This window comes from Typopeltis vanoorti, chromosome 16 (genome assembly GCF_054136105.1).
Source record: "Typopeltis vanoorti isolate ZY-2024b chromosome 16, IOZ_Tvanoo_1.0, whole genome shotgun sequence".
Lineage (NCBI taxonomy): Eukaryota > Metazoa > Arthropoda > Arachnida > Uropygi > Thelyphonidae > Typopeltis > Typopeltis vanoorti.
Genome location: NC_143564.1, coordinates 27,761,629 through 28,915,061, shown reverse-complemented (window position 1 = coordinate 28,915,061; position 1,153,433 = coordinate 27,761,629). Strand labels below are relative to the sequence as shown.

General features: G+C 36.1%; 5 protein-coding genes and 1 non-coding gene across 13 annotated transcripts; 3 read left to right on the top strand and 3 right to left on the bottom strand.

Moving 5' to 3' along the window:
* Positions 1–176,054: 176,054 nt before the first annotated feature.
* LOC150097911 (U6atac minor spliceosomal RNA) lies at positions 176,055–176,173 on the bottom strand. The gene has a single exon (XR_016549619.1). It is a non-coding gene; the product is annotated as a U6atac minor spliceosomal RNA (small nuclear RNA).
* Positions 176,174–271,355: 95,182 nt separating this feature from the next.
* Positions 271,356–271,844, top strand: LOC150097910 (52 kDa repressor of the inhibitor of the protein kinase-like). Its single transcript, XM_090406628.1, has one exon. The coding sequence runs from the start codon at positions 271,356–271,358 to the stop codon at positions 271,842–271,844; it is 489 nt and encodes a 162-aa protein (XP_090262754.1).
* Positions 271,845–274,325: 2,481 nt separating this feature from the next.
* Mdh2 (malate dehydrogenase 2) lies at positions 274,326–412,072 on the top strand. The gene is made up of 8 exons (XM_090406025.1): positions 274,326–274,511; positions 306,052–306,246; positions 336,769–336,936; positions 348,822–348,947; positions 361,958–362,134; positions 384,530–384,580; positions 399,729–399,830; positions 411,730–412,072. Exons 1-8 carry the CDS (start codon positions 274,440–274,442, stop codon positions 411,856–411,858), a joined length of 1,020 nt encoding a protein of 339 aa, XP_090262151.1. The 5' UTR covers positions 274,326–274,439; the 3' UTR covers positions 411,859–412,072.
* Positions 412,061–774,123, bottom strand: nmo (serine/threonine-protein kinase nemo). Of its 4 annotated transcripts, XR_016549577.1 has the most exons (11): positions 773,731–774,123; positions 682,294–682,423; positions 649,173–649,228; positions 604,903–605,009; positions 593,868–593,953; positions 548,777–548,986; positions 534,709–534,897; positions 503,812–504,010; positions 473,944–474,040; positions 442,429–442,524; positions 412,061–415,228 (listed from the first exon to the last, which is right to left on the bottom strand). XR_016549577.1 is itself a non-coding variant. In XM_090406022.1 (10 exons), the coding sequence occupies exons 1-10, from the start codon at positions 773,898–773,900 to the stop codon at positions 415,174–415,176; spliced, it is 1,299 nt and encodes a 432-aa protein (XP_090262148.1). In that variant the 5' UTR covers positions 773,901–774,123; the 3' UTR covers positions 412,061–415,173. The 4 variants fall into 4 exon arrangements, 3 of the variants coding, with proteins under 3 accessions (XP_090262148.1, XP_090262150.1, XP_090262149.1); XM_090406022.1 differs by lacking the exon at positions 442,429–442,524; XM_090406024.1 differs by lacking the exons at positions 412,061–415,228; positions 442,429–442,524 and adding an exon at positions 455,171–455,219.
* A 24,940-nt stretch (positions 774,124–799,063) lies between these two features.
* On the bottom strand, positions 799,064–967,320 carry LOC150097907 (DNA repair protein RAD51 homolog 3-like). Of its 3 annotated transcripts, XM_090406538.1 has the most exons (8): positions 967,061–967,320; positions 919,313–919,367; positions 909,297–909,543; positions 894,234–894,394; positions 882,850–882,977; positions 855,047–855,181; positions 827,199–827,387; positions 799,070–799,158 (listed from the first exon to the last, which is right to left on the bottom strand). In XM_090406538.1, exons 1-8 carry the CDS (start codon positions 967,178–967,180, stop codon positions 799,135–799,137), a joined length of 1,059 nt encoding a protein of 352 aa, XP_090262664.1. In that variant the 5' UTR covers positions 967,181–967,320; the 3' UTR covers positions 799,070–799,134. The 3 variants fall into 3 exon arrangements, with proteins under 3 accessions (XP_090262666.1, XP_090262664.1, XP_090262665.1); XM_090406540.1 differs by lacking the exon at positions 827,199–827,387 and having other exon boundaries at positions 799,064–799,158; XM_090406539.1 differs by lacking the exon at positions 919,313–919,367 and having other exon boundaries at positions 967,061–967,193.
* A 235-nt stretch (positions 967,321–967,555) lies between these two features.
* On the top strand, positions 967,556–1,147,050 carry LOC150097906 (dynein regulatory complex subunit 10-like). 3 transcript variants are annotated; one of them, XM_090406505.1, is made up of 7 exons: positions 967,556–967,651; positions 995,299–995,921; positions 1,000,189–1,000,373; positions 1,028,154–1,028,242; positions 1,041,875–1,042,019; positions 1,074,817–1,074,888; positions 1,146,639–1,147,050. In XM_090406505.1, exons 2-7 carry the CDS (start codon positions 995,399–995,401, stop codon positions 1,146,930–1,146,932), a joined length of 1,308 nt encoding a protein of 435 aa, XP_090262631.1. In that variant the 5' UTR covers positions 967,556–967,651; positions 995,299–995,398; the 3' UTR covers positions 1,146,933–1,147,050. The 3 variants fall into 3 exon arrangements, with proteins under 3 accessions (XP_090262631.1, XP_090262633.1, XP_090262632.1); XM_090406506.1 differs by lacking the exon at positions 967,556–967,651 and adding an exon at positions 967,816–967,848; XM_090406507.1 differs by lacking the exon at positions 1,074,817–1,074,888.
* The last annotated feature ends 6,383 nt before the right edge of the window (positions 1,147,051–1,153,433 follow it).

Sequence of the window (1,153,433 nt, the reverse complement as noted above, 5' to 3'; positions counted from 1 at the left end):
TCGTCAGTGTTCTGTTTTCGTTTTCATGCTCTTTCTTTGTAATTTCTGAGTTAAAATTATAGCCTTAAAATTGCGAAGAAGGTATAACCTATATAATATTAACTAATCAGTAAACATTCAGATCTCATGATCGATATTCACCTTTTGATGAAGATGGCTTAAATTTGTCTAGAAATCCATAATATATATACACATATATATATATATACATATATATATATATATACATATATATATACATATACATATATATATATACATATACATATATATATATTGTTGAAATTAGGATTTACTCGGGATGTATACATTTATAAAAATAAATTTAACTGACTAGAACCCGAGAAAGTATAACAAAAACCTTTAATACATCACAACTAGTTTCATCGGTGATCCGACTTCTTCAGGTGAGAAATAAAAACATAAGACATAAAATAACACGGTAAAAAATGAACTTTACAGCTTAATAAAAAGCAGAATAATAACAGTCATATTTGAATAGGTGACCGCGTGCTACCGTTGGCATGAGTAGAATGTGTGCGACAGCTAATTTTTGAGCGCCAGTACTGGATTACTGCGCTATGGGAATCGGGTAAATTGTAGCTAAGATTATTGTTTAAATGTGAAGGGTCCAGAACTATTTCTTTTGATTCGATGATTCTTCTTTCGAATTCATCCTTGCAAATATATAAATTAGTAGTGCGTTCCCAATCAACTTGATGTGGCTGTTCTTCAAGGTTAGAGTTTGCCGAGAAAAGGACATGACTGGAAAGGGCGCTCGCTCGTGCTCTACTGTAGGAGATGTCACGTCTATGTTCCTCAAGACGAAGTGAAACAGATTTGTCTGTCTGGCCAAAATAAGGTCGACCACAGTTGCACAAAACTTTATAAACACCAGGAAAATGCAGATGGTTGTGTTTTGGTTTTATTATATGATTTATTATATGAAAGAATCGCAGATACCAAGTCCACATTAGCTTCTTTGTTCCGCAAAAGAGATTCTTTAGAAAATAACTTAAACTCATCTTTAGACAACAGGTTCTGGATTGATATTAAAAACACGAGCTCTCTCCGTGCTTCTAGATCGCAACTCTCCAACAAATTAATTCTTATCAGAAAATTCAACCAACTCAAACAGGAACAAACTCGCCAATCCAATATCAACTCACAAAATTTAAAAAATGTTGTGATTAACAAATCCTCTCACACACTTTCTCCTGCAGAACTTAGTGTGCTCTCAAAGGGCCTTAACTTCGTTCCTTCTCCGACCTTCATTCCTAAAGAACTCTTTCTTACGAAAGTTGAGAAGGCAGCTGGACAATTACCAAAACAAACTGCGAATCTACTTAGGATCGAAGCCATCTTTACCATTAACAACAGTCGTCGTCCTACAGATAATCTATCGCCGACAGAAAGGAAAGCAATACACCAACTTCGTAACAACAATGACATTATTATCCTACCTGCTGATAAAGGGAATGCAACTGTAATCTTAGACAAAGCTGACTACCGTTGTAAGATGAACAACTTGTTAAGTTCTAATACGTATTCTATGCTAGAAAGTGATCCCACAAGAGAACTTCAAAACCGTACAAACAATCTTCTGAAATCAACTTCTGAACTTCCTAGACATACAAGACTATCTCTCCGCTCTCTCCATCCCCTCATTCCTCGGTTGTACGGCTTGCCTAAGATCCATAAGGTTGACACCCCTTTAAGACCTATTGTGGAAGGGATTGACTCACCTACATACAATCTGTCTAAATATCTTGCAGCTTCTTTAAAACATTTAGTTGGCAATTCTTCTTCCTTCATCAAAAACTCTGAAGATTTCATCTCAAAAATAAAAAATTTGAATCTTTTAGACTCGGACAGAATGGTGAGTTTTGACATCGTATCTTTGTTTACGAATGTTCCTACAGATGAAGTTCTGAGTCTTCTTAAGGACAAGGTTTCTAAAAAAGTGTTCGCTCTTCTAACTCACTGCATCAATTCCGGCTATTTCTGCTACGAAGAGAAAATATACAAACAAACTAGCGGTTTAGCTATGGGCAGCCCTCTATCTCCAGTCTTAGCTAATTTTTTTCTAGAAGATTTTGAAGAGAAAGCTATTTCCTCAGCTACTTTGAAACCTAAACTGTGGTTACGTTACATCGATGACGTCTTCCTTATTTGGGGACATAGTTTAGAGGAACTGCAAAACTTCCTAAACCATTTAAATAACCAACATCAAAACATTAAATTCACATCTGAACTAGAGGTTAACGGCGTTCTCCCCTTCTTGGATCTAAAGATCAGTAGATTTCCTGACTGTCTTAAATTTTCAATTTTTCGAAAAACCACCCACACTGATAGATATTTACATGGTTCTTCTCATCACTTCCCACCTCAGAAACTGGGCATCATCTCCACCCTCGCCCATCGAGCAAGATGTCTCATTTCCACAGAAGAAGACCTTCAAACAGAGCTTAACTTCCTGAAAAACACCTTCTTAAATAATGGATATTCGTCTCGTAACATCACTAAACGCTTGAGACCACGCCAACATCCTCGACAAGAAGATGACTCCAACCCAATCACTCATATACAGTTGCCTTTTATCAGCACTCTTACCCCAAAACTAGCTAAGATTCTGAAAAAATTCAACATAAAGACCGACTATACTACGCTGCCAAAACTTCGTTCTTTTCTGAGTCGACCAAAACCAAAACACAACCATCTGCATTTTCCTGGTGTTTATAAAGTTTTGTGCAACTGTGGTCGACCTTATTTTGGCCAGACAGACAAATCTGTTTCACTTCGTCTTGAGGAACATAGACGTGACATCTCCTACAGTAGAGCACGAGCGAGCGCCCTTTCCAGTCATGTCCTTTTCTCGGCAAACTCTAACCTTGAAGAACAGCCACATCAAGTTGATTGGGAACGCACTACTAATTTATATATTTGCAAGGATGAATTCGAAAGAAGAATCATCGAATCAAAAGAAATAGTTCTGGACCCTTCACATTTAAACAATAATCTTAGCTACAATTTACCCGATTCCCATAGCGCAGTAATCCAGTACTGGCGCTCAAAAATTAGCTGTCGCACACATTCTACTCATGCCAACGGTAGCACGCGGTCACCTTTTCAAATATGACTGTTATTATTCTGCTTTTTATTAAGCTGTAAAGTTCATTTTTTACCGTGTTATTTTATGTCTTATGTTTTTATTTCTCACCTGAAGAAGTCGGATCACCGATGAAACTAGTTGTGATGTATTAAAGGTTTTTGTTATACTTTCTCGGGTTCTAGTCAGTTAAATTTATTTTTATAAACATATATATATATATATATATATACATATACATATATATATATATATATATATATACATATACATATATATATATATATATATATACATATACATATATATATATATATATATATATATATATATACATATATATATATATATACATACATACATATATATATATATATATATATACATATATATATATATATACATACATACATATATATATATATACACACATATATATATATATATGTATATACATATGTATATATATATACATATATATATACATATGTATATATATATACATATATATATATACATATATATATATATACATATATATATATATATACATATATATATATATATACATATACATATATATATATATATATATATATATATACACACACATACATCCGAGGGTGGTCTGAAAAGTTCTCGGCCTAACAACGAAAAAACAAATTTATAATTTCGAAATTATTTTTATTTTTCCACATAATCTCCCTTAAGACTAATACATTTATTCCAGCGATGTTCCAGCGCCGTCCGTCCGTCCCTGTAGTGGTTCTCAGTAAGATCTGCAAAATATTCCTCTACAGCTGCAATCACCTCTTAATTCGAAGAAAAACCTGACCAGCAAGGAAGAGTTTTAGTTTTGGGAAGACATAGAAGTCAGAGGGAGCCAAATCTGGGAAATAGGGTGAATGTTCCAAGAATTCATAGTGCACATCCCCTAATTTTCCCATTGCCAAAATACCTTTGTGGGCAGGTGCATTGTCCTGATGAAAGATAATTTTTTGCTTCTGCAAATCGGGTCTTTTCTCATGAATTTTTTCGGCTAGTCTGGTTAAAAGATCGGAATAATATTCCCAGTTATTGTTTTACCCTTTTCAAGATAATTAATAAACAAAATGCCCTTAGCATCCCAAAACATCGATGCCATGATCTTTCTTGCTGATGGAACCGACTTTGTGTTCTTTGGCGCTGAACAACCGGCTTCTGTCCATTGTTTTGAACTACTGTTTGGATTCTGGTGTATAGTGGTGAATCCAAGTCTCATCCATAGTAATAAATATTGTGCACTTGATCAGGGCCGTCGCCAGATTAGATCGCGCCCTGAGGCAAACAATTAAATATAGCCCCTGATGTTATAAGACAAAAATATAAGTAAATCACCAATTGCTATTTTGTTTTTATTACAAGACAAACATTAATGCAAAACGATTACATAATAATATTAATTAAATGTTTGCTCTACAGGGATATCGCACAAAAAAACTGTTTATAAGCGCTTCTAAAAAACTTCTTTCTGCACTTGCTACGGTAACAGGAATTGTTACCGTAGTAGCGACAGTGCCTACTGCAATATGGCTGAACGAGCTCCCTTATTAAGCAGCGCTGCGAGGCAGGCTACTTCTATGCTACACGGTACTGCACTTGATCAATAATTTCTGGTGTTGTTACACTTTTTGGAGGTCCTTCAAGTGGATCATCTTCAAGACTGGGACAGTCATTAAACTCGGCACCCCATTTCTTAATTGTCGAAAACGAAGGAAAAGAGTGCCCATAAACTTTTATGAACTTCCAATGAATTTCTTTTGCCGTTAAACCTTCTTTTGCAAAGAATTTTATAACCGCACGATACTTAATTTTATCCATTTCAAGGGATACAGACATTTTTACTTCAGACAGCTGTATAAAACAAGCTACTTGATAGAATGACTCGCAATTTCATTTGTATCCGTCTTAGCATTGACTCCACTAGATTAGAGAAAGTATTCTGAGATATTCTGGACCAACTAGGCAGAACATTCAGGGGCCCAGCTACCAAGTGAGGCACTAGCATCAGCAAGTGGTAGCTCCATTTCACATGATCCCACAAATCTAAAATGGGATTCAAATCAGAATTATGTGGACAGGGAAGCACACGAAATGAATGGATATGCTCTTCGAACCACCTGCACAATGTTAGTCTTATGTATACGGGGCGTTGTCTTGTTAGGAGTCCAGAAACCCATAGAGTCGCATTGTCATCATACAAAGCAATAATACCTGGTCCGAAACTATCTTCAGAAAAGAATTTGCGGAATGGTGCGTTCAGTAGGGATGAACCGGCACCACGTCTGTTTCCATTCAACTGTGCATTTGTGCAGTAAACAGCGTGTTTCTAAATTACGCCAAACGCGCAGCATAAACTTATTCTCGAACCTACTTGGAACAGGAAGTGCTGCTGCTGCTTATCGGTTAATCCATTAATTCTGTGTATTATGATCACGTAATCATGCTGTGGTTACAACAGGTATAAATAAAGTCGTTTGATTAAAAAACTGATCTGAGATTGAGATTCTCTACAAATATAAGCGTGCTACTGAACTTGTTCTTATGTTAATTCGTGCAGAATATTTCAACAACTCCTGTTGATTTCCAAAAAACTTGTAAAGATGACGTTGTATAGTTTTCCTAATATTAACTTCTGTCTCTACAAATTCCTGTGGCCTCACTTCGAGGGTTTGAAGCATGGGCTCATAATTGACCAAGAATTACCTTCTAGAACAACATCTTCGAACCGATCATTTTGAACTTTTCAAAGGCAGGCAACTATTCGCGAAGTGGCTTTCACTCCGGATTCTTTCTGTTGCATGCAAAAAGTTACAGATGTTTATATTTGTTAGGTTGTGTTTGGAATTAGCCAAAACAACAAAGACTACAAAGCTAGTGCATTTGATGCTATACCTTCTGGATATGAGGCGATAAATCGGCTACATGGGCTTTTTATTATAATAGTTACATATCTGGATCATTAAGTTTAATTTTTTTAACGATATAAACATGTAACCATTATAATATCGACTATTGACACGAACTAAGGTGAACGAATTACTGACGAATACTGATTTGAATTAATATATGTTGACACTTCACATGTCCTATTTGGATTTTTATATTTTCTGAGAACTAGTATTTTTTTTTTTTTTTTTTAGAATTGATACCAGGCCACGGGCTACACTTGTGGAAACGTTGTGTTAATAATATAGATTTGTTCATTGTTGTAAAGACTAGAAATCACGTTCCATTCATAAGTTGGTGTGATCCGCACCATAAGAAGCATTTCCACATTATTAGACTGCCGCATCGATACTTCATCACTGAGACAACATAGTCAAGTGAAAATCATTCTCCAGGAATGCAATCGATTTTTCACTTTGCCTCTACACTAAAGAGAAAAACTCTACTAAACCAATCTACCACGCAGTGTCGAAATAAGTTCAAATAAATTCAAAGCATATGGTTTTCATATTCTCAAAAGGAATGTTTTCATTATGAAAATTTCTTTCCATCCATCATTAACGTAAGTGTTTGACGATAGTTCCAAGTGCAATTTTTTCATCAGTATAACTTTTCCAGTACTAAATTCGTTAAATCAATTATTAGGGTGCATGACTCTCTCATGTGGACCCTGAATTTATAGTTGTCAAGTTAGTGGTGACATTCTTCTACGCTACAGTTTTATTTAGTATTGCCCAGGACATAAACTTCAATTGTTCGAAAACGATGAGTTCATTGTCATTACTGTATAATAAAATTCATCTAGATCAGGGGTCGCCAAACTTCTTTGACCGTCGACCCCTTTAAGAGTTTCTTGACTTTTTATCGACCCCCTCTATTTTACTATTACGTAATTATAATAGGACAAGCAAAAAAGACGCTTATGTTAGTTTTTAGATTGTTTATTTTATAGTTACAGTGTTTCTTGTATGTGTAATATACTATATTATTATTATATTGGCTTAACGTCAAAGGGATACATTTTTGTTTTTGACAAAAACGTATCCCTTTGACGTTAAGCCAATCCTTCTTAACATTACATATTTGATAGGAGGGATAAATAATATATAAAATATAAAATTTAATTTAGATAACAAAATAACAATAATACAATCTTCCTATAGGTATATATAGGTTGTACAAAATTACAGGCCTGCTCAACACTTCAAAATAGTTCGTTTAGTTCGTGAATGAATAACGATTGAATTATAATATGTATATTGATGAATTTTAGAACATTAACGCTCACTTGTATGTCGATGTACAAAAATGTGACTGGGATCGAATACGTGTAAGTATAAGTAAATAAGCAACCATGCACGTGTTGCAATCTCGCTCCCGCTGCGCCGCCAGGTGGGAACCACCGACATCCGTTCATTGGTAAATACGTCATTTTGGCCTACATGATGGCTTTCGTAACTGTTTTCATGACCTTGCTCTATCTTACAGGTCCTATTCATGTCACTGTTCCCACGATTCACTCTTAATTGCGTTGTCATTCAGGATGGAGGTAATCCAAGTTAACCGAATTAAATATTACCTGCACAATGATGTCTTATATTTTTCTATCGGCCCCTGAGCCCAAATTGATCCCTAACAATGTTATATCGATCCCTTGGGAGTCGATATCGACCACTTTGGCGACCACTGATCTAGATAAACATAAATTGTGAATGTGTTAAAAACATCATGAATAAAATAATGCAAATAATTCTTCAACAAGGACAAATAAATATTCTTCATTTTGATTCGTTATAATGTGATCAATAAACATTTCAATCTCAGTAATTACTTAACTTCAAATCCCAAAGCATCACATCATTCATTTCTCTAAATTGGAGATGAAACGAGTTTAAGTTGAATGCATAACAAATATATGTATGTATAGGCGATATATTTAAGAAATATATCAGCGAAAGCCTATTGAAAAAAAAAAAAAAAAAAAGAAGTCAATACCGTTGTGCATTTATTGACGGAAGCCAAATACTATTCATGTCTTTTAAAAGGCAGTCTTATTACTCTTCCTAAAGCAGATAATAAAGATAACCAGTGTATTATGCTGTGTCTAATATAGTTTTATATTATTCAATAACAAAGTCCATTTTAGGTGTACACTGCTTAAGACAAATATAAAAAAATGATAAATTTTCAAAAAAAAAAAAAAGCATTTTTTCATGCAAAATAGAAATTTCACTGTTGGCTCTAAAAACAAAAAAGTCTACTTTTTGACACTAGAAATAAATCCATATATGATATAATAAATCGTCTAAGGCCTGAAATTTTAACGGAACACCTTGGTTAGAATCGAGTATCATCAGTCTCATATTCAATGTAAAGCTAAGCGCACACTATCGCCAAAGCAGGCTGTATCGCATCGCACAAATGTGACAGCGTTGATAATTTTTCACGAAACACTTATTCACTTTCCATGGAACATAGTTTGGGAAATGACTTTCCTTAGACTGGTCTAAGGAAAGTCATTCGACGTTTGAATCTAGTCGCCAACTAGAGGAACTTTTTCTAACCCTTTCATTGACTAGTTTCTGAGTTAGTGGATTTCGCCATGGCAAGCAGTTTCTTTTCCACCTAGAAACTCAGTTTTTTTTTGTCCAATAAACTCAAGAAAGTTGACCATAAACCCACATTACTCGTATCTCAAACAATGACACAGTATGGTTCAGAAAACGTACTGAATAACTACAACGATATGTTATGGAGTAAATGGGTTTATTAACAAAGAAATATATGTTTACACATATGTACATCCACAACTATTGGCGGAATCCTGCTCAAATAAAGCATTAACAATGATAGATTATGTGCTTGAAATGGGCACCTTGTCTTTCAAGACAGGTTTTATAAACACATGTGAAGGTTCTCTGTCATCCTGGGTAACAAAGGCTGGGACATCTGCTGGACATATTGCATTATTTTATTGCTTAGTTCATCAAGGTTTGAAGGCAGGTCAGGATGGAATACCCATTCTTTCAGCATACCTCAAATGAAGGCATCAGGTGACCTGAGATCAGGAAACTGGGAATTCTGTGAACTTCGAAATGAACCTCATGTGGAAGTGTCCTGATAAATAGGCTCTAAAACCACAATGTGTGACAGGTTGCTCCTTCTAGTTAGAATATCTGTGCACAGAATGAAAAGTTTTTGTATGACACATCCTATGCAAATCCTGGGTGAATGGAACCAGCACATTCTCGCTGTAGTGTTTGTTACAGCGAGACAGGTTTTTTTCAAGATCATGGTTACATCACCTTCTTCAATAAAGTAGGGCCCAGTTATGCCATGGCTGAAAACTGCACTCCACTCCATGATCTAACATTCTCACTTTGAAGACATTTCTCTTGAACAAATTCAGGTCTCAAGAAACCAAGAAATCTGTCAGTTTGTCTGGTTACATGACTGCTTAGATAGAAATGCACTTTGTCTGAGAACCAGATATTATGGAGGAAGGACAGATCTTCATAGACATTGGCCAGTATGCATGTATATTCCCACTGTGCAGCGTTATCCATTGCTTTAACATTAACCCACCTGAATGATGTATGAAAAGGCACCCAGCTCCTTAAGGATTCTCTGTAGTGACTGCCTCAGTATCCCAAGTTTTACCACTGTTCAGTGTTGACTGCATTTCAGAAACTAACTTGCTCCAGCACACAACCATGATTCTCATTTGTGTTATCAGTTTGTAGTCTCCTTGAATGCCATTTGCACTGTGGCAGAACACTTCCATGCAAATCAGAACATCTTGATTATGGAGGAAGGACAGATCTACATAGACATTGGCCAATATGCATGCACAGTATTCCCACTGTGTAGCGTTATCCATTTGCATCATTAAGGCAATGATGACACTATTACCTGGGGCACACTTATGGAAACGATGAACAAACTGCTCACAAATATGAGGTAGGCTTGGATCATTTGCTCTATCAACTTCATATGAACAAAAATAATGCTCAACAATAAACGTCTTTATTTCCAATGTTAACATAATTGCTACAGCTAAATGGAATAGCATACTCTACAAGTGCTGTTCTATTAATGTGCATGCAGTCGAACAGCATATCTCATAGCACATGCACTGAACAGAGTGCTGAAGTTCAGTACTGTTTTTCTTGTGTCATACCATATATTTTGTTGTTAGGGTTAGAACCATGAGGTAGATGGCAGTACTTCTCTGCCTCTCTTCACCAGATGCCATTTGTAATTAGGGATAGTATTGGTCAAGCTATCTGTTTGGCTGTTGGTGGAGAATGAACCCCCCCCCTCTGTCTTTGAAAGTTAGATAGGCCTAAAAATGACCTATGGGCAGGATAAAAGCAGTACCAGATTATTTTTTTTTAATTATTATTACTCCAAGACCCCATGGAGTCAAAGACTTATCTAGGAGGTCCTTCTATCATACACACAGCTCATCATACCACACCTTAAACACACTCAAATTCCCTGTATTCCTCTCTCAGGCAAGGCATTCCAATCATTCACAACTCTGCATGCAAATAACCTGCTTCTCACTCCCCTGCTCACACCCTCTTTATACAGTTTCCAGGGATGACCTCTGGTTCTCCCCTCATCTCCTTCTGTTTTCAGTAGAACCTCTCCAACACTGATCCAACATTTTATTAACCAATTATGAAGCATAATGGTATATGATAGGGCTGACCTCTAAAGTTTTTGTAGTCAATCAACACCAAGATGTGTAATCTCAATTATGATGCTATTTTTGCCAGTTGGATGATTAATGTACTTTTTGCTAAAGCCAAAAGACATGGGGGATTCATACATGTAGTACCGTAGACAGGGTGTAGTATAGAGGCAGCCTGCCTCACAGTGAAGCTTAATAAGGGTGCTCATTCAGCCATATATTCACGTCACTACACTTGTCCAGGGTAGCGATGGTAGGCTCCATCACTACGCTAACAATTCCTGTTAGCATAAGTGTGGAAAGAAGTTTTTCCAAGCTTAAACTGATTAAAAATTATTTGCGAACAGCAATGACCCTTAAATTGGTTAGTCTAGCAACTATATTGATAGAGACGGACATAGCTTATAATTTAAATTTGGAAGAGCTTATAAACAGTTTTATTGTGTGATATCCCTGTAGAGCAAACATTTAATTAATATTATTATGTAATCGTTTTGCATTAATATTTCTCTTGTAATAAAAACAAAATAGCAATTGAAGATTGTCTTATATTTTTGTCTTATAATCTATCAGGGGTGATATTTAATTGTTTGCTTCGGGGCACGATCTAATCTGGCGACGGTCCTGCATACACGGAACACCATAGCTGCTTTACTGAATTAGAAGTAAAGACACCACTGACCTTCTGGTCAGTGGTATCTTTGGTATCATTCTTCTCCTCCAATTCTTGCAAAATAACCATCACAAATCTACAACTAATGACCAATACAACTGGGACAGTATGGTGCAGGCGATGCAAAAACTCAGGGTGTTGCCTATTTTCGTAAAAGGGGCTCTGGCAAATTTAGTGAACATATTCCTGTGTAAAGGGATACATTCCTAATTGTAGAAAGTTTATTTTTTCACTTGGTTAGAGTATAATAAAATTAGTTTAATCCTTTATCCAAGTGTGAGCAAACAAAGTTTGCGCCTGAAGTATCTTCAGGACTAGGGTAAAGTGATACAACACCAGGGCAACTCGTTGCAAAGGTGGAGAAAGCTACCAACACTCCTAGCTCAGTATCTCCTATATAATGCAAAACACATCTCCTTGCGGATATGTCTAATGTTATGCATTAAAGGAAGGGCCACTACCCAGACTAGTTTCGACCTTTATTGAGGTCTCTTCAGTGGGAGCCAGGCCCTAGTGGATATAATGCAAAACACATCTCCTTGCGGATATGTCTAATGTTATGCATTAAAGGAAGGGCCACTACCCAGACTAGTTTCGACCTTTATTGAGGTCTCTTCAGTGGGAGCCAGGCCCTAGTGGAAATACCAGGCAGAAGCATTAGCAGGTCATCTCTACCTATAGGAGTTGCCAAATGGTGTGCCACTCTTTTTTTAATAAATTACTCTGGATTTAGAGAAAGATGTTGAAAGTTTATTTTTTCACTTGGTTAGAGTATAATAAAATTAGTTTAATCCTTTATCCAAGTGTGAGCAAACAAAGTTTGCGCCTGAAGTATCTTCAGGACTAGGGTAAAGTGATACAACACCAGGGCAACTCGTTGCAAAGGTGGAGAAAGCTACCAACACTCCTAGCTCAGTATCTCCTATATAATGCAAAACACATCTCCTTGCGGATATGTCTAATGTTATGCATTAAAGGAAGGGCCACTACCCAGACTAGTTTCGACCTTTATTGAGGTCTCTTCAGTGGGAGCCAGGCCCTAGTGGATATAATGCAAAACACATCTCCTTGCGGATATGTCTAATGTTATGCATTAAAGGAAGGGCCACTACCCAGACTAGTTTCGACCTTTATTGAGGTCTCTTCAGTGGGAGCCAGGCCCTAGTGGAAATACCAGGCAGAAGCATTAGCAGGTCATCTCTACCTATAGGAGTTGCCAAATGGTGTGCCACTCTTTTTTTAATAAATTACTCTGGATTTAGAGAAAGATGTTGAAAGTTTATTTTTTCACTTGGTTAGAGTATAATAAAATTAGTTTAATCCTTTATCCAAGTGTGAGCAAACAAAGTTTGCGCCTGAAGTATCTTCAGGACTAGGGTAAAGTGATACAACACCAGGGCAACTCGTTGCAAAGGTGGAGAAAGCTACCAACACTCCTAGCTCAGTATCTCCTATAATGCAAAACACATCTCCTTGCGGATATGTCTAATGTTATGCATTAAAGGAAGGGCCACTACCCAGACTAGTTTCGACCTTTATTGAGGTCTCTTAAGGGTGGCACACCATTTGGCAACTCCTATAGGTAGAGATGACCTGCTAATGCTTCTGCCTGGTATCTCCACTTGGGCCTGGCTCCCACTGAAGAGACCTCAATAAAGGTCGAAACTAGTCTGGGTAGTGGCCCTTCCTTTAATGCATAACATTAGACATATCCGCAAGGAGATGTGTTTTGCATTATAGGAGATACTGAGCTAGGAGTGTTGGTAGCTTTCTCCACCTTTGCAACGAGTTGCCCTGGTGTTGTATCACTTTACCCTAGTCCTGAAGATACTTCAGGCGCAAACTTTGTTTGCTCACACTTGGATAAAGGATTAAACTAATTTTATTATTCCTAATTGTAGGAGATGCTAACTAGATCTCTTAGGTGGTAGATGATGTTTGGCACTCAGGGAAACAGAGCCCACTACTTATTTCTTTTTTATGCAGTCAGTGATAACATTCAAGGACATGCTAGACATACTTAAACACTGAAAATCTCATTCCGAAGATACAGTAGTGAAGCATTTCTGCAGGCCAACTGCCAGATAATGCACAAGACTGAACCAAATGGTAATGCACCATGAGGCTTCCAACTAACTTGTATACAATCCTGCTACCAATAGACTGTGGGGAATCTGAATAGTAGTACTGTAGTATGTATAGTGCCCTGTTAAGGGCACAATGCAGTAACAAAATTGGTCACTCTCTGTATGAACTGCACATCAATGAATCCATTTCACATCAATATAAAAAGCAGTCATAAGTGTCCTTTGATAGTGTGAGAGCACCAAGTGGTATGATCTTTGCGATTTCTATTCTTCCTTCTGATGATCGGACTACTGTTCCATAGTAGCAGTCCGATCAAATCCTTCCTGATCAAAACATTTGCCCTGAATGAGTCAGATTCATTGACTGAATCACTGAGTTGCTGATTTTGATATGCTGATTTTTTTTCCTCTTGATCAAGTGGAAAAAAAATCACCATCCCAAAAGTGGCTTGAGACAAGAGCAGCCTCATTTTCAAGCCAATATTGAAGCATGTAACATCTGCATAACAAATTTCAACAATTTCAAATTTGACTCTGAAAGGACAAAATATAGAAATTCACATCCTATAGAAAATAGTAGTTACTTCTGGTTCCTTGAGAGGCCACATCGAGTATACGAATATTTAGACTTGGTTGCTGGTTTACACTTATAATACAATTTAATGGAATAACTACAACACAAAGATAAATAATTAAACAGCAGGTTTAACAGTTTCAATATTCCATCTCTGTCAGAGAGACATCACGAATACGAATACGATGTTAAAATTATAACAACACACAAAATCACATAGGTAACAATAAGTGGAAGAAATGATATTAAACTATATGAAGGCTAAAGTCCTATGAGAGTGCCCTTTATGGATGCTGATGGCTAGCCTTAGATGTTGGGCAGGAGGCCTAAGAATTAAAGTTTCCCAAATCTTGAGAAGTTTAATATAACTATATTTATTAAGATCAGCCTGGTTTTTAAATATGCTACTAATCCTAAAAAGAGTCTTTCAGGTTTATATTTGCTGTGATGAAGCATGGTAGTTTTCTTCCATCTGATTCTGTGCAAGGTATCCAAAACATGGTCTGCTAAACCATGCCTTGGATACCTTGGATTTGAATCAAAGTATCACATCGATGTATCCCAAACTTCAAGACTTTACATTTTGCTGCATTAAACCGACATCCCCATTCATTTGACCATCTGTCCAGTTTATTCAAATCCTTTTCAGCACTATTACTAGTAACCCAGTCCAGCTTCATATTATCTGCAAACAAATGAATATCTCCTTGCAATCCATTGATAATGTCATTGATATAAAGGTTAAACAATACAGTCCCAGTACTGAGTCCTGTGGAAATTCCACTTGTAACCTTCTGCCTCCTTGATATAGTCCCACTATACACAACTGTGATACCTATCAGACAGCCAATCCTGAATCCAGTTGACTAACCTGACATATATAAGCTGATACTTAAGTTGCATGTGCTGCAACTTAAGTATCAGCTTATCATGTGGTACCCTATGAAATGTCTTTGCAAAATTCAAAAAAATGGCAGTATATGCCTTTCCTTCATCAACTGCCTTTGTCACTTTATTATAAAAGGCAATCGTATTACTAAAGCAAAAGCACCCCCTCAACAAATCCACATTAATTCTCACAGATACCATTACCCTCATCTGCCCAATGCTGTATATGGTCCCTCACTAATTTCTCCAAGACCTTAACAACTACTGAAGACACATGAACTGGCCTATAATTAGATACTTCCAGTCTGCTACCACCCTTATGCAATCGCACTCTTACCCTTCCATTCTCTGGGTATCTTTTCCATAGACTTTCATTGAAAAGCCAGGTCAACAGAGCTGTCCGTTCTTCAGCACATTCTCTCAAAACTCGTGGTGAAATTCCATCCAGTCCGACTGCTTTATTGACATCCAGAGCTCAGTATTGGAAACACACTCTCCTGTTGCACTTCTAAACTTCGAACCTGCCCTATCCCTCTAGTATTAAACCCTACTTTTCCAGGATGAAATGCTCCAATAAAGTATTCATCAAACAACTCCACCATGTCCTTTTCATCAGCAACTCTGTTTCCATTTTTATCCAACAATGTTATTCTTTCACAATCATTTCTCCTCCTATTGGTCACATAGTTAAAAAATTCCTTAGAGCTTCTTTGAATCTCAGGGCGAATCTCTTCTCATATTCTAGTTTTACCTTCCTTACAATATTATTCACTCTCCTAGCCTGAGTCTTATATTCTTCATGCATCTGCTCTCCATCTCTCTCCTTATATCTCTTTCATAATCCTCTTTTTCACATGCAGTTCCTGTTTGTTATTGTTTGTCATCCACTTTACACCAAATTGTGTTCTCTTTTTCCCTCATGGAATACAGCTTACTATTGCTGCTAAAAATATTCCTTCACAATTTCCCAAGTACTAATGATATCTCGCCTTTCCAATTCCTCCCTCTATGGAACTGTCTCAAGTTGATATCTAAGACTATTATAATCACCCGCCTTATAATTCCACATATGTTCCCTTTTCTTTGATACTCCTGCATGTCTATTCATCTTCCAAGTCAACGAGGGTCTATCTTCTGTCTTTGCTGCTTAGACTAGTCTATTGTGAGGCATATTACTGTGTCCTCCTCAGATTATTTTCCTTCGATTGACTAGACTAGTAGACTAGAATTTCTTAGACTTAAAAAAATCTCATTTCCAAAAAACATGCTATCCCACTTTCAGTTACAGACCAGTTAGAGTGCACATTTTTCCCTCTCAACACTCACATGATTTCAAGCCAGGAATTTCTAAGCTATGTAAGGTATGATGAAATCCCACAAATATCATCATTATTATAATTATACAAGCATCTTCATGGAGTCAAAGACTCATGATGGGAGATCCATTATTCACATAATACCTATCATACATCTCTATACATCTCTAATACATCTCCTTAAACTCATTCACTGACAAAGCACTCTAAACTACCTCTGGCAAACCATCCTCCACCATTCAGCACCCTCCAAACAAGATATCTATTCCTAACACCCTTCTAACCATACTCTTACACAATTTCCAATGGTGACCACTTGTTCTCTCCCTTTCTACTATGTACTGAAAAAAAGTCTACAGTATCAATCCTATAAAATCACTTTCTATTATATCTTTGCTTTTTTTTTTCTATCAGCCTGTTTTTGAAGTCCACAAAGCATCTATCTATCTATTCTCATAGGGAGCAGTTCCATAGACCTGCCCAATCATTGTCACTCACCTCTAGATCATCTCCACCACTTCTTCAATCCCACATAATCTGAGTGTTAAAATCAGTATACAGTAGTGCAGATGTGGCCTTGTTAAAGCCTTATAAACGGAAACACATAATCTGATGTGCTATTTTGGTTACCTTTGCAATATGCCCTCTAAACTTCAACTCCCTACCTACGATCACTCTCAAGTCCCCAGGAGTTTCCTGCAGTTCGGTTCCATCAACATGAGGCATACACTTCACAGAAATCTTTTGCATACCCAATTCTTAAGTTAAAATTATCCTGACTGTTTCTCGATTCATTTGCTATTCATCAGCCATTAATCGCACACTTAATCATCTGTCAGTATCAAATCTCGCACTCTGTTCGCATTTGCATCCGTAATTTTTGTTCTTGGCAGCCCACTTCTGGGATTGTCATTCACATCTTCTCTCCTACCTTTGAATCTCTTATGCCACTCAAATACACTTGACTTTTTCAGATCATCCACACCATATGCCAATTTCAACAGTTCCAATGTTTCAGTAGAAGTTTTGCCGATTTTTAATTTTCACACATTTCACACAAAATTTGATGTTAACACACTGTTCCAAATTTTGATCACACATTTTTATGCCAAAGTTTACATGCAGATGTCTATTGTTTTTGCAATAGCCAATTAGCAAATGGCTCTATCAGCTTGAGGTTTATGCATGCATTAGTTAAAACATGTTTTGAAGGGGATTAATTAACTGTGGAAAGGATACAAAGACGGATGACAAAGATGGTTTCAGGACTGTACAAGGATAGTTATGAGGATCAGCTGAGGGAATGTGGACTGCACAGTTTGGTGGATAAAAGAAGGAAAGGTGATATGATTTAGACTTTTAAACTGTTAAGAGGTGGTTACAGGGTTGACACTGGGGAGTTCTTTCGCTTGGTTGAACAGTGGGAAGAAGTGATGACAAGAGGCCATCCCTGGAAGTTACGAAAGGAAACTGTGAGCAAGAGGGTGAGGAGTGGTTTCTTTGCGTGGAGGGTGGTTGAACCGTGGCTCTCACCACTCCATCAGGCATTGCCTGATGGAGTGGTGAGAGCGAGAACGGTCAATGAGTTTAAGGAGTGGTATGATAGACTGTGTTTCTTAGGGGGGCCTCCCCTCGATGAGTCGTGACAGACTTTATGTTCTTAGGAAGGACCTCCCACGATGAGTCTTTCGACTCCATGGAGGCCTGAATAATAATAATAATAATGTACAAAGATGATTATTCACTTGACTCCAACTAAATCACCATATAAATGATACTGTGTCCATTCCAGAAATTAAATTGTCACACCTCGTATAGTACACAGCTTATGATCTCATCCTAAAGTGTGTCACCTCACACTTGGCCACAGTAAGTAGGCAGCCATTTATACTGCTAGTCTATTTAAGTATCTACATCACTTGAATTTACTATTCTTCCCAGTTTAGCATTATCAGCAAATAACTGAATTTTTCCTGTCAAATCAATTCCTATATCATTGACATACAAATTAAACAATAGAGGACCAAGTAATGAGCCCTGTGGTATACCACTGGTCACTTGCCTTCTCCTGGACTCAACTCCTCCGTGAACAACTCTTTGCTATCTGTCTATCAGCCATCCTCTAATTGAAATTCCCATATTAATGTTCATCCCCATTTACTCCAATTTATGGAATAGTTCTATGTGAATCTTGTCCAATACCTTTGCAGAGTCTAGCAATATCACTGAGTACTGATTTCTCTTATGCAACTCCATGCTCACTTTATTATAAAAAAAATAATCAATTTACTAAGGCAAGACTTACCCTTCAAAACACCATGTTGTCCCTTACAGAGCATCGTGTTGCTCCACCCAGTCCCAAATTCGGTCTTTTATCAATTTCTACAACATATTAACCATCACTCCTGAGATGCTCATTAGCCTATAATTTGCGACTTTTGCCTTGGAGCCTCCTTTATCCAATGGGACTATTTTGTCCTCTTTCCACCCCATTGGCCTTCCCATGCTGAGGTTTAAATTAAACAGCTTGGTCAGAGAAGATAATTCCCTTGAACATTCTCATAATACATGAGCCGATATGCCATCTAATTCCATGGCTGTGTTTGCACTGAAGTTCTGTAATATTTTAAGAACCTCCATTTCTTCCATCTCTATTCTTCCATCAGTCCAAGTTGCATCTGGCATTGCAATGTCACCACCTAGGTAGTACACCTCTACAAAATGCTTACTCAGTAATTCAAATATTTTGGTTTGGTTCTGATACCTCCTTACCATCAGCACTTTTTAATGTCATCCTTCCATAGTAATTCCTCCTTTTACATGCAAATACACAAATCTTTCAGATTTCATTTTGTGTCATCAGCCAACTTTCTAGCATAATTAGCTTTGGCCTTCCTTACCATACACATCGCCCTTCTTGCCTTATACTGCTCATGGGCATGCTGATCACTTTTTTCTTATAATCCATCCACAACTTTTTCTTTGTTTGCAACTCCTGCTTTATGAAACTATTCATCAGTTTAACTCCTATCTGAAAGCTGACTCCTCAGCTTGTCATAATCACCTGATTTGTAATTCCACATACATTCCTTCTTAGCAGAAAATTTTGCATGTTTGGTAACCTCCCAGGTCAAGATTACATGATCACATTCTCCAAGTGGAGACAACATAGCTTGATTAGTTACTGTTATGTTTTCTGATGCAATGATCAGATCCAGCATTTTCGAACCTCATGTCATCTCCATTACATGCTGCTTCAGGTAATTATCTCTTAACAGCTGTATAAATTCCATTTCCTTCCCTGCCTGTGACCATACCTCCTCCCAATCTATGTCCCCATAGTTGAAATTCCCACAATAATTAATCCATCTGTAGTCATCATGCTAATTTGCCAAAGTATGTCATTTACATTCTCCCTTATATCCCATCGATTACAGTAGCAACCAATCATATATTTCATCCTGTTGGCCTCTATCTCACACCAGATAACCTGGTGTGAGATAGAGGCCAAATGAACTGCCTTCTGAATACCTGTCCTCCAGATGTACTTCTACTCTTTTTGGTTTCAATTTGAAATACATATTGTCATGTGTATCATTTATAATTAGACTTTGCAAAGGCATTTGACAGAATACCACATGGGAAAACTATTACAAAAGCTGGAGCAAATGGGAATGAATATGAAGCTAGTAGCATGGATAGGGGGAGATGGCTGACAGACAGACACCAGAGAATAGTATATGGTCGAGTGGAATCTAGGAGAATGAGGGTGACTAGTGGAGTACTTCAGGATTCTGTACTAGGACCACTACTCTTTAATTTGTATATCAATGACACAAGGAAAGAATTGCCAGCAAAGGTTGGTCGATTGGTAGAGCCTCTGCTACTAATGGCTCGCAAAACATTAAGCAAGTTTGAGTACAGTTAGTAGTTGGAAGGGTTCCAATCGTTCGATGCTGTTGGCACATTCTCCCTCGATGAGTCTTTGGACTCCCTGGAGGTTTCGCATAATAGTAATAATAATTAAGAGGGAGATATTCAGTTGTTTCTTGATGATACAAAGCTGGGGGGGAGCAATAGTTGATAAAGAGGATGTAGATATCCTATAGGATGATTTAAATAAATTTGCATTGTGGACAAAGGATAATGATTATCAATTTAATGTTGCAAAATGTAAGGTTATGCATTTCGGGTTGAGAGGTTGCATATGGTGTATCATGATGATGACACTGGATTGCAGGAAATTGATTAGTCTAGGGACTTGGGGATAATGGTGGACAGAGAATTGAAGTTCAGAGGGCATATTGCAAAAGTTGATAAAATGGCTCAACAGATTACTTGGATGTTGAAAAAACACTAACAAGTAAAGATAGGGAAATTAGTATCCCTCTTTACAAGGCTTATGATTCAATCACATTTTGACTACTGTCACAAATTTGGCCGCCTGGGTTTCTTAGGGACCAGGAGGTGGTAGAGAAGATTCAGAGACGAGTGACTAAGCCGGTGACAGGTCTGTCAAATGCTTCCTATGAGAATAGGTTGAAGGTTTGTGGGTTACAAAGTTTAGTTGATAGGTGGAAAAGAGGAGACATGATAGAAACTTTTAAGATATTGAAGGGGATTTATAAAAACTGATGCAAAGGAAATTTTCAATATGTGACAAATAGTCAGAAAACTAGAGGACCATCCATGGAAATTGTGTAAGAGTATGGTCTATGGGAGGTAGCAGATCAGATTTTTTGCAATGAGATTGGTGAATGAGCGGAATGGATTGCTAGAATTAGTTGTGAGTTCCCTGAAAGTGAATGAGTTTAAGGAGAGGGTATGATAGGTTTTATGTGTATAATAGTTAGTTTGGGTCTCCCACGATGAGTTTCTGGACTCCATGGAGATACCGTATAATAATAATAATAATTCCTCTATTATCATTAGCAACCCCCCCCCCCCCCACACACACATATCCTGTTCCTTCTGTCATCTCTAAAGACACCATATCCCTTGTATTTTATTCATAAGCCCATGCCATCCTCAGTCAACCAAGTCTCACTAATGCTATAACTTTTAGCCAACTTGAGCTAACCAATGCCAAAAATTGCTCACTCTTATTTCAAATACTTCTGCCATTAGTATATATAAACTGTAATATCCCCTTCATTCCACACCACCCTTACACTTTGTGTTAGTTAGCACAACTCAAAGTTAAGAACTTGAAATGCTACATTTAGCATCATGTGCTCACTCTCCCACTTACTAACTTTTAGTAAGTGTACCTGACTCTGCATTTCCAAACTCTCACTAAAGAACACTTTCTCAAGACTCCTGAAATCCATTCAAATCCATTCAAATGCAAGCAAACCACCTTATATAAATCCTTCCTTCCACTAAACTCGCTCCACACCATTCCTCCTGAACAATCTGCACATTGACTCATTCATGATCATAGCTCTCCATCTCAGCTTGCCTCTATCATACTGTGGCAACAGATACAAAACTTTAATTTCCTCACTCTCCTTTTTGCATGCACTAGCAACTCTTTCATTTCTTCTTGTCCCCATTAAACTGCACCTGTCACCCATTAAATCATTTGTACCAGCCAAAATATACATCTCTTTCACTCTCTGTATCCTTATAGCATCAGTGACATCCTTAATCTTAGCCAGGAAATGATGATTTTATCATACTCTCCTCAAGCACTCCTTTTATCAATGAATCACTATACGAAATCTGACCTTATTCTCATGCTTCTACTCTTTCATACTTGGTTTTCTTTTGCTTCTGTGTCATACCATTTGCCAGGCATTTCTCTAACCACTCAATCTCATGTTTTGTTCTGTTAAAATGCCAAGTAAGTGCTTTTCTATTACCATCTGTTAATTGTCTTCATTTTCCACTATGCCACTCATGGTTGCTGATACTGCTTTTAACATTAACTATGTCAATCTCATTATCGTGCATTTCAGCTCACTGCTATCAATCTTTTTACTTTCTTCACACACACATATTTTGCACAGAAGTGAACACAATCACATGCATTAAAATTGCCTTCCACTGTTTTGCATATCGGCACCATGAAACACAATGGTGTACAGCAAAACAAGTATTAAACCTTTGAAGATTACAAAATTAAGCACACCACCTTTATAGTTAATCCAACTAAAACTCATATATTATTATATAATATAATTATCCAAATTACCCAAAAAGAACTTATCTTTTGGCACCAAAAATCACCATATCAGCTACATGATTAGAATAATTACTCTCCTCAAGTTTTATATGATATGATATTAAATAGTACCACAACTTTTTATGTGAAGCACATAAAAAGTTTTAACTTGAATCATAAGCAGAATTTTAAACTGTCCTTACTATATATACACCATTTTAATAATTTTAATATAATATTCAGAACAATGGTTTAAAAAATCGTATAGTATAAGTTAGAGGACCTTATTCCTGTTTTTATTTTCTTCTCTCTAATATAAAATGAATTATTTTCAAGTATAATTTTTTCTTCACCTAATATAAAGAAACTGATAATAAATTTCAATGATCTGCATATTCATTTTGCAATGAATAATTATGGAGCAAGGAGGAAAAAACACATGTGGTCTATCATATACAATTTTCATAAAGGAAAACATTTTAAATAATCATTTTTGTGGCAATTTATGCAATCCACTCCCTTTACTATGTTCCTGAGATAGACGTCTTGACTTGAAAGCACCATTAATTCCAGATCTTTTCTTCAATGAACCAGCAGCCATTGATCTCAGCTTTTCTGCAGACAAAGGACATTCTGCAAGATCTGTGCTTTCTTCAAGCTTGACTTTTTCACTAAAAATATTTCAGAATTCAGATATAATCATATTTAGTAGCTTTTAAAAAGTTATGAAAATAATGATTTAATATTCTTTTCCTCCATTTCCTTTTCATTAATTTTTCCTCAATGTTGTTCTACCAGTGCAACATGGATATTATTAATTTGAAAAGCTGTTGTAAAGCATATGCCAAAATTATTTAAATAAAACTTAAATAAAATAAATAATTTTTTAAATAAATAAGGTACAGGATGATGGACTATGTGTGTAACAGTGGGACTTCCCACAATGAGTCTTTGACTCCACGGAGGTTTTTATAATAATAATAATTATTATTAAATTTTAAAAAAAAATTAATTAAAAAAATTAAAATTAAAAACTAATATTATACAGGCACCTCCATGGGTCCAGACTCATAGAAAGAGACCCAAACTAACCATACAATCTATCAGCTCAGTGGAATGTGGCATTTGTATCCTAAGCCTTTCTTCAACCAGCTCTCAAGTTAGTCTCTAGCATGCAAGTGGTTTTTTCTTTATCCCAGAAATTAGAATTTTGAATTCCATAAACTCAAGAAAATTGACTATTCCTTATAAGGAAATAAACAGTATTAGCTGATTTTATTTTTTAAATAAAATGGCAGGTACATTTGGTTATCTAGAGTAATGGATAACCACCCTATCAAATCTGGTTACCAAGTAACCAAAAAACTGAAGCCACTAGATAATTTGAAAAGACTATGAAAATTGACCAAGTACTGGCATAGTCTAGTTAAAGATCTTTTTGGTGAGATATACTGAGGTTCTGCAGTTATTCAACAGATAATCAAGTGTGGGTTACGTGATGTCTTCATCTACTATTGTTTAAAAAATTAATGCAATGAAATCAATTTCTGATATCTGATATAAAAATAATATAGTTAATTGGATATCAACAAGTTTCCAAGTAGGGGTAAGCATGGAAAGAGCGAATTTCTATTTTAATCAATTATATTTCACTGAAATAATCAGTGGATTTAACTGCTGCTGACTCCTTATTAGTTATTGGCTGACATATAAAGAGATACAGTTTAATTAAAGTATGAAATATGAATTAAATTCTGAAATATGATATTATAATTACTAATATTGTACAGGCATCTCCATAGCTGGAGACCCAAACTAACAACACAATCTATCATATCCTCTTCTTGAGACCGATGAAAACAGAAAGCGCACTCATAACTGACTCTGGCAAATCATTCTATTCATTCAAAACTCTCCAAGTGAAAAATCTGAAAAATCAAGTCCTCACATCCCTACTAACCACACTTTTACTTCCATGGTACTGTCCACTATAGCCAAGTGATGAAACATTTCCCCTGCATCAATCCTATAAAATCCTTTAAGTAACTTAAATGTTATTATTATTATTATTATTATTAACATCTGACCTCCATGGAGTCAGAAACTCATTGTGGGAGATACACACCTATTGCACACAAAGCTCATCTACTGTGCCTTAAACTGATTCAATATGTCTACATTCACAACACACTAAGGCAATGCATTCCACATACCAATCACTCTCCATGCAAAGAATGTTCTCCCACTCCTCTGCTCGCACTCTCCTTATAGTTTTCAGCAAAGGCCTCTTGTTCTACCTCCCTCCCCCATTCTATGAAAAATTTCTTCCATGTTAACCTGATAACAACCCCTGACTAGCTTATATGTCTCAATCATATCCCCCTCCCCACTCTTCCTCCTATTCACAAGGCTTTGCAGTTTACATTCTCTCAATACTGTCCTCGTGCTCCACATTCCAAAGACCACTGACCACCTTTGTGAATCTTCTCCAAAATATCCTCATCACCATGAAAACCCAGTGACCAAATCTGTGCACAATAATCCATATGAGGCCTGATCGAGGCCTTATACAATATCATCATAATCTCTTTATTTTTGCACATCAGGGTCCTACACATCATTACCATTATCTGGTAACGATGTGATCTGACGCTGAATTTCAGGTCCTTGTCCACCATCACTCCTAGATGGTATAATATATATATATTATAATATATATATATATATATTATACTTTGCATCCCATCATTGCTTACCAAATCTCAATCCTTACCCTTTGCAACATTGAACTGAAAATTCCACTTATCTACCCATTCATGCAATCTATTCAACTCCTCCTGTAAGGCCATAACATCTGCTTGGCTTTGCATTGCTCTCCCCAATTTTGCATCATCACTAGTTAAACCCATCCCAATACCATTAACATACAAATTGAACAAAAATGGTCCCTATCTGACAACCAGTCATCCCTTTTCTTCACCTATCAACTAACTTCTTCAATGAACAAAGCCTCAATCTATCCTCATAGGGAACATTCCACTATCATTCACCATATTTGTTGCTTGTCTCTGAATCCTCTCCACCACTTTCTTATCACTAAAAAAAACCCAGGAGACCATACCTGAGCACAGTAATCTAGATGAAGATGTATCAAGACCTTATAAAGAGGAATAACAACTTAATTATCTCTATTTATTAGTGTGTTCTTTAATAGCTAAGTAATCTTATGAGCTACCTTAGCAATCTCTTTAGCAATATGCAACTAAACTTCAACCTTTTGTCTACCACTACCCCCAAATCCCTAGCTTCATCTATTTCCTGGAGTACAGTTACAACAATACAATGTGCTTGTAATCGATTTATCCCAAAGTGCATAACTACATTTTGTCAAACCCACACTATTTTCAGACATTAGAAATATTGTGTCAGGGTTAGGGACCACGAGATGGTGGCACTTGCTAGCCACCGTCTTAAATGCATACTGATTAATTAATGATAGCCTTGTGCCAGCCATCTCTGATTGGCTACCAGTGGAGATTGAACTGCCCACTCAATCTCCAAAAGTTAGATACGGCTAAAACGGCCTCATCCTCTCCCTATACGGGAACAAAAAAGTATTAGCTGATTTTGTTTTGCAAGTTCCCCCACATCACCTTGATTAACTATTACTTTACCAATTTTGCATCATCAGTAAACAATTGTATTATTTAGTATCAACTTATTTACTATCAATGTGCCACAAGGTTCCCTGCTAGGATCACCACTGTTTAATTTATACATAAATAAAACAGTGGTGGTCCTAGCAGGGAACATTGTGGCGCATTTGCTTTTGCCTAGATTCTCTTCCTCCATATACTGCATTATGATATCTGTTCATCAGCCATCATCCAATTGCATCCCATATCCATCATATCCATCCCCATTTGCTCTAATTTTTATAACAAAGATCCATCTGGTAGTCTGTTAAATGTGCCTTGCAAAATCCAGTAGAATCATCATGTAGCCATTTCCTTATCCAACTCAGCTGTCACTCCATTATAAAAAATTAGTAAATTACTAAGGCATGACCAATCCCTCACCAAGCCATACTGCCCTCAATAGAATACTATATTTTATAAACCTATTCTTGAATTCTCTTACTGACCAATTTTTTCAGTACTTTTACCACCACTCTCCTGAGATACCAATTTTTCTATAATACTACTGCAGTCTTAGAACCTCTCTTATGCATAGGAATTATTTTCTCTTCTTTCCCTTGGAGCTCTACCAGAGAACTTAAATTAAAGAGTCTGGTCAGAGGCAATGCCCATTCCCTTTCACATTCTTGTAAAACATGAGCTGATATCCCATCTAATCCCACAGTCATATTTCCATTGAGATTCTGAAATGTCCAAAGAACCTCCAATTCATCTGTCTCTGTTCCCACATCAGTGTAACCTCACTTGGATGATATACCATTGCAATTGCAAAGTGGTCACTCAATAACTCAACAATTTTATCTGCTTAAGCTTTTCACAAACCATTGAGGGTCTTTAATTACGGACTTCACAACTGTGACCATCTCAAGGATAAGGTGGTTGGCCCTATGCCTCCAGTGAGTTCTATATCTGTAGATGCATGTGTTCACGGGGTCGGTTTGGTTCTAGAGGATGAAAACCCGAGTTTCCCAGTGAACCCCCCCTACCCCCCGTATGAGAATGGCTAACTCACCTTTAGTCGAAGGAGATCAGATAAAAGTTAGTCTTAGACAGGAATCGAACCCAAGTCTTTCCGACCAAATGCCTTTGTCTATACTACCGACTAAGGTACGGAGGCTTCGACCATCATCACTAGTTAAGGTTAATCTTCAATAGTTATTCTTTCTCTTACTTGCAACAAACAAAAGAACTCTTTGGGATTCCCTCTAGCCTGTTCGGCTAGTTTCTTTTTATAATCTGATTTGATCTTTTTTACCATGCTGGTTATCTTTCTTGCCTGACCTTGTATTGTTCAGAAGTCTGAACAGTCCTAAAACTGACACCTGTAGCACATCACTGGTGGTGACCTTACTGTTTTGGGATACTGCACCCCCATATACAACTTTCTGATACCTATCTGACAGCCAGTCACTGAGCCAACTCATAAGTCTGTTACCCAATTCCATCCATTTCAATTCATTTAGCAGCTTGTCATGTGACAGTCTATCAAAAGTTTCTGTAAAATCTGCATACCACTGTATAAGCATCTCCCTTGTCCAGGAAATTTGTCACCTTGTTATAATACATAAGTACATGCTGATAACCACAGAGAACATTGCTGCTATCAACCCATTTCTGTATCCTACTTCTCACCAATCTCTTTAGTACCTTCACCACAACTCCAGATGTACAGATTGGCCTATAATTTGTAGCCACAGCCTTATCACCATCTTTATGCAGCAGAACAATTTTACTTTCTTTCCACTCTCTTGAAACCTTTGCTGTTGTAAGACTTATATTAAACAGGCATGCCAATGCAATTGCCAATTTATTGGAATTCCTTTAAGATGCATGATAATATGTCATCAAATCCTATCGCCTTATTGATATCAAGGTTATTTATGTCCTGAAATACCTCCTGCTCACCCACAATTAAGCCATCCTCTCTTATATTCTCTACACCTAAGTTTCTCATGATTTCACCCTAATTAGGATGAAACACCCTTATAAATTGATCACTGAATATCTCAATGTTTTCTGCAGCAGTTACCATTCTACCATTTTCATCCATTAACATAATTTTACCATAATCAATCTTACTTCTACTTGCAAATAGTCATACCACGACTTACGCTATCTCGACTTACGCGAATCCGGAGTTACGCAGTTTCTTATATGTACGTATTCCCATCCCTCTTCACGCCTCTAGTCGTATCTTTCCGACGCCGGCCACCTTCGCCAGTGTCACACATGCTGTGAACAAGCACTGACGTGTTTCTTGCGGTCTCCATCCATTCATACACGATTTTTATAGTCTACAAACCTTGCGATTGTTTAATGTTATGTTCTTGATAAAAATTTTATCACATAAAAAATAATGATGTCGTCCAAAAGAAGCAAGTCTGATTCTTCTACAGCTAGCAAGAAAAGAAAAACATTGACTTTGGAAACAAAACTCAACATCATTAAGGATTTTGAAGGCAGAATGAAAATTTGTGAGCTAGCAAAGAAGTTCGATCTACAGGAATCCACAGTAAGAACAATCATAAAAGAAAGGTTTACAGATTTTGGAGGACATAGATTCTAACGAGGAACGAATTGTAGCCACAAGGCAAGGAATAAAAAAATCACTGGCTTGCTATGAAGAAATTTTGCATGACAAGAAAAAGACATTATGCTGTCAGACGAATCTACTGATTTTATGAAACATCGACATCAAAATAACTTTCTTTTATGTACGAAAAACTACAATTATGATTATATTTCTTAAAAAATATAGGTGTTTTTGTAAATCTTTGGTCCCAATTAACTAATATTTTGTATGTTTGTATATATAAATTACATGCAAAATTATACCCCGAGTTACGCGAATTCAACTTACGTGCTTTTTGTTGGTCCCACCTACCACGTAACTTCGGGATATGACTGTATCTAAAAACTCTCAAGGGTTTTTCTTTGCCTATTTTGCTCATACTGCATTTTTGTTGACCTTACTAAATGAGTGAGTTACTCTCCTAACTTGTTCTTTATACTTTTCATGAAACTGATTATTACCATTACTCATCTTGTACTTGCAAAGTGTCTTCTTCTTCTTTAGATTTCATGCTTAAGCCCCTCCATTTCATCCATTTTACACCACCTCATCAGCCTTTTGACCTTTGGAATACATTCACACATTGATGCTGTTATGTATTTCTTTGTGTTCCCAAGCAGCATTTATTTCCTTACCATTCAACTCCTCATTATAATTCTATTCGTCCCTCAAACACATGTGAATAAACTGTACTGCACAAACTGTACTCTCTTCTTCTCATACAGCTTCTCCTCATAACCACCATTAATTCTCTTGCTCATTTGCTCCTCATATCCAAAGCAAGAATTATCTTGCTCAGTCTCCTTCCCGGATAGCAAACCTAATCCTCTAACAATGTCTAATTTTAACAAAAAAAAGAAAACAAAATACAGGGTTTACTAAAAAACACTAAATAATTCAGGCAATTGCACAAACCCATATAAAACAAAAACTACTTTTTTACAGAAATTATAAAAAAATTACTTATCATTCATTTATTATAAAATTATGAAAAATTGACTTATCTTTCAGCAGCACTAATAATGATACAACACATACAATGCACCACCACATGGTGTTCACCAACAAATTAGCAAAATTAAAGATTTCATTTAAAATGTCAACAGTTCATTAAATTTAGTTAATTTAATATATTATTCTACTTTAACTAATATCTAAAGTCCATAGCATATTATTATTATTATTATTATAATACTCTCCATGGAGTTGGCCAACTCATCATGGGAGGTTCATTCAACTGACAATATATTTATCATATAGAATCTCAAAATTCTTAACACTTCTTGCATTAGCAACACATTCTGGTAATGTGTTCCATCCACTGACAATTCTCCATGTAAAAAATATACTCCTCGCAAACCTCTTCACTCCACCTTTACATAACTTCCAAGGATGACCTCTGGTTCTTCTCCTTTCATCTTCTACTCATTTTATAATCCCCTCTGGATTAATCTGATAAAATCCTCTCACTAACTTAAATGTCTCTATCATTCACCTATCTTCCTCTTATCCAAAAAAAAAAAATCTGTAATGCACAGCTCCATAACCAGAATTCCAAAGTCCTAAAATGTCTTAGTCACTCGCCTCTGGACCCTCTCCAATGTCTTCCACATCACATTGAAAACCAGTGACTAGATTTGAGCACAATAGTCCATGTGTAATCTGACCGGTCCTTTATACAGTGGCACAACCACTTTTTTTTATCCCTACATGTTAGGGATAAAAAAAATCCCTACATTTTTTATCCCTACATCTTATCATAGCAGCACTACAATGTGCAGCCTTTGTAATGCTAGAAATATGCCTTGGTCAGTTCTCTGCATTCTTTTAAAGGCTATGTGGAGGTCAACCATCAGTCCTAAATCTGTTGGCATTAGGCATATAAATTATTATTATTATTATTAAACAAGACCTCATGGAGTCAAAGACTCATCTAGGAGGTCCTTTTATCTCACACACACATCTCATCATACCGTGTCTTAAACACATTCAAACTACTTGCAGACACCACGCTCTCAGGCAAGGCATTCCAATCACTCACAACTCTGCACGAAAAAAACCTGCCTCTCACTCCCTTACTCACACCCTCCTTATACAGTTTCCAGGGATGACCTCTGGTTCTCCCCTGATCTCCCACTATTCTCTGTAGAACTTCTCCACCATTGATCCTATAACAACCCCTTACCAACTTGTAGGTCTCTATTATATCTCCCCTCTTCCTTCTCTCCACGAGACTCTGCAAATTACATCTTTTCAATCTTTCCTCATACTCAACATTCCAGAGGTCAGAAACTACCTTAGTCAGTCACTTTTGGACCCTTTCCAACATCTCTTCATCCTTCTGAAAACCCGGTGACCAAATCTGGGCACAATAGTCCAAGTGTGGCCTAATCAAAGCCTTATACATTGGAACAAGTATCTCCCTACTTCTACATGTCAGTGTCCTCCGCATCATTCCCAGAAGTCTTTGTGTTGTCTTCACAATTTTGGCGATGTGTCCCCTAAATTTTAGATCCTTATCCACTATCACCCCCAGATCTCTTATTTCCTCTACTTTCAACAATATATTCTCACCAAGCATAAATTCTGCATCCCATCTTTGTTTTCCAAATTTTAAAACTTTACATTTTGCAACATTGAACTCACATCCCCATTTGCTTGCCCAATCACTCAATTTATTCAAGTCTTCTTGCAAGGCCACAACATCTTCACTACTCTTTATGGTTCGTCCCAACTTTGCATCATCTGCAAACAACTGAATATCTCCATCCAAATCTTCACCAATATCATTAATATATAAGTTAAATAGTAATGGCCCTAAAACAGACCCCTGAGGCACTCCACTAGTGACTTTCCTTTTCCTGGATATTGCACCCCCATACACAACTTGTTGATACCTATCAGATAGCCAGTCTCCAATCCAATGCACTAATCTAATATCCAACCCCATCTGCTCTAGTTTGACTGTCAACTTATCATGAGGTACTCTATCAAAAGCCTTTGCAAAATCCAAGTATATTACTGTGTATCCTTCTCCTCTGTCCAAGGAAGCAGTCACTTTATTGTAATAAGTAAGTAGATTACTAAAACATGACCTCCCTTTAGCAAATCCATGCTGTCCATCAAAGATTATACCATTGTTGTCAACCCAACTCTGGATCCTAGTTCTCACAAGCTTCTCCAACAACTTAACCACAACACCTGACACACAGATAGGCCTATAGTTTGATGCTTGAGTTCGATCACCTCCTTTATGAAGTGGCACAATCTTGCCTCCTTCCACTCTTTAGGAACTTGACCAATTGCAAGACTCGTATTAAAAAAATATGTCAAGGCAGGTGTCAACTCTCTGGCACACTCCTTCAGAATACGTGGTGATATATTATCAAGTCCCACAGCCTTATTTACATCTAGTTTACTCAACTCCCCAAACACCTCTTGCTCACTTACAGTCAGTCACTCCTCCCCATCATCAACTGCTCTTAATCTCTCCATGAAGTCACATTCACAAGATTGAAAGATCTTTATGAATTGCTCATTAAGTATCTCCACAACACATTCTGCAACAGCTGTCTTTTATACCATTTCCTCCAATCAATGTCATCCTTCCATAATCATTCTTTCTTTTGCTGGCTACATATCGAAAGAACTCCCTAGGATTCTTTTTGGCTTCATTAGCTAACTGCTGTTCATACCTCTCTTTAGCTACTCTCACCAACCAAGTCACCCTCCTTGCCTGGTCTTTGTAGACCTCATGAAATTGGTTACTTCCACTTCTCTTATGCTGTCTCCACAATGCCTTTTTTTTCTGTATTGCATGCTTAATCTCTTTATTCATCCATCTCACACCTACCTTATTTAACCTCCTCACCCGTGGTATACATTTAGACATTGCATCTACTAAATAGTTTTTGAAAATCCCCCAAGCTGCATTGATCTCTTTTCCAGCTAACTCCTCATTCCATGCTACATCTGCAAGCTGTCTCCTGAGCTCTTCATAATCACCCCCCTTGTAATTCCACATATACCCTTTTTTCACAGGGGTCCTTGCACTGCTGGCAACCACCCAGGTAAATATCTGATGATTTTGAGGCATAAACAACATTCATCCATATCAGCAGAAGATAGACCATAAATGTAAAGGATATTGTGATAGGCAGACAGTTGTGAAAATGAGAAATGGCTAGCACACTAAACCGCTTTAGGAGGCGATTGCTGGACAATGAAGGCAAGCTGAAGCCAACTAATTAGCTGAAGAGATCATTTGCTTCTGTTATACAGAAAATGTTCTGTTCAATAAGGACACTTTCTGTCATGTTGCACCATCATTTTATATTTTGATTTAAGAATGATAAGAATACAATTTGGTTGGCTAAATCCCAAATTGCCAGTCCATCCTTGTTCATTCAGTATCCAGGTAGATCCCTAACAGGATGCACCATGAGAAGGTGAGGATTGGACATTAACCTCCCTACCGGCTAGGACGTCTATAGACATCCAAATAAATCTGGATATGTTTCAGCCCACCTGTTTAAAGAACCTGGATAAGAAGTGCAATTTGACTGTCATGTCCATTAGAAGGTGTGATAAACCCTCACGCTGAAGAGAACGGTTAATCGGATTATCTCCCGTTCGTAGCTGCCTCTCAGTGGCCTATAACAAGAAACGGACTTTCTTGTTCCATGCTGGTTAACTGGATTTTAGTTATATATGATAGACTAAAAATAGAGAAATTATTTATATTTTTGTTTTCTCTTTTTATTGTACAATACAATTTTAATTTCTGGACAAAATAAAGGTCTTACTAGACAAAAGATTTTTCTTTGTTCTCGAAGAAATTAATTCACGATAATTATTTGAAATATTCTTTTAAAAAAAGAAAAGAAAACCGGCTGCCGACGTTCCAGATTATATTATTTTTATTTTTGTACAAAACCATCGAAATCGAATAATACTTCACAGATTTCCTTTAGGACACGCTTGAGCAACTTTGCTTTATAGAGAATAACATGAAATTCTTTAATCATATTACTAAATTTTTTCTTCATGTTGTATAGTAATCTGTACTTTCACTTTCTTGGTTTCCTTGTATAATTGGTCATTACAAAATGAAATTAACAGTTATGATTTAAATTTATATTTTCTGCATAATTCAGATATTTTATTCTCCAATTTTTAAAGTAAGCAATACATTTGCTTATTTTAATCATTCAAAATATGTATATCAAATGTGAAATTTCATTTCTATATTTTTACAATAGAATTGAACTTTATTTCGCCTCTGATAGTTTAACCCCCCCCCCCCCCGTTGCATTACTATCACACACTCGAAAACTGTTATGAAACATAGGTACAGTTTTTATTTAATTCGTTATTTTTCTCTAGTAATTGTTCCACATAACTTTAAGTTTTCGATACTGAAACTATGTGGTGATTATTATAAAAGCAAATTATAAATCAGACAATATACATATTTCCTGATTATTATAAATCAGGAAATTATGTGATATTCGGATATAGGTGAAATTAATATTTAAAATCACTGTCATCCTTCAAATGCAATATCAGAATAAAGAAAGTGGAAAACCTGAAGTTTCGAAATACATTTCGAAAGCCCGCTCTCGAAATGTATTGGTCTACAGACTGGATTCTGAACAAGCCAATGTTTCGTGATGTTATGACTGAAAAACAATTCAGTCTCATCATGAAGTATTTGCATTTTCAGAATAATGAGGAATACGATCAGGCAACACATTCTTGCCCAGTCCTCAACAAAATTTATGATTTTCTTATGAAAATCCATCAGAAATGTAGATCACTCTACATTCCTGAGAGAGACTTGAGTATCGATGAAAGCCTTATGCCATTCAAAGGTAGACTGAAATGTAAGCAGTATATTTCCAAAAAGAAAGCGAAGTATGGAGTAAAATTTTTTATGCTTTGCGAATTGGAAGTGAATATCTTTGGGATTTCAAACCTTATACGGAAAAGCAAACTGTAATCGAGCATGATAAATATTCGGATCTCCCCTTGTCGATGTGTGCAGTAATGCAGTTACTAGACCCTTTACTGGGGGAAAGGTTACTGCATTATAATGGATAATTACTATATATGTGTCCTGAACTCGCTGATTTGCTTTTACAGCATCGTACAGATAGTTATGGTACTGTAAATGCAAAAAGGCGAGATATGCCTCCAGATCTGGCTTCAGGAAAGCTATCGAAAGGGGAAATCCGAACTTATCAGCGAGGGAAAGTCTTTGCACTACGTTGGAAAGACAAAAAATATGTTTTTCTGCTGTCTTCCCTGCACAATCCATCAACGGAATCCGTGGAGAAGCATGGTTTGAAGAAAGAAAAACCCATTGCTGTGTGTGCATACAACGACACTATGGGTGGAGTCGACAGGTGCGATCAGCAGCTATCATTCTCCTCTGTAATGAGGAAACAGCATAAAAATATTACAAAAAAGTGTTTGGACATGTATTGGATTTTGTTATTTGGAACAGTTTCCTCCTGTACAAGAAAAAATGTTTGTTTACCATAACATATCTAGAATACAGAATAGAAATTGCGAAAGCATTGCTGCATGCACATGTGCCTTCTTCAGCAAGCAGAAAAACAGGAAATCCTGCCAGACATCTGAGGGTGAACGCTGCTAACTCCAACCATTATCCCGAAAATCTACCACCAACGGCTAATAAAAAAAAAAAACTGCACGCAAATATTATGTATGTAATAAAAAAAATATCAGAAAGGAAACAAAAATATGGTGCCGAGTGTAAAACTGCTTTGTGTGTTTACCCTTGCTTCAAGGTGTTCCACGCTGTTCAAGAATTTCAAATTCTGAACAGTATGAAATAAAAAATGTTTAGAAATACACTTTTATTAATACAGACCAGTATTTTACAAATAAACATTTATTAAAACCTACCAGTTTCGCCAGCAAACTGTCTGGCTTTTTCAAGGTATTACGGAGATATGAAAGTAAATGCAAATTAAAAGGAACATAAAAACCAAACTAGTATCTATGGTTACACGTTTCACGTGACAGAGATGGCTTATTGTTCTTATTCATTATCACGCATGCGCGTTTGTTGTAGACTTGCAATGTGATTACTGGCCAGCTGCAGTTCAGATTGACTGAGAGAGAGGATCAAGTTTTTCCACGAACTGTTGAGAATTATACCCTGATTTCTGTTGAGGTTTCCGCCGGTTATTAGTACTATTGTGGCTTCCTTAAAAACACGATGCCTGTAGTCGTCATCGAGATATGGCATGGAGCTGTTTTGCCAATCTATCGTGTGGTTAGACGTGCAGAAACGATGTGCTAAGCCGGAAGAAATGCTTCTGTTGTGGTTTACGTCACCAACATGTTCTTTTTGTCTAATTTCTAAACTTCGTGAAGTTTGTCCAATGTAGGCAAGACCACAGGAGCAGGGAATGTAATATACTCCTGGATATTTGTAGAAAGGAACTTTATCTTTTGGAGATCCTAAAACTTGTCTGATGTTGGTGGTTGGTTTGAAGACCACTCTGATATTGTTGGCTCTTAGTATTCTTGCTATTTGATAAGAAATTGACTTGATGAAAGGTATCACTACAGTAGAAACGTGCTGATGGTGGGATTCTTCTTGTCTGGGGTTGTCATTGTATAGATATTTTTTGATGATGTTTTGAGGGTATCCATTTTGTGATAATGTGTTGGCTATTAGTGAGAGTTCATTCTGCGTATCCTCCTCTTCTGATATAAACTTTTTGGCTCTATGTTTCAACATGTGGATAATACTCAGTTTGTGTGACTTGTGATGGTTTGAAGTATAGTGAAGATATCTTCCAGTATCTGTGGGCTTTCTGTAAATGGATAATTTGACACTGTTAGGTTGTTTTTTTATCAAAATATCTAAAAAATGTAGTTGGTTGTTGTTTTCTACTTCCAGAGTGAATTTTATCTTGCTATGTATTGAGTTGATTTTATCCACAAACGATTTAAGGTTGTCTAAGCTGTCTTGCCATATGATGAATATATCATCCACATATCTCCACCATGTAGATGGTTTCGGAGAGATTGCAGAGAGAATTTCTTTTTCAAGTTTTTCCATGAAAAGGTCTGCACAAGATGGTGATAGTGGGCTTCCCATTGCTAGGCCTTCTAATTGTTGGTATATGGTGTTGTTAACTTTGAAGAAATTAGATTGAAGGCAGTGTCTAAATATCTGTGTGATGTCTAGAGGAAAGAGGTCTTGGATGATGTTTATTACCTCGTCTACTGGAACATTGGTAAAAAGGGATACAACATCTAAGCAAGACAGCTTAGACAACCTTAAATCGTTTGTGGATAAAATCAACTCAATACATAGCAAGATAAAATTCACTCTGGAAGTAGAAAACAACAACCAACTACATTTTTTAGATATTTTGATAAAAAACCAACCTAACAGTGTCAAATTATCCATTTACAGAAAGCCCACAGATACTGGAAGATATCTTCACTATACTTCAAACCATCACAAGTCACACAAACTGAGTATTATCCACATGTTGAAACATAGAGCCAAAAAGTTTATATCAGAAGAGGAGGATACACAGAATGAACTCTCACTAATAGCCAACACATTATCACAAAATGGATACCCTCAAAACATCATCAAAAAATATCTATACAATGACAACCCCAGACAAGAAGAATCCCACCGTCAGCACGTTTCTACTGTAGTGATACCTTTCATCAAGTCAATTTCTTATCAAATAGCAAGAATACTAAGAGCCAACAATATCAGAGTGGTCTTCAAACCAACCACCAACATCAGACAAGTTTTAGGATCTCCAAAAGATAAAGTTCCTTTCTACAAATATCCAGGAGTATATTACATTCCCTGCTCCTGTGGTCTTGCCTACATTGGACAAACTTCACGAAGTTTAGAAATTAGACAAAAAGAACATGTTGGTGACGTAAACCACAACAGAAGCATTTCTTCCGGCTTAGCACATCATTTCTGCACGTCTAACCACACGATAGATTGGCAAAACAGCTCCATGCCATATCTCGATGACGACTACAGGCATCGTGTTTTTAAGGAAGCCACAATAGTACTAATAACCGGCGGAAACCTCAACAGAAATCAGGGTATAATTCTCAACAGTTCGTGGAAAAACTTGATCCTCTCTCTCAGTCAATCTGAACTGCAGCTGGCCAGTAATCACATTGCAAGTCTACAACAAACGCGCATGCGTGATAATGAATAAGAACAATAAGCCATCTCTGTCACGTGAAACGTGTAACCATAGATACTAGTTTGGTTTACAACGTTTTTTATGTTCCTTTTAATTTGCATTTACTTTCATATCTCCGTAATACCTTGAAAAAGCCAGACAGTTTGCTGGCGAAACTGGTAGGTTTTAATAAATGTTTATTTGTAAAATACTGGTCTGTATTAATAAAAGTGTATTTCTATCTATAAAAACGACCAAAAATGTATACCTTGAATAAAAAATGTTTGTTTTCAAGACCATCAAAACAGTCCTTTTCAGGACTACAAATATTGATAGAGGGATACCCAAATGCACTGTTTCTTTATCATCCTGAAGGCTAATTTTTAAGTTCTTTTTATGACACAGAGAAACTGGAAAGAGTATTCCAGGTAAAGTAATTCATCAAAACAATAAAAAATAATGAAATAAAATCTACCCTATATATATATATATATATATATATAATGATAGGCCTTTTTATGTCATGTTTATCGAAACGTTTTGAAACTCAGGGACTACCCTGAGTGTCGAGTCTTCAAAATTCGAGTCATCAGCATTCAGGGGCGGAACTCCCTTTCGAGTTATCACAATTGAAGAGAACTGGCCTACCATACCGGAACACGGGGGGTTGGGCATAGCCCCCATAGTTAATAAATGAAATATATAAATAATAACGGGAACATTTTCACCTTGCCAACACTCAACATTGATGTGATATGGGTTCCAAATTTCTTGTTTCGGAGATTGTAATATATATATATATATATATATATATTACAAAGTTTTGTAATAAAAATGTCTGCTACGATGAAGTTTGGCAGAATCAACAATATTATTACTACCTTATTTCTGTTTCTCGTGTGGGAGAAAAATGGTAAAATGTCACTCTTATAATTATATGAGATGTTATAATGGCAAAAATAGTAAGAAAAAAGTCATTTGCACTTTCTCTTCAAAACACAAAGAAAGAACATTGTAAATTCAGCCAGTGGAAAAGAAAATACTACATATTTTTCTCCTGTTATCTGATTTTTTTTCTTGTAGTACAAAGAAGAAATCACTGCATATAACATGAAGTCTGCAGGAGGGAAAAAAATCTGGAAATTGGTTACATTATAATGAATAGAGAAATCATGTCAGAAAAATTATTCACGTAAGATTCTAATTTCAGCAGACATAACATTTTCTTCTAGATTATATATCTAAAGTAACTGAACCTTTGCTACTATTTTACACTAAAATGAATGGGTATGTTCCCCAAGTGATTTACGTTTGTAACAGCTGTCTTGCGAACGATTTATGAAATAAATTATCTGAAATATCCGCAGATTGATTAGGTCTATACCCCCCCCCCCAAAAAAAAAAGAAGATTATGAAACGCATATGCACCTTTTCTTTGAAAATAATTCAAATCCTCTTTTTCAAGATAATTTCTAAGTTTTGATAATATAAGTGAAACTGATCATTATAAATTAAGCAATTATTTTGGCATAAATAATGTATAAGCATGTAAACGAAATATCAGTATTTCTGTTAGGATATAGGTAATCAACAATCGAAAAGGAAACAAGACATTCTTGACATATTCTGCACTATAGCCTGAGGCACTTTAGTGTTCTCCCCTTTCTTCTCAATAGCACTGAGAGTAATAAGCCTTCAACTTTTCCTCCAGCTAAGAGGATATTACCAAGTATTTACAAGACGTAGATTATTTCAGAAATAGCTTCCAGCAGCAGCAGAAGAAGTAATATTTAGACTTTTTTAAAGAAAAACAAACACAAATAATACTATTGAACTTTCTTTTGTGTGGTATGCATATAAACAATTTTGCATGGTGAAAATATACCATATTATTTCTAAAATTTCACATAATTTCAGCGGACAGTAGAACAGATGGTTTTAGATTGCAAATAAATAGAACAGATTTAGAAGCTTCACGATACAATCTGCTTGCCGTATATCTATTGTCAAAATGGTAAAATGAAATAATTGATTTCGAATGCTGTCTAGAAAAGCTTTCAAACCTGTATAGAAATTTAGAGTAGTTATGCAATTGAGTTCCAGGAGAGAATAAGGGGGGGGGGGGCATTAGAAAATCTTCAAAATGAGCAAAAATGTTGAATCATTCCGTATATGATATTTTTCACATTATATTTTCAACATATCTACGAGGTTATGCACTAGATATTATTGTAATATGCATAATACAAATAAATAAATAAATGACGAAGGCAAAGAATCACTGCTAAAATATCATTGGATATAAATTTTTGATACCAAAAAGACACGATCGGAAACCGAGTAATGCAATTTAGCATTTTAACATTTTTTTTTTTATTTTGTCTTTATGAATAACAAAAAATCGTATCTAAATCTGAAATGTGATGATTCATATAATGCTATCTGGCTAGAAACGAAAGAAAGAGGATATATTTATTTCAATAAATATTATTTAAAAATAAAAATATTTGACATAATATTTTCAAAGCAAACATTTGAAAATTCTAAAATTCGACAAAAAATTATTCAATTATTATAAGTAAAGTGAAAGAACAATCAGTGCAACTCTTCCGGTGCACTGATTTGTAGAATAAAATACACCAAATTTACTATCACTAAATAGATTCATTGCAAAAGCTGATCAGTGGTCATTTCAGGATTGATTTTTTTTGCATATGTGAAATTCGTTTCAATTTTTAGGAAGAGATACAATAAATCATTTTAGAGGCAAGATAGGTCAAATAACTTAGGACAGTAAATGAAATTCTAAGCAACACAATAGACGTAAAGACAGAAGGAGGGGACACAAAGGTCACTCAGCAACAGTTAATCCACTAATGGCTATGGAATAGCCGTAACGGATTAACGGCGGAGGAAGGTAATTGGCATGATAAAAGGTAGAATGCCGACGAAGTTTTGATCCATAAAAAAAGCTAGGGAGTGTTGAATATTTCATCCACACTGGCCGGTTGGGAGGTTAAGGCAGAAGCCCTGGTCAGTTCTCTGCATTCCTTTAAAGGCTATGTGGAGGTCTCCTCTCAGTTATACAGCTTTGACCCTTAAGAAATATTAAAAATGAGGATATTAGGAAAGAACTTAACATTGTTAGCATCCAGGAATGTGTTAGCAAAGCTAATCTCAGGTGGTATGGTAACTTAAACAGAATGGGAAAGGAAAGATTAGCAAAACAAGTATTTTCTGACAGGCTTGCAGGAAAAAGAATCAGAGGAAAATCAAGATCAAGGTGGATGGATATAGTAAAAAGTGCCTTAGAAGACAGAAATATAAGATCTAATAATATTTGAGTCTTGACAGAGATCTGAGGTTCATGCTTGAGGTTGTACAGAAGAAGACTGTGTGTGTGTGTGTGTGTGTGTGTGTGTGTGTGTGTGTGTGTGTGTGTGTGTGTGTGTGTGTGTGTGTGTTGCCCAGGTATGATAATGCAGAGCTGAGGAGAAGAGCATAACCCCCCCCCCCCCAATTGGCCATGACATCTACAGATAGATGTCCAGCTAAATCTCGATATGATTCTGTAGCATCTATTGAATAACATGGATAAGAAGTGCAATTTGGTCTCAGTATTTCATCCATGTCACTGGTAGGGAGATTAATAATGAATAGTATAATAGCCAGAATCTGTCAAACGAGAGACTTGGAACATGTGGATGCTTGAAGGTCATTTGAGGGCAGAAAGGAACTGTATGTGAGAGACAGCTTGCATTTAAATGAGGAAGAATGTAGGCATCTGGAGAGAATGCTGTTCTCTGAATAAGTCAGTGTGTCAATGGGAAACTAGACTTATCAGGGCAGATGGTAGCAGGGGATGACCTTTTGTGAGAATAAGTGCTTGGGAGGAGGGTGAATACATCAGGTAATGCTGAGTCCAGTGGAGTCTGGAGAGGATAATCATAAGTATAGAAACAGTGACATTTTTATGTGTGGATAGGCTTATATGTTTGTCAGACATTTTTGTAATAGATTTCACGGTTCGATATGAACACAGATGGATAAAAAAATAACTATTTATTAACTTAAAAGCTAATATTTCGCTGGTATTATATTATATGAAGATGCTGGATATAATACCAGCGAAATATTAGCTTTTAAGTTAATAAATAGTTATTTTCTTATCCATCTGTGTTCATAGCAAACTGCAAAATCTATTACAAAAAAAGTGACATTTTTATTCTTTATACTAATTCCAGAAGCATCTGGAATAAAGGAGATGAAATGGTGGCACTGATAGCATCAGCTTCTCTAAAGATTATTGGAATCTCAAAGACATGGCTGATGGAAGATGAGATACTAACAGAAATAGAAGTAGCAGGGTACAGCATTTTTCAACAGGATAGGAAGGGAAAATGTGGTGGTAGAGTAGTACTTACGATAAGTGATGATTTATGTCCTCTCAGTGTAGAGGATTTGGAAGGCAGTGACACTAATGGTTTTGAAAGCATATGCGTGAGGTAGAGGTAGGCAGGAAAGGATAATTATTGGGGTATTGCTACAAACAAGTCAGAGAGTACAGAGAGTGAAAAACAGGAGATGTTTAGGCAGTTGAACTCAGCAAGTGCAAGAAGAATGATTGTTATGAGAGATTTTAACTACAACAATATAAATGTGAAAGAGGAAACTCCATGTAGTAATAAGGGAATAGAATTTCCTAAATTCTTGAGGGACAAATGTCTTAGGCAACATGCAACAGATGGAATACAATGTTCAAGAGTTTTGGATTTGGTCATAGCATCAGAAGAGCTAATTATAACTGAGATGGCATCTCTTCCCCCAGTTGGAGAGGAACTGGGAAGATGAATAGACATGCAGGAGTATTAAAGAGAAGGTAATATATGTGAAATTATAAGGGAGGTGATTATAATAGTCTTAGATATCTACTTGGGGCAGTTCCATGGAGGGAGGAAATGGAATGACAAGATATCATTAGTGCTTGTGAACTTGTAAAGGAATATATATTAGCAGAAATAGCAAGCTGTATACCACGAATGAAGAAGAAAACACAATTTGGTGTAAAGTGGATGACAAACAATAACAAACAGCAACTGCATGTGAAAAAGAGATTATGAAAGAGATATAAGGAGAGAGATGGAGAGCAGATGCATGAAGAATATAAGACTCAGGTTAGGAGAGTGAATAATATTGTAAGGAAGGCAAAACTGGAATATGAGAAGAGATTGACCCTGAGATTCAAAGAAACTCTAAGGAATTTTTTAACTATGTGACCAGTAAGAGGAGAAATGATTGTGAAAGAATAACATTGTTGGATAAAAATGGAAACAGAGTAGCTGATGAATACTTTATTGGAGCATTTCATCCTGGAGAAGTAGGTTTTAATACTAGAGGGATAGGGCAGGTTCAAAGTTTAGAAGTGCAACAGGAGAGTGTGTTTCCAATACTGAGTACTCTGGATGTCAATAAAGCAGTGGGACTGGATGGAATTTCACCATGAGTTTTGAGAGATGCGCTAAAGAACTGACAGCTACCTTGAATTGGCTTTTCAATGAAAATCTGGCCATGGAAAAGGTACCAGTGGTGTGGAAGGAGGGTAAGATGTGCCATTGCATAAGGGTGGTAGCGGAATGGAAGTGTTAAACTATAGACGAGTTTGCGTTTCATCGGTAGTTGTTAAGATCTTGAAGAAATTGGTGAGGAATCATACACAGTGTTGGGCAGATGAGGGTAATGTTATCTGTAAGAGTCAACATGGATTTGTTAAGTGGTGCTCTTGCTTTAGTAATATGATTGCAAAAAGGTCAGAGAAGCAATATCAAGGAGGCAGAAGGTTACAAGTGGGGTCCCACAGGACTCAATACTGGCACCCGTATTGTTTAACCTTTATATCAATGATATTGTCAATGGACTGGGGGGGGGGGATATTCAGTTGTTTGAAGATTATGTGAAGCTGGCTAATGTTATTAGTAAGAGTGAAAATGTGGCAGCCCTGCAAGAGGATTTCAATAAACTGGAGACAGATGAGCAAATGAATGGGGGATCTTAGTTTAATTCAGTTAAATGTAAAGTTTTGAAGTTTGGGATATATTGATAGGAGGCTGCATATTTTGTTGGAGGGAGTAGGGGAAGCAAGAGATGATTGATAGAAACCTGAAATTCAGGGAACATATTGCAAAGGTGGTGAAGGTAACTCACAGGATTGCTGCAATACTGAGAAGGATGCTGACCTGCAGTGATAAGAGTTGTCATTCCATTGTATAAAGCTCTGATCAGACCACACTTGGACTATTGTTCTCAAATTTGGTCCCCAGGATTTAAAGGGGATAAATTGACTATGGAAATAGTGCAGAGGTTGGTAACAAAGATAGTATCAGGCGTGTACAATGTTTGTTACGAAGACAGGCTGAGGGAATGTGGACTGCAGAGTTTGGTAGATAGAAGAGAAGAGATTATATGATTCAGACTTTTAAACTGTTGATAGGAAGTTACATAGTTGACACCGGGGAGTTCTTTTGTTGGATAGAACAGAGGGGAAGAAGCAAGGACAAGAGGTCATCTTGGAAGTTATGAAAGGAAGCTGTGAGTAAGAGGGTGATTAGTGGACTTTATAATAGCTATTTCAACTGAAAGGTGAGTTAACTGCTCCTATGTGGATGTTTTCCTGGAAACTCGGGCATTTCATCCCACATAAAGACGAATCAGCCATCAGAGCATGCACAAACAGTTTACAGACAAAAAGTACTCTTGTGGTGATAATGGGTGGTAGATGGCATTAATGGCAGTTGTGTGTAGTAGAAGAGTTAAGTAATAGGGGAGATTGTGAGATGCATGTAGTGGAGTAGAGTAGAGTGCCCTCCAGGGATGAGTCTTTGGACTCCTTGGAGGTGTTACATAATAATAATAATAATAATAATAATTTACTTTTTATAACAGAGTGACAGTTTAGTTGGATAAATGAAATGGCTACATGATGATAATGCTAGATTCTGTAAACACTCCTTGATGATACATATCAAGAATTTGATGATGGTGATGATTAGGACACTTTCATAAATAATGAATCAGTACTAAAGAAATTAACTAATTAATAATTAACTCACCTCATATCTGCAGGTGGTAAAATCATATTCTTGAGACTGAGTGAAGGAGCAGACTGGACAAATGATGCAGAACCAGAATGACCAGATAACTGACTTGTTGACTCATCTATAGATGACACTGACTGAAAGAACAAAAAAATAAATACATAAATAATATTTAACAATAGAAGTTTAAATAATGACTTTTGGTAATTTTAAAATAAACTGAATTTATATTTCCCAGAATAACCATTCAGGAAACTCACAGCAAAACATTATGCAAAAATTTTTAAAAATAGCTTATCTTATGCTATCCTTACTTTGGAAATACTATATAATATGCATTTTATTAAATCAAAATAATGATTATCAAAATAAAACTTTATGTTAATAAAAAATAAATAACTTTCGTTCACCACTTATGGTATAAATCATTAACTAGAATTTGCAAAAAATAACAACAAAACAAACAAAGAAACAAACAAAAACCCTGAGCCTTTTTGCCACTGCAATATTACATTGCCTTTTGTGTAATCAACTGCTATTAATTAGTTACATGTCTACTCTTCTCGGTAACTGGTTTTAAATGTATAATTCAGAATAAGATTTTTTTTTATTCTTGAATATTAATTTTTATTTAATTATTTAATTTTGCATTTGCAGTAATAAATTTGCCTATTGCTATTGAGATGAATTTCACAGTAGTATAAAAATTCATTTTAAATCTTCACTTATATTTTTGGTAGAGAGGCATGTTTATTAATGAGAACATGAAAACTATGTTTGAAAGTTTATCCACTTGGTTATACTATAAATTAAAGATGCCAAGAAATTATATTCTTGGTTTAAAGGATTAAACCAATAATATAATCTGTTGACATCTTTAATTTATAGTATAAATAAGTGGAAAAACTTTCAAACATCTTTCTCTAATTCAGTGTATTTTAGTAATAAGGTGTAACACCTTCTGACTACTTGTATATAAAAATATGGCTTCTGCATTACTTCAACCTCAGTATCACTTCTAGGGTCAATGCTATATAAATCAGAGAAGGACTCCACATAGCCATTAAAGGAATGCGGAGAACTGACCAGGGCTTCTGACCTAATGTCCAATCCTCACCTTCTCGTGGTGCGCCCTGTTGGGTATCTACCTGGATACTGAACGAACGAGGATGGACTGTCAATTTGGGATTTAGCCGACCAAATTATATTCTTATTAGCTTAAACCAAAATACAAAATGATGGTACAACATTACAAAATTTCATGCCGGCCAGGGCATCGCCCGGTTAAATAAGGCCCCTGTTGTTTTCGCCAGGGAACCAGGACGAACTGCGAAAAGTCAGCTACTGGAACAAATCTGAAAACACACCTCAAATCAACATCACCAGAGTTAAAGATTGGTACTATCAACATAAGAAGCCTGAATGGCAAAGAAATGGAGCTAGCTGAGGAATTACATAAGTACTACATCGACATAACTGGGGTGACTGAAACAAAAAAGACAAAAACAGGTGAGATCTTTCTGAGCAATAAATACAAAATGTTATATTCAGGCAATGACAATCAAGGAAAAGAAGAAGTAGTCATAGTATTCAACACTAAATACGAGGCTAATCTTCTTGAATGGCAGGCAGTCTCAAGTAGAGTGATGTGGGCAAATATCAGAATGGGGAACTGGACAATGAGACTTATTTGTGCCTATGGTCCCACAGAAGGATCTACTAAGGTAGAAGTGGAGGAATTTTTTCATGCTTTAGAGAAAGCAACTAACACAATGAAAAAGGAAAAGTTGGTCCTTGTTGGGGAACTAAATAGCTGAGGAGGACATGATTGTCAAACATACAAAAATATTTTGGGGAAATTTGGAGAAAAGAGCAAAGCTAATAATAATGGCAAATACCTGTTGGATTTCTGCTCAGGACGTGGACTGGTTATTACTAATACCGGTTCCAATGTAAAAATGAGCACATATTCACATGGAGAGAAGAGGCAAGGAATAAGAAATGTCTCATTGACTATGTTATTGTTGATAGTGATGTTTTCTCCCTAGTGCAGGACACCAAAGTGTACATGGGATTTGAAATTGGAAGTGATCACTATTTCATCTTGAGCAGGATAAAATTGAATTTCATATTGAAAAGAAGAACATGTAAGAAAGTTTTAAAGTGAATAAAAGTTGAGCAGCTCTCAGATGTGAACTGTAGACTAAAATACACAAAAATTATTGAAGAAAATTTGAAAGAGTTTGAGAACAGCAACCAAAGCTTGGAGATTCAGTGACAAGCCTTGAAGAAAACACTGATTGATTCAGCTAGAGAGCCATGTGGTGAGGTAGTCTGCAAGGATAGAAAAATCAGAACTCCATGGTGGACACAGGAAGTTAAAGAGGCAGTGAAGGAAAAGAAGAAAGCATATCAAAAGTTCCTGGCAAATAAATCAGTTTGTGCTCTTAGAGAATACAGAGACAAATGTAAGAAAGCTAAACACTGTGTAAAACTATCTAAACAAAAGTCATGTGAGGACTTTGTCAAGAACATAGAAAATAAATATCAAGAAGGTAGTAAGATATTCTGGAGGTTGTTGAAGAAGCTTAGAAATGGAGGAAAGAGTGCTGTAAAAGGAGTTCAAGATGATAAAGGTGACATGAAAACGGAAGAAAAAGATATCCTTGAAGTATGGAGTAATTACTTCGAAAAATTGCTAAATGAAACAAGCAGAAATAGCACAGTGGTAAAAAACACTCAACAGGCATACAGTCAGGAATACATATCCATACTTGAAGTAGGAAAAGCCATCAAAGGCCTGCAATTAGAAAGGCAGCAGGAGTAGATGATATTCGGCCAGAAATGCTGAAGTATGGTGGTATAAAAGTCTTACAGTGGCTGGCACTGCATAGTTCAGAAAGAATGGACAGAGAAACGAATTCCCGATGATTGGAGCAGAGCTCTCATAGTACCCATATATAAAAAGGGAAATAAAATGGAATGTGAGAATTACAGAGGCATTTCATTATTGAGTGTTCCTGGTAAGTTATATGTAAGTATACTTGAGAAATGGTTGAGAAGAATTGTGGAAGAAAAGCTTGGTGAAGAACAAGCTGGATTCAGGCCAAATAGAGGCTGTGAGGATCAGATCTTCACTTTAAGACAAATAGTTGAGAAAGCATGGGAACATAAAGATCTATACTTAAGTTTTGTCGATCTGGAAAAGTCATATGACAAGGTGCCAAGAGAGAAGCTATTCAATACGCTAAAGGTATATGGTGTCAATGGGGCATTATATCAAGCAATGCTTAGTCATTATTTGAGTTGTAAGTCAGCAGTTAGAACTGAAGGAAGTACAGGAAGATGGTTTCATGTTAAATTTGGTGTGAGACAAGGATGTACATTATCCCCTCTGTTATTCATTATCTATATGGATCACATTATGAAGGAAAGTGGTATTAAACATGATATCAGAATTCGAGATGTTAATGTCAGCTCTTTGCTTTATGCGGATGATGTTATACTTCTAAATAAATCCACTACAAGTTTGCAAAATTCCCTGACTAAATTGAATAACTGTTGTAATAGATATGGTATGAAGGTCAGCATTAAAAAGACAAAGACAATGAAAATATGCAGAATTGTTGAAAATGTCAACTGTGTTTTGAATGGATAACCTGTGGAACAAGTAAAACATTTCAGCCACTTAGGCATGATTTTTAGTGAAGATGGTAAATTAAATATGGAAATAGACAACAGAATCAACAAAGCTGGTATGGTAGGAAGTCAATTAAATAAATTCATATGGAATAAGAGAGAAATTAGTCGGAACACTAAATTAGCTATATACAAGACAGTGTTCAAACCAGTTTTAACTTATGGATCTGAGAGCTGGGTCAGAAGTAAAACACTTGATCAAAGACTAGAGACTGCAGATATGAGAGTCCTGAGAAAGATTAGAGCCATGAACAGATGGCATCAATGGCAATATCATATTAAAAACGAGGATATTAGGAAAGAACTTGACATTGTCAGCATCCAGGAATGCATTAGCAGAGCTAATCTCAGGTTGTATGGTCACTTAAATAGAATGAGCGAGGAAAGATTAGCAAAACAAGTGTTCTTTGCAAGGTTGGCAGGAAAACAACCCAGAGGAAGACCAAGATATAGGTGGATTGATACTATACAAAGTGCCTTAGACAATAGAAATATAAGATCTGATAATGTTTTAGTATTGGCAAGTAACAGACTGATTTGGAGGAAAATTGTAGATAGGAAGTCAGTAATCATGTAAATTTTTCATGTAGTACTATCATATCCTGTACACCCCCTTGAGGGTAGATGGCAGGAATTTGATGATGATGATAGTATCGCTTCTGAGTATGGCTCCCACTGATGACAGCTTGGATTTCAGCAAGATAAGTACTTTGATTTTCTTTCATTTGTTTTTTCACTTTGATTTTATTTTACTGGTGTGGTGGTGGTTTTGCCCACACTAGCACTTTTTTTTTTTAAGTAAATATCATGATTGCTGATAGTGCAGTTAATATCTGTATTATGGGATTACTTTTGGTGGTATCACAACTGCCATTTTATAGTAGCTCAAATAGAGCATTTGCTCGCAGTGTAGAATTATTTCTATATCACAGGATTACTTAATTCTCAGTCTTACGACTGAAAGTTTTTTGTTTTGTTTTCTCTTACGATCAAATGCAGAGGTTTTAGTATTTTTCCCCAACACTGAGATAATGGTACCAATTCCTCTAAGGGTACAAACTCTAGGAATTGAAATTCCAATAAGTGAAGAAGCGAGAAGGGTGACTGTTTTTAAAAGAGATAGTTGGTGCTAGTAAGATTTATTCTTTCACCCCATATGGCAGAGGGAAATATTTAATTGTATTTAAAGATGTGGAAACAAGGGACAAACTATTACAAGGTTTTACTTTTGAAGGCAGCACAGCTATTCCTGTAATGGTGGAAAGCCAGGTTAAAACAGTAAAAATCAAAAGAATTCCAATGGAATATACAGAGAACAGTAATGAAATTCTTATATAGATATTCTCGAAATGAGGTGAAATAAGTAATATATGAAAGGATTTATCAGGTGAGGATTCACCCTGGTTTTCTGGTGATGTCACCTTAATAATGAATATGAAGACACCTGTACCAAATTTTGTCAACATCAGTACAACCCGAGTTATGGTAAACTATGGAAACCTGAGTTATGGTAAACTATCCTAGAGTACATAAGATGTTGTGGTTCATAAGATCACTTATGAACCACATAAGTGGCAACTGCCCAAAAATCTAAATGTTTCAACTGCATGGAGATTGAATATATTGCTAATCAGTGTTTCAAACCCTGTCAGAAATGCGAAAGTTCTGAACACAACAATAATACCTGTCCTTTCAGAACTTGCACTGAAAGTGTGGGAGCATCGGTAAAGTCAATTAGAAGAGCACCATATACACTATCTACTAATAATAGTCTGTACACCCCTGTTATTTGAAGTTATGGAACATTCTACTTCTGTTAATAACATAAAAACCAGAGTACAGATAGTAGAAAGCAGTATTTCATCATAGCAGTTGAATACAGGTATGGCAACACAACGTGAACTCAGTGACTTTAAGAAGGGTGTCATCATGGGCTGTCACATTAGTGACATGTCCATACATGCCATTACTGCTCAACTGAAGCATCCAAAATCAATGGTTCATGATGTGAAAAATTGAACTGTACAGAGTGTGGGTGTGGAGGCAGCCTGGTGAATGCTTGTTACCACAGTGTGTAGTTGTCCGTAGGTATCACTAGTGATACCAAGATGTTCTGGTATCACTAGTGCAGGAAAACACCCAGGGCAGCTGGTGAAAATGACTGGCAGGGACTGGTGAAAATGACTGACTGAGGGTGTTAAAAAAGGGTGGCATGCAAAAACCAGCTACAACTGGCACAGACCATCTGTAATGAGTACCAGAGCACCAATAACAAAATGGTGAGCACTAATACTGTATGAAAAGAACTCCATTTACTGGGTTTCCACAGAAGAGCAGCAACACACAAGCTGATCATCACAACAACAAAAAAGGTGGCTCATCTGGCCTGGTGCAAAAAGCATATGAACTGGACAATTGACCAGTGGAAAACAGTACTCTGAGCCATGAATCAAGGTTCACCTGTTTCCAGTCTGATGACAGGGTGTGGGTGTGGAGGCAGCCTGGTGAACACTTGTTACCACAATGTGTTGTATCCACAGTAAAGTTTGGTGGTGGAGGAGTAATGGTGTTGGGGGCATTCAGCTGGTTTGGAGTCTGACCACTGGTCATTGTCCATGGTGCCATGAAGGCAGCTCAGTACCTTGATATTCTGGATGATCAGGTGCTACCTACACTGTGGAGTTTTTATGGAATGGACTAGTGTTACTATTAACACGACTATGCAACAAACCTGCAGCTGTTATGGAATGGTATGAAGAGATGGGTGTTAAATGACTGCCCTGGCCTGTGCAGAGTCCAGATCTCTATCCCATCGAACACCTATGGGATGAACTGGAGTGGTGATTGAGGTCCAGAGCAGTACGTCCTTGATCTGTTGCTCAACTCATTGCTACTTTGATGGAGAAATGGAGACAAATTCCATCTGATGTCTGCTGTACATTGGTGGAAGGTCTTCCTCAAAGGGTACAGGAAGTGTTCAAAGCAAAAGGTGGACATACCCGATATTAGGATTTGCCTGATGGTATCAACTGTAAATTGCTAAGGTGTCTGGACAATTATTGGTAGATAGTGTATATCAGAAAGGCATAAAGAAGAGTCCCAGATCTTCCAGTTCAGTCCAACAAAGATGGCACTTTTAAACAAACTACACCTGGTAAAATCACAAAATGTGCACAACCAAATCAGCCAGAAATTAGTCCCAAAATTCCAGAACTGAAGGAGCCACTTTCCCAGTCAAATATGGATGGAAGAACATCAGTTAAAATTACCAATAATGAACCTAGTATAAAAACTGAACAGACACAAGATGAAATGCAAACACTTGAAACTGTTCTACAAGGAGAAACTGGAGAAGAAACAGAAACGCAAGTAAGATAACTGAAAGAACTTAATATGCAGACATACTTCAGGCATAGACTTTGTTTGCTTACACTTGGAATAAGGATTAAACCAAATATATAATTTTTTGGTATCTTTAATTTATAGTGTACCCAAGTGGAGAAGATTCCAACAACTATCTCTAATCCAGAGTATTTTAATAATAAGATGTGACATGTTTTGGCTACTTGTATTTGAAAATATGACTTCTATGTTACTTCAACCTTAGTATTACCTCTGGGTCTTTTTCCTGCTAATGAGACCTCAAGAACAGGCTTTCCTCAAAAGGAAAAAGTTGAAAGACCTGTATAAAGAGAAGCTTGTTTGTAACAAAACAACATAATGGTATAGAATGTAGCAACATCATTAGAAACATTAACATAGAGATAGAACTGGAAAGGCAGAAACAAGTAGAAGAAAGAAATTAAGATAGGAATACAACAGCACTTAGCAGATAGCCCTTCAGCTGCATTCTTCAATAGACAATTTACAAAATTTCACAAAGAAAGGACTATCACTCAAATCGGTGTTAATGGAGAAGACATGTCCACCACTAAAAACATCCTTGACTCCTTTCAAAAACACTACAAAAATCTGTTTGAAGACAGTAGCACTGTTAGAAATTATAACTCTTGGAACATTAATGGCTTTCCTGTTCATATCCAAGATGGGCTTGACAGCTCCATTACAGCATCTGAAGTTACCACAGCCTATAAAGAATGCCAGACAAGAAAATCTCCAGGACCTGATGGTCTAGGGATAGAACTTTATCGTGAGGCCTGGGATTGTATTCTCCCCATTCTAGTTACACTATTTAATTCCTTTCTCTCATCAGGACACATACCAAGTGAATTTGTAGTAAGGCATACTGTCCTCATTCCTGAACCTAATAGAGATTACACCTTAATCATCAGCTGGAGACCTATTTCTCTATCTAATACTGACTACAAGATATTTTTCCACATTATCAATAATAGGCTCAAAGTGGGAATGAAATATATAATTAAAGGCACACAGGTGTATGGAATACCAGGTCAAGCAGTGGAGTTTAATCTATTTCTGCTATGTGATCTAATCCGCTTAGTTAACATGAAAAAGCAGTCGATGGCAGTGCTATCAGTAGACCTTACTCAAGCATTTGATAATGTCTGGCATCCCTTTCTATTGCACATCCTCCAGCAAATTGGTGTAGGTAAAAAACTACTATCTGTTATCAAAGGAGCCTATGCCAATTCAACCACCCGCCTCCTAGTTAATGGTTCCTGTCAGACCCAGTAAAAATTCAAAAAGGAGTCAAGCAAGGTTGCCCTCTCAGTCCACTGCTCTTTGCATTGGTTCTTGAACCTTGCAAGGCGACAATACACATACTGTGAAAGGAATAACAGTTCCTTCAACTAAAAAGGAAAATAAGGTATTAGCATATGTCAATGATGTAGTCAGAACTTTGAACGATAATGATTCCATATTTTTTTTTTTTGGTATTTTGGAAAAATTCAGCAAAAGCAGAGGATTAATTATTAATGCAGACAAGACAAAATTAAAAGTTTATGGAAAGTGGGTTCTTGGAGGCATTCCTCAAAGAGAGAACCCCTCATTATACTCGGAATTCATTTCTCCATTTGCCCAACATTAACAGTCCAAGAACTTATATACAAGAACTTGGAAATGTTAGAAGACTGAAAAATAGGGCAGCTCTCCTTTTCTTCTAAAACCATGATATTCAAAACCATAATCTTTCCTGTTCAGTTGTACATAATAAATATTACAGACATCACAGAAGCTGAAGAAAAGTAATTATATAGTAAACTTGTGCAATTTTTTTGGTCTAGCCGATACCAAGAAGTTAAAAAGGAATTTCTTCAACTATCAACAAAGCATGGAGAATTTGGATCAGGCTTAAAATTCTGCTATTTTAGCAATACAGCTTGAAAAATCCATAAAATATTGCAAACTAATCACACATGCGCAGACCTTCTCCAGTACTACTTGGGTTTTCATCTTCCTCTGTTTGGAGTTAATGATTATAAAGATCCAAAAGCTGAGATTGTTCCTGAATACAACAACACTCCATGCTTAACTCTAAGACTACTAAAACACTCTGGACTTGACATTCTTTCAATTAAAAAAAGTAAAATTTGTTATAAAGAAATCTTTAATCTCTTTCCCTTCAAAGTTCCACAGTGGGTACTGCGACAATATTTTGTTTCATAACTTGATTAAGTTTGAAGGGTACCCTAACAAGAAGGATCTTGCTTGGAGGATTGCATATGGTCGCCTTCCAGTCAATGCCATCAAATGGAGGTACTTTAACATCGGAGATCCAATCTGTGACATCTGTTACCAATTGGAAACAGTAGAACATGCATTCTACAGCTGCCCTCTTGCTCTGCGTGTTTGGAAAAGATTATGTAAAAGATTATGTATTTCCATCCTCCATTAAAAAAAGTAAAATTTGTTATAATCATCATCATCATCATCATCAATTTCCTGAGAAATACCCTCAAGGGGTGTACAGGATATGATAGTGCTACATGAAACATTTATGTCATTATTAACTTCCTATCTACAATTTTCGTCCAAATCAGTCTGTTACTTGTCAAGACTCCAACATTATCAGATCTTATATTTCTATCGTCTAAGGCACTTTGTACCGTATCAATCCACCTATATCATGGTCTTCCTCTGGGTCATTTTCCTGCCAACCTGGCAGAGAACACTTGTTTTGCTAATCTTTCCTCGCCCATTCTATTTAAGTGACCATACAACCTGAGATTAGCTCTGCTAATGCATTCCAGGATGCTGACAATGTCAAGTTCTTTCCTAATATCCTCATTTTTAATATGATATTGCCATTGATGCCATCTGTTCACGGCTCTAATCTTTCTCAGGATTCTCATATCTGCAGTCTCTAGTCTTTGGTCAGTTTTGGTCGTTTTACTTCTGACCCAGAAGTAAAACGATTTACTTCTGGGTCAGAAGTAAATCGTTTTACTTCTGACCCAGCTCTCAGATCCATAAGTTAAATCTGGTTTGAACCCTGTCTTGTATGTAGCTAATTTAGTGTTCTGACTAATTTCTCTCTTATTCCATATGAATTTATTCAATTGACTTTCTACCATAACAGCTTTGTTAATTCTGTTGTCTATTTCCATATTTAATTTACCATCTTCACTAAAAATCATGCCTAAGTAGCTGAAATGTTTTACTTGTTCCACAGGTTCCCCGTTCACAACGCAGTTGACATTTTCAACAATTCTACCTATTTTCGTTGTCTTTGTCTTTTTAATGTTGACCTTCATACCATATCTATTACAACAGTTACTCGATTTAGTCAGGGAATCTTGCAAACTTGTAGTGGATTTATTTAGAAGTATAACATCATCTGCATAAAGCAAAGAGCTGACATTAACACTCAGTAGGGAAATACCTCTGTAATTTTCACATTCAGTTTTATTTCCCTTTTTATATATGGGTACCATTAGAGCTCTACTTCAATCATTGGGAATTCATCCCTCTGTTCAGGCTTTCTGAACTATGCAGTGCCAGCCACTGTAAGACTTTTATACCACCATATTTTAGCATTTCTGGTCGAATATCATCTACTCCTGCTGCCTTGCCACATTTCAAGCCTTTGATGGCTTTTTCTACTTCAAGTATGGATATGTCTTCCTGGCTGTATGCCTGTTGAGTGTTTTTTACCACTGTACTATCACTGCTTGTTTCATTTAGCAAATTTTCAAAGTAATTACTTCATACTTCAAGGATATCTTTTTCTCCCATTTTCATGTCACCTTTATCATCTCTAACTCCTTTTACAGCACTCTTTCCTCCATTCCTGTTAAAGAAACTCCATGGAGGTTCTTTAACATCAGAGATCCAATTTGTGACATCTGTTACCAATTGGAAACAGTAGAACATGCATTCTACACTGCCCTCTTGCTTTGTGTATCTGGAAAAGATTATGTAATGTGTTGGGCATGCCACTATTTACAACAGAACAGTTTTTTTTTTACAATATCCGCCACCTGTCAGCAATGGGAAGAGAATTTTGATTTTTATACTTAATGAATTAAAAGACCACTTATGGAAGGATAGAAAAAAACATGGATTTGAAAACCAGCAATATGATCCAAATGCTTTATAATATTATTTAATTTATAATATTATAATAATATTAGGCGTCGCCGTAGCACGTGGCGGTGAATTTGAGCTGTGCAGAAGAAAGTGATTTTTAATTGGTGAATAGTCCGCTTTTTTCCCCGTTTTTCTACGTTTTTGAGTGCTAAATTGTTTCTCTGAATACGAGTGTACTTCAGTGGTTGTTTTTTGGAAGTTAGTTGCTGTCGCGATATAATATATTTTGGTACCGTCGGAATCGAACGCGTAACGGTGGAAGACAAAACGAAGCTAAGTTACTGTATTTAGTTATATTTCATTTTATTTAATTATATTTAGTACTTAAATGTTCTGATGTTTGTACTTTTTTTCCTCTTATTTATTAATTGAATAATTATTAAAGATTACGCTACTCGGCAGTAAGGAATGATGGTGGATTCAGCAGCAGTCGCAAGTGGCGTAACGCCAAGTCCTCCGCCATTTAAGAACTCAATTATTAGCAATATCATAAGGGACTTTGTGGCATGCAGTACTTGCGGCATGTATGCGTCTCGTGAATTACATATGTGGCTTGTTAAAGAGAGTGGAGAGCGTATGTGCGCAAAATGCACGCAGTTGGAGGAAATAAGTACATTAGATATATCGATATCCGACTTTGTTGCTCCAGGAACGGGGAATGAATGTAGGAAGACAAGTAGTATGATAGCAGAGAATGAGAAAATAATAGTTGATAGTGTGGAAGGTGTGAGTGACTGTGGAAGTTTAGGAGATGATTTTGTTTGGGAGAGTGAATTTAGATTAAGAGTGACTGACCTGCAGAGGGAGATAGATGAGTTGAAAGAGGAGGTGAAATGTCTTGTGAATGAGAGCAGAAGTATGAAAGATAAGATTAGGAGAATGGAAGAGATAAATGCAAGGCGAATCAGAGTAGGAGAGAGAGAGAATTTAGGGAGTATGAATGAGAGGTATGGGGGTGCTAGAAGAGGAGAGAATGGAAACAGTAGAAGAGAGGGAATGAGAGAGAGGTATGGGAATGCTAGCAGACGAGAGGATGAAAACAGTAGGAGAGACGGAATGAGAGAGAGATATGGAAGTGCTAGAAGAGGAGAGAATGGAAACGGTAGGAGAGATGGAATGAGAGAGAGGTATGGGAATGCTAGAAGACGAGCGGATGGAAACAGTAGTAGGAGAGACAGAATGAGAGAGGGATATGGAAGTGCTAGAAGTGGAGAAAATGGAAACAGTAGGAGAGAGGGAATGAGAGAGATGTATGGGAGTGCTAGAAGAGGAGAGAATGGAAACACTAGAAGAGAGAGGTATGGGAATGAAAGAGGAGAGAATGGAAACAATAGGAGCGAGGGAATGGTAAGAGGTATAATGTATGGCAACTCAATGATCCGTGGTGCCCAAGATAGGATGCGTGAGGAGTGTTTGCCAGGAGGAACAATAGAAAGGGTGGCTATGGCAATTAAGAGAGGTGAAAGGGTGGATGAGATGATTGTGATGGTAGGAACGAATGACTTGAGTGGTAATGTAAGTCGGGCAGCGAGAGATATGAGATTTTTGCTTGAGACTGTACGGAAGAAGACAGAGAGAGGAAAAATAGTGTGCGTGTTGCCTAGGTATGATAATGATGAGCTGAGCAGAAGAGCGGTGATATTGAATGGCATAATAGCGAGAATGTGTGACAAGAGAGGACTGGTATATGTGGATGCCTGGAGTGTGTTTCAGGAAAGAGAGGAGTTGTATGCAAGAGACCGTTTACATTTGAATGAGGAAGGACGTAGGCATCTGGAGAGATTGCTGTTCTGAACGAGTCAGTGTGTCCCAGGGAGGATGATAGCAGGGGTGGCCTCTTGTGGGAATGGATACTTGGGAGAAGGGAGACAATGTCAGGTAACACTGAGCCCAGTGGAGTCCAGAAGAAATAATGGGTATAGAAACAATGGCATTTATATGCTATATACTAATGCCAGGAGTATCCGGAATAAGGGAGAGGAATTGGTGGCGCAGATAGCATCAGCCTGGCCAAAAATTATTGGGATCACTGAGACGTGGTTGACAGAAGGGGATATAACAACAGGAATAGAAGTCGCTGGGTATAGCATTTTTCGTCAGGATAGGAGGGGAAAGCGTGGTGGTGGGGTACTGCTTATGATAAGTGATGACCTATGTCCTCTAAGATTGGAGAATTTGGAAGGAAGTGAGACAAATGATTTTGAGAGCGTATGGTGTGAGGTAGAGGTAGGCAAGACAGGATATTTAGTGGGGTGTTGCTACAGACCCAGGAGCACAGAGGATGGGGACCAGGAGATGTTTAGACAGCTAAGTTTGGCAAGTGCAAGAAGAATGACTGTTATGGGAGATTTTAACTTCAGTAGTATAAATTGGAGAGAGGAAGATGCATGTACCAATAGGGGAATGGAATTTCTAGAATTCTTGAGGGACAAATGTCTTAGGCAACATGTAACAGAGGGAACAAGAGGTTCAAAAATTTTGGATTTGGTTATAGCATCAGAAGAGTTGATAATAACTGAGTTGACATCTCTCCCACCAGTTGGAGAGTGTGACCATATGGTGTTGACTTGGAAAATGAATAGACATGCAGGAGTATCAAAGAGACGGGAACTTATGTGGAATTATAAGGCAGGTGATTATAATAGTCTTAGACGTCAACTTCGGGAAGTTTCATGGAGGGAGGAATTGGAAGGCCGGGATATCACCAGTGCGTGGGAAATTGTGAAAGAATATTTGTTATCAGCAATGGTAAGTTGCATACCACGAGTGAAGAAGAGGACGCAATTTGGAGTAAAGTGGATGACAAACAATATTAAACAGGAATTGCATGCGAAAAAGAGGCTATGGAAGAGATATAAGGAGATAGGTGAAGAGATGCATGAGGAATATAAGACACAGGCCAGAAGAGTGACTAGTGTGGTAAGGAAAGCGAAACTGGAATATGAGAGGAGATTGGCCCTAAGATCCAAAGAAAATCCTAGGGAATTTTTTAGCTATGTGGCCAGTAGGAGGAGAAATGACTGTGGAAGAATGATATTGTGGGATAAAAATGGGAATAGAGTGACTGATGCAGAGGACATAGTGGAATTGTTCAATGAACACTTTATTGGAGTATTTCATCCTAGAGGAGTCAGTTTTAATGCTTAGAGGGATAGGACTGGTACGAGGTCTGGAGGTACAGGAGGAGAGTGTGTTTCAGATACTGAGTACTCTGGATGTCAGTAAAGCTGTGGGACTGGATGGTATTTCGCCACGAGTTTTGAGAGAATGTGCTAGGGAATTGACAGTACCTTTAACGTGGCTTTTCAATGAAAGTCTGGCTTTGGCAAAGGTGCCCAGGGAATGGAAGGAAGGTAAGATAGTGCCATTGCATAAGGGTGGTAACAGACTGGAAGTGTCTAATTATAGGCCAGTCTGTGTGTCATCAGTAGTTGTTAAGATCTTGGAGAAAGTAGTGAGGGACCGTGTACAGCATTGGGCAGATGAGGGTAATGTTATCTGTGAGAATCAACATGGATTTGTGAAAGGACGCTCTTGTTTTAGCAATATGCTAGCCTTTTATAATAAAGTTACAAGAACATTAGATGAGGGAAAGGCATATACTGCAATTTTCTTAGACTTGGCGAAGGCATTTGACAGGGTGCCACATGATAAGCTGATATTTAAGTTGCAGCACATGGGTCTGGATGTCAGATTGGTCAACTGGATTCAGGATTGGCTGTCTGATAGGTATCAGAGAGTTGTGTATGGTGGAGCAGTTTCCAGGAGGCAGAGGGTTACAAGTGGGGTCCCACAGGGCTCAGTACTAGGACCTATATTGTTTAACCTTTATATCAATGACATAGCCAGTGGATTGCAGGGGGATATTCAGTTGTTTGCAGATGATGTGAAGCTGGGAAGGATTATTAGTAATAGTGCAGATGTGGTAGCCCTGCAAGAGGATTTAAATAAGCTAGATAGATGGGCAAATGAATGGGGGTATCAGTTTAATGCAGCAAAATGTAAGGTCTTGAGGTTTGGGAAACATCGATGGGATGCTGCATACTCTATGGGAGGAGTTATACTGGAGGAAGTAGGGGAGACAAGAGATCTAGGGTTGATGATTGATAGAAACCTGAAGTTTAGGGGACATATTACAAAGGTGGTGAAGGTAACACAGAGGATTGCTGCTATTATGAGAAGGACACTGACCTGCAGAGATAAGAGGGTTATCATTCCGTTGTATAAGTCTCTGATCAGACCACACTTGGACTATTGTTCTCAGATTTGGTCCCCAGGATTTGAAGAGGATAAATTAACTGTGGAAAGGATACAAAGACGGATGACAAAGATGGTTTCAGGACTGTACAAGGATGGTTATGAGAATCGGCTGAGAGAATGTGGACTGCAGAGTTTGGTGGATAGAAGAAGGAGAGGTGATATGATTGAGACTTTTAAACTGTTGAGAGGTGGTTACAGGGTTGACACTGGGGAGTTCTTTCCCTTGGTTGATCAGCGGGAAGGAGTGATGACAAGAGGCCATCCCTGGAAGTTACGAAAGGAAACTGTGAGCAAGAGGGTAAGGAGTGGTTTCTTTGTGTGGAGGGTGGTTGAGCCATGGAATGCATTGCCTGATGGAGTGGTGGGAGCGAGAACGGTCAGTGAGTTTAAAGAGTGGTATGATAGACTTTGTGTTTCTCAGGGGGGGACCTCCCCTCAGTGAGTCTTGACAGACTTTATGTCTTAGGAAGGACCTCCCTCGATGAGTCTTTTGACTCCTTGGAGGCCTGAATAATAATAATAATATTGTATTGCAGAAATTTTATTGTTCAGTCAGACATTTTTTGTATTTAGAAAGAAGCAGTCTAGGAGATACCAAATTTATCACTAGATGGTGTAGACCATCCACATTATGCAATATTCACCAGGGAGAGAGAAAATTCTGTCTATTCTTGCTATGAGAGGTTTTTTAAATAGTTCCATTCTCTTAATTCAATGTGGTCTTATAGTCAATTACGGGGATGACTGGAGAGCAATCCCTGGCAGAGAAGGCCAACTCAAGGCGGTTAACCCAGATGGAACTAACCACCTGGATAACAGTCATCTTTGCGCTTTAGTTTCAGTTGGTTTTTTGGTTGATCATCTATATGAGATTGGTGAAAAAGAAAAACAGACAGCCTTTGGCTATATGATGATATAAAAGAGCTGAGGCCTTTTCTCTCTCTCTCATGCTATCTATCTGTCTTTTTTTCTCCTAATACTATCAGGCTCTCTTGTACCCCTATACTAACTACTCTAGGCGTATGATGAGCAATCCTTTACTTTTTCACCTCAATAAAGGTTGAAACTGGTCTGGGTAGTCACCCTTCCCATAATGCATAGCATTATACATGTCTGTAAGGATATGTGCTTTGCATTATGGGATATTAAGGCGAATGATGTGAAGTCATTAGCTTCTATATACGAGTTGCTCCAGTTTTGAAAATACTTCAGGTGCAAACTTTGTTTGCTTAAAGAAAACTAAAGAAGAAAAGGAAGCAGACAGTGAGACATCATTATAGGAAGGACACATAATGCTAGTTCTGTGTCCTTCACCATGGTCACCAATCTCAATTGGAAACAGCATCTCACTGAATGAAGGAGAACATGCAATCCACTGTAATACAGTTGACTCTTCCTACAGATAAAATTTTATCATTATAATAAACATCCGAAAATTTCTTTACAGAGTAATGACAAAGCCATGTTAAAGGAAATTCACTACAGCAAACAATTCTTTTGGATCTTATGAGTTAGCTGCAATAAAAGTCAACTATATATTCATTATTAAAAATTACTTAAATAAATTATAATAACGGAAAAACTTATGTAATATATTCTTTTATTAATATAAAATTTTTGCCTAAGTATCAAAGGCATCTTCAATACAAGAATATTTAATGGTAATTGAACATTAACATACAATTCCTAAAGGCACCACCTAAGTAGCTAATATAGCATAACTAAACGCGTCTCTGTAGCGCAATTGGAAGAACGATGGTACGTTATGCTCTTTGATCGGAAAAGGCCTAGGTTCGATTCTCGTCATGATGGGAGGAATCTTTATATAGACTTTTTCAATCGAAGGTGAGTTAGCCGATCTCATATGGAGGCAGCAGAGTTTTTTCTCCTGGAAACTCGGGTTTTTTATCCCGCATACATTCAAATTGGCCCTTCAGAACACACACAATTTACAGACAAAAAATACTAGCTGTGGTGGTGGTGGTAGTGGCCAGTAGATGGCGCCAATGTTAATGATTGGTAGTAGAGGTTCGGTTAGTGGTGGAGACAGAGAATTGTACAATAGGTGTCCTCCCGCGATGAGTCTTCGGACTCCTTGGAGGTGTCACGAATAATAATAATAATAATAATAATAATAATAAAGGTTCCTAACTTATTAAAAAAAAATCACATAATTAAATAAAATGAAGTTAGGAAAGATTAGCTGATTAGACAGACAATTCCAAATGGCACCACCGAAGTAGCTAATGTAACATAACTAAAAAAAAAAAGGTTCCTAACTTATTAAAAAAATCACATAATTAAATAAAATGAAGTCAGGAAAGATTAGCTGATTTACAAAGTACTATCTCTCACAAAGAGGATAGATGTAAACAATCAGATCTGTTTAAGTTAGGAGAGTGAAGTAAGTTTCGCATTTCTTTATAAAGCCATTTCATGAGGAACCTACTTTTGTGAAGGACTCTTGTCTTTTTCCAATGAACCGTATGTCTAGTGTTGATAGCATGCTCCACAAGTCCAGACTGTTCAGGCTCAAGGTATTGGATGTAAGACTGGTGTTCTTTTAGCCAAATAAAAGTAGATCTTCCTGTTTGTACAAAATAAGATAACTCACAAGAGCAAGGCATCTGGTAGACACCTGGATAATTGAGATCTGGAAGCTTGTCCTAGGAGAAACAATAAAGGTGGAGATTTTCTGATGGGATGAAAGGCAACAAAAATATTCATCATCATCATCATCTTCCTTTTTTCCTCTTTTACCTTGCGGTGTCGAGGGTTAGTTAATCATCGGACCTCAAACCATTCACAGGATAAGGTGATCAGCCCTATGCTCCAGTGTATCCTATGTCCATAATGTCAAGTTCTCAAGGCCAGTTTGCCTGCTTTGCAGGATGAAAAAACGCTACTGTCCGCACCCAAGACCGGATAACTTGGCAATGGCTGAGGAAGACCTTTCAGCTCCTCACGTCACCGACAGGAATCAAACCTAGGACACTCCTTTCCCAGGCATATGGTTGCGAAGAGCACAGCCACTAGGCTAACCACGTGGACTACAAAAATATTCAGTGGTTTTAAAACTTTTTCTCTGTGTTCACTGATGCCTTGCTCATAGATAAAAAAGTGGAAATATGTTGTAATTCTTTCAACAGTTGTAACAGTTCATCTGAAGAACATAAGGAGTAGGCCTGATGAACCAAGATTTAAAGTTCCAGCCTTTTGAGTGGGATGGTGATGAGATTCAGCATAGATATAATGGCTTGCATGAATCTTCTTCCAAAAAACAGAAACGTAGGCTACCATCTGGTTGATGAATTAGAAGAATCTGAAAAGGCTAACTGCTTATTTACTACTTCTTCTTCTAGGATGAATTGGATCCTAGGATGAGGTACATTTAATTTAGAGAGAAACTGTTGTAATTCACAGGAAAAGCCATTCCAGAATGCAAAAATATCATCTACATATCTGAACCAGTGAGTAGGCGAAATGTCAAAAATACGTTGTCCAAAGTGCTGCATGAAGAAGTTGGCAATAGCAGACGAAATAAGATTGCCATTGCTGTTCCTTCGATTTGTTGATATAACTTGTTTTTAAAGGAAAAATAATCAGAATGTATTACAAAATGAAATATTTGAACAATATCTGAAGGAAATTCTTGTTGTAGTATTCAATGGTTGGCCAAGTGGTTAGCATATCTACTGTAGAGCCAAAAGGCTGCGGGTTCGAATCCCACCATAGGCATGGATGTTTGTGATCATCTGTGAAAATACTAGTGGTGGTGGCTGGTGGTATATGCAGTTCATTGTAGTTGGTGGATTGAGTAGTGGAGATGGAGAGCTGTAGAGTAGGCACTCTCCCTCGATGAGTCCTTGGAGGTGTCATGTAATAATAATAATGCTGTCAGATAAAGGAACATTAATAAATAAGGAAACAAAATCTAAACTAATCATAATATCTGAAGCATCCAAATGAAGATCTAAAATTTTATTTTTAAAATCCAACATATTTTTTATATAAATAGCAGTTCTAGTTGAAGAAGTAAATTAGATAAGAATTTTGAAATTTTATAAATGGGACATCCTTTATAGTCTATGGCTGGTCTTAATGGAATAACTGGTTTCTGAACTGGAAAGACCATGCAATCTAGGTGGATGACCAAAGAAGATTTTAAGTTTTTTCTTTTGATCTTAATTCCAAGTAGATACATTATCAATAAGGGAATTAAGTCTGTTTAATTGACTACAGGTAGGATCAGAAGTGAGGGGCCTGTAAGTTGAATAGTCTCAGAGTAATACAGACAGTTTTCTCTCATATTCTTTACTATCTTGAACAACAGCTTTTTCCTTGACAGCTTTTGCAATAATTAAATGATTATTATTCTTAAATGATTTCAGTGCTTTAAATTCAGATAAAGAGAGAGATATTAGGATGCAGAGTCTTGGCATTAAAAAGAATTTTTGCACATTCAAATCGAGTCCTATTAGCTGCTTTTCAAGATAAAAATCGAAAACCTCTGTCTATGCTATGAAAAATATCCATATGGGGTACCTTATTGGGAACAACGACGAAATCGTGTCTTTTTGATAAAAGAAAAAGTTCATTCTCTGTTAGTAAATGCCTGGAAACATTTTATTAACTTTTTTAATAAGTCACAAAATTTCATGACCTTTTTTAGTTATCTTACATTAGCTACTTAGGTAGATGCCTTTTGGAATTGTCTGTTAATGTTTGATTATCGTTAAGAATTCTTGTACTGAAGGTTCTTTTGATTCTTAAGTGAAAATTGTATGTTAATAAAAGAATATATTACATGAGTTTCATTGTGTTATTATAATTTATTTAAATATGCCTAATCATGGTATTTCTTGATTGAAAAATTAAAAATTACTTATTAGCTATTGGGGCAGTTTCCTCCTTTACCTCTGTAAAGAAGCTGACCCTATAGCTGTAGATGTACCAAATTATGCAATGATTATAAAATCGAAAATTACTTTACCTTCATATGAAGATATTTAAATAGCTGCAAAAGTTCAAGGATTCTTCCTTCCAGAACTCCTAAATAATGAACAACATTTTGATCTGTAATGCCATCAGTATTTCCAAGTAATTCCCCATGTAAACCATGTCCACAGCCAGCTAGCTGAAGTAGTTTTCTACAGTCTTTTTTAAACTGTTCTAAGGTCTGGCAGTAGCTATCTGCTGCCATTTCAAGAGCACATGTTTCCTTGTAAATTTCACTGTATTTATTCTACAAAATATTACATTATATGATTTTCAGGAAAAATGTCATAAAAAATAATTTAAATAAAAATAAGTTATTATAATAAATGGAAAATCGTAATAGATGTATTTCTTGTGTCAACATATATGAACAAAGTTTAGGTCTTAAAGGAGGAAGCTATAAATACACTTCTTGGGATTGCCAAAAAAGAAGAATACACAACTTGTGGTATACAACTAGGCCTAACTCTGAGAATTCAAGCAACAATCATGGAAATGATGTTCAGGTTACCTGGTTCTGTGTGCACCTGGAACCTCAGCTGAATGGAGTTAGCTTGTAGTACCATATCCTTTGATTACACCTTCACATCAGTGGACTATTAGCAGGCATGGGCATATCTCCTCACCCATAAACCATCAATGGTGGAGAAGACATCCTAGGAGTGAACTAACACAAACAGAGGCTGAGATGCATCCCCTTCCCCCACTACATATATGCACACAGATAAAAGACCAAGTTGGTGTAGTATTAAGTACCATTAAGTTTAAGTGAGTTTCATCTGATGTAACTTTAGGATCTTGTTAGAGACGTAAAATCATGAAAACCATATTTGGAATCCAGAACAGATAATTAAATATTCCAGGAAATGTGTTTAAACTCTCCTGGGAGGTCTCTATGTTCCCTCTTTTCAAAGCATACTGAATTAAAATGGTTGTTTTGCAGAGACATTTCACTTGTTTGATAATTCACTTCTCAGTAATTAGGAAATAAGTTTGTATTATTTTGTTTTATCAGTAATTCACCCTACCTTGACTATGTGCTGATAATTGTATGTAAACATGCATAAGTAATTTTAGAACCGACTATTAGCTATTGCTCAAATTCTTTTCTTTACATGAATCTCATCCATGAAAGGTTGCAAACCTATAATAATACATCAGTAGGGTGAACTACTGATGTATTATGAGGATAATCCAGAAACTCTGCTCTGGAAATAAAACATCATACTTTTTTTCAAGCCACTTTGGACCTTTAATTAGCAGGATGGAAGTAGTCTCATACAGTGGCACACTCATGATTTAATCTTGGGGGGGGGGTTGAGTAGATGATTTGAGAATACACTATGCATTGCATACAACCTATGACTGAGCATCTGCAGTGATCTCCTCTGGCCTGGTTGGGATGAATGAAGTAGTGCTCGGTCTTCCCAAGTACTACCTTGTTCGCCTTGTGTTCACAGTGGCCGTGATTCCTGAGAGCTATAGGGTATTCCCACCTTATGTGATTGCTAATTCATAAGTAGTATAGAAATAGAAGACATGACACAACATAAATAAAATAAATGACTTTTAATTAGGAAAAGATTTTTGAAAAATTTTCTAGTGTTTTTTTCCTTTATCTTTTTTTTTTGGGGGGGGGGGGGGACTTGTCTGCCTGGGTATGCCACTGCTCTCATACATAGTGATGAAATTCATCTTCTACCTAAAGACAATCACAAACATCAATGCCTGGTAGGATTCAAACCTGTAGCCTGTTGATCATGTGGTCAACTCTGTTGATGGGAGAGTGAATACCTTAACCACTCAGCCAACAGGGCTGGAAAATTAGAGCAATGTCTAGCAATGCTTATTCATTAGACACTGAAGAGGATGTATTTTGTATACCTAAATGTTGTATTATCTAATCATGGTTATGCAATGTTATCTAAAATATGCAAGCAAGATTTGTATGGAGGACAAGATGTCAGAAAAAAGGAAGATAATCAGAGTAGTGTCCTACCGTGATGAGACCTTGGAGGTGTCACGTAATAATAATAATGTCTATATTATTCAGACAACTCCATCTAACTAATCCCAACTGGCCATATAGCAGTTAGATGTTTCCTTCAACTTCATATAAATCAACCTTATTCAACACAATTAGTCACTTTGTTATAAAACAAGCAAGATCCTTAATAAATGCAAGCTGAACATAACAAATTCTATCTAACAACCCAATCTAGTATTCTATTTTAACTATTCTCCAATACCTTAACCACAACTGTAGATAAAGTGAATGATCTATAACTCTTGAAAACATCAGTTTTAACACAATTTTTGTATAGTGGCATAATTTTGTACACTTTCCACTCCTTTGAGATCCCTATAATACTGCAATACTCTCTTTAAACAGCCCAGACCAGCAGTATTAATAATTTAACATCTTTAAAATTAAATAAAATTTTTAAAAACATGAAAAATTTTAACAATTATTATTAAAACCTCATTTATGCAACAATGCCTCTAGTTCATTCACTGCTTATCCCTGTATCATTTCCCTTCCTTTGTTGTGTTATGCAGCATTATTCACACCAGTATGATATACATTAACAGAATCTTCATTAATAATTCCATTATATCCTTTGCTATGGTCACTTTTCCCATCATCATCACCATCTACTAGCATCAGCTTCCTGTAATTATTCATCCTGCTCTTGGCAAATAGCAGAGTTTGCTTGGATTTCCTTTATTCCGATTGGCCAATCTTTCTCTCTCTCTCTCTCTCTCTCTCTCATAGCTTTTTTCCTTATCTTATCATATTTTTCCCTTTTATAGCTTGCATTTTTAAACACCTCATATCATATTGGAAGTTTTTTCACTTGGTTATACTATAAAGTTTATACTATATGGTTATACTATATTTTCACTTGGTTATACTATATACTATAAAGCAAATAAAGTTTGTGCCTGAAACATTTTCAGGACTGGGACAACTCATATATAGAAGACTTCACATCGCATACCTTAGTATCATTAGTCTTCTATATACGAGTTGCCACAGTCCTGAAAATACTTCAGGCACAAACTTTGTTTTCTTATACTTGAATAAAGGATTAAACCAAGTATATAATTTCTTGGCATCTTTAATTTATAGTATAACCAAGTGAAAACACTTCCAAAAACTATCTCTAATCCAGAGTATTTTAATAATAAGGTGTCACACCTTCTGGCTACTTGTATATGAAAATATGACTTCTGCATTACTTCAAGCTTTATATCATATCATATCATATCATATCACCTCTGGGTCTGGTTCCTGCTGCTGAGAGCTCAATAACGGTTGAAACAAGTCTGGGTAGTGAGCCTTCCCATAATGCATATCATATCACCTCTGGGTCTGGCTCCCACTGGTGAGACCTCAATACGGTTGAAACAAGTCTGGGTAGTGAGCCTTCCCATAATGCATAGCATTATAAGGACATGTTTTTTTTTTATTATAGATTATTAAGGCAAGTGATGAAGTCATTAGTTTCTGTATACGAGTTGCCCCAGTCTTGAAAATACTTCAGGCACAAACTTTATTTGCTTATACTTGTATAAAGGATTAAACCAAGTATATATAATTTCTTGGTGTCTTTAATTTACCTCATACCTTCTTCCTAACAACTTTGATTTTTCTACACTGTCTGCCTAATTTTTTGTTCATTCATCACTATCTTATTTATTCACCTGATTCTTAGTATACAGTTGTGCGCTGGTTGATTTTCCCAAGTATACCCTAACCAGCTATCTAACTCCACTAATTCTTCTTTTCTGCAGATGATCATCCCTGTACTAAGCTGAGTATGGAATTTCCATAATCACTTCCTTGCAGTCCTCATATATTCCTTCATGATCCAGAGCTTTCCTCTGCATAGCTACTTCAAAGTCAGTATTTCATGATCTATACTTATCAATTACAGGCACTGCTGATACTTGATTAGCAACTACATCCTGTGAAGCTATCACAAAACCCAACACTCCAAAACTACACACTGCTTCCATCACTTGCTATGTAAAGTAGTTATCATTTGATAACTCTAGAGAGCATGCAGATGAAAGAAACACTCTCTTGGTTCTATTTCCTTTTTCTTATCAATATCCCATCATTAAAATGATCATCCCTGTACTAAGGATGGCACTCTTTTTTATATGCCCAGCTATTTATCTAAACATTTTGTAATCACTGCCTTCTATATTTCTATGCGCATAAAAACATTCTACTAGACATATTATTCCATTTATTTCAGCCTCACACCAGTCTCAAAGCTATGACATACTGGATCATTTCCAGATGGCTTGTTTCCAGAAACAGGAATCTGGCAAGGTGGTTATTGCCACTTAAAATGGTACATTCCCTAGTTGGAGGAAATGCTAATTAGACCTTTCGGTGGTAGATATATTTCATGACTGGTTAAAACACCACCACTGTGCTTACTGGAGATGCAAAGTGGACATTGCCATGTTCATCTCTAGAACAGAAGAAAGGAGGGAAGAAACTCAAAAGATCTCCAGTTTCTGTCTACTCTTATGTGGTCAGATCAAAGGAATTACATTCTTATTCCTACATGTCAGTGTTCTCTGCATCACTCCCATAATGTGCTGTCCTCACAATTTTAGCAAAATGTCCCTGAAATTTCAGGTCCTCATCTAACACCCCCAGATCCATCATCTCCTCTAAGATATGCTCTAGAATGGTGAGGCAATATCAAGGAGGCAGAAGGTTACAAGTGGGGTCCCACAGGGCTCAGTACTGGAACCTGTATTGTTTAACCTTCATATCAATGAACTGTCAGTGGATTGCAGAGGGATATTCAGTTGTTTGCAGATGATGTGAAGCTAGGAAGAGTTATTAGTAATAGCGCAGATGAGGCAGCCCTTCAAGAGAATTTGAATAAACTGGACAGATGGGCAAATGTACATTGATGGGAGGCAGCATACTTTGTTGGAGGATCTGTACTGGAGAAATTAGGGAAGACAAGAGATCTAGGGGTAATGATTGATAGAAACCTGAAATTCAGGGAATATTTGTCCTTTTGATATTTGTTCAGCAGCCACTCTCTTATCCACATAAATAGTGTCATATCCATCCCCATTTGTTCTAATTTGCATACCACATGGTAAACTGCCTTTGCAAAATCTAGCATAAATCATAATGAAGACATTTCCTTTATCCAACTCTGCTGTTTTTCTATTATAAAAAGTCAGTTGTGCCTTAGTAAATTACTAAGGCACAACTGACCATTCACAAAAGTCATGTCCCTCATACAGTATCATATTTTATCCATCCATTTTTGAATTTTCTTTTTGACTAATTTTTCAAGTACTTTTACCACCACACCTGAGATATTGATTGGGCTATAATTGGTCTATAATTTGCTAGTGCAGTCTTAGACCCTTCCTTATGCAAGGGAATTATTTTTCCCTCTTTCCACTCCCTTGGAACTCTACCAGAGCTGAGACTTAATGAAATTAAAGAGCCATCAGAGGCATTGTCAGTTCCCTTGTGTATTCTTGCAAGACCCGAGCTGATATCCCACAAGAACCTCTAATTCATTCATCTCTGTTCCCACATTAGTGTCTGTCATATATATTAAAGCAGTAACCTCACTTGGATGATATACCCTTGCAAAGTGGTCACTCAGTAACTCAACTATTTCATCTGCTTCTGTCATCTCGTAACCATCATCACTCATTAAGGTTGATCTCCCATAGTCATTCTTTCTTTTACTTGTCATGTAATGAAAGAAATCTTTGGTATTTCCTTTGGCCTATTCAGCTAGATTCTTCTTGTAATCTGATTTTGCCTTCCTTATCATGCTGGTCACCTTTTTCCTTATATACTCTCCACAACATTTTCTTCTTTTGCAACTCATGCTTAATGATATTCGTCATCCATCTAATTCCTACCTGATTAATCCTCCTTACCTTTACAATTTAATATTTCTTCCTCTAGATGACCCTTAACTATCTCCCATGCACTACTAACATCCTTACCCTGCAGTGTTTTATGCTATGACACAGATTTAAGCTTACTCCAAACTTATCATAATCGCCTGTCTTGTAGTTCCACATATACCTTTCTTGACAGAATATTCCTCATGTTTTACAATCTTTTTGAGTGTGTCTGTGCACAGAAAAGAGACAGCTGTCAAACCAGGCCAAGCAGACTGTAAATGTAAGTAATACAAAAAAAGTCAGGTGGTATGTCTATACACAAATTCCAGCAACATCAGAAACAAAGGGGTAGAGTTTGTTGCCTTGGTGAATATTTTTGGCCTAAGATCACTGACACTAGTGAAACCTGGCTATCAGAGTCAGATGTGGTAACCAGAATAGAGTGGAAAGGGTATAGTATTGTTAGCAAGGAGAGAAGAGATAGTGTTAAATTGTGAATGAAGATATTTCATGTTTTAATACTTCATTCACATTTAACATAATCCACCATGTCATAAGCAAGACTTGTAAATATTATTTGTTGTTAGTCACTTGCTTGTAATATATTATTCATATAAATGCTTTGAGTTTTCTTTGTTATTAATTAATTATTTAATCTTAGAATATGTAATAATAATGAAAAGACCCTATATAAATATGTCATTCATTTATTTTAGTTTATTCTGTAAAATTTATTATAAGAAACTGCGTGTATGTAAATTTAAATGTATATTATATGAATTGTGATATATCTTTTTATTTCTGTATGTAAGAGTGATATTATGTAATTCTTCTGATTGGATTTGATTGGCTGCTGAAGGAGAAACGGAGTTCATTTTAGTTAATTCATACTGAGATAGTGAGCTACTGTGTATAAACAGAGAAGCCAGTGGATATAAGCCGAACGGTTAGAACCGGATTTTGGCAGGAAGAAGGAATGTAGTTGATTGGAAAACGAAAGTAAGTAAGGGGAGAAGCTTTAGAGACAGCATAGAGACCTGTTGTGTATAACAGAAGGGGGAGTTGATATATACCATAAATTGACTACGAAAAGACCGGGAATTAATAGGTATCATGAATTACTTCTATGGGAGTTCTGATACTATAATATTTTCCAAATGGTTTGTGGAAGAATAGTGCAGAACCGAAGTTAATACAAAGAAGAAAATAAGGAATTAGTAGATAACTGAAACCTAGTGCATCAAGACTTGTATATTTCTGTGTCTATAATTCAGCTATTATAGTGAAAGATTTCTTTAGAATTGTGTAGCCATAAAGTAAAAGTCTATAAGAATTTCAAATGTGCCTTTGCGAATTCGACGTGTAGAAGCAGTAACCCGGTAAGAGTTGTCCTTTCTGTAACCTGTGAATCTATAACTGTTAACTCTGTTGGATATGTTTTAACCTTAGCTGTGGTGTTATGTCGATTAATGGTCAAATGTTAGATGCACTGAAGTACTTTCCCTTCGAAATAATAAGTGTCATGTTGTTCTATTCAATGTTAGTTGACTGAGAAAGAATAAAGTGTAGCCTGTCATAAGATTAATTATTGTAACATCTGGAAGGTCGAACTTTTAAGAACTATTTTCAACTTGATTGACTGAACATAAAGAATTGATAAATGAATGTTTGATAATTTATGGATTGTAATTATTCTGAATACTTTAAACTGAGCTAATATATTTATGATATGGTTCATCCAATTGGTTAGAGTGAAATATGTCAGAGAAATACTAATGCTTTGTGAATTAACAATTGTTAACATTAGTCATGATCCTCAAACCTAATTGAGAAATTATTAATGTATGAATGTGAATTCTTATAATATTTTAATTGGATAACCTTTTGCAGATAGTTATACTGAAATGTATATATTGTACTTTTCCACAGTAAATGTTTTCTTTTGTTGAGTTAAACTTGATGTTTGCCTGATTTTCTTTCATTGCACCGCTCATAAAATTATTCGGACCTTTGCGGAAGCCTTATATGATATTAGTAACCTCAGCCTGTAAAAGAAGATTATATAAATATAGTTGAAGGTTGATTCCTCTATTTCACTTAGACTAATCTGAATATAGGGTGGTGCAGTATAATAAAATTTCTTTATATTCAGATGAGCATCAATCAACAACTAACCAAGTATAACGGAAATTAAAGACGTAAAGATAAGAATAAATAACCAACATAAATGAAACAGTTAGCTAGGTGGGACATTCCAACAATAGAAGGGGGATACTAATAATGATATCAGATATTTGTGTCCAGTTAGTGCAGAAACTCATGAAAACAATAATAATAATAATAATGTCCCATGTAGCAGTGAATTTGCAGCTATCTGGTGTGAAGTGGAGGCTAATAGGATAAAATATATGGTAGAGTGTTGCTACAGACCTGGTGGTTCAGATGCTGAAGACAATGAAATGTATCACCAATTCATTCTGATAGGTATTAGGTGAGCAATCATTATGGATGACTTAACCCCCCCCCCCCAACTGGCCATGATGTCTATAGACATCTAGCTAAATCTGGATAAGATTCCGTAACACTCATTGAATAACATGGATAAGAAGTGCAATTTGGTCTCACTATTTCATTCACCTCACTGGTAGGGAGGTTAATTTATCTAAACACTGACTGGGAAGAAGAGAAATCTCATAAAAATGAAGTGGAATTTATTGAGCTTTGGTGAGACAAACGTTCTCAAGCAACCCATGAAAGAAGAAACTCAAGGTCAAAGAGTGTTAGATTTGATCATAGTCACATTCAGTTAAGAATGTGACTGTCTTGCTAACAGTTGGTGACAGTGATGCCATAGATAATGCCATACTCTTCCGAGAAAGCAGATAACTATATGGATTTTCCCATTAAGGCAGGTTACATGCTGAACAACACAATTGGAAATTATGAAAAACTCAGGAGAACATTGTGTTTGATCCCATAGCAGTGGTGGCCAGTGAAATTTTAAGTGGGGGGTGCTGTCTATATAAAATTTAAAAAAAAAAAATTATTTTTTTCCTAATTAGTAACAATTTATTAATAAATAAATCTAGAGATTTATTTATTAATAAATTGGTTACTAATTAGGAAAATTTTTTTTTAAAATTTTTATTTTGTATAGGCAGCACCCCCACTTATAATTTCACTAGCCACCACTGCATAGTATAAGTTACTGAAAGGATATCAGCAATGCATAGAAAGCTATGAAAAGGTGCTTAACCACGCTACCGGCCAGGACATATATATACGTCCAAGTTTCCATGGATGCGAAGTGCATATTAAAATTGTAATACCATTGAAATATATGATGGATACGAAGCGTATGAGGATACGTAACCATAATGGCTGGTAAGGTGGTTAAATGAGGTAGTATCCGAATGTATAGAGGTGAGTAAAGTAGGAATTAAGTGGATGAGTAACATCATTGAGCATGAGTTGATATAAAGGTTTGAAAGGCATGTGGAAGACATTTAAAGAGAAAGATGATCAGCACTCTCATGAACAGTATAAAGCACAGGCCAGAAGAGTGACAGGTATGGTAAAGAAGGCAAAAAAAGAGTATGAAATGAAATTAGCTGATGTGGCAAATAAAAGGAAAAATGACCATGGAAGAATAATTTTGATGAATGCTGATGGTAGGGAGGTGACTGAAGCAGATGAAATAGTAGAATTACTGAGTGATTACTTTGCAAAGATGTATCATCCAGGTGGAGATACCACAGGGAATAGATGTGACAACTGAAATAGAGGCAGAGGTGTACATGATCTTACAGAACCTTAAAACGAATACAGTTATGGGATTATCATCTCGCATATTACAAGAATGTGCTGGGTACTGGCAGTGCCTTTGTCCATATAGTTTGAGTCTCAACTCTGGAAGAGTTCCAAAGGAATGAAAAGAGGGCAAAATAGTTCAGGGATTTAACATACTGCATAAGGGAGGCTTCCAGACAGAAATAGCAAATTAGTGACTGAGCAGCATCCATCTCAGGATTGATGGTCAAGGTATTGAAGAAATTGGTTAAAAGCAAGATTCAGGAATAGGTTGATAAATATTGGATACATTATGCAGGATAGCATAGTTTGTAAGGGATAAGTCATGCCTTAGTAATTTACTAACTTTTTATAATAACATAACAGCTGGGGTGGATAAGGAGAATGATTACATAGTCATACTGCTAGATTTTTCAAGAGCATTTGAAAGGTACCACACAGAACTTTGTTACATAAAGTGGAATAAATGGACTTGGATATGAAGCTGGTAAGGTGGATAAAAGTATGGCCAATGGATAGACATCACAGAGTAGCTTATGGAGGAGTTGAGTCCAGGAGAAGTGCATGATTAGTGGCATGCCACAAGGCTCTGTACTCGGGCCACTGCTTTTTAACTTATACATTAACGATATAGGATATGATCTGGCTTCTAATTTTTTAGGAAATGACAATGTAAACTAGAATATTAATTATAAAAATTTTAATTAATAACTACTTAGATTTCGGTAATGTTACATTGCCATCTTCAGGGATCACAAAACGATGATATGTGCATGTAGGTACTCACACTAAGCAAATGAGACTGAAGAAAGGCAACAGAAGTTGGTTCTAAATGGTGCATTCTAGTAGGCTAAACTGGGTTGTCTTGGCCAATGGGCTGACAATTTTAGAATGTATGCTTCCCAAATTTGGAGCAGCCTCATGTATCCAAATTTGTTGAGTTTTGAAAAATTTTTCAGAGCTGAGGCAGATTCAAGGAATAGGCTTACTTGTACTTATACTTGGTATGGTGTAGTAAAGTGGCCTTCTTCCAGCATATCTCGTAGTGGGTGTCCAAAGCATGGTCAGCAAGTCCTGAGTGGCTGTATTGGTGAAACCGGATGTAATCTTTGTATTTGGATATTCTGATATTAGCTGTCCTGCCTGTTTGCCTATAGTAGGACAGTTTGCAACTGTAAGGGACCTGATATACTCCATGTAGATCTAGGGGAAGTGGCTGGTCTTTGGTGGGGCAGATATTATTATTATTACAGGGTATCTCCATGGAGTCAGTAGACTCATTGTGGGAGACCCAAACTAGCAAAACAATATCTGTCATATCTCTTCTTGAATTCATTTACAGACGAAGAGCTCACAACTAAGTCAGGCAATGAATTCCACTCATTCACCACCCTCCGGGCAAAAAACCTTGTTCTGAGACCCTTGTTAACCACGCTCTTCTTTAATTTCCAGATGACCTCTTGTTCTTCCATCACTATCACACAGCTGAAACATTCCCCCTGCATCAATCCTATAAAAACCTTTTAGTAATTTAAATGTTTCTATCATATCCCCTCTTCTCTGCCTATCAACCAACCTCTGCAATCCGCAAGCTCTCAATCTATCAATGTAGGGAGCATTTTTTACATCACTCACCAACTTGGTCACTCTTCTCTGAACCCTCTCCACAGCCTCCTCATCTCCAAGGAATCCAGGTGACCAGACCTGAGCACAGTAATCCAAATGTGGAAGCATCAACGCTTTATAAAGGGGAATAATAACCTCTTTATCTCTGGATGTCAGTGTGTTCCTCAACAACCAAGTAATCCTATGTATAATCTTGGACACCTTAGCAATGTGTCCTCTGAACTTCATCTCCCTGTCTACCAACACCCCTAAGTCCCTAGCCTCATCAATTTCTTGGAGTACTGGTCCATCAATGTAGTACACAGCTGGTAATCTTTTAATCCCAAAATGCATGACTTTACACTTTTCCACATTGAACTGACATCCATTATCTTTTGCCCATTCTACCGGCTTATTTAAATAATCCTGCAAACTTTCAATATCAGCTTGATTTTTTATTGCACTACCCAACTTTGCATCATCAGCAAACAACTGAATATCTCCCTGTAAGCCATTTCCTATATCATTTATATACAAATTAAACAACAATGGCCCAAGCACAGAGCCCTGAGGCACACCACTGGTCACCTGCCTCATCCTGGACTCGGCTCTTTCATACACCACCTTCTGGTATCTCTCCCTGAGCCATTCTCCTATCCATATTACCAACATTACCATATTACCAATCTAGAAGTACCACTGTGTAGCCAGTTCCTTTGTCCAACTCAGATGTCATTCTATTATGAAAAGTTAATAGATTACTAAGGCATATACGATATAATGCAGATAAGAGATGCTAATTTCTAATGTGGTTTGTAATTGGTTTTGAGGTCATATTTCCTTAGGATTTTTGTTAATTTTTCAGATGTATCCTGGATATATGGAATGGTGATAGATTTAGAGTAATCTCTGCTTTGAAGAGGGGAGGGGGGGTTGTGGTTACTTGATTTTAATATTTTTGGGGATTTTAACCATTGGCTAAGGTGTTAAAGATATGCTGTATTGTATAAGATCAGTAGTTAGGGCATTGTCATCTGAACTGATTAATCTTGTCCTGTTATATAGGGTTTTTATAATCCCATATTGTTGGGAGAGGTGGAGGAATGACTGTTCTTGAATGTATCTACCTGTGTGTGTAGGTTTTCTGTAAACAGAGAAAGCCAGGTATCCATCAAGCTGGTGTGTAATCAGAGTGTCTAGGAAAGGGAGACTGTTGTTTTTCTTTTCCAAGGTAAACTGGATTCTAGGGTGTTGATTGTTTAAGTGTGTTGTGAAATTGTGGATTGTAGGGCCATGCAGCCAGCCAAATGGAGAACATATCATCCACGTAGCGTATCCAGATAGTGGGTTTATATGAAGCAGAGTTTAAGGCTGTTTCTTCAAAGGTTTCCATAAAGAAGTTGGCCAGAGGTGGAGAGAGTAGAGAATCCATGGCTGTCCCCTCTATCTGTTTGTAGAAATTTTCTTGCTAAACTATATAGCCTGAGTTCATGGTGAAATGAAATAGTGCTGAGATATTGGGAGGAAATTTGGCTTGGATGAGGTCTAAGATATCTTTGAGTGGGACATTGGTGGATAAGGAGAAGACATCAAAACTGACCATTATGTCAGTGCATTATAATATGAGGTTTTCTGTACTGGCTTTAAAGTGAGCTGAATTTTTTATGTGTGAAGGTGTGTTACCAGTATATTGTGTTGGCACTTTGGCTAAATGTTTGGCTAATTTGTATGTGGGAGAATCAATGCCATCCACAACGGGTACATTTTGCTTATGGAATTTTAGTAGTCTCCATTTACCTGGGAAGGGGATCTAGTGTTAAAAGGTTTTAGTCTGCTTGTAACTTCCACAGGCCAAGAGATAACCTTCTTAAGGAGCCTATGGAGTGTTCTGATTTGTATGCTGGTAGGATCATATTCTATTGGCAGGTATGTAGAATGATCTAAAAGTAAAGAGGCAAGCTTACCCATGTAATCTGATTGGTGTAAAACTACAGTGACATTTCCCTTATCTGTTTTGGTAATTAATATTTTTTTTGTTACTTTTCAGAGAACAAATTCTTTTTTTGATAGGTTGCTTTTTTTGGAGGTTTGGCTTGGGTAAGAACACTAGCTACATCAAGGATGTAGATGTTGGCAATATGGTTGAGAAGGTTGCAGGGATCTTTTACGGTGCTGTTGCGAAGCTGTGGTCATGTGCTAATTGCTTCAGGGTAAGGAATGATAGGTTTATTACTGTGTTAGGAGGTAGTTGAGGTTTGGAAGCTGAGTTCTTTCGTAGGCTTTCAAATTTTTTAATATGCCACCATAGTATTCTTTGAAATTCTTTTTCTGATGAAGTGTTCAAGACGTTGGAAAGGATTGTCCAAAGGTCGATGCCCAGTATAGCAGCAAACTTTATTTCTATCACAAAAATAGCTCTTCACTGGTGTCGGTCAGGAGAACACGGGTAATGGCAATCTGCTCCCATAGAAGAGTGAAGCTAGTGCATCTGTAAATTGCACAAAGCCTTTGGTGAAGTAAATCAGTGTTTTAATTTTACGCAATTCAGGATTACATTATTATCCTGGCAGGGTTTTAAAAAGGCTAATCGATTCAGTTGTCAGGATATCTTAAGTTTTAACTTGCCATATTGATGGGCCTTGTGCGCGCGCACGTGTGTGTGTGTGTGTGATGGAATCTCTGTGGATGATGGTAATTCTTGTAGATAAGCTTATATGTTGGTTAGACATGGCTTCTAATTTTTTAGGAAATGACAATATAAACTTGTATCTCAGCAATGTTACATCGCCATCTTCAGGGATTATAAAACAATGATATGTGCATGCAGGCACTCACACTAAGCAAATGAAGCTGAAGAAAGTCCTATATAACAGGGCAAAATTAATTAGTTCAAATAACAATGCCCTAACTACTGAAATTGATCATACCTTCTTATCCAATGGTTACAAATTAAAACCAGGTAACCACAACCCCCCCCTCCCATTCAAAGCATAGATTACTCTAAATCTATTACCATCCCATATATATACAGGGTGCAACTGAAAAATTAATAAAAATCCTAAGGAAATATGACCTCACAACCAGTTACAGACTACATAAGAAATTGGCATCTCTTATCCACTCCACAAAAGACCAGTCACTTCTCCAAGACTGACCTGGAGTATACCAGATCAGTTGCAGAACAACTGTCCTACTATAGCCAAACAGGCAGGACAGCCAATATCAGGATATCTGAAACACGTAGATTACATCTGGTTCCACTAATACAGCCACTCAGACCTTGCTGACCATGCTTTGGATACCCACCACAGGATACGCTGGAAGAAGGCCACTTTACTACACCATAGCAAGTACAAGTAAGCCTATTCCTTGAATCTGCCTCAGTTCTGAAAAACTTTCCAAAACTCAACAAATTTGGGTACATGAGATTGCTCCAAATTTGGAAGCATACGTTCTAAGATTGTCAGCCCAATGGCAAATGCAACCCAATTTAGTCCACTAGGGGATACCATTTAGGACTCTAGGACCGACTTCTGTTGCCTTTCTTCAGTCTTGTGCAAATAGTAATTAGGCATAATAGAAATTATTTTTAAACTTTTGATGTTTCTGCATATATTTGACTTTGAAATAAGGATGAATCTTTAATATCCTTCACTTCTAAATAATTTACATTGTCAAAATGAAGTCATATGGCTCTTTCTTTGATAAACATTAATATGAAAGGATAAGGTAGTACCTTTACCTCTTTACAAGGTCTTGACATGACTGTATCTGGACTATTCTGTGCAGATTTGGTCTCCTGGATTCAGAGGAAATAAAGCGGCTCTGTAAATGGTGCAAAGAAGAGTAACAAAGATGATATATGGAATATGAAATGTAGATTACAAGGATAGACTGAGAGTATGTGGACTGCAGACACCTGTTAACAGGAGAAAGATGGGTGATAGGATAGAGGGCTATAAATTTGTGAAAGGGAGTTATCAGATGATGAAATTTTTCATTATATGGAAAGTGAGGAGAGGACAGGGAGGCATCCATGGAAGTTAAGTTTGTGTGTAGTTAAAAAAGGGTTGAGAGTAATATTTTTCTCTCACAGAATAGTGAGTAGAATAGTTTATCTGTTGGTGTGGTGAGGTGCATCCAGTGTGAATGAGTTTAAGAGAAGGTATGGCATCTAGTGTGGGAGATCCATTGTTTAATGAGTTCTAGACTCTCTGGAGGTTTTCGATGATGATGATAATAATAATATATACTGAACTATATTACACACTAAAAGGTATCTTAAATATTTCAAAACATACAAAAATAGAATAATTCAAACATAATAGCAAATTGAAGCATCTGAAGGAGATGGATCAAAACTTTTTTATGGTTCTCATGAGTAAAGTAAAGCTCAGATGTAAAATTTCCATTCAATGCATGCTACAATAGGATAAGATAATATTGGTACAGATTGAGTAGATTGAGTAACAGAAGACATATTCTGTGTACACACACACACACATATATATCTATCACCTGTAATTTCTTCAGAGTTTCTGAATCTTTCAAAAACTGTTCCTCTTGCTTATTCTGCAAAACACTAATTTCTTTCTGATGTGACTGAATTAAATTTTGTAATTTTTCTTCATCACTGGTTATCTGATTAATATAATTGAAAAGGGCAAAATTTTTATCTTCAACATGTTTAAAGTTTTGCACAATATTTTTGACATCTCCAGCTGATGCAGCTACTTTGATCTTTGTATATAAATTTTTACAAAAGTTTATATTCTGTTCTAGGTCTTGTTCACCATCTTTGTCTTTACCAATTAAACTAACCTTCTGCTTTTCCCTAAAAGAAAAGAAATAAATGTTAAAATTAAAATGCAATTTAATTCCTTTTGTTCAAACTCATGACATTTTACCTAATGTAATGCATTCTGATCAAACAGGATTGTAATAATATCCCAGTCTTTATTATATGGAAATAAAATCATTTGTCATAGAATGGGGAATGAGAATTTTCAGAATACAGAAAGAGAGAACTCATATAGAAAATTCATTACCTATCAGACAGCCACATGGCAATTCAGTGCATTAATCTTATCGAGTTTAAAGACTAGCTTGTCATGTGGCCATCTATCAAAGGCTTGAGTAATCAGATTGCTAAAACACAAACTTAATTTAGCAAATCCATGCTATCACATAAAAGAGACTTCTGCTGATGTCAACCCAAATCTGAATTCCGGTCCTCACTCACCTCTCTGACTCATTTACAACTCCAAACAAGTAAGACTGGCCTAAAATTTGGACTTTATGAAACAGAACAATTTTGCCCTCTTTCCACTCCTTTGGAGCTTAGGCCAATCTAATACTCATGTTAAGCAGATAAATTAAAGCTGTTGTTAACTCACTGGAACATTCCCTCAGCACACATGGTGATATACAGTACCATCAAGTTCTACAGCCTTGCGGACATCAAGTTCACTCATTCCTCATATACCTCTTGCTCAATCAACATCAGTAGCTCTTCCACCACCCCCTTTTTTTTTTCCACTGATCTCATGTTCTGCATTATGCTACTTTCACAAGGACAAAATACTTTAATGAAATTTGCCATCTCTATATATCCTCCTCAGCTGTTATCACTCTACCTTTGTCATTGACCAAAATCATCCCACCATGATCATTCTTTCTTTTACTAGTCACATACTGAAAAAATTTCATAGAATTTTTTTTGGCCTCATTAGATAACTGCTGCTCATAATGTACTTCTGCTATCCTCAGCAAGCTTTCTTGCTTGTTCTTTGTACTTCTCATACAATTGACTATTACACTCATCTTATTCTACATAATGCCTTTTTCTTCCAGATTGAATGCTTCATCTATTTCATACCTACCTCATTTGACCTCTTGACCTTGGGATGCATTCAGACATTGCCTCTGCCAGACAGTTCTGGAACAGGTCCCATGCAGCACTGATTTCCTTTCCATCCAATTCCTCATTCCTTGATACAGCTGCAAGTGATCTTCTAAGCTTGTCAAAATCACCAGCCTTATAGTTCCACATAGTCATGACTAGAAAGAGATTTGACACCCCATTTGCAATACCATTCTCTGGTGAGATCATCAAATCCAAGACCCTTGATCCCTATGTATCCTCTGTTACATATTGCCTAAGGTAGTTATCCTTCCAAACTCAAGAAATTCATTCTCTTTGCCTCCAAATTCTGTCTCTTCATTCCAACCTATATTACCATAATTAAAATCACCCATAATGATCACTATCTTCTTCTTATTATTATTATTATCCAGGCCTCCATGGAGTCAAAAGACTCATCGTGGGAGGTTCTTCCCATCAAGGTCCTATCAAGACTCATTGAGGGGAAGTCCCCCCTAAGAAGCACAAAGTCTATCATACCACTCCTTAAACTCATTGACCGTTCTCACTCTCACCACTCCATCAGGCAATACATTCCATGATTCAACCACCCTCCATGCAAAGAAACCACTCCTCACCCTCTTTCTCACAGTTTCCTTTGTTTAACTTCCAGGAATGGCCTCTTGTCATCACTCGTTCCCTCTGTTCAACCAAGCGAAAGAACTCCCCAGTGTCAACCCTGTAACCACCTCTCAACAGTTTAAAAGTCTCAATCATATCACCTCTCTTTCTTTTATCCACCAAACTCTGCAGTCCACATTCTCTCAGCCAATCCTCATAACTAACATTGTACAGTCCTGAAACCATCTTTGTTATACACCTTTGTACCCTTTCCACAGTTAATTTATCCCATTCAAATCCTGAGGACCAAATCTGAGAACAATAGTCTAAGTGTGGTCTGATCAGAGTCTTATACAATGAAATGATAACCCTTTTATCTCTGCAGGTCAGTGTCCTTCTCATTATTGCAGCAATCCTCTGTGTTACCTTCACCACCTTTGCAATATGTCCCTTAATTTCAGGTTTCTATAAATCATCAACCCCAGATTTCTTGTCTCCCCTACTTCCTCCAGCATAAGTCCTCCCACAGAGTATGCAGCGTCCCATTGATGTTTCCCAAACCTCAAGACCTTACATTTTGATGCATTAAACCGACACCCCCATTCATTTGCCCATCTATCTAGTTTATTCAAATCCTCTTGCAGGGCTACCACCAGTGGCGCACCCAGGGAGGGGGCCAAGGGATCTCCCCCCCATTAAATAAAATAATAATAATCCATAAATAAAAAATGAATTAAAATTCATTTTTTATTTATGTTGTGTTATGTCTTCTATTTCTATACTACTTATGAATTAGAGGTCATAAGGTGAGAGAACCCTATAGCAGTGTTTCTCAACCTATGGTCTGCGATGATGGGACAGGTGGCCCACAGGCTTAAATTAACCTAATATATCTATATATTTTAATTATCCAAATAAAACCAATTAAAATTGAATAAGTAAGTAAAAATTATTAAAATAAAATGAATACTTTTTAGATATGTGAAGAGCCAAAGGCTTCAATTCGGCGACATATAACTTGTTTAAGTTAAGGGATATTACATCCCATATAGTTTCTTAGCCGAATAAGAAACTCAAAGAGTTTCATGCCGCCCTGCAAGAGGATTTGAGTAGGTATTTGCTTACGCTTGGAATCGCCGAACTTTATATAGTTTCTACTATATTCAGCATGAAACTCTTTGAGTTTCTTATTCGGCTAAGAAACTATATGGGATGTAATATCCCTTAACTTAAATAAAATGAATACTTAAAAAAAAAAATAACGGCAGAATGTTCATGGAATGCACATTCTGCCATTATTTTAATTTGTAGCGGCAGAATGATGAGTAATAAAAGCGGGGTGAAGTGAAATACAATATGGTTTTATTGCTTCCACGTTCCCTTGCTGTTTGTCAGATTTGAAGTGAACATGTGTTGTCCACATGAACATTTCAACCAATTGCTTGTTGTTTATTGATTTTTATTGTTGAAGATTTTCCTCCTTCGACTAAGGCTCATATATCTTCAGAAGTGCTAAGTAATACTTAGACAAAATGTGTTGTGAGTTAACTCCAGTATTTATGTTTTTCGGAAATTGCGCAAAAAGCAAGATGACAATTGAGTTGAAATGCTAACTCTCTTCAACCGAATTCCAATAATATGTGAAACTGCCATAACAGCATTCACTATATATCTTAGTTTTAACACATTTACGAATTTTAACACTTTCGGTTGAATTTTATTGCTGCCGAGCGAACTCACACAATCTAATTAATAACAATAGTTTTCAGTTAGATACTGTGTTTGCCAGTGCAACATATGGTTTTGCTTGAGTCTAAATAGCATAGTTTCTGTATGAAAGGACATGTGATTTATTAATTAGTGTCGTTTTTATCCCAGTTGTCTCTAATTGCACTATTTGTTGAGAAATATATTACACAGACTGCTTATACCTTATTCACTGACATAATAAAAGTACTTGTTTTTCTTGCCTCTGCAATATAGTGGCTATTGGGAGAGGGCGTGTTGCTTACTGCAGGAGCAAGTTACTATCGCCCTTCTCTGAACATGTTTCAGCTTTTTTCATTTGCGAGGTATAGGTGAAATGTTTTAATTTCTTTTTTTGAAAAGTAAAATCAGGGGTGAGAGTTATATGTGAGTAAGTACAGTATTTCAATTATGGATAAGTACAGTGGTACCTTCTTTAAATGGAAAAATATCTCGGATGACAGTGATAATACAAAATGACAGTTTGTGTGTAGTTTCTGAAGAGAAAGAGGTCTGTAACGAATCCACAGAAACACAGAATTCCCATCAGTTGCAAAGCGATAATATTAATATGCTTAACGAAAGGAAAGATTTGCTGACTTGCTGGACACTCAACCAGTGGATTGCATTCAAAGGTTAAATACAACTGATTAGTTTGTAGGAACATTTTTCTGTTTTGTGACTTTTCTCCCTTTACGGTAATTATGCCTACATTATTGTGTTATTATTCAACAATTGCTTACAGTTTTGAATGTGTATATAAAGTCAATATATCAACAGTACCCTGATTATGAACACGTGATGAAAGGGACGGGGAGGTTTGGAGCTTCCCCCCTGGATAGTATTCAAAAGGTAAATACAATTGGTTATTTTGTATAGCGTCCCGAAACTTATTAGTTTAGAATTTAACTACTGGGAAAGGGTTTGTGTCCACCTCAAAACTCTGAAACAGAATTTGGAAACATTTTCCGAATAACTTTTTATAAGAAATTTCTGTGATTTCACGATCCATTTCAGGCTTGAAGTCACGAGAACGACCTTTCGTTATTGAAAAAAGAGCAGTTAATTGAGCTTTCAAGTGACATTGGGATTAAAATGCAATTCCGTGATCATGGTTTGGCTCGATTCTGGATCTTGCCTTCAGTGAGACGTGAATTTCCCAAATTATTTGAAGAAGTCGAAAATCGTCATGCAGTTTTCTACAACCTAACTTTGTGAGAAACAATTTTCATTGCTCCTTCAAATAAAAACGAAATACAGAATTTGTCTTAGTGTGTGTGCCGATCTTCGACTGAAGTTGACCAATATTGAGACAGATATCCAGCAACTCTGCAAGGTCGAGAAGCTCATCCATCTCATTAAAAGTAAATAGTAACATAATTATATCATTTTATTTATTTCTTTAATAAAAATAACTTTGTTTTAATTTTTATCCACAAAATTTAATTTTTTATCTGAATATCCGGCCTGGTTGGCCGACTCTCCAGCCAAAAGGCTGCGAGTTCGAATCCCGCCGCGGGCATGGATGTTTATGAATGTCTGTAAAAATACTAGTGGTAGTGGTCGGCGGTAGACAGCATTGGTGTAGATGATGATCATGATTGTAGTTGTGGTTGGTGAAGACGGACAGTTGTAGAGTAGGTGCCCTTCCTCGATATGTCTTTGGACTACCTGGAGATGTTATGTAATAATAATATCGACAAGCTTTATATGTTCATTGTGCATCACATAGTTTGAATTTGGCACTTGGAAATGCTATATCTGTGATAAACAAGAAATTGCATTGGCATAATTGAAAAGGTACACAATTTATTCAATACCCTTAAAAGACAGGACGTCCTTGTTGTTTATAACATTATAATATTAACATCTTTTAAGATTTGTAATATCTTTATTTAGCTTGCAAAAAATATTTGCATGCACCTTACCATTGTCTAAAATAATGCAAAAATCTGACAGTGACCTCTTGATTGCCCTAAATTTTGTTGATGATGTTGTGGCTCAATTAAATACCATTCGTGAAACACCAGATTTTTCATTTAAAGATATTTATGATGAAGCATGAAAAAAAAGCCAATAATTTTAATATTGACATTAAAAAGCCAAGGACTTCATCAAAACAAACATTAAAGTCCAATGTGCCAGCCGATTCTGTAGAAGATTATTTCAGAACTGTTTCATTCCATTTATTGACCAAATATTGACTCAACTTCATGAACGTTTCACTCAGCACTGCAACAATTTGAAATATATTTTTTTCTCTTCTACCAAATGGAAAAGATGCTCCAACAGCAAGTGCAATGGAAGATTTTCGTCAATTGTGTGAATTTTATGCCAGTGATTTGCCTTATACAAATCCAGCAATTTTGAACGCCGAATTCAAGTTGTGGTATAAGAAATTTGAAAAACCGTTTGCAATAGCTCCATGCAAAAATGCCGTTAATGCAGTTTCAAAATGTGACAAAATGATATATCCTAACATCTATAACTTATTAAAAGTTAGGTCATTTCTTAACTTATGCCTTTTAAAAACCTATTTAAGATCTACCATGACACAATCATGATTTAACGGACTGGCTTTGCTATATATATACACACACAGAGAGAGATTAATGTGACCATGACTGAAATAATTCAAGAGCTTTGTAAAAAGAAAAGAAAACTGGATTTTATTCTTTAAATAAATTTTTATAATTACCTAATGAATTTTATTGAATGAATGAAATTTAACAATAAAAATATTTTTAATGCAAATTCATTGTATTAAAAATATTTTTATCTGTTCAACTCGGCCCCCTCCCACAAGATTAAATCCTGGGTGTGCCACTGGCTACCACATCTGCACTATTACTAATAATCCTTCCCAGCTTCGCATCATCCGCAAACAACTGAATATCCCCTTGCAATCCACTGACAATGTCACTGATATAAAGGTTAATTAATATAGGTCACAGTACTGAACCCTGTGGGACCGCACTTGTAACCTTCTACCTCCTTGAAAGTGCCCCACCATACACAACTCTCTGATACCTATCGGACAGCCAATCCTGAATCCAGTTGACCAATCTGACATCCAGACCCATGTGCTGCAACTTAAATATCAGCTTATCATGTGGCACCCTGTCAAATGCCTTCGCTAAGTCTAAGAAAATGGCAGTATATGCCTTTCCCTCATCTAATGCTCTTGTAACTTTATTATAAAAGGCTAGCATATTGCTAAAACAAGAGCGCCCCTTCACAAATCCATGTTGACTCTCACAGTTTGATATTAGCCAAACCAATCGTCTAGATATTTTCTTCTCATTGCCCTCCACTTTACCAGGTCTACAGAAATACCCAACTGGATATTTCATCCTATTCTTCCACCTCATACCACTGCTTCAAAACCACTTCCACTAGTTGCTCCTTGCATCTCTACCCTAGATGGGCATTACTCCTCTGCTATTATCACCATCTTCACAAAAACATCATATCCATTCATCTCTATTCTTGTCAAAATGTCATCCTCATCCAACTATGTTTCACTTATTCTGACAATTTTAGGGCTAATAAACTCTAAAATTTCATTTTTCATCTTCTAAAACATACATTCTAGCTTATTTCTGGTTCTATAACAAGTCCCATTGATCCCATTTCTCAGATTAGACTGCTACACCTCCTCCCTAGCCATTTCTCTCTATCACCAGTGATCTTATACCTCTCCCCAATAATTGTTGCCATCCTGGTCATGTAATCCTTTTTTGTACATTCACACATCTGCACCTGCATCTATTATACAGGTGCAGATGTGTGAGTGTTTATGTAAAGACAAACTGGGGGTTTAAACTAATTCTGAGGGGATAAGTTATCCTTTATCTAAATTCTTTCCTGTTACACACACACACACACACACACAATTTTTTGTGGATATAAAAAGACAATACTGAATTTTTACTAGCAATGAAATCAATACTGTTCACAAATCTCCATTAAAGAAAAGTTTGGAGATTAGTGTTTAAATTTAAAGGAGTTATTCTAGAAATTTTGCTCATTTGTGATTTAGGCAGTGCACAGTTTGTTTAAAAAATGTAGACTGGAGTTGGAGTAAAGAGGAGTGAAATGAATCAATGAGATGTTGCTACATTGTTTAAAAAAGTGTTTCTGCATGGCACTGAAGCATAGAAGAAATACTGTAGCCAAGGGTTCCTCATTCAATAAGCTTAATATGAAGGATTTTGTGTGATGTGTGCATGTGTTCAATGTACTCGTTGCCAAGGATGAAAAGTTTATTATGGTATGGAGAGAGAGAGAGCAAGGGTGTGTCAGAAAAGTTTTATGAGCAAGTGCAAAAAATGTCAAGACTTGTTGAAAGCAGGGAAAATGAAGTGATGAATGTTAACAATATTAGCATGACAGAGAAAGTGTTGTTGAGAATGTAGTGGAAGGAATGAGCAACAGTGGACAAAATATGAATGAAAAGTATGAAAGAAGAGCTTGTAGGTAACACTGATGATGATGCAGTGAGGAGAGAAACAGCATGCTAAAATAGAGTCTTTGAAACAATATATGAGCTACAGTGACTTGGGAAATGTCTTATGTGTGGCACAGCCAAATGGAGAATGAAAGAAAAAGTAAATGGGAAAAGTATGAAAGCACAAAGAACTGGGGGTTAGGAAAGGGTATTGTATAGAGATTTTGTGAAAAGAGGTGCACTTAATAAGATATGATGAAACCATATTTCACAGCTGTGCAAACTAACAGCTGTGAAGTTGTTAGTTTGATAACTAACACAGAGAAGAAGAAGAAGTGAAAGAGTAGATCGTTTTGGTAAACAAATAATTTGAAATTTGAGAAACATGCAATAACAGAAGATATGAAAGGTTTTTATTATTATTATTATTATTATTATTATTATTATTATGTGACACTTCCAGAGAGTTCAAGGACTCATCAAGGGAGGACACCTGCTCTATAACTCTCCATCCGCCACTCAATCCACCCATACAATGAAGTGAAATGAACCATCATCATCATCTACATCAATGCCATTTATCACCCATCACCACCACTAGATTTTCACTGACAATCACAAATATCCATGCCCATGGTGGGATTCAAACCTGCAGCCTTTTGGCTGGAGAGTGGATATGCTAACCACTCACCCAACCAGGCCAAAGAGTTGCTTGAAGAAATGAAAAAGAGTGAGAAAATAAAGACTGTGAGTCTGCTGCCTTAAGAAGCAGGGGCTCATATTTCTAATGAGTCAATAAAAGAAAATTGTGCAGGAAGAATGGTATGTAGTTTTATAGATGTATGGAGTGAATTTGATGGATAAAAAAAAACTTCTATATGCCAGATGAACTGCATTTAAATTGTTTTGGAGTTAGATGCTTGAGAAAGTGTTATTCAGTGAGAAGTCAAGAAGTGCAAACTCAGGAAAACTTGAGATATTATGTGAGGATAATCAAGCACATGCCTAGCCACTCTTGAGACAAATGAGTATAACCAGAAATGGTCATGAACTGTTGGGTACAGGTTTCAAATCTGAATGTGCTGTATAGACAGATCCATTCAGATTTCAGAAATGTTTGATGTGTGGCACAGTCATACCACAAAACATAATAGTGCTTTGTAGTATAAACAACACCAAGAGAAGAAAAAATTTATTGACAATCAATTGAAAATTGAAAATAATTGATTTATTGAACTTACTAATATTTTGCTAGTTTTCCCCCAGCATCTTCAGAGAACAAATTATAACTGTGACAAGCACATGCATGAAACTAAATCATTAGAAACAAATCAAATCATAATTGAAACATAACTAATGTCCTAACATGGTGCTCACTGTGAGCAGAATAATCCTAAAGTTAATTTGAAGAAGTCAGGATATTTGGTTTCAGAATGACTGCCTCCCAGATATTTAATTTTATTAAAAAAAAAAAAAAAAGAAGAAGAAACATAAGTAGGTATACAAGCTCATTCAGAGCAGGTTTTTACAAAACATTCATATCCCAGGCAGGATTCAAATCCACAACCTATGGGTTGGAAAGCAGGCATATGAACCAATCAGCCAAATCTCTTTGACAAATTAATGCAACCATAATTGTTGAAGTTAGAGTAGGAAGTGTTTAAATATTAGATGCTGTTTAAAGATAGTCTCACAGACCTATAGCAACTTCTATGTAATACTGATACCTTCCTCCATTTTATCCTATGTGAAGGAGTATTCAAAGCATGGTCTGTTAGTCTGGACTTACCATTGAGATAATCACAGATAATCTTTGTGATCTTCAAGAGGATGTCAACTGATCTACCAGTCTGTCCAAAGCAGGCCAAGGGCACAAGGAACTTACACTCCAGCATGCGCAGAAGAATGATGTTGATCTTTCAACAATCAACAACAACAACCATGGTTTCAATGTCCATAGGTGTCTGATTCTTCCATTGTATTCTATTTTGTGCAAGATGACTCAGTTTGTGTACAGAGTTTCTGCACCATTTGATGATGTCATCACCCTATTCTCTGTTTGGTCTTCCTCTTTTGTTCTTTCCTTCAATCATACCAATGAACAATTTGATTGTTCATTCCTTTTGATTATTTTCTGGATCAGGTTTTCTTTTGGTCGTATTTGTCTATATATTTCCTCATTGTTTACTTTCTGGATCCAGCTTATTCTCAAGATCTTTCTATAGTGCTTCCTCTCGAATGCTAATATCCTCCTTTCAGATTCTCTCAGGAGTACCCAGGCCTCACATCCATACAGCAGGCTACCTCTTTTATTTTTTTTAGTTCCAAGTCATGCATCATGTGGCATCCAAGATATATGAAGTGTTCCATAATTTCCAGTTGAAATCCTTCTAAGGTAACTTTGTTCAGTAACTTTTGTTGTCCAAATATTATTGTTTTAGCTTTTTCAAAATTGACATTTAGCCCATATCTTTTTCCTTCTGTGTATAGTGTTTGCAGTGTCCGTTCCAGCCTTGCTGCATCTTCTTCAATCAGGATGATGCCATCTGCAAAGTAAAGATAGTTTATTCTCATGCCATTTATTGAAATACCTCCGTCTTCTTCTTTAATCTTATCTAGTGTTCTTTCCAGATGTGTGATGAAGATGTATTGATCTTTGGTAGAATAGATAAAATTAGCCAGCTGAATGAGTGGTTTGAAAGTGGCATGAAGATCATATTTGAGAACTTTAGCTATCTTTTCTGATGTGCCCTTAATATATGGGATGGCAATAGTTTTGTTGTGATCCTGTGTGTTGGTTACAGGAAGGATGGGGAGATGCTTGTAGTATTTTATCTATTTTATATGGACTGTAGCCATTTACTAAAAAGGTGTTGTGAAGGTCCCTGAGCTCCATTTCAAGGGCTGTGTAAATGGTTTGAGGATGCCATACTGTTCGGATAGGTGGTGGCATGATTGCTTATATAAATACCTTCTTGTATGTGTGGGTTTTCCGTACATGGAAATGGATAATGCATTGCAGTTAGCAAGTTATGTATAATGAGAGAGAGTGGGAAAAAAAAAAAAACATAGTTCCCAGTTTCTATCTCCGGAATTGTGGTTAAAGTATTAGAAAAGTTAGTTAAATGTAGACTTCAGTAATGGGTGGATAAGAATATGATTCTCCATGATAGACATCATGGCAGTGTAAAAGACAGTTTCTATTGTTATGATTGATATTCATTTTATAATAGGGTGACCATGGAATTCCTGACACCTATAATGGAAATGGGTATGCCACGATACTCCTGGACTTTGCAAAAGCATTCTGTTGAATGCTTTTGCAAAGTCCAGGAGTATAATGGAAAACTCTTACATAACTTGGAGCAAATGGGAATGGATATGAAGCTAGTGGCATGAATAGGGATTTGCTGAAAGACACACAGACACCAGAGAGTAGTATATGATCGAGTGGAATCTAAGAGAACAAGGGTGACTAGAGAGGCTCAAGGCTCTATACTAGAACATATACTGTTTAATTTTTATATATTGGAATAAGACACCCTGCAGGATAATTTAAATAAATCGACAGCTGTGGGTAAAGGATAATGGTTATCAATTTAATGTTGCAAAATGTAAGCATTTCTATTTTAGGATGGAAAGATTACATACTGTATTATTACGCTGATACTATTTACTAAATTACAGGATAATGAGGTGAACTGTAAACTCAAATCCACAAATATTATTCAAGAAAAAAATGAAAACATTTGAAACCAGTATCCGGAGAGTTCATCGAAAAGGCAATTCATCAAATGAACAATTCATCGAACGACAATTCATTGCAAATGCAATTCATCGAAAAAACAGTTCACCGAAAATTTAAAATTTTCGAAAATGTTATGAGAAAATTGATCCATTTAGAACAAAACCTGAACCGTGACTAAGGAGATTACAATGCCACTTTCATAGGGAAAAATTATAGAACAATATGGTTCTTATAGTCTTTCTTGTCCGATAACTGTTTCATGTCTGTTCATGGGACCGATTTGCCTGTTTCCGGAAGAAAAGCCCAGCCGTATCTATATTATGCCTGCTAACTTACCTTTAGCAGAACAGGACTGATAAAAATTATGCGTAAATGGGATCCAACTACCCAGGTCTTTCTAACTAAGCAGCTTTGTATTTACCGACTGAACTATGCGGGCTTCATTACTATTATTGTTGCTAGTAGTAATATGTGACTTCAATACAGCAATTATTATGGGATGAATTTTACTCAGATTCGCTATCTGAAACTTTTACAAGAAAATGTCAAACCGTTTTCCAGTTTTCAGTTCAGCTATATTTGGGGCGACAAAGAAATAATGTGTCCAAATTATGTACTGTATTACAAAAACTCTCTGACTTAAATGACTTAGTAGAAGTTGTTAGTACAAGAAGCTGTCTGCATGGTTCAGTTTTTGTTCTAAATGGATTACTTTTACCATAACATTATCAAAAATTTTAAATTTTTGGTGAATTGTTTTTCGATGAATTGCATTTTCACCGAATTGTCTTCCGATGAATTGTTTATTCGGTTGCAGACCCAGAAGAAAACACTGATTTACTCAGCCAGAGAGAGAGAGAGAGAGAGAGAGGCATATGGTGAGATTGTTTGCAAGGACACAAAAATTAGAACTCCCTAGTGGACTCGGGAAGTTACAACAGGGTGTCAAGGAGACAAAAAAAATTAAAAAAGAAAAAGAAAAATAGAAAATAAAGCATTATACTTTGATAAGAACACAGAAACTAAATATTAGGAACATGGCAAAATATTCTGGATACTATCAAAAAGTTTAAAATGGAACAGTACTGTAAAAGGAATCAGAGATGATAAAGGTGACATGAAAACTGAAGATAAGAATATCCTAGATGTCTGGAGTAATTACTTTGAAAGATTGTTAAACAAAACAAGCAGCAACAGAACAGAAGTAGAAAATTTTCAAAAGGAATGCAAACAGGAGTACATCAAAAATCTGAAATGTGGAAAGCAGCTAGAGTAGATGATGTTTGACAAGAAATGGTTAAATGAGAGGTATAAAAATTTTATACTTCATCATTTAAGGTCAGAGGGTTCAATTCACAATGATTGTAGTAGAGCTCCCATAGTATCCATCTATAAAAAGGGAAACAAAGCGGGATGTGAGAATTACAGGGGAATTTCTATACTGAGTGTTCCTAGTAAAATGTATGGAAGTATACTTGAGAAGATGCTAAAAAAAAATGTGGAAGGGAAGTTCAGAGAAGAATAAGCTGAGTTTGGGGCAAACAGAGGTTGTCAGGATCAGATTTTCACTTTAAGACAAATAGTCAAGAAGGCATGGGAATATAACAAGGATCTGTATTTATGTGTTTGTAGATCTGGAAAATGCAATGACAAGCTGCCAAGTGAAAACCTGTTCAAAATACTACAGTTATATGGCAAAAACCAAACATATATTAAGCGATACATAGTCTATATAAAAGCTTTAATTAGCAGTTAGAATTGAAGGAGTTACATTAAGATGGTTTATGTTAAATTAGATGTGATACAAGGGTTCATATTATCTCCACTGTTATTCGTCATCCATATGGATCACATTTATGAGGAAAAGTGGCAACAGGTCCAATATCAAAATTACAGGATTATCTTAATAAACTGAATAGCAGAAATAATAAATTCAGCAATAAAAAGTCAAAGATTATGAAAATAGGCAGAAACCCATAGAACAAGTAAAACATTTCAGCTATTTAGGCAATTTTTAGTGAAGATAGTAAATTATATATGGAAATATTATCATCATTATTATTACACAGGTATCTCCATGGAGTAAGAGGACTTATCGTGGGAGATCTATTATTCACACACTAGCCACGATTCACACAATACCTATTATACCTCTCCTTAAACTCATTCACTGTTGAAGCACCCACAACCACCATTGCCAACCTATCCAAACCATTCATCACCCTTCAATTGAAAAATCTAGTCCTAACACCCTTGCTAACCACACTCTTACACAGCTTCCACTGGTGATCCCTTGTTCTCTCCCTTCTTGCCACATACTGAAAAAAATCTTTAGTGTCAATCTTATAAAACCACTTTAATAACTTATATGTTTCTATCATGGCTCTTCTTTTTCAACTATCAACTAATTTTTGAAGGCTACAGACCGTCATGAATGCTTCCTATGAAAATCTATTATTCACACACTAGCCACGATTCACACAATACCTATTATACCTCTCCTTAAACTCATTCACTGTTGAAGCACCCACAACCACCATTGCCAACCTATCCAAACCATTCATCACCCTTCAATTGAAAAATCTAGTCCTAACACCCTTGCTAACCACACTCTTACACAGCTTCCACTGGTGATCCCTTGTTCTCTCCCTTCTTGCCACATACTGAAAAAAATCTTTAGTGTCTATCTTATAAAACCACTTTAATAACTTATATGTTTCTATCATGGCTCTTCTTTTTCAACTATCAACTAATTTTTGAAGGCTACAGACCGTCATGAATGCTTCCTATGAAAATAGGCCTGCCACAATCTTTGTCACTTGCCTCTGGATCCTCTTCACAACTTCATCCATATGAAATCCTGGAGGCTTGTGTGGAGTAGTTCAGATGTAGCCTTATTAAAGCTTTATATAGGAGAACAATAACATCTCTATCCCCTCTTATTAGTGTGTTCTTCAACAACAATCAAGTAATTTGATGTGCTGTTTGGTCATCTTTGCAATATGTGCTCTAAACTTTAACTCCCTGTCCACAATCACACCCAAATCCCAGTTCCATCACTATATTGATGGAACTGTAGTTGAGCTCCATCAATATAGTACACGGCTTCTGATTTCTTCCCTAAGTGCATCATTATACTTGTCACACATTAAACTTGCAGCCATTTATTTTGCACCTACTGCTAGTTTGTTTAAGTCCCCCTCCAGAATCTCTGAATCACCTTCATTACCATTGCTCTTCCCATTTAGCATTGACAGCAAACAACTGAATATTCAATGTAGCAGAATCATAATATTCTGTATATCCTTTGAGGGTACATATCAGAAAGTTGATGATGATGATGTGGTGGACAGAGTTGAGCTCAAAGGACATATTACAAAAGTAAAAGGCAATAATTCTTTATTTATGAAATGCAAGAAAACTGGCAGGAAGTTAAGATAGAAAGAATGAGAAACCTTTCTGGAACTTGCATAAAGATTTGATGTACAAGGCTATAAGGAGCAGATCTTCTACATGGAGAGCTGTTGGTGAATGGGCTGCATTGCCAGAATGCATTGTGAATGCAGGAAGTGTAAATGATTTCAAGGTTCAATATGATAGACATGTTGCTAGTTGAGTGGACCTGTCATGATGAGTCTGCAGACTCCATAGAAGTTACTATAATAATAATAATAAACCATATATTATATATCAAGTAAATAAATAATACATGAGAAATGTGTAGATCAATTTTTAATTAATCATTAAATTAAAAACAAATTAATATAAATTAAATGAAGTCATACCTCCTCTCATTTACTTTCTTTGCCCTAAATTCCATTAATTTCTCATCATGTTCCACCATTCTGTCAAGATCTTTTAGTTGATCGGCCATCTGTGCCTGATCCAAAGCTGATCGTTCTTGTAATATTTGTATTCTGTATTGTGCCTCATCTCTAGAAACATAGAATAAAACAATTATTCATTTTTTTAAACAGAAAAGTGTTAGTTTTCATACAGATCAACAAATTTCTTCTTTCTCCTTATCCTCTTGCCCAACATGGTACTAATGTGATATAGGTTTTGCAATCTATATCTATACATGTTTTTATTTAACAACCTATTTAACAAATCCACTTTAATATGTGGATTTATTAAACACACACACACACACACACACACACACACACACACACACACACACACACACACACACACACACACACACACAAAATTAAGTTAAATAAATAGTTTTTGTTCCATTTACACTAACTTACATCCTTGAAAAACTTCATATAAAACTGAGAGTTTAACATATAAATCAAGTTAATTTTCATTAGAAATGAAAGAAAATGGGAAAGAACCCAAAGGATTGTAGATTCATAAAATGTTGTGATTGATATTATTTTATTTCAATTTTTAGAGTTTCATAAGGCAAAAAGTAATATAATAAGAAGTTTTAGAATTTATTTTAGCAAGTTAAAATTATTTTGCATAATCTGGTTTCTCATCTTCAAATGAAGAAGATGACGTAAGTATTGTTGATCAAAAGATAAAATAGTTAATGGCCCTTGGTGCCATCCCTGAAGTTACGAAAGGAAGTTGTGAGCAAGATGGTGAGGAGTGGGTTCTTTGCATGGAGGGTGGTCGAACCATGGAATGCATTACCTGATAGAGTGGTGAGAGCACAAATGGTTAATCAGTTCAAGGAGTGGCATGATAGACTGCGTTTTCTAGGATGAACCTTTTGACTTTATGGAGACCTGAATCATAATAATAATAATAATAAAAATTTTCAGTTAGATTTTGGAAGTACAAATTCAGGGAAACAAGAGTTTGTGGGGGTGCACTGGGAAGTGGGGGAGAGTATGCAAGTGTGTGTGTGCACATGCAGCATCCTTAAGGTGAATGAGTGAGTGAGTGAATGGAAGAATGGTCAAATAATGCTGAATTTTGTTCCTTAGGTTCTGAAATTAAGTTTTTGTATTCTAATACCAGAAGCATCAGGAACGAAGGAGAGAAGGTTTTGACATTCACCTTGACTAAAGGTCATAAGCATTAATGAAACATGGTTGATGGAGGATGATGTACCATGTTTACTTAAATATAACTCACACTTTTCCCCAAAACTAAAGTTAAAAATTCGTGTTGTGAGGTATATGTGGATTTTTTTGGAAATTAGTTTTTCACAAAAAAATTAAATCGACAACAAAAAAAAAAAAAAAATCAGCTAACGCCTTTTCATTCCCATATATAGGGAGTAGGTGAGGACGTTTTAGCCGTATCTAACTTCTGGAGACTGAGTGGGCAGTTCAATCTCCACTTGGTCCAATCAGAGATAGCTGGACCAAGGCTATCACTAATTAAGCGGCATGCAGTGAAGAGAGACACTCAACAAGTGCTGCCATCTCGTGGTCCCTAACACTCGTATTTAATGTCTGAAATAATGTGGGTTCTATGATCGATTTTCTTGAGTTTACAGGATGAAAAACCCAAGTTTCCGGGAGAAAAAACCTGCTTGCCCATGCCAGAGATCGACTAACTCGGGAACCGGTCGAAGAAAGGCTTAGAAAAATTTCTTCTAGTCGCCGACTAGATTCGAAACCAAGATCTTTCTTCGGGCGGTCAAGCGCTGTGGTGTGCAAATGCCACATCCACTGAGCTACACGGGCTCATATTCTCAGTATTCATTATAATTTATAATTGCTTGCATTATTTATAAAATAAATGCATTTAAATTTTAATTATCAATGTTATTTACATGATTGGTCACTCACTCGATATATTTGCATCTTTAGCGACAATGCTTGCTTCTGTAATTAAATTAAAACAAACAGTTTTGTTATTGCTTGTCCATTTATCATTTCAGAATCATAACATCACCATGATTTAGAAAAACTGAAAATCGGTATGACTTATCAAGAATCTCCTATTTGCTATCATTACTTTCAGTCATGAGAGAGCGATTTCCTCATGTGCATTGTCAAGTTCATCAACCTAAATAGCATCATCTTCGCATTCATCCAGAGCATTACAGATGCCAGTTTTCAAAAAACTCGTGGCAATTATTTCTGGCAAAATCATGTCCCAAGTTTTCAAAGTCCAGTTAAAAAACAGTTCTAATGATGATCACTTCATCTTCCGTTCGGAGTCAGGTTGTAGTTGCCAGTTGCCATTCACTCTGCACAGAATTTTCATATTATGCACAGAGTGAATAGGGATGGCCTGGAAGTTACAAAAGAAAGTTGTGAGGAGTGGTTTCTTTACATGGAGGGTGGTTGAACCATGGAATGCATGGTTCAACCACCATGCATTCCATGGTTAGTCCTTGAATGGTTTATTGACCGATACATCCACACTTTAGCAACCATACTGATTGCTTTCATTTCTATGCATAATGAGTGGTGCAGTATTAACAAAAGATTGCACAACTCCATAACAAAGGCAAGCCAATGATTGTTGAGTTGAAATGCTGATTCTCTTCAACTGAATTCCAAAATATCTGAAACTGCCATAACAACATTAACTATCTATTTCTTAAAATTTTAAGAAATAGATAGTTAATAGATAGCCTCGCAACTAGCAATTTATTTTTTTCGTAAAGTAAAATCAAGAGTGCAAGATATACATGAGTGCGAGTTATATTTGAATAAATACGGTAGTCATAGGAATAGAATGTGATGGGTAGAATATTTTCAAAAAAGACAGAAGAAACAGGATTTGAGGCCAGGGGGCTAATGATAACAGAAGAACTGAAGCCAAAAAGTACTTCAGCAGAAAGATATGCATGCAGAGGAGAATGCATTTAAGGCCATCTGGTGTAAAATAGAATGCAACAGGGTGAACAATATATTATATTGTTCACCCTGTTGCATATATTGGTGAACAATTGTTGCATATATTGGTGAACAATATATTACATGACACCTCCAGGGAGTCCAAAGACTCATCGAGGGAGGGCACCTACTCTACAACTCTGTAGAGTAGGTGCCCTCGCAACTACCATCATCATCTACACCAACACCATCTATATGTGGTTACTGCCAGGATTTTGGAAGGGAGAATGTGGACCATATCTCAACAAACTGGCACAAAATAAGAGCAGGATGAGTTGTTAGTATGAGGAGAGAAAGAAATGAAATTTATATAGCTGCAAAGAGATAATTACTTGAGATAGTATGTAATTGAGTGGACTCAAGTACAAAGGTGTGGGATCTGGTGACAACATCAAAGAACTTGGCAATAACTCAGGTAATAATACAGCCTCCAAATGTGGAAAGTGATTGTGTTTTCTATGGAATCAACTTGCCAAACATGTGGAATTGCAAAGTAAGTAATTATGACAGACTGAAGAGCCCAGTTGGAGAGCAGGTCCATGGCATCAGAATCTGGAGGAGAAAGATGTTAGCAGTGTATGGGAGATTGAAAAAGGGAGTGTCAGACTTAGAGAAAGGAGGATAAACCAGGTGGGAGTTAGATGAATAGTATAATTAAGTAAGAATTACAGAAAAAAGTTGTGAGGGTATATAAAGAAAAGGCAATCAGTGAGGCACAAGGAAGAGGGTGACCAGTGTAGTAATGAAGGCAAATCAGATTATGAGAGGAGGCTGATTGGGCAGGCCAACGAAAATCACAAAGCATTCTTTTCATTCCATTTCATGTGGCAAGTAAAAGTAAGAACAATAAGGATGTACCACCCACGTAAAGATAATGCAGTGCCTGATGTAAGAATATAGGTAGATAAATGGAGGTGTAAATTAAAGATATCAAGAAATTTGCCAGCAAGGGTGGTCGATTGGTAGAGCCTCTGCTACTAATGGCTCACAAAAAAAAAAAAAAAAGTTAAGCAAGTTTGAGTGCGGTTAGTAGTTGGAAGGGAATCAATCATTCAATGCTGTTGGCACACTCTCCCTCGATGAGTCTTTGGACTCCCTGGAGGTGTCACATAATAATAATAATAATAATATTCTTGGTTTTATATAAGTATAAGCAAACAAAATTTGTTTGCTTATACTTATATATGATTTATGATTTATTGGCATCTTTAATTTATAGTATAACCAAGTGGAAAAGCTTCCAACATCTATTTCTAATCCAGAGTATTTTAATAATATAGTGTGACACCTTTTGGCTACTTCTAAATGGAAATATGACTTTTGCATTACTTCAATCTTGGTATCACCTCTAAATCTGGCACCCACTGATGAGACCTCAAAAAATATTGAAACTGGTCTGGGTAGTGGCCCTTCCCATAATGCATAGCATTATATGTGTCTGTAGGATGTGTGCTTTGCATTATGGGATATTAAGGCAAGTGATGTGAAGTCATTAGCTTCTATATATGAGTTGCCCAAACTCATATATAGAAGTCATTAGCTTCTATATATGAGTTTCAGATGCAACTTTGTTTGCTTACGCTTGGATAAAGGATTAAACCAAGAATATAATTTCTTGGCATCTTTACTATATAGTATAACCAAGTGGAAAAACTTCCATTATACTATATTGCCCATATCAAAAAACTGATATGGACAATTTCTTGGCCAAATCAACTTCCAGCAGTCCAGGAAGTTGATTCAACCAGGGATGTGGAGGTGATTATGGAAGAATAGACTGACCAGCAGAGATGGAGAGATTATTTTAGCTCCTTAATTGTTTTATAAAGTCGCATATGGGTTACTGTATACTGGTTTGATTGTGTGGATTCCTTGAGAATGAAGTGGAGAATATGATCTAGCGTTGAGTGACCAAGATTGTGACAGGTCTATGGTGCTCCCTATGAGGTTAAACTGAAGATCTGTGGCTTATAAACTAGCTGGAAGGTAAAAATGAGGGGATATAAGTTATTAAAGGGGTTTTTATAAGATTTTATAGGACTGACATATGACTTTTATTCAATACAAAGTAAGAAGGGAGAAAACATGGAGGTCGACACTAGAAATTGTGTAGGAATGTAGTTAGCGAGGATGTAAGGACCAGATTTTTTTATTAGAGGGCAGTGAATTGGCAGAATGGATTGATAGACATGGTTGTAAGTGCTTTGTTGGTGAATGAATTGAAAGAGAAGTATAATAGATATTGTGTGAATGAATGAACTAACAGAAGAAATATATGCTAATCACAAAGTGTAAGGTTTAATAAATAGACTCATATAATGCAAAGTAAATAGCAGTAAAATGAACCTGAGACAAAGCACGCCTCACACTCTTTTATACACATATTGCTCTTTCCACTGCATACAGCTTTTGTTTCTGATTCCAAGCAACTGCACATCATATAATAAGTTTTTTAACAGGAATTCACAATCAGTAACAGACAACAAGACAGTTAAATTATACTTAACTATCCACATGTTGCCTATTACTAGTCGTGTGCATTACAAAATAAAGTGCTGTGCATTATGGGGTACTAGGACAATTTGATAAGAAGTCATCTACCTCCATACATAAGTAGCCTATTTCAATGTTACTTGTGATCAGGCTTGAGTAAAAGCTAAAAAATAATATAATTTCTTGTTAAGTATAACAAGTGTGCTTGTGCTATACAGTGCTTGGGAATTTGTGAAGGAATATTTATTAGTAGCAAAGGCAAGTTGCATACTGTGAGTGAAGGAGATCACAATTTGGTGTAAAGTGGATAACAAACAATATTATTATTATTGCGTAACACCTACAAGTAATCCAAAGACTAATCGAGGGAGGGAACCTACTCTACAACTCTCTGTCTCCAACAATTACAGCAAACCTGCACTACCATCATCACCCACACTAATGCCATTTACTGCCTATCCCTAGTATTTTTTGTCTGTAAATTACATGTGTTCAAAAGGCTGATTTGTCTATATATGCAGGATGAAAAACCCGAGTTTCCAGGAGAAAAAACCTTGCTACCTCCATATAAGATCAGTTAACTCACCTTCAATTAAAAAAAAAAAAACATGACTATTCCTCTTGTGATGACGAGAATCGAACTTAGGCTTTCACAATGTACCATCGTTCTTCCAACTAGACTATAGAGGCACAACATTTTAAAACACAACAACTAATGAAAATGTGCATTTTTAATTTTATTACAAGATGGGAATTTTATATCAAATGGCAATTTGCAGGTAAAAAGGAATATATGGAAGAGATATAAGGAGAGGACTGGATAACAGATGCATGAAGAATATAAGATGCAGGCCAGAAGAGTGACTAGTATGGTAAGGAAGACAAAACTGGAATGTGAGAAGAGACTGGCCCTGAGATTCAAAGAAAATCCTAAGGAATTTTTAGATATGTGGCCAGCAGGAGGAGAAATGACTGTAGAAGAATGTGTGGGATAAAAATGGGAATAGAGTGACTGATGCAGAGGACATAGTGGAATTGTTCAATTGGAGTATTTCATCCTGGAGGAGTCAGTTTTAATGGAGGGATTGGGCAGGTTCGAGGTTTAGAGGTACAGGAGGAGAGTGTGTTTCAAATACTGAGTACTCTGGATGTCAGTAAAGCTGTGGATTGGATGGTATTTCACCACGAGTTTTGAGAGAATGTGCTATGGAATTGACAGTGCCTTTAACAATGACAGTGGCTTTTCAATGAAAGTCTGGCTGCAGGAAAGGTATCCATGGAATGGAAGGAAGGTAAGATAGTGCCATTGCATAAGGACGGTAGCAGACTGGGAGTGTCTAATTATAGGCCAGTTTGTGTGTCATCAGTAGTTAGTAAGATCTTGGAGAAAGTAGTGAGAGACCATATATAGCATTGGGCACATGAGGGTAATGTTATCTCTGAGAGTCAACATGGATTTGTGAAGGGGCGCTCTTGTTTTAGCAATATGCTAGCCTTTTAGAATAAAGTTACAAGAGCATTAGATGAGGAAAAGGCATATATTGCCATTCTCCTAGACTTAGCAAAGGCATTTGACAGGATGCCACATGATAAGCTGATATTCAAGTTGCAGCACATGGGTCTGGATGTCAGATTGGTCAACTGGATTTAGGATTGGCTGTCCGATAGGTAGCAGAGAGTTGTGTATGGTGGAGCAATATCAAAGAGGCAGAAGGTTACAAGTGGGGGTTCCACAGGGCTCAGTGCTGGGACCTATATTGTTTAACCTTTATATCAATGACATTGTCCATGGATTGCAAGGGGATATTCAGTTGTTTGTGGACGATGTGAAGCTGGGAAGGATTATTAGTAATAGTGCAGATCTGGTAGCCCTGCAAGAGGATTTGAATAAGCTAGATAGATGGGCAAATGAATGGGGGTTTCGGTTTAATGCAGCAAAATGAGAGGTCTTGAGGTTTAGGAAACATCGATGGAAGTAGGGGAGACAAGAGATCTGGAGTTGATGATTGATAGAAACCTGAAATTTAGGGAACATATTGCAAAGATGGTGAAGGTAACACAGAGGATTGCTGCAATAATGAGAAAGACAATGACCTGCAGAGATAAAAGGGTTATCATTCCGTTGTATAAGACTCTGATCAGACCACTTAGAATATTGTTCTCAGATCATGGTCCCCAGGATTTGAAGGGAATAAATTAACTGTGGAAAGGGTACAAAGGCGGATAACAAAGATGGTGTCGGGATTGTACAATGTTAGTTATGAGGATTGGCTGAGGGAGTGTGGACTGCAGAGTTTGGTGGATAGAAGAAGGAGGGGTGATATGATTGAGACTTTTAAACTGTTGAGAGGAGGTTACAGAGTTGACACTGGAGAGTTCTTTTGCTTGGTTGAACAGCAGGAAGGAGTCATCACAAGGGGCCATTCCTGGAAGTTATGAAAGGAAATTGTGAGAAAGAGGGTGAGGAGTGGTTTCTTTGCATGGAGGGTGGTTGAACCATGGAATGCATTGCCTGATAGAGTGGTAAGAGCGAGAACTGTCAATGCATTTAAGGAGTAGTATGATAGACTTTGTGTTTCCTAGGAGGGACCTCCCTCAATGAGTCTTGATAGACTTGTGTTTCTTAGAAAGGACCTCCCACGATGAGTCTTGAATAATAATAATAATAATAATTTTCAGTGAATAGAATGCATTACCAGAGTGTGTTGTTAATGCAAGGAGTGTGAAGAATTTTAGGATTCTATATGATAAATATGTTGTCAGTTAAATGAACCTCCCACGATGAGTCTGCTGACTCCATGGAGGGTATAATAATAATTATAATAATAATAATGATAAATAGCTCTATATTTCATCTTTTCCCAGATTGGTTGCCTGTTCATCCATTTTACTCTTACTATATTCACATAACTCTTGATACAGAGTTTTACATTACCTATGTCAGATGATTCTTTAGGAATTCCCATACTCTGTTCAATCTCTTTTTCCCAAAGCTCATCAATTCATGGCATGGATATCCTTGTCATGTATCATATGTGCTTAAGATAGTTATGCTCTCAGCAACTCAATACATTCATTCTCCTCCTTCTAATCCACATTCATATAATTAAAATCATCCATTAGGATAAATTTATTAACAAATAAATTAAACAGAAATGGACCCAAGAACAGAAACCTGGGCATACTACTGGCTATCCTCGTTTATTTTATTTTATTTTTTTTAGACACTGCTCCATCATATTGCTGTTAATGGAGAGTGGCCCATCCTCTGCTATAATTTAGCTATCTCACAAAAAATAAAATAATTAAATATATTAAAAAAAAAAGGGCCATCCAAAATAACTTAGAAACTACACCTGCACCTCCCACATATCCGATGAACATATGAATTGCCAAAAATCTATAAAAACAAGACAGAATTTCAGTGCATGAACAATAAAGAGAGCGTAAGATTTATAAATTAGCCAATCATTTATCATATACACTAGCAAAACACAGTCTCATTAGTAAGAAATCCATCCACCTCATGTCATTAAAGAAAAAAATTATAACTAAAAAACTCTGTCCTATTAGTGAGCAGTGATGTTATGCTGGTGTTTAGAAACATTAACATTACTTAGAAAGAAAAAAAAACCCAACATCACTCTGCTGTTTAAACTAGTAATGACATTCACATAAGAAAGTGTTCTGCTTTCAGTTGAGGATATGGCTGTGAACTCACTGCTTCCCCCTTGTTTCTTTATTATTATATAATATACCCTACATATATAGACATGATGTTACATAACCTATAATGTCATATATGTGAATAAGAAGGCTAAGAGAAAAAAAACGTGAACAAAATGATGAAAGGATGATCCAAAGACAAGAAGTAGACAGAATGAAACTCAAGGATGAGAAGCTTGTTTGGTAAGTTTAAAGATGAAGTGTGCATAGATGTTGACCATAGCTGCTCATATTTTTATATAATCACAGAAAAGTAGAAAAATTGTAGACATATTAGTGGAGCAACCTCATGAAAATATCTACAGAAATGGCAAGCACTATAAAAAAGTAGAGTGAGTCTGTGAGAGAGGGATCATCATAAAGTTAACTGCCCTCTTTCAGACAATATTGAAGCATTTTTAACTTAGTTTTTCATGCTCTACTCCAAATGTGAAAACAGTATTCTAAGGTCAAGCAGATTTGTGATGTATAAAGAACAGTTGTATAGATGAAAAGTAGTGTCTTGAGCAGAAAAAAGACATTTTACTTTGCAGTGCAGGCTATGGATGTAACGTGCTTGTGTTGAGAAAGGCTAGAGGCTAGTCAGTGTAAGAAGACAGAGATCTACTCTTCATTGGAAATATGGGAATAATCAGAGGAGGAAAGGAGAGTGATTTTGTGTGTGTGTGTGTGTGTGTGTGTGTGTGTGTGTGTGTGTGTGTGTGTGTGTGTGTGTGTGTGTGTGTGTGTGTGTGTGTGTGTGTGAGAAATAAGAAAAGACTTTGTTTGGGTAGTAATGAAGCTGATAAGGTTGTTTTCATTCCATTGGAATATGGTAAGAGAGTAGTGTTTAAGGCACAGGTTATGGATAAAAGATCATGATAGGATTGAATTCCATGATGGTGAGAGGTAATTTATGTATAGAAGAAAAGTGCTGAAGTACTCCATCACTGGTGAGGAAAGCTGAAGAGAGGAAGCCATCCACCCACCATAAAACACAGTGAATGACCAAAGAGGAAACTGGAAATCCCCAATGCAAAGAGTGGATAGCAGACCTTTAGAAAATAGGGCTTGTGCTGGTCTCAGTTACATGCCTTGAAAATGTCAAAATTGACCATAACAGTTTCTTGAAACTTTTTCCATAGACCTGTACCCAAGGTAGGTATGATGGAAAGTGGATAAATCCACATTTATGACAACTAACCCATAAAAAGAAATATCTGTGGCTATCATGTGTATTGTCAAATGATGATATCATTGCTTGAATGAGGATCTCTGATTAACTGGTGGCCTTCCAAGTGGTGAAATAGTTGAATTGTTAATGTCTTTTTACATGGATTTTGAGAGAACTGATGTGAGGGCAATGGAATGATAACTTGATGGCTACAATTACCCTTTTTTTTTTTTTTTTTCCAGGAATAGAATGAATACAGACTTGTTTTCATGCTGTAAGGTAGACAGCAAATGAGTATGAAAGATGACAAAGAGAATATATGATGAGTGTTAATTGTGGAGCACAAGTTTTTAACAAAATTTGGAGAATATTATCAGAACTTGTAGCAATCCAGCAATACAAATTCTTTAATGGCTTTCTGATGAAAAGCATGAGGATGCATACAGTCAACTGTTCTTGGTAAAGCTGCCTCGGTCATCTATGCAGGAGAATGCAAGAAAGTCTTTTCTTTTAAGTGAATGTACCATTTCATGCTAACCTATAGTACATTAGTACTCAGATAATTGGAAAGCCCTGCTGTAGAGACAAAACAGTATTTTTCAAGCTCCAATAAGCAGGATGGTGGTTGCACACCAAGAGATGATATTTCATCTCCTAACAAAATCATTTACTTACATCCACATTGTAGTTATGTATTTGAATCCACAGCCTGCTGGTTGGAGATCAGATATGTTAACCACTTAGCCAATCTTGTTAGCAGTCTAGATATGTGGTAGGTAGGTAGGAGTATGGAGGGGTAGAAGTTGCCCAATAGCCCTAGTAAAGAGACCAGAAGGCTTAACTGCTGTTTGAGTAGGGAGCAAGTTATCCACACTTAGCCCTTTCAAAGTTGGATTTGCTGATGGTCTTTTTTTGTGGCAGATGAAAGCTATAATGTAGGTTGTGTGTGAAGATGAGCTTTTGTTTCACTTGTAATATTGTGAATATTTTCCTTGGATTTAATTAACCAAGCTTTAAGCTTAATTAATTTTTATCATTATCATATTAATACATTTAATATTTAATGACAAAATGATCTATAATACACAGTCATCACAAAGTATATTTGATGATGACAATCACACCTCATTCAAATATGTTCTTCTCCGATTAATTTTTGAATATGTGAATCCCACTCATGAAAGGGTGTAAACCTATAATACATTAGCATTAGTACCTTCAGTGGGATAAAGGTTATATAATTTGGAAACTCTGCTCAGGACTACATATGGAATTTTTTTTTAAGCCCCTTCACTTTGATAATAAGAGACTTATTTGGATGCTTAGTAGCTGTCCAAAAGAAATGGCCACTTATAAACAATCATCTGATATTTTACTTATATTTATATATTACACAACATTACCTTTGAAGATATGATGCAGTGGCTTCCTGGATAGTATTGATAATCCTTTTCTCCTCATGCTTCATGATTTTTCTCATTCGGACAAACACACGATTAAATCTGGATCGGATCATTACTAAATTGTTAATTTCATCTCGTAGTTTGACATTTGATGTTAAAATTTCACTGTATTTGTTGGTTCCCTAAAAGTTAAAAGTATCAATTTTGTATAACAAAACAAACTTAACTGCCCAGTAAATAAATGTGCTGTTTTAACTCTTCCTATTTTGTGGTTTTCTTAATGAACAGCTTAATGTGTTTAACAATATCAAAAATGTACAAATTATAAACGCCTTTGAATGATGTGATGCATTTCAGGTATAATCTAAAAGAAGCTGCTCTGCTAGTTTTGTCATACACCACCTGTCTGAGAAAATGATTTGGTTTAATACTGTAGAATGCTGAGAACCAATAAAAAAATCATATTCATAGATGTTAAGACACAAAAAATATCATGTGGTAGGTGGAACTCACTGTAGTTTCAGAATTTTTCCTTTTCATATAAAAATGGCATGATCATGTGCTGAAAATTAAAAAAATGCTAATGTGTCTGAAAGGAAGTGGGACAAAATTAAACCAAGTATCTCTGATAGTAGCACACTAGTAAACATCTCTTTAACTCTTGGTGAATTTGCAAAATCAAAATACAGTACATTGCAAGTTATTTTAAATGGAAAGAGAAATTTACAAACAATTAGCCTTTGGCAAACTTCAATATATACATGTATGTGTGTGGCTCTCACAACAAAAGGTTGAAAACCTATGTAGTAATACATTAGTATCATGGGTGGTTTAAGATTTTATATATCTAATCTACATATTTATTTATTTATTTATGTAATTTGGAACCCTGCACTACAGACCAGACATAAACTTCTTTCTCTCAGGATTACGTGATAGTCAGCATTCAATGCATAAGATTTATGGAGACAAAAATATGTGTTAGAGCAATTATTTTATTTACAACCTGACGTTTCGCCCTCTGTATCAAGGTCATCATTTGGAACACATATATAAACTAAAACACAAGTTATCGCAATACATATAAGTATGCTATAGTATATTAGAAGTTTATTTTTCACTTGGTTAGAGTATAATAAAATTAGTTTAATTCTTTATCCAAGTGTGAGCAAACAAAGTTTGCACCTGAAAGTATCTTCAGGACTGGGGTAAGGTGGTACAACACCAGGGCAACTCCTTGCAAAGGTGGAGCAAGCTAACAACACTCCTATCTCAGTATCTCCTAAATGCAAAACACATCTTGCGGATATGTCTAATGTTATGCATTCAGGGAAGGGCCACTACCCAGACTAGTTTTGACCTTTATTGAGGTCTCTTCAGTGGGAGCCAGGCCCAAGTGGAGATACCAGGCAGAAGCATTAGCAGGTCATCTCTACCTATAGGAGTTGCCAAATGGTGTGCCACCCTTTTTTAAAATTACTCTGGATTTAGAGAAAGATGTGTTGGAAGTTTATTTTTCACTTGGTTAGAGTATAATAAAATTAGTTTAATCCTTTATCCAAGTGTGAGCAAACAAAGTTTGCGCCTGAAAGTATCTTCAGGACTGGGGTAAGGTGGTACAACACCAGTCCTGAAGATACTTTCAGGCGCAAACTTTGTTTGCTCACACTTGGATAAAGGATTAAACTAATTTTATTATATGCTATAGTATAACTGATTTGTTAACTGTTCACAACTTTCAGTTTTTTATCATTTTTATTTTATTTTATTATACTTTTTTGATTATGAGTTTTGTATTATAAATTTTTTATATAATTCAATAACTTTTAATTTAACTTTTTCTATTTTAAATTTTACTTTTTCCCTCCTCCTTGCCACAGGTCAGGCTAGTTTAAACAGTTAATAAGGCAGTTATACCATAGCTTACTTATGTGTATTGTGATGTAGCTTATTTAGTTCATATACATGTATTCCTAATGATGACCTTGATATAGAGGTCAAAATGTCAAGTGTTATTTTTCTTAGTTGTAAGTAAACTAATTGCTCTAACATATATGTTTTTGTTTCTATAAATTCTACACACAAACATGAAACATTTTCAAGCCACTTCAAGTCTCCAGTAAATAGAGCAGTGGTCTCACATCTGATGATGAAATTCATCTCCCACCTAAAGACATTAACAAACATCCATGCACATGGTAGGATATGAACTTGCAGTCTGTTGGGTGGAGAGGAGGTGCACTATCCATTCAGCCTGGACCTACACTGGTTTTAAATTTTAATAACTAAAGATATACAAGTAATGGAACTATTTAGTAAAAATTATATGAATTTTTACTATTTAGTAAAAATTCATATTCAAATCAAATAAAAAAAAAACCAAATTTCATTCTTAATGCAGTTTTTAATTATCATACTCCAACACAGCTGCCATCATTGTTGATACATCCTTTGAGCTGATTTTCAAACTCTTTGAATACCTTGCATACCTGATGCACTAATACTGCTTCCCCTGCAAACAAAGTTTGTGAATGAAGTATCTTTACGACTAGGCTATTTGTATATAGAGATTAATGACTTCACATTAATTGCCTTGGTATCTGATGATGCAAAGCACACATATTTTCATATGTGTATAATGCAATGCATTATGGGAGAGGTTACTACCCAGACTAGTTTCAATCTTTACTGAAATCTCATCAGTGGGAGCCAGACCCAGAAGAGATACCAAGGTCATGGTAATGCAGAAGTCATATATTTCTCCATATACAAGTAGCAAAAAAAAGTGTAACACCTTGTTTTTATAGATTACTACCTTATTACCATACATTATTATAAAAATAATCAGGATTAGAGCTAGTTGTGGAAAGCTAGTTTTTTTTTTATAACCAAGTAAAAAAAAAACTTTCAACAACTAGCTCTAATGCAGAATATTTTAATAATAAGGTATATGTCTTTTCACTGCTCGTATATGGAAAATATATACTTCAACTTATGTATCTCTTCTGGGTCTAGCTCCCACTGATTAGACCTCAATAAAGATTAAATCCAGTCTGGGTAGTAGTGGCCCTTCCCATAATGCACAGCATTATACACACCTGAAAGGATGTGTGTTTTGCATTATGGGATACTAAGGCAATTAATGTGAAGTCATTAGCCTTTATATACAAGTAGTCTAGTCATGAAGATATCTCACAAGCAAACTTTGTGTGCTTACCTTGGAAAAGGGATTAAACAATAATATATAATTTCCTGGCTTCTTTATAATGGTATCCTTAAAACACTAATTCACAGAGCCAGGGATACTAGTTTTAATGATGCAGATTTTACCATAGAATTCAATGATTCTCCACGCATTTTTACATAGTTGTTACAACCCCTATAAAATAGATAAAATATTACTCATCCCACCCATCAAACATACAAGATCACATCTAAACTATTCTTATCCTTTATATGCAGCTAAAGTACTAAATAATTATGATTTCTTCACCATATTCGAACTACACATTAAACAAGAAACCTTCATACAATCACCAAAGGACAAACAAACAAACTACATTTTCTGTCACATCTAACATTTTTCCTTTGGAAGAGCAACTTTCAAGCGTGCCCTCTCTCCCTCCTAAAGGTGGTGTGCATTCTGATTAGCTCTAGAGACAAAGAGGAGCCTAAAGAATAGAAATAACATGTACAGCTGCTGAGAGATAATTACCTGAGGTAGCATGTAATGGAGAAGACACAAGGTTCAAGAGCTCTGGATCAATCATAGAATCAGAGTCTAACAGATAATCTTAGGTGTGGTGTTAAAGATTATTCATAACTTATTTTTAACAGTATTGACAACACCAAATGAACTATTTTATAAAAAAAAAAAGAGATACTTATTAACTTGTTTATATTTTGCTGAATTTCAAATCAGAATCTTCAGAGCACAACACAGCTTGTATATGGAACAGTGATTAAGTGAAACAGTACAAATTGTAATGAACAAAAGATCACAAGTCCTAATTTGGTGCCCTCTAATGTTATAAAAAAAAAAAAGAAAAGAAAATATTACAGCTATGTGGGAGTGGCTCTTAAGATATTTATTGGCAAATTTGATAAAGATTTGGGAGACTTGGCCAAAAATTTGGGAGATTGTTATCTTAAGAGCAACTCCCACATAGCTGTAATAGGGTCATCTGTATAGTAAGGAAGGCCAAAGCTAATTATTAGAAAAAACTAACTGATGAGACAAAAAGAAATCCTAAAGCATTTCGCTATGCCACAAAAGGAGAAATGACTATGGAAGGATGACTTTTTTTTTTTGCAACATTAGAACTTTAGATCTTTTGTCCATTACAATTGGTTTTTTGTTGTTTTTTTTACTTACTCACTGTTATGTATACATGCTGTGTTGTGCTCTGAAGATGCTGATTTGAAATTCAGCAAAATATATGCAAATTAATAAACATCTTTTTAGAAAATAGTTCATTTGGTGTTGTTAATACTATTAAAAATATGTTATGAATAGAATCAGAGAACTTAATAGTAACCAATCTAGCTCCACTGCTTCTGCATGGAAACAGTGAACAAGTAGTCTTGACCTGAGAGATTACTAGACATGTAGAATTTTCTGTTAAGAAGGGATATATGTGGAATTTCAAAGCAGGTGATTATGTCAAACTGAGGAGTCAGTTTTCAGCACTACCATGGGGATGGTAGTGGTGCATGGGAGATGGTTAAAGGGTGTATGAAGAAAGCAGTATCAGAATGTATAACCTACCCAGGATGAGAAGAATAAATCAAGTAGGAGTGAAATGGATAAATAGCACTTATAAGCAATGTAAGATAGAGGCCAAAGAAATTTTTTCTTTGCAGACAAAAAAAAAAGTTGCTGACAGAATATAAAGAAGAAGGTGATCAGCATTCCAATGAAAGTACAAGGCACAAGTAAGATGGGTCATCTGTATAGTAAGGAAGGCCAAAGCTAATTATTAGAAAAAACTAACTGATGAGACAAAAAGAAACCCTAAAGCATTTCGCAATGTCACAAATAAAAGGAGAAATGACTATGGAAGGATGACTTTAAAAAGAGCTGATGGTAGGAAAATAACACAACCAATCCAAAATAGTTGAATTACTGCTTGAACATTTTGCAAGGGTGTACCATCTAGGTGATGTTGCAATGCCAGAAACAACACTGATTAATGGAAAAATAGAGATAGAAGAAACTGAAGTGCTTAAAATATTGCATGACCTCAATGCAAACACAGCAATGGGATTAGATGGCACACTGTCTGAGTATTACAAGAATGTGCAGCTCTTCTGACCAAGCTGTTTGAGCCTCAGTACCAGGAAGTTGCCAATGGAATGGAAAGAGAGCAAAATAGTTCCACTGCATAAATGAGGCTCCAAGACAGAAGTAGCAAATTATAAGCCAAACAGCATCTCAGGAATGGTGGTAAAAGTATTTGGAAAATTTATGAAAGACAGAATTCAGGACTAGGTGGATAGCAACATGATACGCTATCTAAAGTAAATAATGCAAACAAGTGTGAAAATCATCGAACAATAAGCTTAATATCATATGCTTAGAAAATACTACTCAAAATTATACAAAAAAGACTAACAAAGAAGGTTGTAGAATATGTTGGCAATGACCAGTTTGGATTCAGGAAACAGCAGGGGATAAGAGAGCAATCCTAGCTCTATAAACAGTTATTGAAAGAAGATTGGAGAGGAATCAAAATACTATGATAGTCTTTCTTGATTTGGAGAAAGCCTCCAAAAGTATTGACAGGAATCAAATGTTTTACCTCCTAAAAACAATAAAGGTAGATCGGAGAGATAGAAGGCTCATATTTAATCTTTACAAGCATCAAGATAATAATAACCCTAATAGAAGCAGCCAGCAATAAACCAAAAACCGCAATAGCAAAAATACGTAGAGGTGTAAGACAGGGGTGCTCTCTTTCACCCATATTGTTTAATCTGTACAATGAAGATGCAATAAATAAATTGAAAGAACTAATAGAAACAGGAATTAAGATAAATGGAATTGATATTAACTGGCTATGGTTTGCAGATGATATAGCAGTTATAGCTAATAACGAAAACAAACTGAAAGCCACCCTAACAAAGATGGAAGAAATCTTCACACAGTACAGTCTAAAAATTAATTATAAGAAAACAAAATTATTAATTACAAGTAAATCAAATCCAATGAAAATAAACCTGGAAATAAATAATAACCTAATACAACAGGTATCCTCTTTTAAATATCTTGGAAGTCTTATCACAGAAAATGGAAGAAACAAATCAGATATTAAAGCACTAATAATCCTAGCCCAAAAAGCATTCTATAACAGAAGAAACATTTTTACCAGTAAAGGACTTAGCATCCAGCTCAAAAAAAAGCTAGTGATATGGAGTATTGCATTATATGGTTGTGAGGCCTGGACTGTAACAAAACAAGACATGAAAAAGTTGGAGGCATTTGAACTTTGGTGCTGGAGAAAGATGTGAAAATTAGTTGGACAGAAAGGAAAAGTAATGTAGAAGTTCTAAATATAATTCATGAAGAGCGGTCATTAATGAAACATCAATAAGAGCAGATAAAGCCTAATTGGACACCATTTGAGGCATGGGGGACTGATTACAGAAATAATGGAGGGGACTGTAGAAGGAGAGAGGCCACGAGGCAGACCAAAAATTTCATATATAAATAACATAATGATGCTAACTAGCGCTAAGAGTTATGAAGAGATAAAAAGGAGGTCACAAGACAGGATGTTGTGATGTGCTGCTATAATTACCAATCTTCGGATTAATCCACCAAAGGAGAAGAAGAATTTGGAGTAGAGGGTGGCTGATGGACAGATATCAAAGAGGTCTGAAGAGGAGTTGAGTCCAGGAGAAGACAATTCACATAATTGTAATCCTAACCCCTGCACTATCTTGCCTTCCTCTCAGTTCCTCTTGTCTCTCATAGGTGTACCACAGGGCTCAGTACTTGGTCCTCTGTTGTTTAATTTGTATATCAACGATACATAAAATTATTTGACAGGAAATATTCAGTTGTTGCTGATGATGCTAAACAGGGAAAAGCACTGGCATACTTGGCAGAGGATTACAAGTGGGATCCCACAGGGCTCAGTACTGGGACCTATATTATTTAACTTTTATATCAATGACATTGTCAGTGGATTGTAAGGGGATATTCAGTTGTTTGCAGATGATGCGAAGCTGGGAAGGATTATTAGTAATAGTGCAGATGTGGCAGCCCTGCAAGAGGATTTGAATAAGCTAGATAGATAGGCAAATGAATGGGGGTGTCAGTTTAATGCAGCAAAATGTAAGGTCTTGAGATTTGGGAAACATTGATGGGACAATGCATACTCTATGGGAGGAGTTATACTGGAGGAAGTAGGGGAGACAAGAGATCTGGGGTTGATGATTGATAGAAACCTGAAATTTAGGGGACATATTGCAAAGGTGGAAAAGGTAACAGAGGATTGCTGCAATAATGAGAAGGACACTGACCTGCAGAGATAAAACAGTTACTTGGACTATTGTTCTCAGATTTGGTCCGTGGAAATTTTGTAACCTTTCCACCTTTGTACCGTGGAAAGGGTACAAAGGTGGATAACAAAGATGGTTTCAGGACTGTACAATGATAGTTATGAGGATTGACTGAGGGAATGTGGACTGCAGAGTTTGGTGGATAGAAGGAGAGGTGATATGATGGAGAAAGTAGTCAAGGGAAAAATACAGGAATGGATTGATGAAAATGAGATACTGTACAGGGGGCAGCATGGCTTTGTGAAGGGTAGATCATGCCTCAGTAACTTGCTCAAGTTTTATAACAAGGTGATGGCTGAACTGGATAAGGGAAATGGGTTTACAGTGATACTGCTAGACCTGGCAAAGGCATGTGACAGGATACCACATGGAATTCTAATCCGTAAACTACAACATATGGGAATGGATATAGGGCTGGTGAGATGGATAGGTGGGTGGTTGATGGAGAGATATCAAAGAGTAGTTTATTCAGGAGTGCAGTCCAAAAGACGGCCTGTGACTAGTGGTGTGCTGCAGGGTTCTGTTCTTGGACCACTGCTGTTTAATCTGTTCATTAACGATATAGGGAAGGATCTAAGTGGAACAGTTCATTTGTTCACTGATGATGCAAAATTGGGTGGGGCGATAGTGAATGCAGAAGATGTCAAAGTCTTGCAGGATGACTTAGATAGATTGGAGTTCTGGGCTAAGGAGAATGGATGTCAATTTAATGTGACAAAATGTAAGGTTATGCATTTTGGGGTGAAAAGATTAGCAGCAGTATACCACATTGGTGGAACTGTAATCCAAGAGATTGATGAGGCCAGAGACTTGGGAGTGTTGGTGGATAGGGAGATGAAGTTTAGGGGGCACATTGCAAAAGTAGCTAAATCAGCTCATCAACTCACTTGGTTGTTGAAAAATACCTTGACGAGCAGAGACAAGCAAGTTATTGTATATCTGTACCGAGCCCTGATAAGACCTCATCTCGACTACTGTGCCCAGATTTGGTCACATCGGTTCCTTCTTGATGGGGAGGAGGTGGAGAGGATCCAGAGGCGAGTGACTAAGATGATAGCAGGTCTATGGAATGAACCATATGAGAACAGGTTGAAGATTTGTGGGTTGCAGAAACTAGTTGATAGGCGGAAAAGGGGAGATATGATTGAGACATTCAAATTGCTAAAAGGATTCTATAGGATTAATTCAGAGGATATTTTTGAGATTAGGACTGGTGGTGGGAGAACTAGGGGACACCTATGGAAGCTGGACAAGAGTGTGATTAGCAGGGGTGTTAGAGCTGGGTTCTTTACTTTTAGAGTGGTAAATGAGTGGAATAAGCTGCCAGAGTCTGTTGTGGGTGCTATGACAGTGAGCGAGTTCAAGGCAAGGTATGATAGATACTGTGAGAATGTCGTATAGTTGTGTGGACGTGATGTTTAGGGCTTCCCTCGATGAGTCTAAGGACTCCCTGGAGTAGCCCGAAATAATAATAATAATAATAATAATAATATGATTGAGACTTTTAAACTGTTGAGAGGTGGTTACATGGTTAACACTGGGGAATTCTTTCGCTTGGTTGAACAGTGGGAAAGAGTGATGACAAGAGACCATCCCTGGAAGATACGAAAGGAAACTGTGAGCAAGAGGGTGAGGAGTAGTTTCTTTGCATGGAGGGCGGTTGAACCATGGAATGCATTACCTGATGGAGTGGTGAGAGCGAGAACGGTCAATGAGTTCAAGAAGTGGTATGATAGACTTTGTGTTTCTTGGGGGAGAGGACCTCCCCTCAATGAGTCTTGATAGACTTTGTGTTTCTTAGGAAGGACCTCCCACGATGAGTCTTTCGAGTCCACAGAGACCTGAATAATAATAATAATAATAATAGTGCAAAGGTAACCTAAACAGCACATCAGGTTATGTGGCTGTTGAAGAACACACTAACAAGCCAGGATAGATACTAAATTTAATTTCATCCTGTATCCAACTGCAAGCAAACAAAGTTTGCACCTGAAGTATCTTCAGGTGTTATGGGATACTGAGGCAAGGAGTGATGAGAACTTGATCCACCTTTATCACGCGTTGCCTCATTCCTGAAGAAGATACTTCAAATGCAAACTTTGTTTGTTTGCACTTGGATAGGGGATTAAACTAAATTTATTATAGTCTAACCAAGTGGGAAAAAACTTCCAAGCCAGGATAGAGTTTATTCTTCTCCTATATAAGGTGACATCTGGACTACTGCATGCAAATCTGGACACGTAGTTTTTGTATGGATAAAGAAGCAGTAGAGACAATCCAGATGCAAGTGACAAAAGTTGTGGCTGGTCTATGGAAGGCTCCCAGTGAGAACAGACTGATGGTGTGTGTGGGCTTCAAAAGACTAGCTAACAGACAAAAATGATGAGACATGATAGAAACATATAAAAGGAGTTTTATAGGATTCATACCGGAAATGTTTATTGAAAAGACAAGTCAATGGTACTGTCAGTTCCTTAGCACAATCCATTAAAATACATAGTGAAATCCCATCCAGTCCAGTTGCCTTATTGACATTCAGAGAACTTGGTATTTGTAAAACACTTTACTCTTGTACCTTACCTCCAATCCTTGACTCTCCCTCTCCCATTCCTCTTGTAATAAAATACTTTTTTCTAGGAAGAAACACTCTAACAGAGTGATCATTAAACAACTCCACTATCCTTGACATCAGTCAGCCTACTCCCATTTTTATCTAACAATGTCATTCTTCCAGAATTATTTCTCTTCCTACTAGTGACATAATGGAAGAATTCCTTTGGATTTTCCTTGGATATTACTGCTAATGTCTTCTCATATTCAAGTTTTGCCTTTCTTACCATGCTAGTCACTTTCGTGGCATGAGTCTTATGTTCCTCATGCCCCTCTCTTGCACTTTTTAGTTCATAACCACTAATACTCTCACTTGCCCTGAGAACGCCATTCTCTCCATATGCCTGTCCTTCATTATTCAAATACAGTCCATCCCTTGCATACAGCACTCTGCTATCCTTAAATGCACTCCAAGCATCCACAAAATCCAATCATCTTTTTCGACACATTCTCATTAAAATGCCATTCATTACTGATGCTCTTCTCTCATCTCTATAATTGCCATATCTAGGTAACACACTCACAATCTTTCCTCTCATACACTTCTGTTGTACAACCTCAAGCATAAACCTCAAATCTCTCACTACACAATTCGCACTACCTCTCAGGTCATTTGTATCCACCATTATAATCATCTCATCTCCTCTTCACCTCACTTAGTTGCTACCATCATACTGTTTATCAATCTTCCAGGCAAGCACTTCTTTAGCATTCTATCTTGCACTCCACGAATCAATGAATCTCCATACATCATGCACCTCTCACTGTTCTTCATTTCTTGTTCAAGTTCATTCCTCGCTCTCTCTCTCTCCAATTGCATTCACACTTACCTGCCTTCCTGTAATCTTTCCATCCCTAACCCCTGCACTATTTTGCCTTCCTCTCAGTTTCTCTTGTCTTTCTTTCTTCTCTCCACCTCTTGTTTGTCTCACATCAGACAGCCATTCCAGTGCCTTAATATCCTCTTTCTCTGGGCACCTTGTTGTATGCTTTTTCCAGAACTACTAAAATATTCCTCACTCTCTCTCTCTCTCCAATTGCATTCACACTTACCTGCCTTCCTGTCATCTCTCCATCCCTAACCTCTGCACTATCTTGCCTTCCTCTCAGTTCCTCTTGTCTTTCTTTCTTCTCTCCACCTCTTGTTTTTCTCACATCAGACAGCCATTCCAGTGCCTTAATATCCTCATTCTCTGGGCACCTTGTTGTATGCCTTTTCCAGAACTACTAAACTATAAAGTACAGACCCTTGTCATATTTCCACAATTTCTCAACTAAACATACTAGCCACTGAATTACAAACCTTTGCATATGCATTATACTTGGTCATGTGCATCACCACATGTTCTATGCAACTATGTAAGAATGCTACTGGTTAATAATTATCAGCAGTGTTAATCACAATGGGAAAAACAAGGGATCTTATGGAGTTCAATAAAGGGCTCATTGTGGGTTCCAATCTGGCTGGAGCTATGATTTGGAAAACAGCAGAGCTGACTGGTTTCTCAAAAGGTAAAATATCCTGGGTGTTTAATCAGTGGAAAAACATTTTGCTTGTCTAAGAGAAATAATTGTAATCCTAAGATGCCTGTCAGGAATGAGATCAACAAATAATAAGGATTTGTATTTAAGTTTTCTTCATCTGGAACAGGCACATGACAAGATGCCAAGAGAAAAGCTATTCCAAATGCTACAGTTATGTGGTGTGAATGGGGCATTATACCAAGTGATACTTCGTCTCTATTTAAGCTGTAAGTCAGCAGTTAAACTTGAAGGAGGTAAAGGAAGATGGTCTGAAATAAAATCAGGTATGCACCAAGAGTGCACATTATCTCCACTGTTATTCATTATCTATATGGATCATATTATGAAGGAATGTGGTATTATATCTGATATTCAAATTGGTGAGGTTAATCTTAACTCTTTACTTTATGCAGATGATGTTATATTTCTGAATAAATCCAGTACAAGTCTGCAAGATTCCCTGACTAAGCTGATTAACTGTTGTAATAAATTTGGTATGAAAATCAGCAATAAAAAGAAAAAGACAATGAAAATAGGCAGAAACAGTATCCTGAGTGGTCAACCTATAGAACAAGTAAAACATTTCAGCTACTTAGGCACAGTTTTTAGTGAAGATGGTAAATTAATATGGAAATAGACAACAGAATTAGTAAAGCTGATATGGGAGGAAGTCAGCTGAATAAATGTATATGGAATAAGAAAGAAATCAGTCATAACACTTATTTAGCTGTATACAAGACTGTGTTCAGACCGATTTTAGCTTATGGATTTGAGAGCTGGATTAGGAATAAAACACTTGATCAAAGACTGGAGACTTCTGATATTAGAGTTCTGAGAAAGATTAATGGAGTGCACAGATGGCATCAATGGCAATATCATATTAAAAATGAGGATATTAGGAAAGAACTTGACATTGTCAGCACCCAGGAATGCATTAACAGAGCTAATCACAGGTGGTATGGTCACCTAAACTGGGAGCAGAATGGGAGCAGAAAGATTAGCAAAACAAGTGTTCTTTGCCAGGTTGGTAAGGAAAAGACCCAGAGAAAAACCAAGATGTAGATGATTGATGCAGTAAAAAGCACCTTAAAAGACAGAAATATATGATCTGATAATACTGGAATCTGACAGATAACAGATTAATTTTGAGGAAAATTGTTGATAAGAAGTTAGTAATGGTGGAAATTTTTCATGTAGTACTATCATGATTATCCTGTACATTCCCCTGAGAGTATATATCAGGAATTTGATGATATGATGTTGTTGAGTGAACCTCCCACAACAAATCTAATGACTTAATGAAGATTAATTTGATGATAAGAGTAACAATTCATTACATGAACAAATAATATCCTATTTTCACTGAGATAATTTGAAAACTTTTTTTAACTATATAATGTTATTACAACCGTAGAAAATCTCATTAAATTAAACAAATAAAAACCTACACGATTCAGACGGGTTTCCAAAAGTCGAATTTTATTCCTATCTGCAGAAATTTTAGCTTGAATTTGATGAACTACAACCATTTCTTTTCTCTGTGATTGAAGCAATTTATCAGCTTGATGAATCTAAAGAAAAAAATTATCATATTACAGATAAGAATGCTTTTACGAGGGTTGTTTGAAAGGTTTGATAAAAAAAATAAGTTGAACACATTTTTTTTTTGAAAAAATCACCTTTATTTCTCAACATAGTCTCCATCGAGGTTTACACATTTGGTCCAGCAAGTTTCCAATTTTTTCATCCCATCTAAAAAGTAGGATTTGTCAAATTGTGCAAAACAGTCAATGACAGCCTTGATGACATCCTCGTTTGAAGAAATTTTTTCACACCGAGACAAATTTTTAAGTTTGGGAACAAGAAGTCCCACAGGGCCAAGTTCAAAGAATATGATGTGGAACCATTTCAAACCTCAATTTGTGCAATTTTGCCATTGAGATGGCCGAAGTGTAGGATGGTGCATTATCTTGATGAAAGAGCACTTTTTTGTGTGCCAATCTTGGCTGTTTTATCTTCAGTTCTTCTTTTAAACCATCCAACAATGACACATAATAGACTCCTGTTATTGTCTTACCCTTTTTCAAATAGTCTATCATGATAATTCCTTGGGAATCCCAAAAAACAGTGGCCATCACCTTCCCGGCTGACAACAAGGTATTGCTTTTTTCGGTGCACTTTCACCAGGCATTGTCTACTGTTTTGACTTAGGTGTGTAGTGGGCAGATCCAAGTTCAAGAATCGTCGCAAAAAAATCCTGTGAATTGCGATTAAACATCATCAAATACTGCGTTGAAATTCTTTTCGCATATGTTTATGATCAACAGTCAACAATACATAGCACACACAGCTTTTTTATGCGCAATTTTTTATGCAGGATATTATACACCCTTTCAGTTGAGATGCCTACAAGCTCAGCAATCTCATGCCCTTTCACTTGGTGGTCTTCCATAATGATACCATGGATTTTGTCAATCATTTCCTTTGCAATGATTTTAGTTGGGTGTCCAGAGCACACTTCATCTTTGTTGGACTTACGACCACATTTAAACTCATTTATCCAAAAATAAATAGTCTTTAATCTGGTGCAGAGTCCCCATGAAATGCATTTAACTTGGCTTTGATCTGCACAGCCATCCACTTCTTCAAATAAAAATGTTTTATCACTGCATGAAATTTGTTTTTCTCCATTTTTATGAAAAATGCAAACGTGGTGATTTTAAATCTTTCAAAATGAGAACTACACATCGCACATGGCTAAAGTTTTGCCAGGGATCATGAAAAATATGATATGTGCCAATACTGGTATGAATGAATGAATTTTTTTGCCTTCTATTGGAAATTTACCAAACTTTTCAAACAACCCTTGTACATAACATATGATACAAAGCATGTGAATAAAACACGTGAACACATTTATAAAGCATAATAATCAATTATCAAGTATAGAAATTATTATTATTATTATTATTACTATTACTATTTTGGGCAACTCCAGGGAGTCCTTAGACTCATCGAGGGAGGCCCTAAACATCGTGTCCACACAACTATATGACATTCTCACAGTATCTATCATACCTTGCCTTGAATGCGCTCATAGCACCCACAACAGACTCTGGCAGCTTATTCCACTCATTTACCACTCTAAAAGTAAAGAACCCAGCTCTAACACCCCTGCTAACCACACTCTTGTCCAGCTTCCATAGGTGTCCCCTAGTTCTCCCACCACCAGTCCTAATCTCAAAAATATCCTCTGAATTAATCCTGTAGAATCCCTTTAGCAATATGAATGTCCCAATCGTATCTCCCCTTTTCCGCCTATCAACTGGTTTCTGCAACCCATAAATCTTCAACCTGTTCTCATATGGTTGAGAACAGGTTGAAAGAACCGAGGTGACCAAATCTGGGCACAGTAGTCGAGATGAGGTCTTATCAGGGCTCGGTACAGAGGTACAATAACTTGCTTGTCTCTGCTCGTCAAGGTATTTTTCAACAATCAAGTGAGTTGATGAGCTGATTTAGCTACTTTTGCAATGTGCCCCCTAAACTTCATCTCCCTATCCACCAACACTCCCAAGTCCCTGGCCTCATCAATCTCCTGGAGTACAGTTCCACCAATGTGGTATACTGCTGCTAATCTTTTCATCCGAAAATGCATAACCTTACATTTTGTCACATTAAATTGACATTCCATTCTCCTTAGCCCAGAACTCCAATCTATCCAAGTCATCCTGCAAGACTTTGACATCTTCTGCATTCACTATCGCCCTACCTAACTTTGTCATCAGCGAACAAATGAACTCTTTCACTTAGATTCTTCCCTATATCGTCAATGAACAGATTAAACAGCAGTGGTCCAAGAACAGAACCCTGCGGCACACCACTAGTCACAGGCCGTCTTTTGGACTGTACTCCTGAATAAACTACTCTTTGATATCTCTCCATCAACCACCCACCTATCCATCTCACCAGCCCTATATCCATTCCCATATGTTGTAGTTTATGGATTAGAATTCCATGTGGTATCCTGTCAAACGCCTTTGCCAGGTCTAGCAGTATCACTGTAAACCCATTTCCCTTATCCAGTTCAGCCATCATCTTGTTATAAAACTTGAGCAAGTTACTGAGTCATGATCTATTCTTCACAAAGCCATGCTGTCCCCTGTATGGTATCTCATTTTCATCAATCCATTCCGGTATTTTTTCCCTTGACTACTTTCTCCAAGACCTTGACAACGACTCCTGATATGCTGATCGGTCAGTAATTTGCAACTGTAGTCTTGGATCCTCCTTTATGCAGTGAAACTATTTTGCCCTCTTCCCACACCTTCGGGACTAAACCAGACCCGAGACTCAGAGTAAACAACATGGTCAAAGGCACTGATAATTCCTTAGCCGCTTCACGCAAGACCCGTGCCGGTATACCATCCAATCCCACAGATGTATTCACATTAAGGTTCTGTAATAGACTATTCACCTCCACTTCATTCATCACAATTCCCGTATAAACTAATGGTTCCTTCATTTCCTCAATATCACCACCTGGATGATATACTTTTGCAAAGTGCACGCTCAGTAACTCCACTATATCGACTGATTCAGTGACCTCGTTACCATCGTCATTCCTTAAAATCATTTTGCCATGTACAGTTTTTTCTTGCTTGCAGCATATTGAAAGAACTGTTTGGGATTCTCTTTTGCTTGCATAGCTAGTTTCCTTTCATAATCCGCTTTTGCTTTTTTTACCACACTCGTTACCCTTCTGGTCTACACTTTATACCATTCGTGTGCCTGCAGGTCACCCCTTTCTTTAAATTCCTTCCACAGTTGTTTCTTTTTTTGCAGCTCAAGCTTAATGGTGTTATTCATCCATTTGACCCCTATTTGTTTTACTATTCGGACCCCAGCTATACAATCAGCCATAACCTCCTGTAAATGCTCCTTGACCACTTCCCATGCTCTATCGACATCCAGCCCTTGCAGTTGTACATGCCATGGCACTGATTCAAGCAATCTCCTAAGCTTGTCATACTTGCCAGCATGATAATTCCACATATAACCTGTCTTAATCGAAAATTCCACATCTTTAGCCACCTCCCAGGTCAAGACCTTATGATCACTTTCACCAATAGGTGGCAACATGGTCATATTCGTTGCAGTCAAATTCTGAGATGCTATTACCAGGTCAAGCACTCTCACACCCCTAGTATTTTCAATTACATGCCGTCTCAGATAGTTATCCCTTAATAATTGAATAAAATCCATTTCCTTCCTCACATATGTCCTCTCCTCCTTCCAATTAATGTTACCATAGTTGAAATCCCCCATAATAATTTCCCTCCTTCCACTCATTTCATCAATTTGTTTATGCATACTATCTCGACCATGTATTCCATCACCTGGTCTATAGCAGCACCCAACTGTATATTTTATTCTGCCACTCTCAATCTCACACCAAATAGCCTCAAATGAGCTCCTTTCACTATCCTGCGATACAACTTCAATTCTCCTTGGCTGCAGTTCATCAGCTATCATCAATAACACACCTCCCCCCATTTTATTCTCTCTGTCCCTCCTAAACACACTATAACCTACACATTCTATCCCACTAACTATATCATCTTCCGTCAGCCATGTTTCACTAATGCTAATAACCTGTGGCCAGGAAGAGCCAATCAAGGTCAAAAATTCTTCCTTTTGTTCCTAATACTCCTGGCATTAGTATGCATGAAATGCAGTGATCCCTTTGTCCCACCCCCTATCTTGATGCGTTATTCTAAATATCCCATTCCCATTTTTTGTCCTTAGTGCTGGCTCAGGTACATTTTATACATTCTTACACTCAACTGTCTCACTGATGTCTGCATATCCACTTCCCCCACTCCTTGGTAGTTCTAGTTTCCCTGGTTCTGCACATCCATTTTCACTTCATTCAGCAACACTTTGCTGAATGAAGTGAAACATGAATTCCACACCACACCATCTGCATAACCTGCGCATAATGTTATTTGCGATTATGGCCCTCCTTTAAACTCCTCTCTGTCATACCATGGCAACAGACTCACCATTCTAACTCTGTCACTCTTTTCTTTCGCTAACTTTAACAATACTTTCAAGTCCTCTCTCATAAAAAATTTATCACCTTTCAATTGATTCGTACCTGCCACAACTATTAATTCTTTCACCCTCTGTTTTTGCACTCTAATACTCTCACTTACATCCTTAAATTTCGCACCCAGTAAGTACGATTTAGTTACACTCCCATCTATCACTCCTCTTAATAACGAGTCACCATACAACACTCTTTCCTTCATTTCAGAAACTCTCCCACTCTTGCACTGTTTATTTACATTAGCCGAATCACTCTGGAAAGAGTTTTGCAGGTGCTTTAATTGCCGCTGCACATTTTGTATCACTGTGTGTAACCTACTGATCTCACTTCCTACAAATAATTCCTCATTTTTTTTATCATTCAAACCATTTTCTCTCTCTATATAGTTGCTTTCACTCTTTCTTTGACCACCGCTCTCATTGCCATCTTGTACATCGCAATTCCCTATCAAGCCACTATTTTCACTCACATTCTGACTTTCTTCAACCATGACTGTCCCACAACCTCACACATACTTCAACTCCTCACTTTGCTTACACTTTCTGCACATTCTCCTACCACTATCACTTTCAATCCAAACTCCAGCCTCATTCGGGAATGCAAACATCTCACATACATCACATTGGACAAACTCTCTCACATTATAGTTTTTGAACAATGGCGTCGTATTTTTGGATGCCATTATCTTACGTCGCATTGGCGCCATATTCAAATCTATGAAACACATCATTAAATACTAAATTAAATAACGGAATTCACACCAAAATCACACAGACACAACAAGCTACCAAAATCAGACAATATTACGTTACGATTTTAACCTATATTCTAATTTTCACTCAAAATTATACTTAGCTTTCGAGAGCTCTCTGAAAACACAACCGACTGTCTAGCCCTCTCTTCTAGCCTTCTAGCCTATCATCTAGCCTTCTCATTATATATGTTCACAACAAAATCAGGTTTTTTTTACTTGGTTATCATAGCACAAGCTGTTTTTGTGGATGAGTGTTTTTTCCTCTTGTGTCCCTTGCCTGGGGAATGAGACTTGAATTATATGTAATCTGTGATGAAAAGAAATTTATAGCTTTTTTTTGTTTTGTTGTTGCATTTCCATCCTCTCCTATGTCCTCTACACTTAAGTTCCTCATAATTTCACTCTGATCAGGATGAAATACCCTTATAAATTGATCACTGAATACCTCAACAATGTCTTCTGCAGCAGACCATTCTACCACTTTCATCCTTTAACTTTTTCCTTCTATTTGCCACATATCTAAAAAAACTCTCTAGGGTTTTTCTTTTCCTGATTTACCAAATTCTATTCATACTCTATTTTTGTTTTCCTTACTAACTGAGTCACTCTCCTGGCTTGTTCTTTATACTCTTCATGTGACTGATTATTACCATTATTCATCTTGTACTTCCTCCAAAGCACCTTCTTTTTCCAGATTTCATGTTTAAGCTCCACATTCATCCATTTTACACCTTGTACAATGATGCTGTTATGTATTTCTTTGTCAGTTCCCATGCATCATTTTTTATTTCCTTACCACTGAACTCCTCGTTCCACATTATAGCTCCAAGCTGTCTCCTAAGCTTGTCATAATCACCAACTTATAATTCCACATATATCCTTTCCTCACAAAAGTCTGCATATGACTAGCTGCAACACAGGTGATTACTTCATGATCACTTTCACCAATTGGAGGAAAATGTGAAACCTCTCTAACAATTACATCCTCTGATGAAATGATGAGATCTAGAACTCTTGATCCTCGCGTGCCCTTCTTTATGTGCTGCCTGAGATAGTTATCTTTCAAGAACTCAAGAAATGCATTTTCCTTATTCCCAGATGCTATCTCTTCATTCCAATCTATACCACCATAATTAAAATCACCCATAATAATAACCTTTCCTTTGTTCACTAATCCTAGTTGTTTATACATTTCTTCATCACTACCATTCCCAGGACTATAGCAGCATCCAACTAAATACATCTTCCTCTCATCCTGCACGTTACATCACACTGCCTCATAACCATTGCCACTATTTCCCCCTTTCATATCTACCTTATGTGGACTTAATTTCCCTGCTATCATGAGCAGCACTCCGCCTCCCTTCTTCCCCTTTCTATCCTCACGAAAAATACTGTACCCTTCCATTTCTATTCCCGTTATGATAATGGCTTTTCTCTTCCAAATGCACTGATCCAACAGGTTGCCATGTCAAGACCTTTATTATCATCAATTATATCAAACAAATTATATACATGTCTATGAGAATACAACTAATAATCCTAAACCTTTTCAAGCACTCTTCATCTCTTCTTCATGAATAATCCTTCTAAATATACTGTGAATATTGTTTGTCCTCCAGGCAATTTCAGATCACAACATGGTGTTGATTTTATTATTCGTGACACCTCCAAGGAGTCCAAAGACTCAGTGCGGGAGGACACCAACTATACACCAAACTCTACTACCGCTACACCAAACTCTACTAACAATCATCTACATCAGCTCCATCTACTGCCCACTACCACCATAGCTAGTGTTTTTTGTCTGTAAATTGCATGTGTTCTGAAGGGTTGATTTGTTTGTATGTGGGATGAAAAACCAGAGTTTCTGGGAGAAAAAATCCTGCTACCTCCGTATGAGATCGGCTAACTCACCTTTGATTGAAAAAGTCCATATAAAGATTCCTCCCATCATGACGAGAATCGAACTTAGGCCTTTTCCAATCGAATGGCACAACATTCCGTCGTTCTTCCAATTGCACTACAGATTTCTTCTCCCATGAAGCAACTCTCATTGATGTGCTGTCTGGCATTGTAAGAAAAAGTGACATTCAAAGTGGTGCGACTTTCATGATTTCAATGCATCATTTTCTCAGTGAGATTACCGTTTTCAATCTTCTGAGCCAAATAATTATCACAAAAGCATCACTTAGACAATTCTTACCTGTACAGAAACATCATTCCTCTTTACACTTCAATCTCTCATGTCTTATCTAAGCTTTGGCTCTCCAAGAAGTGTTTTAAAACTATTCAGGAGAGGAATCAGAAATTACAAGTGCCTTTCATCAAAATCTAGAGCTTTCCATTTATACTATAACTTGAAATAGTTATCAACTAAAATAGAAAAAGTTTTACAAATAAAATATTCAGTAACAGCAGAAATTTATTGGTCATTAAAATAATATACATCTATTAGTTTCACCACCTAAAATAGAACTGGTGGTTTCTTCAGAGTTTAAACATCAAAAATATAAATACATAGATCACAAAGTTAGCTAAACATTGAAAAACTCAAATTTCAAATTTGTCAACTATCATCTTCTGTCATTAACTGCAGACAATTAATGCATGCCATGCAATTTTGCATTTATTGGTCAGCATGAATTCATTTGTCTTGTAATGGATTTTTCACTGTTTAGTCAACCTTGTGATCTATGTATTTATATTTTTGATATTTAAGCCCTGAAGAAGTGACCAGTTCTACCTTAGGTGGTGAAACTAATAGGCATATTTTACATATTTTAATAACTAATGAATTCTACTTTTGAGAGAAACTTGTGCCATGAAATTATGAAGTATCTAATGTAAACCTTGTTCTGGTTGGCCGAGTGGATATTTGAGCCACTTATGGGAGATACTGAGATAGGAGTGATGTTAGCTTGCTCCAACTTTGCAACTTGGATAAAGGATTAAACTAAATTTATTATAGTCTAACCAAGTGAAAAATAAACTTTCAACATGCTGATATATAGATTGATCTATAATTGGAAAACTTCTGTTTTAGAACTATGTCTCTTCCTAAATTAAAGACTTAACTCTGTATGTTAGTCAAGAAAATAATAGTTTAATATCCGACATGTTTCACTGACTAAGATATTAGTCAGTGAAACATGTCAGATATTTTCAAGGATACACTGGTAAGCAATGGAAAGTAACAAAAACTCAAACTCAGTTTTTGTTACTTTCCATTGCTTACCAGTGTATCCTTGAAAATGCTGACAGATATTAGTCAGTGAAATATGTCGGATATTAAACTATTATTTACTTGACTAACATATAGAATTAAGTCTTTAATTTATTAATACTAGTGGTCAAGAAAAAGGTCATAATATGTCTTTTCCTGATGTATACCAACTTCCATGTGACTGCCATCCTTCCTACTTCAGACAAACCAGACATTCTATAGAAAAAAGAATACAAGAACATCAATATTCTTCACAACAAATCCGATACATTTGAATTGGCACAATACAGAATACAAGCAAACCACAACATTCTCTAGTCTGAAACATGCCTTCTACACAGATGTCAATATAAATTCAAATGCCTATTTAAAGAGAGAACCGAGGCCTTATTCCATTGCCCTAACTTGAATAAGAATGACTGCTTTTCCTTGTCAAAAATATGGGAAAGTTTCATTTGGATAACATATTAATTTTTTTTTTTTTTTAAATTAAGACCATATAGATACTACATCTGTCTAATGATATCTTTAGTATGATATTATAAATTAAGTTTTTTGTATCATATTGTAAATTTATACACTTAATTTATTCTGCACTCTTATGTTTACCTTCTTCAGTGAAATGATACCATGATTAGCAATTTAACATCACACGGTTCGTTCTAATTTTGAATAATCAATTGTATGTATTCTTGTAACAGTATCCTTGACCTTGTAAAAAACTGTTTTCTGTTAAGCCTCTGATGATAGTGTGTTAGTTTCAAACTGAAATAGCTGGCAGTATATTAAATATACTTTTCATGTGTTTATGTGTAGATAATTCATAATGACTAATGAATTCCTGTTGTTACTGATAATTATCAACCATTTTGAGCTTTAAACAAACTAGTTATAAGCTGTTGTGTATAATAAATTTTAAAATTGCAAATACATCCAAATCTTAGGTTGACCACAACTGCTGATATATATTGATCCATAATTGGAAACCTCTGTTTAGAACTGTGCTTCTGAACTATTCTGCCTTCTGTTCAATCCATAAGAACCTTTCCCACCACAAGCTCATTCACTGAATAACCAAGTCAAGGGCAAAACTCTTTTGCGCATTTCTTAAAAATGTGTCATGATATACCATCCATTCCCACAGAAGTCATATCTACACCAGTCAACATCTGATATACCTCTGATTCTTTCACCTCTAATTCTCCTAATATTTGCATTCTTTTCTACATGTTGTTTTATACACTTGTTTAGCTAATGTTTCTCCTCCCATTTTGTTTAAGTGATGATACACCTTAATTTCTACACTTAGAATGAAGGTGATGTTTTTAGTGTTCCTACTTAAATTCATCTGTCTAATGATATCTTTAGTATGATATTATAAATTAAGTTTTTTGTATCATATTGTAAATATTCATATTCTCTGACTTTTTATTGTAGCTGTTAATCAATTCACTAATGTAATCCTGTAGACTTCTACAAGATATATACAAGATGCAAAGTTGGGGCGAACCATAAAGAGTAGTGAAGATGTTGTGGCCTGGCAAGAAGACGTGAATAAATTGAGTGATTGGGCAAGGAAATGGGGATGTGAGTTCAATGTTGCAAAATGTAAGGTTTTAAAAATTGGAAAACAAAGATGGGATGCAGAATTTATGCTTGGTGAGAATATATTGTTGGAGGTAGAGGAAATAAGAGATCTGGGGGTGATAGTGGATAAGGATCTAAAATTTAGGGGACACATTGCCAAAATTGTGAAGACAACACAAAGACTTCTGGGAATGATGCGGAGGACACTGATGTGTAGAAGTAGGGAGATTCTTGTTCCATTGTATAAGGCTTTGATTAGGCCACACATGGACTATTGTGCCTAGATTTGGTCACCGGGTTTTCAGAAGGATGAAGAGATGTTGGAAAGGGTCCAAAGGCGACTAACTAAGGTAGTTTTCTGACCTCTGGAATGTTGAGTATGAGGAAAGATTGAGAAGATGTAATTTGCAGTCTGGTGGAGAGAAGGAAGAGGGGAGATATGATACAGACCTACAAGTTGGTAAGGGGTTGTTATAAGATCAATGGTGGAGAAGTTCTACAGAGAATAGTGGGAGATCAGGGGAGAACCAGAGGTCATCCCTGGAAACTGTATAAAGAGGGTGTGAGTAGGTGAGTGAGAGGAAGGTTTTTTCGTGCAGAGTTGTGAATGATTGGAATGCCTTGCCTGAGAGTGCGGTGTCTGCAAAGAGTTTGAGTGTGTTTAAGACACAGTATGATGAGATGTGTGTGTGTTTGTGTGTGTGATAAAAGGACCTCCCAGATGAGTCTTTGACTCCATGAGGTCTTGGGAAATAATAATAATAATAATAACAATAATATGTATAGGAATACAATATGAAAGGAACTTAGCAATGCAGGCTAAAGATAATTCCAAACAGTTCTTTTGATATGCTGCAAATAAAAGAAAGAATGTAAATGGCAGAATGATTTTAATGAATGCCACTGGTAGGGAGGTAACTGAATCAGTCGAAATAGTAGAATTACTAAGTGAACACTTTGCAAGAGTATATCATCCAGGTGGAGATATTACAGTAAGAGAAGCAAAGGCTTATATGGGAATTGAGGTAAATGAAATGGAGGAACCCCACAGCATATTACAGAACCTTAATGTAAATACAGCTATGAGATTGGATGGTATACCAGCTCGAGTTTTACATGAAGCTGCTAGGTAATTGTCAGTACCCTTGACTACATTGTTTAATTTAATTCTCAGCTCTGGGTTAGTCCCAAGGAGATGGAAAGAGGGGAAAACAGTTGCATTGCATTGCATAAAGGAGGCTCCAAGATTGATGTAGCAAATTATCAACCGATCAGCATATCAGGAGTTGCTGTCAAAGTATTGGAGAAGTTGGTCATGAGCAAAATACAGAAATGGATAGATGGAAATAGGATACTGTATGGGGGGGGGGACATGGTTTTGTGAAGGAATAGGTCATACCTTAGTAACCTGCTCATCTTTTATAATACGGTGACAGCTGAGTTGGATAAAGGTAATGGGTTCACAGTGATACTACTGGCCTTTGACAGGATACAACATGGAATTCTAATCAGTAAACCGCAGCACATGGGGATGGGTATAGGGTTAGTGAGGTGGATAAGAGGGTGACTGATTCAGGAGTAGAGTTCTTGGACTGCTACTGCTTAATTTGTACATTAACGATATAGGAAAGGATCTGAGAGGAACTGTTCAGTTGTTTGCTGATGATGCAAAGTTGGGTAGAGCAATAGTTAATACAGATGATGTTAAAATTTTGCAGGATGATTTGGATAGATTGGCAGTCTGGGAAAAGGAGAATGGATGTAGTTTAATGTGGCAAAGTGTATGGTTATGAATTTTGGGGTGAAAAGATTACCAGCTGTATACCACGTTGGTGTAACAGTACAAGGAATTGACAAAGAGATATGGGATTGTTAGTGGATAGCGAGTTAAAGTTTAGGGGGCATATAGCAAAAGTGGCTAAAACAGCTCATCAGATTCCTGCTTGTCTCTGCTCATCTGAAGAATACTTTGATGAGCAGAGACAAGCAGGTTATTATTCTTCTTTATCGAACCTTGATGAGACTCCATCTTGACTACTGTGTGCAGATTTGGGTTCCAGGGTTTCTTGGTGATGAGGAAGAAGTGGAGAAGATCCAGAGGTGAGTAACCAAGATGGTAGCAGGTCGATGGAATGAACCTTACAAGAATAGGTTGAAGATTTGTGGGTTACAGAAACTGGTTGATAGGTAGAAAAAGGGTGATATAATTGAGACATGCAAATTACTGAAGGGTTTTTACAAGATTAATTCAGAGGAAATTTTTCAGAACAAGTCTAGTGGTGGTAGAACTAGGAGCCATCCTTGGAAACTGAGTAAGAGTGTGGTTAGCAAGGGAAGGTAGGTTTTTTGCTTGGTGAGTCATGAATGAGTGGAATAGGTTCAAGTTTGTTGTGGGTGCCATGACTGTGAATGAGTTCAAAGAAAAGTATGATAGATACTGCACAAATGTTGGATAGTGCTTGACATGATGTTTAGGGTCTCTTGATGAGTCTAAGCACTCCTTGGAGTAGCCTGTTATAATAATAATAATATATCACCTGCATAAAATTAAGAGCTGAGTTAAATATCTACAATTTTGATATTGGGTCTACTGCCACTTTTTCTCATAATGTGATCCATATAGATGATGAAAAAAAGCAGAAATAATGTGCACCCTTGTCTCACACCTGATTTAATGTAAGCCACGTTCCAGTACCTCTTTTATCCTAACTACTGATTACAACTTAAATATAGACAATGAATAGCTCAATATAATGTACCATTTATACATATAATTATAGTGTTTTCAGCAGCATGGATCCTGTTACATTTCCATGATTTCACAACTATTTGTTTTAATATTAAAATCTGATCCTGACAACCTTTATTTGGCCTGCACACATATTATTCTTGCAAAGTTTCCCTCTTCAACAATTTTTCTTAGCCTCTTCTCAAATATGCTTGCATAAATCTTACTTGGAAAACTTAATAATGAAATTCCTCTGTAATTCTCACATTCAGTTCTTCTTCACCTTTTCACCTTTTATAGTTGAATACTACTATGAGAGCTCAACACCAATCATCTGAAATTTGATTCTCCAACCAGACCATTCAAATTATGCAATGTAGCCACCTTTTATACCTCCAGATTTGAGCACTACTGTTTACAGGTGAACATCAGCAAATCCAGCAGCTGTTCCACGTTTCATATTTTTATGAATTTTTCTAACTCGAGTATTGATATGTATGCCTGATAGATCCTATTGACTATTTTCTACCATTGTTCTATCACTTCTTTTTCATTCAACAATCTTTCAAAAGTAATTACTTCAAAAATATAAAATATCTTGATCTTCAATTTTCATGTCACCTTTATCATATCTCATTCCTTTCACAGTACTCTTTCCGCCATTTCTGCACTCTGAATTGACCTCAGAGGGAAATTCATTCATATGAAACATACAGTTGGTTTCTGCTATGCGATATAGTGTATAAAGGAAAATGTAAATGGTATGCACTGGCAAAATAAGCACGAATGAGGATCGAATAATTATTATGGGGAACAACAATTATGAGAACATACACTGGAAAAAGGAATGGTAACAGGGATGAAAGGAAATGGAATTTATACAGCTGCTAAGAGATAATAACCTGAAGCAATATGTAATGGAGAGGAAACGATGTTTGAGAGTGCTAGATCTGGTCGCTGCATCAGAAAACTTAGCAGTAATTAATGTAGCTACACTTCGGTAAAGTGTCATATGGTCTTGACCTGGGAAATTGACAGACATGCAGAATTTTCTGTTATAAGGGGTTATGTGGAATTATAAAGCAGGTGATTATGACAAACTAAGGAGTCAGCTTACAACAGTGACATCACATAAGGATTTGGAGGGAAGAGATGTTAACAATGCATAGGAGATGTTTGTAAATGGCAGCATCAGAGATTAGATGGATGAATAGCATCATTAAGCAGGAGTTGCAGAAAAAGTCATGTAGGGAATATAAAGCAAAAGTAGCTTGCAGCCCTATAAGCAGTAAAAGGTATATTATTATTATTATTATTACCATCCCAAGACCTCATGGAGTCAAGGACTCATCTGGAGGTCCTTTTATCACACACACACACACACACACACACACACACACACACACACACACACACACACACATCATACCATGTTTTAAACACATTCAAACTCTTTGCAGACACCACATTCTCTGGCAAGGCATTCCAATTATTCACAACTCTGCATGAAAAAATCTGCCTCTCACTCCCCTACTCGCACCCTCTTTATACAGTTTCCAGGGATGACCTCTGGTCCTCCCCTGATCTCCCACTATTCTCTGTAAAACTTTTCCAGCATTGATCCTATAACAACCCCTTATCAACTTGTAGGTCTCTATCATATCTCCCCTCTTCCTCCTGTCCACCAGACTCTGCAAATTACATCTTCTCAATCTTTCCTCATACTTGACATTCCAGAGGTCAGAAACTACCTTATTCAGTCTCCTTTGGACCCTTTCCAACATCTCTTCATCCTTCTGAAAACCCAGTGACCAAATCTGGGCACAATAGTCCATGTGTGGCCTAATTAAAGCCTTATACAATGGAACAAGAATCTCTCTTCTTCTACACGTCAGTGTCCTCTGTCATCATTCCCAGAAGCATAATTCTCATTTTGCAACATTGAACTCGCATCCCCATTTCCTTGCCCAATCACTAAATCTATTCAAGTCTTCCTGTAAGGCCACAACATCTTCACTACACTTCATGGTTCGTCCCAACTTTGCATCATCTGCAAACAACTGAATTTCTCCATCTAAATCTTCACCTATATCATTAATATACAAGTTAAACAGCAATGGACCTAAAACAGACCCCTCAGGCACTCCGCTAGTGACTCTCCTTTTCCTGGATATCGTTCCCCCATACACAACTTGCTGATACCTATCAGATAGCCAGTCTCCAATCCAATGCACCAATCTGTGCACTGGATTGGAGACTGGCATATCCAACCCCATATGCAAGAAGAGTGACCAGTATAGTAAGGTAGACCAAAGCTAATTATGAGAGGAAGCTGCCTGATGAGGGGAAAAGAAATCCCAAGGAGTTCCTCTGGAAGTGCCAAGTAAAAGGAAGAATGACTATGGAAGGATGACTTTAATGAGTGTTGATGGTAAAAAGTGGACAGAAGCAAATGAAATAGTTGAGTTACTGATTGATCGTTTTGGAAGTGGAGATATTACACTGCCAGATGAAACATTAATGCTAAGAGAACTATGGGATTAGATGGTATATCATCTCACAAACAGAAAAGAATGTGCGAGGAAATGGCACCTCCCCAAGCTGCTAAATTTGAGTCTCAGTTCCAGAAAGGCACCAAAGGAGTGGAAAGAAAGTGCATAAAGGAAAGTGGAAAGAAAGAACGTGCATAAAGGAGGCTCCAAGACAAAAATTACAAATTATCAGCTCAGAAGCAGTGGTTAAGGCAATGGAGAAGTTGATAAAATATTCAGGAATTGGTAGACAGGAATATGATGCTTTATAGGGGACAACATAGTTCTGTGAAGGATATGTCTTGCCTTAGTAATTTGCTTACTTTTTATAATAAAGTGACAATTGAGCTGAACATAGGGAATTGCTACTAAGACTATGCAAAGGCATTTAAGATTCCATGTGGAATCCCTGCATAAATGGAGCGAATACGAATGGATAGAAAGTTATGATTTGGATAAGGTAGGTTGAATGGATAGATATCAAAGAGTGGTGTATGGGGGAGTTGAGTCTCCAGGAGAAGGCAGGTGACTAATGGTGTACACAGGACTCAGTACTTGGTACACTAATTTTAATTTATATATCAGTGATATAGAAAATGATTTGAGAGGAAATATTCAGTTGTTCACTGATGGAGCAAAGCTCAGAGGAGTGATAGTCAATAAAAATTATGTATGATGATTTAAATACACAGAGAGTATAGGCAAAGCTTAATGACGTCCAGTTTAATATGGCCAAGTGTAAGGTCATGCACTTTTGGATGATGAGAACACAAGCTACATGACTTGTGTACTATATTGAAGGAAATAAACTGCAAAAATTGATGAGGCTAGGGATATGGAGAGTTACTATGCACAATAAGTTTACAGGACTTATTGAAAAGTAGCCAAAACAACACATCAGATTATGTGGCTGTTGAAAAACATGCTGACATGCAGGGATAAAGAGCTTATTATTCCTCTTCATAGACTTAAATAAGGTTGTATATGGACTATTACATGCATATCTGGTCTTCTGGATTCTGGGGGAAATTAAGAAAGGATGTAAAGATGAGTTACCAAGATTGTGGTAGGACTAAATAATGCTCCTTTATGAGAAAGATTGTAGGTCTGTGGGCTTCAAAAACTGGCTGATAGTTGAATAAGAGGGAACAGGATAGACAAATATAATCTATTAAAGGGATTCACACTGAAGACCTTTTTGTAAGTACATGGCAGGAAGGGAGAGAACAAAGGGTCACCCCTGAAAACTGCCACAAGAGTGTGTTGCATGCACTCTTAGCAAGGGTGTTAAGACTAGATTTTTTTGTTTAAAGGGTGGTGAATAAGTGGAATGGGTTGCAGAGATAGTGTTGTGAATGCTCCACTGGTGAATGAGTTCAAGGAGAGGACTGGTACTGTGTGAACAATGGCTAAAGTGGGTCTACCACAATGAATCTCTGTTCCACAGAGATATCTCAGAAAAATAAAATTCTCCGTATTCTCTCAAAGCACATGCTGATGTACTTGATAGGAACTTTAGATATGCTATCTTCTTTTCTATAACTGCCTCTTTAACTTCCTGATTCCTGAGTTCTGATTTTTTTCTTTCATTGCAAACAACTTGATGTTTGCAATGAAAGAAAAATGCATCCCTCTCATGCATCCCTGCTTGAATCAATCCATGTTTTCTTCAGAGTTTGTCAATGTTCATCTTTAAACGCTTTCATTTTTTTTTCTTGAATGTGCAGTATCCTGAAAGAGGAAGGTCACAATTGGTGTACTGCAGGGTCAGTTTTGGGACAACTGTCCCAAAATTAGGGAGAGCAATGCAGAGTTAAGCTGATGTTATGGCCTTACAGGAAGACTTGAAAAGATTGCACGAATGGGCAGTTAAGTGGAACTATCAGTTCAATGTTGCAAAGTATAAGGTTTTGAGATTTGGTAAGCAGCAATGGGATGCAAAGTATACATTTGGTTGGGAAACTTAAAGGAAGTAGAGGAGATGAGAGATCTAGGAGTGATAGTGAACAAGGACCTAAAATTCAGGGGGTCACATTGCATAAGCTGTGAAAAGGTCACATGGCAATGATCTGGAGGACTCTGCATGCAAAACTAGAGATGTATAAGGCCTTGATCAGGCCTCATATGGATTATTGTCTACAGATTTGTTTGCCAGGTTTTCATGATTACAAAAATATGTTGGAAAGGGTCTAGAGAAGATTCGCAAAGATGGTCAGTGGTCTTTGGAATGTGGGGTACGAGAACAGATTGAGAGAATGTAAGCTGCAAAGCCTTGTGAATAGGAGGAAGAGGTATATGATTGAGACATAAAAGCTAGTCAGGGGTCATCAGGTTGATGACCCCTGACTAGCTTACTTGTCATGGAAGAGATTTTTCATAGAATAGAAGGGGGGGGGGGTAGAACAAGAGGCCATTGCTGTAAACTGTGCAAGGAGGGTGTGAACAGAGGAGTGTCCTCTTTACATGGAGAGTGGTAGGTGAGTGGAATGCGTTGCCTGAGTGTGTTCTGAATGTGCACACAATAAATCAATTTAAGACATGGTTCGATGAGCATTGTGTGCAATAGTGTATACCTCCCATGATGAGTCTCTGACTCCATGGAAGTCAGATTTTTTTTTTTTAACATTTTATTATTTGTCAGATAAATTACGTACATACATACTATAATAATTTTTTTTTCATTAAAATTATGATTACATATTGTGATTACATATTTAAATTACATGTGATATGTACATACATTTCATTACATATGATACATACATTGATTACATTTTTTTTTTAAATGCAATCCTTTTTATTATTAAAATTATGATTTCATATTGTGATTACATACTTACAACAGTTTTTTACAACAGATCACCATGACATATTCAGGCAATAATGATCAGGAAAAAGAAGAAAGGATTAGCTATAGTTTTCTACACTAAATGCCAGAATAAACTTCTTACATGGCATGCAATCTCAGGTACAGTGATGTGGGCAGACATCAGCCAATGAGGATTATTTGTGATTGCAGTTCCAAAAAAGGTTCTGTTAAGAAAGAAGTGGAAGAATTTATCAATTCAATAGAATTGATAAATTCTTCCACTAACATACAAGAAAATTGAAAACTTGGTCCTTGCTGGACATGGAAGGAAAGGAATGCCAGAGATATAAAAATGTTTTGGGAAAATTTGGAGAAAACAAATAATAATAATAATAATTGTAAGCACATACCTGCTGGATATTTGTTCAGAATATAGACTAGACATAAACAGCAGGAGAGACGGAATGAGAGAGAGAGAGGTATGGGAGTGCTAGAAGAGGAGAAAATGGAAACAGTAGGAGAGAGGGAATGAAAGAAGAGGAGAAAATGGAAACAATAGGAAAGAGGAAATGGTAAAAGGTATAATGTATGGGGGACTCAATGATCCATGGAGTTCAAGACAGGATGCACGAGGAGTGTTTGCCAGGAGAAATGATAGAAAGTGTAGCTTTCGCAGTTAAGAGAGGTGAAAGGGTGGATGAGATGATTGTGATGGTGGGAACAAATGACTTGAGTGGTGGTGTAAATAGGGCAGCGAGAGATATGAGATTCTTGCTCGAGACTGTACGAAAGAAGACACAGAGAGGAAAGATAGTATGTGTGTTGCCTAGGTATGATAATGATGAGCTGAGCAGAAGAGCAGTAATAATGAATGGCATAATAGCTAGAATGTGTGATAAGAGAGGGCTAGAATATGTGGATGCTTGGAGAGCATTTGAGGACAGAGAGGAACTGTATGCGAGAGACCACTTACATTTGAATGAGGAAGGACGTAGGCATCTGGAAAGATTGCTGTTCTGAACAAGTCAGTGTGTCCCAGGGAGGATGGTAGCAGGGGTGGCCTCTTGTGGAAATGGGTACTTGGGAGAAGGGGGATGACATCAGGTAACACTGAGCCCAGTGGAGTCTAGAGGGGATAATGCTGGGTATAGAAACAATGGCATTTATATGCTTTATACTAATGCCAGGAGTATCCGGAATAAGGGAGAGGAATTGTTGCGCAGATACCATCAGCCTGGCCAAAAATTATTGTGATCACAGAGACGTGGTTGACAGAAGAGGATATAATAACAGGAATAGAAGTCGCTGGGTACAGCATTTTTTGGCAGGATAGGAAGGGAAAGCGTGGTGGTGGTATACTGCTTATGATAAGTGACGATGTATGTCTTCTAAGAGTGGGAACTTTGGAAGGCAGTGACACTAATGATTTTGAAAGCATATGGTGTGAGGTAGAGGTGGGCAAGACAGGATATTTAGTGGGGTGTTGCTATAGACCCAGGAGCACAGAGGGTGGGGACCAGGAAATGTTTATACAGATGAGTTTGGCAAGTGCAAGAAGAATGATTGTTATGGGAGATTTTAACTACAGTAGTATAAATTGGGGAGAGAAAGATGCATGTAGCAATAAGGGAATGGAATTTCTAGAATTCTTGAGGGGCAAATGTCTTAGGCAACATGTAATAGAGAGAACAACAGGTTCAAGAGTTTTGGATTTGGTTATAGCATCAGAAGAGTTGATAATAACTGAGTTGACATCTCTCCTACCAGTTGGAGAGAGTGACCATATGGTTTTGACTTGGAAAATGAATAGACATACAGGAGTATCAAAGAGACAGGAACGTATGTGGAATTATCAGGCAGGTGATTATAATAGTCTAAGACGTCAACTTGGGGAAGTTTCATGGAGGGAGGAATTGGAAGGCTGGGATATCATTAGTACCTGGGAAATTATGAAAGAATATTTGTTAGCAGCAATGGTTGTATACAACGAGTGAACAAGAGGATACAATTTGGAGTAAAGTGGATGACAAACAATATTAAACAGGAATTGCATGCGAAAAAGAAGCAATGGAAGAGATATAAGGAGACAGGCGAAGAGAAGATGCACGAAGAGTGACAAGTATGGTAGGGAAGATGAAACTGGATTATGAGAGGAAATTGGCCCTAAGATCCAAAGAAAATCCTAGCGAATTTTTTAGATATGTGGCCAGTAGGGGGAGAAATGACTGTAGAAGAATGATATTGTGGGATAAAAATGGGAATAGAGCGAGTGATGCAGAGGACATAATGGAATTGTTCAATGAACACTTTATTGGAGTATTTCATCCTGGAGGAATCAGTTTAAATGCAAGAGGGATAGGGCAGGTCGAGGTTTAGAGGTTTAAGAGGAGAGTGTCTTTCAGATACTGAGTACTCTGGATGTCAGTAAAGCTGTGGGATTGGATGGTATTTCACCATGAGTTTTGATAGAATGCGCTAGGGAACTGACAGTGCCTTTGACCTGGCTTTTCAATCAGAGTCTGGCTGTGGGAAAGGTGCCCATGGAATGGAAGGAAGGTAAGATAGTGCAATTGCATAAGGGTGGTAGCAGACTGAAAGTGTCTAATTATAGGCCAGTTTATGTGTCATCAGTAGTTAGTAAGATCTTGGAGAAAGTAGTGAAAGCATTGGGAAGATGAGGGTAATGTTATCTGTGAGCCTCAACATGGATTTGTAAAGGGGAGCTCTTGTTTCAGCAATATGCTAGCCTTTTATGATAAAGTTACACGAGCATTAGATGAGGGAAAGGCATATATTGTAATTTTCTTAGACTTAGCGAAATCATTTGACAGGGTGCCACATGATAAGCTGAAGCTGATATTTAAGTTGCAGCACATGGGTTTAGATGTCAGATTAGTCAGCTGGATTCAGGATTGGCTGTCTGATAGGTACCAGAGAGTTGTGTATGGTGGAGCAGTTTCAAGTAGACAGAGGGTTAAAAGTGCGGTCCCACAGGGCTCAGTACTAGGACCTATATTGTTTAACCTTTATATCAATGACATTGCCAGTGGATTGCAAGGGGATATTCAGTTGTTTGCGGATGATGCGAAGTTGGGAAGGATTATTAGTAATAGTGCAGATGTGGTAGCCCTGCAAGAGGATTTGAATAATCTAGATAAATGGGCAAATGAATGGGGGTGTCAGTTTAATGCAGCAAAATGTAAGGTCTTGAGGTTTGGGAAACATCGATGGGATGCTGAATACTCTATGGGAGGAGTTATACTGGAGGAAGTTGGGGAGACAAGAGATCTGGGGGTTGATGATTGATAGAAACCTGAAGTTTAGGGGACATATTGCAAAGGTGGTGAAGGTAACACAGAGGATTTCTGCAATTATGAGGACACTGACCTGCAGAGATAAGAGGGTTATCATTCCATTGTATAAGTCTCTGACCAGCCCACACTTGGATTATTGTTCTCAGATTTGGTCCTCAGGATTTGAAGGGGATAAATTAACTGTGGAAAGGGAACAAAGACGGATGACAAAGATGGTTTCAGGACTGTACAATTTTGGTTATGAGGATTGGCTGAAGGAATGTGGATAGAAGAAGGGGGAGGTGATATGATTGAGACTTTTAAACTGTTGAGAGGTGGTTACAGGGTTGACACTGGGGAATTTGTTCACTTGGTTGAACAGTGGGAAGGAGTGATGAAAAGAGGCTATCCCTGGAAGTTACGAAAAGAAACTGTTTGCAAGAGGGTGGTTGAACCATGGAATGCACTGCCTGATGGAGTGGTGAGAGTGAGAACGGTCAACGAGTTTAGGGAGTGGTATGATAGACTTTGTGTTTCCCGGGGGGGGGGGGGGGGGGACCTCCCATCAATGAGTCTCGATAGACTTTGTGTTTCTTAGGAAGGACCTCCCACGATGAGTCTTTTGACTCCATGGACGCCTGAATAATAATAATAATAATAATAATAATGGTTATTTAGAAAAATCTCACCTGTTTTTGTCTTCTTTATTTTGGTATCATGAATTGTGTTGACCCAGTACTTCAATAATTATCAAGTTCCACTGATGCCTCTTATGATGATGGTACCATTTTTAAATTCTGCTGTTGATGACTTGGAGATTTATGTAGTTTGTTCCAATAGCTGACTTTTCACTGTTTGCCCTGGTTCCCTTATGAAAACAGAAAGTGCCTAGTTTAATTTGGTGATGAAATTCTATCATTTTGTATTTGGATTTAAGCAGTAAGAATACAGTTCATCAGTTAAATCCAAAATTGTCAATCCATCCTCATTTATTGACTATCCAGATCGACCTTTATCTTGTGGATAATGAATAACAGCTAGGTGGAGGTCTCCTTTCATCTGGCTTTGTCCCTTAAGCAACCTCTATAACAATACCATGGCATCTTCAGTTCATCTATCTCTAATCTCAGATGAGTCCCTGTCTCATTTACCAATGCAATATTTCAACTTGGATGATACACTCTTGCAAAATTATTTACTTGGCAATTCAATTATTCCTTCTGGCCCTGTTCTCTCTACCACCAGAGTCTGTTAAAGTTAACCTACAATAATCTATCTTCATTTACTCACACACAAAGGAAAAGAATGCACTGGGATTTCGTTTGATTCTTGGCTAATTTCATCTCTTAATCCAGTTTTGCATTCCTCATGATACTGGTCATCTTCTTGCCTTTCTTGTGGATAGGCTTATATGTTGGTAACACATGACTATTAAATTATTTAAGTAATTTACAATGTATACTGGAATATTAATTAAAAGAAATGCCTGTACTTTATGCTGTTGGTGATGTTTTTCTTTACATTTCTTCAGCAATAATTTCTTTTTTTTTTATATCTCCTGCTTAATAACAATACTCATCTATCTAATTCCCATCTGATTTCTCCTCCTAACCCTCAGTATATAGTCTAGCAATCTCCGAGGTCAAGATGGCATGATCCCTCTCTTCAGTCAAAAGTAAAGGAACTATCTAGGCTAATGATACATCTTCTGATGCTACTATCAGATCCAGCAATCACAAATTCTAGTTTCTCCCCCAGCCCCACACACACAATCACCTACTGGTCCAGATAATTATCTCTCAGTAGCTGCATTTCCATTTTTGTCCACATATCCTTTCCTCATGCCAATCTATACCCTATAGCTGAGATCATTGTCTCAGCAGTCTTTGCCTTACATGTGCTGCCTCCCATGTCTCTACTTTGCTGCTGAACTTGATCTCTTGTTGATTGTAATTCTGCTACCAGCAACAACATGCAATTCACAGAATTTAGTGGATATACAAAAAAAGAGGTGATGTGATAAAAATGATTAAATTGGTGAGGGGATTTTACAGCATACAGTAGGAATTATACAGGGAGTTAAGGATGAGAGGAGGGAAATGAGAGGCTACCTCTAGAAGTTGTGTAATTGTCTGATAAAGTAAAAAGTAAAAAGCAAGTAGTAGATTTTTTAGATAGAAAGTGGTCAGAATGTGTTCTGAATACTAGGAGTATCAATGAGTTTAAGGTTCAATTTGATAGATATGTTGATAAGTTGCTGAATGAGTGTAAGAATTCTAGTGAAATTATCTGTTATCTCCATGAAGGTTTTTATTGATAATCATCATAATAATAAGACTTATACCCACAGTATATGCACATTCTCCATATATATTATTAGACATATATAAAAAGAAACTATTCTTCACCCATATGTACATTAGTAAGCAATATTTGCTACTTTCAAATGTTGGTGTCCACTTAGTATAAAATTATCTGAAAATAATTACAATCTTGTAAGTAATTCGGTTAAACTCTGTTTCTTAAAGAATGAACAAAATGTTCACTTTTGCTAAACATATTTCTAAGTATTATGCAAAAATTAATAATCATTAATAATAATTAATAATCACAAATAATATACCTGTTCATCAAGTAATCTGAGTTTCTGTTTTGCCTCTGTAATTTCTTTTTCACGAAATTTTTGTGTATCTAATAGGCCAAAAAGTTGAATTCCACGTCTGCTCTCCTTTGTAGCAGGTCTTTCGGACTTCATTAATCGCAAATTCAGAGCACATTCTTTTTTTTCCTTCTTCAGGCTGTCCAATATTTTGCTGTCCACAAGTAATACCAATTATTAGCCTACTGGTATATCATTATTTTATCAAAAATTTAATGTATGTTTCAGATGTCTCGATATATTATTAAATATGTAGTAACTTCATGTATATCTAAATTCCTATTAAGGTAAAAGCATCATGCTGCAATAAAGAAGTATGATGTATTTGGACAATCTAATAATCTTTTTTATTTTTAATATAAAAGCAGAAAAGTAAAAAGATATCAATAAAAAGACAACAGATAAAATGATAAAAAAGATAAAAAAAAAGAAATGTAAAAATAGAACAATATCGAACCACACAAAACACATGAACTTCAAGAAGCTCATATATTTTATTATCATTATCATAGCAATCTTCCATGGTGTCTGCAGACTCATTGTGGGAGGTATCATTTAGTCAGCAGCATAACAATGATGCTGAACCTTAAACTCATTAAAAATTTATAACATTTATAACACATTCTGGTGATGCAATCAACTCATTAACCATTCTTCATGTAAAAAATCTACTTTATTATTATTATTATTATTATTATTATTCAGGCCTCCATGGAGTCAAAAGACTAATCGCGGGAGGTCCTTCCTAAGAACATAAAGTCTGTCAAGACTCATCGAGGGGAGGTCTCTATAAGAAACACAGAGTCTATCATACCACTCCTTAAACTCATTGACCGTTCTCACACTCACCACTCTATCAGGCAATGCATTCCACAGCTCAACCACCCTCCATGCAAAGAAACCACTCCTCACCCTCTTGCTCACAGATTACTTTAGTAACTTCCAGGGATGGCCTCTTGTCATCACTCCTTCCCGCTGTTCAACAAAGTGAAAGAACTCATCAGTGTCAACCCTGTAACCACCTCTCAACAGTTTAAAAGTCTCAATCATATCACCTCTCTTTCTTTTATCCACCAAACTCTGCAGTCCACATTCTCTCAGCCGATTCTCATAACTATCGTTGAACAGTCCTGAAACTATCTTTGTCATCCGTATTTGTATCCTTTCCACAGTTAATTTATCCCCTTCAAATCCTGAGGACCAAATCTGAGAACAATAATCCAAGTGTGGGCTGGTCAGAGACTTATACAATGGAATGATAACCCTCTTATCTCTGCAGGTCAGTGTCCTCATAATTGCAGAAATCCTCTGTGTTACCTTCACCACCTTTGCAATATGTCCCCTAAACTTCAGGTTTCTATCAATCATCAACCCCCAGATCTCTTGTCTCCCCAACTTCCTCCAGTATAACTCCTCCCATAGAGTATTCAGCATCCCATCGATGTTTCCCAAACCTCAAGACCTTACATTTTGCTGCATTAAACTGACACCCCCATTCATTTGCCCATTTATCTAGATTATTCAAATCCTCTTGCAGGGCTACCACATCTGCACTATTACTAATAATCCTTCCCAACTTCGCATCATCCGCAAACAACTGAATATCCCCTTGCAATCCACTGGCAATGTCATTGATATAAAGGTTAAACAATATAGGTCCTAGTACTGAGCCCTGTGGGACCGCACTTTTAACCCTCTGTCTACTTGAAACTGCTCCACCATACACAACTCTCTGGTACCTATCAGACAGCCAATCCTGAATCCAGTTGACCAATCTGACATCCAGACCCATGTGTTGCAACTTAAATATCAGCTTATCATGTGGCACCCTGTCAAATGCCTTTGCTAAGTCTAAGAAAATATGCCTTTCCCTCATCTAATGTTCTTGTAACTTTATTATAAAAGGCTAGCATATTGCTAAAACAAGAGCACCCTTTCACAAATCCATGTTGACACTCACAGATAACATTACCCTCATCTGCCCAATGCTGTATACGGTCCCTCACTACTTTCTCCAAGATCTTAACAACTACTGATGACACACACACAGACTGGTTAGACACTTCCAGTCTGTTACCACCCTTATGCAATGGCACTATCTTACCTTCCTTCCATTCACTGGGCACCTTTGACAAAGCCAGACTTTCATTGAAAAGCCAGGTTAAAGGCACTGTCAGTTCCCTAGCACATTCTCTCAAAACTCATGGTGAAATACCATCCAGTCCCAAAGCTTTATTGACATCCAGAGTTCTCAGTATCTGAAACACACCCTCCTCCTGTACCTCTAAACCTTGAACCTGCCCTATCCCTCTAGTATAAAAACTGACTCCTCCAGGATGAAATACTCCAATAAAGTGGTCATTGAACAATTCCACTATGTCCTCTGCATCAGTCACTCTATTCCCATTTTTATCCCACAATATCATTCTTCCACAGTCATTTCTCCTCCTACTGGTCACATAGCTAAAAAATTCCCTAGGATTTTCTTTGGATCTTAGGGCCAATCTCCTGTCATATTCCAGTTTCGCTTTCCTTACCATGCTAGTCACTCTTCTGCCCTGTGTCTTATATTCTTCATGCATCCTCTCTTCACCTGTCTCCTTATATCTCTTCCATAGCCTCTTTTTTCACATGCAATTCCTGTTTAGTATTGTTTGTCATCCACTTTACTCCAAATTGTGTCCTCTTCTTCACTCGTGGTATACAACTTACCATTGCTGCTAACAAATATTCTTTCACAATTTCCCACGCACTAACGATATCCAGGCCTTCCAATTCCTCCCTCCATGAAACTTCCCGAAGTTGACGTCTAAGACCTGCATCATAATCACCTGCATTATAATTCCACATAAGTTCCCATCTCTCTGATACTCCTGCATGTCTATTCATTTTCCAAGTCAAAACCATATGGTCACTCTCTCCAACTGGTGGGAGAGATGTCAACTCAGTTATTATCAACTCTTCTGATGCTATAACCAAATCCAAAACTCTTGAACCTCTTGTTCCCTCTGTTACATGTTGCCTAAGACATTTGTCCTTCAAGAATTCTAGAAATTCCATTTCACTATTGCTACATGCATCTTCCTCTCTCCAATTTATACTACTGTAGTTAAAATCTCCCATAACAATCAATCTTCTTGCACTTGCCAAACTTAGCTGTCTAAACATCTCCTGGTCCCCATCCTCCATGCTCCTGGGTCTGTAGCAACACCCCACTAAATATCCTGTCTTGCCTACCTCTACCTCACACCATATGCTTTCAAAATCATTAGTGTCACTGCCTTCCAAAGCCTCCACTCTTAGAGGACATAGGTCATCACTTATCATAAGCAGTACCCCACCACTTGGTGGGGTACTGCTTATGATAAGTGTTATACAAATGATCTCCACATCCCTTGGAGATCATTTGTATAATTCTCATTGCATACTTCGGCTGGTTCAGTTATCAAGAAGTCAGTAATAAGACCTTGCTTACCACTATGCTGCAATTTTTTATTAAGTTCATAACATGGAGCTAAACAAATATCCATTGTCTCGTGAATTTTCCAGAGCAGTCCATTGAGGGATCATTATCTGTAAAATAACTTCCTAACTTTCTTGCCAAGTCCAATTCTTCTGCTAATTTCCTTAAACTGAATTCTTTAATGGATTCATCACAATCAGAATCTTCGGCAAAACTTTCCCTGCCATTTGGTTCGAAGTCATCTATTAACTGCACCGGTTCCTCCTCATTTAAATCTGTTTTCCCATCAATTAATTCACTAATGTTGTTTTCAACTATATGGCAAAAGCCCTTTAAGTGACCATTACTATAAAAATGCATTACATATTGTATGTAACTCAACAGAAAATAAAGTGCTCAACTTGGGATTAACATACTTATGATTTTTAATGTGCACTTTCCTGGCAGAAAATGAAGACAATTTTCAACAATAAACACTTTATATGGTAAACAATTGATGTACATGCATGTTAAAGGGTATTTCCCCTATAAATTCGCTACTTATAACTACATGCGCAATATGGGCAGACGCAAATTTAACGAAGTTAAAATTTGATTTTTAAGTCGCACGGTGAAAAATATATAAAAAAATAAAGGGTTACTACAATTTGTAAACAGCGTTGTATAAGTACCGCGTTGAACAAGGGCTTCTACAATTTGTAGACCACATTATATCGAAACCGCATTGTATAAGTACTGTGTTATACGAGGGTTACCTGTACTTTAAAAGTGTTGATGATAGGGAAATTACAGAAGCAAATCGAATAGTTGAGTTGCTTAGTGATCATTTTGCAAAAGTGTACCATCTTGGTTGTGATATTGCAGTATCGAATGTGTCATTGACTGATGAGAGTCTAGAGATAGACGAAACACAGGTGCTTAATATATTCTTCTTTAACTGTGCCTTATCCCATGTTAAATGGGGTCGGCGCACCGATCTTTAACCTTCCTCTTCCAAGTTCTCCAGTCCAGGGCATCCTTCGAACTCCATCCTTTCTCCCTAAGATCCTCTGTCACTTTATCCCTCCACCTGAGCTTGGGCCTGCCTCTTTTCCTCCTTCCCTCCAACTCCATATACTCCACTCGTTTACCAACATACTCCTCACCCTTCCTCTCAACATATCCGAACCACCTCAGCCTACTTTCTTGTATCTTCTTGCCAACTGGTCCCACCTTAACCGTCCCTCTGATGTAGTCATTCCTTATCCTGTCCTTTGTCACACCACTCATCCATCTCAACATCCGCATCTCCACTGCCTCCATCTTCCTCTCCTGTGCCTTTTTATAGGCCACATCTCCATGCCATGGAGCATCGCGGCCTCACCACCATCTTACACAGCTTTCCTTTCCTCTTACAACTCACTCTCTCGTCGCACAGGACCCCGCTCATCTTCCTCCAATTCATCCAACCGCATGTTATTTGGTGCTGTATTTCCTCATCCAAGTCACCATTCCTCTTGACAACCGACCCAAGGTACTTGAATTTCTTCCCTGAAATAAGCCTTTCACCCTGGAGTCGTAAGGCCATATCCTCGTCACTCCCCGTTGACATATATTCAGTCTTCACCCGGTTAATTCTCATGCCTCTCTCCACTCTTCCAGGGTATTTTCAAGCTTCTCTCGGGATGATTCGCATAGAACAATGTCGTCGGCAAACAGCATGCTCCATGGTGCCTCCTTCTTGACATCCTCCACTAGTACATCCATGACCAGGTCAAAGAGGTAGGGGCTCAGAGCTGACTCTTGGTGGAGCCCTACGACAATAGGGAACCCTTTTGTCATGCCGACACTAGACCTGACCTGAGTTACTGTTCCCTCATACATCTCCTTCACCAACCTCACGTACTTCTCCGACCCCCCCCCCTTCTTCCTCATACGCCTCCATACCTCCTGCCTGGCCACTCTGTCGTATGCCTTCTCCAGGTCTATAAACACCATGTGCAGATTCACTTACATCTCTCTATATTTCTCCATCAATCGCCTTAGCGCAAATATCGCATCTGTTGTCCCCTCTTCCTGGCATAAATCCAAACTGCTCCTCACCAATTTTTGTTTCCTGCCGTATCCTTCCTTCAATTACTCTTTCTCATATCTTCAACGTGTGTAACATCAGCTTGATCCCTCTATAGTTGCCACAGTCTTGAACATCTCCTTTTCCTTTGTAGATTGGGATGAGAATACTTTTCATCCATTCCTCTGGTATCTTTTCCTGTTGGGCTATTTTCCGCATCAGATCCCATAGCATATCCACGCTCTCACTGCCCAAACTTTTCCACACTTCCCCAGGTATCTGGTCTGCCCCCACAGCCTTTCCATTCTTCATTTTTCTTAGTACCTCTTCCTCTCTACTTATGTCTTGCACCGGTCTCCCGTTTGCCTCTCCATCCTCACACCTCTCTCTTGAATTCTCCTCATTTAGTAGTTTATGGAAATATTCTTTCCATCTTCCTCTAATTTTGTCCTCTTCTTGTAATACTACTCCTGAGGCATCCTTTATCTGCTTGACTGATGTTATGTCTTTCAAGGCCTTATCTCTGGCTTTCGCTATTCTCAACAACTGAGCTTCACCACCGTTTCTCTCCAGTTCTTCATAAACCTCATCAACTGCCTTCGCTTTCACCTTTGCCACAGCTCTCTTTGCATTTTTCTTCGCTAATCTATATGCCTCCTTGTCAGCTCTAGTTCCAGTCATGTCTCCCATTTTTTCTTTGCCTCTTTCTTTTCCTTGATCTCCAACTGCACTTCCTCATTCCACCACCATGCCTCCTTATCCTCAGTTGGTCCCTTTCCTGATGTTATACCAAGCACCTCTTCTCCAATTTTTCTAATATTCCGACTATTAATGTCCCACCATTCTTCCACATCCTCTGGTAACTTCATTTCTTTCAATACCTTTTCTTTAAACTTATTCCTTGGGCTTTCCTCTTCCAATTTCCACCACTTTATTCTCCTCTATATCCACCACTTCCATCTATTCTTCTTTTCCCCTTTTATATCTCAATTTACCACAACCGACCTGTGCTGTGCCGCTACACTTTCTCCGTTAATCACTTTACAGTTTTTCACCTCCTTCAGATGTTTCCTACAGCACATAATATAGTCAATCTGACTCATTCTATCCCCACTCTTATAGGTTATCAGATGCCCAACTCTCTTCTTGAACCACGTGTTAGCTATAGCCAGATCGAAGGCCACAGCATAGTCTATGATTCTTTTACCTTCTTCATTTCTTTCACCACTACTCCAACCCCCATGTACCCTTTCTTCACCACTTCGTCGCCTTCCCACATGCTCATTCAGATCTGCTCCGATGATCACTCTCTCACCATCAGGGATTCCCATCACTACTTGGTCAAGTTCTCTCCAGAATGTCTCTTTCTCCTCTTCATCACAACCTACTTGTGGGGCATAGGCACACACTATAGTAGCCACACTTCCTCCCATCTCAAGCTTAATGCTCATAATCCGATCATTCTTCTGGCACACCTCGCAGACTCCACCCTTCAGCTCCTTATCGATGATAATTCCAACTCCGTTTCTTCCCTTCTCATTCACATCGCTATAAAACAGTTTATATCCCTCCACCAGCTACTTTGCTTTATTGCCCTTCCACCTTGTCTCCTGCATTCACAAGATCTTCAGCTTCCTTCTTCTCATCATGTCCACTATCTCCCTGCTCTTCTCATTCATCGTACCCACATTCAGCGACCCAATTCTTACTTTACACACACTCTCTTTCTGTTGGACTCGCTTCTTTAGCCAAACCCGTCCTTGGTTCAGTAGCCCTAGCTCACTTTTTACAGTCCTCAGGCGACAGAACTGCATGTTGCTTACAAGGGGGGGGGCACCCTAACCATGGTCCTTTCTCTGTTATTCAACATTTCATCCTTGGTTTTGGCATGGTTTTTTTACGGCCGGATGCTCTTCCTGACGCCAACCCACCCCATTTATCCGGGCTTGGGACCGGCACTGAAAAGACTAATTTGCCCTCCCCTAGTGGCTGGGGTAGGTGCTTAATATATTACAGAACTTTAATGCTAACACTGCCATTGGGTTAGATGGCATATCAGCCCATGTGTTACGAGAATGTGCAAGAGAATTAGCACCTCCTCTAACCAGGCTGTTTAATTTAAGCCTCAGTTCTGGTAAAGTACCAATAGAGTGGAAAGAGGGGAAAATAATTTCACTGCATAAGGAAGGCTCCAAGACAGAGGTTGCAAATTATAGTCCAATCAATATATCTGGAGTGGTGGTTAAGGTTTTGGAGAAATTGGTAAAAATTAGAATTCAGGACTGGGTGGACAGCAATATGATACTTTATAAGGGGCAACATGGTTTTGTGAAGGGTAGGTCTTGCCTCAGTAACTTGCTTACTTTCTATAATAAAGTAACAGTGGAGTTGAATAAAGGAAATCCTTACTCAGTGATACTGCTGGACTTTGCAAAGGAATTTGACAGGATTCCACATGGAACTCTGTTGCATAAATTAGAGCAAATGGGTATGGATCCGAAGCTGGTGATTTGGATTAGAGGGTGGCTGGTGGATACATATCAAAAAGTGGTTTATGGAAGAGCTGAGTGCAGGAGAAGGCAGGTGACTAGTGGTGTACCTCAGTGCTAGATCCTCTATTGTTTAATTTGTACATCAATGATATTGGGAATACTTTGAAAAGAAATATCCACTTGTTTGCTGATGATGCAACATGAGGAAGAGCAATAGTCAATTCAGAGGATATAGATATCTTTCAGGATGACTTAAACAGGCTGACGGTATGGACTAAGTTAAATGGCTGTCAGTTTAACATGGCTAAGGTGATACACTTCGGGAGGGTGAGATCACGTGCTATTTACTATATTGATGGAACTGAACTGCAAGAAGTTGACGAATCAAGGGACTTGGGAGTTATTGTGGATAGAGAACTTAAGTTTAAAGGGCATATTGCAAAGATTGTCAAAACATCACATCAAATTACATGGTTGTTGAAGAACACACTAACAAGCAGGGATAAGGAAGTTATTGTTCCACTTTATAAGGACTTAATAAGACCGCATTTGGATTCTTATGCACAGATCTGGTCACCTGGATTCTTGGTGATGATAAATGGTGGGAAGGATCCAGAGACGAGTTACAAAGATTGTTGCAGGTGTGTGGGATGTTCCCTATGAGGATAGATTGAAGATCTGTGGTCTCCAAAAACTAGCATAGACGTAGGAGAGGAGATATGATAGAGGCATATAAATTATTAAAGGGATTTTATAGGATTGATACTGATGACATTTTTAAGACCAGTGCAGGAAGGGAGAGAATGAAGGGCCATCCATGAAGATTATGTAAGAGCATGGTAACAAGGGTGTTAGGACTAGATTTTTTGCTTGTGAATGAGTGGAATGAGTTGCCAGAGGTGGTTGTGAATGCTTCGTCTGTGAATGAATTTAAGGAGAAGTCTGATAGGTATTGTGTAAATAATGGTTAGTGTATCAATGTAGGGTCTCCTACAATGAGTCTTTTGACTTCATGGAGACACCATTATAATAATAATAATATAATTAAAAAATGTGGAATTCTTACCGCTGCTTCCACCAGATTTCTTGTATATGCATACAATATAGCTTGTGATTTGCATCACTCTTCTTCAGCTGATGTTCCAAGTTTGCTAACTCCTCTTTTGCACGCTCCAAATTTTCCTGACCAGTACCTACAGAATCCTGTGCTCTTGGCATGATGCTAACTTAAAAATAAAAATACATCATAACTAAATTTGTCAAATCAATTGCAATTCACAACTGAATGTTTAAAAATTAGAACATTTCCTTATGCTTGATTAATTTAATAAATACAGCAATCCCTCAATTAGTGTGCCTAATGCATTCTTTAAAACAGATGCATTAATCGAAAATGCACTAATCTAGTATAATAACCTATGGGAAAATGTATAATTCGTTCCTCAGATTTCTTTTTTTGACCATTAATTTTTTTTATAAAAGAATTAGGGTATGTTGTTAAAGGAAAACCATGAAGCTGAAAGACAATAAAACATATTCGGAATATAAATTTATTATTCTGGCAGGCATTCTGTTTCTTTTTTTCACACAACTGCCTCTTCAGCAAATTTTCCTGCTTCTCTCTTCACAAGGGCCAGTCTCTAAGCATTGCTACTTAAAAGTTTCGGTTGCACGAAAAATATTTTAAATTTATTTCTGTGAAATCTCTTTGGGCTTGTCAGTGATTAAATTTTCTTCATAATCTTCAGGATCTTCTAGCTGTGCATCTAAATTTAGCAGGTCAGAATCACTCAACTTCTCAGAATGAGATTTAATTAACTTAGATTCATTTGAAAAGCCTCTAAAATCATTTGCACAATGTGGAAGAATGTGCTATGTTGGACGAAATGGATGCAAGTTGGAACGAAAGTACTGAACCAAAGAAAGATGAATGACAGTAAAAGTGAGAAGAATGATAGCGAAAGTTGGATGCATGTTAGTCCGAAAGTACAGAAACAAAGAAAGATATGTGAGAGTGAAAGTGAGAAGAATGATAGTGAAAGTTGGACGACGTATGTTGGACCGAAAGTACGGAAACAAAGAAGGATGAATGAGAGGGAAAGTGAGAAGAGGGGGTCGAGAGTTAGAAAGTTAGAAAGATTTAATGATAGAGTGAATGTGTCGCGAGGTTCGGAAGGTGAATTGGATTGGATGAAGCAAGAAATGAAATGGATGCGGAATGAAATTAAGAGAATTCAGGTCAAAACTATTAAAATAAATCATGATGGCATGAAAGAGTTAACAGAAGATGAGCGAGTGGCGTTGTATGGCGACTCCATTATTAAAGGTGTGCTAGAGGATAAAATGCACAAGGTATGTTTTCCAGGCGGTAAAATGAGTAGAGTGATTGAGGCATTGAATATGAGGTGGGAACGAGCAAAAGAGTTAATTGTATTAATTGGTACATATGATTTGAGAGAGAACAAAGAGCATGTCAAAATGAATGTCAGGAGACTGCTTGGAAAGATAAAGAAGAATAGTGTGACAGGAAGGGTGGTCAGTGTGTTGCCTAGGTATGATTGTGGTGAAATGAGGCGGAGAGCAAGGATTATGAATGATATTCTGGCTGAAATGTGTGAGGAGATGGGAGTACAGTTTGTTAATGTGTGGAATGAGTTTGAGGGACGAAGTGAGCTGTATGGGAGCGATGGACTGCATTTGAGTGGTTATGGTGTGAGTCGCTTGGAGAGACTGCTGCTGGAAAGTGGAGAAGTGAATAGAGAGAATGAATCAGATCGAGAGGGGAGTGATGTGGAAGAGCAGGAGAGTAAGACAAGAGAGATTGAAGGAGTGGAAATGAATGTGGAAGTGAGTGGTATGAGTATAGAAAATGAGAGAATGGGTGTGCAAGAGGAGCAGGGAAACGGGGAGGCTCAGGGTGGACAGGGATACACATCGTGAGAAAGGTGGATGCTCCAAGAGGAGGTGAGAGCATGTGTAGGCAGGAAAGTAATGGGATGATCAGGGATCAAAAGGAAACAGATGGAATTGCAAAGGGTTCTAAAATGAAGAAGCAGAAAGGGAAATGGCCCCAGTCCAGCATGGAGAGATCACATCGAATGAGTGGTATCAGTGGAACTAGCTGTAGATCCAGAAATGAGTTGTTGTGTTTGTATACCAATGCTAGAAGTATAAGAAACAAGGCGGATGAAATGGTTGCACTAATTGCGTCTGTGCACCCAGAGATTGTCGGAATAAGTGAGACATGGTTAGATGAGGATGACATCCTGACAGGAATAGAGATGGAAAGGTATGATGTGTTTTGTGAGGATAGAAGGGGTAAAAAGGGAGGGGGAGTGCTATTGATGATAGAGAAAGAGTTATGTCCATACAAGGTAGATGCAAGAGGGAAATGGGTCCAGTGGTTTTGAGGCAGTATGGTGTGAGATAGAGGTGAATAGAATCAAATACTTGGTGGGATGTTGTTATAGACCTGGTAATGTGGATGGTGGTGATAGTGAAATGTATAGTCAAATAAGCCAAGCAAATAAGAAAAGGGTGATCATTATGGGTGATTTTAATTATGGCAATATAGACTGGAATGAAGAGATAGCAACTGGAAGTAAAGAAAATGAGTTTCTTGAGTTTTTGAGGGATAACTACCTCAGACAGTAGGTAACAGAGGGCACAAGAGGATTAAGGGTCTTGGATTTGGTCATCTCATCGGAGGATGTAATTATCAATGAGGTATCAAATCATCCACCAATTGGTGAAAGTGACCATGAGGTGATTACTTGGGTGGTTGCCAGCAGTGCAAGGACCCCTGTGAAAAAAGGGTATATGTGGAACTACAAGGGGGTGATTATGAAGAGCTCAGGAGACAGCTTGCAGGTGTAGCATGGAATGAGGAGTTAACTGGAAAAGAGATCAATGCAGCTTGGGGGATTTTCAAAAAATATTTAGTGGATGCAATGTCTAAATGTATACCACGGGTGAGAAGGTTAAATAAGGTAGGTGTGAGATGGATGAATAAAGAGATTAAGCATGCAATACAGAGAAAAAGGGCATTGTGGAGGCAGAATAAGAGAAGTGGAAGTAACCAATTTCACAAGGTCTACAAAGACCAGGCAAGGAGGGTGACTTGGTTGGTGAGAGTAGCTAAAGAGAGGTATGAACAGCAGTTAGCTAATGAAGCTAAAAAGAATCCTAGGGAGTTCTTTCGATATGTAGCCAGCAAAAGAAAGAATGATTATGGAAGGATGACATTGATTGGAGGAAATGGTATAAAGACAGCTGTTGCAGAATGTGTGGTGGAGATACTTAATGAGCAGTTCATAAAGATCTTTCAATCTTGTGAATGTGACTTCATGGAGAGATTAAGAGCAGTTGATGATGGGGAGGAGAGACTGACTGTAAGTGAGCAAGAGGTGTTTGGGGAGTTGAGTAAACTAGATGTAAATAAGGCTGTGGGACTTGATAATACATCACCGCGTATTTTGAAGGAATGTGCCAGAGAGTTGACACCTGCCTTGACATATTTTTTTAATACGAGTCTTGCACTTGGTCAAGTCCCTAAAGAGTGGAAGGAGGGCAAGATTGTGCCACTTCATAAAGGAGGTGATCGAACTCAAGCATCAAACTATAGGCCTATCTGTGTGTCAGGTGTTGTGGTTAAGTTGTTGGAGAAGCTTGTGAGAACTAGGATCCAGAGTTGGGTTGACAACAATGGTCTTATCTTTGATGGATGGCATGGATTTGCTAAAGGGAGGTCGTGTTTTAGTAATCTACTTACTTATTACAATAAAGTGACTGCTTCCTTGGACAGAGGAGAAGGATACACAGTAATATACTTGGATTTCGCAAAAGCTTTTGATAGAGTACCTCATGATAAGTTGACAGTCAAACTAGAGCAGATGGGGTTGGATATTAGATTAGTGCATTGGATTGGAGACTGGCTATCTGATAGGTATCAACAAGTTGTGTATGGGGGTGCAATATCCAGGAAAAGGAAAGTCACTAGTGGAGTGCCTCAGGGATCTGTTTTAGGGCCATTACTATTTAACTTGTATATTAATGATATTGGCGAAGATTTGGATGGAGATATTCAGTTGTTTGCAGATGATGCAAAGTTGGGACGAACCATAAAGAGTAGTGAAGATGTTGTGGCCTTGCAAGAAGACTTGAATAAATTGAGTGATTGGGCAAGCAAATGGGGATGTGAGTTCAATGTTGCAAAATGTAAGGTTTTAAAATTTGGAAAACAAAGATCGGATGCAGAATTTATGCTTGGTGAGAATATATTGTTGGAAGTAGAGGAAATAAGAGATCTGGGAGTGATAGTGGATAAGGATCTAAAATTTAGGGGACACATCGCCAAAATTGTGAAGACAACACAAAGACTTCTGGGAATGATGAGGAGGACACTGACGTGTAGAAGTAGGGAGATTCTTGTTCCATTGTATAAGGCTTTGATTAGGCCACACATGGACTATTGTGCCCAGATTTGGTCACCTGGTTTTCAGAAGGATGAAGAGATGTTGGAAAGGGTCCAAAGGCGACTGACTAAGGTAGTTTCTGACCTCTGGAATGTCAAGTATGAGGAAAGATTGAAAAGATGTAATTTGCAGAGTCTAGTGGAGAGAAAGGAAGAGGGGAGATATGATAGAGACCTACAAGTTGGTAAGGGGTTGTTATAGGATCAATGGTGGAGAAGTTCTACAGAGAATAGTGGGAGATCAGGGGAGAACCAGAGGTCATCCCTGGAAACTGTATAAAGAGGGTGTGAGTAGGGGAGTGAGAGGCAGGTTTTTTTCGTGCAGAGTTGTGAATGATTGGAATGCCTTGCCTTAGAGTGTGGTGTCTGCAAGGAGTTTGAATGTGTTTAAGACCCGGTATGATGAGATGTGTGTGAGATAAAAGGACCTCCTAGATGAGTCTTTGACTCCATGAGGTCTTGTTTAATAATAATAATAATAATAAAATATTTGTTGGTCACAATAGTCCCCTTCTTATACAATTTTCTTCAAATCTCTGGATAATTTGCGACCACCTCCTTATCAGCACTTGCAGCTTCACCTGTGATTAGAACATTATGTAGGCTATTTCTCAAACCACCCAGTACTAATGTGGAATTCTTCTTTTCCATCATTGATAGCCCTTTCTTTCAAGGTTGCAAAGAGACTTAATGCTTTTGATTTAAATAAGGTCAGTTCTTAGCAGGATCCATTTTTGGTTACAATCTTCGATCTGTGTACAAAGAAGATTCTCTAATTCAATCATTATAACACTTTGTATTCAGTAGCATTGCTTAAAATTGCTCTTATAGTTGATTCACCCATTTTTGTGTTCTTATCTTATCTTTGCTCTGGACACTCGCCTTGTTCACTTTCTTTATTATTTCAAGTTTTTCTTCCAATGAGATTACTTTTCAAATCATTTTCACATTTCACTTTTTTGCTCACTAATTCTTTTATTCATGATGAAAGGTTGGGAAAATACTTTAAAATTAAAAAAAAAAATGTAAGGAAAATAATTGCAAAGGAGGTATGAGATATGATCAGGAAAATGCTATGTAATTAGCAGATGACATAAATTGTGGCAGTAAAAATTTGGAACATAGTATACATGGAAGTAGTGTAGTATGCCATTAAAAATAACTTTGTAAAATGTTTTAAATCAGTAACTAAATTATTTCATTTTGGTGAGTGATTTTTTAAAATAGTTAGCCATAAAAAATGTATAGATCGAAAATTTTTAAAATCTGCAACATTTATTTTTAAGATGTATATAGGCACACTAATCGAATTTGGGTATCAAAAAAAAATGATGCACTAATTGGGGGTGCACTAATCGAGGGATTACTGTATTATTATCACGTAACACCTCCAGGGAGTCTTAAGACTCATTGAGGAAAGGGCACCTACTCTACAACTCTCTGTCTCTACCAACTACACCAACACCATCTACTGCCCATCACCACCACTGGTATTTTCACAGATAATCATCCATGTCCATAATGCCCATGAATAAGCATCCATGCCCATGGCAGGATTCGAACCCACAGCCATTTGGCTGGAGAGCAGATACGCTAACCACTCGGCCAACCAGGCCAGCTTAAATAAATAAAAAGAAATATTAAATTAAAAGTAGTGTGAATGAATTCAAGTATAAGTATGATAGCTGGTACGTGTAATATGTGGCCTCCTTGATGAGTCCCTGACTCCCTGGAGATCTCTCTTAATAATCATAATAATAATTACAAAGCAAATTATCAAAAACATCAAAATAGAAACAATTGAAATATTACAGTAGCAGCAGAATGGAAAACTGCTATTTCAAAAAAAAAAAAAAAAAAATGAAAAAATTCACAAAACCAGAATCCATTCTACTGAATTCTTGACAACTATTTATTGACAATATGTATTAACGTTGTATATCTGATTCATCATATCATATTTAGATATCAAAATAACTAACAGAATGCATAAAATAGCATCATCATCATCAATTTTTTGATATGTACCCTCAAGGAGTGTTCAGGCTACTATGATAGTACTACATGATGTGATGTTTACATTATTATTAATCTCTTATCAATAATTCAAGTTTCTTTCTAATACCTACATTTTTAATATGATACTGCCACTGCCATCTATCTCTCCTAATGTTTTTCAGAATCCTCAGATCTGTTGGAAGTTTTTCCACTTGGTTATACTATAAATTAAAGATCTCAGATCTGTAGTCCCTAGTCTTTAACCAAGTGCTTTATTTCTAACCCAACTCTCATATTCATAACTTAAAACTGGTTTGAACACTGTCTTGTATACAGTTAGTTTGATATTTTGGCTATTTTCTCTGTTAGTCCATATAAATTAATTCAACTGACTCTCAGCCATACCAGCCTTACTTATTATGTTGCCTATTATTATTATTATTATTCAGTCCTCCATGGAGTCAAGAGACTCATCGTGGGAGATCCTTCCTAGGAAACACAAAGTCTATCACACTCCTTGAACTCACTGACCATTCTTGCTCTCACCACTCTATCAAGCAATGCATTCCACGATTCAATCACCCTCCACGCAAAGAAACCACTCCTCACCCTCTTGCTCACAGCTTCCTTTCGTAATTTCCAGGGATGACCCCTTGTCATTATTGCCCCTTCCCACTGTTCCACCAAGTGAAAGAACTCCCCAGTGTCAACCCTGTAACAAAAAAAGTATTGATTGTATCACCTCTCCTTCTTCTATCCACCAAACTCTGCAGCCACACTCCCTCAGCCGATCCTCATAACTAACATTGTACAGTTCTGAAACCATCTTTATTATCCGCCTCTGTACCCTTTCCACAGTTAATTTATCCCCTTCAAATCCTGGGGACTAAATTTGAGAACAATAGTCTAAGTGTGGTCTGATCAGGGTCTCATACAATGGAACGATAACTCTTTTATTTCTGCAGTTAAGTATCCTTCTCTTCTGAGAAGGACGCTGACTATTTTCAAATTTAATTTGCCATCTTCACTAAAAACTGTGCCTAAACAACTGAAATGCAGAGTTTTCCATATTCCTGCCTGTTTTCATAGTTTTTGTCTTTTTATTGCTTTTCATACCAAATTTGTTGCTGCTGTTATGCAGTTCAGCTAAAGAATCATGCAGACTTGCACTAGATGTGTTTAACAGTGCAACATCATCTGCATAAGGTAAAAAAGTTAAGTTTGATATCTCTGATTCTAATATCAGGTTTAATGCCACTTTTTTTTCATAATGTAATCTATAGAGATGATGAATAAGAGTGGCAGAAATGTGCATCCTTGTCTCACACCTGATTTTACATCAAATTATCTTCCTCTGTTTCCCTCAATTCTAACTGCTGACTTAGAACTTAAATATAGACTATGTATTGCTCTGAATAATGCTCCCTTTATCCCTCATATTTTGAAAAGCTTTTCCAGACTACAAAACTAGAAGTGCAGATCCTTGTCATAAAGTGAAAATCTGATCTTCACAACTTAACCTTTATTTGGCCTGAACCTAGCTTGTTTTTCTCCAAGTTTACTTTCCACAATTTTTTTCAACCTTTTTTCCAGTATGCTTGCATAAATCTTACCTGGAACACCTAGTAGAGAAAATCCTCTGTAATTTTTGCATTCAGCTTTATTCCTTTTTTATAGATAGGAATTATGAAAGCTCTACTCCAATCATCTCAAATTTGACCTTCTGAATTCTGCAATATAGTGCCTGTAAAACTTTTATATCTCCATATTTAAGCATTTATGGTTGAATATCATACTACTAGCTGCCTTTCCACATTTTTTGATAGCTTTTATCTACCTCAAGTACTGATGAGTACCCCTATTTGCATTCCTCTTGAAAATTTTCTACTGCTGTTCTTCTCCACTTGTTTCATTTAACAGCCTTTCAAAATACTTACTCCAGACATCTAAACTATCCTTATCTTTAGTTTTCATGTCATCTTTATCATCTTTGATTCCTTTTATAGTACTCTTTCCTCCATTTCTAAACTTTTTCAATATCTTCCAGAACATTTTGCTGCCTTCCTGATATTTATTTTCTATATTCTTACCAAGTCTTCTCATAACTTTTATTTGGCTACTTTTACACATAGCGCCAACCTGGTAGAGTCGAGTGGTTAGTGTGTATCTGCTCTCCAGTCAAGAGGCTGTGGATTTGAATCCTGCCATGGGCATTGTTGTTTGCAATTGTCTTACTAACTCTGTGTGGAAAGGGCATCAGTGACCCTACCACTTCTAGAAGAAGGCTTCATTCCCAAAACCCAGAGAAAAATGGGAGTGACCATATGGTGTCTACAGACGTCAAATGTGATTTTTTTTTTTTTTTTTTAACACATAGCATAGCTTAGCTCTTTTACATTTTTCTCTGTATTCTTTTAGGGCATCCACTGACTTATTTGCTAGGGACTTTCAGTATGATGTATGGAATGTATGAAGTCCCTTGTGATTGTGACTTAGCCTACTATTTGCAGACAGGAAGATCTAATAACATTTGCCTGCATTGCCGTAACGAGGACGTGGCGAAAGAGGTGCCTGCAACGGGCGCAACTAGGTTTGGGGGCGCAAAACGTAAAAAATGTAAAAAATAAAAATAAATATAAAAGTCCGCTATTTTTATATTGTAATTTTAAATTTCGTGAATACACCGCTTTAGACGCACACAAATTCTGCAACACACTGCAATTCATTTTACTGAGGTTAATAGTAAGCATTTAACATATTGCATTTAGTAAAATTTAACTTGTTATATTTAAATTTTTCAAAATTTTTGTCATTTTTGGGTTGTGTGTGTGTGGAGGGGGGATAGATTGTTTAGAGATCTGAAAGGTTATTTTTTGTTTTGAGTCAGCCCTGGCTATGAAGAATTCTCTTAACCTGAACAAATATTGTTGCATTAATTTGCCAAAAATTTGGAGGACTGTTATCCTAAGAGAAATTCCCACACTGTAATTTTTTTATATAACATTAGAGGGCACCAAATTAGGACTTTAGATCTTTTGTTTGTTACCAATGTATTGTTTCACTTAATCACTGTTGCATATACATGCTGTGTTGTGCTCTGATGATGCTGATTTGAAATTCAGTGAAATAAAAGCAAGTTAATGAATGATCTTTATAAAATACTTCATTTGGTGTTGTTAATACCATTAAAAATAGGTCATGATGAGTGCAGTGCAAAGATATCCTACAAGTGAGGAGAAAAGCAGCAATAATAATTATTAATATTATTACCCAAGACCCCATGGAGTCAAAGACTCATCTAGAAGGTCCTTTTATCATACACACAGCTCATCATACCATGCTTTAAACACACTCAAATTCTCTGCAGACACCACACTCTTAGGCAAGGCATTCGAATCATTCACAACTCTGCATGAAAAAACCTGCTTCTCACTCCCCTACTCACACCCACTTTATAAAGTTTCCAGGGATGACCTCTGGTTCTCCCCTGATCTCCCACTATTTTCTGTAGAACCAGCATTGATCCTATAACAACCCTTACTAACTTGTAGGTCTCTATCATATCTCCCCTCTTCCTTCTGTCCATCAGACTCTGCAAATTGCATCTTCTCAATATTTCCTCATATTCGACATTCCAGAGATTAGAAACTACCTTAGCCAGTTGCCTCTGGACCCTTTCCAACATCTCTTCATCCTTCGGAAAACTAGGTGACCAAATCTGGGCACAATAGTCCATATGAATGACATAATAGTGAGAATGTGCTGAAAGAGAAGTCTAGAATATATGGTGCTTGATGATATAAAAGAGCTGTATGAAAGATGAATTCCAATCAAACATGGAAGGATGTAAGCATCTGGAAAGACTGTTGTTCTTTGGGCAAAATGAGAGGATTAGGGTCAACCTTGCAGGGTGGCTTTTTATTTGGGGAGGGGGGGGGATAGATGTGAGAATCTATCATAGACAGAAGAGTCAAATGGAGACTGCAAGATATAATATTTATTATTAGGTGTATCATGTTCTGATATTATCAGCCTAAGAATTAAAGTTCCTCAAATCTTGGGAAGTTTAACGTGGCCATATTTATTAAGATCAGGCTGGTTTTACAAATCTGCTTCTGATTCTAAGAAAAGTCTTTCAAGTTTATATTTGTTGCAGTGAAGCATAGTAGTTTTACATTTGACTCTGTACAAGGTATTCAAAGCATGTTTAGCTAGACTAGACTAACCACAGTTATGGTGATAGATATATTTCTTGTGTTCTTCTACATCCTATCCTAAATATAGGATCCATCCTATATTTCGTCTTGTCACAGAGACATTCTCAATGATATAATCTGAAAATTGTAAAAGTGCGCACGCACACACACACACACACACAAAAAAAAAAAACATTCAAAACAATAAACAGAAAAAATTAAACTAAAATCCTAAAGGCCTATGAGGGGCACCTTCTATGGGTGCTGTTGGCTAGCCATTGCAGTTGGGTGGGAGGTCTCAGAATTAAAGTTTTCCAAATCTTAGGAAGTTTAATACAACCATATTATTATTATTATTATTATGTGACACCTCCAGGGAGTCCAAAGACTCATTGAGGGAGAGTGTGCCAACAGCATCAAATGATTGATCCTTTCAACTACTAACCGTGCTCAAACTTGCTTAACTTTTTTTGCCAGCCATTAGTAGCAGAGGCTCTACCAATCGACCAACCTTTGCTGGCAAAGGTTGGTCGATTGGTAGAGCCTAATATTTATGAAGATTAGGCTGGTTTTGCAAATCTGCTTCTGATTCAAAGAAAAGTCTTTCAAGTTTATAATTATTGCGGTGAAGCATAGTAGTTTTTTACATTTGATTCTGTGCAAGGTATCCAAAGTATAGTCGGCTAGACCAAACCAGTTATGCTGCCATAACAATGGCAGCAGATGCATTTCTCATGCTCTTCTAGGTGGGTGTCGGCAGATCTCCCAGTTTCACATCGACTCCATGGAGTGTGTAATAATGATAACATGATAATTTGCAAGCAAGAACAAGGAACCTTATAAACACCTGGAACAATGAGGTTTGAAAGCAGTACAGAGATTATATATATATATATATTAGGATAACCAAGTTATTTTATAAACTTGGTTATTTAACTCCTAATCCCAAGTATGCAAACAATTAAGTTTGTGCCTGAAACAGAATTCAAGTCTAAAGATGGTACAACATCAGGGCAATTCATTGTAAAGGTGAGTAAAGCTCTGATCACTATTCTTAGTATTTTTCCATAATGTAAAGCACATCTCACTAGAAGATGTATACTGCAATGCATTATGGGTGGGGTCACTACCCAGGCCGGTTTCAACCTTTACAATGAGTTGCTCTGGTGTTGTACATCTTTAGACTGAACTCTGTTTCAGGTGCAAACTTAATTGTTTGCATACTTGGGATTAGAAGTTAAAATAACCAAGTTTATAAAATAACTTGGTTATCCTAATATACAATATCCCCAAGTTAAAAAAATTTATTACATCTATATCTCCTCCAGAGAATTTTATTAAAAATAAAAACACCTTGTTGCAACTTCTATAGGTAAAGTTGATAAGACTCTGTATTACTATAACCTTGGTATTTAGGGTCTAGCTACTCACTGAGGAGACCTCAAAAAAGGTTGAAACCGGTCTGGGTAGTGACCTCACCCATAATGCATTGCAGTATACATCTTCTAGTGAGATGTGCTTTACATTATGGGAAAATACTAAGAATAGTGATCAGAGCTTTTCCACCTTTAAAATGAGTTGCCCTGGTGTTGTACCATCTTTAGACTTGAACTCTGTTTCAGGCGCAAACTCAATTGTTTGCATATACTTGGGATTAGGAGTTAAAATAACCAAGTTTATAAAATAACTTGGTTATCCTAATATACAATATCCCCAAGTTAAAAAAATTTATTACACACACACACACATATATATATATATTAGAGTTCTGGCTATTTTTTTTCTGAAAAAGGAATTGTTATAACATTACTACAGTCTGTGTGTCAAAAATAGCTAGAACTCTTAATCACATCCTCTCTCCTTCTATTTACAAGGCTTTGAAAATCATATTCCTCCAACCAGTTACCACCTTAGTCAGTCTTCATATGAAGCCATGACACTTTTGGACTGTGCTAAGGCTTTTCACAGGATGATACCATATTAACACTACCTGCACTCACCACCTCCAAAGGTAAGCCATTTCAATCATGCACTGTTCCATGAGAGAAAAATCTGGCCTACACCCCTTTCTTGAATGCATTCATTCTCAACTTCAATGGTGCCCTCTCATCCTCTCCCCAAGATGAAAAATTCCATCTACTGATAATCTACACATTTATTTCAGAAGTGTAATTTTCAAGTGTACTTTTCAAGTGTAATTTAGAAAGTAAATTACACTTGAAATGAAATGTAATTTTTGTTTAGTCCTTCATCCAAATGAAAGCAAACAAAGTTTGTGTATGATGAATCTTTATGACTAGGCTACTTGTATTCCAAGGCTGTTGACACCACATTGATCACCTTAATATCCCATAATACAAAGCCCACTTCCTTTCGGATGTGTGTGTGTTTTGCTATGCATTAAGAGAGTGATAACTACCCATTTTGACCTTTTTTTGAGGACCTAAGAAGATACCATGATTAGATTAAAGCAAAGGTCTAAACAAGAATATAATTTCTTCACAAGTATAATTTATTTTGTAAACAGATGAAAAAACTTTCCATAACTATCTCAGATCAAGAGTATTTGAATAATAAAGTGATTAGCTCTTGAACTACTTGTATATGGAAAATATATAATTTCTGCATTAAATCAACCTTGGAATATTCCTGGTTCTGGCTCCCACTGAAAAGAGCTCAACTAATATGTTTCTTCTATATGATTTACTCCACTTAGTTAATACAAAAAAAAATAGCCAATGGCAATGCTATCAGTAGACCTTACTCAAGCATTTAATAAAGTCTGGCATCCCTTAGTATTCTACATCCTCTAGATAACTGGTATGGGTAAAAAAAGCTACTATCCATTATTAAAGGAGGCTATGCCAATTCAACTACCCACCTCCTAGTTTATGGGTTCCTATCAGTCCTGGTCAAAATTCAAAAAGGAATCAATTTGTTCTTGAATATTGGTTTTTGAACCTTTCTTGTGGGAAGGTGGCAATATATGTACTGCAGTCATTCAACTATGAAGAAAAATAAGGTATTAGCATACCAGGGAGTCATTAGACTCATCAAGGGAGGCCCCAAATCATGTTCATCACAACTATTCGACATTCATACAGTATCTATCATACCTCGCCTTGAACTCATTCACTGTCACAGCATCCACCACAGACTCTGGCAGCCCATTCCACTCATTCACCACTCTAAAAGTAAAGAACCCAGCTCTAACACCCTTACTAACCACACTTTTTCCCAGTTTCCATGGATGTCCCCTAGCCCTCCCACAACCAGCCCTGTTCTCAAAAATATCTTCTGAATTAATTTTATAGAAACCCTTCAATAATTTAAATGTCTCAATCATATCTCCCCTCCTCCTCCGCCTATCAACCAATTTTTGCAACCCACATATCCTCAACCTGTTCTCATAAGGTTCATTCCACAGAACTGCTATCATCTTGGTCACTCGCCTCTGGATCCTCTCAACCTCCTCCCCACAAAGAAGAAACCTAAGTGACCAAATCTGCACCAGTAGTCGAGATGGGGTCTTATCAAGGCTCGATACAGAGGAACAATAACCTGCTTGTCTCTGCTTGTCAACGTATTCTTCAGCAACCAAGTGATTTGATGAGCTGATTTGGCCACTTTTGCAATATGCCCCCTAAACTTCAACTCCTTATCCACCAACACTCTTAAACCTCTTGCCTCATCAATTTCCTGGAGTACAGTTCCAGCAATGTAGTAAACTGCTGCTAATCTTTTCACCCCAAAATGTATAACCTTACATTTTGTCACATTAAATTAACATCCATTCTCCTTAGCCCAGACCTCCAATCTATCCAAATCATCCTGCAAAATTTTGACATCATCTACATTCACTATTGCCCTACCCAACTTTGCATCATCCGCAAACAAATGAACTGTTCCTCTCAGATCCTTTCTTATATCATTAATGAACAAATTAAACAGCAGTGGTCCAAGACAGATCCTTGTGGCACACCACTAGTCACAGGCCGTCTTGTGGACTCTACTCCTGAATAAACCACTCTCTGATATCTCTCTGTCAACCACCCTCCTATCCATCTCACCAACTTTATATCCATCCCCATATGCTGCAATTTACTGATTAGAATTCCATGTGGTATCTTGTCAAAGGCCTTAGCAAGGTCCAGCAGAATCACTGTAAACCCATTACCCTTATCCAGTTCAGCCGTCACTGTGTTATAATACGTGAGCAAGTTACTGAGGCATGACCTACCCTTCACAAAACCATGCTGTCCCCGATACAGTATGTATCCCATTTTCATCTATCCAATCTTGTATTTTCCTCTTGACTATTTTCTCCAAGACCTTGATAATGATTCCTGTTATGCTGATTGGCCGGTAATTTTCAACAGCAGCCTTGGAACCACGTTTCCACAGAACTATTTTTCCCTCTTTCCATCCCTTTGGGACTGACTCAGACCTGAGGCTCAAATTAAACGAAATGGTCAAGGGCACTGACAATTCTTTAGCCGCTTCACGTACGACACGAGCTGGTATACCATCCAATCCCACAGATGTATTGACATTGAGGTTCTGTAATAGACTATTTACCTCTACTTCATTCATCACAATTCCAGTATAAGCTGTTGGTTCTTCCATTCCTGCAATGTCACCACCTGGATGATATACTCTTGCAATGTGCTCGCTCAGTAATTCCACTATATCGACTGATTCGGTTACCGCCCTACCCTCAGCATTTTTTAAAATCATTCTGCCATGAACATTTTTCCTTTTACTTGCAACATATTGAAAAAACTGTTTGGGATTCTCTTTAGCCTGCATAGCAAATTTTCTTTTGTAATCTGCTTTTGCTTTTCTTACCACCCTTGTTACCATCCTGGCCTGAGCTTTATACTGTTCCTGAGCCTGCTGGTCACCTTTCTCCTTAAAATCCCTCCACAATTGTTTCTTTTTTTGCAGCTCAAGCTTAATGGTGTTATTCATCCATTTAACCCCTACTTGATTTATTATTCGGACTCTTGGTATACATTCAACCACTGCCTCCTGCAAACACTTCTTAACCATCTCCCATGCACTATCAGCATCCACCCTTGCAGTTTTACATGCCATGGCACTGAGCCAAGCACACTCCTAAGCTTGTCATACTTACCAGCCTGGTAATTTCACATGTACCGTGTCTTAATTGTAAATTCCACTCCTTTAGCCACCTCCCAAGTCATGACCTTATGATCACTCTCACCAATTGGTGGCAACATGGTCATGTTCGTTACAGCCACATTCTCAGATGCAATTACTAGGTCAAGCACTCTCTGACCCCTGGTATTTTCCACTACATGCTGTCACAGATAGTTGTCCCTTAATAACCGCATAAAATCCAATTCCTTCCTCCTATGTGCTCTCTCCTCTTTCCAGTCAATATTACCATAATTGAAATCATCCATAATAATTACCCTCCTTCCACTCAATTCTTCTATTTGCCTATGCATACTATCCCCACCATCTATTCCATCACCTGGTCTATAGCAGCACCCAATTGTACATTTTGTTCTGCTAGACTCTATCTCACACCAGATAGCCTCAAATGTGCTCTTTTCTTTATCCTGCAGTTCAACTTCTATACTCCTTCGCTGCAACTCATCAGCTATCATCAATAACACTCCCCCCCTTTTTATTCTCCCTGTCACTCCTGAACACGTAATACCCATCGCATTCCATCCCACTAGCTTTATCATCTTCTGTCAGCCATATTTCACTAATACCAACAACCTGTGGCCTAGAAGTGCCAACCAAGGCCAAAAACTCTTCCTTCTTGTTCCTAATACTCCTGGCATTAGTGTTCATGAATTGCAGAAGCCCATTAGTCCCATGCCTACTTTGATGCCTTATACTAACTATCCCATTCTGATTTGTTGTCCTTCGTACTTGCTCGGGCATATTATACTCATTCATACACTCAACTGCCTCCCTAAAGTCTGCATATCTACTCCCCTCACCCTTAATAAATCTAGTTTCCCTGAGTCTGTACATCCACTTCCACTTCATTCATCAACACTTTTTCAAGCCTCCATACACCAAATCCATTCAAATGTAACCCATCCATCTTATATAAATCCTTCCACCCATCAAATGCACTCCACACATCCACAAATTCCACACCACTCTCCATGCATAACCCACGCATAAAGTCACTGACAATTATGGCCCTCCTTCTAAACACTTCGCTGTCATACCGCAGCAAAATACTCACCATCCTAACTCTCTCACTCTTCTCTTTTGTTACCTCACGTAATTCCCTCACATCCTCTATCATTTCCATTTTGTCTTCTTTCAAATCATTTGTTCCTGCGACGATAATCATCTCTTTCACCCTTTGTTTTTGCACTCGAATAGATTTGCTGACGTCCTTTATGTTCGCACCCGTCTGGTACGATTTCGTCAAACTCTCAACTATCACACCTCTTAATAGCGAATCTCCATACAGCACTTGCTCCTTCATTTTATTTACGTTTACGAACATTCTATTATTTTTCGTTAACAGGCTTTCGCCGTTTATTAGTCGGTACGTTCAGCACACATTTTTCCTTACGCTCCAGTTGCCGCTTTGCTCTGTGTATCGCTCCGCTCAACCGTGTGATTTCACTACTTACATCTATCTCACAATTTTCATTATCAATTAAATCAATCAAATCATTCGTTCTGTATTTCTACCTTCATTTACACTTTCAATGACGCTCTCACACCTATCTGGTAATACCTCGCAATTCCTTATCACATCGCTATTTTCTATATTCTGACTATCTTCATTCTCCTTACACTTTCTGCACATATTAACTCCACTATCACCATCTAACCAGACTCCCACCACTCTTTGCAAAGCATACATCTCACAGATAGCACATTGCATAAACTCTTTTATATCAAAACTCTTAAACAAACATGGCGACCTGGCCACCATTTTTTTTTTATCGGTGGCTTATGTACACTATCTTATCTTAAAAATAATAATTAAAATAACACAGAAAACACACAGACACACCAAGAAGCAAAAAGCAAACAATACTACGTAAAATTCTAGTAAAATTGCCAATGATAACATAAAATACTACTAATCTTTTCAGGAGCTCTCGACAAGCCGACGATCATATCAGTGTGACACCTAACGAATGATCGCCAACAATGTAGTAGGCACTTTGAGGTGGTTCCACATGTATATTTTTTGGTATTTTGGAATTCAGTGGAAAAATCAGTGGAGTAACTTCTAATGCAGATAAGACAAAATTAAAAGCTTTTGGAAAGTGCATTCTTGCAGGCATTCTTTTTGGGCTGATCTATAAGAGAGAATCCCTCACCATACTTGGAATTCCCTTCTCCACTTACCAATATTACAGTTCAAGAACTTATTATTATTATTATTCAGGCCTCCATTGAGTCAAAAGACTCATTGTGGGAGGTCTTGAACTAATTGACTGTTCATGTTCTCACCATTCTATCAGGCAATGCATTCCATGGTTCAACCATCCTCCATGCAAAGAAACCACTCCTAACCCTCTTGTTTACAGCTTCTTTTGCCCATCAATCATATCACCTCTCCTTCTTCTATCTACTAAACTCTACAGTTCACATTCCCTAATAACTAATGTTGTACAGTCCTGAAACCATCTTTGTTATCCACATCTGTACCCTTTCCACAGTTAATTTATCCTCTTCAAATTCTGGTGACCAAATTTGAGAACAGTGGTCCAAGTGTGGGCTGACCATGGCTTTATACAATGGAATGCCAATTCTTTTATCTCTGCAGGTCTGTATCCTTCTCAGTATTGCAGCTGTGGGTTACCTTCATCACCTTTGCAATATGTTCCTGAATTTCAAGTTTCTATCGATCATCAATCCCAGATCTCATCTCCCCTGCTTCCTCCAACAGAGTATGCAGCCTCCCATCAATGTATGCCTAACTTCAAGACTGCATTTTGCTGCATTAAACTGATATCCCCCATTCATTTTCCCATCTATCCATTTTATTCAAATCCTCTTGCAGGGCTGCCACATCTGCACTATTACTAATAACCTTTACTAGCTTCACATCATCTGCAAACAACTGAATATCCCCCTGCAATCCACTGACAATGTAATTGACATGAAGGTTAAACAATTCAGGTCCCAGTACTGAGTCCTGTGGGACCCACCTGTAATCTTCTGCCTCCTTGATATTGCCCCACCATACATAACTCTCTGATACCTATCAGATAACCAATTCTGAATCCAGTTGACTAACTTGACATCTAAACCCATGTGCTGCCACTTAAATATCAGCTTATCATGTTGCACCCTGTCAAATGCCTTTGCAAAATCCAAAAAAAAATAGCATAATATGCCTTTTCCTCATCAACCACTCCTGTTACTTTATTATAAAAGGCAATCATATTACTAAAGCAAGAGCACGCCTTAACAAATCCATGTTGACTCTCACAGATAACATTATAGTATGCCCACGCTTTAGAGATCTCCACTTGGAAACTTGCCAAGAATAGTCGATTCATGCGAAGGACGTACGAATTGGTCGCCAACATGCAAAATCATGTGCTTTAGAGGTAAAATTTTCCAACTGTTATACAAGCAACATAGTTAACTACCTTGATCATAAAACAGAAGTTAATTTTAATTTTCCAACGTGTAATAATAAACAACTTATCCCACGAATACTTTAGGATTGATTACCCTAAAAAGGAATGGATTCTCCTTTTTGTGACATATGCAGAAGTGTCGAAGGGTCTCTAATCTGTGGGCGAACTATACCCTCATCTGTCCAACGTCGTATATGGTCCCTCACTAATTTCTCCAAGATCTTAACAACTGATGAAATACAAACGTGTCTATAATTTGACACTTCCAATCTGCTACTGCCCTTATGCAATGGCACATCTTACCTTCCATCCATTCCTTGGGCACCTTTCCCATAGCAAGACTTCATTGAAAAGCCAGGTCAACAGACCTATCAGTTCTTTAGCACATTCTCTCAAAACCTGTGGCAAAATTCCATCAAATCCCACAGCTTTATTGACATCCAGAGTACACAGTATTTGAAACACACTCACCTCTAAACCTTGAACCTGCCCTATCCCTCTATTATTAAAACTTACTTCTCCAGGATGAAATACTCCAATAAAGTGTTCGTTGATCAACTTTACTATGTCCTCTGCATCAGTCACTCAGTAGCAGATTGTGTTTATGTAAAAGTGTTTTTTACATAAAAAACCATTATGTAAAAGTGTTTTTTTTATGTTAAAAAGACAATAAAATCCTTAAATAATAACAAGTCTTTTCTTTATTTATAATTATTTATTTAATTTGTCTAGTTAGTATTACAACTTACAATGTTACCTTTCATGCTTTTAAATCTGCAAATTGATCGATAATATTATCATAATTTAACATATTAACTATATCATTTTCTATAAACATTATAAATAAATCATTTAAATGAGTATGCCCTAAACTATTTCTTAAATAATTTTTCATTCCTTTTAAGACTGAAAAAAGAACATTCACCACTTATTGGTAAAGTCAAAAAAATTTTAAGACTGTCTTTATGTTAGGAAATGTACTTTGCAAACTCATCTATTATTGTTTTATACATTTGAAGAGGACACAATATACCTTCTTCTTTGATAAATTTTATAAAATGAAAAACCTCATCTTCAAAATATTCAGTGTCAATACTGTCTTTGTAACTATTTGATAATGTCTTAATGCAAGTTTTTATATCTTCTCGAGCAATGTCGTTATCACAAAATATTTAGAAATTCTTCTAAATAATATTTCTATTTGTGATTTCTGCAATAGTTACATCACATATTACATTTTGTATTAATAATAAAAGATTCTCTTGGAGTGAAATGTGTTTCATAAATAAATAATAAATACAAACATTCACTAAATTTTTAGAGGCATATTATCATTTTGCTATGTAATTTTTGAGGTCCCTTGAGAAGATGACATCCTACTCAAGCGTCTTTTGGGTAATCCACCACTGCAGTCACTCTATTCCCATTTTTATCCCACAATGTCATTCTTCCACAGTCATTTTTGCTCCTACTGGCCACATAGCTAAAAAATTGGTTAAGTGCCATGAAACAAGCGACAGTGCCTTAACCTTATATGTATTAGGCCCAGAGGCCAGTCCGTCCTTATCAAGGGAAATGCTAACCTCTCCTTTCATACAACTTATATACAAAAACATTAAAACCTTAGAAGACTGGAAAATTGGGCCACTTTCCTTTTCTTCTAAAGCCATAGTACTTAAAACCATAATCTTCCCTGTTCAGTTGTACATAATAAATATTATAGACATTAAGGATGCTGATGACAAGCAATTATATAGTAAGCCTGTGCAATTTTTTTGGTTCAGCCAAAACCAAGAAGTTAAAAAGGAATTCCTTCAACTATCAAAGAAGCATGGAGGCTTTGGAATTACAGTGTTGTTAAAATGCTGCTATTTAAGCAATACAGCTTCAAAAATCCATAAAATATTGCAGACCTTTCTACAGCAGCGCTTCCCAAAATGGGGGCTGTAGGTAGGTTTTGTTGAGGGGGGGGGGAAATAATGAAAACAAATTTAAAATGTTTTAAGACTAAGTAGATTTTTTTACCTTAAAAGAAACGTATTTAATTTTTATTATTTATTATTTCGCTTTTTGTTATTTTTTACATTTTAATAGAAAAAAATCAAATATTGCTGTAGGTTTCACAAATTTTGCTTCCTTGCTTAATGAATATTAGTAAATATATGCTTATTCATATAAGTTTCATTTCAAAGCAGGAATCTAAGAATTGAAGTTTCAGATATTTCACCTGATATTGACTTATTATGCAACAGTATTGAAACACATCCACCACATTAAATTGTTATTAAACTTCTTTTGTTTTTAATCCTTTCTTTATTACTAATCGTTTTATGTGCTTGTACTGCAAATGTACAATAACAATATATCTATGTAAGGTGCCATGTCAAATGTGTATGCTAAAAATGTAATATTTGCATTTGAGTTTTGCAAAATATTCACTGTGTATGTTTTGTATTGAATATAAATACAATATTATAATAATATATGTCTATATTACGATGATTTTTCGAGGGGAGCCGTGAAATATTTTAATTTTTCCAAAGGGGGCCCTGACATCCCGAAGTTTGGGAAGCACTGTTCTACAGTACTACTGGGATTTTCATCTTCCCCTGTTGGAGTAAGGTCCAAAAGCTGAGATTGTTCCTGAATTATGTGCTTAACTCTAAGATTGCTACAACATTCTGGCATTGATATTCTTTCCATTATTAAAAGTAAAATTTGATGTAAAGAAATCTTTAACCTCTTTGCCACAAACTTCCACAGTAGACTGACAACAACACTTTGTTTCATAACTTAGAAGTGCTTTGTTTCTTAACTTTGTTTCATAACATTGATTATGAAGAGCTCAGGAGACAGCTTGCAGGTGTAGCATGGAATGAGGAGTTAGCTGGAAAAGAGATCAATGCAGCTTGGGGGATTTTCAAAAAATATTTAGTGGATGCAATGTCTAAATGTATACCACGGGTGAGAAGGTTAAATAAGTTAGGTGTGAGATGGATGAATAAAGAGATTAAGCATGCAATACAGAGAAAAAGGGCATTGTGGAGGCAGCATAAGAGAAGTGGAAGTAACCAATTTCATGAGTTCTACAAAGACCAGGCAAGGAGAGTGACTTGGTTGGTGAGAGTAGCTAAAGAGAGGTATGAACAGCAGTTAGCTAATGAAGCTAAAAAGAATCCTAGGGAGTTCTTTCGATATGTAGCCAGCAAAAGAAAGAATGATTATGGAAGGATGACATTGATTGGAGGAAATGGTATAAAGACAGCTGTTGCAGAATGTGTGGTGGAGATACTTAATGAACAGTTCATAAAGATCTTTCAATCTTGTGAATGTGACTTCATGGAGAGATTAAGAGCAGTTGATGATGGGGAGGAGAGACTGACTGTAAGTGAGCAAGAGGTGTTTGGGGAGTTGAGTAAACTAGATGTAAATAAGGCTGTGGGACTTGATAATATATCACAGCGTATTCTGAAGGAATGTGCCAGAGAGTTGACACCTGCCTTGACATATTTTTTTAATACGAGTCTTGCACTTGGTCAAATCCCTAAAGAGTGGAAGGAGGGCAAGATTGTGCCACTTCATAAAGGAGGTGATCGAACTCAAGCATCAAACTATAGGCCTATCTGTGTGTCAGGTGTTGTGGTTAAGTTGTTGGAGAAGCTTGTGAGAACTAGGATCCAGAGTTGGGTTGACAACAATGGTATAATCTTTGATGGACAGCATGGATTTGCTAAAGGGAGGTCGTGTTTTAGTAATCTACTTACTTATTACAATAAAGTGACTGCTTCCTTGGACAGAGGAGAAGGATACACAGTAATATATTTGGATTTTGCAAAAGCTTTTGATAGAGTACCTCATGATAAGTTGACAGTCAAACTAGAGCAGATGGGGTTGGATATTAGATTAGTGCATTGGATTGGAGACTGGCTATCTGATAGGTATCAACAAGTTGTGTATGGGGGTGCAATATCCAGGAAAAGGAAAGTCACTAGTGGAGTGCCTCAGGGATCTGTTTTAGGGCCATTACTATTTAACTTGTATATTAATGATATTGGCAAAGATTTGGATGGAGATATTCAGTTGTTTGCAGATGATGCAAAGTTGGGACGAACCATAAAGAGTAGTGAAGATGTTGTGGTCTTGCAAGAAGACTTGAATAAATTGAGTGATTGGGCAAGCAAATGGGGATGTGAGTTCAATGTTGCAAAATGTAAGGTTTTAAAATTTGGAAAACAAAGATGGGATGCAGAATTTATGCTTGGTAAGAATATATTGTTGGAAGTAGAGGAAATAAGAGATCTGGGAGTGATAGTGGATAAGGATCTAAAATTTAGGGGACACATCGCCAAAATTGTGAAGACAACACAAAGACTTCTGGGAATGATGAGGAGGACACTGACGTGTAGAAGTAGGGAGATTCTTGTTCCATTGTATAAGGCTTTGATTAGGCCACACATGGACTATTGTGCCCAGATTTGGTCACCTGGATTTCAGAAGGATGAAGAGATGTTGGAAAGGGTCCAAAGGCGACTGACTAAGGTAGTTTCTGACCTCTGGAATGTCGAGTATGAGGAAAGATTGAAAAGATGTAATTTGCAGAGTCTAGTGGAGAGAAGGAAGAGGGGAGATATGATAGAGACCTACAAGTTGGTAAGGGGTTGTTATAGGATCAATGGTGGAGAAGTTCTACAGAGAATAGTGGGAGATCAGGGGAGAACCAGAGGTCATGCCTGGAAACTGTATAAAGAGGGTGTGAGTAGGGGAGTGAGAGGCAGGTTTTTTTCGTGCAGAGTTGTGAATGATTGGAATGCCTTGCCTGAGAGTGTGGTGTCTGCAAGGAGTTTGAATGTGTTTAAGACCCGGTATGATGAGATGTGTGTGAGATAAAAGGACCTCCTAGATGAGTCTTTGACTCCATGAGGTCTTGTTTAATAATAATAATAATAATAATAATAATAATAATAATAACTTACTGAAGTTCCAAGGAGGGATCTTGTTTAGAGAATTGCATATGTTTATCTTCTAGTCAATATAATCAAATGGAGGTACTTAATACCAAAGATCCAATCTGTGATATCAGTTACTGATTGGAAACAGTAGACCATGCATTCTACAGCTGCCCTCTTGCCCTGTGTAATGGAATGCTCAACAAATTATGTAAATTGTTGGGCATTCCATTACTTACAACAGAACAGGTTCTTTTTTTGTAATATCCACCACCTGTCAGCAATGGGAAGAGAATTTCAATTTTTATAATTAATGAATTAAAATACTATTTATGGAAGGTTAGGACAAAACATGGATTTGAAAACCAGCAATATGACATACAAATGCTTTACAATATTGTTGTGGAAATTTTATTGTTCAGTCAGACTATCTTTATATTTAGAAAGAAGCATTCTAGGAGATATCACATTTTTGGCTAGGAGGTGTAGGCCACCCCATAATGCAATATTCACCAGGATGAGATAAAATTCTGTCTATTTTTACTATGAGAAGTTTTTTTTTTTTTTAAATGGTTCCATCCGCTTAGTCCAATGTGGTTTTTATGGTCAATTGTAGGGATGACTGGAGAGCAATCCCAGGCAGAGAAGGCCAACCTTTTTTCTCTCTCTCTGATACTATCTATTTGTCTTTTCTTTCTCCTAATACTATCAGGCTCTCTTGCATCCCCTATGCCAACTACTCTAGGCTAATGATGAACACCCCTTTACTTCTTCACCTCAACAAAGGTCAAAACTAGTCTGAGGTAGTGATCCCTTCCTTAGTGCATAGCATTATACACATCTGAAAGGCAGTATACTTTGCATTATGGAATGCTACGGCAACAGAAATGAAGTCAACAGTCTCTGTATAAAAGTAACCTAGTTGTGAAGATACTTCAAATGCAAACTTTGTTTGCTTACCATTGGATAAAGGACTAAACAAATAATACAATTTGTTGTAAATATTATAACATATAAATATTATAACATGACATTGAAGAACTTCATTGCAATATTGTTCACCAGTCATAGTTATTTTTTCAAACACTTGTAGCTTGGTGCATCCATTAAGCATTCCCCCACACCATTATCCCAGCATATCTATCTCTTTCAAGAACATTCTCGCAGTAGCAAGCAGTACCACTTTCACACCAGATTAAGTGTCATCTAGAATCAGAGGAAGGACTAAAACGACTCTCATCTGTAAAGAGTACATTAGCCCATTGGCATCTTGTCCAATTTTTATGGATATAACACACTGAAAACATGCTCTAATAATGAGCTGTGGATAAAGGGATGCATACTACATGCCTTCGGGTGTATAGGCTTACTTGTTGCAGATGTCTTGCCAGAGTTTACTGAAATATCCATTTACCTGTGCTTGAATGGAGCCAACTTGCAAATTGACCTCCCATGGTGCATCACAAAAAAATCACATCAAAACCTCTTAGCAAATGTATGGAACACAATCCATTGGTTTGAAATGCTGCCTAAAGTGTATACAATGCTATGCGAGATTCCAAACTCTCTGACAATATCAGTATGTCTGCGGCCTTCTTCAAGCTTCCCAATAATTCTTCCTAGCATTAAATCATCTAGATGATGTCTTTAAGATATTACAAGTCATCTAAGTTTGAAACTTATTCCTGCATGCAAAAAGCTTCCTTCAAACACAATTTTCTTAATGCAGCCTTTAATGCCTTTTATCCTTCTGAGTGCTACCAAGTAACCCTTTGCCCATGATTCAAAAATTTGAATGTGTACCTGCTTGCTACTTGAAATTGTCAATTATACAAATCGCCACACACACACTAATTCATTTGACTTTGCAGTGGTTATCTTCAGAAATAGTGTTCGTCCTTATATTATTATTATTATTATTATTCAGGCCTCCATGGAGTCAAAAGACTCATCGTGGGAGGTCCTTCCTAAGAAACATAAAGTCTATCATACCACTCCTTAAACTCTGACCGTTCTCGCTCCCACCACTCCATCTGGCAATGCATTCCACAGTTCAACCACCCTCCACGCAAAGAAACCAATCCTTACCCTCTTGCTCACAGTTTCCTTTCGTAACTTCCAGGAATGGCCTCTTGTCATCACTCCTTCCCACTGTTTGACCAAGCGAAAGAACTCCCCAGTGTCAACCCTGTAACCACCTCTCAATAGTTTAAAAATCATATCACCTCTCCTTCTTCTATCCACCAAACTCTGAAGTCCACATTCCCTCAGCCGATTCTCAGAACTATCGTTGTACAGTCCTGAAACCATCTTTGTCATCCGTCTTTGTATCCTTTCCACAGTTAATTTATCCCCTTCAAATCCTGAGGACCAAATCTGAGAACAATAATCCAAGTGTGGTCTGATCAGAGACTTATACAATGGAATGATAACCCTCTTATCTCTGCAGGTCAGTGTCCTTCTCATAATTGCAGAAATCCTCTGTGTTACCTTCACCACCTTTGCAATATGTCCCCTAAACTTTGGGTTTCTATCAATCATCAACCCCAGATCACTTGTCTCCCCTGCTTCCTCAAGTATAACTCCTCCCATAGAGTGTGCAGCATCCCATCGATGTTTCCCAAACCTCAAGACCTTACATTTTGCTGCATTAAACTGACACCCCCATTCATTTGCCTATCTATCTAGCTTATTTAAATCCTCTTGCAGGGCTACCACATCTGCACTATTACTAATAATCCTTCCCAGCTTCGCATCATCCGCAAACAACTGAATATCCCCTTGAAATCCACTGGCAATGTCATTGATATAAAGGTTAAACAATATAAGTCCTAGTACTGAGCCCTGTGGGACCCCACTTGTAACCCTCTGTCTCCTTGAAACTGCTCCACCATACACAACTCTCTGATACCTATCAGTCAGCCAATCCTGAATCCAGTTGACCAATCTGACATCCAGACCCATGTGCTGCAACTTAAATATCAGCTTATCATGTGGCACCCTATCAAATGCCTTCGCTAAGTCTAAGAAAATTGCAGTATATGCCTTTCCCTCATCTAATGTTCTTGTAACTTTATTATAAAAGACTAGCATATTGCTAAAACAAAAGCACCCTTTCACAAATCCATGTTGACACTCACAGATAACATTACCCTCATCTGCCCAATGCTGTATATGGTCCCTCACTACTTTCTCCAAGATCTTAACTACTACTGATGACACTCAGACTGGCCTATAATTAGACAATTCCAATCTGTTACCACCCTTATGCAATGGTACTATCTTACCTTCCTTCCATTCCCTGGGCACCTATGCTGAAGCCAGACTTTCATTGAAAAGCCAGGTTAAAGGCACTGTCAGTTCCCTAGCACATTCTCTCAAAACTCGTGGTGAAATACCATCCAGTCCCAAAGCTTTATTGACATCCAGAGTTCTCAGTATCTGAAACACACTCTCCTCCTGTAGCTCTAAGCCTCGAACCAGCCTTATCCCTCTAGCATTAAAACTGACTCCTCTAGGATGAAATACTCCAATAAAGTGTTCATTGAACAATTCCACTATGTCCTCTGCGTCAGTCACTCTATTCCCATTTTTATCCCACAATATCATTCTTCCACAGTCATTTCTCCTCCTACTGGCCACATAGCTAAAAAATTCCCTAGGATTTTCTTTGGATCTTTGGGCCAATCTCCTCTCATATTCCAGTTTTGCTTTCCTTACCACACTAGTCACTCTTCTGGCCTGTGTCTTATATTCTTCATGCATCTTCTCTTCACCTGTCTCCTTATATCTCTTCCATAGACTCTTTTTCGCATGCAATTCCTGTTTAATATTGCTTGTCATCCACTTTACTCCAAATTGTGTCCTCTTCTTCACTCGTAATATACAACTTACCATTGCTGCTAACAAATATTCTTTCACAATTTCCCATGCACTAATGATATCTCGGCCTTCCAATTCCTCCCTCCATGAAACTTCCCGAAGTTGACGTCTAAGACTATTATAATCACCTGCCTTATAATTCCACACACGTTCCCGTCTCTTTGATACTCCTGTATGTCTATTCATTTTCCAAGTCAAAACCATATGGTCACTCTCTCCAACTGGTGGGAGAGATGTCAACTCAGTTATTATCAACTCTTCTGATGCTATAACCAAATCCAAAACTCTTGAACCTCTTGTTCCCTCTGTTACATGTTGCCTAAGACATTTGTCCCTCAAGAATTCTAGAAATTCCATTCCCCTATTGGTACATGCATCTTCCTCTCTCCAATTTATACTACTGAAGTTAAAATCTCCCATAACAGTCATTCTTCTTGCACTTGCCAAACTTAGCTGTCTAAACATCTCCTGGTCCCCATCCTCTGTGCTCCTGGGTCTGTAGCAACACCCCACTAAATATCCTGTCTTGCCTACCTCTACCTCACACCATACGCTCTCAAAATCATTTGTCTCATATCCTTCCAAAGCCTCCACTCTTAGAAGACATAGATCATCACTTATCATAAGCAGTACCACACCACCACGCTTTCCCCTCCCATCCTGATGAAAAATGCTATACCCAGCGACTTCTATTCCTGTTGTTATATCCCCTTCTGCCAACCACGTCTCAGTGATCGCAATAATTTTTGGCCAGGCTGATGCTATCTGAACCACCAATTCCTCTCCCTTATTCCGGATACTCCTGGCATTAGTATAAAGCATATAAATGCCATTGTGTCTATACCCAGCATTATCCCTTCTAGACTCGACTGGGTTCAGTGTTACCTGACATCGTCTCCCTTCTCCCAAGTATCCATTCTCACAAGAGGCTACCCTTGCTATCATCCTCCCTGGGACACACTGACTCGTTCAGAACAGCAATCTCTCCAGATTCTTACGTCCTTCCTTATTCAAATGTAAACGGTCTCTTGCATACAATTCCTCTCTTTCCTCAAACGCACTCCAAGCATCCACATATACCAGTCCTCTCTTGTCACACATTCTCGCTATTATGCCATTCAATATCACTGCTCTTCTGCTCAGCTCAATATCATACCTAGGCAACATGCACACTATTTTTCCTCTCTCTGTCTTCTTCCGTACAGTCTCAAGCAAAAATCTCATATCTCTCGCTGCCCAACTTACATTACCACTCAAGTCATTCGTTCCTACCATCACAATCATCTCATCCACCCTTTCACCTCTCTTAATTGCCATAGCCACCCTTTCTATTGTTCCTCCTGGCAAACACTCCTCACGCATCCTATCTTGAACACCACGGATCATTGAGTCGCCATACATTATACCTCTTACCATTCCCTCTCTCCTATTGTTTCCATTCTCTCCTCTTCTTTCATTCCCATAGGTCTCTCTCATTCCCTCTCCTCTACTACTATTCTCTCTTCTAGCATTCCCATACTTCTCTCTCTTACTGTTTCCATTTTCTCCTCTTCTAGCACTCCCATACATCTCTCTCATTCCCTCTCTCCTACTGTTTCCATTTTCTCCACTTCTAGCTCTTCCATATCCCTCTCTCATTCTGTCTCTCCTTCTGTTTCTATCCTCTCATCTTCTAGCATTGCCATACCTCTCTTTCATTCCATCTCTCCTACCGTTTCCATTCTCTCCTCTTCTAGCACTTCCATATCTCTCTCTCATTCCGTCTCTCCTACTGTTTCCATCCTCTCGTCTGCTAGCATTCCCATACCTCTCTCATTCCCTCTCTTCTACTGTTTCCATTCTCTCCTCTTCTAGCACCCCCATACCTCTCATTCATACTCCCTGAATTCTCTCTCTCCTACTCTGATTCGCCTTGCATTCATCTCTTCCATTCTATTACTATTATTACTATTATTACGGGCAACTCCAGGGAGTCATTAGACTCATCGAGGGAGGCCCCAAATCATATTCATCACAACTATTTGACATTCATACAGAATCTATCATACCTCGCCTTAAACTCATTCACTGTCACAGCATCCACTCAGGGAGCGCATTCCACTCATTCACTACTCTAAAAGTAAAGAACCCAGCTCTAACACCTTTACTAACCACACTTTTGCCCAGTTTCCATGGATGTCCCCTAGTCCTCCCACAACCAGCCCTGTTCTCAAAAATATCTTCTGAATTAATTTTATAGAAACCCTTCAGTAATTTGAATGTCTCAATCATATCTCCCCTCCTCCGCCTATCAACCAATTTTTGCAAACCCACAAATCCTCAACCTGTTCTCATACGGTTCATTCCACAGACCTGCTATCATCTTGGTCACTCGCCTCTGGATCCTCTCCACCTCCTCCCCATCAAGAAGAAACCTAGGTGACCAAATCTGAGCACACTATGTATCAGTATGAAAGATAAGATTCTCCTAATCTTATCTTTCATACTTCTGCTCTCATTCACAAGACATTCCATTTCCTCTTTCAACTCATCTATCTCCCTCTGCAGGTCAGTCACTCTTAATCTAAATTCACTCTCCCAAACAAAACCATCTCCTAAACTTTCACAGTCATTCACACCTTCCACACTATCAACTATTATTTTCTCATTCATATATATCTTTTTTTCATTCTCTCCTATCACACTACTTGTCTTCCTACATTCATTCCCCGTTCCTGGAGCAACAAAATCAGATATCGATATTTCTAATGTACTTATTTCCTCCAACTGCCTGCATTTTGCGCACATACGCTCTCCGCTCTCTTTCACAACCCACATATCTAATTCCCGAGACGCATACATGCCGTAAGTACTGCATGCCACAAAGTCCCTTATGATATTGCTTATAATTGAGTTCTTAAATGGCGGAGGACTTGGCGATATGTCACTTGTGACTGCTGCTGAATCCACCATCATTCCTTACTGCCGAGTAGCATAATCTTTAATAATTATTCAATTAATAAATTCCGTTAAATAAATAAGAAAAACAAGTACAAACAATTACAAGAAAAAAAAACATTTAAGTACTAAATATAATTAAACAAAATGAAATATAACTAAATACAGTAATGAAAACTTGGCTTCATTTTATCTTCCACCGTTATGCATTCGATTCCGACAGTAACCAAAATATATTACATCGCGACAGCAACTAACTTCCAACAAACAACCACTGAAGTACACTCGTATTCAGAGAAACAATTTAGCACTCAAAAACGTAGAAAAACGGGAGAAAAAACGGACTATTCACTGATTAAAAATCCATATTTTGGATGTCCATGCATTTTGTCTTAATAAAGAGATATTTATTGGATGGATGCTGGTAAGATTTTTTCCAATGTAACTATTTTTGGAAGTAGTTCAAGAAAATTGCAAGGAGTAGATTTTCTGCAGTGATAGTTGTGGGTATATGAAATGCAGTGTATGACAGGATGGTGAAATGATGACTGAGTTTAAGGAGTGGCACAACAGACTTTATATCACCCCAAGTAGTCTTCCATCTATAGAAAACCCTAAATGGGATTTTGACCCATTCTTTCCACTCATTACAAATGACGATGCTCAAAAGATGTTATGTAAAGTGTTTCCATAATGATTTTAAGTTCAAAAGACTCACAGGAGAATTATACAACATCTTGGCATCCTGAAAAATATGATAAAAAAAATTAAAAAATGAAAAACAAGGTGAAAAAAAAAGAAGAGAAAAAAACAAAAGAGTAATTTCACTTCTTCCAGGTGTGAATGATTCAACATGGGGTATAAAAAATGACTATGCTAGAAAGATGTTATTAAAATTGTTTCCATACTGATTTTAGGTTCAAGAGACTCAGAATGAGACTGGACAACATTCTGACATCCTGAAAAATATGTAAAAAAAATGTTTAAAAATTGAAAAACAAGGTAAAATAAAAAAAGAAAGAGAAAGAAAAAGAAAAGAGAAATTTTAAATCATCTGGAGATGTGAACGATTCAAGATAGGGTACGACAGGTGGTGTGAGAGATGACCTCCATCAATGAGCCCCTGACTCCCTTCCTCTCCAGGAAGTCAGGGACTCATGAATTATGAACATCAAAGAAGACAATCTCACAGTGTGGGAAATTAGATGCATAAAATTTGCACTGGGATAAACAATCAAATGAAGATCAGAATAGTGGTTACTGAAGTTGTGAGAGGAATAAAAGGAGAAAATGAAAGCAACAAAGTGTGGGAAGGAAATTTTGAGTCAGAGTTGATCACACACCCACACAGAGAGAGAGAGAGAGAAAAGAGATTCAAGGTTCAGTAATCTCTAGCAGAGAATATTAGATCTGAAAGATGAACATGTATTGCCTGCTTTCAATATAGAAATTTGAGGTGAACAATTTGCACAGGCACTTAAAGCATACAACACTACATGATCTGCTATTTACACTGCACAATCCATCATATGCATTATACTATACTATCTATCATCCCACATAACTTTTGTCTCTTAATTACATGTATTCTCTGACCAATTTGTTGTTTTGTAGGATTAAAAAAAAAGCCTAAATATTGACTGATGAACTTTTATCACTTATTATTATTTTTTTAATGTCCTAATACTATATATTTCAATTAGATATTTATTGCAAATATCTTCTGATATTTGCAATAAATTTCACTATGCAGCAAATCTTGGGTAGTAGTACTATATGAATCTTGTAGGGCAAAGCATGAAATTTCCAGAAATACTGACTTATTTTATAAATATTAACCTCATTATATGAGGGTGGCTGAAAAGTTCTGATATTTCAATTAGATATCTTAAAGAAAGAACATATCTTAAAACCCTTTAACCCCATGTTTCATCATATTGTAATAATTTGTTCTTTTTCTTTTAGGGTATATAAGAAGACTTTATATAGGGTATATAAAGATTTTGAGGAAATTTGAAGAAGCAGAGGTGCAGGCCATCATCAGGCTTTTCATGTTGCAAGAAATGTCCGCAACTGGGATTCACCAAACTTTTTGTGAGACTTTAGGGGACTGTGCCCCAGCATATGCCGGCCTGATTGGCCGAGTGGTTAGCATATCCACTCTCCAGCCAAAAGGCTGCAGGTTCGAATCCCACCACGGGCATGGATGTTTGTGAAAATACTAGTGGTGGTGGTCGGCAGTAGATGCCGTTGGTGTAGTGATGAAGGTAGTTGTGGCTGGTGGAGTGGTGGAGATGGAGAGTTGTAGAGTAGGTACCCTCTCTCGATGAGTCTTTGGACTCCCTGGAGGTGTTATATAATAATAATAATAATAATAACCAACAGTTATTAGATGGGTGGGCAAGTTTAAAACTGGGCATCCTGAGACAACAGATAACCCCAGATCAGGAAGACCTTCCACAGTGATCATACACCTGAAAACATTGATGCAATGCATCCATGATCCCTGATAATAGATGGATTCCAGTCAGAAATATTGCAAAGACTCTGGGAAAATCCAGGGAAAATAAGTTGAGGTCATTATCCATCAACATCTGGACTTGCAGAAGCTCTCAGCGAAGTGGGTCCCCAAATACGTTTGAATGCCGACCAAAAGAGAGAACATGTTCTATCATCTTAAGGGATTTTAGGTCATTTTGAAAAATCAGGTGCAAATTTTTTGGCTTGTATTTTGACTGTTGATGAAACATGGATTCATCACTAGGACCCAGAGATCAAACAACAGTAAATGGAGTGGAGACACTAAGGTTCTCCATGGTCAAAGTAGTTCTGAACCCAAAAGTCAGCAGGGATTATCTTTTGGGATATGTTTGGTGTAATCCTTACAAGTACCTTTAAAAAAAAAAAATTTTAAAGTAAAACTGCTACAGGAACAGTTCATTCAACAGCTCTGAAGGAAAAATGCAGCAGTAAACTGTGCAGAGATGTGTTGCTTTTGCAGGACAACACACCTGCTCATATTCCTCTTGAAACCCAACAGACAATACACAACTTGGGCTTTCAAAGTCTGCTTCACCCACTCTCTTTGCCAGTCCTGGCCCCATCTGAATATTTCCTATTCCTAAATTTAAAGAAACACTTGAAAGGAACAAAATTTGCACAGATGATGATGTTCCCATCTGCAGCTGAAGATGGGTTTGTGTAACAAGGGAAAGAATTTTTTCTCAGAGAATTGCAAATGATGCAGCAGCGTTGTAACAAGTGCATAACACTTCATGTGGAATATGTGAAATAATGTATAAAATACATGATTCTACCTCAATTCCTTCGTGGTGATTATCACAACTTTTCAGTATACCCTCGTGTATACTGAAAAGCTCATACACACATTGCCCCCCCCCCCTCAGTCTCCAAAAGTTCTATAGGGTTTAAACAGCCCAGCCTACAGACTATAGAGGAATAAAAGGCATTAACAGATATATATATAAAATTCTTGCAAATATTTAAACATTTCAACTATATTATTATTATTATTATTAGGAGGTACCTCCAGGGAGGCCACATACTACCTGCACCAGCTATCATACCTATTCTTGAATTTATTCACACTTCTTGCACACACCACATCCAATGGCAATCCATTCCAATCACACCTAGATTTTTCTCTATGAGAGAAAAATCAAGCCCTCATCCCCCTTCTTAGCAGCATTCATTCTCAACTTCTAAGGATGCCCTCTTGTCCTTTTCCCACCCTCCATAAAATGAAAAATTCCTTTCAGAAGTTTGTACATCTCAATCATAACACCCCTCTTTCTACTGTTTGCTAGTATCTGCAGTCTACAAATTCTCAATCTGTTTTTTCATAATCAGTATTCCAATCCTGATATCATTTTAACACTCTTCTTTGCACTCTCTCCACTGTATCAGAATCACAGCAGAAACCAGGAGACCAGACCTGCACACAATAGTTCAAGTGAGGTCTTATGAAGGCCTCACAAAGAGGCAAAATGACATCCTTATCTTTACATGATGAAGTTCCCAGCATTGCAATTATCTTTCGAGTTGTATTTGCAATCTTTGCTACATGGTCCCTAAATTTCAACTTGCTATCTACTAATAATACAAGATCCCTAACCTGATCAGTTTTTTCTAGCATAATCCCACCAATATAATATGACACTGGATGTCTAATCATGCCAAAGTGCATGATTAGACATCCAGTGTCATATGATTAGACTGACAATGAACTGACATCCATTTTTCTCATGCCCACAATTCCTGCCTAATCAAATCATTCTGCAAGTACTGCATATCAGCAGCATTCCTGATTACCCTATCTATCTTTGCATCATTAGCAAATTGCTGTATGTTGTTTGTCAAATCCTTCCAAACATCATTAATGTACAAATTGAATAATAGAGGATCAAGGATTGATCCTTGTGGTACACTAGTTACCTTAAATCCTGTAGACTCACATCCCCCATATACAACTTTTTGATATCTATCAGTCAGCCAACCTCTTAACCACAGTAATATTTTATAATCTAAACTCATATTCTCCAATTTATGCAACAGCCTTCCATGTTGTATTCTGTCACAAGCCTCAGCAAAATCCAAAAGTATCATGGTGTATCCATTCCCCTTTTGTAGTTTAATGGTAACATTTTTATAGAAAGTGAGCAAGTTGCTAAAACCCTCCCTTAGTAAAACCCATGCTGTTCACTGCAAAGTAGAGTTTTACTGTCAACTCGAGCCCTAAACAATTTTTCCAAAATCTTCACCACCACTCTTGCAATACTGATTGGTTGATAGTTGGATACATTCAGGGCTAGCTGGAGGTTTGTGGGGCCTCGGGAAAAAGTTATTAGTGGGGTCCCAAAATATTGCAAGAAAGAATTTTTTTATCAAAAAATCATAGAATTTCATTGAACATAATTTTAAAGCAATAAATACATATAATTATATACTAAAATATTTCCCATATCAATACATCTCTGAAACATCAAAAATTCTATTATCAAATTTTCTTAGAAATTTGAAAGTGCAGGGCCCCTCTGAGCACAAGGCCTTGGTCTGAGACCTGAAAAACTGATGTCTGAGCCAGCCCTGGACACATTGGTCTTTGCACCACTTGTGCAATGAGATTACCATACATTCTTTCATTCCTGCAGAATCTACCATGTTCTGAGACTTAAATTATATAGCCTGGTCAAAGGAATAGCTAGCTAGTTCAGCTGAACACTTTTAACATCCGTGCTGATATCGCATCAATCCCTATTGCTGAATTATCATTCAGTTTGCACAACATCTCTAATACCTCCTCTTCATACACCTAAGTTTCTTCAGAAGAGTGAACTCAATGTCGCATACATCAGATAGTGCATAATGTAATGTACTCTACTGGAATCTAATATCTGGCAATTTCATGATCTCTAATTTGGTTATAATGGAATCTAATATATATAACCTGGTATACATATAACCAGGATTCAACAAGTACACTCACCCACTCTCGCATACCAAGTACATTTGAACAGCTGGCTAGCTGGAAAGTTTTTTTAGAAACAACCTTCTAAAAATATCTTGGTGAACAAAAGCCGAAAATCTATTCAGCGAAGAAATTCCCAGCAACTATCAGTGGTTCTGTCTCATATAACGTGTAAATAAACACAAATAAGGCAAAAAAAAAAAAACGGGTGTAAGTGAGGAGTGCATTAAGGATGGGCAATCAAAACTCGCACTTGATGGTTTTAAACGACTATCAACAAACTTGGCAGTTAGATAGTAATACTGTAAACAAACTTTAATTTATCATCTAACACGACAAGTTTCGTTACTTACTAGATAACAACAACAACAATAGTACTACCCACTGAAACAAAGTAATGACACTTTGGTATAACATTCAAAACTGTATCAACGTTACTATGGTAACAGAACATTCAGCGCCTCAATAGGAGAGAGTAAAGATTACTGTAAATCTACCCGTGATATTCAATCCACATAAAAATATCGCACATGTAAAAAAGAAAAAGTTAGCAAAGTGCAAAAAATGCAAGAAATTGGAACAATTAAAAGAAGCTCCTTTTAGTAACATTATTTTTAATGATTAATAATATCGGTACTACTTTTATTGCTATTATGGTATTTGCTCGAAGTTCAGATAGAATTTACATTCTCAGCAATTAAAACAATAATACCAACAAATTAGTTAAGTAATTTCTCAAAAATTAAAGTCAATAATAATAATAATATTAATTAATTAATTAATTAATTAATTCAATAATAATAATATAGAAAATATTCCTCTAATTGGCGCCTAGATTTGAACCAAAGTCATCCTTCGTGCAATCAAGCGTCATAAAGTGCAAACGCCACTTCCGCTGAGTATATTTTATTAAACCAATAACAAATAAATACATAGTGCTAAAAATAAATACATCATAAATAGATACATCATATATTTACATATGCTTTAATATCCTTAAGGGTATTATTTTTTGTTATAAGTAATTCATTTTGTGAATTTACTTCTCTTAATCATTAACAGTGAATAGTTAGATTCAGGTTTTAATTCTTAATACCTTTGTTTTACTGTTATTAACTATTTAATTATTAGCTATTTTAACATACTGTTATTTGATTACACATTTATTTCTTAAAGTTCACTTAGAATTCCAGTTAACTGATGCTCTCTCTCTCTCTCTCTCTCTCTCTCTCTCTCTCTCTCTCTCTCTCTCTCTCTCTCACACACACACACACACACACACACATAAAAAATTTATATATAAAGGTTCTTTTCGTTTAGCTATCTGAAAGGTAGCCTTAGTTAATTTGATGCAAGTGAATTCCTAAGGACTCCCGTTCCTCTACGTTCATCTTTTTCAAAAAGATAGATTTCCTCATGACATCTTGAAGATATCTAGGGAACTTCGTTTGAATATATCTGGCCACACTTGTATGTCCAAATAGTAAACATATTTATAATAAATATGACTGTTTGTACTCTGCTTAACTGTTTTTCGTTTATCCAAGATATTAGATTTTCATTTGTTATTTTTTCTGTTTTTTTTTTTTTTTGTTATAATATATCACCATGTGGTAAAGTGTTTCTGGCTGTTTACAGAATTGACAGCTCGCAAGATCATCCAACAGTATTCCTTTTGCCACATCCCACATTTTGGTTGGCAAACATGCATGATCAACTTTGAAGAAAATGTTTTATAGAACGGACTTATTCGAAGACGAAATACATTGTTTAAGACTGAGCTTAGTTTGATCTCTACTCTTTTTTTTTTTTTTTTTTTTGTTCTCAATGAGGTATTGGTAAATGCTTCTAGTTAGCTTTGCATATATTGCTCTTGATTTGGTATGTAGTAACTTCTCAATGCCGTAATTTTCTTCTATAAACTGGTATCCTTCGGCCATTTCAGTGGTGTTTTTTTTTTTTTTTTTTTTTAAGCGAAAGAAGAGAGCTCGTGCCTTTGGCCAGGAAGGCACTTTTGTAAAAAAGCAATTGCGTATCCGTGGTATGATTTATTATGTGCTTCTACTGCAGTTATGGCTCTAATTATCAATGCTTTTAGGTGTATATTAACTAGATCGAGACTTTCAGTTTCTATTTCGTGGAAGAATGTTGTACGGCGTATTGGTTCATATTGTGAACCCCATATGTATGTCGCAAAGAGCCTATGAATTGTATCTGCCCATTGTCCGTGGTATGGAATGTTTTATATTTTGTGACTAGTCAGGAGGCTAAGTCCATTTTGCAAATTCTAGCTTTGTCTCTCAAAGAAAGATATCTATTTCGCATATTACTAATTTTTTATAATATGGCTTCATACAGCTCTTTCCATTGATCTTTATATGGGTCTGGGTCTCCAATTTTAATTCTAATACTGGAAAGTAGTTTTTTTTTCCCCTCAACATTCCCGCTGGTATTTTAGATTTCTTTTTCCAGTCGACCAAACAGCAAGACTTCGCCACGTTCACCCTAAGAGCTGAAGCCTTTGCAAAGGAGTCCAATATTCTCCTCGTTTCCTGCATGAATTTTTCATTTTTTTAGAGTTAATATTATGTCACTGGCATAAGCTAACAATTTTGCTTCGCTTTCTCTATGAATATTTGTTCCTTGAATTTGTTTATTGCGTTGATTAGTGGTTCAATACAAAGAGGCCCATAGAGAGAGAGAGAGAGGGTCAGCTTGTCTTGCAGAAAAATTGATTTGGATAGGTGCTGAGAGTTTTTTTATTTATGATCACACGGTTTTCTGCATTTTCATAAAATATTTTTAACCAGCTCTTAAACTTTGTTCCAAATCCTATTTCTTTTATTACTCCAAAGATGTCTGCATGGCTGACTGTGTGAAAAGCTCTATGGATGTCTAAACTTAGTAATATGTATGTATTCTCTACGGGCCAATTGATAGTATTTGTATATACATCTCAGATGTTTTATGGTATATGTTATATTTCTTCCTTTTACTGTGCATGCCAATTGATTAGGCACTACAAGTTTCTGTATACAAATCTGTGTATTCTGTTTGTGAAGAAATTTTGAATTTTTTTTATAATCACTGTTTAACAACGTTATTCCTTTCCATTTCATTAAATCAGTTTTTCTGGATCGGAAACGTTTGGTATTAAGGGGATATATCAGTATTGAAGTTATCTGGTTTTTCCTGTGTTTCTAACATTTGTTTAATCATCCTAATAAACAAGTTTTAAAACTTTTGAAAATATCTTTTGTAGCTAATTATGATGAAGAGTCAAAGGCTTCAATTCGGCGACATGAAATTATTTAAGTTAATATTCGGCATGAAACTTTTTGCGTTTCTTATTCGGCTAAGAAACAATATGGGATATAATATCCCATAACTTAAATAAATCTTTTGTAGCATTCACCAGTTAGACCATCTGTTCCGGGAGATATTTTATTGTATTCTTGCATTCCGATATTGTTTATTTCATTCAATCGTATCACTTGTTTTCTGTGAATAGAGCTGTAAGGTGTTTGTGAGACACCTTCAGTAATTGTACATATTCTTGTAATGATTTTTCTTCATAATGTAGAGCGTTTAGCCTTCTTCTTTCCTTGCTGTCTGTTTTGAATAACCAGGCAGCTGATGTGTTGCCTTCATCATATCCTACAGCTTTCAAACGCTCTCATAGCCATGCACCTTCTATTTTCTTGCATTATAGTTCTTTTATTTTATTTTTCAATCGATTTATTTCTGCATTTACTTGTCTGTTTGTTCTCTCTCATTACTAGATACCTTTTTTAGATCTTCTTCCTGATTTCTTTTAAAGCAAAAGAGCTCGTGTAGTTCAGTGGAAGGAGTTCTCACTTCATGGCGCTTGACCGCATGAAGGAAGACTTGGGTTCAAATCTAGTCGCCTTGGTATAGCCTTTTATATGCCTTTTACAGACCGGGTTCCGAGTTAGTCGATCTCTGACATACTGGCAAGCTGGTTTTTTATCCCGAAAACATTAAAAATAATGTGTTAGGTTAGGAACCACGAGATGGAGTCACTTATTAGTCGTCTCTTCACTGCGTGCTGATTAAATTAGTGATAGAATTGGGCAAGCTATCTCTGATTGGCTACCAGTAGACATTGAACTACCCATTCAGTCTCCAAAATTTAGATATGGCTAAAACGGCTTCGTCTACTTCATATACTCCAATAAAAGGCGTTAGCTGATTTGAGATTTGATATAAAAAAATAATCAGCTAACTCCTTTTATTGCCATATAGGGAGTAGGAGAGGACATTTTAGCCTATCTAACTTTGGAGACTGAGGGGCCAATTCAATCTATATGGGTAGCCAACCAGTGATAGTTGACCTAAGACTACCATGCAGCGTTTCTCAACCTTTCTAAGTCCAAGGACCAGTAAAATGCCTAAAACAGTTCCACAGACCACTAAGTTACAGAGGCATGGGAGGGGGAGAAGATCCGCCCTGGGCGGCACTTTTTTGACATTTAAGAAATCTTGCCATACTATCTATAAAATAGCAACTGAGTGATGAAATAGACTTCGACAATGTCATGGACAATTTTGTGAACAGAAAAGCAAGAAAAATAACATTTTAGAATGTTGGAATTAAAGTTTTACTTACATTTCTAATTTATTTCCTTATACGTCGTTTTGACTTTTTTAAATTTTTTTTAAAAACCTATGTACGAATTGCCAACATTTCGAAAAACTGTGCCATTTAAAAAAATAAATAAATCAGCTAACGCCTTTTATTCCCTTATAGTAACACTAGTAACATTACTGGCTTAACGGGTGAAGCAAAAGCTTTTCATATTCCCGGCTATCTTAATAGAGACTGTGAGTAGAAAGAGTTTATGAGCTAATTGCTCGCCCTCAGCAGGCTAGGAGATTAATCCTCAGTGAGGGGTTTGAGGATGGCTTTAGGTCTTTTGTGCTTCGAGTAGTCCATAGCATCATAGTCAGCAGCCAGTTGGATCAGTCTGTTAGGGTGCACAGTTGCCTTTGAAAAGAATTTGGTTGCTATAGTCTGCATGAAGGTGTAGATATAGGGGACCTCCGTGTCCCGGTGCAGTCGGACAGTTCGGACGAACCATGGAGCGCCCAGGATCATTCTGAGACACTTGTTCTGAATGCGTTGTAATTTAATGATATTTGAGTTTGAAGTATGGCTCCAGGCCGGTGAGGCATAGGTGAGTATTGGACGAACCATCAGTTTATATATGAGAAGTTTGATTCTGGTGCTCAGCTTACTGTTTCTGTTTATTAGCGGATAGAGCTGGGCTATGGTTTTTGACGTGTTTACACAGAGAGTCTTGATATGGGAGTTGAAAGTCAGTTTTCTGTCCATTACTACACCAAGATATTTGATCTCTGTTTTCCACTGAATTTTTGTGTTAAACAGGAGAATATCTTCATTAGGAAGCACTGATCTTCTAGAGAATAAGACGGCTACGCTCTTCTGAGGGTTCACCTGGAGTCGCCATTTGGCAAAATATTGTTCTATTTGTAGTAGGTTTTCTTGCAGTTTCTTGATGGCTAAATGAGGCTTTAATGATCTGGCCAATATCGCCGTGTCATCAGCGTAAAGAGCTTTAATTGAAGATAATGGGTTGTGTGGGATATCATGCAAGTATAAGGAGAATAAGATCGGTGCTAATAAGGATCCTTGTGGAACTCCAGCCAAGATGTGTTTCTGTGCAGACACTACTCCACTTAATCTCACTTGCATGCGCCTATCGCAGAGGTATGTCTTGATGAGTTGAATGATTCCGATTGGAACACCGGATGATATAAGCTTGTATAGCAAACCATAATGCCAAACCTTGTCAAATGCACTGGCTAAGTCTAGGAAAACAGCCCCAGTGCATTGACGCCAGTTAAAACCTGTAATGATATGTTCCACCAATCTGTGTATTTGTTGAGTGGTACTATGCAACTGTCTGAAGCCAAACTGCTCCTCAGGCAGGATGTTTAAGTGGAGTACTGAATCTTGAAGCCTAGTAAGAATCACCTTCTCAGCAATTTTTCCGAGATTAGAGATGAGACTGATTGGTCTGTAATTTTGTGGCAGAGTGGGATCCTTTCCAGATTTATGAATTGGTATTATGTACGCCAGTTTCCAGTAGGAAGGGAAATACTTGTAGTGAAGTATGGAGTTGATTATGTTTGCTAAATGAACAATAGCTTTGCGAGGTAGAAGTTTTATAACTTTGTTGGAGATACCATCGGGTCCAGGAGCCTTTTTATTTTTGAATTTCTGAACAATAGCATATATTTCGGCAGGCGAGGTGGGTGTGATTTGAGTGGATTGTGTGGGAGCAGAATTGAGCGAATATCTGACATTACGGTGTATCTTGTAAATATGACTAATGTCAAGGTGGTCGTAGGCAGGTTTGCACTGTTTTTCAAGATGATTCGCTATTGCCTCGGCTTTTTCAGCATCAGTGTGGATGAGGCCTAAATCTGTTTGTAGAGGGGGAAGAGGTTTGTTTTTGTTCTTGATCTTACGGATAAGATTCCATACAGAGTGGTTATCAGTGGAGATGGAGGTCAGTTTTTCTTCCCAGAGTTGAGATCTATGAGTTGCGAGTGCATCTCTCACTGCAGAATTTAACCTATTTAAGATCCGCTTGTCTTGTGGTGCCCTAGTGTTGTGGTATCTTTTCCTAGCCCTGTTTTTTTCCCTAATCAGATTCATAATATCTTCGGGCAGATGGTTGGGTTTGTGGGTAGTTACAGGGGTAGTAACTGCTGCACAGGCTGCTGTGATCTGTTCTGTTAGATTTTTGACAGCTATCTCAATTTCCTCTTTTGATTTAATGATGGGAACAGGACCAATATATTTTGGAAGCATCTTGGAGAGCCTTTCCCAGGGAATAAATGAGTGAGGGGGTGGAGATAATTTTTCAAGATTTCCTAATTTTAATCGTATTGGGTTATGATCTGATGATAAATCATTGATTGTCATTAAATTGTATTGGAGTCTAATGTGCTGCAGTATGGCAATGTCCAATACATCAGCCCTACCATAAGTGTTGTGATGGGTGGGATCAGCAGGGCCTATTACGTGAAGGTTGTTGAAATCAGCATAGTTCTGTAGTATCTGTCCATTTTTGTTAGTGGAGTGGCTATTCCAGGTAGGATGTTTGGCATTTAGATCCCCTGCCACAATGGTAGGCTCTCCAGTATCAAATATGGCATTCAAGTCAGAAGATAGTAATGATTTTTGTGGTGGATGGTATGCTGCAAAAATTTTTAATTTGCCTACTGAGCTCGTGAGAATCTCAATGCCAGTGACCTCAAGAGTGGAGGTAGGAGGAAGGTTTATGGAGTGATGTGAGATAAAGTTCTTGATGAAAATTGCTGTGCCTCCACCTCTGTGGGTTGATCTGTCAGTTCTATATGATTGATATCCGTAGATTTTGGGATTGTCTGCTGGTCTTAGATGTGTTTCGTTTAGTAATAGAACATCTGGCCGATGTCTATGGACAAAATTTTTAAGTTCTAGGATCTTATTTCTTAAGCCGTTGGCATTCCAGGCTATTATCTCTAAGGATTCTGGTTTTAATTTTTTACTGTTCATTAGTGAGCGCTGAAATGATGACTTGGGTGTCTTTGAGGAATCTGTTAGTAGAACTTTGTGAAGGATTAGATCTGCTGAAATCTAATAGCATATTTGCCAGGGACGCGGTGATGATAGCTGTCAAATTTGGGCGTGAAGCTGGCTGTTCTAGGGATGTCTGTTTAGGGCGGGTTACATCCGCATATGACCTGGACTGCCTTTTTAGAGTTGTTTTTTGAGGGAACTCAGTTTTCGGCAGATGGGCTTCTGAATCTTTATTCTGAACTTTAGGAGACTGTGAAGTAGCTGCAGATGTAGGTGAGCTAATGGAAGGAGAGAATGTTCCCTCTTCTGACCTCCTATTACGTGGATTATATAAACATCCTTTGTAGTTGGATGTGTGAGGGCCGCCGCAATTGGCACATTTAGCCGGGGTAGATTTTGGTTTAGAGCAGGTGTTCGTTGGGTGACCAACCCCACACTTCAGACACTTGAACTCTGCCCTGCACATTTTCTGGGCATGCCCAAATTTTTGACATCTGTGGCATTGCCCAGTAGAAGCTCTCTTCCTTAGCGGTTCTACCGAGATTTTCAATCCACAGATGGTTGTCAAGTCATATATGTGTTTGTGGGCTTGACTGATTTCGATCAGCACCAGTGGCATTGGAGTCTTGTCCCTCCTGGTCATTCTGCTGACCTTGATTGGTGGTAAATCATTCGAGTGCAGATCCGCAATGATTTCATCTATGGAGACATCCTCAGGTACGCCTCTAATTACGATCTTGAGATTTTTTTCGGAGCCGAGCGAATAAGTATGGTACTGGACCCCTCTAGAATTCAGTTCTGCTGTCAACCTACGGTAATCTGAGACAGTGTTGGGGTGGATTTTGACACCATCTGTGATATTCTTTGCATTGTTGTACGAAATCTTTAGGTTGTACATCATGTTCTTTATTGTCATCCATTTTTTCTTCTCACGCAGAATAATCGGGGGGATCTTTTCCCTTGCGGAGGTAGGAGAGTCTGCAGCAGAGCCATCTTCTACTACAACATCCATTATTGGTGATTCAGAGGTCGCGGTTTTTCGCTTTTTGCTTGCGCGAACCCTCCTGAAAATCAGCGTCAGCATGGTCAGTGCGGGAATGATCATCAGCCGCCGCTGATTCCTCAGCAGCGCCGCCCTGAAGCAGTTCAAGAAGCTGAGCATCGTCAGCATCAACCTCTTGAATTTCATGAACTACTACCTTGCCAGGCCATTTTGTGTGGAGCAGATTTCCAATGTGCTTGAAAATGGCCAGGAGCTGTTTAAAGGTGAGGTCCTCGTACGGTACATCTGTGGTTGGATCCGCAAGTTGTTCTGCGGAGCAGTACATGCTGTCCATTTCCACCGCACTATGGTAATAGACAGTTTCTATAACACAATGGCGATGCTGATGGCAGTAAGCCTAGCGTATCGCCGTTGTTTTAGAAAGAAAAGATTAACTTACCTACTAGATAAAGCACTGAGGAAAATATGTGACTAATTATGGTAGCAAGCAATTAACTACTAACCCTAATGATTAAGCATAACTATAACTCGCTAAAGACATATCAAACCCGATTGTAATCCACTATCAATAATACACGACACTAAACACTACAACACGAGCCGCCATCTTTCTTGAAAAAAACTTATTCCCTTATAGGGAGTAAGCGAGGTCTTTATACCCTATCTAGCTTTTGGAGATTGAGTGGGCAGTTCAATCTCCATCGGTAGCCAATCATAGATACCTGGCCTATGTCTATCACTAAGTATAGCAGCCACCGATAAAGAGGCTGGCAAACAAGTGCTGCCATCTCTTGGTACCTAACCCTAACAAGATATGTTACTGTCTGAAATAATGTGGGTACGATTTTCTTGAGTTTATGGGATAAAAAAACCCGAGTTTCCGGGAGGTAAAACCCGCTTGCCCATGCCAGAGATCGATTAACTCGGGAATTGGTCAAAGAAAGGCTTAGAGAAAGTTCCTCCAGTCGGCGACTAGACTTGAATTTAAGTCTGACTTCAAGCTACCAAGCGCAGAGGACGCAAGCGCCACTTCCACTGAGCTACACAGGCCTATTTATAACATAATAAATCTAAAAGCATGTCTTGAATACATATGGAAACATAATTAATTAAATTAGAAGTAAACGATTAAAAGTGTATCATCATTGAACAAAGTGTTAATTTTTATTAAACTAATAAATAATATGATATAATTATGTTACTACTTACTTTTAATGAGATGGTTGAGCTTCTCAGACTTTGCAGAGTTGCTGGATATCTGGCTCAATATTGGTCAACTTCAGTCGAAGATTGGCACACACACTAAGACGATTTCTGTATTTTGGTTTTATTTGAAGGAGCAATGGAAATCCTTTCTCACAAAGATAGGTTGTAGAAAAGTAGAGAACTGCATGAGGATTTTCAAAGTTTCTTCAGATAATTCACTTCTCACTGAAGGCGAGATCCAAAATCGAGCCAAACCAAGATCACGGAATTGCATTTTAAGCCACTGTCACTTGAAAGCTCAATTAACTGTCCTTTTTTCGATAATAAAAGGTCGTTCTCGTGATTACAAGCCTGAAATGGATCGCGAACCCACAGAGATTTCTTATAAAAGTTATTCAGAAAATATGTTTCAAAATTCCGTTTCAGATTTTTGAGGTGGTCACAAACCCCTTCCTGAAACTCAGAATTAACAAAAAGATCATTTTCCACTAAAAAGGATTCCAATGTCGGAAAACGTGCAAACTGTCTGTCTTTTACATAATTAATCCCTTAAACCAGTTTTTTTCTCGAATGCCTTTATTATGTTGTAGGCATTAAGAGCAGTTAAAGAATTTCCCTGAAGGGAGAGATTTAGTTCATTTAGTTTCGAAAAAATGTCTGAAAGATAGGATAGTGTTAATAACAATGCTTTGTCAACAAGGAGTGATGGAAATTCAGAATTACTTCATTTACAAATAATAAAACTTCGTGCTTTAATTGAAATAACCTTGTTAGTACTTTGCCCCTGGAAAGCCAGCAAATTTCACAATGAAGCAAAAGTTGTATATATTCACTGCCAATTTCATCGCAGAGTACTGAAAATAACCTGTTATTTAAAGGTCGAGCTTTGATAAAAATTAACTACCTTACAGCATGGTATAGCACAGTTTTAAATTCTGGTGGCATTCCTTTGGAAGCTAACACTTCCCTGTTTATGAAACAATATACCCGATTCATATCAGGAGATACTTCCTTGATTATAGAAACAACCCCACTATGCCTGCCTGTAAGGGCGCAAGCTCCATCTAAACAGAAGCCTATACATTTTTCCCACTGGATCCCTTGGTGTATTATGTAATTATTGAGAATGTGAAATATTACTTCTCCAGTTGTTCGGAATGGCAAAGTTCTACAAAACAGAATATTATGAATGTTGTTATCAAGCGTATATTTTAGGTAGCATATTAACTGCGCATCATTTATAACATCAGCAGTCTCGTCTATTTGTAACGCATAATGAGGGCTCTTCTTAACTCTTTCGATTCACTGAGATTCTACGTCACCTGCCATATCATTAATTCTGCGACCAACAGTGTCATTTGAAAGAGGAATCAGATCAACATCTTTTAGTGACTTGTTTCCAAATATAGTTTTTAACACATCTTTTATAGCTGTTGTAAAATCTATGTTTGACAACAAGTTACTAAAATATGATGATCTGATTCCTCTTTCAAATGACACTGTCGATTTGGAAGTAGCACATTTTCCCCGATAGAATGAGGTTGCCTTGTTTTTGAAAGGCAAATATGAACTGTTATATTTCCTACTGTATTTTTTCGTTGAACTGCTTGTTTCTTCTACTTTAATAGTATCAGATTGGGGTGCAATCTTAGCTTGCCTCTTCGTGGTGCACCCTAGATAACGCTAAATGAGAGCTAGAGCAACCGCCGTTAAAACACGTGTATCAAAATTAAGGTTAGCATCACCTGTTTCATTTGCTCTTCTTTTCAAAGTCCTAGTTCTAATCCACTTTTCCATTATTAAAAAAAATTTCCAAAAACTATATAAATCCTGGGGTTAACTCAAGACACACTTTGTTCAAGTATCACTTGGCACTTCTGAAGATATACTGAGCCTTGGTTGAAGAAGGGAAACCGTCAATAATAAAAATCAATAAACAAGAGCAATAGGTTGAAATATGGATAACACTTGTTCACTTCAAATCTGACAAAAGAGCAAGGAAAGGCGGAAGCAATAAAACTATATTGTTGTTCCCTTCATCCCTCTTTTATTATTCGTCATTCTGCTGCTGAATGACGAATAGTAAAAGTGGGGTGAAGTGAACAACAATATAGTTTTATTGATTCCATCTTTGAACATTCTGATGCTATTTGTTGGTTTTTTTTTTTGTCTCCATTTGATTTCAATAATTTTTACTTACTTATTCAATTTTAATTTGTTTTGTTTGTATAATTAAAAATATATATTTATTTAATTTATTTAAGTCTCCCAGTGGACCACCTATCATATCTTCGCGGACCACAGGTTGGGAAACACTGGTTTAAATCATAAGTATACTGAAAACTTACTAGTAAATCAAATATGTAAATCTTTTCCAGATATTGCAATGCTACAAGAAACAAAAATTTGCTCTACAGAACCGATACAACAGTTTAAAAAACAATAACTCTCCATTATATCTTAACCTTCGCGTTTGCCAATAAAAGTAATAGGGGTGAATTAATAGCATTAATAAAATGCAACCCGAACATTAATTTACTTGCTCATGAAGTGTCCATAAGATATAAAATGTTAGAAGTTGATATATCGTTGGAAAACAAAGTATATAACCATAGTAATATGAGATCATTTGTTTTAGAAACAAATAGAATATCATATATTGCAAAAAACATTGACATAATAGCAGAGAACATGAATTTCATAGAAATTAAAAAAAAAACCGAAATAATATTTTTTTTAAATAGCAATAATAATTTATTGATTGCTAAAATATTTATACATACAATAGACATTTTGAGTGATATTGCAACTTATAATTTTACAGAATTCAGCTCTAAGTGCTTTATTATGTATTTACAACACATGTTCTTCTAATGTTAACAATGAAGATTATTCAGAATTTTTTCAATAATAATTTTTTTTGTTTATGTTAGGGTTAGGGACCACGAGATGGCGGCACATTTGAGCCGTCTCTCTTCACTGTGTACTGCTTAATTAGTGATAGCCTTGGGCCATCTCTCTCTGATTGGTACCAGTGGAGATTGAACTGCCCACTCAGTCTCCAAAAGTTAGATAGGGCTAAATGGCCTCGCCTACTCCTGGGAATAAAAAGGCGTTAGCTGACTTTTTTTATATACATTTTTAATTATAAGAATAATTTATTACATTATTTTTTCATGTTATATAAGAGTATTATATTAATGATATGATCACATAATAATCAGTATCTTCAGTATCTTCTTTATTGTTGTATACTTTACTAACTGTTTTATTACATAATCTGCTTCTTTGGTTATAAGGATAACGTGTGGTTGAGTGAGGCGAGTTAATCCCACCTACTTCGAAGTTTGGGTTAGCTTTTGTGAAGAGAGTGGGATTTAGGCTTCACTATTTATGTTGTGGCTACTGTTCATGTATGAGATGTTGGCATTGGATGCTGGTGATTTGTGATGTGTATATTAGTGTTAATGGTATATTAACTTTTGTTGGTATATTTTCCAGAGTTCGTGTTTTAATGTTCTGTAGTTATCTGTGTGTTTTAAATTTCTTGGTAGGTTGTTGAGTTGCGTGCGTATCTGATGTGATCTCACAAAAGAACCGTATGAATTGTTGAAGGGTGTAGGCATAGAGAGTTGTTGTGGGTCGTGTTATACGATATGTGTATCTGTTGTTTTGATAGGTGATGTTGAAGTAATTCCTTGTTAATGTCATGTAGTGTTTCAGGTTTTTAATGCTCAGAATTCTGTGTATCGCCATGTGCTTGTCGGATATTGGTTGTTGCGTGTAAGGTATCCGGATCACTGTTGGCACGATTTTCCTGTGTAATGTTTCTAATTTTGTTAGGTGGCTGTTTGATGTGCATAGACTGTTTCTGAGTTGGGATTCGCAGATCCGCAAATATAGGAGTTTTTTTTTTTTTATGTTGAATGGAATGATGTCTTTAACTTGGACGAATTTTACTGCGATGATCCGAAGTTTGGTGTGTAGGTATTCTATATGTTTTGTCAGGGTGGGTTTTATCATTAGGCGAACCTAGGCAATCGCCTATGGGCGTCAAGACATCTGGACGCCAGATTTTGCTACATATAAAACTATATAAAACTAACAGTAAGTCCTGTATTCCATAAAATTCATATATGTAAGCGTACCATTTCTTTACTGGACTTATATACACGTCCAGCAAAGCTGGATAATATTCTGTCCACCTGCTCAAAGAACATGGATAAGCAGTGTAGTTTGACAGTCATTCCATTAGAAAGGGTAATAATCCTTCACTGAAAAGAACACTTAACTAGATTACTTGGCGTTTGTAGTAGCTATGTTCAGTTGCCTACAGCAAGAAACGCAGTTGCTTGCCGTTTGCATAGTAACTGGAATCTAAGTTATATCAGACTAAATACCTATGAGCTATATTCATTTTGCTGCTTGTTTTTATCGTACAATTATAGTTTTTAATGCCAGCGCAAAATAAGAAATCCTTTCATACGTTCTTCACTTCATATTGTATCACTTTGGAAGATCAATGTCACTATCAATTTTTTGGCTAATTATTTTAATCACCAATACATTTTAAAATTCTCCCAACTTGATTGAAGATAATTATTTTTGTCAAACAATTATTTTATAAATTCATGAAAATCCGAATCTAAAAATGAATAGTCTCCATCTGTTTCTAACAGATGGAGAAAATTAAGTTTTCTCCATCAAGAAAATTAAGAAAATTAAGTTTTCTTTTTTATTCATAATCTTAATTCGAAGGTTAGTTCGCAGATTGCACGAAGGTTCGCACTTTTAAATTTTGCTTTATAGAGAATCATATGTAAATCTTGAATCATATCATGTAACGCATAATTTCTATAACGTAATCTGTAGGTTTTTGCATTTCAACTTTCTTGGTTTCCCCAAATCACTCGCTACAAATCGAAATAAATGGCAGTTATGAAATCAACTGTTATGTACATATTTTCGGTATTATGTGGCAGTTTTGAAGTAGCGATATTTTCCCTAAACTTTATCCTTCAAAACATGTGTAGGTGCATGCGTCAAAATGAAATTTTATTTCCAAAATTTTCATAACAGAATTAATTCGCCTTTAATAGCTAACCCCCCTCCCAAAATTATCAACCCCCACCACACACACACACACACACACGAAAAAAATACTGCTAGATAACATATGTGCACTTTCTTTTTGTTTGTATTCGTTATTTTTCCAAAGTAATTGTACTGTTGCAGTTTTAAGGAAAAGACAAAGGTGAAGAATCTCTGATAAAATACCATTGGATATAAATTTTTGATATTAAAAAGACTCACAATCGGAAACCCCGAGTAATGTTTAACATCATTTGTTGTTCATTAAAAAAAAAACGTTCCTAAAATTGAAATGTGCGACCCATATAATTTTATTTTCAAGGAAAGAAAGCAAAATGTTATATTTATTTCAATAAATGTTATTTAAAAAATATGAATATTTGACATAATATGTCTAATGCAAACAAACGTTTTGATTATTTATTTTCGCACATATGAAATTCGTTTTTATTTGGGAAGAGACACAATAAATAAATTGTGCAGCAAAAAAGGGTCAAATATCATAAGACAGTAAAGAAATTCAAAAGTAATACAATGCACATAAAGACAATAATCCGTTAACGGGGGGGGGATTGCATTTTAACAGATAGAATGCTGATTAAGTTTCATCAGTATTCTACATTTTTATTAGGTCAAAGGGATTTTGAGTATATTTGCGAACCGATATATTCAACATAACTTAGCCAGTGTTGTTGTAAAAAGTGCCGCATTTGCAGATATATTAGCGCCATAATAATAAAATAGCAAAATTCATAATGCTTCAGAATAATTTGATAATACTAAAACAAGATGAGACACATCTGTAGAAATCTATTATTATTATTATTATTATTATTATTATTATTATTATTATTATTATTATTATTATTATTAGAGTCCTTTTAATTATGAACTCTATAAATGTATATTTAATAAATTGGATGTATATTTGTGTTTTCAATTAAATAAACTAGTTTCATTTTGTCACAGATGGTTTTCGCTTCTGAACTACCTGGTATATATATTGTTCTTATCAATATTATTAAGTTCCAATCTCCTTCTTTGGAAATTTACTCTTAGTAAATGTTTGACTTGTATTGACTAACCATTGAGTGACGCAGCAGTTTAATCCAGAGATTAAATAAATGGTCAGTTTAATCCATAACATTCTTAAGAATATTTCACCCTGTGATTTCCCAGAATTCCGTTAAGAAAGAACACATAGCTGAGTATTGAACTTGCGATCATTTTGAAACACGTTCCTGAGACAACAGAGGTTTTTTTTGTGTGTGCTGCTGCTATTTGTAAAGAGCAGTTTCTATATCACATAAACAGAGCATTTGATTTTCAAGTTTATTATTATTTATAAATTAAATGATTTTTCAGTTTCATTTTTTGTTCATCAAGATTCTAGTTATTTTAGGATAAAATGTCGAGTAAAAAGTGGATGTCAGCGAGCATAGCAAGTTATTGTTACTATTCATTGTCTCTATGTTTTAACTAAAGCTGGAATTATTATGCTTATTACTGCAACTTAAAAGAATCAAATCTGGAGTTATATATATATATATATATATATATATTACTTTTTATGTGAATCCCATGCTTCCAGTAAGTAAGGTGGTCCCGCATTAGGCGATTACCTTTCACCTAAAGTTGTGTGGTTGGCAAGCAGATACATTAATCATTCTGTCAACCAGAGAGGCATACTATGCATGTTACTGCAAACTGAAACGATTTTTATTACCGCAAATTAAAAATTTTCATTTTTGGTGAGAATATCTGAAAGAGTTGATGAAGTTTCTATTTTTACCTTGATTAGCAAGCTTAATCGGATTGCATTTAAATTCTTTTCTTTTATCCTTATACTAAATTATTACCATACCTTTTAATATTTTTTCGGTATTCAGAATTTTTGTAGCAACTATGATGCTTGACAACGAAGCTTGTCAAACAAAATCAACATTCTCAAAATCAACAATCAACACTGCAATTGAAATTTTTCCCAGAAAGATTTTGGATATACTGTATTTCGGTATAAAATATAAAGAAATTAAAGACGCATTACTTGTACTATCCATTTCTTCTCGTGAAAATCCTATTTCTAAATTATAGATCTCATCATTGGCTGAACATTTTGCAATTTTAACAGTTGTGTGGGACAAATGTTTACAACAAATAGATGCTACTAGTAAATCTCTACAAGATCCCGATATGAATTTGTTTTTAGATAATAGTTTGTTAGTCGTTAGTTGGTTTTATTTTAGATATAAGAAATAGTTTAGCTGCTGTAAATGAAGAAGCGAATTTATTATTAGATGCCACAAAATTTAAAGATGAAAAGGAAAGAGTTAGAGAACGAAAAAAAAAAAAAAATGAGTGACGAAGTTTCCCAATCTAACAATGAGATTATGTTACATGGGAAAGAAAATTTCGCTGTGAACATTTTTAATGTCATTTGCGATGACCTAATTTTGGAAATTAATTAAAGAACAAAAAGCTATTTCGGCAGATTAAGATATGTTTGGCTTCTTTTTTTTTTTTTTTTTAAGAAAAATATAGATCAAGACAAGTACAAGACCACTATTAATAAAATTTTACAAAGTCATGGGACTGATGTTCATTCAGAAAAATTTACTGATGAAGTTAAGCAATTTTTATTGATGATGAAGGAAGAGAATTCTTCAATTAAAAATATGTACAAATTTATAAACGATGGGATAAGGTCTACTTTTCCGAACGTAGAAACAATTTTAAAAATATTTTTGACGATGCCTATTTCAAATGCAAGTGCTGAACGCTCATTTTCAGCGTTGAAACGAATAAAAAATTATTTTATTCGTGGCTAAGTGTAAAGTGATGCACTTCGGGAGGATGACATCGCATGCTGTTCACTATATTAACGGAACTGAACTGCAGGATGTTGATGAGATTTTGCAGGATGTTGATGAGATTCTCTGTCCACAATAACTTGGGAGTTATTGTGGACAGAGAACTTAAGTTTAAAGGGCATATTGCAAAGATTGCCAAAACATCACATCGAATCACATGGTTGTTGAGGAACACACTAACAAGCAGGGATAGGAAAGTTATTGTTCCACTCTATAAGGCATTAATAAGGCCGCATTTGGACTATTGTGCACAGATCTGGCTGCCAGGATTTCTTGGTGATGCGGAAGTGGTGGAGAGGATTCAGAGGTGGGTTACAAAGATTGTTGCAGGTCTGTGGGATGTTCCCTATGAGGATAGATTGATGATCTGTGGGCTCCAGAAACTAGCTGATAGACGTAGGAGAGGAGATATGATAGAGGTATTTAAATTGTTAAAGGGATTTTACAGGATTGATACTGATGATATTCTTAAGACCAGTGCAGGATGTAAGAGAAGGAGGGGCCATCCCTGGAGATTGTGTAAGAGTGTGGTTAACAAGGGTGTTAGGACTAGGTTTTTTACTTGGAGGGTTGTGAATGGGTGGAATGCTTTGCCAGAGGTGGTTGTGAATGCTTCAACTGTGAATGAATTTAAGGAGAGATATGACAGGTATTGTGTAAATAATGGTTAGTGTGTCGATGTCGGGTCTCCCGCGATGAATTTTTTTACTCCATGGAGACACCGTTAAAATAATAATAATAATAATAATAATAATAATAATAATAATAATAATAATAATAATTTTTAAGAAGCGACTTGCACCAAAATAAAACAAGTGACACCTGACGTTGTTATGCATTGATTCAGATGTCATAGACTAGATTAATTATGATATCATTTTAGATATATTTGCTAAAACCAAAGCCAGAAAAAAAAAACTTTCAGTTATTGATTTTTTTTAATTTAAATTTGAACTCATTTATTTTTATACGTTTTTTAAAATTCAAATATATGTATACCAATGTTGTATTGTGTTATTAAAATTAGTTAATATGTAAATATTGACTTTTATTTTCATTAAACTAAAAAAAGTGCTTATTTTTGAGGCCTCATAATGATGTTGTGCCTTGGTCCACCAAAAGTATAAATGTGGCTCTGGACACTGCCTGTTTGTAATGCTAGCAGTGAATGCTCATTTTCTGTATACTTAAACGAGTTAAAAATATTTACACAATTCGTTAAGTCAGATGCATTTTAGAAATTTGTCAATTATGTTCATAGAAAACGATATCTTTGAATTATTAGATTATAAATGTATGATAGATAAGTTATAACTATATAAGTTATAAGGTATAATTGATAAATACTTCATTAAGTAAATTTATAAAAAAAATTTGTGAATTACTGAATAGTTTAAAGTCCATGTTTTTTATAATTAAGTTTATTTTTATTTCTAAATATTTCAGTTACTGGATTTTAAAAATGGATAAAAATAAATCGGGTTTTCAATATCGCAAACGTAAAGCAGAAAAGGAAAAAAGATTGAAAAAACAAGAAGGTGCATTTTTAAAATATCTTTGCCGAGAAGATCGTAATCACATACAAGAAGAAAATCTTCAAGATTATTCGTTGGATAATTCGTCTATAGTTTCGATTAATGAATTGGAGAATTCTACAGAAGTAGTATGGGAGCCACTAGTGACCAGATCAAGATCAAGATAAGATAAGGAATCATGACTTGATTGGTTGTTCATTTGATGACGTCATGAGTTTGTAGTGTTTGGAATTTCCCGGGGGGGGGTATATGTGTCAGTGACTTCAGTTCTTGTGTTTTGGTTCGCGTATGGAATTATGGGTGATGGTAGAGATAAGGATTCATGTTGTGATTGGTGGGGCACTAGTGACCAGATCAAGATAAGATAAGGAATAATGTCCTGGGTGTGCGTTGTTATCAGATGTAGATAAGTGACGTTATATGTTAGTTGTAAATAAGTGACATCATTTGTTTGTTGTAAATAAGTGACATCATTTGTTTGTTGTAAATAAGTGACATTATTGTTTTGAATGGAAAGGAAGATATATTAGTGGATAAGGAATCGTGTCGTGATTGGTGGGACACTTTTAACCAGATCAAGATAAGCTAAGGAATTGTGACGTGGATGTGTGTTATTATAGAGTTTGGAATTTTGCTGGGGCCCTCGTCTGTCAGGCACATCATATGGTGTGTTTGGTTCGCTTAATGCATTGTGGGTGTTATTTAGAGATGAGTCGTGATGTTATGCGTTTGGAAATTTCTAGGGAGCATATGTCTCTCTGTGATATCACATGGTGTTTTGGTTTGCCTATAGAATTGTGAGCGATGTTTTTGAGATAAGATATCTTGGAATTTTCCCAGGGTGACACACATCCGTCATCGTTCAAGTTCTGTGTTTGGGTGTCTATAGATGGGTGTACTAATTTTCCAGTACAGTTTGGGGTATTTCTTTCCTGTTAAAGGGTGGGAATTCTTAGAGTAAGTTGTGATGACAGCAGTGTTTAGGGTTTTCTGAATATTTTAATTATATGCTGGTGTCCCTCAAACACATGCACACACACACATTAGACATGAAAAGTCTCTAATGTATCCATGTTGATACTTTAATATGTACCCAATGGTTATTCTTATGAAAAAAAACTATTCATTATTAGAATTATGCATTATGCTTACCAAAACATACGAGCAGTGATTATTGAAATTACAATTATCAATTGTTATGTTTAAGTTTAAAAAAAAAATACCAATAAATTTTGGGGTATTTCTTTCCTATTAAAGAGCAGAAATTCTTAGTGTAGATACGTGATGGTGGCTGTGTTTAGGATTTTCTGAATAATTTAGTTATATGCTGGTGTCCTTCAAACATACACTTTTTTTGGCTCCGATGTTATCACTATCAGTTGGAGGTGACATCACTAAAAGATTATTGGCAAATGACAACCTCTTTTCGAATTAACATTATCTTGTGTACTAATGTTTGGGTGATGATGGTTTTTTTTAGTTTACATGAAGACAAAAAACCAAATGATATTTTACAAAATAAATTAAAAATAAACAGTGACTTAAAAAGCTTACAATAACTTCTTTGTATGTAGTCTAGAAATTCTAATGATAATTTAAATTTACTTACAGTCTTTCCAGAATGATTCTTCTCAATGCAAATAGATATTCCAAAATAATTAAATTTTTATCCACACCACAACACACAAAAACACAATCTTGAAAGAAAGAAATTTCTGTAATAACCTGAAAAGCTATTTGACTCTTGTTCCTTAGATTTTCTGTCCATTTGGTACACTGTTAATTCCTTAGCATGGGGTCATACTATGTTTTTATTCCCAAGGTGGTGAGTGTAACCTCAACCTGTCTTTTCCTGACTATTATATCCACCAGCGATCTGTAATTTTTGTGTCTACTTGTTAACTTTTCTGAGTGGAGGAGATTGGAATTCTCCCGGTCTTACCTGAGGGTTTGTTAATACTTCCCAGATGATAATCCGAATATCACCTTTTTCATTACTCAAATTCTCCCTTTGATGTTGCATGGTATTATCAGTTCAGGGAAGTACTACTGTTTTTGTAGTGTAAAATTCTTATGACACATATCCTAAAATTATTCATTCCTGATTAAGGATTTTATACACTTATTGTTTTCAAGTAGATGGCTTGTTTGTTTGTTTACATTTTGTGTAGCTAGGAAATGGGAATTTATTTACTTGAAAGTTACCACCCTTTAACAGGAAAGAAAATACCCCGAACTGAATTGGAAAATTAATACACCCATCTATAGACAACCAAACACAAATCTTGAACAATGATGGATGTGTGTCACCCTGGGAAAATTCCAAGATATCTTATCTCAAAAACATCGCCCACAATTCTATAGGCAAACCAAAACACCATGTGATATCACAGAGAGACATATGTTCCCCAGAAATTTCCAAACACATAACATCACGACTCTTATCTCTAAAAACACCCACAATGCTTTAAGCGAACCAAACACACCATGTGAAGTGCCTGACAGACGAGGGCCCCAGCGAAATTCCAAACTCTATAATAACACACATCCACGTCACAATTCCTTAGCTTATCTTGATCTGGTTAAAAGTGTCCCAACAATCACGACACGATTCCTTATCCACTAATATATCATCCTTTCCATTCAGAACAATAATGTCACTTATTTACAACAAACAAATGATGTCACTTATTTACAACAAACAAATGACGTCATTTATTTACAACTAACATATAACATCACTTATCTACATCTGATAACAACGCACACACCCAGGACATTATTCCTTATCTTATCTTGATCTGGTCACTAGTGCCCCACCAATCACAACACGAATCCTTATCTCTACCATCATCCATAATTCCATATGCAAACCAAAACACAAGAACTGACAGCACTGACACATATATCCCCAGAGAAATTCCAAACATTACAAACTCATGATATCATCAAATGAACAACCAATCAAGTCACGATTCCTTATCTTATCTTGATCTGGTCACTAGTGGCTCCCATACTTCTTACAGTTACCAAAAATTGGATTAAAACATCGAAGGAGAGATCTACAGATCATATGAGTATTGTTGATTCTGAAGCTGGTTGTTCTATAGATCCAATCATAAAAGGATTTGATTTTACAAATTTAAATTATAATGATCCAGCAACTTGGTGTCCTGTAAAATTTTACAATATCAATCAATTCCATCAACTATTAGTTAAACATGGACCCGAACAGATTCATAATTTTGATTTTCCGAAAGATAACAATAATAGAAGATTTTCAATGACTCATTATACTCGAAGACTATTTAACTGTGAGACAATGTAGCATCTGTGGTTATTGTACGCAAAATGGATTCTGCATTTTGCTTCTGCTGTTTATTATATGATCAATGGTGGATTAACATTTCTGATTCTGGATTGAGGGACTGGAAAATTGCTTCTTCTATTTTAGCTGAGCATGAAAAAAGTCAAAGACATGTTGAAAATTACCATAAGGAGAAAGAATTAGAAATTCGAATAAAAGAAAAGAAAACCATTGATGAAGGGAACTTGCTAGTTATTAGAAATGAAGAGAAACTTTCGGTGCAAGTATTAGAATGACTCTTTGCTTTAGTTCAGACGTTAGTTATTCAAAATTTATCATTTCGAGAAACAAATCTCATTTGTTCCTCGAAATGACAATTCTGTTTCCATGCGAAAATAATGTCGCATGGAAACGGAAATTTTTTGAAATTTGTCGAATTTCTAGCCAAGTTTGTTCCAATAATGAATGATTATCTTTGAAGAATAAAAGATAAAGATACATAGTGCATTATCGTGGAAAAGATATTCAAAATGAAATAATAAACATCTTCGCCAATGCGATAAAAATGAAAATTTTAGAATCTATACAAAATAAATAACGGAAAAAACTCACGTAGAAAGATTATTTAATAGTATAATTTTCGCCTGTGTGTCACAGGCATCTTCTGTACATTAAGCTCAAAATTAAACACTAACTGACAATTCCAAAAAGCGCCACCTAAGTAGCTGGTGTAAGATAACTAAAAAGGTCAATAACTTTCCTAAAAAAATAATAATAAAAAAAATAAATAAAATTTAAAAAAATTAATACAATAAAAAGTTAGGAAAGATTAGCTGATTTGTAAAGTACTAACTCCCATAAAGGGGATAGACGTAAGCTATCGGATCTGTTTAAGTTAGGAGAATGAAGTAGAGTTTCACATGTTTCTTTATAAAGGCGTTCCATGAGAAACTGACTTTTGTGAAGAACTCTTGTCTTTTTCCAATGAACTCTGTGTCTAGTGAAGATGGCATGTTCAGAAAGTCCAGACTTTTCAGGTTTAAAGTATTCAATATAAGATTGGTGTTCTTCTAGCCGAATAGAGGCAGATCTTCCCGTTTGTCCGAAATAAGATAATTCATAAGAGCACGGAATCTGGTAGACACCTGGATGATTAAGATATGGAAGCTTGTCATTAGGAGAAGTGAGAAAGGTGGAGATTTTTCTAAACGGTCGAAAAGCAACAAAAATATTCAGTAGTTTTAAAACTTTTGCTATACGTTCACTGATGCCTTGTACATAAGGGATAGTAATGCGCGTTATTTCCTCTGTGTTTGAAGATGAAGACATATTAAAACTACTCAAAGTTCTTTTAATGAAGCAATTCTTATAACCATTAGATAGAAAGAAAGAAGTAATATATTGTAGTTCTTTCTGTAAAAGATCGTTTGTAGAACAAAAGGAGTGGGCCCGATGAACCAGTGTTTTAAATGTTTCGATATGTCTACTCACGGTTTACCTCTTTTAAAACTTATTTTAGAATCTGTTGTTGCCGCAAAATATTATTCCATAATTATTGACTGTACATACAACATTGGTCACACGGAATAAATGAACAAGTACTTCGATTTGTAGACACTAGTAATAGCACGGTTTCTATAAAAGAACACTTTTGGGGATTTATAGAAATAAAAAATACCACTGGAGAATTTTTTATCAAATGAAATACTAGGAATTCTAGACAAATTTTTATTACCCATACAAGATTTACGAGGTCAAGGATACGATAACGCCAGTAATATGAAAGGTGATGTAAAATGTGTGCAGCGACGAATTTCAAATATTAACCCAAGAGCAATGTATTTACCCTGTAGTTCACATTCATTAAATTTAGTAGTGAATTGCACTGCTAATACTTTAGAATGCCACAGCATTTTTTGACGCCGTACATCGTCTATATGTATTTTCATTCGTCGATGGGAATACCTCAAAAGACACATACGTAATTTTACACTCAAACCAGTCTGTGATACACGATGGGAGAGTCGAATTGACTCATTAAAGCCCCTAAGATATAATTTGTCCGAAGTTTGCGAAGCACTGCAAGAAATATCTCAAGATGATAGTTTATGTGGATTAAGTGGAAATACCATGAAATTAAATGCAAGTAGTCTTCTTAAAACTTTAAGGAAGTTCAAATTTATCGCATTCTTACTAATGTGGTATAATATACTTTTTGAAATAAACTTTACAAATAAACAACTTCAGAATACAAGCCTTGATATAAATGCTGCCATACATTGTATTAATGATACAAAGAATTTCTTAATGAAAATCCGAAATGAGGATGAATTTGAAAAGATGTTAACAGATGCGGAAAAAATCGCAGAGGTCTTAGGTGTAACGCCTAATTTTGAACAAGAAAGAGTTAGACTTAGGAAAAAAAAGAAACAATTTGTGTATGCAGAGGATGAATTCATAACAGATTTTAAACAAAAATTTAAGTGGGATTTTTATTTTTCAATTATTGATACCGCAATGCATCTGTTGATGAAAAATTCAAGCACATGTCTACAATTAACGAAAAGTTTGGTTTTCTTTTAAATATATATGAATTTCAAAAAATTACTTCAGCAGAACTGCTTAAAAAATGTTTGATATTGAAAAATTATTTAACACGTGATAATTCTAGAGATATTGACGGAACAGATTTATGTAGTGAATTACAAATAATAGCAAGGCGAATTCCAGAAAATACTTCCTCATTAGATGTCCTGTCATACATATGCAAAAATAATTTAGAAAATGGTGTTCCAAATGTGTTTATTGCTCTGAGAGTATTTTCGACATTGCCAGTATCGGTAGCAAGTTGAGAAAGGAGTTTCTCGAAATTAAAACTTACACTCGCTCTACGATTGCTCAGGAACGACTCACTGGTCTAGCAATAATATCTATAGAGCATGAAATTGCATCTACAATCAATATAGATGAATTAATTCAAAACTTTGCCAAAGCAAAAGCCCGAAAGATTAATTTTTCATAATTTTTGTATTCAAGATTAATTTTCTTGCTTTGTTTTGATTGATAAATTTTATATATAAATGTTCTTAATGATATTATTTTTATAAATATCCACATGTGTAGGTGTACGTGTGCTTGTGTGAGTATGACAAAATATATATACAGCAATCTCTCGATTAGTGCGCCTAATGCGTTCTTTTAAACAGGCGCATTAATCGAAAACGCACTAATCGAATATAATAACCTATGGGAAAAAGTATAATTCGTTTCTCAAATTTCTTTTTTAAACCTTAATTTTTTTATAAAAGAATGAAGGTATGTCTCAGGTCCTAGTTAAAGGAAAATCATGAAACTGGAAGACAATAAAACATATTCAGAATATAAATTTTATTATTCTACTTCTTAACAAAGACTTGAGCTAAATTTTGTACGATAAATATTATACGCCGCCATTTGTTATAATCGGCTTGTTGGCAATTTTTATGACATAAACAGCGGTATTCTCTTTCCCGATTGTTGAAAGATTTCGATGTGTGAAAATTAACGATAATTCATGAATATTTCCATGTTTAAAAATATGCCACTTGGTCACTGACATTTGCTACACAGATGCCATTTCCTTCAGTTTTGAGAACAGAGGACGCCGCCGATTGTTATAATCCGCTTGCAGGCAATTTGTATGACCGATCATAAACAGCGGTATTCCCTTTCCCAAATGTTGAAAGGTTTCGATGTGTAAAAAATTAACGATACACAAATATTAGGCGTTCTGGGTCTGAGCTTTTCGACATATTCTCGAATATTATTCTCCTCGGAATATTTCCACTATAAAATATTTATTCATAAAAAATGCCTCGAAAACTAAAATGACAAATTCCAGGAACTTCTCGCGGAACACAGTTTGGGAAACCCTAATATACCTAGTGTACATGGAAGTAGTCTAGTATGCCATTAAAAATAACTTCGTAAAATGTTTTAAATCGGTAACTAAATTATTTCATTCTGGTGAGCGATTTTTTAAAATAGTTAGCCATAAAAATGTATAGATAGAAAATTTTTAAAATCTGTAGCATTTACTTAAATTAAGGGGATATTAAATCCCACATAGTTTTAAAACCGAATAAGAAACTCAAAGATTGGAATCAGAGAGTTTCTTGCCGAATATAGTAAAACTATAAAGTATCGGCCACACTAGCGTTAGCCAATGCAAGTGACCCTAGTACGGTCACTTGCATTGGCAAAAGCTTTTTTGAGGCTTCATCAGTGAGTGATGAAGCCTCAAAAAAGGCTGACACCAGTCTGGGTAGTTACCTCCCTCCATAATGTAATAACAGCATACATTTCCTAGGAAATGTGTTTTTGCATTATGGAAAATACCTAAGAATAGCGATCTGAACTTCCCCCACCTTTGCAACGAGTGTCCGGTATTGTACTACGTACTAGGGTCACTTGCATTGGCTAACGCTAGTGTCGCCGATACTTTATAGTTTTACTATATTCGGCAAGAAACTCTCTGATTCCAATCTTTGAGTTTCTTATTCGGTTTTAAAACTATGTGGGATTTAATATCCCCTTAATTTAAGTAATGTTTTCATTGCCGAAATGAAGCTTATTAGCTCTTTATACTTAAGTTCTGTACCATTTATTTTTAAGATGTATATAGGCGCACTAATCGAATTTGGGTATCAAAAAAATGAACGCACTAATTATTGCATAGAGACAATGTATAGGGACGCCTAAATTTTCTTTGCCTAGGTGCGCCAGACTCTCGCACCTGTCTTGTGCTTTGTCCATTTAAGGTGGGAATTTATATAGACCGAGGTATTTTGCATGTGTTACAGGTTTGATTTCGGAACATTGGCAGGTATTTTTGTCGTTAATACAGCGGTATGTGTGAAAGTGTAGCGATAGTGATGCGGTGAGTGTGATTCTTGGGTTGAGTATTATCAACATCTGTGTTTTGGTGCCGTTGATTAGAATTGCGTTTTGGCGGAAGTATGTTGTGATTTCATTTAGGTGTTGTTGTGCTTTGCAGAGAGCCGTGTTGATGTCTGTGTGGATTGCTAGTAGTGCAGTGTCATCTGCGTACTGAAATATTTGACTTCTTATGGATATGTTATGAACATCGTTAATGTATATGTTGAATAGAGTGGGTGATAATATGTCACCTTCAGGAACACCGTGTTTTATTTGTATACCCCGGCTGTGACATTTACCTATTTTTGTTACTTGTATTCTGTTTGAGAGGTAGTTCCTGAACCATGTATGCAGTGTTCCTCTTATACCTATTGAGTATAGTTCGTGAGTAGTATGTCATGTTCAAGTGTATTAAATGCCTTGGCTAAAACCGTTGTCAAGCAGTATAAGGACGACGTACTTGTTTTTGTCGAGAACTTTGTTTATTGTGTCAGCGATGTCTTCTAGTAAAGTGATGGAGCTTTTTGTTTTCTGAAAGCCGTATTGGTTTTGCGAGATAATGTTGTACTTCTGTAAATAGTTCTGTAGTCTGGTGTGTGTGTTTTTTTTTTTTCTAGAATTTTTGAGATGACTGGTAGGGTAGCTATTGGTCTGTAGTTCTGAGTATCGTTTCTTTTGCATTGTTTGTATATTGCCATAATTACTGCAGTTTTTAGTTGTTGTGGAATAATGCCTGTGTCGAATATTATGTTCACGAGTTTCAAAAGTATTGGATTTATTTGTTCAAAGTGTGTTATAAGGTCTGTGAGTCTTATTTTGTCTATTTCTGGAGTGGTCTTTGGTGTTAGTTGTAGGAGTGCTTCTTTCAGTCCCTGTTTTGTTACGAGTGGAAAATACATCGTTTGTTGTTGACTTTGTGTCGGTAGTTTTTTGTTGATCGTTGGTAGTTTGTCTTTTTTGTGTTGTGTGATACTGTTTGTAAAAGCATGGTTGAATGAGTCTGCTAGTTCCTCTTGGTTTGTGTCCTGACCGAAGTTTTTTGCAATAAAATCTTATGCTGAAGTTTTCTTTTTTCGAGTAACTAATAAGTGTAGCCCATGTTTGCTTAATGTTGTCGTTATTCATGAATTTTTGGAAGTATTAGTAGCGTCTTTTTGCCCTACGAATTTCTGTTGTTAGTTTGATTTCTTGTGTTTTTGTATAAGGTTTGTAAATGTGTGTTAACTGGGTGACTTTTTAAGTTTTTTCCATAGATTTTCTTTTACAGTAATATTTAGTATGTCGTCATTTATCCATGGATTGTTGTCAGTTTGTCGCCTCGTTTGGGCTTTGTTGCTTTTTTGTATATTTCTGTGAACTTTAGTTAAAAATTCTCGTGTAATGTTACTGGATCATTTATTTTAAGTAGGGAATTCCAGTCTGTATTTTTTTTACATGGTTATCGACAATGCTCTTTAGTATGATCGAATTTTGTCTACTTTTGTGGTGGTGGGAGGGGGCGGGTAGGTAACATAATAAAACGAAGTTGAGACAAAGTAGGATCGGCAATTTTGACGTTAATTACTGATGATGTATATGCATGGGTGGGAGCCCGTATGTTGATATGATCAATGCATGATTGTGTTAGTGAGTTATTGAGTATTTCTTCTCTTGTTGGGGAGTTAATGGTAGGGTTTATGTTTACTGACTTAGTATATCAAGATATGTGTTAGTGGTTGAAAAAACGTTGTCAAGAGTATTTATGTTAATATCTCCTATTAGGATGAGCCTGTGTGTTGTACGGGGTTCGATGCCGCTTAGCAATGTTTCTAACTCGTGAAGAAAGCTGAGTGGATTATTATCTGGGGGTCTGTATATTGTGTTTATTGTGTATTTGATACTGTATAATAATAACAATAATAATAATAATTTTTTTGACTGTGAACTCTGTCAATTTGTTATTGATTTCTAAAATATTTAGAAATATATATAATTGAATAATTGAATATAATAAAAATATTTTTAAATTTATTATTTTACACGTACTGCTCACATTTTTTTAATAATGAAATTTTTTTGTATACAAGTACATTCATTATACAGTATATCTATATACTGTATAATGAATTACATTACATATAATTTTTAAAATTTTATTAAATCTTAGATAAATTACTACATATAATAATAATAATAATAATAATAATAATTTTGTATAATGTATAATAATAATATTTTTTTAAACTTTTCAATCAAACTTTATTATTTTTACATAATATTTATAATACATTGCATAACTGATACGTACACGTACATAATTTTAAATATCTTTTTTCTATTAATTTTTTTAACAGTAATAACATTTTATTTATCATCATACAGAGTATTTACATATGTACAATAAAGTGTACTATTACAGAGTTTCGTCTGGAATCTTGTCGAATGCCTTTGCAAAGTCCAGCAGTACCACTAAGTAAGGATTTCCTTTATCCAACTCTATTGTTACTTTATCGTAGAAAGTAAGCAAGTTACTGAGGCAAGACCTACCTTTCACAAAACCATGTTGTCCCTTATAAAGTATCATATTGCTGTCCACCCAGTCCTGAATTCTAATTTTTATCAGTTTCTCCAAAACCTTAACCACCACTCCAGATGTATTGATTGGACTATAATTTGCAACCTCAGTCTTGGAGACTTCCTTGTGCAGTGGAATTATTTTCCCCTCTGTCCACTCTATTGGTACTTTACCAGAACTGAGGCTTAAATTAAACATCCTGGTTAGAGGACACACACTAATTCTGAAGAATCTTTAAACCAGGAATTAGAAGTTATCAAAAATACAGCCATCCTAAATTGATATAATCCCAAAACAACTCAAAAAATCATCAATCACTTCTGCATACATCAAACCAGACAGGAAGAAGTGCATAGGATTCCCATACCTTACGTTAAAGGCATCTCAGAACGTCTTTCTAAAATTATGAAGAAATACAATTTTGCCACTACTTACAAACCTATCAACCAAATTTACAACTTATTACCTTCTCCTAAGGACAAATTCCCACCCTTGATGTTACCTGGTGTTTATGAGATTTCATACTCATGCAAATTATCTTACTTTGGACAGACAGGTAGGTCTGTTCAGAAACGCATCTCGGAACATCAAGACCACATTCGTCTTCTTAAACCGCAGAAATCTGGCCTCTCTCAACACGAAATTGTAAATCCAAACCATAGGATCCAGTGGGAAAAGGCTAAACTTTTACATAGATCTTTATTTAAACATGAACGTTTATACAAAGCAAGTTCTGAAGCCCTACTACATAGACCAAACCTAAACCGCAACGACGTTCTTACTATTCCTAAAGTATGGGAAATTATCATACAAAACTGTGTTAAATAATTAACGTTTTTTTTTTTTTTTTTTGTACTACTTTTACACGTTATGCACGTTTTCATGAGATTCTATTGTAATAATGCGCCCTAACTGTATGTTATTCCTAATTTTGTTTAAATACTGTACTGATGATGTCCTAAGATACTTAGGATGAAATATTTACAATTAAATAATTTTCACTGTGGTTTATACATGTGTTTCTTCTAATTATGAACGCACCATAGGTTTCGTTATTTAAAAAAAAAAAAAATAACAGCATAGAGAGGTCACTAAATGCCAAATCACAAGCGATATACTGAGTTAACTTTGCATTCAGAATCCCCCGATTTACATATTCCACGCTATAACGAAGTACCACGTGATATCAACTTCAAGTGTGGCTACTCTAAATGGATACACCTATCCTCTTAATGTAATCAATATTCTGTGAAGAAATTTAGAGATCCGACGTGCTATCTTAGACTGTACCTGATTGAATTTTATACAAGATTTTTTCGGAAACTCATATTGCATTGACGCTCATACACTTTGATTCCTATTGTCTATCCTCCTGCATGAAACATGCAAGAGGTCTGATGGCCGTGTAGGCCCCATCCGCAACAAGGACCAGTGGTAGATGTATGGTATTTTAGGGAGGTAGGTTTTCACTATGTGCCAAGTGAGTTCTTGACACGTCTTTCCTCATTTAGTAGGACATTACAAGTTTAAATATTGCTAGTAGACCACCTCAGTCAACAGGACATTTTGCTGATAGGCCCCTAGCCCTGCAGGATTAAATTAGTAGGCCAACAGGCTTACTTCACTGTGAAGACTCACACATTCTTTACTGCTCCCAAACAGTTCCAGCTGGCAGAAGACGCCGCCTCGATAAGGAAAACATCAAGGAGCAGATCCGGATCCTTAATATGGAGCAGTCACTAGAGGTACGGAAGTTCGTAATGGAGAAGATTGAATCCGACTGGCCGGGTTTCTTAAAGCAGTACTCTCAAACTAATGATCATGATGAAGAGGAGAAGTAGGTAGCACGAGGAGAATTCATTACTGTTCTGCCATCGAAATCACCCCGCCAAAACAACTCACAGGGGAAGCATTCAAACAAAAGACACAGAACTGCTGCAGACCAGATGGATGATGACTCACCAACACCGGATGTTCCGACGAACACCGAAAAGGTTACTCTTGTTATATTAAGGGACATGGATAAATAGACCATTGTCTCATTAGCCTTTAGGGAACATAATATCTCATATTCATGGGCTATACTCTTGGAGAAAGGAATCAAAATCCAACCAACCTCAATAACTGACTATTGATAAATGACAAAGCTAATGGACAACAAAAGTCTTCCTTACCATACATTAGCTTTACCTAGTGAAATGAATTCCAAGGTGGTACTTCGTGCGGTCACCAAAGGTGACACCCCCTGAAGAAATCACTGCTGACCTTATTAGTCAGGGCCTGAACCCAGTCAAACTAAGCATGATGCTCAGGTCAGATAAACAGCCCATGCCGCTGGTACTGGTAGAGATTGACAAGATGCAGAAAAAGATATACGAACTGACTGCTATCTGTGGCCTCAGAATTTCTACTGAGCTGCTAAGGAAAAAGTCGTCAGCTGGGCAGCACCATAGGTGCCAAGGTTTGGTCCTGCCCAAAAACTATGCAAAGCCAATTTCAGGTGTCTGAAATGCGAGGAGGGCCATCATACTATCACATGCACCAAAAACCAATATCCATACCAGCTTAATGCGCTGACTGCAGAGGATCTTACCCTGTCAACTACAAGGGGTTCATTGCACACCCAGAGAACTGCAGGTCAGCAAAAGCTGCTCTTCCACCACCCTGCAGCGACACTCAAGGCAGCTGCACAGGTTGCCTCCCCAGGTCAAATAATAAAAAAAGCACCGAAACTATGATTGGGAAACCAACCTCACTAATTCAAACCCAGAGGACAACTCCATCTGGAAATTCTTGAGATTTCTTCAAAATCGAAGGCAACTTATACCCCCAATACAGAGCAAGAAGGGAATAGCCCACACAGTCAAATAAAAATAAAGCTCTTATAAATAACTTGGAAACACAATGTAACCCCTCATATGGGAATTTAAACATCAACCTCATATACGAAATTCACCTCCGCGTCAAACAAGTCTTAAGAAAATGAAAGGATAATTCAGAACCAATCACGCCTACTTACTTCTGTAGCTGAAATAACAAGTATTATAGCCTATCTGAACAACAAAAAGGCTCCAGGTCCAGGTGGCATCACCAACAGAATAATCAAATTACGACCCAGAAAAGCTATAATTCATTTAGTCAACATAATCAATGCTATGCTCAGATTTCAGCACTTTCCCACAACCTGGAAGAATGTTGACATGATTCCTATCAAAAAGATCGGAAAAAACCCCCAACTCCCAGAAAGCTACAGACCTATTAGCCTCCAACCCTGTCTTGGAAAGGTCACTGAAAAAGTTATATTGGCAAGGTTGCAATTTGAAAGGACAGGTTAGGGAATAATTTCAAATGACCAATTTGCATTCAGTAAAGACCATAATACCATACAGCAGATACACAGACTGGTTGAGTAAATCACAAAAGACTACAATTGGAATCTCCATACAGCTTCAGTCTTCATAGATGTTGCAAAGGCTTTTGACAAGGTGTAGCATCAGGACCTGCTTTATAAACTCATAGAATTCAATGTACCAATTAAGCTAATAAAAATAAGAGATGAATACCTCAAAGACAGATTTATGCAAGTCAAAATAAATGAAATTGAATTAACTAGATGCCAAATCCATACCTCAGGACTCTCCTTTGGCCCCACCGCTTTTATTTTCAATTTACATACCTGACATTCCCGAAAACCCTAGTACAGGGGTTCCCAACCCTATGCCCGTGGGCACCATGGCGCCCGTCGACCAAATTGTGTGTGCCTGCCGCTGTTCAACCGTGTGCCGTATAGTTTGAAATAATCACGCAACAATTCATGGCATGCTATATGATGCATGCGTTAATGACACATGATGAGTATTAAACGCATACAATGTAAAGTAGACGTGCATTCGAAGTTGTTCATTCCAGTTTAAGAACTGGAATATCATCATATTCTCCTAATTATGAAGCACTGGCCAATGAAATGGAATATCAAAGATCACACTAACTTATATATATATTTAAATTTTTATATAATATAAACTTTTAAGTAATAAAACATTTGATTATAATGTAAACTTTGTATGTATTCATTTAACAAACGAATTCAAAAAATTTGCTTGAAAAAATAGATGGAGCCCGTCGCCCTATCGGTATTTTAGTATGTGATCTAGGAAACAAAAAGGTTGGGAACCCCTGCCCTAGTACAACTATCACTGCATTATATGCAATGATGGTTGTACCTTCGACTAACAATCAGTAGACTCCAAAGCAGTATTCATATACTAGAAAAATGGCTGATGGACTGGAGGATAAAAGTAAACACCCAAAAAAGTCCAGCTATAACGTTTTCCAAAAAGAAGACCCAGAGCAAAAAGGACATACACCTATTAGGAGTCAAGATTCCGTGGCAGACTGTAGTTAAATACCTAGGCGTTATACTTGACAAAAAAACTTAAATTCATCAATCACATAAAACGTTGGCTCAAAGACATCTAAAGCAATTTCGCAACTCTACTCCATGAGGAACAGCAGAAGCAAGCTGGATGTATGTAATAAACTACTTATATATAAGATAGTAATATGCCCACTCATCACTTACGCATCTCCTACTTTGAGCCATACCTGAAATATGAATATTCAAAAACTGCAGAGGATACCGAACAAATGCCTCAGGATGATACTGGATGCCCTATGGTTCATAAGAAACTCCTAAATTAAGAGAGAAGTTAACATTCCTTAAATTTCCTCCCTTCTCCACGATCCAACAGAAAAGTTCTTCATTAAGGCAAGTAATCATCCAAACCTGCTGATAAACAAACTTCGGACTACAATGAAGCAGAATACTACAGACCCAAATCAACCCAAATAAAAAAAACCAAATCAATCTTACGCTCAACCGAATGCAGCTAATCTCAATGCCCTCACAGGGCAAGCTTAGAGCTCAGTAACACTCCACTCAAAGAACCTCCCTCCCAGACAAAGGGTAATATGAAAAAACATTAGCGCTTCACCCATCAAATCAGCAATGTTCTGTTCTGATGTACGTAATCAATAAACGTTTGACAGTAATGGGGAAGCGTGGCAACCTAAGCCAATTTGACCATGGGAAGGTAGTTGGAGCCCACAAGGCAGGTGCCAGTATTTAATAAAAAGTCGCATTTATTGGTTGCTCACATACTCACATATGGCTCACATTGGTCAGCCGTGTGATCTTGACCAATATGAGCCCTTAGACGTCAGAATTCGGTGTCAGGACTTTAATCTCATCAATGAAGTGCAACAGTCACACAACTCGCACACCAGTACAACAGCAGGGTGGATCGACCCATTTCCACATGCACTATCCACCATATCTAGCTTCGCATGGGACTCCACAGCTGGAAGCTAACAAGGGTGCTCATGATGACACTTCGCAAGGGTCAAGAAACTTTGGCAATGGACCCTTGACAGATAGACAACGATCGTCTAGTTTGATGAGTTCCGTTTCTTTCTGTTGCACTATTCTAATGGATAGGTTTGCATTTAGCATAAACAGCATGAATCACCATTCCCTGGTTGCACAATTGGGGTTCAACAGGCTGGTGGAGGTGGTGTGTAATATGGTCTGAGGAGCTTTTCCTAGCATGCCCTGGGTCCATTGGTTATCATCCCACAAAAACTGACTGGTATCAGGGACTTGTTAACTAACTATCTCTATCCATATCTGCAGGAGGTCTACCTCGACCACTGTGTCAATTTTAATAGGAAAATGCATCCTGTCATCGGGCTCGTACATCTACTAAGTGGATGGAGAAATATGACAAAGAATTTGCCACATTGCTCTGCTCCCCAACAAAACCCATTCCAACATGTGTGGTATATGTTAGAATAGGATGTGAGAACTGCTGATACTACTCCAAGGAATGAGATGAATTGACGGAGATGCTGCAGCTGACATGGGTTGAGTTATGCATGGAGGATATTCGACACCTTGTAAAATCTGTTCTTAAATGTCGCCAAGCTGTGATTGCATAGAGGTGGACCAGCTCTTTATTAGGTATATGTTCCTAATGCAAAGCTAACTCAATGTATATGCAATGTTTTCTAGATCGACTATCCCTATACGCAATCACCGAGAACAAGGAGAAGAAATCCTTTTAATCCCAGATTTAGACTATGTATTCCGACTTCCAATTAGCATATTCTGCAAAATGTTTGACTTCAAAGTGCATCATGCATATCTGCAGACCAAATTGTAAGGTGTGGTAAAAGGAATATCATTGGATGGCTTTGTGCCCTGTCACTTTTGTAGAGGACCAGAAAAACCTTACCATATGATGATTTTTATAAACCAGCAGAAGAAACCTTGAGTGTTATGAAACAAAGGATTCCCACATTCCAATAATAAATGAAAAAAAAATGTATTATTTTTGTTAAATGAACAAAAATGAACAGTGTCATGTGATATCTTTCTGCCGGTGAAAGATATCACATGACACTGTTCTGAGTGAAATTGGCTACTCTGAACCTAACAACTGAAGACTGCTGCGCGTTGACTACTAAACCAATGGAATATCGTTGATAGGTCATGTGTTTGTAGGATATATTATATCTACGCACTGTTTTCTGCACAGAGAATCCCTATTTTCGAAAGCATTACTGGCAATATTAAAACCTGTACTAGACTAATTTGTAAATATGGTAAATTACATCAAGTCAAGATGTAATTGATTATAAGTCAAGATTAGTAATAAGTAATTGATTATAAGTCAAGATTAGTAATACATAATTGATTACAAGTCAAGATCTTTAAAAGCATGCCTTTTTTAAAAACTTTTTCATATCTATGGAAGCCAAGTACGAATCTGCTTTTACACTCTGAAATAAGATGGTAATCCAGGAGTAAAGTGCTATTACGAATTTTAGAACTTAAGAATGAATTATTGGCCTTTTTTCAAAAAGATGGTAAAGATGCTGTTGTAAAATGTCTTCAAAATGATATTTGTTGTTCTAAAATGGAATATTTAGCCGATATTTTTAATTACCGAAATAGCATTAATACAAGTATCCAAGGGAAAAATGAAAATATTTTGACATCCACAGACAGATTGACAGCTTTTCAGAAAAAAAGTATCTCTTTGAAAAAACTGCATATTTGAAAAAAATACAGTAGATATGTTTCCTTCGTTCCATAATAAAAATGTCGAGGGAATTATTTCCGTTACAACAGAACATTTAAAAATAATGGAAGAAAAGATTTCAAGTTACTTTCCTTCCTTAAATACACACAATTATGACTTAATACGAAATCTATTTGGCACAGTTAATACATCGAGTTGTGGATTTTCGTTACAACAAGAATAACAATTTGTTACCTTGTCAACGGATCGTACTCTAAAAAATGAAATTCTCTGAAATAACTCTTGAGGAATTTTCGATTTTTTCCAAACCAAATACTCAGCTCTCTCCGCAAGTGCACTGAAAACTTTGTTACAGTTTTTAACATCATATTTGTGTGAGCTCGTTTTCTCAATATAAATATTGCTGAAATCTGCAAAAGCCGAGAAGTTCCAGTATCACATTTAAATAAGTTCCATTTTTATAAAAGGCAAGTCCATGCATATCTTTTTTGTTAGTTTTATGTTTTTCTTACCCTAATGCTTTTGGTGTTCCCCAAATTTTTTATAATCAAAAGTGTTCCGTGACTTCGAAAAGGTTAAGAACCACTGCTATACGGAAATAAAAGGTGTTAGCTGATTTTTTATAGTTTGCATATTTTCTTTCGTGGAAGCACCGTCTAAAAGCTATTTGTTGTTAACTAGGTTGACAGCAAATAGTTTAAGATTGTGTAGCATGCAGAAAAAAAAATAAACATTCACATGATATTTCTCATCACTTTCTATTTAGCATACTCGCATTTCAAACTTCCCTTTCGTGATTTGCATTCTAACTGCATATTTAACCTTCTTTCTTTTTTATTATTATTTTTAAATCAATCCTACATGTTGTTAAAGGACTTACTTCACATGAGTGACTGATATCACCGTTAGTATTAATTTCGTACAACTTTATTTTTAATTATAAATAAATATATTTAACCATATATTTATTGCTCATCATCATAACACTAATTACAGGTATAGACCTATTGGTCTGTTCTGGTCTCACTATCCATCCAATATCCTTTTTTGAGGTCTACCCTGCCTTCTCTTTCCAATTGGCTTATATTTTAGTATTTCTTTAGGATATCGGGTGTTGGCCATTCGGTTTACATGTTCTATGAATTTGTTTATATATATATATTTTTTTCTATTGATTTTGCTTTTAGTTCTTTTAAAATGTCTTCGTTCCTTTTTTGATCTAACGATGTGTATTTTGCAGTTCTTCTCATATATCTCATTTCACTTGTTTTTATTCTTTGTTCATCTTGTTTGTTTATTGCACAAATTTCACTTCCATATAATCATGTCGGCGCTGCAAAAGTATTGTGCATTTTCAAGCTTGTTTCTTTTTGTACTATATTTGGATTGAGTGTTCTATTTATCAAGCCTATAATCTGTAAAAAATTTGAAGTTTTTAATTTTATGTCTTTTTCTCCTTCATATGATATTTTACATCCAAGATAACTGAAAGTATTTATCTGTTCTATTATTTTATTATTAATAACTATTTTACTTCCAACTGGAGTTTGTCCACAAAATGCCATTATTTTAATTTTCTCTATGGAAATTTTCATTCCAAACTGTTCTACTATAACGTTTAAATTATATATTGCTCTTTGTAAATTCCTTATCTGATATTATTACCTGATCATCTGCAAATAACAGCGTATTTATTCTGTTATTCCGGGAATTTTCTATACCTTGATTGTTTAAGGTGTTCCACTGTATTAATATTTCATTAATGTAAATATTGAAAAGTGTTGGAGACAGAGGGCATCCCTCTCTTACTCCTTGGTTTATAGATTGTTTTTCAGACAACTTTTCATTTATTTTTATTTCATTATCTTTGTATAAATTCAATACTGCATGTAGTAAAATATTAGTTATATTTATTCTTTGTAATATATCAAACAGTATATATCTTTTAATTTGTGAAATGCTTTTTCGTAATCTATAAAAAAAAAGATGAGTGTCTAAATTAAATTGTCTTCTTTTTTCTATAAGTAGTTTTAAACAGAAAGCTACATTCGTTGTAGAGCGTCCTTTTCTAAATCCATTTCGACAATCTAATAATATTTTTTCACTATATTTTTAGTTTTTTTATTGAGTATTCTATTATATATTTTGTAGCATGTATTCAATAAATTAATACCTCTATAGTTATCAAGTTTTGTTTTATCCCCCTTTTTAAATATAGGTATTACTCCACTTGTATTCCATTCTATTGGTATTTGTTCATTTGTATATATTTAATTTAAAAATTTTTATAATCTTTGATGAAATTTTTCCCCCGCAAATTTACACACTTCGGTGCTTATCCCATCTTCTGCTGATTTGACATTTTTTTTTATTGTATTTAGGTTGTCCTTTAATACTTTCATTGTTATTATATCATTTAAAGTATTTTGTAAGTTTCTGGTGTACTTATTTTTGATGCCAATATTATCCGTCCAAAGATCTGTAAAGTTATTTGAACCGATAATAATTCTTTTATCATTTATTTCACAATTTATATTTACAATTTCTTTTATATCCACATTCATGTGTTTTAGTATTTTGTACGCTTTGGGTCTTATTTTGTGTATGTCATTTTCTAGATATGATACACTTTTTTCCCAGCTTTTTCTGTCTCTTTCTCTGTTTTTCTTTTGACTATTGCTCGACTATTTTCATATTCAATTTTATCTTCTGTTTTTTGCTATTTAATCATCTTTTAAAAGCCAGGTTTTTATTTTCAATTATTGTTTTTATTTCATTGCCACATATGTGTAATTTTTTTTATTTTTAATACTTTTTTCGTCTGTTTCTATACTTTCATATGCTGCTGACGCAATCATTTTTTTATATTATTCCATTCTATCTCAATATCTTCATTTTCTTGTATTTGTTCAAGTAGTTATTAATTCTCTGTTGGTATAAATTTCTTATAGTTGAATCATTTAGTAGTCTTACTTTGTAATTAGATTTTGTTTCTCTAGTTTGTTTATTTATTTATTTATTTGTATTTTTTGTAGCCAGTTTGGTGGAAACCTTAGTTTTGCCTGTATTAAATAGGAATCTACGTCGATTTCTAGGCCTCTTCTAACTTTAACATCTAAGAGGTTTGCGGCTTTTTCATTTGCTATAAAGTAGTCTATTATTGATTTTTCCCTCTTGCACACATCTATATTTATGTATATTTTTATGTTTGTAAAATGTATTAATTATTTTTAAATTATTATATATTGTATAATTAATGAGTCGTTTTCCGTTTTTGTTTACTGTTGGTTCTCCAAATTTTTATAATCAGAAAAAAATCAGCTAACTCCTATTTGTTCCCGTATAGGGAGTAGGCGGGGCCCGTTTACCCTAACTAACTTTTTGGAGACTGAGTAGGCAGTTCAATATCCACTGGTAGACAATCAGAGAGAAAGCTGGCCCAAGGCTATCACTGATTCTCGGTACGTAGTGAAGAAGGCGCCAAGCTAGTGCAGCCATCTCGTGGTCCCTAACCCTAACACAATATTTTTAATATCTGAAAATAGTGTGGGTTCAACGGTCGATTTTTTTGAGTTTACGGGACGAAAAACCCGAGTTTCCGGGAGAAAAAACCCGCTAGCCCGTTCCAGAGATCGACTACTCGGAATCGGTCGAAAAAAGGCTTAGGAAAATTTCCTCTAGTCGGCGACTAGATTTAAACCACCAAATCCTTTCTTCATGCAGTCAGGCGCTGTAGAGTGCGAACGCCACTTCTACTGAGCTACACAGGCTCTCCAAATTATTGTTTATTATTTTTAATTTTTTTTCCATTCCTATTCTGCCATTAAGATCTCCGGCTATAATAATATGATCTGTTTTATTTACTTTTTCATATATTCCTTGTAACTGTTCATAAAAGTAATATTTTTTTCATCTTTTCCTTCTTCAGGGCCATACACTCAACAACTGCTACGTTTTCTTTATTTAATTTTAACCGGACACTTCTGATATTCTTTCATTCCAGTATGTATGAGTTTTTGCTTTAATTGATTTATGGATCCAAATCATTACACCAGCTTTCGCATGTATTTCTTTGTCCACTCCACTATATATGATATTGTAATTAGCTGTTTCTTTTGTTCCTTGAGGTTTCTTTTTTGTTTCTGTAAGAAATGCAATTTCTATATTTTCGTCATTTAAAATTTTATCTAATTCTTCTTCTTTATGTGCTATGCTTCTAATATTCCATGTAGCATTCTTCGCCACGTTTTTCCTTTTCCAAAGTTTCTTAACCTTTTCCAAAGCAGTCGTTTCCCAAATTTTCTGTCCGGTTTGGGTTTCGTTGAAAGTAATATGTGTTTCCCTATGTCAAGTGACTAGCATTACGATAGGTATCCTAGTGGTGGAGCTGCCACCTTAAGACAACTAGGCTTGCTTTTTTTAATAGATAGTGGAAACTACAGTTTGAAAGGAAAGAGTCGCCCCCTTGCCCTCGAATTGCTCTAATAGCACTGGGGGGGTGGAGTAAGAAGTAAGAGAGAGTAGAGGAAAGAAGAGCAGAAGACCAGTCCACAGATATGATATACTAAGTGTAAATTTCAGGAAGTAAGATCGGGTATCTCGGATTTGTCATGGACATACTCACCAATGCGAGTCCCTGAGAACTGGGGTGCTAACTCTAATGAGCTACGATTTGACAACCCATCGTCTCCATGAATATTGGCATCTGCTTCTACAGTGCAGAGGAAGCTTCACGAAGGTGGTCTGTATACAGACGACCAATAGTCTTGCGTTCCCATATCCTCAAGTTAGAGGAGAGAACGTTTTACACATCAACTAAATCCAGATTCAATGAGAATCAGTATTGTTTTCAGACGAGTCCTGATTTGCTCTACAAAGTGATAGTAGGCATGCTCTGATCTGGAGAGAACCAGGGACACATGGTTATCCTCAATTCTGGCAAAGGGACATGTTTGGTGGAATTAGTGTGAAGGTTTCTGTATGGGAAGCATCTGGTTGGACAGACGCAATGATCTGAATGCTGAATTTCTGTGAGGTGTGATTACATTTCTTATTGAGGTACTTGACAATCTCCTTTTGGCCACTTGTTTTTGACTATTTTCTTGACGTATCTATCTACTGAATTAAAATCATTTATTATTATTATTATTATTATTACTTAACACATCAGGGAGTCCAAAGACTCATCGAGGGAGGTCTCCTACTCTACATCTCTCTCCATCTCCATCAATCCATCCAACCGCAACTACCTTCCCCATCTATACCAACGCCATCTACCGCCGACCACTAGTATTTTCATAGACAATCACAAACATCCACAATTTACAATTTTTGTAGCTATTTGTTTCAGATCTCATATTTACTACTTTTCGCTGAATTGGATAAAAATTGATCATACAGTCTTTGTGGAAGTTAGTTTCTCTTTGTTCCTTAATTTACGGAAACTACTATATATACACGTGACTGACAGACTCACGCATGTTTTTTATGATATCATCGTTCACAATAAGAACTATTACAAGATTGGCCATTAGTTCCCAAAAGTTTATTGTTAAGTAGTGAAAATGATGTTGACTAAAAGGCAGTTTTTTTTTTAAGTTTCTTAATGTCGAATTGCGTTCATATTCCTTCCAACGATAGCGATACTATTTTTGGTCAGCCTTATAAAGCGATAGTTTTCCCCTTACAACTGATAAAAAAAAAATTCAGATTTATACAGTCAATAAATATAAGTCGATTGTCCCCATGTCTTATTAGAACGTATTTGTCTCTTACACATAAAAAAATGGAACATCGGTCACTTATTTCGAACATAAATAGTAGTCATCACGATGTCCTAATAACTCCCTGTAGAAAAACCCTGAGATTTGGTGAAATGCAAAGGAAAGTGAAATAGGCAGAGACCCTTGTTATTTTGGCTACCTGACTATTTCCTTAGCGTCACTCATTTAGATAAGGCATGAGGAGAGTAAATCGAATATCTGTTGCTCCCTTGTGATCTTAAGAATTAATTAGTATTGTTGTCTGAAGTATTCTAATTTCTATGATCGATTTTTTTCAGAGTTGTTTGTTTTAAATTCCTATCTGATTGCGCCGCTAACTCGGGAACTGGCTGCTTAAGGAAAGTTTCAGCCAGTGGCGGACCTAGACTTTTGTCGCCCGGGGCGGTCTCCAATTTGCCGCCCTTTCTAAGTCAAACAAATGGTGGTTTTTATAAATTAATAAACATAAATAAATAATTGTAATTGAGACAAACTATAGGTGGGGGCTTTTTTACCATTGGATGCCATATTTAAATTAGGCAGTAATAAAGGAGGCCGCATAAGTTGGTATACCTATAAATGCAACTTTTATAAAAATAGAAGATACTTTTTTAAAGGCCACAAGAAACTTACGGAGGTCGCAGGTTCCCCACCTATGAGACAAAACATATACCTAATTTACAAAAAAAAAAAAAAAAAAAAATTACCATTAAATATTTTTTATTTTATATTTATAAATAAATAATTTCATTTCCTTTTGGATAAACAAACAAATTGTACACATATGTGTATGTAAACATATTTATATATTTACTCTTCTAACTTTCATAGTAAAAAAAGTCGTGTATAATGCTCTCAAAATTTATATTATTTGTAATTTCTTGTTCTATGGACAATATTGCAAGATTTTGTAGTCTTAAATCACTCATTGTGGAACGAAGATAATTTTTTATCAACTTCAATTTGGAGAAGCTCCTTTCGCAACTAGCGACACTGATAGCAATCGTTAAAAAAATTCTTAGCAAAAGTACAATGTTGGGTACAGAATTTTCCAATCTATATTGTTGAATAAATTTTAGTAGATCAAGAGGGCCTCCCTCCCCCCCCCCGTTTTTCCAACGTTTTGCCTCTTCTTGTAGTGTAGGTACAGCCATAAAAACCTGGATCCTTTTTCTTTCAATATGGAACTGTTCTTTATCAATGTCAATAAAGTCATTTATTTGACATTCAAATTCTTCATTTAGTAGGTTACATGGTATTATACACGAATATTTTCTTGCAAGGACATGCAACTGATCAAAGCGTTCTTTTATTTCCTTTATAATTCTATCCATAGATAAAAACATTTCTCTTCGTACTTCTTGTTCTAAGGATAGCCCCACGTCTCTTGAATTTTCCCCACTCATATTTTTTCTCCTTCTAACTCGACGCTCAGTCGATATCTCCCACTCTTCACAAATTGTTTTGGCTGCTATAACAGTGTTTTGTATTAGCGCATCTCTTTGTTCCATGAAATGGGTTTGCAAAGAATTTAGTTTTATATGGCATTGACGGATATTTAACCCTTTTATTTGCAGATATTTTTGCGCGTCATTAATTTCCAAAAGGACGGGTTCCCATAAATTGAGATAACATAGAAAAGAAAAAGATTGCATTTAATTGAGTAATATTCCAGCATCTGATCTCGTTTTACTATTTTCTTCTTCAGATGTCAATTTTTCTAAAGCGCTTAAAATGTAAAAAAATTGGTTTTTTACTATAGTTACCCCTTCTGCTCTAGCGCTCCAACGAGTTTCTACACTGCGTTTAACACCTTGACCAGTGACAGAAAGTAAAACATCCCATCGATGAGTGGAAGAAGAAAACAACGAAAACAACTGTTCGATAGTTCCAAAAAATGTTATGGAATCGATAGCAGTAGAAGCTGCGTGTAAACATGCCAGGTTTAAAGAATGATTTGTACATGCTACAAATTCTGCATTTAGATTTATTTCCTTAATGCGAATTTGAACACCGCTGTGCTTTCCTGCCATGACGGCAGCATTATCGTAAGCCTGTCGTCTGCAATTTTTTATATCTAAACCGTCATTTTCTAATTTTGTTAAAATCATATTTGTGATTTCCTCGGCAGTTTTTCCTTTAGTTTCTACAAAGTCAATAAACGATTCTACAACTTTAACTTCGCTACCATCAATAACTACATATCTAATAATTTGACTGGTTTGATCTTTGTGAGAAATATCTGGAGTGCTGTCAAATATCATACAAAAGTATTTAGCTTTCTTTATTTGATCCGTAATTGTTTTTCTCACTGCGCCTCCCAATAGCTCTATGAATTCGTTCTGAATCTTCGGCGACAAATAAAAGATACTATATTTATTACCCATCTTAATTTTTATTACATGTTCACGTAATACTGGGTCGTACTTAGCCAACAAGTCAACAAGCTCCAGAAAATTTCCTCTATTTTCCATTGAATTGATGTCTTCCTGATGAACACTTTCACGATGACCTTGAAACGCCAAATTTTGTTTTGCTAAGAATCTAATTATATCAAGTATTCTTGTAAGAATTTCCTTCCATTTTTTAATTTCCTTATCAATATTCTGTTGTTGTAGTTTATCAAAAGTTGCGCCACGTCCAAGTCTTATTTCTAATTCCTTCCATTGGGAAAATGATCGAATGTGCAGTGGGCTCAACTCGTGTTGACTTATTTTGGGATGAAGTTTCCACCATTTGTTAAAACCATTTTCCGTGTTAAAACTTGATTGACAAAGATCATCAAACAGTTTGCAGCAAAAACAATAAATACTTTTCTTCGATGGTGAATACACCATCCACGATCTTAACAGCTTTTCACCATTAGGCAAAATTTGAAAAAACCAGTCGCGATTAAGCTTTCTTGTTTCACCTTTGGCTTTAATTGTATTACCAGGACGTTTTACTTCTTCACTAAAATCGGCGTTTAAATTTTGAATTGCAAACGGACCTTGACGTACCAGGAATACTCTTGTATTGTCGTCAATCTTGTTAGGCCATAATCCAACATCTTTCATAGAAATAGACGGAATAATTTGTGCAGCAGACGCTTCATCAAGTTCTTTCCTCTTCAATAACATTGGAATAAGTTTTTTCGCCTTCGAGGGCGGCTTCTTTGCCAGTACTTGAGGCAACAATATTAAAAGAACTAGAAGTTGATTCACGGGAGATGTATTTGAGTAGTGCTCCAGTATTTTTATTCTGTATTTCCTCCCTTGCCTTCTTTTTCTTTCTAAATGACGCTCCGCTTTCTTTTATTCGTTTCATCCTACGGATATATTAAAAAAAATAAATTATAGAAATAAAACGTCTATTTCGTATTTTCGTATTTTTTAATAAATAATAAATTTCGTGAAATTTTAATAAAACACAAATAATTTGTGCTACTTTAATGCAATAGAAAACAAAAGAAATTTAATTTGTAATAACTTACCTTAGAACAATTTTCTGAAAACTGAAACAGTAATATAAATTACTACTTGCAAGTTACACAATATTTGAACCACCATGCAGTAAAGAGTGCGTACAGGTCGACCGCTTAACTAATGAAAATATATTGGATATCGCGGACCTTCAAGATTATTCATACGCGGCCGCCAGTGTTTCGTCTAGAATCGTTGCCTGCGTACATTTCAAGCACCAACATAGAACAAAATACTGTCCGCGCAGCGAGAGTTGGCCTCTGAGGGACGAAGTGGAGGCAGAGACGTAGCCTCGTGAGTGTGACTTAACCGTGTCATCTCTATGGTAACGGTAATACTAAGCATTCGATAAACATCGAGCACGGAGTAGTACATAGAACTTCTACTCGACGTCGGCACCATTGATGTCTGTATCCGAGCAAAATTTTTAGAGATAATATTTTCTACCCTACATTGACTTGACGACGAGGAAAAATATTCGAAATCATATAGTAATTCATAATTCGTGGAAATCGAATAGTAAACTTATGAAGTGAACAAGTTGTTTTTTACAACTATAACTAAATATAAAAAATGCCGCCCACAAATATGTGCCGCCCGGTGCGGACCGCACCCACCGCCTCTCCCTAGGTACGCCACTGGTATCAGCTATAAGTACTTAGGTTTATACTAGATTGGCAAGAGTTTATTAAAAGTGTAGGCCAAACTGGAATTAGAGAATGAAATTTTTTTTCTTCAAGCTTATCTAGTTCTTTAGAAATGGTGTTTGTAGCCATATCGCAATGCTCAAGGAAAGACCATTTTAGTTTCGATTCTAGACGCCAACTAAAAGAATTTTTCTGTATTTCTTTGACCGGTTCCGAGTCATTGGATTTCTGGCACGTGAAGAAGGGATTTCTCCTCAACTCAAGAAGATTCGCTATAGAACTGACACGGTTTCTGATAACATGTTTGCAAATACCCTAATGGAATCTTATGAGAGCAAAATGACCAAAATTCCTGAATTCTTTGACAACAACATCAAAATATTTTCACCTACAATAATATGTAAGATTTACTAAACTTGCGAAGAAATTGTATTCCATTTAATTTCTTTATCTAAATGTTAGTTAACAAAATTTATGCATAAACGGCATCTGACGAAGAGTTGGAAGACCATTGCCATAGTCAAAGTTTATTTGATTATTTTTGTCTTTAGATAACTGAATAGACCTTTCCATATTCCGTTAGAGGGTTTTTATATAACAATAAATACTTTTTTTAAAAAACAAATTCTCTTTCTCTAGCGCTATCAGTAATAACCAAAATTGTACATGGGCTATTGGAGTAAATCACTTGTATTGTGAAGTATGGGTTAATCGACTAACTGGAGAACTGGCCGACGAAACAAATTATTAAAAAATTTCCAATGGCCTAACTTTTCTTTTCATTAAATTTATTTCATTTTTTAAATATACCATCGTAATACTTGAATTATGTATATTAAGGTAAAGAAAGGTAATTTTCTTAGTCCAATCTTATTTTTAATGAATTAGCTACACTATGTGTTCTGAAATTCGTTTCTAATTAATAAGAAATGATATATCTTGAATAATCTTTTTATAAAAATGGATATCGTAAAAAAAAGATTGGATTTCATATGTCGTTTATCCACTGGTGTAGCTAGAGCTTTTGCCACCCCCTCTCAATACACACCAAAAATACTACAAAATGTCAAAACGACGTATAGGGAAATAAATTAAAACACCGTGTTTATTTTTGAAGTAAAACTTCAATTTCAACATTCTAAAATGTTATTTTTCTTGCTTTTCTGTTAGCAAAATCGTCGATGACATTGGCGAAGTCTATTACATAATAATATAGGTAATTCTTAACCAATTTTATTTAGGAAAACTCTTCTCACAACTAGCAATTGTGAGGAATATTCGCAGTAGTATTACAATATTTGGAAACGAGTTCTCGAGACTGTATTTTAGAATTAACTGCAAAAGTTCAAAAAGGTTCAAAGTGCCGCCCGGGGTGAACCGCCCCATCCTCCCGTTTACTTTTATCTGTAACTTTTGGAAATTGGTCGAAAGTAATAAACCTTCGCTATCCTCATCTTGAATTATTTTCTGAAAATGCCCTAAATGAAAATGTGACAGAATGCTGCTTTCGTGTTTTCTTCTCTCTCCTACATTGTACATCATTTCTCTTTACCTGGCTTGTGGTCTTTTTTCTTTTTTTCTTTCCCTCAATGAGTTGAGAGATTTGGATTGGAATACGAGTTTATTTTGTTGCAGCAGAAAATCTTAATTACTGCACCAAGATCGATGAACTAGAGAGCTGGTTGTAAAAAATAAACAAATAAATAAAGTCATATCGTTTCAAGGTATTGCTCATCAACTATTGTGTTATAAACAACTTTCTAATACATGTGTTATAGCAGTGCATTCATGAGTAATAAACTTTATCAACCGTCATATCCTGGAGTGTTGATTCAAAGGATATTAATGCTTTTATAGCTCTTTCTACCGAGTAAAAATGAATAATTACTATATGTATATAGTAATTATTCATTTTTACTCGGTAGAAAATATTATAAATTATTTTAAATGACTGATTCCGAGAGATAAAGAGATGACATGGTTTATTTAAAAAGATACTACTCGTTTACTAGTTTCGTTGAATGGACCAACTTCTTCAGGTATCACAATCAAAGAAATATACAACAAATAACAAAGACTTAAAAATTGCATTAACAGTACTGGTCGAAAAATAGTAGTATATTTTGAAAACAGTAATGCGAGCTTGAGTTCCAAATAAAAGTTGACTAGGTGCTGTCACGAGTGGGTCAGTATTGAACAGAGGCAATGTGTGCGTCAGGAAGATTGAAACTTAGAGAGGTATTGATATGGGAAGAATCTAACGCAATTTCTCTGAACTCGACAATCTTTCTTTCAAGTTCATTATAGCACACATGGAAATTAGAAGTTTGTGTCCAGTCCACAATGTGTTGGCGGCCTTCATCTGAGTTAACAGAGAAAAGAACGTGGCTAGAGAGAGCGCTGGCTCTAGTCCTGTTCTACGAAATATCTCTACGGTATTCTTAGAAACGTAGAAGGATGGATTTAGCAGTTTGGCCGTAGTATGGCTTTCCACAATCACATAAGATCTTGTAGACTCCTGGAAACTGAGTTGGAGGATGTTTCTCTTTAGGTTTACTAAGTATGGAGTGAAGTTTTGGGAGCATAGTGAAGCAAGTTCTGAGGTTAAATTTCTTAAGAATTTTAACTAGTTTTGGTGAAAGAGAGCTGATGTCAGGCAAAGAAATAAAGGCTCTGGGGGAAGAGTTACTAAAAATTTACTGACAGAAGAAACAGAAATTGAAAATGATCTCCTTTTTCTTAAAAAGAATTTTATCAATAATGCTTTCTCTCCTAATAAGATTGAAAAATTTCTTTCTCTCCATCACTCAATTGCTTCTGAAGATCCCTCTTCCCCAAGAACTTTCTATAAGAGAATAAAAGGCGTTAGCTTGTTATTATTATTATTATTATTATTATTATTATTATTATTATTATTATTATTATTATTATTATTATTACAGACCACCCAACTTAAGCACCACAAAATTCCTAGAAGAACTAAACAGATGGCTTTCAGCCACGAAAGTAGGCACCTCAAAATACTTGATAATAATAGGAGACATTAATATAAACATTAGGAACATAAATAACAACACAGAACAATACCTAGACCTATTATCGGCATATAACATAACCCCATCCATACAGTCGTATACACGAGAAGAGATAGTCGGAAACACAACAACCTCAACCTGCATTGATCATATAAATATAAGGGCCCCTCCAAACAGCCACACAGCAGCCGTCATAACATGCAAACTAGCAGACCATTACTTCACAGCATTGCAGTTACACACTGAACCAGAACCCATAAAAATCATTGAGACTACAAAACAGTATCATAGCATTGTAAACGAAGCAATAGTGAACGCTGAAATCAGAAAAACAGACTGGATGCAGATAGCATCTTTAGACTCTGCTGAAGCTGTATATAATAATCTTAAACTTGCATTTAACAAAATATACAACAAAGCATTAACAAAAATAAAAATACGCCCCCAAACGAAACAAAATCCATGGATAACAGACAACATACTAACAGACATACAAAGAAAAGATGCCCTATGGAAACAACTTAAGAAGTCCCCAAACAATATCGCTTTAAAAGCTGAATACAAAAGAAAACGGAATCTCCTAACAACCCAGATTCGAACGGCAAAAAGAAACTATTACAGCAACAAATTAACAACAGCGCAGAATGACATAAAGGAAACCTGGCACCTGATTAATGAAATGCTGGACAATATACACAGAACCACTGCCTCAGAAACAATAAAACACAGCTTTGCCTGCGACCCCACATCCCTCAAACAGTTGGCAAACAACTTTAATCAGCACTTCGTGAACTCTGTCCAAAAGCTACAAGAAACAACCTTTCCTCACACAAACGAACATTCTCCACTAGGTCCACGAGCAACCCAGTCGATGTGGTTCCCCACAGTAACAAAAGAAGAACTATCACTGGCAATTCAACAAATTAATCCTAACAAAGGACCGGGGATAGACGGAATCAGACCAAAAGACATCAAGAAACACTCAACCGACCTACTTCCAGTTATACAAAAACTGATAAATAAAATCTTCGAAACGGGACACATACCTGAAACACTGAAGACTGCATTAATCACACCCATACACAAACAGGGAAAAAGAAACATAATAAGTAATTACAGACCTATCGCCACGCTGCCTGTAATCAACCAAATCATGGAGCGCATTGTACATCAGAAACTCTCCACATACGTTGAAAAATTTCAAATCATACCCAAAACACAATATGGCTTTCAAAAAAATAAAGGAACAGCAACACTCCTGGAAGATTTCACAGATCTAATAAACGCTGCATTGGATAAAAACAGAATAACATTAGTGGTATTCATTGACCTAACAAAAGCATTTGACACACTAACACATAAAACCTTGTTAACGAAACTTACCCATATCGGAATTGGAGGTCGTCTACTCCAGTGGTTTAAAGCATACACGAAAAACAGAAAGCACATCACACGTATAGGATCAGCACACAGCAAAGAGGTACATGTAACCTGTGGAGTACCGCAAGGAGCTGTCCTATCTCCCATTCTATTTAACATATACACACACGACATAAGCCAACTCCCCCTAAAAAGTAAAATCTTCCAGTATGCAGACGACACTGCCATAGTATCCATTCACAACAATGCAAAAATCGCTTACAAAAATATGCAACACGACATCAATCAAATCACTAACTGGTTAACCGAAAACGGCATATATATAAACCCTGGAAAAACAAAGCTAATGATATTCAAAAACCCCCAAACCCTGCCCATAGAAACTAAATATCTCACAATCAAACATTCATCCTCCTATACACAAAGTGCAGAACCTAAAATCACAACCATCACACAGGTGAAAACAGCACGCTATCTTGGACTTCAATTCGATGCTGATCAAAGTTGGAATAGCCATACAACTACCTACATACCAAGCTTAGGATAATAGCAAGCAAACTATACAGATTAAAAGACATTGCCCCAACCCACATAGAAATCTAATCTATAAAGCATTATGTGAAAACATTTTAAGATATGCAATCACATCATACGCATTCTGCACAGACTACAGACTTAACAGGCTACAATGGTTGGAAGATAAAATGATAAAACTGATATTCTGGGAACAATCCACTCTTACGCAGGAAGCATGGACAAAACACAAAATATTTAAGGTGAAACACTTACGCCACTACACAGTCATGTTAAAACACTACTACAGCCCAACATATAGAGGAACCAGAACAACATATCAAATAACAAGACCACAGTCAACAAACTACATAACATATAAGTACAACATTCACTACGGCAAAGCCACCCGAAACTTCAACGTACCTGACATGATAAACAAACTGCCTTTCGACAACAGAAACCTAGGAACATACAGAGAGCTGAAACAGGCACTATATAAATATTATAGCGAGAATGAAAATTAGAGAAAATCCTGTTTCTCTCTCCCCCACCACACATGCGCACGCAAACAAACACACAAACCTATGACAACCCCCCCCTCTCAAAAACTATCTTTACAAGAACACAAAGAAACAAACACACCACGTCTAAATCCAACCCTATTTGCACAAAAATAAAAATTAAAAAAAAAAAGTTAAACTGTAATAGCAGTCGAAGTCTTACAAGCACGTACGAACAAACAGTAAAATCAACACCTGGCTTGTGACCAGTATAGGAACACAACCATGAAACCACCACCATCTGTCATCTATTATCTTCCTTAGATAAGCTCTGCTAAGCTTCGAGGAAGAAAATTACTAACTTGCAAGAATCTGTTATACACACTTGTAATGCGTTATAAATATTATATATATATATAATTACTACAGCAACTATGTATGCAATTCATCTGAGACATAAAAAATAAAATAAAATAAATAAATAATTAAAAATATAATGATAATAATAAATAAATGAATAAAATAAATAAATAAATAATAATAATAATAATAATTATTATTATTATTTAACCAATACGAGGCATTTATTAAATTTAATAATAACTCGATAGAAGATATGTTACAGACCGTTAGAGAAATTAAAAACTGCATCAAAGAGCTAACTGAAAGACAGCATAATTTAATTAAAGAGACAACGGACCTACGGCAAGAACTAAACTCTCTAAAGCAACAGTACAAGCTCTCAAACCAACAGCAGCACAAAAATGACCTCCTCATAAATGGTCTCCCAGAAATAGCTACGGAACCTCTAAGAGACACTGTAATACAACTAAGCCAAAAAATCGGCTCCCCCATTGAACCAAGAGACATCCAGTCAGTGCATCGGTTACCACAAAAAAGGAAAAGAGAAAATAATACTTGTCCTTCTCCCGTCGTAGTGCGACTCACCAACAGCCTAACAAAAACTACACTTATAAAAGCTAGCAAGATTAAAAATCCAGTAGTAAAGGATCTGAAAGGAGACCACGACAACACCCCAATATACTTGTCTGAATACCTTACTCCGCATTATCAGAAAATATTCTACCAAGCAAGGAAAGTAAAAACAGAAAACAATTACCAGTTTATATGGATAAGAGACAGCAAAATATTCCTTAGAAAGACACAAGACTCAAAACCAATCGAAATAAAATCCGTAGATGACCTCAACAGGCTGTCACATTGAAAGGAATATTGACAACTCGTAAAGAAGGACCAGCACCCCAACCAACATGAATGCACACCATCAAGCAGACGTAATCACCCCGGAACATGATAATTGCCACATTCTGAAATCAATATCAGAATGTAAACAACTGACAATCCCCAAAAAAGGACTATTTATTCTCCACATCAACATCAGAAGCATTCAAAAACACTGGCTGACCCTGCAAGCTTATCTGAAGGAAGATATAGACGAAATAGACATTTTAATACTGACTGAAGTATCTACGACAAACGAAGAGACATCCTCCTACCAAATGCCACACTTCCAACAACACAAACACTGCAGACAAACAAAACGAGGCGGTGGTATAATAATATTTACCAAACATAAACTAGAAGTAACAGAAATAAACTATAAATTAGAATACGCAGAAAACATATGCATCGAAATTAAAAACATCAAACAAGAAAACTCCCTGATATTAAACGCAATATACAGACCACCCAACTTAAGCACCACAAAATTCCTAGAAGAACTAAACAGATGGCTTTCAGCCACGAAAGTAGGCACCTCAAAATACTTGATAATAATAGGAGACATTAATATAAACATTAGGAACATAAATAACAACACAGAACAATACCTAGACCTATTATCGGCATATAACATAACCCCATCCATACAGTCGTATACACGAGAAGAGATAGTCGGAAACACAACAACCTCAACCTGCATTGATCATATAAATATAAGGCCCCTCCAAACAGCCACACAGCAGCCGTCATAACATGCAAACTAGCAGACCATTATTTCACAGCATTGCAGTTACACACTGAACCAGAACCCATAAAAATCACTGAGACTACAAAACAGTATCATAGCATTGTAAACGAAGCAATAGTGAACGATGAAATCAGAAAAACAGACTGGATGCAGATAACATCCTTAGACTCTGCTGAAGCTGTATATAATAATCTTAAACTTGCATTTAACAAAATATACAACAAAGCATTAATAAAAATAAAAATACGCCCCCAAACGAAACAAAATCCATGGATAACAGACAACATACTAACAGACACACAAAGAAAAGATGCCCTATGGAAACAACTTAAGAAGTCACCAAACAATATCGCTTTAAAAGCTGAATACAAAAGAAAACGGAATCTCCTAACAACCCAGATTCGAACGGCAAAAAGAAACTATTACAGCAACAAACTAACAACAGCACAGAACGACATAAAGGAAACCTGGCACCTGATTAATGAAATGCTGGACAATATACACAGAACCACTGCCACAGAAACAATAAAACACAGCTTTGCCTGCGACACCAAATCCCTCAAACAGTTGGCAAACAACTTTAATCAGCACTTCGTGAACTCTGTCCAAAAGCTACAAGAAACAACCTTTCCTCACACATACGAACATTCTCCACTAGGTCCACGGGCAACCCAGTCGATGTGGTTCCCCACAGTAACAAAAGAAGAACTATCACTGTCAATTCAACAAATTAATCCTAACAAAGGACCGGGGATAGACGGAATCAGACCAAAAGACATCAAGAAACACTCAACCGACCTACTTCCAGTTATACAAAAACTGTTAAATAAAATCTTAGAAACGGGACACACACCTCAAACACTGAAGACTGCATTAATCACACCCATACACAAACAGGGAAAAAGAAACATAATAAGTAATTACAGACCTATCGCCACGCTGCCTGTAATCAACCAAATCATGGAGCGCATTGTACATCAGAAACTCTCCACATACGTTGAAAAATTTCAAATCATACCCAAAACACAATATGGCTTTCAAAAAAATAAAGGAACAGCAACACTCCTGGAAGATTTCACAGATCTAATAAACGCTGCATTGGATAAAAACAGAATAACATTAGTGGTATTCATTGACCTAACAAAAGCATTTGACACACTAACACATAAAACCTTGTTAACGAAACTTACCCATGTCGGAACTGGAGGTCGTCTACTCCAATGGTTTAAAGCATACACGAAAAACAGAAAGCACATCACACGTATAGGATCAGCACACAGCAAAGAGGTACATGTAACCTGTGGAGTACCGCAAGGAGCTGTCCTATCTCCCATTCTATTTAACATATACACACACGACATAAGTCAACTCCCCCTAAAAAGTAAAATCTTCCAGTATGCAGACGACACTGCCATAGTATCCATTCACAATACTGCAAAAATCGCTTACAAAAATATGCAACACGACATCAATCAAATCACTAACTGGTTAACCGAAAACGGTATATATATATACCCTGGAAAAACAAAGCTAATGATATTCAAAAACCCCCAAACCCTGCCCATAGAAACTAAATATCTCACAATCAAACATTCATCCTCCTATACACAAAGTGCAGAACCTAAAATCACAACCATCACACAGGTGAAAACAACACGCTACATTGGACTTCACTTCGATGCAGATCAAAGTTGGAATAGCCATACAAACTACATACATACCAAGCTTAGGATAATAGCAAGCAAACTATACAGATTAAATGACATTGCCCCAACCCACATAAAAATACTAATCTATAAAGCATTATGTGAAAACATTTTAAGATATGCAATCACATCATACGCATTCTGCGCAGACTACAGACTTAACAGGCTACAATGGTTGCAAGATAAAATGATAAAACTGATATTCTGGGAACAACCCACTCTTATGCAGGAAGCATGGACAAAACACAAAATACTTAAGGTGAAACAATTACGCCACTACACAGTCATGTTAAAACACTACTACAGCCCAACATATAGAGTAACCAGAACAACATATCAAATAACAAGACCACAGTCAACAAACTACATAACATATAAGTACAACATTCACTACGGCAAAGCCACCCGAAACTTCAACGTACCTGACATGATAAACAAACTGCCTTTCGACAACATAAACCTAGGAACATACAGAGAGCTGAAACAGGCACTATATAAATATTATAGCGAGAATGAAAATTAGAGCAATTCCTGTTTCTCTCTCCCCCACCATACACATACACACACACACACACACACACACACACAAACCTACGACAACCCCCCCTCTCAAAAACTACCGCTACAAGAACACAAAGAAACAAACACACTATGTCTAAATCCAACCCTATTTTCACAAAAAAAAAAAAAAAAAAGAAGTTAAACTGTAATAGCAGTCGAAGTCTTTCAAGCACGTACCAACAAACAGTAAAATCAACACCTGGCTTGTGACCACTATAGGAACACAACCATGAAACCACCACCCTCTGTCATCTATTATCTTCCTCAGATAAGCTCTGCTAAGCTTCGAGGAAGAAAATTACTAACTTGCAAGTATCTGTTATACACACTTGTAATGCGTTATAAATATTATATACATATAATTACTACAGCAACTATGTATGCAATTCATCTGAGACATAAAAAAAAAAAAAAAAAAATTCTGTATAATCCTTATTGTAAATACTGTAAATATTATTATTGTATGTAACTTATACTGAGACATAATAAAAAAAAAAAAAAAAAAAATATTATTATTATTATTATTATTATTATTATTATTATTATTATTATTAAGTATATTCTAAAATCAAAAATTCTGTATAATCCTTATAGTAATTACTGTAAATATTATCATTGTAAGTAACTTATACTGAGACATAAGAAATTGTTTTTTTTTTTTTTAAAATTAAAAAAATAAATAAAATAAAAAAAAATATTACTATTATACTCAAGATAACTATTGTATATATGTATGTGTAAATATTATAGCAGTGAACAAAAATATTATTCATTTAAAAAAAAATTATTATAATTTAAAAATATTAATAACTCGCCAGTATTGTTATTCACAATTGTAATGTATTATAAATATTATGTATATATATATATATACGTGTATATAAAACTATCGTTGTATCTATGTATGTAATTTATCTGAGACAATAAAATGTTTAAAAAAAAAATATTATTATTATTATTATTATTATTTATTTATTTCTTTATTTCTTTATTTATTCATTCATTCACATAACTGATACACATTCACAACAAGATTTAAACAACATTATTTAAACAACAATTTGAATGGTGATTGATACAGAACAATTCAGATTCTAACCAAGAATCTAAAAATAGTCTGTTAGGTAGCGTCTTAAAATATGGACTGTTCCAAGTAATGCTGTTTTTTGTAGGTCATATGGGGTCAATTCGTTTATGTTTAATTGCTGTAAATAGTTGGATAGCTTTCTTTGGAATTGCGCCAATTGCAACAATAACTAATGGGATAACTTTAGTGTGTTTAAGCCACAGCCTGCCAGCTTCGATTGCCAGATCTCTATATTTACTAATTTTTTCCAGCTCTTTGTTGTTAATGTTTTTATCATTGGGTACTGCGATATCAATAATCCAAACTTGTCGATGTTCGATAATTGTGATGTCAGGTCCATTGTGTTCCGAATGCCGATCAATTTGTATTCGAAATTCCCAGAGAATTTTTGCTGTTTCGTTTTCCAATACTGTCTCCATTTTATGCTGAAACCAGTAATCAGATGTAGGAAAGCCATTCTTTTTGCATACATGCCAATGAATTATTTTGACAACTTGATCATGGCGGTATTTATATTCCGTTTGAGCTATCTTGCTGCACGCACTGATTAGATGTTCTACGGGCTCATCTTTCTGATCGCATAATCTGCATTTGCTGTTATTATTGATGCTCAAAATTTTTGCTTTTATTGCATTAGCTTGTAATGCCTGTTCTTGAACTGCTGGAATAAATCCTTCTGTTTCTTTTTTAATATATCTATATTGTAACCATTACCACGTCTTGTTCAGGCTAATTTTCTCCTCAGTATCGCGAAGAAATTGGCCACGCAAGGGTTTAATTTTCCAGCGCACATATCGGATATTTTGTTGTTCCTTTTTGTAATCGGATTTGTTTCCTGTTGCTTTAAGAAAACCTTCTTGTATAACTGCTTGAAGCATTTGCTCAGAGCTGTTGGCGATGTAAGTTTTTAAGCTAATTTCTTCTTCTTCCACAGCCTGTCTCACTTGCAGCAGACCCGGTCCCCCTATTCTACTCAGTAGGTGCAACAGGTTAACATAACTTCGTGGATGTAATGCATGATGGATAGTCATTAGTTTTCTAGTTTCGCGTCTAGTTTGTCCAGGTCTTCTTTTGTCCGATTTATTATGCCAGCTGTGTGTCGGATCACTGGTATAGCCCAAGAACTCATTGCTCTAATTGTGTTTAATCCATTTAGTTTTATTTTCAGAATATTTCTAACTCTTTTAGTGTATTCTGATGTTGCCTGTTGTTTACCTTTCGAGTGGAGAATATCATTGGCTTCTAATATTCCTAGGTATTTATAGTGTTCGTCAGCTGAAATTGCTTCTATATATTTCTTTTTTAAAATGTTTTTAAAAAAAGTATTATTATTATTATTATTACTATTATTATTATTATTATTATTATTATTATTATTATCGCTTACACAAATATGCAACACGACATCAATAAAATCACTAACTGACTAACCGAAAACGGTATATAATATAAACTCTGAAAACATAAAACTAATGATATTCAAAAACCCCCAAACCCTTCCCATTGTTGTGTCCTGAATAAACCAAGAAAAAGAATAACCATATAATTATTCAGGAACAACTCTCTTTGAAAATAGGCAGAGATGTGGTGTGTTGGCTGTTAAACTGGAAATGTATATATATATAACACTAAGATAGAAGTAAGAAATTATATAACAAATGAAAGAAAATTGTAAGACCTAACCTGTTATGTATAAGGGTCTGATAGAGAAATTATTTAATGTATTGACTTAAATTAAGGGGATATTAAATCCCACATAGTTTTAAAACCGAATAAGAAACTCAAAGATCGGAATCAGAGAGTTTCTTGCCGAATATAGTAAACTATAAAGTATCGGCGACACTAGCGTTAGCCAATGCAAGTGATCCTAGTAGGTAGTACAATACCAGGGCAGCTCGTTGCAAAGGTGTGGGAAGTTCAGATCGCTATTCTTAGGTATTTTCCATAATGTAAAAACACATTTCCTAGGAAATGTATGCTGTTATTACATTATGGAGGGAGGGCACTACCCAGACCGGTTTCAGCCTTTTTTGAGGCTTCATCAGTGAGTAGCTAGACCTAATACCAAAGTGTATAGCGAAAAGAACTTATGTACTCTGCGAACGAGTTTTCCAAACAGGTGCAACCATTAAGTTACTTAAGTATAAAGAGCTAATAAGCTTCATTTCGGCAATGAAAACATTACTTAAATTAAGGGGATATTAAATCCCACATAGTTTTAAAACCGAATAAGAAACTCAAAGATTGGAATCAGAGAGTTTCTTGCCGAATATAGTAAAGTATAAAGTATCGGCGACACTAGCGTTAGCCAATGCAATGTATTGAATTAATTTAAGAACCTCATTTCATGTGTCATAAGATAGCAAAATCTGTAAGCCAGAGTCCAAGGGTCACCTTTCGACCATCCAGTGTATTATATCCAGAAATATTATTTCCATCCAGAAATTATGAGAAAGAGAAACTAGAGTACTTTCTAAGAAAACACGCCAAGCGCACGTACGATGTAGTGGAAGGAGCTGGATGCCGTGACAAAAACCCACGTGACCGCGTTGGCGGGAATCGCGATATACAAGAAACGCCAGGAAGAGTATGAAAACAAAAAGGTCAAGCAACCACCACTAGAGGCTTTTTTGGTTCCTGTTTCCTGACCTCTCAAACGTCGATCCAATCCGCACCTATGGTGAAGTTCCAGGCTGGCCATGGAAGGTATGAGTCGTCTGCCACAGCGTATGGAATAGGGCTAGCTATTTCCTTGGACTAGGATAGCTATGCAATATCATGAGATGGAAGTACCAAGTAGGGCCGTCAGTTCTGGCTAAGCTCCTGAGCCATATCGCCCTTCCCGCTGAGAATCTGGCCGTACAGTTGTCGAAGGGTGACCAGACGAGTAGCAGACTTAGAAGAAGCCTTGATGCCCAGACAAGGCAGAAGAAAGGAACCAGTATCATTTCAGAGAAGGTAATGTAGACCCTTGTGTTATATTTTCCAGTTAAGGAATTGTGTGTTTTCCAAAGAAATTTGTGTAGTGGACTTATTATATGGAACTTTAGGAACTGTCTCCAACTTGGCATAGACCCATCTTTGTTTGAGAACTGTTTGCCTAGAAGGGCTCTATTTATTTTGTATGAATTGATTGTGTTGTGTTAAATTATATCACTAGTGACCACGTGAGTGTAGAATGTGTAATAACTTGTGATGAGATAATATTAAGTTACATATAGTGGTCCAAGCAAATTTGTTCATGTATTTCATTAGTAGTAATGAACCAGAGATCTTACTTAAATTTGATTCAGATTACCTAGTAGTAAGATTTTCATGTATCATTTCTTTAATTAATAAATATGTTTCTTAGTACCTGCCTGATCTGGTTTAGTATATGAATTCAAACAGCCACTCATAAAAATATTATCGAGCTTAGTGGGAAGAACCCACGAGTATAATTTAATAAAGCGGACCACAACTGCATGCAAGAATATAGTGAACAGAAGTTAGATATTTATTGTAGTTTAGTTACTGTGTATCACTCTGAGAGAGACATCCTGGATAAGTCTCATCTATCCTCGGTATTGGCTGGCACAGTTAAAAATAAATAAATTTGTCAATGCTTATCAGGTGGACTGTCTCAGAAGATATGTTTAATGGCCATGTCTCATTCTAGGACAAAGCCCTAATCATTAAGTATCCTACATGATTAAATTTAAGAGCGGCCAAAGATTTTGTTTGTTTAAAAGGGGGAGGGTTTAAGAGAACAACGAGTTAAGTACAGACTAACTTTAAAGGCTAAAAAGGGAAAATATAGAAGATGCATATATAACACCATAGAAACTAAATATCTCACTATCCAACATCCATCCTCCTATACACAAAGCACTGAACCTAAAACCACAACCATCACACATGAAAACAACACGCTATCTCGGACTTGACTTCGATGCTGATCAAAGTCGGAATAGCCATATAAACTACCTGCACAATAAACTCAGGATAATAGCATGCAAACTGTATCGATTAAAAGACATTGCTCTAACACACACAAAAATACTAATCTATAGAGCATTATGAGAAAACATTTTAAGATGCGCAATTACATCATACGCAATCTTCGAAAACTACAAACTTAACAGTAATTTTATTTTGCAACAATTCGTTGCAAAATAAATTGCTAAAACTGATATTCTGGGAACAAAGAGAACACCCCACACTTATAAGGGTAGCAAGGACATAACACAAAATATTTAAGGTGAAACACTTAAGACACTACACAGTGATGTTAAAACATTACTACAGTCCAACCTACAGAGTAACAAGAACAACATATCAGATAACAAGACCAGAGTCAACAAACTACATAACATATAAGCATAAGTCTAATAACACTACGGAAAAACCATCCGAAACTTCTACATATCTGATGATAAACAAACTTCCATTCGACGTCAGAAACCTAGGGAGAGCTGAAACAGGCGCTATATAAATGTTATAGCGAGACTGAAAATTAGAGGGAAATTACTCTCTCTCTCTCTCTCTCTCTCTCTCTCTCTCTCTCTCTCACACACACACACACACACACACGCATACACACACACACACACACACACACACACACACACACACACACACACACACACACACACACACACACACACACACACACACACACACACACACACACACACACACACACACACACACACACACACACACACACACACACACACACACACACACACACACACACACACACACAGAGAGAGAGAGAGAGAGAGAGAGAGAGACCCATAACAAACCTCTCTCAAACACCATTACAGTGACACAAATACGCCACATCCAAATCCAAATCCCCCCCCCCTTGCAAAAAAGTAAATCATGTTCAAGCAGTGATAGTCCTTGGGCGAGTGTATTCGCTTTCACACGCTCTTATATATATATATATATAGACCTTCCTGATGATGCTTCGACATTTTTTCTCCCTGTGCTTCTCTTATTGCTTCTAGTTTAAGTCCAGTGATTCTTGATATTTGGTCAATCCACCTGTTGGGGGTTTTTCCTCTTTTTCTTTTCCCACACGGTGTATCCCTGATTATTATTTTTCCAGGATGTTGCCTTCCCTTCTACATATGTGTCCAAAATATTGCACTGTTCTCTTGTCAGTTATGTTTATCAGTCTTGTGTGGATATTCAGTTCTTCTAGGATACTTCTGTTTGGTTGTTTTTCTGTCCAAGACACTCTTAACAATCTTCTCCAGCACCAGAGCTCGAACACCTCAATTCTTCTTCTGTCATCTTTTGTCATTGTCAAAGACTCAGAAGCATTGAGAAAGATCGAAAAACACTAAGATTTCTACAAGGTTAATTTTGGTCTTTTTGGAGATGTGGCTGTCTTCCTAATCTTAGTTAAATCAGTCATTGCATTCTTAGGAAGTGCTATTCTTTTTCTTATCTCTTTTTTTCATCCATCTTTATTTGTTATTATCACTGCAAGGTAGTTGAAATTGTCGACAATTTCAATTCCTTCTATATCTATCTCTTCTGCGTTGTTTAAGATCATTATTTTGGTTTTATCTTCATTTATTCTTAAACCATGGCTTAAGTTTTCCCATTCTAATTGATTTAGGATGGATTTTAATTCCTGTTCGTTTGTTGCTATTATCACTCTGTTATCTGCGTATCGTAGCTTAGTGATTGTTCTACCACCTAATTTAATGCCTTCATTCCACTTTTCTACTCCACTTAGGCATGTAGTTGAAAGAGCAGTTAAGCAGCTCAACATCAATAAGGTCCCAGGTGCAGATGAAATGCGCAGAGTTAATTAAAGCCACAGAAGATGGAGGGATAAGAGTGTTTCATAGATTGATTACAAGGATATGGGAGACAGGATAATGGCCTAGAGACTGGAAGAAGTCAGTTTTCATACCACTACATAAGAAAGGTGATATGAAGGCATGAAAGAATTATAGAACTATTAGTTTGATATCTCATGCAAGCAAAATTTTATTAAAGATCATGCTAAATAGGATTGAGGCCAAAGTTGATACAGAGATGCCCGAGGAACAAGCAGGTTTTAGGAAAGGTAGGGAGCACCAGATCATTATTGGATGTGATCTGTCTAAGGCAAAGGATCATTATCAGATCCTTTGCCTTAGACAGATCACAGAAAAATATAAAGAATTCAGACTCCCTCTGGTAATGTGTTTCTTAGACTACTCTAAAGCTTTTGACTGTGTTGAGCATGTGAAACTGTGGGAAGTAATGGAAAGAATGGGTTTTCCTCAACACACTATCAGGTTGATAGCCAGCTTGTATAAGGAGCAAGAAGCCACAGTAAGAACAGGTGTTGGATTAACTGACTGGCTTCAAGTTGGAAACGGAGTTAGACAAGGATGTTTACTTTCTCCTCACTTGTTTAGTATATATGCAGAGGACATCATTCGTGAAGCATTGGATGAGCTCAGGACAGGAATTACGATAGGAGGTAGATTGATCAGTAATCTGAGGTACGCTGATGATACAGTACTCCTTTGTAATGACATGGAAGAACTAGGACTAATTCTTGACAAAGTTAACAAGATCAGTAATAACAGAGGACTTCAACTCAATTCTAGCAAGACAAAGATCATGGTTCTCAAAGGAAAAACAAACAGAGAAGCTCTTGAGAAACAAATGTATCTTAATGGAGAAAGAATTGAGGAAGTCAGCAAGTTTGAGTACCTGGGATCCATTATTAATGTGAAGAATTGCTATTCAGAATATGTCAGAAAAAGGTTAGGAATGGCTAAAACAACAGTCAGAGACCTGTCTAAAATCTGAAAGGATGGATCTATCTCCATGGGAACAAAGTTGGGGATTTTGGATGCAGTTGTTTTTCCAACAGCGACTTATGGATGCGAGACTTGGAACCTAAAGAAGTCAGATAAGAAACGGATATCTGCTTTTGAGATGTGGTGTTACAGAAGGCTGTTGAGGATATCATACACTGAAAGGCGTACAAATGAATGGGTGTTAGAAAAGATTAGTAGAACTTTAAGGCTCCTTAAGGATATTAACAGAAGATAATTAAAATATTTTGGACACATAGAAAGGATGGAAGGAGGACCTCTCAGAACAGTAGTAGAAGGTAAAGTTCCTGGAAAAAGTGGAAGGGGTAGACCATCAATGAGATGGATGGATGGCGTGTGTGGAGTGACTGATCTTCAGAGAGTTGAGGCTGCCAGAAAAGCAAACAACAGTACTACATGGCGGGGCCTAGTGTGGAACATCATCGAGCATCGGAGTGACCATACGGCATCTGTAGATGCCCAATGAACACAGAGAGAGTGTTGCTATTATCACTCTGTTATCTGCGTATCGTAGGTTAGTGATTGTTCTACCACCTAATTTAATGCCTTCATTCCACTTTTCTGGCGATCTTTTCATTATAGTTTCGCTGTAAAAGGTTGAATAGTAATGGTGAGAGTATACATCCTTGTCTTGATCCTTTTTCAAATTGAAATGCAAGGGACAGAGTGTTCAGTTCTTACTGTTGCTTGATTTCCTTGATACAAGTTCTTTATTAGGGTTACTACATGGTTTGGTATTCCTGATTTTTGCACGTTATCCCATAAAATATCCCAACTCATACAGTTAAAGACCTTGCAGTAATCTATGAAGCAGAGATAAAGGCTTAAGTTGAATTCCCTTGCTTTTTTGATTATTTGTCTCATGTCAGATATATGGTCTCTAGTTCCTGGATATTTCCTGAATCCTGCTTGTTCTCCTGAGATCTGATGGTCTATAAAACTTTGTAATAATGTGTAGTAAAATCTTGCTGGTATGTAAGATAAGGGCAATGGTACGGTAGTTTTCATATATGTTGTCATTGCCTTTTTTGTAGATTGGGATAATGGTGGATGTAGTCCAATCATTCGGCCATCTTCCGATCTTCTAGATTTTGTTGCATAAATCATGTATCCAGTTTACTGCATTCTCTCCAAGATTTTTCAGCATCTCAGCAGGTATTGAATCAGGACCTGGGGTTTGTTATTCCTTAATTTTTTGATTGCTTGTTCTACTTTACTCTTGAGGATCTCTGGTTCAGTTTCCATGTTTTCCATAGCTCCTTCATCTTCTTTTTGATTAACTCGGTCCTTGTAAAGCTCGGCGCAATACTCTTTCCATCTTCTGGCTATATCATTGGCAGTGGCTGATCGTGGCTTGAAATCGTGGGGGTACTGCAACTTTCGAAATACACATACACACTATAAGTACAGTGTATACATGTTTGGATAAAATATCAAAATTATGGTAAAAATTAAACATGAAAAAATATTGTTTATTATCGATAAAATTATGCAGTTTGGTATAATTAAAAATTACTTAAAAATTGCTATAACAAATGTTATGTCTTTAATTGTAATGTCCAAATATTTCAAGAGATGGAGTAAACACGATAAGCACTACGAACACTCTACTACTGGCGCAAACTGCATATAAACAACAGTGGAACTGCGCGACGAACAGTGCCGCATTACGCTAATAGCTCGCATCTCACTATGACGTGATATGCATGCGCGCGTAGCAATATGACACTGTGGAAAACACAGTGCCGCTAGCGTCCTTCGCTCTCCTAAGTGCTACAAGATGGATTTTTATTTTTTTTTATACAAAATTAGAGAATTGTACAGGATTGTTGATGATAAAATTAAATATTACAAGCAAATATAAATAAATTAATAAATATATTTATATATCGAGAAAAATTGTGGGTGCTGGAGTTCCGCAGTGCCTATGAACGTGCCGCCCCTGGTCATTAGTGTCATTTAAGATCGTGCCGTTTTCCTCTGCAATTATATTAAGTTTTGGGTTGAATTTTTTGGTTATATCCTTAACTTTCTTCAATAAATCCGTGGTTTCATTAGAGTTGGAGTGTCTTTCTATTTCTTTACAGATGTTTTGGATGCAGCTATTTTTATCTTTTTGATAAGATTTCTTAATAGCTTTATTCAGGTTCAGGTAATTTGGGTTTTGCCAATCTGCTGTTTTAATTGGTTTCCTTTTTTCAATTAGTTTTAGGATTTCTTTTGTAATTCATGGACTACCATTCTTTTTTTTTATTGAGATGTTTTTGACTGCAGAATCTGCAATGGTTTGTTTTAGGCGTGTCCAATGTGATTCAATGCTTTGTTTCTGAGGTGTGTTTTTTGTATCTTGAGCTCCGATTCAATGTCCATTGTAAATTTGTTATCCATTTGTGAAAAGTCATATCTTTTGTTGCTGTTATTCTGTTAAGCACGTATATATAAACAGTTAAATCTTCGCCTGACTCGCGACAGGTACTGAAACAAAACCATGACACCGTTACCGTCTTGCTCAGATAAGGTCTGAAGAAGCTTCGAGGAAGAAATCAGAAATGCCACCCAAACAAACAAACAAAGTACAGGGTGTTTCAAACAGAATGTCCCGATTTGAAAATTGTATATCTCTGCAACCACGAACCACAAATGAATGCGACTTGTACCATGTGAACGGCCTTGGCCCAGAGTTTGATATGACAACCGCACCGCCACATTGGAACCTACAAGTTCGTCGGTTTCTAAACAAAACATTGCCTCAGCGTTGGATTGGACGAACGGGACCCCACGACTTGACACTACACTCTTGGCCTCCAAGATCTCCAGATATCACACCTTGTGACTTCTTTTTATGGGGATACGTAAAATACTCTGTTTATGTTCCTTCATTACCAGCTGCCTTGGATGAGCTCAGAACCAGAATCACGGCTGCAGTAAATTCTGTGACAGAAGACACTCTCAGAAGTGTTTGGGATAAATTCAGCTAACGGCTTGATGTTGTCCGTGCAGCAGGTGGAGGGCACATTGAGCATTGGTGATTGTGGTGAGTGAAACTTTAGGCCTTACTTCATACTTGGTAATTTATTTTGTAACTGTACCACATGTTCATTATTAAATATAATTATTTGAAATCGGGTCATTCACTTTGAAACACCCTGTACATGAAAAAGAATGTACTCAGTAATTTGAATACTGATTTTCTGTAAAGAAGTAAAATATCTGTATTAAATACAGAATCTATAAAAAATATTGAAAGACAAACACAAAATGCAGAAAAATTATACAAATTTAACTTTTTATGCATATTGACTCCCACTACTGATCATATCCTTCTCCTTTCCCAAAAGTTTAGATCTTTCACCTCCCTCCCAAAGAATTCTCTGCCCATCCTTAAAAAAAAAAATTGTTTAAAATTCACACATCTCCTGCCTCTCAAAAAATTCTCTCACATCTCTCTATCCCTACTTTTCCAACCCCCCATCCTTTCCGTCATACTTGAATAGCAGATAAATGTCTATCGCCATGCGCCGGATGCCGCTGAATAAGAAGACAACCAGCAACATCCTACGTCTGAATTATTCTTCCTGTATATATTCTTCATATATCCGTCTTTAAAACATCAGTAATGCCTTCAAAATTGAGTAAAAAGCCAATGACGTTATAAAAAAAGAGGTACTTCTAATCAAAAATAGACTAAATAGCCATAAAAATAATATGCATATTAATATAAAATCATTCCATTATTATTATTATTACTATTGAACTGTTGTATTGTGTCACTGCATTGTAGAGTGAATTGTATGCTCAATTCGTGCCAATCCATATGTAAATAAGATGGATAAATATTTAGTTAATTTTTTTAATGAATATTTATATTTATAAAGAATTAAGTACTTTGCATTTTGTACTCAATCTTTGTACTGCACAGAAAATATATATCATTGTATAACATTGTATTTACGTTTCACATAAAACAAATTAACCACACTAACAAATGCTAAGAAAAAGAAAAAAAAGTTTAGTTAATCCGCTGGCTTCAGACATCACATTACCCTAACTCGAGCTTCGAAGTCAGTGGATTACTCCTTTTCATCATCGTTTTATTGCGAATATTAGTACTGAACTCATTTTCCTAAATATATCATTTCCGTTTCTTACATCACATTAACCCTTCCTGGTTGGCCGAGAGGTTCGCATGTCCGCTCTCCAGCCAAGCGGATTAGAGTTCGAATCCCTCCATAGCATGGATTTTGCGATTGACCTACTAACTCTGTGTGGAAAGGGAATCTTCAAGAAGTCTTCACTCCCAAAACCCGGTGAGGTACGGGAGTGACCATACGGCGTCTACGGAAGTCAAATGTGAAAAAAAAAAAAAAAAAAAAAAACATCACATTACCCTATATGAATGTAATCTTATGTCCATATATACTTGTGTGCACATATGTGCATTGTAAATAGTACGTATTCATGAACATTAAATTTTTTTGATCAATAAAAATAACACTAATAATATTATTATTAAACCACCATAGAGTCAAAAGACTCATATTATTTATCAAAAATGACTTTTTGTAGCAATAAAAATGGAATAAGAATATCCTTAATTGTACATATGTAAATACTGTGTATAATAATCAATTATGACACTGATATGGAAAAAATTCTTCTTCTTATTATTATTATTTACTAAGAGGCGGGTTCGGAAAGTTTTGATAACACCTAGAACAAAAATAATATTAAAGCTGATAAACCACAACAAAGAACATACTAATAGTAGAGTTATGAAGGTAACTTGTATTCTTATATCAGTTGCTTTAATATTATTTTTGTTCTAGGTGTTTATCAGAATTTTCCAGACTCCCCTCGTATATGTTTGTACTATACAGAAAATACGGTGTGTTAATTGTCCACACTCCGTATGTTCATAAGAGAGACCGTGAATATTGTAAGTCTCCTACCACGCAATGATAGAGGCGGAGGATGACATATAGACTCCTATAAGTTCCACAGATCCACGCCATTCCTGTGCAAAAGGAATGGCGTGGATCTGTGGTCTCTGTTTGACACAAAGAAGGATTTATACAATGCAGATGGAATACATCTGAATGGTTTTGGTGTTAGGCGTCTGGAGAGAGAGAGCTTTGTTCATCGAGCATGCTGACTTGCAAATTCAAGTAAACTTAAGCAATTAGGGTGGAAAAGCAAGTAAGTTTGTGTGAAGGCACTCATGAAGCAAGTGAGGTGAGAATGACCAAGTGAGGAATCTAGTCTCTCAAGCAAAAATATTGAATTGGGTAGTGAATTCAGAAAGTAAAAGTCGGTGTGGGAATAAAGCGATGTTGTAGTAGTTTCTATATATAGTAATGCCAGAAGTATCAGGAACAAGAGGGAGGGTTTGGGCATTGATTAGTGCAACCTCGCCAAAAGTTACAGACATTAGGGAGACTTGGCTAACAGCAGACGATGTAGTTACAGGGATTAAATGTTTAGTATTTTCAGCGAAGATACAGAAGATAAGATAGGAAGAAGATAGTATCGAAATATTTTAAAAGCAAGTCCGTAAATATTGTCATTATATTTGATAGGTTTAACTGTAGCGCCATCGCGTGATATCGCCTCTTATAGAATCCTCGTTGTGCATCACCATATACTTAGTTGTCATTCTAATTCTTTAATGAAAATATTTGTGCATACTTCTGCGCACACAATAAATTCATTCGTCGATAATTTTTAGTTTCGTTTATTTCAGTTTTTTTTTTCTACTAGTAGAAAAATTGGTATTGCGATATCTATTCATGGAGTGTGTGTATGTGTGTGTGTGTGGGGGGGGGGGGGGTGATCTGTCATTTCATAAAATTAACTTTAAAACTTCTTCAGTGTTAGCTCATTTCTTACCTACATGTTTAAGCAAGAAATAAATTTTCTCCATTCCAGCTTTCCTACTTTTCAATTTTTAGATTACCGATTCTGTTAATTTAATATACTTTTTTTAATCTCTTCTCTGTTTTTTGTGGCAGCTTTAGGTCAGAAAAATGCATTGCAGATTTGTATTTTCACATGACTAGATTGCCGAAATAAAGATAATACATGAAAATTCTACGATGAAGGATATTGAACTTTGAGGCCTCCCCTTTTATCACTGGAAAGCTGTTATTCTTAAATTATCAAAATGCATTACACAATTTCATTTGCACATGCTAATGCCATTAGAAATAGACAAACCATCGCTTATTAATCTTGACTCGGTAGGGAACAGATGGATTACGACCCATCTTTCGCCAGCTCACGAAACTCTCTCACACATTCGTTCATTGTCTGCTGCTTGCATCTCGTTTCAATATTTCCATAGTCGCTGTTCATCTGAATTGGCCTCGAATTTCTTCCCTCTCTCCCCTCTAAATTCGTTGAAATGCGTGCAGCACCTTTTCTCATTTAGACTCCAAACTCACAGAACAATCTTTTCTTTTCCTCATTCCTTTCTGCCACTGCTAAAAGTAGAAGGAACGAGTGGAGTAGTCTCCTTATATGTTTCCCGAATATTACAATACAACGACAACGGGCTTCTTATTTTCCTTTAACTTTATGGTTATCTTTAATGGTTTAATGATGATCTCTATGACGCAACCATTAAATAAATAAATAGATAAATACATAAATAAAAAAGGCAAATGACAATGAAGTGAAATTGAACTAATAGAATATATGTAACATCGAAATACGGCGAATTTTGAAGTGTAGAACACAAGTCGCATGCTGACACAGCGGCTCGTAATCTGGTTTCGTAAGTGCGACGAAACCCCCCGATGAGAATCATGAAACCCCGCTAGAATGGCATTTGGTTTTCATGCTTAATTTAGAGCTTAATTGAAGCTCAGAAGTAAGTCATGTAGCACTCAGCGCACTTGCCCACCCGTAACACATTTTTATGTGTTCAATATATCGGAATTACATGCAAGGTTTTATATTACCCCCCCCCCCCCCCCCACACACACACCACCACCTTCCTCCTAACATTAGCTTTAACCGAACTGCATCTTAACCTGTTTAGGGCGAACCTTACACGGAGAAGACTGCAGGCACTTTTTCTGTTTTGTTTTGTTTTCTAGCTTTCATCACTCCCACACTTCAAAACGGTCTCTGCAACGGAAGGATCCGCCGTACGTCAGAGGAGGCTGTCTACATATTAGACAAGCGAACCTAGTAGGAATTTCTTAAAGAGATCACGTCTAAGGATTCTTATGGCGCAACATAACAAGCACGATACCATCGGAATAAATAAGCTATATAGCATGTCACAGTATTTGACGTCTATGATAAACGTCACTTTGAGTCCGCTAGAGGCGCTCTTCAAATCAATGCCAAATGCCTGTCTAGAGTACTTTTGAAATGTTTTATGGTGTATTATTATTATTTTGTACTTCATTATTATTTTTAAGAGAACCTAATCAAACGGAAATTGCCATATGCTGTTCTTTGAGCGCACGCACTCAAAGATTTATAAAATAGCGCACTTTTATACAGAAATATTTACTTAAAAATTCACTTTACTACAAAAGTTGCTACAAGTTTATTTACTGCATACATTTATTCAAGATATAATAGAATTCAATACCATTTTAAGTGGGAGATGAATCGCCCAGTGTGAGAGGCCTGAAGTGGCTTGAAAAAGTTCTAGGCTTGGTCTACAGAGCAATGTTTCTAGACTATGTAAAAATAAATAAATTCAAAATACAATATATATAGAGCCTGTGTAGCTCAGCGGATGTGACATTTGCACACCGCCGCGCTTGGCCGCACGAAGGAAGGCTTGGTTTCGAGTCTAGTCGGCGACTAGAGGAAATTTTTCTAAGCCTTTTTTCGACCGGTTCCCGAGTTAGTCGATCTCTGGCACGGGCAAGCAGGTTTTTCCTCCCGGAAACTCGGGTTTTTCGTCCTGTAAACTCAAGAAAATCGACCGTAGAACCCACATTATTTCAGACATTAAATATATTGTGTTAGTGTTAGGGACCACGAGATGGCGGCACATTCGAGCCGTCTCTCTTCACTGCGTACCGCTTAATTAGTGATAGCCTTGGGCCATCTGTCTCTGATTGGGTACCAGTGGAGATTGAACTGCCCACTCAGTCTCCAAAAGGTTAGATAGGGCTAAATGGCCTCGCCTACTCCCGTATACGGGAATAAAAAGGCGTTAGCTGATTTTTTTTTTTTTTTTTTTTACCATATATATATATATTAAAATTGATAAAAATGAAAAAAAAAAAAAAAAACATTTGGTTACCCACAGTATAAATGTATTTGTGGGGGAGCACACATAATATATATATATATATATATTATATAATTTTGAGAACTCATATTAAGTGGGGCCCTGTCTGCATGTAAGGTCTCATGTCATTGAAGTTGGTTATTGATGGGAATGTTTTCTCGCTTTAATGGTGAATTGTGGAAAATTCCTTTTTCATTTGGTTTTGGAGGGATTGCTGTGGCACAAAGTATGTAAAATATGTCTTCGAACTATGTTTCCTCTTCTAATACCGCGTTGCCTTCTAAATATTATATTAGAATTTTATTAAAATTTCATTGAACTTATATATATATATATATAGAGAGAGAGAGAGAGAGAGAGATTTTTTTTTTTTTTTTAATTGTGAACATAACAATCTTATATACAGGATTAACCGGTTTTTGGTTCTCTGCAGTCAGACAGAGAGGTTACATGCTCATACTCTTGTTGAGATATGTTACATCGAAGTCACTTATAAGGCTAATTACATTTTTTTTTTAAATAAATTAAAGCCATTAAGAGTTATTTTAACATGATACTGTATAAGAACATAAATGTGGAAGAACATGGAAGTTACTATTGCACAATATTATCTATTAACATGAGAGTGCCAGCTGATTAATTTCCGCACTGTTAAGCACAACAATCCTTCTTTCTTCCCCCTTTCTTTGGGGGGGGAAGGTATCACTTCTATGCTGGAAAGTGGATTATAATGCAGTCGCCCTGCTCAGCCAGGAGTTGATTCCGTGGATTCCATTCTTGGTGGAAAAGATCTAAGGTGTTGTTTTGCCTATGGTGGTGATGTTCGTGTAGGATCCGACATCTCACCTTTTGTTGGAAGGCTGCAGTGAGTTGGTCAGTTGCCTCTCTCTGTGAAGTTGCTGTGCTGTCTGGTCTTGTATGTCTGAGGTAGAAGTTGTATATTACCGCTTTTGCGGTAATCTGCACCTCCTGCACCTCCTTACCTAAAAATAAATCTCCTGGCATAGACGGGCTCACCACTGAATTTTATCAGTCTGGGGGGGGGGGGGTGGGGGGGGGGGGGGGTGGGGGGGGGGGGGGGTGGGGGGGGGGGGGGGTGGGGGGGGGGGGGGGTGGGGGGGGGGGGGGGTGGGGGGGGGGGGGGGTGGGGGGGGGGGGGGGTGGGGGGGGGGGGGGGTGGGGGGGGGGGGGGGTGGGGGGGGGGGGGGGTGGGGGGGGGGGGGGGTGGGGGGGGGGGGGGGTGGGGGGGGGGGGGGGTGGGGGGGGGGGGGGGTGGGGGGGGGGGGGGGTGGGGGGGGGGGGGGGTGGGGGGGGGGGGGGGTGGGGGGGGGGGGGGGTGGGGGGGGGGGGGGGTGGGGGGGGGGGGGGGTGGGGGGGGGGGGGGGTGGGGGGGGGGGGGGGTGGGGGGGGGGGGGGGTGGGGGGGGGGGGGGGTGGGGGGGGGGGGGGGTGGGGGGGGGGGGGGGTGGGGGGGGGGGGGGGTGGGGGGGGGGGGGGGTGGGGGGGGGGGGGGGTGGGGGGGGGGGGGGGTGGGGGAAATAATGATAATGATAAATAAATGAATAAAATAAATAATAATAATAATAATAATAATTTTTATTATTATTATTATTATTATTATTATTATTATTATTATTATGTATATGTATATTCTAAAATCAAAAATTCTGTATAATCCTTATAGTAATTACTGTAAATATTATTATTGTAAGTAACTTATACTGAGACATAATAAATTGTTTTTTTTTTTTTTTATATATATATATATATAAAAAAAATTATTACTATTATACTCAAGATAACTATTGTATATATGTATTGTGTAAATATTTTAGCAGTGAACAAAAATATTATTTATTTAAAAAAAAAAATTATTATAATTTAAAAATATTAATAACTCGCCAGTATTTGTTATTCAGAATTGTAATGTATTATAAATATAATGTATATATATATATATATATATATATATATATATATATATATATATATATATATATATATATATATATATACGTGTATATAAAACTATTGTTGTATCTATGTATGTAATTTATCTGAGACAATAAAATGTTTAAAAAAAATTATTATTATTATTATTATTATTATTATTATTATTATTATTATTATTATTATTATTATTATTATTATTATTATTCCTGATACCACCAAGGAGTCCAAAGACTCATCGCGGGAGAACACCTACAACTGTCTCAATCACTACACCAAACCTCTATTACAAATCATCTCCATCAACGCCATCTACCGCCCACCTACACCACAACTAGTATTTGTTGTCTGGAAATTGCGTGTCTTCTGAAGGGCCGATTTGTCTGTATGCGGAATGAAAAACCCGAGTTTCCGGGAGAAAAAACCCTGCTACCTCTGTATGAGATCGGCTAACTCACCTTCGATTGAAATCGTCCAGATAAAGATTCCTCCCGTCGCGACGAGAATATATATATATATATATATACTTTTATAGCTCTGGTTGGCCATGTGGTCAACCAGAGCTATAAAAGCATTGATATCCTTTGAATCAACACTACAGGATATGACGGTTGATAAAGTTTATTACTCATGAATGCACTGTTATAACACATTTATTAGAAAGTTGTTTATGACACAAAAGTAGAAGAGTAATACCTTGAAACGAAATGACTTTGTTTATTTGTTTATATTTTTTACAACCAGCTCTCTAGTTAATCGATCTTAGTGCAGTAATTAATATATATACAGGGTGTTCGGGATAAATTTGACAGTTTCGTAAGGAAAAAGAAAATCTTCTTTGTATCTATTAAATTTAATGAATTGACAAAAAAACATTACAGGCAGAGTTAATTACAATACTATCAACAAGATTTACTCAAAATATCCACCATTAGCATCGATCACAGCTTCAATTCTGCTTCGGAACCTCGAACAAGCTGATGCTACAGTCTCCCTGGGAAGGGCCGCAAAAACTGTTTTAATTTTATCCATTAACTGGGCTTTTGTATTACTGGAAGTGCGATTGGTGTCTTTTTCAACTGCGCCCCATACAAAATAATCCATGGGGTTAAGGTCTGGGGAGTTTGGAGGCCAAACATTTGGACTGGTGAAGTCGTAGAAATTTTCAGACAACCATTTTTGACTTTTCCCAGAGGTGTGGCAAGGGGCCGAATCCTGCTGCCATACATACGGCCTACCATTGCCTACCCTTGTTATCCAGGGCTTGACTACAGTTAGCAACTCCACGAACAAAGCCCGAATTCCAATGCCAGGGTTCTTCAACACCTGTTCCTGCAGATTTGCGAGGAATTCTGCTGTACGAACGCAATCAGATCGTCTGCTAGGGATCTTTCTTCTTGCTACATCCTCGTAGTCACCATTGCAAGTCTCTAGTTCATGCCTGATTGTTTTTACTGTATTCAGGGAGCATTGGGCAGCAGTCGTAATATCCTTATTTTGATGGCGGGCATGAATCATCATGATACAAGTTATTCTCTTCCATGATTCAGGTGGGTTCCAGCTATCCATCCTTTCTGACATCTTGTATATGAATGAAGAAGGGTCCAAACTTTTAAATGAAGAGAAGTGTGTGTTAATACATGTAACTTACGGAAAAATATAATTAATTATAAATATGTCAAATTTATCCCGAACACCCTGTATATATAGATATATATATATATATATATATATATATATATATATATATATATATATATATATATATATATATATATATATATATATATATATATATATATATAATCCTTATACTATTCCTCCAGGGAGTATAAAGACTCATTAAGGGACGGCATTTACTCTACAACTCTTTTTCTCAATACTCCAATAACCTTCATCATCTAACACCAACGCTATCTTCCGCCGACTACCACCACTAGTACTTCACAGACAATCATAAGCATCCATGACTACTGCGGGATTCGAACCCCCAGCCTTTTGGCTGGAGAGCGTATACGCTAACCACTTGGCCACCCAGGCCGGCGTGTGTGTGTGTGTGTGTGTGTGTGTGTGTGTGTGTGTGTGTGTGTGTGTGTGTGTGTGTGTGTGTGTGTGTGTGTGTGTGTGTGTGTGTGTGTGTGTGTGTGTGTGGCGTTTGCACACTATGGCGCTTGGCCGCACGAAGGAAGATTTGATTTCGAGTCTAGTCGGCGACTAGAGGAAATTTTTCGAAGCCTTTTTTCCAGCGGTTCCCGAGTTAGTCGATCTCTGGAACGGGCAAGCGGGTTTTTCCTCCCGGAAACTCGGGTTTTTCGTTCCGTAATCTCAAGAAAATCAACCGTAGAACCCGCATTATTTCAGGCATTAAATACAATTGTTAGGGTTAGGGACCACGATATGGCGGCACTTGTTGAGCCGTCTCTCTTCACTGCGTGCCACTTAATTAGTGATAGCCTTGGGCCAGATATCTCTGATTGCATATCAGTGGAGATTAAACTGCCCACTCAGTCTTGACAAGTTAGATAGGGCTAAAAACGGCCTGGCCTACTCCCAATATACGGGAATAAAAAGGCGTTGGCTTTTCATATATATATATATATATATATATATATATATATATATATATATATATATATATATATATATATATATATATATATATATATATATATATATATATATATATATATATATATATATGATATATATATGATATATATGATATATATATGATATATATATATGATATATATATATATATATATATATATATATATATATATATATATATATATATATATATATATATATATATATATATATATATATATATATATATATATATATATATATATATATATATATATGAAAAATAAATTAGTTTGAATGACTGTAATATATATATATTACAGTTATTTATATATATATATATATAATGTTGCTGACTGGAGGAACTTTTTCTTAGCCTTTCTTCTACCTGTTCCCGAGTTAGTCGATCTCAAGCATAGGGAGCGGATTTTTTCTCCTGGAAACTCAGGCTTTTCATCTCATAAACTCAAGAAAATCGAGAACACACATTATTTCAAACAATAACACATTGTGTCAGGGGAAGTTGCCAAGAGATGGGAGCACTTGTTTGCTACCATTTGCTCTTCATCGGTGGCTGGCTATAATTAGCGATAGTCATGGGCAAGCTATCTCTGATTGGCTACTGGTGGAGATTGAACTGCCCACTCAGTCTCCAAAAAAGCTAGATAGGTTTAAAAGGCCTCACCTACTTTCTATAAGGGCATAAAAGGCGTTAGCTTGTTATTATTATAAAAAATCGTGAAATATCCTGTGGAAATATTATCTCCTTCATTGGGTTAGGCTGATGAAGAAAGACCAATAAGTTCAATACAAGTCGATGATTAGAAAAACTTTTTCTAAGCCTTTCTTAAAGTGGTTCTGGTGTTCTTCGTTTTTCAGTCAATAAGTTTTTTCCTTCTAGAAACTCGTTTTTTAAATCCTACAACCAGTGCCGGATTTACATAAAAGCTAAAAAAGCTACAGCTTAGGGCCTCGCAATCTGCCGGGGCCTCAAATAAAAACAAAAAAATATATATATAAAAATTGATAAAGAAAATATTCGTAGAAAAATCACTCAAATGAAATCAGACATATCACAATGATAATTTCTAAATAATTTTAAATATACAAAATATAACAAAAGAAGTTTTTTCCCTCTCAAAAACGTATTAATTAAAATTTTTATCTGTAATACCTAAATAATTTTTAAAATCATTATTTAGAAAATGTTTGTAATCTTTCATTTTCTAGCATTTACTTTTGCTATTCCATTTCCAACCATACAATGAAGCGAACATTTGTAAGCAGATACCAGAAAAGAAAAAGAAAGCAGCAGCTTGAAGACGAATTCAAAAAAGCAACAAATCTTGATATATATTTCACCGCAGCAACGAAAGATGATCCACAGACCCAAGGAGAGCAGTCAATTCCAAAACAACAGCCTATTGTCTCTGAGATCATAGAGTCTGGAATCTCAGCTGATGGAAATATTGTAACTGATCCCAGTGTGAGCATTGCTGCTGTTGGAGAACCGACATCTACAGTTGAAACAAATAAATTCACGAAACTCAGTGATATTGGTCAATGGGGGGTGTCCTCACACAGGGTGAACTCTCATACTGGATCTTAAAAGGTCCATCAGTGTGTCAGCACTAGGACGGTCCATTTGAAAACTCGAATCGTTCATTCAAAAATCAGGTTAGATATTGTTCAAAAGGTCTTTTTCAGAATAGGAAGGCTAATGGTGAAGTATACGATCGGGAATGGCTTGTGTACTCACCAACAACAGGTTGTATTTATTGCTTTGTCTGCAAACTGTTTTCAACATCAACTGCAGAACTAGCTTCTGATGGATTTTCTGACTGGTGAAATCCCATCGCAATTCAAATTCATGAACACTTTGAAGATCATAGAAGAGCTTTGCTTACATACTTGACAAGAAAGCGTGGTCAAACCCTAGACTCGGGACTAGCAAAACAAATAAAAGAAGAACAGCTTTATTGGAGGAATGTGCTTGAGCGTGTTGTTGGTGATATGCACATTAGCAGAACGTGGTCTGGCTTTTAGGGGAGATAATGAAACTTGAATTGCGAAATAATGGCAACTACCTTGGTTTGTTAGAATTAATTGCTAAGTTTTATCAATTTCTTTCCAATCACATAAAACAACATGGAAACAGAGGATCTGGGTCTCCTTCATATTTGTCAAAGACAGTATGTGATAAATTGATCCAGCTTATGTCTAATAAAGTAAGAAAATCAATTTTGGATGATCTGAGAAAGGTAGGTTACTTCAGTTTGTCTGTGGACTCTATGCCAGATCTTTCTCATGTGGATCGACTAACTGTTATAGTAAGGTATGTATCACCTGGTTATGGTTTACCTGTTAAACGTTTTCTGACTTTCCTAGAGTTGGAAAATCACAGTGGTGAATGTATGGCAGGTATGGTGGTGGATTATTTAAGTAAGGACAGCAAAGTTGATTTCAACAAATGCCGAGGACAGTCATATGATAATGCAGCGAATATGGCTGGAAAATACAAGGGAATGCAACAAAACCATTGAGTTAAACAAGCATGCTATATATATTCTGTGTGTTAGTCATTCACTAAATCTTGTCGGCCGTGCTGCTGTAGGTTGCTGTTTAGATGCAGTAAACATTTTTTCTGTTGTTCAAGAAATATATACTTTCTTTTCATCTTTTACAAAGAGGTGATCTGAGATATCATCTTTCTTGAAAACTGACTCAGATACCAGAGCGCTAAAAAGACTGTCTTATACTAGGTGGGAAGCAAATGTCAAAGCAATGTCTGCCATAAATGTGAGTTATAAGCCCATCATAAATGCTCTAAGTCACATTTATGATGATAAGAATGAAAAGGGAGCTACAAGACTAGAAGCTGGTACTCTTCTGGAAAAATGGAGGAACTAGAGTTTGTTTTTATGCTACATTTATGGAATAATTTGCTGCCAGAGTTTCACAAAACCAGTATGGCTCTCCATGATCCAAAGATTGCACTTACCACATGTGCAAATCTGTACAAATAACTTTCTCAATATGTTAAAAACATTCGAGAAAATTTTGATGATTTTGAAGAAGTTAAATCTAGATTGCCTGGTGTAAAATATAAGTCTACAGTAAAAAGAAAGAGGATGAGAAACAAACAAGCCAATGATGGAGCTGCATCTGATGCTAATGAACAGCTTTCTCCAAGAGACAAATTTCGAGTGAAATCCTTCATTTATATCATAGACATCTTTGAGGCAAATTTAATGAGAAAAGCAACAGTCTACAATTATGTTGGAAATAAATTTTCATTTTTAGTTGATTTAGAAGATTTTTCCAGAGGTACAGCTTCGAAAAGCAGTAGATACGTTAATAAAAGAATATCCACAAGATGTTGATGTTAATCTCACGAGTGACCTGAGGCACTTCCATGAGTATGTCAAGCAGAAATATCCTTAAAAAGAGCATTTTCAATGCAAAGATTTGTATCAAATTATCTTTCAAGACAAGATTGAAAGATAATTTGATTCCACATTAGTTTTCCCTAATGTGGAAGCAATATTACGACTATTCCTGTGTTTAATGGTAACAAATTGTTCAGGAGAAAGATCATTTTCACAGCTAAAGAGAATAAAAAATGAACTGAGAGCAACTATGTCTCAAGAAATATTGTCTGCACTTAGCATCATGTGTACAGAAAGCGATAAGTTACGTAGCATATCTTTTGATGTGATAATTAATGATTTTGCTTTTGGGAAATCAAGAAAGAAAATGTTTTAAGTTATATCTTAGAGCCTTTTAGAGGATTATATAATATAATTATTTCTATTAAATAATGTTGTATTATAACAATTTATCCACTCAATATATTCAATATTAATTTATTATATAAATATGTACCTGTATTATTTGGAATTTTGGGTACGCAATTTTATGTGATGTCTACTATCAAATTTTCACCTGAATTAAATATTAATTTTTATATACTACCAATTATGTTGTTATATTAATTTAAATTTTACTTTTAATTTTCCTATTTTAATTTAAAACTTTTTGTTCTATGAGCCTTATTTATCGTTTTTAAAACTCTTTAATTATATACTTATTTCTGTGATTTTGTAAACGCATACTTTATTTTTTTTAAATAAAAATTAAAAGACAATATAGTTTCATATATTAAAAAGGCATATATATTTTAAATTTTTCTGAGACCAGCTGATGTAATTTAAAACAGTAGGGGGCCCCTGGGTTTGATATAGCTTAGGGCCTCAGAAAGTCTAAATTCGGCCGTGCCTACAACTCAAGAAATTTGACCATAGAACTCACACTATTTCAGACAGTAACATACAATATGCAATTCTATTCTATTACAATATTGTTCTGTTCTTCAAAAGTTAGTTACGACTAATCGGCTTCCTTTGGGATTTAAAAGGGAATACTTTTTGTTTATTATATTTAATTTCTACTCTTGCAAAAATTAAATACCCATGTATTTTTGGCAACTACCATAATTCTAGCTGTCAGAAGAAAGACCATTATATGCTAAAATATAGTTTCCGTGATTGGTTTGCCCACAAACGCTACTGATGTGCTATAGAATTTCGCAACCTTTCGTACGAAAGTTTGATATAAAAGTAAAACAAATAAAAAAAAAACAAGCAAATTTATTGTTTCCTTAGAATTCGAAATTTTAACCCTGCATCTCTGAACAATCGACCATAGAATTTACACTGTTTTACCTAATAATACCAAGTGAGTTTAGGAACTCGAGATGACGGTGGTTGTCTGCTGCACTTTCATTGCAGTAAGTCTAAACTTTGCCGGGTAAGATAATTTCTGGCTGTGTACTGCTTTTCAAAATGTATCATTAAAAAGTTCTTCCTATTCTCTTTTTAGACTATAATGATATTTGATAATTTATATTTTATAATCCAAGTGGAAAAAAGTAATGAATTTAGTGGACAGTTATTTCACTAAATTTCTGAGAACGAGATTTCATGCATAGTTATTTCTGGTCGCCGTGCTAATTGTAATTCACGGTGAGAGTATCTGTTTTAAGGGTTTTGCTTGTGTTTCTGTTGACCTTCATGTGGTAATCGGTGGGTACTGGAGAAGAACTGTTGTACTCTTTCCTATTTTTTTAAAGATTAAAAATGTTTTCAAGGTTCAGCAAATTAACAACGTTACAATTTAGTGGACTGAGAACTTTTTCGGTGTCCTCTCAGGTATGCATGTAACATATATATATATATAAAAATCAGCTAACGCCTTTTTATTCCCGTATACGGTATATATATTGGAAATATTTTTTGTGTTCTTTCTGAACTAACTATTTTGAGTGATGTTTTGGAATAGTTTCGAAGTCTCAGGGAGGAGCAATAAATATTCGTTTCACGTGGACCATCGCATGTAGCATTCCCCTTTCTCCAGTTATAGGTTCAAATCTCACTGTGGTTGTTAATGCTAGCGAAAATACGCCACCTTTTATCTTGGAGTGCCTGAAGTGGCTTTTAGTGTTCGCTATGGTTGTTATCTACTATTTACTCGTTTTTTTACTCTTGGTGATCTTGTGAACCAATGCTCTCCATCCCACTCTGTCTCTTATCCTTCCTTTCAGCAATTGTAAGTTCAAGTTGGTGAATTCTTTTATATTATCCATCCAATCTTTTGTGGTTTTCCTCTTCTCAATCCATCAGTCTTCCCCAACATAACTGCCTTTTCCAATGATTCATCAGCATGCATTATATGTCCAAAGTACATCAACTTCTGTTTAGCATTATTCACCTTCAAGGAGCATTCTGTCTTAAAACTTTCTTATTGGTCATTCTTGTGGGATTCTTAAGTCTCTTCCACACCCATAATTCATTTGAATTATGGGTGTGGAAGAGACTTAATCTATTTGCTTTGTCTTTCTTCTGAATAATCCGACCTTCACATCCATACATCACTATTGGAAATACCATTGCTTTGACAATTCTAACTTTTGTGGCCTTACTCACATTTCTTTTATAATTTTTATCATGATTAACATAGCTTTTTTTTTTTTTCCAATGACTATCCTTCTTTTAATTTCATCTTCACATTTATCATAATTTCTGATTCAAATCACAGCAAATCATAACTTTGCAACGATTTCTATTTTCTTTCCCTCTGTTATGAATTCATTTAAATTGCTATATGCCATCAATTTTGTTTTGCTTATGCTTAAATTAAGCCTGGCTTTGTTACATTATCTCTTAACTAATACAATAAACTGCTCCAGATCCTCAGTTTCTGTTTATGGAGGTTTCATCTGCACATCTTAAATTATTTATTTTTCTGCCACCAATCTTAATTCCAGCTGGATCTTTGTCTAAGTTAGCTATCCTTATAACATATTTACAATAAATTATTAAAAATAGTATACAACCCTGCCACCGTTTTTTCCACTCAAACACTGTCTATTTTTACTGAATCCTCTTGATCATACAGCTCTCTTATCAAGAGAATTAGATGCTTAGGTATTCACATTGATCTCATTACATTCCACATTCTGTTGTGATCCATGCGATTAAAAGCTTTCTTATCAATAAAACAGATGACTGCTTCTGTCTGAAATTCTCTTGTTCTTTCCATAATCCATCTCATGTTTGCTATTTGGTCTCTAATTAGTCTACTTATCCTAAAGCCGGCCTGTTCTTGTGGCATTTCTCTATTCACATATGGCCCCAGCCTTTGTTGCATCACTTTTGGCATAACTTTACTTGCATGTGAAATTAGAGTGATTGGTTCTATAATTCTCACAATCTCTTGGATTTGATTTTTTGGAGTTGGTATGAATACTGATGTTTTCCATTCTCTAGGACAGTATATTTTCTTCCAAACTTGTTGACAAATTTCAGTTAATATATTCACCACTTCATCCCCAGCTGCTCTAAACAATTCCACTGATGCTCCATCAGTTCCAGGAGCTTTTCCTTTTGGCAGCTATTCTGCTGCTGATATCACTTCACTTTTCATTATCATGGGTTCCTTAACAAATATTCTTCTTTCAAATTCTTCTTCCATATTATTATCTTTCTTGTACAAATCCTCTACATAACCTTTCTATCTTTTTTTTTTTGCTGTTTCTTCTTTCATCAGGCATTTTCCCAAATTAATTTATACAACTCATAATCTAGGGATAAACTTCCCTGTAGGATCATTTATTTTTCTAAACAGATTTCTTGTCATATTATTGCTTCCTTCAATTTCCTTGCACTTTTTGTTTAGATGTTTTTCCTCATTTTTCCTAACCTGTCTCTGGAAATCAGCACTCTGTTGTCTAACCCTTTCTTTGTTTCTCTGAAATTCCATTTTTCTTCTTTCCTGTGTTATTTGACAGAGGAAAGAAGTGACAACAATTTACAATCTTTCTTTCTTGTTGCTTTATTAAGAGTCTTCTTCTCAGCTTCTATTTTGTTTCTTCTCACAGTTCTTCTGATTCTCCTCCTGTCTTCTCCAAATTTTTAAATTTCTTTCTGACTTCTTTAAATGCTTCATTTATATGATTTAAATCAAATCTGATGCTGTCCTTTTTTTGCTTCTTTTAGCCTTAATTTCAATTTAACTTCAGCTATGAATAATTCATGATCCGTCTCACAGATACACCAGGTAGCGTTTTTGCTGCTTGGAAAACACTCCTCCACCTTCTTCTAAATAAATTAACAATATAATCTATCTGATTTCTTTATTCTCCATTAGGTGAAGTCCATGTGTACAATCTTTTATGTTGTTGAAAGCAAGTGTTTGCAATGAAGCAGCTGTTCTCAGCACAAAATTCCAACATCCTTTCTCCTCCATTTCTCAGTCCTAAGTCATGCCTTATTCTTCTTTTTTTCCCACTTTTGCATTCGAGTCACCTAATATCAAGAGAAAATTTGTTTTATCCTACTGTATGCTATTTGTTGCATATTGCTGTAATATTCTTCGACCTCATCTTCACTTGAATCTGTAGTGGGTGCATATACCTGTATAATGTTCACTGGATATGCCTTTATTCTGCTTAGAATTATCTTATCAGACACTGGGCTGTAACCCAAAATGTATTTTCTGTATTCTCTTGTTATTAATGCTACCCCATTTCTTCAAAGGTTTCTATCTCCAGAGTAATATATCATGAAATCATTGATATCATAGTGACCCATTCCTGTCCATCTCAGTTCACCGATTTCTAAAATCTTAACTCGAGTTCTTCTAATTTCTTTCTTTACCAGTTCCACTTTTCCTTGATACATGCTTCTTACATTCCATGTTTCTTCTTCTTACTAACATAGATTTTAAGCCAGGTGACCTGTTCTGGTCTCATGCCATCTCTTTCTTGGTCTTTGATTCTTCTTTTTCCACTTATTTTATATCTGTATAGTATTTTTGGTAGTCTGCTGTTGTTCATTTGATTTAAATGTTCTATCCTTTTTTGTTTATACTGTCTTATGTAGTAATTTCTTTTGATGAAATGTGAGTTAGCCAGTCTTATATGGAGGTAGAGGGGTTTTTTCACCCGGAAACTCTGTTTTTCATTCCCCAGAACAGGCATATCAGCCCCATGAACACGTTTCTACAGATGTTGGACACCTCCAGGAATAAGGAGTAACCAACCTATTCCATAGACTTTTTGGTTCTGAATGCCTACATGGTAAAATGTGTGGGTCTTTAAATTGTAGTAAGTTTTATATTCAGGGATTGTAAAATTTCTTCATTTGTTTTATGGTCCCACTTGTATATTCATCTGTTTTTCTAAGAAATTTCTTTCTGCTGTTTGAATTCATTCTTCATCTTTCCTTTTTATGGTCCATGTTTCGATTCTATTATAATAAAGTTAGTTTTGACAAAACATTATAGTCTGATTGTAGTGTGTTTTTGTACTAGGGATGGCTTAAATATATTTTTTATGCCATTTACTTTGATAAAGTTTGATATTTTAGTGTTTCTTCTTCGTATGATCAATGACATCCCAAGTATTTGAAAATATTTACTTGTTCCCATTGTAAATATTTTATTATCCATCACTATTTTACTTCTTATTGGGTTTTCACCTTTGAATGCCATTATTTTTGTTTTTTCTTTAGATATTGTCATATTATATTGTTTTGAGATATTTAATGATTTTAATGATCTTTGTAAATCGTTTTCTGATGTAGCTAATACTATTTGATCATCTGCAAATAGTAGTGTATCTATCTTCATTTATGGTCTTGGCATTATATATTCCTGCATGTATTTTATATCCTGTATTTAGCAGACTAATTCCCCTATAGTTATTGCAGTTCCTATTTTATGTAAATCAGTAAAGTGGAGGTGTCTTCCAGAAGGCTTTGATCCAGCTTCATCATTCTTGTTAACTTCATTGGAAGTTCCTTGCTGCTTTTCCCCAGTAACCATTTCGATGTCTTCCAACTTGGTGTCCCATCTTCCAGCACCATATCACAATTACTTAAGCCTCTGTTCATAAGATTTTCTTGGTAAAATATATACAGGTTTACCACTGAATTCTGTCCTTACCTATCCTACTAGGTAAGGCAAATACCTGGAAGAGAAGGCAGACTTCCACTACAATAGATAAAGAAAAGTAAAATAGGAAAGACTGGCAGAGGAAGGAGCAAGAAGGAAAGAAAGAGAGAGAGAGAGTAGAGACCACTCTACAGATAATATAACAGATGTATGTTACATGAAATAAGGAATGGCCCAGCATCAGGTACCTCCAGTTCGGCACTTCCGTACTCACTAAAGCGAGCCCTTGAGGAATCGCTATAGTAATTTCCTTATTATCTAACCCTGTGTATTCCTTATTATTATTATTAAGAGAGACCTCCAGAGAATTGGGGACTTTCAAGGGAGGCCACATACTACACACACACAAGCTATCATACTTATTCTTGAATTCATTCACCCTGCTTGCACACACACAACATCCAATGGCAATTTAGCCACACTCTCTTCTTAGTGGTATCCATTTTCAGCTTCCAAGGATGCCCTCTTGTACTTTCCTCACCATTCATAAAATGAAAAATTCAATCTAATGAAATTTTGTATAATAACCCTTTCCAGTCTCAATCATATCACCCCTCTTTCTCCTGTTTGCTAGTGTCTGCAGTCTACAAATTCTTAATCTGGTTTCATAATCAGTATTCCAATCCTGATATCATTTTTGATTCTCCTTTGCACTCTCCCCCACTGTATCAGAATCACAACGGAAACCAGGAAACTAGACCTGCACACAATAGTTCAAGTGAGGTCTTATCAAGGCCTTGTAAAGAGGCAGCCCTGAACTTCAACTTGCTGTGTACTAATACTCAGATCCCTAGCTTGATCAGTTTCTTCTAGCAATCTCACCAATATGACATTAGATATGTAATCATGCCAAAATGAATGACTTTCCATTTACTGACATTGAACTTGCATCCATTTTCCCATGCCCACAATTCTAGCCTAAGGAAATTATTCTACAAGTACTGCATATCAGCAGCATTCCTGATTACCCTAACCTTGTGTATAGCATTTACCAGTCCTGTACAGCATTTGAAATATTTTATTCACCTTAACAGAAAGAGTAAACTAACGAGCATGCATTAGTTGTTTATTCTGAGGAACTTTTTAATGTATAATTATTTTTTGATTATATGCCGAACTTTTAAAGTTCAACAAAATTATCATCGTCGATCAATGTAATCTAAATTTATGTAATACCAATGTTTTATGTTTTGTTTTTACTTCTATAATTTACATAGTATATGTTTAATGCATGTAATTTGTATTCTGTTTTGTAAAACTATTACCTATTTTTACTGTGCAATTCACAACCATCTGTAACAAATTGTAACTGGGATAATGCCCATAATAAACATTATTATTATCATAAAACAAAGGTTAGATATGATATCTGTTGCTTTTAAATTTCATTCATAAAATAAACAAGCGTGACAGCAAAAGCTGTATTTTCCCTTTTTTTAATAATAAATGAATTTAAGTTACTGTTAGTTTGAGGTCTTTCAGTACTTCACTCATGTCGATACAAAATCGATTGTGGAGCAAAGGAAACCACGAAACGATATATTGACCATGTTATAGTAATGGTAATTTCAAGGATGATATTTTGTTGTATGTTTCAAAATCAATGGACATGTGGTCATCCCAGTTCCTGGAAATTAAGACATTTAAATGGGTAAACCTTAAAAGTAGGATATCATGGCATGATTTTGTGGCATCGTTGGAGTATATAGATTCTAATTTTGGAAAAAATCATCATGGAATACATGAAAATAGCCTTTTTGATGAGGTTTCTTGTTTAAAGAAGTATATAATTGATTCAAAAATTGAAGAATGGAAGGAGAAAAAAAAACTCCTACAGGAAATAGATGGTTTGAGATATTTGTATTTTTTGAGAAACAGAAAGTGCCTTATGGTAATATAAAAAAAAACACTGGAATTGTCCCTTTGCTTACCTGGGACAAACGCTGTTACAGAAAGAGTATTTTCAGTTGTGAATAAATTATGGACTGCAGAAAAAACAATTAAAACTTGAGACAAAGGCCATTCTTATTGTGAAATATAATATGGTTGATTCCTGTGAAGATTTTATGAGTGAAATATCAGAGGATGATGAATTATTGAAAAGAATTCATTCTTCCGAAAAATATGTTTAAATTGTTCATTTGGAGAGTTTTAATAGATATTCATTGTATGAGATAAATAAGTTTTGTCTGATATTTACTTTTGCATCCATTATTGAGAATTTAAATAAAAGTTGCTTTTAATAAATATCTATTCATTGTATAAATAAAAAAATGTTTTTTTGGAATATTTACTTTTGCATCCATTATTAAGAATTTAAATAAAAATTTCTTGATAATTTATAAGTAACAATATTATTAATTAGTAATAATAACAAGAATAAAAGCAGAATATTTTATTGAAAGGGTATGATTATGTTTCTGTTGGGATAAGAAGAAATACAGCAATTTTAGAATATACGTCTGGAGGGGAAGCAAACCTGCAAAGTAGGAAACAAAAGTTATGCAACCAGTGGAACGTGTCCAGCATTGGTCCTTGGATAATCTGGTCACTGTACCCTAACCTATCATTGCATCATCAGCAAATAGCTGTATGTCGCTTGTCAAATCCTTCCCAATATCATAATATATAGATTAAATAACAGTTGACCAAGAACTGTTCCTTGTGGCACACCACTTGTTACCTTAAACCTTACAGACTCGCATTCCCCATATACCACTTTTTGATATGTCATTCGGCCATCCTCTTATCCACACTAGTATTCTATAATCCAAACCCATTTTCTCCAATTTATGCAACAGTCTTCCATGCTATATTCTGTCAAAAGCCTTAGCAAAATCCAAAAGTATCGTGTCCATTCTCCTTGTCTAGTTCAGTGATAACATCTTCATTATATGCAGGAGACTGCATCTCTTGATTTTTAACTGGCTTCATTCGATAAGTATTTCAGAAATAGTTAAATATGTTTTTTATGTCTGTATGTTTTATTAGTGCTGTAATCCTTGCAGTAATATAGGTGTAATTTAACTCTGAATACAAATATATGGTTGTCAACACTAGTAGGAAACACTATGAAATTACTGATGAAAGATTATTTTCATTTTCAAATTATGAATTTATTATTTTTATTTAAAATCAGGAATGTGTTGTTAATTATATATTCCACACTTATATGTATGCCTAGTGTTTGGCATACATATTATTACCCTAACATCTCAGTGGAGCATAGGACTGTGGGAGATCCATTCTGTAAACATCATTTTTTTTAACATCATAATTTATTATTTACAATTAAAATAACAGTGATAACTTCAGGGATGACTAGTCTAGCTCACAGTGATTGCCATACATCTACTTATATGCATTTACTGTTGATGTATTTATTACTCTCCTTGGTAACATATTCTACTTGCTGACCACGATGAAAATCTACTTTTCCCTCCCCTGTTGAATGAGCTGTTATTCAGCTTGTATGTGAATAGCCTGTTCTAGTTTACTGTGTATTGAAAAATCTTATCTAAGTGCCCTACGAGGGTGGTCTAAAAAGTTCTCGGCCTCAACCATAAGCATCCATGTGAAATTGCAAGTCATTCCATCAAGTAATTTATGCAGCTGTCTGAAGCAACAGTGTTGTCTGTATCCTTGAAATGGATGTAATTGAGTATCGTGCAGTTATCAAATTCTTTGTAAATGAGGTTTAACGCCAAAAGAAATTCACAAAAGTTTATGGGTACTCTTCTCCTTCGTTTTCGACAATTAAGAAATGGGCTGCTGAGTTTAAATGTGGCTGTATCAGCCTTGAAGATGAACCACTTGAAGGACTTTCGAAAAGTGTAGCAACACCAGAAATCGTCGATCAAGTGCATGATATGTATTGGATGACCAGTGAGTCAAAGTGCGTGAAACTGCTGAGACTACAGGCATTTCAAAAGAATGCGTAGGATATATTTTGCATGAAGAATTGCAAATGAAAAAGGTTTGCGCAAGATGAGTGCTGCACTTGCTCACAGCAAATCAAAAACGCACTTGCATGAAAATCTCCGAACAGTGATTGGAGCGTTTTAACGAGAATAAAACTGATCTTGTGTGTCAATTTATTACTATGGATGAGACTGGATTCACCATTACACACCAGAATCCAAACAGCAGTCAAAACAGTGGACAGAAGCCAGTTGTTCAGCACCAAAGAAGATAAAGTTGGTTCCATCAGCAGGAAAGGTGATGGCATTGGTGTTTTGGGATGCTAAAGGCATTTTGTTTATTAATTATCTTGGAAAGGGTAAAACAATAACTGGGGAATATTATTCCAATCTTTTAACCAGACTAGATGAAAAAGTTTGTGAGAAAAGACCCAGTTTTCAGAAGAAAAAATCATCTTTCATCAGGACAATGCACCTGCCCACAAAGGTGTTTTGGCAATGGGAAAATTAAGGGATCTGCACTATTGTTACATCCTGAATGAAGATCCTTTAAAAGGAAACAATTCATTCAGGATTTAGCCAGTCAGAAAAATCAGCTGAAAAAAAAAAAACTTGTATTCGAGTAGAAGAAATAAAGTACTAACTGTAAATAGAATTAGAATTACCTCCTTTTAGTAGAATTGTAATACTATGTAAAGAACTTTGTGTACAAATTAATGATTCTATGTAAAAGAAATATTAGGTTAAATATGTGTCCTATTAAGCTATCTCAAATAACGTAAGTCGCGAGACAGGTAATGAGTAACAGTGCAAAGGTCGTCTGAAATGCACATATCAGTTGTAACGCTGGAGGCTACCGCATGCGCAGAAAATAACGTAAGCGCGCTTTCCTCGAAGACAGCACCTAACAGCAATAGGGAGAGTAGGGATCATCTTAAGGGCATTAAAACTAATGGTCGTGCGTTTTAAAAAAAAAAAAAAAAAGGATACAACAAAAACAGGGTGCTAGAACATGGGATATAAGGCAATGCATGCCATATTGCAAGGGCTTTTTGTTCCGGATTTCATCTCGAGGATTCTTGACTGGTGGTCGGAGAAAGGACGAGCCAGGGTTCTATGATGTCGGACAGTGGGCCGTTTTCCTGATTATGCTGAACAAGATTCCGCGTGGAGCTGTACACAAACCATCAGCCTATGTAGAAGTCGTGGCAGCTGCTGGATGTCCCATCGGAAAGGAGCGGAGATAGCCCTCGGTCGCAGAAGAAAATAGTTAGAGTCCGGCAGCAGCAGAAAGGACGACGTAGCCAAAAGCCAGGTGCTGAGATTGCCGATCGAAGGATGACCAGAACAACACGTGGTAGTTAATAGACCTGCGGAAAGAACTGGGTAATGTAGAGATCTTTGTTATATGTTACGGAAGTGATAGAAGATTGAAAGTTATGTTTGATTGTGTAATGTGGACAATCCTTTAGAGAACTTGGATAAGATTTTGTATTTGAGACAGCAAAAATTCTGTTGGACAAGGAATTGTCAGGAACGAATGTAATTGTATGTGACTGAAGTAATAAGTGTATTTTTTTTTACTAGATAACCTTAACTGAGAAAGCAACAAGTTGTATAGTATGTACTCTATGAATAGCATGCATGAGAGAATCTTAATTTAGTGTAATATTGTTATTGCTTTCTATTGTTCTGTGTGATTAACAATTTGATCTGTCTAGGTGAACTTGATTAATTTAGAATTGTGAGAATTATCTTAGCATGAGGTTTAACTTAGCAAGAGATTTAGAAGTTTTAGTAATTTGATTCAATTTAGTTGTTTATTGGAACTAAATGACAATTACATGTTTTATTGCATATGCCTGAATTTGAGATATCAAATTACCACTTATAAAATTAGAACCATGGCGGGAGAAATTTTAGATATATATATTTAAGTAATAGATCATTGGTCACGACTGCAAAGTACCGATATCTATTTAAGTGTGTGTTAGAGTGTATGCCAGTGAATCTAGGAATATTTCTCTGAACTTGAATAAAATTCCTGTTATAGGATACTGGCTGGTGCAGTATAAATATAAATTTGCCAGTATCTGAAAAGGAAATATCCCTAGGCAGAATCTAGGCAGAAATATCCCTAGGCAGAATATACACAAGAAAAGATAATAGAGGTTAATGAAGTATATAAAATAAGAAATTAGAGAGAAACAACAAAATAACGATAGATATAACACTATGAATTGTTGGAACATCCACCCTATTCCCCAGATTAGGCTCCCTCTGACTTCTATCTCTTCCCAAAACTCTTCCTCGCTGGTCAGCGTTTTTCTTCGAATCAAGAGGTGATTGCAGATGTGGAGGGTTATTTTGCAGATCTTACTGACGACCATTACAGGGATGGGATAATGGTGCTGGAGCATCTTTGGAATAAATGTATTAGTCTTAAGGGAGATTATGTTGAAAAATAATTTTGAAATTATAAATTCGTTTTTTCATTATTAGGCCAAGAACTTTTCAGATCACCCTTGTGTAATATATCCTTTCCACTTATATGTTTGTTACCCATCCCTATTGCCAATCTGAAATTCTGTAATCCACAGTCAATGTTTCCTCTTAGTCAGTTTCTACAATATTGAAATCATCTTAGTTTTATTTGTCTTTGAACACGTTTTAATCGTTAAAGTGTTTAACCTTTAAACCTAAATCTTGGCACAATAATCCAAATGCAATCATATCAGTACCCTATGTGACAGTAGTTACTACTTTGCCGTGACTTACCAGTGTCGTTTTCATTATTCATGGTCTGTCATCTTTACTACTTTTGTCATGCATCTCTTAAACTTATTCTCTGCCCATTATTACTCCAAATCCTTTTTTTTCCTCCACCTCTTACAGAGTTTTTTTCTCCCAAATATAGCACACTGTATTCCATTTCATTGGTCCAAAGTGCAAAATCTTGCACTAGGAGACACTGAAAAAGAACCCCCCCCCCTTGTTCTTTTTTTTTTTTTTTTTTTTTTTTTTTTTTTTTTTTTTTTTTTTTTTATGGTCTGTCTAAATTCTCTTGCAGTAATCCTATATCAGAGTTATTTTTCATTAGTTTCTCTGATATTTCATCGACTGCAAACAACTGAGTGTTTCCCTTAAAACCTGATGCTATATCTTCAGTATACAAGTTAAACAACAGTGGATCCACTGCAGAATCCTGTGGCACTCCATAATTTGCTTAGTTTTTTTTTTGGTGTGTGTGTGTGAGTACACAAATGCATAAACACAGCGTGCTATACGATACTGTGCACTATTAGAAATATTTTAAGAAACATCAGTCTCTTGTATAACTACACAGTGGTTGTCACCTTTGTTAGTCTTTACTGTTTGTCTATTAGTTTGTGTGTTTACAACTGAAAATATTTTATGTAATTAGAATGAAACATGTTTTTAATTAAAATATCTTATTCTGGTTTTCTGCCTTATAAACTTGTGTGTGTATGAGGGGATCTGGAAAGTTCTGATAAACATCTAGAGCAAAATTAATTAATTTTATGTCTCCTATAAATCCTAAAAGAAAGAGAGATTTTCTGAAAAACGTTTTATATAAAAAAAGAAATTTTTTATGAAAAAATATTTTTGTTCTAGGTGTATCAGAACTTTCCAGACTCCCCATGTGTGTGTATACTGTACTGTACTGTACTATATATATATATATATATATATATATATATATATATATATATATATATATATATATATATATATATATATATTCTATTCTATATATATAAAAAAGATAAGCCGAAATTTGAAACATTTTTATGTCACGTTTTTTGTCTTACTGGCTTACCAGCCCACAACTCGAGGGGTTGGGCTGTAGGTGCCAGGAAGTGGGGAGTCCCCCCCCCCCCCGTATATATATATATAAAGTAATTATACTTAGATGTTATTTTGCCTAGTATTTAGCTTACTGAGGCCTGCTTTGTTGAGTGATAAATAATTGTCTAACTTTTAGGCTATATATTCAAATATCTCTGTCCATGAATGTTTGTGAAAGTCTGTAGTAGATAATTTATTTATTTTTTTATTTCCTAATTTGAGGCTTATTGTGGGCTCCTGGTGGAAATTTGTAACTTTTGCCAAAGACGTATTGCAGTTTAATTTGTACGAAATTTATAACACTTATTTTGTGTATAATATATTAGTATCCTGGCAATAAATTTATGTCTACATTTGGCTATAATCATTAAAATTATATCATATACAGGTAAAATGTAGTTTGTCCTTAGCTTTTAGACACCAGTGTACTTTTTATGAAAAATTTTAACAGTAGGCACATTATTGAATAGATAAGAATGAAAGGGCAAATTTGGGGAGAGATGAAATTTAGGTAGCTATCATGATGATATCTGGAGTTTGAGAGTTAGAGATGATGATGATAGCCAATGAAAACAGGCAGCTATTTTGCCTTCTCTTTTCAGCTTTGTAGGATGGTCACAAAGGTGCAAAGCATGGATGGTTTTTACATAGGAGGTAGTATATGTGAATTATATATAGTGGGTAATTATGGTAAACTTAGAAAGCAGCTATTATTATTATTATTATCATATCATCAACAGACCTCCATGGAGTCAATAAACTTGTTGTGGGAGGTCCCACTCTCACATGCACAACTCATCGTACCTCATCTTAAATGCATTCACTGTCCCTGCACTCACCACACTCTCAGGCAGTATATTCTAATCATCCACCACTCTCCATGCAAAATATCCAATCCTCACCCCCTTGCTCACACCTATCTTATACAGCTTCTGGGGATGGCTTCTTGTTCTCCTTATCTCCAGATATTCTATGAAAAATTTCATCCACACCAATTTGATAATTACCTGTAACCATTTTTTGTCTCAATCATATCTCCCCCTTTCTTCTATCCACTAGCCTCTAATTTGCATTCTCTCAATTTGTCCTCATATTCCATGTTCCAGAAACCAACTTATCCTTACTTCTACATGTCAGTGTTCTCTGCATCATTCCTGTAATCTGTTGTGTTGTCCTCACAATTTTAGCACAATGTCCACAAAATTTCAAGTCTGTTTCCACCACCACAGACCCCAATTCCTTAATCTCCTCCACCTCCTCCAAAATATTCCCACCAATTCTATACTCTGCATCCCATCTTTTCTTCTCAGATTTTAAAACCTTACATTGTAACATTAAACTGATATCCCTACACACTTGCCCATTCAGGCAGTCTATTTAGGTCCTATTGCAAAAGCTACTTATCTGTCTTACTTCTCATAATTCTCCCTAACTTTGTATCATCTGCAAGCGACTGTATATCACCATTTAAATCGCCCTAAAACAGACCCATGGGGCTCACCACTAGTGACTTTCCTCTTCTGGGATATCACTCCCTTAGACAGCCGATCTCTAATGCAAAGCACTAATCTACTATTCAACCCTATCTGTTCTAATTTAACTACTAGTTTGTCATGTGGTGATCTATCAAAAGCCTTTGCAAAATCTAAATATACTACTGTATATGCATCCTCCTTGTCCAATGTAATCATCACCTTGTTATAATAAGCAAGCAGATTGCTAAAACATGATCTTCCTTTAGCACACCCATGCTGTCCATTAAAGAGAATACTGCTGTTGTCCACCCAGTTCCAAATCCTTGTCTTCACTAATTTCCCCAACACCTTGACCACAACTCCAGACAAGCAGACTGGTCTATAATTCTAAGCCTTAGACTTATAACCTCCTTTATGAAGTGGAACAATTTTGCTATCTTTCCATTCCTTTGGGACACCGGCTAATCTAAAACATGTTAAAAATGTACATTAAATGTGTTAACTCTCTGGATTACCTCAAGACATGCAGTGATATACCATCAAGTCTCCTGGCCTTGTTGACATAAAGTTTACCCAATTCCTCATGTTCTTCCCCTCCCATTCCCTTTGCTCTCAAGAGTTCTGCATTATGATACAATCACAAGGATTGAATACTTGAATGAACTGCTCATTTAACATTGTACTATAGCCTCCTTAGTGTTTATCATTGTACCACTATCACTGACAAACAGCATCCTCCCATAATCATTCTTTCTTCTACTGGCCACATATCAAAAAAACTCCCTAGGATTTCTTTTAGTGTCATTTGATGATTGTTGCTCATACTACACTTTTGCTACTCTTATTTGCTTTTTGTAACTGATTATCCCCATTCATCTTGTGCTGCCTCCACAGTGCCTTTTTCTTTGAGATTGCTTGCTTCACCTCTTCAATCACCCATTTTAGCTACCTTATTTAAACTCCTCACCTTTGGAATACACTGTCATTGTCTCTGCCAATAATTCCTGAGTAAAGACCAAGCAGCACAACATTCATTTCCTTACTATGCAATTTCTCATTCCTCATTATTGTCATAAAACATGAAAAATTTAATATGGCATGGGAAACGAGCACTGAGTGTTTGAGGAAATAATATTGGACTGCATTCCTATGATAGTGAGGTGGAGTAGAAACATTAATTATCTGGAGCTGCATAAAAAAGAAACTGTTCCAGAAGAAATAGTAGGATAAATGCAGTAAGTATTATGTATGGCATGCAACATTTTCGAAGTCAATAATATATGGTCATTCTTTCTAGCTAGAGGCAAGGATTACATCTCAGTTACATTCAGATCCTCTGATGTTAGAATCAAATCAAAACTCTTGAATCTCCTTCTACATGTTTGCTTAAGACATTTGTCTCTCATGAATTTCATAAATTCCATTTCCTCTTCTCAATTTATAGTGCTGTCAGGTTAGTGCTACTTTGTCATAATGTGATTTATATAGATAAGAATGGAGATAGTGTGCACCCTTCTATTACACTTGATTTTACCTCAAACTATCTATAAACTGCTGACAACTTAAATGCAGACTATGCTTTGCTCTGTATATTCCATATAACTATAATGTTTGAACAGATTTTCTCTTGGTATTTTGTCGTATGCTTTTTCCAGATCTACTAAAGCTTATTATACTTATGATTTCTCAAATATTAGTCAAAGTGAAAATCTGATCTTGACAACTCCATAATTTGCCTGAACCCAGCTTATTCTCTGTTTTTCTCCTGTAGTATTTTTCTTAGCCTCTTCTGAAGGACGGTTGCATAAATTTTAACTGAAAACTCAGTAGAGAAATTCCTCTAATTCTCACATTCTGTTTGTTTCTTTTCATCTGAATATTTCTGAATTTTGCAGCATAATGACTAAAACTTTTATACCTCCATATTTAATTAAATATTTCTAGTTGAATATCATCTACTCTGGTTACCTCCCCAAATTTCAGACTCTGATGGCTTTGTTTTCCTCAAATAGTGATATATATATATATATATATATATATATATATATATATATATATATACATACACACTCCTGATTGCATTTCTCTTAAATATTTTTTGCCACTTCTTGTTTATTTGAAATTTCAAACTAATTATTCCACACATCCAGAATATCCTTATCCTCTGGTGTTATCACATTTACTATTTCTAATTCCTTTTACGTTATCCCTTTTGCCATTTCTAAGCTGCTTTACTAGCCTCCAGAACATTTTGCAACCCTTATAATATCTTATTTATTGTTCACTGAAATTTGCAGTTCACTCCTCTTCCACATGCACTGCAAAGTTTTGTATTAGCATTCTGCTGTTGTAAAATTGAGATGTTGGTTAATTAAAATTTTTTTAAAGTTATCTAACAGAACATAGGCATAAAAATTAGTTTTTCTGGTGATTGCTAACAGTTGCCATCAGGCAAATCTGTTAACTTTCTCCACAGTACTAAACGTTTTTTTTTTTAAAGCTGGGTGTACCAGTTCTCAAGGAACATTATGTGAGGAAGACAATTCATAACACAAGGAAATGAAAGGAGGAGGAGTTACTTTGGTGGGATTGAAGCTGAATTATGAATTCATGGTTGGTCAACAGCTTCATGTTTCTTAGGCTTAAAGGTGGCAAGTGGAGGAATCATGGATGCCCGTTCAATGGACAGCATCCATGGATGCAACTGTAGGGAGGGGGGGGGGGCCAAAAATGGAAAGCAAGTTGTAGTCAGTCTTTAACAGACATACCATTGGTTAAGCAGACTGTCTTGTTCTGTATGGTATCCTGAATTCAGAAAGGTTTTTTGGTGTGTTACACCAAGGGTGAGAATAATATTCAACAGTTAACAAGAGTTAGGATTTGTATAGGATAAGCAGTTGCACAGGTGAGAAGCAGTATCTTGAAAGGGACAACTTTTCAGTGGATTTGCTAGAGAAGGTTAGAATCTGATAAGGAGTGAAGGGGAATATTTTTCTTATGAGAATAAGACACTACTATGTTTGAGTACCATTGAAGTTAACAACGGTGTCATCACTCCACTGGAGAATTGCAAAGATTAAGATATTGGTTATGGAAGATCTTGAAGCTTGGAATGTTTGATTAAGTTTGTCAAAGGAGAGGAATGGTATTGTAAAATCTTGTATAGAAGAATTTTAGAAAAAATTTCTTCTATACCGATTTTACTTGGGAAATAAAATTAATTTAATATACTTGTAATTTGATTAATGCTTAACTCATTTTTGCTGTGATAAATCTGAAAAAAAATGTTAGAATAAATTGTACAGATGAAGAAATAACTCAGAGAGGATTAAGAATGCAAGACTTGAGGCTATTGCAACTAGCGAAGGTCATCGAAGTACGGGGTTTCCCGACTTAACTCAGCGACCGCTGGGTGGCTGAGAAGACCCCTTCAAGAAAATCCGGGCGATTCAATCTGTAGGAGTTCCAAGGTTGGGAGAGCAGAATAAAAGGGGGCGAATCGAAGGAAAAGGGGTTAGGCTTTACGGTGCAAGGCTTGCTGTTCTGGTTTTCTGTTCCTGCTCTCGCTGTGAGGAGTTTCCAGTGTGTCCTGCTGTTGCAAGGACGGGGATGCTTGCCAAAACCTGACGATGATAGGAGGTTCGTAATAGCAGTGGCAGTGTACTCCAGAGTTCCCACCGCTAAGTTCCATGTCAATCTCCTCGTGTGAAGTAACATCGATGTCATAAAAGGTGCCCATGTGTGAAATTAACCAGAAAGTAGAAGGTGTCAGCAATCTCTAGGATCTTGTGTAATGAACTGGATGACAAAGTAGCAAGTAAGACTTTTGTATAGGACTTTTCTAGATGTGAAATTAATGGCAAAGATTGCTGATTTTATAGTTTGTTAGCATAAAGAACACTAGTAAAGACAGAAGGCCGTTTTGTTAAAATAATTGTGAAGTAGTTTGCAAAGTTATGAGGAATTAGATAATGTTATATATTGAAGAGGGAATTGTATATGAAAGTTTTAGTTAAACTTAATATTATATGTAATCTGAGTTAAATTAATGTAAAGAGCGTACAAGTCTGCTCCCGTGTCTGAATTATATGTGAGCGTATTTATTGCATTAGTCATTGAGCTTAAGTGAGAAATGTTAATTAATCTAGTGGAGAACGAGACACGTGAATTTGTACTATTTCCATGTCATTTTATTGAGTGAATTTGAGTTGGATTATTTTAGTATGTATAGTGTTACCCTTCATATGTATCTTGATTTAGCATGAATAAATTGTTTTGTTTGTCAAATAACTTGCCTGATTCTGTCTGACCAATGCACTTCTCATAAAAAGATAGAACCTGTGTGACTGACCTTAAGAGTAAAAGTAGCCACGACTGACGAATAGTAGATTTAAATGCTGTTTGACTTAGAGAGTTTATTGGAGACATTTCCGTGTTGTGCTGAGCGCTTTTCTTGAATGTATATATACAATTCCTCTACGCGATCTCTGATGGCACAGTTGTAAATACAAATAAATTTTCAGAGATCGGTTTGAGAAAAAGCCAGCTATTTAGACAAAGGAATTGTCTCCAGCCAGAGGCAATTCCCAAAATCTAAAGTACGTACACGTGAAGTAGCATAGTCATGACCTTGAGAGGGGCGGGAATAAATTGATAGACTGAAAGGATTGAAGGAGATAGACTATTTCAAGCAATGAGATCACACACACTCGCTGTTAAGACAATTAAAATAAAGTAAAATAAGTGAAAGGGAAAATATTGAATAGAAAATATAAAAAAAAATTATAGAATATTAATAAAAATCAATAATTTTTCAGTATGTGCTGTCATTAGCAAAGCCAGATAGGATTTGAGTATAGTGAGAGAAGGTTATTTATGTATTTGCTACTCAAGAGCTGGCGATGTGCAATATGCAGGCTCTCTTGGGCTAAGCCAGCCACCCTTCTCACAGTGGCATGTTTTCATAAACAGCACCCCTGGCACACCCAATGAGTACTGCAGCAAAGGCATATTTTTCCTTGTTAGAGGATATGCCAGCTGGCATCTAAGTTATAGATTACCTCATTCATCCAGTGAAACACCATCATCTTACTTATTGGAAGCCTGAAAACCAGACTAAAACTGAGATCCTCTCTAATTTAAGCGTATTGTCAGAATAAGGCAGATATTTAGTAAAGCAGTTCTGCAGGCAAGCTGGTAGACAGTACTTAGGACCAACCTTAATAGTAATGAATTTCCAACTAGCATGTCACAGATGTAGAAAAGTTTCACTTGGTTACAAAGTAAATTATACTTGCTAAGAATTTATATTGTTTAATCTTTTACCCAAGCATGTAAGCAAACAAAGTTTGCAAGTAGAGTATCTTCATGACTAGGTTGTTTGTGTCATTTATTTGCATCATCAGTTGCTTTAGTATCCCATAATGTTGCTATAGACCTGGTGATGTGGAGGGTAGCAACCAGGAAATGTATAAGCAAATGGGAAAAGGGTGATCGTTATGGATGATTTTAATTGTGGTCCATTTGGTGATAGTGACCATGGTGGTTGCCAACCATGTGAAGACTTCTATGGGGAAAGGGTATATGTGGAACTACAATGCTGGTGATGAGAAGCTCAGGACACGGCTTGCAGCTGTAGCATGGAGTGAGGAGTTGGGTGGAAAAGAGATTAGTGCTGGGTAATATTCAAGAACTGTCCAATAGAAGCAATGTCTAAATATATTCCAAAGGTCAAAAGGTTAAATAAGTGGGTATGAAATGGATGAATGAAGAGATTAAGTATTCAATACAGAGGAAAAAAGCCATTATAGAGGCACAATAAGAGGAACTGTAATAATCAGTTCCATGAGGAATACAAAGAACAGGCAAGAAGAGTGATTGGTTGGTAAAAGTAGCAAAAGTTCAGTATGTCAACTCCCTGAGTAGCAGTTAGCTAATGAAGCCAAAAAAAAATCCTAGGGAGTTCTTTCAGTATGTAGCCATTAAAAGAAAGAATAGGACAACAGCTGCAGAGGATATATAGTTGAGATATTTAATGAGCAGCTAATAAAGGTCTTTCATCTTTGTGAATATGACATCATGGAGTGTTTGAGAACAGTGGATGATGAGGAGGAGAGAGTGACTGCAAGTGAAGCAGAGGTATATGGGGAGTTAAAGTTGACATTAATAAAGATGTAGGACTTGACAATTCTCACCGGCCTTTCCAACACTTAAACCATAATGCCTGACACACAGATTGGCCTATGATTTTATGCTTGAATGCTGTCATGTCCTTCATGAAGCAGTATAATCTTGCTTTCTTCCATTCCTTTGGAACTTGACCCAACATATTTTGAAGGAATGTGCCAGGGAGTTGACGTCTGCCTTGGTGTATTTGTTTAATATGAGTCTTACGTTGGGTCAAGTTCCAAAGGAGTGGAAGGAAGCAAGATTGTACTGCTTCATGAAGGACATGACAGCATTCAATTATATGCCAATCTGTGTGTCAGGCATTGTGGTTCAAGTGTTGGAAGGGCTGGTGAGAATCAAGATCCAGAATTGGATTGATAGCATGACAGATTACTGCATAACAAGTTAATAGTCAAACTGGAGTAGATGGGGTTGGATATTAGACTACTACATTGGATTGGAGATTGGCTTCTGATAGGTATCAACAAGTTGTATATGGGGGAGCAAACCTCTGGGCCCTCTCCAACATCTCTTCATCCTTTGGTCCTTTTCAAAACCAGGTGACCAAAACTGTGCAAAGTAGTTCACATGTGGCTCAATCAGAGCCTTATACCGCATAACAAGTTGATAGTCAAACTAGAGTGGATGGGGTTGGATATTGACTAGTGCATTGGATTGGAGATTGGCTGTTGGATAGGTATCAAGAAGTTGTGGTGGGGGGGAGCAATATCCCAGAAGAAGAAAGTCACTAGTGGTATGCCTCAGTGTTCTGTTTGAATTATATTGGGGAAGAATTGAATGGAGGATTTACAGTTGTTTGCAGATGATGCATAGTAGGGACGAACAGTGAGGGGTTTAAAATTTAGAAAATAAATTTGGGGATTGCAGAATTTACTTTGGTTGGCGATATATTGTTGGAGGTGGAGGAAATAAGATATCTTGGGGTAATTGTGGATAAGGATCTAAAATTTAGAGGACATATTTCTGAAATTGTGAGAACACAACAAATTCTGGCAATGATGTGGAGGATACTAACTTGTAGAAGTAAGGAGATTCTGGTTCCATTGTATAAGGTTCTGATTAGGCCACATTTGGACTACTTTGTGCAGTTTTGGTCACCTGGTTTTGAAAAGGATGGAGAGGCTCCAGAGGGCTGATTCCAACTGTTTGCAGCTTCCTGAGGCCTCCTGAAGATAGCACCTTTCTACAAACACCCAGCAGGATATGGAATTCCATGCTTTTGTTGTTTAGCATAGGACAGACAATTTCTGGCTTTGAGGTGAGAAAGAAGGATCATGTTGCAGATGTCATGCATTAAAGAAAAGATAGATCTAGTATGGCCAACCATGCAGTTGATTGGAACATTTCAACCATGTCTTATATAGACGGAAATTTTTATTTTAGACTTCTTAAGAAATTATTGAAAAACAGCATGAGAAACATCAAATACCAACTTCTACAAACTATTTTGGTAGGAAGAATTGATGGCAAAGGAACTAGAGGAAGAAAAAGAATATCATGGTTTGACAACATCAAGACATGGGCAGGAAAGAGCAGTGCACAACTGCTCCGATTGGCGCAGAGGCGCAGTTTGTTTGCCAAGATGGTTGCTGACCTTCGATAGAAGATAGCACCATATGAAGAAGGAATCATTTGTGATCATCATTCATGCAGATCACTGAATAAAAACCAAGAACTGATATTAAGTGACACATGGAAATACTTAAATCTTTTAACATCGAAGACTTCAACTTTGCCAATAATCACCTGTTGTTGTTAATTAACTGAAGACAGCTAATACATCCACATAATTTCACAGTTATTTATTAACATGAATTTATTTATATTTAATTAATAAATAAATATATTTAATTAATATTGCAAGTATGTGTAGAACTGATTATACACCTAAAAGTGAATTGCTGTGTTTATATACACATGCCAGGAGCGTCTGAAATAAGGGGGATGTGATGCATTTTGTTGATTGAGTTTATTGCCCAAAAATCACCAGAATAGGTGAAACATTATTGGATAAAGATGATAACTTGGTGGGAATAGAAATGGAAGGGTATGATGTTTTCCATGAGGATAGAAAGGACAAGAAGGGAAGGGGGGAGGAATCTGTTGGTGATAGTAGGCACCAACATCTCCCATATCCACACAAATAATAGATCAATTGCATGAGGACTATAAAGAGCAGGCTAGAAAGGTGGTGACTCCCTTGGTAAGAATTAGTATTATCAGAAATTAGCAAATCAGGCCAAGAAAACCATAGGGAGTTTTTCAGATATGCAGCAAGTAGAAGGAAGAATGATTATGGTAAGACTATGTTAATGGATAAAAATGGTAGAATGGTAACTGCTGCAGAAAACATCATTAAGGTAATCATTGAACAATTTATAAAAGTGTTTCATCATCATTAGGTAAAATCATGACAAACTCAAGCATAGAAGACATAGAGGAGGTATTTTAATTGTGAGTGAGCAGGTGATATATGAAAAAATAAGCTTGATGTCAATAAGGTGATAGGATCTGATGACATATCACCATGTGTCTTAAGGGATGTTCCAGGAAATTGGAAGTAGCATTAGCATGCCTGTTTAATAAGTCTTACAACAGCACAGGTTCCAAGAGAGTGGAAAGAAGGTAAAATGGTTCCATAAAGATTGTGATAAGGCTGTGGCTACAAATTATAGGCCAATCTGTATATATGGAATTGTGGTTAAGGTATTGCAGAGATTGGTGAGAACTAGAATACAGAAATGGGTTGATAATAGCAACATTTATAGATCAATTTTCATAGATTTATCTACAAGAATCTTCTCTGTGATTGTGAGCATGGGTTTGTTAAAAAGAATATCATGTTTTACTAACTTATGTACTATAACAAGGTGACAGATGTCTTGGACAAGGGAGATGCATATACAGTGGTATACTTAGATTTTTTTCAAAGAAGAAAGTAACTAGTAGTGTGGTTCATGGGTCTGTATTGGTACCATTGTTGTTCAGTTTATATATCAACGATGTTGGGTTTAACTGGTGATATGCTTCTGTTTGTAGATGATGCAAAATTGGGAAGAGCAATGCAGAGTCAAGCAGATGTTATGTCCTTAAGGAGGACTTGAATAGATTGTATGAATGGGTAGGTAAGTGGAACTGTCAGTTCAGTGTTGCAAGGTGTAAGGTTTTGAAATTTGGTAAGCATCAATGCAATGCAAAGTATATACTTGGTACAGGAACTTTAAAGGAGATGAGAGATCTGGGAGTGGTGGTGAACAAGGATCTGAAATTCAGGGATCACATTGCACACATTGTGAAGTCATCACATCTGATAATGGCAATGATTTGGAGGACCCTGACATACAGAAATAGAGGTTATGATTCCATTGTATAAGGACTTGATCAGGCCTCATATGGATTATTATGCATAGATTTGGTCACTGAGTTTTCATGGCAACAAGGATATGTCAGAAAGACTCCAGAGAAGATTCACAAAGGTGGCCAGTGCTGTTTGGAACGTGGAGCATAAAGACAGATTGAAAGAATGTAAATTGCAAAACTTCATGAATAGGTGGAGGGAGATATGATGATTGAGACATAAATTAATCAGGGTGTTATCAGGTTAACATGGAAGAAATGGTTCATAGAATGGGAGATGGGGAGGTAGAACAAGAGGACATCCCTAGAAACTATTATAAGGTGGTAGTGAGCAGAGGAGTGAGAATCAGCAGGTTCTTTGCATAGAGTGGTTGGTGAGTGGATTGCATTGCCTGTGTATGTTCTGAATGCAGACACATTGAATCACTTTAAGGCACGATTGAATGAACTTTGTACCTCCAATGATGAGTCTGACTCTGGTGGTCTGATGCTAACAATTATAATGTTCAGGCTTGTAGTGAAGTGACTGAATTGTCTGTAATGTAAGATGTTTCCCTTTACATGTCTCTGTCTGAATTAAGTTTTTCATTTAAGAAAAGCAAACATCACAGTTATAAAAGCTGATACGACACAGTCATTAGTGTTTGTGGACTGAACAGAGTATAATAGGAAATGCTGGAATAATGACCAGATGGAGATATAGTTTTTAGAGCAAAAAATCACTTGAACAGGTATGTTCCTATGCATTCTGATGAGAAAAAAAGTATCTTCCATATTTCTTGTGATTTATTGAAAATGGGTAAATTTTCATTTTTCACCCTGGTTTCTTCATGGAAATGGAGTTGGTAATTTAATTGAGTGATGTCCCATCTGCATGTTATTTAACTGCTGTATCATTTTGTGTGTGTGTGTGTGTGTGAAAATATAATGTATGTGTAAACACACACCTACATACAGTAAGGCTTTGAATTACATGCATTTGTCAGTACTTCTAGCAGTACCATTTATCTAGTGCTACTTTGTGGTTATAAACATTATGAATTTACTAGATTTTTCTAGTAAACTGACACACAGTTCATGGCATCCTAGCCATTTTTTTTTTTAAACTTAAGTGCAAGTTGTATTGTGTTAGTGATACATTGTACATATTAAAACAAAATATAAACTCTAAATATCTCTGAGAAATTTAAAAGTGATGAATATAAATGTGTATTCACAATGGTAAGAAGAGGTTAATTTTAGTTATAATGATGGAGACTAAAGTAGATAATATTAAATGACATGAAAATGGTTCGAAGTTAATAATAAAATTTAATATAAGATACAGTTCACATTATGTCGCATATGAAAAGTTTAGCCAATGCAACCACAAGAGGCATATTAGTAGAAGAAACAGAAAAATTATTTGCAGTTTGGATTGAAGACATGCAACAATGAATGTTAAGTCTTATGCTTATACAACAGAGAACTCTGTATGCCATTACATATTGTAAACTGATTTCTGAAGGGGGACAAACATGCAGTAGTACAGACTGTGTATATGTTACTGCTTGAATTGGTTTTATTACAATTATATATGCTTTTATAGTTATATACTCGATAAGATACTGAATAAACTTTCATTTTCTCCAAGTTTTCTTTCCTTTCCATTCGGCTTACATGGATTTTCATCTGTCACAAACCTTAAGGGCGAATTAACTGTGTAAGTCGAGGATTTGCTGTTTATGTGTGTGTGTGTATATATATATGTAGAAAGTATTTTACCTTGGGTATAATTATTATTATTACGGGTATCTCCATGGAGTCAGTAGACTCATCGCTGGAGACCCAAACTAGCAAAACAATATCTGTCATATTTCTTCTTGAATTCATTTACAGACAAAGAGCTCACAACTAAGTCAGGCAATGAATTCCACTCGTTCACCACCCTCCAGGCAAAAAACCTTGTTCTGACACCTTTGTTAACCACTCTTCTTTAATTTCCAGAGATGACCTCTTGTTCTTCCATCACTATCACACAGCTGAAACATTTCCCCTGCATCATATAATAAATGTTAAAGATACCAAGCTATTTTAAACCTGGTTTTACTCCATTTCCCAAGTAAGCAAACAGACAAACAAGTCAAGTTTGTGCCTGCAAGTGTTGCAAGTCTAGCTGACCCTGCAAGTAGTGCAAGACCAAGGCAACTCATGGTAAAAGTAGAATAAGCTCTGATCACTAATCTTAATATTTACCCATAATGCAAAGCACATAACAAAGAGTAAAACCAGGTTTAAAATAGCTTGGTATCTTTAACATTTATTATACCCAAGGTAAAATACTTTCTACATTTATATCTCCTCCTGAGATTTTTATTTAATAAGGTTAAAACACCTTATGGTAACTTGTTCTGGTAAAATACTTATGAGCTCTGTATTACTAAAATCTTGGTATTTCTAGCCTGGCTCCCACTGATAAGACCTCAATAATGGTCGAAATCGGTCTGAGTAGTGGCCCCTTGCCTTTAATACAAAGCATCATACATCTTCTCCAGGAGATGTGCTTTGCATTATGGGTAAATATTAAGATTAGTGATCAGAGTTTATTCTACTTTTACCATGAGTTGCCTTGGTCTTGCACTACGTGCAGGGTCAGCTAGACTTGCAACACTTGCAGGCGCAAACTTGACTTGTTTGTCTGTTTGCTTACTTGGGAAATGGAGTAAAACCAGGTTTAAAATAGCTCGATATCTTTAACATACACACACACACTATATATATATATATAATGTGTATGGCAAAGGCAGTCATCCACAAAAGTCTGCAAATCCACTTTGGGTGTATAGCCAATGGTGAGCTATAAGGGGTTAAATTTTTTTCTTTGTTAAATTTTTCTCAAATTTGCGAGTTCCTTGTTCTTATTGTTTACTTTTTTTATTTTTTCAAAAAAAACCATAATTTTTTGAAATATATTAAACAACAAACTCATACAGTAACCTAACAAAGGGATTTCATTAAATAAAATATTGTAGTTACTGTTACCATTTTACAAATAAGAATTCACTTTTGGTAATCGCATATAAATAAATAGGACTATAAAATAATGCCCCTTGATTGGTACTGTTGATTATCACTTGAAGTATAAAACAAAGAGAAATATAAGATACTTCAATATTATTGTGTTTAGATAATATTTATTATTTATAGATTGTTTGTCATAAAAACTTCTATAACAAACAAAACAAATTTATTTTGTTTATAAAAAATGCAGACTATTGCATATGTGCGATTATAAAAGATTTTATTCTTATTATACTTTGATAGTTAAATAATGTTTTTCTTATGTAAGATAAATTAACACAGATGATTGTGTGCAAATATTTCATGTTTAGATCATGAAATATTTGTTTAAAAATGATAGCCTTTATAAGTTGATTGTTTCCTCATACTTTTTGATTGGCATTTGTGCACAAGCTGTATTAATAAGTTTTAGTGTGAAATACGGCTTTTTTTTTTTTTTTTTTTTGCTCGACAATGCGAGCCCTTTGCTAAAATTTTCATAGCTCACCACTGTGTATAGCTGATAGATAAATCCCCTAGAACTAAAATTTTCACAAAGATCCATGCAACTGGGGGTTAGAGAGTCAAGATGCCATTCATATGACCAACCTGGACATAATGCATTTGGTTTTATCTAGCACAGGTTAGACAGCTAAGTCCCAAATTGCATCGTATGTTGTTTACTCGTTATCCAAGTGGATTCCAATTAAGAGGGTGTACTACAGGAAGATGAATGTTGGACATGGGTCAGAAACACCAGTTGGTTCTTCCCTTACAACCTATGTGTGGAGATCTTCTATCAGTTATCTAGTTTTCTCCCTTAAGCAATCATCATTATTATCATCAAATTCCTGGCATGTACCCTCATGGAGTGTACAGGATATTATGATAGTACTTCATGAAGAACTTACATTATTACTAACTTCCTAATGGCAATTTTCCTGCAAATCAATCTGCTATCTGTCAAAACTTCAACATTATCAGATCTTTTAAGACACTTTTTATTATATATCAATCCACCTATATCATAGTCTTCCTCTGAGTCTTTTTCCTGCCAACCTGACAGAGAACACTTGTTTTCCTAATCTTTCCTCTCACATTCTATGTAAGTGACCATACCATCTGAGATTAGCTCTGCTAACACATTCCTGAATGCTAACAATGTCAAGTTCTTTCCTAATATCCTCATTTTTTATATGATGTTGCCATTGATGCCATGTTTCTAATCTTTCTCAGGACTCTCATATCTGTGGTCTCTAGTCTTTGGTCATGTGTTTTATTTCTAACCCAGCTCTCAGATCTACAAGTTAAAATCAGTTTGAACACAGTCTTGTATACAGCTAATATGGTGTTTTGACTAATTTCTTTCTTATTCCATATAAATTTATTCAGTTGATTTCTTACCATACTGGCTTTGTTGATTCTGTTGTCCTTTTCCATATTTAATTACCACCTTCACTAAAAATTTATTACAACAGTTATTCAATTTAGTCAGCAAATCTTGCAGACTTGTATCAGATTTATTTAAAAGTATAACATCATCTGCATAAAGTAAAGAGCTGAGATTAACATCTCCAATTTTGATATCAGGTTTATTACCACTTTCCTTCATAATGTGATCGACAAGGATGTACATTAACAGATTATAATGTACATCCTTGTCTGACACCAGATTTAACATCAAACCATCTTTCTGTACTTCCTTCAGTTCTAACTGATGACTTACAACTCAAATGAAGACTAAGTATTTCTTGATATAATGCCCCATTCACACCATATAACTGTAGCATTTGGAATAAGTTTTCTCTTGGCATCTTGTCATATGCCTTTTGCAGGTCTACGAAACTTAAATACAAATTATTATTACGGGCAACTCCAAGGAGTCCTTAGACTCATTGAGGCAGTCCCTAAGCATCATGTCAAGAACTATTCAGCATTCACACACTATCTATCGTACTTTGCTTTGAACGCATTTCATGGCACCCACAACAGACTGGCATCTTATTCTACTCATTCACCACTAGCTCAGTTTCCATGGATCGCCCCTTGTTCTTCCACCACCACCACCACACCTGTTCTGAAAAATTTCCTCTGAATTAATCTTGTAAAAACCCCTCAGTAATTTGCCAGGCTGGCTGGCCGAGTGGTTAGCTTATCTGCTCTCCAGTCAAATGGCTGCGGGTTTGAATCCCACCATGGGCATGGATGTTTGTGATTGTCTGTGAAAATACTAGTGGTGGTGGTTGGCGATAGATGCAGTTAGTTGTAGATGGAGTTGGTGATGGAGACAGAGTTGTAGAGCAAGTGCCCTCCCTCGATGAGTCCATGGAATCCCTGGAAGTGTCAAGTAACAATAATAATAATTTGAATGTCTCAATCATATCCCCCCTTTCCTGTCTATCAACCAGTTTCTGTAACCCACAAATACTCAACCTGTTCTCGTAAGGTTCATTCCATAGACCAGCTATAATCTTGGTCACTCGCCTCTGGATCGTCTCCGCCTCCTCCTCCTCCCCATCACCCAGAAACCCTGGCACCTAGATCTGCGCACAGTAGTCAAAATGGGGGTCTTATCAAGGCTCGATAAAGAGGAACAATAACCTGCTTGTCAAGTATTCTTCATTAACGAAGTGATCTGATGAGCTGATTTAGCCATTTTTGCTGTGTGCCCCCCCCTAAACTCCCTATCCTCTAACTCTCCCAAGTCTCTGGCTTCATCAATTTTCTGGAGTACGGTTCCACCAATGTGGTATACTGCTGGTAATCTTTTCATCCCAAAATGCATAACCTTATACTTTGCTGCATTAAACTGATATCCATTCTCCTTAGCCCAGTCTGCCAATCTGTCCAAATCATCCTGCAAAATTTTGACATCATGTGTATTCACTATTGCTTTACCCAACTTTGCATCATATATATCAGTGCTACCCAAACTTATGGGTGTAAAAGGCCCTTTGGAAATATTAAAATATTTCATGGCTACAACACAGCTAGTATATGCTGTGTTGTAGCCGTGGACCTTTACACCCATAAGTAAGTGAAACAATGCAGTTGTAATGGACAAAATATCTAAAGTCCTATTTTGGCACTCTTTAATGTTGTAAAAACAAAACATTACAGCTATGTGGAAGTTGCTTTTACGATAAGTCTCCCAAATCTTTGGCAAATTAATTCATCCATATTTGTTTAGGTTAGGTTTTGATGTCACCTTTTTATTTGCCAGTGTACCACTGATAGACACCCAAATTTAGACTTGATTTGATCAAGTCTAAATTTCTCCCTGATATCTTTTGAATTATTCAAATTTACTATGTATGCAGGTTACTTTACATGGGGAGGAAAAATCTACAAACAGATTAATAGTACAGCTATGGGTTTCCCTCTCTCTCTCTCTCCCCGCCTTTTGCAAACTTTTACATGAAACACTTTTAAAACAAAGTACTTACCACAGCTACATACAAGCCACTAGTGTGGTTACACTATGTAGATGATTTGTTTGTCATTTGGCCCCATGGACAAGACACTTTGGATGTGTTTGTCATCTACTTAAACAGCCAACATCCCAAAATCCACTTCACAGTAGAAAAAGAATCAAATAACTGTTTACCATTTCTTGACACATTAGTCACCCTCCTTTTAGATGTATCACTATCTTTTTCCATTTAGAGAAAACACACACACACACACACACACATATGTAGACACAGAGAGAGAGAGAGAGAGAGAGAGAGATCTACATAAACAATCTGTACATCATTATCCAGTATGGCATTTTAAAAACACTTACACACAGAGCCAAAGCCATTTGTTCTAACAATACAGCTCTGTTCACTATTGCTCTGTCCACTATTGAGTTCCACAGAACTCAATCTGTGCCATACATTCTTGGCCAGTGGCTACAATCCCGAAAAAAGAGTCCACCTTTTAGATGTATCACTATCTTTTTCCATTTACAGAAAACACACACACACACACACATGTAGACAGAGAGAGAGAGATCTACATAAACAATCTGTACATCATCATCCAGTATGGCATTTTAAAAACACTTACGCACAGAGCCAGAGCCATTTGTTCTAACGATACTGCTCTGTCCACCATTGAGTTCCACAGAACTCAATCTGTGCCATACATTCTTGGCTACAATCCCTATAAAATACTCCATTACCCCTCCCTCCCCTAATATACAGGAACACAACATTACCATTTCTGTTCCCTATGTCAGAGGGTACATCAGAAAAGATAGCCAAAGTACTGATGAAACATGGCCTTCACACCACATTCAAACCTCATGTTAAACTAGCAACTCTGATCTGCTCACCTAAGGATAAACTACACACACACACACACACACACACACACACACACACACACACACACACACACACACACACACACACACACACACACACACACACACAGAGAGAGAGTGTATGAAGGGCCCTGTGACTTGGCCTAACTAATCTTCCTGTTTGCCCCTTGTGGGCAAACAGGAAGATTAGTTAACATCTGCCTGGAAGAACACAAAATATATATCTGCTACTATTACTATGACAAGTCAGGACTAGCAGACCATGCATTGGACACTCCTTCACACAGGATGGAAGAAAACGAATGTGCTCTTTAGAAGTTATTACAGATCTGAAAGAGTTTTTTGAGTCAGCCATGGCGTTAAAGAATTCTTCTAACCTGAACAAATATGGCTGCATTAATTTGTCAAAAATTTGGTAGACTGTTATCGTAAGAGCAACTCCCACATAGCTGTAATGATTTTTTTTTTTTTTACAACATTAGAGGGTGTCAATATAGGACTTTACTGTTTTGTATTGTTTCACTTACTCACTGTCACATATACTAGCTGTGTTGTGCTCTGATGATGCTGATTTGAAATTCAGCAAAATATAATATCTGTTAATAAAGCATCTTTTGATAAGTGTTTGGTGTTGTTAATACCGTAATAAAAAAAAAAAAAAGTCATGAATTGTTTTCCACCAGGCTTTCCTTCCACCATCCTCAACCATTTTTCAAGTATACTGCATAAATCTTACCAGAACACTCAGCATGGAAACCTCTGTAATTCTTCACATTCAGTTCTATTTCCCTTTTTATATATGGGTACTATGAGAGCTCTACTCCAATCATCTAGAATTCATCCCTCTGTCCAGGCCTTCTGAACTATGCGGTGCAGCCACTGCAAGACTTATACCTACATACTTGAGCATTTTTAGTTGAATATCATCTACTCCTGCTGCCTTTCCACATTTCAGGCCTTTGAATTAGCAATCCTATATTGATAATTTACTATAAAGTTAGTACCGTGTGCATAATACAGAAATGTTTTGCTTAGAGACCAAATCTTGATTAAAACCTTGCATTTACTTTTTCAGAAAAATGTAAAAGTTGCTGTATTGGGAGCAAGTGGTGGAATTGGTCAACCCATGTCATTGCTTCTAAAACAAAGTCCTCTAATTAGTCATCTTTCCCTTTATGATGTTGTACATACTCTTGGTGTTGCAGCAGATTTGAGTCACATTAATAGTAATGCTCAAGTTGTAGGCCATGTTGGAAATGATCAGTTAGATGTAAGTATATATTTTTGAGTTCTTCGCAAAATTAATATGTAATCTTTAACAATCTTTAAAGAATTTAAAATAAAAATGTATTCTTTTGAATAAGAGAAATACTGGAAATATTCTTAGCAGTATATTAATAAGAACTAAAGATGATACCTCACCATGTTTTGCTGGCTAACATCTGATAGTATCATCAGGAAATGTCTAGCATACGTGATATATAGTTTATTATATGGCTTGTAGATGATTGGCAGCGTAGAAAAGATCTAATGTACTGCATAAATGGATGAGTGACTTTAAATAAGTAAAATGAGGCTATGGTTTTTGTTTACACTGTCATTCGGTTGTGTAACCTGCAATGCTACTTGAAAAGTTTAAGATTGGAGTTTGTCATCAAAATAAGCTTATTTCTCGGTATATGGACTGGTAATCAGCCTGATGCTTTGCATTTTTCTTAAATTGACACACAGTGTGTGTTCAGATAGGCAGTGCTGCAGCATACTAATTACCAAATTATGAAATTACTGAATCTCTATATCTGGAAACTCAGCAAGGCTAATATAATATTTTTGACTTAAAATTACATACCAAATCAGCCCCTATATATGTACATGTACAAGGTGGCACATAAGTCATGAAGGGGTTTATAATGTGAATAACTTTTTTAATTATTAATTTTAAGGAACATTTGAGAAATTAATCATGGAAAAGTTCACAACCCAATAATAAACAAAAATTGTGCAGTTTTAATTTTGTGGAGATCTGCAATTCATTGACCGCTGCGTTCTCCAGACTTCTTCCTTGGGGTTAATTGAAGGAAAAGGTGAATGTGAACAAGCCCCAGACAATCCGATAGCTGAAGGAGATCATTTGTGCAGAAGGAACATTAACAGCAGTCATGGAACATGCCATAGAAAGGGTTTGTTTTTGTAAAGCCAAAATGGAAGACATTTAAGTAAGGTGGTTTTTCATAACTAATTAAAAAAATCTTCAGGTTCTATATTTCATCATAATAAAAAATAAAAAAAAAATTAATAAATAAAAGTTACTGAATGTTTAAAACTTTTCATTATATATATATGAGTTAGATGCCATTTGAGCTTCTAATGTCTGTAACTCTAAAATAGATCATTCTGATATCTATTATTTTATAGTATTGCTGATTATCTGAACATTGAACCTCAAATAGCATTGGAGAAGTCCAAAATTGATTACAGGTATCCCTTGATTAACGCAGTTAATTAATCCCTCTGTTATCTCGTTAATCAAATCTAATAATCAAGGGTAAAAATTACAATTCATCCATGATCGATTACTGTATTGATAATTCGTAGGAGGCTGCATACGAGGAATGATGTCATCATGCTCATGCCACGAGGCTTCCATGTTTTTGCATTGTAAATGTAACCCTGCGGAGCTTGCTTGGTAAAAATTGCAGCTTAGGTCGCGGTATATCTAACAGATACATTCATTAATAGTATGTGCTAAAATGCAATAAAACATTAAGAAAAAATACTGCAAATATAATACATGATGGTACAAATTAAGTGGATATTGAATCCAACATTATTTCATAGCCGAATATAGAAACTACAAGATTTCGTGCCGAATCTATAGAAATATATCATCCGCAGCCTTATGGGCAACTTATAGTAAAGGTGGAGTAAGCTCCAGATCACTTTCTTTAGTATTTTCCATAATGTAAAGCACATCTCCTAGAGGACATGTATGATAAATAAGCCTTTGGCTCTCTATTTCAGTAATACATGATGGCTTATTTATTTTCAGTTACAATCTAGAAATTGTTGAACAAAGAATAAAAAAACAACTACTAAACCATACTATACTGACATCGGAGGTCGTGGTATCTCTCAGATATAATTTATTGTCAAATATCACTCATAACATATGAATGCACAGCTACTCATGACTTCCAAGCTACGCACTGAATTGTGTAAGAATATATATATTAAACATTTTGCATGAATCTGTCAGATCAGTTGCGAGCTCTGCAGGGTTAAAGGCGCGTTAATCAAAACTCTTGCTGCGTATATCAAGGGATTGCGGCAATTAATTTTGGCGCATTAAGCAAGAGATACCTGTATTCTGTTGACCATCATTTGCAATTTTATATAATTCAACAGCAAACTCCCTCATCTCAACATCTGGTTATTTTAATCCCCCTCTCCCCCCTATACTCATGAAAGGGTAAACTTCTCCTGCTGTAGAAGCCAAATATGTTTCAAGCCATTTCATACCCATTAATACGTTTGCATCGGGCAGTGTCTACACAGCATAACCTGCTGGTCGGAACTTGCTTCAGCATCAACCAGTCGCATTTTCACAAAGTGTATACAGCATGTTAATTACCACTTTTTTGGTAAAATTTTAGCATTTGTGAAGTGTCTTGATGATATCGAATGTCATCAAATTCTTGACATGTTACTGTCAAGGGGTGTACAGGATATGATAGTACTACATGAAAAATTTACATCATTACTAACTTCCTATCTACAATTTTCCTCCAAATCAGTCTGTTACTTGTCAAGACTAAAACATTGTCAGATCTTATTTCTATTGTCTAAGGCACTTTGTACTGTATCAATCCATCTATATCTTGGTCTTCTTCTGGGTCGTCTTCCTGCCAACCTGGCAGAGAATATTTGTTTTGCTAATCTTTCCTTGCCCATTCTGTTTAAGTGACCACACCACTTGAGATTAGCTCTGCTAATGCATTCCTGTATGCTGACAATGTCAAGTTCTTTCCTAATATCCTCGTTTTTAATATGGTATTGCCATTGATGCCATCTGTTCACACCTCTAATCTTTCTCAGGACTCTCATATCTGCGGTCTCCAGTCTTTGGTCAAGTGTTTTACTTCTGACCCAGCTCTCAGATCCATAAGTTAAAACTGGTTTGAACACTGTCTTGTAGGTATACAGTTAATTTATTTGTTCCTACTACTGTATTGTAAACAGCTAATTTAGTGTTCAGACTAATTTCTCTCTTATTCCATATGAATTTATTCAATTGACTTCCTACCATACCAGCTTTGTTGATTCTGTTGTGTATTTCCATATTTAATTTACCATCTTCACTAAAAATCGTGCCTAAGTAGCTGAAATGTTTTACTTGATCCACAGGTTCTCCGTTCAAAACACAGTTGACATTTTCAACTATTCTACCTATTTTCATTGTCTTTGTTTTTTTATTGCTGACCATACCCTATCTATTACAACAGTTATTCAATTTAGTCGGGGAACCTTTCAAACTTGTAGCAGATTTCTTTAGAAGTATAACATCATCCACATAAAGCAAAGCGCTGACATTAACATTTCCAATTCTGATATCATGTTTAATACCACTTTCCTTCATAATGTAATCCATATAGATAATGAATAACACGGGGGATAATGTACATCCTTGTCTCACACCAGATTTAACATTAAACCATCTTCCTGTACTTCCTTCAATTCTAACTGCTGACTTACAACTCGAATAAAAATTAAGTATTGCTTGATATAATGCCTTATTGACACCATTAGTGTATTGAATAGCTTCTCTCTTGGCACTTTGTCGTATGCCTTTTCCAGATCGACAAAACATAAATACATATCTTTGTTATATTCCCATGCTTTCTCAACTATTTGTTGTAAAGTGAAGATCTGATCCTGACAGCCTCTATTTGGCCTAAATCCAGCTTGTTCTTCACCAAGCTTTTCTTCCACAATTCTTCTCAAGTGTTTCTCAAGTATACTGGCATAAATCTTGCCCAGAATACTCAGTTGGGAAATACCTCTGTAATTCTTACATTCAGCTTTATTTCCCTTTTTATATATGGATACTGTTAATAATTGGTGGATTTTTATATAAAAGATATTCATAGATATTATCTTAATATTTAATCCTACCATAGAGATGATCTCTGTTTCTAACAATTATTTTTTTAATTCCGAGCGTACCTATATGTTATTATATGCGCAAGGATTCACTCCAATTGGTGTAATGATCTTAACTCTTTCTTTCAGGATCCAAATAATCACTGACTGAAGACCAAATACAAAATAAACACATTTAATAAAACAAAAACAATATATTTACACTCCAAACAATATTACATAACTAACTACAAATTATGGATCCAAGGCCTTTTAAAATTAAACTTACACTTAAGACTAGACTAAACATTTTGTTTGCACAATCACAAAATCTTCATAGCCAGTTTCTTTCTCTGTCAAGGCCCTTTTCAGAAGATATATGGCTCTATTCTTCATTTTTACAGGATCCTTTCTCATCACTTATGTAGCACACATTAATTCTTCCGAACTTAATTCTATCTCTTTTCTTCAGTAGAAATAATAGTCAGATCCAGTATCCTTAATACAGATGAAACTTCATATTCAGAGTTTTCTCGAACATTTCTTTAGAACGTAAATAGCAAATTCTTCTTTTATTCACTAAATGCTTATTGACAGTCTTAACTCTTCCAATTAGAAAAAAAACTTAGTTCTACGACTCTCTTTTCGGAACCTACTATTAATCTTTCAATTAGCGTTTCCTCCAATATTCCTTTTAAAACGCCTATAGCAATATTTCCCTTTTATTTATCCACATACTTATTCCACAATAAAACTTAATAGTTCCACAATTCCTTTTTCGGAATATACTATTAATTTTCTTCTGACTGTCACATAAAAAAACTTAAGTTCCTCCGAACCTAAATATCTGCCGGCCTGTGTTCTAAATTCCTTCTGAATGCTATCTTGTTTACAGCTGTTACTCAGATACTGAACGCTTTCTTGTCAGCTGTCAATCACTCATCAAACTTCTCGGCGAGCATGCGCACTCCATGAAACTGGTAAGCAAGAAGTTAGGTATAAATAATGGCTGACACGTTGTCTCCGTTAGCTTTATCATCAGATCATAATCCAATACGGTTAAAATGAGGAAATCTTGAAAAATTATCCCCACCCCCTCACTCATTTATTCCTTGGGAAAGGCTCTCCAAGGTGCTTCCAAAATATATTGGTCCTGTTCCCATCATTAAATCAAAAGAGGAAATTGACATAGCTGTCAAAAATCTAACAGAACAGATTACAGCAGCCTGTGCAGCAGTTACTACCCCTGCAACCACCCACAAATCCAACCATCTGCCTGAAGATACTATGAATCTGATTAGGGAAAAAAATAGGGCTAGAAAAAGATACCATAACACTAGGGCGCCACAAGATAAACGGATCTTAAATAGGTTAAACTTTGCAGTGAGAGATGCACTCGCAGCTCATAGAACTCAACTCTGGGAAGAAAAACTGACCTCCATCTCCACTGACAGCCACTCTGTATGGAATCTTATCCGAAAGATCAAGAACAAAAATAAACCTCTTCCCCCTTTGCAAACAGATTCAGGTCTCATCCACACTGATGCTGATAAAGCTGAGGCAATAGGTAATCACATTGAAAATCAATGCAAACCTGCATACGATCACCTTGACATTAGTCATATCTATAAGATACATCGTAATGTCAGATATTCGCTCAAGTCTGCTCCCACAACATTCTACTCAAATTACACCCACCTCACCTGCTGAAATATATGCTATTATTCAGAAATTCAAAAATAAAAAGGCTCCTGGACCCGACGGTATCTCCAACAAAGTTATAAAACTTCTACCTCGCAAAGCTATTGTTCATTTGGCAAACATAATCAACTCCATACTTCACTACAAGTATTTCCCTTCCTACTGGAAATTGGCGTACATTGTTCCAATTCATAAACCTGGAAAGGATCCCACTTTGTCACAGAATTACAGACCAATCAGTCTCATCTCTAATCTCGGAAAAATTGCTGAGAAGGTAATTCTTACTAGGCTTCAAGATTCTGTACTCCGGTTAAACATCCTGCCTGAGGAGCAGTTTGGCTTCAGACAGTTGCATAGTACCACACAACAAATACACAGGTTGGTGGAACATATCATTACAGGTTTTAACTGGCGTCAATGCACTGGGGCTGTTTTCCTAGACTTAGCCAGTGCATTTGACAAGGTTTGGCATTATGGCTTGCTATACAAGCTTATATCATCCAGTGTTCCAATCGGAATCATTCAACTCATCAAGACGTACCTCTGCGATAGGCGCATGCAAGTGAGATTAAGTGGAGTAGTGTCCTCACAGAAACACATCTTGGCTGGAGTTCCACAAGGGTCCTTACTAGCACCAATCCTATTCTCCTTATACCTGCATGATATACCACACAACCCATTATCTTCAATTAAAGCTCTTTATGCTGATGACACAGTGATATTGGCCAGATCATTAGCCTCACTTAGCCATCAAGAAACTGCAAGAAAACCTACTGCAAATAGAACAATATTTTGCCAAATGGCGACTCCAGGTGAATCCTCAGAAGAGCGTAGCCGTCTTATTCTCTAGAAGATCAGTGCTTCCCAAAGAAGATATTCTCCTCTTTAACACAAAAATTCAGTGGAAAACAGAGATCAAGTATCTCGGTGTAGTAATGGACAGTAAACTGACTTTCAACTCCCATATCAAGACTCTCTGTGCAAACACATCCAAAACCATAGCCCAGCTCTATCCGCTAATAAACAGAAACAGTAAACTGAGCACCAGAATCAAACTTCTCATATACAAACTGATGGTTCGTCCAATACTCACCTATGCCTCACCGGCCTGGAGCCATACTTCAAACTCAAATATCATTAAATTACAACGCATTCAGAACAAGTGTCTTAGCATGATCCTGGGCGCTCCATGGTTCATCCGAACTGTCCAACTGCACCGCGACACGGAGGTCCCCTATATCTACACCTTCATGCAGACTATAGCAACCAAATTCTTTTCAAAAGCAACTGTGCATCCTAACAGACTGATCCAACTGGCCGCTGACTATGATGCAATGGGCTATTCTAAGCACAAAAGACCTAAAGCCATCCTCAACCCCTCGCTGAGGATTAATCTCCTAGCCCACTCAGGGCGAGCAATATAGCTCATAAACTCTTTCTACTCAGTCTCTATTAAGATAGCCGGGAATACGAAAAGCTTTTGCTTCACCCGTTAAGCCAGTAATGTTACTAGTCTCCGTTAGCAACAAGAGAATGTCTTCATAAAACACAACCTTTGATAATTCTAAATTACAATAAAATTCTTTTAAGTAATACATATATCAAATCTGATAAGTACATCAATTTTTTAACTTCTTTACATATCATTTTTGACAAAACAATTTCAACGGGCACATCGCAAGTGCCGACAATGCATGTTATGAAACTAAAACTAATAAACATTTTAACATAAACAATTCATAAAAATATTCAGAATTTTAATTATGATTATTTTTTCATCTTTCTCTGATTTTAAATTACAATAAAATTCTTTTAAGTAATACATATATCAAATCTGATAAGTACATCAATTTTTTAACTTCTTTACATATCATTTTTGACAAAACAATTTCAACGGGCACATTGCAAGTGCCGACAATGCGTGTTATGAAACTAAAACTAATAAACTTCTGAATATTTCTGAAAACTTCTGAAAACTAATAAAATTCTGAATATTTTTATGAATTGTTTATGTTAAATATTTTAACATAAACAATTCATAAAAATATTCAGAATTTTAATTATGATTATTTTTTCATCTTTCTCTGAAATTTTTTTTAAAAAAAATTGTAAATATTTAACGTATATCTAACAAAACTTTTAATGCTTATTCTTAGATCTTAAAAAATAATGTGATTCCTGCTGATCATTCTTTACACTTTCGGAATCACTAGTTTCAGAATCATCTGATGCTAGAGATAATTCTGAATTTTCTTCTTCCAATTTACTAACAAATTTCATTTCTGTACTTTTCAAATATCTCACTTAAGTTATTTGAATTATGTCTTAAATCTACAGAATCATCATTATAAGAATCATATTCTTCAGGTTTCTGAGATTATTTATCCTTATTAACTAAATCAGAGGTATTTTCACATTCCTCTGGCTTACTTAACTCTATGTTAACTAACCTATGATATTCTGCTATAATTTCATCAATGTTAGAGTCAGTTTGATTATCATCACTCTTACATTGTACATTATCTGAATTATGTACCTTGGGATTTCTAAACTTTTCTGCATTAGGTTTTATTTTACCAAAATTTAATTTTCTCCTTTGCTGCATATTTGAATTATTAAAACTATTCCCTTTCCTACTATTTGATTGTGAATGAGGTGCACAATTAGTACTAGGAAAACAACGCTCATCTTTCAATATTTTATTCATATTGTCTCCTAATACTAAATTTTTATTCCCTAAAAAGTACCTTTTTAACCTATCAAAGTGTACACTTAAATTTTACTAGGATTTTTGACATCTTGAATCCTAAAATCCATAGGAGAAAATTTATCTAAAATTCTATATGGAACTAAAGCTTTCCTTCCTAATTTCCCAACTCTTTTTATACTAGATTTATCATCTAATAATACTAAATCACCTGGTGCAAATGACTTATACTTTCTAAAATGATTTATATACTGTCTAGTTTTCTGTGAACTGAATTTACTTATTTCACCTACTAATCTATGAGTAGTGGAAAATTTATCTACTACTGTTTCCAGAGATACTCATTTATATCATTGTATCTTGTATTAGGAATGACTGAAACAAGTTCATTAGGAAAGATTGGATCAAAACCATATAAAGCAAAAGATGGTTTTTCTTTGATAGCAGAATGAAAAGCAGATCTACATGCAAATAATGCTTGAGAAAGATATGTGTCCCAATCATTCATTTTAGTGTTTGCCAGATTGGAAAGTATTTGCTTTATATTTTTATTCAGCCTTTCACATATACCATTGCACTTTGGGTGGTAAGGTGTTGTGAAAATCTTCCTAAGTTGAGTAATTTACATAACTGTAACAACAGTTCAGATGTGAAATTTGCTCCTTGATCTGAAAATAAGGTCTGAGGAGTTCCATATCTACAAATTATCATATTCAAAAACTTTCTTGCAATAGTTTTTGCAGTTTGATCCTTCATTGACACTGCTTCAGGAAATCTAGTTAGCATGTCTGACTACTAGAATATACCTATTGCCTTTTTTAGTAATTGGCAGTGGACCTACCACATCAATAGCAACAGCCTGAAAAGGTCTAGTTGGAATTGGAAATGGTTGTAATGGAGCTTTTCCTCTGAAAGGAGATCTTATTTGGCATATGTGAGTATGTCACTCTTCATACCTTTCCAGATGTAACGATCCTTTATTCTTTCCCAAGTTCTAGAAAATCCTTGGTCTCCTGCCAAGTCTGAATCATGGAAAGTGTACATTATCCAAGGAATCATTTTAGTTGGTGCCAATATTTTCACTTTCAACCTTCCATCTTCCATTTGTCTAGATAAGAGTAACCCATCTTTATTTAAATATAAGTTTTCCATGTTCAAAAATGTATCCAGTTGAGTTTCACCCTTCAATACTGCTTCATAAATAGTTTTAAGTACAGGATCATCTTTCTCAGCTTGGACAATCTTATCCTTTTCCCAAATTTCTGAACTAGGTTCCTTATTCTTTAGAGTCTCAATATTGAACGCTTGATCATTATCATTAGTGTCTTGAAAAATTTCAAGAAACTGCTCTAATTTTCCTTTGTCATCTGATTTCCTGTCTAAACGGCATTCTAGTCCACACAAGGACACTGTATTATCAACAAAATTACGTGCAAAACCATGACGTTTCAGAAAATCAATTCCAAATATGACTTGTACATTTGGATTAGATTTTTCTGGAATAACTATTAATGGATGACAAACTTTCGATGGAAAACAAGGAATTGAAATAAAAACATTGATTTGCTTATTAGCTGAAATTTCTGATTCAAATATACCCTTTAATTTAATTGGACAACTTAAAACTGAAATGTCATTTGGAATTAGAGATTTAATTTTGTTAAACAAATTATAAGAAATGAGTGAGATATGTGCATCTGTGTCAAGTAAGATTTCACAAGCCACATCTTCAATAAATCCTTGTAAAACTGTCAAAGGATTACCTCCATTAGCATAAGAAGCTAATGATACATCAAACTCTCTTTTAGGGTTGGAGTTGTCTTTAGCTTTACCCATGTCTAATGAGTAGTTTGACATTTCTGTCCTTGCCAGTATAATATTGAAATAATAATTATTTCCAGATTTTTCTTTAATCTCTGATTTCTTATGTTGAAAACAAGATTTATCTGTAACATAACAGTCTTTAGCAAAATGACCAGGTTTATTGCATCTAAAGCATTTTGGAACATATCTCCTTTTAGAAGTTTTATTCCTGTCAATACCATTAGATTCACAAAAGAAAGATTGATTATCTGTAAGATTCTTAGATTTTGTTAAATCAGATATCATCTTAAACAGAAGTTCCTGTCCTTGTACTATTGGTCTCTGTTGTCTTTCTATTTCTTCACTCAGAAATGTTTTCAGTTCCTCTAATTTTCCCAAATCATGTAATTTTACCTTGGAATCAGATTCTGGAACATTTTCTGTTAGATTTACAGAAATTTCCTTAGACTGTTTCATCATCATCATCAAATTCCTGCAATGTACCCTCAAGGGGTGTACAGGATATGACAGTATTACTTGAAAACATTACATCATTACTAACTTCCTATCTACAATTTTCTTCCAAATCAGTCTGTTACTTGTCAAGAGACTCCAACATTATCAGATCTTATATTTCTATCGTCTAAGGCACTTTGTACCGTATCAATCCACCTATATCTTGGTCTTCCTCTGGGTCGTTTTCCTGCCAACCTGGCAGAGAACACTTGTTTTGCTAATCTTTCCTCTCCCATTCTATTTAAGTGACCATACCACCTGAGATTAGCTCTGCTAATGCATTCCTGGATGCTGACAATGTCAAGTTCTTTCCTAATATCCTCATTTTTAATATGATATTGCCATTGATGCCATCTGTTCACGCCTCTAATCTTTCTCAGGACTCTCATATCTGCAGTCTCTAGTCTTTGGTCAAGTGTTTTACTTCTGACCCAGCTCTCAGATCCACAAGTTAAAACTGGTTTGAACACTGTCTTGTATACAGCTAATTTAGTGTTCCGACTAATTTCTCTCTTATTCCATATGAATTTATTCAATTGACTTCTCACTATACCGGCTTTGCTGATTCTGTTGTCTATTTCTATATTTAATTTACCATCTTCAGTAAAAATCGTGCCTAAGTAGCTGAAATGTTTTACTTGTTCCACAGGTTCTCCATTCACAACACACTTGACATTTTCAATGATTCTGCCTATTTTCATTGTCTTTGTCTTTTTATTGCTGACCTTCATACCATGTCTATTACAACAGCTATTCAATTTAGTCAGAGAATCTTGCAGACTTGTAGCGGATTTATTTAAAAGTATAACATCATCCGCATAAAGCAAAGAGCTGACATTAACATCTCCAATTTTGATATCAGGTTTAATACCACTTTCCTTCATAATGTGATCCATATAGATAATAAATAACAAAGGGGATAATGTACATCCTTGTCTCACAGCAGATTTAACATTAAACCATCTTCCTGTACTTCCTTCAATTCTAACTGCTGACTTACAACTCAAATAAAGACTAAGTATTGCTTGATATAATGCCCCATTGACACCATATAACTGCAGCGTATTGAATAGCTTCTCTCTTGGCACCTTGTCATATGCCTTTTCCAAATGGACAAAACTTAAATACAGATCTTTGTTATATTCCCATGCTTTCTCGACTATTTGTCGTAAAGTGAAGATCTGATCCTGACAGCCTCTATTTGGCCTGAATCCAGCTTGTTCTTCACCAAGCTTTTCTTCCACCATTCTTCTCAACCGTTTCTAAAGTATACTTGCATAGATCTTGCCAGGAACACTCAGTAGGGAAATACCTCTGTAATTCTCATATTCGGTTTTATTTCCCTTTTTATATATGGGTACTATGAGAGCTCTACTCGAATCATCGGGAATTCGTCCCACTGTCCAGGCTTTCTGAACTATGCAGTGCAGCCACTGTAAAACTTTTATACCACCATACTTCAGCATTTCTGGTCGAATATCATCTACTCCTGCTGCCTTTCCACATTTCAAGCCTTTGATGGCTTTTTCTACTTCAAGTATGGATATGTATTCCTGACTGCATGCCTGGTTAGTGTTTTTTATCACTGTGCTGTCATCGCTGCTTGTTTCATTTAGCAGTTTTTCGAAGTAATTAAGGATATCTTTTTCTCCTGTTTTCATGTCACATTTATCATTTCTAACTCCTTTTACAGCACTCTTTCCTCCATTCCTAAGTTTCTTCAACAACCTCCAGAATATTTTGCCACCTTCTTGATATTTATTTTCTATATTCTTGCCAAAGCCCTCCCATGACTTTTGTTTAGCTAGTTTTACATACTGTTTAGCTTTCTTACATTTGTCTCTGTATTCTGTAAGAGTAAAAGCTAACTTATTTGCCAGGAACTTTTGATATGCTTTCTTCTTTTCCTTCACTGCCTCTTTAACTTCCTGTGTCCACCAGGGAGTTCTGATTTTTTTTATCCTTGCACACAACCTCACCACATGCCTCTCTGGCAGAATCAGTCAATGTTTTCTTCAGAGTTTGCCACTGAATCTCCAAGGTTTGATTCCTGTTCTCAAACTCTTTCATTTTCTTTTCAATAATCTTTCTGTAGTTCACATCTGAGAGCTGCTCAACTTTTATTCGCTTTAAAACTTTCTTACATGTTATTCTTTTCAATATGAAATTCAATTTTATCCTGCTCAAGACTAAATAGTGATCACTTCCAATTTCAAATCCTCTGTACACTCTGATGTCCTGCACCAGGGAGAAAACATCACTATCAACAATAACATAGTCAATGAGACTTTTCTTATTCCTAGCCTCTTCTCTCCATGTGAATTAGACTGTTTCTTAGCACCTTTTAATTTTTGAAACTTTCCTTTTCTCACTTTATCTGTGGCCACTGTGTTAAGAGAATGAGTTTCATTATACTGAGAAAAGTTCACCTGATTATTGTTTGAGGAATGAAATATATCTCTAAATCTCTCTTCCTTTTCTTTAACAAGTTCAAAACACTGTTCAAGATTTTTAACCTTTTTCTTGTATGCTGTTTCTTTCAAATTATCTCTAAGACCAAGCCAAAATTGATTAAACAGCAACCATTCTAAAGAGGATTTCTCTTCAAATGAAACATTAAATTCATGAGCAATACTCCAAAATCTGTGATAGTATTCTGAAAAAAAAACAGACTCCCTATTACCTTGAATGCACTATTGAATTTTCCAAATGTTAGGCCCTAATTCTCTTACACTTGAAAATTCTGATATTAGCAGACTTTTAAAAGTTGCATAACTGTCCTTGTCTTTTAGTAAAGGAGATGTGTTTAAGAATGTTTTGGCTTTGTCCAATAATTTACTGCAAAGTATAATCAGCAAATGAAAATCTGACCATTTTCCTAAATCTCTAATTTTTTCTGCATATCCAAAAACTGTTTCTATGCTTTCACTACTATCTCCTGAGAAAGAAGGTATTACTAAAGTTGGATTAATTAACTTAAAAAATTCCTCATCTTTAACTAAAGAAACTTCACTACTAATATTGCTATCTCCTGTAGCCATTTTACTTGAGTCAAGATTTACTTTCTGGATTCTAAAATAAAGTTAAGTCGCAACCAATCCTGTAGTCGACTGCGCCATTGTTAATAATTGGTGAATTTTTATATAAAAGATATTCATAGATATCATCTTAATATTTAATCCTACAATAGAGACGATCTCTGTTTCTAACAATTATTTTTTTAATTCCGAGTGTACTTATGTTATTATATGCACAAGGGTTCACTCCATTTGGTGCAGTGATCTTAACTCTTTCTTTCAGAATCCAAATAATCACTGACTCAAGACCAAATACAAAATAAACACATTTAATAAAACAAAAACTAATAAACATTTTAACATAAACAATTCGTAAAAATATTCGGAATTTTAATTATGATTATTTTTACATTATATACATTATAAGTTCGGTATCGAAGCAACGGGGGAGTAAACAGGATAGCGTTTGGAAGGAATTTAGAACACAGGCCGGCAGATATTTAGATTCAGAGGAACTTAAGTTTTTTATGTGACAGTCGGAGGAAAATTAATAGTATATTCCGAAAAAGGAATCGTGGAACTATTAAATTTTAATGTGGAATAAGTATGTGGATAAATAAAAGAAAATATTGCTATATGCGTTTTAAACGGAATATTGGAGGAAACACTAATTGAAAGATTTATAGGAGATTCCAAAAAGGAAATCGTAGAACTGTAAGTTTTTTTTAATTGAAAGAGTTAAGACGGTCAATAAGCATTTAGTGAATAAAAGAAGAATTTTCTATTTACGTTCTAAAGGAATGTTCAAGAAAACTCTGATTAGGAAGTTTCGTCGGTATTAAGGAAGCCGGATCTGACTATTATTTCTACTGAAGAAAAGAGATAGAATTAAGTTCAGAAGAATTAATGTGTGCTACATGAGTGATGAGAAAGGATCCTGTAAAAATGAAGAATAGAGTCATATATCTTCGGAAAAGAGCCTTGACAGAGAATAAAACTGGCTGTGAACATTTTTGTGATTGTGCAAACAAAGTGTTTAGTCTAGTCTTAATGTTACTCAGTTACTAAAATTCCACAATTCTAATCTCGTTTAGTTAATCCTATCACATATAACACAAAAGATCTCTTCCAAACAATTCTTCTTACTCTCAAAGCAGGTTAACTTTCTAATCAGAGACTGTCCACAAAGTTCTTTAGAAAATTGTTCTTAATTTACATACACATAATCTTCTCTCTTCTCAGGAATATTATACAAAATATAGAGTAATTTTACTTTACTGAACTTTTTCCCGCGTCTTTCAGCACCACGTGTGCGTCTGGTTACTTCTTGTCTATTGGCTGTCTTTACTCCAACGTAGGGGTTCCGCTATCTTCATGATTTTTGCCGAAGACTCACTCGAATCTCTTTGTTTCAGGATACATTTCGATGGGACTTTTCAGCAACGGCTTGACTGATAGGACTGGAGATTTTGCCTTCAGCTCTGCGTAGAATCCTCCATTCTCAAGAAAGCTCGCTGTCCGACATCATAGCTTAGCACAGACGCTTCATCCCCCCCCTTTACTCGAACTACCTGCTAACTTCCGAACCACCAAGCAGGAAAACGATACGATGAGAGAGAGAGAGAGAGAGGTTTCAATATGGCGCTCATCCCCCTTATAGAGCGCCCCCTTTTTCGGAGTCCCTTTTGCACACGACCCGTATCTTTTCACCCCTTGGGTTCATCCCTTGCTTTCCTGACACTGTTATGCTCTTGAATTCACGGAATACACGTCAACGTATGTTCCGTGTAAGCTATTGCTGCCAGCTTTACGCTGGACATGTGTACTTGTATACTTTCTAAGAATTATTACTTAGTAACTATCTGGTGACTCACAGTTAATCTATATGGCTTAAGTGAGGCTTAAAATCAATATTAACAAAATTCTTCCTTTAAGACATTTTCTAATTTAATTCTAGTAGTGATCAAAAGATTAAAGTACATGGAACATAAGATAAAAATTGAAAATTTATACATAAAGTGAAGAAGTTTCACTTTTGATTTCAGCTGATGTGCAGGTTAGATTCTGAATGAATGATTTCTTTGGAAGATTCCTTCATTCAAGATCTAACAGTATCTATAGGAAGAAGAATAAAAGCTGCTTTGTTGTATTCATGTTATTTAAATGCCATCAGCAGAACCTGTCATGGTAGATGCAATGTTAGTCCTTACAATAAAATTCACTCGGCTACAGTTTTAAAATTTTTAATTTTCTGAGCAGAGTTAGTATCTGAAGCGGCATGTATATATCAGATTGTTCATGTGTTCTTATGGTAGACTTAACATAAGAGAATCGTCTGATTGCCATGTAACAAAAGTATCCAAGAAAGTTAGTGTCCTCCTTCTTCCACTTCAATACTGAAATCTTTTAGATGTTGTATATGCCTTGTAGGCTCTTTTGCTTTCTACAGTTCATTAACAGTGTTTTTAACTGTCACCTCCATGCAATGTGACTCCTTATTTTTCAGGCCATAACATTCTCAGTTGTCACTGAGTGTGTATTTTTAAAGTGTCCTGATAATGTTAGCTTGAGCTTGCAAAACATTAGGATGTAAATATTTAATTTATATAGGAAGATTTGAATATACTTTTAACTTAGACAAATGATTGGGGTTGTGGTTTTAATATTAATAGATGTAACGTGCTACACTTTGTTGTGCAGAGATATAAGTTGCATACCATATTTGTGGAGTTGTGCTTCAGGAAGTGGATGAGATTTGAGATCTGAACTTTAGTCCATGTCTACCATCTCCTGAGCATGGCAGATAGGAGGAAAAGAGTTGATCAGACCTTCAAGTTGAGAGATTTTACTAGATTAATACTTGAAGAGATCATAAAAAGAGTGGAGGGTAAGATAGGAACAATGAGAGGCCATCCCTGTAAGTTCTGTGTAGATGTGGTGAAGAAGTGTATAAGGAGTTATTTTTTACACAGTGGTTGGTGAGTAAAACCCTCTGCATGAGTGCATTGTGAATTCAGGAAGTGTGAATGATTTCTATCATTGCCATTCACTATGATAGACACGTTGCTAATTAGGTGGTTCTCCTTATGCTGAGTGTATTGCCTCCATGAAATTTACTGTAATAGTAATAATAACTAGTAAATTTAGTTTCATTCCTGTTCCAAGCTAAGTAAATTTCTGCTCCAGAAAACTTCTACAGGAGAGTGAGTCTTGAATTCCTTTCTCAGGCAGAAGTTTCAGTCAGCATGATTAATGGAGGATTTATAATGTAGAAACTATTCACTGAGAAAATGAAAGAGTTGATGATACAGAAATGTAAATTTTTGCAACATTTTGTTAGTTATGTGAAGCAGTGTGTGTGTGTGTTGAACTAGAAGGAATAATTGATAACCCATGTGCTTGCAGACCTTTTAAGTTCCATGACTTGCCTAGATTGGTATTTAAAACCATATTTTCAGCATAAGGTGGTTAATTTTATGCCTGCTAGAAGGAATAGCATAGTGAATTTCATAATAACAGAGGAATTTGCGATGGATCATTGATTATTAGAACCCCTCTTGACAGTGATCGTTTGACTTTGTAAAGGGAATTAAACCTAACAGAGAAGTGATAATTAGAAAGCATTCTGAATGGAATTTCAGAAAACTATCAAGGAATAACATCTTCATCAGTTTCCTGATATGTATCCCTTGTTCAGGTTACTATGACAGCACTACTTGATTAAGTGTACATTATTATTAATCTTCTATCAATAATTGTCCTCCAAATCAGTCTATTATTTGTGGGCACTCCAATATTGTCATATCTAACATTTCATGCTTCTAAGCCACTTCTTACTGAATCAGTCCATCTAGACCTTGGTCTTCCTATGGATCTCTTTAACTTCACTTTAAATTTTTCAAGAAATGACGACGTATACTAAAATTTAATTAAAAAACTTTAATTAATACCTTCCAATATTTTGGCAATATTCCATTGCCATCTTCTGGGAACATAGAACTATGATATGTGCACGCAGGCACTAACAACGAGCAAATGAGGCTGAAGAAGGCAACTGGCATTGGTCCTAGAGTCCTAAAGGTGTCCCTTATCAGACTAAATTGGGTTGGCTCGGCTGTTGGGCTGATGTTCTAAGGATACAAGCTTCCCAAATTTGGGGCAGTCTCATGCACCCAAATTTGTTGAGATTTGGGAAATGTTTTAGAGCTGAGGCTGATTCCAGGAACAATCTTTCAAATTTATATTTGCTATGGGGTAGTAAAGTGGCTTTCTTCTAGCGTATTCTTTGGTGGGTATCTAGTGCATGGTCCACAAGTCCTGAGTGGCTGTATTGGTGAAATCGGATGTAGTCTTTGTATCCGGATATCCTGATATTAGCTGTCCTGCCTGTTTGGCCATAGTAGGACAGTTTACAGCTGCAAGGGACCTGGTATACTTCAGGTAGGTCTAGGGGAAGTGGCTGGTCTTTGGTGGAGCAGATAAGGGATGCTAATTTCTTATGTGGTTTGTAACAGGTAGTCAGGTCATATTTTTCTAGGATTTTTGTGAGGTTTTCAGACATGCCCTGGATATATGGAATGGTGATAGATTTAGTGTAATCTCTGTTGGGGGGGGGCAGATTGTGATTAACTGGTTTTAATATTTTCTGGATTTTTTTGCAGGTTGGATAAGAAGGTGTTAAGGATATGGTTTAATTCAGTAGTTAGGGCATCGTTGTCTGAACAGATTAATTTAGCCATGCTATATAGGGTTTTTATAATCCCATATTGTTGTGAAGGGGAGGTGATTGCTGGTGAATGTATCTACCTGCATGAGTCAGTTTTCTGTAAACAGAGAAAGCCAAAGGCCTGTCGAAGTGAACTGGATTCTGGGGTGTTGATTGCTTAAGTGTGTTAAGAAGTTGTGGAGTGTGTCCAAGCCATGTGGCCAAATAGCAAACACACAAACCAAGTAGCGTAGCCAAACAGTAAGTTTTTATGGGGCTGAGTTTAAGGCTTTTTCCTCCAAAGCCTCCATGAAGAAGTTTGCCAGAGGTGGAGAACCCATAGCTGCACCCTCTATCTGTTTGTAGAATTTTCCTTGCCAAACGAAATAGCCTGAGTTCATGGTGAACTGAAATAGGGCTGAGATATCGGGAGGAAATTTGGCTTGGATGAGATCTAAGGTATCTTTGAGTGGGACATTTGTGAATAAGGAGGAGACATCAAAACTGACCATTATGTCAGTGTGTTGGAGTGAGAGGTTCTCTATACTGGTTTTAAAGTGTATTGAGTTTTTAATGTGTGATGGTGTTGCCAGTATAATGTGTGAGCACTTTAGCTAAATGTTTGGCCAATTTGTATGTGGGGGGAATCATTGCCATTCACAATTGGACATAATGGCACATTCTGTTTGTGGATTTTTGTTAGTCCATATATTCTGGGAACTAGAGTTGAAAGATTTTAGTCTGCTAATCACTTAGACATGGGATTAATTATTAATCTAAAGAAAACAAAGTGTATGATTATATCAAAAGAACCAATAAATAAGAAATTAAACATAACTGTTAACAAAAAGAAAATTGAACAGGTTCAGTCTTTTATATATTTGGGACAAATGTTTACAGATGGAGGAAATTTCCTTAAAGAAATAAAAAGAAGAATAAAGATAGCAAGAAAAGCCTTTATTGATATGAAAACTGTTCTAACATCCAGAGATATTAACATAGACACACAAAAAAAATTAATAAAATGCTATATTTGGTCAAGTCTTCTCTACAACAGTGAAACATTGACTCTAAATAAAGAAGCATAGATAAAAGTAAAGGCTTTTGAAATGTGGACTATCAGAAGAATGTTGAAAATATCATAGACAGATCAAATGAAAAATGAAGATGTTTTAAAGAAAGCAAAAATGAAAAGAACATTAATGAAAATAATTAAAGAATGAAAACTTAAATATTTTGGACATCTAACTAGACAAGAAGGCATCCAGAAATTAATATTAGAAAGGAAACTGGATGGAAAAAGGAGCAGTAGACCCAGGAGAATGTGGTTTGAAGACATTAAAGATTGGACTGGCTTGAATTACCATAAATGTTCCAGAGCAGCAAAAAAAAGGAAAAAGTTCCGTGATATGGTTGCCAACCTCCTTCTAGGGGATGACACTTGAAGAAGTCACCTTCTTAAGGAGCCTTTGGAGTGTTCTGGTGGGATCATATTCAATGGAGAGGTAGGTTGAACGATCCAACAGTAAAGTTGAAAGTTTACCTGTGTAGTCTGTTTGGTTGAGAACTCAGGTAAGGACTCCAGCTACATCCATTCTGATATTGTTAGCTATATGGATAGGTAGGTTGTGAATATCACGTTCTACCTGTATCGTTATTTCCTCAGACGGTATTTTTTGGTGCTACAGTGAAGTTGTGGCTGAGTGCGCTGTGTGCTTCAGGGTAATGGAAGAAAGGTTAATTACCGTGTTGTTAGATCCTGAATGGACGATTTTTTGAGAAATTATTCATTCAGAATCTAACATAAGAATTTGGCTAACTCAGATAATACCTGGTTGACAGCACACAGTTCTGTCAGCCAGGTATTATATTGGTTGTAAAGGAATTTATGTAATAACATGTGAATCGCACTAGAAAAATCTTGTAGTTGAAAGTTAAACTGAAGGATTATAGGATTAATGAATTTTAATAAGGAAATTGTAGTATAATCTTGTCCCATTAAGCTGTCTTAAACTTAATAAGTCGCCAAAGAAGTTAAGAGTACGAGTGCAAAGATCGAGTTACATACGCACGTATTGACCACAATGCCGCCAGCTACAACGTACGAGGAATACGATGCAAGCGGGATTCCTGGAATACAGCACCTAATGGCAGCTAGGACTTGGAGGATCACCTTAAGGGCATGAAGACGAAAGGTTGTATGGGAAAGAAGGGACGAAATATAAGCGAATGCGCGCGATAATGTGGGGCTGGGCTTTTTTCGGGTTGTTCCCGACTTCACTTCCAGGATTCCTGGCTAGCGGACGGAGTAGGGACGAGCGAGAGGGATGTCCCACTCAAGTAGGAGCAGAGAATGTGCTGTATCGAGGCAGTGAGAAGTTCGAGTCCGGGAAGAATGTAAAACGGACTGCGTAGTCGTAAGCCCATTGCGGAAGCAACCGATTGAAGGAGGACCTGAACAACATGTGGCCGTTAACAGACCTTCGGAAGAAAAAGATTGGGTAACGTAAAGGCCTTTACTGTATGTTTGAATGAGACAGAATTTAGTGTTTTGGACAATTCATAGTCGACTATAATAAGGATTTGAAATTTGAGATAGAGTAATTCTGATAAACAAAGGAATGTCAAGAGTGAAACTTTAGCTGCATGTGACTGATATGTGAATTTGAAATTTTGTAGATGAATTTTATCAGAATAGTAACGGGTTGCGAGATGTATTTTAATGTAACATGAAATAAGAGTTTGGTTTTTGAGTAACATAATTAGCTAGATTTAATGTTTTATAGTTTGTGTGAGATTACCAAGTTAATCTATGAGTGTTCTGTTAAATTAGTATTGAGTAACTAACTTAGTAAGAGATTTTGAGAAGCTTAGCATCATATTCCAATTATAGCTGTAAAGTGTAATTTGTTCCAATAAACATGTTTTGTTTTATATGCCTGATTGGTGCTTGATTCGAGAATTCAAATTACCACTTGCAAAAATTTAGAACCATAGCGGGAGGGAATTTAATGAGAGTGTTAGAGTAAAATAGATTATTGGTCATGACTGAAATTAGAACCAGTATCTGTTTAGTGTATATTAGAATGATGCCAATTAACCTAGGAATGCTCTGGCTGGCGCAGCAATAAAAAATAAATTTGCCAGTGTCCGAAAAGGCAGCATTCTTAGGTGGAGTTAAGTAAGGTATTCTTAAGGAAGTATTGTTGGATCCTGCTTCGTCTCAATTTGTACCTTGGATCCAACATGTTAGTCACTATGATGTTCTTAAACAAAATAATAAGTTGCTAGTTGGTTTCTAATTCAGATATAGAGAAAATTTATATTTAAAGACTGCGCCACTCTATATCTGAATTAGTTCAAGAATTGAAGAAAAATCAACCTTCAACTATTTCTCCTTAAAATATATACTGGCCGAATATATTTAACTAACTTAATTCACCCGCTTTGGTTCGAATATTTTATGAATGGTGCAGTAAAAGAGATTCAGGCAAAAAAACAACTTTTCATTATCAAAAACAAACATTTAATTTTAAAATCACAAATTTTACAGTTAACTTCAATTCAGTAATTAAGATATCACACACATTTTAACTCCTTAGATAAATTCAATCATTCAACTCATACAATGGTAAATCTGTTATCTCTAATACAGTCCTTCTCACAGTTCCTTAAGTTCCAATTTCAATAAAATCGCAGTAACACCTCCTTACAAGCAAACACTTTTAAATTTACACTTCAGTTAATCTTCACAATTGTTACCGTTAACATAAGGAAATTCTAGGATGAAACACACTCGCATCTCTGCATAGGGATATTAATAGTTGGAATATTCTTACCGATAATCTTCTTTCTTCATCTACTTATGTGCAAACACTTTTTATAACTGTAAACACTTTAAACAGTAAACGGCACTCATTAAAATAAATCTTCTAAGCAACAACTGAATTAATCATCGGTCACAGTACACATAAACAAACGTTCTTGCATGAGGTACTACTGATCACTTATGAATTAAGGCAATACACAATAATTCCTTAACTTGAGGTTTTATATGTGCAGTTGTTCACTCTTCCGGCATTCAATTAATTCTTTAGACACTACAATTCTAAACACAGCTATCGGTAAACTTCAACTTTACAGCTCTACTATTCTTTAGTAACTTCGTGCTTTGTTTCAAGGTTCTGTGTGTCCTTGAAAGGTCAGCGCTGAAATTAAATCTCAACTCAAGTATCGCTAGTCTATTTAATAGTCTCTGAGCTATTTTTCATAGCTATAATTGTTATTCTACAACTTATTAGCTAACTGCTTCTCGACTAGTGGACTTTATTAGCTGCTTGAGTAACTTGCCGACTCGCTATTATCGCACTGTGATTCCCGAATGCTCCGATTCCAACCTAATGCCAATCCTCTCCTTTCTCTCTCTCTTAATAATCTAATCTCTCCTTAATTCCTTAATAATTTCCTTATTATTCTTATTTTCAGCGTTCTTCGCTTATGTCTCCGTTTTTCCTGCCTAAATTGTTCTCGTGATCTAAAACTCTTTTCAATAAACCTTCTCCTCACGTGGTGTTCCAAAACATGCTCGCTCACTTACATACGTCTCCATGACAACTAAACAAAATATAATAAAATTGAGGTATTGCATAATGCTAAACTTCTACAAATAGGAATAAATAAGGAATATTTACATTTCAATTAATGCGCAGTTAAATTATCAAATACAAGTTCTTATAATATTAACATAGTAATAATTAAAATAGCTTAATAATATTTAATATAGTCTTATCACTATTAATACATATATCTTTGATTAAATAATTAGATATTAGACAAAATTAAAGTAGTTATATGAATATTAAATTGTAAAATAAGTTGTTTACATTAAATAATATTTACAAGTCTAGCCTTTGTGATGGAAGATCATGTTGGATTCTGAATCAAATAATAATTATTCCAATCTCTATATATTCAGAATCCAACAGTATATTAGTATATTATATATAAAGAAAGTAAAAGAAGATATAACAATAGCGCAGCGAGAAGGATTTTAGATGAGTAAGGTTTGAGTAAGTAAGAAGATAAATAAGTACAAGTGAATAAGTTAGTAATAAAACTAATGAGTATAAAAATAAAGATAAAATAAATATAGAGTAGAGAAAACACATTTTAACAGTGTTGAGCAGTATTTGAGGTTTGGAGGCAGAGTTCTTTTTTAGATTTTCTAACTTTTATGTGCCGACATCATTTTTTTTTTATATAGCTAAACGTATTTTTCTAGTAGATAAATGTATAAGTTTATTTACAAGAATGTGGATCTCTTTCTTGGCATCAACCACTGTTTTGCTAACCTTTCCTCATCCATTCTATTTAAGTGGCTATATTACCTTAGAATAGCTTAGCTGACATATTTTTTTAATGCTAATAATGTCAAGTTCCTTTCTAATATCTTTATTTTTAATTATTCTGCCACTGATTCCTTCAGTTCACTCTCCTAATTTTTCTCAGAACTCTCATGTGGTTTCTAGTCATTGATCAAGTGCTTTATTTCTAACTCAACTCTCTGATCCATAACTTAAAATTGTTTGAATGCTGTCTTATATGCTGCTAGTTTGCTGTTTTAGCTAATATCTCTCTTATTCCCTACAAATTTATTCAGCTGGCTACCCACCATACAAGCTTTGCTTATTTTGTTGTCTATTTCCAGATTTTGAAATATACATAGCTGAAATATTTTAATTGTTCTATAGGATCTCCATTCAGAATGCAGATGAAGTTTTCTACTTCGGCCTATTTTTTTTATTATTATGTAACACCTCCAGGGAGTCCAAAGACTCATCGAGGGAGGGTACCTCCTCTACAACTCTCCGTCTCCACCAGCTGCAACTACCTTCATCATCTACACCACCACTAATATTTTCACAAACAAACATCCATGCCCATTGCAGGATTCGAACCTGCAATGGGCATGGTCTTTTTTGATTGCCGATTTTCATGTTGGTCTCTTTTTATTGCTGATTTTCATATCAAATTTGTGACAGCTGTTCAATTTAGTTAGAGAATCCTGGAGATTTGCACTAAATGTGTGTAGGGGATACAACATTATCTGCATAAAGCAAAGAACTAGGTTTGGCATTTCCAATTCTAATATCAGGCCTAATGTCACTTGCTTTCATAATGTGATCCATATAGATGATGATTAAGAGTGAAGATAATGTGCCTCCTTGTCTTACCCCTGATTTTACATCAAACTATCTTCCTGTATTTCCTTGTAAAGTGAATTAAACCCAGTAGAAAAGTGATAATTAGAAAGCATCCTGGATGGAATTTCAGAAAAACTATCAAGGAATAATATCACCAGTCTTGTAGATAAGCTTATATGTTGGTTAAACGTACTTCTAATTTTTTAGAAAATGACAACGTAGACAAAATTATTAATTATAAAAACTTTAATTAATAACTACCTATATTTCAGCAACGTTACATTGCCATCTTCAGGGATCACAAAACAATGACCTGTGCATGCAGGCACTCACACTAAGCAAATAGGGCTGAAGAAAGGTGACTGGTCAGTCCCCCAGAGTCCTGAAAGGTTCCTCCTAGCGGGCTAAATTGGATTGTCTTGGCTGTTGGGCTGATGATATTAGAATGTAAGCTTCCCAAATTTGTTGAGGTCTGGGAAGTTTTTCAGAGCTGAGGCTGATTCAAGGAATAATCTTTTGTACTTGCTGCAGTGTAATAAAGTGGCCTTCTTCCAGCATATTCTGTGGTGGGTGTCCAGTGCATGGTCAGCAAGTCCCAAGTGACTGTATTGGTGGAACCAGATGTAGTCCTTGTATTTGGATATCTTGATATTGGCTGTTCTGCCTGTGTGGCCATAGTAGGATAGGTTGCAACTGCAAGGGACCTGGTATACTCCATGTAGGTCTAGGGGAAGTGGCTGGTCTTTGGTGGAGTGAATAAGAGATGCCAATTTCTTATGTGGTTTGTAACTAGTTGTGAGACCATATTTTCTTAGGATTGTTGTTAGTTTTTCGGATGTATCCTGGATATATGGAATGGTGATAGATTCAGTTCTAATTTTTTAGGAAATGACAATGTAAACTCAATTATTAATTATAAAAACTTTAATAACTACCTATATTTCAGAAAGTTACATTGCCATCTTCAGGGGATCACAAAACCATGATATGTACACACAGGTACTCGCATTAAGCAAATGAGGGTGAAGAAAGGCAACTGAAATCATTCTTTAAGTCCAAAATAGTGGGCTTAATTGGATTGTCTTGGCCATTGACTATCTTCAATGTATGCTTCCCAAATTTGTTGAGGTTTGGGAAGTTTTTCAGAGCTGAGGCTGATTCAAGGAATAATCTTTCGTACTTGTACTTGCTGTGGTGTAATAAAGTGGCCTTCTTCCAGCGTATTCTGTGGTGAGAGTCAAATGTGTGTTCAGCAAGTCCCAAGTGACTGTATTGGTGGAACCAGATGTAGTCCTTGTATTTGGATATCTTGATATTGGCTGTTCTGCCTGTGTGGCCATAGTAGGATAGGTTGCAACTGCAAGGGACCTGGTATACTCCATGTAGGTCTAGGGGAAGTGGCTGGTCTTTGGTGGAGTGAATAAGAGATGCCAATTTCTTATGTGGTTTGTAACTAGTTGTGAGACCATATTTTCTTAGGATTGTTGTTAGTTTTTCGGATGTATCCTGGATATATGGAATGGTGATAGATTCAGTTCTAATTTTTTAGGAAATGACAATGTAAACTCAATTATTAATTATAAAAACTTTAATAACTACCTATATTTCAGAAAGTTACATTGCCATCTTCAGGGGATCACAAAACCATGATATGTACACACAGGTACTCGCATTAAGCAAATGAGGGTGAAGAAAGGCAACTGAAATCATTCTTTAAGTCCAAAATAGTGGGCTTAATTGGATTGTCTTGGCCATTGACTATCTTCAATGTATGCTTCCCAAATTTGTTGAGGTTTGGGAAGTTTTTCAGAGCTGAGGCTGATTCAAGGAATAATCTTTCGTACTTGTACTTGCTGTGGTGTAATAAAGTGGCCTTCTTCCAGCGTATTCTGTGGTGAGAGTCAAATGTGTGTTCAGCAAATCCTGAGTGGCTGTATTGGTGGAACTGGATGTAGTCCTTGTGTTTGGATAACCTAATATTGTCTGTCCTGCCTGTTTGGCCATAGTAGAATAGTTTGCAATAGGGATCCCAGATACATTGGAGAAAAATACGGGACACTTATGACTGAGGGTGAAAGTTTAGTATGCGCATCCATCACATATGCCAGTCTTACAAAATGATTATAACTTTCCAAGTGTGTTCGTGGTAAGAGTTACTATGCACACACTTTACTAAGTACAAATAGTAAATCCAATTGTTAGGCTGCATATTTTCATTAAGCCACTTTAAGTTGCATTCAAATGGTTGTTTACTTACTATTATAGATACAAAATAGATTGTTAATACAGTAATGCTCTTCTCACCTGACAACATTCTTATTAATCAATCAGTCTTGCTCGCTCTTGCAATACTTTTCTGAAGAATGAATTTCGTAAAGTGCGGGACAATCCCGTATTTTACGGGACGTTTGGGATCCCTAGTTTGCAAGTGCAAGGGACCTGGTATACTCTAGGTAGGCTCATTGTCAGGGAACTCGCAACTACTTCTGGCAATCTATTCCACTCGTTCACTACTCTCCAAGCATGCACACCCTTACTAACCAGTCTTACACAACTTCCATCGGTGATCTCTCTCTAATAGTGCTCTCTCTCTCTCGATAAATTTATTTTCTATCAGTCTTGTAGAACCTCTGTAGTAGCTTACAAGTTTCTATCATGTTTCTCTCTTTTCCACCTATCAGCTAAACTTGACAACCCACATACCTTCAATTGGTCCTTAGAGATCTATCACCAGCTTGGTCACTTGTCCTCTGGATCTTCATTTTGCCGCTGAATACAGGAGAAGAAAATTTTCAAATCACAATTGATAAGGTTAGAAGTGGGAATAATGTCTACTTTTGATCATATTTAGTGAAATGTTGAGATTATATTCTAGTTTATTTTTGCCTATATAAAATAAGGATGAAAATATGAATATAATTTCTTAAGTATTTGATTTAGCAACTGCATGCAGGTTATTCTTCTTAGGGTCGCTTATTGAGCAGGATGCAGCAGTGTTTTGCTAAGGGAAGATGGTTATGACAACAGAAATAGATCAAGGTTATTTAGAGGAGAATCTTTAGTATTGTGATCAGCATTCATTATGGCAAAATTATAGAGAATTTTACTGTGTTGAAGTATAACTTGAATACAAACCAAACTAATTACTCAGTATTTCAACCTTCATATCACTGTCATTTGGAGTGTGCACGTGCGCGCGCACACACACACACACACACACACACACACACACACACACACACACACACAATGATTTATCTGGATTTTAGCAAACTTTTAAGATATCACACATACAAATGTAGTGATTTAAAATGTGCTAATAGAGATGATCACTAAGTGAGATGGGTAGAAAATTTATTGGCAGATGACAGGGAGTAGTGTTAGAGGAGAGTCTTTAGAATTGTGATCATTATGGAGACACCTACTGTTGGAGTATAACTTTAGCATAAACCAAACTAATCAGCGTTTTAAACTTCGCATCACAGTAATTTAAGTGTGCACACATGCACATGTATATAATACACAGACAGAAATAAATTGCATTTCAATACTTATCAATGTACTAAAGTATTACTAATTGGTCAACTGTTGACTTTACTAACTTTGACCTCTGGGTGAAAAAACAAACATGTTTTTTTTTTAATTTTTTTTTTTTACAAAAAAAACATGCAAACCCATCAAAAGCTAGACAACTTCTTTAATAGGTAGTTGGAGAATATTTCATATAGTATCTGCTATGTGGATTGATTGTAGGCCATTCATATTCTTGATATTTTCATCCCATCACGTCATAGCTCTGGAGATTAGGGTGGTTAATTAGAACCTGTATTTTAAATTTGTTCTAATATAAGGTTTGGGAATGACAAAGAATGCATGCCTTTCTGCTCATCTATGTATCTAGGACACAATCATTGAGCTTGGTTTGTGTTGAAATTATTACTTTTATATCAGCATGCTTGCAGTCTTTAGAATTTTGCCATATTGAATTCAAAGAGCCAGGCTCCTAAGTATGAAGTTCTTCATTGGTTAATACATTCATAAATGATTTAAGAAACAGTAACATTAAAATTTCAGTTTTCTCATTATGTCAAGCTCGATAGAGTAGTTTGGACAACCCAAATTCTTTATAAGGTGATTTTAAAATATTGAAAAAATAGGGTTATCAGAACAAGATTTTTACAGTAAGACAAAATAGTTTATGGAAATAAGAATATGTGTTTAAGTTCTGTAGATCTGAACAAGGTATATGATATGTTGCCAAGAGTATTTATGTAGTGCCAATGGAACTTAACTCCAAACAGTATATAGTCTTTATAGTGTGAACATCATAAATATTCAGACTTTGACATTTGAATATAACCTTGAATGTTTTTTTTTATTGTTTATCAACAATTTGAAGCTTTCAGGCTCTATCCATTCTGGTTAATGAATTTTTATTTTGTGGTCATCCTTCACAACTTTTTAGTAGCTTTGTACTAGTCTTTCATAGCTAGTACTTCTTAGTACTAGCTATGTACCTATGTGTAGGTTATTCAATCTTTGGTACCATGGTAGAAAGTCAAGGAGAAAGAAGAATCTTGTTGAAATTGGATTTGAAGACTAGTAGATTCCATTCTTTAGAAAATACATAGGAGGGGAGATTGTTCCAAAATATAACAGTAGATGAGAAAGAAATTTTTTTCTGTAGGTTTGAAATCTGATTAGCTGCTGCATGTTTTTTTTAACAGATTCAAGGAAAGCCAGGTAATTACTATTCATCAGAATTGTTTGTAGAAAATACAAGCAGAAACTGAATGTTTGCATAAGAGAAATGTGATCATTAGCCTAATTGCTTTTTTCTGTACTGAGTCAATGATTTTAGATAGCTGCTAAGTGTACTGTCCGAAATTACGAACAGTATTCAGTGGATGGATGGATTCACATCTGTATACTTAATAGCTTTTCAGAGATATTATTGTCTTTGGTGTTGTCAAAAGTCAGAACTGGAAGAAAAAGGTTCTTGAAGAAATTTGATAGGATTCAACATTACTACCATTGAAATTAACAAGGTTTATTGGAACCTTATTGTAAGAATGATTTGGAAATCAGAATTTAAGGAGTTGTCGAAGTTGATATTTTGGAACTTTTGATTTTTGTAGATTTGTCAAATGCAAAAAAAGTTATGATGTTTACTGTCATCAGTTTAAATTAATAGAATTATTAATGCTGCTTAATAATTTACTGAAATAGTTCTTTCTGTTATGTACTTTATTGCACTTTGATAGCTATCACACACACACACTGAGGGGATCTTTCCCCTAGCATCTATGCCTCTCCCCCCCCCCCCCCCCCGAGTTCTGGGCTGGTAAGACAAAAAACGTGACATAACCATTTCAAATTTTGGCTTATCGTTTTATATATAGAGTGTGTGTGTGTATATTTTTTTTTTTTTTTTTTTTTTTTCCCCTTCCCCTGACAGGATTGAGTAATGTAATTGCTCTATTGCTGTGTGTTTAACTTGCCTATTTTGATTACTAGAATTTTTTTTTTTTTTTTTTTTGTCGAATCACTACTACTACTTTTCATATTATATTTTCTTTCATATATTCATCAAGATTGAGTTCTTTTCAGGTGCTGTTCTTCCAAAGTTACTTTTAAAATTTGTAAGAATTCGATTGCTGAAAGTTCATATTTTCAAATAGTTTGGGATTCTAATAAATTTTTATTTATGATTACTCATTTAATTATTCATTTTGTTGTGTGAATCTGATCCACACACAACAGAATGTAATAATAAGTTATTACATTATTATGAACTGCCTCTTATTTAGTAGAAAATATATGGTATATGTATTAAATTTTATTCATGCTACATCATTAAATCTTGTAAAATACTCAAAGATTTGTCATTTGCTTAAGCTTTTTTCTTTGCATGTCTGTAATTGTCATCTTTAGATTATTTTATAATTGATATATTTGCAGAAATGATTTATGTGATATTTATTTATTTATTTATTTGTAGTCATCACTTGAAAATGCTGATGTAGTTCTTATTCCTGCTGGTGTGCCAAGAAAACCAGGAATGACTAGAGATGATCTTTTTAACACAAATGCTTCCATAGTCCAAACTCTTACAGATGCCTGTGCTAGAGTTTGTCCAAAAGCCATGATTTGTATTATTGCAAATCCTGTATGTTGAATAATCTTATATCTTAAATGTTGAGAAATCTAGTTTTCTGTTTAAAAATTAATGTAATTGTCCTGTTTTACACTAAATGTTAAGAATTCCCATTTGATAAAAACAAGATATAAAATTGTAGTCAGAGGATGTCTGAAGAAAGCAATATCTGCATCCCTGCATACATGGGAATTAAATGGATGAATAAATTTAAAGCAAGAGCTGCATAAAAATAGAATGATGTGGATTCAGTAGCAGGAGAATAATGACGAGGCTCAGGAGCACCATAAAGAGAAGGCTAGAAGAGTGATTGCTACAGTGAGTGAGACAAAATTGGATTATGAAAAGAACTGAACTGAAGAGGCAGAGTGAAATCAATAGAATTTTATTGCTATATAGCAAGTAAAAGGAAAAATGATCATGGAAGAATAACCCTAGTTAATGCAGGTGGTAAGAAGGTTTCGGATACTAGAAATAACTGAACTGTTAAGTGTTCATTCACTTAAGTAAGATCTACTGTTGGGTACACTCATTAGCCCACTTGATGCAGAAGGCAAGAATAAAGGGAAATTAATTAGGAGTATTGAAGATATTATAGGAGCTGGATTTGAGTACAGCATTTAGATTGGGTGGTGTTTATGTTAGTATATTTTTTGTTTTGGTTTTGTAAACGGCACTTGCGATGTGCCATTATTGATATTATTATTGTCAAAATAAAATGTAAACTATTTGAAAATTGATGTACTTACCAGATCCTGATAGTTGTGTTACTTGCAATCCTTTTTATTGTAATTTAAAATTATTGTGTTGTTTTTTGAAAAGACATTCTCGTTATGCTAATGGAGACGTTGTGTCAGCCGTTATACCTAACTTCTTGCTTGCCACTTACATGGAATGCGCATGCTCATCGAGAAGTTTGATGGGTGATGGACAGTTGACAGAGAGAGCATTCGGTATCAAAGTATCAAGGTAAACAAGAGAGAGCTAATGGAAGTTTAAGAACTCATGCCGGACGAAGTTTTTTTAGTTTTATGTGTTAGTTGGAAGAATATTACTAGAAGATTCCGAAAAGGAATCTTCTAGTAATACTGTATATGTAGTAATATTATATTAATACGTAGTAATATCGTAGAACTGCGAGTCTTTAAACTGGACGAGTTGAGACTGTCGACAAGTATTTAGTAAATAAAAGAGGATATTGCAGTCGATGTTCTAATTGAATGTTCAAGGAAACTGATTGGAAAGTTTCATGTTTTAAGGACGCTGGATCTATTTGTTATTTCTACTTTAAAAGGTGATGGAATTAGCTCAACTTAGATATGTTGTTTATGAAGTAGTAGAAGAAACTGTTTTTTTCTCTAGTACAGTAAATTGTGCATCAAATAGAACTGCAAGAGGTAAGAATGTTTGTACTTCAGTGAGACAGGTGGAATAATACTGTGTTCTATATAAGGGAGGAAAAAAGGATCCTATGGAAAAGAAGAAGAAAATTTTATATTTTTGGAAAAGGCTCTAACCAAAAAAATTGACTATGAACATTTTGCTAATTGTGAAAACAAGGTGTTTAGTCTGGTAGACATGATTAAGTACATGCTAAACAATCCAGTAATAGAATGGGTGATTTTAATATTTTTGGATAAAAAAAAATCTAAAGTGTAGATTTATTTTAGAAGACCTTGGATCCAGTATTTTGTAGTTATGTAATATAAATGTATATTTTTTGTATTTGTTCTTGAGTCAGTGATTTTCCGGATTCTAAAAGAAAAAGCTAAAAGTCATTGCATTAATCAGAATTGAGTCTTTGTATAATAATAAACACTCGGAATGAAAAAATCTTTATAGAGACGATATCTAATCTCGAAATAGTGGGATATCTGCATGGGTGCTGAAGGAATGTGCACGGTTGTTCAGCACCAAAAAAGAGAAAAGCGGTTTTATCAGTAGGAAAGGTCATGACATCAGTGTTTTGGGATGCTAAAGGCATTTTGTTTATTAATTATCTTGAAAAGGGTAAAATAATAACCAGGGAATATTATTCCGATCTTTTAACCAGTAGACGAAAAATTCTCTGTGGATTTCCAGATTATAACCTAATTTGATGATATTAGATTCTGTAGTCTGTAGGTTCAAAATCAACCATCGACTTCTTTCCAAGCCGTAGGTGAGGTACCTGTTCATAGGAAAGGACCTCCCAGTAATAGTACTGGCCCTTTTCATTCTTCCTCTTTTCTTTGCTTTTCTTCACATATTTTTCACTCTACATCTCCTGAGTTTTTTCTCATTATCCTGTCTTCCAGACTACCATCACTGGGATTCACTGCCTTATCACTGTGTGGTGTGATCTGCAGACATCTGAAAAGGAGGATCCTGGTAGTCTTTCACTATTTGGCCTCTGCTTTGAGCAGAGATTGGGCATCCATGTGTGACTCCTTGGTGGGTTGGGAGCATTTGGTGCTGAACCAAATCCCACTCAAGCATGAATTCTTCATACTGAATCGTTTCACAGGCCCTAACAAAGTCTCAACCAAGTATTGATACATTGATACACCTTTCGACAACAGAAGCAAGAAACAAAGGGGTATAGAAGGCTGGTAGGTTCTCCCAGAACAGTATAGAAACTCGCCCCATAAAACACTCAATTCCTGTAGAGGAGTAATCAGAGTGGGATCTTCTAGATCTTCCTAACGAGGAGATATGCTTTGAGCTGAAATATCGGGGTGGGGGGTGACAGGTGTGAGATGCATCATGATTCGTAAGGATGGCCACATGTTTCCAACCAGAAACATCATCCTTACATTTGATATTCCAACATCCATTAAAGGTGTGTCTCAGTTGTTCTGTTTTGATCCACTAAGACGCATTAAATGCTATTAATACGGACATGCCCAGACTGACTGGTAAGTAAAGAGCATAATAACCAATCTTGCTCTGCCAAGAATGCTAAAATGGGTAAGCTTTCAGGAAGATCACCCAGCATACTCCCGTGCATCTTAGCAGTGGAAAGATGAGAAAAAAATACAAAAAATAAAAATAGAACAGCACATATCATTTCAGGATGCATGAAGAAAGTTAGCTACCACTATGCCTGCTCTGAGATCTTATGCTGAGAAGGTAACAGTGAAGAAAATGTCACCAGCAACTCAAACTCACATGTCTATTCCACCATTCGATAATATCACCATATCTTAACTTTATGATCATCACTGTTTCTCTGTTGAGTGCATCAATCACACGATTCCCCCCCCCCTGACCCTTCCACAGGGGAAAAAAAAATGGATACTTCATTTTCCACTGAAAGTAACTTGAACTTACCCAGTGATCCTGACACATCTGATGTATTGAATATTTTTCCAGAGGAAGAGGAGGACACTGGTCATCCACACTTCCCCCAAAACTAATGAGAAATATAAACGTGATATGGGTTTGGACTATTTGGTCCATTTAGAAACATGTATAAAAGATGCTTTCCTGGCACAAGGACATGTGGTTTCAATATTCTGTGACATGGAAAAAGCCTATGATACAGCATGTAGATATGTCACATTAAAGGACATGTTTAATCTTGGTATGTGGAAGTACCTTCCTGTTTTCATTGAGAACTTTGGCCAGCCATGCGTTCCAAGTCTGAGTAGGTATCACGTTATCTTGACCCTATCTTCAAGAAAAGGGGGGGTTCTTCAAACTGTCTTAAGTGTGACCATCTTCACTATTAAAGTGAAGATTGTCACTGAACGGTTACTGAACAGCTTCCTCCCATAGTAGGCAGTTGTCTTTATGTCAATGATTTCACAATTTACTGTCACTCTTGCAACATGTGGGTCATTGACAGACAACTTCAAGCAATTGATCATGTCTCTTCTTGGGCTCATTGTCATCGGTTCAGGTTATGTGCTGGAAAAAAAAAATCTGTGTACACTGCTGGAAACAAACTCTCCACCCTGATCCTGATTTAAGAACGGACAAGCTAATATCCCTATAGTTCCAGAGGCCAAGTGTGTGGGACTCATCTTTGATAGAAAACTCACTTTATTTACACACATTCATCATTTTTGGGATAAGTGCAAAAAGACATTGAACATCCTCCACACTCTATCCTCTACCAAATGGGGTGTTGATCAATGTTTCTTGCTCTCCATTTATCTTGCACTTGTATGTTCAAAGCTTGATTATGAGTCCCAGGTTTACAGTTCTGCAAGCAAGAGCATTCTCCAATGGTTGGACCTGGTCCATCATCAAGGTACCCAATTTTTTTGCAATATCATCTGTTCAAAGCCTTTATGTTGAATCAAATGTGAATCCCCTCTATCAGTTGAGCAAAAATGTCTTAATTATGCCCTAAAAATAGTCCCTTTCAGATCATCCATGAACTAGTTTCTTTTCTCTATCACACATCCAGACTGCCATCAGTCATTTTGATATGCACGTTAAAGAGGCTATGGAAGCTATTGGCATGAGTGCTGACTACATTACCCACACCAAAGAAAATGGCATTCCTCCATAGCAGGCTTGCACCACATCCCATAACTTCTAACTTTTTTAACTACAAAAGTCTCATACACCCTCATCTGTCTATCTTCAATTGTTCAATGCACACAGAGCAGCTCACTCTGATTTCTTGCCCATCTGTACTGATGGTTCAAGATCAGAGATCTCTGTTGGCTGCGCTATGTGTTCCCTTGCATTACAATCTCTAACCAGATCCCATCTGATTGCAGTAACTATACAGCAGAATTTCTTGCTATTCAGCTTACATTTGTGCATATCATAGAAAACTCCTACCCAGAAGTATATGCTTTATACATCATCAGTTAATTTTGATGTTCAGTTGTGTTGGATTCCCAACCACATTGGAATTAAGAGAAATGACATGGCAGATGCAACTGCTAGTTCAGTTCATACTTTCTCGACCTACTGTTTGAGGTGCCTTATACTGTGATTAATGAGGTAGGAATTGATTGAGCGTGACCTTTTTTTATATTAGGCGCAATTAAAGAAATTCAATGCAGATATAATATTGCCTTCCTCCATGAATTAGTCATTATTATTATTTTATGACATTTCATAGAGATTCATTGTGGGAGACCCAAATTAACTATTATACACACAAATCCTATCACATCCTTGAATCCATTCACTGTCAGGGAACTTGCAGCCAGTTCTGGCACTCTATTCCATTCACTCCCCACTCTCCATGCAAAAGATCTGGCCTGCACACCCCTACTAATCGCACTCTCACACGACTTCCATAGATGGCCCCCTAGTTCTTTGACTAATTGTCATATATTGAAAAATTTCGCTTGCATAATACCTTTAATATCTTAAGTTTCTGTCATGCCTCCTCTTTTCCACCTATCCTCTAAACTGCGTGCCCACAAACCTTCAACCTATCCTTGTAGGGAGTATTTCACAGACATGCCACCATCTTGGTAACTCATTTCTCAATCCTCTCTACCACCTCTTGGTTCCCAAGAAACCCAGGTGATCAAATCTGTGCACAGTAATCAAGATGTTGCAGAATCCTTGTTAGTGTGTATTTCAACATCCAAGTAATCCTTTGAGCTATTTTACCAATTTTTACAATATGCCCTCTAAAATTCAACTCTTTGTCCACCATTATCCCCAAGTCCCTCGCCTCATCAATTTCCTGCAAACCAGTACCATCGATATGATACACCATATGCAACCTTTTCAACCCAAAGTGCATAATCTTTGCATTTTGCAACATTAAATTGACAGTCATTATCCTTTGCCCACATAGCCAATTTATTTAGATCATCCTATAGGATTTCTACATTGCTGTTATCAACTATTGCTCTCCCCAGTTTTGCATCATCAGCAAATAACTGAATATTCCCCCCCCCTTAAACTTTACCTATTATCACTGATATATACAAATTAAAGAGTAGTGACCCTAGTACCAAACCCTGAGGTACTCCACTGGTCACCATCATTCTCCTAGATTCCACTGCACCATGTACTGCTCTCTGATGTCTGTCCATCAGCCCCCCACCCCTCTTCCCCATATATGCTATTAGCCTCATATCCATTCCCATTTGCTCCAGTTTTTGTAATAGTTTTCTGTGTGGTATTCTATCAGAGGTTTTGGCAAAGTCGAGCAGTATCATGGTGTAGCCATTACCTTTATCCAATTCTGCTGTCACTTTATTATAAAATGTGAATAAGTTACTAAGACAGACCTATCCCTTTACAAAGCGATGCTGCTCACTATAGAGCATGGCATCATCAGTCCACTGTTGTAGTTTACCTTTCACCAACTTTTCCAATACTTTAATAACCACTCCTGATATATTAATTGGTCTGTAGTTTGCTGCCTCTGTCCTGCAGCCATCTTTATGCAATGGTACTATCTTAATCTCTTTCCATTCCTTTTGAACTCTGCCAGAGCTGACTTAGATTGAACAACTTACTCAGAGGCAATGCCAATTCTCTTGACCTTCACATAGTACACGGGCTGATATGCCATCTAGTCCTACTACTGTGTTCATGTTCATATTTTTTATTACTGAACACCTCCTGTTTATTCATCTACCTCAATGTTGATATGCATCTCTGTAGCATTAATTGTGAAATCACACCTGGATGATACACCTTTGCAAAATGATCACTCAAGCACAACTATTTCTTTTGGTTCCTCCTGCCATGAGCATTGTTTACAGTCATGCTACCATACTCATTTTTCTTCTTTCTTTGCTACATAATGAAAAACTCTTGGATTTACTTTGGCCTGTTTGGCAATTCTCTCTCATACTCTGATTTGGCCTTCTACTAGTTCCCCTTCTTGCTTGCACTTTGTACTGTTCATGAGCATGCTGATCATGTTTTTTCAGCTTTTGCTTTTTATCCCTAGTCATCCACTTGATAATGCTACTCTCAAGAAGCAATCTCTGACCACCCATGCACTGCTGACATTCTGGAACTGTTAAAACACTGGTTCATTGGCCCCGCTCTTTATGTTCTTCAAATGAACTATTACAGAAAGAATTACAATATATTATTTCCACTTTTTTATCTAACAGTTATAAGAATTCTTTCATCCAAAAGAGCTTTGAGCAATTTTGGTATCTCTACTTCATCAAATACAGAAAAAAATAACTGTTATTCTTATCCCTTGTGTGCAAGGCATTAGTGAACACAGAGCAAAAGTTTTAAAACTACTAAATTTTTGTTGCCTTTTGTCCCATCAAAAAAATCTCCACCTTTCCCGCTTCTCCAAAGGACAAGCTTCCAGATCTCAATTATCCAGGCGTCTACCAGATTCCTTGTTCTTGTGGGTTATCATCTTATTTTGGACAAACAGGAAGATCTGCTTTCATTCAGCTGGAAGAATACAAGTTTTATATTCAGTACCTTGAACCTGAATAGTCTGGACTTGTGGAGCATGCCATCAACACTAGACAGAGTTCATTGTAATAAGACAAAAGTCCTTCACAAAAGTCAGTTTATCATGGGGAATGGTTTTATAAAGAAACATGAAACTTTACTTCATTCTCCTAACTTAAAAACATATCCAATGGTCTAAGTCTTTCAACTTTGTGGGAGATAATACTTTTTAAATCAGCTAATTCAACTGTGTGCATGTGTTAGTGTTATATATTTATTTATTTATTTAATTATTTATTTATTTTATTTTTATTTTATTTATTTTTAATAAGTTAGGAAATTTAATTACTTTTTTTAGTTATCTTGCATTAGTTACTTAGTTGGCATGTTTTTTTTTTTTTTTTTTTTTTGCCTTTGTTGTCAGTTATTGTTTGATTAGCTTTTTACATGTACTGAAGATGCCTTTGAAACTTAGACAAAAATTATACTAATAAAATAATATTTTACATGAGTTTATTCCAATATTATAATTTATTTAAGCTATTATCAGATCCAACACCCTCAAACCCCTTGTCCCCCTCTATAGCATGTTGTTTCATGTAATTATCCCTTAGCAACTGTATAAATCCCACTTCCATCTCTTCATACTCCCTTTCCTTCTTCTAGTCAATGTCCCCATAGTTAAAATCTCTCATAATACTTGTTCGGTCTACGCTCATTGTGCTAATCTGCCGATACATGTGGCATCTTCATCTTTCTGAGGATGCCCTCAGTCTATAGCAGCATCCCACAATGCATTTTTGTCCTTTTGCCTGAAATGAACCATCTCCCTCAGACCTAAAATCCTCTTTCTTTAACTTCTAATTTTGTTGTTGTAATTCTTCAGCTATCATCAGCAATATCCCACCTTCTGTCCTGTTCCTTTTATCCTTCCTGAAATACATTACCCTTTACATTCTATCCCGGTAACTATATTATTTTTCAGTCAACCAGGTTTCACTGATGCCTATCATTTTTGGCCAAGTCGAGCTGACCAATGCCAAAAACTCCTCACTCTTCTTGCATTTGTGTACATGCATTTCAACATCCCTTTGTACCCATAATTATCCTTGTGTAATGTTATTATCAACCCATTCAAATCGAAAACCTGTGAAATCCCATTCGGCATTGCATAATCATTGCTGTACACATGCTCATTTATCACAAGGGTGGCCAGACACATGCTTGATTTCATCCTCCCTAATATCTAGTTTCCTTGGTTTGCACTAATACACTCAACAACACTTTCTCCAAAACCATTTAAATGTAGTCCATCAGGGATATATATGTCCTATCCACCATCAAATTTAGTCAGTACATCAGTAAACTGCACACCATTCCTCCTGCACAATCTTCTCATTAGCAATCATGGCTTCTTCTCAGTTCTGTCCTAACATACCAAGACAACAGACTCACAATCTTCCCTTTCTTACTCTTCATTTTTGCTTCTTTTAACAACTCTTTCTTGCATATTTCCCACCTTTCAAAGCATTTGTGCCTACCGAAACAATTAGTTTGTTCCATTCTTTCTTCTGCAAACTTAAAGCTTCACTAACATCCTTTATCATTGTACCTGAGAAACATGCTTTTGTCACTGAATCCCCATACAGTACTATCTCTTTTCTCAGTTTCTCGCACTTTTATGCTTTTCCTATTCAATTTTTATTTTATTCTCTGTTGTACCACACGCCAATGATTTCTCCAGTTGCTTGAGCTCATATTTTGTCCTGTGAAGGAGTCTGCATGAGTGTTCAATTTCTTTCCTCTCTAGCATCTCATCCACATTATTAATTTCAACCACTTCCTTCAACTCTCATTTGTATTTTGTGCACTATCATTCACTGCTTCTGTTACATTCTCCCCAACACTTTGATGATCCTGCCTGACATCCTTATTATCAGTCACTTCATTTTTTGCGATTCGCATTTCTTATACTTGCTTACAAAACATTTCTGACAAATATTTTCTCCTTTCTCACTCTCATACCACAAACCTTTCACTCTCAGCAACAAATATATTAAACACATCCTGCACATTTTATGTCAGTCAGATGTCTTGGTCACCATTTTTCTTGTACACATTAGCATCATAATGAATCATGTTTCTTAAAGTATATCACTTAATAATAGTTTACTGAACAACACCACTTAACATATAACAGTATCACTAATATTACTTAAAATAATGACTTAGCTGAGCAACATGTGTACAACATCCACTACTAAGGACAATACTCAAAACTCCGTTATCATCAGAAATAAATTTTCTGGCATCCTGGATAATCACTCATTCAAGATCAGCAGTGTTATCCTCGTCAGTTTCCTTTTTTTCTAATGTCCTCTGATGTTTTGCTTTAATTTCCTCCTCAAAATTTTCATTATGGTATTGGCAACAGCCATCAATGGATGCAAACACTTCATGGAATCTAATGTGCTTCACACCTAATGGGACATAATTTTCCCTATCAGCCATATCCATGATTGAATGCTTAAAACCACACTGAATCAAAATTTGAATGGTCTCGTTGCTTATTCCTAGCTGGCCTGGTTGGTCAAGTTGTTAGTATACCCACTCTCCAATCAACAGACTGTGGGTTCAAATCCCATCATGGGTATGAGTGTTTGTGATTATCTTTAGGTGGGAGATGAATTTCATCACCCAGTATGAGACCATTGCTCTGCTCGTTGGAGGTCTGAAATGGCTTGAAAAAGTTTCATGTTTGGTCTCTAGAGCAGCATTTCTGGACTATGTAAAAAATACATTTAAAAAAATGTGTGTGGGTTATGTAAAATTGATCAAAATAGAAAAACATATATTCTTAGCCCACCTACAATATAAAATATAGTATAGGTTTGCTAATCACCTTTCATGGCTGGGAGCAACAACCTGTCAGCCATAAACTGTTGCTTGTAAAAGATTAACTTTTTGCACCCACCTTAGCAGTTGTCAAGAACCAGTAAAATGTTTCAAATTTTGGTTGTAATTCCATGTCCCAACTCATCCCAGCTAACAGCTTTTGTTTATTAGTTTCTTCCATAGTATAACACTGTTACATGATCCATTGCATTCTTTGATTTAAACAGTGCAGCATATTTTTAATATAGAGAGCCATTTGATGTGGTATGATAAAATAGCTCTGCTTAGTCAATATTGCAGGTGTCATCGGCACTAAATTTTTGAATTTTTCTGGCATTTCATGTTAGAGGTCTGGCCTAGTTAAACACACATTTTGTCTCAAATAAATGAAGTAAACTCTTTGTATATTCTCATTTGTTTTTGTTCTTCTAGACTTGTCCCAATAAAATGGTTACCCCCCCCGAGTTAACCAGAATCTACTGTGCTGCCATTTGTTGACAATACATGCATTTGGCAAGGTGCCACATGATAAGCCGATATTTACATTACAGCACATAGTTTTAGATGTTGGGTTAGTGAATTGGATTGCAGGTTGGCTGTCTGATAGATATCAGAGTAGTATATGGGGGAGCAGTGTCAAGGAAGCAGAAGGTTACAAGTGGGGTTCCACAAGGTTCAGAACCTGCACAGTTTAAGTTTTATATCAATGACATTTGTCAGTGAATTGCAGAGAGATATTCAGTTGTTTGCAGATGTCAAGTGGAAAGGGTTATTAGTTATAGTGTAGATGTGGTAAAATACTTCAGGAAGATTTTAATATGCTGTGCAGATGGGCAAATGAATGGGGATGTCAATTTAATTTAACTAAATATCAAGGCTTGAAGTTAGAATGCATCGATGGGAGGCTGTATACTCTGGTGATGGGGCTGTACTAGAAGAAGTGGGGAGAGGCATGGGATCTTGGAGTGATGATTTATAGAAACTTGAAGCTCAGAAGTTATAATGGCGAAGGTAGCCCAGAGGATTGCTGCAATACTGAGAATGATGCTGACAAGCAGAGATAGAAGAGTTGTGTTTCCATTGTATAAAGCCCTGATCAGACCACATTAGGACTATCGTGTTCAGATTTGATCTTCAGGATTTGAAATGGATAAATTAACCTTGGAAATAGCAGAGGCAGATAACAAAAATATCAGGACTATACAACATTAGTTATGAGGATAGACTGGGGGAATGTGGACTGCAAAGTTTGGTAGGTAAAAAAAGAAAAGGTGATATGACTGAGACATTTAAATTGTTGAAGTGTAGTTGCAGGGTTGACGCTGGGGAGTTCATTCGTATAGTAGAATGGGACAGGAGCAAGGAAAAAGGTCATTCCTGGAAGTTGTGAAAGGAAGTGATCAACAAGAAGATGAGGAATGATTTCTTTGCATGGAGGATGGTTAAATCATGGAATGTGTTGCTCGATAGGATGGCGAGAGCACAAATAGTGAATGAGTTTAAGGAGTGAAATGATAGTCATTATGTTGTTTAGGATTGATGTCTCACAATGACATTTGGGAATCCATGGAGGTCCTGAATAATGGTAATAATAATTCTAATCTCTAAATTGACTTTTTAATTATAAAGGTTTTAATTTAATTGAATTGAATTTGTTGTAGGTGAATTCAACAGTACCCATAGCCTCAGAGGTGTTCAAGAAAAGAGGAGTTTATGACCCAAACAGAATCTTTGGGGTTACAACATTAGATGTCGTTAGAGCTAATGCTTTTGTGGCTGCAGCAAAGGTAAGTTGCTCTTTTCATGAACCATGTCATAATGACTAAAATGACCAAAAAAGTCTTTGGAATTGTATATACAATAACTTCTGTTTAAGTTATTGTATATACTTTTAGTAATACAATAACTTAAACAGAAGTCTGATATTTCAGTATACTATTTAATCCATAGGCTCATATTTTTTATTAAGGGATAATAATAATTTTTTTCATTTATTTTGAGTATAAAATGCATCCTCACTGATCATTTAGTATCATGGCTTCCTTTTGATTGATAAAATATTTTGATTTTAGTTAAAATGTCAATTTTATATTAAATGTTTTAATGTTGATCACAATTTTAATATTTTAAAAAACTAGTGTGTATTGTTATCTTTCATTGTTTAGATTTCTTGCTTGCATTTTCTTTTTAAATAGACATCAGTTTTGAGTTTGATAAAAAGAACTAATAACAAACGTCTCACTGAACATTCATTTATACACACAATCCTAACAATGCAAAAATTATTGAATTGTTACGTCTTACAAGTATAAGTTTATGGTATATTTAAATAAAGTATACATTAACACAGTTATGCTGGATTGCTTGGAAAAACTCCTGCTGCTACCTTCACCTTCTGTTGGTCAAGAGATTACACTTTGCCTCACCACAAGTTCGTGTGTCATAAAGAAATAAATCTATTTCTTTGGAATATATTAGGAAACAACAATAATGAGAATATTATATTTTGTTGGTATGTTCAAATTGCTAAAAGGTGTAAATAAGTAAATCCACATTAACGAGCCATTTAAGAATGACAAATATAAGGGAGAGAAATGAACAGGTATGAATAGAAATGCTTTCTTTACTGACATATGAATTTGTGACAGATTATGTGTGTGTGTGTGTTCCATAAGTTGTTGGGGTTAAGTGAAGAACATGTAATCTTATGAACTCTAGGCATGAACATATGTGATGGATATAATTAAAAAAAAAAAACTTGCGGAGAGGGGAAAAGTTTTGTTTGCAAAATATAAATAACTAATCAGTAATGAACTGTGGCTGTATATGTTGGTAGTTCAGTAAAGTAACTAGGAATGGGCTATAATCTAGTGAATTTAATAATGTTCATCAGGTGATTTATCTAGGCATGGCAGGAATACATGTGGGATGATGTAGCAACAAATCATCATCATCGTACAATTTCTTGTGCTTGTTATATTTATTTCTATGTTTTATTCTCAGGTCTGGGTTAGTCTCGAGGGGGTGGAAAGAGGGGAAAATAGTTCCACTGCATAAAGGTGGTTCCAAGACTGCTGTTGTAAATTACCGACCTATTAGCATATCAGGAATCATTGTCAAGGTCTTAGAGAAATTAGTCAAGAAAAGAATACAGGATTGGATAGATGAAAATGGGATATTGTATGGGGGACAACATGTTTTGTGAAGGGTAGATCATGCCTCAGTTACTTGCTCATGTTTTATAACACAGTGACGGCTGAACTGGATATGGGTAATGGGTTTACAGTGATACTACTGGACCTTGCCAAGGCTTTTGATAGAATACCACATGGAACCCTAATCAGTAAACTGGAGCAGATGGGGATAGATATAGGGTTGGTGAGATGGATAGGAGGGTGGTTGAAGGAGAGATACCAGAGAGTGGTTTATTCAGGAGTGGAGTCTAAAAGACAGCTTGTGACTAGTGGAGTGCCGCAGGGCTCTGTTCTTGGACCACTGCTTTTCAATTTGTTCATCAATGATGTAGAAAAGGATTTGAGAGGAAGTGTTCACTTGTTTGCTGATGATGCAAAGTTGGGTAGAGCAATTATGAGTACACAGGATGTCAAAATTTTACAGGATGATTTGGATAGTTTGGATGTCAATTTAATGTGCCAAAGTGTAAGGTTATGCACTTTGGGGTGAAAAGAACAGCAGCAGTATATCGCATTGGTGGAACTGTACTCCAGGAGATTGATGAGGCCAGGGATTTGGGAGTGTTGGTGGATAGGGAGTTGAAGTTTAGGGGGCACATTGCAAAAGTAACTAAAATAGCCCACCAAATCACTTGGCTTCTGAAAAATACTTTAACATGCAGAGACGAACAAGTTGTTGTTCCTCTGTATCGAGCCTTGATAAGACCCCATCTGGACTTCTGTGCCCAGCTATGGCACCAGGGTTTCTTCATGATGGGGAGGAAGTGGAGAGGATCCAGAGACGAGTGACCAAGATGATAGCAGGTCTGTGGAATGAACCTTATGAGAATAGGTTGAAGATTTGTGGGTTACAGAAATTGGTCGATAGGCGAAGGAGGGGTGATATGATTGAGACATTCAAATTACTGAAGGGTTTCTATAAGATTGATCCAGAAGATATTTTTGAAAATATGACTGGTGGTGGGAGGACTAGAGGCCATGCATGGAAGCTGGGCAAGATCGTGGTTGACAAGGGTGTTAAGAGCTAGGTTTTTTACTTGGAGAGTGGTGAATGAGTGGAATAAGCTTCCAGAGTCTGTTGTGGGTGCTACGACCGTGAATGAGTTCAAGGCAAGGTATGATAGATACTGTGTGAATGTCGAATAGTTGTTCTTGACATGATGTTAGGGCCTCCCTCGAAGAGTCTGTTGACTCCTTGGAGTTGCCCGGAACAATAATAATAATAATTTGCATTTTGCTTTGTTTACTAAGAATTTTCGTTTATTCAAAGTATGCACTTTTTGCATAGTAACATACATAATTTCCAATCATCATCAAAATTATCCACCCTTTCATGAATCTGATGTTTATAACATTTAAAAAAAAAAAAATTTTTTTTTTTAGCGAATCTTCTTTCCAATCAATAATCGATATTGATATCTTGCATATGATAGTGTTTTGTTGGAGATTGGCATATACAATGCACTTCTTTAAAATGTTCTTTTTTCCATGGGGGGGGAAGCATCTCCAGAGAGACACTATACAGCAGAAGTAAGAAAACAAGTAGTTTTATTGTTTCATTAAATACAGTACATAATTAGCCTGTACACCCCCTGAGGATGTACAGGATAATTATTGATAGTACTACATGAAAAAGTTACACCGTTACTAACTTCTGATCAACAATTTTCCTCCAAATTAATCTTATCTGTCAAGATTCCAATATTATCAGAACTTATAATTCAGTCTTTTGAGGCTTTTACCACATATTTTCTGCAAATTTTCATTTGCAGAAAATATGTGGTAACAATTGTTTATAATGCAGTCATTGGGTGCAAAAAATAAACAATTTATATAAACGCAAATTTTCTAAAGCAGTAAAGATGTGTGTATACATCTTCCAGGGATGACCTCTTGTTCTCCTACCATTTTATGAAAAACCTTTTCAATATTGATCCTATATCAACTTGTACATCTCTATCATATCACACCTGTTCTGCCTATCCACTAGACTTTGTAAATTGCATCTTCTCAACCCTTCCTCATATTCAACATTCCAGAGATCAGAAACTACCTTAGTCGGTTGCCTTTGAACCCTTTCCAACATCTCTTCATCCTTTCGAAAACCAGGTGACCAAATCTATTCACAGTAGTCCATGTGTGGCCTAATCAGAGCGTTATACAATGGAACAAGAAGCCCCTTACTTCAAGTCATTGTCCTCTGCATCATTCCCAGAATTAGTTGTGTTGACCTCACAATTTTTCCAATGTGTCCCCTAAATTTGAAATCCTTATCCAAAGATGGGATGTAGATTAAATTCTACATCCCATCTTTGTTGCCCAAATTTTAAAACCTTACATTTTGCAACACTGAACTGGCATCCCCATTCTCTCAATCTATTCAAGTCTTCTTGTAAGGCCACAACATCTTCTCTACTCTTCATAGTTTGTTGAAACTTCATCTGCAATATCCAGATGATGCAAAGTTTCGACATTTGGATGGGGATATCACAGAATATCCCCATCCAAATCTTCGCCAATATCATTAACATACACGTTAAATAGCAATAGCCCTAAAACAGACACCTGAAGCACAGCACTAGCGACTTTCCTCTTCCGGGATATTGCTCCCCCATACACAACTTGCTGATACCTGTCAAATAGCCAATCTCTGATCCAGTGCACTAAAATCCACTTCACAATGAAGTGGATTTTAGTGCATTGGGTTGGAAGCTAATGACTGTCTGCCCTTACTGGATACACTAATCACATGGCTTCCAGATAGTTCCTTATCTTTTTCTGTATATAGAACACCCACACATACAGGGAGATATTTGCACAAATAGTCACACCATCATCCTATTTGTTCCAATGAATGCTCTTATTGCTGAACTCACTCACCTTCTTAGCCAATGGCTATAACTCCATCGGATAGAAAAAATACTAAATGCTCCCCAGAAATCCCCTCCATTGCTTACACACAAGACTGCAGCGAAACTGTTAGCATTCCATACATTCAAGGCACATCTGAAAAGATATCTAGAGTCCTCAGTGAATATTAGCTATGCACCATATTTAAACTGTATGTTGAATTGGCAACTCTCATCCATTCATCTAAGGACAAACTATCTTTATCACATCCAGGAGTTTATGAAGTGCCCTGTTCTTGTGACCGCGATTACTATGGACAGACAGGAAGAACTGTTGATATCCAGCACTATTGTTATGGCAAGTTGTGTTTAGCAGACAATGCCTTGGATACCACTTCACACGGGATCAATTGGAAGAAAACAAAAGTGCTACATAGAAGTCTTTATAAATCAGAGAGATTGTTTTTGGAATCAACAGAAGCTTTAAAACATACTTCAAATCTCAACAAGTATGGATGTATAAATTTACCAAAAATCAGGGAAATAGTCATTTTGAGATCTAATTAATATTATTATTGTTATTATTATTATTACCTGACACCTCCAGGGAGTCTAATGACTCATCGAGGGAGGGCATCTGCTCTATAACTATCCCAACCACACCAACGCCATCTACTGTCCACCACTAGTATTTTCACAGACAATCACAAACATCCAAGCCCAAGATTAGATTCGAAACCATGGCCTTTTGGCTGGAGAGTGTATAACCACTTGGCCAGCCAGTGGTGGTTAGCGTATCTGCTTTCTTTTGTTTATTTATTTTCTCTTTTTTTCCAACATAGATGGAGTTTAATTAGGACTTAGTTCCTTGTGTTGTCTGTTTCAATTTTTTAAACTAGTCCCACTGTTATATCAAATTGTTGTTTCTCATACTGTGACAAACTGTCTGTGCTCTGAAGATGCTGGATATAATACCAGCGAAATATCAGCAAATAAATTAATAAATATTATTTTCTTATCGTTCTGTGTTGTCATCAGTACCATTGAAAAATAAATAACATATACTCTGAACACACTTTCTCTTAAGTAGTGCAGAAAACAACTCTGATGACAAGGATTGTATTCTCATGAGCTTCCTGCTCTTTATTTGAAACTTTTCAGGTTTATATATATTTGGCTATAAAATAAGCATGAACCTTTATTAACTGTTATTTCTGTTTATTTTACATAGCATTTAGTCTCTTCTTTGATAAAAAAGAGAAAATAAAATCTGTGCTTTCGTAAATCTAATAACTGTCAAATATTAAAGTATAGAGCTGAGAGGATTCAGTTTGGCATAAGTGAAATACTGAAAAAAAGAAAGATGCTAAAAAAAAAGTTTCTCTCTACATTTAGCTTTAAAATATGGATGGATTCATAATTGCTTCTATTTCTTTTAATTTTGAAAAATTTAAGCTTAGCTCTATACTTGATCTTATTATGCACCTACAGGGAGTTCACTTATAATGAATTTAACTCTTTGACAGTGTTGCAATCTTATGAAATTTCTGGTCAATTTTTGGAAACTTTCTTTGGCTATGAAAATAAGGATGGATCTTTTTCCTTATTTCTGTTTCTAGCTCTTTAAATTTTCGAAATTTGGCGTGAAGCCTGGTTTGTAATGAAAATAAACAGCTGTCAGACTAGTGATTTTGTTGAAAGCTATGAAATAAGGATGAGGGTTTAATATCACCTATTTCTATTGCACTTATTTCTCTCAGGTACAAAATAAAAATATTAACAGAACATTTATTTTAAATTGTAAAATATAAAGAATAATTATGGATTCATCATCATCACCAAATTCCTGACATTTACCCTCAAGGGGTGTACAGGATATGATAGTACTACATGAAAAATTTACATCATTACTAACTTCCTACCTACAATTTTCTGCGAAATCAATCTGTTACCTGTCAAAGCTACAACATTGTCAGATCTTATATTTATATATCTATCTTCTAAGGCACTTTTTGCCATATCAATTCACCTATATCTTGGTCTTCCTCTGGGTCTTTTTCCTGCCAACCATTTCGAATGCAATATTTCAAACACTTGTTTGGCTAATCTTTCCTCGCCCATTCTGTTTAAGTGACCATACCACCTGAGATTAGCTCTGCTAATGCATTCCTGGATGCTCACGATGTCAAGTTCTTTCCTAATGTCCTCGTTTTTAATATGATATCGCCATTGATGTCATCTGTTTATGCCCATAATTTTCCTCAGGACTCTCATATCTGTTGTCTCTAGTCTTTGGTCAAGTGTTTTACTTCTGACCCAGCTCTCAGATTCATAAGTTAAAATTGGTTTGAACAAACTTCCAAAATCTCCAAGTTTTGTTTCTTGTTCTCAAACTCTTTCATTGTTTTATATACAGCTAATTTAGTGTTTTGACTAATTTTTCTTATTCCATATAAATTTATTCAGTTAACTTCCTACTAAACAGCTTTGTTAATTCTGTTATCTATTTCCATAATTAATTTACCATCTTTATTAAAAATCATGCCTAAGTAGCTGAAATGTTTTACTTGTTGTATAGGTCTCCATTCACAATGCAGCTGATATTTTCATTGTTTCTGCCTATTTTCATTATCTTTGTCTTGTTATTGCTGACCTTCATACCATATCTATCACAACAGTTTTTCAATTTAGTCAGGGAATCTTGCAAGCTTGTACCGGATTTATTTATTTCTGGTCTGATATCATCTACTCCAGCTGCCTTTCCACATTTTAGACTTTTGGTGGCTTTTTCTACTTCAAGCATGGATATGTATTCCTGATTGCATGCCTGATCAGCGTTTTTTTATCACTGTGCTGTCATCACTGCTAGTTTCATTTAACAATATTTCGAAGTAATTACTCCATACTTCAAGGATATCTTTTTCTCCAGTTTTCATATCACCTTTGTCATCTCTAATTCCTTTTACAGCACTCTTTCCTCATTTCTGAGCTTCTTCAACAACCTCCAGAATATCTTGCCACCTTCTTGATATTTATTTCCTATGTTCTTACCAAAGTATTCCCATGACTTTTGTTTGGCTAGTTTTACACACTGTTTAGCTTTCTTACGTTTGTCTCTGTATTCTCTAAGAACACAAGCAGACTTATTTGCCAGGAACTTTTGATATGCTTTCTTCTTTTCCTTCACTGCCTCTTTAACTTCCTGTGTCCACCAGGGAGTTCTGATTTTAATAATTAAAAGAAATTCTCAATAAATTATGATCTAGGAAGAAGAATTTTTTTAGAGTTTTTGGGAGTAGTCTGTCTGGTTTCTTCATAAATATTTCCACTTTCAGAAAACTTGTTGAATATGCTGCTAGCTAGTGCTCAAAGCAATTTTCTCTGGGAAATTGTAATGGTGGAATAAGTTTACCTTATTAGCCTTGAATGATGTTTTCATGTCACGTTTTTTGTCTTACCGGCTTACCAGTCCGGAACTTGGGGAGCACCCCTAGTGTGTGTGTGTGTGTGTGTGTGTGTGTATATATATATATATATATACAGCAATCCCTTGATTAGTGCGCCTAATGCATTCTTTAAAACAGGCGCATTAATCGAATATAATAACCTATGGGGAAATGTATAATTCGTTCTTCAGATTTCTTTTTTGATCCTTAATTTTTTTATAAAAGAATTAGGATATGTCGCAGGGCCTAGTTAAAGGAAAAGCATGTAGCTGAAAGACAATAAAACATATCCAGAATATAAATTTATTATTCTGCTTCTTAACAAAGAGTTGAGCTAACGTAGTTTGTCTGGCATTCTGTTTCTTTTTTTCATGCAACTGATGGTATGGCCCTATTGCCTCTTCTGCAAATTTTACTGGTTCTCTTTTCACGAGGGTCAGTCTCTAAGCATTGCTGCTTAAAAACTTCAATTGTACGAAAACTATTTTCAAATTGTTTCTGTGAAACCTCTTTGGGCTTGACAGTGATTAAATTTCATCAGTGATTAAAAGAATCACTCAACTTCTCAGAATGAGATTTAATTAACTTAGATTCATTTGAAAAGCCTCTAAAATCATTTACACAATGTGGAAGAATGTGCTTCCACATTTTCAGTGCATGCATGATGAACTTCAAACAGCCTTTACCTTTGTATTCAGCAGTTGATTCACCCATTTTTGTGTTCTTGTCCTATCTTTGCTCTGGACTCGCCTTGTTAATTTTTCTTTATTATTTCAAGTTTTTCTTCCAATCAGATTACTTTTCAAATAATTTTCACACTTCTGTTTTTAGCTCACTAATTCTTTTACTCATGATTAAAGGTTATGAAAAAATTTAAAATAAAAAAGTACGGAAAAGCACGAGATATGATCAGCAAAATGCTATGTAAAACAGACAACATAAATTTTGGTGGTAAATTTGGAACATAGCATACATGGAAATAGTGTAGTATGCCATTAAAAAATAACTATAAAATGTTTCAAATCGGTAATTAAATTATTTCATCCTGGTGAGTGATTTTTTAAAATAGTTAGCCATAAAAAATGTGTAGATCAAAAAGTTTTAAAATCTGTAACATTTATTTTTAAGATGTATATCGGTGCACTAATCAGGGGCACATTAATCGAGGGATTGCTGTATATATATCTTAGATTTTGTGGTCTGATATTTCAGTTTCATTATTATTATTATTATTACCCCAAGACCTCATGGAGTCAAAGACTCATCTGGGAGGTCCTTTTATCACACACATCTCATCATAGATTGCCTTAAACATACTCAAACTCCTTGCAGACACCACACTCTCTCAGGAAAGGCATTTCAATCATTCACAATCTGCACGAAAAAAACCACCTCTCACACCCTCTTTATACAGTTTCCAGGGATTACCTCTGGTTCTCCCCTGATCTCCCACTATTCTCTGTAGAACTTCTCCACCATTGATCCTATAACAACCCCTTACTAACTTGTAGGTCTCTATCATATGTCCCCTCTTCCTCCTGTCCACCAGACTCTGCAAATTACATCTTCTCAATCTTTCCTCATACTCAACATTCCAGAGGTCAGAAATTACCTTAGTCAGTCAGAAACTACCTTTGGACCTTTTCCAACATCTTTTCATCCTTCTGAAAACCCAGTGACCAAATCTGGGCACAATAGTCCATGTGTGGCCTAATCAAAGCCTTATACAAAGGAACAAGAATCTCCCTACTTCTACACGTCAGTGTCATCCGCATCATTCCCAGAAGCCTTTGTGTTGTCTTCTCAATTTAGGCGATGTGTCCCTAAATTTTAGATCCTTATTCACTATCATCACCCCCAGATCTCTTATTTCCTCTACCTCCAACAATACATTCTCACCAAGCATAAATTCTGCATCCCATCTTTGTTTTCCAAATTTTAAAACCTTACATTTTGCAACATTGAACTCACATTCCCATTTCCTTGCCCAATCACTGTCTATTCAAGTCTTCCTGTAATGCCACAACATCTTTACTACTCTTTATGGTTCGTCCCAACTTTGCATCATCTGCAAACAACTGAATATCTCCATCCAAATCTTCGCCAATATCATTAATATACAAGTTAAACAGTAATAGCCCTAAAACAGACCCTTGAGGTACTCCACTAGTGACTTTCCTTTTCCTCGATATCGCATCCCCATACACAACTTGTTATTCCTATTAGATAGCCAGTCTCCAATCCAATGCACTAATCTAATATCCAACCCCATCTGCTCTAGTTTGACTGTCAACTTATCATGAGGTACTCTATCAAAAGCCTTTACGAAATCCAAGTATATTACTCTGTGTCCTTCTCCTCTGTCCAAGGAAGCAGTCATTTTATTGTAATAAGTAAGCAGATTACTAAAACATGACCTCCCTTTAGCAAATCCATGCTGTCCATCAAAGATAAGACCATTGTTGTCAACCCAACTCTGGATCCTAGTTCTCACAAGCTTCTCCAACAACTTAACCACAATACCTGACACACAGATAGCCCTATAGTTTGATGCTTGAGTTCGATCATCTCCTTTATGAAGTGGCATAATCTTGACCTCCTTCCACTCTTTAGGAACTTGACCAAGTGCAAGACTCGTATTAAAAAAAATGTGTCAAGGCAGGTGTCAACTCTCTGGCACATTCCTTCAGAATACGCGGTTATATTTTATCAAGTCTCACAGCCTTATTTATATCTAGTTTACTCAACTTCCCAAACACCTCTTGCTCACTTACAGTCAGTCTCTCCTCCCTATCATCAACTGCTCTCAATCTCTCCATGAAGTCACATTCACAAGATTGAAAGATCTTTATGAACTGCTCATTAAGTATCTCTACCACACATTCTGCAACAGCTGTCTTTATACCATTTTCTCCAATCAATGTCATCCTTCCATAATTATTCTTTCTTTTGGCGGCTACATATCAAAAGAACTCCCTAGGATTCATTTTGGCTTCATTAGCTAACTGCTGTTCATACCTCTCTTTAGCTACTCTCACCAACCATGTCACCTTCCTTGTCTGGTCTTTGTAGACCTCATGAAATTGGTTATTTCCACTTCTCTTATGCTGCCTCCACAATGCCCTTTTTCTCTGTATCGCATGCTTAATCTCTTTATTCATCCATCTCACACCTACCTTATTTAACCTTCTCACCTTTGGAATACATTTAGACATTACATCTACTAGATAGTTTTTGAAAATCCCCCAAGCTGCATTGATCTCTTTTCCAGCTAACTCCTCATTCCACACTACACCCGCAAGCTGTCTCCTGAGCTCTTCATAATCACCCCCCTTGTAGTTCCACATATACCCTTTTCTCACAGGGGTCCTCGCACTGCTTGCAACCACCCAGGTAATCACCTCATGGTCACCTCACCAATTGGTGGATGATTTGACACCTCATTTATAATTACATCCTCTGATGAGATGACCAAATCCAAGCCCCTTAATCCTCGTGTGCCCTCTGTTACATAGTGTCTGAGGTAGTTATCCCTCAAAAACTCAAGAAATTCATTTTCTTTACTTCCAGTTGCTATCTCATCATTCCAGTCTATATTGACATAATTAAAATCACCCTTTACTTATTTGCTTGGCTAATTTGACTATACATTTCACTATCCCCACCATCCACATTACCTGGTCTATAACGACATCCCACCAAGTATTTGATTTCATACTGCCTCAAAACCACTATTTCCATCTTGCATCTCTACTTTGTATGGACATAACTCTTTCTCTATCATCAATAGCACTCCCCTCTCTCTTTACCCCTTCTATCCTCACGAAACACATCATACCCTTCCATCTCTATTCCTGTCAGGATGTCATCCTCATCTAACCATGTCTCACTTATTCCGACAATCTTTGGGTGAACAGATGCAATTAGTGCAACCATTTCATCTGCCTTGTTTCTTATACTTCTAGCATTTGTATACAAACACAACAGCTCATTTCTGGATCTACAGCCAGTTCCACTGATACCACTCACTCGATGTGATCTCTCTCCACGCCCGACTGGGGCCATTTCCCTTTCTGCTTCTTCATTTTAGAACCCTTTTCAATCCCAACTGTTTCCTCTTGATCCCTGGTCATCCCATTCCTTTCCTGCCTACACATACTCTCACCTCCTCTTGGAGCATCCACCTTTCTCACTCTGTGTATCCCTGTCCACCCTGAGCCTCCCCGTTTCCCTGCTCCTCTTGCACACCCATTTTCTCATTTTCTATACTCATACCACTCACTTCCCCATTCATATCTACCTCTTCAATCTCTCCTGTCTTACTCTCCTGCTCTTCCATATCACTCCCATCTCGATCTGATTCATTCTCTCTATTCACTTCTCTACCTTCCAGCAGCAGTCTCTTCAAGTGACTCACACATTTGTTTTGTTTTACAAATTCATTGCAATGCTTGGGTTTTTACATGACTGATCAGAGAGGTATACTTCTGTTTTACTGTTCACTGAGAAATTTTGTTTGCATATAAATCTTAAAACTTCCAAATAGTTTTTTATTATTCATGTCCAAAACTATATTATTTTTCAATATTTTTGGACAAATTTTCATACTTAATAATATAACTTAAGACCACATAATATAGGCTAAAAGAAAATACCTATCGATTGGTTGTGTTTATGATTTGTAACAAATTTTTCTGCTTCAGCTGGCTGAATCTTTCTAGTACCAAAGCCGAATATTTGAAAAACATGTCACATTGGCTGAATACTGAAGCAAAATTGAATATTCGGTACATCCCTAATTATTACAATTTTTATATTGTATCCCAAAAGATTTGCCTTTTGGGATACAAATTTGCCTGTTACAAACAAACTATTTGAACTATTAAAAGCTGTTTCATTATTTCTTTGCACTGTCTTCTTTCAATTAATCTTAATCATGAGTTATCACTACTTCTGAGAGGCTTTTCTCAAATTCATTGTGACCTACAATCCTCCACTTCAGCCAGTAGAGTTTTTGTATTTTTTCCCATAATCCTCAATGTCTTGCACTGTTTTCTTACTATGTCTGCCAGTGTCTTATCTATATTTATGTATATATATATATATATATAGTACTTTTGAAAGTTCATCAAAGGACTTAAATTGCATAATTATAATTATCAAAACATAGTTTTGACAATTCATCTGACAGTTTGATTAGACATACATGGTAATACTTATATAGAAACTACATGTTGCGTTATTTTGATTTACTCATTTTATTATATAGAATAAAGGTTATTTGTAATTTTAAATGTGTATTTGGTAGGGACTGGATCCAACTGTAATTAATATACCTGTAATTGGAGGTCATTCAGGAGTCACCATAGTCCCTCTGATATCTCAAACTACTCCTCCAGTTTCCTTTCCTCAAGATCAATTAGATGCACTTACAAAAAGAATCCAAGAAGGTGGTACAGAGGTGGTTCAAGCCAAGGCTGGAGCAGTATGTTTTTTCAGTGTTAAAATTTGAAACTGTTTAATTTTTTTGTGCGTGAATTAAAAAAAAATATACAGTGAAAAATGTTGAATTTAGAACTAACTATAGAGGTTGTATTAAGCATGCATTTAAAATGTGTTGGAAAAGAATATCATGTTTTGTTTAGGACTTTTTTATGCGACTCGCACCTATGAAAAATTTTTTGCACATATATATATATATAGAGAGAGAGAGAGAGAGAGAGGGAGTTAAAAGCTATGGTACATTAATATCATGTTAGGCTAAAATTTTTTATATTTTGATTACTTTTATTGATGTTTATGTAGTCTGGAAATATTGCTCTAGAGGCCAAACATGGAACTTTTTCAGGCCTCCAATAAGTGGGACAGTGGTCTCACACTAAGCAAAGGTCATCTCCCAACTCATCTACACTGGTGTCCAAAAGCTAAGATCAAACTACATTTTTACCTGTATATGAAAAAATTTTCATGACTACAGCCAAATGTGGACATAAATTTATTGCTAGCATACTAATAAATTATATTATACAAAAAATGCATTATAAGTTTTATACAAATTAAATTTGGCAAAAGTTACAAATTTGCTAAGGATGTAGTTCAGGAATTAATCTACAATGTTTATAGGAAACTCTGGGAAGAGACATTCTGGTATGGAATATATTCACCCAGAACTGCGTTGCAGCTCTCATCATACAATGCTTAGCACTAAGTGATTCGGGAGTTAGAGACAAACTGACCCACTTCTCCTTCAGAGTAAGGATAAGGGCTTGTTTGTTTTCTAAACGGGAATTTCAAGCAGCAGTGCATCTCCCTATTGTGTCCCAAATGTAATCTATGGGGTTGAGATCTGGGGAGCATGCAGACCAAGGATATTAACTGAATCAAGTGGTCAGTTAATATCCTTGGTCTTCACAAATGCTACACTCCACAGCTTGCACATAACATAGTGTGGCATTTGTGAAGAATTCATAAAAATGAATTCTTTGCCTACAGCACCACAGAACAGTTGAACATCGAAGCAATCTTCATTCCGTCATCTTTATCGTGTACTCGTATACTTTGAAGGCTGGATTATGGGCCTTAAGTCTATGCTTCTGCAAGACAGAATAGCCTGCAGTGGTTGCATCCCATCCATCATTAGGGTATACAGATAGCTAGTGGTTCCTTTTGCACATCGCCCACTCAGTTTCTATGTTGAAGCAGATGAACTAGCTCTGTCACTTAGACGGAAACTGTTGTCTTTTAACTATGCCCTAGAAATGGTCTCTTTCAGAGCATTCTACATGGAGTAGTCTTTTTGCTCTACATTGAAAGGCTCAATATCATACACCTGAGACTGCCATTCTGTCATTTTGGCATGAGTGTTAAAGAGATTATGGAATCTATTGGCATAAATGTTGACAACATTATGTGCACCAAACATAACAGCATTCCTCCATGGCAAGTTTGCATTCCCTCCTGCAACCTCTCATTTTGTCAATTACAGAAGTCTCATACTCTAGCATCTGTCTGCCTGCAATTGTTTAATGTATACAGAGTGGCCCATTCAAATTTCTTGCCATCTATGGTTTAATATCTGAGACCTCCGTTGGCTGTTTCCTAACATTACTATCTTCAGCTAGCTTAGCTTGCACTTGTGTCTATAAAGAAAACTGCTACCAAAAGTGTGTAATTGGTGCAGACTCATTGAGTTCTTTACAAGGTTATCTCCTCTCCTATGCACAATTCACAACCAGTACTTTGTGATGTTTTACAACTGTTGTATGAAATGAAGACCCTTAATTTTGATGTTTGCTTGTGCCGGATTCCTCTTCACATTGGAATTAAGGAAAATGAGACTGCAGATGGCTGCTAGAATAGCTCATACAACTTTCTATGTACTGGTTGACAGTACCATATACAGACTGCAGACAAGTTATAAGATCAAAGATAATTGCCCAGTGGTAGTTATTATGGCAGGAAATACTGAAAAGCAAATTTCATGAGATTAAGTGTAGAAACAGAAGAGAGGAAGTTGTTTTTGATTGGCTCCTCATAGGTCACAGTCATCTCGCACATTTCGTATTTATTTGAGGTCTGATGATCCTCCTTTGTGTGCAACATACAGATGTTGTCATCACACATCTCTACATTTGTCACATTCTGATGGAGTGCCAGCACTTCACATGAGAAAGAAATGAAATTTTTACTTGTATAATGCTGTAACCTGTAGTGTGGTTCACTATGACTTTTGCTGTCCTTGAAACCAGTAAACTTTAAATCAACCAACCAACCAACCTTCCCATTTTGGAAAATAGACTGTTCTTGAAGATGTTGAATCATGTGGCTCTTTACTATATAAATCAGGCAGATGGGTATCCAACAGTTCTGTTTTTGTGTTTAATGCATCAGAATGGGCAAAAGATGTCACGTTGAATGGGGTATGATTGCTGGTGCCACTATCTCACAAACATTACTATTCTGGGCCTTTCATGCACCACATTGTTTAGGATCTACCAGGAGTAGCATAATAACCAGACAACTTTAAGCCAAAGGTAGCGGAAGGAAATAACTCATTGATGCACAAGGTCAGAGATGAATGGCAAGGTAAATGTGACAGGGGGCCACAACCAGTCAAATCACAGCTGAGTACAACAGTGGTGGTTATCATCTCAGATCACACAATTTGTTCTCTCTCATGGAATGAGTACATGATCAGACAACCATCCCACCTCCTAATGCTGTCAGCTAAGAACAGGAAGATTTAGCTTTAGTGGACATGTGATCACTAACATTGCACAGCTGACAGCTGGGGAAAATGTTGCTTGGTCTGAGCTGATGAAATGGCTCATTGATGCACAAGGTCAGAGAATGAATGATAGGGATTGTGAAATGTGTCAGGAAGGCCACAACTCAATACAACAGTGGTGGTCAGGACATTATCTTAGATCACAGTTTCATGCACACTGTCATGGATTGAGTACATGAGCAGATGAGTGAGCATCCCAGGTCCTAATGCTGTCAGCTAAAAACAGGAAGATGCAGCTTCAGTGGATATGCGATGACCAACATTGCACAGCTTATGGCTGGAAAAATGTCACCTGGTCTGAGCTGATGGCACAACCAGAGTATGGCAACATGTGACAGTGGACCTTTCCAACCAAGCAGCAACAGCTCAGGTTAGTGACAAAAGTAAAATGCTGTGGGACATGTTTTTTTGGCACACATTAGGTCTGCTGATACCAGTTGAACACTGCCTGAATGCTACAGCCTATCTTAACATCATCGCCGATCATCTTCATCCATTTGTGGTTGCAGTTTACCCATTGTTAAATGGGTACTTCCAGCAAGACAGTGCACCATGTTGAAATGATTCAAGAAACATGACATAGTTTCCTTTACTCCTCCAGTGGCCAGCTCAGTCCCCAGACCTTAACCCAGTAGAGCATCTCTTGGAAAAGGTGGAAAGAATAGTTCTCAGTAGCAATGTGCACCATCCAATCTGCAGCAATTGAGTGATGCCATTGTGACACTATGGACAAACATCTCAGAGGAACGTTTTAGACACTTAGTTGAATCAGTACAGGCCATTATTAAGGCAGAGGGGGACCCACTCATTAATAAATGCTCTTCTTGATAAAGTGGCCACTTAGTGTATGCTTAAAACCTGTTTTTTATTAATGTTTTTGCAAATTTTTTACACTTGTTTTTATATACTCTTTTTTTTTTTTGTTTATGCCCCTTATATATAACTGTCCTTGTGCTATTAAAATCAAAACATACAAACAGTTGATGACAGTATCCTGCATCCCACTTTGTCATTTGAACAAATCTTGTACTATACAGATCTGCATATCAAGAATTTTATACTCTGCAACCCTAAATCTCCATTCCCATCTTCATTTCTATTCTGATAACTTTATTAATTCTAGAAGTAGAATTAGAGGTAACATAGTGATGTTTTGGGTTTTATTTATTTATTTATTTATTTTTAATTGGATCCATTTACAAGAAGGGGATGTTATTTAGGGGCATACTTCACAAGAAAGGCTATTCCAGACAACATAGGTAGCTGGAATAATGAAGAGGAGATGTAGGTGTGTTAAGCAGTGATATTAAAAAAGACATGTTGGGCAGCTGCTACTCTTGTCTTAACAGACCCAACTGAAAGTCAAACAGTGGTTGTTGCTGGTTTATTAGAGCAGTGTCCAATGAATTATCTAGAAACTGTGTGTATGTGAGAAAATTTGAAGTTAATGATTGAGAGAAGGAATCATGTATGAGCAGAATTGCTCTCCTCTAGAGAGCATAGAGAATTCCTTGGGTGGAGTTGGGATTTGTATAGAATTTGTAGCTGGATGGGTTAAAAGTAGTCTTGTATGAAAATAAGGCAAATGATATCCCAGGTAGAGAGAGAATCTTGTCTGGTGATATGTGTATTACTGAGGGTAAGTGTAGGTGAGCCAAGATACTTTTTACAAGAGAAAAGCAGAACTGGTAGCATTGGCATTAATGATAACCAAATTATCCTCATACCATAATATGTTATTGATTTTTGCTATATTGCTTAACTAGAAGAATTTTAATACTGGAAGACATAAGCTTCTATGCTTCTTTGATAGTTTAAGAAAATTCTTTTTTAATGTACTGTTTATTTTCCTTCATAGTTTAAAACTTTCATGTTCACCTTTCTCCTGTACGCTCCCTGATCTGCCCCTGCGAGAGTACATATTTAAGTTTTCATTATTAATAGTTTTCTTCCAAATGGATCTCTTATTTATCAAGTTGCCAATACTGGCAGATATTAATGTAGTATTTCTAAGGCACTTCCAACAGCATCATTTCACTTAAACTTTAGTTCTCCATTTAATCTTTTCCTTCCATCTTTGTATCAAACCCCTGTTTTGTTTGCGTTTTCCTTCCATTCTGTTTAAATGACCCTATCACCATAGAATTAGCTCTGTTTGTACATGATGATAGGTTACTTTCGAGTATCCTAATTTTTTTATCCTCATTAAAATGTTATGTTAACATAACATTTGGTCACTGATGCCGTTTGTTCATTCCTGTAAACTTTTGAGAACATCAACATTTGTGGTGTCCTCCGTAGCTCAGTTGGTATAGACAGAGGTTTCAATATTTTTGTGTAAAAGTTCTTCCAAGTATGGTAAGAAGTTCTCTCTTAGGGATTAGTTCAGAGGGAATTCCTCTGAGGCATTCCCTTTGGTTGGAAAGACCTAGGTTTGAATCCTGTCTAGGATGAGAAGAACCTTTATCAAGGCTTTTCAACTGAAGGTGAATTAGATGGTCTCTTATGGAAGGGTTTTTCATCCTGGGCAAACTGTCAATGGAACAAGTGCAATTTACAAACAAAGAATACTCATAGATATGTGGTTTAACCACCTTATCCTGGAGTTCTGGTTAGGTAATCCTAACCTTGGAAGCCTATTGGTACTTAAGTGCCTGTTAGAGCCACTGATGATGGTGATGAGTTTTTATCAGTTTTAACCCAACTTTCAAATCAATAATTTGGTTTGAATACTGTTGTGTATATTGCTAATTTAACATACTGGATTATTTCTCTCATATTCCATATAAATTTACTCAAATAGCTCTCCACCTTGCCTGCCTTATTCTCTCTTTCAATATTCAATTGCTTTTTCAGTAACAAACTGTGTCTAAATTGCTGAAGTTTGTTTATTTATTTATTTGCTATCCATCATTAAATTGAAGAATACATCCACTGGAGATATTAAACTCCAGTTGTTTTTATTCAGGAATACATCATCATTTCCACAAGCTGAGTTTAATATCTCCAATTTTAATGTTCTGTTTAATGCCACTTTCTTTCATTATGTGATCTGTATGGATGAAGAATAACAGATAGCATGTATCCTTGTCTTCAGTCTAATATTACATCAAATTAACTGATAATTAAGTTTAATGGAATGGATATAGTAGATTAATTAAACACAAGTTTAATTGTTCTAGTATTTCATCTCTGTCACAAAGAATTGTAGTAGCAAACATAAACCAATAAGTGGAAGAAATTAGACTATTTAAAGCCTAAAGTTCTATGAGTAGGATTCTCCATGGTTGTTGTTGGACCGGAGGCCTAAGAATTAGTTTCCCAAATCTTGGGAAATCAATAATTTCATTTGAACACTGTTTTATATATTGCTAGTTTAATATTTTGGATTATTTCTCTCATATTCCATATACATTTACTCAACTAAAGGTGAATAAATACACAAAAAAATTAACAAAATAGCTGTTCCCCATTTCCTCACATCTCTTAACACAACCATATCTGTTTAAATCAGGCTGTTTGTTTTAATCTGCTGCTGATTATATAAAAAAATTCTTTCAAGTTTGTATTTACTGTGGTGAAGGGTAATAGTTTCTTCACACCTAATCCTGTGCACGGTATCCAAGGCATGTTGACTAGATCTGCCTGATCATAGTTGTGCTGATGGATATATTTCTTGTGTTCACCTAGATGGATGTTAGCAGATCTAGTTTGATTATAATATGATAAGTTACTATATGATAAGCATAAGAAACCTTGTAAACACGTGGAACAGAAAGGGAAGGAAGTGGATCCTGAGGCAAGCAGATAAGGTCAGCTAGATTTAAATGAGATTTGAAAGCAGTGCAGAGATTATATTTAAAGTTCTGGCTATTTTTCTGAGGTTCCCAGGATACAGGGAGTAGTAATAATTACTGTAATCAATATGTTGGGAGTGCTTAAGTCAGGGTGCTTAAGGGTCAAAGCTACATAACTGAGAGGAGACCTCCACATAGCCTTTAAAGGAATGCAGAGAACTGATCAGGGTTCTGACCTAACGTCCAATCCTCACCTCCTTGTGGTGAGGATTGGATGTTATGGATGGGCTGGCAATTTGGGATTTAGCCAATCAAATTGTATTCTTATTGGCTTAAACCAAAATAAAAAAAAAAAATGATGGTACAACATTGACAGAATTTCATGCTGGCTGGGGCATCATCCAGTTAAACAACCCCCTGTTGTTTTCACCAGGAAACCAGAGCAAATTGCAAAAAGTCAGCTACTGGAACAAATCCTAAAACCCACCCATCACAAGAGTTCAAGATTAGTACTATCAACATAAGAAGCCCGAATGGCAAAGAAATTGAGCTAGCTGAGGAATTGGATAAGTACCAGATTGACATAATAAAGGGGGCCTGAAACAAAAAAAAGGCAAAAACTGGTGAGATCTTTCTGAGCAATAAATACAAAATGTTATATTCAGGCAGTGACAATCAAGGAAAAGAAGGAGTAGACATAGTATTCGATACTAAATATGAGGCTAATCTTCTTCAAAGGCAGGCAGTCTCAAGTAGAGTGATGTGGACAAATATGAGAATGGGGAACTGGACAATCACTTGTTTGTGCCTATGTCCCAAAGAAGGTTCTACTAAGGTAGAAGTGGAGGAATTTTTTGCGGCTTTAGCGAGAGCACCTGACACAATGAAAAAGGAAAAATTGGTCCTTGTTGGGGATCTAAATAAGAGTAGGAAATGATTGTCAGGCATACAAAAACATTTTGGGAAAATTTGGAGAAAAGAGCAAAGCTAATAATAATGGCAAATACCTGTTGGATTTCTGAGCTGGATTCAGACCAAAATAGAGGCTGTCAGGATCAGATTTTCACTTTATCTTTATTTGAGTTGTAAGTCAAATAAAGATAAAGTTAGAATTGAAGGAAGTACAGGGAGGTGGGTGAATGTTAAATCTGGTGTCAAACAAGGATATATATTATCCCCTCTGTTATTTGTTATCTATATGGATCACATTATGAAGGAAAGTGGTATTAAATCCTGATATCAAAATTGGAGATGTTAATCTCAGCACGTTGCTTTATGCAGATGATGTTATACTTCTAAATAAATCCGCTACAAGTCTGCAAGATTCCCTGACTAAATTGAATAACTTGAATAAATTCATACCATATTCAATAAATTGAATATGGTATGAAGGTCAGCAATAACAAGACAAAGATGATGAAAATAGGCAGAAACATTGAAAATATCAACTGCATTGTGAATGGAGAAACTATAGAACAAGTCAAACATTTCAGCTACTTAGGCATGATTTTTAGTGAGATGGTAAATTAAATATGGAAATAGACAACAGAATCAACAAAGCTGGTATGGTAGGAAGTCAACTGAATAAATTTATATGGAATAAGAGAGAAATTAGCCAAAATACTAAATTAGCTATACAAGACAGTATTCAGGCCAATTTTAACTTAAGGATCTGAGAGCTGGGTCAGAAGTATAATGCTTGACCAAAGACTAGAGACTGCAGATATGAAAGTCCTTAAAAAGATTAGGGGCATGAACAGATTTTTAATATGATATTGGCATCAATGGCAATATCATATTAAAAATGAGGATATTAGGAATGAACTTGACATTGTCAGCATCCAGGAATACGTTAGCAGACCTAATCTCAGGTGGTATGGTCACTTAAACAGAATGGGAGAGGAAAGATTAGCAAAACAAGTGTTCTCTGCCAGGTTGGTAGGAAAAAGACCTAGAGGTAGACCAAGATATAGGTGGATTGATACAGTAAAAAGTGCCTTAGAAGATAGAAATACGAGATCTGATAATGTTGGAGTCTTGACTGGTAACAGAGTGGTTTAGAGGGAAATTGTAGCTAGGAAGTTCGTAATGATGTAATTTTTCACGTAGTACTATCATATCCTGATGCTCCTTGAGGGTATATATCAGGAATGTGAGGAAATGGGAATTGGGACCTGGACAGAAAGGTTTGGCAAATGAAGGAAAATTGAGTTGAGGGAAGCCTGGTTGTAGGCTGTGTTGATAAGGGTTTTAACTCCCCTACAGATACACTATATTCCTCTTCTCTCTGTTTCAGGTATTTACAAAGTTCCTTGTTCTTGCAACTTATATTATGGTCAAACTGGGAAATCTGCTCATTTCCACCTAACTGAATGCAAGAAATACACCCACCACACAGGTCTAGCTTATGTCTTATATACCTTGCAGAGGATTAGATGGAGGGAAAAAAAAAAAAACTACTATGCTTCATCACAGCAAATACAAATTTGAAAGTTTTTTTTAGAATCAGCAGCATATTTGTCACACATCAAGATTTGGGAAATTTTCGTTTCGGGTGGTAAGCTTTTCTCTCTGTCTAGCCAGCAGCACACAGGGAACTCCTCATAGAAATTTTGGTTTAAAATCAGTCTTATATTTACCATTATTTTTTGTGTGTTATCACAGTTTTAATATGGTATTCCTGAAGATGTCTTTCTTACATAGATGAAATATTAGAATTATTAAACTTGTGTTTAATTGTGTAATGTTTTAGTAATGCGGTGTGGTGTTAAAGGTTGCATGTTTCAATATAAGCTTTTGATTTTTCCTGTAAGTGTGAGACTGTTACTTTATGCTGTAGCTGATGAAATTTTTTTACGTATTCCTGCATGATGGTAGTAATTGCTAAGTGCCTTTCGGTGTAGTTATAATTCTGTATTTATTATTATTTTTTTGTTGCTTGTGTATAGCTTTGAGCGTGAGTGAAATAGGCGGTGAAACACAAGATGGGGATGAAAGATGAATGCAAGTGGCATGGATTTTTTGAAAATGGTGAGATGCTATGAATGCGGTATCTATACTTGGGGAGAGATTGAAGATATTTATGTGTGAGGAAAAATGGGAGAGATGAGACAGTTTGGATATGTAAGAAGTGCAGCATGACTGAGTGCTTGAGTTGAGCAGTAACGGTAAGACGGCAGGCGAAAGTAGCAATGAGTTAGCGATGTTGATTGGTAAGACAGCATGTGATGGCAGCGATTTTGTGGCGGTGAGCGGTAAGACAGCAGATGTGCAAAGTAGTGAAAATGCGATTTGCATATATAGCACTGAAAAACTAATTCATAACTAGAATTAGTTTTTCAGTATTCATTCTTCATACACCAATGTATGAAGAATGAACTGAGGAGAATTACGGATTTGCGTGGGAATCTGAGGGAGAATGGGACGAAAAAATTTGAAAGAAATATCAAATGATTTGAGAGTTGCAGTGTGTGTGGTGATTGAAAAGGTGTACAAGGTCTGTTTTTCAGGCATAGAATGAGCAGGGTGGTTGAAGCATTGGATAAAAGGAGTATGTGAGGAAAAGAGTTGGTAGTGATAGTTAGCACGAATGATTTGACTGGTAACAAGAAGAACGTAAGGAGGGATGTCATAAGGCTGTTGAGGAGAGTGAAAGATAAGAGTGTGGTAGGTAAGGTAGTCAGTATGTTGTTGCCCAGGCATGATGATGGTTAAGAAGATGAGCAAAGATTATGAATGGTATGCTGGCAGAGCTGTGCAAGGAGAAAGGAGTTCATTTTGTGAATGTATGAAATCAGATAGGGCTAGGCAGATAAAAGAGATGGGCTATATTTTTGAATGGATTTGGTGTGAGTCAGTGGTAGAAACTGTTGCTGCAAGAGAGAATGAGTGAAGTAGATGTAAGACCTTGGGAAGCAAGAGGTGCTGTGGAAGTGCAGGTGAGTAAGGTAGGCAAGTTTGTGAATAGAGGTGAGTGGTGTGAGTGAAGAGAAAAAGAGAAGGAACACAGAGTGGACAGGGAAACGGTGGGAGGGGGGGGGGGGACTGCATGAAAAGTGTAGATGATAGTTTCAGGAGTAGATGTGTGAGTGTGCAAGAAAGGATTAAGACAGTCAAACGATGTGAGGGTGATATTTAAGTCTGGAGAGGGTAGGGGTGTAATATCAGTGATGATAGACAGGAATGGACAGGGGAGAGCGTAGTGGAGTTGGTGGGACTTGTCATAGAAACAGTAACGAGCTAGAGTGTATGTTTATAAATGCTAGAAGTATTTGAAACAAGAGGAATGTAATTGTAACATTGATATTGAAAGTTTTTCCACTTGGCTATACTATCTCATCTTACTAAATTTGTAGAAAAAAAGAGCCAACCTTGCACATCATAGAACAAGTGAACTTTTTAAAAATTGGCAACCAAAAACAGAATAAAGAAAAAATGAACAATGCATGAAATCATGGAAAATAAAATTCCCTTGGATTGTCCAAATAAAATAGCCAACTACCCAGCATTTCCTCCAAATCAAGACGGGAAAAATATAGTTGTCAATATTGAAATAGGAAAACATGAGAAAAAAAGCCTAGAAAATGCTGAAATCTTGAGATCATTAGCTCTTTCAAAAATAATGGAATATGGACTTGACTCAATAAAGATCTACACAGATGGCTCTAAAAATCCAAATGGCAATTCTGGGAGTGGCATACTCATCTATGGCTCTCAAAATATAGAAGTAAAAACAACTAACAGTATTGGATGCAACTCAAACCATGCAGAATTAATAGCCATTAACACTGCAACATTTGGATAAACAAAACCCAAAAGAATTTATATTTTTCACAGATTCCTTAGCAGCCCTTCATGCTATTAAGAACTGCTACACTAGCCATCAAGAAATACTTAGAGACATAGCAAAAACATAAACTACATAAGGATTCAAAAATAATTTTCTGGAATCCGTTATGTATAACAAGGGGCCAAGAGAAAAGCTATTCAAAGCACTACAGTTATATAGTGTCATTGGAGCATTATATCAAGCAATACTTAGTCTTTATTTGAGTTGTAGAAGTCAGCAGTTAGAATTGAAGGAAGTACAGGACGATGGTTTGATATTAAATTTGGTGTCAGACAAGGATGTACATTATCCCCTCTGTTATGGATCGCATTATGAAGGAAAGTGGTATTAAACCTGATATCAAAATTGAAGATGTTAATGTCAGCTCATTGCTTTATGCGGATGATGTTATACTTCTACATAAATCTGCTACAAGTCTGCAAGATTCTCTGACTAAAGTGAATAACTGTTGTAATAGATATGGTATGAAGGTCAGCATTAAAAAGACAAAGACAATGAAAATAGGCAAAAACATTGAAAATATCAACTGCATTGTGAATTGAGAACCTATAGAAGTAAAACATTTCAGCTCTGCCAACATACCATTAATATTCTTTGCTTGCCTTCTCAACTCGCCATTATCATACCTGGGTAACACACTGACTACCTTACCTATCACACTGTTATTTTTCACTCTCCTGAAATCGATCTTTACATTCTCCATGTTACCATCAGTCAAATAATTTGTGCCAATTCATGTTGTCCTCCTCCAATTTAAACTGTACTGCTACAAAACCACTGTCACTATTTGCTCCTTCCATGTTCACCCTAGATGGGGACCACTACCAACTATTTTGCTTGCATACTCCTTGTATTTAATGCTTCAATCACCCTGCTCATTCTAGCTGCAAAACAAACCTTGTGGAGCTTTCACTCACCACACCTCTAATCATTGAATCTCCCTACATTGCTACTCTCAAGTCATATTTCAATTCTTTCAAATCTTTTGTCCCATTCTTCTTCACATTCCCATCAAATCCATAATTCTCCTGAGTTCATTCCTCATATGTTTAATCTCTTACTTCATCTTTAACAACTCCTCAATTATTTTCTTACTGCCATTTATGCCAATGTATTTTCACTACCTTGCACATTGCTGTCTTACCATTCATTGTTGCTAACTAGCTGCCAGCTATGCCCACTCTTGCCTGTCACTGCCATTAACTTGCCACCATCTACACACACACACACTGCCTTACAACTCAATGTTGCTAATTCACTGCCACTTTCACCCACTGTCTTACAGTTACTGTTCAAGCACTCACCTGTAATGTCATTTCCACTTACTGCTGTAGCTACACCCATGATCATTTGCTCACTACCCACTCACATTCAGCGACATTTCATAATCCATAAGTAGTTTTTGATTACCATATTATTGAGAGGTGGGGGGGGGTGATGGGAAAGCTTGTGAATGCCTGTATTAGTGGGCTTGCTGTATACTGAAAAGGACAGGTTACCATTCTTAGGCATGTTAAACAAGGCATCTAGAAAAGCTAAACTATTATTAGTTTTTTTTTTCTATGGTAAACTCTATTCTAGGGTGAAGACTAATTGAGGTGAGAGAGGAAAGAGTCCAACGTATCTGGACCATGCTGCCAAATGGAGAACACATCATCCACATATCTTAACCAGATAGAAGGTTTGGAAGAGGCTGAGTCAGGAGCTTGTTTATTGTATTCCATAAAATATGTGGTGGGGATGGTGAGAGCCCACAGAGATAACCTTTATCTGTTTAAAAATTTTGTGTTTCTGAGAGAAATATACAGAATGGATAGCAAAGGAAAACAGATCAATAATATCATGAGGAAAAACTTTATAAGTGTTAGCATGATTTATGGAAATATTTTTGAGCAGTGAGATGATGTCAGAATTAACCAAAATACCTGTATTATTTAACATAAATTCTCAATAGAAGTCTTAAAATGGATAGTTTTTTTGTATAGGAAGTATTATGAGTAGTGAGGGGGGAGTTACAGAGCTTGCTGTCTTGCTAATTTATAACATGGGAAATCTGTTGTATCTACGATAGGTCTTGAGGAGGAGTGGGGGGGGGGATTGGGTTTGTGTATTTTTGGTAATCTGTATATCTGGGGAGGATGAGAACTTTAAGGATTTGAATTGTGATTTCAGGAGGCCAGGAAGAAACTTCTTTGAACAGACGTTTCAATTTTTTGATCTGAGATTTGGTGGGATCATAATCTAAAGGTCTAGGTGGAGTGGTCTCTGAGAATGATGTCCATTTTTCTATTGTATTCATTGGTATTAAGAATAACAGTAGCACTCCCCTTATTAGTGCTGGTGGTGATTATACTGTTATCCGTGCATAGTTTCTTGAGGGCACTGAGTTAGCAAGATGATAATTTCTTTTAGGAGACAAAGATCGAGATGTTGGCAACATCAAGCCTAATGTTAGTTATTTCTGGAGTTAAATGCCACATTCGATGTTGAACGAATGGTGGCATATATCTAATGCTCGTACTTTCTTTGGAGCAACAGCAAAATTATGGTCAAGACTAAGGAAACTGACAGCAGCATCACTAATCCTTTTGATGACATGTTAACAACTGAATGAAGAGGTTGAAGTCAAGGTATGGATTTAGAATCCAGAAGACCATTGTACTTTTTTGCTTTTTTTTTTTTTTTTCTTTCCTAACAGATGCTTCTGAAATATCAATGGTACAGAGTTTAGTGTTCAGAATAGCTGAGAGGTCAGGTCAATGAAGTAGAGCTTCAGCGCTGCTTAAGCCCTACTTCATAGACCTAACTCAGTTGTAGATTGCCTTATTATTCCAAAAGTGTAGGAAATTGTTATCAACAGCTGTATTAAATAAATTTGTAATCTCTTATATTTTATTTTCAGCCTAATAGTTTTAATTCATGAATATGTGACTGTATACGTAAAGGGATTCCAATTTAACACATGTGCTCTACTGTTTTTTTATTGTTGGTTGCATTGAAGTGTTACAATATGTAACACAGAATATCTGCATAATAAATTTAATTTTTATTGTGATACATGAGTGATTTTATAGTTATGGATACTCCACAGTTCTCATTATACAAAAAAACATCCATTTAATTCTCCCCTTTATGAGAATTACAGCCTTACTTTAAGAGTGTTATAATAATTATAACAATCCACTTTCCATTAGCATTACTCCTATTCTTTTTAGCCAGCTGTTAAAAATTTAACGGCACACCCTGGTGGGGTATTACTAGTAGTGCTGATGTGGCTCTTCAGTAGGATTTGAAAAACTGGAAAGGTGGACAAATGCGAGATGTCACTTTAATGCAGCTAAATGTACAGTTTGAAATTTGGGATCCACAGGTGGGATGCTTCGTACTCATTTAGAAGATTATACTGGAGGAAGCAAAGGATCTTGGGGTGATTTGTAGATAGAAATTTTAAATGTTATGACAATGTGCAAGGGAATTAACAGCTTTTCTGACCAAGCTGTTTAATTTGAGCCTCAGTACTAAGATGGTAACAGCAGAGTAGAAAGAGGGCATAAATGAGGCTCCAAGAAAGAAGTAGCAAATTAGAGGTTGACCAGAATCTCTGGAGTAGCAGATATGGTATTGGAGAAATTGGTAGAAGACAGATTTCAGGATTGGTTGAATAGGAATCTGATACTTTGTAAGGGGACAACATAGTTTTGTGAAGGTTAGGTCTTGCCTTAGTAATTTGCTTACTTTTTATAATAAAGTGACAATGGAGTTGGATACAGGAAATGGCTACTTGGTGATATTGCTGGACTTTGCAAAAGGCATTGACAGGATTCCACATAGAACTCTGTTACAGAAATTGGAGGAAATGGATATGAATCTGGTGATTTGGATTAGAGGATGGCTGGACAGATATGAAAGAGTTGTGTCAAGGAGAAGGCAAGTGACTAGTGGTGTACCACAGGGCTCAATATTGGTTCTCATTTGCACATAATGATATAGAAAATCATCTGATTGGAGATATTCAGTTGTTTGCTGATGATGCAAAACTGGGAACGGCAATAGTAGATGAAGGTGATGCAGAGATCCTGCAGGCTGACTTAGACTAGCAGTATGGGCAGAGGTAAATGACTGCTAGTTTAATGTGGCAGATGTTAGCTGATGCATTTTGGGGAAGAAAGCACAAGCTGCGTATTATGTTGATGGAACTGAACTGCAAGAAACCAATGAGGCCAAGGACTTCAAGTTGATTTTGGACACGGAATTGAAGTTTAAAGGGCATATTGCCAAGTTAACCAAAACAGCACATCAAATTATGTGGTTGTTAAAGAACACGCTTAGAAGAGAGAAGTTATTGTCCCCTTTTATATGGCTTTAATAATACCAGTGAACTACTCTGCACAGATTTGGTCACCCAGATTCTACTGGTGTAAAGAAGTGGTGTAGAAGACCCAGAGATGAGTGACAAAGATTGTGGCAGGTCCGTGGAATGCTCCATATGAGATTAGATTGAGTGTCTATGGCATTGAAAACTGGCTGATAAGCAAAAAATAGGATACATGATAGAGGCATAAGTTATTGAAGGGATTTTACAGAATTGACATCGAATTTTTTTCAGTACATGGCAGGGAGAGAAAAAGGGATCACCTTTAGAAATTGTGTATGAGTGTAGTTAACAAGGGTGTTAGGACTAGCTTGGAGGGTGGTAAATGGGTGGAATAGGTTGCAGAGGTAGTTGTGAGTGCTTCATTAGTGAAGGAGTTTAAGGAGAGGTATGATAGGCATCATATGAATAATAGTTATACCTGTATAATAATTACCTAGTTGTGGATGACATTCATTCACCCACATATAACTTATCCAGACATACTTAAAGTGCTCTGTCCACTTTAAGTCAAAGTCCTGCATAGAGAATCTCCTCACATAATGCTCAGTTTTGACATTCACCAATGTTCCAATTAGAAACCATAGACTTTATCATAATTCTTTCAGGGATTTTTTCCCTAATGTCCTGTTCCAGTTTCATTCCATTTTTGCCTTGGTCATCCCTGACTTCTGTGTCCTCCAACTGGGCAGTATTGGGGTATCTTTCTGGGTAATCTTGAACTGTCCATTCTTTCAGCATTCATATACTTTGTTCAATACTGAGTTTGTTTTTAGTTCTTTGTGTATTTCTGTGCTGAAAGAATGGACAGTTCAAGATTACCCAAAAAGTCTGCAGAGAGTACAGCTTGATTGCTGTCCATAGGAATTCCATTTCTCCAGTTTCTATTCTTTTTTTTCTTCTGCAGTTTTTATGATCTATAATTCACTTCCATACAGTATAGAAGGTCTTGCAAAAACATTATAAATGCTTATTCTTGTATGCTTTTGAACTTAGGCTAGTAAATATTATTGATCATCCCTGTTATCTTTAGGAAATTTGAAATTTTAATATCAATGTCAGCTTCTTTTGAATATGATACAGCACATCTGGGTATTTGAAGCAATTAATTTGTTCTAAATTTTATTTATAATCATGATTTTACTTCTGACTGGAGATGGTTCTTGAAGAGCCATGATTTTTGTTTTGTTTGTTGATATTGCATTCTAAATTCTTTAGTAATTCTGGACTTGTCTTCACTTTTTTTGCTACGGTTATCTGATCATCTTAAACAGAAGGGTATTAAGTAAAGCTCCACAATCCAGTTTAAATGCTAGTTTTATATATTTTTTCCATTTCTTTACTATTTCATCTATATATAGATATTAAATAAGTAGTGTCATTGGGCATTCTTGACCCCTCTGTTTATTGATTTCCATTCTGTAACTTTTTCAGTGATTCTTACAGGTACTTGGTTGTTTTGATACATCTTAGTAATTGATGCAAGCAGTTGATTTGGAATGCTTAGATTCCTGAATATGGTCCACAGTTTGTTCCTTATGACTCTGTCAAAAGCTTTCTGATAATCTACAAATGCTATTCGTGTTTCTGTGTTGCATTCATAATGCTTTTCCTTTAAGATTTTTAATGTAAAAGCTCAGCCAGTACGTGATCATCCTCAAAGAGTATAAACTTTGTTTTTCACAAAGTTTATCCTCTGCATATGATTTAAGTTTTAAAGTTGATATTTATGCATGTAACTTATAACCAGAATTTGGGACGGTATTCCGCTCTGGTTTTGAGAGTTGTGGAATTTTTCCTTGCTACCAGATATTGTTAAATTTTAAGTCATTTAATGAATAGGATGCCTGCATATTTAACAAGTTCTGTATTTATTCCATCTTCTCCAGGGAGTTTCCTGATTTACTTTGCTATATTGCTTGTTGGATTTCATCATCATCAAATTCCTGACATTTACTCTCAAGGAGTGTAGAGGATATGATAGTACTACATGAAAAATTTACATCATTACTAACTTCCTATGTACAATTTTTTGCCAAATCAATCTGTTACCTGTCAAAGCTATAACATTGTCAGATCTTATATTTATATATCTATCTTCTAAGGCACTTTTTACTTATCAATCCACCGATATCTTGGTCTTCCTCTGGGTCTTTTTCCTGCCAACCTTGCAGAGAACACTTGTTTGGCTGATCTTTCCTCGCCCATTCTGTTTAAGTGACCATACTACCTGAGATTAACTTTGCTAACGCATTCCTGGATGCTGACGATGTCAAGTTCTTTCCTAATATCCTCGTTATTAATATGATATTGCCATTGATGCCATCTGCTCACGCCCCTAATCTTTCTCAGGACTCTCATATCTGCAGTCTCGTCTTTGGTCAACTGTTTTACTTTTGACCAAGCTTTCAGATCCATAAGATAAAATTGGTTTGAACACTGTCTTGTATACAGCTAATTTATGTTTTGATTAATTTCTTTCCATATAAATTTATTCAGTTGACTTCCTACCATACCAGCTTTGTTAATTCTGTTGTCTATTTCCATATTTAATTTACCATCTTCACTAAAAATCGTGCCTAAGTAGCTGAAATGTTTTACTTGTTCTATAGGTTCTCCATTCACAATGCAGCTGATATTTTCAATGCTTCTGCCTATTTTCATTATCTTTGTCTCGTTATTGCTGACCTTCATACCATATCTATCAAAACAGTTATTCAATTTAGTCAGGGAATCTTGCAGACTTGTAGCAGATTTATTTAGAAGTATAACATCATCTGCATAAAGCAAGGGGATGACATTAACACCTCCAATTTTGATATCAGGTTTAATACTACTTTCCTTCATAATGTGATCCATATAGATAATGAATAACAGAAATGATAACGTACATCCTTGTCTGACACCAGATTTAACATTAAACCATCTTTCTGTACTTCCTTCAATTCTAACTGCTGACTTAACTCAAATAAAGACGAAGTATTGCTTGATATAATGCCCCATTGACACCATATAACTGTAGCGTATTGAATGGCTTCTCTCTTGGCACCTTGTCATATGCTTTTTCCAGATCTAAAAAACTTAAGTGCAGATCTTTGTTATATTCCCATGACTTTTCAACTATTTGTCGTAAAGTGAATATCTGATCCTGACAGCCTCTATTTGGCCTGAATCCAGCTTGTTCCTCACCAAGCTTCTCTTCCACAATCCTTCTCAACTGTTTCTGAAATATACTGGCATAACTCTTACCAGGAACACTAAGTAGAGAAATACCTCTGTAATTCTCACAATCAGTTTTCTTTCCCTTTTTATATATTGGTACTATGAGAGTTCTACTCAAATCATCTGGAATTCGTCCTTCTGTCCAGGCCCTCTGAACTATGCAGTGTAGCCACTGTAAAACTTTTAAACCTCCATACTTCAGCATTTCTGGTCAAATATCATCTACTCCAGCTGCTTTTCCACATTTCATACTTTTGATGGCCTTTTCTACTTCAAGTATGGATATGTATTCCTGACTGTATGCCTGTTGAGTGTTTTTTTATCACTGTACTACTATCACTGCTTGTTTCATTTAGCAATTTTTCGAAGTAATTACTCCATACTTCAAGGAAAATCTTTTTCTCCAGTTTTCATATCACCTTTATCATCTCTAATTCCTTTAACAGCACTCTTTCCTCCATTCTTAAGCTTCTTCAACAGCCTCCAGAATATCTTGCCACCTTCTTGATATTTATTTTCTATGTTCTTACCAAAGTATTCCCATGACTTGTTTAGCTAGTTTTACGCAGTGTTTAGCTTTCTTACATTTGTCTCTGTATTCTCTAAAAGCACAAGCTGACTTATTTGCCAGGAACTTTTGATATGCTTTCTTCTTTTCCTTCACTGTCTCTATAACTTCCTGTGTCAACTAGGGAGTTCTAATTTTTCTATCCTTGCAGACAACCTCACCACATGCCTCTCTGGCAGAATCAATCAGGGTTTTCTTTAAGGCTTGCCACTGAACCTCCAAGATTTGATTCTTGTTTTCAAACTCTTTCATTTTTTTCTTGAATAATGTTTGTATATTTTAGTCTACAGTTCACATCTGAGAGCTGCTCAACTTTTATTCGTTTTAAAACTCTCTAACATATTCTTCTTTTCAATATGAAATTCAATTTTATCCTGCTTAAGACTAAATGATGATCACTTCCAATTTCAAATCCCTGCACCAGAGAGGAAACATCACTATCAACAATAATATAGTCAATGAGACTTTTCTTATTCCTTGCCTCTTCTCTCCATGTGAATTTGTGCACATTTTTATTGTTGGATTTCTTGCGATGTTATTTTTTCCAACGTGCAGTTATATCAGTTTCATTACTGTCTTGCTTTGGAAGAAATTCAGCCATGTTTTCTCTTTGATTACTTCATCGCTTTTTCATTTTTTTCTTTTACCTAATTCATATTTCTTAGAATTTTGTATGTATTTGATCACTTCACTGTAAGATCTCTTTCCAATTTTGCTACGAAGTGATCCCATGTTTCTCTATTCTTTTTTCAGCTTGCTCTATTGTATTTATAATTAATTTCTACTTCTAATGATTTTATTGTTTAATCCATTGTTTATATGCTTCTTTTTTTTTGGTCTTTGATTATTACTTCAATGTTCTCATCCCAGTTTCTTATTCCCCTTCCATTTACTTTTTTTTTTCAAGGCATTATGTTGTTGCATTTATTAATATGATTTTTAAATTATTCCTTTCTATCTCCATCATTTTCTTTTATTTGCTGAAGTTTTTCTTTTATTCTTTACAAATAAAGATAGTTAATACTTTCGTTATCCAAGAACTGAACTCTCTCGCAATTTCTCTTTGCATTGATTTGGTTAATTTTAAACCATGTTGGGGGTATTCTTAATTTTCCTTGCAATAGATAATGATCAGATTCTATTTCTGCACTTCTAAATACCCAGCTATCTAGCATCATATTAGCTGTTTTCCTATTAACTATTATATAGTTTATTATACTTTTACAGCTAATCTCGTTTCTTTCTATTAGTTTTGTGTAGATTCCAAGTAGTAACATTACCGATATTCTTCTTTATTTTCATTCTTTTTCCTTTCCTTGTCCTACTCATATCCATTGACCTGTTTGAGTTATTTTCCAGAGTGAGAGTCCAGTTACTTCTTTTCCAAGACTTTGGAGTAAGAAAAGATTTAGCTAGATTGGTTACTTAGCCTCCAAACTTGTGCTAAGTCTCCCTTCTCTTGTTTGTACCTGACCATGCTTCCCTCTAGGGTTAGTACCCAGTCTTCCATTTGGTCAGGTAACCCTCTGTTTGGAACAGATGGGTTTGATTCTTGCTGATTTTCAGGACATTTTTGTGTGGGCTTTTTCAATTCAAGGTGAAACTAAAGTTTCTCATTCTACACACAGGCCAATTGGCCAGAAAACTTGCCCAATTTATAGGCAAAAAATACTGCTTGTGGAGTGTAGGCAGAGTTGTGTAAATAGTGGATAATACTATTGTTTGTAGATGGAAGATTACATAGTAGTTTGTGTGGCTTGGAGTGCCCTCCTGTGATGAGTTTTTGGAGGTGTTGTACTTGAAGCGAATGAACTCGGATCCGTACTTTTTTTTTTTATTTTTTACCTTGATTCTCCTTCCATTTGTAAACAAAAAATTAGTAATTTATTTCTGGTTTTATAAACAGTTCCTGCTCATGTCAGCTGATTTCTTTCTTTCTATCACCCATGTCTTTCCCCAGAGATTTATATGTTCTCCTTGAATCCTAGGTCATCCATTCCTTTGCTAACTACCTTTATACGCATTAATTTTCCTTATGCATTATTAAAATATAAAAATGAAAAAATTATTAAAATATAAAAATGAAAAAATTGCAGATAGGAATAATAGCTGTCCATAAAGCAAAATTAGATAAAAAATTTTTAGGATTTGTTAAGAAATAATGCCTTAGAAAGATAAATGAGGATTTTTTTTCAACTAATTTAACTTCATCATTATGACAATCAAGTTTTATAAATGGAAAGATATAGAAAAGTTATTTAGAAATGCAGAATACCTGCAGGAAAAAGCATTTCAGTTTGTAATACAGAAAAATGTTAATTCAGAAATACTTGAAGCTTTCTAGTAAAAAGAAGTTGTTTAATGATGGCTTAGGTTTAAGCTGTGGTCTAGTCATTCCTTAGGTTTATCGAGGAATGAAGAATACAGCTTCAGTGATGTCTCTCAACAAAACATGCAACACACACAAACTATTTGTAATACATGATCTTTCAGAACTTAATATGTTAATCTTGCTTTGTGTATTTAGTTTCTTTTTTTTAATAGGATATACTCCTGAGGATGACAAGCAATAAAGGATTATTGTAGATGATCTATTATAAAATGTGTGTATGTGTACACCTGCACACATAAGGGAAGCTATTTTTAAGTAACTTATTGCTATTTTAGTAATTAATTATTAGAAAACTTATCTTTAGATAAGAATAAATGTTTGATATGTTGATATCTATGAAGCAAGTTTTCAATTTTGTCAGAAACTTAATTTTTTTATTTTTTTTATTTTAAGGGTTCTGCAACATTATCCATGGCATTTGCTGGAGCAAGATTTGCTTTTTCAGTAAGTGTTGTAATTTGTTTAATTTTTGATTAACATTAAAACTGAGTACAGTAAAGATAATTTGCAAGAAAAAAATTAAATGACTTTGGAAGCTATTGAAGAAAACCCCTTAGAAATGAAAGAAAGGTACGATAAAGGAATTGGCAATGATAAAAGATGATAGAAAAATGGAAGATAAAGATATTCTTGATGAGTGAGTGAGTGAGTAACATAGAAAGATGTTACTATTTCCTTTTTAAAAGTGATAGAGCATTGAAAAATATTATAGTTATCAGAACCCTAAAATGTGGTAAAGATGCCAGAGTCAACATTATACAAGAAATGCTGAACATATAGGCATAAGTTTTATGCTGATGGCAATGTATAATTTACAAAGGCTGATGAGACAGATGGTTTAATTCAATTATTGGAGTAGAACCCTCATAATAACAGTCAAAGAAACATGGGACTGTAACAAGTGTTGTTCATCCAGAAAAGGCACATGAAGTGGCAAGAGAAAATCAGTTCAAAATACCAGTACATTGTGCAAATGCAGCAGCTGAAGATTGTAGTCTTCCAATTGAAGAATGACTTTCAAAGAAACAGAGATAGGTAAGTAGAATGAAAGAAGTAGATAAGTTGGTTTGGTAGGTTTTGAAGCCAGACATAAAATGGTGTTGTTTATTATTTTAACGGTATAATAGAACACAGAAACTAAGTAAATAATTAATTTATTAAATTGATGCTGATATTTCGCTGGTATTATAACCAGCATCTTCAGAGCACAAAAACACTGTTTGTCACAATACGCGAGACTAAAACAACATGGTGTACTTAAACAAAATTGTAGCAGCAACACAAAGACTAGAGTCCTGATTTTGGCACCTTCTATCTGAAAAAAAAAAAAAAAAAAAAACCCGCTATCATATATTACTAGAGTCCTAGAAAAGTGCTAGTTTTTTCTTAATATGACTGTCTCCCAGGTCTTCGGCAAGTTAATACAGCCATATTTGTTGAGATTTGGAGTGTGTTTTAGGGCTTCTGTCGCCTCTAAGAACAATCTCTCTGATTTATATGGGTTTCTGTGTAGTACTTTTGTGTTTTTCCAGTTGATCCTGTGTGCAGGGGTATCCAGAGCATGGTCTGCTAGGCCCGACTTCCCATAATGATAATTCCGGACGTATCGTTTATGTTCGCTGATGCGGATATTCACAGTTCTTCCTGTTTGACCGTAATAGGCTTGATTGCATGAGCAGGGTACTTGGTAGACTCCTGGATGTGATAAAGGAGGAATGCTGTCCTTGGGTGAGTAGATGAGGGTGGCTAATTTGCTACATGGTCTGAATGTAGTGCATAGTTTATGTTTATTGAGAATTCTTGAGATCTTTTCAGATGTGCCTTTAATGTAAGGGATGGTGACTGTTTTGTTGTAGTTCTCTGTGGTGGATGGTGGGAGGGGTTTCTTAGGAGTGTTTAGTATTTTGTTTATTTTTTGTGGATTGTAGCCGTTGGCCAAGAAGGTGTGGCGTAAGTGAGTCAGTTTACCAAGTACCCTGCTCATGCAATCAAGCCTACTACGGTCAAACAGGAAGAACTGTGAATATCTGCATCAGCGAACATAAACGATACGTCCGGAATTATCATTATGGGAAGTCGGGCCTAGCAGACCATGCTCTGGATACCCCTGCACACAGGATCAACTGGAAAAACACAAAAGTACTACACAGAAACCCATATAAATCAGAGAGATTGTTCTTAGAGGCGACAGAAGCCCTAAAACATACTCCAAATCTAAACAAATATGGCTGTATTAACTTGCCGAAGATCTGGGAGACAGTCATATTAAGAAAAAACTAGCACTTTTCTAGGACTCTAGTAATATATGATAGCGGTTTTTTTTTTTTTTTTTTTTGTTAATAAATTAATTATTTACTTAGTTTCTGTGTTCTATTATACCGTTAAAATAATAAACAACATGTTCGACGAACACATAAGTCTGTCCACACGATTAAATGGTGTTGACCAGCAGTTGCTTGCGTTGTTACAGATGTAAAGACAAATGGAGAAATGATGGCAAGTTAAAGAAAGAAAAGGCAGAAACAGAATGTGCGAGCAAGCTGTTGGAGAGAATTGAGGATTACCATTTAACCAGATTCCTTCTTCTAGATAGCATTATTTTTAGAGATGTTTTTGGATCTATATAGTGTTAGCAATTGTATACAGGTTGAAAGTCTTGAACAAAATAAAAAGGAGACCAGGTTTTTTGGAAGATATGGATGTGTTGTTTTTGTGCTAGAAAAAGCTGGAGGTGTAAGTCCAATCATGAGCATTGTTTAATTCAATGAATGATATCAGAGTTTGAATGTTTGAGAGCCACAAGGCCCGTCAAGTAAGTAAATAAGAAAAATCTAGTGTACTGTCGTCAACAGAATTTTGGATATGATTTGAGATTAGTAACTGTTTTGGAATTACAGCTGAAGCAACTCAGGCCAAATTTGTGACCGATGTATTGTCTGTTAATTAACTGCATCTATTCTTCTGCCCTGCTTGCCCGTTTTTTCTGGATGGAAAGCCTACTATACCAATATGAGACCAGCTAACTCACCATCACTTGAAAAACTCCATATGAAGGTTTGTGCTCTAGACTGGATCTCTTTTCAACCGAAGTACATCTTCATTACTGATTGAACCACAGAAGATCTGGTTAGTTGAGAGGTCATGTGTATAGGCAGGCATAATTCGCTATCTGTATGTCATATAAGAATTAAACCGTTTGTAAATTATAAATCAAAACTAGCCCCCTTTCTGCCCAAGTGATTCCAGTTAGAATCACTAACTGTCTTGGTTTTCGTAGTCCATATTACGTGGCGAATGGTTCCAATTGGTATCGTATGTCGTATATGTCGTAGTTCCATTTCTTTAATATAATAACAGGTATGTATTATATGTATAAATCTTATCAATATCGGTTTTTATGACTTAGTAGAATAATATGCATATATTGGACTGTAGAGATAAGCTCAGAAGTTGAATATTTGCTACCAGAATATAATGATTTCATATGGAATCAGTCGGTCAGAATTCCTATCCTGAAATGTATTTTTCATCAAAATACTTGATACTCTTGCTTTTTTAGACCTAAAGACAAAATAAATAGAAAGAAAAATTTTTTTCACTTGGGAAAAAAAAATTCAGGTCAGAAAGGGCTAGATATAAATCTTTATATGATGCTATAAATAAGCAATAAGCTTCTTTTTATAATTACAGGTATCCCTTGATTAACGCGATTAATTAATTCCTCGATGTTACAGCATATATCAAATATAATAATCAGTGGTAAAAATTACAATTCATCCATAATCGATTACTGTATTAATAATTCGTTTTATATGGTACTCTTTTAGAAAAGATAAAAAAGAATGCAAATTAAATGTTTAATAAATGCTTGTACCTACATTAGTTACTGCAATCTTTTTTATCAAAAAAGTTTTTAAGAGTTGTCTGAACAGTTTGTTTTTTTTTCTCATCAACATAAATTCTACGATAACAAGCAAAATGACTTTCTAGACCTCAGCAAACAAGCATTCTTCGATTAACATCTGGATCCAAATCCATTACTTGCTGCTTAAGGGATTCTAAACTGCAAAATATTCCATCCAGTTCTTTGATTGTTATCTCCTTTGGAACCTCATCTTCACATTCCATTTGTTTGTTGTCTTCTTATGCACATTGTTTTTCAATTTCAAGAAGATCATTGTCCCTGAAATCTTTTGAATTTGAATCCAATAATTCTTTAGCATCTTCTGCATCAACACCATCAAAACCAAGGTCTTCACCAATTGCAATGTTTTCTTCAACCATGTTGTTCACAGGATTTTGAAAAACACCTGTCGTTACCGCATTCTACAAAAGGTTTTTCCTTTTCCAAACACCTCTAATGCAGCTAGAAGACACTTGCTCTCACGAGTCATGAATGTTTTCAATTGTGTGTTTAATGTTAGCTTTTTTCCAAAATTCTTGGAGCGTAATTGCATTTTCTCCTGTTGTTGTTTCTACTGTCTTTGAAAGTTGCAATGACGTCCATGTCCAATGATGTCGTATTTGGTAGAAAGAATAAAACTTTCACATTCTCACACAGATCATTAAGAGAGTTTGGATGACCAAGTGCGTTATCATCAATGTCATCATGCTTACAACTTTCTTTCTCTCGGCCAGGAAACACTGCTCAAGGCTTATATATTTTTGCATGCTAAATTGAAAGGTCCATTAATTAAAACTCTTGCCGTGTATATAAAGGGATTGTCGCGATTAATTTTGCTGCATTAATCAAATCCCTCGTTAAGCAAGGGATACCTGTAAATATGTGTTCAGGTTTCCTTATTACGCTCTTTAAAGATTATCCACCTACAATTCTCTTTTCTCTATTATTAATTTTAGGCAAAAGGCCGGATCTATACATGATTGTCCCATTTACAAAAAACGTAAGCGTATAGCACACACACACACTGTTGTCTAATCCAGTGGCAATTCTGGAATCTCATGTGTCCAATCGATGTCACATGATTTGGTTGCCTCAGCACCACAACAGATATGCCAAATACATGCCACCTACTCGCTCTTCAGTTACTTTCTTTGGATCAACATCAGTTTATGTGTGCAATAATTTTGAGTTCTGTTCATTGTTTTTTGCTTGCAAGTTGTATGATTCTATTTATTTCTTCTTCTTACAAGAAGTATTTAATATCATCAGTTTCCTGATATGTACCCTCAGGGGTGTTCACACTACTGCAACAGCCTTGTTTAACCTGGTCATGTCTCACTAACTAGCATGAAATCTCATGTTGTATCATTATATTAATTTTTGGTTTAAGCTAATGAAGTACAATTTAGTTGGCTAAGTATGCTAATGCTATTGCCACTCTTTTTTTCCTTTATTGTTATTGCCCAAATATAACATTCTATACTTATTATTAAGTAAGATCTTGCCTTTTTTTTTTTTTTTTTAATCTATGTGGTACTTTTCCAGTTCTTCTGTGAATTTGATTTTCTTTCCATTAGTGCACGTTATATTCCTATCTTCAATGTCTGTGTTTAATATTTTACTGATATTTACACATAATGAACAAGTTTCTGAAAGACACTTGTTCATTGTGTGTAAATAATATAAATAAATAACTGATAAACTGTCAGGTTTGCAATACAATGCAAAAAAAAAAAGGTTAGGAGGACAAGTAGGCAATACCTCTATGAATATTCGAAATTTGGTTTTGTGTGTTCTGATCAATCTTCTGTTCCTCAACTAAAATGTCTTGTCTAGCACCTGATTACAAAACATCAATCTTACACTGATAAAGACAACTTTTTTTAAGTGGCTGCAAACACAGACAAAAAAAAAGTTCTTCCATGATATCAGCAATAACAATATCAGACCAATCTCAGAAAGCTAATTGTAAAGTCACGAAACTGGTGGCTAGAGCAAAAAACTTTGTGCCATTGCTGGCCTGGTTGGCCGAGTGGTTAGCATATCTGCTCTCCAGCCAAAAGGTTGCGTGTTGGAATCCTGCCATGGGCATGGGTGTTTGTGATTGTCTGTGAAAATACTAGTGGTGGTGGGTGGTAGATGGCGTTGGTGTAGTTGCAGTTCATTGGTGGATTGTGAGTGGTGGAGACAGAGTAGGTGCGCTCCTTCGATGAGTGAGTCTTCTGACTCCCTGGAGGTGTTAGGTAATAATAATAATTGCCGATTCACTAATATTAATAGCTTGCTTGGAAATTGTAGAATATGTAGATATCAGTAGATGTATTGATGACATCAGTTGATATAGAAACTACCAAACATCCAGAGAATAATTGTTTTAAAAGTGTTTTTCACCTACAAATTGATGAGTCTACGGGTGTCAGTAATTTGACTCAGTTACTAGCCCTTCTTAGAATTCCAGAAGAAAAATGCTTGAAATAACATTATTTATTCTGCAAGGAACTTCCTAAACAAACAAGTGGGGAAAAAATATTTACAACAATCAAATCAACAAATACTATGAAACAAATATCTTATAAACTGCATGAATCTATGTACAGATGTTGCAGCTGCAGCGATGGGAAGCGTTAGCAACTTAGCTTCAAAAACTCAGTCTAAAAAATCTATAATTTAACTGATGTATTGTTTTGTTCAGAAAGAGGCTCTCGTAGCAAAGATTTTGTCATCAGTTGTAATGTCTACATTAAATGATATTGTCAAAATGGTAAACTTTATCATAGTTACAGTCCTGCTTTTTTTTTTTTTTTTTTTTTTCAGCCTTATTCGAAGAAATAGGATTAGAACATCTTTGCTATTCCATAGTGAAATACGCTAGTTGTTTGTAGACAGGGTTTTGGCAAATTCATGAACTTGAAGAATTGAAACTTTTATGAGTAAAACTCATTATTCACATTTTTTTAACAATGACTTATCTTCAAAGCATGGCATGTTGAGCAGATATGAGTATCAGAATGAATTTAATTGAAAAATGCAAGAACCAAATGAAAATATTAATTTGTACTGATAAAGTTATTGGATTCAAATCTGAAATCCAGCTTTGGAAAAATGAAATGAATAATGTTTCACTTTCAATGTTTAGTTGTTTTAATTTTAATCCTGGCAAAGAATTATTAGCACTTGTAGGGGCACAGAGTATTCTTCCATTTTTATTTTGACCAAACTGACACACAAAAGTTTGATTGGATTCAAAATCTGTTTTTATCACTATCAGAAAATATTTTGGTTTTTGATCTTTCAATTAAAGAAAAGGAAGAGCTCCTAGATTTTAGGAATGATTGAATCTTTGAAGTTTAGTTTAAAGATAGATATTCACTTATCTGAATTCTGATTGACTACAAAAAGTTTCAATCTATTCGAGAAAAAGCAATTAAGATCCTTCTACCATTTACTATAGCCATTCAGTGTGAACAATCTTTCTCATCAATGGCCATGATCAAGAATTTGAAGAGAGTATGTTTAAAAAGTCTTGATCAGGAATTATGCATAGATCTTTCAAGTATCGAGCCAGACTTAAAAAAGTTTTGCTTGCAGAAACAACACAAGTCTCTCATCAAACAAATTATTTTACTTGGTGATTATTTTTTAATGATGGTACAATAAAAATCTACACAGTTTATTTTTTTTCTTTTCTTTACTAGCTTGTTAAGTTCTAAAATAAAACTCTGGCAGTGGCCACCTTCATACCATTTATTATAGCCTATGCAACTTGCATCCATAATCTATACTTGCTATTATGAAAAACCTTTATCACATTCTGGTTTGTCAAAATTCATTTTGTGTCCTGCACAACATAGCAAAGTTAAGCACTCTTTGCAATATTGGTACATATAACGATTCGTCATTGTGCCTTGGAAATATTTTAATTTGATTAGTGTGCAATGGTTAAAAAAAAGGTTGGGAAGCACTGGTCTAACTAGCTAGATAAGGTAATGGCTAGATTCTTTCTTTAAATGTTGATTCCCTCTCAAAATCCAGTAGACATTCCCTATTGCAAACACCTAGGGACCAGAGACATGGTTTTTTTATAGTGTAAGGTTAACTATAGTTATTTAGGGGACAAAATTATTTCTGCCACTCCCTTCCCATGAAAGAAAGGAAATTGCAGGTAAGAGAACAAAGGTGACTGAGAGAAATAAATCATGGAAACAGCAAAAGAAAACAGCAGTAAATCATATGTTGATGACAGAGCACAAAGGATTGGCTGGAACTGTGCATAAAGCACACAAAATGATATGACAAAGTAAAAATGCAAACAATAATGAGAGACAATAAGAACTAGAAAAATATGAAATTATAAAATTGAAAATTAAATATGTCTAAATACGTGCTGCCTGTACCAATAAAATCAAACATAACCTGAAAACTTCAGTCAACTTTATAATTGGTCATCTCCAGTTACAAATCAAAAATGGACACAAGCGATGAACAATTAGTCTGTCTGAGGGAAGGGGAAAAGTTACAACTCAGATAAAGACTACGTATTGCCTGATATAATGTCCCATTTTCACCTATAACTGTAGTGTTTTGAACAGCTTTTTTCTTGGCACCTTTTTGCTTTTCCAGATCTGCAAAACTTAAATATAGATCCTTGTTACTTTCCACTGGTTTCTCATCTGTTTGTTTGTCTTAAAGTAAAAATATAATCCTGACAACTTCTGTTTGGCCTGAATCCAGCTTGTTCTTTTCCTCTTCTACAAGTTTCCCTTCCATAGTTTTCTTAGTAGTTTCTCAAGTATACGTGTATAAATACTCAGTGGGGAAAATTTCTCTGGATTATGCAGTCTAGCTACTAAAAGTTTTATACCTTCATATTTGAGCATTTCTGGTAAATTTCATCTACTTCAGCTGCCTTTCCATATTTCTGGTGTTTCATGGCTTTTTCTACTTCAATTATATATATTCCTGTTGAATAGCTTCTACCACTGTATTGTAACTGCTTGTTTCATTAGCAGTCTTTCAAAGCAATTACTCCAGACAAGCAAAATATCCTTATCTTCAGTTTAGTGTCATCTTTATTATCTGATTCCTTTTATAGTACTCTTTCCTCCATTTTTAAATTTCTTCAATAGCCTCTAGAATATTTTGCTACCATCCTGATATTTATTTTCTATGTTTCTTACCAGTCTTCCCATGACTTTTATTTATTATTTAGCTAGTTTTACACAGTGCTCTGCTTTTTTACATTTTTCTCCCCTCTGCATTCTAAGAGCATAGGCTGACTTTCTTCCAGGAACTTTTGGTATTCTTTTTTCTTGGATGAGTGTGTATGTATTTAAGTCTACAGTTACTTCTGAAAGCTTCTCAACTTTTATTTGTTTTGAAATGTTCTTGCACACTGTTCTTTTCAGTTTGAAATTCAATTTTATCCTGCTCAATACTAAATGGTGATCACTTTCAGGTTCAGATCCTCTGTACACTCGTGTCCTTAACCAATGGAAAAACATCACTATTAAAATTAACAAAGTCAGTGGGACTTTCTTATTTCTTGCATCTTCTCTCTGTGTGAATTTGTGTACAGGAAGAGGGTGTTAGCAATAACTAGTCCCTGTCCAGGGGAAACTTACCATTATTATTAGCTTTACTGTTTTCTCCAAATTTTTCCAACAGATTTCTCTATCTGCAGTTATCATTTCCTACTCTGCTATTTAGATCTCCCAGAACCAACTTTTCCTTTTTCATTGTGTCAGCTGCTTTCTCTCATGCGTCAAAAAATTCCTCCACTTCTTCCTTAGTAAAATTTTCTGTAGGACTATAGGCACAAATACACTGTTTGGAAAGAAGTCAACAGACACCCTCCACAGGCAAAATGCATCGTGCAATGTAATGAGTCACGTGTTTGTAGTCAGTATAAATTGGAAGAATATTATATTCCCAAGTCAATGCAATTATGTCCAGGTGAAATAGCTCTGAGAAGGGGAATTGATGGAGTTTGAAAGAGGCAATGTGATAGGATGCCATCTCATGTGAACAATCAGTGATATCACAGGAAGCGCAGGAAGTTAACTGCAAGTGCTACCTGCAGTTGAATGACTCACCAGATGTGAATGTAGGATGTTATGAAGGATAATAAAGAAAAACTGCCATTCGTTGGCAGACACAGTGAATGCAGAGTTCAAGGCTCATAACATGGGTTTCCATGGTAGGACTGCAATATGCAAGCCTGTTTTACATGAACCAACATTCATTATCATCTTCAGTAGTGCGAAAAGATGTACATTGGGACATGGAGGCTTGGAAAGCTGTGTTATGAAGCAACAAATCACATTACACTTGCTGTGAGCAGATGAACAAGTGTGGCAGATGCCTGGTGAACATCTGTTACCAGAGTATGTAAATCCCAACTATGAATATTTGGAGGTGGCAGTGTTATGGTATGATCCTGTTTTTCCTTGTTTGGCCTCGGACCTCTTTTTGTGGTGCCACGAACATTGAACTTCGTGGGGTATCTGTACATTGTGGACAATGCAATGCTCTTACTTTGTGGTGTTTCTATGGAACTGACCATTTTCTCTTTCATCAAGAAATGCACATTTCATACAGCTGCTGCTGTAATTGCATGATTTGTGGACATGATAGTCACCACACTTGACTGGCTTCCACAGAGCTGTGATCTCAATCTTATTGAACATCTGTAGGATGAACAAATAAAGTGTTTTGTATTTGTTACTTAGAAAGTTTTGTTTTCTTTGTTTCGGTAACAATTCAATTTCTTTTCCATTGACGTTTCTTATGTTGATGGTGCCAGGCTTAAAATTTGCTCATGTTGAGTTTGGATTTGGTTCACTAGTTGACTTTTTGTTGTTTGCACTGGTTCCCTGCTGGCTGGCTGGCTCAGTATCCCAGCTGGCAGAAAATTCTGTCATGGTGTACCATCATTTTGCATTATGGTTTGAGCCAGTAAGAATCGAGTTTGGTCAGCTAAATCCCAAATTGCAGGCCCTTTGATTCTTTATCTAAGGTAAAAAAATTTCTAAATTTTTAATTTAGAATTGTTAGAGTTTTGACTTATATATACTTGATTTTAATGGTACGGTCTGATATTTAGTTCATTACGATGATTTCAGGTAAGTGACATTCTTCTTCAGCCATTTTCTTTGTTCACTACTGGATGTAGGCCCCTTCCTCCCAAAGTCTTCTATTCATTCCTATCTTGAGTGTTTCTATGCCACAGTTCCAGCTATCTCTTTAATCTCATCCTCCCACTATTTCTTTGAGAGGATGAGATTAAAGAGATAGGGAAGGGTGTTACTTCTTGTAGTATATGACCTGCTCATTGCCACTTGGATCTTTTTAATGCTGATATATGTCTCTCACCCTAGTCTGGCTCTGGCCCATGTATTGAACTTTGTCTAGAATGGTGATATTGAGTAATGAACTGTCCATTTTCCTCTGGGTAATCCTCAACTTGTTGATCAATTTTTTAGTCCAAGTCCATGTTTCACTTCCATATGTCATGACCAGAAGTATACAATTGTCAAATATTTTTCTTTTATGGCAGATTGGGATGTTTCCTTTGAGCACTTCATGGTATTTTCCAAAGGCTAGCCAACCAAGTTGAATTCTGCATATTATTTCTTCTTCACAGCCTCCTACTATGGTCTTTTGTTTCAGGTTAACATATGAGGCTACTACAAGGTGGGGGGAGACTGAAAAGTTCTGCTAAACATCTATAACAAAAATGATATTAAAGCAACTGATATAGCTAAGAAAGAGCACATCTTAAACCCTTTAACCCCCATGTTTCATCAAATTGTGATAATTTGTTCTTTTTCTTTTAGGAAGTATAAGAAGATATGTCAGAGGTTTTGAAGAAAGTTGAAAACACAGAGGTGCAAGCTGTCATCAAGTTTTTTGTGCTACAAGAAACGTAAGCGACTGAGATTTATCCAACTTTGTGTGAGACTTCAGAATGTGCCCCAGCATATCCAACAGTTGACAGGTGGGTAACTGAGTTTAAAACTGGGCATCCTGAGGCCATCCCCCCCCCCTTCCTTGCCAGGTCAGGAAGATCTTCTGCAGCGATCACATCTGAAGACATCGATGCAGTGCAAGCCATGATCCTAGATGATAGATGAATACTAGCCAAACACATTGCAAAGACTCTAGGGATATCCAGGGAATGAGTTTGGGTCATTATCCACCAGCATCTGAACATGCAGCAACTCTCAGTGAAGTGGGTCCCCAAATATTTGAATACCAACTAAATGAGAGTACATGTGCTTTCATCTCAAAGGATTTTGGGTCATTTTGAGAAAAAATCAGGTGCAAATTTTTTGGCTCATATTGTGACTGTTGATGAAATATGGCTTCATCACTATGATCAGAGACCAAACAACAGTCATTGGAGTGGAGACACAAAGGTTCTCCACAGCCAAAGAAGTTCAAAACCCAAAAGTCAACAGGGAAGGTTCTTGTTTTTGTCTTTTGATATATGGATAGTGTAATCCTTACCAAGTATCTCAAAAAAGTTAAAACTGTTGCAGCCACAGTTTCTTCAACAGCTCTGAAGGAAACTGAGCAGAGGCATGTTGCTTCTGTAGGACAACGTACCTGCTCATGAAACCCTACAGACAATACACAGGTTGGGCTTTCAATGTCTGCCTCACACACCTTATTCAACAGACCTGCCATAAAAACACCTGGAAAGGAACAAACCTTACCACTGATGATGAAGTCATATCTGCAGCAGCTGAGGATTGATTTGTGCAACAGGTGAAAGACTTTTCTTTCCCTTATTGCACAGTTTCAGTTTTCATGGTGATTATCAGAACTTTTCATATATCGGGACTTTTCTGAGGGCTGAATTCTAGTGAGCATGGGAGTGGTAAACCTGAGGTACATGATGCACGACCAAGCCTTACTGCACATGTTATATTGTCTCTATACTGGGTCCTTTCTCTTCTTTATTTCTTGCTCCCCCGCCCCCCCAATGCTATTAGAGGGATAAGAGGTGTGCGTTTCCTGTACTGAACTTTCTTCTTCACAGTAGTAGGAGCCTATGTTATATCTTTTGTGTGTCTCTCACTACCATTAGGTATCGCCATGTGCGCCATTTATGTCGTTGCTTGCTCTTCCTAAAATATTTTAACTTCCCTTATTCTTTTTTAACCTCCCTACTTTAACTACAGGACTTAAAAAATTTTCTTGACTCTAATATCTGTATCACTTCTTACGTGTTCATTCTATAAGGAAAGCAAATTCTGTATCTCTGGCCGATTCCTAAATTTACTCACGTGCATACCCTAACTGTTAAAGGTTATTATTATTATTATTATTCCGGGCAACTCCAAGGAGTCGACAGACTCATCGAGGGAGGCCCTAACATCATGTCAAGAACAACTATTCGACATTCACACAGTATCTATCATTATTATTATTATTATTATTTCAGGCTACTCCAGGGAGTCCTTAGACTCATCAAGGGAGGCCCTAAACATCATGTCCACACAACTATACGAAATTCTCACAGTATCTATCATACCTTGCCTTGAACTCGCTCACTGTCATAGCACCCGCAACAGACTCTGGCAGCTTATTCCACTCATTTACCACTCTAAAAGTAAAGAACCCACCAGCTCTGACACCCCTGCTAACCACACTCTTGCCCAGCTTCCATAAGTGTCCCCTAGTTCTCCCACCACCAGTCCTGATCTCAAAAATATCCTCTGAATTAATCTTATAGAATCCTTTTAGCAATTTGAATGTCTCAATCATATCTCCCCTTTTCCGCCTATCGACTAGCTTCTGCAACCCACAAATCCTCAACCTGTTCTCATATGGTTCATTCCATAGACCTGCTATCATCTTAGTCACTCGCCTCTGGATCCTCTCCACCTTCTCCACATCAAGAAGGAACCAAGGTGACCAAATCTGGGGCACAGTAGTCAAGATGAGGTCTTATCAAGGCTCGGTACAGAGGTACAATAACTTGCTTGTCTCTGCTCGTCGAGGTATTTTTCAACAACCAAGTGAGTTGTTGATGTGGTATACTGCTGCTAATCTTTTCACCCCAAAATGCATAACCTTACATTTTGTCACATTAAATTGACATCCATTCTCCTTAGCCCAGAACTCCAATCTATCTAAGTCATCCTGCAAGACTTTGACATCTTCTGCATTCACTATCGCCCTCCCCAACTTTGCATCATCAGCGAACAAATGAACTGTTCCACTTAGATCCTTCCCTATATTGTTAATGAACAGATTAAACAGCAGTGGTCCAAGAACAGAACCCTCCGGCACACCACTAGTAACAGAAACAAGAGAGTGGGGTTTGGGGCATTTGTTAATGCTTATAACCTTCGGTGAGGTTGCACTAATCAATGCCAAAAACTCTTCCTCCTCCTCGTTACTTCTGGAATAATATATAGAAATTGTAGCATCCCTTTAGGCTCCAGCTTTATTTCTGATTACTTGGGATATTGTTACTTGAGAGACTAGATTGCACATTTATTGGTCATTTTCACACTCCAATCTATCTAAGTCATCCTGCAAGACTTTGACATCTTCTGCATTCACTATCGCCCTCCCCAACTTTGCATCATCAGCGAACAAATGAACTGTTCCACTTAGATCCTTCCCTATATTGTTAATGAACAGATTAAACAGCAGTGGTCCAAGAACAGTACCCTCCGGCACACCACTAGTAACAGAAGTAACAGGAACAAGAGAGTGGGGTTTGGGGCATTTGTTAATGCTTATAACCTTCGGTGAGGTTGCACTAATCAATGCCAAAAACTCTTCCTCCTCCTCGTTACTTCTGGAATAATATATAGAAATTGTAGCATCCCTTTAGGCTCCAGCCACCTTTATTTCTGATTACTTGGGATATTGTTACTTGAGAGACTAGATTGCACATTTATTGGTCATTTTCACACTCACTCGCCTTTTTTGGGTGCCTTTGCATATTCACCTGCATCCATCCCAATTGCTCAAGTTTTCCTGACTATGCTTCTGCACTCTTAGTGAACAAAGCTCTCTCTCTTTCTCTGTCGATACCTAACACTGAAAATGTTTAAGTGTAGTCTGTCAGCATTATACAAATTCTTCCATCCATCAAACTCAGACCACAGGTCTGCAAACCTTACATCATTCTTTCTGCACAACCTGATTGATTTGTTTGCTATCATTGACCTCCTCAGTTTACCTCTATCATAGCATAACATGGCAGGACAGTTAAAATCTTCACCCTTTCTTTTTGTCCAACAACTCCTTCATATCCTTATAGAATACTTCTCACCTCTGGGTCATTAGGGCCAAACTTGACAATTAATTTTTGTGCCAGGGAAGCAAGATTATGTACAGAATAAAATCTATAAGAAAATTTGTACAGTAACTTTGCTCTTCTTTCATACCATGAAGTCGTTAATTCCAGGACATGCTGTAAGTTCCTTAATCCAGAGGTAATTCATTCTGTCTGTCCAAAATATCAGGTCTCTGCTTTGACCAGAAGTATCCAAAAACTAAGGGAGAATTCTTTAATTTAAAGAACTTGGCTCTGATTTAAAATAATAATAATTTACTCTGTTGATCAAGATCATACTATATATAATGCATGTATGTCTTTTGATTGCTCTGTTATCGTTGCTTCTTCTAAATATAAAAGAATTTTGGTTTTATGAATTTGTGTAGCTAATTAGTGCAATGAAAGGAAAAGAAGGAGTTGTGGAGTGTACTTTTGTGAAATCGTCTGAGACAGAAGCTACATACTTTTCTAATCCTGTGCTTTTGGGGGTAAGTATAAATGTTTGTAATAAAAAGTATTTTATTATTTATTTTTTTTTTTTACATTTGTATACAATAGTTGTTTTGTAATAATCATTGAGATGGGATGAAGGCTAGAGAAATAAAAGAAAAAAAGAATCCTTGATTAATTAATAAATTGTAGTTCAATGCTTCAAAAAAATGTTCTTGAATTTTACCTCACAATATTTGTGAGATACAGTTCAAGAAAATTACTCTTATTTCCACTTTCCAGTATCATAGGCATTTTATGGAGTCTTCATTTCTGTTTGAAATCATGAGAATTTTACTGATAGCATGGCTAAATAAAAGTTTGTTCCCATTCAAATGAGTTAAAAGTAAACAGTAGCTCCAGATTGGACGCTGTTCACCTGTAGTGTATAACACTCGATAATTGTTCTTTGACCAGACTTATCAGTATTGATACAGATATTTTCATGCTCAAATGGTTAAATATTCATCACTTGGGTTTATTACTGAACTACACTGCATAAATTTTTGGAGATAAACTTGTGCATTATTATTTAGTGAAATTGCAATTATCAATTGCACCAAGCTTGAGCCCTTTGTTCTATACTGAAATTAAGCTTTTTCAGTTACTTATTGCAGAACCAGTTTTTCTGTCCTTATACTAATATGACAGAAGAAGTAAAGGCAACTTACATTAGTTAATAATGATATTCCTTGATGAATTTAGATTATTTTCAGATTGGTCCTAGCTTCAATTTAGGATAAAACAACCTAATCATCTTAAATACTATGAAACTGATATTTATCTCTAGACCTTGCTGGATACAAAAACATCACATCTATAGTTTCCTCAACATCCAAATATACTTTTTTGTTGTCCAGCTAAAAAACCCAACAACAACAAAAAAAACTTTGAATACTATTTTGACATTTAGGATGATCAAAATTCTATAACCTAATGCCATCTAAAAGAGGACAGCTGAACTAGTTCATGATCCTTCTCCCTCAAACTTGCTTCAGCAACTATCAGGCAGTAGCTGGAGTCTGTGCTTTTCTACAGATGCACTTCCACTGATGCTTATTTCATAGAATAAGCATCCATCACTTTGCTTCTCCCCATTTCTGTTATGCCTAAACCAACACAAGCAGCAGTTGCCCAGCATCCATTTACAACTGCTACTCCCACTCATCTTTCATCCACCTTTGTTCTCTGGAAAACAGCCTTCTCCATGAAGTATTTCCCATACTGCACACCAATGCTTCAAAAAGAAAATTCATGATCCTTTTCAAATTAAGAGAAAGATAAGCTTAATTATGAGCATTTGTGTGTATCGTGGTTTCATTGGATGATAACTAGGAATGTAATTTTTATTGTGTTGCTGTGAACATAATCCAACAGTTGATTCAAAAAAAATTATTTGACACAAAAGTGACATCGAAATTGATTCTCTGAAATTTGTGTGATTTATGGAAACCATTGCTAAGTTTGTGCATGTTTTCTATTCATTACAAATCAATAGTTTTCATTCCTCAGAGAAATAACTTGCAAGTGGCTTTCAACTTATGCTCATTGGTGACAGTTAATCATTGCTCACAAGGTGCATCATTAGTTGATCTCATTATCTGACAAATCTTTTTTGGATTATGGAACCACTGTTAGTGCTGTGAATATCTTGCTGGTTACTTATATTGCATTCAGTTTATACTTAGTAATAATCGGAATAGCTTTTTTTTTTTTCCCCTTCACACTAGCAGTGTCTCAACATTACTTGTAATTTCAAAATATATTTGGCAAATGTACTATTTACAGTGAATTCCACATAATTTTTCCAAAATGTTAACATTGACAGAAGATGAGAATATGAAGAATGCTCATATTAAGTGGTCCAGTGTTACAAATAAGATTTTATGCAAGAATGTGAGAAGAGGGTTAAGAAGAACGAACCATGTTTGGGTCAAATAAGGGTTGTCGAGACCAGATTTTTTTTTCTTTTCAGTATCCAAATGGATATTTTCTTTGACCATTGTCTTAAACTTTAATCTCCTTACTATTTGCCAGGAGCAGAGTGATCTGATGGATTTTGGTACTTCCAGAAAAACAAGTCCTGTTTTGCAAACGTAAGCTTCTGTTGGTAGTTTTCAGTATTGAGATCACGTTATGATATAACTGAGTTTAATAAAAATAAGCAATTAAAACCAGATAAGTTTCATAAGTCGTAAGACTTACATCATCAGGGGTACAGAAAGGTTTTACACAACAAAAGCCTATTGACAGTTAATTACACGTATTAAATGTTTTGATAACTTCACAACTTTTACATATAATGTTATATCCAGTTAAATTTTTGATGAAAGCAGACCATACTTGATGTAAACTTAAGACTTAATTTTTATTGCATTGTGTTGGGATCCTAATCATTTGTGAGGCTTTTTTAAATTTTCTTGTAAAACAGTTATGATCAATGTATGACATTTTTGTTTGTTGCCAAAGTATTTGATGGCTTGTAGTAGTTGTGTGGAATGCCATAAATCAGGACTGGCATGGTGTCATCTTCTGCTTAAGAATGTCTTAATCTATGTTCTCTCACACACAGTTGTAGGTTTTGTGATAGTTTGTGTAGAGCTGATTTAAAAAAAAAAAAAAAAAAAAAAAAAAAGAATGAATACTTGTTTAAAAAATAAATAGAAAGCTTCTTACTGCAGTACAAATCATCCGGAAACAGGTTATTAAATAGATTGGATGATGTTTGGAATATCTAACACAGTTTAGCCATCTTTCTGTTCAAGCGACTTTCATACCTTTTGATTTTCAAAAAAAAAAAAGGAGGGGGGGGTTCCAAAGGAGGCATTTGTAGGGGTAGCTGGTATGGAAGAAGAGCAACACAATGTTACTAAGAAATTAGTAAACTGTTGCATGTCAATGCTCATGACTTGACTAGTAAATACAAGTAATATAATCTTGCTTAGGTAGTTTTAATATTGAACGTTTCTTTGATGTTATTTATATTTTTATATATACAGACCATAACATTACCTTCCCCCCCCCCACACACACACACAAACCGGCCATGACGTCTATAGACATCTAACTAAATCTGGATATGATTCTCTAACACCTATTGAATAACATGGATAAGAAGTGCAATTTGATCTCGCTATTTCATCAACCTTGGCCGGTAGGGAGATAAAAAAAAAAATTTAGTTTTTTTCCCAAAATTAAAAGATGCATTTATCCATTGTCTGCACGGTTAGCCAAGTGACTATGGGCTTCACAACCATATGCCTGGGAAAGGAGTGTCCTGGGTTTGATTCCTGTCGCCGACGTGAGGAGCTTAAGGATCTTTCTTGGGCATGGACAGCAGGGTTTTTTCTCCCCAATTTATCTGGGGATTTTCCTCCCCCAAGCAGGCAAAACCGGCCCGTGAACACACGCAACTACAGACATAGGACTTAGCCACCTTATCCTTGGGACGAGTATGGCTAAGAAGGGCTAAAGATGGCTCCGTAACAGGCCACCAGGCCTAATACCTCTGAAGGGAAGAAGAATATATCTATTGTATGTTATTACCAAGAGTTGCCATGTTATAAAAGATGCATGTGTATAGTGATTTGCTTATACAATGATATTAATAAATTTATAGCATAAATAAAATTATTTTCATTTATTTAAGAAAAACAATAAAAATACAAACTCAAATGCATTGTCTACAAAGTGGCTAAATGACATTGGTGATGCATGGCATTTAGCAGTGAACAACTGTGAATCAGAATAACATATGGCTAAGAATAGATTTTGTAGGATATAACCGAGTCAGGAACTAAAACTTTGAACACAGTGAAAACAGTATTACCATTAAATTTCTTTCTATAGAAAGAGTTAACAGTCTTGCCAACAATCTTTTTTTGTTTCAGTACAGACAATAAGGGAAAGGAAATAAAAATGCAATTATAATTTATATAACACTAACAAATATTTTGTAGTGCGAGATTCTTATTTTTGTCTTAGTGATAGTTGACTTGGGCATGATGAAAATGATAAGTCACTTGCATGCAGTAAATTGAAGCTAAATTCTGCTTCTTAATTGTTCATATTTTATTTTCATAAATGCTTTATGAAAATTTTTTATGAAAAAAGAAAATTAAAGTAGCAAAATAGAAAACCATGCCAGCAGTGGAATATGATCTTGAAATCACTTTTTGCACACAGCAGCAACATGACATGGAGCTGAATCCTGTTGAAATATAAATGCTTCAGTTTAGGCTCAAGTATTTCATATATGTATTTTTGGGCATTTATATTCCCATTAATCATGCAAATTCTGCTCACACCTTTTGATGTCATACAACCCCAGGCACTAAGTGGGTGTTTCACGATAGGTGTAATGCAATCAGGATGCAAATCTTCTCTGATTCTTCTCTTTACATATTTTATGCCATCACTACCGAACAGGGAGATTTTGGTCTCATCACTCCAAATAACACTGTCCCATTGTTCCACTGTCCAGTTAACATGGATTTTAGCCCAGTTTAATCTTTTCAACCTTTGTTTGAGGGATAAAAATGGCTTTTTTCATGGAAAATTCCTGCAGTCTGCACCAAACAGTACTTGCACTGAACTTCATATTGTATTGCACCATTTCATCTTGTATACACCCAGATGATTTTCTTCTGTCACGTAAGCACAGTCTCTCAATTCTTCTATCATCACTTGCTGTTGTGCACCTTTTCCTGCCTTTACCAGTCTGGTTTTGTAGTGACTGAGTTTCCTTATACTTCTTCAAAAATTTAGAAATGCCACCTTTGGTTAAGTTTCCACCAATTTTTCTTCTAATTTCTTTATAACTGTAGCCTTGTTCACTTAATAGTACTATTTTACATCGCTTTCTGGGTGACCAGTCAACTCTTTGTGCATTTCTATAATTTTATTACGTTTTACAAGCTCACTAAATGAAAGAACACACACACAAAAAAAAAAAAAAAAAAAAACTTGATAGCAATCACACAACACACTGACAAATGTCCTCCTCTCAGCTCCAATACATGACATCAATAGCTGAATCCTACTGTGACCTTATTGGCTCAGTGCCAAAACAAGATGACACCTGATTGGCTCTCTAAACACTCATGCTCATTGGCTACATTCAAATGAAGGAAAGCTACTTCGTATCAACCTAAGAAAGTTGTGCTTCTTTTTTTCTGATTATTTGGCTATAACTTTTCATAGAATACAGATAATTGAACAATCTCTGTTGCATTACATTCTTGATTAAATTATCTTTCCATTGATATATAATTTTATGGTATTACACCAAAAAAAAAAAAAAAGTGGTGTTATGAGCCATCAAACCTTTTGAGGTTTGATGGCTCATAACACGTGAATCAAGGGATTCACCCCTTGAGTACCAGAAAATGATGAAATACTTCTTTCAATAGTTTTTCCTTTGTTTCAAATTTTACTTAAAATTATTTTGTTAAAATTGAACATGACTGATATTTAGTGAAAATGGTTTGGACTGCAAAGGATTAAATTGCATTTACCTTCTTGACTGCTTCTACATATACTGTGAAAATGCAAAATTACTTTTATGACGCTGAATAATTTTTGCACTTCACAAAAATCTGCAGGCTAGTGAAGGGTGGTGATGTTTGTCTGATTAAGCAAAAAAAAAAAAAAAAATCTTATTCCTGAAATTGCTAATACATAAAAAAAAGTGATTTTTGCCCTTCTATTTTATTTTTAATTAAAAGGCAATAATTGCTATTTTTTATGTATTAGCAATTTAATTCTTTGCAGTCCAACCCACTTTTCATTAAACATCAACAGCTCGGTTTTTTTCAGCACAAAAAGTATACCATCTATGCAATCCTGTTTTTTGTGTACATGCGTGTGTATTGTTACATCGGCACAATTGTCTCCAGTAAGCAGAATAGTAGTTTTAAACCAGGTAATTAAAGGCAGCCTTTTTTGTTTGCATTCAGTCCACAGTGGACTCTGAATGATACAGCCTTGTGCAGGGTGAAAGGAGGGTTTACAGGAATCATGCATCTTTAACAAATGGACCACAATCAGCCAAATAGCAATGCAGTGATCTTTAAAGAGCAGATTATAATGTAATGTCCCTTAACAGATAAGGTATAGCTACTTTTACAAGTCTGTTAGCTAAATACAACCAACTACTGGTGCCATACAAAGAGGAACACTATAATTAGAGGGGAAAAAAATGCATCTGAAACAACAGCTCTGGTTGATCCATACTGATGAAAGTTTATTTTTCACTTGGTTAGAATATAATAAATTTAGTTTAATCCTTTATCCAAGTGTGAGCAAACAAAGTTTACGCCTGAAAGTATCTTCAGGACTGGGGTAAGGTGGTACAACACCAGGGCGACTGCTTGCAAAGGTGGAGCAAGTATATCTCAGTATCTCCCATAATGCAAAACACATCTCCTTGCAGATATGTCTAATGCTATGCATTAAGGGAAGGGCCACTACCCAGCCTAGTTTCGACCTTTATTGAGGTCTCTTCAGTGGGAGCCAGGCCCAAGTGGAGATACCAGCCAGAAGCATTAGCAAGTCATCTCTACCTATAGGAGTTGCCAATTGGTGTGCCACCTTTTTAATAAATTACTCTGGATTTAGAGGAAGATGTTGAAAGTTTATTTTTCACTTGGTTAGAATATAATAAATTTAGTTTAATCCTTTATCCAAGTGTGAGCAAACAAAGTTTGCGCCTGAAAGTATCTTCAGGATTTTTGCATTGTGGGAGATACTGAGATATAGGAGTTTTGGTAGCTTGCTCCACCTTTGCAAGGAGTCTTCCTGGTGTTGTACCACCTTACCCCAGTCCTGAAGATACTTTCAGGCGCAAACTTTGTTTGCTCACACTTGGATAAAGGATTAAACTAAATTTATTAGATCCATACTGATAGCATGTCAGGTTTTAACATTTCGTGGTGATAAGGGTGGTCTCTTGATCAGTTTAATAAAGTACCTCTAGAGTAGAATAATAAACCATTTTGAATTATCTAGCCTTGAAATTTTATTGTAATTCACTGCCTGCTCAGTCATTAGATCTCAAGCCTACTTGGAGCATCTGTGGGATAAGTAGATGTCAGCAAGGACCAGATGTTTTGGTCTGAGGCAACTTTAATAATCCAAGAGTCAGCATAGTAAGCTCCTTTTCATGTGATTCACCAATTAGTTTGCATTCTCTTCAGATTTTTAGAGCTGACCAGTTTGTGATGTCAACCAGTCGTTGCTGCCTTTTCCAAAGAGATTCCAAACCTTCAGAGAGTTTTAATTAACACTGTGAAAAGTTACTTTTCATGGGATTTTAACACTTTCCACACCTCATAGAATGTTGAGGACTTGGGGTTTACTCTTAATAGACTGGCCATAGATACATATACATACAGCACTTGAAGTAATTTTAGATGATGCATTGGACCTTAATTCATGATGTAGTTACTTATGAATTATAACAAGAATTCATTTAAAGATATCTGATCTTTTTAATAGTATTCTAAGTAAATTATTGTTCTTATTTATATTTGAGTAAAATCAACCCACCTTTGGATTTGGTTACAATGATTGCAGTGAGACTAATGTATGTGTCAGTTTTGCAGGGAGGTAAAAATCTGGTTACCTTGGTATAAGCCTGGCTGAAAGTCCTTATAGAGGTTACATGAGTGCTGGATGCAATTCAAACCCAGAGACTTTTCCATCCAAAAGGATAAATGTCCCACCATCCAATGTCCCACTACAGTATGGGCTGCTAGATCAACAGAAAACAGTTAAGCAAGCCATCATAATTTGAACCCTAAATTCCTAGAAGGTTCAATGTCATGAATTGAGGTTGCATTTTTGGAAATACATTTGAGCTATATATAATATCACATTAAAATCCAATGAAAAATAACTGTGAACAGTTATTTTTCATTGGATTTTAATGAGCTCATTCTAGGTTATCTCTGACAGTTTCTGCAGCATCCAAATGCTGAATTTTCTTCAAACCTCTTGGATTGTTAGGGCATCTTCCTCAACTGCCTTATCCAGGCATAGCACCAGTTTTTTAAAACAGATGTGTGTGTGTACATTATTTTGCAATGTAAAAGTTAGTAGATAAATAAGCCATTATTGATTCAGTTATTAGAGATCATTCATACCAGTTATAATATTCCCTTGCAGTTATTTGCTGTTGTTTCAGCCAGAAAACTGCTGGCGAATACTCATCACAGGCACCTCATTCTTATAGCCATTAAAAAAAAAAAGTAAAAGTAGGTGGTTGCAAAACAGAGGGGTCTACTGTACTTGAATATTTCATTTGTAGAGGGTGGGCTAATAGCATTTAGAACTAGGTTCTTCTCCTATATCATTATGGCTGTAGTGCAGGTAATGGACATAATATCTGTGTTTCTTCAGATGTACATTGCACAAATTTAATTTTAATGGTTCTATTCTGTTACTTCTTTCTCAGCATTCCTGTAGTGCCCTGCTGATCAAAACTAGATTTCTGGGTTTTATTCTATCAGGGTTCAGTTTCTATACAACATCCTACAGTTTTTTTTTTTTTTTTGTATGTGTATTGTTACATTAGCAGAATAGTAGTTTCAAACCATGTAATTAAAGGCAGCTTTTTTGTTTGTAGCTTCATAATGGAAACAAAATAACTGAGGAGGGGGGGAGGGAAGAGAAATTATATATATATGTAAAATTTATATACAAATATACAGTTTATTAGGTATTGAAACTAATTGTTTTGTATCTACATTGATTAGCTTTAGTTCTGTGATACATTTAGGGAAGGGGGGAACCTTCATATAAAAGTTATTAATAACTTATACTTATTAATTGATGTGGGAGATTGGTATTAGAGGTTCTGTGGAGACGGAGAGTTGTACAGTAGGTGTCCTCCCGTGATGAGTCTTTGGACTCCTTGGAGGTGTCATGAATAATAATAATACTTAACATTGAATCAGCAACAGTCTCTGACCTACCCCTTTCAAATCATTAAGAACTTCAAATGAAAAATTATTCATATCAAAATTGGCTGATGTTATACTTTAACCTATTTAAATATAATAAAGCCAACTTTATTAAACCATTTGAGAGGCTGCATTTTAGGAAATCATTTTATATGCTGGAGACAGCTAGTTCTACTTCATATACTATCAACTTTAGTAATATTTGTCTGCAAGTGCCAGATGATGAGACATCCTAAATTGGTAATGGATACACAGATACTGCTTATCAATCATGTTGAAATGTAATGGAGAAAACACATATCTAGAGATAATTATTAACTAAATTTATTTAGCTAATAAATTACTCTTACTATTTTGCCTAGATATAATTCCTGGCATCTGTTCATGTTCCTATAATAAAAGGAAAGCTTCCTCCCTATTGCATACACAGCAATTCATATCTACGGCATGGCCTGCTATTCCAGAATGGCTGTAGTGCAGGTAATGGACATAATTTCTGTGTTCCTCCAGGTGGACATTGGCAAAATAGAAAAGCTTGCAAAAGTAAGAGATGCAGTATACCTAGCATGGCTTAGATGGAGATGTTTCAGTGAGAGGATAGGGCTAGCTAATTTTTGGTACGGATTTAAACTCGATTTTTTCTGTAGTGCATTGGATGTTCAGAATGGCAATTAATATACATCAGCTAAAAAAATTGTAGATGTGATTGATTCTTTTAGATAGATCAGTATGGTTCAATTAGCTAAGGTTTTGATATAATGGGAGAGGTGGTGATTTGTATGTACTTTCTGGTGGATAGGTTTTCTGAAAACAAAAGGATAAGGATCCAAGTTGATGACTCGAGGAAGAGCAGACAACTATTGTTTTTCCTTTTCAGCTGTGAACTATATCTTTAGATATTGGCCATTGAGGTATGCTAAACACAGCACTAAACTTGCCCCCCCCCCTTCTCAAACCCACAATTTGGCTATGCTACATGGACAATGTATTCTCTATTTAGCCACATTGCAGGGTATGTTGAAATTGAAAACGTTTTTAGCACATATTCTTAGCACCAAATATCTGTTTCACCATTGAAAAAGGAAAACCATAAATGTCTGCCCTTCTTTGATACACCAGCACCTGACTATCTTTTATCCTTTTGTCTGTAGAAAACATACCTACATTAGAAGGTGCATACACATCACCACACCTCACAGCAATGTGGTGTTATCAAAACCTTGGAAAATTGAGCTAGAACCATACTAATCTATCCATAGAAATCAACACAAAACTATCACTCCCCCCCCCCCCCAAAAAAAAAAAATCAGTTGCCATTCCCTACAACCAGAGCACCTCAGAAAAAAATCTTGTGAATTTTAAAAAAGTGAGATATATAGAGACTACCTTCAAGCCATGTGGGAAAAAAAAAAAAATAGCTCTTTTACTTGCTTACCAAAAGATCCTCTCCATCATCTAGGCCATCCTCAGCTTTACAGCATCCTTTGCTGCTGATAACTTTCTCATTGTGGATAAACAGGAAAAATTACCAATATTTATCTGAAGGAACATAGTTTCTATGTCCATTACCTCCACTGCAGCTATTCTGGATTAGCAGACCATGCTGGATCCCATGAAGGAGGGGGAAAGAGTCTGTTTTATACAGGAACAAATAATTTCTGATTTGTATATGCCACAGCATTCACCAAATCTGAAGACTTTCAGCAAGTTTCGATCACTGCACCCATAGTGGATGCCAGTTAGAACTGTAAGATTCGGTTTTTCATACTTCATGTTTGCCTTCCTGTGCATGCATACACATAGTTCTATTTCTTTGTGCCCATGAAGATGGCTTGGCAAAATTGGCATAGTAATTTATTAGCTGAATAAACTTAGTAAAAAAATCATTATCTCTATATGTGTTTTCTTTATTAAACTACATGAATCTTAAGTTATAGATGTCTCTTCATTGCTAGAGGGTGCTGTGGACTTTAAAGAGACAGTATAGTCTGTATCAAACAGTGTTAGCCATATGTGACAGGCTTTGTTATGGAGTGATCCACATTTTCATCTGGAATGTCAGATTTTTGCCATTAAACATATTTGAACAAAAATTTCTTTCTCTGTCATAATTAGCAATTTTTATTTTTATGCTGTCTGGATGAGTTGAAGGATTTCTGGGATGTGCTTTTTTCTTTAGGCTATTTACCTCCCCCCCTCCAGTAGAATATTGTCTCTTAAGTGCACAAAAATTTTGTTGTGGATCCACCAATATAGATAGAGATGTAACAGATATGATCATTGAATAAGTTCATTCTTAATTGAATAAACAAACTTTTTTTTTTGTTCTGCATATGCTAATGCATTTTTTTTTGACAGAACTGCCACAATCAAGACTTTTTCTATATATGTAATGTAATAAATTCATTCTGTTTCCTGAGTTACATGCTTTTTATACTAAAAACTGATCAAAACAAGATTGACATCTTCTTTAGTGAGCCTGGAAAATGAAGTACTGTTGCTATAGCTCCTTTTTCCCAAGCAAGCACTAAAAAAAATCCTTCTGAAAAGTGGTATTTTGAGTACTTTGTGTGTGTGTGTGTGTGTCAAGTAATGTCAATTTCACTAAGTCCTAAGCATGTTTTTTCAAAGAATTAGATAACATGGAAACTCTGCTAAAGATCAAAAATGGAACATTCGATGCACTTTACATTTTCATTAGGTAGGGTAGTGGTATTATACTGGACAGTAGGAGTTGAACCTAGAGAAATTATCCTTTTAGCAAACTATTAATCTTTCAGTGAAATTGTACCACAGCACATGCTTAAATGATTTGTAGCAAAATAGTTCAATTCAGTAATTTTTTGAGTAATAAAAAATAAGTGATCTTAATATGTAGGAAACTATTAGTTATAGTTTGTTGAACCTTTAATAATAATGATGAACTTTATTCCAGCCATCTGGTTTAGCCAAAAATCTTGGTATTGGTAAGATTTCACCCTATGAAGCAGAACTAGTAAAGACAGCATTACCAGAACTAAAAGCCAACATTAAAAAAGGAGAAGAGTTTGTATGCAAGTCATAATTTCACAGGAACTTATATTGTAAAAAAAAAAAGTAATTTATATGAATAGATGAACTTAAAAGGGTCAAAGTTTTAGTCAGTTGGTGTAATTTTTTTTTTTTTAAATGACTAGTGTGAATGCTATTTATGTAAATCTTGGATGGAGAAGTGATGTGGAATATCTGCTGCTGTAGAACATAAAATATGGAATTAAATTTCACAATAAGAAAAAAAATCGTTTTTTATTGCAAATATTTATGTATAAAAACGACCGTTTCATTCTATAGTATTTCACTGGCAACATGACCATATACACAAGACCTACTTTACATTATGGATGTTTATGTATGGACCATAGCTGGGGAACTCTAATCTGCTAAAGCAAGAGTAACCATATATACTATATATCTATTTTTACTTCCATCCATTTGCACTACTAAAATGTCACAGCTACTAATAAAAAGCATAATGTTACTCTTGCTAATGCAGGCACAAAGGACCCATTATACTAATAAAGAAACAATTTATGTGCACAACTCTGGATTAAATGTCAAAATCAAAATTTAAATTTCATTAAAAAATAACAAAAAAAACTTGTTATGAATTAAAGAGACAGACTACAGTTATTAGAATAAAGTAGCCAGTGAAATTACATTAAAGGAATCACTATTTGGATAAATGTAGATTTGTAAAGAATCTCTGCCAACTTTTTTTTTTGTTTTTGCTTTTTTATACAAGAAAAAAAAAATGGAAATTACCATTGAACTTACAATAAGTTCACTATACACACAGCTATTAGTCAAATACACACTAACACTCATCCCAAAAAACTAACTTCACTGCAATTTTTTTCTTTTTTTTTTCTTCTTTTTTTTTTTTTTTTTTTTTTTTTAGCTTTTACAGACAACATGCATAAAGGACACTTTCAAAACACCAATGCTGTGTGCTAGAAGGAAAAGGCAAATGTTCTGCACACAACATCCAGCTCTTTAAAAGGATGTACTGCACAGGACAGTTACAGCTTGGTGCTATTTTGGCTGCATTTTATTTTTACGCTTGCATAACAAATATATTGATTTTACATGTATTTGAGAATTAATTTCCATTTATATTGATAATGTGGCAAAACTTTTGCTATTCTTTGCTAAGAGTCACTAAGTGGCAGTATGCATAACTTAAGAGCACACATTACGTAACAACAAAGTGAAGACACTCACTAGTGCTGCCACTGAAAGGTGCATAAAAATTGCAGTGAACATTCAAAAAACAACACTGAAGTATAAAACACAATAGAATGTAACATTACAAAGGGAGATCAGTGGTCACCAGTCACATGCACAAAGCTATGCATGCAACTAGTAAGTGGCAGTGTTTCTGGAAGTTCATCACCCACAACTGATTGTGTAACAAGACCAACATGCAAAGTGCAGAATAAGAAACACTAACCTTAGCACTTTTGCTACTCAGAATCAGTGTGCTATTTCAGCAGAGTATTTATAACTGTACAGACTATTGTTATAATAAAGAAATGAGTTTCTTCTCCACCAAGCAGAAATATAAAGACAGCTGTGTAAAATGCAGCTAATGATTTCATCTTCGCTATGTACTAATTTGCATACATGACATTGGCACACTCGCATTGCTACTAGCAGATTATTCCACTTTACTAAATTTTATTTTCTTCTCTCTCTGTGATGTAAAATATGAGGTATTCCTGAAGCCTAATAAAATAGGCAGTGTGTAATGTAGTGCTGGTCTAGAAGAACCAATTCTAACACAAAAGTAATTTGGCTAAATTTTTGTGAACACTTGAAAGTTAACACTGGTACTAGTCATGTACACAAAACTGGAATGCACAACTGATGAGTGACACCATCTAAAAACCTAATACCAACCCAGTATCTCTATAATGAGGGATTAAAAAAACCAATACCTACTACAATTAAACAATTTTCCCCCTTAACACATTAGTAACAACTAGTTAAAATGACAACACAGGGGCCTTTTATTAATTTTACACATTACAATTAAACTAGCTATTTCTTTGGACACAGAGGCAACCCAAAAACCCGTGAAGTATGGATCAGACAGTTGTGCACAGCTACTTGGGTCTGCTACTATCAAGCCTTCGTTGTTTCAAGTTTATCACATGACTGTTCATTCTATACTGACTACCTGCTATATACTGGCCACAAAACTGTTCAAAAACCATCCATAACATAGGTGTATGTAATAACAAATATTTGCTGGGTTTCTCTACAGAAATGTAGCTATTGAAAAGAATTATATATGTTCTTGTCTTAAATTCTGCTGTGGTTATTATACCCAGATTTATTGAACTTCATACTAACAATTCATATATAAAACAATCTATCCTACACAGAACTAAAGCAGCTTCACAAAGATTTTTTTTGTTGTTTTTTTTACACTGTCATTACTTCCTATTTACTATATGGAAGGCAAACCCAAGAAGTAGTACAAACTGGCAGGCTGTATATAAAAGACTATCACACTTACACTGATGACAGTAGAAAAAGACATGACTAATATATATATATAATATATATATTATATACACGACCAATGACAGTAGTGACTGATGACATGAGCAATGGGATATGAGGAAGGCTACCAACTCCCAGTCACCATCTTTCCTAAACAAAACACCAACTTTTTTTTTTTTTATTGTGTCCAGCATGTACTATTGCAGACACAAAATTCATTAAATGATTGTTTTCTTTAACCATCTCAAAACACACAGCAGATGACATTTTCTTCCTCTTTCTCCCGTACTTCCTGCTCTTCTAAAGTTACTGAGATTGCTGAAGCTTCACATCCTTTTTTTTTTTTTTGTTAATGGCCATTAAACACAAAAGTTTTCCTCACAGGGGAGTCAGTAGTTGCATTGTCACATTAAGGAACATGAAAAAGGAGGGGGGAGGGAAACAGAAAAAATAAACATGGATGATGTCCATCTTCATTAATCCCATGTAGTCTGTTTCTACAGTTCATTTTGCATGGGGGAATAACCACTTTATATGTAAATATTCATCTTGAGAGATGTGTGCATTATCCTCAACAAGTTAATATCCATTTGAGGATACAAGATTTACCCAGCAGCCTAAAGCTGCTAGCAAAAATCAACTAAATAAAGAGAAGTGGCATTTTTAAGTTGTTTAGGCAATAAATTAAAATAGAAGCTGTGACTCTGAGGAATGATTGACTGGCAATAAGACTTGCATAGTGAGCACCATATAAGGAAAATGGATGGCGCCGGTGACTGGAGTGGTATGGAATGGCGCCAGACTGGCAGGGCACTGATTGGCTGGTCTAGACTCACTCCCATTGATGAGGGGATGGAGGCAGTTCTGAAGGATGAGCAACTGTTGAGCTGAAAGCATATTAAAAGTGAATTTTAGGCATATTATAGCTATGAAAATAACTATTCAAAATGTAATTCATTTATTCGTAGAAAACAAGAGAATAAATGATAGATATTAATCTATCATTTATTCTTAATCTTTATCTTCCAAGATAGTACTTAATGGAATTAAAATATACATTCATGTTAAACACAGAAACAATGCCTCTCAGGGTGCATCTTCATCCTTATTCACTTTCTTCACAAGTGGTAAGCCATCTGAGAGCAACAAGAAACTAACATGAACCATGCCTATTTGGATTTACAAAGCCATGAGATGCAGTTTAAGTATCAGGATAGTTTTTGTTGTATTGGCATTCAGGCATAACCTCTCCTTCAATGGTAAGAGAATGCATAACAAATATGGTTACCAAGATTAAGTGGTTATGCTTAAAATGAAAAGTTTTAGATGAACTGGTATTTTTAATCAGATGTGAAGGTAACATTTCAAGTTAAAAAAAAAATAACTAATACATGAAGTCTCCCTAAAATGTCTATATCAGTATTTTGAAGAATGGGTGTTACAAATGTTTCATGAAATTTTATAATTTTTTGGAAGTTATTTAATAATCACTTAAACACTAATAATTCATTATTTTTTGTTTATCACAGCATTTTCATTACTCACAACTGATGAATTCATTTATTGCCTGGTGAACCAGTGGGATTAATACTTGTGTCAAAAATACATTGCTTTGAAAGAATCAATGGACACATAATGTGAGGAACAAACAGCCATGATACCCACCTTAAGATGTAGGACCTCCTTTCCACAGGTGTACAATATGGGAATTTTGGACCATTCTTCTTTTGGGCTTGTAATGAGGTCTTGGACTGTTGTGGGACAGATGCCTCTTGACCTCACCCAATGCTCCAGTTTGTGATCAGCACTCTGTGGAGGACAGTCAAGTGTGATGATTTTATGTCCACAAACCATGCAGTTATAGCAGCCATATGATATGTTGTATTGTCTTGCTGAAAGAGACAATGGTCTTTTCCATAGAAATGCCATAAAGTAGGAAGCATTGCATTGTCCAGATACCTCTCAAAGTTCACTGTTTCATGGCACCACAACGGTCTGAGGTCAAACCAGGAAAAAAAAAAATAGTATCACACCACCACCTCCGAATTTCATGGTTAGGGTTATGCACTCTGGCAAGAGATGTTCACTGGCATCTGACACACTAACCCGTGTCAATCTGCTCAGTAGAAGAGGCAATGATTGGCTATACTTCTCATAGTATGGACTCATTTGATTGCCAGGAAGTACACCAATGGGTACAGATATGCATTACCTCTGGGTAATGCATATGCGTGAAGAAAGAAGAATGATCCAAAAGTGTGATTTATTGCTCCATAACATGCTCTCCAAGCTTCCATGTCCCACTGTACATGCTCATTGCAGACGATGCTGCATGTTGGTTCGGGATATGGTGGGGCTTGCATATTTCAGTTCTGAATGTTTTTGTGCAGATTTCTGTTCCAGTCGATGCCTGGAACTCCACATTCAGCATGGCCGCTTTTACATATTATCTTTTGTGGCATCCTATCACAATGCCTCTTTCAAACCTCATCCAAATGATCATACTCCCAACTTGGGAGTATGATCATTTCTGTATCATATTCCTCCAGTTTATACTAGCTACAAACACGTGACTCGTTACATGGCATGATGCACATTGCCCATGGGGGGTGTCTTTTGAATTCCTTCCAGGCAGCGTATATGCCAAGGTTTTTAGTTATGCAAGTACACTATATAATTAAATAAACAATATATATAAATGAAATGAAAAAGTAATTTTTTAATATATTAAAACGGATGCCAGAAATTATAACACTATGATTTAGTAGTGTACCAGCAGACTGAGGTGATATCTAACAAAGACTGTTCAGATGTAAAAGAATAACACTAATCCAGTGGTTTCCAAACTGTGCTATAGCAAACTCACAAACAGCTACTGAGCTGTTATGACACAAATACATAGTAACCTAACTACAGTCATCCCTCGACCTAAGTCCTCTCAAAGATACATCTGTGATCCCATAAGGGAATAAATAACATTTTCGGCTATACTTTTGAACAAGACGCGAGCGTAAGGTAAAGCATGCACAGCGGCAACCTTCCTCGGCAGTCAACACGTGTCTTCAACAGTTCCTCTGTTGATTTTGTGTTTGAGAAATGGGTTATTTGTGTATTTATCGTATTTTGCGATGTTTTGTGCAACATGGCCCTACATGCACAATCAAAAAAACTAGTGAAGAATCACAGAAAAAGAGGCAAGTAATTGATCTTGAAACGAAGTTACAAGTTATAGAGCAACATGAAGCTGGTAAACCCATCAATGTGATCGCACATGACTTCGGATGGTCTCATTCTACAGTGACTACCATTTTGAAAAATAAGGATAACATCATAGAAGCTGTGAAAGGATCTGCTTCCATTAAATCGACAATAGTGACGAAACAACGACAAGGTCCTATCGGTGATATGGAAAAGCTACTTGCATCATGGATAGAGGACCTGAACCAAAAGCACATATCCCTTAGCACTATGACCATAACCACTAAGTCTCTTCAACATGTTGAAGGAGAAAGCAGAACCCGATTATGACTACGAATTCAATGCTTCTTCCGGTTGGTTCATGAGATTCAAGCAGCGTTTTGTGCTAAATAATGTGAAAATGTATGGGAATCAGCAAGTGCTGAGAAGGCTGCCAAGGAGTGTGTGGAAAAATTGGATAAAATTATTAAGGAGGAAAATTATTTGCCATAGCAAATATTTAATATGGATGAAACGTCCTTGTTTCAGAAAAAAAATGCCCGAGCAGACATTCATCCACAAAAAGCTAAAACCCATACCTAGTTTCAAAGCTCTTAATGACCGTATTATGATTCTGTTATGGGTAATGTGGCTGGATATAAATTGAAACCATTTGTGATAATGGCATAGTGAGAATCCATGAATCTTCAAAAAACATTAGGAAGCATGCTCCCAGTTCATTATCGGAGCAATAAGAAGTTGTGGATGATTCAAAAATTGTTTGAGGATGCCTTAATCAACTGTTATGCGAGTGAAATAAAAAGCTATTGTGTGAAAGAAAATGTAGAATTTAAAATTTTATTAATTCTAGATAATGCTCTAGGTCATCCATCTTATAGCGGTGATCTTCAACAAGTTCTAGGTCATGTTTCTCCCTCCAAACACTACTTCATTGATCCAACTGATGGATCAGGGAGTTCTTGCAGTGTTTAAGGTTTATTATCTATGGAGCACTTTTTCACAAGCCATTTCTGCTACTAAAGGAAATGACCAGACTCTCATGCAATTCTGGAAAACATGCAATATTTATCATGCTATTAAAAATATTGCTGTGGCCTGGGACGAAGTGACCTCTCAATGTATGAGTGGCATATGGAAAAAGACATTAAAAAGGTTTGTGCATGATTTTGGAAGTTTGTAATAGTGGGCCCAGCAAACAATCTGAACCTCGAAGTGAATGATGATGACATAATTCAACTCAGAAAGTTCCCCTGAGGTGTTGACCAACGAAGAATTGGTCGAACTGGAGGAATACCTGTTTGAAGAGGGAAAACGAGAAACAGGAAGAGGAAGTTAAACAATTTACAGTGAAGGGTCTTGCAAAAATGTTCTTTGCAGTTAGCGATGTTCTCAAAATTGTTGAAGACATGAACCCCAATGTTGAACGCTACTTAATAATAGAAACTAAAGTACATAATGCATTTGCTTGCTATGAACAAATTTATGATAAAAAGAAGAGGAATAAGCAAAGCACATTGAACATTTTCATCAAAAAAAAAAAGGTTACCAGAAGAGCCACAGCCTGATCATTCACAGTTTGTGGAGGAAGATTTGGATCATTATTCTCCTGTTTTATAGTGGAATTAACAGACAGTACAGTTTTATAGTAAGGTTTAAAAATTAAAATGACAGTATACTTATTATGGTTAAGTCCCTAACCTCTATAACTCTGTTGATTTAATGTATCGACTTACGTCCTGCCGGATGTAAGTCGAGGGATGACTTACTATCATGTGGTTGCACTCGACATTTCAAAGGCTTTGCCACAGTTTTGGATCAGGTGTGGCACAGGGGCCTACTTAATAATCCTATGGTCTGCCTTCCACACTCTGCAACTGGATCACCAACTTTCTCACTCGTCACTCACTGTCATGGTGGACTGTTTCCTCTCCTCAGATTCCCCCCACCAATGTAGGAGTACCCTAGGGTACTCTTTCACCCACTCCCTTCCTCTTATATATAAATGACCTGCTCTCACAGACTTTCAATCCTATGATAACTTTTCTGATGTACACTGCGTTCCTCCTTTTCATTCAACAAACCTTGTAGTGCTCAAGTATTAGAATCCTCAAAATCTCTACTATGACAGTGACCTTAACTCTGATCTCCTAAATTATATCCCAGTGGGGCAAGGACAACATTGTAAACTTCAGTGCCACTAAAAACTCAGTCCTGTCTGATCTGATCTGTTGCAAGAAAGAGCTCACATCCCTCACCTTCAGTAACATTGAGATATCCAAACATGATCAGATTTCTCTTCTTAGACTGACCTGCATCTTTGATCTTTCCTGGCACAACTACATTTCAACTTTAGCTTCTGCAGCCATCAAAATATGTAATATACTTTTTTGCACAAGAAACTATACTACAGGGTGCTTAAGGGTCAAAGCTGTATAACTGAGAGGTGACCTCCACATAGCCTTTAAAGGAATGTGGAGAACTCACCAGGGGTTCTGACTTAATGTCCAATCCTCAACTTCTTGTGGTGCACCCTGTTGGGTATCTACCTGGATACTGAACGAACAAGGATGGGCTGGCAATTTGGGATTTAGCCGACCAAATTGTATTCTTATTGGCTTAAACCAATATACAAAATGATAGTACAACATGACAAAATTTCATGCCAGGTGGGAAGTTCCCTAGCGGTGACAACAACAAGGCCCCTGTTGTTGTCGCTAGGGAACCAGGGCAAACAGCGAAAAGTCAGCTACTGGAACAAATCCTAAAACACACCCCAACTCAATATCACCAGAAATGAAGATCGGTACTATCAACATAAGAAGCCCGAATCGCAAAGAAATTGAGCTAGCTGAGGAATTGGATAAGTACCAGATTGACATAATAAGGGGGGCCTGAAACAAAAAAGGCAAAAACTGGTGAGATCTTTCTGAGCAATAAATACAAAATGTTATATTCAGGCAATGGCAATCAAGGAAAAGAAGGGGTAGACATAGTATTCAATACTAAATATGAGGCTAATCTTCTTCAAAGCCAGGCAGTCTCAAGTAGAGTGATGTGGACAAATATGAGATTGGGGAACTGGACAATCACTTGTTTGCACCTATGTCCCAAAGAAAGTTCTACTAAGGTAGAAGTGGAGGAATTTTTTGAGGCTTTAGAGAGCACCTGACACAATGAAAAAGGAAAAGTTGGGAATTGTTGGGGATCTAAATAGCAGCGTAGGAAATGATTGTCAGACATACAAAAATATTTTGGGAAAATTTGGAGAAAAGAGCAAAGCTAATACTAATGGCAAATAACTTGGATTTCTGCTCAGGACATGGACTGGTTATTACTAACACCATGTTCCAGCATAAAAATGTGCACAAATTCACATGGAGAGAAGAGGCAAGGAATAAGAAAAGTGTCAGACTATATTATTGTTGATAGTGATGTTTTCTCTCTGGTGCAGGACATTAGAGTGTACAGAGGATTTGAAATTGGAAGTGATCACCATTTAGTCTTAAGCAGGATAAAATTGAATTTCATATTGAAAAGAAGAACATGTAAGAAAGTTTTAAAACGAATAAAAGTTGAGCAGCTCTCAGATGTGAACTGGAAAATATACAAACATTATTCAAGAAAAAATGAGAGTTTGAGAACAGGAATCAAACCTTCGAGATTCAGTGGCAAGCTCTGAAGAAAACATTGATTGATTCTGCCAGAGAGGCATGTGGTAAGGTTGTCTGCAAGGATAGAAAAATCAGAACTCCCTGGTGGACACAGGAAGTTAAAGAGGCAGTGAAGGAAAAGAAGAAAGCATATCAAAAGTTCCTGGCAAATAAGTCAGCTTTTGCTCTTAGAGAATACAGAGATAAATGTAAGAAAGCTAAACACTGTGTAAAACTGGCTAAACAAGTCATGGGAAAAGTTTGGTAAGAACATAGGAAATAAATATCAAGAAGGTGGCAAGATATTCTGGAGGTTGCTGAAGAAGCTCAGAAATGGAGGAAAGAGTGCTGTAAAAGGAATTAGAGATGACAAAGGTGATATGAAAACTGGAGAAAAAGATATCCTTGAAGTATGGAGTAATTACTTCAAAAAATAGCTAAATGAAACTAGCAGTGATAAAAAAACACTGACCAGACATGTAATCAGCAATACATATCCATGCTTGAAGTAGAAAAAGCCATCAAAAGTCTGATGTGGAAAGGCAGCTGGAGTAGATGATATTAGACCAGAAATGTTCAAGTATGGAGGTATAAAAGTTTTACAGTGGCTACACTGCATAGTTCAGAGGGCCTGGACAGATGGACGAATTCCAGATTATTGGAGTAGAGCTCTCATAGTACCTATATATAAAAAAGGGAAATAAAACCGATTGTGAGAATTACAGAGGTATTTCTCTACTGAGTGTTCCTGTAAGATTTATGCCAGTATACTTGAGAAACGGTTGAGAAGGATTGTGGAAGAGAAGCTTGGTGAAGAACAAGCAAAATTCAGGCCAAAGTGAATGTCAGGATCAGATATTCACTTTATGACAAATAGTTGAAAAGTCATGGGAATATAACAAAGATCTGTATTTAAGTTTTGTAGATCTGGAAAAAGCATATGACAAGGTGCCAAGAGAGAAGCTATTCAAAACGCTACAGTTGTATGGTGTCAGTGGATCATTATATCAAGCAATACTTAGTCTTTATTTGAGTTGTAAGTCAGCAGTTAGAATTGAAGGAAGTACAGGGAGATGGTTTAATGTTAAATCTGGTGTCAGACAAGGATGTACATTATCACCTCTGTTATTCATTATCTATATGGATTACATTATGAAGGAAAGTGGTATTAAACCTGATATCAAAATTGGAGATGTTAATGTCAGCTCCTTGCTTTATGCAGATGATGTTATACTTCTAAATAAATCTGCTACAAGTCTGCAAGATTCCCTGACTAAATTGAATAACTGTTGTGATAGATATGGTATGAACGTTAGCAATAACAAGACAAAGATAATGAAATCATTCAGAGCTCTTTCATTTCCTCTCCTTAAAAGTTGATTTTCTCCAGTTCCACACCCCAAACAGTGACATCATCCTCCTGGGTGATTTCAACATCCATAACACCAATTGGCTTTCCTCTTACAGTCATACAGATCCTGCAGGCAGAGATGCTGAAACATTTGCAGTCACTAATGGCCTCACGCAAATTTTTCAAAAACCAACCAGAATACCAGATAACCCAAACCACTCCCCAAATACCTTAGATCTCTTCCTTACTAATGACCCCTCCAAATATGCAGTGAATGTAGTAAGTCCCCTGGGTAATTCTGACCACAACTTACTGCTTATCTCCCCCCCCCCCCATGCAACAACGCCTACACAGTTACTCCCACACAATAGTAGTAGTTTGGCATCATAATAGTGCCAAATGGGATCTCCGAGACTACTATGCTTCATTCCCATGGTTAGACTATTGTTTCCGGTCCTCCAGTCCAGATATATGCACCGAACGCATCACCAAAGTGATCCTCGCTGGCATGAAAGCATATATTCCCTTCACTACTCAGACCTGCCATCCCCTAACTAAACCCTGGTTCTCCAAAAAATGTGCCAAGGCTGTACAAATGAAAAATTAGGCATACCACAACTGGCTCAAATCAAGAACCCCATCCTCATTCAATGCCTACACTGAAGCCTGAAACAAATGCAAGAAAACTATCAATACTTCCAAAACAGATTTTGAAAGGGTAAAAAGCAGGAAGCTTGTAGCCATGCCTTTTGCTCCCTTGCCAATGCAATTGGCCGTAACTTTTGCCCTACACTATTCTCACCTCTATCATACCCAGATGGCTCATTTGCAACATCACCCATAGAAAAAGCTAACCTCCTGGCATCACACACTTTGCCTCCAATGCACACATAACTGACAATGGCAAATGCCCTCCAGTCCTTCCAACTGCTCAACATACAATGCCCCCTATATCCTTTTGCCAAAAAAGACATCACAAACCTGCTGTCTAAATTAGACAAAAAAAAGTCTCCTGGCCCAGACGGAATTCCTCCAATATCCTGAAGGTCTGTGCACCTGAACTGACTCCTATCCCATGTCACCTGTACACACTCTCTTACTCCACTGGTATATATATCCCAAAACCTGGAAACTGGCCTATATTCAACCCATTCCTAAAAAGGGTGACAAATCACTGCCATCTAACTACCGCCCTATCTCACTCACTTCAGTCCTATCTAAAGTAATGAAGAAAATCATCAACTCTCAAATCCTAATCTACCTAGAAGGTACCCGGCTATTAAGTGACCACCAGTACGGATTCCGCCAAAGCCATTCAACAGGAGATCTACTCTCATACATCACCCATCACTGGACAAATGCTATGGAGAAATTCGGCGAATCCCAAGTAGTTGCACTTAATATCTCCAAAGCCTTTGACTGAGTCTGGCACAAAGGCTTACTAAGCAAACTCCCATCATTTGGACTGCTTCAGGACTCCTGCAAATGGATTGCCAGCTTCCTGTCTGGGTGCACACTATGTGTGATGGTAGACGGCTCCCTATCATCTCACCATCCAACTAATGCCAGGGTCCCTCAAGGCTCAGTTCTCTCACAGACCCTCTACCTTCTATATATCAATGACCTACTTCAGTTGACATCTAATCCAATACACAGTTTTGCAGATGACAGCACACTACATTCCTCCCTTTCATTTGACAAACGCTACCCTACACAACTCACTTCAACCCACAGAACATCAACCACCACCACTGCCCTTAATTCCGACCTCCAAGCCATCCTCCGATGGGGCTCAGACAACCTTGTCAACTTCAACGCTAGTAAAACACAGTTCTTCCTTATTTCTCACAAAAAAGAACCATTGACTCCCAGCATTGTTTTCGATAACACTCAAATTCACAGACAAGACGAAATTTCTCTTCTCGGAATTACCTTGACGTCAAGCCTCTCCTGGCATAAACACATCACAACCATTGCATCCTCAGCCTCCAGAAAACTAGGTTTTCTCTTTCACTCAAGACGCTACTTCACCTCTAAACAGCTGTTAACATTATATACAAGTCACAAATCTGCCCTGCTCTCACATCTGGAGTGGGACTCCAAAAAGCTCCCTCAAAATGCTTGACTCAATACAGAGGAGAGCAATTAGACTAATAAATGACCCATCTCTCACCAACTCTCTCCCTCCACTTTCACATAGATGCTTGGTCTCTGCAATCTGTATATTCTATAAATCCTTTCAGGGAAAGGTTCATCTGAAACAGCATCAATTCCCCACCCTGTACCAAGCCCATTGAAACACGTACAGCTGCTGCCTAACATCCTTTTACAGTACACCTCAGAACCCACAGAACAAGTTTCTTCTCCTCCTCATTCATCCCTGCTACTGCAGTACAGTGAAACAGTATTCCCCCTGACGTATTTCCCAAGGAATACAATATACAGGCATTCAAATCAAATGTAAACAAGTTTCTCCTTTCACAACCCATCACCCATATATATGGTACTAATGTACTATAGGTTGACCAGCCAGCCTCCTGTATATGGACCCAACATTAAAAAAAAAAAAAAAAATGAAAATAGACAGAAGCATTGAAAATATCACCTGCATTGTGAATGGAGAACCTATAGACAAGTAAAACATTTCAGCTACTTAGGCACGATTTTTAGTGAAGATAGTAAATTAAATAATGAAATAGACAACAGAATCAACAAATCTGGTATGGTAGGAAGTCAACTGAATAAATTTATATGGAATAAGAGAGAAATTAGTCAAAACACTAAATTAGCTGTATACAAGACAGTGTTCAAACCAATATTAACTTATGGATCTGAGAGCTGGGTCAGAAGTAAAACACTTGATGAAAGACTAGACTGCAGATATGAGTCCTGAGAAAGATTAGAGGCGTGAATAGATGGCAATATCATGTTAAAAACAAGAATATTAGGAAAGAACTTGACATCGTCAGCATCCAGGAATGTGTTAGCAGAGCTAATCTTAGGTGGTATGGTCACTTAAACAGAATGGCGAGGAAAGATTAGCCAAACAAGTGTTCTCTGCCAGGTTGGCAGGAAAAAGACCCAGAGGAAGACCAAGATATAGGTGGATTGATACGGTAAAAAGTGCCTTAGAAGATAGATATATAAATATAAGATTTGACAATGTTGTAGCTTTGACAGGCAACAGATTGATTTGGTAGAAAATTGTAGGTAGGAAGTTAGTAATGATGTAAACTTTTCATGTAGTACTATCATATCCTGTACACCCCTTGAGGATAAATGTCAGGAATTTGATGATGACACTACACTACTTCACATCTCTACAGCTGCTAACTATACAAATCTCAAATCCACCCAGCCATGGAATAATGCTCCCATATTTGGAGTTGTGCACCTAAATCCTCCCTAAGGTGGCTCAATTCTATCCAGAAGAGGGCAGTCCAGCTAATTAATGATCCCTCTCTCACATACCCACTTCAATCCCTCTTTCACACAGACGTTCGGTTTCTGCCTTGTGCAGAAACCAAACGTCTGTGTGAAACGTCCTCTTCTGCAGATACTTTCATTATTCCTCCACTCTCCAAAATCATTAAAACAAGAGCCACTGCTAACCAAAACCCTTTAACAGTCTATCTTGAAACTCACTGAACCAACTTCACTGCCTCCTTTTCATTCCATCTACTTCTGTCCTTTGGAACAGTCTCCCCCACTCTGCCTTTCCCTAAGACTACAACCCTCAGCTGTTCAAGCAAAATGTGAACAATTCCTACTTTTTTTTCTATTCCTCTTACCCACATATGGCATTAATGTGCTATAGGTCTTGTGACCTTCATGTGTGGATCAGATAAAAAAAGACCTTAATAAACGGAACTCTTAGATATTTCTTTTGGCCTAGGGGGCACTGCAAAAAAAAAAAAAAAAAAAAAAAAACAGACACTGAGGGTGCCATGAACCAAGAAAGCTTGGGAATCTCTGGATTAGTTCTAAAGAAGAAAAAAAGACTTTCATATGTGAAGGGAAACAGTTATGCATATGCTGTGACAAAGTATTTGTAAATTTATTATTATTTGTTACCTTCAGGAAGTCCAAAGACTCATCGAGGGAGGGCATCTACTCTATAACTACATCTCCACCACTCACAATCCACCAACTGACCGCAACTACACCAACGCCATCTATCGCCAACCGCCACCACTAGTATTTCCACAGACAATCACAAACATTCATGCTCACAGCGGGATTCGAACCCACAGCCTTTTGGCTGGCCGAGTGGTTAGCATTTATCTTCCCACATTATAAGCAAATCAGAATATAGTACTACAGGAGTTAATTATGCATGAACACCAAGCACATTTCATTGCAAAGGTGGATATTTTCACAATAAAGAAAAGCTTGGTGTGTGTATGTCTAAAGATAAAGTCAATCCACCTACCCATAACATTACCAAAGCAGAAAGGAAAACATTTAACAACTACTCAAAAACCAGATTGTCATGCTTAAGGTAAATGAAAGCAATAGTTAAGTAAACTGGATACAAATGTATACAAGAAAAAAACAGGAAATTAGTGTCAGCGAGCAATAATTGTGCCCTTGAAGACTTCATGTGGGCAACACACAATAAAGCAAATTACATGATCTTTCTAACTAATACAAACAAGTCAAACTGTTTTTTTTTTTAAATAAACATTTGGTCATACCCAGAATATGTGGAATACTGAACAAACCAGGAATTAGAGCCACAGTGGCCTACGGACCTCTTGAAGGTATACATATCAGTTGCTTATCAGTTATTGGTATTATTATTCTTAGTAGCTGTGTTATCGTGTGAATTGAAGAGATGATTTTGTGATTATTTTCATTATCCTGCACCTGTCTTAACAGTGTGTATTAATTTACTTGTATCCATTCATTATCACAGCTTCTATGTTCTTGTTTATTTTTTTAATTAATTGAAATGGTGAAGATTTGTACTTAAGAGTTCTCACAATACTCTGTTTTTTTGGGAAGAATGTAATGTAACAGGTTACTTTCTTTCAGTGTCCATTTCTTTTAATAGCCTTTACACTTATTGGAAAATCACACCTTAGATTTCTTCCATAATCAGAAATTCATCTAGTTTGAATTTAAATGTAAACCATGTTTTTGAATGCATGATGGGATAGCACCCGTGTGTGCATGTGGTTTTGTTGTAGTTAGTTCTGATTCCAGACAACAGCAATAGCTAAGGCTGTGAGACCAGTGGATTGTAAATGTTCTGTGGTATGAAATGCCCAAATTTCCAGGAGGGGACTCTGTCACTTCTGTATGAGATTGGCCAAATCACCTTCAGATGAAAAAAAAATCTTATAAAGGTTCTCGACTTCCTAGACAGAGATCAATTGTATGTAGTACTATGACAGTATGACATACAATTGATCTGTATTATTATTAGCTTCCTGTCAACTATTTGCTTCCAAATGAAACTTATTTGTGAGGTCTCAAGTAATAATAATGTTAAGTTTGTATTTAACTATGTTGTTTTCAACTATCTTTAGTTTTTAATATGACCTGAACATTAACATCATCCATTCCCTCCATATTTTTCTCAGAACATTGACATCTGTGGTCGCTAATCTTCAGTCGTTTTATTTTTAACCTAACTTTCATATAAGTGCAAATTGGTTTGCCTTGTATACTGCTAATTTGGTGTTTCTGTGTAATTTCAAATAAATTTATTCATCTGACTCAACAACAGTTATATAGTGCAGATAAGTAAAGCTTATCTGCACTATATAACTCTAGCATTTTGAATAACTTTTAACGTTATGTTCACATGAAATCTAGTTCTTTCCCTTAAACAATCAGAATTCATGTGAACTTGTAACTCATTAAGAGATGCTGTTCAAAATGCTACAATTATATACCATAAATGAACATATAGCCTAGTAGTTGAGGGCCAGATGAATAAATTTATTTGAAATTATACAGAAAAGCAAAAACGCCAAATTGGTATACAAGGCAGTGGTCAAACTAATGCTAGCAAAAAAATCTCTGCCTAAGAATGCTAGAAAAAAATTTTACCTGAAACACTAGAGAAATTTCTCTGCAATTATTTCTGTTCTTACAGATGTGCATAATGGGTGCTCTTCTCAGGTCACCTAGTAGATTTCTGAATTTGGAGTGTAGTTACAGTAGTTTTTTTCCTTTTTAATCTCCATATCTTGCTCCATACATTTCCTGCTGATTATCATCTCTTCCATCTGCACTTCCCTGTTTCAGATTGCTGATGGTATTTTTTCTATCTCCAATATGCTCATTAGTCACCTTTATCATCTTTCCTGCATTTCTAAGCTTTTTCAATCTGGTATGGATGCTTGGACACTGGTTATTCATGTTGATGTTTAGTGAAATAAAACAGACATCTAAAGCTACTAACTAAATTTATTTAACTAATTAAATTATTCAGCTAATATTTCGCCTTGATCACTCACCAAAGCATCTTCACAGGCACAAAGAGATATACTGAGCATGCGTACACAAGCACACTATTAAGCAGTGCAAACACTGAATGGTGTTTGCTTAGTTGCAAATAGTAAGCAGCTACAGTCCTAACTGGCAGCCTCTAAGTGGTTTGCACTTGCTGAAGGTCTCAAAATGATAGTCTTCATGATTTTTGGTAGTGTAATGCAGCCAAATTTTTTTTTAAAGTTTGGGGAATGTCGTATCAGAATCAGACTTTCTGGAATCCACCACAGCACTACAACGTTCCACAAATAAACCAATTTGGCTGCATCACACCACCAAAAATCTGGGAAACCATTATTTTGAGACCTTCAGCAAGTGCAAATCACCGCACCCGTAGAGGGAGGACTGTAGGAGCTTGCCATTACAAACAGTCTGAGTTTGCCTTCCTACTGGTGAACCTGCTCAATATCTCTGGTTCCTGTGAAGATATCTTGGTGACCAAGACGAAATACTGACTTGAGTAATTTAATGAGCTAAATAAATTTAGTTAATTATTAGCTTTAGATGTCTGTTTTATTCCACAGAACATTTTCTCACCTTCATGATATTTATCTGCCAAATTTTTTCCATGGCTTATTTGGTTACTTTTACATATAGGCCATTTTTACTAAGCTTTTCTTTATGTTCTTGAAGGACACATGCTGATTTACTTGTCAGGACTGCCTCTTTAATTCAAAGTGTGGATTTTTCTGTCCATGCAGATAACTTTACTGCAAGCTTCCCTAGCTGAGTCACTCAATGTTCTCTCCCCACCCTTCCCTCCATATTTTGGCACTGGATCTATAGTTTTATAACTGTTTTCAAAACAACGTTTACATATTTGAGTATGTTCTGAAAACTGCTTGACTTTGATTCTTTTTAAAACTTTCATATACAAGTTTGTTTTCAATGTGACACTCACTTTTAATATGTTCAAAACTAAATGGTGATGATGGTGATGACTTATCAGCTCAAATCTCCTGTTTCTTTAATTCACACAAAAAACACAAGGAAATAAGTAATATATATATATCGTTGCCACTGATGATGGCCTATAGCAGTGGTCTCAAACTCAAATTGCATGCGGGCTGAATGCATGATGTGAAAGCAGCTGATGGGTCAGAATTTTTTTTTTTAAACAAAATGAGAGTGAATATATATATATATTGAACCGTACTTATCCCTAATGTATGGATAACACCCCTTTATAATCTTTATAATTATGAAACCCTTTTATAACCTTTATAACTTGAGAATAAATAATGACAACCTATTATCTTTCTTTTATTTATTAAATTTTTCTTCGACACATACAGAAAAAATACATATGTTTGTATGTAAATAATTATAAACTTCTTTATTTCTTACTGCAACTTGACACTTGATGGCATTTCGATTCTGATAAAGTTCTTAGCCTTGGAGAAAAATTACTAGAAACTATCTTCATCACGGATTGTAGATGCTCATCAGTCAATCAGGTTCTTTTCTTAAACTTATTAATTTTCAACTGCGAAAAAACTGTTCACATATAAATGTACTCCCAAACAAAGCGATTATTCTTATTGCAAAGATTCGTAACTGAGGGTATTTATCTTTTGACAAGTACGAATAAAAGTTAATCAAATCTGTATCTTCAAATCTTTGAATAAGATTTATATCACACTGTAAATTAATTAGCTCCATTTGTAGATTTTCTGGTGCGTTATTCACGTTCGTTTTTAATGGTAATGAAAATAATGTAAAATCGGACTCCAAATCATTAAAATCTTTAAATCTTTCTTCAAATTCTTATCATAATAATGCTTTTTTCTTGCATATTCTTGAGATTTTTCATTTGAAATGATAGGGCAGGATTTAAGATGTAGGAAATGTACGAAATTTTTTGATTCCAGTTGTTTCCCATAATTGCAATTTAACTTTAAAAGCTTTAATACAAGCATACATGTCAGTGATAAGTTTATTCTTTCCTTGCAGCTCTTTATTGAGAATATTTAAAACCAACAAGAAATGCTAAATCTGTTATCCATGTATCATTACGTAGCTCATCGATGGTTTTATTTTTTTGTGTCATGAAAATTTTGATTTCATTTATTAAATCAAAAAACTGTTTTAATACAGCTCCTCGACTTAACCACCTCACCTCATTATAATAAATCATTTCTCCGTGCTCACTTTCAATTTCTTCAAGCAATGCAAGAAATTCTCGATGACTCGGAGCTCGTCTACAGATAAAGTTTACTGTTTCCATAACATTATCCATCTGCAAACTTTTGGCACAAAGTGCTTCTTGATGAATAATGCAATGTATAGTGCAAAATTTATTCTGAAAATTTTCTTCTTTCACTATATTTTTTAATTTTACCGCTACTCCATTTTTTTTACCAATCATAGCAGCTACATCATCACTTGCAAATCCAACCATTTTATCCCAACCTTGATTTATATTTATCTATTACAGTTTTTATTTCAGAAAAAATATCCTGTGCACCAGTTTTTCCTTTCATAGGAATTATTTCTAAAATTCCTCAATTACTTCAAATTCATCAGTAACACCTTGTACGAAAACGGCAAGGTGTGCTATATCTGTGATCTCAGTACTCTCATCGACTGCTATTGAGAATGCTGTAAAATCTATACTTTTTTCTTTTAAATGACATTGTAAATCACTAGCGATTTCATTAATACGTTCTGCTAACGTGTTGGCTGACAAACTAATATTTTTAAATAATTGTTGTTTGTCAGGACAAAGAAGTTCAGCAGACTTAATCAAAAAATCTTTAAGGAATTCGCCATCAATAAATGGTTTTGATCATTTTGCAACGATGTGCGCGAGAGCAAAACTTACGTGAACTGTTGCTTCACTGGATTTATTTGCTTCAGTAAAAAAAATTTCGTTGTCGTTGTAAGCCAGATTTCAGAAGCTGTAACTTTTCTTCCCTCAATTTGCCTTCCAACATTTCAAATTTTTCTTTATGATTCGTTTCGTAATGGCGACGTAAATTGTATTCTTTTGGAACTGATATTCCCTTATTACAAATAAAACATAAAATTTTATTGCGCACAAAAGTACATAATTTCCCATTTATCTTGAAAAACACATCCTACTTCGTCCACTTTTCTTTTACTCTTTGTTAAAGACATGGTTTGCAGTTTAATCTCTTAATTAAAATCACTATTATAATTGTATTTACAACTTTAATTCAACAAGATGAATTTTCGTATGAAGGCAACACTCAAAAGTAATGCACAAGTCTACCAATACACAACTATAGGTATTGATATAATGTAGATCTAACAACAAGCACAAATAAACAGGTTTTCTAAACCGTACGTTAGTTTGTCTCCATCTATATTGCAATATGAACTGTGCATCGGAAACACCAGAATACTGAAGCACCACCAACTGTCAGCTGGCAAACTAAATTTACTGATTGTAAATTATAGATATGGACTGCACTTATGCACACATAAGCTCATTCCATATCTCTATGTCTCTATAACTATAAGCACCATATTTACAACAAATACATAATCGAAATGTATTTGCAGGCCGTGTAAAATTGCTTCGGGGGGCCAGATGCGGCCCGCCAGTTTGAGACCACTGGCCTATAGTATTCAGGCTGAAATATATGGTGCTAAATGGATATTATTAATTATTTCCTTCTGTTTTTCATTCAAATTAAAGAAACTTGTCATGGCACAAGTATCTCTTAAAGAACAAATCTGTTTACCCTTATTCTGAATCAGTTTCACTATATCACTATCGGAATTGACATAAGATTTTTCTTATTTGTGTGTTTTCTCCATGTGAACTTATGCACATTTTATGATAGAATATGATGCTAGTAAGAAATTATCTGTGTCCTGAACTGGGATCCAGCAAGTTACCTACCTTTATTATTAGCTCCCTCTTTCCACACAACATTTCTATACATTTTAAATTAATTTCCTACTCTGCTATTTAGGTCTCCAACAAGAAGGTTTTTCTTATGTCAGCTACCCTTTCTGATGACTAATGCCTCTTGCTCTTTACTACTATTACCTAGTATGACCACAGGTACAAAATCATAAGTTATTATTTAGAAGTACAGCCAACTCTCACCATAGAGAACTTGCAGGGGCTACAAGAATAGTTTTATAGCAGCCGCAGTAATGATTTTTCTGTAAAATAGCACTGTTCCTATGAGGCTTTGATTGGGATGTTTTGGCAGTTATGTTATAATCATGTTTGTTATAGTAAGAATCAACTCTATCTCCCCTATTTTAATCTTCTTAGTCATCATGCAACATGAATTAAGTTAATTAACATGTATTTCTATAATTTGTTTGTTAGCTCTTCCACTGATGTCTACTACCTCCATTGATGCTTCTTATGCTGATGGTTTTCATAGGTGACTTTGCAATGTACACTTGGTTCCCTAACAGAAATATTCAGCAAGTATCCTCATACTGATGTGTGGTTTAAGTGGACATAAATATGTCCACTTAAGTCCACTGTACCCTCCTCAAAAAAACTATCAAATCTACTTGTATCTATGTGGACAAGCAAGCTACTCTAGAAATCTACATGGCAGAACACATCAAAGATGTCAAAAAAAGTCGTCTTCCCCACACCAAATAATGTTGGCAACCAACTAGGCTACTGCCTATGATAGTTATGCCAGCAACTTCAGGAAAGCATTTGAAATGCTACATACCCCAACCCATAATAAAAACCAAACTCATTTTACATCAGATCTGGTGCTCTCTTATTAAACATCTCAACCCATATAATGTTTTTTACCATGATAATACTACACATAACTAAAATGGATGCTGACATGCACATATAATTGTTAATTAATTAAATGGTTATTCCTATATCATTGTTTGGATGTTGTACTGCTCTGATTTTTAACATCCTTAACTGTACATTTCTTCTGAAAACATATTCCAAAAGTATGCAAAATCTGGTAGAATTAAGAAGTAACATCAGTTTCATTAGTTTATTTAGTTTTATGATTTCCATATGACTAATACTAGCAGTACTTCAATATAATTTAGTTAGCTGAGTCCCAAACTGCTGGTCCATTCTCACTGGTACAGTGTCCATATACCAATGAGATAACTACCAAGAATGCACCATGGGAATGAAAAAATTGAACATTTGGTCAGAAGACCCAGATAGTTCTTCACTGGATTCATGCCTCAAAAAACAGAGTACTTCATGCATTGCCAGAGCCTGGTTGGCTGAGTGGTAGCATTTTTGCTCTTCAACCAATAACTTATGGATTTGAATCATAATACAATCATTGATATAAATTTGTTTAAATTTGAAATTTTATAACAGTATATGTCTACTCATACTGTGGGCAGGAATATAATGATATAAAAAATACAAAGTAGAAATTCACATAGAAAAGTGTGATATTTAATTGTAAAATTTGTAGTTTTCACAGGCATTTTTGTAATGGAACAATAATTAAACAACACAAAGTTCTAAAAAGACAAGAATTCTTCATTAGATCTGATTTCTTATGGAACATCTTTATAAGGAAATTTATGAACCATTGCTTCATTGCCCAAACTTAAGATCTGATTATCTACATTTATCTCCTTTATGGGAGATAGGAAAAATTAAGAGATTAACAAAGTAGTAACTTTTATTATATATATATTATACTTTTCTTTTTACTAAGAGGAAAATGTCAACTTTTTTTATTTAATTACTTTACTTCATCTACTATGTGCTAACATATAGGTTTACCCCTTTTTTAACAAAAAATAATATAATAAAATAAAATAAAGTACCACTAGCTGTAATGGTATGACCAGGTTAGTTGGAAGAAATCAGATAACAAGAACTAAATTATGTCAGAAATGAAGAGTACATAAGTCAGGATTGCTTTCCACAGAATGAAAGAGGAGCACAACATTACTATTATTATTATTACTATTATTACGGGCAACTCCAGGGAGTCATTAGACTCATCGAGGGAGGCCCCAAATCATATTCATCAAAACTATCTGACATTCATACAGTATCTATCATACCTCGCCTTAAACTCATTCACTGTCACAGCATCCACTACAGACTCAGGGAGCGCATTCCACTCATTCACTACTCTAAAAGTAAAGAACCCAGCTCTAACACCTTTACTAACCACACTTTTGCCCAGTTTCCATGGATGTCCCCTAGTCCTCCCACAACCAGCCCTGTTCTCAAAAATATCTTCTGAATTAATTTTATAGAAACCCTTCAGTAATTTGAATGTCTCAATCATATCTCCCCTCCTCCGCCTATCAACCAATTTTTGCAACCCACAAATCCTCAACCTGTTCTCATACGGTTCATTCCACAGACCTGCTATCATCTTGGTCACTCGCCTCTGGATCCTCTCCACCTCCTTCCCATCAAGAAGCTTATGTCTGCTTCCAAACATTATTTGGAAGCAGACATATTTCAATTCAATGCCTGCTTAAGAAAATTCAAAGATGCTGATGAGATGTCATGCACTTCCACCCACACAATAAAAACTAAATTATATACTCGATTACATGTTTTAATTTCAACTTATTATTACATTATTACAAAAATTCGTTTTAAACCAAAGTGGCTAAAAACACATAGAATTGAAAATTCTTACCAGCCGAGCTACAAAATTTCTTCATTACAGGATCCTCAAGTTAGACTACAATATCAAAAATGCACAAACTTAAAAACAGAAACCACACATGAATCAAGTGACATAGAAGATGAATGGGAAAATTTGAAACAAATTCTCACAAAAGCAGCAACAGAAACCTTAGGAATAAAGCACAAATGAATTAGAAAAAGAGGACTACGAGACTGGAACAAAGAAATAGAAAATATAATAAAAACCAAAAAGGACAGTTACCAGAAATGGCTAAATTCCAAAACAATAGAAGCAGAAATAGAGTATAAAAGAAATAGTGCAATTGCAAAACGAGAAGTAAGGAAAAAACATAGAGAAAGATGGAACAATTTCGTAACAGAACCAGAAAAGGATTTATTTAAGCCACAACCCAAAACCTATAAAGTAATAAAATACATGAATAAAGAAATAAAAGAAAAGATAAAAATACAAACAATAGATTTAGAAAAATGGGTGACCTATTTCCAAAATCTCTGGACAGATGAGAACAATGAATTAAAATTTTATAAGACAAAGAATGACCTAATAGAAAATATCACAGTGTTAGAACTGAAAAATATAATAAAGAAGATGAAAAATAGGAAAACGCCAGGAGAAGACAATATAAATATAGAACTATACAAAAATGCAGGTGAAAAATTTAATGAAAGACTTTTGAAATTTTTTAATATGGTTTGGATGTCCGGAAAAACCCCTAACTCTTGGAAAAAAGCACTGGTCATCCCAATCTATAAAAAAGGAAATAAAGACAATTGCAATAATTATAGGGGAATTAGCCTGCTGAATACAGGATATAAAATATATGCAGGAATATTAAAAGAGAAACTAAGCAGCATTGTAGAAAACAAATTACTAGAAGAACAAAATGTCTTCCGAAAAGGCCGATCCTGCATAGATCCAATTTTTACTTTAAAATTATTAATAGAAAAGAGAAGAGAATTTCAAACAGAAACACGTGTGGCGTTTATTGATTATGAAAAAGCGTTTGACAAAATTAGTCGACAAAAATTGTTTAAAATATTAACCAATTTAAACATACCAAACCAATTTTTACAATCTATTCAAGAAATATATACAGGAAATAAAATAGCAGTTAAATTAGAACACACCTCAGAATGGAAAGATATATCAAGAGGAGTACGACAAGGATGTACCCTCTCACCTCTGCTTTTCAATATATATATAAATGAAATATTAACAATCTGGAAACAGTATAACCCATTTGGTATACAAATGACCCCGCAAATGAAGATAGATACACTACTATTTGCAGATGATCAAATAGTATTAGCTACATCAGAAGATGACTTACAAAGATCATTAAAATCATTAAATGATATCTCAAAGCAATATAATATGACAATATCCAAAGAAAAAACAAAAATAATGGCATTCAAAGGAGAAAACCCAATAAGAAGTAAAATAGTGATAGATAATACAATACTAGAACAAGTAAACACTTTCAGATACTTGGGATGTGATCTATCATACGAAGAAGAAAAAGACATAGACACTAAAATATCAAACTTTGTCAAAGTAAATGGCATAATAAATAGTATATTTAAGCCATCCCTGGTACAAAAACACACTAGAATCAGACTATATAATGTCTTGTCAAAACCAACTCTACTATACGGAAGCGAAACATGGACCATGAAAAGGAAAGATGAAAAACGAATTCAAACAGCAGAAATGAAGTTCCTCAGAAAAACAGCTGGATATACCAAGTGGGACCACAAAACAAATGAAGAAATCTTACAATCCCTAAAAATCAAACCAATTAATTACTACATAAGACAGTATAAACAAAAATGGCTAGAACATTTAAATCGAATGGACAACAGCAGACTACCAAAAATATTATACAGATACAAAATAAGTGGAAAAAGAAGAATCGGAAGACCAAGAAAGAGATGGCATGAGACCGGAACAGGCCACATGGCCTATATTCCATGATAGGAAGAAGAAGAAGATTAAATTTAATCAAATAAAACAGGCTGTGGAGAATACGATGTTCACTATCCACAATACAGCTTGCAGCTGAAATTACATATATGTGGGTGTGATACCTTTTCAATACTAAAAATTACAAGTATCTTTTTCTTTGTGTTTGTCTTATTATTATCTTTGTATTAACTTAATTTTCATGTGTTTCTAAAGAAGCAAATCATACTACCAGCCAAACTAGCAGAATAATAATAAATAACATATACAGTCAGCTCTCACTATAGCAAGCACCACTATAACAAACACATACTATAAACCCATTTCACAGGCACAAATGCTATTTTACATGAGAGTCAGCTGATTTCCATATCTAACTTGTCCTGTAAACACACTGCATCCACAGCTTCTTCAGCTCCCAAAAAAGATGGGTATTTTTTTCCCCTTTTTTTTCTAAATATTACTTCTCTTTTGCTCAACTCCTTAACACTTCATAAATCAAATCCACTTCCTTAGAATATTAGAAGAATGTCTCATTTGGCATTATGGATTTTTTGACATGTGCAACTCACGTTGAGATGGCCCATGAAAAAAATCCCACACAAAATGCTAGATTGTATCCCCAAAAGAGATTTTTGCTTAACCCGGCATTAGTAAGGTGGGGCGTCACAGACCCCAAAGATTTTAAATTGACTATAACTTTTTAACAATGCGTGCCAGTAAATCATGCCTCAGTATAGCTTCCCCTCCTGTAACCCATTACTCGACACCATAGATGACAGGCTGTTACACGCAAGCAAGTTTAGTGTGCTGGGGTCCATCAGACCCACCTTACCAAAAGTGTGACTATATTTACTTTCGAAATGCAAGTTGTTTTCATGTATATTTTGTATTTTGTTACTGCTGTATCTTCTATATTTTTACATACCAACTATAAGCTAATACGTTTTCGTAAATATTTGGAGGGTATTTTGAGAATAATATCTTTTTTTTTTTACCAGATGAGTTACGAGCAGGAAGAACAGAGGTTACATCAACTTATAGATGATGCTAAAAGTAAAAATAAAGATGTTTAATTAGTTAACATTTTTGGGTAATAAAAATTTAATTTTGTGGATCTGTGATTTTATTCTGTAAAATTACAGGACACTTAAATAATACGTAATCTAAGATTGATTAAAAAGATATGGATTTCTATAATACACTACATTATTTGGGTGGGTCTGTGAGACCCCACTTTACCACTTTTGTTACATTTTCCCACCTCACCAGCACCATGTTAACATATGATCTTTCTCTCACAGAAGCAACTTCTCGTCACTTTCTTCATTCCATATACCTCTGTTCCTTTGGAACAGTCTTCCCCAAACTACAGTTTTCTCCCATGCAAACACCCTCGAACTCTTCAATAAACACATTAACAGATTATTTTCTCTTCCCTAATCTATTGCCCGCATACAGCATGTTATAGGTTTTGAGACCTCTTGTGTCTGAGCTGATATTAAAAAAATAAAGTAGCAGGATTTCCCCTTAGCCCCCTCCCATCTTGGAAACCCAGGTTTTTCATCTCTCTCTCTCACACACAAGCAAATCAGCCAGAGAATACATGCAATTAACAGACAAAAAGTAATAGTAGGCAGTAGATAGCAGATAATGATGTAGCATGCAGATGGCGGCTGGGTAATATAGATGGCAGGTTGTGTGGTATGCAACAGTGGCGGTCGGTGAAAATTTTAAGTGAGGGTGCTGCATATACAAAAAAAAAAATAATAATAAAAATTCTTTTTTTCCTAACCAGTAACCAATTTATTAATAAATAAATTTACATATTAAAAAATATTTCACCCTCACCATGAACAAACACCAATAATAAAAGTTTCGTATCTCACAGAAATAATGTGCGCAAGCATATGATACACTGCCCAAACGAGCAGTGTCGGAATCACTTGTAATGTGTAATGACAAGCGTAAACAAATATCGGCGAGTCTAGCTGCAATTGGTGCAATAATTTTCACACTGCGTTAGATCGCAGTGCATTTGTTTCATGTAACGATAATTGAAAAAATATAATTCTTTTCATATTTTCAATAGTGACACTCACCATAATTCAGCCTTGTATCTATAATAAATAAATAATTATATGTTATTTTAACAAAATAAAATAAGATTTAAAAAAAATAGTTCACCCTCACCACAAGCATGCACCAATAATAAAAGTTTCGTATCTCACAGAAATAACGCGCTCGAGCATACAATACACTGCCCAAATGAGCAGTGTTGGAATCACTTGTAATGTGCAATGAGAAGCGCAAACAAATATTGGCAAGGCTAGCTGCAATTGGCCTAACATGATAATTCTGACACTGTGTTAGATCGCAGTGCATTTGTTTTGTAATCTAAAGTGTTAATCAAACAATTCCAATTATTAACTATTCAATCAATGTCAAAACATAAGCTGTAACCTTTAACATATTGTATTGCATTTATATAATGTTGTAAGCATTGCTATTATTTATAAACACAAACAAAATTTAATTTTTTCATTTTTTTCTTGGGGGTGCTGCAGTGTCGCAGTGCTTATGTACGAGCCATCACTAGCATGCAATGAGCCCTTATACGCCTTGGAGGTGTAATGTAAACATTATAATAATGGATTTTTCTTCTCATTTTTAGAATACTGATATTAATGAAATTAACAACGAATTAATTTATAACAATAACTATAATAACAGCACATAGCTGTTTTTTTAACTTCTGAAAGTCTGATATAATAACAAATCATTTGGAATAAGAATTTTTAAAAAAGGAAGAAAAGTAGGAATGACAAAAAAAAATAAGGGGAAGGGTGGAGTATGCAGACCCTGCCTATGTAAGACAATCCAAAAGGAATAAGATCAAAATGTATTATGTAATAGAATGTGATATTTCAATATGCGTATATATTTTTATCTTATTTTTATATTTTATTTTATTAAAAACGAATTTTAATTTACACTTCTAAAGAGTACATGCAGATACACTGCATGTACCCTTTAGAAGTGTCATGTAATAATATTATGAGGGCTGGCAAAAAAGCGAATATAGTGGTTAGCATATCTACTTTCCGACCAAAAGGCAGAGTGTTTAAACCCTCTGATGTGGGCATGCTGGTTGTGTCTTTAGGTCGAAGATAAAGCTCACTGCTCTGTGGAAGACCACCACCCAACTTATCAAAAGCCTAAAGTGGCTTGAAAAAGTTCAGTGTTTGGTCTCCAGATCAGGGTTTCTGGACTATGTAAAAAATCAATAAAAATATATTTAAAAAAAATTAATAAAACAAATAGAAAACTCCTTAGCCTACTGATCGTATTAATGTACTAGAGGCTGCTTACAATCTTTCATATGTGCAGGTTACATAAAAAAAAAATCACATTAACCACATATGCCAACTAAACTAGATTTTATAATTAATTTGTTCTAAAATGCAAATTAATTGAAAAAAAGCATGTTCCTCTCCTTAAAAAAAAAAAAAAAAACATTTCCTGGTTGGGCAACGAATCCACCCTTCAACAGGCTGCAGGTCCAAATTCTGTCAGGGACAGTGTCATCAAGTGGGAGATAGGTTCTTCTCCTGGTGTGAGACCATCACTCTGCTTACTGGAGGCCTGAAGTGGCTTGAAAAAGTTCCATGTTTGGCCTCTAGAGTGAAGTTTTGATAATGTGGGAAAAAAAAAAATTAAATCCTTAGTCCACCCACAGTACAAATGCACTATGAGTCTACAACCTTTTTTTTTGGGTGAAGTAACATAAAAACACTTGATGCCATCAATGAAACAAGATCCACAGAAAAAAAGTGGGCCTAAGAAAATACCATGTCAATATAATTAGCATTTGCGAGACAAAGAAGACCAAGATGTGAGATAAACAATAAGATTATTTATCAGACACTAGGGAAAAAGAGGATTAATATCTATTGTATTCAATAAAAAATGAAAATAAACATCCTAATGGGAGTCTCTTTCAAGTAGAGTGATTTAAGGAAATTTCAAAGTGAAACACTTGCTTCTGCCTATGGCTATGTGAAAGTTTGTAAAGAAGTGGAGGATTTCTTTGAACTTTGGTTCATTAGAGAGAAAGAGGATAGTTGAAGTAAAGATAATGAAAAAAATTCAGTTCTTGTTAGGAAATGAATCCTAAACATATAACAAATGTTTGGAGAAAATTTAGAGTAAAGGCAAAGTTAAAATAATGGCATGTACTTGCTACATTTCTACTCAGGATGCGGACTAGTATACCAGCCCACTGTTTATATGGAATAACTGCAGTAGTTATTAAAATAATTGACAGAAAACAGTTATATACAATTAAAAATTTGTTATTTTATTTTTTCCCTTCCATTCAACTGTAGCTCATAAGCCAGTCCAATTTGTACAATTATTAAGTCATATTAATTTACAATTCCTTAAACATAACAAGTACATCTTAATATAATACCACCTTAAGAAAAATGTAATTCATAAATTTTATTTATATTTGGTTTACTGTAAAATGATATTTGTTCATTAATTTTTTTTAAATTCTTTGAACAAAGACTAATTTGATGTCAAAAAGAAACCTGCATTTATTAATTGCATTACAATTTCATTAATAAGTCACAAAAATATTACTGAAATTAACACACATTAGGCTCATGCTGACATATAAATGGAATATGAAAGGACAACTGTCGGTTCAAAAAAATTAATTTTGAGACCAGTATTTTATAATTTGAAACCATCCGTATTTTTTATTTAGACATACTCCTTAATTAGAAAAGAAACCTTACCTATTTATTCAAATTGTGTGTTATACCATTTTCAAAAAGATTGCCTGAACCAGTCATGATGATAACTTACAACGATCTCGATAGGCTAAACAAAAACTGGAAACATTATACACATTTTTGAGTCAAGTGCAAAGAAAGAAAACAAGTAATGTTACATATCAGCTATTTTTGATAACGATTCTCTCAATTCTTTCCAGATGCCTGTTTTTGTGTTATATACCTAATTAAATTTTAAGACTGAGAACTCAAGTCATTATGGAAGAAACGAACCCTGAATACATTTCCTTTGTTTGGCCTAGAACTGTGTATTTTCATCATGTTTCTTCTCTGACATACAGCAGATGGGATAGCTACTATATATTTATATACTGTATTTACTCAAATATATTTTTATTATTATTATTATGTGACACCTCTAGGGAGTCCAGACTCATCGAGGGAGGACATCCACTGTGCAACTCTCTGTCTCCACCACTCAATCCACCAATGAACTGCAACTATACTAATGCCATCTACCACCCACAGCCACCACTAGTATTTTCACAGACATTCAAAAACATCCATATCCACGGCGGGATTCGAACCCGCAGCCTTTTGAGTGAAGAGTAGGTATGCTAACCACTCGGCCAACCAGGCAAGCAAATAGTTCTTCATTCCACAGTATATAACTCGCCCTTGCATATATCTCGCGCCCCTCATTTCTTTATGAAAAAAGAAATTAAAAAGTTTCGCATATACCTCGCATATACCATATAAAATAAGGTACCATTTTTTTAAATATCCAGGAGTGTATTAAATTCCATGCATGTGTGGCATTTTTTATATTGGGCAGACTTCTAGAAGTCTTGAAATAAGATAGAAAGAACATGTGGGGGATGTCAATCACAACAGAATCATTACATCAGGTTTAGCTCATCATTTTTCAACTTCCAACCACGTTATAGACTGGAAAAACAGCTCTATGCCTTATATCCAAGATGACTCTAGACACCGAACTTTCAAAGAAGCAGCAGTAGTACAGGCAATAATTTAAATAGAAATCAGGGTATTATCCTTAAAGATATATGGAAAAACCTCATCTCTTCTCTCAGCTCAACAGAACTACAATTAGCGAATAACCATGTGACGCGTAGTCATGTACTTGATACTGACTGAAGCATCCGAATGCATGCACGCCACACCACATGAAATATCAAATGGAGCTGCTTGACAGTTACTAACGTTTCTGTATTCATTTAATTTTTTGCATTTGTATGAACAGTTACAGCCTTGAGAAAGCTAGTCAGAAGCTAGTGAAACTAGTTGACTATTTGTTGATCTTTATTAAAAAACTTATGGTCTCATTAAAATAAAGTTATAAGGTTTAATATATTTAGACCAAATATGAACAATTTAAATCTATGACTATTTTTGATCTAATATAATCTCAACCTTTAAATACTATGTGAAAGACATTCAACTGCGAATTTTTAAATTGTATTGGTGCCTTACTTTGTTTAATTCATAAACTGATTTTTGACAGTCATCTTCACAGATTTGTAATATAATCTGATTGTGCATACAGTACTGTGTTGCTAATGGATCTTCTGGTTCACTCGATACCTTGATATATATATATATATAATATATATATATATATATATAGAATAGAGTTGGAGATAAATTACATCCCCGTGTTACACCTCGCTTAATTTCAATCTCTTTTGTTATTTTATTACCCAATTGTAACTTTTTTTGTGTGTCTTTACAAGAAAGAAAAAGTGAATGGGGAAAAATATAAGAGTGCAAGAAACTGGGAGTGTAGAAAGTATTGTATGCGGATTACTTAATGAGAAAGTGACCAAAGCATGTTTCCCAGGTATAAAGATAAAGGATGTAAGTGAAGATGTTAGTTTGCAGAAGGGAGAAGTGAAAGAGTTGACTGTTTTGGTGGACACAAATGATTTGAAAGGTCAGAAATATACAATGAAGTACGATATGAAAGATTTGCTGAAAGAAGCAAAAATGAAGAGTAAGAAAGTAAACATTGTGAGTCTGCTGCCCGACAGGAAAGAATTAAGAAGAAGGGCCATGATTGCTAATGAGAAAATTGTACAGGAGGAATGGTGTGCAGTTTATAGATATATGGAGTGAACTGGATGGAAGAAAGTTAATATGGTTAATAAGGGTGTGCAGATGCAGACTGGATTCTTTGCTTAGAGAAATAGTAGGTAGCTGTGAGTGCTCCAGCAGTGAACAAGTTTAAGGAGAGGTGTATAATAGATATTGTGTGAATAATGGTTAGTGTGGGTCTCCCATGATGAATGTTTTGACTCCATGGAGATACCTGTATAATAATATATAACTTTTGTATAGCTTGTACTAAATGTAATGATTATCTTTGTTTTATCATTATAGTGCAGAGTTTTTCTCTATGTATTTTATCAAAAACTTGCCCATAATTTATAAAGGCCAAATGAAATTGTCTTTTTCTGATTTGTTTTAATAAATATTGTCTATACATGATTTTCCATGTCTGAAACTGTTTTGTTCTTCTGAGAGTATATTGTTTGCAATATTTCTAAGTCTTTTATTCAAATTTTTACTGTATATTTTGTAATCTGTATTTAATAAACTTATTTCTCTATAATTTCCACAGTCATCTCTATCTCCTTTTGTAGATATGACCTTAGCTTTTGACTAATCTGATGGAACATCACATTTCCACAACAGTTACTTATTAACTGTAAGAATCTTTAATATAAATATTCTCCACTGTACTTTAAAAGCTCTGTATTTATTTATATCATCTAATCCAGTCGATTTTCTATTTTTTTTAATACCTTTAGTGCTTCATTTAGTTCTTCCAATGTAACTAGTTTGATATTAGTAGTGATTTCTTCATTGTTATTTTCTATTAATAAATTTGGATATAATGTTATTTGGATATAATAAAACAATCGATATAATGTTATATCCATTGTTTCTCTTGTATAATACAGGAGATACAACAGAAATAAACATTATGTTGATTTGTGCAATATTTTTTTTTCACTGTTTAATTTCCTTTATATTTTATAAAGTTTGTTTTGTTTTCCATGTATGTCTTCTTCCATTTTGTTAATAAATCAGTTCTAAGAATCTTGGCAACTTTTTTTTTATCTATATTTCTTCTGCTTCCTTTGTTTTTAAAGGAATGATTTGTATGCTAGATGTTTTTCTTTTGCATTTTCTATATCAATGTTCCAAATTTTTAATGTTTTTCTTTTCACTATCTTAATTTTCTTTCCAAGTACTTAAAGTTTTCCATTTTTCTGTAAAAATTCGATGCAGCGTAAATTTCCTTTTTTATTGTATCGACTTTTACAAGGGGTCACATCCAAAAGAATTCACAAAAAGTAAACTTGTAAAATTTTTATGTAAATAATACTAACAGCCCATTGAAACTCAGAGGAATTAACATGCAAAATTATATAAATAGAAGATGTATGAATATGTTAAAAATATTGTCATTTTCTGTGCAAGTAATACCAAAAGCCCATGTATAAAAACTCAGAAGAATTAACCTGCTAAACAGAGTAAACAAAAGATGTCTTAAAATAGAAGTTCAAAGGGCAATACTTTAGAATTTGGAAATGTATTTGATGTTAATATTTAGTATAGAGGAAACCTATTGTATTCAAAGCCAGTCCAATACCGCCTTCAAGGCCAATAGTAAAAGAGAGCGGGCGGTATACATCAGAAGGTGTCCGCTATGCTCTAAAAGGATTAAACGTACTCTTCAGGAAGAGCTAGAAGTCTGACCTTCAATTAGGTTAAGAGTTTGCGTGTGAAAGTACAGGGGGTCGCAGACCTTAATTCAAAGTTTGCGCAGGAATATTTGGGGATTCCAAACCTTTGCACAGGGTCCTGCGGAGAACCAAATATAAGGATCATAGAAAAGAGATCGAGATCGACATTTGAGCATCAGCAGAGTTGACGCCAGGAGAAAAAGAGGAGGGAGTCGATCCATGGACTACGTCGAATCCAGATGAGGTTGTGGAGGGAAAACCAGAGGCGAAAACCTACAAAGCGAGTAACAGCTCAGGACCAGGATGATCAAACCTTGATCGTCAGACCATACGTCCGAGTATCTATAATGCCGAAAAATCGTGCTCCAGCCCCTGCGTGCCTCTCCTCTGGAGTGGCATGCGGGGGCTGGAGCGCGATTTAAAATTAGAATAGAATAAAATAGAATAAAATTTAATTTTTATAACCAAGCTTATAAAATTATTTGGTAACCCTAATATACAGTATCCCCAAGTTAAAAAATTAATTACATCTATATCTCCTCCAGAGATTCTTATTAAAAATAAAAACACCTTGTAGCAACTTGTATAGGTAAAGTTGATAAGGCTCTGTATTACTAAAACTTTGATATTTAGGGTCTAGCTACTCACTGAGGAGACCCCAGTGAGTAGCTAGTGACCCCACCCATAATGTATTGCAGTAGACTAGAATCTATGGTTATGGTTAATAAGGCATCATAATCCCTAAATTGTGAATGGGCTGATAGTTATTTAATTTAATTGCTTAATTATTCGTGTCACTGGTATTTTTTGCATATTTAAAAAAATGTCCTAAAGAAAGCTTTCTCTAGAGCAGGGGTTCCCAACCTTTTTGTTTCCTAGAGCACATTCTAAAATACCGATAGGGTGACAGGCACCATCTATATTTTTGGAATAGCAATGCTACTGTTGCACAACAAACAAACACAATTATCTTTAAAATTAACGAAACAATATTTTTCCTCCCAGTCAGTGTTAAAATTATAGGTTCGTTGTCTTGATTCACTTATTTTAGGATTAAAAATCAAAATATTTCAAAAATTTAAGTACAAGACACCGTTAAAATTATGCGCATATAAATAGCAACAGATAATGAACAACTTCGAATGCGCATCTACACTGTATGCTAATTGTATGCATTGTATGTAATTTACATTGTATGCAATTAATACTCATCATGTATCATTAACGCATGCGTCATATAGCATGCCATGAATTGTTGTGTGATGTGCACGTGATTATTTCAAACTATATGGCACATGGTTGAACAGCGACGGGCACACACAAATTGGTCGACGGGGGGCCATGGTACCCATGGGCATAGGGTTGGGAACGCCTGCTCTAGAGTTTTTAACTTGGAGAGGAGTAACAAATAGCATTTTATTAGTGTATAGTTTGTATGATGTTTCAGCATAAATAAACAGGTTTGTTTTATTTGCAAAGTGTGCTGCTTGATCTTTTACGCAATGCACTGTTTTAAATAAACACAATCCTGTGAGCAGGGAGTTTAAAATTAGGTACAAATTAAAGTTAAGAGTTAGCCACGACTGTGAATAAATATTGAGAACAGCCTTAGTATAGAAAGCAAACTTAACTAGTATTGATAATTCTTATGCCGCAAGGAGACCTGTAGTGGTGCAGTCTTTAATCTAAACAAATTTCTAGAGATCTCTGGTATGAGGAAGGAATACTGAAGGTAGAGCAAACGAGATGAAAGTTAACAGTGTATATGAAAGGAAAAGATTAAGTTAAAAGAAGGATTAAATAAGTTTAATGAAAGAATAGAGATATAGAAGTTAGGTATAATAATAATAAATCAGAGTATGCAAGAGATACAGTAGAGGTTACAAAGTCGCAAGGTATAATCATATTACAATATAGACAAATAGCATACAGTTTACACTTCTATATCTTCAGTAATTTTGGTTTCTTTAAGTAATCTGTTAATCATGAGTAATATAGAATTCTAATGCTTTCTTCTTCTAAGGCATTTTGTATACTTGTTCTGTTTCCTGTTTTTTCTTATTTACTTCTTTCCTCTATTTTGTTAGTATTCCTATTTTAGAAACTACTAAATGATGATCTGAAAAGATTTCATTTCCTCTGTTACATCTATATCTCTCACACACATGGAACTAGTTTCTGATTAGGAATGATAAAGTCACTTATAGACTGTGTTCCTCTACCATTCCGAGTATATTTATTTATATTCTTTTTTTTTAAAAAAAAAGGAAGAAAAAAGTATTCATTTTTTAAAATGATTGAAAATATAGAAGTCTAATAGTTCTTGTTATTCATGCAAATTTCTCCATATTTACCTAAAACATTTTGGACTGGATAATTTCCAAACTGTAGCATTAAGATCTTCTGCCATGAACATATAGTCATTTTTATTGCACTTATTTAACTGTTTTTCTCCCAGAAATTTGGGAATTTCATCCCACAAAACAAGTAAATTGGCCAGTAGAACACATGTAATTTACAGACATGCAGACAACTGCATATCATAAGCAGTATCAGTTTTCAAAGGTCAAGTTGCTTGGCAGTGACATGCTGTTGGGCCTAACATGAAAAATGGCAGATGGGATTGGATATGTCACCTTACATGATGGTGCTTAGTAAGGCTTATTTGGATTTTCACTTATCTGAAGATTTATCATAATCAACATTTGCTGGTATATATATACCTTTAGAGGTGGGGGAGGGGAGTACAAATATGATATTACAAGAAGCTAATACAATTAAGAATTTGAGATAGTTCCTGATCAATGACATTATTACAAATTGGTCTATTACAATGTCAGCAGAGACTTGATCAACTCATATATTTCAATCTTCTAAGACACTTCTAGCTGCATCAACCCTTTTGGTCTTCTTCCAGGACTTTTTTTTTCTCTCCTTCAAACACTTGTTTTGCTAATCTTTCATTCTGTTTACATCACCAAATCATTTTAAATTAGTTTTCTTTACCCATTCTTGAGACTTAATAATTTCATCTTCTGTTCTGGTATCTCATTTTTGATGTGGCTGTGCTAATAATGCCACCTGGTCACTCTGCAATTTTCATCAGATGTCTTATACTGTGGTTTCCAGTCATTGATCACAGTTTTATTTCTGACCAAGCTCTCTGATCCATATGTTAAAACTATGAACAGTGCCTTTTATACTGCTCACATGGTGTTATGGCTGAATTTTTCTCCTGTTCCATATAAATTTATTACACAGCTATCTTCCCACCATACTTATTTTGGTTATCTATTTCCATATTTAACTGCTATCTTCACTTAAAAAAAATAAAATAAAAAACAACAACTAAATAGCTAAAAATGTGTAAATAAGGTTCACCGCCATTTACAATGCAGTTTTTTATTATCATTTTCTTACTATTTTTATAGTTTTTATTACTGTTATTGCTGATTTTCATCAAATTAAATAATTTATCATAACAGTAATTACTTACCTTAATCTGACTGGTCTCTTAAAGATTTACAGCTAACTTATAATTAACATCATTTGTGCAAACTAAAGAACTAATCTTAATATTTTATAAATGAATATCAAGCTTAATAGTTCATCATTTATGTGGATCTCATTATAAAGGAAAGAACTATTGCACTTAGTATTCAATTAAGAAAAGCTTAGTTCTTTAGTCTGTGTAGATGATGTTTCTTAGTTGAATGTTCTACGAGGTGCAACAACAACAAAAGACATGTTTTTGTTATAATTTATTAGAGGTTTTGCTTTAAATTTTTAAGGAAAGTCTAATCTAGATAAAATGTACAGTCTGTGGATAGTTTGCATTTGTTGAATTTGTAGTTTAACATAACATTTTAGTATAGTTTGCTAGTCTTCTTTGTGCAATATTTGAATAATAGTGGCTGCCACAATTCAGTTTGCTGATATGTTATTGCTGAGTTCACCACCATTTAAGGACTACATTTTACACAGCATACTATGTACATGCATATGTACATACTATGTATCATGTGTGAACATGTACACAGCATGTTCACACTCCAGCAGTTAGAAATGTGGCAGGTGAAAGGATGGGGACTGTATATCTGCTTAAAATGTAGAAAATTGGAAGACCTTGGCGATATCGAAATTAGCATAACATACTTTGGCAGCATTATGTCAGAAATGAGGGAATGCCAACTGAGGGCGAGGAAGATGAGAAGCATGTGAATAAGAATATAACATTAGGGAGTGTAGTAGGTTTGCAAGATGGTGTAGTTTTGGAAGGTGATGTTGATTGGGAAGATGAGTGTTGATGCTGACTCATCTTCCTGATGAGAAAGAGAGAGCATTGAGCACATAATGAATGAGTTAAGAAGTGTGAAAGAAGAGATTAGGAGACTGGAAAGAACAGAAGCGAAATGAATGAGAGTAGGAGTGAGAGAGAGATCTATGGGAATAATAAAAGGGAAGGGAGAGCTATGGAAATGATAGAAGGAAAGAGAGCTATGGGAATGATAGAAAGGAAGAGAGAGAGAAAAAAAACAGAAGGGAAGAGAATGCATTTGAAGACAGAAAAGAAAGGATGTAGGCTTCTGGAGAGAATGTTGTTCTCTGAACAAGTGAGTGTGTTGGTGCTAGGAAACTAGAAATATCAGGGTAGATGGTTGCAGGAGCAGCACCTTGTAGGAAGACTCACTTGGAAGAAGGGAGAACACACGGTGTAATGCAAAATCTGCTGGAGTCCAGAGGAAATGATAGGTATGAAAACACTTACAATGCACTGATGTTTCTTTATACAAATGGCAAGAGCATGAATAAAGGACATAAACTGATGGCAATGATAGCCTTACCCTGTCCAAAGATTATTGGGATCAGGGAGAACATAGTTGACTGAAGATGATATACTGACAAGAATAGAAGTAGTAAAGTATAGCATTTTTCAGCAGGATAGGAAAGGAAAATTCAGTGATGAAGTATTGCTTATTATCAGTGATGAGTTGTGTCCTCCCAGAGTGGAGGATTTGGAGGGGAATGGCACTATCATTTTGAGAGCATATGGTGTGAGGTGGAGGTGGCAGAACAAGATATTTAGTGGGGTGTTGCTCTAAGCCAGGGAGCATAGATGAAGAGCCAGATGAGCTTGGCAAGTGCAAAAAGAATAATCATTATGGGAGATTTTAAATACAGCAGTATAAACTGGGAAGAGGAAACCGCATGTAGTAGTAAGGGAATGGAATTTCTGCAATTCCTGAGGGACATGACAGCAGAAAGAACATGAAGTTCAAGAATTTTGGATATGAGGATAAATAGACATACAGGCATATCAAAGAAAAAGAAATTTATGTGAAATTATAAGATAGGGGATTATAATAATCTTACAATCAGCTTGAGGCAGTTCCATGGATGGGGGAATTGGAAGGTGAGATATTATTAGTGCATGGGAACTGGTGAAGAAATATTTATTAGCGGCAGTGACAAGTTGTATATCTTCAGGAAAAAGAGAACACTTCGGTGTTCATGGCAAACAATATCAAATGCAAACTGTAGGTGAAAAAGAAGTTATAAAAGAGATATAAGGAGAGGGATGGAGAGGAGAGGCATGAAGAATATAAGACTCAAACCAGGAGAGTGACTAGTATGGTAAGGAAAGCAAAACTGGATTATGAGAAGAGATTGGCTCTGAGATCCAATGAAAATCCTAACCTTGGGGTATTTCATCCTGGAGAAGTAGGTTTTAACACTAGAATGTTGGAATGGAAGTATGTTTTAATACTAGAATGTTCGAGGTTTAGAAGTGAAAGAGAAAGGTGCACAATGGGTGGAAGGAGGGTAAGATAGTGTCATTGCAAAAGTGTAGTAGCAGAATGGAAGTGTCTAACTATAGAGCAGTTTGTATTTCATCAGTAGTTGTTAAGATTTTGAAAAAATTAGTGAGAGATCACACACAGCACCTGGGCAGACGAGGGTAATGTTCATCTGTAAGTCGGCATAGATTTGTTACGGGGAACTCCTGTTTTAGTAATCTGATTGCCTTTTATAATAAAATAACGAGAGTGGTTAATGAGGGAAAGGCATTTGTTGCCATTTTTTTGGATTTTACAAAGGCATATGACAGGGTGCCACATGGTAAATTGATATTTAAGTTGCAGCACATGGGTTTAGATGCCAGGTCAGTGAATTGGGTTGGAGAGCGGCTTTCTAATAGATAACAGAGTGGTGTATGAGGGAGCAGTATAAAGGAGCCAGAAGGTTACAAGTGGGGCCCACAGGGCTCAGTACTGAGACCTGTATTGTTTAACCTTTATTTCAATGACATTGTCAATGGACTGCAGTTGTTTGTAGATGATGTGAAGCTGGGAAGGATTATTAGCAAAGTGCAGATGTAGTAGCCCTGCAAGAGGATTTGAATAAACTGGACAGATGGGCAAATGAATGGGGGAGTGTCAATTTAATTCAGCTAAATGGAAAGTCTTGAAGTTTGGGATGCATCGATGGGAAGCTGCAAACTCTGTTGAAGGAGCCGTACTGGAGAAAGTGGAGGAGGCACTGGATCTTGGGGTGATGATTGATAGAAACTTAAAGTTCAGAGGACATATCACAAAAGTGGTGAAGATAACCAAGAGGACTGCTACAATACCGAGAAGGATACTGACAAGCAGAGATGGAAGAGTTGTGATTCCATTGTGTCTCAAATAATAAGATTTATGAGGATTTTTATTGTGTTGTACTTATTAATTCATTTGTAAACCACAGAAAGCTGATTTTCAGATCTTGAAACTTACTGAAATGAAGTATTTCAATACATGAAGTGAGAGTAATTTAAAGAAAATGTATCTATTGTGGATTTCTTAAAGGCAGTAATTTCTCCAGCCATTCTTCTGTAGCATGCTGCTGTAGTGTTGATTTTTCTTAACTTCAGATCTGCATTGTCTTCTTAAAAAGTTAATAATGAAGTGGACTGTGTTATAATCTACATACAGCAGATGCTAATAATACTATATTATCTTCATCCAGAAGATATTGCACTTGGGAATTTATATCCTTGCTAAGAAAGGAAGATCTCTACTACTTTCTGGTTAAAGAAGCTTGAAAAGTATAGAAATACATTTCACTAAATTTGCTGTTCAAGATTACAATTCTAAGATGATTAAGTCTGATTTTGTTTTTCCTTTGAGCACCTTATTTCACTAGATTTGGTCAAAGGATCAGAGCTGTTAAAAGTGAGTGAGCTATTATGTTGTTAACCTTTGTCTTACAGAAGAAAATCCTATTAAGAATGGTTTGATGATTTAAAAAAAAAGCTAAGCTTTAATGGTATTTGTTATCAAGACTATCAGTTTTAAAAAAAAAAAAAATTAAATTAAATAAAAAAAAAAAAGAGAAGCCTTTATAAACTCAAGGAGCTATATGAGCTCATCCAGAGCAGGCTTTTACAAACACTCATGCCCTCGGTGGGACTCAAATCCACAACCTGTTGGTTGGAGAGCAGGTGTGTGCTATCTACTCAGCTACCCAGGCTGGCCTTATCAGTTGTCATTGCAGACAACTAGTGAATTAATTTGTATATATGACTATAAAAATTGTTTGTGGAAAGAAAATCATATATGATTTGTATCAGTGCTTGCAATTTTATCAAAACACTAATGAAGCAATAAAATCAGAGTGCAAATGTGAAAGTTTTTTTGTTTTTTTTTTGCAAGAGTTATGATATGGGTTTCAATTAGATCAAGAAACATAGGAATGCAGAAAAGTACATGTTGGTTCTAGAAAATCCCCACCACCACCATGAGGAAACACTTCCCTGGCATGGTTTAACATGAGATAATGTATGAGGCATACTAACAATCCTGTTGAACCATGGCTAAAACGTGAACACAATGTCATGGTTGACAATATGCCTCAGCTAAACTTAACACTCTGATTATGGCAATGTTTAAGAGCCTGGTATCATAGAATGTTTTGATGATTAAAAAAAAAAAGCTAAGCTTTAATGCTATTTGTTATCAAGACTATCAGTTTTTTTTTATAAAAAAAAATACAATTAAATAAAAAAAAAGAGAAGCCTTTATAAACTCAAGGAGCTATACGAGCTCATCCAGAGCAGGCTTTTACAAACACCCATGCTCACAGTGGGACTCAAACCCACAACCTGTTGGTTGGAGAGTTGAAACTTGCTGGTTTCATATAATGTATAATTTCATATATTATATGAAATTGATCCCTAGATGTTATAGAGCCAGATATGCTGTTAAAGAACATCTTACAAAATACTTGAAATGCTGTTAACAGTGGATTAGTGCAGAGCTGAACATTTTTATATAAACCACCTTGTTTTCACTAATGTTTTTGTTAAAAACATCTCAAAGTTTTTAGTTTAAAATATCTGCTGCAAATTGAAGCATCAAAAGAACACACAGTTCAGTGAAATTAAGGTGTATTTCCATGTTTCTTTGCAAAAATTACAAATATGTTAGATAATAGGAACAATAAATTGCTGAGCTAGTTGATGGTGTGGGATAGAATAGCATCTGTTTCTTCAACCAACAGGCTATAGGATTGAATCCTAACACACACACACATCGATATCTGTGAATGTCTTTAGATGGCAGATGAATTTCACCAAGGTGAAAACACTAACCTCCATACATCATTAACACAAGGTGGTACACAGAGGGAACTGGCACATCATTCTAGAATAAATTTGTGGAGTTACTCTAAAAATTACAATATTGTGCAATATATATGTATGTATACATATGTGAGTATGAGAAATAAATCAGGTGTGAAGTGGCTTGAAAAGGCTGTTATCCTTATTGCACGGAAATTTATTCTATGCAAAATAATATATATATATATATATATATTTATTTATTTATTTAATTTGATGCTTTTTGAAAAAAAATATTTTTTATTTAATCTTAAAATAATTCCAACACATTCAATATTCTAATGCTAACCTTTAGAGATTATCAGGATCAGATTTTCCTTTAAGACAAATAGCTGAGAACTCATGGATATCACAAGGGTCTGTATTTAAGTTTTGTAGATATGGAAAAGATATACGATAAGATGTTCAAGGCACCAATTATATGGTGTAAATAGTACACTACATGGAACAATACATAGTCTATACTGAAGTTATTCAGCAGTCAGAATTAAAGGAAGCACAGGAAGAAGGTTTAATGTTAAAACAGGTGTGAGGTAAGGTTACAGATATCTCCACTGTTATTCATCATCTATATGGATCACATTATGAAAGCAAATGACATTAAACCTGATATTAGAATTGATGTTAATTTCAGCTCAATGTCATACTCCTAAATAAGTCTGGTACACATCTGCAGGATTTAAATTTAAAAGTCTACTTAATTTAGTATGAAATTCAGCAATAAAAAAACAAAGATTATGAAAATAGGCAGTAACATCGAAAATATCAACTGCATCCTGAATGGAAAACTACAGAACAAACAAAACATTTCAGTTACGCATTTAGACACATTTTTTTGTGAAGATGTCAAATTAAATATGGGAATATGCAACAGAATGAGCAAAGCTTGTACTGGCAGGAAATCAAGTGAATACAAGAGAAGTGTTCAAACCAATTTTAACTTGTTAATCTGAGAGCTAGGTTAGAAATAAAACAAAGGAACAGATGGCCTCAATGGCAGAGTTATAATAAATACGAGGATATTAGGAAAGACCCTGATAATGTTAGCAATCAGGAGTGTGTAAGAAGAGCTAACTTTAAATAGTATTTAAACAGAATGGAGGAAGGTGGTAGAAAACAAGCATTTTTTACCAGGATAGTAGGGAAAGGAAAATTGTTGATAGGCGATTAATAATAATGTAAACTTAATCATGTAGTGATGATGATGGCAGGAAAAAGACCGGGAAGAAGACCAAAAAATCTAGATGTACTGATACAGTAAGAAGGACCCTAGAAGACCAAAATATAGTAATAACAATATCTGAATCTGGTAGAAAGACTAATTTGGAGGAAAACTGTTGATAGGAAGTTAGTAACAATGTACATTTTTTATGTAACACTACTGTCATAAAATCCTGTACACTCCTGAGGGTACATATTAGGAATTTGTTGATTTTTTGTTTTTAAAAATTTTTTCCTGGAAATCTGTTAATTATGACAACCCCTTTTCTTCAGCAGATCTACTGAAATTTTAAAATTTTGATGGGTTTTATTATAGCTTATTTCCAAATTATCCAATTTGGAAATATCCAATTATCCAAAAAATCTAGTCCTCACACTCCTACTAACTACACCTTAATTCAACTTCCAAGGATGACTTATTGTTCGGGCCTATCTAGCCAAATGCTGAAACATTTCCCCTGCATTAATCCTATAAAACCTTTTAAGCAACTTAAATGTTTCTATCATATCCCCTCTTTTTCTCCATTCAACCAACTTCTGCAATCTATCCTCATAGAGAACATTTCATAGACCACTCATCAACTTGATCGCTCACCTCTGAATCTTCTCCACTGCTGCCTCATCCCCAAGAAACCAAGCAAACCAGATCTCAGCACAGTAATCTATGAGTTCCAAAAGTTTCTGGCCTGACATACAAAATTCGCACCAATTTTAAAACACAATCCGTAACAGATAGCACCATCTATGGGGAGCTTAGTGTACCAGTTTTAACTCTCTACCTGTGTCATTCAGTTGAATTCACTTGTTTGACTGACACATGGCACGCTAAGTGACTGTAACATTAAAAATTGAGTTACGCGCCGTGATAAAATTTTTCATCGAAGAAGGGCTTTCTCCAAGTGCTATCAAACAGTGATTGATTTCAATAAAAGAAGCTTCCCCTTCTATGAAGGAGAAGGGGAAGCTTCTCCTTCATATTCCACCATGAAGGAATGGACTAAACAGTTTCACCTAGGAAGAGAGAGAGAGAGAGCATTGAAGATGATCCTCATGATGGTTGGCCTGTTTAAGTGATGACTGAAGAAAATGTCTTACTTGTTGAGGAGGAACTGCTCAATGATAGATGGCTGAAGCTCAAAGAAATTTCAGCAAGGTTTAGGCTTTCTATAACAGTCTATCACATAAATCATGAGAATCCATTGTCACTGGAGATAAAACCACGGTCCAATGACAATGGATTCCATCACTTTTCTCCGATTCCCTTGACAAAGCCCTAAAAACTTGCAGGAACAGGTCACACGATGCTCCTTCTGAATTAAAGATAGAAGTTGGGCCCACTTTGAACTGACTTTCGTTCCAAAAGAGAATCCATGAAATGGCACAAACCAGGTGAAGAACTACCGAGAGAAAAGCCAGGGTCACTCAGTCCACCAAGAAGATCGTGGCAACAATCTTTTGGGATTGCTGGGGAATTCTCTTAATTGACTTCAGGGAAAGGAATACCACCATGAATGTAGAATATTATGCTTCACTCCTGCACAAATTGTGTGATGCCATAAAGGAGAAGAGAGGAGGAATGCCAAGTCACGGTGTTTGCCTGTTTCACAACAATGCTCCAGTCCACATGACTATTTTTGCAAAGGCTGCAGTGAAGGACTGTGATTTCCAGGCGACTGAACACCCTACAGCCCAGATCTAACACCCAGTGATTACTACCTCTTCTTGAAACTGAAGAAAGACCTTCGACAAAGTAAATTTGCAGATGACAATGAGGTGAAGGACCCAGTTTTATGCCATTTTGCAGACAAAAGTATGGACTATTTTTTCAAGGGCATAGAAATGTTAATTCAAAGATGTGAAAAGTGTGTTGAAGTAAAGGGAGGTTATGTTGAATAGTGACATAGTTGTTTTCTTTCTATCACCTCTAAAAGTTAGTCAGGCCAGAAACTTATGGAACCACCCTCGTAGATGTGGGCGTATTAGGGCTTTATAAAGTGGAACGACAACTTCCTTATCTCTAGTTGTTCTTCAATAGCCAAATAATCTTATGAACTACTTTAGCAACCTTAGCAATATGTCCTCTAAACTTTAATACTCTGTCTACCACCATCTCTAAATGTCTAGCTTCATCTATTTCCTAGAGTACAGTGTGATACAAGACTTGTGGTCTATTTTTCTCATGCATAACTTTACATTTCTCCACATTAAACTGACACCCATTATCTTTTGTTCATACTGACAGCCTGTTTAAATTGTTCTGCAAGCTCTTCACATTGCCTTGATTAACTATTACTTTACCTAATTCCGCATCATCAGCAAATAGTCGAATATTTCTTTTCAGGTTATTTCCTGTATCATTTATGTACAAATAAACATTAGTGGTCCTAGCACTGAACCTTGTGGCATAACACTAGTCACCTATTTTCACCTTGCTTCTGTTCCTCCATATACCACTTTTTTATATGTGATATCTTTCAATATACTTAGTATACCCACCAATCAAAGCTATTTATTCTAGAATCATGAGTGGTGTGTCATGTAACAAAAGCAAATGGGAGAGTAAAAAATAAATGAATGGAACAAGAGTGTAAGGTGTGAACAAGAATTATATAAAATGCTAAAATTCTCATGTCCAATGCAAGGATTGCTATTAAAACTGGCAACAAGATCGTTTGAAACAATAAATTACATTTAAATGGTGAGAACCAGTTAATTTTATGATCTAACTAAGGACAAACTGATTAAAATGGAACAAAATTTTAATAAGCACTTCAAACCACAGTTTGAAGTGCTTATTAAATTAAGAATCACTTCAAACTGTGGTTCGAAGTGATTCTTAAAATCCCACATAGTCAAGTTACTGGTATACAAGTAAAAATTATTTTTTTTTTTTTTAAATGTTTTATTCTACTCTTACCAATGTAAAATTAAAATAAATAACATTGTTAATGCTAGTGACAAGTAAAAACTCTCAAGGTGTAATCTGCTTACTTCACAAATCCTAAAAACATTGTCTTGATAAGTCAATTATTGCCATCATCAAATTCCTAATATATTACTCTCAGAAGGTGTACAAGATATTACAATAGTATGCAGTTTTTTTTGTCTAGTACTAACTTATATCAATAATTTTCCTGCATTTTAATCTGTTATCAGTCAAGACTGCAATATTATCAGATCTTATATTTCTGTCTTCTAAGGCACGTCTTATTATATCAATCCACTTAGATCTTAGTCTTTATCCTGCCAACCTGACAAAAGAGAGAGAGAGAGAGAGACTTATTCTGCACCTAAACTCTCCCAATCTGTTTAAGTGACCATACCACCCAAGATTAGATCTGCTAACACATACTTGAATGCTAAAAAAGTAAATTCTTTTCTAATATCATCATTTTTAATATGACACAGCCATTGATGTCACATGTTCACCTCCCAATCTTTCCCAGAACTCTCATATCTATAGATATCTCCAGTCTTTCATCAACAGTTTTATATTATATCTCAGAGCTGCATTCCTTTCCCAGCTCTGAGACCCTAGTTAAAATTGGTTTGAACAAACATTCCTTATATATAGCTAGTTTTTAGTGTTCTGACTAATTTTTCAATTATTCCATATTAATTTGTTCCATTAACTTCCTACTATACTACCTTTTCTAATTCCGTTATCTATTTTCATATTTAATTGTCATCTTCTTTAAAAACTGTGCCTAAACAGAAGAAATGATTTCCTTGTCGCAAAGCTTCTTTATTCAGAATGCAGTTGATGTTTTCAATGTTTCTGCCTATTTTCATTGTCTATGTCTTTTTATTGCTGACTTTCATATCAATTTTGCAGATTCAATTTATTCAATTTAGTTAGGGAATCCTGCAGATTTGTACTGGATTTATTTAGGGATAGCACATTATTTTCACGAAATACAGAGCCAAGATTAACATATCCAATTTTGATATCAGGTTTAATGCCACTTTTCTTCATAATGTGATCCAAATATATGATAATTACAGTGGAGAATGTATACCCTTGTTTCACACCTCATTTAAAATGAAACTATTTTCATGCACTTCCTGCAATTTAACTGCTGACTTAAACTCAAACATGCACTCATTTTGATAAATTATGGAGACTACTACTGTGTTAAGAATATACATTTTAATTTCCTAATGTTTTGACCTTCATATTAGGGTCATCTGGAATATACACATATATACAGTATATATATATATATATACAGAAACAAGCTACATTACAGTTCAAACAGTATGCCAAAGTGACACTAATTTGATCAACTGCTATTCAACTGGCCTGAACTCTAGTGGGAAAAAAAAAAGAAGAAAAAAATCAAGACTATATCTCATTTTTACATGGGTAGAGAAGAAATTCATATTTTTAATACTACAATAGTGGTGGCCTAATCAATAATTTACCATAAATGTTTGTTATATTAAAGCTAAGATCCCCAAATTATAATTTACAATGACCTCCTGAACAAAAGGTTATGTGAGGAAAATGTGCGCCATCTATATTTTTGGGACTAATTAGAATGATTCCTTAAATTTGTGCTCATAAGTTTTAGGATGATGGAATGAACAAGTGCTTTTCCAGTTAATTCTACTGTAGAGTATCCATGGCATGATCAGCAAGTCCAGACTTACCATAGTTATTAATGTGCTGTTTACGTTCTTTATCCAGATAGGAATTGTGCATCCAGTTTCATGTATATAAAGCAGATTACAGGTGCACTGAACATGGTATACGCAAGCATGGGCCAAGGGAGGAAGGGGATCTGAATAAGTTCTTTAATTTTGCAGGAGATTTAAAAGGTGGCTTTAAGATTATTTTTATGTAATACTCTGTTTATTGCATTTGATATCTGTTTAATGTGTAGAAATAGCTACAGTTTTATTGTAATCTAGTTTATTTTCATTAGGTGCAGTATTGTGAAAAATTTTTTGTATAGATTTTTTGTTGTAGCCATTTTCTAGGGAGTATTGCTGATACTTTTTAATTCATGCTTATATGCTTGTTCTTGGGAGCAAATCGTTAAAGTACTGTTTTTAGTGTGTTAATGACACCCTAGTTTTTGTGTTGGGTGGTAAGAGTTGTGTGTGTGTATATATATATATATTGGCCAATATGTGTAAGCTTAAGGTAAACAATGAAGGAACAACTGCAAGAAGCAAGTAATGTAGAAAAGGAAGTGTATTGTGACTTTCAATTGTGAACTGTATGTGTTTGTTTAGGTGGCTCAGGAAGGTGTCTAAGTCTGGTGACCATGGAGTCGCATAACATTGTCAACGTACCAAAGGTAAACTTTGGGTTCTGAGGTTAAGGAATCGAGAGCATGTTGTTCAAAAGCTTCCATATAAAAGTTGGCGATGGAGTGGGGGATAATGGCAAGCCCATAAATGTGCATTATTATTGCAGGTAAAATTTATTTTGCCACAAAAAATAACCAGAATGTAGTACATGGTCAATGGGTGCCATGATCTCAAGAAGGAATTCATCATATAAAAGAATTGTGTCACTGACTGAAGAATCTGTGAAAAAGGCAGATATGTCAAAATTGACTAATAAATCACTTTTTTAAGTAGGAAAAAGCACAGAAAGTTTTGTGTGCATTTTATATAGGAGGAATGATCTACCCACTCTTTGATTGTTGATGCCAGTTGATAACTGGATCTGTCAAATACCTTCAACTATCAGCCAAAGCAGCATGTTCTGCTTATGAATCTTAGGCAAACTGTAAATTCTCTGAGAATGAGCAAAGTGCAGAAGTTTTTTAACTGTGTCTTTGAGCCAGGAAGTGACTGATTTAAGTAATTCTACTGTTTTCTTTTTAATCTGATTAGTTGGTTACAAACCTATCAACCTGTGAAATATAACCAAACTAATCAAATTAAAAAGAAAGCAGTAGAATTACTCAAATGGATTACTTAAACTGTTTAAATTACTGAAAAAAGAAATAGTTGATTCATTGTTTGAATGAATCAACTGAAATCAAATGAAAGTGAGGTGTTCAGTTAAAATAAGAGTACACTCCTTTTATCGGCTCTGGGAATCATAATATCCTAATTTGCTTTTAAAGATTTCACAGCTGCCAATTCATTTTTGGTGAGGTTGCTAATTATTGTTTTAGTATTATTTAAAATGTTAGAAGTTTCTAATCATATTTTTTCGGCTATGATAGTTGGGAGAAACCTTATACTTTTTTTATGAGAAGTATAAGGTCTAGATGCTATAGCAAATTTTAGACCTTTGCTAAATAGCAAGATTTCATCATCGTGCAGAGTTAAAAGGCTCCTGATATCACTTATTTGTGGTTGATACTGTCATCCCTAGTTTGTAGTCGATTGCTTATGTTACACTGGCTTGTGGCTGGCTGTTCTCAAAGTCATTTAATGATTAGAAAGTGAAATTTCTCTGTTGGCTGTTTAAATTTTGCCAGTTTCAATCTAAGAAATTTGGCAATAAGTTTAACTTTGTTTGTTTCTAGGACATGTTTAGCTGAGTGGTCAGTAAACTTCTCAAGGACATCCCAAGCACAGTAAATTCTGCCTTATGAAGTTTTGCTTTATGACAATCTGCTCGTACAACAATTTTCAATTATAATCAGTGCCCATTTATATGACATTGCATTCATATATTCCTACTCTTTTGTTTAGATCTCCAAAGAAGGACCAACGTTTTCTTTTTCTTTGTATCAGCTGCCTTCTCTAATGACTCGAAAAATTCTACACTTCTTCCTTAGCAGGACCTTCTGTGGAAATATAGGTACAAGTAAGTCTCATTGTCCAATTCCACATCAGTCTACTGAATACTGCCTGCCATTCAAGAAGATTATCCTCATATTTTATATTAATCATTATCCTTCTGACTGTTATTACCTAAATATAGCATCTTGTATTTGTTGCTTAGAAAGATCTCACCTGTTTTTGTCTTCTTTGTTTTGTAACACCTATTATGTCAATCTGGTACTTATCCAATTCTCGTGATAGTTTCATTTCTTTTTCATTGATTCTTCTTATGTTGATGGTGCCAATCTTGAACAATGCTAAGCTGGGATTTATTTCAGTAGTTGAATTTTTGTTGTTTGCCTTGGTTCCCTGACAAAAACAACAGTGGCCTTTTTTTTTAACTGGGAGGCACACTAGCAGCATGAAATTGTATGAAGTTGTGCCATCACATTATTTTGGTTTAAGTCAATAAGAATATAATTTTATTGGCTAAATCTCTAATTGCCAGCCCATACTTATTAATTCAGTATCCAAGTAGATACCTACTAATGCACCACAAGAAGGTGAGGATGCTGGTCCCGCCGGTAAACCGAAAGGGAATCGGGTTAATATTCCCGAACCCGGACACGGAGATCGGCCCCTCTGGGGCCAAGTGCGGTAACGCAACCGAACTCGGAGAAGTCGACGGGAGTCCCGGGGAGAGTTGTCTTTTCTTTGTAAGGGTTTGGCTCCCTGGAATCGGTTCGTCCGGAGATAGGGATGCTATCCCCATAAAGCACCGTGCCTCCTGCGGTGTCCGGAGCACTCCTGTCGGCCCTTGAAAATCCGAGGGAGAGAGTGTGATTTTCGTGCCGGACCGTACCCATATCCGCAGCAGGTCTCCAAGGTGAACAGCCTCTAGTCGATAGAATAATGTAGGTAAGGGAAGTCGGCAAGACGGATCCGTAACCTCGGGACAAGGATTGGCTCTGAGGACTGGGCCGGTTGGGCTGGGGTCCGAAGCGGGTATGGCACTGCACCGGGACTGGGCGAAACTGTCCAGTGATGGAACGGTTGAGCCCGGACCAGCGTCGGGGCCTTCTCGTGGAATGCCTCAGCTGCGCGGCGCGCCGGATGGCCCGTCTGGCGCGACCGTTTCGGCCGGCAACTAACAGCCAACTCAGAACTGGCACGGACCAGGGGAATCCGACTGTCTAATTAAAACAAAGCCTACTGCGAAATGGCTTTTGAGAGGTGTTTATGCAATGTGATTTCTGCCCAGTGCTCTGAATGTTTAAGTGAAAGAATATCAATTAAGATCGTGGGTGATCGGTGGTAGTAAACATGACTCTCATTGAGGTGGACATGTAATTACTGATTGTGAGTAATTTTAATGAAAAAATAACAGGATAATAAATGAGTAAAGTATAAACAGCCAATTTTAATTGTATATTGTGAGATAGGAGAGTGCATAAAGCACAATTGTCAAGAGAAATTTATAATTATCTAGCAGGATTATATTTTGAATGAAGATTAACTGGCAAAATCTATTGTGAGATGGGAGAGTGCTTAATTCACAGAAGTTAATTCCCGGAGACAGCTCACGCCACACCGGGTCCGGCTGGCCTCACAGAGAGGTCCCGAAGGTGATTGCTATTTGAGCAACACTTGACGTGGAGAAGTGGCCTCCAGATGTCCTGTAAAGGCATCATTTTGATTTTCCTTTTCAGTAGCATAATTCGTTGGTGTGAGTCCATTGATGGCTGCTGTAAATCACCAGGGGAAGCCTGGTGAGTGCATTTTGCACACTTGATAATTCCTGTAGTCACTTAGTGATAATACGCAGGTCTGGCAGGCCTCAGACAGAGACTGCCTAAGGAGTATGATCAGTAGGGATGTTACTACTGAAAAATGCTGCTCTTAACGTGGGGAATTGCCATCCCACCCGTGCACCTACGCACACGAGCTTTATCGTAGGGAATTTTGGCTATCTGACTACCATTGTCTGTGGTTGGGAAGAGGTGAGAGTGCCCTAAAGGCTCTCGCTGCTCCCCTATGAGCATATAACGTAGGGAATCTGTCTTTTATCCCGACTCATTGGCATTGGGCCTCTCATGTGATTGCGGATTGTGGAACTCTCTGAGTTGACACATCTAATTATGAGTTACTCTAGATAAATATGCAGAAAGGCTCAAAAAGAATAAAGAGCAAAGTTTATGATATGGTGATGTTTTTGTTCATTGATAGGGTTAGGGGGAATCTAACTTAATAGTTTTAAGTTAGTATGTAAGTTAATTCTAAGCTAGGTTAAGGAAATGAACATAGATTGGATTGGTGAAAACAGGAGTGATTTAGAGCCTTTCAGGAGAAGTTCTAGTGGCCCAGCACAGGCTGGTGCATCTTTTGACGAGAGTGAGAGCATGAATTATATAGGTCTGTAGAATAATTAATAGTGGCAAGTAATATGGCCTTTAGGTCATTAAAGCAAGAGTGTCTGAACTGATATTGTAATAGGTGAAGTTGGGGTGATGAACCTCAAGGTTGATGCAATTGTATACTATAAGAGAACACTGGAGTGGGCACTAGTGATATGAAATAGTATAATGAGAGACAGTATTATGAGGGGTGATGAACCTCAAGGTTGATGCAACTGTATACTGTAAGAGAACACTAGAATGAGCAGTAGTGGAAATCAGTATGGTTGCAGTTGACTATTGTGATTGAGTACTAATCAGGGGTATGAACCTCAAGGTTGATGCAAATGTATACTGTAGGAGAGCATAACCTGATGATAAAGATTACAGGTGAGGTTTACCCTACTGATGACTAGTCGTTGCGATAGTAATCCTGCTCAGTACGAGAGGAACCGCAGGTTCGGACACTTGGTACATGTGCTTGGTCGAGTGACCAGTGGTGCGAAGCTACCATCCGTGGGATTATGACTGAACGCCTCTAAGTCAGAATCCCGTCTAGCCACTGCAACGATACCGTTCGTGCCTCGCGCGTTAAAAGGCAGCGCTAGCCGGAGTTGCTTTCGTACCGTCACGGTGCGATCGCTCTGGCGATGAGGCCACTAGAACGGAAGCATCAAGGCAGCCGTTGAGACTATGCGGCAGCTGCTTCCTACGCAGCACCATTCAGGTGTGACGTGCGGGCACCAAATCGTCCGCAGACGACCTAGGTACTGGTCTGGGTGTCGTGCTTAGAAGAGCAGCCACCATACTGCGATTCCTTAAAAGGCTCATGAGGTTTCCTCCTCCTAGTGATAAATGGATATACTAAATATGCTATAAAAAAAGTAAAAGCAATGTAGGCTGAAAATAAAACACTTCCCTGTTACAATGTTTAGTGAAGATGGCAAACTATAAAAAGAAAGACAACAGAATTAGAAAAGGTTGTATGGTAGGAAGTCAAATGAATAAGGAAAGGAGGAATAAGGGAGAAATTCGTCAAAACACTAAATTTGCTGTACACAAGACAGTATTCAAACCAATTTTAACTTATTAATGTGAGAGAGCTAGGTTAGGAATAAAATACTTGATCAAACTGTAGATCACATTTATGTGGGATCTGTGAAAGATCAGGAGAGTGAACAGATGGCATCAATATTAGGAAGTAGCTTGATATAGTCAGCATTCAGAATTGTGTGAGAAGAGCTAGGCTGTATGGTATGGTCACTTTAACAGACTGGGAGGAAAGGTTAGAAAAACAAGTTTTTTACTAGGATAGCAGAAAAAAAGACCCAGAAGACCAAGGTGTAGGTGGACTGATGCAGTAAGAAGTGTCTTTAAAGATCAAAATATAAAATCTGATGATGTGGTGTCTTAACAGACAAAAGATTAACGTGGAAGAAATCGATAGTCATATCAAGAGTATCTCCCATATTTTATCAATTTTACTTATCTAGGTAATATAAATAACTAGTGCTCACCACTCAAATGTAATTTATTTTTTCAAAGGGCATATCAAAAGATCCTTTGAAAAAGGACCTTGCTGTCAATTATAATTTTAACAGTTACCATTTATAAACACAGCAGACATAGTAGTTGCAAAATAAACTTTGATGCTTAACCGAGTTGCCATCCTCTCTAAAAATAGTGCCTAAATAGCTGAAAGGTTTTACTTGTTCTACAGACTCTCCAGCTGGCCTAGCTGGATGCCTATGTGTTAGCAAGTCTGCTCTCCAACCAAGAGGCTATGGGTTTGAATCCACAATGGGCATGGATGTTTGAGATTATCCTACTAACTTTGTGTGGAAAGGATATCTGAGTCCCTACCACTTCTTCTAGCAGAAGGCTTCACTACCAGACCCTATAAGGACTGACCATATGTCATCCAGTGATGTCAAATAGGAATATCTAACTAACAGGTTCCAAAAGGATGATATTTTTATTGTCAATATTCATACCATATCTGTTATAACAGTTACTCAATTTAGTTAAGGAATCATGTAGACTTGTACTGGAATTATTTAAGAGTATTATAACATCATCTGCATAAAGTAAAAAAGCCTGATATTAACATCTCTAATCTTGCACTTAAGCTTAAATACCACTTTCCTTCATACTGTGATCCACACTGATGTATAACAGTATGGATATTATCCACCAATCTTACCTGAATTTACATCAAACCATCTTCTTGTATTTCCTTCAATTCTAAGTGCTGAATTGCAAAATACACATAAGCTATATATGCCATTTCCAGATCTATAAAACTTAAATACAGATCTTTGTTATTTCCCAAGATTTCTCAACTTTTGTGTTAAAGTGAAAATCTGGTTGTGACAATCCTTTATGGCTTGCTCCAATTTCTCTTATACAATTTTCGTTAGCCTCAAATATGCTTGCATAATCTTATCTAGAATACTTGGCTCATAGTGCCCCTCTTTTACAGATGGGTAAGCACTCTAATCCAATCATCTGAAATTTGACCTTCTGTTCAACGCCTTCTGAATTAGGCAGTGCAACAACTCTACTTTTACACCTCTATATTTCAGCATTTCTGGTCAGATATCATCTACTCTAGCTACTGTTCTGCATTTCAGTCATTTGATGGAATTTTCCACCCCCAAGTACTGATGTGTAATTACATTTCTCTTAAATATTTTCTATCACAATTCTGTCACTTCTTGTTTCATTAAAGAAATCTTTCAAAGTAATTATTCTAGACATCTAGGATATCTTTATCTTCAGTTTAATGTTGCCTTTTTTTTTTTTTTATCATCTCAGATTCCTTTTACTGCACTTTTTGTTCCATTTCTTCAGGACTTTTTCAACAGAACATTTTACCATCTTTTTTATCATGGATCGGGTTCGAGGTTATATTGTGAGTAGTGTAATTTAGCGCTTGTATGAAATTAATGATTTTAATTTGTTTTGTTGTGTTTTTTTCATCAGAAAATTTATGAAAAATTTCTGATGATTTTCATAGTATTAGTATTTAGAGTATTAGTATATTTATAACATTTTTATTGTGATATTTTCGGCATGGCACCAATGTGACAAACAATGGCAGCAAAGACCATGTTGAATTGAATTTGTGGGATATTATTCAGTGCAGTGTATGCAAAATGTATGCATTGAGAAAATTAAAGAATATGTGGAAGGAAGTTGAAACTGGAGAGAGAATATGTATTAAGTGTTTTAAAAGTAAGTGTCTGTTAGGGACGAGAAAGCAACAAATACTGATGATAAGATGATAAATGATATTAATAATATCAAATGTACAGCCATGGTAATAGATGAGAATGAAATGGATATGAATAAAGAAATAGCACGTTTAAATGTTGTCCTTCATAGAACAAAGCATAAAATTGAAAAACTGCAGAAGCAGCAAGAGTTAAGCAGGGCTGAAAAAAGAAAGAAGCAGGTGATCCAAAAGAATAATAAAGACAGATTGAACAAACAAGAAAAACAAGTAAAGGAGAAAACTATGTATGGAGACTCAATAATCAGAGTCTCCATACACAGGGGAAGTACTTAATGAAAATATGAAAAATCGTGTTTCCTGGGTCCAGATGCAAAAAAGGTAAATCAAAGGAAATGATTGGTACCAATGATCTGAGAGGCGAGAAGTATTCTATGAGGGAGGATGTAAAGGAGTTGTTAGAGGAGGCAAAACTGAAGAGCAAGAAAGTGAAGACTAAGTCTCCTACCACTCAGTTCGTCTCTGATAGAGGCGAACTGAGGAGGAGGGCACTGATAGCCAATGAGTCTATACATAGATTGTGAGAAAGAAATGATATAGAATTTGTGGATCTATGGTCACTGTTTGATGGATGGAAAGAAGGATTTGTACAATGCGGATGGACTACATCTGAATGGTTTTAGTGTTAGATGTCTGGAGAGAGCTTTGTTTGCCAAGAATGCTGATGTGCAAATTCAGAGAAACTTAAGCAATTAGGGTGGAAGCAGGCGAGTTTGTGTGAAGACAACCATGAAGCAAGTAAGTGTGAGAATGACCAAGTGAGGAATCTGGTCTCTCAAGCAAAAATATTTAATAGGTTAGACAATTCAGAAAGTAAAGATGGGTGGGGGAAGAAAAGAATGTTGCCATTTTTATATATTGGGTTGGCAAATAAGTTTGTTCGGTTTTTCAGAGTGGAATGAAACACATTTTATTTAATATATATAATACATACTAGTCAGTTATATATAAACCCTCTTTATCAATGACCTCTTGCCATCTGTCCACCAATTTCATTATGCCGTGTTCATAAAACTCCTCAGGTTTACTGACGAAAAACTGATCCAGGTGTCTTTTGACAGCCTCCTCATTAGCGAAGGTTTTCCCATTTAGAGAATTCTGGAATGATCGGAATAAGTGGTAATCAGAAGGTGCCAGGTTTGGCGAATACATAGGATGCGGTAAAACATCCCAGCCAAGACGTAACAATTTACCCTGGGTTGTTAATGATGTGTGGGGTCTGGCGTTGTCGTGGTGAAAGACGACTCCTTTCTGATTTGTCAATTCAGGATGTTTTGTGCTAATTGTACGGGCCAGTCGCGTTAACTGTGAGCAATAGGCAGTTGAATCAATCGTTCTGCCTGACGGTAACACCTCATAGTGGACAACACCTTTATAATCCCACCACACAGAGAGCATGATCTTCTTTGGGTGCAATCCCACTTTCGAGGTTGTTTACAGCAGTTCACTCTTGTGCCCCCATGATCTTTTAGGTGCCATGTTATCGTACACGACCTATTTTTCATCTCCCATAATCATCCGTTTCAAAAATGGGTCGTTTTCTTGGCAATGTCACAGCGAATCACAGATGGATATGCGAGCAGTCATATTGGTCTCAGTCAATTCATGCGGCACCCAAACATTGAGGTTTGAAACATGTCCCAGCTTATGCAAATGGTTTTCAACACTTGTATGGGATATATTCAGTACTGCAGCAATCTCCTGCACTGTTTGTGACGGATTTTTGTCGACAACATCCTTCACAACACTCGAATCAACCTCGGTCGGGCAACCGGTGCATCACTGACATCAAAATCTCCAGAACGAAATTTGGCAAACCACTTTTGGCATATGCATTCTGTTAAGGCACCATCCCTATATATGCTGCATATTTTTTTATGGGTCTCTGCAGCTCATTTGCCTTTTTCGAAATAAAAAAGCAAAATATGCCAGTAATGTGTATTATTTCCTTCCATTTTTAAAAATGTTACACACATGCAACTGAAGTAGGCCAAACGAAAATTCACTGAAAGGTTATGTGAAATGTCGTCTTTCAACTGCGCAATAGCGACAGGCAAAGCGCGTAAACTTGTACTAACGCATAAACCTAACGAACTTATTTGCCAACCAATACTAATGCCAGCAGTATCAGAAACAAGAGGGACAAGTTTTTGGCATTGATCAGTGCAATCTTGCCAAACAAGGATTGAATGTGAAGGGTTTAGTATTTTAGGGAGGATAGAGAAGATAGGATGGGGGAGGAAGAGGAGTACTGCTGATGATAGCAGATGAATTGCAACCAAAAAGAATAGGAGAGGGGCAGAAGGGTGCTTGTTCATTTGAAACAATCTGGTGTGAGATTAAGACCAGTAAGACAAAATATACAGTTGGTTGTTGCTATAAGCCAGGGAATTCCACAGATGATCTGGAAGACATGCATTGCCAAATTAATAAGTACAGGTCGAGTGATTATTATGGGAGGGGGACTTCAACTATGGAGATATAACTGGAAGGAAGAAAGATCACATGGCAGAAAGGATGGAGAGGACTAGAGGTGGGAGAGTATTGGACCTCATCATAGGATCAGAAGAGCTATTCATAACCAAGTTGACAACATTGCCTCTAATTGGTGAAAGTGACCATGCAGACTTGACTTGGGAAATTGTAAAACACGAGGAATATTCTATCAAGAAGAGGTATTTGTGGAACTACAAGGCAGGTGAGTACGACATGCTTAGGAAGAAGCTTAAATCTGTACCATGGCATAAAACACTATAGGGTAAGGATGTTAGGATGTTAAAGGTGCATATAGTTAAGGGTCATCTAGAGGAAGCAGTATTAAATTGTATACCTTGGGTAAGGAGGGTTAATCAGATAGGAGTTAGATGGATGAGTAATATCATTAAGCATGAGCTGCAGAAGAAAATGCTGTAGAAGGTATATAAAGAGAAAGATGACCAGCAAACTCATGAACAGTATAAGGCTCAGGCAAGAAAGGCAAAATCAGATTATAAAAAGATTTTAACCAAGCAGGCCAAAGAAAATCCCAAAGAGTTCTTTTGTTATGTGGCAAGTAAGAGGAAGAATGCCTATGGAAGATTAACCTTATGAGTGATGATGGTCACGAGGAGATAGAAGCGGATAAAATAGTTGTGTTACTGAGTGACCACTTTACAAGCATATATAGTAATACTTCGATTAATGCACCCGATTAGTGCGTCATTTTTTTTTTTCGATACCAAAATTCAATTAGTGAGCCTCTAAAATTCGATTAGTGCGCTTATATACATCTTAAAAATAAATGTTACAGATTTTTAAAATTTTCTATCTATACATTTTTATGGCTAACTATTTTAAAAAATCACTCACCAGAATAAAATAATTTAGTTACCGATTTAAAACATTTTACAAAATTATTTTTAAGCATACTACACTACTTCCATGTACACTATGTATACATTGTTCCATATTTTTACCGCCAAAATTTATGTCGTCTGCTATAGTATGCCCACAGATTCGAGACTCTTCAACATGTCTGCGCATGTCACAAAAAGCAGAATCCATTCTGATAATAAGGTAATCAATCCATCTTCTGGGATGAGTTGTTTATTATTACACATCGGAAAATTAACTTCTCTTTTATGATCGTTGTAGTTTTTTTTAAAGTGGTAACTATTTTGCTTGTATAACAGTGGGAAATTTTATCTATTTCGCATTTCAACACCCGATTTCGCATGTTGGCAACCAATTCATACGTCCTTCATTCCATTCTCCCTTCAATGATAACGTCCAAGAGTTAATTAAATCTCATTCTGAAGAATTGAGTGATTCCGACCTGCTAAATTTAGATGCACAGCGGGAAGATCTTGAAGAATATAAAGAAAATGTAACTACTGATAGTCAGCCAAAACAGATTTCACAGAAACAATTTGAAAATATTTTTCGTACAATCGAAGTTTTTAAGCAGCAATGCTTAGAGGCTGACCCTGATGAAGAGAGAAGCAGTAAAATTTGCAGAAGAGTAGAAGAGGCAATAGGGCCATACCGTCGGTTGTATGAAAAAAAGAAACAAAATGCCTGCCAAACTACCTTAGCTCAATTCTTTGTTAAGAAGAAGAATAATAAATTTATATTCTGAATATGTTTTATTGTCTTTCAGCTTCATGATTTTCCTTTAACTAGACCCTGAGACATACCCTAATTCTTTTATAAAAAAAAATTAAGGGTCAAAAAAGAAATCTGAGGAACGAATTATACATTTTCCCATAGGTTATTATATTTGATTAGTGCGTTTTCGATTAATGCGCCTGTTTTAAAGAACGCATTAGGCACACTAATCGAGGGATTGCTGTATCGTCATAATGAGGTTACTGCTCTAACCTATGTGACAGACACTAGGTGCCACAAGGTTCAGTCCTGGGACCATTGCTGTTTAATTTATACATAAATGATATAGGAAATAACCTGAAAGGAGATATTCAATTGTTTGTTGATGATGCAAAATTAGATAGAGTAATAGTTAATCAAGGCAATGTGGAGAGCTTGCAGGGCGATTTAAATAGGCTGTCAGTATGGGCAAAAGTTAACAGATATCAGTTTAATGTCGAGAAATGTAAAGTTATCCACTTTGGGATGAACAGATTACAAGCCATTTTTTATAACACACTGATGGCCCTGTATTCCAGAGGTGGTAGACTCATACATCCAAACATTACATACTCATATGTAATATTTGTACATACAAGTCTACATTTCACCTCTGAAAGCTGCTCTATTTTGAGAATTGTTACTTATGTATTTTTCTTTTTCTTTTGAATGTGATATTTTTTTTATCCTACCTAAAACCAAATGGTAATTACTTCCTATTTCAATACCCTTATAATCCTGAACCAGCACAGAGATATTACTCACAGTTGATGAGATTTCTCTTATTTTTTGTGTCTTCTATCCATGTGACTTTGTGCATATCTTTATGCTGGAACATAGTATTAGTAATAATGACCAGCCCATGTCTTAAGCAGAAATCCAGCAGGTATTTCCCATTATTATTACCTTTGCTTTTTTTTCCCTCTAAATTTTCTCAAAACATTTCTAGGTCTAGTATACATTTCCAAATGTGTTTTAGATATCCAAGAAGTAACCAACTTGTCCTTTATGCCAGCTACCTCCTCTGATGACTCAAAAAATTCCTCCACTTCTTCCTTGGTGGAACCTCCTCTGTGTTCATAGCCAACAAATAAGTCTCATTGTCCAATTCCCCAATTTAATATTTGTGCACTCCCACTCTGCTTGATACTGCCGACCATTCAAGAAAATTATCTTTATGTTTGGCACTACAGCTATTCACTAGATCACATTATATTCTATGGTGAATTCTATTCTGTGTTCCATTCTATATCAAATTACAGAATATTTTAATATATGTAGTGGGATATAAGATTTGAAATAGGTATATCATACCTGGCAAAACTTTTGAATGCTGCAGAATGAGGATTAATACAAAGTGGCACACGGTTGGCGCTGGCACATCGTTCTAGAATAAATTTGTGGAGTCGCTCTGAAAAACAATAAAAATGAACATATGTATATGTTTGTGTGTATGTTATGTGCAAAAGATAAATAATCAAAAAATGTTAATAAAGAGCGTATTAACTAATTGCTGATTAACAACATCGATTTTTTTTTTAAAAATGGAATATTTCAATCCAATATTTAGCCCAACAATAATTGAAGCATTTTCAAGGATAAAGACAAACAGATTAACCACGATAACGGCGATTTAAATAGGCTGTCAGTATGGGCAAAAGTTAACAGATATCAAAAGACATCAAAATTATCATGGATACGAAGTGCATATTAAAATTGTAATACCATTGATATTACATTGAAATATATGATGGATATGAAGCGTATTTGATCCATAATGGCCGGTAAGGTGGTTAAATAAAGTAATTTGATCCATAACAAGAGTAAGGAATATCAAGCAAACATTCAAATATCAAAGATGGCCAGGTTTTTATTTATTTATTTTTATTTACACACAGAATTAGTCTATGAATGATTAACTACATTTGACTTGTAGACCTTTTATTGATTAAAACTGAATGTTACTCTGACATATTTCGCTTTATGGCTAACAGTATCTTTCGGAAGATATTTAATACAAACAAAAAAAAAATCGTTTCCAACAGTGTTATTTCTCTATAAACTGAAAAATGCTGGTTTGACAGTTTAATCACATGTATCATTAACGTGCAGTATATGAACATTGTTGTGCAAACTCTGTATGTGATTGCTAGCATAAGAGAGTTTGCAAATTTTACATACACTAATTAAGGACTTCTAGATGTCATGAAATATAAGTCCTTGGTTGCTATTTAGTGTGGATACTTTATGTGATGTTCTATGAGGATGTGTGCTACAAGTCTGTTTTTTTCTTCTCTCTTATTTTCAGATCATCTACATGTCCTTTTTATTATTATTATTACAAATTTCAAAACTTCACCCAGTTTGACCCACATGCACCTTTCTGAAAGAACAATGAATCTTGTATATCTCCTGAATTTGTAAAACAGGATGCTGTTTTTAGGAAAATGCAGGAAACTTTGTAAATTGAAAAATAGCTCAATTATTAAAAGCTGTCATCAGAATAACCTTAAACAAAGGTAACACCTTATATGGTTTCCTACATTCTCCCTAAAGACAGTAGTAAATTCTACAAACATCCTGGAGAAAAGAGAAGCAGACCCATAGCATGCATCCTTGTATCAGGTAACCAAAAACATTTGTGTGGTTTTCAGTAGAGTTTGCTGCAATGAACTTGTTTTATTTTGTAGTGGTTCACAGGGTGCAATTTTTTAAATGTGTCATAAGGAACAGATACGCATCAGTCAATCAGTATGCTCTAATTTGGTTGTATTCAATTTCTGTGACTTTGAACCTTTTTTTAAAATGTCAGTTGAACTTGGTGTGATTCGGGCTTATTTGTTTTGCAAATTTAAACTCAGTTTGAAGGTTCAGAAGCATCCTGTAAGATATGTATGACATTTGGAAAAGATGTGGTAGCAGAATGTGTTGTGCAAAAATGGTTTAAAAAATTTGTTTCTGGTGATGAATCACTTGAAGATGCACCACATTCAGGAAGACCCTTCCGTTACTTATAATGAAGAATTACATGCTGCTGTTGAATGTAATTCAACATTAATGTGTCAAGAACTTTCACAAATGTTTAACGTGAGTGGTGAAACAATTCATTTACACTTGCATCGACTCAGAAAATCATAGAATCTAAGCAAATGGATCCCACATGCATTAATCAACAATGTATCAATTTTTATTATGAAAACCTCACAAACGTTTCGGTTACCTGATAGAACATCACATGGTTTGGCAAGCTTTCTCCATGCCTTGCCTTTCTTAGAAGAGAATACTTTCATCAGATTATTCAATGAGTCATCTAGGGTCATTCACTTACATAGCATATTAAATAGAAACCAAGAACTTTGTGGCATCTGGAAGTCATTTATTAGAGTATGTAACATTTGCAACCTCTCTTATGTCAGCAATCACATAAAGAATTTGCACAATGATGTTCAGACTGTGCATGGTATGCCTAATGATATGTGTGATTAAAATGTCAATCCAGTAAGTTTCAATTTATAGAAATAATGGTGCTGGAAATGTTCGAGGTTTTGTGTACATGTGGGTGGGTGTTAAATATCTTCCTAAAGATGCTGTTGGCAGTGAAACATGTCAGGATAACATTCAGTTTTAATCAATAAAAGATTTATAAGTCAAACCTGGTTAATCATTCATAACTGAAATAAAGTACTCATAGTTAATTACTTGAGAAAGAATTATAGTTTCCCAGAAGTTTCTTACATTCATACTTGTTTAGGTCAGGAGTGCTTTGTAAAGTATAGGAATATTCCCAGGATAATCTGTCCTTTGAAGTATAGCATTTTTTAGACTAACAGATTTTACACTAATCTCTATCTGCATGTATGGTGTCAATAATTGTTCATAACTATTCATAGTGAAGAATTTATGGAGACCCAACACGTGTGTTAGAATAATTACTTTACTTAACATTAGGAAAGTAACATTCGATGTTTCGACCTCTGTAATGAGGTATAATCAGGAAAAATCCATATGTATAAAATACAAGCTACATGACACTACACTATACAAAAGTAAGATGAATCTAAATGTTTGTTAATCATTTACCCTAGCCTGATCTCTGGTGGGAAAAAAATAAAAAATAAATAAAATTAAATAAAAATAATAAATAAATATATAAATAAAATAAAATAAAAATGGAACCACATTAAACAATTATTAAAATCCTCTCGTACTGCGATTTTCTTCTGTTTGGGGTTGTTCTGGATGCTATACGGGTTGAAGATGGGTCCTTAACATTCTTAGACTAACTAATCCATCATTTCTGTTCAGATTTGGATGATGTTTTGGAATTTCACAAGCTCCTTTAAATTTTCTTTCAAACCAGGTTTTGGTGCGGTGTAGGGACTTCGTGCCTTTCCAGTCAATTCTGTAGCATGTTTAGAGTGTGTGGTCTGATAGGCCTGTTTTACCACAGTGGAGGTATTTAATGTGGCATTTGTGTTAATCTTTTCAGATTGGGATGGTGTTGTCCTGTTTCCCCTATGTTAGGTAGGTTATAGGTACATTGAATTTTGTAAACCCCTGGGTGGGGGCAGGACAGAAGAGGATCTTTGGAAGAGCTAAGTAAATTTCTTACTTTTGTCGGGGATTTGAAGGTTGTCTTAATGTTGTATTTAAGTAATGTTCAATTTTTTCTGAAATGCCCTTTACGTAAGGTATTGCTATGGCATTCTTGTAATCTTTTTTGCTTTTAGTGACATTTTTATGGAGGATCTTGTGAACTGTTTTTTTTACTGTAACCATTTTTTACAAATGTTTGGCTAATAATTTCAAATTCTTGGTTTAGAGCTTGTTCATTGGAGCAAATTGTTAGGGCTCTGTGTTTGAGGGTGCTGATGACTCCTAGTTTTTGTGTCGGACGGTAGCATGAATTTTTGTGTTTGTATTGGACTATGAATGGCAACTTTAATGTAAAAATAACTTCAAAATGCCAACTGGAGATAATAGGTTTTTTTAATATATTATAGAACGACTCTAGTTAAATATCATAGATCAAACCAGTGAATGATTACAATGATATAAAGCATCAAGACTAAACATAAGGTGCAAGAAACGTCATTAATAAGAAAATGCTGACAGACTCGGGTAATTATTTATTAATCTTACTTGGATTTTTTATTAAAAGTTTTAATTTAATTTTTTATTTCTATGTGATTATTTATTAACCACAAGGCCAGACGTGTTAAGTCTAGTTAAGTGATGTCACTTACTATGGTATGTTGCTAGTTGTTGAAATGTAATCATGTATATATTAGATGTATATATTCCTGAAGATGATAATAATAAATTTAGTTTAATCTTTTATCCAAGTGTAAGCAAACCAAGTTTGCACCTGAAAATATCTTCGGGACTGAGGTAAGGTGGTACATCCCTTGGCAACTTGTAGCAAAGGTGGACCAAGCTCTCATCACTCCTTGTCTCAGTATCTCCCATAATGCAAAGCACATCTCCTTGCAGACATGTATACTGCTATGTATAGCAGTATACAAAATTCCTGAAGATGCCTTTAATATAAAGGTCAAAATGTGGATCTCATTATTAAAGTTTTTATCTTAAATGGTAGTTGACTCCATAAATTGAATATAATTAAAATCATCATCATCATCATCACCAAATTCCTGCCATGTACCCTCAAGGGGTGTACAGGATATGATAGTAATACATGAAAAATTCACATCATTACTAACTTCCTATCTACAATTTTCCTCTAGATCAGTCTGATACTTGTCAAGACTCCAATATTATCAGATCTTATATTTCTGTCGTCTAAGGCACCTTGTACCCTATCAAACCACCTATATCGTTTTCCTGCCAACCTGGCAGAGAACACTTGTTTTGCCAATCTTTCCTCTCCCATTCTGTTTAAATGACCATACCACCTGAGATTAGCTCTGCTAACGCATTCCTGGATGCTGACAATGTCAATTTCTTTCCTAATATCATCATTTTTAATATCATATTGCCATCTGTTCATGCCTCCAATCTTTCTCAGGACTCTCATATCTGTGGTCTCTAGTCTTTGGTCAAGTGTTTTACTTCTGACTCAACTCTCAGATTAATAAGTTAAAACTGGTTTGAACACTGTCTTGTATAAAGCTAATTTAGTGTTCCGACTAATTTCTCTCTTATTCCATATGAATTTATTCAATTGACTTCCTATTATAGCAACTTTATTGATTCTATTGTCTATTTACATATTTAATTTACCATCTTCACTAAAAATCATGCCTAAGTAGTTGAAATGTTTTACTTGTTCCACAGGTTCTCCATTCACAATGCAGTTGACATTTTCAACGATTCTGCCTATTTTCATCGTCTTTGTCTTTTTATTGCTGACTTTCATACCATATCTATTACAACAGTTATTCAATTTAGTCGAGGAATCTTGCAGACTCATAGCGGACGATGTTATACTTATTGATAAGTATAACATCGTCCGCATAAAGCAAAGAGCTGACATTAACATCTCCAATTTTGATATCATGTTTAATACCACTTTCCTTCATGATGTGATCCATATAGATAATGAATAACAGTGGGGATAATGTACATCCTTGTCTCACACCAGATTTAACATTAAACCATCTTCTTGTACTTCCTTCAATTCTAACTGCTAACTTACAACTCAAATAAAGACTAAGTATTGCTTGATATAATGCCCCATTGACACCATATAACTGTAGCGTATTGAATAGCTTCTCTCTTGGCACCTTATCATATGCCTTTTCCAGATCTACAAAACTCAAATAGAGATCTTTGTTATATTCCCATGATTTCTCCACTATTTGTTGTAAAGTGAAGATCTGATCCTGACAGCCTGTATTTGGCCTGAAACCAGCTTGTTGTTCACCAAGCTTTTCTTCTACAATTCTTCTCAACCGTTTCTCAAATATACCTGCATATATCTTAATTCTAGTAGTAAGACTTATACGTTGGTTAGACATAACTGGTAATTAGTTTACGGAATTAACAACGCATATAAAGTATATTAATTAAAGGTAACTTTAATGAATAACTTCTATATTTCGGCAATGTCACATTGCCATCTTCAGGAACATAAAGATATGGTATGTGCACTCAGGAACTAACACAAAGCAAATGAGGAAGAAAGCAAGAAACTAATATTGTTCCTAAAGTCCTAATGGTGCCCTCTTGTAGGCTAATTTGGTAGTCTTGGCAGTTGGGCTGAAGTTCTCATAATGAAAGTCTCCCAAATTTGGGGCAGTTTCATGCACCCAAATTTGTTGAGGTTAGGAATGTTTTTTAGAGCTGCTGAAGATTCTTTGAATAATCTTTCGTATTTAAACTTGCTGCGATGGATTATTTTTGTTTTCTTCCAACGAATTTTATGGTGGGTATCTAAGGCATGGTCTGCCAGCCCAGAGCGGCTGTACTGGTGAAACCGGATGTAGTCTTGGTGTTCTGAAATCCTGATATTTGTTGTTCTGCCTGTTTGGCCAAAGTAGGACAATTTGCAGCTGCAAGGGACCTGGTATACACCAGGTAGGTCTAGGGGAAGTGGTTGGTCTTTGGTAGAGCGGATAAGGGATGCCAACTTTTTATATGGTCTGTAACAGGAAGTAAGGTCATATTTTTTGAGGATATTGGTTATTTTTTCAGAGGTGCCCTGGATGTAGGGGATGGTGATAGACTTGGTGTAATCTTTATTGTGGAGAGGGGTTGTGGTTTACAGGTTTTAGTATTTTTTGGATTTTTTTGGGGTTATAGCCATTGGCTAAGAAAGTGTTGAGGATGTGGTTTAGTTCAATAGTCAGGACCTTGTCATCTGAGCAGATTAATTTTGCCCTGTTATATAGTGTTTTTATCACCCCATATTGTTGTGAGGGGGGGGGGGGAATTGCTGGTGAATGTATCTGCCAGTGTGGGTGGGTTTTCTGTAAACAGAGAAAACCAAAGATCCATCAAGCTGGCGGGTGATTAAAGTGTCTAGGAAGGGGAGGGTGTTGTTTTCCTCTTTTTCTAAGGTGAACTGGACTCTGGGATGTTGGTTGTTTAAGTGTGTTAGGAAGGAGTGGAGTGTGTCTGAGCCATGTGGCCAAATAGCAAACACATCATCCACACGAAGCCAAATAGTGGGTTTTTGTGGGGCGGAGTTTAAGGCTTTCTCTTCAAATGTTTCCATAAAGAAATTGGCCAACGGTGGGGAAAGTGGTGAACCCATGGCTGTCCCCTCTATCTGTTTGTAGAACTTTCCTTGCCAAACGAAATAACCTGAGTTCATTGTGAACTGAAATAGGGCTGAGATATCGGGAGGAAACTTGGCTTGGATGAGCTCAAGGGTTTCTTTGAGTGGGACATTAGTGAATAGGGAGGGGGTGCATGAAACTGCCCCAAATTTGGGAGACTTTCATTATGAGAACTTCAGCCCAACTGCCAAGACTACCAAATTAGCCTGCAAGAGGGCACCATTAGGACTTTAGGAACAATATTAGTTTCTTGCTTTCTTCCTCATTTGCTTTGTGTTGGTTCCTGAGTGCACATAGCATATCTTTATTTTCCTGAAGATGGCAATGTGACATTGCCGAAATATAGAAGTTATTCATTAAAGTTACCTTTAATTAATATACTTTATATGCGTTGTTAATTCCGTAAACTAATTACCAGTTATGCATATATCTTACCAGGAACACTCAGTAGTGAAATACCTCTGTAATTCTCACATTCAGTTTTATTTCCCTTTTTATATATGGGTACTATGAGAGCTCTACTCCAATCATCGGGAATTCGTCCCTCTGTCCAGGCTTTCTGAACTATGCAGTGCAGCCATTGCAAGACTTTTATACCACCATACCTTCAGCATTTCTGGTCGAATATCATCTACTTCTGCTGCCTTTCCACATTTTAAGCCTTTGATGGTTTTTCTACTTCAGGTATGGATATGTATTCCTGATGTATGCCTGTTTTTACCACTGTGCTATCACTGCTTGTTTCATTTAGCAATTTCTCGAAGTAATTACTCCATACTTCAAGGATATCTTTTCCTCCTGTTTTCATGTCACCTTTATCATCTCTAACTCCTTTTACAGTACTCTTTCCTCCATTTCTAAGCTTCTTCAATAACCTCCAAAATATTTTGCCCGCTTTCTTGATATTTATTTTCTATGTTCTTGCCAAAGTCCTCCCATGACTTTTGTTTAGCTAGTTTTACACAGTGTTTAGCTTTCTTACATTTGTCTCTGTATTCTCTAAGAGCACAAGCTGAACTTATTTGCCAGAAACTTTTCATATGCTTTCTTCTTTTCCTTTACTGCCTCTTTAACTTCCCCTGTCTCCACCATGGAGTTCTGAATTTTCTATCCTCGCAGACAACCTCACCACATGCCTCTCTGGCTGAATCAATCAAGGTTTTCTTCAAGGCTTGCCACTGAATCTCTAAAGTTTGGTTCCTGTTCTCAAACTCTTTCATTTTTTCTTCAATAATCTTTGTGTATTTTAGTCTACAGTTCACATCTGAGAGCTGCTCAACTTTTATTCGCTTTAAAACTTTCTTACATGTTATTCTTTTCAATATAAAATTCAATTTTATCCTGCTCAAGACTAAATAGTGATCACTTCCAATTTCAAATCCTCTGTACACTTTGGTGCCCTGCACAAGGGAGACAACATCACTATCAACAATAACATAGTCAACATTAAAACTGACAGATTATTCTGGAAATCTACTTATGTTTTACGGGCATTCCTGGCCTAAGAAGTATGGATATAAAAAAACTTTCAAATATCTTGGAAATTGTAATTTTGTATTTAAATCAACAAAAACAATTGGTCACCTTTAACAGTACCCACAGAGCATTGTCAAAACATTTGGATATTTGCATTCTTGATATTCTATGCTCTTGTTCAAATGACTGTTTATCTGTAATCTTTATCCTTGAAAAGGCTGCTGTTACTGTTAGGGTAAATATTGGATTAAAATATTCAGGTTTGTTTTTTATTTATTTATTTATTTTATTTTATGAATTTATTATTTTAAACCAGTGAGTTGTTAATGAGCCTTTAAATTTCTTTATTAACATATATAACCAAAGTTGTAAGTCTAAATAAGTGCAACAATAAAATAAAAGTATCATGAAGGTTAACAATATAAATCATAATAATAATAAACACTCAAAACAATAAAACCTAAACAATAATAATCATAAACACTTAAAAGAAACAGTTGTTTATAGTTAAACTGAATATAATAAAAATGTTATACCTTAAAACTGACAGATTATTATGGAAATCTATTTATGTTGAAGATTACAGAAGCACAGTAAAACTTAACCTTTTTTTTTCTTAACTCCAATCCATAATTTCCTTAATGAATTAAAACTTTTTTTTCATTAAAACTTTGCTAAACACATATTAAATTGCATATATATAGCATGTAGCAAACTTAATCATCAAAAAAAAAAAAAAGTAAATAAAGAAGTTATTCTCTGTGCAGATCTTTCTATGCTTATATAATACGTTACATAATAATAAAATCATGGAATCAATAAGCTGCTAGTTGGCATGTGTCTGTAAAAAATAAGCTATAGTTTATATTTTAACTAGAAATATTGTATAATACTGCTAATTAAAATTTTTGTTAGATATAGTATAATATATAGTTTTAATTTAGTAGGCAGTTTTGTTTGGCACAGCATACATTTCTAAACTTAATTACACATATATTATTATAGTGCAGTTAATGGTATCAAAACAGTTCATAATCTTTTTTTTTAACAGCAAAAGCAACTAAACTATGAGGTCAGTGCATGTCTGTATGGTTTGATTATTTTTGCAAGATGGAATACTCAAGTTTCCAGGAGGAAAAACTCTTTTGCCTCCAATGAGATCAACCAACTTACTCATCTTCAATGTCAAGCCTTTAAAAAGGTTCTTCACATTGTAGACACAATTCAAACTCAGATCATTCCAGCCAAAAGGCATCATAAATATTGACTGAGCTGTGGAAGATTCTGCCCATGGAAATGAGAAGCAAGATGTCATCATTCAGGAAATTCGATGGAGCTTCATTAGATGCAGTGTGTGCGCATATGCACATGCACACTGCAGTCTAGTGAATACATTGACTACAGAAAGTGAGTGATTAGTAGATAAACAAAAACGATTGCATATATCTTGAAAGTGTTATGTAAAATTTTTTTAACTTTTATTTGTAAAAAATTTAATTTATTATTATTATTTATTTAATCCTAATCATTGATTGCACTTTTTTAAAAACAGGCTACCAGTAGCAGTATCAGATTGCTATAATGAAATCTAAGCATACAAATAAGATCCTAGATATACGTATTTTGCTATGATAATTCTCTATCTATTCTTAAATTCAATCTTAACTTCAACAATTAAGTCTTCACACCTATATTTACAAAAATGAAAAACAGTTTAAAAATACTAAAATACATAAAAAAAATTAATATGCAACATCCCGAACCTTAACCACAGTAACTCATCTGAAAATCTAAAAAGACAATTAACTAAATCACATCTTATAAAAAAAAAAAAAAAAATCAGCTAACGGCTTTTTATTCCCGTATACGGGAGTAGGCGAGACCATTTAGCCCTATCTTATTTGGGCCCAAAATATGCCAACAAAAAAGAACATTTGTTTCTCTCAAACTCAGCTGCACTTCCAATAAAAGTTGAACAAAACAGTTTCTATATTTCTTCAGCAGAAAAAGTTCCCTATCTTGCAAATCACCTTTCTCTTAAGATAATCTTGAAATTAACTGTAGATTTCCTATACATAGTAAGAGATGAAATTTTACACTTTGATATTGAAATCCTTGATTTCAAACACTGTAATGTTCCTCCTTTAATAACTTCTAGAAAAATCACACATAATTTAAATCATTACTGTACTAATGTTCCAGTAGTTGAAGGTTCCTTTTAATATCCAATAATTTCTCTTCCTATATGAGAAACTTTATTTATCAAGTTCCAAAGTCCCTATAAATTTCTTCCACAACTGCTATTCCAGTTACTTTTGTAGCATAACAGCTAAATAACTTTTAAAACAGCTTTCTTTCTGAAAGACAGCTACTAACAGAACTTTTTTCTTACTGGTTCCGAAAATTCTTCCCTATCTTCCCCTCCCCACCTTTATCCAGCTGTCTGCTAATTACCAAGTTCTTTTCACTTGCACATGCTGCAGTATGCATAACATTTCTGGTTATGTTTCAGTCATGAAGTGAGACAAGCTGCTGCCATTACATATTATCTTTACAGTGCTTGAAAGCAGTAAAATCTCGCAGTTTCGGTCAATTAAGTATGTCTTTTTAACTTAAACATACACAAACATTGAACTATAATACTAATTTTGGCCAGACCAAATTACAATCAAATAAATTCACTTCATTAAAAATTAGCACAACACATAAACACACTGTGTAGGACTACTCTATATAAACAATGAATCAACTGCGCTTTTCTACACAATATAAATGCTTTAACAACAGAAACTGATAATTTGAAATAGAAAACTCAGTATATCCATACAGATGTTCTACAGTTACATGAGTGACTGTCAAAAATGAAACAGTCGTGTGATGAATAGTCATAAAAAAACATAAAAATATGAATGGCTATAGAGAAATAAAGCAAGAATACAGAAATAAGAGAACTAGAATGAAGTGTGAATGACAAAAGGTTGAGTGGGAAGAAAGATAACACAAAACAAGTAAAGAAAGATGAGGAGAATATATCAAGGGGACTTTATTATTTATTGACATAACTGATACACAGTCAAAATAAGATTTAAACAACAATTTGACTGGTGATACAGAACAATTCAGATTCTACCCAAAAATCTAAGAATAGTCTGTCAGGTAGCATCATAAAATATGGACTGTTCCAAGTAATACTGTTTTTTTTAGGTCATATGGGGCCACTTCACTGATGTTTAATTGCTGTAAATAGTTGGATAGCTTCTTTGAAATCGTGCCAAGTGCACCAATAACTATTGGGATAACTTTAGTGTGCTTAAGCCACAGCCTGCCAACTTCAATTGCCAGATTTTGATAGTTAGTCATTTTTTCTGGTTCTCTGTTGTTATCATTGGATACTGCGATATCGATAATCCAAACCTGTCGATGTTCGATAATTGTGATGTCAGGTCTATTGTGTTCCAAATGCTGATCACAGTTTGTATTCGAAAGTCCAAGAGAATTTTTGCTGTTTCGTTTTCCAATACTGTCTCTATTTTATGCTGCCACCAGTTATCAGATGTAGGAAAGATATATATTTTGCATACATGCCAATGAATTATTTTGGCCACTTGATCATGGTGGTATTTATAGTCAGTTTGAGCTATTTTGCTGCAGGCACTGATTAGATGTTCTACAGTCTCATCTTTTTGATCACATAATCTGCATTTGCTGTTATTATTGATGTTCAAAATTTTTGCTTTCATTGCATTAGTTTGTAATGCCTGTTCTTGGGCTGCTAGAATAAATCCTTGTGTTTCTTTTTTAATATAACCATATTGTAGCCATTGCCACATTCACGTCAATTTTGTCCTTATTATCTCTAAGGAATTGGCCATGCAAAGTTTTATTTTTCCAGCGCATATATCAGTTATTTTTCTGTTCCTTTTTGTATTTATTTCTGTTGTTTCAAAAAACCCTGTTGTGTGACTGCTTGAAGCATTTGCTCAGAGTTATTGTCGATGTAACTTTTTAAGCTAATTTCTTCTTCTTCCACAGTCTGTCTCACTTACAGCAGCCCCCCGTCCACCTATTCTCCTTGGTAGGTACAACCGACCAACATCACTTTGTGGATGAAATGCATGATGCATAGTCATTAATTTGCTAGTTTTGCAGTCTAATTTGTAAAGGAATTCTTTTGTCCAAGCTATTATGCCAGCCGTGTATCGGATCACTGGTATAGCCCAAGAATTCATTGCTGTAATTGTGTTTAATCCATTTAGTTCATCATCATCATCATACGTATCAAGGATTTAGGCCTAATATGGCCTGTTCCGGCCTTAGAAGTCATCGTTGAATCGTTTAAGAGGACGTCCTGGTTTTCTTTTTCCTAATGGCTTGTACTTTAAGGCTTGTTTTGGTAATCTTTCTGTTTTCATTCTTTGAACGTGTTCCATCCATCTATGTTTATATTTTTTAATTTTTTTCAATTACAGGTTCTTGGTTTAATTCTTTCATAATATCTTCGTTTCTTTTGTGATCAAATAGGGTATATTTTGCAGTTTTTCTCATAAACTTCATTTCTGCTGTTGTTAATCTTTGTTTGTCTTTTTGTTTTATTGTCCAGATTTCGCTTCCATACATTAAGACCGGTAGGGCTAATGTATTGTATACTTTTAGCCTGGTTTGTTTTTGAACTAGGTTTGGTTTAAATATAGAGTTAATTACTCCTGTTATTTTTAAATATTTTGCAATTTTTATGTTTATATCTTTTTCATTTTCATAAGTGATCATACATCCTAGGTAGTTAAATGAATTCACCTGTTCTAAGATCTTGTTATCTAATACTATTTTAGTTCTTGCTGGATCTTGTCCTTTAAAGGCCATAGTTTTTGATTTTTCCATTGATATTATCATACCATAATCTTTGGATATCTCATTTAGATTTAAAATAGCTTTCTGTAAGTTATCTTCAGAATTTGTAATTATTATTTGGTCGTCTGCAAAGAGGAGAGTGTTTAAGTTAACTGTAGGTGAAAGGTTAATTCCTTGATGTAAATTTTTACTCCATTTTATTATTATTTCATTTAAGTAGATATTAAAAAGAATTGCTGAGAGGGGACATCCCTGTCGGACCCCTTGGTTTATCTCTCTTGTATATGATAGCTCATGATTTAATCTTATTTGTATTTGATTATTTTCATATATATACTTGTGACAGCTTTTAGGATATTATTTGGTATTTGTCTTTCTTTTAATATGTTAAATAATATGTTTCTTTTAACTTTGTCAAATGCTTTTTCAAAGTCAATAAATGCAATATGTGTTTCTAAATTATATTCTCTTCTTTTCTCTATTATTAATTTTAGGCAGAAGGCTGGGTCTATACATGATCGTCCTTTTCTAAATCCATTTTGTACCTCTAGAATAAAGTTTTCGGAATACTTCATTAGTTTGTTATTTAAGATTCTGCTGTATATTTTGTAACATGAATTTAGTATACTGATACCTCTATAGTTTTTAGGGTCATCTCTATTACCTTTCTTAAAGATAGGAATCACAATTGCTTTTTTCCATTCTATTGAGGGGATACCAGTTGAGTAAATTTTATTTAAAAATAATAAGAGTCTTCCTATGAATCTTGTTCCTGCGTATTTATATAGTTCTGAACCTAGCTTATCTTCTCCAGGTGATTATCCGTTTCTTGTTTCTTTCAGGCTGATTTCTAATTCTTCTTCAGTTATTTCCTTTTCATTTTCGTTAATTGTTTGCCAGTTGTCTTTTTTAAAATATTTGTCTGTCCACAGTTCTGTGTAGTAATTTAGAAAATCTTCTAATTTCAATTCAGTGTTTAATTTTATGTTTTCTTTGGTATCTGCATTTAGGTGTTTCAAAATCTTATATACATTGGGTCTTATTTTATATAAATCATGTTCTAAATTAGAAACAAATTTATTCCATGATTCTCTATGTCTTTTGCTGACTTCTCTTTTAGCTATGGCTCTTATTCTTTTATATTCTATTTCATCTTCTAATCTTTTACTGCTTAACCATTTGTGATAGACTTCTTTTTTCTTTTTGATTATTTCTTTGATTGTATCATACCAGATCTTCGGTTTTTTCTTTTTATTGAATTTTTTGGTCTTTCCTAAGCTTTCATTTGCTGCTGCATTTAGTATCGTTTTTATATTAAGCCATTCTATTTCTATTTCTTGATTTTGTTTCATTTTATCTAGATACTGGTTAATTCTTTGTTCATATAGCCATTGTACATTTGTGTCATTCAATAGTCTAGTTTTATAAACAAATGTTTCAATTTTTCTTTCTGTTCTTGTTACTTGTAGCCATTTAGGTGGTAATCTTAATTTTATTTTAACAAGGAAGTGGTCACTGCTTATTTCATATCCTCTGTGAACTCTAACATCTAGTGAAAATTTTGATGTCTTTTCATTTAATATGAAGTAATCTAATATTGATTTCCATCCTCTTGCTGCCCAAGTATATTTATGTATGTCTTTATGTTTATAGAAGGAATTCATTATTTTTAGGTTATTATAAACTACAAAGTCAATCAATTTTTTACCATTTCTGTTTAGAGTGTGTTCTCCATGTATTCCTATATTATTATTAATTTGCATGTTTCCAATTCTTGCATTTAAGTCTCCTGCTAAAATTATGTAATCATTTTTATTTATTTTATTATATATGTTTTGTAGCTGATTATAAAAATCAATATTATCCTGTTCTCTTCCTTCTTCTGGGGCATATAAATCAATTATTGTTAAATAGCCTGTATCTATTTTTATTCTAGCTTCTATTATTCTTTCATTCCATAATTTATAATGTTTTAACTGTTTTGAAAGGGAGTTATGAATCCAAATCATGACTCCTGCTTGTGCTCTTTGGTCTCTGTTGACTCCACTGTATATCACATTAAAATTTTTAGTTCTCATAGTTCCTTTTAATTTCTTTTTTGTTTCAGTGATTACTGCTATTTTAAAATTTCTTTCATTTAACTGGTCTAATTCTATTTCTTTATATGCTATTCCTCTTACATTCCAGTTTGCTATGTGTATTATATTTTGTCGTTTCCATTTTCGTTTTCCCTTTTCCATTCCAGGGTCGTTTCCCATAGATTCAATCCATTTAGTTTTGTTTTCAAAATATTTCTAACTCTTTTGGTGTATTTGGCTGCTGCCTGTTGTTTAACTTTCAAGTGGAGAATGTCACTGGCTATGAATGACAAAAGGGTGAGAAGGAAGAAAGATAACACAAAACAAGTAAAGAAAGATGAGGAGAATATATCAAGGGGCTTTATTATTATTAAGAGAGCCCTCCAGGAAGTCAGAGACTCATCGAGAAAGGCCACATACTACACACACCAACTATCATACTTATTCTTCAATTCATTCACAATGCTTGCACTCACAACATCCAATGACAATCCATTCCAATCACGCACCACCCTCTGAGAGAAAAATCTAGCCCTCACCCCCTTCTTAGCGACTTTCATTCTCAGCTTCCAATGATGCCCTCTTGTCCTTTCCCACCCTCCATAAATTGAAAAATTCTATCAATTGAAATCCTGTATGACCCTTTAAGAAGTGTGTAAGTCTCAATCATATCACTCCTCTTTCTCCTGTTTGCTAGTCTGCAGTCTATAAATTCTCATTCTGTCTTCATAATGAGTATTCCATAATCCTGATATAATTTTTAACACTCTTCTTTGTACTCTCTCTCCAAAATATCAGAATCACAACAGAGACCAGACCTGCACCAAATGGTCCTAGTGAGGTCTTATCAAGGCCATGTAAAGAGGCAAAATGACATCCTTATCTTTACATGTGAACGTTCATTTCAGCATTGCAATTATCTTTTGAGTTGTATTTGCAATCTTTGCCACATGGCCCCTATACTTCAACTTCCTATCTGTTAACACTCCAAGATCCCTAGCCTCAGTTTCTTCTAGCCTAATTCCACCAATATAATATGACATTGGATATCTAATCATGACAAAGTGAACGGCTTTACATTTACTCACATTGAACTGACACCCATTTTCCCATTCCAGCCTATCAAATCATTCTGCAAGTACTGCATATCAGCAGCATTCCTGATTACCTTACTTATCTTTGCATCATCAGCAAATAGCTGTATGTCGCTTGTCAAATCCTTCCCAATATCATTAATGTACAAATTGGATAACAGTGGACCAAGCACTGATCCTTGTGGTACACCACTGGTTACCTTAAACCTTGCAGACTCAGATCCCCTGTATAACACTTTTTGAATATCTATCAGTCAGACATCCTCCTATCCATGCTAATATTCTATTACCCAAACCCATTTTCTCCAATTTATGCAACAGTCTACCATGCTGTATTCTATCAAAAGCCTTGGCAAAATCCAAAACTATCATGGTGTATCCATTCCCCTTGTCTAGTTCAATAGTAACATTGTTATAGAATGTGAGCAAGTTGCTAAAACATGACCTTCTCTTAGAAAACCCATGCTGCTCATTGCAAACTAGAGATTCACCGTCAATCCATTTTTGAATGCAACCCCTAACCAATTTTTCCAAAATCTTCACCCCACTCCTGAGATACTAACTGGTTGATAGTTGGATACATCGGTCTTTGCACCACCCTTGTGCAATGGAATTACCAAACATTCCTTCCATTCCTGCAAAATCTTCCCTGTTCTGAGACTGATATTAAACAACCTGGTCAGAGGAATAGCAAGTTCGGCTGAATATTCTTTTAGCATGCGTGCTGATATCCTATCAGTCTCCTATTGCTGAATTCTTATTCAATTTGTGCAACAGCTCTAACACCTTGTCCACATACTCCTGCATTTCTTCATCCAGTGAAGAGCTAGCAGTGAGCGCAATGTTGTGTACACCAGGCCAATAGCTTTTAACAAAATGGACACTCGTTAGCTGAACAACTTCTTCTGCATCTGTAACCCTCACGCCATCTGGATTTAGAAGAGTTATTCTTTAATATTCATTCTTTCTTTTACTTGCAGCATATTGACAGAATTCTTGTGGATTGTCTTTAGCACATAGAGCCAGTTTATTTTCATACTCAGACTTTGCTTTCCATACAACGGTCGTGACTATTCTAGCCTGCTGCTTATAATTTTCATAATAGACACCATCCTTATGCACACGGTATTCCTTCCACATCATCCTTTTCTTATAAATCTCTTGCTAATAAGATTACACATCCATTTGACTCCTACCCTATTTATTCTTTGAACTCTCAGGACACATTCTAATATTGCATCATTTAAGTATTGTTTAAATGCTTTCCATGCATTCTTTCCATCCATCAACCGATCCCATTCCACTGAACTCAATATACCTCTCAGTTGGTCATGATTTCCTGCTTTGTAGTTCTGTGTGGAATATTCATAAACTTAGTCACTTCCCAAGTGAGTACCACACGATCACTGTCACCAACTGGAGGCAGAATAGTTACGTCTTTAACTGAAACGTCCTCTGACAATATAATCAAATCTAACACTCTTTGACCTAGAATTTCTTCTGTCGCATGCTGCTTGAGGAAGTTTTCCTGCAACAGTTCAATAAATGCATTTTCATTCTTCTCATGAGATTCTACTGCTACCCAATCAATATTTGGATAATTAAAGTCTCCCATTATTACTCTTTTTACGCTCATCTTTTCTATTTGGTGATGCATTTGTTCATCACTAGCAACCAATCAACCAGGTCTGTAACAACACCCCACTATGTAATTGATCTTGTTAGATTCCTCCTCACACCAGATGGCTTCAAACTTGCTGCCACATGAAATACTGTTAGTAGTAGTAATAGTACTAAAATCATAGGTCTGAATTCTAACTGGATTCAAGTCATCCGATATCATTAGTAGCATGCCCCCCTCTCCTATCCTCTCTATCTTTCCTAAAAATACTGTACTCTTGACACTCGATACCAGTTAGTAGGTCTGATTCTGATAGCCAGGTCTCTACAATGTGAGGTCGCAACATATTCACTAAGGCAACAAACTCTATCCCTCTGTTTCTGATACTCCTAGCATTTGTGTACAGACACAATAATCTACCTGTTTGTTCTTTTGTATAGTCTTGTCTGCAGTCTGCCTGACACAGTTGGGCAACTTGCAGATCTCTGTTCTTCTCTAATGCCTTGTACATGAAGGCATCTTTGCACACGTTTGATGGGTCCAAACCGGATGAACACAGTTATATAACATTGTTGCTCTTACACTCACATTCACACCATTCCTCCCTTTATAATTTAGTTTTCCTGACTCTGTGTTAGGTCTCATACCAGTTATTAATTTTTCTAGACTCCTGATACCAAACGCATTCAGGCGTAGGCCATCCCTCTTATACAAATGAAATCTTCCCTCAAACTCACTCCACACATCCATTCCTTCTACACAGCCTACGCATCTAATCGTTTGCCATCATAGCCCTTCTTAATTCATTTTTATCATAGCAAGGTAAAACACTGATGATTTTCACTTTCTCACTTCACTCTAGCCTCTTCCAACAACCTCTCTCATAAAATGAGAGAGGCCATAAAAGGGCCAGTTAAGTCGTTACTACCTATTATAATATGATTTCATTCACTTTTCTTTTCTGTTTTTTTGAATTGCTTCCTTTATATTTTTAATTTTCGCTCCAGGAAAACTAAAAGTTATAATTCGCTCATCAATAGCTTGTTTTATTATAGAGTCACCATCCAAATAACTTCTTTTTTTACTAATAACGTCACTTACCTGATTTCCATTATTTCCTGACTAGGGTCAGTGGAAATTTACTGAGTTTTCATCACATTTTATGGCTATCATTTCCGATATTCTAAGCATTGTTTTGTTATCTTGTATGTCTAATATTATGGCCTTGTCTATTTGTGGGGTGTGTTTCTGTTCAAAGGCATGGACTGCTATTTGTTTTCCCTGTACTTTGTATTCTGTTTATCTTTTTGTTGTTGCATTTTTAATTGTTTTAACATCCCTATTCCAGAACATTTAAACAATAAAAACCATAACAACAAAAAGAAAAACAGAAATAGCGGTCCACATCCTTGAACAGAAACATACCCCCACAAATCGACAAGGCCATAATATTAGACATACAAGATAATGAAACAATGCTTAGAATATTTGCCAGTCTGGTTGGCCGAGTGGTTAGAGTATCTGCTCTCCAGCATAAGAGCTGCGAGTTCGAATCCTGCTGTGGGCATGGATGTTTGTGATTGTCTGTGGAAATACTAGTGGTGGTGGTGGAGACAGAGTTGCAGTGTAGAGTAGGTGCCCTCCCTCGATAAGTCCTTGGACTCCCTGGAGGTATCGCATAATGATAATAATATCGGAAATGACAGCCATAAAATGTGACGAAAACTCAATAAACGCCCAACGACCCTACATAATCTCCAAGAGTTGGAAGCTCCATAACATAAAAATTAGGTCACAACTCCGAACAATAGGAGATAACACAAGCATACCAAAGACAGTAACACCAAGCCAACATGACATAGTCTCAACTTTCCCGAGTTCTAAAGATGACGCACTGTCGAAATGGCTCACATCCTGTTACTCCCACCCCTCACCTTTCCCATCAATCCTTCCTCTTTCCCAAAAAAGTTTCCATTTTCAAATCCTTCTCTCACCCCCCCCCCTCCCAAAGCGCTCTCTATCCACCCTTAATAATAATAATATTATACATCATCATCTTCATTATACCCACTTTTACCTTGCAGCGTTGAGGGTTAATTAATCATTGGACCTCAAACCGCTCACAGGATAAGATGGTCAGCCCTACACCCCGGTGTATGCTATGTCCGTAGTTCCCTATTTTATATTCCATAGTTCCCGGTGTATCCTATGTTCGCAAGGCCGGTTTGCCTGCTTTGCGGGATGAAAAACCCTACTCTCCACACCCAAGACCGGCTAACTTGGCTATGGCTGAGGAAGATCCTTAAGCTCCTCATGTCACTGACGGGAATTGAACCTAGGACACTCCTTCCCCAGACATGTGGTTGCAAAGCACACAGCCACTAGGCTAACTGCGCGGACTATTTTGGACTGTTCAAATCAGTATTTCCCAACCTTTTTTGGATCATGCCCCACCTCAACGCTTAAAGATTTCGATTCCCCCCCCCCCGACAATGGTGAGTGTTTTGAGTATATCAGTGATGTTGCATTTGAGTATATAAAATGCAACATCATTTTCTAATTGCCCTCCAAAATATTCAAATTGATCCCTTTGGGGCATATGCCCCACATTGAGAAACACTGGTTTAAATCATGTTGCATCAGCTATCGCTGAAATAAGACCACAAATTTTAAATGCCTGCTGGAAAGCAGCTTGGCCTGGATGTGTTGCAAACTGTGCACCCATTCAAACATCTACATTATCAGCTGAAATCATTACTTTGGGACATGAAATTGGTGGAGAAGGTTTTGATACATTAACCCATAAAGATGGTGTGGATGAATTGCTTGTGCATAATGCCTTAAGAGACGATGATATTATTAGATATCGATTAACTTTAGATATCGTTGAAGATCCAGAAAATGATAGTAAAGCGGAAGAAAAACCTGTCCTCCTTACTGCAAATAAAATTCAAGGTCTTGAACTGTGCAATAAATTGGAAAATCGTTTTCTTGTTAATGACACAAATTCTGAATGAGCCTTTAAATTTCAACATGAGCTGAAGAACTGTATTTCTGGATATAGAGAACTGTATAAAAAATTATTAAAATCATCATCGCAAAGTTTAATCACTGATTACATTGTCAGAAGAAAAAAATCAGCACAGAACGAGGGTGAAGCTAATTCTGTTTGTGAAGAATCATTGTTTTTACCATACAGATCTCATGCACTGACTATCTCTTCTGGTGATGAAAGTGATTTTGCACCAGTTTGCAAACGTTGCCAAATATTGTCTAATAGCGATGATAATTCTGATGAAAAAATGTACAACAAAATTGTCACTTTTCAATAAAATTAAATGAATAAAGCTTTATAACAAACTTAGGCATTCTTATTTTCCTGAATTTTATAAACTTTGTTTATGCGATTTTAGGTTTATTTTAATTCATTGCTTCAGTTTTATGCAATTTTAGAAAATTATGGAACGTATCCCTAATTTTTCAACAGAAGTTAGGTCTTTTTTGTGCGATTTTTTATATGTGGTTTTTTGTGGAACGTATCTACCGCATAAAAAGAGCCCTGACTGTATATAATTTCTTGTATAACCAAGTGAAAAAACTTCAAAAATGGGCAAAAAAGTTATACAGTTATCAAAAATTATACATAAAAGTTTCCATATCATGTCAGTTCACAGTTCACAAACACAAAACAGCTCCAACTCAGAAAACAAAAACAACAATTCATGATGACAAATAACAACATTCAGTATGATTGCTTATCACAATAACCAATCACAGCCTCTAGGTGCTATGATATTCACCCTGCCTCACCTTCTGAGAGGTTTAAAACTACTAGAAAATGCTAAGAATTTGACCTGCTGCACCATCTGTACATCTTTTCAAAGGTGTACGTATTTTGAATGCACACTCGGGCTATTAACACAAATGTGATGTAATTATAAAAATAATCATAATTTAAAATTATGAATATTTTTACAAATTGTTTATGTTAGTATATTATTAGTTTTGGTTTCTTAAACGTACAGTATATCGTCGCTTGCAATATGCCCATTATTGAGGTTATTTTGCCAAAATGAAATGTAAAGCATTTAAAAAATGTATGTACTTACTGGATTTGGATAGTTGTGTTACTTTCAGAAATTTTATTGTAGTTTAAAATTCTTAAGAATTGTGTTTTATAAAGACATTCTCATTACACTAACAGAGACAACCTGTCGGCCATTAGACCTAAATTCTTGCTTGCCACTTTCATGAAGTTCGCATGCTCGCCGAGGAGTTTGATGGGTGATTGACAGTTGACAGAGAGAGCATTTGGTATCGAGGTAACCAGAAAAACAAGAGAGAGCTAATGGAAATTTAAGAACACAGACCAGAGGAATTTTGTTCTTGTGAAGTTTATTTAGTTTTATGTGGCAGTTGGAAGAATATTAATAGTAGATTCCGAAAAGGAATAGTAAAACTGTGAGTCTTTAAACTGGAGGAGTTGAGACTGTCAACAAGCAATTAGTAAATAAAAGAAGATATTGCAGTCGATGTTCTAAAGGAATGTTCAAGGAAATGCTGACTGGAAAGTTTCATCTGTCTTAAGGATGCTCCCGGGTTTTTTCAAATAATTCCCCCCACATTGCTTTACCCCCCACTTTTCCCAATCCCTTCCTTTAACAGCTTAACAATAGATGAATGCATATTCTATTGTTAAAATGTGGCAGTAACGAACATGACCATGTTGCCACCAATTGGTGAGAGTGACCATAAGGTCATGACTTGGGAGGTGGCTAAGGGAGTGGAATTTACAATTAAGACAGGGTACATGTGGAATTACCGGGCTGGTAAGTATGACAAGCTTAGATGTGCGCTTGGCTCAGTGCCATGGCATGTAAAACTGCAAGGGCTGGATGTTGATAGTGCATGGGAGGTGGTTAAGAAGTGTTTGCAGGAGGCAATGGTTGACTGTATACCAAGAGTCCGAATAATAAATCAAGTAGGGGTTAAATGGATGAATAACACTATTAAGCTTGAGCTGCAAAAAAAGAAACAATTGTGGAGGGAATTTAAGGAGAAAGGTGACCAGCAGGCATAGGAACAGTATAAAGCTCAGGCCAGGATGGTAATAACAAGGGTGGTAAGAAAAGCAAAAGCGGATTACGAAAGAAAATTGGCCATGCAGGCTAAAGAGAATCCCAAACAGTTTTTTCAATATGTTGCAAGTAAAAGGAAAAATGTTCATGGTAGAATGATCTTAAAAAATGCTGAGGGTAGGGAGGTAACCAAATCAGTCAATACAGTGGAATTACTGAGCGAGCACTTTGCAAGAGTATATCATCCAGGTGGTGACATTGCAGGAATGGAAGAACCAACAGTGTATACTGGAATTGTGATGAATGAAGTAGAGGCAACTAGTCTATTACAGAACCTCAATGTCAATACATCTGTGGGATTGGATGGTATACCAGCTCGTGTCTTACGTGAAGCGGCTAAAGAATTGTCAGTGCCCTTGACCATTTTGTTTAATTTGAGCCTCAGGTCTGGGTCAGTCCCAAGGGGGTGGAAAAAAGGGAAAATAATTCCACTGCATAAAGGTGGTTCCAAGGCGGCTGCTGTTGAAAATTACCGGCCAATCAGCATAACAGGAATCATTATCAAGGTCTTGGAGAAAATAGTCAAGAGGAAAATACAAGATTGGATAGAAGAAAATGGGATACTGTATCAGGGACAGCATGGTTTTGTGAAGGGTAGGTCATGCCTCAGTAACTTGCTCATGTATTATATAACACAGTGACGGCTGAACTGGATAAGGGTAATGGGTTTACAGTGATTCTACCGGACCTTGCTAAGGCCTTTGACAGGATACCACATGGAATTCTAATCAGTAAATTGCAGCATATGGGGATGGATATAGGGTTGGTGAGATGGATAGGAGGGTGGTTGACGGCGAGATATCAGAGAGTGGTTTATTCAGGAGTAGAGTCCACAAGATGGCCTATGACTAGTGGTGTGCCACAAGGATCTGTTCTTGGACCACTGCTGTTTAATTTGTTCATTAATGATATAGGAAAGGATCCGAGAGGAACAGTTCATTTGTTTGCAGATGATGCAAAGTTGGGTAGGGCAATAGTAAATGCAGATGAATCAAAATTTTGCAAGATGATTTCGATAGATTGGAGGTCTGGGCTAAGGAGAATGGATGTCAATTTAATGTGGCAAAATGTAAGGCTATACATTTTGGGGTGAAAAGATTAGCAGCAGTTTACTACATTGGTGGAACTGTACTCCAGGAAATTGATGAGGCATGAGATTTAGGAGTGTTGGTGGATAAGGAGTTGAAGTTTAGGGGGGCACATTGCAAAAGTGGCCAAATCAGCTCATCAAATCACTTGGTTGCTGAAGAATACGTTGACAAGCAGGTTATTGTTCCTCTGTATCAAGCCTTGATAAGATCCCATCTCGACTACTGTGCCCAGATTTGGTCACCTAGGTTTCTTCTTGATGGGGAGGAGGAGGTGGAGAGGATCCAGAGGCGAGTGACCAAGATGATAGCAGGTCTGTGGAATGAACTTTATGAGAACAGGTTGAGGATTTGTGGGTTGCAAAAATTGGTTGATAGGCGGAGGAGGGGAGATATGATTGAGACATTCAAATATTAATTCAGAAGATATTTTTGAGAACAGGGCTGGTTGTGGATTCACTGCCAGAGTCTGTGGTGGATGCTGTGACAGTGAATGAGTTTAAGGTGAGGTATGATAGATACTGTATGAATGTTGAATAGTTGTGATGAATGTGATTTGGGGCCTCCCTCGATGAGTCTAATGACTCCCTGGAGTTGCCCGTAATAATAATAATATCACCAGACTAAGGAGACAGCCAACAACATCCAAAAAGATATGTCAGAATTTTCCTCCTATATTATTCTTCATATATCAGTTTTCATAATGCATCAGTAATGCCCTAAGATTTGAGTAAAAAGCCAATGACATTGTGAAAAAGGGGCACTCCTAAACAAAAGTAGGCTATATAGCCATAAAAATAATAGTAAATGATATTGTATTTTCAGGGAAGATATAAAGAAAAGTACTGGGAGAGAGACTGTTTATACCACAATTTACGTAAACAGTGCAGTCCATAAGTTTCAGGACTTGATTTGTGGCCCATACAGTACTAGTGTGGTCTATTGACAAACATGCTAACTAACTAACACCAACTAAATGTCTACACCTGCAGAGATAGAAGTTAGGTATGTTCAGTAGTGGACAAGTTATGATGTGTAGTGTAAAGTGCTTTTTTTTTTGTATGTCATGGATATAAAAAGTGAACAGATAATTGTGATTACATTTTGTTTTAAAGCAGGTCTTTTTTTTACAGAAATCCTATAAATGGTACAAAAAAATTTGTATGGAAAAAGGATCGCAATTGATCTAGCATTTGCAGATGGTATTTGCAATTTCATGATGGAAAGGAGTTGGTAGAAGATGATGAGTAAAGTGACTGTCTCACAATGACTCAAACTCAGGGAAACATTGCCAGTATCACTGAATCACATCACTGTTGATAGCAAAGGCTTCAAACATCTCTAGGAGTATTGTTCTTTACATTCCGAGTGAAGATGAAAGAGGAAGTTGTGTGCATGTTTTGTCCCACATGCCTTGACAGCTGACTGAGCAAAGAGAAAATTGAGTCATGTCTTGTCAGGACATTATCACAATGGCAGATGCAGATGAAAATTTCTTTAATAAAATCATTACAAGAGAATCCTGAATAGACATCTCCTAGAAATCACGAATCAAACTGATCTTGATATGTCCCCCCCCCCCCTCAAGGATTGGTGCAAAAAAATTCATACCGGAGGGGAGAACAGTGAATGCAGAATTTTACAAAGAAGTTACAGATCATTCCTTGAATGCTTTTCATGTTCATCCTGCTGCCTTCCAGCTGCAGGATTTCTTTTCTGTTGCATGATAATGTGCTTGCTCACAAACCTGCAAATGTGCATCACTTTTTGCCATGCAAAAGTATGCCCTTGTGTTCTCCTTGACAACACTAAATGAAGCTATCCATGTGTTAGAAGAGAAATTGCTGCTATGCTGAACGTCAACCTTTGGACGATCCTTTTTAACATCTCAAATACTTCAGCAGACAAATAATTTCAAAAAAAAAGTAAGATGCCAACAACTTTCAAGCTTCAACTACCTCCTAGCACCATAGTAAACTTATCATCCTTCACTCTGAAGCCAGGAGGAATTAGCACACTCACTCATGGCCACAGTTATGCACTAGAACATAAGAAAATTCTTGCAGAAGAAATAATCCAAGCAGAATGAGGTATCCTCAGCCTCCCCAACCATACTGCCAACAGCAGATAAGAGAAATGTCACTGTGGTTTTAAACCAATTATATTACACAGGTAAGCTTGCCTCCTTATTTCTAGATTGTTCTACCTACCTTCTTATCGACTAATACTACCAATACAGATTAGAACACTCCACAGGCTTCTTAAAAAAGTTACCTCTTGGCCTGTGTAAGTCATAAACAAACTAAAACTGTATAACTCTAGATTCCCACCCCCCCTCCCCCAGATATATGGACTACCAAAAATCCATAAACAAGTTGTGCCATTACATCCCATTGTGGGTAGCATTGATTCACCCACATACAATTTGGCTAAATGTGTATGAAGGTGGCAACACACCTTCACACATAAAAAACTCAGCCCACTTTAAAGCCAGAGAAACCTTACCCTCCAACACCCTGATAATGGCTAGGTTTGATGTCTCCTCCCTATTCACTAATGTTCCACTCAAAGACACCTCAGACCTCATCCAAGCCACTTTCTCCACCCCTGGCCAACTTATTCATGGAGACTATTAAAAACAAAGTCTTAAACTCTGCCTCACATAAACCTACTGTCTGGCTATGCTATGTAGATGATGTGTTCTCCATTTGGCCACATGGTTTGGATATGCTCAACATTTTCTTAACATATATAAACAATCAACACCCCAAGATCCAGTTTACTTAGAAAAGGAAAATAACTGCAGTCTCCCATTCCTAGATACTCCGATTACATTCCGGCTGATGGATCCCTAGCATTCTCTGTTTAGAAAACCCATACATACTGGTAGATGCATTCACCAACAGTCAACCCCCCCCCCCCCCCAACAGTATGAAATTATAAAATCCTATATAACAGAGCAAAATGAATCAGTTCTGACAGCAGTGTCCTAAATACTGAACTTGACTATATTCTCAACACTTTCTTAGCCAATGGCTACAATCCCCCAAAAATATTAAAAACCAGTAACCACATCCCACCTCTCCCCCTTCATGGCAGAGATTACACAAAATCTATCACTATTCCATATATACAGGGAACATCCAAAAATCTAACAAAAATCCTAAAGAAATACAACTTTACAACCACTTACAGACTACATAAAAAATTGGCTTCCCTTATCTGCTCCACTAAAGACAACCACATTCTCTAGACCTACCAGGAGCCCACCAGATCCTTTGCATTTGCAAACTGTCCTACTACAGCCAATACCAGAATATCTGAACACAAGGACTATATCTGGTTCCACCATTACAGCCACCGAGGACTTAGTGACCATGCTTTGGACACCCACCACAAGATTACATGCTTGAAGAAGGCCACCCTATCACACCACAGCAAATACAAATATGAGAGGCTATTCTGAATCTGCCTCAGCCCTGAGAAATTTTCCAAGCCACAACAAATTTGGGTGCATGAGACTGTCCCAAATTTGGGAAGCACTGATAGATATATGTCCAATGGCCAAGACCATCCAATTTAGCCCACCGGAATGGAGGGGGGAGAGCATTAGGAGGAGTTTAGGCCTAACTTTGGCTGCCTTTTTTTAGTGCCTGCATGTGCATATCATTGTTTTTGTAATCCCTGATGATGACAATGTAATGTTGCCAAAATACAGGAAACATATTAATTAAAGTTAATATAATTAATATTTTAGTATATGTTGGTACTTCCTGAAAAATAATAGTATGAATAACCAATGTATAAGCCTGTCTACCAGAAAAGTATCATCCCCCTTACTCACCAGATTTATCCCCTCCAGATTTCTGTTCACCAAGCTGAAAAGGAAGTGAAAAGACACAAATATGCAGACATTCCAGTTATTCAACAAGGTAACCAATGAATTAGACAACTAAACAAGCAGAATTTTCTGTGGCTTTCCAAAAACTATACAAATGCACTAAAATCTGGATAGATATCGGTGGATCGTATTTTCAATAACAAGCATGTTTTATTTTTTTCTCACGTATTTTTGATTTTTTATAATTTCTGTCCTAAAACTTATAGACTGTACTGTGTACAGATTGAAAGAACACTGCAGAATGCCTCAAGTACCTACAGTCACCAACTTAAATCATTAAAAAAATGTTTAAGGGAGAAAAATATTCAAAAACATATGTGCAACCAAAATTCTAATACCTGCAACTAGAAAAAGCCTCACAAATAAATATGAAAAATCACTGGTACTGGTAATTAAAAAACGCAATGTCAGAATATTTAACAATAACACCATAACTACAATAACATCATAGAGGGTATAGCATTATTTGTCGCTCAATAACACCTTTCCAAGCTTCCACATCCCACTGTACACACACTCTTTACATCATTGCATATTGTTATCCTACCATGGAAACTCATGTTGTGAGCCTTGGTTCTGAATGTGTTTGTGCAGATTTGTGTTCCAATCGATGCTCAGAACTCCTCATTCAATGTGTCGGCTGGCGATTGACAGTTTTTGCATGTTATCCTTTGTAGCACCCTAGAGTCATATTTGATTAGTGGGGGGGGGGGGGGGAGCATCCACTACAGGTAACATTTAGAGTTGACTCCCTGCACTTCCATCTTAATGGTATCACTGGCTGTTGACATGTTGATAGGCCTACAACATGTCATCCTATCACAAGGCCACTTTCAAACTCTGTAAGTTCCCTTCTCGCAGCCATTTCACCCGGACACAGTTGCACTGACAGGAGCATCATATTCCTCCAATTTACACTGGTGACAAACACATGACTCATTACATTGTTTGGAAAGAAATCAACAAACACCCCATTGGGGTGTTTGTTGATTTCTTTCTAAGCAGTGTATATAGAAAAAGTTGTCCTGTCCTGTGTTATGTTTGGAATTATGGCCAAAGAAACCAAGGCTATAAGGAAATGGCCTTGTTTTGTGACTGTCATGTAATTGTATGATGATGTGTTGTTGTTCTGACCAGTTTTCCAGTTTTGTAAGATAAAACCCCTAAGTTTCTAGGATGGAAAAAACCCTGCAACAACCACAAGATTAGCTAGCTCACCCACTTCTTCAGATGAAAAGTCCTCATAAAGACTCTTCATAACCTACACACAACGGGTCAACCTAGTTCTTTCCAGCCAAAGGCCATCATCATCATCAGCATGCTTACTGGTTGAGTTATAAACATTACAAAGTTAGCTGTATCATTAAAAAATATATATTAAATTTGTAAAAAACATGTTGGCATCTCAAATGTCCTTTCCAGATCTAATGATGTCAGAATTTATTTCATATATATCTATGAACTTTGCAAGATCTTGGTCATTTTATTTTCCATTTAATTTTCATACAAATATGCTAGAATTTTCTGGCATATATTTTATCTCATGAATTACTCTGAATATTTTTAAAACACTTCAGAAAATAAAACTGCATTTTATTACTAATTGTCCAACTGCAATGGAAAAAACAGTTAAAAATGTGGAAAAATCTTAAATAATGACAACAAATAATACAACTTTTTTTTTTAAATAATTACCTTTAACTTGGTGAACAGATGATAAATCTTTTTCAAAAGCATCATCAAAAGCTTGAGGGGCAACAGGCTCAAAGTCTGCAACAAAATGCCTACCAGCAGGAGTAGTATGACAACAACGGCACATGCAAGAATGGTATCGCAATCGTCCTTCATCAAGGTAAGGATGTGTGAGGGCATTTGTACAAGAGATCCTTCTGTCCTAGAAGACCAATTACAATGCAACCACATTACATTAACTACATTAATTTAAAGCCACAGTAGTGAAAAAATCATTTAGATAATCCATCATAATATTAAAGAGAGAGAGAGAGAGAGAACAGCTTCTATAATTTTCAAATTTTAAAATAATTAGATGATTATCAATAAATAGTAACTAAACCATTTTATCCAATAATAATTATGATTACTCGACTTGCCTGTCCACTGTCTACAGTCTACATTTTTATCAACCTCTCAGGTATTGTGGAAGGTCTATCGTACTATTCCTTAAACTCATTCACCGACACTCCATGAATCCATCCCATCACTCCCCCCCCCGTGCAAAAAAAAACCCACGTTTCACTTTTTTGTGCAACTTTCAGTGGTGACACCTTACCCCTGTTCCTTCTTGTATTATGTTTTGAAAAACTGCCCAGTATCCATCCAAAAACAATGTCTTAAATATATATTGTTCCTCCTATCTCCTGATTGCAATCTATCACTGGCTAAATATTAAGTAATCTTATCATCATCTTTATTAGCCACTTTAGCACCTTTTCTAAAAGTATTCTCATTCCCTTGAAATTCAAGACCAGATCTGCACAAGAGTCTAGATAAAGCCTGATCAAGGCCTTTAATGTTCTACAGTCTTATTTCTGTTGGCCAATGTTATTCTCACTACTGACATAATATGCATGGTCATCTTCACACCAAAGCAAAGTATTTGAAGCTTCTCTGAATTTCAACAACTGATCCAATATTATCCTAAGATCTCTTGCTTACTCTGCTACCTCCATTCCCCCCAAGATACCTTTGCCTATGCTGCTTTCTTCAGTCTCAAGATACTTTTGCCTGCTCTGCTTCATTCAGACCCAAAATCTCTTACCTACTCTGGTCTCTTCTATATAGGCGACAAAGGGAATACACAGCCTTCCATATGTGAATTCCAATGTTCAAAACTTTACAATTAGCTACATTAAACTGGTATTCCACTTATTGTTTCACCCTTCCACAAAATTCAATTCCTTCAGAAGTGTCACTACATCAGCATTATCCCTAATAACCTTTCTCGGTTTCACATCATCTACAAAGAACTGAATAGTTCTCTGTAATCTATTAACAGTATTAATGACCTACTTATTAAAGGCCTGAAGTGGCTTGAAAAAGTTCCATGCTTGGTCTCTAGAACAGGGCATCTGGACCAGGTAAAAATAAAACAAGAATAAAAAAATTAATAATAACAGGGGAAAAAATCCTTACTCTATTCATGATACTAATGTACTATACACTGACATCATTTCATGGGTGGAAATCACATTAAAAAATATATCAATATAAAATAACATGCTTATTGTGTTTAGGAGCACCACCAAAGTTTTTAACTATCTAGATTGGATCTGTCACTTAATTATTAAAACTATTATAAAAATTGCATTAAGTTACGTTAAATCAACAGATAAAATGAAAAACATACCTTGAAATTATTGAGTAGCAGAGGCAGTTAAACATATTACTCAGCTAGGTTATTATTTTTTATAGATATTAGTTAAATTATTATATATATTTGCCAGTATTTTGTTTATTTTTGACCATGTAGTTAAGTCATGTTGTTTTAACTATCTATTATTAAGTGATATTCTTTTCAAAATTGTCTGTCATTATGGCCGATATGCATAAAAAAAATTGCAACGAAGACATCGGTGTTGGCTGATATCAACATGCGTGATCTAGTTCAATGTATTGTGTGATTCATGTATTCGTTGCGAGAGTGAACTTTTTCTTGGAATGAGGGCAAGAATGGAGAGAATGTTTGCCGGGTTTCATAAATAAATATAAGAAATGCAAGTCATGAGAGAATGAAGTGACTGATAATAAGGATATAAGGCAGGATTGTCAAGGTATCATGCAGAATGCATTAGTGGAAGCAGTGAGTGATAGTGCACAAAACATGGCTGAGAGCATGAATGAAGTGTAAGTTGAAAGTAATGTGGATGATGAGATGCTAGCACGGAAAGAAATTGCACGCTTATGTGGACTCCTTCACAGGACAAAATGTGAGCTGGAGCAACTGGAGAAATAACTGACGAGTGGCACAGAAGGATGGAACATGAAAGAAAAAGTGAATGGGAAAAAAATAAAAGTGCAAGAAACTGGGAAAAAAGAGATAGTATTGTATGTGAATTCGATGATAAGAGGTGTAATTAATGAGAAAGTGATGAAAGCATGTTTTCCAGATGCAAAGATAAAGGATGCTAGTGATGCTATAAGTATGTAGAAGGATGGAGTGAACAAGTTTATTGTATTATCTGGCACAGATGATTTGAAAGGTGGGAAATATGCAATGAGAGAAAATATGAAAGAGTAGTTATTGAAAGCGAAAATGGAGATTGTGAGTCTGCTGCCTTAGTATGATAGGACAGAACTGAGAAGAATGACCATGATTGCCAATGAGTCAATGAGAAGATTGTGCAGGAGGAATGGTGTGCAATTTATTGATGTATAGGGTGAGTTTGATGGACAAAATAACTTGTATATGCCTGATGGGCTGCATTTGAATGGTTTTGGAGAAAGTGTTGTTTAGAGACAATGTTGTAGTGCAAAACCAGAGATATTAGGGAGGATGAAATAAAGCAAGTGTCTGGCCATCCCTGTGAAAAATGAGCATAGGTAGAGTAATGATTATGCAATGCCGAATGGGATTATATAGGTCTCCAATTTAAATAGGTTGGTAATGACATCACACAAGGATAACTATGGGTACAAAGAGACATTGAAATGCATGTACACGAATGCAAGAAGTATAAGGAATAAAGGTGGGGAGTGTTTGGCATTGGTAAGATCAACTTGGCCAAAAATTATAGGCATCACTGAGACCTGGTTAACTGAAAATTATATACAGTTACAGGAACAGAATGTATAAAGTGTATTGTATATTCATGGAGGATAGAAGGAACAGGACAGGATGTGGGGTATTTCTGATGATAGCTGCAGAATTACAACCAACAAAATCAGAAGTTAAAGAGGATATTGGGTCTGAAGGAGATGGTTCGTTTGAGGCAGTCTAGTGTGGGATAGAGACAAATAGGACAAAATACACTGTTGGGTGCTACTATAGACCAGGAGGTCCAAAGGAAGATGTAGATGCCATGTATCGGCAAATCAGCACAATCAGCAGGCCAAACAATTATTATGGGAGACTAACTATGGGGACATCGACTGGAGGGTGAAAAGGGGGCATAGTGAGATGGAAATGGGATTTATACATTTGCTAAGGGATAAATACATGAAACAACATTTTATAGAGAGGACAAAGGGTTTGAAGGTGTTGGATCTGATAACAGCATCAGAAGATGTATCCATAACCAAAGTAGACACTCTGCCTCCAATTGGGGAAGTGACCATGCTGTCATGTTTTGGGAAGTTGCCAAACAAGTGGAGTTCTCTGTCAAGGAGGGGTTTATATTCAACTATAAGGCTGGTGATTATGAGAGTCTCAGGAGTCATCTTGGAACAGTATATGGCTTGAGAAGCAACAAGGAAAGAATGTCAGTAGTGCATGGCAAGCGGTCAGAGACTGCTTGAGGGGAGCAGTATCAGACTGCATACCAAAGGTCAGGAAGATAAACCAAGATGAAATTAAGTGGATGAGTAGGGATATAAAGCAAGAGCTGCAAAAAAATAAGAAAAGAAAAAGAAAATTGTGATCAACATACTCCTGAACAGTACAAAGTGCAAGCAAGAAGGGTGGCTAGTATGGTAAGGAAGGTCAAATCAGACTAAAAGAGAGAATTAGCCAAACAGACCAAAGTAAATCCCAAAAGAGTTTTTACATTATGTAGCAAGTAAGAGGAAAAACAACTATGGTAGAATGACTTTAAACAATACTCAAGGAAGGAAAGTGACTGAGCCAAAAGAAATACTTGAGTTACTAAGTAATCATTTTGCAAAAGTGTATCTTCCAGGTTGAGATTTTACAATTGCTGATGTTACAGACACAAATACCAAAAGATATGAATGTGAACACAGCAGTGAGACTGGAGGCATGTCAGACCATCTACTAAGTGAATGTGCAAGAGAGCTGACATTACCTCTGACCAAGTTGTTCAAGTCTAAGTCTCATCTCTGACAGGGTTCCGAGGGAGTGGAAGAGGGTAAGATAGTACCGTTGCATAAAGGTGGCTCCAAGACAGAGGTAGCAAACTACAGACCAATAAATATCGGGAGTGGTTGTTCAAGTATTGGAAAAGTTGGTGAAAGGTAAAATACAACAGTGGGTGGATAGAGATGTGATACTCTATAGTGGGCTTTGTAAAGGGTAAGTCCTGTCTTAGTAACTTATTCACATTTAATAATAAAGTGACAGTAGAATTGATAAAGGTAATGTCTACACCATGATACTGCTTGACTTTGCCAAGACATTTGACAGAATACCACATGGAAAACTATTACAAAAACTGGAGAGGATAAGAATGGATATGAGGCTAGTAGTATGGATAGGGGGATGGCTGACAGACAGCCACCAGAGAGTAGTATATGGTGGGGTGAGTCTAGGAGAATGATGTTGACTAATGATGTACCTCAGGGTTTAGTACTAGGGCCACTACCCTTTAATTTGTATATTAATGACATAGGGAAAGATTTAAATTGGGATATTCAGTTGTTTGCTGATAATGCAAAGCGCAGTAGTTGATAAAGGTGATGTATATATCCTGCAGTATGATTTAAATAAATTAGCATTGTGGGCAAAGGATGATGATTGTCAATTTAATGTTGCAAAATATAAGGTTATGCACTTCAGGTTGAAAATGCTGCATAAGGTGTATCATATTGATCAGTGCTTCCCAAACTGTGGGCCTCGGACCCCTTGGGGCCATAGGTTTTGTTGAGGGGGCCGTGAAATAATGAAAACAAATTAAAATTTTTTAAGACTAAGTAGATTTTTTTATTTTAAAAGAAACATATTTAACTTTTATTAATTATTATTTTTTATATTTTAATGGAAAAATTCACACATTGGTGTTGGTTCACAAACTTTGCTTCCAATTAAGCTCAAATTCGGCGCTTAATGAATATTAATAAATATTGCTTATTCATATGTTTCATTTCAAAGCAGTGGTTAATTGTATTTACTTCGAATGCTCTCCAGGGAAGCTTCAAATCTACCTGTCCCTTTCATCACGCGTTCGTAATCAGGGACTGTTGATATTGACAAAACTCGTTTTATATTATCACTGTCATCCAAGCTAGTTTTCTGTTACCAATAAAAGTTTTGCATCTACTTCACACATGAAAAAAAGCTTAAACAAGTTCATGTAGGGAGATAGTAACTCGCTTGCAGTGGTAAACAACATGCCCTCCCCAATAGCCACTATATTGCATAGGCAATAAAAACAAGTACTTATGCCAGTGAATAAGGTATGAGGAGTCTGTGTAATATATTTCTCAACAAATAGTGCAATTAGAGACAACTGGGATAAAAACACACTAATTAATGAATCACATGTCCCCTCATACAGAAACTATGCTGTATAGACTGAAACAAAACCATATGTTGCATGGGCAAACACAGTATCTAACTAAAAACTATTGTTATTAATTAGATGTGTGTGAGTTCGATTTCCCAAGGCAGCAATAAAATTCAACCGAACGTGTTAAAATTTTAAAAGTGTTAAAACTAAGTAATATATATATATATAATGAATGTTATGGCAGTTTCACATATGGAATTCGGTTGAAGAGAGTTAGCATTTTAACTCAATTGTCAGCTATGCATTTATCTTTCGGTTGCGCGATCTTTTGTTAATACCGCACCAATCATATGCACGTTTTAATAGCCTGCCTTTGTTGTCTGTTTCGCGTTAGGCTTAATTACCGTAAAGGGAAAAAAACCACAAAAGAGAAAAATGTTCCTGGTCCGAGGATTCCCTTATTCAGGTATTGTTCACTAATTACACGTTATCAGTCTGTGGTGTGCCAGTATCGGTAAGTGGTGATATTATTTGATCTATTCTGTGTTAAAAAAATTTAACCCCGAGATGGATAAGTGGCAGATAAAAAATTTAAAAAAATCCCGCGAACAATCAGAAGAAGCAGAAACAGACTCAAAAAAAAAAAAAAAAAAAAAAAACAGAACAGCCCGCATCGTCTTCAGAACCAAATGGTAAGAGGCAAAAAATATAATATATGCATCTGATTTTTGCAATATTCGCTGTGTATGTTTGTATTGAATATAAATACAATAACTATTATAATAATATATCTCTCTATTACGATTTTTTTTCGAGGGGGGGGGGGCGTGAAATATTTTAATTTTTGCAAAGGGGGCCCTGACATCCAGAAGTTTGGGAAGCACTGATATTGATGGTATTGGTTCGCAGGAAATTGATGAGGCTAGGGACTTAGGGATAATGGTAGACAAAGAGTTAGAATTCAGAGGGCATATTGCAAAAGTTGGTAAAATAGCTCAACAAATTACTTGGATATTGAAAAACACACTAACAACTGAAGTTAAGGAAGTTATCATACCTCTTTATACGGCCTATGATTCTGCCATATCTTGACTACTATGCACAGATTTGGTCACCTAGGTTTGTTGGTGACTAGGAGGTAGCCGAAAAGAGTTAGAGATTCAGAGACAAGTGATCGAGATGGTGACAGGTCTGTGGAATACTCCTGACGAGGATAAGTTGAAGGTTTGTGGGTTACAAAGGATAGTTGATAAGTAGAAAAGGGGAGACATGATAGAAAATCGAAATTTTTGAATATATGATAAATAGTCAGAGAACTGGGACTATTTGTTGAAGTTGTGTAAGAGTATGGTTAGTAGGGATGTGCGGACAAGATTTTTTGCTTGGAGAGTGGAATGGGATTGTCAAAATTGATTGTGAGTTCCCTGACAGGGAATGAATTCAGGGAGAAGTAAGATAGGATTTGTGTGTATGATGGTTGATTTGGGTGTCCGGCAATGAGTCTCCAGACTCAACAGAGATGCCATAAATAAAAATAATAATAATAATTTTTTGAAAGTTTATTTTGCACTTGGTTAGACTATAATAAATTTAGTTTAATCCTTTATCCAAGTGTAAGTAAACAAAGTTTGCACCTGAAAATATCTTCAGGACTGAGGTAATTTAATAATATTAAATTAAAATTATATTTTATTAATTAAATTTTAAAAAATTAAATTAAATTAATAATAATTTAGCAATTTAATAATAAGGCGGCATGCCAGTTGGCAACTCGTATCACTACTCTGGGTCTGGGTCTGCTTCCCACTGACTAGACCTCAATAAAGGTTGAAACCGGTCTGGGTAGTGGCCCTTCCCTTAATGCATAGCAGTATACATGTCCACAAGGAGATGTGATTTACATTATGGGAGATACTGACACAAGGAGTGATGAGATCTTGATCCACCTTTGCTACGAGTTGCCAAGGGATGTACCACCTTACCTCAGTCCTGAAGATATTTTCAGGTGCAAACTTTGTTTGCTTACACTTGAATAAAGGATTAAACTAAATTTATTATAATAATTATATTTAGGGTGGAAATACAATACTTCATATTTCTACAATCCTCACGAACCTGATAATTTAACTGAGACAGTATGCAGATAGAATATCTGAAAGACTTAAAAAGATAACCGAATAAGGATAAAAGAATAACTTACAAATGAATTCAAAAAATAAATAAATAAATAAACTGATTAAAATCTAAAGATTATGGGGAGAAATAATTTAAAATACGAGAAAAGTATTGGCTTGAAAAATTTAGTCTCTAGAGCAAGGTTTCCAGACTATGTAAAAATGAATACTGATAACCTTTCATGGGTAGGAACCACATATATGAATACATTTTTTAAGAAAGCCCTCAAAAGAAAATGGACATGGAGAAGTCCAAATGGAGAAATAAAAAATGAAATAGATTATATACTGTGTAATAATAAAGAAATAGTTCAAGATACTTCAGTACTAAATCAAGTAAAAACAGGAAGTGACCACAGACTGGTCAGAGCCAAAAGTAAAATAAACCCCAAATTGGAAAGAATAAAATGGCTAAACAACAAAAAATCAAGCAGTTTTAACTTATACCCTATCGAAAACAAGAAGAAGGATTACGAAGAAAAACGCAATCAAAAACTAGACTTAATAAATATATTTGAAGAAGACATAAATAAAATAAGCAAAAACCTAACGGAAGTAATAATCTCAACAGCCAACGAATTCAAAAACAACAAACAACAAAAGACCATAAACTTTCAGAGGAAACCCTACAACTACTAAAAAAGAGACGACATATGAAACAAGACAAAAATTTAATTTTTAAAATAGAATATGCAGAACTATGCAAAACAATAAGGGAAAAGATGAGAAATAAAATAAGATCTTATAACACTAAAAAAATAAAAAAAACAATCGAAAACAATAAAAATATGAAAATACTAAGAAAATATTTATCAGTTGGCAAAAGTCAAATAACTGCAATAAAAGATAAGAATGGAACTACCATAAGAAACCAAGAACAAATCCTATGCAGGCTAGAAGAATTTTATAAAGAACTCTATAGTGATCCTTCAAGAGATAAATCAAATATAAATAACTCCTCTCCATCGCATATGGAATTCATCGCCCCATTCACTTCAGATGAAATAAAACAAGCATTAAAACAAATAAAAAATCGAAAATGTCCTGGTGAAGACATAATTCACATAGAATTAATTAAATGGGGGAGGAAACAATATAATTCACCATGTCACAAACTTACTAAATTTATGCCTAGAAGAGGGGAAGATACCGGGAAAAGTGGAAAAATGCTACTCTGATACTGTTATTTAAAAACGGGGACAAAGAAGAAGTAAAGAACTATAGACCAATTAGTATTCTCTCTAATCTCTACAAAATTCCCACAAAAGTAATAGCAAACAGATTAACACCTCTTCTAGACTCAAACCAACCAATAGAACAAGCAGGATTCCATAAAGGCTTCAACACAGCTGATCATATTCATGCAGTAAAACAAATAATAGAAAAAAGCAGAAGAAAACCAATTGCCTCTCTGTTTAGCCTTCATTGATTATGAAAAAGCATCTGATTCCATCAAAACTAATGCAATAATCAATGCACTCCAGAATCAGGGAGTTCCTGGAGAATATATGGACCTCCTCCAGGCAATATACCTCACTGCAACAGCAACAATCCAACTTCACACGAGTAGCAATAAAATATCAATTGAAAAAGCTGTCCGATAAGGAGACTCTCTATCACCCAAAATCTTTACAGCAGTACTTCAAGAAATATTTAATAATATAAACTGGACAAACCTTGGTATAAAAATTAATAACAGAAACTTAACACATCTAAGATATGCAGATGATACCATAATTTTTTGCAAACACTCCAATAGACCTTAATATAATGATAGAAGACCTATATTGTGAAAGCAGAAAAGTTGGTTTAAAGATAAACAGAGAAAAAACTAAAATCATGTTTAATCGTTTAGTAACACCAAAAAACATAATAATAGAAAACAATTTTTTGGAAAGAGTCTCTTCATATACATACTTAGGTCATCTCATTGACCTAAACTGCGGACTCCAAAAGGAAATAAATAGGAGAGTTCAACTTGCCTGGAGTGCATTCAGAAAATTGAAAAACATTTTTCAAAACGATGATGTCCCACTCTGTTTAAAAAGAAAGACATTTAACCAGTGTATACTTCCAGTCATCTCATATGGTTGCAAAACTTGGACGTTAACAAGAGCACTGGCAAATAAATTAACAACAACTCAAAGAAAAATGGAGAGGTTGATGCTAGGCATCACATTAAAAGATAAGAAGCAAAATACCTGGATAAGAAGCCAAATTCGCATCTTCACCACAAACGACTAAAATGGAAATATGCTGGACATTTATCCAGAAGAGAAGATGAGCAATGGACCACCATATTTACAAACTGGATTCCTAAAGAAGGGAAAAGAAGCCAAGGATGTCCTAAAAGAAGGTGGAGTGATGAACTGTCAGAGTTTATTGGGGAAAGTTGGTCAAACATTGCCATGAACAGAGAAAGGTGGAAAGAACTGGAGGAGGCCTTCTTCCAGCAGTGGACAGAAAATGGCTGAAAAGAAGAAGATATATATATCTGAAAAAAAAAAAAAAAATTGGTAAATAATGAAGTGATATTGAAACTAATCATCATGTCTGAATTTTTTAAGATATGATTTTTTTAATATAATTTTTTAGATGAACAGAATTTTTAACAAAGAAGCAAGAATTATTTGTGTGTGGGGGGGAGGGGGGGATGCTAGTAATGTTTAGCAAGTCTGTATGTAGGATAGTTTATACTATCCACAATTGACCTAGCTAACTATGGACAGACAAGATGAAATGTTCACATCTGTCTTGGAGAACTATAAAAATTCATTCACAGCTATAGTTAGGGCAAGTTGGGACTGGCAGTCCATGCCTTCATGATCCCTTCACACAGGATCAGATAGAAGAAAACAAAAGTACTATACAGAAGTCATTATAAGTTAGAGAGAGAGAGAGAGAGAGAGAGAGAGAGATTGTTTTTGGAATCAGCAACAGCTTTAAAACATTTTCTAACCCTCAACAAGCATTGCTGTATCAATTTAACAAAAATCTGGGAGACAGTCATTTTAAGATCAAATTAATATGTATTTTCTTCTAACTGCTACACAGATGATAAATACAAATCACCTCCTTCCATGCCAGCATCTGAGCACCATATGAATGCCCCCTGTGGTCTTTCAACAAAAAGACAAGAATACCAAATAATCTGGATACTAAAAAGTCTTCTGATCCTGTTGGTATCTCTCCTATTATATCAAACATTGTGTTCCAAAGCTATCACAGGTCTTTTATTATTAATATTATCACGGACAACTCCAAGGAGTTCCTTAGACTCATTGAGGGAGGCCCTAAACATCATGTCAAAAACTATTCAGCATTTGCACATTATCTACACTAGTGGCCTAAATTGTGGAAACCTTTTGGAAAAAGTGTATTTTTGAGGTTTGATGGCTCATAACACCACTTTTTTTTTTTTTGGTGTAATACCATAAAATTATATATCAATGGAAAGATAATTTAATCAACAATGCAATGCAACAAAGTTTGTTCAATTATCTGTATTCTATGAAAAGTTATCCCAAATAACCAGCAAAAAAGAAGCCAACTTGCTTAGGTTGATATGAAGTAGCTTTCCTTCATTTGATTGTAGCCAATGAGCACGAGTGTTTAGAGAGCCAATCAGGTGTCATCTTGTTTTGGCAATGAGCCAATAAGATCACAGTAGGATTCAGCTATTGATGTCATATATTGGAGCTGAGAGGAGGATATTTGTCAGTGTGTTATGTGATTGCTATCAAGTTGGTTAGGTTTTTTTGGTGTTCTTTCATTTAGTGAGCTTGTAAAACATAATAAAATCAAAGAAGCGCACAAAGAGTTGACTGGTCACCCAGAAAGCGATGTAAAATAGTACTATTAAGTGAACAAGGCTACAGTTATGAAGAATTAGAAGAAAAATTGGTGGAAACTTAACCAAAGGTGGCATTTCATTGAAAAACATTTTTCAAAATGATGATGTCCCACTCTGTTTAAAAAGAAAGACATTTAACCAGTTTCTGAAACTGATAAAGGCAGGTAAAGGCGCACAACAGCAAGTGATGATAGAAGAATTGAGAGACTGTGCCTATGTGATAGAAGATAATCATCTGGGTGTATACAAGATGAAATGGCGCAATACAATGTGAAGTTCAGTGCAAGGACTGTTCGGCGCAGACTGCAGGAATTTGGTCTAAATGCTAGAATTCCACGAAAAAGCCATTTTTATCTCTGAAACAAAGGTTGAAAATAATTAAACTGGGCTAAAACCCATGTTAACTGGACAGTGTTATTTGGAGTGATGAGACCAAAATCTCCCTGTTTGGTAGTGATGGCATAAAATACGTAAGGAGAAGAATCAGAGACTATTTGCATCCTGATTGCATTACATGTACCGTGAAACGCCCACTTAGTATTATGATCTGGGGTTGTATGACATCAAAAGGTGTGGGCAGAATTTGATTGATTAATGGGAATATAAATGCCCAAAAATACATAAATGAAATACTTGAGCCCAAACTGAAGCCTTCCACATGTGATCTTTTCCAAGATAATGAAGCATTTATATTTCAACAGGATTCAGCTCCATGTCATGTTGCTGCTGTGTGCAAAAAGTGATTTCAAGATAATCATATTCCACTGCTGGAATGGCCAGGGAATAGCCCAGACCTTAACCCAATCAAAAATCTATGGAGTTGACTAAAGAAACTTGTTAATCAGAAGCAACCGACCAATAAAACCCAATTAATAGAAGCAATAATTCAATTTTGGTTTCACATTATAACAGCTGCAGAACTAAAAAACTTGGTTTACTCCATGGGAAGGCGTTGTAAGGCCATAATTAACGCTAAAGGTTACTCAACTAAGTATTAACTCACATTGTGAGAATTTTTGCATCTCATTTTTTCTATGTGTTTCATTTTTCTTCTTTATAACTGCTGTTCTAATAAAAAATCCTTCATAAAAGTTATTGCATTACATTCTTGATTAAATTATCTTTTCATTGATATATAATTTTATGGTATTACTCAAAAAAAAAGTGGTGTTATGAGTCATCAAACCTCAGAAATACACTTTTTCCAAAAGGTTTCCAGATTTTTGGCCACTAGTGTATCATAACTTTGCTTTGAACTCATTCACAGAGATGCCACCCACAACAGACTCTGGCAGCTTATTCAACTCATTCACCACTCTCCAAGTAAAAAACCTAGTTCTAACACCCTTGCTAACTATACTCTTGCTCAGTTTCCATGGATTACCCTTAGTTCTCCCACCATCACACCTGATCTGAAAAATGTCCTCTGAATTAATCTTATAAAAACCTTTCAGTAATTTGAATGTCTCAATCACACCACCACTTTTCTGCCTATCAACCAGTTTCTTTAATGCACAAATCTTTATCCTGTTCTCATAAGGTTCATTGAATAGACTTGCTACTATCTTGGTCACTCACCTCTGGATTCTCTCTACCTCCTCCCCATTACTAAGAAACCCTGACACCCAGATCTGCACACAGTAGTCTTATCAATGGTCAATAAAGAGGAACAATAACCTGCTCGTCTCTGCTCATCAAAGTATTCTCCAGTAACCAAGTGATCTGATGAGCTGCTTTAGCCACTTTTGCTATGTGCCCCCTAAACTTTAACTTCCTATCCATTAACACTCCCAAGTCTCTGGCTTCATCAATTTCCTGGAGTACAGTTCCACCAATGTGGTATATTGCTGATAATCTTTTCATCTCAAAATGCATAACCTTACACTTTGCCACATTAAACTGACATCCATTCTCCTTATCCCAGTCTGCCAATCTATCCAAATCATCCTGCAAAATTTTGACATCATGTATATTCACTATTGCTCTACCCAACTTTGCATCATCAGCAAATAACTGAACAGTTCCTCTCAGATCCTCTTCTATATCATTAATGTACAAATTAAACAGTAGCAGTCCAAGAACAGAACTCTGGTACACCACTAGTCACAGGCCTTCTTTTGGACTCTACTCCTGAATCAGTCACCCTCTTATCCACCTCACTAACCCTATGTCCACCCCCATGTGCTGCAGTTTACTGATTAGAATTCCATGTGGTAGCCTGTCAAAGACTTTTGTAAAGTCCAGTAGTATCACTGTAAACCCATTACCTTTATCCAACTCAGTTGTCACTGTACTGTATTATGAAACATGAGCAAGTTACTCATGATCTACCCTTCACAAAACCATGCTGCCTCCCATACAGTATTTCATTTCCATCTATCCATTCCTGTATTTTGCTCTTGACCAACTTCACCAATACTTTAACTCCTGATATGTGATCAGTCAGTAATTTGCAACAGCAGCCTTGGGCCTCCTTTATGCAATGGAATTATTTTCTCCTCTTTCCAACCCCTTGGGACTAACCCAGAGCCAAGACTTTGATTAAACAATATGGTCAAGTGCACTGATAATTCTTTTGTCACTTGCCTTTTATTGTCTCTTCAATCTTCTATATTCATGTTGAAAGTTTTTTCACTTGGTTATACTGTAATTACTTGGTTATATTTTAATTTACTTGGTTATAACTTATAAATTAAAGATGCCAAGAAATTATATTCTTGATTTAATCCTTTATCCAAGTGTAAGCAAACAAAGTCTGCATTTGAAGTTAACTTCACAACTGGGCAACTCGTATATAGAGCCTAATGACTTCACATCACTTGCTTTAGTATCTGGGTAGTGACCCTTACCATAATGCATAGCATTATACATGTCCATAAGGAGCATGAAAGTTTTCGGGAAGGCTATTCCACACGCTTAGAATTTCACAGTCTGAATTTCTACATGTGGTATCATGCAGATGTTCCTGCTCAAGTTCTTCTAATTCATTTCTAAGAACAATAAACTTTCTTTTCCAGATAGGATTACACTGGAAGTTGGCTAGTTGCATTTCTAGATCATTTAAATCCAACCACACTCAAAGCCATCTAATTTATGATCCATGAATTCTGTTTCATCAGGATACTTTATGAATTGGATTGTTTGTTCCAATATTCGAAATTGCTCAAATCTAGAAGAAAACTGCTCAGTTTGCTGACTTTAGAACTTCGATAGATTGGTTTATATGTTGTTCACGATTTTTGGGGCTGGTTTCATTAAAAAAAATTTTCACTCTTGGGAAATACTTAAAATTGTTATTTTCTAAATCACGTTGAAATATTTTTGGTTTATTCTCAAAGCACTTGATCATGCCAAACATAACATCGACAGATTTTCCGTTGCATGCATGCATGAACGAATTTCACACAGAAGTCAAATGAAAACTTTAAGTTTATAATATATAAAGCACATATTTATAAGTTTGTATTGTATAATATTGATAATAACTTTTATAAGTTTTTATAATATCATATGACTATGCAGAAATTATAATGATTAAGAAAGAAAATGTAAACTTAAACCGCTCATTGTTTATAGGCTAGTTACAAAATAAAATAGACTAACTATAAAATATAATTCAATGAACCAAAACCTACCTTCGCCTTAACTAAGAACGATCTTACATAATTTATTGCAGTTTTTTCATCAGAATACCAACATCTTTCAACATCCAAGGTGTGTCACCTGAAACTCTCAAATTTGTGTGTCAGTGCTGACACCCATGTCATGGGTTCGCCATCACTGGCCTACAACAACCACTAATGGATGCATGCCAATGATAGGTTTGGAAAATTGTGTGCTGTTGCTCTTGACATTTCTAAAGCTTTTGATTGTGTTTGGCATTGATACCTGCTTTACAAATGGCTTTCCATCAGTTTACCTATAACCCTGCGTAATCTGCAAGATTCCCTGACAAAATTGAATAACTGTTGTGATAGATATGGTATGAAGGTCAGCATTAAAAAGACAAAGACATGAAAATAGACAGAAACATTGAAAATATCAATTTCATTGTGAATAGAGAACTTATAGAACAAGTGAAACATTTTAGCAACTTAGGCATGATTTTTAGTGAAGTTGGTAAGTTAAATATGGAAATAGACAACAGAATCAACAAAGCTGGTATGGTATGAAGTCAACTGAATAAATTTATATGGAATAAGAGAGAAAGTAGTCAAAACACTAAATTAGCTGTATAGAAGATAGTGTTCAAACCAATTTTAACTTATGGATCTGAGAGAGCTGGGTTAGAAATAAAATACTTGACCAAAGACTAGCGAGACCACACATATGAGAGTCCTGAGAAAGATTAGGGACGGGAGCAGATGGCATCAATGGCAATATCATATTAAAAAACAAGGATATTAGGAAAGAACTTAACATTGTTAGCATCCAGGAATGTGTTAGTAGAGCTAATCTCAGGTAGTATGGTCACTTAAACAGAATGGGAGAGGAAAGATTAACAAAACAATTGTTCTCTTTCAGGTTGGCAGGAAAAAGACCAAGATATAGGTGGATTGATACAGTAAAAACTGTCTTAGAAGACAGAAATATAAGACATGATAATATTGGAGTCATGACATTTAACAGAGTGATTTGGAGGAAAATTGTAGATAGGAAGTTGGTAATGATGTAAATTTTTCATGCATTACTATCATATCCTGTACACCCCTTGAGGGTATATATCAGGAATTTGATGATGATGATACTTTGCAAAAGAAATTTATCAACCTGGTGTATATAACACTGCACACAGTGCTATTGCTAATGGAGAAGAGATGCATGAGAAAAAAGTTTTAAAGCTGTTGCATAACCTGGATATTAAGTCAGTAATAGGAACAGATGGGATATCAGCACACATGCTAAAGGAATGCTTAGCCAAATAACCTTTTGACATATTTGTCAAAGGCAAGAGTGGTGAAAAAGCTCACATGTTCTAACTAATGCACTATCAGTATCTTTGGAGTGGCAGTTAAGAATTTAAAGAAGTCAGTAAGAACTTGCATACAGAAATTCACTGACAGGCAAACTATATTTTACAGGGAATAACATGTGTTTACTAAAGAGAATGGATATACTATGATCCCATTGGACTTTGCTAATGAATTTGATAGATACTACATGAAAAGACTTGGTATAAATTAGAGTATAAAAAATTGGAATATGAATTACTGACTTAATATCCAGGAATATTGATATGGTGTTCAGTCAGCTAATATAGAATTTATAATTTAATTTACTTTATACTTAATAACACTGAATTGACAGCCATTATCATTTACGCATTTCCAGCCGATTCAAATGATTTTGTAAGTGCTGTATATTGGTAGAATTCTTGATTTCCGTGCCTTATACATCATTGACAAATAGTTGACTGTTTCCTGTCAGGTTCTTCCCAATATCTTTAATTTATCATGTATTTTTTGGTGTATCCTGCTGGTTACCTTAAATCTGGCAGATTCACACCCCTCACATACTTTTTGATACTTGCCCATCAGCCAACTCTATCAAAGATATGGAAGAGTATTAATCTAATCACACATCGACATTTTTTAAAAAAGAATTATACTATGTTTCCTCTGTTATCCATTTGTATTGTTCTATGTAAAACATCATGCAGCTCTTCCTATTTTAAATAATCCATTGTTCATATTCCGCTATGTATTCACAAACTGCCTGATGCCACTGATAATAACCTGTAATTTTCAGGTATAAATATTTGGTTATTATACAGGTATCCCTTGCTTAACGTGGGATTTGATTAAGGTGGTGAAATTAATTGCGACAATCCCTTGATATACATGGCAAGAGTTTTGATTAACGCACCTTTAACCCTGCGGAGTTCACAGCTGATCTGACAGATACATGCAAAATGTTTAATATAAATATTCTTACATAATTCAGTGTATAGCTGGAAGGTCATGAGTAGCTGTGCATTCATATGTTACGAGTGATATTCTGCACTGTTTTTTGCTGTCAGTTTGGTTTAACACATGTTATGTAAAGGTTTGTGATATTTGACAGTAAATTGTACCTGAGAGATACCACAACCTCCAATGTCAGTATAGTATGGTTTAGTTGTTGTTTTTTATTCTTTGTTCAATAATTTCTAGATTGTAACTGAAAATAAATAAACCATCATGTTTTACTGAAACAGAGAGCCAAAGGCTTATTTATCATACATATCCTCTAGGACAGGTATGATAAATACATGTGCTTTACATTATGGAAATAATGTAAAGATAAATAATGTGCTTTACATTATGGAAAATACTAAGAAAAGTGATGTGGAGCTTACTCCACCTTTACTACAAATTGCCCAAAGGGTTGCTTATGCTTGCATCTGGCGAAACTTTTAGTTTCTATATATTCGGCATGAAACTCTTGTAGTTTCTATATTCAGCTATGAAATAATGTTGGATTCAGTATCCACTTAATTTGTACCATCATATATTATATGTGCAGTGTTTTTTTATTTTTTATGTTTTATTGCATTTTAGCACATACTAGTAATGGATGTATCTATCAGATATACCGTGACCCACGCTGCAATTTTTACCGCCGCAAGCTCTGCAGGGTTACATTTACCACGCAAAAACATGCAAGCCTCGTGGCGTGAGCATGATGACGTCATTCCTCCTACAAATTATTAATACAGTAATCGATCATGGATGAATCGTAATTTTTACCACTGATTATTAGATTTGATTAATGCAATTTTGATATAGGTGGTAACATCCAGGGATTAATTAACCGTATTAATCAAGGGATACCTGTATATATTATTCATTCTTTTCCTTGTGTGATCATGTTAATATTATATGTCTCTTTGCAATAATATGCAGACAAGCCAGATAAATAAAATTCTAACAAATAGAACTGTGTGTGTGTGTTCTTATTTCAATAAAACTTAAATGCAATTTCCTCATACATTTCTGAATATGCATTCATCCTTCTGCATCCCACCCACACTAGATGTTACCCTAATGCACCATCTCTTTGTCATCCCTTCCCAAGAAGATACTGCTGTATTAGAATTAGCCTTCAAAGCCAATAAGTTCCAATAATAAGCAAGGTCTTATTACTGACTTCTTGATAACTAAACCAGCTGAAGTATGCAATGAGAATTATAGAAATGATGTCCAAGAGATTTCAAATGATGCTGAAGTCCAGTCAAACGTAAATAAAGAACATTTACAGAATGTTTTTTTGAAGACAGTGAGGACGATTAAAATATGCAATTTATTTTATTTTGCCTAAACATTTATGCATTATGTGCAATGAAGTTTATGCACAATTTGCAATTTTTATAATTTTATACTATGTATTTGTTACCTGAATTAAATAAAAATATTTTTTTTTTGGATATGTCATTGTTGTTTATATAAGTAAAAAATAAAAAAAAAACAAAGCATTTGCTAGTTGTAGAAAACTAAAGATTTCATAGCTCATCCAGAAAACTTTGTTCTGTAAGAACTGTGACCATGAGATTTCTGAAATAATAGAAAAATTATCCAATTTCATTCTTCTTCTTCTTCTTCTTCTTCTGCAGCTTCTCCCACTTAAATGGGGTCACTGTTTGTAATGAGTCTCCTCCACACCTTCCTGTCTTGGGCTGTCACCACATCCAAGTTCTTTATCTTCAAATCCTCTTCTACCAGCTCCCTCCATCTCTTCTTTGGCCGCCCACGCTTCCGCCTTCCTTGCACATCCATCTGCATGACCCTTCTTCCCACATATTCGTCCTCCCTCCTCATCACATGACCAAACCATCTCAACCTTGCCTCCTGTATTTTTGCTCCTAAGTTCGTAACTTTCACTGTTCCCCTGACATGGTCATTTCTCAGACGATCCTTTCTGGTCACACTGCACATCCACCTAAGCATTCTCATCTCTGCTACTTCCATCCTGCTGATGTTATTTTTCCTCAGGGCTACAGTTTCTATAGCATATGTCATAGCTGGCCTCACTACTGTCCTATAAATTTTGCCTTTCAGATTGATCGGCACCCTCTTATCGCATAACACTCCAGCCATCTCCCTCCAGTTCCTCCAACCAGCTTGTATCCTGCATCCCACTTCCTTCTCAGCTCCTCCATCTTCTTCCACTGTTGAACCTAAGTATCTAAAGTCTCTCACCTTCCTGATGACATTTCCTTCCAGCTCCAGATCTGTCTCCTGGCCGCCGCCGACTGCACAACACATATACTCTGTCTTACTTCTGCTCAGTCTCATACCTCTCTCTTCCAGTACTTTTCTCCATCTTTCCAGTTTAGTTCCCGCTTCTTCTCTTGAATCTACACACAACAAGATGTCATCTGCATACAACATTGTCCAAGGCGCATCTTCTCTCACCTCCTCTGTTACCACCTCCATCACAATATTAAACAGAAATGGACTTAATTCTGACCCTTGATGCAAGCTAACTGTTACTTGAAAACTTTCTGTCTGTCCCAAACAGGTTCGAACACTTGTCTTCACATTTCTGTACATTTCCCGCACCAACCTGACATATTTCTCCGGCACCTTCTTCTCCCTCAGACACCTCCAGACTTCTTGCCTTGGCACTCTATCGTATGCTTTCTCCAGATCAATAAATACCAGATGTAGCTCCCTTTGTTTCTCACGATATTTTTCCATCATCTGCCGTAACCCAAAGATAGCATCTGTTGTTGATTTACCAGGCATGAATCCAAATTGTTCCTTTGCAATCTCCACCTCCTTCCTCAATCTACCATCAAGAACCCTTTCTAGGATCTTCATTGTGTGGGACATCAACTTTATTCCTCTGTAATTTTTACAGTCTTGTGCATCCCCTTTACCCTTGTAGATGGGGACAAGAGTACTCTCCCTCCATTCCTCAGGTATATTTTCCTGTTGGCAAACTTTCATGAACAGGTTCCACAGCAGGTCAATTCCCTCTTCCCCCAGTGCCTTCCATGCCTCCACTGGAATTCTGTCGGGGCCCACCGATTTTCCATTCCTCATCCTCTTCATGGACTCCGTCACTTCCACTCTACTGATGTTCTGCACCATCCCCTCAGAAGGCTGCCCATCTCCTCTGAGAGTCCTTGCATTTTCCTCATTCAAAAGTCCCTCAAAGTATATTTTCCATCTGTTTCTTATGTCCACATCCCTCCATAATACTCTTCCTTCAGCATCTTTGATCTGCCTCACATGTAAGATGTCCTTTGTTTCAATAAGGAATGAAATTATCCCAATTTCATTCCTTATTGAAATTATATCATCCATAATATATGCCTCTAAACCAGATGTCAGAAGAGTGCAACAGTTTTCTTCAGTTAGAAATCCTGTGTTTGAAACCTATGTAGTACTATGAAAACATTCATCAGAGCTTTTCAACTGAAAATAAGTTAGACAGTCTCATACTGACATGATGGTTTTTCCCTACCAGAAAGTTGTATTTTTCAGCAAACAGGCAATGCACTGGAAAATAAACACACAATGTATTTGCTTTGTATTTGCTTCTGCCATAATTTCAATCAAAACAAAATCATGGCCTTAGTCTACTCAATTATTTTCCTGGAGACAAATCTGGATAGCTTGGGTAGCTTAGTTGGGCTTATAGAGGCATGAAAAAAAATATATTTAGTCTTACCTCTGATGTCAATTACATATAGCATTAACATGATTTCCAAACTTTTGTAGTTGTGGACATAAAAAAAAAATGAAAAGTGCTTGTACCTAGAGGGTTTGTGTCCTGATGATCCTCTCTATTTTTATTTTATTCCCTCAAAAAAGGTACTATTAGTCACTTTAATAGGAATAATATGTTATTCTGTGTGTGTTATAAAAACAACTTAAACAAACTCCTCTTCAAGAGGAACTGGAATCATTACACTCAGCCAGAGCCGGGCAAGTTCACCTTGTTCTCAGGTGAACTTGCCTCAGGTGAACAATGGGAAAGGGCGGCAAATTGTTGAAAAATGAAAATTAATAACTTGCAGAATAAAAAAATAATAAAAAGGCAAATGTATCTTGCAATGTTTGTCAAATACTTTAAGCAAACTAATGATTTGCGTCGGACGCTCTCGCTCGATACACTCGTTTCCTCGTATGATATTGCCCTAGTAAGCGGTATGGTACGCGAGTTTGGGCATGTTCGTTGTACATTAATGTGCATTATTTATGCAGTGTGCTAGTATGACAGTGAGCAGAAGGTATTATTATAAATACATTAAACTTAAGGTAAGTTTTCTATTATATAAATTTGTAAAAATGTTTCACTGTATATTACATTATATTACGACTGCAATATTATTTTCCATTTCTATTTGTAATGCAATCAAAAGTGATTACATTACAAATATATAATTTTTCTTTTTCAGATGAACCTATGGCGTCAAGAAAAACCAGTGGTGCTGAATATAGGAAAAGAAGAAAACTGAGAAATGAAACAAATCAACATAGTGTAATACAGTTGCAAAATTGGCTAGAAAAAACCGAGTACTACAAATAAAAGCAGTTCACTCGAGACAATACTGGTCGAGGCTCAAGAAAAGACGATTGAATTTGAAGAAAACACTACCATTGAAGATCAAGAAAAAGGAAGGGAAGTTGAAGAAGAAATTGAAATATGAGAAAATTCGACAGAACAAGAAAAAGATTTAATTCTATTAATTTCACCGATCCTCCTTCATGGCTGCCTATTACGGATAAAATTAGATGTATTCTAATTGAACATGGGCCAGAACGAGGAGAAGACGCAGATTTTAGGGAATCTACTTCAGAGGATGGCAAGAGATTTTCAAAGGAATGATTTTTTTTAAAAACTGTTCCATCGTAACTGGCTCATTTTTTCAAAAATACCTATGTTAATATTTTGTTTTCCATGTATCCTTTTTGGTAAAGGAGGTAAAAGGATATTGCCATCTGCAATCAAAGCCGAGGATTAAAAGATTGGAAAAATCTAAATCGAATTTCCGATCATGAATATTCTGTATTTCATTGCGACACGTATCTCCGTTGGAAATGCTTTGAAAAGAAACTTAAAACTGGTGGTTTTATAGATGATTTGTTGCAAAAAGCAATACAGACAGAAAAGTAAAGATGGCAAAATATTTTACATGTTGTGTTGGATGTAATTTAATTTTGTGCAAAGAATAATTTATCTCTTAGAGGTACGCAAGAAATTATTGGTAATCCGCATGCAGGAATTTTTCTAAACTTGACTGAATTAATAAACCGATACAATATGACCATCGCAGAACATGTTGCTAATCACAAGAAGGGGTCTGTTTCATACTTATCTAATAAGATTCAAGACGAATTTCTTTTACTCTTAGGGAACTATGTTCGAACTGAAATTCTTTCCAGAATTAAAGAATCGAAATACTTTTCCTTGATGTTTGACTGTACACCTGATGTATCGCATCACGAACAAATGTGCCAAATTATTCGATATATAGTTATTAGGAACGATTCTATTACGATTGAAAAAAGCTTTATAGATTTTATAGCGATAAAAGAAAAAACTGGTAGCGGTTTAGCCTATGAAGTTGTCAATAAATTAGAAAAAGATGGACTTAATTTTCTAAACGTTAGAGGTCAAGGATATGACAATGGGGCGAACATGGCGGATGTTTATAATGGAGTATAAGCCATAATTTCTCAAAAAAATTAACACGCTATGTTCATTCGTTGTGCGGCTCACAGCCTTAATTTGGTTTGTAAAAATGCTGTTTCTTCAAATGCTAACATGATCACATTTTTTGGAATCGTTCGGAGACTTTATACGTTTTTTGTGAATTCGACCGTATTAAAAACAATTTTAAAAGGTCATACAGACACACGATGGGCCTCAAGAACAAATGCCATCAAGGAATTGCACCAACAAATACCCGAAGATATTAACTGATTTGAAAAATGAGCAATCATTGCAATGCGCTGAAATTAAAAGCATATTGAAACAAATTTTAAATTCTTATGTACATTATCTACGTGGAATTTAATATTGCAAGAAGTTAATTAAATAAACAAAGCTTTGCAATCAAAAACGATAACTATAATTAAAGATTCATGTTTAATAGAAGGATTATCTAATTCCTTGCAGCAAATGAGAGACACCATACGGGAAAATATTTTTTCTAAGAGTGAAAATTTAGCTTCAGAAATGGAATTGTCTACAGATTTTGAAAACAAACGAAGCCAAATTATTAAATTAGATGATCAATCTCAGCAATCAGTTCCTTATAACGATAAATATTTATTTACAGTAGAAATGAAAGGAGTAACAGATATTTTAATAACACAACTTAGATGAAGATATGAAAAACTATATGGGATTTCGTCTGACTTCGAATTTTTAACAGGTGAAAAATTCAAGTCGGTGGATACAGAAAATTTAAAAAAAGCAGCTTGTAATTTATCCCTTAAATATCCAAACGATATAAATTCTGTAGAATTATTATCAGAAATAATCAGTTTCAAAAATCAGGCATCATCATCACCAAATTCCTGCCGTGTACCCTCAAGGAGTGTACAGGATATAATAGTACTACATGAAAAATTTACATCATTACTTCCTATCTACAATTTTCCTCCAAATCAGTCGGTTACTTGTCAAGACTCAACATTACCAGATCTTATATTTCTATCATCTACGGAACTTTTTACCGTATCAATCCACCTATATCTTGGTCTTCCTCTGGGTCGTTTTCCTGCCAACTTGGCAGAGAACATTTGTTTTGCTAATCTTTTCTTGCCCATTCCATTTAAGTGACCGTACCACCTGAGATTAGCTCTGCTAACGCATTCCTGGATGCTGACAATGTCAAGTTCTTTCCTAATATCCTCGTTTTTAATATGATATTGCCATTGATGCCATCTGTTCATGCCTCTAATCTTTATCAGGACTCTCATATCTGTGGTCACCAGTCTTTGGTCAAGTGTTTTACTTCTGACCTACATATTTATTACATACATATTTCCTATACAGCTAATTTAGTGTTCCGACTAATTTCTCTCTTATTCCATATGAATTTATTCAATTGACTTCCTACCATACCAGCTTTGTTGATTCTGTTGTCTATTTCCATATTTAATTTACCAACTTCACCAAAAATCGTGCCTAAGTAGCTGAAATGTTTTACCTGTTCCACAGGTTCTCCATTCACAACAAAGTCGACATTTTCAATGATTCTGCCTATTTTCATTGTCTTGGTCTTTTTAATGCTGACCTTCATACCATATCTATTACAACAGTTATTCAATTTAGTCAGAGAATCTTGCAGACTTGTAGCAGATTTATTTAGAAGTATAACATCATCCACATAAAGCAAAGAGCTGACATTAACATCTCCAATTTTGATACCATGTTTAATACCACTTTCCTTCATAATGTGATCCATATAGATAATGAATAATAGAGGGGATAATATACATCCGTGTCTCACACCAGATTTAACATTAAATCATCTTTCTGTACTTCCTTCAATTCTAACTGCTGACTTACAACTCAAATAAAGACTAAGTATTGCTTGATATAATGCCCCATTGACACCATATAACTGTAGCATATTGAATAGCTTCTCTCTTGGTACTTTGTCATATGCCTTTTCCAAATTGACAAAACTTAAATACAGATCTTTGTTATATTTCAATGATTTCTCCTCTATTTGTCGTAAAGTGAAGATCATATCATGACAGCCTCTATTTGACCTGAATCCAGCTTGTTCTTAACCAAGCTTTTCTTGCACAACTCTTCTCAACCGTTTTTCAAGTATACTTGCATAGATCTTACCAGGAACACTCAGTAGGGATATACCTCTGTAATTCCCACATTCAGTTTTATTTCCCTTTTTATATATGGGTACTATGAGAGCTCTACTCCGATCATCAGGAATTCGTCCCTGTGTCCAGGCATTCTGAATTATGCAGTGCATCCACTGTAAGACTTTTATACCACTATATTTCAGCATTTCTGGTCGAATATCATCTACTCCTGCTGCCTTTCCACATTTCAAGCCTTTGATGGTTTTTTTCTACTTCAAGTATGGATATGTATTCCTTACTGCATGCCTGGTCAGTGTTTTTTTTTATCACTGTGCTGTCATCACTGCTTGTTTCATTTAGCAAATTTTCAAAGTAATTACTCCATACTTCAAGATATCTTTTTCTACCGTTTTCATGTCACTTTTATCGTCTCTAACTCCTTTTACAGTACTCTTTCCTCCATTCCTAAGCTTCTTCAATAACCTCCAGAATATTTTGCCACCTTCTTGATATTTATTTTCTTTGTTCTTGCCAAAGTCCTCCCATGACTTTTGTTTAGCTGGTTTTACACACTGCTTAGCTTTCTTACATATGTCTCTGTATTCTCCAAGAGCACAAGCTGACTTATTTGCCAGGAACTTTTGATATGCTTTCTTCTTTTCCTTCACTGCCTCTTTAACTTCCTGTGTCTACCATGGAGTTCTAATTTTTCTATCCTTGCAGACAACTTCACCACAGGCCTCTATAGCTGAATCAATCAGGGTTTTCTTCTGTTCTGTGACTTTATAATTTAATAATTAATAAATTTATTTTGTTCCCAAAATCATTTGCTTATTTATTTTTATTTAATACTTATCAGAAATTTAAAACTATATACATAGGCATGAAACTTTATCCTCCTGCCTCAGGTGAAAATACCTCTAGGCCGGGCTCTGTACTCAGCCATTTCTTTATAACTATTACTGACCGATCAGCATATCAAGAGTCATTGTCAAAGTATTAGAGTAGTTAGTCAAGAGCAAAATACAGGAATGGATAGAAAGAACTGAGATACTGTATGGGAGGCAGCGTGGTTTTGTGAAGGGCAGATCATGCCTCAGTAACTTGCTCACATTTTATAATACAGTAACGGCTGAATTGGATAAGGGTAACAGGTTTAGGTTTACAGTGATACTGCTGGACTTGCAAAGGTCTTTGACAGGATACAACATACAATCCTAATCAGTAAACTGCAGCACATGGGGATGTATATAGGATTGCTGAGATGAATGGGAGGGTGGTTGATGGACAGATATCAGAGAGTACTTGATTCAGGAGTAGTAGAGTCCAAAATTTATTTATTCATATGGAGTTTCCTCCCTTTTCTCCCCCGTCCCTAATGGGGTAAGTTGAGCCCCCCCCCTTTCATGGGGGGTTACGTATTTATGGCTGTAGATCTGTGTGTGTTCATGTGGCCGGTTTGCCTGCTTGTGGGATGAAAAACCCCAGATAAACTGGGAGGGACCCTGCTGTCCACGCCCAAGACCAGCTAACTTCGCTGTGGCTGAGGAAAATCCTTAAGCTCCTCACGTCGGTGACGGGAATCGAACCCAGGGCACTCCTTCCCCAGGCATATGGTTGCAAAGCGCAAAGCCACTAGGCTAACTGCACGGACAGAGTCCAAAAGAAGGCCTATGACTAGTGATGTGCTGCAGGGTTCTGTTCTTGGACCACTGCTATCTAATTTGTTCATTAATGATATAGGAAAGGATCTGAGAGAAACTGTTCAGTTATTTGCCGATGATGCAAATTTGGGTAGAGCAACGGTGAATACACATGATTTCAAAATTTAGCAGGATGATTTGGATAGATTGGCAGACTGGGCTAAGGAGAATGGATGTCAGTTTAGTGTGGCAAAGTGTAAGGTTATGCATTTTGGGGTGAACAAATTATCAGCAGTATACCACATTGGTAGAAACCTACCCCAGAAAAATGATGAAGTCAGAGACTTGGGAGTGTTAGTGGATAGGGAGTTCAAGTTTAGGGGCACATAGGAAAAGCAGCTAAAGCAACTCATCAGATCACTTGGTTACTGAAGAATACTTTGACAAGAGTAATTGTTCCTCTTTATTGAGCTTTGATAAAACTCCTATCTTGACCACTGTGTGCAGATCTGGGTTCCAGGGTTTCTTGGTTATGGGGAGGAGGTAAAGAAGATCCAGAGGCGAGTGACCAAGATGTTATCAGGTCTACGGAATGAACCTTACGAGAACAAGTTGATGATTTGTGGGTTACAGAAACAGGTTAATAGGCTGAAAAGGGGTGATATGATTGAGACATTCAAATTATTGAGGAGTTTTAACAAGATTAATTCAGAGGAAATTTTTCAGATCAGGTGTGATGGTGGGAGAACTAAAGGACATCCATGGAAACTGAGCAAGAGTGTTAGAACTAGGTTTATTACTTGGATAGTGGTGAATGAGTTGAATAAGATGCCAGAGTCTGTTGTGGGTGCCATGACTGTCAATGAGTTCAAAGCAAAGTATGATAGATACTGTGCAAATGCTGAATAGTTCTTGACATGATGTTTAGGGCCTTCCATCGATGAGCCTAAGGACTCCTTGGAGTTGCCTGTAATAATAATAATAATACTTGTAATCCAGAAAAGAAATGTCTTGATGGCCCTGAAAGGAAATATTTTTGTTTTCATACGGTTCAAAATTTATGTCTTGAACAGCATGGAACAATCTAAAACATTAAGGGAAGGGCCACTTCCACTTTACCACTTTTGTACCACTTTACCCCAGTCCTGAAGATACTTTCAGGTGCAAACTTTGTTTGTACACACTTGGATAAAGGATTAAACTAAATTTATTATAGTCTGACTAAGTGAAAAAAACTTTCAACATCTTTCTCTAAATCCAGAGTAATTTAATAAAAAGGTGGCACACCGTTTGGCAGCTCCTATAGGAGGAGATTACCTTGCTAATGTTTCTGCCTTGGTATCTCCACTTGGGCCTGGCTCCCACTGAAGAGACCTCAATAAAGGTCGAAACTAGTCTGGGTAGTGGCCCTTCCCTTAATGCATAACATTATACATATCTGCAAGGAGATGTGGTTTGCATTATGGGAGATACTGAAATAGGAGTGTTGGTAGCTTGCTCCACCTTTGCAAGGAGTCGCCTGGTGTTGTACCACTTTACCCCAGTCCTGAAGATATTTTCAGGTGCAAACTTTTTTTGCACACACTTGGATAAAGGATTAAACTAAATTTATCAATAGAGTAAGAGCTACTTGAAAGGCAAAGGATTCAATTTTCTGCATCTCCAGAACTTTTTTTTTACCCCATACTTTGCTTTCTTTTGGGGAATATACTGCTTACATTTCAATTTGCTTTTGAATGGCATAAGGTGCAGCACAGCACTTATACATGAATTTTGTTTGTATGGGGTAAAAAAAGAAAAGTTCTGGAGATGGAGAAAAGTTTGAGCCTTTGCTTTTCAAGCATCTCTTACTATACTTGAAAGGCAAAAGTATCAGTACTTCAAAACTGACACTACTGTTGATATTACTTGCCATCTCAGAAATGAATTGCATCTTAGATATATACTTGCTAATATTCCTTTTTGCTCGAGTAAAAGGCTGTTAGCTAATGAAAATTATTGAGAAAGTGAGGAAAGAACACATCCAGTACACATACTAAAAAGTCCCTAACAATAGCCGAATACACAGAAATTTGCTTTTTTTTTTTTTTTTTTTTTTTAACCTTTCTGATTGATTTACAGATATTCGAAACATTTTATTCTGATAGTGATTTTCTAGGGAGCCTCTGTAGCTCAGTCGGTTCGGTATAGATGAATCCCTTTAGTCGGAAAGACGCGAGTTCGATTTCCATCCATGAAGTGAGGAACCTTTATCTGGTCTCTTTTGACTAAAGTGAGTTAGTCAGTCTCATACGGAGGTAGAGGGTTTTTCTACTGGAAACTTGGGTTTTTCGTCCCTCAAAACAGAAAAACCAGCCAGCAGAACACATGTGATTTACAGTCAAGAATACTTAGAGGCATAGGGGTAACCACCTTATCCTTGTATTACAGTTAGGAAATCCAAGGATACTTGGAAGGCTATGGGCTCTTAAGTGCCTGTTAAAGCCACTGATGGATGGATGGATGCTTTTGTAAAATGACACTATTTTTTAAACATTAATTTACCAATATCACATAATTTAATGATTTGTAATTATCAAGAAATAATATAAATGAGAAAATATTTGCTAATTTATAATAATCACAATTTAATTTTGGTATCAGAATATTAAAAGTTATCTGGTACAATTACTTTGCAAAAATAACAAATTCAAACAAAAAAGAAAGTGCACATATGTTACCTAGCAGTATTTGTATTGGCGGTGGGGGGGGGGGGGAGCAATCAAAGGTGAAATACAATTTTAATTTTATTATGAAAATTTTGGAAATAAAATTTCATTTTGAGTCATGCACCTATACATGTTTTGAATGATAAAGCGTAGGGAAAGTATCTAAAGTATCGCTACTTCAAAACTGCCGCATAATATGAAAACTAGCAGAAAATATGTACATAACAGCTGACTTCATAACTTCCATTTATTTCGATTTGTAGTGTGTGATTAGAGGAAACCAAGAAAGTTGAAGTGCAAAGAACTACAGATTACATTATAAAGATTATACATTATGTGATATGATTCGAGATTTACATATGATTCTCTATAAAGCAAAATGGTAAAGTGCGGACCTTCATGCAATCTGTGAACTAACCTTTGAACTAAGATTATGAATAAAAAATAAAGAAACTTAACATGGGACAGATAAAGGCTGTATTTATTTTAAGATTTGGATCTTCATGAATTTATAAAATAATTGTTTGCCAAAAATAATTATCTTGAATCAAGTTCTGGGAGAATAAAATGTATTGCCGACTAAGATAATTATCAAAAAAATATTGATAATGACATTGGTCTTCCAAGGTGATACAATATTAGGTGAAGAAAGTATGAAAGGATCTCTTATTTTGCAATGGAATTAAAAACTATAATTATATGATAAAAAAGTAGCAAAAATAAATATAACTTGTAGGCATTTAGTCTAATATAGCTATGAGTCCAGTTACCGAGCAAACAAAAAAGCAACTGTGTTTCTTGCTACAGGCAACTGAATGTAGCTATGTATGCGAGGTAATCTGGTTAAGTGTTCTCCTCAGATTGCAGAATTATCGTGCCTTCTAATAGATATGACCTTTAAATTGCACTTCATATCCATGTTCTTTCAACTGGTGGTCTGAATTGTATCCAGGATTTGCTGGACATGTATATGCATCCTGGCCGGTTGGGAGGTTAAATATTTTGATGCTACAAATGCCCATACACATTTAAGTTTAAAAATAAACAGCAGTAAACAGAGCTAGAGTTAATGTTTACTTACAGGATTGAAAACAAGCATCTGAGTTAGGAGATGTACTGCTTCATGGGTGGCTTGAGAAGACAGTGTATATAGAACGGTCGTATAGGCAGGCTTACGTGGTCTCCGCATCATATGAGCACGAGCTCCTTCACAGGCATATTTCATCTCTTCTACTGATGGTGTCCCCAAGAGGTCAGTGATAAGTTCCAGCTTGAACATATGCAAGAATTTAAAAAATTAAATAAATAAATAATAATAATAAAAAGCAGCAGGAATAATGTTCTATATATATATATAACCACATTCAATTCCTGCATGGTTTATGCTCCTGAAACTCGGGTTTTTTATTCGGCAAAGCAGGCAAACTGGCCATTAGAACACATACAATTACAAACATAATAAGCTGGTCTCATAGCCTTAATTACTTTGGCTGTAAATCCAAGTAAACCAAACTAATCAATATTGAAATAAATCGTGTTCAACACGTGTGTTTTTGTGTCCCTAAATTTACAAATATGAATATTGAAATAAAGAAATTAGATGTTGGCTTGAAATGCAAAACTGAAGAGCATTAAATAATTTATATAAATTTCAAAATAGTCTAGTTTTAATGGAAACCTGTGATGTAGTAATCAAGATTGATACATGTTAGACAGAACTTTATTGAAAATTATGAAATAAATACTTGTATTGAAACTAGATCACTGATGTGGAACAAACAAGCAAATCAATCAGAGAGAGAGAGAGAGAGAGAGAGAGAGAGAGAATGCAATGCAAATACAACCACTGGTTAATCTACAGTTGTAAGTGCCACACACTACAAGGATCATATCAAATAGATAATTAATCATATCTGACTCAGGATAGAGGGTTTACATTTAGGTTTACATTAGTACAGTGTAACAAATGATGTAACATTCCCTAAATGTTATTCAAAAAGATATTCATATTTAAAGTTTCTAAGGAGAAGGTGAGCAGTTTAAAAAATAATATCATTTTTTTGTTCCAAAATGTATGGGATCAGAAGCCTGCTTTCTATTGCAGAATCCTTGAATATAGAAATGTAAAAGTTTATTATCTGTTGAATATAATGAGGGTGTATCCGTTAGATTCCATTAATTATTTTGATTGTGAGAAGCTTAAACAAGAAGAACAAATGTTATTACGGATTTTAGAACTACAGTTTTCTGGGAGGCATAAAGCACAGAACATTGTCATTCAGTATGCATCGGAAACTTGCCTTCACTGTCATATGTATACATCAAAGCTTTCCACATAATGCCTCCCAGAAAACTGTCAAACACTTAATTAGCATAGCACAAAACATTTATTTTTCTCCATCATCCTTAAAAAGGAGCTTCTCACAGTCAAAGCATTAGCCCTTTCTGCATTCAACTGTTAATACTGAAATAAAGCATGTGGTTTCAATCCAATACATTTCAGATATTTCCCAACCTATTAGCAGATTTTTGAAGAAATTTCACCTGATATCAACATATTTTGAAAGCAACAAAATTTCTCATCTTTTATTACAAAAGACAAACTTTCATCTCTATCTATAGCTGGTGTTTACCAGAATCCTTGTGAACACACTATGGACAGATAATTCATTCTGCGGAAAAAAGAATTAGTTAACATGTGCATTACACTGAATATCTTAAAGCTCAAAAGTCAGGTATTGCACAATGTGGTAGCGAGACCAAACACATTAGGAAATTATTTTCAAAGAAAGTTTGGAGCCCCTGCTAACCATCCCTAATTTAAACGCATGGATAGGCTTATGTGTCGTCACACATGTTGAATTGGATTTAAACATATTGATGCAAACACAGATTGACAAGAAAATAACTATATATTAACTTAACAGCTAATATTTTGCTGGTATTATAACCAGCATCTTCCAAACAAAGTTTGTTACAAATGCGAGACAACCACAATTCGGTGCAACAGTGGGGCTAGTATAAGTAATTGCAGCATGCGACACAAGACTAAAGTCCTAATACGGCGCCATCTAAGTTAAAAAAAAAAAAAACATTAAAACACCCAGAATATATGGAGCTCCAAAAATTCACAAACAAGGTACACCTTTACGCCCTATTGTAGATAGTATAAACAGTCCTACATATGAAATAGCTATACATTTAGCCAAACTACTAGCCACTTGCACAAACAATTTTCCCTCTTTTGTTAAAAATTCTAACCACCTAAAAAGTATTTTAGAAAAACGTTCAGACCTAATGGTAAGTTTTGATATCATCTCATTATTCACTAATGTACCATTGACTGAAACACTTAACTTATTAAATTCACAATTCATAATATATCCCTGATATATTTCAGCTATTTAAATTCACAGTAAAGGCAGGTTATTTTACATAGAAAGGGAAAATATACAAACAATTAGATGGGACAGCTATGGGATCTTCCTCCCCTTAGCCAACTTCTATATAGAACATGTGGAAAAGCTAGCTATCAACACAGCCACTCTCAAACTTAGTCTCTGGCTACACAATGTTGATGATGTATTTGCTATTTGGCCACATGGCCCAGGCACATTGAATACATTTTTAGTGCATCTAAATAGCCAGCACCCTAAAATCCACTTTACAATGGAACTAGAAGCCAACGACTGCTTGGACACATTGATCACACATCTTCCAGAAGGTTCCTTATCATTTTTGGTTTATAATATCTCCCTGTATGTGTGGGGAGAAATATCTCCCCACACATACAGGGAGATATTTACACAAACAATCACACCATCACCCTTTTCAACAATATGGTATCTTAAAAACACTAACCCATAGAGCTAGAGCAATCTGTTCCAATGACATTGCCTTCACTGCTGAACTTTCTCACCTGTGCCACACCTTCCTAACCAATGGCTATAATCCCCATAAGATAGATAAAATACTAAATGCTACCTAGAAATCCCCCCACTATCTACCACAGAAGACTATAACAAAACTATCACCGTCCCGTATATTAAAGGCACATCTGAAAAGATATCTAGGATGCTTAACAAACACCAACTGTGCACTGTATTTAAACCTTACGTAAAATTGGCAACTCTCATCCATTCACCTAACGACAGATTCACTCCTTTATCACATCCAGGAGTCTATGAAGTGCCCTGTTCTTGTCATCGAGCCTACTACAGACAGACAGGAAGAACTGTGGACATCCACCTCAGTGAACACAAAAAATATATCTGGCACTTTCGCTATGGCAAATTGGGTCTGGCAGACCATGCTTTGGATATCCCTGCATACAGGATCAATTGGAAAAAAACAAAAGTACTGCACAGACACTTTTACAAGTCAGAGAGGTTGTTCCTGGAATCAACAGAAGCCTTAAAACATACTCCAAACCTTAACAAGTATGGCTGTATGTATATCTACCAAAAATTTGGGAGACAGTCATCCTAAGACCAAATTAATATTTATTTATTTTAATTTTATTTTTTTCAAAACTTTCAAGGACTACTATTTGGACTACTATATTTTTTTCAAAACTTCAGACTATTTTTTTTTTTAAACTTAGATGCCGCCGTATTAGGTCTTGTGTTGCACGCTGCATTTACTTATACTAGCCCCACTGTTACACTGAATTGTGGTCATCTCGCATTTGTAACAAACTTTCTTTGTGTGCTCTGAAGATGCTGGATATAATACCAGCGAATTATTAGCTGTTAAGTTAATAAATAGTTATTTTCTTATCAATCTGTGTTCACATCAATACCGTTTAAATCCAATTCAACATCCCTAATTTAAATTTCAATGATTGCCTCTCTCTATCCTGTGGGAGATTCTCATCTTAGGTACATATAAGAAATAATTAGTAAATAGTACAATATGATTCTTGCAGCATGCAGCACCACTTGCATGTTATAGGTTAACCAATTGTTGTATTTGTCCTATATTCCATCTTTTTATTACTTGCTTGTTTCTTCCACACTGATGACGTACTGTCAGTTTTGGTACAAAAGATCTGTTTGATAATTTTCAATCAAGTAACGTGCGACATGTTTCACTCTTAATTAAAATTACCATCAACTCTCATTACAGCCAACACCTTACAGAAGTTAACAGAACAGGTTTGTTATAGTGGAAGACTTGATACAGTGAATTTCTTTTGAAAAGGAAATTTCAATTTTGGCAGCTAGAAGGCAACTCGATTTTTTGAGAAACAGTTACTTTACTTTCAAGTACAGAAAGAATTTGCTACAACTGTGCTAAAATCAAATCTGCTATAGTGAGAGTTTATATAAATTTGCTTAAGGTTTTAATCACTCACATATGCTGTAAATGCTACTATGGCTATACAGAATACTATGAAATTTCAAGACAATTAAAATTCACTACCATTTTTTTTAATCAATAACATTATACCAAACTGTCCTTGTAATATAGAGAACAGGTTAATAATTTGAATATCTAAATCTAAATTTGAACACCTAAGTTATAAAATAGTCCTAACTGCTATAACTTTACTTATATTTCTATCTCCTCAATAATTTCCACTTTGAATAGCAGTTTTTCTGATTGTTCATTGTTCATTCCATTTAAATGATTCTCCATCTCAGATTAGTCTGGGATGGAAAATGTATTTACATCATAATGCCAAAGTTTCATTCACACTGGCCAAATTTAATATAGTTCAGCAACTGATCAATCTCTTCAATCTTCGAATTTTACACAATATTCTCTGATCAAATCTGTCATGAGTCTTTGATCCAATGTTTTACATTTCATTCCAAAATGGACCAAGAATGGCATGAATAGTTTTTTCAGACATGACAAATGATTACAGCAGTTGGGTTAGGCCGTTTATTTGTATTAATTAAGTTTAAAGTTATTTGAATACCCAAGCTGTTGGTTGGTTATCATGCGTGCTGAGTAATGCCAGAAGCAAAAAATAAAGAAGAGGAGAAATCCTTACACTTACTAAATATAAATGGAAGCCAAAAATTATTGGCATTAGTAATGAGCTCTGGTTAACAAAAGAAAAATATCCTTACAGGTATTAAATGTGATTGGCACCAGTGTATTTGGTGAAGACAGACATAATAAGAAGTGTTAGGATAGGAGTGAGGGCAGGGCCGGCGCTACCATTTAGGCAAACTAGGCAACTGCCTAGGGTGCAAGCCATGAAAGGGTGCAAAACTTCAAGCTATGGTTTATTCATACTTTACTAAAATATCAAAATTAAATAGTGATATATGATTTAGGTATCGATTCTTTTTCCTTATCCCTCACACTATTTTACTATTTAACTCTTAGTTCTTTTTGGTTCCTTACCTAAATGATTTGAACTTACTGCTATTTAAAATTCAGTTAAGATAAATATTTAAAAATGTTAACATTTTAAAATATTAAATTTTTGTATTTTATAACTTTTTTTTTTTGTAAATGAATTATAACAGAGAATTTTCAAATTAATTAAAAAATAAAATAAAAAAGCCCTATTAAATTACCTATTAATTTAACCTGAAAGACAATTTTATTTTGTTTAATGTCAATTAGAAACATTTTAGTTTATGAAATAAGGGGCACACTTGTAAACTTTGCCTAGGGCACAAAATAACCTGGCACCGACAGTGGGTGAGGGCATGCTGATAATTGCAGATGAATCAACCTACAACAGATATCTGGAATGGAAATGATAATATAGGTGGTTTTCACTAAAACCATTCATAAGCTACTACCAGAATAGTTTGCTATAGTGAAGTTTGTTTAGAATAGCATGCTTATGAGGGAGCTTAGCTTAGGACTTTTCAATAGTTTGTTACAATGAGTGAGTTTGTTATAAAGAGCGAGTCAACTGTATGAGTTGTTTACTATAAAATAAAATTAAAAAAAGTCACTTTAATGTTGTACTCACGAAGCAGCTTCGCTACTTTTCTGTAGCATTCTTAATGTAAGAAAATGTCATTGTGGTCTTAAAATCTGGTTTAAATAAATGAACTGTTTGAGGTGTATTAATCACCCTTGGTGGTTATGAACCCAAGATGATCAACAAAATTTTTAATACACCTCCAACATTTAAATGAACTGTTGGAGGTGTATTAAAAATTTTGTTGATCATCTTGGGTTCATAACCACCAAGGGTGAGGGTATGCCTCAAGTAGTGCAGTTCTTCAATCCTGTTAATTGATGTACGAGACATGTTGTATGCTCTATCTCATAAAGTTATAATCTTTTGTAATGGATGACGGTGTGAGGCGGCAGGTAAAAATCTTCCAGTTGCAGTAGGTTTTTCTGTATACTGAAAAGGACAATCTTTTTTCTTCTTCTTTGTTATTTCAAAAAGGATATTAAGGAACAGAAATTCTTTGTGATCTTCCAGTTCAAGAATGAATTTTATATTTGGATGTAAGCTGTTCAGATATCTTTGAAATAAATTAAGTCATTCATTGTTCTTGACCAAATAACAAAACCATAATCTAGGTAACATAACCAGGTTTTTAGTTTCTTGGGATGGTTTCTAATAGCAATCGTTTTGAAATTTTCCATAAAGAGGTTGGCCAAGTCTGGGGGGACTCATTCATGGCGAGTTCAGGATAAATATTGGGAACAATTTTTGTTCCCAATATTTATCCTGAAATATGAAAAAAAGTGTTTCCAAACAAATCCACTGTGTCATCACTAGGTACACCTGGTAGGTGTCCTTCCCCTAGACCTACCACATCCTTTGCAGTGCAAACTGTTCTACTATGACCAAAGAGGCAAGATAGCCAATATCAAAATTTCTGAACACAAGGACTACATCTGGTTCTACCATTACAGCCATCTGGACTCACTAACCATGCTTTGGACACCCACCACAGGATTACCCGATGAAAGGCTACTATTACACCATAGCCAGTAGTCAGCAAATAATATAAAAATACAAGAGGCTATTCCTGAAATCTGCCTCAGCCCTGAAAAACTTTCCAAATCACAACAAATTTGGGTGCATGAATTTTAGGTAATTTCCTGCTCTAAATATGGAAAACACTCATCCTCAGATCTTCAGCCGAACAGCCAAGACAACACAATTAAACACACTTTGGGGGGGGGGGGGTAGGAGTCTAGGCCTGACTTTTGTTGCCTTTCCTCAGCCTCATTTGTCCAGTGTTAGTGCCTGCATGCACATATCATTGTTCTGTGATCCCTGATGATGATAACACTGCCAAAATATCAGAGGTATTAATTAAAAATATAATATAATTTTCTGAAAAATAAGAGTTTTCTTATTTTCTTATTATTATTATTATATTAAAAACTCAAAGGAAATCCACAACAATTCTTTTGCTATGTGTCAAACAACAGGAAGAAGAATGACTACTATTAAGGTGTTTTAAGGTGGCATGAAAGTGAAGTTAGTTGAGCTTAACTAACTTCACTGAAATAGCTAGTTATTAAGTAATCACTTAATAATCACTTCTAAATGCTGTGAGGAAAGATGAAAGGAGAGAGGTGGATGAATAAGAGAATTTACAGCTATTACAAGGACTTGGTAGGAACACAGCAGTGGGATTAGATGAGATATCAGCATGGGTGCTAAAAGAATGTGTGAAAGAGAATTAGCAATGTCCTTGACCTGGTTATTTAACTTAGGCTCATCATGAGCACCTAATATGTGAAAGGAGAGTAAGATGATTCCATTATACAAGGGTGGAGAGATAGAACTGATGCATCAATTATAAAACAATCAGGGTGTAATGTAGACTGCCTCCTTGGTGCACCTAGGTAATGCGAAATTGCCTATGATGAAGATGGTGACAAACTTCCCCTCTACAGCTACTGGCCAAAAAAAGCAAGAAGGATTTATTTCCTTCTACCAGACAAATAGGACACTCATTTCAGATATGTCAACTCAATATTCAAGGCTTGAGTAGAGCAAAAAGTGAATTTCTATCTAATATGATATCAACCCACACTGAAAATGCTGAACAATTGCAGTCTAGAAGAAAAATTCCAGGATTCAGATTGACTGCTTCAGTTAATTATCCTAAATATGGAATTGCAACCTATGTAAAAGAAGATATTGAGAGTTGTAAACTCATAATGAGTAACAACAGCATATTCTCAGCTACTATCCAAATAACTGACAGTCATGAACATCTATAAATCCCTGATTGCCACTTGGCCTGATCGCCCTCTAACCAATCTACATCCATGTGTGATACTGGGAAATTGCAATAGACATCACGATTTATGGGGTTATAATGAAAATGATAGGCTAGGGGAACAAGAGATGCAATTGGACTGTTAAGAATAGTAAGTGAAAGAAGTCTAGAAGTGAATACAAAAATTAACATCTGTTATATAGATTTTGAGAAAGCTTTTGACTATGTAAAATGGGATAAGATGGTGAAAGTAATGGAAAAGATTGGTACAGATTGGAAAGACAGAAGGCTAATTATCTCATTATATATGGGACAAACTGCCATGGTGAGAGACATATGTGGTACAACAGAATCAGGTATCATTGGACAAGGCTGTTCTCTGTCACAATTTTGTTCAACATGTATTCCTAAGCAATGCTAAAAGAAGCACTGGAGAATTCGGAAGAAGGAATAAAGATTGGAGGTAGACAGTTATTTGCAATAAGATACGCAGATGAGAAGGCATTACTATCAAACACTGAAACAGGATTACAACATCGTTGAACAGATTACTTAGATCCTGTATCAATTATGGGATTAAAATTAACATCAGAAAAACAAAGGTGATGAAAATAGCAAGGAAAGAGGAAAATATGGATATCAGAATAAATTGGGAAAAATTGAATCAAGTAAAGACATTTAAATATCTAGGAAGTGCTATTAGCAGTGATGGAAGATGTAAAAATGACATAAAAGCAAGAATAGCGATGGGAAGAGGTGCCTTTAATAGAAAATGGAATTTATTCAGAAGTAAAATGGACAGAAACCTAAAGAAAAGATTAATGAAATGTTATATGTGGAGTGTTGCCCTCTATGCATCTGAAACTTGGACATTGAAGAAAGAAGAAATTAAGATTTCAGAAAGCTTTGGGATGTGGATTTGGAGAAGGATGGAAAAAATCAAATGGACAGATAAAATAACTAATGAAGAGGTCTTAAAAAGAGTAGAAGAAGAAAGAAGTCTGTTAAGGAGGATAAAAAGAAGCAAGGGAAACTGGACCAGACATATTCTGAGAGGAAATGGAATCATCAGAGATGCCATCGAAGGAAAAATAGACGGAAAAAGACCCAGAGGAAGAGTAAGGAAAACAATGCTAGATGACATGCTCAATGGAGACAGGTACACAACCTTGAAAGAGAAGGCTCAGAACAGAAAAGAGTGGAAGAAAGTTTCTGCTACTAAAAGAACCTGCTCAATTACAGAATACTAAAAAAGAAAGAAAGAAAAAGAATGAAAATGATAGTAACAGTGAAAAGCTGGTGGAATTGATGGAAGACTAGGACCTTAACTTAATATATAATGCTAAAGATACCTCTATCTTTTTTTCAGCTAGATGGCATAGAGGATACACTTCAGATATTTGCTTTGTAACCAAGGATATCGTTGTCATCAAAGTCTCAGCATAAATAGAAAAGTTTTTGGGCCTTTCTCAAGTAGTCAGTACAGACTAATCTTATATTCTCTAGGAATTCATATACCACTTACATTGTCTGTACCAAATCCTAGATGGAACTTCAATAAGGCAAACTGGAAGAAATTTGCTGAACAAGTAGATACCAATTAGGTGGATAAAACCTATACCTAGCAATTACAGCAGATTTATAAGAGTGATTAAAGGAGCAGCAAAGAGAACTAACCCTAGAGGTTACAGGAAAGAATATATTCCAGGTTGGAATAGTGATAGCAACAACCTCTATCATCAATTTATAGATAAAAAAGACCAAGACAGTAGCTAATGATTTCCTGCACTCCTTGGATAATGCAAGGAGAAAGAAATGGATTGAGACAGATCAAAATATCAATTTTACACATTCAAGCAGACAAGCACGGTTCTTGTTGAAGAGATTGGATCCTAGTGCAACAGCATCCAAGAGACAGCAATCTATTGATGTTGTGGTTTTTAGTTGTCATAGATCTGTAACACTAGTGTTCTATTTCTCCCTGTATTTTACCATCATATAATAAATAATAGGACAATCAAGATCTCTTAAGCGATCACTAAGACAGTGGAGAAAGCTGGTTAAGACCTCCATCCATATGTGGATATGTATATATATATATATAAGGTGTCCCAAAATTCATGCAAGAAGTAATTTTGATAGAAAACACAGGTTTTTAATTAAAAATTGTAATTTCTTATTGATTCATAAAGCATATTGGGTAAATGGCCTCCACGGCTTTGCTGGCACATACGCACTCTTTTGTCGAAATTTTCCATGACCGTTTTGCATAAATGTGGCTGAATTTCATTGATACAGCGCTCAATTTCCTCCTTCAAGGCGAGGGTGGTCGTGGGCTTGTTGGCATAAACCTTAGACTTCAACCCCCCCCCCCCCCCCCCCCCCAAAAAGTCCAACGCCGTTAAGTCACATGATCTGGGCGGGCAATTCTGATCACCAAAACGGGAAATTACACGACCAGGAAATGACTCATGCAGTAATTGAATTATTTCTCGGGCTATATGGCATGTGGCACCGTCTTGTTGAAACCAGATGTCATCCACATCCATATCTTGCAATTTAGGCACAAAAAAACTGGATTATCATGTCGCGATAGCAAGCACGATTAACTGTTATTGCCTTACCAGGCCGCATTTTCGAAGAAGAATGGACCGATGATGCCTCCAGCCCAAAATCCGCACCAAACAGTGACACGTTGTGGACATTTGTTTCTCAACAATCACTCGTGGATTTTCTGAACCCCAAATGCGCCAATTTTGTTGATTAACGAAGCCATCAAGATGAAAATGAGCCTCATCGCTGAAGATGATTTTGTTCGAAAAATAAGCATCCACTTGTTGTTGTTCCATAATCCATTCAACGAACTCTCTTCGCTGCGTGTGGTCAGTAGGCTTCAGTTCTTGAGTCAACTGAACTTTGTAAACATAAAGATGCAAATCTATCGTGAGAATACGCTGTAGAGAGCTTCTCGAAATGCCCAATTCAAGACCACGGTGCCGAATTGATATTCCTGGACTCTCAGCAACACTCTCATGAACTGCTTCGATGTTTTCTGTTGAACGACTTGTTGAAGGATGGCCAGAGTGTATAAGATCACTAATTGATCCAGTTACCTTGAATTTTTTAATTAATCTTTTCACAGTTGATGAAGTTAAATCACTATTCCGATCATTTTTTGTATGAAAATTGCAAACTGTAGCCGCCAAGCCTTCATTATTTTTAAAATATTGCTCAACAATGAAAATGCGTTGTTCTTTCATGTAGCACTCCATTTTTAATAACCCTGAACTGTCAGCTGTCACACTGTCTTTTTTTTCTCGTTGGCAACACTTTACCACACAAATGGCGCTAAATTTAAATCTTGCGTGAATTTTGGGACACCCTGTATATACACTTTTTGATCCTCTACAGAGAACAGTATAACTTAATTTAAGGTAGGGCTTGCTTGCAATAGGCTCGTGTTTCACAAAGAGTTATAGGTGAGTTGTATAAGGGGAATGAATATAGCACAACCTTAGTGGGCTTTACCAGGAATCTGTCAGGATTCTACAATGGAAGATTGTTATACAAATTCAATGAATATGTAAAATGGGCTTGTGACATGGACAGAAGAATAGCTAAGAGATAGTGCTGAGTGTTGGGTGATAAATAGCATATCTAATACAGGATCTTTATGAGCTGATTTGAAATAGATAGGTTCTGTGAGCAAATGACAAAGAATGGCAGTCAACAGCACGAGGGCATGCATTTTGGATTAAGTCAATGCAAACTAAGCACATTTTTTAATAGGAATTTACTCCAAATAGTAAATGAAGATGAAGACCTAGGGATGACAGCAGATACATTTTTAGTTTAGGGACTACACTGCTATCATCATACTGAATAATTGCAATGTGGAAGAAAACACTAACTCTTATGAATAAGAAATAATTCTCTCACTTTACAAGGATTTAATAAGATCACATGTGGACTCCTATGTTCTTTTATGGTCACATGAATTCAAAAAACAACTTTCTGTACTTGAGATGAGTTAAGTATTTCACATATCAGCCTTCAGGAAAGAGCTGTATAATTAGTACAAACCAGTTGAAGACCCAAATAATTTCCAAAGTAACAACTATCTGTCAGTTGAAAAGGGTAATGTGATGGTGAAATAAGTTATATTCCTAAGTAACCTGTTCCTTGGATTCTACCTATATTATTATCCATGAGATGCAAGAGAACAGCATATAATTATTGACAAAAGACCTAGAAGTATTATTGCTTGTAATCTAAGATGACAAGAAATTAAACACGCCAGACAAAAATTATGGAATGTAAATTTTATTCCTTAATAAGAAGTTATATCAACACTTGCTTTAATTACAGCTTGGATTTTTTTTTTGGCATGCTGTTAATATGACTCATTATCACATGTGTATCAAGTTTATTCCACTCCATGCTAAAATTTCCCTTAATTCTGCCAAATTTGCAGAGTGATGATGTTTCTTCTTTTTTCAAAGATGTCTCACATTTTTTCAACATTCAGATCGGGTGAACTGGCTGGCCAACTGAGATGTGGAATGTCTTTCTCATGTTCAGCAAACGAATCCAGCACAATTCTGGCTTGATGAACACAAGAGTTATCATCTTGAAACTTAGAATCCACTATGTATCCTTCTTGTTCCAAAAACTGGACAAATGGCAATACTTCATTATTTAAAAGTGTCAGATAATCCATAGATTTCCATTGGACACCTCAACAAACAGGCTAACTCCAGCACTTTAAATGCAGCCCCAAAATATGACACTGCCACCCTCTTTCTGCAAAGCTCATTGGACACATTCAGGGTTAAATGATTCTCAAGCCTTCTGCATGACTCTGGAGCAGCTATCATTGGAATACAAGCAGAATCTGGATTCATTGGACTATATTATTCGTCTCCACTGGTCAATGGTCCAGTGATATGCTGTTTTGCCCAAACAAGGCAATTTTTCTTCTGGACAATTGTTAACTTAGCATGTATCTGGGCAACACACATGAAAATGCATAACCCATGAAGTTCTCTCCATAGTGTTCATTCTGAAACTGGTTTACTGGGTCTAGCATTGTACTGTTGAAACAGTTCTTGATGAGTCTGGAAGCATTCAGCTGTTGCTAATTGTCCCAAACGCCTGCAATCACGATTTTTCATCACAGAGTTTCTACCAAAGTTGCTATGCCTAGAGTGATAGCTTCCATAATTCTTCCACTGTAAAAGGACACTACTGACTGTGGATTCAGACACTCCGAAATTTCGCCACCTCTTGCAAGGAATGTTCTTGTTCTTGGCAAATAACAACGGCACCCTTTTACTGCTCGGTAACTTCACCTTTACGACCCATTATTGTATCTGTAAAAGAGAATACAGAATGCTACAAATGAACACACAACTCAGATATCCACAATCATATATTCCAGCATTTCACTCTACCTATATATACAACTCTTTACATTCATCAACTTTAATATGATGTACATGTTTCAATCAACATTCCATGATTTCTTTTTGTCTGGTGTGTTTAAATTCTTGGTTTAATCCATAATCCAAGTGTAAGCAAATAAAATATGTGAAATATCTTCATAACTGGGCTATTTGTATATAGTGGCTAATGACTTCACATCAATTGTCTTAGTATTCCATAATGCAAAGCACACATCCTATATGGTGTGAATAATGCCATATATTATGGGAAGGACCATATTAAAACATATGGAGGTTGTACATGGTAACTGAATAGAATTCTAAAAATCTTTTTCACTTTGTTGCAAATTGAATTAAACTTGCCAAGAAATTATATTCTTGTTTAATCCTTTCTCCAATAAATAAATACTTCACATGCAAACTTTGTTTCGTTATAAAGGATTAAACAAGAACATAATTTCATGGCAAGTTCATTTAAGATAGAATTCTGATCTTCTGTAGTGTGCAGATAATGAAACAGTTTTATAAATACCTGCTGAATGGGAGTTTGTGCTTGAAAAAGTATCCGCCGACCAAGGAGTTCAGCAAAAATACATCCCACAGACCAAATATCAACTGCTTCTGTATAATGGTTGGCTCCCATTAGTAATTCTGGTGCTCGATAATACTGAGTAACAACTTCTTGAGTCATGTGCTTATTTTCATCTGGTTCTTCAACTCTTGCCAAGCCAAAGTCACAGATCTAAATATACAAAAAGGTGAAGGAAAATTTAAACTAACATTGGTAATTCTTATCATATTTATTGAAATAATGTGACGATAATATGTAATATCTACTGAAATCATATGTTATACATTATGCATTGAAAACAAAATGCATTTATCAATAAATCTGATGATACATTGTGTTAAAAGTTATTGAGAAATTGTACATATTGATAATAATGATATGGAGATTATTTGATAATAAATGACCTTCATATGAAAAAAAAAATGTTACCAATTTAATGAGTGTTTGTTCTTTTTAACATATTTATGTTTCATTGCTTCACAGAATAGCTCATTCAGTGATTATCACTTTGTTTTGCTTTCATCAAAACATTCTTTATGATGGTAAATGCACTACATCACTGAACTTCAGCAATAACAATCTCTCTGTGGGGTTTAAAAAATGCAAATTATTCTAAAATTTCTTTTAAAAATTTCAAAATTAAAAAAAAATACCAGAGGGACCACAAAAACTGACATATAAAGCTAATAGTGAGAACTATAAACATACCCTAGAATACAACGAACTAGCCTATTGGGGAGGGGGGGGGGGGAATTTCTGTGTGTGCGTGTGCGTGCATGCATGCACACACATGCACATACTCATGTCAGAGAGAGAGAGAGAAGGCTGACCATATTCCATGGCATCCCACTTCAATCAGACCTGCAATCCTGACATGATGTCAGGTTATAGCAAAAATTACCACTCACTAAGAGAGAGATCAAAGTAGTTTCTGTAATATTCAAAAGAAGATTAACCATAAAAAACAAATTAACCAACAGGTAAGACCCAAATTTTCTTCTACAACAATATAATCTAAATTACTGATAAGTCAACAATAAATGCAATCCTAACCACTCTGCAGAGGCTGCTGCATTAATTTTGAAATTACCAGGAGAGAATATACACATTATGGTACTTAACACCAACATCTAAAGAAAAAGAACTGGAAGTGATACTCAATTTGCTGTGAAGTGATCTCTCCCCCCCCCCCCCCCCCAGCAAAGTACTGTTTTGTGTCTCTAACCTAACTTAAGTCAGAATAAACAGATCTAAGTGAAGGTGATGATGTGGCACCACACAAAATTTTATTAAAAATAATGTAATATTGCTACTTTTATTACTGGTTTCCACAGGATTAAAGTTGTTTAACAAGATATAATATTGACCACGATTTTAATTCTACACTTTTTACATTTCATTTTCTGTTTCTGCAATTTGTACCTATTTGCAACTCTTGGAACAACTCTGATCAAGGAAACCAATAATAACATGTATCAATCTTATCTAAATTGAACCCCTTTTTTACTGTGAATATGCTGGTTTCATGAACATGACCCATAAAAAAAACCTTTCTTCAAATTATCAATAACTTTGTTTATGGAAAGCATGAAAGAGAGTTCCAGAATTCTTTTCTCCATATTTCTTGATTCACAACATATTCTATGAGCTAGCTTTAAAATGGTTCATCTAAGTAGCTGCTAGATAATATGTTGAAGCAAACTGGATGGTAATATTCTAAGTCATTAGCACAACAGTTACAGAATAATCTCATTACTACTACTGTGACAGAAAGAAGCTGACTGTGATATATGTGACCACTATCAATGCATAGTATAATTTGTTGAAGAGGAGAGTAAATTTTCTCCCTTCCACAGAGCTTATCAACGAATTGTTTACCACACGCAGTTCAATTTATGTAAGGAAGCAACAGAAAAAGAACAAGGAAAACATAACTCCCGAAATCTTCCAGATGTTTCATAAATAAACATTATTTCAATGATAACCTTAATCATGTCCATTTTTATTATGATCTTTAGTATAAGGCTTGCTCTTAAGACATAACTGAAGTTCAAATTTATTGATCACTAAGCAATTTTTCTTAATTTAACACTCTTATTATTAAAAAACCTCCATAGGATCAATAGATTCATCATTATTCGAACTGTCACTATTTATTTAATATTTTTCTATGCATCTCATCCACAAAAGGTTGAAAATCTATAGTATGTTAGTAAAATTAAATAATAAAGTAACACGTAAAAACCACAGTGAAATCTTTAATTAGTAAAAGGACAAATATTTCGTACTAAAATTAATACTTGACTAACAAACGTTCAGATTCAAATATGAATGCTTATTCAAAGAAAGTTGTGAAACTATCTTACACCAACCGAATTTAAATAGAAATGACTGTATGTCTCTCTCAAAGATCTGGGAGACTTTTATCTTATGTAAAAAACCATTTATCTTAATAGATTAAATTTGTTATTTCTATTATTTCCTAGCACACGGTATTAACAAATTTAATCTATTAAGATAAATGGTTTTTTACATAAGATAAAAGTCTTCCAGATCTTTGAGAGAGACATACAGTCATTTCTATTTAAATTCGGTTGGTGTAAGATAGTTTCACAACTTTCTTTGAATAAGCGTTTATATTTGAATCTGCATCTATGGAGGAGAACTGCTTTATCCCACTGGACACTGAGTAGAGTCAATACTATGCTGCGCCAGACCAGACTTACGAGGTTTGTAATAATCAATATAATATTCATGTTCTTTTATTCTTTTTTCCAAAGAATGGCCAGTTTGTCCAAAATAAGAGACATCGCATTCGCAAGATATTTGGTAAGCACCAGCCAAAGATAGAGAAGACAGTTTATCCTTTGTAGAAGGTAATAAAGAAGAAATTTTTGATATGAATATATGTTGGAATCAGTTGATATTTTTTCAGAATTCTACCTATAGGTCCTGAGATACCTGAAATGTGCAGATTAGGAACTCTACGGACTGTTGAAGAAACAGTAGGTGTTGGAACATAAGAGTCAAGTATCATTTGGATTTGATTGGAGTTGTAATCATTTCATTTGCAATCATTATGTTCCAACATCTACAGTTTCTTCAACAGTCCGCAGAGTTCCTATTCCATACATTCCAGGTATCTCAGAACCTATAGGTAGAATTCTGAAAAAGTACCAACTGATTCCAACATATATTCCTATCAACAAAATTTCTTATTTATTACCTTCTAGAAAGGATAAACTGTCTTTTCTATCTTTGGCTGGTGTTTACCAAATACCTTGCAAATGCAATGTCTCTTATTTTGAACAAACTAGCCATTCTTTGGAAAAAAGAATAAAAGAACATCAATATTATATGGACTATAACAAACCTCTGAAGTCTGGTCTGGCGCAGAACAGTATTGACTCTACTCATAGTGTCCAGTGGGATAAAGCAGTTCTCCTCCATAGATGCAGATTCAAATATGAATGCTTATTCAAAGAAAGTTGTGAAACTATCTTACACTGACCGAATTTAAATAGAAATGACTATATGTCTCTCTCAAAGATCGAGGAGACTTTTATGTAAAAAACCATTTATCTTAATAGATTAAATTTGTTATTTCTATTATTTCCTAGCATGCGGTAACAATTGTATTTTAATAGGTGATCCATCGAATGTTTGCCAGCATTCCATTCCTATTACTGTTACAGACACTGAAGATGTACTATTAATTTTAGTACGAAATATCTGTCCTTTTACTAATTAAAGATTTCACTGTGGTTTTTACGTGTTACTTTATTATTTAATTACTATGCCACAGGTTCCACTAAAAATTATAGTATGTTAGTATCAGTATTATAGGTGGAAAGGATCAGTTAATCTAAAAATTCTACTGCAGAGACCAACATAGAACTTTTGCAAACTACTTTAAACTTCCAGTAAGCATGGTGGTCTCACACTGAGTAATGAAATTAATAAACAATCCTAAAAACATTCCTAAATACATGTCTATAGTGGAATTGAAAAGCTTTATTGTTAGAGAGCAGGAGTGTTATTCACTTCACTTGGCTATTATTTTAAAAGAAATTAATTTAAAATTTCTTAAAAATATTTATTTAAAATTGGTTACCAGACACTACACACATCCAATGATATAGCAAGTCTCAGCACACATATAAAGGCAAAGCAGAAAAATTTTCTTAGCTGTGCCACAGATTTCAAGTGACCTTTGCTGAAATAGTAAGCATCATCATCAAATTCCTGCCATGTACCCTCAAGGGGTGTACAGGATATGATAGTACTACATGAAAAAAAATTTACATCATTACTTCCTATCTACAATTTTCCTCCAAATCAGTCTGTTACTTGTCAAGACTCCAACATTATCAGATCTTATATTTCTATCGTCCAAGGCACTTTGTACTGTATCAATCCACCTATATCTTGGTCTCCCTCTAGGTCGTTTTCTTGCCAACCTGGCAGAGAACACTTGTTTTGCTAATCTTTCTTCGCCCATTCTGTTTAAGTGACCACACCCCTTAAATATCAACTTCCAGATTTGAAATCCAACATTTGAAAAAACAAATGTCAGCATCCAGGAATACGATAGTAGAGCTAACGCATTCCTGGATGCTGACAATATCAAGTTCTTTCCTAATATCCTTTTTAATATGATATTGCCATTGATGCCATCTGTTCATGCCTCTAATCTTTCTCAGGACTCTCATATCTGCGGTCTCTAGTCTTTGGTCAAGTGTTTTACTTCTGACCCAGCTCTCAGATCCATAAGTTAAAATTGGTTTGAACACTGTCTTGTATACAGCTAATTTAGTGTTCCGACTAATTTCTCTCTTAATCCATATGAATTTATTCAATTGACTTCCCACCATACCATCTTTGCTGATTCTGTTGTCTATTTCTATAATTAATTTACCATCTTCAGTAAAAATCATGCCTAAGTAGCTGAAATGTTTTACTTGTTCCACAGGTTCTCAATTCACAACACAGTTGACATTTTCAATGATTCTGCCTATTTTGTCTTTTTATTGCTGACCTTCATACCATATCTATTACAACAGTTATTCAATTTAGTCAGAGAATCTTGTAGACTTGTAGCGTATTTATTTAGAAGTATAACATCGTCCGTATAAAGCAAAGAGCTGACATTAACATCTCCAATTTTGATATCATGTTTAATACCACTTTCCTTCATAATATGATCCATATAGATAATGAATAACAGAGGGGATAATGTACATCCTTGTCTCACACCAGATTTAACATTAAAACCATCTTCCTGTACTTCCTTCAATTCTAACTGCTGACTTACAACTCAAATAAAGACTAAGAATTGCTTGATATAATGCCCCATTGACACCATATAACTGTAGCATATTGAATAGCTTCTCTCTTGGCACCTTGTCATATGCCTTTTCCAGATCTACAAAACTTAAATACAGATCTTTGTTATATTCCAATGATTTCCCCACTATTTGTTGTAAAGTGAAGATCTGATAATAACAGCCTCTATTTGGCCTGAATCCAGCTTGTTGTTCACCAAGCTTTTCTTCCACAATTCTTCCCAACTGTTTCTCAAGCATAAATCTTGCCTGGAACACTCAGTAGGGATAATTCTCACATTCAGTTTTATTTCTCTATTTATATATGGGCACTATGAGAGGTCTACTCCAATCATCAGGAATTCGTACCCTCTGTCCAGGCATTCTGAACAATGCAGTGCAGCCACTGTAAGAATTTTATACCACCATACTTCAGCATTTCTGGTCGAATATCATCTACTCCTGCTGCCTTTCCACATTTCAAGCCTTTGATGGCTTTTTCTACTTCAAGTATGGATATGTATTCCTGACTGTATGCCTGTTGAGTGTTTTTTTTATCACTGTACTATCACTGCTTGTTTCATTTAGCAATTTTTCGAAGTAATTACTCCATACTTCAAGGATATCTTTATCTCCTGTTTTCATGTCATCTTTATCATTTCTAACTCCTTTTACAGCATCTTTCCATCCATTTCTAAGCTTCTTTAACAACCTCCGGAATATTTTGCAACCTTCTGGTTATTTATTTTCTATGTTCTTGCCAAAGTCCTCCAATGAGGTTTGTTTAGCTAGTTTTAAACAGTGTTTAGCTTTCTTACATTTGTCTCTGTATTCTCCAAGAGCACAAGCTGACTTATTTGCCAGGAACTTTTGATATGCTTTCTTCTTTTCCTTCACTGCCTCTTTAACTTCCTGTGTCCACCATGGAGTTCTAATTTTTCTATCCTTGCAGACAACTTCACCACATGCCTCTCTAGCTGAATCAATCAGGGCTTTTTTCAAGGCTTGCCATTGAATCTCCAACGTTTGATTTCTGTTCTCAAACTCTTTCATTTTTTCTTCAATAATCTTTGTGTATTTTAGTCTACAGTTCACATCTGAGAGCTGCTCAACTTTTATTCGCTTTAAAACTTTCTTACATGTTATTCTTTTCAATATGAAATTCAATTTTATCCTGCTCAAGACTAAATAGTGATCACTTCCAATTTCAAATCCTCTATACACTCTGGTGTCCTGCACCAGGGAGAAAACATCACTATCAACAATAACATAGTCAATGAAACTTTTCTTATTCCTTGCCTCTTCTCTCCATGTGAATTTGTACACATTTTTATGTTGGAACATGGTGTTAGTAATAACACCATGTTCCAACCTTTCTGCCAAGTCCATGTACTGAGCAGAAATCCAACAGATATTTGCCATTATTATTAGCTTTGCTCTTTTCTCCAAATTTTCCCAAAATATTTTTGTATGTCTCACAATCATTTCCTACTCTGCTATTTAGATCCCCAACAAGGACCAACTTTTCCTTCTTCATTGTGTCAGTTGCTTTTTCTAAAGCCTCAAAAAATTCCTCCACTTCTACCATAGTAGAACCTTTTGTGGGACAATAGGCACAAATAAGTCTCATTGTCCAGTTCCCCATTCTCATATTTGCCCACATTACTCTACTTGAGACTGCCTGCCATTCAAGAAAATTATCCTCGTATTTTGTGTTGAATACTATGGCTACTCCTTCTTTTCCTTGATTGTCATTGCCTGAATATAAAATTTTGTATTTATTGCTCAGAAAGATCTCACCAGTTTTTATCTTTTTTGTTTAAATCAAAAAAGATAAAAACTCCCTATTATGTCGATCTGGTACTTATCTAATTCCTCAGCTAGCTCCATTTCTTTGCCATTCAGGCTTCTGATGTTGATAGTACCGATCTTTAACTGTGGTGATGTTGAGTTGGGGTGTGTTTTCAGATTTGTTTCAGTAGCTGACTTTTCGCTGTTCACGCTAGTTTTCGTGGCGAAAACAACGGGCATGAAATTTTGTCATGTTGTACCATCATTTTTTATTTTAGTTTAACCAATAAGAATACAATTTGGTCGGCTAAATCCCAAATTGCCAGCCCAACCTCGTTCGTTCAGTATCCAAGTAGATACCCAACAGGGTGCACCACGAGAAGGTGAGGATTGGACATTAGGTCAGAATCCATTGTCGGTTCTCCACATTCCTTTAAAGGCTATGTGGAGGTCTCCTCTCAGTTATACAGCTTTGACCCTTCAGCACCCCTAGTAAGCAGGGTGGTTAAAACTCTGTTTAAAAGTAATCCCTGAACTCTATGACTTTCATGGGTGCTCAAATTTATCATATTGTTTAGCAGAATAAGAATGTCAAAATACAATGATCTTGTACATTTTGTTATGCAAACTCGATTAGATTAAAATTTTTAGTCTTCTGATCAGAACATCCAACCTGACCACATTACTTAATGACACCTTTATTTCCTTTTCTATTTTAAATTCTCATCATTTATCTAATCCTGGCCTTTAATCAGACAACAGATGAGATGTGTTAAGTACCTACTAAATTAGATCTTTCTGAAAATAATTAGGCAATTGGATGGCAAAGAGAAAGATGTGAAAAGATAAGTTTAAATTTTGAAATTGTGTGTGGTATATTGGCGATAGTCGGTTCTTTATAGTATTATATGATAGTTGTGATTGGTAGGTGGTGTTCAGTGTAGTTTTAATTTTGCATTTATTATGCTTATTGTGTTTCTTGTGTGCAGTTGTGAGCGTGAGTGAAATGGCGGTGAAGCATGAGATGGCACAAAAGACGAATTCAAGAGGCATGGATTTTTCAAAAATGGTAAAATGCTGTGAATGTAGTATGTATGCTTGGGGAGAGAGAGAGAGAGCTTTGGTATGTAAGAAGTGAAGCATATTTATGGATTATGAGACATCACTGGATGTAAACAGTAGTGGGCAAAAGATCATAGATGTAGATACAAGAGTAAACGGAGTTGACGGTAGAGCTGAGTGCTCTTGAGCACCAATGGTGTGACAGTGGACCAAAGTGGTGATGAGTTAGCAATGTTGATTGGTAAGATAGCATGCATAGATGATGGTGAGTTATTCGTGGTGAGTGGTAAGACAGTGGATGAGCAAGGTAGTGAAAATGTGATTTGCATAAATGACACTGAAAAACTAATTCAAGATATGGAAGTGAAGTTGGCAAAGATCAGGAAACTGATTAAACATACAGGAATGAAGTGAGGAAAATTATATATTTGTATGGGAATGTGAGGAAGAATGGAATGACAGTTCTGAAAGAAATATCAAAAGATTTGAGAGTGGCAATGTATGGAGATTCGATGATGAGAGGTGTGGTGAATGAAAAGGTGCAGAAGGTCAGTTTTCTGGGAGGTAGAATGATCAGGGTGGTTGAAGCATTGGATAAGAGGAGTATGCAAGCAAAAGAGTTGGTAGTGAAAGTTGCCACAAATTATTATTATTATTATTACCCCAAGACCTCATGGAGTCTAAGACTCATCTGGGAGGTCCTTTTATCACATACACAGCTCATCATACCGTGGCTTGAACACATTCAAACTCCTTACATACACCACACTCTCAGGCAAGGCATTCCAATCATTCACAACTCTGCACGAAAAAACCTGCCCCTCACTCTCCTACTCGCACCCTCTTTATACAGTTTCCAGGGATGACCTCTGGTTCTTCCCTGATCTTCCACTATTTTCTGTAGAACTTCTCCAGCATCGATCCTATAACAACCCCTTACCAACTAGTCTCTATCATATCTTCCCTCTTCCTCTTGTCCACCAGACTCTGCAAATTACATCTTCTCAATCTTTCCTCATACTCGACATTCCAGAGATCAGAAACTACCTTAATCAATCCTTCTAAAAACCAGGTGACCAAATTTGGACACAATAGTCCATGTGTGGCCTAATCAAAGCCGTACACAACGGAACAAGAATATCCCTACTTCTACACGTCAGTGTCCTCCGCATCATTCCCAGAAGCCTTTGTGTTGGCTTCACAATTTTGGCTACGTGTCCCCTAAATTTCAGATCCTTATCCACTATCACCCACAGATCTCTCATTTCTTCCACCTCCAACATATATCCTCACCAAGCATAAATTCTGCATCACATCATTATTTTACAAATTTTAAAACCTTACATTTTGCAACATTGAACTCACATCTCCATTTCCATGCCCAATCACTCAATTTATTCAAGTCTTCTTTTAAGGCCACAACATCTTCACTACTCTTCATGGTTCATCCCAACTTTGCATCATCTGCAGACTGGTAACAAGAAGAATGTAAGGAGGGATGTCATGAGGCTGTTATAAGGAGAGTGAAAGATAACAGTGTGGCAGCTAAGGTAGTCAAGTGTGTTGGCCAGGTATGATAACGCGTTGAGAAGGCAAGCAAAGAATTTGAATGGTATGCTAGCAGAGTTGTGTGAGGAGAAAGGAGTTCATTTTGTGAATGTGTGTAATGAATTTGAGTGGTGGATAGAGTTAGGTGGATAAAAGAGATGGGCTATTCGAATGGATGTGATGTGAGTCAGATGGAGAAATCCCAGCAAGAGAGAATGACTGAAGTGAATGTACGACCCAAGGAAGCAAGAGGTTTTGTGATAGAGCAGGAGAGTAAGGTAGGCAAGTTTCTTAATGAAGAGGTGAGTGGAGAGAAAAGGAGAGAAGGAACACAGAGTGTACCGGGGAAACAGGGAAGGTCATGGTGGACACTATGAAAAGTGTAGGTGATGGTTTCAGGAGTATATGTAACATTCTGACAATTCGCTCAGAAATTGTTAGTATAAATGAGACATGGTTGAATGTGGATGGCATTCTGACAAGAAGAGATAAAGAGATATGAAGTCTCTTTTGAAGACAGAGGAAAAGGAGGAGGAGGAGATTTTGGTTACTGATGATGGCAAAGGAGTTGGGTGGAGATAAGGATCTAGGGTGGAGATGCCAGGAGCAAATACTGAGAGTGGTTTGAGCAATTATGGTATGAAGTAGAGGTGGACAGGATAAAATGTTCAGTAGAGTGTTGTTATAGACCTGGTAATGTGGAAGACAGTGAGAAAGAAATGTTTAGGCAAATCGGTCTGGCTAATAAGAAAAGGGTGATCATTATGGGCAATTTCAATTATGGTAATATAGACTGGAATAAAGAGACACAATCAGGAACCAAAGAAAATGAATTTCTTGAGTTTTTAAGGGATAACTACCTTAAACAGTAAGCAATAGAGGCCATGTGGAGATTGAGAGTTTTGGATTTGATTATCTCATTACAAGATATTGTTGTAAATGAAGTGTCACATCATCCTTCAGTTGGTGAAAGTGATCATGAAGTAGTGATCACTTGGGTGGTGGCCAGTCACATTAGGACTTTGGTGAGAAAGAGTTATATATGGAACTATAAGGCAGGTGATTATGGGAAACTCAAGAGGCAACTTGCAGTGATATCATGCAATAAAGAATTGCATGAGAAAGAAATCAATGCTGCTTGGTCTCTACACAGGAATTATCCAGTAGAGGCAATAACTGAGTGTATTCCAAAGGACAGGAGATTCAATAAAGTAGGTAAAATGAATGACTGAAGAAGTGCAGTGAGCAATCTGGAAGAAAATGGCATTCTGGAGGTGGCACAGGATGTGACATTCTGACAGGAATAGAGATGAAGTTATGTAGTTTCTTCATCTCTGAAGAGACTACATATCTCTCATGTAACTGATTATGTTCAAAGATATAATCAGTTACATGAGGAGCACAAAGAGCAATCAAGGAAGGTGACTCACTTAATAAGGGTAGCAAAAGTGTGGCATGAGCAGCAGTTAGTAAATGACACTAAAAGAAATCCTAGGGAGTTTTTTCAATATGCGGCCAGTAGAAGGAAGAATGATTATGGAAAAATGATGTTAGTCAGTGATAATGGGAGAATGATAAACACTGAAGAGGGTATAGTAGACATGTTAAATGAGCAGTTCATTAAAGTATTCCAGCCTTGTGATTGCAACATAATGCAGAATTTGAGAGCAGTGGGAATTCGGGAGGAACCACTAATGGTGAGTGAGCAGGAGGTATATGAGGAAACGAGAACCTAGATATCAACAAGGCCATGGAACTTGATGGTATATTGTAACGTGTTTTAAGGGAATGTTCCAGGGAGTTAACAGCTTTAACTTACCTTTTTAACATGTCTTAAATTGGCCCAAGTTCCAAAGGAACTTGGGCCAATTTAAGTTGGCAAAATTGTGAAAAGTTAACAAAATTGTTCAGCTTGATAAAGTGATAAGACAAAGGTTTCAAATTATAGGCCAATCTGCTTGTCTTGAATTGTGGTCAAGGTGTTCGAGAAACTAGTGAGGACAAAGATTCAGGACTGGTTGACAGCAGAAGAATTCTCTTTAATGGATAGCATGGGTTTGCTAAAGGAAGATCGTGTTTTAGAAATCTGCTTACTTATTATAAGGTGATGAATACAGTTGACTAGGAAGATGCATATACAGTAGTATATTTAGATTTTGCAAAGACTTTCGATAAATTACCACATGACAAACTACTACTTAAACTGGAACAGAAGGGGTTGGATATAGATTAGTATGTTGAAATAGGGAATGGCCAACAGTTTGTGTATGAGAGAATGATATCCCAGAAGAGGAAAGTCACTAGTGGTGTCTCCAGGGGTCTGTTTTTGGGTCACTGTTGTTTAATTTGTATATAAATGACACTAGAAAGGATTTAAATGTTGATATATAGTTGTTTGCAGATGATGCAAAGTTGGGGAGAGTTATGAGTAGAGCAAATGTCATAGCTTTGCAAGAGGACCTGCATAGACTGTCTGAACAGGCAAGTGTATTGGGATGTCACTTTAATGTTACAAAGTATAAGGTTTTAAATTTGGAAAGAAAAGATTCGATGCAGAGTATAGGATTGGTAGGGATATTTTGGAGGATGTGGAGGAGATGAAGAATTTGGGTGTTTCATGGGATGTTTTGCTAAAATTGTGAGGATGACACAGCAGATTATGGGAATGATGCAGAGAACATTGACATTAAGGAAGGATGTTTTGATTCCACTGAACAAGTCTTTGATCAGGCTGCATATGAACTACTGTGCACTGATTTGGTCACCAGGATTTCGAAAGAATGATGAAATGTTGGAGAGGGTCCAAAGACAATTGATTAAGTTGGTTTCTGGTCTCTGGAATGTGAGGACAGATTGAGAGAATGCAAATTACAGAGGCTAGCAATAGAAGGAAGAGGGGAGACATATAACTTGGTAAGGGGTAATTACCAGATTAAGGTGGATGAGATTTTTCATAGAATATCTGGACACGGGGAGAATGAGAGGCCATCCCTGGAAGCTGTATAAGATGGGTATGAGCAAGAGGGTGAGGAGTAGATTTTTTGCATGGAGAGTGGTCAGTGATTGGAATGCATTGCCTGAATGTGTAGTGAGTGCATAGACAGTGAATGCATTTCAGTTCATATATGATGAGCTATCCATGTGAGAGTGGGGCCTCACACAATGAGCCTCTTGACTCCATGGAGGTCTGCTGATAATGATAATAATAACAATACTATACTACTGATGGCTCAGATAATAAACTACAGGACTAAATGGAAGTTAGCTCTATTTGTACAGTGCACCATATTTTGGTATGTGTTTCAATTTATGAAGAAGAATCATCAGAAATGGTTTTATTTTTTTATTTCATTTATTTTTTTTCTCGATTCTGGACCTTCGTAATAATGCTGGCCTGCTTTTCCAATAGATAAGCATAAATGCTTTCAACATGCTGTGGATTCAAATTCAACTATGGGTATGCACAGTTTATGAATGTATTTAGGTGAGAGATGAATTTCACTGCTTGGTATGAGACCCCATTGCTTATTTCTGGCCTGAAGTGACTTGAAAAAGTTCCACGTTTGATCTCTGGAGCAAGATTACCAAATTATCTAATTCTAGGCACACCCAAAGTGCCAATACTAATGTATTAAGGTTAGCAGCCTTTTGTAGAGGTAATTCAATAGAGTTCGATTCAATTCGAATGAATTCTTCAATGAAGAGTTCTTCAACAAGCAGGATTCTAGAGTATCCCCAGCCTGGCTGGCCGAGTGGTTAGCATATATGCTCCCCAACCAAAAGGCTGCAGGGTTCGAATCCCACTGCAGGCATGGATGTTTGTGACTGTTTGTGGAAAATGGTGGTGGTTGGCAGTAGATGTCATTGGTGTAGTTGCAGTCAGTTGGTGGATTGAGTGGAGCAGAATTATAGAGCAGGTGTCCTCCCTCGATGAGGCTTTGGACTCCATGGAGGTGCTAAATAATAATAATAATAATTCTCAATTTTACCCATTTCAAGGGATACAGACAACACTTTTGCTTCAGACTAGCTGTATAAAAAAACAACTTGATAGAATGACTTGCAATTTCACATGGATGCTTATGACAGCTGTACCAACTTAGAAAGAAAATCTTGCTGATAATGTTGCCATCTATTGTCGATGCAGAGAACTTTTCAGACCACCCTCATATATATATATATATATATATATATATATATATATATATATAAAACTTAATATTTATTTTTAATAAATAAATACACTTTGTTATATTATCTGTAGGCTGTAACAATCCAAATGTCATTTACAATGAATGCTGAACCATCAAACATATGAAACAACCTGGAAATATACTCTTCCTCATTAAATGAAAAAAAGAGTATATTTCAAAGCTATTTCTATTTTACTAACCTGTTCAGTGTATCTATCATGAAAATTACTTTATATTTAAATTAAATTTCGCTCCATTCTTAAGTAGTAAGACATTTTTATAGAAACTGACAGTCTACTACTTTCATTTTGTACCTTTCTAAAATGGACAAATCTATTAGCAACCAATTTTTACATTCTATCTGGATGTATATAGTGAATGATTGCCAATGTGGATTGCGATTTTAGTCTACAGAGAGAGAGAGAAAGAAAAGAGTGCTTTGGTGCACCTGCCATAATAAGGCTTCGAGTCATTACTTTTAATATTTCTATGGCATGTGAACCAATTCAATTCAGCAAAAATCTGTGTTGAGAAGGATCCCATCTTTTCATTCATCCACTGTCTTTTAAAGTTTGGCAGCCAATTTTATATGACAAGGAGGCGAATGGATGGATGAATCTTCATCCTTAAAATGCACTACTAATGCACAATAAAGGTATGGTACTATATATATATATATATATTTTTTTTTTTTTTTTTAATCCACTTTCTTTTTTGTAGATATAAAATATATTTTCAAAAAACCAGTTTTGCTTGTTATAAAAAAATGTATTTGTTATTTGATAAATCATGCACAACACAATGGACAAAAAGTTCATTGCTTGTAAAATTTAATCCCATTTTATTTCTTGCAAAATAACACTCTTTCTCCACTTCTTGTTTTAAATAATACACAAACTTTCAGAACAGATATTTCTTTCTTTGAGATAACTTTCAATGTTTTTGTCATAAACATATAAATGTAATGTCTCCCCAGCATCCAAGTTATTTTCTCTTTTGCATTGCTTTATCAATGAATAAGTATTAAGCTCATATACATCACAGTTTTCCTTCCAACCACTGAATACTGGTCTCACATCTGGGATGGTATATCCCTCAGAACACTCAAAAGTTCTTGCTTTTTATGGAGAAAAAAGTAACTAGCTTGATTAATAATCAATATTACACTGATTCATTTCATTTCTTGCTGAACAGATATTTAGTCTCTATTTCAAGCATCTGTTAGTAATAGTTTAATAAGTGCTATTATCAGAATAAGGAACAATGATTTCCACAATTTCCTCTATATGAGTTAACATGTAGTGGCTGGCTACTAGACATTCACAGTTCATTCATATTCAGAAAACATTTTCCATCTCCTACATTAATTTCTCTTATTGCTGTACTTTGAAACAACTCTTTTGCATATACAGGAGATAATTCACAGGTATTTAAAATCTAATGCTACTTCTCTTTCAACCCATTCATGGCATTAGATACAGAACATTTGCTTGGAATTGCTATCAAAGCTTCTTTCAAATGACAGGGAATGTCAATTCTTCACAGTATAGGTCAAATCACAGTGTGCAGATGGCAACACATTAGTCTTGGATAAACAGAATGCATTTTTGCATTCTTATACACACCAGCATTACACAACCTCTGTAATTTCCACTCATTAATTTCATTAAAAAAAAAAATGAAATAATAATTTCATTTATTTCTCTTTATTCACATGGAATAAGGATTCCATGTGATGAAGCCTTTGCACCGATTTACTATTGCCAGTGAATAATCTGGGATGATTATTAATGTATTTACATAACAAACTCAGTCTCCATAGCTCAGTTGTTACAGAAGAAGCCCTTTGGTCGGAAAGACCTGGGTTCAATTCATGTCGGAGACGTGAGGAACTTTACCTTTATCTGGTCTCTTTCAATGAATGAGTTGGCTAGTTTCACACAAGAGTAGGGAGATTTTTTCACCTTGAAACTTGGGTTTTTCATCCCCCCAGAACAAGCAAACTGCCCCGTATATATACACACACACACACCTCTACAGACATCTAGGACAACGGGGAGGCATAGGACTAACCATCTTATCCTCAAGACAGTTGGGGTTGTAAGAAACCTCGACACCATAAAAAGGTAGAAGAGGAGGATTAAGAAAGAAAGAACATTGCAAATTGCTGATCAGGGTGGTCGTCTCTTACTAAGCAACTAAGGCAATGCACGCACAGCAAGTTCAGTGGCAGACAAACACCAAAATATTGTATATCAACCATGAAAACACTGCTATGCTTCAAATTTCACATATTTTCTTGAATTTAGGGGGGGGGGGGCAAAACAGCATTTACCTAAGGGTAGCATATATCCTAACAACTTTTCTGTTTCTGATATGAAGGATAAAAAGATAAAATTGGCAAGCTGCCATGATAAATCAATCCTAAATTTCATGAACATTATGTTTTAGGAACATGTGCAAAATAGTCAAATTAAAAAGTGCTGATTTTCAAATAAATTCTTATCCATATTGGTTTCCTATGGTTAAATACAGCCATGGTTAAAATTTGTACTTTATATATGCATATAAGGGTTTTGTTTTCATTTATAAATACCTGACTACTCTCTTATTCTTTCTTCACCCTAATTATATATTACTTAATTTGCTTTTCAGCTCAAGTGACAAATCAATCAGCAAATGAAATCTACATTCAAATTATTCTGCGAATCATCAGGTTAATTCACACCATTCCTGAAAGCCAAACATACCTTCATTGAAAAAAACAATCTCTCTCTATCTTAAATTAAAGATACCAAGAAATGATATACTTGGTTTAATCCTCTGTCCAAGTGTAACCAAACAAAGTTTGAGCCTGAAGTATTTTCAGGTCTGGGGCAACTTGTATATAGAAGCTAATGACTTCACATCACATATACGAGTAGCCTATCTCTAATATAGAGATGACGAGTAGCCAAAAGGTATGACACCTTTTGGTTACACCTACATGAAAATATGACTTCTGCATTACTTCAACCTTAGTATCGCCGCTAGGTAAGGCTAACACTGCTGAGACCTCAATAAAGGTGGAAACCACTCTACTTTTCTTGTGCCTGAAAATACTTCAGGGGCAAAACTTTATTTGCTTACACTTCTACAAAGGATTAAACCAAGTATATAATTTCTTGGTATCTTTAATTTATATTATAACCAAATGGAACAACTTCCACTCTCTCAAAAAAAATCCAGACCACATTAGTTTGAGTGGCATTCTGCCTTGATCATGTAATTACCTAATCTACCATTAACTCCTTAATAGCAATTGTACAGTTATTAATGGATAAGCCATAAAAGAGTGAATGAATTAAGACAACAAATGTCAAGAATATATAGGGGTGCTTAAGGGTCAAAGCTGTATAACTGAGAGGAGACCTCCACATAGCCTTTAAAGGAATGCGGAGAACCGACCAGGGATTCTGACCTAATGTCCAATCCTCACCTTCTCGTGGTGCACCCTGTTGGGTATCTACTTGGATACTGAACGAACGAGGATCGGCTCGCAATTCAGGATTTAACCGACCAAATTGTATTATTATTGGCTTAAACCAACATACAAAATTATGGTACAATATGACAAAATTTAATGCCGGCTGGGTGTCGCCTGGTTAATAGAAGCCTGAATGGTAAAGAAATGGAGCAGCTAAGGAATTAGATAAGTACCAGATCAACATAATAGGAGTGACTCAAACAAAAAACACAAAAACTGGTGAGATCTTTCTGAGCAATAAATACAAAATGTTATATGCAGGCAATGAAAATCAAGGAAAAGAAGCAGTAGCCATAATATTCAACACTAAATACGAGGCTAATCTTCTTGAATGGCAGGTAGTGTCGAGTAGGGTTTGGGCAAATATTAGAATGGGGAACAGGACAATGAGACTTATTTGTGCCTATGGTCCCACAGAAGGTTCTACTAAGATAGAAGTGCAGGAATTTTTTGAGGCTCTAGAGAAAGCTACTGACACAATGAAAAAGGAAAAGTTGGTCCTTGTTGGGGATCTAAATAGCAGAGTAGGAAATGATTGTCAAATATACAAAAATGTTTTGGGAAAATGTGGAGAAAAGAGCAAAGCTAATAATAATGGCAAATACCTGTTGAATTTCTGCTCAGGACATGGACTGGTTATTACTAACACCATGTTCCAACATAAAAATGTGCACAAAAAAGTGGCAAGGAATAAGAAAAGTCTCATTGACTATGTTATTGTTGATAGTAATATTTTCTCCCTGGTGCAGGACACCAGAGTGTACAGAGGATTTGAAACTGGAAGTGATCACTATTTAGTCTTGATCAGGATAAAATTGAATTTCATATTGAAAAGAATGACATGTAAGAAAGTTTCAAAGCGAATAAAAGTTGAGCAGCTCTCAGATATGAACTGTAGACTAAAATACACAAAGACTATTGAAGAAAAAATGAAAGAGTTTGAGAACAGGAACCAAACCTTGAAGAAAACCCTGATTGATTCAGCCAGAGAGGCATGTGGTGAGGTTGTCTGCAAAGATACAAAAATCAGAACTTCATGGTGGACACAGGAAATTAAAGAGGCGGTGAAGGAAAAGAAGAAAGCATATCAAAAGTTTCTGGCAAATAAATCAGCATCTTAGAGAATATAGAGACAAATGTAAGAAAGCTTAACACTTTGTAAAACTAGCTAAACAAACCTCATGGGAGGACTTTGGCAAGAACATAGAAAATAAATATCAAGAAGGTTGCAAAATATTCCAGAGGTTGTTAAAGAAGCTTAGAAATGGAGGAAAGAATGTTGTAAATGAGTTAGAGATGATAAAGGTGACATGAAAACAGGAGAAAAAGATATCCTTGAAGTATGGAGTAATTACTTCGAAAAATTGCTATATGAAACAAGCAGTAATATCACAGCGATAAAAAACGCTCAACAGACATACAGTCAGGAAGACATATCCATATTTGAAGTAGAAAAAGCCATCAAAGGCTTGAAATGTGGAAAGGCAGCAGGAGTAGATGATATTCGACCAGAAATGCTGAAGTATAGTGGTATAAAATTCTTACAGTGGCTGCACTGCATAGTTCAGCATGCCTGGACGTAGGGGACGAATTCCTGATGATCGGAGTAGAGCTCTCATAGTACCCATATATAAAAAGGGAAATAAAACTGAATGTGAGAATTACAAAGGTATATCCCTACTGAGTGTTCCAGGCAAGATTTATGCAAGTATACTTGAGAAACAGTTGAGAAGAATTGTGGAAGAAAAGCTTGGTGAACAACAAGCTGGATTTAGGCCAAATAGAGGCTGTTATTATCAGATCTGCACTTTACAACAAATAGTGGAGAAATCATTGGAATATAACAAAGATCTGTATTTAAGTTTTGTAGATCTGGAAAAGGCATATGACAAGGTGCCAAGAGAGAAGCTATTCAATACGCTACAGTTATATGGTGTCAACGGCACATTATATCAAGCAATACTTAGTCTGTATTTCAGTTGTAAGTCAGCAGTTAGAATAGAAGGAAGTACAGGAAGATGGTTTAATGTGAAATCTGGTGTGAGACAAGGATGTAAATTATATTCATTACTGTTTCATAACAGTACAAGGATGTACTGTTATTCATTATCTATATGGATCACATCATTAAGGAAAGTGGTATTAAACATGATATGAAAATTGGAGATGTTAATGTCAGCGCTTTGCTGTATGCAGACAATGTTGTACTTCTAAATAAATCCGCTACAAGTCTGCAAGAATCCCTGACTAAATTAAATAACTGTTGTAATAGATATGGTATGAAGGTCAGCAATAAAAAGACAAAGACAATGAAAATAGGCAGAATCGTTGAAAATGTCAACTGCATTATGAATGGATAACCTGTGGAACAAGTAAAACATTTCAGCTACTTAGGCACAATTTTTAGTGAAGATGGTAAATTAAATATGGAGGGTCAAAGCTGTATAACTGAGAGGAGACCTCCACATAGCCTTTAAAGGAATGCGGAGAACCGACCAGGGCTTCTGACCTAATGTCCAATCCTCACCTTCTCGTGGTGCACCCTTTTGGGTACCTACTTGGATACTGAACAGACGAGGATGGGCTGGCAATTTGGGATTTAGCCGACCAAATTGTATTCTTATTGGTTAAACCAAAATATAGAATGATGGTACAACATGACAAAATTTCATGCCGGCTGGGGCATCGCCCGGTTAAACAAGGCCCCCGTTGTTTTCGCCAGGGAACCAGGGCGAACAGCAAAAAGTCAGCTACTGGAACAAATCTGAAAATAAACCCCAACTCAACATCACCAGAGTTAAAGATCGGTACTATCAACGTAAGAAGCCTGAATGGCAAAGAAATGGAGCTAGCTGAGGAATTAGATAAGTACCAGATCGACATAATAGGGGTGACTGAAACAAAAAAGACCAAAACTGGTGAGATCTTTCTGAGCAAGAAATACAAAATGTTATATTCAGGCAATGACAATCAAGGAAAAGGAGTAGCCATAGTATTCAACACAAAATACGAGGCTAATCTTCTTGAATGGTAGGCAGTCTCAAGTAGAGTAATGTGGGCAAATATGAGAATGGGAACTGGACAATGAGACTTATTTGTGCCTATGGTCCCACAGAAGATTCTACTAAGGTAGAAGTGACGGAATTTTTTGAGGCTTTAGAAAAAGCAACTGACACAATGAAAAATTGGTCCTTGTTGGGGATCTAAATAGCAGTGTAGGAAATGATTGTGAGACATACAAAAATATTTTGGGAAAATTTGGAGAAAAGAGCAAAGCTAATAATAATGGCAAATATCTGTTGAATTTCTGCTCAGGACATGGACTGGTTATTACTAACACCATGTTCCAACATAAAAATGTGCACAAATTCACATGGACAGAAGAGGCTAGGAATAAGAAAAGTCTCATAGACTATGTTATTGTTGATAGTGATGTTTTCTCCCTGGTGCAGGACCAGAGTGTACAAAGGATTTGAAATTGGAAGTGATCACTACTTAGTCTTGAGCAGGATAAAATTGAATTTCATATTGAAAAGAATAACATGTAAGAAAGTTTTAAAGCAAATAAAAGTTGAGCAGCTCTCAGATGTGAACTGTAGACTAAAATACACAAAGATTATTGAAGAAAAAATGAAAGAGTTTGAGAACAGGAATCAAACCGTGGAGATTCAGTGGCAAACTCTGAAGAAAACATTGATTGATTCTGACAGAGAGGCATGTGGTGAGGTTGTCTGTAAGGATAAAAAAATCAGAACTCCCTGGTGGACACAGGAAGTTAAAGAGGCAGTGAAGGAAAAGAAGAAAGCATACCATAAGTTCCTGTCAAATAAGTCAGCTTGTGCTCTTAGAGAATATAGAGACAAATGCAAGAATGCTAAACACTGTGTAAAACTAGCTAAACAAAAGTCATGGGAGGACTTTGGCAAGATATAGAAAATAAATATCAAGAAGGTGGCAAAATATTTTGGAGGTTGTTGAAGAAGCTTAAGAATGGAGGAAAGAGTGCTGTAAAAGGAATTAGAGATGATAAAGGTGACATGAAAACAGGAGAAAAAGATATCCTTGAAGCATGGAGTAATTACTTTGAAAAACTGCTAAATGAAACAAGCAGTGATGACAGTGCAGTGGTAAAAAACACTCACCAGGCATGCAGTCAGGAATACATATCCCTACTAGAAGTAGAAAAAGCCATCAAAGGCTTGAAATGTGGAAAGGCAGCAGGAGTAGATAATATTCGACCAGAAATGCTGAAGTATGGTGGTATAAGAGTCTTACAGTGGCTGCACTGCATAGTTCAGAAAGCCTGGACAGAGGGACGAATTCCCGATGATTGGAGTAGAGCTCTCATAGTACCCATATATAAAAAGGGAAATAAAACTGCATGTGAGAATTACAGAGGTATTTCCCTACTGAGTGTTCCTGGCAAGATCTATGCAAGTATACTTGAGAAACGGTTGAGAAGAATTGTGGAAGAAAAGCCTGGTGAAGAACAAGCTGGATTCAGGCCAAATAGAGGCTGTCAGGATCAGATCTTCACTTTACGACAAATAGTCGAGAAAGCATGGGAATATAACAAAGATCTGTATTTAAGTTTTGTTGATCTGGAAAAGGCATATGACAAGGTGCCAAGAGAGAAGCTATTCAATATGCTACAGTTATATGGTGTCAATGGGGCATTATATCAAGCAATACTTAGTCTTTATTTGAGTTGTGAGTCAGCAGTTAGAATTGAAGGAAGTACAGCAAGATGGTTTAATGTGAAATCTGGTGTGAGACAAGGATGTACATTATCCCCTCTGTTATTCATTATCTATAAGGATCACATTATGAAGGAAAGTGGTATTAAACATGATATCAAAATTGGAGATGTTAATGTCAGCTCTTTGATTTATGCGGATGATGTTATACTTCTAAATAAATCTGCAACAAGTCTGCAAGATTCTCTGACTAAATTGAATAGCTGTTGTAATAGATATGGTATGAAGGTCAGCAATAAAAAGACAAAGACAATGAAAATAGGCAGAATCATTGAAAATGTCAACTGTGTTGTGAATGGAGAACCTGTGGAACAAGTAAAACATTTCAGCTATTTAGGCACGATTTTTACTGAAGATGGTAAATTAAATATAGAAATAGACAACAGAATCAGCAAAGCTGGTATGGTGGGAAGTCAATTGAATAAATTCATATGGAATAAGAGAGAAATTAGTCGGAACACTAAATTAGCTGTATACAAGACAGTGTTCAAACCAGTTTTAACCTATGGATCTGAGAGCTGGGTCAGAAGTAAAACACTTGACCAAAGACTAGAGACCACAGATATGAGAGTCCTGAGAAGATTATAGGCGTGAACAGATGGCATCAATGGCAATATCATATTAAAAACGAGGATATTAGGAAAGAACTTGACATTGTCAGCATCCAGGAATGCGTTAGCAGAGCTAATCTCAGGTGGTATGGTCACTTAAACAGAATGGGCGAGGAAAGATTAGCAAAACAAGTGTTCTCTGCCAGGTTAGCAGCAAAACGACCCAGAGGAAGACCAAGATAAAGGTGGAGTGATACAGTACAAAGTGCTTTAGACGATAGAAATATAAGATCTGATAATGTTGGAGTCTTGACAAGTAACAGACTGATTTGGAGGAAAATTGTAGATAGGAAATTAATAATGAAGTAATTTTTTTCATGTAGTACTATCATATCCTGTACACCCCCCCCCCTTGAGGGTACATGGCAGGAATTTGATGATGATGATGATATGGAAATAGACAACAGAATCAACAAAGATGGTATGGTAGGAAGTCAATCGAATAAATTCATATGGAATAAGAGAGGAATTAGTCAGAACACTAAATTAGCTGTATACAAGACAGTATTCAAGCCAATTTTAACTTATGAATCGGAGAGCTGGGTCAGAAGTAAAACACTTGACCAAAGACTAGAGACCGCAGATATGAGAGTCCTGAGAAAGATTGGAGGCATGAACAGATGGCATCAATGGCAACATCATATTAAAAACGAGGATATTAGGAAAGAACTTTATATTGTCAGCATCCAGGAATGTGTTAGCAGAGCTAATCTCAGGTGGTATGGTCACTTAAACAGACTGGGCGAGGAAAGATTAGCAAAAGAAATATTCTCTGCCAGGTTGGCAGGAAGACGACCCAGAGGAAGACCAAGATATAATTGGATTGATACGGTACAATGTGCCTCAGAAAATAGAAATATAAGATCTGATAATGTTGCAGTCTTGACAAGTAACAGACTGATTTGGAGGAAAATTGTAGATAGGAAGTTAGTAATGATGTAAATTTTTTACGTAGTACTATGATATCCTGTACACCCCTTGAGGGTACATGGCAGGAATTTGATGATGATGATGATGTCAAGAATATAATTTTAATTGAAATTTCCTTTATTGTCCTTCAATATTTTAACTTTACCTATACAATTTATTTGTGCATTTGTACTCAAGAATATAAACAAATTTCACATATGTGAAAATAAAATAAATAGTTATTTTGAAACATGACATGAGATTAGCCTTGGCAATGAATATATTTACTAATAAATTTACCATCTTTTTTTCTTTTCTTTTTTTAAATAAGTACAATGGAATAAGATAATTTATATTTCTTTCATTTAACGAACATTACTGCAGAATTTATTGTCATTCTGTTATGTTATATATTTATTATTTTTATTATTATTATTAAGACCCCATGGAACCACAGACTCATCTAGGAGTTTGTGACTCCATGTGACTCACAGACTCATCCCATCTGTCATACACACTGCTCATCATACCATGCCTTAAACACATTCAGATTCTTTGCAGAAACCACACTCTTAAGTAATGCATTCCAATCATTCACAGTTATGCATGCAAAAAAAAAAAAAAAAAAAACAATCTCCCACCATTTTATGAAAACCTCTTCAACATTAATCCTATAACAATCCCTGACCAACTTGCATGTCTCTATCATATCACCCTTTTTTTTCTCCTATCTACCAGACTCTGCAAATTGCATCATCTCAGCATTTCTTCATATTCAGTATTACAGAGATCAGACACTATTGCATTTAATTGCTTCTGGACCCTCTCAAACATGTCTTCATCCTTCTGAAAATGAGGTGCTCAAAACTGTGCACAGCAGTCCACATGTGGTGGACTTATTGTAACAGGTAAGTAGATTACTAAAACATGACCTCCCTTTAGCAAATCCATGCTGTCCATAAGATAATATCATTGTTTTCAACCCGATTCGGGATCCTGATTCTCACTAGCCTCTCCAACACTTTAATCACCTGACACACAAATCAGTCTCTAATTTGATGCTTGAGTTCCACGTGCTTTATGAAGTGGTACAATATTCCACTCCTTTGGAAATTTTACTTGAAACTTTTCAGATTAGGTTTTACTAAAACCTAATCAGAACCTTATAGAGTGTAATCAGAATCTTCTTACTTCTACAAGTCAGTGTCCTCTGCTTCATTGCGAGAATTCATTGTATCCTCAAAATTTTAGATTCTTATCTGCCACCATCCCAAGGTCTTTTATTTTCTCCACCTCCAACAATATATCTCCGCCAAGAGTAAATTCTTCATCCCATCTTTATTTTCCAAATTTTAAAACCTTACATTCTGCAACATTGAACTGGCTTCCCCACTCCCATGCCCATTCACTCAGTTTTTACTGGTCTTCTTGTAAGGCCACAACATTGCCAGCCTGGTTGGCCGAGTGGTTAGTGTATCCGCTCTCCAGCCAAAAGGCTGCAGGTTCGAATCCCACCTTGGGCATGGATGTTTGTGATTGTCTGTGAAAGTACTAGTGGTGGTAGTTAGCAATAGATGGCGTTGGTGGTAGATGATGAAGGTTGGTGGAGTAGTGAGACGAAGAGTTGCAGAGTAGATGCCCTCCCTCGATGAGTCTTTGGACTCCCTGGAGGTGTGATGTAATAATAATAATCTCTACTCCTCGTAGTTCATACCAACTTTGCATCATCTGCAAACAGCTGAATATCCCCATCTAAATCTTCCCCAATACTGTTAACATATAGGTTAAATAGCAATTGCCCTAAAACAACCCCCAAGGTAACACCACTCGTGACTTTCCTTTTCTGGGATATTGCTCCCCCCGTACACAACTTGTTGATACCTATCAGAGAGCCAATCTCCAATCCAATGCACTAGTCTAATATCCAACCTCATCCCCTCTAGTTTGACTATCAACTTATCATGTGGTAATCTATCAAAAGCCTTTATAAAGTCTAGCTAAGCATACTAATGTATATCCATCTCCCATGTTCAATGCTGCTGTCATCTTATTGTAACAGGTAAGTCGATTACTAAAATATGACCTCCCTTTAGCAAATCCATGCTGTCCATCAAAGATAATCTCATTGTTTTCAACCTCTCAACTCAATTCGGGATCCTGATTCTTACTAGCCTCTCCAACACTTTAATCACTTGACACACAAATCGGTCTCTAATTTCACGCTTGAATTCCACGTATTTTATGAAGTGGTACAATATTCCACTCCTTTGGAAATTTTACTTGAAACTTTTAGTAAAACTTTTACTTATAGAAACACAGTTTTAAAACAAAATAATATTGAAATAAATATGATTTAATTTTTTTTCTTTCTTGAAAAATACCATTGGGATCACCATGCTTCAGTTTTAGATATGCATATTTCCATTTTTATGAACAACGAGTGATGATAAATAGCATTGCTTCCTTCCTGATTATGGGATTTTTTAAATTTATTTTTTAATATCAAGAATTTATTAGTGAGATAAAGAGCCAATAGGCTTCACTTCGGCAAGTAAATTTATTCAAATTAAGTGGATATTGAATCCAACATTATTTTTTAGCTGAATAAGAAACTCAAAGATAGAAAATCTAAGAGTTTCATGCTGAATATAGAAAACTATAAAAGTTTCGGCGAGTCCAAGCATAAGGCAACACCTGGTACATGCTGGAGCAACTCATAGTAAAGGTGGAGTAAGATCCGATCACTGTCCTTAGTATTTTCCCATAATGTAAAACACAACTCCTCGGAGATGTATGTTGTTATACATTATGAGGGAAGGTCACTATCCAGACCGGTTTCGACCTTTTTTGAGGTCTCATCAGTGAGTAGGTAGACCCAGATGTAAATACTGAGAGACAATTGACATTTATGTCTTTAGGGGTGAAGCAAGATGCTTTTCATATTCTCTGCTATCTGTTGTGGTTACAATGAGGGTAGAATTTATGAGCAGTTTGCTCACCCTGGACGGGCATGGAGATTATGCATCGCTGCAGGAAGTTAGAATGACATTTGGTCTTTTATATTTGAACATATCTGTAGCTTCATATGCTACAGCTTGCTGCACTAGATCATTGGGGTGCATGGACGTCTTTAGGAAGAACTTAGTTGCTAAAGATTGTAGGAAGGAGAAAATATAAGGAATATTTGCATCTATATAAAGTTGATTGTTTCTAACATACCATGGGGCGTTCAGAATCATTCTCAAGCACTTGGTCTGTACTCAATGTATCTTGATAATGTTAGTATTAGAGGTGTGGCTCGAGGCTGGAGAGGCATAGGTAATGATAGGAAGAATTGTCATCTGGTATAGCTGCAATTTGATTCTGTTACTTAGCTTGCTATTTCTATTTATTAGCGGATAGATCTGAGCAATGGCTTTGCACACATAGACTTGATGTGGTGTTGAAAGTTAGCTTTTTGTCGAGCATTACACCCAGGTATTTTGTTTCTGTCTGCCAGGGAATTTTAGAATTGAATAGTAATACGTCTCCTGCAGGTGATATTGGCCTTTTCGAGAAAAGAATGGCTGAGCTTTTTTGGGGGTTGACTTCCAATCTCCATTTGGAGAACCAACCCTCCAACTTTAGAAGGTTTTCTTGAAGCTTTCTGGTAATGAAATGTGGTCAGAGAGATCTGGTTAGTATTGCTGTATCGTCCACAAACAGGGCCAGGATAGAAGACATTGGATTGTGCAGGATGTCCGACATGTATATAGAAAACAACAATGGAGCCAGTAGGGATCCCTGAGGCACTTCGGCCAAGATATGGCACTGAGATGAGGTAGAACCATTGATTATTGATCTATTCTGAAGATATAATTCGATTAGATGAACCATTTTTAGTGAGATAACGGCTGAGATAAGTTTGTGTAGCAGTCCGAAATGCCATATTTTGTCAAATGCTTTGGATAAGTCTAGAAAAACAGCTCCTGTGCACTGGTGCCAGTTAAAGCTGGTGGTGACATATTCCATAGATTTGTAAGGTAGTACTATGGTGTTGCCGAAAGCCGAACTGCTCTTTAGGAATGATGTCTAATTCATTTACAGAGGCTTGAAGTCGAGAGAGGACCACCTTCTCCATAACCTTACCCAGATTAGAGATGAGATTGATTGGACGATAATTGTGGGGGAAGTGTGGGTCCTTACCTGGTTTATGAATTGGGATTACATTAGCCTGTTTCCAGATGGAAGAAAAATAGTGAAACCTTAAGATAGCATTAATGATTATAGTCAAGTGCACTACAGCTTTACGGGGCAGTAGTTTGATCACCCTATTTGAGATCCCATCTGGTCCAGGAGCTTTATTGTTCTTTAGTTTTTTAACAATATCATATATTTCAACAGGTGATGTGGGGCTCACATCAGTGAGTATGGGCATGGCAAACCCGAGATACCCAAGCTAGACCTGATCTTACTTCATACAATATACACTTGGTATATCATATCTGGAGACTGGTCTTCTACTCTTCTTTCCCTCTACTCTCTCTTACTTCTTACTCCCCCCCCCCCCTAAGTGCTATTATAGAAACTCGAGGGCGAGGGGTGACTCTTTCCTCTCAAACTGTAGTTTCCACTAACTACTAAAAAAAGCAGCCTGAATTCAGGTCAAGGAGGGGTGGTTGACACTTGACGAAAACTTAACCATTGAAACCAAATGAACTCTAACCAACCTAAATATACATGCCGGCTCGACCGCCGCCCAGTCAAACAAGGGTCGTGCCCACTATTAGGGAACCAAGATAGTGAAGGCAAAAAATATGCTATTGGAATAAAACATCACCTAATAGACAGGAAAAACATAACAAGCATAGGAACATGGAATGTAAGAACTCTTCACCAGGAAGGAGCATTGGAAATACTACTGCATGAGTTAGACAATTACCAATGGGAAGCGATTGGACTTTGCGAAATGAGTTGGACTGGAAAAGGAGAACTCCACCATGGACAGTACAAAATCTTAACTTCAGGCAGGGAGGACAACAAACACCAAGAAGGAGTAGCACTTATATTAAAACCAAAGGCTCAAAACTCTCTACTGTCCTACAATCCTATCTCACCTAGGATAATTAAAGCAAGATTCAAAACATCAATCGGATCACTAACTATTATTCGAGTATACTCACCAACTTCGACATCATCAGAAGAAGACATTGAGGAGTTCTAAATAGATTTGCAAAAAGCAGTACAGCAGACATCAAGTCAAGATCTAATTGTAATGGGGGACTTAAACGCAAAAGTAGGCAAAGACTGGGATACCTGGCGAAGAGTAATCAGAAAGTTCGGGTATGGAGAAAGCAATGAATGTGGCAAAAGACTGCTAAACTTCTGCTCAAATAATAGACTAACAATAACCAACACTCTCTTTAAACATCCAAAACCCCAAAGAAAATGGACATGGATATCACCAGACAGACAAACCAAGAATATGTTAGACTATATTATTGTAAACCAAAGATGGAAATGAAGTATCCTAAATTGAAGATCCTTCTCTGCAGATTGTGGATCAGACCATAAGCTAGTATTAGCAAACCTAAGAATAAAGTTAAAATCTGGAAGTACTTTTAGAGTCAAAAGGAGACTGAATGTAAAAACACTACAAGACAATGTTATTCTAAGAAAATATCAACTAGAACTTGATAAAAACTAAAGGAACTACCAAAAAACAGAATATAAACATCGAAGAACATTGGTGCAAATTAAAGGAAATAATATTAAATTCGGCAGAAAAAACAATAGGTTACACAGAAAGAGAAAGTAAAAAGGATTGGATCTCAAATGAAGTAAAAAGGTTAAGCAATCAAAGGAAAAGCATGAAACTAAAACAGAACTATAACAGAAATGAATATAATAGATTAACCAGAGAAATTAGAAAACTAGTTAAAAGAGACAAAAATAACTGGTTAGAAGAAAAATGCAAAATGGCAAAAAAGCTATCAAAAGAAAATAACCTTCATGAATAATATAAACAAATAGACCAAATTAGTAAGACACAGACAACAAAAATTATAATGATTAAAAACAAAGAGGTACAACAAATTGAAAGTAAAACAAAAAGAATGGCCAGATGGGAAGAATACTTCAAAGATTTATATAATAAAAACAGCTCCCAGGATATTACGATTCCAGCCACTGAAATGGAAGAGGAAACAAATATCTTTACCAAAGAAATAATAGCACACAGCATAGAAAAACTCAAAACTAGGAAAGCACCTGGCATTGTTCAAATACATGCAGAATTCTTAAAAGCAGGAACAACATTTGGAACCATTAAAAACATTATTTGAAAGGATCTACAAAAACGAAGCAGTGCCTACTGATTGGACCAAATCAGTCATAACTCCTATATACAAAAAAGGAGATAAAACAGAATGCAATAATTACAGAGGCATTAGCCTCCTCAGTATTCCAAGTAAGGTTTATACGAAAGTACTCCTAAAACAAATTAAGCCATATATAGAACTGGCACTAGGAGAAGAACAAGCAGGTTTCAGACCAGGGTGAAGCACAATTGATCAACTGTTCAGACAGCTAATAGAAAAGACACTGGAGTACAACCAAAGTTGCTACAGAAATTTCATAGACGTTCGTCAGACATTTGATTCAGTCCGTAGAAGAGAACTATGGAAAACTATGGAAGAATTTGGAATTCCCAACAAAACCATAAGAATAATAAAGAATCTGTATGACATATCTGAAAGTGCAGTACGAATGGAGGACACCTTAACCAACTGGTTTCACACAGAGAGCGGAGTAAGACAGGGATGCAATCTGTCACCAGACCTGTTCAATCTTACACTGGAAGAAGCAACCAATAAGGCCTTAAACAATGAAGACTCCGGAATCAAAATATATGGGAGAAAAATGTGACAAATTTAAAATTTGCAGACGACATTGCATTGCTTGCAAGCACAGAAGAAAATCTACAGCGAATTTCTGATAAATAAAGGAGGAGTGTATAAAATCTGGATTAAACATAAATATAGACAAAACAAAAATTATGCAAATAGGAAAAAGAAGCACCAATCTGAAAATTGAAATCGATGGTAAGAATCTAGAGCAAGTAGAAAACTTCACCTACTTGGAGGAGTTATTGAGTACACTGGTGAAATTATAAAAGATATAAACAGACAAATCAGTCAAGCATCCCAAACGTTTGGACGACTTAATAAAATATGGAAGGCAAGAGACATCAAACAAGTAACAAAAGTAAGAATCTATGAAACAATGGTCCTCCCAATACTCCTCTATGGAAGTGAATGCTGGAATCTCAAAAAAGCTGAAGAGAAAAAATTATTAGTTACTGAAATAGGTTAGCTAAGAAGATTACTTGGAGTATCTCTGCTGGATCGACTAAGAAATGAAGACAAGGAAACGACTAAAACAAGAAATAGCAATAATAGACAAAATCCAAGAAAGAAGACTGCGATGGTTTGGCCATGTGACCAGAATGGGAACAGATAGACTACCATCTAAAGCCATGAATACAACGATGGAAAGTAAAAGATCCAAAGGACGGCCCAGAATTAGATGGATAGACAAAATAAGGACCTGAAACCAAATCACAACAAGCGACACCAAGGACAGAATTGTTCGGACTCTCCTGGGACAGACGGCAGTGGAAAGAGTTCATTCGGCCTCATCATCATCCACATAGATGATGGAAGAGAGAAGAAGATGTGGGTGCAATATGGTCAGCACTGGTATCTGGAAGTTTTAATATGTGTCTGACCTGTCTGTGGATTTTATATAAAGTGATTGAAATCCAAGTTGTCATATGAAGGTTTGCACTGCTCCTCTAGATTCTTTACTATGGCTTCTGCCTTGTCTACATCTGTGTGAACTAGGCCCTGGTTAAAGATTATGGGGGGGGGGGATCTGTTTTTATTTCTGATGTTTCTCAGTAATCCCCAATAGGTGAGATAGAGGCTGCTAACTTCCCAAACTTGGTTTCTGTGAGTTTTAAGTGCATCTCTCACTGCCCCATTCAATCTATTAAGAACTGTTTTCTCCTGAGGTGCGCAAGTGTTAAGAAATCTCTTCCTAGTTCTTCTCTATGATCAGGTCCATAATATCCTCGGGCAAACGACCAGGCTTGGGGACAGATTTATAGAAGGTGGCAACCGTTATAGCAGACTTAATTTGTTGGGTGAGGTTTGTAACTGCAGATTCTACTTCTTCTTTAGTACATATGCGAGGAACTGGTCCAATATAATCTTTGAGTGCTGTTGACAGTCTTTCCCATGATATATAGGAATGAGAAGGAGGAGACAGGTATTCTTGTTTTCCCAGCTGTAGTAGAATTGGGTTGTGATCAGATGACAACTCATTTATTGATTTTAGGCTGTACTGAAGATTAATACCCCGCAGGAGAGCTATATCCAGGATGTCCACAGTGCCAAATGTACTAAGATGAGTTGGTTCGGTGGGGCCTGCCACAACATCGTTTGATCCTATGTAGTTGGAAAGGATGCAACCGTTCTTGTTGGTGGATCTGCAATTCCATGCAGGGTGCTTGGAGTTTCACGTAGATCTCTGGCTATAATGGTGGGTTCTCTGACGCATAAGATGGCATTTAGGTCAGAGTGTAGTAGAGTTTTTAGGGGGGTGGGTTGTAAGCAGAGTAGATTTTCAGTCTGCTAGCCGAGCTGGTGAATACTTCCATGCCTGTGATCTCAAGATTAGTGGTTGGAGGGCTGTTTACAGAATTGTGCTTGATGTAATTTTTTAATGAAGTTGGAAGTGCCGCTGCCTCTGTAGACCAATCTATTGTTTCTGTATAAGCAGTAGCCTCTTATTTTAGGGTTATCTGAAGGTCTTAGGTGTGATTCACTAATTAATATAACATCTGGTTGATACCTGTATGCGAAATCATGGAGCTTCAGAATTTTGTGTTTGAGGCTATTTGCATTCCATGCAATGATCTGAAGGCAGGCTGGAATAAGTTTGTTTCTATTCATTTATGAGTGCCGTGAGGATGACCTAGGTTTCAGGTAGAAATTGTTCAGTGGAGATTGCTGAAGGGTTTGACAGGCTGAAATCTTGTAGCATGTTCGCTAGAGAGGCTGTAATAACAGCTGTCAGATATGTAGGTACTATTGGCTGATTCTGTTCTGGTATTGATTTATTTGAATGTGCCGCATCGTCATAACTTCTTGTTTGCCTTTGGCTCCCCTTATCTTTGAAGGGCTCCGATTGGGGCCGCTGAGTCTCCGGTTGTGGTGCACAGGCCTCTGGCGTTCTTGTACTATAGGAGGAGGGCTGTTTATCTGTCTCCATCCGTCTATTCTTTGTGTGCTGAATGCATCCCTTGTAGTTCACGGAATGAGGGCCATTGCAGTTGGCACATTTGGCTGAGGTGGTTTTTGGTTTTGTGCAGACGTTGGTTGGTTGGGTGGCTAGCCCTGCATTTTAGACATTTAAATTCAGCTCTACACAGTTTCTGGGCGTGGCCAAACTTTTGGCATCTGTGGCATTGCCCAGAAGATGCCCTTTTCTGAAGTGGTTCTGGAGTAACAATGAGCCCACAGACTGTTTTTAAGTTGTAGATATTTTTGTAGATGTTATGAATCTCTACCAGGACCAACGGCATGGGAGTCTTGTCGGATCTATACATTCTGCTGACCTTGACTGGAGGCAGATCCTGAAAATTAAGCAGCTATTTCTGCTGTGTCAATGTCTTCACTGACGCCACAGAGGACTACTTTTAATTTTTTTTCAGAGCTGAGCATGAAGGTATGATACTGGATGACAGAGGCATCCATTTCTTTAGACAACCTTCTATAGTCTGTCACTGTTGTTGGTTGTATCTTTATGCCTTCATCCATATTTTTGGCATTTGTAAAGCCAATGTGCAGAGTGGACATTGCAGATCTTAGAGCTGCCCATCTGTGCTTTTCTCTTAGGATGATTGGAGGCACCTTTTCTTTAGGAGAAACACTGGCGTCCAAATCTTGACCATCTTGTTCCATTTCATTCTCTTTGTGTAGTTCTTCTGTTGTTCTTTGCTTTTTGCATGCATGCATCTGTACAAAGTCTGAAGGAGTGGAAGTCACCAATTCTAACTGATCTTCTATTTTCTCAGCGACAGTGTCTGTGAAACTTGCAGGGGGAAATGTATCATAAAGTTTCACTTTTCCCGGCCAATTATTGTTGAGTAGTTCGCCTAGTCTAATGAATTCTCGATATACTTCTTCAAATATCGCCTCGTTCAGCTGCTTTTCCATATCTGTCAAGGTGAAGGAAAAAAACCGCTTACCGTGCAGTTGTAGCCTGGCCGACACTTCTGCAAAACTTGGAATCTTTTGAGGAAGAGCACTCATATAAAATGGCAATATCTTCAGAACACATTACAACTTAAAATACCATGCCCAGACAATCCTGCTGTAATCACTTTAAATACTGAGGTTACAGTAGTGCAGAGCTTATTTCTTTACTGTACGAGTCACAAAAAGGTGCACTACTAAATTACTGAGATAAAGAGCCAATAGGCTTCACTTCGGAGAGGTAAATTTATTCAAATTAAGTGCATATTGAATCCAACATTATTTCTTAGCCGAATAAGAAACTCAAATATAGAAAATCTAAGAGTTTCATGCTGAATATAGAAAACTATAAAAGTTCGGCAAGTCCAAGCATAAGCATAATTTACATTATGGGAAAATACTAAGGACAGTGATCGAAGCTTACTCCACCTATACTATGAGTTGCCCCAGCATGTACCACTTGTTGGCTTACGCCTGGACTCGCCGAACTTTTATAGTTTTCTATATTCGGCATGAAACTCTTAGATTTTCTATCTTTGAGTTTCTTATTCTGAGAAATGTTGGATTCAATATCCACTTAATTTGAATCAAGAATTTATATCCAATAATATTTATAACATTTCAATAACATCCAATGTTTAACTGCTGTAGATAGAATGTGGTGAAAATATATGAAACACCCCCTATACAGTATAGATTATACAAAATTGACTCATTTTGATTCCCAATTGATCCTCCACCCTGCTTACTCCAAAACTGAATTTTATTAAACTGAATTAAACTCAAAACTAAACCTCCTTTCTTCGTATATAGTGAAATTATAACATGAAACATATTTGTAAATTTAAGCTAAACAACTCATGAAAATGAAGATAGTGACTGAAATAGTAAGCTTGCAAAGAAATACAGTGGCACCTTGGATTGCGAGTAACTTAGCAAAAATTTTTAATAAATTTTATCTCGTGATCAGAAGCCGCTCGCGATTGTGGGTAATCGTCTCGCACGCGCGGTCTCAGTCGACATACCTCATTCGTATAGTCAACATTTGTGCTAGAGTTGTGACCACGTGTGTGTGTGTAAAGCATTTTTTTATTTTGTGTCCAAATGTAGTGACTGTTCTTTATTAACTATACTACGACAATGGCCCCAATGAAGAAAAGGGTTGAAAGAAGTGGCATCCATAGTGTTGTTTGGCACGGAGAGGCTGCGAGTTCGGATGCAAAGGCAGCTGTGGCGTTCGTTGCCGAGTTTCAGAAGCTCATGGTTTCCGAGTGTTACCCGTCGCAGCAAGTTTTTAATTGCGATGAGACAGATAGCAGTGATTCCGTTAGTGACAATGAAAGTCGTCCTACCCAATACAATTAATTGTATTTACTGTAATATGTAATTGTAATGTAATTAATAAATTCGATTAGTTTATGTATTTTGTATTAATCATTTTTATATGAATATTTTTGAGTTTTGGAACGAATCATCTGAGTTTCTATTATTTCTTATGGGGAAATTCACTTTGATATATGAGTGCTTTGGATTACGAGCATGTTTCCGGAACGAATTATGCTCACAAACCAAGGTACCACTGTAGTCTGGTTTTAAAAGCAACTTGCTTCAACTCTCAAAAATAGTATTCTATTTTTTCAAAATGGTAAAATGAAGTAATAGATTTCAAATTTACTCTCTGAAAATATTCAAACCAGTAGAAAAAAAACAGAGTTTACTTATAATTCAGTTCCTGGAGCAGACAGAGTGGAGGATGCAATTGGAAATCTTCAAAATGAGCAAAAATTTTGAATCAATGTACAGTAAACCCTTGCCGAGCGCAGATTTGCAAATGAATTTGCACATACGCGTTATCTTAATTGTTTCCATTTAATTTATCCAACGCTAGAATTTCATGCCGGCAACCCTGCTTGGTGCTGCCCACTAGCTGAGTGACCCAGGCCAAGTTGTGATCGTTTCACTCAGATTAGCAGAGCTGTAATCACGTATTTATCAGTGTTTATCCTCTTCGCCTTTTACATTTGTATTTCTTTTAATTTCAAAAATTCAATATGACATCTAAGAGGAAGAATGAAGATGATAAAGCAGCAAAAAGAGGCAAAGTTTTGACATTATATCAGAAAATTAAAATTTTAGATAAGTTGAAAAATGGTACACGTGTTTCATCGCTTTCAAGAGAACTAGCTATAAACGAATCAAGCATAAGAATAATACGGGAGAATGAAGAAAAGATTCGGTCTAGTGTCAAAGCTTCAGGCGATACTTCGACAAAGGTTGCTCAAGTTTCAAGAAGAATTCCGCAATTGGAAAAGATGGAAAAAATATTAATAGCTTGGATTGACAATCAAGTAAACGAAAAAGGCTCAGTTGTGGATGGTGTTACTATTCGAAACAAAGTTTTAGATTTGTTTTCTTTCGTTTTAAATAAAGATGGCCAATCGTCAGAGAAAATTGACTTTCAAGCAAGCAAAGGTTGGCTTGAAAACTTTAAGCGTCGTTTTAATTTGCACAATGTAAAGCTTCAGGGAGAAGCTGGCTCTGCAGATAAAGCAGCAGCAGAGAAATTCAAACCCCAATTTTTGAAATTCATTGAAGAGAGGGGTTACATTTTGCAACAAGTTTTCAATGTGGATGAGACGGGCCTATTTTATAAGAGAATGGGACAACGAACCTACATCACAAAGACACAAAAGGTTGCCCCAGATTTTAAAGCTTATAAGGATAGACTCACCTTGCTTTTTTGTGGAAATGCATCAGGCGACTTTAAGTGCAAGCCTCTGCTCATTTATCGATCTAAAACGCCTCATGCATTGCAGGGAAAAAATTTTGAGCAATTGCCCATTGTGTGGAAGTGGAATAGAAAAGCCCTCTTTAATAACTGGTTTGAAAATTCATTCCTTAAAGAAATCAAACATTACTTAGAACAGCAAAACCTGTGCTTTAAAGTTCTCCTAATTCTCGATAATGTTCCAGGACACGATGCTGAAACCCTCACAACATTGCATCCAAATGTAGAGGTTTTATTCCTCCCACCTAACACCACTTCCTTAATCCAACCAATGGATCATAAAAACATTCAAAGCCTATTATGTCAGGCATGTTTACACCTCTGCAAATAAAGCACTAGATCGGTACACAATAAATAACGGAAAAAACTCACGTAGAAAGATTATTTATTAGTATAATTTTCGCCTGTGTGTCACAGGCATCCTCAGTACATTAAGCTCAAAATTAAACACTAACTGACAATTCCAAAAGGCGCCACCTAAGTAGCTGGTGTAAGATAACTAAAAAGGTCAATAACTTTCCTAAAAAAAAAAAAAAAAAAAAAAAAAAAAAAAAAAAAAAAAATTAATATAATAAAAAGTTAGGAAAGATTTGCTGATTTGTAAAGTACTATCTCCCATAAAGGGGACAGACGTAAGCCGTCGGATCTGTTTAAGTTAGGAGAATGAAGTAGAGTTTCACATGTTTCTTTATAAAGGCGTTCCATGAGAAACTGACTTTTGTGAAGAACTCTTGTCTTTCTCCAATGAACTCTGTGTCTAGTGAAGATGCCATGTTCAGAAAGTCCAGACTTTTCAGGTTTAAAGTATTCAATATAAGATTGGTGTCCTTCTAGCCGAATAGAGGCAGATCTTCCCGTTTGTCCGAAATAAGATAATCCACAAGAGCACGGAATCTGGTAGACACCTGGATGATTAAGATGTGGAAGCTTGTCCTTAGGAGAAGTGAGAAAGGTGGAGATTTTTCTAAACGGTCGAAAGGCAACAAAAATATTCAGTGGTTTTAAAACTTTTGCTATACGTTCACTGATGCCTTGTACATAAGGCGATCTTATGTACGATCTTCTACAGACGATCTTTTACAGAAAGAACTACAATACATAACTTCTTCCTTTCTATCTAATGGTTATAAGAATTGCTTCATTGAAAGAACTTTGAGTAGTTTTAATATGTCTTCCTCTTCAAACACAGAGGAAATAACGCGCATTACTATCCCTTATGTACAAGGCATCAGTGAACGTATAGCAAAAGTTTTAAAATCACTGAATATTTTTGTTGCCATTCGACCGTTTAGAAAAATCTCCACCTTTCTCACTTCTCCTAAGGACAAGCTTCCACATCTTAATCATCCAGGTGTCTACCAGATTCCGTGCTCTTGTGGATTATCTTATTTCGGACAAACGGGAAGATCTGCCTCTATTCGGCTAGAAGAACACCAATCTTATATTGAATACTTTAAACCTGAAAAGTCTGGACTTTCTGAACATGCCATCTTCACTAGACACAGAGTTCATTGGAGAAAGACAAGAGTTCTTCACAAAAGTCAGTTTCTCATGGAACGCCTTTATAAAGAAAAGTGAAACTCTTTTTTTTTTTTTTTTTTTTAGGATATTGACCTTTTTAGTTATCTTACACCAGCTACTTAAGTGGCTTTTTGGAATTGTCAGTTAGTGTTTAATTTTGAGCTTAATGTACTGGGGATGCCTGTGACACACAGGCGAAAATTATACTAATAAATAATCTTTCTACGTGAGTTTTTTCCGTTATTTATTGTGTACCGATATGTCTACTCACGGTTTACCTTTTTTAAAACTTAAAGCACTAGATGAAGGAAAGCACGACACGTTAATGGAATATTGGAAGCGATTCAACATAAGCCAATGCATAGAAATGATTAAACTTGCATGGGAACAAGTGAATTCATCAACATTGAATGCTTGCTGGCATCAGCTCTGGCCAGAAGTTGTCAACAATTTTAAAGGATTTCCATCGATTGAAAATGAAGCCAAAGAAATCGTACAAATTGCAAAAGCAATTGGCGGCAAAGGATTTTCAGATATGGAAGAAGGAGAAGTCAAAGAATTAATCGAGAATGACGAATGAAGAATTGGATGATCTTCTTGTAACACCAGCCAACAGTGAGAGCAGCAATAGTAAAGAAGGAGATAAAGCGCCTTTAACCTACAAGAAGTTAAATGAATTGTTAAAAATGGCACAGGAACTGTCTGATTTTGCAATGGAGAGTGACCCAAATGAAGAAAGAAGAGGACACTTTATGAAAGGCATTGAAAAACTCTGCGCTCTTTACCGCGAAACTTTTAAAGAGTTGCGGCAGTCACTGTCCCAAGCAAAAATCGCTAGCTTTTTAAAAAAATAATTGTATCAATTAAGCAGTAATAAAAATCCTTTCAATTAACATTTGTTTCATTTTTCTCTTCTAATTACAACAATATTTAGGTTAGTTTAAATTATACATACATACTTTCTTAATTTGAACTATACCTAAAACATTTTTTTCCATAGAAAGTTAACTTTGCGGAACGTGATTTTGCCGTGCGCACAATGTATTAATGACGTAACCCCCGCATTCGGCAAGGGTTTACTGTATACTGCATACAATATGATTCATATATTTTCGTTAATTAAATTACAGACACCAAGTATAAATTAAAGATACCATGAAATTAAATACTTGGTTTAATCCTTTATCCAAATGTAAGCAAACAAAGTTTGTGCCTGAAGTATTTTCAAGATTGGACAACTCATATATAGAAGCTAATGACTTCACATCACTTGTCTTAGTATCCCATAATGCAAAGCATATATCCTTGCACATATATATAATGCTAAGCATTATGGGAAGGGTCATTACCCAGACTGGTTTCAACCTTTATTCAGGTCTCATCAGTGGGAGCCAGACCCAAAGGTCATATCAAGGTTGAAGCAATGCAGAAGTCACATTTTTATATACAAATAGTTTTATAGTTATATACAAATATACAAAATGTGTCACACCTTATTATTAAAATACTCTGGATTAGGTATAGTTGTTGGAAATTTTTCCACTTGGTTATACTATAAATTAATGATACCAATAAATTAAATACTTGGTTTAATCCTTTATCCAAGTGTAAGCAAACAAAGTTCGTGCGTGAAGTATTTTCAGGACTGGGGCAACTCATAAGTAAGCTAAGAATTCACATCACTTGCCTTAGTATCCCATAATGCAAAACACATATCCTCGTATATGAAAATATGTAGTGGAGTAATGCACTACATATTTTCATATACTCATATATGAAAATATTATTCTGCATTACTTCAACCTTAATATCACCTCTGAGTCTGGCACCCACTGATGAGACCTCAATAAAAGTCTAAACCGGTCTGGGTAGTGACCCTTCTCATAATGCATAGCATTATACATGTCTGCAAGGATATGTGCTTTGCAATATGGGATACTGTCCACACAGTTAGCTGAGTGGGTATGCGCTTCACAACCATATGCCTGGGAAAGAAGTGTCCTAGGCTTGATTCCTGTTGCTAAAGTGAGGAGCTTAGGATCTTTCTCAGACATAGCAAGTTAGCCAGTCTTGGGGGGTATGGACTGCAGGTTTTTCCTCCTCAAGCAGGCAAACTGGCCTTCTGAACATAACGCTTCTACAGATATAAGGATACACCAACCATCATCCTCGTATAATGGTTGCAGTTAGAAGGAATAGAAACCCTCAACACCATAAAGGTAAAAGAGGGAACGATTAAAAAAGAAAGAAATTATGGGATACTAAGGCAAGTGATGTGAAGTCATTAGCTTCTATATACAAGTTGCTCCTGCCCTGAAAATACTTCAGGTGTGAACTTTGTTTGTTTACACTTGCATAAACTTCCACTTGTTGGCCTGGTTGGCCGAGCGGTTAGCATATCCGGTCTCCAGCCAAACGTCTGCGGGTTCAAATCCCGCTGCGGGCAGGGATGTTTGTGATTGGCTGTGGAAATACTAGTGGTGATGGCGGGCGGTAGATGCCGTTGGTGTAGTTGGTGGATGAAGTGGTGGAGACAGAGAGAACAGAGTAGGTTTCCTCCCTCGATGAGTCTTTGGACTCCCTGGAGGTGTCACATAATAATAATTAAAAATAATAAAGAATTAAACCAAGTATATAATTTCTTGATATCTTTCATTTATAGTATAACCAAAAAAATGTATATACTTCTCAAAATAGAATGGATTTTATTAATTTCCTTGAGGATCTCCATATATATATATATATATATATATATATATATATAGATGAACTACAAAATGAAATTAATTACCTCTCATATGTCTTTAGACAAAATACATATGCTGATAGAACCATTAAAAAATTCCTTCTAGATCCTCCTAGCCACTGCACTGAAGAAATAACCAATATTAAGGGTAATATCTCTATCCCATACATCAGTTCAGTTTCCCAAATTAGCTAGAGTTCTTAAGAAATACAACATCAGGACTTTATTTACTACACTTCCAAAATCCGCTCTCTAGTAAGCCATCCGAAGCCTCATCATCATAATCTGAAATATCTTGGCGTGCACAAGATATGGTGTGACTGTAATATCCCTTATTTTGGTCAAACAGATAAATCTATCGAATTACGTATAGAGGAGCATAAGAGAGACATCTCTTACAAAAGAACATGTGCTAGTTCCTTGTCTAGTTATGTTCTTTTCACGAACAATCCTGATGATGAATACCAGGGTCATTCAGTCTGCTGCGATAGATCCAAAAACATCTTTCGTTGCCATGATGAGTTTGAAAGAAAAATTGTGGAGTCCAGAGAAATCATCCTTAATCATGAACATTTAAATAACAATTTGAACTACAACCACCCAGATAGCCATTCTGCTGTTGTTCAGTACTGGCGTTCACGAGAGACTGCAAGCATGCACTCACCAAACAATGCCACGATTGAAAGAACGACTTAAATGTAACTACAATGTTTTTTCATGTTAATTATGTACTGCAATTTTTTCCTGTTTCTCAGTTTTTTTAAACTTGACTGTTTTTATTGCAGTTTCCTATTTTTAAAAGACACCCGAAGAAGGCTGTCAAAAGCCAAAACTAGTAGTGTGTTATACCATTAAAACCTTACAATTATTCTCAGGTTTCAGTCATTAAATTCTCTTTATACAAATGTATCAAAACAACCGCGTCAATGTTCCTCAACACACATATGTATATATATAAGCTTTCAAACCAGTAGGGAAATAAGACAGTTTATATATGTAACTATGTATGTGTTGTGTCATCCATCTTGCTAATTGATCCATTTATGTTGGTTAGTTGGATCTATTCTTATTTCTTTAAATTCTGTTTTTATTTTGTTAGATGCTGATTGATACTGATCTAAATATAAGGAAATTTATATTATACTGCACCACCCTATATTCAGATTAGTCTACATAATACAGAGGAATCAATCATCAACTAACTTTTGCAATCTCACTTTATACAGGCCGAGGTTAATATTATCATTTAAGGCTTCCGCAAGGCCCGATAAATTTTTATGAGCGATGCAGATGAAGAAAAATCAGGCAAACAACAAAATGAATTCAATAAAATGAACACTTAATACAGGGTTATAGAACATGTACATTTAAGCATAATTTTCTAAGCAAGATAATCTAATTGAACAATATTCAAAATATCTCTGAGACACTAGTAGCCTCTCGGTTTGGTTTAAAGATTGAAGTTAAATTTTCAGATCTTATTCTCCAATGCTTAAATACTATTATTACAACTTGTCTCTATTCAATGAGATAATTCAATTCTTTTATACATCAACTTAGTTCAAATACTCATAACAAACATAAAACATTGGGCATTAAACATTCAACTGTCAATTCTATATTCTTCCGAATAATTGAAAAAGGTTCACACAGTTCAATGTTACAGAATTTTACAGTAATTATTCTTAAGGTAAAATTTTCTAATTCTCTCTTAGTCAACAAACACTTAATTTAATTATGAGGCAGTTATCATTTCAAGGGGGAAACACTTTAAAGCTCCTTACTTTGGCTATTTTTAGCAGAACGCCACAGTTAATGTTAAGATATATCAGGCAGAGCTAACTCATTTCTTCACACTGAAATACAAAAAGGAATGCTCTTACTGGGTTACACCTTTTACATACTGGATTTACTATAGGTACGCTTAAACCTGTAGGTTTTAGGCACGCTTAAAACTATTACTTTGAAGTAACACTATTCAAAAGAAATCTTCACTATAATAACTGAAATATTAAACATAGAGTTTCACAAGTCTTGATGCACTCGTTTTAGGTAATCTACTTATTCCTTATTTTCTTCTATGCATTAAATTCAGCTTTGCACTATTCTTCCTCAAAACAATTGGAATTTGCCGTAATTTTAGAATTCCATAGAAATATTCCGAATTGCCTATTAATTTCCTGGTCCTTTTTTTAATTGATTTACAGCATTTCCAAATCCCCTTACTGCCACCCGTTACTTCACTCCTTGCTGTCCTGAACGCTTCTCTTCTTTTTACTCTCATTTTCCAATTAAATACGTTCATTCTTAAATACGTTCATTAAATACGAACTGGTCAGAACCAAAATCCGGTTCTGACCAGTTCAGCTAACATCTACTGGCTTCACTCCATATCACAGCCGTTGACGTTCTAAACACGCACTGACTAAAAACAAGCTCTGCTTCTCCTTCAGCAGCCAATCAAATTCAATCAAAAGAATTACATAAAATCACTCTTACATACAGAAACAAAATAAAAGGATATTTTACAATTCATATAATATACATTTAAATATGATAAATATTAATTCCTATAATATATTAGCACAGCTTCTTATAATATTAACACAGGAATAAATAAAATAAAATGAATGACATGTTTATATAGAGTCTTTGCATTATTATTACATATTCTAAGATTAAATAATTAATTAATAACAAACAAAACTCAAAGCATTTATATGAATATATTACAAGCAAGAGACTAACAACAAATAATATTTAGAAGTCTTGCTTAGGACATGGTGGATTATGTTAAATGTGAATGAAGTATTAAAACATACAAAATATCTTCATTCACAATTTAACAGTATGTATATATAGAGGCCTCAAACATTTGAATAAAATTCCATTTTTGTTTTCAAATAAATATTTTATGCAAAATCTTTTCCGTAATTATGTAAAATACACATGTACAGAGTGAAACGAATATTTCTGAACAAATATAAAAGGAGTGTAACACACATCCACATAAAATATACAAGAAGAATAATATGTAGAAGTTTCAACAGTATCACAGTTAATCTAATAAAAACTGAAGTTATTTTTTATAAACAGACTCCACTTCATACGAAACTGAAGGTTAAAATTCAAAAACTGTAAAAGTAGGACATTTACTGTTTTTTTTCAAAGGTGGGAGGATGGAGGACTAAAGAACATGTCTTCCTGAAGTAGAATGTTTGATAACCTTATGCTACAAAGTAAATTATGCTGGCAAGCTGGGATAAGGAAATGAATTGCCATTGTATAATGCATTGATCAGACTTCATTTGAATTTCTGTGCACAGATTTGGTCACCTGGATATTTGGAAGATAAGGAAAAATTAGAGAAAATTCAGAGGAATGTGACTAATCTATCTTGACAATGTGGAATGCTGGATACAAGGAGGACAAAGAATGTGCTCTACAGATAAGAGAAGAGAAGGATTAATATGATTTGAGAGATATATAAGTTGGTAAGAGGAGTCTATTAAAACAAATATAGATGAACTGCATAAGGTAATTGTAGATAAGAAGTTAGTAATGATATAAATTTTTCATGTAGTGCTGTCATATCCTGTGCACCCCTTGAGGGTACACAGGAATTTGATGATGCATAAGGTAGATAAGGAAAAATTAGAGAAAATTTATTAAAGAATAAATAGGTGGTCAGAAAATAAGAGGTAAGGAGGTGAAAAGTAGTTTTTTGAAACTTGATTGGTGAAATGAGGGAAATACACTGTATCTGTGGGGTGATAAGTGCACGAATACTAAACTTGCTCAAGGCAAGGAATGATATGTACACTGTGATCTGTAGAGGATTTAGCCTTCTATAATGAATCGCATGACTCTATGGAGACCTGGAAACAGTACTAATGCACAAACAATATTAAGAATACAAAAATTAATGTAACAAGCTAAGTTTTAAGTAGCATTTTTAGTTGAACGACTACTTACCTTTAGCACACAATTGCTATTTACTAATAGGTTACCAGGCTTGATGTCACGGTGAAGAATGTGAGCTGAATGTAAATACTTGAGTCCTACATTAAAACAAATTCTTATTACTTTCAAGAGTACAACTCATCTCAATTGTTATTTTTTCAGTCTTTTGAAAACATATAATCATTATATCAAGAATCAAGATGTGTAATATAAAATTGAAATATAAAAATGTAGCATGCATGCACACTCTCTCTCTCTCGAAAACTGCTTTTTCATTAGAGAACAACAACCATGAAGCAAAATGCATTATCCTTTGTGCTGGCCAGGTTAGTAAGTAGCATCTCTGCACTCCAACTAACAGGCTGTATGTGGATTCGTAAAAGTCTATTGGTAACAGCTGATGCCTGTTATCAAGTGTAAGATTTACAGCCTGCTTACTGTACATCTGAAAAGTTTGAAAAGGTTCCATGTTTGTTATCTGAAACAGGCTTCTGAGATTATCTAACTTTTAGCTTACCAACAGTGCTATATGCTATAGATTGTTACCTTTTCGTAGGGATTGACATAATATATAGTACGAGGCAATTCCTAACATACAGAATTCTGTATGTGTCATACAAGCACACGCACACACAGAGAGAGAGAGAATTCAGGAGGCCTCTTTTCCAGTACATGAAATTGTGACCAAACACCTCTATTAAAGTAACTGGCTACACATGTTTAAGCTTATGCTCTCCTAATAGAACAAACAAATGCTTCCTCTGAAATTCTCTATAACTGACATAACAATATAAAAACACATTTTCCAGTAATTAAAATTGTGATCTAAAGAAACAAACACGAAGGTATTCCATCTGTTCACTGGACATCCACAGATGCTGTATGGTCACTCTGATGCTTGGTGATGTGCCTCACCATGTAGTCCTGTTGTATGCTTTTCTGGAGGCTTCAACTCTGAAGATCCATCATTCTGCACAAACTTTCACGCTAGGAAATGTTCAGCGCTTACATCTATATTATAAGCTGTTTGTTTGATATTACAGAACATAAGTATGATGATGTCAATGATAAATTTTAAGGAATGATATGTACACTATGATCTGTTGAGGATATAATTCTTCACCTGGATTTTCCATAAAATTAGTTATGTGCAACTTTGATGCCAAAATAAGAAAAGAGACTAGATACTGACTAGTGAATGGTCCAGATAGTCAGCATGACATTAGTAATGAAAACTGTATTAGATTCATTTTGCATCTTACAAAAGGCATGCAGTTGGTAGCAGCAAATATTTTTCCAGAAGGAATATCCATAAACAAGGTTGGTCTTCTTCAGGTGGGACAATAAGCAACCAAACTGACATGTAATGATAAGCAATAGATGCAAGGCATGCATAGCAAATATCTGTACCAAAAAGAGGAACTAATGCAGATACTGACTAGTATCCAGTAACTATTTTTTAAACTTTCTATCACATGGTAATATAAATGTTAATAGAAACAGAAATACTAATCTTATATAACATCGAGAGTGTAAGAATAAGCATACAAAGACAATATGTAGAAAAGCCAGACCAGGAACTACATTTCTCACCTCTCCTAATAACTAAAGGAGTGGAGTATAAAAAGTAGATGAAATAAAATAATAAATCCTTTAATAACTTTTAATTCCAGAAGGGAATGGAGCACCTTCAGCTCCAACTTTGTGAAGACAGGTGGGTATTGGGGGGGGGGGGGGCAACTCTAATGCAAGGAATGTTAAGGAGTTTAAAATTCATTGTGACAAATATGTTGTCAGTTGAATGAACCTCCCACGATGAGTCTGCCGACTCCATGGAAAGTGCAATGATGATGATGATAATAATAGATGGAGTCACTTCAAATACATTGCTAATCCAATGTGAAGGGACATTCTTCCATTCACTAACAACAGAAAGAAAAATAAATGTTAAATTTTATAAGAGACTATAAGGAAATGTATTGAAACATGGTTAAAATTTACATGGATCCTTCAGAGTATATTGAGAGCTGTAGAAATTTAATGAATAAAATACTAGAAAATAACTGGAGAAATTAAAGAAAATGCAAATAACTCTGAGATTTTTCAGGTGTAGAAAGATACTTAAGAGAGTATAAACCACAATCGATAATACTTATTGACCAAAGATATAAAAATCAAGAAAAAGAAATTGTTGAGCAATTTTAATAACATTTTGAGAAATTATTAAACTGACCACCACCTGATGGAAACCTTACATCTGAGGTATAATCTTTAGAAGAAAATAGCACAGATCATGCAACTTGAGAAACCATTTCTGTTTCTTTGTCTTTCTACTGGTACTCACAACTGAGAAACAATCTCAATCTAGTCAAAATTGCTATTAGAAGATTAAAAAATAAAAAGGCAGCAGGCAAAATAAAACAGCTGCAGATCTTTTAAACACAGGAAGAAGAGCTTGAACAAATGAAAGTGATGTAGTGATCATACTAATATGGCAAAAGAGGAAATCCCAGTATATTAGTATACATACTATTATTATTATTACCAGAAAAAAACTTACATGGAGGACAAGGGCTCAATGAGGAAGGCCACGTATCACCCAACCAACTGACATACCTTTATTTGAATTCATCCACACTACCTGCACTCTCTACCTCCGAAGGCAATCTATTCCAATCATGTGCCTCTCTATGAGAAAAAAATCTCTCACCTCTTTCTTGGCTGCATCCATTCTCAACTTCCATGGATGTCCTCTCAACACCCTCCATACAATTAAAAATTTCATCTACTAGTATTATATATGACACTTTCAGAAGTTTGTAGGTCCCTATCATTTCACTCTGCTTTCTCCTTTTTGCTAGTTTCTGCAGTCCACAAATTCTCAATCATCCCTCAATCTACATTCCACAGTCTCTAATAAATTTAGTTTAATCCTTTATCCAATTGTGAGCAAACAAAGTTTGCACCTGAAAGTATCATCAGGATTAGGGTAAGGTGGTAACGCCGGGCAACTCATTGCAAAGGTGGAACAAGGTGTTTGCTCACACTTGGATAAAGGATTAAACTAAATTTATTATATTCTAACCAAGTGAAAAATAAACTTCCATAGTCTCAATATCATCTATAGATACCCATGGAGGGCACCCCTCATAGACCTTTAGTCTTAATTTATTATAATCTCATTTCTTTCACATTGTTTCTTGTGTGTATTAATGCAATTTTAACATTGTATTCCAGAAGTTGTTTCTGTGACACACGAAAATTGAAACGATGAAACCTGTCGTTTAATTATTTCTCTTTTTTGCTATAATTATTCCATTCCAATGTAACATGAATATAAACAGGTGCCTAAACCTACATGCTCATTCAATCACAATATGCATTATGATCAAAACAATCTTGGTCATTACAGACAATTTTCACTTTCACTGAGGCATCATCAGTGAAAGTACAACCTTCAAGATAGTAAGAGCTAAATCAATAACAGAAGTTCATATTTCCATATGCAAGTGGCAAAAAAGATGTAATACTATATTATTATTATTATTATATTATTATGAGAGACATTTGTAACAGTACTTGCTACAACTGTCTGAATCAGAAAATAAATTATACTTGAGAAAAAAATGTATTCTGGTTTTCATCCTTTATCCAAGTGTGAGTATTCTGATACAAATCCAAATATCTCTACATTCAAATGATATGCACATATCATTACTTGTGCAAACTTTGGTTTGCTCGCATTTGGGTAACAGGTATAATTTCTGTGAAGCATAATTTGCTTTCTGATCCAGTGAACAAACTTGCTACAATGGAAATACACCTTTTTTTTGCTACTTGTATATGACTTCTACCATTGATTTAGATCACGGCATCTCCATTGGTCTTACTCCCTAATGATACTTGTAACAAGAGTGGCCAAAGACTTACTTGCTTAATTATGTAACATTTCCTTTTATCTACTGGAAATCTCTAACATCAAAAGGAGTCAGAATCTGCAAATAATGTTAGTGCAAAACAGGAAATGATGACTGAAAGTTTTGGTGGTGGAACCAGAATGTCTAAAATTTTTCTCCAAGAAATGAAAAGCTCATGATATGTTTAACAAGAAAAGCTGCTCATTTCTTGGAGAAAATTTTTTTGATATTTATCTGTTAGATACTCAGTTTTTTTGTTATATCATACTGGATAAGGAATTACATTAATGTTTTAATATTACCTTTACTCAGCCAAGCATAAGCAAAGTTTGCATGTAAAGTATCTTCATAACTAGTCCACTTGCACATACAGGCTGTAGACTTCACATCGATTGCCTCGGTATCAAATAATGCAAAAACATTATGAGGAAGGCCATTACCAACACTAGTTCTGGCTCCCACTAATGAGGTCTCATTAGTGGGAGCCAGACATAGGTAAGTACCAAGATTAAATCAATGCAGAAGTCATCATGTATTTTCTATATACAAGTAATAAATAATGTATTACCATATTGTATTATCTCTGATCTGGTAATATTACCATATTACCAAATCAGAGACAGTTGTAGAAAGTTTTACTACTGGGTTACAAAATATATCATACTTTGTAACTCAGTAGTAAACCCTTTGTATTTGACAAGAAATTATATACTTGTTTTAATCATTTACCAAGCATAAAACAAACAAAGTTTGCAAGTGCAGTTTCTTCACAACTAATCTACTTGAATATAGAGGCTACTAGCTTCACATCAGTTGCCTCTGTATTCTATAATGCAAACACATAATGGGAAGGGCTATGATCCAGACTAGTTTCGACCTTTACTGAGGTCACATCGGTGGAAGCCAGTCATAACTGATCTGGATAGTGGCCTTCCATAATGCAGAAACATTATGGAACACTTGGGCATATGATGTGTAGTCAGCAGCTTCTATATATGAGAAGACTAGTTATGAAAATACTTCATGAGCAAACTATGTTTGCTAATGCTTGGGTCAAGGATTAAAGCAAGAATATTATTTCTTGTTAAATATAATGTACTTTGTAACTCAATGATAAAACTATTGTCTCTGATCGGAAATAATTAACAATATTTGCAATTGTTTGCTGATGATGCGAAGATAGGCAGGGCAATCAGCGATGCTACTGATATTCAGCAATTACAAAATGATTTGAATAGACTGGAAATCTGGGCAAAGGAAAATGGCTGTCAGTTTAATGTTAGTAAGCATAAAGTTATGCACTTTGGCATGATTAGAGATCCAGCGGCATATTATATTAGCAGGGTTATGCTACAAGAAACTGAAGAGGCAAGGGATCTTGGTGTATTGGTGGATAAGAATTTAAAGTTCAAAGGTCACATAGCAAAAGTTGCAAATACAACTCAGAGGATAATTTCTATGCTGAAGCGAACCTTGACATGTAAGGATAAGGAAGTAATTTTGCCTCTTTATAAGGCTTTGATAAGACCACACTTGGATTGCTGTGCTCAGATTTGGTCTCCTGGGTTCCAAGGGGATAAAGAAGCTGTAGAAAGGGTGCAAAGAAGAGTTACAAAGATTATATTCGGATTATGGGATTTAGATTATGAGGAAAGATTGCGAGTATGTGGATTAAAGACACTGGTTAACAGGAAAAAGAGGGGGTGATATGATAGAGGTTTATAAACTTTTGAATGGGTGTTATAGCATTTCAAATGATGAAATTTTTCGTTATATGGAAGGTGGGGAGAGAACACGGGGGCATCCATGGAAGTTAAGTTTGTTCTCAGTCCAGAAAGGGGTAAGAGCTAGGTTTTTCTCTCAGAGAGCAGTGAGTGAGTGGAATAATTTGCCCTTAGGGGTAGTGAGTGCATCTAGTGTAAATTAATTTAAGGGAAGGTATGATAGCTCGGTTGGGTAATTTACAGCCTCCCTCGATGAGTCCTTGACTCCCTGGAGGTCTCAGATAATACGAGGGCTGTTCAATAAGTAATAAGACTATTTTACTGTCGTGAAACCACTCATCACAATATTAATTTCTGTGGAATAAAGAAATGTTGTTGCAAAAGACGTTGATAGATGGCATATACAGGCTGATGTGCCAGAGTGTCATGTGACTAAACGCAAGCTTGTTTTGGCGCACCTACGAGCCGTGACCAGTCGTCGAAATGGAAGCGTCCTTGGAACAGCGTTATGTGATTCAATTTTGTGTGCGTTTGCAAAAATCGGCATCGGACACTTTTAACATGATACGCGAAGCTTTCCACGATGAAGCGATGTCGAGGGCAAGTGTTTTTCACTGGCATAAAACTTTTAAGGAAGGAAGGCAAAATGTGGAAGATCTTGAACATGAGGGAATACCTTCAACGTCCATCACAGAGACAATGATCAACACAGCAGCGATTATCATCAAGGAGGATCGCAGAATTACAGTACTCCAGCTGCATGTCGTCCTGAATATTTCTGTGGGAAGTGTTCACTCAATCATGGCTGAACATTTGGGACTGAAACGTGTTTGCACCCAGTGGATTCCCAAACTCTTGACACCGGAGCAAATGCAGCATCGAGTGGATGTGTGCACAGAATGGAAAGAAAGACTGGAACAAGAAGGCGACAACTTCTTAAAACGCATCATTACAGCAGATGAAGCTTGGTTATATCACTATAACCCTACAATGAAACAACAAAGCAGTGAATGGAAGCATCCGTCTTCACCTACCCCCAAGAAAGCAAAAACTGTAAAATCGGCTGGTAAAGTTATGACCATAATGTTTTTTGACTACGAAGGCATTGTTTACCAACACTCTGTAGAACCCAGGAATACAGTAAACCATTCATACTATGCGGATGTTTTACGGACAATAGTACAGCACGTCAAAAGGAATCATCCATTGCTGAAGAATGGCTTCTTATTGCACCACGATAATGCAAGGCCACATATTGCTGGTTGTGTAGTGGACAGTTTGCAGAAGAACAACATAGATATCCTACCACACCCTCCATAATCCTGATCTCGCACCGTGCGATTTCTGGCTGTTTCCTCAGCTCAAGAAACGACTAAGAGGCCGCCATTTCGAAAGCAACAAAGCATGTGTAAAAGCTGCGGAGGCAGTTTTGAAAGAACTCTCAAAAAACGGACTTTCCCACGTGTTTAAGAAGTGGACGCAACGTTGGGACAAATGCATCGTGTCTCACGGTAGTTACTTCGAAAGAGACCATGTAAATGATGACAATTAAAGTTAATCTGTTTTCTGTATAAATATAGTCTTAGAACTTATTGAACAGCCTATGTAATAATAATAATATGGTGATACACCAAAATTACTTCTGCAGCAATTTACCCTTAATATCTTTCTGGGGTCAATCAATGCAGATGACATTGCTATATATATTCATCTGGGAGCTATCCTGGAAGGGGGGGGGATATAATACCATTCTAGTGTTCTCTAGTAGAGTGGTAAGACTCTTGCATGCTACAGGATTGTCTACTGCTATGTGGAGCTGATGTTTGGCACATAGTGGGTTTTTGCCTGCTACTGTGAAGAGCTGCTCTTTGGCATATAGTGGGTTTTTGCCTACTACCATGTAGAGCTGAGGTTTACTATAGCAGTGTACTTGCCAGTGGTTGAGGTTCGGCATGGTATTTCAGGAAGAGAGAATTTTGAGATTTTTTTAAGAGCTATTTTTGAGTTATGTGAAAGAGGTGTTTTTTTTAGGTCACTCACATGAGATTTTGGAATAATGAAGATACTGAACCAATGAAATCCTCAAATAAAAGTCAAACCTGACCTGGAACAGTAGCTCTTACCATAATGTTTTTGCATTATAGTATACTAAAGCAACTGATGTGAAGTCAACAGTCTCTATTGTTGTGTCGGAAAAAGTGCTGATTCACTTTTGATGAGTCATCCTTTTTCCGACCCAACATAAGGTAACGTCAGAAAGGACGGATAAGGACATACTTATGCCTCCAGATGGAAAATGTGACTGTTAATGACTAAAACATGTATATATATATATTCAGTTTTGTAAATATTAAGTGATGTTAGAGAAGCCCATAACTTGAACAGAGGGTGTTTGTAAATTATTTAAGATAAGAAATCCATGTAAAATTGCTAAGAACATGTATATAAGTTAATACAAGCATTAGGCCATGTCAAAGGCAGTTCAGAGCCGGTAACCAATCGGCTGCCGGCGTATGCATGACGACACCACCGAGTGAGGGTGCTGTTTAGTGGTATATAGGTTTTGGCGGGGATTTGAATCGCTCTTCTCTTTTTCGTCCGTTCCTGGTTTCCTGAGTGGAGAGCTGAGTAGCTGTGAAAACTTGCCGCCATGCATAGCAAGAATTTCCCCTTGCTATACATGCCACGTGGATCAAAGCTGCAGCTATAATGCAACCAGAGTTCTAGAAGAAAGGGCTGCTGGTGAATTAACGCCAGTGTACAAGTCAGTGAAAGAGTGCTCCTTTTCGAGTAGAATAAAAGAATAGCGGAGACGCCATTAAAGAAATTACGGTAAGGAGATCCGAGAATCTAGATAAGAAGGTCGTAAATCTGCCAGATAAAGCAAGAATGGTAAGCTGACACCCTTTTGTATTAAGTTAAGAGTAACCAGAGAGGAAAAAGAAACTGAACGTTGAGAAAACAGCCAATTTCCGTGTTGTGTTTAAAGAACTGTTTGCATTTGGACATTTTGTCTACACCTAAGGAATAAGAGGCATCTTAGGCTTGAGCCGAATAGGAAACCGAGGCTTCGGACTGTTTGTGTCGAAAGAAGGAAATTAATGTCATTATGTTAAAATTTAATTTGAATGCTAGCTAAAATTCTGGGGGGGGACAAAGTTTGAATATAAGAAAGAATGTTATCTCATGAAATCTATGCCAGAATTGTAGAATAAGCCTGTATATATATGAATTTTATATGTGTGATAGTAATGGGTAATTTAGTATAAATTAACAGAGTCTGAGAATAGATATATAAGGAAGAGTAAGATTTTGTCAGTATAAGAAATTATAGTGTGGAACTTTTTTTGGATGTGTTAACTTAAGAAAAGGTAGGGAACTCAGACTCTTTTAGAATTGAAGGTTTAACTAAAGCATATCTCTGTGTCTTGCCAAAATAAACGTATTTCTTGTGTTTAAACCAAAATGAGTTTGTCATGTTTCTGTGGATTGAATTACCGCTTGAAAAATCACGAACCATGCATTAGAAGGATATCCATTAGTAACTAAAGAAACGGGACCACGACTGCAAACTTCTTGATCCCTGCATTCTTTTTCTTAGTTATCTAGGATAGTATATCAGAATTCAGTTGCTGGCTGGCACAGTCATAAAATAACCATAAATGTGTCGGCATACGAAATAACTGATAACAGATAAATAAAAAGACAAATAACAAACAGAAAAGGGATATAACACTATATATACAAGGAGAAAACATAAAACATTGGCTTACACTTTCATAAAGGATTAAAACAGAAATATAATTTCTTGTCACGTATAATATGCTTTGCAATGCAGCAGGAAAACTTTCTAGTTCCCTGCTCCCGTGAGACAAGAATTTTAAGTGTATAAGGAATCAAGTCTTCATATAATTTCTTCATCTCAGAATTAATAAAACAATTTTTTTTTTTTTTTTTTAAGTTCTGTTCCTCCTTTCAGGAAGCTTGCTCTGTCTGCAATGAAATGCTGAAATATCATCTGAACTTGTTCATCTGATTCTTTTCTTGTCATGGAGATGAATTTGATGAACCCAAAAGAATCCTTGAGAATTTTAAATCAACAGAGAATAAGACTAATTTTCAAGATGTAATTTGTAATTATTTAAGAAAATAATCTACACTCCTCAGAAGAAAATCCAAAAATATAATCCAAATTTTCACAGTGGAAAATTTGTACTTCCCAATTTTCCATCATCATTATTATTATTATCACATGGTATCTACATGGAGTCTGGAGATTTATCAAGAGATGCAAACTGAATGTTCTACACACAATCCTATCATACTTCTCCTTGAATTCACTGTCAAGGCACCTACAACTAATTCTGGCAACCCATTCCACTCATTCACCACTCTCAACACAAAAAAATCTAGTCTGCACACCCTTCCACAACTTCTATGGATGACTCCTAGTTTTCTGACTATTTTTCAAATATTGAAAAATTTCCTTGGCATCAATGTCATAAAACCCCTAAGTTTCTATCATGTCCCCTCTTTTCTGCATATCAATCAAACTTTGTAGCCCACACATCTTCAACTTATCCTCATAGGGAGCATTCCACAGACCTGTCACCAGCTTAATCACTCATCACTGAATCTTCTCTACCACCTCCTTGTTCCCAAGAAACCCAGGTGACCAAATCTGTGCACAGTAGTCAGGAAGTGGCTGAATCATGGATTCATAAAGAGGTATAATAACTTCCTATCTTTACTTGTTAGCCTGTTTTTTAATACAACTAATTTTTGAGCTATCTTACCAACTTTTGCAATATGGCCTATGAACTTCAACTCTGTCAGTTTTGCTTCTTCAATATATACATAAAAACCATGTGAACCATCTCTTCTTAAATCAATTTATATATTCTTTGGTAGCAGCTGTACTATGGATTTTCTTAAGGCTGCAAACTGAGTTACTAAAATTATGTTAAAGAAGGCAAACAAAAAATGAAATAACTTAAAAGGGTTGATATATAATAAATAATTTAACTTAATAAAAATTTTAAAAGTTTATAGCACTGCTATATCCTTTCTTAATCTTTTCACCAACCACGCTTTTAACAAATGATTGTCACTGAAAATAAAAAACCAAATAAATTAATAGAAAAAAAAAAAAGCTTATTTCTTTAAAAATTTGGGAAGATTTTTAAAATTTATACAGATTAAATATTAATTCATTCATATATAAAAATTTTGCTGACAATTAATATATTTATGTTATGACAAATAACAGATTTATTCTGTTCTGAATTAATCTATAATCCAGATCAATTCGAAATTGTACACAATGATATTGTAAAATACAGAACTGCATACTATTTTCCCTTCCTTCCCACACACACACACACACACACACAAAAGAATACTTACCTCTAAGAATCTGATACAAGAACACTTTTACATGATCTGCAGTAAGAGGTTGTGGAGACACTATAATTTTGTGCAAATCACTCTGCATTAGCTCTGTTATTACATAGCTATTAAAAATTTATTAAAGAAAATATACCTTTGTTTTCTATATAATCTAGAAGTAACTTCAGAAATGGCAATCTCTCATAGAAAAAACTTAACTACAAATATGAGAAAAATATATACCATATAAGAAAACAAATATCTTATATCCAGTAAAAGAGGAATTAGAGGTCAATTAGGAAAGAAGACTTTAACAATGATGAAATTTTAAGTATTATTTAAATATACAGTGATTTCTCAGTTATCTTGTTCAATAGCCAAATCCTCAGGTTAACCGATCTTAAATAGGTTAGCATGCCGTGTACAACAGCATACATTCAGTTATACTTATCCACAGTTAATTATCCAACAAAGTGATTTAAAAATGCAATAAGGAATTGAGAGATTAAAGTAAAATCCTAAAATTTAGCAGTAACAATTTGGAGGAATATGCATAGCAAAGCAACTAAAGCCATAAAACTAATATATATATATATATTCTCCAGCTGAGTGTCTATTCTTTGCAAAATATAAAGTTGAGATTCTGAGAAACAAAAAACCTCCAATCACTATATGAGATCAGATAACTAACCTTCAGCTGATAAGTCTTTATAAGGCTCCTACTCTACAAGAGCTAGGTCTTTGTGATCAAAGGCAAATGTTACAGCATCACTGCAACTATACTACAGTCCTACTCAAAACATGAATATTTAATACAGTAATATACAGCAGTAACTACCACATAACTGACATCAATATATAAAAAATTAGTATCATTAAATCTATTTTATCGGAACACTGGGAGTTATTAGTCATTTAATTTTTACAAAAGCAATGATGTAAATAAATAATATGTTGATTGACTAGTTCGATTATGCAAATATCTGATAGCTTTAATTAAAATAAGAAGTATGGAGTATGGTTAAATCTAATATTAAAGCATTAGTGTTAAGCACCAAACAATTAGATACATGCAGTGGCGTATTTAGGTATAGGCCCGGGCCTAGAACGGCAAATTTTGAGGGGGGGGGGGATTTCCAGGCTCTCATTTTTTTAATTATAACATATTCCTTATATGCCGAATTTACTCACAAGTAGAGAAATATTTTTATTTTCCTCATTGTAAGTTTAGTCTGCAAGCATATTGGCATGTAATCAGATTCTGCATAACTATACAGACCGAGACACGTGCACGGAAAGGTACTGTATTGTTGTCGGTAACTTGACACAAAGGCAATAGGGATTAGTGAATTTGATCCCTTTCTTGCTGAGCACATTGCCAAAAGCAGGGGAAAAAAGGAGAAGGTTTCGTTTCCTATCTTTCCTTTGCCACGCATGAGGAATTTATTAAAATAACGGCCGAAAAAGTAATCAGATTTATTGTGGAGGAACTTAAATTAGCTAGGTATTATTCCATAAGTGTTGACTCAACACTAGACTTGTCTCATGTTGATCAGCTATCCTTCATTGCACGATATGTAAAAGAACATGGAACTCCTGTGGAGCATTTCTTGCATTTCATTCCTAACATAAGTCACAAATCTGACGAGTTATAAGAAACGGTTTTGACTTCAGTAAAACGAGGTTGGAATTGATGTAGCAAATTGCAGAGGGAAGGCATCTGATAATGCTAGTAACATGTCAGGCAGGTACACAGGACTGCAAGCAAGAATTCTTGAAATAAATCCATTGGCAGAATTCACACCGTGCACTGGACATTCTCGGTCTCAAATTGGTACTTGTGTTGCCAAATCCTGTCCATACTCTTCTGCATTTTTTGATGTCCTTCAGAAACTGAACGTATTTTTTCACATCTTCAGCACATCAGTGGAGTGTTCTAAGAAAGCACTGGAAACTTCTGCAAAAGTAATGAAACGTCCTTCACCTACTCGTTGGTCAGCTTGTGATGATGCCTGTCGGAGTTTTCATGAGGGATGGACGGAAATAATTTCCACTTTGTCCGAAATTGAAAATGACACCACCCAGGAGAAAATTATGCGATGTGAAGCAAGTGGAATTCTATGGCAACTTCAGTCACTGGAGGTTGGAATCGTGACCTGCCTATGAGCAGGTCATGAGGGGTGGCACTTTCTACAGCCTAGGGGTGGGAAATACCTAAATACACCACTGGATACATGTAGTGACTAGATCTGTGTCATCTATTCTCATGTAAAGTTTTTAGATTACTGTTGGCATAACCAAAGATATAATGTTTAGCTATACCAAGGACTTTCAAATATCACGTAGAATCAATCCTTGTTTTTGGTTAAGAAAGTCATGAAAGTGGATCACCTCTATCAATTCTTTAATGAATCATAATAGGAAGATTGATGAGCTTCTCGATCTTGCAGAGTTGCTGGATATCTGGCTCAATATTGGTCAACTTCAGTCGAAGATCGGCACACACACTAAGGTGAAATCTGTAATTTGTTTTTATTTGAAGGAGCGATGAAAATTGTTTCTCGCAAAGATAGGTTGTAGAAAACTGCATGACGATTTTCAACTTCTTCAAATAATTCGGGAAATTCACTTCTCACTGAAGGCAAGATCCAGAATCGAGCCAAACCACGATCACAGAATTGCATTTTAAGTCCACTGTCACTTGAAAGCTCAATTAGCTGCTTTTTTTTCGATAACGAAAGGCGTTCTCGTGACTGCAAGCCTGAAATGGATCGTGAAATCACAGAAATTTCTTATAAAAAGTTATTCGGAAAATGTTTCCAAATTCTGTTTCAGAGTTTTGAGGATGGACACAAACCCTTTCCCAGTGGTTAAATTCTAAACTAATAAGTTTCGAGGTCCTATACAAAATAACCAATTGTATTTACCTTTTGAATACTATCCGGGGAAGCTCCAAACCTCCCCGTCCCTTTCATCACGCGTTCATAGTTCGTAATCAGGCTACTGTTGATATTGACTTTATATACACATTCAAACCTGTAAACAATTGTTGAATAATAACACAAGAATGTAGGCATAATTACCGTAAAGGGAGAAAAGTCACAAAACAGAAAAATGTTCCTACAAAATAACCAACTGTATTTACCTTTAAATGCAATCCACCGGTCGAGTATCCAGCAAATCATTCCTTTCATTCAGCGTATTAATATTATCGCATTGCAACTGATAGGAATTCTGTGTTTCTGTGGATTCGTTACAGACCTCTTCTCTTCAGAAACTACACACAAACTGTCATTACAAACTAGTTTTGTATTATCACTGTCATCCGAGATATTTTTCCATTTAAAGAAGGTACCAATGTACTTATCCATAATTGAAATACCGTACTTACTCGCACATACTCACCCCTCATTTTACTTTTCGAAAAAAAGAAATTAAAAAGTTTCGCATATACCTCGCAAATGAAAAAAGCTGAAACACGTTCATAGCAGGGCGTTAGTAACTTGCTCCAGCGGTAAACAACACGTCCTCCCCCAATAGCCACTATATTGCAGAGGCAAGAAAAACAAGTACTTTTATTATGTCAGTGAATAAGGTATAAGCATTCTGTGTGATATATTTCTCAACAAATAGTGCAATTAGAGACAACTGGGATAAAAACGACACTAATTAATAAATTACATGTCCCCTCATACAGAAACTATGCTGTATACATAGACTCAAGCAAAACCAAATGGTGCACCGGCAAACACAGTATCTAACTAAAAACTATTGTTATTAATTAGATTGTGTGAGTTCGCTCGGCAGCAATAAAATTCAACTGAAAGTGTTAAAATTCATAAACGTGTTAAAACTAAGATATATATATATATATATATATATATAGTGAATGCTGTTATGGCAGTTTTGCATATTACTGGAATTCAGTTGAAGAGAATTAGCATTTCAACTCAAATGTCAGCTTGCTTTTGTGCGATTTCCGAAAAATATATAAATACTGGAGTTAACTCACAACACATTTTGTCTAAGTATTACTAAGCACTTCTGAAGATATGCTGCACCTTGGTTGAAGGAGGAAAATCTTCAACAATAAAAATCAATAAACAACAAGCAATTGGTTGAAATGTGGACAACACGTGTTCACTTCAAATCTGATAAAACAGCAAGGGAAGGTGGAAGCAATAAAACCATATTGTTTTTCACTTCACTCCTCTTTTATTTGCCCCTACAAATTAAAATAGTGGCAGAATGTTCATTCCATGAACATTCTGCCGTATTTTTTTTAAGTATTCATTTTATTTTAATAATTTTATTTACTTATTCAATTTTAATGTTTAATTCAATTAAAATACATAGATTTATTTGGTTAATTTAAGCCTGTGTGAACTACCTGTCCCATCGTCATGGCCCATGGGTGGTCTGCGGACCATAGGTTGAGAAACACTGCAATAGGGTTCTCTCACCTTATGTGACCACTAATTCATAAGTAGTATAGAAATAGAAGATATGACGCAACATAAATAAAAAATTAATTTTAATTAGGAAAAGTAATTTGGAAAATTTTCTAGTGTTTTTTAACTTTTTCTTTTTTTGGGGGGGGCTTGGCCCCCTCCCTGGGTGCGCCACTGTCGAGAACTGTAAGAAACAAGGATGCATACTCTCCCCTGATCTATACAATCTTTACAGAAAATACATTATGAGAAAGGCACTTAACGGACACGATAGTGGTTTCTCAGGTGGCAAAAAGATAATCTTAGGTATGCTGATGATGCCGTTCTTATTGCCAACAGCAAAGGAGAACTGGAGCACCTCATTATAAGAGTTGAATGGGAAAGCCTGAAAATGTTTAAGAATTAATCGTAATAAAACAAAATACATGGCCATAGATACAAATGAAAATTTTGCCCACAACATTGACTTCGAGAAGGTGGATGAATTTAATTCCTTGAAGTTTTAATAAGCACCAAGAGTAGATGTCAACCAGAAATTAAAAGAATTACCATGGCAAGGTCAGCAATGGTGCAATTGCAGAAAATATGGAGACAGACACGTTTCTATCACCACTAAATCAAGACTGGTCAATAGTTTGGTGTTTTCAATTTCCATTTATGGTGCTGAATCTTGAACATTCAGCAAGAAAGATATGGACAAGATAAACAGCTTCAAAATGTGGTGTTGGAGGAGGATTTTGAGAATCTCCTAGATGGACAAAAGGTCTAATGAAAGAATAATAAGTCAATTAAAAACAAAGAACATGTGACATTGTAAATGAAAGCATTTCAAGACATGATAATGACAACCTCGAAAAACTTATCATCCAGGACAAAGTGGAAGGACAAAGAAAAAGAGGATATCCAAGACCAAGATGGTTGGACCAGATTAAAAAGATCACTGGACTTACTTGAAGTTGGCCACTGCTGCAACAAAAGACAGAAAGAAATGGAGACATTGTGGCTAGTTCACGAGTCCTCAGACATGAGAAGATTGAGCAAGAAGAAGAAGATTCACTATCAACAACAGCTGAAACAAAACAATAATAATAATTAATAAAAATACTTTTTTGTCGCACGTGTACTGTAGGCATTATTTTGTTTTATCTTTACTTTTTAATAATGATCATAAATATCAAATTTTATTAAATTCCATCAATCAAGAGAAAAATTATTACCACAATTTCAAATCACTTTGTGCTTGTTTTTCCCAAAGTAGTATGAAATAATTAAAAAAAAAAACAAAAATCAGCTAATGCCTTTTTATTCCCGTGTAGGGAGCAGGGAGGCCATTTTAGCCCTATCTAACTTTTGGAGACTGAGTGGGCAGTTCAATTTCCACTGGTAGCCAATCAGAGATAGCTGGCCCAAGGCTATCACTCATTAAGTGGTACACAGTGAAGAGACGGCTCAACAAGTGCCACCATCTCGTGGTCCTTAACCCTAACACAATATATTTAATGTCTGAAATAGCGTGGGTTCTATGGTTGATTTTCTTGATTTTACGGGACAAAAAATCCAAGTTTCCAGGAGGGAAAAAACCCATTTGCGCATACCAGAGAATGAACTAACTAGGGAACCGGTCGACAAAAATTTCCTCTAGTCGCCAACTAGATTTGAAACGAAGTTTCCTTCGTGCTGCCAAGAGCCATGGTATGCAAACACCACATCCACTGAGCTACACAGGTGTGAAATAATTACTAGTTTAAAAAAATAAAAACTCTTCTCATAACTCTTTATATTGTTCAAAGTTGAATTATTGACTGTTAATAATTTCCACTGTCTATGAGCAGTACTCTTGTATAAATCCCATGGATATGTCCAAGTGTAAATAGCGTGTTTACGACATCTTGTTTTTATGGCTTTTGTACTCCACACATATAATTTTGCTTTGCTTCATTTTGCCACAACACATGGTCTGATTAAAATCAAACTGAAAATACTTAAAGAAATTTTAATAGCGATCCTAATTACCAAATTCCATCCAATATGTGCTGAATTATTAATATCATTTTTAATCAGGCCACAGGTACAGATTATAGGTTTACAAAATTTCATGGGTGGGAAACACAAAAAACATTTTGCCAATAAAAATGCACATCACAACCAATGTAGAAACACACAGACATCTCCTTTTGTGTTTTCTAAAATTCCCACATGAAGGTCCGACGATGATGATAATAAGTAATTTTAAATCTTAATTTCATTCGATCAAAGCGAAGTTGTTACAGTATATAAATTCAACACTTATCCCTTTTTTGCAATTTGTGTCCCTGTGAACAGTCCAATTGAAACAACAAATGAAATGGTTCGACCAATTTCTGCAGGGAATAACAATATCAAATTTATTTTATTCTTATGAAGTTTCCTCCCTTTTTCTCCCCCATCCCTATTGGGGCGAGTTGAGCCCCCTCATGGGGGGGGTTAAGTATTTATGTATTTATGGCTGTAGATCTGTGTGTGTTCATGGGGCCGGTATACCTGCTTGCAGGATGAAAAATGCCAGATAAACTGACGGAAAAAACCCTACTGCCTGCGCCCAAGACCGGCTAACTTGGCTATGGTTGAGGAAGATCTTCAAATTCCTCACGTCTTCGATGGGAATCGAACCTGGGACACCCCTTCCCCAGTCATATGGTTGCGAAGTGCATAGCCACTAAGCTAACTGCGTGGACAATACCAAATAATACATGTTTTGTGAACTGCATCTAAAAATAAGTACGCTGAGAATTAGAAGAACACGAAATACTAGATACACCTGATGCGGCTTCTGAAAATTCTGATCATGAAATCCTAGCAGGATTGCAAAAAAGCCAGGAACACTTAAAAGCATTTAGTGGCCATAACATAGCAGATCTTATCAAACTTTTATGACTGGCTAAGGAGAAGAAGGTGTTATAGAATTAATGAAAAAATGGTTTGTAGGCTAATGCTTAGGTAATGGGAACATATTGGAAAATATCTGCCCTACAAAACAGAAAAAAGGACCAAGCTTGGAAATCTATGTAGGAATATGAAAACAATCTTTATAGTGTCATTCATATCATAATCAAGTGATACACCTATATACAAATGCTTGTATTGTAATTTACTATTCCCACATGAAATAAATAAAATAATTATATCATCAGGACTAGAGTTGAATGATTTATTGTGTTACTCATCAGCAAATAGATAGTGATTTCTGAGTTCAAAAACTTCTTGTTCATGTTTAAAGCATAAACAACTTTATATAAGCAATTTTATGTTAACCAACTGGACAAAACTCAGTAAATCTCTCTCTCTCTCTGTGTGTATGTGTGTGTGTGTATACACACATACACAGAAAGAGAGGCAATACACCAATTCTTTCTGAGTATTTAACACCATTTAACCAGAATGTGTTGTACCAAGCAAGAAAAGCAAAAACAGAAGGGAAAAAAAAATCTTGGATTAGATATCACTGGGCCAAGATATTCTTGAAAAGTCACAAACTTCAAATTCAATACAAATCAAAAGCTCAGAAGATATAGATAGGCTGCAAGAGTGAAAACAAGTCTCCTAATTAGAACAAAAGAAGACAACATCACAACAAAAAATAAATATGAACCATTAGACAGATGTAATAACACCACAATATATCAGCAATTGTACTTTCAACTCACTCAATGCATGGAAACAACAAACAGTTCAAACAAGAGGATTCTCCATCCTGCATATTAAGGTTAGGGTACCCCAAAAAAATCATAGTTTTGAGGTAAAAATAAGAAAAAAATTTTTTTTTTGTTTTTATAAAGTTTATATACTAAAGAATATATTCCATAATTTTTGTACTCAAAAACTTTCTACATTTTGATTGTTATAGTTTTATTTTTTTTTCTAATGCAGCTTAATTTATCTAGAATATATTGAACTAAAATTATAATCATTGATATGTATTTTAATTTTTAAGTTTATTTTTCAAACATGCAAGATTTGTGTAATAATCATTATATGGACAAATTAAATTTCATAGCTTTAAAGGAACTGATATTTGCTCAATAATTTTAGTTTATATTGTTTAATAGACATGATAGAATATCTATAGCAAATTTGAACAAAAAAAAAAAATTATTTGTTTTATTAAAAAGTGACACAAAATATTCATAATTATTATTATTATGTGACACCTCCAGGGAGTCTAAAGACTCACTGAGGGAGAGTGTGCCAACAGCATCGAACGATTGATCCCCTTCCAACTACTAACCGTGCTCAAATGCTTAACGTTTTGCTGAGCCATTAGTAACAGAGGCTCTACCAATCGACCAACCTTTGTTGGCAATTTTTAATAAAAATTAATTATTTATTAATTAATGAAATTAATTAATAATTTTTATATAATATTTATTTTTATTTATTATTTAATAATTATAATTATTAAATTTTTAAATTAAGGTTGAGATGGTTTGGTCATGTGATGAGGAGGGAGGACGAATATGTGAGAAGAAGGGTGATGCAGATGAATGTGCAAGGAAGGCAGAAGCGTGGGCAGCCAAAGAAGAGATGGAGGGAGCTGGTAGAAGAGGAATTGAGGATGAAGAACTTGGATGTGGTGACAGCCCAAGACAGGAAGGTGTGGAGGAGACTCATTATCAATGGTGACCCCACTTAAGTGGGAGACACTGCAGAAGAAGAAGAATTTAATAATTATAATAATTAAAATAAAATTTAATTAATTTTAATTTTTTTCCAATTCCATGGTACACTCTATCCTTGATATCAGAAGCATCCAAAAACATTAGAATTACACTGGTGTTATTGATATATTGGAAGTATCCGTTACTAATGATGAAGCAACTACCTTCGAAATTCCAGGCTTTCAACAACATAAATCCTGCTGCTAAACAAAAAGAGGGGGTGGAATATTAATATTTATTGAACATAAATTAATAGCAAAAGAAATTGTTTATCAGTTTGAGCATGCTGAAATCCTCTGCATTGAAATCATTAATACCAGCCAGCCTGGTTGGCCGAGTGATAAGTGCATCCGCTCTCCAGCCAAAATGCTGCAGGCTTGAATCCCGCCATGGGCATGGATGTTTGTGATTGTCTGTGGAAAATACTAACGGTGGCGTGGTTGGCAGTAGATGGCGTTGGTGTAATTGCGGTCATTTGTTGGATTCTGATGGTGGAGACTGGGTTGTAGAGTAGGCAACCTCACTCAATGAGTCTTTGGACTCCATGGAGGTGACAATTAATAAATAAATAATAATAAAATAATACCAACAATCGACAGCACTCTTTAACAATAATGCTATTTACAGGCCATCAAACTTAAACATACAAACTCAACTGCTGGCTTTCATGCCAAGAATTATGCTCAAATGAATGCCTAATGATAATTGGTGTAAACATAAATATTGCAAAAAAACCATAACAACACTGTACAATACCTAGACACATTATCTGTGTATAATCTAATACCAACCATAATATCATGTACAAGAGAAGAAACAGTCGGAAATGCTATCACTGCTTCTTGCTTAGATGATATAAACATTCAGGCACCACCAAATAGTTACACTGCAGCAGTCATAAAGTGCAAAGCAGCATACCATTACTTCGCAGCTCTAAACCAGCACATTAACACAATATCCATGCTCCACATATGAAAAGCAACACAAAACAATAATAGACGAAGAAATAATCAACCACGAAACAAGAAAAATCGACTAGAAATACATGGTGTCACCAGATTCAATAGATACCTTATACAACATTAAACTCTCAATGGATGAAATATATAAGAAAGCCGCAAAATAAGTCAGAATTCGTTCAAAAATAAGTCAAAATCCTTCGATAATGCAAAACATAATCCTAGATGTACACAGAAAGGACATCCTATGGAAATAACTCCACACACGACATCCATCCAACTCATTGATGGTAGACCATCAATGAGATGGATGGATGTCTTGTGTGGAGTGACTGATCTTCAGAAAGTTGAGGCTGCCAGAAAAGCAAACAACAGGACTACATGGCGAGGCCTGGTGTGACACATCACTGAGCATCGGAGTGACCATACGGCATCTGTAGATGCCCAGTGAAGATAGTGTAGTGTGTGAAAATAACATGAAACAAACATGCCAACTGATCAATGAGATGCTAGATTGTGCTCCCAATACCACACCCTCTGAAACCATAAAATCAACAACTAGCAAATGACTTTAACCAATACTTTGTAGACTTCATCCAAGAACTACAGAGAAATATCCCTCCAATCTCAACACATGATCCTCCACTTGGACCACAAGCAAAACAAACATTATGGTTCCCAACCATAAAAGAAGCAGAACTCCTCTCTGTAATACAACAAATCAAATCAAACAAAGGCCCAGGAATCGATGGTACCTAAGAATATCAAGCAACATGCAACAAGCCTAGGCCCAATCCTACTAAAATTAATAAATAAAATATTTAAAACTGGACAAATACCAAGTATGATGAAGATGGCTATAATCACACCCATATACAAATGGAAAAAGAAATTTAATCAGTAATTACAGACTCATAACAACACTACCAATTATCAATCAAATTATGGAGTGATCATACTAAGGAAACTTGCAACATATACAGAAAACTTTCATATAATCCCCAAAGCACAATGCAATTTTCAGAAATATAAGGGAACAACATCTCTCTTGGAAGATTTTACAGATGCAATTAATACTGCCTTAGATGAAAACAAAATTGTCATGGTAGTCTTTATCAATTTGACTAAAGCATTTGACAAACTCATACATCAAATCTTATTAGAAAAGCTAAGACATATTGGAATAGATGGGCCACCTCTGCACAGGTGGTGGTTTAGACACTACCTTCAAAATAAAACAGATCACACACATATCGGGTCAACCTGCAATAGAGAGCTACCAGTAATCTGTGGAGTGCTGCAGGGAGCTGTTCTCTTCCCAATTCTATTCAACATTTATATGCATAATATTAACTAGCTACCTCTCAAAGGCAAGATCTTCCAATACGCAGATGATACAGCTATAATATCGATCCATAATAATGCAAGCATAGCCTAAACAAATATGTAGGATGACATACAGGGTGTTCGGGATAAATTTGACATATTTATAATTAATTATATTTTTCCGTAAGTTACATGTATTAACACACACTTCTCTTCATTTAAAAGTTTGGACCCTTCTTCATTCATATACAAGATGTCAGAAAGGATGGATAGCTGGAACCCACCTGAATCATGGAAGAGAATAACTTGTATCATGATGATTCGTGCCCGCCATCAAAATAAGGATATTACGACTGCTGCCCAATGCTCCCTGAATACAGTAAAAACAATCAGTCATGAACTAGAGACTTGCAATGGTGACTACGAGAATGTAGCAAGAAGAAAGATCCCTAGCAGACGATCTGATTGCGTTCGTACAGCAGAATTCCTCGCAAATCTGCAGGAACAGGTGTTGAAGAACCCTGGCATTGGAATTCGGGCTTTGTTCGTGGAGTTGCTAACTGTAGTCAAGCCCTGGATAACAAGGGTAGCCAATGGTAGGCCGTATGTATGGCAGCAGGATTCGGCCCCTTGCCACACCTCTGGGAAAAGTCAAAAATGGTTGTCTGAAAATTTCTACGACTTCACCAGTCCAAATGTTTGGCCTCCAAACTCCCCAGACCTTAACCCCATGGATTATTTTGTACGGCGCGCAGTTGAAAAAGACACCAATCGCACTTCCAGTAATACAAAAGCCCAGTTAATGGATAAAATTAAAACAGTTTTTGCGGCCCTTCCCAGGGAGACTGTAGCATCAGCTTGTTCGAGGTTCCGAAGCAGAATTGAAGCTGTGATCGATGCTAATGGTGGTTATTTTGAGTAAATCTTGTTGATAGTATTGTAATTAACTCTGCCTGTAATGTTTTTTTGTCAATTCATTAAATTTAATAGATACAAAGAAGATTTTCTTTTTCCTTACGAAACTGTCAAATTTATCCCGAACACCCTGTAAATCTGCTCATTGATTGGCTCACCAAAAAAGACCTAAACTCTGACAAGACAAAATTAATGATATTCAGAAATTCGCTGACTCAACCAGTGGATAATATATAGCCAGCAAAGGTTGGTTGATTGGTGGAACCTCTGCTACTAATGACTCAGCAAAAAGTTAAGCAAGTCTGAGCACAGCTAGTAGTTGGAACATTTTCCCTCGATGAGTCTCTGGACTCCCTGGAGGTGTCACATAAGAAGAAGAACAGTAAACCCACTACCATTTACTGAGGGTGAAGCAATACAATACTTTAGAATTTACTCTGATGCAGATATAAACTGAAATAGCCACATAAACCATCTACAAAATAACTCTGAACAATAACTGGCAAACTCTACAGGTTAAAAGACATGACTGAAACACTAATATACAAAGCACTTAGTATCAAAATATACTAAGATACACTATAACAACATGTGTGTTCTGTGCACTCTATAAACTAAATAGATTAATATCGCTACAGTACAAAATGATAAAGCTGATCTTTTTGGAACAAAGAAAGAGAATACTGGCTTTATATACACCATAATTTCATAACACAAAATACTAATGGCAAAACACTTATGTCACTATGCAGCTATGCTAAAATATTATTTCGATGCCAACTACATACCGTATAATACGACCTCAGATAACTAATTATATCACATATAAATATAATAATCGCTATGGAAAGGCCACTCGTAGCTTCTACATCCCAGACATGCTAAATAAACTACCTTTTGAATACAGGAACCTTACAAACTACAATAGCCTGAAATAAGCCCCAATGATATACTATGACCAAGAAATACGCACCCTACACACTTAATGAAACACAATATACTATTATTATTATTTGACACCTCCAGGGAGTCCAAGGCCTCATCGAGGGAGAGCATATGCTCTACAACTCTGTCTCCACCATTCAATCACCAATTGACCAAAACTACACCAATGCCATCTACTGCCGACCAACACGGTGGAATTCGAACCTGGAGAACAGATATGCTAACCACTCGGCCAACTATCTCAAGCTAATAAAGGGAAAGTCAGAGATACAATTAAAGAAAAAACAAAGTTCACTGATGAAAGCCCTCTGCATATGATTATCATCTATCTGAAAAGAAAATAACCAGCCTCCAAACAGCAGCCATGAAATTGAAACAATGACACGCAACTGCAAAAAGCTGGAAAATAATTCACAAGAAGCAGGCCACACAGCCGCTCCCTCACAGACCAAAGACTTCGTGAGGCCCATCCAAAATCCAGAAGCCTGACCCACCAGTGACAATTCACAAATCATATCATCTTCCCCTGGCATTGCCTCATTAAATGTACAAGGATTTCGTGAGCCAGTTACACAACCTTCCACAATCCACAACCTTCTCCATCTTTACATTTCTTATCATTTCTTCTTCTTATAGATTGTGTTCCTTTTTTTTAGTTTGCTGATCCTTATTTTTTTTTTTATTTCATTTTTTCTTTTTGATTATTACTATTACTACATGACACCTCCAAGGAGTCCAAAGACTCATCGAGGGAGGGCACCTAATCTACAACTCTGTCTCCACCACTCAATCCACCAATTACAATGAACTGTATCATCTACACCAATGGCATCTACTGCTCACCACCACCACCACCACTTCCACAGACAATCACAAACATCCATGCCCATGGTGGGATTCAAACCCACAGCCTTTTAGACTAGAGAGCAGATATGCTAACCACTTGGCAACCAGGCTGGCATTTTGCACATAAATTTTACTAAATCCATTTCTTATGCATTAGACAGTCACAGAAGAGACACCAAGTATTTGAAATGGTTAGAATACAATCATTCAAATACCCTGAGACACTGTCAAGCTTTCATTGAAGTGATATTTTACAAGCAAAGATGTCATCTGCAGCTTTTTTTTTTTGGAATCCTCCTCAAAAAACCAAAAAAAAGCCAACTAGGCCAAGGTCTGGTTGACCAAGTGGATAGCATACCCACTCTCCAACCAACAGGTTGTGGGTTTGAATCCTACTATGGTGGATGTCTGTAAAAGCTGCTCTAGGGGCTTATACAGCTCTTTGAGTTTATAAGGATTTGTCTTTTTTGAGAGAAAAAGAAATTCAAATTATGATCTTGTTTGCATATTAAGTTCTTTCAGATGTCTTAATTGCTTTTCTGTTTCTTCTGCAGTTTCTACTTGTATAACAGTTTCATTTGTTTGTTCGCTAGTTCAGGCTTTCCGGTTATCGTGTGTAGGTGTGGGGTGGGTGGGTGTGTCCTTGTGTGTGCGTGTGAATGATCTCATACCACGGCAGTAGTGAATATCAGACCTATCAAACATCAATCTACTTCCAACACAGCAATCAAACCACTAAACAATAACTAACTGGTGTCATCCTCAGATAAGCTTACTAAAATGCTTTGAGGATGCAGGCTGAGACATTGCATCTCAACTGAGACCAACACATACAAAAAAAAAAAAAATCCATTTATTATTACATTTATTACCTGTCCAGAGGCGTTAGATAGCAGCCCTACCACTGGACTTACCCAGCGACAGGTTAGTAACCTGCCCTGGGGAAATTCAAAATACTTTCAAGTTTCATGCAAAGAAAAGCCGGATGGACTCTCAGGGGAAAAGACCACAACCCAGGAAACGGTAAACAAAATTGGAAAAAGGAACACATAATGAAGATTGCAACATGGAATGTGAGAAGCATTGCACACAAAGAAGAAGAACTTGATAAACAACTAAATAAAGCTAACATAAAAATATGTATAGTAACAGAAACAAAGAAAAAACAAAAAAGGTACAAAAGAAACAAACAACTATATACAAATCTACAGTGGGGTAAAAAAAGAAGAAAGAGCAAAAGCAGGTATAATGATTATGGTACATAAATCCCTAAAGAACAATATTGTATATTACAACTATTTGAATGAAAGACTAATAGAAATTAGACTTGAGGCCACATAACAATAATTGGTGCATATGCACCAGAAGAGGGAAAAGAAGAAAACAGTAATATATTTATAAAGAATTACAGAATGCCATAGATAAAACAAACAAAACTGATTATTTACTGCTAGCAGGAGATTTAAATGCCAGAACAGGAAACAAAAAATACAAAACAAACATAGGTAAATTTGGCATGGTCAAAATGGTCGCAGACTGTGTGATTTTGTCATTTATAATAATATGAGAATAATGAATTCAATGTTTAAACACAAGGAAATACATAAATATACTTGGTCAGCCAGAGGATACAACTCAGTAATTGACTACAATATCACAAATTTTAAATTAGCGAAGTTAATTTTAGACGTAAGAGCATATCGAGACGTTGAATTAAACTCTGATCATTATATGGTATCAGCAAAAATTCGTTTTAAACCAAAATGGCTAAAAACACATAGAATTGAAAATTCTTACCAGCCAAGCTACAAAATTTCTTCATTACAGGATCCTCAAGTTAGACAACAATATCAAAAATGCACAAACTTAAAAACAGAAACCACACATGAATCAAGTGACATAGAAGATGAATGGGAAAATTTGAAACAAATTCTCACAAAAGCAGCAACAGAAACCTTAGGAATAAAGCACAAATGGATTAGAAAAAGAGGACTACGAGACTGGAACAAAGAAATAGAAAATATAATAAAAACCAAAAAGGACAGTTACCAGAAATGGCCAAATTCCAAACCAATAGAAGCAGAACTAGAGTATAAAAGAAATAGTGAAATTGTAAAATTAGAAGTAAGGAAAAAACATAGAGAAAGATGGAACAATTTCGTAACAGAACTAGAAAAGGATTTATTTAAGCCACAACCCAAAACCTATAAAGTAATAAAATACATGAATAAAATAAAAGAAAAGATAAAAATACAAACAATAGATTTGGAAAAATGGGTGACCTATTTCCAAAACCTCTGGATAGATGAGAACAATGAAATAAAATTTTATAATACAAAGAATGACCTAATAGAAAATATCACAATGTTAGAACTGAAAAATATAATAAAGAAGATGAAAAATAGGAAAACACCAGGAGAAGACAATATAAATATAGAACTATACAAAAATGCAGGTGAAAAATTTAATGCAAGACTTCTGAAATTTTTTAATATGGTTTGGATGTCCGGAAAAACCCCTAACTCTTAGAAAAAAGCACTGGTTATCCCAATCTATAAAAAAGGAAATAAAGACAAGTGCAATAATTATAGGGGAATTAGCCTGCTGAATACAGGATATAAAATATATGCAGGAATATTAAAAGAGAAACTAAGCAGCATTGTAGAAGATAAATTACTAGAAGAACAAAATGGTTTCCGAAAAGGCCGATGCTGCATAGATCCAATTTTTACTTTAAAATTATTAATAGAAAAGAGAAGAGAATTTCAAAAAGAAACACACGTGGCCTTTATTGATTATGAAAAAGCCTTTGACAAAATTAGTAGACAAAAATTGTTTAAAATATTAACCGATTTAAACATACCAAATCAACTTTTACAATCTATTCAAGAAATATATACAGGAAATAAAATAGCAGTTAAATTAGAACACATCTCAGAATGGAATGATACATCAAGAGGAGTACGACAAGGATGTACCCTCTCACCTCTGCTTTTCAATATAAATATAAATGAAATATTAACAATCTGGAAACAGCATAACCCATTTGGTATACAAATCACCCCGCAAATGAAGATAGATACACTACTATTTGAGCACGTGGTGGTGGTGAATTTGAGCTGTGCAGAAGAAAGTGATTTTTAATCGGTGAATAGTCCGTTTTTCCCCCCGTTTTTCTACGTTTTTAAGTGCTAAATTGTTTCTCTGAATACGAGTGTACTTCAGTGGTTGTTTTTTGGAAGTTAGTTGCTGTCGCGATATAATATATTTTGGTTCATGTTGGAATCGAATGCATAACGGTGAAAGACGAAGCTAAGTTTTCATTACTGCATTTAGTCATATTTCATTTTATTTAATTATATTTAGTACTTAAATGTTTTTTTGCTTGTAATTGTTTGTACTTTTTTTTTTCTTCTTTATTTAACGGAATTTATTAATTGAATAATTATAAAAGATTACACTACTCAGCAGTAAGGGATGGTGGATTCAATAGCAGTCGCAAGTGGCGTATCGCCAAGTCCTCCGCCATTTAAGAACTCAATTATAAGCAATATCATAAGGGACTTTGTGGCATGCCATACTTACGGCATGTATGCGTCTCGGGAATTAGATATGTGGTTTGTGAAAGAGAGTGGAGAGCATATGTGCGCAAAATGCAGGCAGTTGGAGGAAATAAGTGCGTTAGAAATATCGATATCCGACTTTGTTGCTCCAGGAACGGGAAATGAATGTAGGAAGACAAGTAGTGTGATAGGAGAGAATGAAAAAAAGATATGTATGAATGAGAAAATAATAGTTGACAGTGTGGAAGGTGTGAGTGACTATGAAAGTTTAGGAGATGGTTTTGTTTGGGAGAGTGAATTTAGATTAAGAGTGACTGACCTGCAGAGGGAGACAGATGAGTTGAAAGAGGAGGTGGAATGTCTTGTGAATGAGAGCAGAAGTATAAAAGATAAGATTAGGAGAATGGAAGAGATAAATGCAAGGTGAATTAGAGTAGGAGAGAGAGAGAATTTAGGGAGTATGAGTGAGAGGTATGGGGGTGCTAGAAGAGGAGAGAATGGAAACGGTAGGAGAGATGGAATGAGAGAGAGGTATGGAAATGCTAGAAGACGAGAGGATGGAAACAATAGGAGAGACAGAATCAGAGAGGGATATGGAAGTGCTATAAGTGGAGAAAATGGAAACAGTAGGAGAGAGGGAATGAGAGAGATGTATGGGAGGGCTAGAAGAGGAGAGAATGGAAACAGTAGGAGAGAGAGGTATGGGAATGCTAGAAGGGAGAATAGCAGTAGAGGAGAGGGAATGAGAGAGACCTATGGGAATAAAAGAAGAGGAGAGAATGGAAACAATAAGAGAGAGGGAATGGTAAGAGGTATAATGTATGGCGACTCAATGATCCGTGGTGTTCAAGATAGGATGCGTGAGGAGTGTTTGCCAGGAGGAACAATAGAAAGGGTGGCTATGGCAATTAAGAGAGGTGAAAGGGTGGATGAGATGATTGTGATGGTAGGAACGAATGACTTGAGTGGCAATGTAAGTCGGGCAGCGAGAGATATGAGATTTTTGCTTGAAACTGTACGGAAGAAGATAGAGAGAGGAAAAATAGTGTGTGTATTGCCTAGGTATGATAATGATGAGCTGAGCAGAAGAGCGGTGATATTGAATGACATAATAGCAAGAATGTGTGACAAGAGAGGATTGGTATATGTGGATGCTTGGAGTGCATTTGAGGAAAGAGAGGAATTGTATGTGAGAGCCCGTTTACATTTGAATGAGGAAGGACGTAGGCATCTGAAGAGATTGCTGCTCTGAACGAGTCAGTGTGTCCCAGGGAGGATGATAGCAGGGGTGGCCTCTTGTGGGAATGGGTACTTGGGAGAAGGGAGACGATGTCAGGTAACACTGAGCCCAGTGGAGTCTAGAAGGGATAATACTGGGTATAGAAACAATGGCATTTATATGCTTTATACTAATGCCAGGAGTATCTGGAATAAGGGAGAGGAATTGGTGGTGCAGATAGCATCAGCCTGGCCAAAAATTATTGGGATCACTGAGACATGGTTGACAGAAGGGGATATAACAACAGGAATAGAAGTCGCTGGGTATAGCATTTTTCGTCAGCATAGGAAGGGAAAGCATGGTGGTGGTGGGGTACTGCTTATGATAAGTGATGACCTATGTCCTCTAAGAGTAGAGGCTCTGGGTGAGACAAATGATTTTGGGAGCATATGGTGTGAGGTAGAGGTAGGCAAGACAGGATATTTAGTGGGGTGTTGCTACAGACCCAGAAGCACAGAGGATGGGGACCAGGAGATGTTTAGACAGCTAAGTTTGGCAAGTGCAAGAAGAATGATTGTTATGGGAGATTTTAACTACAGTAGTATAAATTGGAGAGAGGAAGATGCATGTAGCAATAAGGGAATGGAATTTCTAGAATTCTTGAGGAACAAATGTCTTAGGCAACATGTAACAAAGGGAACAAGAGGCTCAAGAGTTCTGGATTTGGTTATAGCATCAGAAGAGTTGATAATAACTGAGATGACATCTCTCCCACCAGTTGGAGAGTGTGACCACATGGTTTTGACTTGGAAATGAATATACATGCAGGAGTATCAAAGAGACGGGAACTTATGTGGAATTATAATGCAGGTGATTATAATAGTCTTAGACATCAACTTCGGGACATTTCATGGAGGGAGGAATTGGAAGGGCGGGATATCGTCAGTGCGTGGGAAATTGTGAAAGAATATTTGTTAGCAGCAATGGTAAGTTGTATACCACGAGTGAAGAAGAGGACACAATTTGGAGTAAAGTGGATGACAAACAATATTAAACAGGAATTGCATGTGAAAAAGAGGCTATGGAAGAGATATAAGGAGAGGTGAAGAGAGGATGCGTGAAGAATATAAGACACAGGACAGAAGAGTGAGTAGTGTGGTAAGGAAAGCGAAACTGAAATATGAGAGGAGATTGGCCCTAAGATTCAAAGAAAATCCTAGGGAATTTTTTAGCTATGTGGCCAGTAGGAGGAGAAATGACTGTGGAAGAATGATATTGTGGGATAAAAATGGGAATAGAGTGACTGATGCAGAGGATATAGCGGAATTGTTCAATGACCACTTTATTGGAGTATTTCATCCTGGAGGAGTCAGTTTTAATGCTAGAGGGATAGGGCAGGTTCAAGGTTTAGAGGTACAGGAGGAGAGTGTGTTTCATATACTGAGAACTCTAGATGTCAATAAAGCTTTGGGACTGGATGGTATTTCACCACGAGTTTTGAAAGAATGTGCTAGGGAACTGACAGTGCCTTTAACCTGGCTTTTCAATGAAAGTCTGGCTTCGGCAAAGGTGCGCAGGTAATGGAAGGAAGGTAAGATAGTGCCATTGCATAAGGGTGGTAACAGACTGGAAGTGTCTAATTATAGACCAGTCTGTGTGTCATCAGTAGTTGTTAAGATCTTGGAGAAAGTAGTGAGGGACCGTATACAGCATTGGGCAGATGAGGGTGATGTTATCTGTGAGAGTCAACATGGATTTGTGAAAGGGTGCTCTTGTTTTAGCAATATGCTAGCCTTTTATAATAAAGTTACAAGAACATTAGATGAGGGAAAGGCATATACTGCAATTTTCTTAGACTTAGCAAAGGCATTTGACAGGGTTCCACATGATAAGCTGATATTTAAGTTGCAACACATGGGTCTGGATGTCAGATTGGTCAACTGGATTCAGGATTGGCTGTCTGATAGGTATCAGAGAGTTGTGTATAGTGGAGCAGTTTCAAGGAGACAGAGGGTTACAAGTGGGATCCCACAGGGCTCAGTACTAGGACCTATATTGTTTAACCTTCATATCAATGACATTGCCAGTGGATTGCAAGGGGATATTCAGTTGTTTGCAGATGATGCGAAGCTAGGAAGGATTATTAGTAATAGTGCAGGTGTGGTAGCCCAGCAAGAGGATTTGAATAAGCTAGATCGATGGGCAAATGAATGGGGAGTATCGGTTTAATGCAGCAAAATATAAGGTCTTGAGGTTTGGGAAAGATCGATGGGATGCTGCATACTCTATGGGAAGAGTTATACTGGAGGAAGTAGGGGAGACAAGAGATCTGGGGTTGATGATTGATAGAAACCTGAAGTTTAGGGGACATATTGCAAAGGTGGTGAAGGTAACACAGAGGATTGCTGCAATTATGAGAAGGACACTGACCTGCAGAGATAAAAGGGTCATCATTCCGTTGTATAAGTCTCTGAGCAGACCACACTTAGACTATTGTTTCCAGATTTGGTCCCCATGATTTGAAGGGGATAAATTAACTGTGGAAAGGGTACAAAGATGGTTTCAGGACTGTACAATTTTGGTTATGAGGATCGGCTGAGGGAATGTGGATAGAAGAAGGAGAGGTGATATGATTGAGACTTTTAAACTGTTGAGAGGTGGTTACAGGGTTGACACTGGGGAGTTCTTTCGCTTGTTTGAACAGCGGGAAGGAGTGATGACAAGAGGGCCATCCCTGGAAGTTACGAAAGGAAACTGTGAGCAAGAGGGTGAGGAGTGGTTTCTTTGGATGGAGGGTTGTTGAGCTGTGGAATGCATTGCCAGATAGAGTGGTGAGGGCAAGAACGGTCAATGAGTTTAAGGAGTGGTATGATAGACTTTGTGTTTCTTAAGGGGGACCTCCCCTCGATGAGTCTTGACAGATTTTATATTCTTAGGAAGGACCTCCCACAAAGAGTCTTTTGACTCCATGGAGGCCTGAATAATAATAATAATAATGATCAAATAGTATTAGCTACATCAGAAGATGACTCACAAAGATCATTAAAAGATATCTCAAAGCAATATAATACGACAATATCTAAAGAAAAAAAAAATAATGGCATTCAAAGGAGAAAACCCAACGATAGACAATAAAATACTAGAGCAAGTAAACACTTTCAGATACTTGGGATGTGATCTATCATACAAAGAAGAAAAAGACATAGACACTAAAATATCAAACTTTGTCAAAGTAAATGGCATAATAAATAATATATTTAAGCCATCCCTGGTACAAAAACACACTAGAATCAGACAATATAATGTATTGTCAAAACCAACTCTACTATACGGAAGCGAAACATGGACCATGAAAAGGAAAGATGAAAAACGAATTCAAACAGCAGAAATGAAGTTCCTCAGAAAAACAGCTGGATATACCAAGTGGGACCACAAAACAAATAAAGAAATCTTACAATCCCTGAAAATAAAACCAATTAATTACTACATAAGACAGTATAAACAAAAATGGCTAGAACATTTAAATCGAATGGACAACAGCAGACTATCAAAAATATTATACAGATACAAAATAAGTGGGAAAAGAAGAATCGGAAGACCAGGAAAGATATGGCATGAGACCGGAACAGGCCACTTGGCCTAAATTCCATGTTAGGAAGAAGAAGAAGATTATATTTAAGTGCTGTAGTTACAATGCTTAAATACATTAAAGCAAAAATTGTAAATATATATAATTTATTGTTAATGTATAAATATTGTAAAAATGTAATTGTATTCAACTGCAACTATAAATTACCAACTACAGTAACTACTATTAATATATTATACAACAAAAAAAAAAAAAAAAAAAAAGGAAAATTTGTAAGAATTTCATTCTTAAAAAAAAAAAAAAACCAGAACAATATGTTTCGTAAATGCATAATATATAATCATAATTTTAATAATACCATAATCTGCAGCACTTAGATAACATGTTAGAATGTCACTTACGACGATTATTGTATATATATATGTAAATATTTTGAGATCAATAAAAAAAAAATTAATATGATTCAGGCCTCCATGGAGTCATAATACTCATCGCGGGAGGTCCTTAATGGCGATTTAATGAAACCCAACTGTGCTGATCAGTGCCGTAACTAGGCAGGTGCAACGGACCTGAAAAGAGGAATCAAAAAATAATCAGCATTATATTTTTTATATTTTGTCGCCGTATGGACCGATTCTGTAACGTTTTTGGTTAAAGTTAAAAATTAACCGATTTCGATCGTTAAAAAAAAAAAAAAAAAAAAAAAAAAAAAAAAAAAAAAAAAAAACGGGAGGGGGGTGGGGAGCAAAAATAAAAGCTTGCACAGGGCCCATGAAAATTTAGTTACGGCGCTGGTTTCTAAACGGGGTTTTCGAAGATTACACTGGCCAACGAAAAAAAAAAAAAAAAAAATTCTGCTGATTATGATCTGACACTTGTTTTTTTACTAATTTGGGTGCGCTGATTTCAAATATCAAACCTATTTTTCTCTATCACGTCAGGTTTTTCCTCTATGGAATTTTCTTTTTGCTAATTTGTAAGTTTTTGATAGTTTTAAGGAGGCAATACTATTTAGAGGATCAAAAAAATCGATTTTTTAATATTATAATCTGAAAGTATGTACTTTTAAAAATCTGTTCCTAACTTTTTATCAAGAAATTCGAAAAATTCCCGAAGATATAGCGTATTATTCAAAGCGGGGTGCGTAGATCAGAATCGGAGCGCTCACCGCTCTCGCTTGTTAGTAAACGAATAAATGCGTAAGAACCTGCAACGGTACGTACTGGTGCTTTGAATGCGAGAGAGGCCGATAACCGACCTAATACATTTAGGTGATGAAAAGTAGGCGATGACAACTGCCTAAAACAAATGAATGCTATATGCGTCATAGCGGACAAAGAACGATCGAAATCAGTCAATCGTTAATCGATCGTGAAAGTATGATGAGCGCTTATAACGTTTCAATAAAGTCTCTGGTTTTTTTTTTTTTTTTTGTCTTGTTAATTGCATGTTGTCGGCAGTGGAGAAAATACATCATGTCTACTACTCGAAAATGTGTCAATAGTGTAGATTCCTTCTGCTACATTTGTGGCAGCTTTACTGTTCCCAGTCAAAGAACAAATATCACTAATTTCGTTAAGAAAGTGTACTTTGCATACTTTGACGTAAAACTTGCAGATCAGGACAATTCATGGGCTCCAAATAAAGCGTGTAAGTCGTGTGTAGAAAATTTACGACAATGGAGCAAGGGAAAACGCCAAAAATTAGCTTTTGGCATTCCAATGATTTGGCGTGAACCGAAAAATCACGTAGGTGATTGCTATTTTTGTTTAGTTCAGACTTCTGGTTATAATAAGAAGAATAAGGGAAAAAAACTGTGTATCCAAATCTCGACTCAGCAATTCGGCCAGTTGCTCATTCCAATGAAATAGCCATGCCAATTTATAAAGGACTGCCTTTACTTGAGAACGAGCATGATCGGGATATGCCAGATGTTCTTGAGGAGCAAGACCCGGATGTTGATTTAGACAATGAAAATTTAATTTCTAGTTCTGGACTGCAACGTTTTACTCAAGCGGAATTGAATGACTTAGTAAGAGATTTGGGCCTATCAAAGGCATCATCGGAATTGTTAGCTTCAAGATTAAATGGAAAAAACTTACTGGAGCAAGATACGAAGATAACTTTGCAGGGAAAGTAATCTTGTACAATATTTTAAACACGAGTGTGGGTTTGTTTACTGTAACAATGTGTCAGGTTTACTAACTGAAATGAGTGTTGTAGAATATCATCCAAACGAGTGGCGTTTATTTATCGATAGTTCAAGCAGAAGTCTCAGGTGTGTCTTACTACACAATGGGAATGTATATGGCTCAATTCCTATTGGCTATTCAGTCCACTTAAAGGAAACATATGAGGACATTAAAAAGGTTCTGAAGTTATTAAAATATACAGACCATAACTGGATCATCTGTGTGGATCTTAAAATGGTGAACATTTTACTTGGCTTTCAAAGAGGATATAGAAAGTTTCCGTGTTTTCTATGCTTCTGGGATAGTCGAGCTAGAAACATTGGCCTCTTAGAATATCGTTAAATGTTGGAAAACAGAATGTTATAAATCAAGCTTTAATCGACAGAGAAAAAATCATTTTTCCACCTCTACACATCAAACTAGGTCTTATGAAGCAGTATGTTAAAGCTTTAGATTTACAAGGTGACTGTTTCCAATACATGTGAAAAATTTCCACGACTTAGTTAAGAAAAAATTAAAGCCGGTGTATTTGATGGACCGCAAATTAGAACTTTAATGAGAAACCCAAATTTCATCAACTCTACGAACGAAATTGAGAAAGAGGCCTGGACTTCATTTACGATGGTTGCGAATAATTTTCTTGGAAACAAAAAAGCGTGCAATTACAAAGATCTAGTGGAAACAATGATTGAAAATTTCCAGCGCCTAGGTTGCAACATGAGCATAAAGCTTCATTTCCTATATAGTCATCTTGATAGATTTCCCGAGAATTTAGGTGTGCTGTAAGCGATGAACAAGGCGAAAGATTTCATCAAGACTTAAAAACTATGGAAGATCGGTGCCAAGGAAGATGGGATTCTCACATGATGGCCGACTATTGTTGGAGTATTCAAAGGGACTGCCAAAACAGAACACACAGCAGAAATTGCTACAAACAAAAATTTATTCCCTGAAACTTATGTGTAAGTAAAATTGTTATTTTTTTATAAATATTCTTGTAATGTTTAACGAATATTGTTAAGTAGTTATGTATCTAATTATCGCCCTCTCTCGCATTCAAAACGCCAGTACGTTGCAAGTTCTTACGCATTTATTCGTTTACTAACAAGCGAGAGCGGTGAGCGCTCCGATTCTGATCTGCGCACCGCTTTGAATAATAGGCTATATCTTCGGAAATTTTTCAAATTTCTTGATAAAAAGTTAGGAACAGATTTTTAAAAGTACATACTTTCAGAAAATAATATTAAAAAATCGATTTTTTTGATCCTCTAAATAGTACTGCCTCCTTAAAACTATCAAAAACTTACAAATTAGCAAAAAGAAGATGTCATAGAGGAAAAACCTGACGTGATAGAGAAAAATGGGTTTGATATTTGAAATCAGCGCACCCAAATTAGTAAAAAAACAAGTCTCATATAAAAGTCAGCAAAAATTGTGTTGGACTGTGTTATTTGTTCCGAATAGTATTTCGTGGATAACGATTTGCGTTGGTCTCCCGCGATGTCTTCGGATTCCAATAAATTCCCCGTGTAATAGTAATAATCTTTCCCGACCTTCCTTTGGGTTACACACTTGTGTAGATGACAATAGTATTTTTTTTTTTAATCTTCATGTGAAAGTCAAAAAAGGTTAACAGTTTCGTTTTTGTTAAGGACCCATTCCATAAAATCAGCAAACGTATGTGGTCACATTATATTAAGTATATCACGTTATATCTTTATAATATATTATTAAATATATCAAGTTACGCCAGTGCCGTAACTTGATATACAGTGGTATCCCGCTAATCTGAACCTCTTTAGTCCGAACCTCCAGTAATCCGAACTGCGGTTTGAAAGAAAAAAGTTTTATTTATTACGTATTATTATTTTGTGTGCTATTATTTTTAATTAATAATTATTATTTTAACTATTATAATTTATTTTATTATTATTACGGTACAGTATTTTTTTCATACTGTCGATTGTACGGTTATACTGGAGGACTATTTTGATTTATTGTGTATTCACGTTTGCTTTTTTATACTGTACAGTACGTACTACATTTTCAGCATGAATCACAAATATACACAAAAAGAGGAAATTCAAATTTCCTCTTTTTGTGTATATTTTTGCATAATTTGATTAAAAATATAAATCCAGATGTTGAAATTTCACAAACAGATGTTGCGGAATGGATTACAGATAGAACCGAAAGTGAATTCGAAATCAAATCGGATGATGAAATTATAAATATTACGCTACAGAATGAATTAGAAGACGATGAAGAACTCGAAGAAAGAAAAGTAAAACATGAAGAGGCAGCTGACAGTTTTAATATGTGTATAGAATGGACTAAGCAGAATGATAAGCCATTGCACAAAATTTTGTTGCTAATGCAGCTCCGAGAAGAAGCATTCGAAAAAAGTTTAGCGTCAAAGAAGCAAAAGAAAATCAGGGACTTTTTTACAAAGAAATAAAAAAAAAAAACTTTTTTTGTGCTATTTTGTGAAACTTTGTGTTGTGTACAAGAAAGTGATATTTTTTACGTAAATTAAGTTACGTGCTGAACTATGCAATTTTATTAAATCAGAATCCTCAACAATACAGGTACATACAAATTAAATTTTTTACTAAAATAAACTTGTGTACTGTATTTTTTTTTTGTTTTACTTTACAGTACAGTAGTTTTTTTATCAGTTAATTTATTTACAGAATTAAATTGATATACCATTAGAATCTGATTATTTTTGTCTTAAACGCTAGTTATTGTCGTCTCTTGGGAAGAAATTCGCTGATCCGAACGAGCACGGTTTTTATTAGTTCGGATTAGCGAGATACCACTGTACTTTGATAATAATATACTTATTATCAAAGATACTTATATCTTTGATAATAAGTATATCAAAGTTATGAACTACGTACTGACATTCTGTTTTGGTTATTGATGCCTGAAGTGTTATTTTTGAGCACATGTTGTTCTCAAAAACATAAAAAACATGTGTCCACGTACTCTTCTTTTTAACCATTCTCTAAAGTAAAATTTTAATGCAAACAGTCGTAGCTTCACAACCGTTCACTGCCGGATCTATGTTCACGTACATACACACAATGTGTGCGCGCGCTATATTACTTGCTGCATTTCATATTTGCTATATTATTTTTCTCAGAACGTTAAGCAGATTCCTCCTAACTGGCTTTGTATTGAAGACAAACAACAAATTCGGCATTTCTTAACTAAATAAGGGCAAACTAATGGTTTTGTTAAGAAGCTGGAGTTTCTGACACTGTAAAAAAAGTTAATGATGACATACAGGACACTGCTGCTCGAATGTCGTTAGGAATTTATCAGATGGCACAAGATCGATTTTATAAAATTGCCATTCGTTAAAACTTATATTTTTTGTATTTAATTTTTACCTAAATATTTCTAGAATGTATGTTGTCTTGTAACTATCATGAAATTATCCATATAGGTATATTTTTCGGATTAAGGTAACTAACGAACGGGTCTACTTGTTGAACGGTACTAACTCGCTGTTCTTCAAATACGGCGGAAGGTAAACCACACTCATAGCCTTGACACACTTCAGAAATAAACTCGATATCTGGCAAGAAATGCAATTGCCTTTCTTCAAACCAGCATTCTGTGAGATTTGCGAATAGCAAAAGGATCGCAAATGATAAGTATGTTTATGTTCAAGTGTGCGTTGCTTGATTGAATAGTAACATGATAAATGAAATTAATTTTAAAAAGACGTGCCTCATGTGAGTGCAAAAAAATTGAATAACATGGGAACGGAAAGAATCTGAAACATGAATATTTTAATATACACTCTGTTTGGCCAACCGTTTTTTTTTTCCCTGCTTGTTCCCTTTAATCATAAAAGTACAATTTGAGGTTCTAAGCTGGCATGTTATTTCTTCGTTTTTGTTTTCATAAAAATCTTATTGGAGTTGCTTACTAACCCAGATCTAGATAATGTATAGTGTTCAGTATTGGTGATGCAAGAGACAGTTAAGAGAAAACCTGACTAGAACCAAATGACATTATTATGCTACATAAATACTTTATACACTAACAAGCATACTACAGAGCTTTACACACAATATTGTATTGTGTAAGCCATAAAATATTTAACTGTACTGATCTACTATGTTTGGCACATCCTCAACACGCACACACCAGAAAATGATATCCTATTGAAACATCTTGGATATCCAAATAAGAGGGCATTATTATAAAAAAGACAAAGCGAATTTGGAATCAAATCACCAAAAAATGTAATTTACATCCACAAGTCATCACCTTTAAAATTATAAAATGCAAAAGGACAAACCTCTCTTAGAATTGTTAAAATCATCTGCTGACAAACGATTTTAACTGATGCCTTGCGAAGTGTGATTTAGAACTATAAAAAATATCTTTACAGTTCTGAATTGGACACGGAAAAATTATTATTTTTTTTTTGTCCCCATATACAGAGCAACTTTTCCTAGCCCTCATTTGGTTCTTTGTCAATAAGATAGTGTCTTTCAAAATCTTAACAAAAGAAATACTGTTTTAACAAGCTTTCTTTTTGTTGTTGTTTTGTTACACGGTTACATTATAACTTGCAAGATATTACATTATTGCTTATATATCCTTCACCCAGGCATGAGCATGTGAAGTAAAATCATAACAGACTCCATATGGATGCAGATGACTTCACATCAAATTGCCCTAGTATCCCACACTGACAATACACTTACTTTGGGAAGTTTATATTGGCATGCATACACATCTGAAAGGAAGTATACTATGCATTATGAGATATGAGGGAAATCTGATGTGAAGTCATCTATCTCCAAATGCAAGTAGCCTATATGATGTTACTTTATATGTTCATACACCAGCAAAGGATAAAGGTAAGCATATAATACCTTAAACTTAATATAATTTCTTGTTAAGTATAAGGTATATTTTTTCTACAGTTCATCAAATCAACCCAGTCAATAGATAAGGCAGTGATACTATCAGATACTAACAAAATCACTGATACTATCAGTGATACTAACAAAAAATATCAATTAGCAGGGATTCATTAAATAAAATCTGTGAAATAAAACATATATACTGTGTTTAAATTAAGGGGATATTAAATCCCACATTGTTTTAAAACCGAATAAGAAACTCAAAGATTGGAATCAGAGAGTTTTATGCCGAATATTATTATTATTATTATTTGACACCTCCAGGGAGTTCAAAGACTCATCGAGGGAGAGTGTGCCAACAGCATCGAACGATTGGTCCCCTTCCAACTACTAACCGCGCTCAAACTTACTTAACTGAGCCATTAGTAGCAGAGGCTCTACCAATCGACCAACCTTTGCCAGCTATATAGTATAGTAAACTATAAAAGTCGGCGACTACTAGCGTGAGCTAATGCATGTAGTCCAAACTCGGGAAACTCGCAGCAAAGATGGTTAAGTTCTGATCTCTATTCTTGGTATTTTCCATAATGTAAAACACCAAGAATAGCGATCAGAACTTTACCATCTATGCTGCGAGTTGCCCGAGTTTGTACTACGTACTTGGACTGCGTGTATAACTCACGCTAGTAGTCGCCGATACTTTTATAGTTTACTATACTATATTCGGCATGAAACTCTCTGATTCCAATCTTTGAGTTTCTTATTCGGTTTTAAAACAATGTGTGATTTAATACCCCCCTTAATTTAAATAATGTTTATATCGCCGAAATGAAGCCTATTGGCTCTTTATATTTAAATTTAAATATATACTGTGTGTTATAGGTAATGTTACTACATTAACTAGGAAAACTAGGAAAAAATCTGTAGAAAATATAAAAAATAAGCAATAGCAGACACAGAACCAAATTATCGACATATTACGAAGTGCTATGTACCTCACTAACCCACTCAAACAAATACGACTTTCAAATGAAAAAAAGAACACTATCCTCAGAAGATTTTAGAGGCCTATGGAATACTGCCTTTGATGGGGGGAGTTCATTCTTTTTCTATTAAAAACATTTGACATGCTCATGCATGAAACTCTTCAAAACAAGGGTAACCTATTGGAATAGGTATGTCCCTAAAGTTAAAGTAACCGCAAAACAATCACAAATCCTGGATGAAAAGCACAAAATTACTCATAACCTGTGAGTGAGAGTCCAGTAGGTAGTGCTTCAATGTCCGCGCGGTTATCCTAGTGGCTATGCGCTTCGCAGCCATATGACTGGGGAAGGAGTGTCCCAGGTTCGATTCCCGTCGAAGACGTAAGGAATTTGAGGATCTTCCTCAGCCATAGCCAAGTTAGCCGGTCTTAGGCACAGGCAGTAGTTTTTTTTCCCCGCCAGTTTATCTGGTGTTTGCCGCAAGCAGGCAAACCAGCCCTGTGAACACACACGGATCTACAGCCATAATTATCTAATCCCCCATGAGGGGACTCAACTCGCCCCAATAGGGACGGGGGAGAAAAAGAGGGGAAACTCCATATGAATAAATAAATAAATAAGTGCTTCAATCCCATTTAACAATTATACGTGATATTAACCAGTAGTCATTTGATATGAATGCTACATATAATGTAGCATTAAGATTTTTTTTTGGTATTCAAACTAGATAAAATTCTTATCTCTTTTTGAACCTAAGGACATTGACGCTGCAAGTCTGAAATGGCAGAATAATTATCAAAATAATCAATCTAAAAACTACAGAAGAAGTATCCTTTCTTTCACAGTCACATGCTCTTCATCATTCATTATAATAAAATTAAGGAGCTGGTATACAAGAAGATCACACTCGGCAAAGAGGATTTATCAAAGATTTCAAAAGTCCGTTTTGACATCTGGCCCTTCAGAAATGTTCCAATGAATTACATGATTTTTATTATTATTATTATTATTTGATACCTCCAGGAAGTCCAAAGACTCATCGAGGAAGAGCACCTACTCTACAACTCTGTCTCCGCCACACAATCCACCAATTGACCACACTACACCAACGCCATCTACTGCCAACCATCCCCATTAGTATTTCCACAGACAATCACAAACATCCATGCCCATGGCGGGATTTGAACCCGCAGCCTTGTGGTTGGAGAGCAGATACGCTAACCACTCGGCCAGCCTGGCTGGCTCTTGTTGATTCTTCATTTACAGGACATATTTCTGCCTGATGTTATGCTGCTCTTTGCCTATCATGTAATACCAGCGATACCGCCTCGTTATTTTGTGTAGTAGAATAATTTTTACCTTCAAAAGAAGGTACTGTCATGTGCTGGCCTCTATCCCTTCCTATTGCTAACCTTACAGAAGCTTTTGAGCAATGTTCTCTAGATTCCTCTACTTTAAAAGTATAGTTTGGCTTAAATATGTTAACTACATTTTTCTTATTTGGCCATACAGCTGCCAAACTTTAAACAGCTTCCGTTGAATTTTATTGCTGCTTCTGCGTTGTGCTGGCAGGCGGATTCGCACACACATTATATGGCATGTTCGTTTCAATTCGCCAGTAGAATTTTATTTGAAGTTAGCCTCTGTGATCCGTCTTTAATGAAATCGAAAATTTTAAATGCAATTGAACAAACTTATTTTATGTAATTGAAAATTTAGATAAATGTTTAGACAATAGTTTTTAATCAGATACTGTGTAGAACAACATCTAGTTTTGAGTCTATACAGCATAGTTTGTGTAGGAGAGGACATAATTCATTAATTAGTGCCGTTTTTTTCCCAGCTGTCTCTAATTGCACTATTTGTTGACAAACATATTATATAGACTACAAATTTCTTTGTACCTTATTCAGTAATACAATAAAACGACTTGTTTTTCTTGCATCTGCAGTTTAGCGGCTATTGGGGGGGGGGGGGGGGCGTGTTGTTTACTGTGGTGAGCGAGTTACTATCATCCTGATGTGAATGTGTTTAAAGTTTTTTTCATGTGCGAGGTACATGCGAAACTTTTTAATTTCTTTTTTTGTAAAGTAAAATCAGGGCCTCATGGAGTCAAAGACTCACCTGGGAGGTCCTTTTATCACACACACATGCTGTGCTTTGAACACATTCAAACTCCCTGCAGACACCACACTCTCAGGCAAAGCATTCCAATCATTTACAACTCTGCATGAAAAAAACCTGCCTCTCACTCCCCTACTCACCCCTTCTTTATACAGTTTCCAGGGATGACCTCTGGTTCTCCCCCGATCTCCCACTATTTTCTGTAGAACTTCTCCAGCATCGACCCTATAACAACCCCTTACCAACTAGTCTCTATCATATCTCCCCTCTTCCTCCTGTCCACCAGATTCTGCAAACTGCATCTCCTCAATCTTTCCTCACACTCGACATTCCAGAGGTCAGAAACTACCTTAGTCAGTCACCTTTGGACCCTTTCCAACATCTCTTCATCCTTCTGAAAACCAGGTGACCAAATCTGGGCACAATAGTCCATGGCCTAATCAAAGCCTTATACAACAGAACAAGAATCTCCCTACTTCTACACGTCAATGTCCTCCACATCATTCCCAGAAGCCTTTGTGTTGTCTTCACAATTTTGGCTATGTCCCCCCTAAATTTCAGATCCTTATCCACTATCACCCCCAGATCTCTTATTTCTTCCACCTCCAACAATGTATCCTCACCAAGCATGAATTCTGCATCCCATCTTTGTTTTCCAAATTTTAAAACCTTACATTTTGCAACATTGAACTCATATCCCCATTTCCGTGCCCAATCACTCAATTTATTCAAGTCTTCCTGCAAGGCCACAACATCCTCACTACTCTTCATGGATCGTCCCAACTTTGCATCATCTGCAAACAACTGAATATCTCCATCCAATTATTTCACTAACATATCACCTATATCATTAACATACAAGTTAAACAGTAATGACCCTAAAACAGATCCCTGAGGCACTCCGCTAGTGACTTTCCTTTTCCTCAAACATGAGAGCAAGTTATATTCGAGTAAATATGGTATTATTATTTGTATGCTCCCCGAGGGAGTCCCAGAACTAATTGTGAGAGGACCATTTTAGTCACTCATGCCTATCATATCTCCCTTAAATACACTCAATGAAAACATACATAAGAAAACATCTTATGGCATTCCATTCCATATACAACTGCAAAAAAAGAATCTAGACGTCATGTTTTCTAGCCAGTTCCAGGAGATAACCTGCCTCCACTAGCCATAAGTTGTAAAATCTTACTTCTATATATATTGTAAGTTTCGTTTAATAAATTATGTTTCTATCATATCTCCTCTTATCTGTCTATTCCTGAAACTTTGAAAACCATGTTCCCTCAGTTTGTACTCATATGTGCAATTATGATAATAGGCAGATTATCATCTTAGTCACCCACCTCTGGTTCTTCACAATAATCCATATATCAAAGCCTTTTCAAGTAGATGAATAACTTATTTTTTCTTCTAAGTTAGTGTTCTTTTCAATGATTTAACCACTTTATCAATGTGGTGGCTGAACATTTACTCAATATATCCTTATAATCCACCCACCAAGTTTCTAGTTAACAAAATTCCATTGAATAACATTATACGTTCAATTTTCTTGTCCATAATATTACTTTTAGAAACATTAAACTGACACTCATTGACATCTGCTCCTAGAATTAATCTGTTCAAATTAGCCAGCAAGGATTCTATAATCAGATATGGCCCTCATTACTTGCTCAAAAAAAAAATAATAATAATCATGCACGCATGCACACAGGGTATTTCAAAAGGGTGTATACAACTTTGCAGGAGAACAGAGAATAACTCAGAAGACACACAAAAGCTGAATGAGTGTCATAATGTAGTGAAACAAATTTTTGGTAGCATAACTTTATTACGAAATGACAACATGAGATGGCGTGATGCGTCACGTTTGAAAATGGCAACATTCGAGGGTGCAGAGCAAGCACGTTGTGTGTTTTGGTTTGAGAAAATGAAGTCTGCAACACAAGTTCAGAGGAATTCTCACATACAATACAGCAAAGAACCTCCTAGTATGTGCAGGATCTACACATGGCACAAGACTTTTGTGGAAACAGAGGGTTCTGTGCATCATCCAAGGTCGTTGGGAAGATTGCATGCTGCCAATGCTGTTGTGAAAGAAGTTTGGGAAAGTTTCCAAAGAAGCCCTGGAAAATCAACTAGACAGGCATCTTCTCAAATTGGAATTCCATGTGTTACTGTGTAGCATGTTTTACAACAGCATCTACACTTAAGGCCCTATGAATTTACTCTTGTACAACATTTGAAAAAAGATGACAAGAAGATACGGCAGGATTTCTGTACAGAAATTACTAGCAGGATAGAACAAAATGAGAACTTTTTGGACACAATCGTTTTTAGTGACGAGTGCACTTTTTTATATAAGTGGGCAAGTAAACACAACTGCAGAATTTGGGGAAGTGAAAATCCACACGGCATCGTAGAACATGTTTGTGGCACTCCAAAACCTAATTTTTTGTGTCATAATCAAGAAAAAAGTGTATAACCCTTCTTTTTTCGGAGCTTACTGGTGGTGTGTATCTAGACATGCTACAAAAGTACCTACTACTAAATCAGAAAATGATGACCATGACGGATGTTTACATTTCTTGCAAAGATGGAGCACCTCTTCATTAACTGACAGACGTAAGGTCGTACCTCGACACCTGTTTTCCAGGCAGATGGATTGGTAGAGGGGGTGCCGAGTTTTTTTATACAGCTGTCTGAAGCAAAAGTGTTGTCTGTATCCCTTGAAATGGATAAAACCGAGCATCGTGCAGTTATAAAATTCTTTGTAAAAGAAGGTTTAAAGTCAAAAGAAATTCATTCAAAGTTCATAAAAGTTTATGGGAACTCATCTCCTTCATTTTTGACAATTAAGAAATAGGCTGTCGAGTTTAAATGTGGCCGTACTAGACTTGAATATGATCCACATGAAGGACGTCCAAAAAAGTGTAACAACACCAGAAATCATTGATCAAGTGCACGATATGGTATTGGATGACCGGTGAGTCAAAGTGCATGAAATTGCTGACACTATAGGCATTTCAAAAGAACGTGTAGGGTATGTTTTGCATGAAGAATTGCAAATGAAAAAGCTTTGTGCAAGATGGCTGCCACACTTGCTCACAGCAGATCAAAAACACACTCGCATGAAAATCTCTGAACACTGCTTGGAGTGTTTTAACAAGAATAAAACTGATTTTGTGCATCGATTTATTACTATGGATTCACCTTTACACACCAGAATCCAAACAGCAGTCAAAACAGTGGACAGAAGCCAAAGTCAGTTCCATCAGCAGGAAAGTTTATGGCATTGGTGTTTTGGGATGCTAAAGGCATTTTGTTTATTAATTATCTTGAAAAGGATAAAACAATAACCGGGCAATATTATTCAGATCTTTTAACCAGACTAGATGAAAGAATTCGTGAGAAAAGACCTGGTTTGCAGAAGGAAAAAAAAATCATCTTTCTTTCATCAGGACAATACACCTGCCCACAAAGGTGTTTTAGCAATTGGAAAATTAAGGGATTTGCACTATGAATTGTTGCAGTGGCGCACCCAGAGGGGGGGCACCCCCCCCCCAAAGAAAAGGAAAAAACACTAGAAAAATTTCCAAAAATCTTTTCCTAATTCAAATTCATTTTTTTTTTATTTATGTTGTGTGCTACTTATGAATTAGCGATCACTGCAGATACTCAGTTATAGGTCATATGCGATGTGTACTGTGTATTTGCAAAACGTCTACTCAACTCGGCCACCCCAAAGGTTAAATCCTGAGTGCACCACTGAATTGTTGGAACATCCACCCTATTCTGTAGCATTTTTCTTCGAATCAAGAGGTGACTGCAGTTGTAGAGGGGTATTTTGGAGATCTTATTGAGAACCACTACAGGGATGAGATAATGGCACTGGAATAAATGTATTAGTCTTAAGGGAGATTATGTTGAAAAATAAAAATAATTTTGAAATTATAAATTAGTTTTTTCATTGTTAGGCCGAGAATTTTTCATGCCACCCTCATATATATAATTTTTTTTAAATTTAATTTAATTTTATTTTTGAACAGAGGTCAGGCTAGTGTAAATGGTTAACAAAGCATTTAAATTTAACTTACTTGTGTATAGTGTCATGTTGCTTGTATCCTGTGCATATGTATGTTTTCCTGATGATGACCTCGATATGGAGGTTGAAAGGTCAAGCATTATTTTCTTTATTCTAAGTAAAGTACATACTACTCCAATCCATGTTTTTGTCTCCGTAAATTCTACACAATGAAGGATACTATGATGGTAGCACATAATCAAGTTTCTGTTACATGATAAAGTTTACATTGTAACTTCCTATAAACAATTTTCCTTCTAATTAATCTGTTATTTGTCAGGAGTCCAATATCGTCAGATCTTATGTTTCAGTGTTCTGAGGGGTTTCTAAGTACACCATGTCTTCCTCACTTATTTTGTTAACAGTTCCTCTTCCATTATGCTTAAGTGGCCATGCCATCTGAAACATTACCTCTAATTAAACATTCTTGAATGCTAACAATATGAAGTTCCTTCTGCATACCTTCAGTTGTCATATGATTCTGCCATTACCACCATCTGTTCATTTTCTAACTTAAAATTCTCAGAAGTTTCATCTATGTCTCAAGCCTTTGTTCAACTACTTTATTTACAAATTAATTCTCAAATTTTCTTCTTCTTCTCAAGGATTAGCTATTTGCCTGTTCTGGGCTTCAGTCCTCTTTCCATCATGCAAATAGTCTTCCTCTCTCTCTCTCTCTTTCCCTTTGGCCTACATTTATCCACTTCTTTTGATAGGCAATATCTTCCCATTTCTCCCATTTCAGGTTATAATATGCCTTGATCTTTTCATTTACATTGTAAATATCTAGCTCTCTTCTGGTGTTCATTTTTCAGATTTTGTGCATCTTTTAATTGCATTTTAAAATCTAATTTCTGCACCTTGTATTTTGCTTTCATCTTTGTTTTTAACACTCCATATTTCTGAACCATATAATAAAGTGTCATTACTTCATAAAATTTAAGTTGTTTCTTCTCTTGTTTTTTTTTTATTCTGTGTCCTTTTATTCCACAGATATTCTAAAATTTCTGTATTTATTTTTTCATCTATATCTTTACCGTTCATCTTAAACAATTAAACTGTGTCACCTGTTCTGTTATTTTATTTTCCATAACTAATAATTTTGATCTTATTCACTGAAATTTATCAACAGGTTTGGGAGAAAATATACTGGCCTAGAGAATGGAAAACATCAGTATTCATCCAAATTAAAAAAAAAAAAAAAAAATCAAATTCCAGAAATTGTGAGAATTATAAAACTATTGCTTTAATTTCACATGCAAGTAAAGTTATACAAAGACTAGAACCATGTGTGAATAGAGAAATGCCACAAGAATAGGCAGGCTTTAAGATAGGTAGAGCAACTAGAGACCAAATAGCAAACACGAGATGGGTTATAGAAAGAACAAGAGAATTTCAGAAGGAAATATTCATCTGTTTTATTGATTATAAGAAAGTCTTAATTGAATGGATCACAACTGACTGTGGATTGTAATGAGATCAATGGGAACACACCTGAGCATCTAATTCTCTTGATAAGAGCTATATGACAAACAAGAAGCTTTAGTAGAAACAGACAGTGTTCGAGTGGAAAAAGGGATGCGGCATGGTTGTATACTGTCTCCCTATCTTTTTAATATTTATAGTGAATATATTATGAGAATGACTAACTTAGACCTAGATCTAGCTGGAATTACTGAAGCTTCTGGGAATTAATATATAAAATTCTTGATCTCATTTTTGTTTTCCAAATTTTAAGCCCTCACATTTCACGACAGTGAACTGTAATTCCAACTCCCATGCCCATTCAGTCTTTGAATCTTCTTGTAAGGCCACACATCTGCTATACTCCTCATAGTTCTTTCCAACTTTGCATCATCTGCAAACAACTGAATATCTGCATTCAACTGTTCCCCAATATCATTAAGAACAGATCCATCATAGGAAAGTCACTAGTGACTTTCCTATTCTGGGATATTACTTCCCTATACACAACTTGCTGATATTTATCAGATAGCCAATCTCTTAGGTTATCTTTCTTACATTTTTCTTAAAATATTTTCTCAGTGCTCCTGCTGGCTTACTTGTTAGGATCTTTTGATACAATTTCTTTTTTTTCTAGGACTTTTTCTTCAAAAAGAAGAAATCCAGATTTTTCTATCCTTGCAAACAACCTCTTGCCTCTATATGAATTAATCAATATTTTTTTTCAGACTTTGTCACTGAGCCTCCAAGGTTTGTTTCTTGTTTTTAAATTATCATTTTTTCTTCAATAATATTCTTCCTTTCAATCCAATATCAAAATTAATTGATGATCATTCTTCTTTATACTCTTATATCCTGAACAATAACAGAGCTAGGAAGACTTTTCTTATGTCTTCTTTCTATGTGAATTTGTGCACATGTTAATTTTGAAACATTGTATTAGTCAACACTTGTTGATGTACTGAAGAGAACTCCAGCAGGTACTTACTTACCATTATTATTATCTTTGTCCTATTCTCCAAATTTTCCCAAAACTTTTCTGAATATCTGGTATTCATTTCCTAATCTGCTATTGAAATCTACAAAAAGAATCTTTTATTTTATGCAAGTTGCTTTCCTAACTAAAATTTCCTCTACCTTAGTAAAACCTTCTGTGGGACCACAGACACAGATAAGTTTCATTATCCAATTCTCCGTTGTGAAAATTTCCTACATCACTTGATACTGTTATTCAAGACCTTTAATAACTTAATTTTTTGAAATGTATTTTATTATATTCAATGATCTAAAAGTGCAACTGTATACCTCTTGTTTTAATATATTTGTTCATCATTCAGAAATAAAAACTTCACAAAGTTTTTATTTCTTTATTATATTCAATGATCTAAAAGTGCAACTGTATACCTCTTGTTTTAATATATTTGTTCATCATTCAGAAATAAAAACTTCGCAAAGTTTTTATTTCTGAATATCAGTTGTGCCTGATACCAATTCACCATTCAAGTGCCATATCTTCTATCTAGGAGGTTGACCACTGTGATGTGACTTGTGGTGAACTATGGGCATTATGCGTGGTGAGGGCCCTATCTCTTCCACATATTATCATAAGTATCCATGGCTGTAAATCTGCACATGTTTACAGGACTGGATTGCCTGTTCTGGGGGATAAAAAATCTGAGTTTCTGGGTGAAAAAATGGATGGTCATGGATGGGAATCGAAACCAAGGTATTTCTAAACAAAGGCTTCATTCTATGCGACTGAGCAACAGAGGATCTAATACCAATTATACCTCATTAATAGTTGAAACAAAGAGCCTAGGCAAGAAGATATTTAGTGCACAAACGTTTGCTTGCTGAAGCCCAAGCTTGAACAAATAAAAACCATAATTTACTATCCTTCCAAGATGAAAACATTCTGTTTTGTGTTTCATTGTGTTTCATCTTGGAAGGAAAGTAAATTATGTAACGTGTACAAAAGTACAAGTTCTACTTTTGTTGTACACGTTAACTATAGTGCAAAATGAGTAATTCATAATACAAAATTGAAATGCAAAATAAAATTAAAACAAAATATTGAATTTATTTCTGACTACAATAGTATAAATCACAGCAAATGTCAAAAAGGCATCTGTCATACACAGAGTGGTTGTCACTGTGTATGATAAATTATCAACCACACTGAACCAGTATTTACATGTTTACAAATCAATACATACATACATATGAAGCATAAATTATTTGATATGCTGTTCGGGTAGTTACACATGAAAGCATTTCATAAGTGATAAGATACTTGCTAAATTAACTTAAAATGCACTTAATCATTAAATGAGGAATTAGCTTGTTTAACTTATGTAAATGTTTAATTATTTAAACATTAAGATTTATTTTTATTATTTTACCATTATTTCATGAGACTGTCCATGAAGTATCCAATTCCAACTATGTAGTCACTTATTATCTTTGTGTACTATGGCACATGAGGCTAAGATCTGTTTCTTCCAGATACCTCTGTCTTGTTCCACTAATTCTGCTTCTCATCATCTCTCCCAACCAGCCATTCCTCTTTCCTTTTCTGGCATTGTCTGCCAAATTAGTTTAAGCCTTACCTGTTTCCATACTCCATCACCTGTCTATCTACAATTATTTAATACACATAGACCAGCCCACTCTGATTTCTTGCACATCTATGGTAGCGGTTTCTTTTATATTCACAAGTGTAAGCTGAATGGCATGTGACTGTGCATGCAACTGACTGCAATGAAGCAGGATCTAATTGGAGATAGTAATGGAAGGAAATACAGCAACACAACCAACAGATGTATCAGATCTTGAACCATCAATCTCCAATTAGATCCCGCTTCATTGCAAACCACTACCAAAAGTGTGTAATTTATACAGACTCTCAAGTTCTTTACAGGCTATTTCTTCTCCTGTGTATAATCCACATCCAGTGCTTTGTGAGGTTTTATAACTGTTGTACAAAATGAAGACCCTTAATTTTGATGTTTGGTTGTGCTGGATTCTCAATCCACATTGGAATTAAGAGAAATAAGACTACAGATGCACCTGCTAGATTAGTTCATACTTTTTTGACATACTGTTTGACAGTATATACCATATACAGACTACAGATACTTTATAAGATCAAAGCTAATTGCCCAGTGGCACTCATCATGCCAGGAAGAACTGACAAATTGCATAAGGTTATGCCTGAAATTAAGCACTGGCAGTCTAGTCAACATACAAAACAGAAGAGAGGAAGTTGTTCTTGTTAGGTTGTGCATAGGTCATAGTCATTTTTACACATTCTTATTTACTGAGGACTGATGACCCATGTATGTATAAAAAATGCAACATGCATCTCATTATTTGTTGCATTTTTTGGTAGAGAAAAAAATTCTCACACTTCATGCAAGACAGCAATGAAATTTTTACTTGGCTGGCCAAGCCATATATGCTCAGGCAGTTGTCATCAGACTTAAACAAATTGCATGCCATTTTTAACATTTTACAAAAAATTTATACAAACATGTTTGATTGTAAATTCTATTTATATGTAGATATAGACACTTGTGAATATAAAAAAAAACATTACCAAAAGTGTGTAATTTATACAGACTCATGAGTTCTTTACAACTATCTTATGTAAAATTCTTAACTTCATATACTGCATATTAATCAATTTTAATTTCTTTGTGGCATTTCCTGTTCAATTTAAGAAAACTTTTGTTCTAATCATATTTATTTTAAGACCATGCTTTTCCGCTGTCTTTTATGCAGTGCTTCTGATTTTGCTTGAATATCATTGTATTTTGAAGACTGTCAAACTTATTTAATTTTTTGTGCATACATATGATTTACTGATTTATCTCTTTATGACTATTAATACCTTGTGCACTGCTGTAACCTTTGATATGGTGAAGTATGACCTTTGCTGTTCTTGTGCCAGTAAGCCATAAATCAATCAACCAATTACTTATTTCCTTTTTTCTTCCAGGATCCATGTTAAATCTACTCTTGGAATCTCTCTGGTGTCCATTTTCAGTACATATCCAATCCACTTCCATCTGTGTTTTCTTTATTATTTTTTATTTTGCTGGTGATACTGCTTTGCTCAGTCTGTTTATATAATTAATTGTTTATTATACATTGGAGCCAAAATATTTTTAATATTTTACACACACACTTTGTTTGAAAGCTATTTAATTTATCCTCTTGGGTTTTTTTTGGTCAATTTCCATGTCTCTGACCCACATAATAATACAGCCTTGTTTCTGTCAATCTTTGCAATATATTTTCTTTTTCCCAAATTAAATTTACCAGTTTATGTATATGTGTAGTTACTTCCACCATACTGAATAAGTTCAGCTATTTTTTTGTCAGAATCTGGTGCTTTTTTGTCTTTAAGCTGCTTTACATTTTCTTCTACTTTGGCTGGTGAAGGTTTAAATATTTCTGGGTGACAAATATGATACGTATTCTGTTTAAAAGTCTCAACAGGCTCATCACAGTTTTGTTAAAGTACCCTCTGCACCTGTTCACTATTTCATCTCTGTTGTATGCTGGTGTATGTCCATTACTAGTGTTATCTTCATATGTGGAGCTGTATTTTGATCCCTAATTTCACAGAAAAATTTTCTAGCATTATTTAATGTAAAATATTTCTGGATTTCTTCAATCTGTTCATGTAAAAATTTTATTTTCTGTTGTATGATTATTTTATTGGGTTTCTTGCTGCTCTCTTTGTATCTCTTACTGACATGAATATCAGCTGGGTTGTTAAGCCAAATGCTTCTGTTTTCTTTACTGCCCATTCATATTCTTTATCAAACTATTTTTTATGATGCATTTTACTTTGAATTATTATTCTTATTATTTGATGCCTCCAGGGAGTCCAAAGACTCATCAAGGGAGGGCACCTGCTCTACAACTCTGTCTCCACCTACTGACCGCAACTACACCAATGCCATCTGCCCTGACTACCACCACTAGTTTTTCCCACAGACAATCACAAACATCCATGCCCATGGTGGGACTTGAACCTATAGCCTTTTTTTTGGCTGGAGAGCAGATATGCTAACCACTCAGCCAGCCAGGCCGGCACTGCAGAAAACTCAATTCCAATCGAGTTTTCTGCTGCTGCTGCTTTCATTCTATCCTTAATATAATTCCTAAAGTTTGTAATGTTTTTATTATCTTCTAGTTGCATATTTCTTGATTTTTGTTTTAATTCACTCTTATATTTTCTTCTCTCTTCTGCCATATCTATTTTGTTAATATTGTACCTCAGATGATTTGATGTGCTGAAAATATTTACTGTTTATTTTAACCTCCAGAATAGCACCAATTAGAAAATGGTCACTTTGGCTCACCAACTGTAGTGATACCAATGTACTACAGGTTTACAACTTTTCTTTGATGGGAGTCACATTTATAAAAATGTAATGCTATTAAAAGTATGTTCATTGCTGGTTTCATGTGTTTTTGAGAAGAAAAGTGGGGCACTTAGAGATAAACTGTCTGAGCAAAAAAAGTATCACCAAAAAAAAAAAAGGAAGTGGACTGGATTTTTTAACAAAACAAATACTACAGCCCTTGTGGACTAAATTGGTGCTGAATTTAAAAAGAATCACTGGCAATCAAGCCACATGCTGACAATCACACCACTGGCTAGACAAAACTGATATGTTTTACTCCAAATCTCTTTATTTCCACCTCACCTTATGTACTTAAGATTGTCTCTATTCATTCTAACTATTTCCTTTCTTCCCCTTATCTTTATTCTCATCCTTTATTTATTTTTTCCTATTTATTAATGATTTTATAATATGCATAAACATAACATCAAAATGTTCAATGATGCCAACTCCCACCATCATCTAGCTATTCTCTTGACAGTCACAACACTGATATTATATGTCAATAATTAACAAAACCAATAACAATGTCATATTGCAGGATTTCAAACATAATAAACTGGTATTAATGTAAATAACTGTAATCTCTATCTCATACAGTGGAAGTAAAGGATACATTTCTTGGAAGAAGTCTATATGTGGGGGCTGTAAAATGTCTAAGGCAGACAAAACCTGTAAAGAATTAAAGGAAGATATAAGTGCACATTATAATTAATATAAAAACTTAAGATTATAATTTAACTATAAATAATATGACTATAACTTCACTTAAAACTTTTAGGCCTAAAAATGGAAATGCAGATATTTTTTTCTTTCAGATTGCTCTATCTTGGCTGGATTTTTAAAACAAACATTTGTCCATGAGCAAACTAACTGGGTATTCACATTCCTCAAAGGAAAGGCCAAGTGGTGCCTGATAACACAGAGAAGTAGATGCATTTCATTTCCCAGCATAAAGCCTGCTCTGGTTACTAGAAGCATTAAGTGATATACAGCCATGTTTGGACTTCCAAATCAACTTCCTTCTCTCCATTTCTTCTTGCATCCAGTACATGTAATGCTTTCAGAGTTATAACAGACATCACAAAAAGTTCCCGCATTCCTTCTTTTAGAGGAAATGCTTAATTATTATCTTCTTGTATCTCCTTCAATTCTTAACTCTTGACTTACAATTCAAGGTATAGACTATGTCTTGATATGATCATGTTGGAGGCTTAATGGAATATATACAGCACACTTGGAGAGGATTAAAACTGATTTTGATGCTTCCAATATTTCATCTCAGTCACTGAGACATCTTCAGATATTACAAAAAACTAATGTAACACACACTCGAATACAACACAATACAAAGTGAAGCACGTGGGTGACGCTAAATTCCTATCTAGGTGGTGCATCCTCTATGGGCGTTCATAGGTGGCATCTCTGATTAATTAATGTTTTCCAAATTTTGGGAAGTTTTATGCAACTGTATTTATTTGAATTTGGTTGATTTCTGAGTGCCACTACAGATTCTAAAAATAGTCTTTCTTTTTTGAATTTACTATGGTTTAAATGCTAAAGTAGGCTCAGAAAAGATCTCTTCCTGCATGGGAAACCAGGGCCCAGGACATAGAAATCCAAAAGGAGAAAGATTAATACAGTTCTGTGAAGAAAACAATCTGGTAATAGCAAATACTTTATTTAGCCACCCTCGTAGAAGACTTTACACATGGAAAAGTCCCGAAGACAGCTGTAGGAATCAGATTGACTATATAATGATTAAAAAAAAAAAGATTCTGGAATAACACCTTACAAACAAAACATACCCCAGGGGCTGATATTGGATCAGACCACAACCCTGTGGTCATTAAAGCAGCAATAAAATTAAGGAAAACAATGAAACCACTAAACATAGAAAAATATGATCTTGGCTCCCTTAAAAATCAAGAAATAAGAGATAAATTTTTAAAAGAACTGGCACAATCCACTGCTGTTAATGTTCCTGATTCCACCAAGTATCCTTACCCTAAAGATGAGATTGAGGATAGATGACAGAAATTTAAAGAGAGCATAAAAATGGCAGTAAAACAAACAATTCCCAAATTTGAGAAGTAAATGAGTAAATCCTGGATGAATGACAAGAAACTGAAAATGATGGAGGAAAGAAAGAAACACAAAAATCTTCCTGAATACAAGAACTTAAACAAGGAGATCAGGAAAGAATTTAGGATTGCAAAAGAACTATGGCTCAACAACAAATGCAAGGAAATTGAACTTCTGGACAAAAAGCACAAAACCAGAGAACTTCATGAAAAAAGTTAGGGAGCTAACTAACAAATCTTGCAAAAGGGTAGGCTCTCATTGCATTGAAGATACCAGTGGAAACATCCTAATGGAGAAAGACATTAGGTTGTTTCCTAAATTTCTGATGCATTTGATTAGTTGTTCATGTTGTATATTGTCAAAGGCCTTTGTGTAGTCAATAAAACATAACTAGACTTCTTTCTGCTTCTTCAGATATCTTTCTATAATAGTTCTAATGTTGAAGAGTCCTTCTCTAGTTCCTTTATTTTTCTGGAAACCAGATTGTGTTTCATTAATTTAACAGATATAACTGATAGAGTATTCAAAGGAACTCTACAATCATGATAGAGTAGATAAGCCATGCAAGAAGATTTGGAGGGGGTCTACTATTCTTACCTGGGAAGTAACAAATGCATTAGGAAACTGAAACTAGGAAAAGCTCCAGGAATGGATGGAATTATGGCAGAATATCTAAAGGCTTTAGATGATAAGGCTATAAAATCATTGACTGACATATGTAACAAAATATACGAAACTGGACACCTGCCAAAAGATTTTAAGCACTCAACATTCCTACCAATGCCTAAAAAATTGAAGACAATCAAATGTGAAGAATACAGAACAGTCAGTCAGATAGCAAAAGCTATGTTATATATCATCTTAGAAAGAAATAAACATAAAACTAAAATGGAAATTAATGAAACACAATCTGGTTTTCAGAAAAATAAAGGAACTAGAGAAGGACTCTTCAACATTAGAACTATTATAGAAAGATATCTGAAGAAGCAGAAAGAAGTCTAGTTATGTTTTATTGACTACACAAAGGCCTTTGACAATATACAACATGAACAACTAATCAAATGCATCAGAAATTTAGGAGTATATGGTAAAGATACCAGATTACTGATAAATCTATATTGGGAACAAACTGCCTCAATAAGAATATCAGGAGAAACTCGGAGGAATTCCCAGTAAAGAAGGGTGTCAGACAAGGCTGTGTTCTTTCTCCTATATTGTTTAACCTCTATACTGAAAATATCTTCCAGCAATTAGAAGAATTTAAAGAAGTCAGCATAGGAGGCAGGAATATAAACAATTTAAGATATGCAGATGATAAAGTACTGCTAGCTGAAAATAACAAAGATCTTCAAAACCTACTAGAAGAGATGCTGAAGCTATGTGAAAAATATGGACTTAATTTCAACTTCAAAAAAACCAAAACTATGCTGGTAACAAGAGAAAAGGGGAAAATACCCGATATAAATATTAAGATCAGAGGAAATACTTTAGATCAAGTAGAGAGTTATATATTTGGGTCAACTAATTACAGAGAATGGAAAGTGTGATAAGGAAATATTAAGAAGAATAGAAATTGCTAGATCAACCTTCATTAGCGTGAAAAACATTCTGACTTCAAGAGAAATTCACACAAAAACAAGAATTAGGCTTTCCAAACTTTCAAAATATTGTGAAAATAAACTAAAAGCCTTTGAGATGTGGATCCTCAGAAGAATTCTTAGAGTCCCATGGACTGCCAAAAAAAACTAATTTAGAAATATCAGAGATGATTGGAGAAGATAGGAATCTGTTGAAAACCATTAAGAAATGGAAAACCATCTACGTTGGTCACATACTAAGGCATGAATCCCTACAAAAAATACTTCTAGAAGGAATGATACAAGGAAAAGAAGAAGAGGAAGATAAAGAACAGATTGGATGGGAAATATTAAGGACTGGACCTTTTTGTCCTATGAAGAATGCAAAAGAGAAGCACAAAATCGTACATGGTGAAAGCTCATGGTAGTCAACCACCTGGAAGGAGATGACATCTGACAAGACAAGTGGATGGTTGCTGATCTATCTGTCTGTCCAAAGTCAACCAGCTTGCAGGAACAGGGTACTTTATAAACTCCAAGCACTGAGAGAGGAGGGAGCAGATCTTTGGTAGAATGGATAAGGGTAGCAAGTTTATGGTGGGGCTTAAATGCTATCTGGAGGTTATACCTTTTTAAGGACCTGGCTTTTTTTTTTTTTTGACGTGCCATGGATGTAGAGTATGGTGATGGCATTTCTGAAATCCTTCTGAAGAGATGGCTGGGGAATGGGGGGGGGGCTGATTTTTTTTTTTTTTTTTAATTCTGTAATCACTATAGCCACTGGAAAAGAAGGTGTTGTGTATGCAGTTGAATTCAGTTGAAAGGGCAGTTGCACTGGAACAAAGACTGTGGGCTCTCTTGGTTAGTTTTAATAATGCCATAATGTTGGAGGGGTAGTGGTGGGAGAGTTTGTGACTATATACTGTATATAGAAAACCTACTCACACAGGCAGATACATTCACAAACTCTCCTGCCACCACCCATGATGTCCTCACAGCACTTAAGCCTCAACAAACATATTGATATGATCTATTTACACTATATAATTGCAGTGTTTTCTCTTGGCACCTGCTTTTTTCCATATCTAAAAAACTTAAAATATAGATCCTTTTTATATTCCCATGATTTCTCAAATATTTGTTTTAAAGTTAAAAATCTGATCCTGATAATCTCCATTTGACCTGAACCCAGCTTGTTCTTCTCCAATTTTTCTTAACCTTTTCTCAAGTATACTTGAATAAATCTTATCAGGAACACTCTGCAGAAAAATTCCTCTGTGATTCTCACATGCAGTTTTATTTCCCTTTTAACAGATGAATACTAAGTAAGCTATGCCAATCATCAGAAATTCAATCTTCTGAATTATGAGTGTAGCCACTGTAAAACTTTTATACCTTGAGCATTTCTGGTTGAATATCATCTACTCAGCTACTTTGTCCATTTCAGGTTTCTGATGAGTTGTGTCCTACCTCAAGTATTGATGATATTATTATTATTATTATTTGTCACCTACAGATTGTATTCCTGATTAAATTATTATCATCATCATCATCATCAGAATCATAATATCATTAACAATAATAATATTAATAAATATAATATAGCAAAAATAATATAAACAGAAACTTCTGTGATCAACAAGCTCCTTGTTGATCACAAAATGAAATTTCAGCCACCCAAAAACATTTGCCTAAAGCTAGAGAACTATCACTGGACAGAGTTTAATAACTGCACTCCATTTACAGGCCACCAGATGAAAATCCTAAACTATTCCCAGAGGAATTAGAAACCTGACTAATAAAAATAAACAACAACTTTAATCAGCCTATAATTATAGCATGAGGCATGGATGTAGAGAACATTAACTAAACACTGAATCAAGATATTATATATTAACTTTAGTATGTTTACTAGATATATTATCCAAATTTGGCTTAACAGCAAGCAACCATTTTATCTGATACCAGAGAGGAAATGATAAATGAAAACATAGCACAATCCTGTATAGACCATATTAATGTTCATGTTACAGAAAACAGACTTTTATCCAAAACTATTAAAGCAAAACAAGTAAACCCCTACTTTACATCATGACACATCCCAGTACTGGGAAAACAAAACTCAAACTCCTTACTCATCTCAAATCACTTTAAAAATAAAAAAGTAACAGATGATAGCATTGTTAATGAAGAAATTAGGAAACCCTGATGGCATCTTATAATGCAATCCAGTAATCTGGAAGAACTGTGCTCTTTCATCAAATCGATGTGTGGTATTTACAAGAAAACTACCCAAAAAATAAGAATTAGAACTATCAGGGATTCATGTCCATGGCTAAACAATGATATATTACTTAAAATATACAAGAAAAGACCCTTGATGACACCAGCTAAAAAGAAATCCATGTAACCAGAGCTTAAAAAAAGAAAATATACAAAATACAGAAACAAACTCCAATCAAAAATATGCAGAATTAAATGTAATTATTACAGTAATAAAATTAAATTAATTGAATTCCTTCTATAAATATACTTGGGCAGCAAGAGGATGAAAATCAATATTAGATTACTTCATATTAAATGAAAAGACATCAAAATTTTCACTAGATGTTAGAGTTCACAGAGGATATGAAATAAGCAGTGACCACTTCCTTGTTAAAATAAAATTAAGATTACCACCTAAATGGCTACAAGTAACAAGAACAGAAAGAAAAATTGAAACATTTGTTTATAAAACTAGACTATTGAATGACACAAATGTACAATGGCTATATGAACAAAGAATTAACCAATATCTAGACAAAATAAAACAAAATGAAGAAATAGAAATAGAATGGCTTAATATAAAAATGATACTAAATGCAGCAGCTAAGGAAAGCTTAGGAAAGACCAAAAAATTCAATAAAAGGAAAAAACTGAAGATCTGGGATGATACAATGAAAGAAATAATCAAAAAGAAAAAAGAAGTCTATCACAAATGGTTAAGCAGTGAAAGATTAGAAGATGAAATAGAATATAAAAGAATAAAAGCCATAGCTAAAAGAGAAGTCAGAAAAAGACATAGAAAATCATGGAACAAATTTGTTTCTAATTTAGAACATGATTTATATAAAATAAGACCCAATGTATATAAAATTTTGAAACACTTAAATGCAGATACCAAAGAAAACATAAAATTAAACACTGAATTGAAATTAGAAGAATTTCTAAGTTACTACACAGAATTGTGGACAGACAAATATTTTAAAAAAGACAACTAGCAAACAATTAATGAAAATGAAAAGGAAATAACTAAAGAAGAATTAGAAATCAGCCTGAAAGAAACAAGAAACAGAAAATCACCTGGAGAAGATAAGCTAGGTTCAGAACTATATAAATATGCAGGAACTTGATTCAAAGAAAGACTTATTATTTTTAAATAAAATTTATTCAACTGGTATCCCCCCCAATAGAATGGAAAAAAGCAATTGTGATGCCTATCTTTAAAAAAGGTAATAGAGATTTCCCTAAAAACTATAGAGGTATCAGTATACTAAATTCTTGTTACAAATTATATAGCAGAATCTTAAATAGCAAACTAATGAAATATTCTGAAAACTTTATTTTAGAAGTACAGAATGGATTTAGAAAAGGACGATCATGTATAGACCCGGACTTTTGCCTAAACTTAATAATAGAGAAAAGAAGAGAATACAATTTAGAAACACATATTGCATTTATTGACTTTGAAAAAGCATTTGACAAAGTTAAAAGAAACATCTTATTTAACATATTAAAAGAAAGACAAATACCAAATAATATCCTAAAAGCTATCACAAGTATATATGAAAATAATCAAATACAAATAAGATTAAATCACGAGCTATCATATATGAGAGAGATAAACCAAGGGGTTTGACAGGGATGTCCCCTCTCAGCAACTCTTTTTAATATCTACTTAAATTAAATAATAATAAAATGGAATAAAAATTTACATCGAGGAATTAAACTTTCTTCTACAGTAAACTTAAACACTCTCCTCTTTCCCGACAACCAAATAATAATTACAAATTCTGAAGATAAACTACAGAAAGCAATTTTAGATCTAAATGAGATACCCAAAGATTATGGTATGATAATATCAACAGAAAAATCAAAAACTATGGCCTTTAAAGGACAAGATCCAGCAAGAACTAAAATAGTAATAGATAACAAGATCTTAAAACAGGTGAATTCATTTAACTACCTAGGATGTGTGATCACATATGAAAATGAAAAAGATATAAACGTAAAAATTGCAAAATATTTAAAAATAACAGCAGTAATTAACTCTATATTTAAACCAAACCTAGTTCAAAAACAAACCAGACTAAAAGTATACAATACATTAGCCTTTGCAGTCTTAATGTATGGAAGCGAAATCTGGACAATAAAACAAAAAGACAAACAAAGATTAACAACAGCAGAAATGAAGTTTATGAGAAAAACTGCAAAGAATATCCTATTTGATCACAAAAGAAATGAAGAAATTATGAAAGAATTAAACCAAGAAACAGTAATAGAAAAAATTAAAAAATATAAACATAAATGGATGGAACACGTTCAAAGAATGAAAACAGAAAGATTACCAAAACAAGCCTTAAAGTACAAGCCATTAGGAAAAAGAAAACCAGGACGTCCTCTTAAACGATTCAACGATGACTTCTAAGGCCGGAACAGGCCATGCTAGGCCTAAATCCTTGATATGCATGATGATGATGATGATGAAATTAAATTAAAGAAACATGAACAACAACAAACAAAAATAAAATACCACCTTCTCATGCTTCGACGATTGTCATCCAGAACTGCCAAACACAGTTTAAGTGACAAGCAACTACAAACAATTAATAGTACTAATATAAATTTAATAGTACTTTCAAGGAACAAATTGCAAATTTAAGGTAAACTATACCTGGTCTTAGAAAGCCACACTATCCAGACACAAAATAAGACTCTTTGGTTCCCCCAGACAACACAAAAAGATCTAGATATGATTATGACAAATATGAACAGACTCCTCCTTTCTTCTGTTCTTCTTGTCATACGACACATGGAACTAGTGTGGTTTTGTGGCCTTTGATGTGTGGACCAGATGGAAAACATCCCATGGATTTGATCAAATACAATTAAGGGACATCAAAATCCTTTCCTTTAGTGTTACACAGTGATCAGCATTCATTTCAAACAAATTATGGAGACTACAACTGTGTTAGAAATAATTATTTTAATTTCCCGATGTTTTGAACTTCATATTAAGGTCATCATCTGGAGTACATACACACACACACATATATATATATACACATATACACACAGAGACAAGCTATATTACATTTCACACAGTATGCCAAAGAGACAATGATTTGATCAACAGTTATTCTGCTGGACTGACCTCTAGTTAAAAAAAAAAAAAAAAAATTAAATGCCTGGTATTCATTTCCTATTTCGACGTTAGATCTCCAACAAGGACCAACTACCCCTTTACATCAGCTGCCTCCAATGACTTGAAAAATTCCTACACTTCTTTCTTAGTAGAATCTTCAATGAAATTATGGCACAAATACATCTCACTGTACATTCCCAATTTTGATATTTGCCTACATCACTCTACTTCATACTGCCTACCATTCAAGATTATCCTCATGTTGAGAGTTGAATATTAAAGCTACTCCTTCCTTTCCATGATCATTATTTCCTGAATATGTATAACATTTCATTTTTCTTTATGTCAGCTGCCTCCTCTAATGAAAAAAAAATATCTCCACTTAGACCCCTTCATTGTCCAATTCTCAATTTTGATATTTGCCTACATCACTCTAATTCATACTGCATATATTCAAGATGATCTTCATGTTTAGTACTGAATACCACAGCTACTCCTTCCTTTCCCTAATCATTTTCTAAACATAACATCTTGTGGTCAGTATTTAAAATAATCACACCTGTTTTTGTCTTCTTTGTTTCAGTAACACCAGTTATGTTCATGTCATACTTTCAAATTCTTTAAGGAGTTCCCACTCTGTTACATTAATACTGCTTATACTGATGTTATCTAATTTGAATTTTTTTGACAACGAGTTGATGCCGGTAAAAGAGGAAATGTCTACAAGATTCCTTAACTAAATTGCATAATTATTAATTATTGTGAAAAATAAATAAAAATCTGAATAATAATAATAATATATTATTATTGTTACTACGTGACACCTCCTTCTTCTTCTTTGAGTGCAATCTCCTATCGGAGGTCGGCAACCACCTTGGCAAATTTTGAGCGATTCTCAGCTACTCTGAACAGTCTCTCAGAGTTCATGCCAGTCCACTGTCTGCCAGCCAATATTTTCTTCTTCTTCCTTGTCCTCTTCTTCCATTTATCCTCCCTTTTATAATCAATTGAAGTATCTTATATTTTTCATTACAAAGTAGGTGACCAAGACATTCAGTTTTCCTTCTTTTTATGGTATCTAAAAGTTCACGTGATTTCCCCATTTGTTCCAGTACTTCCTGATTGGACGTTTTTGCTGTCCATGGGATTTTTAACATTCATCTGTATAACCACATCTCGAAGGCTTCAAGTCTTTTTATATGTTGTCTTTAAGGTCCAAATTTCTGCGCCGTACAGCAGTAAAGACCATATAGTAACACCTCCAATGAGTCCAAAGACTTCAGTCAAAAGGCTGCTGGATTAGAACTCCAGCCTTTTGACTGAAGTGCGGATACACTAGGCATTTGGCCAACCAGGCCAGAAATCTAATAATAATAGATATTATAAAGTAAAATAATTATAATATGAAATTAAAAGTAACAATTTTTGGTAATAAAAAGACAAAGACTATGAAAACAGGCATGAAAATGGAACACGTCAGCTGCATCTCTGAATGGAGAATCTTTAGAAGACATACAATAAATCACTATTTGGAGTCAATTTTTATTAAAGATGGCAAATTAAATATGAAACCAGACCACACAATCAGAAAATTAAAGATACCAAGAAATTATATACTTGGTTTAATCTTTTCTTTTGTAAGCAAAATTTGAGCCTGAAGTATTTTCAGGACTGGAGCAACTCGTATAAGTACGCTAAGGCTTCACCATCAGTTGCCTTGGTATCCCATAATGCAAAGCACATCTCCTTGCAGACATGTATAATGCTATGCATTATGGGAAGGGTCACTACCCAGACCGGTTTCAACCTTTATTGAGGTCTCTTTAGTGGGAGCCAGAAAATATGACTACTTCTTTACTTCAACCTTGGTATCACCTCTGGGTTTGGCTCCCACTGAAGAGACCTCAATGAAGGTCAAAACCAGCCTGGGTAGTGACCCTTCCCATAATGCATAACATTATACATTTCTGCAAGGAGATGCGCTTATCATTATGGGATACAAAGGCAAGTGATGTGAAGTCTCAGCTTACTTATATGAGTTGCCCCAGTCTTGAAAATACTTCAGGCGTGAACTTTGCTTACACTTGGATAAAGGATTAAACTAAGTATATAATTTCTTGGTATCTCTAATTTATAGTATAACCAAATGAAAAAAACTTCCAACAACTTTCTCTAATCCAGAGTAATTTAATAATAAGGTGTGACACCTCTTGTCAACTCGAATATGAAAATATGACTTCTGCATTGCTTCAACCTTAATGTTGCCTCTAGGTTTGGCTCCCACTGAAGAGACCTCAATAAAGGTTGAAGATGGTGTAGACCACCTGCATTATGCAATATTCACCAGGGGAAATAAAATTCTGTCTATTCTTGTTATGAGAGGTTTTTTAAATAGTTCCATCCTTTTAATTCAATGTAGTCTATAAGACTACATTGAATTAATAACATTGAATGAAGTCAATTGCAGGGATGACTGGAAAGCAATCCCAGGCAGAGAAGGCCAACTCAAGGAGGTTAACCCAGATGGGGCTAACTACCTGGGTATCAGTCATCTTTGCTTTTTTTTGGTTTCAATTGGTTGTTCATCTATATGAGATTGGTGAAAAAGGAAAACGGATAGCCTTTGGCTATATGATGATATAAAAGAGCTGAGCCCTTTTCTCTCTCATGCTATCTATCTGTCTTTTTTTCTCCTAATACTATCAGGCTCTCTTGCACCCCTATACTAACTACTTGAGGCCTATAATGAGCAACCCTTTACTTTTTCACCTCAATAAAGGTCGAAACCGGTCTGGGTAGTGACCCTTCCCATGATGCATAGCATTATACATGTCAGCAAGATGCGCTTTGCATTATGGGATACTAAGGCAAGTGATGTGAAGTCTTAGCTTACTTATACAAGTTGCCCGTCTTGAAAATACTTCAGGGGTGAACTTTGTTTGCTTACACTTGGCAAGTATATAATTTCTTGGTATCTTTAATATATATATACTGCTCAAAAATATTAAAGAATATTTTGGTTTTCTTGTAAATTATAAAGTTATAAAAATAATTTACAAGTGTAACACATTTATTTAAAAATATTCTTAATATACAACAGTGTAAATCATGAACTGCGTAAAAATCATGTTAAGACTTGTCAAAAGGTGTCTTAGCCGTATTAGCATGTGGGGGTATAAAAGCGTGGCTTTTTGTGCTCACTTCCACAGTGCATAATTATCACTTCAATTGTAAACTTGTGTCACCTACCACCCATTATTTTGTTAAAAATGGCAGAGCAACATGGTATCCCGGAATCCATGCCTTGGAGAGCCATCGGTTGATTAGAAGCTGGACAAACGCAGCAACTTGTCAACTTGTCGCTTAAGTGTGTCATGTATCACAAAGTGTAATTTCGCGACTTTGGAATCGTTTTCTGGAGATGGTAAATGTTTGAAATCGTCTTCATGCCATAGGTTTATATGCTAGAAGACTAATGGTTTGCATTCTACTTATGGCAAATCACAAAAGAGCCTGAAGAATTTGGGCACAGGAACACCACAACTGGACAAATGAGGATTGGACTCGTGTACTTTTTAGTGACAAATCCAGGTTCAGTCTGCAACTAGATAGCCGTCGCATCTTGATGTGCCAGAAGTGGAACAAGAAATACAGCGGTACCTTGGATTGTGAGTAACTTGGTCTGCAAGTATTTCGCAAGACGAGCAAAAATTTTTAATAAATTTTAACTTGATAAACGAGCGACGTCTTGCAATACGAGTACTGTATTACCAATACGCTTTGTCTGCCGAGCATCACGTGAACACAAGCCATTCGGAATTGTGGGTAATTGTCTTGCATGCCCAGTCTCAGTCGGCATACCTTATTCGTATAGTCAACATTTGACCACGTGTGTGTGCGTAAAGCATTTTTTTTATTTTGTGTCCAAATGTGGTGACTGTTCTTTATTAACTATACTACGACAATGGCCCCAATGAAGAAAAGGGTTGAAAGAAGTGGCATCCATAGTGTTGTGAGGCACGGAGAGGCTGCGAGTTCGGATGCAAAGGCAGCTGTGGCATTTGTTGCCGAGTTTCAGAAGCTCATGGTTTCCGAGTGTTACCTGTCGCAGCAAGTTTTTAATTGTGATGAGACAGATAGCAGTGATTCCGTTAGTGACAATGAAAGTTGTCCTACTCAATACAATGAATTGTATTTACTGTAATATGTAATTGTAATGTAATTAATAAATTCGATTACTTTATGTATTTTGCATTAATCATTTTTATATGAATATTTTTGAGTTTTGGAACAAATCATCTGAGTTTCTATTATTTCTTATGGGGAAGTTTGCTTTGATATACGAGTGCTTTGGATTACGAGCACGCTTCCGGAACGAATTATGCTCACAAACCAAGGTACCACTGTAATCCACAGTTTGTTCGTGAAAGATCCCAACATCAGAGTGGGAGTTTGATGGTATGGACTGGAATAAGTATACGTGGCCATACTGATCTCTATTTTGTCAGAAACAGTTCCTTAACAGCCCAGAAGGTATCACAATGAGATTTTGGAACGTATAGTTCTACCATATGCTGCTGCAATTAGCCAAGAATTCATTTTTATGGGTGACAATGCACGTCCACACTGTGCAAATTTGGTACAAGAATGGTTTGAGGAAGAAGGTATTGAACAAATGGACTGGCCTGTCTGTTCACCGGATTGTAATTCAATCGAACATGCCTGGGATACTTTAGGTATGCACCTTTCTGCTCAACTGGTGTCACCACGATCGCTTCAAGTGCTCGAAATTGCTCTCACAGAAGAGTGGGGAAATATTCCACAAGAACTGTTTGATCACCTTATTCGGTCCATGCAATCAAGACGTATTGCTGTTTTGGCTGTTAATGGAGACCATACACCCTATTAAAAATTAACAAGTGTTTTTGGCTATTCTTGTTAAAATTATTTCACTAAAATGTATAATTTGTTAAATTTGTAATAAATATCGATTATTTAAACAATATCTCATCAATTACACCCTATCCTATAAGTAAGAAATAGTTATAATTATTTGAAGAAATTTATAATTATCCAACAGAAACTAAAATATCCCCTAATTGTTTTGGGCAATATAATATAACAAGTGAAAAAACTTCCAACAATCAGCAAAGTTGTGGAAGGGGTTCAATGAATAAATTTATATAGAATAAGAAATTATTCAAAACTGTAAACTATTTGTATAAAATAAAGTGTTCAAACCAATTTAAACTAATGGATCTGAGAGCTGAGTTTAAAAAAAAAAACAGTAGATTAAAGTCTGCAGACCAAAGATACAAGAGCACTTAAACCAATTAGGAGAATGAACAGCTGGCATCAGTGGCAGAATTATATTAAAAATGAAGACATTAGGAACTCATACTAGTTATTATAATCATGCTCAATTTTGCCATTATCCTTACCAAAAATCTAGAATTATTCAAACTCACTCCCATCTCAATGCCACATTGATGAAACAAGAAATATAGCATAAATCCACTTTGTATAATGGTTAGGCAAATCTTTCATCAATTATAGCCATAAATCACACATTTCTGCTCACACATCAGGAATGTGTGAACAGAGATGATATTGATATCATATGGCACGGTTTCTTAAAAAGAATGGGAAAGGAAAAGTTAGCAATGGGGGGGGGGGGATCTGATACCATAATGATAGGAAAAAGCACATAGAAGAAGACCAAAATAATTTTAACAAACAAGAAATTATATTAAACAAGTTTTTAATGGCACTATTGACACAGTAAGTATTATTATACATGCATTTTCAAAAAAGAATAAACAATAATAATTTTTATTATTACAAGTATTTCAGCCAGAAATGAATCATGTTGATGCACTGATCATGGCCCATTAATTTCTGGCTGAAATTTTTGCAATAATAAAAATTATTATTTATTCTTGTGAATGTGTGTCTCTAAGAAATTATATATATACAGGGTGTTCGGGATAAATTTGACAGTTTCGTAAGGAAAAAGAAAATCTTCTTTGTATCTATTAAATTTAATGAATTGACAAAAAAACATTACAGGCAGAGTTAATTACAATACTATCAACAAGATTTACTCAAAATAACCACCATTAGCATCGATCACAGCTTCAATTCTGCTTCGGAACCTCGAACAAGCTGATGCTACAGTCTCCCTGGGAAGGGCCGCAAAAACTGTTTTAATTTTATCCATTAACTGGGCTTTTGTATTACTGGAAGTGCGATTGGTGTCTTTTTCAACTGCGCCCCATACAAAATAATCCATGGGGTTAAGGTCTGGGGAGTTTGGAGGCCAAACATTTGGACTGGTGAAGTCGTAGAAATTTTCAGACAACCATTTTTGACTTTTCCCAGAGGTGTGGCAAGGGGCCGAATCCTGCTGCCATACATACGGCCTACCATTGGCTACCCTTGTTATCCAGGGCTTGACTACAGTTAGCAACTCCACGAACAAAGCCCGAATTCCAATGCCAGGGTTCTTCAACACCTGTTCCTGCAGATTTGCGAGGAATTCTGCTGTACGAACGCAATCAGATCGTCTGCTAGGGATCTTTCTTCTTGCTACATCCTCGTAGTCACCATTGCAAGTCTCTAGTTCATGCCTGATTGTTTTTACTGTATTCAGGGAGCATTGGGCAGCAGTCGTAATATCCTTATTTTGATGGCGGGCACAAATCATCATGATACAAGTTATTCTCTTCCATGATTCAGGTGGGTTCCAGCTATCCATCCTTTCTGACATCTTGTATATGAATGAAGAAGGGTCCAAACTTTTAAATGAAGAGAAGTGTGTGTTAATACATGTAACTTACGGAAAAATATAATTAATTATAAATATGTCAAATTTATCCCGAACACCCTGTATGTATTAGGGTTACTAAGTAATTTTATAAACTTAGGCAGAGCTCCCCTAGTGTGTGTGTGTGTGTGTGTATATATATATATATGTGTGTGTGTGTGTGTAATATATACTAGGGGATATATATATTAGGGTTACTAAGTAATTTTATAAACTTAGGCAGAGCTCCCCTAGTGTGTGTGTGTGTGTGTGTGTGTGTGTGTGTATATGTGTGTGTGTGTGTAATATATACTAGGGGATCCTCCCCCTGATGCCTACGGTGCCCCCCCCCACGAGTTACGAAGTGGTAGGCCGCTTCTCCTTCAATTCTGATGACTCGAAAGTTGGTTCTCCCCCCCCCTCCGATTTTGTAAATTACATGCATACAATAAAATGTTAAATGGCTATTCATACCGGTCTTACATTATTTTTTACAATAGGACCCAGCCTCTTTTTGGTAATAATTATGCCCTTCAATGCTACTGCACCTTTCGTGCTTTCAACAATGCAAACTTTATCCTACTATTGTATTCGCTGTCGAAATGGGTCGATTTATTTCCCAAGCTATTGTTGATAGAATTTTCCTGCCTTCATACATATGAATTATTTTCAACTTTTCTTCTAAAGTAATTGCAAACCTTTGTTTTTTTAGATTTATTATCAGTGTATTTGGTTTGCGTTCCATTTTAAGGGTAAAAAAACAATGTAACTAGCAGTGATAACAAGTGACTGAGCTAACAGCGTGAGGCATCTATACTGTGCTGCAATAAAGCTGTCAAAGACGCACCTGCGCAAAACTGCAAACGTGTTCATATGTTTGTGGCTTTGCACTAGTAGATTTATTACGTAACTGCGAATTTACGTAAGTCGCGTGTAACGTAACTAGGGGTGTAACTGTATTTGTTTTTCCATATGTCCTAAAAATGTCATCTTCCTTCTTATGAATGCTTCTTCAATACTATACTCACTCTCTTGAACAGTAGTTCCTCTAGTATACAAAAAAGATTTTACTTGTTCTGTGGTTTTATCTAATTATATACATCTTATTTTGTTCCTCTGATCCTGTCACCAGTATTTTACTATTTTTCTTGCATACATGGAAAATTTACTTCTTATATTGAGAAATATAGTAACTCACAGTATCTCCTGTGGAAACCTCAATCCATCTGGTAATTGTTTACATTGTAATGCATGGCATTATACATGTGAGAGAAGGGAGTGTGCTGTGTATTATAGAATTCAGTGTACTTTGATATGATGTACGGTACACTCCCTAGTATAGAAGTAGGCTAATCATGAAGATATTTCACATCCAAACTTTTATTTGCTTACGCTTGGATAAAATAGGGATGAAAACAAGAATAATTTCTTGTCAACATGACTAGTGTACTTCTATAGCCAACTCAGCAAAAAAATAAAAATAAAAAAAGTATCATTTAAGTCTATATTCACATAATAATGTCATACACAATCCAAAATATTATGTTTTAAATGTTGCTCATTCTCAGCTACATCATCAGCAAAATGTATGTAAATATACACTCCACCTATATTCATTTGTTTATTATCTTCATTTCATTTACTCTGTAGAGATGGAAAAGTAAGGATGATATGGTCAATTTTGTCTTGAAATTTACTTTACTCTTTTAGTGCTTAATTTTCTTATATTAACATCTTAATTTTCTCTGGCATATAAACTTTCTTAGTTTGTCTTCTAACTCTCCAGTGAATCCAATTTTGTGCAGACTTTTCCAAATCTATAAATGCAATACATTTATTTATTTATTTCAGTTCTCCTTCAATTACTGTTCTCAATGCTTATTGCTTCTCTATTTTATTTCCATTTTAAAATTCAAGCTGGTTTCATATGTTAACCTTGAAAGCCTAATTGAGTAACCATTATATTAATAACAGACATAATAGATGTCTGCCAACCTGGTTGGCGTATCCGCTCTCCAGCCAAAAGGTTGCGGGTTCGAATCCCGCTGTAAAAACAATCATAATTAAAATTCTGAATATTTTTACGAATTGTTTATGTTAAAATGTTTATTAGTTTTAGTATATGTAAAGAAGTTAAAAAAATTGATGTACTTACTATATTTGTATTACTTACAAAAATTTTATTGTAATTTAAAATTAAGTTTTGTGTTTATTATGAAGACATTCTCTCTCTCTTGTCGCTAACGGAGACAACGTGTCAGCCATTATTTATACCCAACTTCTTGCTTACCAGTTTCATGGAATGCGCATGCTCGCCGAGAAGTTTGATGTGTGATTGACAGCTGACAAGTTCGGTATCGAAGCATATCGAGAGTAAACAAGGATAGCGTTCGGAAGGAATTTAGAACACAGGCCGGCAGATATTTAGGTTCGGAGGAACTTAAGTTTTTTTTATGTGACAGTCGGAGAAAAATTAATAGTATATTCCGAAAAAGGAATCGTGTAACTATTAAGTTTTTAATGTGGATAAATAAAAGAAAATATTGCTATATGCGTTTTAAAAGGAATATTGGAGGAAATGCTAATTGAAAGATTTATAGTAAGTTCCGAAAAGGAAATCGTAGAACTAAGTTTTTTCTAATTGAAAGAGTCAATAAGAATTTAGTGAATAAAAGAAGAATTTGCTATTTACATTGTAAAGGAATGTTCGAGAAAACTCTGATTAGGAAGTTTCATCTGTACTAAGACGCCGGATCTGACTATTATTTCTACTGAAGAAAAGAGACAGAATTAAGTTCAGACGAATTAATGTGTGCTACATGAGTGATGATAAAGGATCCTGTGAAAATGAAGAATAGAGCCATATTATCTTTGGAAAAGGGCCTTGACAGAGAAAGAAACTGGCTATGAACATTTTGTCATTGTGAAAACAAAGTGTTTAGTCTAGTCTTAAGTGTAAGTTTATTTTTAAAAGGCCTTCGATCCAATTAATTTGTAGTTAGTTATGTAATATTTGTTTGAAGTGTATATATATTGTTTTTGTTTTATTCAATCGAAGGTGAGTTAGCCGATCTCATACGGAGGTAGCAGGGTTTTTTTCTCCCGGAAACTCGGGTTTTTCATCCCGCATACAGACAAATCGGCTCTTCAGAACACACGCAATTTACAGACAAAAAATACTAGTTGTAGTGGTGGTGGAGGTGGGCGGTAGATGGCGTTGATGGAGATGATTCGTAGTAGAGGCTCGGTGTAGTGGTTGAGACAGTTGTAGGTGTCCTCCCGCGATGAGTCTTCGGACTCCTTGGAGGTATCAGGAATAAGGAATAATAATAAAATGCGTTTATTTTGTATTTGGTCTTAAGTCAGTGATTATTTGGATTCTGAAAGAAAGGGTTAAGATCATTGCACCAATTGGAGTGAACCCTTATGCATACAATAATATACAGGTACACTCGGAAATTAAAAAAAAATAATTGTTAGAAACAGAGATCATCTCTATGGTAGGATCAATAATATGATAATATTATGAGAATATTCTCTCTATATATATAAAAATCCACCGATTATTAACACCGCCATGGGCATGGATGTTTGTGATTGTCTGTGAAAATACTAGTGATGGCGGTTGGCTGTAGATGGTGTTAGTGTGTAGTTGCGGTTCGTTGTAGCTGGTGAATTGAGTAGTGGAGACAGAGTTGTAGAGCAAGTGACCTCCCTAGATGAGTCTATGGACTCCCTGGAGATGTCACATAATAATAATAATTAATCAATTTTTACAATCTGTTTTATTCCTCTTCTTAGGTACTGTTACTTTCATAAAAATAATCTAATTCCATTACCATCTTAAAAAGTTGACTGAATTCACTTTAAACAATGCTATCTTTTATACATCTCAGAGATTTTTTTTTAATTTGTGTATCTTTCTAATTAGTAATTCATTGATTATTTTAATTTCTCTATCCATTAACACCAAGAATTTATTTCCCAGCTGTGAAGATTACTTTATGTCTGTTAATCATTTTAAGTCAAAATGATCGATTTAAAACAAAGAAATGTAATCTAAATAACTACACATATGTTCATCTTGAAAGAACCACACATACATGCAAAGTACAATGATGCAAGCAATACAACCATATTTTAAATGCCATGAGCAAAGAAATAAAGAACTCTACACATTTTTGTATAAAGAAATGAATAATGAGAAAAGAGTGTATAGAGAGATGGTAACAAAAATAAGACATTGATATTTACAGAATTACAGGAAGAATATGGCAGGCAATATGGTTGAGCAGATCATTTCACACGATCTGCTCAACAACAGTAATAGAAAATTTATAATTTTCTTAATTTTTACTTTTCTTGTTTACCCCATCTAGGTATTTAATTCTTATTTACTTAAATTTATTTCAGTTTCATAATTAAAACTTTCTTTTTTTTCCTGAGTTTAGAATCAGAGCACTTGATCCATCTGGGGACTTGCATTAAAGGATAGGAATAACATTCTGAGAAAAATGTAGAAATTTTTCCACTTGGTTATAAAGCAAATTATAGGCAAGAAATTATATTCTGGTTTTAATCCTTTACCCTAATGTAAGCAAACAAGAATCTGCATACCTCACATGCAGGCTTAACGTAAGCAAACAAGGTCTGCGTGTGAGGTATTTTCATTATTAGGTTGTTAACTTCACATTGTGTCAGTGTCCCATAATGCACAACATACTTGCTTTTTAGCAGTGTTGCTATGCATTATGGGACAATTAAGCAAGTAATGTGAATTACACAGCCTTTATATACAGGGTCCCAAAATTCACGCAAGATTTAAATTTAGCACCATTTGTGCGGTAAAGTGTTTCCAACGAGGAAAAAAAAAAAGACAGCTGACAGTTCATGGTTATTAAAAATGAAACGCTACACGAAAGAACAACGCATTTTCATTGTTGAGTAATATTTTAAAAATAATGAAGGTTTGGCAGCTACAGTTCGAACAAAATCATCTTCAGCGATAAGGCTCATTTTCATCTTGATGGCTTCGTTAATTGACAAAATTGTCGCATTTGGGGTTCAGAAAATCCACGAGTGATTGTTGAGAAACAAATGCATCCACAACGTGTCACTGTTTGGTGCGGATTTTGGGCTGGAGGCATCATCGGTCCATTCTTCTTCGAAAATGCAGCTGGTAAGGCAATAACAGTTAATGGTGCTCGTTATCGCGACATGATAATCCAGTTTTTTTGTGCCTAAATTGCAAGATATGGATGTGGACGACATGTGGTTTCAACAAGATGGTGCCACATGCCATACAGCCCGAGAAACAATTCAATTACTGCATGAGTCATTTCCTGGTCGTGTAATTTCCCGTTTTGGTGATCAGAATTGGTCGCCCAGATCATGTGACTTAACGCCGTTGGACGTTTTTCTTTGGGGTTTTTTGAAGTCTAAGGTTTATGCCAACAAGCCCACGACTACCCACGCCTTGAAGGAGGAAATTGAGCGCTGTATCAACGAAATTCAGCCACATTTATGCAAAATGGTCATGGAAAATTTCGACAAAAGAGTGCGTATGTGCCAGCAAAGCCGTGGAGGCCATTTACCCGATATGCCATTCCATGCATAACCCTATACTGTATACTTTATGAATCAATAAGAAATTACAATTTTTAATTAAAAACCTATGTTTTCTATCAAAATTACTTCTTGCGTGAATTTTGGGACACCCTATACATCAGTTCTTTCAGTGTCCCATAATTCAGAGCAACATATGTTCACAAGGAAGTATGTGGTGCATTATGAGACATTGGTGCAATTCATGTGAAGTTAACAGCCCAATGGCAAAGACACTCCCACATGCCATTGATTGTTTACATTATGATAAAGGATTAAAACAATTTTAATCATTTAAAACAAATTTATGCCTAATATAATTTGTTCTGCAGCCAAGAAGAAAAACTTTCAAAACTATTTCTGATCTAGAGGATTTTACTTTTTTTTTATAGCATATGATGATATAACGGCCGTGAGGCCCCCTTTTATGGGGAAGTACGGCACCATTTCAATACCCCCAAATTTTATCCGGGCTTGGGGCTGGTTTGTCTGCTTGTAGGAGGAAAAACCCCAGATAAACTGGGAAGAAAAACTCTGCTGTCCACGCCCAAGACCGGCTAACTTGGCTATGTCTGAGATCCTTAAGCTCCTCACGTCAGCGATTAGAATCAAATCCAGAACACTCCTTTCCCAGGCATATGGTTGTGATTTTACTGTTTATACGTGGAAAGTATATGATGTCTGTATTGATTTAACCTCGATATCTTCCTGAATCTAGAAGCGACTTGGGAAAAAAGTCCTATGTTTTCTCTCTAGAGCAGTCAAATTTTTCTGACTGTGACCCACAATAAACATACATTTTACATTATGACCTGCCACACATACAACACGCATTATACAGAAACTGGGAAAAATTTTATTTAATGCAACAGGTGTGCTTGCCAAAAAAACATAGAAGAAGGATTCAATTTGCTCAATATGCCTATTCTTTTAGAAGACTAGAATGAAAATGTCTATGTATAATGATAAACATCCCATTCCCAACAAATATCATACTGCAGATACAATAAAGCTACTTGTTTTTCTTCCATCAATCACTAAATACAGTATGGAGATAATTAGAAGTCTATGTACTACAGAAAATTAGTGTAAATGGGAGACAACATGAATGAAAATACTCTGTATAACTCTCCTCCCACAGATGTACTGCATATAGGCAAGCAAAACATAGAAAGTTCACCAATAATAAATTAACAAATAAAATTTTATCAAAAATATGTAAATCAGCATGTGTACGAAGGGAGGGGGGGGTGAAAAGTTCTGATAAACACCTAGAACAAAAATGATATTCAAGCAACTGGTATGCCCACAAGAAAGAACATCTCTTAAAACTCTTTAACCAACCCCATGTTTCACTGAATTGTAATAATTTGTTCATTTTCTTTTAGGATATATAAGAAGGCATGTCAGAAGTTTTGAAGAAATGCAAAAGACATGGAGATGAGGACCGTCATCAAGTTTTTCATGCTGCAAGAAAAGTCTGCAAATGAGATTCACCAAACTTTGCATGGGGACAGTGCCCCAGCATATCCAACAGTTGCCAGATGGCCAACTGTTGGATATGCTGAGGATATGGTGGATATGTTGGACATCTGTTGTCTCACGATGTGAGACAACAGGTGCCCCCAAGTCAGGAAGACCTTCCATAATGATCACACCTGAAAACGTTGATGCCATGCATGCCATGATCCTTGATGACAGACAAATACCAGCCACTACAAAGATTCTGGGGATATCCAGGGATGTCCTTGGGTTATTATCCACCAATATCTGGACATGCAGAAGCTCTCAGCAAAGTAGGTTCGAGAACGTTTGAATGCCAACCAAAGGAGAAAATGTATGCTGTCATCTCTAGGAATTTTGGGTGATTTTTGAGAAATCAGGTGCAAATTTTTTGGCTCATATTGTGACTGTTGATGAAACATGGCTTCATCACTATGACCCAGAGACCAAACAATGCAGTGAAGACACAAAGGTCATCCTCCATGGCCAAAGAAGTTCTAAACCTTCACAGGGAAGGTTCTTGCTATTGTCTTTTGGGATATGGATGATGTAATCCTTACCAAGTATCTCAAAAAAAGAAAAAAGGGTGAAACTCTTACAGCAGCAGTTTATTCCACAAGTCTGAAGGAATTGGAGGAAAAATGCTGTGGGAAACTGAGCAGAGACGGCTTGCTTTTGCAGGACAACACATCTACTCGCACTGCTCATGAAACCCCACAGAGAATACACAACTTGGGCTTTCAATGTCTGCCTCACCCACCCTATTTGCCAGACTATTCTGACTATTTCCACATTTAAAGAAACACTTGAAAGGAACAAAAATTACCACTGATAATGTAGTCATATCTGCCACTGAGAACTAGTTTGTGCAACAAGGAAAGATTTTTTTTTCTCAGAGAATTGCAAATGATGCAACAGCACTGTAATATGTGTATAACATTTTGTGGGGAATATGTAGAATAACGTGCAAGTTACAAGGTTCTACCTCGATTCCTTCGAAGTGATTATCACAACTTTTCAACAAACCCTCATATAAATTTAAAAGATTTTTTTTTTGCACTTGGTTATACTATAAATTAAAGATGCCAAGAAATTATATTCTTGGTTTAATCCTTTATCCAAGTATAAGCAAATGTTCCAAGTTTGCACATGAAGTATACTTGTATATAGAAGCTAATGACTTCACATCGATTGTCTTAGTATCCCATAATGCATAGCAGACATCCCTTTAGGTGTGTGTGTGTAATACTATGCATTATGAGAAGGGCCACTATCCAAACCAGTTTCAACCTTTATTAAGGTCTTGTGTCGGTCAGACCCAGAAGGGATACAAAGGTCGAAGTCATATATTCACGATCAACCATAGCAATTAAAGAACGTATTCTAGCTGGTAATAAAGCATACTATGCAAATATGATTAATAGTAAGCTAATAAGCAGAAATACTAAAATACTTATAAAACGTTCTTAGACCAGAGGTTACATATGAAAGCAAAGTGTGGAAAAAGGCCAAGATAATTTCAGGAAATTTGAAAGGAAGATCATAAGAAGAATCTATGGACCTATTAAAGAAAAGTGTATGGAGAATATGATATAACAAAGAAATCAGTCAAATACTAAATGAAGAAGATATTGTTAGGTTCATAAAAGCACAGAGATTGCAATGGTTAGCTCATGTAAAGAGAATGGAGACTTCCATATGGCAGGAAGAATGCTGAGAGAGAAGATATATGCAATAATCACAAAAGGAAGACCAAGATTAAGATGGATTGATAATGTAATCCAACCTTAATAAAGGTCGAAACTGGTTTGGATAGTGGCCCTTCTCATAATGCAGAGTATTACACACACCTAAAAGAATGTGTGCTTTGCATTATGGGATACTAAGGCAATTGATGTGAAGTCATTAGCTTCTATATACATTACCAAAGCAAGCTTTAAAGTACAAGCCATTAGGAAAAAGAAAACCAGGACGTCCTCTTAAACGATGACTTCTAAGGCCAGAACAGGCCATGTTAGGCCTAAATCCTTGATACCCATGATGATGTGGGCTGGATAACAATAAGTTAATTTGGAGAAGTTAGGCTATGAAATCTCAAAATTACATTTCCCAGATCTTTGACAAATTAATGCAACCATATTTGTTGAGGTTAAGAGAATGCTTCACAGATGATGCTGATTCTAAAAACAGTCTCTAAGATCTATAACAACTTCTAATTAGCATTGATATTTTCCCTCAATATAGTTCTATGTGAAGGAATAACCAGAACATGGTCTGCAGTCCAGACTTGCCATAGAAATGATTGCAAATATAATTTTGTGTTCTTCAAGGCAGATGTTAACTGATCTTCCAGACTGTTCAATTTAGGCTAAACTGCTGCCACACGGAACTTTATACACCCCAGGATGTGCAAGAGGATGAAGTTAGTCTTTAGGAGAACAGACGAAGATAGCTAACTGAATGGGAAGTTTGAACATGGCATGGAGATCATATTTACAGAGAACTCTAGCTGTTTTTTTTTTTTATGATATTATTATATGGGCACCTCCATGGAGTCCAAAGACTCATCAAGGGAGGATCCAATCTATCATATTTCTCCTTGAATCCATTAACAGACAATACACTCACAACTGACTCTGGCAACCCATTCCACTAATTCACAACTCTCCAAATAAAAAATCTAGTCCTCACACCCCAACTAACCATACCTTTATTCGACTTCCAGGGATGACCCCTTGTTCTGGTCCCTCTAATCAAGTGCTGAAATATTTCCCCTGCATCAATCCTATAAAATCCTTTAAGCAACTTAAATGTTTCTATTACATCCCCTCTTTTTCTCCTATCAACCAACTTCTGCAATCCACACACTCGTTCCTATCCTCATAGGTAACATTCTGCATGCCACTCATCATCTTATACACTCGCTGCTGAATCCTCTCCACTGCTTCCTCATCCCCAAGAAACTTAAGGGACCAGGCTTGAGCACAATAATCCAGATGTGAGCATATAAAGGCTTATAAAGAGGGGTAACAACTTCCTTATCTCTACATGTTAATGTGTTCTTCAATAGCCAATTTATTTCCAGCATACTAATAAATAATATTACACAAAAAATGTGTTATAAATTTTGTACAAATTAAATTACAGTATGTTTTGGCAAAAGTTACAAATTTCCTAAGGATATAGTTAAAGAATTAATGTATAGTGCTTTATAAGGAAAACTTTATAAGTTTTCCTTATAAAGATCAAATTGTGACCTTTTGCATAAATGTTTTATAATTCCATTCCTAGTAACAAATTGGTAAAAATCACCCTGTTATCTGGAAGCTAGAACCAAAAGTGATACCAAGAGTTGAAGTAATGCAGAAGTCATATTTACATATACAAGTAGTCAAAAGGTGTAACACCTTATTACAAAAATACTCTGAATTATAGATGTTCAAAGATTTTTTCACTTGGTTATACTATAAATTAGAGATGCCATTCTTGGTTTCATCCTTCATCCAAGTGTAAGCAAACTTCTGGGTCTGGCTCCCACTGATGAGACCTCAATAATGGTTGAAACCGGTCTGGCTAATGGCCTTTCACATAATGTATAGCATTATACATGTCCATAAGGATATGTGCTCTTTGCATTGTGGGAATACTAAGGCAACTGATGTGAAGTCATTAGCCTCTGTATACAAGTAGCCCAGTCATGACATTACTTCATGTGCAAACTTTGTTTGCTTACCCTTGGATAAAGGATGAAACCAAGATTATAATTTCTTGGCATCTTTAATTTATAGTATAACCATGTAAGAAAACTTTCACCATCAAGAATAATAGCTCAATATTAATACAGTGGTGCCTCACAATTCGACACTAATCCGTCGCCGAAGTAATGTTGAATTGTGAAACGTCGAATTGCGGGTCAATATTTCCCATATAAGTCCATGGAAAATAGATTAATTCGTTGTCGGACCCCCATCCCACTCCCTCTAATGGGGAAGTGGGAGAGAAATACGCCATATTATTTACTTTACGTATTTTACTATTGTATGACACACTAAATTACAAAATACGCTATTGTATACACAATACATATATCCCTTCCAACATCTAAGGCTCAATCTAATGAGCCTCAGATGTTTGGAAGGGAGTCTTCTTTATCCTGTTCTACCTCTTCTTGTCTCCTCTTTGCTTGAACAGGGATGAGGAACTGATCAAGGGTCAAGGATCAAGGGTGGACTGTCTCTCCTTTTTCAAGATGGTTTTGAAGCGATGCATGATGGTGTTGTTGAACAAGTCTGTCATTCTACTCACATCAGCAGTCTTGGGGTGCTATTCCAATCAAACAGACTGCACCTTCTCCCAATGGAATAAAACTTCTTTAATAGCAGCTGTTGGCACCGGCCCTTTTCCCCTGCCATCTTCTTCTTTGGGTGAAATTCCTCTTTCTCTCTACTTTTTGCTGTTTGCCGAGTGCTCTGAGTTCTTCCCTGGTCAGTTTGTCATCGTGATCCTCCACAAGCTCTCATACACCAACCTCTTCTATGTCGAGATTCTCTGCTGTTGAAATGATCTCTCGCATGGCTGCAGCTGATTCTGATTTTCCAGCTGCTTGGTCTGCACTGTTGTCATCCTGAGAAAAATTAGGAACGAGTTTCTTCCACAATGAACGAAGGGTTCTCTGTGCTCCATCCCAGGAAGTTTTAATAAAGAAAATGGCGTGGAGAATGTTGAACTCAGTCTTCCAGAAGTCCTTCAGTGTCTTGTCAGAAGATTGAGTCACGCCAAGAACTGGACTTGCCTCCAAATCCAAAATTTCAAGAATGTCCTTTAAGTCTTGAGGGCATTAGCATTGTCAAGGATCAGCAGTGCTTTCAAAGACAAATTGCTGTCAGTGAGGAACTTCTTCATGCTCAGGGAAAACACCTCAAAAATCAAATCTTTGAAAAGTTGCTGGTCTACCCAGGCTTTTGCATTGAATTCCCACATCACTGACAAGTTGGACTTAATGATTTTCTTCCCAAAGTACCGAGGAATTTCTGAGTGGCAGACCAGAAGTGGTTTTAGTTTAAAGTCTCTGCTTGCATTTGCTGCCAATAACAAGGTAAGCCTATCTTTCATAGGCTTATGTCCTAGGAGCTTCAATTCTTCTTGATTGATGCAAGTTCGATTTGCAAGCACTTCCAAAATAACCCAGTTTTATCCCTGTTAAAAATTTGCTGTAGCAGTAGCCTTCCTTCCTGATTAAATCTTCAAAATTTTTCACAAACTTTTCTGCAGCCTCTTTATCTGCACTAGTGGCTTCCCTCCTGTCTGAGAACATTGGATGCCTGTTCTACCTTGGAATCTGTGAAACCAGCTTCGATTTGCATTGAATTCCTCAGTTTGATCTGATGTACATCCTAGAGTTTTCTTCTGCAATTCTTCAAAAATTAACCTAGCCTTCTCACAGATCACTGCCTGAGTTACTGGATCTCTCTTCATCTGTCTTTCTCTAATCCAAGTGATAAGCAGCTTTTCCATCCTTTCATTGATTGAAGAGCTAGTCTTCTCAGAAATTTTCATTGCACCAGCAGACACCTAGCACCCATAATCTTCTCTCTGTTGCCAAAAAGTTGCCACAGTTGACCTAGGAATGCCATACTCTTGAGCTACATCTGTAATTGTTCTACCTTTCTGCACTTTATCTACAATTTCTTTCTTCTTCTCTATGCTCAACCAAGTGTGCTTCTTTCCTGAATTATTCCTCTGTTCACTTCTCTTTGGACCCATTCTTAAATTTCACTCAATAAAATAATAACTACAGATGCACAAAATGTTTACTTTCTGAAAAATGCAGAATTGATAATTAGCGCAAACAACAACGCAGCCCAACAAGAAATGACAAATAACAAATGTCACACAATTCCATGCATGCACATGTGCCAGCCTGCGAAATTTAACTGTCAAATTGCAGGATGTCGAATTGTGAGGCACCACTGTATTATTATTAATTAATAATAGCTCAATTTTAATGGCTAGTCTTTAATAGCTCAATATTAATATTATTATTAATATTGAGCTATTAAAGATAGCCTTCAAATCAGTCAACAACCTAAGAAGCTTTCTACATTCCCCTAAAGAAAAAGTTCCATTTTATAAACATATGGGCCTATGCAAGATTCCATTTTCTTGTAGAAATATATATGCAGGTCAAACTGGGAGAAGTTCGAAATCTGCAACAAAGAACATATAGGTGATACTGAAAATCAAAAAGCTGACTCAAGCACACGTCTTCAAGGAACATCACATGGTAAATTTGCAAGCATCCTCTATGCCCTACTTAGAAGAGAATTACTTTAACAGGTTGTTCCAGGAGTCCAGGTCATTTACTCAAAAGGTACACTAAATGGAAACCAAGGAATGATCCTTCACAACGACTGGAAGTCATTAATTAATGTGTTACATTCAAAAACTTCTCCTATGACAGTAATCATATCCAGAGTCTACACAACAACGTAGGGACCGCAAGTAACATGCCTAATGATAATCCTGATTAAACTATCATTCTAGTCTTTTCAATTTATAGGCATTACTGGCTGTTGGGAAAATGTTTATTTTTTGTCAGTTTTCTACTTATGTTAAACAACCTCCTGAAGATGCCGCTATGTCTATCCCCTTTGTGGGCGATAGTACTTCTTAAATCAGCTAATCTTTCCTAACTTTTTTGTGTATATATATATTATGTATATATTATTTGCATAATATTTATTTATTTATTTTTATTTTTTTTATTATTTTAATAAGTTAGGAAATTTAATGTCCTATTTTAGTTATCTTATATTAGCTACTTAGGTGGTGCCTTTTGGAATTGTCAGTTATTGTTCCATCAGCTTTGTACTGAAGATGCCTGTGATACTCAGGTGAAAATTATACTAATAAATAATAATTTACATGGGTTAATTCCGGTACAGGTATCCCTTGCTTAACGCAGAATTTGATTAACAGAGCAAAATTAATTGTGACAGTCCCTTTATTACACGGCAAGAGTTTTAATTAACGTGCCTTTAAATTTACCATGCAAAAACATGCGAGTCTCGAGGAGTGTTTCCTTACCCAAAGCCTATTCGAAGAAATCTTATTTTTGTCCAGCAGCTGAAGCTTATTGCAAGAGATAACGCACGTGGTCATCCAAATTCTCTTAATGATCTGTGTGAGAATGTGAAAATTTCATTTTCTCCACCAAATACGATATCAGGCTGTCACTGCAACTTTCAAAACCTATTTTCTTAAAAAAAAAAGCAGTAGAAACAACAACGGGAGAAAACGCGATTTCGCGCCAAGAATTTTGGAAAAAATTTAACATTAAACATGCAATTGAAAACATTCATGACTCATGGGAGCATGTGTCTTCTAGCTGCATGAGAGCTGTTCGGAAAAACCTTTTGCCAGAATGTGCTAATGACTTAGGTGGTTTACAAACTCCTGTGAACAACGTGGTTGAATAAATCGTTGCAATTGGTAAAAACCTTGGTTTTGATGGTGTTGATGCAGAAGATGTTAAAGAATTATTGGATTCAAATTCAAAAGATTTCAGTTATAAACGATCTTCTTGAAATTGAACAACAATACGCATATGAAGACACCGAACAAATGGAATGTGAAGATGAGGTTCCAAAGGAGATAGATAACAATAAAAAAACTGGATGGAATATATTTCGCAGTTTAGAATTGCTTAAGCAGGTAATGGATATGGATCCAGATGTTAATCGAAGAATGCTTCCTTGCCGAAGTCTAGAGAGTCATTTTGCTTGTTATCGTAGAATATATGCTTATAAACATAACAAAAAAACTTGAAACAAAAAAACTAAAACGACTCTTGATAACTTTTTTTGATAAAAAAATGCAGTAACTAATGTAGGTACAAGCATTTATTAAACATTTACTTTGCATTCATTTTTTATCTTCCTAAAAGAGTACCATATAAAACGAATTATTAATACAGTAATCGATCATGGACGGTAATTTTTACCATTGATTATTATATTTGATTAATGCGATTTTGATATACGTGGTAAAATCGAGGGATTAATTAATCGTGTTAATCAAGGGATACCTGTATTATAATTATTTAAATATCCTACTAGTTCTGGATGCAAACATGTACATATACAAAATGAGAGAACTACTTACTAATAAAACTAGAACTAATATTTATTGACAGTTAGATAGTGATTGAAACAGGGAGTATTCATAGCTAAATGAATGATCTAATTAAAGATCTTTGCAATTAGCCTAAGAAGATCAAAGAAGAAATCACCTCCAAACATTCCATGTATTTGTGGTGTACGAAAATACACAAGTAGAGTGTTCCACTGACACCTATTGTGGATGTCAGAGATTTACTCACATATTACATTTGCAAATATGTAACTACAAATATTTAACTATTTTCCCACTTTGGTGAATATGAACATGGAATCATTTGAACAAATAGCTCTCAATATGTACCATACTAAATCCAGACTATGGCTTAATTGCATCGATGATGTCTTCATCATTTTACCAGGCTCTGAAGAATCCCTCCACAATTTTTGAGAATTCTTCAACAGCTAAAACCACAAAATCTGGTTCACAGTAGAGTTCAAAGGTATACAGATCACTTCCTTTTCTAGAAGCTCTCACATGAGTAGAAAATCATGGCAATCTTTCATTTGAAGTCTAGAGGGAAAAGTTCCGCACTGGAAGACACCTATATGCTGTACATCACATTATCATACTGTCCAAAAACTCTCATCAAAACACTCAAAGACAGGGCTTTCAGTAAAATTGTAAAATAAAATTTTTTTCTCTACGCTTTTGCTTTCAGCAAAAGCGTAGAGAAAAAAATGGGATTAAGCCTTACCAGAATGTCAAACATAGAATTCAATACCTATGTTCACAGATTTAAAGAAGCTACCAAAATGATATGATGTCCAACTCAATGTAAAAAAAAAACTAAGGTCTCATCTTGAACCAGCTTTAATTGGAATATATCAAAGACCTACATATTAATGAATAAGAATATTGTGTAACTAAGAAGTTACACAACACCGTAACAATGAGCCATGTGATTGATATCTTAATGCTATATTTAACATTTAGTTCAAGTTCATTCAATGTTTATCAGTTATTAATTTAGCGATCTCTCTCTCTCTCTCTCTCTCTCTCTGTTAATACCTTTATCCCATCCCTCTTTGTACTTAATCTGAAGACACACACAACAGAATGCATGGAACTAGTAATTAAGCAGTTTCTCATTCTGAATATGTTATATGTGGTTCTTGCCTGATAAATAACTATAACACTGGACCATTTTAGAGAGAACTGCAAATGGTGATGAATCGTGGTGCTCTATGACACAGAAAGAAAACAGCAAAGCATGGAATGGTAATCGTTGATGTCACCAAGAAGCAAAAGGCTTGACTGCAAAGTCTCAAGTCAAAACAATGCTGATTATTTTCTATCACATTCAGGGAAGTGTTCATAAGGAATTTGTTCTGGGGGGGCTAAATGGTTAATAGTTTGTATTATCTGGGCATCATGCAATGTCTGAATCAACATGAGACAAGCGAGAAGGGAGCAGTACCAAATAGCTGGCTGGCTGGCTGTTGCTGCATGAGAATGCACCTGCCCTTAGTGCATTAAATGTAAATGCAGTGGATTTACTTCCAAATCCACTGTATTCACAATCTGGTAAAAGTGGATCCCCTTCCCCAGAAAAAAAAAATTAATAATGTTAGTTTAATTTAGAGGTCATCGAAAAAAGAAACTACAAAGCTCAATGTCATACCATTAGATGACTATCAGCAGTATTTTGAAAATTTGCATAAATGATGTAAATGTTGTATAGAATTAAGGGGAGATTAAATTGAAAATAAATAATACATGATCCATCTTCCTGTTATTGCTCTTTATTTTTATACAAATTTTGTCTTGTTGTTTAATGGCACACTGTGTGTATATATGTACGCACGCGCGCGCGCGCGCGCGCACACACACACACACACACACACACACACACACACACACACACACACATTAATCCCCATCTCCATACATGAGAGGTCAGAGAATTGATATCATGGTGCTGCATGTGGGAAGGAAATTAAAAAGAAAGAAGAAATCCATTAAAACTGTCCATGAAAAGGTGGGTTTATATTCATTGAACTTTTGTTCTTTGGAAAATTATTCCAAAGAACAAAAGAAAATGATGAGAAGTTTTCAATAAGTTTAGAGTTGAAATGATTGCTATAAAGTGAAAATCTCAATCCAGAGAAGATCATATAGCAAGTAGATTTAATAACTTTTGGCAAGGAATATCTAATTTAACAAAAATATGTATTATGCTTTTCTTACAAAAGATTGTGCATGATGTAGTTGGAATAGCCGAGGTGAAATGTGGTAGCAGAGGATGCCAGTTAGGGTTCCATTATTAGGAATGGTAAACTGGGTTTTTAATGTCTGTAAGTGGTGGTGTACATCATTATTGATGCTTCAGATGCTCGTGAAATGGATGTGGAAGCACTTTTTATTATATGAAATATTTGTGTTATTTTGGCTCGAGTGGGATACATTTGTTATTTTTTGAGATTTTTTTTTTTTGTTGTACTGTATATATTTTTGAAATTTTTTGTTATTTTTTAAGAAAGACTTCCTTTCTAGTAACTGTTATGACACCAGTATCAGACTTCATTCCAAGTGCACTAAACAAATAATAATCCAATATATTTAAGACCAAAGTACTCACATTTTCATGCTTAAAAAAGCAGAGCATCTTGATTTCACGATACACCCTCTTGCTGGACACCAAGTTTTGGAAGACATTAGGCATTTTCTTTAATGCCACTCGTTTTCCATCGCGAGGATCTGTTACTGACCTAAAAAAATTTATGAATAACATTTCGTTAAGATTTCGAAGTTTTCATAATATTCCATCAATAATTATTTTCAGCTTTCATTTTGTTTCACCAACAAAATTAAAACAGCCCAGTTATAACAAATATATATCATTACAAATATTTTACCAATAAAATAGTATTATAATAAACACTCATCACACAGTCTTGAACCTAGAACTGGTATGGCCAAATAGTTTTCAATTGCTTTAGTCACTGTGCAGTATAGTATCCTCTGTGACCAGTTTACCAGTCATTTTATTTTCAGAGGTGACATTTATGAACTGCTGTAACATTTACAAGACACCTCAAGCCTCCAATAAGCAGGATAAAATGAATGTCATCTACAATTTATGGATGGATTGCAAGATGAATTGCTTCTACCCTTAGATGACATACCTTTGACTTCACTCTTTTATTTACTTTGAAGATCAAAAGCTCCACCACATTTTCCCAAGCAGTGAAAACATAGCTCGGTGACTAGTGCATCAGCCCAGCTGTAGTGTCCACAGAAATGACCACCTTAGGTCTCTGGATTTATATCCTTGCAATTCTATTTGTGGAAAGCAGATGAAAGCGCTCATGTAGTACACAAAAGTGGAAATGCAACATACACTGCTTAGTTGCATTTTGGATGCTACAGGAATGTTATAAATGCAAGCCTTGCATGCTGCAAATAAAAAAGCTGCATTATGCATTATGATTGAAGATGGTGTTTTTAAAATCCCATTGCATATCTTAAAAACTTTTAAGCTTAAGATGCTATGCAATCTCATCCTGAGCAGGCTTTTACAAATATCCATGCCATATGTAGCATCCAAACCCATGGACTGTACAGTAAAGAAGCAGTCGATTTTATTAACAGAGTTATTCAGGCAGGCAAGTAAATTCTACCCATAAAAAGTTGTAAATGCTATAGGTTTAAACCTTTTGTAGTTAGGATAAGGTTTAGGTAATTTCAGAAATCTCTAGAGACTGAATGTGTCTACTTATTTTTGTTAATTACTGAAACTCCATAATCATTTTTCTTAAAACTCAAAGCACTAACTCCTCAGTATCAAAACCAAATTAATACGATTTTATTTATTTTTTACTCAAAAAGACCACTCCTAAAGTTATGCATGTTCCATTGTGTGTGTGCATGTGTGCAGTATTTTTAAGTGAATTTCGCTCACAAAAAAAAAGGTTCTGTTGGGCTTGGATTTAGATAACTGGGAACCCTCCTTTAAGACCACATGGAATATTTTCAAGACACCTCATGCCTTCAGTAAGCAGGAAAAATGAATGTCATCTACCATATATACATAATCAATTAAAAAAAAATTCTTTCCCCTCTAGAGTATCAAGTGTATTCCCTTCAAGAAAGCATCCACAGTTTCAAAATATCTGTCATATGATTTTACTACATTATGCCTATCCCGCCAAGTGGATGGCACATCCAAACAGCAGGCAATGGGTTTTGAATTCAACGGTCATTATCTACCATCTCAAATATCATCAGGTAGTGGATGATTTTCAATACCCAGTCTGAGATCACAATCCTGATATTACAGACCTGAAGAGGCGTGAAAAAGTATCTGGTCTCCAGAGTAAGATTTCCTTGAGTTCACTAATAGTGCTAAATGCTATAGGTTTAAACCTTTTGTAGATAGAATTAACACAGAAAAAGAAAAATAACAAAATAAAGAATTAAAAACAACTCCTCTAATGCCTTTTATTTCCCAAAAACAAATAGACAAGGTTCTTTTAGCCTTAACAAATGGGTGTAGTAGAACAACCTCCATTCTTAGTTGTCATTAACCTACAATTGCATTGTTATCTGCAAAGTGCAAGTTCTATGAGCAACTTTCTGAGAGGCAAGATTAAAAACCCAAGTTCCCATCGGAGGAAACTCTACTGCTTGTATAGAAATCAAGTAATTCATGAACCAGATGAAAAAAGACTTAGAAAAAAAAGTTCTTCTAGTTGCAGAATAGAATCAAATCTATAAGCAGTCATTATTCTGTGACTACAAAAATTGGGAATGCAAACTGAAACAAAATCAGATCCTGTTGTTCACTTGTTACGATATTGTAATGTAAATTGAAAGCTGTGAAGTGAATTCATGCACAAACTTTGATTGCTTATACTTGGATAAAGAATGAAACGAAGAACATAATTTCTTGGCATCTTTAATTTATAGTATTACCAAGTGAAAAAACTTTCACCATCCATATCTAATCTAGAGTATTTTAGTAATGACATGTGACACCTTTTGACTGCTTGTATATGCAAATATGATTTCACCATTACTTTCACCTAGGTATCACTTCTGGGTGTGGCTCCTGCTGATGAGACCTCAATAAAGGTCGAAACTGGTCTGGGTAATGGCCATTTCCATAATGAATAGCATTATACATGTCTGTTAGGATGTGCTTTACATTATGGGATGCTAAGGCAATTAATGTGAAGTTATCAGCCTCTATATACAAGTAGCCCAATTATGAAGTGACTTCATGCATAAACTTTGCTTACACTTGGATAAAGGATGAAATCAAGAATATAATTTCTTGGCATCCTTAATTTATTTTAATGTAAAATAAAATAAATTATGTGGGTGTATGTTTGTACCAACAAATTAAGTAATATTAAGTATAAACTGATAAACAGTAAATAAAATTGAAAATTAAGCTGGAATTATTTTTTTAATAATGAGTGACCTTTAAAGTAAATAACATAACAAGTACCTCAAAATTTATCAACTGATGTCCAAGTAATTTCTGTTTTTTGCAATTTTGCTGTTGTGGTAGCTGGCATCTGATATACTTTTAAGATTTTTTTTTTTTTAACATTGCTTTCTTCACACATTAAACTTGTGAAAATCATAGCACATAATTTAAAATATTTTCAGGTGGTATTGGCATACCGACACCTTTATTAGAAGTAAAACACGATATATGATGCACTATGGTTTTAATTATCAACTTTTCCTGCTAGCAAAGAATGAACTGGCACCTGTTGTTTTACAAAAAAATGTGCTGGGTTTTTATAATTATCACTGATTTTACTGTGTCAATATGAAACTGATTTTTTTTCTCTTGCTCGATAATAAATTAATGAAAGAAAAAACTCTTTTTACTTAATAGATGGAAACAGTGGAAGTGTCAAAAATAAATTCACCAACAGTTTTCAATATTCTCAGAAGGAATGCTTTCATTATGAAAGTATTGGAAAGATATCAGAAAGAAAAGAAAAAAGCCTGGCATTCTGATAATGATAAATCCATATATAACTTACAAGTTATCAGAATATAATAAGTTTTTGCAATATTTTTTAATACCAATGTTACATAAAAACATTTCATCTTGGAAATGGGATATTGAAAAGTGGGACACATCAGCATTTTGAAACCATGTGTTGGGATGCCAGGATAATTTTTGTGAAAAATGGGCCTGTCCTATTCAAAACAGGTTGAATGAGCACGCTATCCTATACAGTGTTGAAACTCAACCAAATGGCATGCAAAAAAAAAAAAAAAATCTCTTTTATTGATTTTTGATTGATTTTTTTTTTTGCAATTTCGAGTTTGTGAAATTTCAATTTCATGCAACTCCTCAAATTTAAAATATACATAATTACAGCAAGCTAATTCTAGTAGAAAGGATTATACATTGGCTATTCATAACCATTATTTTTCAGGAAATAGCAATGTATACTAAATATTAATTATAATAACTTTAATTAATACTTTCCTATATTTTGGTAACACTACATTACCATCATCAGGGATCGCAATAGAATGATATGTGCATGCACCACTATCACTGCACAAATGTTATTGAGGACTCTAGACCCAACTCTGGCTGTCTTTCTTCAGCCCTCATTTGCCCAGTGTTAGTGCTTGCGTGCACATATCATTGTTTTGTGATCTCTGATGAAGGCAATGTAAAGTTGCCGAAATAAAGGAAAGTATTCATTAAAATTATTATAATTAATATTTAGTATATGTTGTTATTTCCTGAAAAATAATAGTTACAGCAAGCTAAATGTTTAAGAAGCACCCTCATATAGTCAACTTCATTGGCTACCTTACAGTGATATAGAACATAAGATGCTGTTAAATTCTCAGATTAGCATAAATTAAGAAATTGGATATGCTATACTTCTTAAGATTAAAAAAAAAAAAAGAGAGAAACCTATCTAGGATGTAAGATTGTTTCTGTTTACTGGCATAAGAAAGTAAGTGGAACACAGAAGTTTGTATAATATCAATAAAGTAAAAATCAGATAAAACAGGTAATGAAGAAATAAATCATAACAGAATCTGAAAAGTAAAAACAACTCAATAGAAAAAAAAAATATTTAAAATGGATGAATATAAGAAACAAAAACCTAAAAAAAGTATTGTGGGATAAATTGGCATAACACAGAAGTTTGTATAATATCAATAAAGTAAAAATCAGATAGAACAGGTAATGAAGAAATAAATTATAACAGAATCTGAAAAGTAAAAACAACTCAATAGAAAAACAACATTTAAAATGGATGAATATAAGAAACAAAAACCTAAAAAAAGTATTGTGGGATGAATTGGCATAAAAAAATTCCCTTGTTATGTGGATGATTTTTTATAAATGATGAAGAGAGGAAAGAATCCTCTGTAATCTCATCTCATCTTCCTTTTACCCTCTTTTACCTTGCAGTGTCAATGGTTTATTAATCATTGGACCTCAAACCTTTCACAAGGTGGTCAGTCCTATGCCCCGGTGTATCGTATGTCCTGTAGTGTTGAGTTCTCAAGGCCGGTTTGCCTGCTTTGCGGAATGAAAAACCCCAGGATAAACTGGGGAAAAAAACCTACTGTCCACGCCCAAGACCGGCTAACTTGGCTATGGCTGAGGAAGATCCTTCAGCTCCTCATGTCACCGACGAGAATTAAACCTAGGACACTCCTTCCCCAGGCATATGGTTGCGAAGCGCATAGCCACTAGGTTAACTGTGCAGACTTTCTTCTGTAATTAGTATTTTTAATAAAATACTTATGGATGACTGATATTTCTTCCATCTGAATTCTTAATATGATGAAATTTAAGAACAAGGTAATTAAGGATTTACAGTGGGTGAGCCATTTCAAACTGTGTAGTTGTCTGTGGAGAAGGGAGAAGTATGAGAACAGTGAAATAGTAAGTGGATATTTATGGCTTTAATACTAGTTTTGATTACCAGGATTTCTGAAATGCATAATTTTGTTTCATTATTTTGAAAGACAAGAATAACAGTGTTTTTTTTTTATTATTCTTTTTTCCTTGTGGTATTATGATTCTTTTATATAGCATGGGCAGCAATTTTTAAGTTTTTGCTGTCTTAGGGTTTTATCCTCAGTATTTTCTTTTTACTGGTTCTGTTCAGGTTGTCTGGTTTGGGAAGATGTTTAGATCTAGGAAGATAAGGTTAAATCATATAACCATTTTACTGCTTGTATGTTTTTTTATGTATATTTTCATAATCAGTAAAAGACATAGGAATTGCATTCAGAATATCTGTAGCTTCAGAGGAGCTGAGTGTGATAGTGACCATTTTCTAATTGGTGCCACTCTTAAGGTTAAAATAAAAGTAAATATTTTTTGGCATAAGCAAATCAACTGATATACAATATTAACAAACTAGATATAACAGAAGAGAGAAGGAAATATGAGTGTAAATTAAAACAGACATTGAAACATATGCAATCAGAAGAAAATGAAAATACTGAAAACATCTGGAATCATATCAAGGATAGCATAAAAGTGGCAGCAGAAAACTCAGTTGGAATTCAAAGTAAAATACAGCATAAAAAATGGTTCAATGAAGAATGTGAATGGGCAGTAAAGAAAGAGAAAAAAGATAGAAGCACTTGACTTAATAAGCTAAGTGATATTCATGCTGCTCTGAAATACAAAGAGAGCAGCAAGGAAGCCAATAAATTAATAAAAGAAAATTCTTTCGTGAACAGACTTAAGTAATCCAGAATCCAGTAATCTCTGGTATTATTACAGTAAATAATACCAGAAAATTTTTCCATGAAACTAAAAACCAAAAGACAGGCCCACATACGAAAATAACAGTAATCAACAATAGCAATGGACAAATACTAGCAACTAGAGATGAAATGGCAAACAGGTGGAGAGAGTACTTTAACAAAAGTCTAAATTGTGACGAACCTACTGTGTCTTTCAAACAGAAAACTTATCATACTTGTCACCCAGAAATAATTAAACTTTCACTAGCTGAAGTAGAGGAAAAAGAAGAGCTACCCACAGAATGGAAAGAACTGCTAATCATTCCTGTATATAAAAAGGGAAACAAAAATGAATGTGACAATTACAAGGGAATATCGCTACTGTCAGCAGGCTACAAAATTTTATCTAATATTATACTAAAAAGAATCTTACCTTATGCTGAAGAAAATATTGGTAAATATCAAGCAAGATTCTGAGGAAATATATCAACAGCTGACCAAATATTTACACTTAGAAAGATACTAGGGGAAAAAAAAAATGGGAATACAATCTGCAGGTCCATATTTTATTTGTAGACTTTAGAAAAGCATATGATGGCATTCATAGAGAAGGCCTTTGGGGGAATATTAGATGAACTAGAAATACCTCATAAGATAAAACATTTAATCAAAATTTGCACCACTGACAGCTGAAGCATGGAATTAGATCTGAACCTTCTGATATTAAGACAGGATTGAAGCAAGGAGATGTTCTTTTGCCCATCCTTTTTAATTCAGCATTAGAAAAATGCATTCAAGAAATTGCAAAGATAACAAACAGAACAGTTATATTAGGATATGCAGATGATATATGCCTTGTTGGAGAAAAGGCTGAAGGCATTAGAACATTTAGAAAACTCAAAAGTGCTGCTGAAAAACTAAGATTACAAATCAACCAGGATCAAAATTAATATTTAAATGTATCCAGAAATCACAATCAAGGAGAAAATTACCATTTTACTATTGATAACCTTAAATTTAAGTGTCACCTCCTTCAGATATCATGGAACACCGATTATTCGAGATAATAAAATTAGGTACAGAAATAAAAGCTAGAATACATGCCTCCAATAGATCTTATCATTCACTACATCATTTATTACCTTCCAAAAATTCTTTCTTCAAGCAGAGTTAAAACAGAAATATACAAGACAACCATTGAGAACTATTGTTTTATATGGAGCAGAAACCTGGAACATAACAAGACCAAAATGTAAAAGCACTGCAGATCTTTGAAAATAAAATCCTCAGAATAGTCTATGGACCTGTAAGAGATAACACAACAAGTGAATGGAGAAGAAGACATAACCAAAAACTATATGAACTCTATAGATCCCCACCTAGTTGATGAGATCTGAGCAAGCAGATAGAGATGGCTTGGACATGTGGAAAGAATAGGTGAGAAATGGAATGAAAGAGCTCAAGACACAAAGAAATGGAAGAAGTTGGTACGTGCATCAAAGAATCTTAGAGTTTCAGATGGTTGGAGAACATGTTTTCCATATACATGTAGTAAAATGGTGTATCACCATATTATGAAAATACTATAGATAAGAGACATTTGTAGAAAGTTTTCCCACTATGTTACAGAACATATTATACTTGGTGAGAAATTATATTTGTTTTAATTCTTTATCCAAGCTTAAGCAAACAAATGTTGGAAGTTTTTCCACTTGATTATACTATAAATTAAAGATAACAAGAAATGATGTTCTTGGTTTAATTCTTTATCCAAGTGTAACCATACAAAGTTTGCACCTGAAGTATTTTCAGGACAGGGCAACTCATGTATAGACTAATGACTTCACTTGCCTCTTGGGTAGTGACTCTTGCCATAATGCAAAGCATTATGGCAAGAGTCACTACCCAAACTGGTTTCGCCCTTTATTGAGGTCTCATCGGTGGGAACCAGACCTATAGGTGATACAAAGGTTGAAGTAATGCAGAAGCCATATTTCTATATATGAGTAGCCAAAAGGTGTCACACCTTATTATTAAATTACTCTGAATTAGAGATAGTTGTTAGAAGCTTTTCCACTTGGTTATACTATAAATTAAAGATGCCAAGAAATTATTCTTGGTTTAATTCTTTATCCAAGTGTAAGCAAACAAAGTTTGCACCTGAAATATTTTCAGGACAGGGCAACTCGTATAGAGAAGTGATGTAAAGTCATTAGCCTCTATATAAGAGTTGCCCTATATAGAAGTGATGTGAAGCCTCTATATAGGAGTTACCCTGTTCTGAAAATACTTCAGGCACAAACTTTGTTTGCTTACACTTGGATAAAGGATTAAACCAAAAATATAATTTCTTGGTATCTTTAATTTATAGTATAACCAAGTGGAAAAACTTCCAACTATCTCTAGTCCAGAGTAATTTAATAATAAGGTGTGACACCTTTTGGCTACTGGTATCTGGAAATATGACTCCTGCATTACTTCAACCTTGGTATCACCTCTGGGTTTGGCTCCCACTGTAGAGACCTCAATAAGGGTCAAAACCAGTCTCGGTAGTGACCATTCCCATAATGCATAGCATTATACATGTCTGCATGATGTGCTTTGCATTATGGGATACTAAGGCAAGTGATGTGAAATCATTAGCCTCTATGTACGAGTTGCCTTGTCCTGAAAATGCTTCACGTGGAAACTTTGTTTTGCTTACACTTGGATAAAGGATTAAGCAAAGAAAGTTTGCATGCTAAGTACCTTAATGACTAGTCAAAGGATTGAAACAAGAATACAATTTCTTATCAAGAAAGCATAGATATACTTTAAAACGAAACTTTCTATATCTATCTCCAATCCAGAGTATTTTAATGATATGGTGATACACCATATCATTAAAACCAAGTGGAAAAACTTTTGCTACTTATATATATATATATGGAAAATATGACTTCCGCATTGATTTAACCATAGTGACTTCCTTGGTCAAGCTCTCACTGACAAAGATATCAATAAAGATTGAAACTCTAGGTTTCTAAGCTACACTGCTCAAAACAATTATGGGATATTTTGGTTTTCTTGTAAATTATAAAGTTATAAAAATAATTTACAAATGTAACACATTTATTTTAAAATATTCTTAATATGCAACAGTGTAGAACATGTAACTGCGTACAAAATCATGTTAAGCCTTGTTGAAACATGTCTTAGCTGTATTAGCATGTGAGGGGTATGATAGTGTGGATTGTTGCACTCACTTCCACAATGCATAATTGTAACTTCAATTGTAAACTTGTGTCACCTACCACCCATTATTTTGTTAAAAATAGCAGAGCAATATGATATCCTGGAATCCATGGCTTGGAGAGCCACTGGATAATTATTAGGTGGACAAAAGCAGCAAGTTGTCGCTCAAGCATGTCGTGTATCTCAAAGCATAATTTCGCAACTTTGGAATTGCTTTCTGGAGACGGGAAATGTTTGCTGAAGACAAGGTCACGGTCACCCATCACCAACAACTCCAAGAGACGATCAGTATTTGTTATCACTTGCCAGAAGAAATCGAACACTTAACGCAACACAACTTCGAAGCGACCTTGCCACAGCAACAGGGAGCCTAGTATTATCAACAGAGTACGAAATCGTACTGTGTTGATTGCTGACAATTTCGTAAAGACAGTATGATATTGTCTTCATGCCATAGGTGTACATGCTCGAAGATCAATGGTTTGCATTCCACCTACTATAAATCACAAAAGAGTCCGATGAATTTGGGCACAGGAACACCGCAACTGGACAAATGAGGATTGGGCTCGTATACTTTTTAGTGACGAGTCCAGGTTCAGTCTGCAACTAGATAACCAATGTATCTTGATGTGGCATGAAAGTGGAACAAGAAATAATCTACAGTTTGTTCATGAAAGACCCAACATCAAGGTGGGAGTTTGATGGTATGGGCTGGAATAAGTATAGGCCATACTGATCTCTATTTTATCAGAAGTGGTTCCTTAACAGCCAAAAGGTATCACAATGAGATTTTGGAACCTATAGTTCTACCATCTGCTGCAATTAGCCAAGAATTCATTTTTATGGATGGCAATGCTCATTTACACCATGCAAATTTAGTACAAGAGTGGTTTGAGGAAGAAGGTATTGAACAAATGGAACTGGCATGCCTGTTCACCAGATTGTAATCCAATCTAACATGCCTGGGATGTTTTAGGTAGGCGCATTTCTGCTCAACTGGTGCTACCACGATAGTTCAAGAGCTCGAAATTGCTCTCACAGAAGAGTGGGGAAATATTTCCCCACTCTTCTTGATGATCAAACAAGAACTGTATGATCATCATATCCGGTCCATGCGATCAAGATGTACTAGTGTTTTGGCTGTTAATGGAGACCATACACCCTATTAAAAAAATTAAGAAAGAGTTTTTGGCTATTCTTGTTAAAATTATTTCAAACTAAAATGTATAATTTGTTAAATTTGTAATAAATATCGATTCTTTAAATAATATTTCATCGATTAAGCCCTATCCATAAGTAAGAAATATTTATTAATGTATAAAGTACCCAATAGTTATAATTATTTGCAGAAATTTATAATTATCCAACAGAAACAAAAATAATCTCTAATTTTTTTGAGCAGTGTAGTATAATCATTTTCCTATCTGTTATTTGCAAACTGATAACAGTTCAGTGCAGTAATTTTATCTGCTAAACGTAGGTTCAAAACTGAAGAAAGGAATATTTTTTTCGTTATGATTCCATTCTTATTGATTCATTTCTTATAATTCCATTCTTCATATTATAATAACTATTCCTTCCTTCAGGTATAATCAGATTTTTTTTTATTGTAAAATAAAACTATTCGAAATTAAATCATCCCTGGCTCGACAAAATTCAATTAAATAAGGTATTTAGAATCATTATTATGGTCTGCAGAGTCGTTTCAAGTGAACCATTTTAATAGAAAAATCAGCAAAAACATAATTATGTGTAACAATAATTACCATATGATAAGAAACGCACTTTTTTATGATTAAGTTTGTTAGTTAATATGATTAACAATTAAGGCATACGAAAATTGTTTTTGTTCTCAAAAATTGGGAAGAATGCTCTTAATTTAATGGTGATATAAATGCATTAATTAGTTGAAGTTGACTTAGTACTATACATCGGTCTCGTTCATTCATCCCTGCTAACTGCTACAGACAAGGCCAGTCAACAGCGTTGCAAGTCGCTCTTGGAGAGGCCAAGGACCAGCCGAAAAAGCAACCTTTACTGGTAATGATGCGTAGGTTCAACATACTAAAAAGAATTTCTGATAACAGAATTCGCTTGTTTAGCCATTTTTCAGTATCATATGATGATCTTCACAGTTAAATACAACTGCTGTATTACAGCAAAATAAGTATTAGTTAAGAACGGTTACAGAGTAGAGTTCTTTATTTTTTAAAATAGTTCACTTTATAACGTAATAAACCTTTAGCCAGTTTTATAATAGGTGGTCAACGGCTTAAAAAAAAGCCGATAAAGTGATGACTACTACACCTGCATTTCGTTTGACATTGCGCAGTGAAAAAAGAAATGACAGTATGCTGTAAACAGAATTCGGTTGTTGTATAGTTATTATTATTATCTGATGAACCCCGGAGACCAAATCTGAGCACAATAATTGAGGTGCGGTCGTATCAAAGCCTTATAAAGAGGCAAAATGACTTCCCTATCCTTACATGTCAAGGTTCGCTTCAACATCGCAATTATCCGCTGAGCTGTATTTGCAACTTTTGCTATGTGACTTTTGAACTTCAAATTCCTATCCGCCATTATGCCAAGATCCCTTGCCTCATCAGTTTCTTTGTCGCATCCACCCGCTAATATAATATGCCGCTGGATCTCTAATCATGCCAAAGTGCACAACTTTACACTTACTAACATCAAACTGACAACCATTTTCTTTTTCCAGGCTATTCAAATCACTTTGTAAGTGCTGGATATCAGTAGCATCCCTGATTGTCCTGCCTATTTTCGAATCTTCAGCGATCAATTGCACATCACCTGTTAAACCCCTCCTAATATCATTAATGTGTATATTGAACAAGAATTGTCCAAGGACTGAACTCTGAGGCACACTACTGGTCACCTTAAATTTAGCAGATTCATTCACACCCACTGTATATCACTTTTTGATATCTGTCTATCAACCATACACTGATCCAAGTCAAGAGTTTATATTCCAATTCCATATTCTCCAGTATACACAGCAGCCTTTTGTGGGTATCCTATCAAATGTCTTAATAAAATCTAACATTATCATTGTGTATCCATTCTCTTTATCCAACTTGGCAGTAACATTGTTATAAAACATAAGCAAATTGCTAAAACATGACCTTCCTTTAGTAAACACATGACTGCTCCTTGCAGAGTAGAGATTGTCTATCGATTTCTATATACGAGTTCTTACCAACTTCTCTAAAATCTTCTCTACCACACCAGAGATACTGATATGTCGGTAGTTAGACACATCAGTTTTTGCACCACCCTAGTAAAAGAACTATCATACATTCCTGAGCTGAGACTCAAGTTATATAAACAAGTAAAAGGCCTAGCCAATTCCACTGAACTCCGTTAGCAAAAGTGCTGATATTCCAACTGTCCCTACTGACAAAATTCTTATCCATGTTATGCAAGAACTCTTCAACCTCATTTTCATGCACCTCAAACTTTTCACCCAATATAACAGTAGGTAGTTAATTGAACAATCTCATTAGCTTCTGACACTAGAGGACCATCTGCAATCAATGAAGTTATTCTTCCGCATTCATTTTTTCCTTTGCTTGTGGCAATAACGATAAAATTCTTTTGAATTGCCATTAGCTTGCATAGCCAATTTCGTTTCATACTCTGATTTAGCTTTCCGCACAATAGTCGTTTTCTGGACTGAGTTTTATATATTTCATAACTCCTCTCATTCGTCTTCGCAGGATATACTTTCCACATCCATTTCACTCCCACCCTATTTATTCTTCGAACTCTAGAGATACATTCAGATACCGCTTCATTTAAGCACTTTTTCAAAGATTCTCAAGCAATGCTGCCATTTTTCTCATTCAATAACTGATACCATAGGACCAAAGGTAGTACTCTTCTAAACTGATCATAATTCCCAGCTTTGTAGTTGAGCATGTAACCTGTTCTAATGGGAACATTAATATAATTAGATACTTCCCAAGAAAGCACAGCATGATCACTTTCACCAACTGGTGGTAAAATAGTCATATTCTTAACAGAGATCCCCCTTCTGACGCTATGAGCAAATTCAACGCTTTGACCTCGAATTACTTCTTTCGCAGGCTGCTTGAGAAAGTTGTCTCGCAGCATTTCAACAAATTCCTCTTCATTCTTATGAGATTTCTCTTCTACCCAATTAGTGCTTGGATAATTAAAGTCACCCATAATGATTACTCGTTCAGTGTCCCATAAAGTTAAACCGGCGGCGCATTTCTTCGTCAACTACAACTGAGCCACCAGATCTGTAGCAACATCCCACCATATATTTCATTCTGTTAGCCTCCACTGCACACAGCCTCAAACTTACCGCTACATGAGACATTCTATCATTGTTTTCTTTCATTTCTACCCTAACTGGACTTAAGTCGTCTGATATCATTAGTACTACTCCCCCCACTTCTATCTTTTTCTATAGATATCACTAATGCCAACAATCTTAGGCCACATCGTATTCAATGAAGCAACGAACTCAACCCCCTTTGTTTCTGATGCTCGTGGCATTTGTATACAGACATAGCAAATTACCATCTAGCCTATTCTTATAATTAGATATGCAATCTATTTGGCCTCGTAGAATTTTATCTTTTCCCTCCTTAGACATACTCAAAAGGTCCAAACCAAAAGAATATTTTTCCACCCCTTCGCCAGATACATAACCATGTTCAAAGCTATTCATGCCTTTATATACCATAGCTGAACTTGCACACACATTTATATACCATAGTTGAAATACACAAATTCTAGTAAAAACGAATCACTCAAATCTAAGATCTCAACTAATCTTATTGACATTTACGGATTCAGTTATAGCAGTACAAACAGTTGTTCAACTTCACTTTGAAACTTCACAAATCACAAAGGCAGCCGCCCATGAAAGTTGTCACAAGAATAACAGCAAACTCAGTGCATTTAATGAGTAAGAAATCAGTACAAAAATCCTACAGTTCATTTACTCAGTACATGATTTAATTAGTTAGTTAAAAAAAATAGTGTTGCTAAGTAAATATAAGAGAATGAATTTCACTGTAAATGATTATCATTATTATTACGGGCTACTCCAAGGAGTTCTTAGACTCATCGAGGGAGGCCCTAAACGTCATCTCAAGAACTATCCAAGGATTTTTCCATAAATGTTATTCCATAAAAACATTTCTTCAACTGGAAACAGTACTTCAACGGTTTTAAAATCTAAAAGTATTTAAAAATGATGAATACAAACCGAACCTAGTTACCCATATCATTTTAAAGTATGATAGTGTGGGTGTAATTACACACACAGCCTACAACACATAAAATGAGATATTTATCATTAAAAGCTACTACTATACCAGGGGAGATGATTATGAAGCAAGATGTTTTCCCGTTGCCTTCCTTGCCGTAAGTATATTTTATAACTTAAAAGCAATAGCTTTTAAATAGTCAGCTGTAGTTTTCGAAGCGGTTAATAACAAGTGCTTACAGCCATCACACTTAACCTACATTGCTCATAAGACAATCAATCATACAGGCTAGCATAAAACGAATGTGTAGATCCAGAAATTTTAATAAATTTTTCGCACTGACCACGGGGCTGACGAATTGAGAGCAGTGATCTCTTGGCTTGGCAAGCTTAACCTGACCTTGGACTTTGAAAAAAACAAAAAAACAATTAACTTCAGTCATGTTCTGAATGGGTATCGTTTTCGGAAAGTGCACAAAAATGAGTTGTGAAAATTCGTATTCATCCTATAATATGCTTACTGGTTTAAAAACATCAAAATGTGAATTGCTTTTCTTCTCTTAAGCTATATGTTAAATTCTCTTCAGTGTCTTCGTAATGTAGTTTGGAGAACGACGAAAAAAAATGACCTAAGTTCGATTCCTGTCATATAAGCTTTCTCAGCGAGGTGGGCCGGCCTGGTTGGCCGAGTAGTTAGCGTGTCCACTCTCCAGCCGAGAGGCTGCGGATTGGAATCCCGCTGTGGGCATGGATGTTTGTAGGACTTCCAACACAAAGTCCTACAAACTTTGTGTGGAAAGGGAATCTGCGACCCTACCACTTATTCTAGCAGAAGACATCATCGCCAAAACCATGTGAGGTACGACAGTGACCATATTGCATCGTCTACAGACGTCAAATGTGAAATTTTATTGAATGTGGTCGTTCTCGGATAGCAAGCGCTCTGGTGTAAGAGAGACGGCTGATCTACCATGTGGGGTGCCATCCGACAAGTCTTGGATCTCCATGGATATGTCAAGTAATAATAATCTGCATGTGGTCGTGAGCTAAGTATTGCATATTCATATCGTCGCGTAGTAGTAGTGCATAATAGAGCCACTTTCAGATATAACAGACCATTTATATAATATAAAAATTTCAATTATTATACAAATAAATATATACACTTAGTAAGATGCGTAAACGGTGATGTTATCCAACCAAGCTGTGAATTCGAATACGACATACTCAAAGCTCGACAAATGCAAAATCCTACTCGCCATAAAAAAAAAAATTGAAAAGCAGCCTCCCCCTCTTCGCTTCTTACCGAAATGTCCTACTAATTACTGACTTATTGAAGTCAGTAGAAGTTTCATAAACTGATCAATAGTACTCTATTTTTTTTTCTTTTAAAATTAAAATGATTTAGTTTGAACAGTTTTTATTTTATTTATTCGTGTGTGGTTCCCCCGTTCCTCGACCGTCCCTTAGGACTGGTTGAGCCCTTCTAATGAGGAAGAAGTACTATAACATATGATTGTAGCCTGTGTGTGTTCACAGGGTCGGTTTGCCTGCTTCTGGGATGAAACCCCCCAGATAAACTGGGGGAAAAAACCCTGCTGTCTATACCCAAGACCGGCTAACTTGGCTATGGCTGAAAAAGAACCTTAAGCTCCTCACGTCGTCGACGGGAATCGAACCTAGGGCACTTCTTCCCCAGGCATACGGTTGCGAAGTGCATAGCCACTAAGCTAACCGCGCAGTTATTTTTATAAAATAAAAAAAAATTCTCTTTTGTCCAGTATGCAGCTACTTGCCAGCTGCCAAAATCTACCTGCCGTGGGCGAACGCATTTGTCGACCCCTGTGTCACATGCTGTACATACAGTACTGATCTGCCAATATACACTCTATCAAGAAACACCGACATATCTATTCAAAATTGGATACATGAGGTTTACATTTATGTCCCTATTGCAGTTCCGTGAGGGTATAAAGCCCTTAATTCTTCGTAGGGACAACTTTCCAGTCACAAAATAGTTCTATATACGGAGAAGTTTACCAGGTAAATAACTATCGATAGACATTACACGGATGAGTACCTCATCTTATTTCTAGCCATTCTGTCTCGTGTCTTCTGGCATTACAAGAGTATCAAACGGGAAGACCTCTGTGACTTTAACTGCTTCTTTCCAAAGTCTGTTTACTGCTTCAGTTTTCCTGATTCAGACATCTGCTCAGACTAAATAATAGAAATAATTATAACTGGAATGAAGACCATCATCCTTTGTTCCACCCAAAATTTCGTCTACTGTCGAAGCCTAGGTTCCCAACAAGTGTTCTGAAAAAGTACACAAAACAAAAAAAAGAAAAAAGAACAGTATGCTACAAATGACTGGAAACGTCTGCATCATATTTAGCCTACACTGTAACACAAAACTGCAATATCTTTTCAGGATTGCGAAGATCCTGAAAAGATACAATTTAGTTCCTACATTCTTTCCAGTCAACAAAATCTCCTCTTGGTTACCATGCATGAAAGATAAACAGTCCCTTCTTTTCCTAGTGTTTACCAGGTTCATTGCGAGTGCCTCTGCTCGTCCATTTTTCAACTGACTTTCATCCAGATGTTACTATCGTAACATCCCAAAGACAAGGCTGATCTGCTAGCTTCAGCTTTCTCTTCCAATTTCTGATTCGGCGACCATGGCAAAGTACATCATCCCGCTCTACCACGAACAAACTGCATGTCATCCCTAAATTTCTGTGAAAAAGAAATCAGAAGAATCCTGAATAAATTGGACACGAGCAAGGCATCTAGTACTAATGGCATACTACACACTGCTAAAAAAAGCTTGTGCTCTGGAATTAACACCTATCCTGCATCGCCTCTTTAATCTTGACTATTCGACTGGCATCTACCCTTCACCATGGAAAAAGTCTATATTTAGCCCACTTTAAAAAAAAGGTGACAAGTCAGTCAACACACTATCGTCGAAGAGCTCTTACTTCCCTTATCTAAAAAAAAAAAAAACTATAGAGGTCATCAACAGAGAACCAGCTAAATAAGCTGATGAATATCATCACTCTCGATCCACAGGTGTTCTAGTACTAACCACCTACCTCTGGACTAAAGCAATGGAAAGGTTTGGAGAAATTCACGTGATCGTTCTCAGCATTGCTAACATTTGATGGGGACTGGCACTGAGGTCTGTCTAGCAAATTACCATCTTCTGGTCTACATCCAACTTTCTGCTACTAGGTCGCCAGCTTCTTGTCTGATCACATTCTATATCACGGCAGATGGTTTTCCTCCTCAGATTTTTGCACTAATGCTGGAGTACCCCCAGACCTCTGTACTTTCACCCACTCACTTCATCTTGTACATAAATGATCTGTTCAATGACTTGAAATCCTATCCACAGCTTTGTTGATGACAGGACACTCCACTTTTTTTTTTCCCATTTGACAAAACCTGTAGTGCTCGATCATTAGCTTCGAAATCCTCCATAACTAATGCCTTAAATTTTGTTCTCTTAACTGGTCTTCAATATAGTGAATATAACCTTGTGAACTAAAATACTACCAGAACACAATATGTATTACTTCCTGCAAGAAAGATCTGTCACTGCTCTTCTTGGGCTGATCTGCATCTCCACTCTTTCCTAGCACAAAGACATCTCAGCCATAGCTTCTTCAGCCGCAAACTGTACTTTTCTGCCTAAAGCAAAACTTTTGATCTATACAACTACTAACACCGTATAAATCCTAAATGCATCAAAACATTGAATACTATATTGCTCATACATTTGGGGTGGTGCATCCAAAACCTTATTAGCATTGCTTGATGTCAAATTAACTGATGACCCCTTTCTCAAAGAATAACTCTAGTTCCACTCTCACAGATGATCAATTTTTGTCTCATGCCTCTTCGACAGGCATTTTCATGGTCAATGTTCTGCTGAATTAGCCACCATCTTTCCTCCAGTTTCTTCCAAAACTGTAACAACTGCTAGCCAAAATTCATTTGCCAGTTAACAGCATCCCCCCCCCCCACCCTCTTCCCCAACGACTATAAGCTATTTAAAAAGCATGTGCGCAAATTTCTTCTTACCATTTTATCCACACCCACCGATGTGCTATAGGTCTTGTAACCTTTTTGTAAGTCAGATATTAAAAAATAAATAGTCTGAGTCGGCCATAATTCAAAACAAGCCACAAACAACAGGTAACTATTACATGATTCAGTGCGTCAGTCAACTCATTTAATTCCTCATCTCATAATTCATGCGCGACATGAAAAATAGGAGTAAACATTTAGCAGGAGGTAGAAAAACTTTCATTCTGCTCAAACAATAGTCAAGCCTTCTGGTCTGTCGCTATGGCAACTGGGAAACTTCAACGACTTCGTGTGCTTTCTTCTCTTTCAAAAGTAGAAGTTATCCCTGTAATAATGCCAAAAGCTAAGGCTTACTTAGTGATAATCAGCCTTTTCCAAGTCTTACATAAACGACCAAAGAAAATCACCTCTCTATAGCAAGAACATCTTACTGTATGTCTCCTCTGATATTTGCTAAAAGCATATCAAAAAATCCTCAATAATCTAGATGCTGAACTCCTGGTCCAGATGATATGGATTCAGTTGTGATAATTTTTGATCGGCCCATCCTGTATTGCCTATAGAAGCTATCATGCTTGTCTGGTATCTACCTATCAGTATGGAAGAAAGGCTTTATCCTGCTTGTCCTAAAACGGGAGATGTCACTCATCAAACTACTGTCCCATTGCCCTCCCCTCAATTCACTTGAAAATAATGGAGATCATTAGCAACCAATTGCTTCAATAAATACCTAGAATACCAACAATTAATGTTGTTCACTAATATGGATTCCTCTGCACTGGTTCCAAAGATCTTTTACCCAGCTTTGCCCCACTTTGTAGTACACAAGCCACGAAAAAAGTTCGGCGAGGCTCAGTTCTCACTTGATATATTCATGGTGTAAGTCTACCGGAGAGGCCTTATCAAGCTAAGATTTTAGTCTCCCTTCTGCTCTCTTTGCGAATCTTCGCCAATTTCCACTCTGATTATTCACTGCATGTCAGATGGATAGCTTCTTTTCAATAGGTCTTTCTATGAATGCTTGGGTACAAAAAGCATCAAACGACAATCTTCCTACTAAACATTAATAGCTTCTACCGCCAACCTCGAATATTCCTGTTTTGGTGCTGTCGGTACACTCTATTCCTCTTCATTCAAGAAACCTGGTGGTGTTATAATAATTTAAGCTTGGTATTATAATGGATGATCATGGCCAATCTCAATTAATGTGAAGATATCATAGTGAAGTCAATTCTATCAAAACATTATGTTTTGATAATATTCCAATCTCTAAAGATAATTTTTGAATGTTAAATCCCCTTAATCGAACTCTCTCTCTCCAATCACTTTTTTTGTAAACGTTTTTTTTTTTTCTTTAATGGGTATTGTCGAGGTGCTGCTCTGCCTAACTTGCTTAAACAATATTCTCTCCTGCGTAACTTCTGACATTTAACAATTCTCGAATCTGCCCAAACTTAGAATAGTAATTTTCGCAGTAGTGTGTCAAAAACCTCCCTAAGAATACTTAATACTATCCAGAAGGTGAAAATTCCCTATGACTCTCTCCAATCACTTGTTTAATAAACGGTTTTTTTTTTTTTTTTTTTAATATTGTCGAGGTGTTGCTCCCCCGAAGTGGCCAACATCTTTACAGTGTTCAGCTTCAAGCTTACCAAACCAACTTCACTCCACTTTCATCCCATGTACCTCTGTTCTTTGAAACGGCCTTCCTATCTCCTTTTCCCAAGGAGTACAAGCTATGGTTTCTTTAGACAACTTAATCAGATTTCTTCTTTTTTCTAACCACTGCTCCTGCTGTTACAATTACTGTAACCTCTCTTTTGTGGGACTGATGTACTACTGAAATGTTTAATATTGGCAAGAATTTTGGGGATTGCTGTGAGGCTGCAATATCTATTAGCTCCATGTCCTCCCAAGGTAACTAGTCAATTTTTGCAGGGGACGTTCCTACTCTCTTCGTATGAGACTCGATAATTCATCTACAGTTGAAAAGACTCACTATTCCACAGTTCCTAGGCTGGATTCAAAACTTGGTGTTTCCAACCAAGGGTAACAGCTTCATACTCTACTCTATGCTAGAGAAAAGCTGAAATAGCATACCATTGCTATTAACATTTCCAACAGCATGCTATTAAAATTAGAGATATTATCTCGTTTCTTTCTGTTATTTGCTCTTACTCTCTGTATTCCATATTAACTGATCATCTTTCCCATACAGAAACAAAATGATGTCTTAGTACCGTAGTAAGCATGATTTTTATTTTCCTTGCTAAATAAATGAAAAGAAGAATCTGCTAACGCTTTTTATTCCCCTATAAGGAGTAGGCGAGGCCGTTTAGTCCTATCTTTTGGAAACTGAGGGGCAATCAGCACCGGCAGCCAGAGATAGCTGGTCCAAGACTATTGCTAATTTTAAGCGGCATCCAGTGAAGCGAGGCAGCTGACAAGTCCACCATAATGTGGGTTCTGCGGTTTCTTGTGTTTACGGGATGAAAAATCGAGTTTCCAGCAGAAAAAACTGCTTGCCCGTGCCAGAGATCGACTAACCCAGGAAAAAAAGCTTAGAAAAAGTCCTGTAGCCAGCGACTACAGGACTTGTTTTTCGATAGTCTATAGTAGGGATGCACAGCCCGCGGCCCTCCGTTGATTTGCTAGCGGCCCGCCTCACCATGTATTATTTTAACTTTAACAAGTTACACGATAGATAATTTTTAAAAATGGTACATGCGCAAAGTAGCTGTGACATCACGATTGCCTGTCTACTTAGATAATCGGTTAGTAATAATGTTAACAAATTTTATAATTCGTCTATTTGTCATATGAGTATTTTGTTTTCATAGGTGCAGTTGCTACAATTAATTATCACCCCACGCAAACTATAGGATGAAAAACGGCAGTTTCAGGATAGCTGGACCGAAAAATATGGTTTTGTGCAGTGGTTTAATAATATCGTGTGCTTGATTTGCAAAAGTGCTGTAGCCATACCAAAAGAATACAATATAAGGAGACACTATGAAAATCTGCATTCTACATTTTCAAATCTACCCGAAGAACTACATAAGCAAAACATTTCATTTTTGAAACGAGAATTGACAGGTCAGCAAGTGATGTTTACTAAACCTATTTAAGATTCGGAAATCGCAACAGAAATAAGTTTTGAAATATCTCGCCTTATAGCAAAAAGGTGCCGACGATTTACAGACGGAGATTTCGTTAAAGATTTCCTTGAGATAGATGCTAAAAAAATTTGTCCTGATCAGCCAAAAATGTTGAGAAAATTTAGTTAAACAGAATGACTGTGCAAAGAATTACTGCAGTGTTGGAAAATGTAAAGGAAATTAACCTCTTATTCAAAGAAATTTGCCTATTTTTCATTAGCTATCGATGAATCAACTGACATTACTTCCACAGCCCAGTTGTTAATATTTGCACGTGGAATAACGTAACAGTTTGAGGTAAGTGAGGAACTGATTGGAATGAGTTCATTGTCAGATCAAATGAAAGGTAATGACATGTTCACTGGGCTTTTGGAACAGTGTTCCAAAATTGATTTAGATCTGACAAAATTATCAGGTATCATGACTGACGGAGCTCCTCCCATGATAAGAGCTAATTCTGGATTGGTAACATTATTGAAATAGCATTTTGGACGGCACGATGATGAGTTGATACAATTCCACTGTATAATCCACCAAGAGAGCTTGTGCCCTAAAAAAACTTGGATTTGAACATGTCATGAAAGTTGTAGTTTCAACGATTAATTTTATAAAATCCCGTGGCCTTAATCATCGACACTTTAAAAAGTTTCTTGAGGACATTGAAAGTGAATATTGTGACTTAATTTTTTACACAGAAGTGAGGCAGCTAAATCGTGGACAAACATTAGAGCGGTCCCTAAATTTAATTGATGAAATTGAAATCTTCATGACTGAAAAAAACAAAAACGTCCCTGACATAAAAATTCCGGATTGGTTGTGACTTAGCCTTTCTGGTTGACATTACTAATCATTTAAATACGCGACTTCAGGGCAAAGATCAATTGGTTACTCAACTTTACGGACACATTTTGTCTTTTCAGTGCAAGTTAAATCTATTTCAAATCCAACTGAAGTCAGGGAATTACATCCATTTTCCTAATTAAAAGAAAGTTTCTGAAAAGTTCAATGTCAACTTCAAAACTGTGTATGTTGAAAAGATTATCAGCCTTCAAGGATCGGTTTTCTGATTTTAAAAAAGTGAAACCGTTGCTAGATTTATTTAGTAATCCTTTTGTTATTTTGTCCGAAAATGCACCCGAATCAGCACAGCTTGAACTCATCGACATTCAAAAAGATGAGAGCCTGCGAAATAAATTTAACAAAGGCAATTTATTAAACTTCTATCGTTGTGTCGATAAAAACAATTATAAATGGTTGCTAGATAATGCATTAAAATGTGCAAGCCTCTTTGGCTCAACATATATTTGTGAACAAACTTTTTCAGTCATGAATATTAACAAATCGAAAAATAGGAACCGCTTGACTGATGAAAATTTAGAATCAATTTTGTGGTTGGCTACTACAAAACTCGAACCAAATATCAAAACAATTATCAAATCAATGCAATGTCACGCATCAAATTAAATTCACTTACTTTTTATTACTATTTTTGTAACAATTATGATAGGTATAAATAAAATAAACAATATATGGTAGATAACTTTCAATTTTTTTTTTTTTGGCGGCCCTCCCATAAGTAACAGTGGAATTATGGGCCCTCGGTCTTAACAAGTTTGTGCATCCCTGGTCTATAGAAATAAACATCATGTTTTCAAGATTACTATCTTTAATAAATATTTTCACAAGTCAAAAAAAAAGCAGTTATTGGGATTATTATACCTTAACGTTTCTGTCACAAAACAGAATTATGATGCAACGTTAAAAAAATTATTTCTTAATTTTCAGAAAAGTTATTGTAAAGGACAGAGCTGACTTTTCTCAAGTTCGAAATTGGTGATATAAAAGTGGTTACCTAGAGAGAGACAATGAAGATGTAGAGCATTTGTTGGAAGACCTCAGAGCTAGATGCACCAGAAAGGCACAGATGACAGAATAAAAAACGAACAATTTGAAGCCAAGTCTCCAAAAACGCTTTCAGAGGCAAGGGGAAAATAGCAGATGCTTTTGTTAATAAGGCAATTCGGTTGTTTGAGGGAATGGATCTCACATTAAGATGTAGCAACATAGGCAGAATGATGCAAGCTGCAATTGTTCGCTATAGAAAATGTTTGCACAAAAGAAACACACAAGGCAAACTGGACGTAATGGACTAATTTTTAAAGAAGCCCACTACTGGTCTCACTTCATTCCCATAAAGCAGTGTTTCCCAATATAAATACAATATTAATGACGGAAAATCTCACGTAAAAAGATTTTTTTAATAGTAATTTTCGCCTGTGTGTCACAGGCATCTTCAGTACATGTTAAGCTGAAATTAAACAATAACTGACAATTCCAAAAAGCGCCACCTAAGTAGCTAGTGTAAGATAACTAAAAAGGTCAATAAAATTTCCTAAAAAAAAAAAAAAACTATATATACAATAAAAAGTTAGGAAAGATTAGCTGATTTGTAAAGTACTATCTCCCATAAAGGGGATAGACATAAACCATCAGATCTGTTTAAGTTAGGAGAGTGGAGTAAAGTTTCACATGTTTCTTTATAAAGCCGTTCTATGAGGAACCGACTTTTGTGAAGGACTCTTGTCTTTTTCCAATGGACTCTATGTCTGGTTAAGATGGCATGTTCTGCAAGTCCAGACTGTTCAGGTTTAAGGTACTGAATATAAGACTGGTGTTCTTCTAGTCGAATAGAGGCAGATCTTCCTGTTTGTCCGAAATAAGATAATCCACAAGAGCAAGGAATCTGTTAGACACCTGGATAATTAAGATGTGGAAGCTTGTCCTTAGGAGAAGTAAGAAAGGTGGAGATTTTTCTGAGCGGTCGAAAGGTAACAAAAATATTCAGTGCTTTTAAAACTTTTGCTATACGTTCACTAATGCCGTATTCATAAGGGATAGGAATGATTGTTATTTCTTCTGTATTTGAAGAGGAAGACATATTAAAACTATTCAAAGTTCTTTTGATGAATGTCTACTCACGGTATTCCCTTACTAAGAGTTAGTGTTTCCCAATCTTTTTCAAGTCGCAACCCCCGCATATTTGCATAAAAAGGCATTTTAAGAGAGTAAAGAAAACAGTAAAAATAATTTTTCAGAATATAATTCTAACATAATATTTAATTAACCTAACATTTAACGCGATGGGTGTATTTGCATCTGGCACCAGCTTCAAAATTCGCGGCTAAATGTTTGTTAAAGCCAACCTCACGTCATCCTCTCAACATTGTTTCATGCCTTTGTTTTGATTATTTATTTATTATTTAGCGTATGATTATACAACGGCCGTTATGCCTTTTTTTACAGGGAAGTACGGCACCATCTCGATCCACCCTAAATTTTATCTGGGCTCGGGACCAGCATAACTGACGAATATCAGATCTGTGGCTGGTCTTAGGTATTCCTGACTGTAATCCGTGTATGTTCACGGGGCCGGTTTGCCTGTTCTGGGGGACGAAACCCCCCCCCCCCCATCTCCGTAAGAGACAGGCTAACTCACCTTTCCTTTGTTTTGATATGAAAAAGTATTGAAAATTCACTCTCGCAGATATGTAGAAGCAAATGGAAGTACAATTCAAAATGCAAGCATGGTGGTATTTGAATATTACTGATACACAGCACAACCAGAACTGAGTAAGCAATTTTTCATAAAACAAGTTACGTGCCGAGGAATCGCCAACTAAAGGTGGTTGACTACTGGCGAACTAAGTTTGCATTAGATGACCTGTCGTGGACATTATTGAATTACATTATTGCAAACATAGCGCCGTCATGCGGGGTGATCTTCAACTGCGTTAAGAAAGCAACTCAACTTTATTTGACGGTCTGTTATTCAAACACCAAGACATCGGTTAAAAATGAATTTTGATATTGAATTTTGCAACATAGTGAATAATTTTTCAGTTTACTATTTTTAACAGAATTTTATTCTAATGATAACATGCATTTGTATAATAATTTATTTATAGGGAGTGAATCAATGTCCGCCGCAGCAGTAATTTGAAAAAAATATTAAAGGCCCGCCATAGCAAATAATGAAATAATGGCACGGTAGCCCTTTGATATTTTTTAAGTATCCGCCGCGGTGGGACTTTGTCACTTCCATTTATTTATCAAAAATCAGTGTTACAACCACTATTAGAATATTGCAGTGCAGTCATACTGAAATAAATGAGCGTTGAAAACCGTAACCCCTACCCCTTTTCCACCCAGAAAACACTTTGCGATCCACAGGCTGGGAACCTAGGTCTTAAAATAAGTCTAGACCTTCTACGAGTCATGCATCTGGAGAACCAGTCTCAGAATGCTTTAGAGCAATTCCTAAATTTGAAGAAATTGTTGATTAGCTAGCCTACCCTGCCTCTTCCAATGAACTGTCCAAAATATAAAACCTTAGCTTTGAATTACTTTTGTTCCATGTGTTGCAGCTGATTACTTTACTGGTAAGTGCCAACTCTATACACATTTCATTATTTCTTAGATTACTGTACCCAGAAATTTTATCTGCACATTGTTTATTTTGCTATAGAGAAAGAGTAATATTAGTTAAGAAATAACAAAATAGGCCTACATATTTTAGTATTCAGATATGCTAAATATCATTATGATTCGTGGTGATTTCCGATTTAGGAACTTTTCAACTAATGATTGAATTGTCGGAACGGAACCCTTCGAACGTCGACTACTAGCCTTATACGACTTCTGCACTGATTTAACCATCTGAAGCTACTTCAGGCCTCTAATAAGTGGTGCGGCGATCATACTGTGAGATAAAATTCATCTGTTACCTAAAGACACCAGTAAATATTCATGCTCGCTACAGAATTCAAATCCGCAGCCTTATTGGTTGGAAAGCAGATAAGTTAACCACTCGACCAACCAAGCCATCTTACCCATACATGTTTCAGCGAAAATATGAAAAAAAAAAAAAAAAAAATCAGCTAACGCCTTTTTGTCCCCATACAGAAAGTAGGCGAGGCCGAACTTTTGGAGACTGAGTGGGCAGTTCAATCTCCACCGGTAGCCAATCAGAGATAGCTTGCCCAAGGCTATAAGAATACAAATATGCTACAAAACATTACCGAAGTTAAAAGAAAGATGTGATAAGTTCTTCGGTAGAACAGAAGAACTTATCCACCAAGACCTATGCAGAAGCAGCCCGCCCAAAGGACAGAATGCAAAGCAATCAAATAGGCTCCAACATCACAGCAATACTGACTGCCTCGCTAGCCACTATGCTGCAGGAATTCAGCAGAAACCCAACTCCATCCTCCACAAAGATTTCTGCAAGGAACCGATTCCATACTGACAGCACTCAACTATGAATAAAACAAAAGTAAAACCCAACTCGCTTCTAATTGCAGCCTGGAATGCCAATGGTCTCACCAACAAGACACTAGAACTACAGGAATTCGCACAAAGACACAACCCGGACATAATGTTTATCAACGAGACCCACCTAAGACCTGCCAACAACCGAAAAGTGAGAGGATACACAACATACCGAACGGACAGACTCAGCACCAGAGGGGGAGGCACTGCCATCTACATCAAACCGTACCTCCACCACAATGCCATATCCAACCTACAGACTACAAACCTGGAGACCACAGGAATACAAGTCAACAAAAACAATACTGGAAGCCTCAAGATATTTGCTGCCTACAACTCACCAAATAACCCTCTACTGACAGCAGACCTGGATGCAGTCCTTGGCACCACAGACCCCACCATCATAGCAGGAGACTTGAATGCCAAACACACAGCATGGTTCAGCACCACCAACAACAGAAGTGGACTCAGGACCCACTGAGCACACTCATTACAGTCCTCATGGCAGATCAGATGTACTTGACATAGCTATCCTTAGAAACATCAGTTATCAATACAAACTAGAGACAATCAATGAACTATCATCTGACCACAACCCAATCCTGATCAAACTTGGCATGCAAGACCAACTGGCCCACCAGCACACCTTCATATCATGGGATAGGCTAGCTAAAATCCTACCAGAATACATTGGTCCTGTACCCATCATCCACAAAAAAGAAGAAATAGATGAAGCAGTAAGCAATCTAACAAACCAAATTAAAAAAGCACTAGAAGCAGTCACCAAAACCACAACCAACCACCCAACCAGTCAGCTCCCAGAAAACATCATGGACCTCATCAGAACAAAAAACAAAGCCAAGAAAAGATACCACAACACAAGAGCCCCACAGGACAAGAAAACACTGAACAACTTGAACAACCAAGTCAGAAAAGCACTTCAAATCCACAGGAATCAAGTTGGGACAATAAACTATCATCACTCAACCCAGAAGATCACACAATATGGAAATTTCTGAAGATCCTGCGCACTAAACACAACCCCCTACCTCCCATGCAAACTACTCATGGAACGGCGCACACTGATAAAGAAAAAGCAGAAAACCTAGAAAAACAATGCAGCCCATCATATGACAATATAAACATCATCCACATATATAAAGTCCACCAGCAGGTTCAAGCGTACCTTAAGACAGTCCGAAGACAAACCAGACATCATCACCCCCACTACTCCAGTGGAAATAACCAACATCATAAAACATTTAAACAACAAAAAAGCTCCAGGTCCAGATGGAATTACTAATAGAATCATCCAATTACTTCCTAGAAAAGCTATTATACACCTGGTTAACATAACCAATGCAATATTGAGGATACAACACTTTCCCACTGCATGGAAAACAGCCTACATCATACCAATAAAAAAGCCAGGAAACAATCCGCAACTCCCGCAAAGCTACCATCCAATAAGCCTGCTTTCCAACCTAGGAAAGATTGCTGAAAAAATTATCCTTTCAAGACTACAAGAAAAATCAGACCAATTAGGAATAATTCCAAACGAACAATTTGGCTTCCGCCGTATGCACAGCACAGTGCAACAAATACACCGACTAGTGGAGCATATCACTCAAGGATACAACTGGAACCTTCACACAGCTGCAGTTTTTCTGGATATTGCCAAGGCCTTTGATAAGGTATGGCATCAAGGATTACTCTACAAATTCATTCAGGCCAACATTCCAACAAACCTTACCCATCTAATAAAATCATACCTCACTGACAGATCCATGCAGATAAAAATAAATGGCACCATCTCAACTAGGCGCCAAATCCTGGCAGGAGTACCACAGGGATCTCTATTGGCTCCTTTACTTTTCACAATCTACGTGGCTGACATTCCACAGAAGCTGAGGGCTACCATCACAGCCCTATATGCTGACGACACAGCCATAATGACAAGATCTCTCTGCCCACACCTGGCGATCAGTCATCTCCAGAATACCATCACAAAGCTAGAGAAATGGTTCTCTGACTGGAGGATACAAGTAAACCCCGTCAAAAGCTCAGCTAGACTATTCACCAGACGCAAAGCCTTCATCCAAGATGACATTCGACTCCTCGGAAAAAAGATACCATGGCAGTCAGAAACCAAATACCTTGGAGTACAGCTAGACAAAAAGCTAAATTTCAACACCCATATCAAGCTCATAGGCACAAAGACATCCAGAACCATAGCCCAACTCTATCCCCTGATCAATTGCAACAGCAAATTGGATAAACGCAACAAGCTGTTACTATATCAGATGGTAATACGACCAGTAATCACATATGCATCCCTGGCATGGAGTCACACATCCAAATCTAACATCCGGAAACTACAGAGGATACAAAACAAATGCCTGCGCATGATCTTGGACGCCCCACGGTTCGTCAGAAACACGCAGATCCACAGAGAAACCGGAACCCCTGACATCCATTCTCTCCTTCATGACCATGCGGAAAAGCTCTTAAGCAAGGCACACTCTCATCCCAACCCACTAATCAGACAAGCTTCCAGTTATAGTGAACATGACTATTACAAACATAAAAAGACCCAAGGCAATCCTGCTTTCAGCAGAACAGAGCTAACTCCATAGCATAAGACTCACAACCCGCCCCCCATCAAGCTTCTCGACACAGATAAAGGGGAAAATAAAAAGCATTTTATGCTTCACCCAGCAAGCCAGTAACGTTGTTGTTGTTCTTCGGTAGAATCTAGATTCGATTCTTACCATGGCATGAGGACTCATTATGAACGACTGTTTCAGATGAATGCGAGTTAACCGTTTTCATATGGAGTAGGATGTATGATTTTTTTTCTTCGAAAAAGGGATAAACTGGCTGGTATTGTTGTGTAGTAATAACAGCTAATAATGAAGTAGTTTAAAAAAACATGTTGATTTACTAAGCAATAAATTTACATATTTAAGAAGGAAAAGAATAATTCAGCAAGCACTAGAAGATAGCATTTCGAGCCTTCCTCATGGCAGTTATTTTTATATATATTTTTAAACCTGAATTCTACCTAGAAAGGATGCGAACCAAAGGTACATTATTGATTACTACCGAGTTTAGGCTAAGGGTTGGATAATCGAGAAGCTGTTCTAGAGATTACTTGGATCTCTAAAACAGAGATGACGTGTCACCTAAAAACATTCACATCTATGCCCACACACTGAAGATAAAAAAAAAAAAAGTTCCAGGCCCACAAAGCCAATTAGCCAGAAATACTCGTATCATTTATACCAAGTGAAAAATAGCATCAGCTTTTCGTTAATCATCCCACACATAAATCAAATTGAATAGAGATATTGCATTCATGTATGGCAAGTCATACACAGCATTGGCAAAATCAGCAAAATAATCCAATGGATTTTTTTTTTTTTCCTGAACTAGTCAGCTGCAAAATTAGTATTACACAGTATTTTTCAGCAGGGAAGATGCAGCAAAGACAGACTTTTTTCTTCAGTGGTTAATTCCCAATTGCAAAGGGAACAGTTTCCCAGTTTTGTTTTACAGGCTTGAATGAAAAAAAAAAAAAAAAAAAAAAACTAAATGTCAAGTTGTGCGTATTCAAAATGTTATCCTATATCGTCGCGTCTTTAAATTCAGTCTACTTTCCAGAAAAATATCTAATAATTGCATTACTACAGGAGGACGATATCCTCCTACATAATCAAACTCTGACTGTTTGCCTATTCTCTTTCCTACTTTTATTACAACAATTCTACGGCTCCTTACTCTGCAAATGTCAAGTCAAGTGTTCTATAATAGAACAGAAGAGTTGGGCGGTCGGAATTACAGCTAAAGCAACCAATAGTATGATACCATTATACCACGACCATTAACTGCATTTGTTCTCTAGATGGTGTGGTATGAAAAACTTGATACCATCCATATGCGATGACTAACACACACACCGTCTTTTCATACAGTTATATATTAATGATCTTGATAAGTATTCCAATCTTTCACACTCGTGCATTCAGTGTTCCCTTCAATTTTTCGTTAAGAGGCGATGAAGATTTTGTCTAAGCTGAAAACAACAACAAAAAAATTTCTAATTCTTGACAGTATTTTTCTGACTGCTCTAAATGTTTGTGCTCTCCACGGCTGTCTCATGTTTAGCTCAAATCTCAAACTTATTCTTAAGATGGGCGACAGATATCTGCCATTAAATTAAGGTTCTTTTTGTATCGCTTCAACTCCAAAGTAACACACAAATACATTAACAGTTAACTTCTCTGCTACCTGGGGGGTTCTCAATCCACTACGAGTTCTGCTAATGTTGATCAAACGGAGGTCTTGTGTCATCCACCAGCACTCCAATAAACCTACATTTGTTTCGCCTACTTTCTTCTTCTATATCAACACCCTGTAGAATTCTCTCTTCTCTGAAATCAAATCATTAGATTTGCATTATGGCATATTGCATTCCTCTTCCTCATATTTGTTCAAATTTGATTAGAAACCATTCTTCAGTAGAGTTCTCACAATATTGTCAACTGCAATGCTTGCAGAATGCAATTTTGTTATTTCTGTCAAAAAATAAAAATAAAATAAAATAAAATAAAAAAATATATATTTATTTATTTATAATTTCTGACAACCAAATTTTAGAAAACTTTGTTGACTTGGTTAACTTTAACAAGGCTCTTTCTTGATGCAAACGCATTACAAGTATTTCACATTTAGTACCGAATAAATTAGGTTTTCTCTTTCATTCCACGTTACGTCACTTCTGAACAATCACAAATCCAACTAGCGATCGAATACTTATTACATTTGGAAGAGTCCCTGAGAGTTCTAAAAACCCTCGAACCCTACAACATTTTATGAACATCTAGTACTAACTTAGTTTATTTACATTTAAGTATCATGATGCATATAACGTTAACGTATGTGATGGAACAGAATTAAAACGAAGGAAATGGAATTCACTTGTATTCATGTACAGAATAAAATCTGCCACTAAAAGATTTAAGATTTTTTTTTTTTTTTAACAATGGGAGAGGCTACTATCTCCACAAGTTGAAATCGATCACAGCATACGAAACAACAACATATCAAAATCTCTAAAACAACTACTTCAAATCTGATTAGAAACCATTCTTCAGTAGAGTTCTGACAATATTGTCAACTGCAATGCTTGCAGAATACAATTCTGCAAGCACTGCAGAAAAAATGTATGTATGAGAATATTCAAAGCAAACGGTCAGGTCACATTACATATAATGGTCTCGATTTGTTGAGTGTTAGTAGTTCATTTAAAGTCATGATATTTTTAAACAAAGAAGCAAACAGTAGCCAGTTAAGTTACTGACATTATTTGCAAAACGCCATTGAAGTTACAATACTGGATTACCCATTCAGAGGAAAATCCTGAATAAGCCACACCTCGTTTTTCTTCATTTCGGTATCATCATCTAGTTCATAAGGACGTACTCATACTTTACCTATTTCTAGGACTCACCGCATTATAAATTACCACACAAAATAAACTCCCTCATACTGAACATCAATTACGACACTTTTCCTCCTCTGAATCACAAGCTTCCTTAAAGTTCAATACTATTTTTTACTTTGTTTCATCATATAAAAGTAAAATATTATACTTTCATGCTGAAACTCTCCCAGAAGAGTTTCAGCATGAAAGTATTTGTCATAATCAACATTGAATTCATTCGCACTTTAAAAGCATTCACAACAATCAGGCAAATGAAAATATATTGACTTTATTATTCCTTACTGCTCTGTCAACAGAATGTCTTAGTTCTCATTTGATGAACATAATACATAAGCCCACACAAAACACATATTAATATGCTTAGATCTTGCAACCTGTTGTATGAGTGAAACGATGATAAAAGTACTGTAAAAAGTAAGTAGCAAGCTCATCTCGAAGTTCAAAGCTGTTCATCCTGTTTATGCATTCTACATCTTCTTTTCCTGTGAACAATAATTACTATTATTTCTTTGAAGCAGTATGTATGCGATTAATTTTTGGGATGTTCTAGAAAAAATGCTTACAACCCAATTATGCAATGGATATTATCTTTACAGAATTTCAAACAGTATTATTGTAAATATATCTTGTTTCTTTATGAAACTTACACTGTTTTAGACTAAGAACTTCAAATCGCTAATATTCAATCTTTAAAATGAATCGAATATGTATCTGACAGCTTTGACTTGAAACTTCGAGATTAAAAGAGTAAAATTGTAATCAATGAGCAATAACGCAACATTTATATCAAATAATAATTAGTATCTAATTATTATTATTTGAAAAAGAAAATATCCGGAGAAGACTGGTTATTGCAGATTCATGTTTTAATGTATTAGAGAAAGCAACTTTTTCTTTTCTTTTGTAAAACTATTATTTAACATATTCTTATTTCTAGTTCCATACTGTAATAAAACCACAATCCTGATAAAAAGTACAGGATGGTCCATAAGTCACGAGGGGGGGGGGGGGTGAATAACTTTTCTGATTATTATTTTTTTAATTTTTTTTCAGGTATTCTAAGTAACATTTGCGAAATAATCATGGAAAAGTTCACAACCCAACAACGAACCAAAATCGTGCAATTTTATTTTGAAAATCAGCATTCGATTATTCTAACGCAAAGAGCGAATGATTGCGCGATGTCTTGCATTTTTCATATGGGGTTACCTGAAGGGAAAGGCGTATGTGAACAAGCCCCCGGCCAATTCAACAGCTGAAGGAGAACATTCGTGCAAAAATTAGGGCGCTGCAGTCAGAAACATTAACAGCTTTCATGGAACATGCCGTACAAAGGGCCCGTCTTTGTGAACCCAAAAATGGAATGCATTTACGTGATGTGGTTTTTCATAACTAATAATAAAAAAAAAATCTCCAGGTTCTGTATTTCATTATAATAAAAAAGGTTAAAAAATTAATAAATAAAAAAGTTTATTTATGGACCACCCTGTATATGTAATTTATGGATAAATTCTAAATAACTTATAATATACCGTGAGGATTTGTGCGCGCGTTTAACTTATATGTTACTGATTGCAGTACTATGTACATGTATTACAGACTTTGAGTAACCTATGTAACTGAACAGAATGAATGTAGCCCTTGACACAAAAAACTTGTCATTCCTTCAGAACATATGGCGATAACCTGTGTCTGGTTCACTTAATATTTCAAAACACCTCCATTTCACCTAGTTTTAATTTCTCTATTGTAGCCACTTGTGAACCTAGAGCAAAATCATCTTTTTTATGACATACCTGAAGTACTCATTTAATATATATACCTTACAACCACCTCCATCAAATAAAACAATTTTCCCATAATCATTGTTCATCTTGCCTATCCCACAACAAAAGTACTCTTTAGTATTTCTTGTAATAACTTGGCAAATTCCCTATTCTATTTTCCCCTGCCTTGTATCTTACAATGCCTCTTTATACTCCTTCCATAACATTCTTATTTTCTTTAGTTTGTAAATATATCTTGTGCTAATTCTGCATTCATTCGCTTCTTTCATCACTACCTCATGTATCCTTAAAACAACGTATTCAAACACCACTACTTTCTAATTGTAGTGTCTTCACCTGATTCTCACCAACTTATATACAATGAAGGGCAATTTTTCTTTCAATCTCTAAATCCCCCCCCACCACCAAAAAAAATCTCCATGAAATTCCTGAAAGTTATTACTTCCTGTATCTGTCATAATTGAAATAATTCAGTCAACTATCCTTAAAAATAAAAAAAATATATAAAACAAAATAAATAATTCAAAGCGGCAGAATTATATATACACGATGTAAAAATGTTTATGTTATTAATAAGTTTATTCAACGTACTGGTATTTAATTTATCTATACAAACTAATTGTTTTAATTACAATATCGACAAAGGAAAGCGGGGGGGAGTGAACTGATATGACCCTAGTCTGTCTGTCTTCTGAGTATTCACAAACATTACAGTTACTGTTTCTGAAATGAATTAAGAAAAATATTTCAAGAAATCATTGGGAAAACAATACAATATCCATATATAAAATGTGAAACATAAGAAATGTTTATTCACAAGTTCGCTGCAAAGGTAGAACAGATATTTTGTCCCTAGTACATAGCGCCACCCCGACGCAGCTGGCTTCTCTACAGTTCAAGGCCGTTGCCCCTGGTGACGCGATTCATTCCCACACCCCTGCTGCCAGGTCTTTGTTCATTGTTCGAAGCACAAACGACAGCACAGTTTGGAAATTCAGTAAAAGGGAATGAAAAACGGGGAGACAGTTTGCCGTGGCTGCTTTCCATAGTATAATACAGAAAACTACTTGTAGTAGTAATAATAATAATAAATGTAATCTCAAACAAATTCCAATTATTCATTTTGTTTGACTGAAACAAATAATTGTTATATTAAAATGAAGTATGATTGACCATATTGTCAATCTTACCATATTTTTATGTCAATCCTATTCCACGACAGTTATAACATTAGTATCACGGTAAAACTATGAATTATATACATTGGGAGTCCCTGCTCTGCAGAAAGCAAGCAAGTGATATCAGACTTGAATACAAAATTCATGCTGTTTGTGACAATTCAAAGAAAATTTCAAGTTTTACAAATATTACAGCATAGACTTGAAGTAAAAGCATATTGGGGAACAAAATACACTTCCGGTTATCAAACTGGCATACAATGTGCATAATATTTTTGAATTAATATTTCACAAACCCTGAAATGGTGCCCAATTTTGCACACCAGACAATTTGATTTATCTCTTCGTCAAGTGGTAGTCTTCTGCATTCTCCTTTTTTGTGGTTATACACTTATAACCAGAAAATGTTATCTTTTTCTGGTTATAATGTGAACCAAATATGAAAATCTAAGTAGTTGCTACTTCATAGCAACTGTATCCCAAACTGTTATATTTGTTAAATATATTTATTAATGAAATAGTCGTTTGATAACCAATCTGGCTATTACTTCAATTGCTTCATACAAGAAAAGCCAGATTGACCGCAGTACAGGTAACCACAAGAGATTTCTACCCCATTCACCGAAGAACTGAGGAATCAATTGAGGTATTGATTCCTCAATCTACTGCTTCCTTCGAAAAATATCATTATGGTCAGAATGAAAAACATTAACAAAATAATCGCTGAACAGTTCCATTGTAACTTCGGATGATGTAATTCGTACACCGTCTCGATTCGGTAGTTATCCTCCCGTAATCATTCTTTCTCTTTTAGCTGCATAACGTATAGCATGAAAAACACCCTAGGATTTTTTCCTAGCTTATTCTAACTTCTTCCTTCTTATGATGTCACTCCTTCTAGCCTGAACTTTATAGATTTCATGTAACTGTTCACTTTATCAAAGATCAATTTTTTCCATAATCTTACCTTCTGGAATTCTTGCTTAATGTCTCTATTAATCTATTTCACATCTGCTCTGTTAACCCTTGTTGATTTAGACACAGTCTTTGATGATGTAGCAACAGTCTGTTACTGACATCATTACTTATTAAAACCATCGCTTCTGCCATATTAATCTCTTTTCCTTTAAGTTCAATTACCCATAGAATTGTTTCAAGCCGTTTTCTGAGCCTCTTATAATCTCATGTCCTAGTTTCAAATGTGTCCTCTTATTCTGGATAGTTCTGCATGCTTTCGCGCTTCCCAGGGAATTATATGATCACTATCACCAACTGGTGGCAATGTTGATATCTTGTCTAAGATATCCGAAGTTAATAGTAAATCTAATATATTTTGCCCACGAGTTCCCCCATCACGAACTGTATGAGATTATGATCCCTTAAAAACACAAGAAATTCTCTTTCTTTTCTCCCATATGCTACATCTTTCCAGTTTATACTTCGAAAATTAAAATCCATTTTTTTTTAGCTAGCTAAAGTAATTTGCCTGAACGTTTCTTATCTTGTTCATTATTTCCAGGCCTGTAACAGACCCAGCTAAATCTCTCTCTCTCTAATAATGTTTATTTCATACCAAACACTTCAAATTCACTCTCGCTATAACCCCTTAATTCCTCAAACTTAAATGGACACAATTTATTTGCCATTATCAGTAGTATATTCCCTTCCTTTATTATTATTATTTCAGTTCAGCCATGTTTCCGCTGTTCTTGTTATTTTAATACGAACTATATGAATAACCAAAGCTATAAACTCTTCTCTCTTGTTCCTTATACTTCTGAAATTGGTGTATAAGCAGAGGATGGTATTTTTAGACTTTTCCCTTGATTTTTCATTGTCAATAAATTTTTCTTTGCTCATCCCCTGTCAACGTTATTACTAACAGCCATTCCCTCCATCCTACTAACTCCAGTTTCCTTGATCTGATAACGCACATTCCCAATATACATTTTTTTTTTTTTTTGTATAATCAACATAATCTTTGATTTAACGGTCTCCAACATCTTCTTAAAGTCCTCTGCCGCACGATCTACACTGCTTCTCAAATCATTCGTCCCATCATTACTCATTTCATATACATTCTCATTCCACTTTAAAGCCTGAGTTACACAATCTAAAGTACCTTCCGGGGGGGGAGAAACATTCTTTAAACGCATCTTTGCTTTGTACATTGCGAATGATCGAATCCCCCTAACATTATATTCTTAACATTCCCTCTACCAATTTCGTTCCATTCCAATTCCCACAGATCCCTTATCCAAACTCAATCTCACTCTGTACTGATTGCAACTCATTCAGGATCGCCCCAATTTCTTTAAAATCTGGATTTCACACTTCCGTTCTTCACTCACCCGGGAATTGTCACTTTCAGGCACATTCTAACATTGTTTTCGAATACCATCCAATGCAATTAATCGTAGGATAACTTTGAATACTTTAATTATCAATTAATATAATTTTAAATATGGAAAGCATAAAAGCCAAATGAACAATAACTTGCTTCACGCATGCCGTTTATGTGAGAAGCACAAAGGACTTACGCTTCGTAGTGAGATTAGATTATCATTGGCAAATACTAGAGTGAGACACGGATCATTTGAATTTTGATACGATTTTTAAATACAACCATATAATACGCACAGAAATTGGAAAAAGTACGTAACCAAAGAAAGGCTGAAATAACTCGTTTCATTTACTTATACACAAGTTCCAACCTCTTCGACTATAATCATACAATCCGCGAAAGCTCTTGCCAGAAAACGGGTCATCAACAACACTGTTTCTCATTGTAAATACAGTCCGCGCGGTTAGCCTAGTGGCTGTGCGCTTCGCAACCATATGACTGAGGAAGGAGTGTCCCAGGTTCGATTCCCGTCGAAGACATGAGGAATTCGAGGATCTTCCTCAGCCATAGCCAAGTTAGCCGGTCTTGGGCGCGGGTAGTAGGGTTTTTTCCGCCAGTTTATCTTGCGTTTTTCAGCTCGCAAGCAGGCACACCTGCCCCGTGAAGACACACTGATCTACAGCCATAAATACTTAACCCTCCCATGAGGGAGTTCAACTCGCCCCAATAGGGATGGGGGGAAAACTCCATACGAATAAATAAATAAATTGTAAATATGGGCAGAAAGGTTATAAATTGTTTATAGAAAATTATAAATTTGTCATGTTTATAATTAAAAACTTGTCTTATATCGGTGTCATAATCACGTCAGTTCACACTTCACGCACGCAAAACAGATGAAACTCAGAAAACAAGAACATCAACTATGACAAACATTCTCATTTGTCATAGTTGATGTTCTTGTTTTCTGAGTTTTTTTCAGAAACTGGATTGCTTCACACAATAACCAATCACAGCTACTAACGACTTCAGGGTGCTAATGTATCAGCGCACACCCTGCCTCGTCTTCTGGGCAGTTTAAAACTATTGGAACGCTCAGAATTTGATATATTGCGCCATCTGCACGTCTGTTTAAAGGGCTGAAATGTGTCCGTATTTGTGACCGCATACCCAGGCTATTAACACGAATGCGATACAACGTTTATGCATCGAAATGTCTCCTCTACATGTGCATTAGTATATTGCGTTTGATTTTGGTAATCACGCGAAGCCAGCAAGCAATTAGGGAAGTCTTTAACGGGAATAAATACAAAAATATGCCGGTGAAATTGCTATTCTGTGAGTGTGCACAGCACACCTAGGATACCCTGAATATAGGCCCTGATATTTAAGACAGCACATGCCGTATTTTGTTTTTGTTTGTTTTTAATCCCACACAAGAGTACAAGAATCGGTACGTATCAGTGCCGCGTGTGAGGTTTCATGTCGTTCCAACATACAAACCAGAATCACTTGATTTGGAAGTCTGCTGTTGCTTTATTAAATTTTCTGTCTTCGGTTGCCTTTCCTCCCTTCCTAGTAGGACTGTATCCGTTGTCATGCAAGTTTCCGGCACACAGCACTAAGGAAAGTCCAGGTACTGTTGAAAAGGAGCCACCAGTGAAAGTTATGCTAGAGTGTAGTTAGCGAGGGTGTTAGAACTAAATTTCTTTTTGCTTGGAGAGTGGTGAATGAGTTGCCACAAGTGGTTATGTGTACTTCATCAGTGAATGAGTTTAAGGAGAAATGTGATTGGCAATGTGTGAATGACTAGTGTGTTAATAATGGATCTCTAATCATGAGTCTTCTGACTCCATGGAGATACCTGTATAATAAAAGAAAGAAAGAAAAGACGCTGCTTTACATTACTACGGGGAAGAACACAATGAAAATGAGAAATGTAGGATGAACTCCAATAATGGTATATGAAAATGATGATTCAGAGTCAATGAGGATATCTTCATCTTCTCATACATAATGAGAATTAGCGAAACAAGACGGAAAGGTAAGTAACAATACTGAAACAAGCAACTATCTATTCAGGAGGTGTACACAAGAGGTATGGAAATAATGATGAAAATGGGTATGCTAATATATCAGTATTCTTAGATACTGATATGTAAATAACAGCATCATACTAATCAATACTGCAAGGAAGTCTTTGGGGATTGGTGTGCTTTGCATATATACTGTATCTATGCATCTAAAAGATGCAGATACACCTCTGAGTAAAAGCCTTACACCTCTGAGTAAAAGATGTAGAGGACTTCCACAAAAAGGCACGAAACAAATAAGATAGGCGATATTTTGACTTAAACGAATACTTAAACGCAATAGCTGAAATGACGATAGATCTCCACCAAGAAGAAGAAAAAAAGCTTTCCATTTGTCATTAATATCACCGCATCCAAAGAAAGATATTCTGATTGTAAGGTGTAACTTTGGACTCGGTGATTTGTTTTGCGAGCAAAATTATATGATGATAAATGCCTTATTTCTAAACCAAACGCAGAATGTATACTTGGGAAAGCAAAGATTGTAAAATCAAAAACCAGATCGCTTATATATCATTAGAAGAGTATTCAGAAGTAGTTATTGTGCAAACTACGTATCCAGAAGCAGAGGACTGACTACATTATGATGGTTTCGAAATTTAAACTCCCCTAGACTGTACTACAAATAAACATGAAACAAAATGCAAAGTAATTTTCAAGATATGCGTAGATGAAGGAAAATATATTAGATCTGTTCACCAAAAGAAAAGAAGCAAATACTACCAGTACTTATACAAGATCAAACAATATAATAACGAAAGAAAGCAAAGAGGCCAAAGGAACCTAGCTGAATAATAAATTCAAAGAAACAGACGACAGGAATATTAAACAACAAATTCAATATATATAAATCAAAATAAATAAATGATGAAAGAATAAGAAGCCGAGAAAATGGCGAGTACAATCCACACATTTTAGATCTTTCACAGATGAACTGTCCGCAATCACCGCCAAAGCACTAATGCTATGAAGTCGGTGTACTGTGTGTGTGTGTGTACTGGGCGAGTTGTGGCCAGTTTGCGTCTTTCGCAGATGAAAAAATCCTTCCTCGCTATACGAGACCAGCTGACTCTCCTTCAGTTGAAAAGCAGCACTTATAAAAGTTCTTCGCGTCCTACGTGGATTCAAACGTAGGATTTTCAACCAAATGATATAGTCATTATTGACTAAACTAAAGAGGATTCCTTTTAGAGATAAAGAGAAAGAGGAATAATATCACAGTTAACAATCTTCTCTAATTAAAAAAAATAATAAATAAATAAATAAATTAAGGCCTATAAATCCAGGCAGGAAAGACACTAAGTCATGATGACATTATCCTAGAAATGCTAAAAGGCTACAAGAAAGCGGAATAGAACACTATTTAACCAACACATTTACAAAAAGCGAACACTTTCCTAATGAGTTCAAGCACCCTATCTCCACCAAAAAAAGACTGTGAATGTAAATTATAAAAATTACAAACAGTAAGCTTAAATAACCAGCATAACAAAAAAAGTTATGAATTATACAGAAAAGAATAAGAGCAATATCAACATGTTTATTTCGGTTTTACAGATTACAATAAAGCACGTTATAGTATTCACCATAAGTTATTAATAAAGAAGTATAGAGATCCCTTTGTACTGATAGCACGAATGTCGACGCCCTGCAATGTTCACAAAAGACAAAACATCAAAGTATAATCCCTTAGTAAAGAAACACTGTAGGATGATAGTGCCTCACATGGTGTTCAAAATGACCTTCGCTGCCAACACGCAGCCATTTAGATGTCTCACCATTGGCAGCATCACGCGCACGAAAGTTAGTGGCTGGTGTGCCTGATGGCAGAGCATTTATGTTCAATACCCCCCCCCCCTCCCCTAAAAAAAAGGAGAGGGAGAAAGATTTCAAATTTTCCTGGCGGGGGGGGGGGGGTGATCTACAGGGTTCAGCTCAAGTTATTGAGGAAGTTGTAATTTTGGTCTGCCTCAACCAATGTACTAACTTTCTGAAAGTCTTTGATCAAAACAAACAATGATCAAGATTCTCTCAGGCTCACGACTGAGGTGCGATGGTGAATAAACCACCTGTTTCTAATCCATGGCAAGAAAACGTCAAAACGTACAAAAATTAAGTTAAGCAAAGCAGTATTTATATATAAATAAATTTTATAATGAAATGTGTTTGTAAAAAGTTAAAAACGTCATGATATTTGTCTGAATCTGATAGCATCTCCATGAACCTATATGGCACAGCTAGATAGGTAAAAATTTCATTCCTCTCTTCTTTTTCACACACTGGTGGGTTATCAGCCCTCAGTAAGAAAGAAAGAATGTGTGAGATGACTGTGACCTATGCGAAGCCTAGCAATTCAACTTAATTCCAATGCTTAATAACAAATAATATGTTTGCAGTACTTCCTGCAATGATAACTGCTACTGGCAATTAGCTTTAATCTTATAAACTGTCTGTAGTCAGTATATGATACTGTCAAGTAGTAGGGAAACTGTATGAGCTGATCTAGCAGCTACACAGAAATGTATACATTAAACCAAAGGTAGACAGATTATGGAATACGAGACCACTATAGTTGACAAACTGCCAGGCCATAGAGGGATGCTGTTATGTCTGGTGTAGGCAGTGTTGTCACCATTCATGACAACAGCTTGCATACACTTTAACACGCTTGCCAAAACGACGTATGGCAGTCTGACGTATTCAGTTTCCCAACGCAGAGAAAAGACTAGTCCACGTGGGATGCTCTGGAAAAGACTTTATTCTTAGGGCATAATTAAGAGACAAATTGTTTCCGTCTAAGTGATGGAACCGGTTCATTTGCGTCAACATAAAATCTGAGTAGGTAATGTGCGAAAGTCATCAGTAACTATCTGAATACCTGAATGGATGGAATCCAACCAAAGAATGTTATGCCTTGCAGAACCATCCAGCTTCGAACGTATAAGAGCACGATAAAGACGAAGCAGTGAAGATCGATCCGCACTCCATTCACTAGAGGAAAGAGTGTGAAGGAGATTCATGGCTCTCTTGCACTTATCTTTTAGTTGACGCATGTGTGCAAGGAATGTCAGTTTTCTGTCAAAGATCGAGTCCACAGAACTTGGCTGCTGTTGCTACCGGTAACATATTGTTCTATTCTTAATTCAGGATCTGGGTGAAGAGCGCATTTTCGAAAGAAGTGTACACAGCTTGCACACTTATTTTTGCTGAAAACATGAATCCATTGCTATGAATACATAGAAAAACAAGATCAAATGCTTGCTGGAGTTGGCATACGTGTTACGAAATTACGAAAGTGAGAATAAATCGTCATCAACATATAGCGAATTGCTTACAGTGGGAGGAAGCTGTTCAGTGAGTGAGTTAACTTTAATAGCAAAATGTGCCACACTTAAGAGAGAGCCTTGGAGAACAACCTGTTCTTGATTATATGGCCGAGATAACGTACTTCCCACTGACTTGGAAAGCTCGCCTGGAGAGTTCTTAATAAATACAGGAAGGTTCCCTCTGAGACATAGGTTGTAGAGGTCTTTTAATATGCTATCTCTAGGCTATCATAAGCTTTTGCCATGTCTAAGAAGACTAAAGCCAGACGTTCTCGTTTCAGGAAAGCTCTTAAGCTTGTTTCAAAACGGACCAAATGGTCAAATGTTGATCGGTGTCCATGAAAGCAACATATACTGCATATTAGAAAGAAGTTTGTTGCTTTCTAAATACCGAGAAGCCTTGCATTTATCATGTTTCCGATACCTTACAAAGACAACTGGTCAGAGCAATAGGTCGATAATTGTTTGCTTGTGTTGGATCCTTTCCGGGTTTTGGGATAGCAACGACAACTGACTTATACCAAGCATTAGGAAACTTTCTCTACGTATTCTGTTGTACATGTACAATAAGATAAGGACATCCATAGAAGGTAGTGGAAGATGTTTTATCATTTCATAATGGATGTCATCAGACCCTACTGCACTGGAGTGAGACAGTCGTTTTAGTTCCTCATTAACAAATGGTCGATTGTACGGCTCAAGCTCACTGGTAGAAAAATTTACCTGCTGTTTCTCTTGGTGTTCTTTTAATATTAAAAATTCAAGACGATATGAAGGCATTGCTGAGATTCTGGAAAAATTTCTCTCATAGTGTCTGCAATAGCTATTTGATCAGCAACAAAGCATCCATTATGGTCTAAGGTAGACAAACAGTGTGTTCTGTATCTATCTTTCATTTTCCAGATTTTATTCCATACAATTTTTGCACTGGTTGTCTGATTAATTATTGAGGTAACTGACTCTGATATAACGTGCTTCAGTCCGAGAACGCTCTTAGAAGCTATTAAGTTTGATGTAGTATCTACGAAATATACCCCAAGCTCTGTGTTGATCTTTGTTTCTGCCTGGAATTCTAGGTTCCAACCAGACTTTGGATAGAGTGGAAACCGAGATGACGTATTTGGAACGTATCACGATGCGCCTCACACCTCTCACTCCTTGATCTTTAAGCTCTGAATATATCTCCTCATCAGGAGCATCAAAGGAGATCCCATTCTGATGTCACTCCTCTACAAGAATTGAGTATTTTATGAGGTGTTACTGCGACTGGTATTCCATCCACTGATGTTACTCTCAACAGTTTCCCAGAATTTTGCTGACATTTTTTTGCAAGAATGGTACCAGAATGTAATTTCTTAAGTTTTGGGAGATCCTGCCAGTCCTGAACCCTTTTGAATAAAGGAGGGTGGAATTTTCTGTTTGCTTTTCCCCTGTTTGCGTGAATGATCAGAATTGCTGGAATCACGTCTTTTTTCTTACTCTTCGGTGCTGTATCTACGGTATCAGTAGCTTGGATGGGACCTTATTAGGGCCCACTGAAGCATTTGAGGATTAAGAATTCATGTTCAAGAGGTTTTTGGTTCTGCGCCAAAGCTTCCCACTCACCGCGGTTTCTAATAATACTGTCTGAATATCTATAATTTTTTTTTTCCTGTTCAGAGATATGGACGCCCACTGTCCAGCAAGAAATAACTGCGTCTGGGAGTGGAATGCTAGGGCTATCCCGGACGCTATACCAGCACCACAGTAAACCTTGGGCCTTGATCCCAGACCATGGGGTGAGAGACTTACTGCAACACTATTGACTCTTGCAGGCAAGCCACTAGCTGATTGATCCTGGCTGGGACCACCCGTCTTGCCAAAGAAGGGGCCAAAGTAGTGCAAGACTACCAGGTTTCCCCTTTTGGGATATTCACGGGTCGCACCGCACGGCAAACACGGCGACAAAGCGTTGGATACCAGTGATAGTGGTCTGGAAGAAAGGATAATAAAAAAGACTCAGGAAAAGTAAAGCGAAGAATACAGGAAGAAACGCAAAGCTCGCACTTGAAACTTGAATTCGATGACAAAGGAAAGCCTCCTGACAAAGCCGATGTGCTTCATGCATTCCATAGAATGTACGTGATAAAAGTGTATTTCAGCCAGTTCAGTGAAGATCAACTGCATCTGAACTAACTGGCTCACATGTGATTGTTGTGCTAACTGAAAATACCATCTGGAGTGAACATCGCCCGATCTGTTTATCTGTGAAAAGAACACAAGAGAAATTCTTTGTCCCTCGTAGACTGTCGTAAAAACTACTGACAAAAACCAATCAATAATGATAATCACGTAGTAAATTTGCGTGAAACCCAGTAGAAATGGTATAGGAAAAGACAAGTTTCATGCAAGACTTCATAAGTGCCTGGGATGGCACCCTTCCAATGCAGTCCTGTCGGTTCATGGATTTCGTGTCACTTAGACCAGCGCTTCCCAAACTGTGGGCCGCGGTTTTGTTGAGGGGGGGGGGGGCGTGAAATAATGAAAACAAACTGAAAATGTTTTAAGACTAAGTAGTTTTTTTTTTATCTTAAAAGAAACGTATTTAAATTTTATTATTTCTTTTTGTTATTTTTTATATTTTAATGGGGAAAAAAATCACACATTAGTGCTGGTTCACAAATTTTACTTCCTGCATATTTCGGCGCTTAATGAATATTAATAAATACAGTAGGTCCCCCGTATCTGCTCGGTTTGGTTCTATCGTCTTCCGCAGATACCTGAAACCGCGGATAGTAGCGAACCCTATATATATACTATATGTTTTTTCCTATACATAAATACCTACGACAAAGTTTAATTTATAAATTACGCACAGTAAGAGATTAACAACAATAACTAATAATAAAACAGAACAATTATAACAACATACTGTAATAAAAGTTATCTGAATGTGAATGGAATCTTAGCAACCTCAGATGTGTGTGTAGGTGGAGCACTCGTTGAAAAGGTGGATCTTTCTCCACCTTTGCAACGAGTTGCCCTGGTGTCGGACAATCTCTGGAATCAGCCGAACTATCTATTACTAAAAGAAAGAGCCAAACAGCTTCATTTCGGCGATGTAAAATTACATAAGCAAAGTGGATATCAGATCCAACATTGTTTCAAAGCAGAATGTTTGTAGAGACTATGAAAGTTTCGTAAGTTGACCTTTCGTATGTTAATATCTTCGGACCAGGATTGACCGGGGATACGGGAGGTTCTACTGTATATGCTTATTCATATAAATTTAATTTCAAAGCAGAAATCTAAGAATTGCAGTTTCAAATATTTCACCTGATATTGACTTTTTGTGTAGCAGTATTGAAACACATCCATCACATTAAATTGTTATTAAACTTCTTTTATGTTTTTAATTCTTTTTTATTACTAATCGTTTTACGTTTCATGTGCTTGTACTGCAAATGTACAATAACAATATATCTATCTATATAAAAATATGAGATAATGTGCCACGTCGAATGTGTATGTAAGCTGCTAAAAATGTAATATTTGCATTTGATTTTTGCAATATTCGCTGTATATGTTTTGTATTGAATATAAATACAACAAATATTATAATAATATATGGAAATGAAAAGCAGGTATTACGATTTTTCTTTGAGGGGGGAGGGGCGTGAAATATTTTAATTTTTCCAAAGGGGGCCCTGACATCCAGAAGTTTGGGAAGCACTGACTTAGACGCAATGTCACAAAGCCGACGTGCTTCATGCATTCCATGGAATGTCCATGACAAAAGTGCATATCAGCCAATTAAGTTAAGATAAACTCTCCCTGCACTGCAAGACATCAACGCATGATTTAGTAATACAAACAAATAGCAACTGCCACATGCTTCGAGAGAACCTATTAAAACGGAACGCAACATCAGCAGAGGACTTGCACGTTACTCTGACTGGTTAAAATCACGTGATTCAGAAAGTTGCGTCTATCTGCTTTATATATTGCCCAGGGTGCGCGTTCCAACTACAAACGGTTAATATCTCGGAAAATGTGAGATTTCCGGGGCCGTGATTATTGGGGCCGTTAGTTTTGGGGTGTATAATACTTTTAAGTTTATTAGTTTATGTGTATGTGTGTCGGGGAGGGGGGGAGAATGCTTATGCTGTATACTAACAACCTATCTGGAAAGTTTCTGACAGTTCCTTGTTAGTTTTTGTTTCAGAAGTGCCGTCAGAAGCTGGGGAAAACATACACACACGCATATATATATATATATAGAGAGAGAGAGAGAGAACAAGTGAAATTCGTAACTTTTTTTGGGGGGGGGACTACAAAGGATGGAAAATACAAAAGACATAAGACAAATGCAAAAAATGACTGCGAAAGATTATATGCTTTATATAACAGGCTCTTCATAATGGAGCAGAAACATGGACAACAAATAGCACAGCAATAATAGGTCCAAAATGACCTATTGTTTATTTAATTTTCAGTTGTGCACCGCCATCAAGCGAGAGCATTTTTATGGAAAGAGGGAAGGGAAAATATTACAAGTGTAGAAAACGCATATTATGCATACTTTCAGATGAAATTTGGAAATCAAGAAAACCGTGGACACTACATACAATTTGCCGAACAAGTGAAAAAACTGATTCCATGTCGGGTCTATTGAAGAGTTTCCAGATTACCTGACTTGATTAATGCAAAGTTTTAACGTATTAAAGGTTTGTAACCGTTCCTAAGTGGGAACCAAAAAACGTAACAATCGATTTCATCGACCTATGTCGATGGTGTAGCGTAAAACAAAACACCGTGCATCATCGAAGATTGCTATTTTCGCCTAACTGACGCAAGGATAGGCACCCGTAAATTGGTTGGTTTCGAAGGAGACCTCAGGTTCAAATCCCTGACACGAATTAACTTCATCAGGGCCTAGCAATCAAAGGTGAGCTAGCCGATCTCGTACGGAAGGGGAAAGTTTTTTCTCCCAGAAACTTGCGTTTTTCGGTCCTCAAAATAGGCAAAACGTCCCTATGAACACACGTATCTAGAGAATACTACTGGACAGGGAAGGCAACAGGAAACCATCTTCTACTGTATAATAATTCCCTAGTAAAATAGCATTACTATCCCACCAACCACTAGATTGAGGGGAAAACACAACAACGCTAGGCTATATGCAATATAGCTAGCGTTGAAAGGGACATGTGCTGTCCAAATCTTTCGTCTAATGTCAGGTCATGGATCTAATTTACGTTCACCAGGGACTGCAATGCAACTTAATACAAGTGATATCTGCTAGAAACTGATGAACTACAACAATCTGCAGAAAGTGAACTAAATGATCTGATGAAAGATCTGAGTTTATCAAAGGATTATTTGCACAGCTCTTTGGATAATTACTCGAAGCGAGGGAACTTCTTGCTCTGAGCACTTAAATATCTTGATACATAAGTCGTGAGAACGAATTTATAAATTCGTTTTTAAGACTGCAACAATATGAGGAGAGTTTAGTTGAAGTATATGATCCAAGCCAATGAATAGCAAATATTTTTGCTTTGTTCCAGTAGTTTATTCCATTTCATTCCACAAATGCATACGGAAAGTTCTTTCTGTACACATTTGTGGGGAAGCAATCCAGTTACATGAACATACGAAATGAATGCAGGCAGAAGGTCACGTGATCAACAATGGGTAAAGCCGCGGAGGCCAAGGAGCAAAATTATCACTCCCAGGTAGAAAAATACTCTTTGTAAAACTTTAGTGAATCAAAATAAAGTTCTCTTATCGTTGTCCCATCTAAAATGAAGGTTAATGAAGCAATTTGTTCAAGCACTCAACAAGAATGGGATAGTGCGTTCGCCATAATTTTTATTTTTATATATTTTATTGTTATATTTTTTTTTATATATTTAATTTGTAATATATTTAATCTTATATATTAATAACCAAGGTATGATAGATACTGTGAGAATGTCGTATAGTTGTGTGGACATGATGTTTAGGGCCTCCCTCGATGAGTCTAAGGACTCCCTGGAGTTGCCCGAAACAATAATAATGATAAAAACATAGTTCGCTTTCAAACAGCAAAATTTCTTGAGAAGCAGAGAACGCGATTTTAAAACTAGAACTGAAAATGTGTTCCAAGAAGCTTATTTGAAAAATTACATGGAAAGCAAGTTCCAGAGCTGCTGGCATGATGACGCTGTTAGCATTTGAAATTGCACAGTGTCGAAGCACACAAAGAAAAGGCCACAACAGTTAAGTCTAAGAATTCTTAAAAAAGGGATTCAAATAGACAATTATATAAAACAATTTTTTTTTAATTTTCTACCGTTTTAAATTCATTTTATTCATAGTTTTATAAAATACTACTTCGTCTAATTGCCATTAAAAATGAATTTGATAAAATAAAAATAAACATTATATTTTGTCAGTTTGTGAAAAATATTTACGTCACTCAAATAACCAAAGATGCTGTTTTCGTAACAGTGTCACCATTCATTATCACAACGCACTCAGGTTTAAACCTCGAGCCTCTTACAGCATTGGTACTCCAGGCAAGTTTGTTTTGCCTAATTCTGCCATTAAAATAAACTCGGCAAATTTGAAATTATTAAGAATATCGAATTTTATTAAATTCCACCACGCGAGAGGAATTATTACATTATCGAATCGTTTTGATTAAAAAAGAGGAAGGAATTTTAGTAATGATGAGAACCATCATCGCCCTGACTTGAACCTAGGCTAATTTAGGTCGAAAATAACCGCATTACAACGTATCTACTTGATTAATCATAGGCTTAGAAGGTTCTTGTTATTTACATAAAACTATCAGCACAGTTTATAATTACACAGGCCTATGGTCATATCATATCATAAAGGCGAAAAAAGTAATCCAAATACGACGAGATAGGTTTAGCTTGCATTCCACGGTATGTTAATAACGTGTTCCTCTGGCCGGTTTGCATGTTGTGCAGTTCGAAAATCCTCACACCTCTGTATGAAACAAGATAATAAGGTTAGTCAAACTTTGGCCTTAGTTACATACACAATGCATTCTTGAAACTGTTTAGCTTCGAATGTCGATATTTCAGTCGTTTCGGGAGGATTATCATGATCTATGAGAAATTCACAATACGTCAAGGATGAGTATTTGTTTAAACTTTTGTTTTAAAAAACTGCGTATCAAAAGTGATGCGCGTTTCATCAAACTTCAACCTGTTTCAGCCAGCTCAAGAGCAGTACAAAACTCAGGCAAGAAAGATGACCAGCATAGTAAGGAAGGCAAAATCAGATTATGAGAAGACCTTAGCCAAGGAGATCAAAGGAAATTCCAAAGAATTCTTTCGCTATATGGGAAGTAAAAGGAAGAATAACTTCAGTGAATGTCGATGGAAGCGAGGTGACTGAGGCAGATATAACAGCAGAGTTACTGAGTGACCACTTTTCAAACGCCTATTTCCAAAGTGAGGCTATTTCTGTGTTTGATGTAGCAATAACTCATATGAGAATTGAGGTTAATGAATTAGAGATACTTAGGATACTGCAGAATGTCAATGCAAATACCGCTGTAGGATTGGATGGGATATCAGCCTGCATATTACGAGAATGTGCAAAGAAATTGTCAACACCTTTTCTAAGCTATTTAATTTAAGTCTCAGCTCTGATAACGTCCCAAAGGAGTGGACGGAAGGTAAAATTTCTTTCGCATAAAGGAAGTTCTAAGACTGCGGTATAAAACTGCTGATCATTCACTATCTCGGAAATGGTGATATAAGTACTGGAATTCAGGGATGGGTGGATACGAATATGATACTTTACAGGGGAGAGGGAGGAAGCATGGCTTTGTTAAAGGTCGGTCTTGATTGAGTAATTTATTAACTTCTTATAATATAGTAACAACTGAGTTGGATAGGACACAATTACAGTGCTGGATTCGGAAAAGCCGTTTGACAGGATATCTCATGAAATGCTGATACGCAAACTGGAAGAAATGGGAATGGATATGAGAATGACCGATGGTAAGATACCAAAAATTAGTGTATGGAAGAGCAGAATCCAGGAGAAAGAGTAGGTGACCTGTAATGCGGCAAAAGGCTCTGTGCTTGGATCATTGTTGGTTAATTTGTACATAAATGATATAGGAAATTATGTGAAGGGAGTTTGCTGACGAATGCAAAGTTGGGTAGCATAATAATTATTAATTAATGGGTGTCAGTTTAATGTGGGAACTGTAAAGTTATGTATTTTGGGATTAAATGATTACAAGCTGTGTACCTCACTGATGGAACTGTCCTCCAGGCAAATGATGAGACTAGGGACTTGGGAATGTTGGTGGTCAGAGAGCTGAATTTCAGGACATACTGTAAGGTGTCCCAGGTAGTTCATAGGATTACTAGGTTATTGGAAAACACTAAAACATGCAGAGATAAAGAATTTATCGTTCCGCATTATAAGGCATTGATACGTCCACATCTGGATTACTGTGCCAGTTCTGTAATGTGGCAAAAGTAATGTGTAATCCGGTCGCCTGGATTTTTTGGGGATGAGAAAGTGTTGAAGATTCAAAGGCGAATGACGAAGATTAGTGAGTGATATGCCCCTATTATAATAGATTGAGAGTTTGTGAGTTGCAGAAGTTGGTTGATACATAGAATGTCATAGTTAACATACATTCGAAGGTATCAAGAATGGCCCAAGATTGTCAGAAAAATTCAAGCATTTATACAACAGAATTCACAAAAACAGAACCTTGCCGAATTTAAGAAATTTGTATTAAATTTTTAAACTATAATCTTACTAATATACGAGAAGCTTCAGTTTTGAAACAAGACACTCATGAAGAAGCATTATCCACAATATTACTTGGCACCAGTTTTATTAAACAGTCGCACGCCAAAAAATAATTTCACAGTTTTACAGAAAGAAGCTTTGAGAAGTTTAGTATAATGATTTCATCATTGTTACGTAAAGGAAGATAAAGGAAATTCAACAGTCGTTTTAAAGTGAAGACTAACATCAAGATCCCCTCAAGGTTATTGGACTCTTCAACACATTCGGAAATGGACCATTATCCGACTCAGTCGTCACACTTAAAAACGAATGATCTAATCTCCAGTACATTTGAATTTACAGAATACCTGTAAATTAAAACACAACCAAAATCCAGATACCCGATCACTCCGAGATTATATGGAGTGCCCAAAGTTCACAAGACAGACATCCCTCTATGTCCAATAGTTGAGGGCAGAAGCTCTCCAAAATGTCTTCTCTCTAACCTCCTAAAGACGCGTATAGGACATACGAACTCATTGTTAAAAAATCGAAGCATTTTTGTAGATAAATTCCCAAACATTCAAATTTCCCCATCAGATATATTAGTCAGTTTAGATGTGGTTTCGTTATTTACCGACGCCCTGTTGAAGAATCAATAGATATACTTGAAAACGTATTTCCTCCAGACAGCACATCTCTTCCAACAAAATCTAAAATCTTCACTCGGAAAGGAAAGTTTTACTACCAAATATATAATCTTGCAATGGGCTCATCTCTATCGCCAAATTATACATGGAAAAATTTGAAGGAATCAACTGGAAGAATTGTCCGGAAACATTCAGAAACACCTGGAAGATTTTCTATATTTTCTGAATAATCAACATCCGAAAATAAAAATCACATTGGAAGTAAAAAAAAAATGGAAAATTACCATTCGTAGACATCCTTGTCAACAAAACAACTTTGCTGGAGGATTATCATTAGAAGTCTATAGGAAAGAAACCACATAGGCAGGTATCCATATATAAAAATTAGGTAGAATGGAAGGTGATTATGGGTTTTTATTTATAAATGCATTTAAAACAATATTTAAACTTCTCCACTGGCATGTAACAGCTAAACTGAAGGCAGATATCCACTTACAGGATGAGTGGATACTGCATTTCTGATAGGCTCTAGAACAATGAATATTCAAATATTTTTATTTTGGATTTTTATCCTTTATTTGTGATGATTTTATTATGGTCATCCTAAAGTAGAGAAACAGTTAAGTGAATTAAATTTTAAACATCGGCGTTAGAAAATTTGTGCACAACATATTTTGAACAGCTGTGAAAGCATTTATGTCGTCAGCAGTCTCTTCAACTTTTAACACTAAATATCAGAACTTTCACACAGACCAGGAAAATTAGCTGTGATCTGAAGAACTATAGAAAATAAGAAGCGATATGGCATGATAACCAAAAAACATACGAATCACAGAAGGCGAATTTAAAACCTAAAAACAGGAAAATTTTCTAGTCCAGCAAGAAACGTAACAAAGACAGGATTAGTTAACTAGTAAATAAACTAATAGTAAAATCAGTTAATGAAATCTACCCAAAGTTAAGAACGATAAGCAGGGCTCGACAAATCCGCTCGCTTACTCGCACGTGAAGTTTGACAGCTTTATTTGTTTGTTTGTCTGCTGGCCGACGCAACTAAGACAGAGAGGCGTCTATTATGTGTGTTCTTCTGCCCGTTTACCTCTTCTGAGGGATGAAAAACACAAGCTGGAAGGAAACCTCCAGCTTAGTATGAGATCAACTAAGTCATGTTCAGCTGAAAATCCCTGATAAAAGATTTTGCCAGCTGGCAAGCAACTACAGACTAAACAGAATATTACATTAAAAAATCAGAGAAGTAATTGATATAAAAGGACATTCTAGCAACAAAAATATGCAATAAATTGCATTTTCCATAGAATTAGTGTTGTTTTTTACTAACTTTTCGTTCTTCGAAAGGTTCTTATACGAAGGAAATCTCCAAACAAACACGATACAGCACCATCAATCCACTTTATGAAACTCCTACTGACCTATGGGTAGTATCATTAAAGTGGGGAAAAAGGCGGGATGGCACATTTTTTTGCATGGCAAATAGTTTTGCATAATTTGTCACAATAAGCATCAGAAAGAAAGGAAACGAACACATGTTACGTCTACGATCCAGACACTGAAAAAAGAAGTAGAGGATGTTATCACCATTTACAGGAAACAATTAAAAATAAATTAAGATTTTATAGTGGTAGTGGGAGATTTTTAATGCTTAAGTAGAAAAATGATCTATGCAAATTGTTGAAGTAATCAATCAGGATCAACAACAAACAAACTTTCTTTGGCATATTCAAAGTGATTGAAAAACTAGCTCAAGTTCTTTTGCAGTTAGCTTCTTAGTAGTAACATCCTCTTCTTGTTCGCACTCCTTATCTTCTTCTTCATATGCACGCTGTTCTTCTAGTTGAAGGAGATCATTCTTGTTTAACTCTTCTGAATGGGAATCGAGCAAGTTTCTCACATCTTCATTATCCAGTTCATTAAATCCAAGTTACTTTCCATTTGTGCTGATTTCTTCAGTAATGTTAGATCTTGGCATACCCTTCCAAAAGAGACCAGTTTCGTCGACGTTGAATATTTGCCGATTGTCATAATCACACTCCTGAATTATCCCTTGCAGTTCTTCAGGAAACTTGGCTGCAGAATCTTTATCAGCACTAGCAGATTCGCCAGTTATACTTATGGTATAGTCCAGATTTTTAAAACGGTCAAACCATCTTAAACTCGTAGTAAAGGTTTCATATTCCTCTTGAAATTTGGTCTCTTTCAATGATGTAAAAATATTGAGAGCTTTTGCCTGAATATCTCCATGTACTAAGAGAGATTATTTTTTGGTCATAATCCACAGTAATAGAATACCATCCATCTCAATCATTAAATGCCTTCTATTTTGGGTGATCTGAATGCTCAAAGAAGCAGTAGCAACTTTTCCTTATTCTTTGCTCTTATTTAATATAGTCCAAACTGTAGACACGCAGTATCTCAGGTCTCGCACGATCATTGTATTACTAGCGCCACTTTCATGTGTCTTAATGACTTCCAGCTTTTTCGCTCGCTGCAGGTTGGCAACAAAAAATTTCGCGTAAGGTAAAAACAATCACGTTAACTGATAATCACTCGCTTAAAGCAGGAAACTACCATTTCACTCAAATTCGAATATCGAATTCACGTTAAGCGAGGTTTTCCTGTATATTCTTCTTTTTATCCTTTACCCAAGCATGAGCAGACAAAAATGATGACGCTAGGGATCTTGGAGTGTTAATAGACAGGAAGTTGAAGTTTGGAGGCCATGTGGCAAAGATTGCAAATACATCTCAAAAGATAATTGCAATGCTGAAACGAACATTCGCATGTAAAGATAAGGATGTTATCTTGCCTCTTTACAAGGCCTTGATAAGACCTGCGCACAAGTCACACTTAGACTATTGTGCACAGGTCTGGTCTCTGTTGTGATTGATATATATTGGAGAGAGTACAAAGGAGTGTGTAAAAATGACATTAGGATTGTGGAATACTGATTATGAAGACAGACTGAGAATTTGTAGACTGCAGACACTAGCAAACAGGAGAAAGACGGGTGATATGATTGAGACTTACAAACTTCTGAAAGGGTCATACAGGATTTCAACTGATGGAAATTTTCAATTTATGGAGAGTGGAAAAAGGACGAGAGGGTATCCTTGGAAGCTGAGAATGAAGGCTGCCAAGAAGGGTGTGAGGGCTGGATTTTTCTCCCAGAGGGTGGTGCTTGATTGGAATGGATTGCCATTGGATGTCGTGAGCACAAGCAGTGTGAATGAATTCAAGAATAAGTATGACAGCTGGTGTGTGTAGTATGTGGCCTACCGATGAGTCTCCGACTCCCTGGAGGTATCTCTTAATCATAATAAAATGCTCACCTGAAATATCACAAAGTCCTAATATCCCATAATGCACAGCACACACTCCCTTTGGCACATGTCATGCATTATGGGAAGTCACTTCCTACAGTACACACCTAAAAGGAGATGCTCTTGTATTATGGGATGCTAAGGCAATTTGCTCTGAAGTCAGCTGCCTCTACATAAAAGTAACCGTCACGAAGAAACTTCATGTGCAACTTTTGTTTGCTCACACTTAAAGGATTAAAACAAGAATTTCTTGTCAAGTAGAATTACGTAGTGAGGAGTATTTTCCTGCTCTAAGCCTAAGTGAAGTAGTATTCAATGTTGATTGGAACTGAGCTCATCCACCATATCTTTGTGAGTAATGTTTTGTAACATGGCGGTCTAAAACGCTGGGATGTCCTGTCATGTTAGTGTGGGGATTCTAGAGGTCCCACAACTGCAATATTACTTGTGGTAGAAAAATTGCTAAGAATTTTACTATTCCGATTAGTGGTCCAGCTATTCCAGGCTGGGTGCTTGGCATTTAAGTTGCCTGCTACTAGCATTGCTCGGTTCGTATCTAATATCTCTGATAAGGCAGTTTCAAGTAGCCATTTGCTGGTGGAGTTGTATACAGAATAAATTTCCAGGCTGCCTGGATTTCCACTCCAGTGATTGTTGAGGGTTTCTGATTTGCCATGCTCAATATTACACTTGTTTCATTAAGGAAATAGGAAATACCATGAGTGGACAAATTACTTAAAATTATAATAACGGAATTAACTCACGTAAAATATTTATTAGTGGAATTTTCGCCTGAGTATCACAGGCATCTTCAGTACATGTACAAAAGCTAATTAAACAATAACTGAGAATTCCAAAATGCGCAACATAGGTAGCTAATGTAAGATAACTAAAAAAGGTCATTAAGTTTGCTAACTTATTTTTTAAAAAATTAGATCATGGGATCTGTTTACGTTAGGAGTGAAGTAAAGTTTCACGTTTCTTTATATAGTTGTTCCATGAGGAACCGATTTTTGATAAGGACTCGTCTTGTTCCAATGAACTCTATGTCTAGTGTTGATGGCATGCCCTGCAAGTCCAGACTGTTCAGGTTCAAGGTGTTGAATATACGACTTCTGTTCTTCTATTCGAATAAAAACATCTTCCTTTTTGGCCGAAATAATATAACCCACAAGAGCAAGAATCTGGTAGAGACCTGGATGACTGAGATGTGGAAGCATGTCCTTTGGAGAAAGTGAGAAAGTGGCGAGTTTTCTGATGGGTCGTGGTTTTAAAACTTTTGCCATGCGTTCACTAATGCTTTGCACATAAGGAATACGCGTTACTTCTTCTGTATCTGAAGAGGAAGATATATCAAAACTACTTAAAGTTCTTATTAATTATATGAAGAGCCAAAGGCTTCAATTCGGCAACATGAACTTATTTATTAGGACACCTTCTTGGCAATTCTCATAGTAGGGTATGTAAGTTGTATTCACTACAAACTTTGTATTACTAGGTCTACCTACTCACTGATGAGACTTCAATAAAGGTTGAAACCAGTCTGGGTAGTGACCTCTCATAATGTAGAACAGTAATACAGCTCCTAGGAGCTGGGTTTCACATTATGGGTAAATACCAAGAATAGTGATCAGAGCTTGCTCCACCCTTACTATGAGTTGCCTCAGTGTTGCACTATCCGCGTATTTGTTTACGCTTGGACTCGCCGAACTTTATATAGTTTCTATATTCGGCATGAAACAATATGGGATGTAATATCCCTTAACTTAAACTACTTAAAGTTCTTTTGATGAAAGAATTGTTATATCCATTAGATAGAAAAGCAGAAATAATATATTGCAATTCTTTCTGTAATAGTTCCTCTGAAGAACAAAAGGAGTGGGCCCGATGAACAAGTGTTTTAATAGTTCTCGCCTTTTGACTGTCTGTATGAGTCTCCTTCCTATAGACTGAAAAATGTAGGTTACCATCTGGTTGGCGAAGAATCAAAAGATCTAAGAAAGCTAACTGCTTATTTACTTCTACTTCTAGGGTGAACCGGATCCTTAGATGAAGTGCATTTAATTTACAGAGAAACTGCTGCAATTCACCGGAAGAGCCATTCCACATAGCAAAATTGTTCATCTACATATCTGAACCTATGAGTAAGTCTAGGTGAAATGTTGTCAAAAATACGTTGTTCAAAGTGCTCCATAAAGAAGTTGGCAATAGCGGGAGAAATAGGATTGGCCATTGCTGTTCCTTCGATTTGTTGATATGACTTGTCTTTAAAGGAAAAATAACCTGAATGCATTACAAAATCAAATATTTTAACAATGTCTGAAGGAAATTCTTGTTGCAGTAATTCAATGGTGTCAGATAAAGGAACATTAGTAAATAATGAAACATCTAAACTAATCATAATATCCGAATTTAATTTTTGAAATCCAAAGAATTGTTTTTCATAAGTAGCAGTTCTTCTAATTGAAGAAGGGAGTAAATTTGATAAAAATTTTGAAATTTTATAAGTGGGACAACCTATACAGTCTACAACTGGTCTTAAAGGAATGCCTGGTTTACGAACACTTGGAACATCATGCAATCTAGGCAGACGACCGAAGGAGTTTTAAGTGTTTAAAAACAGCAAACAGGACACGTTTTTAATGTGCAAAAAATTCTTTTTTAATGCCAATTCTCCTCGTCCTAATCTATCTTACTCTGAATTAAAAGCACTGAATAATAATAATAATTTAATTATTACGAAAGCTGACAAAGTAGGCTGTAGTTATTCAAGATAGAAGAGAATATGAGAAAAAAATGTCTCCACTGCTCTGTGACTTCAACTTAAAGACCCCTCACTTTCGGATCTGACCGGTAGTCAATTAAAGACTTAATTCTCTTATAGATAATGTATCTATATAGGATGAAGATCAAAGGGAAAAAAAACTTATCCTTTATCTATATAAGCACGTTTGTCTGACTGGCTGCAACCTTGGCGGTTTTACTGGATCCTTGGGTTGCTAAGGTTCAGGTTTTATTGCTTTTTCAAACACTAATTCAAGCATATGAGGCAAGAGCCTATACAGTTTTTGGTGCATCTTCAGATTTTTCGGGATTGGATGGAGTAGCAATTTTCTCTGCCTTATTATCAGACTGGGTCTGGGTTAGTTTTGACTGTTTCTTGGAGATCGGGTATTCTTGCACCCTTGTAGTCAGGAAGATGGTACAATTTGCCAGTTCTGTTCTTGGTTTCTTCCACATAGTTGTTGCATGATTTTCTCTGCGCATGATGCAATGAAACATGGCCTTACAGCAGTGCTGTGAATGGACAAATTTTTGGAAGTGGTAGCATCGGCCATTGGATGCCCTTCAGCATAGAGATTCTGGCTTGATGACCAAGTCGCACACAGGCCGTTTATCTGCTCTCAACATGTGGCTTCCTTCGATAGACTAGTCAGTGATTCTGGAGATCAACTGTTATTTCTATGGTTGTCATTGATTCAGTAATACCACCTTCAGGTTTTTTATTTCCTTTTTACTTTTCAAGGCAAAGGTATGGTATGGGACTATGTGAATTTGCCAACTATGAAGTAATCGAACTTTATTTTACAGATTTTTAGAGCTGAGGCTGCTGTCCACTATACCTTGTCTTGCAATATAACTGACTATATTCTTTCCCTTTGCTAATTTCTATGTTTTCATTAGTTGTTTCCTTGCTTTTTTTTTTAGTTGATTTGTGGGAAACCATCTACATCTGGGCTAGGTTCTTGAAACACAAATGAACCAAAAACTTGCTGAAATGTTATGGGAAAATTTGGACAAAACTAATGATAATGCCAAAAATGTGTCGCCTTATTAGGTTTCTGCTTAGAATGCAGACTAGTCATTATTAAATTTTAAATTTTAAATTAATTCCATGGAGAGAAACCAAACAAGAAAAGTATCACTGATTATGCTATTGTTGCTAGAGATGTCATAAGAGTGGTCTCCAAAAAACAACAGTGTATAGGAGATCTGGAATAGGAAGTGACCATCATCCAGTGTTGAACATAGTAAAATCGAGTATCCTGTTGAAAAGAAAAATGTGTGCTTAAGTTCTAAAAAGTATCACAGTCTAAATGACTCTCTGGCATGAGTTGCATGAGTTCAAATATTTTAATATTATTAGGATAAAGGTAAAGAAGATGACTCTGGTAATATTAAAATATTTCAAAATAAGAATGGCGATATCCAAGAAAAAGCAATGACTGGTTTAGCAGGAAAGCATATATGCATGTTTCAAAGACAGAAAAATAAGAATTCCATGACAGACACAAAATTAGAGGAGCAATACTTAAAAAAATGACCAAAAAAGTTTCTAGCTAATTAAAATTAGCTTTTAAAAATATAGAGAAAAATGTAGGAAAACTTAGGTGTTACAGATGCTGGTGAGGGCTGGGATTCAGACCTGGGATGATAATAGCAGTATTCTCTATAATGGCTAGCATGGGTTTGTTAAGAGGATGTCATGTTGTAGCAAATATGCTTACATACGACAATGTAATGAAATTACTGGATAAGGGAAATGCATATACAATGCTATCCTTGAATTTTTCTAAAGCATTCAACAGATTGACACACAGCAAGCTGGTAAGTATACTGAAATGGATGGGACTGAATAAGAGACTAGTGAGTTAGACAGCTGATTGACTATCAGACATATCAGCAGGCTGTGTATGGGAGGAATGTTTACACAAAAGAGGAAGATCACTAGCAGAGTGCTACAGGAGTTTGTTTTGAGCAATTATTGTTTAACTTATATGTCAATGATATTGGGACAAGCTTAACTGGAGATATGCAGATGAAGCAAAGTTGGGATGAACTATGAGGAGATCAGATGTTGCGACCAGATGATATCAATAGACAGTGTGAGTGGGCAAGAGAATGGAATTATCAGTTTAATGTTGCAAACTTTTGAAATTTGGTAGAAAAGAATGAGAAACCGAGTATACAATTAATCAGGAAATCTTGAAGGAGGTGGAAGAGAGGAGAGATCAAGGAGTGATGGTAAACAGTGACTTGAAGGTTAGGGATCACAGCAAAAAGTGTGAAAATATCACAAAAGATATCAACCCATATTGGCTCTCCTCCAGTTTCAATGATGAAGCAAGGAGGGATGCTGAGGTGTTTGCCATCAGCAATGACTTATCTCAGATCATCAATCTTCCTACCAGAATATAACCTCCAATATGACAACACACTTGACCTCTTCCTAACAAGCTCTTCTTCCAAGTATACCATGGCTGTCGGTTCTCCTCTCGGAAACTCAAACACAACCTCATACAAGTCTCTTTAGCTACAGAACAACCTACACCCTCCAGTTCACAGTCTTGTGTCCTTTGGCACTACAAGGGTGCCAACTGGGAGGACCTCTGTGACTTCTATTGCTCCTTCCAATGGTCTGACTACTGCTTCAGTTCTTCTGATCCAAACACCTGCTCAAACTGAATAACAGAAATCATTCTCACAAGAATGGAGGCTTTCATCTCCTATTCCACTCCAAATTCTCAGCCACCATCCAAGCCTTGGCTCTCAAAAAAGTGTGCCAATGCTGTAAGTGACTTGCATCACTCTTCTTTTCCAATTCCTGCATTGATGACTTGGGCCAAGTTCCTGCACTCCACAAAGAACAGCCCTCCCCCCCCCCCCTCCATGTCTCCCAACAAAAAGGAATCCAAAGAATCCTGAATAACCTGAACACAAATAATGCATCTGATCCTGGTGGTATCCCACCCATTGTGTTACAAAATTGTGCCCCAGAGCTACCACCTATCCTGTATCATCAATTCAGTCTATCCTATTCAACTGACATCTGCCCAACAACATGGAAACAGGTCCATATCCAGCCCATCCCAAAGAAAGGTGATAAAAGTCAACCATCGAACTACTGTCCAATTGTTCTCACCTCTGTTCTTCCAAAAATTATGGAGAAGGTCATCAACAACAACTCTTGAACCACCTAGAGACATACCAACTAATTAGTGACCAGCAGTATGGATTCTGTCACTCGCAATCCACAGTTGATCTCCATGCTTTCATCACCCACCTAGGACACAGGCCACGAAGAAATTTGGAGAAACTCGTGGTTGTCCTCGACATCTCACAGGCATTTGATTGAGTTGGTACAGGGGCCTACACACCAAACTGCCATCATATGGTCTGCCTTCCCCACTCTGCAACTGGATTGCCAACTTTCTCGCTGGTTACTCACTATTTGTCATGGCAGACAGCTTTCCTCCTCAGGTTTCCCCCACCAATGCAGGAGTACCCCAGAGGTCTGTTATTTCACCCATTCTCTTCCTCTTGTATATAAACAAATCTGTTATCACACACCTCCAATCCTATCCATAGCTTTGCCAATGACAGTATACTCCATTCCTCCTTTTCATTCGACAAACCTGTAAGTGCTCAAAGTAATAAAATCCTCAAGAACCACAGACAGGGATCAAATTCAGATTTCCTAGCTATATCCCACTAGGGCAAGGATGACCTTGTAAACTTCAATGTCACTGAAACTCAGTTCTTGCAAAAAAAGAGCTCGGATCCTTCCCCCTTACCTTCAGTAATACTGAGATATCTAAACATGATCACATTTCCCTTCTTGGACTGACTTGCACCTTGGATCTTTCCTGGCACAACCATATTTCAATTAAAGCTTCTGCAGCTGCTAAAAAACTGGTGTACTTTTTTGCACAAGATACTAGTTTACACCCTCACAGATGCTAACTCTATACAAATTGCTCTCATATTTGGAGTGGTGCACCAAAATCCTCTCTAAGATTGCTTGATTCTATCCAGAAGAGGGCAATCTGGATAATTAATGATCCTTCTCTCACAAACCCACTTCAATCCCTCTCTCTCTTGCAGATGTTCAGTTTCTGCCTTGTGCCTCTTCTTCATGGGCAGTGCTCTGTTGAATTGGCTACTATTATTCCTCCACTCTCCTCCAAAATCATCAAAACAAGAGCCACTGCTAACCATCATCCTTTTACAGTCTACCTTAAAACTCACCGAACCAACTTCACTGCCTCCTCTTTTATGCTGCAAGACCTATAGCACTAGTGTGCTATAGGTCTTGCAGCCTTTCGTATGTGATCATATATATCTGATAAAACTGTTTTGGAAGCACTGAAGATGACCAGGTGGTTATTGCCCCATTGATCATGTGGGGATTCATGTTTAGGACACTTATTATAGGTGATTTTGAAGCTTGAGATTATCCTGCACTGTGAGGTTTATTGTATGAGTAGAATAGCAAAGTGTGCTGCCATCAGCAAAACTGTGGATGGAGTTTGAGGTCAGTAAGAGAAGGGCATTGATTTATATGGGGAAGAGGGTGGGTAAAATAGCTGAGTTCTGAGAAAAACCTGCATTAATTGGAAGAAAGAGCTTCTTCATTACATGCAGTAAATGATAAAGAAGACAGACCATGAGATGGTGATCTGCTGAGGAAACCCTTAATGTCAAACCTGATCAAATGTCTTAGAAATGGCACAAGTCCAGAGATGTAATATAGGTGAGGAGATCTACTGTTGATTTTCATTGGTATAATCCATACTGGTGGTCAATAATTAGTTCTCCAGTTGATAGTTTTGGAAGTGTTGTTAGCTTCAGTGTAGGCTATAAATGAATTTGAAGTTCTTGTCTCAAACCACATACAAATCCCCACCCTCAGATAGCTCTAATACACTTTCTTTCTTTCTTTTTTTTTTTTTTTTTTTGAAAAACTATGGCTTGGATAGTGGGTGGGAATTCTGAATAGAGAGGAATGGAGGTCCCCCATTTCAAAATGTATAATTTCTGTAACAAGTAAGATAATTTTTTGAAATGCATATCTGAATCTGGAAAGTGGAAACAGTTGTCTGACTGTGGAAAGGTGAGTAAAAGTCTCTAAAATCTTCCCACTTGATATTGTAGTACCAACAGACATGAAGTTGAGAAGGTCTAATGGGTCTTTCACTAGAGATGAAATTTGGTCGATATTCTGATTTGAATTACCAAGAGGGAAAGTCACCTCAACAGCATACTTGGGAGAAGTGATTAATAAATAAAAAATATATTGAGTAAGTGGAGAGGATTATCATGAATTCTGGTTGAGAGATGAACAATCTGTTTTAGGTCACTGCTTACAGCAAAATACCACTCTTCCTTCTTGACCAATGGAACTAGAAAAAAAAAAAAAGGAGGCAAGTGAAATTATACACACTAAAGCCACTAAAAGTGAAATCATTTTCCAAAGAAAATGACTTCAATGTTAGGGTAGTTGGATTATAGAAAATGTGGCTTTAAGGATAAGAAGTCAAAGAGGTTGGAATGATTTTCAGAACTAGGCAAATTGTAGAGACAGCAAATGAATAACGAGGTAAAGAAATCTTAAACCACACAAGGTAAAAAAAAAAAAAGGGGGGGGGGATCCAAGATGAGGCATCTACTGGCAAGGAATATTAGACTGCTCCCTTGTGGGAGAAGGAATCATATAGGGTGAGTTTGGAGAGTTAAGGTGGGCTAATTGTTGTGGCAGCGGTAGTAATTTTGGATTGTCAAAAAGGAGAGACCAGGTTTGGATGGCTACAAGTGATTGTACACATCATTCATGCTGGTATTTATATCATGAATAATGAAGTGAATGTGGACAATTTTTGTATTTTTTTAACTGCAGTGTCACTACATTCAGGTTTATTATCATGTCAATATATTAGAGATGAAGAGGGGAAAAAAAAGCAGGGGAACATACTATATAGAACAGTGTTTTTCAAGTCGCACCCGTCGGTGGGCCATGAAATTAATTTAGCAGATCACGACTAACATTTTTTTAAAATGAAATATAATAGAAAATATCAGTATCTCATAATTTTATAGCTTTAAAATGTTTCCACTGGGTGGCTTCACATCCTATGTTTACCTTTTAGAGGAACTTACTTGATAGTAGTAAACAAACTTGTTCCATTAAAACTACTGGCATGACTTCTAGTGGGAAAAAGAAGTCACTACAAAGCTAGAATCCTGTAATAATTATTATCTATTTAGTTACAAAATCATTAAGAGATATATTAGGATAGAGAGCAACATGATCTCACATAAACTAGAACAAAGCAGTATAGATGGAGGCCAATAAGATTAGTGTTCAGAGTCCTAGAATAAGAATTTGCTGGAAAACTTGAAAAACTTAAGCCTTGGACTGAATGTGTGCCATCAGAACCGGCACTAGGGTCTTTGCCACCCGCATGCAATTTCTATCTAAGCACCCCTGTAACGATCTGGACGTGTGTGGTTCTTTTATGATAATAAAAATTTAAATTATTTGAAATTTCTTAAATAAATTTTGACAGAACAGCCACATGTTGGTTCGCTAAATGTAACCAACTGGGGGTGTTGACTAGGCAGGATAATCGTTAAAAATCCGAATATTCAAAAAATTCTCAAATGTTAAAGCAAATTTTGATAAAGCCACTTCACTTTAATCGTTGAATATAATGATACAGGGATTATAGCCTTCTCACTGACCCGAATCGCTAATAAAATTAAAATGAATTTTAATTAAAGTTAAAATTTATTTGAACTACAGTTAAAAAAATTCTTGCATTTTACAAGTTACTAAATTCTTAGTAACTTGTAAAATTTTTTTAATAATTTTTATAAATGGAACTATCTTTTAGGAAAATAAAAGAAACAAGATAGATGAGAAAATTTAATATAAGTATTCAAAAAATAACATCTTTACAGAATAACAGAAAATAAATTAAATTACATAAATATACTTGAAATTTTTTTAAATTAAAATTTTAGGGTTTTTGATTTCATATTTGCAAAATTGGAAATAATGGTCTTAATGTCTAATTCAGCACATATATCATTTTCAATAGCTAATAACGCCAAACTGACAACCCTTTTTTGTGACATACTTGTTCTTAAGTAGGTTTTAATCAATTTCAACTTGGAAAAGGAACGTTCACCGCTCGCTACATTAAGAGGTAAGGTTAATAGTATTCTTAAAGCAACTGAAAATTTAGGGAAAGATAAATTATTGGACACAATAAAATTAAGAATATTGAAAGGGTTTTGAATATTTAAATTATCCTTCCGAAAAATATCCCGGAAAGCACATAACTCGTCATATATTTATTGATCTATACAATATTAATCTATTGTATTTACGTCTTTGTTGCCGTTCTTCAAGAGAATTCTAAATCGCCACAATTTTTTTGTAAATCTTCGTTATTAATTTGTAGTAATCAGGGCCGACTCTACCGATGGTGCAAGACGTGCGTTTGCACGGGACGACAAGTTTTTTTGGGGCGGCAAAGTTGGCATAAACTATACGAAAAATAAGGGAGAAGAGGCAGCAAAACATGCTACTGCACGGGGCGACAAAATTCCTAGGGGCAGCCTGGTAGTAATCTATACAAGAAATTGAGATTATCATATGTTTTTAGTTGTTCAAAACGTTATATTAACGAACACACTGCAACGTCTAGAAGTGTATAAAACACATTCACTCTAAATTTATCTTCTGACGATTGTGGCGTTTCGTCATGATGCTCGTAGTCAAATTGTCGTCTTCTTTCGTAGTCGAATTTTCGTACCGGTTTTAAATTCTTGTTCTCCATCCACCCCTTCACTCAGTTCTTTTGTCGTTTTTAGAGCTTCTTTAAAATTTGTATCTGATCGATACTCTTGTAAGAATATTTTTAAGTTTTCGATAGATTCTTAAATTTGTAGTCCTTTATTTTAGCACAATAATGTTTGCGCTTCATACTGAATTTCTTTATTAAAATTTTCATTATTTAAAATTTCCAAAAGTGCATCGTAAATTTCTTCTAACTGATATCGTAGAGGGCGGATTGCATTAATTTTACTTTCCCGTCGCGTTTCTGATGGCTGTTAATTTTTTTTACGAAATTTAAAAGGATTGTCCAACGTTTGTAAGAGAATGAAAAGAAATTGTATATTTCTTGAATAACTGCAAAGAAACTAATTGTATCTGCATCGTTAATGATTATGAGCAGCACATGGCACGTAAAAAGCTCGAGGATTTTTGTTCAAAAGCAAATTTTGGAGCCCATATTTTTTCCCTTTCATATTTGCCCCATTGTCATACCCTTGACCTCGCATGTCTTCAATGGGAATGTTCCATTTTTCAAGTTGTTCCATTATTGTTGCACATAAACCACATCCTGTGGAATCTGATATATCTGCAAAACCTAAAAAGTTTTCCCTGATCTTGACAATTCCATTGTCACAGGAAACAAAGCGAATAATAATGGTCATTTGTTCTGTTTTACTTGCATCAGGTGTGCAGTCTAAAATTATGGAATAATATTTAGATTTTCGAATTAATAACAAAATTGTATCCCTGATTGCGTTACTTAAAGTTTCCAATATTTCATTTGACTGTCTTTACTAAAATAGTGCACTCTTCGCAAACAGCTCAACTAATTTTAAAAAATTGCCGTTATTCCTTTCATATAATTTATCAGATGATCCGCAAAAAGCTAAATTTTGGCTACCAAGGAATTTATAATTTCAATCAAGCTTTCTAAAACACTCGTCCAATGTTTCTTTTCCATTTCATACATGCTTTGAGTCTGGCAATCAATAGTAGGTTTGTTTTTTAAATTTTTATCAAGTTCCTTCCATTTTAAGAAATTTTTCATGTGAGTTAAACTAGTCTCATATCTATGCAAAGTTGTATTTACATTTCTCCAATCGTTATAACCTTCTACAAGACTACTTGATTCAGTAGGTGCGAAACGTTTGCAACAAAAGCAAAAAACAGAATTTAAAGTTTTGGAATAAATGAGCCATGTTCTTGGCACGGGCTCCCCGTTTTCCATTTTTCTATTATAATACGTGTTGCCAAATTTACGACCATATGTACCTCTGGAATATATATTATATTTTTCTTTTGAACAGGCCCCATTTCAATTAAAACTCGTAATTTTTCATTAATATTTTCCCATTCACCTGGATCTTCTAATTTACAGACTAACAATGTGTTAGTTTCGTGGTCAACTACAACTAAATCTTCTGTCTTTCACTTGTTATCTTGTTCAATAGTTGCAATAGTGCTTTCATGCAAACTGGATGATGTGCACAGTTCTTCAACTCTGATTTCTGATGTATCGAGTTGGTTACAATCTGCATCAGAATATTTTAATATTTTAACAAATTTATTAAGACCCCCCCCCCAGTTTGTTTCTTAATATCTGCTTCTTTCGCAGCATGACACTTACGATTTTGTACACCGGATAACTCTTTTTTTTTTTTTTTTTTTTTAAGTTTTGATTCCATTTCTATTTTATACCAACAAGAAATTATTACACGACACAGACGAAATAATAGTCCACACTGCACTACTGTCAGTAGCCTAATGAGATTAGTACCATATGACTGGTTAACTAGCAACAAATGTTTTGTACGAAAATTAGTTTTTCTGCGCATAAAAACCATTCACCGTTTCACTTTAGATAGGCTGCAGTAGACACAACATTCTGCAGGCAAGAATTTAGCCTGCTCTTGCTGCAAAATTGTAAACAGCCGGCTGATCAAAGAGGCGGCAATATGCATTTTAATTTTTATTCGGTGTATCCGGCCTTATTTATTTTAATATTGATCATTCTAAGAATGATCAATACTAAATTTTTTTATTTTTATGATAAAAATTTTGTTTCTTAAAAATGAACTTATGAACCTTGCCCCGGTGGCGGTGCGTGCCCCCTTCGTAGCAGTGCCCGCATGCTCGCTTCCGCCGGCCCTGTGTGCCATCCAAATTCTTGGGATTTTTGTTTAGAATTGTTACGTAAAATCAGGTTTTAGCTTAAAATAGTATATTCAAAGAAAAAATAATAAAATAAAATATCTGATATATCTGGATGTGTGTGTGTGTGTGTATTTTTTTTTATAATGAGCAGAGAAAGAACTAATGCTAACATGCAATTATTCCCTTTGAAATTCAGAGAATATTATGTATGAGGCATGACAATTTAATTCCTGGTACAGTCGCATAGTGTTGCCCATGTGGTGATTTGGAATCACATGAGTCTTTGTAGTATTTTAAGTAATGCATGCATAAACCTTAAGCCAACAGAGCCATTTGTTAGTTGGCTATTGCAAAAACAATAAAGATCTGAGTGTAAAGTTGGAGTTGTTGAAAGTGGCATATGGTGTGGACGCTCTGAAAAAGTCAAGTGTCTTTGAGTAGCATAATAGATGCAAATGTAAACAGAGGGTGAGATTTGGTACGGTCTGACAGATGATTAAGTGTGTGAATGGCTGATGAACTGCAAATGAATCGAGAAACAGTCAGGGTAATTTTAACTAAAGAATTGGGTATGTGAAAGATTTCTGCAAAGTTTGTGCCTCGGATCTTATGGGATGAACAGAAACAGCAGCGGCTCCAAGTTGCGACTGATCTTTCTGCAAATAAGCACGTTTCCAAGAGTAATTATGGGTGATGAAATCTGGTGCTTCCAGTATGATCCTGAAAAAAAATGCCAGAGCATGCAGTGAAAAACCCTGAGTTCACCATGTCGGAAAAATAAAAAGCACGCATGTCACATGCTGGTGTGTTTCTTTGACCACAAGGGGATAGTCCATTATGAATTCATTGAACAGGGACAAACGGTCAACCAACAATTCTATTAAGAGGTGCTGAAAAGATTAAGAGATTCTGTTCAGAGAAAAAGACTTGAATTATGGCCTGTCAAGTGGAGCATCCATCTTGACAATGTGCCAAGCCATAGTGTGCTCATCGTGAGAGAGTTTCTGGCCAAAAAAACTGATTACCAAATTAGGTCCTCCTGCTTATTCACCCGACTTAGCTCCCTTTTGTGGCTGTTTCCAAAATTAAAGACTGCATTAACAGGACAAAGATTTTGTGACATCGCTGATATCCAGCATAAAGTGATAAAGGAACTCAAGATTATTCTAGAAAAAGAGTTCCAGGCCTGTTTCCAAAAATGGGAACACCATCTAAACAAGTGTATAAATGCACAAGGGGACTACTTCAAAGGCAACAGTAACCACTAATGTATAGTTCTGAACATAGGTTTTTTTTACAGGTGCATTCCGGGAATTTAATTCTCACGCCGCATACATTATATTATACATATAATGTACATAATGTTCACCAAGTTCCAAAGCATGTTAATTGCATTGTCGGCAGAAGTAATAATATAATATTGTTTTAATATTAATTACTCAATTTTTTTATTAAAATATTCAACTTCATATCATAAAATCTAGCCATTCACATAATATTCACTTTTTTTATTTTTTATTTTTAAATGTTTGCTGGGGGAGGGGAGAGCCACAAAAACTTCAGCAAATAGTGTGTCCAGCAATTAATTTACAAGCCATAGTCTTATTACTGCATTTATTTTATTCATATTTTAAAACTACTAGTTATGAATGACACTCATTCAATTTATAAGCTCCTTTGCAATGTACAGCGCTTCCCAAACTGTGGGCCACGGCCCCCTTGGGGGCCGTAGGTTTTGTTGAGGAGGGCCATGAAATAATGAAAACAAATTTAAAATGTTTTAAGACTAAGTATATTTTTTTATTTTAAAAGAAACGTATTTAACTTTTATTATTTCTTTTTTGTTATCTTTTATATTTTAATGGAAAAATTCGCATATTGGTGTTGGTTCACAAACTTTGCTTAATGCGTATTTCGGCGCTTAACGAATATTAGTAAATATTGCTTATTCATATGTTTCATTTCAAAGCAGTGGTTAATTGTATTTACTTCAAATGCTCTCCAGGGAAGTTCCAAATCTTTCTGTCCCTTTCATAATGCGTTCGTAATCAGGGACTGTTGATACTGACTTTATATACATGTCAAAACTCGTTTTATATTATCACTGTCATCCGAGCTAGTTTTCTGTTACCAATAAAAGTTTCGCATATACTTCACACATGAAAAAAAGCTTAAATAAGTTCATGTGGGGATATAGTAACTCGCTTGCAGTGGAAACAACACGCCCTCCCTAAGAGCCACTATACTGCAGAGGCAATAAAAATAAGTACTTTTATTATGCCAGTGAATAAGGTATGAGGAGTCTGTGTAATATATTTCTCAACAAATAGTGCAATTAGAGACAACTGGGATAAAAACACACTAATTAATGAATCACATGTCCCCTTATACAGAAACTATGCTGTATAGACTGAAACAAAACCATATGTTGCATGGGCAAACACAGTATCTAACTAAAAACTATTGTTATTAATTAGATTTATGTGAGTTCGATTTCCCAACGCAGCAATAAAATTCAACTGAACGTGTTAAAATTCGTAAAAGTGTTAAAACTAAGTAATATATATATATATATATATATATATATATATATATACAGGGTGTTCGGGATAAATTTGACAGTTTCGTAAGGAAAAAGAAAATCTTCTTTGTATCTATTAAATTTAATGAATTGACAAAAAAACATTACAGGCAGAGTTAATTACAATACTATCAACAAGATTTACTCAAAATAACCACCATTAGCATCGATCACAGCTTCAATTCTACTTCGGAACCTCGAACAAGCTGATGCTACAGTCTCCCTGGGAAGGGCCGCAAAAACTGTTTTAATTTTATCCATTAACTGGGCTTTTGTATTACTGGAAGTGCGATTGGTGTCTTTTTCAACTGCGCCCCATACAAAATAATCCATGGGGTTAAGGTCTGGGGAGTTTGGAGGCCAAACATTTGGACTGGTGAAGTCGTAGAAATTTTCAGACAACCATTTTTGACTTTTCCCAGAGGTGTGGCAAGGGGCCGAATCCTGCTGCCATACATACGGCCTACCATTGGCTACCCTTGTTATCCAGGGCTTGACTACAGTTAGCAACTCCACGAACAAAGCCCGAATTCCAATGCCAGGGTTCTTCAACACCTGTTCCTGCAGATTTGCGAGGAATTCTGCTGTACGAACGCAATCAGATCGTCTGCTAGGGATCTTTCTTCTTGCTACATCCTCGTAGTCACCATTGCAAGTCTCTAGTTCATGCCTGATTGTTTTTACTGTATTCAGGGAGCATTGGGCAGCAGTCGTAATATCCTTATTTTGATGGCGGGCACGAATCATCATGATACAAGTTATTCTCTTCCATGATTCAGGTGGGGTCCAGCTATCCATCCTTTCTGACATCTTGTATATGAATGAAGAAGGGTCCAAACTTTTAAATGAAGAGAAGTGTGTGTTAATACATGTAACTTACGGAAAAATATAATTAATTATAAATATGTCAAATTTATCCCGAACACCCTGTATATAATGAATGTTATGGCAGTTTCACATATGGAATTCGGTTGAAGAGAGTTAGCATTTCAACTGGACTGATAACTGATGTGGCTTGATGGATATCAGTCCCATGGACTCCGATCCCTTCATCGCTATGGAATAGTCTTATATTAATGGTTAGCGAGCACCTGGCTCACCCTATTTAGGGCTGTACAGAGGCACCAGAGCCGATAAGCAAAGCAGCTTTCGGGCGCTTATGTTTCCACCTATCGTGTTCGTCATAATTAGATGACTCTCGAATGAGTTGATTTGGATGAACAGCTGCTTTGGCAAAATAAGCAGTGGCGCTGTTATGGAGAAACGTGGGAATATCGGCATCACGGTGTAAGAGAGCATTTCTGACAAACCACGGAGTGTTGAAAATCATACGGAGGCACTTGTTTTGAATAACTTGTAACTTTTTGATGTTGGTGGGGGAAGTGTGACCCCAGGCTGGCGATCCGTAAGTTAACGATGGTCTGATAATTGTTTTATAGATCCGTAGTTTGTTTTCAGTGCTGACTTGACTTCTTCTATTGAGGAGAGAATAGAGCTGCACAATTGCAGAGTTTGCTTTTTTGCATGCATAAACTATGTGGGAGTTAAAGTTTAAATGGTTATCAAGTTGAATGCCTAGATATTTGGTACTAGATCTCCATGGGATGGCTGTGTTAAAAAGTTTAACTTCTCCAAAGCGAGATGCTTGTCTTCTTGTGAAGAGAATGGCAGTGCTTTTATCGGCATTTACAGATATTCTCCATTTTCTGAACCAGTCCTCCAAATTTGTTGCTGCAGTTTGTAAGCGCTGAGTAGCTATATTAGGCCTGAGAGATCTGCTAAGAATTGCCATATCATCCGCATAACTAGCTATAGTGGTTAGTGATGTGCTAGGAACATCAGAAACAAAGATGTTAAAAAGCAGCGGTGAGAGCAGCGAGCCTTGAGGGACACCAGCAGTGGTTTTTTTCAGTGAGGATCGAATTCCACGCAACTTGACCTGGATTTTACGGTCCTGTAGAAAGGAGTTAATAATTTTAGTAAGGTAAAGAGGGATGTTGGCTGTAATTAATTTATAGATGAGACCTTTGTGCCACACCTTATCGAAAGCTTTTGCAACATCTAAAAAGATAGCTCCTGTGTGCTGTTTCCAGTTAAAGCCTGTAGTGATTAATTCAGTCAGTTTGTGAATTTGCTGTGTAGTGCTGTGTCCGGTACGGAAACCAAATTATTCTTTCGGAATTATGTTATTTTTATTCAACTCATTAAGTCGGTTGAGAATGACTCTTTCTGCGATTTTTCCTAGGCATGATAAAAGACTGATAGGTTTATAGTTCTGTGGCATTTGAGGTGCTTTACCAGGCTTGAGAATAAGGAATATATCACTTGTTTCCATCTTGAGGGGAAATAATTTAATCTCAGAATTGCATTAATAATGGCTACTAAATGACAGCTTTGTGTGGGAGGGTTTTAATTGTTTTGTTGGTAATTTCGTCTGGACCAGGGGCTTTTTGTTTTTAAGCTTCTTAATGATTGAATAGACCTCTTTAGGTGAGGTGGGACAGCTATTTTCACAGCTACAAGGTTGCCGAAGCACAGAGCGTACTCGACAGTATTTTTCTATGAAGACCAAATCCGCTTGCGCATGATTAGGACGGCACTGAAGTTGGAGAGCGTCAATGAAAGCTTCTGCTTATTCAGTATCTCTGTAAACAAGACCTCTTTCTCCGTGAATGGGCTGGATGTTAGAGCGATCTGTATGGAGAGCTTTAGTCAACTTCCACAGAGAATTATCTTCAGTTTTGAGAGAACAGTTTTCTTTCCCATTGCTGGTTTCTGTGATCTTTTAATGCGTAACAGACTAGGTTGGACGCTCTATTTAGTTCTCGGCGGTCTTGCGGAGATAGAGTGTTGTGATAGCGGCATCCGAGTCTATTTTTGTTCCTGATCAGAGCAAGAATTTCTTCAGGAAGTAAGTTAACTTGAGCTGGGGTGGAAACAGAGCAAGCTGCGGATAAGCCAGCGTGTATTTTACATTCAAGATTGTTGACTGCCACGTCAACTTCTTCAAGGGTGGAGATAGTAGGTACTGAGTCTATGATAGTGTTCATTTTAGCCTTGAATTTTGCAAAGTTAGTGTGGGATTGGCTGGGAATGAGCTTAGGCTCTCCCCCCCTAAACTTAAGAGTACTGGATTGTGATCTGAGCTGAGCTCATCAACCACTTGAAGTTGGAATTGATGAGAAACATTGTTAAAAATAGCAATATCCAAAACATCAGGTCTGCTGATCGCCCCGTAATGTGTTGGCTCGATCGGGCCTGCAATAACAATATTTCTCTTCAAAGCAAAATTGTAGAGGATCATTCCGTTGTTGTTAAAATTCTTGCTGTTCCATAAAGGATGCTTGGAATTGAGATCTCCTGCTACAATTATTGCTTCATTTGTATCTAGTAGCTGATAGAGAGATCAGAGGGGAGCAGAGGTTTGCCAGGGGGGTTGTATACAGAATAAATCTTTAAGCTGCCTGCATTGTTGGTATGAATTTCTATGCCTGTCTCCTCAAGGTTAGATGTATTAGTCTTCTTGATCTCATTATAGTGGATGTCTCTTCTGACAAAGATGGCAGTGCCTCCACCTCTCTGGCATTAAGTCTGTCATTTCTAAGTAACGAGTAGTTTCTGAGTTTGAGATTATTGCAGGGACGTAGGTGAGTTTTGTTAATGAGGAGAATATCAATTTGTAAACGATCTGTAAGTTCCTGTAATTCTAAAATTTTGCCGTTGAGACAATTTGCATTCCAGAATATTATCTGCATAGAATTTGATGTTGAAGCCGGATTAGTCATTAATCATGGAGAAGATGACTTGAGTATTCCTAAGGAATTTGTTGGTGTCGGCCTGGCTTGGATTTGTTTTGCTGAAGGCCATTAGCATCTTCCCTAGTGAGGCAGTGAGAATTGCTGAGGAATTTTGACTGCTAGTTGCAGGGAGTACCTCAGTGTTATGCGAGGAAACCACAGAAGCATAAGATTTATCTGGTGTAACTTTTCGCGCTTTGATTTCAGACACAGATCTCACAATATTTTTCTGAGTGGGCTGGATTAACTCCTGTCTAGGCTTTTGAAGGTTGGATGGGTGGAGATAACAACCCTTGTAATTAGCAGGATGTGGGCCACTGCAGTTCGCACATTTAGCAGGTGTGGTCTTCGGCTTGACGCAAGTGTGCGAGGAATGGTTGCCACCGCACTTCACACACTTGTAGTCTGCTCTGCATAACATTTGCACATGCCCAAATTTTTGGCAGCGATGGCATTGACCAGCCGATGCCTTTCTTCTCAGTGGATCGGTCTTGATGACCAAGTTGCAGACTATTCTAAGATCGTAAATTTCTCTCTGATCTTTACTGATCTCTACTAAGACCAGAGGCATGGGACGCTTGTCTGCTCGATACATTTGAGAAATCTTGATCGGCTCCAAGCCTTGTGATCTGAGGTCAGTAGCTATCTCCTCTGATGTTATGTTTTCTACCAAACCTCTGATCACTACCTTAAGGTTCTTTTCACTTTTTAGTTGGCAAGTATGGTATGGGAATTTATGATCATCCATAAGTCTTGTGAGCTGTCGGTAGTCCGTTGTTCCTTCAGGCTGTATGCGGACTCCATCATCTGTGTTTTTGGCTGATGAGAACTTGATGTTATTGTTCTTCATCGTCTCTGCAAGCGACCATTTTTCCTTAGATCGCAATACTACTGGTGGAATCCTCTCTTTGAGCTGTGTCGGTATATTTATCTCTGTTCTTGTACTAGATAATGCTGATATGTCCATTTGAGGTGCAAATTCAGGTTCTGCAGTAAGAGACTCTTTCTTTCTCTTCTTTCTGCTGACTTCCTGGTAATCACTAGAATCTATGTCAGTTGTTGTAGCGGAGGAAATGACGCTGTCATGTGTAAGGTGAGGAGAAAGTTCGGAGGTCTTCTGTCTCGGCCTCCATAATCTGATGAACTTCAACCTTTCCTGGCCATTTTGTGTGTAAAATGTTACCAATTTGCCGAAAAATAGCTAGAAGTTCTTTGAAAGAGAGATCCTCATATGGTGAATCCATAATTAAATCTAGACTTGAAGTGGGGGAAGGACCTGCCTTGTCCCTTCAACCAAAAAGTGCTGCACAGGGCGGGGAACAGGAGAGGGCCTGAAAAATGTTTCTGAAGATGAAAATAAAAGTCTTACCTGCTCTGATGATCGAGCACGCTGTTGACACTACAGGAGAAACATCAAACAATCACTATTTTAATGTTGAAAGGAACTCTGAACTAATCATTAAAAACAAAACTTAATCACTGCCGTAATACTACGAAGAGTGCTGTTAAACATGTCTGTACTGAACGAAAACCATTACCATCCTCAGCTATGCTTTTATCTTTCGGTTGCGCGATCTTTTGTTAATACCGCACCAATCATATGCATGTTTTAATAAACAGACTGCCTTTGCTGTCTGTTTCACGTTAGGCTTACTTACCGTAAAAGGAGAAAAGTCACAAAAGCGAAAAATGTTCCTGGTCCGGGGGATTCCCTTATTCAGGTAATATTCACTAATTTCATGTTATCAGTCTGTGGTGTGCCAGTATCGGTAAGTGGTGATATTATTTGATCTATTCTATGTTAAAAAATTTAACCCTGAGATGGATAAGTGGTTGATAAAAAATAAAAAAAAAATTCCCAGGAACAATCAGAAACAGACTAAAAAAAAAAGGACAGTATTTCATATTTTACCAGAACAGCCTGCATTGTCTTCAGAACCAAACGGTAAGAGGCAAAAAAATTGATTTTTGCAATATTCGCTATGTATGTTTTGTATTGAATATAAATACAATAAATATTATAATAATATATCTCTATTACGATTTTTTTTTCAGGGGGGCCGTGAAATATTTTAATTTTTGCAAAGGGGGCCCTGACATCCAGAAGTTTGGGAAGCACTGCTTTACATAATATAACCTTGGAGAGCTTCACATAATATCCAATACTTCTAATAAAACAGTGATATGGAGCACTTGGGTAATATTTTTGACAACATGGCTAGAGATGAAAAGCTGTTGAAAGGAATTGTAGAAGGAACTTTGCTGGAAAAGCTTCCTGCAAATGGTTGTTTTTAATTTGAATGTAGCAATACTTTAAGAAATGGCAAACTGAACAGAAGTCATTCTCAAAAAACTTCTGCTGAAATCTTTCTAGCAGATTATTTGATACAAATTAAGCAACACTATAAATCTAATACTTGGTCTATATGTCTACTTTTCTTCCTCTACACAAAAGTACACTGTTCTTTATTTAACCACCCTACTGGCTGTGACATATTTATCATTCAAAACAGGGATGCCAATTATATCACTGAAATAAATATTACTGAGATACCAATGAAATAACACAATGAGGGTTTAAAAATGGATGCTATATTTCATCTGCCAGGGCTGGTTGAGCAGTTAAAGCAAGCACTTATTTGCTCATGTACAGCCACCCTCATTCTTTACCATTACTATAGAAACTGAATTCACAAATAATAATGTAAAACTTTAAATTTGAAAAACACGCAAGCTGTTCCACTGTCATATAACTCCAACTGAATGGTGTAAACATATCCCTAAAAAAAAAATGGATATGGTTAACACAAACCAAATGTGTCCTCCAGGATCCAAATCAAAACCACATTCTTTTCTTACTAAAGTACAAGCGCTACTTAAGGTTTATTAATCCTCTCTAGCCCTATCATTACAAAATACCCAAATCCACCCAGGTATATACAGAACATTATGCAGCTACAGAAGTATCTCATTTCAAGCAATGTGAGAATATCATTGATCTACGTATGTGAGAACATGTCAGAAACATTAGCAATAAAAGATGAAATAATAATTACTACATCACTGCTGCCAAGAAAAATCAAAATACTGGAATCTGTTGAAGATCAAAGTTGTGTATATACCTGTCTATGGTATATACACTGCTAGGAAAGAAGTCAACAGACACCTCAGTCTGAGAAATAAAGAGCCATAGCACCTACCTTAATAAGATGTAGAACCACCTTTTGCTGCAATTACTCCAGCAATTTTATGGGGCATACTTTGGTTAAGTGTTTAATAGTGATCAATGGGAATTTTGAGTCATTCTTTCTGTAAACATGTAATGAGGTCCTGGACTGTTATGGGGGTAAACATCTCAACCTCATCCAACACTCCTATTCATCCTACAGATATTCGGTAGGATGGAGATTAGGGCTCTGTAAAGGCCAGTCAAGTGTGGTGATGTTCATGGCCACAAATCACGCAGTTACAGCAGAAGCCTTATGACATGATCTTCTGAAAGCAACAACTTTATGGTGTTTCATAGAAACATCACAAAGTAGGAAGTTTCAATGTTCAGAACGTTCAGATACCTCTCAGAGTTCAATGTTTGTGACATCACAAAGAGGTCCAAGGCCAAACCAAAACCATTCCATCAACACCACCACTTCCGAATTTCATAGTTGGGGTTACGCACTCCAATCCTAGTAAGAGAAATTCACCAGGCATCCACTGCACTCGCACTAGTCCATCTGTTAGGTATAGGGTGTAGCATAATTCGTTGCTCCATAACACAGCTTTCCAAACTTCCACATTCTGCTGTACATGCTCTTTGAAGATGATGTTGAATGTTAGTTCAGGTAATGTGGGGCTTGCATATTGCAGTCCTACCATGGAAATCCATGCTGTGAGCACTGGTTCAGAATTGTATGTCAGTCAATGCCCAGAACTCCACATTCAACATCTGGGCCCACAAATGGCCGTTTTTTACATATTATCACCATACATTCATGTTTGGTGAGTGTGGTGGGTAGCATTAGCAGTTGACTCCCTGCGTTTCCATCTCAATATGGTATCACTGACTGTTGACCTGAAATGACCCAATTTGTTAACAATTTTCTGAACAGATAGGCCTGCAACATGTCATCCAATCACAACATCTCTTTCAAACTCTGTCAGTTCCCTTCTCACAGCCATTTTACCCAGACACAGTTGCACTGACTTGGAAGCATCATATTCCTTCAATTTATACTGGCTAAAAACATGACTCTTTACATGGCACGATGCACCTTGCCCATGGGGGGGGGGGGGGGTCTGTGTCTGTTGCCTTCCTTCCTTCCATGCAGTGTATATGATGACCTGTGACATACATAACTTGAAATAACAATACAAGACCACAAATTTGTTTGTGGCACATCTGCCCCAACAGAATTTCTTTATGTTGTGGTATTTATAAATAATTATTAATCCTTAAAACATATATTATATCCATATGTTAATATTTTGATAGCACATCAAAATATTGATAAATAATATCTCTTTATAAGTAAAAAAAAAAAAAAAAAAGATGGGAAAAGTAACAAAACCACCACATAAAAAAATCCGAGTCTCCAACAGCATACAACTTGCTGGCTACAACTATGTCATATCACAAGAGTATGAATTTATATCATCAGTATTTTCAAGCAAAAGTCACATCCTCAATCAATGTCAAACTTTGCTATCCCACCCAGATTATGGGAAACAACATGAGGTCTATAAGCTAGCTACCTCCCATAGTTACTAAGAACAATGTTCATTTGGATGTAGTAACAACCATATTAAATCTAGACTACTTAAAGCAACATTCTACAAAAAGAAATAGTAGCACACTAAGGAAAAACACCATAAACAAAAAAAAAAAAAAATATTGTATAACCAAAGCTTATAAGAGTAATGTTAGTATCACAGTAAAATAAACAAAGAAATGCATAACCATAAAATTATCAGATTAGAAGTAATAATCCCACTAGCACATAAAACAAAAAGTTCACTAATTTTTTTTTTTAAAAGTTACTTTTTAGTTTATTAACAAATAAACCTTACCAAGATATGACCTCAAAAATCCACAAATCGAATACCTATTTGGCATGCTAACACAATCAGCCCTGCTATAATATATACAAACTTAAACAAATTACTCCTACCTTTCCATTCTCCCGAATGACACACACAGGAAATTCCTTTAAAATATATCATTTTCAAAACTATTTTTTTAAAAACTTAATTCTCTAATTCAGATATCAAAATTAGCTTTGATATTACAACTCTGTTTACCAATGACTAAAAGATCCCTTTGAACTTCTATGTCCCTCCCCAACATTCGAATTCATGTTTAGCCAATTTTCTAGCTTTGTTAGCTAGGTATTTTGTACTCTACTATTTGGGCAGATGGCCAAACAGCAGACAGTTTTATGCATTAAAAACAGCCAGCATCCTGAAATATACTTCAATATAAAAAAAAATAATAAATAAATAAATAATGAACTGTTTGCCTTTCTCTAGATACATCAGTCATGTGTCTTTCAAATGGGTTCCTTGTCTTTTCTGTTTACAGAAAGCTAAGATATACACTCTGGAAGGTGGTGATTACATAAACAGTAACATCATCCCCCAGTCCAACAATATAGTATCCTTAAAACACTAGAACACAGGGCCAGGGCTATTAGTTCTAATGGTAATTAGAATTGCATAGTAAGAACTCAATTACCTATGCAATACTGATCTGCTAATACTACAATATAGACAAAATACTACATGTTCTCACCATTCTAACAACATACAAGTTCATAGCCAAACTATTCTCATTTGTTTATGTGTGCTGAACAAATATATTCTTCAAATCACTTTTAAACCACACAAATTAGTAAACCTATGATGGGAAAAATAAGAGTGTTAATATCCACCTGGAAGAACATAAGAAATATACATGTTGATATCATTATGGCAATGTCCTGTAGACACACAGCTTCAAAATGGATTAAATGGAATAAAACTAGTATACATAGAAACTATTACAATTCTATTTTTGGTGTCAGTACTGACTATGAAGCACTTCCTGAATCTCATATGGTTTTGTTAATTGACAAAAATTTGGGTGGTAATTTAAGACCGTTTTTTTTTTTTTTTTCAAATTACTTTAAATCCAATCCTAAAGTACATCATGATAGGATATTAATTTTAGTCCCTTACAATTTAACTATTTCCACAATTACTTCATAATCAGTACAAAATGTTTTATGTGACAGGATTTTTTTTTTTTTCCATTTACATATACACACACACATATATATGGGACTCAACAAACATGCATGTCCATGGTGAGTGGATTATGAGTTGCAGACCAGACAAAATAAAATATTTTTTATTAAATATAATTTAAAAAAAGAACTTTCTAAACAAATTTTTTTTAACTTTAAGAAGACACAGAAAAATATGTGCAAGCTATTCTAAAAAAAAAAAAAAAAAAAACTGTTTTTACTGTTCTTCCTATTCTTATTACTTATGCTTTAAATAGTTCTCAAACAATGATAGAACATAACTAATCACTTTATGGAACTCCTACTGAATTATTGGGATATATTTAAAAAATGGGAGATGGGGTCACGAAAAAAAAAAAAACTTTTTTTTTTCTTTTTTTTTTTTTTGTGGTGAGTAGGATTTTGGATAATTTGTTGAGCATTGTAAATACACATATATATATATGTGTGTGCTCCATGCTGCCACAGTATACATATCTATATACATTCTGAATAATTCATTGAGTCCTGTAGACACACATACAATGTCAGCAGGTGGTTAAACATGAAGGAGGATGCTAAGAATCCCTAAGTAACCAGATCACGCTGACACTGGAAACTAGACCTTGGAAATGAAGGACTCCAAGAAGTGAAACAAATGGGACATTCTTGGACTGTGTAAAGTTAGACATAATAGTGAAGAAATTCTTCAATTAAAAAAACTGAGACATACTGTACTATAGAAGCCAGGATAAGGAAAAATTTAGTAGAGCTGGATTCATGATTAACAAAAAAACTGAAACACAACACAATAGAATTCGACAGCATGTCTGATCAAATATTGTCCAGAGCTCAAAAAGATACACTCTCAGGATCATCCAAGCCTATGCACCAACAATAAGTAATATTGATAGAGAAATTGAATACTTCTACCATGATATATCCCAACTTTACAAGGTAAACATAATTTCAAAATTATAATGGGAGAATTTAAAGCTAGAATTGGTACACAACAATCAGACGAAAGCTCAATGGGAAATTTTAGATATGGAACAAGAGATGATAGAGGAGCAAGGTTAATAGAATTTGCAGAAAAACAAAACCATCATGAATTCTTTCATCAAGAAAAAACACATAGGAAGTGAACATGGAAAGTTCAAATGTAAAAATTAGTGAAATTGACTTCATCCTATGATATAAGAAAAAACATCTTTCAGGACTCTTCTGTTATCAACACCTTCACAACACTGGAAGAGATCATCGTATGGTACACAGTAAGATTCACATAAATTGCCAAAAAGAAAGAAGAAAAATGTTTTGAAGATCAAAGCAAAGCATATATGTACATAAACTCAACTTTAAAAAAGTTATACTCCACCATGAACTAAACAACAGATTCAAAAATCTTAATACAGATGACAATGCTAATCCATCAGAAAGTAATGATATTATTACCCAAAAACCTTTTGCAATGTTCACTTGAAATAGCTGGTACCACTATACACACACACTGTTCGAAATGAAATTAAAGGAAGAAATAAGAACATTCAATTGTAAACCCATACTACAAACAAATGAAAATGATAAAAAAAACCAAACAACAATTGATGAACAGCAATAAACAGATGGTTGCAGTCAAACTATGAAATAGGACCATAACCAGAGATAGATATGCTATAGCATATCTATCTTCAAAGAATTGAAGAATTTTATTCAATATTTTATAAGGATGATAAATCAAATGAAGAAGACAACTAAGAAATATCTGAAGTGCCACAGATTCTACCAGAAGAAGTTATGCAGAACATCCAAACCTTGCAAGATGAAAAAGCTTCAGATGAGGATGGAGTAATAGCTGAACTTCTAAAAGCAGGTGGGGAAATGATCTACAGAGTCTTAGCAAAACTTTTTACCCTATGTCTGAAGAAAAATGTTAGACCAAGAGCATAGAAAAGGGCACTCTTATTCTGATATACAAAAAAGTGAAGTAGAAGACTTGAACTATTGGTCCAGTTTACTATTAGTGGTTTACAAAGCGTTGGCTCACAGGCTTTGTGCAACTATAGATCATGCGAAACCAAAAGAACGGGCAGGCTTTTGAAGTAGCTTCAACACAATGGACCATACTCAAGTTGTACAACAGATTACTGAATGGTGTAATGAATACCAACTACAATTATGTCTTGGTTTTATTGATTATGAGAAAGCCTCTGATTCAACAGAAACTTGTGCAATACTTAAAACATTACAAAACTTGGCAGTGGAAGAGCCATATGTCAGGACCATCAAATCAACATACATGCAACAGCAACAATTCATTTCAATGGAAATATCTCTACTGTAGAAATCCAGAGAGGCATAAAACAAGGTAGAACAATATCTCCAAAACTATTCAATACCATGACTAGAAGAAATATTCGAACTTCTTGATTGAGAAGAAAAAGGTCTGAAGATAAATGAAAGATATTTAAACCATTTACATTTTGTGGATGGCATAGTTATCTTTACCTTACCTGTACATGAATTACACTCATATCCATGAACTCCAAATTGCTAGCAAACACCTGACTTAAAGATAAACCTAAAGAACACGCAAGTATGTTCAACAGTTACATACAGTCAGAAATAATAAAAATCAATAATGATTAAATTAAATGCAAATGAATATAAAAAAGGTGTACAATACTTGGATGGAAAACATCAAAAGCTAATTACCATTATGCCTGAAAAGGAAAGTGTTTAACCAATGTATTCTTTCTATATTGACATGGCTGTGAAACATGAACACTAAATGCAAAGGATATTCAAAAGTTAAGAACAACAACTCAATTTAGTATGGAAAGAAGTAAGCTTGGTATCACAGATCACAAAAGGAATACATTAATAAGAAATCAAACAAACGTCTCTGACATCACAGAAAGAGTGAAACATCTGAAGCACCAATGGACTTCGCCATATTGTTCGAAAAAAAGATAAACAAATAAAAGTATTGGGCTGTATTCCACAGAAGGGAAAATCAACCACAACGCCATACAAAATCCTGTGGGATTGATGATATCACATTTGTAAGAATGACATGGGGAAGAATTTGGAATCATCTTGGAAAGGTCTTCATCCAACAGTGGATCAACAATGGCTGATGGTAATGCTGATATAGCTAGTTGGCTGTGAGAGCATGAAAGTTGCATAATATACACTACTGTGTCTGTGTGTGTGAAAGAATGCATAAAGTATTTTAGGAACTATGAATCCAATTTACAGAAAACATTCAACAAATTGCCAGCCTGGTTGGCTGAGTGGTTAGCAAATCTGTTCTCCAACCAACAGGCTGTGGGTTCAAATCTTACTGTAAGCATGGATGTCTGCAACTATCTTTAGGTGAGAGTGGAATTTCATCACTTGGTGCGAGACCATTGCCCTACTTATTGGACATTATTTTATTTTCTAAATTCTGAAACTGCATATTCGGAGAATTCATGTTGCTTTGGCTCATAAAAATCTTAGTAATGAATTCGTATCTGAATGATTCTAATTTTCACAAGCTCAGTAACAGTCGAAAATCCACTTTTATTTGAGACAGACACACACACACACACACACACACTAAAAAGGGGGGAGGAGCTCTTCAATATCCCTTTTCACTCATTTGTCAAAATTCCTTGTGAAAATGCTCAAGAGGAAAATTATTTTTGAAAACTTTTAATGTAATATGAAAAAAAAAAAAAAAAAAAAAGAATTCTTTACTTTCATTTTGTAATGATATATTCCCTTGATTTTCAGTAAACTAAAGACAGTGAACTATCCTTATTAATCACAATATTAAAATAATTTGTTGCAACCAAATAGAATTTAAAATTTTATTCAGCAAGTTTCCTACACACAATTGCATACTTCTTTAGAAATCTGAAGGGGAAAAAATTGAACATTTCTGAAAGTATGAATTTTGACAGACTTTATGTTCTTAGGAAGGACCTCCCACGAAGAGTCTTTTGACTCCATGGAGGCCTGAATAATAATAATAATATTCCAGAGTGATAGGAAACAAATTGAGGAAAAATATTTAATTCCATGTAGTCATAGCAGATTTTCGATAAACTGACCTAGTGTCCATTTAAATAATAAAATGGATCAAATAAAAAGCAAATCAAGTTCAGATGATTTGAAACTGAATCTAACTGCTTCAAGAATTGATACCTTCTTTCTCAAGTTGCTAAACCTATGTTGAGAAAAGTAATTAACATACTTCTCTTATAGAGAGGAAAACATAGAGCTCTCATGCAGAACTGTGATTAACTCGCAAAAAGAAAACTAATGAATGATAAATGTGTATAGAGTTGCAATTATTTAATTTAGGAAAGAGTCAATAAGGAACATCAGTAGGTTATCTTTAGCCCAATTAAATAACTGCAAGGAAGAGTATGTTAACAAATCACAGTTAGCAGCTGGTTGCAGTTCAATAAACAATACATAAATTGGTCTGGCCCAAATGAAGAGAAGAATTAAACAAGATGAAAAAATTTCTGTATCACTCAATGATGCTGTCCTTCAGTCTCACTACTAGCACAGAGAGGTCATATACACATTGAAAACCATTAAGAACACTAAGTACTGTTTGATTGCTCCCAACTAAATACAGTAGTTCACTATAAGAATTCTTATAATCATTTGACTATCCTTGTTCACTTAATATCAATTCTGATTTTGTTATATATAAAGTACTGGCATTTAAAGAAGTATTATTAGAAACTGGATTTGTGCTCTACAAATTCATGCTGTAGTAGTTGCTCGAACTTCAAAAAGAAAAAAGTTACTATACAGTTATTATATATATACATACAGATACACACGCACACAGTGAAACTTATTTAAGTTAGCCACCAAACGACAATATAGATTCAACTTAATAACTTCTGGTCCATAAATCATTATGAACTTAGGTATTTGTCTAACTTCACAAATTTTACTATATTAAAATTTAATTTCTTGATATATAAAACAATGCATTATATTAAACTGAACATAATATATGTGTGTCGTTAGGGAAAACTCTTATGGAAAGAGTTTTTACTTTCTCTGTTTTTCCCATGTATACATGTAACTCACTTTATGCTACATCAAAGGGTATATTACATGAACAAAAGTAAAGAATATTTTTAGATATAAGGTAATTCTTACTTACAACTGAAAAATTGTATAAAAAAAGCATAAATGTCTTGGGAACTGGCAAACCATTTTAATTAAATGTCATTAAACACTGATAACAGCAAAATGTTTCATCTAGGTGATAATCACATAGGTGCCTGATAGCACAGCCTTGGTACCATCGGGAATTCAATGATATTATTATTATTATTATTATTAATTATTCATGGGATGATGTGAAAGTTAGCCTACAATATATCATGTGCCAATTGATATAAAGTGGAAAGTAGGAGTCTGATAAACTGTCGATCGGTAAAAATTATTGCTATTTATAAGCACTTTCAGCTGCAGTATGGTTCAGCAAATTTCACCTAAGAAGGCCAATGTCCCCCCCCCACCTCTGTTATATTATTTACCAATATGGTCTTGTTAAATAACATTCTACTGAACATAGGCAAGCTTTGTTATGGGTGAAGGTATGTTATTACCATTAAATGCAAAACAACTGTGTTTATGATCAGATTAGGTTTCTAAGGAAGAAAATTAAACACCCATACATGCTGATACAGGGTGTTAAAAGACATCCTATAGGCAATGCATGTTTATTTGTAAATTGCAAAAATTGTTGAATATGTTGGCCCTTTATGGTTTGCACCAAAGATAGGAAAAAAAAAAAAAAAAAAACTTTTGATTCAAACTCATGGATTTTAGAAATATCAATTTCAAGTTGGTCATGTTTTCTGATTCAATTTATATATATATATATATATATATATATTTTCATTTATTTTAATTATCAATTTCTGTTCATACACATGTTTTGATTCCAGTTTTTTTTTACACACACACACACAGTCATTCTATGTATTTTAAATAGTATCATAGCTATTTAAAATAAAATAGCTATGATACTAAATCTTTATTAAAATCCAACCAGATGTGATTGCACATTAGGGATATTCTACCATCAAGTTTATTCACTGTCTGTTTCAGTAAATTATTTTGCATTATTTCACCATATGGTTTGCATATGGTGAAAGATAGGAAATTCACCTCACTGCATCAGTGTGCTGGTTGAGTGGCAAACTTCAGATGGGGAAGTCCCAAGTTTGAAACCCACTGTGGCAGTATTGACATTGTCCATTTACTAGATGATTAGTTGCAGACTTTGGCAGGGATAAGCCTGAATGTCATGCTGGAAATGCAACATCATATCCCACTCTGATGGCTTGAAATAGGATCCCATGAAAATCAGTGACTAATCATAGGGGAGAAGAGGAAAATGATAGTTTTCTTGTGTTGTAATTATAAGTTTATTTTTTATTTCACTTTAAACTGATATTTTTTATTGACTTAAATTCAGATTCAATTTTTTTTCTCAATTTCCAATCAAAGTTTATATTTAGGTTTTTCAAAAAATATTAGTTCAAATTTTTTTAAAATTTAAGTTCAAGAAAAATATCAATTTCACCAGTTAATTGATTAAAATTCAATTCAGTTTCCCATACTTGGTTTGCACATACGTGAACACGACATGCCATTCTATGTATCGTATAATAAACTGTAACTCTTCAAGTGTATATGACAGTGATTTGAAAACAAGTTCTCTAAAAATCTTCATAAAAAGAAATCAAGTGAGCTAAGGTCTGGAGACTTGTGCAATGAAATCAGCTGTCCATGAACAACAGGCTAAGTAACTCATGAAGGTGCAAAAAAAAAGTCTACAGTCCAGTTGTCTTGTTGCAACCAAGTTTTGCAAAAACGCTTTTCTAGTCATTTCCATGGATGCTTTGCACTAGATTATTGAAGCATCATACACACTTTAGATCTTCTGCTTTTCAGTGCATCTTAAATATTAAAACACTTAAAACAAAGGACTCCCCAGTTTTTTAAACATACTCTGGAGGCTTTTGATAATCAACTTGTTCAGAGGAGTCCTCTTCACCATATGCTGTTCAAATTCTACCCTTGTACATAAAGTAAACTTTATGACTATTAGTAATTATTAAATAAATTGAAATTGTATTGGTCATTTTAGAAATTGATTTCCTGATATATTTAATTTTTTATTAGAGTATTAAGATAACTTCTGTATGTAAGGATTTCAGTATTTGAAATAACAGGAGTATGTTTTAAAAATTTATATTTCTATGGGCTGCATTTCTTTTTTGAATCTTGCACTTTTAGTATTATAAGGGCCAGAAGAAAAAGTGTGACCAAAGTGCAAGTAAAATGATGCAGATGTAATTTTGATGTACTGGTGTTTTGGAAAAGATTGAACAGATAATTTTGCTCGTAAGTTTTGTAATTTTTTTCTCCATGAATTTTAGTCATCTCTCTTGTTTGAAAGAAAAATTCTGTATGTTTAAAACAATATAACTGGACAGGTACTGACATAATTCTTTGAAAGGTACACTGATGATCTTACCTTTTTTCTATGAAAATATTGTGAATATTTGCTGTCTATAAAGAGGGATGCTTGGTTTGATTTGTTAGTTAAATCATCTTATTTCACAAAGATGAGAAATATTGTCATGTAGCACATGAACTAATAATAACAATAGCTTCATTCTATCTCTGATGCAAGGGTATGATATCAGTTTTACCTTTTATTCTAAAGGTCCAATTACTTCCTAAAAGGTGTAGAATTAAATGTCATGTTATCCATTGCATACGAAATTTTAGTGTCGAGTGTCATTTTTAATGTTTATTTATGGAGTCAGTAAGTTTTTGATTTGTTAAGGTGCAAAAAACTTACAAGTCTGAATGTTCCAATTTGTTGTGATGTTCTCCAAATATAATGAACTTCTGAAGAGCAATTAAGAATTAAAATCCAAACATTATGACTGTCTATTTGCACGGATATGCAAGTAATGAAATTCATAACTTTCTGCAATAATTGAACTGTGTACTAAATAATGTAGTCTTTGGTTAAACATTAATTTTTAAACTGGATGAAACACATTCTGAAATAGATGTGGCACTTTAATTTCTTACTCATCATCTGAACAAAGTTGAACTTAATAAATATTTACTATTCATCATGCATTAATATGTGGTTTCGGTCATGGAGCAAAAGAAGGAAATAACTACAATGAAATTTCCAAAGAACTGAAGCACAACGATTTTATGAAATTGGTAAAAAAAATAACTATTAAAAGCTGTGCAAATCTTTACTAGTTTAACCAAATAATTTTTGCGCGTGATATTACGATGTAAATGGTGTATTATTAATGAATCTGGGTTTTATTTAAAAAAAATAAAAAAACCGGGAAGCGAAAAAAAATAATTGCTTCATTTTGTGTTCTATTGTCGGAATCAAATCTCACAATAGTATTTTAAATAATGTACAAGTCTTCAGAGTGTTTTATTTTCTCCCCAAAACAAACAGTACGTGCAGACGGTTTGTCTGCACGTACAAAATTCTTTCACTATTTTTTTCCCTCTGTATTTTATTAACAAAGCCTTTTACCAGCTGATGGTGTTTTCGGTGAAAACCACAATACGACCTTAGCATTATCTTCACGCTTTTAACAATACAAGATCAGTAGGTCCTAGATACTTGTAATGAAGTTCGTTTATTTGATACCTGGTCAGGAACGCCAATGAAATGGAGGAAAATTGCCTTCATGCATAGATATATATATAAGCTCTTATAACTTTGTTATGTCAACTGTATTTCCTATGCAGTTCAACCCAATGAATTTCAAAATGCAAAATTAATCAACAAACGTCTGCGCATCCTGAAACAATGTCTTAAATTTTCGGAATTTTAAAACCGACTCATATACTTTTCAAAAATATACAACCCGTAAACTTCAATAGACATGAACAGCTTCAAAAATTTTATTTCCTTTCAGAAAACTAAAAGCTTGTTACTAAGAGATATGAACTGATAATATATCTGCTTATCTGAAAGGGGAAAAAAGTGTGTGTATGGATGTGTATATATATATACATATATATATACACACATATAAAATATACTGTCAGGAGCGTATCACTGACAATTCCACTGCTCCGTTACTGAGATTCACTTCGAAAAGAATTTATTCCACATGTTTGATCGAGTGCTTTCTCAGTTTACATAAAGGTATCCACCATCCAATATGATGTCTTTGCACTTATCTGAACCAACATTGTTAAGTCAGATGGTAAATTCACATGATGGCGTTTTATATTGCTCTTATTTAGGAATGAGGAAAACAAAAGTGTGGCCTACGAGGAAACGGGATGAAATTTGGGTCATCTGGCCACGTTCCAGTTTCTATCAAAGACCTAGTATCATGTCTTACGCGCTACTTTGTTGTCCCCTTTACTTTTTGTGATTATATGACAGTATATCAGTGGCATCAATGTGTATCTCTAAATTTCACCAACATCGTTTTAACCTAACATCCATGTCAGTGAACTATATTTTTATAGCAGGCTGATTCAATAAGTTTTCGTTTCAAGTTTGCTTCATATATATATATATATATATATATATATATATGTGTGTGTGTGTGTGTGTGTGTGTGTGTGTGTGTCAGTTTTGACAACTAATTGGCTGTCGGGGCAAAGTAGAAAAAAATAAAGTACTTGTCATATGTCAAGAAGTGCCATCTTCAATAAACTGAAATAAAAAAAAAGGTTTGATCTACAGACAAATAATGAACGGCACAGTTATTAAATAATATTTTCAGCGTGCTTACCAAACAACACCAAATGCTCCATAGCCAATAGGTCTGTCGGGCTGCATGTCCTGTGAAGTGACGGAAGTATGGTAATAGGGCTGTGCCGCGGCCAGAATAGCCTGTTGCGAAGCGGCCATCCCGGGGAAAGCCATCATATGCCGAGTAGATCGGGCTCCGACTACCGCCATTAGGCATCACAGAACAAAGCAACCACACCAGATTAAAGGAAACGGCACTATTTTAAGGAATGCATTTCTGGACCACGTTGGCCATAACTACAGTCTTCATCAAAACACTACACAAGATGATATCACATTCGGTTATATCTCCATAAAAACCCAATCAAACCACGCTTTCCCACCAATGAATCATTTTAAGCACTCCCTCACACACAACACTTACTCAGGCCACTAACCGAGAACCTCAGCAGCACACAATGAAAGCCCACGTGACCAACCCATAAGCCTATGCGAGCACAGAGATGCACTCGGACAATACAATGATCCCATCGTTTGCATCCTTGGTAGTATACAGAAGTGCCATCTATTGAGTGTAATCGCTAATTTCTTTTCTAATTCAAGTCAGAACAAATATTCTATACATGAACTTCTTTCTCATCAGTCAGATGATGGATTGAGTTTTCTATGAAAATTTTTTTGCCATGCTCGATAATTGCGATCTTTCCCTTTAAAGACTGCAGCCAAGTTCTTTTGGGTCTGCCTAATAATCGTCTTCCTCCAATGATTCCATTCGAAAGGATTTATTCTTCAGTTATCGTTATAAAATTTAATTCAATGGAAAAGGGACGTGGTAGTGAAGCGCCTCCATAACGCAATTGGAAAAACGATGGTACATTGCGCTCTTCGATCGACAGCATATCAGTGGCATCAATATGCATCTCAATTTCACCAAAATCGTTTTCACCTAACATCTATGTCAGTGAACATTATTTTTATAACAAGCCGATTCATAAGATTTCGTTTCAAGTTTGCTTCATTATGAACGACATTTTATATTATATTATATTATATATATCGCTTTTGACAACTAATTAGCTGTCGGAACAAAGTAGAAAAAAATAAAGTATTTGTCATATATCAAGATAACAATAAATTGAAATTAAAAAGTTTTGATTTACATTACACACACACACACACACACGCACACACACACACACATTCATGAACAAAAACGCTATAACCATCTACCTAGAAGAGTGTAGAGCCTCTTCTGGCTGAGTTAACCACTTGCACACGTATTGTCTCCACTAAACCACGACAAATGGCCTTCAACCAACTAGATGAAATAAAGTCCCAGAAGTCAGTGAGGCACTATTTTCGGCAGGCAGATGCTCTGTTTCATATGATCCGACAAATGATCAATTTAGATAAAGAGACTTAGGTATAGGGAGTATAAATGCTTTGACACGGTCTTCAGCAATGCTTGCACAATGTAAGCCTTATGACCTGGGCATTATTTTGATGAAAAAGTCCAGAGCCATCAGGCCACACTCTCCATGTAGGGCAACAACTAGTCTAAAATAATTCTCAACTAAGATTTATTAGTTAATGTGTGTTCAGTGGGGATCATAGGACCCAGTGACGTCCATAAGAGCAATTCCAAATCATACCAGAAAAACCTTCTACATAAGATTATTCACATTTAACAGTGCATTCTGGTTGGTCATTAAGTTTTGGCTTATGAGTGCAAAGCACGAGGGCGGTCTGAAAGGTTCTCGGCCTCGACCACAGATGACAACACTACCAGCAAGATTTTTTTTCTAAGTTGGTACATCTGTCATAAGCATCCATGTGAAATTGCAAATCAGTTCTATCAAGTAGTTTTATACAGCTGTCTGAAGCAAAAGTGTTGTCTGTATCTCTTGAAATGGATAAAATTGATTATCGTGCAGTTATAAAATTCTTTGTAAAAGAAGATGTAACGCCAAAAGAAATCCATTCTAAGTTCATAAACGTTTATGGACACTCTTCTCTTTCGTTTTCGACAATTAAAAAACGGGATGCCAAGTTTAAACGTGGCCATACCAGCCTTGAAAATGATCCACGTGAAAAGTGTAACAACACCAGAAATCATTGATCAAGTGCACGATGTGGTATTGGATGACCAGCGAGTCAAAGTGTGTTCAGTTGCTGAGACTATAGGCATTTCAAAAGAACGTATAGGATATATTTTGCATGAAGAAATGCATATGAAAAAGCTTTACGCAAGATGGGTGCACTTGCTCACATTAGATCAAAACCACACTCGCGTGAAAATATCTGAACAGTGATTGCAGCGTTTTAATAAGAATAAAACAGATTTTGTGCGTGGATTTATTACTATGGAGGTCATACAATATAATTTCATGCGATGCTTCCGATCTTCAAGATACGAACCGGTAAGGCTGGTTAATTCTAATGGTTAGTTTGACGTCAATTTGTTTATAGAGTAGCCCTCTATGCTGGACCTTATCAAATGTCTTTACAACGTCAAGAAAGATGGCATTGGTGTGCTGTTTCCAATTGTATCCCATGCTAATATGTACCACGACTCTGATGATTGGTGTATATGCGTGATGATTCTCGCAGAAGCCAAACTGCTCATCGAATATGAGTTTTTTATTTATTTTTCCTCGTGCTTTTTTGCTGTCTAGTCAGTATCACTAGTTCGGTAGGCTGATTGGGCGGAACTTCTGAGGGAACTGCTTTGCTTTCCCCGATTTCGGCATTAAGATTGTCAGTTTCTTTCCAGAGTGGCGGAAAATAGTGAAATCCTTGCATAGCATTAATGATTGCTACAAGGTTCATAATAGCTTTGTCAGATAGTTGTTATATGACCTTGTTGCTTGGTCCCGGTGCTTTCCCGTTCTTTAGTTTCTGGACTATTTCTCGTATTTCAGTGGGTGACGTTCATGGGTGTCATTTGGTGTATGTGTGCGTTTCAGTGTGTGTAAGCTAATGTGGACTTTCCTGGTGAAATCTAAGTCTGCATGAACATATTTTGGGCTGCACTGTTTTTCTAAACTGTCAGCAAAAGCTTCTGCTTTCTCGGTCCATGACAGACGAAACCCATTTCACCATGAATTGGTGGGATGGATTTGGGGTACATTGTGAGAGCCCATTTCAACTTCAATAGTGAATGATCATCGGTGTTTAGCAACAGTGGTTTCATTTCCAATGGTCCCTCAGTGCTTGTCGGACTAAATAGGTGACTCTGTTGAGTATTTGTCGGTCCTCTGACACTGGCGCAACGCCCCGTTCTACATGAGGATGAGATTTTTTGATTTCTTCTGGGAGGAAGTCTGGCATTGAAGAAGTAGCAGCAGCTTAAAGTGCTGCTGTTATTTGTTTTTCCAGGTTGTTCATGGAAGTTTTAATCATCTCTTTAGATTTGATAGTCAAGACTAGGCCTGTGAACTAGAGGAGTGTGTCAGGTACCTTTCTCCAGTTGATTACTGATAGATGGTGAGGAGTATTTTCCAGTTCTAAACCTAATTAAAATAATACTGGGTTGAGGTCATCCACCGCATTCTTCCTGTATGATGAGCAACGTTTGGGAAAATAGCCATGTCTAAAATGTCGGGACGTCCTGTCATGCTATAATGTGTGCGTCTTAGAGGTCCCACAGCCGTGATATTCCTTGTAGCGACGAAATCGTTGAGTAATTCACCGTTCCTATTAGTGGTCCTTCTGTTCCAGGGTTGGTACTTGGAATTTAAGTTGCCTGCTACTAGCACTACTCGGTTCATGTCTAGTATCTCACTTAAATCGGTTTCCAATAGACACTTCCTGGTAGAGTTGTACACGGAATTGATTACCAAGGTACTTGTATTGGCTGTCTGAATTTCCACACCTGAGGATTTTTCGATTTCGATGTGCTCATTGTTGAGTTTGATAAAGATACTCATTCCGCCTCCCATGGCGTTGGGCCTGTCTTCGCGATATAAAACGTAGTTACCAGGATTAGGTCGGCGTCACGACGCGAATTGAATTCTCGAAGCTCATGTATTTTGTTTTCTAGGTCATTGACATTCCAGAAAATGATCTAAATCGATTAAGAACTTCGTATGAGAATTTCGTATGTATCACAGACAAGTTAATGTTTGTGTCTTCTTGACTGGGTCCGGATTAGTCATGTCCATGTCTATAATAAGCATGTCTACAACTTTGGCAGTTTTACCGGACTTCAGGATTGCTGAGGTTCCGATTTTGTTACCTTTTTTAGACAACACCACTTCTGGGACGTGCGTCTGTCTGCCCTTCTATTTGTTTGTAGAATTTTCCTTGCTCTAGGATTTCCTTGAAGGAAACCCTAGAGCTTATCCAAGCCAAATTTCCGCCTGTATCTCAGTTCACAATGAATTCAGGCTATTTCGTTTGGCAAGGAAAATTCTACAAACAGATAGAGGGGACATCCATAGGTTCACCATTTTCCCCAACCTTGGCCAACGTCTTTATGGAGACTTTTGAAGAGAAAGCCTTAAACTCTGCCCCACAAAAAACCCACTATTTGGCTTTGGTATGTGGATGATGTGTTTGCTATTTGGCATGGGTCAGATATACTCCACTCCTTCCTAACACACTTAAACAACCAATACCCCAGGGTCCAGTTCACCTTGGAAAAAGAGGAAAACAACGCCCTCCCCTTCCTAGACACTCTAATCACTCGCCAGCCTGATGGATCTTTGGTTTTCTCTGTTTATAGAAAACCCACCCATATAGGCAGATACATTCAGCAGAAATTCCCCTCTCACAACAATATGGGGTTATTAAAACACTATATAACAGGGCAAAATTAATCTGCTCAGATGATGATGCCCTAACCACTGAACTAAACCACATCCTTAACACTTTCTTAGCCAATGGCTACAACCCCCCAAAATCCAAAAAATACTACAACCAGTAAACCACAACCCCTCTCCCCCCTTCACAATAAAGATAACACTAAATCTATCACCATCTTCTACATCCGGGGCATCTCTGAGAAAATAACCAATATCCTCAAAAAATATGACCCAACTTCTTGTTATAGACCACATAAAAAGTTGGCATCCTTTATCCACTCTATCAAAGACCAACCACTTCCCCTAGACCTACCTGGTGTATACCGGGTCCCTTGCAGCTGTAAATTGTCCTACTTTGGCCAAATAGGCAGGAAAGCGAATATCAGGATTTCAGAACACAAAGACTACATCCGGTTTCACCAGTACAGCCACTCTGGGCTTGCAGACCATGCCATAGATACCCGCCATAGAATTCGTTGGAAGAAAACTAAAATAACACACCACAACAAGTTCAAGTACGATGATTCATGGAATCATCAGCGACTCTAAAAAACGTTCCAAACCTCAACAAATTTGGGTGCATGAGACTGCACCAAATTTGGGAGACTTGCATCATAAGAACTTCAGCCCAACGGCCAAGACAACCCAATTATCCCGCTAGGGGGCACCATTAGGACTTTAGTAACAAGATTAATTTCTTGCATTCTTCCTCATTTGCTTTTGTTAGTGCCTACGTGCACATACAATATTTGTATGTTCCTGAAGATGGCAACGTGACGTCGCTGAAATATTGAAGGTATTCATGAAAGTTTCCATTAATTAATATCTGTTTTATGCGTTGTAATTTCCTTAAGTTAATTACCAGCTATGTAGTGAGAGAAGTTAGAAGCTAAATGAAAAGAAAAGTTGCTGTGACATTAAATTATGCCAACGAGAGCGCAAGACACAGATTACATCAACTGATGCAAGCCTTTACTAAATCTTCAAAGCTGCACAGTAACTTTTTCAAGCAACACTGTGGTGTAAGAAAGTTTTCCAGGAAAAGAACAGGATGCGGATCACAACTCGCGCATTTAAGTAAAATCATTGAGACTACAACCAGGTTAGGAATAATTACTTTAATTTCCCGACGTTTCGCCCTTCATATGGTCATCATCTGGCGCGCGCGCGCGCACACACACACACACACACACACATATATATATATATATATACACAACAAGCTATATTACATTTCAATCAGTATGCTAACGTGACAGTGATTTGATCAACCTTTATTCTACTGGCCTGACTAATAAAATAAAAACTGCACCAAAGCTATATTCTATTTACAGGGTGTTCGGGATAAATTTGACATATTTATAATTAATTATATTTTTCCGTAAGTTACATGTATTAACACACACTTCTCTTCATTTAAAAGTTTGGACCCTTCTTCATTCATATACAAGATGTCAGAAAGGATGGATAGCTGGAACCCACCTGAATCATGGAAGAGAATAACTTGTATCATGATGATTCGTGCCGGCCATCAAAATAAGGATATTACGACTGCTGCCCAATGCTCCCTGAATACAGTAAAAACAATCAGGCATGAACTAGAGACTTGCAATGGTGACTACGAGGATGTAGCAAGAAGAAAGATCCCTAGCAGACGATCTGATTGCGTTCGTACAGCAGAATTCCTCGCAAATCTGCAGGAACAGGTGTTGAAGAACCCTGGCATTGGAATTCGGGCTTTGTTCGTGGAGTTGCTAACTGTAGTCAAGCCCTGGATAACAAGGGTAGCCAATGGTAGGCCGTATGTATGGCAGCAGGATTCGGCCCCTTGCCACACCTCTGGGAAAAGTCAAAAATGGTTGTCTGAAAATTTCTACGACTTCACCAGTCCAAATGTTTGGCCTCCAAACTCCCCAGACCTTAACCCCATGGATTATTTTGTATGGGGCGCAGTTGAAAAAGACACCAATCGCACTTCCAGTAATACAAAAGCCCAGTTAATGGATAAAATTAAAATAGTTTTTGCGGCCCTTCCCAGGGAGACTGTAGCATCAGCTTGTTCGAGGTTCCGAAGCAGAATTGAAGCTGTGATCGATGCTAATGGTAGTTATTTTGAGTAAATCTTGTTGATAGTATTGTAATTAACTCTGCCTGTAATGTTTTTGTCAATTCATTAAATTTAATAGATACAAAGAAGATTTTCTTTTTCCTTACGAAACTGTCAAATTTATCCCGAACACCCTGTATAACATCATCGCAGAACAAATTCATATAGTTTTAATACAGCAAAACTGGTAGCCTAATCCATAATTTAACATAAGTGTTGTTATATTAGAGTTAAGATCCCAGATTATTTACAGCCCTAATTATAATAAAGTCTTAGACCAGGGGACGCCAAACTTCTTTGACCGTCGACCCCTTCAAGAGTTTCTTGACTTTTTATCGACCCCCTCTATTTTACTATTACGTTATTATATTACGTAATTATAATAGGACAAGAAAAAAAGGACGCTTATGTAAGTTTTTAGATTGTTTATTTTTATAGTTACAGTGTTTATTGTATGTATAATATAGTCAGTGGCGTAGCTAGAGCTTTTGCCGCCCGGGGAGATCCCTGAGTTTTACGCCCCTCTCAATACACACCAAAATACTACAAAAAGTCAAGACGACGTATAGGGAAATAAATTAAAAGACTGTTTATTTTTGAAGTAAAACTTCAACTTCAACCTTCTAAAATATTATTTTTCTTGCTTTTCTGTTATCAAAATCGTCGGTGACAATGGCGAAGTCTATTTCATAGTAATGTAGGTAATTCGTAATCAATTTTATTTAGAAAAACTCCTCTCAAAACTAGCAACACTTACATCAATTGCGAGGAAAATTTGCAGTAGTATTAGAATATTTGGAACTGAGTTCTCGAGACTGTATGTTAGAATTAACTGCAAAAGTTCAAAAAAGGTTCAAAGTGCCGCCCAGGGCGGACCTCCCCCTCCGCACCTTCTCCAGCTACGCCACTGAACATAGTATATATTATTATATTACTACTACTATTACTATCACTGGTATTACTAATGATATTAATATACTGGTATTAATATCACTGATATTACTACAAGCCCCGCTCAACTCTTCAACATAGAGAAGTTTAGTTCGTGAATGAATAACGATTGAATTATAATATGTATGTTGATGAATTTTAGAACATTAACGCTCACTTGTATGTCGATGCGCAAAAATGAGACTGGGATCGAATACGTGTAAGTATAAGTAAATAAGCAACCGCGCACGTGTTGCAATCTCCTGCCGCGCCGGCCAGGCGAGAACCACCGACATCCGTTTGTTGAGAAATACGTCATTTTAGCCTATTTGATTGGCCTCCGAAACTATTTTCATGACCTTGCTCCATCTTACGGTCCTATTCATGTCACTGTTCCCACGATTCACTCTTAATTGCGTTGTCATTCAGGATGGAGGTAATCCAAGTTAACCGAATTAAATATTACCCGTACAATGATATCTTATATTTTTCTATGGACCCCCTAACAATGTTATATCGACCCCTGGGGGTCGATATAACATTGTTAGGGGGTCCATAGAAAAATTTGTGGTCGCCACAAAAAAAAAGTGGTCACCAAAATAACTACTTTGGCGACCACTGTCTTAGACCAAACCGTTAACTGGGTAGAATATATACTCTACATGTTTTGGGAGTTTTAGACCACCATTAATCTCGATTATTTTACTGCAATGAATGTTGATCACCGTATAACACTAAAGGATCGCGATTTTAAGGTTTCTGAGAAATACTGTATATAGCTATTCGGTTGGGAGTTGAACAAAGAAAATATTGAAAATCAATACTTGCCAACTTCTGCTAGATTAAAAAATAAAATAAATAGATAAAGCGTATAGGTATTTATCTTTAGAGAGGGAGGGTGGAATTTTAATATTTTATTTTTCATAAATTAAAAAATAATAATAAATAAATAACCGTCCATTATGTACGTGCCAGTTGAGAAATGCTAACTTAGACAATACGGTTACTCTGGCTCATGCAAACAGTGATGGATTTTTGTAGTTACACAGGTTTAAAAAATGAATTTAATGCTCGCAATTTTACAGGTTACAACTAGACGAAAAAAGGGCAAGATTAATATGAGAAATATTAAACTATCGGTTTTAGTGTTAGTTAAAATGTTGCTGCAAATTAAACCGGAAGTGCTTCCACAACGCTAGAACGCTCAAAGAATAGCGAACTGAGTTTATTTCTAGTTGCTGACTAGAGGAATTTTTTCTAAGCCTTTTTTCTACCGATTCTGGGTTAGTCGATCTCTGGCACGGGCAGGCAGGTTTTCCATCTCGTAAACTAAAGAAAATCGATCCTAGAATCTACACGATTCCAGACAATAAATACATAGTGTTATGATTAAGGGTTACGAGGTAGCGGCACTCGTCAGCCGCATCTCTTCCGATCTTGAAAATATTTCTGGAGAACGATGTGGGAGATTGGGTTGCATTTGACTGCAGAGCAATCTTGCATGATCGGATTGACTTTAATTTTGGAAATGAACAAGTTATTTCCAAGCTTCAAAGTACAAGCCATTAGGTAAAAGAAAACCAGGGCGTCATCTTAAAAGATTCAACGATGACTTCTAAGGTCGAAACAGGCCACTTTAGGCCTAAATTCTTGCCAGGCATGATGACAAGTTATTTTCCTGTGCTCCGGATAGACAAACTGTCTTTGTGAACGTGATGTTCTCAGTCAGTATAATGATTTCAAGTTTGCAGTACGAGAGAAGATTAAATATAACTTGATTTGAACCTATCCAAAAATGGTGTAGTAAGTAATGCTTGAACGAGAGAAAGTTTTCAAGAGTTAGCAATACGTTTTATCCCCAAGCTCGGATTATGAAGGTAGTTTTCGTTTAGCACGTTCATTGCCAATCACGCGATGCGAGTTCTCACCAAACGGCCGATCACGCGTTATCGCGTTGATGTCGCTAACTAAATAAAAAAAAAAAAAAAAAATTGGCCACCAAACGAAATTACAATTTTCAGCTTGGCAATGAACGAGATCACGCGATGCGAGTTCTCACCAAACGGCCGAACACGCGTTATCGCGTGAACTTCGCTAACTAAATAAAAAAAATAAAAAAAATTTGGCCACCACACGAAATTCCAATTTTCAGCTTGGCAATGGAAGTGTTAATGAACGAACTGAAAATCAAACTCAAGAGTCGCTTAGAAACTAAACATTTGGATAGTTCTTGATGCTCACTAGATAACCATGTTATCTAGTGCGCATCAAATGGTACAGAAGTTTTTATTCTAGAACTCGACATAATTTATAAACCGCATGTAAATGAATTATTTAAATAGCTTCAGAAGCAAGCATTTAGGTTGCTCTCACAGAAATCCTGAGCATGCGATGTACAAGAGCTTTTAACAATTTTGTGTGTATCAAATTATGATTGTGGGTTGTGAATTTTGCTATTGAGCACAGGCTACCAGCACACAATGAATCCGAGACTGACAAATATTATAGGGAACCTTTGTTCGGACCATAAAAGGCGACAGCCATCTGCCCTACTCTCTTCCCCAGATAACAAATAAATATTCGATTCATGGGCTAGATATCTGCAATTGGTTGAAGATGGAGTTGGCTACTTCCCCATCTCTACTTTCCAGAAGTTGCAGGTTAAATGGTCTCGCAAACTCCCTTTTGGAAGTGATTATTAACAGCACCTGTATGAAGTCAAAAGACCGCACGAGACATTATTACCCACAAAAGCACATCAAATCATCATAAATTATTCTATAGATCTGCATTCACCACAATGTCTCTTCATGCAAAACCTGGTCCTTATGCCACTGCTCATACGGATTTCAGGAATGTCCTTTTGTTCTTTCCCTTCTACCATTCCATGAAAAATTTCTGCATTAATTCAGTAACAAACCTTTACCAAGTTAATAGCCTCAGTCATATCCCCTCTCTTCCTGATATTCACAAGGTTTTGCAAACTGCATTCCCTCAATCTGTCCCCATATCTCAATGACCAGTTACCACTTTAGCCAGTCTTCTGTTGGCCCTTTACAAAATATTCTCATCACCATGAAAGCCAGCAACCAAACTTGTGCATAATAATCCATAAGAGGCCTGATCAAGGCCTTCTACTATGGAACCAGAACTTCATTTCTGGTTCCGTTACATGTGACCTCTTCACAACTTGCAAATAAAATGTGTTATAATGATGAAATAAAATGTTAGCAGATTTTATTTACAAGCAGTGATTCTAAATATAGTTCGCCCACAGATTAGAGATCCTTCGACACTTCTGCGCATGTCAGAAAAAGGAGAATTCATTCCGATAATAGGGTAATTAATCCGTCTTCTGGGATGAGTTTGTTTATTATTACAGGTAGGAAAATTTGGCTTTTCTTTTACGAACATTGTAGTTTTTAAAGTGTAACTATTTTGCTTGTATAACAGTTGAAAAAATGTACGCAGAGTATTAACAAAATTAAAAGGTATAGCATAAAACAAAAATTTAACTAAGTTTATTTTTAAAAAAGTTTTCTATAAAATAAAAATAATTATACAGAAAAACAGAAATTTTTTTCAAATGAACTTAGTTATTCTAAACTTACAGTTGAGAGAACTGAGACACTTTAAGGTTCTAAACCGATTAATTATTTATTACTTGTTGTGACTCTTTTAACAAACCCATGCAAAAAAAAAAAAAAAAATGTTGGAAAACAATACCATTATCAAATCCTTTTAATCTTCAGAGTCTGAATCGGTGTCCGAATCGCCATCACTTTCACTTAAACGGATCACCATAGGTTCGCATAATTCTTCGACAATTCCGTTTCTGTCCCAATACATATTTTCCAATGAGGTGACACGAGAGCAATATTTTCCCCAGTTTTGAACTGTAATACTTTCAATCGCCTGTTCTGAAAGCTTAAAGTTTCGACATGTCAATATCCCAGTTAAGTTGCGATGGCGAATGAAACTTTTCACTTCTGTCCAAACATACTCAATAGCATTAATATCGTAATGATATGGTGGTAGCCTCAAAGCTGGAAATCCATGCTCTTTGAGCATCGTGTCGAATTTAAATAGTTTAATTGTGGAAGAGTTTCTTTTGACCAAATTAAACAATTCAATTTTTCGCATATCTGGGGAATGAGAAATGTTATTTACAGACAGCCAATCCATAAGAACTTGCTTCTTATTAGACCAATTTGGAACTTTGTTTAATCGAATAGAGTAATATGAAGCGTTATCAATTAAAACAACAGCGTTTTTAGGAAGGCTTGGAATCAGTTTTTCTTCTGCCCACTTTTCGAAGATCGTAGAATTCGTTTGCCCATAGTAATCTCCATTAGTTGAATTGGCTTTGTATAGTAAGTTTGAATTCGGTAAAAAAAAAATAATTTCTCCACCCGCACACAAAACTATGCACCGCGAGGCATTTCCCGTTTGTAGCACTCCACATTCTTATTTAGACTGCCAACATTTTCTATAAGTTAAATTAATATTAATCCAAGTTTCATCTAGATACACAATCAGTCTTTTCTCCTCCCTGAAACGTCTTATTGCTCTCAAATACTGCGTTCTAGATAAAACATTGTCACTTCGCTCCATGATGTTTCCTTTAATTCTGGGACTTTTTAAAATAAAATCCAATTTCATGAAGTATTTTCCTTAAAGTTTCTCTTTTCCAAGGAAAATTAATTTTTTCTTTAAGCACAGGAATCAATTTCGGAACAACTGACACTCTTTTCTCGACCACGTAAAATTCGTGAATAGTTCTTCTTATAACGTCTACATCAAAATCATACAAAGCTACGGTTTCGATGGTATTCTTTCTCTGGCGCTTTTTTAGGAGATTTAAATTTTGGCTTACCTTCACCTTTTGATTCCCTACGAATTCTTTTAACAGTCGACCCCGATACGCCCGCAATTGCACTTGCACGTTTTATGACTTGAAAAAGGGGAACAAGGAGACGGCCTTCTGACGATTATTTTTCGCAGAATGTCAGCACATTATTCAATATTCTTTTGCAAGAGCTACTGAAACGTTTAACAACAGAACTTGTTGACTGTACTGGATCCATCATACAAATTAATAATAAAAAAATAATGCAAAAAGAGAACAACAAAAATCAAGCTAGTACTAGTACAGCGACAGACGAGAAAGCACGTGATTTCGCATGTTGGCGACCAATTCGTACATCCTTCATTTCTTTCTCTCCTTCAGCATGAATCGATTATTCTTGGCAAAATGCCAAGGAGACACCTACAAACGGTGGGCATACTATACTATACTACACAATGGATAAAAACAAATGGTAGGTAAAGGATGTATGCTTCCAGTCATTATCAATATATACACTATTTACCAATAACTGTCTGGAGACTAGCAATTTCCAACTTATACCAGCAGGCGAATTCTAATATCAGGTATTTTCCACTTTTGGCTTCGATCACCTCCTACACCCTTTGAGTCAGACTTTCTACCAATGAGCAGCAGACACCAGGTGGAATTTGTCCCCATTCCTCCATCAAATCAGCACTGAGTTCAGCGATAGATCAAAGAAGTGCTACTCTGGACCTCAATCGCCACTCCAATTCATCCCACAGGTGTTCGATAGGATTGAGGTCAGGACTGCACAGGCTAGGGCAGTCGTTTAACAGCAATCTCTTCATACATTCCATAAACCCCCAGCGTAGGCAGCACTTGATTATCCAGAATACTAAGGTACTGAGCTGCCTTTATGGAACCATGGATGACAACTGGTCCCACTCCAAACCAGCTAAATGCACTCGACACTATTACTCTTCCACCACCACACCACTGTGGGTACAACACAGTGGTAACAAGCATTCACCAGGCTGCCTCCACACCTTGCCATCAAACTGGAAACGGATGAGCCTTGATTCATAGCTCCAGAATACTGTTTTCAACTGGTCAATTGTCCAGGTTCACATGCTATTTGCACCAGACTAGACGAGACGCCTTGTTCGTTATTGTGATGTTCGGAAGTGTGCCGCTGCTCTTCTGTGAAACCCAATAAATGGAGTTCTTTTTGTACAGTATTAGTACTCGCCATGGTGTTACTGACACTCTGGAACTCATCACGGATGTCTGTGCCGGTTTTTGCGTGCCACCGGTTTTAATACCCTCTTGTCCCTGTCAGTCATTTTCGGCGGCCGCTCTGGGTTTTCCTGCACCAGGTGAAAACGTTCCGCACCAGAACGTTTTCATCGATCGCATCGCCCACCGCTCCAGCTGAGCGGCAATGGCACATATAGACATGGCACCAATGGGACAGCCGACGATGACACCTCTCTCGAAGTCACCGAGTTCCCGTCGTGTTGCCATACCACCTGGATTCAACTACTATGATGAAATACTGCTTCCTACTATCTGTACATCGGTTAACAAACCTGGAATTATTAAAATATTAACAGAAATCCAAAGTGCAAATACTACCGGAATACAGTTAGAATCAAATTATCCACGAAACAGTTATTTCAAGCAGATTATCAAAAAGTGCTAACATAGAGGACTACAATAAATATTTTACGTTTTTAGATGGCTAATTATAGAATAGTAAACTCTCGGTTTAACAGACATAATTTGACAAATAAGGATAATGAAATAATTAATAAAAATAAATAAATAATACGATGGTTAATCGGAACGATCGGTAGTGTTTATAAATTGCGTCTTTAATTTTTTAATGTTTAATCTTGCTGCCGCTCGGATGGAGATAAAGACTACAACATTAGCCAACGGCTGGACCAAATTACTGAATGGGAATGAATCAGAATACGATTTCAATGGTTTTGAAACCTCTGATTTCCGTGATACTTTGACGAAAGCTGGTGATAATGTCATTGAACAATAGGTAGACATCCACCTAGGCTACCAAATTCTCAGCCAGGAAGAGATTGCTGAAGATGTTCTATGGGGAGATCAGGAGGTCGACAACGAGGAAGAAGAAGCGGTTCCAGCTGGTCCAAAACTATCGGTGGTTAGAGAGCACACGGACGACATCATCTCGTTCATAGGCTAATCTTCAGATCCAGAAGTGATTGCTTATTACGAACATTTTCGATCGTTATTAAGAAACAGTATAAAAGTGGAAAGCAACTGAAACTTGTCGCTTTTTTCAAGCGCAATCCTCAGTAAAAAGGTATTTACATAAAAACGTTCTCATTAAAATATATTAATACTGTACTATTGAAAGTGTTTTACTTTCAATACTATGCCTAAGATCATTTAATGCGATTTAACGGACAACCCTTAGTCCCTAATAGTCCGTTAGATCGAATTTACTGTATTAGAATATTTTTGAGAAAATAAATGATGTGTTTGTATGTATATATATGTTTAGAAGAAGAGAGACAATAAGAAAATATTTAAATATTTAATCCGCAGAAAAAGTTAATAATTTTGATCAGTTTGGTATAAAAAATGAATAGATTTATCAAAATCATTGGCATGCTTAATATTTGAAAAACTAAACTTAACCCACTCAAACACATGATTAAAATATTCAACATTTTATTGAGGGGAGGGGCTGGGGTTTTATTAGGTTGTTATGATGTATAGATAAGCTAAAATGAAACGAACTACTTTCCAAACATGTGGCTTCTTCAGGGTAAAAAAAAACATAAATGCAAAGCCAGTACAGTAATAACCTGCCTTAAGACGATTCTCTCACATGCTTCAATTATGACCAAGGCATTCGCTCAAACTACGGTTTTAGCGACATGACGCTCTTGTGAATCAACTGATGCATAGTTTTTGAACTGTTTAGGACGTCGTTCCTTGGTGCATCTATCTGTTTTGGTGTTGCTATAAATTAGTTTATAAGTATTGCTCCTAATAACGGCATATAAAATTCCGAGTAAAGGTGCTGTTGCTCCAGTGAAAAGAAGACACATAAACCTATTGCATTAGATATAAAGATTAAAATTATAAAATTTAGTAACAATGGGATATCAAACGCAGAGAGGCCGCAAGATAGGATTACCTCTTACTACCTTGTTGCACTTGTTAAAAACTACTAATCAGTTAATACTAGTTTTCCGTAAACGTGAATCATATTGCCCAAAGCGAAAAACGTTTTAATGGTGTTGGTTAACCAAACTGGTTGGCGTGATCCCTTAAGCTTTTTTTCATTAGCGAGAATTATTCTAAATTTTTCGTTTGCATAACTGATGTAAATGTTTATTGACGTCAATGATGCACATATATGACTGCTTAACGTCATTAAATCATTACGTGCATTTATAAGTGAAATGGAAAAAAGAAGTGATTCGGTATAAGACACTGGTCTGGAACCTAACGTGTTACATCAACGGGGTATCCTGTAATTGTAAACTGTAAGTTAACATGCGGAGCTTGAATGAAGTGTTACCATATAGCAGCCACTGAACTATAAAATTTTATTTAATACCGTCTTGGACCTCTTTTAGTCCTAATTACACCACATAAACGGTTTGGCATAGATTAAAGGTATGGGATTGCATCTACAACATGCGAAGCATTCATCAGACAGTCCTTTAACTGGCTCAGATTTTACTGAAGGACTTCGCTCCCGGATTTGTTTTTTTGTAACCTGTCCCGTATATTCTCAATGAGGTACAGATCTGTAATTTGTGGTGGCCAGGAAAGATGGTGTAAGTCACTGAATAGTTCTTGCACAATGGCCAGCAGCATTGTCATCCATGAAAGAACCGTCACCTACTGAATAAAAAGTCAACATTGCAGGATTGGCAACAATGTTCAGATATTCCTTGGAGGACACCTGCTCTTCCAGCAGTATCAGGAGACCTGTTCTGTACCAAAAGACCAGGCCCCACACCATGACACCACCAGGACCTTGAGCTGTGTTTGCAAGGCAAACTGGGTTCATTGGGCTCCTGAAAAACTCTGCCTACTGTCAGTATAGAACAAGGTGTACACTGAATCGTCAGGCTGCAATTTTTTTTGTCTTCCAATGTCCAGTCAGTGCTCCTGACACCACTGCAGATGAACTTTCTGCTTCACTGATATCTAGTTTCCAATATAGGCATGCAACTATCAATATCAATCCTCTTCAATTCCCTGTACATAATTTGGTGAGATTTGGATCAGGAACAGCTTTCATTATATGCTTGATCAATTGCTGCACACAGGTAATCATGATGATGGCAAGGCATTGTAAAAAATGCCTCACATGGGCCAAGGAAAGTCAGCAATGGACCCTTGACAGATTGAAGGTCACCCGGAGTGATGAATCCCATTTCCTACTGAACCATGATGGTGGCCGGGTTTGCATTTGGCATAAAGACCTATCTCCTAGTTGCACAGTTGGAGGTTTAACAAGCCAGTGGAGGTGGTGTTATGATCTGGGGAGCTTTTTCCTGGCATAATAACCAACAGGCCTGTTAGTTATCATGCCACAAACACTGAATGGAAAACACTACAGGGGACCTGTTAGCCGACTATCTCCATCCCTATCTGCAGGATTACCCTGATCATTGTGCAATCTTTCAACAGGACAATGAATTTGCCACATTACCTTGGTCCCCCCACTCTCCTGACTGTAACCCAATAGTAAGCATGTGGGATATGTTAGAATGCGATGTGAGAATTGCTGATACTCCTCGGAATGAGCATGAACTGACGGAGTTGCTGGAGCAGAAATAGGTCGAGCTATGCACAGAGGATGTTTGACACCTTTTGGAATCTGTACCTAAATGTCTATGAGCCATGATTGCACAGTGATGTGGACCAACGCGTTATTTGGTGAGTGTTCCTAATACAAAGCTGACTCAGTGTAGAATGGAAGTCAATGGATGTGCAATCTCATTAAACAAGAAATCTGTAAGATGATGATGTGGAAGGAATAACATGAGAATAAGAGAAAGAATAGTTATGAAAGATCATGCCAGAAAAAATTACGAACATTGTATGGAAAGCTAATTTGGAAAACGAAAAGAAATTGGCTGCACAGGTTTAAGGCAACCCAAAAGAATTTTATCGTTATTTTGCATGTAAGACAGAGAATAAATGCAGAACTTTACTGAGTGCAGACAGTACTCTAGTATCAGAACAAGATGAACCGGTTCAAATAAGTACTCGCATCACCAAGTTCTATCAACCTGGCGTATGTAACAGGGTGCTACCATTACATTGGATGAAGAGAGACAGAGCTGCATGACAAGACTCTAGAGTTGTTGCATTACCTGGATAAGAATTCAACAATTGTGACAGATGGGCTATTAGCACATCTACTTTAAAGAATGTTCAGCTGAACTGGCTGGGCCGTTGACATGTTTGTTTAATTTGAGTGCTAATTCAGGAAAGATCCCACAGGAATGGAAAAAATGTATGATAATCCCACTGCAAAGAGGTGTGAGGTCTGATAGGTCATACTAATGACCTATCAGTATCTCTGTAGTCACTGTAAAGACTTTAGAGAAGTTGGTAAGAACTCGCTGCATACAGAAATAGCTTGACAGTCAAGATATACTCTGCAAGGAATAGTTTGGGTTTACTAAAGGGAAGTCATTTGTTATGAAAAAAATTATGGAAACTACTGTGTTAAACTTCAGTTTAATATAAACCAAAATATTCACATACATATGTGAATATTTTGGTGTGTGTGTATATATATATATATATATTACAATGTACACAGTATGCTAAAGTCACAGTAATTTGGTCAACCATTAACATTACTAGCTTGATCTCTGGTGAAGAGGAGAGAGAGAAAAACAAAACCTTACATCAATGCTAGAGTATTGTTCTTAATCCTTAAAAGATATATGATATAAAGCTAGAGAGCAATGAGCTCACACATAATTACTCTAATATCAATTAGATTAGAGCAAAAAAAAAAACAAAAAAACAGTATAGATGGTGGCCAACAAGGGCAGAAATTATTGCTTTGAGTCGTAAAGTTTTGTATGTTGTGAGCTGAATGTGTGCAATCCAAATTCTTGGGATTTTTATGCCACCATTACTGTTAAGATTAGAATGGTTGATCCAAATTTCAGGCATTCATATCAGATTTTTGTATGATGCAAGGAACAGGTATCTTTCCAATCAAATTAGTGTAGGGTTAAAAGCATGATCTAAGAGGCTTGTTTTACTATAATTGTTAAGTTTAATGTCTCATTTTTTACAGATTGGAATTCTGCACCCAGTTTCACCAATATAAGGTAAGTTACAGGCAATGGATTCGATATACTCCAGGATGAGCCAAGGGGGTGAGATCTTTGCAGGAGTTGGATTTCTTAATGGATCCATGCTCTCAGTCTTTGTTTCTCCATGACTGTAGGTAGCAAAGATGGTAATCTCCTCCATTTCCCTCCTACTGATTTCAATATATAAGATCCACACATTCTCCTAAGTGGTCTATTTATGCACCTGGGAAAGTGTCATTCTTGAAGCCCATCTATTGTCTTTCATGTAGTATATGTCCTACCCATTCCACTTTTTTTTGTTGTTGTTATACACAGTTTCTACCACATCTTTGAATTCCGATTTTTTTTTCTTTATTTCAGTGTGTTTTATGCGATGTTTTTTGCTTATCTTACAGACTTTTCTATTGCCTTTTGGGATGTTATTAGGCTTTATTCTTCCTTGTGTTGATTAGACGCATGTTTTAACAGATTTGGAAGAGAGTGAGGGAAATTATAGATGCCAATTTTGATGACATGCTCATAGAAATATTTGTATAAAATTGAAGCAGCAGAAACTGCACGTCTTTGTGAAAGACTAGAGAGTGAACTGAGAAGAGACTGATCATTAATAATCCAAAATGTAGTCCTCTGTACTGAGTGAAGTATTCCTAGGGACCTCTTAGGGACTACTTCAAATATGAGTACAGTATATGTACACAGTGACAGAAAAAATCTAATTTTCTGGATTCTGAGAAAGCAATATTTGTAATATGAAACATGCCAAGAGAAAGAATCAAGGTTACTATAATCTCAAAAAAAAAATGTCATTTTTTCTGGAGACTTGGGTGTTGTCAAAAGAATGGAAGAAAACTGCTTATTATTATTATTTTTTTTTTGAAGATATAAAATAACGATTGATTTTTTCTAGCATTGAAATTAAGTCACAAGAACAAATGAGAAGAAAGTATCCAAGGTGTGTCATCAACACTGCGTACTTTGTCAAGTAGAGAGGACAAGTGCAACTAATGCTGGTATGGAATACCATATGTGTCCATGTATTAAAGTTTAAGTTTGGGAGAAACTCATGTTAAAAGCTTAATGGAGTGAAACAGCACTCAAGAAGGATGAAAATATTAATTCTTGCAATATTTCATCTCAGTCACTGAGACATCAGGGAGCACAACATTAGACTTGGAATGAACACACACACACACAAAAAAACTAAGGGAAACAAGTGGACAAAAGACTGGAGCCCCAACCATGTGGGCACCTGTTTGTGGTGGCCTAGGATTTAATTTAAATTAGGCTGATTTCCGAAAGCCACTGCAGATTCCAAAAATAATCTTTCTCTTCTAAATTTATTGTGATGGAACATGGTCTTTTCCAACTAATTCTATGAGACATTCCTAAAGCATGGTCCGCAAGGCCAGATTGACCATTGTCATGAGTGAAGATGTATTTTTTTGTGTTCTAACATACGGATATTGGCTGATCTCCCTGCTACCCACAGTAGGCCAACTTGCAGGAACAGGGCATTTTGTATACTCCAAGCACAGACAGAGGAGGGAGCTTATCTTTAGTAGAACATACAAGGTTAGCAAGCTTTTGGTGGAACTTGAAAGCTGTGCAGAGATTATATTTCTTTAAGACTATAATTATTTTTTCTGAAGTGCCTCAGACATAAGGAATGATGATAGCATTACTAAAATCTTTCTGAAGAGAAGATCGAGGATTGGAGGAAGGATTGATTATTTTCTTGATACTGGAGAACTGTAGCCATTCGATAAGAAGGTGTGGTGTATATGATTTAAGTTCTACTGTAATTGAGGACTCATTAGAACAAAGATTATAAGCTCTATTGGTTAGTGCTTTAATGATACCATATTTTTTAAGGGGAGGGAGGAAGAAAATGGGAAAGTTTGTGAATGTATCTGCTGTGTGGGTGGGCTTCTTGTACACTGAAAAGGTAAGGTTATCATTATGTAGGCATGTTAGCAAGATGTCCAGAAAAGCAAAACTATTATAGTTCACCCACCATTTCTAGGTCCCTTCTTGGCTTTGTGCCAAGAATAGTCGATTCATGCTGAAGGAGAGAAAGAAATGAAGGATGTACGAATTGGTCGCCAACATGCGAAATCACGTGCTTTCTTGTCTGTCGCTGTACTAGTACTAGCTTGATTTTTGTTGTTCTCTTTTTGCATTATTTTTTTATTATTAATTTGTATGATGGATCCAGTACAGTCAACAAGTTCTATTGTTACACGTTTCAGTAGCTCTTGCAAAAGAATATTGAATAATGTGCTGACATTCTGCGAAAAAGAATCGTCAGAAGGCCGTCTTCTTGTTCCCCTTTCTCAAGTCATAAAACGTGCAAGTGCAATTGCGGGCGTATCGGGGTCGACTGTTAAAAGAATTTGTAGGGAATCAAAAGGTGAAGGTAAGCCAAAATTTAAATCTCCTAAAAAAAAAATGCGCCAGAGTAAAGAAAACCATCAAAACCGTAGCTTTGAATGATTTTGATGTAGACGTTATAAGAAGAGCTATTCACAAATTTTACGTATTCGAGAAAAGAGTGCCAACTGTTCCGAAATTGATTCCTGTGCTTAAAGAAAAAATTAATTTTCCTTGAAAAGGAGAAACTTTAAGGAAAATACTTCATGAAATCGGATTTTGTTTTAAAAAGTCCCAGAATAAAAGGAAACTTATCATGGAGCGAAGTGACATTGTTTTATGTAGAACGCAGTATTTGCACGTATTAACACTCTACGTACATTTTTCCAACTGTTATACAAGCAAAATTGTTGCACTTTAAAAACAGCAATGTTCGTAAAAGAAAAGCTAAATTTTCTGACCTGTAATAATAAACAAACTCAGTTTGTTTATTATTACATCCCAGAAGACGGACTGATTACCCTATTATCGGAATGGATTCTCCTTTTTCTGACATGTGCAGTAGTTTCGAGGGACCTCAAATCGGTGGGCGAACTATATTAGTTTCTTTTATGGTAAATTTTTTCACTCCATTAACCACCTCATCGGCCATTATAGATCACATATGCATCCTCATATATTTCAATGTAATATCAATGGTTTTTTGAAAGTTTATTTTTCACTTTGTTAGAGTATAATAAATTTAGTTTAATCCTTTATCCAAGTGTGAGGAAACAAAGTTTACACCTGAAAGTATCTTCAGGACTGGGGTAAGGTGGTACAACACCAGGGCAACTCATTGCAAAGGTGGAGCAAGCTACCAACACTCCTGTCTCAGTATCTCCTATAATGCAAAACACATCTCCTTGCGGACATGTCTATTGTTATGCATTAAGGGAAGGGCCACTACCCAGGCTAATTTTGACCTTTATTGAGGTCTCTTCAGTGGGAGCCAGGCCCAAGTTGAGATACCAGGCAGAAGCTTTAGCAGGTCATCTCTACCTATAGGAGTTTCCAGATGGTGTGCCACCCTTTTTTAATAAATTATTCTGGATTTAGAGAAAGATGTTGAAAGTTTATTTTTCACTTGGTTAGAGTATAATAAATTTAGTTTAATCCTTTATCCAAGTGTGAGCAAACAAAGTTTGCGCCTGAAAGTATCTTCAGGACTGGGGTAAGGTGGTACAACACCAGGGCAACTTGTTGCAAAGGTAGATAGGTAGAGATGACCTGCTAAAGCTTGCCTGGTATCTCAACTTGGGCCTGGCTCCCACTGAAGAGACCTCAATAAAGGTCGAAACTAGTCTGGGTAGTGGCCCTTCCCTTAATGCATAACATTAGACATGTCCGCAAGGAGATGTGTTTTGCATTATAGGAGATACTGAGACAGGAGTGTTGGTAGCTTGCTCCACCTTTGCAACGAGTTGCCCTGATTTGATGGAGGAATGGGGACAAATTCCACCTGGTGTCTGCTGCTCATTGGTAGAAAGTCTGACTCAAAGGGTGTAGGAGGTGATCGAAGCCAAAAGTGGAAAATACCTGATATTAGAATTCGCCTGTTGGTATAAGTTGGAAATTGCTAGTCTCCAGACAGTTATTGGTAAATAGTGTATATATTGATAATGACTGGAAGCATACATCCTTTACCTACCATTTGTTTTTATTCATTGTGTAGTGTAGTATAGTATGCCCACTGTTTGTAGGTGTCTCCTTGGCATTTTGCCAAGAATAATCGATTCATTCTGAAGGAGAGAAAGAAATGAAGGATGTACGAATTGGTCGCCAACATGCGAAATCACATGCTTTCTCATCTGTCGCTGTACTAGTAGTAGCTTGATTTTTGTTGTTGCTTTTTTTGCATTATTTTTTTATTATTAATTTGTATGATGGATCCAGTACAGTCAACAAGTTCTGTTGTTAAACGTTTCAGTAGCTCTTGCAAAAGAATATTGAATAATGTGCTGACATTCTGCGAAAAATAATCGTCAGAAGGCCGTCTCCTTGTTCCTCTTTTTCAAGTCATAAAAATCAGCTTTGCACAAATAAGAAGTCGCAAATGGAATTAAAATTCTCTGAGCTTTTTCACTCAGAAGGGGATATTCATCTTTTATTGATATCTGAAATTCAGTTAATTCCATGCTGCTAAATTTTGTTTTGAACGTATTGTCGCAAGACAATTCAATAAGATTCTCTTCTTCTGCAGCAGTAAATTCAGATGGAGCAATGGCATTAAATGGATCTTGAATCCATGCAAATTTATCGATATTATCATTTTGAAAATATTTCTCAAACCAGATGATAAGCCGTGATAAGTGTTCTTTAAAAATGGATTTCATACCTCGAGAAATCAACTCCATTGGAGGTCAAAAACTGTGCGCGAGTACTTTCCTGTGAATAACGATGCAATGGGTCCACAGTGCACCAGAGGCTTTGCTTTGAATAAGTGCCTACAATCGTCCATAACAGCCGGACATAGAACAAGCACCATTAGTACAGACACCAATGCACTTAATCCATTTCAAATTATTTTCAGATATAAAAGTATCAAGGATCTCTAACAAGTCTTAAGCCTTAGCACCAGCAGCGATACTTTTACAAAAGAGAAGGTCTTCTACAACATTATTACCATCTATAAACCGTACATAGCAAATCAAGTGAGCATCATTATCTGTGGTCTCATCCAGCTGCAACCCAAATTCCTTCCCTTTTATTTTTACAATTAATTGATCATTGAGGTCCTCCACTATGTGCTGTATTCTGCAACTGATGGTGTTACTGGACAAAGGCACTTTTGAAAGTAGCTTCCCAGCAGACTCACCGATCATAATGTTCACCATATCTACAGCAGCCGGTAGAATGAGTTCTTCTGTGATGGTACGAAGCTTCTTATATCTATGTGCCACCTTGTAAGATAATAGCAAAGCATTGCTTTATTGATGCCTGCTCATAAAAACTACCTTTTTGTTGATTTAACTCTTAACTTTCTAGTAAAGTAGTCACAAGATGTACTAACCATGCTGGGATGATTGGTTTCTAAATGGTGTTTCAACTTACTCGGTATCATGCACTCTGGTGCCAAAACTGTCATACACAATGCACACTACAGCATCCCTTCACCATTGACTTCTGTCAACATAAAACCAAAGTCCAAATAACTGTCATCATATTTTCGATATTTACGTTTCTTCACACTCTTGCCCCTATTTGATGGTGTGCCCTCTTTATTTTCTCTCACACAATGCTTTTTACTGTTTAGTAAAAACCGATCCATTTTTAAAAATACATACAAGAAGAAATACTTCAAAAACTTCACTTGACTAAATCACAACAATATTCAGTTGATAGAATCTCCAAAAAAGGAATTCAACACTAAGACTGCGCGAAATTGACAGCTATTTATATACGAACACAAAGTACTGAGAAACTACTAAAACAATCAAGAAACTTAATTATTGTAGAGCACCATCTAGTAACCATTTGTAGAGGCATCTGCAAATGGTTACTACTAAGAGTTATTACTAAGTGAGTTACTGGTTTGTACCAGGTCTGCTAGATGTCACGTCCTATCACATTGAATTGAAAATGGAAATAAAATTATGAACATTTTGTAATCACAGTGCCCCTGTGAGGAAGCCACGGCTCACCAGGGTGCCACGGCGCACACTTTGGGAACCACTGATCTATGGTGATCTCCTTAGTTATTAAAATTTGGATTTAGCATAGTGCCAATTAGTTCGGTATTTCACAAGTGTTTTTATACACAATGGCTGGGTATTTACAATTAATTATTTCATTACACATTTAACTTAAGTGATATGTAAATTACTATTTATAATGCATATTGTTATGCATTATAAATAATTATTAATCAAAATTATTCATTATAATTTTATTTGCAATGGAAAATACTATAATATTAAGAACTTTTATTAAAGTTTTGCTGTAAATTACACTTTCAAAACAATACATGTCTTACAAGTTATTTTCATAGGTTGAAGGCAGTGATGCCTAGCTGCTAATCCACAGACCGAGTTGCACTCTACAAAAATAGAAAAAAAAAAAAAATCTTAAATTTCTGAAATGAACATGAAAACAAAATTATTTATAATATTTAAGAAATTCACCATATATATATATATATATATATATATATATATATATATATATATATATATATATTTAAATAAAATTAGAAATGAAAGTTTCACAAAATGATTTCATATGACATTTACTGTAGGGCACTTGATCATTTTAAAATGAGTTTATCAATACACTATACAGCACCCCATTGACTGGCATGTATATTATCTATATATTTAATACCTACTTTTGAAACTATGTATATCTTTCATCCCCAAGAATAGGGGATGAATCAGCAAGTTTCATCCCCTATTCTTGGGGATGAAACTTGCTGATTTTGTTGTCTATATTTTTATATATGTCAGATGAAGAGATTTCATATCTATTTTTTCCTTAAAGAACACTTTTGGAATTACTTAGTGCATTTGGTGGGGAAAGATAAAGCATTTAAGACATTTCTGTATCATAATCAATGCAAGAATGAATTCTTTCTATTCATGGCAATCATGATGAAAAAATACAACCATATCTTCAGGTATTGTACTTTTGCAACTTTGTACACTCATTCCCAAAATTTCACTTGAATAATTTTGTTCCTTTGTTGTTTTAAATGAGAGCACAAGAGGTGGAAATTCTGCCAAAAAACATTCCAAAAAGTTAAATCCAGACGTCATGCAAAGACTATGAAATTCAATATATACAATTTTTCAGAGCAAATTTCAGGAACTTCAATCAATTCCCAGACGTCTGCCTGGCTGAATTTCTTTGTTTCTGCTTTACATGAAAGCTGAAAAGACAGATTTGAAGCAAACTACAAAATTCTCACATGAATTCCTCTGGGATCATATTTCAACTTCCCACAAGAGCCAATTCTGGAAAGTTAACTTATCAGTGTGCTTTGTATCATGTGTATCACTGAGAAAAACTGTTTACAAATACTAATGCAGCAACTAATTCCTTTTCATTCATTCATTCATCGTGGTTTATTTGGCGAGGACAGATGTACTAGTCTTTAAAACATCTTTGTGGTCATATACATAGCAACTAATTCATCATCATCAACAACCATGGGTCCAATGCCTGTAGGTGCCTGCTGCCACCTTGATGTGATTCTTCCATTGCATTCTGTTTTGTGCAAGATGACTAATTTGTGTATAGAGTTTCCGCACCATTTGACGATGCCATTGCCCCATTCTCTGTTTGGTCTTCCTCTTTTGTTCTTTCCTTCAATCATTCCAAATAGCAACGTTTTTAATTTTCTCTCATCATTCATTCTACATATATGGCCAAATAGACGTAGTTTCCTTTGGATTATTTTCTGAATCAGGTTTTCTTTTGGTTGTATTCGTCTGCAGATTTCCTCATTGTTCACTTTCTGTATCCAGCTTATTCTCAAGATCTTTCTATAGCACTTCCTCTCAAATGCCAATATCCTCCTTTCAGATTCTCTCAGGAGTACCCAGGCCTCGCATCCATAGAGCATGCTGCTGAAGATACAGGTTTCTACCATGGCCACAGTTTAGTTTGCATCTTTATAGCTTGGCTCTTCCTTTTTTTTTTTTTTTTGGTCCATTGCTATTTAAAATAGTTGTTGCTCTGGCTATTGTAATTGTTATCTCTTTTTTGGGGTCCAAGTCGTGCGTCATGTGGCACCCAAGATATGTGAAGTGTTCCACATTTTCCAGTTGAAATCTGTCTATCGTAACTCTGTTCAGTAACTCCTGTTGTCTGAATATCATTGTTTTAGTTTTTTCAAAGTTGACATTTAGTCCATATCTTTTTCTTTCTGTGTATAGTGTTTGCAATGTCTGTTCCAACCTTGCTGTGTCATCTTCAATCAGGATGATGTCATCTGCAAAGCAGAGGTAGTTTATTCTCATGCCATTTATTGAAATGCCTCCACCTTCTTTAATCTTATCTAGTGTTCTTCCCAGATGTGTGATGAAGATGATTGGTGATATTGGGTCCCCTTGTCTTGTGCCTTGACTAGTGGCAAACCAATCTCCAGTCTCACTTGCTATTCTGATTTTTGTTTGTGCTTGGTTGTTTATATCTTTCAGTAGGAAGATCAATTTATTGTGCATGACAGCCCATGTTATATTTTGATCAATATTATCAAATGCTTTTTGGAAGTCCACGAAACAGCAATATATCTTTCCGTTCTTTCTTCGAGCTTTCTCTGCTATTAGTCTTAGTGCGAGTATTTGTTGCACTGTACTTTGATCTTGTCGAAATCCAGCTTGCTCATCCGGAAGATGTGCCTCCATATACCCCTTCAGGCATTCTGTTAGTATTTTCATCAGCACTTTGCCAAGATGACTCATTAATGCAATAGTTCTGTAATTGGTGCATTCTAAAGCACTGCCTTTCTTATGAAGAACAACCAAGACCAATTTTTTCCACTCTTCGGGGGCATACCCTGATCTCCATATTTCATTACATAGCTTACGTATTTCTTTTGCAATACATAAGCTATGTAATGATACATAAGCTATGAAACTGATTCTTCCCCATATTTTAGCATCTCGCCTATTATGTGGTCATTTCCAGGACTCTTGTTATTCTTGAGATGTTTTATAGCCTTATTCACCTCCTCTTCTACTACTGATCTTGTTTGCCACTTTCTATTGACATTTCTTATAAGTTTGTAGACCTATCTAGTTTTGTGTTCTGCATAGTACTGTTCAATGTCTTTGCACTGGTCCTCCAACCATTTGGATCTTGCTGCTTTCCATACTTCATTGCATTTTTGACGGTATAACTCATCTGTGCCTCTGAATTATCTCTTAAGTTTCAGTTCTCTTTTCTCTTGTACTAATTTTAGGGTTTCCTGAGTTATCCATTTCTTGTTGATCTTTTCTCTTTCAGGAATTACTTCCTCTACCACTTTTTTTAGCACTGTAGTCAGTCATTCTGCTCTTGTATTTATATTTTGTTTTTCACTTGGGGTGTTAAGCTTAGTGTCCAATATGTTCTGATATGCTGTTCTTAGCCTGTCTTCATTTAGTTTTGAGATGTCTTTAGTTTTCTGGAACTTTCCTTTGTACTTCTGTTTCAGTTTTAGTCTTATATTCGCAATCACCAAGCTGTGGTCCGAATCAATATCAGCTCCTTGGAATGAACTGAGGTTCTCCATTTCTGGTCTATTAATATCAAGTCAATCATATTCCTGTGTTTTCCATCGAAGGAGAGCCGCATCCATTTACAACAATATTTTTGTTGGAATTTGGTATTGCAAATCATCGGGTTGTTATCCGTGGCAAATTCCAGAAGCATCTCCCCACGTTCATTTCTTTCTCCATATCCAAATTTTCCCGCCATGTGTTATTTTTGCCAATCTTTGCATTCCAGTCTCCTCCAATGATGAGTATATCCTGCTTCGGCACCTCATCAATTACTAGTTGTAGATCCCTGTAAAATCTCTCAAGGTTTTCATCTGCACTCTCTGCAGTGGGCGCATATATTCGAATGGTTGTGATATTAAATGGTTGGCCATTATTCTTTCACAAACTGGTTTGTATCCTATCATTGCCTGACAGGCCTTGTTACCTAGCAGGAAACCTACGCCTGCTTCATGCTTACTTTCATTTCCTGACCAGAGAACTCTTCCACCATTTGATTCTCCTGACAATGTCCATCTCATTTCTGAAATACACAATATATCACATCTGTATTTCTTCTTGAAGCAACTGCAATTTTCCAGTTGTCCAGAGTGTACAGACATTCCATGTGCCACTCTTGTGTAGAGGCTTAAGTGCTGTGAGGACATTATGTTGGAGGTTTAATGGATTTTTTACAACACTCAAAAAGAATTAAAATAGAATTTAATACTTCCTATATTTCGTCCTAGTCACTAGGACATCTACGGGGATTACAAAGACAATTAATGTAACATGCACACAAAAACTTACAATACTAAGCCCAACCACGTGGGTGACAATAAAGTCCTATCTAGGTGGAGCGCCCTCTAAGGGCAGTTGTAGGTGGCCTGGAATGTAAGGTGGGACCTCTGGTGATGACTGTTTCCCAAATCTTCGGAAGCTTAATGCAACCGTATCTGTTAAGATTTGGTTGGTTTTTGAGAGCTGCTGCTGCTGCTGCTTCTAAGAAAAGTCTCTCTTTCTTGAATTTGCTGTGGTGGAGCATGGTGGTTTTCTTCCATGATACTCTGTGGGTGGTGTCCAAAACATGGTCAGCCAAGCCTGAATGGCCATAGTTGTGTTTAACGATATACGACTTGTGTTCCTCTAGGCGGATGGATGCTGATCTGCCTGTCTGTCCAAAGTACGCAAGCTTACAGGAACAGGGTACTTTGTAAACTCCAGGCAGAGAGAGAGGAGGGAGCTGATCTTTCATAGAACGGATACGGGTAGCCAGTTTGCTGTCGCAAACTGGCTACCCATATCCGTTCTATGAAAGATCAGCTCCCTCCTCTCTCTCTGCCTGGAGTTTACAAAGTACCCTGTTCCTGTAAGCTTGCGTACTTTGGACAGACAGGCAGATCAGCATCCATCCGCCTAGAGGAACACAAGTCGTATATCGTTAAACACAACTATGGCCATTCAGGCTTGGCTGACCATGTTTTGGACACCACCCACAGAGTATCATGGAAGAAAACCACCATGCTCCACCACAGCAAATTCAAGAAAGAGAGACTTTTCTTAGAAGCAGCAGCAGCTCTCAAAAACCAACCAAATCTTAACAAATACGGTTGCATTAAGCTTCCGAAGATTTGGGAAACAGTCATCACCAGAGGTCCCACCTTACATTCCAGGCCACCTACAACTGCCCTTAGAGGGCGCTCCACCTAGATAGGACTTTATTGTCACCCACGTGGTTGGGCTTAGTATTGTAAGTTTTTGTGTGCATGTTACATTAATTGTCTTTGTAATCCCCGTAGATGTCCTAGTGACTAGGACGAAATATAGGAAGTATTAAATTCTATTTTAATTCTTTTTGAGTGTTGTAAAAAATCCATTAAACCTCCAACATAAATTCCATGTGCCAATTGGTATTCCATCCTTTACAGGCCTTGATTTTTTTGTCTTTGTTTTCAGTAACTGATTTTTTGATCCAACCCTGATTACTCGATTGGGGACGTGAACCTTGTTTGACTGGGCAACGTCCGAGCCAGCATGAGTCTTTTTTCTTGTACTTTGGCATCAGATTTCAATCATATTTTCTTTTTACTGTCAGCACATCGACACTTATTTATCTGACAAATCCTTAGTCTTCCTTGAAGAGCTTGGGAGAATCAGAAGGAGCATATAGCAACTAATTAAAACCCCATAAAAGGGAAGCAGAAGAATGCTATAAAGCAGTTCAGTAGAATAGTACCCATAAATGCAGCTATAAAAAAAGACATTGCAGAAATTCATACAGAAAAGCTTAGATGTTGTTCATTATCCATAATAAAGCTTAATGGTATAACTAACAACAAGAGGAAAAAATATATTTATTAAATTCACTAATATTTTGCTGATTTTCTAGTCAGCATCACCAGAGTACAAATGAAACTGCGACAGGCACACAACACTAAACCAAGTAATTGTAGAAACAATTTACATTGTAATTGAACACCTAATGTCCTTATGTGGCATCCTCTATGGGTCAGATAACCACAAAGTTAATTCAGAGAAATGATAGTTTCCCAGATCTTTGGTAAATTAATGCAACCATACTTGTTGAGGTTGAGAGAGAGAGCGTGCTTCGTAGCTGATGCTAAGAATAGCTTCTCAGATATGTAATGACTTCTATGTAATAAAGATTCTCTATCTGATCCTATGCGAAGGAGTATCCCAGAGTGGTCTGCCAATTGGCAGACGATGCTTGACTATGTTTGGCTTAAAAAAAGATTTAGGGTGATGGAAATGGTCAACTTCATTACCTGGAAAAGGTGATGAAAAATTTGTCAACAAAATCTCTATACTAATTTGTTGAAATCTGATTAGCTTGTACTGATCAGTAACAGATTCTGCCACTTGGGTTCCTGGGTAGATCTTGCCAATATCACCCACCTTTGTACAAAGGTGGGAATCGATTGTGGTGGTGGATAATGGGGATACAGATGTCTGGGGAATTGATTGAAGAATTGATCTGTACTACTGGACACTCAAGATCTTGACACAATCCACCACCACATGACTGCATGTGGTGGTGGATTGTGTCCTCTCTTTGGATCTCTCTACTGGTGTGGTTCCTTGGGCTTATGTTGTTCACCTTCTTCCTCATGTGCATAGGCAGCCTTTTCTCGCTGACCTCAAACCTTATTTACAATTTTGCTGATAACAGTATTCTCAATTCCTCCTACTCATATTGCCAAACACTGTGCTCAAAAACCCCAAATCTCACAATATTCTACAACTAGTATCTGAAACTAGTGATTTTCACACTTCCTTGAATGGAATGATGAGAACTCATTCACCAACAATGCTTCCAAAACAAATTTCCTTTTTTCTTGCAAAAAACCTTATTTCATCCCTTACTTTTTGATGTCAGCTTCTTTTTCAGACTGCCAGTTTACACTAATCTTTCCTAGTGCAAACATAATTTCTATAGCACCCCCCCCCCCCCAGCCACTAAAAAAAAATTGAGCTCCTCACTGTTCATTCAAGAACTTACTTTCCATCTTTCCTATCAGTTACCAACTCCACATCTGTACAAACTACAGCCAAACTTAGAATACTGATCTCACATTTGGGGTGGTGCAGTCCAGCTAAATTATCCCCCCCCCCACTCTATTTTTGGCTGTTGTTGCACTATTGACACATACTTTTTTTCTGACTCTAAAATAACATGAGCAGCTACCCAAATTTCATTCAATTCACCTGATTACTAATTAAGATAGGGCACAAAGAATGTTCAGTGGTTCTTACTTTTCTCTCTACATATGTATATAATGAATAAGTGCTCCTTGTTAAAAATGCTCTAGAATTTTTTCTCTCTTGCAACTGAGATATTTGCCCGCCTAAATTCTAGGTCAGGAAAATAATGCTTTTTTTGGCATGATTTCCAATACTGCTTCCTGGAGTAAAAAACAAACTCAATTCTTCAGTTCCTATGAAATAAGATGGGCTTGTCATTCAGCATAAATTGCCATTTTGCAATTTATATTAAAGCAATGAGAGGTTAAAATCACCACATAAAGAGCATTGGTGAAGAGACTGATAAAGTTGTTTTTTTATAGTGAAATTTGAAGGCAAAAAAAATTTTATATGAGAGAGAGGCATCTAAGAGCTGAGAAAATGAGATTCCCGCTTGAAATCAGGTTCAGATGGAGAAGAATATTTAATAATAATAATAAAAGGCATTCTGAGACTCAGGTTAAAAAAAGTCTTAAAGATGTAATAGTTCCAAGCAGTGTCATAAGCATGTCAAAGAAACTGGAAACCAGTTGTGACTGTTTCAAGAATGGATCTCTAATGGATGGTTCTGGTTGAATCAGTTAATCTAATATCAGTTTCTAGAAAAGCTGTATTAAATATTAGGGAAAAAAAAAGTCACTCACTCTAGATACTAAAGACAAGTTAGCCATTTACTCCAATATCTTGCATAATTAAACAGAGCAATAGGATGGATACTGTTTGCATGTTTTAGATCCCATATAGAGCCTACAGTGCATCCAAAATCTAAATGATTTGATTCTTTTAGAAATTTCTTAAGAATTTTCAAATCCTCAAACAAAACATCACTGTGAACTATGAGTGAACATTTATTGTGATTGCAACATAATATTTAGTAAGATGCTTAGTAAATCGAATTTTAGATAATATCAATTATGAATTATCAATATGAAACATCATTATTTCATAAACCATAAATCAATAACATTAATGAACAGTTAAAGGAGCACACAATATACAACATGATAACAGCAAAATATGATCTAGAGGTAAATATTAGATTGAAAAAAAAAAAAAAATCAACTTTCAATATTGCTGTTTTGAATAACTAGTTTCCACATCCTTGATATAAGCACCGAATTGCTTATTAAAATATTAAGATTCATCAATGAAATGAAGGGATGATTTTGTAAGATTCTTGAGACCATCTCTAAAATTTGAAAGAACAGCACGGACGTCATTAGGCTATAAATGAACTGCATGTTCTGTAGATAAGGAATGGTCAACTAGGAATAAGAATATGAAGGTAGGTTGACAGAATGAAGTTTACAAAATTTTTCATAGAATAGGGTAGAACAAGGGAACATACCTTCTTCTTCTTATTGTGCTATCTTCTATCGAAGGTCAGCGACCATCTTGGCGAACAAACTGCGCTCTTGTGCTAATCTGAGTAGTTGTGCACTGCTCTTTCCTGTCCACGTCTTGATGTTGTCAAACCATGATAATCTTTTTCTTCCTTTAGTTCCTTTGCCACCAATTCTTCCTATCAAAATAGTTTGTAGAAGTTGGTATTTGCTGTTTCTCATGATGTGGCCAAGATATGTTTTTCGTTTCTTGATTATTTGTACAAGATGTTTAGCTTTGCCAATGGATTTTAAGACATCTTCATTGGTAATTTTTTCTGTCCATGATATCTTTAGCATTCTTCTGTATAGCCACATCTCAAAGGCTTCGATTTTCTTGATGGTTGTCGCCTTCAATGTCCATGTTTCAACTCCATAGAGCAGAATAGACCACACGTAGCATTTCAGCATCTGACTTCCATGTTTAGGTCTTTATTGCAGAATAGTGTTCTCATTTTCATGAAGGACTGCCGTGCAACTTCAATCCTTGTCTTTATATCTATTTCTGGATCCCACCGTTCATTAAGCCAGCAACCAAGATATTTATATCTTGACACTTGATCAATATTTTTCCCACTGAGTGTCAGTTTCATTGATGAGGCTGGATGTTTGCTGATGATCATGTATTTTGTCTTGTTGATGTTTATATTTATTCCCATTCTTTGGCTTTCTATGTATACTCTGTCAATGAGTTTTTGGAGATCCATAATATCTGCAATTAGCACGGTGTCATCTGCATATCGAAGGTTGTTAACAATCTTTCCATTTATTGCGATTCCCTCTGAACATTCTTCCGATGCTTTTTTAAAGATTACCTCTGCATATATGTTGAACAGGAGTGGTGAGAGCACACATCCTTGTCTCACTCCTCTTTTGATGTTAATATCACTGGTGGTAATGTTGTCTAATTGAACAATAGCTAACTGATTCCAATACAGATTTGTTATTAGTCTTATGTCTTGTTCGTCTAGCCTTATTTGTTGAAGGACTTCTATTAAGTTAGTGTGTCTGACTTTGTCGAATGCTTTTTCAAAATCTATGAAACACATAAAGACAGATTTCTGTTTTTCTATGCATTTTTGTATCAATATTTGGGTACAGAAAAGGGCCTCTCTAGTACCAAAACCATTCCGAAAGCCGAATTGTGTTTCACTTAGAGTTTCTTCACTTTTTCTATAAATACGATTCTGAATTACTTTCAAAAATATTTTTAATGTTTGGCTCATTAGACTAATAAGTCGTAAGTCACCACAGGAATTCGCTTTGGGTTTCTTTGGGACAGTGATAAATGTAGATTTGAGCCAATCTGATGGAAATTCATCACTTTCATATATTTTATTAAATAATTTTTCAAGAAGTTTGATGTTATCTGGTTCTATTAATTTTAAAAATTCTGTTTGCACACCATCTGGTCCACTGGCTTTTCCTGTTTTACTTGTTCGTATAGCATTCTCTATTTCGCATTTCATGATTGCTGGTCCTTGAATGTTATCTTTTATATTTATAGGCTTCTGTCTAGTATCATTGAAAAGTTCTGTTACATATTTTATCCAAATCCGTGCTTTATTCTCTTCTTCTAGAACTATTTTTCCATTTTCGTCTCTCAGAGACACTATTTGCTTTTTCCTCAGTTTTCTGGAAATTTCGTTGATTTTCTTATACAGATTGAAATTATCATGTTTCTTCTGAAGCAGTTCAATTTCAGTACATAAATTTTTCATCCAATTTTCCTTGGCTTCTTTTATTTTTTTTCTTGATGATGTTATGTGTTTCTGTATACCTGGCTAGGTCTATGTTTTTGTACATTCTTCTTGTATCAATAAGAGAAAGAATCTCATCTGTCATCCATTCCTGTTGTTTTATATTATTCACATAACCTACTTCTTCAATACTTGTTGTTACGATGGCATTCTCACTGAACCTGGAAATTATAATTCTGTAACACTTTCATCAAGTATACCTATCATCATGAAATCATTGCCATACAATATTTCCTCACTTGCTTTGTACCCTTTTTCTCCTGTTTTTTTCTTCTTTACTGTAACATTTCTAGATGTTTCTCCAATCGCTTGCTCATTCTCTGTCCTGTGACACACTGTGAAAGGTTTTATACTACATAATGTACTACATTAAGAAAAATATTATTATTATTATTGTTCCGGGAAACTCCAAGGAGTCGACAGACTCATCGAGGGAGGCCCTAACATCATGTCTGGAACATCTATTCAACATTCACACAGTATCTATCATATCTTGCCTTGAACTCATTCACGGTCGTAGCACCCACAACAGACTCTGGAAGCTTATTCCACTCATTTACCACTCTCCAAGTAAAGAACCTAGCTCTAACACCCTTGTCAACCACGCTCTTGCCCAGCTTCCATGCATGGCCCCTAGTCTTCCCACCACCAGTCATATTTTCAAAAATATCTTCTGGATCAATCTTATAAAAACCCTTCAGTAATTTGAATGTCTCAATCATATCACCCCTCCTTCGCCTATCGTCCAATTTCTGCAACCCACAAATCTTCAACCTATTCTCATAAGGTTCATTCCACAAACCTGCTATCATCTTGGTCACTCGTCTCTGGACCCTCTCCACTTCCTCCCCATCATGAAGAAACCCTGGTGCCATAGCTGGGCACAGAAGTCCAGATGGGGTCTTATCAAGGCTCGATACAGAGGAACAACAACTTGTTCGTCTCTGCATGTTAAAGTATTTTTCAGAAGCCAAGTGATTTGGTGGGCTATTTTAGTTACTTTTGCAATGTGCCCCCTAAACTTCAACTCCCTATCCACCAACACTCCCAAATCCCTGGCCTCATCAATCTCCTGGAGTATGATTCCACCAATGCGATATACTGCTGCTATTCTTTTCACCCCAAAGTGCATAACCTTACACTTTGCCACATTAAATTGACATCCATTTTTCCTAGCCCAGTCCTCCAAACTATCCAAATCATTCTGTAAAATTATGACATCTTGTGCACTCACAATTGCTCTACCCAACTTTGCATCATCAGCAAACAAGTGAACACTTCCTCTCAGATCCTTTCCAATATCATTGATGAACAAATTGAAAAGCAGTGGTCCAAGAACAGAGTCCTGTGGCACTCCACTAGTCACAAGACGTCTTTTAGACTCCACTCCTGAATAAACCACTCTTTGATATCTCTCCTTCAACCACCCTCTTATCCATCTCACCAACCCTATATCTATACCCATCTGCTCCAGTTTACTGATTAGAGTTCCATGTGGTATCCTATCAAAGGCCTTGGCAAGGTCCAGTAGTATCACTGTAAACCCATTACCCCTATCCAGTTCAGCCGTCACTGTGTTATAAAACGTGAGCAAGTTACTGAGGCATGATCTACCCTTAACAAAACCATGTTGTCCCCCATACAATATCCCATTTTCATCTATCCAATCCTGTATTATTTTCTTGACTAATTTCTCTAAGACCTTGACAATGATTCCTGATATGCTAATCGATCGGTAATTTACAACAGCAGTCTTGGAACCACCTTTATGCAGTGGAACTATTTTCCCCTCTTTCCACCCGCTCGGGACTAACCCAGACCCGAGACTCAACAAACAACAAATAACAGCTGAAGAGAGTGGGATTGAGGACCTTCATTTTTTCTAATGAGTCTTATTTGTGAAGTGCAAGGTTTTTTAGGAATGCAGCTTGAACAGCAAGATCTACTGTACATTGGTTTAAGGTTTAGATCTAAATATTTGACTGGTTCTTTTTCACCAGCAACTAAAGAATAAAATATGCCTTTTATATGAACTTTGGATCTTAGTGCTCAGGTGCTGCTTAGAACGAGAAAGGTTCATATTTCATATAGATTAAAATTTTACTAACTAACAATTATATAATTTTAAAATCATTATAATAACCAATACACAATATAATAAATAATATAAAATAAAAAAATACAATATATATAATATAATATAAAATAAAAAGTTATTAAAGTGGAAATGCACCTGTGAACAGATATTTAGAATGTGAGAATTTTAATACCAATTTATGCATCTGTACTTGGAAATAAAAAAGAAAAAAAGTTGAATATATATTTGTCATTTTTGCAGATTACCTATTAATAGCTCAAGGATCATTTAAGGGATTATCTGATATATATATCCTCATGGGGAGGGAATGTGTACAGAATACTTAAATTTGTACTACATAATTAAGTTTCCATTATTATTAGTTTCCTATAAACCATTGTGCATTTAATTGCATCATTCCACCTAGATCTTATTCTTCCTTATGATCTTTTTTCCTAGCATCAAAACCTATTTTGTTATCTTCTCTGCTAGCCAAAGTATACCAGATACATAAACCATGATATGATTTTTCAAGGATATAAACATGAGCAGTTCTCACTCTTTTTTTGTGTAATTACTCTGCTCTGCCATTAATCTCTTAAATGATCCTAGAGCTATTCATAGGTAATCTGCAACACTGTGACCATCAAGTCCACTTCACTGAAAGTATAAGGTTTAATTGGAATCTTCTCTATTGGAAATTGTCTTTTAAGGTTTTCATATTTTGTTTACATTTTATTTATTTTATTTGCTCCTCAGGGGTAGTGAGTACGGGCACGGCAAACGCGAGGTACCTGATGCTGGACCATGCCTTACTTCATGTAATATACATCTGTTATATTATCTGTAAACTGGTCCCTCCTCTTCCTTCCTTCCTTCCTTGTTTCTTTCTTTCTTCTCTTCTTGCTCCTTCCCCTGAATGCTATTAGAGTATTCGAGGGCTAGGGGCGAATCTTTCCTATTTTGCTGTATCATTTCATCTTATGCAAACAGGGTAGTGCTAACAGGCATTACCAAACACTGTAACATGGTCAGGTCACCAAACAATGGTCATACCACATCGTCCGTCGCACAGGTTACCAAGGTACACGTTTGGGTTTTAGGCAGAGGGAACTGTTTGAAAAATATGTTACAGTCCCTTAGACACCACTCCTCAGCACTCTGCTAGAGAAAATTCCATCAATGGGCCCGCTACCTGTTTGGGGAGGTGTTTAGGGACAGCGCAAAGAAATGGTTCTGCAAAAGGATGGAAATGGCAACAACAACAGCACCAGACTATGGCTTTAGGCAACTGGAACATCTTCTCTCTGACAGGGAAGGAGAAGGAACTGGTCAAGGAAGCCAAGCACTACCAACTAGATTTAGTCGGGCTTTCTTCGACCAAGAGGAGAGGCTCTGGAACTGTCGACCTGGATGAGGGATGGAAGCTCTACTACTCTGGTGTGAGCCCAACAATGTCTGCTCAGGCGGGTGTAGGGATTCTCACAAGCCCCAGCTGTCAGACTGTGTTGCTGAGTGGATCCAGCAGCACAGGGAGGACGGGTATGTGTATTAAGGCTCCAGATGAAAAACCATGACTTGGCTGTGATGCAAGCCTATGCACCTAATCTGGAGTCAGAATATTCTGCCTTCCTAGAGGAAGTGGATGCTGCTTTTGACAGGATGGCAGACATGGAAGAAGTCCTGCTAATGGGTGACTTCAATGCACATGTTGGAACAGATGACCAGACGTGGAGGGGTGTGGTTGGGAGGAACGGAGACCTTGACCTTAATGCGAATGGGTTGATATTATTGGACTTTTGCTGTACTAACAGCTTGTCCATAATGAATACCTTCTTTCAGCACCGAGAAGTCCATAAGTATATGTGGTACAGTGATACACTTGGACAAAGGTCTCTGATTGACTTCTTTATAGTCTCAGCAGACCTATTTTCCTCAGTGGTGGACGTTCGTGTGAGGAGAGGGTCAGAACTGTCAAGTGACCACCACCTTGTTGTCTGCACGCTATGGCTTCAGAAACCAAATGCTACCATCAATGCTAGTAGGTCTAAGCAGCTATACCACATGAAATGGGAGGCACTGGAAAATGAGGCTGTGGGGAAGAATTTTGCAGATGACATTTCCTCCAGGTTCAAAGAGATTCCCAAGCACTGCAGATGTTGAGGAGTGGGAGCTGTTCAGAACTGCTGTCACTGCCTCTGCACTCTCATGCTGTGGCAGAAAGCATCTCAGCATGGCAACAGGCAGTGAGAAAAGGACACCTTGGTGGAACCAAGAGGTCCAAAAAGCTGTCCAGGCAAAAAAGAGGTCTATCTAACATGGCTTAAGGTCAGGTCACCTGAGATGTGTTTCCAGTACACTGAGGCACGAAAAGCTGCTGCTGAGGAAGCAAAGACAGCAAAGCAGAAGGTTAGGGAATCTTTTGGAGAAAGATTAGACTCATCCTATGCAAATACAAACAAAGTATTCTGGCAGACTATCTGCTGCCTTTGAGGGAGGAAATTTTGCACAGCAAGGGCAATTAAGGCCTCTGATGGTGCACTTTTAACAACCAAGAAGGATATCCTGCACAGATGGAGGGAATACTTTGAGAGTCTTCTTAACCCAGGTGGCCCAGCAATTGTGGCCATCCAAAAGGTGCAGATCGGGGACAATGACCAGTCTCACAGCAGAAGAGGTCCATTTAGAAATAAAATCACTAAAATCAGGCAAGGCTGCTGCTGAAATTGGGCCTGAAATGCTAAAAGCCTTAAATCGAGACGGGGTTGACACTGGCTGACTCAAGTGTCAGGCTGCTTGGATATCTGGGCGAGCACCAAAACAATGGCAGACAGGCATAATAATACCAGTCTTCAAGAAGGGAGACCAGAGAGATTGCAGCAACTATCATGGCATCTCTCTGCTCAGCCTGCCTGGGAAAGTATATACTAGGTGCTTGGAAAGAAGGTGAAGGAGCATAGTTGAGTCAAAGTTCCAGGAAGAACAATGTAGCTTTTGTCCTGGTAGAACCACAACTGACCAAATCTTCACTTTAAGGCAAGTCTTTGAGAAATCTTAGGAATATGCTAAGAATGTCTACACATGTTTTGTGGACTTGGAGAAGGCATATGACCAGGTTCCTCGGGATAAGCTTTCGCAAGGAGTATGGAGGGGATGGCCAACTATTAGCTGCCATCAAGTCCCTGTATGAATACCCGGAGTTTTGTGTCAGGGTAAAAGCACAAAGTCTGAACCTTTCACAGTCTCCATTGGCCTCCACCAAGGGTGTGTGTTCTGTCACCCCTCCTTTTCATAATATTTATGGACTGGATTGATAGGCACAGTCAAGACAGTGAGTGTATCAGAATTGGAAGATGTAGCATTGGACATCTGCTTTTAGCAGATGACCTAGTTCTGCTTAACTCTTCCATAGATGACCTCCAGCGGACCTTGGATAGGTTTGTAGCTGTTTTTCCAGAAGCCGGAATGAAGATCAGTGTGGCCAAAACTGAAACATTTGTGGTCTCAAGACAACCATCCCAGTGCACTCTATATGTGAGTGGAGTCCCACTGAGGCAGGTGGAGAAGTTTAAATATTTCTGGTGCATATTCACGAGTGATAGAAAGTGGGACATAGAGCTAGATACTCGGATTGGCTCAGCAAGCGCAATATTGCAGGAGCTTGGCCATTCGGTAGTATTGGAGCGGGAGTTAAGCCAGAGGGCAAAGTTGGCTGTTTTCAATACAGTCTATGTCCCCATCCTCAACTATGGTCATGAGAGTTGGGTAATGACCGAAAGAATGCGGACACAAATCCAAGAGGCTGAAATGAGGTTCCTTCGAGGGGTTGCAGGGCTGACAAGACCAACAGAGTCAGACGCTCTGCAATTCGGAAAACCTTCAATACTCAACCATTGCTTCTCTGTATTGAAAGATCACAGTTACATTGATACAGGCCCCTGGTCAGAATGCCACAAGAGAGGCTCCCCCAGCAGGTCCTCTTTGCCAAGCCAGAGGGTGGGAGGCCAAAGACTTGCTGGATAGATTATATCCAAAATCTTGGGTGGACACGTTTGGGAGTCCCACCAGAACACCTGAGCTTGGTGGCGGTGGATTGTGACCATTTGAAGTTACTCTTGCAGCTGCTGCCACCACAACCCAGTTAGGAAAGGTGGGCCTTGAAGATGAATGAATAATAACAAATATTGTGAATGATAGTTTGAAGAGTAAAGTTTTTATCTATAGGCAATAAATTCAATGTGAGCTTAATTAATACTTCAGCTTGTAACTCATCTCTTTCCAGGCCTTCACCAAGAGCTCCAGGCTCAATTCCCACTGGTATTTGATGTCTCATTCATTATTCTTCTATGGGTCTCTTTGTCTAGTGTAATGTGTTTAATTTCTGTAAACGTGCTTGGCACAAACTTCTATATCGTTACCACTCCTTGTGAGGATCTACCTTTTCTGTTAAATGATCTTTACACTGAATAAACACAAAGTTTTTTATTTTATTTGTAATTCATTCAACAAATATTTCCAAAGATTGGAAGTTCAATTTTAATAACCTCCGACATTACATTTTCTTTTGGTTGTATTTCCTCGTATAATTCTTCATCAGTATGTTATACTTGACAAGAAATTATAGTCTTATTTTAATCCTTTACCACAGCATAAGCAAACAAAGTGGTGCTTTAAGTATCTTCATGACTATATTATGACTAGTCTACTTGTGTAAACAGAAGCTGCTGACTTCACATCAATTGTCTTAGCATCCCATAATGCAAAAAACATTATGGGAAGAACCAGTACCCAAACTGTTTCAACCTTTGAAGATTTCATCTGTTCAATATCCACAGGGTTCCAAAAAATTAAGCCAGCAAACCCACTTACATATCTCTTTGCTCCACCCAAAAACACTGTGCAAAAGCCTGCCAGTGCAGATAGGCCTACTGTTCCACTCAGACTAGCAGGAAACCTCCACAGATGAGCATTATTTCAGTGAGAGCCAGACCCAGGAAGAAACCAATGCTAAATCAATGCAGAGGTTCACCAGGTGAAAATACGTGTTCACCAGGTAACTGATGAACACGTATTTTCTACATACAAGAAGTAAAATGGTGCATCACCATAAGAAATCATTTCTTTGTTTAATCCTTTATCCAAGTGCAAGCAAACAGATTATTTAATTCCTCATCAGAGATGAGGAATTAAATTTTTCTATGAATGGTATCCTTAAAACCTCAAAAAGCCAACATTCTCTTTGAATTTTTAGTCAGTTTAGTTATCAACAATGTCTCAAGAAAGTATATAAAGAAACTACTAAGTATGCATGCTTTTAATACACAATTTCACATATCCTCTTACCAGATGTTATCCATGGTCTTCAGATTTTCTTTGCTCTTCTAATCTCCTTTGTGCAGTCTAGATTCATCAAATTACTCTCCAGATATATAAATTCCTTGTCTAGATTATATGGTAACTGTTGTGACAATTATTCTATAATATTTACATTTTAACATACCTTCTTTCCTATGTACTATCACTAGTATAAATATTGCCACTCCTTAGACACCTCCTCTTTTCATGCAACAGTACATAATTGACATATCAATGAATATGACAGAGGAAGTTTGATTACAATCATTTTCAGAACCTTTGTTCTTTTCTTAGTCTTTCACTGCTTTTCTACTTCTCTTAGATAATTAATGTAAGTTTCAATTCATAATCACTCATCACCTGAATCCAGCATGCATTTCACCACTCAGTACAAAACTCTGTCAGACAATAACTTTTATTCTCATTCACAAGCATGTCAAAACCATTCATATTTTTAAATATATTTAATTTGGTTGCATCACCTCAAGGAGGCTCACTTTAGTGAGTATGGGGATAATGAAACTGAGGTACCTGATTCCAGACCATGCCTTACTTCATGTATTATACATATGTTATATTATCTGTATACTAGTCCCCTTCATGTCCTTTCTTTTTGTCCCCCACCCCAATGCTATTAGAGCATTCAAGGGCTAGAGGTTAATCTTTCCTGTTTTAATTTTTTCCCCCATCTCTTGCAAATGGGAGTCTACTTTCTCTCCCAGATATCAAGTAAGCTGATGAATGAATGAACACACACACAGAGAGCGAGAGCGAGCAGTGGCAAACTACTTTTGTTCACATTTTGCCAGGAAACTTATGAACAGCCTTCTAGAAGTTCAACTTTTGATAGGGTTAATCCAACAGATAAACTTAGGTGTTGATGGTTATTCATGACTTATTTTTAATGGTATTAACAACACCAAACAGACTATTTTATAAAAAGATGTTTTATTAACTTGCTTATATTTTGCTGAATTTCAAATTCAGCATCATCAGAGCTCAACACAGCATGTATAAGCAACAGTGAGCAAGTGAAACAGTACAATTGCACCAGACAAAAGATCTAAAGTCCTATTATTTTGGTGCTCTCTAATTTGTAGGGAGAAAAAAAAAATAAATAAAATAATACATAGCCCTATTACTTGTCCAACCTCTAACACACAGGAACACAACATTACTATTTCTACTCCCTATGTCAGAAGTACATCAGAAAACATAGCCAAAGTACTAATGAAACATGGCCTTTGTGCCACATTTAAACTTTATTTTAAATTAGCAACTCTGAGCCACTCGCCTAAGAATAAACTTCACCCTCTATCAACATTTCCTGTAATTTCATTTACCTTTCTTAACAGAACAAGAGGTCTATTTAGAAAGAAATGAAGTTACAGGGAAGTTTACCCTGGAGTGTATAAAGTTCCTTGTGACTGTGACTTAGCCCACTATGGGTAGACAGGAAAATCTGTTAACATCGTCCTGGAAGAACATAAATACATTTGCTACCATTATTATGGCAAGAGGACTATCAGACCATGATTTGGACACTCCTTCACACAGGATTAGATGGAAAAAAACTAATGTGCTATTTAGAAGTTGCTACAAATCTGAAAGATTATTTCTTGAGTCAGCAATGGCTATGAAGCATTCTCCCAACCTGAACAAATATGGTTGCATTCATTTACCAAAATTTGGGATACTTATCTTAAGTGCAACTCCCAGTAATTAGCTGTAATTTTTTTTTCTACTACAACATTAGAGGATGCCAAAATAATAGGACTTTAGATCTTTTGTCCATTACAACTGTATTATTTCAATCTGATGATGCTGATTTGAAATTGAAATGAAGAATGAAAATTCAACATCTTTTCATCAAATAGTTTGTTTGATAGAGGTAATTTCACAAGATGCCTCTGCTTTACTAATTTACGTAAAATAGGAACATGGAATGCAAGAAGAATTATAAAGGAAAACATACTGGTAAAGAAAGAAACAAGAAGACCTTAAGTTAAGATTTTAGGAATTAGTGAATTGAGATGGAGAGGAATGGATTACTTTGATACTGATGATTTCATCGTTTATTACTCTGGATAGAAAATCTTAGAAGAAATGAGTAACATTCATAGCAACAAGTAGTACATAGTAATGATAATGCAGATTTTATATTGATATTAGTGAATGGAATGCAAAAGCAGGAGAAACATAAAAATGAGGCATCACTGGAAAAGACTGAGGAATGAAGCAGGAAAAAGGATGCTGGAGTTTTGTGTCAAGAATCTTTATTGCAAACACTTACTTTCATCAACATAAAAGATTGTACACATGGACTCCACCTAATGGTGAATATAGTAATTAGACAGATTATACTGATGCCAGCAGAAGGCAGAGAAGTGCTATCCAAGCAGCAAACAACAAAAGTTTTTTTTTAAATTTTGGAACAAGACATGAATTACGGGGTGCTTAAGGGTCAAAGCTGTATAACTGAGAGGAGACCTCCACATAGCCTTTAAAGGAATGCGGAGAACCGACCAGGGCTTCTGACCTAATGTCCAATCCTCACCTTCTCGTGGTGCACCCTGTTGGGTATCTACTTTGATACTGAACAAACGAGGATGGGCTGGCAATTTGGGATTTAGCCGACCAAATTGTATTGTTATTGGTTAAATCAAAATAAAAAATGATGGTACAACATGACAAAATTTCATGCCGGCTGGGGCGTCGCCCGGTTAAACAAGGCCCCCGTTGTTTTCGCCAGAGAACCAGGGCGAACAGCGAAAAGTCAGCTACTGGAACAAATCTGAAAACAAACCCCAACTCAACATCACCAGAGTTAAAGATCGGTACTATCAACGTAAGAAGCCTGAATGGCAAAGAAATGGAGCTAGCTGAGGAATTAGATAAGTACCAGATCGACATAATAGGGGTGACTGAAACAAAAAAGACCAAAACTGGTGAGGTCTTTCTGAGCAATAAATACAAAATGTTATATTCAGGCAATGACAATCAAGAAAAAGAAGGAGTAGCCATAGTATTCAACACTAAATACGAGGCTAATCTTCTTGAATGGCAGTCAGTCTCAAGTAGAGTAATGTGGGCAAATATGAGAATGGGGAACTGGACAATGAGACTTATTTGTGCCTATGGTCCCACAGAAGGTTCTACTAAGGTAGAAGTGGAGGAATTTTTTGAGGCTTTAGAAAAAGCAACTGACACAATGAAAAAGGAAAAATTGGTCCTTGTTGGGGATCTAAATAGCAGAGTAGGAAATGATTGTGAGACATACAAAAATATTTTGGGAAAATTTGGAGAAAAGAGCAAAGCTAATAATAATGGCAAATATCTGTTGGATTTCTGCTCAGGACATGGACTGGTTATTACTAACACCATGTTCCAACATAAAAATGTGCACAAATTCACATGGAGAGAAGAGGCTAGGAATAAGAAAAGTCTCATTGACTATGTTATTGTTGATAGTGATGTTTTCTCCCTGGTGCAGGACACCAGAGTGTACAGATGATTTGAAATTGGAAGTGATCACTATTTAGTCTTGAGCAGGATAAAATTGAATTTCATATTGAAAAGAATAACATGTAAGAAAGTTTTAAAGCGAATAAAAGTTGAGCAGCTCTCAGATGTGAACTGTAGACTAAAATACAGAAATATTATTGAAAAGAAAATGAAAGAGTTTGAGAACAGGAATCAAACCTTGGAGATTCAGTGGCAAACTCTGAAGGAAACATTGATTGATTCTGCCAGAGAGGCATGTGGTGAGGTTGTGTGCAAGGATAAAAAAATCAGAACTCCCTGGTGGATACAGGAAGTTAAAGAGGCAGTGAAGGAAAAGAAGAAAGCATATCAAAAGTTCCTGGCAAATAAGTCAGCTTTTAATCTTACAGAATACAGAGACAAATGTAAGAAAGCTAAACAGTGTGTAAAACTAGCTAAACAAAAGTCATGGGAGGACTTTGGCAAGAATATAGAAAATAAATATCAAGAAGGTGGCAAAATATTCTGGAGGTTGTTGAAGAAGCTTAGGAATGGAGGAAAGAGTGCTGTAAAAGGAATTAGAGATGATAAAGGTGAAATGAAAACAGGAGAAAAAGATATCCTTGAAGTATGGAGTAATTACTTTGAAAAACTGCTAAATGAAACAAGCAGTGATGACAGCACAGTGATAAAAAAACACTGACCAGGCATGCAGTCAGGAATACATATCCATACTTGAAGTAGAAAAAGCCATCAAAGGCTTGAAATATGGAAAGGCAGCAGGAGTAGATGATATTCGACCAGAAATGCTGAAGTATGGTGGTATAAGAGTCTTACAGTGGCTGCACTGCATAGTTCAAAAAGCCTGGACAGAGGGACGAATTCCCGATGATTGGAGTAGAGCTCTCATAGTACCCATATATAAAAAGGGAAATAAAACTGAATGTGAGAATTACAGAGGTATTTCCCTACTGAGTGTTCCTGGCAAGATCTATGCAAGTATACTTGAGAAACGGTTGAGAAGAATTGTGGAAGAAAAGCTTGGTGAAGAACAAGCTGGATTCAGGCCAAATAGAGGCTGTCAGGATCAGATCTTCTTTACGACAAATAGTCGAGAAAGCATGGGAATATAACAAAGATCTGTATTTAAGTTTTGTCGATTTGGAAAAGGCATATGACAAGGTGCCAAGAGAGAAGCTATTCAATACGCTGCAGTTATATGGTGTCAATGGGGCATTATATCAAGCAATACTTAGTCTTTATTTGAGTTGTGAGTCAGCAGTTAGAATTGAAGGAAGTACAGGAAGATGGTTTAATGTTAAATATGGTGTGAGACAAGGATGTACATTATCCACTCTGTTATTCATTATCTATATGGATCACATTATGAAGGAATGTGGTATTAAACCTGATATCAAAATTGGAGATGTTAATGTCAGTTCTTTGCTTTATGCGGATGATGTTATACTTCTAAATAAATCCGCTACAAGTCTGCAAGATTCTCTGACTAAATTGAATAGCTGTTGTAATAGATATGGTATGAAGGTCAGCAATAAAAAGACAAAGACAATGAAAATAGGCAGAATCATTGAAAATGTCAACTGTGTTGTGAATGGAGAACCTGTGGAACAAGTAAAACATTTCAGCTACTTAGGCACAATTTTTGCTGAAGATGGTAAACTAAATATAGAAATAGACAACAGAATCAGCAAAGCTGGTATCGTGGGAAGTCAATTGAATAAATTCATATGGGATAAGAAAGAAATTAGTCGGAACACTAAATTAGCTGTATACAAGACTGTGTTCAAACCAATTTTAACTTATGGATCTGAGAGCTGGGTCAGAAGTAAAACACTTGACCAAAGACTAGAGACCGCAGATATGAGAGTCCTGAGAAAGATTAGAGGCGTGAACAGATGGCATCAATGGCAACATCATATTAAAAATGAGGATATTAGGAAAGAACTTGACATTGTCAGCATCCAGGAATGCGTTAGCAGAGCTAATCTCAGATGGTATGGTCACTTAAATAGAATGGGAGAGGAAAGATTAGCAAAACAAGTGTTCTCTGCCAGGTTGGCAGGAAAACGACCCAGAGGAAGACCAAGATATAGGTGGATTGATACGGTACAAAGTGCCTTAGACGATAGAAATATAAGATCTGATAATGTTGGAGTCTTGACAAGTAACAGACTGATTTGGAGGAAAATTGTAGATAGGAAGTTAGTAATGATTTAATTTTTTCATGTAGTACTGTCATATCCTGTACACCCCTTGAGGGTACATGGCAGGAATTTGATGATGATGATGACTTTTTTTAAAATAATTGGGTGCTTTTACTGACTGTTTGTTGTCCTATTAACACTATAGTGGCACTTTTTGAAAATGATTCTTTAATTGTAATTTTATATGCTGTTCCATTTTCAATGTTCTGAGGATGCCTATGATACATAAGTGAAAATTTTACAACTAATAAATTTCATCTTTAAGTTTCCATGTTTAATTTTTCTAAAAATGCACGATCAAGAAGAATACTTTAAACCAGAATGAATGGCATTCCTTTCAAAACCATGTCACAAATTATTAATGTAACTCATCTAATAGAAGTGCAATATTTAAAAAAAAAAAAAAAAAAATGAAATGAAATGCACTGGTTAATCAACATAGCAGTACTGCCTCCCCCCCCCAATCTTTCTGTCTTTTTCCTCAGTCTTCTACCACTAAGGTCATTTAACCAATTAATAAGCCTATCAAATTACACCCTTATACCAGATGAAATAATGGTTCTAAATAAAGGATTAAACTTCATGATCACCCCACCCCCATAAAAAGAATATTCCTCCAAAAGACATATCACTGACAAGCAAAACAGAACTGGAAGCTTATAATCCAAAAAGACTTAATGTAATCTAATCTCCTTTCTCACCTACTAAAAGTTATTAGAATAAAATAGAAGATATTATAAAAGACCAAAGCCATATCAAAGAATAGCTACTGATCCAATTTCAATCTTATCAAAAAACAGACAAAACATTACATGAATTAAAAAACTAAGAAAAGTAGATAAAAATTTGCAATGAAAAAGATTACACAGGGTTTAAAAAGATTATACTTCTTCACTGCCCTCCATAACTGCCAATCAAAATTCATAAAGAAGGTTAACCAGTACACTCCATTATCTCACATAAAAACACTAATTTACTGAAAACCTTGCTAAGTAACTCTAGGTTCATGACAAAAAGCAGACAATATCTTCATCAGACATAAGAATTTAAACATTGTCATCAGATGATATTCTAACATCCTTCAATCAAACAGATACACAAATAATGACATTCCCCAAACACTTGACACTGTCCACTCTTTAGTTTTAAATGATCAGCATCTAAAAGTTCACACACCAACTAAACTCTCAAATAAACCAAATATACATTCTCTTTGATAAATTTAGTTATTTCTCTAATTTCTGACATATGTTTATGTCAGATTAGATATACTGATGACACCATATGCACTGGGGGGAAAAACAAAATGTTATTTTTACTTAATAAATTAGGAGCAGCATACATTTGGTGATGGAATATGAAAGACAATTCTATTAATGCTCTTCATCTAACTGAACTATGTGATGACATCAGCAGGAATATATACGATAAAAGTGAGTAACATGGAAAACTGCCTACATTGATTCTGACCACTCCTATTTCACAAAAACTGTTAAATTAACATAAATGCCTACAAGTCCTCCAAAACTTCTAAGGATCTAAACAATGAAATTAGAATAAATTTATTTTAATCATTTATTCAAGTGTGAGCAAACAAATTTTGCACCTGAAAGTATATTCAGGACTGGGGTCAGGTAGCAAAACACCACACAACTCATAGCAAAGGTGGACCAAGCTAACATCACTCCTATCTCAGTATCTCCCATAAATGCAAAGCACATCTCCTTGCAGATATAATGTTATGCATTAAGGGAAGGGCCACTACCCAGACTAGTTTCGACCTTTGTTGAGATCTCTTCAGTGGAAGCCAGGCCCAGATTATACATATCCGCAAGGAGATGTGTTTTGCATTATGGGAGATACTGAGATAGGAGTGATGTTGGTTTGGTCTACCTTTGCTAGGAGTTTCCCGGTGTTGTACTACCTGACCCCAGTCCTGAAGATACTTTCAGGCACAAACTTTGTTTGCTCACACTTGGATAAAGGATTAAACTAAATTTATTGTAGTCTAACCAAGTGAAAAATAAACTTTCAATGAAATTAGAAATCCAAAACAAATTTTTATTACTGTTTATATCAGCAACAAATAATTAACCTTTGTAATTGTACTAATACTTTAACAAAAATTTGAGCAGTTACCCATAAAATATCATTTAAAATATACAACATATATTTAAATGTATACGTAAGTGTATATTTATAGTGCATCCACAATTAGATTACCATGATCCTAAATATAGAGATTTTTTTTTTCACTAATCATATCTCATTATTCTTTAAGATAAATCATATCAATAAGAAATATACTGATTTTTATCATTTTAAGTTTTTATTCTATCTTCAATTGGCAGAAGTTGTCTATTTATTATTTTAACTTTACATTGTTCTTTTACTTTTCTATTGTTGCTATTTTCGCTGTTATAATCATGTTAGTTAGTATATTATACGAGTTTGTATTTGTGGTTAACTATGCTTTTCATAAAAAAACAAAAGACACGATTAAGCCATCCAGCAACCTAGAATTCTGAATTATAGAAGGCAAGTCTTTTCTTCTATTAAGCTTGAAAGATATATGAATGTTTCTATTCTTAGCATAAAATTTAACTGCATTTTATGACTTAATCATGTTTATTAGGTAGCATCCATAAAACACTATGCTTGCCATATACTTGTATATATTTTAAAATAACCAACCTTGCAGGCCAGGGTTGGTCGAGTGGTTAGCATATCCATTCTCCAGCCAAAAGGCTGTGGGTTCGATTCCTGCCATGGGCATGAATGTTTGTGTTTGTCTGTGAAAGTACTAGTGGTCATAGTGGGTGGTAGATGATGAGTGTAGTTGCAGTTTGTTGTAGTTGGTGAATTTGAGTGGTGGAGACAGAGCTGTAGAGCAGGTGCCCTCTCTCAATGAGTCTTTGGACTCCCTTGAGGTGTCATATAATAATAATTACCCCACCCAAAGTACTACTAATGTACTATAAGTTTTCACCCTTTTGTGAACAGGAGTCATAAATAAATAAAGTTAACTCTCACTACAGGCAATACATTCACTATTAGAGTTAAAGCAAACTCAGTCACTATAACAAATTAATAAAAAGTTTGAACAAAATCTTTTAGGCACAATGCTATTCTGAAAGAAATTCACAAACTATCCAGTAACTATTCCTGTAGTTCCTATTAGATGGTTATAGTGAGCCAACTACATATTACTCAAATTTCAATAGTTTTGTGTTTTAAAGGATTTTGTAAAATATACTCCACCTTTCAGAAATCTACATAAAAAAATATGTAACGCGGTGTGAAATTATGTGAAGTCCTTGTTAACAAATCTTCATTTTATAATACTGAATCATTGTGATCAACATTTAGATTAGATAAAGGTGAAATTTCAATCTGCCTTAAGCATATGTGGTCCTATTTATGTTTTCAAACGAATATTACAATGGGATTTTTATTGTATATTTGAAGTTTTTTTCCTGAGCATTTTGCTAACACAATGCATCTCTTTGAAATGTTAGATATCAGATGATCATAAAATTATGATAAAACAATCCAAACAAAATTTTTTGAGAATTAATAATTAATATATTTAGACGAAAACAGGTCTTCAGATAGATCCATAAAGTGTATGGATTCTTCCAAGCATGGTAACTTTCCATGGAAAGTTACCATTAACATTGGAAAGAAGTCAATGGACACCATAGTATAAGGAACAAACAGCCATGACACCCACCTTAATAAGATGTAGGACCTCTTTTTACTGTGAAGATTGTAGCAATCCTATGGGAACTTTCCACAAGTGTATGATAGAAATCAATAAGAATTTTGAACCATTCTTCCTTTAGGCATGTAATGAGGTCCTGGACTGTTGTGAGGTGGATGATGTCCATTGACTCCACATGATGCTCCAGTTCATCCCACAGATGTTCAATAGGGTTGAGATCAAGGCTCTGTGAAGGCCAGGCGAGTGGGATGACATTCATAGAAACGCCACAAAGTAGAAAGCATTGCATTGTCCAGAATGTTCAGATATTCTCGGAGTTCAATGTCCGTGGCACCACAAACAGAGGTCTGAGGCCAAACCAGGATTACACCAGAATTTCATAGTTGGGATTACGCATGCTGGTAAGAGATATTCACCAGGTATCCACCACACTCATCCATCTGCTCGGCAGAGGGTGTAGGGTGACTCCATAACACGGTTTTTCAAGTTGAACGTTCAACTTGTACACACTCTTGCGCCACTGCTGCATGTTGATTCAGGTAATGTGGAGCTCACAAGTTCATGGAAACCCATGTTGTGGGCCTCAGTTCTGAATGTTTTTGTGCAGATTCATGTTCCAGTCCAGTTGATTCCCAGAACTCTGCATTCAATGTGTCGACTGACGAATGGCGTCCTACAGTCACATTTGGTAAGCATAGTAGATTGGGATGTCCCACTTTGGCAACAATTTGCAGAACAGACAGGCCTGCAACATGGAATCCTATCACCATGCCTCTTCAAAAAATATCACCAGTTCCTTTTTTGCAGTCATTTCACCTGAACACAGTTACACTTACTCCACAGCATCATATTCCTCCAATTTATACTGGCTAAAAAAATAAGTGACTCTTTCCATGGCATGGCACCTTGCCCATATGGGGGGGGGGGGGGGGCATGTGTCCACTGAGTTCTTTCCAAGTAGTGGATATTTCCCTGGGAAATATTTATCTGCTGCTAACAGACATATTTAACATGCTCCTCATTAAAAAATGCATCAACTTATTCTGATTATGACAGACACAATTTCTCTACAGAGATCTGAATTTCAATTTAAAAAAAAATTGTAGAATAAAAATTCTAAAATAATTTACCATTATCTGATATGGAACCAAACCATTTGGTCGCCAAGGTGATTTACAGAGCAAAGCATGCCTTTGTTCATTAATACAAAATAATATGATTCTAAATGAAGATGCATGACCCCAGCTTTCTCCCAGTGAAGGAGCCAAGTAGAATCCTTCAGAGTTGATTTTGGTTGTCATCTGATTGGTAACAACCACCTGTAACATAATAAAATACAAAATCATTACCTACAAGTCATCTGTCGTCATCTAAGATGACAGATGCAATTATACAAAAGAAAAAACATATCATAATAGTACTATGCAGTCTTGCCATACATACTGCTACAAATTCTGCACACCAGTGCACTGTCCACAGAATTGCACAAGCCGGTTCCATTAGAGGCGCGATGCACAGTCAACATTTGCATGTTTATCAGTAGAGAGTTGTCTAGCTGTGTGGGTTAACATGCAGTGGGGAGATGATGAGACCCATGTAGATGTAATAGCACTTCACAAGGTTGGAATGCAGCCACCTGCTATTTGAAACATGCTAAAAATGCTCAAGATCAGTAAGATTTTTGTGTATTGGACTATCAACCATTATAATGATACAGAAGTTGTATCGAACTGGCAAAGAACAGGTCGAGACCACACTGCATAGGACACAACAACTTGTGAGGGCAGTGAAGGCACACCTCGGTCATAATCCTGTGAGAATGAAGAAAAGCGATGTTGTGAGAGATGAATGTTTTGCAGAGAGCAATGTCACATGTACTGATGACTTGGGGGTGAGAGCCTATCGTCATTCTACAGGATACTTCCAAACACCACAACTTATGCAGCAGAGGGTAATAAAATCAAAGGCACTTCTCTCCGGTGGCACGTGAACAACAGACACAGAGATATCCTCTTCATAGACGAGAAGGTTTTCACCATTGAAGATTCATTTAACTGCCAAAATAATCTGGTATATGCTCCAGATGGTCACACAGCACATGCCATAGCACCCAGGATTCACAGAGTTCATGTCACATCAATGATGGTTTGTAGGGGATCGATGTATTGGGGGGGGGGGTCCAAGTTGCATTTCTGCGAGAAAGTGTATAAAGACCATGCTGGAACCTATGGTATGACCACAGAACAGGAGTTGGAGGCAAATGTGCCCAACCACACATCACCACCTGATTGGCCATCTGGAAGTCCTGATCTGAATCCGTTGGACTTCAGATTGTGGTCAGAGCTTGAGAGAGTAGCCTGCAAGAAATGACAGCCCCAGCATCACCATCCTGAAGTTGGATTTGGAGTGAGCAGTGGTAGCGTTTCTATTTGATACTGTGCGTGCCACCATTGATGTGTGGCCTCACAGACTTCGGGTGTGCATGAAAGCAAAAGAGGAACATTTCAAATTCAAAAATGGAGTGCTGCTACATGCATGTTGTTTGTATGTGCTGAAAGCTGTAAATGATTTGCTGATAGATTAAAGGTTTATGTGCTGTTCAAGTTGTAACAGTACAGTATTTATGGCTAAATTGGGCATTTATTATCTAAAGACTAAATGAAATTTCAGAACTTGGCTGTTAGAGGACCACCTGTTTTACATGGTATTAGGGCTATATTAGGAGAGTAGATGATTCCTTCATCATATGGAGTCATGATAAATAAAAATCAATTAGTTGAAATTTTGAAGGGAAAAAACTGTTCTTCAGACTTCTACAGCTTAATTGACAACATGAATACACCTTCACTGGAAAAAAAATGAGGTTCTGTCTAAAATTATGAAGAAAGTTTTCAACTTCAGGTGAGTCAGCCAATTTCACATGGAGGCAGAAAGGCATTTCCTCCTAGAAACTCAGGTTTTTCATCTTTTCATCCCACAAAACAGGCAAACTAGCCAGAAAAATATACTAATGACAGAGATAGTATACTATGCAGACAAAATTAACTATCCAGCATAACATTAATTTTGTTTATACAAAATCAAGTTACTTAGTTGTGACAAGCCATTAACATGTAAAGAGAAGAGAGGAAGTACAGGTATCCCTTGCTTAACGCGGGATTTGATTTGATCAGTGTATAGCTTGGAGGTCATGAGTAGCTGTATATTCATGTTATGAGTGATATTCTGCACTGTTTTTTGCTGTCAGTTTGTTATGTATCACAGACCTTTACATAACACATGTTATGTAAAGGTCTGTGATATTTGACAGTAAATTGTATCCGAGAGATATCGCGACCTCCGATGTCAGTATAGTATGGTTTAGTTTTTTTTTTTATTCTTTGTTCAATAATTTCTAGATTGTAACTGAAAATAAATAAACCATCATGTATTATTACTGTTGGAATGTCCTACCTAACTGACTGTTCCATTTTTGTTGGTTTGTTAATCTTATCTTTACCTCTTTAAATTCCGTTTTTCTTTGCTAGTTGATTGATGCTCATCTGAATATAAAGAAATTTGTATTATACTGTGCCACCCTATATTCAGATTAGTCTAAATAGTATAGAGGAATCAACCATCAGCTATACTTATTTTATCACTTTATCTACAGGCCAAGGTTATTATCTTTTAAGGCTTCCGCAAAGGTCCGATTAATTTTATGAGCGATGCAATGAAAGAAAATCAGGCAAACACCAAGTTTAACTCAACAAAAGAAAACATTTAATATGGAATAGTACAACATATACATTCAAGTATAAATATCTGCAAAAAGTTATCAATTAAAAAAAATTACAAAATTCACATTCAGATGTTAATAACTTCTCAATTAGGTTTGAGGATCATGACTAATCTTAACATTTCTTAATTCTTAAAGCATCAGTATTTTTTTCACTTAGTTTCCTCTATCCAATTGGATGAATCATATTATAAATATATTAGCTCAGTTTAAGGTATTCTGAATAATTACAATCCATTAACCATCAAAATTCATTTTTCAGTTCTTTATGCTCAGTCAAACAAGTTGAAAATAGTTCTTAAAGGCTTAACTTTCTTATTGTCACAATAACTAATCTTATGACAAGCTACACTATATTCTTTCTCAGTCAGCTAACACTAAATAGAACAACATAACACTTATTATTTTGAGGGAAAAGTACTTCAGTACACTTAACATCCGACTATTAATTGACATAACACCACAGCTAAGGTCAAAATATATCTAACGGAGTTAACTGTTATAGCTTCACAGGTTATAGAAATGGCAACTCTTACCGGGTTACTGCTTCTACACATCGAAGTCGCATAGGCACATTTGAAATTCTCGCTCAATTTTACTTTATGGCAACACAATTCAAAAGAAATCTTCACTATAATAACTGGATTGTAGACACAGAAATACACAAATCTTGATGCACTTGGTTTAAGTTATCTACTAATTTCTTATTTTTTTCTATGTATCAACTTCAGTTCTGCACTATTCTTCCACTAAACATTTGGAATATGTCGTAGTATCAGAACTACCATAGAAATAATTCGAAATGCCTATTAATTCCCAGTCCTTTCCTAAACGATTTACGGCATATATAAATTCCCTTTCTGCAACTCATTAACGACTTCCTATGCCGTCTCCAATGCTTCTCCCTATATCTTACTTTCATTTTCGAATTAACTATGTTCTCCTCTTTCCAGCCAAAATCCGGTTCTGACCAGTTAGTTCAGCTCATAACTCGCTTCTCCCCTTTGTATACAGTACTCATGCTCTAATCACAAGCTACCTAAAAATAACTCCATTTCCTTGACAGTGACCAATCAAATCTCATTAGCAGAATTGCTTAAATTTACTTTCACTTTCATTTACAATAATAAAAAACATATATCACAATTCATTTAGGATATATTTACGGGTTATATAAAGAATTTATACAGAATAAATAATTAAAAAAAATTACAATTATTATTTCAATAAAAATTTAACAGTAAGTGTTTAATTTACAACTTACACAGGAGCAAACTTAGCTCAGGAAATACAATATATGTTAAATCATGAATGAAGTATTAATAAATCATAAAATTCTTCATTCACAATTTAACATTACTGAAATAGAGCCAAAGGCTTATTTATCATACATCTCCTCTAGGAGATGTGTTTTACATTATAGAAAATACTAAGGAAAGTGATCTGAAGCTTACTCCACCTTTACTACGAGTTGCCCATAAGATTGCTTATGCTTGCATCTGTCGAAACTTTTAGTTTCGAAACACTTGTAGTTTCTATATTCTGCTAAGAAATAATGTTTGATTCGATATCCACTTAATTTGTACCACCATGTATTATATTTGCAGTGTTTTTTCTTTGTTTTATTGCTTGTTATCGTAGAATTTATGCCGATAAGAAAAAAACTAAAACTGTTCAAATGACTCTTGATAACATCTTTTGTTAAAAAAATTGCAGTAAATAACATAGGTACAAGTATTTATTAAACATTTACTTTGCATTTAATTTTTTCTTTCCTAAAAGAGTACCATATAAAATGAATTATTAATACAGTAATCGATCTTGGAAGAATATTGTAATTTTTACCATTGATTATTACATTTGATTTTTTTTTTTTTTAAATAACGAAACCTGTGGTGCGATCATAATTAAAAGAAACACACGTATTAACCACAGTGAAAATTATTTAATTGTAAATATTTCATCCTAAGTATCTTAGGACATCATCAGTACAGTAGTTTAAAACAATAATAGGAATAACTTGTTGAAAGTTTATTTTTCACTTGGTTAGAGTATAATAATAATAATATTATTATATAATAATAAGAAGAAAAATAAACTTTCAACATCTTTCTCTAAATCCAGAGTAATTTATTAAAAAAAGGGTGGCACACCATTTGGCAACTCCTATAGGTAGAGATGACCTGCTAATGCTTCGGCCTGGTATCTCCACTTGGGCCTGGCTCCCACTGAAGAGACCTCAATAAAGGTCGAAACTAGTCTGGGTTGTGGCCCTTTCCTTAATGCATAACATTAGACATATCCGCAAGGAGATGTGTTTTGCATTATGGGAGATACTGAGATAGGAGTGTTAGTAGCTTGCTCCACCTTTGCAAGGAGTGCCCTGGTGTTGTACCACCTTACCCCAGTCCTGAAGATACTTTCAGGTGCAAACTTTGTTTGCTCACACTTGGATAAAGGATTAAACTAAATTTATTATAAATAGGAATAACATACAGTTAGGGTGCATGATTACAATAGAATCTCATTAAACGTGCGTAACGTGTTACAAAAAAATAAAATAAAAAAATTAATTATTTAATGCAATTTTGTATGACAATTTCCCATACTTTAGGAATAGTAAGAACATCGTTGTGATTTAAGTTTGTTCTATGTAGTAGGGCTTCAGAACTTTCTTTGTATAAATGTTCATGTTTATATAAAGATCTATGTATAAGTTTAGACTTTTCCCAATGGATCCTATGGTTTGGATTTTCAATTCCATGTTGAGAGAGGCCAGATTTCTGTGGTTTAAAAAGACGAATGTGGTCTTGATGTTCTGAGATGCGTTTCTGAACAGACCTACCTGTTTGTCCAAAGTAAGACAATTTGAATGAGCATGGAATTTCATAAATGCCAGGCAACATCAAAGGCGAGAGTTTGTCCTTCCTCTTAAAAGATTCATACCATGCAAGAATTCTAGGAAGTCTTGCATGGTATGTCTTAAGTTTTTTGATTGTTTCTTCATCTAAGGAGGAAGTTTCATTAAGTAGCTTATTTCATTTTCTAAGTTGACGTTTTGTAGGATCATATTCCAATTTGGCGTATGTATTACGATCTCGAAGAAATAAATTCTAAGGCCGAAACAGGCCACTCTAGGCCTAAATCCCTGATAGGCATGATGATGCTCATGTACAAATCCAGCTTTCTATCTGAAATTAATGATATGCAAGGGGAAAAGTAGATCTACAAATTTTTCTTTTATACATTTTCAAAAAAACATTGGTAAAGGTAAAAATAAGTATTTTATTTAAAATATTATAACAAAGACAAATACCAAATAACATTTTAAGAACTGCCATCCATGAGAAAGATTAGTTAAAAATTTAAATTATTTTCTTGAAAATAAATAAACCAAAGAGTTCAACAGGGATGATTACTATTGAAATGCTATATATCTTGAATTAATTTATTTCTTTTCATGGAGAGAGGACACAAGAAATAAGAAAGGTCTAAGTATGTTATTGTGGATTGTGATAAATTCATACTGGTTCAGGATACAAGAGCATACAGAGGATTTCAAACAGGAAAATAACAGTTTTAGCAGAGAAACACAAGAAACATTAAAGAACACTTTATTTACAAATATTTCAACTCAAAACTAGTAAGTAATCTTCAGTGTAGTAACAGTTGTACAAGGTAGAATGCTGTTTTCCTACACTGAAAATAGCTTATTAGTATCAAGCCATAATATATGTAAAATAAAATGTTATTAACATTTGTGTTTCCATGTTAAAAAATTAATTAATATACCTACATTTCAGAGATGAACTGTAGACTCAAATATACAAATAGCATTAGAAAAAAAAAATGAAAGTTTGAAAACACAAACCAAACCTTGACTCACTGGTAGACCAAAGAAAATATTTACTGGTTCAGCTAGGAAGGTATGCAACGAAGTTGTGTGCAAAGATAGAAAAATCAGAATTCCATAGTAAATTCAAGAAATTACAGGCAATCAAGGAAAAGAAGAAAGAATATCAAGTAACTTACTGGCAAAGTAAATCAGCCTGTACTCTGAGGGAATAGAGAGAAAAATGTATGAAAGCAAAGCATTATGTAAAATTAGCTAAACAAAAGTTACAGGAAGACTTTGATAAGAACATAAAAAATAAATATCAGGAAAATGGCAAAATATTCTGGAGACTATCGAAATAGCTTAGAAATCTTAGAAAAGGAGGAAAGAATGCTGTAAAAGGAATCAAATGAAGATCTGGATTAATTACTTTGACAGATTGATAAATGAAACAAGTGACAGCACAATGGTAGAAAACATTCAAGAGGAATGTAATCAGGACTACATATCAATATTTGAGGTAGAAAAAACACCAAAAACCATAAATATGGAAAGGCTGCTGGAACAGATAATACTTGATAAGAAATGCTCAAATATGGAAGTAGTGACTACATAAGCATGATTGAAAACGACCAGAAAAAATGCTAAATTCCAGATAACAGGATATGAAAATGAATGTTCCAGGTAAGATTTATGCCAACATACTAAGATGAGGCTAAGAAAATTGTGGAAGGGCAACATAGCAACTCTGATTTAGGGGAATATAACAAGGATCTGGAAAATGCACATGATAAAGTACCAAGAGAAAAGTTCTTCAAAATACTACAATTATATGGTCTAAAGACAAAGCACGTACATTGTCTATATTTGAGTTATAAGTCAGCATATAGAATTGAAGGATGTATAGGAAGATGGTTTGATGTTAAATCAGGTGTAATAAAAGGATGCACATTACCTCCACTGTTATTCGTCATCTATATTGATCACATTATGAAGAAAATTGGTATTACATGATATCAAAATTGGAGAAACTTAGCCCTTTACTTTATGTACAAGATGCACTCCTAAAAAAATCCAGTACAAGTCTGATATTTTAAGGATACTTGTGACATAAAGATTGTATAATAAGCACGTACACACGAGAAAGATATTTAATTAGCCAAATATTTCGGTCTGAAAATTGCAGACCATCTTCAGTGGCAATGCAAGAACAGTTTTAAAATACAAGGTGGAATACTAACAATAGATCATTTATAAATAGAACAAGCTGCGTGATCTATTGTTAGTATTCCACCTTGTATTTTAAAACTGTTCTTGCATTGCCACTGAAGATGCTCTGCAATTTTCAGACCGAAATATTTGGCTAATTAAATATCTTTCTTGTGTGTATGTGGTTATAATTATACAACCAGTACAAGTCTGCAAGATCCTCTAACGAATTTGAATAACTGCTTAATAAATTTGATATGAAAATTAGTAATAAAAAGACAGACTAGACTATGAAAAGAGGCAGACGAAAACATCAGCTATATTCTGAATGGGAAACCTACAGAGCAAATGAAATATTTCAGCTATTTAAATCTAATTTTTAGTGAAGAATGGCAATTAAATATGAAAATAAACAATAGATTAAACGAAAGTGGTAAGGTGAGGAGTCCATTTAATAAATCTGCATGAATAATAGGAATTAGTCAAAATGCAGAAATACTTAAGATTGTATTGTGTGCAGTGTTCAAAACTAAACTTTAAAAAAAAAAAGTTATCAAAACTAGATTTTTGCATAAATACAAATCATTGAGGAATCATGAGAAGATAAGACATGTATTTAAGTTCTGTAGATTTTGAAAAGGCATATGACAAGGCACCAAAAGAGAAGCTGTTCAAAACACTACAGTGGTAAAATATATAACATACAGAACAATATATATTACTTATTTAAGTTGTATGTTAGCAGTTAGAATTGAATGAGGTATAGGAAATTGGTTTGATGTAAAATCAGATGTAAGTTACAAGCTATCTTCACTTCTATTCCAAAATCTACATAGATCATATAAGAAGAAAAATGACATTCATCTTATATTAAAATTAAAAATGTTAATTAGCTCTCTGGTTTATCTGGATGATATCTCCTTAAATAAATCTAGTACAAGTTTGCAGAAGTGGCTAATTTAATTGAATAGCAGTGAATCTGGCATGGAAATCAGCAATATAAATGAGCAGGATCATGGAAATTCTCAGTGGGGAACCTATAAAATGTAAAATACTTCAGCTATTTAGGCACAATTTTTAGTGAAGATGGCAAATTAAATATGGAAATAGAAAATAGAATTATCAAACCTAGTATTGTTGGAAAGCAGTCAAATTTATATGGAATGAGATAAATTAGTTAAAATGAAGTAGCAAAACACAAGGTAGTGTTGATCAAACCAGTTTTAACTTATAGATCTGTGAGATGAGTTAGAAATAAAACAGGTATCAATACATGCATATTAGTTTTGAGGGTAAAAAAAAAAAATCAGGAGAGTGAACAGATGGCATGAAAGGTAGTTATATGAAAAATGAAGATATTAGGTAGGAATATAACACTGTTAGCATTCAAGAATGGGAGAAGAAAGGTTAAAAACAACTATTTTGATGCCAAGATCACAAAGACTCAGGAGCACCAAGACCTAGATATTTATTTTATTTTTTTTATGTTGGTCAACCTATAGTACATTAGTACTGTGTATGGGTAGTAGGTTGGGAAAGGAGGAATTTGTTTACATTTGATTTGAATGAACAATTTGAATTTAAATCGTTCCTGCACTGTGGAACAGTTTCCCACAGCAGGTGGGAAACTGTTCCACAGTGCAGCAGTTGCAGGGATGAAGGAAGAGGAAAAGAAATTTGTTCTGTTTGTTTCTTGGTGTACTGTGAAGGGATGTTGTGCAGCAGCTGCACGTGTTCCAATGAGTGCTGAGTGGAGGAATTATTGATGTTATTTCAGATGAGCATTTCCCACAGAAATATCTGTAGAATATTCATACTGCAGAGACCATACATCTGTGTGAAAGTGGGGGTGGAGAGTTGCTATGGGATGGATTGTTGATAAGGCTAATTGCTCTCCTCTGTATTGAGTCGAGCATTTTGAGAGAGCTTTTGGAGGCCCCACCCCATATGTGGGAGCAGTATTCAATAGTTGGGCAGATTTGTGACTTGTATAATGTTAATACCTGTTCAGGGGTGAAGTAACGTCTTGAGCGAAAGAGAAATCCTAGTTTTTTGAGGCTGAGGATGCAATGTTTGAGATATGTTTGATGTGAGGGTAATTCCAAGGAGTGAGATCTCAAACTGTCTGGAAATTTGGGTACCGTCAAAGGATACTGGGAAAAAATGGTTCTTTTTTTATGGGAAATAATACAGAACTGGGTTTTATCGGCGTTGAAATTTATAAGGTTATCCGAACCCCATTGTAGGATGGCTTTGAGATCAGAGTTGAGGATGGTGGTGGTTGATGTTCTGTAGGTTGAGGTGAGTTGTGTGGATGGGGAGCCATCCACCATCACACACAGTGTGTGTCCAGAAAAAAACTGACAATCCACCTACAGAAGTCCTGGGTCAGGCTGAATAATTGTTGTTTACCTAGTAGGCCTTTGTGCCAGACCTGGTCGAAGGCTTTGGAGATATCTAGTGCAACGACTTGAGATTCGCCAAACCTCTCCATTGCATTTGTCCAGAAATGGGTGACATATGTGAGTAGATCTCCTGTTGATTGGCAATGGTAGAATCCATACAGGCAGAATTTATTTGGTGAGTGGCTTCAAGATAGTGAAGGAGTTGGGAATTGATGGTTTTTCCATTACCTTTGACAGGACTGAGGTAAGTGAGATAGGGCGGTAATTGGATGGCAGTGACTTGTCACCCTTCTTGGGAATGGACTGAATATAGGCCAATTTCCAGTTGAGTAGGAGAGTATATATAAGTGACATAGGATAGGGGTCAGTTCTGGTGCACAAACTTTCAGAACAATTGGGGGAATGCCAACAGGGCCAGGAGACTTTTTTTGTGTCTAATTTGCACAGTATTTTTCTAATCTCATCCTGGCAAAAGGATATAGGGGGCTAGAAATGTATTAGAAGATCAAAATATAACATCTGAAATATATAATATAACATTCACTGATTCTTCTCTGATGCAACATAAATTGTGAACCAACTATTACAGCTTAGTATAAATATACTAAAAAAGTGCCAAAATAATAAAAAACATCTTAATGAAAGAGAAAACTTATTGTAGTAATATATTGTAGTAATATATATATATATATATATATATATATATATATATAAAAAACTTTCTTTTTTGGAACTAACTATACTGTAAGATACGCTATTTAATTTGAATAAAATTGATGCAGTAAACAGTAATGTGAAATAAACGATTATTACTGATAGTTGTTTGATTATGGGGATTTATCTTTTCATTTGTTGTACCATCATTTTCTATATTGGTTTTGCCAGGGAACCAGGGTGAACAGCAAAAAGTCAGCTACTGGAACAAATCTGAAAGCACACTCCAACTCAATATCACCAAAGTTAAAGATCGGTACTATCAACATAAGAAACCTGAATGGCAAAGAAATGGAGCTAGCTGAAGAATTAGATAAGTACCAGATCGACATAATAGGGGTGACTGAAACAAAAAAGACAAAAACTGGTGAGATCTTTCTGAGCAATAAATACAAAATGTTATATTCAGGAAATGACAATCAAGGAAAAGGAGTAGCCATAGTATTCAACACAAAATACGAGGCTAATCTTCTTGAATGGCAGGCAGTCTCAAGTAGAGTGATGTGGGCAAATATCAGAATGGGGAATTGGACAATGAGACATTTGTGCCTATGGTTCCATAGAAGGTTCTACTAAGGTAAAAGTGGAGGCATTGTTTGATGCTTTAGAAAAAGCAACTGACACAATGAAAAAGGAAAAGTTGGTCCTTGATGCGGATCTAAATAGCAGAGTAGGAAATGATTGTCAGACATACAAAAATATTTTGGGAAAATTTGGAGAAAACAGCAAAGCTAATAATAATGGCAAATACCTGTTGGAGATCTGCTCAGGACATGAACATGGTTATTACTACCACCATGTTCCAACATAAAAGTGTGCACAAATTCACATGGAGAGAAGAGGCAAGGAATAAGAAAAGTCTCATTGACTATGTTATTATTGATAGTGATGTTTTCTCCCTGGTGCAGGACACCAGAGTGTACAGAGGATTTGAAATTGGAAGCGATCACTATTTAGTCTTCAGCAGGATAAAATTGAATTTCATATTGAAAAGAATAACATGTAAGAAAGTTTTAAAGCAAATAAAAGTTGAGCAGCTCTCAGATGTGAACTGTAGACTAAAATACACAAAGATTGTTGAAGAAAAAATGAAAGTTTGAGAACAGAAACCAAACCTTGGGGATTCAGTGGCAAGCCTTAAAGAAAACCCTGATTGATTCAGCCAGAGAGGCATATAGTGAGGTTGTTTGCAAGGATAGAAAAATCAGAACTCCCTGGTGGATACAGGAAGTTAAAGAGGCAGTGAAGGAAAAGAAGAAAGCATATCAAAAGTTCCTGGCAAATAAGTCAGCTTTTGCTCTTAGAGAATACAGAGACAAATGTAAAAAAGCTAAACACTGTGTAAAACTAGCTAAACAAAAGTCATGGGAGGACTTTGGCAAGAACATAGAAAATAAATATCAAGAAGGTGATAAGATATTCTTGAGGTTGTTGAAGAAGTTAAGAAATGGAGGAAAGAGTGCTGTAAAAGGAGTTAGAGATGATAAAGGTGACATGAAAATGGGAGAAAAAGATATCCTTGAAGTATGGAATGATTACTTTTAAAACTGCTAAAAGAAACAAGCAGTGATGATAGCACAGTGTTAAAAAACACTGACAATGCATGCAGTCAGGAATACATATCTATACTTGAAGTAGAAAAAGCCATCGAAGGCTTGAAATGTGGAAAGGCAGCAGGAGTAGATGATATTTGACCAGAAATGCTGAAGTATGGTGGTGTAAACGTCTTACAGTGGCTGCACTGCATAGTTCAGAAAGCTGGAGAGAGGGACGAATTCCCAATGATTGGAGAAGAGATCTAATAGTACCCAAATAAAAAAAGGGAAATAAAACTGAATGTGAGAATTACAGAGGTATTTCCCTACTGAATGTTCCTGGCAAGATCTATGCAAGTATACTTGAGAAATGATTGAGAAGAATTGTGGAAGAAAAGTTGGTGAAGAACAAGCTGGATTCAGGCCAAATAGAGGCTATCAGGATCAGATCTTCACTTTACGACAAATAGTTGAGGAAGCATGGGAATATAACAAAGATGTGTATTTAAGGTTTGTCGATCTGGAAAAAGCATATGACAAGGTGTGCCAAGAGAGAAGCTATTCAATACGCTACAATTATATGGTGTCAATGGGGCATTATATCAAGCAATATTTAGTCTTTTGAGTTGTAAGTCAGCAGTTAGAATTGAAGGAAGTACAGGAAGATGGTTTAATGTTAAATCTGGTATGAGACAAGGATGTACATCATCCCCTCTGTTATTCACTATCTACATGGATCACATTATGAAGGAAAGTGGTATTAAACATGATATCAGAATTGGAGATGTTAATGTCAGCTCTTTGCTTTATGCAGACGATGTTATACTTCTAAATAAATCCGCTACAACGCGGATCTGCTATAACGCGGATTTTGCTATGCCATATGTTAGAGGCATTTCAGAAAAAATAGACAGAACAATACACAAATACAACATCAAAACCACCTTTAAACCCCCCGACAAAATTAAGACACCTACTCAGTTCTTCCAAGGATCCCCTGCCACACTTAGCCTACCCAGGGGTTTACAAAATAAACTGCACATGTAACATACCATACATAGGGGAAACAGGGTGAACCATCCCAATCAGAAAGGATGAACACAAACGTCACATAAAATACCTCCATTTTGGAAAAGCTGGCCTTTCTGACCACGCACTCCAAACATACCACAGAAATAACTGGAAAGGTACCAAGTCCCTACACCGCACCAAAACCTGGTTCGAGCGGAAATTCAAGGAAGCATGTGAAATGCTGAAACATGATCCAAATCTGAATAAAAATGACGGTCTAACAATTCCAAGAATGTGGAGGACCCATCTACAACCTTCAGAGCAACCAAGAAGAAAAATCTCAATACAAGACCTAGTGAAGTTCCCCCCCTCCTTGAACATTCAATAGCAACCTATACTGTACAAATCCAGAAGATAATCGTAATATAAGTGTATAATTCCAGAAGAATCCTAGTACGTGAGGACTTTAGCAGAGTTTATTGTAGTTTTTTTTTTCCACTAGAGGGCAGGCTAAGAAAAAAGATTAGTTAACAACGTAGATGTAATTTACTTGTATAGAGTGCAACAGCATGTAGCTTGTTCGTATACTTCTGAATGTATCCTTCTGAAGATGACCTCAATACAAAACGTAAAGTTATTATTTTATTAGGCAATTTGGGATTTAGCCGACCAAATTGTATTCTTATTGGTTAAACCAAAATAAAAAATGATGGTACAACATGACAAAATTTCATGCCAGCTGGGGCGTCACCTGGTTAAACAAGGCCCCCGTTGTTTTCGCCAGTGAACCATGGCGAACAGCGAAAAGTCAGCTACTGGAACAAATCTGAAAACAAACCCCAACTCAACATCACCACAGTTAAAGATCGGTACTATCAACGTAAGAAGCCTGAATGGCAAAGAAATGGAGCTAGCTGAGGAATTAGATAAGTACCAGATCGACATAATAGGGGTGACTGAAACAAAAAAGACCAAAACTGCTGAGATCTTTCTGAGCAATAAATACAAAATGTTATATTCAGGCAGTGACAATCAAGGAAAAGGAGGAGTAGCCATAGTATTCAACACAAAATACGAGGCTAATCTTCTTGAATGGCAGTCAGTCTCAAGTAGAGTAATGTGGGCAAATATGAGAATGGGGAACTGGACAATGAGACTTATTTGTGCCTATGGTCCCACAGAAGGTTCTACTAAGGTAGAAGTGGAGGAATTTTTTGAGGCTTTAGAAAAAGCAACTGACACAATGAAAAAGGAAAAGTTGGTCCTTATTGGGGATCTAAATAGCAGAGTAGGAAATGATTGTGAGACATACAAAAATATTTTGGGAAAATTTGGAGAAAAGAGCAAAGCTAATAATAATGGCAAATATCTGTTGGATTTCTGCTCAGGACATGGACTGGTTATTACTAACACCATGTTCCAACATAAAAATGTGCACAAATTTACATGGAGAGAAGAGGCTAGGAATAAGAAAAGTCTCATTGACTATGTTATTGTTGATAGTGATGTTTTCTCCCTGGTGCAGGACACCGGTGTACAGATGATTTGAAATTGGAAGTGATCACTATTTAGTCTTGAGCAGGATAAAATTGAATTTCATATTGAAAAGAATAACATGTAAGAAAGTTTTAAAGCGAATAAAAGTTGAGCAGCTCTCAGATGTGAACTGTAGACTAAAATACAGAAAGTTTATTGAAAAGAAAATGAGAGTTTGAGAACAGGAATCAAACCTTGGAGATTCAGTGGCAAACTCTGAAGAAAACATTGATTGATTCTGCCAGAGAGGCATGTTGTGAGGTTGTGTGCAAGGATAAAAAAAATCAGAACTCCCTGTTGGACACAGGAAGTTAAAGAGGCAGTGAAGGAAAAGAAGAAGGCATATCAAAAGTTCCTGGCAAATAAGTCAGCTTTGTCTCTTACAGAATACAGAGACAAATGTAAGAAAGCTAAACAGTGTAAAACCAGCTAAACAAAAGTCATGGGAGGACTTTGGCAAGAATATAGAAAATAAATATCAAGAAGGTGGCAAAAATTCTGGAGGTTGTTGAAGAAGCTTAGGAATGGAGGAAAGAGTGCTGTAAAAGGAGTTAGAGATGATAAAGGTGACATGAAAACAGGAGAAAAAGATATCCTTGAAGTATGGAGTAATTACTTTGAAAAACAGCTAAATGAAACAAGCAGTGATGACAGCACAGTGATTAAAAAAAAAAAAAAAAAACACTGACCAGGCATGCAGTCAGGAATACATATCCATACTTGAAGTAGAAAAAGCCATCAAAGGCTTGAAATGTGGAAAGGCAGCAGGAGTAGATGATGATCGACCAGAAATGCTGAAGTATGGTGGTATAAAAGTCTTACAGTGGCTGCACCGCATAGTTCAGAAAGCCTGGACAGAGGGACGAATTCCCGATGATTGGAGTAGAGCTCTCATAGTACCCATATATAAAAAGGGAAATAAAACTGAATGTGAGAATTACAGAGGTATTTCCCTACTGAGTGTTCCTGGCAAGATCTATGCAAGTATATATAAAAAGGGAAATAAAACGGAATGTGAGAATTACAGAGGTATTTCCCTACTGAGTGTTCCTGGCAAGATCTATGCAAGTATACTTGAGAAACGGTTGAGAAGAATTGTGGAAGAAAAGCTTGGTGAAGAACAAGCTGGATTCAGGATCAGATCTTCACTTTATGACAAATAGTCGAGAAAGCATGGGAATATAACAAAGATCTGTATTTAAGTTTTGTCGATTTGGAAAAGGCATATGACAAGGTGCCAAGAGAGAAGCTATTCAATACGCTGCAGTTATATGGTGTCAATGGGGCATTATATCAAGCAATACTTCGTCTTTATATGAGTTGTAAGTCAGCAGTTAGAATTGAAGTACAGGAAGATAGTTTAATGTTAAATCTGGTGTGAGACAAGGATGTTCATTATCCCCTCTGTTATTCATTATCTATATGGATCACATTATGAAGGAAAGTGGTATTAAACCTGATATCGAAATTGGAGATGTTAATGTCAGCTCTTTGCTTTATGCGGATGATGTTATACTTCTAAATAAATCTGCTATAAGTCTGCAAGATTCTCTGACTAAATTGAATAGCTGTTGTAATAGATATGGTATGAAGGTCAGCAATAAAAAGACAAAGACAATGAAAATAGGCAGAATCATTGAAAATGTCAACTGTGTTGTGAATGGAGAACCTGTGGAACAAGTAAAACATTTCAGCTACTTAGACATGATTTTTACTGAAGATGGTAAATTACATATAGAAATAGACAGCAGAATCAGCAAAGCTGGTATGGTGGGAAGTCAATTGAATAAATTCATATGGAATAAGAGAGAAATTAGTTGGCACACTAAATTAGCTGTATACAAGACAGTGTTCAAACCAGTTTTAACTTATGGATCTGAGAGTTGGGTCAGAAGTAAAACACTTGACCAAAGACTAGAGACCGCAGATATGAGAGTCCTGAGAAAGATTAGAGGCGTGAACAGATGGCATCAATGGCAATATCATATTAAAAATGAGGATATTAGGAAAGAACTTGACATTGTCAGCATCCAGGAATGCATTAGCAGAGCTAATCTCAGGTGGTATGGTCACTTAAATAGAATAGGAGAGGAAAGATTAGCAAAACAAGTGTTCTCTGCCAGGTTGGCAGCAAAACCCAGAGGAAGACCAAGATATAGGTGGATTGATACGGTACAAAGTGCCTTAGACGATAGAAATATAAGATCTGATAATGTTGGAGTCTCGACAAGTAACAGACTGATTTGGAGGAAAATTGTAGATAGGAAGTTAGTAATGATGTAATTTTTTCATGTAGTACTGTCATATCCTGTACACCCCTTGAGGGTACATGGCAGGAATTTGATGATGATGATGATGATTATTTTATTATTAATCAGTAAAATAATCTTTTCAACATGTGTGTTTTGTGTCCCTAATTTAACAAATATGAAATCCGCTACAAGTTTGCAAGATTCCCTGACCAAATTGAATAACTGTTGTAATAGATATGGTATGAAAGTCAGCATTAAAAAGACAAATCCAATGAAAATAGGTAGAATTGTTGAAAATGTCAACTGTGTTGTGAACGGGGAACCTGTGGAACAAGTAAAACATTTCAGCTACTTAGGCACAATTTTTACTAAAGATGGTAAATTAAATATGGAAATAGACAACAGAATCAACAAAGCTGGTATATGGTAGGCAGTCAATTGAATAAATTCATATGGAATAAGAGAGAAATTAGTCGGAACACTAAATTAGCAGTTTGAACACAAGACAGTGTTCAAACTGATTTTAACTTATGGATCTCAGAGCTGGGTCAGAAGTAAAACACTTAACCAAAGACTAGAGATCGCAGATATGAGAGAGTTGAGAAAGATCAGAGGCATGAACAGATGGCATCAATGGCAATATCATATTAAAAATGAGAATATTAGGAAAGAACTTGACATTGTCAGCATCCAGGAATGCGTTAGCAGAGCTAATCTCAGGTGGTATGGTCACTTAAACAGAATGAGCGAGGAAAGATTAGCAAAACAAGTGTTCTCTGCCAGGTTGGCAGCAAAACGACCCAGAGGAAGACCAAGATATAGGTGGATTGACAAGGTACAAAGTGCCTTAGATGATAGAAATATAAGATCTGATAATGTTGGAGTCTTGAGTAACAGACTGATTTGGAGGAAAATTGTAGATAGGAAGTTAGTAATGATGTAAATTTTTCATGTAGTACTATCATATCCTGTACACCCCTTGAGGGTACATCTCAGGAATTTGATGATGATCTTTTCACTTTTTTCTGACTCCTACTGTATATACATTTGAAATTGGAATTTTCTGAAATGATCAGAATTGAGATCAGAAATACTTGTGTTTTTTAAAAAAATGTTGCTATTATATTCTTTTCAATATCCTTAACACATTTCATTCATTAAAAGATCACAAAAAAATGCATAGTTATTTTTTGTTTGTTTCTTTGTTTTTTAAAAGTTTCAACACAACAATGATATAATTTGTTATAAGTTATTTCACTTGGTTACAGATGCCAAGAAATTATATTCTTGGTTTAATCCTTCATGCAAGTGTAAGCAACAAAGTTTGCGTGTAAAGTAACTTCAAGAATGGGCAACTCTTATATAGAGGATACTGACTTTACATCACTTGCCTTAGAATCTTATAATGCAAAGAACATATCCTTACAGACATGTACAATGATATGCATTATGGGAAAGGTCATTACCCAGACCAGTTTTCACTTTTATTGAGGTGAAAGAGCCTGATAGTATTAGGAGAAAGAAAAGAAAGATAGATAGTATGATAGAGAAAAGGCCTCAGCTCTTTTCATATCATCATATAGCTAAAGGCTATCAGTTTTCCTTTTTCGCCACTCTCATATAGATGAATAACCAAAAGACCAGTTGAAACTAAAGTGCAAAGATGACTGATACCCAAGTGGTTAGCTTTATCTCAGTTAACCACTTTGAGTTGGTCTTCTCTGCAATTGACTATAAGACCATATAGAATTAAGAATATGGAACTATTTAAAAAACCTCTCATAGCAAAAATAGAATTTTATCAACCCCTAGTGAACATTGCATAATGTGGATGGTCTACACCATCTAGTTAAAATTTTGATATCTTTTAGAATGCTTCTTTCTAAATGCAAAAATCATTTGACTGAACAATAAAATTTCCACAACACAATATTATAAAGCATTTGGATTTCATATTGCTGGTTTTCAAATCCATGTTTCTTTCTAACCTTCCATAAATGGCATTTTCCACACGGTTAGCCTAGTGGCTTTGCGCTTCGCAACCATATGCCTGGGGAAGAAGTGTCCTAGGTTTGATTCCCGTTGACGACGTGAGGAGCTTAAGGATCTTTCTCAGCCATAGCCAAGTTAGCTGGTCTTGGGTGTGAACAGTAGGGTTTTTTCCACCAGTTTATCTGGGGTTTTTCATCCCGCAAGCAGGCAAACCGGCCTCATGAACACACACGTAATACAGCTAGGAATAGTGACCCAGCCACAGGCCTGATTCATCAGCCTGTGCCGGAGCCTGGATAAAATTTGTGTGTGTGTGTGGGGGGGGGCTAGATGGTGCCATATCCTGCCAATAAAAAAGGGACTCACGGCTACTGCACCATCACACGGTAAGTAAGGAATGGTATTTTAATTCATTAATTATAAAAATCAAAATTCTCTTCCCACTGATGACAGGTGATGGGTACTGCAAAAAATATCCTGTTCTATTGTAATGGATTGCCCAACACATAACACAATCTGTTCCAAATATGCAGGGCAAGAGAACAGCTTAAGAATGCATGGTTTACTGTTTCCAATCAGTAACAGATGTCACAGATTCGATCTCCAATGTTAAAGTACCTTCATTCGATGGCATCATCGACCAGAAGGCAGCCATATTCAATTCTCCAAACAAGATCCCTCCTGTTAGGGTATCCTTGGAACTTCAATAAATTATGAAACAAAGTGTTGTTGTCAGTACTCAACTATGGATGTTTGCAGTGAGAGAAATGAAAGATTTTTTATACCAAATTTAACTTTTTTTATTTTTTTTATTTTTTTATGGAAAGAATGTCAATGCCATTCCTGTTCCTGTGTTATAGCAGTCTTAGAGTTAAGGGTATAGTAAAATTCAGAAACAACAATCTCAGCTTTTGGATCTTTACAATCATTAACTCCAAACATGGGAAGATGAAAATTCCTATAGTACAGGAGAAGGTCCATATATGTGATTGGTCTGCAATATTCTATGGATTTTTGAAGCTCATCATTATCATCAAATTCCTGACATGTACCCTCAAGGGGTGTACAGGATATGATAGTGTTGTGTCCTGAAAGGGCTAAGAAATGTTTAATGTAAATTATTCAGGTCACAACTTTAATGCAACTTAGGCAGAGAATATGGAACATTGGCAATTGGATAAGTGTAAGCTGTTTACAAGTGCAAAACAATTATAAATTAGGAATCACATAAATTTGTATAGTAAGCTTTTATATATAATCTGTATTAAGTGTGGACCAGATATAGATCCATGTAAGCTGACAAATCCACTTAAAAAAGACCAGTCTCTAGTACTAAATTAGCAAGGCCAATGAGTCAGGGTTCAAGGGTCACTTTTGCCATCCTGCATTAAGAAAAAGAAGGGAGAGAGAGAAGTACTGGAAAAGGAAATCTAAGCGTTTTCCAGGAAAGGAAAGTGAGCACACGTGCGATTAAAATAGAGGGAGCTAAGGAGATTGACGTTAACTCACGTGACCGCGTTGGTGCGCATCGCGAAGATCGAGAATTGCCGAGAGGAGAAAATTAAACAAAAAAGGCCTTGCAAGCACGACTATCTTTTTCCCTGGATTCCTGATCTCTCGGACAGTGGTCGAGCTCGTCGTCGGGGAAGGCATTTGGTTCGTTTGTCGTAGCGTTCGTATTGGGCCAAGCTATGTCCGTGCGACGGAAGAACCAAATCGATGCCGGCAGTACAAGGCAACGTTACCGTGCTACCTCCCAGTTTTCCCGATGAGATTCTACTCGCACAGATCGACGGAAGATATCCTCTAAAGGGTATATAATGAAGGCCTTGATGACCAGATAAGGCAGGAACAAAATTTAAGAATTCAAGGACAGAGATGGTAATGTAGAACTTTAAAATCCTATTTCCTGTTATAGAAGAGAGTGAATTCCCTGTGAGAACATTTGTAATGGACTAAGCTTTAAGGGACTGTAAGAATAGCCTACAACTAGGCATAGGCCTGAAATAGTGTCAAGATTTGTTTGACCACAAGGCTGAGTAGATATCTGATTACGCTAGCTTAATGTATAAATTATGTTATTGTGTTAACTCAAGGCCACGTGCATCAGAATGGCATGATGATTACCTATGAAATTATACAAAATTGACTGTATTAGTGTTATTGCAATTTAATGTGTGTAATTAGTATAAATTATTTAGAGCCTTTGATCTAAATTGAGTGCATCCACACTAACCTGTTTGAATTGTATAATTGTACATCTCCTTAAGGCTCATTAAATTGTTTCATTTATGTACTTGCCTGATCTGCTTGTGTTATATGAATTCAAAACCACCGCTCATAAAAAAATCAACGAACTAAGCGGGATAAACCCAAGAGAATAAATATATTAAGCGAGCCACGACTGTAAGAAAGAAATAAGCAAGCGGAGGGATAAGATTAATCCTGATTCTAGTTATCATATATCTCTCTGAAGGGGTCACCTTGAGAAAGAATCCTTTCTATCATAGGTATTAGTTGGCGCAGTAAAAAATAAATGTGTTAATACTTATAGGGTGAACTCCATCAGATTGTTGTGTGATAAGATGAAGTAAAGAGGCCAATTAGACTGCAAAGATCCTAAGAAATAAATTAATTTAATAGGAGACCAGCGATTTACTCACATATGTGAAAGAGCTAAGATAATAATAGCCATATATTAAACAAATAAAAGAGGGATCTCAATAAAAAGAAAAGGGGGTACAATACGATATATAAATAGTATAACAAATAATAGCGTGGCCAGTAGGATTTGATAGAAGAGAGAAAGGATATTTAAGTAAGATAAGGTATTGTGGTAAGCCAGATATAAAATTCAGAAAGCGGATAGGAAGTAAAGATAACAATAGTACTACATGAAAAATTGACATCATTACTAACTTCCTATTAACAATTTTCCTCCACTTGACATTGTCAGCATACAGGAATGCGTTAGCAGTGCTAATCTCAGGTGGTATGGTCACTTAAACAGAATGGGCGAGGAAAGATTAGCAAAACGTGTTCTCTGCCAGGTTGGCAGGAAAAAGACCCAGAGGAAGACCAAGATATAGGTGGATTAATATAGTAAAAAGTGCCTTAAAAGATAGAAATATAAGATCTGACAATGTTGTAGCTTTGACAGGTAACAGATTGATTTGGCGGAAAATTGTAGGTAGGAGGTTAGTAATGATGTAAATTTTTCATGTAGTACTATCATATCCTGTACACCCCTCGAGGGTAAATGTCAGGAATTTGATGATGATCTTGCTGAATTTTTCCAAAATGCCAAAAAACATCATTATCCTTCAAAGTACCAACTGCATCATCAGCATATACTAATACCTCATTTTCCTTCATAGTTGAAGGAATTGCTATTCCTCGCACAGCATGTGTATTGTCTACTTCGTGTAAGAAATTCTCAAGAACCAATGTAAAGAGCAATGGACTAAGAGGGCAACCTTTATTGACTCGTTTTCGAATTTTGACCAGGTCAAACAGGAACCCAGTAACTAGGAGGCAGGTAGCTGAATTTGTATAGACTCCTTTGATAATGGATAGCAGCATTTTACCTACACCAATTTGCTGGAGGATGTGGAACAGAAAGGGATGCTGGACATTATCAAATGCTTGAGAAAGGTCTACTGATAACACTGTCATCGACTGCTTTTTAGTAATAACTTAACAAATTAGATCACTTAGCAGAAACAGATTAAATTCTACTGCTCGGCCTGGAACTCCATACACCCGTGTGCTTTTAATTATGTATCTCATTCTCAATTTGAGCCTTTTACTGATAATGGGGAAAAAATATCTTGTATTCAGTATTAGACAGAGAAATAGGTCTCCAGTTGCTGATTAAGGTGTGATCTCTATTAGGTTTGGAATGAGGATGGTATGGCTTGCTACAAATTCACTTGATATGTGTCCTGACGAGAGAAAATAAATAATATAGCTAGAATGGAAAGAATAAAATGCCAGGCCTCACGATAAATTTCTATCCCTAGACCATCAGGTCCTGGGGATTTTCTTGTCTGGCATTCTTTACAAGCTGTGGTAACTTCAGATTATGTTTGTAAAGCACATCTTGGATATGAACAGGAAAGCCATTAATGTTCCAAGAGTTATAATTTCCAACAGTAAGTACTATTGTCTTCAAACAGAATTTTGTAGTGTTTAAGTCAAAGATGTCTTGAGAGGTGGACACGTCTTCACTATCAATGCAGATTTGAGTGATAGTGCTTTCTTTGTGGAATTTTGTGAATCGTCTGTTGAAGAATGCAGCTGAAGGGTGATCTGCCAAGTGTTGTATTCTTATTTTAAAATTTATTTCTTCTACTTGTCCTTTCCAATTCTATCTCTATGTTAATGTTTCTAATGATGTTGCTAAACTCTGTCCCATTGTGTTTGGTTTGTTGTTACAAACCAGCTTCTCTCTTTATACAGGTCTTTCAACTTTTTTCTTTTGAGGAAAGCCTGTTCCTTTCCCCAATCCCTCATATTCTGTTTTACTGCTTGTTTGAATTTTAACCACATATCTGAATGCCAGATAGCATTATTCCAATTTGAACAGAGGATCTGGAATTTGGTCGAAAAGAACAGAAAATCTGGTGGAAGTCTCCATGGTCCAGAATTGATCTCTACTTGTTCCATGCAGTGTAACTCAAGTAGAACTAGATTATGATCTGACATGTTGATGTCAGGATGCTTTATCTGAATTATCCTATTTATAAGGGAAGAAGAGATATAAATTCGATCAAGACAGGTACCAATACCTTGATTCATGTACATGTAAACCTGGAGATTAGGATTGCAAATCCTCCATGTCTACCAGATGAGCATTGTTAAGACACGTTTTTAACTGTGTATATCCCACTTTTCCACTCCTGGAGTGTCCTCCTATTTTGTTTAATGTGGGGTTTTTCAATACAATTCCAGTCTCCAGCTGCTATGATGTAGCAGACACCATATAAATATGGCTCCAATTGCTGGAAGAATTTTCATCTAATTGTTCCATTGGATAGAGCATAAACATTTATAAATCTTATTACACAACCACAATATTTCCAGTCTATTGTCAAGATTCTCCCTTCTGCATCCCTTTGGATATTGCAGAATAACCCAAGGAGGGAGGCAAGAATAAGAACTCCTACTCCAGCTCCAATAAGAAAGAAGTGGATCTCTCTCTCTCTCTCTCTCTGTGTTAAACATCTTTATATCTGCAGGTATGTTTCTTGGAGAAACAAATACCTGATATTATGGAATTGCATAAGTTTCCATATAGTTTCTTGTTTAATTTGCCTGTGGAATCCATATACATTTAATGAGGCAATGCAGAAAGGAGATGCTATGATAGTGAAATGTTACTTGTAAGTCTAACTTCTAGATTTTGGATGAATCCAATGAGTTCTTTGATCTATGAAGGAGCAATTCTTGTAAACTGTTTTCCAATCTATTTTTTACAGTTGCTTTCCATTATTTCAATTTCATGCCTATCATTCTTGATTTGGAAGATAGTTATTTTCTTTTCATGTAGATGATAATCATATTGAGAAAACTTTGAATCAGTAAACTTTTTATTTTTTTTTAAATTCTATCTCTTGCTTTTCCTTTATTAGCATGAGATGGTTCTTCATAGTTCATAAACTCTTCTGAGCCTGAAGAGTTTTCATTTGAAGATCAACAACAACCTTCTGCATCTTTATATTTTTTATTACTTCTTTTTCTTTTAGATGTAGTTCCATTTTTTAATTTTTTTTGTTCATCCTCATTTTTTATATTAATTCATCTTTCCGTTTTGATAATCTTGTCTGCATACTAAGTTCTTTCAGTTGTCTTACTTGCTTTTCTGTTTCTTCTCCAGTTTCTCCTTGTAGAACAGCTTCATGTTTTTGCATTTTGTCTTGTATCTGTTCAGTTGTTATACTAGGTTTATTACTGGTAATTTCAACTGATGTTGTTCCGTCCATATGTGACAGGGGAAAGTGGCTCCTGCAGTTCTGAAATTCTGGGTTAATTTCTAGTTGATTTGGTCGTGCACTTTTTGTGATTTTACCAAGTGTAGTTTGTTTAAGCGCAGTCTTTACGAGTCTCAATTGGAAGATCCGGAAACTCATCATTATGCCTCTCTGATATATGCAGTGTTCTAATTGGCTCTACCAGTGCTCCCACTCTTTCAGCAAAAGTTCTAAAAGGACAGGGTTTGATACACTGATTAGCGATATGTCTGATCTCCATGCAGTTAAAATATTTAGATTTGGGGGCAGTTAACACCTAAGTGATCATATGAACCACATACAGGCACTGCCTTTGTACTCTGGGATAGTTTACAATAACTCAGGTTGTACCGATGTTGACAAAATTTGGTATACGGGTATCTTCATATTCATTGTGAAGGTGACATCACTAGAAAACCAGTTTGGATCTTCACCTGAGTATGTTAATAATTTAACCCCATTTCAAGAATGTCTGTATAAGAATTTCATTACTGTTCTCTAAATATTCCAATGGAAAGCTTTTGATTTTTACTGTTTTTACCTGCCTCCCAACTATTACAGGAATAACTATGTTGCCTTTGAAAGAGTAAAACCCTGTAATAGTTTCTCTTGTTTCCACATTTTTATCTACAACTAAACATTTCCTTCTGGCATACAGGGGTGAAAGAATAAATCTTATTAGCACCAACTATTCTCTTTTAAAACCTTAGTCACCCGTCTCCCTTCTTCACATCATGGAATTTCAATTCCTAGAGTAGTTCACACCCTTGGAAGAATTAGTAACATTATTTCCGGTGGGGAAAAAGATTAAAACCTCTGAGTTTGACTGTAAGTAAGAAAAAAATTTCGGTTTTAAGACTGAGAATTAAATAATCTTGTGATATAGAAATAATTCTACACCACCAGCAAATGCTCTATTTGAGCTACTATAAAATGGCGGCCGTGATACCACCAAAAGTAATCCCATAATGCAGTAGCAACTGTACTTTAAAAGAAACCACCACTAGCACCAGTAAAATAAAATCAAAGTGAAAAACAAATGAAAGAAAACCAAAGTAATTATCTTGCCAAAATCCAAGTTGTCATCAGTGGGAGCCAGGCCAAGAAGTAATACCAAGGTTGAAGTAATGCAGAAGTCATATTTCCATACACAAGTAGCCAAAAGGTGTCATACCTTATTACTAAAATACTCTGTATTTTAGTAATAAGAGATAGATGTAAGTTTTTCCCACTTGGTTACAGTGTGAACTAAAGATGCCAAGAAATTATATTCTTGCTTTAATCCTTTATGCAAGTGTAAGCAACAAAGTTTGTGTGTGAAGTAACTTCACGACTGGACAACTCTTATATAGAGGATACTGACTTCACATCACTTGCCTTAGAATCCCATAATGCAAAAGCACATATCCTTACGGACATGTATAATGCTATGCATTATGGAAACGGCCACTGATGAAACCTCAATAATGGTCAAAACCGGTCCCAGACCGGTTTTGACCATTACTGAGGTTTCATCAGTGGGAGCCAGACCAAGAAGTGATACCTGGGTGTGACACCTTTTGGCTACTTGTATATGGAAATATGACTTATGCATTACTTCAAACTTGGTATCACTTCTTGGTCTAGTTCCCACTGATGAGACCTGAATAAAACTGGCCTGGATAGTGACACTTCCCATAATGCATATTCTTACGGACATGCATTATACATACACAATGCATGTCAGTAACTTCAAAGTTTGCCCGTGAATAACTTCACAATGGGGAGGTGCCCCGTTGTGAAGTTATTCACGGGCAAACTTTGTTTACTTATACTTCAATAAAGGATTAAAATCAAGCATTTCTTGGCATCATAATCATTAAAAAAAGGATAATCAATATCATTGCTCTTTTATAGCTAAGTGGCAAAACAATGTTTATTGATACTTATTTCTGAAAATGACCACGAGCTTATGAAGATACCACTTTCAGAATAAGAAGTACTACTTGAAAATACTCTGTTCAAGAGTCCATGTATTCTTTCTTTTAAGTTTTTCACTGCAAAGGCTGTTTTTCAAACTGTTGATTATTAGAGACCATCAGAAACCCTATCACTGCATGAATTTTATGACTGCAAGTTGTATTTTTTACAAGTGTATTCTGTGGTACACAGATGAAATGTGATATCAACGAGTCAAGGACAGTGATGGTTATAATAAAAAGGGAAACATACAAGCTCCTCAACAGCATGCCATCTTTTAAGCAGTTCAATAGTAAGGGAAATCTATGGCATACAGTTGTATTCTCATATGCTTAGAAGTTGCTTTCAAAGCTTTTGTTTCAAAGGTAAACATTTGTTCTGTCATTTGATTAATAATACCCCCCCCCCCTCAAAAAAAAAACAGTTCTCAATGCCCAGATATTTTAAAGTTTTTTTTTTATATAGTCATTATAATATTTAAAAATGCCTTATTGTTCTTTTGTCTTCTAAGAAAACAGTAATTCTAGAAACACGACAAATAAAGTAACTGCAATCAAAAACACCACTGGTTGAAATCTTGTCATATGTATTTGATGTTTAAAAATATTCTCTAAACCTAATATAGTTGTTGACATACTGGAATGGAAAGGAGATGTCAACAAAAAATAAAAGTGGATATTTTGTACTTAGATCATATTTGCAGAAATTTTTTTTAAAATAAAAACTTCATTCTCTACTTACCGCTACATTATATTTTGTGGCAAGGTGAAGAAGGGACTGACTTAAATCACTAAGTAGGCGTGTGCGGAGACTGAAGGTTCTGTCAAAACCATAGCGGAAATGGAATGCAATGCTGTCAATAATGATAAGATGTACCTAAAATATAATACACTATCAGAAATCAATTTTTATCAAAGATTATATATATATACACACACACGGGCTGTTTCAATAAGTAATAAGACTAATTTTACTGTCGCGAAACCACTCATCACAATATTAATTTCTGTAGAATAAAGAAATGTTGCTGTCTGTATTAACAAAAGAGGGTGATAGATGGTGTACACGGGGCGATGTGCCAGAGTGTCACATGACTAAACACAAGCTTGTTTCGGCGCGCCTACGAGCTGCGACCAGTCGTCGAAATGGAAGCATCCTTGGAACAGCGTTATGCGATTAAATTTTGTGTGCATTTGCAAAAATTGGCATGGGACACTTTTCACATGATATGCGACGCTTTTCACGATGAAGCAATGTCGAGGGCAAGTATTTTTCGCTGGCAGAAAACATTTAAGGAAGGAAGGCAAAATCTTGAAGATCTTGCATGCGAGGGAAGACCTTCAAACGTCCATCACAGAGACAATGATCAACACAGCAGCGATTATCATCAAGGAGGATCACAGAATTACAGTACGCCAGCTGCATGTTGTCCTGAATATTTCTGTGGGAGGGAAGTGTTCACTCAATCATGGCTGAACATTTGGGACTGAAACGTTTTTGCACCTGATGGATTCCCAAACTCTTGACACCGGAGCAAATGCAGCATTGAGTGGATGTGTGCACAGAATGGAAAGAAAGACTGGAACAAGAAGGTGACAACTTCTTAAAACAGCAGATGAAGCTTGGTTGTATCACTATGACCCTACAATGAAACAACAAAGCAGTGAATGGAAGCATCCATCTTCGCCTGCCCCCAAGAAAGCAAAAACTGTAAAATCGGCTGGTAAAGTTATGACCACAATGCCTTCATTTTGACTATGAAGGCATTGTTTACCAACATGCTGTAGAACCTGGGAATACTGTAAACGGCTCATACTATGCAGATGTTTTACGGACAATGGTACAGCACGTCAAAAGGAAGCAGCCATTGCTGAAGAATGGCTTCTTATTGCACCACGATAATGCAAGGCCACATATTGCTGGTTGTGTAGTGGACGTTTTGCAGAAGAACAACATAGATATCCTACCACACCCTCCATACAGTCCTGATCTCGCACCGTGCGATTTCTGGCTGTTTCCTCAGCTCAAGAAACCACTAAGAGGCTGCCATTTCGAAAGCAACAAAGTACGTGTAAAAGCTGCGGAGGCGGTTTTGAAAGAACTCTCAAAAAACGCAAGTGTTTAAGAAGTGGAAGCAACGTTGGGACAAATGCATCGCGTCTCACGGTAGTTACTTTGAAAAAGACCATGTAAATGATGACAATTAAAGGTAATCTGTTTTCTGTATAAATATAGTCATATAACTTATTGAACAGCCTCTGTATATAACTTTTTTTTTTTTTTGCCACCAGAAATCATAACCCAACCAATCAACCAGAAGTTGATTGGTTGGGTTATGGTTTACTGGTGCAAGAACAGCAAAGGTCACACTACATCATAGCAAAGGTTACAGCAATACATAAATAATAAAAGAAAAACTAGTAAATAATATGTATGTACAAAAATCAAGTTAAGCAATGCAGTATCTACATATAAATAAGATTATATTCAAGTGTGTTTGTACAAATTAATTCTTTATAAAAGATTAAAAACATCAATCCTTTCTTTTGGTGTTGCACAGTGATCAGCATTCATTTTAGAAATTATGGATTTTACAACCGTGTTACAAATAACTCAATTTCCTGACGTTTCGATCATCATCTGGACTATATACAAATATACAAGGACAAGCTGAGTTACATTACACACGGTAAGCCAATGAAACAATGATTTGATCACCGGTTATTCTACTGGCATGACCTCTAGTGAAAAAAAACATACAAATTAATTAATTATTTAGAAACTACATCAAAGCTAAATTCTATTTAAGATAACAAAAGAAAAACATTCTTTCATATAGATAGTCTTCTTTCAGTAACAATGATGTCCTATTTTTAACATTACAATTGATATTTTAGATTTAGGATTCTGGATATCTACAGTCCTGTTTATAGTTAACTCTTAGAGAGAAAGGTTCCATGGGTAGAATATGTGCTTTCCATATGCTTGGGATTTTTAGACCATCATTATTGTTCAGATTGGGGTGGTTGATAAGAATCTCACAGGCTTCCTTAAATTTGCATTCATATCATGTTTTGGTGTGATGTAAACAACTGGTGCTTTTCCAGTGAATTCTATGTAAAGTGCTCTGGGCATGATCAGAAAGACCAGCTTCAAAATAGTTATTATATTTAATGTGTCATTTATGTTCCTTTTGTCTGATAGGAATTGTGCATCCTGTTTCCCCCAGGTGCAATAAATACGGTATACTCCAGGGTGGGCAGCGGAGGGAGTGGGTCTTTGGATGAGTTCAGTAAGCTTTTTAATTTTGCAGGAGGTTTAAAGGTGGCTTTGAGGTTGTATTTTTGTAGTAATCTGTTTATTTTATCTAACGTCCCTTTAATGTAAGGAATGGTTATAGTTTTATTGTAGTCTGGTTTATCTTTGTTTTTTATTGAGGTCTTATAGAGAATTTCGTTAATAGTGTTTTGGTTGTAACCATGTTTTAGAAAAGTATTGCTGATAACTTCAAATTTGTCTTTCAGTGCATGTTCATTGGAGCAGCTCTTCAAAGCCCTGTTTTTTAGAGTATTCATGACACCTAGTGTTTGTGTTGGGTGGTGGTAGGAGTTTATGTATATATATATATATTGGCCAGTATGTGTCGGTTTCTGTTAAAAAGTGAAGGAAAGACAGCCAGAAGGAATACGTGTGACAAGTGCATCTAGAAATGGAAGTGTGTTGTTTGTTTAGGTGGCTAAGGAGAGTGTCTAGTGTCTGGCAGCCATAGGACCAGATCGCCAAAACATCACCAATGTATCTATGCCAGACTTTGGGTTTTAAAGGAGAGGAATCGAGAGCATGTTGCTCAAAATGTTCCATATAAAAATTAGCAATGGGGGGGTAATGACGAGCCCATGGCTGTGCCTTCTTTTTGTAGGTAGAAAGCGTTTTGCCATACAAAATAACCAGAACGTAATACATGCACAAAGAGTGCTTGATATCTAGAGGGAATTTGTTCTGTAAAAGAAGGATTGTGTCATTGATTGGGACATTTGTAAAAAGGGCAGAGACATCAAAACTGACTAATAAATCATCTTTTTCTAATGTAATGTCTTTGATTATGCCATGCTAGTAAAATAACCGGTGATCAAATCATTGTTTCTTTAGCTTACTGTGTATAATGAACTCAGCTTTATATACAAATATACAAGGACATATTCCAGATGATAATCTTAATATGAAGATCAAAACGTCGAGAAATTAAAAGAGTTATTTATAACACGGTTGTAAAGTCCATAATTTCTAAAATGAATTAAAAACATCAAGGTTAAACATCATGCAATCTGAGTCTCTTATCATTTGCCTGAGTGTATATGGCTCGGCTAAATTGGTAAAAATTTCATTTCTTTCTCGTGTAAAGCTGACACTCTGCCAGAATATGACAAATAATAAGATATGTTGCACTTTTCACACACGGGTGGGTCATCAGCCCTCAGTAAATAAGAATGTCCAGAGGGTGGAAGTAGCATAATTAGTGAATATTGGTGTGGAAAGATAAGTTCGTTTTGGAAGTTTTTAGCGACAATTAATTCTTTTTGCATCATTATACTTATAAGTGATTGTGTGATAACTATAAGGGTAGTGTGCTTAATATTTTGATTTTTTAAAAGTTTAATATTTGTTTTATTGTACACTGTACTGTAAAACAATGGTAGGTAGTTTTAACATGTGTGTGTGATTACGTTCACTACGGCATATGTGAAATGTATGGCCTTCTCAGAACAAAAGACTCTTGGAGGGAGAATATAACTGAGGAATGTATTTGCTGAAAGTGTTTAATGAGCAAAAGTCAAAAGTGTGAAGAGTGTGAGAAGAATGACAGCAGTGAGTTAAAAGACAAAATGAGTGATAATGCAATTGGCATAGTTAAGAGTTGCAAGTGGTATGAGTGTTAAATTCTGAATGAAAGGAATTATAATATAATAATGTTTCACTCAGGATTTAACATAGTCTGCCATTCCCTGAGCCAAATTTGCTCATCAGACAATAGCAAATTATATACTTACTGATATATATTCCATAATTATAAAATAATTGTATGTTCTAATAGTTGTTAGTTATTTATCCTGTACAAATTCTTTGTAGAGTATATATATCCTATGTGAACTGTGCACAGAAACTCAGAATTTAATCCGTTTGTGTAAACCATTGCCCAAGACATAGCCAGTATAACAGAAATTAAGTGCTGCATGACATTACGAAGTTATCTGTAAGCACACATTTTGGCGCTGGTTACCATGCCATGTTTACGAAGTCATCCTCGGGGCAGATTTTTGGCGCGAAAAAGAGAGAAGAGACGTGTTGTCGATATAGAAGGAAGGAGAGAAAAACGAAGGCCAACAGTATAACTGGGTTGAAAAGACAAGGGAGCTCTCTGTTTTTCTCTTACTCTTCTATGGGCTCTTGTTTGTATCCAGATTCTTATTCCCTCGTCTTATAATTGTGAAAGAATAGAGGCATGACAGGGATTCCCAAGGAAACCTGAAGGATAGACATTTTAGAGCAAGGCAGGCATGTATTCCCAAGTCAACAAGATTGTTATGGTGAATATGGATCCTATCAAACTAAAGTGACCTAAGAGAGCTACTGAGAAGCAAGGAAGCGTTTTCCAGAACACATGATAATAGGCAAAGTATATCAACCCTCCCAGTAAGAAAATCCTTTCTATGTCTTTTGTGAATGTAATTACAATAAGGCAATACACTTCCTCTTTAATGACAGTTCAAGTTTGAACGTGTGATATCTTGAAGCTTGTTCCAAAAGAAGGTGATATAAATTAGAAACTGGTTTACTAAGAATTACTGTAATAGATTGATAGGACTTTAGAATTCCTTGGTGTGTATTTAGCGATATGTGCTTTGTGCATCCTGAATGGCTAAGTAGAGTCGACAATTGAAATATATTGAATAGATAACCTTTGTCTAAAAGTTGTGCTTAGAAGCTTATAACTCTAAGAAGAGCAGAAATCTATGTTAAGAATTTAACTGTGCTGAGTATACTCTACTGTGAAGTTACTATTGTCTTAATAAGAACTTCTTTATTTCATGATCATTTTAGTTATGTTTAGATCTTCTTAGAGTAATGTAAATTCATGTGATAGTGTATTAAATGTTTTTATTTAGTTTGAATCTTGTGCTTGCCTGAGTTCATTTCATTACACCGCTCATTTAACAGTTCGGATCTAAGCGGGAACTCTATTTAATATGAAAGTAAGAAAAGATTAGAGAATCACGACTGCTATATATAACTTAAAGGTAATTTGTCTAAGGAAGATTCTGTTTTATTCATATTACTGTAGCATTGTACTTGCTGATGATCGATTCCTTAACATTGTTCTCACAACCATGGACACAGAGTGGTGCAGTTAAATATAAATTTTCTTTGTGTTCTAAAAAGGAATCAATCAGCAGAAAGAACTAGAGAATTACTGACCTCGTCGATAACCTCCCGTATTGTCTTAACTCTTGTACAGTGTTATATAGAGATTAGGCCTAGACTAATACTGTATTCAGACAAAAACAGAACACACAACAAGTGAGAAGAATGACAGCAGTGAGTTTAAAGACAAAATGAATGATAATGCAATTGGCAGAGTTGCAAGTGGTATGAGTGACTGCACAAAGGAAGCAGTGGAAAACACTTCACAAAAAAAGTGAGAATTAGTGGTTGGAGAAATGCCTGGTATAGGGTATGACATAGAAGGAAAAGAAAGAAGAGAGAAAGCAGATCTTGAAAGAGCAAAGCATGAAAATAACGATTGGATTTTGTATGATGATTCATTGACACAAGGAGTACTTCAGGAGAGTGATAAAATCTTGTTTTCTGGGAGCTAAGATAAAGGATGTCATTGATACTATAAGGATGCATTGAGTTAAGGTGAAAGAGATGTTTATTTTGGCTGGTACAAATGATTTAGCAGATGAAAAGTGGGATATGCAAGAAGACATGAAAAAGTTGCTAGTGCATGTGAAAAAGAAGAGTGAGAAAATAAAAGTTGCGAGTCTGTTACCAAGGCATGATAGAGGCAAGCTGAGTTGGAGAGCCATGATCACGAATGAGTCAATGATCACAGTCCATCAAACTCACTCTACACATTCCTATTGCACAAATTGTGCAACAGAAATGTGTAGAGTGAGTTTGATGGAAGAAAGAATTTATGGCTTATGGAAGGAAATATATTTAGGACAGGAGTCTTGAGAGTTCAGAAGTATAAAGTCAGGGAAACCAGAATGTTTAGGGATGGGATGCAGGTAAGCATGGGTCCAGGCAACCTAGAGGTTAGTGAGTGGGAGAGTGATCATATGATGCAAAATGTAGCATAGCATCACCCTGGATTAACTTTAGTTGGCTAAGTAACACAAGGTGTAAGAGAGGTTGTAGGATGAAGTGGGTATTGCAGTTAATGTATACTAATGCATATATATAAGCATTCGAAATAAGGTTGAAGAGTTTTTGGTATTGGTTATAGTTATGGAATGCATAACTATAACCAATATATGGTATTTACAGAGAGTACAGAAGGTACTCTCTGTAAATACCATATATTTACAAGATGGGGAGAGGGGTTTTTGCTAATGACAGGAGAGAAATTAAAGCCAAAAAGAGTACATCAGGGGAACAGGGATTCATCTGAGGCTATCTGGTGTGAAATAGAGGCTATCAGGACTAAATATAAAATTGGCTGTTTTTATAATCCAGGGGGTTTGCAGAATGCAGTTAACATAACATTAACATGATAAGTACAGGTTGAGTAATTATTATGGAGGACTTTCAACTAGGAGGACAGACAGAGGGTGAATGGTCACAGGTAGGGAAGGAAATGAGGTAGAACCATATAACTTACACATTACATATTTCTCATGAAGTGTTATACACTTGTTACAACGCTACTGCATCATTTGCAATCGTCCGGGAAAAAAAAAGTCCTTCCTTGTTCCACAAACCAGCTCTCAGTAGCAGATATGACTTTCATTATCATTGGGAAATTCTGTTTCTTTCAAGTGTTCTTTTAAATATGGAAATAAGAAATAGTCAGATGGGGCCAGGTCTAGTAAATAAGGTGGTGAGGCAGGCATTGAAAGCCCAAGTTAAGTATTGTCTGTTGAGGTTCATGATCAGTGTGAGCAGGTGTGTTGTCCTATAAAAGTAACTGCTCAGTTTCCTGCATGTTTTTCCTTCAGCATCTCCAATTCCTTCAGAACTGTTGAATAAACTGCTACTGTAACAGTTTCACTTTTTTTGAGGTACTTGGTAAGGATTAACCATCCATATTCGAAAAGACAGTAGCTTCCCTGTTGACTTTTAGGTTTAGAACTTCTTTGGACATGGAGAACCTTTGCATCTACACTCCACTGACTGTCATTCCTCAGTTATATGTCTCACAATATGAGCCAAAAAATTTACACCCGATTTCTCAAAATCACCGAAAATTTCTGGAGATGACAGCACACGTTCACTCTTTTGGTTGACATTCAAACATTCAGGAACCCACTTTACTGAGAGCTTCTGCATGTCCAGATGTTGGTGGATAATGACCCCAACTTATTCCCTGGATATTCCAGAGTCTACAATGTTTTTGGATTATTCGTCTATCATCAAGGATCGTGGCATGCATCAATGTGTTCAGGTGTGATTGCTGTGGAAGGTTTTCCTGACCTGGGGACATCTGTTGTCTCAGGATGCCCAGTTTCAAACTTGGTCATCCATCTGGAAACTGTTGGATATGCTGAGACACAGTCCCCTAAAGTCTCACACAAAGTTTGGTGAATCTCAGCTGCAGATTTTTCTTGCAGCATGAAAAACCTGATGATGGCCTGCACCTCTGTATCTTCAAATTTCTTCAAAACCTCTGACATGTCTTCTTATATATCCTAAAAGAAAAAGAACAAATTATTACAATTTGATGAAACATAGGATTAGAGGATTTTGTGTTCTTTCTTGTGGTTATATCAGTGGCTTTAATAACATTTTTTTTCTAGGTGTTTATCAGAACTTTTCAGCTTTCCCCTCCTCTCATAATTACCTGAGACAACATGTGATGGAGAGCACACGAGGTTCAAGAGTGCTGGATCTGATCACTGCATCACAGAACTTAACACTAACCAATCTAGCTACAATGCTTCTGCTTGGAAAAAGTGATCTTGTAGTCTTGATCTGGGAGATTGCCACACATGCAGAATTTTCTATTAAGAGATACAGGGTGTTCGGGATAAATTTGACAGTTTCGTAAGGAAAAAGAAAATCTTCTTTGTATCTATTAAATTTAATGAATTGACAAAAAAACATTACAGGCAGAGTTAATTACAATACTATCAACAAGATTTACTCAAAATAACCACCATTAGCATCGATCACAGCTTCAATTCTGCTTCGGAACCTCGAACAAGCTGATGCTACAGTCTCCCTGGGAAGGGCCGCAAAAACTGTTTTAATTTTATCCATTAACTGGGCTTTTGTATTACTGGAAGTGCGATTGGTGTCTTTTTCAACTGCGCCCCATACAAAATAATCCATGGGGTTAAGGTCTGGGGAGTTTGGAGGCCAAACATTTGGACTGGTGAAGTCGTAGAAATTTTCAGACAACCATTTTTGACTTTTCCCAGAGGTGTGGCAAGGGGCCGAATCCTGCTGCCATACATACGGCCTACCATTGGCTACCCTTGTTATCCAGGGCTTGACTACAGTTAGCAACTCCACGAACAAAGCCCGAATTCCAATGCCAGGGTTCTTCAACACCTGTTCCTGCAGATTTGCGAGGAATTCTGCTGTACGAACGCAATCAGATCGTCTGCTAGGGATCTTTCTTCTTGCTACATCCTCGTAGTCACCATTGCAAGTCTCTAGTTCATGCCTGATTGTTTTTACTGTATTCAGGGAGCATTGGGCAGCAGTCGTAATATCCTTATTTTGATGGCGGGCACGAATCATCATGATACAAGTTATTCTCTTCCATGATTCAGGTGGGTTCCAGCTATCCATCCTTTCTGACATCTTGTATATGAATGAAGAAGGGTCCAAACTTTTAAATGAAGAGAAGTGTGTGTTAATACATGTAACTTACGGAAAAATATAATTAATTATAAATATGTCAAATTTATCCCGAACACCCTGTATATATGGAATTACAAAGCATGTGATTATGACAAGCTGAGAAGACAGCTTTCAGCAGAGCAATGTGAGAAGAATTTGGAAGGGGGAGATGTTTGTGTATGAGAAGGGGTCAAGGGATGTTTGAAGAAAGCAGTATCAGAAATTATACCTAGAGTCAGAAGGATAAATCAGGTAGGAGTTAGATGGATGAATAGCTTCATTAAACAGGGAGCTGCACACAAAGAAAAAGTTGCAGAGGGATCATAAAGAAAAGGTGATAAGCATGTCCATGAGCAGTATAAGGTGCAGGAAAGAAGGATGACTGATGTGGTAAGTAAATCCAAACCAAATTATGAGAGAAAGCTAGATGACAAGGCCAAAACAAACCCTAAGGAGTTCTTTCACTATGTGGCAAGTAAAAGGAGGAATGACCATGGAAAGATGCCTTTAAAAAGTGCTGATGATGGAGAGGTAACAGAATAAAACCAAACAGTTGAATTGCTGAGCAAACATTTTGCAAGGGTGTACCATCTAGATGGTGACATTGACTGATAGGAGAATAGAGGTAGAAGAAATGGAGGTCAAAATGCAAACAAAGCCATGGGATTAGATGGCAAATTGGGCCAAGTGTTATGAGAATGTGGAAGGGAATTATCAGCTCCTCTGACCAAGCTGTTTAAATTTAAGCCTTAGTAGAGGGAAGGTGCCATTTGAGTGAAAAGGGGATTCAAAAATAGATGTAACAAATTATAGGTCAATCAGCATCTCAGGAGCAGTGGTTAAGGTATTAGAGAAACTGGTGAAAGATGGAATTCTGGACTGGGTAGATAGGAATACGATACTCTATAATGGACAACATGGTTTTATGAAGGGTGGGTCTTGCCTTAGTAATTTGCGCTTACTTTTTATAATCATGTGACAGTGGAGTTGGATAAGGGAAATGGCTACTCAGCGATACTGCTCAAAAGCATTTGACTAGATTCACATATAATGCTCCATACCATACAGCTTTTTATACTCTATGGTATGGAGCAAATAGGGATGGATATAAATCTGATGGACAGATATCAAAGAATGGTTTATGGAGGAGTTGAGTCCAGGAGAAGGCAAGTGACCAGTGGTGTACCACACGGCAAAGTACTTGGTCCTCTGTTGTTTAATTTGTATATCAATGATATAGGAAATGATTTGACAAGAATTATTCAGCTGTTTGCTGATGATGCTAAACTAGTAAATGAAGATGATGCAGGAAGACACTGATTATCAGTATAAGCAAAGATAAATGGCTGCCAGTTTAATGTGGCCAAGTAAGCAATGCACCTTGTGTAGAGATCCCAATGTGTACTATAGTGAGGAAACTGATGAGGCCAAGGACTTGGGTGTGATTGTGGAGAAGGAGTTGAAGTTTGGAGGGCATATTGTGAAGGTAACCAAAACAGCACATGATCAGATTACTTGGTTGTTGACAAACACACTAACAAGCAGGATTATGCACACAGATCTAGACTCCTGGATTCTATGGTGATGAAGTTGTGGAGATGACCCAGTTGTGAGTGACAAAGACTGTGCAGGTCGTCTGTGGAATGATCCCTACGAGAATGGAGTAATGGTCTATAGGCTTCAAACATTAGCTGATTGACAAAAAAGAGGAGTCATGATAGAAACATTTAAGTTATTAAAAGGATTTTATAGGATTTACACTGAAAAATTTTGGAAGTTGTATAAGAGTGTGGTTAGTAAGGGTGTTAGGACTAGGTTTTTTGCTTGGAGGGTGACGAATGGGTTGCCAGAGACAGTTGTGGGTGCATCATCAGTGAATGAGTTTAAAGAAAAGTGTGATGGCTAGTGTGTGAATAAATGGATCTCCCATGATGAGTCTCGACTCCATGGAAATATCTATATAATAATAATAAACTTACCTGTACAAACAGTTTATTGCTAATATGCTGCAAAATCTATCAAAAACAATTTCAGTGCACCATGCAGCTATTACTATGACAGCATTACATGATTAAGTTTACATTATCGTCACCTATCAACAATTTTCCTCTAAATTAGTCTATTACTTATCTAACAAAATTGACCCAGAGGAAGATCAATCTACCAAGATTTTGGTCTTCATCTGTGTTTTTTTCCTGCCATCTTGGCATCAAACAGCTATTTTGCTAATCTTTCCCATTCCATTCTGTTTAATTGACTAACATCCCCTCAGATTAATCCTATTCACACGTTCTTGAATTTTAATAAAGTTTCTTCCTAATATCTTCATTTTTAATGTGATTTTGCTATTGATGCCATCTGTTCAGTTCCATACTTTTTTTCTATCTCTCATATCTATACTTTCTAACCTTTGTTCAAGTGCTTTATTTCTAATCCAACACATAAATATGCATTCATGGTGATGTTTTTTTTAATCATCATCATCAAATTCCTGACATGTACCCTCAAGGGGTGTACAGGATATTATGATAATACTACATGAAAAACTTACATCACTACTAACTTCCCATCGACAAGTTTCCTCCAAATCAATCTTTCACCTGTCAAGACTCCAACATTATCTTAATCTATATAAATTTATTCAGTACCATCATTTTATTTTGGTTTAACCAATAAGAATACAATTTGGTCGGCTAAATCCCAAATTGCCAGTCCATCCTCGTTCGTTCAGTATCCAAGTAGATACCCAACAGGGTGCATCACGAGAAGGTGAGGATTGGACATTAGGTCAGAAGCCCTGGTCGGTTCTCCACATTCCTTTAAAGGCTATGTGGAGGTCTCCTCTCAGTTATACAGCTTTGACCCTTAATGTTGGAGTCTTGACAAGTAACAGACTGATTTGGAGGAAAATTGTAGATAGGAAGTTAGTAATGATGTAATTTTTTTTCATGTAGGACTATCATATCCTGTACACCCCTTGAGGGTACATGGCAGGAATTTGATGATGAATTTATTCAGTTGACTTCCTACCATACCAGCTTTGATGATTCTGTTGTCTATTTCCATATTTAATTTACCATCTTCACTAAAAATTGTGCCTAAGTAGCTGAAATGTTTTACTTCTTCTATAGTGTCTCCATTTGCAATGCAATTGATATTTTCATTGCTTTTGCCTATTTTCATTGTATTTGTCTTGTTATTGCTGATTTTCATGCCATATCTATTACAACAGTTATTCAATTTAGTCAAGGAATCTTGCAGACTTGTAATGGATTTATTTAGATCATCTGCATAAAGTAAAGAGTGGAGATTAACATTTCCAATTTTGATATCAAGTTTAATACCACTTTCATTCATGTGATCTATATAGATAACAAATAACAGAGGGGGGAGGGATAACATACATCCTTATCTGACACCAGATTAAAAACATTAAACCATCTTCCTGTACTTCATTCAATTCTGATTTTTTTTTTTAATATGAAATAAATTTTGTATTCATATGAATGAGAATGAATTAACCTCTCTACTGGCCTCGGTGGATGAAATACTGAGACCAAATTGCACTTTTTATCCATGTTATTCAATAGGTGTTACAGAATTGTATCCAGATTTTGCTAGATGTCATGGCCGGTTGGGATTCACTACCTATAAGTGAATTGGCTATAGACTTCTAGTTGGACAATGAAAATAACACTATTTCATAACTTAATGAAGTTACAAGGATATCCTAAACAGGAGGGATCATGCTTGAGAATTGCATAGGTCACCTTCTGATAAATGCCATCAAATAGAGGTATTTTAATATCAGAGATCCAATCTGTGACGTGTTACAGACTGAAAAGAGTAGAACATGCATTCTACAGCTGCCCTCTTGCCCTACACTTGTCAGCAATGGAAAAAGAATTTTGAATTTTTATAATTAATGAATTGAAATACCATTTATATAAAGCTAAGAAAAATGATGGATTTGAGAAGCAACAATATGACATAAATATGCTTTACAATATTGTATTGTGGAAATTATATTGTTCAGTCAGACGATTTTTGTATTTAGAAAGAAGCATTCTAGGAGATCAAATTCAAATTAGACCAATGTAATAGGGCTTTAGAACTTTCTTTGATGAGATGTTCTTATTTAAATAAAAGGACTATCAATTGCATAAATAATTAGAACAACTAAACTCAGATTTTTGAAGTGAATCTTTCTTCATGTTCCACTAGCTTTCAGTGGCTGATAGCATCTTCAGGAATATTTACAAGATACATACAAAAAAACAAATGCTGGAGGATTAACGTTGGAATCTACAGAAGACCAATCCACACTGATAGTTACTACGCGCATGCAAGCTCATTTCACCATCCTCAACAAATATCAGGTATCAGTACATAAAACTTTAAAACACAGAGCCAAAATATAATTAAGGATGATGATATAAAAAGAAAACTTCAAATCCTACTTTGCCAATCTTCAAATGGCTACTCAAGGGAGTTATATTCTGACAAACCATCCCATGCAAGCTCAGAAATCAATTACAAAGCACTATCTCCCCATCCTACTCTGCAGCAGTCAAGACAGATAGCCCGATTATTAAAGTCCACCAGTATTAGAACAGCCTTCAGGCCAGTTAGCATTTATTTTATAACCAACCTGGGATATACAAGATCCTTGTTCCCAAAAAGGTGTGCATTGGTCAAATGTGCAGAAAATTATCTTAGAAGACTGAACATAGTAACAAAAATATTTTCCTTTAAGAAGACATGGTGACAGCTGGCTAGTCTGCAGTACGATATTTTGCAAGAATGTGTGCAAAAAGAAAAGACTGGTCTAGTTGCACATATTCTTGCAGAACATCACTCTGTTGACTTGCCACAAAGCACTTTCCTTAGAATATTTCTTCTGAGGTAATTCACTCACACAAACAATCATTCAACAGAAACCAAGGAATTATGCTTCGTGACCTCTGGAAGTTAACTCATGTACATAACATTCAAGACCTTCATTATGCCTGCAATAACACAGAAGCTTTAAATGACAATATAAAGATTGTGCATGATATGTGAATGACTTACTGTTCACTATCATTCAATTTGTAAAATAACAGCTATATGAAGCATTTTAGATCTCTTTGTATGTTCCTTCTAGAATTTCCTTGTAGAAAATGTCAGCCAATAAGACAGCAAAAAATGCATAAGAAATGTTTAGTTTAAAAATCTAAGAGTAAATCCATTGTAATTATCATAATCATCATGAAATTCCTAACATGTACCCTCAAAGGGTGTACAGGGTATTATGATAGTACTACATGAAGAAATTACATTGTTAATAACTTCCTTATCAACAATTCAATCTGTTATCTGTCAAGACTCCAACATGATCAGATCTTATATTTCTGTCTTCTAAGGCGCCTTTTACTATATCAACCCACTTGTATCTTGGACTTCTTCTTCTGGGTCTTTTTCTGCCAACTGAGCAGAGAACACTTGTTTGCTAATCTTTCCTCTCCCATTCGGTTTAAATGACCATATCACCTCAGATTAGCTCTGCAAAAAACATCAAGTTCTTTCCTAATATCATAATGTTTAATATGATATTGCCATTGATGCCATCTGTTCATACCCCTAATCTTTCTCAGGAATCTTACATCTGTGATCTCTATTTTATTTCTAACCCAGCTCTCAGATCCATGAGTTAAAATTCATTTGAACTGTGTCTTGTCATCATCATGCATATCAAGAATTTAGGCCTAGCGTGGCCTGCTCTGGCCTTAGAAGTCATCGTTGAATCATTTAAGATGACGTCCTGGTTTTCTTTTTCCTAATGGCTTATTTTGGTAATCTTTCTATTTTCATTCTTTGAACGTGTTCCATCCATTTATGTTTATATTTTTTAATTTTTTCTATTACTGGTTCTTGGTTTAATTCTTTCATAATTTCTTTGTTTCTTTTGTGATCAAATAGAGTATACTTTGTAGTTTTTCTCGTAAACTTCATTTTTGCTGTTATTAATCTTTGTCTTTTTGTTCAGATTTCACTTCCATACAATAAGACTGGTAGGGGTAATGTATTGTATACTTTTAGTCTGGTTTGTTTTAAATACTAAGTTAATTACACCTGTTATTTTTTAAATATTTTGCAATTTTTAGATTTATATCTTTTTCATTTTCATATATGATCATACATCCTAGGTAGTTAACAAGATCTTAGAGCAGGTGAATTCATTTATCTATTACTATCTTAGTTCTTGCTGGATCTTGTCTTTTAAAGGCCATAGTTTTTGATTTTTCTGTTGATATTATCATACCATAATCTTTGGCTATCTCATTTAGATCTAAAATGGCTTTCTGTAAGTTATCATCAGAATTTGTAATTATTATTTGGTTGTTGGCAAAAAGGAGGGTGTTTAAGTTCACAGTTAGGAGAAAGTTTCTCTCTTATTCGATATAAATTTATTCAGTTGACTTCCTACGAGCAGTGTTGATTCTTTTGTCTATTCCTTATTTAATTTATCATCCTCACTAAAAATTGTGCCTAAGTAGTTGAAATGTTTTACTTGTTCTATAGGTTCTCCATTCACAATGTAGTTGATATTTTCAATGTTTCTGCCTATTTTCATTGTCTGTCTTGTTATTCAGTCAATTTAGTTAGGGAATCTTGCAAACTTGTAGCGGATTTATTCAGAAGTATAACATAGTCTGCATAAAGTAAAGAGCTGAGATTAACATTTCCAATTTTGATATCAGGTTTAATACCCTTTCCTTCATAATGTGAATCCTTGTTTGACACCAGATTTACCATCAAACTATCTTCCTGTACTTCCTTCAATTCGAACTGCCAATTTACAACTCAAAGACCAAGTATTGTTTGATATAATGCCCCATCGACACCATATTATCGTAGTGTTTTGAATAGTCTTTCTCTTGGCACCTTGTCATATGCTTTTGCAGATCTACAAACCTCAAATACACATCTTAATTATATTCACATGATTTTTGAACTATTTGTCATAAAATGAAAATCTGATTCCAAGAGCCTCTATTTGGCCTGAATTCAGCTTGTTCTTCACCAAGCTTTTCTTCCACAATTCTTCTCAAGTATACTTGCATAAATCTTGCCAGGAACACTCAGTAGGGAAATACCTCTGCAATTCTCACATTCAGTTTTATTTCCCTTTTTACATATGGGTACTATGAGAGCTCTACTCCAATCATCCGGAATTCTTTCCTCTGTCCAGGCCTTCTGAACTATGCAGTGCAGCCACTGTAAGACTTTTATACCTCCATATTTCAGCATTTCTGGTCTAATGTCATCTACTCCTGCTGCCTTTTCCATATTTCAGGCTTTTGATGGCTTTTTCTACTTCAAGTATGGATATGTATTCTGATTGCATGTCTGGTTTTTTTTACTACTGTGCTGTCACCGATTGTTTCATTTAGCAATTTTTCGAAGTAATTACTACATACATCAACGATATCTTTTACACCAGTTTACATGTCACCTTTATCATCTCTAATTCCTTTTGCAGCAGTCTTTCCTCCATTTCTGAGCTTTTTCAATAACCTCCAGAATATCTTGCCACCTTGATATTTATTTTCTATGTTCTTACCAAAGTCTTCCCATGACTTTTGGTTAGCTAGTTTTACAGTGTTTCAGCTTTCTTACATTTGTTCTCTGTAGTCTAAGAGCACAAGCTGACTTATTTGCTAGACACTTTCAATATGCTTTCCTTTCTTTCACTGCCTCTTTAACTTCCTGTGTCCACCATGGAGCTCTGATTTTTCTATCCTTGCACACAACCTCACCACATGCCTCTCTAACTGAATCAATGTTTTCTTTAGGGCTTGCCACTGAATCTCCAAAGATTGGTTCATGCTCTCAAACTGTTCCATTTCTTCTTGAATAGTGTTTGTATATTTTAGTCTACAGTTCACATCTGAGAGCCGCTCAACTTCTATTCACTTTAAAACTTCCTTACATGTTCTTCTTTTCAATATGAAATTCAATTTTATCCTGCTCAAGACTAAATGCATCACTCTAATTGATACTGCCCACCATTCAAGAATATTAGCATCATATTTAGTGTTAAATACTATAGCTACTACTTCTTTTTCCTGATTGTTATTGCCTGAATATAACGTTTTGTATTTATTGCTTAGAAAGATTTCACCAATTTTTGTCTTTGTTGTTTCTGTCACCCCTATTATGTTAATCAGGTACTTATCCAATTCTTCTACTAGTTCCATTTCTTTGCCATTCAGGCTTCTTATGTCGATAGTATTGATCTTGAACTCTGAGTATTTCAGGATTTGTTCCAGTAGCTGACTTCTAGCTGTTCACCCTGGTTCCCTGTCATATTGTACCATCATTTTACTTGTGGTTTATTGTAATTATTTATATAGTTAATATTTAAAATTCTTCTATGGTGCTCATCATTCTGAAAGATAACTGTTTGTCTTCAATATCATGTTGTGCTAGAGCTCGGGGGGCATGTTGACTTCTGTTAATCCTTATTTCCACTGAACAGCCTGACTTCCCAAAGTATGTTAGATTATATTCAGTGGGAATCTGATAAAAACTGATATAAAGTCCACTGATATAATGGTTAGCTGTGACATAAAATCTCTCTTCACTAATATTCCTCTTGAGGATACATCACACCTACTTTCAGAAGCATCTCCACAGGATACCATATTTATTCAAATATGATTCGCACTTTTTTGCCCAAAATTAAAGTTAAAAAATTGTGTTGCAAGATATATGAGGTGTGTTCAAAGAAAGGCCAAACTTTTTAAATAGCATGCACAGAGGGCAAGTTGTGGCTACTGCGGTAGGTTTTGGCAACAAACTTCCATTTGTCCTGTTCTGCTATGAGCAGCAGTCGCCAAATTACATCTGCTGAAGTAAGCATGTGCACAAGCTGTTCGTGGGATTACTGACAAAGTGACAACGAAAGAGCTTGAAGAACAACATGTGCATGTGTGTGTGAAATTTTGCTGCAAACTTTGGTAAAAATTTTTCAGAGACATTTCAATTGCTTAACCAAGCATACGGGGAGGACTGTATGAGCCAAACGCAGTGCTATGAGTGGTCAAAGATCAAAGTGATGTTGATTGTGTTTTTTGATTGGAAAGGCATCGTCCATTATGAATTTATACCAAGTGGTCAGATGGTAAACAAAGAGTTGCACCAGTAAGTTTTAATGTGTTTGAGGGAGCTGTGGAGGAAGAGGTCTGAATTGTGGGAAACCAGACTTAGATGTTGCACTGGCTCACACGTCGCTCCTCATCTGCAGTCATATGATAAAACATCAGACATTTGTTGTGCCCCAGCCACCATATTCTCTGGACTTAGCCCTAGCAGACTTTTTCCTGTTTCCCAAACTTAAAACCACTTTGAAAGGACGTCATTTCCAAACCATACAGGAGATTCAAGAAAATGTGATAAGAACTGCACGCCACTACAGAAAGTGCGTTTCAGGAAGCATTTGGAACGGTGTCTCGTCAGTAGAAGGGACTACCTTGAAGGGCACAGTACTTAAATTGCTGTAAAATGAGCAATAAAGTCTTTATAGCAAAAGTTCGGTCTCTTTTTGAACATGGGGATTTTCGGAAACTAAAGTTTTTCAGGTAAAAACTAAATTGATGTTTATAATTAAATCCTCAGTATTCATTATAATTACTCACATTTATAAAATGAATGTATTTAAATTTTAATTCTCAATGTTATTTATACAACCATCTACTCATCTTCATCACACAATATTTTGAATCTTTAGCAGTGTTTTGGCAAGTTTCTGTTTACACCAATATCACACATTAAATTCAGTCATTGTAAACTCATGCTCTGCTGCTCAATTGCCATGTTTTTCGGCAAAATCCATAACTTTGAATTCAAAACCAGCATTGTAACTTGAACGTTTCTCCATATTTCAAACAAAAGTTACTAGTAATTTACAAGACTTGAGATATGTTATGAACAACCCTTCATGAATGACTTCATGAAAGCAGAGCATGAAACAAACAGACAACAGTGGCAGACCAGTAGAGATAGTGCAGCTATGAAGATGTGCATATGATTGGTGTGGTATTAACAAAAGATAGCACGATACAATGACAAAGGTAAGCCAACAATTGCTGTGTTAAACTGATTCTCTTCAACCAAATTCCAAAATATCTGAAACTGGCAGTTTTAACCTTTTTAGTGTGCAATGTGTATACAAAACTTTTTAATTCTTTTTTTCAAAAAGTAAAATCAGGGGTGTGAGATATAAGTGAGGGCAATCTATATTTGAGTAAACATGGTACAGTGAAATTATTCGACTTTTATTATGCACTCTGGGTAGTTTATTTATCAAAATAAGTTTTACAAGTCAAGTTGAAGGAACCACAATGGGAAGTTCACTCTCCCCGAACAATCACTAACTTATGTTTAGAACATTTAGAAGACACCCTTTTTTCATCCATACACCCATTTTGGGTTCATTATATAGATAACATTTTTGCTTTCTAGCCCCATAATGAAAAAACATTGTCCACATTGTCTAATATAAACAGTCTACATCCATGAATTAATTTATTATGGAAATGGGAAAAGACAACAAATTATCCTTTTTAGATCTTCTACTCCTCTGCTCACCATCAAGTGAATTGATTACTTCCATTTATCAAAAGCCAACTTTCACTGGACGCTACATTCAACATCAGTTGGCTCCCCATCCATCACAGAAGACTAGAATTATAAAAACTCTATTACGACATGCTCATATTATTTGTTCCACACCTTAACTATTACAGCTAGAACTCTTAAATCATCAAATGATATAGGAAACTTATTGGCTTCTCAGAAAGGACTATTCAACAGTTTTTAATTCCTATAATCCTAGCTCAGATAACATGGAAACAGTATGTCAAGTTCTAATCCCTTACATTTCTAGCATCTCAGAACCCATTTCCAGAATTCTTAAATACATTTTAGTGGCTACTTTTCTTCCTATCAACATGTTTATCAGTATGGCTTCCATCTTCCAAAGATAAACAGTCTCCTCTAGTACTCTTCGGTATCGACCAAGTTCATTTTGACTCATCGTTCTTACTTTGGGCAAACTGGATGCTCAGTAGAAAAAAATAATACAATAACACCAATCTTATATTAGCACCGGTAAATCTGAGAAATCTGGCTTGGCACAGGACAGAATAGATATGCACCACAATATCCTATGATCTGAATCACGTTTACTTCATCAGTGCCTGTATAAATTTGAATGTTTTTTTTTACAGAAAGCATTAAAGCCTTACTTCACCATTCAAACTTAAATCAGAATGACTGCCTCTCTCTATCTAAGATATGAGAAAGTCTTATTCTAATCACACATCAATAATTTTTTTAACAGCTAATAAATAATTAATATTGCAATATTCCCTCAGTTATACCACTGCATTGTTTTTTGTATAAAATAATGCAGCTCATACTTTTTCAAATCAATCTTGTTTGCATTCTACCTTGTAATTAACTATTGTGTCATTGATGATGGCCTGTAATATTCAGGCTGAAATATATGGCTTTAAATAAATAGTATTACTTATTCCTTGTGTTCTTCATTGGGAAATTTTGCTGCAATCTAGCAGACATTTCTCACTGTTAATGTTAGATTGCAGGATAAGAAGCATGCAGCTAGTAGCGCTTGGCACGATAATTCAAAAGTTTGGGAATTTCTCTAACAAACCTCGTACATATAAAACACGTAATCCTCAAATTCAAATCTATTTCAAATATATGCAGCCTTAATTTAATTTAAGTAGCTGCAAGATGAACTTGATTAGTTTGGTGTAAAAAGACCCACTTACTGAATGCATGAAGCAGTTTGAAAAAAGGTCAACATTTGGTCTCTAGAGCAGGATTTTGACTATGTAAAAAAAATACAGCCGTCCTTGACTTACAACAGGGTTCTGTTCCAATAATCCTGTGGCAAGTTGAAAAGGTTATAAGTCACTGCATGAACTATAAGGATTATGTTAACAACAAACGTGTCTGAATGCTAAAATGTTAGGTTTTTGTTATTTTATTTTATTTTTTTTTTTAACAAATTTTACTTGTTTATAGTGAAATAATACAATTTACAAATTGTAACATAAATTACTGTGTACAATACTGTACTAAAATGAATAGTGAAATGTGAGTGACAGTGTTTCTTTGCACTTACTAGTAAAATAATAAACTGGAAACACATGGTGCAACAGTAACTGTTCAAAGCTGCTACTTTATTAATTAGACAATTCACTGGAGGAGGCAGACGACACTAGATCATCAACAAAAAAATTCTTCAAATTCAGGAATTGCTTCTGATAATGGTTTGCCATATGCATAATTTGTCGCAGGTTTAAGGCTCATCAGAGCGAGGTGGGAGCAGGAATGGGCTTCTTTCAGTTTGCCTTTTGTTTTCTGTATAACATTCCCCGTAGCAAGCATCACATTCTGACTACTTTCCTAAATCTCTCCTTCTCGCCATACATTTCCCCAAAACAAATGAATCGGCTTATTAACAGAGGCAAATACCTCCACCATTTTTTTCACTGTAAACATTTTTTTTTTTTTTAAGTTGATCAGCTTCTAATTATGATTCTCTCTCTCTCTTGCACAATTTTCTGTGTTTAGAACTATAAGGTCTTCAGAGCTCTTCCACAGATTCCACTAACTGCTCTACTTCTTCATTATCAACCACAAATTCTTTATTTTGTCATGAATCTCTTGTAAGGCTTTGTCTCCGTTGAATCCTGAGAATGTATGAATATGTATTTTCAGTAGTCTTCCAAGCACCAATTATACACTTTGCTCTCACCTCATTCCAAGCTATATGTATATTTTTTGTACAAAGCAAGAAGTCTCTCAGGTGTCTACTCTCAGTAGAAGTAGGTAGTAGCCTGAGCAAAATTATTTCTTAAATAAATTCCTTGAAGGCAACAGTAACACTCTGGTCCATTGGTTGCAGGAGTGAGGTGGCATTCGGTGAGTGTGTTAATGGGATGGTTGTCATAAGTCATGGACTGGCTGCATAATACTTATATAGCAGAGATAAAGAGACTAAAAAAAAAAAAAAAAGAGACATAAGATATACAAGCAATGGAAATAAAGATTTTAAAGACAATGTTGGCAAAAACAAAAAAGACAGAATAAGAAATGTTGGACATTAGAAATGGTTTAGGACTAGAAAGAAATGCTTGTGAACTCTTGCTTTAAGTGGTTGGAAATATAACGAGAATGAATTTAAAAAGAATACCAAGAACCAAGAAGAACATATGGAATGAAACTTGAAGAGAACAGATGAAGAGGAAAACCACAAAAAGGTGAATAGACCAGATAAGCTCTAGAGAAACACCTGAGTTGAAATAGTGTTCATGAAGCAAGAATTTGGGATAATAGAAAGAATTGGAGAGCTGTGTTCCACGTGACTTGACAGTTTTTTTTGGAAGAACAGGTGTAGATAAAGAAAAAAAAAAAAAAAACAATAAATAATTCTTAGCCCACCCATGGTATGAATGTACTATAGGTTTTCAGCAGTCTTTCAAGGTGGGAGCCATACTCCATTCAGGATGCCAACATTCAAAAAGGGCTTTTTGATTAAAAATGAGTTAGCAGTTTTATATAGATAATAGTGCTTTTCCATCTGCAGATTAGGTTTAAGCAAGTTACTTGGTGTAATTCAGCACATCAGTACATTGGATGGGCATTAAGTGGCAGTCCAATAAAGCCAAAAAGGGTATTTTCAATTCACTTCAGGCACCCACTTAACAAGCAAAGTGATAGAAAATAAAAACTTTTTATATTAATACCAAAACATTAACATTCATACACGTTATCATGTGATTTGAATCCATATTCATAACAAAAGCAGGATACTAGCTACTCAGCTAAGCAGTGTTGACTCTGATATCCCATTTCAGAGTAAATTATATCTCCTCCTCCTCCTCTTGATCTACACTCTTAGTTAATTTTATTACATTCCTTTCTTCCTACATTCTGAAGTTTTCGATCTTTTCTCTTTAAATCATGCCTGTCTTCAATCAATTATTTCTAACAGTAAAGTCATCATTCTCTGAAATTTCACAACTAGTAGTTTCTAATATTTAAGGAATTGACAGCGTATACTAGAAATATAAATTAAATAAACTTTAATATATACTTTCCGATATTTCGGCAAACGTCACGTTGCCATCTTCTTGGGAATTTAATACAAAGACACGTGCACACAAGTACTACATAACAGCAAATGAGAACTGAAGCCAGGAAGCTAACGTTTTCCTAAAGTCCTGATGGTGCCCCCTGGCGGGCTATATTGGTGGTTCTTGGCCTTTGGGCTGAAGTTCTTCTGATAAATGTTTCCCAAATTTGGGGTAGTCTCATGCATCCAAATTTGTTGAGGTTTGGCATGTTCCTAAGGGCCGAGGCTGATTCCACGAATAGTCTTTCATACTTGAACTTGCTGCGGTGTATGACTGTAGCTTTCTTCCATCTTATTCTGTGGCGAGTATCCAGAGCGTGGTCTGCAAGCCCAGAGTGGCTGTACTGGTGAAATCGGATGTAATCCTTGTGTTCTGAGATTCTGATATTTGCTGTCCTGCCTGTTTGGCCAAAGTAAGACAATTTACAGCTGCAAGGGACCTGGTATACACCAGGTAGGTCTAGGGGGAAGTGGTTGGTCTTTAGTGGAGCGGATAAGGGATGCCAATTTTCTATGTGGTCTGTAACAAGTGGTTAAGTCACGTTTTTTTAAGATTGTGAAAGCTCATTTTCTAGCGCTAAAATAGCTCTATTTATGTCGGCTAGGGAACCGCGTGTAGCGGTAATTTGCTCCCGAAGTAAAGCCTGGCTTGTCTGGTTGTAGATACGGAGAGCTTTCTGTGAGACGAAGAGATGTTTAAATTTTACACAGTTTGGGATAACTTGATTATCCCGGCAGCGTTTTAGGAATGCCAGATGGTTAAAACACTTCACAAAAAAGATTACTCTAAATCCATCACCATTCCCTACATCCGAGGCACCTCGGAAAGAATCAACAAAATCTTAAAAAAACGTGACTTAACCACTTGTTACAGACCACATAGAAAATTGGCATCCCTTATCTGCTCCACTAAAGACCAACCACTTCCCCCTAGACCTACCTGGTGTATACCAGGTCCCTTGCAGCTGTAAATTGTCTTACTTTGGCCAAACAGGCAGGACAGCAAATATCAGAATCTCAGAACACAAGGATTACATCCGATTTCACCAGTACAGCCACTCTGGGCTTGCAGACCACGCTCTGGATACTCGCCACAGAATAAGATGGAAGAAAGCCACAGTCATACACCGCAGCAAGTTCAAGTATGAAAGACTATTCGTGGAATCAGCCTCGGCCCTTAGGAACATGCCAAACCTCAACAAATTTGGATGCATGAGACTGCCCCAAATTTGGGAAACATTTATCAGAAGAACTTCAGCCCAAAGGCCAAGAACCACCAATATAGCCCGCCAGGGGGCACCATCAGGACTTTAGGAAAACGTTAGCTTCTTAGCTTCAGTTCTCATTTGCTGTTATGTAGTACTTGTGTGCACGTGTCTTTGTATTAAGTTCCCAAGAAGATGGCAACGTGACGTTTGCCGAAATATTGGAAAGTATATATTAAAGTTTATTTAATTTATATTTCTAGTATACGCTGTCAATTCCTTAAATATTAGTTATCATGTTTAACCAGCGTATAAGCCTCTCAACAAGAATAGTAGTTTCTATTTTTTAAATTCATCTGATCCCATTGGCTAATATTTAAAAGTTTTTGCGATCACTGGGATCTTATTATTATGTGACACTTCTTGCACAGAAGATCTCAAAAAAGTATCCTGTAAGCAAGAGTTGTTTCATTCTCAAATAACACTCACATTTACATAAGTTATCTCTGAAGTCATGGAGATCAGTTTAGTTTGAAATGAACAGCAAGAAAGATAATATATGAATATTCTTTAGAGTTTTCATGCTTAACTGTATATTTCAAAACTCTAAACACCATCACAGAGTCACCCAACTTAGGAACAAAAGAGGAAGAGATTAACTGAGTTACAACAGCTTCAACTACTAACATAACAATCCTCTAATACAGGGTGATCAAAATTAAAGCATTCCCGTTTAAGGCCTTGTGGAGCACCACCCATCCAAGTGCTGTGAAACTCTGTAGAAATACACTGTACGTCAGTAGCACTGTATGGTGTACTGAATGTAAATGTAGTAATTTTTCTGTGTGTGTAAGAAGAAAAGCAAAACAAACATAAATAATACATTTTTATTCACTTCCATTATGCATTCACAGGCTGTACTGTGATGTGTTACCCTTCTCAGTATGCCACAAACTGCATCCTTTGCACAGTGTGTTCAAAGGTAGAATGCAGCTGGTTGGGACAGATGTTGCATACACTCTGTGTTATGCTGTCTTTCAGTGCTGGCAAGTTATCAGGATGATCCCAATAAACTCTGTCTTTGAGAAATCCCCAGAGGCCGAAGTCACAGGGGGATCAGAACAGGTGAACGAGGCAGCCATCACTCTAGCTTACGTGAAATGTTCTCAAAGAACCTCCTATATGGATCAGCTGATGTGTGGAGGGGCCCCCCATCCTAAATGAAACTGACTGAATTCATGCAAAGGCACTGCTGTAGAATAACAAACTTGTTTATTTTATTATATTGCAATATCCCTCTCAGCAGTAACTGAGGGAGTCCCAAAACCTGACTGGAAAATGTCCTCAAAGAAGAATAGTCCAATGATAAAGGAAGCTGTAAACCTGCACCAGACAGTGATATTGGATAAATGCAAATGAATTTGTTGGATTGCATGCGGATTTTTCAATACCATACCCAGCAATTGCGGGTATTCACAACTCCGTTCAGGTCAAAGTGAGCCTCATCTCCCCACAAAATCATCCATGGCCATACAGCATCCAATTCCACTTGAGCAAGGAATGTTAAAGCAAATGTCAGTCAACTTTCAAGTCCTGCAGGCACAATTCCTGTGTCAAGATTATCTTGGATGGGTAGAAATGCAGAATCTTTTGTAGAATTTTCAAGATATTTGTGTAAGGCACACCTATGTGTTTTGATACACACTTGTTCTGCAGGAATGAACGCTGTTATTCATGGTCTTCTCCACAGTAGCAACTTCATTCACTTGTTGTGAACTGACTGGTTTGCAACCTTTGGCAGGTCTAACTCCCAACGATCCTGTTTCTTCAAAACGACTAATAATTCGTCGCAGGGCACATCGAGATAGTGGATCTTGTTGACATTTGTTCAGGAAACAAAATTCATGGAGTGCAGCAAAAGCACTGCAAATGTTTAAGTAGAACAGCATCATGTGCAAAGCACACTGACACAAGGTTAGTGCCATCACTGTGGACAGTGTTAACAACCAGAATGAACGGAAAAATCCCATGTCCATCTTTTTAAAGCCTCTTGGCACCTGCCGAGTTGCATGATATGCAAATTCCATGCATTTGGTGTTTACAATGCCTCTAGTGGTCAATTTTGGACCCCCCCCTTTTCAGATATTGCTTATGACGATGTATTCCTGCAAAGTTTCAGAGCACTTGGATCACTGGATGGTACTTCACAAGGCCTTAAACAGGATACTTTAATTTTGATCACCCTGCACTATACTGTATAATGCAAATCAATGGGAAGGAAATTATGCTAAGAAAAGTTATCAGAAAGATACTAACTCTTACTACACACACAACCATATGTACTAAAAGTACTATCCACACATATTCATGATTCTCACACACTCATATTTCTAATTTCTATTCTACCAGAGTTATTAAATGAATTCATATATCAAATTAGCAACTCTGCAGTTCCCAACTCATGTTCAAATCTGTGGCAGATGATTTTCATCACCCAAAGTGCACCATTCTGCTTAGTGGATGCTTGAAGTTGTTTGGAAAAAATAACATGTTTAAGTACCATGACCACATTTGAATTTAATTTGTTGTGGAGTGGATATTTTACTGATGCAAAAATTCCTACCAGCTGCTATATCAGTTAATTAAGATGTACCAAACCTATACCTATTACAAAATTTGTACTTCAGTCCCAGAATCCTTATTAGATCCACTTCAAAATTAATGTATAGTATACTAATATTATAAAAACTAACAAGTGAGGTTGCAACACAGAAATATACCTAAATTTCAATCTATTATAAGAGTTGAATCACACTATAGCAAATATGGCACCACTGTAATGAATTTGTGTGCAATATGCTACTGAGAAATGAACCAAATTGCCATAAATATCAATGCTATTCTAAGGAAAATTCACTATGACAAACCCTCCATTATATACCAAATTATTCCTTTGGTGCTTACAAGTTTGCATTGGGGGAGGATTATAATATAATTATTTTAGGATATATTAAAAATACACTAGTAAATCAATTAAATATACAACTACCAACCTTTGGATGTGTACTTAAAAAATCTGAAAGTAGATTAATAACAGCAAGAAGCTGTATATAATCTTGACAATATATGTAATGGATTCCATTCAGCAATCTCTTTATAGGATCTGGAACAGAATTTACTTCTGGATAAAAAAAAAAAATCATAAATTAATTCATTAATTAGAAGATGATTAGTAATGCAAAAATACCTTGTATAATTTGCTAACATCTACACTTTTTTTTTTATGACTTATCACTGAGTTAAAAATGAAGCATGTCAGTTTCTAACCTCCTTTCCATGAATGCCACATAAAAATAACACAGCAAACATTATCTGAAAGCACTAATAACTTACCATAAAACAATTTTTTGGATAAAATAATTTTTTTTTTATTCTATTTATTTTAAATTTTTTATGAAAACAGAATTCAATTTAATACAATGAACACTTCTCTTGTCGTTATTATTGCATGGATAACTCTATGGAGTCAGAAGACTCATTGTGGGAGACCAAACTATCCATACAATATCTAACGTACCTCTACTTGAGATTCATTGACCGACAAAGGTCTCATGACAGATTCTGGTAACCCATTCCACTCATTCACCATTCTCCAAGTGAAAAATCTAGTCTTCGCACTCTTAATTAACTAATACACTTATTCAGTTTCTAATGTTGAATCTTTGTTCTGCCTCCTCTAAATTTATAAATACTGAAATATTTTCTCTGCATCAATATTATACAACCCTTTCATTAACTTAAATGTTCCTATCCCCTCTTTTCTGCCTATTAACCAACTTTTGCACAAACTACAAACCCCCAATCCATTCATAGGGAACATTCTGCAGGCCACTTACTAAACTCGATTGCTTGTCTCTCTGGATCCTCTGCACCCCCCCCACCACCACCACCCAAATCCAGTTGACTGGACCTGAGTACAATAATCTAGATGTGGCTATAGGGGCCTTACAAAGAAGAACAATAATTTCTTTATCTCTGCCTGTTAGTGTGTATTTCAATAACCTATGAGCTACCTTGACTACCTTTGCAATATGTCCTATGAGCTTCAACTCTATATCCACAATACTTCCAAATCTCTAGCTTCAATTTCCTGGAGTACAGTTCCATCACTATAGTACACAGCTTGTACTCTTTATATTCCAAAATGCAGAACTTCACACCTTTTCCATGCTAAACTGTCACTCATTAACATTTGTCCATGCTTGTTGATTGGAATTTTAACAGTATAAATGTGAACACAGATTGATAAGAAAATAACTATTTATTAACTTAAATACTAATATTTCGCTGGTATTATATCCAGCATCTTCAGAGCATACAAACAAAGTTTGTTACAGTAGCAAGACAACCGCAATCCAGTGTAACAGTGGGACTAGTATGAGTAATTGTAGCATGCAACACAAAGACTAAAGTCCTAATTAGATGCCATCTAAGTTTAAAAAAACAAAACAAAAAAAAACATTCATTTGGTCTTAGGCTAACTGTCTCCCAAATCTTTGGTAGATTTATACAGCTACACTTGTTGAGGTTTGGAGTAGGTTTCAGGGCTTCTGTTGATTCCAGGAACAACCTCTCTAACTTGTAAAAGCTTCTGTGCAGTACTTTTGTTTTTTCCAATTGGTCCTGTATGCAGGGGTATCCAAAGCATGGTCTGCCAGACCCGATTTGCCATAGCAAAAGTGACAGATATATTTTTTGTGTTCACCTAGGCAGATGTTCACAGTTCTTCCTGTCTGTCCATAGTAGGCTCTATGACATGAACAGGGCACTTCATAGACTCCTGGATGCGATAAAGGAGAGAATCTGTCCTTAGGTGAACGGATGACAGTTGCCAATTTAACATAAGGTTTAAATACGGTGCACAGTTAGTGTTTGTTAAACATCCTAGATATCTTTTCAGATGTGCCTTTAATGTATGGGATGTTGATAGTTTTGTTGTAGTCCTCTGTGGTAGATAATGGGGGTGAATTTTGGGGAGCATTTGGTATTTTATCTATCTTATGGGGATTATAGCCATTGGTCAGGAAGGTGTGACACAGATGAGAAAGTTTAGCAGTGAGACCAATGTCATTGGAACAAATTGCTCTAGCTGTATGGGTTAGTTATTTTAAGATACCATATTGTCAACAATATGGTATCTTAAAAACACTAACCCATAGAGCTAGAGCAATTTGTTCCAATGACAATGCTCTCACTGCTGAACTTTCTCACTATCTACCATCATCAAAATCAAAAATCCCCCCCCCCAACTATCTAACCACAAAAGACTACAACAAAACTATCACCATCCCATACATTAAAGGCACATCTGAAAAGATATCTAGGGTGCTTAACAAACACCAACTATATAGTGTATTTAAACCTTATGCGAAATTGGCAACTCTCATCCATTCAGCTAAGGACAGATTCTCTCCTTTATCGCATCCAGGAGTCTATGAAGTGCCCTATTCATGTCATAGAGCTTACTATGGACAGACAGGAACTGTGGACATCTGCCTTGGTGAACACAAAAAATATATTCGGCACTTTCACTATGGCAAATCGGGTCTGGCAGACCATGCTTTGGATACCCCTGCAAACAGGATCAATTGGAAAAAAACAAACAAAAGTACTGCACAAAAGCTTTTTACAAGTCACAGAGGTTATTCCTGGAATCAACAGAAGCCCTGAAACCTACTCCAAACCTCAACAAGTATGGCTGTATAAATCTACCCAAGATTTGGGAGACAGTTATCCTAAGATCAAATGAATGTTTTTTTTTGTTTTTTTTTTTTAAACTTAGATGGCATCTAATTAGGACTTTAGTCTTTGTGTTGCATGCTACAATTACTCATAATACTAGTCCCACTGCTACACCGGATTGCAGTTGTCTCGCTACTGTAACAAACTTTGTTTGTATGCTCTGAAGATGCTGGATATAATACCAGCAAAATATTAGCGTTTAAGTTAATAAATAGTTATTTTCTTATCAATTTGTGTTTGCATCTATATGTTAAAATTCCAATTAACATAAAGGCACATAAGCCTTTCCACACATTTGTCCATACTGTTAGCTTATTTAAATAATCTTGTAAGCTCTTTACATTCATTTTGATAAATTATGAAGCTACTTACTACCTTGTTAAGAATAATTACTTTCATTTCCTGACATCTCAACCTTCGCATTAAAGTCATCACCTGGAGCACATACACACACATCAAAATTAATGTAAAGAGCTTGCAAGATTATTTAAATAAGCTAACAGTGTGTGACAAATGAAGGTCTAATGCATTTTTGTAGACGGGGTATTAACTCTTTATTCTAATTAGCAGTCGCTTTTGCTTTCGTAACCTTTCTTACTTATTCTATTGCATATTATGTTTATCCACCTTACGTATTTACTAGTCGTATGCTTATGAACACTGGAAAATTTATTTGTTAAGACTGTGCCACCAGTATTTCTATATATTGGAATAAGACTCAGTAAAATGTCTGATAGATCTCTCTCTCTCTCTCTTACTAGCATAAATTCCTTCAATAAAGTTTACATAAACAGTCGTGGTTCTGAAGTACTTAAACTACACTTTTAATACCTTAGTTGTTTCCCTCTCACAGATCAGAGTTTATTTAGGAAGAGTGCATTGTAAAATATAAGATCAGGTGGCACTCTATTGACATATAATTAAAACACATTTATTTACATTAATAGCAAAGTACATTAATTAAACGATAACTAAACTGTTAGACTTTTAGTAAAGAAACAAACTTTCCCTTTTGAATACTAAATGACTATACAATATATACTCAATTACTTCTCTGCTTATTAAATCAAATTATTGAAACTAATTTACTCACAAAGAGGCTAGCTAGCTATGCCAAGTTATCTCACGAATCATATTCCAATTAATAACAAATCAGATGATTCTCTTATAGACACTTCTTATTACTATTTCTTATCAGTCCATCTATAACGTATCTCCTAGATTACAAAAGGAATGTACAATAAAAGATGGAACAAACTTAGAGGCTCTGTGTCGCACACGCATCCAAAGATCCTGCACTAAAGTCTCTATGCTTTTCATCTTGGGCCTTAGGCTTCTGTCTGGAGAGTCTTGCTTTAGGGAGCATTTCATTGAGATATTGGTGGGCTTTGGACTGCAATTTTCCAGTACTCAAAAAGCTCAGACTAGAGGTTTCAGCATATGGGCTTGAAGATCGCTCTGCGGCTTTTGGCTTCGGTTGACCTCCCGCGGCAAAAAGACATCCGACAGACACTGCCTTGGGTATTTACATCGGCTGTTCTCTCATCATTCCCATTCTTTTCCTCTGGCATGGGTTCGCCGTAACGTCCGGTCCTCTGGATCCTACTTCTGGAACTTCTGCCTCTAACTGCCGACTCTGATAACTGCCCACTGACTAACTGCCGATTCCCTGGTTCTCTGCCGACCACGATGTTCGGCTCAGTCCCTTTTTATTTCACGTTCTCTGGGACCTTGCACGAAGGGAAAAAACTCCTGAAGAAATCAGCACAACTCCTTGATCTTCTGTTAAGACTGACCCGTTCTTTCTTCTCCTCCGTGCACTCCATTAATTCTATCTTGTCGGGCAGTGGAAACTTGTCTGAACCTTGCCGATCTCTTTGACACTAACTTTGAAGGTGTTTATACGCAGAGCTCGCAAACAACTTTCTCATACACTTAAATTGTAAACAATTTTCTTGTGCCCTTATACATAGCTATTATAAAGTTCCGGTGGCAAAGCAATGCCTTTGTTTTTTACATTCTAAAAATTTTTGTTAAATTAGTAAATACAGTCAATTCTCATAGGGTTATTTACATTAATATTTAGCATAAAATATATATAGACATACAAGGTTATTTTTGCAACAATCTCATGAGACTTGACCTCTGTAAAAATTGATGCAAAGCGCTTTGGCATTTCCAAGCTACATCAAGTTTTACAACAGTATGGACAATCCTTACCAGGTGACAGTTTATGGCACAGTTTCATCACTGTACTCTGCCCAGCCCTGAAATTACTTCTGCTGCAATCTTTGTTTGCTTACATTTGGATAAAGGATTAAACCAAAAATATAATTTCTTGGCATCTTTAATTTAAAGCTATGTTACAGTTCAAACAGTATGCCAAGGTGGCATTAATTTGATCAACTGTTATTCTACTAGCCCAACCACTAGTGAAAAAAAAAACAGAAAACTATATCCTATATTTAGATGGAATGGGGAAAAAATTATTTTATAATATTTTTAACACAGCAATAGCAATGGCTTAATTAATAATTTAATGTAAATGTTTGTTATATTAAGGCTAAGATCCTGGAGTACTACAACCCTAATTATAATTTACAATGATTCTTAAATAAAAGGTTATATGGGTAGAATATGTGCCATCCATATTTATGAGATTTTTAGACCATCATTATTGTTGAGTTTAGGATGAGTAATTAGAATTTCATATACCTCCTTAAATTTGCACTCATACCAAATTTTGGTGTGATGTAATGAACAGGGACCTTTCCAGTTAATTCCATGTACGGTATCTAGAGCATGATCAGAAAGTACAGATGTACCATAGTTATTAAATTTAATGTGCCGTTTATGTTCCTTTTTCACAGACAAGAATTGCGCATTCAGTTTCACCTATATAAGACAGACTACAGGTGCATTGAATATGCTATCCTCCAGGGGATACTTGGAACTGAATAAGTTCTTTAATTTTGCAGGCAGTTAAAGGTGGCATTAAGATTGTATTTGAGTAGTATTCTGTTGATTTTATCTGATATCCCTTTAATGTATGGAATGGCTACAGTTTTTAGTGTAATCTAGTTTATTTTTATTATCATATTAATTGAAGTCTTGTGAAGAACTATAGTGATAGTATTTTAGCTGCAGCCATTGTTGTAGGAAAGTATTGCTGATAATTTTTAATTCATGCTCAAATGCTTGTTCATTGGAGGAAATCTTTAAAGTCCTGTTTTTTAGTGTTAATGACACATAGTTTTTGTGCTGGATGGTGGTAAGAGTTTGTGTGTGTATATATATTGGTTAGTATATATAGGCTTATGGTAAACAGCAAAGGAAAGACTGCAGGAAGAATACACTGCATGTGACAAGTGTATCAAAAAATGGAAGTGTGTTCTGACTTTCAATTTAAATTGTATGCATGTGTTGTTTATTCATGTGCCTGAGGAAAGCATCTAAAGTCTAGAGGTCATGAGACCAGATAACAAAAGCATTGTCAACTTGCCTAAGCCAGACTTTAGGTTTTAAAGTAAAGAAATGTAGAGCATGTTGCTCAAAAGCTTCCATATAAAAGTTAACAATGAGGGGAAGGGGAGAATAAAGGTGAGACAATGGTTGTACCTTCTTTCTGTAAGTAAAAAAAAAAAGTGTTTTGCCACACACACAAAATAATTAGAATGTAGTAGATGAGCAAAGAGAGCCATGATATGAGGTGGAAATCTGTCCTATAGAAGAAGTGCACCACTGACTGGGAATTTGTGAAAAGGGCAGATCGGTCAAAAATGACCACCAACTCCTTGAGTGTTGATAGTCATTTTTGACTAGTTTCTTGAGCAGATAATAACTGGGGCTGTCAATACCTTCAACTATCAACTGAAGCAGCATGTTTTCCTTACGAATCTTAGGCAAACCATAAATGCTTCACCCATATCACCACAGAAACAAAAGAACATGACATTGAAGAACTTCATTGCAATATCATTCACCAGTCATAGTCCCTTTTTCCAGCACTTGTAGCTCAGTGCATCCATTAAGTATAATGCCTCTCCACACCATGACTCCAGTATCCATCCCTCTCAATAACATTCTTGTGATGATAAGCAGTACCACTTTCACAGATCAAGTGTAGTCTAGAATCGGAGGAAAGAAACATTCTCTACAATGATCTGTGGATAAAGGGAAGCAAACTACAGCTTTCAGGATATAGAGCTACTTGTCGCAGACATCTTGCCACAATTTGTCAAGATATCTGTACCTGAATGGAGTAGACTTGCAAACTGGCATACCGTGGTGAATCGATTATGTTTTGCTGTCATAACCAAAAATCTGTTTCCATGATCCATGGTAAAGAGAGGGCAACCTCTTAGTAAACGTCTGGAACACATTCCATTGGTTTTAAACCTTGCCAAGAGCCTAGATACAATGCTATGTGAGGGCTTCAAATCCTCACATACAATAGCAATATCAATAATTCTGGGGCCTTCCTCAAACTTTCCAATAATTCTTTCCCATGAAAATCATCCAGATGATTTCTTTGAGATGTTATAAGACATCCAAGTTCGCAAAAATGACTGCGGTTATTTTTGCGAATTAATGAAAAGAGCTTCCTTCAAACGATTTGCTTAGCATAGCTTTTTATCCTGTCAAGTGCTACCACGTGACCCCTTTGCACATAACTCAAAAATTCTAACGTGTACCTGCTTTCCACTCTAAATCGTCAGTGGCAATTATACATATTGCCACAAAATGAGTCATCTGAATTTTAGATTGTAATATTCAGAAATAGTGTTCATTCCAAATTATGACCTTAATATAAAGATCGACATGTCAGGTAATTAAAGTAATCATTATGAACATAGTAGTGGTCTCAATTTATCAAAATGAATGCTGATCACCATATGATGGTAAAAGAAATGCTCCATACACTGCCTTAACTATTACAATACCCATTTTTTATCACCACCAAACAACCGATCCCTTCAAATAATTTCCTATACCATTTATGTGAGAATGAAACAGCAGTGATCCAACCACACAAACTTGTAGTACCTGATTTCACTTGGATTCTTCTCCTCCATATATTATTCTTTGGTATCTGATCATCAGCAATCCTCATACCCATATCACCAGCTTAATATCAATCCCTATTTTTCCCAATTTGTTTAAGAGAGTTCCATGTGGTTTCCTGTCAAATGCATTTACAAAATCCTGCAGTATCATTCCCTTTATCCAACTCAGCAAACACTATTATAAAAAAAAAGTGATTAAATTACTAAGGCATAATCTACTCTTCACAAAACCTCAGAGTAGCATACTTTTTTTTCCCATCCATTCCTGAATTCTATCTTGAACCAACTTTTCCAATACTTTTATCATTACTTCAAGATACTGACTGGTCTATCATTTTTTTACTGCAGTCACAGAAGCTTGCTTTATGCAAAGAATTATTCTGACTTCCTTTCAGTTCCTTGAGACTTTACCAGAGCTGAGCACTTAGTTAAACAGCTAGGTCAGCCGTACCCTCCACAAATAATGCCATTTGCTTTATGCATTCTTGTAACATGCAAGCTGATATCACTTCTGATCCCATGGCAGCATTTGCAATGAGATTCTGCAACATCCTAGGTACTTCCAATTTATCAACCTCTATTCTCAAGATCAGTTCCTGTCACAGCATATTCTCACTTGGATATTAGTCCCTTGCAAAGTGGTTGCTGAGTAACTCAACTATTTTGTCTTTGGGATTTCCTTCATCATGTTCAGCTGATTTCCTCTCATAATCTGATTTTGCTTTTCTTTACCATACTGGTCACTCTTCTTCCCTGGAGTTTTGTACTGCTCATGGATTTGTTAATCACTTTTTTTTTTTTTACTTCTATATCCTCCACAGCATTCTCTTTTTTGCAGCTCTTGCTTAAATGATGCTAACTCTTGTGATTTATCCTTCTGACCTCTTGCATGGAGTTTGATATTGCTTCTTTCAAATGCCCCTTGACCATCTCCCATATGCTGTTTAGCATCCTTCAAGTGATGGCATTGCTTCTTATTGTCTCTTAAGTTAGTCATAATTGTCTGCCTTGTAGTATATACTTCTTAACTGAAAATTTCCTGTTCTGCAAATTCCAAGTCAAGACTATATGATTACTTAGAAACTAGAGATTAGACAAATTTTTGTACTAATACAAATTGTTGAAAACTCACCAACTCAAGCTCCATGGCAGCAATCCTAATTTAAGTCACTATGCCAACATTTGCCAGCAGGCATTATAAGTCAATGCCCCCAAACTACCCTCTGACATTTCAATGTTTTATAAAGGAATGAGTGTTATCACTACTGCATACTGTGGTTTAAACTTTTGCACTCACAGGCAGTTATTTATCAGTACAGTAATCTCATTTATGAGGAGGAATGTCAGGAAATATGTTTTCCTGCTAGCAAGTTGCTTTCATGCTCTCTCCTTCTCTCTCACACACACACACACACACACATGAAAAGTATAGGATTAATTAGTTAAGAAAACACTGCCCTCTCCATGGAATTTGACCACATTCACAAACCATAAAAGACTACACAAAAGCTATCATTATTCCATATATCTAGGGCACATGTGAAAAAATAACAAAAATCTTAAAAAAAATAAAATAAATAAAAAATACATCCTTGCAATCACTTAAGGACCATATAAAAAATTAACATCCCTTGTTTGCTTCACCAAAGACCAGCCAGGTGTTTACCAGGTCCCTTGTAGTTGTAAGCTATCCTACTATGGGATATGTTGGCTGACCTACTGCAGGACAGTCAACATCAGAATTGCTGAACATAAGGACTTACTGACTATGACTTGGACACCTGGCAGAGAATATGCTGGAAGAAGGCCACTCTACTTCATTGCAGCATATATAAATACGAAAGACTTTTCTTTGATCTGTTTCTGCTTTAAGAAATTGCCCTAATCTCAACAAATTTGGTTGCATGAAACCACCATAAATTTGGCAAGCTTTCATCCTCCATACTTCAGCTCAACAGCCAAGGATATCCAATTTAGCCTACTAAAAAGCACTATTTAGGACTTTAGGCCTACTCTCAGCTGACATGCTTCATCTTCATTACTTAGTGTAGTGCTTGTGTGCACATGTTATTATATCTTGTTCCCTGATGATGACAATTTGCATTTACTGAAATACTGGAAATATTAATTAAATTTATTTTCATTAATATTAGTCTATGTTGTAATTTCCTTAAAAAATTATGAATAGCAAAAGGTATATGAAGTTGTGCTGAAAAGTTGTGATAATCACATGAAAGAATTGAGGCAGAACCTCAATAGAGATGTTTATCAGAACTTTTCAGCACCCCCCCCCCCCCCAAGATTTACTACCAGATATCTGATTTTAAGATAATTAAGGGAACACATTCTATGCACAGATATATTGGTTTAAAAACAATCTACATAAAGACAACTTATCAGATATAAGCTCATACACATGTGCAGAAGAAATCAGCACCAATTCCAATCACAATACCCCATATTTTAGATTTCAGAGTAGAAAAACTTTGCAAAATCAGTCAAAATAGCAACATCATATTGCAATGTCCAAATTGGAGAAACAAGTTTCTGGACAAACACAGGATTAGAGGCAACATATCCAGGAGACACCAAGGCTTGATTTGGACTGAAGATCCACAGGAAGAAGATTAATATTTCCCAGACACCTGTCATTTGATTATTAATTTTTCTGATTGTTGGACAATATACTTTACAGATGAAAGAAACATTAGTAGCAGAGATGAATGTTTCAGAATTAAGTTCAATGAATTATAACATTTTATCCCCAAAAACGTTTTTGTCATCTTGTATTTTGTAATGACCTGTATACATCCAGATACAGGAAACATTGCATGTATTTTTAGGAATATTCTTTATATTTCCCCTTGCCTCCACTCCTATTTTAGTGTATGTTGCATTCATTCTAGTATTCATGCCTAAAAAAAACCCCATAATTTCTAATTACCCTTTCTCTTTGTTTACCTCGGTGTGAAGAAGTGAATGGACTGAGTAGAATTATGGCCGAAGCAACTATAACCACGAAACTATTATAATATCTATCAATTACATATATTCTGGATGATTTGCCTTATTTTTTTTTGCAAAGGGGAAAACCCTCCATTACCAGGAGAAAAAGCTCTGTCTTCATCTGAAACCAGCTAACTCACATTCAGTTGCAAGTCTGTGAAAAGTTCTTCACATTCTAAATTGTATTGACATCCAGGGCTTTCTAAAAAAATTTGTACCATTTTTAATAATGCATTATAGCAGGATTTTCACGAGACACCTGAAGGTGTCTTATATGAAAGAGCACAGTCACTTTTAATTAAATTAAATCTCCATTTATTAAAAATGGAGATTTAATAAATGTTCTTTCCACATCCTACTATCAGTTTATGCATCAGAATTGATACAAAGAAAGAAAAATTAAAGAAACCTGTTCTGAGTGCATTCATCAGAAATAAGTTCTACATGACATTCTAGTAATTTTAGTTTTGAAATTTACTGAAGTCATCTAAATATGCATTTAAATATGATAGTTAATAACTCACAGCATGCTAAAGTTTTTGTTGCTTAATCTGTAACAGTACCGTTTTCAGGGAACACAGTTTGAAAATAACATTCCAAAGTAGTTCTAGCAATGTCAATCTGTCTTTCTACCAAGAAATTGCCTTCAGTATCAATAAAGAGAGCTTCTCCTTCAATTCCACCAAGTAAGGGAGGAAGCTGAACATTTATGCATAACTGGAGACTATCATAAAAAATAGAAATAAATAATAAAACAAATGAATAAAATAGTAATTTAAAGTGTTAAACAGTCTTAAACAACAAGGACTTTGTAATTTATTTTAATGGTATTACAACACCAAATGAACTAAATTATAAAAAGATATTTATTAACTGGTTAATATTTTGCTGAACTTCAAACAAGCATCTTCAGAGCACACGTTACAGTTTATATGCAACAATGAACGAGTGAAAATTTCAAATTGTAATGGACAAAATATCTAAAGTCCTAATATGGTGCCCTCTAATTTTGTAAAAAGTATTATAGTTGTGTAGGAGTTGGCTTAAGATAATTGTCTCCCAAATTTTTGGCAAATTAATAGAACCAGACTTGTTCACTTTAGAATTCTTCATAGCCATTGCTGACTCTAAATATAATTTTTCTGACCTGTAACAACTTCTATATTGCACGTTGGTCTTCTTTCATTTAGGAGAGCAGATCAGAGTCACTAATTTAGCATGTGGTTTGGATGTAGTGTGAAGGTCATTTTATCAGTACTTTGGCTATCTTTCCAGACACACCTCTAACATAGTGAATAGGAATATAGGTGTTTTGTTCTTGTGTGTGTTTGAGAAGGAAGTAGGAGGGCCATGCAGTATTTTATCTGTTTTGTAGGAGCTGTAGCCATTGGCCAGGAAAGTATGGCAAAGATCTTTAAGTTCTGTGGACAGAGCTGTGTGTGTAAGTGTTTTAGAGTACCATACTGTTGTGCTGGATGATGATGTGATTGTTTATGTAGATATCTTCCTGTATATGTAGCTTTCTATAAAAGAAAAAGATAGAGAACCATCTGATAGGCAGGTGACTAATGTGTCAAAAAATGGTAAACAGTTATTACATTCTTTTTTTTATTGTGCAGTGAATTTTGGAGTGTTGGCTGTTTACATAAGTAACAAAAGAATCAAAAGTGTCTTGCCCATGGGGGCCAAATAGCAAACACATCATCAACAAAACGTAATCACAGTATGTAGCTGTAGTAAGTGTTTTGTTTTTGAAGTGTTCCATGTAAATAAGAAAGTGACATTGAAAGTAACCATTATTATATCTGAAATTTTAAGGATGTGATCTTTAACCAGTGATTTGAATTCAGGGGCTACCCTGAGTGTTGAGTCTTCAAAAATCGACACATCAGAATTCAAGGAGAACCGGCCTACCAGTCCAGAATTTGACTGCCGTGGGGGGGACACCTACGGGCACTGGACCCATGGTTGTTGATGATGACGAGCTGTGAAGATAAGGCAGATGTGGAGCGAAATTAAGAGAATTGTAGCTATGTATGGAAGAGCAAAGAAAACATGACACTGGTATGAAAGACCCATGAGTGGTGTTCTATGGGGATTTAATTATTACAGGAGTGGAAATGAGAATGTTTGTTTACCAGGAGGTAAAATGAATAGTGACAAGAGAAAATAAATTATTTGACTGGGAACAAGAACATAAGGTTGGATATCAGGAGGCTGTAAAGAAGGATAAAAGATAAGTGTGATACAAAAAGTAGTCAGTGTGTTGACCAGGTAAGACAGTGATGAGAAGAGGCAGAGAGCAAGGATTATGAATGATATGTTAGTGGAAATGTGTGAAGTGAAAGGAGTGCAGTCTCTTAATGTGTGGAATGAGTTTGAAGGACAAATCGAAATGTATAAGAGTGATGGACTGTATTTGAATGCCTGAGCAAGTAATGAAGCAATGCAAAAGAGCAGGAGAGTAAGGAATGAGAGAACAAGTGTGCAAGACAAACAAGGAAACTCAGGGTAGACAGAGGAACGCATCGTGAGAAAGCTTGATGCTCAAAGAGATTGTGAATGCATGTTTAGACAAGAAGGGAATGGGATAGCCTGAGATGTAAGGAAAACAGCTGGATCTGAAGAAGGTTCTAGGATGAGTAAGAAAAAAAAAAAAATGGCCTGAGGGAGGTATGGAGAAGACATTTAATAAGCGGTATTAGTAAAACTTGTTATAGATCCAAGAATGGGCTGTTATTACATTTGTATATGAATACTAATAGTATTCATATACAAACAATGGAAATGAAATGGATAGATTGAGTCTGTTCACCCAAGAATTGTTGGAATAAGTGAGACATGGTTGGATGAGGATCACATCCTGACAGGAATAGAGAAGGAAGGATGTGTTTCATGAAGATAGACAGTGTAAAAAGGGAAGGAGAGTGCTACTGATGATAGAGAATCCATACAATGTAGAGATGCTAGAGGGAAATATTGCCAGTGGTTTTGAGGCAGTGTGGTGTGAGATAGAAGCGAATAGAATGAAATACTTAGTTGGACGTTGTTATAGACCTGGTAATGTGGATGGTGGTGACCAAGAAATACATAATCAAATTATCCAAGCAAATAAGAAAATGATGAACATTATGGACGATTTTAAATATGTCAGTTTAGAGTGCAATGAAGAGATAGCAACTCGAAGTTAAGAAAATTAGTTTCTTGAGTTTGTGAGGGATAACTACCTCAAGCAGCATATAAGAGGACCCACAAGGATTGATGGTTTTGGATTTGATCATCTCATCAGAGAATGTAATTATAAATGAGTTTTAAAATCACCCATGGTGAAGGTGACCACGAAGTGGTTACTGGAAGTGTGAGGAAAGGGTATGTGTGGAACAACACGGCTAGTGATTACAAAGAGCTCAGAAGATAGCTTGCAGGTGTACCACATAATGAGAAGCTGAGTAGAAAGGAGATCAATGCTGCTTGGGTGATATACAAGAAGTAATGTCTAAATGTACTCCAAGAGTCAGAAGGTTAGATAAGGTAGGTGTGAAATGAATGAATGAAGAGATTAGGCATGCAATACAGAGATAGACTGCATTATGGAGGCAGCATAAGATGAGTGGTAATAATGAATCCAACAAAAAGTACACAAGAAGATTCAATTCAATTAATAGCAGTTATCTAATGAAGACAAAAGAAATCCTACAGAGTTATTTTGATATGACACTAGCAAAAAAAGATTACAGTAGGATAACTAATTGGAGAAAATGATACTAAGGACAATTGCTGTGGAAGATATTATTGATATACAGGGTGTTCGGGATAAATTTGACATATTTATAATTAATTATATTTTTCCGTAAGTTACATGTATTAACACACACTTCTCTTCATTTAAAAGTTTGGACCCTTCTTCATTCATATACAAGATGTCAGAAAGGATGGATAGCTGGAACCCACCTGAATCATGGAAGAGAATAACTTGTATCATGATGATTCGTGCCCGCCATCAAAATAAGGATATTACGACTGCTGCCCAATGCTCCCTGAATACAGTAAAAACAATCAGGCATGAACTAGAGACTTGCAATGGTGACTACGAGGATGTAGCAAGAAGAAAGATCCCTAGCAGACGATCTGATTGCGTTCGTACAGCAGAATTCCTCGCAAATCTGCAGGAACAGGTGTTGAAGAACCCTGGCATTGGAATTCGGGCTTTGTTCGTGGAGTTGCTAACTGTAGTCAAGCCCTGGATAACAAGGGTAGCCAATGGTAGGCCGTATGTATGGCAGCAGGATTCGGCCCCTTGCCACACCTCTGGGAAAAGTCAAAAATGGTTGTCTGAAAATTTCTACGACTTCACCAGTCCAAATGTTTGGCCTCCAAACTCCCCAGACCTTAACCCCATGGATTATTTTGTATGGGGCGCAGTTGAAAAAGACACCAATCGCACTTCCAGTAATACAAAAGCCCAGTTAATGGATAAAATTAAAACAGTTTTTGCGGCCCTTCCCAGGGAGACTGTAGCATCAGCTTGTTCGAGGTTCCGAAGCAGAATTGAAGCTGTGATCGATGCTAATGGTGGTTATTTTGAGTAAATCTTGTTGATAGTATTGTAATTAACTCTGCCTGTAATGTTTTTTTGTCAATTCATTAAATTTAATAGATACAAAGAAGATTTTCTTTTTCCTTACGAAACTGTCAAATTTATCCCGAACACCCTGTATTTAATGAGCAGTTCTTAAAGGTCTTTCATTCTTGTGAGTGTGATATCATGGAGAGTTTGAGAGCAGTGGATGATGATGAGAAGGAGAGACTAACTTAGTGAGCAAGAGGTATATGGGGAATTGAGCAAATTTGATGTTAAAATAATAATTTGCATCTTGACATATTTGTTTAACATGTATTACACTGGGTCAAGTTCCAAAGGCGTTGAAGGCTGGCAAGAACAAGGATCCAGAATTCAGTAGACAACAGTGGCATTATCTTTGATAAAGGGAAATCATGTTTTAGTAATCTACTTACTTATTACAATAAGGTGTCAGCTGCATTGGACAAGGAGATGGATACATAGTAACATACTTATATTTTTTGCAAAGGCTTGTGAAAGATTACTGCATGATAAGTTGATAGTCAAAGTACAGCAGATCATTATCATCATGCATATCCTGGATTTAGGCCTAGCGTGGCCTGTTCTGGCCTTAGAAGTCATCGTTGAATCGTTCAAGAGGACGTCCTGGTTTTCTTTTTCCTAATGACTTGTTTTGGTAATCTTTCTATTTCATTCTTTGAACATGTTCCATCCATTTATGTTTATATTTTCAAATTTTTTCTATTACTGATTCTTGATTTAATTCTTTCATTATTTCTTCATTTCTTTTATGATCAAATAGAGTATATGAGAAAAACTGCAAAATAAACTTCATTTCTGCTGTTATTAATCTTTGTCTTTTCGTTTTACTGTCCAGATTTCACTTCCATACAATAAGAATGATAGGGCTAATCTATCGTATATCGTATTAGTCTGGTTTGTTTTTGAACTAGGTTTGGTTTAAATATAGAGTTAATTACACCTGTTATTTTTAAATATTTTACAATTTTTAGACTTATATCTTTTTCGTATGTGATCACACATCCTAGGTAGTTAAATGAATTCACCTGTTCTAAGATCTTGTTATCTATTACTATCTTAGTTCTTGCTGGATCTTGTCTTTTAAAGGCCATAGTTTTTGATTTTTCTGTTGATATTATCATACCATAATCTTTGGCCATCTCATTGAGATCTAAAATAGCTTTCTGTAAGTTATCTTCAGAATTTGTAATTATTATTTGGTCATTGGCAAAAAGGAGGGTGTTTAAGTTCACAGTAAGAGAAAGTTTATTCCATAAGAAAGTTTTTTTATTCTATTTTATTATTTCATTTAGGTAAATATTAAAAAGAGTTGCTGAGAGGGGCCATCCCTGTCAGACGGCTTGGTTTATCTCTCTCGTATATGATAGCTCATGATTTAATCTCATTTGTATTTGATTATTTTCATATACACTTATGATATAGTTCGCCCACCGATTTGAGGTCCCTCGACACTTCTGCGCATGTCAGAAAAAGGAGAATCCATTCCGATAATAGGGTAATCAGTCTGTCCTCTGGGATGTAATAATAAACAGAGTTTTTTATTATTACAGGTAGGAAAATTTAGCTTTTCTTTTACGAACATTGCTGTTTTTAAAGTGTAACTATTTTGCTTGTATAACAGTTGGAAAAATGTACGTAGAGTGTTAATAAAATTAAAAAAGCTATAGCATAAAACAAAAATGTAACTAAGTTTATTTTTAAGAAAGTTTTCTATAAAATAAAAAGAATTATACAGAAAAACAGAAATTATTTCAAATGAACTTAGATATTCCAAACTTACAGTTGAGACAACTGAGGCACTTTAATGTCCTAAACTAATTAATTATTTATGAGTTATTGTGACTCTCAATAGCATGCAAAAAAATGTTGGAAAAAATACCATTGTCAAATTCTTTTACTCTTCAGAGTCATCTGAATCGCTGTCCGAATCGCCATCACTTTCACTTAAACTGATCACCAAAGGTTCGCACAATTCTTCGATAATTCCGTCTCTATCCCAATATATATTTTCCAATGAGGTGACATGAGAGCAATATTTTCCCCACTTTTGAACTGTAATACTTTCAATCTCCTGTTCTGAAAGCTTAAAAAGTTTCGACATGTCAATATCCCCAGTTACGTTGCGATGGCGAATGAAACTTTTCACTTCTGCCCAAACATACTCAATAGCATTAATATCGCAATGATATGGTGGAAACCTCAAAGCTAGAAATCCATGCTCTTTGAACATCGTGTCGAATTTAAATAGTTTAGTTGTGGGCGAGTTTCTTTTGACCAAATTAAGCAATTCAATTTTTCGCATATCTGGGGAATGAGAAATGTTATTTGCAGAGAGCCAATCCATAAGAACTTGCTTCTTATTAGACCAATTTGGAACTTTGTTTAATCGAATAGAGTGATATGAAGTGTTATCAATTATAACAACATCATTTATAGGAAGGTTTGGAATCGGTTTTTCTTCTGCCCACTTTTCGAAAATCGTAGAATTCATTTGCCCATGGTAATCTCCAATTAGTTGAATTGGCTTTGTATAGTAAGTTTGAATTCGCTAAAAAACCCATTTCTCCACCCGCACACAAAATTATTATGCGCCGCGAGGCATTTCCGGTTTGTAGCACTCCACATTCTTCTTTAGACTGCCAACATTTTCCATAAGTTAAATTACTATCAATCCAAGTTTCATCTAGATATACAATCGGTCTTTTCTCCTCCCTGAAATGTCTTATTGCTCTCAAATACTGCGTTCTAGATAAAACAACGTCACTTCGCTCCATGATAAGTTTCCTTTTATTCTGGGACTTTTTAAAACAAAATCCGATTTCATGAAGTATTTTCCTTAAAGTTTCTCTTTTCCAAGAAAAATTAATTTTTTCTTTAAGCACAGGAATCAATTTCGGAACAGTTGGCACTCTTTTCTCGACCACGTAAAATTCGTGAATAGTTCTTCTTATAACGTCTACATCAAAATCATTCAAAGCTATGGTTTCGATGGTTTTCTTTCTCTGGCGCTTTTTTTTAGGAGATTTAAATTTTGGCTTACCTTCACCTTTTGATTCCCTACGAATTCTTTTAACAGTCGACCCCGATACGCCCGCAATTGCACTTGCACGTTTTATGACATGAGAAAGGGGAACAAGAAGACGGCCTTCTGACGATTCTTTTTCGCAGAATGTCAGCACATTATTCAATATTCTTTTGCAAGAGCTACTGAAACGTGTAACAATAGAACTTGTTGACTGTACTGGATCCATCATATACAAATTAATAATAAAAAAATAATGCAAAAAGAGAACAACAAAAATCAAGCTAGTACTAGTACAGCGACAGACAAGAAAGCACGTGATTTCGCATGTTGGCGACCAATTCGTACATCCTTCATTTCTTTCTCCCCTTCAGCATGAATCGACTATTCTTGGCACAAAGCCAAGAAGGGACCTAGAAGTGGTGGGCGAACTATAGCTTTTAGGATATTAAGTACAGCAGATGGGGATGAATATTAGACTATGCATTGGACTGGTGTGTTGTTTAAGGAATTGACTATCTGATGTCAGCAAGTTGTGTATGGGGGGAGCAATATCCTGGAAGAAGAAAATCACCAGTGGTGTGCCTTTCCTCCAGGATCTGCTTTAAGGATACTGCTGTTTAAACTGTATGTTAATGATATTAGGGAAGTCTTGAATGGGATATTCAGTTGTTTCCAATGATGCAAAGTTGGAACAAACTATGATGAGTAGGTAGATGTTGTGACCTTACAAGAAGACTTCAGAAGACTTCAATAGGATGCCAGTTCAATGTTGTGAAATGCAAGGTTTTAAAATTTGGAAAAGAAAGATGGGATGCAGAATTTATTCTCAGTAGGGATAAATTAATGGAGGCAGAGGAATAAGAGATCTTAGAGTGATGGTGTATAAGGATGTAAAATTTAGAGAACATATGCCAAAATTGTGAGAACCACACAATGAATTCTGGCATTGATACAGAAGACACCGATTTGCATAAGTAAAGAGCTTCTGGTTACATTGTATAAGGCCTTGATGAGGCCACATACAGACTACTGTGCATAACTTTGATCATCTGGTTTTCAAAAGGATGAAGAGATATTGGAAAGTGTCCAGAGGTGACTGACTAAGGTAGTTTTTGATCTCTGGAATGTTGAATATGAAGAAAGGTTTGAGAAGATGCAATTTACAGTCTAATGAACAGAAGGAAGACGGTTTATATGGTGGAAATGTACAAGTTTGTAAAGGATTAATGCTTAAGAGGTTTTTTTTATAAAATTGTGGGAGATGAGGAGGGAGGAAAAACAAGAGGTTACCCCTGGAATTTGTATAAGGAGAATGTGAGCAAGGGATTGAGCAGCAGGTTTTTTTTGAATGGAGAATTGTGAATGATTGGAATGCATTGCCTGAGAATGTGGTGTCAGCTGTTTAAGTCATGGTATGATGAGCTGTATGAATGACAAAGGGCCCTCCTAGATGAGTCTCTGACTTCTTAGGGTGTTAGGATAATAATAACATTATTGTCACATTAATGTTATGTCTAAGTAACTTGGCATCACAGAATATTTATGCTATGGAAAGGATAATTCTCAAAAAAAGGAGGTTTGTCATTTGAGGTTCCTGTATAATTTATCTGTGGGATGAAAAACCTGTTTCCAGGAAGAAACACCCTGTCATCTTAGCATGAGCTACCTCCTCTCTTGCTACCCCTGACTTTTTTTTTTATTTTTTTATTTTTACTCATGCACATGAAATTTCATATCCTGGAAGTTAAATAGCATTATCCTACTCTCATGTGTGATCTCTAGGGTAGAGTTCCCAGATTATCTCACCCTTAGCCCACTTGTGAAATTAATGTATTGATTACAGGTTCCTAACCTTTAGTTTGGCATTTACATTAAAAATGCTGTAGACTAGATTAAAGCGCTAGACAGATGCAACACTAGATTAGAGAATGTAGATGTGGATTGCAGGTATACCTAGAGGGAAAGATATCAACAGTGTTTGGAAGAAAGAATTTATGGACGTGGCAAAGAAAAATCTTATTTCTAATGAGAAAATTGAAAGAAAAAAGATGGGGATAAAGTATAAAGGAAATGAGAAAGACAGCAAGCAGTACACAAAGAATGTGCTTTATTGTCCTAGTAAAGAAACAAACTAGAATATGAGAAGAGATGAGTGAAATAGATCAAAGGAAATTCAAGTTTTCAATTATGTGACCAGTTGATAAGGAATAAAGACTTAATTTTTATCCAATAATTTATTATTTAGCATATGGCAATCTATATGCAATAATAAAAAGGTACATAAGTCAAAATAAATATATAAAAAGTGACAAACAATTAGAATAAAACAAAGACACTTGTACTTTCAACAAACAAAACACTTATAGGTTAAGATCAAGTTGTCTGATCCAGTCTATAACAGGCAGTGTCGCCTCCAGGAAGTCGTTTCTTTGACCTGTGTATGCACAAAGACTGCACTCAGTAGAGCTGTAGTAGATTGATTGATTCGGGCGACTGCAGTCACATTCGGGTGAGGGAATTTTTCCCCACTTGTACAGAGAGATTGCACATCTTCAATGTCCAGTGCGAATCCTGTTCAGGTTTGTCCATGTCTTTCGGCTCAGTTCCATACCTGGGATGTTGAGACGATGCCTATCAAACCAAGTTTGGAGTTGAGCATTGGTATTTATGCTCCACGTTTGTTTCCATTGTTCTCTGGTATTGTAGTCGGTTGTTCTCAGGTGTTTAGCTTCACAGAGAGGGGGGGGCTTTCTTGATTTCAGTCTGTTGGGCTGAAGCTCTAGTATGTCATTGTGTATAGGCAATTCAGTATCTCTGAGTATTTTATCTTATTCACATAGTAGAGCATCATGTCTTCATAGGTTTGGTGGTGTTATGCTACTCAGCATTGGGAGCCAATAAATAGGAGTTGTTTTATGGTTCCAATGATAAGTCGCATTGTGGTGTTAAGCTGGCAGTCAATTACTTTGGTATGGCAGCTGTTGAACCAAATAGGAGCACAGTACTCTGCCACTAAAAAAACCAATCCGAGTGCGAATGTTCTTAATGTGGTTGCTGCTGCACCCCAAGAAGCGCCACATAATTTCTGGATGGTGTTGCTTCTAGTTCTTATTTTTCCAGCTGTGTTTTCAGCATGTTTCTTATATGATAAGGTGCGATCAAGTGCAACTCCTAGGTATTTAGGATATTTGTTATGTGTAGAACTGAATTTTCAAATCGGATGTTCAGCTCGTCATGTACCAGTTTATTGCTGAGATGGAATGTTGACACTTCAGTTTTACTTTGGCTTGGTTGCAGTTTCCATTTTTTAAAGTAGATATGCATAGCAGCAAGGTCATTTGTGAGAATTTCCTCCATCTGTCTTAGTTCCCTATTGCTGGTGACTAACACTATGTCATCTGCATAGCAGAATTTTCTAGATGCTGTATAGGTTAAATAAGAGAGGGGCCAATACTAAGACTCGTGGTAAGCTGTCATTGAACTTCTTCTGATTACTGATATTTTCTTCAAGGACAAAACAGAAATATCTATTGCTGAGCATATTATTAACAAGCTATATTGCCTTTGGCATGGTAGTACTTTCATTAGTTTATACAGCATACCCTCTCTCCAGACAGTGTCGTATGGGGCAGTTAAATCAAGGAAAAATAAGGAAGTTTTAAGATTTTGTTGAAAGCCCACTTTATTATCCAAAATTGCCAACATATAGTAGATTGGGGGTCTAAATAGCAGAGTAGGAAATGATTGTCAGACATACAAAACATTTTGAGAGAATTTGAGAAAAAAGCAAAGCTAATAATAATGGCAAATACCTCTTGGATTTCTGCTCAGGACATGGACTGGTTATTACTAACACAATGTTCCAACATAAAAATGTGCACAAATTCACGTGGAAAGAAGAGGAAAGTAATAAGAAAAGGCTCATTGACTATGTTATTGTTGATAGTGATGTTTTCTCACTGGTGCAGGACACTAGAGTGTACAGAGGATTTGAAATTGGAAGTGACCACTATTAGTCTTGAGGAGGATAAAATTGAATTTCATATTAAAAAGAAGAATATGTTTTAAAGCGAATAAAAGTTGAGCAGCTCTCAGATGTGAAATGTAGACTAAAATACATTAACATTATTCAAGAAAAAAATGAAAGCGTTTGAGAACAGAAACCAAACCTTGGAGGTTCAGTGTCAAATCCTGAAGAAAACATTGATTCGGCCAGAGAGGCATGTGGTGCGGTTATCTACAAGGACAGAAAAATCAGAACTCCATGGTGGACACAGGAAGTTAAAGAGGAAAGCATATCAAAAGTTCCTGGCAAATAAGTCAGTTTGTACTCTTAGAGAATATAGATAGAAATGTAAGAAAGCTAAACAGTATGTAAAACTAGCTAAACAAAAGTCATGGGAAAATTGGTAAGAACATAGAAAATAAATATGAAGGTGGTAAGATATTCTGGACGTTGTTGAAAAGGCTCAGAAATGGAAGAAAGACTGCAGTAAGAGGAATTAGAGATGATAAGGTGACATGAAAACTGGTGAAAAAGATATATCATTGATGTATGGAGTAATTACTTCGCAAAAATTGCTAAATGAAACAATCAGTGACAGCACAGTAGTAAAAAAACACTCAACAGGCATGCAATCAGAATACATATCCATACTCCAAGTAGAAAAAGCCATCAAAAGCCTGAAATGTGGAACAGCAGCAGGAGTAGATGACATCAGACCAGAAATGTTGAAGTACGGAGGTATAAAAGATTTACCGTGGCTGCACTGCATAGGTCAGATGATTGGAGTAGAGCTCTCACAGTACCCATATATAAAAAGGGAAATAAAACAATGTGAGAATTACAGAGGTATTTCTCTACTGAGTGTTCCCATTAAGATTTCCAAGTATACTTGAGAAGCGGTTGAGAATGAGAAAGATTGTGGAAGGGAAGGTTGGGAAAGAACAAGCTGGATTGAAGCCGAATAGAGGCGGTCAGGATTAGATTTTCACTTTATGGCAAATAGTTGAGAAAACATGGGAATATAACAGAGATCTGTATTTAAGTTTTGTAGATCTGAAAAAAGGCATGTGACAGGTGTCAAGACAGAAGCTATTCAAAACACTACAGTTATTTGGTGTCAATGGGGCATTATATCAACCAATACTTAGTCTTTATTCGAGCTGTAAGTCAAGCAGTTTGAATTGAAGGAAGTACATTATCCCCTCTGTTATTCATTATCTATATGGATCACATTATGAAGTGGTATTAAACTTAACATCAAAATTGGAGATCTTAATCTCAGCTCTTTGCTTTATGCAGATGATACTATACTTCTAAATAAATCTGCTACAAGTCTGAATATTCCCTGACTAAAGTGAATAACTGTTGTAATAGATATGGTATGAAGGATAGCATTAAAAAAGACAAAGACAATGAAAATAGGCAGAAACATTGAAAATATCAACTGCATTGTGAATAGAGAAGCTATAGAACAAGTAAAACATTTCAGCTATTTAGGCACGATTTTTAGTGAAGATGGTAAATTAAATATGTAAATAGACAACAGAATCAACAAAGCTGGTATAATCAACTGAATAAATTTATATGGAACAAGAGAGAAATTAGCCAAAACACTAAATCAGCTATATACAAGACAGTATTCGAGCCAATTTAAACTTATGGATATGAGAGCTGGGTCAGAAGTAAAACACTTGACCAAAGACTAGAGGCTGCAGATATGAGAGTTCTGAGAAAGATTAGGGGCATGAACAGATGGCATCAATGGCAATATCATATTAAAAATTAAAATATTAGGAAAGAGGTTGACATTGTTAGAATCCAGGAATGTGTTAGCAGAGCTAATCTCAGGTGGTCACTTAAACAGAATGGGAGAGGAAAGATTAGCAAAACAAGTGTTTTCTGTCAGGATGGCAGGAAAAAAAACCAGATATAGGTGGATTGATCTAGTAAAAAGTGTCTTAGAAGATAGAAATATAAGATCTGATAATGTTGGAGTTCTTGACGGGTCAAAGATTGATTTAGAGGAAAATTGTAGACAGGAAGTTACTAACGACGTAATTTTTTTATGTAGTACTATCATATCCTGCACACCCCCTCAAGGTACATGTCAAGAATTTGATGAAGAAATGAGTGAAAATAGGTCAAAGGAAATTCAAATTTTCAATTATGTGACCAGCTGATTGGAATAAAGACTTAAATGTTATCCAAAATTGCCAACATACAGTAGATAACAAATTAATCCCAACAAGCCAAAAATTGTCATATGTTTTGTTTTTGTTTGTTTACAATAATTTTGGTTGAGTGTTGCATGTTTTAAATGTATCTACGAAGTTTATTAATACTGTTGTGCGTTTTTAATAGTATAAACAAGTTGACATTCATTGTGTTTTCCTTTTGGGTAGCTATAAAATGGACGCATCTCCAAGAATGCGTTCAAAAACATTTATCTTTCTCAGCACACATCTATGACGAATTGCCAATGAGTGTAATGTTGATTTGGATACTGTTAATATGATTTTAAAGCAGTTTAGGTAGCTTTTTTCCAGACAGAAAAGGAAAATGTGGGCGAATGAGGAAAAAAAACTTAAGATCGTTTACCAGTTAGGAAAAGCAAAACAAATCCAAGATTGTCTGCCATAGACTTAAATAGAGACTTGGCAGCTAATGGGATTAATGTTTCTGACAACAGTCCATGGAAGAAGGTTGTTGGAAGCAGGGAAGACTGTCCACAGACCAAAAAAAGAAACAACGATTGACGAAGGCTATGCAGAAAAAGAGGCTCCAGTGGGCAAAAGTGTACAAAGATTGGACTGTTGAGAAGTGGAGGAAGGTCATTCTCAGATGAGAGCCATTTCTTTGTACAAGGAGAGCGAGCACCCTATGATCGCAAATCAGCTGCTGAAAAGACTTCTCCTGCCCACCTTCAAAACAAGCTCCTAAACATCCAGCTAAAAATGTTATGGGGTTGTTTGACACATGATGGTCCAGGATCACTTGTGCCTGTTGACAATATGAGGAACACTGACCAATACATAAAAAATATAGGAGAAAAGAGTGGTCCCACAGATCCAGAAAGACAAAGAACTCATCTTCCAACAGGATCTTGCTCCATGCCAGTCTTCAAAAGAGGTGAAAGAGCTCCTCAAAAATCATAACATCCAATTGCTTTAATGGCCAGGTAACTCTGCTGAGATTAACCCAATAGAAAATTTGTGGGCTATGGTGAAAAAGAGACTTGGAAATTAAATTGTGATACAAAGGATAACTTAATGCAACCCATTATAAAAGTATGGTTTCGAGATGCAGAAACGTGTTTTGCATTGGTAGAACTTATTGAGTTTAACTTTTGTGCCTACTTGCAAAATTCAAATTTTTCTTTAAAATGTGAGTGTTTGGATTAATTGTTCACTACTGTACCAAAACTATTAAAATGCAGTCTGTCATGTTTGTATAACTCAATTCTTCCCTGAAAAACATACCATACATCCACAAACTGCACTCCCTGCCAGCATATCATTCATGATTCTGGCTCTGAACTCATCATTATCATGCTTTGGCAACATGGCTAAACCTTTCTCACTCTTATCTTTCATTCTCCTCAACCTCCTGATACCTGCCCTTATGTTCTCTTTATGCTCACTTTAATCATTTGTTCCTGCAATCACCAATAATTCTCTTGCTTGTTTCCTCCTTGTATATTGTGCTTCTTTTCAAAGATATGGTTTAAAGAAACTTTTGAATAAACTAATACTTAAATACAACAATAAAAATAAATCGGTGAAACTGTTCAAGAAAAGGATATAAAAGTTAGTGGCTTCTTCCATGTTACAGCAGCTCTATGGGTATTAGGTAAATTTCACTAGATATTGAGAATATAATTACTCTTTATATCATTCACTGCAATTATAAAGAAATCAGCTTTAGAATTCGACACTCATCAGTAGAAAATGAGAGAGAAAATGAATATTTACCATATCTGAGTTTTTCCAATTCCAGGTACTCCACATAATTCAGTTACTTTTTTCAGTGGTATACCTCCACCTAAAATGTCATCCAGACTTGGACATAAAGTAACGATTGATGAAATGAGTGGTTCTTTTTGAAGCATATCAAGAATGGTAATTCCAAGTGACAGAATATTGAAGTTAGTTTTTTCTGTGGCACAAGGAAATATTAACTCCAAAAGTTCTACTCCTTCTTGTAAGGTCAAATCAGCATCTGAAATAAACACAGGTTTGAGATTTCTTAGAATATTTCACAGAGTTCCAACTACAACTGCAAATGATCTTTACTATAGGCCAGTGTTTCCCAACGTGGGGCAATTAGAAAATGATGTTGCATTCGTCACCTCACCACTGATATACTCAAAAAACTCACCATTGTCGGTGATAAATTGTTGATGTTGCAACCCTGACTTTCCGAGAAAAAAGCTGACATCACTAGTATAGCAGTCAACATACAATACAGTATCAAGAAGAACTCTCAGAAAAGCAAAATGATGAGTTTATTAGAACTTTATTCAACATAAAAGGCACAATGGCATAGTAGCTTTCTGACGAGACAAACGAAATACCGAAATTCAACTAGTTTTGTAAAAAAAAGTTGCCCTTCCTGTTGTTATATTTAGTCGAATGTGGTTAGTGCTGTAAATGACTTCCTACTGAAAAAAAGAAAGCTGGATATCACAAACCATGGGGATTTGAGATTGAAAATGACTAAATTAGTACCTCAAATAAAAACTCTTTGCAGCAGACATCAAGTTCAAAGATTGCATTAACTTGGATTTTATTTTCCCGAGTTCAGTTCAATTTGTGTTTTATAATATACAAAGTGTAATATAAAATTTATATTCATTGAAGAAAGTCAATTAAAAACAGTTTTACCTATGTTCCGTTTTTATTTAAAATACATATTTATATTATACTTTTTCAGAACTTAGCTGACTATTATGCAGGGGGGGGGGGTCATCAAAATCTTTGAAGCATCGAGGTGGGGCATGATCCAGAAAACATTGGGAAACACTGTTATAGGCAAACATGAAAAGATTTCAGCAACCAAGTGAAGAAAAAGGTGATAAATAAGCTAAAATAAATACAGGTAACCCTCGTATAACGCGGTACTTATACAACGCGGTTTCGATATAACGTGGTCTACAATTTCTAGTAACCCTTTATTTTTTTTTTTTTTTTCATATTTTTCGCCGTGGGACTTAAAAATCAAATGTTATCTTCGTTAAATTTGTGTCTGCTGTATCACGCGAGTAGTTATAAGTCTCTAATTTAGTTTTATTGTATCACTGAATAAGGTACTGTACAGAGGTTTTTGCAGTCTGTGTCATTCTCAACAAATACAGCAATTAGAGACAGATGGAATAAAAACGCCGCTAACTAATAAATCACATGTCCCCTCTCACAGGAACTATGCTGTATAGACTTAAGCAAAACCATATGTTGCACTGAAACATAGTATCTAACTAAAAATTATTGTCCAATTTTTCAATTATGAAATAAGTGTTTGTTTGCATTTGAAATTCTCGATGTCATTATGACAGATCACAAAGGCTAACTTAAAATAAAAGACTACCAAGAAACATTGATTGATTCTGCCAGAGAGGCATGTGGTGAGGTTGTGTGCAAGCATAAAAAAATCAGAACTCCCTGGTCGACACAGGAAGTTAAAGAGGCAGTGAAGGAAAAGAAGAAAGCATATCAAAAGTTCCTGGCAAATAAGTCAGCTTTTACTCTTACAGAATACAGAGACAAATGTAAGAAAGCTAAACAGAGTGTAAAACTAGCTAAACAAAACTCATGGGAGGACTTTGGCAAGAACATAGAAAATAAATATCAAGAAGGTGGCAAAATATTCTGCAGGTTGTTGAAGAAGCTTAGGAATGGAGGAAAGAGTGCTGTAAAAGGAATTAGAGATGATAAAGGTGAAATGAAAATAGGAGAAAAAGATATCCTTGAAGTATGGAGTAATTACTTTGAAAAACTGCTAAATGAAACAAGCAGTGATGACAGCACAGTGATAAAAAACACTGACCAGACAGGCAGTCAGGAATAGATATCCATACTTGAAGTAGAAAAAGCCATCAAAGGCTTGAAATGTGGAAAGGCAACAGGAGTAGATGATATTCGACCAGAAATGCTGAAGTATGGTGGTATAAGAGTCTTACAGTGGCTGCACTGCATAGTTCAGAAAGCCTGGGCAGAGGGACGAATTCCCGATGACTGGAGTAGAGCTCTCATAGTACCCATATATAAAAAGGGAAATAAAACTGAATGTGAGAATTACAGAGGTATTTCCCTACTGAGTGTTCCTGGCAAGATCTATGCAAGTATACTTGAGAAACAGTTGAGAAGAATTGTGGAAGAAAAGCTTGGTGAAGAACAAGCTGGATTCAGGCCAAATAGAGGCTGTCAGGATCAGATCTTCACTTTACGACAAATAGTCGAGAAAGCATGGGAATATAACAAAGATCTGTATTTAAGCTTTGTCGATTTGTAAAAGGCATATGATAAGGTGCCAAGAGAGAAGCTATTCAATACGCTACAGTTATATGGTGTCAATGGGGCATTATATCAAGCAATACTTAGTCTTTATTTGAGTTGTGAGTCAGCAGTTAGAATTGAAGGAAGTACAGGAAGATGGTTTAATGTTAAATATGGTGTGAGACAAGGATGTACAGTATCCCCTCTGTTATTCATTATCTATATGGATCACATTATGAAGGAATGTGGTATTAAACCTGATATCAAAATTGGAGATGTTAATGTCAGCTCTTTGCTTTATGCAGATGATGTTATACTTCTAAATAAATCCGCTACAAGTCTGCAAGATTCTCTGACTAAATTGAATAACTGTTGTAATAGATATGGTATGAAGGTCAGCAATAAAAAGACAAAGACAATGAAAATAGGCAGAATCATTGAAAATGTCAACTGTGTTGTGAATGGAGAACTTGTGGAACAAGTAAAACATTTCAGCTAATTAGGTACGATTTTTACTGAAGATGGTAAACTAAATATAGAAATAGACAACAGAATCAGCAAAGCTGGTATCGTGGGAAGTCAATTGAATAAATTCATATGGAATAAGAAAGAAATTAGTCGGAACACTAAATTAGCTGTATACAAGACAGTGTTCAAACCAATTTTAACTTATGGATCTGAGAGCTGGGTCAGAAGTAAAACACTTGACCAAAGACTAGAGACCGCAGATATGAGAGTCCTGAGAAAGATAGAGGCGTGAACAGATGGCATCAATGGCAATATCATATTAAAAATGAGGATATTAGGAAAGAACTTGACATTGTCAGCATCCAGGAATGTATTAGCAGAGCTAATCTCAGATGGTATGGTCACTTAAATAGAATGGGAGAGGAAAGATTAGCAAAACAAGTGTTCTCTGCCAGGTTGGCAGGAAAACGACCCAGAGGAAGACCAAGATATAGGTGGATTGATACTGTACAAAGTGCCTTAGACGATAGAAATATAAGATCTGATAATGTTGGAGTCTTGACAAGTAACAGACTGATTTGGAGGAAAATTGTAGATAGGAAGTTAGTAATGATGTAATTTTTTCATGTAGTACTGTCATATCCTGTACACCCCTTGAGGGTACATGGCAGGAATTTGATGATGATGACTACCAAGAATTGAAACATGCCATATAATGAATGTGTGAGTTCACCTGCCAAGAAGCCATAAAATTCAACCAAGGGTTGAAACGTTTGTGTGAGTTGAGCCAGTCAGTAATGAGAAGGTTGTCACAACAGGGTGTCATTTATGTTTCCATCAAAACGATAATTGACACCCTGTTGTGAATGTGTTAAAACTAATAGTGAATGTTGTTATGACAGTTTCAGATGTTATGGAATTCAATTGAAGAGAATTAGCATTTCAACTCAGCACTTGTTGGTTGCTTTTGTCTTTGGGTTGGACGATCTTTTGTTAATACCGCACCAATCATATGCACGTCTTTATAGCTGCTCTTGTGTAAAACAAAATTCAGCTTGTACGTATTGTAACAATTAAAAAAAAAAAAACTAGAATAATTTATAAGCGTATAAAAGGATCTTCTTCTTCTTCTGCAGCTTCTCCCACTTAAGTGGGGTCACTGTTTGTAATGAGTCTCCTCCACACCTTCCTGTCTTGGGCTGTCACCACCTCCAAGTTCTTCATCTTCAAGTCCTCTTCTACCAGCTCCCTCCATCTCTTCTTTGACCGCCCACGCTTCCGCCTTCCTTGCACATCCATCTGCATGACCCTTCTTCCCACATATTTGTCCTCCCTCATCACATGACCAAACCATCTCAACCTTGCCTCCTGTATTTTTGCTTCTAAGTTCGTAAATTTCACTGTTCCCCTGACATAGTTATTTCTCAGACGTATAAAAGGATATCATCTGTAAATCATTGACGTGCCACCCCTGGCACGAGTGCCATAGGTTCGCCATCTAGGGTTTACTGTATAAAGTGTTTATTGTTGAAAATTGTCTTCGTTTCCTGCCAGGAAAGCGCATTTAAAAATCATAAGTGTGTTATTCTCAAGCTGAGCAGTTTATTTTCTGGTGAGTTAGATACATATATGTAATGCTTTTTTTTTTTTTTATGTAAAAGTTTATTTTTATTGTAATGGCCACTAAAACTGCAACGAAAGGGGAAAAAAACCAACATTGAAGAGGAAATTCATTTCTCTCAAAGAGAAAATTAAAATCTTGAATCGGTTGAAAATTGGAGAAAAACCAGGAGTTGTTGCAAGGACTCTGAATTTAAATGAATCAACAATTCGAACAATCAAACAAAATTAACATAAAATCCGAGAAAGTGTTATTGCTGGGTCAACGGTAAGTGCAAAGCGCATTGCTCGTGTTCGCGATATTCTAATAGAAAATATGGAGAAATCTCTAATGATTTGGATAGAAGAAGATTGCACTCAAAAGAAAATTCCTTTGGATGGACACCTTATTAAGCAAAAAGCTCTCAAAGTTTATAAACATTTAAAAGAACTCGATCAAGATTCTTCAGAAGAAATCTCTCAGCATGGATTTTGTGCCAGTAAGGAGTTGGTTCGAAAACTTTAAAAAGCAGCTTTCTTTGTATAATCTTAAAATCCAGGGAGAATCAGCATCAGCAGACATTGAAGCTGCTCGAAAATACCCAGCAGAACTTTTAAAAATCATTAGGAAAGGTGGTTACAGTGCAAAAGTTACAGGTGTTATATGCGGATGAATCCGGGTTATATTGGAAAAAAATGCCAAAACACACCTATATTTCGAAATATGAAAGATCAGCTCCTGGATTCAAAGTTTCCAAAGACAGAAATACTCTACTGTTTTGTAGTAATGCATTAGGTGATTACATGACAAAACTAATGTTTATTAACCGATCTGCAAATCCTCATGCGATGAAAGGGCTCGAGAAGTCCACCCTACCTGTTTATTGGCAAGCCAACAAAAAGGCATGGGTTATAGCTAGCATGTTTGAAAATTGTTTTTTCAAGTGTTTTGTGCCCGATGTAGAAAGTTACACAAAGAAAAAGAATATGGACTTCAAAATTCTACTAATTTTAGATGATGCGCCAGGCCACCCAACAAATTTAAGCCATCCGAATATTAAAATAACTTTTTTTGCCAACCCTAATATTATTTCACTTATTCAACCATTCGACCAAGGAATAATATCATTTAAGCCATATTATATTTGGCGAACATTTCAATTAATTTTGGAAAAAATGGAATCTAATCCAAACATGACACTGCCTCAAGCGTGGAAAGTTTTCAATATTGAATTGTATAAAAATTATTTCTCTGTCCATTAAGGAATTACAATCCTCTACATTGAATGCTTGCTGGAAAAAAATATGGCCTGAAGCCGTTCTGAAACAAAATTTCGTACCTCCAGTGGATGACGAGCTACGTCGTATAATAAGCGTCGCACACACATTTTTGGTGGAGAGGGCTTTTGCGATATGGTTGAAAATGAAATTAGTGAATTGATGGAGAAACAGATTTAAATGAGGAGGAAAGTTCTGCCGAAGATTCTGATTGTGATGAATCCGTTAAAGAATTCAGTTTAAAGAAATTAGCAAAAGGATTGGACTTGGCAGGAAAGTTAGGAAGTTATTTTACGGAAAATGATCCCTCAATGGAGCACTTGAGAAAATTCACGAGACAATTGGATATTTGTTTAGCGCCATATTATGAACTTAATAAAAAATTGCAGCATAGTGGAAAGCAAAGTCTTATTACTCACTTCTTGATGACTAAACCAGCCAAAGTATGCAATGAGATTTATAAAAATGATGTCCAAGAGATTTCAAGTGGCGATGACCTCTGGCCACTTAAAGAACATCTAAAAAATGTTATTTCTGAAGACAGTGATGATGATTAAAATATGCACTTTATTTTATTGTCTAAAACATTTATGCATCATGTGCAATGAAATTTATGAACAATTTGTAATTTTTATAATTTTATACTACGTATGTCTCGTAGTTTGTTTTCTTAACTTACATGAATTAAATAAAATTATTATTTTTGTTGGATATGTCATTGTTGTTTATATAATTTAAAAAAAAAACCGATTTCAGAACCTAACCCTACTTTTTTTATGTGATCTAAGTCTTGTATAATGCAATTTATATAACACACTGTTTCTATGGAACCAACATCCACATTATACGAGGGTTACCTGTATAGGCATTTTTCAACTGCATAAATGTTCCACTGACAGCCATACTAAAAAAAAAAAAAAATCTCATTATTGAGTTGCAGGATATATTTAAGCAATGGTTTGAAATATCTGTCTGAATTTCAAATGCTGACTTGCAAAGAATTAACATTTCAAAAAATGAAAAGCTAAAAACAATGCAACTGGGCAGCAAGCCAGGAACACTTGTTCTCCACACAAAGTCTCCCCTGTAGCATACAGGAAGTTTCCTGGAAACTTGAGTTTTTCATTCTGCAAAACACAGAGCATTCTAAAAGAAGTCATAGTCTTAGTTACTATGGCCATAATTCAAAACAACCCACCCCTTCAAGTTAAATGTTTTCATTATATCATCCAATTTTCTACCAGGTATTAAAATGTAACATTTAGACACAATAAAATTTAAGATATTACATAAGCTTAAGGAAATGAGGATGATCAGATAGCACTATATATATATATATATATATATAGTGCTAATATTCATCCAAGCTTGATTTGCTTCCTCAGCCTTAAGTAAAAGGCTGGTTATATTCCACTAATTCGAGCCCTACCCAAGAGCTTCGGAGCAGGGCTGGCGGAAGCAGGCATGCGGGCACCGCTACAAAGGGGGGGGGGGCACCACCGCCAGGACACAGTTTGTAAGTTCATTTTTAAGAAAAAAAATTTTTATCGTAAAAACAAAAAATTCTTAGAATGATCAATATTAAAATAAATAAGGCCGGATACACCGAATAATAAAAAAAAATTGTATATTGCTGCCTCTTTGATCAGCCGGCTGTTTATAATTTTGCAGCGAGAGCAGGCTAAATGCTTGCTTGCAGAATGTTGTGTATACAGCAGTCTATCTTAAGTGCAACAGTGAATAGTTTTAATGTGCAGAAACGAATTTTCATACAAAACATTTGTTGCTAGTTAACCAGTCATAGGGTACACATCTCAGTAGGCTACTGACAGTAGCGCAGTGCGGACCATTATTTCATCTCTGTGTTGTGTAATATAGTACTCATCTCAGTAGGCTACTGACAGTAGCGCAGTGCGGACTATTATTTCGTCTCTGTGTCTTGTTGTGTAATAATTTCTTGTGGGTATAAAATAGGAATGGAATCAAAAATTAAAAAAAAAAAGTTATCAGGTACACAAAATTGTAAGCGTCATGCTGCGAAAGAAGCAGATATTAAGAAACAAACTGGGGCTCTTAATAAATTTCTTAAAATATTAAAATATTCTGATGCAGATTGTAACCAACTCGATACATCAGAAATCAGAGTTGAAGAACTGTGCACATTATCCAGTTTGCATGAAACTACTATTGCAATATTGAACAAGATAACAAGCCGCATGATTTAAGTGAAAAACAGTTGGGAGAAGATTTAGTTGTAGTTGACCAGGAAACTAACACATTGTTTGTCTCTGTAAATTTAGAAGATCCAGGCAAATGGGGCCTGTTCAAAAGAAATATATAATATATCCCTTTTACTGTTTTTTGCTTTTGTTGCAAACTTTTTGCACCTACTGAATCAAGTAGTCTTGTAGAAGGTTATAACGATTGGAAAAATGTAAGTACAACTTTGCATAGACAGTAGACTAGTTTAACTCACATGAAAAATTTCTTAAAATGGAAGGAACTTGATAAAAATTTAAAAAATAAAACTATTATTGATTGCCAGACTCAAAGCGTGTATGAAATGGAAAAGAAACATTGGACGAGTGTTTTAGAATGTTTGATTGAAATTATAAAATTCCTTGATAACCAAAATTTAGCTTTTTGCGAATTATCTGATAAATTATATGAAAGGAATAATGGCAATTTTTTTAAATTAGTCGAATTGTTTGCGAAGTTTGATCCCATTATGGAAAATCATGTTGAAAGAGTCCTACAAAAACAATAGAGTACACTATTTGAGTAAAGACAGTCAAAATGAAATATTGGAAACTTTAAGTAATGCAATCAGGGATACAATTTTATTATCAATTCGAAAATCTAAATATTATTCCATAATTTTAGTCTGCACACCTGATGCAAGTAAAACAGAACCATAAAAATGACCATATTATTCACTTTGTTTCTGTGACAATGGAATTGTCAAGATCAGGGAAAACGTTTTAGGTTTTGCAGATATATCAGATTCCACAGGACGTGGTTTATGTGCAACAATAATGGAACAACTGGAAAAATGGAATATTCCCATTGAAGACATGTGAGGTCAAGGGTATGACAATGGGGCAAATATGAAAGGGAAAAAAATAGGCTCCAAAATTTGCTTTTGAACAAAAATCCTCGAGCTTTTTTTTTACGTGCCATGTACTGCTCATACTCTAAATTTAATCATTAATGATGCAGCCAAAGTGAATGCAGATATAATTAGTTTCTTTGCAATTATTCAAGAAATATACAATTTCTTTTCATTCTCTTACAAACGTTGGGCAATCCTTTTAAAGTTCGTAAAAAAATTAAGATTGAAACAGCCATCAGAAACGTGATGGGAAAGTAAAATTAATCAATCTGCCCTCTATGATATCAATTAGGAGAAATTTACGATGCACTTTTTTAAATTTTAAATAATGAAAATTTTAATAAATAAACTCAGCATGAAGCACAAACATTACGTGCTAAAATACAGGACTACAAATTTATTTGCTCTCTTATAACTTGGCATGATTTACTTAACAGAATAAACCCTGTGAGTAAAATGCTTCAAAACAAAAATATGAACATTACACTTGCTTTATAATCTATCAAAAATTTAAAAATATTCTTACAAAAATATAAATCAATCAGATACAAATTTTAAAGAAATTCTAAAAACAGCAAAAGAACTGAGTAAAGAGATGGATGGAGAACAAGAATTTAAAACTGGTACGAAAGAAGACGACAATTTGACTACGAGCATCATGACGAAACGCCACAATCGCCAGAAGATAAATTTAGAGTGAATGTGTTTTATACGCTTCTAGACGTTGCAGTGCGTTCGTTAATATAACGTTTTGAACAACTAAAAACATATGATAATTTCAATTTCTTGTACAGATTGCTACAAATTAATAACAAAGATTTACGAAAAAATTGTGACGATTTAAAGATTCTCTTGAAGGACGGTGACAATAAAGATGTAAATGCAATAGAACTATATGACGAGTTATGTGCTTTCCTGGATATTTTTCGGAAGGATAATTTAAATATTCAAAACCCTTTCGATATTCTTAATTTTATTGTGTCCAATAATTTATCTTTCCCTAACTTTTCAATTACTTTAAGAATACTACTTACCTTACCTGTTAGTGTAGCGAGCGGTGAACGTTTCTTTTCCCAGTTGAAATTGATTAAAACCTACTCAAGAACAAGTATGCCAATAAAAGCTTGTTAGTTTGTATTGAAAATGACATACGTGCGGAATTAGACGTTAAGACTATTATTTCTAATTTTGTAAATATGAAATCAAAACCCTAAAATTGAAATAAAAAATTTTCAAGTATATTTATGTAATTTAATTTTATTTTCTGTTATTCTGTAAAGATGTTATTTTTTGAATACTTATATTAAATGTTCTAATTATTTCTGAATTCTTTTCTTATTTTCTCATCTATCTTGAGTTTCTTTTATTTTCCTAAAAGATAGTTCCACTTATAAAAATTAAAAAATTTTTTACAAGTTACTAAGAATTTAGTAACTTGTAAAATTCAAGAATTTTTTAAATTTTAGTTCAAATAAATTTTAACTTTAATTAAAATTCATTTTAATTTTGTTAGTGATTCGGGTTGGTGAGAAGGCTATAATCCCTGTGTCATTATATTCAATGATTAAAGTGAAGTGGCTTTATCAAAATTTGCTTTAACTTTTAAGAATTTTTTGAATATTCTGGTTTTTAACGATTATCCTGCCTAGTCAACACCCTTGGTTTGTTACATTTCGTGAACCAACGTGTGGCTGTTATGTCAAAATTTATTTAAGAAATTTCAAATAATTAAAATTTTTATTATCATAAAAGAACCACACACGCCCGGATCGTTACAGGGGCACTTAGATAGAAATTGCATGCAGGCAGCAAAGACCCTATTGCCGGCTCTGCCTAGGAGTATTGGAAATACCTTCTGAATATGAATGCTGTGCTAAACAAAGCAGCCTTTTACAGCCGCCCAGTTTTTTTAATCCATCTAACTCAAGTGCTTCTAGATGTTTTTCAATGTTTTGGGGATGGTACCTATTATTATGATAACAACTTTTGCTCTCTTTTGCCAAATTCATTCAACTTTGACTTGCAACTAATGATACTTTGTAAATTTTTTCAGTTTCTTTTTCGTGAATTCAGCTATTTACTGGTAGATATTTCGATAAACTGAACATGATTGTTTTCACTCTTTTCAACCACTGTTATATCGGGTGTATTATATTCCAAGTTTTTGTCAGTCTGGATTTTGAAATACCAGAGTATTTTAGCTTTTTTATTCTCAATCACTTTTTTGTCAACTTTATGTTTCCAATAGTCTTTAGATACTTTAAACCTGTACTTTTTACATAAATGCAAGTGAATTATCTTAGCTACATTATCGTGCCTTTTATGGTACTCGACTTGTGTGATTTTGCAGCACCCACTTGTGGTCTACCATTTCTTCATTCTCTTTGCACAATCTGCATTTACTGTCTTCTTAAATTTTTTGTATTTCTGTCTTCATAAAGTTGGTTAAAATGGCCTGTTCTTGTGCTGCAAAAATTACTGACTGTTACTTTCTTTAGTGCTCCATTTCTCAACCATTGCTAGGTCAAGTTGCTGTCAGTGCTGTTCTCTATGTGGCGAAGGTACTTTCAAAACAATGCCTTATTTTTCCATCTTTCAGTTCTCACTTTTACTTGGTCTTGTACTCCAATTTTGTCTCCAAGGGTTTAAACAAACCCTCTTTCCTCACCTCAATTAGAAATTTTTCTGTTGTTTGCTACAGATAATCATCCAGATTTTGATTTTCTTCTTGTTGCTTTACTTGTAATAATCCTCTGCTTCCTTTTTTTGCGTGATAGGTAGAGCCTATCAATGTCACTGCGAGGATTGAGGGCATGGCACATTGTCATTAGTTTTTGAGTCTTTCGGTATAAATTCTCCGCCTCTAGCTGGATCCATTCAACAATGCCTGCTGAATATCTCAGAACAAATTTCCAGCATTAAGCAATGACTTAAGGAGCTTTCTTAGTCACCTTATGTATTCTGCTCTAGTTTTTTCTTTGATCTTATCGTGCAGAATTTCTGATGCTTCTAAAATTCCGAAATATTTGTAACTATTTTCGATTTTTATTGCCTTGATTTTTTCGTCATTAAGCAGCTCAATTTCATTCAGGTTTTCAAACTTTCCTCTTGTTATTCCAGGCAATTGCACATTTGTCTAAGCCAAAATCCATCGATATATCTTGACTGAATATGTGCACAGTATTAAGCAATGATCCAAGTTCATTCTCTGATTTTGCATAGAGCTTTGGATCATCCATTTATAAAAGGAAAGATATCTTTGCACAGTTTTATTTAAAATTCTAGTTAAGGGGATAAATGACAAGATGAACGATAAAGGAGATAATGAGTCTCCTTGAAAGATACCTTTTTGTTTACCTCCCCAATTTCTTCTCTATTCAGAACAATGTTGTTTTCCAATTTTTCATGCTGGTTTGCAAGAATTTTTGTACGTTTTCACTAATACTGAATAGTTCTGTGCATTTTAAAATCCAACTATGAGGTACCGAATCAAATGCTTTTTTATAACTTATCCAAGCCATATGAAGGCTGGTTTTTCTACACTTGCAATTTTTCTGAATCATTTTGCAAATATCAGCAATTAGTCTTTTGTGCCTCTAATTTTTGCTGCTACCTTTTTGTTTGATTAGAAAAAGAGAATTTGCTTTAAGATGGCTGTATTTTGTCGGCTAGTATGCCTGTGAGTAGCTTAAAAGTTGTTGGCAGGCAGGTTATTGGTCAGAAATTTTCTGGCTTTGAACCTTATTCTTTATGATCAAAAACGTTTTGCATGCTGTGAGCCACTTTTCTTTGTTTTGTCCTTCTAAAACATCATTAAATTGATTAGCAAGTCTTTCATGTAAGCTGTCAGATATTTCAACCAGTAGCCATGTAAATCATCCTTCCCAGGTGTTGACCAATTTTTTATCCTTTTAGCTTGCTTTTGAATCATTTCAGTTGGTCGATTTTTTATTCAATCCATTTTGACTTAGTATTGTGCCTCTTAGGGTTGTCCCATAGATTTTGCCAAAATTTAAAATTTAAGTGTCTGTAGTATTTATATATTCTTTAAGATTATCATTCCTGCAGCAATCAATTTTCTTGTAAAATTGGTAGAGATTCGTGTCAAGCATCGAATTTTGCTTGTACTGTCCAATGCATGCACTGTATCTTCTTATTTTAGTTGTAACTGCAACTATTTTTTTGCTTCAGTTCCTCTAATACTTCATTAATAGGTTATGTTCCAATATTATACCTCTTTATGAAGTTATTTTGGGTTTTCATATTTTTCAGCTTCTTTTCGTTATTTCAAATTGTTCACATCTGCTCTAAGTTTAAGAATTTTATTCTCCACTTGATGCTTCCACTTTGGTTTCTGAGCCTTACTGCTTTTGGGTTCACTGATCTTATAGCCTAATTCAGATGTTACTACGTAGGCTATTGAGTACATAAGTTGATTCATTTGTCCAATAGTTCCAGTAGGAATAGCCATTGCAGCTTTATTGGCTTCTTGTAGAAGTTCCTTCAGTTTTTGTTGAGGTACTTGCCTCAATATTGGAAGCCTAACTTGTTCCAGGTTTGTGGAACGATAATTTGATAATTTTTGTGGCGAGTTCTTGTTCCTTCTCTGATAGATTCCTTTCCAAATTTGGGTGTAATTCAAGCCAAAGTTGGACCATTCGTTTTTGAAATCTCCTAATTGAGGGGGATTTCAAAAACAAAGTCATGCACTGCATGACTTGTCGATTTTCAGCCATGCGCCACTTTTTCCTAGTAATTACTTTCGAGTTCCGCATATCTTGCTAGTGCAGCACACTCTTCACTGGATATCCAGAGAGCCTAACATCCAGTGCGGCCCTTGGTAACACCCATGCGATGACCGATGCAGTATAGAGTCCAGATTTGTCTTCACCATTTTTAACTAGGGGTGGGTAGGTACTGGAGGGAGAGGGTAGACTCCTACTGCATGAGGTGGAAAAATAGGAAAGAATCATCCCCTAGTCCTCGAATACTCAAATGGGGTGAGGGAAGTAAGATGAAAAGAAATACAGAGGGAAAGAAGAGTGGGGACCAGTCTACAGAATATATAACAGCTGTACATTATATGAAGTAAGGCGTGGTCCAGCTTCAGTTGCCTCAGGTTTGCCGTTATATATATATATATATATATTTATTTATTTATTTTTGCCAGTCTGGTTGGCAAAATGTTTGTTGCAATTACACTGTTTTGTTCTCCAATCAACAGGCTATGGGTTCAAAGTTGGTCATGGGCAAGGCTCAAATACACTCAACCACTCGTCAGTGGGGAGTAGCTGCAAGAAAGGACTAAAAGAGAATTTTTTTTTAAAATAAAAAAATCTTTTTTTAACTTTCAGAAAACAGAAGAATATGCATATAAATTTTATTAATTTATAATATAATAATTTATTAATTTTCTAATAACAAAAATTAATGTAACAAATTATAATATATTTTCCAAAATATCAATGTTGTATTTACTGTTTTTTTGTTTTCCTTCTTGAAATGGTAATGCATAATGGAACTGTTCTCTAAACAATGATACAATGCCACTAAACACTTCATAGAACTCTTAACTTATTGGGACATATCAAATAAATGTGTGTGTTGGGGGGGGGGGGGAGAGGAGTTAGGCAAGTAGAATTTGAATAATTTGTCACACTTCAGTCATGAGCATAGATGTTTGTAATTATACTTAGGTGGGAGATAAATTTGCCTTGTGTGAGACAATTGTCCTGCTTGTTGGAGGCCTAGTGACTTGAAAAATTTCCATGTTTAGTTTTATAGAAGCGCTTCCAACTATGTCAAGAATAAATATAAATACAATATATATATACATATATAAAATTATTACCCCATTCATGCTACTAATGTATTATAGGTTTAGAAAAACTTTTCATGGGTGGGAATCACATAAAATAATATAAGTGAATATGCAAAGAATACTATGCTTGACTTTATTGTTCATAGAGAGTTCTGAAATGGGAACAGTTTGGTTGTTGGAAGTTTATTTTCCACTTGGTTAGACCATAATAAATTTAGTTTAACTCCAACATCTTTCTCTAAATCCAGAGTAAATTAATAATAAGGTGATACACCTATTGGCAACTCTTATAAGTAAACATGACCTCTCCATTGCTTCTGCTTTAGTATTACCACTTCTGGGTCTGCTTCCCACTGACGAGACCTCAATAAAGGTCTAAACTGGTCTGGGTAGTGGCCCTTCCCTTAATGCATAGCATTATGGAATATACTGAGACATGAAGTGATGGGAGCTTAGTCCACCTTTACTACGAGTTGCCTCAGTTCTGAAGATTCTTCAGGTGCAAACTTTGTTTGCCTACACTTGGTTAAGGATTAAACTAAATTTATTATAGTCTAATCAAGTGGAAAATAAACTTCCAACATCTTTCTCTAAAGCCAGAGTAAATTAATAATAAGGCGGTACACCTTTTGGCAACTCGTATAAGTAAATATGACCTCTCCATTGCTTCTGCCTAAGTATCACCACTTCTGGGTCTGCCTCCCACTGACGAGACCTCAATAAAGGTCGAAACTAGTCTGGGTAGTGGCCCTTCCCTTAATGCATAGCATTATACATGTCTGCAAGGAGATGCGATTTGCATTATGGGATATACCGAGACATGGAGTGATGAGAGCTTGGTCCACCTTTACTACGAGTTGCCTCAGTCCTGAAGATACTTCAGGCACAAACTTTGTTTGCCTACACTTGGGTAAAGGATTAAACTAAATTTATTAACAGTTTGGCTGGTTGGTTTATAGTTTATTGGCCAAGGACTGCAAAGGCCATACTTCCATAGTGAAGGTTACAGTAGTACACTATGTATTAAAAACAGTCATGGATAAATGAGTAAATATGAACAAAAATTAAGTTAGGTAATGCAGTATTTACATGTAAATAAAATTTATAATCAAATGTGTTTTGTATAAATTAATACTTTGTAAAAAATGAAACGTCTTGACCTTTGGCCGAGTTTGATAACATCTCCTAAGTGTATATGGATCAGCTAGGTAGGTAAAAATTTCATTCCTCTCCCATGTGGAGTGCTGGCACTCAACCAGAATAACAATAAGACACTTGTTGCATTTTTCACATATAGCAAGTCATCAGCCCTCGATAAATAAGAATGTATGAGATGACTGACCTATATTGAGCCTAGCAGAACTTCCTACCTCCTGTTTCTATGTTGACTAGACTGCCAATGCTAAACTGAGACAGGTCCTCTTGCTCATGGATCATCTACCATCTGAAAATTGCACAAACCACCAAACAATTTGTGCAGGTTATAGGTACTCATCTCTATACTGTTTTAAGATTACTAAATGCTTCTGAGATGGATTTGCTAAACTAAAAATCAAATTTTATCACTGCTTTGTTCCATTTTTCAAATTTTTGAAATGAGGCGCTAACACTGTTTCACTCAAACAGCGTTTTCATGTGAAGCTATCAACACGTGCAGATTGGAAAGAGCAAACTCTAGCAGTTAAAATGCTATACTCTTTTTCCCAGTTGCGTTTACAGTATGTGCATAAAAATAAAAAAAAAATAAAAAGAGAGAGAGAGGATGAAAAGTTATTTTGAATTGGAGCTGAATAGAACATGAAATTGAATCAATGAACAAAGGATAAACCATAAAATCAATATCCATTAACAATGGACGTTGCACCGCACTACTGTTTTCTTCATCGCACACTCTAGCAGTACATTCCAATGGGGGAGAGAAAAAAATCCTTCATCTTACTCCATGGTTCACCACTTCCACATACAATGTCCAGAGATAGCCTCTTGTCCCACTCCTTCCTAAAAATATTTATGTATTAATTTAACATAAATCCTTTGCAGACATATCCACTTCTGTCATTCCACCTTACTTCTTATCATTTAGAATTCTTTGCAGTTGGCATTTCCTCAATTCTGTTCTCATAACAAATATTCTAGTGACCAGGTATTACTCTTAGTTCACTCTTCTTTGGCCTATCCAAAATCTCCTTGTGAAGTGAAAACAAATAATTAAAGTCCGATTAAAGCCCTACACAGTTTAACAATAACCTTGACAAGTGCATTTCCTCCTCCATATTTCTGTAATCAACTATGATGTTTCTGCAATGTGTAACCTAAATTAGAGCCTTGTCAACCATCATCAGTCCAAGGTTCCTTTTTCTCTCTAATTCCTTCAATATAATTCTTACCAGTTGAATACACCACTTCTCATCTTCCAAATTATAAAAACGTAACATGGATCATGGCTGGTGGTCCTACTAATCTGATTATCCAACCTATTTAAATCTTTCTAGAAGATTAACATACCAGCTTTATTCCTTATGACTCTTCCAAACTATTTATTACCACCTGCAAGCAAATGTACAGACCACAATTAAACCTATCCCAATAGCACATTAACAAATGCAGTATGGTCACTCAGTTGCTTGGTGATGTGCCACACCAGTCCTCACCAGATGGTCCTGTTGTATGCTTTTCTGGAGGCTTCAACTCTCTGAAAATATGTCACTCCAGACACAGCATCCATTCATCTCACTGATGGTCTACCTCATTTTCAAGGAACTTTATCTTCTATTACTGTTTTATGAAGTCCCGCTTCCAATGTGTCCAAAGTAGTTCAACTTTCTTCTGTCAATATTCTTAAGGAGCCTTAAAGTTCTACCGCTCCTTTCTAACACTTATTGGTTTGTACCCCTTTCAATATATGATATCCTCAGCCTTCTGTAACACCATATCTCAAAAGCAGCTATCCTTCTCCTATCAAATTTCAAGTCTCACATCCATAAGTCACCGTTGAAAAAAAAAAAACACCTGCAACCAAAATCCTCAACTTTGTTCCTGCAGAGACAGACCCATCCTTCCAAATTTTAAACAAGTCTCTGACTGTTGTTTTAGCCATTCCTAGTCTTCTTATGACATCTTCTGAACAGCAATTTGTCACATTAATGATGGATGCCAGGTACTCGAACTTGCTGACTTCCTCAATTCCTTCTCCATTAAGGCTCACTTGTTTCTTAGCAGTTTCCCTGTCCATATTTCCTTTGAGAACCATAATATCTGTCTTGCTGAGTTTGAGGTGAAGTCCTCTGTTCTTTCTGGTCATTACAAAGGAGTACCATAAATGTGTGGAAAGGCTTATGAGTTTGTAGTACATGTTGAGTAATTTGAACGGTACAGATGAGAACATGATTGATAAGAAAATCACAAACTGTATATTAACTTACTGCTGATATTTTGCTGGTATTCTATCCAGCATCTTCAGAGCACAAAAGCAGTTTGCGGTAGTACACAAAAAAACAACAATCCAGTATAAAACCATGGGACTAGTTTGAACAATTGTAACATACAATACAAAGACTAAAGTTCTAATTCTTATAAATTCTTAGTGCACTGAAATAATCAACACCCAAAAATCCATTTTACAATGGAACTGAAAACTAATGACCGTCTGGGTCCTGGATATACTAATAACACATCTTCCAGATGGTTCCTTATCATTCTCAGTTTATAGAAAACCCACACATACAAGGAGATGTACAATCACACATCTCAAAAGTATGGTATCCTAAAAACACTAACCTATAGAGCTAGAGTGAGTTGTTCCAATGATAACGTTCTCGCTGATGAACTCACTGACATCACACGTTCTTGGCCAATGGCTATAATCTCTGTAAGATAGACAAAACACTAAATGCTGCCCAGAACCCCCCCCCCCCCCCCGACAACAAAACTGTCATCATCCCATACATCAAAGGCACATCTGAAAAGATATCTAGAGTGCTTAATAAACAGCAACTACGCATCATATTTAAACCATATGTCAAATTGGCAACTCTCATCCATTCACCCAAGGAGAGAATCTCTTCTTTATCACATCTGGGAGTCTATGAAGTGTCCTTTTCGTGTGATCAAGCTTACTATAGATAGACAGGAAGAACTGTGGACATTTACATTGATCAAAAACAGTGATCATAAAAAATACATTTGGCACTATAGCTATGGCAAGTCAGGTCTAGCAGACCATGCTTTGGTTCTGCTAGACCCGACTGCTGCACAAAAGCTTTTAAGTCAGAGAGATTGTTCTTGGAATCAACAGAAGCCTTGAAACATACTCCAAATCTCAACAAGTATGGATAATTTGCCAAAGATTTGGGAAACAGTCATCTTAAGACCTAATTAATACCTGCTTTCTCTCTCTGTATCCCCCCAATGTAGATGGAGCCTAATTAGGACTTTAGTCATTGTGTTGTACATTACAGTTGTTCAAACTAACTCCCATTGTTATACCAGATTGCTGTTGTCTCGTGTACTGTGAAACTGTTTTTATGCTCTGAAGACCGGATAGAATACCAGCGAAATATCACCAATAAGTTAATAAATGTTATTTTCTTATCACTCTGTGTTCTCATCTATACCGTTAAAATTAATCAACAAAAGGAGTACCATATCATCATCAGCATACCACAGATTACGAATCAATCTACCACCTATCCTAACATCTGTTTTAAGCCCATCCAATGCTACATGCATCATATCCTCAGCATAGATGCTAAACGGGTGAATAGAAAGTAGACATCCTTGCTAAACTCCCTTTCCAACCTGAAGCCAATCAGTTAATCCAACTCCTGTTCCTGCCCTTGCTAATTGTACAAATTAGCTATCAATCTGATAGTGTATTGAGGAAACCCCTTTATTTCCACTACTTCTCACAGTTTCACATGCTGAACATACTTGAAAGTTTTAAGTTTTAAAAAATAGAAAAGTTTTAATCTATGAAACACATTGCCATAGGGTGTCCAAATTCTTTATACTTTTCTATGATCTGTCTAAGGCAAAGGATCTGATTTCTGGCACCCTTACCTTTCATAAAACCTGCTTGTTCCATAGGCATCTCTACCTCAACTTTGGCTTTAATATTATTTAGAATGATCTTTAATAAAATCTTACTTGAATCAGAGATTTAATAGTTCTATCGTACTTGCAATCCTTCATATCTCCCTTCTTATGTAGTAGTATGGAAACAGACTTCTTCCAGTCTCTAGGCTGTGAACCTGTCTCCCATATCCTTGTAACCAATCTATTATTATGACATGACAACTCCAGGGAGTCCAAGGACTCATCGAGGGAGGGCACCTACTCTACAACTCTGTCTCCACCAATGCCATAGACCACCCACCACCACTAGTATTTCCGAAGACAATCGCAAACATACATGCCCACAGCAGAATTCAAACCCACAGCCTTTTTTGGCTGGAGAGAGGATATGCTAACCACATGGCCAACCAGGCTGGCTATGCAACACTCTTATGAAACACTATTATAGCATATGTTATACCTATGCTATCCATTTCCTGTGGTGTTAATTAACTCTGCTGGGATTCCATCCACAACCAGCTTTATTGTTGTTAAGCTGTGCTGTTTAACTGCTGTTCTTATTCTCTGTTGTACAGAGAATAAGAACAGCAGTTAAACACAGTATTCTTTCTGTTTTTGATTTGCAGTTCTTCTGTTAGTAGGTTCCTATCTTTGATGATATGAGCTTAAACTTGTGCTTTAGGTCACAAACTTAACTAAACATCCTTTTACAGTTGTGCCTCCTCATCTGAAACTCTCTCTTCCCATTTATTAGTATAAAAATTTTCCTTGTCCTGCCTGATGGCTCTTCTGACTTCTGTATATAATCGCTTATATTCTTCAGTCACTGTGTCTGTTTTGCAAACTGACTTCTTTCAATTAGATCCCATGTTAAATCTGATATCCATGGGTCTCTTAGCCTTCTAACTGGGCCTAGATACTTCTTAGCTGTATCGTGTATCATAGCCTTGACTCTCTCTCTCTCTCTCTCTCCAGATAGTTTCAGGTGAATTTTCCTCACTAGTCTCCAAAAGATCATCCAACCGAGTTGATGTTTCTTCTACAAATCCATTAGGGATTACTCTGACATCCAGTTTAGTGGGATGCACCCGACTTGAAAGGTTTAGAAGTCTTAGTCATACTCTGGCTCTTACTAGATGGTGGTCTTACCAGAGTCGGCTCAAAGACAAGTATGCACATCAGATATGCTTGTCTTCCACCATTGGAGAGGCAGGATGTAATCAATCTGGTGCCTTAAACCTATCACTGTTAGATGTCCAGGTATAGGTCCGTTGTGGGTCTTTCTTGAAGCAGGTATATAACTGATCTGTTAGCATGGGAAAATTCCAACAGTCTTTCACTCAGACCAAACATGCCACACTCAGTCCTAACTCTTATACTCTTTCCCAGTTTTGCATTAAAGTCCCATAAGATATAAGTGCCTATGTGAAGATTAATCCCATACCTTTTGTATTCCTCGTTCACAATATCAGTGACTTTTGCTGGAGACTGTACTATATTTTTCAAACAGGACCTTCTGCCTAAGCCCTGAACATGACTGATTATTCTACACCATAATCGATGCAGCATGAGATGTATTATCTCATGTGTATGAGAAGTAAAGTGCCTCCGTAGCGCAATCGGAAGAACGACAGTATGTTGCACCCTTCGATTAGAAAAGGCCTAATTTCAATTCTCATCATGATGAGAGGAATCTTTATATGGACTTTTTCAATCAAAGCTGAGTTAGCCAATCTCATATGAAGTTAGCAGGGTTTTTTCTCCCGGAAACTCTGTTTTTTCATCCCTCATACAGACAAATCGGCACTTCAGAACACATGCAATTTACAGACAAAACATACTAGCTGTGGTGGTTGTGGGCAGTAGATGATGTTGATGTAGGTGATTGGTAGTAGAGGTTATGTGTAGTAGTGGAGACAGAGAGGTGTACAGTAAGTGTCCTCCTGCGATGAGTCTTTGGACTTCTTGGAGGTGTCACGAATAATAATAATAATTATAAGATAAAAAACAATATTAGTATTTAAGAATGAAGTCACTGCAAGAAAAAGAAAATTGTTAGGATTGCAGAGGCTCTTTCCGCATATCTGGGAGGTTTTGGTCCCAATTCATCCCAAGTTGGCCACGTGGGTTGGGACTTCAGCCTACTAGGTGAGGCAAATACCTAGGAGAGAAGGCAGACTCTGTTAATGACCCATACTGATCCTATCAAAAATTTTGCTTTTATCAACCTAAACACATATTGCAGACCCCAACTTTTCCAAACCCTTATCCACTACCCTAGATATACAAAAGAGATGTGTAATTTGAACTAATTTAGTAACCCCTTTGTGTATTTAATCTTCCTTTCACTCTTTTGGAACCTTCTCAGCTGAAAGGTACTTTAACAAGTAAAGGGTACAATTAATGCCTTGCAATATTCCCATAAAAAATGTGATAATGTCAGTTAACTTCCTTATCAAACTTCATTTAACATCATGCTCACTTTAATACTTCATACTTTCTGCTGTTTCTCTCTCACTTTTAACTCTGATTCATTTATTTCATCCTTACTTCAGCTTTGTACCCAAGCACTCTTACCCATGTAAATACTTTAACAAAATGATTATTTTAACATGTATCCTCTCAGAGTTACCCAACTACCAATTTCCATCAATTAATAACATCTTCGCAAAATTATCCTTTTTTAGTGGTTCAAAAGAACTTCTCGGAATTTTCCTTTCATTTACTAAATATCATTAAACTTTTTCATTTCTTACCTAACATGTTGCTTTCCTATCCTGCTCTTCACATTACATCTATATCTTTGTCTAGACTGTCCCTTAATCACTTTTCATCTCTTTACTCTATCACCTTTTTTTATTCTCCAAATCCCTTGAGTCATGAAAAATAGTTACACATTGCTCTCTCTTGCTTTTTCATCCTCCAATTCCCTTTATACTATCATTCCATGTTGCTTCAAGTTTTTTTTCCCCTTCCTTTTTTCTTTTTTTGCAATTATCCACCCTGTTGATCCATATGTATCAAAGTCTCCCCCCCCCCCCAAAGATCTGATATGGCTAGCCACCATGCAATATCTTTGGTGCATTCCATGAAATGTGATGTGTTCCTTATAAAAGATGTCCCAATGTGAGCAGATTACATGGCAAGACTTGCTTGCCTAATTTTGGAACACCATAAATTCTTGGAATCAGAGGAAAAAGGGGGGGGGAGGACTTAGTATAAGATGTGTTTTGGTGTCTTCGAACCAGTTCAGCACATCTTTAATCATATTATTGGTCTTATTATGATAATGACTCAATGGGTCATGATCAAGTTTAGTACAAGTGTTCTCAGCATTCAACAGTAATTATAATGCCTTGATTCACTTCCAGAACAACAAATGCTTTGATACTGTCTAATATTTTGTAGAACTAGTCAGTCCATTTCTGTAGTGTTTATTGGGTGATTTTGCTTAAGTTAAGAGCTGTTTGAACAAGGAGAAAATCTGCTACATCTTTAGGGATTCTTTTAAGGCATTTTTCTACACTGGCCCTGATATCTAATTTTCGAATTCTATTCAGTGATAATACAAAATAGTATTCAACATGTCCTCACATCAATTACCTACTCTGAACTCAACATCTTCTCGAGATTTCAATTTTGCATTACCCCAAGTGAAATTACAACATTGGATAACATGGCCAATGTGGAGAAAGGCCTTCAAAAAGTCGCTAAAGATGTAGCAAATTTTCTCCACGTTCAAAACAGCTTCCATACTTCAAGCAAATCTTCCCAGTAAAATCACTACAAAATATACTGAATAACTGTACAGAACATTAGATAAGAGCATTGTTATTCTTAAAGTAAACAAAAGCAACAATGATTATTTTGAATTCTGTAGAATACAAAGAAAAAATGCAAATTCTACTGAATGTTGAGAACAATTATATTAAACTCTATTACAACCCAATGAGTCATAATAAGACCAGTAACATGATTAAAAACATGCTGAACTGGTCCAAAATGTCTCATATCAAAACATCCCCTGGTCTCAAGAATTTATGATATTCCAAAAATACACAAGCAGTACTTGCCACTAAGATCCATTGTGGATGCAAAGTTTTCTTCAACTTTATTATTAATTATCTATTATTAATTAACAATCTACTTGCAAGCCTAGACATTGTTAAACTGTTCATCAATGTTCCAAGAATGGAAACCATACAATTACTACAGAAACTATTTTCAATGGATACTGTAGATCACTCCAAACATGCAGAATTATTAGCACTTTTCTCAAATTCCAAAAGGAATATTTTGAATAGAAGGAAGAACCAGCAATGGACTATTCCCTTTCTCCTCTGTTAGTAAATTTCTTCATAGAGTGGTACCTGGGAACATGATTGAAAGATTGGATAAGATATGTCAATGATATATTCGTTTGCCCAGGCTCCCCACCCCCTTTTGGCATACACACATGCATATTTCTGCATCTCAATGGTCTTTCTGTCCAACTGACACTTGCTTTTCACTCCTCCCTGTCCTTTTATAGGCTCCTTGTTCAACCTCTCCTCCAGTCTCCCATCTTTTACTCGCTAGCATTTTTCACATCTATTCTTACTTTCTTACACCTGAAATCCATTTCAATTCTTCACATACTCATTCTCCTAATAAGATTTTTCAGATGCTCTGCAAACCCATTCAAGGCCTCCATCCCTCAAATTATTATCTAAGACCTGAAACGCACATCATCCACACTGGCTGACATTCTTATTCTCCTAAAGGATTAGTCATTTGCTTGATCTGGCTTCACTCTTCTTTCCTTTTATCTTTATTTAGCCGATATAGTCCATCCAAATTAAATAATCTTTCCATTTCTCTCTATATTTCTCAATCTTTTCTATAACTCAGATGCTTCAACTGGAAAATTCATCAGACCAGCTGACATATCTTCTTTTAAACCTATTCACACTAGATACACTCACTCACTACTTCAACAGACAAACTGTTCTGCTTACTCACCGCTTGGTGAGAGAAAAATCTAGCTCTCACTCTTAACTACACAAACTTAACTTCCATGGATGCCTCTTGTCACTTCTGTATCTTCCATATAACGAAAATTTTCAGTCATTATTTTATAACATTCTTTCAGAAGGTTTATAGTCCTCAACCCCCTCTTTATTCTGTTTACCAGTCTACAGCCCACATACTCTCAATCTGCTCTTATAATCTACATTCCACAATCTCAATATAATGTTTATTATTTTTCTTTACACCCTTTTCACACAGCTTCTTTATCTTTTCAGAACTAAGGAGACAAAATGATTTCCTTATCCTTACACATCAATGTTCATTTCACTATCCCAATTCTCTGAGATATATTTGCAATTTTTGCAATGGGACTTTTGAACTTCAAACTCTTATCCATCTTAACTTCAAGATCCTCAATGTCACTTTTTAGCATAATCCCATCAATATCATCATTGCCCACAGTTATTATTACACCCTCCATACAGTTGACAGACTCATTATGGGAGGTTCATTCAACTGTTGTTGAGTCCACTGAAGAGCTTCTAGATATAACTGTGGATCTGTAGAACTGCTTTGGCAATCTGTTGAACTTTGATGAAGTAGAGAATTTCTCTAGGGTTATTTGTCAATTTTCTGTAGAGCAGCAGCAATTGCTATGGACAGGTGTTAGTTCAACTCCTGGACAGTTCTTGCATGCTTCATAGCTCCTACTACCGTCTGGCTGAATTTTCATGCCTTTAAAATGTTCCATCCTTAGAATGGTGATGATTGCAGTTATTTCTCTATTTTCATTTTCTTCTTGATAGTTTGTTTTACCAATCTTATTTTGGCGACACAGTTAGCATCAGTTAGTGATAGCGTAATTTTTGTGGTAAGTATCTTGCTTCTTTGGCTAGTCTGTCTCCTCTTTCATTGCTTTCAATATTTACATAGGCTGGTATCCATTGTAGTGTATAGTTCTTATTTTTCAAATTTAAAGTTGTTAATAGTTCATGAATTTCCTGTGCGAGTTTTGTTTTTCCATTTTTTAATGAATCAAGTGCAGATTTTGAGCTGTAGATGGTTATTCTTTCTGTAATGTTTATTACTGGATTTGAGAGCTGTTTGTATCTGTTAATTCACAAGTGAAGTTTAAAGCTATTTTGCCAGCTGTGGTATTGATTTGCATTTCCTCACCTCCTAGGTAGAAGTTAGAAAACCCTTGAACCTCCTTGGCTGAGTGTTTCATCAGATGATCCATCAGTGTAGGCAATGACATGGTTTAGATTATATAAGTGATGTACAGCGTCAAGACCTTTTTTTTTTTCCCTTGCTGTGAATCCTTTTTTCTAAAAAAGGTTCTAAGAGATTTCAGTTTATCATTGTGTTTTTTGGTAGAATAGTGGTAAAGAATGGCTCTTTGCTTATTTCAATGGACAGGTGCTCTAAGTCGATCTGCTTTTATAATTTTATGATCATATTATAAAATAGATGATCTATTTAGTCTAGATTTTCTTGTCCAGGCATTGAAAGTCCTGAGTGACATGTGATCCTGTTGTTGGTTCCTGATTCTGTTAGTGAATTTAACTGTGGAGAGTTTTTTTTTTTTTAATAGAAGACAGAAGTATGTGAAGCCCACACCCTTGTTGAGCTTTTAAATTATTTGTGAATGAGACTGCACCTATAATAATTCTTGCTGCTCTTGATTGTACTCTGTCCAGTTTTTCTTTTGAGCCTAGTAGAAGTTGGAGCCAAGATTGATGCTACATATTCCATGGTGTGTCGTATGAGTGCTATATATGTCGTTTTGAGTGTCTTTGGCTTTGCACCCCACTTTGTTCCACAAAGCCTTTTGATGATATTAAGCTTTTTAAGAGCTTCATTAGATATATTTGTAATATAAGCTGTAAATCTCAGTCCAATATCTAGGGTGCCTAAGTATTTTGGAGACTGTTTTTTCTATTTTAGGAATGTAGTCATGTCTATTTCTTCTATCAGTGAAGAAGATAACTCAGTTTTGTTTTTCCCGGGTTTATCTGGAATTTAAGATCTTTTGCCCATCATTCTAAGCCTTTTATCGAATTATTTAAGACTTTTTCAGATTGTTGAGGATTACTGCTTGTGTGCTGCCAAATTGCCATGTTATCTGCATAGCATGCTATTTTTGTGTCATTTATTATGAGGATGGATATTGTTCATATAGATGAGAAATCGGAGTGGGATTAAAACAGAACCTTGTTGGAGCCTAAGTTCAATGCATGTTGGAATAAATTCCATTAACTTTTACTTTCATTTTTCTTCCTTTCATGAAATCCAAATGAATGCATTTCCCCTTATTCCAGTATCATATGCAACTTTTATTAACTTTTGTCTCCAAATGTGATTCGAAGGCAGCTGTGAGATTCAAGAATACTGATGTTGTCTTCTTTGGTGGCTTTTCTTGAAAGCCATATATGACTGATTGGCAAAGATAAAATAATTGATCTTCTGTACTGTGTTGAGACCTTTATGCGATTTGGTAGAAGTTGATCTTGTTATTTTCTAAACAGCCAATTCATAAGTCTGGTATGCATTATTCTTTCATGTTTACAGAGAGTGCTAGTCAAAGCTATTGGTCTGTAGCTTTTACAGTCACTAGAGTTTTCATCAGGTTTCATTAAGTTTTAGTTTTGGTATAATGACTGATGTTCATTCAACTGACAACATATTTATCATATAGAATCTTAAAGTCCTTAACACTCCTTGCACTAACAACACATTCTGGTAATTCATTCCACTCACTGACAATTCTCCATGTAAAAAATCTACTCCTCACACCGTTCTTCACCTCACTTTTACATAACTTCCAGCAGCGACCTCTGGTTCTTCCTCTCTCACCTTCTACTCTTTTTATAATCTCCTCTGGATTAATCTGAAAAAATCCTCTCACTAACTTAAACGTCTCTATCATATCACTTCTCTTCCTCTTATCCAACAAATTCTGTAATCCACATCTCTTCAACTTCTCTCCATAGCCAGAATTCCAAACTCATGATACTGTCTTAGTCACTCGTCTCTGGACGAGTGACTCCAATGTCTCCACATCACACTGAAAACCAGGTGACCAGATCTGAGCACAATAGTCCAAGTGTGGTCTGACCAGTGCCTTATACAGTGGCACAATGACTTCCTTATCCTTGCATGTTAGAGTACTTCTTATCATAGTAGCATTACAATATGCAACCTTTGTGACACTAGCAATATGCCCTCTAAACTTCAGTCTACTGTCAACCATCACTTCCAAATCTCTAATCTCATCCACTTCCTGGTACGGGACCATCGATATAGTACACAGCCTTATATTTTTCCACTCCAAAATGCAACACCTTGCACTTATTGATATTAAAACTACAACCTCACTCTTTTGTTCAAGTAAAAAGTCTATTCAAACCTTCCTGAAGGGATTCAGCATCAGCAGTGCTACTTATAATTCTTTCCAACTTTGCATCATCAGCAAATAACTGAAGATCACCAGTCAGTCCACATGATATATCTTTTACAAACAAGTTAAACAGCAGGGGCCCAAGAACAAAACCCTAGGGCATGCCACTGGTTACCCTTCTTTTTTGAGACACTGCTCCATCATACACAACATGCTGGTATTATTGTTCAGAGAACCAATCTCTGAATGACCAATATACTGTCTATTCCAATCCTCTGCAGCTTGTACACCAATTTATCATGTAGTAATCTATCAAATGCTTTTGTAAAGTCTAGGAGTATCACTGTATATGATTCTCCCTTATCTAACACACTCATCATCTTATCATAAAATGCAAGTAAATTACTAAACAGGACCTACTCTTTAAACCCATGCTGACCTTCATAAAGAATGCCATGTCCATCAACCCAATTCTGTATTCTATTCCTTACCAATCTCTCCAACACCTTGACCACAACTGCAGTTATACAGACTGGCCTATAGTTGGAAACTTCTATCTTAGAACCATTCTTGTGGAGTAGTACTATTTTATGGTACTGTATTCTATTCAACTAGAATACCATACCATTTTATGGTATGGTATTCTAGTTGATGGTACTGTGTTCACAAATTGAATTTTCAGTTTTGATTACTCATAGGTTAGTATGCAACTGGAAACATGAAGTTGTGTTCACTTCCGATTGCTTCTAATATCAGTTTATCAGTTCTATATTCAGGTGTTCAGGTGAGTTTTGAACTAATATAAGTTAAATCAGTGCAATCATTGGTCAAAATTAGTAAAATAAGTAGTTACTTTATGCCAATGAGTAAAAAAAAGGAAGGCTGAAGAAGCAGAAATTGTTGAATCTACTTGTGATCTTGTAAAACAAAAAACTAGCACTGAAAATACATTTGGTGAAGCGGATCAAGAAACCAAGACCGAAGATCATATGGTCAAAAGAAAGCAGATTCTGATAATGATTTGCCCAAATGTTGGACACTTTTGCAGAAAAATTACTTCTGCAAGAGAAACGAGTGGCTGTATGCCAAGAATAAAATGTTGGGCTGTAAAGTGTGTCGTGATGTCGGAAGCCTTGCTGTCGATAAACACATGGGAACGAAAATTTCAGCGGAGTGGGCAAATGGTAAAATCCGTTATTTTGGAGAATCTCGCAAACAACACAGAATGTCATTAAGAAAAAAGATTTACAATCATAAGGACAGTGCAGTACACAAAGTGTGCCAAAAAATAAAATCTGAAACAAAAAACTAAACATTAGAGAAAGTTTTTCTAAATACTTTGTCTAATAATAAAGATGTAACAGGAAAAGTGTTTCAAACTGCTTACAAAGTTGCGAGGAGAAATCAATCATTTAACAACTTCAAAGTTAAATGATTGATTTAACTTCAACATTGAAGACTAAATAAATTTACAGGAACTTAATGGCCTAGACATGGGATATATTCTTCATTCTGCAAATGCTTGCATTAACATTGTGAGCCATATCACAAATGAAATGAGAAAATCATTAATAGACAATATAGTGAACTCCAAGAACAAAATATCGTTACTTATTGATGAATCGACAACTGTGAGTAACACAACAACATTGATTGTTATTGTTCGTGTAACTCTTCCTGAACTTTCAGCTCCTTTGAGTCTTTTTCTAGATTTGATCGAATTACCAGATGTAACTGCTAGAGGAATTCTAAACTCTTTAATTAGTCATCTTGAGTGTTTAGGATTATCTGAAGATTACTTAAAGGAGTATTTATTGTCTGTAACTTGTGATGGTGCAGCCATGTTGTTTGGTGTGCATAATGGTGTCAGGAGACTAATGCAAGAGAAGTTTCCTGGTGTTATTTTCTGGCACTGTGCTAGCCATTGCCTTGAATTGTCTGTTAGTGACACAGTGAACAATGTGGCAGGAGTGAATCACTTTAAGAGTTTTATGGACAAACTTTATGTGACTTATCATGCTTCACCTAAGAATGCTAGGGTGGCTACAGGAATATGCAGCGACTCTAGAACTTCAACTTCTTAAAATTGGCAGAATTTTTAGCGCTCGCTCAGTTGCATCCAGCTGCACTGTGGCAAGACTTTGAAGCCCTTGTCCATCACTTTCTGGAGGCAAAAGAAGAGCAGAAGAAGCAAAACAGATCATTTTCTTTATGAGGGCCTTTTAAGAAAAATAACATCAGGCGAGTTTGTTCTTGATTTGGGCCTTATGCGTGGCAAGATTTTGAAGCCCTCGTCCATCACTTTCTGGAGGCAAAAGAAGAGCAGAAGAAGTAAAATGGATTGCTTTCTTTATGAGGGCCTTTTAAGAAAAATAACGTCATGCAAGTTTGTTCTTGATTTGGGCCTTACGTGTGATGATGCTCTCCAAGAACTTAGTGAATTAAGTCTAGATTTACAAGAGAGAAATATTGACTTGTACAAAGCAGACACAAAAATAAAGAATACAGTTCAACTTTTTGAAGAAAGAATTGAAAATCCTGGTCCGCACTACAGTATTTCTCTTCAAAGTCAGAAGAAGGTGAAGTTCAAAGGGATTGAGCTCCACAAAAATGAAAGACACAGTCCTGCAATAAATTCATCTGTTTCTATAAAAGTCTGAAAGAAGCTATTGGAAAGCATCTGCTTAAAGAAGATGATGCAGATTATTTGCCTGAATGTGCTAAGATTTTTTCTTAGCACATTCAGGCTAAGATTCCAAGTATTGGCCACAAAATCCTGGGAAGCATCTGACATTTGGTGAAGCTGAAATTAAAAAGTTAGCACACAAATTTCACTTAAATGAAAGAGAAGCCGTTCGTGGTTTTCGTGAATATCTTCAAGAAAATAAAGTCCCGGACATACTACTTCCTCTAAAGCACACTTTGGGCACAATTGCAATATCTTCCAGTGAATATGAAAGGGGTTTCTCCAGATGAATCTTACAGTAACTTCATCTAGATCATCTCTGCTTGCACAGACAACTTCTGCACTGATGTTCATCAGGATAGTAGGACCACCTCTCACTCAGTTCAACCCTAGCAAATATGTGGACTCATGGCTGCTCCGAGATCGTCATTCTGCAGTTGATACTAAAAGCAAGAAGCGATCTAGAGATGACGAGGGTATGTCAGAGGATATGTTAAAAGTGTGGAAGTTGCTATAATAACATCTTCACGGTGAGTACCGGCACCCTTTTTTCCAGGAAAAAAAAAGCACTGCTTATATCTATGTAATTCATTATATTTCTAGGATCTCTGAACCTATTGGCAGAATTCTGAAGAAGTTTCACCTTACTCCCACACATTTTCCTATCAACAAAATTTTTCATCTGTTACCATCTACAAAAGATAAACTCTCACCTCTATCTTCAACTGGTGTGTTTACAAATAGCCTGTGAATGTAATATACTTTAGGAAAAAAGAATTTAATTAACATCAATACTACAATGAATAGACAAAATATCAAAAGTTTGATCTGGCACAGCATAGTACTAACACTAAACACAGTATCTTGTGGGATGAAGCTAGTCTTCTCCACAGAGGCAGTTTTAAATACGAATACCTTTTCAAAGAAAGTTGTGAAGCCCTTATGCATTGCCCTAAACTGTCAAAAGTTTGGGAGGTTCTCATCTCATGTAAATATCAAAAATGGTTTTATTTTTAATATTAATATCTTGCACAAAGTAACCAGTTTTAATTGGTAAACCAAGTGTTGCTTGCAGCTTGTATTGCTGTTTTTTGATTTGCTTATGGTTTCTGCACATTGATGATGTACTGTTATTTTCAGTATGAAATACTGAGTGGCCCAAAAGCCATGGAACATGCCATCTTTGTAAAACAATTACATAAGTTTCTATTATTATTATTATTATTATTTTTTTATTAGTTATGAAAAACCACATCATGCAAATATTTTCCATTTTCAGCTTCACAGAGATGGGCCCTTTCTATAGAATGCTACATGCCTGATGAGCCACACTGTATTTATACTTTCATTAAAGTTCATTACTCGGGTAATTATGTCACAGGTACAAGATTAGACAATATTGTTAATGAATAGACTGAACAGCAATGGTTCAGGGAACGATCCATTCAAGTGAAGGACACCTGTCACTTGAAATCCTGAAGTTGCCCCCCCCCCCCCCACGCCACTTTCTGACACCTGTTCCTCAACACCCGCTTATTATTATTATCATCATCATTATTGTCATCAGACCTCCATGGAATCAAGACTCCTTGTGGGAGGTTCCACTCACACAAGTAGCGCATCATACTTCGACTTAAATGCATTCACTATCCTTGCACTCACCACACTCTCAGGCAATGCATTCCAATCACCCACCACTCTCTATGTAAAACATATACTCATCATCCCTTTGATCACACCCACTTTACACAGTTTTTAGGGATGGCCACTTGTTCTCCCAGTCTCCAGATACTGTATGAAAAATCTCATCCATGCTAATCTGATAATTATCCCTTACCAACTTATACATCTCGATCATATCTCCCCTCTTCCTTCTATCCATTACACACTGAAATTTGCATTATCTCAATCTGTCCTCATATTCTGCATTCCAAGTTGCCCAGTCCTGGAGTTACTTCATGTGCAAACTTTAGTTTGCTTACACTTGAATAAAGGATTAAACAAAGGATATAATTTCTTGGCATCTTTAATTTACAGTATAACCAAGTGGAAAAAAAACTTCCAACATCTATCTCTAATCCAAAAGTATTTCCATATACAAATATCCAAAAGGTGTTGCATCTTATTAGATGCGACACCTTTTGGATACTTGTATATGGAAATATGACTTCTGCATTACTTCAACCCTGGTATCACCTCTGGGCCTGGCTCCCACTGATGAGACCTTAATAAAGGTCGAAACCGGTCTGGGTATGACCCTTCCCATAATGATATGTGCTTTACATTATGGGATACTACGGCATGTGAAGTGAAGTCATTCTATATACGAGTTTCCCAGTCCTGGAGTTACTTCAGGTGCAAACTTGTTTCAGGTTTGCTTAAACCTGGATAAAGGATTAAACCAAACACATAATTTCTTGGCATCTTTAATTTATAGTATAGCCAAGTGGAAAAACTTCCAATATCATCCTCTCATAATCATTCTTCCCCCCTAGCCACATATTGAAAAAACCATCCCTAGGATTTCTTTTAGTCTAATTTGCTAACTGCTGCTCATATTGCTCTTTGTTCTCCTTATATAACTAACTGATTATCTTCACTCATCTTGTGCCACCTCCACAATGCCTTTTTCTTCCAGATTTTCTAGCACATTTAACCTCTTCAGTTATCTATTTCATATTTACCTTATTGAATCTTCTGACTTTGGAATACACTCAGTCATTGCCTTTGCCAGACCAGATACTTCCTGAATAGAGACCAAACAGCACTAATTTCCTCCCCATGCAATTCCTCATTCCATGGTATCACTACAAGCTGCCTCTCCCAAGCCTTCCATAATCACCTGCCCTATAGTCCCACATATAATCCTTCCTCACAAAAGTCCTGATGTTGTCTCTTCATTCCACTGTACATTGCCATAATCGCAATCACTCATAAAGATAACCCTTTTCTTATTAGCCAGGCCAATTTGTGTAAACATTTCCTGCTCAGTGCCTTTCACAGTGATTTTGAAGCAGTATGGTGTGATGTTGGAGGTGAACAAGATGAAATGTTTAATAGGATGTTGCTATAGACCTGGCAACATCCTACTAAACATTTCATCTTGTTCACCTCCAACATCACACCATACTGCTTCAAAATCACTGTCAGTTGGGCCCATCTAAGGTGGAGATGCAAGGATTACTCCTTGCATCTCCACCTTAGATGGGCCCAACTCCTCTGCCATCGTCAATAACCATCTTTCTCCTTTTGCTTTGGCTTCACAAAAGACTACATATCCCTCCATCTCTATTCCTATCAGAATGTCATCTACATTTAACCATGATAGATTAAAATGGACAGGAGACAGTGTGTAGGAGACATATCTGAGAAGTATCTGAGTTATACCAACAATTTTTGGACAAATGAACTCTATCAGTGAAACAATTTCATTCTCTTTATTTCAAATACTTCTAGCATTTGTAAAACATACACCTAACTCATTTTTGTTTCTATAACAAGTTCCCTCTCAGGGGACCCTGTAACCCCAAGAGAGCGCGTCCCCAGGGTGGTCCGAATATACTGAATAAGGACTCGTGGACCAACAGGGCCATAAGGGGCAATCATCTTGATTGTAAGGGAAGCGGCACTCCCATGGACCCCTAGCTGGATCTATCCTCTCCTTCTTCTACTTTGAGGAAGACCCACTTACTTTAATCTTTCCTATAAGGCCTTATCAGCCAACTCTTCTTACTCTATGACCCTTATGCTATTAGAGTACTCGAGGGCCATGGGGTCTTTTCATTTCTGGCCTTACAACTACGTCCTCTCTATAAACCTTACTATATTTCTTCTATAATCTACCCTTTCCCCTTCAATATACCCTATTCCTCCTATGGGTTTAAATTCGGGAGAAGGCGAGTTCAGAAGCCTTAAGGTAGCAGCCCTACCACTGAACTATTCCATCGTCAGGCTAGTCCCCTGACATGGAGAACATAATTCTACTTGTAAGCTGACAGAAAAAGATAATCGGATTGAATCTATGGAAAATGACCCTGGAATGGAAAAGACAAAAATGGAAACGACAAAATATAATACACATAGCAAACTGGAATGTAAGAGGAATAGCATATAAAGAAGCAGAATTAGACCAGTTATTAAATGAAAGAAATTTTAAAATAGCAGTAATCACTGAAACAAAAAAGAAATTAAAGGGAACTATGAGAACTGAAAATTTTAATGTGATATACAGTGGAGTCGACAGAGACCAAAGAGCACAAGCAGGAGTCATGATTTGGATTCATAACTCCCTTTCAAAACAGTTAAAACATTATAAATTATGGAATGAAGGAATAATAGAAGCTAGAATAAAAATAGATAGAGGCTATTTAACAATAATTGGTTTATATGCCCCAGAAGAAGGAAGAGAACAGGATAATATTGATTTTTATAATCCGCTACAAAATATATATAATAAAATAAATAAAAATGATTACATAATTTTAGCAGGAGACTTAAATGTAGGAATTGGAAACACGAAAATTAATAATAATATAGGAATACATGGAGAACAGACTCTAAACAGAAATGGTAAAAAATTGATCGACTTTGTAGTTTATAATAACCTAAAAATAATGAATTCCCTCTATAAACATAAAGACATACATAAATATACTTGGGCAGCAAGAGGATGGAAATCAATATTAGATTACTTCATATTAAATGAAAAGACATCAAAATTTTCACTAGATGTTAGAGTTCACAGAGGATATGAAATAAGCTGTGACCGCTTCCTTGTTAAAATAAAATTAAGATTACCACCTAAATGGCTACAAGTAACAAGAACAGAAAGAAAAATTGAAACATTTGTTTATAAAACTAGACTATTGAATGACACAAATGTACAATGGCTATATGAACAAAGAATTAACCAGTATCTAGATAAAATAAAACAAAATCAAGAAATAGAAATAGAATGGCTTAATATAAAAACGATACTAAATGCAGCAGCAAATGAAAGCTTAGGAAAGACCAAAAAATTCAATGAAAAGAAAAAACCGAAGATCTGGTATGATACAATCAAAGAAATAATCAAAAAGAAAAAAGAAGCATATCACAAATGGTTAAGCAGTAAAAGATTAGAAGATGAAATAGAATATAAAAGAATAAGAGCCATAGCTAAAAGAGAAGTCAGAAAAAGACAGAGAATCATGGAATAAATTTGTTTCTAATTTAGAACATGATTTATATAAAATAAGACCCAATGTATATAAGATTTTGAAACACCTAAATGCAGATACCAAAGAAAACATAAAATTAAACACTGAATTGAAATTAGAAGAATTTCTAAATTACTACACAGAACTGTGGACAGACAAATATTTCAAAAAAGACAACTGGCAAACAATTAACGAAAATGAAAAGGAAATAACTGAAGAAGAATTAGAAATCTGCCTGAAAGAAACAAGAAACGGAAAATCACCTGGAGAAGATAAGATAGGTTCAGAACTATATAAATACGCAGGAACAAGATTCAAAGGAAGACTCTTATTATTTTTAAATAAAATTTACTCAACTGGTATCCCCCCAATAGAATGGAAAAAAGCAATTGTGATTCCTATCTTTAAGAAAGGTAATAGAGATGACCCTAAAAACTATAGAGGTATCAGTATACTAAATTCATGTTACAAAATATAGGGCAGAATCTTAAATAACAAACTAATGAAATATTCCGAAAACTTTATTCTAGAGGTACAAAATGGATTTAGAAAAAGATGATCATGTATAGACCCAGCCTTCTGCCTAAAATTAATAATAGAGAAAAGAAGAGAATATAATTTAGAAACACATATTGCATTTATTGACTTTGAAAAAGCATTTGACAAAGTTAAAAGAAACATATTATTTAACATATTAAAAGAAAGACAAATACCAAATAATATCCTAAAAGCTATCACAAGTATATATGAAAATAATCAAATACAAATAAGATTAAATCATGAGCTATCATATACAAGAGAGATAAACCAAGGGGTCTGACAGGGATGTCCCCTCTCAGCAACGCTTTTTAATATCTACTTAAATGAAATAATAATAAAATGGAGTAAAAATTTACATCAAGGAATTAAACTTTCACCTACAGTTAACTTAAACACTCTCCTCTTCATACCAATTATGGTATGATAATATCAACGGAAAAATCAAAAACTATGGCCTTTAAAGGACAAGATCCAGCAAGAACTAAAATAGTATTAGATAACAAGATCTTAGAACAGGTTAATTCATTTAACTACCTAGGATGTATGATCACTTATGAAAATGAAAAAGATATAAACATAAAAATTGCAAAATATTTAAAAATAACAGGAGTAATTAACTCCATATTTAAACCAAACCTAGTTCAAAAACAAACCAGGCTAAAAGTATACAATACATTAGCCCTACCGGTCTTAATGTATGGAAGCGAAATCTGAACAATAAAACAAAAAGACAAACAAAGATTAACAACAGCAGAAATGAAGTTTATGAGAAAAACTGCAAAGTATACCCTATTTGATCACAAAAGAAACGAAGATATTATGAAAGAATTAAACCAAGAACCAGTAACAGAAAAAATTAAAAAATATAAACATAGATGGATGGAACACGTTCAAAGAATGAAAATAGAAAGATTACCAAAACAAGCCTTAAAGTACAAGCCATTAGGAAAAAGAAAACCAGGACGTCCTCTTAAACGATTCCTTCTAAGGCCGGAACAGGCCATACTAGGCCTAAATCCTTGATACGTATGATGATGATGATGAAGAATTAGAAATCAGCCTGAAAGAAACAAGTAACGAAAATCACCTGGAGAAGATAAGCTAGGTTCAGAACTTCAAAGAACGACTCTTATTAATGAAGGGGATATAAATCCTTTGATGTTTATCTGCCAGTCAGCAAAACTCTAAGACCTAGGACTAAGATCTATGAGTTTCATACTGAAAAACTATCAGCAAATCCAAGTGTAAGTAACCACTTGGTAGTACAACACCAAGGCAACTCGTATCAAAGATGGAGCAAGCTCCCTCACTGTCCCTGATATTTTCTCATAATGTAAAAACACAGCCCCTAGAGGATGTAATAATACTGTAATTACATTATGAGGAGAGGTCACTACCCAGACCGGTTTCACCCTTTTTTGAGGTCTCATCAGTGAGTAGGTAGACCTGGAAGATAACAAGGCAAGACGCAAGACGTTGCTGACTATAAGGGTGAAGTAAAATGCTTTTTTAATCCCTGCTATCTGATAAGGATTGCTGTGTGAGGAAAAGTTTATGAGCTAAGTGCTCTGCCTGAGTGGGTGCGATTTAGAGATCTTCATTTGGAAGTAGGATGGCCTTGGGTCTCCTGTATTTTGAGAAGTCTGTTTCATCATAACTGGCTGCTTGTTGCACTAATTCATTTGGATGTGAAGAGGATGCTGAGAAGAACTTTACTGCTGAAGACTGCAGGACAGAGTAGATGTAGGGGATATTTGTATCCCGGTAGAGTTGGACATTTCTGACATACCACGGTGCGTTTAAGATCATGTGGAGACATTTGTTTTGCACTCTGTAGTTTGAGGATATTTGTACTTGAGTGTGGCTCCAGGCTGGGGACGCATAAGTAATAATGGGTCGAATCATTAACTGATAAAGGAGCAGTTTTATTTTGGTATCCAGCTTGCTATTCCTATTGATAAGAGGGTAAAGCTGTGCAATGACTCTTGATGCTTTTGTACATGAGGCTTTTATATGTGAACTGAAAGTTAGTTTTCTGTCTAGCAGTACACCCAGATATTTGGCTTCTGGTTTCCAGGGAATCTTGGTATTAAATAGGAAGATGTCATCTTTGGAAGATATTGAGTTTTTAGTGAAGAGCATGGCGATACTCTTCTGAGGGTTTACTTGCAATCTCCATTCCGAGAACCAGTGCTCTAATCTCCGCAGGTTTTCTTGCAGTCTTGGTGACAAGGTGCGGTTTAATAGACAGTTTTAGGCACACCTTTATGGCATTTGTATAGCTGTGTCGTCTGCGTAGATAACAAGGTTTAAGTGAAAAGAACTTACATACCTTCACTATACGAATGCCATAAAGGTGTGCCTGTATATTATAACATAGAATAAAAGCCAAAAGGCTAATTTTCTGGCAACCTTAATAATAATGAAGGAGATACAAATCCTTTGATGTTTATCTGCCAGTAAGCGTAACTCTAAGAACTAGGACTAAGATCTATGAGTTTCATACCAAAAAACTATCGGAAAATCCAAGTGTAAGTAACCAGTTGGTAGTACTCACTGATGAGACCTCAAAAAAGTTGAAACCGGTCTGGATAGTGACCTCTCCTCATAATGTAATTACAGTATTACATCCCCTAGGGGCTGTGTTTTTACATTATGAGAAAATATCAGGGACAGTGAGGGAACTTGCTCCACCTTTGATGTTGTACTATCAAGTGGTTACTTACACTTGGACTTGCTGATAGTTTTTCAGTATGAAACTCAGAGATCTTAGTCCTAGTTCTTAAGAGTTTCACTTACTGGCAGATAAACATCTAAGGATTTGTATCCTCTTCATTATTATTAAGGTTGCCAGAAAAATAGCCTTTTGGCTTTTATTCTATGTTATAAAAACTCTTATTATTTTTAAATAAAATTTATTCAACTGGTATCGCCCCCAACAGAATGGAAAAAAGCAATTGTGATTCCTACCTTTAAAAAAAGGCAATAGAGATGACCCTAAAAACTATAGAGGTATCAGTATACTAAATTCATGTTACAAAATATATAACAGAATCTTAAATAGCAAACTAATGAAATATTCCGAACTTGAGACGTACAGAATGGATTTAGAAAAGAACGATTATGTATAGACCCGGCCTTTTGCCTAAAATTAATAATAGAGAAAAGAAGAGAATACAATTTAGAAACACATATTGTATTTATTGACTTTGTAAAAGCATTTGACAAAGTTAAAAGAAACATACCATTTAACATATTAAAAGAAAGACAAATACCAAATATCCTGAAAGCTATTACACGTATATATGAAAATAATCAAACATAAATAAGATTAAATCACAAGCAATCATATATGAGAGAGATAAACCAAGGGGTCCGACAGGGATGTCCCCTCTCAGCAACTCTTTTTAATATTTACTTAAATGAAATAACAATAAAAATGGAATAAATTTTTTATTAATAACAAGGAATAAAACTTTCTCCTGCAGTGAACTTAAACACTCAACTAAGATAGTAATAGCTAACAAGATCTTAGAACAGGTGAATTCATTTAACTATCTAGGATGAATGATTACATATCAAAATTAAAAAGATATAAACATAAAAATTGCAAAATATTTAAAAATAACAGGAGTAATTAACTCCATATTTAAACCAAACCTAGTTCAAAAACAAACCAGGCTAAAAGTATACAATACATTAGCCCTACCGGTCTTAATGTATGGAAGCGAAATCTGAACAATAAAACAAAAAGACAAACAAAGATTAACAACAGCAGAAATGAAGTTTATGAGAAAAACTGCAAAGTATACCCTATTTGATCACAAAAGAAACGAAGATATTATGAAAGAATTAAACCAAGAACCAGTAACAGAAAAAATTAAAAAATATAAACATAGATGGATGGAACACGTTCAAAGAATGAAAATAGAAAGATTACCAAAACAAGCCTTAAAGTACAAGACATTAGGAAAAAAGAAAACCAGGACGTCCTCTTAAACGATGACTTCTAAGGCCTGAACAGGCCATCCTAGACCTAAATCATTGATACACATGATGATGAAATAATCTATATATTTTAATTAAACAAACTAAACTAATTAAAATTGAATAAGTAAAAATTATTGAAATAAAATGGATACTTAAAACACAACAACAAATTAAAATAGGCAGAATGTTCATTCCATGAACATTCTGCCGCTATTTTAATTTGTAGCGGCAGAATGACGAGTAATAAAAGAGGGGTTAAGTGAACAGCAATATAGTTTTATTGCTTCCACCTTCCCTTGCTGTTTTGTCAGATTTGAAGTGAACGTGTGTTATCCACATTTCAACCAACTGCTTACTGATTTTTATTGTTGAAGGCTTTCTTACTTCAACCAAGGCTCAATATACCTTCAGAAGTGCTGCTAAGTGATACTTGGACAAAGTGTGTTGCAAGTTAATCCCAGTATTTATATATTTTTTGGAAAAGTTTTTTAATAAGTGGAATAGTGGCTTAGAAGTAGAACTTTGAAAAGAAAAGCAAATGAAACAGGTGATTATTATTATTATATGACACCTCCAGAAAGTCCAAAAACTCATCGAGGGAGGGCATCTACTCTACGACTCTCCAACTCCACCACTCAATCCACCAATTACAACTACTTTCATCATCTACACAATGCCATCTACCGCTGACTTCCACCACTACTATTTTCACAGACAATCACAAACAGCCATGCCCACAACAGGATTCAAACCTGCAGCCTTTTGTTGGAGAGTGGATAAGCTAACCACTTGGCCAACTAGGCCGGCAATGCTGACCACAAAGATGATGCTAACCCTAATTGTGATACACGTGTTGAAGCGGTGAGTAAATCTGATACTATTAAAGTAGAAGAAACAAGCAGTTCAAAGAAAAAATACAGCAGGACATATAACAGTCATATTTGGAATTGATGTTTACTTGGTGTGGAGATGAAAGTGAACAGAAACCTCAATGTCTTTTGTGTTATGAAGTGTTGCCGAATGAGTTCATGAAACATGCGAAACTCCGACAACATTTGGAAACTAAACATTGTGACGTGAGAAATAAGGCAACAGATTTTTTTCAGTGATGCTTAGGGACATTAAATCATGGGAAAGATATAGTTTCGGCCAAGGGTTTGATTAATAGGAGGCACTGGAAGCATCCTAACTCTGAAGTTTGCACGTAGCGAAAACAGGGAAACCACTTTCAGCTATAGAAGATGTGGTAATAATTATGTTTGGCAACAAGTCACTAAAAGATGTTGATTTGATTCCTCTTTCAAATGACACTATGTCGCAGAATTAATGATACGGCAAGTGACATAGAATCTCAATTAATCGAAAGAGTCAAGAAGAGCCCTTATTATGCATTACAAATAGACGAGACTAATGATGTTACAGATGATGCACAGTTAATATGCTATGTAAGATATGCGAATGATAACATTCATGATGATATCGTTTTGTAGAACTTTGTCATCTCGAACAATTGGAGAAGAAATATTTCACACTCTCAATAATTACATAATACACAAAGGGATCCAGAGGGAAAAATGTATAGGCTTCTGATCAGATGTAGCTTGCACCCTTATAGGCAGACATAGTGGGGTTGTTACTATGGTCAAATAGCTCTGGATATGAATTGGGTACATTGTTTCATACACATAGGGAGGTGTTAGCCTCCAAAGGAATGCCACCAAAATGTTATGTGAAACTGCCATAACAACATTCACTATATATATATATATATATATATATATATATATTAATGTTCATTATTTACTCGGTAGAACAGTATATAAAAAAGGAAATTAAATGACTTTATACCAAGAATGACAAATTTATTGTTAAGATACAACTAGTTTCGTTGAAATACTTCTTCAGATATCATTGGCAAAGAATAAAAAAAAATAACAGACACATGAAAAAATACATTAACAGATCTAGTATAAAACAAGTACATTTAAAAGGAATGCATGCTATTCTGAGTTTCTGGAAAGGGCAGTAGTTAAATTCAGCCAGAGCCCGCTCCCAGAACTTTTTTTTATGCACAGGGCCCATAACCAGAACATTTTTCTGGTTTGTGACTGTTTCTCCCTTTACGGTAATTAAGCCTAAAGTGAAACTTCATGTGTCTGTTATTTTTTATTTTATTCTTTGCCAATGATACCTGAAGAAGTTGCATTTCAATGAAACTAGTTGTATCTTAACAATAAATTTGTCATTCTCGGTATAAAGTCACTTAATTTCCTTTTTTATATACGGTTCTACCGAGTAAATAATGAACATTAATATATATATATATATATATATATATATATATATAGTGAATGTTGTTATGGCAGTTTCACATATTATTGGAATTTGGTCGAAGAGAGTCAGCATTTCAACTCAGGTGTCAGCTTGCTTTTATCTTTGTCACGTGATCTTCTGTTAATATTACACCAATCATATGCACATCTTAATAACCTGCCATTGCTGTCTGTTTCACTTTAGGCTTAATTACCGTAAAGGAAGAAAAACTCACAAACCAGAAAAATGTTCTGGTTTTGGGCTCTGTGCATAAAAAAAGTTCTGGGAGCGGGCTCCAGCTGAATTTAACTACTGCCCTTTCCAGAAACTCAGAATCGACAAAAATATAATTTTCCACTAAAAAGGATTGCAATGTTGGAACAGGTGCAAATTGTCTCTCTTTTACATAACTAATCTACAACACCAGTTTTTTCTTAAGGATTATTCAAATGTTAGTAGCAATGTGGATGCTATTAATATTGTCATATTATACCGATTTGGATTCGGTTTCCCCAGTCACAGGTCAAACAAAACCATTGAATTATCCAGAAGAAAGTACTTCCTTAGTTATTAATAATTCTCACGACATTGTTAAAAGAACGAATACCGTATTTTTCTATAGCCAACGCGCATGTTATCTATACAAAAAAGTCTAAATTCGTTAAAAATGTATATGCGCGGTATACATTTGAAAGGTGTGAGAGGTTCCCAGTGTGCTTTTTGCCATGTGCTTCCCTGCCACACAGCAAATTTTGTCCAACACTAGTGGAGGAACGCACACTTAAATTGTTTCTCTTCATAAATCCAAATAATCAAGATGGGTAGACCTTGAAATCCTTTATATTATCGTTTTGCGCAATTCTTTTCTATTCCTGCAACACATGGACAGTAGATATTCTCATACCTTTAGCTCTTTCACTAACAACCCAATCGAACAGTTTTTTCCTTATGGGTTGGCCACAAGCACCTTCTAAACCTCATAGCACGTTTCCTCGTATGTAAACATTTCAGGACTGTTTCAGCCTTTCGCCATTCACAAACACTACTTTCTCCAACACTGAACAATCTACCAGCTTCACGATTCCCTTTTTCCTTGCTACTTCTACCACTTCAAGCTTGAACTGGCAGTGTAGGATTTTCTCAGAGAAGTACTACTGTCTTGCATGGGTAATTCAGATCTAATAACAAAATATAAACAAATAATGATTTACTTTATGAAATATTTTAAAACAGGATGTACAGAATAATGTAATTTCATAAAATACAAAAAATGCACACCTACCCTTCAATTGTTGATGCAACTAGTTACAAGAGAACGATATGGCCCACACAAGTTATCTTTCGGGTCAGTCACACAAAATAGTCATAGTAATGTCACAGTGCTCCCCAATAATGTGAAAATCGTAAAATTTTGAATTAAAATGCACGTGCTTTTAAAGAATTCTTCCGTCCTCTGTCTGTACCTCCTAACTCTATCACTAGTTGACGCATGCGCGTTATCTATACATCAAAAAGGAGTGATGAAAATGTTGCGGGTGCACGTTATCTATCGAAACGATATTGCATTTAATTCTGACAATAATTTAGATGTTGTAAAAAAGTTGTGAAAACCAGAACCAAATTTTAATTTTCCCACAACCTGTGCAGCAATTTCCCCGTGTTGGGGCAGGTAGTAGAATACCCCAACCACACTCCCGTGTATCGTAAAAGGCGATAAATGGAGACCCAGTCCCCCGGGGTATAACTGGGTCCCCTTCGAGGGTGGGTGGAGGACTAATCGCCCCTCCCTATAAAAATTATCTGATTATGGAAACTGCAAATCTGGATGAACAAATGCTCCTGGCAGCAGACGTGACTTGCGAGACACCAGAAGACTGTTATCTAGCCTGGTCTGATGTGGATAACGTATATATGACACACCAAGGGGAAGCCTTTTGGAACCCTTGTTGTTGAAAGCGTCACTTATGAAGCCACAAAAAAGTTGAAAGATTGGATCATGGAATGTCAGAACACTGTACCAGATAGAAAAAACTAGGCAGGTAAGAAATGAAATGGACAATTACAAGTTAGACATTTTAGGCATCAGTGAACTCAGATGGACTGGTTTTGGTAGACTTACAACTAAAGACTACATTGTACTCTGGATCAGAAGGGAAACATGAAAAAGGAGTTGCGCTAATATTGTACCCAAAAGTAACCAAAAGCCTGATGGAATTGGAACCAGTAAACGAGAGATTTATAAAAGCCAGGTTTTATTCCAAATTTATCAAACTTTCTGTTGTGCAGGTTTACGCACCTACTATTGATGCAGATGAAGAAATAGAACAATGTTTTTATGAACAACTCCAAAAAGTAATAAATTCTATTCCAAAACATGATATGATAATACTCATTGGCGATCTTAATGCAAAAGTGGGTAAAAGGTCATATGTAGAAGAAAATTCTTAGGTTTTGAGGCTTGTGGAGACCGAAATGAAAATGGCATGTTTGTATCCTTTTGTGAAATGAACAACTTTGTCATTGGAGGAAGTAAATTCAAGCATAAAGAAATACATAAATAGACTTGGATTGCACTGGACGGCAGCACAAAAAACCAAATTGATCATGTTGCTAACAATAGTAAATTCGTAAGATCCGTGCTTGACGTGAGAGTCAAACATGGTGCAGATGTTAGTTCTGACCACTTCTTATTAGTGACAAAGTTGAAATACTTCAAAGTGTATTAAGAAAGAAAAGAAGTTCAAGAACTGCATTTGATATTGAAAAATTAAAAAAACAAGAGAAAAGTTTGCTTTGGAGATAAAGAACAGATTCAATATATTAGAAAGAGAGGAAAATCAAGATGTAACAGTAGAAAACGATAAAGTAGAAGAATATTGGAAAAACTTCAGGAATACATATAATGAAGTTGCTGAAGATGTAATTGGTAAACGAAGAAAAAAGAAAAATAAAGAATGGTTAACTGCAGAAACTTGGAAGATCATTGAAGAAAGAAAAAAGATTAAATCATTAATGAACAATACAAATTCAGAACGATTATATAAGGTGCATAGCAATCGCTATAATGAACTAAATAAAAGTGTAAAGAGAGCTGCAAAAGCTGATAAGAGAAAATATATTGATGAATTAGCAAAAGAAGCACAACATGCTGCAGAAAATGGACAAATTAGACAACTTTATCAGATTATAAAACAAATCAGTGGCAAAAAAAGCAATCCCTTCCTCCATTACAGACAAGCAAGGAAAGTTATTGATGATCGACTCCAAAATCGAAGCAAGACGGAGAGACTATTTTGAAGAAACTTTAAATGTAAAGATTTAAAGTTTCTTCACAATTGTAAATGTAGATACAAGATTTCAACAGGCGCAAAATATTACAACTAGTGCAACACCCACTTTGAACATTTCCGAAGACGAGATTTTTTGTTGAGCAAAATCAAAGATTCCCTGAAGGCACTTAAATCTAACATTGCATGTGGAAATGATAATATCAATGCCGAAATGTTAAAAGCTGATCTCAACACAACTACTGCCAAATTACAAAGGTTATACAATGAAATACGGAAGACAGAAAAAATTCCTGAACAATGGAAAGAAGTAGTAATTATAAAATTTCCTAAAAAAGGAGATCTGACTAAATGTAAAAATTGGAGAGGAATAAGTTTGCTGCCAATTCCTGCAAAAGTTTTTACCAAAATTTTAATTAATAGATTAAAAAAGGAAATCGAAAATTAACTAAGAGAAGAACAGGCAGGTTTTCAAACTGGTTGCAGAACCATTCAACAAATATTCACTCTTAGAAATATAATCAAACAATGTATAGAATTTCAAGCCCCACTTTACCTAAACTTTATCAATTTCAGTAAAGCATATGACTCAGTAAATAGAGAGAAACTTTGGAAAATATTAGAAGAATGCGGAATACCTTAAAAATTTATCAACATTATTAAGAATATGTATGATGGCAGCAAGTCATGTGTGGAAGTAGATGGAAAATTTACAGACTTCTTTATCATTGAAACTGGAGTTAGGCAGGGTTGTGTGTTATCTGGTCTATTATTTATAATTTTAATTGATTGGATTATGAAAAACTCAATTAATCATCAAAAGAGAGGAATACACTGGGACTTTACATCCACACTGGAAGACCTTGATTTTGCTGATGACATAGTGCTCCTGTCCTCCAAATTAAATGACTTACAGCTAAAAACTGATGTTTTTGCTCGCTGCGCAGAAACTGTGGGTCTACATATAAACAAGAAGAAAACCAAGGTCATGCAAATAAATGAAAAATCAAATAAAGAAATTAAGTTAAAAAATGAAACAAATGATGATGTTGATACTTTTACATACCTTGGATCAGTAATAAATAAACAAGACGGCACTGACGAAGACGTTTTAGAAAGAATTGCTAAAGCACAAAATTGTTTCAGGTCACTAAACAAATTATGGAAAGCATCAAATATTACAGTTAAAGTAAAAATTAATGTCTATAAATCTATTGTGCAAGCAATAGTGCTATGTTGCTCTGAAACTTACCAAAGCACAAAGTAATAAATTGGACATTTTCCAAAACAAGTGTTTAAGAAGAATTTTAAAAATCTTCTGGCCAAATACAATTACTAACAAGGAACTTTTAATGTAAACCTTCTCCAAGTCAATAGATGAGGAGATTCGCCTAAGAAGATGGAAATGGACCAGACATGTTCTTCGCATGGGGATAAACAGAATTCCCCAAGTAGCATTGAGTTGGACTCCAGAAGGAAGATGCTCTAGAGGTCGTCCAAAATTAACTTGGAGAAGAATGATGGAATCCGAAATGAAGGAGGCAAGATGGGAGAGTTGGGCAGAAGCAAGAGCAACTGCGAGGGACAGAGGCAGATGGAGAACCAGCATTGCAGCCTTATGTGCCAGTAGGCATGGAAAGACTTGATGATGAGCTGCAATTCACAATCAAATTTTTCAATAAATGGTTTGAAAAATTTACATGGCTTGTGTGCTTTCAAGTTGAAAATAGTGCATAGGGTAAATATTGTTTTTTGCACCTGCTAATGTTGGAAAATCTAAATCTAAAGTACCCGGGCAGTTATTTATGCAAGGTTATAATAATTGGAAGAAAGCCATTGAGAAATTGAATAATCAATCAAAAAACAAAATATCATATAACGGCTGTTATGACTTATGAAAGGCTACACAATATTCAAGATGGAAAATATATTCCAATCAATCAACAAATTGATGTAGGTAGTGCATCACAAATTGTAGTTGATCAGAAACGATTTGAATGAATTATAAAACAATGCTCTGAAGATGCTTGTTTGAAATCCAGCAAAATATAAGCCAGTTAATAAACATCTTTTTCATAATTTAGTTTTGTTTTAGTTAATTCTATCAAAATCATACAACTGTTGGGTATGTTTCATAAAACGCATAACCTACCTATCAGTTCATCACTATGCAAGTGATTCTGTAGCACTAGTGTTGAAAAATCTCTCAAAATTGAATCATACAATAACTTTGATCTTAGTTTAATATAAAAAAGTGGACACCATTTTGAGCCCGGAGATTCTTCGCACCCCTGTCCCATTTAAGGGACACCGGGAACTTGGGGCCAATTGTAAGGGTTTGCTCGCCATGGTGGTTGTTCTGGAGATAAGGTAGAGCAGTAGTTTCTCCGTTTGCTTTCTGCTCTGCAGTATTACAGACGTACACAATATAATCATATTGCCATCTGCAAATCTCTGATCACAAGCTTTTCCGTCATCATTTGGCTTCAACCTTGTGTCAGTACTGACAATGCTGCTTCCCAATGTCAGGGGCAGTGACCCCAGCAGATACTTATTTAATGGCGGCAGTACTCGCCATGTCAGCGAGTTGTCATTGGGCTTTGTGAGGTTTTAAGTGAGACAGAGTTGCCACTTCCGCTCCCCCATGCCCTGATAGCTCAGTCGCTGTTGGTCCACGGCTGCTTATTCGCCAGATTGCTCTGCTTATATCGCAGCTAGCCTCCATATCTGCAGGCTGTTCCCCGATCTGCCACCTGGGGATGCACCCGGTAGTAGTCAGCTCTGCCCCGGGTTTAATTTATTTCATTAAATATAATTATCATCATCATCAAATTCCTGCCATGTACCCTCAAGGGGTGTACAGGATATGACAGTACTACATGAAAAAATTACATCATTACTAACTTCCTATCTACAATTTTCCTCCAAATCAGTCTATTACTTGTCAAGACTCCAACATTATCAGATCTTATATTTCTATCGTCTAAGGCACTTTGTACCATATCAATCCACCTATATCTTGGTCTTCCTCTGGGTCGTTTTCCTGCCAACCTGGCAGAGAACACTTGTTTTACTAATCTTTCCTCTCCCATTCTATTTAAGTGACCATACCATCTGAGATTAGCTCTGCTAACGCATTCCTGGATGCTGACAATGTCAAGTTCTTTCCTAATATCCTCATTTTTAATATGATATTGCCATTGATGCCATCTGTTCAAGGCTCTAATCTTTCTCAGAACTCTCATATCTGCAGTCTCTAGTCTTTGGTCAAGTGTTTTACTTCTGACCCAGCTCTCAGATCCATAAGTTAAAATTGGTTTGAACACAGTCTTGTATACAGCTAATTTAGCGTTCCGACTAATTTCTTTCTTATTCCATATGAATTTATTCAATTGACTTCCCACCATACCAGCTTTGCTGATTCTGTTGTCTATTTCTATATTTAGTTTACCATCTTCAGTAAAAATTGTGCCTAAGTAGCTGAAATGTTTTACTTGTTCCACAGGTTCTCCATTCACAACACAGTTGACATTTTCAATGATTCTGCCTATTTTCATTGTCTTTGTCTTTTTATTGCCAACCTTCATACCATATCTATTACAACAGCTATTTAATTTAGTCAGAGAATCTTGCAGACTTGTAGCGGATTTATTTAGAAGTATAACATCATCTGCATAAAGCAAAGAGCTGACATTAACATCTCCAATTTTGATATCAGGTTTAACACCACATTCCTTCATAATGTGATCCATATAGATAATGAATAACAGAGGGGATAATGTACATCCTTGTCTCACACCATATTTAACATTAAACCATCTTCCTGTACTTCCTTCAATTCTAACTGCTGACTCACAACTCAAATAAAGACTAAGTATTGCTTGATATAATGCCCCATTGACACCATATAACTGCAGCGTATTGAATAGCTTCTCTCTTGGCACCTTGTCATATGCCTTTTACAAATCGACAAAGCTTAAATACAGATCTTTGTTATATTCCCATGCTTTCTCGACTATTTGTCGTAAAGTGAAGATCTGATCCTGACAGCCTCTATTTGGCCTGAATCCAGCTTGTTCTTCACCAAGCTTTTCTTCCACAATTCTTCTCAACTGTTTCTCAAGTATACTTGCATAGATCTTGCCAGGAACACTCAGTAGGGAAATACCTTTGTAATTCTCACATTCAGTTTTATTTCCCTTTTTATATATGGGTATGAGAGTTCTATGAGAGCTCTACTATGAGAGCTCTACTCCAATCATCGGGAATTCGTCCCTCTGCCCAGGCTTTCTGAACTATGCAGTGCAGCCACTGTAAGACTCTTATACCACCATACTTCAGCATTTCTGGTCGAATATCATCTACTCCTGTTGCCTTTCCACATTTCAAGCCTTTGATGGCTTTTTCTACTTCAAGTATGGATATGTATTCCTGCCTGCATGCCTGGTCAGTGTTTTTTAATCACTGTGCTGTCATCACTGCTTGTTTCATTTAGCAGTTTTTCAAAGTAATTACTCCATACTTCAAGGATATCTTTTTCTCCTGTTTTCATTTCACCTTTATCATCTCTAATTCCTTTTACAGCACTCTTTCCTCCATTCCTAAGCTTCTTCAACAACCTCCAGAATATTTTGCCACCTTCTTGATATTTATTTTCTATATTCTTGCCATAGTCCTCCCATGACTTTTGTTTAGCTAGTTTTACACACTGTTTAGCTTTCTTACATTTGTCTCTGTATTCTGTAAGAGTAAAAGCTGACTTATTTGCCAGGAACTTTTGATATGCTTTCTTCTTTTCCTTCACTGCCTCTTTAACTTCCTGTGTCCACCAGGGAGTTCTGATTTTTTTATCCTTGCACACAACCTCACCACATGCCTTTCTGGCAGAATCAACCAATGTTTCCTTCAGAGTTTGCCACTGAATCTCCAAGGTTTGATTCCTGTTCTCAAACTCTTTCATTTTCTTTTCAATAATCTTTCTGTATTTTAGTCTACAGTTCACATCTGAGAGCTGCTCAACTTTTATTCGCTTTAAAACTTTCTTACATGTTATTCTTTTCAATATGAAATTCAATTTTATCCTGCTCAAGACTAAATAGTGATCACTTCCAATTTCAAATCCTCTGTACACTCTGGTGTCCTGCACCAGGGAGAAAACATCACTATCAACAATAACATAGTCAATGAGACTTTTCTTATTCCTAGCCTCTTCTCTCCATGTGAATTTGTGCACATTTTTATGTTGGAACATGGTGTTAGTAATAACCAGTCCATGTCCTGAGCAGAAATCCAACAGATATTTGCCATTATTATTAGCTTTGCTCTTTTCTCCAAATTTTCCCAAAATATTTTTGTATGTCTCACAATCATTTCCTACTCTACTATTTAGATCCCCAACAAGGACCAACTTTTCCTTTTTCATTGTGTCAGTTGCTTTTTCTAAAGCCTCAAAAAATTCCTCCACTTCTACCTTAGTAGAACCTTCTGTGGGACCATAGGCACAAATAAGTCTCATTGTCCAGTTCCCCATTCTCATATTTGCCCACATTACTCTACTTGAGACTGACTGCCATTCAAGAAGATTAGCCTCGTATTTTGTGTTGAATACTATGGCTACTCCTTCTTTTCCTTGATTGTCATTGCCTGAATATAACATTTTGTATTTATTGCTCAGAAAGATCTCACCAGTTTTGGTCTTTTTTGTTTCAGTCACCCCTATTATGTCGATCTGGTACTTAACTAATTCCTCAGCTAGCTCCATTTCTTTGCCATTCAGGCTTCTTACGTTGATAGTACCGATCTTTAACTCTGGTGATGTTGAGTTTGGGTTTGTTTTCAGATTTGTTCCAGTAGCTGACTTTTCGCTGTTCGCCCTGGTTCCCTGGCGAAAACAACGGGGGCCTTGTTTAACCGGGCGACGCCCCAGCCGGCATGAAATTTTGTCATGTTGTACCATCATTTTTTATTTTGGTTTAACCAATAAGAATACAATTTGGTCGGCTAAATCCCAAATTGCCAGCCCATCCTCGTTCGTTCAGTATCAAAGTAGATACCCAACAGGGTGCACCACGAGAAGGTGAGGATTGGACATTAGGTCAGAAGCCATGGTTGGTTCTCCGCATTTCTTTAAAGGCTATGTGGAGGTATCCTCTCAGTTATACAGCTTTGACCCTTACGCACCCCTTAAATATAATTAAATGAAAGTTAACATTTAGGATGAATGAGGGTGGTTCCATAAGTTTCTGGACTGACAAACTTTTAGAGGTGATAGAAAGAAAACCGTGTCACTTTTCAACATAATCTCCCTTTAGTTCAACACACTTTTCACGTCAATGAATTAACATTTCTATGCCCTTCAAAAAATAGTCTGCACTTTTGTACAGATTTTTAGTGTCTGTACTTTTAGGAAAATGGCCTAAAACAGCATCTTTCATCTCAGTGTTATTTGCAAATTTTCTTCCTCAAAAGTCTTTCTTCAGTTTCAAGAAGAGGAAGTAGTCGCTGAGTGCTAGATCTGGATTGCAGTTCTGGAAGCCACAGTCCTTCATTGTAGCCTTCACAACAATAGCCACGTGGACTGGAGCATTGTCGAAGTAGACAAACACTATGACTCAGCATTCCTCGTCTCTTCTCCTTTAACGGAGTTGCACAATTTGTGCAGGAGTGAAGCATAATATTCTGTATTAACGGTGGTATTCCTTTCCTTAAAGTCAATCAAGAGAATTAATTCAGCAATCCCAAAACATCATTGCCATGATCTTCTTGGTGGGCTGAATGAGCTTGGCTTTTCTCGGCAGTACTTCACCTGGTTAGCATCACTCCATGGATTCCCTTTTGGAAAGAGCATCATAAAGGATCATGGTTTCATCCCCGGTGACAATGGATTCCAGCACTTCTCTCTGATTCCCTTGGCAAAGCTCTAAAAACTTGTGGGAACAGATCACACAATGCTCCTGAATTGAAGAGAGAAGTCGGCACACCCACCTTGCATTGACCTTCATCATGTGAAGCTTCTTGGGAATGATACGAAAGATGGTTGTTACAGAAAGCCCCAATCTGAGATTTCTTTGAGCTTCAGCCATCTCTCATTGAATTTCCTCTGTTATCACTTTCCAGGCCAACCATCACAAGGATCATCTTTGATGCTCTCTTTCTCTTCCTAGGCGAAACTGTTTAGCCCATTCCTTCAAGGTGGAATATAAGGAAAAGCTTCCCCAAAAACACTATCTAATCATTGTTTATAGCACTTCTTTGGTGAAAAACTTTATCACAGTTTACAGTGCAGTACTCAATTATTAACATTACAGTCACTTAGCATACCACATGTTAGTCAAATAAGTGCCTCCAAATGAATGATGCAGGTAGGAGAGAGTTGAAACTGGTACACTAACCTCCCCATAGATAGTGCTATCCGTTATTCTTAAATTTTTGGAAGCTACCTCATATACTAGAATCTGTCTACTCCACTGAATTTTGATTATAATCAGACTATTTGTAATGAAAGAGTAATTGGATGAATGGAATTTAATCAAATTTGGTATTAAGAATCTCAATTAAAATTCATCAAGTGATCTCATTTTTGGTTTCAGTTATATTCTTACCCAGAAATAAGCCTCCACAGCACAATTATGCACAAGTAGTAATTCTACTACTAATAACACACAAGTTGGATTGAATTAAATCAAATCCTCAGTCCATTCCAAGTACTAAGATATCCTATAGGCATCCAGACTTTTTGTGGATTAGATTGACATAAAAAGTATCCACAGTGCATAGACCAAAAATCTCTACATTGAGGCACTGGAATAATGAACGTTATTATGCAAGAATGCTATTGAAAAACACCTTTTATGATTGTTATGGATAATTTGCATACCTGTTTTCCTAAGAAAGGTCTATACCTTTCTCAGAAAAACAGGAATGCAAATTATAAAAGATATGGCAGACGTATGGCACTTTGATACTGTTCTGGCTTAAAACTGAAACAATGTTTTTTTGTTTTTAATATGTAAGCAGGTTTACCACTGTTTATACTATTTACAACTTTTCATGGGCAAGAGTCAAAAAAAAAAGTTGTTTCCATTATGATTATGTTTCTCACATAGCATTTTAAAAGACAATGTCGCACAGCTATTCTATGATAATTATCAGTGAACTTCTTTTCCTTTTGATTCATAGATTGGTCACTGACAACGTCATACAACCTATTTTTCAGAGAAATAATTGCTTTTTTTTTTTGTGATGAATGATGGGAAGTATACGGTATCTGACTTATCAGACACGTCATTTGATTTATCTAGAATATCTGATGATGTCCTTTCCTTTCAGTTCTAGCAAAAAATTGTATTCTAGGATAGATAATGAAAATTAAGAAAGTTGTTCTGACTAACACAGAGCATAAGTCTTACTAGCTATGTTATTGTTGATATCACTATCTTCATATTCAGCATATCAGAATACACAGGGGATTTGAAATAGGAAGTGTTCATTAGTATTGTGCAGGATAAAACTGAATATCATAATGAAATGAAAATTGTAAAAAAGTTTTAAAAATTATCAAAGTTCAGCAGTTTTTAGAAGTTAACTGTAGGCTCAAATATACAAAGATTACTGTTGGGTCCACCAGTCTCATTTTGGCCATAACAGCTAATGTATTGTGCTCATGTATTGAGCACAATACACTGGCTTTGAGAGCAAAGTTAAATGTAGCGGGGTTCATACAGAAGATATTCCAAGCTTTGTTTTGAAACTTTTTTTTTTTTTACTGCTGTATATTCTGAATTCCATCATAGTTTGGAGAAGGCAGAAACTAACTTGATGTTTTGGGTAGTGCAGTTGTTGTGGCTTGTATTATACATTCTATAATATGATTCAGTGCTTTGTTAATAGGTGCTGATTGTCATAGAATCAAATTCTGCTAGTAATAAGAAGATATTCTAATCAGCTTTGTCTACTTATCATGATATTGTAATGGAAGACATGGTTGCTAATGCAAGCATGGATATCACAGGGAGAAGGATCGCTCCCAATTTAAAAGTATGATGGTAAACAAATTGTTAGGTTGATAGCAATAAATGTACAGATAGGAATGTGGAAGATGGTGTTACTTCCAGGTTTTAGGAAGAAAGGTGACTTGCATCAGAGGGAAGAGTACAAACTAGCATCAGAGGGAAGAGTGGTAAAGTGCATACTTGAAAACTATACCTAACAGAGTATTATAGCCATTTAAATCTCTCATTAAGAGTATAAAGGTGGCAAATGCATCATGAAGGTCATTCTGAGAAATATTTATTACTATTTTTATTATCCAAGACTCCATGGAGTCAAAGACTGATCTAGGGGGTCCTTTTATCATACATATGGCTCATTATACCATGCTTTAAACAAACTCAAATTCTCTGCAGACACCACTCTCTCAGGCAAGGCATTCCAATCATTTACAACTCTGCATGAATAAAACACTCCCCTACTCACACCCTCTTTATAGTTTCCAGGGATGACCTCTGGTACTCCCCTGATCTCTCCCTATTTTCTGTAGACCCTCTCCAGCATTGATCATATAACAACCTCTTAATAACTTGGTCTCTTATCATATCCCCCCCCCCCACTTCCTCCTGTCCACCAGACTCTACAAGTTGTATCTTCTCAATCTTTCCTCATATTCGACATTCCAGAGATCAGAAACTACCTTAGTCAGTCACCTCTTGACCCTTTTCAACATCTCTTTGTCCTCCTGAAAACCAGGTGACCAAATATGGGCATGATAGTCCATGTGTGGCCAAATCAAAGCCTTATACAATGGAACAAGAATCTCCCTACTTCTACAAGTCAGTGTCCTCCGCATCGTTCCCAGAAGCCTTTGTGTTGCCTTCCCAATTTTGGCTACGTGTCCCCTAAATTTCAGATCCTTATCCACTATCACCCCCAGATCTCTTATTTCTTCCACCACTGACAATATATCCTCACCAAGCATAAATTCTGCATCCTATTTTTGTTTTCCAAATTTAAAACCTTGCACTTTGCAACATTGAATTCACATCCCCAATCACTCAATTTATTCAAGTCTTCTTGTAAGGCTACATCTTCTCTACTCTTCGTGGTTCGTCCCAACTTTGCATCATCTGCAAACAACTGAATATCTCCATCCAAATCTTCACATCTGAATGTGAAGGCACAGGAATGTGAAGCACAGGACTCTGTGCTTAGTAAAGAAAGCATGGTTGGCCAAACCAGACTGCTCAGGTAAATGGCACCGGATATAAGATTCATGTTCTTGAAGAATGGCTGACCAAAATATAAAAAACTATATGCACAAGGAATCTAGTAGACAAATGTAATGCTTAATGGAGAAAGCTTTTATTTAAGTGAAGAAAGGAGATCTAACATTTTCCTTAAGATAATGATGCCGAGAGGCCTCAGAACTATTGCAAACAATATCTGCACCATGAAAAAAAAAAAAATAGTCACAGCACTGTAATAAGGGATCCTACTCAGAAGTGAACAACTGGCTCTGTATTAGTATTAAGTACTCTTGTTAAAGGGGGAGAGGCATAGATAAAAATGATAACTCCTTCATGGATGGATCAATCTGCAATCCTGTCCTTGTGGATGATAAAATGCAAAATCTTCTCACCTTGTTTTAATACATCTCTAGCAAACAGAAGCAGCATCATGGTTATGTTTCTGCAAGAGGCCCTTAATATCATCCATGCTTTGGCTAAATCTGCAACAATTCCATTATGGGAAGTTATTAGTTTGCATGCTTGTTGGCTTCATCTGGCTTTCAGTTTTGCTTTGGTTTTCTTCCACAGGACTCTCTGCTTAGTAAAGAAAGCATGGTTGGCCAAGCCTGACTACTCAGGTAAATGGTAATGGATATAAGATTCATGTTCTTGAAGAATGGCTGACCAAAATATAAAAAAACTACATGAGCAAGGAATCTAGTAGACAAATGTAATGCTTAATGGAGAAAGCTTTTATTTAGGTGAGGAAAGGAAATCAACATTTTCCTTACGATAACGATGGCGAGGGGCCTCAGAACTTTTGCAAAATGTTCGATGAAGTTTCAAGAATATTGAGACCTAAACACACTTCATGTGATTAGTTTATTGAATTCATGTTAGTTATGCAAAGTAATACTTGTAATAATATTACTTATTAGCGTACAATAGCAATATCTGGATCGATATTGCTTATTTTGCGATATCGATTATTTTTCGTCTTTTCAATATTAAATATTTTTTCATGCTGGATTTACTAACTGCATATTACTATTACAGGATAACGACATAGCCCTACAAACTCACTGCAGTTGGCCATTCTACCGACATGCGATCCGCCGGTGTTATTAGTTATTTACTCTCTGCAAGCCAGTGGCAAAGCGAATGTATCTATTCTGCACAAATACCGAGATCTAAATTACATCACGCTAAATACAGAAAACAGAAACCCTCCAGTTGTAAACCTTACCTTGTTTAAGTTCCAAAGGTGTAACGTTACGAAGATCACCAACTGACGAAAATCCAACTCTGTGCAACTTGAACCGTATATGAGTGGAGATTCTAAATGTAGTAAGACTGCGGTGTTCATCCATTTCTACTTTCTCAATCAAAAGCTCTGAGACTAAAGAAAATGATTTTGAGCCATACCTTGCACCACAATTAATAAGTGTATTCACCGTAAAACATATACACACAAAACGTCCTAGTATCATTCATTCAAATTTGTTATTCCCGCAATTTAACGCGTTTAAACAGTCCTGTCACCTGCCGGGAAGAATATGCTATTTAAATATTATTATTACCTTGTTTAAATTCCAAAGAAGTAACGTTATGACAAACAAAGATAAATTAAATGTTTAGAATTAATATTATTTATTTTATAAATAACATTTAAAATTTATTTTATAAATAACATTTATTGTACAAACATTTATTTCGTTTGAAGGTAAATGTTACTATGGTAACCACTGGCAAATTGTATTTAGCGTTTAAGAAAGTAGAATACTCGTTCCACTTAGTTTTTTATAGAACTTTTCAAGGCATTACAGGTTTCAAATTGGTAATTGAACGAGTGTTGTTTTATTTGTATAGTTTTTTATAGAACTATTATATTATTATAATTACGGATATTTTGCCCGCTTCACTTAATAAACTATTATAGTTTATTAAGAGGAGTAACATGGGAGTTTTCCCAGAAATAATATACATAATATACATTTTTATAGAACTTTTCAAGGCATTACAGGTTTCAAATTGGTAATTGAACGAGTGTTGTTTTATTTGTATATTAATCCTGCACACGAAGTTGCAGAATCTGCAGCATATTACTGCTCTGAATAGGCAGATTTGGATACATGTGATCAGTGGCGCACTTAGGACTTAATCTTGCGGGGGGGGGGGGGTTGAGTAGACGATTTGAGAATACACACTACGCATTGCATATGAGCTATGACTGAGCATCTGCAGTGATCGCCAATACATGATACTCGTGATCTCCTCTGGCCCAGCTCGGGCAAACGAAGTAGCGCCTGAGCACTACTGTGAACGCCTTGCGTTCACAGCGGCCAGGATTCCCGAGTGCTATAGGGTATTCCCACCTTATGTGATCGCTAATTCATAAGTAGCATAGAAATAGAAGACACACAACATACATTTTAAAAAATAATAATAATTTTAATTAGGAAAATATTTTTGGAAATTTTTCTAGTGTTTTTTTCTTTTTTGGGGGGGGGGGAGGGCAGGGCCCCATGGCCCCCCTCCCTGGGTACGCCAATGCATATGATATATCCCAATTGTGAAAAGAGAGAGAGGAGATGCGTTTATGAATTTATCACCTTCATAATCATATTAAATGAAATTCGTTTTTATTTTCCTTTTTTTTTTTGGTGTTGTAAAAAAGTGATAATCTATTATTTTCGCTAGAACTGAGTATTCATTATTCGGCTAAGGTAGCATAGCCAGTGGCTGATTCCAAGGGGGGGGTTAGCTCATGTGTCTCAAGGAATATACCTTATATACTGTTGGATGGTAATTCAAATATTGTAATATTTCACGATATTATGTGCTTTAAATTATAATAAGTAAAAATCTGAAATAAGTTATTTAAAAAAAAAATTAAATTAAACATAAAATGTTATAAAGGAAACGAATTAACTTTACAACTGTCCTTTTTTTCTTAAGAAATACCATCCTTTTTTATGAAAACTAGTTTGGATTTACCACTGCTCCTTCCTCTAGAAAATATTATTCAGTAAAGCTTTAGTAACTTTCAGCACTACTGTCTATCCCACGAACAATTGAAAATGAATACACTAAAACTGTACTGAAGTACATTAAACTGTGCCTGGCTGTTTAACAAAAATTTGCAGAATGAAAAAAGCTTTATGCAGAATAAAAAAAACTACATCCAGGAATGCGTTAGCAGAGCTAATCTCAGGTGGTATGGTCACTTAAACAGAATGGGCGAGGAAAGATTAGCAAAACAAGTGTTCTCTGCCAGGTTGGCAGGAAAACGACCCAGAGGAAGACCAAGATATAGGTGGATTGATACGGTACAAAGTGCCTTAGACGATAGAAATATAAGATCTGATAATGTTGGAGTGATGACAAGTAACAGGCTGATTTGGAGGAAAATTGTAGATAGGAAATTAATAATGATGTAATTTTTTTTTTTCATGTAGTACTATCATATCCTGTACACCCCTTGAGGGTACATGGCAGGAATTTGATGATGATGATGATGATGATGAAAAAGCTTTAAGGAGTGGAAGGAGGGTAAGATAGCCATTGCATAAGCGTGGTAATAGAATTGAGGCATTTCTTCTGTTGACAATTTTGAGAAAGCAGTAAGAGATCATAATTGAGATGTGAGGATAATATCATCCATGAGTATCAGCACTGATTTGGTATGGGGTGCTCTTCTTTATGATAAACTGTGAAAGCAGCTTGTGACAGTGTCATGGTATGAGAAACTACATGGTAGATGAATTAGTAGTGCATGAGAAGTGGTCAAGAGGTGTTTGAAGGAAGCAACAACTGACTGCATTTCCACAGTAATGACAATTAATTGCTTTAGTGTAAAGTGGATGAAAAAAGCTTTAAAACATTAGCTAGATAAAAAGAATATATTATGGAACCTTTATTGTGTGAAATGTGATAAGCAGTCATATGAGCAGTATGAAGAACAGGCAAGGGCAGTGATAATCACAGTAAGGCAAGTGAAATCAGAATATTATTATTATTATGTGACACCTCCAGGGAGTCCAAAGACTCATCGAGGGAGAGTGTGCCAACAGCATAGAATATGAGAAGTTCACTGAACAGGTTAAAGGAAATCTGAGAGAATTCTTTTGCTATGTGGTGAGTGAAAGTAGAATTATGTTGGTAGAATAACAGATGGCAAAAAGTGGTGAATGCACTAGAAATAGCTGAGCTATTAATAATCATTTTGGTAAGATATACAATCTAGACAGACCCATTAATTCTCTAGAAGCCGAGATAGATATGATGAAAGGATAGATATGGAAGACATAGAGGTGTCGAATATATTACAAGAGCTTGATGCTAACACAGCAGGGAGTTTGCATGAGATATCATCATGCATGCTAAAGAAGTATGTTAGAGAATTAGCTGCTCTTAACATAGTTTAACTTGAATGTCAACACAAACCTGATTCCTAATGAGTGTAAGGATCGCATGATAATTCTATTATATAAGGGCCAAGTTGGAACTGATGCTGCCTATTATAATTGGCAGCATCAGTTCCAGAGATACATATAGGTCTATAATTACTCCAGAGATATCGATGGTTCTATACACCCATCTATCTCTAGAGTACATAGTATAGAAACTGTTGAGAAATTTCATCCAAAGATGAGTGGATGAGATGCTGATCTTTTCAAGAGGATAGCAAGGCATTGTTAAAGTTAGGTCTTGTTTTACCAATCCGTCATGTTTTACAGAGTGATAGTGGAGTTGAATACAGAATGGATACACAGAATGATCTGAATATTATGCTATTATGCATCAAGAACATTAATTTATTATCTTTCTCAACTTTTCTTCATGAGCAAACAGTTGGACATTATTCACTACAGACATTCTGCACTGTCATTAATATACATATTGAACAGTGGTTCAAGGACAAAAGCATGTACAACTTCTCCATATATTACTTCTCCTAATAGAAATGGAAGGATACAGTATTTTTCGTGAAGATAGAAAGGGCAGGAAGGGAGGAGGTGTGTTGCTGATGATGGCAGAGGAATTAAGTCCACATAAGGTAGATATGAAAGGGGAAATAGTGGCAATGGTTTTGAGGCAGTGTGGTGTAATGTGGAGGTTGAGAGGAAGACATATTTAGTTGGATGTTGCTATAGGACTTCCACATTCCCAGGTTTATACGTTTTTGAAGAAATGTATAAACAACTTGGATTAATGAACAAAGGAAGGGTAATTATTATGGGTGATTTTAATTATGGTGGTATAGATTGGAATGAAGAGATAGCATTTGGGAATAAGGAAAGTGAATTTCTTGAGTTCTTGAGAGAAAACTATCTCAGGCAGCACGTAAAGGAAGGCATGCGAGAATCAAGAGTTCTAAATCTGATCATTTCATCAGAGGATGTAATTGTTAGAGGTGTTTCACATTTTCCTCCAGTTGGTGAAAGTGATCATGAAGTAATCACCTGTGTTGTGGCTAGTCATATGCAGGCTTTTGTGAGGAAAGGATATATGTGGAATTATGAGGCTGGTGATTATGACAAGCTTAGGAGACAACTTCGAGCTATAACTTTGAACGACTAGTTCAGCGGTAGTGAAATAAATGCTGCATGGGAACTTATAAAGAAATACATAACAGCATCAATGTATGAATGTATCCCAAAGGCTGAATAAGGTAAGTGTAAAATGGATGAATGTGGAGCTTAATCATGAAATCTGGAAAAAGAAAGTACTTTTGAGGAGGTTCAAGATGAATAATGGTAATCAGTCACATGAAGAATGTAAAGAACAAGCCAGGAGAGTGACTAAGTTAGTAAGGAAAACAAAAGTAGACTAATAGCAGATGGCAAATCAGGCTAAGAAAAACCCTAGAGAGTTTTTTAGATATGTGGCAAGTAGAAGGAAGAATGATCATGGAAAGATGAAATTAAGGGATGAAAGTGATAGAATGGTAACTGCTGCAGAAGACATTGTTGAGGTATTCAGTGATCAATTTATAAGTGTGTTTCATCCTGATCAGTGTGGATTCATGAGGAACTTAAATGTAGAGGACATAGGAGAGGATAGCTTAATTGTGAGCAAGCATGGAGGTATTTGAGGAAATAAATAACCTTGATGTTAATAAGGCGATAGGATTTGATGACATATTATCATGCATCTTAAGGGAATGTTTCAGGGAAATGGCAGTAGCATTTGCATGCCTGTTTAATAAGAGTTTTGCAACAGCACAGATTTCAAGGGAGTGGAAGGAGGGTAAAATTGTCCCACTGCATGAGGCTGTAGCTTCAAATTATAGACCGGTCTGTATATCTGGAGTTGTGATGCAGGTCCTGGAGAGATTGGTGAGAAGTAGGATACAGAAATGGGTTGATAACAGCAGTACTCTCTGCGGTTATCAGCATGGGTTTGTTAAGGGGAGATCATGTTTCACTAACTTACTTATGTATTATAACAAGGTGACAAATACCTTGGACTGAGGAGATGCATATACAGTGGTATACTTGGATTTTGCAAAGGCTTTTGATAGACTGCCTCATGACAAGCTCTTAAATAAATTGAAACAGATGGGATTGGATAACAGACTTCTGTGTTGGATCAGTGACTGGCTGACAGATAGGTATCAGAAAGTTGTATATGCGGGTGCAGTATCTCGAAAGAGAAAGGTCATTAGCTGTGTGCCGCATGGATTAGTTTTGGGGCCACTGTTGTTCAATTTGTATGTTAATGATATTGGGTCGGGTTTAACTAGTGATATCCAGCTGTTTGCAGATGATGCAAAACTGGGGAGAGCAAAGCACAGTCAGGCTGATGTTAATGCCCTACAAGAGGACTTGAATAGATTGCATGAATGGGCAGGTAAGTGGAACTGTCAGTTCAATGTTGCCAAATGTAAGGTTTGAGATTTCGTAAGCAACGATGGGATGCAAAGTATACACTTGGTGGGGAAACTTTATGAGAATTAGAGGAGATGAGAGATCTAGGAGTGATGTGGACAAGGACCTGAAATTCAGGGGCCACATTGCACAAGTTGTAACGACATCGCATTGAATAATGCAATGATCCGGAGAAACCTGACATGCAGAAATAGGTTATGATTCCATTGTATAAGGCCTTGATCAGGCCTCATATGGATTATGGTGCACAGATTTGGTTGCCAGGTTTTCATGGTGACGAGGATATATTGGAAAGGGTACAGAGAAGATTCACAAAGGTAGTCAGTGGTCTTTGGAATGTGGAGTACGAGGACAGATTGAGAGAATGCAAGTTGCAGAGCCTCGTGAATAGGAGGAAGAGGAGGGGGATATGATTGAGACATATAAGCTAGTCAGGGGTTGTTATCAGGTAGACATGGAAGAGATTTTTCACAGAATGGGAGATGGGAGTAGAACAAGAGACCATTGCTGGAAACTGATAAATAGGGTGTAATCAAAGGAGTGAGAAGCAGGTTCTTTGCATGGAGGGTGGTTGGTGAGTGCAATGCATTGCCTGAGGGTTTTGTGGATGTGGACACATCGAATCAGTTTATTCAATGTGTCCACGCATTGATTAAACTGATTCAATCAATTGATTAAATTGATTGAATCAGTTTAATCAATTCTGATTTAACTGATCAGAATTGATCAATCAGTTTAATCAGAAACTGATCAGAATCGATTGGATGAGCATTGTATGCAATAGTGAGTACCTCCCACGATGAGTCTCTGACTCCATGGAGGTCAAATGTTAATAATAATAATAATAATTACTTTCTAATACTTTTGTCATTTGGCCACTCTCCTATCTGTATCATAAGCTTATTTTACATTTCAGTTTTATTTGAATTTGGGCTGCTGGCCAGAGATTTTGTCTGTTGGCCATGATTGTGTGTGTGTGAATGTCAATTGAAAGCAGGATGCATGGAGAGAGAAATAGAACTGCTGAGAAAAGAGATGGAAGGAATGAAGACTGAGTTGAGAACAGTAAATTATTATCATAATTATTTATATGTATACTCCATGAAGTCAAAAGACTCATCATGGGAGACTCGCACTATCCATTAACACAATACCTAACATATATCTCCTTAAACTTATTCACTGTTGGGGCACTAACAACCACTTCTGGCATTTCCTTCCATTCATTCACCACTCTCCAAGTAAAGAATCTATTCTCCACACCCTTACTAACTACACTCTTGGACAACTTCTAAGTGTAATCCCTTATTTCTCTCCTACTCTCCATGTGGGAAAAATTTCTTTTCTGTCAATCTTATAGAATCCCTTTAGTAACTAAGTTTCTATCATATCCTTCCCTCCCCCTATGCCTGTCAGCTAAACTTTGCAACCCACACACCTTCAATCTATCCTCATAGAGAAGATTCCATAGACTTGTCACCAGTTTGGTTACTCATCTCTGGATCGATCCTCTTTGCCACCTCCTAATCCCCAAGAAATGCATGTGATCAAATCTGTGCACAGTGGTCAACATGTGGCTGAATCATAGTTTTATAAACAGGGATAATAACCTCCCTGTTTTTACTTGTCATTGTGCTCTTCAACATTCAAATAATCAATAATCCTCTGAGCTATTTTGCCAACTCTTGCAATATGTCCACAGAATTTCAAATCTCTCTCACCCCCAGATCCCTAGTCTCATTAATTTCCTGTAAACTAGTACCATCAATATGTTCTGAAGCATGTAATCTTTTCATCCCGAAGTGCATTAACTTACATTTTACAATATTGAATTGATAACCATTGTCCCTTACTCGCACTGCCAACTTATTTAAATCATCGTGTAAGATATATACATCACCTTTATCAACTATTGTCCTCCCCAGTTTTGCATCATCATCAGCGAATAACTGAATATCCCCCCCCCCAGTTCTTCTGGTATATCATTAATGTACAAATTAAAGAGCAGTGGCCATAGCACAGAGCCCTTGGGCACACCAATAGTCACATTTTCCACTCCACCATACACCACTCTCTGATATCTGTCTGTCAGCCACCAAACTCATATCCATTCTCATTTGCTCCAAATTATGTAATAATTTTCCATGCAGTATTCTGTCAGATGGCTTTGCAAAGTCCAGTGGTATCATAGTGTACCCTTGGGCTAGAGAGTGATGGTTTTTCTGATGGCCATGATGGGCAAGATGTGTGGAGAAAGAAATAGAACTGCTGAGAAAGAAGATGAAAGAATGAAGACTGAGTTGAGGAGGATAAATTACTATTATTATTATTCTTTATATGAGGCGTATGAGAGGCTGGAGAGCAGGTGTGTGAAAAAGAAGAGAGGAAGGTGAAAGAATGGAAAAGACAAGGAAAGAGAGGAAGCTGGAGAAAGTTAAAAGAGTATAGAAGCAAGGGGCAAAGAGATGAGAGGAAGGAGGCAAAGTGGGAGAAAAAAATGAAAATAGAGAGAGAGAGAGAGATTGGAACAAAGTCAGGGATGCTGATGAGGGAAGAATGAATAAATCTGTATGGAGTATCATGATTGGAGATGAATGACCTGAGGGGAAGCATGAATTGTGTAGCACAAGATATGAGATTGATGTTGGGATAGCACATCAGAAATGTGTCATAGGAAAAACAGTGAGTATGTTACTCCATTATGATTATGCAGAATGGAGGAGAAGAGCAGTGATAACAAATAAGATAGTGAGAATATTTAGGAAAAGAGGTCTGTATTGGAAATGTGTTGAGTACATTCTGTGTGGACACGGATTACATTTGAATGCAGAATACCCAGCCATTTAGAGAAACTGTTGTTTTCTGTTGCATCAGGGTAGGGAAACTAGAATTCCAGGGATGAAACATAGCATGGATGGCCTTATATGGATATAGTGGCTTGAGAAATGAGAGGGTGTACATTAAATGACATTGCAGAGCAAATTGGAGTATGAGGGGAGTAATAATGACAATAAGATTACTGACAATGCACTAGTTTTTTCTGTATATAAATCGTAGGGGTGTTAGGAATAAATGGAATGAGTTTGTAATAGTGATTGACTCGGTCACTCCAAAGATTGTTGGTATGAGTGAAACTTATTGAGAGTTTATTTTTTACTTGATTAGACTATAATAAGTTTATTTTAATCCTTTATTCAAGTGAGCAAACAATTGCGCCTGAAAGTATCTTCAGGACTGAGCTAAGGTGGTGCAACACCAAGGCAACTCATGGCAAAGGTGGAGAAAGCTATCATCACTCCTATCTCAGTATCTCCCATAATGCAAAGCACACCTCCTTTAATAATAAGGTTGTACACCTTTTAGCAACTCCTATAGATGGGAATGTCCTCTCATTGCTTCTGCCTTGGTGTCTCCACTACTGGGCCTAGCTTCCACTGATGAGACCTTAATAGAGGTCGAAACCGATATGGGTAGTGGCCCTTGCCTTAATGCATAGCATTACACATATCCACAAGGAGATGTGCTTTGCATTATGGGAGATACTGAGATAGGAGTGATGATAGCTTTCTCCACCTTTGCCATGAGTTGCCTTGGTGTTGCACCACCTTAGCTCAGTCCTGAAGATACTTTCAGGCCAAACTTTGTTTGCTCACACTTGGATAAAGGATTAAACTAAACTTATTATAGTCTAGCCAAGTGAAAAATAAACTCTCAACATCTTTCTCTGAATCTGGAGTAATTTAATAATAAGGTTGTACACCTTTTGGCAACTCCTATAGGTGGGGATGACCTCTCATTGCTTCTGCCTTGGCGTCTCCACTACTGGGCCTGGCTCCCACTGATAAGACCTCAATAGAGGTCGAAACTGGTATGAGTAGGTGGCCCTTGCCTTAATGCATGGTATTACACATATCCACAAGGAGATGTGCTTTGCATTATGGAAAATACTAGATAGGAGTGATGATAGCTTTCTTCACCTTTGCCACGAGTTGCCTTGGTGTTGCACTACCTTAGCTTAGTCCTGAAGATACTTTCAGGCGCAAACTTTGTTTGCTCACACTTGGATAAAGGATTAAACTAAACTTATTAGAGTAAAACTTAATTAACTGAGGACATTCTTCTAACAGTAACAGAAATCAAAGGAGCATATTTCAGCAGGATAGGAAATATAAACATGATGGTGGAGTGTTAATCATGATAAGAGATGAATTGTGACCTCTCAGGGTGGAGAATCACAATGCAAATAATGGCTTTGAGAGTAATATGGTGTTAGATAGATGTTTATAAGACAGTATATTTAGTGGATGTTGCATTTCCAGGGAATATAGATGGTGATGAGCTGGAATTAGACAAATTAGTTTGGCAAGTGCAAAGTGAGTGATCATTATGAAGGTCTTTAATTGTAGTAGTATAACTGCTATAGTTAAGGGGGTAGCAGAGGGGAGTAATAGGTAGTATGCAGTGTTAAGGGAACTGAATTTTTGGATTTCTTTAGAGAGTAACTGCATTAGGCAGCATGGTGGATGTAGCATGAGGATAATAGAGTTTTGGATTTGTTAATAGCATCATAGGAACTGATTGTGACTGAGAGGTCATGCTTGCTCCCGTTTAGAGAGAGAGACCATGTAGTTCTGACTTGGAGGATGAATAACCATGTATAAGTATCAAGCAGATGACATTTATGTGGAATTATGAGGCAGACAACCATCAGACTAAAAAAAACCAGTTTGCATTAATACAATGGATGAAAGAATTTGAAGGAAGAAAAGTGAGTATTGCATGGGAGATACTTAAGAAAAAATTGTTGATAGCAATGGCATATTATATACCTCAAGTGAAGAATATAAAGCAATTCAGTCAGATGGATGATAACATAAATTAAAGAGGAATTGCAGATGAAAAAGAGATTATGGAAGACATTATAAAGAGAGTGGAGTACAGTTGCATGAGGAATATAAGGCTCAGGCGAAAAGTGACTAGAATAGTAAGGAGAGAAAAATTAGAATATGAAAGGAGAATAATGCTGCAAATACCAAGGAGTTTTTTGCTATGTATCAAGTGGAAGGAGGAAAAATGATTGTGGGCAGATTACTTTGCTTCATGAAGATGGGACTTGGTTGACCAATACAGATGACATAGTTGAACTATTTACCATGGATAAGAGGAACCCTACTTTTTCGAACCCAAAATTAAGAAATCAATATTTTAAACATAAAACAGAACAGATTTGATATTTTTTTAAATATTCATATTTAGTAATTAGGTATTATTTTTTTCCCTTTATTTCCATGTTCTTTTGCATAATTAATGACTTTTAAATTGATTTTGAAGAATATGATGATCGTTTTTTATTTTCAGGCATTTTTATGGGCTAGTGCTCAAAATATTGTAAATGCATTAACTTACCCTGCCAACGAGTTGGAGACGTGTGAATGCTTTCAGAGTTCTGATTGGTTTATTCAGAATTAGCTGTTAGTGATGTCAGTCAACAGAGTTAACAAAGGCTAGTGATTGGCAGAAGTCTGTTTGTGGAGACAAGGTACTGGCAGTTTCGCCACAGCAACCACGGGTCTCTCAACTGGTTACCCCCTGTGTATAATACGACCCCCAATTTTTGTTCTAAAAATTTTAGAAAAAAGTATCGTCTTATACACGGAAAAATAAAGTAAATTTTTTTCACATTTGATGTCCATAGATGCTGTATGGTCACTCCTGTACCTCACTGGGTTATTGGGAATGAAGTCATCTGCTAGAATAAGTGGTTGCAGATTCCCTTTCCACATAGAGTTAGTAGGACAATCACAAACAACCATGCCTATAGCTGGATTCGAACCCACAGCCTCTTGGCTGAAGAGCAGATCAGAGTTGTCTATTTGGAGAAAAAGACCATAGAAGGAAGTGGAGTTCCACAATGTGATCGTAATGGGATCGTTTTTTTTTTCAGTAATGGGATCGTTACTGTCAATTATTATGTCAATGATATTGTCACTGGAGTACTGAGAGATATTCAGTTGTTTGCAGATAATGTGAAACTTGCGAGAGTTATTAGTAATAGTGCTGATGTTTTGGCTCTTCAAGAAAATCTGAACAAGCTGGGATGGTGAGCAAATGAATGGGGATGTCATGTAACACAAAAAAACTTGAAAGAGTATCATGCATATAATCAGAAGCATATTTTATTCTGCTATTTGTATCAGATATTCTAGATTTGAACAAGATTAATGTAGAAGAGATTTTTTATACAGTGGAGAGAGTGAGAAGAAAACAAAAGGCCATCTATGGAATGTGTATAAGAAAGATGTGGATGAAGAAGTGAGAGTTGGCATTTTGCATTTGGCGTTTTGCATGGGGTTGGTGAGTGAATATATGGTTTGAGTTTGTGGCTAGTGCAGGAACAGTAGATGAGTTTAAGGTAGGATTTGATGAGCATTTATAGCTAGATAGTACTAATCTTTTACTGTATGTCTGACTTTTAAAGATATAAGTACACTCATACCTCGTTATACGGCCGAGATACGTTCGTGGAAAGTCGGCCGCAAAGCGAAATGCTGCATGAATCATTTATTTGGTAAGATCTGTTCCAATTTTATAAAAAATAGAAAATCATTGGGTTTCTGGTTGAAAATGCATTTTTTATTTCATTTAAAATATCGTTTACATTTGTTATTAATAAAAACAAAAATATAATTCTATAATACTAATAAAATAAAATGAAATAAAACACAAATAACAAATGAACGTTTTTTTTTTTTAATTTTCAAATTAGTCTGATGACGAATTGCACAATATCACTTCGTTAGTGGCACCATCTGTTGTCTGAGGACCCGGTTTAAAAAATTTGTCCGTTTGTTGTATTGAGTCCCTTTTCTTTTCTTTTTGCAATTCTTTGTAGCAGTTAATAACTGTGTTAATGTCATGAGAAACTTTGGTGAGTCGGTGAGTTCTTCATTAGGATCGTTTTGAAGTAGGATGTTTATTCCTTGTTCAAAATGAGTGAGCGCATTTGATAAATCCTTTGAGGTTAATTGTTGGCAAACAACTGGCTCTTGTTGTTTCTCATTAAATGTACAGTTTGTTTCTAACTGTATTAATTCTTCGTTAGAAAGTGGTTCTCTATCAGCATATAGCGAATCAATTACATCACGTTCTTCCACATCCTCAAAACTAACTTCATTTGCTAAGTTCAATATATTTTATCAGTAGTATGGGTGGCACTTCTTATAAGATCAAGATAAGATAAGGAATCCTGACGTGATTGGTTGTTCATATGATGATGTCATTGTGTGTGACATCATGAGTTTGGGATGTTTGGAATTTCCCTGGGGGCATATGTGTCTGTGACGTCAGTTTTTGTGTTTTGGTTCGTGTATGCCATTGTAGGTGATGGTTCGAGATAAGGATTCGTGTCGTGATTGGTGGGGAAATTTGAACAAGATCAAGATAACATAAGGAATTGTGTCGTGGATGTCTGTTGTTATCAGATGAAGATAAGTGACGTAATTTGCTAGTTGTAAATAAGTGACGTTATTGTTTTGAATGGAAAAGGAAGATATATTAGTGGGTAAGGATTTGTGGCATGATTGGTGGGACATTATGAACAAAATAGGGGTAGGGTGAATGGGTGAAGCGACTTCCATGTTGTGGATGTGTGTTATTGAGTTGTAGATAAGTAAATGGTATGCATATGGCATTATGGGTGATGGATAGTAATAAGATAGAGATTGGAATGTTGAGAATTTCACTGGGGTCCTCATCTGTCAGGGACATCACGTGGTATGTTTGGTTCGCATATAGCATTGTGGATGTTTTTTGATATAAGGAATTGTGACATTATGTGTTTGCAAAAAATCTGGGGAACATATGTCTCTGTGACATCACATGGTGTTTTGGTGTGCCTGTGGACTTGGATGATGTTTTGAGATATGATATCTTGGAATTTCCCAGGGTGACAAACATTCGTCATTGTCGTCAAGTTTTGTGTTTGGTTGTCTATAGATGGCAGTACTAATTTTCCAATACAGTTTGGGGTATTTCTTTCCTGTTAAAAGACTATGGGAATTCATAGAGTAGAGTAGAGTCTAGATGGCAGCAGGTTTAGGCTTTTCTGAATAATTTAATTATATGCTGGTGTCCCTCAACCACAATTTTTTTTTTCTCATATACAAAACTCTTCCAAATATTTTGATTTGTCTACATTAAGATCTTAAACTTCATTGCTTTTGCTAATTAAAGTTATCTTTTTTTACAAAATGTTTGACTTGGTATTTTTAGTTTACAGTCAAGAGAAAAACAAAATGGTATTTTAAAAAAATAAATTAAAATAAACAGAGACTTAAATGTATTTCTAGACTACATACAAATTTGTATGTAGTCTAGAAATTCTAATGATAATTTAAATTACTTACAGTCTTTCAGAATGCAAATGTTCCAAAAAAGATCTTCTAAATGCGAATATTCCAAAAAAGATATTCCAAAATAGTTGAATTTTATATCCACAGCACAACACATACTCACACATGATTTGAAAGAACAATATTTCTGTAAATAACCAGAAAATCTAGTTGACTACATCCTTTAGATTTCCTTCCCACAGTGCTCATGTTTTCCCAAGCTATCTGTCCCCAATGACATCATAGTATTGAGGCTACCTGTGACTTCCTGTTTTTGGAATTCTGGTAGATTTGTTATTAGGGACTCGTGTTTTTTTTTCTCTATTTTACTTTAAAAATCAGTTAACTACATTTTTCTAGCCAGAATAACTGAGCAATTAATAAATAAAAATAAATAACTGTGTGTGAATTCCCCCCCCCCCACACACACACTGCTTATATTTTCATTAGTCTTTCTTGAAGAATACTCATTAATTTTCGGTCTTAGTTTCGTTACTCTTTCAGTTTCCCACGGTGACTAAGTAGAGGCAACAATTTTCCATTAACTCAACATGTCTTTTCCTGACTAATATCCGCCAAAATTAGCTTCTCTAGAAGCCTAGAGATGCGATTTTTTTTTTTTACAATAATTAAACAGAATTGCATTAAGGTATAATGTTATGAATTTTATATATCAATTTGTAATCAGAATAACTGAGTAAAGTTTCACTGTGGAAAACAGAACAACAGCACACATTTTTTTTCATTAAGTTACTAATGCATATTTTATATTTTATATTGCTCACATATTAAATCACCAAATGCTAACAGTCACACTTTAATTCCCAAGCTCTGAACTAACTTACTTCTGTAACTGAAAGTTATTTTTCTTTCTTTGGTATTAGTGAGTTAAGTAACGAAAATGAGAAAAAGAAGATTTTTTCACATTCCTAACTAAACAAAAATTAAGACATTAAACTTAACACGTGTCTGAAAGCAGGGTTACCATATTTCTTGAAAACAATATGCAACAAAAAAAAAAAAAAAAGAAAGAAAGAAAAATTGTAAAGAAAAATAAAATGTTTACCTTCAAATAAATATTATCACAGCAAGCAAGAAATTCATCAGCTTTTCAAAGTTTTCAAATACATACCCATATTGTTTTCATCGTTTGGTATCATTTAATTGAAGAACATATTTGACTATTGAGTTCGGTTAATGTTTTTTGATTTTTCTCTTCCAATGATGAGTCTTATTTGATATATACATGTTGATATACTTGTTCCCTGCATGCTATGATCCCATTTTACAAACTTTTTAAGAGTTTAGTAACTTGATGGGTTAAAATATTTAATGTCCCTGTCTGTAAACAACCAAATTAGAATAGTCGTATAGTCAGAATTTGGTATAACTGCTTTTTTTTCCAGTCTGGTGAAGATATCTACAGATGTAGTATCAAAATTGTTACCTTTTAGTTCATTTGTACTTTATTCACAAAACTACAATTCCGTTATTTGCTTTGGTCTCTGTTTTTAATTCCCTCAACACTAGAATGTATGGGTGGTAATGTTGTGAAATAAGTTTCAATTCGCACTCAAGTCACTTGATTTTATCTGCACACTATGATACCTTTTATCTACAGCAATCTTTTTAAGAGTTTTAGTAATGTATTGGGTTAAAATATCTACGCTCTGTAAAATAACGAAATTCAAACAGTAGTACTTAAAGTACGACTGTTTTTTGTGGTCTGTTTGAGGTATCTACAGATATAATAACAAAATTGTCACTTTTCAGGTGAAATATTCTCCACTAAAATTCTGGCGATTATTTTAATACCCGATTCCTTTTGCTTCCAAGCACTGACACAGTTTCTTGAAATATCTGAGGAAATGTATGAACAAATAAGACTTTTAATTCACTGAGTGGATTTTCGAAAAAAAAAGTCTGGTTAGTTTGTTGCATGAAATTGCACAAGAAAAAAAAATGGTCTTACTTAAATTTGTATAACACATCAACGACACCCAATTTGTTCATTTAAATTTACACATTTTATTTGAGTGAAATATTATTTACAAATTGTATTTATGGAATCTAACATACAGAAAATAAATAAAGTGAAAAATACAATCTATTTTTTGTTCCTTAATCTTCTTATTGTTAAATTTCCGCTATTGCTCAATGGTTCTTCCATTGAGAAACAGCAGAAATTTCTCATTTCAAAACATGAGATGAGAGTCACATTATCAAAAACCACATGATGGCAATTCCATAAGTTAATTTTCATTTGGTGATCGTTGGGAATTTATTACTGTAGTAAAATTAAGGGGTGCATATTTATTTTTTTAAACCAATACATATATTTCTGAGCATTATTAAAAGCCCAGAATGTTTCTTTATGTTTCCAAAAGCATTTAAAAGTACACGTTATGTTTTCACGTTTTGGGCATCCAATTTCATTTAAATCAAGAACACGTCTTGCTATTAACCTCGTTAATGTTTTTGATTTTTCCCTTCCTTTGGCGAGCATTATTTGATATTTGTATGTGATTCTATCATCCAATTTCTTAGTTTGTCCAGAGATAGTGAACCAATTTCCCACTGCAGCTGATGGTTATATTTTATTAACCAAGAATTCTGTTTTTTAACTCTTTCAGGTAATTCATTCCAACTACAAGGTGATTTTGTCAATGCATATCTTAAAATAATTCTATCAGAAATACAAATTTCTTTAGGAAATAAATTTGAAGTCTTGTTCAAAAGAAATTGACAAATAATTATACCAATGATAACTGAAAATTCGTATTTTTCACCTGCTGTCGATTTTTCATATTTGTTTTCCTTCATTCTTCTTACATTACTTCATATGGCACCATAAATAAATATTTATTTATTATTATTATTATTTCACTGATTATTTGCTCTGATCTTATTAAATTTTCTTATTAACAATTAAAAATTTTCACAAAGAAACTTTCAAAGAATTTTGTGACTCACCCATTATTTTTACATTAACGGACACAAAACACCACAGCACGATACAGCAGCTGCAGTGGATGAACTGCAGCTGCTGTTAAGTCCAAAGTCACTCAACTTGATTGTTTTTCCTTTCAGTACTGTTTATCTTACCCAACCCTATCCTGACCATTCCTTCAAAAATGAACCTTTCGTGCAGATGACTCGACAACATGTTTTCGGATGCTTCTGGATATACTGTTGATGTGTTTTTATCTTACTTTGTGTGGGGTAAGGTAAAATTTCTATTTGTGTTATCTGGAGAGTACAAACCTTTTTTGTATACCAAACTCGAAGAGTTTAAGTCACGTTTTTAGGTTAAATTATCTGCTGTCTGTAAAACCACCAAATTTTAACAGTTCGGATTTTCAATTATGTGAACTAAATGTTTACAGATAACTCAAACAATGTCAATAGGTAGCATTAGACAATTTCTAAAATAATTAATTACATGGATATCAGTTTTCACCCCCACATTCTTGGCATTAATTTCACAGTAGTGATTATTTTTACAATAATTAAACAGAATTGCATTAAGGTATAAAGTTATGGATTTAACCACCTTACCGCCCATTATGGATCAAATACGCATCCTGATAACTTTCATATCCATCTATATTTCAATGTAATATCAGTGGTATTACAGTTTTAATATGCACTTCGCATCCATGGTAACTTGGACATATATAAATACGTCCTAGCCAGTAGCATGGTTAAATATCAAATTCTAATCAGGATAACTGAGTAAAAACTTCACTGACAACAAAAAGCACACATCGTTGTTCATTTAAGTTTACAAATGCATATTATATTTTGCTGAAATACTATTTACAAGTATATTCACAGAGAAAAATTCGAAGCATGTAATTACCTAAAAATAGTTCACAATATTTAGTTTACACTCTCAACATTTTCTAAAGAGTTCCATAAAGAAAATTTTCATTAATCACTGTTTCTTGGTTACATTAAATTAAAATAGCTGGTCACGCAAAAGAGTTTTTAGATAAGAAACCATGGTAAGCACATCTCTTGAGGGAATTAAAAACAGAGACCAAAGCAAATAACGGAATTGTAGTTTTTTGAATAAAGTACAAATGAACTAAAAAGTAACAATTTTGTTACTACATCTGTAGATATCTTCACCAGACTGGAAAAAAAAACAGTTGTACCAAATTCTGACTATACGACTATTCTAATTTGGTTATTTACAGACAGGGACATTAGATATTTTAACCCATCAATTTACTAAACTCTTAAAAAGTTTGTTGTAGAAAATAAAAAGGTATTGTAGCATGCAGAGAACAAGTATATCAACATGCATGTATCAAATAATACTCATCATTGGAAGAGAAAAATCAAAAAACATTAAACGAACTTAATAGCCAAACCATTTCTTCATTTAAATGATATTAAATGATGAAAACAATATTGGTAGGACTTTTAAAACTTTGAAAAGCTGATGAATTTCTTGCTTGCTGTGATCATAAATAGTTATTTGAAGGTAAACATTTTATTTTTCTTTACAGTTTTTCTTTCTTTCTTAATTTCTTTCTTTCTTTATTTTCATTTTGACATGGGTAGGAATTTCAAAACTTTGAAAAGCTGATGAATTTCTTGCTTGCTGAGATCATAAATATTTATTTGAAGTTAAATATTTTATTTTGTGTACAATTTTTCGTTCTTTCTAGCTTTCTTTCTTTCTTTCTTTCTTTTTTTTTTTTTTGATGGTTAACATTGCTGCATATTGTTTTCAAGAAATATGGTAACCCTGCTTTCAGACACGTGTTAAGTTTAATGTCTTAATTTTTGTTGAGTTAGGAATGCAAAAAAATCTTCTTTTTCTCATTTTCGTTACTTAACTTACTAATTATTATTATTATTATTATTATTATTATTATTCCTGATACCTCCAAGGAGTCCGAAGACTCATCGCGGGAGGACATCTTCAACTGTCTCTACACCTTACCTCTACTACGAATCAACGCCATCTGCTGCCCACCTCCAACACCACCACAACTGGTAATTTTTTTTGTCTGTAAATTGCGTGTGTTCTGAAGGGCCAATTTGTATGTATGCGGGATGAAAAACCCGAGTTTCCGGGAGAAAAAACCCTGCTACCTCCGTATGAGATCGGCTAACTCACCATCGATTGAAATCGACCAGATAAAGATTCCTCCCATCGTGACGAGAATCGAACTGCTAAAGAAAGAAAAATAAATAAAGTTCGGTTACATAAGTAAGTTCAGCGCTTTGGAGTTAAAGTGCGACTGTTAACATTTGGTGATTTAATATGTGAGCAATATAAAATATAAAATATGCATTTGTTATTATTATTATTACGGGTATCTCCATGGAGTCAGTAGACTCATCGCGGGAGACCCAAACTAGCAAAACAATATCTGTCATATCTCTTCTTGAATTCATTTACAGACGAAGAGCTCACAACTAAGTCAGGCAATGAATTCCACTCATTCACCACTCTCCAGGTAAAAAACCTTGTTCTGACACCTTTGTTAACCACACTCTTCTTTAATTTCCAGAGATGACCTCTTGTTCTTCCATCACTATCACACAGCTGAAACATTTCCCCTGCATCAATCCTATAAAAACCTTTTTAGTAATTTGAATGTTTCTATCATATCCCCTCTTCTTCGCCTATCAACCAATCTCTGCAATCCACAAGCTCTCAATCTATCAATGTAGGGAGCATTTTTTATATCACTCACCAACTTGGTCACTCTTCTCTGAACCCTCTCCACAGCCTCCTCATCTCCAAGGAATCCAGGTGACCAGACCTGAGCACAGTAATCCAAATGTGGAAGTATCAATGCTTTATAAAGGGGAATAATAACCTCTTTATCTCTGGATGTCAGTGTGTTCCTCAACAACCAAGTAATCCTATGTGCAATCTTGGACACCTTAGCAATGTGTCCTCTGAACTTCATCTCCCTATCTACCAATACCCCTAAGTCCCTAGCCTCATCAATCTCTTGGAGTACCTTTCCATCGATGTAGTACACAGCTGGTAATCTTTTAATCCCAAAATGCATGACTTTACACTTTTCCACATTGAACTGACATCCATTTTCTTTTGCCCATTTTACCAGCTTATTTAAATCCTCCTGCAAACTTTCAACATCAGCTTGATTTTTTATTGCACTACACAACTTTCCATCATCAGTAAACAACTGAATATCTCCCTTTAAGCCGTTTCCTATATCATTTATATACAAATTAAACAACATTGGCCCAAGCACAGAGCCCTGAGGCACACCACTGGTCACCTGCCTCATTCTGGACTCGGCTCCTCCATACACCACCTTATGGTATCTCTCCCTGAGCCATTCTCCTATCCATATCACCAATTTAATATCCATTCCCATCTGCTCCAATTTGCGTAACAGTGTTCTATGGGGTATCCTGTCAAAAGCCTTATCAAAATCCAGAAGTACCACTGTGTAGCCAGTTCCTTTGTCCAACTCAGATGTTATTCTATTATGAATAGTTAATAGATTGCTAAGGCAGGATCTACCTTTAACAAAACCATGTTGGCCTCTATAGAGTATCATATCCTGATCCACCCATTCTTGAATTTTGTCTTTAACCAACTTTTCCAATACTTTTACCACTACTCCTGAGATGGTGATTGGTCTGTAATTCAATACCACAGTTTTAGAGCCACCCTTATGCAAAGGAACCACTTTGCCTAACTTCCACTCCCTAGGGACCATACCAGAGTTCAAACTTAAATTAAATATCCAGGTAAGAGGGGTTGACAATTCATTTGCACATTCACGCAATACCCGAGCTGATATTTCATCTAAGCCTACCGCAGTGTTTGCATTTAAGTTTTGCAATATATTTAATACCTCTGATTCTTTAGCTTCAATTCTCACATTAGGTACTGCTATAGGTATAGAGATATCCTCACTTGGGTGATAGACTTTTGAGAAGTGATCACTCAATAACTCAACTATTACATCTGATTTTGTCACCTCAATACCATCAGCACCCACTAAGGTTATCCTTCCGAAGTCATTCTTCCTCTTACTTGCCACATAGCAGAAGAACTCTTTGGGATTACCCTTGATCTCTTTGGCTAAGGTCTTCTCATAATCTGATTTAGCTTTTCTTACTATGCTGTTAACCTTCCTAGCTTGAGCCTTGTACTGTTCATGGGTGTCCTGATCGCCTTTCTCCTTGTAAATTCTCCATAACATTTTTTTTTTTTGCAGTTCAAGCTTGATACTACTGCTCATCCATCTAATGCCTGCCTTGTTTGACCTCCTGAGCATGGGGACACAATCTGATATTGCTTTCCTCAGATACCCGCTGATTTTATCCCAAGCACTGCTAACATCTTTCCCTTGCAATATGTTCTGCCATGGGATGGCTGCAAGCTCACTCCAAAGCTTGTTATAATTGCCTAACCTGTAGTTCCGTACATACCCCTTCTTAATAGAAAAATCCACAGATTTTGCAACCTCCCAAGTCAATACCACATGATCGCTTTCACCAACTGGAGGTAACGAGGACACCTTACTTATGCATATAACCTCTGAACCAATAACCAGGTCCAACACTCTCACACCACGTGTCCCTTCAGTTACGTGCTGTTTCAAGTAATTATCTCATAGAAGATGTATGAACTCCATTTCCTTTTTGCTACGTGATATTTCCTCCTTCCAATTGATATCACCATAATTAAAATCCCCCATAATAATCACTAAGCCTTCACTCATTGCACTAAGTTGCTGATGCATGAATTCAATATCTCCCCCCATACTCCCTGGCCTATAGCAGCATCCAACTGTATATTTGGTTGCGTTGGTCACTATTTCGCACCAGACTGCCTCAAATGAACTCTCGTTCACATGTCTATCATCATGATATACTACTTTCTTTGGCTGCAACACATCAGCTATCATCAACAGTACTCCTCCTGTTCTATCTTCTCTATCCTCCCTGAAAATACTGTACCCATCACATTCAATTCCAGTGACCACATCTTCTGCTGACAGCCAAGTTTCACTAATGCCTACAACTTTTGGTGAGATTTCACTGACTAATGCCAAAAATTCTCTCTTATTTCGAATGCTTCTAGCATTGGTATACAAAAATTGCAGATTCCCTCTAGATCTTGTACCGGCTTTAGAACTGATATATAAGTCACTAACTACCGTAGTCCTATGCCGATTTTTATCCCCTCTCTTATGCAATTTATTCTGCCTATAAGGATCAATAAATACACAATCAGTGCTAAAATTTCTCTCTCTTACACTCAACCTTTTCAATATTAGTTTCCCTGCCCAATGACTTCAGCCTGTTCAGAAAACAATAACTTCTTCAATCGCTTATGTCCTTCCATGTTAAGATGCAGTCCATCTCTAGCATACAACTGCCTTTTTCCTTCAAACACACTCCAAACATCAACAAACTCCAGACCTCTTTTTCTGCACATTCTTGCAATCATATCATTCATTATCATTGCTCGTCTACTTAACTCGTAATTGTCAAAACGAGGCAGCACACACACTATTCTCCCATTGACACTTTTCCTCTTCACAATATCTAATAATGTTCTTAAATCTTTTCCTACCCGATTTATACTACCTCTCAGGTCATTCGTACCCACCATAACTATCATCTTGTCTGCTTCATGCCCTCTCTTTATTGCTAAAGCCACTCTTTCTATTGTCCCGTCAGCCAAGCACTCCTCATGCATACCACTCTCCATACCCTTAATCATAGAATCACCATATATTTTACCACTCTTAACTTCATTCAAGTCCACACTCATGGACTCATTCTCTACACTATTCAGCATGACTCTCCCAGCTTCATTACTCAACTCTCTATTACTTACCCCCCCCACTCTCACTACATCTCATTTCTTCTAGGCCACTTGTGGTTTTATTATGTTGACTCCCAATCACTCCCATACTATTTATTACTGAATCATTCACCAAAGACTCACCCATATGTAATCCTGTTACTAGTTACTTCAGCTAAAGTAATCTCTATAGTCCTAATTTCTCTGTTTAACACATTAAACTCAGCTTTAACTTCCAGTATCTCCTTACCGATCACTTCCACTTCCTCATGAAGAAGATGAAGGTCATTTTTCATTTTCATAAACTTCCGCCGAAGTTCTTTTGCTACGGTCCCGATGTCAGCTTCCATTCCTAAACGCTCCAGCCTATCCCGACACTTCTCACATACGTCGACATTTTCGTTCTTCTCATTTTGCCAGACCGACCACAGATCCTTCACATTTTTCGGTGCATACATGTAGCAGTTTCCGCAACGCATCCATTGCGAAAAATCTAACGCTGAGCCAGCCTTTCGTGTAGTAGTAGAAGTCCTGCGCGCCGCTGACGTACGTTTCTTGTTGGACGCCATCTTTACACGTTGATATAGCGAAACAAACGGCAGTGAAAACACAATATATACAACACAGTTCTAAACAATAATACCACTGAAGGACACTTGTTTCTAACCGATGCACAACTGCAGCACGATTTGTGACAAAAAGCCACACTATATTTAACTTTAAAAACACGTTTTCAAACATTTGTAACTTAATGAACAAAGATGTGTGCTGTTGTTGCGTTTTCCACAGTGAAACTTTACTCAATTATTCTGATTACAAATTGATATATAAATTCACAACATTATACCTTAATGCAATTCTGTTTAATTATTGTAAAAAAAAAATATCGCATCTCTACGCTTCTAGAGATGTGAATTTGTTGGTCACTGGCAGATATTAGTCAGGAAAAGACATGTTGAGTTAATGAAAAATTATTGCCTCTACTGTAAAAATGATAGTTCAACTCACATGAATACTAAAATCACCTAGTTACTGTGGGAAACTGAAAGAGAAGCGAAAACTAAGACCGAAAATTAATGAGTAATCTTCAACAAAGACTAATGAAAATATAAGCAGTGTTGGGGGGGGGGGAATTCACACACAGTTATTTATTTTTTATTTATTTATTGCTCAGTTATTCTGGCTAGGAAAATGTAGTTGACTGATTTTTAAATTAAAATAAAGAAAAAAAAATTATAAGTCCTAATAACAAATCTACCAGAATTCCAAAAACAGGATGTCACAAGTAGCCTCAATACTATGATGTCATTGGGGGACAGATAGCTTGGGAAAACATGAGCACTGTGGGAAAGAAATCTAAAGGATGTAGTCAACTAGATTTTCTGGTTATTTACAGAAATATTGTTCTTTCAACTCATGCATGAGTGTGTGTTGTGCTGTGGATATAAAATTCAACTTTTTTGGAATATTCGCATTTAGAAGAGCCATTCTGGAAAGACTAAGTAATTTAAATTATCATTAGAATTTCTAGACTACATACAAATTTTTATGTAGTCTAGAAATACATTTAAGTCTCTGTTTATTTTAATTAATTTTTTTAAAATACCATTTTGTTTTTCTCTTGACTGTAAACTAAAAATACCAAATCAAAACATTTTGTAAAAAAAGATAACTTTAATTAGCAAAAGTAATGAAGTTTAAGATCTTAATGTAGACAAATCAAAATATTTGGAAGAGTTTTGTATATGAGAAAAAAAAAATTGTGGTTGAGGGACACCAGCATATAATTAAATTATTCAGAAAAGCCTAAACCTGCTGCCATCTAGACTCTACTCTACTCTATGAATTCCCATAGTCTTTTAACAGGAAAGAAATACCCCAAACTGTATTGAAAAATTAGTACTGCCATCTATAGACAACCAAACACAAAACTTGACGACAATGACGGATGTTTGTCACTCTGGAAAATTCCAAGATATCTTATATCAAAACATCGCCCACAAGTCCATAGGCAAACCAAAACACCATGTGTGTCACAAAGACATATATTCCCCAGAAATTTCCAAACACATAATGTCACGATTCCTTATCTCAAAAATCATCCGCAATGCTAAACCAAACACACCGCGCGATGTCCCTGATAGATGAGGGCCCAGCAAAATTCCTAACATTCCAAACATCATCTTATCACTATCCATCACCCATAATGCCATACACAAACCATTTACTTATCTACAATTCAGCACAGCACACATCCATGAAATGGACGTCACTACAAATCCTTATCCACTAATATATCTTCCTTTTCTATTCAAAACAATAAAGTCATTTATTTACAACTAACAAATTACGTCACCTCTTCATCTGATAACAACACACATTAACAACACAATTCCTTATCTTATCTTGATCTTTTTCAAACTTCCCCACTAACCACGTCAGGAATCCTTATCTCTAACCATCACTTACAATGCCATATGAACCAAAACACAAGAACTGACGTCACGGACACATATGCCCAAGGGAAATTCCAATCATTCCAAACTCATGACATCACACACACACAATGACATCATCATATGAACAACCAATCATGTCACGATTCCTTATCTTATCTTGATCTTTTCAGACGTGCCACCTATACCACTTTTGTCTAATTTCAGAAAGGGTTCAAATTCAGAATCCATGCTTGTAATGCATTCTGGCCAAATTTTTTTCCACACATGGTTGATTATGGTTAATTTCAAATCATTCCATGATTCGCTAATGTTGTCCACAGCATCTTTGATGCTGAATTTTTTCCATAACTCTTTAATTGACGATTCACCATCGGTTTCATTTATAAGTTTTCGTAAGGTTCTTCATAAATAATATGCCTTAAAAGTAGCTATTGCACCCTGAACCATTGGCTGGATTAGGGTCATTGTTTTTTTGAAATGTAAGTTCTTTCAGGCATTCTTTTCCAATAAAGTGCTGTTTTGTCCACATTAAAAACTTGTTGAGGCGCAAACTTTGTTTGCTCTCACTGGGATAAAGGATTAAACTAAATTTATTATAGTCTAACCTAGTGAAAAATAAACTTTCAACTTGTTGAGGAACGTGTCCACCTCTTTCAATAATTGATTTCAAAATGTTTGGATAGGCTCAAGCTTAATCGGCATCAGCACTAGCTGCTTCACCTTTCATTTTAATCTTATGCAAATTATGGGATTTTAAAATTTTTCAAACCAACCATGGCTTGCTAGAAAAGTTTCATCTGCCGGACCTTCACTAGTATCTTCACTCTTCAAATTTTCAAAAATACTTTTCGCCTTTTCCTGGATAGTCATTTGGCTCATTGGCATCCTCCGTTGATGGTTGTCTTCAATCCATATGTTCAATAATTTTTCCATTCTTTCCATATTGCTACTTCTTTGGCATGTTAATTTTGAAACACTTAAAGGTGCAGCTGATTGTGAATGTGCATTAATTTTTTCTTTGGTAGCACGAATTGTTTGAACTATAGATTTTGCAAGCCCTAATGCCTTACAATATATCAACAATTTTTTTCAGAAACTTCAATACGACGCAAAACATCTAGTTTAGTCTCTAGTGAGACAGATTTTCGGCTTCTTTTTTTAACTCCATCACTCTCTAAATTTAAAGAATGTTTCGGGCTCATGTTTCCCCAAAAGACATACTGGATTCTAAATAAAAAACAAAATATTATAACAGTTATAATGTACACACTTTATAGCAACACAAATACATACACACTTTAATATGTATTTACATACAAATGCATATTATGTGCTTATCAACAATGTTTATAGTTGAAACAGAATGCAAGAAGAAACAAACACTTCTACTTTTGATACTGAGGATTTACCTAATTTACTAAACTGATCACTAAATGCATCTACTCATGAACATGTTTACAGAAGGCGGGGACGAATTATGTGCTACACGAAGATTGTGCGACTACATGACGACACAAGTAGCATTCCTGCGCGGAGCGGTGCGGCCTGCCTAGAACATGTGACTAAAGATGTACACGGGATTTCCCAACTTTTTGGCCGTATATGGAGATGGATATAAGGTTGGTGAGATGGATAGGAGGGTGGTTGACGGAGAGATATCAGAGAGTGGTTTATTCAGGAGTAGAGTCCACAAGATGGCCTGTGACTAGTGGTGTGCCACAAAGATCTGTTCTTGGACCACTGATGTTTAAATTGTTCATTAATGATATAGGAAAGGATCCGAGAGGAACAGTTCATTTGTTTGCGGATGATGCAAAGTTGGGTAGGGAAATAGTGAATGCAGATGATGTCAAAATTTTGCAAGAAGATTTGATTAGATTGGAGGCCTGGGCTAAGGAGATTGGATGTCAATTTAATGTGGCAAAATGTAAGGTTATACATTTTGGGGTGAAAAGATTAGCAGCAGTTTACTACATTGGTGGAACTGTACTCCAGGAAACTGATGAGGCATGAGATTTAGGAGTGTTGGTGGATAAGGAGTTGAAATTTAGAGGACACATTGCCAAAGTGGCCAAATCAGCTCATCAAATCACTTGGTTGCTGAAGAATACGTTGACAGGCAGAGACAAGCAGGTTATTGTTCCTCTGTATCGAGTCTTGATAAGACCCCATCTCGACTACTGTGCCCAGATTTGGTCACCTAGGTTTCTTCTTGATGGGGAGGAGGTTGAGAGGATCCAGAGGCGAGTGACCAAGATGATAGCAGGCCTGTGGAATGAACCTTATGAGAACAGGTTGAGGATTTGTGGGTTGCAAAAATTGGTTGATAGGCAGAGGAGGGGAGATATGATTGAGACATTCAAATTACTGAAGGGTTTCTATAAAATTAATTCAGAAGATATTTTTGAGAATGGCTGGTTGTGGGAGGACTAGGGGACATCCATGGAAACTGGGCAAAAGTGTGGTTAGTAAAGGTTTTAGAGCTGGGTTCTTTACTTTTAGAGTGGTGAATGAGTGGAATGGGTTGCCAGAGTCTGTGGTGGATGCTGTGACAGTGAATAAGTTTAAGGTGAGGTATGATAGTTATTGTATGAATGTCGAATAGTTGTGATGAATATGATTTGGGGCCTCCCTTGATGAGTCTAATGACTCCCTGGAGTTGCCCGTAATAATAAAAATAAAAATAAAAAAAAATAAAAAAATAACATTGAAAAATTGTAGGCAGTAAATCGAAACTTCGCCATAATTACACAAGACTGTTATAGCAAAAAGCCGTATAAAGAGGGGCTGTATAGAGAGGTATTAGTGTATTCTTACTTTAATTGCTTATATTTTGAAATTATTTAAAAACATATTTTGAACTATTCATATAAATAAACAGTTCATCTCAGTAAATAAAGACTATTTGCAATTTTCAGATTATGAGAAGCAACTGACATGCACATTAGAAAAAAATGTATGGTGTATAAGGGAACTGAATATTTTATAAATTCTTATTTATAAACAAGATAGAAATTCATGCAACTTTCAATGAGTTCCAGTAAAGCTTCAGATCAAAAAAACTTTGAGAATAGTCATCAGAACCCTTCTCATACTGGATATCTTGCAACCAGTAGTCAGAGCAGTATAACTGAAGACTCAGCAAATCTCTTGCAGCTAAATGCAGAAGAAAAAAGTCAAATGAAAATTTCTCAAAAATTGAAAAATAGATTAAGTGTGGAGGCTGAAAGGGTATTTAGGGTCTTGGAAGATGCAGTCAGAAAAGTGCATATAATCTCCATTATATCTTTTCTCCATAAAAACATCGAGCAGATCAGTAAACTTCTTCCAGATGTCATAAGAGAAGCAGTTCAGAGTTATTCCAGATTTTGTCAGTTAACAGAAGATATTGGTCAGGAGGAAATTTGTGATGTTATTATTGTTCCATCGTATATGGGAGGTGGAAACCAAATAGACTGTAAGAGCTTAGTCAAGCAATGGGCAAAAATAGAGTGGAATTTTTCACTTAGTAACACTGAAGATCATGGAAATGACTTGAAAGGTAAATTAAGTATTTATATTAATTACACAAAATATTTGTTTTTAATAAGTTGTATTGTATTTCATATTATAATCAGCACTGGTTTGAAGTAAATGCAAAAATTACATTTTTTTTTTTTAATGGATCCCCATTCACATAATGTTTTTGTCAACCTGTAATACATTTGTACTACTGTGGGTGGTCTAAGGATTTTTTCTATTTTTTTATTAATTGCATATATATCTTTTTAATATTTTAATTTATTTTTCCATAGTCCAGAGTTCTTGTTCTAGACACTAAACATGGAATTTTTTCAAGCCTCCTGTAAGTGGGGCAGTGTTCACACCAGATGTTGAAATTCATCTCTCACCTAAACACAATCAGAAACATCCATGCCCACAGCAGGATACAGACACGCAGCTTGGTTGGAGAGTGGATATGCTAACCACTCAACCAACCAGGCTTTTAACCTGAAGGTATTCATAATTCTTCCCTTCTCACACATACACAAAATGGTTTTTTTTTTTTTTTTGTGTGTGTGTGTAAACTTATAAAGGTAAAAAGAAAAGGAAATCAGATTTATACTTTGTCTTATGAATAGTGCAGTTTTATGAATGATTTGATATGTGCTCTTCAATTTTGGTTCAATTCTTCATGATATCAGTGAAGAATCTTTATTAGTATTACTTCCCAGCTTCCATGGAGTCAGAAGACTCATAATGGGAGGTCGAACACTCACAGGCCATGATGTTTATTATTATACATTGCCTTGAAGGCATTCAGTGTTGGAACACTCAACCCAGTCTGCAACGTTCACCTCTCATTCACTACCCACCATGCAGAAACTCTTCTTTTCAATTCCTTTCCTACATGACCTTTGTATAGTTTCTGCAGATGGTCTCTTGTTCTCCCATCCCCAATTACTATTATTATTAGTTCCACATTCACCTTATACAATGGAACTGTAATGTTCTTTATTTATGAATGTCAAGATTCTCAGTCTCAATATATTGGAATAAAATATTTATCTATCTATTTTGGAAAACCAAAGTTAGAAAAAACAACAGATTGATTACAAATTCACAAGTCACAGGAAATGTGATATGATTGAGACTTTTAAACTGTTGAGAGGTGGTTACGGGGTTGACACTGGGGAGTTCTTTCGCTTGGTTGAACAGTGGGAAGGAGTGATGACAAGAGGCCATCCCTGGAAGTTACGAAAGGAAACTGTGAGCAAGAGGGTGAGGAGTGGTTTCTTTGCGTGGAGGGTGGTTGAACCATGGAATGCATTGCCTGATGGAGTGGTGAGAGCGAGAACGGTCAATGAGTTTAAGTAGTGGTATGATAGACTTTGTGTTTCTTAGGGGGGACCTCCCCTTGATGAGTCTTGACAGACTTTATGTTCTTAGGAAGGACCTCCCACAATGAGTCTTTTGACTCCATGGAGGCCTGAATAATAATAATAATAATAATAAGTTAATGTGAAATTTGGCATTGTTTGGACCTCTCAATATTTTCATAGTCAAGTTGATATGAAGAAGTTGATATGAAGAATGAAGGCCAATCACAAACAATCATCCAAATGATCATTTGTAATTTGGTTTCTTAATTGATTTTTTATGACGGTCATATTTGAAAAAGCAGATTCTGACAAGTATGTAGATCCAGAACACGACAGAATTTTTCGCCCTATATCAGTTAATATTGGGAATTTTTCATGTGCATACTTCCAAATGACTTCATTGTTTATTGATTTTAAATGTAAACTATTTTGAATGTTTATTATCTCAAGTGTGGCGTTTGCACACCACCGCGCTAGGCCGCACGAAGGAAGTCTTGGTTTCGAGTCTAGTCGGCGACTAGAGAAAATTTTTCTAAGCCTTTTTTCGACCGGTTCCCGAGTTAGTCGATCTCTGGCACGGGCAAGCAGGTTTTTCCTCCCGGAAACTCGGGTTTTTCGTCCTGTAAACTCAAGAAAATCGACCGTAGAACCCACATTATTTCAGACATTAAATATATTGTGTTAGGGTTAGAGACCACGAGATGGCGGCACATTTGAGCCGTCTCTCTTCACTGCGTACCGCTTAATTAGTGATAGCCTTGGGCCATCTGTCTCTGATTGGGTACCAGTGGAGATTGAACTGCCCACTCAGTCTCCAAAAGTTAGATAGGGCTAAATGGCCTCGCCTACTCCCGTATATACGGGAATAAAAAGGCGTTAGCTGATTTTTTTTTTTTTTTTTTTTTGATTATCTCAAGTTCTACTTCAGCTTGGTTTATATCTAACAGCCCACTAATTTTATTTGAAATTTCTGTGATGTTCAAGTTTTCTTGAAATGGATTATTGATAAAAGATACGATTATTTCAATTTTATTAAAATCTTTAAATCTTGAATTTATTTTTCCTCAACTAATTCTATTTCATGAATAAATTCTTTTAAATCATAGCGAAGCATTTCTTGATTTTGTTCAAAAAATTTTAATAAATATGGGAGATGTCTAAATTCGCAGTCATTTATATTTTTCTTTAAATAAGTGTTGCTGGAAAGTTTTTATTGAACTTAACATGTCAATTAAATTTTTATCTCCAACTTATAACTCTAAATTTAAATTGCTTAATTTCATACAGAAATCTATTAAAAATGATAACTGTAACAACCATCTTTTATCATTTAATTGTGGATAAATATCTCCTTTTTCATCAAGAAAACTTTTTATATCATTAATTAATACAAGAAATCTTTCTAAAAATTGACTTCTGCTGAGCCAACGAACATTATTGTACAACAGAAGTTCCCTATCATCATCTGCCTGTAATTTAAATAGCTGCCATTGCAGGACTTTTCCTCGAACAGAATTTACAATTTTAAATGTAATATCCAAAACATCTTTTGCGTTTAATCTTTTACTACACAGTACTTGTTGGTGAATAATAGAGTGGCACGTTAAAAAATCTGGATATTTGTCATCGTTTTTACATAATGAAATGAAGCCTGATTTATTACCTATCATTGCAGGAGCACCATCAGTAGTAATAGACACAAGTTTAAAAAGTGGAAGTTTGTGTTGTTTCACAAATTCATCAAATGTTGAAAAAATGTCTTCTCTCCTAGTCCTTCCCAATAATGGTATAATTTTCAAAAGTTCTTCTTTACTTGAATAATCTTGAAATACCATGCGAATAAATAACATTGACTGAGCAATATCAGTGAAGTTGTTTGATTCATCAAATTGTAATGAAAACACGACACACTGGTGGATGTCTGGCATTAATCTGGCCTGGAAACTTTTCTCTGGCAATTTGAAGCCTTGTCTGTGGCCTAGAAGTAGTCTCTCTCTAGCGATGTAGAACCTAGAAGCTCCTTTCTGGAAGCGGGAAACTCCTCTCTCAAGCAATGTGGATCCGGGCAGTCTCTCTGATGGCGACTCTGGAACCGGTACCCATTCTGCTTGCTTCAGTCCCTTTTTATTAGGCCTCTTCTGAGTTCTCGCATGAAGTTTGGCAACCCCAAAGAATCGGTATGAGTCTTTCATCTTAAGTTTCAAGTTCGGCACGCCTTTTGTTCTCCTCTGCTTTCTTTTGATAAGTTGCCGGCCATCGGAAAGTTGTTTGAACTCCTTCTGACTGACTTTGGAGATGGTTACACTTAGAGACTGCAAGCCTTTCTCATACATACAAGTTTCAATAACAATCTTTCTAATGCTTTTTAACACTCTGACATGTTCTTATTAAAGCAGTATATACAGCTAGTTTCAAAAGAGTTATTTACAAAAACATCTAATACAAACTATACCGAGACAAAAAAAGTTTATTTTTTTACAATATTCACATGGAACTTAACCTAAGTAAAAAATCGATGTAATGTGCTTTGAAATATTTAATATTTAAGCTACAATCGAGTTTTTACACTTTGCTTATAATCGTATTAACTCGGCTTGCTGTTTGACTTCCACTGATTCAAATTAATTCATTTACCTGGACTTATAAGAAAATTACTGATTTGACAATTTTAACAAAAAATAAATAAACAATAGCAATACACTTAAAGTTAATTAAAAATAATACAAAATAATGATAAATAAAATATTATGTTTTCAGTTATAATTAAATTTGTAAGTAAGGAGGAATACACAAGAGATCGACCAAAAATCGCTCTGCAATTTACGGGTTGAACACCCCTGATCTATAGCATGATGTGTCTTATTTAGATGAAGTACATGTATTACTTTTAGTATAAGATATTTTCCATATTTTTTTTGTCTTAAGTTTTTTTTTGTTTTATAATAGTAATAAGTGGAGAACTTCATCACTTTCTGCATCAGATACTGAATAAATTGGTACAGACACCTGTGCAAATTACAGAAGAGGAAAGAAAACTGATGAAACTAACAGAAGAAATTGCCAAACATGCTTCAACTACAGTGGATCTGGAGGATATGCTTCAGAATCTTATGATAGAAAGAAATGAACAAGTAAGGAGGAGGAGGTTGAAAGTTTATTTTTCACTTGGTTAGAGTATAATAAATTTAGTTTAATCCTTTATCCAAGTGTGTGCAAACAAAGTTTGCACCTGAAAGTATCTTCAGGACTGGGGTAAGGTGGTATAACACCAGGGAAACTCGTTGCAAAGGTGGAGCAAGCTACTAACACTCCTGTCTCAGTATCTCCTATAATGCAAAACACATCTCCTTGCAGATATGTCTAATGTTATGCATTAAGGGAAGGGCCACTACCCAGACTAGTTTTGACCTTTATTGAGGTCTCTTCAGTGGGAGCCAGGCACAAGTTGAGATACCAGGCAGAAGCATTAGCAGCAGGTCATCTCTACCTATAGGAGTTGCCTCTCTAAATCCAGAGTAATTTATTAAAAAAGGGTGGCACACCATTTGGCAACTCCTATAGGTAGAGATGACCTGCTGCTAATGCTTCTGCCTGGTATCTCAACTTGTGCCTGGCTCCCACTGAAGAGACCTCAATAAAGGTCAAAACTAGTCTGGGTAGTGGCCCTTCCCTTAATGCATAACATTACACATATCTGCAAGGAGATATATTTTGCATTATAGGAGATACTGAGACAGGAGTGTTAGTAGCTTGCTCCACCTTTGCAACGAGTTGCCTGGTGTTGTACCACCTTACCTCAGTCCTGAAGATACTTTCAGGAGGAGGAGGTGTAAGAATATTTTGAAAAATTTTGCAGATATCTGATATAATCCATGTGCGGTTAAATGTTTTAATGATATAGATGCTTTTTTCACAGCATGACTTCTATAAGAGCTAACCAGAACTAATTTGAACAGAAACAGCATTTATCCTCAAATTGTTAATTCAATTAAATGCATACTAATGCTGAGTATACAACAAAAATGAACAAACTGTATTATAATGTAGAAATAATTCCAAGACTGGAATAATTTACACACCTAATGTATTGTTAACTAGCATCTGATATTTTACAGAAGCCATAATCTAATCTCTAATGATGTAAAATGGATATGCCCAGTTTCTAATGTTTGTAGCCTAAAGAGAGATATTCAGGTGGAGACACACACACACACACACACACACACACACACACACACACACACACACACACACACACACACACACACGCACACACACACACACAGGAAGAATCTTTATAATGGCTTTTCAGCTGGTTAGCCAGTCTCATATGAAGATTGCATGGTTTTTCTCCTAGAAAGTGGAGTTTTATTTTTCATCCTGCAAAACAGACAAACTAGGTAGAATAACACATACAATTTACAGTCATATTACACTGATAAAAAACTTCATTTTTTACCCAGCCCACCCACGAAAGGTACCTTGATAGGACAAGTATCAAGAGATCTGAGGTTAATACTCGAGTTTGTATAGCAGAAGGGTGTGAGACAAAAGATAGTAAGTTTCAGTTTTAATTAAAATATACCCAGACACACCCAGAAGTGATGTAGAGTTGAGGAAAAGAACATGAATAATCAATGGCATGATAGCAAAAATATTTCAAAAGAGAGGCTTCGATTATGTGGATGCCAGGAGTGAATTTGAGGGTAGAATGAACTGTATGTGAGAACAGACTGCAATTGAACAATGAAGGATATAGGCATCAGGAAAGAATGTTGTTCTCTAGGCAAGTGAGAGTGTAAGGAAAAGAAAACTAGAGTTGCCAGGATGTACGTTAGCAAGGATAGCCTCTTGTGTATTAGTCACTTGGGAGATAGGAGAACATATGGTGTAATGCAGAGCCACAGGAAGTTTGGACAGAACAATAATAGGTATAGAAATACTGACTGAAAATTCATTAATATTTATATAAATGCCAGTAGTATTAGGAATAAAGGATATGAATTGGTGGCATTAATAGCTTCAGCTTGTCTCACGATTATTGTGATCAGTGAAACATGATTGACTGAAGACGATATACTAATAGGAATAATTGACTGAAGATGATATACTAAAAGGAAAAGAAGTTTTAGTAGAAGGATATAGAATATTTGGGAAAATCTGGACAAATGCAGTGGTATCTTATCAAAGTGGAGGATTTGTAGGGGAATGGCATTAATGGTTCTAAGAGTGAGAGGTGGAGGTGGCAGGATAGGATATTTATGAGATATTGCTATAAGCCAGGAAACACAGATGGGGAAAAGCATGAGATGTTTAGTTGAATTTGGCAAGTGCGAAATCAGTGATTATTATTATTATTACACCCTCCATGGAGTCGACAGACTAATCGTGGGAGGTTCATTCAACTGACAACATATTTACCATACAGAATCTTAAAATCCTTAACACTCCTTGTGTTAACAACACACTCTGGTAATGCATTCCATTCACTGACAATTCTCTTTGTAAAAAATCTATTCCTCACACCACTCTTCACCACACTTTTACATAACTTCCAGGAATGACCTCTGGTTCTTTCTCTCTCACCTTCTACTCTTTTTATAATCCCCTCTGGATTAATCTAATAAAATCCTCTCACTAACTAAAACGTTTCTATCATATCATCTCTCACCTCCTATCCACCAAACTCTACAATTGACATTTCTTCAACCTCTCTCCATAGCCAGCATTCCAAACTAATGATATTGTCTTAGTCACTCATCTGTGGACCCTCTCCAATGTCTCCACATCACATTGAAAACCAGGTGACCAGATCTGAGCACAATATTCCAAGTGTGGTCTGATCAGTGCCTTATACAGTGACACAACGACTTCCTTATCCCTCATATTAGAATACTTCTTATCATAGCAAAACTACGATGTGCAGCCTTTGCAAAACTAACAATATGCCCTGACAACACTAACAATATCCCAACTTTGCAACGCTAACAATATCCCATATCTCTAATCTTATCCACTTCCTGCAGTATGGCACCATCGATATAGTACACAGCCTTATATTTCTGCACTCCAAAATGCAATACCTTGCTTGCACTTATTGATATTAAAACTACAATCCCACTTTTTTGTCCAAGGAAAAAGTCTATTCAAATCTTCCTGAAGGGATTTAACATCAGCAGGGCTACTTATAATTCTTCCCAACTTTGCATCATCAGAAAATAACTGAAGATCCCAGTCAGTCTACATGATATATCGTTTACAAACAAGTTACACAGCAGGGGCCCAAGAACAAAACCCTTGAGCAATCCACTGATTACCCTCTTTTTTGAGACACTGCGTCATCATACACAACCTGCTGGTATTGTTCAGATCTATTGTTCAGTTCTTGATCCATCTAACCAATATACTATCTATTTCCTCTGCAGCTTGTACACCAACTTATCATGTTGTAATCTATCAAATGCTTTTGCAAAGTCTAAGAATATTGCTGTATATAATTCTCCTTTATCTAACACACTTGTCACTTTATCATAAAATGCAAGTAAATTACTAAAACAGAACTTATCCTTTACAAATCCATGCTGACCATCATAAAGAATGCTATGTCCATCAATCCAATTTTGTATTCTATTCCTGACCAATCACTCCAACACCTTCACCACAACTGCAGTTATACAGACTGGCCTATAGTTGGAAACTTTTGTCTTATAACCATTCTTGTGGAGTGGCACTATTTTGCCTTCTTTGAACTTCTTAATAATCCTACCCATTGCAAGTTTTTCATTAAATAACCAGGTCAAGGGCATAGCCAACTGTGGTGCACGTTCCTTAAGAATACGTGGTGATATGTCATCTATTCCCACAGCCTTATTCACATCTAACCCAACCAACATCTGCTACAATTCTGTTTCTTTCACTTTCAATCCTCCTAATACTTGCCTCTCTTCTATATATTGCACTGGATCATTTACACCAGTCTTATATATGCTGATAAAGAGCTCATTCAATAATTCCACTATATCCTTTGCAGCTGTTTGTCTCCTGCCACGACTATCCACCATTGTTAATCTGCCATAATTATTCTTCCTTCTGCTTGCCATCTAGCAGAAGGAAGAATCTTTTCTGCTCAGCTCATTTACCCAACATACTGATGCTAACTGACTACATAGCTTTCTATAATCACTTGCGTTATACTTCCACATGTATCCATTTTTGGCAGTACCGCATGATCACTCTCACCAATCGGCAGCAGTGTCAACACTTCATTGACAGCTACATCTTGTGAAGTTATCACCAAATCCACAACATCAAAGTATCTAGTTGCTTCAATCACATGCTGCTTAAGATACTTATCTCTCAGAAATTCCACAAACTCACTCTCCTCATTCCCATACAATATCTCTTCCTTCCAGCCTACATTCCTGTAATTAAAGTCTCTCATCAGGATCACCTTCTTTTTACATGTCCAACTGATTTTCTTAAACATTTCACAGTCGTTATTCTCTGCATTCCCTGGCCTATAACAGCAGCCTATCAGATGTACTAACCTGTTTATTTCAACTTCACACCACACAGATTCAAAATCTGTGCATGCACTATCAACTTCCACACTTTGCAGACACAATTCCTCTGCAATTTAACAGCATTCCCCCTCCTCTTTTCACATCTCTATCCTTCCAGAAAATTATATATCCATTATGGGAGATTTTAACTACAGTAGCATTAACTGGGAAGTTTGTGCTGTTGGCTCAAAGTTTAGAAGTGCATGAGGAGAGTATGCTTCTAATATTAAGTACTCTGGATGTCAACAAGGCAATGAGATTGGATGGGATTTTGCCATATGTTTTAAAGAGAACATACTAAGGAACTGACAGCTCTCTTTTGAATTGGCTTTTCAATAAGTCTGGCTATGGAATATAAGGAAGATAAGCCGAAGGAATGGTAAGATAGTTCCATTGCATAATGGTGTTGGCAGTAGAATGGGAGTTTCAAATTATAGACCGGTTTGTATTTCTTCTGTAGTTGAGAAATTAGTGAGAGATTGTACCTAGCACCGAGCAATTTTATTTTTTTTAATAGTGCAAACATCAAAAGTCATACTGCACCAGGACAATGGTAATTAGTTAGTAGGACAATCACAAACATCCATGCCCTTGGTGGGATTCAGACTCGCAGTTTCTTGCCTGGGGAGCAGATGCACTAACCACTCAGCCAACCAGGCCAGCAAGCACTGATCATGCGAGGGTAATATTCATGCTGTGGTGATCAGCATGGATTTGTTAAGGGAGTACTCTCGGTTTAATAACCTGATTCCCTTTTATAATAAAGATTCAAGATCAGTAGTTGAGGAAAAAATATATGCTGCATTTTTTCTTTTCTTTTTTTCCCCACAAAGGCATTTAACCAGATTCCACATGATAAGCTGATATTTAAGTTATGACATATGGGTCTGAGCATCAGATTAGTAAAATGAATGAGAGATTAGCTGCTTGATGGTGTCTGATAGATATGAGATAGTTGTTTACAAGAAAATGGTATTGAGGAAACAGAAGGTTACAAGTGAAGTCCCATCGCACAATGTAGTGTGAAGATGGAAGTAACGTGTGTCATGAGCTGTTAAAAAAAACGAAGTATTAGTAGTAAGAAAAGATATTATTGTGTTTATTTCATTGCCAGTACTATTTCTTAAGTTTATGCTATTCAAATTGATGTCTTTTACATGTTAGTGTAGTATTTCATTAGAATTTTATTGTCTCAGTATTGTCTGTATTGTATTTAATTGTATTGATTGTATTCATCATAGCTATCACCAGTTTTAGCAATTCACCTATCTCACACCATTTAAAGACTACGTTATTCATAGCATAGTTGATGATTTTGTTGCTTGCTATGCATGTGGTATGTACGCATCCCACTGTTAAAAATGTGGCAGGTGCAGGATGGAAATGTGCATGTGTGCATGAAATGTAGGCAGTGGGAGGCACTGGGAGACATAAGTATCTTGATCTCAAGATATTCTTCAGAAATGGGTGAAATTCAGTTTGTGAATACTAGTAGCATGTTGGAGGGTGGGGAGAATATTACAGACATGTACACATTGATTTAACCTTGGACAGTGTAGCAGACCGAGATAGTTTGTCTGATGTCCATGATTATGTGTGTATATGAATGTAAATCGAAAGAAAGATGTGTGTGGGGAGAGAGAGAGCTGCTGAGAATGGAGATTGAGGAAATGAAGACTGAGCTAAGGAAGGTGAATGAAGATATTAGGAGGGTGAAGAGGGTTTTTTTTTTTTTTAATGTTGGGCCCATGTATGAGAGATTGGCTGGTCAACCTATAGTACTTTAGTACCATATATGGGTAGTGGGATGGGAAAGGAGAAACTTGTTGACATTCAATTTATAAGCCCGTATATTGTATTCCTTGGGAAATACATCAGGGGGGGAGACTGTTCCACAGTTCAGTTGTAGCAGGGATGAAGGAGGAGGAAAAGAAACTTGTTCTGTGGGTTTCAAGGTGTACTGTGAAGGAATGTTGGGCAGTGGCTGTATGTGTTCTAATGGGTTTAGTACAGAGTGGAGGAATTATTGATCTGTTTCAGATGAGCATTTTCCATGAAAATATTTATAGAATATACAAATTGCAGAGACTAAATGTCTATGTGAAAGTGGGGGTAGTGAGTTGGTAAGAGATGGATCATTTATCAGTCTAATTGCTCTCCTCTGTATTGAGTCAAGCATTTTGAGTCAAGTACATGTGGTTGGCTAGTGCATCCAGAAGAGCAAAAGTAGGTGTAAGACAGGAGCATCAAAGAGCATGGGAGAAAGGAAAGAGAGAGAATTAGAAAGACAGGGGAAGAGTGGAAATTGCAGAAAGTTGAGAGTGTAGAAGCAAAGCAGCAGAGAGCTAGGGAGAGAGAAAGGAATGAGAATGGGAGAGACAGTGGAAGAGAGGAAATTACAGAAGGTTGAGAGAGTGGGAAAGAAAGAAGAGAGAGTGTACAATACCAATTTTTGTATGATTTAGAACCATCAGTTATAACCTAGTCTGTAACCTTCATTTTGTGCTTACTGATTTGTATTCCCTGAGGATGCCAATAGAAACAGATTGGCAAAACATGTAGGAGGATAAAAATAAAGCTACTTGATAAAGATTTTATAAAAAAGTGTAATAGTCTAAAGAAGAGAGAGATTAGAAACTGAAGAGCTGGCCATACCAGAGAAAGAGTAATGAATCTGTTTGGAGCATGATGTATAGAGATTTGATGATTTGGGGTGTGCAGAGTAGTGCTTGCCTTGTGGAATAATAGAGAGAGAGAGAGAGAGAGAGAGAGAGAGAGTGGCACTGGAGGGTAAAGATTAGTGAAAACATGAAGGAGATGGTAATAACGGTTGGGATGAATGGCTTGAGAGGTAGTGTGAATCGTGTAGGGTGAAATTTGAAGTTGATATTAAAGATAATGCAGCAGAAATGTGTCTGAGGAAAGATAGTGAGCATGTTGACCCAGTATGATCATGAGGAGTGGAGGAAAAGAGTGGTAATAATGAATGAGGTGATGGCAAGAATATGTAGGATAAAAGGTCTTAAATATATGAATGTGTGGTGTACATTTGAGGACTGCAGAGAGTTATATGCTAGAGATGGATTACATTTGAAGACATAGGGACACAGGCATTTAGGGAGACAACATTCTCCCCAAATGTCTGTATTGTATTAGTGATATTTGGTTAACTAAGGAAAATGTTCTAATAGAGAAAGAAATCGATGGGCATGGCACATTTTGGCAGGATAGGGAACATAAATGTGGTAGTGGAGTGTTACTCGTGATGTGAGATGAATTGTACCCTCTCAAGGTAGAGAATCATAGTGGAGATAACACTAATGACTTTGAGAGCATATGGTGTGAGGTTGATGGTTACACAACAAGATATTTTGTGGAATGTTGCTACAGACCAGGTACGAGGATGGTCTGAAAAGTTCTCGGCCGTGACCATATATGGCAACACTATCAGCAACATTCTTTTTTTCTAAGTTGGTACATCTGTCATAAGCATCCCTGTGAAATTGCAAGTCTATCAAGTAGTTTGTCTTATATAACTGTCTGAAGCAAAAGTGTTGTCTGTATCCCTTGAAATCGATAAAATTGAGTATAGTGTGGTTAAAAAATTCTTTTTAAAATGAGGTTTAATGCCAAAAGAAATTCATTCGAAGTTTATAAAGGTTTATGGGCACTCTTCTCCTTCGTTTTCGACAATTAAGAAATGGGTTGCCAAGTTTAAACGTAGGCATACCAGCCTTGAAGATGATCCATGTGAAAGATGTCCAAAAAGTATAACAACACCAGAAATCATTAATCAAGTGCATGATACAGTATTGGATGACTGGTGAGTCAAAGTGCATGAAATTGCTGACACTATAGGCATTTCAAAAGAAGGTGTAGGATATATTTTGCATGAAGAATTGCATATGAAAAAGCTTTGCACAAGATGGGTGCCTTGCTTGCTCACAGCAGATCAAAAAGCACTTGCACGATAAATATCTGAACAGTGATTGGAGCATTTTAACAAGAATAAAACTGATTTTGTGCATTGATTTATTACTATGGATGAGACTTGGATTCACCATTACACACCAGAATCCAAACAGCAGTCAAATCAGTGGACAGAAGCCGATTGTTCAGTGCCAAAGTCGGTTCCATCAGCAGGAAAGGTCATGGCATTGGTGTTTTGGGATGCTAAATGCATTTTGTTTATTAATTATCTTGAAAAGTGTAATAACTGGGGAATATTATTCCAATCTTTTAACCAGACTAGACGAAAAAATTCATGAGAAAAGACCCAGTTTGCAGAAGAAAAAATCATCTTTCATCAAGACAATGCACCCGCCCACAAAGGTGTTTTGGAAATGGGAAAATTAAGGGATCAGCACTATGAATTGTTGGAACATCCATTCTATTCCCCAGATTTGACTCCCTCTGACTTCTATCTCTTCCCTGAACTAAAACTCTTTCTCGCTGGTCAGCGTTCTTCTTCAAATCAAGAGGTGATTGTAGCTGTAGAGGGGTATTGAGAACCACTACAGGGACAGTATATTGGCACCTAGAGCATCACTGGAATAAATGTAATAGTCTTAAGGGAGATTATGGTGAAAAATGAAAATAATTTTGAAATTATAAATTAGTTTTTTCATTGTTAGGACGAGAACGTTTTAGACCAACCTCGTAATATAACTGTAATGAGCAGGAAATGTTTAGTAATATTAGTCTGGCAAGTGCAAGTGAGTGATTATTATGGGTTGCCAACGCTAGTGATATAAACTGGGAAAAAGAGACAGCAGGCAGCAAGACAGGAGCTGGAATTTTGGATTTTTTGAGGGACAACTGTCTAAGGCAGCATCTAGCGGAGGAAATACACAAGGATTAAGAGATTAGGATAAACGTTTCATAAGGTAACTATTTTTGTGAAGGACCTTAATCTTTCTCCAAAGAACTTCATATTTTATGGAGACGGCATGTTCTGCAAGCTCCAGCTGTTCCAGCTCATGGAATTTAATGTGATTGGGATGTTCATCATGATGAACAGCCACCTGTCTAACAGTATGGCCAAAATATGATGACACAATATGAGGTTCCAAATACAGAATAAAAGCAGGATAAAAGAAACCTTTTGGATCCCAAGAACTCTTTATATTTATGCACAGACTGAAAGATCATTATTAATCTTACAGCTTTGCAAAACCAAAAAATATCTACTTTTGTTAAATAAAAATATTAAATCTCTTCAACTTGATTAATCTCAATCCTATCTCCTGATATGTCTGATCTTTTACACAGTATATCTACTGTTTCTACCTAGAGTTTTGCTGCAACATGAGATAAGTTTATATGAAAATTTGATATTATTAACCATTGTCAGTCATCGTTATCTTCTGCTGTGGGGCCTGATAAGACATTATTATTATTGTTGTCATTACTATTACCCTAAGGCACCATGGAGTCACAGACTCATCTATGAGGTCTCTTGGTCATACACACAGCTCAGCATACTGTGCCTTAAACACATTCAAATTCTCTGCTGATAGCACACTCTCAGGCAAGGCATTCGAATCATTCACAAATCTGCATGCAAAAACCTGCTTCTCATTCCTTTTTTCACCATCCTTATGCAGCTTCCAGGGATGACCTCTTGTTCTCTGCTGATCTCTTACCATTTTATGAAAAACCTCTTCAACATTGATCCTCTAACAGTCCCTTACCAACTTGTACATCTCTATCATATCACCCCTCTTTTTCATATTCATTAGACTCAGTAAATTGCATCTTCTCAACCTTTCCTCATATTAAACATTCCAGAGATTAGAAACTACCTTAGTCACCTCTGAACCCTTTTGAAAACCAGGTGACCAATTCTGTGCATAGTAGTCCATGAATAGCCTAATCAGAGCCTTATACAATGGAAAAAGAATCTCCTTACTTCTACAAGTCATTGTCCTCCACATTATTCCCAGAATTCATTGTGTTGTCCTCAGAATGTTGGCAATGTGCACTCTAAATTTTAGATTCTTATCCGCCATCATCCCAAGATCTCTTATTTCCCCACTTCCAACAATATATCCCCACCAAGCGTAAAGTAAATTCTACATCCCATCTTTGTTTCCCATATTTTGAAACCTTACATTGTGTTGCTTAAGGGGGTCAAAGTTGTATAACTGAAAGGAGAGCTCCACATAACCTTTAAAGAAATCTGAAGAACCGACCAGAGCTTCTGACCTAATGTCCAGTCCTCACCTTCTCGTGGTGCACCCTGTAAGGTATCTACCTGGATACTGAACAAACCAGGATGGGCTGGAAATTTGGGATATTTAGCTGACCAAATTGTATTCTTATTGGCTTAAACCACAATATAAAATGATTGTACAACATGACAGAATTTCATGACTGCATTGATATCACTCGGTTAAACAAGGCCCCCATTATTTTTGCCAGGGAATGAGGTCGAACAGCAAAAAGTCAGCTATTGGAACAAATCCTAAAACACACCCCAACACAACATCACCAGAGTTCAAGAACAGTACTATCAACATAAGAAGCCTGAATGGTAAAGAGGAGCTAGCTGAGGAATTGGATAAGTACCAGATCAACATAATAGGGGTGACTGAAACAAAAAAGACAAAAACTGATGAGATATTTCTGAGCAAAAAATACAAAATGTATTATTCAACACTAAATACGAGGTTAGTCTTCTTGAATGTCAGGCAATTTCAAGTAGAGTAATGTGGGCAAATATCAGAATGGGAACTGGACAATGAGACTTATTTGTACCTATGGTTGCACAGAAGATTCTACTAAGGTAGAGGTGGAGGAATTTTTTGAAGCTTTAGAGAAAGCAGCTGACACAATGAAAAATGAAAAGTTGGACCTTGTTGGGGATCTAAATAGCAAAGTAGGAAATGAGTGTCAGACATACAAAAATATTTTGGGAAAACTTGGAGAAAAGACAAAGCTAATAATAACAGCAAATACCTGTTGGATTTCTGCTCAGGACATGGACTGGTTATTACTAACATCATGTTCCAACATAAAAATGTGCACAAATTCACATGGAGAGAAGAGGCAAGGAATAAGAAAAGTCTCATTGACTGTGTTATTGTTGTTTTCTTCCTGGTACAGGACACGAGAGTGTACAGAGGATTTGAACTTGGAAGTTATCACCATTTAATCTTGAGCAGGATAAAATTGAAAAGAATAACATGTAAGAAAGTTTTAAAGCGAATAAAAGTTGAGCAACTCTCAAGTGTGAACTGTAAACTAAAATACACAAACGTTATTCAAGAAAAAAATGAAAGAGTTTGAGAACAGTTACCAAACCTTGGAGATTCATTGGCAAGCCCTGAAGAAAACAGTGATTGATTCATTCAGAGAGGCATATGGTGAGGTTGTCTGCAAGGATAGAAAAATCAGAACTTTATAGTAGACACGGGAAGTAAAAGAGGCAGTGAAGGAAAAGAAGAAAGCATATCAAAAGTTAGCATCCAGGAATGTGTTAGCAGAGCTAATCTCAGGTGGTATGGTCGCACTTAAACAGAATGGGAGAGGAAAGAATGAACTAGCATCCTCACTCCCGTACCCATTCACACAGTCTATTCAAGTCTTCTTGAAAGGCCACAACATCTGCTCTACTCCTCCTAGTTTCCCCAAATTTGCATCATCTGCAAACAACTGAATATCTCCATCCAAATCTTCCTCATTATCAATAACATAAAGGTTAAAAAGAGGTTAGTAGTGTCCCTAAAACCCATGAGATACACCACTTGTGACTATCCTCTTCTGGGAATTTGCTCCCCAATATACAACTTGCTGAGATCTATTAGATAGCCAATCTCTGATCCAATGCACTAGTTTAATATTCAACCCCATCTGCTCTAGTTTGACTATCAACTTATCATGCGGTAATCTATCAAAAGCCTTTGCAAAATCGAAGTATACCACTGTGTATCCATCTCCTTTGTCCAATGAAGCCATCGCCTTTATTCCTTAAAAATATATGGTGATATATTAAGTCCCACAGTCTTATTAACATGAAGTTTGCTGAATTCCCCATATTCCACTTGCTCACTTACAGTCAGTCTATCCTCCTCAGCACCAACTGCTCTCAAAATCTCTATGATTTCACATTCACAAGAATGAAAGACCATTATGAACTTCTCATTAAATATTTTAACTATATCTTCTGCAGCAGTTGTTCTTATACCATTTTCTTCAATCAATATCATCTTTCAATAATCATTCTTTTTTTTTTCCCTGCTACGTATCGAAAGAACTCCTTAAGATTCTCTTTGGCTTCATTAGCTAACTGCTGCTCATATTTCATTTTTCCTACCTTTACCAACCAAGTCACACTCTTGCCTGTTCTTTGTAATCCTCATGAAACTGATTATTACCGTTCCTCTTATTCTGGCTCCATAATGCCTTTTTCCTCTGTATCACATGCTTTCTTTCTTCATTCATCCACTTCACGCCTACCTTATTTAACCTTCTGACCGTTGGAATACATTTTGACAATGCTTCTACTAGATAGTTATTGAATAACACCCAAGCAGCATTGATCTCCTTTCCAGCCAACTCCTCATTCCGTGAGGAATGAGGAGTTGGCTGGAAAGGAGACCTGCTAGCTGTCTACACCTGCTAGCTGTCTCATAAGCTTCTCATAATCACCATCCTTGTAGTTTCACATATACCTTTTCCTCAAGTGGTCATCACACTGCTGGTAACTACCCAGGTAATCACTTCATGGTCACTCTCTCACCAACTGGAGGGTGATTTAACACCTCATTTATAATAGCATCCTCCGATGACATGATCAAATCCAAGATCCTTCATCCTTGTGTGCCCTCCTTTACATACTACCTGAGGTAGTTATCCCTCACAAACTCAAGAAACTCATTTTTTTTACTTCCATTTGCTGTCTCGTCATTGCAGTTTAGAATGATATATTTAAAATTGTCCATGATGATCACTCTTTTCTTATTTGCTTGGATAATTTGATTATGCATTTCTTGGTCACCACCATCTACATTACCAGGTCTATAGCAAATCTGACTGAGAATTTGATTCTATTCAAATTTGTGAATAGAATCAAATTCTAATCACATAATTTGATTCTATTCTATCTCACACCATACAGCCTCAAAATCACTGCCACTATTTCCCTCATGCGTGTCTACCTTGTATGGACATAACTCTTTGTCTGTCATCAGTATCACTCCACCTCCCTTTTCACCATTGCTATCTTCATGAAACACATCATACCCTTCCATCTCTATTCCTGTCAGGATATTACTCTCATCCAACTATATCTCACTTATTCCAACAATTCTTGGGTGAACAGACTCAATTAATGCAAACATTACATTTGCCCTGTTTCTTACATATACAAATATAACAGCTCATTTTTTGATCTATTGCAAGTTTCACTGATAGCAGTTATTAAATGTGACTTCTCCATACATTTCTTTTTATCCTTATTCATATTAGAGCCTTCTTCATATCTAAATATTTTCCCTTGATTTCAGGTCATCCCCTTCCCTTTTTGTCTACATATGCATTCACATCCTCTTGGAGCATCAACCTTTCTCACACTGTGTTCCCCTGTCCACTCTTAGCATCCCCATTTCCCTGTTTGTCTTGCACACTTGCTCTCTCATTCTCTATTCTCATGCTACCCGCTTCTTCATTCATAACACCACTTCAGTCTCTCCTTTCTTACTTTCCTGCTCTTTCATATCAATTCTTACTTGATCAGATTTATTTATTTATTTATTTATTTATTTCATGTGCGAACTACAGAAAATGTAAGATCATACATATAAATGATTAAAAGCATACATTTAAAGAAATAGACATTAAAAGAATACGGATTAAAAGCATACATTAAGAGACAAAAATGCCACTTGCATAAAATATTACACAAAAACATAAAATGTCAAATTTCACTCATCCAGTGATTAATATACTTTAAAGCTGTTTCATTACACTGCATTAAATCTTCTGGTACATTATATTATTAATGTCTATTAGGCATTGCAGAAGATGATCCATAGTTTGTGCTTCACCACATGAGCAGCTGTCATTGTCTGTGTAGCTCCATCTGGCCATATTCTGCTTTGATCTGCCCATTCCAGAACGAAGTCTTTGCCAGTCTAGATGTAAGCGGGATGGAAGAGATTCGTTTAAGTTCAGAGCCTCTGGAGATTGTTCTTGCCACATTGTTGACCTTGTGGCTTTTATGGAATCAACCAACAGCTCCACTGAGTGAATAAAACTTTTCCTTGAGTTTAGCTTCCTATTTACAACATGTCCATACAAAGAATGCCATTCATCATTTAGTTGTTGTTTCCACTCATATCTACTCTGTATTGTTCTTCTGATACGAGGAGGTGCAATTCCAGAGAGTGCGTATAGATGGCTAATTTTTGTGGGCTTAAGGCAGCCGGTAATGTGCCGAACACATTTCATTAAGAACCTAGTCAATAATTTTGACATGTGATGATCTTTCCAAACATTGCTAGCATACTTGGCTGTCGAAAAAGAAAGTGCCAGTGCAGAAGTGTGCAGTACTTGTGGACTTGCACCCCACCGAGATGATGTTAATCGGTGCAGAATATTATTACGTGTTTGAATTTTAGCTGCTATCTTCTCTGTGTGACACTTATATAAGGTCCTATCTGGTGTGACTGTAAGGTAAGTTGGATTTCGATAATTGACCAATTTCACGCCATTCCATTCTATATTCAACTCTCTCCTTGCTTCCCTATTATTGAGATGGTAAAGACACATTTGAGTTTTACTGGGATATGGTTTCAGTTAGTTTTCCTTATAGTAAACTTTAAGAGTTTCTAGTTCTTGTGTGAGCTTCTTCTCAATGTTATCAAAGGATTTTGCTTGATAAGCTATTGCCTGGTCATCTGCATATAAGAAGGTTCTTGAGTGTGGATTTATAGGTTGGTCGTTAGTATATATATATTGAAAAGGAGGGGAGAGAGCACACTTCCCTGAGGTAGACCATTTTTCTGGATATGTCATCTGTTTTGTTTTTTTTTGTCTTGAAAATCAACAAAGAATCTCCTGCTGAATAGCAGCAATCTGAATACCTCCACCAACCGATAGCTGTTTGTCATGCTGTAAATTTTGACTATTATCTTTCTAAGATTTAGTGTGTCATATGCTGCTGTCAAATCTATTAATACAGCTCCTATTGCTAACCCCCTTTCAAAGCCATCCTCAATAAACTGTGTTAAGTTTAATACTTGTCCACTGCATGATCTTCCTGGTCTAAATCCTGCCTGTTCTTTTATCAGCACTTTCTCTATTTCTGGGCTTAGTCTGTTCAAGATTAACGTCTCATACAACTTCAGCGTTGTGCAGATACATTCTCTGCACTTATTTCTTTACCTTTCAGCAGCAGTTACTCCAAATGACTCACACCAAAACCATTCAAATGCAGTCCATCACTCTTATACAGTTTAATTCATTCTTCAAACTCATTCCGCACATTAACAAACTGCACTGCTTTCTTCTCGCATATTTCTGCTATGTGGGTGTCCATAAGTTTCTGGCCTGACTAATTTTTAGAGGTGATAAAAAAGAAAACAACTGTGTCGCTTTTCAACATAATCTTCCTTTACTTCAATACACTTTTCACATCTTTGAATTAACATTTCTATGCCCTTGAAAAAATAGGCTGTACTTTCATCTGGAAAAGGGCCTAAAACTGCATCTTTCATGTCATTATCATCTGTAGATTTTCTTTCTCAAGTTCTTTCTTCGGTTTCAAAAAGAGGTAGTAATCACTGGGTGCTAGATCTGGGCTGTAGGGGGGGGGGTGTTCAATCTCCTGGAAGCAACAGTCTTTCACTAGCCTTTGTAGCAATAGCCGTATGGACTGGAGCGTTGTTGAGAAGCAGCAAACCATGACTCAGCATTCCTCGTTTCTTCTCCTCTATCATGCAGTTTGTGCAGGAGTGAAGCATAATATTCTGCATTCACAGTAGTATTCCTTTACTTGAAGCCAATCAAGAGAATTCCCCGCAATCCCAAATGATTGTTTCCATGATCTTCTTGATGGACTGAGTGATCTTGGCTTTTTGCAACAGTGCTTTGCCTGGTTTGCACTACTCCATGGATTCCATTTTGGAAAGAGGATCATGATAAAGGACCATCGGTTTCACCTCCAGTGACAATGAATTCCAGCACTTGTCTCTGATTCTCTTGGAAAAGCTCTAAAAACTTTCAGGAACAGGTCACATGATGCTCCTTCTGAATTGAAGAGAGAAGTCAGGGCACCCACCTTGCAGTGACCTTCGTGATGTGAAGCTTCTTGTGAATGATTGTTATAGAAAGCTCTAACCTTGCTGAGATTTCTTTGAGCTTCAACCGTCTGTCTTTGAGCAATTCCACACAGGTGGAACTACTCAATGTTCTGCCCGGATGGAACTGCTTGATCTCAACAAGAGAGACATTCTTCTCAGTCATCACTTCCAGGTGACCATCATGAGGATCAACTTTGATGCTCTCTCTCTTCCTAGGCAAAACTGTTTAGCCCATTCCTTCCAATAAACACCATCCAATTGCTGTTTGATAACATTTGGAGAAAGCCCTTCTTTGGTGAAAAACTTTATCACAGCATGGTTTACAATTTTTAATATTACAGCCACTTAGCATGCCACATGTTAGTGAAACAAATATCTCCAACTGAATGACACAGGTAGAGAGTTGAAACTGTAACACTAACCTCTCCATTGATATTGCTATCTGTCACACATGGCATTTTAAAATTGGAGCAAGTTTTGTATGTCAGCCACAAACTTTTGGAACCTACCTTGTAACATATCATTCACAGTCTTCGTTCTTCATTTCATTTCATCACTTCATACTTGGACAACACACTGACTACCTTTTGTATCACAATATTATCTTTTATTCTTCTCAAAACCTTTTGATATCCAATCTGACTTGTTCCTTATTCTCAGTCAAGTCATTTATCTCTATTACCACTACCAACTTTTTTGGTTGCTTTCTCCTGATATCCAACACCTCAGTCACTGTATTCATTTTACCTTCAGGAAAACAAACCTTGTGTATCTTTTCGTTTAACACACTTCTAATAATTTGAGAGAGGACTTGAAAGTATTGTTAAAGGTAGCGAAAGAAAAGAGTGACAGAGTTAGGATGGTGAGTCTGTTGCTGTGGTATGACAGAGAGGAGTTTAGGAGGAGGGCCATAAACGCAAATGACTTTATGCGCAGATTATGCAGACAGTGTGGTGTGGAATTCGTGGACATGTGGAATGAATTTGATTGGCAAAAGGATTTATACAAGATGGATGGCCTGCATTTTAATGGATTTGGTGTGCGGAGACTGGAAAAAGTGTTGCTGAATGAAGTGAAAATGGATGTGCAGAACCAGGGAAACTAGAACTACCAAGGAAGGAGGGAAGTGGAAATGCAGGCATCAAGAGACAGTTGAGTGTAAGAATGTATATAATGTACCCAAGCCAGTACTAAGGACAAGAAATCGGAATGGGATAGTTAGAATAATGCATCAAGATAGGGGTGGGACAAAGGGACCTCTGCATTTCATGTATACTAATGCCAGGAGTATTAAGAACAAGAAGGAAGAATTTTTGGCCTTGATTGGCTCTTCCTGGCCATAGGTTATTGGCATTAGTGAAACATGGCTGACAGAAGATGATATAGTTAGTGGGATAGAATGTGTAGGTTATAGTGTGTTTAGGAGGGACAGAGAGAATAAAATGGGGGGACGAGTGTTATTGATGATAGCTGATGAACTACAGCCAAGGAGAATTGAAATTGTATCGTAGGATAGTGAAAAGAGCTCATTTGAGGGTATTTGGAGTGAGATTGAGACTGGCAGAACAAAATACACAGTTGGGTGTTGCTATAGACCAGGTGATGGAATAGATGGTGGAGATAGAATAATAAACAAATTGATGAAATGAGTGGAAGGAGGGTAATTATTATGGGGGATTTCAACTATGGTGACATTGATTGGAAGGAGGAGAGGACACATGGGAGGAAGGAATTGGATTTTATGCAGTTATTAAGGGATAACTATCTGCGACAGCATGTAATGGAAAATACTAGGGGTCAGAGAGTGCTTGACCTGGTAATTGCATCTGAGAATTTGATGTAATGAATATGACCATGTTGCCACCTATTGGTGAGAGTGATCATAAGGTCTTGACCTGGGAGGTTGCTAAAGGTGTGGAATTTTCGATTAAGACAGGGTATATGTGGAATTACCATGCTGGCAAGTATGACAAGCTTAGGAGATTGCTTGGATCAGTGCCATGGCATGTACAACTGCAATGGCTGGATGTTGATAGAGCATGGGAAGTGGTCAAGGAGCATTTACAGGAGGTTATGGCTGATTGTATACCTAGGGTCCGAATAGTAAAACAAGTAGGGATTAAATGGATCAATAACACCATTAAGCTTGAGCTGCAAAAAAAGAAACAACTGTGGAGGGAATTTAAAGAAAGAGGTGACCTGCAGGCACACGAACGGTATAAAGTGCAGGCCAGAAGGGAGTGTGGTAAAAAAAGCAAAAGCGGATTATGAAAGGAAAGTAGCTACGCAAGCTAAAGAAAATCCCAAACAGTTCTTTCAATATGCTGCAAGCAAAAAAAAAAAAAAAAACTGTACACGGCAAAATGATTTTAAGGAATGACAATGGTAAGGAGGTCACTGAATCAGTCGATATAGTGGAATTACTGAGTGAGCACTTTGCAAGAGTATATCATCCAGGTGGTGACATTGAAAAAATGAAGGAACCATTAATTTATATATATGTGAATTGTCATGAATGAAGTGGAGGTGAATAGTCTATTACAGAACCTTAATGTGAATAAATACATCTGTGGGATTGGATGGTATACCGGCACGGGTCGTAGGTGGCTACGTGACGTGGCTAAAGAATTATCAGTGCCCTTTACCATGTTGTTTAATCTTAGCCTCGGATCTGGTTTAGTCCCGAAGGTGTGGAAAGAGAGGAAAATAGTTCCACTGCATAAAGTAGGATCCAAGACTACTGTTGCAAATTACTGACCGATCAGCATATCAGGAGTCATTGTCAAGTTCTTGGAGAAAGTAGTCAAGGGAAAAATACAGGAATAGATTGATGAAAAGAAGATATTGTACGGGGGACAGCATGGCTTTGTGAAGGGTAGAGCATGCCTCAGTAACTTGCTCAAGGTTTATAAAACAGTGATGGCTGAATTGGATAAGGGTAATGGGTTTATAGGGATACTGTTGGACCTGGCAAAGGCATTTGACAGGATACCACATGGAATTCTAATTAAACTACAACATATGGGAATGGATATAGGGTTGGTGAGATGGATAGGTGGGTGATTGATGGAGAGATATCAGAGAGTAGTTTATTCAGGAGTAGAGTCCAAACGATGGCCTGTGACTAGTTGTGTGCTGCAGGGTTCTGTTCTTGGACCACTGCTGTTTAATTTGTTCATTAATGATATAGGGAATGATCTAAGAGGAACAGTTCATTTGTTCGCTGATGATGCAAAGTTGGGTAGGGCAATAGTGAATGCAGAAGATGTCAAAATCTTGAACGACGACTTGGATAGATTGGAGTTCTGGACTAAGGAGAATGGATGTCAATTTAATGTGACAAAATGTAAGGTTATGCATTTTGGGATGAAAAGATTAGCAGCAGTATACCACATTGGTGGAACTGTACTCCATGAGATTGATGAGGCCAGGGACTTGGGAGTGTTGGTGGATAGGGAGATGAAGTTTAGGGGGCACATTGCAAAAGTGGCTAAATCAGCTCATCGACTCACTTGGTTGTTGAAAAATACTTTGATGAGCAGAATCAAGCAAGTTATTGTACCTCTGTACCGAGCCTTGATAAGACCTCGTCTCGACTACTGTGCCCAGATTTGATCACCTAGGTTTCTTCTTGATGGGGAGGAGGTGGAGAGGATCCAGAGACGAGTGACCAAGATGATAGCAGGTCTATGGAATGAATCTTATGAGAACAGGTTGAAGATTTGTGGGTTGCAGAAATTAGTTGATAGGCAGAGGGGAGATATGATTGAGACATACAAATTGCTAAAGGGTTTCTATAGGATTAATTCAGAGTATATTTTTGAGATCAGGACTGGTGGTGAGAGAACTAGGGGACACTATGGAAGTTGGGAAAGAGTGTGGTTAGCAAGTGTGTTAGAGCTGGGTTCTTTACTTTTAGAGTGGTAAATGAGTGGAATAAGCTGCCAGAGTCTGTTGTGGGTGCTATGACAGTGAGTGTGTTCAAGTCTAAGTATGATAGATACTGTGAGAATGTCGTATAGTTGTGTGGACATGATGTTTAGGACCTCCCTCGATGAGTCTAAGGACTCCCCTGGAGTCGCCTGCAATAATAATAATAATAATAATTGAATCCCCATACAACGTAACTCATGAGTCTTTCATACCGATATCATTCATTTTCATCATTTTCACTCTTCCATACATATCTCGAATTCTCGTAATTTCCTCAGCATCTGTTTCATCTCTTCCCTCATCATAACCAACTCAGCTTTCAAATCTTTCTGTTGTACACACTTGTTTCACCATCAATGCCTCTTGCCACGCTACCTTTAATTACACTCTGTTTTTCAACTTCCGCTACATTTGTATCACTTTCTTCTTTCTTACCATCAATTGCTAAGTTCATCAGATCACTGATTCACTTTTTCAAAACTTTTTTACTATTTTTTCGCTGATCTTTTACACTGTCCTTCTCTCTCTCTCTCTCACACACACACACACAGAAGTAACAGTAGTTTTTTTTTTTATTACTTAGGCTGATAAAGGGAAAGCATTGGAAGTTCAAAGCCAGAAAGATTTTTACATAAACCAACATTAATGCTATATGAATACTTTGCATATTGTCTTCTTTCTAATCATTCTATCACTAGCCAAATTAAAAAATTAAACTTAGCCATTGATAATGTCTCTTGCTGGGATGAGTAAACCAAAAAAGAAACTTAAAACTTTTTATAGACATCTTTGACTGTGGGAACTTTCTAAAGTCCACAAAGCAAATAACCTGTTTCCTTGCTACAAAATTGCAAAGGCACCTTTCTAAATTACATTTAGTGTTCACAGGAAAATCCTCTTCATTTTTTAAGAAAAGTCCTCACTTCAGAAAAAAGACATTGGTGCTTCATCTTTGTCATGTTGGAGGTTTAATGAAATATTTATAGCACTAGGAAAGGATTAAAAACAAATTTGTAATTTTAGTGCTTCCAGTATTTCATCTCAGTCATTGAGACACCTTCAGTGATTACAAATAATTCTTGTAACACACATTCAAATACAACACGATACTAAGTGAAACATATGGGTGAATCTAAAGTCCTATCTAGGTGGTGCATCCTCGTGGGTGTTTGTAGGTGACTTAGGATGTAAAGTGGGATCTCTGATAATTAATGTTTCCCAAATTTTAGGAAGTTTTTATGCAAATGTATTTTATGCAACCATATTTATGCAACTGTAAATAAAACTTCCCAAAATTTGGAAAACATTAATTATCAGAGATCCTACTTTACATCCTAGGCCACCCAGAAATGCCCATAGAAGTTGCACCACCTAGATAGAACTTTAGAATATCCCACATGTTTTATTTAGTATTGTGTTGTATTTGAGTGTATTTTTTGTATGTAGATGATATCCTTTCAGTTTGGCATGGTTCCCTTACAGAACTTCCAGATTTCATCATGAATCAGCCTTCATAACATGCAATTTACAGACAAAAAATACTAGTGGTGGTGGTGGGCATTAGTGTAGATGATGATGGGAGTGGCAGTTTGGTGTATTGATTGATTAAGTGGTGGACACGGAGAGTTGTAAAGTAGGTGCCCTCCCTTGATGACTCTTTGGACTTCATGGAGGTGTCACAAAATAATAATTAAAAAAAAAAGATTAATAGAATTCACCAAACTATGTGCAGGGAATTGAAGATCAGTATTGGCAATCACAAAAGGAGGTCCAACATGGTATTAATGCCTTGGATAAGCTCAAGACAAGAATTAGGATAGGAGATAGATTGATCAGTAATCTGAGGTATGCTGATGATACTGTACTCCTCTGTAATGACAAGGAAGAACTAGAACAAATTCTTGATAAAGTTAACAAGATCAGTAATAACAGAGTACTTCAACTCAATCTTAGCAAGACAAAGATATGGTTCTCAAAGGAAATACAAACAGGGAAGCTCTTGAGAAACAGGTGTACCTTAATGGAGAAAGAATTGAGGAAGTCAGCAAGTTTGAATACCTGGGATCCATTATTAATGTGAAGAATTGCTGTTTAGAAGACATCAAAAGAAGATTAGGAATGGCTAAAACAACAGTCAGAGATTTGACTAAAATCTGGAAGGATGGATCTATCTCCATGGGAACAAAGTTGAGGATTTTGGATGCAGTTGTTTTTTCAACAGCAACTTATGGATGTGAGACTTGGAACCTAAAGAAGCAGTCAGATAAGAAAAGAATAGTTGCTTTTGAGATGTGGTGTTAAAGAAGGCTGTTGAGGATATCATATACTGAAAGGTGTACAAATGAATGGGTGTTAGAAAAGATCAGTAGAACTTTAAGGTGCCTTAAGGATATTGAACAGAATAAAATTAAAATATTTTGGACACATTGAAAGGATGGAAGGAACTCTTTTCAGAACAGTAATAGAAGGTCAAAGGTCAAGTTCCTGGAAAAAGAGGAAGGGGTTGACTGTCAATGAAATGTGTGTGTGTGTGGAGTGACTGATTTTCAGAGAGTTGAAGCCTCCAGAAAAGCATACAACAGGACTACATGGCGAGGCCTGTGTGGCACATCACCAAGCATCAGAATGACCATGCAGCATCTGTTTATGCCCAGTGAACACATGGATATGGAATTTGGTATATGTACAAGGAGTTGTAAAACTGTGTTAACCATTTGAATCTGAACTTATTCCTATTATGGGAAATAGTCTTTCTCCACACATTCTGTAGGTCAATATATGTTTTTAAATTAATTAATTAATATTTTTTCTTTTGTTTAATTTATAGAATTAGGATCATAATGTTTTTTAGGCCATGTCACTCTGTGTTATGAATGTGTAACTCATTGTTTTCATTAGTGAGTCTTCCACTTTTATCTACTTGTTTAATTTGAAAGCTATTGTGAAAATGCCTTTGACACTATAGCAAATTTCTATGTTAAGTAAAATGCTATGTAAATAATAAATTTGTAGTTATTATTTAGTATGAATATTTTTGAAGATCTCAAAATGGTGGTCTTTCAGCATTCACTTTTTGATACTGGGAGGCAGCCAAATGTGCTTGCTGTAGATTTGGAGAATGTTGTAGTGCTGTGACAGAATTATAGAAGTACTCTCTCCAATTTATATCTTCTTTTATAAAAGGTAGGTTTTCTTCTGTTGGATCTGGTCATCTGTATCCATGGAATGGTCTGGCATTCTGGAATAGTGTGTAGATAATGGACATTGTTTCTGTATTCTTCCTGATGGATATTAGCTGTTCTTCCTCTTTGTACAAAGAATGTTAATTTTCGGCAGCAAGGGCTACTCACTAACTAAAGCAGCAAACTTTGACAAACTGTAAGAACAGCCTAATATCCATCCGGAAGAACACTGAAGCTATGTCCATTATCTACATGACAGCTATTCTAAGGTGGCACATCACATCCCATATATACAGATCACTAAATCCAATGGAAGAAACCTCTCTCTTTTATATAGAAGTGGATATAAATCTGAGAGACTATTTCTAGAATTCTGCCAAAGCACATCAGCATTCTCCAAATCCAAACAAATTCAGCTGCCTCATAATACCAAAAATCTGGAAGACCATTATCTTAAGATCATCAGCAAGATTCCATCACTGCACATATAGAGTACACCACTTAAGACTGTAGGACTCCACATTGTTACAGTCAGTCTATGTTTGCCTTCCTGTTAGTGTTCTGCATGTACTTAGTGTATTTTTTTATGCCTATGAAGATGCCTTTGCAATTAAGGCAAAATATTGGCCAAATACTCATGTTTAATGGAGTGAAACAGCATTGGGAAAGGATTTTAAATGATATTGAATTCTTCCAATATTTTGTCTTAGTTGCAGAGATATGGTCAGGGAGTACAGTATGAGATTTGTAATAACACACACACACACACGCACGCATGCATGCACGCTCACACATGCACACGTGCACACACACACACACACACACACACACACACACACACACACACACACACACACACACAAACAAACAAACAAACTAACTAAGCGAAACATGTGGGAAAGGTTAGAGTTTCTTTTTCTCTGCTGTTTCTTTTGGAAGAAAAAAAATTATTAACAGATAGAGGGTACCTCTATGGAATCTCTCCTCTCACCTCCCCTTGACAATTTTTCATGGAAGATTTTGAAAAACAAGTTCTTGACTCAGCCCCTCTCAATCCTTCTATCTGGTTAAGATATGTAGGTGATGTGTTTTCTGTTTGATTTCATGGCCCAGAACATATTAGATTCTTTCCTTGGTTGCCTCAATAGTCTCCACCCTAGAATCCAATTTACAATGGTAAAGAAACTAATAGTAGTCTAGCCTTTCTAGATACCTTAGTCAACCACCTACCTAATGGTAACTTGTACTTTACAATATACAGCAAACCCATTCACTCAAGCAAGTACATTCACAAACCTTCCCATCACCCCCCCTCCTGCCTCAACAATATGGTATCATTAAAACACTAACCAAGAGAGAGAGAGAGATACTATGACACTTGTTCCAGTGAGGCCTCTCTTGCAGCAGAACTCAATCATATACACCACTTTTTTATCTAATGGCTACAGTTTCCACAATATACCAAATAATCAATCCTTCCCCCAATCCTTAACCTTCTTTCAGAAAGATTTTAATAATTCTATCAGAAAAATAGCCAGATTTGTAAATAAATACAATCCTTGCACAACTTTCAAGCTGCACTTGAAACTAACTATCCTTATCTGCTTCACTAAAGACAAACTTCCTCCTCTTTCAGTTCCAAGTGTATACAGAGTTTCTTGTACTTGCAAGTTGGCCTACTGTGGACAGTCAGAAAAAACATAAGCAATGCATCTACAGTCATGACTATGGTTCAGTCGGACCTTGCAGACCATGCTTTAGATATGGCTCACAGCATCAATTGGAAAAAGACCACCATGTTCTATCACTATAAATTTAGAAAAGACTGTTTTTAGAATCTGCTATTGCTCTTAAAAATCAGCCTAATTTAAATAAATATAGTTGCTTAAAACTTCCCAAAATATGGGAAACACTAATATTTTGAGATTCTAGTTTACATCCTAGGCCACCAATAGGTGTCCACAGAGGACACCTCACCTAGTTAGGACTCTAGTCTTTTGTCCATGTGTTTCATTTAGTTTTGTGTGTGTGTGTGTGTTTGTGTGTGTGTGTGTGTGTGTGTGTGTGTGTGCATGCGTGCGTTACAATTCTCATATTGTACTCCCTGACATCTCTGCAATTGAGACAAAATATGGGGAGAATAAAATATTATTTTTAAATCTTTCTCGGTGCAGTTTCACTCCATTAAACTTCTAACATGAGTTTCTCCCAGCACTTAAGCCATGACACATGGATATTGGTCTAATAATTTAATAGGTAAATAAATTTAGTTAATCATTATCACTAATTGCATTTTCTTCTCTAAACAACAGTATGAAAAACTTTTGTTCCTCTTAGAATGCCATTGTCTATCGCCTATGCTTTATTGATACTGATAATCTTTGTACAGACTGAATCTTCTGAGATCATAAACTTGTTCCTGATACTCCTGACATTTTTATTTTTAAATACAGAACATTACCAGCATACCTACTAGCCTTATATCCATTATTGCTCTCCCTAGTTTCCACTCTGTATTCTGATATACCATACAATCTCACATTATATATAACCCCTTCCTTCCTCGGCACTTACTTACTCAGGAAGCAGCACCCTCTCTTTCCTATTCAAACTTTCCTATTCACCTACATTCTTTCCTATTCAAACTTAGCTCATCTTTTGATCGCAATGCTCTTTTCGGTTATCATATGCAATGCAAACATCCATCTACTCTAAACCTCTTTTTACTTTCTTGCTATCTTGTCATTCATTATAATGGAAGCAGTGCACTCACTATTCTTCCCCCCTCCCCTTCTGTTTCACATTTTCTAACACCTGTCATGTCTTTCACTATCTGATTCACACTTTCTTTCTCTCATGTTATTTGTACCAGTCATCTTACCTGCAGTGTAACCTCTCTTAATCTTCACAGGCCCACTCTCCCATTGCTATAAGCAGTCACTCCTCAAAAATTCTATTCTCTACTCTTCCTCTTCATCAGATTTCCATACATTCTATTTCTTATAGCCTCACTTTCTCTCACACTGGCATCTGTCATTCTCCTCTTCTTAACTATTTGCCTAGCTCACCCATTTTCATTGCTTTTCTATTCTTTCTCATTCTTTTGAATTTCTTTCACTTTGACTTATTCTTGCATTCAAAACAAGCCCCCTAATTTTTATTCATCTTCCTTCTGATCAGTCTTCATAGCATTCCACTTCCTTCCTTACAACCTTTATTTTTCTCTGCATGCATCCAATCCATCCAATGAAGCTGCCACATTTTTATCCTCTATCATGTGATCTATGATTAAATTGTACTATCTTGTTGAAAGTTTTTCCAGTTGGTTATACTATAAATTAAAGATGTCCAGAAATTATATTCTTGGTTTAATCCTTTATCCAAGAATATAATTTCTTGGCATCTTTAATTTATCATTCTATATTGTTCTGCATTTGCTTCACAGTCAGGCTACTAGTATTTCTCTCTGATTCTTGATTGTATCTGCACTCTCAATAAACTCACTCATTTCCAACATAACTACACTTGTCTCTTGCAAAAATCAGAATGACTAATGATCATGTTTTCTGCTGTTTCTGTTGTTCCTATTTCAGATACACATTTATGTTCTCTTTCTTTTCCTGGCATATTTTTGATAAATTTGTAGGTGTACAAGCCACATGCATAGTATTACTATTATTATTAATATCTGATCTCCATGGAGTCAAAGAACTCATTGTGGAGGTGGGGGATCCATACTCTCAAGCCAAAAAATTTTCAAACCATGCCTTAAACCTATTCACAATTTCAGCACACTCACCACACTTTCAGGTACATACCACTGCCTTGTAGTTCCACTTATAACATAGTTCTACTTACAAAGTATATGCAGTGATTCATAATATATATTTCATATTATTAAGTTAAATAATCATTTGCTGTTGTATTAGGTAAACAGTAGACAGAGAATTCTTCAGGAGTTAAAAGATAATATTACAAGAATTGAACAGTTGGCAGCAGAAACGATTGAATCTACTCTGTGAGTAAAAAGTAATTCTATTAAAAAATTATATATTCTCTAACATTTGTTTAATTTATCAGTTCAGTTTATCTAATTGATTTCTTCAACTTTTATTATCATCTCAAATCTTGACTGTACTGTTTATTGGAGAAATTAATAACTGATTTTGAAACTGTAGCTCTAGAGACTTCACATAACCCTTTTTCTAATATCCCAGCATTTCAGTATGTGGAAGTCTCTAGTGTATTTTGGGACAATGCATGCTGATATATTCTCTAACAGGTGTTCAATTTATCAGTTTGATTAATTGTTTTCCGCATTCAATATTATCTAAATTCTTGTCTATACTATTTATTGAAGAAATGCACAGCTGGATATAGAATTAAAGGGAAATTCTATATCCAGTTCTATATACGTGAAAATTCATCGAATGAACAATTCATCGAAAATGCAATTCATTGAAAAAACAATTCACCGAAAATTTTAAATTTTCGATAATGTTATGATAAAAGTAATCCATTTAGAACAAAACTGAACCATGTAGACAGCTTCTTGTACTGGCAACTTCTACTAATTCTGCTAAGTCAGAGAGATTTTGTAATACAGCACATAATTTGGACTCGTTATTTTGTTGCCACCCCGAATATACCTGAACTAAAAACTGGAACGGTTCGACATTTTCTTGTAAAAGTTTCCAATAGCGAATCTGAGTAAAATTCATCCCATAATAATTGCTGTATTGAAGGCGCATATTACTACTAGCAACAATAATAATAATAGAGCCTGCGTAATTCTGTCGGTATAAACAAAGCTGTTTAGTTAGAAAGACCTGGGTAGTTGGAATCCCATTTATGAAGCATATAATTTTTATCAGTCCTGTTCAGCTAAAGGTAAATTAGCAGGCATAATACAGAGATGGCTGGGCTTTTCCTCCTGGAAACAGGCAAATCAGTCCTGTGAACAGATATGAAACAGTTATCGGACAAGAAAGACTATAAGAAACCATATTGTTCTATAACTTTTCCCTATTAAAGTAGCATTGCTATCTCACTCTGCATGGTTCAGTTTTTGTTCTAAATGGATCAATTTTCTCATAACATTTTCGAAAATTGTAAATTTTGGTGAACTGTTTTTTCGATGAATTGCATTTTCGACAAATTGTCTTTCAATGAATTACCTTTTCGATGAACTCTCCAGATACCGAATTAAAGCTCTAGAGATTTCTGCATATCAGAAATCATTATTATTATTCGTAGTAGTAATAGTATTATGTGAAGATGCGCCTTGGACAATGTTGTATGCAGATGACATCTTGCTGTGTGCAGATTCAAGAGAAGAAGCGGGAACTAAACTGGAAAGATGGAGAAAAGTACTGGAAGAGAGAGGTATGAGACTGAGCAGAAGTAAGACAGAATATATGTGTTGCACAGTGGACGGCAGACAGGAGACAGATCTGGAGCTGGAAGGAAATGTCATCAGGAAGGTGAGAGACTTTAGATACTTAGGTTCAACAGTGGAAGAAGATGGGGGAGCTGAGAAGGAAGTGGGATGCAGGATACAAGCGGGTTGGAGGAACTGGAGGGAGATGGCTGGAGTGTTATGCGATAAGAGGGTGCCGATCAATCTGAAAGGCAAAATCTATAGGACAGTAGTGAGGCCAGCTATGACATATGCTATAGAAACTGTTGCCCTGAGGAAAAATAACATCAGCAGGATGGAAGTAGCAGAGATGAGAATGCTTAGGTGGATGTGCGGTGTGACCAGAAAGGATCGTCTGAGAAATGACTATGTCAGGGGAACAGTGAAAGTTACGAACTTAGGAGCGAAAATACAGGAGGCAAGGTTGCGATGGTTTGGTCATGTGATGAGGAGGGAGGACGAATATGTGGGAAGAAGGGTCATGCAGATGGATGTGCAAGGAAGGCGGAAGCGTGGGCAGCCAAAGAAGAGATGGAGGGAGCTGGTAGAAGAGGACTTGAGGATGAAGAACTTGGATGTCGTGACAGCCCAAGACAGGAAGATGTGGAGGAGACTCATCATCAACAGTGACCCCACTTAAGTGGGAGAAGCTGCAGAAGAAGAAGAAGAAGAAGAAGTAGTATTGCATGACATTTTCAAGGATTCCAAGGAATGGACTCATTGCAGGAGGATATGCTACACCACACAACCCACCACCACCTAACCTACTTAAATCATCTATCTATACATCACACCACTATCCACCATCAATACATTATGTCTTCTACCATCACCAATAGTATTTTTGCCTGTTAATTGCAATGCTCTCTGGTCAGTATGTCTGTATGTGGGATGGTGAATCCAAGTTTCCAGGAAGGATAACCCTACTACCTCTTTATGAGGTTGGATGACTTGCCTTCTGTAGAAAAACACACGAGGATTCCTCTTGTAACTTCATTATTAATATCTCAACATTTAAATATGTAAGTCTCTGCTGCTTTAGTTTTATGATGTCAAATTGAGGAACAATTGAGGAAACATTTTTCAGCATAATCAGATCTTCATATTTCTTGTTCTTAGGATAATGTCCATTGTGGAGAATCGAGTTTTAATTAATTAATATGTAATTACAAACCAGGACTTTAATCCTATATTTTATTAAGTGAATCCCCCCCCCAAGGTTATAAATCTCTCATATATTAATGTTAATACCCCAGGTAAGCTAAGAGTAAGATAATCTATAACCCCTGCTCTAGACACCAAACAAAGAATTTCCACTTCAGTCTTCCATTGGGCAGGGTGGTAGTTTCACTCCAGGTGATGAAATTCACACAAACACATTTGCAAACATCTATGCCTGCAGTGGAGAAGGTCATTTCAAAAGACAAGATGATAAACTATTTATTTATTTATTCAGGAGGTGACTCAAAACATCATGGAGTAACTGTAGGAGTGAGGAAAGTTCATGCAAGAGCTCGTCTTGGTTATAATCCTGTTAATGACAGGATATTTTGCATTATACTTAAGGCTCATCTATCAATGTGTCAATCATCATAGTTTATGCACTCCACACAAATAGGCCTGCTGAAGAGAGTGAAGAGTTCTATGAAAACCTACAGACAGGAGATTTTCTCTTGGCAGGTAGTTCAATACAGTCTGTATTGGACTGCCTGCCAAGAAGGGATGTACTTTTTATATGAGGGGACTATAATGCAAAAATGGGAAAGTGAATGAGAATAACTCCTGAGTGTGAAATGTTTGATCTGGGAGAACGTAACACCCATGGTGAAAGTCTGTTGGAATTTGCCATGCTAACAGATTAGTTATTACCAATATTGCTTCCAGAAACACCCATGATGGACATATACTTTGACATCTAATATTGATAGGTCAAGGCACCAGACTGATTACATCCTGGATCTCCAATGGTGGAAAACAAGCATCTTTGATGTGAAAACTTCTTATATAAATTAAGGGATTAAATCTTCTTATATAAATTAAGTGGATATTAAATCCAACATAATTTCCGAGCTGAATACAGAAACTATAAAAGTTTCACATTTGAAAGTTGACCAGAGAGCTTGTGGGAAATACGTTCGCTGCCATACTATGAATTGCCCTAGCCGAACCTAGCAAGCATGCACACGAAGCATCTGTATATTCGTCTACTATTGGTCCATTTTGATAACGGACCAATATATGGGCATTTCGGCGTGTGTGTGCTTGCTATTAGGTTCAGCTAGGGCAACTCGTAGTATGGCGGCTAGTGTATTTCCCACAAGCTCTCTGGGTCAACTTTCAAATACGAAACTTTGACAGTTTCTGTATTAGCCTCTGAAATTATGTTGGATTTAATATCCACTTGATTTATGTAATTTTACATGCCGAATTGAAGCCTTTTGGCTCTTTATTTTAGTGAAAAACCTCTTTAGGAGATAAGTTTATTTATAATGCAAGTTTGTATATAGTGTTTGCAAAACAAACCATTTTAGACACACTTTTAAGACAATACCATAAATTTACACTAATATTAATTATTTGTAAATAAAGATATTAGTTTTGAATTTTCTTTGTCTCTCATTCAGTCTTTTAACTTATTATAATAATAATATCCTGGATTGGAGTCCATGATATTAGCCACTCAGGCAGCTTAACTCTGGTATATAATGACAACCAGGGAAAAGAAAGATAGATAAAACACAAATGGCACAGTCACTGACAAGATAGTTATGATTTAAGTGTTCATTTGCATAAAAAATTAAGTGAGAAAAATTAAGAAATCTTTCCTTTATTGTTGTGTTTATTTTTTATTTATTTATTTTTGTTTCATTTCATTATTTCACTTCTTTTGATTTCGTTATTTCATTCTCACTCTAACTTGTTATAATGGGAACATTATTAGATATAATTAGTATAATTAGATACTTCCTAAGAAAGTACAGCATGATTACTGTCACCAACTAAGATTAAAAGAGACCCATTCTGACTACAAACAAATCTAACAGTCTTTGACTTCGAGTTCCTTCTTTCACATGCATGAGAAAATTGTCTTGCAATAAATCAACAAATTCCTCTTTATTCTCATCATGAGATTTCTGTTCTACCCGATCAATGTTTGGATAATTAAAGTCACCCATAATGATCACTCATTTAGTACCTATAAGGCTAAATTGGTGATGCATTTCTTTGTCCCCCACAACTGAGCCACTAGGTCTGTTGCATCACCTACTATATATTTCATTTTGTTGTGTCTCCACTTGTCTGCATGGTTAGCCTAATGGCTATGCGCTTCGCAACTATATGACTGGGGAAGGAGTGTCCTAGGTTCAATTCCCGTTGATGGCATGAGGAGCTTAAAGGATCTTCCTCAGCCATAGCCAAGTTAGCCAGTCTTGGGCATGGACAGCAGGGTTTTCATCATGCAAGCAGGCAAACCGGCCCTGTGAACACACATAGTATACAGTCATAGGATATGTAGAGCAAGGAAGACAACAGGAAACCACCTTGCTCAGAGTCATTTCCCTAGATGGTTGCATATATAGCTACCCTAAACAGCTGAAAGGCTATAACCACAACAACAGTCTTTACTTCACACTGGATAGCCTCAAAGGCACCGCTACATGGGACATTATTACTGTCATTGTTTACTTGCATGTCTACCCTAACTTAAGTTTTGTGATATCATTAGGACCCCTTCTCTCCTCTCTCTTCTGTCATTCCTAAAAATAGTGTACCCACTCGATCTCAGTTACCATATCTGATTCTGATAGCCAGGCTTCACTAACCAACAATCTTGGGCCATATTATTATAAGTTAAGAGATTGAGTGAGAGACAAATTCAAAAATAATATATCTGTTTACAAATAAGCAATATTAGTGTAGATTTATGGTATTGCCTTAAAAGTGTGTGTGTGTAAAATGTTTATGCTTTGCAAGTGCTATATACAAATTTGCATTATATATATAAACTTATCTCATAAAGAGAAATAGGGCCTGCAAACTTAACACAGTTAAAGAACATGAATATCGCACGAGATTTCTTCTCTTAGATAACAGGATTTGATGAGAATACACAAACTTATAAGACACGATTTTTTCTGTTATCAATAATGGCCATTAAAATATAAATTATTTTTAATTAGCTCATTAAAACAAGAAAATAATTTGTGCACAACTTATTATTATTATTAGCTGACACCTCCAGGGAATCCAAGGACTCATCGAGGGAGGGCACCTACTCTACAACTCTGTCTCCACTGCTCAATCCACCAATGAACTGCAACTACACAATGCCATCTACTGCCCATCATCACCACCACTATTATTTTCACAGACAATCACAAACATCCATGCCCACGGTGGGATTCAAACCTGCAGCCCTTTGGCTGGAGAGTGGATATGCTAACTAATTAAAAAGAACTTAATTACTAAAGGAAGAGCCATAAGGCTTATTTCGCCAATGCAAAATGACATAGGCAAAGTGGATGCTAAATACAACATTATTTCAAGTATGTAGAAACTATGAAAGTTTTGTCAGTTGACCTGAGAGCTTATGAGAATGCAATCCTCAGCATTCCCAAGTTGCCTTAGCCTGCACTACTTAAAAGACATGGGTGCTGCCCAACTAGTTTGAAACAGCTGTCAGGCCAGTGAAACCTTTATCAAATGCATTAATAAAAGGCAAATATATGGATGCTCAGGCAGCACCTATGTCTTTTAAGTAGTACAAGCTAAAGCAATTCAGCGATTCAGAGGATTGTATTCTCATATGCTCTCAGGTCAACTTACGAAACTTTCATAGTTTCTGCATACGTTTGGCTTTGAAATAATGTTGGATTTAGTATCCACATCACCTATATAATTAAAGAAGAACATATTTCTTCTTTCATATCTTCTCTGCAATATCAGTTCCTTTCCTATTTCCTTGAAATATGAAGCTAATTTTCAAGTTCCTTTTTTCCTTCTGAAAATTTTAGGTTTACAGCACTTAACTTGAATATGTTTATTGTATACCATATCAAAAGGACCTGTCTGTTGTTTCAAGAGATACTATATATCACTTTTATCTGTGCCACAACTTTGCTTCATATAAGAAATAAATAAAATAAATTCATCTGTTAATTTTGGGATAACTGTTTGTTTTCCTCATAACACTCTTTTCCACCTTTTTGGCTTAATAATTCTTTAAATTCTATTTCTCCACTAAACTTCAAACTTTTCAAAACATTGTCTCTGTTCTCATCAGCACCACAGTTGTTCTATTATTCTCTCTCACTCATTAATTAAACTTATTTTTCGGAAGTATAATCTTCACGCAAGTGCTATATTGTCTGACATGGTAAGCAACATGGTGGAACGTGGTGGTGAGATGAAAGTTGCTTGTTGTAAACAAGACTGAAGTTCTTCAATGGTGTGAAAAAATTGCTGTAAAGTTCAATATTTTCTTCTCTGAAGTTTATGTTACAGAAATAAAAAAAAAAAACTAAATTAGAGGTGAGTCCTTCTTTCAAATATCATAATCAAACAGTTTTCGATGGGCCATAAATATACAAAGATTTCTTATACAAAGAAATAATGCATTTTTTTGCTGTACATTTAGGAAATATTTAGGGAGGACCTGTGCTGGAGGAAGAACGGGAGACAAGAGATCTGGGATGATGATTGATAGAAAACTGAAATTCAGGGAGCATGTTGTAAAGGTGGTGAAGGTAACCCAGAGGATTGCTGCAATACTGAGAAGGACATTGACCTGCAGAGATAAAAGAGTTATCCTTCCGTTGTATAAGACTCTGATCAGACCACACTAGACTATTGTTCTCAAATTTGGTCCCCAGGATTTGAAGGGGATAAATTAACTGTGGAAAGGGTATAGAGGCAGATAACAAAGATGGTTTCATGACTGTACAATGTTAGTTATGAGGATCGACTGAGGGAATGTGGACTGCAGAGTTTGATGAATAGAAGAAGGAGAGGTGATATGATCGAGACTTTTAAATTGTTGAGAGGCAGTTACAGGGTGGACACTGGGAAGTTCTTTCACTTGGTGGAACAGCGGGAAGGAGCGATGACAAGGGAGCCATCGCTAGAAGTTATGAAAGGAAGCTGTGATCAAGAGGGTGAGGAGCAGTTTCTTTGTGTGGAGGATAGTTGAACCGTGGAGTGCATTGCCTGATAGAGTGGTGAGAGCAAGAATAGTCGAGGAGTGGTATGATAAACTTTGTGTTTCCTAGGAAGGTCCTCATGATGAGTCCATGGAGGCCTGAATAATAATAATAATATTTACGTATATGATAAATAATAAAACCAAAAGTTATTCTTTCCTTTTTATTTATTTATTTAATCAAAATTGGCTGCCACTGGAAAAAAAAAGTAAGATAATCTTAAAAAAAAATGTATTTCTTGTTTCATATCTTCTCTGCAATATCAGTTCCTTTCCTGATATTGCTAAATAGCAGATATTCTACAGTAGTAATTTAGGCATTTTATGCATATTCTTACACTCAGCTGCCTTACTCTTAGCTCTTTACTTGCTCAACAGCTTCTCTCCTAAAAGATCTAGTTCCCCTGATTTTTCACATCCACTTTCAATTCATTCAACAACACTCTTTCCAGACTCAGAACACCAAATCCATTCAGATGCAAACCATACTTCTTGTAGAAATCCTTTCGTCCATCAAACCCACTCTACACATCCACAAATTCCACGTCATTCCTCTTACATAATCTGAGCATTGACTGATTTGCTATTGTGGCCCTCCTCAGCTCAACTCAACTTTTCAGCAATAGACTCACTGTCTCACCCCTTTTCTTTAGCTACTCTAAATTAAAGAAGCCAAGAAATTACATTCTTGCTTCATCATTTATCCAAGTGTAAGCAAACAAAGTTTGTGTGTGAAGTAACTTCACAACTGGGCTACTTGTATATAGAGGCTAATGACTTCACATTAATTGCCTTACTATCCCATAATGCAATGCACATATCCTTATGGACATGTATAATACTATGCATTATGGGAAGGGCTGCCACCCAGACTGGTTTTGACCTGTATTGAGTTCTCAGCAGTGGGAGCCATACCCAGAAGTGATATCAAGGTTGAAGTAATGCAGAAGTTATATTTCATTTACAAGTAGTCAAAAGGTGTCATACTTTATTACTAAAGTACTCTGGATTAAAGTATTTTCTTTTTTTTCTTTTTCTTTTATTTAATTTTTCTTTATTTCTTAGTAAAACATTCCTTTCTCATTTATGCAGAGGAGAAGGATTTTATTGAATATAATATGTAAATATTATTAGTATATAGTAAGATGGAAGAAAAAAAAACTTACTGCTGGTAGTTTAGTATAGCATGCTTAGTATTTATTATTATTATTAATGTCAGACTACCATCATCATCAACAGACTCATCATGGGGAGATCCACACTCTCATACAAAGAGATCATCTAACTATGCCTTGAACCATCACAGTTTCCGCACTGACAACACTTTCAATCAGTGCATTCCATTCTCAAACCATTCTCCATGCAAAGAACCGGCTTCTCATTCCCTTGCTCACCCACTCCTGATACAGCTTCCAGAAAAATCTCTGCCACATTAATCTGGTAACAATCCCTTATGATTCATATCTTCTCTCCTTCTTCTGTTCAAGGCACTGCAAGTTGTATTCCCTCATAACCCACATTCCACAGATCTAGTTATATTCATTAAACTGGTAACCCATTATCATTTGCTCACACTATCAATCTGTTTAAATTATCTTACAAAATCTGTACATCATCATTAATTATTACCTTACTGAGTTTTTCACCATTCCAAAACACTGGATGTTTCTTGAAATTATTTCTATTGCCATAAATGTAAAATTAAATATCAGTTATTGAAGAACAGAGCTCAACAGCACATTATCAGTCATCTCCCTGATCCTGACTTACTCCTCCATCTACCACTCTTTGATGTCTATCCATAGGCTACTCTCTTATCCTATCAAATGCCTTTGTAGAGTCCAGAAATATGTTTCAGTAGTAATTTCTTTTATACAAATCATCTGTTACTTTATTAAGGTGGTGGTACTAGTGCCATAGTTTGAAGATGAAGCATTGTGCATATATTGTTCAGATAGGTCTTTATTTTTATTAAATATTTGTGATATTGCTAATCATTATTTGTGGTATTTCCTTTATTTTTGACTTTGTAGTTAAGGTGTGTTTGTTTAATTGTGAATCTTATTATGTGCGATTGTTTAAAAAGTATTAAAATATTCTCTATTGCACTGATGCATGTGAGAAAAATGGCAGCTATGATTTCAATAAATGAGGAATTTAGTGCACTAAATTCCTCGTATGTTCAATGTAGTCATTGCAAGAATGAATAGTTTGTGGTATGAAAGCAAGAGTGGAGAGCATGTGTCAGATGAGTTATCAAGGACACTACCTCAACAAAATGGTCAACAAAAGGTTGCCTTCTACTCCCTCAACAAGATCTCTAATCTCCAGAAACCTCCAAATACCCATCAACCTACCAAAAAAAACCCAGTATAATATGCCCACACTTGCGAGAGCTTCACTTGGCAACTTGCCAAGAATTGTTGATTCATGCTGAAGGAGAGAAAGAAATGAAGGATATACGAATTGGTCACCAACACGCTAAATCACGTGCTTTCTTATCTGTCACTGTACTAGTAGTAACTTGATTTTTATTGTTGGAGAAGATGGATTGATTACCCTATTATCGAAATGGATTCTCCTTCTTGTGACATGCGCAGAAGTGTCGAAGGGTCTTGCATCTCTGGGCATACTATATCTACAAGATCAATGGTATACCTGTGTTTTGTACTATGTAGGAGAGACTGGCAAGTCAAGAGAGGTATGCCAATCTGAATGCATCAAGGATGTAGAAGACGAAACACAAAACGGTACTGGCACCACATACAACCAAAACCAGGCATCAAGTATTATGTCGGCAAACCAAAATTATTATTATTAACATCTGACCTCTATGGAGTCAGAGACTCATCATGGGAGATACTATTGCACACAAAGCTCATCCAACCTTGCTTAAACTGATTCAATGTGTGTCTACATTCACAACTCACTAAGGCAATGCATTCCACTCACCAATCACTAAGGCAATGCATTCCACTCACCAATCACTCTCCATGCACAGAACCTTCTCCTCACTCCTCTGCTCGTACCATCTTTATACAGTTTACAGTAATGGCTTCTTGTTCTACCTCTCTCTCTCTCTCTCTCTCTCTCTCCCATTCTATGAAAAATATCTTCCATGTCAAGTTGATAACAATCCCCGACTAGCTTATTTGTCTCTATCATATCCCTCCCCCCCACACACACCTCTTCTTCCTATTCATGAGGCTTTGCAGTTTACATTCTCTCAATATGACCTTGTACTCCTCATTCCAAAGACCACTGACTACCTTGTGAATCCTTTCTGAACCCTTTCCAACATATCCTCGTCACCATGAAAACTCGGAAACCAAATCTGTGCACAGTAATCCATATGAGGCCTGATCAAGTCCTCATACAGTGGCATCATAACCTCTTTATTTTGCATGTCAGTCCTCCACATCATTGCCATTATCCGATGTGAATGTCTTCACAATTTGTGCAACGTGGTCCATGAATATCAAGTCCTTGTCTACCACCACCACTCCCAGATTTCTCATCTCCTCTACTTCCTTTAAAATTTCCACACCAAGTGTATAATTTTCATCCCATAGTTGTTTAAATTTCAAAATCTTACACTTTGTAACATTGAACTGATAGTTCCACTTACCTGACCATTCATGCAATCTATTCAAGTCCTCCTTTAAGGCCATAAAATCTGTTTGACTCTACATTGCTGAGTCGCCACAATTTTGCATCTCTGCAGACAGCTACACATCACTAGTTAAACTCATCCCAATATCATTAACATACAAATTGAACAACAATGGTCCCAAAACTGATCCTTGCAGTACACCACTAGTGATCTTCCTCTTTCAGGATACTGCAATCTTTTGATACATATCTGACAGCTAGCCACTGATCCATCTTAGAAATCTGTTATCCAATTTCATACGTTTCAATTTATTTAATAGCTTGTAGTGTGGCAGTCTATCAAAAGCTTCTTCGAAATTCGAGCACCACCCCCCACTGTATATGCAACTCCCCTTTCCAAGGTATTTGTCCCCTTGTTATAGTACATAAGTAAGTTAGTAAAACATGATCTCCCTTTAACAAATCCATGCTGATAACCACAGAGAATACTGCTGTTATCAACCCATTTCTATATTTTACTTCTCACCAATCTCTCTCTCTAATACCTTCACCATAACTCCAGGTATACAGATTGGCCTATAATTTGAAGCCACAGACTTATCAACACCTTTGTGCAGAGGAACAATTTTACCTTTTTTTTGTCTTCTTTCCACTCCCTTGGAACCTGTGCTATTATAAGACTCTTATTAAACATGCATGTTCCATGAAATTGCTACTGCCAATTTCATGGAACATTCCCTTAAGATGTGTGGTTATATGTCATCAAATCCTGTTGCCTTATTGACATCAAGGATATTTATTTCCTCAAATACCTTCTACTCAGTCATAATTAAGCCATCCTCTCCTCTGTCCTCTACACTTAAGTTCTTCATGATTCCACCCTGTTTGGGAATCATAATATAAACTGATCACTGAATATCTCAACACTGTCTTTTGCAGCAATTACCATGTATTTCTACCATTTTCATCCATTAACATAGTTTTACCTTGATTATTCTTCCTTCTTCTTGCCACATATCTAAAAAAATTCTCCAGGTTTTTTTTTCATTTCTGTTTCCTCATTCATAGTTTCTTTCACTTTCTCAGTTTCAATAGATTTCATTTCATTTTTGTTTTTTGTCATTTACACCATCTTTTATCTTTTCAGTCTATTTTGCATTCATTGCCTTGTGGTCTTATAATATATTGCTCTTCCTTCAAATTCACACTTTCTCTCCTCTCCCATTCATTCATTTTCTCTCTCTCTCTCTCCACAATCACATCTCTTGCACTTTGCCATGCATCCATATTACACTTGCAACATTGAATTATTTTTGAAAAGTCTTCATTAATGCCACTTGATTGCGCCACAAAATTGCTCTACATAGATTACAGATTTTTCTCAAGACTATTCAAGGAGTCAGCTGCAATGATTTTACATCAGGTCTGGTCTTTTCTAGTTAAACACAACACACATTAAGTTATTAGTAGTTCACAGTAGATCATTAACCAGCAAACAACTTGATAGGGAAATGTTTGCATTCCATTGTTATTCTGCTTTTCAGATATTGCATTATATTCATTCCCTATTATAATTTATTTTTTAGTTTATTCACTTATTTCTGATGATGTGAAACAGAAGAAGTTTCATGAAACTAGTAGAGTAGGCAGTAAATTATCCCTATCCCATTTGTTTTTTTTCATGTGAAAAAATACTGTCAATACATTTCTAGTATGCCCTCACCCCAAAGAGGACTATGCAATGATACATTCCAGGCTATATCTCCACTCTTCGAATTTCATGTTTTGTCATGTGACAGATAAATTATTATTATTATTATGCGACACCTCCAGGGAGTCCAAAGACTCATCGAGGGATAGTTTGCCAACAGCATCGAATGATTGATCCCTTCCAACTACTAACCATGCTCAAACTTGCTTAACTTTTTGTGTGCACCATTGGTAGAGCCTCTGCTACTAATGGCTTATCTAGTAAATGAAGATTATTTGGTAGATGAGAAGAACATTTCATTGCTATTCTCCTTATCTACCACTTTCTTGTCAGATTTTCTCTCCGACCATTTGCATTCTGTTTGCCTTCATTTACTTCATTAGTGTTCTTGCCTTTTTGCTCACCAAAACTCTCGTTTCACACACTGTTTCATTATGTTCCTCACACACATTACATCATTTGCATATATTTTTGTTTTATATATAGTTTCCAAGGGCCAAGTTATTCAGTAGAGGGTGCTTTTTTTCTTGATGCTCCTTGATGTGCAATATCAGATTCCTCCTTCAGAAACTCTGCTTGGTAGTAGCAAATGCTTGAATGAACTTTTGATAATACTCTATTTTTAAACTGAAACAACTTAGCAAACATATGGCCAAGTACTAGTGAAAATTATTTATGAAACTTTTGTTTTATGCATTTATTAATTTAGAGATGCCGCTAATAGAGAAAGAGATGAAAACATCAAGATTTGTGACATTCACGTGGTCCAACTACAGGCAGAGATTGATATGATGCAGCAACAATTAAAGCAGCTACAAGAGGAACATCATACACATGAATTATCATGTAGGAAGGTAATGAAAAGTCATCTTTAATAATTCCAAATAATAGTATTATTATTACTCAGGTAAATTAAAGATGCCAAGAAAGTATATTCTTCCTTTATCTAACTATAAGCAAACAAAGTTTGTGCATTAAGTAACTTCATGACTCAACTATTTGTATATGGAGGCTAATGACGTCACGTCAATTTCCTTAGTATCCCACAATGCGATACACATATCCTTCCAGACATGTATAATGCTATGCATTAAGGGAAGGGCCACTACTCAGATTTTCAACTTTTATTGAGGTCATTAGTAAGAGCCAGAAGTGATGTGATACCAAGGTTGAAGTAATGTAGAAGTCATATTTCCATATACAAGTAGCCAAAAGTCTTCATTCCATTTTATTTGGTTGGACTAGAAGCTTGGATCAGGAGAATGGAAACAGAACCACTCATGTATCTCCATTGTATCCAAAGACTCATTTTGGGGAAGCCCATACCAACCATTCTTCATATAATACATATCATATTTCTCCGTGAACTCTGACAAAGCACTCATGACTGGCTTTTGCAATCCTTTCTGCACACTTACCATTCTCCAAGCAAAAAATCTAGACCTCATGGCTTTGGTAATCACATTTTAACAGCACAGCTTCTAGGAATGATCCATTGTTCTCCTCCTTGTCATGTATGAAAAAAATTATGAAATATAATGTTATTATTATTATTATACCAGCACCTCCATGGAGTCCGAAGACTCATCGATGGTGACCCAGTCTATCCACACAATCTATCATATGTAGGACAGACAGGAAGATCTGGAGAAATACGCATGGCTGAACACCAAAAAGACGTACAATACAAAAGAGAACAAAAAACGGGTCTTGCTTTCCATACCACTTTCATCAGACACGATGTACTCTGGCAAAAAACGACGATGTCATACATAGAAAACAACAGTTATATAAGAAAATTTAAAGAAGCTGCTAATATGCTAAAAAATCCAACCCAATGCAATAAAAATCAAAGTTTAATTCTCCATCAAGTGTGGTCAGCTCAAATAAAAAATCTACCTTAATCTGTGCTCAGACTGTATGAATGAGAACAAGAACACGTGACATCATCCAGTATTGTTCAACGTCAGTAACGTTTTATATCTACATTCTGTTATTTGAGTTTATGAATAGCCAGACAGTTATGATTTGTATTTATTAATTCTTTTGTTTAAACTTTAAGTTATACCATTTATCCCCTGAAGATGTAAATCCTACGATTTACGAAACTTGTCGGGAACTATTATTTCAGTATTTTGTATAACTGAATAATAAAAAATGTGGTGTAATCACCGAAATATATCTTTTGAATTAATTACAATATTATGGCTTCTTTCAAGAAAAATACATTTACAGATACAATATATTATCAGTTCATGCCTTATATCAGGATATTTCAATCTTTTAGTGAGTAATCTGGAGTGGATGATCAAATTTCTTTGTTTATCTTGGAATAGATATTAATTATGAAAGAAGCTAGATTAGTTGCCCCATTGTGAAACTAATTATAACACAAGAAAAGTTATTACTGTTATGGTGTAGAATACATTTTATATATTAATATATTAATAATGAGGGAAGGATGAAAAAGTAATAGGTTGCATTTAAATGGAAAGAGACTTGCTAGAAGGAAGTTAATGAGTGATACGAACAAGAGGAAGTTCAAGATTGAGACTGAAATCATCATAAATGGTGGTGGTGGTAGTTAGTAGTAGTGTGAAAGATGATGATAAGAGAACAGAAATGCAAGATGGACAGCAAAATGGGGGGGGGGGTGATCTGTGGATAGACAGAAAGACACAAAAGGAGAGTGAGTATTGGAAGCAGTAGTAAATGTGTGTGTGATGATGAGTGATATGATTCCTATGTGGCATAGGAATTGGATGGCCTGGGATGTAAGGGGAAGAGGGATACTTGAGTCCGAGGGGATATATAGGGTAGGTATAAAGGCAATTAGGCATGGACAGGTGTATGAAAATCACAGCCAACAAGTGGCATGGGTAGGACTGGTTATAAACCTAAAAGTGAATTGCTGTGTTTATTTATGAATGCCAGGAGCATTAGAAATGAAATCATTTCAGTGATTGATTTCTTCTTATTATTCTTCTTTTCAAGGATTAGGCATTTGTCTGTTCTGGCTTCATTGGTCTTTCCATCTTGCAGCTGGTCTTCCTCTCTCTCTCTCTCTCTTTCCTGCTTGAACTGGAAAATTCATCCGAACAAAACAACTGATTGAATTTATTCATCCAAAAATTGTTGGAATAAGTGAAGCATGGTTGTATATCCTGAAGGGAATAGAAATGGAAGGATATGATGTTTTCCATAAGGATAGAAAGGACAATAAGGAAGGAAATTGCTGCTGATAAAATAGCAGGGGGAAGTATGTCCATGCAAAATGAAGATGCATGAAAGAAACAGTGGCAACAGATTTGAGGTAGTATGGTGTGAGGTGGAGTTTGATGGAAAGAGATATTTAGTTAAATGTTGTTATATGCCAGGAAATGTAGAGGATGGAGATGAAGAAATGTGTAAGCAACTCAGGTTAGTGGACAAGGGAGGATTGATCATTATAGGTAATTTTAATTATGATTGTATACATTAGATTGTGATGGAGAAATAGCATTTGGGTATAAGGAAAATTAATTTCTTGAGTTCTTTACAGACAATTATCTTAGGCAGTGTGTAAGGAAGTGGAGGGCATGCAAGAATCAAGAGTCATATATTTGATAATTTTATTGGATGATGTGATTGTGAGTAGGGTGTTGCATTTCCCTTCAGTTAGTGAGAGTGACAACAAAGTGATAACCTGGTGGCCAGCCATATGAAGACTTCTGTGAGGAAAGAATATATGTGGAACCATGAGGCAAGTGATTATGAGAATCTTAGCAGCCAACTTGAAGCTATACCATGGAATGATGAGTTAAGTAGGAAGTAGAAAAATGCTGCTTGGGTACTGATGATATTTAGCAACATCATTGTGTGAATGTTGCTAAATATCATGGATGCTGAATGTCAAAAGGCTGAATAACTCAGGTGTCAAATGGATGAAAGAAGAGCTTAAGCATGAAATCTGAAAAAAGAAGGCACTTTAGAGGCAGCACAAGATGAATAATGGTAAAATCAGTTGCCCAAAGAGTATAAAAAGCAGGTCAGAAAGGTGAACTTAGTTGGTAATGACAGTAAAAGTGCTATATGAGAGATTAGCAATTTTGCCCAAGAAAAATTGTAGAGATCTTTTTCTATATGTGCAAGTAGAAGGAAAAATGATTATGGTATGGTGATGTTAATGGATCAAGAAGACAGATTGGTAACTGCTGCAGAGGACATAGTTGAAGTATTCAATGAAACGGAGAAAACAGAGTAGAGGAAATGGAGAAGATGCTTAGTTGTGAGTCAGTAGGTATATGAGGAATTCCATAAGCTTGTTGTGAATAGTGATATAGAATTTGATGGCATATGACCATGTGCTTTAAGGGAATGTTCCAGGGGGTTGGCAGTTACCTTGGCATACTTGTTTAACACCTCAACTGGCTATGACGTCTATAGACGTCCAGCAAAATCTGGATACGATTCTGTAACACTGATTGAATAACATGGATAAAAAGTGCAATTTGGTCTTACTGTTTAATCCACCACGGCTGGTAGAGAGGTTAATAAGAGTCTTGTAATAGCACATATCGTAAAGATTTGGAAAGGAGGCAGAATTGTTTCACTTCATGAAGGTAATACACTATGAAAGATAAGGCTGTAGCTACAAATTTATAGGACCAATATTTATATCTGGAACTGTTGAGTTATTATTATTATTATTATTATTATGGGCTACTCCATGGAGTTCTTAGTCTCATTGAGGGAAGCTCTCAACAACATGTCAAGCACTATCCAATATTCGAGCAATAATTGTCATACTTTGTTTGAACACATTTCACAGTCATAGCACCCACAACAGACTGTGGCAACCTATTCCACTTATTGCCCACTCTCTAACAAAAAATCTAGTCCTTACAACCCTGCTAACTATACTCTTTCTCAGTTTTCAAGGATGGCTCCTAGCTACCACCAGACCTGTTCTGAAAAATTTCCTTTGTATTAATCTTGTAAAAACCTCTCAGTAATTTGTATGTCTCAGTCATATCATCCCCTTTCCTCCTGTCAACCAGTTTGTGTTACCCACAAATCTTCAGCCTGTCATCATAAGGTTCATTTCATGGACCTACTACCATCTTGGTCACTCACATTTGAATCCTAACCCCTCCCCTCCTCCTCATCACCAAGAAACTCATGTGACCAAATCTGCATGCAGTAGTCAAGATGGATTCTTACCAAAGCTTGATACAGAGGTATATTTTGTCTGCTTTTCTCTGCTTGCCAGGGTATTCTTCAGTAACCAAGTAATCTGATTAGCTGCTTTAGTTACTTTTGCAATATGTCATCTAAACTTTAACTTCCTATCCACTAACATCCCCACATTCCTGGCTTCATCAGTTTCCTAGAGTAGTACAGTCAATGTGGTACACTGCTGGTAATCTTTTCACCCCCAAAATGCATAATCTTACATTTTACCACATGCCACATTCAACTGATATCCATTCTCCTTTACCCAGACTGTCAGTTTATCCAAATCATCCTGCAAAATTTTAACATCATTCATATTAATTATTACTTTACCCAATTTTGCATCATCAGCAAACACTGAAGAGATCTTCTCAAATCCTTTCCTTTTTAGATAATATACAAATTAAATCGCAATGGCTCAAGAACTTTCTCCATCAAACACGCTTTTAGCCACTTCAACTTTATATCCAACCCCATGTGTTGCAATTTATTGATTAGAATTTCATGTGGTATCCTATCAAAAGCTTTTGCAAAGTTCAGCAGTTTCACTGTAAACTCATTACCTTTATCCAACTCAGCTGTCCCTGTATTATAAAATGTGAGCAAGTTACTGAGGCACAACCTACCCTTCACAAAACCATGTTTCCCCTATATAGTATCCCATTTCTGTCTATCTGTTCCTGTATTTTGCTCTTGACCAACTTCTCCACAACCTTGATGACTCCTGATATGCTGTTCTGTTGGTAATTTGCTGCATCAGTCTTGGAGCTTCCTTTATGCAGTGGAACTATTTTCCCCTCTTTCCACCCCCTTGGAACTAACTCAGAGCTGAGACTTAGATTAAACAATGTGGTTAAAGGCACAGCTAATATCCTAGTATCTTCTCTTAAAACTCAAGCTGATATACCAGATATCTAATCCTATAGCTGAATTCCCATCAAGGTTCTGTAGTATGCACCTCTAGTTCATTTGCCTCAGTTTCTATATAACTTTTTTCTCTCTCTCATTACTGCAATATATCCACCTATATGAATATGCTTTTGCAAAGTGTTCACTTTGCAATATATCCACCTATATGAATATGCTTTTGCAAAGTGTTCACTTTGCAATATATCCACCTATATGAATATGCTTTTGCAAAGTGTTCACTTAGTAATTCTACTGTTTTGCCTGATTCAGTTATCTCCCTACTATCAGCATTCATTAAAATCATTCTGCCATGAACCTCTTCCTTTTTACTTGAAGCATACTGAAAGATCTCTTTGGGATTATCTTTGGCCTGTACTGCTAATTTCCTTTCATATTCTGATTTTTCCTTTCTTTCTTTCTTTCTTTCTTTCTTACCCTTCTGGCCTTTGTACCGCTCATTTGCTTGCTGGTGAACTTTTTCCTTGAATTCCATCAACATTTTTTCTCCCCTTTTTTGTAGCTTCAGCTTAATGATAGCATTCATCCATTTAACTCCTACTTAGTTTATTCCCCTGACTGTAAGTATGCTGTCTGATATTACTTCCCTAACACACTCCTTTACCACTGTCCATGCATTATTAACATTATCAACACTTTACAACATCATGCCATGCCACTGATCTAAGCAATCTCCTAAGCTTATCCTACCTACCAGCCATGTAATCCACATATACCAACTCTTAACTGAAAATTCCAAACATTTATACATTTATCCAACTTCCAGGTAAAGACCATATGATTACCCATACCCGTTGATGGCAGTATGGTCATATTTGTTATGGACAAATTCTGTGTGCAATTACTAGATCTAGCACTCTCAACCCACTAACATGTTACATCACATGCTAACTCAGGTAATTATTTCTTAGTAACTGCATAAATTCAATTTCCTTCCTGCCATGTGTCCTCTCCTCCTTCAAATCTATGTTCCCACAGTTGAAGTCATCATCAGTTGATGAGAGTGATCACATGGTCTTGACCTGGGAAGTGGTTATTATTATTATGGTAATGGCAAACCACTTCTGTATATATTTTGCCAATAAAATCTTATGAACAGAGGCTTAAGTTATTGTGATATAGTGCTGGAAAATAGACACCCAGGTCAGAAAGCACTGAAATGGCTACTGGGGAAGTGCAGAGAGGAACTTTGAATGAAGTTATTATTATTATTATTCAGGCCTCCATGGAGTTAAAAGACTCATCATGGAAGGTCCTTCCTAAGAAATACAAAGTCTATTCAAGACTCATTGAGGGGAGGTCCCCCCCCCCCCGAGAAACACAAAGTCTATCATACCACTCCTTTAACTCATTGACTGTTCTTGCTCTCACCACTCCATCAGGCAATGCATTCCATGGTTCAACCACCCTCCATGCAAAGAAACCACTCCTCACCCTCTTGCAAACAGTTTCCTTTCCTAACTTCCAGGGATGGCCTCTTGTCATCACTCCTTCCCGCTGTTCAACCAAGCGAAAGAACTCTCCAATGTCAACCCTGTAACCACCTCTCAACATATAAGTTACCAAGAATGATGAAGCTGGATCAAAGCCTTCAGGAAGTTCAACTTCTGATAGAGTTAATCTCAGAAGAGGATGCCTCCGCTTTACTGATTTACATAAAATAGGAACATGGAATTTAAGAAGCATGTATCAAGGAAAACTGAAACTGGTGAAGAAAGAAATTATAACTCAAGTTAAGATGTTAGGAATCACTGAACTGAGATGGACAGGAATGGGTCACTTTGATGATGATGATTTTGAAAACCTTTGAAGAAATGGAGTAGCATTTGTAGTTAGAAGAGAATACAGAAAATACATTTTGGGTTACAACCCAGTGTGTGATAGAATAATTCTAATCTGAATAAAGGCATACCCAGTGAATGTTACACTCATACAGGTGTATGCACCCACTACAGATTCAAAGGAAGATAAGGTAGAAGAATTTTAGAGTAGCTTGCAACAAGTAGTATACAGTATTGATAAAACAGATTTTCTCTTGATATTAGGTGATTGGAATGCAAAAGTCGATGAAAAAGAAGAACAAGGTATCACTGGAAAATTTGGTTTAGAACTGAGGAATGAAGCAGGAGAAAAGATTTTAATAAATTATAATACCAATATATATATAATATTAATTATATATAAATAATATTATATATAATATTATTTATATATAAATATATAAATTTTATTATTTATATTTAAATAATATTATATATAATATTATTTATATATAAATATATCAATTTTATTATTTATATTTATATGTAAATAATAAAATACCAATACAATATAATATTATTTATATATAAATTGACATAAAATATTATTTTATTAGTATTATTTTTGCTTAAGTATCAAAGGCATCTTCAGTACAAAGCAAATCGAACAATAACTGACAATTCCAAAAGGCACCACCTAAGTAGCTAATGTAAGATAACTAAAAAAGGTCATTTAATTTCCTAACTTATTAAAAATAAATAAAATAAAAATATATAAATAATTAATTAATTTAATTAAATTAAATACACACACAATTTAAAAAAAATAAAAATAAATAAATAAAATAAAGTTAGGAAAGATTAGCTGATTTAAAATAAATATCTTCCACAAAGGGGATAAATGTAGACCATCAGATTTGTTTAAGTTAGGAGAGTGAAGTAAATTTTCACATATTTCTTTATAAAGCTGCTCCATGAGGAACTGACTTTTGTCTTGTTCCAGTGAACTCTATGTCTAGTGTTGATAGCATTCTCCACAAGTCCAGACTATTCGGGTTCAAGGTATTGAATATAAGACTTATGTTCTTCTAGCTGAATAAAAGCAGAACTTCCTGTTTGTCCAAAATAAGATAACCCACAAGAGCAAAGAATCTGGTAGACACCTGGATAATTGAGATGTAGAAGCTTATTCTTTGGAGAAGTGAGAAAGGTGAAGATTTTTCTGATGTGGTGAAAGGAAACAAAAATATTTAGTAGTTTTAAAACTTTTGTTATGCATTCACTAAGATGCCTTGCACATAAGGGACAGGAATACAAGTTATTTCTTCTGTATTTGAAAACAACACTATCGACACTAGACATACAGAGTTCATTGTCATTGAGTTCTTGGAAGTTTATTTTTCACTTGGTTAGACTATAATAAATTTAGTTTAATCCTTTATCCAAGTGTAAGCAAACAAAGTTTGCACCTGAAAACATCATCAAGACTGAGATAAGGTAGCACAACACCAGGCAACTCTGAGCAAAGGTTGACCAAGCTCTCATCACTCCTTGTCTCAGTATCTTTCATAATGCAAGGCACATCTTCTTGTGGACATGTATACTGCTATGCATTAAGGGTAGGGCCACTACCCCGACTGGTTGCAACCTTTATTGAGGTCTCGTCAGTGAGAGGCAGACCCAAACGTGGAAGCAATAGTAGAGGTCATATTTACCTATAGGAGTTGCCAACAAGTGTACCACCTTATTATTGAATTACTCTGGATTTAGAGAAAGATGTTGGAAGTTTATTTTTCACTTGGTTAGACTATAATAAATTTAGTTCAATCCTTTATCCAAGTGTAAGCAAACAAAGTTTGCACCTGAAAATATCTTCAGGACTGAGGTAAGGTAGTGCAACACCAGGCAATTCTGAGCAAAGATGGACCAAGCTTTCATCACTCCTTGTCTCAGTATCTTCCATAATGCAAAGCACATCATCTTGTGGACATGTATACTGCTATGCATTAAGGGAAGGGCCACTATCCAGACCGGTTTCAACCTTTATTGAGGTCTCGTCAGTGAGAGGCAGACCCAAACGTAGAGATACTAAGGCAGAAGTGATAGGAGAGGTGATATTTACCTATAGGAGTTGCCAACTCATCCTACTATTTGTCCATAGTAGGATGAGTTACATGAACATAATACTTTGTATATGCCAGGTAGCATCACCAGTGAGAGTTTGTCTTTTGGAGAAGGTAGCAGGTTATGAATTTGGTTGAAGGCAGTGGTGAGCTATAAGTGGCTCACGGGGGCTTGAGCGAGCCCTTTGTTCATTTTTTCTCAAATTTGCGAGCCTCTTATTCTTCTTGTTTACTTATTTATTTTTTCAAAAAAAAAATAATTTTTTTTTGAAATGTATTAAGCGACAAACTTATACAGTAACCTAACAAAAATTAGTCTATTCGGCAGCGTATAGATTATTTTGAATTATTGTTTCAATTCCTCTATAATGAATGTGCCCAAGTTTGAAAATAAGTGCGTGCGCTAACTTTACCCTTCTCCCTTCTGGTAGCCAATCGTATGGTAAAACCAGTAGCCAATCGAATGTTTTATAAAAGATTTCATTCTTATTATATTTTGATAGTCAAAAAATGTTTTCCTTATGTAAGATAAATTAACACAGTTGATTGTGTGCAAATATTTCATGTTTAGATCATGAAATATTTGTTTAAACATAGCTCACCACCAGTTGAAGGGTATTTGTTTAAACATAGCTCACCACTAGTTGAAGGGTATATATATAGCAATGAGTTGATATGAATATTTCATACTTTTTGCCCCACATTTAGAGATGATTTTAATATATGGTATAGGATTCCTGTGGGTTTCTTCTTGTCTGGGTTACTTTATAGGAGAGTGGTTGATTATTTTTTGGATTATTATTGAATTATATCTATTTTGTAAGGATGTTTCTTTGACAATTTCCAATTCTTGTTTTAGAGATTCTCCAGAAGAACAAATCATGTGTGCTCTGGATACTAGGCATTTTATGATGCCATATTTTTGAGATGGATGGTAGGCTGATATATTGTGAATACAGCAACCTGAAAAAGTTGGTTTTCAGTGGACAGAAGTGGAAATGGATCCATCTTGCTTATGCTGGATGTGTACATCAAGAAAGGAAATACCTTTAACTTTTGAAGATTCTTTTTCTAGTGTGAACTTGATATGAGGATGTAGAGTGTTGATTTTTTGTAGAAATGAGTAGAGTTCTAGTTCTGTGTTATTCCAAATTGCAAAGATGTCACAAATCTACTGCAGTCAATTTGTTGTTTTGTGGTCAAGAGCAAAAATTCTTTCTTCTAAGTGTTCAATAAAACATGGGCTAGGTTACGTAAGAAGGATGAACCAATTGCAGTTCCTTCCTCTTGTCTATATATTTTATCTTTCCATGTGAAGTAATCTGATGTAATTGCATTTTTCAATAATTCCACTACGTTATAAAATTCTATGGATTTTTTTTTTTTTTAATCAAGGAAGTTGAGTAGCCAATGAGGCAGCCTGAGAAGGTCAGACAGAAATCTTGTAATTTTATACGTGGAACTACTTATAGAATTCACAATAGATCTAAGTGGACAATACTTTTGTGTAATTTTGATGAACCATATATTTTAGGGGGTCTTGGATGGTATGTTTTGAGTCTTTTGGTGGTTTCTTGATCTATGGATATTGTTTCATTGAATAACTTGAGTTTTTAAGCTGACTTGTGATAGGATCATTATTAAGCTGGAAACATGGATTGTGATATGAAATATTATTATTATTATTATTATTATTATTATTATTCAGGCCTCCATGGAGTCAAAAGACTCATCGTAGGAGGTCTTTCCTAAGAACATAATGTCTGTCAAGACTCATCGAGGGGAGGTCCCCCCCCTAAGAAACACAAAGTCTATCATACCACTCCTTAAACTCATTGATCGTTCTCGCTCTCACCACTCCATCAGGCAATGCATTCCATGGTTCAACCACCCTCCATGCAAAGAAACCACTCCTCACCCTCTTGCTCACAGTTTCCTTTCGTAACTTCCAGGGATGGCCTCTTGTCATCACTCCTTCCCGCTGTTCAACCAAGCAAAAGAACTCCCTGGTGTCAACCCTGTAACCACCTCTCAACAGTTTAAAAGTCTCAATCACATCACCTCTCCTTCTTCTATCCACCAAACTCTGCAGTCCACATTCCCTCAGCCGATCCTCATAACCAAAATTATACAGTCCCGAAACCATCTTTGTCATCCGTCTTTGAATCCTTTCCATAGTTAATTTATCCCCTTCAAATCCTGGGGACCAAATCTGAGAACAATAGTCTAAGTGTGGTCTGATCAGAGACTTATACAACGGAATGATAACCCTTTTATCTCTGCAGGTCAGTGTCCTTCTCATAATTGCAGCAATCCTCTGTGTTACCTTCACCTCCTTTGCAATATGTCCCCTAAATTTCAGGTTTTTATCAATCATCAACCCCAGATCTCTTGTCTCCCCTACTTCCTCCAGTATAACTCCTTCCATAGAGTATGCAGCATCCCATCGATGTTTCCTAAACCTCAAGAACTTACATTTTGCTGCATTAAACCAATATTCCCCATTCATTTGCCCATCGATCTAGCTTATTCAAATCCTCTTGCAGGGCTACCACATCTGCACTATTACTAATAATCCTTCCCAGCTTTGCATTATCTGCAAACAACTGAATATCTCCTTGCAATCCACTGGCAATGCCATTGATATAAAGGTTAAACAATATAGGTCCTAGTACTGAGCCCTGTGGGACCCCACTTGTAACCCTCTGCCTCCTTGAAACTGCTCCACTATACACAACTCTCTGATACCTATCAGACAGCCAATCCTGAATCCAGTTGACCAATCTGACATCCATACTCATGTGCTGGAACTTAAGTATCGGCTTATCATGTGGCACCCTGTCAAATGCCTTTGCTAAGTCTAAGAAAATTGCAGTATATGCCTTTCCCTCATCTAATGTTCTTGTAACTTTATTATAAAAGGCTAGCATATAGCATATTGCTAAAACAAGAGTCCCTTTCACAAATCCATGTTGACTCTCACAGATAACATTACCCTCGTCTGCCCAATGCTGTATATGGTCCCTCACTACTTTCTCCAAGATCTTAACAACTACTGATGACACACAAACTGGCCTATAATTAGACACTTCCAGTCTGTTGCCACCCTTATGCAATGGCACTATCTTACCTTCCTTCCATTCCCTGGGCACCTTTCCTGCAGCCAGATTTCATTGAAAAGCCAGGTTAAAGGCACTGTCAGTTCCCTAGCACATTCTCTCAAAAACTCGTGGTGAAATACCATCCAGTCCCAAAGCTTTACTGACATCCAGAGTACTCAGTATCTGAAACACACTCTCCTCCTGTACCTCTAAACCTCGAACCTGCCCTATCCCTCTAGCATTAAAACTGACTCCTCTAGGATGAAATACTCCAATAAAGTGTTCATTGAACAATTACACTATGTTCTCTGCATCAGTCACTCTATTCCCATTTTTATTCCACAATATCATTCTTCCACAGATAACATTCCTCCTACTGGCCACATAGCTAAAAAATTCCCTACGATTTTCTTTGGATCTTAGGGCCAATATCCTCTCATATTCCAGTTTCGCTTTCTTTACCACACTAGTCACTCTTCTGGCCTGTGTTTTATATTCTTCATTCATCCTCTCTTCACCTGTCTCCTTATATATCTTCCATTGCCTCTTTTTCGCATGCAATTCCTGTTTAATATTGTTTGTCATCCACTTTACTCCAAATTGTGTCCTCTTCTTCACTCGTGGTATACAACTTACCATTGCTGCTAACAAATATTCTTTCACAATTTCCAACGCACTAATGATATCCCGGCCTTCCAATTCCTCCCTCCATGAAACTTCTCGAAGTTGACATCTAAGACTATTATAATCACCTGCTTTATAATTCCACATAAGTTCCCGTCTCTTTGATACTCCTGCATGTCTATTCATTTTCCTAGTCAAAACCATATGGTCACTCTCTCCAACTGGTGGGAGAGATGTCATCTCAGTTATTATCAACTCTTCTGATGCTATAACCAAATCCAAAACTCTTGAACCTCTTGTTTCCTCTGTTAAATGTTGCCTAAAACATTTGTCTCTCAAGAATTCTAAAAATTCCATCCCCCCTATTGCTACATGCATCTTCCTCTCTCCAATTTATACTGCTGTAGTTAAATTCTCCCATAACAATCATTCTTCTTGCACTTGCCAAACTTAACTGTCTAAACATCTCCTGCTCCCCATCCTCTGTGCTCCTGGATCTATAGCAATACCCCACTAAATATCCTGTCTTGCCTACCTCTACCTCACACCACATGCTTTATGCAAATAACCAATATTTTTTCAAAAAAAATATAAATAAATATACTTGGAATGGCAGAGGAACAAGATCTATAATTGATTATATCATTACTAATCAGAAACTAACTCCACAGCACATGTATACAGAGGAAGGAAATTTTTTCAGATCATTACTTAGTAGTCTCTAAAATAGAAATACCAGCAAAAAGGAGAAAGGAAGTAAATATGAAAAAACAAGAAATAGAACAAGTATACAAAGTATATCTATTACAAAAAGAAAACATTAGAATGCTTTATCAATCATGATTAATAGATTACCTAAAAAGAAACCCAAATTGGTGAAGATATAGAAGAAGAATGGAAAACTTTAATAAAAATCATACTAAAGAAACCTCTGAAGTACTTGGAAAGAAAAATAAAATATTAAAAAGAAAAATATTAACAATCTGGAACACAGATATAGAAAATGTAGTATTGCTGGCAAAATAAAATTGAGAGTGTGAGTGAGAGCAAAAATGTGAGGCAAGATTTGAAATCTGAGTTGATTAAGGTGAGGCAAAAGATGTAATGGATGTGGAGTGCAATTAAACGAATTCAAGATATCTATCCTATCCCAATGGCTTTAACAGGCCTTTAAGGCCCACAACCTTCCAAGCATGTTTGGATTTCGTAACTGCAGTACGAGGATAGGATGGTCACCCCTATGCCTGTAAGTATTCCTGGCTGTATCCCTATGTGTTCACATGGCTGGTTTGTCTGCTTGTAGGATGAAAAACCTCAGATAAACTGGTGGAAAAAACCCTACTGTCCACGCCCAAGATCAGCTAACTTGGCTATGGCTGAGGAAGATCCTTCAGTTCCTCACATCGGCGACGGGAATCGAACCTAGGACACTCCTTCCCCAGGCATATGGTTGCAAGGCGCAAAGCCACTAGGCTAACCGAGCAGACTCAAGATATCTATGGAAGAGTGAAAATTATGAAAATGAAGGATATTGGATTGAAAGAGGTAACAAAAGACCTGCGTGTGGCACTGTATGGAGATTCAATTATTAGAGACGTGGTGAACAAGAGGATACACAAGGTTTGTTTTCCTTGAGGTAAAATGAATAGAGTGACTGAAGTGATGGATATGAGGAGTAAGCAAGCAATAGAGTTGGTAGTGGTAATAGGGACAAATGACTTGACATGGAACAAGGAACACGTAAGATTGGATATCAGGAGATTGCTGAGAAGGATAAAAGATAATAGTGTGATAGGAAAGGAAGTTAGTGTGTTGCTCAGGTATGTCAGTGATGAGATAAAGAAGAGAGCAAAGTTTGTGAATGATATTATTTTTATTATTATTATTATGGGCAACTCCAAGGAGTAACAGACTCATCGAGGGAGGCCCTAACATCATGACAAGAACAACTATTCGTCTTTCGCACAGTATCTATCATACCTCGTCTTAAACTCATTCACGGTCATAGCACCCACAAAAGACTCTGGCAGCTTATTCCATTCATTTACCACTCTCCAAGTAAAGAACCTAGCTCTAACACCCCTGTTAGCCACATTTTTGCCCAGCTTCCATGTATGGCCCTTAGTCCTCCCACCACCAGCCCTATTCTCAAAAATATCTTCTGGATTAATCTTATAGAAACCCTTCAGTAATTTGAATGTCTCAATCATATCACCCCTTTTCTGCCTATCAACCAATTTTTGCAACCCACAAATCTTCAATCTGTTCTCATAAGGTTCATTCCACAGACCTGCACCATCTTGGTCAGTCATCTCTGGATCCTCTCCACCTCCTCCCCATCAAGAAGAAACCCTGGGGCCCATATCTGGGCACAGTAGTCCAGATAGGGTCTTATCAGGTCTCGATATAGAGGAACAATAACTTGTTTGCCTCCGCTTGTTAAAGTATTTTTCAGTAACCAAGTGATTTGATGAACTGTTTTAGCCACTTTTGCAATGTGCCTCCTAAACTTCAACTCCCTATCAACAACCAACACTCCCAAATCCCTGGCCTCATCAATCTCCTGGAGTACGGTTCAACCAATGTGATATACTGCTGCTAATCTTTCACTCCAAAATGCATAACCTTACACTTTGCCACATTAAATTGACATCCATTTTCCTTAGCCCAGTCCTCCAAACTATCCAAATCATCCTGCAAAATTTTGACATCCTGGACAATTGCTCTACCCAACTTTGCATCATCAGCAAACAAGTGAACACTTCCTCTCAGATCCTTTCCTATATCGTTAATGAACAAATTGAAAAGTAGTGGTCCAAGAACAGAACCCTGTGGCACACCACTAGTCACAAGCCATCTTTTGGACTCCACTCCTGAATAAACCACTCTCTGGTATCTCTCCATCAACCACCCTCCTATCCATCTCACCAACCCTATATCCATCCCCATCTGCTCCAGTTTACTGATTAGAGTTCCATGTGGTATCCTATCAAAGGCCTTGGCAAAGTCCAGTAGAATCACTGAAAACCCATTACCCTTATCCAGTTCAGTCGTTACTGTTTTATAAAACGTGGGCAAATTACTGAGGTATGATCTACCCTTCACAAAACATGTTGTCCTTCATACAGTATCCCATTTTCATCTATCCAATCCTGTATTCTTCTCTTGACTAGTTTCTCCAAGACCTTGACAACGATTCCTGATCTGCTAATCAGTCGGTAATTTACAACAGCAGTCTTGGAACCACCTTTATGCAGTGGAACTATTTTCCCCTCTTTTCACCCCCTTGGGACTAACCCAGACCCAAGACTCAGATTAAACAGAATGGTCAAGGGTATGGACAATTCTTTAGCCGCTTCACGTACGACATGAGCTGGTATACCACCTAATCCCACAGACATATTGACATTGAGGTTTTGTAATAGACTACTCACCTCCACATCATTCACCACAATTCCCGTATAAACTTTTGGTTCATTCATTTCTGCAATGTCACCACCTGGATGATATACTCTTACAAAGCACTCGCTCAGTAATTCAACTATATCAACTGATTCAGTTACCTCCCTACCATCGGCATTCTTTAAAATCATTCTGCCATATACATTTTTTCTTCTACTTGCAACATATCGAAAAAACTGTTTAGGATTGTCTTTAGCCTGCATGGCCAATGTTCTTTCGTAATCCTTTTTTACTTTTCTTACCACACTCGTTACCCTTCTGGCCTGGGCTTTATACTGTTCATGTGTTTGCCAGTCACCTTTCTCCTTAAATTTCCTCCATAGTTGTTTCTTTTTTTGCAGCTCAAGCTTAATGGTGTTATTCATCCATTTAACTCCTACTTGATTTATTATTCGGACTCTAGGTATACAGTCAGCCATTGCTTCATGCAAACACTTCTTAACTGCCTCCCATGCACTGTCAACTTCTAGCCCTTGCAGATTTACATGCCATGGCAATGTGCCAATCAGTCTCCTAAGCTTGTCATACTTACCAGCCCGATAATTCCACATGTACCCTGTCTTAATTGTAAATTCCACACCTTTAGCCACCTCCCAAGTCAAGACCCTATGATTGCTCTCACAAATTGGTGGCAACGTGGTCATATTCATTACAGCCAATTTCTCAGATGCAATTACTATGTTAGTGGAAATGTGTGAAGAGAAAGGAGTGAAATTTGTTAATGTGTGGAATGAGTTTGAAGGACAAACTGAACTGTATAAGAGTGATGGACTGTATTTGAATGGTTTTAGTGTGAGTCATTTGGAGAGACTGCTGCTGGAAGGTAGAGAAATGTGTACACAGAATGAACCTTTTTGATCAACTAAGAAGTAATGTAAAAGAGCAGAAGAGTAAGAAAGGAGAGATTGAAGTGGTGGTCATGAATGAAGAAGTGGGTAGCATGAGTATAGTGAATGAGAGAACAAGTGTGCAAGAAAAACAGGGAAACAGGAAGACTCAACCTAAGAAAGTTAATGCTCCAAGAGGATGTGAAAAAGAGGAAAAAAAAAGAAATGGCTCGAGTTAAGTATAGAGAAGTCACATCTAATAAGTGACATCATTGAAACTTGCTACAGATTCAGAAATGAGCTGTTATGTTTGAATACAAATGCTAGGTGTAAGATTTGCTAAATTTGCCTTGTATTCCAAGGCAAATGAAATGGTTGCATTACTTGAGTCTGTTCACTCAAAAAATGTTGGAATAAGTGAGACATGGTTGGATGAGGATGACATCCTGAGAGGAATAGAGATGGAAGGATATGATGTGTTTCATGAAGATAGCAATGATAAAAAAAGGGAGGTGGAGTGATACTGATGATAGAAAAAGAGTTTTGTCCATACAAGGTAGAAATGGAAGAGGAAAATAGTAGCAGTGATTTTGAGGAAGTATTGTGTGAGACTGAGATGAATGGAATCAAATTCTCAGTCAGATGTTGCTACAGACCTGGTAATGTGGATGGTAGTGACCACGAGATGCATAATCAAATTAGCCAAGTGAATAAGAAAATGGTGATTTGAATTATGTCAATATAGACTGGGATGATGAGATAGCAATGGAAGTAAATAAAATGAGTTTCTTGAGTTTTTGAAGGACAACTATCTCAGGCAGTATGTAACAGAGGGCACATGGGGATATAAGGGTCTTGGATTTGATCATCGCATCAGAGGATGCTATTATAAATGAGGTGTCAAATCACCCTCCAGTTGGTGAGAGTGACCATGAAGTTATCTAGGTGGTTGCCAACCATGTGAAGACTTCTGTGAAGAAGGGAGTATGTGGGGAACTACAAGACTGGTGATTATAAGTAGTTCAGGAGATGACTTGCAGCTGTAACCTGAAACAAGGAGTTGGGTAGAAAGGAGATCAATGCTGCTTGGGTGATATTCAAGAACTATCTAGTAGAAGCAATGTCTAAATGTATTCCAATAGTCAGAAGGTTAAATAAGGAATGTGTGAAATGGATAAAGGAAGAGAGTAAGCATTTGATACAGAGGAAAAAGGCATTATGGAGGCAGCATAAGAGGAATGGTAATAATCAGTTTCATGAGGATTATCAAGAACAGACAAGAAGGATGACTTCATAGTAAAGGTAGCAAAAGTGAAATATGAGCAGCAGTTAGCTAATGAAGCCAAAAGGAATCTTATTGAGTTCTTTTGATATGTATCAAGCAAAAAAAAAAAAAAAAAAATGATTATGGAAAAATGATATAAAATGGTATAAGAACAACTACTGCAGAACATATAGTTGAGATATTTAATGAGCTGTTCATAAAGGTCTTTCATTCTTGTGAATGTGACATCATGGTGAGTTTGAGAGCAGTTGATGATGATGAGGAGAGACTGACTATAAGTGGGCAAGAGGTATATGGGGAATTGAGCAATCTTGATGTTAATAAGGCTGTGGGACTTGATAATATATCACCACATATTTTGAAGCAATGAGCCAGGGAGTTGGCATCAGCCTTGACATATTTTTTTTTTAATGTGAGTCTTGGATTGGGTCAAGTTCCAAAGGAATGGAAGGAAGGTAAGATTGTGGTGCTTCATAATGGAGGTGACAGAACTCAAGCATCAAATGATAGGCCTATCTATGTGTGTCAGTTATTATGATTAGTGGTGAGAACCAGGATCCAGAATTAGGTTGACAACAATGGTATTATCTTTGATGGACAGCATGGATTTGCTAAAGGAAGGTTACGTTTGGGTAATCTGCTTACTTATTGCAATAAGGTGACAGCTTCATTGGAAAAAGGAGATGGATACACAGTAGTATGCTTAGATTTTGCAAAGACTTTTGGTAGATTACTTCATGATAAGTTGATAGCCAAATTAGAGCAGAATGGGGTTGGATATTATACTAGTGCATTAGATTGGAGATTGACTATCTGACAGATATCAGCAAGTTGTGTAAGGACGAGCAATATCATGAAAGATTAAAGTCACTGGTGATGTGCCTCAGGGGTCTGTTTTAGAGCTATTACTGTTTAACCTGCATGTTAATGATAATGAGGAAGATTTGGATGGGGATATTCCATTGTTTGCAGATGATGTTAAGTTGGGATGAACTATGAGGAGTACAGAAGATGTTGTGGCCTTACAAGAAGACTTGAATACATTGGTTGAATGAGCATGGGAGTGGGGTTACCAGTTCATGTTGCAAGATGGAAGGTTTTACAATTTTGGAAACAAAGATGGAATTTAGAATTTACACTTGGTGGGAATATAGTGTTGGAAGTGGAGAAATAAGAAATATTGGGGTGATGGTGAATAAGGATCTAAAGTTTAGAGGATACATTGCCAAAATTGTGAGGACAACACAACGAATTCTTGGAATGATAAAGAGGATGCTGACTTGTAGAAGTAAGGAGATTCTTGTTCCATTGTATAAGGCACTGATGAGGCCACACATGGATTACTGTGCACAGATTTGGTCACCTGGTTTTTAAAAGGACAAAGAGATGCTGGAAAGGGTCCAGAGGCGATTGAATAAGGTAGTTTCTGATCGCGAATGGTGAATATATGGAAAGGTTTAGAAGATTCAATTTACAGAGTCTAGTGGACAGGAGGAAGAGGAGTGACATGACAGAGACATACAAGTTGGTAAGAGGTGGATATAGGATCAATGTTGAAGAGGTTTTTCATAACATGTAGGGAGATCAGAGAAGAACAAAAACATCCTTCCTCAGTCTTCCATCAAGAACCCTTTCTAGGATTTTCATTGTGTGGGACATCAACTTTATCCCTCTGTAATTCTTACAGTCTTGTGCATTCCTTTTACCCTGGTAGATGGGGACAAGAGTGCTTTCCCTCCACTCCTCAGGTATATTTTCTTGTTGGTAAACTGTCATGAACAGGTCCCACAGCAGGTCAATTTCCTCTTCCCCAGTGAATTCCATTCCTCCACTGGGATCCTGTCAGGGCCCACCGATTTTCCATTCTTCATCTTCTTCATGGCCTCCTTCACTTCCACTCTACTGATGTAGAGCGGAAGTGCCACTCTACTGATGTAGAGCGGAAGTGAAGACACTCTACACCATCCCCTCATAAGGCTGCCCATCTTTTCTGAGTCCTCGCATTTTCCTCATTCAAAAGTCCTTCAAAGTATATTCTCCATCTGTTTCGTATATCCACATCCCTCTATAATACTCTTCCTCCAGAGTCTTTGATCTGCCTCACATGTAAGATGTCTTTTGATGCCTTATTTCTACATTTTGCTAATCGATAAATTTTTCTCTGTCCTTCCTTCATTTCTAATTGATCATAAAGATCTTGATATGCCATAGCCTTTGGCTGCACCACAACTCTTGGCTTCTCACTTTCTCTCTCTGTACACCTCTCTGTCCTCTTCCACTCATCCCACTTCTGCTTTGCCTTTCTCTTAGCCATCACTGTTCTTGTACATTATTATTCCACCATCAACCCTCCTTCTGCTCTCTAATCTTTTCAGATGTCTCACCAAGCACCTCCATTGCACAGCTCAGAATTGCCTTTAAATTATGTCTCCACCAATCTTGTACACTTTCTAGTCCATCCGAAATCCTCTCTAACACCCTCTCTCTAAAACAGTTCTTCACACTCTCTTCTTTTAAGTGAAACCACTTAATTGTCTTCATCCCATGGCTTCCAAAGGTTCTTATCTTTGATCTTATTTTAAAGTCTGCACACAGCAGCCGGTATTGCTGCGCCACTTGATCTGTTGGGATTACCTTACAATATATATATATATATATAGTTGATCACCTGGAGGTAAGATTAGACACTCCATTCACAATCACATCCTCTGATGATATATCTAGATCTGAGACTGTTAACCCTTGTATGTTCTCCATTACACATTTTGTAAGATTGTTGTCCCTCAAGAATTCAAGAAATTCATTCTGCTTTTCCCCAATGCTATCTCTTCATTCCAATCAGTATTGCCGTAATTGAAATCACTTATAATGATCGCTCTTCTCTCGCACACTAAGCCATATTGCCTATACATTTCTTCTTTGTCTCATCCTCAACATTCATAGAATAGGTAAAGGTTCATAGAGTAAGATATATGGTTGGGTTTTTGCTACACACCATACTACTTCAAAACTACAGCCACTTTGTTTTCCCTTGTATCTCATCCTTGTGTGGACATAATTCCTCTGGTACCATCAGCAGCACTCCCTTTCTTGTCCTCATAAGTAAACATCATATCCTTCCATTTCTATTCCCATCAAGATATCATTCTCATCTAACCATGCTTCACTTATTCCAACATTTTCAGGAAAATAAACTCAATCAATGCAACAATTTCATATGCCTTGTTTGTGATACTTCTGGCTTTCTTAAATAAGTATAGCAATTCATTGCTTGGTGCATAACCAGTCTTAACCATGCTGCTCCTCACTTGTAACTTCTCCACACTTGCTTTGGTCTACCCTTTGTCCCATATATCCTGCTAAATTCAACTATTTCCCATGTATTTCAATCCATTCCATTCCCATGCTGACAATCTTCATACATGCATTCATTTCTGCTTTCAGAATCCACTCTCCTTATACTGACTTCCTGATCTCCTTTGCCCAGCCCAGTTCTCATGTTCCATCCCCATTCACAATCACATTGGTCTCACCAGATCCAGTCTCCTGCTCACTTACATCTCTGACTTTGGATGATACTTTGTTCGCATCACTCATTACACTTCTTTCCAGCAGCAGCCTTTCCAGATGACTCACTCCATAACCATTCAGATGCAGTCCACTCTTATACAGCTCCATTCATACCTCAAATTCATTCTACACATTCACAAACTGTGAATCTTTACCTTAACACATTTCTACTAACATTCCATTTGAGATTTTTGCTGTCTGCCACAACTCATTATTATCATACCTGGGCAACATGCAAATTACTCTTCATATCAAACTGTTGTCTTTCTCTCTTCTTAATAATCTCCTGATGTCCATCCTCATTATGTATCTACCATTAAAATGTTGGATAAGGTATTGGAAAATTTGGTTGAAAACAAATTTTCAGGAATGGGGGATAACAATAAAATGTCCTATGATGGGAGGGGGGGGGTAGCACAGTCTTGTGAAGGATAAGTCTTGTCTTAGTAATTTCTATAGTAAAGTGACAGTTGTGTTGGATAAAGCAAATGGCTCTACCATGATACTGATCAACTTTGCAAAGGCATTTCACAAATCAGAAAATTTTCAAAATTTCAGAAATCAGTCTTGAACAAAGGACATATTGCACTGAAAAGTACCCACCAGACAAAATATAGAATTCCCTTGATTAATGCAGTTAATGCGTCTCAGGAAAACACAGATATATGAAATTGCACCAACTGAATATCATCATCATCATCATCATCATCATCATCAAATTCCTGCCATGTACCCTCAAGGGGTGTACAGGATATGACAGTACTACATGAAAAAATTACATCATTACTAACTTCCTATCTACAATTTTCCTCCAAATCAGTCTGTTACTTGTCAAGACTCCAACATTATCAGATCTTATATTTCTATCGTCTAAGGCACTTTGAACCGTATCAATCCACCTATATCTTGGTCTTCCTCTGGGTCGTTTTCCTGCCAACCTGGCAGAGAACACTTGTTTTGCTAATCTTTCCTCTCCCATTCTATTTAAGTGACCATACCATCTGAGATTAGCTCTGCTAACGCATTCCTGGATGCTGACAATGTCAAGTTCTTTCCTAATATCCTCATTTTTAATATGATATTGCCATTGATGCCATCTGTTCACGCCTCTAATCTTTCTCAGGACTCTCATATCTGTGGTCTCTAGTCTTTGGTCAAGTGTTTTACTTCTGACCTAGCTCTCAGATCCATAAGTTAAAATTGGTTTGAACACAGTCTTGTATACAGCTAATTTAGTGTTCCGACTAATTTCTTTCTTATTCCATATGAATTTATTCAATTGACTTCCCACCATACCAGCTTTGCTGATTCTGTTGTCTATTTCTATATTTAGTTTACCATCTTCAGTAAAAATTGTGCCTAAGTAGCTGAAATGTTTTACTTGTTCCACAGGTTCATCATTCACAACACAGTTGACATTTTCAATGATTCTGCCTATTTTCATTGTCTTTGTCTTTTTATTGCTGACCTTCATACCATATCTATTACAACAGCTATTCAATTTAGTCAGAGAATCTTGCAGACTTGTAGCGGATTTATTTAGAAGTATAACATCATCCGCATAAAGCAAAGAGCTGACATTAACATCTCCAATTTTGATATCAGGTTTAATACCACATTCCTTCATAATGTGATCCATATAGATAATGAATAACAGAGGGGATAATGTACATCCTTGTCTCACACCAGATTTCACATTAAACCATCTTCCTGTACTTCCTTCAATTCTAACTGCTGACTCACAATTCAAATAAAGACAAAGTATTGCTTGATATAATGCCCCATTGACACCATATAACTGCAGCGTATTGAATAGCTTCTCTCTTGGCACCTTGTCATATGCCTTTTCCAAATCGACAAAACTTAAATACAGATCTTTGTTATATTCCCATGCTTTCTCGACTATTTGCCATAAAGTGAAGATCTGATCCTGAAAACCTCTATTTGGCCTGAATCCAGCTTGTTCTTCACCAAGCTTTTCTTCCACAATTCTTCTCAACCGTTTCTCAAGTATACTTGCATAGATCTTGCCTGGAACACTCAGTAGGGAAATACCTCTGTAATTCTCACATTCAGTTTTATTTCCCTTTTTATATATGGGTACTATGAGAGCTCTACTCCAATCATCGGGAATTCGTCCCTCTGTCCAAGCTTTCTGAACTATGCAGTGCAGCCACTGTAAGACTCTTATACCACCATACTTCAGCATTTCTGGTCGAATATCATCTACTCCTGCTGCCTTTCCACATTTCAAGCCTTTGATGGCTTTTTCTATTTCAAGTATGGATATGTATTCCTGACTGCATGCCTGGTCAGTGTTTTTTATCACTGTGCTGTCATCACTGCTTGTTTCATTTAGCAGTTTTTCAAAGTAATTACTCCATACTTCAAGGATATCTTTTTCTCCTGTTTTCATTTCACCTTTATCATCTCTAATTCCTTTTACAGCACTCTTTCCTCCATTCCTAAGCTTCTTCAACAACCTCCAGAATATTTTGCCACCTTCTTGATATTTATTTTCTATATTCTTGCCAAAGTCCTCCCATGACTTTTGTTTAGCTAGTTTTACACACTGTTTAGCTTTCTTACATTTGTCTCTGTATTCTGTAAGAGTAAAAGCTGACTTATTTGCCAGGAACTTTTGATATGCTTTCTTCTTTTCCTTCACTGCCTCTTTAACTTCCTGTGTCCACCAGGGAGTTCTGATTTTTTTATCCTTGCACACAACCTCACCACATGCCTCTCTGGCAGAATCAATCAATGTTTCCTTCAGAGTTTGCCACTGAATCTCCAAGGTTTGATTCTGTTCTCAAACTCTTTCATTTTCTTTTCAATAATCTTTCTGTATTTTAGTCTACAGTTTACATCTGAGAGCTGCTCAACTTTTATTCGCTTTAAAACTTTCTTACATGTTATTCTTTTCAATATGAAATTCAATTTTATCCTGCTCAAGACTAAATAGTGATCACTTCCAATTTCAAATCCTCTGTACACTCTGGTGTTCTGCACCAACTGAATATAATATTTAATATGAAAAATTATAATTGGTCTATAAACTAAAAATATGTGCTAAATTTTTTAAAAAACACTTTTTTTTTTAACAATCTTTAATTACAATGGAAATAAAATAACCATCTTTTCTTTTTTTCTTTCTCGGGGCACATTAACAGTGGTAGGTAAGAGCTTTCTAAAAGTTTTGGTGGACTTGCACACTTCACTAGATGATAGGATCAACATCTATAAGTGTTTCTAAAGTGAAAATTATTATTATTATTGTTTTACGCAGCACCTTTAAGGAGTTCAGAGAATCATTTGGGAGGGCATTCTACTCTACTCCACTAAAAACATCCCTACGTCACGCAATGATATTACTACTATCAACGGCATCTACTGTCCACCACAATTACTAATAATTTACACTATTTTTTGCATGTAAATTGTGTGCATTCTCCTGGTGTCACACCAGGAGAATGCACACAATTTATCTTAAATAAACATATCTCTGAACATCAAGACCGCATCCATCTTATCAAATCTCAAAAATCTAGCCTCTCCTGGTGTCTCACCAGGAGAATGCACACAAGAATATCTTAAATAAACATATCTCTGAACATCAAGACTGCATCCATCTTATCAAATCTCAAAAATCTAGCCTTACACAACATGGAATTGAAAATGCTAACCGCAGGATCCAATGGCAATATGCTAAGCTGCTACATAGACCCATATAGAAACATGAACATTTATATAAAGAAGGTGCTGAAGCCCTACTTCATAGACCTAGCCCTCAATTGTAACAACTGCCTCACTATTCCAAAAGTTTGGGAAATTGTTATCTTCAATTGTATTAAATAAATTTATCTCTTATATATATTTTAATTTAATTAATTTTAGCCCAGTAGTTTTAATCCATTAAAGCACGACTGTATACTGAGAAGGATTCAAAATTAAGCATGTGTTCTACTGTTTTCTAATTTGACTCCTATTGTTGTTCGATAGTTGGAGATGATATATAAGACAAAATATTTACATAATAAAATTTAAAATGAAAGTTCTGATAAAGATTAGGAGAGTGAACAGATGGTATCAATGGCAGAATCATCTTAATTGGATAATAGAACTTAACTTGATATTGTTAGCATGCTCATCACAAATGCTAACAATATCAAGTTAATTTCTATTATCCAATTAAGATGATTCTGCCATTGATACCATTTGTTTACTCTCCTAATCTTTATCAGAACTTTCATATTTGTAGTCTTTAGCCTTTGATCAAGTGTTTTATTTCTGATCCAGCTCTCAGATCCATAAGTTAAAATTGGTTTGAACACTGTCTTGTATACAACTACTTTTGTGTTTTGACTAATTTCTCTCTTGTTCCATATAAATTTATTCACTTGACATCCTTTTTATACTAGTTTCAGAAATTCTGTTATCTCTTTCCATGTTTAATTCACATCTTTGCTAAAAATTGTGTTTAAACACCAAAAATATTTTACTTGTTTCATAAGTTCTCTGTTCAGGAAGCAATTGATGTTTTCAGTGTTCCTGCCTATTTTTATAGTGTTAGTCTTTTTATTGCTGATTTTCACAAATTTATTACACCAGGTATTCAATTATTTGGGCAATCTGGTTGAATTGCACTGGATTTATGTGTTAGTTTAATATGTCTGTGTAAAGTAAAGAACTCAGTTGAATATCTTCAGTTTTGATTTCAGGTGCCTAATGCCATTTCATAATGTGATCCATATAGATAATGAATAAAAGAGGAAATAATGTGCACCCTTGTCTCCCACCAGATTTCAAATCAAACAATCTTCCTATACCTCCCTTAGTTCTAACTGCTCACTTACATCTCATGTATAGACTGTGTATTGTTTGATATAATGCCCCATTGACATATAACTGTAACGTTTTGAATAGCTTCTCTCTTGGCACCTTGCCATATGCTGTGTCTAGGTTTACAAAACTTACATGCAGATCCTTGTACTATTCCAATGATTCTCAGCTATTTGTTGTTAAAGTGAAAATCTGATCCTAACCACTACTGTTTGGCTTGAACCAATTTGTTCTTCTCCAAGTTTCTCTTCTACAGTTTTTCATGGCCTTTTCTCAAGTATTCTTTGAAATACCCTGTAATTCTCAGATTGAGTTTTATTTCCCTTTTTATAGAGTACTATAAGAGCTGTTGCTCCAATCATATAGAATCTGACTCACTAACTGGGCCTTCCGAAGAATGCAATATAGCCACCATAGATATTGTCAGTGGATTGTAGGGGGATATTCAGTTGTTTGCAGATGATGCGAAGCTGGGAAAGGTTATTAGTAATAGTGCAGATGTAGTAGCCCTGCAAGAGGATTTGAATAAGCTAGACAGATGGGCAAATGAATGGGGAGTATCGGTTTAATGCAGCAAAATGTAAGGTCTTGATGTTTGGGACACATCGATGGGATGCTGCATACTCTATTGGAGAAGCTATACTGGAGGAAGTAGGGAGACAAGAGATCTGGAGTTAATGATTGATAGAAACCTGAAATTTAGGGGACATATTGCAAAGGTAGTGAAGGTAACACAGAGGATTGCTGCAATAACGAGAAAGACACTGACCTGCAGAGATAATAGAGTTATCATTCTGTTGTATAAGACCCTGATCAGACCACACTTAGGCTATTGTTCTCAAATTTGGTCCCCAGGATTTGAAGGGGATAAATTAATTGTGGATAGGGTACAGAGGCTGATAACAAAGATGGTTTCAGGACTACAATGTTTGTTATGAGGATCGGCTGAGGGAATGTGGACTGCAGAGTTTGGTGGATAGAAGATGGAGAGGTGATATGATTGAGACTTTTGAACAGCGGGAAGGAGTGATGACAAGGGGCCATCCCTGGAAGTTTTGAAAGGAAACTGTGAGCAAGAGGGTGAGAAGTGGTTTCTTTGCATGGAGGGTGGTTGAACCATAGAATGCATTGCCTGATAGAGTGGTGAGAGCAAGAATGGTCAATGAGTTTAAGGAGTGGTGTGATAGACTTTGTGTTTCTTAGGAAGGACCGCCCACGATGAGTCTTTTGACCCCATGGAGGCCTGAATAATAATAATAATAATAATATTTGAGCATTTATGGTTGAATATCATCTACTTTACCTTTTTTTCACATTTTAGGTTTTTGATGGCTTTTTCCATCTCAATTGTTGATATTTATTCCAGATGGCATTCCTCTTGATTTCTATTACTATGCAGTCACTGCTTCATTTAGCAGACTTTCAAAGCAATCACTCAATGCAACTAGAATGTGTTTATCTTCAGTTTCCATATCACGTTTATCATTTCTGATTACTTCTACGTTAATCTTCCATTTGTAAGCTTTTTTCAAGTCTCCTAAATATTTTCATAGAATGGAAGGAGGGGAGTAGAACAAGAAGCCATCCATGGAAACTATATGAGAATATGTGAACAAGGCTGTGTGTGTGATAGTGTGTACCTCCCATGATTAGTCCCTGACTCCATAGAGGTTTGGCATTAATAATAATAATATTAATTTTTGACTTTTGTTTTGACTAGCTAAACAGAAGTCAATGACTTTTGTTTAGCTAATTTTACATTGATTTGCTTTCTTACATTTCTCTTTATTCTCCCAGAGCACATGCTGACTTACTTGATATGAACTTCTGATATGCTTTCTTCTTTTCTTGAGCACCTTTTGAACTTCCTGAGTCATCACCCATTGAGTTCTGATTACTTTTATCCCTGTAAACAACCTCACCACATGCCTATCTGGCTGAATCACTCAATGATTTCTTCAGGATCTGTCACTAATTTCCAAAAGTTTATTTCTTGTTTTCAAACTCTTTCATTTTTTCTTGAATAAAATTTGTGTATTTGGGTCTACAGTTTACCTGTGAAAGCTGCTCATCTTTGATTCTTTTTAAAATTTCTTATTTCAGTGTGATAATCAGTTTCATCCAACTAAATATTGATTTCAGGCTTTCTATAAACTTCTTTTTATTATTATTATTTCTGGCTACTCCAGGGAGTCCTTAGACTCATCGAGGGAGGCCCTAAACATCATGTCCACACAACTATTCGACATTTTCTCAGTATCTATCATACCTTGCCTTGAACTCGCTCACTGTCATAGCACCCACAACAGACTCTGGCAGCTTATTCCACTCATTTACCACTCTAAAAGTAAAGAACCCAGCTCTAACACCCCTGCTAACTACACTCTTTCCCAGCTTCCATAGGTGTCCCCTAGTTCTCCCACCACCAGTCCTGATCTCAAAAATATCCTCTGAATTAATCCTATAGAATCCTTTTAGCAATTTGAATGTCTCAATCATATCTCCCCTTTTCTGCCTATCAACTAAATATCTTATTTCAACTAAAATTCTTATTTCAGGCTTTCTGTAAACTCTTGTAACCTTAACCAGCAAAGATATCACTATCAACAATAACATAGTGAATGAGACATTGATTATAGAGAACATAATGACCTGTGCATGTGAGTGTTATGGAAATGGATTACTCTCCTCAACTAACAGCCAGAGGAGACAAGTAGAAGTTGTGGAAATGGATTACTTCAGATGAAGTATGAGAGCTATCTGTATGAATCATTTAAGAAATGTATATATTCAAACAGAGATGAAAATTGAACGGCCTGTTAGGGAGAGGATACAGGCATGTGCTTTGAAGTAGTATGGACACATCCAGAGAATGACAGAAGAATGATGGCCTTTGAGAATTATGAACTGGTCATCCCCTGGAAGGAGAAAAAGAGGAAGACCAAGTGCCACATGGAAAGGGGCTATTGTGAGAGTGATGGAGAACAGAGGCCTATGGAATGAGGACTGGAGGAAGTGTACAGAGTGGAATCTGAGAACAAATAGCTGCAAACAGGTGGAAAAGCCAAAAAAGAGAAGAAATGAAACATTTATTTTGTGTGTCTTGTGTCTTCTCTTCATGTGAATTTATGCACACCTTTATGTTGGAACATGGTGTTAGTAATGACTAATTCATATCCTGAACCTGTGGCGCACCCGCCAAGGGGCTCGGGCACCCCCCAAAGAAAAGGAAAAAACACTACAAAATTTTCCAAAAATCTTTTCCTAATTAAAATTCGTTTTTTTTATTTATATTGTGTCGTGTCTTCTATTTCTATACTACTTATGAATTAGCGATCACTGCTGATAGGTCATATGTGATGCGTAGTGTGTATTTGCAAATCGTCTACTCAACTCTCCCCCCCCCTCAGGTTACATCCTGAGCGCCCGGTCCCCTCCAAGATTAAATCTTGAGTGCGCCGCTGTCCTGAACAGAAATCCATCAGGTACTTACCATTATTATTAGTTTTGCTCTTTTTTCCAAATTTTTCTCAAATCATTTTTATAAGTATGGTAATCACTTCCTGTTCTGTTGTTTAGATCTCCAAATAGGACCAACTATTCTTTGTGTCATATACTCTGTCTAACCTCAAAAAATTTTCACAGCCTTTTTCTTAGTAGAGCCTTCTGTTGGGCTATAAACACAGGTAAGTCTCACTGTCCAATTCCCGATTCTGAGATTTGCCCACATCACTTTACTTGATGCTGCATGTCATTCAAGAAGATTATCCTCATGTTTAGTATTGAATACTATACCTACTCCTTTTCTGTTGATGATTGTTGCTGAAATGTAACAGCTTGTATTTGCTATTTAGAAGGATCTCACTTGTTTTTGTCTTTGTTTCAGCTGTACCTATTTTTGTCAATCTAGCCATTTCTTCTATTATTTCATTTCTTTTCTGATTTGCTTCTTATATTGATTTTGCTAGTCCTGAATTCTGCTTATACGAGGGTGGTCTGAAAAGTTCTCGGCCTCAACCATAGATGGCAACCTATCAGCAAGATTTTTTTTTTTCTAAGTTGGTACATCTCTCATAAGCATCCATGTGAAATTGCAAGTCATTCTATCAAGTAGTTTTCTTTATACAGCTGTCTGAAGCAATGTTGTTTAGATCTCCAACAAGGACCAGCTTTTCTTTGTGTCATATACTCTGTCTAATGCCTCAAAAAATTCCACAGCTTTTTCCTTAGTAGAGCCTTCTGTTGGATCATAAACACAGGTAAGTTTCATTGTAACCATACGATACTCAATTATAAAATTCTTTGTAAAAGAAGGTTTAATGCCAAAAGAAATTCATTCGCAGTTTATAAACGTTTATGGGCACTCTTCTCCTTCATTTTCAACAATTAAGAAATGGGCTGCCGAGTTTAAATGTGGACATATCAGCCTTGAAGATGATCCATGTGAAGGATGTCCAAAAAGTGTAACAACACCAGAAATCATGATCAGGTGCACGATATGGTATTGGATGACTGGCGAGTCAAAGTGCATGAAATTGCTGAGACTATAGGCATTTCAAAAGAACATGTAGGATATATTTTGTATGAAGAATTGCATATGAAAAAGCTTTGCACAAGATGGGTGTCACACTTGCTCACAGCAGATCAAAAATGCACTCGCATTTGGAAAAGCTGTGGAAAATCTCTGAACAGTGCTTGGAGTGTTTTAACAAGAATAAAACTGATTTTGTGTGTTGATTTATTACTATGGATGAGACTTGGATTCACCATTACACACCAGAATCCAAACAGCAGTCAAAACAGTGGCAGAAGCCAGTTATTCAGTGCCAAAGAAGACAAAGTCGGTTCCATCAGCAGGAAAGGTCATGGTATCAGTGTTTTGGGATGTTAAAGGCATTTTGTTTATTAATTATCTTGAAAAGGGTAAAACAACAACCGGGAAAGATTATTCCAATCTTGTAACCAGGCTAGATGAAAAAATTTATGAGAAAAGATCCAGTTTGCAGAAGAAAAAAATCATCTTTCCTCAGGACCTGCCCACAAAGGTGTTTTGGCAATGGGAAAGGGATCTGCACTGTGAATTGTTGAAACATCCACCCTATTCCCCAGATTTGGCTCCCTCTGACTTCTATCTCTTCCCCAAACTAAAACTCTTCCTCGCTGGTCAGCATTTTTCTCCGAATCAAGAGGTGATTGCAGCTGTAGAGGGGTATTTTGCAGATCTTACTGAGAACCACTACAGGGACACGATAATGGTGCTGGAGCATCACTGGAATAAATGTATTAGTCTTAAGGGAAAAAGAAGAATCGGAAGACCAAGAAAGAGATGGCATGAGACTAGAACAGGTCACTTGGCCTAAAATCCATGCTAGGAAGATGAAGAAGAGGAAGAAGTCTTAAGGGAGATTATGTTGAAAAATAAAAATAATTTTGAAATTGTAAATTCGTTTTTTCATTGTTAGGCCGAGAACTTTTCAGACCACCCTCGTAAGTTGGAGTTTGCTCCAATAGCTGATTTTTCACTGTTCTGGTTCTTTGACATAAACAGCAGAGACCTTGTTTAACTGAGCAATATGCTAGCCGGCATGAAATTCCATCATGTGTTCCATCGTTTTATTTTAGTTTTAGCCAGGAAGAATAGAATGTCATCAGCTAAATCCTAAATACGACACACCACAAGAAGTTGAAGGTTGGACATTAGGTCAGAGGCTCAGGTCAGTTTTCCAATTTACTTAAATGTCTATGTTGGTGGTCTCCTCCTAGTTTAGCTTTGACCATTAAGTGATCTCATTAAGAAACCTCATTTTCTATATATATATTTTGTTTGTTTGTTTGTTTGTTTGTTTGTTTGTTTGTTTGCTTTTTTAAAGTTTTTATTTAAATGCACATTTTAAAACATACATTTCTGTGTTAAATTAGCAAAGGCAAGTGGTCAAGGATCAAGTTCTTGACTGGATTTCTAAGTATGATCAAGAAATGGGAACAAAACAGGTAACTGTATTCTGATTTCCTGACTTTTTAAATGCATATTTCTTCATCACTTACCCAGCCAAATATATAGCCAATAAATGCACCAAATCTGAAACAGGTTAAAAAAATTCAATTACTTATGCATGTTGATTAGAGATGTTAAATTATGAATTATTATAAATTTAACATCTCTGTTAAATTAAATAATTTAACAGAGATGTTAAGTTATATAGAAACTATCAAACACCAAATTAATCTAGGGTGGCCTAGTATGACCAATGGAAAAATACCCATCTCTCCACTGAACTTAAATTTAAAGTATATAGTTCAATGATACTCTCCACAGAGTACTCCATGCGCAGACTTGCATTATCAAACAGAAGGAAGAACAAAGACTAACAGGTTTTGTAAACAAGTGTTTCAGGAAAACAAATGAAACAGCATGGACTGAAATGAAAATCAATCAGACAATTAGATAAGAACTACCATATTTCAGTAATAACAAAAATGAAAAAAAAAAAAACACATACAGTGGCCTACAATAATATGGATGTGTGTATAATGCCTATTAAATCAGTTTTCCTCAAATTCTGGATGAGTGGTCTGAACTCTTACAGAAATTTAAATAATTTGGCTTCAGATAAAATGGACTGTAAAGCCAATATTCATGGTGGCCCTCAACCTACCTTAGGTTGAGGATGGGGCATAATTATAGTTAATAATAATAATATTATTATTATTATTCAGGACCTTCATAGAGTTGCAAGATATCGTGGGATGCCCATTATAGACAAAATGAAATCAATCATACCATTCCTTTAACCCTCTCCCTGTTTGCACATTCACTGTCCTATCAGGCAATGCATTCCATGGTTTAACTACCCTAAGGCAATAAAAGCCACTTTCATTCATAACTTTCAGAGATAGCCTCCTTGTCCTTGCTCCTTCGCATTGTTTTACCATGCAGAAGATCTCCCCCAGTGTCAATCCTGTAACTATCTCTCAACAACTTATATGTCTCAGTGATATCATCTCTTCATCTTCTATTCACCGAATTCTACAGTCTGCATGCTCCAGTCTGTCACCATAATTTATCATTATTATTATTATTTCGTGACATCTCCAAGTAGTCCAAAGACTCATCGAGGGAGGCCACCTACTCTATAAATCTCCACCTCTGCCACTTAATTCACTAACTATCATCATCATTTACTACCCATCACACCACTAGTATTTTTTGTCTGTAAATTGTGTGTTCTCAAGGCTGATTTGTCATTATGCGGGATAAAAAACCTGAGTTTCCATTAGAAAAAACCTGCTACCTTCATATGAGATTAGCTAACTCACCTTTAATTTAAAAAACCCATATAAAGATTCCTCTCATCATAACAAGAATCAAAGTAGTCCTTTTACAGTCAAAGGAATTACTGAATTGTCTTTACTACAGTCCACTGCTCTGCCAACTGAGCTACTGACAGAGATAAATAAATTATCAGAAGTGAGATGACATTGTACAATTCTGATATCATTTTGGTTATCCCTGATTGTACCATCTCTAAAGTTAATTTAGAGATGGTACAATTCCATCTCACAAATTCTCACAAATTCCATTTATGAGATCTCAGCACAATAAACTGAATGTAGTCTGATTAGAGCTTTATACAATGGAATCACCACTCTTTTATCTCTCCTGGTTAACATCTTTCTCAGTATTGTAGCAGTCATCTGAGTTATCTTCACCACCTTTGTGATATGTCCTTTAAACTTCATTCACCCACTTATCTAGCTTACTCAAAGCCTCCTAAAGAGTCACAACATTGATTATCGCTAGTAATTCTTCCTAGCTTCACATCATATGATAGAATATCCCCAGCACTCCATTGACATTGTCATTTACATAACAGTTAAACAATAATAGATCTGACTACTTGAGCCCTGTGGAACACACTAGTGACCTTCCATGATACCACTCTCTCTCTCTCTCTCTCTCTCTCGTATATATATCAGATGGATAGTTCTATCTATAATTCATTTCACTAATCTAATATCTCAACTCATATACTGCAACTTAAATATTAACTTATCATGTTAAAACTTGTCAAATGCCTTTCTAAAATCAAAAAAAAAAAACATTATATGCCTGTCCCTCATCTACTTATTACTTTATTATAAAATATAGTTACATTATTCAAACAAGAGCATGCTTAACAAAATGTAGGACTCACCTGTGCCCACCAGCAGTCTTTCCTCCTGGTCCCTTGTGCTTATTGGGTGCAACTTTTGTCCATTTGTGCTTGCTGTTCTTTCTCAACCTAATTGTAACATTGTATCATCACCTAAAGACAAGGCAAATGTCCTGTCTTCATTCTTCTCTTCCAACTCCTCCATAGATAACCAAGGCAAATCACCCCTTCTTTGACTAGAATGTTGTATCACATGCCTCCTGTGACCTCCACAAAGACATGAGAAAAAAATCTTGAAAAACCCAGATACCAAAACGACAGCTTTTCTTGATGGAATTCTACCTGTTGTACTCAAGAGATGTGCTCCTGAACCAAGTCTTTATCATCTGTGTCCTATGTTATACTCAGCTGGCATCTACCTTTTAGCACAGAAGCAAGCCCATAGTTAATTCCTAAAAATAAGTGATAAATATCTATCATCAGGCTATTGACTTGTTGCTCTCACTTCAGTTTTGTCCAACATAATGAAAAATGTTCTCAACAGTCAACTTTTTTGACACCTGGAGAACTGTCAGCTAATTAACAACCACCATTATGGATTTCTTCAATCTAGATCCACAGGAGATTTCCTGGCCTACATCATTGTCCTCTGGACTAATACATGGAAGGATTTTGAAACCTGTGCTGTTGCAGTTGACATCTCCAGCCTTGGAGATATTGGGTGTATATGGTCTGACATTTAGGGCTTCTCAACAAATTATCATCATTTGGACTGCCTTCCTCCCTTTATAATTTGATTGCCCATTTTCTCTCAGATCATTCACTACATGTAATGGTGGAACATGTTCTCTCTTCAGATTTCTTTTAATGTACCTCAGGGCTCTGTCATTTCACCCACTCTCTTTCTTATTAAGACCTACTCTCATTGGTTGTAAACCTTATCCATAATTTTTCTGGTGATAGTACACTCCATCTATCCTACTCATATGACATGCTTGCAGTGCTCAGACATCTCAAGCTTCAAGATCATATGTAATAAGTGCTCTGAACTTTGATCTCTGCAGTATCCTTGATTGTAGTGAAAACAACCTAGTCTACCTTGTGCTTCAAAAGCACAGTTTTTCTGTTTTCTTGAAAAAAAGGCCTCAGAACTTCTCCACTTACTTTTGATAATGCTCTTTTCAACAGTCAAGACAAGATCTCTCTTTTCTCAGACTGACTGTTACTCCAAACCTTTCCTGGCTTAATCACATTGCTTCTATAGCCCTTAGTTAAAATATAGCATCCGTTTTCACTCGACATTATTTCTCTTCTTACCACTAAATTTGTATAAATCCCAAATCTGGCCAACTTTGGAATATTGCTCTTATGTTTGGGGTGGTGCACCTAAGACCTCCCTAATAATTCTTGTGCTCTTCAGAAAAGGATGGTTCGACTGATTAATGACACATTTCTTACAGACTCTCTTCAGCCAATGTCTGTCTGTCTGTCTCTCTCTCTCTCTCTTAGGAGATCAGTTTCCACATTGTGTTTCTTCTACAGATCTATTATGCTTGCCATTCCTGCCAGATTTACAGGAACTCAAGCAGCAGCTGCTCAGTATCTTTTTACAGTCGAGCTGCATACATCCCGGTTATCTTTCATTCCATCCACCTCAATTCTGTGGAACAACTCCCCTTATGAAGCATTTCCAAAAGACTACAACCTCTAGCTGTTTAAGAAGAATATCAAGAGATTACTCTTCTCCTGATCCCTACCCACACACATTTATTTGCTATAGGACTTGCTGCCTCTTGTGTGTCAGAGTAATATTTAAAAAAAAAAAAACATTCTCATGCTCAAAGATGAAATTTACCCTCATCTGTCTAATTTTATATATGATCTCACATTAATTTCTCCAGAATCTATAGAAGAAATTTATACTGATCTATAGTTTGACACCTACATTCTATGACACCACATACTCTATGCAATTGCTCTCTAGCCAGACTTAATTTGAATAGCCTGATCAGTGGAGCTGCCAGTTCCTTAGCACATTCTCTTAAAACACTTGACAAAATCTCATTCACTCTCACTGCTTCATTGACATCCAGAATACTTTGTATTCAAAACACATTCTCTTCATGCAAACTTGAACGCTTGAACCATTAGTGTTAAATACTACTTATCCATGATGAAATATCCCAAGAAGGTTATTATAATTACGGCTATTATAGCCTGTTTTTTCCCAGAGACTATACTTAATCCCAATAAGGTAATTATTATGCAGATTATATTCCATTATATCAACTGCATTGATCATTTACTCCATTTTCATCTAACAATATGTCATTCTTCCACAATCATTTTTCCTCTTACTGGTTACATAATAAAAGAGGTCGTGGGGTTTTCCTTGGGTCACAGGTAATGTTCACTCTACTTTTCCCTGGCACATGTGCACATGAAAACCATTTTGTGTACAATTTTCCAGCCTGTAGTCATAACAGCAAAAGTCTTGAGCCACATACTCCAAATTCGCTAAGCGTAAAAAGACAATAGCATTTTTGTTAAAAGATCCCGTACATTGCCTTCTAAATATTTCTATACAGTAATAATTTGAAGGTCTAACACACTAAAACTGCTAATGTAACATTTCTCATATTAATATCTGTATTAATTCAGTTCTGGTTCAAGGATATTTGGTGAATGACATAGATTCGTAATGCTACAGAACAATAGATGATTTTTTTCAAAATTTTTGCTAATAATACTGAGTTAATTTATTTTATTTATTTGTTAGTTAAGTGTGTGAGATAGAGTGAGTTATCAAGATGTAATAAAACATATATATTTTGTGTAAAATGTGGATAATAGCAATGATGCAGAGACCCCGACATGCAGAAATAGAGAGGTTATGATGGCATTAATCAGGCCTCATATGAGTTACTGTGCACAAATTTGGTCACCAGGTTTTAATGGTGATGAGAATATGTTGGAAAGGGTCCAGAGAAGATTCACACAGGTGGTCAGTGGTCTTTGAATTGTGGAGTATGAAGACAGATGGAGAGAATGTAAATTGCAAAGCTTTGTGAATAGAAGGAAGGAAGAGGGGGGGGGAAGATGATAGAACCATATAAGCTAGTCGGGTTATTATGTAGAGTGGACCAATGGCCTAAGTTTCATGGATGGAAAGATTTGTACAATGCTAATGGACTATATTTAAATGGATTCAGAGTTACGTGGTATCTAAGAGAGAGCCTAGTTCACTGAGAATGTGGAAGCACAAAATCAGGAAAAACAAAGAAATTAGGGTAGCTGCAGACAAGTGTTTGGGAAGGTACCCATGAGCCAATGAATGTGTGAATGACAAAAAATGCAGAGTCTAGCTTCTCAGACAACAATACTGAATAGAGTAGTCAGTTCAAGTTGTAAAGGTGGTTGAGGGCCAAAAGAAATGCTGTAGATTATACATGAATGCTAGAAGTATCAGGAATAAGAGGGAGAAGTTTCTGGCATTGCTTAGTGCAAGAGCACTAGAAGTTATAAAAATTAGTGACACTTGTCTTACAACAGATGATATAGTTATAGGGATAGAATGTGATGGATTTAGTTTTTTCAAGGAGGATAGAATAGAGAGATTGGGGGGGGGGGAATTCTGCTGATGATAGATGAATTGTGGCCAACAAAAGTTGGAGTCAGTCGGGTAGATGGTAGTTCATTTGAGTCAATTTGAGATTGAGGCCAAGAGAACAAAATATAAAGCACTCATTGTACTAATCAATGGATTAGTACAATGAGGAGGGCACATAGGTAGAAAGGTGACCAGCTAACTGCTGAACAGTACAGGGGTCGGGCAAGAAAGGTGACTAGCATGTTAAGAAAAGCAAAATCAGAAGAAATTAGCCAGCAAGTAAAATGAAATCCAAAGAGTTTTTTCATTATGTGGCAAGTAGGAGGAAGAATGACTATAGAAGGACAACTTTAATTAGTGCAGATGGTAGAGATGGTAAAGAGGACTAGAGACAGATGGAATCGTTGAGCTACCAAGTGACCATTTATCAAGGGTATATCATCCAGGTGAAGACATTGGTATTGCGGAGGTTACAAGGACAGATGTGAGAACGGAGGTTGATGAATTGGAGGTACTCAGGCAATTGTAGAATCTGAATGCAGATACAGCTGTGGGATTCAATGATATATCAGCTTGCATAATGCCTTTGACTAGGCTGTTTAATTTAAGTCTCAGCTCTAGCAAAGTCCAAGAGAGTGGAAGGAGGGTAAAATAATTCCCTTGTATAAGGAGGAGCTAAGTCTATGGCTGCAAATTATAGACCAATCAGTATCTCAGGAGTTGTGGTAAAAGTACTGGAAAACTTGGTCAGAAAGAGAACTTAGGAATGGTTGGATAAGAATATGATAGTCTATGAGGGGCAGCACAGATTTGGGAAGGATTGGTCATGCCTTAGTAATCTACTTACTTTTTACAATAAAGTGATAGCTGAATTGGATAATGGTAATGGCTACATGATGATACTGCTGAATTTTGCAAAGGTATTTGATAGGATACCACATGGAACTCTGTTATGTAAGCTGCAACAAATGATGATGGATATGAAACTGGTAATGTGGATGGACAATTACCAAAAAAAGTAGTATATGGAGGAGCAGAATCCAGAAGGCAAGTGACTAGTGGTGTGTCACAGGGCTCTGTATGTGTTTAATTTGCACATAAAATGATATAGGAAATAATTTGAATGGAGATAATCAGTTGTTTGCTGATGATGCAAAGTTGGGTAGGATAATAGTTAATCACAGTAATGTAGCAAGCTTGCAGGATGACTGAAATAGGCTAACAGTATGGTCAAAACATAATGGATATCAATTTAATGTGGAAAAGTCTAAAGCTTTGCATTTTGGGATACAAAGATTACAAACTGTGTACCACATTGAGGGAACTGTATTTCAGGTGAATCCAAGGATTTTTTTTTTAGTGGGGAGGGAGGGGGGGGGGTAGTAGATAGAGTTGAAGTTTAAAGGGTATGGAAGTTCTTCCACTTGGTTATACTATAAATTAAAGATGCCAAGAAATTATATTCTTGGTTTAATCCTTTATCCAAGTGTAAGCAAACAAAGTTTGCACCTGAAGTATTTTCAGGACTGAGCAACTCGTATAGAAGTGATGAGAAGTCATTATCTTCTATATATGAGTTGCCCAGTCCTGAAAATACTTCAGGTGCAAACTTTGTTTTCTTACACTTGGATAAAGGATTAAACCATGAATATAATTTCCTGGCATCTTTAATTTGGTTTATTTAGAGGGCATATTGTTTAAATTATTGTTAAAATACCCAGGGTACAGAGGATTACTTGGTTATTGAAGAACACACTAATAAGCAGAGATAAGGGAGCATTCCTCTTTATAAAAAGTCCAGGTGGTGACTTTGCAGGAATGGAAGAACCAACAGCTTATACTGGAATTGTGATGAATGAAGTAGAGGTAACTAGTCTATTACAGAACCTCAATGTCAATACATCTGTGGGATTGGATGGTATACCAGCTCGTGTCGTACGTGAAGCGGCCAAAGAATTGTCAGTGCCCTTGACCATTTTGTTTAATTTGAGCCTCAGGACTGGGTCAGTCCCAAGGGGGTGGAAAGAGGGGAAAATAGTTCCACTGCATAAAGGTGGTTCCAAGGCTGCTGTTGAAAATTACCGGCCAATCAGCATAACAGGAATCATTATCAAGGTCTTAGAGAAAATAGTCAAGAGGAAAATACAAGATTGGATAGAAGAAAATGGGATACTGTATCGGGGACAGCATGGTTTTGTAAAGGGTAGGTCATGCCTCAGTAACTTGCTCACGTATTATAACACAGTGACGGCTGAGCTGGATAAGGGTAATGGGTTTACAGTGATTCTACTGGACCTTGCTAAGGCTTTTGACAGGATACCACATGGAATTCTAATTAGTAAATTGCAGCATATGGGAATGGACATAGGGTTGGTGAGATGGATAGGAGGGTGGTTGACGGAGAGATATCAGAGAGTGGTTTACTCAGGAGTAGAGTCCACAAGATGGCCTGTGACTAGTGGTGTACCACAAGGATCTGTTCTTGGACCACTGCTGTTTAATTTGTTCATTAATGATATAGGGAATGATTTAAGAGGAACAGTTCATTTGTTCGCTGATGATGCGAAGTTGGGTAGGGCAATAGTGAATGCAGATGACGTCAAAATTTTGCAGGATGATTTGGATAGATTGGAGGTCTGGGCTAAGCAGAATGGATGTCAATTTAATGTGGCGAAATGTAAGGTTATGCATTTTGGGGTGAAAAGATTGGTGGCAGTTTACTGCATTGGTGGAACCGTGCTCCAGGAAATTGATGAGGCATGAGATTTAGGAGTGTTGGTGGATAAGGAATTGAAATTTAGGGGACACATTGCAAAAGTGGCCAAATCAGCTCATCAAATCACTTGGTTGCTGAAGAATACGTTGACAAGCAGAGACAAGCAGGTTATTGCTCCTCTGTATCGAGCCTTGATAAGACCCCATCTCGACTACTGTGCTCAGATTTGGTCACCTAGGTTTCTTCTTGATGGGGAGGAGGTGGAGAGGATCCAGAGGTGAGTGACCAAGATGATAGCAGGTCTGTGGAATGAACCGTATGAGAACAGGTTGAGGATTTGTGGGTTGCAAAAAATTGGTTGATAGGCGGAGGAGGGGAGATATGATTGAGACATTCAAATTACTGAAGGGTTTCTATAAAATTAATTCAGAAGATATTTTTGAGAACAGGGCTGGTTGTGGGAGGACTAGGGGACATTCATGGAAACTGGGCAAAAGTGTGGTTAGTAAAGGTGTTAGAGCTGGGTTCTTTACTTTTAGAGTAGTGAATGAGTGGAATGTGCTCCCTGAGTCTGTGGTGGATGCTGTGACAGTGAATGAGTTTAAGGCGAGGTATGATAGATACTGTAAGAATGTCGAATAGTTGTGATGAATATGATTTGGGGCCTCCCTCGATGAGTCTAATGACTCCCTGGAGTTGCCCGTAATAATAGTAATAATAATAATAATAAAGCCTTGGTACAACATCATTACTGGATTACTGTGCTCAGGTTTGGTAACCTGGTTTCTTGGGGATAAGGAAGTGGTGGAGACAATCAAGAGACAAGTGACCAATATGGTGAGTGGTCTGCAAAATTCTTTCTGTGTGAATAGATTGAGGGTTTTTGGATTGCAAAAGCTGATTGATAGAAAAAAAGATGGGTGGATATCATTATTATTATTATTACTTGACACCTCCAGGGAATCCAAAGACTCATCGAGGGAGGGCACCTACTCTATAACTCTCTGTCTCCACCACTCAGTTCACCAATGCCACCTATCATCCACCATCACTAGTATTTTCACAGACGATCCCAAACATCCATACCTATGGCGGGATTCGAACCCGCAGCCTTTTGACTGGAGAGCAGATACGCTAACCACTCGGCCATCCAGGCAGGCAAAATGATTTCAGGAAGTCATTTCGTAATTTATATCCTGTTTTCATGGCTACATACCTTCTAAAATCATTAGCATTATATATGTTAGAAACATTAAAGTTAATTAAAGAATTTTATAGGATCGATGCAGGGAAATTGTTTCAGCACTTGGCTAGAGGGGGAAGAACAATAGGTCATCCCAGCAAGTTGGGTCAGAATGATTTGCAAGGGTGTGAGAACTACATTTTTCACTTGGAAAGTGATGAATGATTTGAATGGGTTTCCATAATCAGTTGTGAGTGCTTTGTCTGTTAATGGTTTCAAGGAAAGGTATGATAGATATTGTGTTGATGATATCGTAGTGGTCCCCCACTACGAGTCCATGATTCCTTGAAGGTGTAATAATAATGTGCTGTTTTCATCCAGCTAACCTGTAAAATGGCAAGCACAAAATTAATTTGCTGAAATCTGCATAGCTACAAAAATTTATCACCTTTTACATGAGTTTGAGTGACTGTACTGATTAGACAGTTGGAAGTTTTTTCCCACTTGGTTAGACTATAATAAATTTAGTTTAATCCTTTATCCAAGTGTAAGCAAACAAAGTTTGCACCTGAAGTATCTTCAGGACTAAGGCAACTCATGGACCAAGGTGGACCACGAGTTAAGGTGGACCAAGCTCTCATCACTCCTTGTCTCAGTATCTTCCATAATGCAAAGCACATAATCTTGTGGACATGTATAATGCAATACATTAAGGGAAGGGCCACTACCCGGGCTGGTTTCGACCTTTATTGAGGTCTCGTCAGTGGTGAGCCAGACCCAGAAGTGGTGATACTAAGGCAGAAGCAATGGAGAAGTCATATTTGCCTATACGACTTGCCAAAAGGTGTACCACCTTATTATTAAATTACTTTGGATTTAGAGAAAGATGTTGGAAGTTTTTGTGCGCAAGGAGATGTGCTTTGTATTATGGGAGATACTGAGACAAGGAGTGATGAGAGCTTGGTCCACTTTTACCATGAGTTGCCTCAGTCCTGAAGATACTTCAGGCGCAAACTTTGTTTGCTTACACTTGGATACAGGATTAAACTAAATTTATTATAGTCTAACCAAGTGGGAAAAACTTCCAACATCTTTCTCTAAATCCAGAGTAATTTAATAATAAGGTGGTACACCTTTTGGCAACTCGTATAGGTAAATATGACTTCTCCATTACGTCTGCCTTAGTATCACCACTTCTGGGTCTGGTTCCCACTGACAAGACCTCAACAAAGGTCAAAACCGGTTGGAAGTTTGGGTGATGAATTGCAATGCTGTAGCCCATGAAGTTTTAACTGAGGCTCAGCTGTTACTGTCACCCAGGTCCTGGGTGAGGGGATAATGAATGGCAATGCTGTAGCCTGTAAAATTAACTGAGGCACGGCTGTTGCTGTTACCCCTCGGATGAGATATGAGCAAATGAGCGGCTCTGCTCGGTGGTGGGGTGAGCCTGCCATGGTGTAGAGCCAACCGGTTCTGAGAGTTCTTCTCAGTGACAGGCTCACCCTGTCACTGAGAAGAACTCTTAGTTTTCAGAGTTTGACCTGTACATGAAAATTCAATAAAGGTTGAAACCGGTCTGGGTAGTGGCCATTCCCTTAATGCATAGCATTAAGGGAATGTATCGACCAAAACCAAGGGGGTAATGAATGGCAATGCTGTAGTCCGTGAAGTTAACTGAGGCACGGCTGTTGCTGTTACCCCTCGGATGAGATATGAGCAAATGAGCAGCTCTGCTCAGTGGTGGGGTGAGCCTGCCACGGTGTAGAGTCAACCCATTCTGAGAGTTCTTCTCAGTGGCAGGGTGAGCCTGTTACTGAGGGGAACAATGCTGAGTTTTTTCTTTATATTCCCTCCATAATTTTTTCTTTTACTGCAATTCTTTAGATGTTGTTCATCCATCTAACTCCTACTTGATTTATCTTCATGACTCTGGGAATACAATCTGATACTGTTTTCTTCAAATATCCCTTGTCTATCTGCTATGCACTGCTAACATCTCTTACCCCATATTCTTATGTTATTGGCATTGCTCTAAGCTGACTCCTCAGTTTGTCATAATCACCTGCTTTATAATTCCTTATATAACATAAAGACTGACTATACTACTCTGCAAAAACTTCATTCTTTTCTGAGTCGACCAAAACCAAAACACGACCAACTGCATTTTCCTGGTGTTTATAAAGTTGTGTGCGACTGTGGTCGACCTTATTTTGGCCAGACAGATAAATCTGATTCACTTCATCTTGAGGAACATAGACGTGACGTTTCCTGCAGTAGAACACGAGCGAGTGTTCTACTGTAGGAGACATACCCAAGACATACTCTTTATCATACCCAAGGTAAAATACTTTCTACATTTATATCTCCTCCTGAGATTTTTATTTAATAAGGTTAAAACACCTTATAGTAACTTGCTCTGGTAAAATACTTATAAGCTCTGTATTACTAAAATCTTGGTATTTCTAGCCTGGCTCCCACTGATGAGACCTCAATAAAGGTTGAAACTGGTCTGGGTAGTGGCTCCTTGCCTTTAATAAAAAGCATCATACATCTCCTCCAGGAGATGTGCTTTGCATTAAGGGTAAATATTAAGATTCGTGATCAGAGCTTATTCTATTTTTACCATGAGTTGCCTTGGTCTTGCACTACGTGCAGGGTCAGCTAGACTTGCAACACTTGCAGGTGCAAACTTGACTTGTTTGTCTGTTTGCTTACTTGGGAAATGGAGTAAAACCAGGTTTAAAATAGATTGGTATTTTTAACATTTATTATACCCAAGGTAAAATACTTTCTACGTGTGTGTGTGTGTGTGTGTGTGTGTGTGTGTGTGTGTGTGTGTGTTCAATAATTTTAATGACTTAAACCACTGAGATAATTAAGAATAAAGTTTAATAAGGACACAACTAGTTTCGTTGGTAAGCCAACTTCATCAGGTGTCAAAGTACAAAGACATATACAAAAAAGACTGACAGAAACATTACACACTAACAACAACAGAGCTATCAAAAACTGTAGTTAGAACACCAAATATAGACAATTGTTAACTTCTAGCTTCAAGTCCGTGCTTCAGTTCTAGCTTCATTTATATGTGTGCATGTGATCTTGTGAGAACGCCAGCACTGAACAGAAGAGCTATGCGAATCTGGCAAATTGTAGCCAAGGTTGCTATTCATGTGGGTAGAATCGAGGGCGATGTAATAAGGTTTACCACAACTACAAATAATTCTGTATATTCCTGGGAACTGAAGATGGTAATGTTTTTCTTTAGGCTAACTAAGGATAGATCAGAATTTTGGTAAAGTAGAGAAGCATGTTTTGATGTTAAACTTTTTTAAAATTCTAGCCAGTTTGGGGAAGAGGGAACTAATGTAAGGGAAGGAGGTGTAAGCTCTGGGAGTAGTAGAATCTTCATTAGTTTGTTGATGATGACAAAAAAGAAGTTTCTCAATACTTCTCGGAGCAAAACCATTATTGATAAAGGTCCTTTTGAGGTAATTAAGTTCATTTTGAAATTTTTTGTCGTCTGATAATAAGGATCTGGCCTGATGCGCAAGAGTAAATATAATGGCATATTTCTGTGGAGGGTAGTGGGTGAGAGGATGCGTGAAGGTATCTGTATGTGTTGGTTTCCTGAAGATTGAAATTTTAATATTATCAGTACTTCTGGTTAGCTTTATGTCTAAAAAAGAAAGACAATTGTTAACTTCTAGCTCCAAGGTGAATTTGATGTTGTGATGAAAGTTATTTAGATGATCCAAGAAAACTTTGAGGTTATCTGGGCCGTGTTCCCATATAAGAAAAACATCATCAATATAACAGAGCCAGATTTTAGGTTTCAGTGTTGCCGAATTGCTTTTTCTTCCAAGTCTTTGAGAAATATGTTTGCTAGCAATGGGGAAAGCAGACTACCCATAGCTAGTCCGGTGTTTTGTTTGTAGATCTTGTCTTCGAATCTGAAGTAGACTGAGTCAACACAATGAGTAAGTAAAGTGAAGAACTTCTTTGATAATTTGTTCTTGAGAAGCGTGAGAACCTCCTGGGTTGGTACATTGGTAAAAAGCAAAACTATGTCGAAGCTTGCCATCATGTCTGATTTGTTCAGTTTGAGGTGTTTGATCTTGGAAACGCATATAAATGTCACTCAATTCTTGCTCAAAGTCAGCTCAATTCTTGATGTAAGAAGAGTATTTACCTGTGAAGTGTTTTAAGGAAGAGGCGAGATATTTAGATAAGTTGTATATGGGCAAGTTGATGTCTTCAACTGTGGGTCTTAAGGGAGCATTTATTTTGTGAATCTTAGAAAGGCCATACAACCGTGGGATAAGAGTATGAACGGATCTGAACAAAAGGCAGATATTCCTTAGTAATTCCGAAGTTGATTTTAGAAAATTGTTGGTCCTATTATGTAACTCTGTTTTATTTAGAATGACTGTGGCATTCCCTTTGTCAGCTGGTAGGATGACAATATCTTTGTTCTTTCTCAGTTTTTTAATGGCTAGTCTTTCACTAGGGGAAATGTTTTTTTTTTTTGACACCTCCAGGGAGTCCAACGACTCATCGAGGGAGGGGTCTACGACTCTCTGTCTCCACCACTCAATCCACCAATTACAACTACTTTCATCACATACACCGATGGCATCTACCGCCGACCATCACCACTAATATTTTCATAGACAATCACAACATCCATGCCCATGGCAGGATTCGAACCCACAGCCTTTTGGCTGGAGAGCAGATATGCTAGCCACTCGGCCAGCCAGGCTGGTTGTCAGAAGGTGGTTTTGCAATTATTTATTGTATTTATTGTGAAAATAGCTTCAATCCATAGTAGGTTTGCATCTTGGGTTGGAAGTAAGGAGGCAACTTTTTCTATTCTTAATGAGAAAAATTTCTTTAGGAATGGATGTAGGAGTGAGGATGAAATTGAGTCCCTTGGCAAGGGACTCAATTTTTTCTGCCATTGTGAGGATATGTGAAGATTTATTTACAACTACTTTTTTAAAAAAGGAAGCATAAGTAGAGGAGGAATGTTTCTGTGTATGTCTGAGAGAATCAAACTTTCTGATAAGTTTAAATTTGTTTATGTTTTGGGTTCTTGAAGCCAAAAGTGTGCTGATTTCTTTCATGTTGTTCCATGACGTAATGCTAAGGAAGCTTCTAAGTGGTTTTCTAGTGAACTTTTCTTGGTGAAAAAAGAAGCTAGACCGCGTTTAGTATTGACAATTCGTTCCGATAGAATTTCTAGTTTTGCCTTGTGGTAAATTCTATGCACCTGAGCTGTTTTGATGGATTCTTTGAAATCAAGAAAACAAGGTATAATGGAATATCACTTACATCTTTTTAAGAAGACCAGTCTGTTGATGAAAAGTCCAATGTTCCTGAGTGCCCTTTGGTAATCTTTTGTGAGATGTTGGGTCTCCTCGTCATAAGGATTATGGTTATTTGTATGCAGATTGGCTCGGTTTATGAAAATGTTCAATAATTTACCACAAGGCAAAACCAAGTCAATCTGCATACTCTGCATGCCTTGCACCCTCCCAGGTGAAGACTACTTGATCGAATTCTCCAAGTAGAGGCATTGTGGCTACGTTAGATACTGCTAAGTTCTCTGATATTATGACTAGATTTAGCACTCTCGAACCTTATTTTCCTCTCATTATATATTGTCTCTGGTAATTATCTCTTAGTAGCTGTATAACTTTCATTTCCTTCTCTCTCTGTAGTCATTCATCCTTTCATTCTATATCTGAAGCCCCTCATCCTGAACTCATGCTATTTTGCCAAAGCATGCATCTTCATTCTCCCATGCCTCTTTGCCTATATTTCCTACCAGAAAGTTTCAAGTAAACTCCCTCTCTCTCTCTATCTCTGCCCTCCTGATGTACTTCTCTTTTTTCTGGCTTCTGTTCTTCTGCTGTCATTAGAAAAACCCCCTCTTCCTCTCATTCTGTTTTATCTGTCCTCTCTGAAACTACTGTATCCCTTTGCATTCTATCCCTGTATCATCATCTGACATCTAATCCAATGCCAACAATTCCTCTTCCTTATTTTGAATATGTCTGGCATTCATATACATAAACTGCAATATCTGTTTCATCCCATTTTTTTTCATTCTGGCAATCCATTTCACCAATCCATCATTCTCCAAGAAAAATTTGAGTCCTAACATCACTGCTAATCACACTGCCTTTCATCTTATAAGCCTCCTTTCATCTTAATTTGATTTTCCCACTAAAGTTAAGAATCTGGAGAGCTATATTCATCATTATATGATTGCTCTCTCCAGTTCACTTACCATTCTGTAATTCATATATAGATTCCTGAAGAAGCTACAAGTTATCATTTTTAATTCTTTGTAGTTTACTTTTTTATGTAATTGAAATCATGATTTCTGGGATTTAACAGCTTTCTTGTTACTACTTGCCAGTGTCTTTCTCTTCAAAATGATCCCTTGAGCTGTTTCATCCACTTCTGCAGTATGTCCTTCAGACTTCATTTACCTATCCACCATCACCTCTAGAATCTCAACCTTTGTCAATTTCTTGATGATGCTAGGGATCAGTCCTAATTGTATTAGTGTAATGCATGGTATCTGATCTTTTCATTCCAAAATGAATAAATTTACACACTTTGCCACATTACACTAACAATCATTATCCTTTTTTCCACACAGTCAGTCTGTTTAAATCATCTTGCAGAATCACATCACTATGAACTATAGCTCATCATCAACAAACAATTATGTATTCTCCTCAGACTATTCACTGTATTTTTCATGTATAAATTTATAAATTAAATAACAGTAGCTCAAATAAACAGCCATGTGGCACACCACTAATTACTTCGCTTCTGTTAAATTCTGTTCAGAATGCTGCTCTCTGATATCTGTCCATCAGTATTCCTCCTAATATTATATCACATTACCATCTCTGTAGATTTCAAAGACTCATGAGTGACCCATGCTCACTTTATTCACACAAATAACTATCATTCCTCTCCTTGTACTCATTCATTCACATAGTACTCACAACAAACTTGGGCAAACCATTCCACTTAATCACCACTCTCCAATACAAAAATCTAGTCCATTCCATTGACCACACCTTACATAGCTTCCATGGATTTGTTATTATTATTATTATTATTATTATTATTATTATTATTATTATTATTATTATTATGCAAGTATCTCCATGGAGTCAGAAGGCTCATCATGGGAGATCCATTTATTCACACACTAGCCATCATTCACACAATTCCTATCATACTTCTAAATTTATTCACTGATGAAGCACCCACAACCAGTTATGGCAACCCATTCCATCCATTCACCACCCTCCAAGCAAAAGACCTAGTCCTAACACCCTTGGTAACCACACTCTCATACAATTTCCACTGGTGACCCCTTGTTCTCTCCCTTCTTGTCGCATCACCCACAACCACCTATGGCAACCCATTCCATCCATTCACCACCCTCCAAGCAAAAGACCTAGTCCTAATACCCTTGCTAAACACACTCTTATACAACTTCCACTGATGACCCTTTGCTCTCCCTTCTTGTCACATACTGAAAAAAATTCTTCAGCATCACTACTATAATTATGGTTGATAGGTTACTTACAAACAACATAGAAAATTGGCATCCCTTGTCCACTCCACCAAAGACCAGCCACTTTCTCTAGACCTACCAGGTCCCTTGGAGTTGCAAGCTGTCCTGCTATGGCCAAACAAGCAGGACATCCAATATCAGAATTTCTGAACATAAGAACTACATCTAGTTAAACCAATACAGCCACTCAGGACTTGCTCATCACTTTGGACACCCACCACTGGATACACTGAAGAATGCCACTCTATTACGCCACAGCAAATACAAATATGAAAGGTTGTTCCTTGCATCTGCTTTAGCCCTGAAAAACTTTCCAAACATCAACAAATTTGGGTGCATGAGACTGCCCCAAATTTAGGAGGCCCAACTTTGGTTGCCTTTCTTCATTGTCATTTGGCCAGGTTAGTGCCTGCATGCATATATCATTGTTTTTTGTGATCCCTGATGATGGCAATGTAATGGTGCATAGGAAAGTATTAAAGTTTTTATAAATAATATTTCAGTAAACGTTATTTCCTGAAAAATAATAGTTCCATCAATATTTTAAAACTCTTTTAATAACTTAAATGCGTCTGTCATGTCTAATCGTTTTCTTCTATCAGCTAATTTTTAAAGCCTATAGACTGTCAATCTATTCTCATAGGGAGCATTTCACAGACCCACCACAATCTTTGTCACTCACCTGTTGATACTCCTCCACAATTTCATCATCATGGAATCTGGGAGTCCAGATGTCACATTATTAAAGTGTTATATAGAGAACCACAACCTCTCTATCTCTGCTTGTTAGAGTGTTCTTCACCAACCACTTAATCTGATATGCTGTTTTGGTTACCTTTGCAATATGCCATCTAAACTTCAGCTCCCTGTCTACAGTCACCTCCAGGTCCCTGGTCTGGAGGTGACTGTAGGCCATCAGTTTCCTGCAGTTCAGTTCCACCAATATAGTACAGCATCACCTTACTCTTGGCCATGTTAAACCAGATCTAATTACCTTTGTCCATAATGCTACTCTGTTTAAGTCTTCCTGCAGGATCTCTGCATCATCTTCATTTACCATTGCTCTTCCCAGTTTAGCATCATCAGCAAACAACTAAATATTTCCTGTCAGATTATTTACTATATCATTGATATACAAATTAATGATACACCACTGGTCATTTGCTTTCTCTTGGACTCAACCCCTTCATAAACTCCTCTCTGATATCTGCCCATCAGCCACCCCTAATCCAAATCACCAGATTCATCTCCATCCCCATTTGCTCCAATTTGTGCAATAGAGTGCTATGTGGAATATTGTCAAATACTTTTGCACAGTCTAGCAATATCACTGAGTAGCCATTTCCCTTATCCAACTCCATTGTCACATGATTAAAAAATGTAAGCACAAATTACTAAGGCAAGACCTACCCTTTCATAAAACCATGCTGTCCCGTATAGAGTATCATATTCCTATCCATCTAGTTCTGAATTCTGTCTTTCACCAGTTTCTCCAATACCCTAACCACTGCTCCTGAGATGATGATTTGCTACTTCTGTCTTAGATCCTCCTTTATGAAGGGTAGGTCTTGCCTTAGTAATTTGCACTTACATTTTATAATCATGTGACAATGGACATTATGTTGGAGGTTTAATGGATTTTTTACAACACTCAAAAAGCATTAAAATAGAATTTAATACCTCCTATATTTCGTCCTAGTCACTAGGACATCTATAGGGATTACAAAAACAATTAATGTAACATGCACACAAAAACTTACAATACTAAGCCCAACCACGTGGGTGACACTAAAGTCCTATCTAGGTGGAGCGCCCTCTAAGGGCGGTCGTAGGTGGTCTGGAATGAAAGGTGGGACCTCTGGTGATGAGTGTTTCCCAAATCTTCGGAAGCTTAATGCAACCGTATTTATTTAGATTTGGTTGGTTTCTGAGAGCTGCTGTTGCTTCTAAGAAAAGTCTCTCTTTCTTGAATTTGCTGTGGTGGAGCATGGTGTTTTTTTCCATGATACTCTGTGGGTGGTGTCCAACACATGGCCAGCCAAGCCTGAATGGCCATAGTTGTGTTTAACAATGTACGACTTGTGTTTCTCCAGGCGGATGGATGCTGATCTGCCTGTCTGTCCACATCCATCCGCCTGGAGGAACACAAGTCGTACATCGTTAAACACAACTATGGCCATTCAGGCTTGGCTGACCATGTGTTGGACACCACCCACAGAGTATCATGGAAGAAAACCACCATGCTCCACCACAGCAAATTCAAGAAAGAGAGACTTTTCTTAGAAGCAGCAGCAGCTCTCAGAAACCAACCAAATCTAAATAAATACGGTTGCATTAAGCTTCCGAAGATTTGGGAAACACTCATCACCAGAGGTCCCACCTTTCATTCCAGACCACCTACGACCGCCCTTAGAGGGCGCTCCACCTAGATAGGACTTTAGTGTCACCCACGTGGTTGGGCGTATTGTAAGTTTTTGTGTGCATGTTACATTAATTGTTTTTGTAATTCCCGTAGATGTCCTAGTGACTAGGACGAAATATAGGAGGTATTAAATTCTATTTTAATTCTTTTTGAGTGTTGTGAAAAATCCATTAAACCTCCAACATAATGTCCTCACAGCACTTAAGCCTCTACACAAGAATGTGACAATGGAGTTGGATAAGGGAATATTTTGTCCTCTTTTCACTCTATTGGCACCTTCCCACTACTGAAGCATAAATTAAACATCTTGCTCAGAGGAGCTGATAATTTCTTTGTGCATTCTTGTAATACACAGGCCATCATGCCATATAATTCCATGCCCATGTTCATATTGAGGTTTTACAATATTTTAGGCACCTCCATTTCTTCAACCTCTATTCTCCTGTTAGTCACTGTCACATCTGCACTGCAATGTCACTACCTAGATGGTACACTCCTGCAAAATGCTCACTCAGTAATTCAACTATTTAGTTTGGTTCTGTTAACTCCCCATCATCAGTACTTTTTAAAGTCATCCTTCCATAGTCATTCTTGCTTTTACTTGCTACATAGCAAAAGAACTCCTTAGGGCTTATTTTGACCTCATCATTTAGCATTCTCTCATAATTAGCTTTGTGCTTTCATACCATACAGGTCACCCTTCTTGTCTGCACCTTATACTGTTCATGGGCATGCTGATCACCTTTTCTTTATAATCCCTCCACTAACTTTTCTTTGTGTGCATCTCCTGTTTAATGAAGCTGTTAACCATTTAACTCCTATCTGATTTATCCTTCAGACCCAAGGTATGCATTCTGATATTGTTTTCTTCAAACACTTGCCATGCACATACGGCAAGTTCTTTCCCATTGCTCTGCTGAAAACTGTCTCCTCTACTTGTCATGATCACCTGCTCTGTAGTTTCACATATATCCCTTCCTAATAGAATAATAAGTCCTGCATGTCTGTCTGCAAACTCCCAGGTCAAGACTACATGATCAATTTTTCCAATTGGAAGCAGCATAGCTAGATTGGTTAGTGTTAAGTTCTTTGATGCAGTGATCAGATCCAGCACTCTTGAACCTCGTGCCCCTCCATTACTTGTTGGTATCTCTCAGCAGCTGTATAAATTCCATTTCCTTCACTGCCTGTGGCCATTCCTCCTACCAATCTATATCCCCATAGTTGAAATCCGCCATAATAATTATATGATCTGTACTCATAATGCTAATTTGCGAGTGCATGTCATCTGTATTCTCCCGTATAGTAACTCCCCTGGATTATAGCAGCAGTCAGTTACATATTTAATCCTATTAGACTGTATCTCACATCCTAGATAACCTCAAATGAACTACTCCCCCGATGCACTTCTACTCTTTTTGACTTTAATTCCTCTGCTATCATTAGCAACCCCTCCCCTTCCTGTCCTGTTCCTTTTGTCCTCTCTGAAGACAATGTATCCCTTGCATTCTATTCCAATGACCATATCTTCCTCAGTCAACTAGGTCTCAGTAATGCCTATAACTTTTGTCTAAGTTGTACTAACCCGTGCCAAAAATTCCTTAATATTATTTTGACTACTTCTGACATACATAAACAACAATACCGCCTTCATCCTACAATCTCCCTTACCCCTTGTGTTCCTTCATCCAACTCAACCATCACTTTGTAATAGAAAGTGAGTAAATCACTAAAGCATGAGCAGCTACCCTTTACTACATGGGCTCTGTGACATGCTTCATATTTTGCTTCTAAATAACTTCGCTAATATCTTTTACCACCACCTATGAAATACTGATTGTCTGTCTTTTGTAGGACTTGAGAAGACCTACATTCCATTAAAAAATAAAAAATTAAAAATTAAAAAAAAAACTACATATTACTTAAATGCCATGCAGAAATTTTGAGCAAAGATTCTGAACTATCCTTAGCATAGAAAGAAGCACAAATGAGTGTAAGAACACCAAATGGTTTATCAGATCATCAAAACTAGGGAAGTAAATACACCACAACTATTCATACTTGCAAAAATAAGCTTACCTAAATTGTTCAGCAATGTTTAGGAAAGAAAATATATGATAAAAACAAAACAGTTTATGATGATGGATTTGACCATAGTGAAGTGTGTTTACAGATCATTAGCCTCGCTTAAAAGGTGTGCTTCAAATCTATGAAAAAATTTATTTTGTTGCTGAAAGGCTTGTTTATTTGTATTGTTAATTCACTATAACAAATATTATTAAATAATTATTGTAATTTATATAGCATATTCCTCCTCATCATCATTTATGAATAGAGAAATATACATAGAAATATTCATATAATAAAAAAACTCATGGAGATATAGTTTATTAGATGAAAGTGAGCCAAGGTGCTCTGTTTTGTTTAGGAAAAATATAACCAGCATTTCCCCGGGAAATGCTGGTTATATTTTTCAGTAGGCTAACATGGCTGGTGAAGCATGTTGTGCCAATCACCTGATAAGTGGAATTTTACTGATTACAAAAAGAATATGAGTTGTTCCTTAAAAATTAAAAAATCGAGTTAATTATTAGTTTAATTTTTAACTTTGATTTTAAATGTCAAGAAAATTAATAATTTTTATTAACGAATGATCATCTGAGGCAATGAAATTTTTAAAATCATCAATCTTGAATATGCCAAAATATAAAAAGTGAAATGTAGTCTCATCTCATCTCATTTTCCTTTTACTCTATTTTACCTTGCAGTGTCGAGAGTTTTATTAATCATCGGACCTAAACCATTTACAGGATAAGGTGGTCAGCCTTATACCCTAGTGTATCCTATGTCCTGTAGTGTTGAGTTCTCAATACCGGTTTGCCTGCTTTGCGGGAGGAAAAACCCCTGGATAAACTTGGGGAGAAAACCCTACTGTCCATGCCCAGGCACTGGCTAACTTGGCTATGGCTGAGGAAGATCCTTCAGTTCCTCACGTCACCGATGGGAATCGAACCTAGGACACTCCTTCCCCAGGCATGTGGTTGCAAAGTGCACAGCCACTAGGCTAACCGTGCCGACGTGAAACATAGTTAAAATTTATTATTATTATTGCTATACCTATAATGTTGTGGAGCTATAGTAGTTGTTAATGGGGATAATATCATTTATCCACTATTGTTTGCTGATGAACAAATGATAGTTGTTCAAGATTAGGATGACATTGATTTTATAATGAGGAAATTGGTTGATGCTTACAGTATGAGAGAGCTGCAAATACAGAATATTTGGTAGCTAGGATTAGGTCAGCCAGTTCCATAATGCTAGTTAAGCAATTGAATTCCATAATGCTTAACTAGCATTACGGAATTGGCTCAACTGGTTCAAGTATCAATATTTGTTTGACAGGAAACCAAAAATGATGATACTTGAACCAGTTGATAACAGAGTGTTTCTAACATATAAGGAGAAAAAATGGACTTTGAATGTGAGGCAGAAGAGTTACATAACAGCTGTGGAGATGAATGGTTTGCAAGAGTATACATATTATTATTATTATTATTAACATTTGACCTTCATGGAGTCTGAGACTCATCGTGGGAGGTTCTGATTATTGCATACAATGCTCATCCAACCGCATCTTAAACTGATTCCTAAGTGTCTTGTGGATATGTCCACATCCACTCAACAACCACCCTCCATGCAAAGGAAGTTGGTTGGTGAGTAGAATCATTTGCTCACACCCTCCTTATACAGTTTATAGCAATGGCTTCTTGTTCCACTCTCCTCTCCCATTCTATGAAAAATCTCTTCCATGTCTACCTGATATCAACCCCTAATCAGCTTATATGTCTCAATCATATCCACCCTCTTCCTCCTATTCACGAGGCTCTGCAACTTACATTCTCTCAATCTGTCCTTGTACTCCACATTCCAAAGACCACTGACTACCTTTGGGAATCTTCGCTGTACCCTTTCCAACATATCCTCGTCACCATGAAAATCTGGCAACCAAATCAGTGCACAATAATCCATATGAAGCCTGATCAAGCCTTATACAATGGAATCATAACCTCTCTATTTCTGCATGTCAGGGTTCTCCGCATCATTGCCATTATTCAATGTGATGTCTTCACAACTTATGCAATGTGGCCCCTGAATTTCAGGTCCTTGTCCATCATCACTCCTAGATCTCTCATCTCCTCTACTTCTGTTAAAGTTTCCCCACATAGTGTATACTTTGCATCCCATCGTTGCTTACGAAATCTCAAACCTTACATTTGGCAACATTGAACTGATAGTTCCACTTACCTGCCCATTCATGCAATCTATTCAAGTCCTCTTGTAAGGCATTAACATCAGCCTGACTGTGCATTGCTCTCCCCAGTTTTGCATCATCTGCAAACAGCTGGATATCACTAGTTAAACCCAACCCAATATCATTAACATACAAATTGAACAACAATGGCCCCAAAACTGATCCCTGCGGCACACCACTGGTGACCTTTCTCTTTCGAGATACTGCACTCCCATATACAACTTTCTGATACCTATCTGTCAGCCAGTCACTGATCCAACACAGAAGTCTTTTATCCAATCCCATCTGTTTCAATTTATTTAAGAGCTTGTCATTAGGCAGTCTATCAAAAGCCTTTGCAAAATCCAAGTACACCACTGTATATGCATCTCCCTTGTGCAAGGTATTTGTCCCCTTGTTATAGTACATAAGTAAGTTAGTGAAACATGATCTCCTCTTAACAAACCCATGCTGATACCCACAGAGAATACTGCTGTTATCAACCCATTTCTGTATCCTACTTCTCACCAATCTCTCTAGTACCTTCACCACAACTCCAGATATACAGATCGGCCTATAATTTGAAGCTACAGCCTTATCACCGCCTTTATGCAGTGGAACAATTTTATCCTCCTTCCACTCCCTTGAAACCTGTGCTGTTTGAAAAGTCTTATTAAACAGACATGCCAATGCTATTGCCAGTTACCTGGAACATTCCTTTAAGATGCATGGTGATATGTCATCAAATCCTATTGCCTTATTAACATCAAGGTTATTTATTTCCTAAAATACCTCCTTCTTACTCACAATTAAGTTATCCTCTCCTATGTCCTCTACACTTAAGTTCCTCATGATTCCACCCTGATCAGGATGAAACACCCTATAAATAGATACTGAATACCTCAACAATGTCTTCTGCAGCAGTTACTATTCTACCACTTTCAGTCCTTAACTATTCTTTCCACGATCATTCTTCCTTCTACTTGCCACATATCTAAAAAAACTCTCTATGATTTTTCTTAGCCTGATTTGGCAATTTTTGCTCATTCTCTACTTTTGTTTTCCTTACTAACTGAGTCACTCTCCTGGCTTGTTCTTTATATTCTTCATGTGACTGATTACCGTTATTCATCTCGTACTTCCTCCAAAGCACTTTCTTTTTCTAGATTTCATGTTTAAGCTCCACATTCATCCATTTTACACCTACCTTATTCAGCCTTTTGGCCTTTGGGATACATTTGTACATTCATGCTGTTATGTATTTCTTTGTAAGTTCCCATGCAGCATTTATTTCCTTACCACTGAACTCCTTGTTCCATGTTATAGCTCGAAGTTGTCTCCTAAGCTTGTCATAATCACCAGCCTTATAATTCCACATATATCCTTTCCTCGCAAAAGTCTGCATATGACTAGCCACAACACGAGTGATTACTTCATGATCACTTTCACCAACTAGACGAAAATATGAAACCCCCTCTAACAATTACATTCTCTGATGAAATCTAGAACTCTTGATCCTCGCGTGCCTTTTTTTACATGCTGCCTGAGATAGTTATCTCTCAAGAACTCGAGAAATTCATTTTCCTTATTCCCAAATGCTATCTCTTCATCTCAATCTATACAACCATAATTAAAATCACCAATAATAATTACCATTCCTTTGTTCACTAATCCAAGTTGTTTATACATTTCTTCATCACCACCTTCCACATTTCCAGGCCTATAGCAACATCCAACTAAATATGTCTTCCTCTCAACCTCCACATTACACCACACTGCCTCATAACCATTGCCACTATATCCCCTTTCATGTCTACCTTATGTGGACTTAATTCCCCTGCTATCATCAGCAGCACTCCCCCTCCCTGCCCTTTCTATCCGCATAAAAAATACAAAAATACCATTCCATCTCTATTCCCGTTACGATATCATCTTCATTTCAACCATGTTTCACTTATTCCAATGATTTGGAGGCAAATAAACTCAATCACTGAAACCATTTCATCCCCTTTATTTCTGGTACTTTTGGCATTTGTAAACAAACACAACAGTTCATTTTTAGGTCTATAGTCAGTCCTATCTAAGCCATATGTTGGATTTCCCCACTACACCTGCTAAATCACCTTTATCGCCGCTTATCACATATACCTGCTCAGTCTCCACTTCTCCATCCATATTACAATATACTCTATGTTCATATACACATTCCCTGCCACTTTCAACATTCACTCTCTTTATGCCATGTCTCCCTGTCCACCCGAGCTCCCCCATTTCCCTGTTCCTCTTGTATTCCCATTCTCTCTTCTTCTCTCATGCTACTACTGTTTCCACTGCCAAGCACTTCTGTCTCCTCAGTACCACTCTCCTTATTTTTCTCTTCATCTCTTCCTTCTGATTCCTCACCTTCAAAGAGTTCAGAAAGAGATCAATTATGTAGAGAGATTGAATTTGAGAGAAAATATGGTGAACCTGCTTGGAGTGTCTATGCTTACAGTGGTATGGACATGTTCAATGGATATCCCAAGAGTGATGGTCTAAGAGATTAATCAATTTGTCACCACCAGAAAAATGGAAAAAAAGATGGCCTCTATTTACATAAAAGTAGAGTTAGAGAGGTGATGTGAGCCACAAAGTTGATATGACCATTCATAACTGAAGGAAATTACAAGGCAACCACTAAGTAATCAAGATGCCTTTAAATGTAAAAAAAGTAAGTGGCCTCTATCTCACGCCATATACCCAAATGTATTGTTTCCCCTTTTACCAAACTTGTACACTTGTTGTTTGCTGTGCTTTCATATCAATAATACCGTCCTCATTTTGTTTTCTCTATCTTCCATAAGAATGCAGTGCCCTACATATTCTGTCCCTAGAACTCTGTTGTCCCCTGTCAATGAAGCCTCACTGAAACTTTGCTGAAATTTAAACAAACGTTAAGTTTAACTAACCAATAGCAAAAACTCCTCACTCTTATTCCAGATACTTATTGTATACTTCTGGCATTCGTGATCCATGTACATGAATTGCAATATTTCTTCATGTCCACAGCTACCCTTGCATAATGCCTGTGAATAATTTCTTTTGTCCATCATATTCAGTCCATTTATCTGCAAACTGCACAGTTCCTCTTGCACAACCTATGCATTGGCTTTTGTTTGTTGGTACTTACATCTTAGTAACAATTTTTTTTTTTCAGTCCTGTTCAGTTTTTTCAGAATAATAGAGAACTTTGTGCAATGACTGCATGCCATTATCCAGTTTGAGACAGCCTAGTTTACTCAGTTTATCTTTTTTTTTTTTTTTTTTTCATATTCTTTGATATGCACTGATAATGTTTAATATCATTCTTCCTTGGCTCTTGCACTTATTTTTTAACTTCTTTTTTTTTTTTGAAGCTCATATGACATAGGATTAATTAAACTTCTTATTTAATTTGCCAGCTTTACTAGTAAACAGTCTTATCATCGGATATTGGGTATTTCTTTGTACATGATTATTCATCTGATTAAAGTCAGTGTGTGTGAGAGAGAGAGAGACAGTAGCACTTACATGAAAACTCAAGTTAAATTGTTTTATTAAATCTTTTTTAATTTACATATCATGCCTTCATTTTTAAAATAATTTAATAAGATTGGTCACTTTTTGTTTTCAAAGGGATGAGGATAATATTGGATAGGGTCCAAAGAAAAGTGACTAAGGTGGTGTTAAAGTTCTGGAATGTTGGGTATAAAGACAGATTGAAGGAATTCCATTTTCAGAGCCTCATGAATATGAAGAAGGGTATTACAATTGAAAAATATATGTTAGTAAGAGGTTGTTACCAGGTTAACATGGAAAAGATTTTTCATAGAATGGGGAAATAGGAATACAAGAAACAACCTTTGAAAATTGTATAAGAAGAATGTGAGCAAGAGAGTGAGGAGAAGGTTGATGAGTGGAGTGCATGAGTGATGAGTGGTGAATGTGGAAACAGCAAATGAGTTTAAGGCACAGTTTGATGAGTTATGCATATGACAATGAAGACCTCCCATGACGAGCCTTAATTTTATAATCTCATAATTATTAAAAAAAAAATTTTAAAAAAGCCTTTTCCCTAACTTTTTTTTTTCTGGGAAACCTTTCCATGACAAGTTGGATTAGCCTATAATACTCTAGTACCATGGATGGTCATCAAGAAGGAACTTGTTCACATTTATCTTGAAAAACTGTGGATTATATTCCTTGGGAAACACATAACAGCCTGGTAACAACCCCTCCCCTTACTAACATATATTTTTCAATCATATTGCCCCTCTTCATATTCAGGAGTTTCTGAAAATGGAATTCTTTAAATTTGTTTTTATACCCAACACTCCAGAACTTAACACAACCTCAATCCAGAGGGGAACAGTGGAAGGGATGAATGAAGAAGAGGAGAAATTTGTTCTGTGAGTTTGGAAATGCACTGTGAGGGAGTGTTGATTGGTTACTGCAAGTGTTTGAAGTGATTTGACAGAGAGTGGGGATATTATTGATGCTAATTCTGATGAAGAGTGACTGTAGAAGTATTTATAGAAGATGCAAAGCAGAAAGTGAGTGAAGTGTATCAGTGAGTGGGGGATCATTGATAAAGATACTGTACTCTGTACAGTATCTTTAGGGAGCTCTTGGGGACACCACCCCAGATATGGGAGCGATGTTCAAATGGTCAGATGGATTTGTGATTTGTATAAAATTAGAAATTATTCTGAATCAATAACTCTATTGATTTACAGGTGGCATCTTTAATGGCACCAGAAGATTTAATAATAAGGTGATACACTTTTTCACTACTTGTATATGGGAAATATATGACTTCTGCATTACTTCAATCTTGGTATCCCTTCTGGATCTGACTCCCACTGATGAGAAAATTGGCCTGGGTACTGGCCTTTCTCATAATGCATAGCATTATACACACTCGAAAGGATGTGCGCTTTACATTATGGGATACAGAGGCAATTGTTGTGAAGTCATTAGCCTCTATATGCAAGTAGTCCAGTTGTGAAGATGCTTCACGTACAAACTTTGTTTGCTCACACTTGGATAAAAAATTAAACCAAAAATATAATTTCTTGGCATCTTTAATTCATAATGCTTTTCCTTTTCTGTTCTGCTAATCTCTGCAGTTTACATTTCCTCAACCTCTCTCCATAACCACCATTCCAAATTCCTGATACTGGCTTAGTCACTTGTTTCTGAACCTCTGTCCAGAGTTCCCTCTGAACATCACAATGGAAGTCAAACGACCAAGTTTGTGAAAATAGGCCATGTGTAGTCTGATTACATTATATAGTGATACAATCAAGCTAAGGCTGTTTAATTTTCCTGAATTTGATGCCAGTATCAGTCCTTATAATACTCTCCAACTTTTCATCATCAATACACACACAATGGCCTGAGAACATAAGCAGTTTAAAGGTTACTTTTCTTTCCTCAGACATTGTCCCTTCCCTCTGTACATATACTGACATTGCACTGAATGCTCATTCAGTACTGATGATTCTGTTTCTGTATTTGTGTTTTGTGATGTTTGTTGAATACGTTTTCTTGGTACATTTCTTCTGTATGTAATCTATATATGGAAGACCAGGTTGAGTACCACATAATGGAATACTATAGATCAGAAAACCTTAAAATTCATTTCAGTAATCACAGAAATTAAATTGCAGGACTGTGATCAGTGAACAAGAAAGAAAATCATATTTATTATTGTAGTTTCACATACTGAATTCATCATCAAATTAAGACTGGTGAATACATTTCCATTTCTTTCCATTGTTTGCGCATCTGTGTTTTAAGCCAAAGTTCAGATGCTTACAGTCAGTATATTTTTAATTTCAGGATCTTTATGATAACCTTGAAGAAAAATTTGAACGTGAAAAGTTAGATGCTCAGGTTTTAGAAGAAAAGGTTGATAGCCTTAAAGATACTTATGATTTAATCATGGAAGCCAAAATAAAAGCTCAGGAAGAACAAGAAAGACTTCAAGCTGAACTAGACAGACAAATACATGCAGCTATAATTATTCAGGCTCATATCAGAGGGTATATTACAAGAAAGTTATTGAAAGAACAAGATAAAAAAAGAAAAGGAAAGAAAGGAAAAAAGAAAAAGAAAAAGTAAATTATCATGACATGCTTGGAATTTGTTCAAAACATATAATAGTTCACTAGTTAGAATGTATCTGGAGGTATATTTTTCTAATATATAAAATTAAAATATTGTCTACATAAATATGATAGCTATTATAAATAATATAATTATTATGTAAGTTTTGTTTTAATCTATTTAACATTGATGATAATAAAAGTAATTTATTTCCCTTCAAAACATTTGTTCAAAACATATAGTAGTTCACTAGTTAGAATGTATCTGGAGGTATATTTTTCTAATATATAAAATTAAAATATTGTCTACATAAATATGATAGCTATTATAAATAATATAATTATTGTGTAAGTTTTGTTTTAATCTATTTAACATTGATGATAATAAAAGTAATTTATTTCCCTTCAAAACATTTGTTCAAAACATATAGTAGTTCACTAGTTAGAATGTATCTGGAGGTATATTTTTCTAATATATAAAATTAAAATATTGTCTACATAAATATGATAGCTATTATAAATAATATAATTATTGTGTAAGTTTTGTTTTAATCTATTTAACATTGATGATAATAAAAGTAATTTATTTCCCTTCCGTGTATTTATTTTTAGGTATTTCTTACATGGTAATGCTACCGTAGTGATAATTCAAGTGAAAACCATAAAATAGCAAACTGAGAATAAAATCAAATTTCTGTTTGATTTTCTTTTTGATGTTTTAAATAAAACAATCAGTTGTATTGTAGGCAGCTGTAGATTTATTTTTTATTTACTTTTTTTTTTTTTTTGCTGTTTTCATAAGTGCAGCAATTCAGTGTGCTGCATTTTAGTGAATTGCGTGTTTGCTTTTGCTGTTTGAAAGTTTCATTTTCCCCATTTGAGCATAACATGTGATATGCTGAAATGGGGGAAATGCATTCAAAATGATAATTGTATTGTTGTCATGGTGTGGTGAAGAATTCCTTAATCTACCACTACATGAACAGACTACATATTGGTGGATATAATTAAAAAATTTTTAGCATGCGCTGCGTGTGACATGCATACATTCCAATTAATGAATAAATGACAAGCATGATACAGAAATATTTATGTCTGTCTAAAATGTAGGAAATGGGAAATGCTGAATCTGAGTGGAACATAACGAGTGTCTGTCTTTCCTGTCTTTCTGGATGGAATGAAAATGGAATGACTTTCTGCCTTTCAGGATAGAACAAAATGAAAGGAATAAACAAATTTTTAATGAGAATAATTTGATTAAGTTTAATGATGTAAATAAGTTGCATTGCATTATCCTCACTATCAATCATGCTGTGATTGAGATTGAGGATAATAAATATAGATTTTACAATTAAACGATTTGCAATTGTCACAATATGTCACAAACACATAGTAATTTACAATTACTATGTGCTTGTGACATAGTAATGATTATTAGAAACACATATTATTATTATTATTATTATTATTATTGTTATTATTATTATTCAGGCCTCCATGGAGTCAAAAGACTCATCGTGGGAGGTCCTTCCTAAGAACATAAAGTCTGTCAAGACTCATCGTGGGGAGGTCCCCCCCCCCCCCGAGAAACACAAAGTCTATCATACCATTACTTAAACTCATTGACCGTTCTCGCTCTCACCACTCCATCAGGCAATGCATTCCACGGTTCAACCACCCTCCATGCAAAGAAACCACTCCTCACCCTCTTGCTCACAGTTTCCTTTCGTAACTTCCAGGGATGGCCTCTTGTCATCACTCCTTCCCACTGTTCAACCAAGTGAAAGAACTCCCCAGTGTCAACCCTGTCAACAGTTTAAAAGTCTCAATCATATCACCTTTCCTTCTTCTATCCACCAAACTCTGCAGTCCACATTCCCTCAGCTGATCCTCAATATCCACAAGAATAAAGAATAATCACTTTATTAGTGAACATATTTTGGCCTGAAATTAACAAGCCATCATCAAGCTTGTGATCAAACTTTAGCATGATCACAAGGTGAAGCTAGAACAAAGAAACGGTATTCCTTTTTACAGATATTGTTTTTACATGATAGCCATGTGCAAAAGTGGCACCATATGGCTGGTTACAGAATAAGAGGTTACAGTTAAAATTAAAATAATTGACTTTAAAATACAATAAAATAACATTACATAAATAAAATAATTTTGAATGACATGGGGAGTAGAGGCACATAATCGCTTGCCATTTATGAGGATGAGATTCTCCCAAATGCTGTTGCAGTGGAATGTCATTCATTTCAGTTTATTTGGGTGATGCATAAGCACTCTCTTTAAACAACCACTCAAATCAGCATCAATGTAAAGGGCACGTACTGATCCAGAGGATATTATAGTTAGTGTCCACTTTGTGCTGTCCTTGGCCAGATTTTTCAGATTTATTGTCTTATAATATATATCAAACACTAGGCTTATTTAAAAAGACTAGTGTTCCTGTAGTAGTCATGTGTAATAATAGATTTTACAATGAATACTGAAATCAAAAGTGACAGTGCAGTAGAGGAAACAGTGACAATGAATAGATTTCATGTGAAAGTATAGAATAAGAGTAGAAAACTCAGAAAGGGAAATAACAGAGGTGAGGAAAAAAGTGTAGAATGTGAGAAATGAATCAAGGAAGTGCAAGGGAAGTTCAAAAGAAAAAAAAAAAGACAGCATGGGGGCAGAGAAAGAATGGGAGGACAGAGCGAGTGAGCAAGGGAACAAGTGGGAACATGGGAACATCAGACAGGTGATAGAGGGAGAGCAAGAGTACAAGTGGCAGTGTGAGGTAGGTGTAGAACTATGAAAAAGAAGAGATTGAGTGATATATATAGAAATTCTTTGATTTGTGGCATGCATAAATAGAAAATAAATAAAAATAATTAGAATAAGTGAAACATGCTTGGATGAGAATGACATCTTGATGGGAAATATGATATTTTTCATGAAGACAGGAAAGGCAAGAAGGAAGGGGAGTCTGCTGATGATAGCAGGGGAATTATGTCCACATAAGGTTGAGATACAAGGAGAAAAAAGTGGCAGTGATTTTGAAACAGTATAGTGTGAAGTGGAGGTTGTTAAAATGAGATATTTGGTGGGGTGTTGCTACAGGCCAGGGAATGTAGAAGGTAGAGACCTTTTGGCTTAGTGAGCAAGCAGAGGGTGATCATTATGGGTGATTTCAACTATGGCAATATTGATTTGAATTTTTTATTTATTTATTCATATGGAGTTTCCTCCCTTTTTCTCCCCCATCCCTATTGGGACGAGTTGAGCCCCCTCATGGGGGGTTAGGTATTTATGGCTGTAGATCCGTGTGTGTTCACAGGGCTGGTTTGCCTGCTTGCGGGATGAAATGCGCCAGATAAACTGGCGGAAAAAACCCTACTGCCTGTGCCCAAGACCGGCTAATTTGGCTATGGCTGAGGAAGATCCTCAAATTCCTCACGTCTTCGATGGGAATTGAACCTGGAACACTCCTTCCCCAGTCATATGGTTGCGAAGCGCACAGCCACTAGGCTAACCACGCGGACATTGATTGGAATGAAGAGATGGCATCAGGGAATAAGGAGAATGAATTTCTCAAGTTCTGAAGGGAGAACAATTTTAGGCAGTAAATAATGGAGGGTACATCAGGATTAAGAGTTTTAGATCTAGTTATATCATCAGAGGATGTAATTGTGAAGGAAGTTAGCATGCAGCAAATACAATCTTCCTCAGTTGGTGAGAGTGGCCACAAAGTGATAAACTGGGTTGCAACCAGTCACATGAGCACTTCTATAAAAAAGGGATATATGTGGAATTACAAGGCTCATGTTTATGAAAAGCTTAGGAGACAACTGGGAGCTATAGTGTGAAAAGAGGAGTTGAGCGGGAAGGTGATAGATGCTGCATGGACATTGATCAAGAGCTATTTAATAGCAGCAATGTCTGATTACAGCAATTCCTCGATTAGTGTGCCTAATGCATTCTTTAAAAAGGCGCATTAATCGAAAACACACTAATCGAATATAATAACCTATGAGAAAATGTATAATTCGTTCCTCAGATTTCTTTTTTTGACCCTTAATTTTTTTATAAATGAATTAAGGTATGTCTCAGGGCCTAGTTAAAAAAAACCCATGAAGCTGAAAGACAATAAAACATATTCAGAATATAAATTTTATTATTCTACTTCTTAACAAAGAATTAAGCTAACATAGTTTGGCGGGCATTTTGTTTCTTTTTTTCATACAACCGATGGTATGGCCCTATTGCCTCTTCTACTCTTCTGCAAATTTTACTGCTTCTCTCTTCATCAGGGTCAACGTCTAAGCAGAATCAAAATATTTTCAAATTATTTCTGTGAAATCTCTTTCACAGAAATAACTACTATCAGTGGTTAAATTTTCTTCATATTCTTCGGGATCTATCTGCTGTGCATCTAAATTTAGCAGGTCGGAATCACTCATTTCTTCAGAATGAGATTTAATTAACTCTTGAACGTTATCATTGAAGGGAAGAAAGAAATGACGGACATACGAATTAGTCGCCAACACACGAAATCACGTGCTTTATAGATAAAATTTCCCAACTGTTATACAAGCAAAATAGTTACCACTTTAAAAACTATAATGATCATAAAAGGGAAGTTAATTTTCGCCGTGTAATAATAAATAACTCATCCCAGAAGACGGATTGATTACCCTATTATCGAATGGATTCTCCTTTTTGAGACATGTGCAGAAGTGTTGAAGGTCTCGAATTATGGGCCTTATAGCAGACTGTTGTGACGTCTTTCTTCTTCGTTGTGTTCTTTTTTCATCTGAATGCAGTATTTGGTCTCGAGACATTCTAGGCCTAATCTCTATGTGGGTAATACTGTACAAGAGTTAAAACAATAGGGGAGGTTATTGACGAGGTTGATAAATCCCTAGTTCTTTCTGCTGATTGATTACTTTTTAGGACACAAAGAAAATTTATATTTAACTGCTCCACTCTGTGTCCATGGTTGTAAGAACAATGTTAAGGAATCAATCATCAGCAAGTACAATGCTACAGTAATCTAAATAAGACAGAACCTTCCTTAGACAAATTACCTTTAAGTTATACAGCAGTCGTGGTTCTCTAATCTTTCCTTACTTTTACATTAGAGTTCCCGCTTAGATCCGAACTGTTAAATGAGCAGTGCAATGAAATGAATTCAGACAAGCACAAGTTTCAAATTAAATAAAAACGTTTAATACACTATCGAAATTACATTAATCAAGAAGATCTAAACATAACTGAAATGATCATGAAATAAAGAAGTTCTTATTAAAACAATAATAACTTCATAGTAGAGTATACTCAGCACGGTTAAATTCATAACATATAGGTTTCTACCCTTCTTAGAATTATAAGCTTCTAAGCACAACTTTTAAATAAAGGTTATCTATTCAATATGTTTCAATTGTCGACTCTACTTAGCCGTTTTCAGGATACACAAAGCACATATCGCTAAATACACACCAAGGAATTCTAAAGTCCTATCAATCTATTACATTAATTCTTAGTAAGTCAGTTTCTAACTTATATCACGTTCTCTTGGAACAAGCTTCAAGATATCGCACGTTTAAACTTGAACTGTCATTTAGGCAATACACTTACTCTTATTTGTAATTACATTCACAAAAGACATAGAAAGGATTTCCATACCGGGACTGGTTGATATACTTTGCCTATTATCACGTATTCTGGAAAACACTTCCTTGCTTCTCAATAGCTTTCTCTCATGGGTCACTTTAATTCAGTAGGATGCAAATTCACCGTAATAACGATCTTGTTGACTCCGGGATACATGCCTGCTTCGCTCTAGAATGTCTATCTTTCAGGTTTCCTTGACAATCCCTGTCATGCCTCTCATCTTTCACAATTACAAGACGAGGAATTAAGAATCAGGATACGAACAAGAGCCCGCGAAAGAGTAAGAGAAAAACACAAAGCCCCTTGTCTTTTCAACTCGATTATACAGTTTCTGCCTCGTTCTTCCTCTCTGCTCCTTCTATATCAACTGCGCATGTCTCTTCTCCCTTCTTCATGCCAAAATCTGCCTCGTGATTCACTTCGTTAGCACAGCATAGTAACTAGCGCCAAATAATTTCACACAGCAGTTAATTTCTGTTATACTGGCTATGTCTTTGGCGATGGTTTACACAAACAGATAAAGTTCCGAGTTTCAGTGCACAGTTCACATAGGATATATATACTCTACAAAGAATTAATACAGGATAAATAACTAACAACTATTAGAGCATACAATTATTTTATAATTATGGAATACACATCAGTAAGTGAATAATTTGCTATTTATCTGATGAGCAAATTTGGCTCAGGGAATGGCAGACTATGTTAAATTCTGAATGAAACACTATTATATTATAATTCTTTTCATTCAGAATTTAACAAAGGCTTACTCTTCCACTGAAAAATTTTTTGAAGAAAAAATATTTCCATATAGGTCACTCCTGTGGAGGATCCAAACTTCTTTTTTTCTTTCGAGGTCTCAAATTGTATCTTGTCTGAACAAAACCTGATTCCTCATCATGGTTGGTTTATCTTCCACTACTTTCTCATTCAGATCTCTACTGCTCTTATTTTCGGGGACAATGCAGGAGTGTTTCTTCAGAGTAGAAATCTCCTTCTCGGTCACTAGTGTTGCATCTTAGTTGTCTCTTTCGTTCTATTGGTATCTTCTCTGAAATTACTCACTCTTCGGTGATTCCTCTTTTATCCCCATATCCTCTCCAGTGAATCTCCTAGGCAGACCAATTGGTCAAGCCGGTGCACTTTACCTTTTTTCTTTTTGTTTTACTTGACTTTCTAGATAGATTAGTTGCATCAGCAAAGTTAATTTCAACTGTTAGTTGGTCTCCAGTGTCAACCTCTAGTTCCGTTCTGGATACTTGCTGTTTGTAATGTCATGTCTGCGTTGAGTTGAATTTCAGACTGATTAAGTATATCAGAATTTGCATCATTATTATGCACAATTGGCTGACTTGCAGATGTGTGTACTCTATTAGGAAGTCCTATTTCATTTGGTACACACAACCTTCCCGTTAGTCACCTCCTTCCAGTATATGCAGGCTTACCGTTGCTTCTAACATTTCCTTTTCTGTTCATCAGCGATATCTCACACCTTGAAAAATCACAAGAGAAGTGATATTTTTCCATGAAATTAGTTCCAAAAATGATATGAGAGCCCGAGTTGGGTGTTGAAGGAATAACAAGTAAATCTTGCCAGACACATAGCCCAAATTTCAGTAGATAAATCTTTGTGCGAACTTTCTCATATGCTATAGAGTTTGAGTCTGAGAGAGTGGTAATTCTCATAGGTTTCCTTAACTGGAATAATCTGTTTTATGCTTAGGAAATACTCTTTACTTATGGTTGAAGCATTACAGCCTGTATCTAATAAAATGTTACACTGAAAGCCTTGGATATTTCCTCTAATCTTCATCATTGACTCATTCAATTTAAAGGAGTTTTGAAATTTATTGCCTTCTCTGTGAGGAATATACCCAAAGTTAGAATCCCATCTGTTATTCGAGTAGGTTCCTCTGACATAGGAACAATTCCTGGCAATATGCCCAGCTTTGTTGCATTGAAAGCATTTGGGAGGATCTCTATGGTCTGTGAGGTATTTTCTCCTTGCCTGAGGCTGAGAGGATGGATATCTGTCGATTGACATTCTCTAGTGTCCTTGTACCACTTTATCTAGATTAACTAATATGTGCTGAGTTTGCCTTTCTACTTCCTGTTTGATCGTCTCGTTGATCTTATTTGCTATGGGGTTGTGGTTCTCTTGAGACTTCATAGTGATGGCTGCCAGTTGTTTCACTACTTCATCAAGGCGATCCATCACTGGTTGCTGCAATCTCTTTACTTCTTGGTGAATTAGGGATTGCCTTTCTTCCATTAACTTCTCTTTGTTAGATTGGTCTTCATTCTCTGACAGGTGATTATAATTTAGAGATTTCTCCCCAACAATTTTCTTCTTCCTCTTTTCTTTTTTATTTTCCTTTCCGGTTTCAACTAGGTTTAAGGGAACAATCAGTCCCTTCTATGACACTTACATGGCCTACATTGGATGAGGGACAAAATTCTCCTATTATTTGTTCCCTTTCCTTGACAGCTTTAAGGCATTCTTCTAATGTAGTAATTCTTTTTTTGTAGGCTGTCTCTCTTAGCTCTGTCCTTACACCTTGACGAAACTGTTGAAATACGGCCCAATCCAAATGAGGTTTGTCTACATTGGATACATTTAAACTATTAGAAAGCAAGATGCGATTATAAAAATCAGTAACTCTTTCTTTATCCTTCTGTGTGATCTTCTGTGGCTTCCACAGGTTTGGACCAATACTTCTCAGTTTAGAAATTGCGATATTAAAACATCTTTGAATTTTGTGTACTCTAATGTTTCTTTAAGTACTGAGGATGAATACAGAAATTTCTTTGCTTTACCAGTTAATTTGCTTCGGAGTAATATCAATAACTGGAAGTCAGTCCAATTTGCTATTTCTCTGAGTTTTTCAACAAATGAGAAAAAAGACAGTACATCGTCCGATTCCTCCCCTGAAAATTGAGGAAAGACCTGCTGGGGTTTAACAGTTCAGAGCTCACTGTCCTCCATTCCCATGCTAGACGCAAGAGCCATATTAGTTTATCAGTTTCAATTCTAAATCAGACACAATTCCTTGCCTAATTCATTTCATGACCTGCTCACCGTGATTCATTCAACTTTGTTACTAAAGTTTTAAGAGTTAATCCTTCTTAAATTAATTTCGAAACTTAATTAATCAATACTCTAATGCTCGTGAATCGACCATCCTGTCGGCTGCGCCATTTTGTTGTGACGTCTTTCTTCTTCGTTATGTGTTCCTTTTTTGTCTGAATGCAGTATTTGGTCTCAAGACAGTCTAGGCCTAATCTCTACGTGGGTAATACTGTGCAAGAGTTAAAACAGTAGGGGAGGTTATTGACGAGGTTCAATAATTCCCTAGTTCTTTCTGCTGATTGATTACTTTTTAGGACACAAAGAAAATTTATATTTAACTGCTCCACTCTGTGTCCATGGTTGTAAGAACAATGTTAAGAAATCAATCATCAGCAAGTACAATGCTACAGTAATCTAAATAAGACAGAACCTTCCTTAGACAAATTACCTTTAAGTTATACAGCAGTCGTGGTTCTCTAATCTTTCCTTACTTTCACATAGAGTTCCCGCTTAGATCCGAACTGTTAAATGAGCGGTGCAATGAAATGAATTCAGGCAAGCAGAAGTTTCAAATTAAATAAAAACGTTTTGTCGTGACGTTCTATTTTCATATTATGTTCTAAATCCGCCATCTTGGTTCAAGTCACTCTTATCAGTATAACAACTAATTGCAAATTGATCACCGATCCAAAAAATAGAGAAATTTATAATTATACTGCGCCACCCTATTCTTAGATTAGTCTATATAAAATAGTAGGATCAATTTTTAATTAAGTTAGCAGTCTCCTCATTTATTTAGGCCGAATTATTTACTATTTCACTTGGGGTTCCTGCAAGATTCGAATATTTATGAACGGTGCAATAAAAAGGAATTCAGGCAAACACAATATTTAGATTAACAAAATAAAACATTTAATATATGATATATATAACAAATACAAGAATTCTGCTTTAAAATAAAACAATACAATCAACTTAATACATCTTGCTAAGTCACTCATGCCAATTCAATGTTCTAAACTTTCACATACAATTCACAGTTTCAAAATCACAAGCTTTCTTAACTCAAGTTAATAAAACGAAACTTCTTATTTAATCAGTCTCCACATATCTATCAGTTGTACTTAATGTTTAAATTCACAGCAGGCACTAATCAAGGTAGACATTATTCCAAGCAATCTTATTTCGGACCTTGAACTTCGAAGATACGCTATAGTTAATGTTAGAATAAACAAATATGTATGACTACTCTTACCAGATACAATCTTCAATAGATCAATAGATCACACTTATGAATTAACTTATTTGAGCTAGCGGAACACATTAAATAAAATTCTCCAACGCTTTAACTGAACTACTGTTAATCGCGCTTCACTACTCTAAAAAAACAGCAATAAGGTACTGATATCCTTCCTTGTTTACTTTTCTACAACAAGTTAAGTTCATTATATTCTTCTCAGGGCAACACAGAATTAAGACGTAATCCAAAACTAACTGGAACTAATCAGAATTTTCCATTGAATGTCCAGTTCTTTATTTATCCGGTTACGGCATTAATTTTCCTTTACAACACAGCTGACTTCACTTGCAGCTAAGTATATGATTCACTATGTTTTGGCTCACTTCTAAACACTATTCTCATGAATTTCTGCCCTAGAGAACTTATAATTTTCTTCTACTTCCTTTGCTTGTATCCTACCTTCCTTCCCGCTCCGCAAAAACTTCCTCTCTTCTCTTTAATTAAAAATGTTCTATTTCTTTATAATATCTTTCCTCTCCTTTTTGGTTCCAAGGTCACGCACTCTTCGACTCGTGTTGTTTATTTCATGCGTCTCCACGACAACGCATGAACGTAAACATTTCGCTAATGTAACACAACACTCTACTCTTACATAACTGATTACATAACATTAAAATTTCACAAATAAGAATAAACAGAATATTTGAGCTACATAATGTGGCTCAAATATTCTGGTTAGTAAAGGTGTTAGAGCTGGGTTCTTTACTTTTCGAGTAGTGAATGAGTGGAATGCACTCCCTGAGTCTGTGGTGGATGCTGTGACAGTGAATGAGTTTAAGGCGAGGTATGATAGATACTGTATGAATGTCGAATGGTTGTGATGTAAATGATTTTGGGCCTCCCTCGATGAGTCTAATGACTCCCCGGAGTTTCCCGTAATAATAATAATAATAATAATAATAATAATCAGCTCTTTCATTACATATACAATTATTTATAATAATACTTTTCGTTACATCATATACAGGGTGTTCGGGATAAATTTGACATATTTATAATTAATTATATTTTTCTGTAAGTTACATGTATTAACACACACTTCTCTTCATTTAAAAGTTTGGACCCTTCTTCATTCATATACAAGATGTCAGAAAGGATGGATAGCTGGAACCCACCTGAATCATGGAAGAGAATAACTTGTATCATGATGATTCGTGCCCGCCATCAAAATAAGGATATTACGACTGCTGCCCAATGCTCCCTGAATACAGTAAAAATAATCAGGCATGAACTAGAGACTTGCAATGGTGACTACGAGGATGTAGCAAGAAGAAAGATCCCTAGCAGACGATCTGATTGCGTTCGTACAGCAGAATTCCTCGCAAATCTGCAGGAACAGGTGTTGAAGAACCCTGGCATTGGAATTCGGGCTTTGTTCGTGGAGTTGCTAACTGTAGTCAAGCCCTGGATAACAAGGGTAGCCAATGGTAGGCCGTATGTATGGCAGCAGGATTCGGCCCCTTGCCACACCTCTGGGAAAAGTCAAAAATGGTTGTCTGAAAATTTCTACGACTTCACCAGTCCAAATGTTTGGCCTCCAAACTCCCCAGACCTTAACCCCATGGATTATTTTGTATGGGGCGCAGTTGAAAAAGACACCAATCGCACTTCCAGTAATACAAAAGCCCAGTTAATGGATAAAATTAAAACAGTTTTTGCGGCCCTTCCCAGGGAGACTGTAGCATCAGCTTGTTCGAGGTTCCGAAGCAGAATTGAAGCTGTGATCGATGCTAATGGTGGTTATTTTGAGTAAATCTTGTTGATAGTATTGTAATTAACTCTGCCTGTAATGTTTTTTTGTCAATTCATTAAATTTAATAGATACAAAGAAGATTTTCTTTTTCCTTACGAAACTGTCAAATTTATCCCGAACACCCTGTATATATTTCAGTTATTATAAATTCTACACATATTGCCTAATAAATTAATAGTAGGTTAAGTTTAGAATAAATAATTAAATAGTAATCCTTAATTAAGGAATAATAAATAATTTTTATACAAATCATGATTAATATATAATAAGCAATGTTAAATGTGAATGAAAAAAAATAAATTACACAACATAGTTTCATTCACAATTTAACAGTTTAATACACTATCACATGAAATTACATTAATCATGTCATGTCATGTCATGTCATCTTCCTTATACCCTCTTTTACCTTGCGGTGTCAAGTGTCCATTGATCATCGGATCTCACTCCGTTTACAGGATAAGGTGGTCAGCCTTATGCCCCGGTGTATCCTATGGCCTGTAGTGTTGAGTTGTCAAGGCTAGTTTTGCCTGCTTTGCGGGATGAAAATCTAAACATAACTGAAATGATCATGAAATAAAGAAGTTCTTATTAAAACAATAATAACTTCATAGTAGAGTATACTCAGCATGCTTAAATTCTTAACATAGGTTTTTACCCTTCTTAGAATTATAAGCTTCTAAGCACAACTTTTAGACAAAGGTTATCTGTTCAATATATTTCAATTGTCGACTCTACTTAGCCATTCAGGATACACAAAGCACATATCGCTAAATACACACCAAGGAATTGTAAAGTCCTATCAATTTATTACATTAATTCTTAGTAAGTCAGTTTCTAACTTATATCACGTTCTCTTGGAACAAGCTTCAAGATATCGCACATTTAAACTTGAACTGTCATTTAGGCAATACACTTGCTCTTATTTGTAATTACATTCACAAAAGACATAGAAAGGATTTCCTTACCGGGACTGGTTGATATACTTTGCCTATTATCACATGTTCTGGAAAACACTTCCTTACTTCTCAATAGCTTTCTCTCATGGGTCACTTTAGTTCACTAGGATGCATCACCACGATCTTGTTGACTCAGGGATACATGCATGCTTCGCTCTAGAATGTCTATCTTTCAGGTTTCCTTGACAATCCCTGTCATGCCTCTCATCTTTCACAATTACGAGATGAGGAATTAAGAATCAGGATACGAACAAGAGCCCGTGAAAGAGTAAGAAAAAAACAGAGAGCTCCCTTGTCTTTTCAACCCGGTTATACAGTTTCTGCCTTGTTCTTCCTCTCTGCTCCTTCTATATCAACTGCGCATGTCTCTTCTCCCTTCTTTGCACGAAAATCTGCCTCATGATTCACTTCGTTAACACAGCATAGTAACTAGCGCCAAAATGTGTGTTTACAGATAACTTCGTAATGTCATGCAGCACTTAATTTCTGTTATACTGGCTTTGGCAATGGTTTACACAAACGGATTAAGTTCCGAGTTTCAGTGCACAGTTCACATAGGATATATATACTCTACAAAGAATTAATACAGGATAAATAACTAACAACTATTAGAGCATACAATTATTTTATAATTATGGAATACACATCAGTAAGTGAATAATTTGCTATTTATCTAATGAGCGAATTTGGCTCAGGGAATGGCAGAGTATGTTAAATCCTGAATGAAACACTATTATATTATAATTCTTTTCATTCAAAATTTAACAAAATGGATTCTCTTTTTTGAGACATGCGCAGAAGTGTTGAATGTCTCAAATCTTTGGGCCTTATAGCAGACAACATAAATTTTGGCAGTAAAAAATTTGTAACATAGTGTGTTACTACACTTTGATCTTAGGCAAGAAGTGATAGTGGTGTAGTATGCCATTAAAAATAACTTTGTACATTTTTTTAAATTGGTAACTAAATTATTTCATTCTGGTGAGTGATTTTTTAAAATAGTTAGCCATAAAAACGTATAGATAGAAAATTTTTAAAATCTGTAACATTTATTTTTAAGATGTATATTTGCGCACTAATCAAATTTTAGAGGCACACTAATGGAATTTGGGTATCAAAAAAATGACCCACTAATCAGGGGCACACTAATCAAGGGATTACTGTATATCCCAAAGGTGAAAAGACTAAACAAAGCAGGAATAAAATGGATGAATGAAGACATTCAGCATTAAATCTGGAAGAAGACACTGTGGAGGCAGTACAATATGAATTTGAGTAATAATCAGTTGCATGAAGAGTACAAAGAGCAGGCCAGGAAAGCAACTTTGTTAGTAAAAGCAACAAAAGTGCAGTATGAGAAGAAGTTAGATAATCAAGCTAAGAAATATCCTAGGGAGTTCTTTTGATATGTGGCAAGTATAAATAAAAATGACTATGGTAGGATGATGCTAATTGATGACACTAACAGATTGGTGACCATTGCAGAGGATATAGTTGAATTATTCCATGATCAGTTTATCAATGTATTTCATCCTAGTGATGGCAACATCAGGAGAAGCTGGAGTATAAAAGATATATTGGAGGAGAGACTGATGGTGAATAAGAAGAATGTATATGAGGAATTAAGTAAATTTGATGTCAACAATAAAACTTGACAGTATATGCCACACTGCTTTTGAGGGAATGCTGTGTAGAATTAATGGCACCTTTAGCACCTGTTTAACATTAGCCTTGCAACAGGCAAGTCCCAAAAAGAATGGGAGGTGGGAAAAGTCATTCCACTTCACAAAGGGATTGGGGGGGGGGGAGAATTGCAGAGGATATGACCAACGCTACAAATTGTAGGCTAATCTGTGTGTCTGGGGTTGTTAAGGCATTAGAGAAGTTGGTGAGGACTCAGAAGTAGGTTAATAATATCAATATTCTTTATGATAATCAGCATAGGTTTGTTAAGGGGACGGTCATGTTTCAGCAATCTGCTTACATATTACAACAAGGTGACAAATTCATTGATAAAGGAAATACATATTTAGTGTTGCATTTGGATTTTTCAAAAGCATTTGATAGAGTGCTACACGACAAGCTAGTAGCTAAACTGAAACAGATAAGATTTGATACCAGACCAGTAATTGGATAGCTGATTGGCTAGCGGAGTACCTCATGGATCTGTTTTGGGATTATTATTGTTTAAGTTTTAACATAAAACTTAAACAGCAATAGGGAATATTAGGACCATCTTAACTAGAGATATGTAAACTGAATATTTTTACGAATTATTTATGTTAGCATGTTTATTAGTTTTGTTTTCATAACACCCATTGTCGGCACTTGCGATGTGCCCGTTATGGAATTGTTTTTTCCAAAGTGATATGTAAAGAAGTTAAAAAAATTGATGTACTTACTAGATTTGATCTTTGTATTACTTAAAAGAATTTGATTGTGGTTTGAAATATTAAGTTTTGTGTTTTATGAAGACATTCTCTTGTCGCTAACGGATACAACGTGTCAGCCATTTTATTACAGTACTTAGTTTCTGACTTTCGTGGAGTGCGCATGCGGAGAAGTTTTATGGAGCGATTGACAGCTGACAAGAGAGCGTTCGGTATCTGGGTAACGGTTGTAAACAAGAGAGCGTTCGGAAGGAATTTAGAACACAGGCCGGCAGATATTTAGGTTCGGAGGAACTTTATGTGACAGTCGGAGGAAAATTAGTGGTATATTCCGAAAAAGGAATCGTGGAACTATTAAGTTTCAAAGTGGAATAAGTATTGATGAATAAAAGGAAAATATTGCTATATGCATTTTAAACGAAATATTGAAGGAAACACTAATTGAAGGATTTATAGTAGATTCCGAAAAGGGAATCGTAGAACTGTAAGTTTTTTTTAATTGGAAGAATAAGACTGTCAATAAGCATTTAGTGAATAAAAGAAGAAATTGCTATTTACGTTCTAAAGGAATGTTCGAGATAATGCTGATTAGGGAGTTTCATCTGTATTAAGGACGCCGGATCTGACTATTATTTCTACTGAAGAAAAGAGACAGAATTAAGTCAGGAAGATTTTATGTGTGCTACATGAGTGATGAAAAGGATCCTGTGTAAATGAAGAATAGAGTCATATATCTTCGGAAAAGGGCCTTGACAGAGAGAGAAACTGGCTATGAACATTTTGTGATTGTGCAAATAAAGTGTTTAGTCTAGTCTTAAGTGTAAGTCTATTTTTAAAAGGCCTTGGATCTAATTAATTTGTAGTTAGTTATGTAAAGTTGTTTGAAGTTTATATATATGTTACTGCTAAAGTGCGAAAACTGTTAATGTGCACATTACCTAGCTAATCTGCAGATTAACTGATTTGCTCCGTAAACGTGCGGAATCAAGAGTTTTCCGCATTTTACCTAGGTAATGTGCACATTAACGGCTTCCGTATCGTTAAAGTTCAAAAGTTTCTTTCTCTCATTTCCTTTCCCTACTCCTTCCCCCCTCTCCCTCCACTTTTAGTTTGGTTTTTTAATAAGTAAACATAATTTTATCATATGTTTTTTTTCTTAATTGTAATAATATTTTAAACCGTTTGATTCCTTGTATTATATTAATTGATTGATGATTGATTCTATCAACTAATTTGTTGATTGTTTGATTGTATTAACTTGATTCTTTAGATATCAAAAAATAAATAAATAACATTATCTTAATTTAAACATACAGAAACGTTGCTGTTGTTCCAACAAAGATCTTATTTTCACTTTAACGAGTGCCTAGTAGGTAATGTGCAGATTACCTAGTTAATTTGAGAAATGAAACAATTTTCCACACATTAACGGATCACCGTAGTTAATCTGCACAATACCTAGATAATCTGCAGAATAACTGATTTCTGCACTTTAGCGGTAACATATATATATTTTGTTTTATTAAATGTGTTTATTTTGTATTTTGGTGTTGAGTCAGTGATTATTTGGATTCTGAAAGAAAGAGTTAAGATCATTGCACCAATTGGAGTGAACCCTTGTGCATATAAAAATATATAGGTACACTCGGAAATAAATTAAAAATAATTGTTAGAAACAGAGATCATCTCTATGGTAAGATTAAATATTAAGATATAATATCTATGAATAATCTCCTCAATATAAAAATCAACCAATTATTAACAGGGAATATTAGGACCATCTTAACTAGAGATATGGAGCTGTTTGCCGATGATGCAAAGTTTGGAAGGGCTAATGTCAGAGCAGATGTTGTGGCCTTGCAGGAGGATTTGAATAGACTGTGAGTGGGAAAATAAGTGGAGTTATCAATTTAATGTTGCAAAGTTCAAGGTCTTGAAATTTGGTAGGCAAAGTTCGGGTGCAGAGTATACAATTAATGGAGAAATTTTGGGGGAGGTGGAGGAGATGAGAAATCTGGGAGTGATGGTGAGAGACTTGAAGGATCACATTGCTGTCATTGGTTCTCATGTATAAGGCTTTGATCAGGCCACATATGGACTTCTGTGCAGCAATTTGGTCACCTGGTTTTCGGGGGCGGGGGGGGTGTTCTGAAGAAGGTTTACTAAGTTAGTGTCAGGTCTATGAAATGTCAGATATGAGGAGAGATTGAGGGAATGCAATTTACAGTGCTTGTGAATAGAAGAAGAGGTTACTTAAATTAAGGGGATATTAAATCCCACATTGTTTTAAAACCGAATAAGAAACTCAAAGATTGGAATCAGAGAGTTTCTTGCCGAATATAGTAAACTATAAAGTATCGGCGAACACTAGCGTTAGCCAATGCAAGTGATCCTAGTACATAGTACAATACTGGGCAGCTCGTTGCAAAGGTGGAGGAAGAAGTTCAGATCGCTATTCTTAGGTATTTTCCATAATGTAAAAACACATTTCCTAGGAAATGTATGCTGTTATTACATTATGGAGGGAGGTCACTACCCAGACCGGTTTCAGCCTTTTTTGAGGCTTCATCAGTGAGTAGCTAGACCTAATGCTACTCACTTGGGTAGTGACCTCCCTCCATAATGTAATAACAGCATACATTTCCTAGGAAATGTGTTTTTACATTATGAAAAATACCTAAGAATAGCGATCTGAACTTCTTCCTCCACCTTTGCAACGAGCTGCCCAGTATTGTACTACGTACTAGGATCACCTGCATTGGCTAACGCTAGTGTTCGCTGATACTTTATAGTTTACTATATTCGGCAAGAAACTCTCTGATTCCAATCTTTGAGTTTCTTATTCGGTTTTAAAACTATGTGGGATTTAATATCCCCTTAATTTAAGTAATGTTTTCATTGCCGAAATGAAGCTTATTAGCTCTTTATACTTAAGTAAAAGAAGAAGAGGTGATATGATTGAGACATATAAGTTGATGAGGGGTTGTTACCAGATTAACATGGAGAAGATATTTCATAGAGTAGAAGGAGGCAAGGGCAGAACTAGAGGCCATCCATGGAAGCTGTATAAGGGAGGGTGAGCAGGGGAATTAGAAGCAGGTTCTTTGCATGGAGAGCAATTGGTGAGTGAAATACATTGCCTGAAAGTGTGATGAGTGCAGAAACTGTGAATGAGTTCAAGGCATGAGAGAGTATAGACCTTCTTCGACAAGTTCTTCTTTGGCAATGAAAAGGGATAAGAATGTAGATGAGTAATAGTTTTAGTTGTTACAAATGATCTAAGAGGAAATTTGAATTGGTTAGCAAAGGATTTGAGGACAATGTCAGATTGTGGCATAAGAGTGTGAGAGGAAGGATAGTGAGTGTTTCTTCAAGTATGGTACTGGATTTCCAAAGATAAGTAGTAATAATAAATTATGTGATGGAGAGAATGTGATTTGCAGGAAGAGAGGTTTATAAGTTGTTGATGTCTACAATTCGTTTGATGATAGAAGGAGAAATATATTCAAGTGAATGGTTGTATCTGAACAAGGAGGAATATAGGCATTTGTAGAGGTTCACATTCGGTGAACAAGTAAATAAGCTCAGTCAGGGACAGTAAAGTTATTACAGCGGGAGACAGTAGTGATAACCATATATGGGTAACAAAAGTTATATCATGTTACATGACAAAATAGCACCTGAGGAGGACAGTAATGGATATCATAAGGAATACAGTCATCCCTCGACTTATTTTGGGGTTCCTTTCCATCCAGCAGGATGTAAGTCGGTCGGACATGAGTGAGTGCATTAAATCAACAGGGTTATAGGGGTTAGGGACTTAACCATAATAAGTATACTGTCATTTTAATTTTTAAACAATATAAAACTGTACTGTGCATTACTGCCACTATAAAACAGGAGAATAATCACCCAAATCTTCCTCCACAATCACATCTTCATTACTATGTGAAGGACCAGACTGCGACTCTTCTGGTGTAACCTTTGTTTTTTTCATGAAAATGTCCAATGTGCTTTGCTTATTCCTCTTCATCTTTTCATCGTAAATTTGTTTATAGCAAGCAAACGCATCATGTACCTTCCTTTCTACTAATAAGCAGTGTTCAGCATTTTGGTCCATGTCTTCAGCCATTTTGAGAACATCGCTAACTGCAGAGGACATTTCTGCAAGACCCTTCACTGTGAATTGTTTAACCACTTGTTTTTTTCTCTTTTCCCTTTTCTTTTCTCATTCTTCCTCTTCTGTAACACGTTCCTCCAGTTTGGCAAATTCTTCGTTGGTCAACTCTTCGGGTGAACTTTCTGTGAGTTGAATTATGTTGTCATCATTAACTTTGAGATTCAGATTTTTTGCTAGGCCCACTATTTTTTTTTTTTTCAAATTTTTTTCAAAACTTCCAAAATCACGCACAAACCTTTTTAATGTCTTTTTCCATATGCCACTTATACATTGAGAGGTCACTTTGTCCTAAGCCACAGCAATATTTTTAATAGCATGATAAATATTGAATGCTTTCCAGAATTGTATGAACGTTTGATCATTTCCTTCAGTGGCAGAAATGGCTTGTGAAAAAGTTCTCCATAGATAATAAGCCTAAAACACTGCAAGAGCTCCCTGATCCATCAGTTGGATCAATGAAGTAGTGTTTGGATGGAGAAACATGACCTTGATCCTGGGGTGAAGATCACCAATGTAAGGGGGATGACCTGGAGCATTATCTAGAATTAATAAAACTTTAAATTTTACATTTTCTTTCACACATTAGTTTACCATTTCACTTGCATAACAGTTGTTAAGGCATCCTCAAACAATTTTTGAGTCATTCACGACTTCTTATTACTCCGATAATGAACTGGAAGAGTAGGCTTTGTAATGTTTTTGAAGGCTTGTGTATTCTTGCTATGCCATATGACAAATAGTTTCATTTTATATCCAACCACATTACCCCCTAACAGAATCGTAATACTGTCTTTAAGAGCTTTGAAACCAGGCATAAATTTTAGCTGTTTGTGGGTGAATGTCTGCTCAGGCATTTTTTTCCAAAACAGGAGGTCTCATCCATATTAAATATTTGCTGTGGCAAATAATTTTCCTCCATAATAATTTTATCTAGTTTCTCCACAAACTCCTTGGCAGCCTTGCAGATTCACCATACATTTTCACATTATGCAGTGCAAAACACTTTTTGAATCTCATGAACCAATGCTTCAATGCTTACGACTTCAATGCTTCAACTAGAAGAAGCATTGAAGTCGTAATCAGGCCCTGCTTTCTCCTTCAATATGTTGAAGAGACTTAGTGGTTATGGTCATAGTGCTAATGGGTATGTGCTTTTGGTTCAGATCCTCTATCCATGATGCAAATAGTTTTTCCACATCACTAATAGGACCTTGTTGTTGCTTTGTCACTATCATCGATTTAATGGAAGCAGATCCATTCACAGCCTCTACGGTTTTATCCTTATTTTTAAAAATGTCGTCGCTGTAGAATGAGACCATCTGAAGTCATGTGAGATCACATCGATGGCTTACCAGCTTCATGTTGTTGCTTTATAACTTGCAACTTCATTTCAAGATCAATTGCTCACCTCTTTTTCTGTGATTCTTCCCTAGGTGTTTTTATTGGGCATGTAGGGGCCATGTTGCAGAAAGGGTATACAGGAGTACACAGCGTGAGAAAGGTGGATGCTCCAAGAGGATGTGAGAGCATGTGTAGACAGGAAAGGAATGGAATGACCTGGGATACAGAGGAAACAGTTGGAATTGAAGAGGGTTCTAAAATGAATAAGCAGAAAGGGAAATGGCCCCAGTCAAGCATGGAGAGATCACATGGAATGAATGGTATCAGTGGAACTAGCTGTAGATCTAGAAATGAGCTGCTGTGTTTGAATACAAATGCTAGAAGTATAAGAAACAAGTCAGATGAAATGGTTGCACTAATTGCGTCTGCTCACCCAAAGATTGTTGGAATAAGTGAGACATGGTTGGAAGAGGATGACATCCTGACAGAAATAGAGATGGAAGGGTATGATATGTTTCGTGAGGATAGAAGGGGTAAAAAGGGAGGGGGGAGTGCTATTGATGATAGAGAAAGAGTTATGTCCATACAAAGTAGAGATGCAAGAGGGAAATAGTGCCAGTGGTTTTGAAGCAGTATGGTATGAGATAGAGGTGAATGGAATCAAATACTTGGTTTGATGTGTTATAGACCTGGTAATGTGGATGGTGGTGATAGTGAAATGTATAGTCAAATTAGCCAAGCAAATAAGAAAAGGGTGATCATTATGGGTGATTTTAATTATGGCAATATGGACTGGAATGATGAGATAGCAACTGAAAGTAAAGAAAATGAGTTTCTTGAGTTTTTGAGGGATAACTACCAGACAGTATGTAACAGAAGGCATGTGAGGATTGAGGGTCTTGGATTTGGTCTTCTCATCATAGGATGTAATTATAAATGAGGTGTCAAATCATCCACCAACTGGTGAGAGTGACCATGAAGTGATTACGTGGGTGGTTGCCAGCAGTGTGAAGTTCTCTGTAAGAAAAGGTATATGTAGAACCACAAGGGGGTGGGATGATTATGAAGAGCTCAGAAGACAGCTTGCAGGTGTAGTATGGAATGAGGAAGTAGCTGGAAAAGAGATCATTGCAGCTTGGGGGATTTTCAAAAATTATCTAGTAGATGCAGTGTCTAAATGTATTCCAAGGGTGAGAAGGTTAAATAAGGTAGGTGTGAGATGGATGAATAAAAAGATTAAGCATGCAATACAGAGAAAAGGGCCATTATGGAGGCACCAATTCCATGAGGTTTACAAAGACCAGGCAAGGCAACTGACTTGGTTGGTGAGGGTAGCTAAAGTGAGGTATGAACAACAGTTAGCTAATGAAGCCAAAAAGAATCCTAAGGAGTTCTTTCGATATGTAGCCAGCAAAAGAAAGAATGATTATGGAAGGATTACATTGATTGGAGAAAATGGTATAAAGACAGCTGTTGCAGAATGTGTGGTGGAGATACTTAATGAGCAGTTCATAAAGGTCTTTCAATCTTTTGAATGTGATTTCATGGAGAGATTGTGAGCAATTAATGATGGAGAGGAGAGACTGACTGTATCTGAGCAAGAGGTGTATGGGGAGTTGAACAGAGTAGATGTTAATAAGGCTGTGGGACTTGATAATATATCACCACATATTCTGAAGGAATGTGCCAGGGAGTTGACACCTGCATTGACATATTTTTTTAATATAAGTCTTACACTGGGTCAAGTTCCTAAGGAGTGGAAGGAGTGCAAGATTGTGCCACTTCATACAGGAGGTGATCGTTGAAAGTTTATTTTTCACTTGGTTAGAATATAATAAATTTAGTTTAATCCTTTATCCAAGTGAGAGCAAAAGCTTGCTCCACCTTTGCTACAAGTTGCCTTTTTTGTACTACTTACCCAGGTAAGATAGTACAATACCATATTCAGTCCTGAAGATATTTTCAGGTGCAAACTTTGTTTGCTCTCACTTGGATAAAGGATTAAACTAAATTTATTATAGTCTAACCAAGTGAAAAATAAACTTTCAACATCTTTCTCTAAATCCAGAGTATTTAAAAAAGAAAAAGGTGGCAAACCTTTTGGCAACTCTTATAGGTAAAGATGACCTTGCTATTGCTTCTTCCTGGTGTCTCCAATTCTGGGCCTGGCTCCCACTGAAGAGACCTCAATAAAGGTCGAAACTAGTCTGGGTGGTGGCCAATCCCTTAATGCATAACATCATACATATCCGCAAGGAGATGTGTTTTGCATTATGGGAGATACTGGGATAGGATAGTTGGTAGCTTGCTTCACCTTTGCTACGAGTTGCCTGGTGTTGTACTACTTACCCAGGTAAGATAGTACAACACCACATTCAGTCCTGAAGATATTTTCAGGTGCAAACTTTGTTTGCTCTCACTTGGATAAAGGATTAAACTAAATTTATTAAAGGAGGTGATCAAACTCAAGCATCAAACTATAGGCCTATCTGTGTGTCAGGTGTTGTGGTTAAGTTGTTAAAGAAGCTAGTGAGAACTAGAATCCAGAAGTGAGTTGAAAACAATGGTATTAACTTTGATGGACAGTATGGATTTGCTAAAGGGAGGTCATATTTTAGTAATCTACTTACTTATTACAATAAAGTGACTGCTTCCTTGGACAGAGGAGAAGGATACACAGTAATATACTTGGATTTTGCAAAGGCTTTTGATAGATTACTTCATGATAAGTTGACACTCAAACTAGAGCAGATGGGGTTGGATATTAGATTAGTGCATTGAATTGGAGATGGGCTAGCTGATAGGTATCAACAAGTTGTGTATGGGGGGAGAAATATCCAGGAAAAGGAAAGTCACTAGTGGAGTGCCCCAGGGGGTCTGTTTTAGGGCCATTACTGTTTAACTTGTATATTAATGATATTGGTGAAGATTTGGATGGAGATATGTTGTTTGCAGATGATGCAAAGTTGGCACGAACCATGAAGAGTAGTGAAGATGTTGTGGCCTTACAAGAAGACTTGAATAAATTGAGTGATTGGGCACAGGAATGGGGATGTGAGTTCACTGTTGCAAAATGTAAGGTTTTAAAATTTGGAAAACAAAGATGGGATGCAGAATTTATGCTTCGTGAGGATAAATGTGGTTTACATCACCAACATGTTCTTTTTGTCAGACTGAACTCTCACTAATAGCCAACACATTATCACAGAATGGATATCCTCTGAACATCATCAAAAAATATCTATTTGGTGACAACCCCAGACAAGAAGAATCAATCTCTCAGCACATTTCTACTGTAGTGATCCCTTTCATCAGGTCAATTTCTTATCAAATAGCCAGAACACTAAGAGCCTACGACATCAGAGTGGTCTTCAAACCAACCACCAGCATCAGACAAGTTCTAGGATCCCCAAAAGATAAGGTGCCATTCTACAAATATCCAGGAGTATATTACATTCCTTGCTCCTGTAGTCTTGCCTACATCGGACAAACTTCACAGAGTTTAGAGATGAGACAAAAAGAACATGTTGATGATGTAAACCACAACAGAAATATTTCTTCCGGCTTAGCATTTCTGTACGTCTAACCACACGATAGAGTGGCAAAACAGCTACATGCCATATTTGGATGATGACTACAGACATTGTTTATTCAAGGAAGCCACAATATTGTTGATAACTGACGGAAACCTCAACAGAAATCAGGGTACTATTCTAAACAGTTCATGGAAAAACCTGATTCTCTTTCTAAATCCATCTGAACTACAGCTAGCTAGTAATCACATTACGCGTTTACAACAAACACACATGTGTGATAATGAATGAGAACAATAAGTCTGTTCAGTTTCTGTCACACGAACGTGTAACCTTAGCTACTATGTTCACAACGTTTTTTATGTTCCTTTCAATTTGCATTTACTATTTTTTATGCTTTTCCGTCAACACCTTGAAAAAGCTAGACAGTTTGCTAGCGAAACTGGTAGGCAAAGAATGTAAGATGTTTGTACGCATTACAATCTGGTCAGTATTAAAACAATAAATTTGTATGTTTAATAAATAATATTATTTAATAATAAGAGTTATTTTCCATGTTGTCAAAGTGGAATACCCTCATTAATCACTTTTCACACAATAGCTGTCATAAACCTTATGGACAAGTTAAGTGTTGGATGGTATTCATCTCTTATTTTTCACAGTATTATTGCACCAAAACAGTAAGTTATTAAAAAAAAAAAAAAAAAAACAGCACAATACTTATTACCTAACAATTATATTTTGTTGAATATCAAACCATCATGTTTTGTTACTTGTAACAACTCCTGTATAGCACACTGGCTTTTCTCCATCTGATTCGATATGAAAGGATATCGAAAGCATGACCTGCCAGTCACTTGCAATTATTGTTATTATTATTATTCAGGACCTCCATGGAGTCATGGTACTTATTGCTGGCGGTCCATCTTAGACAACAATAAGTCTATGATACCATTCCTTAATTCCATGCACTGTATGCACATTCACCACCCTATCAGGTAATGCATTCCATGGTCCAACCACCCTCCATGCAAGAAAAGTCAGTTCTCAACCTCTTACTCACCATAGCCTTTCACAACTTTCAGGGATGGCCCTATTCCCTTATTTTTGTTCCTTCCCTTTGTTCTGCTATATGAAAAATCTCCCCATTGTTAATCCAGTAAATACCTCTCGACAGTTTAAATGTTTATATCATGTCATCCCTTCATCTTTTGTTAACCAAAAAATGATTATATCATTTTTGTATTCTTCCTCTGTACCCTTTCCAAAGTTACTTCATTCACTTCAAATCTTGGTGACTATATTTGTGCACAATAATTCAGATGTATTCTGATTATGGCTTTGTACAATTTTATATACCACTCCTTTTGTCTCTGCTGGTCAAAAGTTCTTCTTAGTATTGCAGAAGTCTTCTGATTTACCTCCATAACTTTTGCCATATGTCCTCTTAATTTCAAAAAAATTTCAAATTTTTATCTCTAATCACCGAAAGATCCCTTGCTACTGCTATTATTCCTTATTCCTTCTATTCACAAGGCACTGTAAATTGCATTCCCTCAATCTCTCATATCTGACATTCCAAAGATCTAACACTAACTTAGTAAACCTCTGGTAGCTCTCCAGTACATCCCCCTGAAAAACAGGTGACCCAATATGTGCACAGTTGCCCATATGTGGCCTGAATAAAACCTCGTAGAAGGGAATCACTGCCTCTTTGCTTCAGCATATCAATGTCCTCCTCATTATTTTTGTAATCCATTGGGATGTTCTTACTATTTTAGTAATATGATGACCCTTAAACTCCAATACTCTGTCTGCCATCACTCCCAGATTTCTCCTCTCCTCCACCTTCTTCAAAATTTCTCCATTAATTGTATACTCTGCACCCCATCCTTACCTACCAAATTTTTAGACCTTACACTTTGCAATATTAACCTGATAGTTCTACTCATTTACCACTCACATAATATATTCAGATCCTTCTACAAGGTCACAAATGTATGCTCTACCTCTCATAGCTTTTTCCCAACTTTGCATCATTGGCAAACAGTCTCACAGCTTCAGTTTAGCCGGTCTCAATATCATTAACATACAACTTAAACAATAAAGGTCTTGAAACAGATCCCTGTGGCACTACTCTACTGACCTTCTGCTTTTGGAATACCACTTCATATACAACCTGCTGATAGCTGTTTGATAGCCAGTCAGCTATCCCACTTACTAGTCTATTATCTAATCTCATCTGTTTCAATAGTAGCTTGTCATGTGACAGTCTGTCAAAGGCCTTTGAAAAGTAGAAATAGATCAGCGTATATGCATCTCCTTTATCGAGTGAATTTGTTAGAGTAGCAATTCCCTAGTTGTCACTAGGGAATTGTCACTTTGTTGTAATATTTAAGCAGATTGTTGAAACATGATCCCCCTAACAAATTCCTGCTGACCATCATAAAGAATACTGCTATTATCAATCCACTTCTGAATTCCAGTCCTCACCAACTTCTTAACAACAATGCCCAGACACATAAACTAGCCTATAATTTATAGCCTTGGTTTTATTCTCTGTCTCCCCTTCTTTTTGAAGTGGAACACTTTTTCCCACCTTCCATTATTTTTTGGGACTCGCCCTGTTGCAAGATTCATGTTAAACAGGTGCCATTAATTCTACAGAGCATTCCCTCAAGAGCAGTGTGGCATATACTGTCAAGTTTTATTGCCACATTTCTTCTCATTCACCATCAGTCTCTCCTCCAATATATCTTCTATACTCCATTTTCTCCTGATGTTGCTATCACTAGGATGAAATCCACTGGTAAATTAATCATGGAATAATTCAACTATTTCCTCTGCATTGGTCACCAATCTGTCAGTGTCATCAATTAGAATCATCCTACCATAGTCATTTTTACATCTTCTTGCTACATATCAAAAGAACTCACTAGGATTTTTCTTAGTTTAATTGGCTAATTTCTTCTCGTACTACACTTTTTGTTTTTACTAACAGAGTTGCCTTCCTGGCCTGCTCTTTATACTCTTCATGCAACTGATTATTACTAAAATTCATCTTATGTTGCCTCCACAGTGCCTTCTTCTTCTTCCAAATTTCATGCTTGGTGTCTTCATTCATCCATTTTAGACTTTTTTTTTTATTTGTTTAGACTTTTCACCTTTGGGATATACTCAGACATTGCTGCTATTAAATAGCTCTTGATCAATGCTCATGCAGCATCAATCTCCTTCCCACTCAACTCCTCTTTCCACACTATAGCTCCCAGTTGTCTCCTAAGCCTTTCATAATCACAAGCCTTGTATTTCCACATATATCCCTTCTTTACAGAAGTTCTTATATGACTGGCTACAAACCAGATGGTCACTCACACAAAGCAGGGATTAATTAAATCTTCATTCACAATTACACCCTCTGATGATATAGTCAGATCTTAGACTCTTAACTTTCATGTGTTCTCCGTTACATATTGCCTAAGATTTAGATTTAGCTTCTATTTTTTTTAGAAAATTATAACATAAACTGGATTATTAATTATAAAAACTTTAATTAATAACTACCTATATTTCAGCAATGTTATATTGCCATCTTCCGGGATCACAAAAGAATGATATGTGCATGCAGGCACTCATACTAAGCAAATGAGGCTGAAAAAAGGCAACAGAAGTTGGTCCTAGAGTCCTAAACGGTTCCCCCTAGTGAGCTAAATTGGGTTGTCTTGGCCATTGGGCTGACAGTCTTAGAATGTATGCTTCCCAAATTTGGGGCAGTCTAAGTGTTGAGGTTTGGAAAGTTTTTCAGAGCTGAGGCAGATACAAGGAATATTCTTTTGTACTTTTACTTGCTGCAGTGTAGTAAAGTGGACTTCTTCCAGTGTATATTCTGTGGTGGGTGTCTAAAGCATGGTCAGGAAGTCCTGAGTGGCTGTATTGGTGGAACTGGATGTAATCTTTGTGTTTGGATATCCTGACATTTGCTGTCCTGCCTGTTTCACAATAGTAGGACAGTTTGCAATTGCATGGGATCTGGTATATTCCAGGTAGGTCTTGGGGAAATGGCTGGTCTTTGGTGGAGCAGATAAGAGATGGCAATTTCTTATGTGGTTTGTAACTGGTTATGAGGTCATATTTCCTTGAAATTTTTTTTTTTTTGATTTTTCAGATGTACCCCAGATACTTGGAATGGTGATAGATTTAAAGTAATCTGTGCTTTGAAGGGGGGAGGGGAGGGTTGCAGTTATCTGGTTTTAATATTTTTTGGATTTTTGGGGGTTGTAGCCTAAGTTTGCCTAGGATTGTTTTGTCCCTTAAGAACTTGAAAAATTCATTCACCTTATTCCCTGATGCTATCTCTTCATTCTAATCAATATTATTGTAATTCACAATCACCCATAACGATCACCTTCACTTGCACACTAAGCCAAGTTGCCTATACATTTCTTCTTTGTCTCCATCCTCATTCTTTCAACCTCCACTACACACCACACTGCTTCAAACCACTGCCGCATTTCTTCCTTGTATCTCAACCTTGTATGGAGATAATTCTCCTGCTACCATTTGCAGCATTCCCATTCCTTTCTCGCCTTTGCTATCTTCATGAAATATCATATATCTCCATTTCTATTTCCATCAAGATGTCATTCTTATACGACTGCATTTCACTTATTCCAACTATTTTCAGGCACTTAAACTCAATCAATGTAACAATTTCTTCTCTGTTTTATGATACTCCTGGCATTTGTAAATAAGCTTAACAATTCATTTCTTGGTCTATAAACAATCCTAATCATGTTGCTTCATTTGTGGCTTCTCCTCACCTTCTGTTCCATATACCCCCAAACTCAATCCACATGTATTCCAAGCCATTCCATTCCAATGCTGACCAGCCACATACATGCATCATTACTACTTTCAGAATTCACTCTCCTCACCCTGTGGCTCCCTGACCCATTTACTTGTCCAACTTGTATTCCTCTTCTTACGCTCTCCTCTTCATTCACAATCGCATTATTTTCACCTGGTCCACTCTACTCATCCACATCACCTCTGACTTCCATTGATACCTTGTTTACATCAACCATTCCAAGTGACATACTGCCTATGCCCAACCAAATCATTTGTTTCAAACACAACCACTAACTCCCTTGCATAGTTACTCTGATATCCAGCACCTCAATCACCCTGTTCATTCTTCCTCCTGGAAAAAATACCCTGTGCACCCTCTCATCCACCACACCTTTTATGAAAGAATTTCCATATAGTGCTATTCTTGATTCATTCACCACTTTTTTTTCTCCACTAGCTTTCATTTCATTCTTTGACACTCTTCTGATATATGGTTAGATGTATGGTTCATATATGCCATACATCTAATTTCATTCTGTACATTCCCTATATCATTTCTCAACTTAATTATTTCATTCTTCAATTTTTGCATTCCAGCATTCATTCCCAGTATTACTTCATCAGTCAGGCTTCCATTATGCCTGGTTTTCATTTTTTTAATCATTTCTATATTCAAAAGCACATTCTCCACAATCATATTCTCGCACTCACTCTTCTGGCTTTCATTCTTTGTCTTACACCCATCACTGCCTTTTGCCTTTCATCTGGTATTCTTCCCTTCCAGTTTATGACTAATCACTGCAATTCATTAACATATCACACTTTCTGCAGATCCTCACTCTCTCAGATGTCTCAACAAACACATCCGCTTCATTTGCCTATGCATACATGGGTGGTCTGAAAAGTTCTCAGCCTAACAATGAAAAAACGAATTTATAATTTCAAAATTATTTTTATTTTTCAAATAATCTCCATTAAGACTAATACATTTGTTCCAGTGCCATTATCCTGTCCCTGTACTGGTTCTCAGTATGAGCTGCAAAATACTCTTCTACAGCTGCAATCACCTCTTGATTCAAAGAAAAATGCTGATCAGCGAGGAAGAATTTTAGTTTTGGGAAGAGATAGAAGTCAGAGGGAGCCAAATCTGGGGAATAGGGTGGATGTTCCAACAATTCATAGTGTAGATCCCTTAATTTTCCCATTGCCAAAACACTTTTGTGGGCAGGTGCATTATCCTGAAGAAATATGATTTTTTCTTCTGCAAACAAGGTCTTTTCTCACGAATTTTTCATCTAGTCTGGTTAAAAGATCGGAATAATATTTCCTGGTTATTGTTTTACCCTTTTCAAGATAATTAATAAACAAAATGCCTTTAGCATCCCAAAACACCAATGCCATGACCTTTCTGCTGATGGAACCAACTTTGTCTTCTTTGGGGCTGAACAACCAGCTTCTGTCCACTGTTTTGACTGCTGTTTAGATTCTGGTGTGTAATGGTGAATCCAAGTCTCATCCATAGTAATAAATCGATGCACAAAATCAGTTTTATTCTTGTTAAAATGCTCCAAGCACTGTTCCGAGATTTTCATGAGTGTGTTTTTGATCTGCTGTGAGCAAGCGCAACACCCATCTTGCACAAAGCTTTTTCATTTGCAATTCTTCGTGCAAAATATATCCTTCACATTCTTTTGAAATGCCTATAGTCTCAGCAATTTCACGCACCTTGACTTGCTGTCATCCAATACCATATTGTGCACTTGATCAGTGATTTTGGTGTTGTTACACTTTTTGGACATCCTTCATGTGGATCATTTTCAAGGCTGGTATGGCCACATTTAAACTAAGCAGCCCATTTCTTAATTGTTGAAAACGAAGGAGAAGATTGCCTATAAACTTTTGTGAACGTGGAATGAATTCGTATTGCACTTTCGACAACGTACCATCTTGGTAAACTCCACACCACTCGACATACAAGATTTTTGCACTGTGCATCTGGTTGACCTAATTGTCACCATCATTTTTATTGCTGTTACCTGTTATTTTGAAAAAGTGCTTCAAACTGAATGCAAACATGCCACACTCACTCACTCACAACCAACCAAACCATTACACTAAAGTTATAATATATTGCTAATAATTAATATCTAAACTTATCTTTTTTTTTTTCTTCTTAGACTGTATCTCACAGGACTGAACTGTTGTCTTCTCCTATCAATCATGTCTGAAATATCCTATACCCAGTTGCCTTTACACATTTCAGGTTATTATTATTATTATTAACATCTTATCTTCGTGGAGTCAAAGACTCATCATGGGAGGTACACACTATTGCACACAATCCTCATCCAACCTTTCCTTAAACCGATTCAATCTGTCTCCATTCACAACGCACTCGGGAAATGCATTCCACTCACCAATCATTCTCCATGCAAAGAACCCTCTCCTCACTCATCTGCTCACATCCTTCTTATACAGTTTCCAGCAGTGGCTTCTAGTTCTACCCCCCCCCCTCTTTCTTATTCTGTGAAAAATTTCTTCCATCTCAACCTTATAACAACCCCCTAATTAGCTTATATATCTACATCATATCTCCCATCTTCCTTCTATTCACATGGCTTTGCAATTTACATTCTCTCAATCTGTCCTCATACTCCACATTCCAGCGACCACTGACCACTTTGTGAATCTTCTCTGGACCCTTTCCAACATATCCTCATCACCATGAAAACCTGGCAACCAAATCTGTGCACAATAATTCATATGAGATCTGATTAAGGCCTTATACAATGGAACCAGAACCTCTTTATTTCTAGGCATTAATGTCATCTGCATCTGAGAATTTGGCTGTAACGAATATGACCACGTTGCCACCAACTGGTGAGAGTGATCATAGGGTCTTGACTTGGGAGGTGGCTAAAGGTGTGGAATTTACAATTAAGACAGGGTACATGTGGAATTATCGGGCTGGTAAGTATGATAAGCTTAAGAGATTGATTCGCTCAGTGCCATGCCATGTACAACTGCAAGGGCTAGAAGTTGATAGTGCATGGGAGGCGGTGAAGAAGTGTTCGCACGAAGCAATGGCTGACTGTATACCTAGAGTCCGAATAATAAATCAAGTAGAGGTTAAATGAATTAATAACACCATTAAGCTTGAGCTGCAAAAAAAAAAGAAACAACTATGGAGGGAATTTAAGGAGAAAGGTGACCGAAAGGCACATGAACAGTATAAAGCGCAGGCCAGAAGGGTAACAAGTGTGGTAAGAAAAGTAAAAAACGATTACGAAAGAACATTGGCCATGCAGGCTAAAGACAATCCTAAACAGTTTTTTCGATATGTTGCAAGTAAAAGAAAAAAAGTATAAGGCAGAATGATTTTAAAGAATGCCGATGGTAGGGAGGTAACCGAATCAGTTGATATAGTTGAATTCCTGAGCGAGCACTTTGCAAGAATATATCTTCCAGGTGGTGACATTGCAGAAATGAATGAACCAATAGATTATACAGGAATTTTGGTGAATGAAGTGGAGGTGAATAGTCTATTGCAAAACCTCAATGTCAATACATCTGTGAGATTGGATGGTATACCAGCTCGTGTCGTACGTGAAGCGGCTAAAGAATTGTCAGTACCCTTGACCATTTTGTTTAATTTGAGTCTCGGGTCTGGGTTAGTCCTGAGGGTGTGGAAAGAGGGGAAAATAGTTCCACTGCATAAAGGAGGTTCCAAGACTGCTATTGTAAATTACCGACCGATTAGCATGTCAGGAATCGTTGCCGAGGTCTTGGAGGAAATTAGTCAAGAGAAGAATACAGGATTGGATAGATGAAAATGGGATACTGTATGGGGGACAACATGGTTTTGTGGAGGGTAGATCATACCTGAATAACTTGCTCACGTTTTATCACACGGTAACGGCTGAACTGGATAAGGGTAATGGGTTTACAGTGATTCTACTGGACCTTGCCAAGGCCTTTGACAAGATACCACATTATCTTGTCAACTGGATAATGTGGTATCTTGTTATATATGTGGTATCTCACCAACCCTATATCCATCCCCACCTGCTCAGTAAACTGGAGCAGGTGGGGATGGATATAGGGTTGGTGAGGAGAGATACCAGAGAGTGGTTTATTCAGGAGTGGAATCCAAAAGACGGCTTTTGACTAGTGGTGTGCCATAGGGCTCTAGTCTTGGACCACCACTTTTCAATTTGTTCATTAATGATATTGGAAAGGATCTGAGAGGAAGTGTTCACTTGTTTGCTGATGATACAAAGTTGGGTAGAGCAATAGTGAGTGCACAGAATGTCAAAATTTTGCAGGATGATTTGGATAGTTTGGAGGACTGGGGTAGGGAAAATGAATGTCAATTTAATGTAGCAAAGTGTAAGATTATGCATTTTGGAGTGAAAAGATTAACGGCAGTATAAGACATTGGTGGAACCATACTCCAGGAGATTGATGAGTCCAGGGATTTGGGAGTGTTGGTGGATAAGGAGTTGAAGTTTAGGGGGCACATTGCAAAAGTGGTTAAATCAGCTCATCAAATCACTTGGTTGCTGAAAAATACTTTAACAAGCAGAGACAAACAAGTTATTGTTCCACTATATCAAGCCTTGATAAGACCCCGTCTAGACTACTATGCCCAGATATGGGTGCCAGGGTTTTTTCTTGATGCGGAGGAGGAGGTGGAGAGGATCCAGAGATGAGTGACCAAGATGATAGCAGGTCTGTGGAATGAACCTTATGAGAACAGGTTGAACATTTGTGGGTTGCAAAAATTGGTTGATAGGCGGAAAAGGGGTGATATGATTGAGACATTCAAATTACTGAAGGGTTTCTATAGGATTTATCCAGAAGATATTTTTGAGAATAGGACTGGTGGTGGGAGAATTAGGGGCCATACATGGAAGCTGGGCAAGAATGTGGTTAGCAGGGGTGTTAGAGCTAGGTTTTATACTTGGAGAGTGGTGAACGAGTGGAATAAGCTTCCAGAGTCTGTTGTGCGTGCTATGGCCATTAATGAGTTCAAGGTGAGGTATGATAGATACTGTGTGAATGTCAAATAGTTGTTCTTGACATGATGTTAGGCCTCCCTCGATGAGTCTGTCGACTCCTTGAAGTTGCCCGAAATAATAATAATAAAAATAATAATAATTATTATTGTCATAATTCAATGTGATGACTTCACAACTTGTGCAATGCTATCCTTGCACTTCAGGTCCTTGTCCACCTACCTTGTACTTCACATCCATATGAGACCTAATCGAGGTCTTATTATACAATAGCATCATAACCTCATTATTTTTTCATCTCAGGGTCTTCTACATCATGACCATTATCCATTGTGATGTCTTCACAACAAAAGGTGGCACCATTTGGCAACTCCTATAGGTAGAGATGACCTTGCTAATGCTACTGGCTGGTATCTCCACTTGGGCCTGGCTCCCACTGAAGAGACCTCAATAAAGTTCGAAACTAGTCTGGGTAGTGGCCCTTCCCTTAATGCATAACATTAGACATATCTGCAAGGAGATGTGTTTTGCATTATGGGAGATACTGAAATAGGAGTGATAGTACCTTGCTCCACCTTTGCAAGGATTCGCTCTGGTGTTGCACCACCTTACCCCAGTCCTGAAGATACTTTCAGGCGCAAACTTTGTTTGCTCACACTTGGATAAAGGATTAAACTAAATTTATTATATTATTATTATTATTATCTTCACAACTTCTGCAGTGTGGCCCCTAAATTCCAGGTCCTTCTCTTCCACTACTCCCAGATCTCTTATCTCCTGCACTTCCTTTAATGTTTCTTCACCAAGTGTATACTTTGCATCCCATTGTTGCTTACCAAATCTCATAACTTTACCCTTTGTAACATTGAACTGAAAGTTCCACTCATATGCCCATTTATGCAATCTATTCAAATTCTCCTTTAAGGCCATAAGATCTGCTTGACTCTCCATTGCTCTTCCCAGTTTTGCATTATCTGCAGACAGCTTCAGATTACTGGTTAAACCCATCCCAATGATACCGGGATGGGTTTAACCAAATTGAGCAACAATGGCCCCAAAACTGACTCCTGCAATACACCTCTAGTGACCTTCCTCTTTCATGATACTGTGCCCCCATATACAACTTTTGATACCTATGTGACAGCCAGTTACTAATCCAAATTAGAAGTCTAAGTTGAATTAGTGACTTAAATTAAAGATACCAAGCAATTATATACTTGACTTAATCCTTTATCCAAGTGTAAGCAAACAAGTTTGCAGCTGAACTATTTTCGGGACGGGATCAACTTGTATAAAGAAGCTAATGACTTCACATCACTTGCCTTAGTATCCCATACTGCAAAGCACATCTCTTTGCAGACAAGATGTGCTTTGCATTCTGTGCATAACTCCAGATATAGAGATTGGCCTATAATTTGAAGCCATCCCTTTATGCAGTGGAACAATTTTACTTTCTTTCCACTCCCTAGAAACCTGTGCTATTGTAAGACTTATTAAACAGGCATGTCAATGCTACAGACAATTCTCGGGAACATTCCCTTAAGATGAGTGGTGATATATCATCAAATCCTATCACCTTATTGACACCAAGGTTATTTATTTCCTCCAATACTGCCTGCTCACTCACAATTAAGCCATCTCCTCCTATGTCCTCCACACCTAATTTCCTCATGATTCCACCCTGATCAGGATGAAACACCCTTATAAATTGATCACTGAATAACTCAACAGTGTCTTCTGCAGCAGTTATCATCCTACCATTTTCATCCATTCACATTATCTTACCATGATCATTCTTTCTTCCACTTGCCACATATCTAAAAAACTCTCTAGGGTCTTTCTTCTCCTGATATGCCAATTACTGAACTTTTGTTTTTATTACTAACTGAGTCACTCTCTTGGCTTGTTCTTTATATTCTTCATGCGACTGATTATTACCCTTATTCATATTGTATTGTCTCCAAAGTACCTTCTTCCAGATTTCATGCTTAAGTCCTTCATTCATCCATTTTACATCTTATTCAGCCTTTTGGCCTTCAGTATATTCACACATTGATGCTATTATGAATTTCTTTGTCAGTTCACAAGCAGTATTTAGATAACTATAAGCTGTCTCCTTAGCTTGTCAGAATCTTCCTGGTGGCCTTTTTTTTACACAATGCATGAGATAGTTGTCTCTCAAGAACTGAAGAAATTCATTTTCCTTATCCCCAAATGCTATCTCTTCATTTCAATCTATACCCCATAATTAAAATTGTCCAATAATAATCACCCTTCTTTTGTTCACTAACCCAAGTTGTTTATACATATCTTCATCACCATTCCCTGGCCTATAGCAACATCCTACTATATATGTCTTCCTGTCAACCTCTGTGCTACACCACACTGCTTCATAACCATTGCCACTATTTCTCTCTTTCATGTTTACCTTATGTAGACATAATTCCCTGCTATCATCAGCAGCACTCCCCTCCCTTCTTTTCCTTTCAGTCCTCGCAAAAAATACTGTATCCTTCCATTTCTATTCCATTAAAATATCATCTTCATTTAACCATGTTTCACTTATTTCAGTGATTTTGAGGAATAAACGCAATCAGTAAACCGATACTTCCGGCATTTGTAAACAAACACAGTAGTTCATTTTTAGGTCTATAAATAATCCTATCCAAGCCAATTATTGGTTGTGATTTTCCCACCACAGCTGCCCTTGCCCAATCACCTTTATCACCACTTATCGCATATATCCATTCGGTCTCAACTTCTCCACCCACATCGCAATATACTTCATCTGTATATACATATTCACTGCTACTTTCAATATCCACTTTCCCTATGCCATGTCTCCCTGTCTGCCCAGGCTCCTCTCCCCTGTTTCCCTCTGTTTCTCTTGCATTCCTGTTCTCTCTTCATCTCTCATACTGCTGCTGTTTCCATGGCCAAGCACTTCTGTCTCTTCAATACCACTCTTCTGATTTTTCACTTCATCTCTTCTGATCTCTTGCACATATCTCACACACTGTACTTCTATCTAGCAATACTTTCTTCAGTGCACTCATACCAAAGCCATTTAAATGCAACCCATATGCCATAAATCCACAAACTGTACTCCCTTCTCCTCACACAGCTCTGCTAGCATACCATTCATGATTTTGGCTCCCCATCTCAACTCAAGTTTTTGATGGCTTTTTCTACTTGTCTTTCAAAATAATCACTCCAGATATCTAGAATACCTTTATCTTCATTTTCATGTTTTCTATATTATCTTTGATTCCTTTTACGGTACTCTTTCCTTTTCGGATCTGTTTCAATAGCCTCCAGAATATTTTGCTAGCTGCAATATTATTTTCTGTGTTCTCGCCAAAGGCCCACCATGACTCTTGTTTAGCTAGTTTTACACATTTCTTTACATTCTTACACCTTCCTGTATTCTCCTATAGTGCATGCTGGCTTTCTCACCAGGAATTTTCATAGGCTTTTTAATTTTCGTTGACTATCTCTTTAACTTTCTGAGTCCACCATAGAGTTCTAATTTTTCTCTCCTTATAGACAACCTCACTACATGCCTCTCTGGCTGAAACCATGTGTTGTTTAAAGTTTGCCACTAAATTTCCAAGGTTTCATTCTTATTTTCAAACTCTTTCATGTTTTTCTGAATAATATTTAGATAAATTAATTAATTAATAATAAATAAATAATAAATAAATAATAATAAATTAATATTAATATTTCTGAATAATTAATGAGGATTGGCTGAGGGAATGTGGACTGCAGAGTTTGGTGGATAGAAGTAGGAGAGGTGATGTGATTGAGACTTTTAAACTGTTGAGAGGTGGTTACAGGGTTGACACTGGGGAGTTCTTTCACTTGGTTGAACAGCGGGAAGGAGTGATGACAAGAGGCCATCCTGGAAGTTACGAAAGGAAACTGTAAGCAAGAGGGTAAGGAGTGGTTTCTTTGCGTAGAGGGTAGTTGAACTGTGGAATGCATTGCCTGATGGAGTGGTGGGAGCGAGAACAGTCAATGAGTTGAAAGAGTGGTATGATAGACTTTGTGTTTCTTAGGGGGAACCTCCCCTCGATGAGTCTTGACAGACTTTATGTTCTTAGGAAGGACCTCCCACGATGAGTCTTTGATTCCATGGAGGCCTGAATAATAATAATAATAATAATATTTGTGTATTTGAGTTTGCAGTTTACCTCTGAAAGTTTACTCAGCTTTGATTCCAATTAAAATTGTTTTATACATTTTTTTAATATGATATTCAATTTTATTTTGCTCAAAACTAAATGGTCACTTCCAATTTCAAATCCTCTTTAACCAGCATGAAGATATTGCTACTGACAATAACATAATCAATGAGACTTTTCTGATTTTTTGCGTCTTCTCTATATGTGAATTTGTGCACATTTTTATGTTGGAACATGGTGTTAGTAATAACTAGTCCATGTAATGAACAGAAATCTTAGATAATGCCTGCCATTATTATTAGCTTGACTCTTTTCTTGAAATTTTCCCAAAACATTTGTATGAATTTCTAGTAATTATTTTCAACTCTGCTTTTCAGATCTCCATCATGGATCAACTTTTCTTTTTGGTGTGTCAAGTTGCCTTCTCTTATGTCTCAAAAAATTCCTCAGCTTCTTCCTTAGTAGAACCTCTTGTGGAATCATAGGTACATTTAAGTCTTGTTGTCCAGTTCCTGATTCTGATATTTGTCCACATGATACTGTTCAGTTAGAATTTGTCCCATCAGTTGACATTTTGCTGTTTATGTTAAACTTTCATTATAACTGAAGAGACCTCAATAAAGGTCGAAACTAGTCTGGGTAGTGGCCCTTCCCTTAATGCATGCCATTATACATATCCACAAGGAGATGTTTAGCATTATGGGAGATACTGAGATAGGAGTGATGTTAGCTTGTTCCACCTTTGCAACGAGTTCCCTGATGTCGTATCACTTTACCCCAGTCCATAAATTTTGTTTGCTCACACTTGGATAAAGGATTAAACTAAATTTATTATAGTCTAACCAAGTGAAAAAATAAACTTTCAACATCTTTCTCTAAATCCAGAGTAATTTAATAAAAAGGTGGCACACCGTTTGGCAACTCCTATAGGTAGAGATGACCTTGCTAATGCTTCTGCCTGTTATCTCCACTTGGGCCTGGCTCCCACTGAAGAGACCTCATATCTGCAAGGAGATGTGTTTTGCATTATGGGAGATACTGAGATAGGAGTGATGTTAGCTTGCTCCACTTTTGCAGTGAGTTGCCTGATGTTGTATCACCTTACCCCAGTCTTGAAGATACTTTCAGGTGCAAACTTTGTTTGCTCACACTTGGATAAAGGATTAAACTAAATTTATTATTTCATTATAATGATTACATTCCCTGTGCCCATTGAACTAATGAGTTGATATATTTCATCTACATTTTACTTTGCATACATAAATCTAAATCAGCAACTATATATTTTTACCTGTTGGCCCTTTCCCCATGTTAAATAGCCTCAAATGCATTGCCTCTCATTATCTTGTTTCTGTTCTCTTGCCCAGTCTATCATGGTTCACATTTCTTGTGCTATTATCATTAATACTGTTTCTCCTGTTTTGTTTTCTCTGTTATCCTTGAAAACAATGACTTCACGTTTTGTTTCTGTGACCATGTCCTCCTTCAACTGGATCTCATTAATGCCTATAATTTTTGGCTAGCTTGAACTGACCAACCCAAAACTGGTTCTCCCTCTTATTCTTGATATTTCTGGCATTAGTAAATAAGCTTTCCGACAATATACCATTACTTCTAATAATAAATTTAGTTTAATCCTTTATCCAAGTGTGAGCAAACAAAGTTTGCGCCTGAAAGTATCTTCAGGACTGGGGTAAGGTGGTACAACACCAGGGCACTCCTTGCAAAGGTGGAGCAATCTACCAACACTCCTATCTCAGTATCTCCCATAATGCAAAACACATTTCCTTGCGGACATGTATATTGCTATGCATTAAGGGAAGGGCCACAACCCAGACTAGTTTCGACCTTTATTGAGGTCTCTTCAGTGGGATCCAGGCCCAAGTGGAGATACCAGGCAGAAGCATTAGCAGGTCATCACTACCTATAGGAGTTGCCAAATGGTGTGCCACCCTTTTTTAATTACTCTGGATTTAGAGAAAGATGTTGAAAGTTTATTTTTCACTTGGTTAGAGTATAATAAATTTAGTTTAATCCTTTATCCAAGTGTGAGCAAACAAAGTTTGCTCCACCTTTGCAAGGAGTGCCTGGTGTTGTACCACCTTACCCCAGTCCTGAAGATACTTTCAGGTGCAAACTTTGTTTGCTCACACTTGGATAAAGGATTAAACTAAATTTATTATACTCTAACCAAGTGAAAAATAAACTTTCAACATACCATTACTTCCTTTAATGACTATCCCACAAATAAGTGACCTGAGCTACTATATTTATCACACTCTTCCTTCTTCTGTCCCCACCAAGCATATCTCATTCCATCATCCCTTCCTACCTATCACATTTTTGATCGTTTTTATTTTCAAGTATACATCTCTTGACCCAACTAAGTTTGTAATCCTTTTCTCAGGGTTCCATGCAAGACTGCACATGTCTCTGATCATGCTCTCATAGACCAAGAATATCTCCATCTCTGTGACACCCAATTCCATTCTCCCATCCAGTTCATTCTGTGTACTTCCTGCCATTGCTTCTGTAATACTTATGCATTGAACCATTTGCTATCATAGTTATTTTTCTAAATTATCTTTCTGTTCTACTATGACAACAAATTTATTTTTGTTCTTTTTGTAATATTTTCTTATCTCATCTTATGACATATTTGTCTCCTTTTAAGTTTCATGCTTACTAATGCAGTCGTTTCTTTTATCTGCCGATCCTGGATTCACATATCCTCCATCCACAAATCTTTGCTCCTGGAAAGCAACTTCGGTCACTCATTTGTTTAGCATGCTAATAAATCATCGAATCTTTATATCATACTGTATGTGTTTTCTCACACTTATTCTTTTTATTTTTAAAAAAAATAAAAAGATTCTTTTTAAATTTCTTTTTCTCCTCTTTTTTACATCTTCACCCTCTACTTTCACTTCACTTTCCAAAATGTCTTGTCAAAAAAAAAAAAATGATCCAACATTAGTTATCTATGTACAGATTACCTGCAATTAGATAAACAAATCGCTAAGTGCAAGTATTGTTGGAAACTTTGATGCAGTGTTATTTAAGGACATTGACTGCAAGCTGTTGTTGATGTTTTTAAAATTTCATCTAAAAGTTAATTTTATTAGCTTACCTTTTTTGACAGATTATTATCTAGTAATAGTAATCATTCTGTATCATTTAAAATATAGTTGTTTGTTGCACATTCTGCTTAACTGCTGTTTGGATTCAGAATTATAATTTTAGATTGTGTTTATTGACATCTTAACTATGTAGCAACCTATTTAAAGATAATCTTTTTTAATTATGATAATAAAAAATAATTTTGCATGAATTAGGATGAATGTCCAATAAATTTTGAAAACATCCCTTAATATTTTTAGCATCTGTATGATACTCTTAAAACTGAGTATATGAAAGAAGATAACCATGGTAATCACTTGGAAGAAAAAGTTAACAATCTTAAAGGTGTCTATAACATGATAATGGAAGAGAAGAGGAAAGCTCAAGAAGAAAGGGAAAAGATGCAAGCAGATATGGATAAGAAAATTAAGGCTGCTATTGTCATCCAAGCTTACTGGAGAGGATTTGTTGATAGAAGAGTAGTAATGGGAACAGCAAAGGGTAAAGGAAAGAAGACCAAACAGAAAAATAGGAAAAAAAAGAAAATTATCTGATATGAAAAATTTCATTACAATAAATAACAAAATGGATAAGTTATATGAAATTAATTATATGATAGTAATGTTAGATTAAAAAGCAAAGTTATTTTTGTCAATGGAGCAGTCCCTTTATAACAACTTGGCTAAAATAGATATAATTAAATGAGACTTTTAATTAAAAGATATTAATCTGACATACCTGTGTGAATTTTTGAAGGTAAAGAATACTTAGAACTGATACATCATTTCATAAAAGCCATGCAGCAAGCTCATAGTTAGTTTTCAACTATCTGTATCTGATTACACTTTAAACAAAATGCCAGCAGCTATCATGGTGCTGACTTATTGTATATATAAGAGGACATTTTTATTCCTTTTTTCTTTATTTTAGTTCTTTTAAATTCATATTTTGCATACATTAAAGATACCAAGCAATTTTATAAATTTGATTTTAATCCTTTTTCCAAAGTAAGCAAATAGACAGGTAATTCAAGTTTGTGCCTGAAGTATTTTCAGGTCTGAGGCAACTTGTGGTAAAGGTGGAGTGAGCCCTGATCACTTTCCTTAGTATCTCCCATAATGCAAAGCACATCTCCTTGCAGACATGTATGATGCTATGCATTAAAGGAAGGGCCACTACCCAGACTGGTTAGAACCTTTATTGTGGTCTCGTCAGTGGGAGCCAGACCCTGAGATGCCAAGGTTGAAGTTGTTAGATCGTGAATGAGGCCTGCCTTTACTAGACAAATACTCATTAGTGATCTAACAATGAAAAGAGCCTTAAAGAAGAGAAAATACCTGTACTGCTGGTCAAAATTGAATTGAAAGCAAACAAAGAAAACGTGATGACTAAGAGCCTAACGGTCATGACTTGATTGGTCCATATTGGAACCTTACTAGCAGTGATTAGCTAATTCTCCGAGAGGAGCTCTCTCGTGGATTCACAATGGATCATTTTGATGTGACCGTGAATGTAAGCTCCTTGGAAGAAAAAGGTGAATGATCGAAAGAAAAAGGGAAAAAAAAAGTGGGAGACAGAGAGATCAGATTAGACATTGATTGTTAGTGTCATTGATATAGATGAGGATTAGATTGTGAGTTTCATTGGCATAAGAGTGAATAGGTTCTTCATTAATCTTTGTTCAAGTGTTTATTATGTTTATTTGGAATTAATTTGGAATATATATGTGCTTATTTGGAAAATAATGATGAAGGTTCAGGTGATCATGCTTCGAAAGTTAACCACAACCACCAGCGGGAATACGCATAGGAGTACGTCATATTCAGGTAAGCAAGTTTGGATTTTAAGTAAACATGGATAATTTAAGTCCTGACGACTTTATCCAGTCCTTAGATAGGAAGCTGGCGCTCGACCTCCTCAAAAAGCTACTGAAGAAATTTGAGGTTGAGTGGCCAGGGTACCTAAACCTCTATTCAACTGCAGAAGACACCACAGAAGGGGACGACACAACACCAGGGGAGGAAGGGAAGATCGACATAATAATCTCTGCTCCCGCACCAACAGACCATACTACAGAAACCCAAGCACGTAAAAAGCACAAAACAGTGGGGACAGAGGCAAAAGAGAAAATGGAAGAAGACGACCCCAACACTGGTCCCCCAACCCCCAACAACGAAAAAGTCCTGCCAATCATCCTATGGGAAAAAGAAAGACGGATGGCCCTCAGGCATATTATGCAACAACAAAAAATAGCCTATACATGGGGCAAAGAATGTGGACAACGGAGTAAAAATTCAGCCTACCACAGTGGGGGACTACAGACACCTTACAAAAACCATGGATGACTTAGGCATTAAGTACCATACTTTCTCACTTAAGTTGGAGAAAAACCTGAAAGTGGTGCTAAAAAGAGTAGCAGAAAATATCTCCACAGACGAAATAGCTGAAGACCTCTGCCTTTATGATCTCCCACCTGTCGAGGTCAGCCGAATGCTGTGGGCTGACAAGAACCCAGTGCCCTTAGTTCTTGTGGAGATACACAACACCCACAAAAATATATATAACATGACAACAATCTGCGGCCTGAAAATCACACCTGAACCACTGAGAAAAAGAGCCTCGTCGGGCCAGTGCCACAGATGCCAAAAATACGGCCACACTCAGAAGCTCTGTAGAGTGGACTACAAATGCCTCAAATGTGGACAAAACCACCCCACAGCCACCTGCTCAAAACCAAGGACCTCACTAGCCAAATGCGCAAACTCTGGGGGCCCCACCTAGCAAACTACAGAGATTGCAGCCACTATCCCCAAAACAAAACAGACAACAAAAGGAAACAGATCACCCCCTCAACCCTGCCCACAGGCACCAGAGAAGATGGCTCCCCAGTTGCCTGACACCCACCAAAAGACAACAAAACACCTGCCTCTGCAAACAGAAAAACACCAAAATCCCAGAAAGCCACCGACGCAGGACATACGTTGAAGTAGTCCACCCATCAAAAGACTTCCCACAGGACCAACTTCATCCAAACATGACAGCAATCATCACAGCCTCATTGGCAAACATGCTACAAGATTTCAGTAAGTCAAACCCTTCACCAAACTCCACAAAGAGATTTCTACAAGAAACTCAGACCATATTATCTGCAATCGTTAATGAACAAAACTAGACTCCTCCCAGATTCACTACAGATAGTCACTTGGAATGCCAACGGCCTAAAAAACATGACACTGGAACTTCAAGAATTTGCTTACAGACACAACCCTGACATCATCCTAATCAATGAAACTCATGTAAGACCTGCAGACAAAGCCAAACTGAGAGGCTACACACTGCACAGAAATGACCGACACTGGACTACAGAGGTGGCAGCACAGCCATATTCATAAAAAACTACATCAGGCACAATGGAATACCCAGCCCTCCAACTACCAACCTAGAGCTCACTGGCATCGAAGTCCACACCAACCCAACTGGAAGACTCAAAATCTATGCTGCATACAACTCCCCTGCAAAGACACTGCTATTTTCCGACTTGGATGCTGTCCTCGGTGTAAAAAGGGGAGGGCACTAGTGAGCCAAGTGCAGCGGACACGATTTGAAGAGCTCCTGATTCAGATAAGTTTTACTAGGAATAATTAAGTATATATGCGTAATTGTTTGAGTAAGAGTGGCTGTAAACGTTGTACAGTACCGGTATTATTAGTGTGGGGGATTTTTCTTGCCTAAACTAAATTACGAAATCGTTATTATTAGACCTAGTAACCTGCAGAGAGAAAAAAAAATGGCAGTGGCATTGTCATTCCATGATTTTAATTTAGATTTCAGTCGTTTTGTTAAGTATGAGGTCTGTTATATGTATTCCTTCGATTACATAAATGATTTGTGGATGTTTAGTGCAGATGGAAGAAGGGTGTGTGTGAAGTGTGACCTGAACGAGGAGCTGATGAATGCAAATAAGAAATTGATGACAGAAAGTGTTAGTACCGATTGTGTCGCGAGTGCACGTTTGAAAGAGAAGGATGGTGAGATAGAGAGGCGAAAAAATGTTAAAAAATCAGGAAAAAAAAAAAGAGCGATTTGAAAACCATAACGGATGTTAAAAGGGGCGAAAGTGAGGCGGAAAGAAATGAAATCGAGAGAACGAATGAAAGTAGAAATGGCGTGATGCAGAAATCGCAAGTGAAAAAAATCGAAAGAATAAATGATAGTGAAAAAAGAATGAATGATGGCGAAAGTTGGATGCATGTTGGATCGAAAGTACTGAAACAAAGAAAGATGAATGACAGTAAAAGTGAGAAGAATGATAGCAAAAGTTGGATGCATGTTAGTCCGAAAGTACGGAAACAAAGAAAGATAAATGAGAGTGAAAATGAAAAGAATGATAGTGAAAGTTGGACCGAAAGTATAGAAACAAAGAAGGATGAATGAGAGGGAAAGTGAGAAGAGAGGGTCGACAGTTAGGAAGTTAGAAAGATTTAATGATAGAGAGAATGTGTCACGAGATTCGGAAGGTGAATTGGATTGGATGCGGAATGAAATTAAGAGAATTCAGGTCAGAACTATTGAAATAAATCATGATGGCATGAAAGAGTTAACGAAAGATGAGCGAGTGGCGTTGTATGGCGACTCCATTATTAAAGGTGTGCTAGAAGATAAAATGCACAAGGTATGTTTTTCCAGGTGGTAAAATGAGTAGAGTGATTGAGGCATTGGATATGAGACGGAAGCGAGCAAATGAGTTAATCGTATTAATTGGTACAAATGATTTGAGAGAGAACAAAGAGCATGTCAAAATGAATGTCAGGAGACTGTTTGGAAAGATAAAAGAGAATAGTGTGACAGGAAGAGTAGTCAGTGTGTTGCCTAGGTATGATTGTGGTGAAATGAGGCAGAGAGCAAGGATTATGAATGATATTCTGGCTGAAATGTGTGAGGAGATGGGAGTACAGTTTGTTAATGTGTGGAATGAGTTTGAGGGACGAAGTGAGCTGTATGGGAGCGATGGACTGCATTCGAGTGGTTATGGTGTGAGTCGCTTGGAGAGACTGCTGCTGGAAGGTAGAGAAGTGAATAGAGAGAATGAATCAGATCGAGAGGGGAGTGATGTGGAAGAGCAGGAGAGTAACACAGGAGAGATTGAAGAAGTGGAAATGAATGGGGAAGTGAGTGGTATGAGTACAGAAAATGAGAGAATGGGTGTGCAAGAGGAACAGGGAAACGGGGAGGCTCGGGGTGGACAGGGGTACACAGCGTGAGAAAGGTGGATGCTCCAAGAGGAAGTGAGAGCATGTGTAGGTAGGAAAGAAATGGAATGACCAGGGATCAAGAGGAAACAGGTGGAATTGCAAAGGTTATAAAATGAAGAAGCAGAAAGGGAAATGGCCCCAGTCGAGCATGGAGAGATCACATCGAGAGAGTGGTATCAGTGGAACTAGCTGTAGATCCAGAAATGAGGTTGTGTTTGTATACCAATGCTAGAAGTATAAGAAACAAGGCGGATGAAATGGTTGCACTAATTGCGTCTGTGCACCCAAAGATTGTCGGAATAAGTGAGACATGGTTAGATGAGGAAGACATCCTGACAGGAATAGAGATGGAAAGGTATGATGTGTTTCGTGAGGATAGAAGGGGTAAAAAGGGAGGGGGAGTGCTATTGATGATAGAGAAAGAGTTATGTCCATACAAGGTAGAGATGCAAGAGGGAAATAGGGCCAGTGGTTTTGAGGCAGTATGGTGTGAGATAGAGGTGAATAGAATCAAATACTTGGTGGGATGTTGTTATAGACCTGGTAATGTGGATGGTGGTGATAGTGAAATGTATAGTCAAATAAGCCAAGCAAATAAGAAAAGGGTAGACTGGAATGAAGAGATAGCAACTGGAAGTAAAGAAAATGAGTTTCTTCAGTTTTTGAGGGATAACTACCTCAGACAGTATGTAACAGAGGGCACACAAGGATTAAAGGTCTTGGATTTGGTCTTCTCATCGGAGGCTGTAATTATAAATGAGGTGTCAAATCATCCACCAATTGGTGAAAGTGACCATGAGGTAATTACCTGGGTGGTTTCCAGCAGTGCAAGGACCCCTGTGAAAAAAGGGTATATGTGGAACTACAAGGGGGGGGGGGGTGATTATGAAGAGCTCAGGAGACAGCTTGCAGGTGTAGCATGGAATGAGGAGTTAGCTGGAAAAGAGATCAATGTAGCTTGGGGGATTTTCAAAAACTATTTTGTAGATGCAATGTCTAACTGTATACCACGGGTGAGAAGGTTAAATAAGGTAGGTGTGAGATGGATGAATAAAGAGATTAAGCATGCAATGCAGAGAAAAAGGGCATTGTGGAGGCAGCATAAGAGAAGTGGAAGTAACCAATTTCATGAGGTCTACAAAGACCAGGCAAGGAGGGTGACTTGGTTGGTGAGAGTAGCTAAAGAGAGGTATGAACAGCAGTTAGCTAATGAAGCCAAAAAGAATCCTAGGGAGTTCTTTCGATATGTAGACAGCAAAAGAAAGAATGATTATTGAAGGATGACATTGATTGAAGGAAATGGTATAACGACAGATGTTGCAGAATGTGTGATACTTAAGGAGATACTTAATGAGCAGTTCATAAAGATCTTTCAATCTTGTGAATGTGACTTCATGGAGAGATTGAGAGCAGTTGATGATGGAGAGGAGAGACTGACTGTAAGTGAGCAAGAGGTGTTTGGGGAGTTGAGTAAACTAGATATAAATAAGGCTGTGGGACTTGATAATATATCACCGTGTATTCTGAAGGAATGTGCCAGAGAGTTGACACCTGCCTTGACATATTTTTTTAATACGAGTCTTGCACTTGGTCAAGTTCCTAAAGAGTGGAAGGAGGGCAAGATTGTGCCACTTCATAAAGGAGGTGATCGAACTCAAGCATCAAACTATAGGCCTATCTCTGTGTCAGGTGTTGTGGTTAAGTTGTTGGAGAAGCTTGTGAGAACTAGGATCCAGAGTTGGGTTAACAACAATGGTATAACCTTTGATGGACAGCATGGATTTGCTAAAGGGAGGTCATGTT

Excerpts from the sequence above, each read along its gene's own strand:
- LOC150097910 (XM_090406628.1), top strand. The coding sequence starts at position 271,356 with ATGAAACTTGAATTGCGAAATAATGGCAACTACCTTGGTTTGTTAGAA.
- Mdh2 (XM_090406025.1), top strand. The coding sequence starts at position 274,440 with ATGTTTTCAAGGTTCAGCAAATTAACAACGTTACAATTTAGTGGACTG. Across the intron at positions 274,512-306,051 it reads CTTTTTCGGTGTCCTCTCAG|AAAAATGTAAAAGTTGCTGT; the intron begins GTATGCATGTAA and ends TTACTTTTTCAG. Across the intron at positions 384,581-399,728 it reads GAGCAAGATTTGCTTTTTCA|CTAATTAGTGCAATGAAAGG; the intron begins GTAAGTGTTGTA and ends GAATTTGTGTAG.
- nmo (XM_090406022.1), bottom strand. The coding sequence starts at position 773,900 with ATGGCGGTAGTCGGAGCCCGATCTACTCGGCATATGATGGCTTTCCCC. Across the intron at positions 534,898-548,776 it reads CACAAACTCCCATTCAGCAG|CTGGAACTTATCACTGACCT; the intron begins GTATTTATAAAA and ends CATATGTTCAAG. Across the intron at positions 415,229-473,943 it reads GCATTCAAAAGTTTTGCCAG|CTCAACAGTTGCTCATCCTT; the intron begins GTATGATATACC and ends ATATGCTTTCAG.
- LOC150097907 (XM_090406538.1), bottom strand. The coding sequence starts at position 967,180 with ATGAACACCGCAGTCTTACTACATTTAGAATCTCCACTCATATACGGT. Across the intron at positions 894,395-909,296 it reads ATTGGAAAAACTCAGATATG|TCTCCAGTTATGCATAAATG; the intron begins GTAAATATTCAT and ends TTTTTATGATAG. Across the intron at positions 827,388-855,046 it reads CCACAAAATATAATGTAGCG|GTGGTTGTTACCAATCAGAT; the intron begins GTAAGTAGAGAA and ends ATTATGTTACAG.
- LOC150097906 (XM_090406505.1), top strand. The coding sequence starts at position 995,399 with ATGCAACTTTCAATGAGTTCCAGTAAAGCTTCAGATCAAAAAAACTTT. Across the intron at positions 1,028,243-1,041,874 it reads GAAACGATTGAATCTACTCT|AGATGCCGCTAATAGAGAAA; the intron begins GTGAGTAAAAAG and ends TTATTAATTTAG. Across the intron at positions 1,074,889-1,146,638 it reads AAGAAATGGGAACAAAACAG|CATCTGTATGATACTCTTAA; the intron begins GTAACTGTATTC and ends TAATATTTTTAG.